At 39.6% G+C, this 961,876-nt stretch overlaps 6 protein-coding genes across 12 annotated transcripts; 3 read left to right on the top strand and 3 right to left on the bottom strand.

Annotated features, from left to right (window-relative positions):
• Nucleotides 1-32,460: 32,460 nt before the first annotated feature.
• Nucleotides 32,461-60,174, bottom strand: PANK3 (pantothenate kinase 3). Of its 2 annotated transcripts, XM_062587371.1 has the most exons (7): nt 60,100-60,174; nt 48,267-48,619; nt 46,046-46,299; nt 45,255-45,431; nt 43,722-43,845; nt 40,292-40,417; nt 32,461-38,958 (listed from the first exon to the last, which is right to left on the bottom strand). In XM_062587371.1, exons 1-7 carry the CDS (start codon nt 60,125-60,127, stop codon nt 38,908-38,910), a joined length of 1,113 nt encoding a protein of 370 aa, XP_062443355.1. In that variant the 5' UTR covers nt 60,128-60,174; the 3' UTR covers nt 32,461-38,907. The 2 variants fall into 2 exon arrangements, with proteins under 2 accessions (XP_062443355.1, XP_062443356.1); XM_062587372.1 differs by lacking the exon at nt 40,292-40,417.
• A 5,294-nt stretch (nt 60,175-65,468) lies between these two features.
• On the bottom strand, nt 65,469-528,824 carry SLIT3 (slit guidance ligand 3). 3 transcript variants are annotated; one of them, XM_062587759.1, is made up of 36 exons: nt 528,612-528,824; nt 503,457-503,528; nt 499,744-499,815; nt 473,474-473,545; nt 287,352-287,423; nt 267,788-267,859; nt 249,927-249,998; nt 245,077-245,240; nt 232,435-232,576; nt 221,017-221,088; nt 216,554-216,625; nt 206,263-206,334; nt 194,876-195,019; nt 192,035-192,198; nt 179,990-180,140; nt 178,770-178,844; nt 171,600-171,743; nt 168,258-168,401; nt 162,798-162,961; nt 160,384-160,516; nt 152,094-152,162; nt 150,842-150,913; nt 150,582-150,653; nt 147,347-147,418; nt 142,703-142,866; nt 139,479-139,603; nt 124,670-124,767; nt 118,077-118,216; nt 104,581-104,674; nt 99,433-99,570; nt 94,044-94,284; nt 91,564-91,694; nt 74,692-74,846; nt 72,341-72,626; nt 69,915-70,123; nt 65,469-68,794 (listed from the first exon to the last, which is right to left on the bottom strand). In XM_062587759.1, the coding sequence occupies exons 1-36, from the start codon at nt 528,794-528,796 to the stop codon at nt 68,556-68,558; spliced, it is 4,563 nt and encodes a 1,520-aa protein (XP_062443743.1). In that variant the 5' UTR covers nt 528,797-528,824; the 3' UTR covers nt 65,469-68,555. The 3 variants fall into 3 exon arrangements, with proteins under 3 accessions (XP_062443743.1, XP_062443746.1, XP_062443745.1); XM_062587762.1 differs by lacking the exon at nt 528,612-528,824 and adding an exon at nt 528,258-528,362; XM_062587761.1 differs by lacking the exon at nt 267,788-267,859.
• An 88,076-nt stretch (nt 528,825-616,900) lies between these two features.
• On the top strand, nt 616,901-642,590 carry SPDL1 (spindle apparatus coiled-coil protein 1). 3 transcript variants are annotated; one of them, XM_062587240.1, is made up of 13 exons: nt 616,901-616,956; nt 618,633-618,793; nt 621,084-621,267; nt 622,672-622,848; nt 623,429-623,623; nt 623,924-624,073; nt 624,713-624,811; nt 625,718-625,828; nt 628,145-628,285; nt 631,078-631,187; nt 632,169-632,356; nt 633,321-633,666; nt 641,908-642,590. In XM_062587240.1, the coding sequence occupies exons 3-13, from the start codon at nt 621,109-621,111 to the stop codon at nt 642,056-642,058; spliced, it is 1,827 nt and encodes a 608-aa protein (XP_062443224.1). In that variant the 5' UTR covers nt 616,901-616,956; nt 618,633-618,793; nt 621,084-621,108; the 3' UTR covers nt 642,059-642,590. The 3 variants fall into 3 exon arrangements, with proteins under 3 accessions (XP_062443224.1, XP_062443222.1, XP_062443223.1); XM_062587239.1 differs by lacking the exon at nt 641,908-642,590 and adding an exon at nt 617,405-617,526 and having other exon boundaries at nt 616,913-616,956; nt 633,321-633,871; XM_062587238.1 differs by lacking the exon at nt 641,908-642,590 and having other exon boundaries at nt 633,321-633,871.
• A 4,883-nt stretch (nt 642,591-647,473) lies between these two features.
• On the top strand, nt 647,474-843,768 carry DOCK2 (dedicator of cytokinesis 2). Its single transcript, XM_062586956.1, has 52 exons — nt 647,474-647,513; nt 656,215-656,298; nt 659,058-659,098; nt 661,550-661,605; nt 661,770-661,866; nt 663,793-663,941; nt 666,043-666,178; nt 668,557-668,711; nt 670,426-670,507; nt 670,998-671,133; nt 673,070-673,145; nt 674,973-675,049; nt 675,414-675,539; nt 676,395-676,519; nt 678,759-678,857; nt 680,271-680,343; nt 680,414-680,517; nt 682,805-682,988; nt 683,094-683,191; nt 686,645-686,734; nt 686,975-687,075; nt 689,614-689,748; nt 694,313-694,421; nt 699,126-699,196; nt 699,559-699,665; nt 713,555-713,703; nt 723,539-723,634; nt 770,729-770,827; nt 772,495-772,589; nt 787,780-787,858; nt 796,097-796,197; nt 796,292-796,350; nt 799,235-799,383; nt 807,030-807,115; nt 811,187-811,343; nt 812,023-812,063; nt 812,622-812,712; nt 812,851-812,970; nt 814,774-814,863; nt 816,229-816,333; nt 818,869-819,010; nt 822,613-822,694; nt 824,710-824,794; nt 826,310-826,396; nt 829,774-829,950; nt 831,320-831,403; nt 833,019-833,156; nt 835,725-835,852; nt 836,601-836,781; nt 840,375-840,495; nt 841,555-841,697; nt 843,048-843,768. Exons 1-52 carry the CDS (start codon nt 647,474-647,476, stop codon nt 843,117-843,119), a joined length of 5,508 nt encoding a protein of 1,835 aa, XP_062442940.1. The 3' UTR covers nt 843,120-843,768.
• Nucleotides 730,753-743,639, bottom strand: INSYN2B (inhibitory synaptic factor family member 2B). The gene is made up of 3 exons (XM_062587567.1): nt 742,254-743,639; nt 739,150-739,224; nt 730,753-730,939 (listed from the first exon to the last, which is right to left on the bottom strand). Exons 1-3 carry the CDS (start codon nt 743,624-743,626, stop codon nt 730,753-730,755), a joined length of 1,635 nt encoding a protein of 544 aa, XP_062443551.1. The 5' UTR covers nt 743,627-743,639.
• An 11,729-nt stretch (nt 843,769-855,497) lies between the features above and the next one.
• On the top strand, nt 855,498-857,654 carry FOXI1 (forkhead box I1). Of its 2 annotated transcripts, none has more exons than XM_062587527.1 (2): nt 855,498-856,068; nt 857,380-857,654. In XM_062587527.1, exons 1-2 carry the CDS (start codon nt 855,498-855,500, stop codon nt 857,652-857,654), a joined length of 846 nt encoding a protein of 281 aa, XP_062443511.1. The 2 variants fall into 2 exon arrangements, with proteins under 2 accessions (XP_062443511.1, XP_062443510.1); XM_062587526.1 differs by having other exon boundaries at nt 855,498-856,071; nt 857,101-857,654.
• Nucleotides 857,655-961,876: the final 104,222 nt, after the last annotated feature.

Raw genomic sequence — 961,876 nt, 5'->3', positions numbered from 1 at the left:
CCTCTCCACGGTCTTTAATAAAAATCTCAAATGCACTGCAGAGAAATGGAAAACCATTTGCCTTCATAATTGCCTTCTACTAGTCTTTTCTGCAGCACAAAGAGAAGACAAGAAGGACCAAAATATTGGCGTCACATGGAAAATACAGTTTGAGGAATACCACCCCTGTTCCACTCAGCCATATAAAGACGTGTCCCATGCTCCAGAGGAAGCCTTTACCCTAGCACCTCCCATTTGTCAACTAGTCAAGGAAACATTTCCTCCAGCAAGGTGATATAACCCTCCCATATAAAAGTCACTGGAGTTTCTAATTTCCTCAAGAATAACATTGAGTGCAGTGAGAGCTCAAAGTCTTATGTGGACTTAGGTAACACCATACAGAGAAGCAAAGAAATGCCCTTATATATGTCCAGAAAACTGTCATTCTCCGATTATTTCCTGTATGGAGAAGTGCTCTATATGGAAAATGACCTTTCCTCAGGAAAGCAGCAGCTTCTTTTTTAGGTTCCTGCTTGTGTTTCAGTATGGTGTCCTCCCTGAGACAGTTCACGTTTACTGCACGACCTTACCTTGAGCACCAGCTTGTATCTGGCATAACGCTCCGAGCATTACAGCTAACATAGAGCCAGATAAGCTGTTTTTGCCAGAGAGCAGGTAGAAATGGAGCACAGGCATTTTCTTCGGGTTTGGGGTGTTATTTCCCCTGCTGTTGGTGAGAGTCCTGGCAGGTATGTTATGGAAGAAACCTGCCTAACATTAGGGATCCTTGTTGGCTAGAAATGTCCACCTCGTCCTAAAACACTGAGGTATCTGAGCGCTGCAGCATGCTCTGAGTCGCGATCTTCTTGTCCATCTGTTTCAGGGTTTAAAAAGTGACGATTGCACGCTGTGCTCCCCAGCATATGCTGCTTTCAAAGTCAGTCCCTCTGCTTTTCCTGGAGGTTTTGGAGCAGGGGCAGAGCGCACTGCTTGCCAAAGCCCCGCAGAGCAGCACGGTGACGGCAGACCTGCCTCTCAGAAACCCCTGCTGTGCTTTTCCTTTTCAGAAGATATTTCAGGCTGAGTTTGTCATGTATTGAGCTGCAGTCCATGGAAACACAGCTTAGCTCCTTTCCCAGGGGAAACCGCAGGAATTTTATTTTAGCACTACATGTCACAGGCCGCCTCCTCTTCCCCCACCAACCCCCATGTTTTATCAAGCAGACTTAAAGGCTGGTTAAAATATTGTAGTTCTGTAAAGAAAAGGTATGTAGCTCTGCCCCTTAACTTAACCTAGTCACGGAGACCAGTTATCTGATATCTGCCCTATTGAATGCAATGAACACAGTGCATGTAGAGAAGAGAGAAAAATTACTCTTCTGAGTAGTTTAGAGTTAGCAATGAAAATTTCCCATTATTGCTCAGGAAAGGTCGAGTACAGTAACCATCCAGATCTGAAGAAGAGCAAACAAAATCAAGCCTCTTTATTACAAGAGTTGGGCCGAATCCCACCACTGTAGACTCCTCCCCTCTAACATACCAGGATTTTCCCACAACTGCAGGGCTTTTCAAGTTCTATCTTTACCACAAATTTCTACACTCTTGCACAATTAACATTGACATAACTACTACTGATGAGTAAAGTGTGTCAGGACAACGGGAACAGAATAGCCTATAGCTCCAGAGGTCTGTCTTAAGAGTTGGGAGTCTTCTGAACAGCCCTGATTTTCCGGCGAGTTGGACTCGGAGAGGCCGGCAGCTCCAGCGTTGTACGTGGGATATCTGTGCTCTATCCCAGAAGGCCGCCTGACCCCAGCTGCCTTCCCAGACCCCATGAACTCTCTGGCCCTCAGAGAAACAACACTAGGATATTTATAGCCTGTTTACAAAGGCAGAGCAGCACATTTCTGGGCATCTCATACTGAGCTCAGCTAGAAGGAATTGCTGTGCTCCAAGGGCTGTTGGACAACAGTATGGGCAGCACTGTGGTGGTGGGTTGTCTAGGTAGATGCTGGCACTGGAGAAGGAAATCGGATCAAAAAGATCAGCAGGAAAATTTGATCATTTTTCCTCTTCTTTAACAAACTTCTCAGCTGCCTTTCAATGCCAAGAGGTTCAGTCTCCTGAGTAACTTGTTGGTGTTCCTCATCTTCCGTCACCTGCACAGTTTCAGACCGCAAACCTCTTTCTCCTTAAGGCCCAGCTAGTAATTGCTCTCTGTTCTTCACAGTGTTTGAGACAAGGTGGAGAAGCAGTTGCATTGAAGCTCTTGCATTTGGTGCAGACTGATAAATATTACCCATGACCCTGTGCCTCATGTTTAGGAAAAATATGTCCAGGCTATTTTCTCACAGTCTAGCCATGTTGTATGCAACTGTGTGCTCTGGAAAGTTGCTTGGGTCAAAATATGTAAACACAAGCTGTTTCATCTCAAAGCAGGGAGCTGCACATAGCTGTGTGCTCAGACACAAGGACAGCATGCTCACCAGAGGCCAGGCTATGCTCGGTTGATACGTACTGTCAGGAAAATAAAGCCCCAGAGGGAGACTTGAAGCAATAAAATCTGTGGTCACGGCTATAAGACTAGGAAGGTGGGAAATTCTCAACCCACATGGAGCCAAACGAGCCCAGATTCCACAGAAAATAGATGCAGCTGGCCTGATCCCAATCTTCTGGCAGGAAGAGGTGGGCAGTTCAGAAACACAAGGTGCTGTACCAAGCCCAGCATGATCAGGGTGGGCTTGGCCAACACAAGGCGACATCTCTCTCCACTCACTCAGCGAGCCAGGGCAGGACACTTGCTCCGTGCTGCTGATGGAGCGCCACAGAGCATAGCGTCAGCAAAGTCACCGTCGAAGACATCGAAGGGCTCCCTGCTGAGTGAGGAAGCTTGGGGGTGGATGAGCAGGTACAGCTTTCTCACTGGGGTGTTGTGACTGCCTCCCACACCTGCACGACTGTTTGCAGCCCGTAGTGCCCGTTGTACGGCACGAGGGCTAGTGCGTATTGCAGTGTACCTAGGGTGCAAGACCGAGGGGCCACATCCCTGTCGATCTCGCAGGACCTCTGCTCTCACTGCCAGAAAAGCTCCAAACTTGTCTTACATGACCAGAACCAGTCCTCAGGGCTGGAGGGTTTCTGGGGAACGGGGGGTAGTATCTGTAAGTCTTTACTCCAGAAAAATCCCTGCTGGATGTTCTGCCTGAGCAAACATCGAGTAAAATTTGAGAAAATAGGACTTAAAATCCATCTCAAACATTACGGCTGTAGCAGTCCAGCTTAGAACAAGACTCCTTTTAGCTCCAGAAACCTCGGTTAAGCATAGCTGAGCCTAAAACATTTCAATAAAAGCAAGAACGTTTGTTCGTAAGAGACGGATGCTTCCTGCTGGCCATTCCCCACCGTCAGAGCTCCTTCCTATCTAGAGTCTGTTCAGCTCTAGGAAGGACTCTCTCGCTGTGCCTGTAGCTGCCGTAGGTCAGCTGTACTACAGGAGAATTGGAAGGCCTTAGAAACGCGTCCATGTGGCCCAGGTGGACCTCACAAACTCCCCAGGATACAGGCACTGCTGATGTGCCGCTGCAGGAAAACAAAACCCATCACCTTATAAATGAGGCTGAGCCCCACCACGGACTGAGACCAACATCACCTTCTGGGCCACTGAGTCGCCCTGGCACACGAGTGCTACAGTGGGCAGAGATAAGAGCTAAGGTTTTTTGCTTCATTTTCTTAGGATCACTCACAGCTCCACTATTTTCTGATTACAAGGGGAAAGGCTGTTTCCTGCTGGGAGTTCATTCCACTACGGCAACACTACAAAACAGTTGTCAAGGCAACCACTGCTCTGGAAAAAGCCCCCTAGAAAGGAGGAGCCGACTGCCAAAGGGTGCACTTGGCTGTGGAGGGGGTGCCCAGCACCATGCATAGGTATCTCCCCCTGCATGCCCATTACAAAAAGGAGGGAAGTGGTCCAGGATATGGGCTGCACCTCCTGTGAATCCAGGAGGAGCCAGGCGGAACAGTTCTTGCATTCAGCACCAGCTGTGATTTATAGGAAAAAAAGGAGCAGCAAGCCTCAAACACACCGCTGGCTCTCTACTTTGGAGCCCTTCATGCCCCACAGTGGTTCAGCTGGCCCAAAGTGATTTATTTCAGAGGTTCTGGCTTGTCTCCCCTTCTTGGCACTGTTTATATTATGTCCCAAAATAGAAACAAATGTTTGAAACTATCTGTAGGAATTTCTTCCTTTTTCAATCCAGAATTCAAGGTGAAATGGAGGGACACCAGGGAAAAACACTATTCTAAATGAAATGGCACTCAGTCAGTTGAATACATGCAATTTTTCATATCCTGCTGGGCTTCCAGGTGTTGCCTGAGATCTGCCACTTGTCTGTATTTGCTGTAACTCATCCGTTCTCAAACTGGTGCCAGGGACTGCAGGGCTGAGCCCCGTTTCTTCCCATCTCACCAGAAGGTACAACAACACAAGGAAAGGGTCCGCGCTGCCTGTAGTGCGCTGCCGCACAGCTCGTAGTCCAAGGCCAGGTCTGATACAGCGCTCAGAGCCGTTCCCACAGGACAGAAGATTTTTAAACTATTGGGTAAAAAGCACCTTCTGGGGAACAGGTGAGCAGGGTGTGTGGTTTAGGTGAGAAGAGGCGGAGGAAGTAGGTCTTAATTTTCCTGTTCTCCTCTCCTCTGTCTCAAAAACACAACAGCATTGAAGGGTTCCCTAAGTTGTTTATTGGAAAGACTTATCACAATATTGTTTTTACAGAGAACAGATTGCATAATTGCATAATATTAGGCATAAATTGCATAGTATTAGGCAGAAGAATAAGTATCTTTTGCTCTACTGAGTATGGCTGCTTTCTTTGTGTGAACGTTGGTTTTCAAAATCATTGCGTAGAGGAGCTAATGATATCTCAGGCATGATTGACTCTGTCGTAGCTTATAATGTCTTTCTCGTTGTACAGGAAACAATAACATTACACTATGAACAATTAATTTGACAAAGTAACCAGTTTATCATGCCTAATTTTCCCTCATCTTTCTCTAAAGTAACAGTCTATCAAACACACTACATCATTAAAAAATATTTTTTTTCCTCTGACAAATAACAGACTACATTTAATGTCTACAGAGGCTGCAGTTTAAACTGTGTCACTGGTAACCGCACGCATGTCAATACAGCCTTTGGGATGAAAGCATGGACTTCTGGGGCACATGAGGTGATAGATAGGAGACGGGAACAACTTTGGCCAAATCAACTGCCAGACCTGTCTTTAGGAAAGGTTCAGCAGAATCAAACGACCTTCAAGAAGACCAAGAAGACCAAGAAGAGACCAAGAAGAGAGGTGCAGATTTCAAAAATCCCCTTGTCTTGAGTTTGGAGGAAAGGATGCTCTCTGAGAGTTTGTAAGACAGAGGTAGCTTGGATTTTTAAGTATTACCTATACTGTGTCACCCTGGAAAGCGAGAGGCTGAACTGAATCAGAATAGAATTATGTATTTTTTCATAGGAAACTATTGAAATTGCTTCTATTTTTTGAACTGTTATTTTGAAATACAAAAATATTTTTATATACCATTTCTCTCAATCGGTTTGTGTGCATGTGTATATATATTCTCCAATTAAAACTGAGACTACTTTTTCTACATTTTCTGAGAAATGAGAAACCCCATGTTGCAACAGACTATAATCCTGAAACAACAAATACCTAAACTCTGATCTCAGAAGACTCCCTGATCATACTGAACCTTATTCATACTTTTTGATCAAATATATATCAGAAATAGTTGTAATTTATGTTTTGGTTATTGTTTTTCCAGGAGAAAGAGACCAACTGTTTGGAAAAAAAAAGCTTTTGTTTCTCAGTAATAGTCATGCTTTCTGGATACTCTCTCATTCATGTTGTATATACAAAGACTGAACCACTGAAATAAATGATAAAACTCTCACCACTTACTATAAATGGTAGGCTGGAGTGAAGTGCTCCAGATTTGCAAGTAATAACCATAGGTTTTGGGCCACTGTACAATCTATCTCTAACTCCTGTACTCCAAGGCAAGAGAGTCATAATCAGTCCAAACAAATTAAGGCTATGATTTTCAAGGCAGTCAAAGGGTCTTGGAAACTCAAACTCATTGACTTACACAGGAAAGAAACTCAGAACTTCCTACAGCTCCGCTCAAAAGTCCCAAATTCATGGTAGCCTCTTTACTCTATCCTGCAGTATGAGGGTCTCGGGCCTCACTGACATCATTAATAGACTTCCAAATTAAAACTTAAATTCAGCTTAAAAACTTAAGCTCAAAGTATAACCTGCCTCTAGTTTAAATGCACATTTTGAGACAAGCCATGCACATGACCCAAGCACAGCTATGTGTGACCATCCTGGAGATTTCGGGGCATGCTGCTTACACAGCTCATGGTCACAGGGTCCATCAACTGCCCCAGACATAGCAGGTGACAGCCAGGGCTGGGGTACCTCTGGGGAGCCTGGTCTGGAGCAAATGGAGGCTGGGCTGGAGACAGGCCGCTTTTGACAACAGTGGATAGACCTAAGAGCAACCCTCAGCTTCTTAAAAAAAACATTATGAAGTTATTTTAAGTAAGGAGAACATCTATTACAGCCATGATCAGTACAGTTCTTATTTATTTTATGCTGATGATGTTATAATTAACTACAAGACTTGTCTAGTGTCCCCTACCAGCTGAAAGAAAAATGGTCATCTTGCATGAGAATCACTGCAGCTGTTGTGCTTGAGCTAGCTATGTGCTGAAGAGGGGGTCCAACATGTTCGTTATGGAAATAGCTCGTGCTCTCCAGCCTCTCTGAAGAGACAAAAACAAAGCAAGTGTGCCATTTTGGGGATGCCTTCAGCTCCCCCATGGGGATGGACATCACGAGTCAGAGAGGAAGAACAAAAAGTCAAGTCCAGCATTTGCCTCCTTGCTAAAGGGTAAAGGCCGCAGAATAACCCCCAAATCCTGCCATTTCCCAGGCTCTCATCAGGACCAGTGTACAGAGCTGCTGCCCAGAGATGCTCCACATGGGAAAAAGATGGAGCAGAGCCCACAGTGAGAGCAGGTCTATACTGTCCTGAGGACGAGTCCCAAGCTTGAAAGACCCAGGGGCCCGTAGGCTAAGAGCTGGTGCATGGACAGAGATTTCTTGGAGCAACTCAAGTCTGTTTCACCACTCCCTGGCAAAGGGGCAGGAGCTGGAAGATTACCGAGGACAATGGTCCAGCATGCTCTGCATGGCCACAGAATGAACTAGTTTTTTAAAAATAAAATAAAATAAAATAAAATAAAATAAAATAAAATAAAATAAAATAACCAAAAAAACAATAAAACACAGAAACCTGTTTAAAGGCACATTTGGAAAAACTGGCTGCCAACGTGCCTATTTTTCAGCCTGTTCTCAAACTTTGGCTGACTTGTTGCAGATAAAAACAAAACCTTTATTAAACCCCAATCTAACATGCTTAAAAATCTATTAACTCCGGGGGTGCACTGCAAATATATTAAAAATGCACATTTGCTCTTGTTAATACACAGCCTAAGGGCTTTGATTATCAAGCTTCTTAAATAGCTAGCTAGCTTAGGTACTCTGTTTCACGTCCGATAAAGGCTTCCTGAAAAATGATGCAGGCATGATCCAAGTTACTCCTTAAACCTGTTACACTCTGTGGTTGGTGTTGCCACCTTTCACACGCTTTGCTACCCTTTCTTGCAGAGAAGCGCGCGCCGGGAGCAGGCTGCCCGGGTGGAGGCACCCTCCTGGCACAAACTCCTCTCCGCAGCACCGCAAAAGGCAGCGGCAGCAGCCGCCCGCCAGCCCAAGTCCTTCCCGGTGCCGGGGTGCGCCCAGCCTTCACAGGCACCACTTTGGTAGGACCGACTGGCTTGCGTGTTCTCTTCAAAGCATGAAGGAGAAGCCTAGAGAGAGAGTTCCTCGGATTTATCTTAGCCAGTAGTAAAACAAAAGCAAACTTTCAGGAAACTGGCTTTGCAGCAGTCACCCTGAAAGGCTTTCCAGTTTTGCTTTGATTTGTAGATACCAATTACGCTTCCTTCAGGGAACACCACAGACATGCTGATGTTAAAGAGCAAAACTGGAAAGCTGAAGGATCAGTACTCTGAATACAGGGTCAGGTCCTTGGATCAGAGTCATCGTCTTGGAAAACCTGATATTATTAATTTTTTTTTTTTTTTTTTGAAAGGGAAAACATCATGAAGCTCAATATCAACGATCTGGTGTTGTTATTTTAACTTTTCCTTTTTTAAAAGACAAGGCAACGTGAAGGTCAAAATTTGGCTTCAGCTAGGGAAGCAAACTGTTTCTAAGGGTTTCTGTGTAGGGTGTGCGTTTGCCAAGGTCAAGAAGTTCCCAGTTCAAGCCAAATAAAACATTACATATTTTTTTATCCAACAAACACAAGTGGCTATTTCCATATGATTTCACAAGCCAGTACCTCAGAAAGCTGCCTGCAAAGCACAGACGGCAGGTGAGCATCAGCGGGAGCCTGACCACGCGTGGTCCTCAGCAGTGCTCCGCTCTGGCCCGCCTGCCACCGCCTTCCAGCTGCCAACCAGAGCTGATCTTGCACATCAGGCAAACTAGTCGCCCTCTGCAGGATGCCCAGCCAAAAGCTAATTGGCCTTGGCAGGCATTCAATGGTATAAAATCCACGAAGTTTGGAGTTGAAAAGTTCAGCTCTTGATCTAACCCTTAACGGCACGTGACAGCCTCGGATTTGGTGCAAACAGAACTTGTGCAGATGGAATAACTGTAAAGCCCAGATCTAAATCTGGTGGCTGACCTTTCCCATGCGATGGGGTTGGTTTGACCCACACTTTGGTTTAGGCCCATGTCTGTAAACAGATACACTAGTATTTTTAATGGAATATCAGGAGAACAAGCTGGATCGGGATTTTACTCTAAAAAGATACCAGATTTGATGGCAAAGCTCTGAAAGAGTGCTTTATCGTGCCACGCAGCTGCCACCCCTGCCTTCCCCACTCTGTCTATCAGCCCGTGTAGGCACCAGCCGCTGATTTTGCAGTGTGAATTACTGCTCTGCCTTTTCGAGCTCTTTGTGCAGCATTATCCGACAGCCCGTTTCTAAAGGGAGGCTAAGGTAGTCCTTCCTCTACTCCCTCAGGCTCCTTTCAGGGCTTGTCCTTGCAACTGCTCGTGGTCCTAACCTCAGTAACGACTCGCGTGCCTGGAGGACAGGCTGCTGGGTGTCACGCAGCTCCTGCTCCCGCAGCGAGCGCGCGTGTCCCCTACCGGGACTGCGTCGCTGGCGAGCGGAGTCGCGGCACGGATCCCTTCCACGCAGCTCTGGTGTTTGGCGGGTGGTGCTTGCGACACAACACACCAGATTCGCTCTCAGGTACAGACTGACGCCGTCGCATTTTAAAATGTTTGCAAAACCTCAGCCAAAGGTCAAGTGCAAATATTGAAAGCTAGAAACCAAGTTCCAGATAATTCTGAAAATTCACGGCTTCAGTTCCCTACCCGCGGGGTCGTAAGCAGAGCGGCGGGCTGCGCGGCGGCGCTCGGAGCAGGCGCGTGGCTTTCGCAAGCATGCTGCACCTTTCAGAGCCCAGCTTCTGGGCATTAACTCCGTGTTTAGCAGCTTCCTCGGTCCTCGGGTCTTGCTCAGCTTGCTCGTGTGTGGCGTCTGTGCCGTAGGCTGCGGGCCTGCCATTTCCTTCACCTGCACACAGCTGTTTATACGACACAGTTTCTCTCTCTCTTTTTTCTTTTTTTTTTTTTTTTAAAAAGCTGTTTACAGCAGAGGAGCCTTGTTGAGAAATGGAATAGGATGTTTCTCCTATTTTATGGGATTAGCCAGAACAACAGTGCTTTGCCGAGGCCATTCAAACTGAAAAGGTCTCCATGACTTCAAGGGGGGTTGGATCCATCCCTAAAACTCTGGCTAATCAGCTGCCTAAAGACCTTCCTCAAAGAAATCCTGCTCCAGAGGCACTTTTGCCCTATGTTATCCAGCCTCTAATGTACTTATTGCCCCTGTAAAGAGCAGCTGGATAACGCTAGGGACTTGTAGGCTCATTTTATTTACACAAATACCAGCACGAAAAAGGAGTTGCAAGGCACAGAAAAAAAGGTCTTTCAGAAACCACGACCCACCTCCACTCTCCAGTTTCTTGCCTCTGCTGTTGCCTTAAATACAAACTCCAGAGATGACGTTGATGCTGCTTAGCCAGATTTTCCAGATCAGAGGTTGGTAAGCAATGATGGGGACACACTAGAAAAAAACTCTTCCACATCATCTTGCATGCTTGAAATTACTGTCCACATAAATATCTGCTTTTAAGATCAAGTTGGAAGAAGCAGAAGTATATTCAATCATTAAATTTGGGTCTGCTCTCTGTCTGGGACATCAAAATGAACTAACTTATCATGGAAGCAACTTTATTAAAAAAAAAAAAAAAGAGAGAGAGAGAGAGAAAGAAAGAGAGAGCAAATACCAGGCACCTAATTCTCTGTTAATGAAACCGCTTGGTAGAAGCCCAGTCTCAAAAAGGGAACAAATTAACGGGGAAGTGATCAGAGCAGAAGTTGGCTATGAATCATTACTGCTGTTATGTGCTTGATTTAAACATCCACCGCTTCTATTTCTGGCAGCAGGTTTGGGTCTGAAATCTTACAGAACTAAGTTTTGATGGTATTTGTTGAAGCATTTAACACACAGCAAAATTTACTTGGTTCCTCTAGCACACACATGACCAAACATAGCACAGCAGTTTAAACTCTAATCTGTGAACCCACAGAAATCCCATTGCCAAGATCCTTACCAGCACACAGCTGCGTTCAGAGGTGGCCCCAGCTCACCAGGGGAGTCTCTAAAGCCAAGTCCTTATGTTGTCAACTGATGCTGCAAGTCTCAGCTCATGCTGCAAGCCTGCACCTGATTAAGATGACTTTAATTAATGTCCCTCAGATACCGTCCAGGTACTGACATACACACTACTGACACTGGATCCTGCAAGGTGCTGAGAATTTCCGAGTGGGATTTCAATCCAGGTGTTTTTCTTGCCTCCCTTGTTTGGGGGCTGACCCTGCAGATTTGCACCACCTCCGCCTCGCTCCAGGAGAAATCTTGAGCTAAGCAGTGTCTTGCACCTTGCCAAAAATGTTAGTTTGCACAAAGAATCCTAAAGCCAAGGTACAAGCACAAGCTGAATATAATGAGTGCTCATTCCCAGTGCTCTCTGGCACACTGTTCACTAATAAGACTTGCTAGTTTCCTTGTGTCCTATGAAGAACTACGCTGGACCAATTGACGGTAATGCTTTGGGTTTTGCTCTCAAAAGAAAATGCAGATCTGGTTCAGAAAAATGGGAGAACATACAGGTTAAAAGAGGCAAACTAGGGGAATGGGGGAGAGAGAGAACATGAATGGGGGCCACCTATGAGCAAGTGACTCAAAGAACAGCAAAATTGCTTAGAATAGGAACATCTTCCTATTTGAAAAGAAATATGAAGACATTTAGGTTTAAAACTGATGCAAGCAGCCACCTGAAGAGTTACGGCAGATAGAAATAGCCCAATTTACATTTATGCAAGTCAACGTGTAGCGGGTTGCTCAAGAAAAGGGCCCCTTTGTGGCGAGGTGAAGACCCGTGCGGAGCGAGAGGCATGGTGGTGGCGGCCGGGCGACTCCGCGAGGCCCTGGGCATCGCAGGGGAGCAAAGCTGGGCTCGTCCCAGTCAGAGCTCCTCAGAGGGGGCACCACTGACACTAATTTCTGCCTCACAAAGAAAGGCAAGTCATGCGGAGCAACACAAGTGCATCCTGTGTCCTCAGAGATGACCCTAGGCTACAGCATTAGGCCAAATAAAAATAACAATATGATCAAGAAAAAGCAGCTAAGTGGTTCCCCATTCTTCGAAGCTTCCCATTTTCACATCTCTGTCTTGGGACTTATAAATGGGTTGAAACATCTCCGGAAACATTGGGCCAGTTCGAGAGTTTAGCAGACATGCTTCATCAGCAGATATCTTTAGAAAACTGGCTTTTTAAAAAAACTTTCCAGAACCTTAAAGTAATAGATTTGAACAAAAAAGCCAGTGACTGATCTTTAAGAGTCCCTGCTGCAAAAATTGTATAAACACGTCCACAGTGTTAAAGCCCAAAATGCAGCTATTTTTATGTACCATTTAACATTTCCCTTACGAAGAGCTGGAGCGTTTGTGCATCTGGATTTCATCTGCACCCAAATTAGATGGTGGGCATGTAAATTTTTGACTTGTGCTGGCTCTATCTGGTAAGAATGTGTTCTCATACTGCTGGCCTGTGCTATCTGTCGGAAATACTTACAGGGGTCTATGAATGTGATGTTAAGAAAAAAAAAAGTAATTAATGACTTAACAGCTAAGTTTAAACGTGAGCAATCCTTTTTCCAAAGAGACAGCTTTATTAGCTGGCACAGGGGAGTATTTATTCATAGTTAAATATGAAAAATACAGTTTGGAGATAAGACAGAGCTTATCGTGTAGCCAGAGGCCTCCTGTGGCATCCAGCCGAGGCGGGCCGAGCTGCACTGTGCCCAGCACCATGAGCCACCACGGCTGCTCCACAGCTTCAGGATTGCTTCTGCTGCCCAGGAGCTCTGGGAGCCCCCGGTCCAGGACCGGGAGCCACAGGGACCTAAAAGGTGCATGGGCCACAGCGCCAGGTGCTGCTGCTCCCCACCCATGAGCCCAGCAGGGTTTTGGCAACAAGAAGAGTGGAAGAAGAAGTGGGCTAGCCTCGACCCTGCTGAGGGGGAAGTACAAATCAAACTTCTGCTTTCTCATTCTAAAAAACAGAACAATACATATAAAAATGCTTCTTGCCTTACTGTTGGTTCTACTGCCCCATATTGCTCCCTGGTCTTTTGGAGTTGGTACCATCAGCTGCACCACCTCCGTTCATGATGGAGGTGCTTGAATGACTAGCAAAGCCTCCACATGTGGCAGAGAAACAAAGATGCTCTGCATCAGTCTAACAGCAACTCAGCTTTTTAATTTTATTCTTCTTATTATTATTATTGCAGCCTATTCCATACCAGCATGTGGAAAGACTGAGCGAGACTCTTCAGGGGCAGCAGATCCTGTTGGTGACTGCATGCACCACTGCAAAGGGCTGCAGCCTCATCCCAGTACACAGACGGAACTGTAATCCAGCATAATAAGCTATTTCGTGTAAAATGGAAAGTTCAAACATTCAGGTTCTTCCAGTCATAGATCACCAGTGCTAGCTGTTGCATCATGGCATCTCCCAGCTGTACGGGCTTTCCCCTGCACCTCAGCTGGGAAGAGTTGTTGTGACGAGGTTATGGGGGGGAGCAAAGAGGGAAGCAGCTGGGGCAAATCTCCCAAGGCCAGCTGAAACCTCCCCCGTGAGGTTTCTCCATCCCTCTTTCCACACAGCCTGCTGTGAACATGGAGCAAGTGATGTGTTGCAGTGACCTGGATATCCACCTCCATCAGGTTCATGGGGGGACACCCAGAAATCACCGCCCCATTTCCCAGCCTGGCCAGCATGTTGTCTGCTCTTGGGAGACACTGGTTATTCCTGACTTGCACGCAAGCCCGTTGGCTCCTCTCCCATGGGTGCTGTTAGGTGTCTGCAGAGAGGCCAGTGGTAAGCGAAGGTGCCCGTGTGGGTTCTGCTTGGCTGGTTGGGGCCTGCAGCCACTTCTCTCCTGTCACCACCCTCAGTCTAACGGCTGAGGTTGCTGTCAGTTCCCAAAACAGACTGCACCAGGGGAAAGGTTTCACCAGCAGAGGGAAGGTATAACCAGCTCAGACATCTCGGGTTAACGTTTACATCCTTGGAGCAGAGAGCAAACGCTGCTGTCTAGCCCGTGTTGTTAGTCAGGATGGCGAGGTGGGGACAGCAGCCTGTGTCCCCCTGCAGCCAGCCGAAGTCCTCAATAGCCTACCGATAGCAACGTGCAGGTCACTTCTGCCCCCCTCAAGAAGAGGGGTGTTCCACCAAGATCTTAGGATTAGCCATGGAAGGCAGAAAAACCCGCAGTGCTTTGTTAACGACCTGAGACACACGGAGCGTTTCAGTTCTGCTTTCTGAGCGAATCGCCCACCGCGTCGGAGGACTGCCTTTGCGGGGAAGCTAAAGGCGAACCCGCGTTTAGCTTAATCAGTCCGAAACTGCTGCAGGAAAACGTCAGTCACAAACAGTAAGTTTATTACACTGAAATTAATAAATGTCATGTAGGCACGCGTCTCCTCCCACGTGCCGCTGGAAGAAGTGTTTAGCGCTCGCTTGGTAGGAGAGTAACCTCTGCTCTCGCGCAGCCTGCTACAAGGCAGGACCCCGAGCTGCCAGACCGGCGCCGAGCGAGCAGCCGTCGTCCGTCCTGCCGTGGCAAGGCGGCGCGTGCCCGGCTTCGGCCCACGCGGCCTTGGTGCTGGGGGCAGGAGAGCCCGTTCTTGTGAGCTGCGCGGTGACGGGGCCTGGAGCCACGACCGCGCGCGGCTGCAGCACCCTGCTTCGGGCAAAGGAGCCATTTGCACGGGGCCACATGCCGGCGTTTGCTCCACCCGCGCACCCCCGGGGAGCCCAAAGGCAAGGGCTCAGGTAGCAGCACGAGGGCCACACACACGACTTTGCTGTTGTTTCACAAAGATAAAAAACATCTTGGTGACAGCAGTGTTTTGCCAACCCATTTTTCAGAGGAAACTAAAAGCTTGATGGAATGGATTAGCGAGCAAGAACTTCATTCAAATAGCCGGCAGCTACACAGGAGCAAATCCAGATATTGGTTCAACAGAAAGAAAAGTAAATAATTCAAATAACATCTTTAGAAAAAGACATATCCGATCATTGGACTTTCTGACTTTGAGACTCTGATTTGGTAAGCTCAAAGCTGCTTACTAATGCATAGCTTTCTTAATATAACCTACGAGTAAAAGGAAGCAACAGCCCATCACTCAAAAGTAGCTATTTCATCCAAAGTGAGGAAATACTGGATGAACATCAGCAGATTCCAACCAAAATCTTAAAGAAAGGATCCAGGGATTAGTCACCCTTATTCAGCCACCGAGTAGAAGACCCCACGTACTTTGTTTCTTATGAAAAACAGCTATCCTGTGTAGGCATTCATTTGACTGTAGAGAAGTTAATTGAGTGCTGGTCATCCATTGACCCATGGACTTAGAGCCCTAATTTAAATGCAAACTTCACAGCAGGGGACAAGACATGCTCATCTTCATCAAGCACAATGCAAGTGAACTTGCTACCAGGTGACTAATTGAGAAGCTTCAGACTGGTTTAACTGGTCTAAAGAGATACCTACTATGCACAAACTGAGCAGTTCTGCCGCTCGTGTGCTGACCAGACTCTTAAGTCAAACGCAAGACTAAAGACTCTATATAAACTATAGAAAAAAAAGAAAAAAAACAAGAAAAATCACTCCTGACAAAATTGTACTTCCAGAAATGCCTACCTCAATTTCTCTTCCATTTTTTAGAGAGGCACAGATTAGAGGAGCTCCACGGAGAAACTGTCATAGCATCAGCCTACATTTAATTTGCAGGATTCAACACAGGTTCCCAGAGAAAGAAAGGTGAAAGTAGCAGCATTTCCCTGCCCTAATTATTTGGTCCATTTCTCTGTACGAAGGCTAGTGAATACTTGGCAGAGTACAATACTAAGACTACCCTTTTTAATCTAGCAGATCTCCTATGAATTCAGTACGTCAGGAAAAGAAAATAAATGCACTAGAAATCCCCACAGCAAGCGGGGATGGATGAACCAATTTTATGACATGCTACTGCAAAAAGAAAGTGTCAGTCTAAAGCCCTTGTCAAATACCATCTTTGTAACGTCTCCAAAGATGTGATTTGACATCAGCTGCAGCTGTGTCAATAGGGTCGTGTTGCTTTAGGCGTTATGCCTTTTTTCTTTCTGTCTAATCTCTAGCTTTTGAGATGCAAAACCACTTCTTTCATTTTGCAATGCTCCAAGTCCAGAACTCAACATAACAAGGAGGAGGGCCCTCAGCTTAATTGGCACCAGTCTGATTTCCTTGTTCTTTATTGTGGTAGCCTTCGTTCTCTTAGATAACACTTAGACTTTGTCAAGCAGATAAAAAGGCATTTTTTGACTGCTAAGCATGCCGTTAGCGACCTAGGAGCTGGGGATGATCAGGCTTTGGTATAGACTACACTGGACACGATTCAGGTGACCCTCAGAAAGAGAGGAAAATGAGCATTCAAGTATTTTGCTGATGTTAATCAATGCTGCATAGAAAATGCATGCTTATTCTACCTGTATGTTCAAATAAGCTTGAGTTCCAGCCAGACTTCAGTTTTCTGAATTTCTCAATTGAATTTCTCAACCTGTATAACAGTGAACAGTTCTGAGCAAAAACTCCTAATCCGCGAGTAAAAACACAGTCTAGGGGCTTTATTTAATTGCATAACCAACAGCAGGTACGGCTCTGACAGCTACTTTTTCTTAAGTGGCTTATTGCAGGCTGTTTCTTGGAACAGGGGTATTCAATAGCTCTCCCCAGCACTTCTGACTTCCCTATACAGGCGCTAGTGCCATTTTTATGAAAAGTTAATCCTAAAGAAATACTCAATCCTGCTCTTTGCATAGTTATTAAATAGTTATTTGGATTCATACCTGTGTCCAGGAGTCAGCTTTCTGGCGGGGGTTTGCTGGTGCATGTTACTGTCCAACTGCTATGTCTCATTATGGAGGGAGCACAAAACCATGAGGCTCTGCATTCGACAGCTGGAAGCGCAGCTGAGCCTGAAATGTCTTTTCCCAGGTTGCCTTCTACAAGGTGGAGCTGTTTGGAGCTACTACACTTCAGGTGCTCCTTCGAGCATGACAGTGTTCAGAGGCCCTTAAATCTAGATGCTTTAGTATAGCAGAGGGAAGGACACTGCAAATCAAGCCACCACATGGATAACAATCCTATGCAATATTTCAGCTTCTAGGCTATAGATGTTCTATCCTGTTTGGACAAGGGGAATTTTTCCATACAGAAATACCATCACATTTAGTTTACCTGAGCATCTGTACACTTTTTTTTTTTTTTTTTTTTTTAGGGTCGAGAGAGACCAAATTTCTTCATTTGTCCATTTAGGGTTTACCTTACTGTGGTAGTCCAGCTTCAGTGTTTCAAAACAGACACTAAGAGACTCTCCCAGACAAGACACACTCGCTGCCGCTGCTCAGGGGCTCTCATGGCAGACACACAAGCCATTTTCCTACAGGCTGAAGTCTCTGTACCTATGACCTTTGCTTCCCTCCCTCTCCTGTAAACCTTTGGGTTTATAACTGCTAGACTTTGCTTTGTGTTGTTGGCAGAGTTTTAAGACAGGAATGAGCTTTACACACTTGCTGCAAAATCAAGTTCCTGGTCAGTTCTACCACAGCCCCCAGCAGCGCTGAGGCTCTTGCCCTGTTGGCATGCTCCCGCAGCTTGGTGCACGTGCAGATGTCCTCAGCACCTGCTCACACTCAGAGGAAGCACGTAGGCTTCTCCATGCACACCTGCTTCTCCATGCTCCTCATTTGGCCGGGATGGGCTGTTCTCCCTTGGCTGCACGAGCAGGCACCTTGCACAGCAGTTGACCCCTTGGACACCGCTGGTCACAGTGACCCTTCGCAGTCATCAAGACTCATCTTCCCTCTCTACCAAAATCAGAGAGATCTCTCAAAAACAGGAGAAGCAGGGGACAGAGCACAATATGCTCCATTTCTTCTTAGTACCCTCTCAAAGGTGCAGGACTACTCATCTTTCTCTTCATTCCGCCACTTCTGTGTAAAAGCAGCTAGAAGTTAAACACTTGTGTCCAGGGAAGAAAATCATGAATTTTTACAATGTCTCATTGCTTAAGGCTTTTGGAAACAAGGGGTCAAGTTTGACTGGAACATGCTAAATCTAAGTCTAATAAAAAATAAGCTGGGTGCTGGCCTTGATGAAAAGGCACTTTTTTTTTTTTTTCTTCTTTTGATGGTAGCTGTCATACAGGGTCAGTTATTTAAGATCTTTCTTTACCCTAATTGTTCTGTTGAACATATAAAAATTTTAAACCAGGAGAACAGCCTTCCAGTAAGACTGAGAGTCTGTGCCAGCAAAGGGATTTTCATGCTGTTTTAAGTGTTTAAAAGTTATTTCAACCCTTAAATGATCAAAAAAAAAAAAAAAAGAAAAGAAAAGAAAAACAGTAGTGAGAGTGCACAGAACTCAATATTTTGCTATTCAGCTATCCTAGTGGGAACATGATAGTGCAAATATTTAAATGTAAGCAGCAGATGGAGGCATTTCTTTCAGCTGTTACCATGAGGTATTAGCTGGATGTTACCTAGAACGACTGTATTTGTGTAAACACAAGACTGAACAGACACTGCCCTGGAAGGAAAGGTGTTAGCGACGGACAGGGCGTCTTTGCGGCGAAGGAATACAGGTCAGCTTTAACAGCAGCAGCGAGACCGAAGGTGACAACTGGTGACCTAAAAGGACTGACAGCATGGTTTTCTGGAAACAAATTAGAGGCTTTGGGAAGATTTTATTGAGCTTAAATCATTAAAGAAAATTTGTTCTAGCAGATTCCCTTGAAGCACTTTTGCAGCCAACCGCTGCGTGTGATGCTAACGCTCTACAGAAGAGAGTGAGCCTTGGCCCAGACGCTACCGATTAACTCTCGGTTGTCAAAGCACAGCGTAGGACGAGGCACCCAAACGGAAACGTGCGCGTTACTACGGCCCGTTAGGCTGCAGGTGCTGTTCTTTGGTGTTGCCATCTTTGGGCGGGAACTCGGCCCGTCTTCGGGTAGGGCTGAGCGCAGCCCTGCCCTGGCTTGGCACCGAGCGTTTGAGAGCGTCTCCTTCGCCGCCACCCCGGCGAGGGCTGGGCTGCCGAAGCCCAAGGGGCTCGGGGCCACGGCTGACGGCGGCCCGCGCGCCGCGGCGGGACGCGACTCCCCACCGCGCCCGGCGCGCTGCCGGCGCGGCGCTCTGCGGTGCCGGAGGCCGCAGCCGGTGGCGAAGGCTCTCTTAGCTGGGGTGGGGAGTTTTCACGCTCGTATGATGGATATAGGGCGCACAGCATGAAAAAAAAATCGAGATGTGCTGAGCCTTCCCCTCCCAGCGGCAGCCTCTGCCTCCACATCGACCAAATCTGCTCAGACTCATTGAAAACAGGTGAACGTTTTAAAGAGGGTGGCGCAAAGCTGAGTATTTTGGTTCTGATAACCTACAAAAACTATTAACAGCAGCATTTTTGTGGAAAATACCTGGTCTTGAGGAAGCATTCCCTCTTCCCACCACTACTGAAATGTTTTGGCAGCGGAATAAGAGCGAGCTCGGCTGTACCAGTCACATCCCGCAAGCACCCCTTGGCCCCGGTAATGTCGGTAGCCACAGCCACACGAGAACGGACCCCACCTCCCGAAAGGGCAGCACGAAACACGGTCCAGAGACGTTTACTTACCCCAAATACGAGGAACAAAATTCAGAATTTTTAGTAAAGTTTGAGTTTCGCGGATTTGTGTGCAGTTAACCTTAGTGAACACATAGCAAATACAAAACCAAGTTTGACCACATCAAAAAAAAAGGGGGGGGGGAGGGGGAAAAAGAAACAACAAGAAAATGCCTGGATAGGCACCCTGCCCCAATAGGGCAGGGCGTTTCTGGTCTGAGGAGCAAAGCTTCCTGTTCTCCTAAACTCAGTTGCCAGGAGGTTTCTGATTTAATTACAGGGAGAAAAAAAAACGTTTAACTCAGAAGTCACAGAGATATTTAGGATAGCTTATTGGTAGCACCTGTACATAATCCAGGATACAGCCTGCTGAGAGGGTTTCAGCTGTTTCTGCTGTAGCAGCTGTTTAGACAAGCTGGGTTAAACCTACGTGATCCATGTTAGCATTACTGAAGTCACATTTTCAAAGACTGCATGTAAAGAACAAACTGCACCTAAGTACAGACCAGCTTCCCAGCTGAAGAAGACAAGCCAAAAAACCTAAATACAGTGATTAAAAAAAAAAGACATTGCTGAAGGCCAGGCAGCCCTCTGGGACCAGAGAGCTTGTGACAGCGGCCTGTGGTTCCCACATTTGGACAGATTTCTCTTCTATTGCACAAGGTGTGATGGATGTTTTCATGATGACAAAAGTTAACACTGGGAAAATTTCCCCAAATATTTCACAGGTAAACAGAACCAAGTCAAGCCCAGCTGGAGCTGGATGATTCTAACAACAGCTGCATTCCTTGCTACATTTCTCACCATTTACACTCGCTGTGGACAGGAGAACCACTTTTTTGCATTATGGCAATAATTTTAAAACCAGAAAAAAATTACTGTGGAGGTTTTTTGCTTGTTCGCTGTTTCTCTCAAGAGTAGAAGGCAATGAGAACAGAGTCACAGTGTCTCAGAGGAGAAACCACCAACCAGGACAGCGTCCGCCCCTCCCACCCCATCCTCCTTTGCAGAGGCGGGTTGATGGGGTGTGATCCTTAAGTTAATCAGTCCTACTGAAATCAAGGTGAGGGTGCTGACGGGTATAAGCCCCCGGAACAGCCAGCCAGATGCAGAAAGCAGAGATGCATTGCTCATTGCTTCCCTGCTTCCCTGCTGCAGCTTGGGTTTGTATTTGAGGATGCCTTTATGGCAGGGGGCTGGGTTTTAGAGAGTCTGTCTCACACCCAGCGTCATCAATATCCTTTTTTTCCCCAGCTGAAGATAAGCCTTCTTGTTGCTTTATCATTCTTGGTCAAGTCTTCATTTTGGAGGCACGTTGGAGGAGCAGGGGGTGTCAGGCATGGCGACTGCTTGTTCTAACAAGTGTCTATACAGATGAGACAGGACAAGGGTTTCCAGGAACTTCTCAGGTCCAGGCTCATTCTCAGTAAAACTCAGCAGGGATGAGAGCCAGAGACCTCCAGGCAGCACTGCTGGAAAGCCCTGATGAAACACATTTTGGATATGGGAATGTTTGATAGGATCAGTTGGAAGAAAACTTAGTTGCATGGGACAGAGACCTCAGCGACAGCAGGGACTGACTGGGAACAGACTGGGAAAGAGGGCTGCTGAGCAGCAGCACAAGGGCCTCCATGAAAGGAGAGCTCAGCTCCTCCGGAGTGATTGCTGACAAGTTCTCATAGCCCCACCACGGAGAAAAATAAAACCTCTGGACTTATAAAGAGTTCTGGGTTATTTCCGGCGGCATTTCCTCTCTATGCTTTTACCAAACAGACCTGAGGAAACACTTCTGACTCAGGCATTCAAACAGTGAGAAGTAATGCCAGAAAGATATTCAATGTGCAAGTCCAGCAGGGTTTTGCTTTCTCTCTCAGTCCTTGATGCACCTGCACCACCACAAGCCCTTCCTGCAGGGTGGATGCTCCGAGGGTTTTTACTGCCAGCGGTCTTGACCCTTTTCTCTTTAGCGGTAGTGAAATGAGCCCACCACGGTGCTCAGGGCACGGTTTCAGGTAGCTCCTGCCTGGGCTGGGGGGGAAGACAAGAGCAGTCTCCAAATGCTGCTGTGGGAAAATGCAGGAACTCCTCAGCTTTGCTATTCTGGGTTCCCAGCTTAGCTCGAGTTTGCTGTAGTATTTAGATTAAAATTAAAACAAACAAACAAAAAAAAAAACGTTCTCTGAAGCATCTCAATACGCTGTGTGCACAGATCTTGAAACGACACCTCAATCAGTGAAGCGAACATCGCAAACACGCTGTCCTCTCGCAGGAAGCTGCGGAGCAGAAAGTAGAAGACAGGCCTGCAAGTCGCCTGGAGTCACAGCAGAAAGCAGACACGTGTGCCACTTGTAAGGGGAATACCGGCACGCTCGCCTGAGTCGTAGCGGGGAGCTGTGATCGCCAGCGGTGCGCGTCTGGGCGCGCAGCAGCGCGCGGGCGCTGGAACTGCCCTGCAGCGCAGCAGGGGACGATGCTGCAACACAGACTTCTCTGGAGCCGCGTGTCCCGCAGGAGGAGGCCTGCTTCCATAAAATCAGTTTTCAGCTTCTGCATGCACTGCCTCACTCAAGTGAAGGTGACCTGATTAAACAGCGGAAAGAAAGAAAGGAGAAAAAAAAACAAAAAAGAAAGAAACTTTTTTTTTTTTTTTTAATAGGGCTTGGAAAATAGCACTTAAAAATGGAGATGTTTTCCAGCAATTTACCCAAAGATTCTCAATAGCCAAGCAGCTGGGAAAGCTGAGATTCCAAAGCTGAAGTGCAAATTTCTTTCTTTATTTCTTTTTTTTTTTTAACAAGATGATCTGTTTCCCATGACTCTAAAAGAATGAGGCCATTACTGTGCCAAAAAATAGCTCTAGTTTTCATAGTGCTGGAGTGACATATTTATAAGATCACACCAGGCTAAAAAAATTACAGCTCCAGAGCACCAGCAGGTCTCTAAAGACAGCAAATGAAGAGCCAAGAAGTTAGAGCATGGAGAAAGATAGTCCCTTCAAGTGCAACACTGTTGTTACATGCGTGGGAGTAGGACAAGGTAGCGCAGCAGTCCGGTATTTCTTCAGAATAATGAAATATGAACAAAACCACGAATGATGCTATAAACCTGAATCATGTTTCAAATAAACATTTCAAATGACAGGTGTTATTTCAGTGTGTCCAGTTTGATACCTACTGAAAGAGCTATGAAGTCTCTTCTAAAGGGCTGATTTTTTTTCGCTCTAGGAACACTTTTAATTGGAATGAGCTGCAGTGAGAGGGGCGGAAGACTTTCCAGATGTGTTTTGATTTTAGCACATTGCTGACATCTTCTGATTTGGAAAAGTCTGTTCTGAATCCTGTGATCTAGTAACTAAAGCTAGCACAGACCAGCGATGTGGGACTCAGACATTGCCAGGAGTGACTGTAAGTTCTTTATGTCATCAAATCCCATCCTAACAAAACAAATTTTCTGATATTAAATTACACGTCCTAAACATGCCTGTGAACTTTGAAACACCATTTCACCATTAGCATCATATCTATTTGCAAAAGGTCATCACTGCTGTCATGTTTCACCTTTTCAGAAATAAAGATTTCATCTTTTGTCAAGAAAAGCCCCATCAGTTTACATTTGGTCTTGCAGCATTCACCAACATGAAACATAATATAAGCTGGTTCTTACTTACAAGTCCCATAGCAACTCTACACGCTATGTAGGATGCTAAATAAAAATTAAAACATGCTTGTCCAAGTTACGTCTGGTTTCAGATCACAGAGGCAAGAGCAGATTCATTAACGAGCACTTGCTGTTGCCAGCTTTCATTGATCCCTGTGTGGTGGTGCAAGGAGTTGCACAACACCAGCTCAGCGGTGCAGGCACACCTGAGCCCACCCTGTGGTGACCCCCCCAGCGCAGGAAGGTGCACGCAAAAGAAACCCCAAACCGGAGCCTGCACCGAAGTGCAAGCAGGCTCCCAGAGAGATGTCTAGGCTGAATAAACTATAGCTTAACAAAGCTTAGCAAATATGTTTGAACGTAACCTCAGAATTAAGGTCTCCCAAAGGAGGCCACCTGGACTCAACGCTAAGTTTTAGTGGTTGCACTTCATCTATCCTAACGTTAAAAGAGTCACACAAGCCAATGTAACTGATAACCAGGTACAGAGATCAAAGCAGCTTTAGATTTCCTTGCTGCGGAAAAGCAAAATCAAGTTCTCTGCAAACATACTTGAAGGACATGCACATTTTCAGGGAGAAGCTCTGAGGTTAGCATTATAGCTGTTATCTCTATTGCAAGTATATTGCTTCACATTAAAAAAAAAAATCTTGTTCATCAATAAACTCAAACATAAGGATTCTTTCTGACATGCAGTAATTTTCAGAGAGAATTGTTAAATACAGATGCCAAGAAGACTGTGACATAAAAACTGTGTGTGATCCAGGTGCATCTTCGTATGCAAACGGGACCCAGCACCGACCAACCTGGATTCAGAATTTCAGCTCCAGAATCATGTGTTTTTAACCCCATATACCAGTATAAGCACAAGTCTCCACCTATGAGCATGGTGAACAAAAACACTGTAAAACAGCCTGTGGAACTTACTTAAACCAGGCCAAGTTCGCTAGCACGCACTGGGCACGTGATCGGGCATTCCCACTTCTAGTGCTGGGCCTGCAAGGGACCGGTGCTCGCCTTTCTTTAAAACTAGCAGACTAGCACCAGCAGTTTTGCATAAAGCGTTGTCCAGGTTTCGTGACACAGGCAGTCACTATTTTACTAGGCTTACATTTCTAGGATCCAGTTCTAAACCAGCTTTACTGCTGGGACTGCAGTAACAACTTCTGCAGATTTTCTATGAGAAGCTAATATATCAGGAAACAGGCACTGCTCTAAAAGAAAAAAGGATGATGCAGATTTTGTAATGGTTAACTCATTTTCTACAATATCTAAGCTACTCAAGTAGGCTGACTTTCTCTGAAGCATCTATGGAACTGTTATAAGTAGGATATGTTTACTGGACTGGCTGAAATACACAGTTTTATGTGAAAGTTTGCTTTCAAAAATGTCGTTTGGTAAAAATTTAAATTCCTCTGCTTATTAGCATATAAATTGGAGATGATAGTCTGTAAGGAAATTCAGACTTGAAATAAGGTGGAACATTTTAATGATGAGGGAAATTTAGGTCTCACACAAATTTTTGAGGGCTGTAATAGAACATTGGATTTTGAATATTGAGATTAGATTTCTTCTGAAAAATCATTACAGGCAGCTAAATTAGAACTTCATTTAGGGAAATCTCATCGCTGCTCTTATGCAGAGGTTCACGTTATATTTCCACAGCAGCTTCTGCTAGCTACACAACTAAGTACTCCTCAAAAGCTCACCATGGCTTGAGCACAGCGCTTGTACTAGACAAAAGCATTAATGCATCAAGATCATTAAATGCCCATGACATCTTTATCACGCTATAAAAATCTTTTGCATCAGGATTCGCTCACATACAGATTAACAGTTTTGTATCTCTTGGCAACAGGCGTTAATCCACCATGGACAAGAAGGACTACAGGCAAACAGGGGCTTCTCTTTTTCTTAATTAACCAATGGTCTCTCACTTGTAGTCTTTCCATTGCTTCACAGTAACAAATACAACATATGTCCTACCTCTTTCTCATGTACCAGATTCATCGTTTGCTAGAAATAGATGAACAAACAGTGGATATTCACTACTTCCCTGTACCTTATTTAACCTAAAGCATCCCACGGGGAATGGGATGATCATCCCAGTGCTGCTCCTTTGGCAAAACCTTCCAAGAGACTGGTCGTTTTCTTCTTCTTGGGCCCCTCCGCTTCCTGCAGGTCTCTGCGGTTGGTTTGGCCGCAGCGATCCGAAGCTGGCAGCACGAGGGGCTACTTGAAATGCCAGTCACACGAATTTTCCCTGCCTCCGCATCGCGCAGGTGCAAAAGCTCTGTTCCGACTAACTCGAGCAAGAGCGTAGGTGGTGCGTGCTATTCCACTTTGTTAAAGAACTTTTATACAAACCAGCCTGTGCTGGGTCCTAGCTCTGACTTCTATAATATAAACGTTAAACATATACACACAGATATAGGATATACACTTTAAATTACACATAAAATCAGCTCTGATTACCAGGGTAAATCCAGAATCACTACTCTGTTGGTACCAGAACAATTCTGAAATTGCATTTACGTATATGAGATCCAGCTCTGATTTTATATAACATCCACTTATATAAAACTAGTAAATCATGGAGTCAGAATTAAAATCTGTCTCTAACAATGGAAGTTCAAAAGAAATGTCTTAGAGAAGATCCAGAAAGTTAGTGTCAAACTTTTTTTTCTTCCTTATCGAAACTGCTGCCAGTTCTGGAGAACTGCAAACCTGCATTTCCACTAGGGACTAAAAACATGGGGAAAAATTCAGTGGAAGAGATTTCATTTCCAGGTTACTTTAGAGTTAAGTTAAAGGAAAATACGATACAAGAAATGGTGAATATTGTGTGCGGCCAATAAGGGACGAGCACCTTACTCAGGTGCAGCAAGGGGAAACTGTTGTACCAAAATCAGACATTATTTTTGCTTCAAGACTAATTTTTGTATTGTTAGTTGATAGAGAAGAAATGGAAACATGGTCAAAGTGCAAGCACAGCTAGTGAACTCTGTCACCAAACAGCCTGAAATTAATGCTGCAGTCTTTTCCCAACAGGAACATGATGTGGAGGGTTTTGTAACCATATCTGCGTGCTAAGAGAGCTTTGCACATGCTGCAATGTTTGCCTAAAATTCCTCATCTGGCAGCAGAACCGTTTGAATTGGCAAATCTCCTGGCTGCTTGTGCCAGTTCCCAGTATGCAGGAGGAGAGCAGCCCAAAGTGGAGAACCTGGAAGTGTCATATACCTTTTACGAGGTCTCCAGATGTACTGTCCTCGCCATACCAATGAGCACTAGCATTCGTAAAGGATACTTATAATCAGTATAAAACACATTCCTGCCCAGAACTTATTTTTAAAACTGATCATAGCAGAATTTGAGTTCTGTTTGGTTTGAAGGCATTTGTAGCCTGTTGTTTCCCAAGTCATCAGCTTTCACATGATATCAGAATCCATTAAACCCTAATCCTCAAAGGACTTAAGAACTGCCTGACTTAAGCGTTTTCCTGTCTCTCGGGGGTCTCAGTCTGAGCTGACAAACAAATATCCTTATGATGCCAGGGAGCACTGGGTGTTAACTTGCACATAGTATGGATTAATTTAGAAAAGCTGAAATAGCTCCAGCCTCAAGCTGTCAGCTTTACGCCTCATGCAAATGAAAGCTAAAGAGGCTGGATGGCTTTTGAACTAATCCCAACTACAGGCAAAAGGGCTCACTGTTGAAATCCCTCCTTTCGCAGGACATCACGATCTGATGTTCAGCCTTGGCACAGCGCAGGCTCTCTGGCCAAAAGGCTCTGCCTTCAAGGCACTCGCACCAAGGCTTTTGTGAGGATGACTTTTGGAAGGGCAGCCCGACAGCACAGAACAGACCGATGTCCAGAGGATGGTGAATGGTCGCTCTCCTAAAACCCGTCACTCTTAAGAACAGATACTCCAAACTGAAAGATCAATTGCAATTTAAAAATAAATAAATGGCAAAACAGAAATTACCAAATTATCATACGCTGAACAGTTACAATTCCCCTGGTACCAACATACAGACTATCGAGTCTCACTGACCATGTGGGGGTTTTTTTTGTTTTTGATTTTTTCCCCACCCCCTCCTTTCCAGTAAGACAGGGCGTGCTTCCTTCTGGGGATATTTTTGCACACCACTAGCTCAGCAGTACGCCTTCCAGAACAGCTAAATCCTTCACCAAAGTTTCCACTTAACCTGAGACAGAACAGTAACAGTAACCTATTCAGTGGAAATCCCATGAGCACATCCCATGAGAAGGGGAGTGCTGCCCACAACAGTCGTGTCAGAAGTCCTAAAGCTCCCTCAAAACAGCAGTTCAGCATTCCCTATACCCTGCACGCAACTGCTCCAGTTGTGACCCAAAAAGGCTTTCTTATTGAGTCAACATCATCAGTTATGGCTTTTCCTCCCAGCAGTAAATTACTGATGTAGAGTAATACTTTCTACATGATTCCTGGGAAATCTTTTCGCCTAATACCAAATAACATTAACAATTTGTCCGCAGATGGTAAAATGGTAGAAGGCTTGCGGTATGAAAAGGTGTGCAAAGGAATTTTCGGAGATACTGCTAAGTCACATATCCAAACCACACATCTGGGATGCGGAAGACTGACGGCCTTTACACATCTAATATAGCCACGTCAGAAAAGTGAGAGAAGCACTGTTATTACTCACAGATGGCAAGCGGCTCTCCAAGCTAAGAAACAGCCATAAAACTGTAGATATTGGAGAGGATTTAGACCAGATTCTCCCAATGTGGAGTGTTCCTTAAGTGAAATGTAACTCCATGAACATAAAATGCAGAACTGAACTCAGCAAAGTCTCTCAGATGACACCACTCTCTCTCTTACGTCTCTAATGCCACTAATTTTGGGGATTAACCGCTTGCATGTGCGGTCTGAGGCTCCTTTCCTCCTGTTTCCTTGCTAACGGCACCTGCCCCCTGACTGCCTCCAGCCTCGCATTCCTCTGCTGCCCCCAGTCTGATAACCAGCTCCCAGGCCAAGCTCAGGGCTTCTGCCTGGACACCGCTCACCCCCACATACCAGTCTCCTTCAGCAGAGCCACACCAGTTTATTTGACAGAGCCTAGTGACAAAAGGCTGAAGGCCTCAGTACCTTCTCTGTCTCCATTTTCACAGGTCAGGTCTCCCATCAGGCCTTCCAGGTCCTTCAGCGTACGAGGAGAATCCATGGGAGGGAGGCGTTACACGCTGTGCAGGAAACAGTTAGCACTGAAGCCAGCTGGATGCGGACTGGAGCTGACAGATAAACTGGTGGGATCAGGCTGGCTTTATTCGGCCGGTGCCGTTACAAGGTCACGGTGAGCACACCAGTTGCTGATGACTTTAGAAAGGCCCGTTTGCTGATGACTTTAGAAAGGACCTTTGAAAAGGCAGAGCCCAGGAGCTACAGGCTGGGCAGCCCTACCAGAGTCCCTCGGAAGGCTGTGGAGCAAGTCTTCCTGGAAGGTGAACATGGCTTTACCAAGGGCAAATTGTGCCTGACCAAGCTGCTGGTCTTCTTTAGTGACTGGCTCTGTAGATAAAGGGATATCACTGGATGTTGTTGATCTTGAATACAGCAAGGCCTTTGACACACTCTCTCATGGTTTTGTTATAGCAAAATTGATGAGATATGGACCAGGTAACTGCACAACAGGGCAGATGGAAAATTGGCTGAAACACCAGTCTCAGAGGGTTGTGAGTAGCAGTACAAAAGCCAATCGGTTTCTCATTTCTCATGGAGCTCTTTGTGGGTCAGCACTGGGGCCAGTATAGTTTAATACCTTTATGAACAATCTGGATGACAGTGAGTTTGCAGGTGATACCAAACTGGGGGAAGATGTTGACACGCTGGAGAGCATGGCTGCTACTCAGAGGTACCTCAATAAGCTGGATACCTCACAAAATTCAAACGGAAATGCGAAATCCTGTCTGCATCTTGGATGGAATAAACTCATGCAACAGCTCAGGCTGGCTGCCAGCTGCTACAAAGCAGCCTCACAGAAAAGAACCTGGGGGTCCTGGTAGACAAGATTAACACAGGTCAACAGCGTGTACCTGTGGCACAGGCGGCTGACAGCGTACTGGACTGCATGTGCAGGAGCACGCCTGAAAGGCTGAGGGAGGTGATTCACCCCCTGTGCTCAGCACTTGTGCATGTTGTCCGGCTTTGAGCTTCCCAGCACAGGAAAAACAGAGCAGGGCAACCGAGACGGTCAGGGTGCTGGAACACGCGACAAAGGAGAAGCTGAGAGACCTCGACTCGTTCAGCTTCCGGAAGAGAGGGCTGAAGGAGGATCCACGTGCTGTCTGCCTCATGGGAGGGTACGCAGAGAACGGAGTCAGGCCCAAGAGAGAACAGACACGCGGGACAGGAGAGGAAATTCCAGTCAGGTATCAGGCAAGGTTCCACTTTAGCAACTGAACGAATGTCTCACTGCGTGCACACAGAATAACGTACAGTTAAAAACAATAGGACTGCAAATAAAGGGAACGTTTTTGTAAAATCACCACCCCTGTCAGCCCTACTTCAACCGGAACAGACTGTTGCCCTGCTTGCACAGCTGAACTCTGAGGTCACGGAGAAGACAGCAAGTAGCAAAGCCACACATCCCACTTGCACAGCCCCAGCTTTATCAAAGTATCTAGGTACTGCACTGCAAAGTCTAAAGTATTTAGATAGCTCAAGTCCTTTGATAATCCTGTTAAGCACTTATTTCTGTCCCCAGGTACCTATGCACCTTAGCTTTTCCTTTTCCTCTCTCTTTCTCACTTCTAGGGCATGCAGGGCTTGGGTGAAACAGTGCCAAAAATTATTCAAAATTTAATGTGCAAATGTGGCTTCCCTTAAGTGCTTCTTTCACCTTTTTATCATTTACCTTTCAGCACTTGCAGAGCCTAGAATTTGGCTATGAATCTTCACTCTGTCTTAATACTTTTTTCCTCAGAAAATGGAATTTATTTTAGCAGCTACTTTTTTAAAAAAGCTTGTCACTGTGGATCATCTTTCATTTGGGCCTCATCATGCAAGAACTGGCTAGAGCACTTCAGTCACAGCTCAGTGTGTAAGCTGCTTTAGGGGAGAAAAATAATTATGTAAATCTTTTAACTCTTAAACAGAGACAACAGTGCAAAACGCTCATCAGCTACCCCTGCTTGTCAGCTGCAATAAACCACTGCCAAAAGAGAGCTTCCCTCTCACTCAACACGGCTCAGCCACAACCTAGAGGGCTGACAGCGTAAAAACGTTCATCTGCTACGAAGGCGTCTATCCCAACACACGTTAAGACCTTGCTCAGCTGCCCATCAATCCCACGCAATGTTTCGGAGAACTTAAACACTCTTGGTGCACATACTCCTTTTCTGGGTGCCATAGCTTTATTTCCTTAACAGCTTCAGCAGAAAACCATCTTCAGGCAACTGAACAGCTTCCTTGTGCCTTTTGGCAAGGAAATTTTAACCATAGCAACGTGTGACTTCTTCTGTAACTGCTCATAACTTTGATGTAACATGTATACTTGTGTCATTTCACTTCCTGTGTCCAGCTTCAAGGGCCCGAAGTGGGAGTCTGGGCCAGCCACAGAGCTACTGCAGCCTCCTGAAGGCAATTTGTCCTGAGGCCCTGTAAAACTACAAAAGGAGCTAAGATTTCTGAACTATCCCACCTACCTACTCACAGATAGCATAATCTCCCCTGCAACCTAGTCCATAGACACCATGCAACACTTCTTGTTCTATAGTCTTAAATCTTTATATTTATTTCTTTATATCTGGTGTATATAAACATCGTTGTACAGGCAGAACAGATGGAATATGTTCCTATTTTATGAAGGAACCAAGGTACCTCATTAGTTACTATTTTCACACAAACAATTTAAAAGTAGAATGATAGAATGGCAGAAAACAATCTGGCATGCCATCCAAGTCTCACATTTTGCTTCTTGGGACACCTTTATTTCCTTTCTGCACCACGGTGTTCAATACATGAAATCTCTGGATAAGAATAAGGGCAGCAGCTGCAGCACACAGGCCTCCCCAGTCATCGCTTATCCTAAGCCTGCCTCACATCTTTTTAAGTATACTTTTTGCAAAAACAGACATGCTTTCTGTACAGAATTCAACAGAAACAGTGATCTGCCTGCTCCCTCTGCTGGCTTCGTCATGGAAACTGGAGAACGCGGTGACTCATTCCTGTACCTCCCACTTGTGCACACAAGATGACCACTACAATCTTCTCATCCTGTAGCCTGAAATGGCAGTATAGGAACGTACTCGCTGAGCACTGGCTGACGGGCAGAACTGCCTTTAGAACAGTGGGTTTTCATTCTGGGACAAAGGCATTTTTAATGCATTTTTAATTTAACTTCTGAAGACAAGTTACAAGGATTCTTGTATTACCAGTCTGTATTACCGACTCCAAGAGAAATTCAAGGACAATTCACTGAGCTGTCTCACGGTAAAATATGAGGATGTCACTTATTTCACTCAAACATAGTGGAAGAAATTATTCTTGTTGTATCCATGGATAAGCTAGAACTAAATACTACTCACACAGCTTACCTAGGAACGCCTGTGTCCTGAGCTTACACACAGGCTGAATCACAAAGGGATTAAAGACCCCAAGTAAAAGACTCTTAAGAGTACACAAAGAAACAGGTATTTCTGCATTAAAAAAGTTCTCCTTTGCCAGAACTGGTGAAATGAAACAGAATGAAATTTTCAGGGTTTCATTTTTGGCAACTTGAAAGAAAAACTTGTAGCTTGAATGATATCAGTGTTTGTCAAATGAATACTAAAGCACAGTCAGAGACATAGCAAGCTAGTCATGAGATGCATTAACAACATGCTGTTGCAGCACAGGCTCTTCAGTCTGGAAGACTTCTTGCCTATTACACATCCAGCCAGAACAATTCCAAAAGAAAATAAATTGCAGTTTATGAATACATAATGTATTTCACTGAACAGGCAAATGTCATTCTGAGTAAGCTACGTGCATGAATCAGTATACATTCCCAAGTTAATTTGGAAGGCAAGAGTTTACATGGCAACCACCCACTACCACGTTTGTGGTACGTTTTCAGCTTTAGAGCTAAAAGTTATTCATGACATACACGTTATTGAAAACAGGAGCTGAATCTAAGAAAAGTAAAGTATATGATTTGATTAAATTAAAGAGAGGAAGAGCAAAAAAACAAGTCATGTTTCCTTATTGTCAAATATTATGCAATAACATCTAGCATGAATTATCATAGTAATTTATAATGCTAATGGAAAAATAAAAATCAGAAAAAAACAATAACTCACAAACACTGACAAACAATGAACAATCTCAAATCGTTTATTAGGAAAAGACAAAGTACTGTTTCAACATTCATACAGAACAAACAGTAACAAAAATAGGAAAATAAATTGTAAAAAGTAGGCCCATCACAGAGGAGTTGGCTTATGACAGAGTAAATGAAATCCAAATTTCATTCATGCAAACAAGCAGTAAAGAATTATCTACAGTTTTAATGGGATGAATTACAGTGTTGGCCACATTTTGGCTACAGTGTAATTACTTAGCAAAATATGAAAGGGACCCAATCTGTACATTCAATAACGAGAATCTATAAAAGGAAAAATAATTTAAACAATTTACAAGAGCTGTATTACAGATGGCATAAAGTATCATTTACAAGAGCTCTATTAACAGGTGACACAAAGGTATCAATCAGTAACTCATGAATAAAAAAATTTTAGCACATATTTTTACATCACATCTTCAGTGTCAGAACAGTAAACAAGAAAAAGTGGAGACATAACATGAGTGCAATGTACCAGAATAAGGCAACTTAACCTAATGGCTCTTAGGAGAACCTCCATCCTACATGGGCTTGCAGTTCATAAATTTGCCTGTCCATTTTGCTAAGTAACTAAAACAAACACTCTGAAGACACGAACTGATCATTAGAAGGCCTGCATATGACAAGACAATAGATGAAAATTTAAAATACTTGCTTGTTAAAATGCCAAAAATTTATGAGGACAGTGAAAAGGGGCAGATTATCAAAAACCCTCTATTTCCTCTAACATCCATACACTAATTTTTATGTTCTAGATGTTGTAATGTGTCTCAAAATACTAATTAAACTACAGTCTTATGAAATTATTTTTTGTAATGCACCAATCTGAACCTCCTCCTGAAGGTTGTATTTACAGTGTTCTTAAACTGATGTTAGAAGAACTGTGAAATGCTAGCATCTGCTATCTATCAGAGTAGCAACTCTTATACCATATTCCAGTTTATTTTAGAGGCAAGACTAATCAATGTCACTTAAAATGATTTTAAATAGGGAGTTTTTTTGCATTTTTCAACTCCTCCCCCACAAATGCTTACAGTAATGGCTTAATTTCTTGAAGGTTTAGCAAAAAGCATATGCTGATCTTGTTCCATTTAGTACTATCTGCTTAAACGGCTACAATGACAAAACAAGCCTAGGGGTAACACCGAACTCTGGCTATGGAGAGTGATCCATATCATAACGCACAACTGGAATGTTACGGGCCTTACAGAAAGCAGCACGAAAGCCAAACCTGTCAGCAACTTGCCACATTAACAACCACAGTCCCTACAGTCTAAGAAAAAGGGAAACTTGAAATAAGGCCAAAACTTTTTGCAAGCGATAAAATGTAAGTCTGTCAAAAAGACCAGGCCATAAATATTTTATTTACAATTTCTATTTAGAATCTTTATTTTCAACAAACGATTTAGCACCAGCAGGAATATGCTAAGTAGCACTACCATGTTCTCCAGTGAGAAGGCCTTGAGGCCAAATCTTGCCCATAAATTTAAAATAATCCCCACTTAAGAGAACTGTCTGCTTGAGTTACTGTAGTGAGCAAGATTTGGCATTCAGTCATCCTAACCTAGACTGTTCATATTCCATTAGCATATTAATAATTATGAATACACAACAGCATCTTTTGAGATGCTTCCAGAAAGCATGGTTTTAAAAGTATTTAATACACTTCACATGTGTGAAAAAGGAAACAAAAAACAGGCTTGTTTGCAGATTGTTGTTTTATACTTGAGGAACTGTACTATCTTATCGCAGATGACAGAATACTGGCAATGTTCTTTGGAATATATTAGTAAAACTCAAAGAATGTAAGCGAGGAATTATTCCTCTATACTGTGTGATACGGTGTATTTCGTCTCTCACATCTGTTGCATACCAAACAATCTTGGTTATGTCTGAGAAATTAAAATAATTCATTTTCTCTAAAATGATCTTTGTGCCTTAAACAGAAATAGGAAAAGTAAAACCAAACGTTAGCTGTATGCATCAAGCATGTTTTGTAGCTCTCCACTGTGATCTACAGGTCTTGGTCAAATACTTTTAATCTGACCCGCAACAATTTTGTTCTCTTAACCTAAGCAAATTCTTCTATCCTATATTATCCAAAAAGGGATTTGGAAATCCCTGCTATGGGGGGGGGGGGGCGGAGGAAGGAAGGGAAAAAGCTCACTTCATTACACGTGTACAAACAGAACTGCATTAATCTTGAACTCCATTCTGAATTTAACTAACCTGTTTCCTCAGGATTATAGTGATCCAGTTTCCATAGTATGAATAATGAAGGTGATGTTTAAAAATTAGTTTGAATGTAAATTTAGGCATTAATACAAGTTACGGTCTGAATTCATAAGACATGCCTAGTCTTATATAGGAGTATAGATTTGCTCTAAAGAAAAAAAATAATTAGTTACTAATGTTAAAATCCCACTGTTATTCTGAAGCATTTAACAATGAAAAGTTATTGCGACTTATCTGGAAGTAGATACTTCCTGATGACCTACATTGGACAGAGACAAAAGAGCTAGCAGTACAGTCCTTAAAGGCAATAAAATCACCTTGCGTGTATATTACACATGACATATATGCAAATAAAAATCTCACAGTACTACTGAAGGAATATTTAATGCATTATTAGAAGCTAGAATTGAGTTTGTTTTTCATATACAGGTTGAGAGTAAACAGGACCTATTATTCTCTGCATGATCTCTTATGCATGTCATAACTCTCAAATTACAAAAGGAGGTAACCTGTGTGGTGTTGGTAGAATCACATAGGTGTATGCATGCAAAATACGCTATGGAAAGAAGGCAAAGTTCTTCAAAAGATAGGCCGGAGATTCGAACCACCTTTGAAGGACTGGACCAAACTTTTAGCAAGACAAAAATAAATGGTATCAGTGTTGCTTCTCTCTGAACTGTTAAATTTAATAAGGTTTTATTAAAAAGAATGGAAATAGGTTTATACTTTAGCTTCTGCCAGCTTCAGTAAAAAAGACTGAAGATGTATGTTCATTCCAGCTTGCTAAATATTCCAACTGTATTGTAGAAAAAGTTTCCTTCCTGTTCAAAATGCAGTTAGCTTAGGTAGAACTAGAAGGGTAGAAGTGGTTAAGTTTAATAACCATACTGACTTGGGACAGTTTGATATAAAAATTAATTTCTTTGTCCAGAAAGAACTTGTATTTTTTCTGACTAAAAACTATTATGATTTTTAGGGAGATACTAATATAATAAAATTGTGCGTAATGCTTAAAAAGGTCAAGCTAGAGGGATGAGAGGAAGAAATGCAAATACAAGACCTATGGGGATGAGAAGCCAGAAACCAGATGCTGTTCTCCTGGAACCTCTTAATACACTGGCTTGAGGAGATCATTTCCATGACCAAAAAAATTGCCATTTCTCTGATAAGTAATATGAGCCAGGAAACCTCATGGATCAAGTCCAAGTACCAGCAAAACTAGCAAGATATGAAAAATTAAAAGGCACTCACATGGCTGATTGGGCTGAAAGTGATTACACATTCAAAATGAGCTTTACATTTTACTCTAGAAGTATCACACAACTTTTCTTTAAGGAAGTTGTCCCACTTGAGAAGACATCAGTAGCCCTGAGAAAACCCCAATTTCCTCTACTACAGTACACGACACTAAATCAGTCCACTTTGAAGTCACTTCAACCAGTTAGCTTTGAGAAAAGGAAATGGCAAATGTGAAAGTAAAAACAGCAAAAAAAAAAAAAAAAAAAAAAATCAGGAAAAAGTTTACTTCAGTGATTCAGCATAAAAAACACAAGCTTTTTCAATCTACTTAGAAGAGAATTTAGATTAAAGACTTCAAGGCTCTTCTTACAAATATTTGTGATACTTAGCATTTCTACTCACGGCACAGACATGCTTTGGAGACTCTAGTAACAAGTTTCAAGCTAAGAGAAAATAATGAGAAAAAACCAAAGATGTGGCTTGCATACAGCACCGTTGGGCTTTTCAGCAGGGCTTGAGAACTTCTCTAGTGGCTCTTGTAATAAATAACAGTTGTGCTGATAAAAACTACAGAAAGGAAGCCAACTCTTACTAAGCTTGGGGAAGAAGAGAGGTAGGGCATACTTCCTCATTCTCACAGTAGTTTCAATACAGTACGACTATTCAAGAATTACTTCAGAAATTCATTCCATAACTCTGTACAGTTTATCTTAAAAATGTCCTATCTTAGGTCACATCAATTTCAAAGGGTTTAAATTAACCATGGTCATTAGATAACCATCTCCTACATGTGCTTCTGGTTAAATGCACTAGTTATTTCCAGCTACTGCTTCAAGAACAGCTCTATGTTTCAGTAACACAAAATATGAGAAGTGAAGTAGCAATAAACACAGACTAAAGTAACTGTTTCTGATCAAGTTATGTGTCTTGAAGTATTTTGCTTTGCGAAAAAATATAGTCAGTACACAATTTTCAAGAGATTGTCAAAACATTCAGAAGATTATGTTTTCATAAAGTTCTGTAACCAAATAAAGCTTGCCTTCTATAGTTTACCATAACTTGAAAGAAACAATAATGGCTTTTACAAAGACACTCTATAGAAGCCATATTCACCTATTTTCTGAAGTTCTAATTAGCATTAGATCAGCTGAACTGTAGGTGTAATTTTTTTTTATTATTTTATATCTAGACTAAAACACTATCAAAGTAAGAAGAACAGAAATGTAATGCGAGTACTAGAAAAATGCAACAGTAGACCAAACTGTATCTGAGATTGGCACTGGGCTTAATCAAGTGGCTGAAGGACCATAGAAGGTTTTTTCTTTTCTATATTGTATTAATATGAAGCTTTGAACTTAAGAAAAGACAGACAGCTGAAAATAGCACACAGAACTTTCTTACACACTAGGCAGATAGGTGGTGTGGCTGTAAATACAAGGTAGCCATGCTGTGGAATACTCCAGCAATCAGTTTTAAAAACATGTTAAAACCCAACACAAATGTGATCTTGTCTGGTTTCTTGTTTGGTTGCTCTTCATGCACTTATAGGAAACAATTAACATTAAAATTATATCATAAAATAGGTTATTTCTTTAGTCTGCAAAGAATTATATAGCTAATGACTGCATAATGCTCTCACTAGTTTAACATCTCATGTCTTGGCTTCAAGACTAGACTTATTACAATAATCACAATTACAAATTTTAAAAATATACAGAAAAAACACCAAAAAACAGTTCCAGAGTATGGATTTTATCCCAAGGCCACAGTTTGATGAACAGTTCCATAATGCAAGGGCACTAAATATTGGTCCTTTTGGTGCTGCAATACAAACTCTGATGCTGTCCTCAACCTTCATAAATAAGCTTCCAAATCCAAACACAAGCTAAAGGTCTTTCATTTTTAATGTCTTATTAGATACTGATCAACTCATGAAATTAAAGAGAAATCATATTTTCAAACTTACAAGATTGAGGAGAATTTTTCAAATCTCCACAGAAATAACAAGTCAAATTATCAGAATTACAAGGTCTTAGTCTATTTTACAAGGATACCTTCAACTCTCACAGGCTTGGCAGTGCCTTTACAAGGAACGACGTCAGAATTTTACTCATAAAAGAGACCAAAAACTAGAAGACAGCCAAGAAATTTTGAAAGCCTTACCCTCTCAAAGACCTTCTTACTCTTTGAATCCTCACCCTAATCCAAAGATAGGGGGGGATCTTCTGAAAATACAAGGTACATCTCCAAATAAGCAAAGAAGGCAAGCACGTATCTTCACAAAACCATCAAAACATCAACTACTTGCTCCTTTGCTTTTGCTAATCTTTTTTTTATTCTTCCCCAATGGAAAACAAAGCATTAATATTTTTTTCCATCAAAACAGAATGATTATTAAAACATCAAATGCTGTTAACATCTTGCTATTCTTACTGTGGAAAGCAATTGAGTACAGTTTCTCCATCTTGTTGTTAGTACTTCACTGTTTTTGAAGTTGCTTATTCTGTAAGTACACAAGGGAAATTCTGCTTTTAATAGAGTCTAACTAATGAAAATAATGTGTCATTTATCAATTATATTCAAAACATACGTGCTTGAAGCCTTAGGAGTAAACTCGCAGTATTAGTGCTGGACACTTAAAAGACTGGCATTCTTTCTTCTGGAAGCTTCCTTTCAGAGGATGTATTGCATATTAGAAGTTCAATACTGGCTATGTGTACCAAAGAACATAAATGATATCCCTAATATTTTGCTTTTCAATGCCCAACAGAGTAAAATCCCCTTCCTTACAATGGCAAAATTCAGTAGCTTATCACTTCTTAAATTTAAAAATAGTTATAGCAAATTTGCTGTTTTCATCTCCCCTCCCCAGATTTAGTTTCCATTGCCACAAACAAGTGCCATCCAGGTGGAAAATAGTTCAGTGTAGTGACATCTGGTATCTCAACTGAAATTTGGCAACCCAAGAAGAGCACCAACAGCTCCAAAGTATCCCTGTTCAAAACAAATAAATAAATATTTCAGCTTCAACTAGGATATTAAATTAAATTTAACACACATTTCAATAACAACAAAGTATATATAAAGAACAAAATTTTAAAGTGTCATCTTTCATATTTTTAAAGTTTTATAAAATAAATATTTTATCCTTATTAGCTAGCTTAATTGAAATTCCCCCTCAAGCCTAACCATACACTGCAGAATTTCCAAGGCACATATCAGTGACTCCTAAGCACCTAATTCCGCCCCCTTCCATCCCCCGAGGAAGCTGCATGTTTTGATTGTCAAAGGATATTCAACAACCATAGCAAATCCATCCATTCCTGAGATGCAAGTCTAAACAAACTGCACCTTAAGTTTAAATCTCTGCAGGCTTCAGTGCCACTTTTTGAACTGCCCACTTAGGCCACACACCAAGATCCATGTTCCCCTGTTGGATTACCTTTCTCTGTGGGGAAGCAAGATTTTCTCCCACTCCACAACTAAGCAATATAGAATTGTTCACAACAGTCTTTGGGATACTATGCTTGACCAAAAGCAAGACTTTAAAATGTACTCAAGAAATATTTGAAAGGGTAGAACTAACAAGGAACCATTCTGCTATTACTAGCACCACTGTCAGGATGGGCAATAAAGAAAAAAAGCTGTCAGAATTGACTGAAGGGAAGGAGAACTAATACTGTAATATCTGTAGACCAAAGGTTTGAGGACATCAAAGATTTCCAACTCCTTGCCAAGAAGCTACAAGTCTCCCAGCTTTCGGGCCAGTCATTGATACTGACTGTATTTTAATGAGAACATGTCATCTCTCAGCATTACACACTGCTTGCACAAGCTGCCAAAAAGCAGGTTAGTTACTGAGTATAAAATTACTTTATAAAAAGTGTAAGATCTATCCATGAAAGTATGAAAGCAGTCCTGGTCAAAAGCAATGTTGATTTTCAGGACATTGCTCAAGCTCAACTGAGAACAATGTAAATATTTCAAAGGCTTAAAATCCCACTATAATCTTTTGAAATACAATGCTTACTATTGTTTGTACCTGCAGGTAAGGAAAGACAGGTTAAACTTAGTAAAAAACTTAACATTTCTTGATAGCTTTGCAACAAATCTATAGCATGAACAGACACTCCAAATTGACTAAAATTCTTTCCTGTCAGAGAGGACTGTGGCCAGAGAACTGATACAGCATGTGAAAACTTATCTTACTTTCAAAGCTCACTGAATTCTCAGTATCTCCAGATACCATGCTTCAGAAAGCTATTCAGTATGTGCATTTTTAATTAATGGCAAAACAACACATACACATAAATGAACCATAGCATACCTCATGTTCTAGGAACAAGGCCTTCAGTTGGCCTTTTGACCAATAATCCAGTGCATATGCAAGTAGCTTCATTGACAAAGTATTCACACGTAAAAAATTGCCAACAAAGACAACTCTGTTTATTTTCTAAAAAGAACAAAAACATAGCAAGAGAATTAAGTCTTTAAATTTTTCACAGTCATGTTAAATAGTAAGTTATGTAAAAACACACTGTGGAGTAAAGAAAAAAAAGAAAGAAAACCCAAGTAGAACATGGTTCCAAGATTTAAACATAGCATACCTATGAAGAAAGAACAGTCCAACTCCCCCCAAATTACAGTTTTTATTATATAGGAAAGTAGCATTTGTATTTCAAATTAGCTGACTAAGCATCTGAAGTAACTAAGCTAACGCTTAGCTAAAAGTAAAATTAAAGTAACAGTTACTTATATTTGGTAGAGAATACTCAATGCCTTCATAGCCCTGTACAATGCTGCTTGATCCATATGCAACAAGGCAGCACTGTAAAGAAGCCGAAGACAGTAAGATATAACAGATGTCCATTTCATCTTCGCACCTCAAAATAGCTCAGTATAAAACCAGACTAAGACTTAAATACATAAGAATGAGCTGTGAATTTTATTAAATTTAATTTTTTTTCTTTTATTTTCCCCATTCACAGAAATAAAACTGGCATTAAGTGGAAGCAACATTAAACATTGATATGAAATGAAGAATCAAATAAAATTTATCTGTGCTAGTGCTTCATGTAGCACTTAACTAAGCACTTACGAATGATAAATGAATAGACGTATCCAAGCTGTTACTAAGACTTGTATGACAACTTGACCTGTAATCAAAGGACTTTGAATGCATTTGTTTTTCACTATCTTGATTAGTTCATAGTTAGGACAAAATATACAAACTGTTAAGGTACCAAGTCAGCTCAGTACTGAAAAGTGGAAAAAAAAATCCTTCCTGTCTTTACATCAGTCCAAGATACTAGTTTGCATATCCATAGTAATTATATCTTACAATTTGTAGCTCTGTGATATAGCTGGAAGAATCAAGACTCAATGCATCAAGAAAAACTTTGACTACACTTGATTTGTATGTTTCTACGATTTTAGATTTATACTAATTCACTAATTCACTCCAGTCCTTATATACAAATTGTACACATTTGCCTTTGCAATAATGACAACATTCCTGCAACATACTTGACTCTTATATTGCTGGTATGTACTTTTAGCTTCACCCTCATTTTAAAACTTTTCCCTTTCAAGCTTTGCCATAAAGCAAAAAACCCCGGCTCACTACCCACCAAAGTAACCTTCTACTCCAAGACAGACATAGGAAAGATGAAGAAATTGAAGGGGTGCTTGCCATGACATTAAAAATAGAATAATAGATGAAAATTATTAGTCCAGTTCCTAGGCAGGAGAGAGAGGGGGGGGGAGAGAGAGAGAGAGAGAGAGAGAGAGAGAGAGAGAGGGAGGGAGGGAGGGAGGGAGGGAGGGAGGGAGGGGTTAGAGCAACTAACAAGGCTGTTGAGATTTATGAGTATCACTGCCATAGACTTGACACAGAGCTCTTACTATAGTAGCCTTTAGCTTAGAAAGCTGTAACTAAACCTCACTTCGAAATCGAAAGTTTTTTGATGATTAGTGAGGAAATCCCTACTGCTCAGACACCGCAAATACACTCTGCACGAATTTAACTGTAAGTATACTGAATTTACACTATTATTCCACAAGTTCTTCACTATTATACTAATTTTACTGAAACGGAGTGCATATTGGTCCGGTTTAGCAGAGCTTCGAGAACTAGAAGATAGCAGGAAATTCTATCAACTGGTAAGAACATAGGCAAATCAAGCCGTTTTTCATTTTTGTTAACTCTTCAAATTTGAAAATTGAACTAGAAGCAAGGCTTTAGCCATAGAATACGTTCAGCCAGAAGAGACTTGCTGGAGGACATCAAGTCTTATCCACTGCTCAAAGCGGATCTAACTTCAGGTTGCTCAGGGCCATGCTCAAGCACGTTTTGAAAACCTCCAAGGACACGGCCTCCACAATCTGTCTGAGCCCATGTTTCAGTGCTGAACTACTCTCACTGTAAGCACTTTTCCTCCTTACACCTACTCAGATTTCCCTTTGCTGCAGGTTATGCTCATTGCCTCTTGTTCTCCAGCTGCACATGACTGGCTATTAAGAGCCTGGGTTCACCTTCCCTATAAACATCACTAGACAGCTGAAGAAAACCACTACAGCCTCTTGTCTGGGCTTATACCAGATCCCTCACTGTCTGCTTGATATGTCATGGGCTCCAGGCCACTTTCTTGGTAGCCCTCTGCTAGACTTGTTCCACTTCGTTAACTCTTCTCTCTTGGGCAGTGAGAGAGAAAAATCAGGGGGCACACAAAGCATCCTCTTCCCTGACCTGCTGGCTAACTCTTGCTAATAGTTCTCAGAATGAGGTCAGCTTTCACTGCTACAAGTATGCATGGCTAACTCATGTTCAGCTCAACTTGTCTGCCAGCATCCTCCCTTTTTCTGCAAAACTACTCTCTAGCCACTCTGTACCCACCTTGATACCTGTGCTTTGATGATGTTATCTTGGATGATCATCTAGCTATTCTGGGCACCTTTTCCCTTCAGGGAAGCCTGCCACAGGATCCCGTTTCCTAAATCCTTGAAAAACAGAATACCGTTCTACTCAAGTCCACCTAGACTCTTCACTCTGCTATTTGCCTTCACATTCCTCAGCATCTTGAATTCTACCATCTCAAGGCTGCCACTAACATTCCTGACCAGTTTTTCCTCACTCATGAGTAATGAGTCCAGCACAGCACTTCCCCTAGTCAGCCTGCCAAGCACTTGAGTCAAAAAAATTGTCCCCAACACACTGCAGAAGTCTGGATTGCTTATGTTGTACCACGTTACCCTTCCAGTGTAGTTTGGAGTGGCCCCTCATGAGGGCCAAGGCTAGCAACAGTGATGCTTCTTTCAGAAGGATTTTGCCTTTGTTCAAGCCCTTTGTCCAGGGCTTAAAGAAGCCAAAGCTCCACTTGTGATACCAGCCATGCAGTCAGGTGTTGATTCATGGGATGCATTTACTCCTCTCCCAGCCTTCTCCCTAGATGTCAAGACTCAGGAGAACATTATTTGGGTGCCCATCCCCTTTAATTTAGCTCTCAGAGTCTTGCAGTTACCTCTGATTCTTTAAGATGTAAAAACTTTTATTTGCTACTAAACTTCAGTTCTTAAGTCAAAGCACTCAAAGTATTCAGAACTAATTCCTAGTTCTATTAATACTACATGAATTTCTTTGTTTCATTTGAGAAGGTACTAAAAGGCACTATCAAATGATACATCACTTCAGCAGTCCTTTAATCTAAAGCCACATAACAGACCTATGGATTGTTTGATTCCTCTTCAGAAGTGTTTACCTCGTTTACTGCACACATCCGGGCAATAGACCCAATGTTATTGGTGATGGTGACCAGAATAGCTCTTGCCAGGTCTTCTTTACTCACAGATTCTCTCTTCTCTTTGTAGATCATATTCCCAAAACTAGAACAGGAAAAACTTTCATTAAGTACAAAGTGATCTGGGTGCATCTGAAGTAATTTCAGACTGTAATTTTTATGCTATAGCAGAACTTAAGTCTCCTGTTTATGCTTAAGCAACTCCCTTTTCAAGTCCCTATTAAGTATTGTAATTTGACAGCTGACGCTATAATGCATGTATTTATTCCTTTACAGGAAAATAGCAATCTTGTTACAATGATGAGCATCTACAACAAAAAGTAGCTTTATTTTTAGGCAGGATTATGCCGTAAGCCTAGACACTGCAAATGAAGTCCACAGTGAACTGCTTCCTACAAATAAAAAAATTCAAGTCCAGACTCTATAGCTATGCATGATATTTTACCACTAAGGACTACATGCCATACCTAAGTCAGTTCAAAGAGCCAGAATCCTAAATATTTTAAAACTCAAATAGACATAAAAGTTTAAGGGTCTTAAAAAGTAAATGAGAACAAAAGTAACTATCCAAAGAATGAGTTAAGATGAATTAACTAAAAGTATAAAATTGTACATATTAGAACCTCTCTGCACATACTGTTTCTGAAGAAGATTGAACTCAGCTGGCAGAAAAGGGAGAATTAAGTTACTGTGAATTAAAATCTCTTTACTACTAGATAAGACCAAAGGTTTAATGAACGCTGTTAAATACATATTAGTTTCACTCAAAGTTTATTCTTCTTGCATTTCTTAAAGGTATAAAACCATAACATCACCAGAAATCTTCCCGAAGCAAAATAAAAACAGCAGCTATTACAAAAATCCTCTGTAACAGTAATCAAACATATTAATTCCTATGGTGGAAACTGCTTATGTTCAAGAGTCTTCACAAACGAATAGCTAAAACGTTACGCTAGATGCCTGTACTGACCTCCATGTACCAAAAAAAGCAAAGTCATTCCAGAAACGAAGAGATGCTACTAAAAGATGAACTAAAATGCCTTCTTCCTCTTCCATGCCACTCCCAGCCCAACCATGGCCCTACTGAAATATTCTAAGAAGTCAACAAGTAATTGCCATTATTTTTTCATCTGTGCTCTGCCCTTGTCACTCCTGTGATCAGCTAATGTTCTCTTTGAGTCACGTAAAAGAAAACTCCTCAGCTGTACATGACTTATGACAAGAAATTTTTTTTAACATCTAGTTCACAGTCACATACTACTATGTGGCTTTCAATCTTCAGGAAACCTAAGTATATACATTTTTATGGCAAAAACATCACTTGACTACAACAGAAGTTTATGAAAAGGAGTTTTTCTATATTAACATTCCAAGTCTTGTTTTTGACACTTTAGCATCTTAATTGTACTGAGGAGAAAAAAGAAGAAAAAAAAAAAAAAGAGAGAACGAGCGAGACCGCATGCACACGAGAAGAATAAAAGGTCTCTTGAATACCTGGATGCTACTGCCCATCCTGGCAAGCCAAATCTTTCATAGTCTCCTCCATAAATATCTCGAACCAGCTTGTCAGCATGTGTGCTGTCTCCTTTGGATGCCATTTCCAGAGCTTCTTCAAAACTTTCACAGCCTGTCAACAAACTGCATAAACCAAGAAAGGTCCCTCCACCTAGACTAATAAGAAAGAAAAAAAAACGTACTTTTAAGTAGTATTTCCTCAGGTCAGAAATTCTCATGGTACAACCAAAACAAATATATCACTCCAGCTTAGCTACCAAATTGTCTGGTTTCTTGCTCATTAAACATGTGTTAACCTGATTTTTATATAAGTGATTTACAAGAAGTAACTGCATAGTAAGAGAAAGCAAACAGACAATAAGCTACCAAAATATCAGCTGGAAGAAGCAATCAGAGACTAAAATGCTCTAAAATACACATATCTTATGTTTTAAAGAAAATAATCTAGGATTAGAGACATATGTGGCCATATTTATTTATACAAGGTATAAGAAACATAGGTACACTGGACACATTATTAAAACTTAAGATAAATTGCATAAAACACTCATTATGAAACACTTGTAGCACACATCAACTGACAAAGACAATACTGACTAAACCTCCTTGATAACAGCTATGGAGATAGGCTTCAATAAATGCATTGGTAAACTAAAGATAAAATAGTCTTCCACACGGCAAGAAGGGAAGGGATAGGTCCAGAGGGGATTCAGGATGAGGAAACACTTTGAAAACTGTAACACCACCAACTCATGTTATTAAATTATTACCTTGTTCCAGTTACTCTTTTATAGTTGTCTTTGGAATGGACTGACAAAATACTGACTCCTGAACCAATGTTAACTACCAGCAGTGGATACGGGTCATCCAGGTTAAAAGGCATCTTTTGGCATCTCTCAGGTTCTGAGGCATTTTCAAAGTAATAGCACTCTGCCTGGCCATTAAAGCTGACAGAGTCTATATACAATAAGCCTTTGACAAGGCAGTCAAGCTCATCCAGTTTATGCAGCTGGAGGTTTCCAATCTGTGTTAAAAAAAAAAAAGCACATCCTAGTATTACCTGAACATGCTACAAATTAATTGGTATACAAGTATTGTCTAACTTTAAGCAGCTATCTCAGATGACTAATTCATAAACTTCAATCTGACTATAAAGCCAACAAAGCATTCGAAGGCAAATTCTAAGTGTCTAAATTAGCAAACTTCTCTGACTATTGATCTGGATCTTGGGTTCCTATAAAGCAATAGAGAAGCAGTATGCATATCTGTTTTAGAAAGCTCCAGCAAATATAACTTTTGAGATAATCAGACATGAATTAGCACAATTTTTCAATCAAAAGTGATCAGCAAATACTTTAAGGACTCCATCTAATGTTATGATGGTCATACCGACACATCTGCACACCATTCCAAGGCTTTTGTCTAGGGGGTGGGGGATGGACTCTCCCTTCCCTCTTAAAAATCAGTCATTTCTAAGATGTCAGCAAATGAAAAAAAATAAATAGCATCCTACTAGCTTTTACTGTAACCATATTAGCACTCCAAGATCATAAGAATACCCCAGATTATAAACTTTATGGCCTTATTTTAGGCTGGTTACAGCTCCTCCTCAGATCTGCACCCAACTTTTAGGCTCACAAAGCAGTAAGACAATTTGACAGTTTCTATGGATTCCAAGAGGGTCGCAACTTCACCCTACACTTAATACAATTTAACTCTGGGCTTTCACAAAAAGAGTAATCATACTCTATTATCACTCTTGCCCCTTATCTGCAGTGGTGTATTCCAACAGTTACAAGGAGAATCCAATTAACCAACTCATCTAAGAAAACAGTAAACTCCACAAGTTTACTCCCACATGACTCTGAATCACATCGGATCACTTTCAGAAAGCAGCCTGCTGTTAGATCATGAAGCTGCACAATCAGACGGGGTTGCACACTACTGAACCTGACATCAGTACCAGCCCACAATATTCCCTGTCCCCTCCTCTTTCTCCAGCCCATTGCAGTTCTTCATGCCATGGTGCAAGAGTTCACAAAGCTTCACCGTTAAATAGATCATGGAACTTGAGAGTCACAGAATCAAAGAATAGTTGGATCTGGAGATCATCTGGTCCAACCCACCCCCCAACCCCCAAAAATATTTTTGTCAGATTTTAGAAACTTAAGTAGCTCTGCTGTACAAATTGTGACCCTACTCCTCAACAGTTGTGCTGGCCCAACACAGGAATGGCAGGAGAATGGAAATACAGGCAGATCTTGAAACAATACATTTTGTACTATAGAAAGTCTTCCTGCTTCTAGAACCTCAAGGATATGCGCATACTAGATACTGTGACATATTCCCAACTAGTAATAACATTACAGTAGTAACTTCAGACAGAAGCTCCATCTGAACAAATGATCAGTTTTAATCATCAAGGGAAAAGTCAAAGCACTTCAGAAAAATCTAAAAACCTCTTTGTTGTTGAAAAGACTGGCTTACAGATATTCACTTTGTCACAGAACTATAAACAATGTACTAGGCTAAATTCATCAGGTAATCAGGTCCACACTTTCATATGAATTACCCTTCATAAAAGCAAGGCTGAAGAAAGCTATCTAAGACTGCATAGGAAAGAAAATCCAGAGAGAGTTTAGAACCACAACAGTTTAAAGGTATTTCCTATCAGAGAAAAACTCAGATAAGAAAATGGTTATCTTCGATAAGTGTACTGCGTTTTACTGCATTAATGGAACTTCCTTTAAGCCTCTTAGCTATCAGCATCAGACCAACATACCAGCAGTCCCCTCCTAGCCCTTTTCTTTGTCTATTATGATGACAGTAGGAAGTATATTTCTAGATTTCTATACTTAATAGACTGAAAAACAAGTGAATAGTTAATAATCTCCAAGCACTCCACAGTTCCTCAAAATACTGCTTATTTTAACCCATCAGTAGCAATGCTTTTTACAACAGCTTCAGTATGAGGAAAGATAGGCTACCTACTGTGCGAAAGTCTTCTTCAAACTTATAAGCACCACCTCCGGTGGCGCAAAGCACCGTATGTAGTGTTGAAAAGTTTTTATTTCTTCCCATTTGGATAAAAGTGGGCAAATCGTGAGTTGGGAATCGAATAAAGTGCAAGTTTCCTCTTCGACCAAAAATCGTTAAGTCTTTCAGTTCAAGGTGGACATCTCGAATGCCAGTCGATCCATAGGCTACATTAGAAGTCAAATATTTGCGGATACTCTTCAAGCTTTCAACTTCCTCCTGCTCTTCCTCCGCAGTGATATCAATAGGTTCAAAATACGCAAGTTTCACCAAAGTTCCCCCAATGTCCATGCCAAACCAAGGAAAAGCTGTGGAGATACAATCATTGATCCATTAGCTTTGTAAAAAAGCCAAAGCAATACATGAAATTTAAGACTAAACCAACATTACACCTTTCAACAAGGAAGGTATTAACAAAAATCTGTTCAGAAAGCTAGCCAAAAAAAGTTTGAAACAAGACAAGAACAAAAATTTAGTACTCACTTCCATTAAATGATCTCAAATATCTATCTGGTGAAAGATAAAATGGAACAATGAGCAGCTCTTCTTTTTACATACATAATGTTGTCACATGAGCTCAGAACACCCAGCTCAGCACTCCCAGAACAGTACTTTATATTTAGCATAAATTCATAAAAGAAATTAAAACTTTTTTTAAAGGACAAAGTTTTAAAACAATCTTCATTCCTGAAATAAAACTTCAGGTATATTTTAGCACAAAACCTGCAACGAACACTTGTGAGAAAACAGATTTATTTGTTATAGCTGACAAGTGACAGGAGAGGCATTCACCCTCCAAGTTATTTGCTCCTGCCCATTAAACATTTATTTTGAGAAGGAAACACTAATTTCTTTGAAAGCTTTTTAAAAATTGACACTAGTAAGATGATCAATTTCTGAAAGTAGAGTTGCTCATATAGCCCACTGAAATTAAAAAGGCTAATGACAAGTATTAAGTAGTATATGTAAGACTATTAATAATACCTAGGTCCTACTTTCTTTTTTTCTTTTCTTGGATAAGAAGAGAGAAGTTCTGTACTATAAAAACTGGTAACACTAAAGTATTTTGACTTTTCTTTTTTGCACTTTTCTGGCATGATTGCAAAAAGATTTTCCTCAACAGGAATTCTATCATTTATATCACCTTAATCTGTCATTTGAATATGCCTGTATCAATATATCTTCATAACTGTGTGGTGAAACAGATTTTCAATAACTCTACAGCAAACAAAGTGTCTTTATCTTAACAGTGAGTTTCCCCTCACGTGACATATCCCAGAAACACTGTTCCAAAGACATAGTTTGTAAGTTTAAAAATAATCTTGAACATCCAGCTAGGAATATCATATTTTCTTCTCCTAATTGACACAATCATTTGCTGTTTTTTAAAAAATATTCTGTAAAGTTCTTATATTTCTTCATATGCAATTAATATAGAAGCATGACGCTCACAAACAGAAACAAAAAGAATGTTAACATGCTCATCAAGAACAAGATGTAATTTAAGTCATGTTGGATTTACATTACCAGTGGGGATTTATCCTTGGAAAGAAAGGCCTACCAAAATATTTTAACATATTTAGTCAAGGCTGGCTGCAAGCCATATCTTTTATAACATGAGTGCAAAAGTTAAAAGAAGGAAAACTTAAAAATTGCCTCAACTTTCAGGAATGGATACTAGAGAATAATGCCAGAAATTAACAGAGCTAAATCAAGCCTGTAATTTCATGAATAAAAAAATATTTTTATATATGTAATCAACAAAAAATAGAAGATGTGATAAATGCAGACTTCAGGAGTTCCTTATTTGATCCTTTAACAAATGAATTTTAATTCTGTTTTTAAGTTTCAGTACTACCCAAAGAGATTTTAGTACTAACCCGTTTCTGCAGCACTAAAATGTCAGAAGAGATAACAAGGACAGCTGTTGGCATAGTGTGAAACGAAGAACACAAGTGCTACTAAAATTTAGACAAATAATATACCAGATTAAAAAAAATAAAAATTGACTTATTTAGTAAAATATAAATGACTTAATTGAGGCCCTCCTTCAACCATGGACCATTCAGATCAGTTACAAAAGCTGGGATCTAAGCATGTAACTAAGCATAAAATCAAAAACATAGTCCTTCAACAACTGGATACCTGTCTTGCTTGCATTGCAACTCTGGACATAATAAAATTTGTCATATGATTCGATCACAACTAACTGATGATTTATTAAGCAACTTCACTAAGTTTCAGCCTCTTGTTGTATATAATGTCACAAGATCAAAAAATGAAGACAGGAAGTTCATTCATTCATCAGACCAGAAAGAGTCTGCAGCAGTCGATCCAATCCATTCAGTATATAACTAAGACTTAGTAAGTTGAATATTACCTAAAATACTCCAGGATCTTTCCGTGTCAATAGGCCTCCTAAACAACTAGGACATAGTCTTCCACAATATCAAAAAAAGAGAGGAAAGTATATGCTACAAGTACAGGGAATTATTGGTCCAACTCATATACGCTTAGGAGAAGATCAACAGTGCAGGTTTAGCTCAGTTGGTTAGAGCGTGGTGCTGCTAACACCAAGGTCGTGGGTTCAATCCTCGTATGGGGCTATGTGGAGGGCTGGACTAGATGATCTCAGAGGTTCCTTCCAACCTTACCATTCTAAGATCTATGATCCCATCAGAAATGATCCAAAGGCTTTTGCAAATATAACATTAGTCCGAGTTCTAAAAATCTTAATGTTTATGAATCTTACTATAAAACAAATCAGAGAGAACAGTTATCTATCAGGAGGTTTATCCCATAATTATAATTACCTCATTTTTCAGCATAAAATCTGTTCCCATGCCATTCAAAAGATCAGAGTTTTGGGGTTAACTAGGTGGTCTTAACAACAACTTAAAAAACTTAAGACTGAAGAAATGGATCAGTTTTCATCTCTGCTACAAAACCCAAGAACTTTCATATTATTTTATTTAAGCTTTCTCAATATTTGCCTTGTTCAAGTTCTGTTTGCCAGGAAGGGGAGGCAGTTCTAACAAGCAACCAAGGCCATGGGCCATTAATTTAGTATTCATAGCAGCAACCTAGATGTAGACATCACTGCTCACATCCTTGCATACGTAAGCCATAGTTATTTGATTTATATGCAGATCTATCCAAGAAAATTAAAATGATTTTGCTTTCCAACCACAGAAGGTGCTATACATGTGTGTATACACATGTATACATATATATACATACGTATATGCACACACACACATATATGAGTATCAAATGAGCTGAACTCCATCTGCAATTTTGGGACTGCACTGTGAGAATGTATGATTATTCACACTTAAGCTACCTTTTTTCAAATATTAGAAATCCACTGATCCTATAGAAAGTTAAAATAATTAACTGAGTATGTACAGACACAATAAGGAGCCTCATGACCCCTTTATTTACTGCTGTAGCCTTCAAATCAATAAAGTTTGCTTTGGATAAAGTATAGTTGAGGATCTTTCCTATATGGATATGGGAGATGGAGAAAAAGAAACCCAGGTAAATACACCAGTTTCTCTTCCAAATGCTGAAAAATGTGGTTCATTTGCAGGGTTAAAATCAGGCCACAGAGAGACTGAGTATGAAGTAGTCAGAAGATTACAGAGATCACACTCAAGTTTCCTACAACACTTCCTCTCCACAATAGAGTCAAGCTAATTGCGGCAATGGGTAAGATGACACATCCCACAGAAGTGATCTATCTTTACACCACGTATCTGACCACTCTACCTAAGATGCTATTGTTTCTACTTGGAACACGTTCAAAGCATAGCATTTTTCATTCTTACATATGGATATCTGCAGCACGATTGCTGGCATAGCGTCATCAAATCCATGAAAAACTCTGTTCTAAGATAGTCCTGTCTTTGAAAGCTGCCTTTGAACCAAAATAGCACAGCACACATCTTGGGCTGAGGATACATAAATGTTTTTATGAAAAGTATGTTCATATTCCTATCTGTAGGTCATGCTTTCTTCTTCGAGCAACAGATCTAGGAGCAGAATGACAACAATATAATCTTACGAAACAAACAGCAACAAGAACAAAATAGGTATTAGGTTGTGCTAGTTAAAGAAACGTGTCTGCCTCAAGCCTATAACTGCAGATAGCAAGTTTTGAGGACTCCAGTAACTGTATCCATCACTCTGCAGCTTCTACTCTCAATGCACCTACAGTAAAACTGGGCTTGATCACAGAAAGAGCTTTCTCAGTTCCTCCTCTTCAGAATTGTTCTACTTCCTAGGATGATCGTACAAAAAGTGACGTAGAGCTCACAAGTTTCCCTCGTGGAGTATTAAACCATTATTCACTGAATAAACCCATTTCCTTGTCTTTTCAAAGTTCTTTGTGGAGGTCAATTGCTTTTTGAATACTGAACAGGAAAGCTGAAGTTGAGCTTTTTACTCAACAAGCTTAATTGCCTTGGATAAATTCCATAAACTGCTTAGAAACATGTTTTCTACCTCTAGGAAGTCAAATCAAGCACAATTTAAGATATACACATATTTTTACCATCTGAGAAGAGACAAATATCCAAAGCAGAACACAAACTTGAAAAGGCAAAAAATATACAGTTTAATATGCTAGTTCACATCAAATTAAACCATTTCTAACAGGACACCAAAAAGAGTATCACAATACACAGCCTTCTCAATCCCAAATCCAGACATTATTTCATTCTCAGCTTTGCCATGAACCACTGTGGGGCCTAAACAGCAGCAGCAACCAAGAACCTTTGCTATACACCAACTGATTGTTCTGTATATGTCGTAAAGTCGGCTTTGAGAAGCAAACTGCTCATAATAAAGAAATTAAGAGTATTTCCTAGAACCACTTCATGTAATTTAGAAAAGCATTTCCCATGGAGGAAGAGTGCTACCACAATATGCTGCGTTCAAGTAATAATGTAACAGTTCTACTGAATAAGAAAACGCAGGTTGATGGGGTTTTTACTATTATTATTCAGAGCTATGCAGATGATCCTCATTCTATTATGTCTGCACTTCAAGTTTTTGATGCATATGTTTTTTGGCAGCAATTCTAAGATTACTTATGTTTTATCATATAAGGTCTTTATATGCCAACAGAAAATAAATACAACAAAAGTCTTTCTCAGCCCAATATAAGCATGAAGCCTGATACATTTTCCTCTTCTATGCATTCTGCTTCATCAGAACAGAGGGTCTTCTAAGTTCTCTTCTCAAATCATGTAGTAGTATTTTGATTTCTTATGTCCATTTTGGATCCAAAACTGTATTTTCAGAACTGTAGGAAGCATACACTCACACACTTAACTATTTCCCCTTTATTCGATCAAGAATAGATTTTGCCAGTTTAACACTATTTGTGTTTAGCCGATTAGATTTTTAAAGACAAAAATTCCTGTCCCTGGTAAGTTCCCTCCTGTGCATACAACAACACAGATTTGCAGCATAGCTACCTCTAAAATGCTTTCTTCTCCTTACTGTAATATAAAATAAGAGTCTATGCCAGCCCTATATTAAATTAACAAGAACTAGTCTTTGAAGAAGAGGAACTAATTCCTGACTTATTGGGATGGAGTTGTCTACTATGAGAAACTTTTACAGCTCTCTGTTACTGATAGTAGAAAACAGACTACCAGATTTTTTGCCAGTTTTGTAAGCTGGCTTCTATCTTCCACACAAACGAAAACCTTTGGCTTACTTCTTGCAGCTCAAACAATGCCTAAGAGCAATGTTGAATTGTTTTATTTTAAAATCAACAGTAAGAGATAGTGCCAATGACACAAACTTTTATACTTCTTCTTCTTTTTTTTTTTTTTTTTTTAATGTTCCTACTGGCCCAGAAATAAGAATGGCAAAATCTGATGAAAGACAGGACCACCACTGTATCTTTTGTAAGTAACTCTAATGCCTTATGCAGAGTGATGTTCCAACTTTTTTTTTCCCAGCCAGAAGGACTTAAGACTGTTGGACCACTTCAAAAACAACTGTGAATTTCAGGACATATGCCAAACATTAAGTATACAGCAGTCCACAATTCCATACTGGCGGAAAATACAAGAAAGAAAAATTTTCATGTAATTGCATGAAAACTTATTTTTGCCAGCACTGCAACAGTTCTTTGTAAAAGCAAGCTGTATGATCAGTTCTTACAGAAGAAGTTTATCTTGTAATCTTGCTCAGCATAGCCTTTGATAACAGAACTTTGATCCTGTTCTTAGTCATTAACTGTCAAGAAAATCCAGTTCACTATGCAGAACTTGTTTTATTGTATTATTTAACAGTTTGAGTTAAAAAATAGAAACTTAAACTAAATTTATTTTTCCATTTCTCTAAACACGTTTTCGTCTACATACTTGTACACATTCTTAGGCTTTTGGTATTTGCCTAAAATATATTCTGCATATAACAGAGTAAGATTAATGGGAAACTGTAACACCTAAATCAGCTTGCAGTATAAAGAGACTGGTATGTCTAAAGGGACAAGTTAGGAGAAAGCATACCCAAGATCTTTGGCCTGCTAAATCAAGACATTTCAACATTTCGACTAGAAAGCAAGCTTCCTGTGTTGTACTAATGTTACACAGATGTGTATACACCAGCACCTAGAGAACAAAATTGTATTTCAACTGTTCTCAGCCCTTTAGATATCCGAGAATTTCTCTGCTTAAGTAGTTTTGTAACAAGTTTTTGGTTTAAATATCCCAAGTCCCTCACATACTAAATTTGAGCTGGGTAGGATTAATACTCCTCACAGAAGATTTAACCTTTCTCCAATGGAATGCTGGAAACTCAGTATGACATTTCAGATTTAAGTTGAAGTCTTTTTACAAAAAATATTAAGCTGTGGTAGTAGACCATATCGAATATGCTATTACCAAGCCACCAAAGATATGTACAACATATAAGGTAAAAATGCAAATCTTATTCTAGGATCACATATCAAGAGTACTGTATACAATACAAAGGTAATTATTCCACTCTGCTTGGCTATGGCAAGGTTTCAACTAAATTACCATTTCCTATTTTGGAAAACACATAAAAAAAAAAACCCAACCAAACAAAAAGCCCCACAAAGTCTCCAGGAAAGAAAACAGAGATTTAACATGACCAAGAAGACATATCAAAACATCTCATTTTGCTCTCCGAGAAACAGAGGTTTCTCAAACTGTTGTCATATTTCTTTTCCTTCTCTTCACCTTCACTCTGGAATACATTTGGAAACACTCCCTGCACCTAAGTCCATAATGGTCTGGTACTCCATACCCAACACCCCTGCCTAGTCTGGCAGGGCTTGCCTGGTTCAAGAAGCAACCCCTCTTCCCCCCCCCCCCCCCCCCAAAAAAAAAGACCTGTCAGCTGCCCCCTTTCACTTGGAGACTGTATTTGTCTCCAGTTACCAGAAACTCCACAGCAGCATAACTGAAGCTGCTAGACTAGAAAGTAAATGACTAGGTAGTAGGGAACGGGTAACAGGAGTAAAACTTTTCAACTGATCAAATCTGACACATTCCCTAGTGGGAAGGTAAATAGCAACTAACTTGGCTGCTAAAAAGAGTGGTAAGTTTTTCTTACTATTTAACCTAACATAATCACTGCTGTTAATTGAGGTGATTTCATTAGGAAGTTTAGGGAATCCCTGTAAGCAAAAGTTTAAGGAGGGACTGGACAAACACCTGGGGTAAGGTATGCAAGACAAAACTCTTTTTTTTTCCCCTCACATACATACATACATAAATGACCTTCCCAAAACATGAATGCAGTACTACACCTTGTAGTCTTATTACTACTACTTGTAGTCTATCACTCATGGTAACCTAGTCATCAAGAAATATATTTCCTCTATGTAATTAATTGAAAATTTAAATCTCAGTACTCAGTAATGACAACACTTCTTGGTACAGGAAATGATATCTGCATTAAAATTATCTAACATGCACTGTTACATTCTTCTACAAAGATTTTCCCATTCCTCTCATGTACCCTACTGGAAAACTACTCTGTCAAATTCTGTAAACTCACGATACTTTCCTGTTAAACCATCTCTAGCATGCTATAGAAAAGCCACTTTATTTGTAGGATTGCAGGTGGTCATCTGCAATTACTGCAACTGTTACTCATTAGGTTTATCACATCTACAAATGGATACCATGTAAAGCTGATACAAGATGAAATACTGCTACCACTATCTTCTCGTTCATTGTTTAACTGTTAATTTTGTTGACATTTCAGTAGCAATCTCTTCAGATAGAAGTGTTTTTAATATAGTGAGATATGCCATATAGATGCATAATCTTAGACTTACACAAATACAGTATAAACTGCGCCTGGCAGTATTATTATTAGAAATAAATTTTTAAATTACAGCAAAATGAGAGTCTGTAACATCAGATTAAGGTTAATATCAGCTTTCAAAGATTAATAAAAAACAACATGTCACATGCCTAGGCAGTAAGTTTTGAAAACAAAAAAACAATTTAAAGAGATTCTCCAGCAACTTAAATGGATTTTTTTCTCAACTCTATTACATAAATCCTCCAAGGAATCACTGTATTCATGATGACTATATTTGTCAGTAGAACCAGATTAGACAAGATTTTTGTCCTCCTTTTCTATCAATACAGCATTTTGCAAATTTCTACTATGTACTTTAACATATTATTAAGTCTGGTTTCCCTTTAAGTGAGAGGTAGGCATTTGTTCTCAAATTATATTTTTATAAATACTTTTCAAACAAGCTGTAAATAAGTAACATACATGATCTTTAGTACATACAAACATCAGAAGTCTTGTCATTTCCTTCAGTTTATTACATTTTAGAGCCAAGGTCACTTGAGGAGCAGTGTTCTGGCCCTTCCCTTCTCTCTCAGGTACCTTACACTCCCCTCCAAGTATGAAGGATCCAAATGATTCCCTCCTGTCTTCCCTTAAGATATAACTCATGGAATAGCAGCTCTGCAAGATGCTTTGCCCTCATATTTATCACCTTCACCCCAAATAACCTTTGGAAGTTCTTACTACAAGAGCCAGCCATTTTTCCTCGTATGGATTTCCCCAGAAGAGCTATTGTACAAGGGTTGGTTGGAAGGGACCTCTGGAATTCTAGTCCGTCCTCTCACTCAAACTAGCAGGGCTATTACCAACCCTAGATGATGTCAGCTATGGCTTTGTCTAGCCAAGTCATTAAAATCTCCATAGTTTTTCAAGAAACCTTCAAGGATGATGATTGTATAGCCTCTCCAGTTTCCAATGTTATACTAACTTCTTAGTAAACGTTTTTTCCAATGTGCAATCTGAATCTCTGTTATCCTCTTTCAAAAATGCTTATCGCCTCCCATCATGTGCGAAGGAAATTTAAATGTCTCTTTACTAGACTCTTTCAAGAGTTTCAAAACCAGAAGCTATGTTCCATGAATTCACCTACACTTCTCACAAACTGTTTTTATTACTGTGAAAGTAGGAACAGCACTAGCCACTGAATATTTTAAAGAGAGAATCACACAAACATGCCTAGGGATTTATCCACATCAGAAATTCTAAATTTAGTAGGTGCCTCCATTTTACCATCACCTCATTTATTACGACCATGATGCCTACTCATTGCAATCATGCCTTCTTTCACGAGGCTAAACATTGCTTTAGCCTATCTATACTTCTATTTATAATTCTCTCAATGCTACTCTGTAGGCACTTATCAACAAATAATGAATGGTTAAGCAATGGTTAACCATCTCTCCTCTGCCCCATCAAATCTGGCTCCAGCAGGGATATTAAATACTCATATCCTCTAAGAAATGCACACTGAGTCAACAATAGTCAAAAAAAAGTCCAGAATTGTCTTATACTGTCCAGTTATGAATTATTTGGCTAAAAGTAGTTTTCTGAGCGCAGCTCAACTTTCAGGTAGTGCCAAATCCAGAGCAGTATTTGGGCACCAAATCCCATGTACATTAATGCAATTTCCAATCTTAAGTGCTTTTGTCAATCTGCTCTTTTTCAAATTTCCCTGCTTTAGTCAGTTTGACTAAATACTTTGCTTCTGATTAGAAGCAAAGGCTGGCAAAATGAGTTCACAGTTCACTTAGAAACTAAGTCCTGTTATATTTTAAAAATCATCAGATTAAACAGCCTGTAGAATATGTAACGCTAAAATGACAATAACAAAAACACGGAGTTTGAAAATGTACATTTTCAAAACTTCTAACCAATGAAGGGAGAGAATACAGTGGCAATCTCCTTATTATGCATCATGCAAAACTAGCATAAAAGTTCACATTCAAGAATTGGATGTCTGCAATAACAAATTTTGTACATTTAAATAGTTAAACCTCATTTTTAAATAACAATGACAGGCATCGACAACAAGTTTTAAGTCTACAGCTACAGAAAAGAAGTCACCAAGGCCCAGCAAGGACATTCTGAAATGAACAATATTCTCTTAGCAGCAGCCATACTCTCACTATTTTAAACTAACAAACCACTGTAAAGTTTTATGGCCAATTATTGCTTCAGAGTCATGATATCATTCCTTAAATATTATAGCAGTATAAAAAAAGTTGTCTGAGTTGTACTTTTCATAAACACAATTACAGTCAGCTCAGAAATTTCCACACACTGGCATTAATAACAGGTGACAGCTAACTGCATGCTACAGGATGGATATTTAGGGTTTCCCTTGACACACCACAAAGAACATTAAATATTTTCACAGTCTAACTCAATTCCATATTTATAGGTATTTCCAGAGCCACGCTAATACTTCCTGTATTACACACATGCCTAGTGATCTGTTCTTGTTGGGCTGTTCAAGCAATATACTTGGAATACATACTTCAATATTTTTTCAGTTATATACTTTTTGTTAGATAGGAAGGAGAATAACATTAAGTCTAGGTCTTCAGGACTAGCCATTTTCTTCCCTTTTAGGAACTCAACCTGAAAACAGTCTTTAACTGATGAAAAAGGAAAGAAAACAAAACAGTTTAAGTCAACAGCATAATGTTCCTTTCAGCTAAGGTATACCTTCCGTGCAACTTTGCACAGGTCTATCTAACCTGCGTATTCCTGTGACTTGCACATCTATGCATCCGTTACACAGGGAAGAGTCCTGTGCTACTTCATCAAAACCAGATTCCTTCTTCCCACAAAACAGAAGCGCACTAATAGTCTTAGACATTTTGTTTGCATTCACCTGAGCCTGAACCCTATTTTTGCCCTCCAAAACAAATTCAATACTGACTGTAAAGATAGTAGTTACTATTAGAAATAGTAAGAGATATTACTACAGTTGGTGTTATTAAAGGAAGGCATCAGTTATATTTAAGGATAACTGTACCCAAAGATTTTAAGGCTGTATTATTCTCTCTAAAAACCAGAAATTTATAAGCCCTTAATAAAAACCTAATCTATAGCAACTGCAGGTACACACACAGCAGTGAAATGCCCACCTCAAAACTAAGAGAGTATGTTCTCAAAACCCTGCTTGGGATGCTTTCTATTCAAAAGGAAGTAGTCTTTCTACTGCAAACACTTGACTGAAGATCTGTAGGTTCACCTGAACTCTAAAACCTTACTTAAAAGTGATAAGAGAGCAGTGGAGAAATTCACAGCACGCAGGCAGCTTCCAAGCTCATAAATCACAACCACCTGAAAAACAAGCTCCAGCTTCCCGAAACCCCCTCCCCAGCATGTTCACCACAGCGGCTTCCTCCTCGCCAGGGCAAGGGAGGCCAAACGCGGGCGCAGGAGCGCTCAGGCTTACATGGCTTCTTGGCATCCTTGATCTTCATGGTCGCCGCGCTGCGCCGCTGGCTGTGGAGGGCGGCGGCGAGGCGCCGGCCGCGGGGTGGGCGCCCGGCGCTCGCCTGATGGGGCGGGCGCGGCGGCGGCTCAGCGCGGCCGCCCCTCTCCTGACCGGCGCCGGCGGCGAGTGGGCGCCCGGCTCGTCAGAGCGGACGGGCTACGCCAGGGAGGCGGGCAGCGCGGGCGGCTCCTCGCCGAGCGCGGACATCGGGAAGGAGAAGGGCGGGGGGCGGGGAGGAAAGCAGGGCGCGACGGCGGCAACCGTCACTGGCGGCCGGGCGCGGCGGGGCCCGGCCGGGGCAGGGCCTCTAGGCGGGGCAGGGCATCAGTTCCGGGGCCGCCGCGGGGAAGCCCGGCCCGTCGCCGCGGCCCCGCCGCACGAGGCCCCCCGCCGAGGCGGACGCTGCGGCGGCGGCGGCGGCGGCGGCGCAGCGCCCCTGCGCACAAGATGGCGGCGGGCACCGGGAGCCGCCGCCGCGCCACACAATAGGGCAGAGGCAGCGCAGCGGCTCCCAGCCCGGCGCGCCCGCTCCGCTCCGCCACTGCCGCAGCGCTGCCCTCCGCCCCGTCACGGGGCCGCGCAAGGCTCACCGGGAGCCGCAGTCCGCCGGGCCCCGGCCGCCGTGCTCTGCCTACATCTCCCAGCGGCCTTCGCGGCGCCGCGAGGAGCGCCGGGAACCGCGCTCCCTCCCCATCCCGCCTCCCCCGCGGCCGCCCCCCGCTCCCGGCGTGCAACGCGGGCGCGGGCTCCCTCCTTCCCCCACCGCCCGGCCCGGAGCGGCCCCAGTCACCCCACAGGCCGGCGGCCAATCAGGAGGCGCGGCGCCCCGCGCGCGGCCGCGGGGGCGAGGCGGGGCGGCCGCGGCGCCGTTGGTGCCGAGCGAGGCGGTGTCTGAGGCGCCCAGCGCGGCGGCCGCTGGCGCGGCGGGCCCGGCCTGCGTCGGGGCTGAGGCCGGGAGTTGGGTCAAGAGTAACTCCTGGCCTTCGGGGAGGCTTTCCTCATTTATGGCAAGAATAATTTATTGCAGACATTTAATGCCGTGTGCCAGGAGGCTCCCGAGAACCTCTCCCTGCCCTGGGAAGCGTGGTGGGGCACAGTGGGGCGCTCGCCTCCTGCTTGCAGCAGGAACCCGCGACCGAGTGGGCACCCGTTTTTTTTTTTTTTAAAAAAAAAAAAAAAAAAAACTTTGAGACAAAATGCCGATTACTTTGATCTAGAGTGGATCTAAAAGCACGGCCCAAAAGGAGGTTTTTGACAACGACAGTTTTTTCCCTCTTGAAATTTGAAATCTCCTGATGTGTTTGGAGTCTGAATTTTGCAAAAGCCTTTGCTGAAGTCAACCTTTACAGACTGAGAAAAGCTCCCAATCTCCTACTTCCTGGGCTGGTTGCTTTACTCATTAAACTACTGTACAGAAATAGCAGCCATCACCTCTACCGTCCCCTTCCCAAACAGAGCAACACCTCCCTCCCCAAACCAAGTAACTTTGCTTAGTCTTGGGTAAAAGCACCTCCTTGCAGGAAGGGACTTGTGTGTCGGTTCCACAAGACGACAGTGTCCGCTTACAGCCCTAGGACGGGCAAAGGTTGCAGACCCAGGCCTGCTGGCGGTTTCTGCGTAGGTAGCGCTGGTTCCTGCGTGGGTGGCTCTTGCTCTGCCTTGTGCACGCAGGGGAGCTCGGGTGCCTCGCTACGGGGTCTGCAGTCTGGTTTGGACCCCTGCTGCTTCTGTGGGTCTCATTCTGAAACCTGGCAGGAAAGGATTTTTAAATATTTTTATTGCAGAACTGTATAGAAAAGAAAATTCTCATGTGGATGGCGTTTCCCATTCTTCATGTTTCGTTTCTGAAATGTCTGTATTTGGAAAACTTACCCTGAAGTCTTAACGTTTACGTCTTGCCCTTTAAAAGAAATAAAGAGTTTATTAGCAAAGCTCTGCAATTTGTTCTCTCTTCCTGTATGTCACGCGTAATTGTGGGAATTCCCACAAGTTTTTCTTAAAGAGAGGAAATTTTCGGGTGTTTTTTTGCGGGTTTTCACTAATGTAAATTGCTAAAAACGTGAAAGGACATTGACATTTTAAACATAGGCATTTACATATTAGGAAATACAAGCATTTAGCTGCTACCTGGAAATTAAATTGTGCCCTTTCATAAATATACACTGTAACTGTTAGATACAGTCTTTAATTTCCTGCTTGTCGGCAGAATATGCAGTGTGGAATGTTTTGTGTAAAATGATCTATCATCAGAATATAAAAACAAAAAAAGAAAAAAGCTTGACTCCTACCTATCTCCTGTCCATCTCGCATGAGATGTTTAGTTCAACCAGAAGTTTTAACATTAAGTCCTGTGACAGGCTGAGAACATTTATTAATTTGCAGATCAAGTAGATTACAGGTTATAAGCACATTTAGATGGAAGTTATTTGTACTTCAACCACCAGGCTGCTTTGGTTATCCCATCAGTAGAAATACATGCGTATGAAGGTGAATTTATGATCAGCCAGAAATACAGGAACCACAGTTCAAAACAAGGCTGTGACCCTAAGCTGTTCGCTCTGAATAGACACCTGTTTCAGAAATCTGATCTCAGAGCTTGATTATAAGGTGTAGTTTCAAGTACTGATGTAGGAATAATAATGAAATCATGACTTTCCTATCGTAGTTCATCCTGACTATATTCAGCTCATACACTCTGCTGCCCCATAACCTTCCTGCCTCGGGCAATGGGATATGTTCATATTTAGTAGTCTCTGGTTCAGAAGTTTTAAACTATTATTTGTTCTGACAGACTTCGCACTGAGTCTTTTTAAATGCTTTTAGTGCTTTTCTTTTTTTTAATGTAGTCTGTGTGTAATATAGGTGTAGTGGAGTGAGCCAGTCTGATGATAGCCAGTTCCATGTGGTTATTGTTATAACTATACTAAAATAGTTGTATTTTAGTTATTTTATATATACATACATATATATATATATATATATATATATATATATATATATATATATATATAAAAGTGTTCATGTGGGATGAAACCACCTGAGAGGATTCTATATGAAAGCTATACCTGAAGGCAAGAATGTGTTTTTTTACAAGCATTGTTTACACAGATGTTTTGGGGATAGACCAAAATTGCCATTTGCTACATTAGAATCTCATTTGGTTGTCAGTATGACTAGCTTGATTCATCTGGATCTGAGTGCCTTAGAACTGTATTTTGGTATTTGTCTCAACAAAGTTAAATAAATAAACAAAAATTCAACAAGTCAATGAGTGCTTCACCTGAAAGAAAGGCGAGCAGTTTAAGACACAAAGATATGCTGGGGTATAATCCAGAAGGTGTAAGCTTATACTAATTCTTTGTTGTTCATACTCTTATCACATATGAAAGTGAAAATAGGACAAGTATTCACTGTGCTGCAAAGTCCCAGTGTAGATTATCTTGTGGTATTTTGTCCCTGTAGCCTGGCTCTGCATGCAAAGTATCTGAGGCGGGGCTGAGTAATTTGCCTGTCATCATTAACACATCTCAGTGTTAATGTTAATGTTAACTGAGACCCTGGTCTCAGTTGCTTGGCACTTCACAGAATTTCAGTTGCTTGAGCAAAAGTTTCGTGTTTATTGTTTGCCTTGTGATAGCTCTTCAGCCTTTTCTTTTTAAGATTCATATCAAACTGTTTCCAAGTTTGAGGGGGGGAAAAAGGTTCTGCTTTGGAGCACCAGACATTTTTCCAGAGTAGTGAAATGTGTACCTAAGTTCTGCTTCTTCTGTCTTGCAGAATTTAATCCACTCTGCTAGCACAGGACAGACTGGAGCTGGGTCTCAGCACTGGAGACAAGGTGGAGGGGAAGGATGGAGGTGCCAGGATCGGTTCAGAAGCAGGCGCCAGACACAGCCTCTCCTCTGCTGGTGAAGCACAGCAGGAGGCGAGAGGTGGAGTGGCTTGGTAAAAGGCTGCTGGTAAGAGATGGGGTAGCTAGGTGCCGGTTTGGGCCCATTTCTGGTCCCCTCTGTCCGCAAGGCACATCTTGGCGCAGCTCGCGCCCGGAGCGATACGGGTGACTGACCCTGCCTGAGGTCTGACTGAGCTATCAGCTAAAGCGATTCCTCAGGGATGCCCCAGGCCCAGCAACGCTGAGCCAGCTCCAGCCTGTTGGCCCACTAAAGAGTGTGGGTCTAGTCAGCTGTGGTGAGAGTCAGAGCTAACTCCTGACGGGGGTCCCTGAGACCCAGAGTCATCAGCCGCAAAGCAAACCCGCATCGAAACAGCCTGTCCGCTCCCCACCAATTAGGGACGTCAAATGGGAAGGGAGATGATAGAATATCTCTCTGCGTTATTTGCAAAGCCGCAATGCGTAAGATGTGTTATCTGGCAGCTCTGCAAGCTGAAGCGTAAGCAAGTGCTTTTTAACCTGAGTCGAGACTGCTTGCCTCTTCACTGAGGAACCTGCATGTCGCAAAGCCGTGAGCACCACCGAACAACTGCCATGCAAACTGGTGACTTCTGCCAGTACCTGGGAAGGTTTGAAGGGTTCCTGCTAGCCTTTTCACTGGGCTCAGCTGGGTTTGCTTTAGGTGGAAATATGGTCATTTGCTACAATTATATAATTAACCTTTATAGCTCAGGCTAAATGATGCTCAATATGCTTCAGTATTTTTATGGCCTGAATGCTGTTACCAATTTTGCACATAATGGTGAAGGAAACCCTAGCAGCTGTAGTTTGAAGCATAATTGGCAATATGTATGAGTGTTAAGTAGGGGCTTGGGCAAAGGAAGACTAAAGACTGGTAGCAGCTTAGTTTTATTCTGTGCTGAGGCTGGAACGTAATGAACCGATGTGTCCTGTTACCCCCGTGTCACAGAGGAGCAGCTGTAGATCTGACCTCTACCTATGTCAGGACAGCATGAGATCCCTGTGAGCCACCCACCGTAGGCTAGAAGACACCCATTTTCCCACTTAGTATCCTTTCCAGATCCTGAATTCTCAATATTCCTTCATTAGTCTACCTCTTAGTTAACGAGTGTATTATTTTTGCTGCAGGCCTTTTTCAAACAGTTACAAAGACAGCATTTAATTGAAAAGAATGGCCAGGCTTAAAAACTATGTGTGTGGCTTAATTCATGTGTGCTTATAAGGCTGTTAAAAAATTAAGTTGGGATGCCATCAAAAACTGTTATCACTGTTAATACTGTTTTTTGTCCATGAGGAACATGTGTTTCACCTCTAATTTCTTGCACACACTGTTGTAAAACTCACATACTCTGAACGGCCAGAATCACCACTGCATATACACGGAGAGAGAAATAATCTGCATCACAACACAGGGTATCTTACAATCTTCCATAACCCAACAATTTATTTAAACTTACATCACAACAAGAATCTATTAATAAAATACATCAGTTCACACCAGTCTGCATTGCCATTTGTTGGAGGGTTAGCATCTTTCTTCACTTTATATTAAAACTTTATAAAGGTAAAAACTACTGCATTGTACTGACAGTATTTGAAATCTATTGTTATATTAGGCAGGTTACAGAGGAACTTTCAGAGCTAATTAACACTTCAGCTGACCTCACATTTTTTGGCACTTCTGAATGCTTTTTTCTCAACATAAAATAACTCTGTAGCAAGTCATAGAATCATTGACATAAAGCATCACTATCCAATGGCAAGTGCTGCCTAAAAGCATACAAAAATTACATCATTTGGTTACAAAATAGATACTCTCCTTTCTTTGTCCCAACGCTTGGCATTGAAATGCCCTGACAGAAAAGGGCCAGGAACAGGGCCAGCCTTGCGGAGCCGTTGCTGGTCACTTTGGTGCAAGGCTTTGGTTAAACAAATCCCAGAGCGATGTGTTAACAAGATGTTGATGGCTTTCTTGCCTTGCCAGTCAAGGTCATTCCCTTTAAAGCACCCTCAGGCAGGTGTGAGGCCAAGAGCGAATGTTAACATCATCCTCACATGTGCTGCTGCTCAAGGGACAAACCAAACACAACTTTGGTTAGTGTTGGAGGAGGGCAGTGCTTCTGCAGGCCCGGCTACAAATCGTGCAGCGGGCCACAGAGAGGGCTTGTGAGCCACTGCTCAGTCTGGACGTTGACTGCCTGGCATATCAGCAGCCACTTCTTTGGAAATTAAAGTGTATTAAGCAGGAATATAACACTAATGGTAATGTTGGGCCAGGCACATCTTTACACAAGTGTCTGCAGTTATTTGCACATATTTTTAAAATCTGTAGGTTGTGGGTTTGGGTGTAGATTATAAGCTCCAGCTGCTTTAAGCATCTTATGTTATATCCAGAATAAAAAGACAAACATAGTACTTTACAGCCAGGGTTATCCCCTTCACCCACCCCCCACCCCCCCGGCTCTTTTTAGCACATCAACCAGTGATTGTTTTATGTTTCACTGATTGCAGGTTCCAAATACCAGTATTTATTTTGAAAGATTACTAGTGTATTCATTATGTCTCTTCTGCTCAATTTGCTCTGGTAGTAACAAAAACATATGAATTAACTGCTGTGGTTAAGCAAAGATTTAAATAGCGGAAGAATGCTAAGCATTTTAGAGCCTTTTGGTTGCATGATGTCTACGTGGTCACTGTCCTTTTTTAGCAGGAAATTAAGATTTGTACTTTTCATGGCAGGATTTCATTCTGTGCTTCTCCTTTCCAAAGCCTCCGTCAAACACAAGCACTGATTACTTGATTCAGCTTTCCTACTCATCCTTGCTAAAGCCTGTGATGCAAAACTTCAGCGCTGGTGAGAGCAGTGACCACTTCCAAAAGGGGTTTATGGTTTCTGGAACTAAACTCTGACTTTAACTCTTACAGAAGGAGACATTGACGAAAAGACCACAATATTTGCTATACTAGTAAAAGAAACTACACTGATAATTACAGTGCTTTGAATAGTTATTGATAGGGACATTTGAAATTTATAGTAAGAGAAACTTCATCGTATCTGTGGTACTCTTTGCACATAATTGCTGACTCTGAAAGGTGGCACTGCCAAAAACCCTCCAAAAATCCAACTCACTCCCAAAGAGCCAGTTTTTGTCTCACGTTCACAGTGAGAATTTATCTCCCCACTGATTTCTGCTTCGTATTCAGCATTTGCTCTGTACACACTGCTGAAGTTAACAGGAGTACTTTGGGAGAAACAAGTGCAGGATGTGCAATAGGATGGAAAAACTTTGGCTGCATCTGTCAATCCGCACCAGATGTGAGAACAGAACTGGACATAGCTGGACAAGTAGAGGCTGAAGAACATCACATAGATATAGTGCAACTTCCGCTCATTTAAAAGGCTGTGGAAAAGCAGCCAACTGCTTGGTACCAGAGTCTTGATGAACAGGCTGTAGTGATAATGAGAGTAAAAGTTGTTCTGCTGCAGGTAAATCTGGCACCTGTATTATTTTCATGCTCTCTATGGCCTTTGCAAGTTAAAGTGTCACGGCGTCAAGGCGACAAGCAGTGCATTCCTTATATTTCACATACAAAAAAGGGCTCATGGCTGGGAGCAAGAAGGCACAAAGCTGGGAAATAACATAGGTGAGGAGCTAACACAAAATTAGTATGGCATTTATTAGGCATTACCTAGCACTGTTTCACATTTTGCCCCCAAATTTCCCAAAACAACATATATTCCCCACTTCCTTTCCCTTTGTCCCCTTCTTCTGGATAAAGCTGCCTGTGCTCTATAGATACAGTTGCTGAAGAATATATTGTGAACACAGATAAATACAAACATACACAGCAAAAATGTATTATAGTATTACAATATTCAAATAATGTAGTTAGCCTTAAGCTATGGCAGTGCCTACGTGCTATGGGGAACTGGTTCAAGAGTATCAAGCTGAGCCACTGTACAGGAACAAAACAGCATCAGCAGCGTTAGGCAGGGCTAGGGACCGAGAGGGAGGCTTTTTCAGGGTGCCGGAATAAGTGAGATGGCTGTCAGTTACTGGGATCCACCTTCTTAGGAGACCCACCCAGAAACTCGGAGGTTTCTTCAGCCTGTATCAATTCTGCGGCAGGTCCTTGGAACACCTTTACACTTGTCCATTGTGCATACACATAAAGTCACCCCCACATTTCTCCTGTTAGGCTATGTTTTCTTTATATATTTTTTTTTAATTTTAGCTTTTTGGTCTTTTTTCTTACAACCATTAAAAAAAGTTTCATGGTAAAAATAACTCACTATATGATACATATACCCAAAGTGGTGCGATACTTTATATAATAAAAGATGAAAATAGTCACTTTCCATAATAAAAATAAGTTCTATTTTTTGTTTATTTTACAATATACTTAATAATTCTTTTCTTCTTCTTCACTCTGAAAGTAAATAGGTCCCGTTTTGATAGCGCTTCTGAGCTGATTAAAGTGGCAAGGACTGGAGAATGGCTTATAAGCACTTTGAGCAGCCGCACTCCACATGTCTCTCCAGCTCTTCCATGAAGGTGGAGCCATCAGCACACTGGAAGATGTATTTCCGCCTTTTGCTGCGGAGAGGGACACAGCAGTGCCCGTGGCTGCAGCTGCCGCGGCACTCCATGCGGGGCACCTTGGAGGCGCTGACGCATGACGTGTAGCCCTGCTGCTTACGGATGACTTCTCGAATGATCTCGCCTTGGCAGAGATTCTCTGGTAAGGCAACAGAGAGGTAAAGGACAGATGTGATAATGATTCTGCCAGATATTCTCCCAAAATCAGAAAGCAGCCTTGTGCAGGTAATGGTATTCAAGGCAAACAGATGCCATACACAGGATCTTAAGCCTTTACTGCTTTGCACCTGCCATCAAAACAGAGCTTGTGTTACACAAATGTGTAATATCCGGCCCATGGCAGAGGCCAAGCAGGCCTGCTGGCTTTGATCAGCAGTTCTGGAAGCGCTTTAATGAATGTTGAGTGTTGAATCCTGCAACACTCCTGCAAAATATGAATTAGTTTTACAGTGTCGCCTTCTCAGGAACAAAGGTCAGTCTGCTGTGCATGACATGAGCAATCTGGGATACCTGGAAATGCCTATGCTGTTGTGTAGTCAGCTTTACTGCAGCCAAGTATGTTTCAGAGGGGCTGTATATGTATATAATTTGGAAAGTCTGTGGTTCATTCATAGGAAAGGCACGACCTAAATAAAAGTAATACAAGGCAACTCCTTTCTTCTGTACAAGAACAAATAAAGGCAAAAGGGACAAAGTCAGAACTCGCTAAATTTCCAGCAAGGCTCCTCAGGCCAGGGCAGAGGAGGTGGGCCCCATTTGTGCGTGGACTTGCCCCTGTGGGAGAGCTCAGCATGCTCTAGGATGCCCCAGGAAACCTGCCCAGCTGCTTCAGAGGGAGCAAGCAGGGAATCCTTGCTGCCACGTCAGATGAGCAGAGCCTCCTTCCTTCCAGCTCCTCTTCCTCTCATCTGTAAAAACTGGTAGTATAGAGGTAAAACCCCCCTTTCCAGCACTGCCGATTACCTCTCCTTTAAACATCCCATTAAAATCCTGGGAGCAGCAAATCCTCAGGATTGAGGAGGCAGAATAAAACCCTTTGCTACAAACATCCCCCTTTCTGTTTGTTTGGACTGCAGCTAACTAGCTCTTGCGTGGCTTTCTTTTCCTCCCTGTGTTGCTCTGCAGAGGTTGAATTAGCCTTACCTTCCTACTATTTGCCATTTCCCCCCAAACAAGAGTTAAATGGGAAACAGGTGAAAACAAAGACGTAAACCAGAGATGCAGCAGACCAGCATCCTGGGCCCTGGGGCCAAGCGTACCTCTGTCACAATGTTCTCCACTATAGTTAGGATCACATTCGCAGTAGGGTTCCCCGCGCTCGGAAAGTCTACACTGTCCGTGGTTGCATTTCAAAATCCTGCAGGGGTTTGAGGAATTGTTCTTCTTGTCACAGTACATGCCTGTGTAGCCCTCCAAGCACTTACAGGTGTAAGCAACATTGGCTGCCACACACTTACCATGCAGACACCTGGAGAAAGAGAAGCATTTAGAACTGAGCTTTTGGAACCAGCCTGTGTTAGAAGTGAACCTTCCTTTTCCCAGTGATGTTTGGTTTTGGCATTTCTACCTATTTAATTCCAGGACAATAATCCAAGAAACAGCTGTTCAGTGTCAAACACACTGAAAAAGCTGTAAGATTGCAGTGAACACTGGATAATGCTCAGAGAATACATTCAGAATTTGCATCACAAATGGCCTCTTGGGAAAGCTCAGGACTCCTCCACGAGCATGGACCAGTGCTTGGCGTCCACACAAGGTAGCTCAGGTTTACAGCATCAACATGTAGACCTAAGTGCCAACAATGGAGCTGCATGCCAAGGCCTCCTTAGCAAAATTACTCTACAAATAATATCAGGTGATGAGAAAAGTGTGATAAATTAAGGTCCTTGTGGAAAAGCTATGCACAGAATTATTCACACTCGGCTCTAGTTGGAAGGTTTCCTGGTTCATGTGGTTTGCACTGAGCTTTGGTATTTCTGATGAGTATCAGAGGAGAGCTGTTGATCCCTAGCAGGCTCTGTGACACCATCCCCAGCCTTGCAATGGGCTGAGAAGAGGAAAGAGGACAACACTGTCCAGCCAGGGGAAAACTGCTTAAGCTCGGTAAACTTCTGCCATATCAGCCTCCCCCCCCGACCTAAACCTGTATCTATCTTTCTTTTTTATTTTATTCCTGGAACTTTAAAACCGTTTCCTGCTTATGTTGAACTCTTGTCCATTTCATTTCTAATTTATACAACTAAAAAGCATAAATAAAAGCAATAGGAGTCATGTCAAGACATGCAAAATACTATAATTAAGGGATTCACAGTCTTAACAGCAATATTTTCTGTCCCACTAATGAAAGCTGTGCTTGGATAATAACTCTTGTTATTAAATAAACTGCCTGTTCTCTACATTTGCCCTTCTTCATTCAGATTAATCTGTGAGTGTTGGAGCAGATGCCTTTCTGCATGGTACCGCACTCCCTTGGACACAAAGGGCTTACCTGTAAGGCAAGAGCTCCAAAAGGCTAAGTGATTTAATGGAAGCTACTTCCCTTACAATGGGGGCTCATTCATGCCTTAGATTATGGGGAAACAATCTCTCATCACTTAAACATCTGGAACTCCCTCATTTTTATCATTGCCCAGGCATGACAGCTGGATGTTGAGGTTGGAAATGCAAGGAAACATTTGGGTCTTTGAGACTTTATTTGATCTTCATCCCTTTGGTCTGTAATGTGTAAGGTGCTTATCAATATCTTCCAGAGTTCAGTACCTTGCAGAATTAGACCCAGAAGCAAGTTTAAAATGGTGCCTCTGCCAGCTTAAACTTCTGCTCTAACTAAGCAGTCACAACAGTGATTACTCACGAGGTCAACTCTAGTTGTCACCAGCATGTGCTTGGGAAAAGCCCCTTCCACAGATACCACAACCAAAGTAGCTTCTAAACTAACTGTGCTTCCACCTGCTTATGAAACGACACTGGACTACGCAGACTGCTGCTCTGTGTTGGACTGTTACCTCGTCTACCTGCCATAAGTAAGCTCTTCATCCAATGTTTCTGATAGAGATGTGGTTATTCAGTCTTTCAACTGTGAATGACTGAACTGTGAACAGTTTTCACTCATCTTCTCTTTGCATGCAACTCCATGCTGTCCCTTAGACTTATATTCTAAAGGGGTATTATGGAGTGTAATATTTAAGTTAGCTAGTTGGGAAATTTTTAAAAACTGTTCACACTGGAGTAAATGATGGTCTTTGGGGCATTAGTGTGAATATTGTGCCCAGTACTGCTTTAATGGGGACCTTTTTTAGCTATGAACACATCACTAAAATGGCTTACTCTCATAGCTAGCACTGTTCTAGGTAAGTGCAGGCACTCACTGCCTCATGGATAATGCATTCCCTTTAACAGGAGTTTGTTCATTTTAGCATCAAAGCAGGTGAAAGTATGACCTGTAGTATTAATACCTTAACTCCTCCAGGACAAAGAGCTCATTTGGAGAGGGAGATCTATCAAGCAGCATCAGAACAAGAAGTGGAAATTGAGTTACCAAAGATCCTGACTCACAAGTGTCTATAGTTTTATGTGGGAACAGAGCACCTCCAAAAATTGTCAGATGTCATTTTAGAAGACAAAAAGTGAAATACGCAGTAGCTGTAAAGCTTCTCCCCTCCCATCACCACTCATTTGAGCTTACTTGTGGTTAAGACATGGGTCTCCAATCTCCTGGTCACACAGAGGGCCTGTCCAGCCTGGGTGACATTCACAAATCACACTTGTTTTCTCTAGGGACCGGCAAATGCCATGCTTGCAGATGTTACAGGATTTGCAACCAGGAAAGACTCCTAGTGACTGCTGTGGTAAATCCTTGAAGTCCTGCAGCTCATTATTGATGCGGACATCATGAATACAACCATGAAAACCATTTGGTGTCTTATCTGCACCCTGACGCAGTGAAGATAGTCCGGTAGATGTTGGGATCCCTTGAGATAGAAACAGAAAGGGAAGGCTTACTCACAGGTACAGTGATAGCATGTAAGTTATAATTGCTAATATTTCTTTGCCACAGCCCTCATCTTGTTAAGAATTAATTTTCATAGGACCTTTGTAAGGTAGGTCAGTGTTATTGTCCTCATTCTGGAAATGGAAAGGTAGAAAAATAAAATCACTCCCCAAGCTTATATAAGAAGTATACGACAGAAAAAGAAAACAAAATCAGAAACAAAACGAAAAACAAAACAAAAAAGCCCAGGTTTCCTGCCTAACAGCCATGTGTTCTTGTCCTTAGGTAAGACCCCTTCTGTCTATAGCTTAATAGTAATTATCCTTCTGAAAGGTTTAAGAGCATCTTTACTTGCCAGCAAGTAGCTACCACCTCTGGTATACAGCAAGATCCCAGCTAGCATTACTCAATCACTCAGTTAAAGCAGGGAATGGCAAGACTAATCACATCAAAACTAGTGCCGGGGGATCTCGAGGCAGTGACCAGCACCTCTGCAGGCAGGCTGAGTGCCTGGGGCTTGCATGCTCTGTCTGGCTCAAGCGCTTTGGAAGACTCCACAAGCTCAGATGGCCAACAGATTCATTTGGGAGCCGTGTTACCTGCTGGAGCAGTATAGCTGCATTAGCACAATCAAGTGCTTCCGTTTTCAGCTGTGTAAGGCCTCTGAATTCTGCTTTCCATTAGCGACTCCATTTTTAAAGACAGTCTTAAAACCAAAATTTGCTTGACTATGCTTTAGGAGGAGGGTTTTAGACCAAGTGATGTAGATGGAGAGATGGACAAGATTGTGGACACAGGAAGCCTCAAGTGAGTCTTAGACAAGGTGAATAAAGATTAGTGAAGCTTAGGAAATATTGCTCTGGGGATAATTAATTACACTGCTCTGGGTAATTAATTACATTAATTAAGCAGTCTGAAGGGGAAGGGCAGCTGGCATCTGAGGGAATGCTAGATGTAGAGATGTGGCACATGCACCAGGTTTAGAAATAATTAAACAAAACTGTAGTGGGCAATAAAAGGTTTCCATTGAGCCCACAGCTATTGGTTTCCAATACAGTTCTTCATCTCAGCTCCCAGATTTGTCCTGTGAAGGCATTTCTGTAGGTGTCTTTTCAGAATTAGTATTGATCCACAATGCTCATCTATTAACAAAACGTTTCCCACTGGATTACTTCCCAAGTTCCATGTATATAAATTGCCATGTGTTGGTATCTTTTATTCTGAACTAGAGGAAGAAGTTGTCATACCCTCAACGCCAAATTATTTTCGATACATAATGCTTTTTAATAATCTGGGACATTCCTAAGAGGAGCCAATTATAAAAGTTCAACTCTGTCTAAAGAAAGATTAGCCAGTTTTCTGGTTTACAAGGGCAATAAGGGTTCTTTTGGTAAAGAGTTATTAGAAGGAATTTTTTTACAAAAAGCTTGGCCAGCACCAAGTGATGTTGATAAGAGTTTGTTCAATTGGCTTCAATAGTCTGGGGCCAGAAAAAGCCCAAGGACTTTCCAAGACTATTATAGATCTGCTGACTTTTGTATTTAGAATAGTCTGGGTAGAAAAACAAGAACTCTATGTCACAGAAAGGAGAGATTTCAACACTCAGTACAGAACGGAACTGGAGGATCAGAGCATTCTGGGAAAAACAAATCCATCACGCAGACCACAGACTTCAGCCTTTCTCTCTCATATCCAGGCACCTAATCAGGGGAATACTTGTTATTCTGGGCATCTGCTCCCCACCCCACTTGCCCACTTCTTTCCTAGAAATTCAGTCCTGACTTTGCAGTGTGGAGGAGATGCTAGGGGAATAGGAAGTACAAAGCAGAACAGTGGGGCAAGTTCTCTGCTCAGGGAAGCCACCTCTGGTGGAGAGGAAAGGCCAACCACTTCATCGGCAACATCTTGAACTGACACAGAAAGCTTCTGTCAAAGGCCTTTTCATTTCCCCCTCTACTCAGAATCCTTTCCACAGGATGGAAGATGATTTGCTTTTGCAAGGACTAGTTAAAATCTCAATCAAAGTCAAGAGCAACTGGCCGTACCTCCAATGTAGAGGGGTGTGTTGAGGCTGACAGAAGATTGTTTCTGGAGTTTTCCTAGACTTTTGGGAGTCCCCTTGTCCACCACCAGGTTCAGAGTTTGATTCAGCATCACCAGCTCCACACTATGAAACTGCCCATCATTCACTGTTTCCACACTAAAAATAAAAGGTAAGAAAGAGAGAGTTAGAAGATGACATTAACCACGATCTGCCTGCTTCTGTGACATCCTACCTCCTACTATTATACTTTGTGTGAGGAACACCTCATATTCCTGTATGAATACTGTTTTCTCAATGTTTCTCCTAGAGAGAGTCTCCAAAGTACAAATTCAAACATTGCTGACTCCTATGCAGGCATTACCTATATATACACAACATCTGAGAGGAGAGCAAATCAGTGCATTTGAGAGGGTTGTGTCCTTTATGAATTTGATTAGAAACTTGTGCTTTCTCACATGTTCAAGTTGCTTTGTAAAATACCAGTAAGCCATCCCAACTGTTCCATGCAGTCAGCATAGTAACTACTCTGCTTGTGCTTTCCAGACAGAAAAGTGTGAGTGTAGTTTACATGATATGTTGGCTTTGGTGGCAAAATTACTTCAAGAAAGATCTCCCGTTCTCTGTCCTCAGCTGCAGCTTGCTCTTCTTCTGTCACACTGGTGCCCATGTTGCAAGCCAGATCAGTGCCAGGATTTCTTTTTGGATATTTAGTTTAACCATTTCACAGAGGCAGGTCAGAACTGCAGTGTGGGGCAAGAGCAAGCAGGGGCTTCTGAAACCAGCTCTTCCTTAGAGTCAGTATCTTGTGACTACATGCTAAGGCTGCAGATGGGCAGACTGGCTGAGCTATGTAAAGCCAAAAGAAGAATTCAGGACTCGTTGACTTGAAAATGACGGGGATACTTTGTTCGATACAATACAGTCCCACCTGAATGCAAGGATAACCAACAAATTGCTACTCTTCTTTGAGAAACGTTTAGGGGTAGACTGTGCCTTGAAAATAAGACAAAAATCATTTTTATGAGCCCACTAATCATCTCAGCAGACAATATATTAAAGGCACCGTGTATTTACTGGTCAGGTGTTTTGAGTGGTGATTTTCAAATGCATTAGGGCTGCAGTCACTCAAGTAGCTCAGCAGCTGTTTGCCAGTCTGCACATGTATGTGTACAGTCTGCACTTTCAGTTCAATCACCCAGAAGTTAGGAGGTACAGTTTCAATTCACGGAGGTACAAATTCAGTTTGTACCAATCCATCATATTTTATTTTCAGGGCAGCTTCAGCTCTCAAGCCTTTATGCCACATGTTGAAATGCTCTAAACAACATGATAGTTTCATAGTACCTAAAGCAGAAAGAGACCAAAGAGAGGGACAAGGGATATACACAGGATTACCTGCTCTTGAGTAAATAAACTTTCAAATTAAACTTGTAGTTATGGAAGTGATGGGACTTTTCCATTGCTGCAAATGTAATAAAACATTACAGCCTCTGTTCCATACACATGCCAACACTAATGCATAATGAGCCTCTAAGCAGTTGTGGTTACAGCAGAAATTAAACTGTGGGCTATGTAAACTGCCCACATGAACGGTGTTGCCAACACACTGTAAGTTTGGCTTGCATGCACCCTTTTCCAAATTCTTCCCAGCAGGCTTGCGAGCTGTGTGGTGGTTCTGTTACGTAAGGACACAGACAAAACCCACCAATTTGGGGATTCAGACATTGTGAAACATTGCTTAGCTGAAAATCTGGATTGGGCATTGCTACAGAAGTGGTAAATAACAGTGAGATACAGTAAAATGTAGTGTTAGTTTTATGAATGAGTTTTTGCTCATTCACGTGGTTCATATGCTCAGCATCATTTCTCTGTAAGTTAGGAGATCACAGGTCAGACTCAACTCGGGTATTCTGGAAATCTGCAACGTAGATGTCTACGTCTGAGTTACTTGCCCAGATTTTCTTTACTGCCAGTGCATGCTTTAGAAGTGGCTCATCTCTAAAGACGAAACTCCTTATAGATGTATCTGCCTCTCAGTGTAGATGACATGCCACCCTCCCTTAACGTCCAGTCTTGCCTCACTGATATATAAGGGAGTTGTGCCATTGAAATAGGTCCTCAACTTTAGAAACAAGTTAAACAAGGAGGGAAGAACTGGAATTTAGTTGTTCCCAGCATAACTTTATACAGTTTATTTACAGTGGACTTGACATAACCAGTTAAACATGAGCAATATCAGACAACAAATCATCGCTACAGCGACTTTTGAGGACCAGTATAGTTAAGAATAGAGCACTGCTGTTTTGGTATATGGCAATCTGAAGAACTGGGCTAATGTCCCACTGCAGTGCTGCTATCCCCACAGGTTTTTGGGATGAATCACAAACACATATGCCGCTAAAAGCTTACAAAGTTCTTAACAGATTTGAAGATGACAGCAGTATGTGAGCACCTTTACTGAGTGGGTTTACATAAAAATAAGGTAAATCAGTCCTGCCAAAGAACAATTTCCCAGAAGTTTTGTGGACTGAACTGCTTGCCCTTTACCTGCCAGGACATCATTTTTTTGCTGCCCATTCTTAGGATGGCGAGAGAGTCCTGAGAAGGCTGGTCTCAAAAGCCCAGAGCTGATGGTCCTGCTTGAAGTGTTAGACAAAAAAAAAAAAAAAAAAAAAAAAAAAAAAAAAAAAAAAAAGGCTGGACACTGTACAAAAACTCCAGAACCAGTTGATCCAGCAGACAGTGAGGCTCAAAATACAGTTGTACCAGTGCCACTGAAAGGGCAGTGAATTACAGAACAAGGGCAGGAATAAGTGGCTAAGAACTTACGCTCGTCTTACTCCCAAAGACGGTCTAGTGTGTACCCCTCAGAAAAGCAAACCTATCATTGTTGTACTTCAATTTTCTGTAGGAGGGCCCAAACCTCTGTCAGAAATTTTAAGATTCACAACTCTAGGTTGCAAACAGCTGGTCCAAACTTTCTGTTTCAGTATTCTTGAATTTTGCTAAGTATCTGCCACATTATGGGAAACAGCTGTGTTACAGCAATGGGCAGACTGGATGATGATTATGTACTCCCTGCCTATCTAACTGTAGTGTTATAATGCTTAATTCATATGTATCAAGTACTCAGATTTTCAGCTGAAAGGTGCTAGATAAATGGAAATGCCTATTTGTTTTTGTTAGTCCATGCAGAAGTGCCAGTGAAAGGAAGAACAGCCAAAACCCATCGGCTCTGACAGCTGTGCATTGAGGAGCTGGGAGGAGTAGCTGTAAGACCAGGAACCCTTACCACTGGTGGGATCAATATCTGAAGCCAACGCACAAAACTACATCCTTATCTGAAGGAGGCCAAGCTATGACCATTTCTCAGAGGACAACATTATCACATTTGGCAGTGCTAGCTCTTCCTTGTGCCAGGATTTCACAGGCATTAATCACCTACTCCCCCACAGCATGTGCTTTCCCCAGATTATGTAGAAAAGCCTTGACTAATAGGCAAACAAAAGTCTGTGTGTCCTGGCAATGCAACCAGCCACCCCACACAGTGCTCACAATTTCTGGCATACCCAGAGCTAGTGTTCGTTGGAAAAGGACTGAGGTGTTCTGATCTATAGGTACCGTCCGGTGAATATTATTCAGTTCTGACTCGTACACTTTTTAACTCATAAGAGAAGTAAAATATTGTATACCTATAGATTGAGAAACAGAAGGTAGCCTCAGCCATCATCCAACACTGCAGTTCTGTAAAGCAGATAAATGCAAAACAGGCAAAGCACTCATTTTTGAGAAGACACTAACATATGATGGAAGAGCTGAATGTGGATGGCCAGCATGGCAGAAAATCCCTAGCCAGTAAATACTTGTATTAAAGCATTTATTGTTGTTGCTGACAGAAGTCTTTAAGAAGTCTCTGGATTTTGAAAGAGACTGAGACAACACTGGGGGAGAAGCCAGCAGTGAGGGAAACGCTACACAAACTCTCTTCGGAGCCTCTTATGTAGCCTGGCCCTTAGGAGACTGAGCAATCGTCTGAGACAGTTGGAGACAGTGGCTTGGCCAGAGATGAAGGAAAGAAAGCCACAGACGCTGAACAGTGCATCACCACGCAGCTCGGAGCACAAACTTGCTGTGCTCGGCTTTTTTTCAAGGGGCCTCTTCCTGACCCAGCTCTGTGCAAGGGTTTTATTAAAATCTTAATTGAATTCTTATTGGGGATCAGGTGGTCTTACACAGCTCATCCTCCTGCCACAGCCTGCGGTATGTAAATACCTGCCTCGGGGTCAGGGATTTATTGTGTTTCATCAGCAATCTCATTCAACAGCGCTACCCTGCGCAGTGCCGGGGGCATGGGTGCGGGAGCTTTTAAGCCTGCTGTATTGACACTGGCAATGATGTGGCAAACATGAGCTGTAGGATTAAGACAGGAACAGCAAGGTGTAAACATTTTATGGCTCTCCAAAGCCCCGAGGCCCAGAATCTAAAACTGCCGCTGCAGTAGCTGACCAAATCGGTGTCTGGCCACGAGAGGGAGATGGAGTATCGCAGAAAGGGCCACAGCGCTTTGGAAAATCAGTAAGGCTTTCACATTCCTCCCATTTGCTCCTCAAACCTGGGCTTTTTACAGCTTCATTCACAAATGAATACTGCAGTCTGTTACTCACTCAAGAGAGAGGCAGAAGAACGTTTACAAGCTGATGCTGCAGGTTTATTTTGGCTTGCTGCTTAGAATTTATTTACAAAAGCAGATCTTGTAACGTCACACACCTGACAGCTGACTTGATTTTACACAACTCCTTCCTTTCTGCAAAGGTTTTCATGCTTTATGATTAAATCAAAATAATATGTTTGAGCAAGGCAAGGGAGCGGGGAAAGGAACTGAAGAAAGAAGCCAAATGGCTGCTGGATTTGCACCAACTTCTTTTTTCAGGGGCACTGACAAAAACAAGTCCTGGTTTTTGAGATTTTCCGAACTATCAAAGAGTTCTGAATTCTAAGCCAGCTTACAATTGCACTATTGCAGGCCACTATCACTGGATATTATACACTTTCCGATATATTCTTGTTAAATAAAGGAAGGAACACGTTTAAGTGTAAACGTTTGAAGTGCAAGCAAGGATTTCCAGGAATTTAATTTAATAATGCAGTTTGCTTGTTCACTATTCTCACAGTTTCTATAGGACCTTCACCTAAGGCTTGTTACAAACTGGACACGAGTAACCATTTCAACTACCATGGAGAGTAGCACTTCTGGATACCCTGAGCAACAGAAAGTAACGGACAGCCAAATCCCGCCGTTCCGCAGGAGGATCGGATGTACCGGGGCGCAGGGAGAAGATCACATCTGAGCAAGCCCCTCCAGGTCCCAAGGCAGGAGAGCTCCTGCTCTGCACTGCAGGATGGAGCGGCTCCGGGAGGCTCTCATTTAGGGAACACGCCGCTCCATGACCAGCAGCATCACTGACCTCTCTTTCCTCCATTGCCCTCATCTTCTCATAGCCCTGGTTATATATCTTGCACAACTCATTATTTTCCTTTCATCAAGGTTATCCTAGCCTTTCATTACTATACTATACTATACAGCTATGAGCTGGCTGTAGCATCTGATCAAATCTGGCAAAAATACTCAGAAAAATATTAAAACAAGATCAGTTTGTTACTCTTGCCAAAAATACCCCTGAAGCAGGAGCAGTACAGTCAGGAATGAGTTTCATTTTACTGTAATCTTCAGGCAATGCAGCATCCCTTCACATTGCACCGAAGCCTACATACAGAAATAACACAAAGAAAATAGTAGCAGCTATTAATCATCATCACTGAACCTCACATGAGAAATTACTGGAAGATATCGCCTTCAACTGCTCAATGATCCAGACAGCTTAACTTGTAAGGTCATTGAAATTATAACTTTAGCAGTTACAGGCTCAGGCTGTAGGTTATGATATCTCCTCCAGATCTGGATAGTCTATTATTTTCATGGAGGATTCCCTGATTTCCTCTTTTTCTCTTAGGCACCTAATCACCTACTTTAATTCTCTATGCACTGGAGACTTTTACTGCACAGAATTCTAGGTATGTCTTCAGGTCTAGATAAACGTGTTACAGGTTCCTGTGCCTAGTGCCTAGTGAGCAGAGGAAGCCAAGCACTCCTGAAAATGGATTCAGATGGTCTAAATACTGTGAGAATCACTGAGAAAAAGCCCACAGGAGAAAAGAGTTGCAAGGACCTGGGTAAAATCTCAGCCATGTGGACATTGCTCTTAGTTTCTGCAGTTTATTCCTGCAAACAATCCAGAGACAAAACAACCCACCTGAGCAACACAGGTTGGGGAGAGCACAACCTCTGAACCACGTGAGAACACCCATGGGCCCAGTGCCTTACGTGCCCTCCATGCTGCTGCAGGAAGCTAGGAGCGGCTCTCGCCAGGAGCAGAGCCCAGCGGAGAAGGGTCTGTGAAAGAGCCATTAAAATGTCCTACTGCAGGGAGGTGGCCTCATCCAACAGAGCAATTCCAGAGAGATGGGCAGAAGGACTCCTCGTATGGGGCCCTCCACACACTCATGCAACGGGCACTGTCTCTGCCAAGGGCTCAGACTCCACAGCACAAAGGGATGAAGGGAAGGGATGCATTTAAACATTAAAAACACAGCAAATACATGAAAGAAATGATTGCCTTGCTCGTTTTGGTCTACTTTCTATGTGCGAATAGATATTTTCTTTCCCTTCCACTTCAGCCCCAAACACACACTGCTGTTATCATCTGCCTCCCCTTGCTCTAATACCCACCAGAGATTTAGAGTTGAGCCACTGCAGATATGCCACTGAACAGAAATGTTTTAAAGGATTAAATCATTCAATTTGAACTTGTAAAACTGGGACTTCGGGGTGGTGGGTTTTCGCTGATGTGTAACGTACCTTTAGTGGAGACAGCAGGGAACAGCAGGGCAGAGATGTCAAAAACAAAAATAGCTTTAAATATCACAGCACACCATGTCACTGAGGAAATATATAACCATCAATTATGCAAACGAGGACATCAATTCATTAACTATGATCTCCAGATTTTCCTGACCTCTGTCTTAATGGGGACATGCCTCATTTGAAGCGCAGAACAAAGCAAACACAAAGAGGGGAAGCAACTGAGGAGTGAAGGCCACGGAGTACACTGAAGTTAAGCAGTGTTTGAAAACAGAGTGGAAGGGAATAACCAGAAATCCTGTCCAAAAGCTAATCAGCTTATGACACGTGAGAAGGGCAAGCATGGGAGAAGAGGTACTCAAATCAAGAAACGCACTGTTACAGCTGTGGGGAAACGCATTAAGGCGCTAGTGATTTAGGAGTGGTGAAAGTCATTCTGCGCTGGGCTGACTTCAGGTATCAGTGGTGCTGATGGTTTTTCATCTCTGCAAGCTACAGTTGCCTCCCATCCTTAGTTACAGTCATAATCAGTCCCCAGTCTAAAATAGACTGAAACTTCTCCATGGCAACAAAGGTAAAATCATAGTTGGAGTTGTGTTTGTGCTGTTTCTACAATAACCCATCACTTCAAGCACTATCATCTTCAGAAACCAAATAAAAAACATATGTTGAGAAAAAGCACAAAAATGTTAACGAAACACAAAACTAAGGAAGCAAGAGGTGAAAAAGATATATTAAACACTCAAGTTCACTTTCAGCTCACAACTTACTCCCTTCTGTTATGCTCAGTCCTGTTTTACATGACTCCAGCACTGCGTGCTCTCAGCCTGGGAGACCTGATTTAAGATTTTGGTTCTTTCAATACCTCCATTTTCAATTGCTTGATTTTATTCCTTTTCTTGTACTTACAACTCAGTAGACCACCCATCTTTCTCTTCTTGGTGTTTACAACCCCTAAACACTGGCAGCTGATTACCGTATCTCCCTTAATGATCGTTTGGCCAGGCTATGCATATCTAATTTCCACTCATAATTCAATTCCTGCAGCACCCCTGCCAACAGTGAAAACTATTGTATTACAGACCTTCTAAGGGAAAAACAAGGACCTTTTTCATACCACCGCAACATGCAATTCACACAGTCCTGACCCCTTTTCCCCAGATTATTCATAAAAGGGTCAGATACGCGGTGAGGGTAGACAGTCCCTGTTTGCAGTAAATTCTCATAGCTTCACTGGCATGGGCAGAAGGTCTGACACCCCCCTCCAACCACACAAAGTCTGTAGCAGCCTCTTGTACTATCAAGATGTCTCTTCAGAGCTGCATACTTCGTTCTGCTAACTGAAAATTTGTTAAGAGCAAGTGCAATGACAATAAACATAGCTTGAATGAGCTTTTCAAGGCAGGGGCTCTCCTGAAAGGCAGATCACGACGCTGCCCGAGAACAAGCTGGTACATCCCAGCAGTCAGCGTGTTTCAGCACAACAAGCAATTGCCTCTGTATATCTTTATTGTAACATGCATCATATAAAATATATAAAAAAAATAAATACAGAATGCAAAAATGATCACATATAGATTCTGCAATGCCATTAGGACTCATTAAATCAGTTATCCTGAAAAAGTTAAGACTGCAAACATCAGTCTGCAGAGAAGGGCAAACCCTGACGTAGCAGCAGCCAGTCCCAGCACTGAAATGCCACATCCAAGGAGGAGAGGCTTCCCTGCGCGTAGCCACTGCTGCGGGGCACCCACCAGGACGCGCTGCAGGACAGCCCGACCTGCTCCGCCACGGCTCAGGACAAAACACGGTGCTTGGGTTTACAGCTCGGTGCTAGGATTAAACACTATTGAGAACAACTACGCCATTCCGCTGACACCAATTGTCAGCTTGTTTCTGAGGAGGAAGGTTATCAGGTGTCTGCGCAGGGCCATTTTACTGGAGGGAATACTCCACACAATCTATCTTCTTCTCCTCTTGTGAAAATACCAACATATCAGCCATTTAGTCGCAGTGACCAGGGCCATTACAGAACATAATTAAAAGTGCTTCCAAACTGAATGACAGACAGAGAATAAAGTTTTGCAGTTGAAATTGGAGGCTAAACCCTAAGAAAGAAAACTGTGTCTATATAGAAACCTAATACATGGTCAACAGATTAAATTGTTTCCACCTCACCTGTGACAACATACCTACAGTTGCATGACTTTATATAAAAACAAGTAAAGTTTAGATAAAAATAAACAAAATCTGTTACTATGTGGAAACCACCAAGAGAGCAGTTATCTCACCCACCTTTTCCAGAGGCCTTGAGGCGTCCTGGCAGATGCAGAACAGTGGGCCTCATTTTTATATTGGGAAGGAGCACTGAAATAATTGTGCACAGAATCAGCTGCACCTCTGTGATAATCCTGGACGCCAATTCTGCATGCGCTTGTTCTAATAGAAACTGTTATCTATTGAATCCAGAACTTGGGGTTTTGCATAAATGCTATATACATCTATTGCACATGGTACACATCTATATTTTGTGTTAGTCATCATGTTTACAAGAAATTTATAGGCTGAAGAAATAAACATGTTACATTAGCTTGCTACTTCTTTTTTTTTTTTTTTTTTTTTTTTTTGGTAAGAGAAAAACCTCATGATTCAAGACAGAAGCCAGACTTTAGTGGATAGGAAGTTTATAAAGTTAGTTCGGCTATGATTAGGTTTATTCTATCACCATCTATTACGGGGATTCTTCAGCTCTCCTCTGAAGCAATCAGTATTGGCCAGCTTCGGCAATGCACTACTGGACTGGTGACCTACGGTATACTAAGAAAATACCCTTAAAAATACTTATGCAGACTTCTCTCCTGGTTACCCACTGCACACAGAGCTCAGCACATGGCCATGTTTCCAACATGCAGAAACAAAACCAGCTCCTCGGAAGCTGGACTAACACCAGGCATCATTTACAAAGCCCTGGAGCTGCCAGGACCACTGCCACAGTCCCACTGATGCTCTCACTACAGGAGAGCGCGAGGTGGAGTTACGGAGAGACCAATGACTAAATCAAGTTATCTGCTGGAGCAGAAGAAATGGTTCTCATTTCACAACTACTTTTGGTTTGGCTAGGCAGTGTTAAGGCTCAAACTGAACTGGCTAAAACTCAACCCAGTTGCCTACTTTTACAAACAGGAAATGCTTTCTTTATAATGGGGAGGGCCTGCATTTTCAGCAGCAATTTTCTTTTGATGATAGTGCTATAATACTGCTTCTAGTTACAGTCAAATATCACTGTAGAGAACAACTTTTGGCTTCTGCATTCAATTCTACAAAAGCTCAGGACTACTAACCCTGAAAACTAACAAGAACCTCCAAGATGCAGGGCTCGTCCTAGAACACAGCATGCTTTCAAGAGCAAAATCTTCCCTTGTTATGCTCTCAAAAATACTTTAAAATGGCTATCCCTCTCCTACAGCTAAAAAAAAAGTACCACAGCTGTGAAGGATTTGCTTTCCCTCTTAGGCCTGCGCCCCACAAGCGCCCATTAGGGTCACGAGGGCAAGGCACTGCGTGGGACAGTACGCTGTACGTGTAGGCTCGAGCTAGAGACTGAGCTCAGACTGTTTCAACATGTTGATTCCTTTACTTTTTTTCCCTTCCACTTTTTGCTTATTTATGAACTATTGCTATCTTCTCACCTCGCATTTCATCTTTGGATTAATACTGTTATCTTGCTGATTTCCTTACATTTTTACTATTATTCTGCTCACAGCTATATTCAGATGTTTTTTAAAAAACCATGAGAAAGGTGTCAGCAATGGCAGAGATGGTCACATTCCTAACTGAAACGATACAAATAACATCCCTTTTCTGACGTCAAGTGGTTGCAACATGAGTTAATTCAAATAATTAGTTAAAAAGGCATGAAAGCCTATGTGGAAGAGGAGCATCTACTGTGTTTATTGCCTTCATGAACTGTGGCTTATTTTCTCCAAAGTTCCTTCTTGAGGGCTGAGGGGAAGCCACAAATAAGCTTGCCTTATCCACATTTCTTTTGGCGAACTAGCAGCCCATGTACCCTGGCAGCATTTGCAGTACGAGTGTTTGGTCTGCAGCCTGGCACCTGTTGACAGGAGACTTCTGGGTGTAACTTTGAGATGATATCCAGAAGGTTTGGGCCCTACTAAACATGGCCTGAACCTCAGAGAACTTCGTATCTATTTCTATCACTATCACAGGTCAAGTGGTGTTGGGTCAGCTACTCCTCAGTTCCCATACCTGCTAAATAGACATGCTAACCCTGACTGGCATTGTGAAAAGCTTGAATATTTCTGATAAAACATCCAACACATAGGTATAAGGTCAACAGTTGTATAACAAATGAGGTTAGAAATAAGGCTGTGGGTCAGGAGCACAGCAATTCTGGATCCATCCTGAAGAGATTTAAAAATAAAATTTTATTCAGCTTAGAAATATTTTGCCTGCTAGGGCCTCAGGCAGCCTGAAGGACAAAACTTTACCCTTCTCCAAGGTGCAGCTCATCAGAAGAATGTTTCTGAATTTTATGAAAGCAAATATTTGATTCTTAACATAATGATAGAAATTAAATGATGTTCTAAGATTTTTAGTCTAACATTTTCACTGTTCTACTACACGAAAAAGAAATCCAGGGAAAACTAGGGAAATACTATGTTTGTAGTTCGATAGGAACTCAAACACTTGTCTTTTTTGTGTCATTCAAATACACCAGAGCCCTTTATGAAAGCAAGAAATAATTCATCTGTGCTTTGCATTGGCTCATGCAAGATGTATAAGTACATTCAAATTTTACAACATTTACTGTGCAGGTCAGAGATTAATGCCAGTTGCTTTCATTATATTTGATGCAAATTCCCTAAGGAGTACCTGAAAAAATAAGGGAGTGTGATAGAGAGAAAAAAATGAATTGCAAATATGCAGAATTGTTAAGGGCTCACTGATGCCTCATAGAAATCTCTGAAAAACAGTCTATTTAGAGAGCATCCAGGAGTATCAAACACAAATCCCACTAGGGACAGCACCAGCTGCAGGCTATGGAGGTATCATGAAGGAAAGGACTAGTCACACAGTGACTCTGCAGAGACACTTCTGGCAAATACTGGGTTTGATGAGCCCTGATACTGTTTCTAAGAATAACTAATGCTTTCCCTCCTCTGGCACATTCCTCCATAAAATGCAGTATATTAATGATGCAAGCTCCTAGGCTCCTTCACAGGTAAGCATTTGCAACTACGGGGAGGCGATTACAAAAATATCCCATCTCCCTGATCTTCAGTAGAGGCAGAAGTTTTCCCATCGCCAAAGTAACTCTTACACCTCAGCACTAGATGGGCAGAGGAGAAGTCTTAGAAATCTGAATGGATGGGCCAAACTCCTTGAATATTATTCAGTTCAGCTCTTCAGAGTTGCCTACTCAGGCATCTGCTGTGAGACAACTGCGCAATGGTGGCCACGGTGGCTAGAACCACCGCTGCCCCACCACCCAGAGGAGAAGGGAGGACTACATCGCCTCCTGGAGACCTCTAGCACCTTCCTCAAACACCTTCAGTCTGCACAGAGACACACATTTAATATGTCATCCCACAGTCATCAAATACAATGCAGAAACAGTAAGAATTTAAACTCCCTTGACTTGAGGCCTGGTGCTTTGACCACAAGGCCATCCATCTAGTCTCTGTAAAAACTAGCCAGATAATTAGAATTGCATGATACAATCTGTAAGAAATATTTTTAATGATGGAGCATTTTTGAAAACAGATTATAGAAGAATACTTTCATAGAAACTCCAATACAGTTTTGGCATAGCCTCTACAGAAAGACAAATGCAATGAGTTCTTGTATTTTCCTAACTGCATCCTTTTTCAGCGCTGTCTGGAAGCATGCATGAAAACATGATTTTACACCAGTAACAGCTGCATCGTGCTCTTTATGAGATATGACAGTTTGTATGCAACATGGTAATCTGAGTACTCAGGAGGGAATTACATCATTAGTCTGAACGTCAGATTTCTCTCTTCCATTTCTGTTAATGAAGGATTGATTTAACATTCAAATCAGTATCACTGTACAGTAGCATAAAACCTATCCTAAGAAAGAAATTACAAGTAAGGGCTTATCTCTTGTTCAAGAACAAGATGTAGAAAGAGATACTGGAAAATAAGAAGCTCTGCCTATAGAAGACAGTTAAAGAGGTATCAGTTTCAATGACTGACAGCTCAAACTATGAAGTTGAAATACTTTTTTGATAATTCAGCGTTTTAACAATTGGAGCATTCTGGCAAATAAAAGCAGTGCTTTCATCATCAGGTGGTGTCTCAAATTAAGGTAAGATATCTATCTGATTTACTTTATTCCAACAACTCATTGTCAGCTCAGTGTTAAGTACCATCATGGTATGGAAGAGTAACTCTCACCAGTGCAGAAATCAAGAGGTCAACGAAGCACTCAGAAACAGAATTCTGTTCTCTTTTATCTACAGAGTAGCTAAACAGAATAAAAGAAACATCATATAGGAATGCTACTTTACAAAATAGGTCTTCTGTAAGATGTGTGCTATGCAGTTCAGAAAGCCTTTATTGCACACCTTACAAGTGAAGAGTTCTCGTGATAGATCAGTAAGGTTTCTGTTAAAAGGAGGATTTCAATCTACCATTATTCATGCATTAACTTGTATTTCCCACTTATTTGCTGAAAAATCACAATACATTTTACGCAACTGCTTCCATTGGATGTTTGCTAACTTTTATCTGACTAGAACAACTCCAACTTCAACTTTAACCTCTCTATCCAAGACATACTACAGGAATGGATACATGTCAAGCAAATCTGAACCTATAGCAAGTTAATTTGGGGGTTTTCCAGACTACCACTTTGTACTGTAGCTCTACTTAAACAAATCTGCACAAAGAAGCAAATGAGATACAGGAACAAGCCTGCTCCCACAGCCAGTGACAATAAGTGCACACAGAGTAGATAAAATAAACTGTTCTTTCCTGGCTATTATGCCATATCTCTGTCCTCAGATAATCTCCTAGAATAATTTTTCAAAGCGAGGCCATCTGCAGAATAGATTACAGCAGGTAAAGTTCAGAGTATACACACAATTTGTCTTGCACATATATTAACCCTGGCAATAAACCTACGGGATGGGGAAGAATTCTGCAATGTGACCCACTGCACATTTCATCCTCCCAGCACCCTCAACTGACAGCTACTGACAACTGCCTGCAAATGTGCTTTATCTGATGCTACCTTCCAAACCTGCCTGATGACAGGCATCATCCCTAAACATATTATGTGTATTAGCCAAGTAGTTTGCTAATATTATTGTTCTTCAGTATGATTAATGAATCTCATCACAGAGATGCTTGTTGACGTCCCACATCCCATCATGGGGGTCTCAGAAATGGCCAGTAAAACATCGCAGTTACAGTGTACAAATCAGGTCAATGATAGATTCCCTGCTACAGTTCTCAGTAGGCAATATTTTAAGGCCTCCTCCTCTTTTGGCAGACACTTCTGAAGAAAAGCAAAAGCCAAAGCACTGCTCATCCCTTCCAAGGAGCAGACCTTTTTGGAGGGCCGCAGCTCCGGATATTGCCAGCGATAATGACTCTAACAGTCTTTCAGTAAAGCTACTCAAAGTCAAACAGTCCACTTTTGCTGAGGATGAGAGCTAAATGAAGCATCTAAATGAGGGAATAAAGAGTAGATGATACAAAAGCCAAATAGTTTTACCAACAGTGAGACTGAGCTTTGAATGTTGTACGTTCTCCTGGTAACCTTATTTCTAAGGCAAAATTCAAAATTGTAGAAGCTGCAGGAAAGAGTCCCTAAAACGTTTAAGGTTTGGATAAAATGCTTCACATTGACCCAGCTGTTCATTTCAACAAAATGTTGAGTTAGGAGGCAATACAAGCACAGATAAAAGCATGGAAGCCAGCACTAGGTGTAACACAACTTTCAGTTCCCTGAAGAAAACCCCTCAAACATTTGTAAGGTATTAGGAAAACTCACATCAGAAATTTTGGCCAGTGCCTGAACAATAGAAATGATTGACCATTGTTCAAGCTACTAAAGGCAATGGGGGATTTTCCATCACTTGGGTATTTTCCTGTCAAAACTGGGCGCTTAGCTGGAAGTCAGGCATTAGCCAAACACAGCTTGTGCCTTAGCTAAACGTCAAACAGGATATACAGGGAGGTCAAACTGGATCCACTCACGCCTTCTAGCCTTAAATCCTATGATTGTAAGGAGAGAAGCAGATTTCCTCCCCCTTTCTCAGCCTTTAAGGAAAACAAGTCTTTTAATCTGTTTAGAGGCCCTTGCTGACATTCTTTAGCTGCAGTTTTTCTCAATCAACCTAATCTTTTCCCATCAAGCTCCATACTAATCCCATTTTGCTCCACTCCTTAAACTAATAAAAGATTAGAGTGACATTTCAGAAAGGGCATCGTATTAAGCAGCTTCTTTCCCATCTCAACAGATGACACAGTACAAAATGTAGTGAACAGGCCATTAATCTTATGGTAATGAGGTGTCAGTCTGCCTGGAGACCTCCTCCTTGATCAATATGAAGGGCGCAGTAATAATGAGGACACTGACGCTCACCAGATCTGGCACCTTTGCCAGAAGGCAGCAGATGCACAGCGCATTGCGATGGCGGAAACGGCTCCTGTCACCACGTCGCTCTGCCCCGGTGATGAGAGCGAGCATCCACCCAGATCTGCCACCTTGTGTGCTGCCCACCCATGATGAGCCTTTCCCTGGGTTGTAATTAGGGGCATAAAACCATTTAACACCTTCAGCTTTGCTCTAACATGAAATCAGTTAGGATTACTGGCCACACACAGAGAAACGTTTCACACCTAGGCTACTGGGGAGAAGCACTAACAAACCATTTTCCTCATTCCTACAGTGGACAAGCCATTGCTCCTCCTGGCGATATCCCTGCATTGGTATATCCTCTTCGCTTTTATGCAGTAAGAATAAAAAACAATGTTCTCATTTGCTTACAAATATCACCGTTCCCTTAAAAGAAACCACAAACTAGAAACCAGAAACTACCAAGTTTCTAGAGAACTGAAATTTTACTGTGTCCTGAGAACATCTTCCAAAAAAAGTACAAAGTGCATCCTGGTTGTGATATTTAGAGCCATCCTTACCCTTGCTCTAATAGGACGCTCTCCCTGAAAGAGAAGGAGGCCTGGGAAAGGTAACTTTTCTGCACATGCAATGCCATGGAGCTGCACTGAACGCCCAAAACCTCAGGTGGACACAAGGAACCAGCTGGAGCATTAGGGCTTGAAAATTATCAGAAAGCAGCTGATCTGGGGAGAGGGGCTGGAGAATGGAACAGAGACCCGAGCAGCACGTTCTTCCAGTCTAAGGAAACTCTTTTGGGTTTCGCCTTTACTTTTTTTTTTTTCTTGTGACTAATAGATAGAAACTATGTTGGCTGGCATAGCAAAAAGTCAAGCTGCCGAGGGTCAGACTGCTCTATAGTTCACCTCTGTAACTTGGGCTTTGCAATGGCTTGTGTTATTACTTCTGATACAAATGAGAGCTCTACAAACCCTCCCCCCTGCAGAGGAATTTATCCCTTCTCCCACTTTCACACAGGCTATTCCTGCACTTGCACAGTCACTGCTGTGCCCTGGTTCAGTAAGTTAATGCTAAATATCACCATAAGAGAAACTGTTTTCTTGGGACTATTTCAAGGACAACATTTGCCAAAACCTAAATTTTTAACCATACAGCTCCTAGTTAAGACTTTATTCTGATTTTCTTATCTAATTGCATAGATAAAAGAGATGCAGTAAGTAAAACAAAAGGTTCCTCTCACACACGTTTCTGAAAATTCCTACCTCTCCTACATCTTTTGGGGGGAGAATCAACTATGTCTTGATATAGCTTAGGCCTTACCTGTATACTGTGGTAGGTGGAGAATTGAGCGTGTCGTAGATGAGCCTCACGTGTCCTTGGTACAGCTCCAAAGCCAGAGGGTCGTTGTCCCCTTTGTACAGCAAGATGCCATTATCCTTGTCTGTTGCTACCTATGAAGCAGTAATAGCCAGGTAAGGTTGCTTAAGAATGATTAAAATAGATACAATAAGCACACAAGAAAATAATATAGAAACCATATATGCAATTTAAATATGATTTAATAAACCACATATATGATTAACAAAGACAAGAAGAAACATAAGCTCCAAAAACCTCTCGGTGACCTAGAGCGGGCCCGTGCACCAACAGTTCGACCTCCGCGGTGGGAGAGCTCCCTCACTTCAAAGGGGAGCCTGGTCCCTGATTTCTGTCACTTGGCTGTGGCTCTATTTTTGTCACATAAGAGTCATTTCTCAGTTATTACCCTGGTTGGAACTGGAGTTTTGGAAGATCTGCTGTGGCAGCAAGAGGAGTTTATCAGAGATACAAGCAAACACGTTTCCAAAGGCACTGATCTGTTCACAGACTTTCTACGAACACAAAGAGGGAAAGAAGGACTTGTCCCACATCTGGTATGAGCTATTCACTCAACTCGAGGTATTAGCAAGTCATGCTGAGGTCAAACGGGAAACGTAGAGAGTCACGACAGAATCCAGCAGCCTTCGCCCTATGGCTTTAAGGCACATCAAGAGAAGAAAATCCTGAAGACTGAACCAAAATTCGAACACTACTTTCCCTGTCTGCACCTCTTCACTATCTCTACAGCACAGAAAAAAAAAAAAAAAAAAAAAAAAAAAAGACTTAATGGGGATTTTGGATCGAATCTGCCTTCATTATTTTCACAGTGTATGTTTCTTGAGGCTGTTTAGTTACTTGCTTAGAATGGCAGTTAAATGCCAAAACTAAACAGTAGATTTCTTTTTGCATTGACATGTTACTTAAATACTATCCTTTTGCCCTTAAAAGATTGGTTTTATTTTCTTTAACACTTTTAATATGGTTTCTTCTTCTACCTGGCTTTAATAATCAGTATTGCATTCTAATTTTAATTCCTTGACAATTGCTTACTGGGTGCAAAAATAATATTCAGCCTGGGAAACAAGGAGAGAGAACATCATCTGCATGTACTTGCTGTAATAACCAGTTTTATTCTTCAGGCTATGGCTGATGTAATGCATGTTTTGTAGACTTTCCTTAAGAAAGCAATGTCCAGATTTTCAGCTTGGAGGTTGAGATATGGTGTAGCAGAACCTTTCAGAATGCACATATTTTACAATGCTTCAGAATCCTTTATATGATATTAAATAAAAGAGAATTTGGAAGGATTTGAAAGTGTCCAATATATATGAATGGGCTTCATTTTTTATAAAAATCTTATATTCGAGTTGTTAAAGAAAAGATAAATGCTAAGTATGCAGTTTGCTCATCAGAAAATTTTTGCAGGAACTACCCAAATAAGCTTTAAAAAAATCTACTCCTTTATGGAAATTTGGTCCATCTTTCCATGTCTTGATATTGGTATTTTAATTACAATTAAACTAAAGAATTAAGTCCAGAATATGATTTTCAACTGTGGAATACAGTCTCTTTGAATAGAGAACATAAATATAATAAAACAAATATACAGAGATGATATTTCTTCTCACAACTTTTGAAATGTTATACTCCCTTTGCAGGGTGAGTCTAGCATGGAAATAATCCAGATTAACAATCAACAGCCTCAGACATAGATGCATTACGTCTCATGTGTGTTCCACACATTTCTTTATTAGAAAAAAATATAAAGCTAAAGATTATTCCTTCATTTACTTTGAGTTACTTCAATTTAATGTCTATTAAATTGCAAACACAAGTAACTTCCAAGTCACTAAAACATGATACTGGACTGAGTATCCAAAATACCTTTGATCCAAAAAACAACAACATCGCAATAGAATAATGGCAACTACGGTATCTAATTTCCATTGCCTTTTGAACCTTAGACCCCAAACCAAACTTAAGTGTAACAACAGGCCTGTAACAAAAGCCCAAGACTCTTCATTTTGAGAACATGCACAGTAAACAAGTAAGCAAAATAATGTCTGGAAAGGCCATTTAGAGCAGCTTCTTTTAAGTCTCCTAAATGTTAAGTACTAATTTCTGCAGCATGAAAGACCACACTATGCTGTAAATCAGCAAGAGGACAGGGAAGTTTGCTGATATCATCTGCAGTTACATTGCCAGGCTTGCGAATAGAAGGGTGGTGAGGTTATGGGGGTTGGGTGCATGTCTAAAAGGGTGAGGTGAGATCTTTACTGCTCCTTAACATTACAATGATTCCAGAGCAGCAAGCTGGCGCACAGGCTGGCTCTAACTGTGTCTGCATCTTGGCCAACAACTCCTGCTCCTTCAGAAGAAAAAAATTAACAGCATTACCTAGAAGAACCTTGGGCTAGCTACCGACGTTCTGCATGGTGTACCTGGAGGGAGATGTTCGCCTGAGGGCGAATTTTGGCCGATGGCAGCTCCACATAGGAATCCTTCCCAACAAAGTTGACCGTGATGAGCTTCTCGCACTTCTGCCCGGCGAAGCCAGCCAGGCAGCGGCAGACGGGCTCGTGGTGCACCACGATGCACTGCGCCCCGTTCTGGCACTCGTAGTTGTCGCACGGACTCGTCTGCAGCAGGACCATCGGTGGAGGGTTTTCACAGAAAAGCCCACTTTAGAAGGCCAAGGAAAGAAAATGCAGCTTCAGTTATCACCATCTTTTTCAGGAAGCAAACACTTACAGGTGCTGATGTTACAATCCCACAGTTGTATAGTGACTCTGAGACAGAAATATCACGTGCCAGATACGTAAACGCTGCACAGCATCCTGCTGTACAGAAATCCCCACGCTAGGTCTGAACGAGCCAATTCAAATACTGAAAGTAGTGCGCACTACACCTTGCACTGGTTATTTAGCTCTGCAAGGTACGTCGGTCTGGCTAAAATGGTGTTTGAGCGTGCAAAGCTGCTTCGATCCGACACTGCAGTGTTCAGCCATCCCAGCGGAAGCCGGGAGCCGCTGGAGCCAGAGGTGGCTGCAAACCGAATGCCAGGTCTGAGTACTCGGGACGGCAAATCGTGCTCCGATCCGGAGCGCGCTGTGCGGTTCGCTCCCAGCTGCCCGAGGGGCCGAGCAAAGCCCACGTGCCGAGCTTGCAAACCCAGGAGCCGGGGCGCAGCTCCGAGCAGCAGCCACGGCTCAGCGCCCAGGTTACGCGCCTGAGCCCGGGGCGCCTGCCCGCCGCAGCACCGCGGGCAGCCGGGAGCAGCAGCGGACGGGGAGAAGGCGCACGGAGCTGCAGTCCTCTTCCACAGCGACGCCATGTGTCAGGCTAAACTGCAGAAAACAAATGGAAAATCTCTGCCCAGGAATCAGCGGGCTGCAAAGGTGTCAGAGCCAGCTCACGACGCAGAGGGCTGCCCGGGCCTGCGGCGTACCCCACGCTGCCGACTGCAGCAGCTCTCCGAACCGAGCAGCTCCTTTTTTATTGAGAAGAGCAAAAACTCTTTGCGTGAAGGTCTCTGAGAGGGTGGGAGGGGGCAGACGGGGAAGCGGTGGCGAGCTGGAGAGCCGCGCAGCGCTCGCTAGCGTGGGCCCCAGGGCTTTGGGGAGAGGGCTGCGGCCCATCAACTCGTGCGATGAGCGGCCCGATAGCAGCGTTGGAACCTCAAAAGCCCACGAGGAATTTCCTGCCAGGCCGGGCACGCTGCGCTGAGTAACAACCCTCTTACAAAAACACAGCAAAAATCTCCCGAAACTTCATTCCTTTCCTGTCAATCAGGTGAGACTTGGAAGCGCACAGAATTTATAGGCAATCCTGCTAGATACGACGAGAATAGGAACCAAAGCCCATTTCCAGGCATAAATAGCACCAATATTAGACATGCAAGAACAGCAAGCAAAACAGCTACCACACATCCGAGAACAACCTGCTAGCCACCGGGAGCAGACCCCCCTCCTCCGCGGAGGGAGGAAACGCAGACGCCTGCTCTCCATTTCATAGTTGTGCGTGTTATTCTGCACAGCGCAACAGCGTCATGTGAAGCTCAAGGCGGGTGGGTGGCACGAGAGTCCGTACGTCTGCCCACTGCTGCTCGCTGCTGCCGTGCGAGTCTGGCGTCTACCTCCGTGGAAATCCCTCTGCAGCACGCCAAAGCAGGAGAAACCCACAACAAAATGCGGAGGGGCTGAACCCTGGACGCACAGAAACCTCCCCTCTCGGGGCATCTCAGGAGAAACTGCCTTCCGACGCTCTCCTTGTGGCGTCACCCCCAACCGGCTTTCCGCAGCGGTCGCGCCGGGCAGGGACGGGCAGCAACAGCGTCCAACATCAGCGACCGCTCTACCAGAAGCCGGACGCACGCAAAGCAGTTCGTGCCAGCGTAAGGCAGTTCCCGCGGCAGCTCAGGCCCCTCGCGACGATGAGCCTTGGCCAACGGCTGGCACGGAGCGGCCACAGCCGCCGAGACGCGGTGGGGGTCTCCCCAAGGCCGCGAGCCAGGCGCGAAGGTGGACTTCCAGCTCGGGCAGTTCCCCGCCCGAGGACCGCGTCCGCTCCGTGCGCGGTCTCCGTCTCAGCGCAGCGCTTCGTGGGCGGCTGGCAAGCACGTGCCGGCTGAGCCAGCAGTGGGACCAACCTGGGGTCAGCCCGCGAACGCCTGTCACCACCGGCCGCCCGTCAGGCGTCATTTGTCTTCCAGACATAACGAGCAGAAAGGAGCACTGCTAACCCAGCCCACTAGTTCTGTCTTATCTGAGGCCAACCATTCGGTTTTGTCTGTGAGGGGCGGCTCGAAAGCAGAAGAAAAGTCTGTGTGCATAATTCTAGTGTCATGGAAGTTAAAAATAATAATAAAAAAACCATGCATCCTGCAGCAGCTTCTACTAACAGAAAGCAAATGTTGTATGAATCTGGTCTGTCTGTGTGCAGTGGTGCTCTCCGTGCACCTCCTCTGCAAGCAGCCTCTCCTCACCGTGAAACCCCTGCAGCTGCGGCTCCCCAAGGTGCTGCTGTTAGCTGCTGGCATCCAGAAGTTACATTAGCAACAAGTGTCTGTCAAGGCCTTAAAAACAACCTCAAACACTAATACCTTTTCCTTCCTCAGCAGTGGAAGGTGCAGCATAGCCTGCCCTGAAGAGCTTGGCCAAGTCCACAGGACTGGATTCTGCATGGTATAATCTCATTTATTAAATAATCACTGTTGAGTTTCTTGCAAACTATCCCAAATTATTTCAAACTATCCCAGTAGGGAACTCTAAAACATAATGGAGGAATAATGCTCTATATCATGCTCAGCAATTTTAACATGTGCTTCCCCAGAAGAGAAACATTTATCAGGACAACACTGCTGTGAGGCAGATTGCAAAAAGGAAGGTTTGATAAGGTAGGTTTCATCTGTTGGGGTTCACAAATTCTAGAAAATGTGTTCACCTACAGGAGGTAAACAGATTTTATTTTGGGCAGAAAACACACAGAAAGCCTTTCAAGAAGAAAGTGTATTATGGGACTGCAGAAAGGCACTGAGTGATCAGCTGCATGGAGCACAACTACAAACAAGCCCTTAATAGCAAATGCCAGAAAAGAGAATAGGTGTGGGCTACCACTTTTTTGGGCCTGCAATCCCCATTGCATTTGCATGCGGGGCCCTTCATTGCTAAGATCAGAGACAGCCACTTGTCCAATCGTGCTTCATGTGCGTGAGGACATTAAGTTTTAACTTCTTTATTACTGTGTGATTCCAACCAGCCTTGTTATACCACACAGTGATAACCACAGAACTGTTAGATAACTGTGCTTTTATTACAGAAGCATAAACTCCAGATAACTGGGAGGTCACTCTGCAAACTCACTGTTGGTCAAAGATTCTTGATATTTAGCCAAAAAGCAGTATTGATCTTCATCTGAGGTATCTTTGTTAGATCATGCTTTGTGCTCTCTCCTCATCAACACTTGCATCCTTCAAATAGTTGCAAAGTTACCCCCTTGCCTCACGGCACAGTGCCTGGGGCAGCCTTCATGAATAAGTGAGTGCACAGGCCTTCACTCCACAAGCCTGAACTCTCTCAGTCACCACATTCACAACTGCAATCTTAGGAGGGGAAAAATCAGAAACCCTTTCAGAGCAGTAGGCCTTTAAACTACAAAAGGCTGAAGTTACGAGAAGAATAAGTAGGAGTAAAAATAAATAAATTTGTTCGAAGATTTTTAATCTTGAAATCGAACAAGACCAGATACTGTTCTGCATGGAGAGCTCAAAAGTCTTCCGCTTGCTCTCAGCCTTGGCACACAGAGCCTGTTAATGCCCACTGTCATTTGTCTTTCCTGCAAGATGCCTGCTCCCTTGAATCTCAACTAGGATGTGCAGGCAGGTGGCATGGACTATGAGATTATATTGCTCACCCAAATCTTCCTTGAGCTATTAAGTGTTGTCTAAGCTAGTAGTAGAATTTTGGAGCTTTGTGGAGAAAGTTTCCTCTTTTTGGAGGACTTTGAGTGGAATGAAAACCCATTGTCTGAGAAGGACAGCAAGCCAGGCTGCTCCAGGTCCTCACTGTGAAACCCCTGGGTGGAGAATAGCCAGCCTGGAGCATGGCGCTAACTGCCCCAAGAGCCGCTCAGGATCCCTGGAGATCCAGCTCAACCGAATCACAGTTCAAAAAATCTCTGCCCAACACTGGGATCCTGACTTCCTGCATAAACCTCACATTTTTCACTGCCCACTGCTGACATGCCTTAAAGCATGGGCCACTGCAGCAGAGGCCTTGCAGTCACTACCAGCAGACAACAGGCTCGAGTTACCCACGACTCTCGATACGGCTTTGCAGCCCAGCTCCCAGCTCTTTACTGATTAGATGACACTGAACATTTAGAGCTCCTCTGCCGGATAGCCACTAGCTATCCCTTCCATGCACCGATTTTGGAGATCCCTAAGGCTATCAAAAGGGTTGAAGCAGAGAATGAAACACGATGAGAGGGGCATGGATTTGAAATTCAGAGGATATGTGATATCCTGTAAATAACAAGTCTGATTCTGTGAAACCACAGGCTGACATCCTGTTGTATATCAATGCCTATTCAGGGAAGCCCCTCTGCTTTGCAATAAAAATGTGTGCTGGGAGAAAAAAAAGAGTAAGGATGAAAGCAAGAAGAATGAAAACAGTTGCAGATACAAGGCAGAGAAAAGGATTTATAAGTGTTCACGCAATTTCTGCACTGTCAAGGCTGATCTTTTCAGGTACTCCTCTTTGTCTCGTGTGTGTATTTCAAACACAAAAAAGGCTGGCTGGAAGGAAGCCAGCGTCCAGCCTCAGGCACTGATTAGTGAATCCATTCGGAGAAGCACACTTATCTTTGACAGACAGTGAGATTTCCAGGAGTCAGATATATTGGCAGCTGTCAGAAGCAGAGGGTGGATATTCACAGCCCAAATCGTACCGAGCCCGTCCTCCGTACTGGCACCAAACGCTCGCAGTGCTGTTCTCCTGCAGCCGTGTCGCGGGTACGTGTACGCAGTTTTATCTTCCTTCGTTCGCTCTCAGCGCGCAGAGCTCCCGCTAATTTATGTGTGTGCTCTACCTCGAGTGTCAGCAGGGGAGGCTGGGGCAGGCAAAGCAGCCCGGCACCGCGCAGAGGACAAGCTCTGAAGAACCACCAGCCCTGGGTTTTCTCTTGACCCCTTAAGCCCGACTTCGGCCCCAGGGTTCGGAGCACGGCCCCACCGCCGCCGCAGCCCTGGCGGCTCAGGGCCGCGGCGGAGGCCGACAGCTCTGAGGATGAGGGAGATGGAAGAAGGCGCCCGGGGCCGCGCCACGCGCCTACCTGAAGCCCTGAGGACAGATGCAGGTGTAGCCGCCGACCGCGTCCGCGCAGACGGCGCCGTGCCGACACTGATGGCCCCCGCAGTCGTCGTCGTCGACCTCGCAGTGCTTGCCGCTGTAGCCCGGCGAGCACTCGCACCTGAAACGCAAGCAGATCGCTGTCGCCGGGCGCTGCCGCGTGCGCGAAGCAAGGCGCCCGGGCGGCCGAGCGCCCCGGCGGGCGCAGCACGCAAAGCTGCTCGCGGTTACCCCGGCGCTGCCACGCGCCTCCCTCGCCATGGGAAACGCACCAGTCCCTCCCGCCCGGCTCCTGCTACCTGCTCAGACCTGAGCCGAGCAAAGCAACCCCACACCGAGAGCCTCTCCCAGCCAGCCGTGGAGAAGGGCGCCGGGTGATGACACAGGGGACGGGCACGGTTTCCCCCCGCGATGCTGAAGATGACATCTCCCCTAACCTTGCAGCAGCACCGCAGACTCAGAAGGCAATACGCTTTTTAGGGGCAGTTGCTCCAATGGCTCAAACCACGCAAGAATGCAAAAAAAGACTCTGCCTGCGCCTCCGCACCGCTGAGCGTTTGCGGCTCACCTGGGCAGCTGCAGAGTAAGCTGCCACCTCCCGAATGGAAATAACGTGCAAACAAACCACTACACTCTGGATGTCTAAAGAAAAAGATCATCAGTTTTGTGTTCACCACCTGTTTGTCATTCCCTTGCAAGGCATGGTAAACACTGCGGCAGTCACTGAGTGCTGTCTCCAAACTTGATCCATGGGAAGACCGAGGCGAGGCACGCACCTGCCACTCTGGGAGACCGCTATGCTGAGCAGAAATGCACTGGGACACCCCCAAGCCTCCAAACAGTGGCTTTTTAAAAAATACAGTTCTTATGCCTGTTGTATGACTGTTGCACCAGCATTTCTAAAATAAGCCTTGCAAAGTTTACAACCTGACCACAGAAAATATGTCCCAAAGCGTCTGGCTAGGACCAGACTTTTTAGGATTGCTGAACAGCCTCTTTCTGAGTCTATCGTTTAGACAAATGTTTAGTCATGAGCACATTTTAGTCCATAAAACACATTTCACTCCTCCCAGCTGGATTTTACTGCACATCTGGAAAACAAAAAGTGCATCACTTAAACCAAAACAAGGGGAGAGATATGAGTATTTCTCTACTCTATAAGACAACGGTCTGTGCCCGTGCTCAAGCCCCTTGCGTCGAACCAGCACGCGTGTGCTGAGAGCTGGGAGAGGAGAGACATCACCCGCTGAGCTGAGAGGTGGCATCGGGGGAGAAACCCCCTGCTCCACAGCTATACCACTGCTCCTCCTCCTCCTCTCCCTCCTCCTCTTCCTCCCCAGCCAGGCTCTGGTGGGCTGAGGCACCACGAGGCTACTCACGGAAAACCTCTTCGGAGGAGAGAAGTGGAGGGAGAAAAGAATGACCCCTCAGCCTGCACTTCACAGCACGGCTTGTAATGACCAGCTCAAAAAGCAGGAAATACAGCAAAATCTATTAACTTGCAAGGCGTAGGAGGGATGAAGCTATGTAGATGCATAACCTGCCCATGAAGAGGCATCACGACCCTCCGCAGCCACAGGGCGCTTGATGTTCAGCTCTGCAAGTCTGAAATGGCACTTCTGCATCACGGTGGCTCAGGGAATATTGTGATTAACGTAACAGAGATGACAAAACAGAGCAAAAAGGAAAAAGTATGCCTTCCCCAAACCGTAAGGAGTGGGCAACACTCCTTTTTTTTTCCGGCAAGATTTCAGTCACACCTGCGAGCAAATAATGTCAATCAAAAGACTCTGCGGGGGGAATTGGCAGCATTTAATCCTGTTGCTTTTTATTGATCCCCGCAGTCCTAATATAAAGTGAGGTAATAATGAACGATGTGCAGCTCCTTGTTCAGTGCTGCCATGCATCACTTTTATGATGTGTATTGGCTATCTCAGTAATGACAGAACCACCACTTTTCTCTGCAGGGCTGCAATAAATCAGCGTTTTAAGCTGTCAGGTAATAATTCCAAAGCTTTAGAATAATAAAGTATATTTATACCATGCTCCAACATCACTGCAGTGAATGGAAAAACATGCTTCTTTCCTGAAGTTATTTTTTTAGAAGTCATTTCATTGTGTTAAATGATTTTCTTTTTCTTTTTTTTGGTCTGGCACACAGAAAGCTACCCTTCTTCTACAGTAACAGTAAAGCAGTAAAGATCTGGAAGTTTTAAGTGAGGAAAGCCACCTGCAATTTTAGCTTAGAAAGCAAACAGCTCTGCACAGCCAAACACGCATCAAAACAGTTCAGTTTGCTTCCAAGCTTGGCTTTCCCTTTGCAATCACAGAATTCCTTTTAGGCCGGTCATTTCTGAGTTTATAGTGTCACGTCTTGGCTGACGTTACCAAAAATGCCTGCCTGGAGCATCACAGGTGAGAAATGCAGCCACGTGACTGCCGTGCCAGCCTGCTTCCAGTGTCTTGCCCCCATGGAAGACACGCTGATTCCATCCATGGTCCACACACTGCCTGCAAGTGACTGCAGATCAGCAAAGTGTAATACAGTAAAAAAGTAGGCAAATATGCTTTCATATTTAAATTTTGGTAAAACAGTAAGTGAAAAGACTAGCCAGGGTGTCTTGTGTCTCCACAACTCATTGAATGCCAGTGCATTTGGGACACTGGTTTCTGCTATAGCCTGGTAGTGATGCCAACCTTCCCACTAGAGAGCCTAAAAACATGTCCTTTGGTATTCAAAATGTTGGCCTATACATAGGCAGTTGCATCTGCATGCACTCAATATCTATTTTATTAAAGCTGCAATTCATGGCTTCTATTATAGGGTCAAAACAGAATTTCCCTTCCCGTATCGATATATAATTTGGCTTGCCTTTTTTTTTTAATTTATTTTATTTTTATTTATTTCTTCATAATCTTTTTTCCTCCCTCTGCAGATCAGGAAACTGTCTGCAGCTGGAGGCAGGACAGAGACCGATGGGTGTCCCTGCTGCTGTTACACTCTCCACTGGTGTGTCCCACTCAGGCGCACAGAGAACAAACCTGGCAAAGGGATGGTCAGCCAAAGCCCAGGAACAAGCTCCTACACCAAGTCATTCCTGACATTAACATCCTCCAGCTCAGTAAGTGGAGCAGAGGACTGACACATGAGCCTGACTCATCCTGCATGCAGCATTACACTGCACCATGCTAAATACAGGGCACATCACAGGTCAGGGGATCAAACTACTCAAGGGACAGACAACAGCACAGGACCAGATCTTCTCATTTTTGAACAAGACCCAAGAGCCACCATGCAGCACCACAAAAGCTGCTGAGCCCATTTCTGAATTATTTGGTGCAACCAAGGTATGCAAGGAAAAGCAATACTGGAACAAATCTACTTTCAAGGTGAGGAAGGCTCTTTCACTCCACCAGTCTGGTCTGCTAGAAAGCAAAATCGTAGAGAACAAGTACAGAAATTCTGAATTTTTGTGTGGCATTCTGTGAATAATGGGATTAACTCTAACAGTGGTAGAAAATACTTAAGAGTTTAGGCTCCCTGCAAAACTATGAAGAGCACCGTTCAATACCACCTTCCTGTGAGTGAGCAAACAAGTAAGCTTGCCCTTATCTACTCAGAGCACTTAGGTGCCAGGTCTGAAAACGTTTCCAGCAAAGGTGCCATTCAGCACGATGGCAGTTTCCATCCCTTCATTTATATAGCGACACTGGGCAATCTGATTTACAAGTCTTTTCCTTATAACGTGCTGTAACCACTGGATTAGCTGAATGATGGATCTTCACTAAGAAGGAAGGCTGGAAAGAACACCAGGGACCCACCTTCTTTTCCACTCCCTGTGCATCACTCAGGAACTATGCTAATGATTTAACAGCTTCGTCTTCCTCGAGAGCTGGAAACATGTTTGTCTGGCAGTTTTTCACCCAAAAGCAAAGCATGAGTTGTACAGACTGTCTAGCAGAGATTCAGCTGCCCTCTAGTAGCCAGCATCACTAAAACCTTGTCTTGCTTCTGTTTTAGCTGCCATGAACTATATTGTGTGTTAGTTCACACTGTTCTGACATGCTGGTTGCTCCACAGGACACAGCCTGACCCAAACTGCAAGTTTCCAGAAAGACCAAAGAGCACGCCTGTCCCTCAGGGGCTACGTGCTGGGTGTGCAGTGAGGCTGTCACTCGCCAACATCCCAGCCTTCCTCCTGGGGGGGAACCCGTGAGCCACTGGAGAGCATGGCGGCTGCAAGGTCACCCAAATTGCTGAACGGCTTTGAAATGCCATCTTCATCCAGGCGATGAACAGTGCTGTGAGGCACTTCTGAAAACGCTCCCCACCCAAGGACCTCCAGAGGTTTTAGTATCATTTCAGACAGGAATGTTTACTTGGCTGCTGGGAAGCGATGTCATTGCCACTATGCAAATACAAACACAGAAGACAAATCACAGTAGCCTAGTGAGGCTCGCTTCTCTATACACACTGCAAAAAGAAGGCTCCTGAGTCGGAGCAGTTGGGTTTAGCTGTTTCCCTTGCTGCCTGGGTGAGGGACCATGGGGAGATGAGCCTTGCCATGGCTAAGGACAGCCCTTGTGAATGCTTTCCGTGAAGGCAAGCCATTTGGGAAGACAACAGCTGAACTGGGAATACAACAGAAAACTCCTGACCTCTAGCCTTAGGTTCTGCCCACAAAAGTTTTTTTCTCCTTCTTAGTAATTAGACTAGGGACTGGATTTTAAACAGTGAGCCAGCATTGGAGGAAAATTAAGTTACATCTGTTGTATCTCCTCACACTTGAAATGATGGATGCCCAAAGGAACATGCAAGGAAATTTCTGATGAAGGATAAGGTATTTTGTAGCCACTAGTCCAGAAGTGCTCCTTTTGTTATGCTCTATTTCAGAATAATTGCTCTGCTCTGAGGTACATCCATTACTTCCAAGTAAACCGCAGAAAGCTGGCAAAGTACGTATGGTTGCATTAATATGTAACATGGTCTGAAGTACAGTCATGCTTTATTTTCATTAATTTTGATGGGTTTTAGTCATTACTCTGAACATACTGCCAGTTCAACCCTATCCAAGCCAACGGACGAATCTGTCCGGTACGTGAAGACATATACACACACACACACGCTTACCTAAATCCTTTGTCAAGGGGGAGACATTTGGACTCATGTTGGCAGGGATTTAGCTCAGGAATGCAATGGTTGATCACCTCATCACACAGTTCACCTGAGGCAAAAGGAAAGGAAAAGGCTGTAAGACAACATTGACTTGAATTCTATCAGTCAACAATACCTATTTTTAATGAGGATTCAGCCACCTGAGCTATAACCACTTTACTGTTTATATCACGTGAATGTGAAAAGCTGGATTAAAAAGCACTTATATAAATACTCCACTTGGAAACAGACTATGAATTGAATAGATAGATTCTGACTAAAGAGCTCCTATATCAAAGCAAGGAAGTAACACAAAAGTGAAGCTACTCACTGGACCTTAACATTTTCACACCCAAACATACTTTAATCACAGCCAATACTCTGCCATAGAAGCCGACTAGACATCATTCTGGAAAAAAGCAACAACCCACAAACCCTCCCTTGAAACCTCTGCAACTCTCAATAACAGGAACTAGCTTTAGGACTGCATGTAATTACAAAACATTCACTATTTTTAAGAAAAGTACTAGCTCTATTGTGCTCACTGGAGATGATGTCTTTTCAGAAAAGAAGAAAACAGTGTAAGCTCAGCTCAGACATTTCTAGGTATTGTGTGTAACATGCTACGCACTTCCCAGGATTTAAGTTCTAATAATTCATAGCTCTAAAATGTTCAAAACCAGATACTTTATTTAAAGACCACTCTTCTCTGAGTCCTAAATTATTAGGTCACACTTCAGTACCCCAGGATTTGAGATCCAGCCAAAGACTTTCCAGAAATCTTTGCCTTCCCAAGAAAACAACAGAAAAACACCCCAAACCTCCCAAAGCCACGCAGGAAAAACAAAGGTCAAGTATTCTCAACATGGAAACACTCAAAAGCTACAGTCCCAAAGTCCCCTTTGCAGCAGTATCAGCAGAGCATATCTACAACGTTTCAAGATTATGCACATTGTGTGTGCCTGTATGCCGGATACACACAACCACATGAACAGCAAACCATCACCTACAATAGTGATACAGAAGAAACAGTGTGGGAGGCACTGGTGGGTCCACCGCTTTCCATCAGTATTTTCATGAAGCTGCAGCTCCACCTGACTAGGGACAATCTCCATGTCCAAAAAGAATGATATATTTAACTTCAGTGGCTACAGAGAAATACTTGAAAACACAACCCAGGTGAACCACAAAGATCAAAATGCAGAAAGCAAATGCAGATCAAAACCACCTTTGATCAGGCTTGTGATTTGGCAGGGATGATGGAGAAGGCAGTCATGACGTTGACTCTGGTGCTGACAGGTATGGGCCACGCTGTAAACACCCCGGCTCCCTCCTTCTGGTCATTTCTCTCACAGCTCCTGCCTCACTACAAGGTACAACCTACATAGCTCTTCATTTGACTTTTCACATTAGATTGGTAATTAGATTATTATTAGACTATTTTGCAAGAATTACTCCAAAAGTTTTTGTTTCAAATATGGAACATCTAATACACCTGTTTTTGACAGTCAAGCATTAATGGTCAAACATAACTGAGAAAGGGGGTTAATACAAGACCTGGAAGCATGCTAGAAGGTACTACTAGCGTAAACTCCATATTCATGTACCAAACCATCATTACTTTTAACGGGTTGACTGTGGGAATACTGGTGGGGCCTGGCATGATGACCTATCACAGACAGAGCTTTGTGTTTGTAATAACTGCTGTAAGAGAAATATTTCCATCAGGAGCTAGGTAATCTCCTGAAACCACTGTTGTTAAAAACCACCCAGTATTTTTATATCCTTGGAGAAATCTTGGACAAATGTAATGAATGCATCCAGCTCAGGGAGGGGGACACATCAACAAAACAGACGGCTGCACCTCCACGGGAACCACGGAAACAGATCATCCATTGGCCTTGGGGTTGGCTCTTGCACTTTGTTGTTCCTCAAAAGCAAGTGGAGACATTCAAGCCATATCAACACGAACACAGCTGAAGACAGCCACGAACACATTTCTGAGGTGACAGAAGTGGAAAATAGTCTGCTTACTCTCCAACCATAGACCACCAACCTGCCCAACACTAAAAAGAAAAGCAGCTAACTCTCACCCCCCAGGCAGACGTTATCACCAGCAGGTCAGAACTTATCCCAACCCCCGGTCAGCTGTCCGTTTGTGTCCTTCATACTCCTTATTCTTCTTACCAGTACAAAATAACATATGAATCATATGTGAAAATAAATATGAGAAAAAATGTAACCGGCTGGTGACATTAAAAGAACATGATGATCTGAAGTTTGAAGTATTTTCAGAAGACATCATTTAATAAATAAGTACAGCGTGCATAGATGCCTTCAACTGTTATTTTGCTAAAAAGGTCCAACCTAGCCTTTTCAGCCTTCTTTTTATCTTTTTATTTTGAAAAAAAAGGAAACAGGCTTTAAGAAAAAATAAGAACAGTTTCATAAACTCTCAGAGGAAATCATAATTCTTCTTAAAGTATTCTTCTCAGCAGTCTTGACAAGTGCTTAAAGATCCAGTGAAAATCTCCCAAAATGTATACACTTGTCAAATATTATGACTCACTGTGTCATACTGAAGGCTCCACTATCAAAATTTAGGAGAATTCCAGGCTTGGTACCAAACATAGCATCCAAAAATTTATCATTTTTCATGTGAAGCTTGGAATGTTCAAGGATCCTTCCTGTTATTTTTCTTCATCTATCACTCATTACAGAGCTCACTTGGGAATGTCTTGCAACTTGAGCAGCCTCATCTCAGGGAAGAAAATTCTTCTTGATAAATTATTTCAGGCTCCACCAGCATTCACTGGATGTTGCAGAAAGCATGCCAGGAAAATAAAACACTTTCTGAAAAGCAAGACCCAAGGCACTAGCTACACAAAGACTTTTTATATTTTATTCAGTCAGAAAATATTTGGGCCAAAAAATCTGCCCTCGGACCTGAGGGTGCTATATTCATTGGCCACTTTAATGCGAGTATCAGAGGAAAAATCTGATCCTCTCTCCTTTTCAGAGTGACACAAGGCTGCTTCTCTGTGTAGCAATTAAGGGTCTCTTCCAAGTTTCTCACTGGATAGCTATGTGAATCTGAAAATGAACTCTACTTAATCTCAGGCCAACTTCTGGCAGCATTAATGCTCTTTGTGGAAGGTATTTGATGATGCCAAAACAACAGAAAGCTTCAATGTAATGCTCTCCCAAGGCTAGAAACCTTTCTTCTCTCTCTTATACATTCCTAAATCAGCGCTCCAATTTGCATACACAAGGGTCTCTAAAGTGCTTACATATAAGACAGGAAAACAAAATCCATTCTTCTAATCAATTAAGCAAAATTTTTATCCCAAATCATGGTTTTGCTTCACTGAGGCACACCCACACTCTTTCACGAGAGCCTAGAAGAGCAGATTGCATCTGCAACGCACCCCATGAGGAAGACGTTAGGGCTACGTTAGACATACAAGAGGAAAATCGTTCATATCATCAGATTCCACTTTTTAGGTTAGCTGGAGGTATTAACTGAAGATAAGTTTGTGGTTTGCCGAGCTGAGGCTCGGTAAGAAGAGGGTATCTTTTCAAGGATGGGCACAACCTCAGCTGTGTGGGCACCGCATTTCAGACTCCTTAGGACCAGCAGTAACCTGCTGGTAACTAGTGTCTGCTGAAGAAAAGCAAGCATTAAACAGATGAAGCAAGCAACCTACTCTGCTGCCACAAAAATGTGACTTTCAGAGTAGAAGCAATTTGTACTGATAGGAGACTAACAGGTGGACCGCTCATTGCTGCAGTCTTGTGCATTAAAAAAAGGAAACAGAAAAAAACTAAGAAGGGGGACCTCCGCTGTCGAAACAAGAGGAAAGGTATCTTGCCCATATCCCTTCCCTTCTTTACCAGCAACACTCATTGCTTTCCAAAAAGCCACAACACAGCATTTATTATCTCATGTAACATCTCCCTGATCTTATTTCTTCAGTAAAATCCTGAATTTCATGGGGCTTTTCACACTGACTTTCTGCAGGGCTCGCTGCTTATGAGGAGCTGCCAAGAAACATGCTTATGCTTTTCTGTAGTCTTCCGCACGGCTCAGAACGAAGCCAAAACAACAACAGAGCAATGAAGACGACTTTCGCCCAGAGATTAATAATCATATTTTTTTTCATTCTGCATTGTATTTATTTCATGCCACATCGGACTTTCAAAACTAGGATCCAAGTTACACTATTTCTCCTTAATCAGTTAAAGAAGAGCTTGGACGTGGTGATAGGATTTCACTTATTTATCTGTAAGTAAAACTGCTGTTCTGAATAGACAAATATTCTCACCCTCACGTGAGAGGAGCTTTTGTAGGGCCTGGAAGACTACGAGCAAAAATGCTGTCAAGAATTTCACAACACTACTTGAGGAAAAGATGGAGAGAGCCTGGCCTTTATCCACGGAGCAAACTTTTACAAGCTGCATGGGGAGAAGATAGATACTTTGAGTGGTTAAATAGTATGTTGCAATTTTCTTAACTTTGCCAGGTGAGTCGGAATGGAACTTGTCCCTTTACTGCTAATAAAAAAATATTGCGCTGTTATTCTTGTAAGAGCTTACTCAGTTGATATCTAGTTTCTTGCATCCAAAAAATATTTTTTTGCACTTTGCTTTCCCCTTCTCTTCTCAGTTATTAAAAAAAGTCAGTGCCAATTGGAAATATCAGGAACACACAGAACCTAAAAATGGCTGGGTGGACCAGACATAGGCTGGCCCTCCAATATACTAGAAGAGGTGTTGCCAAGAAAGTACTTTAGTTAGGAATTTTGTTGATGTTCAATGAAAAAGATTTGAGACTCATCTCCGAAAATAAACCCAGGATTTTGTACTTCCAAGTTTGAAATGAAGAAAAAAGTCTTTGTCAGAATCCTTCAGTAGCAAATGCACTCAGCTGCCACGTTAGATACCCAACCCCCCTGCTAAACCCAGAAGAGTTTTCTGAAAACTACCTGGAAGGCAGAATTCTAGTTGTGGATTATTAATAAAGTTTGCTCTCGCTTGACAAACAGGATCCACAAGACGTAGCAGGCAGAGAATAAGAATTATTTTGTGCTGTTTATTCTTTGTTAATGCTTTAAGAACTCATATCTGAATTTTCCCTTACCCGCTTTTGGTCTATGTTTAAAACAGGAGCTTGAAGTTAAACTGCACGTTGAGATTCCCAAGTGACTTGTTTTTCAGAACTAGGGAGCAATTACCTACCTTTAATCTTAAGGTTAAAGAAAGAGATAACTGATTAAATAGCAAGATCTGGATAGAGAAAAGTTCACATTAGTTAACTTGTCACTTCAGTTTTGTTTAGTTTCACTTGCTTTCTGTTTTACAGTTCATCACCCCCTTAGCTTTCCTGTTCGTGGTTGGCCAGTCTGACCAAGCTCTCCTTAGGTTAGGCATAGCTCATGTTTGTGAGCTGAATAAAGATCAATTTATTGAAGTTTTTATGGCTGCCACCCAACAACAATGAAAGAAGAAGCCACAGGCCTGGGTCTTGCAAAATGTTGCTACTGAAATATATATAGAAACACATTTGTGTATGTGTATATAAAGCAATAAATAAAATCCAGTATGCCCCTTATTTTCCCACACCAGGAAGCAGAGAAAGTCACCTCTAAAGCAATACTTCTAAAGCAATACCATTTGACATACAAGTCAATATTTCGCCCACCACAGGCCTTAAAACTCTCTAAGCACAAAATACCCCCTCATTCTATAGGCAAAAAATAACTAAAATGGACAATTCCTAACACTCTTGGAGGGCAGTAACCTGCAATCTAGTGTTAGCCCTCAGAATCACTATGTCTGGAATAGATTCTAATTTTGCTGGTTCCTACATTTTGGAACTGCACTACTTCATATGGATGCTTTCCATGCCTGTGATTTGTGTGGAGTCTACTAAGGATCAATTCAGCTAAATACACATGGGCATCTAGTGACATCTGACATACTATAGGGTTTGTGGAATGTCCTTTCAGGGCTGGCAGATATGACACAGAACACTGTGTAGACCCATGCCCATCTGAAATGGCAACTGGAGACCATGTAGTATGCTCCAGGGCATCTCAAATGGCATTAGACACATAGGTTTAGGCTACTGACTTGGATCTTTTGGGTCCAGGTTTTGCAACAGCTGTGCATGCTGTACCAGTTTGATGTGCTGATGTCAAAACGTTTGAGACAGGCTGCCTTGTGAAGGTGACTTCCACTGGAGTCCTACAACCAGTCAGAGGGTGATCAAATGTTTGGCCTTACGGTTCTAGGAAACCAAGTGTAACAGGAACTTTGCATCCTTGCCACCATGATTTTCAGCAAAAACTCAAAATGCTTGACCAAGCTTTGCTCTGACTAATAGGCTTAAGTTTCCAAGACATTCAAGTCACACTTTTTTGTTTGAAGCATCTAACCTACATTCTGGCAGGCTTAACAAAAAGATAACAAACTAGAGATGCTCTTTCAAAATACATATTTTTAAATATAGAGGTATTTGAAGACTACTCCGTGTGCAGAAAGACATACTTATTTCTTACTGACAATTCTAACAGGGCCATCACAGAGGTACTTGAGTGCTAAATATAAATATGCTAACTATCCACAGGTGCTCGTCTCAGGATTGGTAACTACACAGTATGCACTACCTGCAAGTAAGCAACTGTTATATAATTAATGGACTTGTGGTCAACTTCTAATGCTCTGATTGTCTCTTAACAGATCGGATTTCATCAGCCATGAGTCCTGTTTGTAGACGGTATTTTCATCTGTCCTTTAAGACAGTGGCAGCTGAGCACATGGGAGTACAGAATGATACTTGGAATCACATTTTCTTAGAGATATATTGTGGTCTTGATGAACAAGGAGAAACATCTGATTCCTAAAAAATGACACATCTTACAAATGGGAATTTGACCAGAAGAAATCCTGGGCTGTCTGACAGTGCAGAGCTCCAGCAAGACACACCAGTTGTGCCGTGGTCTGCTGAATCACCCAGTCGGGCTGTAGCACTGCCGTGCAATTTGCTTCAAGCCTATGAAGAGCCCAACCTGATAGCAACAACATGTGGTTCTCCCTTAATAAAATAGGATGGGATAGGGGCTTAGGCTCTTGAACTAAGCTAAGTACTTCCAGCTCTTCCAACTCTTCTCATCTATTGGCTACACAAGTGGGAAACATAGGTACCTCTTTATTTTTGCACAGAAATCAAACAAACTTCGTATTTGCCAAGCAATTAAACTGAGAAACTTCCATGTAAGGCAGAACTTCTTTAGATAGAAGGAGGAATATACATCAAACTCTGACCACAATTTGCTCTGTATCAAGGAAATTATGGCTAAAGTTCCAAAATTTTGAAAGGGTCTGACAGTTAAGTACTTGTTTAATGCCTTCCATATTTATTAGATAGTCCAAATCCTTGGGAGACCACAAGGCTGAACCACAATATCTAAAAACTTCCTGCTTGTACGTTCAATATGTAGTTAAAAACACACAAGGCGGGGGGGGGGGGGGGGGGGAGGGAAGGCGGCAATCTACAGGCCAATAATTCACTTAAGCTTAATCCAGCTGTCACTGGTGCCCTTCCCAGGAGCTGTTTTGAATCCGCCTCCCAATGGTTAGCTATGGGGAACAGGCTTGGGTGCTCCAAAAATGAGTGTCAACCACAAGGCACCACACAGCTTCTTTCTTCCACAGTCGTTTTGCTTGACTAAGTGTCTGGCTTTGGCCATGCAATGATACCACAACCCGATATGTCAGAAAAAGGGCCCATAATCACTAACAGTGAAGAGCTTTTGGTCTAAAAGTAGTAAAACCACAAAAATTTCAGATACCATCTACCACAGGACACCGCAAGGTCCCCTAAGGTAAAATACATCTTAGCGTTGTCTTTCAAACACATAAAACCAGGAATAGTTTCTAGCTTTGTTTCTGAGAGTTTTTTTTCTGACACAAACCACTTGCAGCTTTTTCCCAGAGAAAGAGACTATTTTAAAACACTCGCTTTTTTTTCTCCCCCTCCATGGGATGTCAAGCGTTTTAGAAAAGATCTATTTTCAGTATTACAGGCCACTTCATTTTTTTGTTAAGTTTCAGAACAAAGAGGTGGGGCTATTTGTGGGGGCTTGTTAGAATCCTTAGCAAAAACTGAATCCTTTCCTGTTTTTTCCTGTGTGTAAAAGCTACATATATCTGCTTCTGGCTAAAATCAAAGAGAAAGAAGGAAGGAAAAGTCACAGCAAATAAACAAACAAGACTAAACTAGACAGTAAGGCATAAAACCACTCCAAGTTTATAATACATATTTGGTACAGACCAATTCTGGTCCTTTACGTATGCTTGGATGCCTCTTCCAGTAAGAGTGCAGTGAATAGGGAAGCTGAGGAGAGGATCTCTTCAGAGGTACAAAATTCTGCCTTTGAGCCTAGAATTATTAGCAAATTAGTGATGGCCCTCGGGATGGTCTAAGCCAATTGAAAAATGAATGGAAAGGAGAAATGCTATGGATTTGGTTCCAGATTTCTAAAACACAAAGCTAGGGGGCAGTGGAATACTCACATGAACAGCGAGAGACGAGCTGTGTTCAAGCCCCACTACCAGAAGCAGACACATTCCAAAAAGGAAGTTAAGACATCAGGAAAAGGATGAAAATGGACAAAAATCAGAAAAATGGATCCCTTAGAGAAAGAACAAACACAGGTATTGGGACTGATCTGATTCACAGCTTCCTTTTTCCGTGTTCCTAGCTATGCTCTGTTTTCAGGAGTAAGGACAACAAAACTGCGAGGAGGAGCTGCAATCCACCAAGGGACCCAGCAGGGGGTAAGCTAGTCCAAGGACTGATGTAGCTCCAGAGCTGGCTGAACTTTGGGGAGATGATTATCCTGGAAGAAATACAGTTTTTTTAATCTAGCTCCAGGATTAAACTACGCAATCAGGGAGAGGAAAAATGAGACATCAGCCGACAAGTAGAGGACTCGGGGACTCTGCTACACAGCATAAGGATTGTTTCAATTATTTAAATACAGGCAAGCAATGTTGAAAATGTTGACTTTAGGAACGGTGAGGAAACCTGGTGGTACATTAAGGGCTCGGCTAAGGAGAATCAAGTCTCCTGTTTCTGCCACTGAATCTTTTTTATGGCAATCAGCTAATTGCTTGCCCTCCCTCTATCTCAGTTTTGTTCTCTTTAACTAATGTTTACCTACTTTATAGAATCCATATGTATTTGCACATTGTTTTAAAATTACTAGATGGAAAAGAACTAGGAAGGAGGTTTCTGTGCAAGTGTTTTTTTTTTTTGTTTTGTTTTTTTTTTCAATGAAAGTGAATGGAGCTGGAGTGTGGGAAATTCCTTCCCTCAGCAGTCACTTACCAAACTGGCCATTTTTCATCTGCAACCTACTTGAGTGGGGAAAAAAACCTGTCAAAGAATCTGTCAAAGGAAAACACAGCAAAAAGTTATTAATTGAAGAAAGATTTCTGGCCTTCGTTATTCCCACCAATGAATGCAAAATTTATGCATCGTCTTTTGGGATATTTTTTTCCTAAAAAGGGTATAGTAAGTAAAACTAGACAGACAGAAGATAAAGCAGGAAAATACTAAGGTACAGAAAAAATAAACCCTGGATACTGCAACTCTGCCAGTAGTCAGCATTTACAAGACATGTATTTTTAATCTGTGTTTGATTTAGGAACATTAGATTTACTATCATGACTTAACCGTGAGTCAACCAAATTAGAGGGATCCCAAATATTTCTCATATAACACCACATACACATGCTCATCCGTTCTTCCTCCTCCCTGTATTTAGACTATCATAGATGGCAAAATACATTTATTTGGCAAGAAATATATTATTTAGCAAAATACATTTATTTCATACATGCAGTATTTACTGTAATAATAGTATAGCTTTACCAAGTACTATGGCATCAAAGATCAGAGGTGTGATGTAGCATATCTACTATGGAGAGCTACCTGGCTCCCTCTGCCACCAAGAAAGGAAAGAGCCTGCGATAGCTGAGCTGGGCATCTATTAAGAGCCTGAAAGCCGCTGAAAACACCAGATTATCAAAGCAGAAAAGACTTGTGGGTACCTAGTCTGATCTCCAGTGTAACCCAGACCATTCTCGAATTAACTTGTGTTTTAACTATAGCATCTACTGAGAAATCCAATTGTATCTAGGACTCACAACTCCTGGCTATTTACCCTGATAAAAATGTATGGTCTGGATCTGTTCAGCCTCAAAGTCCACTCATGGAAACTTTCTATGAAATTTCTATTCTCCATATAAGTGTTTAAAGTGTGAAAAACTCTCCCTCTCTACCAACTTTTTCTTAAGCCAAACAAGTTTTTCTTGAGATCTTCAAAGCCTGCTCTCAATCTCCCCAATAATTTTTGCACTTCATCTGTAATTCTCTTTCTCATCTCTCAACATGTTCCTTGAATTCTGAACAACAGACTTAAATATAACATTTGGTCACAACACAAAGCCAGATTTACGTGCCTTTTCCTCTCACACTGGATATCCCCCGACGGATATCACTGCCTCCTTTTGGCAAAGTATCACATCGAGAGCTCACTGCCTCCTAAACTTTTTCCCAGAACAACTACTTTCCTGGCAAGTACCCTCCATCAGCCACTCTTCGTTCATATAAATATAGATAAAATCCTTAGGCTTGGCCATTCTGAAACAATTTGCTGCCTCTACAGTTAGCACACTCAGCACTTATGAGGCAGGCAAGGAGCTCAAAGCATCGTCCTGAGCAGGACATAAGAGTTGCTGATTCTTCCAGTCACCTGCTTTCTCTTCAAAGGGTCAGCATTCGCTCTTCTTAGCACACACTACCACAGCGTTCAAGTCATCTACGCCTACTTCTTTTTAAAGATATTGCATAGTAGCTTCAGGTATTGCTTCAGGACAAAATGTTTTACTTAGAATAAACACAGAGATCCCGCGGATGTCACAGGAGATTTCTGGCCTACCTTCTCTGGTCATGCTTACAAATTCTCTTATAGTGCTTCTTCATGACTTTCCCATGTGCTACCATGGCATTACCTTAGCTGCTGCTCAAGCAATCTCAGATGATGTCCAATTTCTTGGGTTTGGATTCAACTCTTAGAGAACCCTCAAAACTGTAGCTCAGAGTATATTTGACTGGTGGGTCACTCTTGTTTGGCTGATGGCTTCAGTTCTTCCAGCCATTTTATGCTGTTCCCTGAGTTTCTGCTCTGAGAGGCCCAGGTGTAACACCTACTGCTCTCTATGGGGTGTTTCAGCCTAGTCATCGCACCACAGAGAACTCTTCCAAGTAGCCGACGGGGCTGGATGAACTACTGCCATCCAAAATAGAGATGAAGTAGGTTAAGGCAATTCTTTTATCACATTTCACTAAACTCTTCCTATTTTTAAGCAACATGAACTACTGTAACTCTTCACTTTTCTAAGTTAAGCCACCCCCATTTTTGCAGACTATCTTCACATATGATCCATATTATATTTCTCCAGAAGTAGTTCCTGCTCTTCTTCAAAAATTCAATCTATTTCAACTGCAGTCAAAGGTGGTGCCTGTACTCTAATGTATGGTATATACAATTGTGTGCATCCTACATGTGAGATCAGAATATGGTACACAGCATTCAAACACCCAAGTACTTGAAAAACTCTTGCTAATAAGCAGAGGAGCAGTACTGATAATATTCTGGTAAAAAAAATTAAACTGGAAAATAACAAAGGATTTCAAAACCAATTCAAAAGTGTCATGTGAGATCTTTGGCCTCTATCCAGATTATCATTTGAAAAGAAAACCCAGTCCAGCTCTTTCCTACCTTTTTTTCTCTGCAAAAGCCAAAACACCTGCAATAAGCCTGTGAAAAGGAATGAGCATTTGCATACATACTGGACTCAGTTGCTTAACTAGGTATCTCTTTTTTTGGCTACATGAATATATTTCTTCTTGTAATTGTAAAGGCTCTGCCTCCTTTCATAGAAATTGTTTGAAACCACCCAAGAATAGCTCACATAAACAGTGTGCAAGTAAGCACAATGGACTCAACATGCTATAAGCAAAACTCTTTAGTCTGTAAGCTGAAGTTTTCACTTTTTGGCAGAAAGATCACTTTAGAACTCTAATAAATGTACATTCAAGTCATAAGGCTTTTCTCAGCTAAAGATTTACATGGCCCTCCTTCGTATCGGCCACAAAAGTATTTTAAGAGTTCGGAAATTCTAGAAGCTTTCCCCCTGCCTTACTCAGCCACTCAAACTTGATCCTCATTAAATCCCTTGACATGTAATATATTCCAGTGTACAAGAAGCCCTTCATTACTTCTCCATGCTTAGAAGGTAATAAACCCATTTCAAAGCGTAGAAGTAGGCACTATTGCAGGTGTTTCCTTACCACTCCATGTCGTGCCAGGAAGGTCATGCTCACAGTCTGCAAGAGCAAACCACACATGCCAGTAGTGACTTGAGAAGCATCATTTTTAGGTTTCCATTAGGAAGGTTTCTCCTCTTGCAGAAGCTTGGGGAAGGAATTTAACAGGAGTGCAGGATAGGTGCCGGAGATGGTCATTTCACATCTAACTCGGTTACCAACTTGTGTCATTGTGAGCTTAGCAAGGGACTGCACACCTACAGAGCCATGCACGTGCTCTTAAGATTACAACTGAGTCTAGAGCGTTTTACTCACCTTGGCTTCTCTGCCTACAAAATGGAGATAACTAATTTGAACAGCACACTGTTAGGATCAGTTCATTCAAAAAGAGCAGAGCACTGGGATCTCAGGTGGAAGCCATGCCTCCAAAGTTATTATTCTATCATAACTTAAATAGGAACCACTTTTATTTTCCATGATTCAGAACTGATATATACTAGATTCAGCTCTTTACTGGGAATATTTCTGTGATACATTTAGAGAAAGATCAGTACAGAAGTAAGAAGTTGTCTAATGAACACCTTGAACTTTAATATCTCTCTAACGTATTTTAAAATGAAGTATCAGGACTTTTGACACAGATAGTGAGTACTTCTGATTCAGGAAACCATGACTGTACAAAATATGCCACGACAAGGACAGATTTTCCCTTCTACCCCATAATGAAAGAATCGCTGCTCCCCAGAGCTCCTTTCTGTTGCAGATTATCTGTTCTAAAGGGCACTACTGAATCTACACGTTGCTGTAGAGGAAACTTTTCCATGATGCGCCCACTTTTCTTGGCTCAGAAAAATGGCCATGTTTGTGAACATATTGGTGTTGCAGTATCAGCAGAACTAGCATCTTTCCAATAACTCATTAATGTGACATCCATGTTGCTTTAATTGTGGCTAGATTCTTGGTTACTTACAAGCACATGGACAGAGTAAACCTACCTTTGGCCCCTTCCCTTCAGGTGCTGGAGAAACTCTCTTGGGATTGCTTTTATTCTCGGGATGTGGCCCTTTCTTACCTGTGTAATTAGGAGGGCAGAGACAGACATAGTTGTTGATCCCGTCCACGCATGTAGAGTTATTCTCACAGTCATTATCTTCGCAGTCATCTGGGTTTATTTCACATCTCTCCCCCTCATACCCAAGGAGACAAGAACAGCTTTGGAGAAAGAGAAAACAAACAAAAAAAATTAGCACAGTTCTGAAAGGGCTGGGAGGTTTTAGGTGCAGAACTGCAATTAAAACATACACCAGTGAGTTGCTGGAGCCAAATTAACTGCTGCAGTGAAGCACAGGGCAGTTTAGCTCCGTGTGTTTGGTGAAGGATGCAGTCTGACAGTTCCTTAAATCATGTAATTATTTATGTGAGATACACAACATCAGCATGAGAAAGCCTCCACCGTGTCCTCCATTGCTTTCTTTGCAATGGGAGAACCCTCGCCCTGAACTGAAGTAAGCATCTCTAGGGCAGAAGAGTAAACATTCATCACAATACTCAAATCCTTGGCTTCTCTGCTAATGATTTTTTGAGGATGTGGATACTTGCCTGTTGAGGACTACACAATCCTGGGGCGACTTGGCAATGTTTAGATGGCTCTCTTTCTTTAAAGAAAGAACAACAGCTTGAATTGAGTTTGCAGACATGAACATTTTCTTCTCATTACCACTTTGTCACTTGTCCAAACAAGAAATGTTTGGGAATGATTGCTTTTATGACTGTAGTAAGACTTCAGTACTTTCACAGTTCCTCCAACATCTATGTGTAGAAGAGCTGATGATGTCTAGATAACTAAAACTAAACAAACAAACAATGGCAGAGCTATTGATGGTTCTGTAAGGACGTGGACATTATTGAGGAATATTTATGCTAAATACTTTATCACACAAACTGTGATGTATGCTCCCTTCCGGGAGTGTAGGAAACTAAGGGGTTGAAGAATTGCTTTAATTTTTTCAGTCTCAGTTTCCTCTTTAGATCCAGAAGTTACGGTTGCTAAGAGAACCTTTATATTTCAAACTAACCAAAAGTGATGAAGAGGTGATGGCCACAGTTTCTAAAAAGAGAGTCTAAAAACATGTGTTAAGTGCTCCAGTCATTTCAGTGGCTTCTGCAAAGCCAGCAATGATATTGGAAGTGTCAGTATTGCTGTTCACTAGTCGCAGAAAGCATGTGTATGGACGGGAAAGCTTGTTTGGAGTCCCAGTCCAAAATACACATTCACTCATCTGTTCATTTCCTTTCTCATGCTAGTTCTGGTGGCAGAAAAGGAACTGAACAAATGTAAAACTGCTGATTGATGAGGATGAAAACCAGAAAGCAACAGAGCCATCGACTAATTGCCAGCCACTGCTTCCTGCAACCAGAATAGTTTCCAATGCAGAGACAGCTGGAGAGTACTTTATTCAGTTGAGATGGACAGAGTGGATGCGGGATGGTTATCACGTAGATGTCATAGCAGTAAGGCAGAGAATGCCCAGGAGAAACAGGAAATCTGCAGAATCTGTGAAAAACCCACAGCTCTTTTGAATTCATTGCTCTCAGCATGCTATTTGCTTCTCTTCCCCCTGTGCTCCATAAACAAGCAGTGCACAGGCCTCTGAAGCAAGGCGTTGTATACAGCTCTGCATCCACCTCCAGTACACCCCTAGACTGCTCCCGAGGAATGAACAAATTCTTTGTGACATGGGCAACCTCAGAAACTAAGGGAATAACAGAGAAGAAGGATAAGGGGTAGGGAGTGTGTCTGAGCCCAACACAACAAGACTTTCTAGAGAGAACCAGGGCAGGCACATGAGGTCACATGCCAACCGGGACTTACTTTCAATTCTGCAGTGACCATTCACAGGTCATGAGTTAGAAACTCTTCACCATGAACAACTGAAAACAAACTGTCCAGATCAGGCCAATTGAGGACACAATAAATCAGCAAGAAATACTTTCTTTGCCTGTCTCTATCTCATTATTGCCAATAAAATATGTCCTCCTGCTGACCCTGCAATGATCCAGCAGATCACAAGAGGCAGATAAGAAAGAAGAGCTGGCACAGCATCTTTTGTGGCAACAAAAGCATAGGGGAGGGGGCAAAGGCATCTAATTAAATAAAGTGGCACATTCATCATGTCACCCGTTTCAATTACAAAACCCCATTTTCAAGGGTTTATAACTCAGTCATAAAAATATGCTCCAGGCTGCAACTTGGCATCCAAGGTCTCAGTTTGGGAGTGCAAATTTTTCTCTCCATTTAAAGAAAAGCAACAAGAGTGGCTTTGTGCTGGTTATTTTTGTGTGTATCTAACATGACTTTCTTGCCACAAAAGGACTGGGAAAGCTTGTGTGCATGCAATTAAAAACAACTTTATTAAATACTATCACTGGAACAGTTCAAGTCAGTAGAGTTACCAACAGTAACAGTACATATGGGATTGTCAGCATTGCTCAGTATTAGGACACATTTCTTACCAAAAGAAATGTCAGCATAATTAATGACATTTGGCTACTGGTCCCTATGTATTATAAGGAGTCTTTACATTATTACTCACGTATCATTATTTAGTTTGATTTGCTTTCAAATGTGCCAAATATGAGGGCTGAAATTAAATGACAAAACACACAATTCAGGACCTGGACTGAACCACATGTTGACAGAATCACAGTTTGGGACTGTTTGTATGCATTTTCCCAGAAAAAGTTTAGAAGAAAAATGAAGTTTGCAGAAGGTCACCAAACTCGGGTTCCAGCTGACCAAGAGAGAAAATTAGTTCCAGAGACAACGATGAAAAGTCTGTGCTGACTAAATAGAGAGGCAGTGTGGGGCAGGGTTTCATGGGGACCTTGGAGACAATGGATCCATGGAGGAAAGAGGCATTTTCTAAGCTACTGTGATCTAAAGCATATATACATCAAATTCCCTATTCCTCCAGTTTAGGGATTTTGTGCAAGCATTGTGTTTTCCTAAAACTAAAGCACTAAATAAAATCCTCAACCATCATCATCTTTGTGAAGGGTCAGTGAAATACAGAACTTAATGACAGCATTCCTGGAGCAACCTTTGGGAGCTGATAAGTACCAACAACTTTTTATATTTACTGTACCAAAACTGTTTTTAGTTTAGCATTTGTGAACTGAAACAGGCATACATACATTGTTTTATGTTTTAAAAAAATCAACTTTTCATTGAACAGACATGATAAACTCTTTCAAGAATATTATGCTTTTTTGTTGAAGGAACTGTCTGCACCTCTATGCCAACTGAGTGGGCTGCAAGCGTAGCGCTTCTCCTTGAGCTAGGCAGAATTAACACTAGAGAGTTAATCCGTTGCAGGTTTTGACATTTACGAATCTGTGGGAAGCCCTGAACAAAGGGCTCTGGACAACGCAGCTCTTTTTGTACGGAGACCAGTGAAAATACAGCAGAGCTCTGGTTTCCCAGCAGTGTGCGCTAGCAAAGACCCGCGGGTTTGTGGGGACTAACTCTGAAGCAGGGCCGACGGCTCTGCCTCCGTGCCAGAGTCTCGCCCAAGGCAGGCGGAAAGGCCAGCACACGTCTGAGTGACCATCTGGTTTCATCAACCTCAATAACCTCGGCCTTTTTTCGGCAACCTTTTGTCATGGCAGACAGATTAGATTAGAACGAGCGATTTAAAGCGGAGGAAGAACGCGTTCCTCATCCGCTGAGTCACGCGGTGCCACGTAACCGCCGTTCGATGCGGGAGAAGTCCCTGCTTAAAACAGGAGTCCGTTAAAGTGACTCAGATTAAACGAAGCGCGAGGCCGCAACGGGCAGAGCAGGCTGGAAGGACTCGAAGTGCCCCCGCCCCCCGGCTGCCCCTCAGGCCCTGCTGCTACCGCGAACCCCAGGAGCGCCGCTACCGCAGCTCCAAGCCCGCCGTGGGCCCGGGACAGCGGGGCGCCCGCCGTGCGCTCTCCGTCACGACTGCGGATTTCCTGTCTCTGCCGGGTGGACATCACCGCCTTCGCATTATTTAAAAGGTAATTTTGTTTTCGAAGGCTACAGAAACTTGAGAGTTAAACTGTTTGGCATTTCACAGGGATAAAGCTCTGGCTTAAGTTTTCTTTTTACAAGAGTAAAGATTTGACAAGTTTGGCAGCAGAGTTTGTGTATGAATATATTTCCCTAGGGAAGAGAATATACAGAAGATATAATTTCTTTTACAGGCCACACAACAGAAAAAAATCCAAGGAGGGCTCTCATGAAAATGTTTTTGACATTCACTTCCTCATAGCATATAATCTAAGGCAACATCTTCCCATCTTGATGCACACAATTTATATGAACGCAACTCTGACTGCTGCCATCCACTGGAGAAAAGATTACCATTAAAACAAAAACAATCTCAGGATGTCTCTTGATCTTCCTTCACACCTATTTCATCCCCACTCCACTTTTCTGTACACGTGAAGATACGCTAAAGCCACTTGCTCTTGTAGATGTGTTCTCCAGAGCTGCCAAGGCCACGCTGGGGAGCAAGAAGACTAGAGCAGTGCATAGGATGAACACCCAATTTTACGAAAGCAACATTTTGATGAGGTATGATTGCCTGCATCTTTTATTAGACCAACTGAAACTATGTAAATAACCATAAAAGCAGAAATTTCCCCTAAAAAGCCTCAAAATGTCATTAAACAACAAAACCACAACTGAAGTGTTGTGAAGCACTTCAAAAACTATGTTCATTCTGAACTGAAGCAAAAACCCTGAAAATATAAACATCTTCAGAAGAAAAATGCAGAAGTAGCTTTCACTTCAAGTAATTTAAAACATTTTTTTATACCACGGTACAAAATAAAACCCTGAAAAAACCCTTGATCCAAAATATAAACTGAAGATTGTCTTTCCACGTTTAAGGGTATTAAAAAATGTATTACTAGCTTTTTTTTTTTTTTTTTTTTTTTTTTTTTTTTTTTTTTTTACTATCACTAGATTTTGTAAGTAAGTACTGAGGACAGAAAATAGATATTCTAATGGCATGTTCAACCAGTGCTTCTGCAGCGAGCTCTAAGAGAAAGTCTATGTAATTCAACACAAATATAGAATAAAGCAGATAATATACTTTATATCATAGTTCTACTCTGGCCCAAGCCGGCCAAAACAATTTGAACATGAGAGTGACCAAAGAGAACCCAACCTGAAGACCACTTCAGGCCATTATTTTCGAGGACCAGAAACTGAACCTGAACAATTTCTCTGAATGTTCTGTTGGACCTGTCAGGATCTGAGTTAAGAGGAGGAATTTTTGGTCACTGGTGCAGAGTAGTGGTGTTGCTAAAATCGAGTAGGGTCCTGTCAAACACCAGGAGCACCAGAACTTGCTGTGGCCAGCAGAGTCTTCTTGTCTCCCACTGCAATGCACCAGCATGACTGATGCATCCGCATCTTGGAGACTGACTGGGGCAGCTAAGAGAAGCCATGACACTTTTCTGGGAATATAAAAGGTGACCAAGCTTTGGCAGGGGAGCAGGTTGAGGAACTCACCTACTGCTGCAGCCAAAGCCCTATCAATCACCCAAGCACCCTGGCCCGTTCTAATTTGAAGAAATTCTATTTTCTGCCACAACTGGGATATGGGTTTGCCGACCTGGTTAGCAAACAGTTAACTTCAGCTGGAACAGACTTAGTCACAGCTGAAACCAAACTGGAACCAAACTGAAAAAAATGTATTGGTTTGCCTCCCTGCTTACACCATTTATAAACCTTGCAATTCTGTGTCGCACTCCAGCTGTCACTGATATGAAGCTATATATAGGAGGAGACAAAGAATGCAGCATGAGTAATGCATAAATGCTTTTAAAAGTGAGGATTTCATATACACAGTTGAAACAACAGCACAAAGTAATTTTGCACATATTTTGTGCAAGAAATAGCATAAATACTCAGGATCAAATACATGCAAATTTCAGTAACTATTCTCAAAAAAAAAAAAAAAAAAAAAAAACCCAACAACAACAACAACAAAAAAACTGTAATATCATTATGTGGCCAAAGCCTCAATCTTGTATTTTCTTACCTGAAAAGCAGTGCTTTCAGTGACACAAATTTCCCTAGGTACCTCATGAAAATTTCTGGACTTTTCTTGGAGTTTCCCTCTCTATGTTGCATCTTATTGATACGGGAAAAGTGAAGGCCATAATGTCTAGCTGCAAAGGTTATTCTCTTTCAGGCATTATGCCCAATATGTGGCAGTCTCTCCATGTTTTTTAATGGTTTCTTTAAAGTCTGTTTGTCTACAAGATTCTTCAGTATGAAAACATTTTGCATCTGGTTGTCAAGCAACAGATGCTCATTTTACAAATACAAAAAAGGAGTATATGTGATTTTGAGATGCCCCAAGGAAAATTAGCATAGAGATAACACAAAGCAGATCAGGGAGACAGCTCAAAATAGCTCTGAGAGTACATCCCATTATGAGAAAATAAGGATGCCTGTTTCAGAGGAAACAACATGTTACCAAAGAAACCAGATTAATTTTTTTGTCTGGCAAATAGAATTGTCACATGCAGCAGCTTTTATAAAGCAGCCATTAGGTTTCATTAATGCAAAGTACAAACGCTCTTATTTTATCATTATGTTTTAAATAAACTTTGTGTTATTACCTGAATCCATCTTTATTTGCCTCGGTGAGGTGGCAGGTCCCTCCATTTTGACATGGATTTTGAATGCAAGAATTAATGGGCACGCTGCAGTCTCGACCCTATTTGGGAAAAATCAAAAGAAACAAGATTAGTAAGATTCCTGTCACCTGAATCAACGTCTTTTCCTTGCCCAGCCCTGCGCGTGGCACCATTTACAGGACAGTTGTGGTCTTCAGACCCATTATATCACCCCACATTCTTCACCGACCAACAGATAATGTTCACTGCAGAATAAATACATGTGGAAGTCTGACAATACTCAAGAGACTCGTGCAATTGCAGGAAGTTCAAGAGATCTCTTTACTCTTCCTACCAAAGGTCCTGTTAGTGTGGTCCTCTGCCAGATCATCTACTGCAAAGCTGATACATGACTGCAATTAAAGATGAGAATATCTCAGAAGATACGCTAGTTCAGTCAGGGGCATTGGCTTTAATTTAAAAATAACTATTCATATAATACTTCAGAAAAATAACAGATACATCTGTACAGATACATATATATCTGTAATAATCTCTAAATAAAGAGGGCAGATGCCAGCCCACAACACCATTTCATAACAGCTGTAACTTTTATATGCTAGTACTGAACACCACTAAGGTAAAACACAGAGTTCCTAGACCCCAAAGATCCTGGAACAGTCCTAGTTCCCCTGCCACTTCCAGAGAGATTTCCTTGCTTACGGTGCTCATCAGGAGATAATCCTTTCTCCACCAGATTTGCCCTGGCTCCCAGCCTTTTCAGACATTAAATACCTGGTGTGACGCACTGGAGTGTGGGACATTCAAATACACATTTCTATATTCTTTTCTTTTTTTTTATGGTTACCATGTTTGTACTTCATAGTCCACATGAGAGCATTACCTGTTGGTTGGTAGCTTTGGGACTTCACTGTTCTCCCTTAAGATATAATATTACACAGGAATTAAGAATTGAATTCCAGAATCTTAACACTGTACTTGGAAGACATCTTACAACCACCACCTTGTCTCAAGGTAAATATAGCGCAGTTGGAAAAGGTTCAGAGAAGGACAATCAAAATTTTAACAGAGAAGGAACAATGACTTTAGAAGAGGATACTACAAACGCTATGATCCTGTAGTTTGGAGAAAGAAGCCTGATGGTGGGGGGATATGACTGAGGTTTACAAATCCTGAGGGTGTCAAATGCAGCATAGGCACTTACCAAATCCCCCAGTATTAGAACTGGGGAAACTCACTGACGTTATTAAGGGATTGGCTTAACGTGGTCGCGTCCATTGTAAGGGAACAGATTTCTCATGACAGCTGCACCATGATAGGTGTGAGCAGTTTGGCTATGGCTGCATATCTGCTTGGGAAGTCTTGCTGACCTGTCTCAGGCATGAACAGACAGGCTAGTCACGTCTTTCTAATTCTTGTGCATCGCTCCCTATCTCTCTGTTACTTCCTGCATTGATCAGAAAAAAAATCATGCTCAGCTCTCACTAGAAGGGCTCCTCATAACTGGACACATTTCCCACTGCATGCCCAGCCCGAAGGTGGCAAGCCACCAGGACAGGGACTGCGTTTCAGGGATTGTGCCATTGCTGTGATAGCTCAAACTCCATTCATGCTTTGAGAACTATATAAATAATCACCTTAATTTGTCTCAAGAGTGCTCACCATGAAATTGGCACAGCCTCATTAAGCCTAATTAAGGCACTCAGAAAAACCCAGCTTGTAACTGTGAGCTGTTCTAGAGAGTTCATTTAAATGGTCTGTCCATCCATGGTGCTAGGCCCTCCCCTGCAGATGCCAGGGGGTTCAGTCCCCCAAAACTAGTGCAATCTTCTCCAGTACTCTGTCAGGTAGCTCCCACTGTCATCGTACTGGGAGAGCAGAGACACAGTAACTACATGCTGGTCCAATGTACCAGAGGAGCTCAGTTACAGAAATCGGAGACAAATCCCTATCTCTTGAGGCCAGCATCAACCACACCACTACACCTGAAGTCTCCAGGGAGAGCAGAAGCTTTGTGCTTTAATACTCGGGCAAGTAGGAGAAAATGGGGACATGCTTTTCCATGGCTGGATGAGAAGAGGAGGAATGGTTCCAGCCAACAACAGGAAGAGCTGCCACCCTTGCAGCTCGCCGCGATCTCCCTCCCCGCCACACCGCGCAGGCAGCAAGCTACGGCTCTGCCCGAGACCTGGCACAGACAGTGTCTGCTTTGTCCCTACTGCATTTGCCAAACAGCCTGTCCTTCTCCATTTGAAATCCTGAGCCCCCAAGTGTTTCAGGGAAGAACCGGGAAGTGCAGAGGGAAGCTCACGCGGTTTTTATTTTGGCACCATGCGGTCCGCAGCCCTTCCCGGATGCGAGCCATGCAGCATTAGCACCGAGCTGCCGCCACTCCTCCGCGACATTGCCTGTGTTTTGTCCATCTGTGTTGCAAATTCTGTGTGCTTTCCATGTTACCCTAGCAGAGCTGGAAGATGCCAATTTTTTATATTTCTTAGATCGCAAATCCTGCATCCCTGAAAAATTGACTATTGTATAGATAATTCACTAACTTCTGTTTCATATGAACTCTACAACCTTGTATCATTCAAACATTAAACCCTTTGTAGCTAAGCATGGCAAGACAGAAAGCAGAAACCGGAGCATCTGTTCTTTCTGAAGGTTCGTATCACAGTGGAACAGCATGTAAAATAGTTCCATCACCTCTACTGTAATTATTCAGATTATCTTGAATGTTCTTGTAAAATTTTAATAAAGATAAATGATAAAATGAGAGCAGGGCATTTTCAGTCCTGCACATTGGCACACGAAATTCCTCACGACAGCCTCCGTTCTCATTTCTTTCCTGCATACGCCTGAATTATTAGCTTCTCAAGGCCTCAGGCACCATGGAAACGTGCTGCTGAACCAGACTGTTAATTATAACACTAAGTTGCTATGTGGCTTTAGGAAAATTAGAGTCTCTCTAACTCCGTTTACTCATTGTAATAAATGGAGAAACATGACCTAACCTTTCCCTGAGGATTCGTAGAATCATAGAATCAGTAAGGCTGGAAGGGACCTCTGGAGATCGTCTAGTCCAACCTCCCTGCTCAAGCAGGGTCACCTAGAGCATGTTAGACAGAGTTGCGTCCAGGTGGGCCTTGAATATCTCCAGAGAAGGAGACTCCACAACCTCTCTGGGTAACCTGGTCCAGTGCTCCATCACTCTCACACTGAAGAAATTCCTCCTCATGTTCAGACGGAACTTCCTGTGCTTCAATTTCTGCCTATTGCCTGTTGTCTTGTCACATGGGATTACCTTCTCCGTCTTGATTTTATCAGTAGCGCACCAACATCCCATAGAGCAAGTGCTGTTTCGGTATCACCAAAGACTATGAAAACCAAAGAGTGCTGAAGAAAAGGAAGCTTCTGAAAATACTTGGTACTAATAAATCCACAGCAAGTATTTATTTATTTCTGTATAGGACTATTACTACATAGAAGAGCCTAAAACATTCTAGAAGCACCTTTCAAAAGAATAATGTAATTCTCTACTCTCCACATCCATTCAGGCTGTTCTTACTGTGAAAATGGAATTACTTTAACCATCAAGCATCAGTAAAACTAATTTCTGGGAGTTGGGAAAAACTCTTTGAATTACATTCCCCAGAAGTAACTATTCTTAGAGAGGAGAGTATTGTATATTTGCTTCAAGACTGAAGAGCCTTTTAATGAAGTTAGAATCAGGAAAAGAGGGGTAGACTCTGTTTCAAGGACAGGCAAGAAGACATGACTGTCTCAGCACTTCACAGAAAGAGGATGAAGGTCCCTCTGTGTGTAATATATTATTTTTAGAGGTCCTTAAAGCTGTAATAAATTCTTGTCTAGTCTGATAGGAAAGCATCAGATCCAAAACACTTATATAATTTCTCTCATTTTCTGCAGGAGAGGAAAGGATTAGGTGTTGAGACATAAAATTTCTGCAATGAATCAGAACACATATATGTGCAGCCTCCAGCTGCCTTTTTACCTCAGCTGGTTCAGATTTTAGCTGAGCTGCTCAAATTTGCTATTTCAGTGAATGAGAATAAAGTCGAGGCCACCATGCTTAGAAAGTGTCAGTTCTTCGTTTCAGGCTCAACACTAATTAACCGTACTGTGCATTACTGTATATGCAGGCTGCTACTCACTCTTGCAGCGCCAAATTTTGGTCTCCGCATGTATCCAGTACTGGAAAATATTACATCATGATTAATAAAAAGTCCAAGAACAAGTAGCAAAAACTAATATGGACTTCAGGAGGAAGAGTAAAGAATAATACGATTACGACACACCCATGCACATCAATACTACTAAGACCACTGAAATGATTTTTAATTAAATTTCATAAAGGACAGTTTTATTTGTGGACACTGAAAGCTTCATCCAGTATCTCATGGTGGAGGTTAACCTCCATCCATCTGCATGTGATCCTTCACCTCTCACTGCAAGCAGCAGCAGAGATTACAACCTGCGGCACGTAACTCTGCCTCCGGCGGCGAACAGAAAGCTCGCACTATGGAAAGCCATCATCGCTCACTGCAGCAGCAACACGATCTAGCTAGTGACAAAGATTCTTGCAGGCCGGCAGCAGCCTACTGGGCTTCAATGGTGTGTGAACAGGGAGACCTCTTCCCAGCTAATTAGAGCCTGATTCAACAACCATATGCAGGCTGGAAAGTGAACGATAGAAAAAAAAATACCAAAGTTTATTCAAGTTGTTAACAATACACAATATGTTCATAAATTTTATTTAGATGGTATATGTATAGAACAGATGGTGGCTATGTATTTAGTGAAAATACTAGACCAAGACAAATATAGTTGATAGAGACTTTAAATAAAGATCTAGGAATTTTTCATAAACAATTTAACTATCATGTTCTAAACACAGCTGAAGCTTTTTGGGAAATCACTGGGTAAAACTACTAGCTACAAAGATATCATATTGCAAAGCTAGTCCTTCATGTTCCTAGCAGTCAAAGTAATATATCCATGCCCAACTCTCGGTCTCACAAACATCAATACGCTTGTCCTATGGGTGTCTTGGACAGCACATAATAAAAACAATCATTACTGCACAGGAAAAGGCAAAGCAAACCTTCTACTCCACGAAAAGCTTGAGAGAAAATTCACAAACAGATAAACTGAAACGTACAGTGTGTTCTACAAGTGTGCTCATTCAGGAATGCTATTCAAATTTAAAGTATCTGACAGCTTTAATAATTTAGCCCTCTCACGCTGTGAAAATAGCAAAACAGACCCTCATAGTTGATACCTATGTATAGCTTTGCTCTGTTTCCGCAGAGCCTGGGAGGACATCAGTTTTACCAAACACAGTCTTCTGAGCTCTTCCACTATAAGCCGATTGCTTGAGATGCATTCAGACCCGCAAAGGTCTCATATCAGAGAGAGGCAGGCAAAATTTGGTGTGTAAACAAAACAGTTCCTGGTGCTCCAGGAAAAAGAATGAGATGGGAGGAGAGGAGAGGAGAGGAGAGGAGAGGAGAGGAGAGGAGAGGAGAGGAGAGGAGAGGAGAGGAGAGGAGAGGAGAGGAGAGGAGAGGAGAGGAGAGGAGAGGAGAGGAGAGGAGAGGAGAGGAGAGGAGAGGAGAAAACACATCCAGAAAGAACAGAAGACATGGACACCCAGCACTGACGAGAGAATTCAGTTTAAGCTCTTGGATGGATTTTTGACTTGAGTTTTGCTTCTGTGATGCACTGTGAGAACTATGATCAAGTGCTTTCCTCAAATTACGGCATTCAGCTAACAGGGGATTCATGGCATTCAGCCTAATAAGGGATAAACCGATCGCTACAGTCTTTTATCTAGCAGCAGCTTTAACAGTGTCTTCTTCCTTCATTTGAAGCTTTATCCCCTTGTCACAAATGCTCAGAACTGGATAGTAAATTCAAACATTCCCAGGGCAGGAAGGGATAGAGATGTCTCATACAAACAAAATTTGGCCACATAAATCTCAATTTCACAAGAAAACTAAGCTAGGAAATAAGAATGAAGTATTCAGCAGTTTCCCAATAATAAATACATTTACAAGCCATAAATATAAAGGAGAAACAAGAAGAATTTTGCATAGTTTATCACGGCAACATGATGGCATAAATTCAGCCACAGAGCCAGTACACACAATTACAAGTTTGGTAGGAAAAATTCTCTCATTAAGGTCTATTCACAATTTTGTACTTCAGAGCCTTTCATTATAAAGAAAAAAAAAGATTTGCTATATTGAGATTGTTGAAAGGTGAAGTTTTGAGTATCCTGAAAATCTTAAAGCAAGTTATAAAAGCTAGCATGCCATCTTGTTATCCTAATTACAACACAAAGGACTTTGATGGACAACTTCGAAAGCGATCACTGCAAACATAGCCACTCAGCTGCACGACGGAAAGAGATCAAGTAACTGGAGGTGTTGCAAACGCGAGTGCAGAATTAAACTAACTTTAAAATATAGAAATAATCCAAATTATTCTGCCGCAAAGTATAAGAAATACAGCATAGAGTCTACTCCCATTTTACCAGCAAAACTCTTTAAGGCAGATCTCTTTATCAATTTTACTGATATTAAGACATACACAGATAGCTCACATGCTGACATGTATATATAGTAGTCTGAATACACTTTGTAGAATTGAACTCACTTGGACCTCTCCAGAGACCCAGGTAATACTATTTCCTTGTTTATGCTGTTCTTGGCCATGAAGGTAATGGCTAAGCCTTAATCTGGAAAAGATGCAGATGACGCTCATTGGCAAGGTCGACTACAAGAGCTGGCAGGCTACATGTAAGATCCATCTGCTTAGGCATATATACAAATTATTTGGCAAGGCATGGATAATATCCCAGTAATTTTGGATCAGATAGCTTTTAGATTGCCAGGTGGAAGTAGACAGATTTCGATCATCTGTTGTTTGCAAAAGGCTGCGACTCCTCCTAAAAGCAGACCGTGCTACAAGCATCCGTGCCTTGGCTGCCTTTTGGTTAGGGTACATACAGGGGTTATGAATTAACTGCTTCTCTTTAGTCATCTGTCCCAATGGGGTATTAAAAATGCACTCCCTCAGGATTGCTGTTTATGAACCAATTAGTTTAGCACAAAAAACTTCATTCTAGTCCATTTCTAAGTTTTGAAAAATGCTTTAAAATGATATTGAATTTATCTGGACAATTCTGTGTTCTTCTTTTAATTCAGTATTTTTGCTTCTATAGCGATATTTACATTGACACAACAATGCAATAAAAGATCTGCCCACTACGGCTCACAAGCACTGGGAGCAATACTACTTGCTAAACAACACAGGAAGTAGCTTATGAAAAGAAGATACATTGATGCTGCTTTTGTTGCTGGCACCTTTTGTCTGATTTAACTCTCTCCGAAAACTTTCAAGCCATTAGCGTCTGGAATAAAAATACAGATAATCGTTATCTATATCCTACCATCTTCAACACTGTACAGTTATCTTCCATGCCAGTCTAGCTTCATCTGGCACCTGATTAAACAATAATTGGGCATGGCAGCACCACTTCTTAGTGACTTCCTTGTCCTTGTTAATAAATCACAATTGTCAATTTATTGTAAATTAGGTGAACTCTGCTCTCTTAAGCCTCATTTTATTTAAATCAGAAAGATTTATGTTCCTCCAGGGTATAATACACCTTCCATTACCTCAGTAGGTAGTAATCAAGAATATGTCTGTCAAAGTCAAAGTGCAAGGATTCATCATATTATTTTTTTAAAACTTTGGTTCTACTCCTATCAGTATGAAATTTAATTCTCAGTGGGCTTCCGAAGTTTATTTTGCAATTATAGTAATTAGTATGTAAATCCTTATTGTCCTTCTAAAACTCTCCTTACAGAAGCACTTTAGGCTTCAATAGTCTTTTGGGCTTTTAATCAGGGACAAAAGATATGTCATCTATCTATCACGGAGTTGTTTCACATAGCATAACTAAAAAGAAATCCAGAGGTGCAAAACCGGATGAGGTGGCTGCTCAAGAGCTTCCAAAGTTGCTGGATCAACTGGTAGATGCAACCCACTCTGCAAATGTGCCAGAAGATGGGACAAGAAAATTAATGAGCTGTGGACACCGAACTAGTTGATTTTGCCCAGGGCTGCCTCCGTACATAAAATCTAGCTAACAAACACTTTATGTAAAAAAAGACATTAAATATTTTATATTCAGTCTAAAATCCAGTCAATATTTGTGAATGAGAACAACGTCTCCAGTACCCTTAAAACACTACAGGGCCTATTTCTTTTTAAAAACATGCTTCCATGACATAGAAAACCTTTCCTTCTCTCTCTACCAAAAGCCAGCAGCTCTTTTCTAACATGAACATGGCAGAGAGTATATATAAATATACTATTTATAGTAAATAGGAAATGCAAGAAAATATGGTTGTTCTGTTTTAAACTTATTACTCAAGTCAACCTATGCCTAACACTCAACCAACTGAACGCAGAGCCTGCCTGAGAGAGAAAGGACACAGCACACGCAGGAAGCCAGGGACACCTAACACAAGGAAGGGCTTCTGCGATTAGAAAACACCTCCAAAGTCTCCAAAGTCTCTATCACATTTCTGAAAGAAACAGAGCTGGAGCTGCTGGAGAGGCTCAGTCTGAGCCTGGCACGGACAGACAGCGACCGAGCGCCCAACGGACACACGTGCTTGCAGAGCACGTGCCCTTACCTCTGCCCAGCAGTCAACTCATTCCCAAGCTGGTCTGGCAATATATAATTTCTATTAGCAGGAGAGAGTTTAGCCCCATACTATAAGGAAAGCTTCCTTCTCAGCTTAGCCTGCTTACAGCAGTTTCACCAGTTTCATCATCCTCGAAAGACAGGGGAAGGACCAGCCGCGACACAAATCTCTGTTCACGTTCTCACACGACAAAAGAAACCCAAAGCCACATCCTCACGGCCGGTCAATGCCAAGGAAGCCTCAAGGCTCGCAGATGACAGACAATCACAAGGGAATCTAAAAATAAGGATTTTCAGCTGTGACCACTGCTACTGATTCAATTTTGCAGAACTGGTGGGACGAGGAGAGCTGGTTGAAGAGAATTTGATTAAACAGAGATATAGCAACTGGCAATCACCTGAAAGACAGGCAAACCACAGAGGAAAAAATGTTATTAGTGTAACAGAACCAAGCAAACATACGGAAAATCAGATGGAAAGCCAATAAAAACTTTCCCTTACCCTTTACTCTGGGAAGAGAAAGATCAGGAGCCCTCTCTCTTAAGGCATTTAGAACTAGACCAGATAAAGGGTGGTAAAAACACTTGGGGGAAATAAGGCACACGGGCCACCCCGAGCCCCTGGGCCACATGCCCTCCCATGGCCTACTATCCACCTTAACCTCGCTGCTCAGCTCCGTCTCCCGACGCAGCACTGAACCATCAGAGCAAATATCTCAAGCTGCTCCACATCTGTTTTCTTGCTGCCCTAACACAAATGGAAATACTTCTTTAGATTTGGCTTTCTTGCTAAGAGCCCTCATCAGGGCATGCCACAAGACATCACTGTGCTTTTTACGGGACTTGGGGTGGGTGTCCGCATGCCTCGCCACCTTCAGCCAGCAACCGGCGTGGGACCCCTCCTTAAGCCTTTTGTTTTTATGCTCTTCTGAATGTAGATTTCCATTTCCTTTAAACCTACTGTAACAGAAAGGTCAAAAAGAAACACACAGAGGGCTGGCTGACGCACAGTAGGTTTTAGGGAATATGCATGCCCAGGAAAATGCTATGCTATCTGCGGCTTTTTCTGCCTTAGGTGCATTTATGCAAATTATAAACACCTAATGCTAATACTGGTCTTTGCCGTACAAATCTACATGTAGCTGCAGGTCTTATTTTACATGGCCACCCATTATCTTTCACCCCTAAGGGCTTTCTTCATTATTTAAATGAGAGTGGAAAATGCTTCTTTCAGCATTCATTAATAAATATTTTAAGCATGGTCAAAACAAACAAAAAATAAACCAGCCAAAACCACATAAACATATGTCCTATAAGAGAAATTATCACAATGTGCATTTAAGGCAGAATCACCACACACGAGCAGTATTTTGCTATGCTGATTTCTTCATCCTGAAACTTGGCATTAAACTTGCATTCCACTGTCTGTCCTCCCTACCCTGCCGCTGGAAAAAGAAAGAGGCCCAAACAGAGCAACACGCGAAGACAGAGACTTTTGAACCCTCACCTCACACGGAGGAGGGCAGCCTGGATTTAAAAGCTTCTGCCAGTTTCTCCTCCTGCTGGAACTCCAGCGTGGGGATTTATTTGTGCACTGCATGATATATAAGGGGACTATGTGCATATGTTACTAGATCCAAAGAAACAAAAGCAAGGAGTTTTATTTCCAAGCAGTATTAGCTGAAAAAACCAGAGCCTTCGTACTCTCACACAGCTGGCATGTGTCAGGAGCCAAACCCGACTCCCAGCTACACTTGTACAACCCCACCCAAACCAGTACATCTAAGTGAGAAGCTGGCCCGTTGGAAAAATATGCACTATCCAGGCTTTGAGCTGCAAGAGCTGTCCAACATACATGTGGATAAGCAAACACCATGAAATTTTTCTTTTAAAATCAGTTCTTTGTTGATTATTCCTAAGACAACCATCGTTCTAGGACTCAGAGATGATTTGCACAATGCAACAGAGGTACACGTACATCGCAGAGCGCAAACGCAGCAAACTTGGCTTGGCCCATGCCGCAAGCAAACGCGAGGCCATGTGAGCCCTCAGGAGTGACTGATACAGCCAGCGCAGCACTCAGTCCGTGCTAACGGTGCAGGGCCTGTCCTAACACAACCTGCTCACCATCCCTGTGCTGAGCCGTCACAGCCTCTGCTTGGGTTGCATCTATCCATGCAAGTGCTGGCACATAAACATCGGATATAAATGAATCCCATATATCCCAGAGATGTTTTTCCTTTGTGACTCTAAATTTCTAACCCTCACCTCAGCAACGAAGTTCTGGGGAGGAAGGGGATGAGGAAGAGCAAATTCCCAGCAAAAGTTCGGAGCCAGCTTCCTCACTGAATCTTGCTGCAGCTTCGCTGTTATGCCTTCCACCGCAACAGTCGGGCTGCAGAGGATACCGTCTCTCCAGTGCCCCAGAGCTTTCCCAGGATTTCTCCAATTGTATCTGACATTCTGGATGAAAATTCCAGTGCATTTGCTTGAACTCGCGAGATATTGCAGTGCTGCTATAACAGGACACCGGCCGAACTCAGCAGCAAAGTGAACAGAGCTGGGTAACTTTTACAGAGCAGCTCTACCACAGACACATACCAGCATCTGTTGCCTAAAATGTGGGCTATGTGCTACAACAAATTTACCTATCCTCACTTTCCATTTCAGACAGCTTTGGGTACTAGCAGAGCCCAGAGATGACAAACATTTCCAAATCCCAGCAGCTCAGGCTCCCATTTTCCAGGCAATCAAGAAGGCTGTGGCAATGGCTGGGCAGCTATTGCATTTCATATTCCAGCTTGGCAAAGCTCCTTCATATTTCATACTTGCTAAAACACAGATGTATTTTAAACTCTCTTCCCCTAGTTCTACAGATAGCTCAGTTTGGAAGAAGGAAATTACTCTTCTTCATTTGCTGCTCCCTCAGTTAAAATATATGTATATACATATATAAAAGACAAAAAAAAAAATGACCAAAATTCCAAAAAGACATTTTCAGATAAATTTCAGAATATAGCAAAGGCAAAACATATTGTTGATTGTAAGTTTGATTATTCTGTTGAAATCTTACAGTATCAGTGAGACTATGTGAAAGCCACACACACTGCAGGAACTGGTTTGGTCCCATCCTCTGTTCAACAAACAGCCGCCACTCGCACGCGCATGCTCTCCAGGTCGCTAGCATCCCTGAAAGCTCCATTTCTACACTGGCAATCACACTTTACAATTTAAACCACACACATTATTTAAATAATCTTTCAGAAAGTACTGTGGAGAAAAGAAAAAAATGCAGATGGATAATTCCACCTGTGTCTGTGTTTAATATGAAAACACAGGAACGTTAGGAGATGTTTCGTGCTAAGGCCCATTGTACCCTGAGGCTTTGGGGGCACAGCCAGTGGGTCCAGAGGTGACAATCTCACACCAGCTCCTGCCCGCCTGGTGAGGCATCGACGGAGAGCCCCAGAAGCACCGTTTCCACCACGCCACACCTCTAGCAACTTCAGGAAACATTCCCCCACCAGCCTGAGGAAAGGAGTGCAGCAGCACAGAAGCTCTCCGCACTCAGCCTCCCCGCTTCGGAAGCAAGCAGCCCCTATTTCTGTCTTCATTAAATATGACTTGCAGTCCACTGGCCCTTCAGCTCAGACAGTCCATGAGTTACCTCACTTTAAAGCTCACTCAGACCAGCATTATAAATTGCCAAGCCCCCATAATCTATGCATTTGATATGAAAAAGCATTTTGGGGACCATGAAAAATATAAGAGTCTTAGTACAGATTGGGCCATCTTCAACAGCACAGGGAGCAAGACGACTCTCAGCTTTTGCAAGCGTGGCATCTAGAGTAACTGGGAGAAATTTCTGATGCCATCAGGCACCAGTTTGGCGAATGGTCACACAAGCAGCTTTGTGCTAGTTGATACACTGTTTTTCTCTGAAGGCCAGCAGGAGCATTGAAACCCCACATAACTGACACCTCCTTTCAGGGAACATTGTATAGCCTTCAGCTCATCTGAATGAGGTCAGGTTTGAAAAAAGGGTGGTTTTTTTCACTTTATAGATACACTCCTCCACACAGGATTTTTTTTCAAAATCTACATCAAACAAGGAAAAACAAATGCTGAGAGGGCAGATTTAGGGCAATTTATCAAGGTCTGGGAAATAGCTTCCAGATGGATAGAGTTGTTTGGTGCTGGCTGGTGAGAAGGAAGCAAGGTATTGTTATTGAATTAGCATCAATCTCTGGTGGAGAACGGCTTAGTCGAGATAGAGGGCTCCTTTCATATGGTTTGCATTTGGACCTGTCAAATTTCATTTTTACTCAGAAACCTGCGGTCAAGACACAGGGTTCTTTTCTGCTTATTAAATTTCCCCCAATTCTCCCTGTACTGTTATCCAGTCAGTATTTTTAAACTCCTTGCTTTGCTTTAAGTGCCCTGCCTGGGTCTGTTTGCTCTTTGCTGTGGCTGGATGACAGCTTGGTGCTTACAAGCACACAAGCGGTTTTGGATCAGACCGAGTTCACACACCGAATGTCACCCGAGAACTCGTGCAACAGAGGAGAAAAGCTAGATGCTCTGCGAGATGTTTAAACTGAGTCACTTCAAGGGTTTACTGAAGACCTTTCTAAGTAAAACTGATGCACACCAAGGTCTAATTCACACTAGAAATTGTAATATAGCTAAAGAATTAGTCTCAATTATTTTTAATAAATCCTCCCTTTGTAAATTTAGCTTATACTAGTACAAATGCATCTATACTAGTGCATTTGCTAATGTAGAAATGCTGCAAAAAGAAAAAAAGATAATGGGAGACATACGCAAGACCACTCCGAATACCCTGGATATCTGCTCCATGATGCGTGCCTTCCAGAGTAAGACATACACAAGTAGCTATATATTTTCCTTCTAGTATTGAAAGCTTTTACTTTTGAAGTTATCCTAACAGTTACCTGGTCCCAGCTGAAGAATTCAGCCTGGTTTACATTATGCATCAAATTAAAATGCCCTCTCTTTGCTCCGCTAACCTGAGAAGACAAACAGCCAGAGTTTCCCTCCTCAAAAAGACAAATCAATTGATACAAAATAGTCAGTCTCAGTTAAATGAATTTTTGACAACATGGTCTTTCAAGGTCCTAGCAAAGTTGCAGGCTGATACGCCCAATGCGTAGAAGTTTTTTCAAAAATGGGAGACAATCACCAAAGGTTTTTCCAATCTTGAAAGACAATTACTATTACTCTTGAATAACAGGCATGGGGGCACTGGGGTGAAACAGAAAAAATAAGCTTTACATCATTCATCTTCTAGTGTTTCAGGGATCCACCACAATTATTCCGTCACCACCTGGGACATACTCCAGGCAAACAGAGAAGGGAAACAGTGTTATCATCAGCTCCAACTAATTGCGTGTTCACAGCACTTGACACATACAGAATTTCAGATGACTCTACAGACATTAGTGCTCAGATGTCAGAAGCAGCTGAATTTGTAGTACCATCTCTGATAATTGTCATCTTTCTGCTAATCAGTCTGTGCAAATGGATGTAAGCTAGCAGGCATCAGAACATGCTGCTGCCCTGGATTAAACTGGTCTTAAATTCTAGCCTGAACTGCCTTCCTTTTGGCCTGGCAGTCTATGAACCTGTTACTTCCATGCTCATAAAAGAAAAGAAATGAAAAGGAAGATAAAATCAACTTGCCGTTTCATAAGGATGTTCTACATCTTAGAATCACAGAATGGCTAAGGCTTGGAAGCACCTCTGGAGATCACCTAGTCCAACCCTACATTCAAAGTATGGTCAGCTACAGAAGGTGGCTCAGGATGCATCTGTATAGTCATGGCTCAGAGAGAAAGAAATACCTTTCCTGTTACACAGGATAAAAATTTGTAGCTGACTGCAGTTGAAAGGTCACACACAATCTGCTTGAGTAAGAGAGCTGTTGAGCTCAGTTGCCTGTAAAATTGACTCCTCGTGGTACAACAGTTAAGAAAACAGAAGGCAGGGGTAATATATTATTGCTTTACATGTAGTTCAGTCATAGTTTTACCTTGAAGCCAAAAGGACAAGTGCACTGATAGAACTCCACCGGATCATTGGTACACGTCCCGTTGTTCTTACACGGGTTGGAGAGGCAAGGGTTGCACTTGGACACAACGCTAATATCCACCGGCTCTGGAAAGTCAAAACAGTGTATTAACATAGAACCAAATTACAACATTAATACTTGCTGGTACTTCCACACATGTATTTTCTAGTGCAGTACTCCCCCTATGCTGGCACAAACACACATGTTGCTGGTGGAACTTTATGCAACAGCACTGGATTCCGAGGGATTAGAGAGATTTTAAGTACTTAAATCAAGTGCTGGCCAACACTCAATGATGCTTATATTCTCATCTGAACATACAAACATCAGCTCTGAAAAAACATCCTGGAAATCTCCAGAGAATGGGCTTATATATATGGTTTTCAGCAATCTTTCCTTCTGCCAGTGCAGGAAATTCTGCAATAGCAACCCTTAGGGAACAATATTATGACATTTCTATGGCTGGTAACAAGAATGAAAGTGCAGATGCAACAGCAGAAATGAAAAACATGCGTGAGTTAGCTAGAGGTTTATGGAAATGCATAGGTGCAAAGTGTTCTACCATCCTTAATCTGAACTGATTTTAAAACTTATTTCCCTCCTGTTCTGCCCAGAAGAAAGATAATCAACATTCACATACTTGGGAAAAATGCAACATAGCTAAATAGGCAAACATGCTAGCTTATGCTGGTATACATGCACACCCATATTTAAATCATTTAGTAAACCACATTTTCGAACACAGCTCTTCTAACAATGTAGTGATGTTTGCAGGCCAGACCAAAACAATACCAAGTGTATCTGGGGTACCAAATCAATCAATATTTTATTGCCAGGATGTTACAGAAAGCTAAGTCAGACAGCTATAGTTAAAATTAAGAAAATGTTGACTCTAAAGTGGAAAAGTTTCAAATATTAATGACCTAATGGCTTTTACAAGCCACAAATAAAACCAAACAGTTTACAAGGGGTTAAATTGTATCAGGTAGCAAAGCCTTTATAATAATTGTTTCAATTTTAAGAAAATACATTTTAAAATATCTTAAAACTGGTCCTGTGCTGATCAGAAGTGGGCACAGACCTTCCAACATAGAATGCTACATGTTAAGGGGAGGGGAGGGATGCCAAGATCTCTTCCTGTCAAGGTTTTGCTTTTGGCAGTCCTGTATGAGACATAAACCTTCATTATTAACTTAGAACATGCATACAGTACCTATTAGGCGGTAACGCTATCACAGAAATGGATACCAAGGAGTTTCTGTTGAAAAGAGCCTACAGTCTAAAGGCCACATCCTGACCCCATACTGATGGCAATGGCATTAACAGAGCCACCACACAGTTCACTGCAGCACGAAAACCAGGAAATATCAAGGAAAAATATACAAAGAGTAAAAAATCCCCCCAAAAAATAAGAGACTATTGTCTTCCTCTTCTATCTTTGTGTTTTATGTCTAACTAAATGTCATGCATGTTTTAACATGTAGTTAGGACAGTGAGAGGAAATAACAGATGAATTTCTGGCACCAACGAGGGGTGGAGAGCTACACACCGGAGCTACTTTTCTCTTGATCCTCCCAGGGTATACATAGTGACATTCTGCTGCTTGAGGAACTCAAGAGACACAGACACCAGTACAGCTCTTCTGCTGGATTTAGAGGTCACTAAGCCAGAATGTGTTCTATTATTTATTTATTTTATACTACACAGACGTACATTTTCCATTTATTCCTATGGCATAGATCACAGCTAATCAATGTGGGAGCTAATAAGCGCAGTGTTAGCTTCTAGCGCTTAAGTAGTTTATTGCTTTACCCTTGGTGATTTGATTTATAAATCCATATAGCAAAATGCCCTCAGCCCAGCACATTCCTCTCCACTACTGCATAACTAGAAGGGCAATTTAATAAAAAGCAGAGCTGAGTTTGCATGACTTGCACATTGCATACTTCTATTTTCTTGGCTCTGCTGAGACATAACCTTCTGCTCAGTCATAGGCCAAAAACACAATTATAGCAAAAAGAAGTCTTCCCTCCCCCCTCCTTAATGTACTAGTTACCGGAGGTCACGGAGGACATCTGTGGGCTCTCTCTAGACAAGCCGGCCGGGTGCTGCTTACACAGGGCCCGCAGCACGTGGCACAGGGGCACTGTTGACCCTTCTGATAGTTTTGAGACTGGTATTTCAAAATAATTAAATTACAATATACTTGAAGGCTAGAAAGCTCAGCTTGAGCTTGGGAACTTATGTTTTACACGCCCCTCACCATCATCTTCTGTTACTTCAGCAGTTTAACCCCAGCCTCTAGGAAATCACCCTGTCAAGCAGCACCGCGAGCGTGCACGGCACTCCGAGAGAACTGAGCACAGGCTTTGTGCCCTCATTTCCATTGCTAAGAACAACTACGGACCTTTCTTTTGATCTACACCCGATCTTCGCATGTTTGCCAGTAACCTAAGCAAATCTTCAACAACTCTCCCTTTACAATGGCAATATGCAGGTATACGCTAATCCACATTCCATAACATGCTACTTACTTTATCCCCAAGCAAGTAAAAACCTTATCACTTGTCTAGCTGCTCTCTAACACAGCATGTTTCTGCCTATTACTATCTCATACCACTAACAGCTTCATCACAAGCCTCTCCTGAATGGATACTAGATTCTGATATAAAACATTTTCCATAACATACAGGTTGTGCTACAGAGCTGACGAGGACATACAGTTTGTGGATCTTCAAATGAAAATACTTTCCGCAAATGTCTGCTTTATGCTAGAATTCTCCATTTCTCAGTTTTCAAGTGTATATGAATAACAACTGCAGTGCTCCACATTTTTAAAGTAACCATTATGTAACCAAAGTTTTTTGGTGTAGGTAGAGGGCCAAAACCAATTTATTTGATCAAATAAACTGTGACATCCTACATGCTAGCTTGCCATTAAGCAGTATGGAGCTACCAACAGCAACACGGACTCTTCCGAGGTTTGCCGTTTTCCACTACAGCGGTGCAGTAAACTCCACTTTGCGGAGAAAAACTTGCAAACGTGACTTGACTGCAACCCGTTGGCTCAGGAAATGAAAGCCAAACCCAGCTCCTCCCCAATTCCCTCGGAAACCAAGCAGCTGGCCACGGTATGGCGTACGAGGGCGGCCCTCCGAGCCGAGCGGCTCCGCGCCGGCGCCTACCTTTGCACTGGAAGTGGTGGGTCGGCGTGGTGAGCAGCAGCCTGTCGGCCATGGGGTCCGGCCCGCTGCAGCGCGCGATCCCCGGCTCCTTGTAGCCCGCCTTCACCCACTCGGAGAGCCAGCGCAGGCTGCAGTCGCAGTGCAAAGGGTTGGTGCCCAGGGCCCTGAGGGTGGAAAACATTCAACAGCGGTTATTTCGCCTTGCGAGCAAAGGTCCCTAACCCCACTGGGGCATGCTTTATTCTGCACTTTTACAAGAACGCCTTATTCCAAAACATGGCAGAGAAACCAACTGAATGGTCAAGAAGTGACTTGGAAAGATCTCCTCCAGCATCCCCCTTCTTTTCCTTTCTTCCCATCGTTACTTGGGGACACTGGAGAAATATCTAACAACAAATCTCGTTTTCAAACAATTATGCTCAAGCAAGATCAAGAGCCTATCATGCTTTCGTCAAATTTATTGGGTTGGTTCTTTAACTATCCGGCCTTTGCAAGCATATTGCAATAGCGAACGTTGTCAGGTTGGATCTGGTGACTCATGTTAAGGTCCCCTCGCGGATGAACCATGTGCACAGAGGAGACCTCTGCTTTCAAAACAGAAACCTGGTGTCCGCTAAGTCTGTTTATGGGCTTTGAAAACACATTTGCCGGTTAACCCATCCCTTGAGTGAGGCCATATGGTTGCAATAGATGCATTTAAGTAGTATAATTATAATTCACATAACTTTGCCATTATTCACAGAGCTCTATCCAAAAAGAAAACACTCGCCTATCTGCCTTAAATTTAGGTGCTGTCTTGATGCATTTAGACTCCTTTTCCTGACAGGGAAAGTGTCTTTTGAGGTAATTAGTCACTTATGAACAAAGTCCACACTTGAGAAAAGGCAGTTTACAAACGATTTTTGAAAGTATGAAGAAGTGCACATGGGAAGTCTACATTTATTTTTCTGAAAGTAACTGTAACGCTTCAGTTGTGCAACACTTGAATTGAAAATTAACTAAATGGTTAAAAGATAAGCACAAGGAAGAGAGGTTACAGAAAAGCAGTAAAGCAAACTGGGTTTTAGACTTCGTTATTACTGCATTCGTTAAAAACTATTTTTAGGATGGAATTTTAAACTCAAGCTTCTTTCAAATAAAAATATCAGACAGGATATTAAGATAGAAACCTCACTAAATTTGTTGATACATTTCTACTGGAGTGACTAATGAAACCACTGTGCCCTCAACAGATTCATAATGAGAGTTCATAGGTTCAAACCCCATCCCAGGCTCATTCATCAAAATTAAATGTGTACTGCAGCACAATATTAAAAAATATCCATCCATTCCTTCTGTAAATCCATTGTTTACAATAGAAAAAAACCCTATTGGGTCAACCTTCTGACTGTGTAACTGTGATCAACCAGCTCCCTTGTCCAAGGGCAACCAAAATGCAACAACAAAAGTTGGACCCAGAAATTACCTTTAACACAGAGCAATTGCAATATAAAAAATGGGAGGGGGAGGACAAGGGAACACTAGCTACCCCTCTTAGTTACTCTTCATGAAGTACACTGGAAATAAAGCTGCTCTATAGATGCCGGAAATGATTGGCAATAACGTTGTACAACTGCAGAAATCACCACACGCATCTTTTGCGTCTTTCCGTGTTTAGGAACTATAGAGAATTCTTGTATTTTCACTCACGTGTTCTGTCACACACTCTGTCCATTATAGCAAAATATTTCCTGGAGGTAAAAAAAGATCTTGTGTTGTAATGAAATACCAGCACCAGCATTTTCAAAATGCAGTGCAGATACTTCCCTTCAGCCTTTGGACACTTTTTCTTTTCTTTTTTTTTTTTTTTTTTTAAGCAACTTAGAACAAGGTTAATTACTCTAGGTAATTACTCAAGGTTAACAACTCTACTCATGATAACACGGAGATAAAAGAGCTTATTTTTATAGGTAATCAAACATAATTTTGAGTACAGAAGAGACAATATTATTGTCGTTGCACCGAACTAAACAACTTGGTAAAGACACAGTCCAAACAGATGATTATGTGATTTAAGTAAATAAAGTAGTAAACAGTTGGCAGAAAGGGTATATCACTTGCAAACCTTCCTCTGTCTTCAGTGAGATATATCTATAAAACAGGTTGTTATAATAGCTATATTAAGACAATATGCTGTTTACAATGTACAGGAAATTTGGGTAATATTTTCTGCTGGGCTTTAAACAGTTTTGGAAAAAATGATCAAAGTATCTAGATCTCAAGTTCTGTTCTTCCAGTAACAAACCATTTTACAGCTATTACAAAGGCTTTGACTAAGAACAATAGCTTTGTCTACACTGAAAATATTTCTTGGCAATTCTAATGATTCATTTGACCCTGTGTAACTTGAACTGATGCAGAAAGCACAGGCTGCTCACCCTGCTCAGCACCTGGCTGTTCAGCATTCCCCAGCCGCAGTACCTGTCCTGCCCTTTGCAGGTTCCCCGGTACGCATCTGATCAGTCTCAAATTTTTATATCATTTTCAAAATTAATTCCAAGCCCATGCTTTCTCCCAGAAAATCTATATCTCAGGAAGAGCTCAAAAAGAATTTATCTTCAATTATGTATGACTTCTTTTCAATAGCCACAGCTTTTTCTGGCATGTAAAGAGCTTAGAAACTAGCAAGATCATTGCAGTTGCTTAAAGTTTCATATGATCGCCTTGCCTCCTCTTTAAAGAAGCTGGAGAGCACAGTTGCGCAGTAAAATTCAATTGTTCAGCTGTGTAAATTACACCCCAGACAGGTCTTATTTATTTTATGGATCCTATTTATTACTGTTCATTTGAGCTTTGTGTATTTTACATTTCTGGCAGCACATACATCTAAACAGATAGACTGCAGCGATTGCGTTGGGCCAAAGGGGTTTTTATCACTCCCTAAGGTGAACAGTTTACCCAGGAAAATCATGTCTGCACTTCATTTAAAGTAAACCCCGAGGAAAATCCAAACAAATGGGGCATGATATGTTTATCTCTGGAGCTCTAAAAATACCCTCAGAAGCCAGTTTCCCAATATGGAAGTGTCACTGCACTTCTCCGTGCAGACCCAGGGCTTCAACTCAGTCAGGCTGTCACTCCAAACCAACACGCAAAATGAATGAACTATCCTGGGAGCGCTACGAGGAAATAAATCTTGTGCAAAGCATTTCGTGGACTTAGATATCATGGTGCAAGCTTGAAACTGCGAGATGGCTATGTCTCAGTTAAAAATTCGAACAGGCAGAGGTTGAAATTTCCTCAGTTGTTCATATGATTTCTGTTTAGATGACTTTCCTAAGACGTTCCTATGTTTCACATGATCGCTATGCTCATATCAGTCCAAGATCTCTTCGTGTTTCATTGTTGAGGGAAAACTGAGGCAGAGACATTACACAGACATCACACACCAAGGACACTTACTAAAACCTAACTGATCCTGAATGCTAAAAATATTCCATGAAATTTGTTGAATTTTAATATGTTCTAACCAGAAATGAGTTTGAGCTCAAAGAAAATGCTATAACCAAGAGCTAGACTTGACACTTGAAAGTCAAGATGACAGTATAAAGTGTTCTAGTTTGATATATTATATGGGCACATTTAAGGTTGCAAAGAAAAAAACGGAGATATAGAACCTATGTTAAATGTGCACATGCACACATCTCTGTGTGTGTGTGTCCCGACATGTGTGCACACGCCTACATGAACTCTCGTGCAGCAGGGCACCATCAGAGCACAAAATACTTTCTGCATCTGTCAGTCGCTAGTGCCTCGTGAAACCAGCCACTTCACAAACTGGCCGAGACATACCCAACCCTCTGATTATCTGGGGACAGAAATTAAGAAACAGAACACGCAAAATTACTTTTCTTCTACATCTATTGTCCAACGATATGCAGTATCGCACATCATCTCAATGCACAAACTTTCCTTTTCCTGGATTATGGCACTGACTGCTACAGTTCTAGTTTGCATTGCAACAGCTGTTATTTGTCTTTACTTGTCTTTCATCTGCTAAACTGCATTTACAAATACCCTGTACCTCCATCAACGGAACAGTCATTTTGTGAAATTCCTGTAACTTTTAATTTTTGTAAATTACAGAATGAAGTATTAATGCTGTGAAATGACCAACTTCCATAGATTAAATATATACATATATACATATATATATATATATATGTCTGAGGTAGTGATTCAAGTTCACATACCGACCACATTTCAGTATGCAAAACATACGACACTTATTAAGCACAGAATTCCCATTTGCTGAGTATTTGCTCTTTGTGGGAGGTTTCCTGCCTCCCTTGTGGACCGTAACATGCCTGGCATTTCACGTAGACAAGGCTGAAAGAAAGCCTTGAACACAAAGCACACAGACGAGGAAACTGTCACATTTGCTCGTTTGATTTCCTTAAGAAAACATTTTGGTAACTCATAACAACAGGTTCTAGTATTTATTTTACTTCCTTTGAGTAGATGCTGTCTGGATAAGAGGAGCACAATATAGAAAAAGAGTGGGACAAACGGGGTCACTGCACAATTCTACATTCGTAGTAACTGGCGCTGCTTCAGAAATCTAGAGCTGGCCACGAGAGAGGCGACGCGGGAACGAGTACTTACAGGTGGGAGAGGGAGACCAGGTCAGCGAAGGAGCCTTCGGGCAGAGTGGCGATGGCGTTCCCGTGCAGCGTCCTGGAGCGGGGACAAGCAGCACGTTACAACACGAGGACTGACAGCCGGACGGACAGACGGCACTGCCCGCGCCTCCGCGCTCCGCTACTTCCGCTCGCCGATGTTTACGATGACGGTAAGATCCAGACTGTCGGCGACCAGTGTTTGAATTAGCCAGGTGCCACACTACTCGGGCTGCTCGGAGGGCGCCGATGGCGAGCAGCCCCTCCCGCGCGGACCGCTGTGCTTTTACGGAGCCCCCGGCTAGGAAGCACCCGGCTGCGACAGCGGCCAAGGGGATGCTCTGGCAGGAAACAGCGCGCCCTGTGCAGACAGCAACGCGGCCACGGGTCTGGCTGAGCAACCCAGGGCCGGCGTTCGGCAGGGGCAAACACCGTCAACACCCGCAGCGAGCCCCGAAGGACGCCGGCGCCCGCAGAGCCGGGGCAGGCCGGGAGCTCGCTGCGCCAACGCCAACGCCAACAACGCGCCGCCGCTCGCAACAGCAGCGCCTGTCACGGATTTACTGGGAAACGGCGAGCAGGCATTCAGTGATGCAAAAAAAGATCAGTTAGGGCATTTCGGTGCAACGGCCAACATTAAAAGAATATCGCAAAAACCGGTTTCAAAGTTGCGTCAGAAGCGTATCGCAGGAATTTCATCATCTCAGGCAGTACCGTGTTTGGGTGAGCTTTGAACTACCACTGTGTCTCGTATTAATGTGAGCTCCTTAACTGAGGTATATATGGATATATCCATTAATTTTCAGGAAAACTAAATATTTAATATTAGTAGAATAGTTTGTAGTTCGTTTTATCAGGTTTTTGTGAACATAACATGGAAAGTTGTCTAGTGATCTGAAATAACGTTTCTATTTCTGGAGTTTCTTTCCTAATTAAATCAGATCCAAATGTCAGAAGTTACAACATTTTCACATAATAAAAATAATCTTTAAAATAATCAATTCAGGCCAGCCAGGGAGTTATAACATTTATAATTGCCTTGTGTCTATTTCAGTTTTTCCAAACTCTAGCTACATTTAGCTTCTCGAAAGACCAGTTTTGAACAAGAAAATCACCGCTTTTCACTGCAATAGTTTTGGTAGAAAAAGCTACTGATATCAACTTTTGCTCATTAAAAAAGATTCTGAAGACATTTTGTTAAAACAGCTCCTCAGCACACTTTAGCTGCACTTATGGATAAGCTGCGCTAAGATTAAAGGCCTAATTGTGTAAACACTGAAGCATATACAGGCTCACGCTTAAACATGTTGACTCTGCCCTCTCCTCAGTTGGGCTTGTGCTGAAAGTGAGTTAAAATATGCAAGTCTGAGACACAGAGGGCAGATTCAGAGAGCCACACGATTACAACTTCCGTTTGTGTTATTCTGATTTTCAAATACCTATCTACTTTATTTACTACTGATGGACAAAAAGTGAAGAGAATGGAAGGAATCTGGGAGACGCAGAAGCAGGTACGAGAAGAATTGGTTACCTTCCAAGGCAAGCACAGCCAAAGGTAATGAGATCTCTATGTTCATTTTATTAAAATAAATTGAAAATGTGGAAATTGTTTTGCTGATGTTTCTCCTTTAAATTCTCCTGAGAATATGGATAATAAAATAACTGACAATAACAGATTGCACACTGTCACTCGGAAGCCCATTTTCCCCCCGGAGAATTGATTTTTAATAATAACGTGGATGACATGTGGTGAAAGTTGTAGCTGATACCAGAATTTTGCAGGCCATAACAAATGCAATCAATCTGGGGGCTTCCAAATGTGCGGAGCAGAGATGGAGATCCCCACCCAGGCTCCATTTCACTTGCGTGGCTCTGCACAAGACAGGGAGGGCTTCTCCCTTGAAGGAGAAAGTTCTTTTCAAATCAGATTAGTTGATCATTTAAGAAAGCCCAAAAGTAACAGTTGGTACTTAAAATACTGCCCTTCACTTCTGTCCATACATGGCCTGCAAGAGCAGAAGCGAAAAGACAAATTGTAACTATTGGCAAGAGTGAGATAGGGTATCTCAACACTGCAGTCTAAGGTAGAGATTCCCAAACCAGCTTTAATGAAGCCAGCATGCGTATCAGAAGCAGGCCAGAAGAAAGCTCCATATGGAATAATTTATTTGGCCAAGAAACACAGTAATTCATCTGTGGCTGAATTTCAGGACTTATGTAACAGCTCAGATGTGACCATCCTAGTGGGCAAGAAACTCGCGTCCCAGGCCAAACTTAAATCAACGTACCCAAATCATATATCTTTCTTGGTTTTAACAACAAAAAATGAGGCTTCTAAAACTGTCCTATAAATTAGGAGGCTGAAACCTAGATACCTATTTTACCGCTGAAACCACAGTGAAGAGCTTGGCTGAATGCATCTTATTGCTCTAAGGTGTTACATAGAAGATGACTTTCAGAAGGGATTGTGAGCAAACTGTCCAACCCAGGAAGCTGCAGAAAGCAGCTATGCAGGAAAAAAAGCCTGGAGAAAAGGATCTCCACAGATGGAAATCACAGATGGTCATCTGCAAGCATGCTCATATCTCTGTCACCAAAAGGTGAAATTTCCCTCACTACTTGAAGATCCTGGAGACATTTTAGCATCTCGGATCAGTGGTGCAAAGCCACTGGTGTGACTAACTCGTTGTGCTAGCGTTCGGACTTCTAACTTGCTTCCCTTCAGACTGCATTCTTCTTTCACGTAAAAACTTGGCTGTAGCAATCTAAGTAAACTGAAAATATTCTGAAAATGCACAAGTTTACAGTGAAGACACTCTTGATGAAGCATACAAGGGAAAGATAGATTCTAAAACACAATTTGTCTTTATGGATAAATATGCTTCCCCATGGTATGCCCAAACACTGTTCAAGCAGAAGAGACAAACACTATACACAGTCTCTTGGCAGCCTGTTTTCATGATCATTCTTGTCCTTGGACTACCAGAGGAAAGTCATTCATCCTGCAAGCATATAATTGCTTTTTCCCAAACTTCAGCATTCACCTGTTCTAGCTGTTACCAGACACATTGCAACTAAGTACAAGTACATTGAAGCTAATTGTGTGAAAGTATTTATGGCTACTGAATCAAGTGAAAGCCATCTGCTCATTAAAATCCTCCCTGCCACCAAGAGCATTCGAACGAGCCGTGACACAGCGCCAGGGCGGAGGTGGTACTCACAGCACGCGGAGGGACCGGAGCCCGTCGAAGGCGCGGACCGGAATGCACCGCAGCCTGTTGTAACTCAGGATCCTGGCACAACGAGAGACCAGCGTTAAAATGCTACCTCTCCTTTGAGTTGCTCACTGCTGATTCGACTGAGCAGCAGCATGGAAAGCCATCAGCTCTCATCAGCAACGAGGTACAGAAGCATTGTTTAACACCTGAGACTGAGAACAGGAAAGCAGCTAAGGCTGTTGTCAGAACTTGGGACTACTCACAGTGTCGACAGCTGAGTCATGTTGCTGAAGGTGTAATTGGCCAGCACGCTTATGCTGTTGTTGCTCAAATCACTGAAAAAAGACACACGGAAAACGTCGCTTATACGAATGACTTCAGAAATAAATCATTTTTAAACAGTAAATCACACCTGTGCAGCAAACTGCTTGAAGCAATCAAAAAGTCAAATATTGTCAACTTACGTAATTTTTTCTAACCAACTTTGAACAAACACTAAAAGCAAATGACATCAGAGTATATTCTCAGAAAAAGCCTAGGAGTTCTCAGTAAAGTATATTGGTAGTATACAGCACCCAAAAATCAGTGAATATCAGCAAAACTTCCAGAGGAGGAGGATAAATTAATAGATGACACAATCATGGGTAAATATTCACTAGCTGCTCTGCAATTTATTACAAACAAACAATTTCCCTGTACTCTTCACATTCACAGCTACTGGAACAAAGCTGCGCAAAAAGAATGGTCTCCTTGGTATAAATTAACTGAATGAAAAATGGGAAAAGCATTTGCTTTGGCTCAACCAGAAACAAAGATAATTCATCTTTTAATTCCAAAGAGTAACTTAGGCTCAAGCAGAACACTTTATTTCATTGTTGTGTCTCCATGCAGAATAAAATCAGAGATGTGTCCAAATAAAACAGTGTTTTAAAACAGAGGATCCAGTATGTTTCTGGTCTGAGGTTCTTCTGCCCACCTGACTTGAGCATCTACAGCCGACTCAAACAGCAGCTGAATATTTATCATAAATAGTTCAGACAGTAAATTTCACCACGATGTATTTTTGAGAGTAATTTACTGAACGGAGCCTAGCTGCTTCTCTATCCATATATCTGCTCATAAAAGAAACAGCTATGCAAATTTTCATCACCTTAATATTATAAATAATGTTTCAACTAGGAGAAATAAATGCTGTCTCCTCTGCTAACGACCTTTACAGCTATGCAGCGATAAATCCAGGGAGGGAGGCGGTGGCAGCCGGCGTGCCGCGCTGGTGCCCTTGCCGAGGCCGGGAGCTCCCGCAGGGAAGCGGCTCCACGGCTCCGGATCCCTCCGCGGAGGGCTCTCCACGGGCGGCAGCGGGGAGCCGGCCTCCTGCTGCCGCTGAAGTCACGTGCGGAACATACTCTCCTCCCGCCCCAGGATGGGGCACGCTCTAACGCTTTGCGGTCCACCTGCGGCGCAGGGCAGGAGGAGTCATCTCATTACCCTGACACTAAACCATGTGTTTCTTACATTAGAGTCAGGTGTCTGAACGCCGACAGCCCCTTTGGTACAGCAGTCAGATGGTTTCCTTCCAGGTATCTGCAAAATGTCACATTTGAAAATTAGCCAAACATGTTAACAAGAGCTTCTGTCAGCTCACGATGCACCATGAATGAAGAAAAGACAAACTGAAGTCACTCACTAAGGAAATTGTCTTTGATACATTGCTTTGAAACTGCTACAGTCTCCCCTTTATAAATGAATTATCCTGCACGCAAAGCATGACAGCAGCTTACTGATGTTTTTGTTCAAGACTTGGAAGCGAATAAAGGCTCCCTAGCCTACAGCAAATATAAACCACCACTCGATTCTTCCAAGACAACAACCGAGGAAGCAATGGGAAAGAAATGTTACGGTTTTTGCCCTTGGCTAAGGTTAGGTGTAAGTGAAGTTTCTACAAGGACTCCAAGTGCTGACCCCACCAGCAAATCAGCTGCCACGCACCGGGCAAGCCCTTGGTGGGGCCAGCCCTGCGACAGGCTGGGGCTTCGTCTAGCAAAAAGTCCCAAACATCAACATGAGCATCGGCTGTGTTGATCCCATGTCCGTTACAGCAGTTCCCAGTTTCGTTTGCTCTAAACCTTCCTGCTGCGTGACTGTGAAAGGTAGATCCTCCGCAGAAGCAACGGATCCTACTGAGAGCCCCAGCATCACATTCGCTGAGCGTCTTCGACCCACTCAGACACTTGCACAGGATGGCTGATCACTTTTAGGATTATTGTATGTCCTCCTTTTTCTGGAATACAGCACCTGCATTTTGCAGGTCTGTTCTGCTAAAGACACACAAACATTCAGGGACTAAGGAAAAAGCCCTGAATAGATGTAAAACTTCCGAAAGCTTGCCCAGAAGATGACACAGGCACACAAGACTCAAAGGCTGACACGTGGGAGCATCAGAGCACTGGTCCTTTCCTGTTTATTTGAAAATAACACAGAGAGAGCTGGAGTTACTCGCCTTGACCTTGGTTTGGGGGGGGGATCTGCCATAGCGATGTGGCTCCGAAGGATGCAGAGCGCCGTGGCGTCAGGCCGTTTGCCTGCGCGAGCCTGCAGACGCCTGCCGGAGGCTGTTTCTAACAGGGACCAAACCCAACCTGCTTGGACACTGCCGCGTGGCGGGAGGGGATGCCCGCTCCCGAGGAGGGCAGAGAGGAGGAAAGGGTATCTCCCTTCCTTGCAAGACGCTTTGGGGCAGGTTTTTTTTTCCCTATGGTAGATGTGGATCCCCGCCAGGGAAGAGCCCCCACACAGCAGCACCCATCACGGGCTGCCTCTGCTCCTGCAAACACAACCCAATAACCATGTTAGCAATTGTATCCCTTCTCTTTGGCAAAGGATCTCCTTATCCTGACTGACTACAGCAAACAGCAGTGATAATCACTTATTACTGTGCTGTATGTTCCCTCTCCACATAGTCTGCTATAACACAGAGATTTTTGTGTAAGCTAAACCCCAGAAAGTTTCCCCACAAACTGTATTTTTATTTTTACTTTATTTAAAAATAAAACCTATAAATGCTGCCAGGATTACTGACATAATAAGTTGTTAAATGCCACCTTTGATTTCCCCTCTTCTGTTTCAGCGTAAGGACCTCGCATCCTTTTGTGCTGCTTCAGCTCTTTTCTACCAAACTACTCCAAGAAGAATTTCCCGTAAGGTATTAGGCACCGGCATTTTAACAACAATAAAATGGAAAATCTTCCTCCTGAAAAGAGTAGCAAGGAAAGCTGCCTCTCCTCCCACCCCAGCCTCCTGGTTATCCAGCCTGCACGCGAGCAGGACCCTGCAAAGGCAGAGTTACACTAGAGCAGACGGTGGAGCCGACCCTGCTCCGCCTGGGAGTACGTTTGACAAGGGGGACTACAAGCCCTTTTGAATTTTTATCCAAAGGCAAAATCTTTCCTCGGTGAAAACCTGTTGAACAGATTAATCTCTCCACACACAGAAATCACCCATCAAGTGATGGTGTTATATAGTAGACAGTCAACCCTTGCAAGGGAGTGGTGGCCTCTCTGCTGACATAGGTTACCACAAGCTGGAGCATGGATTTACACCTCATTTACACCTGCATTTACACCTCAATATGGATATTCAAATTCAATAGCTATAAAATAACTCATTCCTTTGTGACTAAATTTGGTATAAATTATTTTGAAAATTGAGTGACTTGGTATAGCGCAAATTCACACTCTGAATTTTTCGGTGGAAGATCCCCAGAATAAAACCACATATATTACTATCTGAACACAGCAACTCGTGTCTCATTTCCACGGCAATGGTTTGTGATGGATGCAGCAAATTCCTGGGAGTCTGCTCCATCCTTTCATCCCAGAGAGCCTGCAAAACCCAAACGCACACACGTGGGCAGGGTAACGTTCCAGTGCTTGCTCCAAATGTAAGGAAATGAAAAGCAGGTCATGTACTACACATCTGGAAGCTAGCCGTGATTTTCAGTTCGGAAAGGAGCCTCAACTCCTGCAACGTGTGGAAATCTGCAGAAATGTATTTTCAGGATATTTTCTTGTTGATCCTAATAGGAAACAGACTGCAATTTAAACAAACTGCTGTCAGCTAGCCAAGGGCTTTTTTCCCTTTTTTGCTCCCGGGTGCAATCAGAAGTCGCAAGTGTACGTTTTACTCCGCTGCTTTTACTCCACTGCTTCACTGTTCAGCCCAACGCGGCCGTGCAGGCCCCTGCAGCGAAACGCCGACAGAAGACCTGCTCCTACAGCGCTGGCAATTATTCTGTAAACAATTTGATGGTTATAGCAATGTGTTTGCAGAAAGTAGCAATATTATACCAGCACTATATTTTGTGAACAAAACAAAATTTTATGCTGAAAAATTGCTGATTATATTCTTTTCATGGATGTATAACAACAATTCACCACCATTTAAGCTTCTACCACATTACACAAAGAATGGTAATTTTTCCTAAAAAAAGCCGTTAATTTGAAAGTGTATTTAAGTGCAATTAATACGAAATAACCAGAGCTTTCTGTATGCAACAGTATGCCACGAGGCAGCAGGCTCTGGCTGCAGGACGGCGAGCGGGATGCGGCACGGACGCTGCGGCAGCAGCTCCACAGCGGCGCAGGTCCAAGAAGGGCTGCGGGGGCTGCAAAGGGGCTGCAAGCTGGCCCCAGCAAATAGCAGAATATACCCCTGGAGGGAAGGGCTGAGTTCGGGTGCAAAACACCATGTGTGTGTATGCATGTGTGTGTGTGTATACACACACACACACACACACACACACATATAAATATACACATACACAATACAGTGATCTAACTACGGCAAAAGCTTTGGGAAAAAACTCCAAGAATAATGTGGAGGAAAGATTTTATTTTTAATTTTCCCCCAACGCTTAGCAAAGAAAGATGATGTACAAGGCATCTGGTATGCAAAAAACTGTGGTATGAATGAGAAAATACATTTCTAATTTTAACATCCCAGTTTAAGCTATTAATACACAGACAGTCAGAGTCAAGAGTGGGTGTCAGTCGTCTTAATATAGACAGGCTGCCTAGTACCCAGAACAACCTCCTTTGCTTCCCCAAGTCTCTAGACTCTGTAGTTGAGCATATCAGATTGGAAATTGTTCTTTACCCCATGAGTGCTTCCGGGAATCCTGAGTGTCAGTCAAGCACTTCCAACCATCAAGTAATTACAAGAGTCAAAATAAAATTAAAAACAAAAACAAAGCAGAAACATGTGCCCGCGTTCTCATAAAATGCCCCCAGCCACCGAAGAGGAAAGCTTGCTCCTAAGCCCACGTATGCGAGACAGTAACTGAAAAGGTATAAAGCCCATCCTTCAATTTCTTTAAATATTTTGTATAGATTGTTCAAGAAAAAAAAAAAAGGAGATGATACTTGCCAATCTTATGTAGTTCTAAAATCAAGTTATAATCAAAACATTTTAACACAGATACCCAGTACCCTGGAAGTCGGAGGAGAGTTTAGTTTCCTAATAATAAAGGTGGTCTAGAAGAGAGTTGGATTGTGAAAATACCAGCAAGACAGGAATTTTAAGAGCTCTAGTTAGAGTTTCTTGAGGAGATACAAAATTTGAGTATGGATTATGTCCAAATCTGCATCTTGAACTTTCTAAAGTTTTGGCAAATTTGGGCTCAAGGACCTTGCTGTGCCTGCATCTCAGCCCACGATCTGCAGCAGCAGCACGCAGACACCTGGCTGTGTCGGGCAGAGGAGCCGAGGCCCCGAAGTTAAGTTCACCTTTACTCTCTGCCAGCGCTGAAGTCAGCTTTCCAATAAGCTCCCAAACTTCATCAGCCGCTCAAAGCTCTGTTTGATACCATCGACCTATTCCCCTCTTCCAAACCGTCAGATTTGAAGCACAGATTCGACTCCTCTGTTTTAGCTGTAACTCAAATATCCTCCTTACGGGCGACCCACTCTCCCCAGTGGAAGAGTTTCCCTGTTACAGCGAATCAAGCGGGCTCTAAAGCCTTTTACAGCCCAAGCTTTTAGCTAACCGTTTCTCTCCTTTATTACCAAAGGAAAACTGCCTGCAGCCTGCGTTCAGGGAGTGCGAAGCAGTGCCGACTCCCAGACAGGCAAAGGCATTTGCTTCCTGAAGCAGATGATTTTCACCAGGTATCTCACTTCAGCGTTGTCCCTTTGATCAACAGTTGCACTAGATTGTTAAGATAGTCTACACGAACCGTAGCTCCCTGCTCACAGCATACGTCACTGCAACCTTCGCGAGGGCCAGGTTCGAGGCACTACTTTTGCCACAAGGCACTAGAGCCTTGGACGATGCAGTAAATCACCCCAAGTCGATGCGGCAGTGAATGCTCTGGAAGGCAGAAAGGATCACCATAATGATCCTGGCAACCGGAGAAGGCAGGGACAGGCAGCAGCCCCGGGCGGGGAAAGGAGAGCTGAGGGGCAGCTGGGGCCTCTGCTGATCGGCAGGTCGGCCGCTTGCGAAACGCCTCTACCAGCAGGCTGCAGAAGAGTGCGCAGGCTAAACGAACAAACCGGAGCAAAAAACACCCCAGGAGAGAGGACAACGCAACGGGCACAGGGGACATCCACAAGTGGAGACCACCAGTGGGAGAGAGAAGGTTTGGGAGGAGAGAAAGAGAAACGACAAAAGTAAATGAAAATATTAATGTATAGTAATATGAACGGAGAGCAAAATAATCACTAAAAATGATGTATGGACACACGTTTTTCTAATAACCCCATCACTGCTATCATATAGCTCAGTGCCATGACATTTGGAGTCTAGAGACGACATGATTAGTATATACTTATTCTAAAATACACCATGCTAGTTATGTTACAACTTATACACACAGTCAACGTAACTGCCTCCAACTTTTTCCCCTGTGCAAATCATTATTTGCTGTAGGTCCATAAAAACAGCTGGATGCTGTCAGATAAGACTTGATTAGAGATAGACCACAGTTTTCCAAAAAAAAAGAAAAGCTAGCACTGAAGCAGCATGTTAAAGGAAAAAGAGCATGGGAATCATAGTCAGATTTAAAAAAAAGAAGAGAAGGAAAGCCTAGGACACTAAGCAGGAGCGAGGCTAAGCTGCAAGCTAGCTCGCTGCATGAGTATTTTACTCCTAAACATCTGGACTAGAAAACTGATTATGTTCAAAGAACTGAGGCTTCTCATCAGAGCAAGCAAGCAGTGGGAAAAAGAAGGCTTGCCCCTGGCAACATGGTTTTGTGAAAGAATCACTGGGAAACAGAAACTTGTTACGTTATTATCTCTCTAAGAAGCCTCTAAAAAGTCTCTAAAAGATGACTAATATCATCTTTCCAACACTACTCTCCACGGAAGCCTTCCCTAACAGGTAATTCCAGCCTCCCAAAGCTTGTGCAAACCAGACACACTGTGCTGCCCATCATTCCCAGCTCTAAACGTGAAGGAGATCACGGGTTTCCAGCATTTGCCTACGAAACACATGCAGAACAGAAACTCAGGGTGCAAGTTGGAAGGCATGAGCCTATGTCTCCAGTCCACCCTGCAATGAAACATTGCTGGTGACCCTTTTGCAGGACTCGGGTACAGTGAAGTTCTCCTCAGTGGAGGGTAGCATTTTCCCTACGTGCCTGTGAAAGGTATGTTCAGTTTAGCACACTGTTACTTAATATCTGTTGCAATGAAAGAATTCCCATTTTAAGGCTATTTCAAGATCTCTGAAAGAATTTAAAATAACTTCTGAGAAGGTTATATTCAGCCTTAACAGACTGGTCTCTCTAGATAGATGGCAGTGCTTTTTCTTAAAATATGTTGTGTTTTTGTATGTGTTTTTTATACTGCAGCTAAAGTGCCTTGTAAATGAGCACTTCAATAATGGTAATTTATAAATGCCAGACTGCAGCATCCACAAAAATCCCACAAACCGCTGCCCTGCATGGCCATTTTGGCCTCGCGCTAGAGGCAGCGGTGGCGACGAGGACAGGAGGATCTTTATACCCACGTCCCCTTTTCACCCCTTGGTGAAATCTGTCTTCTGATGCAACTGGGGACGGAGATGATAGAGTCTTCTAGATTACGGGCAACATCTTCAACACAATCTGGCGGCAGAGGGAAAGTAAGAAAGACTGATTTTCTCCTCTTCATTTCAGTCTTGTCACAGTTTTCAGAAATACATGAAATTTTTTGCTCTGGTACCTGAAGCTCATCTTCTGGTACAGACACAAATATGGAGCTCAGTTTATGTTGGTGGAAAGACAGAAGAGTGAGGTCAGGACTGAATTTGGAGACAGCTGGGACAGATTCAAGGTTGTATTTGCAGAACATGAGAAATTCGGAGTCAGCCAGGCCACAGCTGAGTGTGTTCAGCTGACACATTTCTGGATTTGAAGCAGGAAGCCCAACGAGAAGCTGGCGCAGCCAAATGGCTCCTACTGAAGACAACAGTCACGTAAATTCCTGTGAACTCACTCAGACTGCTCACTTCCAGTCTGCTGCCTCATTTGCCAAGAAAAAGCTTAAGAAATATAGCAGTTTTCAAGAATGTGAGATTAATTTCACTCCTCTTGTGAAAATTATGTCATCAGAGTATCAGATAGTATCAGTACACTGAATACGCAAAATTTAAATACAAAGACTCCTTAGCGTAGCAGTGGAAATTGAAGTAACATCTGTGATATCTTACTGTTGGCAAATCGTATTCAAAAACAGTAATGGAACCTGAACAGGAACAGGGCAGAAACAGCCTTGCAGAGTCTTCATCATTCATGGTAATATAAAGGTAACATGGGCTGGAACTTGGCTTTCAGTTCAAACAACTATTAACTATGCCCTGATTAACAGTGGTCCCAAGGATGTACTCATTTATGCAAAATATCCATGCTACTTTGAGTTCCCACACATGCATTCAGTCCACTCCTCATTAAACAGCAAAGCCTTGCATTTGACTGCAGCCTTGGTAATAGTGCAAAGCTCCTTCCACTGCAAAACATCTCATTCATCAGGTACCTCACTGCTAATTAGAGTAACACAGGAGCACATTTTCATTCATTAGGCAATTCACTGAACATACCAACTCAACCAATACAAAAACGTCCATCAGGTCGTAACAACTTTCAGTAACAACTCACCTGGGATAGATTTGAATAAGGGCCTAAAGGGAAAAGCTCTGTATTTCTACTGTAAACTGTTTAAGCCAAGCTGTTCCCCCACTGCATTTTCTTTCCATGGAAAGAACCGAAACCCAGCATAAATCCGTCGCAAGTGGCAGTGGAAAAGAAGACTAGAAAGATGGTTCTCAACTCAAACAAGTTTACTTTACAATTTAATCTAATTATCCACTATTTTCGTCATTTCATGAGGTTTGGAGAAAAGAATCCACTGTTTGTTTCTACCTCTGGCTTGTCTTCTTCTTTTTTTTTTTTTTTTTTTTTTTTTTTGGGTCTCCTCAGAGAATAATTAACTCATGTATGTGTGAGGCAGGAATGTATTTCCACCACCCTTTCAAACTGCCTGTTGTCTGTTGTGAAGTCAGGCTCGCCAAAGGATCCTTCGCTTTGTTCCCCATGCAGAGAATTAACGGGTGCAAGGGCTCTCTTGCTGTTGCAGAGCAATGCATTCAGTCCCGGGAGGAACAACGATGAAGACCACAGCAGTTAAGACACAGAGAAAGTGCCAAAGCACCAGCTGCTGGAATTTGGCCTGAAACCAAAGGCAAAACCCCCAGGGCCCTACAAAGCCACCCCGCCACGTCACTTCATGAACTTTGCAGGAAAGGAGCTACATGAAACGTCACTTACAGCTCGGTCACGTCCTTGGGAATTCCTTTGGGCAAGACGCGCAGCCCTTTGTTGCTGCAGCGCACCACCGAGTCCAGGCAGGTACACTGCGGGGGACAGGGCGGCGAGAGCGCGCAGCTGCTCTCCTCGTTACCTGCGGAGGAGAGCACCCGCCGTTAGAGAGGGAAATCAGCTCTACAGCCCAGGGGGAGGCACTGCAGAGACAACCGCCCGCGAGGACCAAGCGGGACATCCTTGAGTCTGCAACAAGCGGCACAGTATTTTAAATTAGCTCCCAATACTCAGCATCTGCCTGATGGTGCAGGTTCTTCAGGCAACAAGCAGCAGGTTGGACTGGCAATACAAAATCTGGATACCAATATTTTCAAAGAAATAATTTTATCCAAGTGGCATCTACTTCTGTGTAATTTTACAAATTGCAGTAAATGAGTTAGGTAAATCCCAAATCCATCCCCACTCCCTGAATGCACTAGCTGAAATGGAGAACTTTACCAGAACGTTATCCTTCCACCGATCTACACAGACGACATTCATCATCTACTCTGCATTACAGAGATTTCTTAAAATACAGCTTTCTGCTGTTAATTTTGTATTTTTTAATGTCAGCCTGGCACTTCATTTAACATTGCAATTGAAAAACCTCACTGTTTTTGACAAGGATAACCAGGCAAACAACAAACTGAGCTGCATACTTCGAACTGCTGCTGATCCATCTGTGCACACACAAAAATATCGGCAGTCTCCAAAAACGGATTCGCAGTTCCATAAACAGCAGATTAAATCTCGTAATTGAAGAACAATAGGGCTTGTGTAGAAGAAACCAAGTCTTTAAAGTTGAGAACGTTAAAACATGGATTTTCCCTCAAAACAACAGGCTTTACAAAACATATGGCAGATTCAGCATCACGGTGCATACGAAAGGAAAGAGTCAGTGGTGGCTCGCGGAGGTGATGGCGGAAGGAAGTCCGCCAACACCTGCAGGTCCAGGCAGCCCCTGTGCCGAGGCACAGCGCTGCCTCCTGGAGCACGCCACCACCCGTCCTCTAAGGGCCTTCACTGAAAAAAAATGATGCAAGGACTAATTGAGACAGATCTGCTGCTTCCTCCTCTCTGCTGGATATACCCAAGAGCATTGAGATTACAGAGCAAGACTGGAACTCCTGGTCCAGGATAACAACATTACCCATAAATGCCTGGCTAGGGAACCATTCGTATTCAGAGTGACGGAGAAGCACAGCCAGGCTACAGAAGAAAAGGGAAGATTTTTTCGTTCTTTTCCCCAGCTGAACTTTACTGCTAGAAACAAAACATAAAGCCCTTCACAAACGCGCTGAAGAAGCAGGTTTCTCTAGCATATTTGATTTCCCCCTGTATTCTATTTTACATGCTGCCACCAGCTACCTTTCATTCATTACAGCTGTCTGAGTGACTGTACAACACAGAAAGCTGCTAAGTGGGCAATGGTATTTTTTTGAGCATGAATGTTTTTTTTCCAAACTAAAAGCCAGTCTTTCTTTAATGACTAAACACAGGTCCCGAGAGCCCTGAGCCCAAGCCCCCAGGCCTGCTGCCGGGCTGCTGGACTAGGACAGGAATTCCCTTCTGCGCTACGTAGGAAATTCCCTCTGCTCTTACGGTCTCTTCAGAGGGATGACAACATACAGCTCCAGTATATTGGGGCTTATTGGTCAACCACAGCCTACTAGTCAAAGCAGCAGTGGAGTTTTTCTCCTTTCGATGATCTCTAAATTCTGCTTGATCAGAAGAGAGAAGCAAGGGTTTTGCCTGGAGAATGCAAAGTCTATCAAATGTTGCACCACTCACTTCTCAGTGTTTTCCATCATCCTTCCTACTGGAGGAAATTTCTACAGATTTTTTGTTTGTTTGTTTTATTGTTGCTATTGTTTTTACCTATACGGACAATACGAAGGACTGCGCATCACAGAATCACTTCACGTAGTATCTACTTTTTTTATTTCCCTATATTTATATATCCTGCTATTGCTGAAATTGAGCAATCCTCAAAATCTAAAAAACTTTTCAAACCAGCATCACTTCCACTGGCTTCAAAGATTTTTAAGCAGTTCTACGAATAAGTAAGTGGGAGGAAGGGCCAGGGTTATACCAGGATTATACAAAGCAGAGCTTTTATCTACCAGCATATATGGCCAGGGACAGACTGGCAAGGCTTAAGGAAAAAATATTCTTATACTTAGGTGCAGATGGCAGAAACAGAAGCTGGAAATCAAGAATAAAAATGAACTTCAGATAGAGAACAATGATCCTTAGCTCTGGATAGTTGTCTTCCTCACTGCTAAGCTGAAAAATTCACTATGCAGCAGTTAATAGGCAGGGAGGCCCTCACAGAGATGTCAACATTATCATAAATACCAAATCTAATTGGATTTTCTTACCATCACAGGTGAAGTCCTGGGCATCCACATCTTGGATTGGAATATCCTTTAAGAAAAAAGGTTTCAAGCAGCGTGGATTTCCACTGACAATTCTCTTCTTCCTCAGCCACTTTCCCAGCCAAGCCAAGTGGCAGTTGCAGTTAAAGGAGTTAGCCAGCAAATTACTGAAATGGAACAAGATATAATTGCATTGGACGTGAACATACAGAATACTTAAATAACTATGGAAAGATACAGGTTCCAAGCCCAACCTCCTTCCTGCCATCTGTTTCGGCGAGATCCTGCTCTGTTCTACAGATTAGGCATTTTCTGCACAGATATTATACTGCAATTGGGGTTATAATTATATATATATATATATATATATATATATATTAATATTTATATATACACACAAACACACGCACACATATACACACATACATACATATAAACCAAAGTACTTACTGCTCAAATTCCTTACTTAGACGTAGTTATATCAGCACCAGGGCTGTGTTTATGGTGTATTTTGACATAAGCTATAGCTCATACTGAAGACTAAGCTCACCTCACACATTACACGCACATAGCCGTGACGTTACACCCACATAGCCGTGACCTTAGGTGTGATTCCTTAGGGAATGCCATGGATAAAGTTTAGCCCTGCTATGCAGAAATAGTAAGGACAGCACACTGTATATACACATATATATAGTTTTGAAGTATGAGGCAGCACTTGAGCAGTATGTAGGCTTGAGCCACTTCTCATCCAGCTTTCTATGGTCAGTATATCCACAGCGAAAAACATATGACCTACTGGCCTGTGAATTTTGTGAAGCCTTGCTACAGTTCCCAAAATACCTTGCAAATGCAGCTGCAGCCTAGCCGAGGCACTGCAGTGTGCTGGACCCAAAGTAGCCACTCGATAGCCTCCCTGCGAGACAGGGATTCATACTGTAGCTTAGGCTAGTAGTTTTTAGGAAAGGAAAGCCCATTCCACCCTGTCATCAGCCACTGAAAACACAGAGGTTACAGCAATTTCTCAGTGGAGCACTTGTATCATAGATAAAGTCAGTTCCGGAAAAATATTACTCATTTGTATTTCTTAATAGCTTGTGATCCTTGGTAGGAAAGGAGTATGAGGTGACATTTCTTTTAAGGAATCATCCTTCTAAGCTAACTAGAATAAGAGCCGAGAGTCTTCGGAATAAAAATGTTAACAGAGTCCTGTACTGCTAGACCTATACATAATTTGTGTTTAAGATTTTTTTTATGACTGAACTTCGGATGAAGGAAAGAGGCTGATATTCCTGGTGAAAAGGAGATTGACTATCTTACATATAAAGCCAGGGAGAATCAATCGCCTCAGTCCTGGGTTGCCTCCTGGAAGAAAAATGAGCTGTCAGAGCCCTATGTATGGAAAATGAGGTCTCCAAACTAACGTTTATGGAATTCTCACATCATATGTGAATACTTCTGAGGGTTATCTTCCCTCTGGGAGAGAAAAAAAGATGATAATGAAATTCCTCTACAGGGCAGCATATTTTAAAGATGAAAAAGTTTAAGTCCTAAAAAGCAGGTTCTGCCCACACACACTTCCAAGTGCAGATGTAGTAGCTGAAGGCCTTGGAAGACTTCAGCTGCAAGATGCTTTTACAAACCTAAACTCGTAGTCAAAAATCACGTTAGACTTTCTGCCAAGCAGTTCCTTCAGAACGCAACAGCACTGAAGATAAAAACATCTGGTGCAGCTGAGATGTGGCAGTGAGAAAACAAAGCCAAATCAATTCCTAAATTACATAGGTTCTAGGCCAGTATCGCAGAGCCACAGTGTGATTTACAGCTGTTCGACACATTGCAAAAAGTACACTTCAATCACCGCAACAGCCTGTCCGTAAAAGTAGCCTGTGCGCCTGCTTCGGGTGCATGATTACATGGGGGTCTAGCACAAACGACTGAACGCTACGGAGAGGGGCAACGGGAGGGGAGAAAACTCGGCATGATGTTTAATAATAGAAATAACCCAACCTAGCCATGAGGCCCAGGATTCAATAGCGAGGCTAATTCGGTGTGGAAAGGTCAGAAAATGGATGGGTTAGAGAGGGGCTTGCACAGAACGTGCAGACAAGCACTGAAAGCATCACTCCAAGTCCGGTTATATTCCTTCCGAATTGCTTTCCATTCCCTCTAATCCATACCGGGACCACATGCAGGATGCCTTGTATGTTTTCCATACTGACATACTTTGGCATAGGCGAAGGGTTTAAATGAAGTGCTTAAATCTCCAAAGCTAAGTGAACCAACGCTTCAAAGGCCATTTGTTCCACTGACGGAAGAGAGTGAGATCATATTCGCAGAACAACTTCCACGACACAAATCCACAGAACAAAATAAGCCACAACCGGACGCAAACAGCAGGTCTATCAGGCTTCTGAACAACCCACAGCTCCGAAAGCAACATTTTGTGCATCAAGAGCATCTTCTTAGGACGTATTGAAAACCTTCAAAAACATGCAGGCTTTCAAACTGCAAAATGTTCCCGTCAAAATAGTAAATATATCGCTACATACAGAGGTTGCTTTGACTCAGTGTGCTACTGAACGTCAGCTGAGCAGCAGGAACTATTCACAAACCCTCATTTACTTCGTGGCAAACGCAGGTTAACACACAACCTAAAATTTACTAAATGCTTGGAGTAGAACTTGGATTATGCCTCTCTTGGGAATAAACAAAAAGTAAATTTCTACACACAAAATGAATACACAGAGAAACAAATCCATTGTTTTGAAATAAAAATAACTCCGGGAAAAGGGGACCAATTTATTTTCTCACACATTGCACACATCCCCTTGTCACTTTAGCACCACCTAAATGGCAAATTTTGGTGCAGCTTTTGGAGAAAAAACATAAAAACAAGGATCTCTAATGAGTCATATTCGGCAAGAGCTTCCTTAATTCACACATCAAGCAATTGAAAGTTTGGAGAGGCCAATGAGTTGCAAAAGCTTTATCTTTTTTTTGAATGTAGTTATTCAAATAGAGTTCTTAAATCACAAAGAATAACGCTGGGCAGTCAAAATGCTATAAAAATTAATAATTAGTAATCAGATTTCTTACACCTAAAATAATGGTTCAACCACTCACACAGAAACAGGGCAATCAAGCTTTTAGCACAGACATCTTATTAACATTAACTTCATAAGTATGTCATCACGGATATAGGCATATTTTTAAAATCAAAGGTGAACAGAAGTCTTGAGGAAAGAAAAACGCGTATCCAGTTACAAGTATCTCTGTTAAAATTTGCAAAGAAGCCACAGAATATTAAATATTTAAATGAATTCTGGTGACCTGTTAGAAAAACATACTGAAAAGCATCTGGATATTGTTGAAATTAGGCAGGAAATATATCCTACAATTTAAGTTAAGTTTATACAAGAATTGTTGCATGTTTAATTCATAGAAAACCAGCTCTGCTTGCAAACATGCCCACCTGACTGCGTAAGGACTGAAATTGCTGAACAACGTGTACACAGAAGTGCAAGTACACTTGAAACTAGTACGCCAAGTATCTGATTTTACTAATAACAAATAATAAAAAATAGCTATTTTTTGCAATACTTCACAAAACAGATGTTCTTCCCCTACTGAATACCATTATAGTCTTGGCACTACTTTCAGAGCTGTCCATGTTTTGATAATACCAATGAGGCTGACTTTCCAAGAGCAGTAACAAAGGGAGCAATATTTTCTAAAGTTCTGTAAATATGCCAAGGTACAAATGGAAAGAAATGCTAAACTTTGTATGAATATGTGGCTGATATTAATAGATGCAAAAACGAGTCATTATAAAAAGCCGACAAACTCTCAAAGCGTGGGCTGAGCAGGAGGAGTGGCCACACTACACACCTTCAGTAGTGTTGTGATTTGATATAACCACCTACAATGGAGCTCTGTGAGGAAATCAACATTTCTGCATTTCGCATTTGTATCTGAAGTAACATTTCGACCTTGAATCGAGGTCTAAAAATCTCAACAGCACTCTTTCTCCTGACTTTATTGGCTGCTGGATCAAGCAGTGAAAAAGTGTCAAAGAACAACCTTTGTCGTCAAGGTGCAGCCAGGAACCTGCCACGACCGACACGACCGCACTGGTCGGTGCCAGAGCAACGCAGCCTCGTTACCAGCCCCTCTGACTGCTGCCGTTAGAACCTGCAATTTCCTTTATCTGCACTGAATGATATACAAAGAAGAAAACTGGTTGTCTTCTAAGAAAACACGAAATCAACATTTCAGTGTAAACAGGGTACGGAATTTATAGACTAATTTGGAGAGTCACAGCTACGGAGGGACCCACGGGAGGAAACACAGCGTCCAGGCTGCAAGCAGCAGGCAGGCCTGCAGGCACGGCGTGCGACAAGGTGAGGACCAGCTTTCGGCCGGTACTACTTGATTTGGCCTGTGCTTGAAAATGGTCAGTCTAAATAATGAGAATTTGCTTGTTACTGAAAAGTTATTCACAAAAAACTGAAAGTGTGAGCAACGAACTGGCTGAGGCAGCAGTTCCATCTTCCCCAAAGCCTTTAAAAATGGATACAGCAAGTAAAACACAACGGAATCTACTTTCAAAACCAGAAATACGATAGCACCAGAAGTTTGTTTTGGTTGGACAATTAGGATGTGTTTTCAGGGCAGTGTGAATGGAATTAAGCAGACAGCTTCCATTAACAGCTCCATCAGGCTTCCCTTTCACAGCTGGAAACAAAGACCGGACTTTCACTTCATATTTATCAGTCTATACTTCATTAAAATGGACGCACTATGAAAAGAATTTTTAAAATATTCAAAAATCAGGAGAAATACTTCAGAGATGTGCTGAGATACAGAAGACAATTAACAGAAAAGCTTAGGTGGGGATCTTCAAATTCATGTTCAGTATGACCGGACTGCCTTGTCCTCTTCTTTTTTCTTTTTTTTTTTAAAAGCTAATAAACTAGGTTTTAGATATAGTAAACTGGGTAGTAAACTTTATAGATTTTTTCTGATATTTAAATAATTTAACTGAAATCCAAGAAAATTTTCTTCCAGAACTAGGCTCTAACTGAAACTAAGGCAGCTTCAGAGGACTGAAGTGTATGATCAGCTCTGTACTTGTGAACCTGCAGAGGTTGTTTTATGTAAACTAACGCGCATGGCGCTGGGCTAAGACTGGGTAAACAGCAGTTGCCTTGCCTGAGACCAGCAACATCCAAGCTTTTTCAGCTATTTTGTTCAAATATTTTTCTGTATCACACCTTGAACCCTTCAAACCCACATTCTGAGTAGGATTTTTCATTTCTTTCTCTAGATGAGCTAAACTTAGGTTTTCAACATATGAATAATTAAACATCATGATTTTGAACCTCAATCACTGTTTTCTTAAAAGCAGAGCATGGAATAAAGGTATCATGACACACTTGAACTGTAAGAAAGATAACTTACATCGTAGACAAAGAGACTAGTGTGCTGAAGGCTCCAGGGGTGATGGTGCTGATGTGGTTGTCATACAGGGAAAGCAGCCTCACTGAGCTCAGGCCCGCAAAGGTGTCGTTGTTTATACAGCTGATAGAGTTGCTCCTCAGCATCCTGCAAAGATCAAAATAGGCAAATAAAAACTTTTTTTTGGGGGGAGTATAATTTCAAGAGAGGAGGTGCTGACTGCTGCTTGTAGCGTCAATAGATGCTAGGCAAGCATGGGATTTGTACTTATTGCTGAGACAACACAGCTAAGGAAGGCAAGACTCACGTAAACGTTGAACAAATTCATGAAATCATTAATTTAGAATGCATCTGTTCCACACAACATCAGATGCTGATGGAAAATCCACATCTAAAATTAGTACATAAGCAAAATTATGAATAGTGACAAACCTGTAGTAGAAACCCAAGTGCTTTAACTTACTAAATATCTGAGAGCAACCCATGCTGTATTTCAGAGACCATTTGATAGGGACTGCCAGAAATGTGTGACCATTACAGTACTAACTGCATTACTTCTTTTCCTACCATGTATGTTTTTTTGTAATCCACACTGCAATAGTATGGAAGAAAACTGGTAGAAGTCAAGGAATAGCTTAGGAAAGATTTCCAGACCAAAAGCAAGCTCTGAAATCTCATTAAACTCATTAATTGCCAAGAGAGAAAGCAGTAACCATCCTCTGAAATGCTCTTTGCTCAGTGCTTGTACCAGATGGATCAGTGCTGTGTTTTGGAAGATACATCTCTCTAAGTTGTTATGGTAACAATGCCCTCCACGATAAAGCCTAATTAATCTGAAAGGCTATAGTATCGTGTTCCTCTTCATAGCAAAAAAGGCTCAAGAGTCATTTGTTACCCTTCACGCCAATCAGCACCTGGGTCTGTGAACACCACTACACAGTTGTGATATACTTGGGTGAAATATTATTCAGTAATTAAAGCCTATCACCAGAAATGCATAACATATCTACAACTCTTGCTGCCGTTGCCATGAATTGATCCTCTAAAGAGAGGAGGGTTAATCCCTTGGTATCAAATTCACACAGTGAAAAATGAATTCAGACTCCCTTAGAAGTCCGGATTTAAATCTCATGTTGGTGTCAGCCAGCTGGGCATTTAGATACTACACCAATACACCCTTAAAAAAGACCAAAGGCAGATTAGATGCAGCTGGGAGGAAATTCACTTTGTCATCTCAGAAACTTGTTGTTAAAGACCTGGACATAATGCCTTCCTTTACATTAATGTTCTCTAAAAAGAGTTATCACAGCCACTACTGTCTCAAGCATTTTGGAGCGGTGGAACAAGGTCAGAAAAGAATCGCAGGGCACAGACACAAACCTTATACACACAGTACAAAGCTGGTGGAAAACCAGGTCTAGACCACAGGCTCTAAAGAGAACAAGCGAGGTAAATAAGCGAGGTTAAGGACCTTACCGGCTTAGGTCACTTTTGGAAACTCAGAGACAGAGGCAGTAGGAAGCATTTTCTCAATTCCATACGTGAAGCATTAGCCAGTCGTTCTGCAGGATGGGAAGACTGGATGCCAACTCATCTTCCCCAGTGATTTATTACATTTCAGGAAACATTCAGTCTTTTAAAAATTGGACCGTGATACTGTCAATGTGGCCTCTTCGTAAAAGGCCGGAATTTTTATGCTCAAAGTTGATTAATGGATAGAAATGCATTTCCCTCAAGCCAAAAACCTGTGGATTTATACCACAGTACACCATGCACTGCGTGCCCTTCCTGAAGGGAAACTTATACTTATGAATCCTCATTTCATGCTGCGTATATTTAGACTGCTTTATCAGCTAGGGGGAAATGTAGGTCAGGTCAGCAGGATAGCTTGAATGTTAAGTATCTTTTTATTAAAAAATGCTGAATTTTGTTTAGGAGCACTGCCACAGGCTGCTTTATGGCATGAAAATTAATTTAGTATCTATGGACAGTATTTTAAATTCCTTTAGTATAATGCATACATTAAATCAAAGAACAGATGGCTGTAACTACAGAAAAATAATATTAAAGGGACAGCAAAAGAAAAGTTCCCCATTTGTCATTACAGGCCAAAGTCCTCCAGATGAAGGTTGGATTTCATTTTATACCTAAGTAAGGAGTGAAGGAAATGTGCTATGATACTTTGCAACATAAGAAGCATTTGCTGATAATGAATAAATTGCAGATTTTAAATTGTCTTTGGCATCCTAGAGCCTATTTACAGACAGCAGCCACATAATCAAGTTCTTTCTTTCTACAGCGGGGAGACTGTGTAAGAGCAGACATTGCCAGGTACAGATCATGCAGATCATCAGGCATAAGTCTTTGCATTACCCAAAGTCCCGTCCCTGCTTGCTCTTCAGGATCGGGGAGAGGGCTGGATTAGATGTCACCCTGAAATACTGCCTGGTATTGTTTTTCTTCCATGCTTCCACAATACTTTGTCCCAATATACTTTTTAAAAAGAAAACAAAATTTTAAAAGGAAAACCAATAGTTCTTATTGGTTTATGTACGAGTGTTAGTTTTCAAAAGCAAATTATAAAGTTGGGCTAACTGCAAATGAAATACCAAAAATTTCTTAGGCTTGTGTTCAACGTCTCCTACACGCACCCTCCAACCTCAGTCACAGTAGTACGGCATCCGAGCATAATTTTATGGTATTCTTTATGGTCAAGAAAGAGCGTGCTGTGGCTAGTCCAAAACCAGGGACTGGTTAACCGGCTGCTACATCGGTTCAGCCTGAATGGCCTTCTGCCACCAGGGGCTGCAACTGCTTGGTTACGCCTGCCTTAAAGTGGCTTAGCTATACCTGCCTTTTGGTGACAGCAATAACCTGAGTCTTTCTTTTCCCCTATCTGCCAATTTCATATCACTTGCAGGATCTTAAAAATCTTGTAGGGTCCTACCTTCCTCCAAGGTCTGGTTTAAGCAGGCCAATAATTTGCAGAGGGGAAAGGGAGTGTAGGGTTGGACTGCTAGACAGGCATGTGTCTTCCTACATGCCCTTTCTTCTATAGAAAATAATAAAATAATAAATATATTAAATGATTAAAGCTATCCAAATTTGGCACCTGCCAGGCCTACCATCAAGTTGCTCCTGCAACTATTGGAAACACGTTTATTCACAGAAATAGCAGATAAATCTCAAATCTGCCCAGCACTATAAAGATATGAAAGACTTCATGACAGTGACACAAGATCCTGTCTTAGGGCCTAAAACCAGAGATTTTAGCAGGCACTGCTGACCCTGAGCACTCCAGCTCAAGTTGGAGAAGAACAGAGAAAAGCAAGTCATTGCACTTACAATGTCTTCAGCCCTGTGAGACCTTTAAACATCCGTCCATGCACTGATTCCAGTTGATTCTCTGTCAAAATCAGTTCCTGCACTCCCGAAGCCCCATCAAATGTGCCTTCTCGGATCTCCTTGATCTTATTGTTGCTCAGATTTCTGGAAGGAGAAACCAGTTATAATAAGAGAGAGATTATTGTTTTACTCCAGGCATACATCACTGCAGTTGAAGGAGACAGTAAGGAAGGTATCTGTCTTTAAAGAATCATCTAGGGAGATGAGCATTCAGCACAGGCTCAAACGTAAAGCTACTGAACTTCCAAACGGTTCCCCTTCATGCCTCACAAACACACTTACATCACATATATCTGGAATATTCAAACTAGTGGAATTGCAACCTCTTATACCTGACCTCACTCCAGCTCACAAGGGCCTCAGGGCTACCAGAAGTGGAGTTTTATAACAACTGATCCATAGCAGGAAGCTCGGGACCCTGCTGGCAACTGGGTGCTCATTTGGCCAGAACAAGTTGATTAATGGTCACTACCACTGAAATATGGACCAGACACTGATATATGGAATATGTTTATTTAGTGTACCAGCACCTTTACTGTTTTAACACTCAGCACTGGAATAATATACAAAACTGTGTGGCATAGATCTGATACAAATTATATAATATGTGCACTCAGAAACTCCCAGACACTTAAATTGAAGTCCATCACTCAAAATGAAATGAGTATCACTTAATTCTCAACCACATCTATAGCAACACACAGCTTTATTGACTAAATACTTATCCTGCATACCCAATCTCAAGATGTTTGCTTATAGATCAGCATTGCAGAACTTTAATCTAGAAAGTCAAATGAAGTTCTGAGGAAATGCAAAATGAATCTTCTTCTGAATATTTCATATTTGTGAAAAATCCAGTGAACAGAAAACTTGAAATGACAAATGTATAAAAATAAATGACTTTTAATTATTTAAAACATATACAGAAGGCCTAAAGCTGTTTAAAACCTTGGATCTTAGTCCTTCAAGCATCTACAATGATGCCCTGTATAGGTTATAATGAATAATTCTATTTGCTTAGGCTTATGACAGGAAACATCATTTTTGTTTTACTGTCTACACTAAAAAAGAGAAAACAGAAGATATTCTCCTGCTCCAAAGAGAACACCAGATTCCAACACTATTACTCATACTGAATGACACCTTCTTCCAGAAATGATCCCACTCCACACGCAGGATGAGTAATAGTTTCAAAATCCAATTGCAGGTGCTATAAACCAAATGACAAAGTATCAGATTAGCGCCTGGGCTACTCTGCTCAGAAGAGCAGGCAATCTTGTTGGGATACAAGTTGACAGAAGATTTGGCAACAGGACAGCTTGGCCTGCCTGATATAATTACTGGAGGTCTTGCTCTTTGCACAAGTCATCACTTAATAAAAAAAAAAATGAATCTTGGAGGTATGTTTCATGTGGGAAACTTGAGCAAGCTGGTTTGTGTCTGCTGAGAACTGTCAGATACTGGCCATACGGCATGTGACCCATCACCTCTTGTGCATTCTGTGATCAGAAGGAATAGGAGCATGCCAGCAATCAGACAAAAATGAAATAAAAGCCTATATAAATACTTACATACAGGTTTTACTTTCCAGAAGTTTTGTGCATTGTGCTAACACTCACACATACAGCTTATGTTCAGTGTCAAAGCAAGCCCAGCAAAGATATTCTGACACATGCATTTAATTTTGAGGCTCAACTATTGTCTACTGGAAATGTTTATAATTTAGCATCTCTTTTGAATCTTGGCATAAGTAATTACTTCCAATGATTCCTTTCTTGGTAAAGATCATCCCATGATGCATCTTTGCACAAAAATAAATGAATAAATAAGCAAGCATTTGTAGTAGGAAGGGAAAATGAGCTACTACAATACACAAAGACTTTGATCTTTGATTCACAGCTTGTAACCTGACCTGTCCTTGCAGTTAAGAACTTCTGTTAGTTAGCTAGTTTTTGCTATCTAAAGGACATTTAGTCACATATATTAAGAAATGGGTGCAATCTTAATGCACGATCAGATACTCAAGATGGAAAAAGTGAACAGTGGGGAGGAAGGTTGGCCATAAATTGCAAAGGAATTGGCTCCTCCTACATAGTCCAACCAGTCTGAATTTCCACTGTGGCCCAAGAACTTCCGTAGACAGGCAACTTCATTCATTTCACTCTGAAATGCCTGATCATTTCAACAATGTAACATTATCCAGAAACTTGCTAGTAGTTTCACAATAACCCAATTGTATATATATACTTTTCCCATGAAAAAGATCTGAAAATCTGGAATTAAATGCTATGGTGAAAACAAAATTGTAAGACAGAGGAAAGACAAACTTTACGATAATAAATAGTTGAAGGAGATACTGCTCTGCAATCCCAGTAGGCTCATCATAAAAAGTAGACATTCTGCCAACCTGTATTTCTTTATTTGTCTTCCTGAATTAAAGTGTTTCTTATCAAAATACAACAAAAAAATGGTAGATGACAGCAGTTATTCACTCCAAAAATCTATCCTCCCTAAGGTTTGATCTGCTAGAAGAGTAGACATAAGAAATTACATACTTTTCAGTCTAGATTTACTAGCACAAATAGTCAACTGCTGATAAAAACCTTGAAAAATAAATCCAGTGAAACTTCTGCCTGCTCTGCAACTCAGAAAGTCCTAGCCCATTTTTCCCAACACTAAAGTAATCTTTCATATGTGACCATGGCACTCAACAAAGAAAATAATATTTTCCTATTAGAAGAAACTTCCCTTAGACCTTACAGCAAACTCCCATTATATAAAAGCCCCCTATGCCCTAGCAATGCAAAGCTCCCATTGGGAATTGTACTGGAGATAAAGGAAGATACTGGAAAAGAAAACGAGTCTTGAGTATGTCTTAGGATACCAACGTCCTCCAGCAGGACCCAAATGGGAACCTACAGTCAACCTGGTCACTGAAGAAGGCTTTTGTTTCCTTAAGGACTCCCTGATTTACCCTAGTGATAAAGATTAATCCTATTTCCAGACTAATATTTTGGGCAAGAGGTCAAAAGAAATCATCTGGAAAGCCCTGGGTTTACTTTTTGTGGGGCTCTCAGTAGGAAATGAGCAGATCTAGGAAGCTATCAAGGTGACATTGTTCGCACAGTTCACTTTTCAGTCAGATTTATTTACTTTACAGCTAAAATTTACAATAATATTATTTCTGTTGATTTTATAACTTCAATACAGCTATGAAAGACCAAGTTAGATTCTATTCAGACTTAATAAAAGCATTCATCCTGTGTTAACTGCTAGGTCAATTTTGACATTTTCTCTTGCTATTCGTTGCTGTGCTACGGACACCCCTTCCACACTAGCACAACCACCAAAGCACAGCCCAGCACTGAAGACTTGGGGCCAGTTTGCACTTCATAGTTTTTGCATTTTGATGGCATCTTACGAGTGGGGTTTTCCCCAGAATATGTCAGCCTGTTGGTGGTTTGTTTGGATTTATGATTATATTTTTAGAAAGAAAAATACAACGCGATTGCAACCTTCTGGAGGAAAAATGTTTGCTGAGAAAGTTTCACAGCTTCTCCCAACAGTCTGGCTGCCTTGGAAGGTACAGCCCTTCCCAAAACTTTACCGAGAAATCCCGTTTTTCCCCCGCCATAAAATAAAGTCTGTTACTGTATAACAAGTGACAGATGACTACAACTTCAATTGCTACGGCAAAATTTATGCACAAGAGGAAGCATAGCATGTAATAGCTGTTTCCAAGGACAGCAATTACTTATACTTCCCCAAGAAACTTGAGATTCTGTTTTTTAAATGACTTCTGGTCATTCTGCAAACTTTATCATGATTCAGTTTCATTTTGCATGTACAGTGTGTTAAACCCTAGGCTGACACATCATACAATAAGATTCAACCTAGGAGGTATATTTACAGATGAATTAAACTACAAAACATGATCGTGTATTACAGGTTGGGATTGGCAGCACTAGCTATTACCAGGACACTTCCATTATAAGACAGCACACTTCCCATTACAAGACTTTATTTTGTGTTCATTTTATAACCCTGGCAAGGTTTAGCAGAATGAACTGTCAGATGTCCTTTTCAGGTTTTCAGGTAGACTTTCTTTTTTCTTAAAATAAAAGAAGTCCACCTATTTCAGGAAATAAAGCTACTCAAAATAGTATTTCCCTCATATCTCAAAAGTCTAGTCACCTTTCCTTGAAAAGTCCCAAGCACTCCAATATATTACGATTTCAAAAATTGGATTTGTGACATTCATGCTGGTGTTTTACTCCAAGGATATATCTTCCTTGTGAAAATCTGTAAAGATTTGGCTCAATTATAATTCTTTAATAAATAACATAATAGAGATTTAAGATTCCTGCCGCAATTTGAGCAGATTGCAATACATATTTTACAGAAAATTTGCATTTTAGCAGCAAATTCTCCAAAGACTTTTTTCCCCTTAAAGATTCTTCTAGTTCAAGACAATGCAGGACAGAGAGACTAACTATGCAAAGGTTAGGACTGGGCACACTTCTCTACCCAAATATTCACCCTAAAACTCCACGGCTGTATGCAGAAGTAACCTGCTTGGCTGGGTGGAGTGGGGACCCTGGACAGACCTGCAGGGACTATCAAAAACAGTTCCAGGCAGTGAGCTGGGGAGACCGAGGCCGGGGCCAGGCAGGGAACGTGGTGCGGCCAGAGTGCGCAGGTGAGAACGGTTCCCCGTGGTTGCCAAAGGCAGAGGACGGCGGAACTAGACACCAGCCTCAGGCAGGCGCCCAGCACGTGCAGAAGAGAGGTGGTACTGAATTGGGGGACCAGGAATCTAGCCTGGGATTGGGACAAGAGAAGACTGAAGACTATTTGAACACATACGCACTGGAGAACCGTATGTCACGTCAATGCCATGACACTGAGCACTTCTCTTTGGAATTATACTAAAAAAACTGAGAAACTGCACTGTGCAACCATATACATCCAGACACGGGCAACTGCCCGAGCTCTAGCGACAGAAGAACAAACATTGGCATAAATCTGGAACACGAGCAAAATGTGGATCCTCCTCAGGTCCAGTATCATGGACCACCTCAGAGTATGCTGGGTAAGTTATGAACCAAAGCTACATTTAAGCATAGTATCAGCTGAAGAGGCACCAAGATGAAACGCAGGGCTAATGACGGCCTCAAATTATTATGGAGCTTTTCTAGCTGCAGTGGAAGGGAGGGACTTTTAAAGTACTTTCTTTGTATACTTTCTTGATGCATTTGCCAGTGAGTCTTAAATTGAGGTGAAGGACGATGAGCAGGCAAATTAAAATATCCATCCTTTCAACTTAGGCTGACCATAAAAAGGCAATTAACTCTGCTACCTCAACACTGTTCATTTCAGAGAAACCTGAATTGCAGAGATTAAGAAAAAAATGCCTTGTACAGTATCTCCTGTGAAAGGCGATTTTTGCCAATGGCCTGCCAGCGCAACACTCTGAGCTCTTTCCTTCAGCCTAGGAACATGTTTTTACATCTGTTATTTTCCTTTAACACTTGAACCAATAAGGAATATGATAAGACTATGTCAATATTGCCCATCAAACAACAGGAGAAATGTGTGTCCCATATACACTTGGAAAAATGGGAGTTTGATCAGTGTTTTTCCTCCTTAATTCGAAACAGCAGCAGTAAGTAGCACGGCTTAATGAAGAGGACCTCTATATCCCCCCGCCACCCGCACAGAGCTGCTGCGGCAGCACTGTGAGCAGCTGCAGCCCCATCCACTGGTATTTCCCTACACCAAAGCTAAATCTCTATCTTGCATGATGGCCTATTAACTCTTAAAAACCCTGTCATAGCTGCTTCCTGCTGCATTTATGCATACCGTAGAGGCTTGTCAAGGTGCCCCACACCTGAGATGATGGAAATGAGGACAGTGCCACAACCAGCCTGCAGCAAGGCTCAGATCAAACAAAAGAAAGGATTTCAGCTATTACATCTTACTATTTTTCAAAACCCAAATCCCTACGGTCTGATGACAAAAAATGTTTTCCCATTTGTGTATACTTCTACATACCATGCCTTTTTCATTGCCATCTACATTAGGCACCCAGGTATTCTGGACTACAGGGTGCTACAACATCAATAACTCATTTTAAGTGCACTGTAATGACAACTTACAGACCATTCATAAAATTCTAGCCTGAGTATAGGATTAATTCCTGGGTATGATGGCCCGTGCTTCCCCAAACACACCTCCCACTCCCAACCTGCAGCAGAGCAGCTGAAATTCCTGTAGAAATAAAACTGACATAAGAATCACACTGTAGCCATCTCTCGAGCCCCTGAGATCTTACACAGTTTCAAATGGTCAGGAAGGACCAGATGGCCAACATCATGTGTGTCTTGAACGCAGGACAGAAATCCTAAATTACCTTGAATCTAGCAGAGCCAATAAAATGTTACTAAAAGTAAACAGTAGGTAGGACATTATATGTCATGTGACATTGTGTCATGGGGTTAACAGTTTAAAAATCCATTTAGAAAACTGATCAAGAGGTGTCTAACCTTTCATCCTCTTTTCAAAACAAAACTTGTATTAAATATACACAGAAACGTTGATCTCTAAATTGGTTGCCTGATTCTCTGCTCTAAAACAGTAACAACCTAAAGAAGCTACCATCATCTGTTTCTTGTAATTAATATCACTCTCCCTTTGAAATATTTGGCATAATCATCCTATTTGGAGTTCTGTTTCAGCTGTAATGGTGGCCTCGATGGTTGCACAAGGTAACCCATTTGTAAGACAAAAACAGAATACTAAACTTGGTGGCCATCTTTAATAATAAGCATTAATCTGAATGGATGCCTGGACTGAATTCCCTTCAGTGTCCATGACTCAAAGACTTTAGGAAATACAGTCTAAAGAATACTGGCGATACTCCTGTGTCACTGGTTTAACTGAGGCTGTCTAACAGGAACTCATTCAGTTCCCTTAAATTCACACTAAAAAAGTGAGTTCTGCTACTGTAGTACTAAATGATTAAAGCTTCGTCCCTTCCTCCTCCCACACAGGAAGGGCAGCAGGTACTCTATTAAATATACAGCTAACAAGCAAGTGACTTAAACTTACATTTTTCTGAGGTTTGGCAATTTCTTGAAGAGTCCGATAGCTTCCAAAACAGAAATATCATTGTCATTCAAACGCCTGGTAGGAAGAAATAAAAAAATGTTTAGTGCTTGACAGATCCCTCTAGGTATCTGCCTGTGCCATACAAGAGTGCCACACAGAGAATTATGACCTTTGTTAAACAAGATACTGTCATCTCTCCCAGACTCGTAGTCAAAAGAGTCAAACTTTGAAGGAAAAGGAATATATAAGACTATGTAAGGACAGTGCTGCCTTCTTGCAATGCGCAGGACACGGGCTGAAAAACCCACACAAATCCAGAGGACATGCACTAGCTGCAGGTCTGCTCCTGTAAACAGGGGGGGATCTGATTTCAGGACCTTTCCCCTCTAAGGCTATCGTTCTTCAAAAATGCTGCCAAGATCACTACCTTGGCAGGTTTGGGACGCAAAATAATGTCTCTGATTACATACAGCTCATTTTTTCTATGTAGATACTTTATTGTATTTCTGAAAGTCTCTCTTTCTTCTATCTACACTTCAACATTTTTGTGGGAGTTTAAAGAGAGTCTCTTACTACTACAAAGAGAACAGTAACAGAAAAAGAAAACTGTGAATATCTTCACATAGTAATCTCTCAGAATCTTAAATTACTAAGTATTAAACTTGTTTTCCTATACTCTACTTAAAAGCATATTATGTTCGTAATTCCTAAGAATCTCTAATAGTAGATAAATTTCTTAAGATCAATTGTAGCTTAACAACATATTAATCACAGTGCGAGTCACTTCACCCAAGTAACAGGCACAGCGGGCATGGAATAAGTTCCTCCTTATGAATTTTGTCAAAAGAGTTAATCCATTTCTCAAACAAAAATGACCAGATACGGAGATAACGGACTCAAAGGTAGAAGGAAGAGGCACCACAAAAAGAACTCCAGCTTGGGCCACGTGACAGTCAACATTTCAAGATGACATACACAGGCAGCTGAGGCACAGGGCCATGGCTCCTTTCTTATCCCCATATGACAGTTAAGGAAACAAAAGGGAAGCTGTAGCACCTCTCTGAATTAAAGTCAACTTCCCCTGCTCTTTCTAAGGATTAGAGTGGTAACCGCTTTGAAATGGTTTGTGTCTGTAGCCTTTAAAAACTAGGAAAAATACATAAGAGGTCTTAGAAAATCAAGAGGCCCTAATGACCACATCTTGGAGAGCCAGCACTTACAGATCAGTAGTATACTCGGGAAGGTGACTGGGTAATCGGGTTAGTTTTTGGTTAGAGCAGTCTACGATTGTTCCCTCACAGCGACACTTCTCAGGACAGACAAGGTCCATGAAGCACTTCCCAGTGAATTTGCTTCTGTAATCTTCTGACCCTGCAATAAAAGGAAAATATATTCCATCAAACAGCTCCTGATAACTGCAGCGATCAGAGATTTTGAGAATCTACTCTTGGCACTCTCTCCTGTCATCTTCCCAGCTCCTGCACACAATTTTAATACTTGCCAAAGCTCTTTTTCAAATGACTTCCAAGACTAACCTCTGTTTTTTCACTCTTCTCTTGGGAGACTAATTCCTTGTCTAAGAAGCCTACCTGTTAAAAGCACCTTTTTTTTAAGCATGTATTATTAGCTGTTGGGGTCTGCTTCAAGGAGATCTACCAAAGTCACTTTTTCCCATTTGCCACTTACTCCAGCGACAAGGAAAAGAGGTCTCATGAAAGCAGGAACTATCTTGGAGCATCCAAATGACAAAGAAGTATTAAAGAAGGCATTTCAAAAACATTTTTTTAAGACTTCAGCTCTTAGAGGTATTTTTGAAAGCAATCTTGTATGAGAGAACCTTGCCAGTTTTCCAACAGTTAGATATCTTTATTAACTACGTTAAACAAACAACAGAGGAAAGTAGTAGCAGTTTAAATCATTTTCATTTTAATTAAGGAATGGGTAGACCATACTTAGTGAGAAGCACTCCCTAATGTACCATTACACTGTGATTGCCAGACCTTTTTGACTAGGTTCTTGACCCATTCTAATGAAATGCATTTCCAATTAGGCTCAGAGAACTAATCTGTCCTTTTCAGGCTTGTTTTTTTTCTCTTTTAATAATAGGAGGTTGGAAACTCGATCTCTGTGCTTCAAGGAACCAGGAGTATTAATAAATGTGTATGTAATGAAAGTGTTGCCAAGGCAGGCCCAGCCATGCAATACTTGCCTGCTCACTTTGTATTTCATAATGGGATCACCAGAATCATCTCTGGAAATGCATGTAATGCCCGGTGAGCAGAACTACCAATGGGTGTTTTTTAACTTTTCCAGAGGCTTGAAAATCAATTGCAATCGTGAAAGGTATTTATCAAAGTCAAAAATACTTAGCTGAAAGTACTAACTCAAACAGGCCAGGCTTCCCCAGGAATGATCTGAACAAGTTCAGTTTTAAAAGAACCTGAAAACATCAATATAAAATTAAACCTGAGCTGGATTTTGTTTTGAGAGAGTTGACGACATTCTTAGCCTGCTTTCTCTTTCCAGACTGATAAATGCACTGCTGCTTGTTTTATGACCACATACTAGTTTCTGTAAGAAAAAAGGAACCACCTAAAACCATTATTATTTTAATTTATGTTACATATTACCTCCACAAGGTGATGCAGTGAGAGCAAGCAATTCTGCAAGTAATCTAGCATTTTGATTCCACAGATACAGTCGGGTTTAGTTTTGTAATCCCAAACTAGACTATGGGAAATGGATTACACACTGCTTTGTATGTTACTGCTTCTGTGGTGCTCAACACTTGGCACGTTATAATGCTTCTTGTAAATTAAACATCTAAAGTGAGATCTAGCTATCGTTTTTCAGCTTGATGGCAGTGGACACAGACTGCAGGAATACTTGAAACTCAAATCAAAAGCTTTTGCACTTCAAGACATTTTCAATAATTTGAAATCACTTAAAAAGTTAGGATCACTGGGCATTTTAAAATATTTTAAAAATACACACTAAGCGTTTCCCCATACCCTCAACATTTAATCTGCATCTTCTTAAAAGAGTCATCTGATTCTTAGTCCAAAAAACTCTAGCCTTGGCAGTCAGGCTAAAATGTCAAGAGCTGAACGTATTATGGTCTGATTACAAGAACATACAGCTATTCTTTCTCAGGTCTATGAAAAAACAGTTTTGGTTGATTATGATTCCTGGAAATAGTGCCAAAGTATATGATGAACACCTGTCAGGACCAGAATTTATTAAAATTGCTATAATTATACTATACTTTGTAAAACTCATTAAAATTTCTCAGTGATCAGAAAGGGATGTGAAAATCCAGAAATTAACCCTTAAACAAGCACTTCTACTTCTCATTGTCAAAATATTCCTTGAAACAATATTCACAAATGTAATGAAGTTACATAGCATAACATTTTATTAGGTATAATTTTTAGTCTCCTTCTAGATACTTCATCTTGCTATGGAAAAAGGACAGGAAAATAGGTGGAATGATCTGTGAAGGAGAAAAGGGGGTAATAAAGTTAGAGGGTGAAAATTTGCCTTTGGTGTTCTGTCAAGCTTTTTGGCAAAGCAAATACAGAATATTTACCCCAGATGACTGAGTAGCCTGACTCTCGGAGTGCAGACCGCGTTTCTGCCCCCACAACATCGCCACGGGGAGCCAACTTCGCTGGGCCCCTATCGCTGTGCTTCTGGCAGGGAAACCCTGCCACTCAGCAAGGATGGAGGGAGCAAGCAATGCCATCCTGCTGCTCTTCCTTTCTTTCTCTATCTATTTTCCTTTCTTTTTTAGGAAAGAATCTAAATAAAAGTTACCTAGGTAAGCACATAGTCAGAAGTAATAAATTGCATGCATATGCTCATCAAGTACTCAGCCATCCATCAGACTGTGAGATGGCAAGAATCATCTGCCAAAGACTAGATAAAATTTACTATCTGACCTGAGCCTTGAGATCGCTTGGACAGGTGGCTGCTCTATTAAGTTATCAGGTGGCTGCTCTATTAAGTTATTCTCATCTGGGATACTAATGTGAAATCCAGCCATCTGCTTGCAGAACTAGTTAAGTGTGTGTATCTCTTTCTCCACACCAGGCTTTATCAGCATCCTACGGTGGGGCTCTGAGTGAAGACGATGGGATTCAGGAAGCACTACTAAACATCACTTGCATGTATTGCTTCTTGGGCTCTGGAAAATCAGCTGCAGAATGCTATGGAGAAGAGATGCAGAAGAGGCACACAAGAAACACTTGACTTCATTTTACTACTCCAGACGAATCACTTGGCCATTTCATTACACTGGAAAGCATGTGAACCCAACAACTGAGAACTCTGGGAAGCTTGGCTGAATGTAAAACATGACCCACTGGTTTCTAATAATTCTCCAAATTAAAAAGAATTAAGCTTTCTGTAAAATGAGTAGCCCAGGCAACAGTTAAGGCCTGTGTTTAACTGACAGCAACAGGTTTATCCCAATTACTAGTTATAGCGATAACATTTTCACTTCACAGCTTATGCAACAACACTATCAGGTACCAGGGCATTCTAATACCTCAACAGTACAAAGCAAAACCACGTGCCATATCACAGAACAGCATATTGAGATAAAGAAATATCACATTTCCATACATCGAAAGAATCTAGATGCCTTTCTAATACCAATATAGAGAAATTAAGCAGCTGAGATAAATATTTTTTCTCTATTTTTCTTTTTAAGCACTGTTTAGAAAACCTAGTTTCAGTTTTTAACATTTAGTAATTCCCAAAGGACTCAAAAGGAGTGCTAGAGGGCCCTTGCTACTGGAAAAAAAACTCAGGCTAGCTTGAACACTGACTTGATGCACTCCTCCTAGAAATCTTGGATCCAGCAGTCTCAGTTTTGGCACCCAAAATAAGATCACAAAGAAAACACTTGGTCACAAGCCCAATTGGCCAAAAAAAGAAAAAAAAAAAAGGAATTCAGACATTTTTAGGCAAAGAACGGGTACATTCTTTGCCACAATTTCACATCATTAGCATTGATTCTTTGATTCTAATCAGTAGCTAGAAGGAAAAGTTAGCAATTGCAGATGTCCTTCTGATGGCTCCACAATAGATAGGTAACAATGCTGCATGGACAGACAGTAATTCCCTGTAAGAAAACTTCTGTGTGAGGCTCTCAAAATGCTTTATAAATTAGGCATAATTACCTCTACTTCAGACGGGGGGAAAGAGAGGCAATGTCAAATCCAGAAAGCACAAGGGTGGGCACATTGACTCAGTTTTGTGTTGGGTAACTCCTGGATGATCTTGTTTTCATATAGGGCCATGTTACCCATGTTGGTTCAAGAGGTATGAGCCAATGCTAAGTAGACCTTCCTGAAGCTCTTTTGCAGTATATGTCTTTGCAGTTAAACGGCAGCATGTTAAGACTGCTTTACTCACTTCCCAGGTCAAGTTCAGTAGCAAGCACATCCTTACACCAAACAGCATTTGAAGGGTACCCTGAGCAGAAGGGCTCATACAACGGCTCAAAACAGAGAGATTCAGCTCTTTTTTCTAATGTAGTTACACAAAAATGATTTGTCAGCTCTGTAGGTATGGCTGGAATTTACTTTGAAGCAGAATTGAAATGATCAACAGGTTGTCTAACTTGTTGAATCTAACAGCAATTAAACAGAGTAATTATTTGGAAGTGGTTATTCCGCATGCAAGCCCCTTGGAAAGTCTCTTCCAAACACCACTAGTCACTGGGCTTCCCCTGGTGTCCCACAGGCGCCCGGGGGCCTGGTTAAGCAGCACACATCGCCTTTTCCACTCGTCCTGCAAGAAAAGGGGAATCGCTCACCTTTCGATGCGTGTGAGAACAGCAGCAGTATCCCAGCATGCCATGCGGCAGGAGTATGCAGCCTTCCATGGTGCTTGACAGAACCATGTTCCATTTGAATTGTTCTACCACATGGTTAGATCAAGCACAAAGGAAAACCCCACGAACAGCCAGAGTCAGAGTTAGGCAGCGCTAGAGAGAGAAGAGCGTTGAGAGGAAGCAGCATGGAGAAGCACAAGCTGAAGGTTTCACCGAGAGCTGCTCTCCACTCCACCCATGCAAAGAGGTGCTGGACACAGGAGGCCATCCTGTGCACTGGGGCCGCGGGAACACTCTGCAGCACAACTGGGGTTAGTGTACAGGAACAGAGCCCGGGTGACTGCCAAGACAGAGCTACTGTGGTAGAAAACACTACCAAAGGCCTGCTAAAAGCTCCCTCCACGAAGCATGTGCAACTTCCACTACACATGAAATGCTTGATCAGTGCTGCTCTTGACTAGCTGCTTACTCTCTCCTGGTGTCTCCTTTCAGTATAAATGCCGTTTTGGTTTTCCCCATTCTTTAAAAAGCTGGTCTTACAAATACCACAGCTCATACTATTAACAGTGCAGTTTGAGCCAATAGCCAAACTTTGGCCATAAATGCTCCCCTAAAAGTCCCATCAGCCTATCATGCTGGTGGCACTCACACTGATGATCTATAATTACCATTGCTTTTGTTTTTCTTTTTTCTTACTGCACTTTAAAACACTGTAGAAAACACATGCTACTAAAGACATACTTAAGGCAAACAGAAGTATTTTGTCATTGCTCTTTCTCGGTGTAATAGCTGTTGAGTTTTGCACATCATTTGCTGATGGAAGCATTCTCCCTCTCCTATATCCTAGATTACTTCACATAGCTTTACTCCTTGTAACTCATCCCTGCATCTTTGGCATACAAAGTAGGGCATTTAGTTTTCGCTTGACAGCTCCCACTGAAATAAAACTCCCATTGACTTTAATATCTGCACAGCTAGGCCAGAGGAGAGCACTTTTGAAAGTCACATTTCCAACGTACTTGCAGGCGAAGGGAAAGAGGGACAAAGTTGATTGTCCTACAAACTAATTGGAACATTTTGCTGGACTTCAGTGAAGGTCAGTGCTTGTGCCTGAAAAAAATGCCACTTTCCTTAGTAAGGGGTTTGCACTGCCAAAAGAAAAAAGTCAGCATCAGGCAGACTATTCTTTATCTACAGAGAGAACAAGGGGAGCACTTGAATGGAGATGACAGAAAACAGAGTAAGAGGCTCTACTTTACCTTCTTGTTATGAATCAGTATAATTTTGCAGAAAATCAACATGCAAATTACTCAGGAATGCCAGTAACCAAGTAGAGAGTTAAGTTAGTTACCTCATACTGTGGGTTTGCATGCTTACAGCACAAAAATTAAGACAATTTGAGTTACTTTCAATCTTTACATTCTCTAAGGAAGGAACTACAGCAGTATTTTAGGGGAGCTTAACATAATAAACCTTTTCCCCAAAAAGCTGCCAAACTAGTCAGAGTCCTCACTGATGCAAAAATTGGATTATTAATTTTCTTGCATGACTCATGTAAAATGCCAAAAATTATATTAATTTTCTTTCACGACTGATTCAAAGTATGCAAGAACCTGGAATTCATACCTCACTTACTTAGAAATTACAAATATAACTAGTATTCCTACCAATAATTTAATAACGTATCAGTTCTGGCTTTGGAATAAATTCCTCCGTGGTACTCTGTTAAGCAATGAGATAGTTCATATCTTCCAAAGGCTTTTATTACATATAGTGATTTTCAGTATTAAGTAGAATCTCCATAATAAACTCAGTAATTTCAGTGTCAACGAACTCTTTCAGTCTTACTAGGAACAAGTTTGGTCACAGCCCTGCAAACATCTTCCTGAGAAATCTCTAGAGATTATTTTGAACAAGTCTCTTTTCCTCTGCTGCACTAATTAAACACTGCTCTCAGTAACTGCCTAAGCTAATCAACAATGAACAAGAGGTACCAGTGCATAAAGAAAAGTCTGCCAAAACCCTAATTTATACTCCATGAATACATGAGAGGTGAGATACTGCAAAGGCACATTTTGGCTCTTCTGCTTATTGCAGACTATTGCAAAAAATGTGAAGGCATATAGCTTTTCTTTTTCTTCTTCTTTATTTTTGGCAGAGGAGGAAAACAAGGGAAGCATAATATTCTGTTCTAGGCACAGTAAATTACACTTCAAAAAAAAAATTCCTAAGTCTTTTGTTGTATATAAGGACCATTCTACATAAATGTTTGCAAAAACATGTTGAAAAAGGAATACGAATATCCCCAGGTATTTGCCAGTTCTGATTAAAAAAAATGTAGATACATTCTATAACCACACAAAATTGTATGATTTGGTGCTGATATTGATTCAGCTCTGGTAATCAGAGATCTGTTTGGTTATCTGTCCTTGAATCTGCAGTTTGCTAAAAATTTTTATATGGGTCCCAATTTCTAACTGTACCATCAGACTGTAACACATTAGGAGACTGTTTCAGTCTCAAATGAAAATTTATTGTCCAGTTGCAGACTTGAACGTTCTTGCACTGGCTGTAGCTGTCCAGCTTTCTTCATGTCAATGTCTCACCCATTATTTTCTTTTCCTACTCAAGTGACCTCTACACCCACAGCAAAGTGCTAAATTTGCTTCTCTGGTGAATGTTCCTCAGTTTAAGCTCAACACATGCAATAGCAATGTGATTTCACCCCTTTCCCTCCCAACTTAAACCCACCAGAAGGGACCACTTCAGAGAGAGAAGAGAACTAACTTCATCCCGTCTTGTTTTTTGAGGTGTCTGAGTTAAAATTATTTCTAACACTCAGCTTTCTTCCATAGCTAACAAAGGCACCTCCAGAGGACAACTGAGATCTCGAATGAGGAATCTATACTGCTCTCTACATGGCCCTTTAGGGGCTCGGGGACACCTACATTAGCTAGACGCCACAGTGATATGGATGCATCTGTGACTCAACATTCACGCTCCCTCCATTCATTGCCTCTTTACCATAACTGTGAATAAGGAATGGCTGGTAACAAAGCTCTTCAACTGCTTAGTTTTTTGAGGACTATCTCAGCTTACAGAGAAGATGAAGAACAGTCTGAAAATAAACTTTAGTTTTCTTGTCCTCTTGCTATTATTTGAGGTGCTTTGAGTTGTATAGCACTCTCGGGCACTGAAGCAGCTAATTACAGTCAGATCAAATATATGCCCCAATGCAAGAGAAAGCAATAAGACAGCTTTACTTTTTAGGGCTTCAGTAGGAACTTATTTCTTATTTCTAAGAGCTAGAAGAGAAAAGCTTCGATGATGCGATACTCGTAGATATACATATGCTTTGATCACTGTCAGAAAGATCTGTGGAGGTATGGCAGGTAGATCGTTCATCGCTTTCAAATACACAATATACTGAAAAATGCAAGCATATTACAGTGGGGAAAAGAAGACTCCTGAATATAAGGACAGCCCTCTGCAAAAGCTCATAAAGTGTTGCACAGCAATCAAGGATCCTGTCAACTCTCGAAGCGACAATACGCTACCACGGAGACAACACAATCTGCTCCTGGAGTCCTCTCCCTTCCTCCTAAAGCCCAGTGCTGCTTTAGAAAACAAAACGGCTGTGTAGTGGACTTAATCAAATGCTGCTGGGCAGAAGACTTTTATTGTTCTTTTTTCCTCTATTCCTAATAACAGGAGCCTCCAGGGATGTAAGACTGGCAAGTCCTGTTGGATCCCTGGTCATAGCAGGCAGATGCAGCCAAAAAGAAAATCATCATAAGGATTTTACTGCTGCTACGGAAAATGACAGTATTTCCATTCTGTAAACAGAAGATAGAGTTAGTCCCATTCCCCTTGTTTTTCTTTCAAGAAAAGTCTTTTCTAGTCTCAGATTCGACATTTGGAGGGAGGGTTGAGCAAGGGGGTAGTTTATTATTATTTTGGTTCATCACACTAAATGGAAGGTAAAAACCCACAAGAAATCAGCATCCATTGTAATTTGATGCTTAAACATAGTAAACAGTACATCCAAAAGCTCTGTCTGTCTCACAGCCTCAGGCAAAAACACATCCCTTTCCCCTGCTGTTCCTTCATTTCATGGTATGATGCTTCCAATTCTCCTTTTAAAAAGAATTACGTATATTATTTACCAGTTGCATAGAATCTCCACCCTATGATGACTCATAACCTTTGCAGATGTTGCTTCATCACTATCAGTAAAAGCTCAAGTCATTGGGTTCAGAGAGGAAACAGAATCCGAGAAAAGTGCCTTGATGAATTTGAAAAAGAAGGAATGTTCTTCCAGCTAAGGACTATCCAAAAGGATGACAGGGAGCTAGGGTTAAAAACTAAAGGAAACAATATGAAAAAGAAAAAAGTTTTCTATATATTTTTTACAATACTGCATAATTTTGTCCTTCCAGTTTCATTTAATTCAGTGAATACTGCTCTTTTAGCCCACCTGCATGTCTGAATGTGTATTCCTGACGATGCATTCCTGATGTCCCTCTACCATTTCAAATAGCCTGATGAAACTTCAAACATCTCTACTTTCCTTCCCCATTCCTGTTTACAGCTCCTCTCGCTTGCACTTGTACTAAAAGTGCTTCCCCATGTCTCTTAATTTACTGAATGATCACACTTTTTCTCATGCCATGTCCTTCCTGCAAGTCTCCTTTGTGATGTTTTACAGAATCCAAATGAATATGGAAAACATATACATCGTTTCAGAAGAACTTAGGAGGATTTTATGACTTCCAAACTGGTCCTCTCCCTGATGTTGGAGTGTCAGGTTCACCTAAGTGGAACAACTCCTGGTTGTGATCTTGCCACTGGCTGCATACCTCTCCTTCCACACATCTCAGATTCTCTTTGTATCCTCATCACTTCTCAGAAGGCCAAAGACAAGTTCAACATAAAAAGCCTCATATTCATTCTTTAATGAACCCCCCCATCATGCTCATAGAGGGTTTTTTTTCCCCACAGAACAAACTTTATGACCTTTAAAATGTACTAAATGTATTAAGCAACTACATGAAAGTATCAGGACCCTGAAATACAAACCCTCTGAGCAAAGATGCATACATTTACAAAAGGATTTTCAATAAAAATCATTTTGTCACACACTGTACAAAAGAATTAGATGAGGAGAATCTCACAATTAGCAAAGACACTGCCAAGTTGCTGAGCACTGTCACCGCCACGTGATCGTGCAGGGTCATCCCTGGGTAATGCAAAGCACCGCTCAGGAGTCCCACTCTGAATGACGAAGACTCGTACCTCATGGACTTCTCTGCACACAGATCTACTGTGTTAAATCCTGGGATGAAACATATTCCTCAAAATGAAAACATGGAAAATTCCTGCTAAATTTGCCAAGTTTGAAACAGCCAGGATTCAAAGGGACAACCTGAGCAGAACAGGTGACCAATGAACCAATGACTTGATGTCTGGTCTCTGCATTGATTCACACACCAAGATCCTTCCAAGCCATTCAAAGTTGCCCATTTCATGTGAGTAGACAATGAGTCGAGTTTGGTGTGTCTCATCACCATCTGGAAATTTTACAAGCAAGGACAACTTCTCTACTGAGCTTTTGAATAGAGTTCGTTTTCATCCAGCTGAAATCTTTGTTCTGAGGCTGCACAATCCCTGCCCTCTTCCTTCATAAGTCAGGTTTATACCTTTTCCATGTGGTTTTGATATACTCCTAGAACTGGATAGCAAGGAAGAAACGGCCTAAACCCTTAAGGAAAGGGCCTCCAAGATAAGAACTCACACAAAATATTATTCTCCAAATCACCAGGTACAGTGTTTTGCATTGCAGCCCTTTTAGCTATGACCTTTCATAAATGATATCAGATGGTGTTTGCCTTATCCAAGAGCCAATAGCCTATTCAAGACATACATACACATACGTAACACATTAATTTCTCTAACGTATTAATAAAAGCAGAAGAAATAGCAATGGCAAATAGACACATTTATAACAATCTGTTTCTGCAGTGCACTTTCTTTTCTAAGCTATATTTATGCATTTTCATTTCAAGTTTTTTTAAATATGAATATTACTGACTAATTATCTTGTTACTATAATGGACACAAATCAAAAACCTAGATAAAAGTATATCATAATTTCAATTTTGTTTAGAAATTCTGTGGCCTGAGTAACAAATGATTGAAGACTTTAACAAGCATGCCCAAGACCTGACTGCAAATGAAGTTATCTTTATTTTATTTTCCTCATAAAGAGAAGGTTTAGCTCAGCACACTGTCTGCAGAGACACACAAAGCACAATGGCTTGTTTTGGGCTGCTGCCGTTCAGTTCCGCGCTGCATCCCCATCTAGTGTCATCAGCCTTTTACCACCAGGAACACAACTAATCATGGTATTTTTTTTTCAGAAGGAAAGGACAAAAATCACAGCAATTTTTACAGAAACACTGCAAGACACTCCATCAATAACAGTCATTTTTCTTCTCAATACACACTAATAGATTTTCTCACTGAAACCTGCTTGTCTTTACAGCATATCTGAAATGCAGTAATCTGAAATGCAACCAATAGAAAAAACACATGAAGAAGCAGTCTGCTCAGTTGTGCTGTAAAAGGCAATAAATGACCTTTTATTGATAGCTAGACCATAAATAAAGGGTTAGGGTTGAGAAAGAGGTGTTTAGGCTGCTTTGCTCATTACTAGGTAATGTTTCCATCTAGCTAAGAACACAAAATCTTCTGACCAAACTAGAATATAAGTGTTGATTCAAAACTTGCTAAAGACGAAAATCTCACCAACATCAACAGCAGTTTTACTTGAATTAATACACAATAGTTATGGAGAGCAAAAATCTACCAAAGTACAGGAACTCCCTTCATCCTCCCAGCGCCAGCTTGACCTGGGTGCTAGGTCAGAAGTGCCCGTGCTAGCTCTTTAGAAGTCCAGCCCAGACTGTTCTCAGCCTTTTAGGTGTGAGAACTTGCTGGAGCTCAGCTCTCATTCAGGTCACGGAGAGTTGTGGAGAATACAAATTGCATGAAGATCCATTTGACTTCCACCCCTCCAAAATATGACATTTGCTGCATGGATTCATACACATCCACTCTTTTCCTTAGACATTTTAAAAGCTAGCAATTCTTTCAAAATTAAATATCATAACCTTTTCTCTTCTCTTTGTTTTTATTTCTTTAAGAGAGACACAGAAGAAAGACAGCTATAGACTGCCTCTTTTTTTAATCCATCAGGTAATTGGTTTTCTGGGGAACTAACTCAATTTTCCAAATTTAATTTTAAAAGATGCTCCATAATATCCATTAAAGCAAACACTGTCCTGCAGATTCGATTAGCAGGCTCCCTGGACCTGCTTATTTCTGAATTGAAAGTGCAGTACAGCCTGGATAAATGAATTACCTGAGCAGCGGAACTTCTTGCTCTTGATCTGGCTGATGCGTTTGTTGGCAAGGCGACGCGGACTGCTGCATCGAGCGCCGCTGGTTTCTATCGGATTATCCTGCAGGTAATCAGCCAGCCACTTCAAATGGCAGTCGCACACAAATGGATTCTGAGCTAAATGTCTGCGAGAAGGATGGGATGTTTAATCAGAAGTGACCTGTGACACTGTACTCCATCACTGTTTTTCACAAACGTAAACCTGAAGAGTCGAGTAATTGAATAAGCGTCCAAAAACCCAGGCCTGGCGGAAACCACGCGGAGCTGCGCATGAATGGGAGAATTCTGCCAGCTATCACATTTCGTAGCTCATTAAGCCTGCCGCAAGTCCTTTCACAGAGGAAACAAAAATTAATATAGCAAAGCCTGCTTTAAAGGACACACATCTCCCATCTACAAAGTCCAGTGTTTTCTTCTGAGAGCTTGGCATGATGCACTGGGAGAGAAATGCACCTGACCTGAGAGATCGTTTCGTATTCTGGTTTAAAAGACATTTCATTGGCAAGCTCAGTTTCCAAGGGACCAGACTGTGGATAAGTAAAGGGCCTTGGAACAGTGGGCAAAGTCAGAAATGATACAGAGGTCTTCCCTCAAGAGTGAAATTTATGCTTGCATATACACATCATGCCTAACAGAATTCCCCATATAGGTATTTCCTCCTGGATCAGAAATTTTTCTTTTTCAGAATAAATTGCTCATGCAAAGTAGAGCTTGAATCTATCCACTCCCCAGCATTTGCAGGACATATGCCCACAAATTGGAAAAACACATTGTAGCAAAGTTTTTAACTGGATATTTAGATTTTATCAATAAAGTCCTCTAGAACATTTCAGAGTAAAATAGCATTTTCCTGCTGTTGTTACAATTCTTTCTGTTTGACAAAGTTGAGCACTGCAGCAAGTCTCTTTCAGAATCAGATTTTGATCTCAGCTAAGAGAACTTGCATCAATCCCTTTAGCTTCAGGGCCCTCCATGGGCCCTCCATTAGCTAGGAAAACTGGAAAAAGACAGATGCTTAAATTTGATTTTAGACAGAGATGTAAAGGTATACCCTCCAAAGAGCTCTTTTCTCTAATTATTCATGTATTTTTCTCACCTGCATAAAACTTCTCTTCTATTTGCAGTTATATTTAAGAACTGTCACTTAACAGAATATATATAAAATATAACAGGGCCAAGGCTGTCAAGGACTGGGAAGCAGAAGCATGCATAGCAGAAAGTGCCTGAACAAGCTAAAGATTACTATTGGAGCAGAGTAAAGCCATTGCTGGAGTGAAAGGTCCACAGAACAAACAAAACACACAGAATATGACACAGGAGAGGGATTGGTTCTGTTGCTCTAGGAAAAGGCAGAAAAATGGCAATCACTTTGAGTATCAGAGAGACGGGAGAAACGGGAGAATGAATCAAAACATTTCAAGAAAAAGTGTCTTAGTGGGAAGCAACAAGTCTGAAGTCCTTTCTAAGTAATGGACACCACTGCTGCCAATAAAACCCCATGGAAACCAAGAAGAAATTTGTATACCTTAAAGGGTGTCACCTGTTGCTTAACTTGGTGAATCTTGAGGACCTCTGTAAATGAACTTTTTTTATATCCCTTGCTTGTGTGTGTGCGAATATGTATGGAAGTATGTACTGTGTATCTATGCACATGCGTATATTGCTAGAAGAAGCTAAAGACTGCTGTTGCAGGAAAGCATAGGTATGTGACGGGGGAGAATACCTGCATGTACACTTACAAAACAGACATGTTTACACATTAGAGAAATGATTATTCCAATGTCTTAACTCTTTGCAGCAAGATATCCAGATTTCTATGGCAAATTAAGGTTGTGCTTGTGGCATCCTCAGGAGGTAGCAGGTAGCATGCTGCTAGACATCATCCCTACTAACTCATTTTTCAGATATTAAAACATTTAAAAAATCATTCAGGCAGTGCATTTCCACTATTAAAACATAAGTGTGCGTGCGTGTGTGTGTATACATACATATATATATATATGTATTATTTGCTTACTACATAAACAAATGCAAGGAGGTTTATATATAAATGCATTTACAGAAACATATATAAATACATGCACAAAATACCAGATGAAGGCATTGTTTCTTGTTTTTGTTCCTATCAGGCTGCCAACTACAGTTTTGAAGCATTACTATTATCTTATTTTCTTTCTTCTCACAGCTTTAGGATGAAACCTTACTCTGTGAAGTATCAAGTCATTTCTGTACTTTTGCTTCCAATTTTCTTTCTGATTCCTCTTCTCCTACTCCTAATGCTTCCAATTCAAAGATTCTCAGAAAATGTTTAGTGGATTTTCTTAATGAATCAAATCATACAATGCATCATTTCCCCTAAGTGGAATGGCAGCTGAAATGTAGTTTCAGAAGTCATGAACTGTACAGTCGGACTCAGCCCCAGAGAGCAGGAATACTGACTCACCAGCTCATTAAAAACCATTAGGCAATGTTTTAAACAGAGTTTGCTGTTCATATATTGCACAGAGCCAAATTCACATATTATCTTCCTAATGAACAACATGAATGAATTATTAGGGGATTTTAATACACTTATGACATCTATATTTCTAAAAGGCAGAATGTAGCAATATGTGACTGTGCTGAATTTATGCAATATTTCTCTTTTCCTTGCTCCTTTTCTTTCTGTCAGAAAAGGAGGGGCTACTGCCTTGAGGTCCCTTCTAAATTGCCTTAATATCAGACACAAAGCCTTTGCAAAGACAGGAAACATCTTTGGGGAAAAAGGGAGAGCTGTCATTTGTGATATGCCTGAATACTCACAGAGTCTGGATCGATCGGAGAGGTGCAAAGAGGCCCTTGCTGATGGTCTGCAGTTTGTTGTCATAAAGAGATAGCAGTTTGAGATTATGCAGACCTTGGAACGTGTTTACCCTCAGGCAGTTGATCTTATTGGCATTGAGAAGCCTGAAAACACAGGAAAGGTTTATAATTCATTAATCTTGCAATAATCAAATATAGACAGACTGAACTTTGGGGTTAAATCAACAAAATATTAGCCCAGTCAACCAAAGCCACCCCACATTTGAAAGCATTCATTTGCCTGCTACATTAAAAAAATGAAAATACCATAGTCAACACTAGTGCTTTCAAAGCCAGGGGAATAGGCAGACATATAACAGTTCTAGCTAGCTTGAAATACATCAAAGGATTTTTTTTTTTTAATGCACAACCTCCTAGATTTCTTCAAAATTCCACACACATTTTCAGAGAAGTCTTCAGATAATATGTTCTTCCCTTGGAAGTTGAATATATGCAAGAATGGTAAATACTCCCCGCCTCGCTGCTCCATACATACACACATACACACTCCATAATGAGATGAACCTTCTTTCAACTTTCTCTACCAGCAGTTGTCTTAAGTCTAAATGACATTTCTGAAGTTTCAGATTTTGTGCTAAGCATGCAGAGTTAATTCTACAAGGGAAGGAGAGAAAATGTGATTCTCTTGAGAGAACAGGAGAGAGGAACATAGGATCAGGACCAAAACCTACCGAAAGGCAAGGTTGCAAGCAGTGGATCAGGCCACCCAGAAAGGTTGTGCAGTCTCCAGACTTGGAGGTTTTCAAGATCAGACTGGATAAAATCCTGAGCAACCTGGTCAGACCTCACTGCTGGCCCTGCTTTGAGCAAAAGCTCTCCAGTTGCCTTAGCTAGCGACCACCTGATGACCCTTCCAATCTCACTTATCCTGCAATTCAATGAACCTACTTCATCCCAATTACACCAGAATCCTGTGCAGCACAAGACAGAAGAGCAGCACAAAGGCATTTTAGCATCCTTTTTTCATTCTGCACATCTACACAATGACCAGTCAATACAATTTAATTAGTCAGTCATAAAATCTTGGACAGTACTAATAGAAGATCTCTTATGTCATCCAGCCAGGGTCCTATCGACTGTGCCAAGTATATATAGTCCCAATAGCAACCCGGATCTCTCTCTGAGACCATCAGACAGGAGCATACATAAATTTTCATTGTCATTCACATATGTGTTATTTACCACTTGGAAGGAAAATAGGTAGGAAATGACTACAGTGAGAGAAAGGGTTTTATATTGCTACAGAGTGGCTTGTCAGGTCCTCTGCAGGGTGCCACACTAATAATAAATCAGAAGGCAAATGTTTTTATAGTTGGAAAAGGGATCTTCACTCCCCAGCAAGCCAATATAAGATCTTAAACAGGCCCTAATAGCATAGGGAGCTTCCATTTTCCACAACTCGCGCACGTAATCCTACAGACAACAGGGAAACCTATCAAGTAAGAAACGTGTGCTTGTTAGCTGCAGATGTTGCTGTTCTTTTGCTCCAGAAAGAGCCCTTGAGGTAGTGCTTCCCTGCATACCGTCCCATCACTCCTCTCCTGGAATCCTTTGGATCATTGTACACTCTGTTACAGCTCTGGGTCCCACCTTCATTTTGGCAGAGTCCTATTACTGCACTAAAGGCTACAGTAATTGAGATACATAAGAGATGGATGCATTGCTGGGTAGAGTCCTTTTCTCAAGGACATCGAGAATGTAACTCTTTGGAAAGAAAGAGTGTCACAGCAGAACTCACCTCTCCACCAGAAAAGTCACTGTTAATTCACTTGTATTTTTTGATATGTCATGGAAAAAGCAGTTTGATGCTTTTATAAGAGAAGGTCCATAAAAGATAATGATGAATAAATGAAGTTTTGTATTTTTTTTTTCATTTTATGAAATCATAAACAGCACTAGTATGACCTCTCTATAATTTATATTTTTGTAACTGGTAATTATGTGGCACCTAATTCATACTTTTGCTGACTCTACTAGAAGTTACTGGGTAATTTTCACATTAGGATCTATGAACATTTCCTCCAATGCATTAGACAGCTGAGATTTTGCTCCAACAGCAATGTCATCTTTCAGTACTTGCTTCTATAGCTGTTCATATGTCCAAGCCAAAGCAATATCCATTCTCTCTCAGTGCTCATGCATTATGCATTTCTCTTTCAAGCTTGGGCCTTATCTATAAAGCATAGGCTAACCAGGCATTAGAAGGCAGCATCAACTACTGAGTTTTGCGCAATATCCCTGAACATGCACTTAATGTTGCAAATCCTTCAGTTTCTACTCCCTGTCCTCGTGTATTAGCCCCACATTGTTTTAAGTAATGCTTTCTAACTTGGATGGGTTGTTCCACGATGGAGATTTGGTAACTGGCTAAGTTATACAGCAAGTAAACTGAAATGAAAGAAGTGCTGTGATCTATTTTGCTAGACAGTAGCAATAAATAAATACATAAATAATAATTATTTATGTTGCAAGCAGCACTCGTAACAAAGCATAAAGCCAAAACGGAAATACTCTGGGTAATAAGAAAATCTACAACCGAACAACTGTCGCCTTCACGCATGTGGACAACAGGCATGTGTGCGATGCTTAAAAACCGTACACATAGCAAAGCCGTGCTGTGCAGATGCTGCTCAGCCCAGGGCAGACAGCGGGCCTGACGTCCAGCCACCACTGACTGCAGTGAGTAAGTGCTCAGCCCAAAGCTCACCTAGGACTGCAGGGAACACTCAGGATTTGAAGTCCTTCTCTGATCTGTTTCTACAAAACATGAATACACCCAACACTAGGAACTAGAATTTGTAGTGGGGCAAGTTTTCCTGGCATAAATTTTCTATGACTATTTCTACTCCATTTCCATTCATGGTGATATCATCAGAGACACTTTCATAAGAGTTAAAATACAAAACCAAGGAGAGCGACCCTATGTACAGTCCTAGATACACAGGCACCCTCTCTGCTGAAGCATGAGACAAAGTAATTTGTAATAGGCAAGTGCTTGTGCACACTGTTTAGAAGTGGGAGGAGTATGCAGGTCATCTATACAATATATGCACAATACCTAAATCTAAAGAGGACAGATAGTAAGCGAGCTCAAAAGATATGGCCAGACTGGACGGACCATGAGATATTTTAATATTCTATTTCCGATCAGAATTAATGAGACAGAAAAAAAAAATAAAATGAAAAGCTGTGAGAAACCAGGATAAACCACCCTCTGAGAAGTTTTCTTCCTACTCACTGAAAGCTAGAGGATGACCTTTGGCCAGAAGCATTAACATTTATATCCCCTTTAAACCTCCTGGTTATTGTAGAATATCCACTCTGGATATTGCATCTGATGCAAATTCCAGTTCTTTGTTAAATTCTTCTCAACTGTCACAGTCCTGCTAATGGCAGATAATTATTAATTAGGCATATAAGGCTGGCCTTGCATACAGTTAAAAGTGATGAGATAAAAATTGATCTAAATTAACACAAAGGCAGATGAAAGAAACAGATCTATTGTAGCAATCTGAAATGCTGATCTTGCTTAAACATGCTGTAAAACAGACTAAAGGTTCATTCTCATTAGACTCATGCTAAAAGAAGGGACAACATTAAAATTCCAGTCTTATTTTAGTAAGACTTACATGGTGATTCTTTTGCACCAACTTATGGTGAAAGTTATTTCCACTAATTTTTCTTTTTTGTTATCAGCTTGATTGAGTAAGATTTACGTAGGGCTTCCAGATGTGGCACGGCATTTAAAGGCAGATAAAAATTCAAGCAGAAATAAAACCGCATGCTACCCAGAGGGATGATGGATTATTAACTCAAGTCTCCTTTTTCATCCCTCTGGATATGTTAAAACCATGAAGGAATCTCTTGCGAGGCAAAGACCACCACAGAGTACAGGAGAGCGGTTAAAGACATTGTGGTTTACACGCCGTTGTGAGCAACGTGCAGAGCGGAGCCGTATTACAATTCCATGATCCCATTTCCTGAAAGAGCGAATTTGTCCACACACATTGAAATAATAATGTACTTCAGCTAAGCCTTTTGAAAGAACGTGTGCTGAATTGGCACAGTAATTGTATCAGATGCTCCTAAGCGCCATCTGCATAATTAAGATGGTCCCATAATTGAATTATATGCCCAAGCACAGTTTCAAGTGATTAACATTTAAATAATATTTTGAACTCCAAAAAGAAAATGATTGAAAAAATTGTTTTTTTAAGAGCAAATGGGGATGTTGAAATGGCTTTTGCCCTTAGCAGTGTTTGTATTTTCAGCTCAGTGAAGTCAAGCAATCAAACCATCAGCAAATAGCTACATAACTCAGGGACTGAAATAGCAGCCTAGCAACCCTAGCGCACTCCAGAGACTGCAGGTTGATTTCTGTTGCTATACGATGGACCAGAAATCATCGCAGGTACATTAGCAAGCCAAAGGGATGCGTCAGGGAGGAAAGCTGCACAGAGCCACTGGAAAACTGCTCTGTCCTTTCCACCAGCTTTGCCTTATGACAACAATGATAACACAAGAATTAAAATGTCCAACAGCCCCTGAACTGACTGGTATATCCCATGGGCCAGACTCTCCTGGGAAAACGAAAACTGGCTAGAAAAAGGCAGAACTAAAATACACAGGAGAATTGCAAGGAAGAAGGAACTACAGTTATTTGCATGGGTAAGAGCAAAACTTAAACTGAACCTATATTACTTCTACTGGATATCAGTAGCCAAAGTCTTTGACTACATTCAAAGGTCCTAGTGGGAGAAACCACTCCTTAGGACTTAGAATTCTGACAAGTCAACAAATTGCATGGGTTTTCCAGCACTTTCTCATGACATTTGTGAGGAATTCAGAGTTGTGTTTTGCTTTAGCATGCTGATTACCAGGAGAAGAGCTGAAAGGCATCACGGCAAGTGCCACCTCCTGTGAAGAGCTGCTCAGCAGTGGCGAGGAGCCCCGTCTAGTGGCAGAGCAGTGTGTGCTCCTGCCTCCTTCCTGGCAAAGCAACTACATTAGGGCCCAGGAACATCTCAGAATGGTCTGGAGGGATGGGGGGGGGGGGGCGATGTGGCTGCTGCTCACTGCGTCAGGATGTTTAGGCATTTCCTAAAATTCACATTTTCTAATGACTGACCACCGAAGAGTGTGTCAGCACTCCAGTTGGTAACACCCAGTGCGAACTTACCACCATGCTCCCTTGAACCAGCTTCAAGTGTTTCTCCGTGTTCAAGAAATTGGGTGATGATGATGGCAATGACTAATTTATTCACACTAAATTAAAACAGAAAACTCATGAGCTGAATAATGAGTCAAAAAGGAAGCACCAAGCACAGTCTGACAGTCCTAGTTTGGAGAGATTTTAAAGGCCTCATTTCATTCCTCATCCAAAAAATCGCAACTCCCATTGAACAATATCCACAGAACGCTCCTGAGATACTTGTGTTGCTACCTGGTGAGCTGTAAGCACGTGTTGTCACAGCATCTGGATTCCTCTTATTCAAATGTCAACATTGTCCAACTTACAACTGCAGAAAAGGTCACAGTTTGTTTCAGATAACCACGTAATAATTTACATGCACAAGGGAACAAATGCTTTTTCCTCAACTTCAGAGCCCGTTTCTCGTGCAATAACGACCAGGACAGTCGCTGCCAGGTGAGTCCAGCTTAGTGCACTGGCGTCAGAAGAGCTAATGAATTACACACTGACGTACAAACTAGTGGTTGTTTTGGGAAGTGGCATGCAGATGGATTACAGGAGTGACACAGAAAAGGCAGACACTGTTGCAGTCTTTCATTAGAGCTTGACTGTAATCGTATTTCTGCGTCTGGCTGATGCTGCTCCCTCACTTTAACAGCAGTTATTGAGTTTAGTAATATCACAACAGCAGCAGAAATGCAGAAATCTGAAGGAAAAAAAAGCTCGAGGCAAACAGCTTGAAAATAGTTCTAAAGCTATTAAGCAGAACTGTCCTGGAGTAGAGGAACCAGGGTCGCATTGGATCTCTGCTGCAGCCAGTAGCATTTTAAGCGATCATGGGAAAAGCTCCTGTACATCATTTTGCTAGGAATTCAGAAACACAAAATCACATAGGTCGGAAGGGACCTCCTGGAAGTCATCTAGTCTGAACCCTGCTCAAAGCAGGACCATTTAGAGATATTTAATGCAGATATTTGCTTTATCTTATAGGCTCACAGGATAATTCAGGATGGAAGGGACTTCAAGAGGTCCCTAGTCCTGCTGGACTGCCCAAAACAAGGTGAGCTCTGAGGTTGGACTAGTTTGCTCAGGGCTTTATTGAGTCTGGCCTTGAAACCTCCAAAGACAGAGACAGCACAACCTCTCTGGGCAACTTGTTCCACTGCTTGACCGTTGTCACTGTGAAAATGTTTCTCCTTATATCTGGTTGAAATCTCTCTTATTTTATGCCCGTTGTCTCTTATCCATGACAAAAATGAAAAATTTTATGGAACATTACATTACATATCACCTAAAGATGACTATGTAGAAAGACTACTGTATTGTAAAGGGCTTGGAAATGGAAAACTGACTTTTTTGTATTCTGGTATTTATACAACATTTTGTACAACTATTTAATGCTAGTATATATATAATAGCATTATGTATATAATATAAAAATACTGGAATTGATGTACATTCTTTAAAGTCATTTTGTATGTCTTCCTTTCTTAAATATTTTGCATGGCTTTGCGCTTCACTGGATTTGCTTTGAGCTTTTAACAAGCACTAGAAGTACACAATGAATATTTGGCAGATACTATTTTAAGCTCTTAAGTAGTGGAATTTGGTTTAGAATTACAAATCAGCACAAACACTTCAGGCTTGACAAACCTGCCATGGAATTATTTTCTAAGTAATCTCTCTGGAAGAGATATGGAAGACCAACTATCTCACTATGAACCAAAGTAGAGCTGGCAGGTAAGAAGAATCATCCAAACCAAAACTGCACTGGTTGAGTCTTGGGAAGTCTGATAATAGCACTGGTTTGTGAAAGCACACACACAAAACTTGCCTCTTCACCCAGTTCTGTTTTAAATAGACGTCAGTCGGAGTAGAAAATATTAGATCTCATTCCAATTCTAACCAAGGTTAGATAATTTAAACTGGAAGTTTAATTCTTCATCACTTTTGAAGTTTTCTGTCAAGTACCTGGGCACTGTTATGATTACTGGTCTTTTTCCCACCTCAATGCACATGCTGAGTTTTCTCTAATGATCAAAGCTTTATACACATAAGGAAAAGGAGAAAGCTGTAAGCTTGTGGCTTAAGTTTATGAGGAAGAGGAATACAACACACCTCTGCTTTCAAATTATATGCACTCCATGAGTGTACTTACTTCTAGCAACATCAAAACACAGTCCACTCTATGGATTCTTTCTCGTCCTCAAAGCTTGCCCAGCTAACCATGGTGATCTCAACCATAAGATTTAAGATCAACAAGCCCAGGCACTTGCATGATTAGTAACTATGCAAAAATAAATTTCCTCAAGGAAAAAGATTTATTGAAAATTGATACTTGTCAGACATTTGAAAAATGAGGCTATATCCTCCTATATTATTTTGCTGTATAATCTGTTAAAATATTAGAGATTTTATGATATCTTTGGGTTCCAGGAAACAGAGCATTACGAAGCATACAATGTTTAACTGTAATAAAAAGGCTCTCAGAATGTTTGTTTTAATATGGTTGCACAGAGGAAAGTGCATTACTTAGACATGGAAAATATTGGTGAACAAATGTGGTGCCCATTATCTGCAGTTCACTGGCTTGAGCTCCTTGAATGTCTGTTTCACTGCAAGCTGGCTCTGCACACTGGCTTCCTGGGGAGCAAGCCACCAACCATCAGGTTTATCTGTCAAAGGGTGGCCAAAAAGAGCTGAGCTAAGTTAAAATCTGCCCCCCGCACAGCGTCAGCACAGAGCTTGCTACGCTCAGGGGGGCCAGGAGACTCGAAAGACAGATGAGTAAGACATTCGTATTTGTTCCAGCTTCTAGTCAAAGTTTAGTTTAAGGCCTCCAGGATATGCATTCAAACTGACTGCTGTTAATATTCACAGGAGAACATCCACCATAAAACGAAGGACTTTCCATTCTTCCAATATTCAGATGCAAGTAAGACAAACCAGGAGAATTAAGCAACTGCTGTTCCACAGCTTGGAGGGACTACTGTAGCAATGAAGTGAAAGTCATAGCTTTCTGGAAAAAAGATCAGACTCTAGTTATCCCTTTCTGGAAACAGAATTGCTCCCTAAAATCTAAATCAACTTAAAATCTCAGAAGACATTTGATCCAGCCTGCTGAAAAGAAGAATGTGTGACTGCTGCATGCTCGGGAGATGGCACAGCTACTGCAGCTTCCTAGCGTCCTCTCTCCTGAAAACTTCACACTGGATGAGGAAGATGATGCGGTCCAAGAAAAGATTCTGTTCCCCAGAACAGATATGCAGGTGGACTTGGGCAATAACTTTTGCTGCTGTGCTAGTTACAATTGCAGATTTAGGAAGAAGTAAGATTTGTTAAACGAGCTAATTAACAGAAATCCAATTATGTGGTTATTTGCAGGGAACTACATGTATTATTTGGGGAACGTTAGCTATTCAAGAAAGCTAATTAAAACAAAGACTTCAGAAACTACATTTTAAATTCACCCCAGTTGGGTTAAAATAATAAAAAGAAAATCATGTCTGGTTATTTTCCTATCTCATTTATTTTTGACCTCTCCACCTTAGAGTTATCTGACAGTAACGTGGGATTCTGATGCTGGCCAGGTGCCCTAAAACCTGTTCTGTTTCATCATCTCCCAAACACCAGAGACAAATGGGACAGTTTAAGATGCTGTCATGCCTGAGCTGAATATTACTTTATTTTACCCAGCTATAGTGTTTCTGATGTTAATGGTACTGCCTGCAGACGTAAAGCACTTGCACAGAACAATTCCGCCTGAGTAAAGGTGGATTAATCCAGGCCTATATTATGACAGGATATTTAAACAAAAGGATGACTTCTGAGAAACTGTGGTGAGTCTTATCTAAAGCAGTAAATAACAATATTATCTGCTCTGCAATTTCCTAGTAATGTATTTCTTTCTAAATAAAATCTCAACACTTTTATAAGGACCCACAATCACTCCTTTTCTTTCCTGACAGTGTCTACTGCTTTACCATCATACCAATACATTTTCAAAAATGCTTCAGCTCAAGCTTAGAAAATTATACTGGCTACCAGGATACTTTAATCAGAGCCATCTTATCAGTGTGTCTCCAGACTAATAAGAAGAAATCAAATCTAGAGCCCACTGAACACTAAATTAGATCTAATCACAGGGCACTTTTCCAACTGTTCAACAGCAGGTCTAAAACCAATGGATGCCATTTGTGTTTTAGCTATCCATTAAAATACTACAAGCAATCCCATAATAGCTGCTTCAGATCTATGATCTGAAAAGTGTGCAGACATTTGTTTGTGTTTAAAGCATGATCACTCCACATTATCCTTGCCAAAAGCTACTTTGTATTCCAAATACTTTCAAAAAGTCACTGATGCCTCCAGAGGACCATTCATTATTTTTTCTACTGGGAAAGATCCCACCTGCAAAGTTTCCTGAGTTAGCCAGAGCGACTGCGTATCACTTCAAACTTGTAATTGTAAAATATTTTAGAAAAAAACTCAGATTTTTTTCATACAGTTTCTTTCTCAGAAGTCAAAGTAATGAGCTGAGTTTTTGCTGTTTGCTTGCAGCTTCTTCACTGAACTGAACACAGCACGAGAGATCGCCAGTGACTAACGTACCACCTGTACCAACGCGTACCAAGTCCCAGCTTCTACAAGCTTTCATGCTGATTATTCTCATGCATGGTAAACCAACCCCCCCCTAAATATACTGCCTTCTCTTAGTGCACAGGCTGGGCTATGAAGCCACTGCAGCAGTAGCAAACTTGTCGGGTATAGGACAGGAGAGAGGAAAGGAGTTGCCAGGAAAAGTGCGTGCAAAAGGCCAGAGCAAAATAATTGGCTGTCTGCAGGAGGGGATGAACAGCTTGCCACCGTCTCAGCTCAAGGCTTGTCACAGCCAAGCCATATGTGCTCTTGCTTGTCTTTCTCTAGGGAAGGGCAGCCCATGTTTGCAATTAAGATCTTATGGCTAAATTGCACATCTGAAGAGTCCACTGGCTCAACATGTAGAGCAACATCAACTATTTTATAATAATTTTAGTTCTTTGGCTCTGATCACAGACCTGTAATCTAAATCTATGTTTAATTTGTATAGTGTATAAGGCTAGCAAGCTGCAGCAAACACAGCAAACACAGCAACACACACTGAATGGTAATCATGAACTTCTGGATTTTCAATTCTGGTTGTGTCACGACAGTCAGAAAGACTTAAAATAGTATGTCTAAAACCTACATTTTCATTATATATTTTATATCATTTATTGCTTTGGGGTTTTGTGTGTGTGTGTTTGTGCGCGCGTGCAATATAAGCCAATACAAATTAATTTCATACATTGCCCTCTCTTTCCAAGTGTATAATCTGCGATGATAAACAGAACATTAAGAATACAGGTTAAACTCAATTCACTTCTGCTCCCTCTACTGACTGGCTAAAATAGTAGCTGATTTTCTTCTCATAAAAGGAGTTACTGCTCTCCGGTTTGATTATGGAAACAAAGAGTAAACGAAATTTGGCATTTCATATTTGGCTTAGGACATTTTTTATGCTACATTAATAAATACCGAAGAATATCTGAGCATATAGCTTATCCTAATCTCAACTGTGTGTTAAGTCACACACGGCATAAAATACTTGAATACACAAATATATTCTGAAATCATTTCTATTCCAACTAAGCCACATTTGGCACAATAAAAATAAGGAAACAAGTATGGCTGCTAACAGTAAGACCTTTAATACTGCCATTTTGCTTCAATATGCAGTACTTGCAACACAGTAGCCCTGAAGGACCTAGACATCCAACCACACATGCTAAATCTGTAAAAACAATCAAATAGTATCCCCACCCTTACATCAGCCAAATGTGACCAAATTTCCTTTCTTGGACTTCACTGAGTCTCCCATTTCCTCCTTAAACTTCACTCCTCTGTGTCTATTATCTGTTACAAGCACTGAGCTATAAAACTATTGGCACCTTCTATTTTTCAGCCCTTGCCTCCCTGTTGCCTGACATAAAAAACAACAGATTAGCTTGTCCCGCAGAGTTTTCAGTGGAAGGATGATTATATTAAAACCAGAAGCTGAAAAATCTGTAAATCTATCTAGTCTGCAAAATAAAGAAGAGGAAGGGATCATACTCACAGCAGCTGCAGAGACACAAGATCATCAAAAAGGCCCTGGGGAATCTCTGTGATCTTGTTTCCATAGAGCACTCTGAAAGATATGGGAAGACAAAATAAATCTTAAGTAACAGACCAGTTTAGTGTCCTCCCACCTCTCTGCATTATCATCTTTATTGATCTTGTGCACCATGCCCAGGCTCTGTGGGCATTTCATTTAACTACTGATCTCATTTTCTTTTCAGAGAGCACATGGTATTAAATGAGTCGTTATGATTCAGGCTTCGTCTGGTGTTGGAAAGCATTTTTAATGTAGAAACTGGACATCATCCAAAAGCTGTATCTAAAATATTTTTCATTCTGTCGAGGATTTTTCCCCCCTCTTCGGAATGTTTTAACCATTAAAAGGCACATTGCCTGATGCAAGAACCTAGAATTCTGCCCAGTGATACTGAATTTAAAAGCTAGGTAGCACAAGCTCATTGTAGATAAAATTTCATATAACTGAACCTCTTAGGACATAGTAATTGGCATGAAATGTGACACAGGTATCACTGCATAAAATATTACAGCTTCACCAGCTGCTATTAGAGCTTGAACTAGCTAATATAAACCTTGGACTGGAAATAGCCGTATATTTTAGAAACTCAGAAATAATTTAGGTGTAGTTTAGTTATAAAAGTAATTAAAGATTTAATAACATAGATAAGAGTCACTTTATAAGCTTCCACTCACTCAGGCACAAATATGTACAGGTATCTGTGATTTGCTTCTAATATTTAAGGAAGCGCAAATATAGTATCATCAGAAAGAGAACTAAAAGGAAAAACAGATAAAACTGCTGTGATAGTAAGATGTGTTAGCTAGGGACGAGAACCGGATCGTACGAGACAGGAACACCGCAGTTCCAGGCACGGCCGAGGCATTTACTCACGCCATTTCCGTCCGCTGTTAAAACCTGTCAAAAGCAGCAAGCCACCTTGGAGCTCGCACGCGTCCTGTAAGAGGGAAGGAGATTTGGCTCCCCGGAACATTCTGCTCTAAGTATTTTAGTGGACTTCAAATTGGGAAAAACAGTATTTATGTGATTTCTGCGTTCTGCACAGTATGTGGTGGACGGTTACAGACCAGCATGCCAAAGCGGTGCTGCTCCTGTTAACGAACCAGCTCGCTCGCCAACTGTCTGAAGTGGAGTAACACGCTAGCAATGAATAAAAAGGCCATGTGAGGTTTGGAGGCTGGCTGAAATCCTAACACACCCTGTCTTTCAACATTTCAAATATTCTGTTGAGTTGAACATATTGAAAAACAAACACTTAGCATAGCGGAGCATTTACAGCGTCCTCCGGCCTCCCCAGAGCACGGCCGCTTTGGTTTGCTCTTCGGCAGTCGTAGGGGTACACCGGCTCTGTGCCGGTTCCCACATCAGCTAGTTTTGGAGCCTAAATAAACCGACTCTAAATAAAACAACACCACTAAGATATGAACATCTAAACTTGAAACTTTATCTTCCATGTTTTTTATAGTACAGCAGAAACTGAACTGCTACCCAATAAATTAACAATCATTTAGCATTACATTTTCTCTGGAGAAACGTAGCATAATTTCTATTTTAGTATCTGTTGCTGAGTCAGGAGGTTGGCTTTTAATGTGTTGTTATGATTAGTGTTTTTTGTGAGCAATGAATGCCAGTACCACTAAATTTTTCTAAAGTTTCCTTATTTCAGCTGCAGAAGATGCACATCAGTGCATGTACTTTACTCAGAGCCAGTCCACCAAGTGAATTTCATTCAATATACATAAATTTTTATACTTTAACCAAACCTATACAGAAATGATGGCTGGATTTTGAAAGGTCTAGAGGTTACATTTAGATAACAGGTTCAAAACCAGGGATAATTCTTAAGACACTGGAATTTCACTGAGCTTTAGAATAGTATTCAAATGGCCAACTCACAGACTTCTTTCAGTAGGCAAAGCAGTTGATGTACAAGCCTGTATTAGGCAGCAAGAGCAAAGTATTTGCAAATAAAATATTCATAAAACAGTAAAATATGAAGTTAATGCCTACAGGATCCAGCGTATTTCCTTTTCAGGTTCCACCTTTTCCGAACAGTGTTTCTTTAGCAAGCGCACCGTCTGCGTAAGAAGGCCACAGGATAAGCTTCGTGAGGACAGTCAGCACCTGCCTTGGCTTTGTGAAGTACCAGGATAGTCAATGCTGATCAGTACTTCAGCATTTCAGAAAGCTTTCAGAAGCAAAGCCTTGCAAAGCTTGAGGAAAGAATTAAAAAATTTCCCCACTCCAGACCAGGAGTTAATCCAAGCTGTAATTACTCATTTAAAAGGAAATCTTTGCAAAATCTCAACCTTCGCACTTAATACAGTTGTTAGCTATGGCACTACCAAGTGCAAATATCAGACCAGGACTGTGGTTAGAGTAATACATCACTTATTTATTTAAGAGTAGGAACACCATAATGCAGCGACCCACTGAATTTGAAACCTTGGATGTTTTTATACATCCTATCATTTTAAACAAAATAAAACAAAAACAAAACATTTTAAACAAAATAAAATAGCTTCTAACACAAAACAAAGCTTCAATTTTTAGAAGCTATGAGACGAAAATAAGCATTTACAAACCTAATTGGGCTTACTTATGTGCATGTGGCACATTAACATCCAAACAAATTAACAGCTAAACAAAAGTCAGTATGAGAGCTCAGGCACTTGTCTCTAATTCATATTCATGTTTAGCACCAGACAGAGCCAAATTAGCTAACGCCACTGTCTGCCTGCCGTGCCAGCGCTGAAGTCAGACGGCCCCGCAAAAGCAGCAAGAGGTGGTGGGAGACGCATATGGCATTGCCGCTTCTGCCTTCAGAGCCTTATTTCCATTCACTTTCATAGAAAGCCCAGGAACTTTCACTCTCCTCCCAGCTACTTATACATCTATTTAAGCCAGAAAAATGTACTCATCCCCTCAAACCTGAAGAGCGGCCGGGTTCTTGATCTGAGATGCTTTGGTTCCGAGTTTACGCAGGGCAGTGCTCCGGGAGCCGGCTGCAGAAAGCCGCGGCGGGCGGCCGCCCCGGGGCATCGCGGCCGCCCTGGGGCATCGCGGCCGCCCCGGGGCATCGCGGCCACCCTGGGGCATCGCGGCCGCCCCGTCGCCCTGCCCCTCGCACGCGTGCACTGCCCCAGCGGCCGGGGCAAGCTAACGGAAAGCCCAAATGAAAAAATCCCCTCGTAACGCGGTGTAACAGGTACCTCAGCCAACGAATTCAAGAACCAACAAATTTTACCGACACAGATAAATTATAGGAGATTTTTCTGTGGTATTAAGAATTGTAAAAACGAACATTCACGTGCTTCCCTCACATACACTAACTACGTTTCGCAGGACACGCAGATGTCGGAGCTCCTGTGCCAGCTTGGCACAAGCACACAACCCTCCTTCTATCCCCTAACACCTGAAATTAAAATTCCAAAGCGTTTTCAATAAAAAATGCCCTAACAGGTCAGCACGTCTCCCTTTTCTAACTGCTTCTTCCCCTCTCTCCTTACCACATATCATGGGAGCCTCTTTTACAAAGGTGGAAACCAGTGTGGATGGAGAAACCAGTCCGGACGACGTGCGAACACACCTGGCCTTCAAGCCTTGCCAGCGCATAAATAACATCCCCGCCTTTCCCACAAAGCAGGTTTCTAATACCAGAATGACTCGCACGAAGGATCGTTCGCTGTATCTTTAAGTCAGGCAAACCTCTTAAATCTTTTGCAGATGGTTTTCTAGCACCAGCAAGTTTTCGGTACGGCACGTGTGCAGCCGAGCCATCCGAGGGCTGCGCTCGGCAGCGCGGGGAGCCGCCGGCACCGGGCAGCTTTCCGTGGGGCTCCAAAGCACCAGCCGGAGCCCTCCAAAGCGCCGCTCGCGGGCTGCCATCGACCTTCCGAACACGGGGCAGGACAACGCTCGGAAAGCAGCCATATTCAGCTGTTTTAACAGAAAATACTCTAAAAATACAATAATTTTCTTCCAGCTCAACCAGCTGCTTTCAGGTAAGAGAACTGGACAAGGGATAACTTGCAAACCTTTCCTTTGCCCCTCACTATAGTAAAATGTGCACTTCTGCATACAAGGTCGGTTACGAAGCCTGAGTTCCCACGTGGAAGCGGGAAGCCCAATCCGGCGTAGTTTTCCCCAAGGACACAAGCACCTTTCCCTTCCCCTAGCTGCCTGCTTGGACAGAGCTTGAGGGAGTTTACGGTCTTTGAGGGCTCCCCCCACGGCAAGTCTAGCTGCGCTGGCCAAGAAGTTCAAATGCTACCCCGAGGGACAGCGAAAGTGGAGTGGGATTTACCAGGCAGTCGTGACAGCAGATGCACATTTCTTCAGCAAGCTAAACTGCAACACTGACTGCATTTAAAACAAGCAAAAACCAAACATGTCCTTTTTTACAGCTATTATTGTATCTGCAGTAAGAAATCAAATAAACATAAGAAGTCAGAAGGAGGCATTATGCTAAGTCAGCCTGATCCTGACCTCTTACTTTTATATTCCAAAATAAAATGCATCCATTCCAAGACACAATGAAATATGAAATTTGCACTTCAACAATTAATTACAAGTCACAATTAAACTTCAGGCTATGCAGGTACACCAGATTAATTCAACTGCTGTTTTGAGTACTTAAAAATAATGATTAATCAGTGGAAATAGTTACTAATAAAAATGTGACTGCACAGATTCATCTAAAAGCTTGGGAACTACCAGACAATGAAAATGTTGGAAGCTTTCCTGCACGTGTAACAACAACAATTTTGTTACCTTCTACAGGAAAGTATTTAAGTATGTAGCAATCTTCTAGCAGTAGGGTCTTGGCACACTAAAGTCCTACTGAACCATAATAGTTTCTAAACATTATCAACCTCTTTTTTAAATTTAAGGAATCTGCAAAGTCTGTACAAACACATGGCCTTTCATGTGCACTGAGGTTTACCACACCTTCTTCTACGTGTCTGAAACAGTAACTGCAGCATTCTCTTCATTTTGCAGCTCTTCTCCATGCAAAAGTAGCTGCAACTTACTTGCTCTGTTAAGCTGGACCCCAGATCATAAAGATTTTTCTCTGGAAGTTGCCTCAGAACTCTTTTGGGTATGAAAGCCCAACACTGAAACCTTCACGCCGGACCATATGTTTTCCAGCTAACCTTTCCTTTATTTTGGCTTGGCTGAAGCATTCTTACTTAAGTGTCAAATTCTGACTTTATGCAATGGCTTTTTCAGTTCTCAAAGTGCTTTTAACTTTCCTTTGGACTGTGAAAACAATTCTTGTTAGGAAGAATTATTTTTCCCAAGCTGAATACAATGGCACAGGCTCAATAAGAACTTAAGTTTTCAAAAGAGGAGGAACGGATTGAGGTAAAAACAGCAATAAATTTCTAATAATCTGAAAGAAACTTAGACATGTAATTTTTTTTCCCCTACACTATTTCATATTTCTTCCTAGCAAGTTAGGCTAAATAAATCACAGTAAAACTATCCAAAGCAATTTGTTACTTTAAAGTAAGTTTGGCAGTTATTGCAGCAGACAGTGTTTTATTGCACATTTCAAATCACCAGGAATGACACCACATACATCATCAACCAGGAGACGATGGGCTAAACGGCAATGCCGTGTCAAAGCCTAAGCCGTCCGCTGTCTCTGCGCCCAAGCTGATCGGAGCTTTTAAATCGTTCACAAGCTTAACTCGGTATAGGAAGGAAAGTGAAGGAATTCTCCCTCTGCAGTGTTTGAAATACACTCCTTCACAGTTTAATACACTAAAGGCATCGACTATTTTGTTGTATCTCATAAAACGTCCCCAGGCAGGCTGGATAAGACCTTCTGAACGTACACATGTGAGACGCTTACTGACCCCAAGAAAAACTGTGATCTTTGACAGTGTTAACAATAACCAAACACTAATCTTACACAATCCCCTCTTTAATGCTCAGGATCGACTTTCACTTGATTAAACAAAAAATTAATTTTCTTCAAAAAGTGCGCAGAGCAGTCTTGAAACACGAAACTGTTCGTAACTCGGCGCCCGCGTCCTGCATTGCGTGTTATCCAGCGCTCCGACGCAAGGCAAAGTACAGTCCTCACCATTCACTTGCAATACAATATTACAATATACTCTGCTAACAGAGCAGGGACCAAGCAGTTCTCAACCTTTTGCTTAAAGTTCACACTAGTTGCAATCAACTAGTTCCACCCTTCTTCTTGCCACAAGTATACTGTTTACTCTCATGTTTGTACAAAAAGGAACATTAGCCAGCAAGACCTCCAACATGAACGCTGTAGCTATGTCACCGCAGTTCACTTTCATCAGTGCTGCCCACTGTTTTTTAGACTCAAAGCTTTCTAAGTATTTGCTCCTCATCTTGGATATTTCAGACGGTCCAAGGAACTGCAGTATCACTAAAGGTCAAAGCCTCACGGTGAACTGCCTTACACCACCTCTCTGAGAGAGAGAAACATGTCCCCCTCTTATATAGGGGGGCTTTGGCACAGAGGAGCAGTTATTTGTCCAATAGCTATCACAAAACATATGCAACATGACTTTTTGCTCCCAAGTCTCATACTAGGATCTTTAGAACTAAGCCGCCCTATTTCTCGTGTCGTATTTCCTGCAGCTCCCCATGGTGTAGCCCCACATGGCAAGTTCTCCACAGCTCTGTCCTCCCACAGCCAGATTGCAGCAGAGGTTGGATCCTCTCATATGGTCAGTTTTGTCCAGAAACAGCTTTGAAGCTGGGGTCATACCAAAAATATGCTATAGATCTAAGTCCCAGCACCAAAATACTGAAAGGGAACTTCAGGCACCATAACAGAACTAAATCTGCAGAACATACAGAGCCACGGCTCATCAGGGACTCGGGCGCAGCCCTCACACAGCACGACAGAGGTGAGAAGGGAAAGCTAGAGAAAAGCTACGATAAAGAACTAATGTTCTTAAAGAAGATAACCCCTTCTCCTTAACTGTTGTCACATAAAGAAAAAAAAAAGAAAAAGAAAAGTAGTGACTCAGAACTGCTTGTCAAATGCTTTTCACCATATTGAGCTTTGTTTTACACTTTTTTCTTTTAGGAAGAAAAAAAGAGTAGAAATTCCTTAATCCACACAGTCTCTATACACATACAGAACAAAACACCACTGAGAAATGGGCATGGAGAAAATGTTTTTTTCCCTATACGTGTGGGGAACGGGGAGATCCTGGGTCCCAGCAAGAACTTGCCTTTCTTTTGCTAAGTACACAGAAAACCCAAGGCAGAAACGGGTTATTTAAAGCGTTAAGAATTTGTGACCTGTTTCATTCCCCTAGGTAAGAGATTTCTTGAAAAAATGTATGGATTTAAAATAAAAACTTATGACCTGTTAGCACATGGATCACTTAACACTTTTAAAAGATTTAAATTTTACACATTTTGTGGGATCTGTTGCTGTAATAAACATTCCTGTGTTTTGAAAACTATGCTATACCGTATTTCCCTCCATCTCTATGTACGTACAATAGACAGAGTACTCTGACAAGCAGTTCTGCCTGGAAACACTAACCTAAGATAACTTCAGAAGAAAGTAGAGTAGTAACCTACTATATATAGGCCTCCATTAGCTAGCTAGACTCACAATATTGGCAGTCTTCCAGATAAGCACTTTCACCCTCTCGGACCCACAGGGAGCACTGCAATTGCATGCAAGCATGGGAGTAAAAGGAGGAGCAAAAAATGGGAATACCGCAGGAAAAAGAAAAGAAGGAATTTAAGCAGGGCTGCATTTTTAATGGGAACAAAGTTGCTTACTTTCTTTTGTGCATTACTATTTCCCCCTCCTTTATCCTTTAAAATGTATGCCACCAACCACACCGACTCATGCATAATCAGACAAGAACTTACTCTGACCTGGGCTGAGGCACTGTGTGTGAAGCAGTGCTCCTTCAGGGCATGCAGCTCACTAAAGGTACAGGGCCCCAGGCACCATAAAAAGTGGGCCACTTAAAAAAGAAAACGCTAGTAAGCAAACTGGCTTGCTCCAATTCCTCCTCCTTTTTCTCCCCCCTTTGGCGATTTCACTGGGAGTGTGGGCACTTCAAAGGAGTCGCCTTCCCTCGCACTTCACCGTCTCCCTGCAGCTGGCAGCAGAAGCTGGACCCACCACTTCTGAAAGGGCTTAGACAGACCCGAGGGAGGTATCCTCAGACAGTGCCAAACAGCCTTGCTCCGTAAAGATATGTAGGGCTAGAAACTAAAATGGAGACAAAAAGGACTGGCAGGAAGGAACCCGCCTGAGATGTAGGTGAACACAAGGCTGTGAAGGATCAGGGAAGCAGCTCTTGCCTATCAGCTGGAGCGAAAAACCTCGTAAGACCTACCTACAGTGAACAGTAAGAGCAAAATCTTTCAAAAGGAATTAAAAGCCCATGGCGAGCACAACGGACAGCTGAACATACAGGAGGGGCTGACGTTTTCCAGGCTGGTGCTGATGCTGTGCTAGAAACCAGCCAGCCAAAGGGAGGAGGAACAGGTTGCACGCTGCAACAGCTTCGTCCGGCTGCGGCAGGAAGGAGACTGAGGCAGACACTAACGCTGAACAAGAAAAGGCTGTTCAGAGGCCGTTCACTTTCTTCACTCCTTCCTTTGCTGCATCTCACCTCTCTGCTCTCTCTTCCCCCTCGCAACCTTCCAGCATTTCCTCAGCACTATTTTACCCAGTTGAAATTAATCATACTTAAACCAGTTGGGCCTCATTTACTTAGAACACGGTTTCGGATGACTGAACAGAGAATGCTGTCATTTCACTTGCTTCTGAGTGCAAGTCAAAGCGCTATACAGTTTCTGTGCAGTTCATATTCTCATTTCCTCCCCATCCACCCCGATGGGTTCTGCCCCGCTCCTGAGGCTGCCTGGAGCGGGGGGTATCTGTACTAGCTGTAGCTAAGCCTGAATAACTTTGAACTGGGAGGTGAACCCCAGAAGAAGTGCTCTCCAGCTTGCTCCTAACCAGGAGGTTTGCCATGGCCAGAAAGCTGCAGCATTGCAGCATCAGCTGCAGCTTTGTAATACGCCAAAACTGTAGTGTTCAGTAAATATCATGCTCTTATTGAATCGTTTCCAGGCAGTGCTGAAGGATTTGACCATTTCCACAGGAGCCTGAGTAACACCGCTCTAGCTATTCCACAAAGGCTAGCAACACTTAGTATGTATTTCTGGCGTTCTCCCAGCTGGATTCCGGGCACAACGAAAGGCCCATCCTCTGCATGCTCCCTCAGAGGTCTACTGCAGTGCAAAAGTTCAGCACTGAACAGCCTTCTAATATTAGCACTAGTCAACAAGTTAGCATTATCACAGAATAAAATGATGGCAGTTTTTAAAAATAAATTGCACTTATATCAAACTGTCTTAAATAAGTACTAATACAAGTAAATGTTTTAAAACTCTATTTAAAATTAATGCAGATAAAAACCTTTCCAGTTGCGCTTAATCTCTTTCCAACAGTCTTGTTTCCAGTTCATTTTCCATATGCAGCTTCTGACCTTGTATTGCTTTCTTTTATGCATTACAAGCTTCCCTGTTTTAATAGTGCTGTGAGTGCCTAAGCTGAAATATAGCAGCATTTAAATTCAGCTTGCTGCTACAAACAGTTTCTGTGTTCTATAAGGAAAAAGTAATGGTTGTCAAGAGATCCTACTTTCCTCTTAGCTTACTTGTATAAAGTAATATTTTAATCCATTTACCAGCTTAATAAAGTAGTAATTACAGCTAAGAAATATAAACCTTCTCATTAGAGTTCTTCCCTAAGAAGTTTGCAAAAAAAAAAAAAAAAGAAAAAAAAAAGTGCAAGCTCCATTCTGCACAGTACAGGAAAAAAATTTGGTACGGATGTATCTATCCCCAGCTCCACTCTGATTAACTCCACTAACCAGTGCCTGAGCAATGAGACGGTTTTGTTTCTGCATCCTATGCCCCCTGAGCTGGGGGCATGGATTAGCCTGCAGATGAACACATACAACAGAATGCAGAGGCTTTGAAGAAGTGAACAAGTAACCAACCCTCAGGGTGTTCATCTATAAAAGAACTTAGGAGAGTTGTGTAAATAGCTCCTCTTTCTAGCCTTCATGACCAATTTTTCATGTACAAAAGATTAGATACTTCACACAAGCTGGTATTAACACACAGAAACATAAGGTCTCCCAGACTTCATATCACTATTTTTCTTACGTGCAAGTTCTCCCCAAATACCCATTCAGTTCTATATTCTACTTACAAGGAAATGAGAGATTTCAAGCCTTTGAATGCATCAGGTGCAATGTCAGATATTTGATTCTTGCTGATGTCTCTGTAAAGAGAATTAGGAGGAATTAAAAGAACATTCATAAATAGGAATTTCATGAAAATGAGTATTTTATCTTGAAGCAAGTATTTATATTACTGTAGGGTTTGGAAGAAGATACTTTGTTATACAAAAGCAGAACTAAAAGATCCTACTACCTAGAAATTTCAAACTACCTAGTGACACAGACAAACAGGCAAATTCCAGGAATAATCAAAAGGCTTTAGTCAGTGTGATAGGCAGCAGCCTTAACACACCAAAAACACACTGCTGATAAGGTCTTTTGTTTTATGACCACTGAAACAATGAGGCTTATGAAGAGCTTTGAAGAACAACAGTGAGGTAGTCCACTGAATTCAAACTGCCGATAAAGCCATCATCAGAACTATTAATAATGAAGGTGGCTTTGTGACTGTGATGGGGGCTTAAAGCATGAGGCAGCTTGGTGCTGCCTATGACATAGCACCAAGGTCATCTAATCATTTAAAGGCAGGCATGGAAAGCTAATATTACAGAACAGCATTGGAGTTCACGCTTTGATAATAAATTAAATGATAGATAAGGTGAGGAGGGTCTGAGGTAGCCCAAAAGCCCTGGTAGGACATGCATTAGGGAAGACGGAGGGATTCAAAGAGAGGTGGCATGGCACAGGCGCCAAAGGAATGGCTTTTGAGGCAGCAGGACTGTGTTTGTCCAAGTTAGAGAAGAAACTTTATGGTAAATGAGATGTAGTATGATCAAGGATTTTACCTTTCTAAGCAGTAGAAACATATAGTATAGTTAAACAAAATTCTCAATAAAACCCTACAAAACTCTTTAAGGATTAGTCTGAACTTATATGAGATCTAGCAACACAGAGTGGGGTTTTATTTGGTTCTCTTATAAGGCTCATGAAACAACTGCTCTGGGACCTACTTATGTTTTCTATTAGTGTCCTCCTTACAAGGACATCATTCAGTGAAAATCTGTGGTTCTTCAACTCATAGCAGCTGCATTAGTGACAGTGAAAATACAAGTATTTATTTTTATATCTTTAGTGAAACCTGTTTAGAATGTCTGTTAGTATTTGCTGCTTTTTGTCTAGAAATTCATATATTAGCAGAACTCCAACACGAAGATTTTGCTACCGATTTACAGAATTTCAATTTTAGGTTTCTGCTATTTTTCTTGGACAAATCACAGAAGGAGTCTTAATCATAGAATCAGTAAGGTTGGAAGGGACCTCTGGAGATCACTGAGTCCAACCTCCCAGAGATTTCCTGGTGCTGGTTCCAGGGGGGCTTGAACCCAGGACCTTCGGCATGTAAAGCAGATGTGATAACCACTAATTACACCATCCCTCTCTCCCCCAATTACTGAGGAATATTTTAAAACCTATTATAGTGTCATGAAATCATGAGTTTGCTGAACAGGGACAAGCATTTGAAAATGGACATTTACTTTGGAACACAAATATTTCAGGACTATTTTATGGATTTGTCACATTTGAACATTTGCACCTTCTCTCTCTCCACGTCAGGATGTTAATGTTAATGAGTGTATAGCTAATGGTGCCTGAACTTGCATAAATGTCATGCTGGGTGATGACACTCACCTTCTCCATGCAGATGCACTACAATCAGCATTATAAGGTAATTAAGACACATTATTTCCTTTCCATTAGAGCCCAAGCTCCACTGCTGTTGGGTAAGGAGGCTCTCCATCTCCTAATGACTTAACTGAGGCAAAAAGATTCAATTATGCCCTGTACTTTCATTCCCTTCCTGTGGTCTGCTGCACTCCGGTTAGATCATCCTATTCTGTGAACGATTTGCATTGAGACAAATAGACACATGTTCCTCCAACCTGCATGACTAAGTGGACTTAGGTCACATCAGGCTCCCTTCCACGGTACAGGGCCCCGCTAGAATCACTCAGTGGAATTACAGCTCTTTAGCTGGAAACGTAATAAACTTATCAGGATTCCACCCAGGCAGGGAAACCATGAGTCACCTCACGCTCCTGTCTGCTGGCAGCCCTGACAGCATGCTAGAGATCTTCCTCTTTTCGAAAGGCTGCTTAACACACCTTGGAGGGTGGCTGTGCTCAGTTACTGGTTAGGGACATAAATTGTTTTTGACTTTGCAGCAGGGAAGAAAGGATACCCTCTGAGTCACTGGATGACATACGACTATATGGCAAAGAGACTGGCTGGAATATCTTTACTGTAAAAGGTTTTGAAACAAAACATTTATTTTTAGATACAATGAAATGCAAAACTATTAATAACATTGGATGGATATTCTCCATGTTGACTAGCATTATTAGAAACAGATTACTCGATTATCTCTAACATTCAAAAAAGGACTGTTCCCATTTGACAAGAGTACTCAGTGAAAATCCATGTTACATATGGTCTTTTAGAGGCTGCCTAACAAAAGTAGCAGCACCACAGAGCTACCTGGAAGACTCTGAAATCTCAGTGTGTTTTCTGTGAAGAAAAAGTGAAAGTAAAATTAATCTGACAGCATCAAACACCATTACAAGCACCAGAGCTAGAGAGGTACAAGCACATCTTCCAAGTGGCTCTGTGTACCTGGCTCTTAGTCCTGTGCCACAAGCCATTTTTTTAAAAGCATCAGGAAAACAGATAAAATGTGAGGGAATGCCATACATTTTGCAACTGCTGGCCTAGGAGTTACAGAACTACGGCACAAGCACAACCGGTGATACGTAAATGAATTCCACATGGCCTGTCTGAGCAGGGTTACTTCATGCAGTGAGGACAACAGCTTCTAAGCCTTAGCTGACCAACCATCCGCCACCATCTTTCCATTTTGAAGGAGACGGGATGCATCTCAAACCTTTTCTAGAGCCTTTGGGTCTAGCAGACCTACAAGTTGTTGCTGTCAGAGTCCTCCAAAAATGCGGGGAACCATTGTCTCAGATTGTACAATCCAATCGCACATCTGAATTCTAGAGGTATCAGATCTTCCTTCTGAGACAGATACATTTAGCTTGCAGTGAACTTTTAATACGAATCATTTCGCTTAAGTTCTACACTGGGTTGAGCAGCTAGTCAAGTTAAAGATCTTTTTTTGGTCCAGTCCCATAAAACTAGAGTTCACCTATCATGAAGACTGAAAGGACAGTAAAACACTGCCAAAATCTAAAATTACTTATACCTCAGAAAGAACTAAAGTAGTGACTTTAATAATGAAAGAGTCAGAAGTTAGGTCACTGAAAAGGGATCCACCATTATTCACTGAAATTACTGTCTTGCTATCTAATACAGTACTTCTTTAAAAATACATACAGCTATATTGAAAGTGAGACAGAAGAATAGAGACTCACGAGATTGATGATTTGGCCTGTTAAATATTAAGATCCATATTTACAGCTCTCCAGCTCTAGGAACTGGATGACTTTGGACTGGCAAACGCTGTAATTTTACTCCTAAAGCCAATGGTACAGCTCAGCTCATTTCAGTTTTCAAAAGCATTAGCTATCTGATGACCCAGGATCTTCTGTGAAATAAGCTGACCATTTCTTAATTCCAGTACTGTTCACGTCAGAAAACAACTGTAAAGACACCTTTATTAGCAGTCTTAGCAATGAGCTACAAAGACTCAACTACTTTTCTCATTTCTGCAACTTACTTGCCCATCTACATTTTGACAGGATGGTGAAGCAGGAGTAACTCATTTTACCATTATCTGTATGACAGCACTACAGTCACAACATCTCTCATACGTCACTTAAAAATAAAAAATAGAAAGGAGGGAGACTAGAGGCTCTTCCTCTGGTCTGGTTCTTCCTCATCCAGGTTAACCTGGGTTATCTGCATTGGAGCATAGGTAATTTTTTTTTTTTAATCCAGAGAAGCAACACAAGAATTAGTAAGAAAAGAATTGTCTGTTTACCTACTGGTTATTAAAACATGGAGGAAACGAGTTCCAGCAGCTTGCTTGGTTTTCTTGTAAACAATAAAACCACTTCAATACCAGGACATTGAATGCGCTGGGAAAATCCAAACAACTCTGCAAGAACAAGTACTCCTGCTATAACTGGTGTTAGCCCAATTGAAGTGGTGCAAACAGAACCCAGAACGAATAAGAGAAAAAAAAATGAACTTAAAATCTTTTCTGGGGACCTGGATTCGAAGTAGAGTAACAACAACTAACTAGTCTACATTGTCTGTAACAGAAAGTGAATCTGAGCATTATTAAGGATTTCACGCACTGCTAAACATCCTGGACCAAATTCCACTGTGGCTTACAGTTTGAAGCGATTATTTGTGTAATCCCCACTGGTTCCAACACAGAAATTGCCAATACGTTTTTAAAACAAAGATACTGAACTTGAAGTTAAAAGATTCAAGACTGCTCTTGCATGTTCGTCTTGTTATTAAAACTTACATTCTCTTAAGTTTCTTGTACTGGGTAAAAGCTCCAGGAGGAATGATTTTGATGAGGTTTTGTTCCAAACGTCTAAAAACAAACAAAGCAAAACATGTTAACTACACAACCGTAAGACAGGAATAACATTAAACATTATAACAAATTTTTAACAAACATAAAATTCTTTTACAGAGTTTATATGTGAAACAGATTTTTCTTTTGAAAGCTACTGAACTGAGAAAATACTCCTTTTAGAAATTAAATTCATCTCATTGACTTCATCAGTCTGCATGGAAAAAAAGCCACGAATTAGAGAATTTGTATCGTTAAAGCTCAATGAATGAATATAAACATCCTTAAGTATAATGTATGACTACTTCATCAAAGTTAAGGCAGAAAATATAGATGCTTTCCCTGAGTGGCTGTTGAAGGTAGCTATCTACACTGAAGGCTATGCTTTGTTATGGCAGCTTAATAAGCTGATTAATAATACTCCCAGAGTGACTCAGGCGCAATATTCTGTGGGCTGAAGTTGCCTCTTTCCATGCACAACTTGCATTAACAATGTTTTTGTGAAGCAAAGTGGAATCCATTGCAATATGAGTTCAGATTTTTAATGTCCTTTGGAGGAAAACGATCTACATCAAAATGGAGGGTCAAGGACTGTATCTTCTGATTTTAATCAACAAAATATGATCCAGACTAAATCAAAATGCTTTTGTTTTCATTGCTGAGATGTGTTTTGAAAGAATTGTCTTTTATAAAAGAGCATAAGTGCATGAATCAGTAACATAAAATATAAACAGCTTGAAGATACAGAATACAGTAACCATTAAAATCCATTCATATTCCTTCATGTAAGTATTTTCAAGTCTTTGTCACCAAGTTTCTAAATCTCTGCTAAGAGGATTATCTTCTCCTCAAATGAACCCTAAATATTCATCTCTATTAGAGGTACAAAAGTGGAACCCATTCAACAAATTCACATGACCACAGTACTCCACAGTAACAGTTTAACTGAAAGTGAAATTTGATTTTATCTAGCTTTTACTTATTATTCACTGCTTGTGTATTTTTTTCCAAAATTTTCATAAAAAGAAGCAGTTCTAATTGCAAAGTTCTCTGGTTAGGAATAGTGTAGAGATGAAATATAAAAACCTCAGAATATAGGAACAATGGAATGAATCACTCGAGTCATTCAGAGCTACTGTGACAGGGCAGAGGGGAGAAAAAAAAATTAAATCATGAATGGAGTTAAAATGAGAGGTTGTGAGGAGTCAATCATGCTTTTTAAATGACTTAGGAAGAATGGAGGGAAAATACATAAGGTCCATCAGGCCTCTAATGCACAGTATACACTCCTGCTGATCTATGCCTTCAGTAGGCAAAGGAAAAATCCCCTTGAAAATAAGATACCTTGCCAAAGCACTTACACTCCAAGACGCTATTTAAGTCACGTATATTCTGATACTTGCACAGTCAGTGTGCACAGTCTCTTTTTTTTATTCCTCTAGCAGTCTATTTTAAAGCTTGTGATCAGAGTTAATTCTCTTCCTCGCTTTGTGACTCGAATTAGCAGCTGAAATTTCTCTTCCAGTTGGTCTAACCACAATGTGCTTCGTTTCTGGCAAGCCCCCAGTGAAGTGCAGATCGCTGTAAGCTTCAGCGCGCCGGTATTGTTGCGTGGTGTCACGAGAATTTGTAATACACATGCTCTTCCCAGAAGGGCTTTTTGTGAGCTTGCCCAGCCGGCGCCTCGCTCCGCCCAAGCTTTTCTGCGTGGACACCTCCACGGGCAAAGGGCTCGCCTTACGGACACGAACCGGGGCGTCACGTGCGGCGCCCAGCAATCCCTACAGGGCAGCTCAGATAGAGTCGCAGGGTGAAAACTTGGTCCCATTTCATAATTGCCTAAAATTGCATGGAAACGTCAGTCTCGCGGCATCTGCAAACATGCCGCAGCAGCAAGGGGCAGCGACCTGCACCAAGCTGCTCTCGCAGCGCCGGCGCTCAGGTACCTTCCACCGCCGGCGAGAAATGCAGCCGACCTCGGACTGCTAAGGAACGTGCAGCACTAAATAAACAGGTTCCTAGAAAGTACAAATCTGACTACAGTTCTGTTACTCCTAAATGCATGTTATGGTTTGGCATGGGTACGCTGAAAATCACAATGCAGCTACACAATTAAGGCAGTAAACACAAATTACTGACATGTTATTTTTTGCTGTCACCCAGTCTGATCTTGTAAGTGACAGGGTAAAGCTGGTACAGGATTGGAAACCTGTAGGAAACACTGGGTTTTGCCAGAAGAAGCGTTGACATTTTCGAAGTGATGAAGGCTTCATTATAAACCAGGGTTATCTGCGATATAATGCGAAATGCTGCTGCTTTCAAAAAAGGGAAAAAATAAGTTTCTTCCTAGTCTTGCCCTTCTTTTTTTCTGCAGGAAGTGGAAGGTTAATCTAAATTTCACAGCTACACCACATTTCAGAGAGAATTATATTTATCTAGCTCATGCACAATACGACCTCTGGAAAACCGCATTTTTCATGTTCTACCCTGCGTGCCGGGAAGTGCTGTCATACACTACAAAGCAACCGCAAAGGAGCGTCGGTGAGTTGATTTGCTGTGCATCACAGGAATATACAGAAACTTGATTTTACAACGCATTTGAGAACTTTGTACAAAAGACAGTCCCAAAAGAGTAAATTCCCACTGAACTACTGTCTTCCACATCTTAGATTTCTTATAACTCAATAAAATTCTCCTCGCTGTTCCTCTGGTATTTCCTAAGATCTGTTCGAAAGACTCAACAAGTGAAATTCAGACGACGGATAAAACGAGCGGCCCGAGCCGCCGCGTCGCCGCTGCGGCCGGTCCCCCGGCCGCGTTCGAGCACCCTCCCGGCTCCGCGAGGGCACCTCGGCCCAGCGGCTTCACCGCCGCCACGGGACACGAGCCACTTCCCGTCTGCCCCGTAAAGCACGGCCGGAGAGTGGGAAGCCGGAGGGCCTGACGGGTGCGGATGCGTCTCCTCGCTCGGAGAAAAAGGGAGCGGGAGCGAAGCACCAGCGCCGCGGACTCCCGCAGAGAGCCCCGCAGGCTCCGCGAGCGGCGCGGCCGCGGCGCTCCCGCCGGAGCCGGAGCCGGAGCCGGAGCCGTGCCGGCGCCGTCCGCGGCGCGGGCAGCCCCCGCGGCAGGGCGGGCGCGGGCACTGCCCGGCCCTCGCCCCGGCACGACCGGCCGCCGCTGCCCAGCCGCACAGAAGCGCCGCGCTCGAAACGCCAGCGCCGTCGCCTCGCAGAGCCCTCGGGGCCCCGGCCCGCCACGGAAGGGCCTTTCTGTGCCTCTCCTCGCCCCGCAGCTCTCCGACGGCTAGAAAACGAAGCGTCTTGGCGTGGAGGAGATGAAGCACTTTAAAGAGCTCATTGCTCGCTGCTGCTGCTTCAACGAGCCGCTGGTTAAAGCTTCCAACCCCTGCCCCGGCTGAAGACTCCACCATCGCTATAAAAACTCTTAATGCAGGTGGTTCGCCAAGGCTTTTATACTGCTACCTTTCACCACAGTGTCTGAACGCCTTCCGAGCAAAATTAACAGTACGTATTACCGACCTCTCTCGTCGAGTCTGCCTCTCCACCTCCGGAGAGCTGGGAGCCAGTAAGCCGTCTGCCGCGACTAACACGAGGTGGAAACGGGAATTTCCCGTCGTATTCCCAAGCTTGGTGCTCAGGAGCCTGGCAGGAGGGTCTGCTCCGTACGGAGGTCCGCACGGGGGACGCGACGGCTGCCTCCTGGGCGCTACCGCAGCGGGTTGATCCTGCCCGGCCTCCGGCTCCTCCAAACGCCCGCCCGGCCGGGGCACTTCCCGAAGGGCCTGGCGGTGCCACCACCTGCTCGGCGGGCAGAGGAGTTCTTCAAGCGGGCTTACGCTATTTTGGTGAAGTTGTAACGCAGAAGTCTGTTTTTAGACTTCAAGTGTAAACTGAAACAGTAAAGTGATGAAAAGGGAAGAAGCCATCATTAAACCGATCATCTAATTCCTTGTCAACAGTCCCACACGTCCTGGAACACCTATTTTCAGCACACCTATACAAACGCCTGCTAGGAAGAGGCAGAAGACAAGAAGTAAGTGGCAACACTGGAGAGCTCTCTGGCAGCTGAAGTGCTGTCACCCGCGATATTTTGTCAACAGCGCAGATTGTGCCGTTGAACAGGAACATCCCTCAAATCCTTCGTCCTTCACCTAGTATTTCTTTAACAAAAACGGAGGAAGCACGTGCAAATCGAAAGACCATTAGTTTTCTCATGTAGTAACAAACCCAATCAGTGTATTTTATTTCAAAGTCATGATTTTGTGCTCCATATTTTATTTTCTCTGATTTCTTCTACACTATCATAATCAACTTGAGATGTAGATGCTCACTGTATGACATAATGTCCTAATTTTGCTTAGCAAAACAGAAGGTTTTGAGTGACATTTGTACTAAATAAAAAAGATGCATGGCTTTTTGCTGATCTGAATCTTCCAGTCTGTGATGGGTAATACTCGCTTAACCAATGTGATTACCTGGCATCACTCTGTTATTGCCCTCGCTGGCCATAAAATTCGTTTTTATTAATAGGGCTAAATTTATGTTCCTGGTGGGCTGAAATTATGTCTCTGGAAAATAAAACAAAGCAAAATAAGAAAACTTGAAACTCTGTAAGACTACTAACCCCTGCACAGCTTGCCTGAGTAAAATTCATCTGCACATCATTTTTAGAAATGTGAAACTATAAAGAGGAAAGCAGAAGAAACTGATACAGCCAATAGAATGAAAAGAGTTATCCGATCAGTATCAGATAAATCTAAATTTATCAAACCCAAAACACCTTCTTATGCTTAGTGATGACATTAATTACATTTAATTTTACAAACAGAAGTAAACACATAAGAAATAAACCCTGCCTAATCTAACAGCAGTAGTTCCCTGCATTAATTACTTGTTTGTAAAACTGAGAAATAGAATTTCCTATTTTTCTTAACCTATCTCAGTACACAAAACATCTTTATTACTGACATTTCCAATTGATTTATATTTTCTCTACTGACTTTGAATTTAGAATATTTCCTCTATTATTTTTGTGTTTTGCTCTCACTGAATAGAAAGTCTTACACATAATTTTGGCCTGACAATAGAAACTGCTTTTGGATGTTGAGTGTAAGGAGCCAATGCTACAGCTTGCCTTGTGAGATCCAGAAAACAGTAGTCAAATTTGACATGTGAAACTGTCCAGAGCCAGTTTACAGCAAAGAATGAAAATCAGATTATATGATTCAACTACAGGAGCCAAACTGATTCCCTAGCCAGAGAACTTGCCACCAGAGGCAATTGTGGAACATTTATTAGAGTGTTCAAAAATACTGTGTTGGCTTAAGCTGCAGTATTTACTGGAAGCCTGGGAAAATTATTATAATTTTTTTTAAGGAAGAAGAACAATATAAAAAGCAGAATTGTCTTTCCTCTATCCCCAAAGTTTAGAGGCTTTACATGCTTATATTCTTGAACAAAAGAAAAAACATACACTTGCCTTTCTAAGCTGAGACCTTCAAAGTCAAATACTAATACACAGGAAATAGTTACAGTGCAGTTAATTTATAATTTATACAATAATTTTTTATTAGAATAAATAAATAGAGCATGGGTGCTCAATCTTTTTATAATAGCTTTTCTGGCTTTATTTTAATAGGGGGAAAATTGATTTTGCATATGCCAGTTACGTACTTTTAAAGGAGAGCTCTAGGAATATTTAGCATTTTTGTAACACCTTCCTCACAATCACAAAAGCTTCATCAAGATTCCTAACTTAAGTCACAGCACTCCTACATATGCATTCATACACATACCAAAGACCAGGGAGGGTGACTTCTTCCCCGAAGAATCAGTGAAGCAAGAAAAGTAAAAAAAATCTTCCATCTCTCTGATGGCTGGCTCCATCTGCCATCCACCAGCCCTGCCCAACTCTGCTCATGACAGCAATTCTCTAAAATTAAATTTGTCAAAAACTCATTAAAGGTAGTATAAGTAGAAAATTACATGTCAAAGTGGCTCTCTAACAGAAAAGTGAGCTTGTTTTCATTTTAAGAGAACTACGAGAAAACCAACAGTCAAGTGCACTAGATTTTTCCTTTATGCCCAGTGAATGTTAGTGTTTTTCCTAAGAGTAAAAATTATGCACCAAAATCAAACATCTTCCAGACTTACAAAAATATTAGTCATCAATTAAGCTATCAATACAGAAGATGATAAATTAAACCAAGACAGAGCAGGCATCTCCAAACCGACCTCACACCAAGCCTAGGTCCTGAAAGACGGGCTGCCATCCTGTTTTACTCTTTTCTCCGCTCAGTGGCCAGACTGGACCGTGGTTATTTTCTGACCAGGCACGGGTGCCAAAGCAAGACTTCTCCCTGAGGGGCTGGCAGCCTCCACTTCAGAATACGTTCTAATTTCTGCCACTAATAAGCCAGAGCCCTGCGTACACAGGCTCCCTCTCCACCCAGCCCTGGGCCACTCCGAGGAACGAGCCATGCCAGGCAAGGAACGAGTCCAGCCTTACAGCACCAACAAGAGGCTACGCTGCAACCAAGGAGCACGCCATAGCTAATCCCTGTAAAAGCACTGAAGGAAGACTGCAACCGCAACAATCATTTTGGCATTTTCTAATTTTTCAACTGTTTGAATTTGAAGCCTTAAATATTTTAATAATCCTTAAATATTTTAATATCATCCTTTCCTTATTAATCTAGCAGGTCAAAAAGCAAAAGCTGAAATAACCAATTCCACCATGGAGGATCACACAAGGAAACTCATGTGTAACAGAAGTGCACCACCCAAACCAGCCTTTAGGCCAAAATGGAAGAAATAACTGACATTAAAATAGATACCCTCTACGCAGACTGACAGTAGTGGGCAGGGACAAGAATACACAACCTGTTACTGGGTTTCAGAAGTCCACAGTGATGGGAGAGGATGGCACTGGAGGACAGGCAGGATTTCTGGTGGGAAGAGACCCCCTGTGCTCACCCTCGCTGCTGCTGGCCACCAGACATCATCTCCTCATCCGTCCGCCGTGCGCCAGGGCCCTTCGCACACCATGTCCTGGCTCCAGAAACCCCTGCTGGTCATAGCTCCAGGTGCTGCTCCCTACCACAGGCTCCCTCCACTGCCACTAGCCTTTCCGATTCCCCGAGTCCCCAGGCTTTCTCCTCATGTGTTTCACTGTTTCCTCAGTGATTTCAGCCTTCTCATCCCACTGATTTCCTGACTTCTCTGAGGCCAGGCCAGTCCTAATAGGTCCTTCTTCTGCACTACCTGCAGCTTTCTCCAGGGCAGTGGTGGCTGCCACTGCTGCAGCCACCCAGGAGCCCTCCTCCTCCCGGGATGCTCTTCTCCACTCTTGTGCTCTTGCTCAGGCTGGGTGTACATGATAGGTTTCAGGAAACAGGCAGAAGTAGAAATCCTTGCTCTGTCATAAGGAAATTCTCAAAAAAAGAAAAAAGAAAGAAAGAAAAAAAGAAAAGCTATCCAGAATTAATATCCTGATGCTCAGAGCTCTGTCCACCTAGCCCACAACAGCCCAAACCCCCATAGTTTCCTCATATGCCAATTATGCAGACAAAACTTTTCCACACTTATTCTCATGTGATTCTCTATAACATACACTAGTCATTTTTCCTCTGAAAATACTACAGAAGAACCACTTTGTAAGCAGAGATTAAGCAGTCCATATTCCTCCACTTCAACATTTTGCAAGCCATTTTTCCTCAGTCGATATGGCTGCTGATGTCAGCTCCTCACTGAGCTAGCAGCTCTATAAAAAAATGAATTACATCTTACACATTCTAGCTACCTGTTTTATGAAAAAGGAAGGCTGGAATACACTTTCTAGCATTCTTGAATTCCTTTATTTAATAATAAGCCTTCTTGCAATGAGGGCCTTCAGGATAATGCATTTTGGGGAGAGAAATAATAGAGTATCATAACAGACTTTCAAGTCCCATATGGCAGAGGTCAGCAGCAAATGAAAATTAGCATCATGCGATGGTTGTTTCATGTCCTGTGACAAGCGAGTTGCCTGTTTTGTGACAGATTTTTATCAACAAAAACAAATTTAGGACTTGTTGGCAGCTTCACTAGAGAAGGTTCTGCCTGTCCGTATTAGGATGCAGGAAGGCAGAGTATTGTTAAGTAATACTGAAACATATGCTGAAATGTAGGTTGCCTTCGATAACCATGTTAGAGTAAGAGCTGCATGTTTCATTTTCGCCGGCAGACTGTGAGGCAGGGTTCCTACCTGATACAGTTTGGCTTACAGAGAAATACTGAGTTAAGAGGAAACGCAAGAATTAAAACATCACAACTGACTGCAACTAATAACCAAGCAAAGAAATTTGGAAAAGCCTCAGGGGGAAACACAGAGCTGAGGAAAGTGCAGTATTTTCATACTAATATGTAAATATTATGAACGGACTAGTGTCCACAGGGAGAAATATGTTGTACATGCAGTGAGTATTTACAATGCCAGACAAAAATGAATGCATGGAGAATGCACCATCTCGAATAATAACCAGAGGATGTTTCCGTGGCGCAGTCCATCTAATAGCGACCCAGCGCCGTCGTTCGCCAGTACCCAACACACCTCCAAGGAAACCGAGCGCAGCTCTCTAGAGGAAGGTGAGGATCAGGCCGTGCGATTACAGAGCCCAGGAAGAGGTGTTCAGGCAGCCCCGCTCCCGGCCACTTCTTACAGAAAGGCCCCAACTAAACGCCGAGCACAGGGGATGGATCCCAAGGGAAAAGCAGCGGCAGGAGAGGCAGCTTGCAGCACACACAGGGAATTTATCTGGTCCCATATCTACCACGCTACAGGCAAGGGACTATTATAATACTGCCTGTCGTGGCAAACCAAAAGATGCTCATATTCCCCGTATACCTGGGACCAGGCCTGCATGTGGATTTTATACTGAATAAGCCCAGAGCAGCCTCAAACAACCTGAATTTCTGAGGGCAGGTATGACGGAGTCCTGCATAAAACTGAATCACTCTCTTGGTCAAAGGAAATGATGTAGGGATTTTTCCAGGAAAACACTGTGGCAGCATCTTCCATGTTTCCAGATACATTTCTTTTCTGTGAGAATATTCTTTCCTCAAACTAGATGTGGGAATATGTAATACTCTGCCCCTGGCTTCAGGTTACTTGCTTACTTTTTTTTTTCATACTTTTACAAAATGAAAACATTGCTTTACCAATAGGAAAAACTATGTGAGCAATGTCACTGGCTAAGACTGACTCTGATAGGACTACTTAAGTTTCTTAATATGTATTCCATAAAAATGAAACCTTTACAGGATTTATTCCAACAGAAAGTGAGCAATAAATGTTTTTATGAGGGTCAGCTCATATTACACTCTGAACATACTAGTCACACTATTCTTTCTGCAGAGCTATTCCCATCTGAAATTCCTGGGAATTGCAAAGGATATGTGTAGGCTTAGAGTAATTTAAAAGGTTTATCTATGGTCAAAGAGTGAAACAGGTACTGCCAAAAATGCAAGAAGTCTGATGCTGAACCACGTGCAAAGAGCTTTATGTTGTGTTCTATGAAGCTAGGAGGTTTATTACCTCCAGATTAAGAAAGTTTCCCAACATGTTATGTATACCTTGAGTGGCAACCTCACTACCTAATTTAAAGGCTTTCCAAGACTTCCTTCACTCTCTGCTCTCCTAAAGATCTCTTCTAATTTGCTTTTACTGCAAGTTACAGAGGTTAGGTTAAGGCAACCAAGAAAGAGAGTCCTTGATACCGGATACTGTTGTTGCCACACAGAAGACAAGTATTTTAACTTGCTTTCTCACACTGCCACTGGACACGCCACCCTTGGCACTCCTGCAGATCCTGCTCTCCCTGCGATTTCCAGAGTCCTGGCATGGAGCCACAAAGATCTCCTGACTCCTGCTAGCATTTTCAACACTACTGAACAAAATTTTACAATTCCTCTCCTAGCTTAGCCCTAGTTCATGCGCGATTCCGAACCAAGCTCATCGTCTTGTCTCTTATTATTGCACCATTCCGGTCACTTCTAAAAGAGATATTTGTATCCTAATTGACAGAATTGAGAGTAGGACTAAATGTTTAATGTTCTTACTATGCCAGTTACAATTTATACTTTCAGGATAATTTACAACCACTTTCAGCAGTAGGAAAGCAAATACTACATGCACATTTTGCATATAACAGAATATACTGGAAATCAGCACAACCACTATACCCTGAACTGTTTCCCAAAGGCAGGCAAGTAAATGAGCATTCAGAACAGCCTATGTACAAGCTTGTATTTCCTGCAAATATTTTTACATGCTCTAGATACCTTCCCAACAATGCTGATTTTAAGATGCTTATGCTTTGCATTTACTCAGCTTTTTTTTCCTTTTTTTAATACATCTTTTTATCTAGGTGCAAAATCAAGCACAATAAACTACCTCTGTTACGATGAGATAGAAATCAAAACAATTCTGAGGCGAATGTTAAATTATAAGTGACTGAGAGCAGTTCACCAGCAAACAATACGGCACGGCATCTTCATCGGCCATAACCCTCACATATTCCTGGCAGTCAAATATTAAATCACAGTGGGCCAGGCTACACATGAGCAATTCATCTACATTTTATCCTAGCGAATTTTGTGATGTAGAAGTACTTCTACAGCATCGAGAAGGTGCATGAGTGCAGCAGCTACATGAATAGTTGAATCCATAATATTAAGATTGTAAAAGCTGGTAGGAAGTGGGTGACCTCTGCATCACAAACACCTGAACAGGAAAAGAATTGCTCTAAATTCCCTATGGACTAACCAAAAGCAATTTGGTTTCATGTAACGCTATTTCATAACCATGGTAGTATTAAGGCATAAAAAATAGATGAGTACAATTGCTAAAGCTACAAAAGACAAGCAAGTCTGTAAAACCAGCATCTGATCTCACAACACAAAAAAAAAAGTCAGTAAAATGTTTAAGAATTGGGAATAATGGAATGTAGGAGGCAGAAAACAGAAATAAAATCAGCAGAGACAGTCTGCTTTGATGTCAGACTTCACTGCACAGGCATCCTGCCTAGCCAACATGAAATGCCCCCATCTCTTGGAAAATTCACCAACTAAACATGAAACAATTCTGTTTTATAAAACACATACAGAAAAAGGTGCTGTGTATTTTCTTTTCCTAGGTTTAAGACCCTAATCCCAGATTTGTTAGATGAAAATACAATCTGAACTTAATATGCCAAAAACTTCACCTTGTTTGGAGGTAAGGCAATGTTGCACCACAACTTAATTTACATTAAAGGACTAAAATGGAATGACATGGCAAAGAACATTGCATTACACTGGCACTTACATTTCCCAAATGTCCTCCGGTAGGTTAGCTGGAATTTCAGTTAAGCCCCGTCCTCGACAGTCCACCACGTTGTTGCTGCAGGTGCAGGCAGATGGGCAAGTGATGGAACTGGCACTGCACGATGGAGCTTCAGACTGGGATCCTGAGACATAACAAGAACATTACATGTCAGTCTTGAAAAATGATTGCCTGGGATTTTACCAATAAAATACATCAGCCCCTGAGTTTTCCAGATCCTTTTACTATATTAAGTAATAATTTATTTGGATTCAGTGAATATAATGTGCTATAAATCAATTGCAGAGAAAATGTATGGCAGATTACGATGTTCTTATTCTTCCACGTTATCCACTCTATCATAATTTCTTTTCCTCACGGACACTTCTTTACTCCGTTCCCCTGTAATCGACCATATCAGTTTATTTAAATCTAGATTTAGAAAATAAACCTAAAGATCAAGGAATATTTCCACAGGTTGCCTTTGCCAATGAATTTCATTATACTGACATCCGTTGAGTATTTTTACGTACTGAGAGAAGACAGGTAGCAGCAAAGACTTATGTTTTTGATAAGAGATAATCTGTTATGGTATAAAGACTGGAAATAAAAAGCTAGTTTTTTTACAATATTAGACAATTCAGATAATGGAATCACAAAAAGAAATTTATAGAAAATATGGGTTCAAATTTTCAAGTCATTTATCAATTTAATAATCCCACTGAAAGACAGGAAGCTACTTAGAGGGCAAGCATGAGGACATTGCTCTAGATACATTCTAATCAGCCCATTAGATTCAAGTTCAATTTACTGACATTAAGTTTTTCAAAGCTGCAGCACTTATTTCAATTTTACTCAAATGGTTACAAGTCTTTTGTATAAGAGTTCGTATAAGTACCTATAACACAAATAACTTCAAGCATCTTTTTGAATTATGACCAGACACAGAGGGCTGAACGTTTGTACCACAAAGAAGAGAGAAAATACTAATAAAAGCAGAAAAAAATATGTTTCTTTTTAAGGTTATAGCAGATTAACAATCAGAAAACATATTCCAGTCCTTTGACTGAAAAAATTAAAACACTTTACTTGTTAAAACACCGTATATTTTGCCACATCAAACCTCAGAACTCCAATTGAGGCATCTAGAAATGAGGTTTTGAGAAGTTTTAACACAGTATGCATAGGTAAGGTGTGCAGGCGTTTAATACAGTACAACTACTTGTATCTAAAGATGCAAGCTTAACGAGTTAAAAACGTACACGTACAACAGGCTGGACAAGCAGTTCTCTTGGTCTGTCTTCTGGCTAGGGAAGAGCAGGGCAGACACACCATCACTGTGAGTTACAGAATCCCTTCAAAACGAACGGAGCTCTGCCAGCTCTGCCCTTCCCTGAGTCCAAGGTTTCTGTAAGATTTTAACTGCCTTAAGTGTCCAAAAACATTTTATATTGCCCTCAAATGTGCACAGGCCTCTCTGATCTGTCCCTAAGAACAAGAGGTTTGCTCCCACATTATGATCACATAGGATTTTACGCTTTTCATCTGTCCACACTGGCTGTGATATCCAAAACTGTACCAAAAATGAGCAATGGAAAAATCAGTGAGGGTGCCTCTTAGAGACAGAAAGAAATGCCTGGGCTGGGCAGGAGCACCTCAGAGCAGTGCTTGCTCTCCAGGAGGCACCAAGGATGCCTGCAGCAAGGTCAGATCTTCCGTATGGGCTTTATCATACAAGTCTGATGTGCCTTCTGAAGAGACTCGAGTAATATATTACCTTTTCATTAGGGCACAACACGAAAAAAAACTGTCATGCATTGCCAGTTGTGTTTTAAGAGTCTGTAGCTGCTGGTACTGCATCTAAATCAACACCTGTAGAAGATTCGGGAGAGCTCAGCCCAGCTCACGTTTTGTGAGATGCAGAATTGCAGAGTGCCCAAGGTATTTGAAACAGGTTCTATCATGCACTCTGAAAAGCTGGAGAAAGGGCAGCTACACCAACCTTGCTTGCGCAGAAAGCAAGCAGCAGCAGTAATGAGGCACTAATTAATACCCCACTACGGCTAGGCATCATGAAACATCCTAGCACGTTTTCAAGTGGAGAGACTGAAAGCTTTGTCAGGGCATTACTCATGCTGGCCAGTGAGCCCTTCAGGTCCTTGCTGAACAAGGACCCAATAGACAGTTGTCTGAAGCCAACAGGAGTCCTTTCATTTACCTTGAATTTGGACCAAAAGCCATTTATCTGTGCATTTCAACTAGGAAACAGGAACTTCCTCATGAACAGAATACTGATAAGCATTAAGGCTGAATAGTGACTGAAGGCTGGACAGTGACTAAAAAAATCACTAGTTAGTTAAGCACGGAGGTTTATGGAGATGATATAGAGAAAGCAACCATTACATCTTTATTTTTAATACAGATGCAACTGAAATGGGATGAAAAATATCAAAGTTATGTAATGATATGGAATCTAAGCTAACAATGAAGGAAAAAAAGTGTAAAAGCAAAGCGGACTGTGCGGACTGTGTTTTCTCTGTATATAATTAACATTAATATTTCTCATTTCAACTAAATTATCCTGGAAATAGAAGTATTTCTGTAAACATAATTTCTCATTATAAGCCTGAATTCTCTGAGTGGCCCAAAATACCTGGTACTTCTGTCACTGTAGAACGATATACCATGCTAGGAGTAAGAACACTTTTGATTCCATACTGAATGTAGCCCTTTACATTTGGTTAAATTCTTTCTTTTTGATGAGCCAGAGCAAATCTGGACTGTGTATCTCTGGAAACTTCAGTGATACAAAACGACTTTGTGCATAAATGATTGATCATGGTTATCAAATGGTTTTGTTTATGTTTTTTTTTTGCAAAAGACAAAATACTATTTACACATAAACACTCCACAGCCATTTAGTCCATATTTCATCAGTTTTTCCATGAATAATCATCTGCTGAGCTAAAGATTTCTTTAATCATGCTATAAAAACAGAATTTGAAAATTGATTTGCATTAAACTGCAATTAAAGGAGGATGTATGCTGAGTTCCATAGCAGACCTCTAGAATTAAAACATCAAAAAACCCCTGAGGAGTGTTAAATCAGATGTTTGTATAGCTGTGGAGAGATGCTAAAGAAAGGACTTGTCAAGAAAACAAGTCCAAGTAGACTATGAGATTTGAAGCCCTGGAAATTGTGGATATGATTTTCATATGTATACAAAGGGTAAGAATAAAGAGAGATCCAAGGTCCCAAGGCAATACAGCCTCAAATTAAAGATACGTCACATCTAAAAATTAATTTTCCTTATGCTGGTAATACTTATTGAAAAGAAAAGACCCAAGAAAAGTATAAATATTTCAGGTTTCCTTTTTGAGGCCTTTACAAGTGTAGTAAGGTCCTTATTGTATGAATGCTAAAAAAAAAAAAACGACAATGAGAAGCCAGCTACATGCATAGATTTTCTCTTCTGAAGTTCTCCTTACTATCTGTCATCTTGTCAATTCAGATATTTTTCTGTTAAACAGCAGCACTAGTTCACCACGTTAATTACATTTTTGTCTAATAGATAAAAATGATCAATTCACTTATATATTTTATTATTAAAACAACACTAAAATGTGGAGTCTAGGATAGAAATCAAAATTAGCAAAAAATATTACAGTTTTTGTGCCTCTGATGTAATGGAATGATAGTCTCAATGTTTACGGTATTTTAATATCTGGCCTGCCATTAGCCTGTACCACTTAATTTAACAGTCTCAGACTGATTAGGGAGAGAAAGGAGAGACTTAGGACCCAGCAGTGTACAGCAAAATTAAGTACTCTTTTCAAATAATCATCTCATTGGCCTCTAGCCTTTCAAGAGCAGCAAACAGACTGAAATTACGATTAGGATAGAATGGTTATGGAGTTTAAATGTCACAGGCATTTAAAATAAATTTTTGCAATGACTGAATAAACCAAATAATCTCATTTACAGTGGCACCCAATTACGGCACACTAAGTAGTGTGCTTTATTACCTCCTCATCTATCTGACTGCCCTTACCGCAACTCTTTTCTACCAGCAAAATGTTAGTTATTTGTCAAAAATATTGATCGATTTTAATATAAATCTGACAGGATGTATTTACTGGTTAAAAATTTGTGGCAACTTTAAATCATTTTAAGTATAGCAGACAAGAAATTATTGATCAATAAACAAAACAGTACAAGTATTGCAGTTCTGTGGATATGTTATGACCTTCTGTGGTTTAATAAAATGACCCATCAGAACTTTTCACAAAGCAGGGACAGTCAGTCATTGGCATCTGAAATCAATTACTATTACATGAGCTATAATACAGCTTTTACTAGATTCCCAGCAATACAACCTCAAGAAGATACCCAAACCAGATGTATTGCTCCTGACTGTTTGCATCCCAGTATTAAAATCCACTTGTATGCTTATAGGGCTGTGGAGAGATATGGGCAAACCAATCACAACTAACTATCTGCAATTCAACATTCCTTGTTGATGGCAAACACGCCACTAAGGCAGAAAAATTTGTACAAACGTGTTTGTTCTACAGCAAAGTACAGCAAATGGTTTATGTAAATATTTCCATTTCTGGTCATTCAACAGTTTTTCACTGAGCACAGCATTATGCATTTATGATTAGTGATTTGGACGCCTGATTGATGATGATAATACTTACCATCAAGCTCACGGTATGCAAAAACGTGCTTGTCATGAATATTCATTATTTGATTCAAGTTCACTGTTTTGCTGAACGTTCTCAAACAGTGAATCTATTTGTTAAAAATTCATGGCATGTGAGCACAACTGTGCTGTAGGCACAGGTGATGCAAATTGGTTTACAAACAAATATTTAGGAATAAATAGGAAATAACCAACTGCAGCAAAAGGAAAGGTCTGGCATAATGAAAAAAGCCTATATTATTCAATAAAATTATACTTTGCGTATTTCAACACGTACCAGTAAAGCAACACCTAATGAAAATCAGACACTACTTCGCATCGCCTTAGTCCAAAAGCAATAATATTTGTAACTATTTCTTAGTAACAATAGCCCCAAAATTGCATGGAATTTTTCTAAATGAAATGGAAGTTGGTAAAACAAAGAAACACACTAACTGGTAGCAGTTGAAGTCTAGCAGGCAGATTTGTTCTATTGAAGAAGTAATAAAAACTGCAACAGTCTAGGAGACAACTTCAATCTGTGCTAACCTACGTCAAAGTTGTTTCTCTCTGGGAATCTTACTCTCTTTAAGTCTCCATAGGAGTCATTGAAAAGCTGGAGTGCTGGCATGTCCCCAACACGCTGAGAAGCGCACTGAGCCCCTCTGCCAACGTCTTCCTCCGGCCTGGAGGATGCAGGCATTTCTCCTGAGCACCCAGGACTTCACAGGACTTCACTTCCTCACTTTTGCACCCTAGGAAGGCTGTTAGCAGATATTTGCCTCTCTGGTTTTGTGCATTATTTGCATTTTCAAAACAGACCAAAGACAAAAGAAACACTGTTACTAGAAAGTCTTACAAGACATAGTGCTTCTGGAGTCCAAATGGCATCTGTTGCACACTAATCTTATTAAAACCAGTTCCACAATTTGTATCAGGCACTCTGGAAGCTCCATATGAAGTGACAATTAAAAATAGGTCCAGAATGATACAGTGACCTTATAAATATATTCAGGTATAAAAATGAGGAGAAATACAAATTATTTAAGGGAAAGGACAATACCTGTACAAGATCAAATGATATATAATAGTCATGACCAAATGTAGCCTATCAAGGGAGCATAGCTCTGGAATGGCCTTCTGAACAGGCTATCTGGATTAAAGAACCCGAACTGCTCATGATAAAGTTTGATAAAGTTATGGAAAGCATAGGAATAGTTTAAAACTATATTTTGAGACCTGTTTTGCTGATGTCTGAACAGGCAGCTGAAACTTGGCTTGATCCTGCTTGACTGCACATTTTGCTTTACTTCTGGGCTCCCACTGTGTCCTACAGCAGCTGAAATAGAAGTTCTTTTCCTGGACTTAACGCAAAAGTTGGTCTATTAAGGAAGTGGACAAAGATGGGGTTCACTTTCACACTGAAGTATGAAGTATAACACACTGAAGTTCCAGCCTTCTGCGAGAGCGCTTTGGTAATTTCAAGCTATTTATTGTATATGGAACTTACAGAATAACAGTCTTACGGACCTTCTGGCCTAAACGCTTATGTTTGCCTGCAATTGCAAGCAATGAACTGAGTGAGCAAGGCGATCCCTTCAAGTTCAAAGTAAATTTATAACATCACCAAATTTCATTATTAATAAAACAGAAATTCACATGTTTCTGACACTGACTGTACATAACTTTGCATTTGCCACCTATACATTTATGGAATTTTGCACTTCACATGCTCTGAGTTCTTTTTATTTAAGTATCCAGACATGCTGCCAACCGGATACATATCTCAAACACAAAATGGAGATAAAAATGAAGAAGTCTATGGATTTGATTCAGTGGTTTGGCCACATACTCAGATCCAAGCCCGACCCTTCATATTTAATGAATGTAGCAATACTCCTCTTCCCGAGCCGTGGCTCAGAAAAGGCTACGGTACGAACCTGTGGCAGCACACAGTGCCGTGAGGCATTTCCCTTGTATACCAGAACATTGTGATTGTACTAGCAATAAAACAAACCACTGTGTTTGCCCGCTAGCATAGAAGCTAATCGTAGGATTATTCTTACAGCAACAGTTCAAAAACCAAACGGCTGAATAACTATACCCCGATCTGCCATCATTACACAAGGACTAAAGAACAACACAGGGAAAGCGAATCCTGCTCCACTTCAGAGAAGGACAATTCCAGAACCAATGTAATTAGACTGAACAGGTACGGCATGATTTTCTAAGAGAAAAACTACGTTTACTGTAATTTAAAGCAAATTTTCAGCTTTGGTCTTCAAAGAAATATTAGATACCTGAATAAATTTGTATGCATCCCTCAGACAGTCCCCAAAATAAAAAAGCCTCTGTAAGCCACATCTTACACGTGAGGCAACCCAAGTGTATTCTAGGGTTGTGAAACAACACAGATGCAGATGCCACAGGAAATTTAAACTGCTAATGAGAAATCTAAGCTTCCACGCGTGTAAACAGACACCTCCTTCCATTTAAGCAAACGGAAATAGAAAACTCACTCCGGCAAGGAGCAGCGAGGATCTCTGCGAGCCTCGTACAGGGTTTCTTTGCAGGAGCAGCTGACAGATGCCTAGTACGGGAATGCTTCCTTAGATGGATCTCGGTTTTAGTTTGGGGAAGCCAATTAGAGCATGGGGCAAAAGTCCCGTCCGGGTTCCACAAAAGCCTTCTCAGAACACACTCCGAAGACGATCTTTCCGAAGGGCTTTGAGGCGGCAGCCGAGACTCCTCACGCGGCGGAGGCAGCCTCCCGGGAGCCCCGGCGTCCGGCGCCGGGCGCCTCCGGCCCTGCTCCACGGGGCAGAGCTGCCGCTGCCTCCCGGCCGCGCCGCTGCACGAGGCGCCCGAGCAGGCGCCCTCCCCGCGCGCGTCTCCGCGGGCGCCTCCCGCGCGGCCCCGCCAGCGCGACGAGCTTGAGGAGCGTTATTTTATCAGTTCCTCGCTGCCGGTTTTCTCCCCCACAACACGCTCTGAAGTTACTAAGAGAAAAACGGAGCGACACAAGCCACCGAGTCGTGTGGTCTGGGGCAGGCGGCAGCAGCAGCTATGTTTTAACACTCTTTGGCCTGCCTTAAACAAATAAATCTGCTTCCTTATTAGGGCTTCCAGTCCTCATTAAGCAGCAAGAAGCTAACGGTTCTTCCTCTTCATTACACCTCAGCGGCAGCTCCGCCACACGAAACTGTAGATCTTAAATTGACAGTTGGATCAATCCAGTATTTTCTTAAAATCAGTATCAGCTAATATACCATCAATCACTAGACCCTTGGTTCTGATAATGATTTCTCTTGAGCATCAGTTTCAGGCTGATGTAACTCATAACGACCAAAACCAATTTCCTCCAGAATTATGCAGCTTAATTTTCTTCAGGTTCTTGTAGCATCCTCTGAATGGGAACTAAGGATCAAGAAGCAGAAAAAAAGTCTAGTTTCTAATGAAAAAGAGAACGATTAATGTAACTAAGTTTCTTCTCTGCAACTCTTGTTTCATTATTAAACTGTCTTAGAAAGCCATTAAAAACTCTCTACTTTAAATCTACATGTAGCTAAGTTTCTTACTGTAACACATATAGAATAAGTCAGCTCCAAATTAATTTCAAGGTTTTAAAATCTGATGGGAATTTGTGGCTTCCTATGTGAGAGAAGCAAGCATTGATTAACTGTTGCTCTGTTCTAAGAAATCTCATCTAATTTCAGCCTAGTCAACACCCAGCCCCGTCGCGCTGCCCGAGAACTGGCAGCAGCAGCACGCAGGAGAAGTGGTTTCCTTCCCATCGCCACCGAAACCCGCCAAAGCTCTGCCCCTGCTCCGCTCCCGCACGGTCTCTTTCGCAAGTGACCGCTGAGAAACGACGACCTGGTCTGCGGATGGGTAAGGGCAGAAACCCCCGCCCCGTCGGCGAACGCGGCCGGCGAGGCTCCGCCACCCGGCCCAACCGCTCGGCGTGCGCAGCAACCTCCGCTGCAGCAGGAACGAGCGCTCAGAAGGGGAACCCAAGACCCACAGTCAAATTTAGCTAAGAGAAGAAAGAGCACGACCACCGAGAGCGGAGAGGGAGGGAAAGAGGGAAGAGGTGGAGAGGCGGACAGAAAGAGAAAACCCAGTTCGGCAGTGAAGCACTGGAAGGTGGCACGGAAGCTGCTTTTGATCCAGGCAAAGACTGGAGGGCTCCAGCAGCTACCGAGAGTCAGCCAGCCCCCGCGGACACTTCTTGGCAAGCTCAAGGAACACGAAGATAAACAGTTCCCAGGTACCACAGCGAAGGCAGTATTTCGTCTGACATTACGTCTTTGCTTTGTGTACCGTTCCTCCTGCTGCTGCACCGTGGCAGTGAATCGCAAGGTTAGGCTGGAGAGGGAAGGCAGAAATTTATGATCCTATTTGGAGCTTATCAATTGGGGCACGCACCCTATGGCTGTCACACACTACTGCTGCTCCAGCACACTGCCCTGAGCGAGCAGTGTAGCACAAAACCCTTCCCCAGTTCAGCTGCGCAGAGCAAGGAGCGTGCCTGGAAGCTTCCTGGGGAACAGATGGCTTCAAGGCAGAGCTCCAGGAGGCTGCTCCATCAGGGGCAACGCTGGGGGGGCGACCCTCCTGCCAGGAAGGGACAGCTTGCCTCAAAAGCCAGCCAGAAGGTTTGAGGTGGAGACGGCACAGCCAGCAGGACCTCAGCATGCCTCAGTGGCAAGGGGCCACCCACCTCCAACCCCACTAATGCTGCAGTCCCCACTAATGACCTTTTCCTGCCCTCTCAGCAGCGCAGATCCAACCAGACATATTTGCAAACCTTTCTCCAGGCAACTGCACACTACTTAATCCTCTATGTTTATCTACAGTCCTGAGCCAGACGCTCAAAGGCCTGGACAAATAAAATCTAGAATAGCTTTTCCACTGCTTACAACTTGCCTACTAATGCCATTTGAATTAGCACTTCTACAATTTACGTGCACACGTTGAACACGTTCTGAAAGACGGAACTCTCAACTTACCTAGGTATATCAGCACATAATTCTGATTTCAGCAACAGGGTCTTGAGGGCTTTTGCACCTAATGCTTATAAATCATTACTCTACAGGACCAGTAGTGCGGTGCCCCAGATGGAATTAAGAAACTTGGGCTCCAGTTACAGTATGTATCTGTCAGTGTTTTACCTTAACTTTTCCAATTTATGTTATTCCTCAGTACATAGGGTCTAAAATTTACTTTATAAGTAACATTAGTCATAAAACTTTAAAAAATGAATTTTTGCACCAAGCTCAAAACAACCAGAAAGCATTTTTTTAAAGTATCTTTTCCTTCTTTCCCCAAATTAACTTCTACATTTCATTCTCCTCTTCCTGGTTGAAGCTTGCAACAACAGCACAATCTTTCAACAGGAATGCTCTGATGAAGTTCCTTTTACCATGCAGAAAAAGCTGAGAGGTTTTTTTCCTGTGATGATATTCCCACTTCCATAAAAACAGAAGTACTTGAAACTCTGAGCCTGTGCTGAAACAGAGTATGTTGTATTTCAGCACTCCATAACCATGATGCGAAGGCGGCTTTCACTGCCGGCTTGAGGCTAGTTACTGTGGTTCATTTAATCTTAAACAGTGTAAAATTCTTTTGCAGAGGGACAAGTTCAGTTCACTGCTCACCTCCTGTCCTAGTCTGACTTCATAGTCAAACACGACCAAATTACACTGTAAAATCAGGAATAAAAACTGCAGTAAGGAGCTGGGAAGGTTTACATCCTCTATTAAGTACCTATCCATGTAGGCTTTTGTAAAACTACCAGGTACGAAGTGGGGTTCTCTGTTACATCTTCCTCTAAAAGGAGCTCTTCAAATGCATTTCTTTTTCAGAATATTTCTTTAATTTTCCAAATATGAGATAAGGGATACAGTTGACAGACTGTCTTACTGGAAGGATTTTTTCTTTTAATTATTTTATTTTTTAACAAAAAGTAGGCCAACCTTGATAGTTCTCTTACAGGAGAGAGAGAGAGAGAGAGAGAGAGAGAAAACAAGACTGTTAAATCTCTAAACTTCTCTTTTGGTTCAGATTTTAATGCAATTTTTTAGATATTCTGGCTATCCTCAAATCTCCCCAACTGCATGGAAATTGCAGGCACTCAGCACTCTTGAAAATCATGCCACAGAAATCACTGCTGTAGAGTCCCTGTTTTCCACATGCCTACTGCACTTCACGCACACCTCCAGGACTGAGAATGAAGTTAACATCCATGGTATAGTTCAGCTTGGGATCAAATCCTCATACTTAAAGTACAACCATTTCTCTACTGTTTGTGGTCACACTATTTATGAACTGAAACGACAGAAAAAAGACATTCCTGAACACACTTCTAGCAATAGCAATCCCAGAATACTTCCGACAGCCAACCCAGGTACCAAGAGGAGACAGCCCTATGGAGTGCACACAGCGAAGGCAGCAGATAAGTGAACAAAAGCAAGCACACAGGAGATTAACAAATTCTTGAGAGTCCTATTACTTAATTCTTGTTTTTACTTCTTTCATGTGTTTACAAAAATACTTTAAAAAGTAGCTAGATCAAGTCAGTTATTTTGGAAGGTGCTTTATTGTAATGTCAGGCATAGTGCATTACAACAAAACTTCCCCATAAACTACATTTCCTCTTCTTTGATTCAAACTCTAAGATGACTCCAGGGGCTTATTCAGGCTTATTATGTGATATGCTAAGGGGCTCTTATTTATTCATTTATTTTCATTTGGCTATTCTGCTGGGAATTTATCTGAAAGGCTTACTGTACAAACCAGAAGGGACCTACCCTCTGCAGACTCTGACGGGGTACTGGCACTATTACGGCTGCTGGCTGAACACCTGGTACACCTGTGTGCTCAGGTCCTGTGTGATCCAGCTCAGCATTCCCAGCTAGCATCTTCTGCGAGAGAAGTGACTGTGACCACACCTCTTTCTTCGCTCTTTCATACTATTTCTTTGTACTAGGCTCATGTTTTTAAGCTCAAAGTCCTTGGCTAGCCTACGTGTGGACACCATCTGTAGCTGTAGATAATGCACAAAGGATGGCGGCAACGCTTTTGGGTATCTGTCCAGCTGCCTTTTTTATAGCAGGGTGCCCAACTCCTTCCACACACAGAGCTATGAAACAAAGAACACAGTATCCAAAGACCAGCAGGTTATCAAGATTAGGACTCAAGTCCACTTCATAGCAAGCTCGCTTCCTTTTTACTTTTTTCCTCTTTTCCCCAAAACTTGTGTCTGATACCTTCCCTTCTTTTTACCACACACTGCCATGCTTCTGCTCTCCAAAGTCTCTTTCTTTCAGTCAAATTCAGAGATCTCTTCTTTCAAATTTACTTTTTTTTTCTTTTTTTAAAATGCATTTCTATCAGAAAAGAGCCCAGTGCAGTTCAGAAGACTTAACAAATAGGCCCAATATACAGACACAGGGTTTGAGGGTTGGGCTGATACCATCAGCCGCATTTATCAACAAGTAAACTTAGAGAGAGCTGAAATGCCGTGGCTCATTAAGAATCCTGATTCAATCCTACGAATAAAATCTGTATTTCTGGGTCCGTAATCCAATCTTTTATCAACAGATTCAGATTAGCATTTACTTTTTCCTTTCATTTGTATTTCAGTAGCTGTGGAGCTCTTCCCTTCAGAAACAGCAAATTGTCCCCACTTCACTGATTTCTTATGTTGATACCCTTGCCAATACTACAGTAGAAAAAAATCATTTAAGAACAGAACCACTAACCAAAACACAGGAATTCATATAAAGCTGGAAAAAAATAATAATTTGATATACTATCACACAATTTAGCAATGATGCAACCAAAACAGCACTGCAACAGAATACAACTAATGTAATAATCTTCCATTCACTGTTTTTATATGCATTTCAACATTAAAGTGTCAGGCGATAGGCAAATGAAGAATTGGTACCATTACCGGAGCAGACAAAGTCCTTTTTCTGAACCTCGGCCACGAGGAAACCCCGGAGGCTTACAGGCGCCAGGCAGAAGGTGAACTGGCCGATGGTGCGCCTCTGCCGCAGCCAGTCGGAGAGCCAGGCCAAGTGGCAGTCGCAGTGCAGGAAATTGGAGTGAAGCCGCCTGCAACACATACAACCGCCCTGAAGTTACACGTGATGCTTTGACACAAGACACAGACCAGAGCGCACACACACGGGTCTGCCTGCCGCTTCTCTCCAGCGCAAGTAGGATCGCTGCAGGTTACCGGTTCCAGCTGAGTCACGTCGGGACTGTCTGCACTACCACATCATATACAAACAAATACACATATGCATATTAGGATCACATTTTAGAATGTCTTTGAAGGACAAAATTAAATGATAATGAGACTACAAACATAAAGAAATACAATTAGTTTTAAGTAATAATATTCTGTAGTCCTGATCATCTGCCTAGCGGTCCATCATGAGTTGACAATCCTGCGGAAAAGAACAAGCAGAATTGAAGATGCCTCAAACTATCATTTTGCTTATGAGTTTTATCAGAAATAAATGCATGAACGTGACAGCTTTAATTGAATTTGAAGAATGACTGATATAAAAAAGAGCCAGGCTGATAAGAAGCTAACGTAAGTCTTCCTTCTTCTCTTTCCTTTTTAAGTTAAAAAAAAAATACAGAGGCTATTGATACATTGCATATTCTTGCATTGCCTCTACCAATTCACCAATGCCCTTTTTACTATGACAATTCAAAGCAAGTGTTCAGGTTCTAAACAGGAATTTTTAATTCCTGATGGAAGAGAGGACCCCAGCAGCACCATGCTGCAGAGCCATGCAAGGACTGTGTCCAGCAAGGGAAAATAAGAAAAATCTGCTTTACGGGGAGGGTGACTTAGCTCTGGAGCAGGTAGCCCAGAGCAGTTGTGGTGGCTCCATCCTCAGAGATACTCAGAAGCTCTCTGGACACAATCCTGGGCAACATGCTTTAGGTGACCTCGCTTGAGCAGGGGGGTTGGACTAGAAGATCTCCAGAGGTCCCTACCAACCTCATCTACTCTGTGAAGGATCCAGCCCCACAGCTTTCCTCTCTGGCTCGGCTCCTGTCTGCTGGTGGAGACCTCCACAAGCATTAGCATGTACAAATAAATAAATAAAGTCTTGCAAAAATGATGATGCATTTGGGAGTGAATCTAGTATTTCTAATAGCTACTAGGTCAAAACAAAAGCCCAGGATATGAATTATTTCATTTCTTACAAGGAGTCATAGGTTTGTATGCTATAGCAAAGCTGAAATGATAAAACGGATCGAAAATTGTCAGAAATGGTTGGACAAAGCATTATTCACTAATGTTACAGGCATTACGTTAAAAAAGCCCACAACTGGTGTGCACAGGATTTAGCCTTGTCCATCCAGCAAAGGACTGAATCACCCGTCTGTCTGCGAGGCCTCCAGACGGTGCAGGGGTCGGCAGCGGTGCCAGCGTGACAGGCACAGAAAAGGGCTGTGAATCAGGAGCCCGGAGACCCAACGCCTTGGCCTTCTGGGTATGCCACAATATGTAACTGCTCTGGATGGGCTAGAAGAACTTGTTTTTGGAGATTATGTTGCTTATTAATGGACAATGCAGTAAGCTAGATTTCTGTGAAATGTTTTGTTATTATTCACCATTCACCTTTCTAGAACATTTTGATAAACATTTAGTGTTGACTGAAAGAACGGATCAGTATGTTTTCAAAGAAGGGAGAACAAGTATCATCTAGCCAGAAACAGCCGAGTACAAGCAGGCTGTGTTACCTTATAAAGGAACCACTGAGTTTAAATCCTCAAAGTATTTTCCCTCCCTATCACAGCAGGCAACCAGCTGTGAACATGAAAAGCACTGAAGTGATTCTGCGCATTTTCAGTTTACCTTTAAAAAAGATAATGCAATCGTCTATCTCAGCAGTCATTTGCAAGTACAGAGACAACAGGCGACCTATCACTAAGCAAAAAGTATAGGGGCCAGGCTTTAATATAAATAAAGCTGTTTCAGGCCAAGGAAAGCAGATCAATAAAAGCTAATTCCTGTCACTTCCAATCAAGTCTAAAAGATCAATAAACTTAACAACAGAAATGAGACAGTTAAATAAAAAACCACTAGCGTGGAAGAGTTGTTTTTTTTTAAAGAATTCCTACAGTTTTTAACTCTTATGGGCATTCTTTTTCTTTTTTTTTCCTGAGGAGTCAGGTTGAAATCAAATATGTTCTTTATTTTTCTTTCTCTGTTCTTCTTAAACGAGAGGTTGTTTTGAGAGCCACAGAGGAAAAGCTATTTATCCGCAGAACTCTCACCGAGCAGCCAGCTGCAGCGTAAGCAGCCCCAAGCGCCCAGGCGCTGCGTGCAGGAGCTCAGCGGTGTCCCGAGGGGACACACACCGAAAAAACCACTCCCCACGCGGCACAGGACCTCGACGAGAGGGCTTGTCCCTGCTTCGGGAACGTTCCCTCTAGGCATCCTTGAGAACAGCCTCTAAAAATGAAGCGAGTAGCTTTTGGAGAAGGTGGACAAACAGCATCATTTTTAAAGAATACTATATAGCCACCAAATCGTAATGAATTTTGGCCCTGATCCACTTGTCCTGCATTTGAATCGTGAAGCAAGAGATTATATACTACATTTCAGTCAACTAGTATGCCTCACACAGCTTTCCCCTCTCATGCAAAGTTTATGATTAATGGTGGAGAAATAGGTTATCAAGTCAAATACAGCTTGGGAAACTAGAGAAGGTATTAGAATATTTCTACAAAAAATATCTTTATACAAAGATTTTACATAGGTGAATAAAAGCAAATCAGTGTTGCATTTGTTCAGATATACATTAGCTGCTAGGACATTACTACCTGTTTCAAAAAAACCTTGGCTAAACCCAAGCAAGATTATCCTAAAATCTGAAGAGAAGATGTTCCAAAAGTATTGAATAAGTTCCTACATAGGTAACATTGCTTTATCAATAACTAATAATTTTAATTAATAAAGTATCAATTGTGAGAAGTGGTGGGATGACTTGGGGATAGAGGAAGAATTTTAAATAAGAAGGAACAGCAGAAAAAAATAAGAAATACAACTTGTTTCCTCTTGTTTCCTGTGTTTACCTTATATTAATCACTATTTTGATGATTTTCATGTCTCTGATTAAACAGATGGTGGGAAACACAGTAAACTAAACCACTTGACTATATTTGCACCTGCCTATCTAAGTTTTTTTAATCTCGGTACTGAACTGCTTCAAAGGATACTGCATGTTATTTGGCAGTCTTTGGAGACTAAAACATCCCACTTGATATTGAAAAAGCTACCGTTAGAGGACATAAGGTGAATGGATACAAATGTCAGTTTTTAAAGGTGCCCTTTTAGCCACAGACCCTAAATTAAATTTCCAGCAAATCCTTTTAGAGTGGGTCAGCATTCATGTTCTATAAAATGTGGCTCTCAGAATTCAATATAAGAGCTTCCCTTTATAAATCCTATTTATGACTTCCTTCCTTCTTCTTCTTCTTCTTCTTCTTTTTTTTTTTTTTTTTTTTTTTTTTTTTTTTCCTTTTCTTAATTACAGCAGAGGGGGATTAGTCAGTGTAAGTCCCCAGGGAGCTCTCGACGAAGCCATCTCCGAAATGAAACCAAAAGGAAACCGGGGAAGCGGCAGCAGGCCCGAGCCGTGGTCCCGGCAAGCCCGATGCGAAGAGGCAGGGACGCTCTCGGGCCGCCGCGGCAGAGGGAGGCGAGGCAAAGCCGCGGCAACCTTAACCCTACCCCGACGGTCTTCATCCGTCCCCTTCTCACAGCTAAACGGGCACTTTCCATTTAATTACTTACACTAACATCTGTTAACATCATCCTTTAACGAAGAAAGTAAGTGTAAATCAGAGGTTACCTTACACGGATCGACACGAGCGAGAGCCATTTTTCTTCAGTTCCGTTAACCTCCCTACCATGACTCACAAACACATACGTAGCGTCCCTGACACATTTTATTTCTGAGTAGCCTGAAAAAGTTTTAGCCTGATTACAATTGCCCTTTCTTTGCTTTTAGGAGTAAACACATCTTGGTTTGTTTTGCATTCTGGAGTAAAATCAAAGACACTTTCTTTAAACACAATTTTTCCTGAAGCTATATATTCCCAAAGGCATTTAAAGGAACAATTTATTTAAAGAAAATGTTTTGAGTGGCCTATGGTTAAATTCCACAAATGTATACAGTCTGATTTCAATGTCTTTGTCTTTTGCTCTACTAAAGCTGATCAGAACTTTTCCAATGGAATAATATCCAGCTGTGGAAAAACGGATTTGACAAAAGAGAAGTTTTTATGGAAAATATGTCAGAATCAGTGACGTTTTGTTTTGGAAAGTAGGTGAAAAGAAACTCTTTCTTTTTCCTTCAAAACCTTTTCCTTCGAAACAGTTTCTTGTTTCAGAAAGTGTTTTGAATTTCAAAAGAATACATGAGATTTAAATAGAGGGTATTAAAAACTTAAATAATCTGCTCTATCCAAGCCATTTTTACAACTTTGATGGTATTCTAGTTTGGAACAAATTTGGACATTACAGAATTTCCCATAGGAAAAAAGTTCCAGTTTCAGTTCTTTGTAAAAACAAAATCTTGATAAAACTGGACCTTGCCTACAAGCTGGGTAACCGGACGAAGGGCCCTCAGGGCTGCGCTGGTTTAGTCATCTTCTTCCTTGGAACGGTTTGAATTGGCAAGAGACTGAATTACAACTGTCACAAAAAGGCAGCTATTCAGAGAGCTAGCTTACACCGCCGTTACTGTTTTCGAAGATAAGACTTACAGAGTCCTGATCTTCGGCATGTGATTGAAGCTGGTAACAGGAATGCGGGTGATGTTGTTGTTGTTGAGCGTACTGCGAGGGAAGAGAAGAGAACAACACACTGATCAATTATTTACATTTCTTCATCAAAACTATTTACAGAAACAAACTGCTTCAGCTCTTGGTAATAAATCTGCTCGGCGGCAAACAATAAGGCACACTGACAAATATCTCCAGAACAATTTGTGACATGTCAAGAAAGATATTTTTAGGGCAAAATAACCAGTAACAGCATACAAATGGAGGAAGACTGCTATTTCCCACGTGCTCTTCTGAGTAGCAAGAAGTACGGGGGATGAGTTTTTACCTGCTAAGGGAATTGATTCAGGCTAATCTACCACTTTGTTTGAAAAAACGCTGCAACTTGACCGGAGGAACATCCAACTCATCCACCACAGCCTGAAAGCCTTGGACATGGATTGCTCCCTCATTCCCTTCGGAAACGCGCGGGCGCCTGGGTGGGTCCTGCTGGCTCCGTTTCCTGATGAGAAAACGTACGGGCAGCAGAGCGGCCCGAACCCAAACGCTTCACGCCGCGGGGCAGCGCGGCTCACCAGGACGGCGGGGAAACGCCGCGCACGCGTACGTAACTGATGGCTGAATAGGTCACACAGGGCACTACTGGATTCAACAGAAGCCAAAGGACTCCAAAGGAGACTTTCTATTGATTTCCAAAGGACGGGGATTGGATTCAGGCAGAATGGAGAGTGACAGTGAGCTATGGTAACTGCGGGCACAGGACGTATCCTTCTCTCGCAGTGCAATTCTTCATCTGGATGCTGAAAGCTTAGCATTTGCTGTCTGATTCGGCAATTCAAATATATTTTTAGATTTTGGAAAATATTTCTGTTTAATAGACAAGGCATTATTCCAGTCACACCCAGTATTGCACCTCATAAAATAGCAGAGAGAAGGGCCAAGCTTTGCCCCCAATAAACAAAGGTTTCCCATGATTCGCCAACAAATTATACAGCCTCCGCTGCCAAGAATCCCTAGCTGGTGCTGAATTAATAAATTCCTTATACACAAATTTCAGGGATAATGCTAGCAGATAGTTACTGTGCAAATGACTTCTTAATATATTATTTCATTGATATTTAAATGTTAACCATAAGGAAGGCAAGAAGGCAATAAAGCATCTATGATAACAGCAATTATTTCAGGACAAAGAAAGCCAAAGGCTGCTGCAAAGGGCGCTAATTGCCAGTGAACCCTCTGCATTACAGCCAGGTTGTAGCTGAAGGAACTGAACCCGGTTGTGCTGACTCTGCCCAGGGCGCAGCTCGGGCGCAGCGAGAGCCTTTGGCATTTGCACGGGGACGGTGCAAGCAGACAGAGCAGGGCGCTACGGCACTCGCAAAGCTTTCTGTCATGCACAGGACGCCTTCCCAGCAAGGAGTTTTATGAGCATGAGTCCTGACAGGGATAAATGCACATTACGCTAGTGTATTTAACATGCGATGGGAAAAAATAAAACTCTGCTCCAGCTGCCTGTTAGCTGCATCAAGGTGCCATTCTCATTTCTATCCAGCTAAGACTTAAGTGCACAGAAAAAGATGCACAAGTATCCAGACGCTACAAGAAACAGAAGACTTCCAGAATCTCCAGACACCTCCAAAATCACATGGGGAAACTTGCATCCTGCCAGGTTCTCCCCAGTCTTGCACCTCCCATTTCTTCCAGAGCCCAGTGCACCCACATACCTTGAAAATGTGCTGTCCTCTCACTTAGAAGCCCTCTCCCTGGAAACTATTCACGTCTGAGATGTTGAATCAGCAAACTGTGCTTATAGACAATATTATTTATGCCAGCAAACCTCCCACCTTGGGACGTGATCTTTGTCAGATCTTGCAAGCTAAGCAGAAGCACACTGCAGCCGTGCTAAGGATCCTCCACGGACCACTTGGAAGACGCATAACGTGGGATTGGCAAGCGTACAGGTGGCACATCCGCCACTGGTATGGTCTCTTCGATTTACAACCCCAGAGGAACTGCTTGATGACCCCACTTCTCTGCCAGTAGCCCACACTGGTTAGAGGCACACACGGAGCTGCTTCCTTCCAGGCAAAGAATAAAATTGATTTATTAATGACTAACCTTTTTTTTTTTTTTTTTTTTTTTTTTTTTTTTTTTTTTTTTTTGAGAAGAAGGAATGTTAGCTCTACAATCCTTTCTAACATGCTCTGGGTGACCCTGCTTGAGCAGGTAGGTTGGACTAGATGATCTTCAAAGGTCCCTTCCAGCCTTACCCATTCTGTGATTCTGTAATTTGAAAAGTTACCTGCCTCTTTCCTCAAACTTCCTGTGCAAGGTCACATGCAGGTGCGTTTATACTCTCTTCTGACATGCTCCAAATTCTTGTATACCACTGTAGTTCACTGACAGAGACTTGCTAATTCTACATTAAATGTGCTTACATTAAAATCACCAGCTTGCAGAAATGCCAGGCATGTTTTGTACAATATTTGTGCCACATTTTATACTCCTTTCTCCATCCTCTTGAACAGGAATAGATGTATTCAGGGCTAGATGAGAATCAAACAAAATTTCTACTCCTAAAGCTAAAAGAAAGCACAGAAATTTTATGGAAGATACTTTGAAAAAAAAAAGAGAAAGGAATTAAATTTTGAACCTTATTATTAATACAAGTATTGTATTTGAAAAAAAAACTGTGAAATCTAAGCATATCTTCATATTCTTTGGACAAACTCAGAAAAAAGAAATCCCAGGCTGTCAGATCAATAGTCAAACCCTGCCAAATCCTTAATTTACAGAGTACACAGAGATTTTGTTTCTCTTACTTGAAATTAAACTAAGGACATAACTAAGAGCATATAATGGATGCCAGAATAACTGGTGGCTTGTTCAACTGGAATAATAATACTGTCACTACAATACACCTACCCCCTTTTTGTACAACATAAAACAGTAATAGTCAATGTTTTCCAGTCATGTTTCAAGTGGGAAAATATATAGAAGGGTCTGTTTTACTACCACACGAATAACATTGCTTGATGACAGTAATTAAATAATATCCGACATATCCCAGGTTAAAAAAGTTATGGGATCCTATGTTAACATGGGTAAAAGCCAAAAAATGCTATACAAATAGCTGTATCTCTAAATGCAAGACATATTCATAATGTCCTATGCTACTAGCTGTATTTATATATGTGTATATATATATATACGTATTTTTTATATATATATGTATATACGTATATATCAATATAGATCAATATCATATCCACAGTGATATGCTCGTTAACTTATAATCTGAATTGATAAAAATGAAAAGGAAAATGGAAAATATGCCCTGCTAGGCCAGACCTGAAGACACTCTTTGGTTTCTGAACACAGCAGAGGCTGCTCATCTTTCACATTCCACTCCTGCAGCTGATTAGCACAAACAGCTAATCAAATTGAGAAATTATATGGTAGATTAGATTTCTGATTAACACTTTTCCCCAAGCCTTAATAAGCACCTACCATAGTAACCAGAGGTCTGCAGCGGTGGCCATTCAGCTTTCTGATGCACACCAGGCTGCTTTTGTGTCCCATTTGACCGACAACAGGACGTTGCAGCATTTGCAAAATTTTCAGCTTCAAAGAGGAGGAAGAAATTCTGAAATTTCCCACACAAATATAAATATATATAGGAACATGTTTAAAACCAAGATATATGCTGCCAAGTAGTAATAGGTAAATGGAGACCTAAAAAGGAGCCAGTTCATTTAGTGTATTTTTTCTTTTTGAATATCTTCTGCCTTTAGGCACTAGAGATTTCTTATAGGCTCTGTAAAATAGGAGATTTGCTAGCATAAACCTTGCAAACCTTCGCTGGGCATTGCCTACTTCCACGTGTCCTTGGGCTGCACTCACCAGTAAAGGGGCACACGTATTGTTTTTTCCCAGCTTTAAACTCTCTCGCCACATTGCAGAAAGAAGAAGGTGCTGAATTACCTCTCCATACGATAAACCTGCTGGAGAGCAAGACTTTGAGATGTGGGATTTGGTCCTGGAGCCGAAACGCAGCCCGGCGAGGCTGGTGGGGAGCCGCTGCAGCGCGGGTAGCGCTAACAAGTCCAGCATTTCCTTCTGTCTCCTTCAATTACCCCTCGGCTTCATCACAGGGCGCTTGCCGGCTGCATATGTCATCTGTGTGTTGTGTGTCCACAACACCATGTAATTGGGCCTAATGCAAGATGATTATCTATGTGCATGCAATGGAGAGCTACGCACGGGGTATCTGCGGGCTTGTAGCACTCCCAGGAGTGAATTACAGTCAGACTCCCCGATTACCGCTTCTCCCATAACTGCCGAGGTTGCCAGGCTTGCTATCCCCAGTGCAACTATGCATGCAGTAAATGAGACTGGGATGTTTATTAAGACTTGGCCAAGGCAGCTCCAAGCATAATCAAAGCTCTGATGTAAACAGTTTCCCTGATAACGCTATTTGTGAACTGATGCCGGAAGGACGGAGCAGCTCAGCCCAGGTCCCTGGTGGGGCCGGGAGGGGAACGCAACCGTCCAGCCCTGGCAGGGTAAGGAAGATGACTTCTCCGAGATGCCAAAGCCTGGGGGGGGATTTGGATAAATAAAAATGTGTGAAAGGATCTTTCCACAGCGTACTTGGGGCCTGACACCGTCAAACTCACGCAAGGTAAGTTAGACATCTCCATCAGTATTTATGCACATAAACAAGAGAATCTCAGGGTCTGCCTGAAATACTGGAGACAAATGTGTCTTCAGGTGACTGCATCAGCAGCAAAATATAGCGCTAATTGTGACCAAGCCTTAGATCTACATGTTAGCCCTTCCGTATTACTTGCTCTTAGACCTGACTGTCTCTACCTACAGAAAAGGCTGTTGCAAAGGGAAGGGAAAAAGTCTGTTCCCCGTACTCACACAGGTTAAGCCAGGCAGTGATTTCCTTAAATTTCAATTTTAGTTAGTTATAGGGTGAATGTTTCTTACAAAAAGAACAGGAAAATACAGCAAACAGCTGTATATGGAGAGAGGCAGCCATCAGTAAAAGACGCCTTCAACATCAGACCAAAGAAATTCCCGGCAGGAAGGACAGAACTAGATGGTCCAGCTGCGGTAGGACAACTTCGGACCGCTTCCAGCCCTTAGGCACAGCTGGGTGATGCTGGCGGCTGGGGCAGTTTAGCAACTCCAAAACCAGAATCTAAATCTATTTTTAGTAGTTAAACCAAGACTTGGCACTTGAGTTTTATCCACTGCCGTAATTAATGTTCGTAATTAGCTTGAAGACTGTGGGGTGAAAGGAGCCATATTTTCATTACTTGCAGAGTGCTATTTTTCACATAGGTCAAAAAGAATTTGCATTACATGAAATATTTATGACTTCTTGAGGCCTTTGATGGAAAAGTAAAATGGCTTTGGCACTCGATCCCCCAGCACTGAGCAGCAGCCCTCACCCTCCACCTTCGAGGCACCCCAGAATAGCTCTTGCTAGGCAAGGTCCCAAACGCCACGGGATCTCGTCCGATCTTTGGTCGGTTCAGAGTGCCTCTTGTGCTCAGTCCCTTCATCTCCCCCCAGACTGCTTAAATTAAAGCCCACAACCGCCGCGTGGGCATATAATGAAAGCAACTGATGCTGCACTGATTAATCCATCACTCTCAGCTGTTAGGAAACATAATGATCTCACATGGGGCCTTATTCGCTGTCGTGCAGCCGCTGCGCTCTGAGCTGACACCGCAAATTAGCAGCAAAAGCAATAGCAGCTGCGCTTGTGTCTCAATATTTGCACCCAACTCAAAAGTGAGTTGGCACTACACAAGTGCTATTTTTAACTACAATGTTAGTCCAGACAAATCATGTTCTAAATAGTCGCCAGGTATCATGGAAAATCAACAGAAATAAATAAAAATAACCAGTTGCCAATTTGTGATTTCTATTCTACTATTAGACTTTTGCTGATGTGCTCATGCATGTGCTCATACATGTTCGCACTGCAGCAACACAAGAGCCTCAAGCTTCATTACCTTGGGAAGCGGACTTTAGAAATATAGCTGGTCAAAAGGATGCAGAGATAAGAAAATGTTCTTTTTAGAAACGTATGAAAACATAAAATAACTAAGGTTATTATGGAATTATGGACAAAACTGGCAGCAATGTTTCCTAATACAATTGCCTGATCCTTCCCCTTCTATGGCTAATTTTCATTTGCATGTAACTTTCAGATTTTAACTGCTTAAGCTTATTATATAAAAGGCCAGATGTCTGTGGCATCTTGATTTTCTTTTTTCATGGAAGAAGTGAGATTACTTTTAAAAACACGATGCTTTGGAGAAATTGTTGTTATGACAACAAATTCTGGTAATCTCCCTTTAAAAAAAGAAGATTAAAAAATACCTGTTGCATCTCTTCCCTCTGTCACGGCTTGGACTTTTGCCACGCTCTAAGTGTTGGTCTGCACTTGCCTATGGTGACAGCCTTGGGGGACATGGTCCTGTAGTGGCAGCATGAAGTCACCCTGCGCCTGGCCTTGCCCGGGCTGGGTGCAGGGACCAGCGTGGCCGGGAGCTGGGCCAGGAGCCCAGAGGGGAGGACAGGGCTGGAGCCGACCAACCGGCCAGGCAAACAGTGAGGACACTGGGATGAGGAACAGGGGCTACAAAAAAACCATACAGGACCGTACAACCAAAGATTGCACGTGGGACACACCTGAGAGCAAAATCAAGGTTTCTGGAAACCAGCGTCCAGCAGCTGATGGTGAAGCCTTTCTGGGGTTATCCGAACCTCGGCATTTATGTGCTGCATGTGCACAGTTATCGCTCTGCCTGAATTCACTTCCTGATGCCAACACATGAAGAAGTAAAATAAACTAAAACAAGATAAAGTGAGGTAAAGGAGAATGAGATAAGACAAGGTAGTGTAAGATAAGATAAAAGTTATATGGAAAAGAATATACAGTTAATTTAGGTGGTGGATTTTAGGTGCAAAGTCAAAAAATGGCATTCACATGGTCTTACATGAAATGTCTTCCCACTAGCCTTTAAGGAGGTCTCCACATTCTGTATAAAGAAAGACATTTTCCCACACTAGCCTATCATCTCCATTAGTTGCACCTAATACATGTACCAGTTGCCTCTCTCCTTTTTTTCCAATGCCCGTGCCCAGTGAGGACTGAAAAAGCTTTTTTTCTTTCTTCTTTTTTTTTTTTTAACAGAAAGTTCACACAGTTGTTCAATCTCTCACATAACATGCTAATTCTAGGCAAAAACTAGATTCAAAATTCAGTCCAGCCTGAATAAAAAATTTATTTTAAAAGGCATCACTGCAAGGACAAAAGAACACAGACTGAACTTACTTTGCTGCTATTTTATTTTTAAATTAAAGATTCTCCAAAGAACTATTTTTCTAAACTCAAAAATGGCAAAAGAAATACTGTCTTTACTTATCTTTGAATCAGGAAATTTTCTCAAATCTTTGCTCAAAAGCAACACATTCTTCAGTACAGCATATTGGGAAAGACAGCACTGCAGCTCTATGTACAGCCATGATGTCCTTTAGGATTTGGACTCAGAGAAGGAAAAGCACTTCTGCAAATACTGAGCACATTTTACAACGTCAGCGTGGTTTTGATGCTTCTCTTACAGGAGCCAGTTTCCAGATTTGACATTATTTGCCTAGGACAACTGGGAACAAGTCCAGCTACGTATCACCCAAACCACTGAATTCAGTGCAAATCCTGTGGCTGTCTTCAGCCAGCAGTGAAGCTAGTCCCTGCAATCTACTTGCTTAGGCGCAGATTTTTTCAGAACAGAACTGAATTCAATTTCAATTTTTTTTCCCTCTGCTTGAGCTGGGGAGTTGGACTACATGATCTCCAGAGATCCCTTCCAACCTCAACCATTCTGTGTGATTCAACTCAATTTGAATATCTAAAATTTGTTCAATCCTTTCAAAATTTCTCCTCTGATGAATTAATGTAATTAAAATAATAAAAGAAATATATGGCTTTACTTAATATAACATAATTGTTAGACAGCTACGCTATCTTTTTAGGTTATGCAGAGGTCACTTTTGCTGAACACCGAGCGCGCTGCCTTAACCTCCGCAAGCTTGTCAGGTGCTGCAGTTTACAGAGTCCATGCTGCTCCTGCCAGCGTTAATGGAAACTGGACTGCGTTCTCGACAGATAAAGAGGTCTGAAATCCTACCAGAATGCATCTATCAAAAAGATGAAAAAGCATCAACAGTACAGAGCCGTTTCATACAAACCTTAAGTCCGATGCATCAGCGCTTCAGCAAAATCGAGCGGATTCTCAGGTTCCCGCCTGAACGGTTCTTTCCGTTCAGTCCTGCCCGATGCAAGGACAGGCTGACAAACCCAACGCGGTTCAAACTCACGCAGTCCGCTCGATATTTGAAAGGAGCAAGCAACTTTTGCCATTTCTACAGCAAAAGGCTGAAGGCATTGAATGATGGATATTTCCATCAGCAAGGTCTGGGGACAAAATCAGCCGAACGCTAGACTTTTTTCAGGATTCCACCAAGAAAGATTCTAAAGAAATTGATTAAATTTGGATCAGAAAGCAAAAATATTATTCCTCAAAACTGTGTTTTAATTTATCCCATCCTGAGGACGTTGCAATTTTAGTGCCATAACCTAATGGAAAAAGCATCTGTTCTGACAGACTTCCCTGCCATAATGAACATATCCTTTTCACACCTTTTTGGTAAAACATACCCAGTAGCAGAAAAGTCACTGCAAGTGGCAGACAGAGCCCAGTTGTCTTTTCAGACTTAAAGAAAGTGATAATAAACGGACTTTGCACCCCCTGAAAAGGGTTATGCTCCAACGTTAAACCTCACCGGGACTCGCGCGTGCCAGGCTGCTGCCGCAGTGCGGCACCGCTGGCGCGCTGCGGACCCCGGCGCGCTCCACGCCGCCCGCTAGGACCGAAGCGGGGACGAGTCGCCACATCCCACGTACGCAGCAGCAAAAACACAACAAGGAATGCAGAAAGGGGCCGTGCGGAAGCCCTTCTCGCAGGCGGCGTGTGCTGCGCACCCAGAGGGGTACCCAGGCCAGCAGGCGCACCTCTCCCTGGGCGCTCGCAGCAACCTGCCCGCAGCGTTCGGGCGTCAGCACAAAAGGATGCTCGGCATCCACGAAGAGCGCGTTGCCAGAACGCTTTTATTTCTGTTGCCCCCTGACCGTTGACCTACCGAGTCCTGCAGGAAAATAACCCACCTCCCTCCCACCGCCAGAGCAGCCCCCCAGGCTCCACCGCCCCACTGCTCCCGAGAGCATCGGCGTTGCCACCGCCGAGGGTGGCCAGAGGACACCCCAGAGAGCTCCCAGCAGGGTGGCGATGGACGTGGTGCAGCAAGGAACCGCAAAGGATATCCTCAACTTCTGACAGCCGTCAGAGGGAGGGGAAGGAGCAAACCTTTGAAAGCGGGAATGCCCCCCGCGCTCCCCACGGGCAAGAGAGGCAGAGAGGCGCCCAGGCGCAGAATCGCTTCACGTTCTCACAGTACGTGATGTCCTCGCAGTCAACCACACATGCTAGAAATGCAAAGTTAATACACAGGCTAATATAAATCCACATGAATGAAACAGGAGGTATGTGATACACACATTCTGTGAATTTAGGCCGGCACGTTTGAACAGTCGCTCAGGAAAAGTTATCGTTATCCACGAAATAGATGTTGCTGAAAGAGCAAAGCCAACACCTAGTTCCTGGACATGGGCAATTACATGTTTCTGGGTGAAGCTGGAAAGGGATCTGTTTTCCATCAGCAAATCAACATTGCGTTTTTCTTTTACTAATACATTAGACAACACTTGTGTGCATCACACAAGGAAAAAGGTTATTCAATATGTTTAAAATCACCTATCTTTTCAATTTTTAAATTTCTCCCAAATGCCACCTGCCCATGAGAAGCAGCAATACCTGTTTATACGCATGCATGAATATGCGATACACCAAGAAACCATAACAGTTTGAATATCAGGTACTCACAGCATTTCACTTGCGTTCAGTCCACAGAGGGAAAAAGCGCAAAATAAAACAAACACAGAAAAGAATTCGGCGCGACCGTGATCTGGGCAGGACTCTTCTACAGCGCAAGCAGCAGCTGAGCAAGAGGAGCCCGGCGCTCCCCACCCGTCCCTCTGTAACACCGGCGCTCGGGCAGGCGGCACGCAGCTGCCATCGCGGACGGTCCGTCCTGCTCAGCCCCGGCCCTGCGAGGCGGCAGCGGCTGTCTCGCAGCCCGAGTGGACCCAACCCTTTTAAGACACCGCTGAAATTGCGCGAGGAGCCAGTAAGAAGCGCGGGGGCGCGCAGAGCGGACGAGCCCCCCTCGCCAGAGCCCGCCCAGCCCGCGGCCCGCGCGAGCCGTCGCAGAGGTGCTGCATTGCGGCACTTCATCGATTGCCGTCAGCAAGCCCAGCGCCGAAGCCCCCGAACACCACCCGCCTTCCCGGCCTCCCTGCGTCGCCACCGAGGAAGCACTTCTGGTGGCCACCACAGTGCGAGAGTCTCGTGGCCTGGGAGGCACCAGCCGCTCTGCCCCACCGCAAAGACCTGGGTCAGCAGGCGCCACGTCCCTTCAGCAGAGCCACACCGCAAGCGCCTGCCACAACGTCCTCCTCCGTTGTACCCTCGAGTACATCCCACTCTCAACCACGGTCTGGCAATTGCAAACCGCAGCCATCTCACACCAGTTAGCGCTCTAAGCCGAGAGGGGTGCGTGCCGTCCTTAACAATTAACGGCACTGGTATTCTTTATTTCCTTCAGTTTGGCCATCTCATCTGATGCTCTTTCAACTGACCAGACCGTTTTCCTGAGATATCCCTAAACTACTCAAGAACCACATTGTATACCACCAGAAAAGTTTCTGGCTAACCTTATATTGTTTTAAAATCCATTGATTCTAGGGATCCGCAGATGCCTCGGGCATGGACACCCATCATCCGTATTACTGAACCAATGCATACACACTATTCCCTCCAAAACAGAACTTGGAAAACGAACTTCAGGCAGGATCCATCTAGTTAATACGAAATTGCTTCATTTATGACAACAGAATGGCCATAGAAGTCGTGATTATTGGATTTCAGATTACTTTAAAATTGTCTTACTCTTCCATCCCTAACATAGCTCTTTAATATTTTCATTTCCTTAAACACAGAACTGGATATGCTAAGTGAAGCCTAATTTAAATTAAACATATATTTTTCTAAAGTTTTTAAAAATTATTCTTCCTGTATTTAACCATAACATACAGGCATAATTAAATCTTATCTATTATTTTCATCACACGTATGTTAGGTATCATACGCACTTATATATACTGATATGATATGCATACTGCTAAGAGCAGCAGAAATTAGAACCACACTATATGATTTTAGACCAGGAAAAGCTTCCACATATGCAATCTTCCAGGTGCAAACGAAATCATCCATTTGATTTGCAAGCACGGTATCTACACACTATCATTCTTATTTCCAATTTACTGCAGGTACGGTAATATTGTCCAAGCTAAACATTCTGGAAAAAACTAACACCAAATAATTTATAGCACCCTGTTCCCAACACAGGGGCAGTTTAAGAATAATTTTAGACCAGTGGTAGACCAACAATTCTGGTACACAGAGTTGCTGTCCTGCTGAAATTTCTATTCTCAGAGGGTCCTCTCTGCTATGAAGACCAAGCCCAGCTCTGTCTACGTTGCTCTACCAGCAGAGCGGACGCACCGCAGAGCAAGCACGAGTTCCCACGCTTGTCACCACCCTGGCACTCCGAACGGTCCTGGGGCGCACTGAGGACGCCCTGCTGTATTCGACGCCAATATTGCAGAGACCTGAGCCGCGCAGGCATGCAGCCTCCTCCCCGGCCACAGAGGCCTTCTAAACGCTGGTGGGATAACACCCTGCAGCCACAGCGTGGTCAACCAGCTGCTTGGGTGAGTCGCACAAATGCTGAATTGCAGATTTCGGCATAAAACGGCTAATCGTACGCCTTGAACTTGTTGCCTCTGCTCACACTCTGCCATCACCTCAGCCTCGCCCACAAGGAGCGTCGTTCCCATCACAGCTCAGCCCCCGGCTAAGGTGTGCGGCTGCATTTCCGCATTAAACCTACAGCAGGGTGTCCGCAGGATTAGGTTGCTCACATTCATTTGACTTTCAACAGTCATGCGCTTGCTCTACATCTTTTATATCACCGATGAAGGAACTATATTAGTCAAAGGGGAGGGAGGGCAAGTCACAAGATGAACAGAGCACGAAAATGAAACAATTAAAGCCGTGGGAGAGGTTTGCCAAAATCCCTACGTCTCCTAGAGTTTTGACATTGGAGTCTCTCAGAGCAGCGACTGCAGCGCCAATAAAGGGCTTATGCTATGCAAGCCATAAAATTGGGCTTCCTTAAAAAGCACGTTGGTTAGTGATTCATAAAACTAATAACTCTCATCTGGCGCTGCTCTTATCTTGGTAAGGTCTGCAGTCTGGAGGGCTCCAGGCTACTCTTAAAGGGAATAACCTACAACCCTGGTGGGAGTAGGAAAGGAGAATGAGCACAGCACTCAAAAGCTACCTATGCTCCAGGGAGGAAAAAAAAATCCATCTTTTCTAAATATATAATATAATTAGGCATCCACACTGAGGATGGACAGAAGCGTTCATCAACTTGCTGGGACATGCCTGGAATACTGCAGGATTAGCAAAATTGCTGATCAATGAACATATGCAAATATGCTCTCACCATAAAAAAGAGTTACATTACATCTCTAACAGGCATCAGTGATTTTCACAGGGGCCCTCTCTTGCCCACTCCTATTTCATCTCAGCTGGGCTTTGATATAAAGCCTGTCACTGTGGTGCCATCTGGATAGTGTTCCTCTCGCTACGCTGTACTTCCAGCCTCACATTTTGTAATACGCTGTAGAACAGAGGTTATCTGAGATTTCATTTCCATATCTTGAGCAATGATGCTAGATCTCCCACTGACATGTATCAGCAAATAAAAACACTCCCTTTCAAGCAACCATGTATGCACCCCCTTTTTCCTCCATCTACTCTTCAGGCTAACTATGCATCTAATTTCATCAAGGTCTATGGGGTGCAGTAGCTTTCTAAAAGTTCTCTAGAAAAAGGCATTTTTATAGTTCATCTCATTTCCAATTGATTTATAAAATGGAAAAATTTTCCTGTAATAGCAGCCAGGTTCTTCACGAGCATCTCTCTTTTACCTTCAGACACACGAGGGAAGCGGAGCAGAGCTCTGCTTGGGCATGGGCAGGGCACAAACTGCTGGGCCTTCCTGTAACGCCTGCAGGTGCTCCGGACAGGTAATGCCCTGGAGACAGGTGGAAATTATCGGTTGTCCACTGATACCTCTGTACTCCAGGAGCACCAGGTCTTGGCTGCGAAGCCTTTATTCTTATAATAATTCTTATCTTTATTCTCCCTCTGGCATATGTTGACTTCCTGTGACACAAGCTCCGTGGACACTCTTAGAAAAGCCGAACTCGTTGTCCTGTGTTTCGGGAATTCAATTATTCCTACCCTGCCACTAGTTATTCGCTTTCGTTTTGTTTTTATAACATGCATTATGCACATGCAGACTGATAAAATAATTAAGGATTTTTAATTCATTTAATTCATTTATACTTATTTGAGCTACCATACACCCTTAGGTTGACAAAAACCCAACACCAATCATTCCAGTGTTGCTGTGTGTATGTATGAATAAGTAAAACAGCTATGTATAGCATTTTTAATAAAAATCTAATTTTCACTATTGTATTTAGGTATCTTGGTGTTGGTTAGGAATGCAACCTACAGAGTTCAAATTTAATCCTGATTGCCTCAACCAATCATAATTTCCAGCAAAACAGAGAAGAAAACCACATTTCTGTGGCATTTTCAAGCTTTCATTAAGCAATGACATCTCATATATTTAGAATTATGTCACGACTTTAGCTCCCTGCCTCTCCAGGTTGGGAAAGCAAATAAAAGTCTTTCCATCTAGTTAAGATATGCCCAGAATAGCATTTTGCAAATAAGTAAAACTGACTCTATAACTGAGTATTCAGCATACAGAAGACAACCAGAGGAAAAACTAAATCCTGGCTGCAACACAAAATACCAATTCATGTCCATAACATCTCTTAGTAGTTTGTTAAGACAGAAAATATTGTGTATTAGAAGTATATTCACTCATGATGTCTCAATCCGAAATTGCGCAGCTTACTAAACTTTCATGAGACAATCATTAAAGGAGAAATGTATGGGCATGAAAAATGAAAGCATTAACATGTTCTTACTCCACTTATAAAACACTTACTGCCAATGGATGCTTTTACACAACGTACCCCATGTACATAAGAACCACGAGACGCAAACTGGAACAGGCCCAGCAGGTTGCACCGTGTTCTTCACCACGCAACACAGGCTGGATGCAAGTTGCAAAAAAAATAATGCAATGCACTTGTAGCTGTGTGCTTCGGGGGGCCTGCCAGGGAGGCAGTGCAAAGAGCGAGGCAGAAATGTTTGGACAGAAAAGGATATATTCATCCTTGGTATAACTATTTTAATTTCTAATACTCCCCTTATTATTTTTCATTTTAAGATTTCAGGGATGAAAGTATGGTGTGTTTTCATTTACGTTTACATTTTACAACCTAAAAAAAAGGGGGGGTTGCTATTATCTTGTTTGGGTTATTTTAACTTCAAATATTTAGGGTTCGTTTGGAATTGAAGTTATGGTCTAAACTTGATGTGGATATTTGGGTCATCGAGCCTGTTCTTCCTCAGCATTAACTGTGAGCGCAGTGTCACGATTTTCCGCCCTAAAGGGGCCGGAGCTGCAGGGCAGACTCCCACGCGCAGGTTGTTGCTACAGGCTCCTAACGATACAGTCAGCCTTCATCCACTCATTTCAAAGAGCAGGTGAACTAGCAAAGAGGATTTTCAGGCTTTGTCCATGATTTGAAAGCTTTGACGTCTGGGACAGGAGATACTGTATGAATGCAAGCCGAGACCTCCGTTAATTAGCCTGATTACCAACAAACTCAAACCTCAGCCATTCACCACTAGCTCTGCACATTAAGAATTCATTTGTTGTTTTCTTTTTTTAGACACTAACAACAGTCTTTTTAGGGTAAGTTCTTGCTATGATGAACATCTTCTGAGCGGTAAGCTTTCTTGCAGAAAATCTGCAATGAACAACAAGTGTTCAATCTCCCAGTCTCGTAGCTAACATTACAAACTGGGAGGGAAAACAGCTTTTACAACATAACACGATGAAAATGCTGCGGAAAAGCTGCCGGCAATGGCTCTTAATACTTCCTATGCTGTCCCCATGGCACCACTGCCATGTCACCGTGCTGTTTTCAAGCTGTTGCATTGAGATAAAATAATAATAAGTAAATTAAAAGGGGTTGCTGCTAAATTGAGTTCTGTGTCTTACTGAGAAACGGATCCCAGAAATACTATTACCGTCCAGCACTTCCCGATGGCAACAGCAGGACCATCAACTCAGGATTAACAGTTCATCCAGTTTAACTGGGCACGTTGAGTCGCTTTGGAATTAATTCCTTTTGCTCAAGTATCCTATGGGATGGATGGCGAAATTCTGAGCTCCAAAGAGTTTTAGCTCCTCCGCACCATCACTCTGGACATTGGACTATCAAGCCATGTGCTAATACATTTCTAATCCGTGAAGGATCTGAATGTCTTACCATCACACCCCACAAGGAACACTGGACAATTACTCTGAAGAATTTTTGTTTTGTTTTTTAATAATCTTAACTTTCTTACAGCTACACTAATAAATATTTCTCAATAATACTGCTATTACTACACAGGGCCACAGGATATAAGTAAAAATTAAGTGAAACAGAGCAGAAAACATGTTCCTTCCAAAAATGACACTTCAGCCAGTGTCATTTTTCATCAATTTTCCTCGAGTTTTCTGCACCTTTCTATTCTGACAGGTCATGATTTATTTAGTAACTTTTGTCAAAGTGCTGGGCACCTGCACTACGGTCGCCATCAGTCAGACCACAGGATCAGGGACACGTTTTGGGACAACTGAAGCACTGAAATTCATAAACGGAGACGTGATCTGAAGACTGCATCTGCATCGGGGGCCAAAGTCAGTCACAGGGTCTGATCCAAGCTTCAGCTGGAGTTAGCGACTCATTGCACTGCCCCCAAGGATAATCCTGGTAGCACCAAACCATGCTAAAATATGTTCAGAGTAGTGTAATTTATTACGAATTTCACTCTTGTTTTCATTTCTGGCTCTGCACTGTTTGTTGGTGTAGGAACTTATTTAGAACACTGAAAAAAAAATGAAAGTAGTAAACTAGAACTATGTGCTTGACAACCAGAAACAAATAATACGGACCATGGAGAGCTCTTTATTTCCAGGGTAATTGCGTAACTTCCTTGGGTTCCCACACCTACCTAAGCACCAAGCTTCTTACGCTAATGGTTTCTGAGGGATACAAGTTGAATGAAAAATGCAGTACAGAAACAAAAAGTGCTTTAAAAAATTTCTGGCATTTTGTCTCTGCCCCAAGTAATCTACAGAATTTAGGATGTAAAGACGTAAGCCTGGGGAGAAGAGATGCAGATATTAGATGCTTAAGAAAGGTCACAAGATTTCAGTCAGTCAGATAAAAAATACACCTTTTGGTACCCTTGCAAACTGTTCAATTAGATAACTTGGATAAGAGCTTTTGCCAGAATGATTAGCTACTTGCTACATGTTACATTACAAGTTAAAATATATCTGTATAAAATATACATAGCAAGCTGTGCTCTGAAATATTATCTGAATGTCCTTTGGTTTCACTTGTTAATACTCTTTGATGGTTCAAAACGCTTTTAGTTTTTAACGGTTATGACTGTCGTACAACCAAAGATACTATATCCTCTGGGACATTAAGCAAATTTATTTTGCTTGAGAAACACAAATGCTCAAACTTTCTTTGGAGAAAAGCTCAAGGAAAATTTCATACTAAGTTGGAAGTATACAGCTCGAATTTTCTGACTGCAAGAAAAATACCTTTAGAAATAAACTGTATCAATCTATTTTCTCATCTGTTAGAATTAAGACTGATTTCTTTTCTCTAGCAGTTATGTCTGTGCTGCAAATTAAAAATGCATAAAAGAACTGATCATGATGTATTTTATACAGGCAGAAGAAATCCTCCTCTTCCACCTACCCACAACTGCTATGGAATTAAGCAACGATAAGCAGAGGAGGCAGATGAACCAATTCAACATTCCCTGGGTGCTAGGGAGCTGAAACGCATCCCCAGCAACTTTCCCAGAGCCTGCAGAATTCACTGCGAGACCCGGCGGGTCCCACGGTTTTCCGGCCTGCCCTAGCCAAAGTTACAGCACAGTCCGGCGTCAGCGGAGGACGGATTCACCCCCTGCAGGCACGGGAAAACAGGCGAGAAGAGAGGGACCAGGCCAGCTTTAGAGGGGCCGGGACCTCCTTGCTTCCCTCCTTTCCGCTCCACGCTGCTCAGCCTGGCAGACGAGCGAAACCTCGCAGCGGCAGCGCGTCGTTTCTCCGCGAAACGCGAAGAGCGGCTCCGGGCGCCGCTCCCGGGACGCCCCGGGCAGCGCGGCCGGGGCAGCGCGCAGCGGGGCCCCCGCCAGCGCCCCGCCAGCCGCGCGGGGCCGCGTCTCGGGGGCCTCCCGGCGCGGCGGTGCCCGGGCGCGGGGCGCCCGCCGCGGGCAGCCGGCCGCGGGAACCGGCGCGCGGCCGCTCCGCGCCCCCCCGCCGCCGCCCGCAGCACTCACAGGATCTCCAGGTCGCGCAGGGCTCGGAAGGCGCCGTCCTCCACGCAGCTGATCTGGTTGTTGTCCAGCTGCCTGCGGGGAGCAAGGGGAGAGGATGAGGGCTGCCCGCCGCCGGCCCCGGCCCCGGCCCCGGCCCCGGCCTCGGCCCCGGCGCGGCTCAGCCGCCGCCGCCCGCCGCCGGAGCCGCGCACTGAAGCCCGTCAGGTCTCAGTAAATATTAATTGCGCTTTTTTTTTTTTTTTTTTTTTTTTTAAGGCAGAAGGGAGTAATTTCATTACACTGGGCCATCCAATCCATTATGAGCTTTTACCGTCATGTCACCGAAACAATTTCATTAAGCTAAAGGCCTGTAAATCACCGGGGGTCACTGGGCTGCCCTTGGCGACCTCCCAGAAAGCCTTTTCTTTTTCTCCCCTTCTTTCTTTACCCCCCCCCCCCTTTTTTTACTGGAAGTTGGAGTCCTCTGCCCTGGAGGCATTAAATCTCCGGGCTTTATCCGCCCAAGAGCCGCGGGAGCGCGCAGGGAATGCACCAATTCCGAATTAGACTCGACTAATCTAATTTTATAGTCTTTTTATTATTCTAAGCACCACACGCCCATCCGCGGCGGCTCCGCGGCGTCGGTGGCCCCATCTGCACCGCCTCCCCCCCGCGGCCCCTTCGCTGCCCAGCCCGCCGGGCGGCCGCTCCTCTCCCTCCCGCTTCGGAAAAAATCCAGCCACTGCGTTTTCCAACATGCGTAAAAATCTGAACTTTACGCATAAAGAAAGAAATCTACCTACCTGCCCATGTACAAACAGCAAAAAAAAAAAAAAACAAAAAAACAAAAAAACAAAAAAAAAACAGAGTTGCATTCTCCTAAGTCATCGTACCCTGCTTTGGAGGGAACATTTGCACTGTGTGCGCAAAATATCTCAAAGATGCAAAGAGTTCGTTAGGAGATCCTGGCTGCTGGTTTGGGGCGTTTTCTTGTAACCCACCATTTAAAATAATACACACATAGATGGCAAATACATGACACCTGTGTAACAGGGAGTTTTGCCAACTTTTCTCCATTTTTAGCATCTTCATATTTGTCACCACAACTTTCTCACGGCACAGTAATCAAGTATAGAGTAAGTACTGTACTATAATTACTGAATAAAAACAAAACCTCTTTTGGTTAAAGAGCACGTGTAGGCATGATGTTCATGTGACCCCACACAGATACAGTTTAATGTACTAATGCTGTATTAAACTCAGCATCTTGAACATGTATATATTTGAAGATGATAGGATACTTATTCCCGGTAGTGCTGTCCAGTCTCTGTGGACATCAGGCTTTTTTTGGATTTCAAGTGCATGAGAAATCACAGAGACTGTCAGATCTACTAAAAACCTTAGCAAGCATAAAGCCAGCTGAGTTTTCTCACAGCTCTCATAACGCCGGAGAACATGCTGAATTTGGCAAAACTTCCAGCAATGTCTCTTGAACTGACAGGTATCGGATGTAAAATCACCCCAAAGGGATTTTTCTGTAGTCTGAAGGTTCACATATACTTTCTATACAAGTGCACATAAATACATACATATCCCGTACGTTCTCTGTGCCCCTTCCACCACCCCACCAAGATGTTAAGATCTCCGTATTTTTGGCTGCTGGGAGGCTGAAGTGGCTGCTGAGTGGCTTTTTTCTGTGCTCACTATTTAATTGTCTGGGTTTTTAAAAACGTGTTGCTCAAATGAAAAGGATCATGGATTTCAGGAGGAATAAACCTAAAACGGAGTTAAATATAACACTGGTTGCATGACTAAGTACTTTACACTTCAGTTGGCTTTATTAAGTATAAAGCTGGCACATACTAGCATGATGAAGAAAAAACAGGAGCAACTTGAAAACCATTTCTTTCTTTTCTCCTAAGTGAAGTACTATAAGCGGCCTATTTTTGAGATACTTTGTAATATTGATTTTTCTGCCAAACACACTAAAATAAGTAAATAAGCCAACAGCGCTAATCACTAAGCCTTCTGTAGTAAGCCATGAGCGCTTATTCACGAAAGCATGTGGTATGCTGCTTTTCAAAAAAATACTACTATTACTCTAATAAACTGATTTTTGTTGAGGAAGTGTAATGACTAAATCTTAATCGTATTGTTATAGCTGCAGGTATGCTAAAGCTAACGACCACATTTAGTCCACACGATTAACCCGCAGGACCACAGTAAGGAAAGCCACCGTGCACGCAAAAGACAGGCACTTAGCAGGCTGTGGTCACTAAATTGGGGGAAAAAATCACTGTGGATGTCCGAGTATATTCAGTATACCCAGATTCTGTGCATCCCATAAACTACATTTGTACAGTCTTTGGGAGGCATCCACACATTTAAAGCTTCGTGGTAGGAGTCAGAGCTGACAGCTCCTGACACTCACCACCCCCAAACGCTCAGGTCCACGTTTAACTCTAAGCACAAGAACTCTTCCTCAAAAACCAGTGGAGTTATTAGCTGTCTTAAAACAAAGCACATCTGTCCAACTGTGTTTAAGACCTTTCACTTCCCCATTTGCTTCTCAAACTGCAAAAAACAGAAATGCTGTCTATTTGCATTTGTATTGCACCCTCGTGGGCGATTGCGCAGAGACTGGATCCTGGCGAGTTCGAAGTCTAAAGGACTGCTCTCCTTCCAAGGCAACGTGTCATTTTAAACTTTGCAGAAATCCTGAGTTTGGGCTTTACAGAAAGTCAAAGGCAGGTGTCTTTTATACACACAAAGAGAAAATAAAAAGCCCATGACACGGGCTAGCAACCAGTCAACATACTGCAAACAGATACGCTACCCGTGCAGCATAGCCCTGCCCAGCAGCGGAGAGCAGCACCTTACGGGAGTAAAACTAATTACATGCAGTGAAAGGGAAAATAGAGAATTCTACTTTAAAAATAAACTATAAAATCAATATCCAGGAACAGCTGGCACATGTATTTCCTCGAGGCACCCTCTCCATTACTTGTTTCCAACTCCTAAAGCTGAACTGGGTGAGTCATGATGTATTTTACAGAAGCTACAAACCAAGAGGCGAGCGAGCAAACACCAAACTTCACCCTGAACTCCCAGGTTTCTGCTAGACGAGCTACGTATCTAACACCGGCGAAAGTGTGCGTTCCAGTTTAGAAAGTTAAAGGCGAGACACGAAGCGCTGGACTTTGGCTCCGTGACGCTGTCGGAGGTGCCGCTCGCTCGGGTCCAGGCCCGGGAAAGCCAGCGGCACGCGGGTGGCTGCGCCAGCTCCTCCGACACCCCGCGGCTCCGGGTGCCCCCGCTTCTGCGGCAGGCAATTAGCACCCAGACAACGCTCGCGCACGCAGCGAGCTCCGAGCACGCAGCAAAGAGCACGAGCTAGGGAGGAAAAAAACCAGCAGGTATTTGGGATTGAGGTGAGGCGTGAAACCAACAGCTGCCTGTGAAACAGTCCTAGGACATATAAAATTATTTGGGGAAGAAGGCATCCTTCCTACGGTAGCGATAATGCCATATATTATTATAATCTTGCATCACTATTCACTAGGTAATCTCAGTTTTATTAAAAAGCGGTACAAGTAGTTATGTGACCAAATTATATGCAACTCATTGTCATTATCTCTCTTTAAAATTGACATTTTAAAGCAAAAGATTGAGATGTATCACCATTCTACAAAATAAGAAATAATTCTGCATCCTAAAAGCTTTATACCACAAGATACTCCATGGTTATTTAACCAAGACGCCGCATTAACTGTTTAGCACGCAATTCCCCTGACAGTGTGTCGCACTGCCTTATGCGTTTGGATTTATTTTATTTTACACTTGAGAGTTACATTTTAAACACCATTTGGAAGGAATAGGATTTTACCATGTTGCTATTCTTTTTCTATTTAAAATAATCATTTAAATACAGAGGTTTGGAATTGTTGCTTATAACAACAAAGAAATTTATTTAGCTTCTGAATGCATTCATGACACAAAAATCTCCAGCAAAAAAGTTAATGTAATTTTTCTCATGATACTAGGTTTAAGATTAAAAAAAAAAAACTTGTCCTAAAATATTAAATAATTCAATTCATTCAGGGTAAAAGCTTCTCAAAATGAAATTACGTAATTTTTTCCCTGCCATTAAATGATAGGTAATGTTTAAGAATCTACATGTACACTACCAGCAATCTTTCTTCACATAGCACCATCTTCTCTGATGCCACAAATAATAGCTTTCAGTATTTTTTCTTCAGTGCGCCATGCTCAAATACACGAAGAAGAGCACCTTCAGTATCTAACGTCTCACAATAATGAGCTAAATGATCAGTGTTTTGCACTTTATTTGCTTTACTGAGGGATTTATTTTTCATTTACAAACGTTACTGAGATTACTGCAGAGACTAAGTGTTAACCTGATTTTTAATTATACTGTAACGGTAGTATAATTGCCTTTTCATATATTTTGTCCAGAATCTAGTTAAATATTTAAATACTAACCTGTATTAACCTGTACATAATGAGCACTTTTCAGTTGTCTTTATTTGTTATTGCTTAGATGTCTAGAGCAAAGAGAAGAAGTTTGAGGAAAATACTTGCACATTTAAGAAACTTCCAGTGTATTAAAAATACAAATACAATCATGCTAGAGCCATGTCATTTTCTAGTTAACGAAAGAATACCTTGCACATTTAACTAAAACCATCCATATTTAAGGTTTTGTCTGACCAAAATACTTCAAATAAAGAATTTTTCGACAGCCATTTTACGGGAAGGTAAATCCACTGCAACTTGCTCTTTATGCATCTGTCGCTAGACAAAAATAGATTTTGTTAATCAAGTCTCCAGAAGAGCCTCAGTTTGGGCAACCTTTTCCCCAAATTCCAATAAAAACCGCTGGCTATAGGCTATTGCTTTCCTGTAAAGTTTATTCCCTGTATACCAGGGCTTTTCAATATTCCACAGGAATCAGACAGACACTCGTGAAAGACGCATTTATTGTCCAACTTCAAAGCCAACTTTACGTTCCTTTTAGGATGGTAGTAATTCAAGGAAACTAACCCAAAACATCTATGTAAAATTTCTCACATATGAAACTAAAGGCCCTATTCTTAAATTAAAGTGGTAAGAAAGCACCATAAATGGTAACAGATGACACTTAAAGCTAAACTAAATTTAATGAAATTGAAATAATACAAAATTGTTTCAATGTAGTTCTTAATACATGTTTCATTTTTACTTTTTACTGGTGACTGAAGCATTATTAAAAACCATTCTTTAGGAACTCCCTTGCACGAGAAAATACATGGAATCGATACATTAATCTCAACACTAAACTAGTTCTCAAGAGGAGCACACCGATGGCGTAAAACACAGACGCCTGAGCCGCTGCGGTCGATCTGAAATCTCCCTCTGCGCTTTTTACTAGGGTTCCAAAATGCCTTTTTTTTAAATAAAATAAAATAAAATAGAAACGAAACGCGCGGTTTTGCCAGAAGCTAGCGCGGGCGCGTTTCGCGCAGAGGCCGCTCGGGCCCCGCGGCCCCCGGGCCAGGCCGCCCGCCGCTCCGAGGGGTCGGCCCCGGCCCCAGCGCCCGCCTTCCTACGGCCTTGGCGCGCGGCCCGAGCCGCCGCCGCGGAAGCGCGACGCCGCCTCGGGCCGGCCGGTGGCGGCGGCGGCGGCGGTGGCGGCGGCGGCGCGAGCCCCCTGCCCCGCTGCGGGCTCGCCAGCACCTCGTCCCTCCTGGACTCTCCGCGGCGGCGCTGAGGCAGGGAGCCGCGCGCCGAGCACCCCGGCGCCGGTCTCCATAGCAATGGGGCGGCTTTTGCCGTTTCCCTGGTTACTCCTGACCGAACCATCTGCTGCTCTGCGCCGCCGGCCCCAGAGGGGACACGGGGAAGAGCTGAGGAGGACGAGTCGGCTGTGAGAGACTAGGACAGTTATCCACTATGCTGGGGTCTACGTTTTCAGAAGGTTTGCGCCTACTTTCGTATTTACTGCTGTATTTACTATTATTTTATTGGATGAGCGTTGAGCACCACATGCAAAGAAAAGTTCGGATCCCCAGCAAGGTCAATAGGAAGAACAGTGCCAGCCGCTCACCTTATTAATAGGAAACCAAATCCAGATTAGGGGAGATACATTATAGAAGGGTGGAAAACCTGAAACTAAGTAGCACTCGTAGAGAATGAAAATGTGGAGAAATTAAATTAGTAAAATTTTTAACGGGAGAGCCTGGGGACAGGCGAGGTGCAGGCGGCTGGAACCACCTCGTCATTGCGGATGGAGGAGGAGGAAGAGGAGGAGGAAGAGGAGGAGGAAGAGGAAGAGGAGGACGAGGACCGTCCCGCAGCTGCTGCCTCCTGCCCGACCTGCAGCAAGGCCTCGGAGTCGCCTCTGGGCACACGCGTGCGGCCAGCGCTGCCGACGCGAACCCGCAGCCCTTGGCTCGCGCCGCCTGCTCCGCGCCGCCCGCTCCGCCGAGCCGTGGTTCAGCAGGCCGGAGGACTGCGAGAAATCGAAGCGAACGGAAGCAAGAGCGGGAGGGATCCGGCCCCGCCGCGGTGCAGGAGAGGAGCCGGAGAGGCCACCGGCCACCCGCAGAGCTCGGGCCGCTGCCAGGAGCCGCCCGCGGGCCCGGCCCGTTCCCGCCGGCGCGCGGCGAGAGGCTGCCTGCGCGCAGCCTGCCGGCACGGGGCCGGAGCCCCGCGGGCGCTGCCGGGGAAAACCAAAGCCCTTCTGCAGGGCTGCTTCGCAGCAAGCACGTCGATCCTGGCTCTCATCGATTGCGTATTTTTGTTATCAACAACTTACCCAACGCAGTCTTGAGCGCAACACTAGGGCTCTCCTGCCTTTAGGAGGCTTAGGCTTCTCCCAGCAAACACGAAAATCGCACGCTGAGCCGGCTACGGCCGAGCCTGCAAACGCAGCAGACCGCAACGACAAGAGAAGGTGAACATGCGCCAGGGCCAGACACCCAGAAGGCAGTTAGGAGGATGACAGGGCAAACAGGAATCTCGACATTTCATCTCTAGACATCTGTCCCCTTTAATATCACATATTACATTACATTAATTCTATTGCCTGCAGTCAAACAATTACTTGAGATGTTTTCTAATTTCTAAAACAAAAACAAAGAGTTAAAAAATACCAAAATAGGTAAATGCTGTGAATAAAGTCCCAGCAGTGTGTCAGCCTTGGTTACACACTGTTAAAACCCGGACTCCTGAGGGATGCTGGCGGTGGGAGAATCTGCTTCTGGCTTTTTTGGATTTGGTTTCTGGCTTTGATTTTTTTACCCCCCTTTTCTGCCTCAGTAGAAGTGTTCTCGCTTACACCGATCCAGCAATAACTCTACCTTAGAGATGCTACAGTTAAATTATTCTGAAATTTTCTATTGTAGGCCACTGAACAATCAGACAATGAAAGATACGGGTTTTCAATTACAGTAAGTCAAAGAGCTACTTGGCTTAGCTACAGCTTTCTCTTCCTCATTGCCTACCTGTCTGGGCATTACCTAAGTCAAAGATTTTGTTTTTAACATGTAAATGCTCTAAAATGCCTGAGGTCCCCATGCCGGACTCCTCACTCTGACTACACATGACCCTACTTTTCCAGAGCAAGTGTATGCAACTTTTCAAGCTTACTGAAAAAAAGGACTAGACTCAAGTTATAATCTATAACTGTACTCCTAAGGCTGCTGTCTGCCCACTGATATAAAAAACTTAAGCAATATATACTATAAAAAGCATCTGAGAACTGCTTTCCAGGGGTTGCCTCATTGCACATGCAGTGTCCTGATCCTCTGGCTGTTTTAAAAGATCTGTCATTTCTTGGCATTGCATCTCATTTTGCACGTTGCAACCACGGCTGACTTGCACTCAGTGCTAGACAAGTCTGTGGGCAGGTTCAGGTGAGATGGCGCTAAGGGCAGGAGAGAGATGTTCGCATTCACCCTGAAGCATCCAGGTACCTCACGACATTTTTATCAAACTTCTTGCACAGCTCAAGGCAATGAACTTAAGTCCCACATCCAAATTCCCACTGAGATTACTTCTTATGCTTACAGCTCTGTCTCTGTTCTTCATTGCCCTAAATTTGCTTGTTCTCTTAGGCAATTTCAAAGAATTAACATACATGCGCTCCAGATCTTTGTATTACCTATTTAGGCTACAAAAATTGCTGATAAAACGGTGAGTTCTTGCTATGTACATCTACATATTTATTTATATTTGTACTGTGCTCACAGAAACAGTACTGTGTGCTTCCCTGGGCACTCTGTATGCTATACGTGCGCAGGGAAACAACTCTCCCGGTATTCCAGGAAGACTAGTAAAGGATGCAAATAAAAAAACATGCTACTTTGTTATTGTTATAAAGTAGGGTACAGTCTGTAAAAAAACCCTTTCGACCGGAGGCTGCTCCTGGCCATCCAAGTTGACTGTAGTTAGCTCTAACTGTTGAACTTTCACCAGAAAACCACCTCCAGTCCACAGATTCACTGAAGATGCGAGTGTTACCTTCTCCTGTCTTTGATATGGCGAGTTGGGGGGAGTCAACCTCAGCGCTGGGCGCGTTCACAGCCTCACGCCAACAGCCCTGAGCAGGCCGACCCAACCGCGGTCCCTCAGCATTAGCCTTGCCCACAGAAACAAAGCCGCTCGCTGAAACGAAGCGTTTGTCGGGAGGCTCCCTACGAGCCGAAGACCCATCCGTCTTCCCCCAGCAATTATCCAGCTTCAAGTTAATCACCCATGACACATTTTAAAAAGAAGGTGTCACACAAATGATGCCTCTGTGAGTTGTGTCCTCTCCTGCCATCCACTCCTCTCTATACTAAATCTATATAGTCTATACTAAATTGCAAACTCCTGCTAAATCCACCTACGCTGTTAATAAAATGCCTTTATCAGTGCACAGCAAATCAAAGCCCAAAACACTTCAAGGTACCTAGAGAACACAAGGGACTAGGAAAAAACGACTGGTTTCTAAATGGAAAAGAGTTTAACATAAAAGTGAATTAAAAGAAAACCTAGAAAAGATGGTGGAGAGGGCATGAAAGAACACAAATAAATGATCTGATATATCAAACGGAAACCAAAAATAATGCTGCTGTTAGTCGTCTTGCGATTTAGTTAGGATAACAATTTTGAAAAACTTTGAAAAGTGCTATGGAGATGCACAGTAAACTGTACCATAGCTGAAAAAGCAATTTCGTTTGATTGTTTTCAAGACAGCCAAATTCATGTCATCTGTGAAATGTTTATTATCAGGACAAGGACAGCAATCCATCCTGTAGATTTATGTTTACATGCACTTTGGAACAAATGTTCCTATTTGAACATCCATATGAACTGTAAGCATCCAATATGCCTGGATCCCTACATTCAGTTTTTGTTGGTAGATCTTTAACTGTCTGAGCAATAATCTTTTACCAAATCAATGTGGCATTACTACATATCCCGAAGGAACAGGGGAGAAACATATGTGACAGCTCTTCCACGTATTCACGAGGGAAGGCTTTTTTCCACCTACATGAAACTGGAGGACTACTTCACTTAATTCACAGCAGCAAATGGTTTTCATCTATTTTTGGCATTTATATGATCACAGTAGTATTCAAGTCCCTCACTCTTTAATAGATTTATACACCTGCCCCGTAGATGTACAGCTGTCACTAACATATTGAGGTTTTATAAAATTTCAGGAACTGAATGTACCCCTTCCAGCTCCACTTTCCTAAGTTATATCTAAATTAAAATATGCTTCCCTAGCCTCAGGAGACAAAGTACTAACCCAAAGCATAGACCACAAGGGAATGTGTATCAAAACTGCTGAAGATCACTGTGTGCAACGGATAACTAGTGATAACGTTACTCGTGGCACACAGTACCTTTATAAAGGCAGAAGCCAAACTGTAATAGTTAAGGTTTTACCGAATTGCAGTATTTCTACTTAAAAGTGAAGGTATCATCAAACAGCCCTACCGGGACCCACATCCTCACGTAAGCCTCGCCCTCGTGTAGAATTTCAAAGCAGGCTAAGAGGTGCGGAAGCATCTCTTTCAGCTTTCCTTCTGGATCACCCACCAGTAGCTTAGTGAGATTAACTGCTGGACAGGGAATATGTTGACTCTGGATCGGAAACTTCGCAGTTTAGAAAGCCCAGTGTCAAGGGACATCGTAACCTCCAAGACAACAGGCGCTGCCAAAACAGGTCTGTTACTGGTCTGCTCCAAAAGGCTTTGTTCCAGCTTGCAGAAGGCTCTAGTAAAATAACTTTAAAATCTATGTTTATCTAAAAATGCAGGAGTTTTACTTAGCAGAAATTTGGAGGAATTGTTCCACTCACGACTGGTAAAAACAGTCATGAAATAACTGTATCCCTAATTAGAAAAGAAAAATTTAGGTTTATTATTTGTAATATGGCTAACATGTTTAACGAATTTTTCATCTTACTACAACATTAACAGAAAATATTGCAGATGCTAGCTTATTTATAAAGTTTCTTATTTGTTCTTCAGTATTTTTCTGTGCAAGCTGCTTTTCATTTCTTAAGAAAAATAATTCATTTTAAAAATAATAACTTCATCCTTCAAGTCATCTTAAACATTGTAATTTCTTAAATATTAACAGCTACATATCTAAACTGATCATTTGCATTCACTTTCTAGCCATTCGATAATTATTCTACAAGCCTTACAAAACTGGAGCCAATAGGAAAATAAAGAAAAAAGCTTAGAACATTAGCTTAATTAGTAAGACTTTGACACTTTCTTGCTTGTTGGTATTTTTTTTTAAATCCTTCCTGTCATCAATCCATAAATCTATTCATAGCAGAGACAGGCGCTTCCCTTGCCAGGACTGTCATAACAGAAAGGAGATCTTGTGCAAGAAAACTGCCATTCTTGGATAAACTTAGGTAGCAACATCGGATCAAAATAGCATACCAGGTACCTCAATCAACCCTTTTAACAAAATCTCAGGTGTCCAATTTGTAATGAAATGTCAAAGCACCTTAATAAATAAAATGGGCAGAGAAAAGCCTTGCCTCAAAGTTTTCTTTCCTGCATTCAAAGCGACAAATCTTTTGTATGTACGTGAAGAAGACACCTGCACAGCCTTGCCAGGACAGGAGACTTCTCCCATCCTTCTCCGTCACGCTACCGAGACTGCCTGCTCATCTGACTCGGTGACCAGAGCTTGCTGCTTAACCCCTCCATGCCCGAGCGGTCACCCTGCCTTCTGCTTTCCAGCCACTGCACAAGCGCGAGAGCCGCATCTCGGAAAGGCGACGTGTGCCCAAGGCAGAGCTTAAAGAAGAGAAGAGAGCAGAATAGAATAAGGAAAAAAAACAAACCCAAAGAACTAAATCCCAAAACACGCCTTATCTGCTGAGCTTAAGTATATAAATTACATAGAAAATAAAGGAGGTGCAAGGGTAAATTCATGTATGCAGCTACCAAGGGGTCATGAAAGAAAGTGGATGAGAGAAGAATTCAACGTCGTTGCTAAAGCTAACTTTCATACAGAAAGATCCATTTCCCACTGCACAGAGTGACGAGAAGTTTTAAGTTGTTTTAGAAAGAGGAAGGTTTTGCTGCTCTGAGAAGCAGTCTGGTTATGGGGAGTCGTATGTCCGACACCTGAAGCATGGCAAGAACTGCTTATAGAAATCTCAATGCAAACCACTTGCATTAAGAAATCTTGTGTGCTATGTCACAGTTTTATATAAGCCTATTATTTTATCAGTTTAAATGAGTTAAATTGTGATTTTCTCTTTTTCTTTCTTTTTTGAAAAAAAAAAAAGAATCCAGTATTATCATATCATGACTGCTTTATGGCTAGCTTTGACTGACAGGATATTGAGGCAGAATTATATAGTGAAATACTCTTGATCATTCTTGAAAGCTTCATGTCCTTTCAAAAGGACAACAAATCCTACTTTCTCTAGTAAAAGAGAAATGGAAAAAAATTCTAGAGTGAAAAAATAGCACATTGTACAGAGTGCCTATGCATTATTGTTACAGTGTTACTGCACTGTTGTTCAATGATTTGGGGAAAAAAACTTCAAAAAGAGCCTTAAAATAATTAGAGAAGACGGAAACAGAGGTTACTTCCACATGAAGACAGAATTCTCTCATTTGTTTCTTTGACATTTATGGGTCTACCAAAGGGTAAGCAAATGCAAAATTAGATCCCGCAGGCTTTTGGTTTAAAAGAAAAAAAATGGAGAAGAAAATGATATTCTGTAACTGAAAGGAGCTGTACAAAGGAGACCATCATCTACCAGCCCTTTCTCATGCTAGCTAGCTTGCATTCTCCCTGTGTCAGCTGGTCGAAGGGAGAAGGATTTCTATCCTTGTCTCCCTCAAAGCTATTTTACCAAACCTAGCATCAGATTTACACCCTGACACTCTACTGTACCCTGCCTCTGTTCATCGCATAACTGATATCTGAGTGCCAGAACAGCCTTGGTGCTTCCCTTAGAGCTAGGTGCGTATTTGGAGGGAAACATTAAAGGTGCAAGCACAAGCATTACTCTTCAAAACAAAACGAAACAAGACTCTCCACGCAATCCTTTTAATACCCACGCGTGATTTTCATGACCCAAGTTTCTACTGAGTATATTTTCAAATAATGCAGCAAACCAGCTGTTTAAAAGGACTGGATAAGTTTCCTTGCTGCATAAACCCAGCTCTGCCCTGTGTTTTTTCTATGGGGAAAAAAACCATTCAGGATGTAGTTTTAACTTTGTCCAACTGGAAGCGGAGAAGGTCGACTCTGCCCTGCCGGTGGACGGTATTTACGGCCCCCGTGCGTCCGTGGGTCGGCACTAAAATGGCATTGCTGGGGCCGCCGCGGCTCGCGCGTGCGCACCGCGACCCCTCCACAGCTCCACGCAAAAGGTTTCCATTAAACGTAATGGGGCAAATGACAAAATCAATAAGCCAGGAATGGCGGGGCTATCATAAAAATGAGGTGAACGCAGAGTTCACCAGGGTTATGAAGCTATTTAGAAATATAATTAAAAGCAGTACTTTTTTTTCTTTTCTTTTTTCATTTTTTTTGAATGAAAGCTCCTTTGATAATCACGTACAGCACAAAGACAGGATAAATTATCCAAAGATAAACTGTAGGCAAAGGTTAGCCTAAAAAAAAAAATGCATAAAATAAAGAAAATTTGATTTTCATTCTATTTCCACTGATGTCACACTCCGTTTTAATCCAGTTTTATATCAAGAGGCCAGTAAGGACACCACAGAGGCTGCTTTTCGGGAGCAGGCTTCCACCCTAACGCCTCTCGCCAGGTCGGAAAGGGGGAAGGCCAGGGCTCGCCTCGCCGCGCCTCGCGGTAGGGGAAGGGCGCGCGCAGCGCGCGCGGAGCGGAGCGCCGCACCGCCAGCAGCAGCGGCGGCGCAGCGGCCCCTGCGACTCGCTGCTTCTTTCCCGTCACCAGCACTTCTGCCCATATCTTTAGGATTTTGCCATACGAACAAGGCAAACGCCGCCTTCAAATGATGTTTGATACGTATACATTTTGCGAGAAGAAAAAAAAAGGATATTCGTGCTTGCCTTAAGCTTGCACAAAACATTAAAATATTCATGGTTTGACCAAAAATGTGATACTCAAAACTGTATATATGGCAGCGGATACACTAAATAAGAAATCTGGTAAATCAAAATTTGGGATACCCTCACCGTGGAGCTATTCAACTCCGATTTTTATCAAAATATTGAATGTTTTGAAAATATTAAACACCACAAACACATATATCCTACACTAGTAAACACTTAGCTTACGTACTTCTATGCCCTGGCTGAGCACACTTGGAGATATTTCACCTCTTATTTGCCTGATATTTTACTCAGGGGAAGGGACCCAAGACTGGAAATTTGTTTTCCAGGGACAACAGCTTGGCTGCTGGGAGAGATCCCTGTGCTCGCCGCCCTGCGCCGGGAGGCGACCACCACTCTCCGTAATGCACATTTTTCGTTAAAATAAAAAATTCAGCGGCGCGTTTTCAACACAAAAGCAGTGCAAGGTCCACCAGAACGTCATTCCTCAGAAGATGAACCGAAACCTCCTTGCGACGCGCGAACGCGTTCACAAAATCAACGTCGGCGGCAGCGGCGGCAGCGGCGGCGGCCGTCGCCGACCGCAGGAGCGCGCGGCGGGAACACGCTGAGCGCCGGCGCGACCTCGGGGACAAGCAGGAGGAAAACTATTGGCAACTCTTTCAGGCTTAAGAAAAGCAACCTCTTCAGTGCCTGACGCAGCCAAGGGGCTAGTCTCTATTCTGAAAATAGGAAACCCCAGCTGACATCAAAGCAACCTGCAATCTCTCCCGTAATACAAATTTATGCTTTCCAAAATTCTCATATATTGATATTTAAAATATGCTGTGCCTTCGATGCACATCTTCAAATACAGACATTTATTGTTCAGCCTACTGAAAGACAGATAAGCAGATACACAAGCCAACACGCAAAAATCAACTCTCTTCCAGCTATTTCATTGTTTTCATTTGAGTCCAACCATGGACTATAGCAGACTCGTTCCAGATTTTGCACCAAACAAGTGGAAAATCAGGTCAGCTTATTCTCTCTCTCCTTTTGTTTTACTTTATTGAGAACTGCAATAGCAACTCTGAAAACTACATAGAAACATCATGAAATTAAGGCCAAGAATTTCAAAGTGATCAAGGTAGTAATTTCCCTTGAGAATCCAGACTAAAGTAGTTACATTTTCCAGTGCAACATTTCACTGGGATATTCTGCATATTTATGTGCAGCAAATAACTCTCAATCACTTGCTTGCTTCCTATTGGCAAAATGGCTACACATAAATCAATCATTTCCTTGGGTTTATTCATTATTTTAATTAATTGGACAAGTATGCTTTATTATTTTTATTCTGTCACTGATTGGCACGTATTACAAAATACAATCTGCAGTGTTGGGCTGTGAGAGTAGAAGAAAATGACATTGTAGGAACACTTGCAAAATACCTTTCCAAGTGAAGAGCAAATTCAGCTCTTTCCAAAACTCGAATGTGCAATCTGGATGTTTAATTTTTGTAAAAATCACAGGGATCAATGCTAATAGTAGACCCAGAGAGAAGAAGTAGGAGCACTCTCCAAGAAGAACTGTATAACAAATAAGAAACTGAAACCACTAGTCATCAAAATATTTTATAGTACTTGTAAAGCTCTCATTTTTGACATTGTATAGGCAACGTAACTACTAGGAAAACAAATGTGTGCAGACTGATGGAAGTGGTAAACGTTAGATATGTGCTGACATATTTCTGCCTTTTTCTTTTTCTTTTTAATTCTAAATGCTTAATCTCTTCCCCCAAAGGAACCTTTAGGGCTGTGAGGCAGGAGATTACCCACAATTTCCCAAGTGGCCTCTGGAAGCAAGTAAAACAGCTTGCAGGTCCGGTAATACGAAGTATTATCTTCTATGCAGCTGTGAAATGTTTAGACGCAAGCACAACGAGCCCGTATTCTCATGCCAGATGAACTGTTAACTTGGGTTTTTCCGTATCCCAAGGCTACAGAATTCTGTTGTCCGGGAAGGGCACAGAAGGGAGAAACGCCAAAAGCCCGGCAAGCGCAGGCGTGTGCTAGTGAATCGAGAACGGGAAAACGGCAGCAATTCTTCACCAAAAAAAAACTTACTTGGGGCCAGACTCCTGCAAGAAACATTTCCTGTTCTCCGGGTAGTACGTACTGGTGACTGATCGCAGGTCTTGGACGCTCTGCAAGAGCAGGGAGCAGCGACCGTGCACCTGTGCCACCTTCACCTTCCGGGGGTCTGTTTGCTCTAAACGCCGATGCACCTGCGCTACTCGTAACTGATAGGTCCTTATTAATCTTATTAATCTTTCTGAAAGCAATGTAATTATTTCTATATTTTAATTATAAACCTGCTAATCTATTCTTTCTGTAGGCAGAATCTTCCTTTGCATTTTACGGCCAAGCGACAGAAAACACTATGTATGAAAATAATCCCTATAAATAGATTTCCCGCACTTGGGGGTTTTAAAACCGCAGTTCTCCAGCCTCTGCTCTGGCTTTGTCTCACACAAAGATTTTGGCCTCCCTCACAATTTAAAGCTCTTATTTAGCACAATCCTTACATATCCCATTTTCCTGGGCCCACTGCTCTGCTAAGAAGATGAGAAAAGGTGACAAGTTTTTACCATTTAAAAAGAAAGGCCGGGTGGACAAAGAAAACTCCATAAAACACTACTTTCCGTAACACTTCCCTTTTTCTGTCAAATCCTCTTAAACTTTTATTTTTTCCCACGGCTACAGCGATGCTGGTACCAAGCCAGCTTTGTAGCTGTGGTGCTAGCAGGACGCAGCTGAGGACCCCCTCGCACTCCTCCGCGCAGACCGCCGGCCCCCTTGCCCGTACAGTCAGAAACCCTTCTCTGCTGTGCAGCGCGCCCACAGCTGCTGCCCGCCCAGCCGCAGGCGGCCGGCCCGCGCTGCCTGCTGCTACTGCCGCGCCGGGCGCCGGGGTTCGTGCGAGCAGCCCCCGCTCCACCGCGTACGATGCGCAACGCCGTCGCAACGCCGCGTGTTTCGCTGTCCGCAGCCGAACGTGCCCCGGCTCAGGCCACCGCTTTACTTTTCCGCGTTTTTCCCCGAGGGACACCTTCCAAGCTGCCGTGAGAGACGGCGTTAGTCTGGAGGCTTCAATGCAGGCTAGCAATCGCTGCGTCCCTATTATAATATCTACTGAGGTACTGTTTTTTCCATGACATTTGGACACTTTATTTAGAAGCCAAAAGGATTTAAGGCCATGTTAAATGTCAAGCCATAAAGCAGAGACAATTCAATGCCAGCCTTCTCCTATATGAATTTTCAAGACAAACTTGAAAGAAGTGGTCAGCAGGAGAATATATAACTTGGTTTCTTTCGTCTCTAAGATCACTTAAAAATTGATGTAAAAGGTAGAACAATACTGGGAGAATACAATAAATCTGAAAAGCGATAGCCATAAAAACAGCCAACCTTGCTGCTATCACATTAGCGCAGAGATGTCGAAGCGTCACCGGGAGATCGGCAGTGTTCAGACAGCCGAGTGGCACCCAAAGACTCCTTCACTCCAGTGAGGTGCTCCAACTCTCGTGCTCCTTGGCCTGGCCAATTCCGTGACACAGAAGAGGGCATTTTGGCTGCTAAACCGAGCCTACGAATGGGAGTTGGCATGCTTAAGCTTCCTGCTTAAGGCTTGAAATACAAACTTTGCTCAACTCGCATCACACCCTTACAGTTATCGCTGCAGAGATTTTAACAATTTCCCAGCAGCAAGTTGGCTCAGGATTTACTCCCGCTTTTCTCAGCAACTCCCAGGCCACAAGCCTGGGTCTGGAAATAGCAGTCACTCTCACTAACGAATACCACTGGATGCACAATTCAAACCCTGCTTATCAAGAGCAACTGACTACAGATCACAGTGAGAAGTCTACTTCTCCAGCTTTCTGAGCTGTCTTCTGCTACCTATCCAAACAACCAAAGTGATGGCTCCCATCAGCACTTCTGTTCACTGGCCTACCAAGCCCTCTGTTCCTGCTGAGCAGGAGGTTGGACGAGATGACCTCTGGAGCCCACTTCCAATCTGAATTGCTTTCTGATCCAGTGATAACACCAGTATTCATGAAAAATGGCTATTCTGGAAAAGTAACACCACCTAGTATCCCTTCAGATTATACAGTGTAAGTAAAGTTCACGTTAGCATGACAACAGTGCCACACTTTTCTCTAAATCTACAAACTCCTTCTCACAGCACCTCCATGTTTTCCAAGTGTCTTTCCTCTTTTTCTCCTGCATCTTCAAAACTAGACCTATTCACGTGGGTCGTCCGATATACCTCTACTTAAGAGGAACATTAAAGTCAAAGCTTAAATGAGTTTGTCTTCCTGGAGCTATGCTTTCTCAGGTTGACCTTCAGAAATAAGCTTTCACACCAAAAAGCTAAAGCTACTGTTAAATATACAAGGACAGAGCAAACCATTGAAGAAGCACAAGCTTAGTGACCTGGAGGACTCCAGAAACAGCCGTGTAGGTTACGGCATGTGTGAAAGGCTTCAGGTTCTCCCCACCCCAAAGTTTCACAAGGAAGCTTGCACTGGACTCGGAGAGGGTAGAGAGAGTGCTTGGAGTGACAAAAGCAAAAAGCAGCTCACTGGCGCCTCTGTTACCAGTTTGGGGGAGGGAAAGCCCTGCTTTCCTCTTCTCTAGTGTCGTCTCCCTTGATGTGACGTTCCCTGCAATATAGCATTAGGAGAAAAAGCACAAGGATTGTGCTTTGCCTTTGGATGCAAATACGGTCGCTCTCTGCCTCACTTTGACTGCCCTTAACAGTTTCCATGCTGCCTACAGAACTATAGGCCTATACACTTAAGCGGTTTTCCATCAGGCAACCAAATGAAATGGAGCACAGTTATGCAAGATCGCTCATCAAAAATGGTTGGTCTGAGATCCCCTTTCACTGATTTTTCTACTAAAGAAACTACAAAAGTCCACACTGTTAACCCAGTGCTTATGCTATTTAACACAGTAGGGTCTCAGGTGATAGCTGGGCTAGCCATGGCATAACACAGTGCTAATACTAATAGCTTTAAAGCGGCTCACCGTATGCTTACTCACACAGTATGTGCCTCTGTGAGTGAACACTCACAGTTTAAAAACAAATAAAAAGACCTATCTTGCTTCCCGTTCTGAGGGGGGCTGAGAGGTTTCTCAGGGAATTCAGACTCTCACCCAGCTTGCTGGATGTCGCTTCCTTTCTCTACACACTTTGTGTTGACCCTACTGATGCCAATGGGGTGTGTGCTTGTGGGCATGTGCTTTCAAATGCACTTCTGGTACACAACACATGAGCAGCTTCTAACCGCTCTGGGAACACAGAACATAAAGTCTGTGTTCACACGTATTGTAAACTGTCTTAGAAAAAGGCAGTGGCCAGGCTAAGAGAGACTAGCTTCATTAGCACAAACAGCAAAACCCCGCTTCTTTCTCTTCAATGGCTTTTTTAGATTACTTAAATGTTCAAGACAGACTGTCAAAGCAGGCACAGTTAGTTTCTCATGCTTGCTAGGATCAAATATCTTTTCATCTTCTGAAATTTATGCCCAACTAGTATGTCTGTGTGCCATGTTTTGACACGCTTACTTCCCACCCACATTGGTAAGACAGAAAATTTCAGCTAAGCAAAATCATTCAATTTCAGATAACTCCACCAGATCTCCTCTTAGGCATGTATTGCTTCAAGACATAGACTATGACGTGACTGGCTTTTGCAGGGTAAGGTTGCAGGGAGAAGTAAATTCTCTACATACACGTCTGTCTTTGCTTAAGAATTCCTAAGTGTGTTGGACCAAGTGGATCAAAGTAGCGTGTGAGGTCCTTGCCAATAACCTGCCTCACTCAGCAGAGTCCACAGCTGCCCTTGGTGTTGCACAGAGGTGGACACGTGGTGGCCAGATAACTAACTAGTAACAGCCAGGTGTAAGCTAGGGAGAAGCTTCTTCACAAAGAATGTTAACAAAGTTTTTACTTACAAGTTCTTCACATCGATGATTCCTCGAAAGGCCTTCCTAGGGATTCCTTTTATCTGGTTTTCACTTAGGTCTCTGAATAAGGGAAGAGAAAGAAGACAAGTATTACTAACAAGAACACATTTCTCAAATCTCCAGGAGATAATGGAATGTGACATGCTTGGCCAAGTAGATGTTTCTCAGTGTATTGCCCCCCACAATGATCTCACTATCCTTTACCACCTCAAGAAGAACGTGGCATGAGCTGAAAGGGCTCTCCATCCAAAACCACCAGAATTGGCAATGCAAATGCCAGAACTTCCACAAAATGGAGGCTAGAACCACTTAAATGCAGTCACAACACTAGCACATTGCGTGATTCCCTGTCAGTGTACCCACGGCTAAACCCTATGCCATGAAACCGCAACCCAGTTCTCTATGGGTAAAGTTTTCTCACCAATCTCTAGTTAATTTACCACCTGTAAAAACATAAATTGTAAAAACATTGTGCTACCTATGTTCAGATTATAGCTGCTTGTTTGAAATAAACATTCAGGAAAAACATGACAATCATTCCCTTAATTATTTTGCAAACTTAGGACAATGAATATTTTTATTTGCTGCATTAGAAAAGTACTGCATTGTGCATCAGCGATAACTACAGCATTTCTAACCCTGGTTAGAAAAAAAGAGAAAAGGCAATTCAAGATGTCTTTGTACTTTAAGTGCTACCAAACGTTTCCAGCTAACTCATTTCATCTGAGTTACAAGTGCATGTATAGCAATGAGCACTCTAGGTTACAGTTCTGTTACACAACCCTACCTTCGGTCGCTTTTTACTTTGTTGTACTGTAACAAAATTTTCCAGTTTTGCAACCACTATGAGCTAAAACAGGGCGGCGGTGGGAGGAGAAAGGGAATAAAATAGAAAAAAAAATCAGAAAGTTGGGCTATTTTGCTGCTAAGGAAAAGCAGCACCCTCAGTGCTGTCTCAGTGGGGGTGCCCGGGCAGCAAGGAAAAGAGCGAGCAATTTCAGTCCAGTCCAGGGTGCAAAGCAGGGGGATGAGATGAGCGCAGGAAGATAAAAGAAAAGTCAAAGACAGGGAGAGAAAAATGGGAGAAACAAGCAAGGAAGGGAGCTGCAGGGCTGGACGAGCAAAGGGGCAAAGGCAGGCGAGAGCGAGGGCTGGAGCGAGGGCTGGGACGTTACCGAGCGCAGCCATTTGCGCGACCAGGGCGCTTTGCTAGCCGAGCCCGGCACTTTGCCTGGTTTTCAGGAGGAAAGCCTGGCTTTCTAATGCTGATTAAGACTAAAAGGCACTCATCTGTACTGTAAGTACGTTCTGTGTTGCAAAGAGCCTCCTTTCTATTCGCCACCAAATTGGCTTTATGGAAAGAGGGGCCAGGAATCACAGCCTGCCACAAAAGCCCACATTGACATTTCAGGTCAAGCCGTGTCACACGGGGCTTTCTGCTGTTTTCCATCAGGCAGAGAGAAAAAAAAGGGGACTATGTCCTTGTCATGAGCCTAATTCAATTTATACCAGTCATGCAGTCTACACCAAATTCTCAAAGTAGCCACAATTGTTCATTCAGACCATCACAAACAAAAATGTGCTGCTGGGTACAAGTCTCTTTTTCAAGCTAGATTAAAATTCTTTGCAACCTTCACAATTTGTTTAACGCTGATCCGCTCCGTGACCCTTCCTTCACCTCCCCTTTCTTTTGCCAGCAACAAAATATTAGTCCTTTAAAGACAGACCTTCTACCAGACAAATGATCAGGCAGCCTGAGCAGAGAAGAGCAGAAAGGAAAGCGCTTTGCAGACCCACAAGAAGGAAATCTGATGCTGGAGACCGATTTCAGGACGAGGAGGAGAAACTCTGGCATGACAGCAAGGCATAGCAGAGCTATAGCCAATGATAAAAGTGCAACAAAATGGCTTAAGAAAGCAAAAAATCAGCAAGATCTGAAAGCCCAAGATACACTGGTGTGAACCAAAAGGGCTTGAATAAAGTCAAATTGTAAGCTCTGATAAAATACACACCAAGCCCTCAAGTCATATTTGTCCAACGGTTTATCATGCAGTGCTTCAAACCACCTTTAAAAATAAATTCAAGTTTCACACATTTTTTCTGATACTGGTTATGGACTAAAAGGGCTAATTTACATCACTGCTTTCTGCTTGTCTTTACACTTGGATCGCTGTCAGGCAAAAAGAGGAGATTGTAGGAAATCCACCCGTTTTCTACAACACTCTGCTTGTAAACTGAATGAACGTTGCTGCCCAGGTGGGCACTCTGCCCTCGCTAACGCCACTGCCTCCATATCTCTGGGAGCACGTACTGATTTCATAAGTATCTCTGGCAATCTGCAGAACCGACGGCCGGCATGGGGCGAGCGATGCCGCGGGGAGGACGGCGCAAACCTCCGTACTTTGTTTTCGTAATTGCCTTTTCTCATGGGTAAGCAGTTAGTAACAGCGTTCACCTCTCCTTCACTGCGAAGTGCCAAACTCTTGGCAAGGTAACTTCTCATTAGAAAGCAAACTGCAGCCAGGCTCATCCCATGCTCACCTAAAATCCCTCCGAGGGAGCAGAAGTCTGCAACTAGCTGTTTGTCCACATGGCTCATCTTAAAGTTTCAGCTTTTCATTACCCACTTCTGTTTGTTTCACAGCAGATGTAATGGGAAGCTCTCGTAAAGAGCATGTAAAATAAATGTTATTTATAAATAGTAACTGCAGAAAAGCAGATAAACTAATGCAACGCCAAAAAAACCCAAAGCAAAACAAAACAAAACCCCCCCAAAAAAACAGACAAACAAAAAAGAATTGTAGCATTCAAGAAAAATAAACAGTGAATTGGAAGAAAAATAAATTACGATTCCTAATACATTTCCTACCCCTTACACAACGGTTTCAAGTCACGTATTTCTAAGACCGAAACAGCAGAGGAGTCTGGCTCCCTGATGCACGATAGATCCTGAGGAAGAAATACGTGAAAAACTCCAGCTTTGCAGAAGCACAGACTTCCAAAAATCCTTGCCGTGGTAGATGATGGTTAACAGCCCACAGAAAGCATTCAAGCTAGGGCCAAACTAAACGATGTGTTTTTACGTGATCAGGAGCATCCTGTTTAATGGTGTGTGCACAGAGGCCCCTCTTGCAGCAAAGGCAGCAAGCCCCGCATCTTGGGCTAGTTATGTGGGTAACTGGGGTAAAAAGAAAGAAAGAAAGAAAGGAGTAGAAAGCTATTTAGATAATGTGGGCCACTGTCCTCAGAGATGTTTTCTGAGCATGCGCAGTCCTCCAAAGAGTGAGATGCTGATGATCAGGTTGTTTGGAAGAGGCAACCTGCCCTTGAAAATCACAGAGAGCCCTCCTTGGACACAGACGCTCTGCTGCAGCAACAACAGAAACACCCTAGCTTACATCAGGGTAACTCTAGACATGTGGAACTAACTGAACCTTTACAGTTTTAATCCTTCTTCCCGGTATTTTTAATAAAACCAGACACATTTTGTCCAGTTCAACCTGCTGCAGAGCTTTCAAGAAGCACAAGCGGCAGGGAGATGCTGGGACCCAAACACTGGCTCAAGGAACTGCGATATCTTCTCTAAGCATGTCCCTGCCCCTCCATGCAGGTGTCCTGGCTGGCCAAATGTGCTCGAAAAGGCCACCAAGGGCAAAACAGCTGCAAAGACACCAAAGAGCCTTGGCTTCTGGTTTGCATAAATCAGAGACACAGGAGCTGGGTAAATGCGGCAGCTGGGCTCTCATGCCCTCGCTGCACAGGAGCCCGCACGCCACTCGAACCCAGACTCAAACAAGACCTGGCATGAGTCAATATTTTTTTTAGTTTTTAGTTTTAATTTAACTAAAATGCTTTGGACACAGATTAACTTCCTCTGCAAGCATAACATTGTTCTGCTCATCTTCAAATGTGAATTGCTGAGCCTTACTGATAAAAGGATTGGAAAGCAGAAAGAAAAAAATCTGCTGACGTTTCCTAAGTGGCTCTATGGTCTTTGCTACAATGCCAGGGTTTAGCTTCCTGCCTTGACATTGGTTATTGCATCCTAAGTGAAACCTCAACCATCTAACACAGCAATAAAATACATTAAGACCTTTTTTTTTTTAATTTGCCAGTGACAGAATATAAATCAGTTAATTGGAACACAGACCCTATGAACATTCATAAAATAAGAGCCTGCACTTTAGCTATAATGGCTACAGCTATATATCGAAACCAATAAAATAGTTACTTTAATATAAGTTGCAGTTAACACTGAAAATAAGAAAGACTATATGAAAATATAGTCTAGGTTGTCTACCTTTTCAAAAACAGAAACAGAACAAAATGAATCTGAGCATATTTACCAAGAATTTTCCAGCAAAGAATTGCCCAGAAATACGCGTGATTGAGAAATATTTGTTGTGGTTGAATGCTACTCTTTATTTCTTCTTAAGTGAACTAAAAGATCATCATTCGGTGCTATCCAGTAAAGAACCCGGACTTGCCTTTAACGTCAAAAAGGTTTAATGAAAAGACTTAGAGAAGTACTCATGAAGAGCCTAACACACATCCTTCCTGATACGTTATTGCAAGCTGATCCCATAATAAAGCAGTTAACTCAGAGAAGTAACCATTAACACGTGGAGCAAAAGTTCTGCTAAAATGAAGGCCCGGTCTGGATTAACTACCGTGATCCCTTCAAGTGTTTTTTCGCTCATCCTCAATTCAATTGCTTCTTTGGGATAAGAGAGGAGAATTCACATACAGCTTTCTCATATTGTTCGATGTGAAAACATAAGCCAACCACAGTCGGATTCAAGTGCCTATGGCTTGAGAGAGCAAATTAACTCGTTCTTTCCCTTTTCCACAATCTCCTCCTGACACAGTAATATTGGAAACTTTATGTCTTTTAGTTTTATTTTGTAAAGCAAACGATGGAAAGCTATGAACGCGGACTTTCTGAAAGTGTGTCGGCTCCCCACCAATGCTTCGTGCTCTCTGGCTACAGTACAGAGAGCAAAACGAGAACTAGTTAATATTGCTAGCACTGCAAAGACAGGCTGAATTACTTTAGAAAAGGTCAAACGCTTAACAGAACCTGGTTGCTGCAATTTGTCTCATTAGAGGTAGTTTTAATTTGTACAATATGTTATATATAAACTTTATCTTACATAGTTTTACTGAATTAAATAGCACAATTAAGGAGTTAAAAGAGTAATAAATGGAAAAATATAGGGAGTATAATCCAAACAGAATAGGTATCTTTCCAAAAATCCCATCATAAAAGATAAGGAAGTCAGTGGAGTAGGGAATGATACGAGGAAGCTCTTGCAACCAGCATCATGGTAAATGCTTGAAATGCAAGAAACAGTTACGAATTAGTTGTGTGGCAAAAGTCTCTAGAGGTGTACGTGCCTGTAAACACAGGTTCAAGGATGCAGATGTTGAAATCAGACCAAAACCAGTTTTGTAAATATTCAACCACATTTTTTAAAATGAGTTTTTATCACATTAGGCTGGTTTATCATTTACAGCAAAGACCAATACTAGACTTTTTCCTGCTCTGCTAAAATTTTGTGACAGCTTTTTAACAATTAAAAATAATATTTAGCACATCCAACAGCTAAACATTATGGTCACCTATGGAGCCATTGCCCTGCTACTCACACAGCTTTTCAGGAGCTTTGCAGTATTAGGGCTCTTCCTGCTCTATAGATGGACTAACAAATAACCGAGTTAGCTGTTCAGAGTAATTCAAGAACTTTCAACCTTGTAAATACACGAGATGTATTCGGATATTTATCACCTTCCAGCCAGGAAAAGCATTGACCAAATCAACATGCCGTAACTGTAATAAGAACAAGCTGCAGCGAGCCCGACGCTCACATCAGCACCTCGATGCTCAGGAGAAGCCTCCCGCGGCCCGCAGAGCAGCGAGGTTCCTATTACCAGAGGTTCAGTGCAAAAGATGGTATTTGCCTGTCATAAAGCAGCAGTTAAAACTCTCTGTCTACGTGGAAAAAAACATACAAGTCTTGTTGCTGATGGGCTACGAGGCAAGGACTTAACTGACAGCATTGCACAGCACTACTCTGCAGAAATTTAGTGCTTTTTTGAAAGGAAAAAAAAACCTTCCTGCTACTACTGGGATGAAAGATATTGCCAGCAGCTCGGATCTGCAGAACGAGAGCAGGTTGTACGGGCGTTTGGTCCTCTGAGCAACACAAGGCGATTGCTATTTTTCCTAAACGTAACACAGCTAGATACCGATTCAAACTATGGGAAGAAACCCTTTTTTTCGATTCGTTTTGTTTGAGAGAGGGAATTTTGCCCTAAAATTCCAGTTCAGCGAGTCCGCAGTGCTTTCATGCAGCCAGGCACCGCTGTGCTGCTGAGCTTTGGGAAGATCAAACACCTTCGTTTCTTGGTGGATGCCATTTTACTGGGAGGTGATAGATGGCAGCTCTGCACTTGAACACGCACTCAAGCTGAACCCAGAGCTTGGTGAGAGAAGTCAAGGAAGAGGAAGACAATCTCGGCAGCAGAGAATTACTTTAGCATCATCTTCCTCCTACTCCAAGACCAAATTAGAAACCATCTGCTTATAAAAACCCGTCACTAGCTCCAATCTGCCTGGATTTTGACAGGTTCACGACTCCTGCCCTGATGCGATTAAGGGAATCACTCAGTGCACTGCAAAATCGTTCTGTACTTTACAAGAATACAGATTACACATTTGTGTTCACTTTCCATTAGGTTTTTAAAGTTTTTTATTCACTTCTCACATAGAAAGTGCTTGGTTTCACTAAACTAGACACAACACTGCGCCATTTGGCTGTTAATGTACTAAACACAAAAACAGAAAAGAAATTAAACCCATCAAAATATCTCCTACAAGGTTAGTAAATATTTTTATATTACTTTAAATGAGTTGTAAAAGTAATCTATGTGCCAGCACTCCATTATGGGCAACATTTGTCTTTATGACTTTTACAATTCTTTTTCCCTCCTCTCAACACTTCCAAAATACCGAGCAAAAGCTGATCAGACAGTATGTAGAGACTTATTTTAAAACCATCCATCGTGACATAGCTCAGAGTTTTATTTTAGAAAGCAGCATCTGTTTAGGCTTTTGGAACATACACACCAAGCTAATATTTTACCCCAGTGGTTTTGCATTCAACGTCGGATATGACCAGGCGCAGGAATGGGCAAGTCAGTCATTGACAGTGGACCCAGAGGAGCACTTTAAGAGGAGCAGCACTCCTCTAGAAATACAATAAAGCTTCTGACTAATAAATGGCAATAACACTTTTTTCTAGTTATATTTAATGCAGATCTTCAGCGCTTTACAAAGACGTAACCGTACAGTTAACCCTTCCTTTTGATAGAGAAAAAAGGAGACCCAGAGATACTACAGGACTAGACCAAGGTAACTAAGCAAAGAGTAGGAAGAGACAGAAATAAGACTTACAAGTCATATACATCAGGTATTTCAGCGTAAGTAACTTACATCTGAAGTTTTATAGTATGTCGCAAGATCGGCCCACCAGCAGAGAACCAGCACACTCAATTTTGAGAGTGTATTTAAGAGAGTCATTTTGATAGATAAATCTCTTTTTCTAGGGAATTTTCCAGCACTATATACATTTGCAACTGGATCACTGACAAACCAAAATGAGCCCAATGTGATGTTGTTGTTATACAATACCAAATCCCACAAATGCACTTCTGTTCTGCTGTCCTATGTCCAAGTGATACAACACAGAGCCATGAAAACTATTTAGAAGGAACAACATATACCTCAAGGACTTAGGAGCAAACTATTGATGTCAGTGGAAAGAAATGCAGTTAAAACAGTGTGAATTCAAAAGTTCTCTCATTGCTTTTTAATGTCAAATCATTTTGAAAATAGAAATTCAGAAACATGAAGGCTTCTCTTTTTTAGATAATTCAAAAAACTCTTCACAGGCTTGAGTTATTGTCTGTTTTATGCTGTCGTCTCTTGAGCTGTATTGGAAAGAAATCCTATGTATTTGCAAATTTTATGTGAAAATAAGCATGCAATGTTACCTTCTTCTGATTCAGACCAAAAATTTAAACCCTATTTAAGTACAATATGATCGCTTAACAGACAAGTATTTTTAGATTTCTTTGTTTTGTCTTTTTTAAAATTTGGTGAGCTTTTAGTTTGGGGTGATAAAATGTGAAACAGATGAACTGAATAACTGAATGACCTTTGGAGCCAGGCTAGCTCTTTAATGACCTTTTTGAGCTAATTCCGCCTTTGTTAATGATAAATATTTTTATAGTGAAGATATTTTTGAAATTTCCTGATGTCTTCTGAAAAATACCTCCTCGATCAGTTATATTCTGATGCATGTAAGTGTCACATAGTAGAATAAAAATCACGGTCACGATATTATTTACTGAATTGAAGATATGCTCCTGTACTTTAGCTACAAAAGACTATTTTCACACGAGTAGGGAGCAATCGCATGTGTAAAGATCTGGGCTCTATATTTTCATGATCTCCTCCACAAAAAGGCCAATTACTTTATTTCTTTGCACAATCACCATACGCATTTCAGTGGCGATATAAAAGTAACAGAAATTACACTGAACCCATGGATTGCAAAAATAAATTACAGTGAAATTCCATTCATTCCAGTGAGGTAGATAGGAACTGCAGATTGTTTGAATGTACTGTTGTAAGAAAACCAACCTTCTGGTTGTAGCTAAGCCCTGGTTATCATAAAGCTATTATTCTGTGGTAGAAAGGATACCCCTATAAAAGGGTACCACAGTCCAATGCTTTACTCTAGCTGTAATAGACTTCCCAAAAATAAATAGTAATACTAGACTAGTAATATCTGTTGCAGAGACACTCAGCCAGCTTTGCTCCGTTAACAGCTACTGAAGTCCTAGACAAAACAGTTTTACGCATCTTGCCACTTTTTTCTTTCATAATATTTTAGCTTCTATTTTTCCTCCCTGACTCCTCCTTTATAACTTTCCCACTATGAATCATTCAGTTCCCCCAAGCCTCTGTGAAATACTGCAGATGTAAGAAGATACACTTCAGGTTGGTTTGGGGGTCTTAATTCATTTTTCCATGTGGCTATGATATTTAGATTTATTAGACCAAGATGCTATACCACAAAGCAGTTAAATCCACTGGGGACATTCATGTAAGATGCAACTGTTTAAGTAAAACTAGTTTCTCCTTTCTATGGTAGAATACATGAACCCACAAGCTATTCAGTTATTTCTGAGCAGATCTGCTCTGACCATTATAGCTGAGTGAAACCTACCTTTTAGCACTATTTTAGCCACACACACAAGAAAAGCTTCACTGAAACACACATAACCAGATGACTCCTCTTTCTGAAGGGCTCCCTAGGTAGGCAAATCATCTTTAGTAATTCCACTCTACGCACAGCAAGTTTAAAAAACACTAAATACAAATACACTAGTAAAATCAACACACCAGCCAACATAAGAGATCTACACCCAAATCACCTTTCAGCTAACATACGCATTTAAGGTGATAAATTCCTCCAAAAGAGAAGCTGGAATATAAACTTATTTGTAATCACATCAGCCTATTGAGTGGTTTTATTACTCTAATTCGTTGGTAAATCTCCTATCAAGGAGCTAAAACTAAATTTTAAGTGTAAGCTAAAATCAAGACAATTTGCAAGAATTAACAGCGGTCTGAACGTATCTGGGCTACACAACGCAGACGTTACAAGCCAACTAAGTCACGCGAATCCAAGCAGATATTCCGTTCGGAAAGCTTCAAGATCATACTTCGCGAACGGCCTCATTTCTTATCCCCAAACACCTAGAATACTCATAAGGAGATGAATGAGTAGGCACATGCAAATTATTTTATTAAATTATTTCAAGTTTTCCGCCCTGAGAAGACGAGGAAACAAGGGCACTGCTGCGATTCATCAGCAAATGTCTCCTGCAGCGAGCTGCAAGAGGATTTATCTGCACAGAGCCACTTCCAAAAATGAACTCGGCTTTCCTCTGAGTCACTGTCAGGCAGGTTACTGAATTGCAGATTGACGGTGTCAGCTCAGAAAATTAAATTAAATTTTAAAAAGCACCAAAAAAAGGCAGCTGATAGCTGGGGGGAGGAGGGAAGGCCCCGGCGCGACGCCGCGGAGCGTCTGCCCGGTCCTTCGCCGCCGCCGGCGCGCTCGCGAGGCGGAGAACGTCCAGCTCCGAAGCGACGTGAGCTCCTCGCCGCTGGGGAGGTCGAAGGCTTGCCTTGCGGTCCCCCCGGACCCGAAGCCTCCTCAGCTGGCTACGCAGCTGTGACAGGTCTACGCGAGCAAGCTTTGGGAGAAGCGAGTAGCTGCGAGGCGTCGCGCACGCGCAGCAGCGAGCGCAGAGCGGCTCGCCGGAGCGCCTCGGCCAGCCGAAGCGGTTTGCTGTGCTTTCAAAACGCAGCGCGGTCCGCGGAGGAGAGGGCCCCGGGCAGGCACCCGGCGGACGAGCCACCGCAGCGGAGCGCCGCGCGCGCCACGCCGCGTACGCGCCACGCTCAAAGCCGGTCCCCAAAACCAGCAGCGCCAGCACAACGGGGCTCGCGGCACTGCTTCTGGCAGCGACACGACTAGGCCTCTGACCAAAAGAACGGTCACCCAGCAGCTTTGTTCTTCGTAAAATCAGTGCGCTACCAAAGTGACCAAAAATTCACAGATTAACACCTCAGAAGCAAACTCTTTTCACAAGAAACGTTGAAGCTAACCGCCACGGCTGGGGGAGACGGGGGGCCCGCGACCTCGCGGCGCGCGTGCGCCTGCGCTGCGCTGTCACGCGCACTTAAAGCCTTTACCTTTTCTCCTTAACTCTTGTATTTGACGCTATAAAATTGAAAACCTCTTCATACGGCACAAACACTTCAATTTTATCAGAAGGCAAACTCTGTTCTTGCCGTTGCGCTCCGGAGCTCGGAAAGTTCACCTTCCGACGACGTCTGTCGCTCGCATCGCTGCTTCCAGAAAACCGACAACCAAGAGGCGGAAATTAAAGTCACTCAAGAGATACAATTTCTGCGCCCCGGTTGGACAGCAGACTTCCCGTGCGGGCCCAGACGGCCGCGCAGGGCGGACCCCGCCTCCTCCCCAGCCCCGACGCCCCCAGTCGCCGTGCTCCGCGGGCTCGGTGTCGGGAAGGGCGACCCGAAATACTGGGCAGCTCTGTGTAACCCAGAGAGCAGCTTAGTCGAACGAAACCGATCCCACCCGGTTAAATCTGCGTGATCAGGATGCAGGTTACACGTAACTACAAAACCGCCCCTTGCCCGGCCGCTCTGAATCACGACACAGCACAGCGACACGGGAGAGGACAGGGCAAACCGCGGGGAGCGGCGGGGCGGGACGCATTGCCCGCAGCTCACCCAACGCAGCAACACACCGGCAGGGTAACGTTACGGCCACAAAATACGTTGAGTTTGCACCTGTAACGTGGGTGCTGTGACCGGCGGGGTTAGGTAAGCGCCAGGTTTCTTTGCGCGTGCCGGTCCTGCGTTAACCCGGCGGCAGCAGCAGATCCAGAGGGTTTCGGCGGGTGCTGGCGTTGGCCAGGGACGCACCAAGAGCAGGGAGCCGGCCCCCCGAGGCGCTGCCTGCCTGCCGGGGAGACCCTCAGCGCCGCCAGGACGGCGGGGTTCTTCCTCTCCGGAGCAAGGCAGCGACCTCAGGACGGACTAGGACGGGACAGGACGTTTCTCGTGGGGGTTTGGTTCTGCAGCGGTCAGAAGAGACTAACCCGGGTAGAAGGAGCTGCCGGGGGCTCCGCCGCCGCCTGGCCAGCTCCGGGGCCCCTCGCAGGCTTCGCGGGCCGTTGCAGCCTCTCAATTTTGGGGGGGGTGTCCTCCAAACCACACTGGGGGCTCGTGACCCTCCGCTGGCACCGAGGAGCCTTTCCTGGGCAAGTTCCCTGCTGCCGTCGCTGCCCCAACCCCAAAGAAAGGATTTTCCATGTGTTTATAGCAATGAACTCGGCAGCCACAGATGCAGGGAAAAAAAAAACAGCCCAAGGCTTTTTTTGTTGATGTTATTTTATTTTTTATTTAGTCTAACTCCGGGGAAGCAACCCTCCCGCCGGTGCCCCGCGGCTTTCTGCGACGCACGCACCACAAGCATCTTTGGTAGGACAACATCAGGTTTCCAAGCACATAGTTAATGTTCAAATGGCAGAGTATATTGATTCGCTGCCCATCCCCTAGTATCTTAAGTTTACCCAGAAGACTATTTTATTTAATTAACTTGGTGCTTTATTAATATAAATATTCCACTATTGATCACAAGAGAAGCTGATGCATGTTCGAGTCAGGCATACATCAGATCCATTTAATGGAGCTCCACTTAGAAGAGTAGTTGGCTCTAAATCAAGGTAAATGGTAGCAAGTGCTCCTCTGGGATGACAGGGCTTAGCTGGATCTATAACGTTTTTACAGAGCTAGTTTTTTTAAAAGCAGCAAGCGTATGGAAATTAGCTATGAAAATGGTCTCTCCTTGCACGTATCAATTAAGCATGTCAATACCTTAATTAAATTGCTCAACTTAATGAGATTTATGCCAATGAATATGTTTTATAGTTATAATAGCTTTTTTGGCTACCGTTCAAGATGTCAAATAAATTGTGAAAAGAGGATTAAAAAAGTAGTAATTGACATTCTGAACTGAAGCCAGTATTTTTTCCTCTCATTTTTTCCCTTCATTCATGTGGTTTTGGAGAACATATAAATAAAGTAATGAACCCTGTAATAGCTGTGCTTTTAAAAATGTCTTTCTCTTCCAGTTCTAATCCTTCTTACCAAATTCTCTGTCTACGCAGTACACCATTTGAATTAAGCAGTGCTTCAGCCTAAATGACTGCAGGCCTCTTCCCCCTTTGAGGATCACTATTACTCCTCTCTTCCAAGTACAAAGCAAGTGCGACTTTTCTACCCAGAAGTGCAATTACTGCGAAGAGCTCGGTATCAGAATCTGGTAGCATATTGCCGTGGGGGGACATATCCTGCCTCACCGGCAGCGGGGACGTACTCTCCTCCCGGACCTCCCTCCTGCTTGTACCCGTCATCTCCGATTCTGACCAGACATAACTTCCAACATCTATGCCATACCTGAGAAATGAGGCAGAAGATTCAGAAAATACTTTTGGAGAGAAAGCTTTTTCAGTTGATGCTTTACAGTGCTCTAACCTGCAACTGAAAGCATCAATAATACATATAGATATGTATTTTAAGAAAACGAACCCACTGCTATAAAAAAAAATACATCCACAAAAGAAAATGCCCCACAGTTTGCCTCCGCAGGTCTCGCTGGCCTCCCTAGCTTCCTGGGGAAAGGCAGATCTAAGTAATGCTGAATAGAAATAACTGCTGGATGGGAAACTCTAAAATCACAATGTGCAATTTAGCAGGCTGCCACTTAGGCAGGCCACGGGAGACAAAAGGCTCATGTGCAGCACTGCAAGAATATACTACAGAGCCTTAGAACAAAGACACAACCAAACCAAACCAATCCTTCAGACAACCGTAATCCAGGGTTAAAGAAAAGTTTCTTGTATAATTCCTGGGTCTGTCCGACATACGCTTTTGCAACCTCGACAAAGTCATTGCGCATCTCTACGCCTCAGCTCCCTAGCAGACGACACGGGACACGCACGCCTTTATAGGAGAGGCTTCCCCCACTCAGCTCGGTAAAAGCGCGTGTACACTCTCAAGTGAAATGTGCTACCAAAATGCCTTGCCTGTAATTGCTGGCGCCCCGCCGCAGGACTGCAGCTGCCCTGACAACACGAAGGGCCATCTGCTTCGCTAAAAACAGACCGAGGAAAAAGATTTGGTCGTGCAAGTCACACGTGAACTAAACTCTTCATTCCATCATTGCCCAGTAAAGTAAAAAATCTATCCCAAGGGAACTACATGTAAGAAAAAATAAGTAAAACAATACTGTCTTGTACACCTTCATCTTTCTTTTGAGGCTGAACAATTCACTGAGTTTTATTAGAAAAATAATGTTCAGCTCAAATCTTTCCACAATTTACATTTCAGATTTCTATATATTACTCTCTAGCTGAGAAATTTTGTCTACAACTACTTCAAGAAGGTATTTATTTTAAAATCATTCTTTCATCTGTGCTGCAGTTTGTAAAAATCTGTACTAAACTACAATCAAAAGCCACGTGCGACCTGGTAACGTTCATTCAGAACTAAGAAATGTAGCGGCAAGGCATTTTCTGTGTTAACCAATAATTCACTTAAGGGCGTCTTCCCCCGGCTTCTCCACTCTACTGTTAACAATAGTATTTTAACTGATGCACTTTGAACAACCGTAAGGGCGTGCATTACAAGTGCCTTGACTTTATTTTTTATCCTGACGCAATGTTTCTCTGTAATGCCAATCTAATTTTTCTCCTTTGTCAAACCATTAAATCAATTTCTTGAGCCGAATTTCATGGCAGCGTCTGCCGTGACAGCAAAGGATAAACTCCGTGATATAAATCAGTTTGTTATGGTAAAAAACTTTAAAAATTGATGGCTGAGATGTCAGAAAAGAGGAGAAGAAACAATTGTATAAACCTCATCTTTCTTCTCTCTACTACTCTTGCAAATATTAAAGATTTAAACTGGTTTTCAGTTGATTAATACAAGCAGAATTTGCCATCTTAATAGGAATGTTTTTAGCACACTAGGAAGTATTTTTATTTGAATAAAATGAAAAATAAACTTGTTTGATTAGGGTATCCACTCTTTTCTTTATACAGTTGAATACAATCAGCTGTTTTCTGCTGAAATTATATTATTCCAGTTAGATCACTCAATTACATTCAGAACATCACAGCCAGTCACTGAAGCTTTTTTATCCCTTTACTGATAGAGCCTACAGGTAAGGCTAAAGAAACACCATGTATTAGTTCCTAATATCTTTCTAAATTTACGTCTAATAAATTATTTTTCTGTAAAAAAAATAATCCATTACAGCTGGTTGGTGGCCTAAATAAGATGTTATAATGCAAAGAATTCAGAGCTTTTTCATTTGCTTTATCTGCTGTGGCCTCTCTATAAGCAGCGTCTTTTCATTCCAGCGTGTGTGTGAATGGGTCCATATCTGCAATCATTTTACAGCTAAATGGAAACCAGTATATTACAGACCAGTGCATTTGAATTGTGCCACATTCTTGTTTAGGTTTTAGGTGAATCTGTTTACTCTGCAAATGAAGAGCAGCCATGTCATATTCAACTTGCCTCTGCAAATTAAAAATATGACAGATGAGCAAAACGTCATTAGATTTATCAAAACCAGCAATAGTTTACGAGCTATCTGTTGCTGGAGACTATGGGCTAGGGAATGAAAAAAAATGACAAGACTTTCACATACTGTTGGTGCAGAACATTATTCATGTTTTATAAAGAAGAAACGGTTCATTCTTTTATGTAATGATTGACTTTAAGCCATAATATGCCATGTAAAGTACTGCTTCCAACACTCAGACCACGGCAGATATATGCATTTCTCAATATTCAAAAGTCTATTCCTTCTTAGTCCGCATTAAGAGTATTAAATGCGTTTGTTATCCCATGGTATACTTTGGAACTGTCTCTCCCTCTTGTATTTTTATTCGTGCCTCTATTTCATTCACATTTCATTTTGGAACTGCAGATAAAAGGGTAAAATTTTCAACTTAACTAAAGACAAGAGTTTTACTATCAACTTCATTTCAGGCTAAACTTGATTTCACTTGAAAAAGTCTGATGGATGTGACATCCCAATATGTATCTGCGAGAAGACAACACTATCTATATGATTATTGAGAGGAACCTTAATTCTTAGCTTTCCTAGGGAATGTCTAAACCCAGGAAAAAAAGAAACAGAATATAGCAAATTGGATAGATTATGTGTAACTTTTAAACAGGCATTTATTTCCCACATCTTCCATCTACTAAAAATATAAAGTAGCACTGGTTTCAGCTTTAACAATGCTATGCAGCAAAGCTGAAAAACCCTGATAATTACTAATATGTTCCATAGCTGCAGAATCACCGGGGAGGGAGAATACAACACTTGATTGGTTTTGAAAGAGTGAATTTAATTTTTCTTCACAGTATTTGCTCAAAACATACCCTACATGTCACAAAATGTATTGTTTCTTCTTGGGAAAGGATGCACAAAGAGGTACATGTTTTCAAAGTGAAGCGAAACATCTAATCAAAAGACTCTATGCAGAACCAAACCATCAGTCATCCTTAATAGGAAAGCCATATTAGACTATTTAAATGTTTGACTGATTCTACCTACTCATTTGAGAGAAAGACTGTTTTTTCCTCAGTGCTAATGAGAGCCAAGGTTTGAGTAGCTCACTCCAAATCACAGAAACTACAGAATCAAAGCTAGAACGCTCTAACGAGCGGATTTTCTCATTACTACGGCAGTTGCTTAGGACTTTTTCCCGTTTCTTTTTTTAATAAAAAGAGAGATTGTCATTTTTTTTAGACAATTCAAATAGCAGATATGACTGCCACATGAAACTCAACTGCTTAAATGTCATAATATTTTATACAAGCATCTCAAAGGCAGTATTCTCTGCAAATGACAAACTGCAGGAAACCTGCATTTGCCATAGCACTAAAATACACTAGTGGAGTTTTTTTCTCCTCAAAATCAGTTCTGCACACACACCCCAAACCCACTTAAAAAACAGCAGGAAAATTGAAGCAAAAACCAACTCTCATGCCACTCAACAAATTTCACTGCTGTAAACTCAAAATTAAGGAACGTTTCAAGTTTATAGACATAAATGTAAATTTGCTTTAAAAACTAAACATCCAACACATTCCAAAGAAAATAACTGTTCTTCAAATAACACAAAACCACTGCTTTAATCAGTTATTACTTTAAGTTTCAGAAGATGAAGAGGTATATTTCAATTAAATGCCAAATTATTATTAAAAACATATTTGCCAAGGGAGAATAATTAGAGAATATGTATCCTGTAAACTTATTTATATTTAAAATAATAAAGATGTTTCTTCAAAGCTAAGTGCCCTATTACACAGAAAACATAAGGTTTTGATAACATACATATTGTTAACATATCATAGTCCATTAAGCTTTCACTTAACTAGAGTTCTGTAGGCTAAAAGAGAAAACACATTTACTACAAATATTGTCAAAAACTGAAAAAAATGCTTTATGTGTATCAGCAATACTAAACTCATTACTTTTAATAGAATCAGCTAATACGAAATAAGCCAAGGATGCATACAGTCAATGTGTATCAGATAAAGGACAGACCTAGTGCTTATTAAAGCAAGAAAGATGACGACGCTCACACAACGTGCTCACTCCACCTTCCTGGTGGGTCTGGTCACAGCGAAGGATACATCAAAGAGTTTCTCACTATATGAAACAGGAGCACTTCTCATCTATCTGTTCCACAGTGAACCACAATATTTAAACAAAAGTCCACTGCACATCTGAAACTTGGAGAGCACTATCACAGCTCAATCAGAAATAAAACATTATAAAATTCAGCCGTACGGTAAGAACGGAGACAGGCATCATTACCCTTCCCGGTCTCTCCTCAGGGAATTCAAGGTGCACAGGATCTGTGCTCACCTCTCCCACATGCTCAGTCGGTCAGACAGGACTACAACTCAGCTTACATTACAGCAGTATGCACCAAAGCCCCTTTAAAATTCAACATGTCATTTTTTTGATATGCGGCAAAAAATGTTACAAAATACTAGACAGATGCATTTAGTGGTTATCTGGGTCCTTCCTTCATGAATTCCTGGTTACGAGAAGAAAACGTTCCGTTAGATAACTTCAGCAGGCCTCCTAAACTAAAAAAGTTTCAACTCCCTACAAAGGAGGAAGGCTAAATAGGAAATCAAATCACGAAACCTCATTTGTAGCAGGCTGACCTGCCGCATCCCATTTCCGCAGGGAAGGAGACGGCGGCATTCGGACTCCTCCTTCTCCTTTGTCCCATTCAGCAGAGTCCACGTGTTCCCTAGTCTTCTTTTTGCTGCTGATGTATTTGTAGAAACTCTTCTTACTGCCCACTGGCTCCCTCATCAGATTCAAACTCCAGGTGGGCCCTGGCTCTCCTAACACCATTCCTTCCCACTCAGACACTATGTGTTGCTCATGCGTCACCTTTCCCTGCTTCTACCTCTCTATGCCTCCTTTTTGAGTTTGAGTTTTGTGAGGAGCAACTTGTCCATCCGTGCAGGCCTCCTGCCACCTGTGCTCGACTTCCTATTCATTGGCATAGACCAGTCTTGAGCCTGGAAGAGGTGATCTTTGAAGCAACACATTGTGCTTCTGGCTACAGTAAATATCTCCCCGAGTCAGTAAGAACATGTTCAATTAACTGGAATTTAAAACATCTTCCTGTAAGGCTTCTCTAAAAATATTTTATTTCTAATAACTCAGAAATATTTCTTGGTCATGACAGGAGTCACTAAACTCCTTATGTGATTAAGGCAAGCAGGGTTTAGCTTCTCATCTATAGAGAATTTAGAAATTTTGGCTTCATGTTTGCTAAGGAGAAGAAAAGGGATGACGAGGGAAGCGGAGAAATAAGCAGAGCAATTACACACAGCAAACCAAAAACACTTCCAAAGCGGTCCCACTTTTGTTAGATCCCTACGCCCTGTCACCTTACCGGCACCAAGCAGCCGTGGCAGTGCCCTGGCGCAGCCCAGTACGGCCCGGCGCAGGGGAGGGGGTCCCTATCTGCTTGTATCCATCATTTTCCGCACACCGGGCACAAAGCATCACATACTGCCCTTCATTAGTGCTAATGGAAACCCAAGGTCAATGACCAGGCATAAACGTCCTATCTAAATGAAATGTATTGAAGACACCCTGTTCATCGTCTTTTATATAGGTTTCTGGTGAGACCAAGAGTGTCAAAAACCCAGCTGACCTTTCGAGACAAAAACATCATCAGCTGCATGGATTTAGATTTTAATCTGTTTCAGTTAAGTGTACCCACTGAGATTACATACCTCCTGTGGGCAAACATAGCTTGCGACATAGTTTTATCAATATTCATTTTCTCACATGTGCATGCTCACAGTGCTTCTCCCGCGTGGCGGTCTCCTATCACGCATACACGTATGGAGGCTCTGGCCGGACTGCTGATGCTGTAACAGTGAGGTAACACTCTCCACCGCATTTTATTATTAATAAACGTATCTCTGCAGGTGTAATTTGCATGTTGCTCCTTTCTCACGTGGAACAGCTGTAAAGCATTAAAAATAATCCCACAATCCTCATCAGGTAGGATGAATAAAATGTTTGAATTCAGAAACACAGAGGAGAGAAGACGACAGAAGCTGACGAAGTGAAAACCAGACATTTTTTTCCCTAACTCTTCTCAGAAAACCGCCAGGCTGGAGAGCCTCGGCACCCCAGCCGGGAACAACACAGCAAAGCCTCTGCTCTCAGCAGCGTGGGGACTCACTCCACCGAGGTCCTAGCAGGCACGGGCTTTGAGGACATTCGAAATGAACTGCCGTCCTAAATACTTCCTAACTACTTGTTCTCCGAGAGAGGAACTGACTTTCTGGGAAGAACTAAACAAAACTACGGGCTGAAAGGACAGAACTATACATTGGTTTTCTCCACTTCTCTGAAAGAAATTTTTAGTGATACGAAAAGCAAATTTGGTGCCTAATAGCAAGTGATACTGAATAGCTAGCGGAAGCAAGTAATCTGGATGATCTTCTGTGCAAAAGGAAGCGGCTTTTAATGACAATTTCGCTTTAAAGTCTGGAGAAGGGAAGAGGAGGAATGGGAAAGCCCTAGACAACGGATCCTCTCATAGGGCACCTGAAGCCACTACCACGGATGGCCAATTCCAGAACAAATAACGAAGGGATAGGAAGACAGGATCAGAAAAAAGGCAGGACAATAAAAGGAAAACCAGGGAGGTCCTAGGATTAAACTTGGGAGCGGAACATCACCTTCTATTTTCTGCCTTTCTGCTTGGATGGTCAACCCATCTGTAGGCCATTCATATGCTGATAGATTATTTGATATATTTACTGTGCACCCATTTCAGAGAGAGCATCAGCTCACACATTTAGTTTTTCAGTGCTCTGACTATGGGATGCTCCTGGCCTAATTCTTTTTATCCATTTAAAGGCCAAACAGCCACCTGCAAGTGAAGATTACACACAATGCAGGGTGTGACAATTCCATGAAATAATGATACTAGCTGATAATGCAAGAAAGCAAGCTGTAAATGGACCCTGAATTAAAATTAAATAATAATTTTATTTTACTATATATTAAATTAAAAAAATAATAATTTTAAATAATCTAGTGTTATTTCTGAACGCTCATGTATCAGATTCCTGCCCTTCTGAAGAGAGCTGTAACCAGACGAAATAACCTTTTCCTACACGTTACCTTTACTGCTTGTACTTACTTACTGTAGGGTCAGTTCCTTTGGAAAGAATCATTATGGTCCAATTCCAGAATTTAGAGAAATCGGGAATTAAAGGCTCTAGCATTTCTGTGTTACTGGACTTTTGGCCATTAGGGTTAAATTACATCTAAAGCCAGTCACTCCTGCATGAACGTATTATATTCTGCTACATTATATTCACAAAGTCTGACCAGTCTGGACGACACTGAGAACATCAGCTATAGCATAAGGGTTTATAACTTCCCTTCAACGTTAGTTAGGGCACAGCGATTTACAGCTTCCCAAAACTGAAGAATGAAACTGCTTTATTGATATTGCAGATCAGAATTATTCTTTTTTTTTTTTGTTTTTAATGAAAGAGAGAAACTTCTTTTGACAATATGATGTGTGTAATGTAATGGAAGATGTAAAAATATTATTTTTAAAAAGTTGTTAAATATTTCAAATGTTTAGATGGGAACAGATTAACAATGGAACACAGAAATAGATCTTTTCAGCTGGCTAAATGATTTTTAGAGGGCAAGTAATACGGTCATGCTGTATACGTACCAGTCTGTTTAGACCATAAGGGTTAATTTTATAGGGATTTGTTCAAGCATATTGTTTTCTTCAAATGAGCTACATTAGCCAGATGCCAAGCTGATACAATAAACAGCCATGCCAAATCTAATGAATTAAGAAAAAGAGAACCACATGTAGAAATTTTCACATGAAATCAGGTAATGACAGGAAAGAAAAATTAACGTATATTAAAATACATAAAATAGTCCAACATTTAAGTTGTAGAGTGATTCTAAACATGAAGACATCTGATATATTGCTGCCTTTATCATAACTATGTATATTAGTTTAATAAGTCAAAAAAAGTTGTTTTTTTTTTTTTTCCTGGAGAAGCACTGAGACTTTACATAAATCCATAAAAACCCACCAGTAAATACTCCAGACAATGGATTCATTTTCCAGTGAGGAATCAGAATGTAAGACAAGATAAATTAAAATTTTATCATACCATTTCTTAGAACAAAATTTTCTATTTGTCTACCTTGCCATGTGGTTAACACTTTCACTAAACAGGCCTATAGAGGTTTCTTGATCACAGTGAAGAAAAAAAGCAGGGAGAGGGATGCCTGGCTTCATTACAGATGCTAATGCAGTTTAATGATTAATTTTTTTTTTTAACATGGTAAAAGTGAGGTAGGAATCCAACCGTGTTGCTAAAAGAAGCTAAATGAAGTGCAAAACGATGGAAGTGTTGTCATGTGCGTTATTAACTGGTGCAAGAGAAGCTTGTATCAAGGAAAGTATTAATGGTTCAGAAAAACTCCCTACTCTTTCATTTTGTGCTATCTGAAATTATTTGCATTTTTTAATCACTTCTCTTAGCAGATCAGTTAAAAGCAGATACGCACTTGAAGTACTTGAAATACTCTGCATATTGCAGGGGGCAAATTCAAAGCACGGGGGGCGGGGGCGGAGGCGCGCTCCCCTTCGCCCGCGGCGCGGTGGCCAGCCTGCCGGCGCGCGTGGCTCCAGCGCGGCTTCCCGAGGCTGCAGCCCTGCCGCCAGCGTCGCAGCACCGAGGGGGCCGCCGCCGCCGTGCCCACCGCGCCGGGCGCAGCCCCCAGCGCAGCGCCGCCTCCTGCTCCCCAAGCTGCCCCCAAGTCACCAAAACGAGCCCTCCGCGGTACGTTACTCCGGTATTAGGCGGTGACGGGATAACTAAAATGCAGGTCAGGATCGGATCTGCTCAGCGACACAAGCTCCCGCGTCCTCCCTCTCTACCCGTAACGCACGCGTGTGCGCGAGCAGGCGTGCACACAGGCAAACATACTGTTAACCGCTAACTTATTCGTAGAGTAGGCATACAAATTGCATATATTTCAAACCCTGTAATAAAACACAGACTGTGCTTGATAGATTAATTTCAGAAGCTCTGAAATACATCTACGTCACATTCAAAATAAACCTGGAACAGCTACATTTCATGAAGGAGCAACCATTATTTCTAGAAATTAGCAGTCTGTTACCAACTTTGTGGGTCTAAATCTAAAGATACTATGAAAGCTCAAATCATTACTATCATCAGGAAAAATTAAGAATAATCATACCACATTATTATAAGATTTCGGAGCAGAAATTACTAGGTAAGCTCAGTAAAAGATCAGCTCCGTTACCCTGGAGCCCTCGTGTTCCAGTTTCCACGCTGCATGTTCCAAACGTGTTTTTCTGGATTTCTTTGGGATTGTATAATAACCAGGAGCCAGACCAATACCGCGTTGAAAGGGTGTCTGGAGCTGCGGTGGAACACAACGCGTAGGAGCTCAGCTCCGGTGCCCGAGGCCCCAGAGCTTCCAAAACGTCGATGCGTTTACAGCTGGCAGACTTCGAAACCAGCTGAACTGCACTCAGCAGAGCGAGGCTCCTCGTCCACCGAGCGGCCCAACAGACGTCACGGGTAACAAGCCAAAGGCACGTTACCGCGCGCAAACGTCCGCGTCCACCTTCACCACCGCCTCGCACGGCAGCGCCGCCCGGCTCCTGCCTTCCAACCAGTTCCAAGCGAGAGGGCAGGAGGCCGGAGGGGAGAAGGTCCGCGGGGAGGGCCCGACGGCGCCCGCGCCGCCGTTACCGCGCAGGGACGCGGCAGAGAGGCCGGGCGAGGGGAACCCGCCGCCGGCCGAGCCCCGGCCCGGCCCCGCGCTGGCGGCAGAGGGACGGGGCAAAACCTCCCCCCGCGACTCCTGCAAAACGCCCCGGGCTACGGCTCCACTCGGTTCACAGGCGGCGGGGGCGGCGGCGGGGAGGCAGCACCTGCCGCCGCCGGGGCGGCCGCGCACGCCCCTCGCCCCGCCAAAGCCCGGGGCAGCAGCGGGGCGGCGGGGCGGACGGCAGGACCCGCAGCCTCCTTGCGGCGACCGCAAAGTATTTCGCTGTCTGCCTCCTAGGCATTACCAGAAAGATTTTATATATATATATATATTTGATTTAGATTTATTTATTTATTTTTATAATCTCCTTTTGCACACTCTGCCCCGCCGGTGTCCGTCAAACCAAGCCAAGTTAGCAACGACCACTATTTATGCGAGTTGAGTTAACACCACTGGATCAGGCAATCAACCAAGTCCAGGCGCTGGACTGCGGAGGGCAGTCCCCGCCATCCTCCCGCGTGAAGCTGTGCCACTGAGCGGAAAGAAGAATTAATGGGTCCGAGAAGAGCAAACCGGGAGGAGGCAGCACTCGCGCGCGGCAGCTGAAGGGGCTGCCCGGAGGGAGGAGAACCCGGGCTGCCAGCGCCCGCTCCGAAGCTACGTCCGCGCTTCGCGCGGCCACAGCCGTGCACGAGCGAGCTCTCGGAGCGGGGAGCGGAGCCCGGCGGCTCCCCGTGCCCTGCGCTCGGCCCTCCTCTCCCACCACCACCACCACGACTCCAGGCAGCCGACTCTCAAGATGGATTTCTTCTAATTCGCGCCTGTGTGAACTCAGAGTAAACCACTTAATTAGATTAACTGATCTAATAAGCGGGGAGCGCCACAAAGATCTTAGAGTCCCAGCATCCCTCCTCCAGGGAGATCCCTCCGACAGGTACCCAAAGGGACGTTTTACCATAAGGACAAACAACCTCCCCAGAAGATGTGCCCAAATCCCTGCAGTAATGACCCCTCCAGAGGTCCTAAAATCCTTCAGCATTGATATTCAGGGTGAAAGAATAAAAACCCCAGCCAGGTACATGTATCCAAACAGCAGATTTATTTGACTGTACGTGAAGTATGCACTCCATTCCTTCAAATTAAAACAAAAAACATTTCCTTCCTCTCCTTTGCCTGCTCCCCCCAGCTTAAAGAACAGCATAGGGCATCCTGCTATTTCCTTAAGGAGCACACCAGATTTCCTGCCTTAAACACACTCTGTAATTAACAACCAGCAAATATTGAGTACCCAGGATATATAAGCCTATTAGAGCACTGGCAGTGCTAAAGACTCATGCTGTTTCACTGTGAGCTCCACTTGAAGAGGTGATTTATGGAGGACGTTTTTTCATTAAGTAATAGCAAATAGTTTCCATCCTCACAGTACCTAGCAATCTTCTGGGAAAAAAACAGTGATATCGAGTCCTTTTCTGGAGGAGAACATTTCAAGGACTCTGGTTAGAGCATAAAATGACAATCACTTACTCAAGGTCAAAAAAAAATAAGGGCAAAAAGAACCAGAAGTTAAGCATAAGGTACCTGACTGCATAAAAATGGTCTGTTAGAGAAATAATAGTTTGCTTTCAAAACTCACCAGGGTTGTAAATATACCCTTGTAGAGATAAAAAGAGGGCCAGATTGTCACCAGGTGTCTCAAATTACCACTGCTATTGCTGCTGCTTCTACATTCATTACTACCTCTAAACAGCTACACTCTTATTGCCCCTATTTTCCCTAATTGCACTACTCGCTCCTACCTTGAGCCGTACAAAAAGCTCCACTATAAAGCGCAAAGCACTGAACTGTGTTTGTGCCAGCTACCACCACAATAATATCGGGGCTTAATCATTTCAATTACCAACTTCCTTCTCCCCTAGGAGTAACCCTCCAGAAGAACACAATATAATTACATTGGCATTCCCATTACTGCATCTGCTGGCTCTGCAATTCTCCGGTGCTATTTACCAGTCTCTGCCTGCTAATAGGGAATTCTCCAGTGTGCGGCCCTGCAACAATCCAAATATCCTGACTGTAATACCTCGCCTTCCCAAGCAACTCATTCAAGGAATTCAAACATTGTAATAGCATTAAAATAAACTTTATTACATTCATGGGAGTTAGTCTTCACATTTCATGGATGCAGAAGCTGAATTACCAGTGACAGCAAACTAAACTGCTGCTAGAGCTAGAAGAATTATATTGGAGTCTTGGCTAGCAAAAATCCAATACTGATTTCCTCGAATTATTTCTCCCATCCCACTCTTAATAAAGTATTTGCCTACATTTGGAGATGTCACTTCAGGAGGCCACATTAAGTATGCCCAGCTACTAAATCACCTGCATTTTCTGAGGTGCCAAGAACAGATTTTGCTCTGACCTATTCCCACAAAACAGAAATACTGTATTCTGAGTTCACCTAATACCCCTTGGCAATGGTATACAGTTTCTTATAAATAGTACAGTCATATGACAAAGGACAGCAGTAGGCTAGGAAACGTTAAAGCTACGTAGTCCCAATGTAATGCAAGGAGCGTGCTGCAAAGCAGCTGATTTCAGACACTGCCACCCCTCGCCCGCCTCGCGGACGGCCAGCGCCCGGGGGTCACTGCAATCCCGTGTGGCAGGACGCGCTTCCGAAAACCGACCCGTGAAAATGCTTCCAGGCCCCTTCAGTGAGGATCACCATTTTCTTAGGCTTTTCTCTCTTAAAAGCACAAACTCAGCACTGCGTGCTCCACAGGGAGAGAGGATCGTTTCAGTAGTCTCCTCTCACTCATGTTTCCAGCTACGCCAACTTTAAAGGAACCGTATTTGCAAAAATCCATTATTTCTCACCTGCCTCCCTGCTCCACCTCGGACGGGAGCCAGCGGCCGTGCCAGCTCCCGCCTCCCCTCACCGACAGCCCGGGCCCTCCAGCGTCTCTCCCGCTGCGCCCTGGCCTGCCACGCGCACAAGCCCCTTCCCGCGAGCAGCAGCACCAAGCCGCAATCACGCTGCAGCAGTTTTAATAACAGCATTAATGTATGCGTGCAGTTTATATAAACAAGTTTCAAAAATTACATTTTACATCCCAGTTCTCCGTAACTCTTCAGTTCTTCGCTCAAAGTTTCATTTAACCCCAGTGCACTCTTCTGTCATCGCCTCTCCAGTCGTGACGCGTTCAAGAAATTAAATTTGTCACAACTGTAAACTTTTCAGTGCGTGGTAAGCGGCAATTTTAGCTAACAAGCGAAGAACAAACACTTCACCTGCCCGAATTTCTGCGTGCCTTAACATTACAAAAGGCTCCCGATTGAGGCATTTGACAGTTTGCTAGACAGAAGAAGGCTGTATTTCTAAAAAGATATAAACTGTCCTTTAAAACAAACAGCTTGTAGAAACTGTCTTTTCAAGTTCAATGTGTTCAGTACAAAATTAATATGCTGTCCTTCACAGAAATTTCTGTTATCTAAAGCAGTCTGTGCTGCCCAGAAAACGACATGAAAACCAGCAAAACAGTAATTACTAACACTTATTTCATAGGAATCTATGTGGTGCACTTAATATTCCTTAAACGGAACAGCCAGCAAGACTAGCAGCGTCTGCATTCCTTGCCTGACTCGGAAGGGAATTTTGTTAATCTTAATTACTTTTAATTGATGATCTTAAACTCCAAAGTGTGAACTGTAACGAAAGTTCGGGTGTTTCGCAAGAGCTGCATTGCACTGCTGTCCTTTGGGCTCCTATAGAGGAGGAGATATTTGGAGAATTCACCTCTGACCAACGGATTCAAAAGCCCAAGTCGCCTGGCCTTATCCTACCAGAGGGGTCTTCAGTACTCATTTTACTTAGATAAACGGAGAAATTCCTGTCTACAAATACATTGCTCTTCAATATGAAGACTTCATTTATACTGTTCCTGGAGTATAAATACTATTGGTATTATTTACTATAAATAATAAATTTTTAGCATCGTCGCAAAAGGTAGGTAGAAGAGGTAAAAGTGATAAAATATCATTTTCCCGCTGCCATATAAAACCTTCGGTGCTCAGTGCCTTCCACTTGGCTTGATTCTGCCTAATGTTAAAGATGAAAAGACCAAAAGCATCCATCACCATGGACCTGGTTCAGCACCCATGTGATTTTCAATGGTTCTGAGCGACACAAGGGCCTGCAGGGGGAAAGCTGGATTTGTTACCAGTGATGCTGATTCAGCGAGGAGGAAGTTCTTCCTCTTTGTATTACTCCCAGGAGAAAGAAAACTAGAAGTTAGATTGGGGTGTATCTTCAGGGAGTGCTACTGGATGGGAAAACACTAAACTCTAGGCTCTCTCCCTCCCTCTATCTGAATACTTGCAGAGGACGGAGTGGTCCCTCCAATTTCCTTGGGAGAAGCAGAGGGTTTGGAAACCTCCCGAGCCAAAGGGAAGAGCTGCCGTGACGCTCCCGCTTCCCGCGCTCATGTCCAGCCACCAGCTCAGCGGTACAAAGCATCTCTAATATGAACACTGATGCAAAAATGAAGCCAAAATCACAAGCGGGCCTGAATAAAGCTGGTGACTAAAAAGCACCATAGTGGTATACTGGCAGATCCCACCCAAGGAAGCCACGTATCACTGATCAGGTATCGACTTGGTGAGTTGAACGTCACTCAGCTGACAAAGATGTTTCTCCATAGACCTGTAGCTCTACAACACACACACAAAAGAAAACTCCAAAACCTTCTTTCCTACACTGGTATCATAATGAAACACACCATATTGTATAACTGGCATTGATTTAACAGAAAATTGAGAATTTCATATCAAACTACAAAAGAATATGGGTGTATTATATAGCAATGACATGAATAAATATTCCATTCTGTTGCAAAAATATCCATCATATCGTCTATTTAGTCTTTACTTAGTACATACATTACCTGTACAAGCAAGCTGCACAGCGCTACCAAAACAAGGACTCTGGTCAAGCCGAAGACACAGCAAGGTTAGTACCTCCCAGAATCTCAGGTGTTTTTAGCTAGCTAGAAACAAAGAGTCCCTGAGGTAAATAAACTTCAGTACAGTTTGGAACAGGGTAAGATTTGTCAATGCGGGAGTCATGATTTGGAGTGAGACTGGACTAGCTACTTCTCTTCCACGCAAAAGAAAAGATAGACATGATGTTAAATGCCAGGAGGCAGTAAATAAAATCTTAAATTCTACAGGGGCATCAGGCAACAACCCCACGGACCATGACCACCAGTCTCTTTCTTTCAGTATTCATTTTGAATGTTGTTGACCTGGGAAAGATTAGCATGAGTAAGGAATCCAGACATTGCATTAAACGGAAGTTTTCCATGTGGCATTGACTGCCCTAGATGACTAATGCAAACACTTCATGCATGTGCTATAAGAAACAAGGAGACTGGTCACAAGAAAAGGCTGAAGACATGATGCATTCACCATATAAGCCCAACAAGTTTACAAAAATCACAAAAAAAGGTTTTATTATTGTAACAGAGCTAATCTGTTACAGGCCAAAATTCTGAACCCCATGCACCGCATTTCCTGCATGCTTACCAGGAGATCCAAAATTAATAGTGACTGTGTTAGGCACGATCGCAGTGGATTGGTAAACTCAGAAACATTTGAATTGACCCTGAACAAGAGACAGCAAAACAAAATGTATTATTGCACGTGGACCAAAGTGTATGCTCCTGGATGGAAAAAGCATATTATTACAGTAGGAAAAAAAAAACAAATAGCTAAAAATAATTTGTTTTATCCTATTAAAAACTGTATCTTCCTCATAAGCTACCAATAGTCTAGCCATTTATTAGTTGATCCTGCCTATTTGTCATACATAATGGCTTTTTTTCCTTCATTTCCTCTTTACCTTCCTCTTAAAGAAAGGACATAAATAATAATAGTTTGATTATATCATTCTCCAAAAATTATCTACAGCTTAAGAATTTAAACCATAATACTAAATTTGTCCTTGGTGAGGGAACATAGTTTTAAGTTCAGCACTACATTGAATAAAAGTTGTTGATCTAAATTAAAAAAGGAAGATACAAATGACTGAAAGAAAATTAAATACTAATTTGTCCTGACAACATTGTACTGAATGCATTGAAAACTAAAGTTGCATACTAACACACACACAAAAAAGTTCTGTTTCCATGGCGCTAGACTCAAGTTTATATGACTACTTTTGAACCCTGCTTTGCAATGTTTTGCAAATATGAAAACCATATTATTGCTTTGTGGAAATAATTAGCACTGTACATGGAACAAACGTAAGGTGCATGTAGGCTTACATTCTGCAGTGCACCTCTTCTGGCTTGAAAGACACTGAAAGTAATTATGAGGAAAGCAAACTAATTGCTTTATAACAAGTTGTTGTAAACTTCCTCGCCAACATAACATCGAATAAAAACAAAAAATGGAAAAGGAAACAAGAATGTAAGCTACTGTCCTTTTAAAACAGGACACAAAAGGAGACAAGCCACTTGTAGAATGTCATTTCAATGTAGATATTGATGTGAACTTTGAGAAAAACCCAAGGAATTATTAACAGCTTCATCTGCACAGATTTTTCTTACTCCCTACTAAAAGAGAAAACTTCTTCATATGTAAAAGCGTTTATGCAGGTCTTAAATAACACGGCTTGGACACAGCGTCTTTGGGGAAAACAGTGCAAATCAATCACGTTGCAAGACTATACTGACCGAGTCCTAATACTTTAGCAGTGTGGAAAGCGCTGTGAGCACCCTGCCTGATGCAGTTTGCTGCTGCTCGGAATTGAAAATTACACGCAAAGGGAAAAAGGTCAGATCTAAGAATTTAGTGGTATTAGTCACGCTGCAGATGAAATCACTGACACTCAATCAGACTGTTCACTAGCCTACAGAGCTTTAATCTCATACTTTAATTATTAATATAATCTGAAGGAAGTGAATACAGCCCTTTATGTTCTCCTTTGCAATCATACATCTATCGCATATTTTGTATGTTATGCATCTATAGCGTAAATCCAGAGTAGCAATAGTAATCACACTTCAAGAAACACAAACGTATCATCAGCTTATGCCAAAAATCAATGTTCTAGCAGCAGGGCAGTGGAATAGATCATCATAATTTTTAATAAAAACAAAAACTATTCAGTTTTGGGAATAAAACTGCTCATCGTAAACACGTAAAAGTTGAGGATAGGTGCAAAGGTACCTGAAGTTACTGAACCTCCAAAACACTGTTTTCCTTTGTGCCACTCAAATTTACACATGCCTGTGCTGCCCCTTTTCCATCGCAGTGAAAAATTACGCATCGGTTTTTCTCCCTTGAAATAAAAGCCTTGCAGAACCGAATTACATCGCCTGAAAACAGAGATTTAATAGAACCATCAAAAGGACCACAGCTGCACCATCGGATACCGCCCTAATTAATATTACATAATACATGCAGCACATGTGATCAATTTAGGGGTCCCATGCGGTTCTTAAGTGAATGAATGCAATTTGTAAGCTCTGATCTGTCACTTCCACTTACAGCAGAAGTGTCTACATTGCATAGTACATGCTAATGCAGGCTGTAAGGCCGCATCGCAGCTCACATTACTCATATAATGACCAGCTTCCACTGACATAATTAGTAAATGGGGAAGACAGCGCCCATAAAGCCACGGGCTGATGGCAGAGAAAAGGCAGCGAGAAAGAAGGGATAAAACGTTACAGGAGGTCAAGTGGAACCTGCTTCGGAAACCCACCGTTCTTGGCCGTTAGCTGGCACTGTGATGAGGAATTTGTCAAAATCTGCTTTGCTTCAGGGCTGTTTTGCATGAAGTGGAAAAACGTAACAAGCTGTATACTTTAAAAGAAAAATCAGGGGCAGAAAGTGGCAGAGCCTCAGCTGAAAGCCTGCCGCGTGTCCTATTCCTAAGCCTATTCTATTATATTTATAGGTTATAAAGAAATCATTTTGGTCCTTCAGCAGTTCACCTGTTAACAAAAAGAAACGCATACGTAGTCAGTGGCAATTTGCTCTGGTTAGGAAATGAGCTTGCCTAACTAAAACACGCGCAAGAGCTGCAGTTCTCACAGTGAACTTTGCAAACACCAAAATTGCAGCCACTGCACTGTAGCCCCAGCTAGAAGAACCGTACGGACGTGCGTACGAAAGCCTGCAACCTGCCTCCGCGGCAGAACTGGAAAACCAGCACGTAACAGAGCTGAGGACTTCCTAACGGGATAATCTTCCCATTTAAAAAAACCCAGGTACAACAAGACTGGCTTCATTCTGGCAAGCTTTGTACTTGAGCAACAAAAAAAGCGCTGCAGCGTTTTAAAACATGTTAAGATCCTCCCTCCTCAATTTTATGGAAAGAAAGAGGAGTTGAAAATATCTAAATTTTGCACGCCCCCAAGGAAATCTCTAAGTCAATATATTCTGTCCCCCATCAGGCTCCACATTTGACTAACAGGTTTGTTTTTTCGAAAAAGAAAGCCCGTGGGAGCACAAGTCTAAGGCCAAGGTTGCTGCCTGGCAGCTCTGGCTCCAATACGTCCACAAAAGTCTTGGGCGCAGCAATTTACCTTTCTTTCACAAAGCATAACACTTCCTTTATAAGATAGTACTTAACTAACACAATTTAAAATCATCCAGTATTTCCCACACAATGGTAAATTTTATTCACAACTAAATCTGATTTAAGCTTTTAGAGAAAATAAGCTCAAACGTGAAAAAAGATCCTATAATTACATCCACTAAAACAGCTCCAGATAACTATTACACAGGCATTCACTGAGAAATAGGCCTGCTTAAAATGAAAAAAAGAAGCAAAATAATTTTTTTTTAAAAAAAAAAGGAAGAAAAGCACTTTGGGAAGGACAAGGGAAAGAAGAGAGGGGGAGATTAGTGCTCTTCTATGTCCTCACTTAACTTCATGGTGAAGTTTCCGCTAACCTCAATGAGAGTAGGACTTGGCAGGAAAAGGAAGCAGAATAAATAGCTTTTAAACACGTTGAGGATTCAATAGACTGTTTTCCTTTCCCAGCTTTGTCCAGCCTGTTTCCTCTTGCTTTTTTCCCGTTTCGGCTGCAGTTGCCTTGGCTGCAACGGAGAAAGCGACTGCTCCCGCGGAAGGGGCGCTGAGGCTGCCGCGGCGCCCGCGGGAGCCCAGCGCTCGGCGGAGAAACGCGCTGGGCGACACTGGAGGGAAAACAAGGAAAAAAAACACCCACAAGCGAAAAACCCTGTGTCACCGAACTAGGCAAATCTAGCGGGGCAGAACGAAAGAAGTACGTATCAGCGGTATTTTTTCAGAGGAAAGGCACAGACAGCATCACGGCGACCAGCACGCGCAGAGCGAGTCCGAAGGCTGCAGGCACCGAGGGGTCTGCCGGAGACGGCCCGCGACTCGCAGCCGCGCGGGAGCACGGCGCAAAGGATGCCGAGGGAAGACCAGCAGCCGAGCGCCTCTCCCCCTGCCCCGCGTCACCCGTTAAAGAAGGGCTGTGGCGCGCGGCCCGGGCGTCCGCAGCAGCGCCGCGGTTCCACGCGCTGCCGCTGCTCCCCGCGCGGAGGTCCTCGAGGGCGGCGGGGCCCCGGCGGGGCCGCGCTCGCCCACGCTCGCCCGCGCCGCAGGATTCATCTTTTTACGACGGACTTAATCCCTTTAGCGGCTGGGAACGGACGGACGTCGGAGTAACCGGCGGAGCCGGTCCTCGCTCGCGGCCCGACAGTGACACCTGCGGAGAGGCCCGCGCAGATCAGCCGTGACCAGCCCTCCCCTGCCGCCCGGGCTTCTAGCTGCTCCGTGAAATCCCTCGAACGCTACACAGCTCAGGAAAGCACCTCGCTCCGATGCCGAGGTCCGGCTGCCCCGCGTGTCCTGCGCCGACCCGTGCGGTCACCTTGGCGCGCCAGGAGGTCATATGGCAATGTTAAAAGCTACATCAATTTATATTCTTATTTATATTCATATTTATGTATTACATTAATATGTATATTACATTTATATTCTTGGGTGTATGCACGTTTTGGACGCTGCTTATTCCCGGTGTAAGGTCCTGTAACAAGTGTATGGGGCTTAGAAGGGAATACAAAGTCAGAGAGGAATTGTAAGATCACTTTGGACTAAAATAAGAAGATTGTACAAAAAAGAATGAGATTTAAAAAGTAGGTTTCTGGATTTAAAACTCCCTTTGCAAACTTTTAAAGCGTATGTTAACTACAGGGTGAAAATTCAAGCTTCCGCTCCCAAAGCCTCAGACGCATTTGGAGTGAGAGAACAGGCGTTTCCATCTACTCACCAGAGCTGCTTCACTCAGTCCCTGTGAAGAGATCTAACCCTCTGCAAATGAACTCTAGCTCTTGTACAACTCTTTCGGCATTCCCAAGGGATCACTGAGTACCTGTGAGCCCATATGTTGTCATCTCAAACATTTACCTTGAGTTGCTACAGATCTCATCAACAAAAGCCATAGAATCATAGAATCGGTAAGGTTGGAAGGGACCCTCTGGAGATCATCTAGCCCAACCTCCCTGCTCAGCAGGGTCACCTAGAGCATGTTAGACAGGGTTGCATCCAGGTGGGCCTTGAAGATCTCCAGAGAAGGAGACTCCACAACCTCTCTGGACAACCTGGTCCAGTGCTCCGTCACTCTCACAGGGAAGAAATTCCCCCTCACGGTCAGGCAGAACTTCCTGTGCTTCAATTTCTGCCCATTGCCTCTTGTGCTGTCACATGGGACAACTGAAAAGAGTTTGTCCCCGTCCCCTTGGCACCCTCCCTTCAGGTACTTGTACACATTGATCAGACTCCCCCTCAGTCTTCTCTTCCCCAGGCTGAAGAGGCCCAGCTCTCGCAGCCGTTCCTCATGGGGCACGTGCTCCAGCCCTCTGATCATCTTTGTAGCCCTGCGTTGGGCTCTCTCCTGTAGCTCCATGTCTCTCTCATCTTGGGGAGCCCAGAACTGGACACAGTGATAATGAATTGCTCAGTAGTAAGCTGGTCTGATAGCAGTAGTTTACTTCTAATTTAATTTGCTGTCAATAGTTCATAGCTATGTTTTTTTTTTTTCTGGGTTTTGCATGAAGTTAAAGGTTTTCTCTTTTTTAAAATGAACACCAAAAGGTGCTCAGGAGCATTGCTCCCTCATCTCAGAAACTGCTCTAGAGAGGCAGTTTTGTACCAGTGCTTGAAAAGTGGCTCATCACAATCCTGTAACAACTTCTTTTCTCCAACTCCTTCTTCCTCTCCCCGTGTGACTGCTCAGCTCTTCCCTCTCTGCAGACATACACTGCTCTACAACTTCAGACCACCAACTCCTTCTAGATCGACTCATGAGGTCCATACGCCTGACCGTATTTCTGGTGGTGCATTAAGCAGAGCGGCCAGCGTAGGAGTGCAGCGCCCAGCCGAGAACCACGGCCACCGCTGCCTCTGGCACGCAAAGCTCGGGAAAAGGTAAGTCACGGCATGAAGGCAGATCACGGCATGGGGCTGAGACGTAAGCGAGAGAAACGCGAGGAGGGTGGCACCGCACGATCGACCCTTAAATGCAGCAGGAAGGATCCGGCAGGTTGGGATTCCCACTGCCGTAGCAGGAACGTGCAAAAGCCTCTGTCCCTTCTGCCTTCCGCACAGCAGTAATCTACAGGAAGGAGCTTAGTACTTCCACCTTAAAGACAACAAATGAGTAAGCAAACCTCAATACCAAAATGCCCACAGCCCTCCGCATAATCTTCCACTTGCTCTAAGACTGCCTCTTACATACTTTAGGTTAGGACGTAGACATCGGTACAGGTGGCTGGAAAGTTTCCCAGTCAGAACTGGGGAGTTCATTAGGCACAAAGTAGTAACAGTAAGGAATCTCAACTCACTAACAAGAAAATTAACCATTTAACTGTGGATTACTTAATGTTTCTTGCAATCAGTGCATAGGAGTAAAAATAAAGAAATCTACTTAGACTAATGTATTAAGATATCTGTAGAAGTCACATATTTTACATTTCATCTCACCTGAGGAGACTACCGCTCAGAAACGGAGACTGAACGATTACTCACAACAACAACAACAAATCAAACTGCTACAGGCAAAAGCAAGACCTAACATACACCCACACCCCGCTAGGCATACATGATTTTGCTGCTCTCTTTGCATCTCTTCTCGACAGCAACAGTTCTCAAGTACAGCAAGAATGAAATCCTGCTGCAGCCGTGCTAACAGCCTACAGCCATCTCACCCAACATGGACAAAACCAAAGCTGAATCTTTCTTGATAGAAACAATCGTAATATTTTGCCTTTACATAGGCTATTCCATACTTCAATAGAAATAAAAGATACAGTCAATGAATCAGAACAAGAGAAGGTAGAAAGTATTTATTGCTCACTAAGAAGAACACATGTGAATGAAATGCTGAAGCTGACTGGAATAACATCTACCAGATAACAATCTTAGGAGCTTCCTTACTAAATAAGGAAAACACTGAACAACACTGTGCACAACACAAATAATCAGGATTGTAAATTCCAGGCACTATTGCAATGCCTTGGCTGTCTGTAAGTTCACAGTGTTGTTGTAGTACAGTAAAGCTACACTATAGCTTTACAACTTACTATAGTTGTTTTACCATAGTACTATATATAGTTTTATAGTTTTACAATGTAGATTGAGGAAACTCATTTTCTCTGGTTGCAGCTTATTACAAAATAGTATTTCCCTTTAATCATAAACATAAGAGCCTATAAACTGAGAGAAGCATGGAGCAAACTCAGTGAATCAACCTCGTAAACCATAAATGGGAGTCAGTCCTCTTCTGCACAGTGACATGCAAAATTTACAGCTCTTACTACAGCCAGCTGACTTATTAGTAATTCACACTTAGGATGTATTAGGACTACACTAATTCAATAGGCTGATGTGTTATAATTATCAGGGAGTCCTGAAAAGCTGTTGGTCAGAAACTAATTACCCCTGACAATTTTTCTAATTAATAATAAATAATCTAAACATCACTGCAATCTTAAAGCTAGGGAAAGGCATGGGATCAATAGAAAACAAAGCCAAATAATCAGTTATTGAATCACTCAATTCATAGCTAGTGAAGAACTGAACTTTCTGTAGGCATGGATCACTCCACACACGCAGGAATGCACTAATTCAATGGCCTTTTTAAAAAACTACGTAATACACTAATTAAATGCTTGCAACGTACAGCTGCAGGTAAAAAGAAAAAAATATATATAAGGACTGTCAGTTCCTTCACTTGATGACAGAGTAAGGCCTGCCCTTAAATTCTCGTTCGGTTGTTAACATTTTCAGCGTACTGTCAGGACAGAGCGCTGCCTGTTTTGACGAGAGGACCAGCAATTGGAAACGTGGGCCAGGTAGACCTTGGGAGCGCCAAACGCACAGCAGCAAGGTTCGCTAGCAGGACTGTGACCTCTCGGGTGGCCTTCGCGCACGTTGCCTGCACCGGCGGGCGCCGCCGATCCAGAAATCGCTACAGCGCGGAGAGGGAAGACCTCGCGTGCACTCGTAGGAGGGCGCAGGATGACAGGTCTCGTTTTAAGCTTTAGGTTTTCTTTAATTGAATGGGATGACTTTTCAAATGCTTCCATACACTTAGAAATTTAATTGGTTGTGAAACATGCTGAAGAGTTCAAAAGTGCTCTTTGTTATAAATAAAATCATGTATTGTGAAAGCTGTTGGCAGTATTATATTTTATTCTTATACAGAATGTTGGAAATGGTCTCCAGCAAATTTTAGGGAAGATGGATCACTCTTCTAAAAGGATGAAATGGACAGGGAGAAAAATAAATATAAGTAGAGGCCAAGGCCTGATATAGCTTAAGTTAAAAAGGGAGACCTCATTTTTCTTCCCATTCTGAGCATTACAGCTGTAACAGCTTTATTACTACAGCTTTATATATGTTTACATTTTTTACTGATTGTTGGCATTACAGCCACATCTGGTATCATTTTTCTTAACTTGCCTTATTACCATTTGTAGCATGTTTCCCCCCACTCCCTGAGCCTCCTAAGCATCAATCTTGCCTTGCCCATGCTGCCCTGGCTTGCCCTCCTGCCTTCTTCTCCAAGTGTCTTGCTTTCTAGACCTTCTTTTAAGAGGTAATGACAACCCGAGGAAACCTTTTTCACTCCTCCTTTTTATATACATATATATATATATATAAATATAAAAGGAGGAATACAAATACAAAGGCTGATTTGACAGTCCAGCCTTTTTGGCTATGCTAGATCCACTCTCATAATCTTAATTCCAACTCCCACCCTGATGAGCCAGGCCAAGCAACATATGCAGTTCTATTGTGCTGGTAGTACCAGGCCCAGATAAGCGTTTTGCTGGCAGTGTTTTCCTTAACTGATCCTACAGTCAACATCTCAGATTCTGCCTAAAATAAATCTGAGGTTGCAATGTACAAATTCATCACCTGGGAGCGATCTCCTCCACCTTCATTGCAGCGCTGGGTTATGGGGAAGCTGCCTCCTCCTTCCAAAGAACAGCTCACAGCTCACAGCCCCCCACCCCCCAAAAAAAAAAAAAAAAAAACTCCTTCTCTTCTTCTGTTCTTCTGGTTGCAAGTAATTAACAGTCCACGATATTTGCACATTTTCACACTAATTGAGAACATACAAAGTACATTTTTATCTTCATGAAAGTTTAAAAACCTGATCCTGCTATTAAAGAAAAACAAGTCTTCCAGATGTTATTAAGGGCCTGAGGAGTCACATTGGTCATTATAACAGAAAATAGCTTCCCTACTAGCTAAAGAACAGTTAAAAGTGTCTCAGTTAATAAGAAGATATTCAGACATCAGAAATTATTTGTTTCACACCAGCACTTATATAGAAAAATGAATCAAAATGAAAATTATATAACTGGAATTAATCAATAGCAGTTTTTTATTATGCCAAAGGAATTGTTAAACATAAACCATGGGGAATGCAACTAATCTAAATCTGGAAAACTTTTACATCCTACTGTCCTAGGCATCTAATATTTATTGATCCTTTTAAGGAAAAATATGTCCATTTAGAGACATTACATAGAAGAAAACTGCTATGCCATCTAGCAAAACTAAAGAAATTGGGACATTTGCTTCTAAGATGGTTGTTGCATGGTCTAAATAGAGTTGTCACTGTAGGTTGTTCTTGAGACTGATGAAGGTTGGATTTGGCGGTACTACGAGCTGAAATTTTATCATCACCTTTCACTAGATTAGCATCACTAATCTCTTTACAGAACTCTTATCACAATGTTACAAAAATCACATCACAACAGAGGTTTGCAGCCTCAGTTAAGGGGAGGGTCCCCACTGTACTATACACTACAACTATCAAGCAAAAAGACTGTGATTCTGTTAAGATAGGGTAAAAGTTATTGAGTCCATAGAATTTTTCAAGAACTTGAGTTCAGTGCCAGCTTCCCATATGAGCTGCACATGACAGAAAATTTACCGAGTGAAGAGGGCCATGAATTAAGGGAAAAAAAATTAACACTAGAAAGTTTAATAATTTTGTTAATAATTTTGTTCAGATCTATTACAGTGTTTAAAGGTCAAACCATATATTTCTAAGGGCACTGAAGAATGTATATGCAATTCCTTCCCTTAAAAAGCTTTGCTACAAATGAGTATGTTTGAAGAAGTCTTAAAAGATGGAGCATCAAGATGTCTCCGTCTGGGGAAGCTACAGTATTGATCCACGTTACTGTCAATGTCTGTATTTTGTCTGCATTTTCCCCAAAGGGCGGGAATTCCAATGCAGAAAATTAGGAATGGAGCACTCTATCGCGCACAGACCTCCCGGCGCGTGGTCCCGCCGGGCGCGCGCCGCAGGAGGTTCCCGCTCTGGCATTCCGGTTACTCCTGCCACTTAGAGGCACTCATGGTCCTCGAAAAGATAAGAGCCAGAAGAGGCAGGTGTTTTTATTTAATTTTGACATTCAGGCTTTAACAAGATAGAATTCTGAGAATGACACTGTCTCTGGTGGTATGTATGGTTCTGTAAAGCTATACACGTACTGTCAAAACATCACAGATTTCAGAGAATCCTTTTTTTCTTCTTTTTATGTAACATAACTATGTTTATTTGGTGAAAATTAATTCAGCTACAAGCACTTTTTTTTCCCCCTAGGCAAACTATTATGGCTATCAACATAGCTTCAAAAACTATTATCGACTCTTTGTAGCCTATGAAGAAATATCCTTTTTGGTACAATATATTTAAAAAAAAAAACATGTAAAAGGCATAGCTGCCATTTCTCTTTCCATCATCAAAGTAAAAAGAAAATAAAGAAGAATAAATATGTTTTAAGAAAATGACAACTACTGACCTATAAAAAAGAAGTTTTGAAATGACACAGGCCTTTCAGCTTTCCTTTCCGAACCGGCAACTCTTTGTAGACTCCTACGAGCCCCGCAGCTCCCGGGGGTGGGCTTGCGCCTGCCCCCTCCCACCCTAGCCGCCCTGCAACGGGTGCAAGCTCAGGCCACCAGCTCGGCGCGACGCTGGAGTCGCTTCCGCCGCACCCGTGCTCCTTTTCGACGCAGGCGTTTCACGAGGAAATTAAACGTACAACAATTTATAAAATGAATTCTGTTCTTAAGCAGGAGTAATACATATATATTTGGATATAGAGAAATAGTATATACACACCATACATATATGATTTAATTCATGTATTATGGTGTCCTTGCTAAAATCATTAAAAACGAAACAAAGCAAACATGATTATCTATTTCACCTAACCTCCTAGAATTTCCAATGCGGATAATGTGGTTCTATGCAGGACGAAAAAAACTTATTTTTAATTGAGATTTTTGTTAATTGCCTTTTTAGCCCAGTCTCCTGAACCATCTTTCATTCAAATATTAAAAGCACAACCCTGTTTTGTTTGAAACATCAAAAAATTTCCCCTTTAACTGACGCGGCTTCCCGCTCAAAATCAAGAAACAAAGCGAGTGAACCGCCTCAAGCAGCTGAGGAAATGGGAAGAGGCATCTTATTCTCCTGGTGTTTTTCTTTCTGAACGCAGTGCCTTTGGAGACCACCGCGCAACGCCGGAGGCGTACGGGCAGAGCGACGGCGAGCGCATCGGCGAGCGCGGCGGAAGGACGAGGGACGAGGAGGAGGAGGAGGAGGAGAGCTGGGACAGTCCGGGGGGCCTCGCGTCCCCAGCAGCCCCACCAGAGGGGACGCTGTGATGGGGGAACCACGCTTCTACAGCGGAACGCAACCTCGGAAAAACACGCACGGTTCTGACCTCTTAAGAACTTTTCCCCTGATTTTTCGGTATTAGACACATGGTGCTATTTTTATTTTAAACTTTTAATGAAAATAAGCAGTAGGAGTCCCCAGAAACTGCAAAGACATTTTCTGAAAAGCATCCAGTTATCCTGAGGTCCAGGAAGCCACAGCGTCTTAGATCGACTGTGCCAACCTTATAAAAGGCAACAGGTGTTGTAAATAAAATATTTTTTTTTAAAAAAAACAACCCTTGGCCGCAGTTCCACGTGCCTTGATTATCTATTCTTATTTTCTGAATTAGTGGCTGGCGTTGGGCAGATAAAGGGCAGAGACGGGACACGACAAAGCTGGCTGGCGGCAAGGACGGCTGCTACGCGCGTGCTAAGGGAAGCGCTCGCTTCCGAACCGCGCGGGCCGGAGCAGGAGCGCGAGGCGGGATTCGCGGTGCCGCCAGCGGGAGGCTGCGGACGTCCCACGGCAAAAGGAGGCCGCGCTGCTAAGCGCGGGGCCACCAACCGAGATACTGGACACGTTCCCGGGGACGTAACGGTTCTTCTCTTGGAGAAGGAAGTATTTCCTATTACGGATTAAATGTTTACACACCCCAGCACGCGCGCATCCCGCAAGGCAGCACGAACACCGCGCTGGCGCTCGGCGCAGGCGCGCTCCCCGCCGCCGGGCCGCCGAGCTTCGGCCGAGGCGAGCCACGGGCCAGGACAGTCCCCAGTCTGTCGCGTGAAGCTGCAGTCAGCTCTGGTCGTTCCAGCGACAAAAATCAAAGAAAGCCGGCACCTAAAAGCAAGGAGATAAGAGAGGAGCAGGAACACGGACAGCTCCAGTGCCTCCCGCAGGAGGAACAGGGCAAAGACCTAGGCTAAGAGTAAAAACCAGGTTGCCAGAGGACTAGCCCAGGGTGCTGTCACCAGCAACACATCAAAACCTTATCAATTAGAGAAATAAACTCTTTCCACGCTGCTATTCAACCCTAAACACACAAACACAAAACCCTGGAAGTATCATTTGCAATTTAATTGCCATTTGCTAGACCATTCTCGTATCACGCTATGATTTCCAAAGCAAAGCTCCCTTTGCTACTAAAAACTCGTAAACAAAACGAGCATCAAACCACACAGGTGACATCTCACAAGTCGCTTTAAATTACGAACCGCGTCGCCCGGCGCGGGCTGGCCGCAGGCCGCCCCGCGCCCCGAGCGCGCCGGCACCGCTTCCCCGCCGCGGGCCGCAGGCGGAAACCGGTGCCCCAACAGATTACCACCGCACAGGGGACCTCACGGAAAGCGGCAGGACGTTTTCCGATCGCAGGGACGCTCTCTGGACAGGTATCGAACCGGTACTTCATACACGGGGCGAGGGCTGCAGACGGAGTCGCCCTGCCACAGCGGCAGCCCCTTCCCACGGCGCTGGGGAGCATCACGGGAGTCTCAACACGGGGCGAGTGGGAAAGCAAACGTGATGTCTGCTCTAGCCAGCGCTAGAAAACAGACCTATATGTGCATATAATGCATATATATATATATATGATGCATATAATATATATTATGCATATAAAACAAACACTCACAAATATATACATACACATAAGCTTTTAGACAGGCGCATATCAAGTAACGGCCTTAAAGCAGAAATTATCTGTTTTTTTCAAGAACACCTTTGAAAACATCTATTCTATTATTAAGGAATAAGTGAGAAAAAATATATGCATCTTTTCCTGAGGCACGTCAGCAGCTCTCCTCTCCTTTCCTTTCCCCTTCCTCTTTTTCTCTCCGTTGATTTATACATACTTAGCCGTAAGAAATAAATTTCTGTGGGACAGGTGCTCCCCCTCATACCTGGAAACATGTTCACAGAATACTTTTACTTTTGGCTGGGCCACACTGGTGGATGCAGCAGTTCTGTTATCGCGAACATTGTAACAGGGGATTTAACGCAACGAGGAGATCCCTTCCTAGCAAATCAAAACGATGTGTAAATAATAAATAGTGGAGCCTTCATCTCCTAGAGACATACTGATTTATGAACTGTTTTCTTGCATAACTTTCATTTAGGAAACACTTGGCATGTGATTTTAAACAACCTGAATATTTTCAAGCACCCTGCTGAACCCTTGGTTGGTTGCATTTGACAAAATAATCATACCCAGTTAAAAACTCAGGCCTTGCCATCTCCGGCGTTCACTAAAGCGTACTCTAGTCATCAAAATCTTTAGTATTGAGATAAAAACACCACCTCATAAGAACAGAGAAAATTCCTGTTCTTCAAATCCGTAAGATATCTTCATTTTGAGATACCTTCATTTTTTCTGGGTAAAGAAAGATCAGAACATTCTTTAATGACCAAATAAATAACAAAGATAAATAGTCTGGATGAAATTTCTCCTTTTGATAGATAGTTTCAGAGCAAAAAAAATGGAAGTCCAACTTCTGAAGACAATTTGGATGCAAACACAAAATCGCAAGGGTAATTAACTCTGCTGCAGGAGGCACACCTTAGTGCTCCAGCCAGAAGAGCAGCTAATGACCCTGGAGCCTCTTTCTTCACCGACTGATAGCAGTTCCTAATGGAGATGCAGAGGCATCAAATCTGCTTGATTTTGCTTAAAAATGTTTTTTTGATAGATGGTAGAGCCTTGATTAACCATTAATCAATAAAGTATTTGAGGAGCCCCCTCTTTATATGCTATTTTATCAAAATTGCCAAGTCATATTCCCATATTAATGACACCCTAGGAGTATTCCAGGATGCTCACTCCTATAGCATTAGCACTCCCTTTTTGTTTTTTAGAAATTAAAAAGAAAAAAAAAACAAGAAACCCTAGGCAAGGGAGATTTCTGACTTGATTAGTGATTTTTAACTTTTCTAGTGAAGGATAAAAAAAAAAATTAAACCACAGTAATTTATCGGGGTGATAGATTTTTCCTTTTCCCACGTGCGATTCTTAAGCCATAGGACCACGGGCTAGGATTTTAAACTCCCAAGGATAAGTTCCTTTAAAACTGGGAATACAGTTGACTGTTGTAGTTACTGAACAAATTTGCAAGGTGAAATAAAAATAAGGCTTCTACTTCTTCACAAATTCTTATCACACTCACTAATCATAAAATGCAAATCGTAACAAAACTAGTAAAGGGACACACTAGACAAGGCAGTAGTGAAAAGATAGAAATGCTATCTCCAAGGTCTTTTGCTCCTACCAATTTCAGTGTGATTGGGGTTCTTTGGAAAATTTTCACCCTGAAATCTTAAATATGATGACATATATTTATTTGGCTGATCTAGCACAATTAAGATTTAGATGGGGAAAATCTTAATTTCCCATTAAGACTGGGAATGGCATGATATGCCAGATGACATGAAATAGGGAAATACAATCAAAGATAAAAATAATTTAGATAACCCTATGTTGACTGAAGACCCAAAGACAGTATAGTGCAATTTCTGAATGTACGTTAACCAAATAAAGGCAGACAAATCTGATGGCTGACACAAGCCCATGTCAAGGGTGGCCTAATCCTCGTAATACAAGCATTTTAAGCACCAAAATATATCTGGATATATAGTGGTCTACATCAAACTAACACAAACAGGACCAAATACATGTCTTGATTAAAAGCTGTTTGCACATGGGCAAGGCTTCATGATCCTAAGCTTCTGATCCACAAAACAAGAGGAAGGTTGAAGGCAGGACTTAGACCAGCTAGCCGCCATTACTCCAGCATCCCTCAGAGGATCTTCCTGGCAGCTCTGGGAAAGTTTATAAACCTGAGGATCTACGAAAAGCAACTGGACTTTACTGTCAGCATTTCTGATCTAAAATGTTTCTGCCAATTCTAATTCCAAGATGTTTCTTTCCACGATGTTGAACACAATGGAATTCAAAAAAATGCTTAATTTCCTTCATTCATTATCTAAATTTCACTTTGGGTTTACTTAGCGTGAGCAAGTCATGTAATTTATAGTCAGCATAACAACTTCCCTTGGAAAATTAAAAATTTTATTTCAGGACACATTCACATCTTGACATTTACATTATCTATTCATAGTACGTTTGATAAAAACATCTTTCTACTTCATTAGGTTTAATATGAAAGCATTTCTGTAAGGATTCAATTTCTGCATTTCTATGAAAGTTTAGATTTTATATTAAATTCAGTACTTGAAGTACTGTAACTACTTCTTAACCCATAGTTTCCATTCTGTAATTTCTAATATTAAATTAATATTTGTTTAAAAAAAGGTCTGAAATGTGTAAGAATTTGCAAGTCTATAGTTGAAGACAGCGGTCTAAACGAAGGGTAGAATTGCAGTATAGTAGTTGGTAAATTACTTAACTAACACAAAATTTAATCTCCTGTCTAGCCTAGTGCTCTCATGACAGCCATCAGTGGATGTGATATAAGGAAAATTAAGTCATTTTAACTATATGCTTTTTAGCACTAACTTATAAATTAAATCAAAAGTGGAAAAAAAAAGATATTTTTATTTCCCCTTTAAATATGCTGGCTTGAATTGAGACTTGCACTTTCCAAAGTGACATGAACAATTTTTGAAATACTGTGATGCAGTTATGTATCTGCATGCTTTAGTTTTAGCTGCTAGATTTTTCAAAACTGTCTCCACATCTAGGTTATAGAACCTAGAATATAAAAAAGTTTATGTATTATGCCTCTGCAAACAATTAGCTGAATTTGCCACTGTATTACATTAAAAACAATTTGATGAAAACCGTTTGCATGGAGTTATGAGACTGAATCAGAGATTGATTATGACCACACTAGCAAAAGTTAAACAGGATATAAATGCTGTTAACATGGTTCAATATAATAGTAACTGGTTATTTGCTGATGGCAACCAAATAAATTGCTTAGAAATCAGAACGTTGTTAGGAAAAGCAGTATATTCACAGAATGTTTTGCAGATAGTTTTTCTGTAGGAGAAGAATAAAAAAACGGCTTGATACAAAGGGCAAGTTTACAATGCAGAAATAAAAATCAAACAGTGGTGCAACTATTGTAAATGGTTAGTCCTAAGAATAGGTCAAGTTGATGAAATTAAGTTTGGAGAAAACAAAGCATATAAATTACTTGCTTTTAACACAGCAGCCATAGACCTAGGCTATCTTTTTAGGAATAGACCTAAAAAGATGCAGAATCAAGGAGATGCAAAAGTTCTTGCAATCATCAGTCCAAGTTCAGTGAAGAAGGATCATCAGAACACGTAAACGCAACTAAACATTGCTGCTCAAGTCACAGCTTGGTTTGGACTGAACCACCAGGTAGGCACCCATGGGAGAGCACCCTTGTCCCTTCAGGAGAACATCTCCCTAGGGACGGGTGAAAATAGCTGTACAGACTGGACTAGAGAACATCTGCAGGAATGTTTAACCTCAGCCACCCAAACGTAACGGGAGAGAAAAGAGCCGCAATCACCAAAGCGCTTTGACTGGGATTTCCCAAGGGGGCGTGGGTATCGACTCCCTCGGATTTCAGCTGCTTTCAGAAATTATCACGGAGGTTTAGCAGGCGAAAAAATTCACGCACAGAAGCCGCAGACAGCAGGAACATCCGAGCAGCCTGGGATGCACTGAGTCAGATAAGCTTTAGTCAGGCGAAACGCCCACCTCTGACCGTGGCCCACAGCAGGTATTTAGGGACGAGTGTAAGGACAGGGCAAGCACGCAGCGATCCTCACCCAGCCAATACACGTTTGCCGCTAGGAAACGAGTACGTGAAATTAATTGCCCATAAACTTCAACACTTAGCCTAATCAGGATTTAACAACAACAACAACTACAAAAGAATTTGAGGAAACAATATAGATTTTTTTGGAAAGCATTCTGAAGAGAAAGGGCTCGCAAAGGCACCCGGATCCCTCGCTCAGCTCTTTTCTTAGTGGGTTGCCCCAATCCTAAAACAAGCAGAGAAAGATCAGTACATATGAAGCACACCTAAAATTTTTCTTTAAAATATACTGAAATACATTAAGAATTGTGGTTATTTTTCATTTTACGGTGGACTTTGAGTTTATTCCCTACATCATATTCAGTTTGCTCGGAACTCAGCTGTGTCAGTGAAACAGCACCTCTATGCCAAACAAAACCGGCTAGAACCGTAGCATCAAAACATTTATGGCAATACGCAACAGCTGAAGCTCTGCCCAAAGGTGCATCTTTTGCCTTGGATAATTAATTCTGTTTACCACCCAGCCATAATGAATTACCATATATTCCACCCAGTGTGGAACGTTTCCCTTTCCCTTTTTGCACTGGTACAAAGCATAAATTTATTTCCAAAGGGATCCAGATGCAAACCTTCAACATTTCTGTAGGCAAAATAAACTACGACGTATGTGCTCCTTGGCGAATGTAACATGCAAAAGGTGCCTGGAGATATGCTATCCTGATTATGAGATATTATTGTGAGATTTTATTATCCTTCTAAACAATAAAGCAAGAAAAGAAACCAACATAAAAGCAAGCAATTCTGCGCCAGATGTACGAGTTTAATGCTATCCATCCCTGACTGGCAATTGGAACATGTGCTGCAAATATGAAACTTTTTTAAGTCTCCCCAGGTGAGCAGTTGATCTTCTCTCGCAATTTCTGCTTTTTTTCAAACAGTGCACAGCACAGTCGAGCAGCTGAATGATCTTAAGAACTTAGGAAAAAAAGAGGAGGGGGAGGATTCCTCAAGTAAACAGTGCATTCAGAAGGGAAATTTTCACTGCACTATCAGCTCAGAAAGCTAGAAGAGTATTTCCTGGAAAAGTTAAGATGTGCACTGCAGCTTCCCTTTAATAGATTCTCTTGTAGAAAGCCTACCTTGAAGGAAGACGACTATCTATAAAAACATTATTTGTAGTCCCAGCTTATTATTTTCTTTGAAGCAGACACAACAGAGACAGTTAATGTATATGCGAACACGTAAATCAGCTTTCACGTGTGATGAGTACATTATACAGAGGTTTGTCCTCCTCAGCTGACATCTGTAAAGGTTTAAGTGCTAAAAGGAGCATTTAGCTCACTTCACAGAGCTCTGAAGCGTACTGCTACTAAGGTCTACGTTTTCCAACTGTTTCTTATTTACAGTACAGCTATTAAGTATATATTATAAAAGAGAGCATGTATTTTAAGTTGTATTAAGCCAGCATCTTCTAGCCTAATCAAACAAGTGAAGCAACAGCTTCTTTAGCATTTTTACATGAACCTACACTGTCACTGCCAAGAGAAGATGCAAAGGGGCCTCCACCACTTGACAAGGCTTATACACAAAATACATTTGCTTGATTTTCTGACAATTTGCTGGTTGACAGCTTGCTAAATGAGGAAGAGCAACAGTACAACAACAGTTGACAGATGCTGCTTCCACTAACTTTCAAATTCCTTAGTCTTTCCAAAAATACATGCAGAAACAGGTTTTCTTTCCTGTTTTCTTTAGATTCCAGATAGCAATGCTCTGATACCACTGGCCTGTCAGCTCATATGGTGTCTTTATATATTATTCAAACACACGCAAAACCCCAAATGAGAGGGAAAAAAAAAACATTTGGCAAAACTACTTGTATTTCACTTACAAAAAGCACTACTCGGAGGGATACCTGTGGCAAATTACCAGCATTCAAATTATAGATGCCCTGATATTCAGAGAGAACACGGTTTTTACAAAGATCATTTTTGCTGGCACGTGAATTAGGACATTTGTTAACAAAAAAGTAAAAATACACTGGAAATAAACCCCAGCTAAACTACTATTGTTATTCTCCACTGGAAAGCACAACATGAATAATTTTCCTCCGCTAATAGATAGTGGCAAAGAAAAAAGAAAATCTGCAATTTCCGTCACTGACTTCAGATTGTTTAAAGTGCTCACGGGAGAGCAAATAAAATTATTCCAGGAAAAACCCAGAAGGTCAACAGATAGCGTGTATGTATCTGCTCCCCTCGCGGCCAGGGTTACGCTGCCAAAGACCCTGCCGTCCGCAGCTTGCTGGGACAGCAGGGAAGCAGCATCTACTTCCCACTACTGGACACAAAAGTTACTTTAAAACTCCTGCTTAGCCTGAGGATTTTAAATTTTGTGAAGTTTTAACCTTCTGAACATTTTCTGGGAGAAAAAAAAAAGAGGCAGGAGGGGTAACGAAGCTGACTTGGAATCAAAGGTGGCTGATTTAGGACACAAAACAAATTCTCCTGTTTACCGTAAGTGACAGCTGGATGAATTACACAAATTTTGTGTGTCTCTCCATTTCCTTCTACCCATCATGCTGTTTTTAATCCATCTCTTTTCTAAAGCTGAAGATAAGTAGAAAAAGACACACAGTATAGCTTAAATTATTAATATTCTGTTCGGCTCTTGCTAGCACCAGTTTCACTCCACTGACCTGTATAACTCAATGATTTAACCAGTACATTATCTACAACCTTATGTACTATTAACAAAGTTTGGTCTCTTAAAACATTTCCATGACAACATATCCAAATAATCCACTCATATTTGTCTGGCATATAAAATGATTTCTTCCTTCTTCATATCATCCCCAGAACAAGCGCGTTAAATATTGATTGCTCTCTTGCTCTAGCAGTAGCCAGGTTAGCAACTGATACCCCAACCTTGCTCTCCCTGAAATGAGCTGCAAATCTCTCAAAACCAGTATTCCCTCCTTCCTAAGTATAATTAATCAAAGTTTTCTGCCACATTGAAAAATACTGGTAAAAATGTAAAATCAAGTCTCTCAGGGTATAAAATGCTCTCAACTTTCATCAGGTCTGAAAGCAAGATGCATTGAATACAAAGACTAAATAAAAGATTATGTGCGAGTCACAACAAATATATATATATAAAAAAAAGAAAGAAAAAAAAGGCCTGAACCACTGCCAGGAAAAACTGCAAACGCTTTGCTCTCTCTCACCTCACTCAAATGTCTTGTACCTCCAGGGAAGGGAATCCCAGCCAACAGTAATGCTACGTTTTCTGCAAAGTCATCATGGAATTTAATGCGTAGGGCTGAAATGGATTATAGAAAATAAGAGAACAGCATTTGTAAAGCTACAAAAAGCTTGAGAAGTTATGTTGGGTGATGCATTCTGGAACAAACATTCATGCTAACTTTTCTGGTTTAAAAAAAAATAGCATTGATAGCTGCAGCTTAACTCTCTGCTCTTCATTTTCTGTATTAAAAAGCTCCAACATTTTGTTCCACCAAAATAATCATTTATGTCAATTCAGAGTTTGTATGAATTTATTTTAGGAAAAGTAAGCAGGAACTGAGGCCATTTTGCCATATCATGAGAGAGAAGGAAAACCTGTGCCACTGCAGCACTGGCATCTTCCAATAAAACCTCCAAGCGTTGCAATGTTTTTCTATCAAATCATTTGTTTTCATCAGTCATTTTTCTGCCTCTTTCAGGGATCCATGTCAATAGATCTAAATTTGTTTGCACTTCTTAAAATGCAAACAAATGTGAAAAGCAAGCCAGAGGTTGGTATAATTTTTAGAAAAGTGTTCATTAATTTCCTAATATATTTTCTGATGCAGCAGCACTAACTAACCCCTCACTTGCCTTCCAAGGAGTCATGATCTCCTGTTGGTCCTTTCTGGCCTTTGCCCTCCCTTTCAAAAAATCTGTTGTCTTTGTCCTTAGTTTTAAAATTTTGTGTCATAACTGAATACTCTTATTCCCCCTGAAGCACAAAGCAGGTCAGCTGAGTTTTCAAACGCTGTAAGTGCATAGTGAGGAGTCCCACAGCCTTTGGAAAGAAGATATTAGAGCAGATTATTCACCTGAAATGCTCTTTTTAACAATACGCCAGTAAGTTTGAAATGATTTCCCTTTTCCATCCAAAAGCCTTAAAGGAAAAGCATGTAGAAAGCGTAAAAACTGATGAACTTGAATTCCCTGCTGAGGGTTGGAAGATGCAAAGCAATTCTTAAAAGCAGCAAGGAAACCACGAGTTCGCGCTACCCCGAGGCAGGCGGAAAGGCCGCGTCGACAGGGCATGGTGCCCTCTGCCGATCGGCGAGCATCTCGGGCTGCCCGCGCCGGTGACCGGCATCACCCCGGCCGGTTCGAACATCCAGGGGACGCAGCGACGGCTTCTAAAACGAAGGGCGTCGACGCCGCCGGCGCGCGCCCTGCTGCCTTCCCGGTGAGAAAGGCACGGCGTGGCTCCACCGCCAAAAACGGGCACCTGTCCCTGGCGAGGACGTTCCAGTAAGCACGGTTCAACTTGTACGTTGTTTGCCTTGAGACGTTTTCTAATGCATTCTTCACACAAACATTCACTGCCAGAATTTTATTCTAAGAATATCTGGATAAAGCGAACGCCTTTTCTTTTCCTGATCATCCAACTTAAGGCTTCTGCAGCACCTGCGCTGCATTTAGGGCAGGTATCGCACAGGCGTCTTCTGCCAGATCCGCCTGGCTAGACCGCCTCAGGCATTAAAAACAGGATTCCAAGATGTTTTTGCTCTTCTAGCTAGAACACTTAAAATATGCATGATTTTGTAACTCCTTCTGTATCATAATAAGTACGCACTTCTGCTATTAGAAGCCCCACTCTGATGAATCCCTAAGCTTTTCCTGCCTCTGAAGAACTTGACAGTAGAGGGAATTTCACTGGGAATGCCTTGGCTTGCTATGCAAAGGAAAAAACAATAATTTATTATATAAAGTAAATAAATGTGCGAGACTCACGTAAAATTACGCGTATATAAAACGCTCCTGAAATGCGGCGGCTCGCTGCGCTGGGCGCGGGCAGCGCCGCCCGGGCGCGCGCGGGCCGACAGGCCCCTCCGCTCCCCTTCAAACCTCCCAGGAGGCTCCCAGCCTTGTTTCCAAATCCCTCAGGCCGGGGGCCAGCGGGAGGATGGAGCCCGGACGCCCGAGCCGCACGGCTGGTGCCGCCTTCGGCTTCTCGGGCGACGTCTTCCACGCACGCGCCTACCAAACCCACCCCAAAACAGCCCACTCACGTGACGGTACCTCGTAACGCTCTGCCGGACACGCTGGTTTCACTGTACGTACTATACGTTGAAAATATAGGTGTATCTAGTTTTGCCAAGGAACACGCAGTTATTGCCCGTTTGTAACCTGCCAGCGTCGCTGCGGCTCCTCGCGAAAGGCGCCCAGCCTTCGTGGCGACGGCCAGCCGGCCCCGGGGCCTCACCCTGCCCCCAAGCCCGCCCTGCAAAAACCTCCGAGGCAGAGGAAAGCAAAGCGTTAATTCCTCCGCTGAAAGAGATACGTGTTGATGAATGTTTTTAATGTCCAGGAAGAAAATACTTTTCTGATTTATGGACGAAAAACAACGCTTCTGCGCATAACGTATGCGCACGGACACACACGCAGAGCAACCGCCAGTAACATCTACAGAGTCTCCGTCTTGGCCTGTACGTAGGCCTGGCAAGATTTATACTACTCCTTTATATGAAAGCATAGAACACTATGCATTTCAAAACGTTCTACATTTGAAAACAAGCTGTAACTCTTTTATTATAACTGCTTACCAACGAGATATGTGCAGCGGCTCAAAGCTCGCGTTGGGTTCAGACCTAGCTAGAGCAATCCACTTACCAGGTCACCACAACACAATTTACCTCTCTGGTTCACCTGCGTTTTGCATGCAGGATGCCAGCTCCTCCAACAGCGTGGGAAGGCATAACGTCAGCAAGCCTACTTTCACACCGACGCGCTGAGAAGATGCTGCACCCAGGTCAGGCTGGACAACGTCTACGCTCACTGTGTGAGCCAGTGCCCGTACCCTTCCCTCGCGTACATCACACACACCGGAGGGAGCTGGATCCAACATACTATCACGCAGAGGTCTTGTATTTTCACCACCCAGTTTGTTAAAGAAAGGTTCTGGGACAAATGAAAGGTAAAATCTTTGGGAAAACAAATTCAAGCCTGTAAAATATTAACCAGCGTTTTCCTAACTCTTCCATCAACCACAGCTCTTAATAAATCTACTGTGACCATAAAAAGCTGTACAGAGAAGGGCGAACTCCAGAGATGGACACGTTGCAACCCTCCCCACACAGCAGCATGGGTATCACATCCACAACATTTGCTGAGAAGTACTACTTTTGGTCAGAATTTATATTTTATAGACTTGAAGGTGAACCATGCTGGGAAACTTGATACAGTTTTTCAACCATATCAGCATGATGAGCTGGGTGGCATAACCAGCAGAATGTAGCCGCTCCTGTAGCTAGGAAGCTGTGAAACAAATGCATTTTTTCCCATCTTAAGGTAATTTAAAGTATCTTCGTCATACTAGTACTTAAAATGCACAGCTGAAGACGGAAAAATTTCTCAGTTGGTGAGCTCTCACAGAGGACATACGTTCACTGGTCACTGCATCTTCCTTGTCAAAACAATCTAACATCTACAAAGACTAATTAGTTGCATGCTCCTTGCGTTTATTTCCCTTTTCTTCTAATTCCAATTTCCTTGCGCCGAGACAATGTTTACTGACTGGCAGCCTAACGCAGTTGGCCATAACCTCAACATTTTCCTTCCCTCATTTAAATTATTATTTATAGTCTGCACTACATTTCCCATACTGGTATAGACTTGGAATAATGTTTTAACAAAAGTAATTTAACTCAAGTCCATGCAGATGTCCCACATATCATCTTTTTGAAGAAAAATTTGATAAAGGAATCTAAGATTAACTTGGATGGCTAAGAGTATTACTACCCCCATCCCGTAAGAAAGCTCTTTAACTTGAGAAATTCAAGACAGAAAATCCGATGATCAGAAAAAACTTGTTGCACAAAACACATCTTGCTCAAAACATAGTGGTCCATGTTGATCTATTGACTAAAACCACAAAACATATATTCTATAACTTAAATAAAAAATTACACTATAAATATTAAGCTCTGATTTCACTACGTTTTCCAGTGTTCAAGATGTGACAGGCGCTACTCTATTTTAATAATCTGAATTTTAAACAGGTCTGTTACAAATACACGTGAACCAACCCACAGCAAATTAAGCAAGTATTTAATACAGGTTCAGATTGTGCTGCAGCAAATGAAAGTCCCTCAAAAGGGGACTTTTTCTCCAGCTTTTCTCCAAAACCTGATGAACGATTGCCTTCCTTTTTCAAACTCTGCTGAATTTCTAGAGAAAAGACTACCACTATTTTTTTTCCTGATTTCGAGAAAGTGAACATTCAGCAGCAGCACATTCAAATCTGTTAATTTGACATGACTGAAAAAAAAAATTTCCATAATTTTGGCACCCAGGTGATTTCTATACCAGGGACCCTGGAGCCTGACAGAGTCTTATAAAAGGGACTCGGGGAAAGCGCTTCCCTTTCGGTAGCTTTGCCTCTCGCAGGACCTAATGCAAAGGTGATCAGAAGCTCTCAGGCCATCTAATCTATAGATATTATTTTACCGTGTGTGGATCATAACTACCCTTAGAAAAATCCTTTCCAAACGGCACAAGTTAAATGAGTAACAAACTTCCCCAGACTTTCAGATTTATTTAAAACTCTAGACTTGGAGATCAAAATGTTAAAACCTCTTCAGCTGTAACACACCCAGAATACAACAAATATAAACTCTGGAAGGAGATGTTTGTAAAGATATTCAAAATAGTTTACCATTCCAGGACTTTCAGTTTAGCCTGTGACCTCTTTGAATCCTGGCCAGCCTGAAGAATGATGTATTGCTATTTAAACAGTTTCACTAACTTAAAAATTTAGAGGACAATAGTCCAAAAAACATCCCTTGTAGAGAAAATACTTGCAGCCAAGTGACGTCTAGCATCCAGAAGACATCTTTTTACCCTTCTTTTTCAACTTCCTAGGAAGGGAAAAACCATAACACACAAACCACTTTGGTCTCCCCTCCTGCTGTAGAATCACTCAAAGAAACCCTCTTAATGCTAAAATTATGTCCTAGGAAAATACACTGCAAGCTAAATTTCTTCAGCCCTCCGCAGTTCTTGTAGGGTGCGTGCTGAGGCACTCGCTTCTGTGTTTCCTTTCAAACCAAACGCACGCTTCGGAGTGCCACCTGACGTAATCATACTAGACCAAGAAGGGGAGCAGATAAAATCTGCCCGCGTGTTTCTAATTTTTCAGACAATTTTGCTTAATGTGTTTTTTGCCTTAAAAGGATGTTAAAAAAAAAAAAAAAAGAGAGTAAGGAGCAAAATAAAATTTTTCTATCAGAAAGAGATCTTAATTTTGTCTGGATAGCAAGAATTTATAGTGCTGGTGAAAGGCACTGGAGACAGCCCTGGAGGCTGAAGTCATTTATTTATTTATTCGCAGAACAAGCGCGAGCCGTACGAGCACAGAGCCCAGTAAGAGGCGGCCGGGCCCGGACCGGGGGAGGCTGCTCTGAGCGCTGGCACGGGGCGTCTCAGGTGCCACTTCCAGTCCACCTGCGACTTGGGCGTGTGCAGGAAAAACAAGCCTACCATCTCACAACAGGTCGAATAACTCTTCAGAAATGTGATTTGAAGCTTTGCCTGCCTTGAATGACCCGTCGTACCTCCGTGAGGTCACTAGTGGGGCTCTAGGTCTTTATTACTTGGCAAACAAATGATAACTTGGGAACCTTCAAATAAGAGGGGAAGAAAAAAAAAGAATATGAATTCACACACAGCGCAATCCCAGCAATAATAGCTACATTCATGAGGATAGCAGTTAATACTTAGATTTATGGAGTGTGATGTACTAATGCATATAATGAAGCAGACAATTTAATGACTCAGAGTGCTAAAAAGGAGGGAAAAATAAATCCACGGCAGTCACAAGATGGACTTTCAAGATTAATGGGGATAAGCCAAACATTCCAGATGGTCTAATCCAGTGTTCCTGTCTCTCCGCTACAGAAAATCACCTTTCCCAATGAAAAATACCATCTTCCTTTCAACCTGTGCTTCTGTTCCCATCACTACGTAGGAACAGTCTATTTTCATCTGTCTTCTTTTTTTCTTCTGCTTATACAACAGAAATGAAGGGGGCAAACATACTTTGCACATAAAACACATTAATAAACATCTCTCTGAAGACAAGGCACTGCATGGTAGAGGCATCATGATATGTAATTTATCAGGCTTAAACAAAACAGTATATTTTTATAATTGCTGTTTAAATTATAAGAAAATACTATATTGGAATTAGTTCTAAAACTGCCATTGTCACCATTTGTCTTCCGCTGTAAGGAATAGCAGTACCCCAGCTAAGTACATGCTTCAACTGCAGAACAAAATTTACTGTTCTCATTACCAGACCTGTTGCAACTAATGGAAAACAAGAGTTACTGGGTTTTGTTCTGAAGAGGAAAGCAGCTCAAAATCAAGGCAACAGTAAGATGTAAAAGGAATGTTTTGAAACTGGATGAATCTATGACCTACTGTTACTATGGAAATGAGTGATTATAACAAAATATTCACATTTTAATCCAGTCCCTAGGGGACTGGCATCCCAAAGTTAATTCTACTTTCAAATCTAAGATTTTGCTCACCTACTAATTTACTCAGCCAGCATCAACCACAAAAAAGTCACCTAGCCACGCTTGTTCATGCACACCCTGCGTGGCCAGGATCAAGCAGCACTCCGGCTGCACTCCGGCTATCTGAAAACCCTTCAGTAGCTTTGCTGGCCATCTGGACTCCAATGTATAAGTCTGCCAAATTTTAAGCTGCATGTTTTCAAAGAAAAAGGTCTCGCTTCTATGTTAATATTTCAGTTTTCCCTTATAGGACTTATGCACTGCATTAGTTATGCTAAAGCTCCTTTAACAGTATAAACTGTGCAGGAAAAAATCTTGTGCAATCACACTACAAGTTACTCAAGCTGCCTCACCCACCATTATCGCCAAAGGCAACCCAAGTATCCAGAGCATGAACTCAGCAGAGGACACAGCAATCTGGAAGATTAAAGAGAAATTAACCACTGAACCTGCTCCTAGCTTCAAGCGATCCAGCTTACATCTGAGCTGCAAGGAGATGTGAAAATAATTTCTTAATCTCTATCAAGACCATGCTTTCATTTTTGAGAGACATCTAAGACTTTGATTACATAGCTCCTTACAAGTGCTGCATTACTGCCTGTCATTCCTTCTCCGAAACTCCCTGTGACAAATCTGAAATCCAGCCCCCGTCGTGTTTGGTCCTTCCTCCCCAAAGACAACATAAAAACTCTGGCACTAAAAAGAGGTTATTTGAAAAGTAGTGATGTGACGTGCCACTCCATTCCCTAAGCGCAACAAGTTTTAACATCGAGGTTCAGGCACACGGAGTGCTTTACAATCACAGCACGTTTGGGGGCTTCCAAGAGCCGCGGTGAGCTTCTCCCAACGATCCGCGGAGCAGCGCGTGCCCTGGGAAAGGCCGCGCTTCTGGGCAGCCGTGAGAGCCAGTGCCGCGTGGGAAGCAGCTGTTTAGAGGCAGGAGGACAACTTTGGGGTTTGTAGACCTAATTATGCATGTGGTTACCACATTTGAAAACGCACTCAGCTTCCCACATAGCAGTGACTCCCTGCTACGTAAAGGCCAAAGCCAGCTTTAGGTCTCCAGCCTCCGCTCACTTGCCCCAGCCTGATGGAGCCTGTGACTTTGCGGAGCCCACGAATGCGCAAGCAACAGGCGCTGCTCTGGTTTCCACCTCTCCATTTCAACAGAGATGCTAAGACATAAACACCGGAGCTCTGAAATGAGGTCTACAGCAAATACTTAGCAAGTACCTTTTTGTCCCTAATTAAATAAAAACTCAATTACATTTTCAAAAATGCAAAGTCCTGAACTGTATTTTTAGAATAGCCGTAACAGCCAGTTTAATAACAGTTGGTTTCCAAACAAGATAAAGAAATCTGCCTTTATTAAATTATACGGAAGGGGGTCAGAGATTAAAAATCCTCTGTCTCTCATTATTAGACCTGAGATGACAGATTCATTCCAGAGCACAGAAGGAAATATATTATCCCAAAACAGGATATGAAGTCCAGTCCCAGCAGATTAGTCTTTGTTAAGTAAATTTATTGTCTAATCTTTTAACGCTCTCCCCAAATTGCTGCCCGAGATGCTCTTCCTATCGGTATTAAATCCCCTTACCTTCCCTCCACCACCCTACCCCCAAAAGCCCCCAGCAACACTGCCCTCTGCTCTGAATCCCACGAGGACTTGGACGGTGCATGAACCAAATAGAAAAACATGAAGCGACGGGAGTAGAAGGGAGAGGACTACAACTGCAATCAGCCGGCTAATAAAAGCATGATGTGCTCTGAACTGTTAGGCAGAATAGAAAAAAAAGGACAAATGTTCTGTTTTCTTTAAACGGCAGCAGAAAACCTGGTATTGAGCTGCTCTTCTGCGCATTTGTCCCTAGTAACTACTCTGTAATTTAGATACAGAAATTGAAGAAAACCTCCAAAAAGCTGTATTAGTACAACAGTAATTTCTGGGAAGAATTAAATGTACTATGCAAAACTAGATGGTACATCAAAAAAGTGCAATTCTATCCCCTTTCTGTTTACCAAAGCAGAAGCGCTCTTCCATACAATGATACATTTCTAATACACTGTTTAGTCTAACTGTAGACTCCATGAAATTATTTGCAAAGACGGGGATTCTCAAAACATGCCATTAGAAAAAGGCAGTCCTTCCCTCATTCTCCCTCTCCCATTTCTTTATTGTTGTTTCTGTATCAAATAAAGAACATTTGGCCAAAGCAACGAGTAATAAAAAGAACTAAGGGTGGTGCAGCAAAAAAATATTGCTATATGGACTCCAAGATGGTTCTATAGCCAAACAGGAAAAATATTCCACAAAGACTACAAAATATGCAATAGCACTTAGAATCCCTGACAGATCTAATTTGCCTGTATGCTTGCTTGTGTTTTCTTCCTTTCTCATTAAGTTATGAAAATACTCCTATCAGGTACTTAACCTCAGCATGTCCTTCCCGTGTTTCCCTTTCACAGAGCTCTGATGCACCATCCCCACGTGCTGAACAACTGCAAAGAGCCTGGTTTCACCCACAGTGTGCTTCTATTCGGTATTAAGTTGAGGGTAATATCATTGAAAAGAGACAAAATTTTGGTCGTGTTAGATGGATATCTGTTGTAGTCACTCCATTTTTGTAACAAGATGTTTAAATAGCCATCTCCACTTAAAACAGTTGATTTTCCCAACATCTGCTACAGAAACCACTCTTGGCTACATCTTACAGTGCTGATGTTGTACAGCCCTGAACCGCACGACTGTTTCTTTGCAAACTCTCCTCTTATTTACATTGGGGCTTTTCTGTTCCCTTTTCACTGGAGGTGGAGAAGGCATGGGAATAACATGGAGCACATTTGGTGAGTCTTTGCACTAGCAATGGTTGAGAAAATCATTCACCTCAATAAACGTATGCCTTGCTTTGACTATTTTTTCCTCAAGTTGAATAATCCTAAAATTGTTACTCCCCCAACTTACCTCCTAGCCCTTAAGCTAACTACTTTCACCTGGTGCAATAACACTACTTTCTACTACTGAAATTCATTTCTGAAAAAATCATTGTGGAATCAGGTCAGTTAAAAAGAAAATTCATTAAAGGAATCCTGCTACATTTTCTGTATGGCTTTGGTTCCCTTTTTTGTTTTTGCTTTAATCTGTAAGTCCTTTTGAATGCTTGCAGCAGTCCTTAAAAGATGGAATATTATCTCAATGGCAGACATAGAAAGTGTTACTCATACATTCATTTTCAATGAACTCTTAAGATCATTCTCCAGAAAAAACCTATGAAAACCAGTAACATTCAGTTCTGTATTTCTCTCATTGCATGTGAATGAAAGTAAGAATTTACACATACGCACACACGCACATATACGTATATAAATAGCAAAGCCAAAAGGCCTACAGCCAGAAGCCTGCATAACCCATTATACATACATTCAACTTTCCTTCCTTTGGAAATTCACTCTTCAAATAGTTATGCATGTGTAAGTAACCAAAAATACATTTGTTTCTTTTTATGGATATAAGACACCCAGCAAGCCGTTTACCTCTGTTTTGTGTACTCAAGCATCACTTTGAAAACAGACTTTAAGTCATCTGGCGAAAGAATATATGGGCCTACAAAGTAAATTGATCTACCAGACACGTGTAAACGGCTCCCAGTGCAATAGACACAAGACACTTACATGTGCACAGAAATATTTATGGGCACATACGAAGAAACGTGCGCACACCAAGCTGGCTGCACTCCTGCCGAGGTGATCAGTGGGGTAACGTTGTCAGGACCCTCTCAGCACACTCCCACGTTTCCTCCTGCAAGCCTCGTGCTCGGGGCAGCAAACCACAGCTGCTCACGTCCAGAGGCATCCTTGGCTCTTCCGAGCCCTGGAAGAACCGCACGCGGCTGACGTTACCGTGCGTGAGGGTGCGCTAATGCAAACCAGCATCAAGTTACCCAGTACGCGGCTGGGAGTTTTGGGGGAAGCATTTAAGGCTATTCCTGTTCCAAAATATCCATCAATGCCACGGAGTTCTCGCTGATCTAGAAAAAGGTGGAAATGCTTCTTTTTGTCAGTTAGAAGAGAAATAGTTTAAGAATCATCTACAAAATTAAATACTTTTGCAGGTGTATGAGAAGCAAGACACTATATAATGCAGGAGTTCACGTTGAAAAAAATGAACAACTTTTTAAAAAGTTTTAAATAAGACGTTTCGTAATAAACCTCAATAAACCTCCTACGTTTGTGCTGCAGCATGGCAGCAGCCCTTTCCCCAGCTCTGCCCCACGAACGCAAGTCCACACGGTCCAGCTTCAGGCCCCTTTAAAGACCAGCTATTTTCAGCCCAGAATGGAACAGGTTTTAAACCTGTATTGAAAAAGATGGAGAAGAAGGGGAAGGAGAAAAAAAATCTTCAGTGCCAAACACCAGACAGGCTACGCAATATGAGAAGTTCTTCCCTCCTCTAACGTGAGGTGCCGCTCACGGCTCGTCCGGAAAGCGTCGCTCGAGCCAGAGGGCGAAGGGCCGGACAAGCAGGAGCAGCCACCAGCGCTCGCCCCGGCCCGGCCCGGCCCGGCCCGCCGCCCTCTCGGGCGGGAGCGCTGCAACGCGTTCTCCTTTGCAGTAGGAACGAGCAACGACAGTCAGTTTTCCCCGCCAGGTTTATGACTAGCTGGCTAAACCACACGTTTAAGGTGAGAATTTTCATACTGCAAGGGGCAGGGAAAGGGAGAACAAATGCTAACGCTAAGTAATTCGAAATGCAAATTCACGATACAAGATAAAAACCCTAGAAACTGAATGACAGTAATACTGCTTTTTAGTATCTTTGATTTACTCGAGTCTCTTAACTAACACCTTTTAAGATGCACATGCTGAAGCGGAAAAGATAATTTTACTTGTGGGACAAAACAAGCCAGTAAGATTTTGATGTGTCTTTCCCCACGTACCCTCCACTCCCCCCCCCAAAAAGGCCACTTGGCTCTCTCTACTATCTGATTTTGGACATTCTTGAGTGTGGTCACATTTTAGCGTTACGCAGTGGTTTGTTGACCAAGAATCTCGGCCTCCATTTCCAGACACAGTATCACATTCAGAAATCTTAGACCAGGATGTTCACGAAGTCTCATCTCCTGTATAACACAGACTGTATAGATTCGTTCACTATTGATGTATATGAACCATTACTATTACAGTTTATCTAGACTCTTTAAAAAGGTTATGTATTCTTTATTAGACATTAAAGAACATCACTCACACACGCCAAATAAGCGATGCATGATCATTGGTATTTTTAATGCTACGTTAAGCTGCACCTGAAAATGAGCACTGCACCACGGTTCAGAGGTAGCCGGAAATAAACTACAGCTAAAGAAAGGAAAGGTTTAGTCTGCACCGCTCAAAAGGACTCACTGCTTGGGACTGGCTGCTCTCAAAGTTTATATTGACACCCACCGTGCTATGCTATCGTTTAACCTAGCCGCCTGAAACATAGCCAAGATCTCGATGGTTTGTGGGCGTTAATAAAACTCAGATTTTCAGTGGAACTGCCCAACCTGACAGCAAAAACCCCAACTTGACAAACCATTACTGCTACCCCAATGACATTTCACTTTTTAATCGCTCCTTCTGCCCTTTTCAGCATACAAAACTTTTACTATTTCTCCTGGATTGTTACTTGATCTACCAGGTTGCAACATACCGAGCAACAGCAATACTTCAAAAGCGAGTGCGAACAGTGAAGATTTTAAGCCGACTCATTAATGTGCAGGAATCTGACCAGAATCTGACAAATTCACACATCTGTTTTCCATTTAGTCCCACTAGAAATGACAAGTGTAATAACAAGAAAAACATTTAATCAGAATTTTAATGCATGGATTTATTTGTTTATTTGTACATGATCTATAGATACTCATCTGAATTTCAAGTGACTGATGTTCTAAATTACATATAACGTACTTCTCTGAAAAAAAAATCACAGTATAGAGTATAAAGTTTGCATGTTATACTCGAGTGTTCAGACATGCCATTCAAATGTAATCTCAGCAGAAGAGTTCCTTCTAATTGTGTAACTGAGCATTTGATATACTCTTTCAGACAGTCACAATAGATATTACTCAGGTATTTGACTGCTTTCTTTAAACAAAATTTCACAAAACAGATGTAGCCAACTTCTAGAAAATCCATTCAAAAAAAGGAACAGTTATGATCCTACTATGTTTAGATTAAAAAATTAGAGCTCTAGTTCATAAGAAAGCCAAGCTTACTGAGAAGGCACTGTGATTTGTGTGAATTAGTGGGTAATAAACCCAGATTCATTGTCCATTCCTGTTTGTCTGACAGTGAAAAATGTGTCATCTCAGAAGAATTAAAATAGGTGATGGAAATCTGCAAGGAAATCTCTTCATACAATAAAAACAAAGTGACTAAAGTGGATGACTCAACTGCATGAATTTCTACTAAGAATATTCACTAGGGCAGAAATAGAAACACTAAATCACAAGAGATATCTGGGAAAATTATTTGGGATGGGTAATAAGGTGATGTCAGAACAATGTCTAGGTCTTCAAAGCATTATCTTGTGTATAATGCAGCAATGCTGTGTCCAATAACAGTAGAAATAGGGTATCTATCTGCTCCGGGCCTTCAGCCAAGGTCACAAAAAACACAGGATAATTCAGGTTGGAGGAAACCCCTGGAGGATCCTCATCCTAGCTCTTGCCCAAAAGAGGGTCAGCTCTACGGACAGACCTGGCTGCTCAGAGCTTTCTCCAGTCTGGTCCTGAAAACCTCCAGCTTTATGGGCAAACTGTTCAATGCTTAACTGTCCCCCTGGAGGAGGAGAAATTCCTTATATCCAGATATCAAGATACAGGGCTGCAAGATACTAAGGAACAGAAGATGACTCTACTTTTGTAGCAAAATTCAGAATTTGATTTTAAAGTCAAGAGTTCATGTCTTACTGTACCTATGCTATATTACAGACAGTTATCATTATCTATCTTTTGTAGATTACATGAAGGAAGAAAAGTCACTCTTACAAGTCTTCGGGTACCAGATCTGGGTGGAAGCAACTTGGGATAGAGAACAGCTGGTGTAGGAAGTGGAATTGCATTAGCACTAATTTGGGTCCATTTGACCTCTTCATGTGGCATATGGAGAGCTGCTACAGCAAGTGCAAAAACCCAATCGCTTACAGCTGTCCATCAACAAGAAACTTGAACATGAGAAAATAAACAAGAAACATCCACCATGTACCTGGGAGACTTGAATGGCATCAGGAAGAGCAGACTTCCCTGACGTATGCACCACGTTCTTGCAGTGATTCAGGCAAGGAAACTCAAGTCTGCACCAGCACCAAGGGGAAGGAAGGGGAAGGAACCCTCTGGGAAATTCAGGAGCAGGCTATTATTGCCATAATATTACAAATATCAAACAGCATTCCAGTTTCCTTTCCAACTCTTTCCAGATACTAAAACCTCTGAGACTTATGAAAGCAGCCTTTTTTCTTAGTATCTACCAAAGACTGGAAACTGTCACCCTTAAAGAATAAATCAGTAAAATACTGAAAATACAGTAAACTATTAGGATGTCTTGTGCTGTATGATCAGCCATAACCATAAAATCACAATCCTCATAGCTGTTGCATTTTTCTGTATCTACTGCAATGTAAAATAACAAAACTGTGAATGTTACCATTAATCTGGTACGAATATACTTGCTAACCCTAAAAAACCTATTGGAGTGATAACTTGAGGACACGTTTAATATGCTCCTCCATCTGTTTTATTGCTCTTCCAAGAAAAGTCAACTGATTGTACCATCGTTCACCTTTGACTGAGTATTTTGCATCAGAAGATGCAGGTTTAGCTCAGTTGGTTTGAGCATGGTGCTGCTAATGCCAAGGTTGTGGGTTCAATCCCCATATATGCTATGCTGATGGGTGGACTAGATGATCTCCAGAGGTCCCTTCCAACCTTACCAATTCTATTCTAAGATGGGAGAGCTGTCATCTTCACCCCCACTCCACGGGAGCATAAATCCTAATGACTGAATTGACTTAAAACACAGAAGCAGCAAGTTCCTATGCTCAGTCTTTTCAAGTCAGTACCAGCATTTATCTGCTCACATGTTGTCCTGCCCCGTGTTTTTGGCAACAGCAGCACCCTCGTTCTTCTAGCACCCTGCTCCCTAAGGACAACACTTCAGTTCTCCCCAGCACCACAATTTGTCATGCTCTGAAGGAGCTATTTTATGTCTCAAGCCTAAAAATGAGTAATGTTCATTAACAATGGAAATTTCTGGTCAGCGACTGCTGAAATACACATCTTCAGCGAAACTTCCATCACAGACGCACGAAGGAATTACGTTGCCTAACTGATCAAGATTTATTAACTGTATTGAACCAAAAAAACATTATTTTTTTTTGCTCTCCATGCAGAGAGGCATCAGGGTCTCATTTCCTTCAATATTTATTTAGTGAGGTTATTGCCATCACTGAAAGCTAAAATGATACATTCCTGTTGGTTTTACCTCCTTGCTCTAGCACGTGGAGGTCTATGACACAACATGGGCAATACACCAACTGATCAGCAAGGACTACAAATGGTGGAGGCCACCTGTTAATTAGTAACATTTATCACTTGACAGCTCTGGATCTCTCTCTATTGGAGCCCCTCTGGAACGAGCAAGCTTGCTCCTGAAATACGAAATGTTTTGCACAGCAAACACAGATGGTGCCTTTTCTACCAGAATTCAAATCTGATGAAGATTATTTGATTCTGCTTATTGTCTTTCAAACACGTGTGCTAGCTAACTCACCGTTAGGACCTGAAGACAACCAACTCCGACACTCACACAGCTGCTGTATGAAATGTTTACATTTGAAAGAATGCTTTAAACACAGAAATTTACTCTAAAATTCTTGAAACAGCAGTAGTGAGGCGTTTACATTGCAAGCACAAAGCTGCGCAGCAGAATATGACACTTGCTGCTGATCTGTAAAACTACCAAGTGACGGCTTGCAAGTCCAACCGAAAAGTGAACTATTGGTAATTACATCATAAGCAGACATACTGCATAAGCGTGGCTTGGTCTTTTTATTATGTCAATAACGTCAACATACTTCCCAACTTTTCAGTTGAGCCAGTAGCACGAAACAACACTGAATTTACCAAACAGCTGGGAGATCCCAAAGGAAAATGATAATTCAGAGCCATAAGCCAACCTCAGAGATTCATTTTTTTTCGTTAAATAAAACACATCTAAGGTCCTTCTCACGATATTCCACTACGAACAAACAACTTTTCCTAATTGCATTACATTTAAAACTGAATCTTGACCCTCTAAAGCCTATAATACAATATTCTATAATAATTATAGTATTCCATCTCAGTTCTTCAAAAGGGAAGAAAATAGCATCCAAGTTTGGACCATGCTCATGCATAGCACCTGATAGAAAACATGCTCAGCTCTGCATATGGTTCCAACCGAAACCTCTGGCTTTTGCATGCCAGATTTATTCCCTGATACATGCTGGCATATGGCAGCACAAACAGCCAAACCAGTGCAATACAGAGCAAGATGTTTCACAAGCAGAGAAATGCCACTGAATGTGAAACTGTAATGTCTAAATGACTTTCATGGTTCATAAGATCCATTTATTTATTTACTTATTTATTTATTTTATTTTTTACCTTCAGACCCAAATCTTGTTTTCCCTTTAGAGGGAAAAAAAAGTATTTAAACATATATATTTTTGAAGGATACAGTTCCAGCAAACAGCAACTTTACTGACCCAGTCTTCTCAAATCCAAAGCATTAATGTTACACCTTCAACATGTATGTAGTGAAATAGATATAAAAATGCGAGAAAATAATAAAAACTGCTTGTGAAAACAACCTCACTTCTATTGGAAAATCTCTAGTAAGTCTTCTGATCTATTCATACAGAGAAGGGACAGAAATCTTCAACAGTGGCAGAGAAACATGCCTTTAAAGCTTATTCTGCATGTTTCGGATTTTGCAGGGATTCTTCAACTCAGGGAACTAAAGTGGGATCCAACTGTTAGTTAATTCAGTAGCCTGACAGTGACTTAGAACATAAACTTTAAAGCAGAAAATCTAGCAGTGATTTTCAGTAGCCAAATGTGCTACAACTAGCACCCAGTTTAACTGCCACTGACCTGCAATGAAGCATTAGGATATCACAGCAGTTTTACTGAATATGGCTTCCCAATACAAGCATATAATTTCCCTCTTTTTGAGAAAGATTAAGATTTCTCATGAACACAGCATATTCATCTCACTAAACACTGATTTTAATCCTTTGCAAAGCAAGACCCTCCCGTTTGTAAAGGTGTAATTTAGTTATTTAGCTCCCAAGAAAACAAGCTTTACAAACATCTTGCAGTGCTTCACAATTCAAATGCTGCAAACAGTCACATCAACAGAGGACAACCAGTACAAATTAAAGCTTCCCCAGCACGGTCTCTTGAAAGCCTAACAAACCCAGTTAGCTGCCAATTATACTCTTCTGGCCTGTACTTCCCATTGCGCAGTTTCTCTGTTCACGTCAGCAGAGCAGGCTAGAGGTATACACTTTGCCCACAAACACGAGAGAGGGTAGTCAACGCCTTGCGTTGACGTTACTGGACAATTACCATTTCACTCCTCGCCGAGGTCCCTACGTTAGGGCCTTCATCTCCTTGCCCTGATTAACCGCTAACGCCGCGCAGCCGAGACGCCCGATTTGGCTGTGCTGCTGCGAAGCTGCCCTCCAGCAACGCTCGCCGCTGCTCCTCGCCTTGGCCCCGCGCACGCCATTGCAAGCCTCCTACCCAAGATCTGCCCTTCTACTGCGTTTGCACAGCCTTCCTCTTCCCAAGCCAAAGTTAAATGAAATCAAAGGCAACATCTACAGGATAAGCCACAGTTGCAGCCTTAAATGAGTAGAAGACACCACGGCTTTCATGTCAGATGTGTTTTTATAACACAGACCAAGCCTATTCTTGTCATTCCAGTTTCATCACACACCAGCTTTCCAGCAGTCACCCAACCCTTTCCCACACTACAGTTTTAAAGGCTCATAAACATTATCTTTATTTTATTGAGAGGTTCAGAAACTTTAAAACAGATGTGAAGTCCCTACTGCCAAGAGCCTCCACGCAGTGTGATTCAATAGGATGTGGGTGCCGCGCTGTTTTTGAGGCAAGTCACTCCGAACCGCTGAGATCAGCCCTTCCAACAACCACTTTGCTTTAAGAAAACAAAAGCAGAATAGAAGCACGGAAGAACTCTACTGTCTGCCTATGAGTGATCGGATGACCTGATTATAGACACTTCTCAAAAAACACTTCCAAGGACAGCATCTGTGGACGCTAGTGTGATGAAGAAACATCGATGGGGTTTTACTTTTCCTTCTTAAACAAGCAGTATAAGGCAAAAGGCACCATGTATCTCCAAGTGGAAAGAGACAACAGAAGTCACGTTATGCGCTGTGTGTAGCTACAGGTAGGTCCCTCTTTTTGTCACACCACTAGCAGTCTCACTGGGGCTTCCATTACTACCAAGTACCTCACAATCATGAGCCCAACTAGAGCAAATGAGCCTCCCTTGGGCTGCGGGCCTTTCTGTGCCTTCTCCTGCCCCCTTCCCCGCTCTTGCTGCAAGCTCTTTGCCTTTGCTGCCCCATCTCCAGAAATGCTGAGGGCTGTCCAGGGCTAAGGCAACACTTTTCCCACAATGCAAAGTTAATTCACGTGGCATCAGAATTTCTTTCTCCAACCCTGTGCCTTAGGTTAGCAGGGGGAGCAGAAGGTCTTTCGGGGGGTGTCCCGAAGGGGGCTACAGTGCTGCATGCACAGGGAAGGTTCTGGGTATGAAGATGCTCCAGAACACCTCACTTGGGAGCGCAGTTGCAGGGAGGGCAAGAGAAGGATGGGAATTATTGAGTGACTTGTGGTATAAAGCGTCCTACTGAAGAGACCTTGATTTGTTTGGACTACTTCCCCAACAGTTATTTGTAAGGCTCTCAAATACTGGGCCAAGACCCTACACCAAATAGGTACAATTCAAGAACTTAAAGGGTGATTACAGCCCTGTTCTTGCTGGCTACTTAAAGGTATTAAACTCACAGCTGATCTTTTTTAACCACTTATTTCTAGCCAATGCCACATTCCATGGGTTTCTCTTGCTACTACCATCTGCAGTTGCACTGAAGCAGTTGTGACCACAACAAAATAAAAGCAAGGGAAATGAAATTATTTTGTCATTTCCACTATTTGTCTAACAGATAACACAGATGCTATAAACAACGAGGCATTGAGACATCAAATCTTGTAAAGTATTTCATACATTCATCTCCTAAATACTTTGAAGGGCACTCAGCACTGGCAGTCAAATCCTATGTGGTTTGAAAACAGATCTACAGCTTGCCAATATTATTTGACATAGCTACAGATAAAGTGCGGTAGTTCACAGGAGCAGTTTCCAGGGTGTTTAGGTTGGCACTGATATGCCAGTACAGGCCTTCCTGTTTGCCAGGAGAGAGCAGGCATTTCCGCAGCCTCTTCCTTTGAAGCAGCTCTGCGGGAAACACCATGACCTGTGCAACCATACGGACATCTGAACATCCTGTGCCAACAATGAGGACACAATAAAAAATGGTCCTCGATGATGAACAGAAATTCAGTTGCAAAATAAGATTTGCATTTGTCAGTGCACTCCTGTGACCTAAGGAGAAAATATTGCCTAAAATCACACTGTAAACAATACAATCTGCATAGCAACAGGCATATAGTATATGCTAGGGAAGAGCCTACAGAGCTTCAGCGAGGCTTTGGAAGGGGTGTCTCGAGCTTCGCTGCCCCCAGCTCCAGGCACAGACAGGTGCCACCGCAGCCCAGCTACGGGCTCAGGTGCTGCGCTGTCAGGGAAGGGTTCACATGAGTTACGGAAAAGGTGGATGTGCAAACAGAGGTAGTGTATGTTAACTGATGAAAGTTACTTACCAATGTAGTGCCAACACTCATTTCTGTACAGCGATCAGGTATTAAGCGACCAGAACTTAAAAGGAAAACAGTTTTTAATTATGCCAGGTGAGAGGAACTGCTGGGCTTCTACTTCCCCATGCGTGTGCCCACCAGGACTATACAGAGACAGACCTCCCTTCTCCTTCCTACAGAGGGCCGTTCAGAAACCAGAACTCAGGATACGGTATGCGGTGGTTACTGCTCGAAAGCTCTATCAGTGGTAGATATGGCACTACTGCCCTCTCCTGGAAGCACTTCAGCTCTGTGTCACTTCCATGACCAGCCTTGAACAAGTTTTTCTACTCAAATTGAAGATCTGAATTTTCCAAGCAAAAGCGTATGAATGGGAAATCAGGCAATGAAATGACAAATAATAGTACGATAACCACACAGTTAGGTGTAAGTTATTAGAATTGGTAATTTGTATTTCAGAAACAAAGTAAGGTATGGTACTAGGAGGTCAATACAAATTTTATCCAAAAGTGTAACAGACCCTTGAACCATTCAATCTAACTTGAAACACTTCAACCAGAACATTTAAATACATACTAAATCATTAAAGCAGATGATCTGCCCTATGGAACACCCTCCAAGTACCAGATGACACTAAAAAGTAACATTCATTTCTTATTTAAAACCAAAGTAAGCACTACTACAGAATACCAATATAACAAACTGTGCACAAGTTGGGATGTGCCTGGGGTAAAAGTTCCTAGTTTTCCCGAAAACATGCATTTTGCTCTTTGGACTAATGCCATCTCTCTCTCTTTTTTTTTTTTTTTTTTTTTTTTTTTTTTTTTTTTTTTGTGGGCTCTGCCCCTCTCAGGGCCACGCACTATTCAGCTGAATAACTGTGAGGTTCTCACTTGCAGGCAAGTATGAAGGAGCTTAATGAATCACAACATTTTGTTCATATTTTGCGTGGAGGAAGCATTTTCCACATTTTCTCCCTCTTAGTGAAGTTCACAGAAATTCCACCCAAGCCCTGTATAACTGCTTTATTGAGACCAAGAGTTCACTGTCAGATCCCAGCGTTTCCCTTACCAACTAAAAAAAGAGAAAGGGGGCAGGGTAAATAAACGCTTGTATGGAGAGAATTAACTAATGAGCTTGCTGAGGCTTACTTATATTCCTCCGGGACCTATGAGGACGAGGGCTCTGAACGGTGCATGCGTATATGTACAATCGTAGCTCACATTCTGTGGAATGCTCTTTCAACTATAAAAAAATTCTTTTCAAATTCCTTCTCAGCGCTATAGGATCCACGGGAACTCAAATTCCCAGTGCTGCTCAATGTCAAGTAAAGAGAAAGATACGTGGGAGAAAACAGAAAAATTTGTGTTACTGAAAATTTGACTTCAGACGGCCTGATAGCAGAGTAAATTACACAGAGCTTGCCAATTATTCTTATCATTTCAAGTAAAGATTAGAAAAACAGAAATCAATGCAGCATTGCTAACCATTGGGGCTTTGATTCATATGTTGCGCTTTCTGGAGGTGTGAGGGGTGGGGAGAAGAGCATTCCTGGTCCCTCGAAGGTGCACTTTGCAAAAAGGATGGGCATCAGTAAGGACGGCATGAAGCAGAATTATAGTTTGGCTTCTAAACTGAGAACTGTGCTCATGTAGGGAATTCTACACAACGAGACAGAAACAATTCAAAGATAAGATACAAGCTTCCTTCTTTTGACTCTTGCGAGTTAAAAGAAACAGCTAGATCTAGCACAAAGTCACTGAAGAACCATGCCTACTGCTCAAATGGACAGTAGGGATGGAGACACGGGTTCAGTTTCATATCCAGGTATACAATGTGTCACGGAGAAATTCCACTTGCTTACTTTTACTTATTTCAAACTTTTTAATTAAAAAGTTCAGCATTATGAGATTCCAAAGAGAGGGAATCAGCTTGAAGGCATGTTCATTTGTAATATAAAAGGGCCTTTCATTAATCCCTAATTAAATATTTCTCCATGCTTAAATCAGCTAAACATTCAAAGAAAGAATGAAAGCACAGTTTCCAAGGAATTGTTATATGCAGTTCAGAAAAACTAGTATCTAATCTACCTTTCCTTCTTTTTTCTCTCTTTATTACTCTGACCTTTCCCTCTGTATTACTCACTATGCAGTGATGAACAAACTGCTGTCATTTTGAGAGATATTAAAATAACACAAGAAAATACTGACAATTTTAGAAAAATCCCTTCTCTCCAAATTTATTAACATTCTTTCAGAAAAAAGGTGGGAAAAAAAAATCTTAAGCTAAAGAAGAGGACAGGGCTGCTATAGATGTACATGGAAAAGATAAATACAAAGCTCTAGATGGGTAAAGAAACTAACAGAGACGGAGTAAAGAAGCCAACAGAGCTAGAGGAGCTTCCAGGAAATCTTTGTTACTAGAAATTTTCTTTCAAGTCTAACTTTTCTGGAGGTGTTTCTAATAAAAGCATGGTGAGGGAAGATTATATTCAGTAGAGCAGAAGATTAAAATGCCAACTCTCTTTCGCATTCTTCATCTTGCTTTGACGTTGGTAGATCAAACAAACTACATTATAACATGCTTTTCCAGGCTTGCTGTTTGTTAGGTAACTCTGCAGTGTTGTTAAACAAATGCATTTTACATTTAAAGAACTATTAATACATTAGTGAGATTAACGAAAAAATTCTGCAACAAAGTTCACACATATAAAACAGAGTTTCATATATAAAATAACTGAGATGTATAGCCATCTTCAGCATGAGTCCGTCTCTCAGCTTCCTTTCTTTGCTGTGTTTTCTTTTCCTTTTACAAAACCTAGATCTTGCAGCTAAGATTCATGATATGGATTCTGTCAATGAGCGAAGCAACCTATCAATTTGAACTTCTAAGTAGGAGAAAAGAAGGAAAGGCAGAAGCAAGGACAGTGTATTTCTGTGCGTGCAGAAGTAACAACCCTTTTCTCCTGTGAGCACGTCCCTCCCGGCTGATCGCCTTCGGCGGGTCAGAAAGCCAGCCTTCAAGCAGCTCTAGCACTTAGAAGGCACATCCCCTGCGGATTAAGAAAACCAAGATCTTGATACAGCCTTGTGTCTTGGTTAATTTTGAAGTCACTGTCTTCGGCCTACCTATGCATTTTCAGGCTGTTTTATATTCGAGTGCCTCTCTCTTTGGCAGATACAGTCAGAACCAACCATGATCCTCCACTGATGAGAATATGGTGGTGTAAACCTGGTTTCCACAGAAAACTGCATCAAGTAAAAGTAGGCCAGAATCCCTACACTTCATTACATTGTAATATTTTAATGAATATGCAGAGGAAACATCAACTTAATTAAATAACATGCCAATTAAAACAATACCCTATGCAGTACAAAAATGCTTTGCTTGCTGGTTGTTGGGTGTGAGCTCTGCCCGGCGCACGTGGCCCACGGTCACCTACAGAGACCCAGCACAGACAGCAGATAGCTCTTCACTACGCTTTCCCTCTTTTAGGGAAGTTCTTGCATTCCACACGTTTAGCAACGCCACCAATACTAACACAGGCAGACCCTGTACGTAACCGGCGGGTGAACTCCGTAATCATCATGACTTGTCAAACGCTGCCTAGTGAGGAAAGCTACAGCTGGACTGCTAAGCAGCCAAGGAAGAAAGTTCTTTCTCTACCAAATCTTAGTTCAACTGAAAAATACACACTTGAGAAATTATCGTTCTCCGTCATACGTCTTCCTCATTTGTCCCACAATCACTTTTCTGTTATTTTCCTTGCAGAAGTCTAACGTGCTTTACACAGTGCCTCATGCACAGTCTGCCATCTCATCACCCAGAGCTCCAAACACGAGACCAAAATGGAAGCAAATTAAACTTCCTCAAACCCTCCTGTTCTCCAAGGCATCACAGAAGATCACTATTAAAGGAAACACAAGCAGTTGCAGTGTTGAGTAATGCTGATTGACAAGCAGCGACAGCACTTTTCAAATTTTGGCTTACACAGACATGTGGCATAGCAGAACGAGATAGGAGAAACAGAGCAGCAATCACTATTGAGAAATGATTTCTCAAGCAATTCATCTTAAGTACTATCTTCTGTGTTAGAGAAAGGAGATGGCAGATTATAACATCACATTCCTAAAGTAACCCTTTACGAATATGTACGAATATGTCCTATAATTCAACACTTTAGTGCAAATAAACATGCACCATCTCTTACTTAAACTTCAATCTTGCAAAAGCTCCTTAAAGTATGAGCAATGTTAAAGTGAATCAAGACTTATATGTGGCTTTTTCTGGATATTTCTTAAACGTATCTAACATTGCTGTGTCAGTGGTAGGAACAACAAGCACAGAAGCCTGTAAGTAGAAATAGAAGCCTGTAAGTAGATACAGGAAGAAATCAGAAATGTTGCAAAGCATGAAAACACAACAGTAATGGAAGACTTTCATTACCTCCATGGAAACTAGATAAATGTCATGTCAGGAGGCACTGCAAAGCATACATCTAAAGGATATGATTAGCAACAGCTTCACTGAGCAACTAGTCAGGAAAACCACAAGCAGAAAAGTGACACTTCACTTAACCCTGAACAGTGTGTGGTACCTGGTTCAAATGTTAGCATCAAAGAGCTGCTCTGCAAAACTGACCACAACATATTTGAATCCTATATCCATGTTGGAACAGCAAGAATGTAGCTTAGTGGATTTTTGATTTAACTTCAAACCCAGAAACTGCAGGAATATGGAAAGCTTCTTAAAAAGGAGCTGAAAGCAGCAGTCAAAAGACTAAAGACCCTTGTGGACAGCATGGAAACTATTTAAAGACATTGCATTGAAAGTTCAGAGAAAATACCACTTACCAAAAAGAACTTTAGAAGAACCAAAGAACCAAAGTCATCACACCTAACATCTAGAAAGCATGGACATAAGACATTTTTTTTTTTAAAAAAAGCATCTTCAAAAAGCTTTGGAAAGTCCAGACAACATAGGAAGTATCATGAACTCTGGTAAGTTAAGTGTGAAAACACAGTTAGGTAGGCTCAAAAAAGAAAAAAAAAAAAAAGTGAAAAAAAAGTCTAAGCAATAACTTGCAAAAAGACCTTAAAACTAGAAATAAACTTATTTGTCCAAAACAAGAACCTTGCCACAAAGCCTAAGTGACCACAGGATGGTCAAGAACACAAATAACATGCAGAGATTAACTCAGAACAAAAAACAGAAAAGAAAAAAAACCTTTCTTTGTATCCATGTTCCTGGTGTGGGGATGTTGTCATTCCAGACATCTCCAAGTTTGGTAAATGCCTCAGGTCTTTCTAACATTGAAGTATCATTAGATTACAAAAGAAATCAGCCAAGTGAGCAGTAATACATTGTTAGGATGAGAGGTTATTTACCCTAAAGCTCTAAGGGATTTCTAGGATTAAACAGTCAAACTTTCAACAGTGATGAGCAACCTCTTGTTTAAAACTGTCTTGCCATGAAGATGCCTATATGCAGCAGATTGGTAGAATCTACAACAAAGAGCAGAATTATGGTCCTTGACATACTGCTGAAGAGTCACCTGGCCTTTGTAAAGGGAAGTCATGCACCGCAAACCAACTGGAATTCTTTGAAGAAATCAGTGCGTGGGACAAGGAAGATCTGGCCAATACAGGCTCCTAGGACTTCCCAAGGGCACTCAACAATATCCCTCCCAAAGTTTTTTTTAAAAAGCTAAGCTGCCATAATCCTCAATAGATAAATAATTAGATAAAAGGAGACAAGCACATAGAAAGGCAACTGAGAGGAGCCTTGCAAAGATTTGTGCTGGGGTCCATACTTTTGAACATATTCATAAATGGCATGGAAAGAGTAAATGGTGAGGTGACAAAATTTTGTTTACAATACTCAGCAATGTCTGGGCCAGCTGTGAAGACTGCACAGAAAGTGATCAAAATAGTGAGTGTACTGCTAACAAAATAACAAATGTAACTCACGGCAATTAAAGACAAAGTTACATATTGGGAAAACCAGACCTCGAATTCATATATTCAGCAATGCGCTCTGAGCTGATCGTTGCTGCTCAAGACCCAGACCCACGAAAACTTCAGCTCAACAGCACTTAAAAAGCAAAACCAACAGAAAGTTGGATATTATCAGAAGAGTAGAACAAAATACAAACAAGTCATTACATTATATTGTGGTTTAAATCTAAAATGTGCTCTCCTTCTTCAATGCAACCTGCAGTACTGATGCACTCACATCTGAAAGAACTGTAGAACAACTGGAGAAGAACCAACAGGCAGAACTAGAAAAGGTTCAGAGGAGGGTAACAGGTAAGAAGTATCTTCCATATCAGAAAAGAAGTAACTGAGGGGAGGGATAAAATAAAGATCTATATATTCATGAGAGATGTGGAGTTGTTCCAGAAACAGGTGCATCAAATGAACCGAGGAGGCAGTAAGTGCAGAAACAAACAGGAGGAGGCAGTTCTTTAAACATATGGCTAAGCTGTGACACCTTCTTGCTGAAAGATGTATGGATACCTAAAGTTAACATGAATTCAAAATGAAACTGGGCAAATTAAAGGAAGAAACTGGAATTATTATTAAAATATGGAACTAATAGAACTATTTTTTAATATAAAGACACCTGTTGTCTCGGGATGTTTGGGATGTAAAGAGCTGGAGACTGCCAGCGCACAGTAGAGACTATAACCGCTATATTCTTGCCCTCCACTTATGCTCATCTCCAGACACCTATCATGACCATAGTCAGGAACACAGGTTTTCAGGTAACACTCATTAAGTTAGAGTAGCTGCTGCTGTTCTACATAATTGACCAGGCAGCCTCCAAAAAGGATAAAGTGTCTTAAAGCATCTGAGGCCTTGTCTATGGGCTCTAAAACACATTTGCCACTGGAGGCCTATTTAGTGATGAAGTACTGTTATAGGCAGTATTGTATATTAGGCAGTAGTGACTGCACCTATATTTGTTACTCCATCAAAGTCAGGTGGAACCATCACTTCAACACTCCTGTGATCCTGTCGCGTTACAAAGAAAGTAATAGCAAAAGACGCGTGGAGAAAGCCAATCTTTATCCCAAGCCAAGTAATTCAGTGGAAACTTAAAATTTATAGTTAGACATGGCACCCTATCCCCTCCTTAGCTCCGAAGAAAACCTAACTAAAAGCTGAAAGGTGATTCACGTAAAAAACTGACCGGAAATAAAGTCTCACTTGCTCATGTTACTAGGCATTAACCACATCATATCGTCACTGGTATTATAGGTTTGGAATTGATACACAACACCAATGATAAAGAACTCAGCACAGATAGTATCTTCAGTTACAGGAGACACTTGGCCCATGCAAGCCCTCTGAACCTCTCCAGTGAGCAGGAGGAAAGGGTATACTGAAAGAAATGCAAAGAGAAGATAGCCTTCACATCAAGGAGCAGAGCAATATTTCAATGCTATCTTCAACTCCAGTGAACAGAAAATGGTAGGACTGGCAAAGAATCTTGTCCTTGCTTGGTAGCCAAGTCCCATTATTTTTTAATGCCATCTGTGTCCTTCAGCTACTTCCAAAATCCCATCGAGAGAGACAGAGATGCAGTTGAAAGAGTTTGGAGAAGAAGAAACCAAAAACTGTGGTGACAGCAGGTTGTGCCAAGTAAAGCAGACTTTAAGCTCAAGTGAAAGAGATTCATCTTGGCTGTACTTGAGATACTTAAAACAATTGGCACTTTGGGTGAGAATTAACAGAAAAGTATCTGTTGAATTTTACATTTGACATTGAGGGGGGAAAAATCTCAAAACTGTAAATATGAGCTAAAAGCTTGTTCAACACATTTGGCCATACTAAAAAGAGAGAAGGAGAGAGAAAACTTTCTTATATAAAGAAGTTGACCTCAGTCTGCCCAATCCAGCTGGCTATATTTTGACTGACACTACACTTTGATTGACATCTTCCTGAGGGCTTTATAACCCAGCATTGCAAAATTATTCTACTTCAAATTTATGTTATGAATACTTAGGTTTCACTGCCCCAAATTAATGGAAAAGTGAAATGAAAATACAGCAAGATTTTACCACTGTCAATGAGTTTTGGAAGTATTTCTTTTCCCATATAAACTAGCTGGTGTGTTCCTACTGCCTTAACACAATGGAAGCAATAGCATTTCTTTACTCACATCCTTGTACCTAGTGCAAATTCAGGTGCAAATCAATCTGCAACTCCTCTCAGAAAGCAACAGGAGGAAAAATGACTAGTGAGGTACGCAGGAAAATAGAGAACTATCGAAAGAATCGGGCCATACGATACATGAGAAGGGTGTCTCCATTTTCTTCGCTCCTTTCTTTTGCAATTTGGTTTCCTAAATTGTCTCAGACACAGTAAAGGACATGCTAGAAACCTTACCGACCTGTTCGGCAATGGAGATGGAAAAATAACAACATACATATATTTTTCCACAGAAATTATTAAATGCCCAAACCATAATCCAATGTTTTCTACAGATCACCTTGAAATCATTTCATCCTTCCATAGCAAAGGTGTAAATTTGCTTCGGCTTACAAAGACTTAAGAAATATTGAGCAAGAACCTTGGTTTCATTTACCTTTGGGGGATTTGTAATGTCACTGTGTCGCTAATTTAAATGCTAACATATAGCGACTAGAAAAAAGGCAAGCAACTAAACAGCTAACTACTATTTTTTCCTGATCTCATGTTTTGCTGCTGAGAAAGCAGCTCAGCCTGGCGCTAGGCCTGTGGCCTGTGAACGCTCTGTCAAATCAATCAAAGGGACTATAAAGATACTGGAGTCGAGCAGCACCACCAGGGGACTTCCGAAGGCCTCTTGCCAGATACAACAAGAGTAAATATGAAAAGTTTAATGTTGTAGGAATGAACTAGTGTCAAGCTTGCAACCAGCAAATACACAGTACCTCGGCAGCCTCGCACGGACGAGGGAGCCCGCACTCCCCCTGGAAAGCTACTTTACTGCAGTTACCACATCTTGCTCTCTCGGAGAGACTTGTTGCTCATAAAAAGCCTTAGCAGCCTGTAGCTACGCCTTGCTTTAACAGAACTGCGGTAAATTATCAACCTATTACAGGACTTGCTTATTTTTGCACCGCTGGTGAAATTCCACTCCTCACCGGCTTCTCCTTCACCCGTGCCCGGAACCGGAGGTAGGATGGAGAAACGGGACGCTGGACCGGGTGCCTCCCAAAGGTCCCCTCCAACCTGAAGGATACAGCGATCTGTTTGGTTTTCCTATGGGTAGCTAGATTTTGTCACCTTATTCCAGCTAAGAAATGAATTATCTGCCAGTTGTCCTTCAGCACCTGGCTTGACCTTCATTTTAAGGTTTTATTTCTTTTTGGTCCCATACCAGTCCAGATTAATCACAGTTACTATTGTAAATTATTGCCATAGAACATGAACTAACAAGACAAGTATCAAAGGAACAAGGGTGAGTAAGCTTCACGTGAAATTTTCTTCATTTTTAACCTTTTGCCCCAAATGAAGTTCCAAGTATGAGCTTTGGCAACTACAAAAAAGAAAAGTATTATGAACAACCAACAAAATTAAAGCTTTGAAGTAAACCATTGTTTGGAGAAAGATGCCGCTGATCGGTACTGATTCCTAACTGATGCAGTAGGAAAAGAGCAGAAAGGCAGACCGGACCCAAGGCAGCAAGACGCCAACGTAAAGCAGAATGACAACCACACAATACGGCATTACTGCACTTTTGCCCCACTGTCAGATAATCCTCCCTCCTTGTTCACGGCCCTTTCTTAGCATCTACAGCCTGCACTTCTTTTTGGTTAAACTGAATGACAGTCTCATCCAAATACTCAAATCCCAGATAAAGACCTTTGGGTAAGCAGAACCTACAGAATGATTTTCTTCACTGTACATCAAGGAACTGGAAAGATTTTCTTAACAGTTACGCCATTTACTATTTAACATGCATTGGTCCACGACCTATTCTAAGTACCTCTGTTTCAGCTTTCAATTAAAAAACAGTGATGAACAGATAATAATACAGGGAAAATAGTTCCTAGGCTAGGGCAAAGGATATGTCGTAACTGAATTCAGACTGAAAGGACAGGGCAGAAATGACAGCTCAGTAACAAATGATATATGCATTTTTACAGTGATTAAATACATTTTTAATGGATACTTTAATCTTGCTGTTTGGAAGTCTCCTAGAAGGCAACTCAAGAGAACTGGGGGGGGGGGGGGAGAAAGGGGAGCAGAGATGGGATTCAATGAGTGTTAACCGAGAATTAACTACCAAACCTCAGGCCACCGGCTTGGACAGTGCTTCCTACACCCTACAACTGAAGTTATGGTTCACAAGCAAAGATGGACTGCCACGAAGGCTCTTGTCCAGTACATCTCAGCTCTAATTATGCTTTTAATAATATTTCACTGAGCCAAAAGCCTGTAGAAAAATATATTTTACTTAGTAACTAAATATATTTTACTTAGTAACTGACATGGCTGGAGAAATAAATAAATAAGTGGTCCAAAACTTTCATCCTTTTAAATACTACTTCAAAGTCTCTGAAGCTCAAAACTTATTTGGTATCCAACCATATCATTTTCATTGCATTATTAGACTACCACAATTATAAGTACAGTTTAACACTTAATTAGAATAATATTAATCATAACATTTCATACACTGAAAAAAAATCTTTTCATTACTTTTCTAGTGGGAATACAAAACATTGTATGTAACTATGGAAAGAAAAGATATAATATATCACACAGTTAGTGATATAGAAATCCAAACATTAATACAGGAGCTACAGGGCTCTATCTCTTTCCTTACATCCTTTAAGTGTTCTCTTCTCAGGAAGAGTACTAATTATAACACATATAATACCATACAAGTACAGAAGTGAGATTAAAAAGGACATATACGGACTAGCATCAAATTTTGGTCTAAAGTATGTTGAATTATCTACCATAAACTCCGTAACCATCAATTGGGTTTACCACATATGTCAAACATATGTTTAAGCCAAACCAAATCCTATCATAACTACAAAAAAACATGGGAGCAAAGCAGTCCAATTTCACGTAGTACTGTTAATTCAAAAGATTTACAATGCTTTATAAAGGAGCATCTATACTTTATAACAAATCAATTAAAAGTAAAGTAATTCTCCCATCCCAGCTTTCAAGTGGTGGATCCTTCACAGGACAGCATAGGACCCTGCCAAAAGCTACGCCAAAGCTTGAAATAATTAGTTTGTTACTGTCATTAGAAAAAAGGCTCCATGTAGCCTTCTTTGCCGGAGTTTAGGGACTTCGAAAATCAACGTGTTTCTCAATCAGAGCCTGACGGCCGAAGGCCTGTGGCACACTGGTGCTTGCAGGTGCTCTGCGCTGCTACGAGCACGTACACGTCACGACAACGCGCTGCCACATATAAGGAGTAGCAGCTGTCAATGCAGAACATGCAGAAGCAATATTAGAGGGTTTTATACTGACATTTTGATATCATCATGCTCAGTTACACACTGTAGGATCACGAGGTCACATAGTGTCCAGTTTTGTCTGTGCTTTTATCATCTGCCAAATTCTGGTTTTGCTACACAAAAATGAACTGAACCGGTGCTGTGTTATTTCAGTAATAACACCCCAAAATTATGGCAAAAATGATTGACAAGCTGCTTTTATTAAGTTTTTATGGTAAAAGTTTGAAAGTTAGGTTGCAAGTCATTCAACATGCTGCAAAAGCTGCTAATTTTTCCTCTTTTAGGAAGCATTAGAATATTTGGTTTCCACACCATTCCCACTGCAAACCAACTATTTCATTTCACAGTGCCAGATCCAACATTCCTTGCAGCCTTTGAGGATTAACTCACTTTTACTCCTTATCCTGCACAGGAAAAATAAAACCAAAATGAGTACAGCAAGCCAAGCAATCAACATCTTTTGATAAGGCTTTAAAAATGAAAGACAGAAGAAATAAAGTGCAAAAGAAATTTCAATAACCTATTAAAATTAAGCTTAAAAGTTCTGATAATTCTGTGTTCTTGCTTGGCAAGCATCTCTCCTAGACACTCTTCCTATCCCTTCTTTGAACTGATGTGAAGCCCTGCTCTAGGGATCTCCTCTGCAAAGTCCCATAAATGCTTTCTCCAGTATTGTTTATCAAAGATAATAACAATCTCCTAAAATAGTTTAGTAATGCCAAACTCAGCTCTGAAAAATTGTTAGATCCCTCAGAAGAAATCTTAGTATTGATTTAAAAAGTATAATATTTTATTCCCCAGATTATCTGGTGCCAGCCTTGGCACGGATACGCATTCCAGATTGAGCTTCTCGCATCCATTAGAGCTATAAAATTTAGGTTTTTCTTCTAAATGAAGGCCTGATTTGACAAATGATTGGATTCTAAACTTGTTCCAAGTGCGCACAAACACACGAGGCTAATATGCAAGTCTTCATTTCTACAGGTTTATCAGCAGCGATTAACAGAGCGCGAGGTCCTTGGGTTGTGCCGGGGTTTACTGGAGCCGCGAGCGGCGGCTGGCGCCCCGCGGCAGGGGCAGCGGGCGGGCAGGCGGGCGCCCGGCCCGGCCCGGCCCGACGCGCGCGCGGGTGCCCGCGGGCCACCTCCACCCGCGCGCCGAGGCCGGGTCCTCAGCTAGGAGAATTAAATAGAAGTACATCTTCCTCACAATAATTTTATCACCAATGAAATTACGAGCTGAAGCAAGAAAAACAAAACCCAAACCTTGGTCCCGCTCAGTTTGCAGACGACCACCGAGCGGGCTAAGACAACAGCGTGCAGACCAGCAGGGCCCGCGCAGGCCCCGGCGGGGCGCGCCGCAGCCGGCCGCGCAGCGGCTGCGAGCTTCGCCCGGGGGACGGGCGGTCGGCCCAGCCGCCCGCTGCCGACGCGGGCAACCGCCCGGCCAAACCTGCAATCCCACGCTCCTGGGGCCGAGACTCGCCTGGGGGCCAGCGCCGTGTCCTAACGCTGGAATCATTTACAGGTTTGCTGACAGCCCTGCGAGTACAGCCGAGCTGCACGGGGTGAACAGCAGAAGGCTCCAGGTAGGTAGAAAAAATTATTCAGAAAACACAGTAGAAGGCAAAATGCACGAGGTGATATTTAGATGCTTAAAAACTCAATTTGTATTAAAAAGAGAGCAATCAGCAGGTGAACCCTCTCTGAGGGTCTGCTTTGGACAATTCAGCTGCCTTAAGAGAGCTGAAGCCGCCGAGGCGACAGGAGCGCGGCCGAATCCCCACCGGCTCACAGCGAATCTCAGCACTAACCTCTACAGGCAGATCCGGACCCCGGGGCTGCAGAGCCAAAAGGCGCCGCCGGCCCAGCTGTGCCGCGGGGCACCAGGGCAGCCCCGGGGACCAGAAGCTGCCCGTCCCCGCCCGGGGAAGAGCCTGCCGGTCTTACCGGGGCCGAGCTAGACGCAGCCCTTCCCGGGGCGCCTCGCGGCGTGTATCCGCACTGCAGCCCGGCGGCGGTGATTTACGTCCCACAGCTTCTGAAGAGGAAGTCCCAAAACGACAGCATCTTTCCTCTCAAAAGAAATGCTTTCAGATGACTCAAAAATCGTTCAAAAACGCACTGCTAGTTGTGTAACTTGCCCTCACTGGTTCCGTACTCCGTATATTCACCGAAGGCACCCAAAATCACCCGGCTGTGGCACCAAAGCCTAAGGCCCAGCAGGTATTTGGAAAAACACTCCCCTGGAGGCACAGGTGCTAACGGTCCAAACACAGGGCTCTGCTCTGAACATTTAATAAATATTAAACTAAAAAAAATAAAATAAAAGCTTCAGTCACTGTAATTCTATATGCTGATTTGGCAAACAAGAATAAATACATCTTTTTAGATTTGAATATCGATATTGAATGGGTCAGAAAACAAACTGTAATTTAAATGATAAGTTCATGAATGGAACTATAGATCCTGTAATGATTTTCCATCAAATAAAGCAGTGATTCTTTTAGGTACGAATGTACACAGATTTCTATCATAATTTCCATTTCCACTCAGCATTCCCTTCTCTCAATCTCTCCAGTATATTTTTAGATACTGAAAAATTCTATATCGATTTTTAATCCAAAGAATACATATGTCAAAAGCTGGAGTGAGATCAGTACAGTTCTCCTCCCACAACTGAAGGGAAAAACAAATATTCATCACTTATAAAGAGAACACTCTTTTATTATTCAATATTTATTACCGGCACTCTTCAAACTTGTGAGTTGAATTACAGTGAAAGGCATTTTTACTACTGACTGGATTCTGAAATATTTTTATTGACCTACTCAATACTTGCCATTAGATATTATTGTTGACTGCAACATGGCCTCCAAGTTGTATTTTCATTTTTGTCATATTTCATTTTTACAATAATATCTTATTGCTGAAGGCTTTTTTTTTTTTTTTTTTTTTTGCTATGCATGCTGTGCATTAGTAACCTGTCTCCTCCCTAAACACTTTACCAGCACTGTCATGTGCACCTCACCCCCTTACCAACTGTCTATCCTAGCATGACTCCAGCCAGAAGAATCCCAGGAGGCCTCTAGTGCAGCCTCCTCCCTCCAGTCCTCCCAGGCTGGGGATTGCCCACAGTCTCTGCACTAACTGTTTCAGGTTTATCCTCGCCGTGATGTTTTCTTTCTTTATAGTCAGTTCAAATCTCCCCTGTTCTAACTCATTGCATCTCCTGCTCCTGCCATGCCCCTTGGTGAAGACCCTGGCTGTAGCCTCTCACTGACCTCCTTTTTGGTACCAGCAGGCTGCTATTCTTGTCCCTCAACCCAAAAGCTCTCTCTCCCCCTACGCTAAACAAGTCCAGCTCCTTCAACTTCTCCTCACAGAAGTGCTCCAGGCCACTGACTAGCCTGGTGGCTCTCCACTGAACTAGCTCCAATTTTATCAACACCTTGGAAGCCCATTTGGCTTCCCGTAGAACTACTCCAGCAGTTCTCCTAACAGTGCCCTGAAGAGGCCGCAGCCTGCTCTCCTGAAGCCCAGGGTCTGTACTCTGCTACGTGCCTTCCTCGCACCCCTCGTGTACTCAATGCCATTGTTTCGTGGTCACTAAAGCCAAGGATGCTACTGGTTATCACGCCCTGACCAGTTCTTCCCTGTCTAGGAGCAGCAGATCCAGGAAAGTCTCACCCCTTGTTGGCACATCCAGTATCTCTGTTAAGTGAAGAAGCTATGCCTGACACCCTCCAAAAACCTCCTGCCTTGTTTGCCTCCCACTGGGTTGCCTTTCCAGCAGATGTCAGGGAGATCTCTTAAGTCTCTCACAAGAACTAGGGTCTGTGGTGTGTAGACTTTCTCAAGTTGCTCGGAGAAGACTTTGTCCCCTCCCTCACCCTGAATGGGTGGTCTGTAATAAACTTCCACTACAATGTCACCCTCACTGGCTTCTCTGACCCAGACCAGCAAGTTCTCAAGGAGCCTGTCCCCCTTTCTGTAGAGGAGCTCTGTCCATGCGAGTGGTTCCTTCACACAAAGGACAACCTCCTCTCCTCTTCTTCCCTGCCTGTCTTTGTTGCAGAGCCTGCATCCAACCACCACTGAACATACATATGACTACATGAACTGTCCCACCACATCATAGTCATTCCAATGATGTTCTGGTTCTGCCCCCACAGGCAGATTTCCTTTTGAAGTAAAAACCAGAACCAATCTTAAACCTCATGTAGGCCAGAAGTAACTGAACTATTGCTAAATTTCAATATGTTGTTGCTAATACAGACTGCACATGTGAGCTCGAAAGGGGTACGTTTATCAATTATTTGGGAAATTGATATCAGGGGATGCCATACAAAGCTCAATTTTCTACTATAATAAGGCCATATTGTGCAAATTTGCTGAGCAAACCAAAATACAAATAACCTCAAGTCATAAGGTAACTAGAATACTGCTTATGGTTTTTGAAGCAGCATAACCTATTGGACTTGGTTTTTGTTCATCATCTTTTTTTTGTACTATGGTCACCCCTTAAGAGACAACAAGCTCACTTGGCTGACCAGTCCCACAGCTAAGCTGAATGGCTGACTGTGATTTATGAAGGAGCAAGCTGTGCACAGCGAGACTCTCCCCTTGTGAATTTACTCCTAAGTCATGGAAAAATATAATGATAAGGAATACATATTAATAGAAAACTAAACTGATGGCTCAATTATTGCTTTTACTATGGCATGCTACCATAGTACATCATATTATTAACATTTCAGCAAGAGAATCAAAGACATATGGCAAGTTGTATTTATACATTCTAAATATGCAATTAAGAATCTTGCTACAGCTGTTTTAGCGATCATTGCAGATATTTGCTTTATGCACACCAAGGGATCACACAGAGAAATCCTGTAGGAAGCAGAAGACATCTTCCCTCTCTTTAAAGAAAATGGTTATTTGCGTTAAGGCCATTTCATGTGGTCTATGCAGGAGATGGCTATTGTAAAAACAACCCAAAAGCTTCACGTCTCATTCCAGCTAGCTGCCCACCTGAGAATAGACGGAAATGAATATTGCTGTAGACATCTCTAGTCTTCAGTACTTCAGCTTCCAGTCAAAAAAATCATGAAAATACAGGAGGACACAACCTTTTATTTTTAAAGGTTGCTTGGAGCTGGCTAGGGCATCAAATGGACGGATTGAACTGAACTAGCTAAGGAAAAAGGAGAATCATAACTACGTTATTTATGAAACACAGCTGTTGACCTCATCTATTTGACAGGAAAACAACTACTTCTTGCACAAATTACAATAAAGTTGGACACAGCAAAGAAATTATACTTGAGCTAGAAGGTATCACATAAACATAACCTACAGTATAAAGGACACAAAGATCAAACCAATCTGACATTAGCAAAGGTCATCGGGCAATCAGGTAGCATTAGAATGAAAAAAGCTGCAGCTAGAAGAGGCCAAGGTAGCAACAGGTAACTTCTAAGAATAAAGTTATTACTAAACAAATGCTCAAGTTTCATTAGGAGTCTCATTAAAACCTACAACAGCTACATAAAGAGGAAGGTGAGAACAGTTCAAAATAGTTTTCTGCAGTTTACTTTTAAAGGAAAAATATCTAGAGACTGAACTGGCCCAAGCAATGTTTCTTGATTTAATTTTGCTTTAAAAATGGATTAACTTGGTATGAGAGGTCAGGAGCAATATAATCCTTACAGATGTATTTTCTCAAAGCTTTGCAAATCATAGGTCTATGCATTCATGTGCATATAGTCCTCAAACCTGCAAACTGATGTAGCTCATATAAATTTTATCTTATGTAAGTTGCTAGATTGCACAAAAACATTAAGGTAATTCTGTTTATAGGAAGGCCGAAGATATGACCATGAAATGAACACTCATCAATTGACTCTAAATTTTTAGCATCTTAAATATGCACATCTAAATGGAGAGGAAAAATTAAAAACAAACAAACAAAAATGGATGGTAAACCAGAATATCTATTTTTACATATAGATATTCACTAGCAGGTATCAATATAAATTTTGCAGAAAAAGTATTATCAGCAAGATATAATTAAGCCAAACAATGGATTACATGAGACTGATAGAATAGACTGCTTCAATGGAGAAACACAGCTCAACTATAATAAAAAATAAACAAAGCTAAAAGAAATAAAGAAATAAGTACATCAGTAAGCAGCATACGAATTCCATGCCTCGAGAGGAGTATTACCCATGGATCACCTATTGGAAACAAGGTGGGTGGACAAGAAAAGCAACACTGCAAAAACTATCCTAACATAACGCAGACAAATTCTGTGACAAGATGTGGTTCATAAGACAATTTTCAGATTTCATAAATTAAAAATAAATTTTTTTCAAGTGGCGTAAGGACTGTTTAAAGACACTACGCAAAATCCTCAGAGAAAAGAAATATCACCCGTCAACTAAGAACAGCATTAACAAAAAAAAAAAAAAGAGAGAGAGAGAGAATTAAGTAGCAGATTAAAAGGAGCTAGAAAAACATGTCCTGCTAAAAGTAAAAAAAATAAAAATAGAATAGCAAATAAGAGAATAAGGTCTGGCAAAATAAAAATAAAAACATTGGAAGGCAGGTAAAGATTTTGAGGAACAACTTGCTAGAGACACAAAAACTACTAATATATCTATTTTTGTAGACTTCAAAAGCAAGAAAATTGCTGATGAGATTTAAGGGCAAAAAAATGATAAAGATGCAACAGAAGTGAGATTTCAGACCACGGCAGAAGAGTTAAGTTAGAACAGCTACGCTGGAGCTCAGGGAAGTTCCCGCTCCGGAGCCCTTCCTTCCGCCGGGGGAGAGTCGGGGGGAAGGGCAGGGGCAGACGAAAAGCAGACAAAAAAGGCACCGCGAGCAGGTGTCATTCAGGGGAAAACATCTGAGGAAAGGCGGGATTTTTTTCTTTTTTTCCCCCTCCCCTTTTTTTAAACTACCTCTGGTTATTGTTTGTGAGCTGACAGCCGGGGAGCAAACCCGAGGCTGCGGTCCAGGAGAGCCGCGGAAGGTGGCAAGCGCGCAGGGCAGGCGCCAAGGGGTCCAGCGGAGCAGCGCTCTCCGGGGAAGCGGACGCTGCGCGTCTGACTCGCGCCCCGCGCGTATCAGCAGAACCCGCGTTAGCGACCAGGACTGCGGGGCTCCGGCACAGGCGCGACAGGAGCGAGAGCGGCCAGCAGAGCTTCTGCGGGCTGCCTCCGACCGACCGAGCGACCTGAAGGAGCCAAGAGGCGCCGGGCCCGGGGCGACCTTGGTGCGAGGGCACCGTTTAATTTCCAAAGAGCTTTTTGCAAGCTCCCTCAAAGACACTCACAAAGATTAAGCAGCCGCGGGAGAGAAGGAAAAGGAAAACCTGCGCGCAGACCAACGGCATTAAAAAAGCCGGGAGCAGGCGGCCAGGAATCGGAGGGGAAGGGGACTGGCGGCGGGGCGGCGCTCGAAGGGGCTCCCGCCCGGGCCCGCGCTCCTCGGCGGGCTCGCTCCACGCGTCGGGAAGGAGGACGCGGTGACCCCGAAGCGCGCAGACCGTGCAGATCGTCTCCAGGCTAAGGGTAACAGGAAATCTCACCTTACGAAGTGACTAATGATAAAATGCAAGACGTATTTATCTTGGTTGAGAAACGCAAAGTAACCCACAACCAAAAAAGGAGAGAACGACCAGAAAGCTCAGAAACAGGGAATGTTCTCTGCACCTGGGCAGCCGAAACCGAGTGGGGATTTTAGTTTGGAAAAAGCTAAAGAATGGCATATGTAATATAAAGAATATATGGAATTGTATAAAATATTAATGTCAAGCAGAAAACAAGGAAACTGCTTTTTATTGCTTCTCACATTTCACAAATCACACTACGTCAAATGAAATTACCAGGAAGTGCATTTAAAACCAGAAAAATGTACTTTTTCATACAGCATATAAAACCAGGAACTTCTTGCCACAAGACTTTGTGGGAGTAAAAGCAAAACAGAACAAACAAACAAAAAAAAAACCCCAAAACATGTTCTCAAAATCAGAAAGTAAAATATTCATGGGAAAAAAATACACCAACAGTAATGAAAAAAATAAAAAAAAATAAACAAACCCAACTTGCAAGTGTTCTCTGCAAGTGCAGTATCTCCTCCATATCGCATCTGTGGAAGCCAGGACAGGTACCAGGTAAACGTATATCCACTTGCCTCGTCCTACTCCAACGCAGAGCTTCAGGCTTGCTGGACATAGTGATCTCTGGTCCGACCACTTGGACAATTCTTTATTCGTTGCTTTGTTGCATATTTTGAAATATAATTACTGTTAATACTTCAAAGTCAGTGGCTTGACTAAGAGTTTATAAGTTTAGGAAAGTGCAGAAATTTTTCATGCTTTGAAACACTTATGCACAAGATTCCCTAACACTTTAACACCACATTACTGTTGACTAAGTTAACATCTTTTCTGCCTATATTTTTAATTCAATGCAAGGTAAGGACAATTATTTAATATTTCGCTTACTTGCAAAACACCTACAGGTTGGATTTACAAGCAAAATAAATGCATATCCAAGGGAATCTCACATTTTGTTTTTTCATGATGGGATGAGTTATTCTTGATATGCCAGAATTGAGTAAGATTTTGATTCCAGGTTGAACTGTTTATCAAAGGAGACTCCCTTTGAAGGTCATATGGGACAGATGTAACATTTTAGCAGCACACATAAATCTCACAATGTGGGAAGAAACGAGAATAACTGATTTTCCATCAGATTTTATTATGGTACCTTTCTGATCTCTTGGATCTGAGGTGCAAAGCTATCCATCATCACTGCAACTTAAAAATGGTGAATTATGCACCAAGACTCCAAGCAGCTAACGCTAAAAAGAGAGACCAAGATGATATTCAGACTGCAAAATACTTGCTATACTACAAGCAAAAAAGAAGCCAGACTAAACACGTACAAGATGACAGGTGGGGAAATTTTAAGGAAACAACGGAACAACGTAGGTTAGCGTGACAGGAAACAGTTTTTGCACGCTGACAGATGGCCACTGACACATTTTCATCAGGAAGTGCAAAAAAAAATAATTCTAAAGGACAAATGTGGGGACGAAAGATGAAGGGGCTCTGCAGATGTTTAGAGGGAACTCCTCGGAAAGAGGGCAGGAAGGAAAAAACCCATGATGCTTAAAATATTCAAAAATGAAGGAGAGGAAGATTTGTATCCCAAGCTAATTGGATGAGGGATTGCCCCCTCAATTTTGAGCAGGAGTTCTGAAATCAAAGACAAATAGCTCCTGCATCGTGCTTTTCCTGCAATTCCCTCTTCCTGTCATAGCAAGCAAAAATTGTCATACACGAAGCAACAGACTTTGGCAAATGACCTTTGCAGCAGCATCCTGCATTGCCATGAGGCAACAAGACTACATTCGGCAACCCTAGAAAAATGAATGTTGCCGTAATAAAGACAAAAGAATATCAGTCCAAGTAGGCATTGAGCTATATGAAACTAAAAGAAAGGCTGAATCCTAAAAATAATACAGAGAAATGAGCAGACTTAAGAGACTGCAGGCATCGCACGCAAGTTTTGCTTGATCTTTTCCTTTGGCTTGGAAATAACATAGACAGTCTAAAAATCCTGAACACGTCCTATTTGCACTCCATGCTCTTTAAAGAAGTGGGTCAGTGGCCTCCAAAACAACATTTTTTCTGATTTTTAGATAGTCAGCTTTTTAATATATACTTGAAACATATTCCCACATACAGAATCAAAGCTTAAACAGAGCTCTCCACACTTTCCACAGCATGCAAAACCTGTGGATAGAGGTCTCTCTGGTTTCATAATTAAAACTGAAAGATGAACCCTTCTTTGTGGAGTCTCAACTCCCAGTTTCAGTTTCAAACCATTTACCTTGATGTTTATTAAAATCTCAACATGTCCAAGGTATTGAATTACTTAACACTTCAGCAGCTGCTTGACCTCCCTCATTTAATGACCTCTCTAGGTGAATACCCAAATTGAATTAAATGTTTACTAAATATGTGACTTAGGGCAAAAATCTATGCCAGTTTGGAGCCTCATGCTCAGAAGATAGTTTCTGGTGAGCAGCAAGAAAGTGGAGTTTCATTATACTGACAGGCAGTTCTGATGTAAGAAATAAACAGTGCGCCAAATTCAAGGCAGAGTAAAGTTTAATGATAAGCAGGAGTGAAAATAAGAAGTTTAACAGCTCCTCTTAGAATGTACTTACTTACGATATTCCTATGCATTGTTATTTTGAATTTGTATTAGTGATTTTAAATACAGAATTCTGCACAATTTCAACACTTCCAGGAAGTATCATCTTCACTTAGCCTGCTCTTATTAAAAAGCCCCTGTCTAGTGCTAGCTAGCTTTTTTACATAGTTATTCATCCAATTAATTCTTGAGATCTCTGCTACAGTCTTTCTGCTCTTCTGCTAACCTTTAAAATGAAGAAATACCAATTCCCCGAGCTCTTACTCCTTGAGTTCTCCAGGCAATTTGCTTCATTTCATCTAAATTTATGCTTTTAAGTAGAAAACTTCAGAGATAAAGTCAGCTCTACTTCCTTTCCATGGGCCAAATCAACGCATGGTGCTGAAAGCAATCTTGAAAAGTTACTTTCTGTGACAGTGTTCTTATACCAGGTTTGCTACTTAGCAAAACTGAAACCAACAGAGCTTCCTTGTGTTTTGATTCATTTTGCTTTTTGGTAACATCACCTTACTGCCTTTAGGAATGGCCTACATCTGCAGCTATCCTTTGCAGTTTGGCATTATCCATCGGGATATGAAGTCTGCTGCACAGCTACATGTTTCTGGCAAAGCTTATCTCACAAGGCAAGGGAGTTCTCTGTCCAGGCCCATCTGTACCTAGAACTATACCAAGAGGTGCAGGGTTTTTTTGTTTGGGGTTTGTTTTGGGTTTTTTTTTTTTTTTTTTTTTTTTTTTGCATTCTTTTTCTATTATTTTATCCACATTGTCATTTCTTATTTCCTTATTCTCTACTTTATCAATACTCTCACTCACATCTTCTTTCTGGATTGACAGTTGTTTCAACCACAAACGCCTTACAATAACCCTCATCCATTCCTGAATGACCATTACAACAAACCATTAACTGCAACTATAATAACCAAAGATGAAGCTAGTACTACAGATGTGGACCAAAGTCCCAAGGCACAGGCACCTGCAATAGTAGCTAACTATAAGCTAGACGCTAAAATGGAATAGAGTCTTTATTTCTTCGCAGGCCAACAGCTCTTCTCACAGAAGATTGTAGTGGTAATACATAATCCTTCTTCATGTTATGCCCTGGGACCAAATCAAATAGTGATTCTCTCCTTTGGTTTGTGAACATTTCATACTCCTGAGTCACTAGTTAGTGTCCTTCGTTCCTTCTCCAAGCTCCTTGCTTGCACTCATCAGTAGATTTTTTTTTATAAGTTTAAAATACAAGTCATGGCAAAAACATGGAATAAAAAATACTACTGGGGCACAATATAAGCCGAAGTACATGCACGAACTAAATTAAGTTCTACTGAAAACAGATCACAGACATTAGTTAACATCTCCCAACCAATTACTACGTATCCATTTGGTACACAGTTTCCCAAAATTCAGAAAGAAATTTCCTAACTCCGTCCCAAGACCTGCTGCATCCTTCTCTGGTGTTCATACTGCAGCACCTTCTCCACTGATTGAATTTAAATTAACAAAGCAGTGGCATTTACCTGACATTTACCTTTCCCAGGAAGTCATATGCTGCATGAATTCTTAAACAGGAGTCAGAATATAATAAATCAGGATAACAAAAAGTCCAGTACATGTGGGCAAGAGGAAGCTTGAAATTATTACACAGAAGTGCAGAAGCTAAAATGTTCACACTAGAAGAGGAAGAATGAAAGCAGTAAACAAAACAGGACTCAATTCACATAACTTGGGGCCATTTTTGGACCATCAACTATATCAGAACCTTTCTCAGCCAGACCTCTGCTCAAGCCTTGCTCTAGTAAAAAAGACAAAAGAGATATATAGAGAAATATGTATTTACCAAACTTCTAGCTATACTGTTCACTGAGGATTTCTGTCTTTCCCTCCTGAGCCAGTTTCAGGAGTTGGCTGGACAGCCAAGAGCAAAACCCAACCTACTTCCAGAGTTCCTCAACCTGCGGAGACCCTGCTCTGCAAGCCAGAGCATGGGTCCTGGGTTTGCAGTCTTGGCCTCTCCTGTGACCTCTCCACATGCATAAATCCTTATCCTTAATCCTTGTCCTTTCTCCTGCTCTCGCCCCTTCTGCGCATCTGGACATCAAAATATTTAAATCTGCAGCAGAGGTGCTCAAGAAGTCATGCAAGAACCAAGCAGTGTTTAAAGTAAAATTGAGCAAGCATTGGCATTTATTTAAATAAAAACTTCTTCTCCTGAACTGTAATGGTAAGTGTGTCAAAATATGCAAGAAATAATAAAATGTACTGAATTTCTGATGCTTTCTGTACAGAAAGCAGGAATTTAATGCCCAGGCTGATTCATCAACCGAGAGACCGATTCCTCACGCATCACACCAGTGATTCACCTGTACGTGCATCACCGCGACAGCAGCCCTGCCCTCCGCAGGCCACGGCCGCAGTGAGGTGGCACGCTGCCGGAGACGCCGCGGGCACCCGGCGGTCCCAGTCCCGCACAGAGGCACCCGGCGGCACACGCCGCGCCGCGCAGCTACTCCCACTGCAAAACACTTTCAACCTCCCGACGTGCGGCGGCAACTAACGAAGCACGGGCTACGTTATCCTGCAACGCTTAAAGCAGAGCAACAGACAGGCAAGGCTTTCAACTTGCTAAATCCTCTGTTTTTTTCATCATCAATTTTGCTCTGGGACATAGACTGTTATAAATTGCCATTGCCAATGGTCGTTTTTCAAGCTGTAACTTTGAAATCTAGGAGGGAAGGGGCAGGCAGAGATCTCACATACTCAGCCGAAGCATACATCCCAGATAATCCCATAAAACATCACAGAACTGCAGGAAAAGTCTTTGAGCAGTTTTCCAGAGGAAGTACATTTAAGAACAACAGGGCCAAGAATGAAGTGGGAGCCAAAGGAAAGCCAAACACCACGGTTTAAAGATTTCCTTCAAAGCTGAGCAGCAGCAGAACAGTCAAGGGCAAACTGTAGACCAACGCGAGACGGGCAGCCTTGCAGCACGCCGGCAAAAGGCAGCACAAGCAGCTCCAAGAAAGCCTGGGATTGCCCAAGCGACACTCTGCATTTGTTTAACGTCAGAAACTGCTTCTTCTTCATCAAAAGTGCATGCAAGCATTTCTCTGCTAAGAGACAGGGGGCAAGACTTTCGTCTTTCTGGGTGGGTGGAAAGTCCCTATGGTGCAGCAAACGCTCTTTCGGTGCAAAAGGCACATAGCAAGAGCTATGCCGCTCCATCCAGGCGGACCAGAAGCGCATCTGATGAACAGCTTTCCTCTTACCGTGGCTGCATGCAGATGCCTTGGAGAGCAACAAAAGCAGAGCAAAGGGAGGTACAAGGTCTACAGTTTGAGGAGCCCTATGGAGAATTACCCTGCACAAACTCCTACAAAGACTGCCAAGATCAGAGAGCCACAAAGTCAACAACGTTACTTTGACTCAATAGAATGTGACATGGCACCAAAGTGTTAGTAATCATGAAATAATTACAGAGTAAATTACTCTAACAAATTGCCAGGTAAATATGCAAAGCTATCAATGCAAGAAATCTGCACTCTCACTGTAAACCAAATGTTAGAAATTACCAGGGTTTAATTATATTTATCCTGTAAATTTAATAAATTTCTATTCAAGCAAAAACCTACCTCTGCAAACATGTCAGTTGGCTGGAATTCATTAACGCTGCCAAGCAGCATAATCATAACAAATGCTACACCTTATTCAAACCTAAGCAAAAAATTCTTTGAGGTCGACAGCACCATCTTCAACTTCAGGACACCCAGGAAGAGTTAAAAAATCATACGCCTCTATGCTAGACCACCCACATCATACAGCCCCTGTGTTGGGAAGTACTTGTATTGAACCCTGTAAATACTAACATGAAGAATGAGGCGAATCCATCCTTAGGAATTCATTTTGATAGCAACAGACCAGGAGTGACTTTCCCAGGTTTGCACCAAGGTCTGGGTACTCTTGGAGCCCATCCCCAGCGACACACGGTGGCCCTCCAGCATGAGGCCAGGGGACAGGGCTGCAAGCACCCGGCCGGCGCATGCCCAAGTGCACAGGAGCAGAGGAATAACTCACTCAAGAACATGATGTTTTTCATTTCCGTAGCAGCCCTCAAGTTTTCAGCTCGTACAATACCGCAGGAGTTCAACGGTATTTCATATGTATGTCTGGACACATCATTATTCCTACTCCAGATTATAAAATCGTTTTCCAATCAACATGGTAAGAACACAACTGCACTTCATAGGCAAACACATCATAGGAAAACTTATATTCCAAAACTCAGTGAAAACAGGATGGTGAAAATGCAGCTCCCCAATATTTCAGCTGTTGCCTAAGTTCAAACGCATAGCATACGTTAAACATGGAAGTGAGGGGCAGCTGTAAATTCCTAGAGGCATATCTAGGCACATCAAAGCCAAACTGTTTGCTATTTACTCATTTTAGTTCCTGTGCTCCAAAGCGTTGGCTTCATTACACACCTTGAAGTTTTGCACTCTTTAACTGCACAAATCCTCCAGGACCGATTCATCAAGAGGAGAAACTGCTCGACTTGACTGTATGCGCTGAGATTTACTGCAGACATACTGCGATCTTATTACGAGTCACACAGTATTTGATGGCTTAAAACTTTGATTTCAGAAGTCATGTATTCGCATGAAACTGTTGGCTTTCGTTTTAAGAGAGATTCTAGAGTTTTTGGCATAGCAAAGCTGAACATGGAATCAAACGTATCACAAAAAAATAAAAAGAATGAGAAGAAATAAAAATGTGTTTTACTTCCAGTGTTTGAAGTGCCAATTTTATGTCATTTCAAGGAAAAGGGAATTTCTTATTTTAAAAAGAGCGTTCAGACACGAAGTGCTAGGAAATTCTGCAGCTGTTTTTCCTATCATTCTCTGTCTTGAGATTCGGAATTCAGTTCCCAGCTTATTTTGCCTCTGCAGAGCTTTGAAATCCAGCAGTGCCGCAGTCGTGAGCTCTCCCTTCCGAAGCCTTCCTTCTCTTGCAGCCCTACCGAGTACAAAAGCAGCTGCTACGCTGGCCGGCGATGAAGCTGTAAACACCAAACACCAAGCTGTATGTGCTTCATAAAGGTTCCTAAAGTCCTATTTGTGGCTGTCACTGCCCCGAGCGGGGAAAATATTGTAACACAGTGTTGGGAAAAGGAAACTTTCTAAATAAATGGAACATCCAAAAAACTGTTCAGTTTAGTGAAACGCTTAATGAAGAAAGTATTCCAGTCCAAGAGAAACCTAACAGTAGCTTTGAGTATCAGCAGCTCTGTACTAAGACAAGACTTTTCTGTAGGGATTGTGCCTGCAATTAAGTTACATTCAGGATAGCGCCTCTGACCTCCTTGGAGCCTCGGCTCCTCCTTTAGCACAGCACAACCCACGAACAAGAAAACCCTCCATCGCTGTCAACAGCGAACTTAATTTAAGAACACCTTCTGAAAGGAGGCGTATTTCTGAGGGAGATGATGCCTCATGACTTCCACTAGTTAAAAACACGTTTTAAAGTCCAGAAGGGTTTTATGGGGGAAAGACTTTAAAAAATTAGTTTATGACCTTAAATGGAAATTATGCAATGAAAAATAACCCTTTCACGATAACAAATCCTAACTAATGCTAATGCTGAAAACACCCGTCGTTCTAAAATCCTAGGCACACCGGGAGAGCCGTGCGGCACAAGCGCTGCCCGCGCTGCATCGGCGAAAAGGGAGGCCAGGCCGCGGGAGCGCCGAGCTCCAGGCGCTCGCGCTGGCGTTTTCCGCTAGCCAGGTGAAGCCCCATTTATAAATTCAGCTGGCTACAGGGAAAGGTCCCTGCCGCAAGCCGGCAGTGGCGGCCGTCCCCGACACGGGCAGGCTCCCGGCGGCGGGCGAGGGGACGCGCTCCGGGCTGGGGCACGGCGCCGTGCGAAACGAACCGAGCTTCGGTGCTACGCCGCCGCCACCGCCGCTCCCGCGGGAACAAACCGCTGCTGCCGCGGCGGCTCCCGCGCAGAACGGCCCTTCGCCGAGGCCGCGCAGGGGCCCGCGGCGCCGAGCCGCCCCGGGGAGGCCGGCGAAGGCCCCGGCGGCCCGGAGCCGAACCGGCACGCTCTGGCACAGCTCAGCAGACATCCCAGAACTTGTTAAAACAGCCTCCGATAGCAGAACAGCTGGGTTTTCTGCAGTCTTCTGGCTCTTATTAATCAAATAAAGTTATGCCTTCCATTCTAATAAATGTCCCAGTACCATTATTCGGTTCTTATGTAAGGACATGCATATATATATACATAAACACCCACAGATAGTTATATATATTATTATATATACACGTAAATATATTCTTATACAATTGTAATAGGAGCAGGCGGCAGAAAGGCATCAAAAACACCCCCACGGGAAACCACAGTCTACACCATAGAGTCTCTCATAGCTCATTTAAAAAGTTAGGAATTATAAGCGTCTCTCAGAAATCTCCATAATCCGTAAAATTACAAGGAACCCTGAAATTCCCCAAGTGCCCCAGGCAATATGCAAAAAAAAAATACTCCGCAATACTTCAGTACATAAATATGATTTCACAGCAAGACATCTTTTTTAAAGTGTTTCATATATATTTATTCCTGGGTCTCTGCATACCACAATACTAAGGAGTGGTCAGAAAAGAAATACATAAAAGCGCAGCATTAAAGTATCTGTCTTTTTGTTATATTTTTATCAGTATTTGTAAGGAGTTTTTATATGCTGCACGTTTTCATCAGCACAAAACCAGCACTGCTAGTCACTTGGATTGTCACTATTACACATTTAATTTTTTTTGACAGGAAGCCACTGAACTGGCCAAACACATTTAAAATAAGCAAAGAAATCCCAATCCAACAACCAGGTGTTTTCTCGGCTCCTCTCGACTGCCGTAAATACAAGCCACTTGCAGCTGGTTTTGTGCCGACCGTACGCCGGGCCGTCCCTCCTCGGCACTCCGGCAGGCTCCGAGAAACCTTTCAGCTGCTTCTTTATAAGCTCCTGTTAACACCAAACTTCTGCCGCCCGCAGGCTGGCCGCCCTGTTTCGCTGCCCTCTTCTCTTTTTTCGGGGCACGAGCTCTACCAAACGTGTTGCCCGCACCAACCTCCTCCGCCAAGCCAGGAGCCGCTCCAAGACCCCCGCCTCCGGTCCCTCTGATTTTTACAAACCCCAACGCATTGAATGAAACAAGTCAGCTCGCTGTATTCTACAATGGCATCAATGTATTACAGTTCACTCCAAGTACACTAACCCAAAGGGACGGACCCAAAACACCTCAGGACCGTGGAAGAGATTTTGCACCCACTTAATCCTCAACATATTTTGCAGCATCTGATTTTAGAAAAGAAAAAAGATATACCCCTTCTTTTCCTTGCTTAGGAATATTGTTTTTCAAATCTATTCCCTCTTTCTCATGCTTCTATGAAAATCACTTCACGTCTAGTTTCTTCTTGGGATTATTAAATATAGAACAATTCTAAATTTATGAGACCCATGATAATAAAATGATTCTGCAGAGAGGCCAAGTTAGTACTCTGTGTAAAGTTCCTCCACAGAGACTAACAGTATTGTGCCCATGGCTCTCTGGAGAAGAAGATAATAAAAGGTTCTGAAATCATCTAAAATCACGTAAGAGGGTGCTTTGCTAGAGCAAAGAGAGCAGACATGAAGATTAAGCAAATACAGCTCCTTTTTAAGTATGTTTATGAAATAACAACACCAGCTTCCACCCAAAATTCCAGGCTTGGGACACAAGTAGGGATAAAATAAAGTTGTTTCAAGCTGGCCTCGGGCTATGCTCCTCTCCTGCTCAGTACCGCCGAGGGCCCCCCAAACGCACTACCGTCATGAGGGGCTCTTCCAGCAGGACCGGGCGCTTTCCCTTCCGCTCCTCCGCCATGCGAGCACCAAGCGCCGGGCGTTGCAGATCGCCTCTCTGCTACACCTTCAGAAATTACACACTGAAGCAGGCGGAGAAACAGCAGCGCTCTGATGTTCAGCACCACAGCGTGTTTGGGTCTAAAACAGAAGAAATGTGCACCTCGGTCGCCCTTTTATGTAGCATTTTTTGGCCATGCAGTGCTGACAGTTCTGATCTAAACAGCAGCTTAAGAAATCCTCCAAATCCCCCAAACATAAGGACTGACTGAAGACATTTCCTTTGGGGGTGCTAAGCAGGAATTTGGTGTCACCTCCCAGCCCAAAACACAGCTGCCTCCTCCCAGAGCCTGATGCTGTAAATGCCAGCCTGGACTCCAAACTATTTCCAAACTATGTATCCCAGGGCTCTCAGAGACCTTGTCTAGATCACCCTTAACAAATTTCTAGGGATAACAGAGATCAAAGTGCTTTATAACATCTGCTTATCTTCTCTTTGTGCTCTGACAATTTAAAGATGACAGTCTCTCTCAAAACTTCTTTAGTGTGCAGTTCAACACAATAAATATAGTCTATAAAAATAAAATACCCTACAAAAATAAAAAATATTGGCTGAAGAAGCTGTGAAAGCATAAAACAAAAAATCAGATTTTCTTTCTTTCTTTCTTTCTTTTTTTTTTTTTTTTTAAAGCCAACCCTTGGCTGAAGATCCAAGGGAAGCAATGGGTTTTAAACTTGCAATGGAAAACAAATCTCTTTTTATTATGGAAAGTGCAACTTGAGAGTTGACTAAAGAGTGTGAAATCAAATGTCAGTCAAGCAAGAGAGAATGCAGCAGAATGACTTCATTCCTTCTCATTTCATAAAGAAAATGTAAATATAGAGCATTTAATTTCTCAATAGGGCAATGTTCTTTTTATTGAAATGTTAAGCAGGGATTAACGATACAATAAATTATAACTCAATCCTCAGATATGTTTGGTTTTCTTAAAGCATCATGGGATATTTTGGCATGAGTGGGTTTTTTGGTTACCTCCTCAAAATCAGGTTCTTTTAATTATACACAGCTTTTGTCATTCAAAATAAATTCAGATTATTACTGTCTTTCTAATGCTACTTGAAGCACAGTTGAACAATACCCAGGAAGAGCTAAAATCGCAGCTTTGCATTGCTAAGCGGCATGTTCTCACAGGAGAGCCGGGCCGCGGCTGCCAGGGGCCACACATCTGAAGTCCTAACATTAAGATAGGCATCTTAGTCATATGAGTCTTTACAGGCTTACTTGCCTTTCTCCGAGAAAATATTCTCATGGAAGCAAAGCTGCACCCTGTGCACCAAATGCAGTTTGAGCTTTTTCCCCCCAGAAGCGGTGCACGCGAGCAGGACGCGATGCCTGCGCTGAGCGCTTACTGCACGAGCTGCTCCAGACGAGCGACGTGCCAAACTATCCGAGTGGCCACAGCTCGGAGTAAACACAGCAACAAACTAATGGAAAATAATTGCAGGAGGAGTTTGCTGTAACCACAGCACATCAAACAGACCTACTGCTGGCTGCAAACAGAGCACTGCCCGAGTAGCTTCATTTTTTCTGTTGAAACACTCACATAAAACAGACTTAGCAATATCTCAGGAGCACATTCAGGCCTGCCAGCGGCTGGAGCGGGAGCCTGAGCAGGACACTCCATTAAGTTCTTACGAGAATAGCAGAAGGCCTGCTGCAAGACGGGGAGCAAAGCCACAGGCTCGGGCTCCCGACCCCGTGAGTCAGCGCGTTATCACAGAATGGGGGGCTCTGCTTAAACCCAAGGCACGTTTCAGTCTTTGAGCTGCAGCAGGTACGCGTGCCACAGACGGATGCTCGGTGGGCAGCTTGACCTGGGTGCCCACCAGTGGATGAAGGCGTTCCTGAACCCTAGAGGACACAGCTGACCATGGTCTTACCTTTGCCAACATCGTGCCAAGGGATAGGAAACATGGTTTTGCAAACTAAACTACTTTTGGCCCCAGGACTGAACATCGACCCTCCCAGGTCTCCGTCAAAGATGGTGATACAGGGGAGAGTGAGTGAGTGAGGGCATGAGCATGCAGGTGTGCTTCAATTTTACAGCCTCCTCAATAACCCTTTAACCTGACACCTGCAAAAACACTGCCCGTTGGGAAGTTCTCGAACTCTGAAAGGAGAACCAGAAGTCATAGTCTAACTTCATCGTTTCAGTGAGAGACATAGGTTAGAGATAGGCCGGCAATCCAGAGCATGTTAAAGCCAAGCATTTTTTTCCCTCAAACAAGCCATCATTCATGTCCTTGCTGGGCATACGGCAGATGCACCTCTGCTCCTTCAGTCAGAGAAGCAAGAGAAGGTCAGAATCCTTTAATGTCACCTATTCAACAACTGCCAGCTCAAAAAGCTCCCAAAAGCTCGAGGGTGCAGAGTAAGGTGCTCTTCCTCAGCAGGCGCAGGCGGGCACACCGACCTCCCCACTGCTGTCCACACTGCAACCACCAGTTTTAGAGAGGCCGAGAAACCCCAGCAGGGCATTGCTAACCCGAGTGGTGACCGCACGGGCACAGGGAGGTCAGAGGGGATCTCTGACAAGCTGCATGCCACGGCGTACGACAGGCTGCGTGCAAAGAGGGACAGTCCCACTACACATCTGAGCATGGACAACTCCTGAGGCTGCATCATTGGCAGATGGTTTTCTCTGGAGATGGATCTTAAACAGGACACAAATCCAGTGTCAGCTCTCACATTTGGTGTGATAATCACCATCGTTCCTATATAAGAAAAAATTAAACCCAGAGGAAGCGTATTCTCAGAGACAAATCAGTCACAATTTTGAAGGTCTGTCTGGCTTAATGACATGTCTGGTCTCTCCTCACAGGCACTCGCTTTCACTAGAAAGTCTTCTTTTTTTCTCATAATGCAGAAATGGAAAATTAAGAATACTCAGAAACCTATATAACACCACAAAGAGAAGGGTTACTACAATAAAATACAAATCATAACACCCAGCAGTGGGAATGACTACAATGTTTTATATTATAAAACATTGTTTATATTAATAAAGCACATGCTTTACTTTCAGTCAAAGGTCATTCAAAATTCTGACTGCAGTTTTAGTTTGATCTTTTTCTAGAACATTTTGTGTGTTTTTTGTTTTTTTTTTTTTTTTGGTAAGACAGTAAGTGTGAAAATACTCCACAAACTGCTCTTACATCATTCTGAACATACAACTTGGTGATCACAGGTAGTCACGTGGTTCTCATAATTAACTTTATTATTCTACTCCAGAGAGTGAGAGATAGAAGATGTCAAAAGGACACTGGAGTAGTTAATCTGAGCAAACCTTAGGTAAGGAACCAGAAAAGGTATTCATTTCAAAATTCTAAATGAGTGTACAAAAGGGAAGGTCAAAGCAAACATGAAGTAGATCACGATAGTTCCTGGATCACATTGCTCTCAGGCACAGAGAGCAAAGAGAAGCTGTAGTGGGGTCAGACCAAGTCCCATCTGCTCCAGTGACCTGTGTCCTTTAATGGCAGGTAACACTTGCCTAGGAAACACCGTAAGAAGCAGGGAAAATACGGAACATTCTTTTCTCTCTGCTTTTCCAGAGGTCTCCTACTAAAAGATATATCTAAACTACTCTGATTAATACCCCCCTAAAGAGAACATACAAAGCTAGCAATTCTAAAGACCTAGAAATCACTAAATTAAATTGCCCAAAGATATGCAAATAAATACCCAAAGACGAAGATCAACTCAGATGGCCAGGTTTCAGGTGCTGAAAATCCAAAGTAATCCTTTGAACTATAAGCAATGCCATAATATGCTGTTCTAAAGACAGTATTAAAGATAATCTTCTGCTTTACTAACCATGGTTATGAGATATCAGAGCTTATAGGCAAAGCTGATGATACAGATAAGGGAAAATGCCCATTATTTTGAATAAGATAGCCCTATATTTGGTTACTTTTCTTTTTGCAAAATAAGCTAAAAGCTTCAGCAAAAGTGATTCTACAATTTCCAAGAAGGTTTTCATGAAGAAATGTTTTGCAAATATAAAACTTTCCTCCACAATTCTTGTGATGCGAACCAGTTGCACTTGCGCAGGCAAAAGGCCTGGGCATCTCCAGGAGCAGCAGAATCACACACAGCCCACCTACTCCACCAGTCTTGCTGATGGTACATATTCAGTTGCATGCCCCCCACCCCACGCAAGTCCATCTAATGCTTCAGAGCTTAAAATTTGGAAGCCAGAGCTTAAATTTTAACTGGATTCCTGCCTTACAGTCATCTTTTCTCTTTGTCTTGAAACTTAGAAAATGCCAAAAATACCTGAATCTGCAAAAGATCTCAGTACATGTGTGCTCACGTATCCATTTGGGGTTCGCTACCAGAATGCTGTGATGGTTTTGTCTTGGGCAGCTTTTGGTCAAAGTCTACTAAAATACTTAGGACTTCTCCTGTGACAGCTACCGAGGCTCCGTCTTTCTGCTCTCCTCCCCAGCGTCCGGGGCAGCTGCGGCAGTATCGGCCAGACCGATATCCCAGTATCGGCTGGACAGGTAACATTTGCAAGCAGGGAGCAATCCTCAGTTGCTCTTGCTCCACTGACTGCCATGCAGCTGTGACAGATTACCTCTCGCTGTAGTTTGCAACCGTACTAAATTCAACATAAAGAAAAAAATGCCATGTATCAGAGATTTTCTGAATCTTTTGGGGAAATATTCAAACGTGTCTTTATGTAGGTGGCAGAGTTTCCTAACTAGTCCACTCATTTGAATATATTTTCACAAAACTAACCTTAACCAGAAATTATGTAAAGCTCAGCTCTTCTGAATACACGTAACCAAAAAAAAATAAAAAATAAAATAAAAAATAAAAAAGTGTCAAGTAACTCAACAACGATCTCTTAGGAATAGCAAAATCTATACATAATTTAATACCTCTAGAGCTTGGATGCATATTAGCAGCCTCTTTTAGCTGTAACTGTAGCATAAGGTCTATAACGCTGTAGTCAGAAAGTATTTACAGTCCAGTATTTATATACTCCGAATTTTATCCGTCATCTGAAATAACATTCAGGGAACACTTGCTTTTATACCACGTATATTCCAATGCATATTTAACAATCAATTCAAAATGCATGCAAGCTGCTACAGTATTCCTTGTTTTGCAGTTAAATGTAGAGAGATGAGTAAAACCTAACACTTTCAGAAGTGAATACTGACTTGAGTTGGACTATTTACACAGGACATCACTGAACAAATCTTGGATATGATTTACAGAGATACCCCTTACACATAGCACCCATCAAAAATGAGCAAAACATAAGCCTGCTTAGGTCCACGCTGTTTATATTAATTTCCAGTTTGCATCACAAAAATAGTTGATGTGTAATCACGGCCTGTCAGCTTGGTTTAACAAAATGAACATTTCTTTTAGTTTGTATATACCTCCAACATCTCTGTATATTGGTTTAATAAAACAGTAGTTAATCTAAATAAGAATGTAAGCCTTCTATCCCAAAATAACATATCCAGGTTTCAGGAACACTTAATTTTAGAACATATGTGGATGATGAAGATGTAAATATTTACAAGTTTCAAAATAAATTATACTGAAAAATAATAATAATTTGCCACAAAGCTGTTGGATCTTTCTGGCATGGCCACAGTCTGTGTTTTTGTAGGTGTACACTTTCTGCCCATACAAAACCTCCTTTCCCTTGACACTGTCATTTCCCCGCATGCTTTTGGAGACAGGAGACAAATGTTTAGTATAAAGCATGATTGTGATTAAGCTGGCAATGCATTCTTCATCTGTACTCCAGCTGGCAGGACATCTCAATCCTTCCTCTGTCTCTCCTATGGGAATGTCTCTTACTAAGGTACTGAGCTTTGCATTAAGATGTTGGATTAAAAGAATCTCTAAAGACCTTTCAAAACTTCTGATTCCGATGAATTATCCCTTGCTGAAGGTAGAGAAAGCTCTTTAATCAAAAAAGTGTTATGGCTCTGTCTGATCTCTGGAATTTTCATTTACAGAAATGTGCTCTAAAAAGGAAGAGTTTTTCCCTCTTTGTTATGTTTTGACATTGAATTCAGAGGTGGAAGAAATGGTTCTCTGAACATCATGAAACAGCAGAACGTGTTTTTATTAACATGAAAACAAGCAGCCCTCTTTTAACCAACTTCTGCTAAAATCCTCTGACACAGGCACTACACAGGCGCTACATCCATGTCCCCTCATGCAGTACTCGGTACTAACACAACAAAGCACAAAACAGTTCCTTTTCATACCAGTATTTGCCCTATCACACCACAAGCAGGACAAACAACACACCTTTACAAACAAGCTGTAGAACTCCTCTCCCTCATGCAGTCATAACAGGATGGCAGTAAGAAATAAACAGTATTTCAATTGCGAGAAGCAGAGAGAAACAAGGCCAAATTAAAGCTCTCAGCCAGAAATGAGCTCATCCCAAATCCCAGAACTACAATCTACATAGTCTGTCACACAAAATGATTATAAACTACATTAAAACATCAGTTTTCGAAAGCTATACTGTATTTAACCTGTATCCCACAACCAAAATATCAACCACCTACATAACCATCCATGCTGACAGCAAAGGATGCTCAAGTGCAAAGCGTCCCTATCTGCATGTGTCAAGGAAAAATTGAAGTCATTTCTGAAGAATCTCCCAAACATCCACAGATTCACAGCTTTTATCAAATGATTTACTTCTAGCAGTTGTGCTTGTCACACGCTCTTCTCAGCCAGCTCAGTGTCACATTCATCATTCACAGTCACAGAATAGCTGAGGTCGGAAGGGACCTATGGAAATAGTGTGCAGCAGGTTCCTCAGGACCACGTCCAGTTGACTTTTGAACATCTCCAGGGATGGAGACTCTATAAACTCTCTAAGCAACTTGCTCTACCATTTGATCACTCTCATGGGGAAAAAAGGTCTTTCTTACGTTTAAGTAGAATTTCCTGTATTTCAGTTTGTGCCCATCGTCTCCTACCCTTCCTGCAAAGCTGCCTTCCAGCCGGTCAGCCCCTCGTCTGTATTGGTGCATGGAGCATTCCTCTGCAGGTGCAAGACTCGGCACTGCCCTTTTTAGAAGTTCATATTCATGAACGTGTTGGCCATTTCTCCAGCCTGTCCAGTTTTCTCTGAATGGCAGCACAACCATCTGGCATATCAATCACTCCTCCAGTTTTGTATCTCCAGATTTTTCATCTTCTGCATTTGGAGGCTAAAGTATATATTTATCATACATCACAAAACCACTCAGCTTAAGTGTAATCATTAGAATACGATTCTGATAAGTCTGGGCTTTTATGATTTACATTTTCCAGTTGCCTGCAGAAAGAATATCCATTATAAACACAGAAGAACTACATCTAGCAACACCCAGTTATTCAACTAACAGACTTCTGCTTAGGGGAAAGAGAGGTTAGTGGTAAAATAGATAATATATTTATTTTATGACTAGCTGCAGAAGTTGCTCCTTTGCGAAACAAAGGTTGTCAGACACATTCCTTTTCCCAAATTAAGCTCTACAAACTATCCACTCCTAAAAAACAAACCAACGCCCCCCCACAACGACAAGCACTACTCAAAATTTCGTCCATCCTGTCCTCAATTTTCCCTCCCTTATGCTCTTCTTCTATCCCTAGTATCTGTTAAAGTTGACAAATACTCCCTTCCCTGATCCTTCCTATCTTCACAAACTCCTTCTGTCTCTAGTCTCCAAGCATTTCTCTTACATTTGCAGCAGTGCATTGCTGTATGCACTTCTTTTTAAGCAATCAGTTTTGATATGGGTGATCTGCAAAAATCGTCACCTTTTCACATTGTCTGCTGAAGTGTGTTACGATGCCCAAGCTGGAGGTTTTCACTTTACACAAGCACGCGTCCAAAATGGCAGTAAAGCAGTATTACAGCCCAGCGTATTTTCAGTAACAGCCCAAATTCCACAGCATAGCAGAGAATCCTTATTTAATAAACCACAGAAAACTTTCTTTTTCAGAGAATTCTTAACAGATACAGGCAAATCATCAAATCACAAATCTCTAGTTCTCCAGTATAATATGCAGCGGATGTAAACTACTACGCTAGAATGCAGTCAGCTTTTCAAAATACTATTGCCACAATGTTTAATCCATTTTTTCCCCCATGGTGTCTAGCATGGTTGCATAAAATCCTCCTGTAAAACTGAATCTAACACTCCTTCCTGTTAATCACAAAAAAAGGAAAATGTGGTAAGACTGCATTATGTTAAAGCAGAATGTACCGCCTATATAAGAACCTTTGGAGAACTTCCAGTCTTATTGAAGATTTCTCTTGGGGGAAAAAACAAAACAAAACAAAACAAAAAAGTCAGAAAAGGCCTAAATTACCTTTCTGATTATGGAAAGGCTTTAAACAATTCACCTCACACACTAACAAAAACAAAAATCTCAGAAGCTAACTGAGGTTTCACAGGAGCCTGAAGCACTGCATTCCTGAAAAATTAATTTAATTGTCAAAGTTGAGATGAAGAACTGTTCTACATAACAAAAAAAATCTCATTTGCATTATTAAAACCACTGCCTAAGAGATGAATTTGTTTCAAAGGCTTGACTCCTTGCCTTAAAAGTTATCAAAGACACATGTGCTAAAAAGGAATCTTTCTATCAAGCACAGTGCCCATCTGCTATAATAATTGCAACTGTTTTACAGTTGCAACGCTTATCATAGTTTTAAGCATTTTTGCTTTTATTTTTCATCTAAAAGTTGACATAAGACTGCTGTAAAAAGCCTGATGCAGAAAACAGCAGCATGCGCAATACCAACAGACGATTTGCCTGACTGCGGAATAATGTTCCCCCTTCAAAGGTTTCCTATTGCTCTAAACTTCTGACAACCACCATTAGATTCTGCACAGTCCCCACTGACCCTTGCTCTGCAAGCCCAAAACTACAACCTCAAACACACAAAATAAACTGTGCATAGCAACATCTTTAACCCAACTACACTTTACAGTGCTTTCAGAGAGGTTCCAGAAGACTAACACTGAACATGAAGGCAAGTCAGAAAGCGCAGAATCACTTCTCACCTTGCTGACAATTCCTCATCCAGGTGGAAGGAGCTTATGCTAAATACGCCATAAATTCAACATGATGCTGAGAATAAATGAGAATAACTAAGGAGTAATCCTGATTCCTAAGCTTCTTTGTGGAATGCATATAACAAACCAAGGGACGAGAAGGCATGGCAGTCTTGTTTATTGAATGGGCCTTAAATGCTGGATATAGCCCTAACCAGGCACACTATCTAGACAACAGCAACCTCAGACACAGCTGAATTTAAACAATGAGACCCATTTGGAGCAAGAAACATAGGAACCACAAAAGGAAAAAATGGTATTTGATCATTTATTTTAATGACAAAAGTATTATTAAGATGAACTGGGACATTTTCTATTTGGATTCCACTTTATGTTATCTATATCACTAAGAAACACTACTTAGTTTTATAAGACTATGCTGCCTCACAATATTTACAGGATTTTCTGCTCCCCTTTTAAAGAAAGTCATCTCTCAACACGATCTATGTCTCTCCACAATTTTCTCTTTTCAAAAAAAAGTAACACATTTAGCTACTAAGACAAGCAGTAATAGACTACCTAGGTCTTTTAATATCCCACCTTTCAAATTTGCCTCTACTTAAAAGGTGCAATTCTTGGTTTAATATTTGTGAAATACTCTGATATAAGCCTTTATGATGAGGTTTCCGATCTATAAATAACACAAGACGCAAGGCTTCCTGTTTCGCTAAGTACACTCCCAATAACTACAGGAAACCAGATGAAATTTGAACCCATTCATCAAACCACAGAAAATACCCCTTCTTTCAGGGAGATTATCCTTGCAATACCTAAGTCAGTACACAGAACGGCATTTTCCACTGTTATTTCAATTATTATACCTACTAACAAGTCAAAAGCAAGCTGATAAAAAAAATCAACCAGTCCACAAAAAAATTTTAAAGTCTTCTTCTCCTTCAGTATAGGAAACACTGGAATCTCTGAGACAGAATAGCAAGTATTTGCCACAGCAATTCCTGCTGTTGGAGCTGCTTGAACAGGGAGCAACTATAAAGCTGAAGTTTCCAGTATAATATAACGTGTTAGCACCAAACAATAATCCCTCTTAAAAATAGAACAGACATACTCAAAACAGCAACTGTGGTTTGATAAATTTAGGTATACCGATTTGGAGACGTATGCACAAACCTGTTTATTTTACTATGTCAGTGTTCTTGCAGTTAACTGGCAAGTGAAATGCTAGGTATGTAATGTAATGACAAGAGGCAAAGCTTTCACAGAATATGGCTTTAATTGCAATATTGGCCCTTGAATAATGCAGAAATCAAGTTGGAAGTGACAACTTTGTTAATGTTCTTCATCTACTTACTCAGAAAGAAGTTTTCTCGTAATTTTGTACTAAACAGTACATTCTCTGAATTTTCCCAGCCTGTTTCTTCCAATACTCTATGAATGGGAAAGCAAAGTATTTTTAGCTCCAGTAAAGCCTGTCTTTATTTTAAAGTCTGTTATCAACATTTACCAGCCATAACCATTGTGGTCATACTCCAAAAAGTAACAAGCAAAGGAAAAATTAAAGGCTAACTCTCCAGCCTCATTTTGGTACTACTCTGGAATATATTGCTGGGATAAGCTACTACAGACAGCACACTTTAATCTACTACACTGTGAAATAGCAGGGCGCAGCCAAAGGACAAAACAAGCAGCCAGTTCATAAATGGTTTCCAATTAAACATACAGCATGGCTGCATCCTTCAAGATTCACACCTTCACCCCCTGCTGCCCAAGGGAAGTGCCAGGGATGCTTCCCGCGGGAGCGGGTGCCAATATCCCGGCACTCGGGGGGCATGCAGGCCCCTTCACCTCCCAGCACGGCATTTCACTCTTGAAGGCTGATGGAACAACCGTTACGGGGCAGGTATAAATCTGATTTCAAGATAAACGAGGTCTTTCTCAATTTCATTTGAGTTTTTAAATTGGGAATAACAAAACTTAAAATTTATGAGAGCCAGTATTTAATCCAAGTAAACAATTCACCTTGGAATTACCATGTCTTCAAACATAAGTGCTCCTGCACTACCCTCTGCTTTGCAGCCAGAAGTTTTCACATGGAAGTTAGTGATAAATGGCTTTGTAAGTAATAAATCTTTTGCAATCTGTAACAACAGAACAGAAGAACTAGCTAGCAAGACTCAGTTCAGGGATAAATTATGTAATGTGGTCCTCAGAATACCTGCACAATAGTTTATTGTACACATGCTACACGTACTAAGTCTGCACAAGAAGCAGAAACAAGCCCACGTAAACCTGGTATTACTGTGGCTGCTGTGGGTGCCGTGATGCGACGGGAAGACAAATATGCAGCAGGCAGAGCAAACTAAAATGCATAAACCCCCCCCCGACAAAACTAAGCTGTTGCTACGTTCGTTTCTCACACAGTGCCACTTGGCCCAAGATTTATGAAAGTGATTAAGGTAAGAGGGAATCACTTGAAACCAGCATTTCCACTGACGGATCAGAACCTGCACTAGTGACCCTCATTCCTACACGCCGAGCTATGCGGTTAGAAAAACAAACGGGGCAGATTTGTAGTGTATACAAAGAGCCGAGTTTCTTAAGTGTTTAACCGGGCAAATATTAAAAGCCAGGGATTTTTACCTCCAGAGGGGAGTATCAGCCTTCTCCGGGGGCTCAGCAGTGTTTTCTCTTCATTTGCTGCTTATCACAAGCACAGACTCTCCGTACAGACTGGGTGAATCGCAGTCGTTACACTCTAACGTAACGTAGTCTTGCAGCTTACGTCCCAAAAGCTACAAATTGCTAAACTGGCATGCGAAACCACGACAGTCACCAATTTCGCTGTTATTGAAGCTTTCCCATTCCTTCTCTACTGCTATCTTAGCAGCCTAAGTCAACCTGGAGAGACGTTTTGGCTCACATTTGCCAATTTTCATCACCAAAGCTAGAGTCAAACGTAGTAAGCTACAAAATTATAGCAGTTGTTTCAAATAGTCTAAATCCATGCAACTTTATGGCTACAAGTCTGCAGCAGTTTTGTGTTCAGTATGGGCTGTTCAGCCATTTCAAAACAACTGAAGCTCAGGAACGCAAACATTTTGCCCATCATACAAAACACGACTTAGCAACATCTTGCTTCAGCAACCTTTTACGTTTCTACTACTTCAAATATGATGTTCCAAGAAATGCACGTTGTGCATCAAAAGCACGAGTACAAAAATGGATGTCACAGTCAACGACAAAACCTCCCACTACTTCACCTCAGTTATTTTTTTGGCTGAAAATTAGATTTGCTGAAACTTGACCGAGTCTGATGACCTCTTCCAGCAACCAACAAGGCAGGCAGACGGAAAGGACGGCTCGCTTCGACCTCGCAGAAGCACACCAGCTTCGCCTGGCCAGGACTGTTTTTACAAAGCCGCTGTAGTTTCCAAGGCGTCCGGCTTGGCCGTGCCGCGCAGACCGGGCGCGGCGGCTCCCTAAACGCTGGGCCGCGCAGGCCGAGCGCAGAGGCGGCGGCGAATGTGCGACGGGGCCCTGCGGCCGACGGCTTCACCCCCGGCGGGACAGCGCGGCAGCGCAGGGTGCTGGCCCCGCCGCCCTCCAAAAAGCTCTCTGTCGAGAGCTTACCGGGGCACGCGGAAACCCTTCATGGGGCGGCACGCCGGCGGCCCCACGGCCCCCTTCAGCACGCGAGTAAAGGTAACCGGGCCGACAGGCAGCAGCGGCAGACCGGCGGCGCTGGGCCGGGCCGGGCCGGGCCGGGCCGGGCCGGGCCGCGTCCACGCGCGACTCGGCCGAGACACGCTGAAGAGGCCATTTCAGCCCAACAGCAACGCAAATAAGGCACCTAAAGAGAAAGCATTTGTGTCACTTCGGGAACACAAAACATCCCTAAGTTTGAGCTTCCTAAGACAGCAGATTCGCCCCCCCCTTAAACAACACAACACAATATGAAAGGGAGTAAATTAACCTTGGGCCAAAGGCTCAGGCGTCCTTCCTCCACCTCTTAGGCAGTAAAATGAAAGCCAGATGTTTGAGTGCAATGTCTTCGTACTCCGATCTACAGCGCGTATCTCCGTAACAGCACCGCACTGTTTCATTTACTGTCGCAAAGGAGTCAAAACACGTTTAGCAGATTTATACAAAACCTGTAGCCACCTACAAGCTACCACCTTCTCCACTCGAGTTACCCTGAGTTAAACGCCTGGATGAAGATCCCTGTTTTTCCTCCTCAGACCGACCCCGGGGCCCCGTGGACAGGGCTTCCCGCCGGCGGCACGCCGTCCCCGGCCGAGGCCCGGCTCCGGAGCAACTCGGGCCACGGCGGTGCGCTGCGCGGCCCCGGCACGGCCCCCGCGCCCTCGGCCCCGTGCGCAGCTGAACGCTTTGCAAGCTCTCGGGATCTTCACAAGAAGCGTTGTACTTCATGCATGTCTAAAAAAAACCCCAATAAATCTGTCCACACAGCAGTAATATCTAAGCGTAAACCAGACGGAGCAGCGCTATGTCTTTGGGCATCCACCTTAGTTTTATTCACGTTCCCACATCAGCTGCCCGCGCAACAGGCGCGATGTTCCCTTTCCAAGGGGAGCCAAGAGACCGGCCCGGACAGGCCGCTGCAGTAACGCTGAGCGGGTGGCATCACCTCACTGCGATCCTCAGCCCCCGGCAAACAAAGCAGAGCGCTGCACGCTGCTCACCGTTACTCCTGACTATCCGAAAAGCTGGTATGCTTTTTCCCTTGCGAAATGAAGTACAGTGCGGTTGGCTTCAGCATGTAATCAGCTTTCAGACAAATCCATATGGGAGCATCTCAATATCGAAGCTACTTATTCCATCCTTTTAGCTTAATAGCTCTGTTTTTGTCACCTAATAGAAGCGATCTGGTAAGTCAGAGTAGCTGCACTGACACCGTTAGCACTCTGTTGGACAAAAAGAACAGGAAACTTCTCCTTTCCCCTGTAGAAAGTTCATTTATTTTCCTATATTTGGCTCAACTATGTTGAAGCCGAACGGTTCCGCGCGCCCAGCGCCGCCCGTGCGTTATGCCGGCTGCAGGCGATGCAGCGCCAGGCAGAGCGCGGAAAGGCGCCCTGGCCAGCTGCCTCGCAGCCCCCTTCCTGGGAATCGAGAAAGGGCACGTTACCTGCAGGGTGCTGGGGCACATCTCCGAAGATTTCTTAGACCAGCAGGAGTTTGAGCAACGTACTAACAGATAAAAAGGATATTAAAAAAAATGTTTTTTCCAAAAAATTTTCTATTTGTACTTCCAAACACCACCAATTTAACTAGAAATACAGAAGAAAGTTGGGAAATAGTCTTGATAGGCTAGCAGTACAGATGAGCTGAATACACTACGCCAACTTCAATAATAAATGCAGAAATAAATTATGTTATAATTTGAACTTCAGCTAGTGTATGAAACAACAGACTACTCATAACAAATCAAGACTAAGGCAATGTTCTGGCATTTAAATCTTCAGCATGGAATAATTCAATAAAAGAATATATGGATGAAAGAATGAAACATAATACTTATATAAGCATAGAAGACTTTTTTGTATTAATACACTTTAATAACCGAAAAGGCCATTGCAGTTCATTTCTAGAAAAGTCATTTGCGCTTAATGGGTATTTTCAGCTTCTAAAAAGTAGAAAGATTTTCTGTTCCACCATCATAAATGGTTTTAATCAAAACTCATATCTCAGTTTAACAGCAAATACATTTTTATGTCAGCTGTATTGTACCTAGCTTATTGTAACTAAAACTTAGAACTATGTCTGCTAAAAGAAGTTGGTTTCCATTAACTGGAAAAGATTAATATTAAAGTGTATCATTATTACAGTAAGTGCAGATATAAATGTTTTATGCACATTCAAAACAAGCTAGTCCCAAAGTACAGTTTAACTAGAACCAAATACCTCTTGGCGTGGTACCGAGACGGCCCAGCTCAGCACTAGGATCTGACCACCTGGGGAGATGTGAAGGGACTTCAGCAGTACCACCCTTCCTTCGGACTGGAAGGGGGGAAATTAGCTGTCATTACTGCCTGCAAACATTCAAATTACCTTGGGAACAGTTAAATGCCTCTAACTGATGGATGAGGCTTGTTTCTCCCAAGGCAAGGGGTACTGGCACGTCTGGCCTGTAATTGCACTGATGTTTCCTTCTGGGGGAACTGAGCTGAACCAACACAAGGAATCACACAAAAGCAGGTTGACTAAGAAATTCTCACTTTCAAAAAGAAGCTTGAAAAGCACTGAATTACATGAGCCATATTTCCTACTATAAATGAATCCACACAATATGAGCAGTCACTGATACGAAGTACATTAAACATTTAATTAACACTGGCAAAGTTACTCTAAGCCATTTCATATATGCAGAGGGCTGTAGACATGAACATGGGCAGAATCCATTCACACAAGCTTATCTAAGCCTACTATTTGCTGGAAGGACATTAAGAGGGCTTAGTCCTAGCATCAGGGGAGCAAAATGCCAAACACATCACTCAAAGCAATTGCTGCCGAACACCATAATCAGGTATCGCTTCCTCCGGGGTTCCACCTAACAGATAGCTGCATCGAATTCAAGCTGAGCAACTTGAAAAATCAAAAAGTTACCCTTTCATTAATACAATGCAAAAAAGATTGAGGTCTAAATTGGAAATAAGCAACAGCCTTCTGACTGAAGCAGTTTGCGCGAGGGCTTGCTCAAGAGCTCTGGTTTTGTTCTTGATTTATTTCCTTGAGATGCAAACTGTATTTACATTAAATATACACAGTACTCCGTGTAGCAATGCCCTGTTCCCTGATCAGTGTCCAAAAATTATCTTAATAGAAATAATACAAGTAAACTCTAATATGATTTTCATAGTTCTTACCTACTCAAGAAGAGTTGCAAACTGTAGATCTGGGGTTCAAGTGCACACAATTATGTTCTCACAGATTACATTGTAGCAGTGTTACAAAGAGCAAATGCCCCCAAACTTCTGTTTTTGAAACTTCTTCTGTCTCAGCGTTAAGAAAAGATTTTAGAAACATATAGAGTAAATCACTCAACAGCTAAGTAAGGTCAGGATGTCGGGGCTTGTCCCTTCCTTAAAATAGAAGAAACAAGGATGAAATTTTTTATGGTGGGGAGGAGATTATGCCAATTCTCTCAAATATTTCTGCCTTATCCTATATTAGCTGAGGTTAAACAGAAAGGAGAGCACTACCTGGCAGCGCAGAGCACATCACACGGGGCCCCACGCCAGCATCCGTGCCGCTTCCCGCAGCGCCTGCGCTCCTGCCCCTGCTGCAAGCCTGGGGGCCTCTGCAACGGAGAGCGCCCTGAAAAGGAAGAGTCGGGAGAGAAATTCCCCAGCGAGGCAGGCAAGCACAGCACAGCACCAGGTGCTTGAGCCTCCCTAGCACAATAAATCCACAGATCTAAGACCTCAGCGTTTGGTCTTCCAATCCTAAACTCAATGAACAAAGCTCAGTAAAGAGGAGGAAAAAACCAACCAGATCTGCCTGCAGGAGTAGCATCAGGGCGCAGCGGACTGCCTTTCTGCACTGCCAGCCCGGCGAGACTGCCGGGCTTCGGCTGCCCCTGCAACGGCACCGGCACGACAGCAACGCAGCGGAGCGGCGGTCTTGCACCAAGCTCAGCGGTTCGCGTGCCGGCACTGTGAGCCGGCGGGAGGATTCCCCAGGGAGACAGGAAAAGGCCAACTGCTGGCAACGCCAACGGGCAGGCAGAGGAGGAAGTTCATGGGGCAAATCCGATTTCTGCATACTTTTGCTCTGACAAATCCTGGCCTAGGCTCTGTTTTTTCTCCTGCGGATTAATAAATCAGACAAATGCATGCCCTGCGCACAATGAGATCTAGTTTTGTTATCTCTAAATATTCCCCGAGTCCACTCAACCTGAAATAACATACATTAGGGTTGCACTCCCTTTCACATGCACATTTGCTCTGTCAAAGACGGATTGATGGCAAAAACTGTAACCTCGAGCACCCTGGGACTACTGCTGAAACATGTTTAATTCCAGTGCCGGGATTAGGAGCCCCAAGAGCCAAGACATGAGCATCTTGCAGAGGCTGCTTGGCCAAAACCACAATAATTACACTTTGGGCCTAAACAAGGAACTAAAAGAGAAGAACGAGGATGCTATCAGATTACTGATATACTCATCATCTAGGCAGAGCCAGATGCCTTCCCTACTCACATGGAAAGGCCTGAAAGGAGGTTAAGAAAACAAAAGCTTTCAGTGTGGCTTCAAATCAATCACAGAATTCTTGCATGCACATCACATTACTTTATTAGCAAGAGCACAACCACAGCGTTAACTATTCATGTCTCTACCTGGTTATTCACAGCAAAGAACTATCAGCTTTTGCTCACTGCCAACATTCATTTTTCTGCTCCACTCCTGCTAGCCTAATGGTGACGAGTCCAAAAGCAAGCCGGAGAAGGTGCGTTAGACACGGCCAACAACCCGCACACCGCCAGGACAAAGGCGAGTGTCCAAACTAGAGATACTGGTCATTAAAACACGCCAAAAAAACCCTATTTTATTTCTCTGAATCAGATTATGGCTCTTAAAGTGTTGACATGTGTCCAAAGAGAGTGAAATGCATACATTCTGCTCTGAGCACTAACAAATTTGAGCCCATTAAATACAGATAATGTCCAAATTGACAAAAGTCTCAAATACCTACGAATACCAGAATGGCAGCCACTGAACAGGTGAGTACAAAATGTAAATGACATTAAACAACAGTCACAGTTAAGAGCCTATTGACAGTGAATCTTGCTAAGCCCCATGCTCTGAAGCTTTAGAATTACTTTTACAAATGAAAAATGTTGAATCAAAGTTATTTTTAATCAGTCTACAATTTATTTATATTCAAGCATTTCACATATTTATTATTCCCTAAAAGGTAAAACTCTGCTTATGTTCGGAATATAACTGCTTAAGAATAACAATCACTTTATTCTGGAAATACACCTAGTATCAGCTGCAAAGATTAGGAGACGATGGAAGTTGGAATACCTGAGCCCTAGCACCACTTGAAGTTCCTTAAATACTCTTCTTGCTCCTACAAATAGTTTACTTGGAAAAAAAATCTTTTTCCTTGCGCTTTTTGATGCCTTGATTGACAGCTTTAAGAGGATGCTTAATTTCTGCTCTATTTGATGCCCAATGCTAGTAATTACACGTTGCCTTGGACTTCTCATTTCACAGTATAATCCACTTGCAGCCAAACTGGATCTATATGGCTTGCAAAAACTAGTGAGAGTATTCTACAGAAAGTTGTATGTGCATTATGCCTTGCATTGTAAATCTGAATCCCTGTCAGTGTTTAAACTTGTGAAATGCAGAGGGAATTTAACTAATGATTCAGTTATGGGAGCAGGTGGTTGTTCAACTTGCTGAACGTTCATCCTGCTGTTAACAGCTTGCACATTTATACTATGGTGCAAGAAACAGAAAAGCATGAGAAGGAATATAAGGTGTTAACAACTGCTACAAAATATTTTTAAGGGTACATTTCCTCCATTTCCCATCAACATAAATTCTGACAACAAAAAACAATATTAATCCATGCATTCATTCATCTTTAGCATCTGCTTTTAATTCACACATTAATGTGAGTCTAAATCTTGTTATTAAATATTTTCTTATTAGTGATTGAATTAATACATCTACTCCTTTATGCAGTGCCAATTCATTAGTTTCCTGGAGCTCATTAAGTTTATTCACATATTTCAAAAGGAGACCATTTTCTGCTTCGACAAACAGACAATGTCGAGCGCTCTCGTTCTCAGAAACGTCCCTGCACATCTGCAGCTCCTTAAGCAGAGCCACTTGGCACGAGGAGGGCAGCCCGCAGTTCTCTTCTAGCACCTCAAACCAAGTTTATTCCATACCTATGCACCAAACTGGCAGCACTCAAGAACACGCTTTAACTGGAGACTGTGTGACTGGGAAAAGCCCATGATGCCCAACTGTCCATATTCTGTCATCATTGCTTCCACCTCTCATTGAAACCAGCTCACGGGTACAGACACAAAGTCCCCATAGTTGTAAAGTCTTTGCTAACATCAGGTAGGATATGAATTTTAATAAAATTGTATAAATTTTCCCTTTTCAGAATGAGGAGGAGGACATGATCACTTTGGAAGCAACTTGCAGCACTTCAACATCCTGTCCTTTCTGCCCTGCCGGCAATTACAGCCTGCTAGCACAACCAACCGTGTGAGCTCTCCACAACCCGTTCCACTGCAAAGTCAACGGGGTTTCTTCAGGTCCTGCACCTTGGCTGACTTTGTGCTGAAGCACAGCGGGCACTTGCAAATAGCCCTGCTTCTGCCAGGCCTGTCATGGAAAACTGAGATTACCGTGTCTTCAATCACAGTGGCTAGATTTGCAGAAAAAGTTTCCCTGCTATGCTGCATGTCAGAAGAGCAAGAATCACTGTTGGCACACGGTCCTGTTTTTCTTTTCATCACAAGATTTGCTATCAGACATCTCTCAGAGAAAGCAATAGGGTGTACACAGCACACCACTTCCAGAACCCGCATGGAGTATTTATAATGTGCTTATTCATTTGTTTCCTTGCAAAGCTTTAATTTATAACAGCTGCAAGAAAGACAACTTGTCACCTAACATTCATAAATATATATATAATGGATATTCTATATTATCCATATATCCATATCCTATATTCACGTAGAATTCTATATTATATTCTATACTATAGAATATGGAATAGCCACTTACTTCGTTCTTTAAGAATATTCTTAACTAGCTAAATGTAAGTTGAACTAACTTAATTATTGCAGTTGTCAAACAGCGAGCGTAAGTCACGATCAATACTCTTTCAGCAACTCTGAAACCACAGAACTACACGAAGGGCAGTTTGAATGAACAACAGCTTCTGCAGCTGCATGAAGAAGGTGAAACAGCTGACAAAACTGTATCACCTCTGTACCCTCAAATCTTCGGTTTTGACAGCGTCACAGCTGAATACATACATTAGTGATTTTTCATTTGTATCAGCCTCACTGATGGAGAATCAGAGACAATTTCCAAACTAAAGGAAACCACATGCATGTTTTACCACTTCCTGCCTTTCGGAAAAGCCTAAGCCTACCTATGACTCCAAATTTATGAACCAACTTCACGATTTCCTTTGGAAGATGACAGGAATCCACTAACGATGTTAATGACTACAAAGTTTTAAAAAATGAGACAATTACCTCTTTCAGTCTCTAAGCAGGTAATCAGTTGTGACCAACTTTTCTCAATTTGCTAACAATCAGCAAGTTTAAACTAAACATTTAAAAGCATAAGGACTTCATTTAAAAGTTAAAGTAGAATCAGTATAAAACTTAAATGACACCATCTGTTCTTAGCAGACCACATTCTTCAAGTCTTCTAAGCAGAACAAGGCCACATAGCTCCTCCAGAAACAGAAAATTGCATGCTAAAATTAAGAACAACTCTTGAAATTCAACTCCAGAAACACTCTGGGTCACCTTCTTAATTATCATCCACCAATTAAAAGGCAATGTATTCATTCATTTAGTGCCTCTTTCATATACCACCGAATGTCATAGCAAAAATCCCACTGGGATTATAGTCTGAGAAAAAGAACTATAAATAATGATGTGTGGTAAAAGAAATCATGGTTTAATTTCAACTTGTTCTGTAAAAATCAGAAAGTATGTACACGTATTTAAATATATGAAAACCTAGAGAAAGTTTTCATAAGATTCTTGAGTTTCTTCAATAAGCTACACTGAAAGGAAAAACTTTAAAACAAAGTATTAGCCCAAAGTAATCACTATTAATAAGCTAAACACTATTTATTCCAGTTTCACAATCATCTCCATTTTCAAAATAATATTGAACAGTTTTCAAGATAACATAATCCTCCACGTTGATGCCACAAGGGGGTAAAGTAGTTAATACACCTTTTCCCAATCAGAAACATGCTACAACCTTAACCACAAAAGATGGATCCACTAAAAATGAAAATCAGGTAGCTTTGTACTACAGCCAGAATCCACAAACGCACAGATATACCCCGTAAAGTTAGGGTCTGGTGCAGTTGGTGTTTTGAAAAATAATCCCGTATAAACCACAGCAAAAAAACTGCAGCATATGTCCTACATGAAGTAGTCCTGAACTCCCCTGCTGCTCTTCTCTACGGTGAAAACTCACATGCACACACCATGCTACTTCTACTCAGTAAGGAGTTGCACTAAAAAGAACAACAACTCTATCCTTGTTCCTTGTCACGCTCTTCAGGCTTGAACCCCTCTGCTGTCCAGCGCACCTTCTGTGGAATGCTTGAATTCCTTTTCCCTCAAGTATCTCTTCTTAGTCATCAGTTTTGCTGGGATATGATTCAGAAATAAAAAAAATCCTTTGCTGAAGTTTGTCGCTGGGATCGACTACTGGAGACCGTGGAGCTACCTAGCCCTTGCCTGAAATCATCACACTCAACGGCTGAACGCAAGGGAAAATCTGGAGCTAAAGAGAGCAAGCAACGTATTTCTCAAGAATACAAATACCTCTCTTGTTCTATGTGTTAGTCGCTTTCTAAACGTTCAGAAAGCAAAGCAAATTACATTCGAGAAGGTTGGCTGGAAAGGGCTGAAGTTTGCAATGGGCACCTAAAACCTTCCGTGCGGTTTGGGCTGACAGAGGCAGCAGTTGCAATCTAGTCCCAGCAGCTCAAGACACCAGTCACTTAACATACCTTTGCTTTCGCTCTGTCATCTGTAAAATTTGCACAGAAATGAAAGCGGCTTTCAGTGCAGTGTTAGGATACACATGGCATCCCAATTATGGCAACTGTGATTTCTGCACACATTAAAAAAGATCTGAAGACACATTTGCAATCTACAAGTGGTTTGCTGTAGATTTATGAACCTGCCTTATGCTACTCTAAGGCAGAATTGCATACACATGTATAAAGCTATTCAGAGGTACAAAGTTTTAAAATAAAACAATAGTATGGAAAGTTGTGCTATAAATGAGTATTTAATATTACAGTTTTAATACTAACTCATCCAAACGACAGTTTGCAATTATTTGTTTTTTTTGCAAGTAAGGCTTTCTGAGTTTTCACCTTACACAAATGCTGGAAAAGTTCACATACTTTTGTATGGAGAGTGTTAGACTTGGCAGAGGCTTTTTTATATCACTGTCAAAGAACCACATAGTTAAAAAATATGTCAACACCAGCACTCAATACCCTCTTGATCATACCATCTTTAGGCACATCAGAGAAGCTTGAACAGGGAGAGGTTTATTAACATCAAGTAATCAGTGCTAAATTTCCACCCAGTTAGAACCTGAAACTACAGAAAACTCAAGGAAAATTATCCTCAAAAAATCAGCAGACTACACAACTCTACCACCAACATATTCAAGAACTGGCCAACTTGAACCTTCAGGTGGTGCATCTGCACGTGCACACAGAACAGAAGCAGCAGGAGCGAAGTCCGAGTAACAGCTCTTCCCGGATCAGAATTACATCCTTTTTCCACTTCAGCAGCTTACCTGTGAAGAATTAGTTCCCTCCACGTTATCAACAAGAACCTTTTTGCAACCTCTAACTTCTCTCTCTTGTCGGACAGCACACTATTTCTTGCTCGCTTACCATGTTTCTCTCCCAAGTATGATAATGTGTTAGTTATCGAACCACTGGTAACAGCTATGTCAAGAAAAAACGTTGAGAGCTCCACTTCTGAAACCTGCTTTTTTCAAATACTGTTGATTTATCTTTATTTGTAGGAAAACAAAGTCATTTTATCTCTACGCTACGAGCTAGAGGAGACGAGAAACTAACATTTAATTTTACAAAGTTTCTCTTTCCCCCCAATCCCACCACATCCGAACACATCAAATGCTCCAGCCAAGGATTATGTTCTCCTTCCAAAGCGGACAAGAGCGAACTCCAGACTCCTTACATCCGTTTCAGTGGTGGCACACGTAGCAGAAGTTATGCTCTTTACAGGTGACATTGATTCTCACTTAGGCTTTACAGAGAGGAAGACAGTTAAGTTACTGTCACTTCATATGTAAAAGGTTATAAAGGAGAGACGAGAGAGAGGCCTTGTCTGGAAACTGTTAATATGAGAATTAAGATGTGCTGAAATACCAGAATGCAATTATTTAGCTATGATCATGATTAGCTGCTTTTAAATCACGGAAATGAGCTAATCGAGCAGTGCTCATGCAGGGGAAGTCAATGGGAATCCATTATAAAGCTAATTAGAAGACAGTCGTTAGGAAGCCTCCGGGGGGCTTTCTCGCTCTATTCAAAGTAGTGAACTGGGCACGTGGAAAAGCAAGGCTGGGAAGCGCTGCTCCCCGAGCCGGTAAAACCGCCCTAAAGCTTGCTTTGAGGGACCTTTCCGTTTCAACGAGAGACGGGAACAGGTTTTGTTCCACCGCTGGGCAGCTGCAAGGGCAGCAGCCCGGCAGGCCTCTCCTCTCCCGCCGCTCAGCGCTGCTCCTCCTGCGGCGCCCGCAGCAGCCAGAAAGGAAACGCCGAGAAAGGACGCGGCGTACAGCTGTTCACAATTCCAAAAAACTAATTTTGCTTTAGGATACAATGAATTATTTCAGTAATGACTCGTAATTGACCTGATAGATCAAGATTTATGGAAGATTCAACGAGCGAAAGCAGAAGCAAATAATCTGAGCAAAGCTGCCGTGCTGTTTCGGGTGGACCTCTACTTCCCTCAGCTTTTAACGGATCGTCCGCTTTTCAGCTCGCGTGCGATTCGCAGCTCCTCTGCTCGCCATACAAGTCTTGAATCCTACAAATGCTAGGAACAGAAACGGTACTGTTGACTGAAGAATTTATTACCCAATGCAGTCAGCAGTGTGCTGGAAACAGAAGAGATTTAGTTTCTTTCTAAAACATTCCCAACATCATCTTATTTTTTGTGAGGAAATATTCATCATTTTCTAAAACGTTCCCTCCCTTCAGTGGTAACTTGGCCAAGGAATAAAAGCATAAACCTGTGCTATAAAACCACACACATACTGCAAGGATTTACTTATCCTAACTATAGTCTCAGCTAGAACGGGAAGTATAGTGTAGCATCAGAAATGCAAGAAAAACCCAAACACTTAAGCTTTTTCTTACTTTTTAATAAACACAGACTCAAATAACTACTGCATCTTTGGTGCAGCAAAACCATCAGCATTTCACTTCAGGATCCACACAGCAGGACACAGGCAATTCTGTGCTATTTGTGCGCGCCAAGCCCCGCTCCCGGCCATCTGTATTGCACCCGGGAAACCGGCAGCTTTGCAGGACCTTGCAGGGTTTCACGCTCCCTATTTGTTGCCAGCGGCCACAATTTTTATTACGCCAACAGCAGAAGTTCCAATTAAAATTTGTGCAGACAAAGGAGATGTTCTGCAATGAGGTATTCAAGTGAAAAATATCAAATAACAACAAAACAGTATCGGTAACAGAAAGATGTTTTAGTTTCTTCAAAAAAAAAAGAAAAGAAAAGAAACAAAAAGAAACAAGTAATCTCTGCATTTTCCTCCCCCTGTAGATTTTCAGACCCGTGACTGCTAATACCTAAGACCTCTGGCACTGTTACCAGCAGGTGGGGTAAGGCTGTTGCCAGGCACTTCCCATGATAAAACCTCACTTTTAGAAGGTTACAGCTTCGTTAAAATTCAAGTGTTTGGTTCAGAGTCTCAAATTCAGGCTTGGAAAATTCAGGCCAAAATGGTTTAGGCACGTCTCAGGACTGACAGACACAGCACATGCAGTTACGGCGACGGTGGTAATGTGCAACCTCGTACAAAATACAGATCATCCCAAAACACCAAATGAGTTATCTTTCCTCTTATCAGGCAAGAACATAGAGTCCCCATTTAAAGGGACGGCTCTTCAGCCAGGTATACTCATATACTTTAAAGAATAAACCAAATGAGTTTAACTGGAGCGTATTTGGAGGCAGGGAAACGGGCGAATGCATTCCCACTACGGAAAGACCAAGTTCACAGCAGTGAACATAGAAACATTAGAAAACTTTCATCACTTATGTTAAAGTAAATGTTCAAAAGCCTTTCACACATAACTAGAGACACTTACAATACATGGTATATTTTCCAGTGGTCTTTGCTGTAGTCCCCTTCCACAGAGACCTTCACGGAAAGCTTACAAGGGATCTAACATCACTAAATCCCCCACCAGATGAGCTATATACAGCAGCTTTCAATCCACGCACAACTCAACCAGCACTCATGAAAAATACTTTCATATGTTATAGATAATAAGGACATAAAATGATGAGCAATGTCGGATAATTTTTCTAAATAAATAACGTAGTAATTTTGTACTTTACTTTTCTACCCCAAAGGCATTAACATTCATTAACATTAACACTTCATTGCTGCTCAGTGAAAAGCAGCAGTTCATTTTAAAGACAAAATCTCTGAATATTTCTGAATGAATAGCTGAGTGCTCTGAACAAATAACAAAGTGCAACGTCTTCATAGAAAAGCAGGTATCAGTATATACAGTGGGTAGCAATACTAACTCGCTCCTCGAAAGATAACATCTTAGATTAAACACACCTGGCAAGGTTTTGTTTCAGGAAAGAACACACACAACTGCAAAAGGCTTTTCCACAGAAGACTCTGCCAGCAGTGGTGCCGGTGCTATGTTCAGACCCAGGTTTCCCATCAGTCCCACTCCTAGATGGTCTCTTACTTTCTCCTGAACCACATGGCAGAGAAATTGATTTGAAAGATGGAATTTTTGGACAAACGCTTGTTCTTTGCAGGGTCTTGTAACAGAATCTGTCAGTAAAATTTTCATTAATTTCATTAATATTTTACTGTAATTAATACTCACAAACACTTCTACCTCCCTCAGACTTCCCAAAGATTTACAGCTTAAAAATATATTGACTTTCAAGTCAAATCTTGTTAAACAGTTTTCCCATCATGAAAATCATGCAGCTCAGCAAGACTCTAGAAGTAAACTCTCTACACATTAAAGGGGAGATGCACTTTGTACTGCTCCTGCCCCCTTAAATCAATATTCTGAATATATAGATCTACTGGAATCTTGGTTTGTTTGGCACCTCTAGCACATAGAATAGCTTTAGCAACTGAAAACTAAACTATCAGAAGAAAGACGATGCTTAAGATCACTTAAACACACGTAACGGCAGGATTAGATATCAAAATTTCTGTCAGCTGAGATGCATTTCCCTCTCTCCTTCCAGCATAGTTTCACTGCAAGTAGGACTACATTGGTTCAAAAGATTGATAATGCCATGGCAATGCTTATAACTCTTCTTATATAATTAAAAGCCCAGAGCTCAAATGCAATTATTCCTAGAATTTCTTAGCACTCGTATGCACCAAAAGGGAATGTGACAGGACATCACTCGCTTTGGCTTCCAGCTCTACTGAAAAATTCATTAGAGGATAGGGAAATGCAAAACTACTGTGTCTTTAATTAATGATACTACAAAATAAGTCATATATCTGAAGTCAAGTTTCCTGAGGATAATGAAATATTATGTCTTTAAATTACTGGAAAATATGAATATTTGCGGAAAGTCCTTTTGCAATTAGAAAACCCCCAAAGACTGTAGCATCAAAAGTTAAACTTCTAAAATATTGATATCACCTCTGACTTTAAATCCATGTGATCGATAGTCACTTACAACAGCCTCTCCCTGATTCAGCAGACTCTCTTACGCAAAGTTTCTCAACCCGCACCTCACTCCTGCAGACTGCCTGGATGCTTTCAGTAGACCATCTCCTTCGCAGTCCGGCGTTTCACCGTCATTCAGACTGGCATTCTCTGTAGTCAAAAATACTCCACAACAAGCTTTGCAAATGGGCAGGAACTTACCCATGCAGGACTTATTTTCCCTAATGCAAAGTCATTCCAGAGCCTCCGAGCTGTTTCAGAGATCTAATCACTGAAACAACTGACTGCACTTTCATTTCAGAAGAGTGCTATTTAGAAAAAATGTTCTATCTGTCCATCAAGCGGGTGCTCCAAATGATTTTTTTCAAGAACACTTTCAAAAGTAATTATATATGCCTTTCTAGCATAATTTGGAAATATTCCTTATACTCAACCTCATAAAAATCTTTTCATGTTACTAAACCTGAATAGCTGCTCTGTTCTGAAACCACAGAGCTACAGTTCACTACAAAGCACCTCTGCGCCTGAACACTACAAACTCAGCAATATTCCGACCTTTGTATTTTGTCGAGTTGAATAACCAGTACATTTATTTTGGACCTATCCATATGACATAGGGTGTCAAAAAGGACAATGCTTTGGTCTGCTTAATCAAAAACGGAGCAGTTACCACTTCACTGTGATGATCATCTTTCCAGTTTCAACCTCATGAAGAACATGGGTGGACAGTTCTTAAGTACTACATTACTACCTCCAACATATGGTAATGAAAAATCATTTCTTGCCATCCTCTAATATTTAAGTGCATGCCAGAGGATATTATTTATTTGCAGCATGGCACTTCTCCAAGGGTAGAACTGGGCCTGGCCAGCAGAAACCATGACTTTCTCTGTGCCCTGTCTTGGCTGCCATATTCTGGTTCAGAAAGGGGAAAACCTGGACTGCAGCTATGGATTAAAAGAATGCCAAGAGGACTAGCTAAATCTTTATCAACAATCCTGCCTAAAGCATCGAGTAGGCCCGAAGTCCTCCTGAAGAAAATGACACCCAGATCGTCCCATAAGGAGAGGAAATAATATTTTTGAGTCCAAAATTTTCATGTGCATGTTTTATCCAGCAGATTCAAGTTCTAATTTAAAGAGACACCTGCATAACATAAGTATGAAAACCGAGCTCAGATTTATAGACATACAGTATTACTCTGCTCTCCTGGTTGGAAATTTTGACATACTTTGAGCATTGCCCAGACTGGATGGACTTTGTCCATCTCTAACCACACTGCAACGTTAAAAAAGATAAGGCAGAGCCTTGCTCGTGTGATGAGGGAGGGAGAAGACCGACAGCAGGAAAATGCCTTGGTCACAAAATTAAATGGAGCTCTGGAAACAAGCTTCCAGGGCTTCTTCCTGGTTACAGCAGTGAATCATAGTGTGACACTTCATAGTGTTTGCAACACTTCAGGCCAGCCATTCAGATCTTCTGAGCAGCTGCTGCTTCCCTGATCATCAAACACAGATGGGCTCAGAGTACATCCAAAATCCAGGACCCCAACTTCTTCATTTCTATAAAATAGAAGATACACGTTCATCTAAAATATTTTTTGCCTTTAATTCAATCTTGGAAACACCACGGCAATAAAGGATATTTTATCACCACATCTACAGGCAGTTGTGATTGCCTGGAGATTTCTACAAGGGAATTTCTTTTTCTTTCTTCTTTTTTTTTTTTAAAGAAAAAAAAACTTCCCTACCAAACACATTCCTAAGTTACCAAAAATAATTATGCATCAAAAAAAAAAAAAAAAAAAAAAGAAAAAAAGAAAAGGAAAAAAAGTTTTTTTTATGCATTTAGCAATAAGCACGGGTGATACTGCTATACTTTGGTTCAGGAGGAAGCCTATGTCATGGTGAAATATGATGGTGAATGTGTACACCTAAATAATCGAGTCAGATTTCACAGCATCCCTGCTAATCTATAACTGTTCACACGAGAAAGTCTTCATGTCTGCACACCAGCACAGTGACTGCTTTCAGGGTCTTGCACAGCATTGCGGTTGCCAGGGTTTTGGTGCTGCAGCATCACAGCCCCGTGCAGGATACTTGTGCAAGGCACTGGAAAACCACGCCGAGTTTTACAGGCTGCGGGAGCTAGTTACGCCTCGGCTGCACATTGTAAAGTCTTTTACTGTTATGGAAATTCCTAATGCTGTGTGGCCTCGAGAACTAACACGATCCTCTTTCAAAGGCTTTTCCTCACAATTTCCAACCCTGGATTTCTCCCTCCCCATCTTTCCCGGTTTACCTCCGTAGAGCTGCAATGAAGCCCAGACTTGAGAGTGACGTGGGGGGCGAGAGAGGAGGAGGTCTTCCCAAATAATGCATCCCACACTTTGCGTGGGTAATGGCACTCTGGTTGGGGTTTAACTCCCTTTCCCCTCATTTAAAATACCAATTCTTAGCTAAGTTCTTGCAGAAAACTTGCAACATTACACTGCCAATTCCCCCGACTCCCATTTCTTCTGAGCACCAAAGGGAAAAACCCTGGACTGACTGGTTTGAGTCACAAGCTTTAATGTTTTGTGAATTCCTTCAGCTATGTAATACAAACCTAATATTTTATAAATAGCTCAGGAAGGGTTTCTCAGGCAGAAAAAAAGTGTGTGAAATTTAGCTTGCTTTCTTCCCTCCCACCACCATTTTATTCTTGTTCTCTGCATTAAAAAGGCCATCTGTCATCAAAAAAATCTGTTGGTTAGTTAATATCTTCACACACCCTGCTTGTGCACCAGGGGTGATTTGAAAGAACAAAAGAACAAATACCAAGAATTGTCGAGACACATTAGATGTATCCTGAGAAAGAGGGACTAGCTTTTATGTCTTACAAATCCTGGGTCTGTTTTCAAGCTATTAAACAGCTGAAATTTTAAAAGCTGAGAAGATGTTTCATTATGTCACTATTTTCTGACTCACACATCTTTTTCCTTCTCCGATAACCTTCTTATGCCTCATTGCAGCTGAAGGGTGGTATAATATTTTTTCTGAGGATTTAATAATAACCTCTTAAAATTTCTTCCTGCGTAGCATAAATAAAAGCTATTTTAGATGCTGGGTGATTCATTTTTTTGGCATTCTGGTCCTCAGTAAGTAACAGTATCTGTACCACCCATTCATACATGAAAGAAAAAAGCTGTATTACACTGACAAGATGTCTGAAAAACTACAGAAGAATTTGCATACTAAGTAAACAAAAGTCTACTCCCTAAAGAGCTCCAAACCTCCTTCTGAGTGCCTACCACCATCTCAAAGGAATAAAATCATACTTTACCAACTCCAAAAAATTTTTTGCACCCAAGACCCCACTGCTCTGGCCCCTCATGACATTCCTTTGGATTTGGCAACAAGTATTACTCAAAAAGAAACAAAAATAAACAAGGAAAAAATAGTATTACAGCATGAGATGCAAGCAGGGATGCAGAGACCCAGCAGAGCCTCATTCCAACCAGGGAGAAGACGTCGGCACCCACATAAAGCTCCAGTGGAGCAGGCCAACACTTGCAGCATCAGGATCGCCGTGGGAAGACTAGAATCGAGACTTCACCAGGCAGTGCCACGTGCAGTAAATTAAATTAAAAGCATGTGTTCTTTCAAGATTTGACAAACTTTGGAATTATAAGCATGTATCAACGTTTTCAGAAACACGACATTGTGAAAATGCCCCGTTAATACTACCCTCATTTTCCTTATTTCTTCCTCTTGCTCTAAATATACATCCAATTGCTCTTAGTACATGCCAAATGTACCAATACTATTTTAACAGTGTAACGTTTACTTCCCAGGTATCATTCAAACACAATAAATTTTTCATTTTAAAGGAGTAAAAACCATATATTACTTCCCGAGTTCATCTAGTACAATGAATAGTGGCACCACCATTATCGTATTACGTGAGGTTCCTCAGCTTTGAAAATATTAAAGTCTGCTGGTTTTTTTCCTAATGATGTATCTTTTAAATAGCATGGCTACCAGCTCTGCAGCATTCATAATTTGACCCCTATACTGAGGCACAGTAAGGATGCTTTTCTCTTCAGCTTAATTCCTGCTTGCCAATTTTCTTCCTCCTCCTGTCAGAAAGAGCGCTTACAGAGATTAAAAACCGCAAGGCATTTAGAGACGATATTTTGCCTCTAAGTTAAAACCGAAGGGAAACACCAGTGCAAGGAGGGAAGGGAAGGCAGGCGCTCAGGTGGCCCGTGGATTCCGCCCGTCAGCCGAGTCGTGGCGGCAGATGGCAAGCAAAGAGGCGTTTCCAGCTGCACCAAGACGTTAAAGAAGCGGCTGAAGGCAGAGCACGTCAAGCAAGCACTACCCAAATCACGTTTTGAGCATAAGACGTTTAATGCGATACGATCCGGAGCCTGCTAGTCTTGTCACTCTGATCTGCGTGGCCTTGCCTCCCTGCTGACTTCCAAGAGCGGAAATTAGAAGGGATAACGCCAAGGGCTTTGCACCAACCACCCACTTGCTTGCTCATCTTCTGGAAGTAAAAAACCCCGTGCTCGGCGCTGCCGGGGGTAAGCGCAGGCCCAGGCTTTCTACCCAAACCACATGCAGACAGTGAGGGGACAGCCAGGTGTTGGCCCAAACAAGAATATAAATCTCTAGTTCTTAATTTTATCTGCTGCTCTTGAGTCCTCCCCAGGGACAGAGTTTCTCTCTGATTCATGAAAAAATTACTAGGAGGTAGAAGAGAAAGGAGACAAGCCAACAGAGTTGTGTTAAAACAGATTATTCTTACCTACAAGTAGTAAATCTGAGCCAAAAAAAAACAATACTTATTTTTAACAGAATTTTACCGCGTACTCTCAAATTTTGTTACAAAGACAGCAGGAAGCACGAGCTAACCTGCAAAGATACTTGGTTTTATGGTATATTCCGAAGGGAGGTAAAAGCTCTCCTGAAAGGCTGGCTGTTACTCGGGGAACGGGCTTCGCGAGCCCGAGCAACGCCGAGCTCCGGGAGGACTTCCAGCCTGCCGGCAGCGCGCGGCTCAGCCGGCCGCCCCCCGCGCCGGCGCTTCCCAGCGAAGCCCACGCGTAAGCGCAGCCCTCCCACCTTCAGACAAAACCGGGAGGAAAAAATCAGAACAAAAATGCCGGCATCCGGCCTTATTTTTGACCCCGATGCTGCCGTTTCAGAGAGCTCGACGCCGGTGGCGCCAGGCGGACGCGCTCCTGAACGCCGAGCTCTCCCCGCGTCTCGGCAGGAGACGCTATGAGCCCTGAATGCTTTTATTTGACTAGTTAAAAAAATCGCACAGATTTATTTTGCAGTAGGCAAAATACTCCAATACCATAAACCTATTCTGGTGAACAAAAATACACAGAGCTTTTGTGAAAAAAAAATAAGTACAATCCAAAAAATTATGATTTCAAAGTTAGTGGAGAGCTTTTGTAAAATTTGGCGCTACAGATCTGAAATAAATGTTCCTGAACCCACAGAGAAACTAATCTAACAAGTAGGAGCAGAAATTTTAATTTACTAAGGCAACACTAGACTAGATGTCCTGTGTGCAAACGGAGCAGAGTGAGAAAAGAAACCATCTCCAGCATTTACTTCCCTACAAATTCCTCAGGGAAAAGCACGGCTGCCTTGATGCTATCACTTCATCATAACACAAAAATGGGAAAGGGCAAGTCCCATATCTTATCAGCTGCTACTTTCACACTAGATCTGCAGATAATTTGCAGAGCAGTAAAAAAAAATTTTAGATCAGGATCCTGTGTGCTTTTTCACGCTAAGTTTGCAAAAGGGACTTCAAGGGTATTAAGTTTCGCTGCAGCGAGGTTCCCTTCTCCTACACGCGTTACCTGCCTCCTGCCAAGACCAGTAACCAACGGCCAAAAGCATTCTCTGACCCAGCTATTTAACGAAAGGCATTTTCATTTAGTATTGAACGTGATTACTGAAAATGAAGTGCTTGACAGAAATCTGATTTTTGAGGCCCCCTTGCAGTCTAAGACCCAAATCATCAATTTGGGGAGCTGGTCAACCTAGCTCCTTGGACAAACAGGGATCAAAGCTTGAGAGCAGGGACAGCAACTCCGTTGGCAGAGCGGGAGCCACCCCACGGGCAGCACCCTGCTCACAGCATGGCACTAAGCACCCTCTAGCCAAACCAGCCACTGGCGCTTACACGTGGGTCTCCTGGCAGAGAGGGTCATGAGACACCTCAACTGCGATTGCTCAGCAGCCCCTGGGCTGGCCTTGGAGACCAACACTGGGCAGGTCCAACTAACCCAACGCCCAGCACATAAATCAGATGTGGGTAGCTTAAACCCTGCTAACTACCTGTTAAGCTGCACTGATAATGCACAAATGGAAAGAGAGCGACTACTGCATTCATATTTTACCAGATTTGACAACTTCTGATTGCTCAGCAGGGAAAAACTCAAAGTTTGGGTAGCTATTTGAAAGTTTGCACTGTTGTCAGCGCGATGTAACACAGTCCACAGTTTCTAGATTGCACCTTGGGACTCATCCCCTAGCACGCTGTGTCGGGCTTGCACCACGTGTGCATGTGCCCAAACTGATCTTCTGCGGCATCTCAGCGTATGGCTTAGCACATCAGCAAACTCAGCATCTTTAGAGCTAGAAACTTGTTGCAACAGATTGCCCGTCCTAGGTAATTCGTCTTTTATCTATAAACATGACTGCTGACCACTGGCCATCTCAAGGCTGGGCTCTGCTGGGCAGCCCCATACCCCCACCACCACCACCAGCTCTCAGTTTTACTTTCCAGCTTCATTATGTTCAAACAGAAAACACCACGCACACAGGTTCAAAACGGAAATCATATCCATGCCACTGCATGACATGCGTGGTACAGCAGAGCCTTTTATCTTTCAGCACTGAAAAAAAACCTTGAAGAGTCTTTATTACTTTTCCTACTCCTTTACTCCTACTGAATAAAATTATCAACCTATTGACACAACAGGAAAAAGTCACGGTTATAAAAGGGAATAACATCTATGGAAATTGCTACCTGCACAGTGCAAACACATGTCAAATAGCCTTAAAATCCAGAGGCTTCATTTTTTGCAGATACCTTGTTATTTTGTACCAAAAGTAGCAATTGCTTTTCTTTTTCTTTTTAATTTGCTTACGTTTCAACATCAAAATACAGGCTCCTGATAACGGGAGGTTCCTAATCCTTCCTTAGGCATCCTGCTGAGAGCAGAGACCCTCACGAGCCACGTGTTCCCAAAGATGGGCTCTTTGGTTCCCAGTTTGTTCCTGAATGAAAAAAAATGTTGCCAATAAAAGCTGATTTTCATGAAAAACTTCTCCTAATTTTGAATGGAATCCACAGCTGCATAAAATAAAAATACAGAACTAAATTAGAAAGATGAATGAAATCTCTAGAAACGTTCTGCATCTTTCCCTATCCCACCTTTCAAAAACGGAGAGGGAAGATTGCTGCCATGTACTTAACGGCTCAGTACCCCTTTTTGAACCCACTTTTCCAATGAAGGAAAAACACCCTCAAGCCCATCCCATTTCTAACAATACTTTCTCCTAAACCAGTGGGGCATTTTGGACAGGAGACAGTGGCTGTTGTGGTCTTCACTGAGAAACGTGGCAGACTTGCCACGGTGAGCCGTGTCCACGGCCTTCGGCACGGGACACCACCAAGGCTCCGGGACTCCGCTCCGCAGCCCAGGGGCTCGGCTGAACTGCGACTTGACAGACCTGCTTAGCTGCTCACACACCCTGGTGCTCCAAGATCCTCTTCCAAAAATAGGACTAGCCTTACTATATAACACTATTATGCTTAATTCACCTACTATACATGCTGCTTATAACGCTCATCATTTACTCTGACGCCTTGAACATCCAATTTGTTGAATCACAGTTCTATACAAGAGACATTTGTGCTTCAGCACTAAAGACATTATGAAAGGAAAAAAATACATCATGGATAAGAGCTTTTTCTAAGTATTTTAGCTTCCTAAAGGAAATTAACAGTTAAATAGATAATTCAATATACTAATATGCTTATTAATTTTAAAATATTTCTCAGACTACTGAACTCATTTATTTTTGAATCCTTTGCAGAATACTTTAAATGGCTACATGCTTTTTCTTCTTTTTTTTTTTATTTTTTTACGTGGAGGCAATTGTGCTTTCATTAAACTTATTAATATAATAATATAATAATATTAATATAATAATATAATAATAAGTTTAACATAAACTTATTAACTTAAATTTATTGAATCAAGCTCATGCTGGATTAAGTATGTCTCGCTCTCAGATTTCATCTCTACTAATCAATACAAATATCTGTAACTTTACAATTATACCTAGCTCATTAAAAAGGGGCAGACTCTATACTTCAGTGCTAGTATTTCATAACAAAGTTGCTAAGAAGTCTGGTCTCCATTCACACTTACGCTTCCTAAATACCCTGACAGTTAAGCAAGCTAAACGCTTTCTGCAATGATAAAACAGCCGCAGCAGGTGTTTTATAAATATAAGAAAACTGGCCTTTGAACTAGTTTTTGCAGAATTTGAGAATTCTGAACAAGCATGGCTAGCAGGTCGAGGGATGTGCTCCTGCCCCTGCTCTGCCCTGGCAGCCCTGGAGGGCTGGGTCCAGCGCTGGGCACCTTCAAACAAGACGGACGTGGACACCCTGGAGCGAGTCCAGCAAAGGGCTGCAAAGATGGTTAAGGGACTGGAGCATCTCTCATATGAGGCCGAGAGAGCAGGGGTTGCTCAGCCTCCAGCAGAGAAGGCTCTGAGGGTGTCATCCAGGCTTATCAGGATCTAACGTTGGAGCAGGGGAGAGGGGTAAAGATGACCGAGTCGAACCTTTCTCCGTGCCCAGTGACAGGACAAGTGGTCATGGACACAACATGAAATACAAGAAAGTCCACTTTAGCATAAGAAAAAAAAAATCTTCCTCCTCCTCAGAGGGTGGTCAAACATTGGAGCAGGTTGTCCTGAGAGGCTGTGGAGTCCCCATCCTTGGAGATGCTGAAAACCTGACTGGACGTGGTCGTGGACAACCTGCTGCAGCTGACCCTGCTTTGAGTAAGAAGGAGAGTTGCACTAGACAATCTCTAGAGGTGCCTTCCTATCTCCTCCATTCTGTGAACTGCTGGATTTCCTCACATTCTGATTTTCTTCCCATTCTCTCATACAACAATATATTTTCCCCCAAAATACTTTGGGAGATGGGAAGAAATACATTTCTTTTGCCTAATTTTACACTCAATTGAGTATACAGGCTTTGAAAACTAGATTTTAACTTCCACTGTATGTTCATTCTTCAAAGAGCAAATGAAGAGAAAATTAAGAAAAAAAACAGAAAGAAGATGGAAAAAATGGAAAGTAGAAAAAACAACCACTCTGAAAAAAAAGAAAAAAAGAAATCTCCACCTTTAGCTGCTATGAAACACATCTCAGAAACCTATACTAGCAAATGGCTAGAAGAGATGTGATATTCCACTCTGTTCCTCTGTTCCTCCAGTGAAAACTCTCTGGACTACCATGGGCAATCTGTCCCTTAGAAGATGCTCTCCCTTTTTTGTGAACTTGAACCACGCTACACAGATTCATATAATGCGGAAACAGCATGCCACAAAACATACTCCAATAAAATTTCCAGTAGTTCATTTACAGAATATTTTGCCTTCTCTGCTTTCACTTCATATGTTAAGAGCAACATAGGGCTTTAACACAGCAATGTTCAGTCCTCACTGGTCCTATCACTGGGCTGGTAAAAATAATAATAATAATAATAAACAAAATAAAAATAAATTAAAAAAAAGACAGGAAAACAGAAAACCCAAATCCCTGTCCTCTAGTTCCTAATTCCCTCCATATAGGACGGGGAATCAAGCTCAGATTCTAGGTTCTGACCTTCAAAAGCGGGATGATTCAAATCCTGTACATCTTAAAAATCTATATTAAATCCAAAGTGAAAGACACAACATCTTGGCTTGAAAGGTCAACACCTTGGCTACTCCAAAACACCGAACCACTCTCACACCTTCAGAAAAAGAATATGGTCATCCATCAAAAAAAAAATCAGGATGAATGATGAACTGCATTCAGTGTGGAATACCATGAACTCTAATACCACCACATTATTTATTTATTGAGGAAAATTCTTGAGTTTGCTCTTTAAAAACATTCCTCCTGGGCTTCTGCTTTAAATTGCTTGAAGACAGATTGGCAAACCAACAAAACTCCACTATTAAAGTTTTATCTTTTTTTCCCCAATAAAAACGTAAAGATAAGCTGTGGGAAAGTTTCTAGAGAAGGAATGACACTTCAGATCAAACTCTAAGTTATTTCAGTAAAAGCTTTACATTGTTCAAGAATTAAAAAACATTCGCTGATTTAAATTAATTTCAGGAGTTTGGCCCATCAACTTGACTCTAAAAACTAAGAACCATGAAACTGTTCCTTCAATCCTCCAAAAGGATTTGGGTTCAAATGTGAAGATTTTTATTACAAAAAAGAAACCGAGTATAGCAAACTCCACAACTGAACACTCGGCCCGGTGATAAATTTCCTCTTTATTACTTTGGGAGGTAAAACCAAAGGCGTGCTGAACGCTAACGGGGCAACCTGAGCTCTACGGGTAAGTGAAACGAAACCGCCTACGTGGAAAACGAGCACATTCCCCAGCAGGCTGAGGGGAGGAATTTCGAGTACCTTGGTACAGGCAGCTCTTAAGAGATGCTGCAGTGAGAGCACGGACCGCGGCCGCTACGAGCTCCTTCACTGCTGCAGGCGCCCTGGTGTACAGCTTCCAACCCGCTGCGCTACGACTGCTGTGTAAGCCCAGGCTGCCAGCCTCGTCGGTGTTTATTTTCAAAGAACAGCCAGTAGCAGTTGCTTGGCAGGAAAGTTTAAAGAACTTAAAGCTCCCATCTTCCAAGAAGCTCTTTTGCCTGCAATAGCTTCCTTAGAGCTCTTATGCAGGCTCAGCATCTCCGCAAGCCGCAATGCCTTCGAGCGTATTTCTCATTAAGAACATCCAAATGCAACTGCACGGCTTGGGGTGTCGCACAGAACGTTTCGAGCTTGCTGGCACATTGTTTCTCCACGAGCAATGCCACCATCGCCCAAACCCAACGTGCAGATCTTGCGTATTCTCACAGTCTCAGCTAAGCACGTTTTACATCTCTCTAAATCAAAGAGGAAACTTCTCTCTTCCCTTTCCCAAAATATTGGAACAAAACTGTCAGCTATATCAAATATACCTCTTACTCCAACTAAAGTATGGCAAATAAAGTTTAGCAGGTAGCCCTCACAGGTTAATTTATAAAGCTCTACACAAAAAGAAAATGAGTTTTCTGTCAATATCCTGCTGCCCAGGACGGAGTACTTCATGAAAATGATAATTTCACTAGGAAAACTGAAGGTATAGGGACAATGAATTGCTTGAAATTATTATGGAACTAGAAACAGCTACTAATAGGAAGCAAACTACTTGTTCATTCCACAGTTTTCTGTATTTTCAATATAATCATCATTTCTGAACTAACAGAATCTAGAAATAAGGAAATTGGTAAGCTGCACAATCATTCACATTCTCACTTCACATATTTTTCCCCCCTATCAATTATATTCACATCTCTCCTCTTTTTGCCATGCTGTGTTTTTAAAAATTATTTTTAAAGGAACATATAGAAGCCTTTCTTTCTTTTTTTTTTTTTTTTTTTTTTTTTTTTTTTTTTTACTTTTAGCTGTAAAAGTAGCATAAACATCACTGGGTTCAATGGAAGAACAGTCCTTTGTTGCACTGGTAGCAAGAAAGATGTCAGGAATCCTTCACTGGCAGATATTTTCCCATTTCCTATTCTGTACATTTGCTCACTAAGAAGAAATTTTTGGGAGGAAATCCGAGTCCCACCACATCCGGGGATGCATATGTATCTGATGTTGTTTAGAAGAATACAGTATTCATCATCTGCCAGAGCTAAGATCTCATGTTGTATTTTAGGGAAACACCAAATGGCACTTTAAAAAATGGCTGGAACATACAGCAAACGTTTATTCCTCCAAATTATACCCCTGATATGCCAGAAATAGTCTTTGCCTCTAACTGCCCTTGCTTGGTGCCTGAACAGCAAAGGGAACAGACGACCCATGCTTGCAGCCTTTCTTCCACGTGCGGTCGCTGATCACGGGCAGCTTGGTTCCTTGCCTAACCACCTGGAAAGGAGACTCAAAGCAAATGAGCATCTCCTGGAAGGACAGAGGTGCAGAGCTCTGATTAAGCCACCGGCATGACGACTGGCAACCACTGCTCCTGGCACTCCTCAAAAGAGCAATAGGGCAACTTTCCAGTCAAATCCTCCCAATTAGGCAGTTTGGAGAATGTTACCTACCCTAAGATACCAGGAATAAAGTGAGTGGAGAGGTTATTGCACTAAATTAGGGGCATCTTAAGGCTCCAAGAAGTTTGAGGACGCGCACAGCTTGGTGTCCCTGCAGAAGGAGGACGCGCTGCTCGTGCGGCGGAACAACGCTGCTGCCCAGGAAAGGGGCTGGGGCACCTCCAGCAGCACCTCGGGGCGCACGGCAAACGCCCTCAGCGTTCGCTCGCGGACAGGGGTGTCGGATACCGAGAGCACCATTTACGAAATTTGTTTCTTTTCTAAAAGCAGCTGCAGAACTTACCCTCTCTCATTTTTTGCAAATCGAGATCTACTATTCCTGCATTTTCCAGGCTACTATAGCCAAGATAAGTAATATCCAACAATATAGCCAAGGTTGTAGCATAAACCTTTCAAGATGTTTTCCAAGATTCATTATAGGTGTTTCATACCAGCACTACACTAAACCTTGAGCACCTTTCGCAATAACGAGGGTGCTTATTTTCTGTTTCTCAGTCAAGTCCAAGGAAATAGTAAAGTAACCAGAGCACGCAGGTAGAATTACTATTCATAGATCATAGCACCAAGTAAAACCCTTTGTGTTTTTATGTTACAACACACTGAAATAACTTCTTAAAATAAACACCTATCTCCTTCCTTAAAATAAATAAATAAATAAATAAAAACTTTACAAAAGTCTGGGTTGCAGCGTGATTACACAAACCGAAGCATCATTTTACTGAAAGCAGAAGAACGAAATACTCAGAGAATGCTTAGTTGTAAGAAAACTAGCAAACAGTTTTCGTTTTTTGACCAGACACTCTCCGAGCTGCTCACACGGGCGAGCAGCGCCCCGGGCGAGCAGGGGGGCTGCGCTCCCTGGGGATCTGCTCTCACGGCGTCCCACCAGAGCAACCTATACGACGCGCTGACGGTACCTGCCGGCCTACGCTCACCAATACACCGGCAAGGGCCACCTACTGGGTTCATTTCTACATAGTGTATATGATGTACACACACACACACACACACAGATATATTTCTACATGCTATTTTACATCTTGTAACCAGACCTTCTAAAAATAACAAGAGTAGCCCAGGAATACCCAATGACTGAGTCCACAAGATACGTGGCCAAGTCTTGAAAAGAGAAAATATCTCCAAGGGCCAGGGAAAATAGTGAAAGAAGAAGAAGCTGGAGCAAGTGCAAATAGCTGAGCCAGAATTTCTTTTCTTCCTGGAGTAGAAGAAAATCCTACTCACCAAGAGGATTCTTTTCTTAAGTTATCTTTTCTTAAAAAAAATACATTTTCATTATTCCAATACATCACAGATTTTCAGAGTGATACACTCAGAGTACTAACCTGCAGCATTTTGTTGCCTTCAGGTAAAAAAGATTTTATGCAAGTCAAACACCTACATTACTTACTAAAAAGCACCAGGCCATTGTGTTTGCTTTTTGGCAGGACATCTACGTTCAGCGGAGAATTTGGAACTAGCCAGTCACTCCTGGCTTTGAGGTTTGGGGTTTTTTTTGTTTTTTTTTTTTTTTAACCCATGCTCCTAAAATTACATGAAGAGCCAACTTCCACGACCTGCACAAGCCCGAAGGGCAACTTAAGAGGATTCAGTACATTTTAAACGTGGTCTCCATGTATTCACAAAGTTGCCCTTCTAATTCCCAGATTAGTAAAAACAGTTATCTTACATTTTTATAGCCGATATTATATAGATACATTTGATTAGATAACTGGAAGAAAAGCTGTTAAAACCAAAGCATATCATTTTTTGAGGTAGCACTGCAAATTGACTAAACAGCATAACAGATGTCCCCCCGCGGCAGTCGGTTGTTGTATTCACCATGTCCCGAAGTGCTTATTCGTAGCAACAACCTGAGCTGGCAGAACTCAACATTCGGAAACCAACTGATTTGATCCGCTTCAAATTGCCACCTCTTGATCGCTCATTTGCAAAGCAAGCCCCTTTTTTGCAAGGCTGTACCATAAACATACCTTCAGAGTACCGACTTGGCCAAGGAATGGCACATTTAGACCCGTGACACTTTCTGGTAACTCCGGTGCTTATATTTAAGCTCACGTGCTCATAGTATTAAAGAAATACGTCCCTTGTGAAAGAACCTCTGAAAATTTGCATCTTCCCTAAAGGTGGGAGCTTTGTGATCACAACAGAGGAATTAATACCTGACCTAACACTTTGCACCAAGCGTTTGCCGGAGAGATGAGGCTCGTTACCCCTTCACAGGGGAGGGAGGGAGACGACAGAAAGAAAAAAAATCACAGAATTTTAGAGGAAACACCTCTACTCAGCTCCCGCTAGTTGAAGGGGCGAGGTTAAATCACATATTTTCTTAGAACATTATTATGGTTAAGACTTTTTGGAATGCAGCTATTCATTAGCCTGAATTTGAGATTTCTCAGATTCTCTTTGGCTTGCTTTTAACACACCTGTGTAATTATGATTTAAATGGCAGAGCCGAATTTTGGAGAACTTAAGTGCCCGATCTGCATGCCACCGGGATGTGCCTGGTGTTCAGCACCAGAGAGGAAAGATAGAACTCAGCTTCAGACACTAATCTGTTTCACAGAAACCACCTCGCCTATACCACACACGGCTGTCAGCTCACCAAAGCATGATGTAGGGAAAGATGCAGTGGCCCGTCTCCTTCCCAAACACAGAAATCCTCCAGGGCAGAGCTAAAACAGAAATATTTACTGAGATGTTCATGCCTGAACTTCAGCAAAAAGGGAGAATTTTACTCTATAAAATTAGCCTATGGCACCTCACAAATCTTTCTATTTCTGCTGCTAACATTTATTCTTTTCCAGAAAAATCATTCATTCAACTGAACTTCTCATCATATGCATCTGTTTTCGTATTTGCATTGCACATATTAATTCTCATGGAATCGACCTAAAAGACTTATGAAGCAATTCAGCAAGAATGTACATCAGAAGGGCAGTTTATATGCCAATGTCCAAACTGGGAAGACATAAATTGCATTTAGAAAGTGAAAAGACTCTGAAATATTTTCTTCAGGGATCAGCCCTGCAGCAGGGCAAGTCAAGAGCCCTAATTCACAGCTGGATGCAGACACTAAAATACCACAGCATAACAGACAAATTAAATAATAGTCTTGAAACAAACCGAACATTTACTTTGTAGCTTCTTCAATATTAGATTTATATTTGGCATCTATAAAGTATTTTGAAACTCTGTACACTTTCAAGGGTAAAGGCTAGAGCAGGTATTTGGAACTCTATCCGACACACTGCAGAGTTGAACTCTGGGTGACATTTCACATTTTCATAAAACTTGGTCATTATGAAATAAAACATGCTTATTTTAAAAAAGGTAATACGCAGTAAAGAATTCATACACGTGTGTGAAATATATACAGACTGCGGTTGGTGAAAGCCAGGAGATGCTCTAGCGAACCTTCTCCAAGAGCACTGCTCGTTTCCTTACCTTGGCAGTAACACTGGCCAAACATGATTTTGGCATTCAGGACCAAATCTGACAGCCATTAAATTGCAAAACAAATCAATTAACAGAAATCATACTGGATTTGATTTATCTGAGATACACTTTTACAAACATTCGATTCCAGTTCACATGTCAGTTTATCCAGTGTAAAAACAAATTTCATACCATTTACATACAATTTCTTCTTACAAACAGATCTGTCTTAAACATTTAAGTTGAAAAGATGCCTTCAACAAGCAGGGGGGTTGGAGTCCTGTTCTGTGCTGAATTCTGATCGGTAAAGTTTTCTACTAACTCTAACCAGTGGCATATCCTATTTTCCTATTGACTTACAGCTTCTGATTAGGCTGGTTGTGGAGCATGCTGCAAAACAGCGTTACAGCTGACGTTTGTTTTATTTTGGGCTAGGCTGGTACTCATTTTCACATACAGAGATCCTTTTAAATAGAACGTAAAATGAAGGCTGTCAGAAGTATAATTTTGTATGCTATCAGCTTCTATTACATGCTTTGATTACAGAAATGAAGGCCCTAGACCACAATCTTGCCTGCTCAACTCAGACTGCCTATTTTGTTGCTTTTTTAATGGTTATTATTCCAACCACTGAAATTAAAACAAGACTGCCTCGGAGTTCAGTGTAGTATTTTTGGAAACTTCTTTTCTTCAGACACAAATCACACAAAACACATTGGCCTTTTTTGATGACTAACCTTTGCAAAATACAATAGTACAACCTGCATATTGTTTTATTGCCCTTTTTGCATATATGCTGTAATGAGAGATTCCCCTCGGATTTAGACGTTTTAGTGAAATTGTATTAATCATCATAGCTTTAGATGAGCAAAAGCTTTTCATGAAACAGAAAAAAACTTTGAGAATTTTATGACTACGAGAAGTTATATGAAAATGCCATTAACGTAGCAAGCTACGTCATCAGCCATCAAGTAACACAACGTATATGCCAAAGTAGAATAAATTAATATCTGTACACAAATGACTTGTGCTCACCCATCTCACCATGTTTAATTGGCTTTAACATACAGATTGATCAATGAAGCCTACCCAGTTACCTACCAGTCCAAATTACTTTTCCTAATATTAATCATAAAACTGGATAGGAAGTGCATACACATAAAACAGCACAAAACCCCCCAAAAGCCCACTCTGCAAGTATAACCCTCATGGGGCTGGCAGGCCCCAGAATGCAGGATAACTGCATTCTTTCCATACCACTCCACTGCTTGCACAAATCAGGCCTGAAATCAGTTCCTGAAACTCATTTAATAGACCTGCTTTCCCCCAAGTACAGAGAACAGACTAAAATTCTAAGAAATCAGCACATGTGAAAAACAACAAATACTTTTAATTAATCAATCACTGCCAAAAAGAGTTTAAGGTAGTTCCTGCTTTTAAAATCATTTTTTCAACTTGTGTAGCTGTTACTTAAACTATGACTACTTCACATGCAGAATACTGAAGCAGTCTCTTTTTAAAAGTCGTTTGCTGTTAAAAGTTTCACGGTGGTTTAGCAGGAGAAGCAAATGTGCACCAAAATAAAACAAAACTCTCAAAGACAGCAATTTCAACTCTGGACCCTTGCATTTTACCCAAATCCATGTGAATATGCTATTGTCAACCGCAGGGGAAAAGCATAGTGGCTAACCGTGTTATACAGGTGAAAATACATTGTAAAGTTTTGTAGCAGAAGGAAATTCCAATTAGCAGAGAATTTCCAAATTTGAAACAAATCTTTGTTTAAATATAAGTAAAGCCTGTGTACGTTGACATGTTAAAGGAATATCTTAAAATATTGATACATATAAATGAAAGAACCCTTCAAGAGCAACCCCATTTCAAAGCAAGCCACCTCCAAACACCATCTAGCTGATAACAATATCAAAACATTGGCATGTGGTGATACTGCAATGTCCATCAATATTGCTTACTGATGGAAAAAAACGCTGGGTGAAATTTAATCTCATTTCATCAGGCATTTCATGAAATATCTCATCTCTGATGAGAGGTCTACTACAATAATAGTCCATCCACTCATAGTAATAATTTTCAAATCCAATTAAAGTCTGAGCTCAAAAATGTTTGACAATTGTCCAAACGCCTTCTTTTCTAAAGAAAACTGAAGCAACTCTTACGTGACAATGATTTAGATGTTTATGAGCACAGTCTTATGCTACGACTCCCCCTTTTCCAAAAATGTCTATGCATACCTGCATAAGGGAGAGCGCACTATGGTACACATACATACACGCACACTGGTGGAGCAGACGCATAAACCAACTCCTTACTCATTTGCTTTCAAAGTCCATACGCGAGCAAAGCACTGGCCAGCTGGGCCTCTCCTGGTAAGTTTGTCTTTAATACTGGCAACTTCTTACATGGTATAAATCCAACGCAGGAGATGATGAAATATGTTCGCCCAAGAAACCACAGTTAAGAAGCCTACTACTCTTTCATCATTAAATTGCCATAGATCACGTTTCTTTCTCTGTAAGCATCCATGCGTTACTCTCTTCAGTCTGAAGAGTTCACTGATGAAGTGCTTGCTTCATGTTGATCTACAAATAGTAATGATCCTTCAGTTAAGGCTATCTAACACCACTTCTGCCTTCATGCACCTGAAAGTCTAAACTTGCATTATCTTTCAATTTAAAACATTTAGACTAAACCTTTACAGACATGAATTATCAGATATTTCCTTGAATGTTAATTTAGACAAATAATATTACAGATTTTGGAGTCAGCATTTCTTAGAAGATCCCTGTGCTATCATTCCTTGAAACATTTTTTTTCTTCAATTGGCAAGAACTGCTGACAGTAGTTATTCTAGGAAACTGCTATTCTTACATATTTATTTTTTGCTGCCCATGAAAGTATACCTAAAGTCGGTCCAATTTACAGCCCTTGCAAAATCTTCACTTGCTTTTAGCCTGACTTCCTTGGAGAAGCAGGCTTGCAAGAGTATTTGTACAGTTCCTGGCTCTGGAACCCCCCTCCAAAATTTATTCAACTTTCTGGTCATTTTCAACCACATTTATGAGATGTCTCAAAGATATCTTAAGTTCCTGAAAGTTGCATTTTAATAGACTAGTTGTGACCAGTGAAGGTTCACACCTCTGCAAGCCTCAGGTAACTCACGGGAAGTGGCACCTTCTGACTGCCCAAGCAGAAGAGTTTCAGGAGCAGCTCCAGGCTGCTGAGATTAAAGCTTTTCAAGAACAAGTGATCAGAAGCATCAGCCAGGGCTTTCAGGTGGTTTTGCCCATATAATTCCTTCCAGTTGGCTCCAAAAAGAAAGCCAAAAGACTTTTGAATTGGACAGCAAGATGTTATTACAGGATGAATTACATTATCTCACTTTCTCACAGAGAAAAGTCAATACAATTAGCAAAGAGAATGGAAATGAAAACACCTCTATCAATGTGGCTCTCACTGTTTCCTTGCTTATTGATCATGGGTTTGGCCCAATGACTTTCAGGATAGGCACAGTCTCCTCTGGTTCCTAGGAGCTTTTCTTTCCACTGCTGTAGGTGCCTGCCTGACTACTCCCAACCAGCTCAGTAGTCTCCCTCACCTGGGCTGCGACACACAGACCTTCTCCTGCTGCTGCCAGGAGCTGCCCCACGCTGAGCTGCTCTCATCAAACCTCCCATGCCACGGAAGGGGTTCCCCTAACCAAGTCACCCTGTTCTTAAAGGAATGAAAGAAACCCAGGACAGAAAGGAAAAAAAAAAAAGAAAAAAAAAGCAGGAAAGAGATAGTGACCACCACATGAAGCACTTCCTGCTGAAACTAATCTTGGTCTTCTATTCCTCCTTGTTCTTCTACTCCAGCCCTTGGAGCACAGTGTAATGCCGTGTACTTGTATCAGCACGGCTGCTTGTGCCACTGTGCTGTAAACCAGACTAACTGTAGACGTCCCCCCACCACGACCCCCAAGAGGCCATTAAATTCAGTTTCCCACCCCAGTTCATTCGAAACTCCTGCAAAAAGCTGCACTGGCAGAGCAGAGGTGGTGGCCCACGCTCACGAACACTTAGGAGGCCCTGTTGTAAAGCACCTTTCGTGACGTGATGAAACCATGGCCTAAGCACACAGTTCAGCACGTGCTGCTGCTTTTTCCTGCCCTCACACCACAGCTCCCCGCTGCCTCCCCTGTGCCAGTACAACGATTCGTGGGACTCGGCTCCAAATCCTGTAATTGCAATGCTCAGGAAAATCAGCATTCCAGCACCAAAAAAAAGATTATCAATAATCTGTATCACTTTAGTGAGGCTCACAAACACTAGGTAACACCGAGAGACACAACCTCGCAGAGAAGAAGGTTGACAGCTCGTGCAGACAGCGTGCGCTCTCAGCCCAGCCCCAGAAGCAACTGCACCCTTCGGCACAAGCCAAGCGGCCGCCAAACCCGTCCACGGGGAACCGGCACTCTCGGCCCTGCTGCTCGCTGAACGGTTTGCTTACCTCGAGAAGCTCATCTGTGCCCACCCCTTGTAGGACGAGCGCTGTGTTTCCCGCCTGCATGGCGCACAGTCGGGCTCCTCGGGGACGTCCCGCACCAACAAACCAGAGCAACGTTGGAAAGGTAGTTTCATGTTACAGGATGTAAAACTTCTTGGAAGAATACATTTTATTATATAACTGTGTGAACTACACAGCCACGTACAGAGAAGTAGGTCTGGAGAGAGGTATTTCCTTGAAATGCAGAAACCTTTGACCTCGTTTTGGTACACAGATTGTGCAGCCACAGAAGACAAGCGAGGAGGAACGACATGCGCCGCCACCTCTGTAGCAAATCACACAACGCACACAGCTACGAGCACACGCCTAGAACCAGAAGACACCTCCCCACGCCTCACATCCGAACTTTTCTGATGTCAAGCCCCTCCTCCCCCCCAAAAAAAACGCCACCACCAACCCAAAACCTACAAACAGCCAAAATCAGAGTTCAAATTTTTCATGTAAGGGCACGTAAAAAGCCCAAATCAAGAACTGAATATAGATCCGAGGCTAACTTTCTGTTTTTAATTATAAAGCTTTTTATCCTTACAGATTTATCAGTAAACACTTATTTTCTCTAAAATGTCCGTATAGCTAGCACGACAAAGATTTAAATTCATTTTTGAGCTTAAGTCTCCACGTCAATGCCACATATATCCTGAAGAGGAACTTAACCATCAGGTGCCTTGAGCTCTGGCTTTCTGAAAATCCTCAGCCATGTCTCCCCTAGCCAGACCCAGCCGTACTGAAGAAATCAGCCCTCCCGCTGCCTCATCGTTAATGACATTTGAAAAGGTGCCTATCACCACAGTGTCTACAAGTATCTTAAACAGATCACTAGCACATCCGAAGGAAGGTGTAATGTCTTTGCCAAAGCAGATGGTGCAATACGTCTGGCCAGTTGGCTAAAAGCCCAGGTTTTCATACCTTAAAATCAATTGAAAACTTGAGCAAAATGAGTCCAGTAGCTTTCTGAATGTGTCCAGATTTGCACTTCAGCATACTTTCTGCATGAGCAACCTTTCTTTGCAGTCTGGAACAGCGCTTAACAAGATGAATGGAGAAAGCATGTTGCCATGTAATGAAAGTAACATCAGAACCTAGTATACAATTCAGTGATTGGTCCTTAACACATCCACCCCCATCCGAAAGAATAAAGCATACAACCTCAAAAGATATCATGTACCCAAGAAATTCCACAGTTAAATCCACAGCAGAAGACACTTACCAACGGCATTTCGCTGACGCATGCTAGTTGTCCTCCTGCAACCTGAATTTTTGGATTTGCTTTTTTTTTCCACCACATTCATACTCAGAAGCTTCCAAAGAGCATCCAGAGTAAGCAGAGATCACATGAGAAAGCCCCCACAACCTTAAACACTGTAACAGACTTTAGTATTCATCATCGAAGGCGTAAGCCAACAGCAGTGCTCCTTAGGCTAAATCAATGTACTAATATATCCAGTGAGAAGAGCCTCTCAAAAGCAAAGTACTCAAGATCGAAATTAGATAATTTTTCATTATTTTTAACAACCATTCAAGTGCCTTGAACAAATCCTTCCTTCAGTAAGGCTTCACAGCAAGGCAGCTATCTACAGTTAATTATTTCAGTACATGCATCTACTTTTCAAGGAAAAATAGAGTTTTGATGTGTATCCGCGTAAACAGATTACATCAAAGACGCCTTCTCTGTACCATTGATTTCTCAGACCAAATAATCAGCCAAGGATTCAATATTAACTCTTCTATTTGACCAAAAATAGAAACAGGAAGATTATCTTCTCATATATCAAAAGATTGCTACAAAACATTGCATTGACAGAGATGTTCCTGTAGCACCCAGAGACAGCGATTCAATATACAACAGCCCTACAGGGAAGCATAATGCAATTAAATGTTCAACATGATAATTATTGTCAACACTTGCTCATCTGCCTTTGCACAATAGCTATAATCAAATTTCATGCTCCAAGGCTCCAGTTGGTCATCCGGGAGAGAGGGGATATCTTTTCCCCCCTCTTGAAGCCTAATTAGATCCAACTTTCTTTTTCTAAACTATTAGAGATGAGCCACCATCCGTGATAGGATCTCAGGTGAGGAAGTCCAGTGCTCTGAGAGCACACGTGTGATGCATGAGAGTGGCTCTTCCTCAGATGATCAGAGTGCAGGTTATTCGCATAAAGGGAGGGGGCTTCGGTTCTAAAGAAATCTTTTTCTGTCTGTAAAATAAAGGAGCCTATTTTCATTCTATTTTTGTAACTACAGACAACTACGTTAAGAGCCATATAAGCATTTTTCATGCAACTCTCTATAAGGCCATACAAACTGTGACACACTGGAGTCTGGCTGCGGCACACAATTTGCTTTCCTGATTGATAAAACATTTGGCTGAAGCAGGTTAGGGTTTAGTTAAGTGTTATCTGGGTGAACTGTAATGGCATAGCAGATGTGCTACCCTCAGGGTCTGAGGCACCATGAAACTGCAAAACATTTGGACACCAAATGGTGTCTCTTGAGGGCTGATCATGCTCATACAGGAAAGATGAGATTTATTCTGTTCCATTTCATACCTCATACTTAGCATCACTGAAGCTCAGGATCTCGCTGAAACATATAGTTTCTTCTTTTTGTGCTGCTGGTTTCACAAAAATGTTCTCAAAAACAAATACTTAAGTCTATTCCCATATTTTGATGTTGTTCCCTTCAGTTGTCAAATACTTTGAGCACTTGCAGGCTCAAATCCTGAAGCTTTTAAATAGAATAATCTCAGTCATCCACAGTAAAAGCTTGAGCGCAAAAGTATCACTGTTTGTTTTTGTAACTAACATTGCTTTCTAACATTACTTTAACTCACATTTTCTCATTCAATGCCCTATTCTTAAGCTAGTGAAACCTAAGAAACCATAAAAATGTTTAAGAACAAAAATATACATTCTATTCAATAAAAATACTCTGGAAACTGGATATTTGAGAGATAGCAAATTGAATTAGTTGATAGTCTCAGCTGCCTAAAGAAAAAGTTGTAGACCTTTTGAAATGGTGGCACAAGGGCAGAAGAGGGTTCAACAGTTTGTTTATTCTCTGAACTAACTTGAGCTATATTCACATAATTTATGTCATTTACAAACCCATGTAGTCAAACAGAAAAATAAAGACTATTTAGATCACAAAAAAATAAAACATGGATTGATGACAGCCAATACACTGAAAATAGCTAAAGTAATTTCAAAAAGAAAAACATCGGAAGGAGGTATTTCTTCAGCAAAACCTCTAAAGTTTATGCAACTTCATCTTTCTCTGTTCATGTATGTTTTGCAATTTCTCCACCATTTAACTTTAAATCCTGGACAGCGTGTTTCCTAAGAAACAGCTACAGCCAATGAAGATGTGAGACTATGCCTCAGCTTTCAAGAAACCTGTAGAAGGTGAGCATAACATGAGGAAGTTATAAGCAAGGCACAAAATAGGACAAGCACTTTGCATCTGTCCCATTGTTTGAATCACTCAGTTTTATACAGATTTAGCTGATGCGTTATCCTTGCCTCCTTTAGCTTCTGAATTTTTTTCCTAACCTCCAGCAGCTACCAGTGTCCTTAAGTATTTCCCTAGGCATCCTTTGCATATTCTGATCTTCTGTCGCATCTTCTCTGTGGAGTCCAGTATCAAGAACCTTGCTCCTTGACTCCCTGCCTCTGCCCTCCTCTCACCTGCCACTCTGAAATCTGAGAGCACAATTCGATATTTATGTCTAGTATTACATAATATCATGCACTTCTAAATTTAAGCACCAAGTCAGGTTCTGTTGCTAGAACTACAGACTATTGAAGTTATAATAGTACATAGAGATGCTTCCTTGAAATCCTTTGACTGAAGATCACCAAAAACCTGTGCTTTTTTCTTTAGTCAAGCAAACTATGCCAGGAATTCTAACTACTGTTGGAAACACGCTAAGACTTCTATCAGCTGGAACAAATCTGAAGAACCTGGTTTTGTTTTTGAATTAAGGAAGAAATCACTGCCAAAGCAGCCTCTACAGTAATTTTGTAAACTTTACCAACTCCACTATTTAACTCTACTTCAATAGTAACTTCAAAGCAGTGATAATATGTGTGCAAAAGGAATATTCTCCACCACAGTAAGCACAGAAATCCTCTGCACTATGGAAAAAACTGTTCTGCTATAACTTTAGCATCTCTTTTGAATATTATAGCATTTTTGTGAGAAGTCTTTGGCATCTTTCACTCACTCTGTGATATTAATTGAAGCTTTTAAGTTAAGAAGGTTATCATCCTCCCCAGTCAAGCTTCACCTCACATTTCAGAATTGTCTAGTTACGCTCTCCTTCAAAAGGAACAAAGCTCATGTCCTCATATCTACAGTACAGCTTATTCTCCATAGTCCCATCTCAAGACAAGGCCTTGAATTGACACCCTGTCTAGGTACCAGTTTGCACGAGTCCTGCCCGTTCTGCACCCCCTTCACCAACTGCCGGCAACAAGTCCATGGAACAAAAGTGCTACTGAACAGCCTTTCGTGCTGTGCAACTTGAATTGAAGAGCTCTAAATTCAGAGCACCTAAATTCACTCTAATCCATCCCTAGCACAAAAAAAGCCTCCTATTTGGAAGCGCCAAAAGCAGCAAAAACTCTTAATAAAAAGTAGACCCCACAACGTGAAAAGGGCAGCACAGAGGCTGAATTTGACTGCAGTTATAGCACAGCATTGACTTGAATTTGGTTTTGTTGTTGATTAATCTCTTGTTTTAATAAACAGCAGAAACCCTTTCTTCCCTCAAGTAAAAAACAGTTCGTTAAACTTGTGCTACTTCCCTGCCGGTCAGATTTCTCTCACTATCTACCTTTAATCAAAAAAGATTGTTCCTGTTTGGACATACAACAAGCATACTGAAAAAAATCACATACTGGAAGAAAATAGTCTGAAGACAATAAATAGCACATGATCTAGCAGCACGATCGCAAAAGACACTAAGCCACAACTTGTGTTGATTAGTTATTAAAAAAGGGATTAAGCAGCTACTACATAGCACTCAGATCTAGTTGTCCCGTTATATGTACACTTAGCTGCTTTGGCTTATTCTAAATAAAATATGTATTTTAAAGGCACATGCCATGCAGTATTTGCAATCAGGTATGATCACAATTAGTTTGCAGTGGCCACTCCTTATGCAATGAGGACATCTCAAGTTATACTGTCCCAAAGCTAGTGCTCAGAGCAAATTAATACACCATATGTAAAATACAGGCAGCTCAAATTCATACCTGCCTGCAAGATACCACCTAAATTGGCCCTGATGTTTTCCTTGGTCTTAGCACAGCCTTGCCCTCCAGCCTTTCAGTAGCCACAGGCAACTGGCCCCTGTAACACTGAAAAAAAATGGGGCTGTGAAGTGAAGTCTTAGACCTCCAAGCCCTTGCTCACCTCCAAATTCCTCAATAGCTAAAGTACACCTTGCCACAACTTTAACCCACCTCTTCAGGAATACGCACTACCAACTTCAGCTCTTCCCACAATTTAACAAGATAGTCCGCAGAACTAGTTACTCCGCTACTGTCCCAGCGCTCTCCAACTGCCCTTGTATCACCACCACATCACGCTGTCAGCTAATTCGCTTTGTTCATGTTTCCCTTCAGCAAACTGGTTCTCTTGCTCCAGCTGCCTTTCTCAACGCGTCCAATACGTAACAGATTACTCAGGTATCACTGGCTTTTGACAACCCACTCACTTACACATATGCCAGTATCTCAAAGACCTCTTGATGCTTTGCATTGCAAGTTTTGCATTGCACAATAAATTAGAGTCAAGTGAACTTCAATCAACAAAGTCTAAGATGACTTAACAGTCTTTTACACCTCTGTCAAGACATCAGGAAGCACAGGAAAGAGCAGCTCAATGAAAAGGTCACTGTGCATCACATTAGATGTTGTAATCAATGCTTGTTACAGATTAATCATCATGCCTGTAATTACTTGGCTCTGTTTTTGCTGTTACACTGTATTTCAGGTTCTTCTCTAATTTGCTATGGCATAATGATAGCAGGCTTTCTGCATTAATGCTTTCCAGGTTTCTCACTTTGGAGAGAACAATATTCCTTCCAAATGTGAAGGACTTCAAGTTTACAAACAGAAAAGGCTCAGAAAAAACACCCAACTACTTTATACACTCCAAAGAGTAGTACTTTGACATAATACAGTAGAGTCTTTTAAAACTACGTTTGGCAAAAGTATTCAGTAACACAGTATAAAGGGGTTTTATTTCTTCTTTCTTTTTTCTTTTAAACTAGCAATAAAATCAGTTAGATCATAGACTGTATCATTTTCTTCAAAGTCCAGTTAGACAAAAAGCTGTTCGTTCTACAGCAGCATTACAAAGTCTTCTGTTTTTTTCACCTCAAAACAACCACAGTTAAAATGATTTTGAACAGAAGAGCTCATCTGTCAGCAGCCTCTCTCTGCAAATTAAATCTGACTAAAATGCTTCAGTTTATATCCAAATGGTAGGTACTGTTCTCACTGCTTTGCAACAAACCGCAGCTCCCTGCAGCAACAGCTATAGTGTTGTGCACGCCTCTGCTTTGGGGGCATAATCTCATAACTAATGATGTGCTGATATCCACGTTGACTGATCTGATAAAGCTCACGACGTTGTGACAATTTTTATTGCTTCTTCGTTTATGAACTAACAGGCTGGTTGATCAGACAACTAACAGCAGCAGCACATAGTCCTCAGCGTGTTTCTCACGCTGAAATGACCACCACTTGGGAAAAAGCCCGTTCCATCTCCCCAGAGCCTCAAACAGCAGAACAGCAACACCCTACAACAGGGCTGTTTTCTTGGGAACATCATTTTAGGAATATCAAGCTTCTTTTGGCACTGGTGCAAACCAGTCAGAATAGAGAAGAAAAAGACCTTTAAGGTTTGTAAATAGAGTTACATGCCCAGTGCAAGTCAGACACTTGTTTTGCTTCTCCGATTTGCATGACACTTGAAGTTCAGGCTTCATAGGTTAGCTTGCATATGGTCATTAAGGAAGGGAGAGTCACACTGAAGAAAACAAGTTGCACATACCATGCCAGACCAGAGGAAACCGCAGCAAACCGTTGGAAACACCATTCCACCATTAGAAACACTAATGCATATGCCAACACCAATACACATGCTGTTAATACTTTCAACTTGACCAGCACAAAGCCAGAGAACATCAGAAACTTCTTAAGGATCAACAGCTAGTAAAAAGCACTAAATTTATCCTTAAACTAGCTGTTCCATGATGCAACAACAAATAAGCTTTTCCATATGATTATACATAGGAGAAGCTTAATAATTGCAAGATAGTCTGTTACAGCTCCAAAAAGCACATAAAGTCCCCCAGAACCAGAAAGGCAAGGTGATGCTCGTCTCGCACAACGGCTCTAGGTAGAAGCACAGGACCGCCTCACGGGCCACGCAGATCTCTAGACACACTTTACAGTCTTATTACTTCTAAAACCATTCGTGTCAAGTTTTGTATGGCAAAGGAAAAAAGAAATATAAAGAATATGCGTTTTCATTTTCTAAGGTTTTTCAGCCTAAAGATTATCCCAGCTTAAAATTTTATACAACACACTATTTGTAGGAACGTCTAAAATTGTTTCTAAGGGTCTGGTTACATTTTGACACACTGCTGTTTACTATTCTTTGTATCCTGTGAGACTTCTGGGATTTCAGAACACTAAATTTTCAGAACATGGCAGTGAACATTAATTCCCACCCAATTCCACAGCTGCCTGGAAGTGCCCTTCAGGAGAGCCGGTCTCAGTTCACCGTCTCGCACAAAACCTCAGGAGGGTGGCGTGAACCAGCCACACAGAGCAGCCGGCTGGGAAAACGAGAAAATTTCTCAGGTTTGCCTTCTATTTTAATTTTTACAAAAGAAAAAATCACAATTAAAACAACGTTCCGCACGCGCACATCACAGAGCTGCGTTCCGGCCTAACTTTTACCGCAGGGCTGTCCGTGAGCGACGCTGCCTTCGCCGCGTCCCGCGGGGCGGGCCGGCTCCCTGGGCGCTCGTCCAGGCCACGCGACGCTCGTGCGGCGCAGCCGTGCGCGCCAAAGCCGAGGGGAGCTGGCGGCTGCGGCAGCCCGGCCCCAGCTAGCCGCTTCCCTCCACCGCACCGGCGAGGCGAGGCGAGGCAGATCCGCACTTCAAACAAAGGTTTCAGCCGATATATCTACCACTTAATCTAATACTTCGTACAAATCTTCAAACATCAAAACACTCAGAGCAGAAAATTAATTAGTATTCATTTGGGGGGAAGAGAAAGTTTGTGTTTTTGTTTAATCATCTGCCCATGGCTTCAGACAGAGCGTACTAGCTGCTACAGAACAGTAGTGCTGGCAAGAGGATGGTTTCCATGGAGAACAAAAAAGGTCAAATCATAATTTATTGAAAAGAATTCAAGTCTGCGTCATTCAAGACTGACATAAACAGTTTTAAAAATAATAATAAAAAACTAGCATCTCTGCCAATTGTTTGCATTGCTTATCTTCTGTAACTTGAAAGCAAGTCTCTGGTAAAAGCTGTCGTGAACATACATTTTTACGGCAAATGACAAGTTGAAAAAATAACTAAAGGAAACAGAGATACCTGTCATGCAATCGTGGGATGAGGAATGCACCGCAGAGTTTAATTTCTGTAATTAAATGTCAGATTACAAAAAGCAAGAATATAATTAGTAGAGCATAATTTACTGCCATTCAGATGGAACTGGAGCCTTGTGTACTCACCAAACAATTTGTACTAAAACAACACAAGCTGTTCAAACAAATTGACATTTTTAATTCCTACTTGTAACGGACCTTTATTATCAGTTTCTGGGATATAACATTTATTAAAGATACAAAATCTTTCAAAATACTTTGGCAAGGATCAGTCTAGAACACGCCCAAGCAGTTTACCGTAAAATAATCAAGTCAAGCTAAGTCTACATCGTGTTTCCGTTTATTAGGAGCTAATAGATTACTTCAAACAAAGTGTCACTGCATGGAGAAAAAAAACAGTAAATAAAATTCTGAAATTAATATATACCTTACTTAACTGGGCTACCCTAGACACTTCTAGATTGAAAAGAAATTTATGCATTGCTCTGTATGGGGGCTGAAGATGAAGTAGTAGTCATCAGATATAATTTAGAAAATAAAGGAAGTCTGCTGGACTTGACACTATGCTAAATAAACCTCTTCTTGTAGTATTAAAATAGCCTCTCCTCCAAGCCACTCTTTGAAACTCAAGGACCAAACTTTCATAAGATGAAAGTCCAAAGTACTGCAGACCAATATCTGTATGTATAATTATTAGGAAGTACTTCTATAAGCATCCTTACGCTCACAGGTGGTGCAGTAAGCACCAATGCTCCTGAAGTCAATCAATATCCAAAATCCTTACTCAAGAAAAATCCTCAAGTCTTTGCAAGGAAGAACTTGTAAAAAATAAAAATAATAATTAAAAAGATCGATTTAGTTTTTCCTGGGCTCTAACTTGGTTCTTAAAGCATTTCTGCATCAGAGTACATTCCAAAATTTACATTGATCCCAGCTTTAAAAACTCCTACTTTTTTTCATCACAATCAAAGCAAGTAATCCTACATTTTGTGCATTTATCTCTAATTATATTCACAATGTGAATCGCGTTACTGCCTAGCCTTAATCTCATTTAAGGAAAGATTAACCTTTTGACTTTTCACCATCGAATCAACTCTTGAGAATTACAATGTGAAAACGTACACGTGATGCTCGGGGCATCCTGTGTCGCTACAGCAACAGTCCAATTACTTGCACATCACCTGTATCATACTGCATAGACTATTACAAGGGAAATTTTTTATATTGCATGATTTTCTAATTAGAAAATATCAAAGGATCTGTCAGAACAGCATATAAGGTAGAAATGCTTTATAATTACTGCTCATTAAGGAATTACTTGAACTTTACAGTAACAAGAGATGCATAAATAGTCTTGAAGCTGAGTAACTGAAAGTAGGAACTGACTAAAATATTAATTTAGAACACATCTATAGAAAATGAGCAGTGCTGACAGCAGACGTGCCTAATGGGAGTCAATAAGAGCACTGTTCCCTCCTGGAATGATATTCCCAGAGGTGTCATTTGAAATCTGGCTTCCTTGCCCATTAACACTTTGGTGCCGTTTCAAAATTCACATATTCTGAGCGACCCGCAGGAGCTCGTGAACGTCTCTCTTCAAGACAGAGGGTTGGGGGCTTCTTTGTTCTTGTTTTTCAATTTTTGATAGTTTGAAACTGTTTACAGGAACATTTTAACAAAAGGGAAGGAATTCTTCCAAAAATGAGGTAACAGCGCATATGCACATGTCATCGCCTTGAATTTAAAGGAAACCCATAATTACAGAAGAGCAGTATGCCGGAGAGCCCAGTGGTCTGGATCTGAAACCGCGTACGACGAGTGCCCCAGCTCGCGCGGGTGACTCGGTGTTACCCCAAGGGGTCGGCAGACCCCGCGCACGCGCGGAGGCGAAGGGCCGGTCACAGCGGCACCTCCGAAGGGCGCATCTCCGTGCGCACGGGCTGCAGCGCCCATCTGCTCTGCTCTGCAAAGACACTTGGTTAAACACCCGCTTGGGCAGAGCTGCACCCAGTACGGCCGAAGAGTTACGACGCATGTCCACATGCTTAAAAGGAGCTTTGTGGTGACCAGAGAAAAGCGCCTAAACACGCACACGCAAGGTACCCAGTTGTGTTTGAGACGCTTTCTCTGCCAAATACTTTCTTAAGCTAATATTGATATTTTAACCACAGCTCCAATTCTCTGACTGAAGTAAATATGCCTTTCTGCTAGATTGCTTTTCCTGGACACTTGCCACTGCAGACATTATCCGCGGTTAACGGCAGAAACGGGACTAGCCCTTGTCAAGGCACTGCTTAAGAACACACATTATGGGTGTTCGTCAGGGGTTTTTTGTTTTTCTTAAAAGATAGAGCACGGCAAATATTAACTTACTGAAATGCATACAGCAAATATTCATTCAAAAAATTAACTTCTTTGAAAATTAAACTTCTTCTAATGCAATGATTTTTTTTTTTTTTTGAGTATTATTCTTAAATGCCCTTGAATTCAGAGTTGGTTTCACTTGTACGGCGCTCCCCAGGAGCTGACACAGTCCGATGAGCGCTGGGTACGGCCGGGCACGGCGAGGGAAAGGCCCGCTGCTTCCCGAGCTGCCCCGCGGGCTGGAACGGCACACGCCGCTCGTGCTCAGAGGCTGGAGACCCCGCGCGGCCCCGCAGACCGGCCGGCCTCAGCGTTCCCCGTTAGACCCGACTGCACACAACGCTGGAAGACCCCACGGCGCGTCGTTGCTGAAGCCATGGCTCTTCATGTGTCCCCCGACCCGGGGGCGTCAGCCCTACCTGCTGCACACAAGCTGGGCTGCTGCCGGCATCATCGTGTCCCCAGCAGCTGAGGCTTTCAGAAAACCTGTAAATACCATCAAGCCTCATCTGAGGTGACACCTCAACCATAACTCAGCTCAACCCTCAAAGGGATCGTGGCTACGAGCACGGCACTGCGGGGCCGACACAATCCACAGCTCTTGGTGGGACCCTAAAGGACCGTTTCTCTCCAGTAGCTGCTACTTGGCATTTCATTATCACGAGAACACCTAAGGGCTGCTAACATCTTCTTCTTGGGGAAGATGGCACAACCCCCCCGCCTCATTTTTAGGCATCACTAGTATTTACAAGTAAAGGAGTCTGCAGTTTTCTCGTTTTTTTTTTCCTTTTTTTTAAGGCATAATTCTTAACATGTGTTCCAATGTCTCTTCCGCTGCGTTTTTTGGGGGGCAGCATCCCGTCGGGAGCAATGGCTAGGCATGCTTCGCAGCTACGCGGAGACTGCACTGGGCCGGCCCCACGGCTGCCAGCCCCAGAGGCGAGCCCCATCCTAGAGCCCCGTCCTCGCACGCACCTACTTTCTCCGTATTCATCTTGCCTGTCTGGACAGTACCTTTCCATTAGGGTCTGCAAGAGCGGGCGAGACGGCTGACCCAGCACAACCAGCGAGGTCGCAGAGCTGCCAGCGGGCTGAAAGAGCAGGAAGGTGCGTTCGCAACCGCCTGGTACCCTCAGGACCTGGTGGAGCTCTTCCTTGGTTTCACCATCTCCGTACACAGAGAAGCCACGCGTAGCTTTGTACAACCGCTCGTAGAGTTCAGCTAAAACACGAAGGCAACCGCCAGCCGGGAAAACGCACGCGCAGGAGTTGCGCGACGGCGGAAGGCTTGTTTGCGAAAGGAAGTCCCAGCTGTCGGAGAGCCAGAACTTCCACCAAGCCAAAAAGCGGCACTGGGCCATCGGCTGCCCGAGGAAAGCGCTTCTGCTGCGCGTCCAAACTTCCTAAACCTGAGGCTGTACTTCTACACCTCATTACCTGAAAAGATCGGTTGAGACCAAGAGACCTTCCGACTGACATCCTGCTAAGACTACGAGATTCGATGCATTTGCAAAGAAAAGGAACTAGAACCAAGTTGTTCTATTCACAAAAAAGCAAATCTAAATAAAGATCTTCTAAAGCATCTTAAAAAAAAAAAAAAGAAAAAAAAGAAAAAAACAGTTTCACAGATAGTAGAGCCATTTGTTAATAATATAAGAAAAACCATAATGAAAATTAGTCCTCATTGGAATGAACAATTTAATTACAAACAAGAGTTGAATTTGGATACAGCTAACAACCTGATTTTCAGTCTTACCCATTTCCCTTAAATGCATGGGTTGGCCTCCCATTCACAGCCACACTCTCATTACCTGATTTTCCAGAGTATTTTCAGTTACAACCTAAACGCATGTTCCTCTTTGAATTAGTGGCAGTTCTCAAATTTCACTAATAACTTCTAAGACAAGAGGATTTTCATTATGGCTGAACTGACAGTCATTAAGTCTTTTAAAATATCTTATGATTTCATTTGTGAAATTCTCTAACAAAACTGTATTTATAGGAAAAAGAAAGTTTTACATAAGTATTGATAAATCTTTTAAAATTGAAAGATTAGTCATCTGCTATTCACAACACACATTTGTCTTTACGATTCAGATCTGTCAGATACTACAGATAGTATTTGAAATATTTGCAACAAATTCAGAAAGATTCAGACACGATAAATTTAAAAAATACACCAATTTCCTGATAATAGTAAATAAAGTTTGCTGAAGTAATGGCACACTATATTGCACCAGTGGTTTATCCTCAGACAAGGACACTTCATACATCAGTGGTGCAGGTGTCCAATAACGAACATAAGTTCAACATACTCAACTAAATTAAAGTGGCTGGTTTTCATTTCAACTTGTGTGAGGTTATAGATAGAAGCCCCAATCTTCTTAATGGGACTTGTCTCCACAGCTACACCAACCGCTAAACCTCCGGCCAGAGTTAATGTGATGACAAATTGAAAAGTGAATTTCCTTTAACCAAAAAATAAGAAATAAGGAAAGAATAAATGCAGAATGAGGAAGGGAAAAAAAACATGAGTTAGTCGCGAGTTACATAATAGAGTACGCTGTCCCAAACACAAGTGATACTGCAAAGTTCACCAATAAAACTCTGCTTACCTAAATTTTATCCTTATAACACAAGTTTTGAGGCCCAAAACACTACAGCAGTTCAATATACCTCGCACACTTGTAACTATTAAAAGTTACAATTAGAAACTATTAGAAAACAAGCGGACAAACCACTGTTTCCACTCTATGCAATCCTTTCCACCATCTCCATGTATAAAGCCTGGGTCTTTTGGGGATCTCTTCTCAACCTTGACTGTCAGAAATCACGTCCAGCATCTCTTCCAGCTGACGCGGAGGACAACACAGCATATTAAGCCAGGTTGCGCTGCTGCACTTCTAATCGAGCAAGGACCTATGCAAGTTCCCTACTTCTTTGATACACCCTTAACTATGTCAAGCAAGGAGCAGCAACCATCTTCTATAGCAAGAAAGAGATCTAACTATTTAAATAACAGCACCTCCTGCTGAAAACTGAAATAGCTGCTTATCCGTACAGGTAAAGCATGTCTAAAACAGTACCTTATATTCAGCGTACTAGGTTTTATCCTAAAAACTCTTCTACTCTTCTCAACTGCTTTCCTGTTCACCTGTAAGATTGTTTAGAACTAAGATCTATTATATCTGCTGTTCATCTAGTCTGTTATTGCTTCTGTTCAAAGCAGGATTTCTCATGTCTGTATTGTGTTAGCACAAAATTGCAGCGTATTTCTGATTGCAAGTTTACATAGAGGTGCCCTCTGAAACAGGACCGAAGCCTGCAGTCACTACCTGCAATGAGGCAGTCAAAAGTAACACAACTTTCACGCACTTCACCTGCTCAGACACCTTTTTATTTATTTATTTTTAAAAGCAACTCAGGTAAAATTAAAACAAATGCGCTGCTCAACTTCCCCAGTGTTCACACTGCCGTCTCCACTCCTGGGTGCAGAGGGAAGGAACAAACACGTCCTGCCCTTAGGCAGAGTCTGGAGCAGGCAAACTCAAACTGCGTGAGCATCACACTTGCCTTCCAAATAAACAAACCTACTCTTTTTATTAGCGGAAGATTTTTATGAACTCAGATGGTGGTGGAAGTAGCAGCTTTTATACGAGCAAAGGAACAATAGAGAACTAAATGCTTTTAAGAACTTGCCTAGGTAAAATACACTGTTATTCTGCTCTCCAAAATATCTGCAAGTTAAGCCTTTACACACAGAATAACTATCTTTGATCAGACACTTTTGTCCTAAGGTTGTAAGAGTCATTGATTTGCTCTCAGATGCTAAATGAATTGTCCTGTAATGAGGCAGTTTTGTAATTAGAATTATGGATCTATAGAAAAAAAGGAAGGCTATTTTAACACTTGCAGGGAAGTAGTTTTTAAACAGGTTTTGTATTTAATAAAGTATCTTTTTCTTAAATATCATGACCAGATATTCTTCTTTCCAGAATGAAAAATACACAGGAGTCATCTTTCTTTTGAATTCTACAGATACTTACAACGGACAAATGCAACAGATGACTTTCTGCCTAAATAAGTACGCAAAAAATTGTTTTTGTTATTTGGCTAACTAACCAGATTTTTAAAAGCCCAGAAGAAAAACATATATTCGTTTCCAAAAGCAAGTATTCAGAATGTTTACATTACACAGCTCCACGTCTCGCCTCACCTCTCAGGAGCCGTCATTAACCATTCCCCACTTCAGCCACCCCTGGATGCCACTCTTTTATGCTCATCTCTGCACTTCCTTGCTGGCTTGGAGCGGTGCTCATTTTTCCACACAGCTCTATGCATTTGTTCAACATTTAACAGGACAAGATAGTTCAGCCTCATTATTCAGCCAATATAGGCAGATGAAAGCTTTTCACTCCCTTTAGGCACCTGCAGAAGTATTATTTAATTGTACATAACTTTATTCTTCTATTGGGACACTTACTTCTTGTTAGAATTTAAGGGCAAATTAATTTGCTTGCTATTTAAAAAGGGCATACAGTGTAAAAGTCAGGGAAGCAGGTCTCTAGTATTTCACACAGGCAAGCCAAAGGGAAGATGGAGAGCTGGGCATTAAGGTCTCTCTCTCTCTCTAACACGAAGAAAAGAAAAACAACAACCACCTCCAGCTGTACACTGTTTTTATTTAAGGACTGGTTGAAGCCTTTCCATCACAAGTTCACTAATAACTTGAACCTACACCAAGCTAAAGCTGCTGCCCAGTCCTCTTCCTGACATGATTAAGCCCATGTCTGAGAGATTTAATCGCATCTCCATTTTACATTTATTTACTCTCCCTCTCCAAAAGTGAATTTCTGAGCAAGCAAATGGCTAATTTCATAGTGATTACCAATGTGTGTTTCCATCGGACAAAGCCACATTAAAAAAAAAAATGGAACAAAAAAGTTCAGACAAATCAAGTAACAGATTGTGCTTCTCTAATTCTACAAGCATGTCATAAATCTGGTTTGAGCATAATCAAATGGTTATACCGCACACACTATTGGTTATACTACCACGTATACCAAATGATTATAGCGATATACCATTACACCCAATAGTTCATAAAATAGATAAGTGAAAATCATTCTATTTACCCAAAATTATATGAAGGAAAATATTATCTGGCTATATATGATTTAAAAATTAGGCAGAAGTTGTTTCGTTACAACACAATCAAAATCAGCGTTGCTCCTTAGGCACACTCCTGCAATCCAGCAGCGAGACACTGCAACAGCTGTGCCTTGGACTTACTATTCCCATCATCCAGCCAACCTACACTTTATTGCAGAGTCCAAACTAAACCCTAGGTAAAAAACAAACATTACAGCGGAGTCAAAGCAAGTCACACAACACTTCTGGCGCAAAGACACTTATATTCATCCTCCCCCCCAGTAAAAGTAAACATACTTCTTTTTTCTGAAAGAAAAAAAAAGAAACTTTATAGCTCCTGTATGAACTGCAAGGACAAGCTCCTTGATAGAATAACATACCTATTTATACATTTCAGCATTTCAAGTGGGTTTCAGAGCAGTTGTTAAAGCCATGGTAATCCTCAGCTGTTAATAACCAATATTCTCACACTCAGTGTCTCTTTTTTTTTTGGGGGGGGGGGGGTTAAAAAAAATCACGCTACAATTAACTTTCTAAAGAAAAAGTTAATGCTTCAGTCTTGATCTAGTAAAGCAAACGGACATCCATTTGATTATGGTTTTACAGAGATCAAACTTCTACAGCTGTTTTCACAAAGAGGTCAAGGTGTTTACGACACCAGAAATGCTTTACATCTACCCAGTCTCCACTGAAAGTCTCCACCTTGCTTCATACCTGGGCTCCAGGGCTTGAGGGGGTAGCGAGCACCATGTAAGACCAACATCCTGGCCTGAAACATTGCCACCACAGGCACAAAGCTTAACTAAGACTGAAGCCCTGGGCAGAAACTTCTCCTCATCATCAGTGCCCATCTTTCCCAAGGTGAAAGACAGCCCCAAGAGCCAAGGGAACAGTCCACCCCTCAGGCTCCATGCCATTCACGACCCAAACTCCTGATGTCTTTTCTTCTCCTGCAGTTAGCTTACCTCTAGTTTTACATCCACTGACAGAAAACTTCCTCTGCTGCAAAGTTCTGGTTTACCAAATATTCCCCACAGAGACGGTCAACCATCACACAGCTTATTCTCATTGCACGAACGTGCCAAACGTGGCAACCAGAGCCGTGAGCACAGAACGGTTACTGAGACCGAGCCAGTGGCTCACAACCTTGGTTTGCTAGCAAGAACGCAACAGGAAAGAAAAACAACCTAAAGTAACGAGGAATCGACAAACCGACACATTTTATTCAAATGTAGTCAAATGATCTCAAAAGCTTGAAATGAGAATTTTGACTCAGCTTCTGTCAACAAAACTGTCCGAGACTGCTTGAGATCTGGCACTGCAGGTCACTGCGAACTAGCATCCGTGCTAGCCCTGGATCCCTGCTCACCGCCTGGAGGCGTTTAAAACCCTGCAGTCAGCATGGTGTGGATGCACACGTAGATACCCAAAACAGAAAGCAAGGGTGAGCTGTATGGCACTTCTATATAAAAAACACATGGAAAATGTGCTTGCATAATAATAAAGTTTTTATTTCTAAGCCAGACATGCTGTTTTGTTGTTGTTGTTATCATTAAACCTTGGTTCTTTTGTACGTAGACATATTCCTATTGCAAGAAATGTACTTTGTAAAGACAAAGATGAGTTTGGACTCCTGCCCAAATGCTAATGCGATGAGATCTTTAAAACACAAAAGAGTTAAAGCTAATCAACATAAGAGTCAGTAGGCTACATCAATAAAATCAATCCTAGAATTAATAGAGAGGCTACTCAATTTCCCAACACTTAGGCAGCAATCTTATTAAAAATGTATTTCAAACCTTTCCTATAAAAACAGGATCACTTGATGGAATTAAATATTATTCTACTCACTTCTTTGCAAATTTTCAGTATGGTTACTAAATCTTCTGCTTGTCTAAACAACAGACTAAAATCTTAGGTACATTTCACCACTAGGCCTAGGCTCTGCTTTGCATCAAATGAAAATTCAGATTTGCTCTTTCAGAGGAAATTTCTACCAGGATCAGGAGAGCGTGTTTCACTGCCTGTAGCCCAGCTGCCACTTGCAAAATATTCATGCTGTAAATTTAATGTGCTCGTTACTGTAAAAGTAGCAGACCATTTTCTCCAAATTCAACAATCACACTTCCCATTCCTGGAAGTTTTTCGTCACAAAAGAGAAAATTTACCTAAAATTACATGGGACCACTCAGTGCCAGCTGAGAGCTCAATTCTCATCTTGATTTTGTCTATCAGCAAAGTCATCAACAGAACATTTATGAAGAGCTTAGAGAGAATCTTCATTTGTTTTGTGACTCAGAACTTCATAGGAACATCACTTTAGCTAAGTGCTATTTAGTCTCTAAATTGCAATAGCTCACATTTTGTGTGGAATAAGTGCACTAAAAACCAGTACGTCTACCTTCAGATTACGATTAAAAAAAAAAAAAAAAGTGCAGACAAACACACTTGGACACAAAAGCCACTCAGTTATCAGCTCTCCCTCCATCCCGGCTCTCCCTCCATGCTGGCCCTCCCTCGGATAGCAGCCCTGACTTGCCAACCATAACTACCCAGTTGTAAGTAACAGCAGAGAAAACAGGAAACCAAAGAATTGTTCCATAAAGAACAAGGTGCCAAATAAAAAACAGCAACAAATCCATCGTGGAAAAATCAAGGGAAGGGCAGAAAACAAGTAAATTTATGAAAAAAATACAACTAGTGCATCCTTTTTGCAGAAATGCACCCTGTCCCCTTGTTAAGGGGCTGACTTGCCCTGCATATTAGAAGCACATCCAGGTGCAAAGTCCAAATTCTCTCATCTTCACTTGAATCTCTTTCTCTATGCTCAATTCAGCTTTCTTGTTCCACTAACCTTGCTTAATCACTCTACTTTTTGGTTGCTTTCTTTCCATTTTTTTAATATTGCAATCCTTTGCGGGGGGGGGGTGTTTCTTTCTTTTCATCATATACTGTTTACATGCCTAAGAGTAATTCCTTGAAACCACACACGTAAAATAGCTCCCATGATTTGCAACAACTGCCACTGAGAAGTCCTTCTCTTTATTGGGTTCAAGGTGGATGTAGATCACAAACCTCACCAATAAACTGTACATGTTTCCTGAAGAGCTGATTAGAAATTCTGCGTATTTGACTGAATATGCCATAAAACTGCAGGGTTTCCACGCCATGTCTCTCACGGACCTTGACCTCGAGCCTGCTGAGAAGACAGATCAGAAGTCCCACATCCTGCAACTGCAATTACAGCATGGTAGCTATGGTGCAGCAAGACTCTATTAAAACTAAGAGAAATCTGCTTCTATTTATTGAAGTGGTCTCAATCTGAGCCCAGCATGCAGTTTTATTAAAGGTACAATTTATAGCCTACCTACCCCTGTGAACTATAGTTTCTCATTCCCATTCTCTCTTTTTAAACTCTTCATTGGTTTCAAGTCATGTATTTTCACATCGAATAGTTCCTCCAGCACACCTCTCCCTCCAGCAACTGAACTTCAGTAACCTCATTTCTTTGAGGACATTAGTCTGAAAATCTAGCTTCACTTCAGGAAGCTAACCAATCATAAAAACATTTTGCTATTCAAAAAACACGATCTGAACTCCTACACCAGAGATCTCGCCCAACAAGATTTAATACAGTTCTTCACAGACACATTTCTGGAATATTATCTTCTGTATTTTCAGTATGTTAACCACAAGACGACAGACCACACAGATCACGAAGCTCAATTCCAGAATTTTAAACTGTGCTGTCTTTTGACAGAACAAGTTATCATCCGTGTGGATTAGCTTTATGATTTGTTTTGCACTGTTACCAAAACATGTCTGCATACACCCTCTCGTTCCTCCTTAACGCCTTAAAGGATCCCAAGAATCCATCTGTCTTCAAAACATGCACCCAAGTATTTTACATATGGAGATCTTCAAAGACAGAGGATTTCTTACCACGTTCTTTCCGCAGCTTTCAGCGGTCAGTTGTAGACACCCTTTTCTCATCCAAGTTGATGACAGTATACGTGCCAGTTTTACCAGGTACAGAAGTGCACCGACGGGCTGTCTCGCACCACTTGCTCGGTTATAAAGGACCTAACTTTTTCCTGAGACATCAAAATATTTCTCTCGCAGTAGCATGTGAAAACAATGTAATTAAAAATCTACTTCAAAAGCATTCTGCATGCTAAGCATTACGGCATTCATACAGTTAAACTACAGATCTCTTTTACACATCTGGGTATTTTAAAAGCTTTGATCTTGTTTTAAGACGACAGAAATCCTGGAGCTATTAATGTATGTTACCGGGTGGCCCTGTTACTTCCCGGTCTTTTGAAGGCTGTCCTACAACTCCTACCTGTTCTTCCCCACACTTCACCACCAAAAGCTCGCCAGAAGCACCAGTGTATTTTGTCACTGATTATTCTGGAACATATTCATCACCACAGCACAGGACTGCCTCAGTAATCTTGCTCTGACTCCATACTCTGACGTTATAATTTCTTGTGATGTCCTCTTCATCCACCTACTAACATGTGAAGATTTTTCTGAAATACCTTTCAAATCCTGCTGCATATCCCTCTACACAAATAGAGTCCATACGAGAGGAAACCGAGGGCACCAGAGAACAGACTTGCATATTATGCTCATCAAGTTCATTCATTCTTTAAGAACGAGACATGCCCAAAATCCAAATAAGAGAGAGTTCCTCCCAAACTGCAGACTCAGATGTCACCACAGCTCAACAGCTTTATTTCTCTGCAGATTCTGGCTACTGGGAAATATTATTAGGTTAAAAAAGCCTCATGTAGGAATCTCCACCACTAACAAAATTGCCTTGGCATTCTTCATTTCTACAAAGCCTATATACTGCTATTGCCACTAACCTTGCAGAAACGTTAAATGAAACCAACACAGACTTGGTCTGAATACTTCTTACACGTTAGATATGCTTTCACAGCTCTGAGTGTTTTAGGCAATGCAACGGCATCAGTACTATCACTGCATACACTTCTGAAGTATGCTCTCAGGGAAACTACCTCTCGCCTGTGTAAGCTCTCAACTGCTCAGCAAGTAGTGCCTTATTTTAAACTAGGGCTGTGGCAAACACAGTTCTGATGTTCCAGGGCACATACCAAACTCAGGGCAGAGCTGGGCCGTGAGGCACCTCGGATACTGCTGCTTCCCGTGGCCCCAGCACAGGCGGCTGGCTCCAGACAGGAGCAAATCCCAAGATCTAGACATCGTTCTGGATACAGGTCTAATACTGTAAACTAGTAGACATTCATATTCTTGAAACATTAAGCACCAAACACTCTGGGACTGCTAAAGGAATAAACTGGATAGATATTAATCCATACGATCAGTTTAATACAGCAAAAGGGTAATTATAGAAATGTAAATCACAGAGACTCACTTTGAAGGACAAGTTTCCTGTAACATTCATATGAGTAAAGAACATGGAATGGTAGAACTGAAACATTATTAACTGAAATATGAAAGTTGAAATGTGCAAGGAAATGAAAAATGAAAAAGATCAACTGGAAATACCATTAGTAGAGTAAAGGGAAGGAGCAAGAAATAAAAAGTCCAACCATCAGCAAATAAATCATAGATTACCTAAGGCCTAATCCCCAGGCGCTCTGGAAACAGTTTGATGAGCATGGCTTTCAGCTGCCCTTGTGTCTTGGCTTTGCCAGTAAAAGCACCCATGCACTTCTTCGGGAAACAAGACTGGACTACTTAAGATGTAACCTAGGTGAAAGGACACTTTTCAACCTAATCAATTCCTCCATGTGGTTACCGGGGGGGAGGAGGCAGCAGATCCACCACCAGATCTTCGTGCTGGGATGCTCAGTGCGCAGCAGCCAGACCCGAGTTGCCACGTAACATGGCAGGCTCTAGCAGAAGGGGCAGCATGAACATGGGCATTTAGACAATAAATTCCGATGACTAAGAACAGCAGCAAGCCTGAACTGCTGGCATTGCCTTTGGGGCTGCCTATCAGGCATATCAGTGTTTTGCAGGGATGTGATCTGGAAAGGGCCTGCCCAACTCCATGGGCTCTCAGGTGAAACAAGGTAGTCTAATTCCCACAGCCTGTTCCCCAAGTAACTGAGAAATACTAGAGAAATGGGAGGAGGTGTAAATGAATGGTTTTGACTGCAGCAAGAACCTGGTCTCAGCCAACTTTTTTAGAACCCAGTGGCACGTTCTGAGTCTGCTCAGACCTCTGCAGATGAGCAGCTCCAAGATGCCCCAGATCACGGTTTGGAAAGCAACCACATATGTGCAAAACAAACTGCCTCTGTTTACTTAAGTGATGTGAATGAATATGGAGGTCTGATTTGGAAATCTGCAGTGTCCTAGAACAGGCAAACTTCTACATGAACACACTCCCAAATCGCATCCATAGCACGTCTGCTAACGTAGCCATGTATTTACAGCAGCTAGCTTCACACAAGCAAAATGCAATGCACTTTAGCGTATTGATGGCAGAGTCTTCTGGGGTTTTTTGCCTTTACCCTAGAGCTTTTAGCAGCATCCTTTCAGAATATATTTTTGCTACTTGTCAGAAAAACATTCCTAAAGTACTTTTCCCTATTCTCTCAATAAGCCAAATAGTTGGCTTATTCACTTTAGGATTCAGCAAAAACAATGTAAAACAATTTTGCGGTCGCTTCTACAGAAAATCTCCCCTTCCCAAAGGTGAATTTATAAGACTGGAATTAGTGCTGATTCATGAGAGAAATTTTCTGATCACAAGAAAGATAAGCAGAGAAGGGATTAACAGATTTTCTCAGTGTTTTAAGTATTTTCCCAGTTCCTCCTTCTCCCTGTGCATTGCTTGGGACGCGCATGCAGCATTACAACAATGGCATGCTTGACACCAAAAAAAGCAACCTTGCATCTTTCTGCTTATGTCTCTTTCCTTTTTTGTTAAAAAGCAGACAAAGTATGGCAACGATTTGATAGCCCAGCAGTGCTTTGCCCTCCTGAACCCTGGCAATGACCCAGAGGATTTGCACTCTACTGCTAATCAGAAGTCTGGCTGTGGCCATTTCCCATGACATAGCTGGAATTCTCCCAAACTTGCCCTTCTCAACTCCACTAGCCAAGCCATACGGAAACGATTTGCTACATCCTTACGCCGTCAATCACAGCACCCATCCCCTAGAGTCTTTGCTGTAACAGCACAGCCTCCTATGACCCACAACGGCAGGGCTACAAAACCTTTCTACACTTACGATTGACCCAAAATCAGAAGCAAAAACTCCCTCAGGCAAGCAGTTTCTTCTGTGGACCTGCTTTTCCAATAGCAATATCATAGCAGAACTAGCAGGTGCTCTTTCCCAATGCATTCATTTGAAAAGGAAACAAAACATTTCCATTTGGAAACCTAAATATAAAAAATACACCCTCTGTACACGCATTTGAGGGGTATTTTTAAATTTCTGTCTTATTAATAAATCACAGGCCTGTTTCTATTCAAGATGCTGGCTGCAGCTGCAGGTTTCCCTAATTTATCACTCCTTCTTCTCAATGATGCATAGAAATACCACCAACTTACTGTATTCTTTTCTGTTAAGATCAGGAAGCATGGAAAAGAGACAAACCAATTTCTGCTCCATTCACCTCATTCTTGTATCATAAGCAGCATTAGCAGTGTTAGTACAGTATTAGTAGCTTTGAAGAAAGTTAGAATAAAAATTAAGGCTGTTTGGATCACTTCAAGTTTCACCATTTTAAGTTCACAGTGTTTAAGTAAGAAATTCTGACTTTTCAAGGCAAGGCACAGTTAATCCTGCCTGTATACCAAGAGAGTACACTTAAGCACTTGAATAATGTAAAATTAAGATTTACAGATGAAAACTCATCAGTACTTCGAAAACAAGAATGAGCCTAACTCAATCTTTTTAAAATGTACTTATTTTTCAAAAATTTGAGAAATCAAGCAGCATTTGATTTTCTTTGTGCTGCAGCAGAAGCAGCAGCAGCAGAAGCTGTTCTCAAGCATATGAAAGCTTTCACTCTAAGACTACAAGTATCCCAATAGTTAGGTACTTATAAAAGAAAGTAATTCATTCCAAGTCAAATCATAACAGTACTGTAATGTTCCAGTGACCTCTACAATAGTGTGTGTACTAGTAATATGTTTTGGCTGTTGTGCTGCACACAGTTTTCATTAGGTGTTGCATTTTCTTGCAAAACAGTCTAAATGCTCATATTAAGAAAAGCTTCTTAAGAGCAACTGTGCATGTCCACAGCAAGTAACCTGAGTGAGGGAAACAAGTAGCTACTAAGAGAGATGGGAAGGCATAGGCATACATGAAACCATCAGAGGAGGCTATCCAAAAAATCCCCACGTCTTACCATCAGTATTATCCAACATGAACCTGTACATAGTTATTTAATTAAAAATATCCCATCCAATTCTTCAGAATATTAGCCATTTACCAAATGCTTTTACTTCAATAATTAAAAATCTGAATCATGACATTGCCTTGCTCACACCTGGTCCCAAAACTCAGCCCCTCTCTGTACCTGATAGTTTGTATTTGCCAGAAAGTGTTGACTAAAAATCTCTCTGAGCAACTGAGCTGGCAGTGCCAGTTTCTGAAGATGCAGATTTTCCACGCGAGATCGTGGCTTTGCCAAGCCGTGACGAAACACAGCTGGAGATGCCGAACAGAACCATCGGTAGATTTACAGTAGATGCACTGTGCAGGCTCCAAAACCAAATTCAGGCAGTGATATGTAATTTAATATGCATCTAAAATTGCACCTCTACACAATGGTAGCATTTAAGTCCCTGTTGCTCTCTTGAGTCTTCGCAAGTAACTGTACTTAGAATGTGGACTCCAGGCTGTGCAAAACAACACAGTGGAAGACGCTATTCTCCTTGGTATATTTAGACCTTCAGTTTATTAACAACTGTGAAATAACTGAAGCAGCTAAAACTAAAAATTAAGACATACTTACAACAAACTTCATAAGCATGTTTCTAGGTTGGGGCTACTCTGTGCTAAAAATACGTGCTTGTAGAGACAGTTTTGGGGGGGAGTTAACGAAAATAGCAACATTAAAATATTATTCAATATCATTAACACTTTTTTTTTCATGTGCACGTGGGACAAATTATTAAATTTTAACTTCCATTGTTGAATGATTCCACCACCTGCTTTAAAGACTTTTTTTAAGCAGTTTCTTACTAAAAGTTTCAAAAGGACTATGTATGTCCTCCTAAACCCGTACCAATGGTACCGTTTGTTGCTATTTTTGCTTTCGGGTAGTTCAGAAATAGCCCATGCTTTTGTATGGTTAACGGCATGACCCACAAACGTGCTGCTGTACTAAATCGGCAGGCGTTACCCCGAGCAGCGATAACGCAGAACTGCACTACCGGAGGGCTCCTATCCAGACATCCCAAAGGCCCCTGGGCCACCTCCCTCCGGCCGTGATTTAGTTTGAAGACGCCGGCACTGCACCACTGGAATAAAACCGCTGTCCAAAGCCCCTCCGGTGCCTGCCTCTGCCAGACCCCGACGGCAGCGACGGCCCGCGAGGCACACGGCGCTTCACCTCCTTCGCCTCTTGTCCTCCTCCAACGTTCTCACTTACGTCCAGGCACTACAAGTGGAATAAGAACTACCAATTATCTTCCGCCTGCAAAAACCTGGCAACCTGGAACCCCAAATCCTCAAAGCAGGCTCTACGCCTCTGTGTCACTAAGTGGTAACAGTGCACAACTATAGACAAGCCCAAAGTACATTTCTCATCCTTCAATTCAAATACTGAACTGTGCAGGGCATAATTCAAAGGAAGGGAAAACATTTTTACCTCTAAGGCAGTTTCTGGCTTTTCCTTTATACATTATAAAACCTATGACCCTATGAGACATACTGACCTGCTAATACAAACAAACTGTCACAGTCATTAACATGTTAAGTGACATATGAATGTAGTATTTTAATAAGCATCATAGCTATACACTAAAACTTAGTCCCATATACATGGGATCACAGTTACTTGATAAAATATAGACACGCAAAATTATTGCAAAGCCATTCAAAGTACCCAAGTTACAAATAATTTAAGATAATAATAATTTGCAATAATTTAAAATAAATTTAACATTAACTGGAATTTCTGAAATAATCGAAACTTTACTTACAGTAGTCATTCCTACACTGATATGCTAAAACAGTCTCTCTAAGAACCAACTATACTTTTAATAGGAACATTAAATTATTACATTCTGTTATAAGAAGAAAGTAAAACTTTTGTAAACAGAACTAAATCAATTCAAGCTTTTTTTCTTTTCCTAGCCAGGACAATTCACATACACACCCTGAAGAGAGCAGAGAAGCTTCCGAGTAACCCAACTGTCAACTAACTTAACAGTTGGCCACTTTTCTTCTTCTTCTTCTTCTTTTTTTTTTTTTTTTTTTACCATTTTTTTATTTACCTTCTTTTTATTATCATTATTGTTATTATGATGTGATGCCCAGCTCTAATCCACGAGCATTTAGAGAAGGGGGGAACCTTTAAATAACATTGAATGGTTTTGCTCAGCTCTATTTTTAAAAGATTAAAGATTATCTCCAGTATTTTATTTTTTCTTCTAAAAAACTCTTAAAATTCAAGTATTTATCCCATCACATAACTAGCAATTAATTCACATCTAAGTAGTAGTGTCACTCTCACAGGGAAGAAATTCCCCCTCACGTTCAGGCAGAACTTCCTGTGCTTCAAATTCTGCCCATTGCCTCTTGTGCTGTCACATGGGACAACTGAAAAGAGTTTGGCCCCGTCCCCTTGACACCCTCCCTTCAGGTACTGGTACACATTGATAAGATCCCCCCTCAGTCTGCTCTTCCCCAGGCTGAAGAGGCCCAGCTCTCGCAGCCGTTCCTCGTAGGGCAGATGCTCCAGCCCTCTGATCATCTTCGTAGCCCTACACTGGACTCTCTGCAGTAGCTCCATGTCTCTCTTGCACTGGGAAGCCCAGAACTGGACGCAGTACTCGAGATGAGGCCTCCCCAGGGCTGAGTAGAGGGGCAGGATCACCTCCCTCGACCTGCTGGCAACACTCTTCGTAATGCACCCCAGGAAACCATTGGCCTTCTTGGCCACAAGGGCACATTGCTGGCTCATGGTCAACTTGTCATCCACCGGCACTCCCAGGTCCTTCTCTGCAGAGCTGCTCCCCAGAAGGTCAGCCCCCAGCGTGGACTGGTGCCTAGGGTTATTTTTCCCTAGGTGCAGGACCCTGCACTTGCCCTTGTTGAACCTCAGGAGGTTCCTCTCCGCCCAGCTCTCCAGCCTGTCCAGGTCTCTCTGGATTGCAGCACAGCCCTCAGGTGTGTCAGCCACTCCTCCCAGCTTGGTACCATCAGCAAACTTGCTGAGGAGGCACTCTCTCCCTTCATGCACACATCTTATATAATAACCGCAACAGCCTACCATGCGAGTCATCCTGTTCTTACAATGACTTTTTAAGCAGAGAAGTGGGTTGCAGACTCAAGAAAGGGATATAGCAAACAGCTTTCTTCCACAATTTGAACAAGTCTCACAGATAAAATGTAAGAAGATTGAACACCAAGACACATCAGCTTCTGAAAAGGATACCCAAGCTAGCATTGCAAGCAGATCTGAGCAGCACAATTTAGAGCAGGAGATAGCTAAATATGCCTTCCTTTAGCAGCAGCTCCTCAGTCCTAGCTCCTGCTAAGCTCCAAATTTTTGTGGGAGTTGCAAACCCTCATCTCACACTCGCACAAGATGAGCACAATCTTGCACCTCCTAGACACAGTATCTTCCAGCACCCACAGAAATCCTCTCTACTACATTTAATCTTTAGTTTAGGTAACTTTTTTTTAAAAAAAAAAAGAAGAAGAAAAGAAAAAGTATCCCATCTTTAGGAACTGCCAGTCCTTGAACTAGCAAAAAGCCTAAAAACTGTAGCATCAAATACTTCAAATAATATACCTAACCACAGAATGATTTGGGTTGCAGAGGACCTCTGGAGGTCACCTGGTTCAACTACTCACTTAAAGCAGGGGCAGCTCCAAAGTTATATAATGTTGCTAAGTTTCATTTCATAAAACATGTTTCACTCTTCTCTAAATGACAGCAAGCAAATCAGAAAAGTATCCTTCCACAGGAGAAAAGGACAAAAGAGCCTGAAAACACAATACTAAACACGAAACCCTAAAAACAAAACACATGAAGGTAAACAGCTTCCCTACCCCCAGCAACTGCCAAATCAGACAAGCCTTTACTTTACCTACCCCTACAACTAATCCTCATGCAGTCTGTACAGATGAAGCCAGCTGTGTGCTGTAGAAGCTGCTCTGGAAAGTAAATCAAGTGTCTAGTTGTTGTGTAACTCAAAAAGTGCAATTTAAAGTTATACAGAAATGCTGTCACTGGCTACTCAAGTCGGCCGATATTTTCCACGGAGACAGCGATACCTCTAGCATCCCCAGCATTCCTCTAGCATCTTAACACTCCCTGGTAATGGAAAGCGCTTCTTTCGCTATGAATGTCTGAAATTTCCATAGAGAAATGAAATGTGCTTCCACATAGTTTTACAATGTTTTATCCTTTAAGGTCATCATACTTAGGGAAGACATTCAGGGCTGAAAGCCTCAAGGAAAGCTTACTTTGACAGTCTTCCAAGGTGACATTCAAACACTGGAGCACACAAGAAAAAAAAATACCACAGAAAAATTTCTCCCAATTGAACTTCTTTCCCATTTTCAAGACAGTCATGCCTGAGGTCCTCACTTTTCCATATACCTTGGCACGCCTATTGTACTTTAAAGGATGAAAAAACCTTTTCTCCTTTTCCTTATTTTCAAGGAACAGACTCTCCAAAGTGAATGAGAGCTATCAAACAGATTTGTAGCAAGTCTCATCTTTTAAAAGTATTAAATTTATACTTTGTGTAAACTTGTATTTTTTTTATATACACACTTTTTTTAAAGTTCAGCCACAACAAAGGTTTTAAAAAATCCATCCTGTAATATATTTTGCCATGTCTGACATCAGACATGTTGCTTGTTGTACGCTATTGCCATCCATAGACCAAACTATCTAGTGAACTGGAAAAACAAATATTGTTATTGACATAACAATTAAATTAAATAATGTTATGTACTTCTGAAATACATAATTACTGGTACACAGAAACTACTCTTCCAAATACTTTATGAACGTTGCCTTGAAAATCAAAATTGCACAGTCTTGCTGAGCAATAGCAGTCTAATTCTATTCTCCTTGCAGAAGGATGGGTACAAATGGAAATGCAGTGCCATGCACATACACATCCCACTAGTATAGCTATTTAAAAATAGAGAACCACAGAGATTCACTAGATAATTCATTTAGAGGAGTGATTGTCTCAGTAAACGGATGTGGCTAAATTCCTATGTTTTATAGTAGCTAATCTCATCACACTGCAAAACCTGGGACTGGTATTTCAAGTGTAGTTTTTGGCAATAACATAAATACTGTATACAGCATAAGAAATAATCAGGCCTCTAGAGTAAAGAAAGGGATGTTTAAGTGAAGTACCTGTTGGCCAATAAGTAACCAGACCAAGAAGGATGAAGATTAGACATGAAAACAGCTGCCACTTCTGCAGAAAGACCTCAAGTGATAACAAGAACTTCACATAATGTTTAGTCAGCTCTGCTCCCAGTGAGGGAATGAAAGGTATGGGATTAACCAAGCAATTACTGTGGAAAAATTGGAATTGGAAGGTAGAATACAAGTGACAAGCAAAGACGTCATTCTGATACTCCAAAGATATGACTACTATGTCCATACACACCAGCTGGAGAAAAATCCTTTTAAGGGCTAGAGACTGATCACTCACCCCCCAAGGGCACTCGGCAACCTCCTCCACTTCCAGCGGTAAAGAAAATGTTGCAGCAGGACTGGCGGTGATGACAATCAAAACGGATACAGCAAAGACCTCTCCTCACATGGTTCAGTCGTAAAACACAAGATTCTTTTCTCAACAAAATAAACTAATTTGTACACAAACAGAAATTTGTTTTTATATTCAATCTTTTATTGTGAACATTTTCCCCCTCACCATTCAACAAGCATCATCACTCTATCTTGCATAAGCCACTCGAAACATTCAACTTAATACCCATGTGTACAGGGTTCCTCAGCTGTTTCCTGAGGACAGACCTCCATGAACCTCCCCTCCCCATCAGGAAATTTAGTAAAGCAAGTCAAAAAGTAGGTATGTCAATCCCAACACACACTGTTTAGTTTCTGAACAGTATTTGCATTTTTAATGTAGGAAAAAAACCCTCAAACTTCATCAGTGGAGATTATTGCATATTTGAATAATCTCACTAAATACAAAAGCATTATGTAATAACAGAACTATTAAAAATCAGCTCTTGGACTTTTATAACACAGTGTCATAATCCTTTATTTTCTGTATGTTACACTGAGTTAAGAAATTAAAGCAGCTCAAAGGCACAATTCATATGACATCCTTCTCTCAGTCATAAGACCAAGAAGATAATAAACCTCCTGCCTGTCTATTTTTGGAGAATCATAATGTTTAATGACTTGCACAAGTTACTTTAATGTTGTTTCATAAATAGTTGCTACTCTGACAGTTGTACAATGCAGACTGCCCTTGGAACATGAAGGTGGGTCAGGCTCAGACCTCCTGGTTCAGCTCCATACTGACCTTTCTGGAAGGTGCTACGTACGTACGTGTACACACACACACACACACACACACACACACCCCTTTACAGTCCCCTCGCTTCTCCCACTGAAGGGCATACAAATCCTACTGAAATCCTGGATCATTAATGGTTGTATTTCAAAAGCAAAACTATAGTGCATTTAGAAGCAATAGCAGTACTCACTTTCGGTGACCTTTAAGTGCCTCAAATATTTTAAATAGGTATGCCATATTACCCCAGTGAAACACTGAAAATTTTCATGAAGTTATGCTTCCTATCGTACTCATTACAGCTTTCAGGAATGAGATTACACGATCATTAAAACGAGGAAGTGTTTGCTCTTGCATCATTTTACCTGCAACAACCTTTACACATTGGGCACTCAGAATAGACACCCCTCTCTGCAGACAGAGCTGAGTGTTGCTACTGTGAAACGGCAAATAGTACAACTGGGTGCCGGAAAACTGTCAATGGGAAATGGTCTTTCATTTTTCAAATCATTGATCAAAATCCAGGCATTACGTGCAGCGCTTCTAATTTAACTCTCTTTGGTAACGCTATAACAATGATCATTGCATCTATTTTTAGTATGCATTTACAGAGTGAAAGCAAGTCTCATCTTTTGCAAGATACTTCCAAAGTATTTTAAATGACTTGTGCACAAAAATGAATTTAAACTATTTTTTTAACCCTAGAATAACTGCATTTTGAAATGCAGTGTAAATATTTGCTTTATCATTATTTAATTTTTTCCTGTTACACAGATGAGATGACTGTGCTTCAGGTGACCACTATAATCCATCCTACAACTAGCTCTATACTCACTTAGTTTAAAGAAATGGCCTCAAAGTGTGAAAATAATGCTAAATTCTTATTTTAACCTCCTATGTTATATTTACTCTGCACTTTCTCCTAGTTGCAGCAATGAAAATTTGCAAATGAATTTGCAACCACTCACCCTACCCGTGGCCAGAAACCCCTAGCAGTTCTTGATCATTTACTAACCTGGTTGTTTGGCAAAAGGTTTTCAGTAGCTTTCAAAATACAGTCAGTGAGGAAAGTGCAAAAATAGTTTATGAATTAACCAAATAAACACAAGTTTTAAACAAGTAAAAGCAATATCCACGTATAAATAAACTATAAGCAAGTATACCATGTGCAGCATACCTGCTGACACCTGCAGACCAGCTCAGTGGCCAGTAAGACACATTAATAGGGAAAAAAAAAAAAAAAAAAAAAAAAAAGCAGTAAATTTGACTTTCCGGTAAACTTAGGGCCATGCAGAGCCATCACACTAATGTGGTTATTTGCCACCTGGAAAAGGAATGGCCTACACACCATTAGGTCAGAATATCTACAAAAATATTATACTTGAAGATACAACTTAACTCTTCTCTGCCTGCACTAAACTCTACGCAGCTATACAATCCTCTGCAAGGGTTGACCAAAAGCTGTCCATGACTCGAGCAGATGTACCCACTTGGCAAGGGCCAGGAGAAACACTGCGTCCCAGCCCCGCACTCCCAGGAAGGCAGCTGGAGCAATCCCAGTGCAACAACTCTGCAGGGAGCCACAGCTCTGGAGATGGTACTCACAGATGCAAAAAAAAAAAATCCAAGCCCTGAAGACTAATATAAGAAAATGGTAAGCCAATATGCCCACCCACAACTATTGTATTTTGAGAACTCTGTAATAGCTTTTAGTCATGTGAAAGCCATCATAGCAAGAAGCTGACTCACTGTGTTTTTCTCCCAAATTTTAACTTGTCACTAAAGACAGAAGTAGCAAAACATTGGAAAGGATGCATTTCAGATTTGGCAGAGGGTACACGACCATCCTCAGAAACCACATCCCCCTCCACCTAGGTGATGACTAACCATTGAGTCCTGAGCAAACTATCCTTGCTGTAGCTCAGATAAAAGCAAAAAAAAAAAAAAATCTGGTCCACCAACAGTCTGGTCCACCAACAGCTCTTTAAAAGAATTTATCAGTGTGAATCCTATCAATCATTTCCAAGTGAAATTTACTGCAAGACAGGGCACTTAACACAGCTTATAAAAGAACCCTGAAGTTGCAGTTACTCATTGTCTGAGCAGAACACAAAATTCATAAATACCACATTTCACAATTCACACAGGCTGCTCCCCGAGATCAATTCAATGCAGTTCTGGCCTCTACAAAGCCTCAGAAGTGACAGAATTTGCTTGTTGCCGTGATCATATTTTGCTCTTTACAACTTGACATAGGACTCACATTCTGAAAGCAATGCACTAATCTAGCAGTTGAATAGTTAACATTGTAAGAGAAAGAGAGAAACAAGCAGTGGTAAGAGTTTAATTACCAGTACATCCAGACTGCTTTTGCAATATTTCAGAAACTGCTAAAGCAAATCTACTTCCATGGTTACCTGGTTGTTTTCACCCAGGATGTGGAAACTGGCCCTTATGGATCTCTTTCTCAGAAGAGATCTACCCATCCATGAAGATCATGCATTCCACACAAAAATGTGCACACAAGCACCCAAGTAATCTGCCTTAAACACATACATTCAACACTCATATTTTGTGACTTTCCATACTTCACACAAGAGCACATCTACAAAGCCAACAGTTTTTTTTCATCTGAGATTTCACAAAGACAAAGTTCACTTCCTTCCATCCCCTTCAGGAAGAGATGCTTCTCTTTATTCAGTTTTACAATCTGCTTCCCTCAAGGCATTTAACCCCACTTTGCTATGCATTTCTAGAGATAAATCATCAGTTACTCAATGCTAGAGGTTGTTGACATCTGGAACCGCATGCTCTCACCATGGTTGCTCATTCTCTGTAGACAGAAGATCCTCCATCAGAGGTATGGAAGGAAGAGTCATAGCCTTACAAAAGCAATAGGTCTGCAACCATTTTTTAAACAAGGGTTCTCCAGAAACAAGGAATATATAAATATCAATAGTGTGTGGAAGCTTATGGAAGATGACTCTGGATTAATATGGTTGTCAATTTACTTAACATAATTCTGATTTACGTTGCTATCCATAGGCAGTTAAGCAGGGGCTTCACTCCTCCTACCCAATTTATTGGTTTGCTTTACCACACAACAGCAAATTCAGGGTGCTGTAATATATTAATGGATCACAGGAACAGTAGAAGTCCCTAAGCTCAAATAATCTACATTAAAGATGAACTATCTTTCCAAAAATAGATTCAGCAGATTTTAGGTTAGTCTCGTTAATCTTGTGATTTTAATTAATTGACAATTCAAACACCTAATCTTGGGACATTAATCTTTGCAATTGATGTCCAAGTGGATGAGATGACAAAATATTGGATTTTATCAACATTAATTTATTGATATAAAAATAAAGGCTTAATATTACTTATTTTAAAAGGAAATGTCAAACTATCAACAGCCCTATTGATGCAAATTCCTCAGCTGGACTTCAGAAGTTCACAAGGCTGTTCTTGGTTTTAGGAAAATAAACCAAACACTTCCCAATTTAAGAATGTGTTGAGCACACAAAATGATAATATAATTTTATTTAACATGATATCTCCCAGATGCACGACTTGAAAATAGAGTACGTTGCTGAAACTGCTTTAAAAAAACAACCCTATATTTAGGGAAACAGACACCCAGCAACATGCCTAAGGCTACCAAATAAGTTAGTAGCGAATTAATCTTACAAATTGGGAGTTTCCTGATTTCTTGGACTGAATTCCAACCAAAAGAGTATGTTTCATTCCTAAAAATGAAGGAAGAGGTATTATTCTTTTTAACAAATAACGAAGGTGAAAAGCAATCATGTAAAGCTTACTTCCAAGGCAGAATAGTTGTTTAACTTCACGTGCATGTGTGGCATTGCTTCTGGAAATGTTAAACTCTTTGCTACAAACTGCCTTAAACAGCAATACAATAGGATGGCCTAATCAGTAGACAAGTTGGCAATAGGTGTTAATTTAAATAAGGTAGCTCTAAAATGCACAATTTGCTGAAGAGCACCTTTTCTTCCCCAAGCACCCCTATTTTGCCAAGGCACAGTTCCCCAAGACATCTACAGAGTATAATTTTAAATATCTATTTTCAAGCTGAGGAAAAAGCAGTATAAAGGATGAAGCCTCAAATATTTCCTTTTTGACTTGTCCTCATTTTTTTCTACTTCCATAAAAAAGCCTTATTCATATTTTTAAAAAGGGAAGTAGATTTCTGTACTCATTTGGACAGCAAAAAAATTCTTAGACTCTGGAAGTATAACTGGTGTGCATATTTTTAAGAATTGTAAAATACATTATTTACAAACAGAACCAATATACATATGCGTATATATGTGTGTGTATGTGCGTATATTTATACATACACACACGCATGTGTATACACACTAACACACACTCCTAATGGCTTCAGCTTGCTAAACGCTATCAGTGTCATCCAGCTATCAGCAGCAGAAGCTTCTGACCTAATGCGCATCTTTCTCAAGCCAAAAGTGCACCCCAGAGAGCAGCAAACACTCACTGTTATTATTTACTGTCTTCTAAAAAGACCTGCTGTGATCTATACACAGTAAAACAACAATTATTGGATGTGGACAAAACCACAGCAACACACTGTTACAGCCTACATTATTTTGCCATGGCAACGCCATAACTCAAGCTATCACAGCGGCACTGCCACGGTCCTGCTTTAGCGTGGAATGATGACGGAGCTCGCCGACAGCGCTCCGATCTTGCTTTCTAGAAAGGGGACAGACAGGAAAATAAAGAGGACACTAAGAAAATTTATGAATTAATCCCTGCTCTGAGAAACAGCTTCTGATGACATTCACTAGATAAACGCCTCAGAGCTGAGCCGAGCCAGAAGTTAGGAATTTCACACTTAGAGCTTGCAAAGCACCAAGCTAGAAAGGAGACCGTAAGGATGACAGTTGTAGCAACTCTTTCAGAGGCCAACCTTTGGCAAACCATACACATGGGAAACATCCTCCTAGCTACAATAAAAAAAAACTGAGGGAGATAAGCACCCAAAGATGACAAGACATTGGTGAGAGCTAATCCATACTGCCCTTGCCACACCGGGAGACGCCGACTTTCCTGGGCCAACTTCTCATTCCAGGCGCGCTGTGCAGTACAACGGCACAGATCTGCACAGCCAACCTCAAAGTTGCATACAGCTTTATATGTATGTTCAAGAATATGATCCTCATAAGTAAGGTAGTGCCTAAACCTCTGCTAAGAATTAATGACACTGCTTACACAACATTCAAGACTGCACATCAAACACTAAAATCATCAGAACAAGAAAATCAGGAAAAGAGATGGTAAATATGAACATATAAAAACAAAATTAAAAGCCAGTAAGAAAAATAATCAGAGAGGTTGCATAGACTTTGTGACTAATAAGTTCATCGGAAACATTCCTTTTAAGTGTGCATGTCCATACAATAATACACATTTCTTGCTAAGACTTTCAAAGTGTATGAATTACAGAATAGACTACTATTTCTAGGCTTTTTAATGTAGTTTTAACACTGAGCTTCAGGATAAAACTGAGCAATCAAGGTATCAAAACCAGCCACAGCAATAAAACTTCTCTGAGAAACCTTTTTCCAGAAAATTCTTCAGAAACATCTGCGTGTGCGTGTGTGTTTTCTCATTTTTAATCTGCATTAAAAAAAAAAAAAAAAAGAAAAGCAAGTAACAGTCAAAAAAGAGACTCAATTTCTGCTAGTGTTCCTCAAGGTATCAAATTCACATTTGCTTATTTGGGTCTTTCACACTGCCGAACATAGCATATTAGATATTAATGTGCCATTTATTGAACACTGAACTAGCAAACTGAGATGACACATCTCACCTCTGTGGTTATAAACAGGAGATAAGATTCATATTAGTGTTATAAATAAATTATAAACAAAATTGCAGGTCCACACATTACTTCAGGAAGAAAACATTGAAAAGCAACTGAAATATAATCCAGAAAAACGCCAAAATTTAGATTTCACTACAAATAAGAGTGAGTCAGCGTAACTTAACCAAGTTCTACATATCCTCTTCATCCACCTACAAGCAGAATGTCTGTATGGAGGCAAAAGCCAGGTAATTCCTGAACCCAAGTAACCTAAAGCAACAGCATAATACAGCAGGCTGAGCACCAGATTCCCATATCCTTTTAGCAGTTTGTTAAATTTCCAATTTTTTTCCTCATTTAATTCTTTCCCCTGCCTGCCCCCCTCCAATCTTCAAGCATTGAAGTGATACATTTTGTTTTGCAATTTGTTCTGGAGAAGTACCACCTAATTAAAGTTTGGCAATTATTGTAATTATTGATAGGCACCGACTTCACCCTGGAAAACATCTATTTACAGATAGAGCGATATACATCTATAAGAGACCATATGACTTGCCATCAATTAGGGAATTAGCACCACGTGCAGCAAGCACCCACCTGCCTCTCCAGGCACCCGCGGGGCTCCGCTGCCCGGGAGGCTGCACGCAAGGCGCAGCGGGACAGCGGCGCCTCTCGGTCCCCGTCCCTCACAAACTTCGCTGCACCACAAACAACCCACGATGCGTTGGCAGCACGGGATCCCCCATATACACGGACGTTAACAGTAACCGCGCCCAACAGACGCCCCAGAACTACAGCCACTTGGTAACGGCGGTTCATTCGCGCTGCAAGTCTCAAGTTTAGGGCGCTTCGATAGATTTTCTTTTTTTAGTCCAAACTAGGAAGCTTCATTTCATCTTGACTACTTGGCTACAGAAAATAAGACAACTAAGCAAATATATTCTTACAAAACAAATATATTCTTACAGGCTGGGTTTTGTTTTAAGATCCCTAAGTATCTCGTGGCCTCGTACGTGCCTGGCCGTTGGTGAGCAGGCAGACACGCCGTGTCCACCAACACGGCTGCGCGCGCTAAGGAAACTCGTGACACCAGCACCCAGGAGCAAAAAGTTACACTCATACACTACCCAAGTTTCAGAACTTATTTTGAATATTGAATATTACAAAGCAGTTACCTTGGGCTCAAAACATGCTTTTATAGCTTTAGACAGCCTACATGTTTTGGGTTGTTGCACTTTTTCTATGCATTTAATCTTTTTTATTAAGATTTGTATTACTTTTCTCTCTATCCCTATTTATTAGTAAACAGTATCTGAAGCTATCCAACAACTACCTGCCTTGTTTCCATTTCAAGATTTATTAAATGTTTTCTCCTAGATTCATTCTCTGAACATTTAAAGTAACCTCACTTCAAGATATTTGATACTTATCTCACAAAAAAAAATTAAAATTCTTAAAATCTAGGAAATCAAGACAACAGAGCAATAGCAAACATTTCCACTAGAGAATTCAGTCAAGAGCGCAGTCACGAGCCAGCATAACCTTAAAATTTTTATCTTAACTAAAGCAAACAAAATCCATGAATCCCAAAGCCATTCTTCCTAAAAGAAAAAGCTCAAAATCTTATGAAAAACTCATTTTGTGGGACGTTTCACATTCCACCGAAGGCTGATTCCCCTCTATACTTCTGCTCCTAATATCAACCAGATGTGACGAAGAAGTCCAGGCAGAACTGTGAAAGACGAGGATATTCTGTAGCTCTGCGGTCTGAGGAGAGGGGTTGCGGAAAAAAGCAAAGGTACTTGAAGTTAACTGACAATTTTAGAAAGCTTCTGAGATTACAACTACCTCAGCACTCATCAAGACAGATGAAGATGTTATCAACATAAACAACGTTCCTTAGAAACCACAAGTAACCAGAAATTTCATTTCAGTTCAGTGCTAATCACATACAATGCTACTACTTACAGAAGAAATTAGAGCATATTAAATAGGAAGTCATATTTGTAGATACATGTAAGCATGTTCTTTTCTTTTCTGTTTTTTTTCCCTAATCTTAAAAGTACCACCATTTCCTTAGGAAACCCATATGAGCAGCTTTCTACAAAATAAATACGAACAGCATCCTCTGAAGACCAGATAATGCTAATGGGAAGCAAGAATCACCTCACATTCTATAATCAAGTGAAATTTCAAGATACAGAAAAGATATACACTTGAATCACTCCGTCCTAGAAAGCCCATGGAGAAAATATTTTCCAGTGCATTTAAAAGCTATGACAAAGCCACATTAGTCAAAAACAAATCTGGCAAAAATTTTCAAGTAGATTTTGAGACCAAGACACCAGTATTTTCCAATCTGAATCTCAATGTGGTTGATAAAAGTTCACTTATTTGCACAGTAAGTCTTTCAAGAGAAAGTTCTAAGAAAACCAGAGTTCATTAAACAAATCCTCCAAAGCTGTATCAGTGCCTCTCATCACACCACCCTGTTCAATTTGTTTTCTCTTAAAACCTTGACAAAGAGTCTATTTTTCAAATAGTCAACTGATTCCAAAATTAATCTTCACCGTTGCAATGTGTATTGTATTTCCACAGGAAGAAAAATTTACTGCACTGCCTGAATGCTGTTTCATTGCATAAAGAGGTATTAAAACAATTATAAGAACCCCATATGAGTGTAGCAACTTTTCAGCCATCCTGTAGTAACTTGACAATTTTGCTAGCCAAATCATAAATCTTACTAACCAGTCTTCCATAAATCAACTCAAGCATTCAAAATAAAATTTTACCATATACACATCTCAAAAAAGATGGACTAGATCATGAGTTAAGCCTTGGCAGGTTCCAGAAAGCTATTTCCAACAGCTTTTAACCGCTACTTTAAAATAAGCACGTGATTCTGTTCTCGATTGCATCTGTGTAGCCACCTGCTCATCCTTCTTCTTTTTTTATTATTATTTTTTAAATCACAGGGTCATTGTACAACATAAAAAACAAACAACGCTCCCCAAATCCTCCCCCAAAATGTGCTCCTGAGCTAAGATTAGTCTTTTCTTGCTGTTCATACCAGTCCTACTACCATCTAAACATCATCTAACACAGTCTTAATATTTCAAGATGCAAAATGCTTTCTTCTCCCATATTTTTTCATCTTCCTGGCTGAGGCGGCATCAACCATAACTTTACTGGCCTGCATGGCAGTGACTTGGTTTACTTAAAAAAGCATGTTTTTAAAACTCAAAGAAAAAATTACTATAACAAACTGTAATACATCAACATGCTGATTTTTTAAAACCATGTGTATACAGTCTCTCTTTCTGGACATCTGGACTTTGTACAGTTGATGTAAGTTACCACTTCTTTATTATTTCTATAACTCTTCATAGAGAGCTGCAAATATTTCACTTTGAAGTCAACAACACATAACAAACATAAAAATTGTGATTTCTTTTCCATCTGATATTTATTTGCTAATGAATTACTACTATAAATGCAAAGACAACACAACATCACTATGAATGCTTACCATCTAGCAGTTCTAGTACCTCCAAAATCAAACATCTCACCCCAGTCGGGACAAACACGCAGAATCTGCATAATGCAATAAGGAACATACAACACAAATGCAAGTCAAATTTTACTTACAATCTTGTTAACTTCTGCGTGTTCTGAAAAAGCAGCTCCGGAAGAACTTGCAATTTATTCCTGTTCAGACGCCTAAACATGAACAGTTAGGAAAAAAAAAATTAGATTATCTTCCAAATTAAGAAGCTTATTCTATTATGCATAACCACATGCAGCTCCTATTAATACATAGTACTAAAATTAATACTACAAACTGAACACAAAACACACTGTGTGCCAAGGTCTGCATGCCACATGCAGACCACCTGCCTATAGGCTTGAGATAGGGAGTCAAGGGACAATCACGTGAAAGTTTTAATGTTTCAGTATGGATAAGTATTCAAGTTTTTTTCTTTATTTTGCTCTGGAGGCCTACTAACAGCAACTCATATGGCCACCACGTTGAGTTTTCATTGCTATGAGGAATAGTTACCAGAAAGTATCTGGATTTTATCTTTCGTTCTGCATATGTAGGCGCAATAAGATAAGGTGATTTCCAGACTACCTATTATGTCTGCAGCACACCCAAGTGAAATTAAAAAAAAAAAACAAAAAAACCCACACTTCTGAAACATCACCTTTGGAGCTGATGAGTACTGTTGTAGAAAACACAAAAAATACACATAACCAACAACACAGTGCTTTGAACTAGAAGTTTTTCTTTAGAGTATTTCCAGGAACATTTTAGAGAGAAGCTCAATGTTTATATGTTAGTCCATTTGACTTGCCTTGAAAATTTCACACTTACAGACAGCTTATCATTTGCAAGAAGGCCACTGGCTTACAAGTGATACCAGTCTGCCACCTGCAAAATGCATAAACTTTCTCTCTTTGGTAAAATGTGTAAGATTTCCTTGCAAAATTCAAAAGCAGTTTTATGTATAAGAAACAGTCTTTCTCCTACAATCCTCTTTCTGACACCACCAGCAGCTGCTTGCTTCCACAGCCCAGAGGAATGGTATTTGCATGTTGAAGCTGACCCAGACTAAAGCAGCACAGCTCCACTGTTCTAATTATGCTCATATATAAGAATATATTTTTGCCTTCCTCCTTCCCCATCTGCCTTAGATGCTTATTAACTCTGGTTACCAATCTATTTTTGCTAGAATTCTGGTCTCAAAAGCCACCTGGATTTTAGAAACTTATCAACGCTTAGCACCCAGTAACCGGTCTCCAGTTTTCTCACATGTTGAGTAATTCCACTGTGAGAATTCTGAATCCAGCTGGAATTGCAAGGCCTTCCTCAGAGATCAAACTAAACCAAAGTTTTAACGCTATCTTAGTTCCTTTATTTTTCCAAGATACCAGATTCTCAGTCGCCCTTTTAAATTGTCCTCTTCCTGAGCATTTTAGGATTTCATCCTGACATTACCTGAACATTGATTTTCCTTCAAACATCAGATGAAGTCCACACAGGCACGTTCCCTAGCAGCTCATGATGTGATTCACTGTTTCCTAGCAATAAGCCTTTTGTATTGGTCAGAATTTACTATGTTATTTATAGAGAAATATAATACATTATATAACATACTAAACCATAAAAACACAGTATTGTTTCAAATGACGTTTTACTCTTCTCACACCGCGGCGCTCAGTAAGCTGAACCGACCCACAGAGATAACTGCTTAACCAAATCCTTCCCTTGCCTCAACTCAGGAACAGCTTGATTTTCAAACCACCTACGAGAACACACTAGTGCTCGCGTACACACGCGCTGCACGTGCTCCTCTCCTCGCGGCACGCCAAGCGCACAGCAAACGCAGCGTGCAGCTAGCGAGGCAAGGCCGGGCGAGCAGCTGACGACGGAGGAGTCCGAGCTAACAGGTCTTTAAAAAAATAAAATAAATAAAGAAAAAAGGGCTTGTGCTGCTTCAGGCTTTGCAACCTCTCCAAACATCATTTTCATCACTTTAAGACTTGTTCCTAAATCGCATTTCACGCGCGGTTTGGTCCGCAGCGCAACCACGGGAGCGACAGGGCATTTTCTCTCGAACGCCACCGACTGTATTCAAGTAGCTCATACTAAAATACTTGCATAAAAAGACTAGATTTCCCCTATATAAATGCAGATACACACTCAATAAGGGATACATTTTACGTACAGATATTTATTAAGTGCCAAAACACCATCAAGAGCCAACCCTACAAAAAATTCCAATTACACTGCTAAAAATACTTGGAGAGAAACATCACTAAGAAGTTTCTTGATACAGAAGGACCGAAGTAAAAAGCAGGATGCTTTAAAATCCCGTACAGAAGGCGTAAAAGCCTCGAAAAGCGTTTAATGAGAACGGCTGTTTATCAGCACCGCTGCCTTCAGCTTGACGGAGAAGAAGCGCCCGCGAGGACGTGCGAGGCGGAGAGCTCCGCGCCGCACCGCGCCGCGGGTGTCCCCTGCTCCCCGGCGCGGGCAGCCGAGCCAGCCGAGCCGAGCCGCAGCGCTCACGAGGAAGCCGAGCACGAAAACCGCGGGAGGCGGGCGCCAGCGGGGAGGGTCTGTCGTCTCCGTTCGGGATCCTCGCGGCCGGAAATCCAGCGTTCGCCTCCGAAGCCGCTTCCTTCAGCGAAGGGCGCAAAGCGCCGCAGCTGGAGAAAGGATGAGAACCGTCCGATAAGAACTGGAAACTGCTCCGCTCTTCATTTCAGTCTTCTCACAGCTTTTCCAAGGTCTGAGCTTATTTTACTGAAAACCGCGCTACGCTATCTTCAGTAACGCTGAACATTTCCCTGCCGTGCTACTGCCTAACGCTCCATCGTGTCAGCTAATTAGTTCTTGCCGAACCGTGCACCGGCCTAGACATAACGGCACTCCTCACCCTAACAGGGGACTTCAGCACAAACAACAGAGCAAGCACCAGCCCAGGTACCATGAAAGTGTAACATCAAATTTATAAAGAATGTCTAATTCAATTACAACTCTTCTACTCAGAACAGCATTTCTAATTTGATAATATACTTAGGAAAATGTGAAGTCATTTACCACTACAGTAGAAAAAAAGGGGGGTGGGGGGAAGTGGTCTGCTAAATTGAAAGTGAGCCAAATTCCTGTTAAAAAAAAAAAATGTTGAAACTGTTCTTGTGACCTCACTGTATAAATAAATACAGATATTTCTGTTTCTAAACTTGTGGTTTATTTAAAATAGAACGAACATGAAGATATGGTATCTGGAATTTGATTTAAAGGCCAAGCCATTTTTGCAACTACAATTAATTCTAGCTACACAATGAGAGAATGCTTCATCGGGTCTGTGAATCTGAACAGCGAACTAAAATTTCCAAAAGTATCATTTACATTTTCCCAGCAGCGCTGTTAGTGAACTTGCGAGGGTCACACGAGCTCCTCCGCAGTAAGCAAGCCACCTGCGATTCCCAGCACGCTACTGGAAATCTTTGCTCCGTCCTCTTCCGCAGAGCTAGAAACGCCTCTGCCACGCGAGCAGCACCTGCGCGAGCCCCGGCCCGCGACGCTGCGGCAGGCCCGGGGGGAGGAACCGGGGGTGCAGGGCCACGCGGGATCCGGTCCGGTTCGCTCCACCTGGGCCTGCTTGATGAAAACGCAGCTGTTCGGCCTCCGAAGTACTTGGAACTGGACATTTTATAGCTAATGAGACCTGCAAAATATTCCTGGAATCGGGAGCGCTGGGAGAATGATGGATAGTCACCGAATGCCACGGAACAGCTTAGCTCCAGCGCTGGATCAGAAGCAACTCCGTGAATGCGCACAGTGTGGAGCCCAGACTAATAAAATCTCCTGGAAACTGGAGAACAGCGCAGGGGCTCTGCAGGAGTCACATCAGCTCTGGCAACACCTGCATCGAGTCAAACCGAGTGAGTCTGAGGAGCCACACGCTGACTGTACAGCCAGCAATCGCCGTGCACTGCGCCTCCCTCCATCATCCAGGCTACTTTAACCATCATTATGCACGGGAAATATAGCTTTACACACTCCGTTTTATTCGTTTGCTCCTCAGGCCCCCAAAAGCGACCCATTAAAGCCGATCTCCAACTCGGCACAATAGTTCTCGACAGATGAGGAACGGGCCTCCAGGAACCAGCCCACACATCTCCTCCGCAGCACCCACACAGGGCGACAGCCTCGCAGCAGGCTCCAGCGTCCGCTCACCTGCGCTCCCGCCGGAAAGCCCTTGGGCGCTGAGAATGGTCAGGGCAGGGAGCCTCTATTCCTGCATGCAGGAATTCACCACGGAATTGCACTACTATTTCTTCTACAATGATTATAAGGCATCAGCATAATTTTTGTAATTAGGACTGGTTAGTAAATGGTGAAATTCAGTTCTGGGTACAAGCTAATAAAAGCATATAAATATTCAATCCTTCTAATCATGTCATACAGGAATACAGAGTTAAAGCTTCAGACATTTGTTTATGCAGTACTGGATTTTGCAGGAGCAGCTACTTATATAAAACACATTACATTTTATATATGTATGCATAATATCTTTCTACAACACAGTAGTTTTCAATTATAACTTTGTATGATGAAACTTCCTCCTCTTCCTAGATCTGCCCATGAGCTTTTAATAAAAGAAGAATGACTCCTTTCTTCAAGGCTGCAGAGAGCAGGACATATCAGCATTACTCTGTAAGATATATCTACCTCAGGTTACCTGAGGACTATTACCCAGATGACTGCATGAAATTATTTTCAAGGAAGACACAAAACAGGACAGGCATGAAACAAAATGATTAGATTGGCAGGGGGTACCTCCAAGGACATTATTAAATCTACCTTTAAAAGAAGAAATTGGTGAGCTATGCACTCAGGAAGACTTACCTGCTGTAACAGTCTGGTTAACATGACTATTTTCTCGAAATAGAATAGTAAACTACTTAAAATACAGTCCATAAAAGGTCATAAGGAGCTTGGAGAGAAAACTTGTAAAAAAAAAAAAAAAGACAAAGAAAGTAGGAAAAAGAAAAAGAAAACAGGAAACAATACTGCCATTTCTTCCCCAAAGAGAACCAGAGTTTTTCACTGCATTGTCAGGAACTGCTGCAGCTGAGCTCACTCAAGATTTCTAAAGGTGTTGGGCTCAGGCATGCACCAACAACTACATTTAACCCTTTCTCGCGATTAATGTGTACCTTTTGTCAGTGGAACATAATGGCAGCTACTATTTCAAGAACTGTACTTGATAAGACTATCTGAATTTGTTACTCAGCTAGTTATTAGATCCTCCAAAGGCTATTTTGCAAGTATCAAATATAGCTGACTTACATGGATGAATGGACAGAGGAAAAAAAGCATAGGAAGAATTGAGAAGAGCTCAGGTGCAAATGCCTGTGGGCCATCACCCACTACACAGCTAACTGAAAGCACCTGAGACATTTAAAGCCAAACAATGAGAACAAAAAAACCAGCATTTTCATTCCTTTTCCCCATCTTTCCTCCCAAAACAGACTTAATTTCAGACAGCTTATGAAATTATTGAAATAAAGCTTCTTATGCTTTGAAGACTGCTGAAGTTTATTACCAAAGGAAAGTCTGTTTAACATATAAAAGTAAGCATGAAATTGCATGGTGCTCATAAGCAGGGAAAAAAAATAATAAAAATAAAAACAAGCGTTTTGTCTTGCCTGCACAGTAACTCAGGTCTGTTGGAACATTAATTTCATTGATCCCGTGTAAAATTTTTAATTGTCACATCAAGGTATGGTGCTAAGACTAAGTTTAAAGCTACCACAGATGGTTGCCTTGTAGGGAAGTAATAAGGGAACCCACAAGTAAGAAACTATTAAACAAGTACACAGGATCTGTTCTTGAATGATACTACCAAACAGTTTCTGTTGAAACATAACAATCAGATATACCACCCATGTTGGGACAATAAAAATACAGCTGTATGGGATTTCTTGGTTTTGTCTGGAAAAGAGGACCTGCATGAAAAGCAAAAAGCTCTTTAAAAAGAAACTATAAAGAGTATTTGAAACACTGACTATTTGCAGGCAGCATGGAATCTATTTCAAGACACCACAGTATCCTTGTATGGATAAATAGTTGGTTAAAAGAAACAGAATAAGGAAGTCTCCACTAAAACCAGAACAAGATCTCCAAGAGGGTTCAAGCTATTCAGCTTTACTCATTGATGACCTGAAAAGGACTGGCAGAGGGGGGCATAGAGTGACAAGCTGTTGATGATACTAAGTGACAGCTGATGCTCACAAACTACAGAAGGAGCTAATGGTATTGAATGCTTGAATGGCAAAATCACATACACAACTCATCGCAAATACACAACATCCAAGGAAACTGATTTTTAAGTTCATGCACACACCAGCAGTCTCCTAGCTGGTCATCACTTTTCAAGAAGCAGATCCATGAGAGCATCCACTCAAACCCATGCCTTCAATACTGTGCAAAGCTTTTGACTTTGTACCTCCAAAAGAATCCTGTAAGGTTCTGAGAAAGGCGATGATCACCATTACAGAGCAGCTTCCATATTAGAAAGACTCAACAATCTGAGACAGAAAACAAGGAAAATTACTGAGGAAAACCTATGATAAAGATCTGTATAATTGTGAAGGAAGGGAAAATGGTAAGAAACAGTTGTTCTCATTTCTCCTAACAGAAGAAAGAATTGGAAATATCAAATGCTGTTGGTGGTTGTTTCAAAAACAAAAGAAGTTAATGTTCACAAAGTATGCAATTAAATTATGAAACTTCTGATTGTAAATCATCAGTTGCTAGAAGTTTATATGGGTATAGAAGTGACCAGACAAATTAGTAATAGAAAAATTCATTGAGTCATATTAATGACAAAGACTCAATTTATGATTCAAGTGATCTCTGTGCCGTAAGTCACTTGAGGTTTGGAGTGTTTTCCATAGAAATATCACTCACATGTTTGCTCTTTCTTAGAGAGTTCCAACTGGAAATACAATAACAGCTTGCTTTAGACTTCGGGTTTGAGATACTGTGGACATGATACGTTAGTTTTTCCTATATTCCCCTCTCCCCTCTTTTTTTGTTCTGTTTCATCAAAAGGGGATTTAAATTCAGTACTAGAAATTCTATTCGTACTACCACAACGAAGACCACAAACTTTTAATAGGCACTTTTAAGTCTCTGAATTCAAAGCACCTTCTGCAAAGTCTCTCTGGACAGTGAAGTTTGTTTCACAAGTTCAGCTTGTTCCCAATGAGACTTAAAAAATATCTGAAATCAAGCAGCAAAGTAAAAGAATCCCAGCTACTACTATGAACAAGAGATAACTTCTTGTGTACTTGTATGTGTGTACATATGCATATGTCTGCATATCCACATATCCATGTGTGTATCTATGAACATTACTTGCTTTTTGTTTCAATTTATTTCACCCAAAATGCTTCTGTCTGAACTGTGACATCCTCACATGCCTCCAGTAACTTCCTTTGCTCCACCTAGGCATAATGGATGTGAATTCTGTTCTCATACAACGCAAATATACAAGTGACTGTACTACACAGCTTTATCAATGTTACAAACTGGTTTTTTTTTCCTGCTTTATGACACAGGTAGCCTAAAGCAAATTATCTTGTTTAATTTGTGACTTTTCAAAGTCACTAGAAATACACATGCAACATCATCCTTCCGTGTATTATCAGCTTCTTGGAGAGATAACATATTGCATCTTCAAACACACTATTTCAAAGAGCACTCTCCCCTCCCCAAAATATTTTGCTAATATACCTACTAGTGCCCGTTAATTGCTTTCCTCCCTAAGCCTACTGCCCATCTGAGGGCTCCCATGTCCTGAGGGCAAGGGAATGGAGAGAAACAATGGCAATGTCAATCACAGACTATCAAGGGCCCTTAAAAAAACAATGGAAAAGTTATTAACTGCGAAATTCCTACCTTCCTGGCTCCAACACGGCTAATAATATTTCTTCCTCTGTCTGAAGCTGGGATAGCAGGGAAACTTAACTATTAAGATTCCCTGAACGATTAAAAACAGAGTAGGAAACAGCAGCTGAAACTTAGTAAGAGAAAATGCTTTAAGGTTATTCTGCCAGCCTACAGGTAGAATTCGGACTGATGAAGTTAACCAGGACCAACCTATGAAATAAACACATAAGTAAAAATAATATGCAGGATTCTACTTCTCCTGTAGTATCCTTTTGTTTTATTCCTTTTCTCAGCTTCTTGTTGACTTCTGAATGAACAAAGAACTTCAATTTTGATGGAACAATTTTGAAGTAGTTTTTAACCTAGAGGTCATATTTCCCTGGAGGGTAAACTTTCTTCGGGGTACCAGTTTCCACTAGATTTTTCATGGCTATGCATTTGGAGACATGTGGGTCACATCCAGATCTGTTGCTGTTGTGTCATAGTTCGGTCCTCAAAAAAAGTAAATGGGAGCTAAATCTGATCTAAATCAAAGGCATGCGGTAGGGATGGAAAGGAACAAGACATATTTGGAAGTGCAGTAGGCCATAACAGTCATTTTACATACATTACTCACATGCTTTCTTTCTAACAATACAACATGCCTTTCAGTATTCCATGACTATTCACTTGAACAAATATATTTTGTCAACAATTGCATACAAAGATACAACCTACAGTGATACACATACAGGAAATGCAACTCTTATGGACCTTAAAAAAGAAAAATACTTTCAAGTAGCAGTCTCCATCTGCACTGAAACTATCACCTTCACAGATGACATGTAAAGACACTGGAGAAGAATTTTCTTTCTTTAAAAAATGTGCAGGGAATGAATTATGAATTATGTCACTTGTACCTTCAGGACAGGTACATCCCAGGAACTATAGCCTGGTCAGACTCACCTTGATCCCTGGGAAGGCAATGGCACAAATCTTCTTGGAAACCATCTCCAAGCACATGACAGACAAGAATTAGTCAGCATATTACTTACCAAGGTGAAAATATGCCTGAGCAACCTGACAGAGTTTTACAAAGAGATGACAGGTTTTGTGGCAAAGGGATGTTGTTTTATCTTCACTTTAGTATGGCTTTGGAAACAGATAAACCAACAAACTATAAACCAACAAACTATGGGCTAGATAAGTGGGAAGTAAAGAGCACTGAAAACTGGCTGAACTGCCAGGCTGAAAGTATTGCAATCAGCAGCATAAGGTCCGTCTGGAGGCCAGTCACTACTGGTATACTCCAGGAGTCAATATCAGGTTTAACACTGTTTACCATCATATTTAATAACCTGGATGATAGGGCCTGAGTGCAGCCTGAAGAAGCCTGAGGAAGCTTGCAGATGATAAAGAACTGGGAGGAGTGGTTGCTACATCAGAATAGCTGTGTTGCCATTCAGAGGGACCTCAAGAGGCTGAAGAAATGGACCAGCAGGAATCTTATCTATAAATTCAACAAAAGGAAAGACAAAAGCAAAGTTCTCCACCTGAGAATAAATATTTCCATGCACCAAATACAGGCTAGGGGCTTACCAGCTGGAAAGCAGCTTTGAAGAACTAGAGCTGGGGGACCTGGTGAGCTGCATTGGTGGCCATGAGCCAGCAACGTGCCTTTATGGCAAGAAGGCCAAGAGCGTCCTGGGCTGAATTATGAAGACCATCACTAGCAGGTTGAGGCGATCTTTCCCCTCTATTCAACACTGATGAGACCACAACTGGATTTCCATTCAACAACTCCATTTCTGAGCTGAGTACAAGATAGACATGGACATCCTGGAGCACTTCCAGTGAAGGGCCATGAAAATGATTATGGGATTGAAGCAACCAATGAATGAGAGAAAGTTGGAATTGTTAAGCCTCAAGCGGAGAATGCTCAGAGACAGCTCATAACACATACATGTTTATACACATAAATATATATTTATACATATATTTATGTGTATAAATATACATTTATAGAAGAGGTGAAAAAAGAGCCAAAATCGTCTTGGTGCCCAGTGACAAGAAAAGAGGCAATTGGCATAAGTTGAAATACAAAAATTTTCACTTAAATGTGAGAGCTTTTTTCCCTGTGAGGATGGCTGAATACAGGAACAAGTTGCCCAGAGTGGTTTTGTGGAGCTTCTATCTTTGAACCAAAGTTCTAAGCAATCTACTGTAATCAACCCTTCTTTGAGCAGAAAAGTGGGCCTAGATTACCTCCAGAGATCCCATTTTATCATTGTAGTCTATAAATATCGGATTTAATGCTGTCACAAGCCTCCTTAATTTTCTGTGCTTATGCATCACCACTTCTTTATCTCTGAGGATATTTATATATGAACTGCAACACAGTACAAGTGGGTTTAATGGATTTTTTTTTTCTTTTTTAAACAGTGATGTCTCATTCAGTCACAAGGTGTACAAATATATGTGCTTATAGTAGTTCTGAATTAGCAATAACATCAAAAAACATTACCAAATACAACTTCATCTGGTATTTTGAGAAGGAGCACTTTCAGCTTCATGCTCTCATGTGCAGAACAGTTTTACTCTGAGTAAAATGCAAAAAAAATACCCAGAGCCTTTTTCTGCAAATGTACAGTGAGGAGGCAGCTATTAACTACATGAGAAATTTCCTCTTTGCTCTCTCCGTTGCCTCCAAGAGGCACTCACCTCCCTCCCCTGACGTACACAAGCAATCTAAAAGTCCAATGTAAAAAGAGAGGCAAGTGTTATTCAAACTTGGGAAACTGTGCCAGGTTCCAAGACAACTTCATTCCTCATTTAAGTGACTGACTTGGTGTGAAAATTTTAAACATCACATCACTAAAATATGCTCCATACAAATTGCAAATATTTAAGGCAGGCAAGAGCAGAAATCCTGACAATCACTGAATTTGCTTGGTTATGGTGGGAGGGAAAAAAAAAATGGAAAGGACCTGACTTCTGGCAGTTTGAAGATCTCACAACTGTCAGTTTAATTTCTGCCTGTTTGGATACAGGAATGACCCAGCTTTACCCCAGGAGCATGTGAGACGTCCACTGGCGTCTGCATGATGTGTCTGCTGTTCTACTGACTGTCCACAGCTTAACAACTAAGTCAAATAATTGCATATTTGCCATGAAATTTGTAGTGTTCTGTTCCTTTCCACATAAGTTGAACATCTTTCAAGCCTGATTCAGCATCAATATTTTATTGCTACCTATTGTACAAACCACTGTGCTCCAAGAGAAAATCAAAGTTAGAGCACTTTAAAATTTTTAAAGCAAGAACAATTTTAAAGAAGAAAACCTAGTACTCTAGCACTAACACCTGGAAATTATCCAAGTAACTTTGGGTTCACTCCTCAATTTGGTCATTTATTTTATTTCACACTAAAAACATCTGGGTCTCATTTTTGGCAATAAACAAGCTAGCTTTTTTTCCTTTGTTATTAAGAGCTCTATGACATTGTCCTTGGAGAACAGCCTCAGGGAACATGATGTAGTTTAAGCAGTTTCTAAGAGTAACTTTAAGAGAAAAGCGGTTACATCACAAGCTTGGGTGTAACCAAGAAGCAGTAAAAATGAAATAATGCATTAGAGGAGACTCAGACAGAAAGACAGGAGTTACTGAACCCTAAGGAATTACTAAGTTTTCTCTTTTAAACAGTACTGGCTTAGGAACAGTAAAGTAGGAGCACGGTCACAATTTCATTCAATATTTTCATCAGAAAATCCTATTATCAAGAAATCTGTTATGACCATTAAGGTAGCTTCTTCTTTTACTCTGCATCACATTCTCTTGCAAGGAAAAATAGTCAAAATACTACAGTCACAGAGAAAAAAAAAAAGTCAATTTTGTCCATTACATTCTGTCAGCAGCTCTTTATATTACTACAATAGGAAGTAAAACCAGATGATATATAATGGAATTTCAGAAAGGTTGCTAAAAGGAAGCCCTGTGTGACCATAATACAGGATTATGGTGCGGAATAAATGAACTTCTCTATTTACACGACATGTTTGTACAGAAGCTTTTGCAAAAACTGACAAAGATAGCACCACATGTCACTAAGAAATTATTTTTTTGAAGGAAAACAGTTTACATCAACTACTACTTAAGAGATCCCTCATTATATACATAGCAGACTGGGTGGTCTCAGTTCACACTTTCAAAGCTGTTAGAAGTTATAATCTTTATTAGTCAGTTTTCATTAGATTAAAAAAATATTATCTATGCTCCATCAGAAGCAGACCACATTTCTCTTTCTACAAAGCAGCAGAATATAAGCTGAAGGCTCTTTAATACTTTTTAGTTTTCAGTGTAAGCATTCCATAAGAATCCCTCCTAATTTTTCAGAATCTTTTAACACAGAAAATCTGTTATTAAGATGAATGATAAAGCTAGTCTCTAAACATTACGCTTACAGATTTCCTCTAGGTGGGAACAAACTAGTAACACAGGCAGAAAAATTCTGAGAACCAAGTTTAAACTTCAATATTTTCCCAAAGCCAACAAGAAAAATCAAAAAAGATCTAGTACCATTCATGTCATATGCATTAGTGACTTTGATCTGCATGATGATCCCTACATCATACAGAAAGGGATGAAAGTGTTAATACCAATCTGAACTGAAATTGGGAATGGAGAATCTTATGCATGAGAGAACACCAATAAAAAAAACAGTGTCAAAATCAAAGAAATCTTGTAAACTTAGAAGTAGCAGGCAAAATTTCATGAACAATCTCCTAACTTGGTAGCAAATATTTATAAAACCAGTTATAGTCATTCGGAATGGCAGTTTGCATCTGTCTTTCCTAATCATTAACATAAAACAGCTTAAGAGTTTCAATTAACAACTATTCAAACCTGCACTATCTAAAAAAAACACGATCAATAAACCCTCAAACTCAGAGGGACTCTCTCTGCAGAAGCCATCCGTTTCTCAATTTCTGCTCACTTTTAGTAGGTTGAACGGCCATGTTCTCATATTTCGAATCTAAAAAAAATCTAGGAATTCTCACAAAAACTTCAAATCTTCATGTCTTCCAATCTCAACTACATTTTTCATTCTATGTGCTAATCTTCTGATTATTCGTTCACAGCCTATAAGAAGTGGACTACATCCAATTATTTAAGGAACGTACTTTAATATCCCTAAGCGACCATCACTTCTAACACCTGAAAGATAACCATAAAGGTGATAAGAGTACGATAAGCATGGTCAAGCTTTTCCTACATCAGAGAGCAATCTCTCCCAGTCAGGGCTGAAACTCTATGAAGAAAGCAAATTGTAAACTTGAGTTTGCATTCTCCAAGCAATGTTGCTTCTGATGAGTCTTAAGTTTGTATTAATCAGACTAGCCATTTCGAAAAGTCAGAAATAGCTGCAAATAATTAGCAAGAAAGCTTGCTTATAGATTATTGCCACTTTTTCCAGAAAAAAAATAGAACACTGTTCCTATTTGATCTGTTTTAATAACTCAGTACCAGCCCAGCTCACCAGGCCTCTCCATATATAGTAAAGAATGCTGCTGTGGCGATGTGTTACTCCTTCTCCCTGAGGCTACACGCCAACAGAGCTATTGAAATAGGAAGACATGCAGCAGCCTGAAATCAAACTGGATGCTTAACAAACAATACATCTTCCAAAGACAACTGAATGAAGATGTGGAAATAATTAATTAAGCAGAAAAAACAGCACGCTGTACTTAAATTTGAGAATGAAAAGGAAGCTCTTACTACCAATGTATTAAAAAGCTATTGAAGTTACTTATCTCAATTTGTTCAATAGACATTTTCTTATGAGCAAGCCACAAGAGATAACCAGCAACAAGACTGTTGTCATAAAAGATGCTATCATCTAAAAGTTGAAAAAAAACAATGTTGGGCAATTCCTTCCAATTCACTTCCCTAGAAGGAAGCAGCAAATTATCAAACACAAGGGTCAGATTTTCTGAAGGCCACAGTACCTAGTAGTTCCCATTTATCTCAAATACTTCCCTAGTATGCTGTGTCACATCTATCCCCCTGCACCAAATGATCAATGACCTAAAAATAAAAAGTTAATAGGCAAACAGGTAATTTAAGTATCAGGTAAATGTAGGTAATAGGTAATTTAGATAACAGGTAAATAGGTAATATCCAGAACATTTATATGAACCCTAGTACCCTCACTTCTCTGTGTGAGCTTCATGCAACAGCACCTTGAGACAAAAAGAAAGATCTGGAGAACGAATAGGTCATCTCTAAGCAAAAGAGAACGTAATACTAACGCACAGACTAAATGCAAGCCCATGCAAATTATTTTGTTCTATTGCACAGAGCAGGCTGCAGTTTCAGGTGAGCTCCAGTTCAGTGGACATGAATGAAACTGAGATGTGCTGGGGAAAAAAAAAATAAGATCAAGACTACTGATCTTACCTCAGGAAAAACATCTTTACTGTGAAGGTGACTGAGCACTGGAAGAGGTTGCCCAAAGAGGCTGTAGAGTCTCCTTCCTTGGAGATATTCAAAAGCTGTCTGGACATGATCCTGAGCAACATCCTGTAGGTGACCCTGCTTCAGCATGGGGCTGGACTAGATGATCTCCAGAGGTCCCTTCCAACCTCAACTATTCTGTGATACTGTGACCATAAGAGATAGGCTTCAAGAACTGCATATTCTTATTTTCCCAATAAAAAACTAAAAGATGTTAAAGTACTTCGACTGCATCATTAATGTCTTATTCATAGAGAACAGGATTATTGGAGGATTTCTGTGCTCCACAGCATGAAATTCAAACAACAGCATTTATGGAATTTTTAAGATGGCAGTCAGTATAATCATTCTAACATCAGAAAGCTCAAAGAGGCAAAACACTTATCATAAAAGCTAAACAAAATTCATCCAAATTAATCCCGTCTAGTAATATAGGAGTTCTTAACCAACAGTAACGCAGACCTTAAAGTATTTCCTACAATTCTTGGGGAAACAACTACTGACTCCTTAAATGTTTTGCTTACGCAAATACTCCCATAAATCTTCATCAAGTATACAAAATGGCTAAAATCAAACAAACAAGCCACAGAAAGAATAATGTTCAAATCCTCTCGTGTTATGTTAAATGCTAATCAGCAATTCCAACTGAATTATGGTTACATTGCATTGGAAGTGTCGTTATTCCATTCACTTTCTAACCAGCACTTGTAGAAGCTTAAGACCTCTGTGGCTACAGAACCTCTTGTCTACTTAAACGAGATCCAAATTTGTTTTTCCATCAATTCTTTTAGGTCAGTGACCTACTATGAAAATGTTTTTGATGAAACCAGGCTGGTTTATTATGATATTGTTAAAACAAACCTCTTTGTTATGCAGCCCTGGTCAGATGTACTAATGCAAACCAAAACCAATTCACTGAAGCATGCATCCTGCTTTTTTGCTAGCTGCCCTTTGCCTCTCTTGCACTTTTCCTGTGTTTGGATTCCTCCTGTGCAGACCTGTTGACAGAGCTGCTAATGGTTTCCTTCAGAGAAGAGGTGCCAATTTTTTTTTTCATGTTTACAAAAGGAGGAAAATGTTCACTCTTGCATTAGCAATAATAATAGTAGAAAAAAAAAATCCACACACACTTAGCTGTCCAGTAGTGGCTGAGGAATATGTAGCTATATAATTATCTGCTTCAGACATACTAAACTATGAAATTTTAGACTAGCAGGGCCCCCTAAGAGTCCACTGAGCGCAGTTACAGGGTGCAATGCTTTCCCCAAATGTGTATACTTAACTAGAAAATAAAACCACTGAGGGGCAACTTTACACATCTTTGAAAAACCATTTATAAATGGTTATCTCATTGCAGTAAAACCCACTCTATTTACTGAATAGCCAAAGGGTAAGAAATTGAAAGCTACTGTGTCATTTCAATGTTTAATTCATCAACAGTCCCATAAAAAAATCAACACTCAAAACAAATACAATTCTTGCTCACTTGACCTACTGAAACACTTTCACAACGCATAGGGTGAGAGCAGGAGGATAATCTTTGAACTAGTTATCAGCAGGCTTAAGAGATTCTCTGCTGAATGAAAATACTCTAGCATAAACAAAATTTTCAGGGAAGGTTGACACACTTGTGTGTTAAGCAACAGGTAGTGCAGAAGTCCCTCACAAAATATCAGTCAATCAAGGCATACATTTGTTCCTTTTTACTTATTTTTTCCATTTTATTTCAAGATATTTTGCACAAGATTTAGCTCATACATGGTACTTAACAACAACACAAAGCATATGATGAAATTTCAACCCTTTAAGTATGTTTGTACCATTCATGTGACCTACAACTCCAAGATGTCATTTTTGATGTCCAAGGAAGTAAGCATTCCTAGACCTATGCTGATAGATCTGGAAATAGTTTACCAAGTTGACAGTAGACTTCTTTCCTAAATTAATCTGCCCTTACTTTTTTCAGTCCTGGACAATCAAGCACAGCAGTGACAAGGTTTTGTGGCGAATTGACCGTTTGTCTTATTTTTAATAACATAGTCGGGAAGAACAAAGTAATTTTTACTTCTCTCTCAAATGGCCAGGAGAAATATAAATGATCGGGAGCATAAAACCCGAGTGTGTCAAACAACCATTCATCTTTATATCAAGACAGCTGCATGAATTTCAATATTGAAAGATTACTTATTTCAATAAAAGCTAAAATAATTTATATCCATAGAATAATAAAAGAAACTTAAATAAAGCATTAAGATCCAATTGCCAGATGCCTCTTACCATTGAGATCAGAGTACATTACATGGTTAAAAAATATTGTGGTTGTTCAAGTACGCAATGCCAACAGAATGACAAAATATAGCTTAAAAAAATCCAAGCATACTTTTTCATGTTATAATCTTTCTTATTCTTCCATAATTTCTCAGTGATGTTTGTTTTTTCTGACATTTTATTGAGATTGCTTAAACTATTTAAATATTTCAAAATAGAAATGCAGCTAGCTTTATTAAGACACTGAGCAGGACACTGATTTTTGCAGAAGCAAAAACACAGCATAGGATCTCTTTCAGAATTACAAGGTTTGGCTTTTAAAAGTTGTTTCTTACTTTCTCAAGGTTTTTTTTCCACCACAGTCCATATTCTATATTTACATTTGAACCATCATATCTCAGAGGAAAAAAATGAGTCCATAAGCCTGTATTGACATGACTATAACTGATCTTGGGATACTGACAGATGATCATTACAAAGTACTTATGTAGTGTGCTCACTGGCTTGTACTATTATGTTATATAATATCAGGTTCTAATAGATTCTTAGGATTTTGGTAGCTTGCCCCAAAACATTTTACTTTTTGCCTTTCTGAAAAGCAGTTTGAATCCTTTAGTTTCAAAGATTTAGGGCTATAGCATCCCCATGCTATACCCTTTGAATAAATCAAGGAATTTTCATGAATTATGCACTTAACTATTGGCCAGATTTTTGCCTCAGTTGTTGCTACACATACCTTTTTTTTTTTCCTTCCTTTTTTTTTTTTTTTTTTTTTTGAATGTGTATTGTCCTGTCTTGCACTTGGGACCAGATAGTTTTTTCTTAAAAGTTGCAAGGAGTTGTGCTGGCATCTAGAAGGGTTGCTAGTAAGTTTTAATGGACAAGATCCACAGTAATCAACATCATGTGCAGCTGAACTTTGTAGCAATAATTAGCAGTAAAAGATTCTCAGGGAAAGGCTAAAATTAAAAGTTACATTAAATATTAAATGAACAAAACTCAAAAAGGAGAGCAGTGTTTAAATATACATGTATACGAAATACAATTTATCGTTACTGAATAGGACTAGCCCACTGTAGTCAAAATAATGTAACAGTTCTCTTGAACTGTTAAAACTTAAGCAACAGAATACATGGTATTATTCAATACACAAACTGGGTATCTGTATGAAACTCGCCATAATTGAGTATTTTCTTCAGTCTTTAATTGCTTCAAGAAGCTTGACTCTAAATGAAAATGTATGTACTGGAGATCTTATAACATTCTTTTCCAAAAAGGACAACTTTTTGGAGTAAGAGTTTCAATTTCCCTTGCCTCCATCATAATTTTATATTGACTTTATACTTGAAATCTGGGAACAGCAAAGAGAGAGAATTCAAACAAATAAATAAATAAATGATCTTTCCTGATCATATCTGGTTATGTCATTTACAGAAAATGACTAATGTTTCTCTAAATTACTGGCACTTGAATGTAAGAAAAATACACTGCAATGAAATCTTCTGGAGTAGCCAGTGTGCAATATTGACAGATAAGTGAAGAATGTGAGCCATATCTTGCGAACATTTATTTTGGGTGTTTAAGCCAAGAGTAGCACATAAAGCTAAATCAAAAGCAATACAAAATTAATGAGTTTCTCTTTTCTCCCAGGAGCTAATAAAGGTGTGCCATCTGCTTGAGCTGAGCTGTGACTCAGTAAGCTATAGCATGTTCATCTCCCCCCAGTGATTTACTGGTGTCCTAACCACACTTAAGCCACCAGTACCTACTGATAAGTTCTTGCTGGTTTTCTTTTGTCCTGTGTGATTCTGAGTGCAAGCAGAAGCAAGAACCACGGAGCTAAGTAACTCATCATTTGCACATTGTATAGCAGCTTTCATCATGTCTCGTAGACAAAATTCCTATCTATCATTTTATCCTCTGTTAGCATGTTTCTCAGGGAAGTGACTTATGCCTGAGTTTTTGTTAAATAATTCTTATAGGAAACAGGAATAATTGCTTCCTGGTGACCTGACAGCAATTTTTTCTGGTCAGATACCCAATGGGAGGTTCTTAGTGGGGTGGGGTGGCTAGAAGACTTAAATCCTTCTGCTGTAGACATGAAAAGCAGTGGGACCCTCTGAAAAGTCTTAGCCTCTCTCCATTAGGAGGACAGCTCATTCCTGACACCGCAGATATAGGCAGCTTCAGTAAGAAGCAGCATGAGATTTGGAAAAGATGATAAGCAGCTTAACTTCTTGCAAGAAATGAAAATAATAAAACACTCGGTATTGAAACAGCTTGCCTGAGTCGGACAAAGCCAGCTCAGGACACCTAGCTCAGGATCCCATTTCCAACTATGGCAAAATGCAGATGCATACAGAAGTACAAATACATGGCAAGCACATATGAGAATCCTCCTACCAGCTTCACCAGCTTCCACCCAGAAGGTAGACTTCTGAACTGGACAAGGACTTTAAATATTTAGTGTCCTCAATAGATAGCTCCCCATAAACATACCCAATCTTCCAATGACCACCAGAAAACTTACTTTTTTGCTACCTTCAGCATTTTAGGATGTTTTTCCCCTCGTGCATTATTTTATATTTATCTACTCTGAATTGCATCTGCTATTTCATTGTCCAGTCACTCAGTCTCATAAGGTCCTCCTACAGTTCCTCAGGGTAGTCACTTGGATAAAAACTGCACACGAACCTAACAGGCTTTTGGAATGCTGCATGAGGGCGAGTGTGATACTGGCTTGAGTCGCAGACACTCTGCTAACAGGCGCTCTAATTACAAGGGTTATTTACAGACAACTAACAGTGAACGAGTGCACTCATACCTGTACTGCTTTAAAAAAGAAAGCACAAGACTAAGGTCTTGCACCCAGTTTGGCCTGCCAAATTAGTCAAGCTAGTTCCAGAAAGTTCTGCCTAACTGGAAATAATACCTGGGGCTACGAGCACCGATGAAATGGATCCACCAGTAATGGGAAAGATTCCACGGAGACTTCTAGGATTATATGTAGAGAAGCGCCCATAAGCTCCAAGAGCAAGTCATAACCACCCCAGGTTTAAACCTAAGGTGGTATCCAGCCTGTGAGCACACAGAGACAACACTCCTTCCTCTTGAAGGGAAAGAAACACATTGGTAAAAATGGCTTTGATTTAGCTACACACACAGACAGCAGCTTAGCTCTGTGGTAAGATACCGGCCGGGTAGACAAGAACAAACTGCTATCTTTGATGTGAAAGGGTAGGAGACCACCACATGTAGACTAGCACCGCCCAGGTCCACAGGGTGCAATAAACATGGTGAAATAAAGGGAAAGAAGAGGAAATGAAGGAGACGAAAAAAACCTGTAGCAACCCAAGCCCAGAAAGGAAACCCAGGAAGGCAACTGTTGTGCAGATACCTACAGAACTGCACAATGCCACAGGAAGATGCAACACATCACTAACTTAACTGACTTAACACAGCTTCAACATAGGAACATATAAGGACTCTACTTTTTTCTTCAGAAGAACATCAGAAACCAAGAGCTTTTGCTTGCCCTCTGCCAAATAGGAGGAACCAGCATGCAAACCTCTCAGGATGTCACTTTGGGACAGCATTTCTCAGGGACAAAGAGAAAAGGCAGAGGCAGGGAGCATAATTTCCCATAATCTGCAGGAAGAGCAAGGGCCTGTCTCCCAGAGTGACAGCAACGCTGCGAATATTTAGGATTCCTCTAGCCTTCTCGTTCCGATTTGCAGGCAGGATCGAATTGTAGGACAGTGTTTTTGCATGACAGACTGATAAATGAACCTGCAAACTTAGAAAGTAGGTATTTGAGTACACTGCTGCCACTCTTACCAAGCTCAGAAAATTATGCAGATGGTGTACTTAAAATACAGTCCTCCAGCACTAAAGACAATGCTTCATGACTACTTAAAGTGGAAAACTTGCGCCTAAAACCAACATAATTCTTGAAGAAAGTAGTAAGGTGGTACCCATGCAAGTTAAACCAAGTAGTCACTCCACATAAACTAATAATTTTTCAGTACATTTTTCAGAGAGAGAGTCTGAAAGGAAAAACCTCGTGCCAAACCCTAAAACTGAGCAGTAAACAAGAACCGCGTGGACTCCAAAAAAGAAGGAAGGTCCCGCAACTCAGTAAAAAGAAAAAGAAATAACATGTCTATAGCAAACATGGAGACACAAGCATTACACAGTCAAGTGGGTGAGCACTCAAGGAGAGGGAGCCGGTGTGCTCCATACTCCACAACCATGCCAGAGTCACTGAGGAATGAGTCCAATTCTAGCCGAACATGTTGGACTAATCACAATGTAAACAGTCATACAGATACTCATTGGAAAGATTGTTCTTGAAAACATAAAGGAGATCACTTCTTCAGAAGATCATTACAGGATCCTCATTTCTCCACCTTTTTCCCTGTGTTTTTTTTTTTTTTTTTTTTTTTTTTTTTTTTTTTTTTGAAAAATCAACCATTACTTGAACTTGCGGTCATCAGCCAACACAAACAAGGAGCACACCCCTAGCTCACAGAGGAATGCACCACAAAACCTGCACTCTAGCTGTTTTTTGAATCTGGAGAACAGAAGAACACCTGAAGATGTTATAACCTGATTCCCCCCCACACACACACTCCCTAATGCAATGACCTGGTATCTTCAACTAGTCTCAGATGTCTCCAGCTTACCAGGCATCCCCTCCTTTGGGGGTAAGGCCAGGGCAAAGAGCTGTCTTGGCCCCAGGGTACAGGCAGAAGGGTACTGCCTCCCACTCCTAAGGCACTACATGCTCCTGGGGAGTATGGTAGCAGAGCTGCTACTGGTAACTACACCAACTTACGTGTGGTAGCTTGAGAAGGAACAGGGAAGCACGCAAATAACAACACTGATTAAATATTAGAGCAGAGCACAGCTTTAAATCCATGCTCGTGTTCCTTTGTTCTCCAGCATTTCCAGATCAAGCATTTTAGGATCACCGATTCCAAATTAGGCATATTACCCATAACGTTATAGAGAAATGGAAACAGAGCAATGAAGATCCTTTCTGAAAGGTCACATTGAGTCTTATTTACAAATCCATATGGCTTCATAAATGAAGTGTAGTATAGGCAGTTCCAGAAAAATATCTAAACTGCACACACTGCAAACCTTGTATAAACACCATAGATCTGCCTGTGCTGCCAAAGATTTGCAATAAGCTTTTGTTTACAACAGCAAAGAGCTGTCCAATGCTCTTTATTATTTTGCCCACTACTCTGAAGCACTTAGCAATCTTTCCACTTAGCCCGTTAATTATGGAAGATGCTTTTTGTATTACATGATTTATTTAAAGCTTATTCAATCTCAATTTATGAAATCCAGATTGTGAAGCATCTCAAATCAATTTACTCTTGTTTTTAGCACCTTTGGTCACTAATAGCAATTTTACAGTACCTTATGCCAAATAAATATACTTTAATGCCTTAAATTTTTGTAAGCTGGTTCATAAATGCTTGATTAACATACAGTAATATACAGTAGCATCTCTGCAGTTAAAGGTCAAATACAATTTCCACTTTGACCTCTGTCTTAGTACACAGAAAACCAAACACCACACACATGCATGCTAGAGTTAAAATTTGGCTTTTAGCTTCTTTTTCCTTAAGAGCTAATTATTTTTCCCAACTTTGAAAAGATTTGATTTGGCCATGCTTATACATTCCCCCCCCCCCCCCGCCTTAAAAAACAAAACACATTTTTAGTGTTTTCAGATGTTGAGTTCTTTTATGCTGGCTAAAGAGCCTAATTTGAGTAGAAAGAACCAGCCATCAGCCAAAGTCCAGTCTTTTGAAGATAATACAGCTACGTGACAATTTCTGGCAGTCAGCCGTGGAAAAGTCAAGATCACTTGGTGTCTTATATCCTGCCTCATTTTTCATATGTGTGTGTGGCATCTGGCTCCGGAAGAAATTTCAGTTCATCCTTTAGCCACATCAGTATGCCTCCTTCTTGTTCTTCTTTGCATATGAAATTTAATTACCATTTTATCTTAAAATCATATGTAGCGTTAACAGCAAAGCATACAGCTGAAATGCCAAAATTCAAAATACATTTTTCTGGGTCAGTGTAGGACTGTGTTTGTACGGGCATGTGCACACTACTTCAAACCACAGAAAACAAGAGGATCAAAGTCAGGACTTCTACTGTTAAATATCAGGAATAAACTGGAGTAGAGGGACCAGAAATAAAACAATTACATCATTTCTGAAATATTCCTTATACCACCAGGCACAGGTGTTGCTCTAAAACTATTACACTGCTATTGGCAAGGAGGGTACATTACCAAAATTTACAGCTGGCACTTGCAAGTTTTAGCCAAATATACACTATAGCTTCTTAAACGCGTACCACACACACGCGCGTGCCTGCCCTGCAAAGTCTTTCAGGGACATCAGTCATAGGCCCTGGGAAGCGGCCCTCCGGAGCCGAAGGAGACACGGGAGCGACGCCGGCACGGCGGTCGGCTCTCCAGCTTCAGCACGGCTTACATCTATTAGTGTTGTACGTTAACCGCTTGGCTTTTTATGGTCAGCTACCTCACAGCACACCTTTATGTTTTGGAGTAAAACTATAGAAACTTCTTGGAATAAATACACTGAAAATATTTCCCTTTTTTTCCACTGGGCTGATCACCACTGGATATTGCCTTTAAATATGACGGTGTAAGAGAGTTATTGATACGCAATAATTTGGGGTCTTCATGCTCAACAACTTCCGCAAAAGAACCCTCTGAATTTTGCTTAAATGTAATGGTTAAAAACCTGTTGATTTGGAAAGCTGAGTAAAACTATGCCAAAATAAGAAGTGGCTTCTACCTTCCACACCATTTCATTTCTAAACTTTCTATTGCCAATCCCTTTATCATACCTTGAATTAAGTGGTTCCTTCAACTGATATTTCCACATTCCACCAAGCTAATATACAATTTTGACAGTATCCTGCCCATATTTAAATAACGCCTTTAGAAGCTCCATGGTATTGTAAGCATTAGCCTCCCACCAAAACAAAACAAAGAGATAAACTTCAGAGGCTTTCAATGTCATAAAGTCCAAGTAACTAGAGAGCCATCAGTACTGTGTTTTTGGCACCAACAGTTAGCAACTATAAAGACATTTTATTTAAAATCTACTTAGACTGTTACAGAGGAGGATACTAAAGGCAATGCATTTCACACAAAAAAATCTGTTCGTTTACTTACTTAATAATAATAGCTTTGCTTAGATATCCAAAAATCTATATTAAGCTAAAAACACATTATGGTCCAAGCTCTTTGAAAAATTCCCACAGAGGAAAAAATATGTGTGTGTGTGTGTGTGCACACGCGTGCATGCGTGTGTGCACGTGTGTCTGTATGTGTAAGTAAAATTTCCACTGTTATTTTGAATGAAAGACTTTGATATAGGGTATTTTGCCAGTAATAAAAGCTACTTCTGTTTTTAAAAGTCTGACCCAGTGCAGCTGCTTCGTTAAAAAGAGTTAACGATTACTTTTGTATCCACTTCAGTGAATCAAAAGCTAACATTATTCCAAAGTTTGAGCAATATAAGCAAAATTTTTATTTGTTATTTGAAAGAAATTAAATGGAAAAAAGCCGGCTATTTTCTTTAATTCAGCCGTCATACTTTCTTCGTTAACATTTTGCAATGTTTGACAATACTTAATAAAATAGCTTCAATATTACCTAAAACATCGCAATTTAGCCTTTACAACTTATGCCAGACTTTCACGGTTCATTCTCCAAAGCCTACTGACTCATAGCAAAAAATTGGATTTATAGTTACGTCCTAAAAATGATTTAAGCTCAAATACCAAAAAGTTGCAAGTTTCCAGGCCTCCCTTTCATACTACATTCATTTAAGAAATATTTTAATGACAGGCAATCCTGAAAGAGAAGCAGAGATGCAGTACGTTTAACAGGCCAAGTTAAGAGTTCACACGGGGTGGGGGGCGGGGAAGACTTGCAAACATCCCATACACGAGCAGATACTATTAACAGTATCGTATTTCCTAACTTCTGGTTTCACGAGATACATTAGCTTTGTTCCCTAACAGAGCAGTCCCTACAGAAAAACAACACATTAAGAAAGCACTTTTAAGTATTTATCATTTCTGGTTAATAGCAGCTAGCCTTTCTGGAATTTTTTTTTCAAAACTCATTTCTTAGCTTAACTGACTCTCTTTACCTAAGATAGAGGTACGAAGGGGGAAAAAAGTCCCTGTGTGTAAGGAGCTTAAAACTCAGAACTGGTATTAGGCTACTATCCCTCAAAGATCAGCAAAAACATGAGCCAACAGCTTTCTAAGCATCACTCTACGCTCAATTTTTCAGAAATTAAGCCGGTTAGTTTTGGGGGGTTGTTTGTTTAATTGCCTAGAAGTGTGAAACAAACAGCTAAATCGCCATGGCAAAAGTCTTGACCTGAAAGGGCTTTCTAAAAATATATGCATCAGGTAGAGAGGGAAATAAATAAATAAATAAGAAAAGATTGTAATCAGAATTTTAAACTCAGCCTCCTCAATTGCTATAAAGGGAATTTTGTAACCCAGGACAAAAACCCTGAGAAAACTCATTAAAGAGACCAGTGGACTAGTTAAATGCAAATCAAATCTTGAAATCATCTGAAACAGTCTTGGTCCAAGGTGTGCTTGATACTCCAGATTTTTCTTGAACAGTTTTTAGTGGGAACTTAACTCTTGAAGCACCTTTGATATTAGAAAACATTAAATCTATCAATAAAAGCCTTGCAGATCACAGTGATAATTTGTTACAAAAAAAATTTTTTTTTTACATGCAACAAGTGCACATTCCAAACTAGCATGCAATTTCTTTCTAGTCATCTCCCTATAAGAAAGGATAACTCAAAGGTATTTTAGCATCACAGAAGTTGTTTTACACCCATCGTAATCAGAGAAAATTAACCAAGCTTCATGACAACAGCCCTTTTTCCCACTTCATGACTGCTAAACCAAAAGTGACAGCTGGATTTAGCACTACTTTCATGCTTTTGATACTGAAGTTCATTTGTCATACCGCTACAGGACCAGTAGTTTTGCAAAACTCAGGTTTTGTAGTAAGAGACTTCCTTAATAATCACCATTTTTAAAAAAATATTTCTAACAAAAGCAGGAGAAACCCGCAGATTTGTTTTCCGCACCAAGTCTAGTACCATACCCTGGAATTCACTGACGGCTGTGCCGTTACGCAAGTGTAAATCAAATGGAGCTAACTAGAAAATAAAATCCAAAGGCCACTTCAAGAATTCTGTGGTTCTCAAACACAGGATACAACAACTTTTATTAGTATTGATCTTTTTTTTTTTTTTTTTTAAACAACGCCTCTTCACCTATTCCACAGTCATAAAAGTCACCCAGATAACATCCTTCTGATAACGTCAGCCATACCAGAATCTTAAGAGCATGTTTTTATTTATTTGGTAAGGAGTTGTACATTTCATTTCAAGCATGAACTATCAATGTTAGTATATACTAAGTCAACTGTGCTTAAAAACAATTTAATTTATGGCAGGTACCCAGTTCTATCTTTTATTAAAGGAAGTGCTTTTTATATTTACAGAATATGATGAATAATCATTGAAACTAAGTCAGAAAAACTCTAGATATTTTTATAGGCACATAAATAGAGATACTTACAGCCGTTCAAGTTGCTTTAGATCCTGAAATGCTCCACGTTCTATCACACTAATCTGATTTTCTTCCAAGTGTCTGCAATTCCAGAAATACAAGTTAATTTTAACATAGCAGAATAAAATTTTCCCCACGTCTCTTCACATACATGCAATACAGTGCTTTTCATAGGAGCACCAGAAACAGTTATAATTAAGGATTTATAAAAGAAATGTGGACAGAGCAGCCCTGTTTCTCGTGGTCACCAACAGGAAACTGAGCTCTCTGCTAGAATTTCTTCCTCGATCCAAGCCGCCTGCCCGGCCGAGGCGACACGGCTGCTCCCGCAGTTCGTGGGCACGGCCGCTGCGCTCAGACGGGGCACAGGCTGGGGCACAGGCGGCTTGTTCCGCTGTCAGCGCTCCTATTCTGTGTACCGTAACTACGGAGGGACGACCGTCCGCACCGGGCAATAGCAGGAAACCAGTGCGCTACGTATTTTTTGTGCAGCTTTGTTTCCGGCCAAGGTTTCAGGCCTGCCTCGGAGTACACCTCTTCCCTACAATCCCAGGCTGTCCAGTCCCCCCAGAAACGCAGCCGTGCCAACTACGCGTGACAACCGCATCCAGGCCTGCCGTAGGACTGAACGTGAAAATCCCAAGGAAAAGCCCTCCGTTTCCACAGTGCCTGACCCTGCTTTTCCTCGCCCTCTGAGGCCGAGCAAGGATCAAGTTTCAGACAGGGGAGACTGCTCTGCTTACAGGGGGCAGGACACGACTCCTCGCTCCCGCAGCGGAAACCTCTATAAACGCGCAGTGGAAGCCAAGGCGCAGAGACACCGAGAGCTGCGCTGAAGCCAACCGTTCGCTCTCTCTGTGCTTCCTTCAAGTACATACCCACCCGCTGCTTGGACAGAAGCACTCAGATGACTGCGTGGGCTAAATCTCTAGGCCCTCTGAATATTTTATGTGGCTTCAGCTAATAGAAAGGAAGAACTTCACACAGTGAGTCTGGGCTCAACCAAGACAACAAGGGAAAAAGCACTTACTCTCCTCTACTCCTAACAGCCCTCCCAGCTGCCACCTTCCCGCACCCAACCCTCCGAGCCTTCTCAAGAGAGTCATTCAATTAACCCCGTGGAAGTTGTCAAGACAGACAACAACAGAGTACCCACAACTACCTCGCACTATATGGGGGCGGGGGATAGCAAGAGCAAGGAATAAAAAGACGAAGGGATAGGGATAAAAGGAAGAGATGCGCAAGGGAAGGGTTTGCATGCAAGCTCTCAGTTTGAAACTTGAGGCCTTCATATTCTTCTGCCAGTTCCTGGAGGGCTCGTTCAGCTCGTCTCCTCCTCCTGCTGTCGGAAACCAAGGCTAGGAGCTCGGGGACGTGCTCGCTGCACCTCCATCTCTCACACACACACATGGCAGGAGGAGGGAGAGAAGAACAAGGCGTTGGTGATGTAGAAGAGCCACAACGATGAAGAGACCATAAGAGAAAGCTAGGAAAAATGAAGAAAAACCCAAAGGACTTCTAGAGACGCAGAAGTTCAGCTGCACAGAGTAAAAGGAGAAAAAACACAAACATATACCACTTATGACTGGAACACGGAAAAGGGAAATACCGACAATGAAAAATAAATGGCAAACAGCAGGTCTTAAAGTCCAGATGGTAACACGTGGGAAGACTCCCAAGTCCAAAAGATCTGAAGCAATACTTTGGAAAGCCCCTCAGAGCCCCTTGTTTTGCAAGAAATGTATACAACCCTGCAGTCTTTGTACAAAGCAGCCACCATATTCTTGGACGTGGTCTGAGCTACACGACCCTTGGCTGCTGCTAGTGCATGCCTGCGGCCTTGTGTAGAGTCTGCAAACTCCTGGTGTTAAGTTTATAACTCCATGCAGATTCAACAGGTCTGCAGAGCTTATCATCCAGCTGTTGGATGATTTTGACATGCGGCCTCCCAGCACACATTTATCCCTCTCTTTAGTCTGCTTTTTCCCAGTCACGATCTCTCTGCTCCCATTCACAGGTTCCTGCAGAACCCATTCCCACAAGCTCACGCAGAAGGGGCCTTCAGGATAGCAGGACAAGCTCTTCTTGATTCAGGCAGCACTTGATTTAAGACATCCATCAACTGACCAATATAGAACTCAAGTGTCCTTCACAGAGTTTGAATGGCAGGACTTTCTCAGCAACTAGCTAACGCCTGAGATGGGCTCTTAAAACTTTGGGGTTAGATCTATTCTACAGCCAACCTTAAAGTGTCGTTTTTCTTTCTACAATGTGTTCTATACCAGAGCTCTTGACATTGCTCTCCTTAAAAATTAAGGGGAGCGCTACCAGCCATGAGATTAAATTCCTTGCATAGAAAAAAAAAATCATGCAAAAAGAGCAGGGATTATGGAAAGGCAAGTAACCATCAAGCATAACAGGTTAACCTCATACTCCAGAAGCTGTGCTGGATTTCCAAGCAAGATTGCAAAATTCAGCGTTTAGATAATTGTTTGGCCTTCCTTATCTGTATAGACAGAACATCATTCCACACCAACTGATCTGCAGCTTTAAGCACAGACCTGTATTTCAGTTACAGTTTGAATCTGAAGCAAAGTGTTTTCTCAATGTACCTGATCTTTAACCAGCAATAAAAAACAACCTGCCAATCTTTAAATTCCTCCAATGGTCAATGCTGCACACAGCTGAAAACTTGCATTTTATCAATGACTTGCCCAGTTTGAGCTTTTCCCCTCTGGCCTTCTTCCTTTCACATATCCACTTAAGAGAAATATCTATCGCTGCATTTTTGTTCTTCTCACCCTGAGAGCAGACTAAGTCAATTACTAACCGATTTCATCATCAGTAACCAAATAGCTTAGACAAAATTTTGCACCACAGAGTGGCAAAAGCCTAAGTCCTAGCAGCCACTAACTGCTCCCATCAAACTTGATCCCCTCTCTAGTGTGTACTTCAGTTGGAGATGGTGCATTCTGGACCTTGAAGCACTGAGCTTTGCTTTGCTGTTGAGCAATGCAAGATCAGTAATAAGAAGAAATGCTGTAGGAAAACATAGGCTGGTGCTTTTCTCACCAATCTTGCTGACCAAAAGAGTGCATGGAAATAGTTTGTTCTCTTTAATAATGCTTTTAAACATGAAATATTCTACTCATTTTAAACACTAATATTGCCTTGATGTCCTACAGGCAATAATATCTATTGATTTACACTGGAGCTATGCACATCCAAATAAAGATAATCCAAAATGAGGTTGTTAACACTTTTATGATCTAGTTGTCACATAGAAGAACATTAATTCTGTTCTGCTTAATAATCAGAATAATCATTTACGCAGTAGTCACACAAACATTTTAATACTACAGCGAAGTTCCTTATTCTTCATATATTAGAAGAAAAATCAATGTAAAATAGCTATTCTCTAACAGCTATATTCCAATTAAGTGATTCTAACGCAGACCAAAACTTAAAACACAGCATTTATTAAAAGCCAAGAAACAAACAGTTAAACACCTCTGAAATTACATGTTTTTAATACGGAACTAAAGTTCATTGATTCCTGTTGTAAACTGTGGTATTTCCTTGTTTAAAAAGATACTAGTAACTGGATAATACGCAAATCACTAGCATCTGATCTCTAGAATTACACATATTCATAGTAGTAGTAGCAGCCTAAAATAATATTTTAAAGAAAATCAAATTTTATACTTTTTTTTTATACTCACAAGACACGAAGGTTCTTCAGTCCTGCAAAGTCCGTCTTCGTGATTCTTGTGATATTATTTTTTTCTAGATCTCTGGAAAGAGAGAAAAAGAAAAAAACAACATAGAGCATTCAGGCAATAAAACTGACACCAAGATTCAGTTAGGAGACAGTAACTCCATCAGTGGAGCATTATCAACAGTTCAGATTGCACAAACCCATTTTTCAGTTAGAATTTCAAAAAGCAGTTCAGCAGTCCTGATGAATTTTGCCTCTTCCCATTGCCACACTGCTCTCACGCAAGAAGTTTCTTCTTTTTGTTTCCAGCCTCAGTGCTCATTCGATGCTCTTTTCTCTCTCAAGACCTCAATTTCCTAAAGGCTAAGTATTCTCAAGACCCAGGTGCTGTAATAGAGCTGAACTGCAGCCCTCTGCCCTAAAACGAAGATCAAGCTCTAGGGGTATTCTAACTCCAAGCGAGTCTAGCCAGCAGCTAGAAAACTACTTGCATTCATGAGGGGACCTCTAATCCGACCAAATGAGAGAAAAATTAACAAAATTCAATAGCAGCTTTAGCTTTTTTCAAGCATTCTAATTGTATAACTTCTTGATACGAATTTTTGGGAAATTGTGGTTTTCAGAAGATACTGTTACTTGCACTGACCCGTTTCCCATGTACACTCATTCTTTGCCAATTCAAACTTCTCACTCTACTTAAACTCCAAATTTTCCAAAATTTGTTATTCACTAACGTGTTTCTCTTGCATGGTTGTATACTAAGTATTACCTCCTGCACTGTCTCAGTCTGTGCTAATCCATAGATTTCAACTTAGTAAGTAACTAAGATCTTTTCCGTGACAGGGAAAAGCCACTGCAACCAGACCCTGGGCTGGCCAGTTTTCTGCAGCTTCTCCTTGGAGTGAGCACACCAGAAATATAGAAGAATTTAATACCTAATTTTATCTTAACAGAACAGACATAAGAACAAAATACTCTTTAGTTAGAGCCAAATTCTATTTAACTCAAAATTAAAGGGATGTATAAATTGCTATTGCATGCAGGACTGGTCCTCTCCTGAAGGACAGCACACTAGCATTTACTGCATCTAGAGATGCAAACTCAGAATAGCCCCCCCACCCCTTGTTTCCTAGTGTAAAGACTTTGTCATTTCAGAAGTCTCTTTTCCTTGCTCTTCAAAAGTGTACACCAGTATCTGCTGATGCTATAGGTCCTGTATTGCTGTCTCTCTTGCTCTGGACTTGCCCTTGATGGGCAGCACCAGGAGTTCTCCCAGATAAGCATGTTCCACTGTCCTTTCCTGGGGAACATATCTCCACCTCTTCCATCCAGTTTGCTCTATCCAACCCAGTGCTAACCAACAGGGACATGGCAAATAACCAGCCTTCGCCTCTGACCATCAGCTATGCCTATTTTAACATAATAAACAGTATGCAGCAAACTTGCACATAAGTAATAAAAACAGATAAACGCTCCATCAAATAACTGCAGATTTGTTCCAAGTCTCAGAGGGTTTCCTAGATGCAAGCAGGCTTTTATACAAAAATAAATCTTCTAATATCGGAGTCGAGTTTTTTTTTCCTCCTCCCCACGTCATACTTTACAGTCAATAAAAGCTGCTGAAACCTCCAAACATAAGTTTTGGGGTAACAGTTCTCATGCTAAAAAAAGCGTTCAGTTATTCCGCTGAAGATCACAAGATTGTAAACAACAGATTTTGATAAATCTTGTTGTCTGAAGACATTGGTGACAAAGATTGAATATGAAAAAACTAATCAGAAGACTAGAAGTTTATTCCATAAAAGAGAACATGAGATCACAAATTCACAGTACAAAGTAGAGGCTTTACCTATTAATTTCAGTTTTACTACAGTCCCAACATTAGCGTGCACTGAGGTGCATCTCTTCTGTATTAAGAAGGCTCAATTTGTCTCCTTTTCCAGTAAATTTCAACAAGACAAAACGCAAAACCCTTGACCCTGAAATAATTTTGGAAATACAGATGGGTGTTCTTAAGTACTCCTTCAAGCTGAGTAGTTCTCTAGGTACAAAAAAGGAAATCAAGGAAACAGTAGGACTAAGAAATTCCAGGCATACCTCAACTAGTATGCTTGTATTTCGACAAACACTGCACTGAAGCTATCCTAGACAGTCATTTAAGTTCGCCACAAGTCGTATTATAAACGGAATACTAAAGCCTTTGAAGCGTTGAGAACATTTTAATCACTTGCAATCATTCCTACACCATCCTATGGGGCAGGGGGAGGGAAGGAAGTGCTGGCTTACACAGTTTCCCATAATTTTCTATTGTATATGTATTTCCATACAAGGCATTCAGTATAACTGCTACTTAAACCAGCCTTTTCACTTCACTCCAGACCTTATCAGTAGAGTAGATCTACTACTTCTAGGAAGAAATATGTCAGTGTTCAAGCATAAATTACTCGAATTGTTTCCATTTTTGCTTTCAAAGCAAGATCATTTTTTCTACTGCTAAAAACTTACATTTCTCTAAAGTATTAAATGAAAAGTAATTGTCATGATAACAAACTTACTGTGGAGCAAATCATACTGTCAAAGAAAAGTCAGTTATGTGTTTTGAATTTGAAGCTTGTCAAAAGGTACATTGTCCTTATCCAGAGGAAAACTAGAACTGATTTCCTAGTATATCTATTAATTTCCCAAAGTGATTCTAAACATGAAAATAAAAAGTTTTCTAATATGAAAGCTATTCTCCATTTATCAACAAAATTAAATATTTAGCTGAGTGCAGATAATTGTACTGATCCATCCGGGAAAACAACTGTACATATCCCTAAACATACATTATTCTCTCACTTGGCCCCTATCTAAACCTCAGGTGCAGACCAATATGGGATTAGCTCCTTTTAATGCCATTTTAACATGCTGGTGCATTCATAGAAATCTCTTACTGAAACTGGGGTGCTAAACAATAAAAATCAACTCAGGACAAACCATGCCACTATACAACTGAGGGTAGTTTTGGCACCTAAACATAGAAGTCTGCAAAGATGATAATGAAGCTCACAGTTTATACTGAGAAAAACCTAAGCATAAATATCTACAATATTTGTACCAGGGACAAACCAGCTACAGTTTGAGATCTTCACCTTTTGCCACTGCAACTTAAATTTTTCATAGACAACAGGAAGAACAGATTAAAAATTAATGATTAAAAAAAATACCAAAACTCATTAAATTTAGGCTGATAATTCTAACTAGTCTACACTGTCCATAGTCAGAATATTTACTGAAATCTGCCATTGAAACTCACAGTCAGTAAGGACACAGATGCATGCATAAACTTTTTTTCCACCATTAATCTTTTTCAAACACTTGCTATAATCAATCCTAGTACAAATCTTTCTAACATAAGACATTAACAAGATTGAAGGTAATTAAGCAGTATGTGAGATACACTAGAATGCAGAACAAGTGTTTGTTTTATAACACTAAAATTCATTTCTGATGGTTATTTATAAATGTCAAAATAGTAAAAATCAAGTGACAAAACGGCTTCAAAACAAGTAGAATAAGCTCCTAAGAGTCAGTTTAAGGGTCTTACAGCAAGCTATACCTAAATGATGGAGGAAATAGATTCTCCTGCCAGGAAACTACGTTCCATATCCCAGATGGGGACTAAGGGTAATGGTAAAGAGACTGGAGTGGGAGGGATCCCTACATTTCAGCTATAAAAACAAGTAGAAGAAATTCAGTATCCTTACCTAACCTGGGTCAAATATACTTTAAAATGTCCATGAAAGAAAAGAAAAGAAAAAAAGAGACACACAACTACAGGGTGCAGGGAACTTTCATTGCACATTCTGGCTATTCTCATCCAGTTGCATTTATTCATCTCTTGATTGAATCTTGCTTTTTTTGAAGAAAACCTCTGACTCACTATCTTCATTTTTTCAGATTTTCCAGGTTCATTTCTCTCTGTGCTCTCAGTTCAGTTCTATCCTTGTGCAACTAGTCACTGCTGCACTAGGGTAACTTGACTGCAAAAAGCATTAGAAAAAATTAAGTCTGGGGGAAGCAACAATTAAATAGCTTTCATTTTACTTGCATGTTGTTTTCCATCTGCTTTGCATGCCATTCCTTCAGAAGTTTTGCTCTGTCAGTGTCTCAGAAAAGGTCTACCAAAACACAGCATTCACATGGTCAGAATTCTTCCAGCCAGCTCTGAGTCAGCCTGGGTTCCTGGAGCTGCATCGGCCCATGGGGGCCGAGCTTTTGGGCTATTTTTATGAGCCTTGACTCTCACCGCAGATTTACTCAGCTAAAGCAGGTGTATGTAGAACTGTATTCCTGTCATATATCCATGGCAAATCTTTTCTTTCCTCTCTTTTTCCCCCCACAAGTCTGTAAAGCAAGACCAGCCCCAACACAACAGCTCCAGAGAACCCTACAGCCCAGTGAGATATGCAGAGCCCTGTTTTGAGAAACACTTCCGTAACACTTCTCGACCAGTACACATCAAGACTGCTTTTCCTCTACTCCTTTAAGAATGATACAACCTATATTTGTACAGTTCTTAAATTCAACCATTCCAGGAAGTCTTTCTGAAGATTAGTAGCCAAGTCTAACGTTTCCTTTTCCATAAGTAAAATCTTTTGGGCAATGTTCTAAAAGAACTGATCTTCATGAAGCTCAGCTTTCCTTAAACTGTTTAGTATTTTATTGATAACTGCCTCCTCTGCTTTAAAAAACAACAATTCCCTTCTGAGCATTCACTTGTTGCAGCAAAGCCCTCCCTCAAGGTTTGTCTTCCAGCTGAGGAAAAACAGATTAAAATCTTGATGAACTATGTAACACTTCCTCCTCCTGTTCACAGTAGGTCTAACACTACTGCTAAAAAAGCTGATAGCTACAGGTTAACCCATTAGTCAATTAAATTCTGTGACTGTGAAGTTACTGAACTGTTGCAAACATTAGTGGTTTACAGCTGGTGTTTGTGGGCAACATAATATTTTATATTTCCTCCATAAAAAGCTTGCCAGCTGATTGTGGGCTCACTAGTGGGTTTCAAATACAAAAACCTAAACCTTCACATCTACTTTTAATTGGCTTTCATCATGTATTCATCACTGTTCGGGAACTGCTGGAAGAACAGACATGGCTTTGATAAGACATAATTTGGGTCAAAGATATGGAAAAAATTATACCACAATCCTAAAGGTGAATTTAATTTATATCCAATTTCAACAACTACCTATGTACATACACATCCATTCTAGGATTAAAACACACATTGTGCAGAATTCCTGCATTTTCCATAATACACGAGGCAACTGACCTTAGATCTTACTCTACACATCCATCTTAGCCCATGTGTACACAAGCCCAGTAACTACTTTCACCTCATTTCACCTTCAGATAACATTGTCCCAAAGAGCATCGAGAAAATCCCATTGAGGAAGGTAGGTCTCTTCTGCTCTGCCAGCAGTTCATTTGATAGCACTCACTCACTAAGAGGAGGAGAAATTGAAGCTGTGATCTACACCAGTTTCAGTCATGCTGTTGTCTCTCCTGCCATTTTCTTTCCCACTTTAGCATACAACACATTAAAGATAATTCAGGCATAGTGACAGCTTTAAGAAAACAGACACTGAAGCAATTATTTCAGTGGGAATGGAAACATGAATTAGATTGGAATGTTAACGAAAATGAGTTCAGATTGAACTGTTAAAGTGAGCTTTACTCATAAACATGTCCTGCTATGCTCTAATAACAATTTAATTCAATACACATTTTATAGATGCTGAAGACTAAGTCACACAGTGTACACACTTATTACAAACAGGGCTGTTTGGAGTAACTGGAGCAAATCCTGCTTCATAGAAAGAATTCCTCTGAATTGCTTCATCTTTCATTCTTCTGTAAAGATAATCTAGTGAATTTAAGCCAGATTAATGTTATAAAATGTCTCCAGCATTCTCTGGAGCATGTCATCATGCAGCTTCAAACAGCATTAGAAGAGCACAGATTTCCTCCATTACATTACTTAAACAAATTTCAATTGACAATTATTCTGCTGAGCCAAACTCTTCCAAAACATCTGGATACTGTTCATCTGAAGCTTCACCCTCATCCTTGGAATTTATGAAATTTATGACTTGAGAAATAAATCCATTTGACATAGTTCTATGATACCATGTGCTAAAATCACAGGACTCTATATATTCCATCTTCTAGGCTTATATACTTTGGCAAATAAATATACCCATCCTATAATTCCTTACTATACAAAATGAGAATAGAGTTTGACAATCCATCAACAACACAATAAATATCAGAAGTTTTAGAGAAGAACCAATGACCAAAGGTAATCACAAGCTGAATTCTTGTTTCAATCCTAAACTCAAATCAGTAATTCAATACTTGTATACAAATCCAAATCCTTATACAGAACTCCAAACCTTATACACACAAGGATGCAAAAATTCAAAATGATACTCAAACTGTAGCAACTTCCTATTACTCAGATGTCAGTTTGCTACCTGCCAACTTCCGCATACATTTTCATCTTCAAGGTAATCCAACACTTGTTACCTCATCGTAATTCTAGGTCTTGGACATACTTTGGTGAGACCTTGAACTAATGCCACAGCTCTCCCAAGACTCCAGTGTTTTAATCCAACTCCCCACTTTGCAGCTAGTTCTGGTTGCCTAGTTATGTCTTCCTGGCTACATACCAGAATAAAAAGAAAGAGATCCCTGGGTCAAAGTCAAAAGCCTTAGTACAAATGATTAGGTCTTAATTCTACTCGCTATGATGTCCTTTGTTAATATCTGTGAGGTTTGGGCACACTGCAAGGTCATGGACACACAAAACCCTCTTGACTTTGTGGTCTTACTCCAAGAAGAGCCTTTCCTTTAAGGCAGGCTTTTTAATGCACCTTCTTTTTTAAGTCGTAATTTTTTCTAACCTGGGAAACCATCAGTCTAGGCCCAACCTCACTAGCTTTCATTCAGGAAAAAAGTTGCTTAAAGTGAGTCCCTTTGCTGAATAAACTCAGTTATTTCATTTGGTTAAGGCTATTCATTGTCAACAGGTTTCCTACAGCAAAGCTCTCCTTCCTTTCAGGGAGCTCTAGGGGTCCCAGACTAGTTAATGCAGTATCTCCCTGATAAACACCACAAGTCCTACATGGGCATTATTTAGGAAAATATTAATCCACATTTTTAATCTAGCACAGCATTACATGAAATGAATAAATATGCAAAGTGAAAGTAATCCAGTATCTTAAGACAAGAGAGTTTAGATCAACAGTTGCAACCACATTCAATTTTTCAGATATTTTTCCATTTATATTAATAAGCAAAGAACTCAATAAAAGTATACTACATTTAGCAAGAATTAATTGCTATACACTTCAAAAAACAGCCACCTTACTCAAGTTACACACCACTGTTTCTAATCAACTGTTTCTCTTGTAGGTAAAGATCTCTAGTCATAGAACCTGAAGCCCAAAATCTAGTTTGTATCCCTGCTGGTTAAGTTTTCTATGTGGCTACCACACACCAGTTCAAATCCATACATGTTTGTGTCATGTTTGTGCCATGTTTGGGTTAAACAAAAATGAACATAAAATCTGCTACTCCAAAAAGAGTCTTGATTAAAGTAACACCCAATGTAATCTGCATAGAAGACTCATTCCTGTCCATTTCACTTTTTGAATTTTTTGGGCAGCATGAAGTTTGTATCTCCCACAGAACAATGCACTTAGGAATTAATAAAACCACGTCTTGACCCTTAGGAACCAAATAGGTCTGGAGACAATAGGAATCTAGAACTCTTGTTAAAATACGCTAGGATACAATTCAAGGAACATGTAAGTTTTCTTTTATTTTTCAGGAATTTTTTAAATTTTATTATAAATTTAACTGTGACATTTTCGAAAATATAGCAAGTATACCTCTCCGATGTTTTTCTTATGCATTTGGAACAGTTAGAAATATTTATTTTAAATGATAGATCAGCTTGGCAACAACCCACATTAAAAATGTAGGAGCCAAAGTTCAAGTGATAATGATTGAACTAGAATTCCTGAATCTAAAGAGTTACTGATATTTTGCATTAGCCCAATTCCTTCAAATAACTCAAGCAGCACACATTCTTGGGAAACAAGGCTTTTATTGTTTTGCCAGTACATTGCTAAAGGACTTTGTCAATCCAAACCACCTGCTAGAATGACAGCTGAGTCATCCCTTTAAACTTTTCCTGTTGGGTTTGTTTTCCCAACCCCCAGTCACCGTGCAAGGTAACCATGAACAGAATTATACAACACCTGAACTGCAGGAATCCTGTGTTTTCACGGGTAAGTTAACCATTCGCTTGGCTAGCTACTGCATTCTAGAAGTGTAACCACGAGGAGCACTTCATTTTTAAAAATCCTCCCTGCAGAGTTGGAGGAAACAGGTTCTTCAGTAAAGCTCATCTCTCCCCAGAAGTACTTTGGTGCTTTGTTTGGTAACATGCTAATGCTGTACCCTGTAAGAAGAAAAAAAATCTAACCCCTTACGCATGGATGTATCCAATTCTGTATGTAGGCTCTTGGCTTTCTTGTTCTTTACACACCCTGTATCTGTTTTATTTTAACAAATTTCCAGAATTCCTGCTATGGAGTTAATTTGACTTTAATAGGTATAGACTGCCACTAGCCTCTTAACCTTAAATGACTATAATTTCCTATAAAAGCACTTGGCACTTCTCTTGTGCCTCCAGTCCAAGAACTTCAAAGTCACCAAGATCAACTACTCAGTTATAACACTGCCCCAAAGCCCTCTGGCAGAACAATCTGCATATCTTCAGATTTAACATATTTTCATCTCAACTTAAGCAATGCAGGAAACTAAAGGCTTGGGACTGGATTTTATGAAACACAAATTCCATTAGTTTTAAAATCATTTGCTTAAGTATGAACATCCCTTGTTTAAAAAAAAAAAAAAGTAATTTCATTTTATTAAAAAGTAGGTGGTATATTCTGTTCCTGTAAGATTTAACTTACTTTTCTTCTTAAATCGAAATAGTCATATGATTAATTTTCAAAGGACCATGAAAAAGAGTACTCGTTTACCGACTTCCAGGAAGACCAATACTCTCTACGTATTTCACATGACAATTACTTGTAAAGATGTTCTACTTTTCCAAACCAGTCCATGGACAAGATGAAAGCAGTAAATACATTACTTTGACTTCAGCAAGGCCTTTGACACCTTCTCGCATAGGATCTTTATATCCAAAATGGGGATATAGGGATACATAGAAGATAAGCTGAGTAGAAAACTGACTAGACCACTGGGCTCTGAGGGTGGTGATCAGCAGCTGATTACCAGCCATGTCCCTCAGGGATAAGGACAAGGGCCAACATTTTTTCCCCCTCCATTAATGGCCTGGTACTCAGGACAGATTGTCCATGCAGCAGGTTCACAGACAGTATCAAGTCAGAGGCAGAGGTCAGTAAACTGCAAGGTAGGGCTGCAATCCAGCAGCACCATAATAGGCTGGAAAACTGGGCTGACACCTCAAGTTCAACAGAAATAAATGCAAAATCCTGTACCCAGGAGAAGAGCCCATGTAACAAATACAGACTGGGTGGTGACTGACTAGGGAGTAGCTCTGCAGAAAAAAAGATGTGGGGGTCCTGGACCACAAAACATTACTCAGCACCACACCCTTGCAGTAATGAGGACCAACAGTAGACCAAACTGTACCAGCAAGGGTGTAGCCAGCAGAAGGAAAGAATTAACCTCTTCTATTCAGGATTTCTGAAAGTTCATCTGTAATACCCCATCCAGTACCCAGCTCCCCTGTAAAAGAAAGGCATTGACTCACTGGAAGGAGCAGAGCAGAGGGCCAATAAAATGATTAGGAGGCTGTTGCATGTGACACAGCGGCTGAGAGAACAACATACACCGAACTCGAGAGGGTTAGGGGAAGAGCCTAGTCCAGTCTACACCTACCTAGTAGGTAGTAGAAAAAGGGGAATATATAAAAAAAATGGAGGTACGCTCTTCTTGAAGGCTCACCACAACAGAAGGCTCACCTAATCAATGTAGGTTTGAAACACAGGAAATTCCTACTAGAAATTGAGACTCTTTTGGTAAACAATAAAGGTGGTCAAATATTAGGATGAGGCCCACACAGCTGTGGAATCTCCACTGTTAAGAGGCAACCAAAATTCACCTGAACAAGGCCCTAAGCAACTTAATCTAATTGGACCTGCTTTGAACACAGAGTTGGACTAGAATGGACCTCCAGAGGCTCCTCCAGCTCGAGTTGCTCTATCATGGCATCCAGCAACAACAAATTAGTGTTCTGCATCCTAATTCTGACTTTACCCAATAGCAAACATCAAAATTACTTGATACCACTGTGTTAGAGCACTCCCTCAAGCTGACTCAGCTGTGTCTGCCACCACACACTCCATGGCTGCAGCAGCTCTGCTAGCAAAGCCTCCCCAGTTCAGATGCTGATAGTGCAAAATATATCCCACACACTCCTCCTCCATCCTATTAACCATGTGTCAGAAACATTACAGTTGCCATGAGCCAGGAATGAAGTGGCTCAAAGAAACAGTTATGCTACAAAAGGAAGAAAAAGTATCAATGCCTCCACAACCACCTTGTGGTACAAAGTCATATTAAGTTCTGTGAGGACAGGCCCCGATCCTCTCTTTCTTCAGCAATAAGATCAAGTGGAGGAATATTGCTAAAGAAAATCCCCTGCCAGAACCCACTAGCTCCTGGAAAGATTCACAAATACTCTGGGTAGCTTCAGTGACATGAGAAAAGTAATAGAGAGTGCATTAACACAGGGGATCTATAATTCTGATATTGTTTGTGATGATTTAGAGAGCCAATGTCTTCTTTGTGTCAGTGTTTACTGACAAGGTCTCCCAAGCCTTTATGCCTAAAGACAGGGTTCAAAGAGGAGAGGAGTGACCCATAGTGTCAGAGGATCAAGTCAGGCATCTCTTAAGAAAGCCTGCAAGCCTGTAGAAACAGATCAGATGCATCTGAAAGCACAGAGAGATCTGGCTGATGTCACTGCAAGGCTGCTCTTGAACAAGATAAATATTTAAGGCATTTACCTTCAAAAAGAACGATATGGTGAAGTACAGGCTGGTCAGCGTCAGCCTCACTTCAGTCCCTGGAAAAGTCACAAGTAAGTCCTGTTAGAAGCAATTTCTGGGCACAAAAAAAAAAAGATGACTAAAAGCAGTGAACATAGATCTAACCATAGGTAAATCATATTTGACCAATCAGACTTGCCTTCTATGCCAAAATCATTAGATCTATCAATGAAAGGATATTGTCTACCTTGACTGTATCTTGAATACTGTGTCCAGTTTTTGGCCCCTCAGTACAAGAAAGATGATAAACTTTAGCAAATCCAGTGGAGGATCATGAACACAGTCAGGGGTTTGATTTTGTGTGCTGTGAAAATAGACTGAGGCAGCTTGGCTTGTTTAGCCAGAAGAGCAAGCTTTGAGAAGAAGGAATAGCAGTCTTCCAATATCTCAAAAGAGGTTACTGAGAAAACAGAGCAAGGCTCTTTATCAAGGAACACAGCACGAGACGGAAAAACAGTGATCTTCAGTTGAAACCGGGGAGTTTCCCATTGTATAAAAAGCGTACTCTGAGGATAGTTAAGATCTAGAACGGGTTGCACAGAGATACCATGGCATCTCCATCCTTGGTGTTTTTCAAGGCCCAACTGGACAAAGCCCTGAGCAACTTCGTCTGAACTCTGAATCCTGCTTTGAGCCAAAGGCTGGACTAGGTAACCTCCCGAGTTCGCTGCTGATCTGATAATTTCACAATTCTACTTTTTCTACATATAAAAGGGTAAAACACGGGGGGGGGGGGGGGGGATTTTGGGGGAAGCAGAAAGGTTTATAACTGAAGCATAAAGAACACTATAGGAAAGGCTTTAAAACATAGTTGCTACAGAAATGTGATTTAATATGCAGAAGCCAGGATATGCATATTTTTTCAGAAAAAAGTATAGTACTGTGTCATTTCAGCTCAAGAATTCATTCCTCCAACAAGCTCCATAATCAGGGTTAACAGCTGCATATAAAAAAAAAAACTCTTCATTTTTAGCTTCTTATAATTTCTTTTCAGTTCCCAAATTCTTCTTTTAATTAACCACTCCTGCTTAAGTCCTACAACCTTTTCTCCTCTTCCATGTCCAAAACATGCCAGCTGGTTGTATGGACATGTAGGTAGCTACTGTATCAGTTCAGCAGTTTTCAAACAAAGACCAAACATTTATATAGGTAGAAATTAGACAACTTCAAACATTCGTTGGGCCATATTTTCACTCAACTATCAAACACAATCTTCATGGGGATATCATGTACCTGCACTTCACAGTCTCTTTTAATTTTAGACTTGAAAGGTAGTTCTCCCAGTAATGCAAATTATTCATTCATTATCTTAAATAGGCATACATTATTAGTCAATGTAAAACATGACCTTCTGCGATGCCTGAAATTCAGAAAATTGTTTTAAATAAAAGCATCATTTAGAGCTAAGGTCATTACTACAATTTATAGCAATCATTTATCCTTTCCCAAAACTAAAAAAATCTGCAATGAGCTTAATTCTAATTTAATATTAACTGAGGAGTGCATGAACTGAATGCAATAAACTGAGAAAGCAGAACTGATAAAAATTACTCTATTTCATGAGCATTCTCCCTGACTGCTAGCCATTCTTTTTTCAATCTGTATATAATCAAGCACTACGTGGTCACAGGAGAAAAGATTGCACGTAAACCTCAGCAATATTTGTATTGATTTATTCCAGTGCATTTAAGTTCATACTTCACCTAACTATGTGGTACTTAATATAACTCAGTGAAGAAAGCAGAATCTGTTTAGTTGTTGTTCATAGATGAATTGATGTTTAGAAATTACAGTATTTCACTTGCTTCAATTGTGACAACTGCTATGATACTTGATGACTTGAGAAGAAGGTTCCCAACAAATAAGTGATTTTAGTGAAGTCTGAAACCAAAACAAAGCCTTGATTTCATCTCCTTGTTCAGTTTTTCAAACATGCACAGATTAAAAACTTTCTGGAAGTTCTTCTGCTGGAAATGTATCAGAGAAGCATCCAGTTTCATCAACTCTATCTCCTCCAGAAAACATCATTTTGAGTGTACAGACCTACTGCAGCCAATAAACAGCAGATTAATCCAAGAAGTTCCACTAAAAGATGCAAGACAGTTTTAATATTTAAATGAAATTTTGAAGCAAGTTGCATATTCACTTCACCAAGTCTGCATCCAGAGATTACAACCACAAGCAACTCTCCTGACTTAGAGTTAAGTCCCACCTTCCCCATTTTGTCCTCTTCCTACTTCTGGTTTTCACCACTTGATTGGATGGAGTGAAGCTGAACCGATTTTAGTGTTTGCTAAATGAATTTTACATTCCACAAAACTCAAGTTTTTTCTAAAAATCAGGTGCCCACATATTACTTGGTCTACACACACATTTGACGTCCCAAGTTACTGAAACAAGTCATCCTTATAAAACCGTTTTGCACTAAGATTCTTATATACCTATAAACTATGGAAGGACATCCTTGGAAAACATCGCTTCTAAAAAAGTAGAGTTACTCAATTAGGAGTAACTCATTTTCACCCTTCTAAATTCTCATAAGCAAGTAACTTCTCACGCAAAAAAAAAAAAAAAGGAAAAAAAAAAAGAATTACAACATAAGAACTCTTGATTAGTCCTTATCTTTAGGTGCCTTTTCATGTTATTAAACTCACTACTCCAAAGGACTGTCAGCCTCCTTTCCAGATACTTTTGCATTCTTATCAGGAAACTTGCATCTTAGATGTGCGTTCCCCTCACTGAAAACAACACCGTCTTTGCCGAAGGGCCTGATTTCTCAACATACACTTCCATTTTTGGAAAACGAACGCATTTTCTTTGCTCAAGAACTTATTTGTTTTACCACCATATTCTTGTCTCTAGCTTACCTCCCCACTGTATTTATTCAGACATTTCAAAAATGCACAATCACTTCCCTGTATTACTTGCTTATAATGAGTTGTCTTATTGCTTCCTAGCTGAATTCTTGAAGTACCACTTCTGACTAGCTCTACCTCTTCACGAGGAGGAGATGGCTAGGCCCTTCTCATCATTCTGCTGCAACTTCAGAGTAGCTTGTAATTAAGGACATAAGTTCCCACCTCACTAAATGATGTTGTAACCACTACTCATGATGTAACCACTACCACCCTTTGCCTACTCTTCAGAGAAGAAAGGTAAGATGAGCAAAGCAGTTTCCTTCAGCTTTTTCAGAAATCAGCATTTCAAAAGTGTACTTAAAGCCTCCCCAACCAAAACAAAACTGCTGTATAGACAAAAAAAGTTCTGGAAAAATCCCTAAATTAAGGTCCCACTAAAATCAAGCCAAAGCATGCATCATGACTGACAGGAAGACATGCCAGCCATCTGAACTGCTTTCAGGATGCAATCTTTTCCTTACTAGAATTTTTGTAAAGTAATGTCATTTTGTAAAATGACTGTTTAATTAAACATTAGTGCTTCCATATCTGTCACTAAGAAAAGCTTATACAGATATATGCAATGATTTTTTTTTTTTAAATGGGCTTTATGTCATGTGACCGCACCCATTCCATCAGGTTTGCACTGCAGATAGTTACAGACTAAAGGATAGCAAGACGGGGCAATCAAATCTTTGGCAGAAATTGTGAGGAAATAGAAATCAGTAACATAAAGCTAAATTATCTTCATATATAAACCTCTGGGTAAAAGCTATGAGTTTCTTCAATCATCCATCCTTGACAAGACAGTATGTTCCAAGGCACATGATTACAAAATTCTAGGGAAATTTCTTCCATTTTAAGGTGACCTTTTGGGACACTACCAAAAAATCTGAAATTAGGAATTAGAGCTTTTTCCACTTTGGTGCAAGGTGTTTGTGGAAAGGCCTTTCAAAGTCAAGTTTTCATATTAGGCCATTATTATCCACTTGTCACATATGAAACTCCATGTACTGCAAACGTTCAACACCATTTCTGCCAGACAGACAACCGAGTACTTACTCAAGCTTAAAAGCTGCTAAAATATCCAAAGTAGTATTCTGCATTCACCAGTGCACATCCAGGGAAAGATTTCAGTGAAAACTTTAATATAGTAGGTCAGCTTGACTGAACTGACTTGGAACATTCAGTTTTACTATGATCTGAGAAAGCATAAGATTCATAGCTCTCTGTACCTATAATTACTAGTTTTATTTATTAGCGTCTTCATAACAGCATGTATCAGTTAATACCATGCATTCTACTGATACGTGCATTTTGTACAAATTAAATAATGTATTTCTTAATAATAGCAGGAAGAAAGGAAAAAGCCCAAGCAAAAGAACAGGGATGAAAAATAGTTCCCTAACTAGCTATTAGTATGCACAAGAATGCACCTATGCCTCTGCTTTCAGCATATTATTTACTTACTAGTTAAGAGCCTGTATTTTGAAACAGTTCATGAGGATGCTCATTCACAAGAAATAGCATATTCCACCACCACCCACAGTCAAGCAGCCAACCTTGGCAGAACCCAGCTCCTGGGAAAATAAATAAATAAATAATAGACTCTGGAGTTGAACATTGAAAGCTTCATTTTGCAGTACTGTGATTTTGGACATCAAAACCTCAAGCCCACTAACATAACAGTTTGCATTTACTACTGTTTCTGTCCTCATGTCTAGGAGCATCCTTACTGTAGCTCAAGATTTCTTCATGCTGAGGCTAAGCATTGTACCAATGGAGACACCTCAAAGGGCTTTGAGCAAAGACCAAAAGAACAGAAGAATACAGACAACAGATAATCATACTGGTCAGTACAGCAGGCACTGACCTCAACTCTACAGTAGCCTACTTTGCACCTCTTATTTTTATATAACATCTGAAAATTAGAGAAAATTTAAAATTTTGTAAAAACACTTAAAAAAAAAAAAAAAAAGTGCACAGTTCCTTGCAAACACAAGCACCAAAATTGAAGAACACAAATGTATTCTGAAATGGAGTTTCTCAACAGGCCCCGCTGGCTGGCCCTACTCCCATCTCCTGCCAAGCACATTCACAGGCTGTTAAAATGGGTTATTAACCTCCAAGGCAGTTTATCCCTCCTCTCCCACAGAGTTCTGGTTAAAATAGGAGATCTGATCTTCCTTCAACTATGGAGATAGAAATAGCTGTGAAGGTGTACAGAGAAGAAATTCTGAAAAGTTACAGACAACTGATCTGTCTTGCTTTTTTGTCTGTACATCTGACCACAGCACAGGTGACTACAGTATCTCCACAAAACATTACACAGAAGAGGGTTAAGGTCTCTCCAATTAAACCCCTAAAGAGGGCATCACAGCTAAAGGCCTTGTACCTCACACTGGTGTGAGCAAAGCCCCACGTAGCAGCCAGTGAGATATCAGCTATAAGAACACTGCTCCAAAAATCTGGCCCTCCTATGCTGAATAGGTTTTTGAGGGTTTTCCTCGGAAACCAGATATTGCTTCCATAAGGCTGCTATCCAGCATGCAGTTCTCTGCAAGTAGGTGGACGAGTCCTACCGGCCCCACTGCAGGAGACGCAAAGGCTTCTCAGTTGATATAAGTAGTTAAGGACTCCTTCCGTAACAGTATTGCAAGTTTTAAGGATAGGATTGGTAAAAAATATTCTGTGAACAAGACAAATTCTGAAATAAACTTACAAGTAAGTTTTTGAAGGGTTTTTGACGATTACCTTATTAAAATGTGCGTGTCATGGGAAAACAAACAACCAGCATTAAGACATGAGATTTTCTTCACCATTTTAGCTAAACTGATGGCTGTTGAACATTTTCCACTCACAAGTGACTAGAAAGGGAAGAATATAGCCATTGGTTAAAACGGCTCCCCACTATGAGGGGCAAAATTAAATTAAGGTCCAGGCGTGGGGGGTGGAAGGGAACACATCAACAAGTCCCAGGTAGAAAGGTAAAAGTCTGATGAACTGGAAATCCATCAATCATATGATTAAAAATACATACTGCAGCCACCAAACAGATAGTGTAAAACTAAAATACAAAACATTTATTCTGACAGAGGCAACCGAGAGATCAGATTCAGCTGGAGGGGGGGAACCAAGTATCTGGCAGAGAGGTAAGAATCAGCCTCTTAAGCTCTATCTCTTTCCAGTTTTCTAGAGATAACATAACCTTTAGAACTCGTCCAAAATTTACTCTGTGAGTATGAGATCACAGACTTGGTCCCTTAAGTAAATAAGCAGATCTGTTATTTATTTATTTAGTACCATTAGAAAGGAATTTGTTATTTACAAGGCCATTTCTCCATGGGGAAGAACAAGTTCTTTCCATTCCTGAGAGCCATTCAGTGTCTTAAATAAGGCACCTGACTGGACAACACTGAAAGGAGATCTGAAAATAGCAGAAGCTTAAAGGGTTTCTGGAGGAAAGGCTTTAAAAATTCTGAAAGCAGAACTGCTTGGGCCACATAGCAGCCACAGCATTACTTGGACCCAGCCCCTTCTCACCCCGAGAATTACTCAGAGAAAAAGGTCAAACTGGTACAGCCACGCAAAACCTGCTACTGAACCTAAACAGGGTTGGAATGACGATAGCAGCCCCAGGGCCAAAAACCGTGTAACAATATAATAATGCAGTTCAGTCATCAAGACTGACTAGAAACTCCTTATCACCCAAGAAGCAGAAAGGATCCAATGATGAGAGGCACACTGAGTCTCTCTTGGACTGCACAAAAGAGCATGGGGCACAGAATTTACCACGATACAAACGTTATCATGATAATATTTTCTACATAATGCTGCTCACGTATGCATCCTTCTAATAAGGATGTATGGGAACAATTACCTGAAGAAATCTTTGCCACTTACTGCTTCTAATCATCCTCTGTGCCATTGCCCTACGTGATCTGCTAGCACTAAAGAAGCATCCTTGGTTATACTCACACTTTTGCTCCAGCCATAAAAGACCAGCCACCGTTGAACAAGATTTCAATACTGAACTAGAGAAACTCTATCTGATCCAGTATCTGTCTGTAGTTACAGAGAACAAACAGGCAAAAGAAATGAGGGCTACTAGGTTACTTATGAAGAACACTCCACAATCTCTTCCAAAGGTTAACAACATTTCAGATAATTCTAGTTTTAGGATACACAGTGAAGCATATCTCAAAACTGAAGCCAAACTGTAGACCGGCACTTCATATAATTCACTTGGGTGTTCCAGGTTAACTTGAAAAGGAAGGATGATCCTTTTAATCACAGTTTGCTACAATGTAACATCTCATAAGGCTGGAGGCACTTTTGAAGATAAAAGAGGGTGCAGAAGGTACAGCTTGCATTGCTCATACTGAATTAGAAAGGTTATGTTTTGTAGCTTTGGATTTAGAGAGAAGGAGGCAAGTAAAAAAAACAGAGGAAACCAGGATTTATTGACGGTGGGAAAATTTTACTTTTTAATTAGACATATATTAGAAAGCACAAGTTATTTCATTGCCTTGAAACTGCTGGAATGCTCACTGCAGTCTTAAGCCAAATCAGTTTTCAGAAAAATTATCTATTACACCAATCTTGATAGGTAGAAGATGTAAGGAAAAAAAAAAACAAAAAAACAAACAAAAAAACAGCAACACAGTTGTGACTAAGAAAGGATCCTGTCCTGGTGCATTTCAGCTTAGAACCTGAAGCAAAACAGTTTTCCCTTTGATTCTGCTGAAGTAGGTATAAACCAACATATCTGCAATATTTAAGCGATGGCTTCTATTCTCTACCTTTGTTCAGGCACAATTAAGTCTACTAATCCAGAAAAATGGATCCCACCAGACCAAAAACTAGCAAAATACTATTCATTTTAAAAGATTAGCTGCACCAATGCAGCAACAGGCAGCCATAGGAAATCAGGCACTGTGGGTAGCAGGAACTGCATGAAGACTTCTACAGCAATTAAGCTTTAAGTCATTTGAGCTATTAGTTCCTGGGAAGGAATATACTCTGATTTAAGTCTCCTGAAAAGTCTCTCGAGTAGAAGAGTTTAATTCTTAATATTCTGTGGCAGAAACTTACACACTGAATATCCTTATCTGAACCAAGTTCTTTTCCCCATGTGGGGAAACCATTTTCTTTCTGCTCTGCAGAAGCTGAAAAATAGGTTAGTTACTGCTAACACACAGACAGCAACCGTTCATGTCCATGTGGGACTGGTTACTTTTATTTTAGATACTAAAAAAATACAAAATAGGCATGGCAGTGACATTCCAAAAGATTACCAATAGCGTGCACTATGAAGGTCAAATGACTTCATAGCAATCAACTCAGAAGTGAAGGGTAAAAGGCAAGGATTTTCATGCAGATAAATCCTAATATACTTCTATTCTTACAATTATTTATTTTGGGTATCATCATCCATCTGTACAGACCTGGAAAAAAAATATTCAGAAAAGCTAGGCCTACCTTGAACCACTTGTACTTCTCTGCAGGCACACACACAAATTCCAAGGGAGGGGAGACAGGGAAAAAAATGCAATATCTTTCACCAGTATTTTAGGCCTACCAAAAGGACAACAGTTGTTCTTTGGAAGAGCAACATTTCCTTCATCTACTGTTTTTGCATCAATCAATACTCAGCTGGAAAAGTAGGAGCACAAAAAGAAAAGTGTACAGTCTCACAGCAGCTCATTTAAAAAAAACTGCTGTAGTGATCTGGTCCCCTCGATCTCAGAATCTTATCCAAATACGAGCAAGCAGCTACAGACACCAAGGTGCTAGTTAGCAGAATTACAAAGGCTAATTTCATCCTCCTCCCTGTTGGCATCCCTTAGAAACAAGGTAACAATTTAATATTGCGAGACTGGGCCAATACAAGTGCACGTCCACGTTCAGTCAAGCACAGGTCGTCACTATTAAGCTAGCAAAGGGCCGCTTCCCAAGTGAAACCAAGCAACTCAAAGTTTTGCCAGGATCACGACCTTTAATAGAAAATTAGTCTAAGCCAAAGCTTACTCCTTGACCCATGATTTGGTGGGGGCTGGGGGGAGCCCATGCCGGCGTTTGGAGACTATCACTAGGCAAACAAAACAAGCAGTAATCTCTATTCCGAACAAGCGGTAATCTCCGTTGGGAAGTATTCCTGAAGAAGGGAACGTCAGTGTGACAAGCTGCGTAACTACATCTGCTTAACAAAGCGTTCTGCAGTAATACAGAAGCACTCAAAACAGGAGCTCAGACTGAATTTGGAGACAAAAGTTGAGGAAGTAGAAGACTTATTACAAGCCAGTGCAACTTCAGCAGCTATGTTCACCTAGGCCAAAAACACCATAATAATATATTTGTATAACAGAAACCCCAGACCACATGAAAACTCCAGAGTAAGCATATGACTAAGCTTTTAAATTGCACCTAAATGTGGACACACTCAATTTAGCTACTCAGGCAGAGCACAGAGCTGATTAGTCTTGCAAGCTTTATCAATTTAGAAAGGTAAAGAATCCCCCAAAGTAAAAATGAAACAATTTACACAGGAGAGCTATCAATTAAAGCAGATTCTGAACTATCAAGTATATACTCATCAAGAACTCAAACACACAGCTTAATCCACGAAACATTTGCTTACATACAGTGCTACTAACACTAGACATAAATGGGAGAAAAAACACAAAGGCTTATGTTTCCTATTTAAATGGAAAGCAGATATTGCCCAGAACGCCTCTGCCTAGCTTCCCAAATCGCTTTTTCCTCTTGGAACAGGAGGATACAAAAAAACGACAAGCAAGTGGCTTTAACCAGCTCACTGCACTTACATGTTATTGTCTCAGATAAGTGTTACTAAATGCCAAACATGTACTTTATATAGGTAGAAAGCATTTCTACTGAAGAAAATAACATAAATACAGAATGGCATATAAGAACTAGACCACTACGAAGCACACTCACAACAGGAATTCACTACACCAAAAGAAGCAATCCTAAGCAACTTTTCAGAAAGTTAAAAGATTCTGAACTTCTGTTAATATGTTTACATATCCTTAGTTTTTAAGAATTTGCCTCCCTTATTCATATGTAAGGCTAATAATTGTTACCTGCAAAGCCTGAAGTAAAAAAAGAAAAAACAAAGAAAGAAAAGAAGAAAAAAGAAAAAGAAAACATCATTGTGCCCACCACTAAAAGTTAACATTGTTAGTTTTCTCCACAGCACAAGGGGCTCATAAAACTTTTTTGTTTTGGTAGGATTTTAAGTTACTTAGCAATGTGGTATTGACCAACACAGACTAAAGACAAGCTATAAGGTCAGCTGCTCTATTACTCTGTTCACAGGCAAGTTCCTTCATGGAGTATCACAATTTGTACCATACATGTACTCATGACATATATCTAATTTAATGTCTCTCCCTTCCTGTTAGAAATACGGGATATTCTGGGGCATCTAGAAGAAAGGTAAAAGGAATTTCCAATTACCCTTTGGAAATGGCCCTCATTTGTTCCACCACTCATTTTCTCTATGTTGTGTCATTTCTTTCTGCATTAGTACTCAATATTCACATCTCTTTTTAGCTCTGCGTGAGACCTAGGTTAGCAAAAAAACTTCAATCTATACCATGCAATTAGAAGACTATCATAAAACGTAGTAACAAGCTAAAATGCAACACAGGCCTAACACTGCTATATTCTGAAAGTTACCATTAAAGAAAAGCAAAAAAAAAAAAAAAAAAAAAAGCAAAAAAAAGAAAAAAGGGGGGGGGAGGGGATCAGTTTGATGATAATACTGTTTCTGGGAACACTGCTTGATCTATAGACTCCTCTCAAAAAGATTTCTTTACAAAAAGTGTATCTTCAAAGCAACGAAAGAAAAAAGTGGGCTTCCCATTTATCATGGAGAAACAATAACCAAAGCTCTGGTGACATAAGTTTCTTGCAATACTAGGGGACTCTCAGTAGTTCTTTAATGGAACTTCTCAACAAGACTATCCACACACCCCTAACGGAGTTTCCTTGCTTTTTTTCAGGTTATGCATTCAATTTAGTTTTTGTTGGGTTTCATTTTAACATAAATAATATTTAGCTTGGCTCCTGTAGCCAAAACATTCTGTAGCATTTGTACAAAGAAAACTGTAAAAGCTTAGTGGCAAAATACTTTAGTTAGTGCTGTTAGATCTTTCATTAATTAAAGCAAAAAAAGTTTTCAATCTAGAATAGTGTACAGAATTTTTAGCTCAAAAGGATGCAAAAACCTTTTTATAGCATGAGTCTAAAAATTCACTTAGTGTGTGGCCAAAAAGAAATTTGTTTTAAAAGAAATTCAGCATATAAATGCTCTTCTGAGATTAAAAATTTTGTCATGACAAATGTAAACAATTTGTTCTTATTCATAAATTAGACAAACTAGTTAAAGACTACAGATCAACAGAGCATTATGTCATATATGACTACAGGTTGCCACGGACCACACTGAACAGAGTGAGATACTCTGGTATATGCAGTCACTAACTTGACATTTCGTCTATGAGCAGAATTTCAATTTAGTGGAATTAAGGTCTTTTTCTCTCTATTGCCTACATCAGAAAATCTAAGATAGTGCAGTTAGTTACTGCAAATCTAGAAATACAAGCTTTAAAACATGGTTATACTAAGGAGAATTTATCGGTGAAAGGTTTGTGAGAGACTAGAGGAATAAAAAGACAGTATTTAAAAGAACAGAATAATGTGTTAACAGGTGATATTCTATATGCTATTTCCATAAGGTTTCAGCCAACGCCAGGTTTCAATTAATTTTATTGTTTGGAATTGAATGCTCCAATAACACATGATTTCAAAGAAAAATCAACTAGATATTGCATGTATCAGTGGTTTGTGAGGTAAGAAGTTCAAACTGAGTACCATGAAATAGCTATTGTTCTTCAGAGCTGTTAGTCTCAAATTTAAAAGATCTGTAAACTACAATAAAAGTTACAAGGACCAAGCACACAACAACGATTATTTGCCTTTAACCTCTTGTTCTTTTTAACATTTCGCATTCTAAGGCCAAGAGATTCGCTCTTGCAGCTTAGCTTTTTACATAGGACAGGCAAAGTTAACATCTCAATGAAGTACGTTCTCATAAATTAATCCTAGTCGCAGGATAAATTCAGCCTCTCTAAAGCCTAAGCAAGAACAAGTTACCATATTGCTTTTTAAATTCTTTCACTATGGCCAGCTAACCTTGTAAATGTGCATCACTTTAACCTGCTGAAATTTAAAAGCTTAAATCTAACCCTCAAATCTTAAACGACATCTCACTGGTAAGACACACAAAAACATTTCATAGAATCAGTAAGGTTGGAAGGGACCCTCTGGAGATCATCTAGTCCAACCTCCCTGCTCAGCAGGGTCACCTAGAGCATGTTAGACAGGGTTGCATCCAGGTGGGCCTTGAAGATCTCCAGAGAAGGAGACTCCACAACCTCTCTGGGCAACCTGTGCCAGTGCTCCGTCACTCTCACGGGGAAGAAATTCCCCCTCACATTCAGGCGGAACTGCCTGTGCTTCAATTTCTGCCCATTGCCTCTTGTCCTGTCACATGGGACAACTGAGAAGAGTTTGTCCCCGTCCCCTTGACACGCTCCCTTCAGGTACTTATTTGTGTTACTCCAGAGCTATGTTTGCCATCAGTGGCTTGGCACGCTACCAGCTTGATTTTCCTAGTCTCCAAAGTGCAAGGTGACTACTCCTCAATTCCTGAAAGTACCCATCGGAGTCTCACGCACTGGGAGTTAAGCCTTATCCAACATTAACATCTAAAAACTATTGCTCACACAGGCGGGTCTAAAAGGAAGGCTGATACACAGATTTCACAGAACAGCAAAGACCGTGGTACAGTCCAGTAATGGGGTGGGGGCACCTCTACTTCTATAAGTTAAGAGCTCTCTGGGCTATAAAAATACATCTGTAAATGTTTCATAAATGCTCTACAATTTCATCCTGGGAGAGAACTTAGTGTTTGAAAGGTTAGTAACTATGAAAACTTCTTTTACTTACTAACCTCATCTAGCTTTTTTTAGTTAGAGAAAAATTGCTGGAGGGTTTGAAAACTCTCCAACTCTGTGAGCCAGAAGGAAGTAAAATAGAAAGGCCGTAAAGCCTACAGCGTTTGCAAACAAGTTTAAAACATTTTAGAGCTATCGCTAATCCGCACAAGAGGTAACAAACCGCCCTTCTCTCGGGCTGTCAGCAGACGGACGCGGAGCCGCGCTGAAGCCCGTCGCCAGTGCCTCCCGGCCGTCGCCGCGCAACTCGCCGTACGCTGCGCGTCCAGCAGCCTCTGAGACGCAGCTCTCTGCATCACGCGAGTGCCAGAACTGTACCAGAGATCTCAGCTTTGCTTTTAGCTTGTTCACTGCTTAACAAGGAGTCAAGTAAGAAAGCCTGTAAGAAGTTATGCTACAGAAGATTTATTCTGAACACACTCATTGCATTCGCACGTGCTGAGGTCTGGAGCCCCCCACTCTGCACTGTTGCGAGGAACCCTAAGGCAAACTAACGCTGAAATAACCAAGCTTCTTTATAACAGACAGGGTTACCTAGGCAGTTTAATACAGAAACTAGAGGCTGCTTTAAAACGACTTCTCATCCATTTGATCTAGTTTACAGCTGTAGTCGTTTTTTCCATGGTGATGGAGTCACCGTGCTGGAGAAGCAGGCAAGGAGAAACTGCTACCAGGTGAAAACATCCGAGTTCTCAATTACCTATTAAATCGGTGTTTGCACTGAGAGGAATCACGGCTGGGTACACTCCAGGTAGAGTTCTCAACTCCATCGCAAGCCATCACCGCAAAACCCAAACAAGATCCCGACTGACTGGTTATTAGAACAAAACGAAAAGAAAACGAAGCTCCAAAATCGGCTGTTCCTAAAGCGGGAGCAGCAGCAGAATAGCTGTAACTTCTGCAAAGCTCCTCCCCTTCCCTCCTGAAAACATTAATCCGCCTCTGATTACTCTAAGCGCTGTTGGTAGGCGCTCCGCGCCGCCGGGCAGGTGTGCAGACGCTCCCCCCCGGTGCTCCTCGGAGCGCTCGAGCCGCCCTGACGCCTGTTACTCACAGTCTCTCCGCGTTCCTGGGAATATCCCTCGGTACCGTCCTCAGCCCCAGGCCGTGGCAGTCCACGCTGGAAGCGACGCACGTGCACTTGTGGGGGCACCCCGCAGCAGGCGCCCAGCCCAGGCAGCTCCAGAAGCTCAGCACCGCCGCGAGGCAGAGCCGCGCGCCGCCGCCGCCGCGCCGCATGGCCCCGCGCGAGCCGCCGGCCCCAGGGACGAAGCGCCGCTAGGAGAGAGGGAGAAGCGAGCGGCGCTTAGCGGAGCCCGAGGGGCCCCCCCGCCGCCATGGGCGGGCGGGCGCACGGGGGTGGGGGCTGCCCCCCGGGCTCGGGCCGCCCTCTGCTACCTGCGAAGGGCACCGGGAGCCGCGGGGTCTAGCAGCGCTGGGGCCGGGGGCGGCCGCGGGGGGAAGCGGGGCGCGGGGCGGAGGCGAGCGCCCTCCCGACGTCCATCGCCAGCGGCGGCGCGCTCCCGCGCTGCCTCCGGCCGAGACCGGGGCCGGGGCCGGGACGGGAAGGCAAGCGGCGGGAGAGCGGGCTGCGGGAGAGGGGGCGGCCGCCGCCGCCGCCGCTGCTGCTGCTGCCGCCGCCGCCGCCGCCGCTGCTGCCGCCGCCGCCGCCGCGCTCGCCGCCGCCCGCTCCGCGCTCACTGCGCCTGGCGGCCGGGCGAGCGCCGGCCGCACCGCGCCGCGCCGCGCGCCACGCCCCGCCGGCCGCCGCCGCCGCCCCATTGGCCGCCGCGCCCTGACGTCACCGCCGCGCTGAACTTTCGGAGCCGCGGGAGGGACGAAGTTCGGGCCCCCCCCGCGCTCCGCTCCGCTCCGCTCCGCCGGGGCTGCGCCGCCCCCCGCCGCCCCCGTGCCCCCGGCGGCGGCGCGGCCACGGGCACCTGCCGCCGGCGCCGCGGAGAAGGCGGAGGGGCGCGCACCGCCCTCGGAGGAGGCGATGCTGCGGGGGGGGGGGAGGCGCGGAGCCTCTTCGACCTAAAGTGGGAAAAACAAACAAACAAACATAAAAAGCAGAAAGCACGCAGCACGCGCCCAGAAGCGGCCAGCGCGAGCACTGAAACCCCCTCGGGCCGGGCCGCGCCGCGCCGCGCCGCGGGGGCTGCGCGGGGCGCGAGCCCAGCCGCGGGGCAAGGGTTCCCCCTGGAGCCGGCCGGGAGAGCGCCGCCGCCGCCGCGCTGCGCGCCCGCAGGCGCCGGCGGCGGGGGAACCGGGCCCGCGCGGCTCCTCCCTCCGCGCCCGCGGGGGCAGCGCGGGGTGGGGGGCCGGGGCGAGGCGCCCCGCGGCAGGCCGCGCAGCGCGGCGGCTCCTCGGCTCCGCACCTGCGCGCACGGAGAAGTTGCGCTTTCGAGGAGGAGCAGGGGCAGCGCTACCAGCTCCGAGGACAAACCCTCCGCACCCGACATCAGCAACGCCTTGACAAGGCTAAGTCACACTGGGATTCATATCCTGAGATTAAGGGCAAAATCAGTTTTAACTTTTTGTGTGAGCATAAAAATTACATATTGTACACAAAATGGTTTAAGGACAAAAACGCTGTAAGATGTTCACCATAAGATCAGCACACAACATACCAGCATGCAAGAGTGCATTTTAAATCCTTGTTCATTTGTCATTTTTTGTTGGTCTATTTTGACTACTGACATCTGTAATTCTGAGGCCTGCCTGGCTACCTTGAGAGCTGCTTTCCCCCCTCGCTCCACCACTGGAATATCCACCCTCCCGGCCAGCAGAGCAAAAACCTGTCTACTGCCCTCCCTCGAAAGCAAGAGACTCTTACACCAGGGAGCATCTCCCTGTGAAGTTTGCCAAACAGCATATTCAAGACCACAAGTTTTTCCTCTTCCGGTCACTTCGTAAAAGAGCGCATCAAACAAAGTAGTTTTCTCATTTTAGTCAATCGTCAATTTTTCTTACATGAGAATTCTTATTTTCATATAGTATCCATTTTGATGAAGCCTTAAAATTGAACCACTTGGATGACTGAAAGCTCAGTTAAGTAGCCCTTATATAGCAGTATCCAATGCAAGAAAGCTTAGTGACAAATGAAATGGGTTTGAAAATACGCAGAGGGACTCAGCTGTCACACCTTCAAGTGGCTGCTTTATGCTGCTTCAGTAGAGAGCAGATTACAAAATACTATTTTCTAAGCCAGCTGAGCTTGGCACCCACCACAAAGTGGTACTTGAGAAGCTTTCTTCCACCTCTCCCAAATCTTCAGGAGCCAAAGGTTAGGCAAGAACCATGGGTGTGTATTTGTGTCTGGACCCCCTAAATGAAACCCTCCGTTCCTAGAGGAAAGGAAGATCCCATTAACCTCCAGCATGAACCGACCGAGTGACTGGCAAAGCCACAAAAAACCCTTCTCCCGCGTCAGAGCGCCGAAGCAGCAACTGTAAGCGTAGGAACTCTAACTGTACCTCTCTCCTCCGCCCTCTTGAGAGGGCAAAGCACAGCCCCTGGCACGTCACTGACACTCATCGCTATCTATTTCGAGGCAAGCCACCCTCAATCGAGTGTTAGCCTACAAGAGATCAGCTCTTGAACAAGGAACAGCTGGTTCAGGCCAGGCAAGGCAGAAATTACGCTGCTTGGGCAGACAAAGCGCCCTGAAAGCTCTGGAAGTCGCCTCTGCGCAGACTGAAGTATGCATCCACAGTTCATTCGAGGGGTGAAAATGCTTTTCTTGGAGCCTAACTTTCACTGGCAGCCAGGCAACAGAAAGCAGGATTTTCTCCCTGTTCCAGTTTACTTGCAAGCTTCTTTCCAGCTAGAAAGATGCATCCATCCCTCACCTCTGGACCAAGTTACAGAATTTATTGGGCACTAGGTATATACGACTATAGGTCATGAACACCCGTCTGCCTGATCCCCCCCCTTTTTTTTAATTACTAATGTTCAGCTCTGATGAAATTCAAATTCTATTTTAAGAAAAGCTGCAAAAACCTCCCTTATCATGCTAGCAACCACATTGGGCAATATATTCCATTCTTCATTGCTGTCCTTCACAGTGAGATCTTCCTGCAAAAGCCAAGCAAGCCAGATGAATTGGCAGAAAGACAGCTGAACCAAAAGTCAAGTTTATCCCCAAAATACACTTTATAGAAAAACCAACAGGCATGTCCTCTTACATTCGGTGAAAATAGCTCTTAAAGGAGAAGGTCATATATTCCCAAGACATGTCACAGCAAAGCAGACTCTGCTGTTTTCCCTTCACATCTACTATAGCTTCTCGCTCCTGGCAATTGCTAGGAGCTGGCAAAGCAAACTCTATTCATCTCTTAGTATGTAGTTAGCAGAAATCAGTACAACATGTGTTACATAAGGCTGCACAAAACCACACAAATATGGAATAACCTAAGTCTATAAAATCTTTCTTATTAGGCAGGTTTGTATTTATATTAAGTTAAACATGTTTGAGTGATTTTATGAAGCCATCTAAAGCTGGACAGTTTTTATCCATACTATATCCTGAAGCACTAGAAACTACCAAGATTTTCAAACGTGAAAAACTCCTCAAACAAGATTGATAAAGGCATGATGTCTACCCAGTGTGGATTTAAACCTTACCTGCAGCTTCTGCACTTACGTGTATACATATTACATGTGTGTGTATGCATGTATATATATATACACACACACACCCCCTCCTCTTAGAAAATGAAGTTCACCGCAATTAGAACACCATTGCATCAATATGAAAATGGACTATTTAACACAAATATTCTATTTAACACATTTTATAGATCTATTTGCTCTGAAAAAAAAGTAATCTTGCTGTTTTATCTAATATGGAAGATCATTTATTGAACAGAAGTTCAGAGTATATTTGCATGCTAGCAGTGCTGTCACCTAGGCATTTCTGTAGCTGCCATCTCTAACCTCGGTGACTGCACCACTACCTCCACCTTGCAGTTGTGCCCTTCATATCACTTACAGTCCAGAGGAACAGCACTGAACTCTGGGAGCAGCAGAAAGGCAAGACTGACAGAAAGAGCAAAGAGCGAATGACTTGTCTAGACAACTTTGAGCTTCCAGTGCCCTCTTCACAGAAGCATGGAAGCACCAGAAGTGTTTTAGAGTTAATTTCAAGACACATCACATGGTGTATTATGCATATTTCTTGTTAGGGACTTCCTGGCCAGATATGGGTGTGCACATGCTATGTAGCAAGTGTGACATGTCTGAGAAACATGTGACTCACTGCACTTGTGACATACATATGGCCTGCAGGTGCGTACTGAATCTGATGACTCTCAAATGTTCGTACTTCTTGTATGCACAACAGCCAGTTGTCTACAGGCCTGATGGGAACTGAAGCAGGGCCTGGTCAGCTGGCTGATGTCCTGAAATCTGGAAGTTTATGGGCAGCAAACAATAAACCCAAACATGTGGTACTCTCGTTCAAGCAGCAAAAGATCATCAACTGAACCTCACACTGCAGGACTCCCTGCACAACGGAGCAAAGTCTCCGCCACCACCAGCCCTACTGAGGAGGGCAGAGAGGATCACTTTAAAAGGAATCACGCCTTGAATCCTACCATTTTAAGTAACCATGCTCCCTGAACAACTCTAAGAAGAGTGCTTAAGCGCATCCACCACAGCTCTTAGTGCTTTGTCACCTGATCAAGCCGATGTGCGCATTATAAACGTGCTAAGTCCAAACTCCACTTAGTTTTAAAGTCACTGATGCAATCATTTGGGAAGCAATGACATATACCAAGTTATATAAAGTATCCCAGCACATTACCTAAAAAGGACATAAAGCTACCACTTGAGAACCTTGTCAATGGTAAGGAATTTGAGTTTGATTTTTACTAGAAGCTAGAAATAGAACATGCATTTAATATGGCAGATGTCAATATTGCCACACTTCAGCTCAGAGCACATAACATCTAGACACTTAGTTACGTTGCCCATAACCACTGCACGAACGAGATACCTATTTTAAAGGCAGGGATTTTAAAGGCCTTCAGCGCTTGCATCTTGAACACCCTGCTGTCACCAGCAGTCAAACCCTGAGTTGTGTCGCACCGCCCTCTTGTGGCTGCTGAGCTTCATGAGGGTCCCACACAGTTGATTCTCGGTTTACATTGCAAAGGTCCGACTCAGATCTTAGAAGAGTCTGTCTACTGCACATAGCTCATTTGAGGAGGTTAAATACTGTTTGAGCCTGTCAGATTTTAAAACGTATATCCAGAACATGTCAAATCTATGGTCAAAGTGAACCATATCTAGATAAACATGGCAAGTGCCTTACTTCTACAATCACGGTCTTCAAGTACGGTTTGTGTCACCGCATCTCAAACTTCCGATCCTCAATATTTGGCTAATTTAGCAGAGACACTGAAAATGGAACAAGCACTCAAGAATGAGCTGCTACCCTGGTAAGTCAGGCCAAGGTTTCTCAATACGGACTGTGGAACACTAGCAATCACATTTTCATGGTTTCCTTACAGAACACTTCTCTATGAAACAGAACTTCAAACTTACACCATTCTGTAGTATTTCCTATTTTGCCATTTATAATATTTGCTTATCATGTTAAAATACAGATTCTCATCTACTGTCAAAGATCCATTCTGTAACTTCCTGCTACCTAAATCTATGCTGTGCAGAAAAGAGCTTCTGGCCGTGGCCAGACTCGCTTCAGAGAGATTTTTTGCCTTCCATTTTATAGAATTAAGTATAGAATATACATAGTATATACTATACAGTATGTAGTACAGAAATACAATATTTTTGCTAGAATAAGTACTGATTACTGAGAAAACTTGGCAATATGCACCACAGGGAGGAAAAAAAAGATTCTATCATGAAATTACAGTTTTATAGGATTTATAACTTAGGCAAGGAAATGAGTAGATCTTGTCATTGAAATGCTGCTAATGAAGATATCAGGGGCTTAAATGTCCACTAAACTATGGGGTATGCCATTCATTAATTGCCACAGTTAACTTACAGTTGAATTAGTCCCAGATACATCACCACCAAGAAGAAAAACAGATTCAACGGATGCCAAAACAGACTGTTCTTCACTTTCAGGCCCAAGGGGCTGAATTACGCAAATTTCATGAGAACAAAGACTTTTAATTTCAATTTCAGAGCAAACATTGAACACCAGGTTCTTTCCTCTTTTTTATGATTTCATAATTTATTTATTAAGAAAATGCTTTGTTTTCCTTGAATGTGTTAGGCAGAGCAAGCTATGTTTTCAAATGTGCCTTTGTTTCTAAATACTACGCCTATTGAAATAAATCTTTGCCACTTTAAAAATAGTCAAACTACAGAATGAAGTTAAAGGTCAAATTCAAAGGCACAGGATACTTAGTATGAATCATTACATAGACTAAGAAGTTTAGCAACAGAAGTTAGCCTCATACTCCCCTCAAACAGAACAAAATCTTTAAGATTAGTGATCTTACACCTTTACACACACTTCTATTCCCACTCCGACATGTCAGAATAAGAAAGCTTATGTCATGCGTGAAAGCTTAGGTCATTTTATGTCACTTGGCACACTGATTCAACACGCAGCATGCAAAAAAGCAATAACTTGGAACAAAGACCTTAAACAGGTTTTCTCACACCAAGTGTGGGACACCTGTTAATAACAGTTACCCATAAGATTGTGAATTAAACTTAATAAATTACCCTTTTGCTCTCTTTGCTCATTTGGAGATGAGATTGCAATTGCCCTTGAAACTTGAGACTAGTTTGTTTTGTGAGTTTAATTCTAATAATGGATGGTACGGAATTTACCTGCTCTTCATTCTGGTTCCTGATATGCTGCTGCTCAGCTGGTTGAAGTCAAAACTGGAAAGTAGCAGAAAGCCAGGTGAGTAACATCCAGAAAGGATAATGTCCCTTACCATTGCTGAAAACATTTAAAATGTGTTAAATAATTTGAAATTATTACTTACAAAGAAGAAAAAGTGGTTTCACTAAAAGCTTTGCAAATCAAGTTCTGCTGTATTAGATTTGACACCTAAGAAACCACCAAGAAAGCCCTATCACATTTCCTTACCTACTGTGTGATACATTCCAACAAGTACATAGTGTTAACTGTTGAGTTACCTTATCTTCTATAGTCTCCAGTCTATACATGGTTTACAGCAGCTTTTCCTACTTCATACTTAATATTTAAAAACTTGGGAAAAAGAGAAAAATGCACAACAAGGCCTATCATTGTATGATTTAAGTATAAAAACATCTTATGAGTGTTTTATTCTTAACTAACAAGGTCTGTAATCATCAGCATGAACGTGGTCTGCACATATCAGGCACCAATCTGTTTTGCTCCTTCCAGGGAATACAGGCTTTTGTGAGAATGCATGCAACTAATTGGAAAATCTAAATCATTTAAGTACTTGCGGAATGTATGAAGGACTAGGAAGCTTTTATTTTTCCTTAATACTGCACCCCCCAAAAAATATCCATTTCATAACACAGTTGCTCTGAAAGCACCTGTTTATAAAAATGAGAGAAGAACATAGCTTTAAGCACCAAAACTTAAACAAGTATGATGTTTAAAGTATTTACGGAAACTGTAACATTACATTGAAAAACTTTGAGTGGGAATATGTTAATATGAAATAAAAAGATCCCCCTGTGAAACTATGATAGGAAAACACAAATGTCAGATTTTCCTGAACACAAAACTTTAGTCTGGGTCCATTTAAACATCTTATTCTCTTAATACCACCACCTTAAATATCAGTTTTTGAGCTGTTAAACAGTAACATCCTTCCCAACTTGATCTCTAAAAAAGAAGGAATTGGTACGCTCACGAACCTATTTCTCAAAAAAAAAAAAAAGATGAAATCTCTTTCTTAGTCAACTGTAGCAAGAACAATAATAACCACTCTTTAAAAGTCAGCATGTATGCATTAAAAAATTCCACTAAGGCAGGCACATTTCTCCTCCTCCTCGCAGCACAGTGTCCTTTCAGGCTTCAGGGTATTGCTCTTGAAACAAGACATGGCAAACCACAGCAACGAATACCAGAAGAGATTGGGGAGTCAAAACACAACCCGTGATCTTTGTTGGTGTAGGAAGCCATGTGTAGTATTTCTTTAGCTCTATACTGTTTTGTTGCAGCTAAAATTTATCATTAAGGAATTATGAGAGATTTTGTATTACAGGAGATACACCGTATTAGTGGAAATTTAGCTCAAAAAAAGGTATCAGTTGAAGGGATACAACCATGGCTTCATTTAACTTCAACTATCAAGTCTACGAACACCTCTAATACCTATTTCTGGTATAAGCATGCTTTCTCTTTTTTCTACTTCAACATACAGAAAACTAAGTCTTCATGTAAGCAATAATGCACAGTAGTTTAAGCAGTAGAAAAAGGGTTAAAATGATAACTCAAAAAGAGATCATTGAATGCATCAGCTGAATGTGGTTTAATTTAACTTCATTTGCACTGTATATAACAAACTTGCCACCTAAGACTGATAATAATGTCTTATATTTAAAAGCTACTTGCACATGGATCCTTAAGAAATTTTCCTGTTGAATAAAAGTTTTTACAGTTGAAAAGTCCTTTTGATTATTTCCACTGTCTCACCAAAAAGGGTATTTGAGAAGGAGAGAGAGAAGGTGCCTGGAAAGACAAAGGAATTCAAACACAGGCTTTTAGCTTAGCCACTGGAATATATTAAATACAGAGCTTTCAAAGACATAGGCTCACAATTAAATGCTTCTCTTATAGTACGGATTTGTTAGTGATTGCTTAAGACAAAGTTATCTTTTGGACAGAGACCATCTTAAAACCCAGAAGAAATATTTACAGTTTCAAGTTCTGAATAGCTCCTGAGCTTGGAAGCCAAACCAGAAGGATGCGGCATTATATACCTATTATTCTAAGTGAAGACATTTTATATTGGAAAAATATTAATCTCCTTACACTGTCTTTGGAGAGGAAGCTAATCTGAAAGCCTTACAGTGGTGGAGAAAAAGCATTCACAGTCGCTACTCATTAATCAAACCAGCAGTGCTGTTTCAACAGCACCATCTCAATGACTATATATGCTATCACCACCGAGCAAAACAATCCGTTACCTGAACTGTAAGTGGTTCATGTAGCTCAGCGTATCAGTACAGAGCTCTCTTGTGCTAAGGCATAAATAGCTTCCTAGACCTAGACTACTACTTTGGAAAATGCAATATGAATACAGTATCATTTAGCACATGCTGGCCTCCAAGGTCCACGTCTTCACCTACAGGCAATATTGTGGAATCTCCCTCTGCTGCTGAAAAGCTTTCAATAACACTTAAGAAGTTTAAAAACATGTTCAACTTAAAGCTTAGGCAGCTAAATCCCCATTATGTCAACACATTAACTTAAAATGTTCCCTTGAATTCAGGAAAGAAATATCTAGTGCTTACAGTAGGAACCAGAAACCCCAGATTTTTTCTCTGTTCCTTATGGGCTCTGACCTTGTCAAGTCAGCCTTTTGGCCTTCATTTACTAGTTCATAAAATTTTATAATACACACAAGGTTACAGAGTAGTCTGAGCTTTTACAAAGTATGCTTCAAGTATCATTTTCAGTTTAAGTCCATATTAAATATCAAGAACTACATTTATTTTGTAATTATGCAATATTTTTATTGACGTGAACTTTGTTGTCTTTGACATTACAAAATGTGTTCTTCCTTTTAGACATCTTAATGGACACTGTATTTGAAAGCATAGAACTACTAATGCCTGATGCTTGTGGAGAAAATATTATTGAACTTCCCCTATGTTTACATACTGGGTATACGTTAATTTGGACAGCTGCAGTATAGGCTAGTATTTTTAACAGTACTTTTTCAGTATCTACTCTGCATGCTGTAAAAAACAAAGAATGCCTAAGAACGAGAAATCTGGGAGTCTTCTACACAAAGCTTCTGGATTTTCACAACGAAATGAGAAACATCGGGGCAATGCGGTCATCAAGCAGACTCAAATGGCAAAGGATTTGTCTACTCTTCTCGTCCCCACAGAGCCCACTGCAGGGTCACAGAGGCTCTCCCCCCCCCCCCCCCCACTTCTTTCAAGTGAGCATTTTTAAAACAAGCTGCAAAACTTCACGATTGCTCACTCATTTACTATAAGGGACTTTGCAATGATTTTTTTTCCAAAGTTAAATTCGCTGTATTCAATTACTAAACCTATTAGAACGAAAGCAATCTTTATCCAATATGGTTTCTAAATGAAGAGCCAAGTAGTGTTAATTTAATAAATCACAGTTGTTACTTTGTCACCTGTTTGCGTTCTCAGACACCAAAAAACCAAGTTGCTTGGACTTCTGGAATTTAATAAGTCAACACATTTAATAAGCAAAAGGTAAAGACTTAAATGTTACCATTTCTTTAAAAATATTCATCTGCAGGACAAAACACTATTTGCCAGATTTTCCATTGGTAATAATTGTCTTTACTCAAGAGAAGCTATTAAAACAATCTAGAAATGCTATTTTAAGTGCAGCTATGCTTCCCTTGATCAACATGCAAACAAGTTGAAAGAAAAAGCAGAGTTAAAAAAATACAGATTCTTTTTCTGGTGGCACCTCCTACATTTCACCCTGGCATTGGGGAAAACCCACCATGGTAGGTGGGTCTCAGCTAGTCTCAGATCAGGCAAAACCATAGCAGCATGCAACTGCTGAAAACATGCTTTGAGTGTATTTTTGGGTCATAAGCACCCAGTTATGTTCTACAGAAGCAGTTTAGGATGAATAAGCCAGACTTTTCTCACCTCAAACAAATGTACCAAGTAGAAGAGTACTGAATATGATTGGGGCGGGGGGATTAGGACAGAAGCTTCTCACATAGCAAGGGGAGGAAGCCATCCTGGTTGAGGGTTAGCACATAGCTGATACTACAAGAAATGACAGAATCATCAGTTCACTGCCCGAGTGAACCCACACTCCAAGTCAAACTAATCCACTAATCCAGGAGTGTCATGATCAGTCCTCAAATCCTGCAGTACTCTGGGATGCAAACCAGGGTAGAAAACTTTCCAGTCTCAAACGCTATGATGCTACCCCTTGAAGCATCTTTCAGAGAACTGCAAAATATAGAGTGCATCTGTTGTGCATCTAGTAGTCATTATCTCAGACACCAATTTTAATTCAGGCACATATAACTTCATTCACTGTCACTGGGGAAAAAAAAACAGCTAAATCCTGAAAATATGTAACTTTCTGCATTTCAGAAAGTGACAGAAGAAGGAATTAGGTTAAGATGTGCTGAATCATTTTCTGATGCTTAAAAAAATAACTTTCAATAATTTATTTCACAAATAGAATACAAGTTACCCCAAAAAGTCACATGCAATTAAGCTTTTAATAATCATTACTAAAATCTGTCACTAAACACCTAAATAGCAAACTGATCTGCTGTGTTTTTAAAAACCCATTTCATATTCAAGATGATCTTTAGTCTTGAGGTTTTAGGCCTAAGAATAAGTGCCCACTATATACCATTCAAAGTCTAATATTGCTGTACAATGTAGGTTACTGCTTCATTAGGAACAGTTTAGTAAGTTGTGCCTCCTTTCTTGAAAAGGCTTTTTGCTGGACCTTGTGCCCTCTTTACTGGCTGTCATATATAATCAGGTGCCTTTAAGCACCAGGAAAAGTCAAACCTATGCCACAGAGGGATGTCTTCTCCGACATATCGCGTGGAAAATACACTTGTCCTTTGTCAGGAGAATATCCTCACAATTAAGGGCAAAAATAGGAAGTTATGTTAGTAAAGGTCATGCTTCGGTTTCCATGTATGTTTAAAAAAGATTGATAGAAAAATGCAAAAGAAACAAAAAGTAGGTAATACAGTCTAGTAGGTTAGAATTAGTATTTGCTGAGTACTTCAAATTTAATATATTTGCACACAACAGAAGGACACAAATGAAGAAATGACCCAAACAAAACAACTCCAAATTATATGGAGTCAGATCTGCTAATACTAATATAGAAAATAATGCAGTTTCTACAGACACAAGATACTTTCAAGGTCATTTAACCAACCCCATAATTTTACTATGGAACAAGTTTTCTCATGACTTTTATATAGTAAATATTACAGTCATTTTACATAACAGCTCTGTCATAGTGTTTATGCAGTTCATTTGGAATTTACTTTACATATCATTTCTTTCCTTTAATCCAATTAACTTAATGTCTATTTTATTGGTTCATTACACGGTTGTTTAGATCTTGGAAAACTAGGGAGGAAACCTGGACTGCGGGCAGGCTTCAAACTGAGGAATCATTTAAGCATTAAACTCTACTTATCCTAAAAAAAGAAAAGAAAAAACATACTCATCCATTCATCTTATGCTGGTCAATGAAGTATTGCATTTTAAGTTTCTATGATGACTGTAACTGCTGAATGTCTGGCAATACCTTTACTTCTGTATAATCACGGTCAAATGTCAGACAACATTCACAACTTCATTTGCATTGTTACTCTGGTTTTTACTGTTCTTCCTCCTTTGCTCTCGCCAGTGGGAGTGCGGGTGACACCCTGCAGGAGTCACTGCACATGCCTCCCACACTATTCTCCCCAAGTGATGTGTTTCAAGGAGCACAGCCTGCCACCAATCAGCAGTCGTACAAGCAAAAACCTCTCAAACAACTGGGATGCTATCCAGGATGAGGGTTGTTTGTGCCGGAACAGCCTTGCCTGTATTCTGCACCAGATGGTAAGTACAAAAGACCAGCTGGTCTCCTTTTTCTTGATATTTAACTATGTTAAGTAGGTTGAGCAGGAAACTAAAATCAAGAGCTCAACAAGTGGCTAAACAGGCATTAACCACCTGAAGATGCGGGGGAAACAATAGCAAACTAGCGGCTCGGTTCAGCAGAAACGTTGGAAGCTCGTGACCACGGAAAGGAAGGATTAAGTTATTCGGTTACCAGACTGTAGCATCAACAGAGGAGGAGGAAAGTGGTTGCTGCAAGAAGCCTGGATTCGTACTTTCTCATCAGCCTGGGCATACAATTACGTTTTCTCCATCATTTAATTGTGACGCAATTTCTTTCTTGCAACAAAATTACAAGTTATTCCAGAGCTTAGGACAAAAATTGTCATTTGCAAATATGCATGCTTGACCGCCCAGGCCATTGAGTGCAGTTTTACCTCATTTCACCTGGCTAGTATGATTTTTTTTTCCTAACAAGCTAATTAAAGTGGCATTTTAGAAGACACAACAGCCAAGCAACAGATTTAACCAGTTACCACAAAAAGGTTTTTGAAGCTTCAATTGAAAATCTAAACTCTTTGCATCTCAATTCCACGCAAACATGACAAACTTTCAAACAAAGTGCTGGGTCAAAAATAATCTTTTCAGCATATTAAAGCAGAATAAATATGTAAGGGTAAAGGCTAAATTGAGAACAGAAGCAATTCTTTCAAAATGATGTGGCCTGCTGGGATATTTATCTTGACTACAGTTATGGTTGACATTACTCAATATTTACGTGTTTGGTTTATTCTTTAGAACATAAATCATTACTGCCTGGTATAAAAGGCCAAGGATCCTGCCCCTTACTTTTCAATGTTACGTCATCCAAGCTTCCATTATTAAAACTGAACATTATCTGCACTTACTTTGAGCATGTTATTTTTTCCAGTTCTGATCTAACAACTTCATTCCTGAAATATGTGCAAGCTACATACTAATTTCAAAATTATGCTTTAGGCAAGACATTCGAATTCCTACATAACCTGGTTGGTATTGTGGCAATGGCTTTCCATTAGGTATGCTCTTAGTCACAAGCAAACCTGTGACCTGCAAAAATCACAAGCCTCACTGCAGGGCCTGGCATCCACCGTCATATTTTAACATCTTGGTGGCAACACGTCATGCCCTTGTAAAAACAGTTGGAGACTTGGGCTCTGTAGGCCTGCATATGTCCGAGCCAGCACTCAAGCAAGTGACACAGCAAGGCTTCTCTCACTATGTTTACCTGCATCCCAGCTGATGTCGTGAGATGCCTTCTGTGTTGCCATTTTTGAAGGGCATTCGTAGCATGCTAGTAAATCTCTGCATGGTCAAGGACCGACTACCTGGCCTCAGTATCTCATAGTATTGGGAGCAGCAGCTACACTACTTTCCTCCCGCCTTCTTCCCCTCCTCCTTTAAGTAAATGTAGCTATTTTAAACAGAACTATCACTCCTATTACCTGCTTTATCAGGTAACAAAGTAAAAAAAAAAAAAAAAAAACCAAAAAAAAACCAAAAAAACCACAACTCAGGTAATTAGGGGTTACTCACAGGTTTCCTTAGCTGACATTTTGTCGTGCCTAACCGAAAAAGCTGGTCTTTAACTTTGGGCTGCTGCAAATGCATTGTTTCATCCTGTATGTCTGCAATTCTGTTCGATTTCATGAAAAAGCAAAATTATCCAAGGGTGGACTCTTAAGTCTTTAGGTCAAGAAGCTTCATGCTGGAATGTTGTGCTGGTAGGTCCCCTTAATGTTATAATGTTAAAAGAAATTAAATAATAATAAAAAGGTTTCTGAAAAATCAGATGAAAGCACAGTGTGAAGACCATTCTGAAGAGATATATGATTAATATACTTTATTCTTTTCCTTTTCCCACTTTATGCTTTTCCTTAGAAGATATCAAATCTCCCAAAGGGAGAGAAGTACTGCTCTCCCAAAGTTACACATGGGAAAAATGGGCAGAAGTAAGGGAAACTTCACAGCAGTCCTCTCACATCCGTTCCAAACCCGTATATGCTATTGCTGTTGATTATTCGGTGCATATTCACAAAGCTATCCATTCTCACCAGGAATGGGCAGCATTGCTGCTCCAAAGCCATTTGTGCATACATGAAAACTATCTTTCCCTAAACTATTAAATATAACAGTTTGTATATTTTTTCCCCATCTGACCTGCAGACCAGACTTTAAATATCATAACATGTGACTCATTTGGTCATTTTCCCAACTGTAATCTAGATGGAGAAGTCACTGAAAATAATGACTCACAACAGAGCAACAGGCCACAAGGAATTTTCGACCTCTGTAAGGGCTGCAGCTCCAAAACAAATTTGCGCAGCTTTAACAGCTTCAGGACTGTCGTCTTGAGATGCTGACAACCTCCAAGAGATGAGAAGGACCAAATTCAAAACAATAATGAAAAGTTTGAACTTTCATCTCTGAAGGAAATTCCATTGCCTTTTTCTATGCTGCTGTAAAAAAAAAAAAAAAAAAAAAAAAAAAATTGTTAATCATTATCTAACTATATGGGTCCCCTCTCAACAGAAACAAAAATATGAAATAAACTAGATTTTTCAGTAACGTGAATGTTGATCAATAGATTCAGAAACGAATGCCGTGACAATGATATTTTACTAAGTTACATCAGGGCAAAAGTAGCAAAGACATAATACATTTTTTTAATTATATTTTTGTCCAGATCTTCAGAAATGGTTGCTTCATAGTTGACTTTGGCAGTATATGCAAACTCACTCATCTGTTAAATCTCATTTTTCCAAATTTAGCATTGTAATAGAGGAGCTGTTTGCCATTACAGAATCTTTCTGCTAGCAATGCAAAACAGAAGAAAAGTTCTTGAAAATGAAGCTGTAAGAACTGGAAAACTGTCAGACAGGTTTTACATAGTACAGATGCTTTTTTTTTTTTTGTGCTAGAGGAAGCAATACTTCATTTTTGTTTGTTTTCGTGGTAGAGTCCTGCTCTCTTTCATGTACATCCTTTTATATGTAGTAAGTTAAACAAACGTTTAAACCTCAAACACTGCTCCTAATGCACTGTTTTTCCATGTGTAAGATAACTGTAATAACAGAAAATACTGCAGGAAAGTGGCAAATGACAAAGACGTATTTCAGTAAGAATACTTTAATCAGAAACAAATGCAAAGCAGGATGAAAGCTCCACTAAGTTCTTCAGTTTTCACAAACAGGCACAAACACCAAGGTTTTGGAAGTCTTAAGGCACAACATAACCACCAAAATATTTCCCTAAGGAAAAATAGGATTATTGCTCACGCATTTGAATTGTAAACTTTTCCAAGGAAGAGCACAGCAACGAAGGAAAAGCAATCTTTTATGCAGATACTGAGAGGGGTCACAAGTCCTCACGAGAGGGCAACAGCAGAACACCTGCACGCAGGCACACAGTAACGTGATGGAAGCCTACAGGAAACACTGCGACAAGCATCAGATACAAAGCGAGGTCAAAAAATTTGTCAAAACCACATTCCCACAAACAGAAAGGCAAAGCAATGGCAGTGTGCCACAGCAAGACAGGTCTCTCCCACCCAGAAGGGCTTAAAATGTGAAGTGCTTTATTGTAAAGCCTCAGTACGTGCCTACAGTGTGCTTGTTTCCAGCTAACACCAGAAAACCCCCACCACCTCCTGCAGATCCACTTTGGTGCGTGAAATGAATACGCTGCAACCTTTTCTCCCAAGATAATAAATGAGCGCAAAGACCTGGCACATTCATCCACGCAGCGAGAACTAGGTAACCCATATAAGCAGTGCTCAAAGTGTACAAATTACTTTGTATGCAAAAGTTAGCTGCCAGATAACAAGAAACGGGAACAGAAGGGGGACTCCTAGAAGACTAAGTGGCAGTGAGATTGAGAGCATGATGTACAACATCCATACAGTGCACAGCGCTCTCCCTGAGGATCTTGCCCAAGACCTCCCTGCCCTGGGACAGGACTGTGGGAATTGTTCCAGGGTCTCACAGTCCCAGGCTGTTCCACCGCACGCGAGGCAACCTGATCCAAGCTGGCCTTGCTTTCGGCAGGGGATTGGGTGAGGCGATATCCAGGGATCCCCCTTCTGACCCATGCTACTCTACAATACCGTAACAGGCACTGCTGGCCTGGTCAGGTAGATCAATGAAAATAGAACAACATATGCAGAATGTACAAAAATAAAGAGAAATCCTCTCTGCAGGAAGCACGAGAGACATCGTGACTAAGCTCAGGAGGTACTACACAGATTCACCTTAGTTTTCTTTTTCCTATTGCGACCATCATCTTCCAAAGGAAGAACTGGATGAAAACCCACTTCATCCCTCAGATCTGGGCCACTGTGCAAAGATGACATTTCTATCAATGCTGGGAACATTGTTCAACCCTCTTAATATCTGTTTAGCCGTATCTAAACGAACTTCACAGAAAGTTCTTCAATCCTCTTCAACTTCTGAAATCACTTCTCCAAATGAATACATACTAGAATTCTTGGTTTTAACTTATGCCTAATGTTTCTGGTATCATTATAAAGAAAAGATCCATTCTTTTAGATGAATGTTGTTAAGCATTAAGAGCTCAACTGAAATTCAGCAAGCACCACTGCCAATATTAAAATTACTCAAAGAACATTTTCAGACAGTAACAGTTACGAAACTTAGTCTAAGAAATATTTAACAATGATCAACTATATTAACCTATATACTTTATTAAACATGCTCAGAGATACTTTTCTTGCACATATACTAAATACTCCAGATTTTTCATAAGCCATCTGGATGCCTAAGAGATTTTGGCAATTGGTCAGACCTGGAAAATACAAGCCCTTGAGATGTAATCTCTTACTACTTGCTATTTTTCTGCTCTTGAGGACCCATTCCAATTAAACTTCTTAAAAAGGACTAAGAACTCTTATGTCTACAGGATTGCCTTTATCCACTACAATAACATTTTAAAGATGCAAGAAATAGTTAAAAATACCACTGATGTGTCATTTTAATGAAGTTTCTTTATCTTAAATTTTGTACTGATTAACCGTTTGGCTGTCAAATTAAATGCACTGCCACAGATTGCTACTCAAAGAATGTGTAGCAAAAGCATTCCTTGGACAATATATTAAAAGTTTATTGCATCTGCACTACTTGCCTGATGAGTGTATTTTTGTATTTTTGAACTTTGAAGATTTTAAGCTCAGGCTAATGAATTCCTCCTCACCTGCATTATTCATTTTTACACACAAGAGGAACACATTTCAACCATAATCCATCTTAAAATACTTTCAAGAAACCAATTAAAACCAGTTGTGATGCCTACTGAATTGCAGACAAAGCTATCAGTCCATTTAACACATTAACCAAAAATAAGTCTACACATATATTTAAACTCTTCGTCAAGATTAATTTCTGAAGATTCCAGAAAGGGAGGTTTTTTTAAAAAAAATAATATTAATTGCACTATTTACTGCTATATTAGTTTTTGGAATATTTACTGTTGTATTTATTCCTTCCACAAACCATCTCAGATTCTTTGTAAAGAAGCATCACCTACAAGAGTAGAAATCAGCATCTTACCTATATCTCTTTCAACAAAGTTATTTTTGCCCAGTATGATGAGAAAGATGCAAGACCTGCCAATCAGTTAATAAATTTTCAAGTGATAAATATGCATTTGCTGCCCTGATGATGATAATTTCATCTGTTTCATTATGTTCATGTGCAATGATCCCCATGATGATACAAACACAAAATGGTTAGGGTTTTTTCTTCAAACTCAAAAACTCAAAATACACTGGAAAAAAATGCACTAAAAGCACATAGTGGTTGGTTTCTCAGGGCTTATGAGAAGCAATATTAAGACACTAGCAACAGTAAATATCAACCACACTTCTCCACAGCTATTTAGTGATCTATCAGAGGTTACCAACCGTGCTCACTGAACTTAAAGCACCGCAACACTTGGAAGTCCCTTTCAAGTACTGAGACTAACAGCTGTTTTTACCAAAACAGAGGTCCCTTCCAGACCAAGCTTGTACTTTTTAGCATTTTGATTTTTACAAAATCCAGGAATAAATGCAGCATTTGACATGTCAGCAACAGAGTATTTCTCTTCTCTGCCTACATTTGTTAATTCTTCAGTTTTACTGGCACCAGCCTCTTTGAGGCCCGGTTTACTATACATGACTCCCTATTCTCGAAGCTAGTCAACACCCTCTAAAGCACTGTTATAAAACTGCAGTTAACACGACACCTTAGGCACCTCAGAGTCCCAGTGCACACGCAGGTACATGCCTCTGAGGTTGGAATCACAATGCTTTGGTGGCTCCTCTGCATCTGCACAAATACTAACACAGCTCAGACTCAAACCACTTTGGGTTTCTATATCATGAATTCAGATCTGCAAATCCATTTTTGGAACAGGACATTTCTAGAAGTCAGCTAAAACAGCTCAGCATGCTGAGATATATAGAGAATCTTCCAGATTTAAGTAACCTGCCTGTGCCACTATATGCGTGCCGTCTATAGAGCTTTAACTTGGAGTCTAAAAAACATGACACATCCATGAGCACAAGCTGTTTGATGTCTCCTTACATCATTGCAACTTCTTTAAGAGTAACACATGCTACAGCACCCCAGGGCTCTTTTATACTGCCTTGCATACCTTCGTGTTCAGGACATAACTGGTAAAGTGAAAAAAAAAAAAAAAAAAAACTCTGACCAATTTTACTGTGTACATGTTGTTTAGACCAAAATTTCTGTTAACAAACAATTGTCCAACAGTCTAAAGCAAATGCCATTTCACTTCTTATCTGGGTAGTACACAAAAAAGGTTAGAGACTTATAAAACAGTGAAAGATGTCTCAAAACAGCACTGGGAATGATGTATTCAAGAAGCATATAGCATGAGTTCTCATTGGTCTTTTTTGACAAAAGCATTGAAAATAAAGTATCAGAATGTTTCAATAACATTGAAAGAAAAAGCACCATGCAAGGAAGGACCTTCAGAATGATATGGTACTTAGAGCCAAACAACAAAACACGAGGTACTGAAGGGCTCAGCCTCAGCTTAAATCTTGCCCAGAATAAATTCAACTGAGCATGTTAAAAGCCATGTCCTTTTTTAAGGACACCTCCATTAAAAACGAATCACTGTAATGACATTCCAAAAGAAAATGTTTGCACTGGCTGAACAGTACTACGCGGAAACTGCTCGCGCGGGGAAGAAATTGCTATGATACGGTATTTTCTTCAAAATGCTTATTTCAGAATAGATTAGATACGTGCTATAAATTCATATTCACACATCCTTCAGCCCAGCTCTGATGTCTTCACAGATTTATTTTCCTATCCTTACATGACAAACTGTGCCAGGAGAAGTAGTTGGCTATTCAGCAGATCTTCATTTAATTAAGTTAAACTTGGCAGAGTAGGCGTTGGAAGTTTCAGCGTAACAAAAGCACTTCATCTTGTGACTATTAGTAGTCCCTTTACTGTCAAATTAAGGCAAGTCTGCTCATTTAAGTCAAAGCAAGCTTTAAAAGCTCCTGTGATTCTCATTTATTCTACTGTTTTGTTATTCTGTTCTTTGACCTTCTTTCTTTCAGTAGCTCAATTTACGGCAAAGTTTCTGGATACATATTAAGAAGTATCTACAAAACTGTGATTAGCATTGTGCAAGCAGGGGAAGGAAGACTTGCAGCTGCAACAAGCTTGTGAGGAGAGGCTCCGTCAGTTCAACAACCTGTAAGCATGGGTACTTTACAGAAAAGCACTTCGTATTTCTCAAAACACTTTATGATGTCTTCTCACCTTCCTAGGAAGGGATCAATATTAACTAGTGCCACTAAGGCAGCCCATCTTAGGGGAAAAGTTTTAGTTTTGACTCTTAGATCAAAGTTATTACTCAGAGCTGGAAGTGTCCTGCTTTTGTCTCAGCTCTGCACCTATATAGGACACTTGTGGCTGATTTTAGTCATCAGAAGCAGGATTTGCTAAATCACTGTTATATTCCATGGTGTGGCCAACAGCCGGTGCCAAAGATAGGCATTGTCCTTACTGCACTTTTTTTTTTTTTTTTTTTTTGGGGGGGGGGAGGGGGAGGAGGGTGGTTCTTTTGAGTCATAAATGGCTGTTCAACATAATCAAAACAAAACTTGTAATTCTGATGAGATTTAAACAACACATGTGAAATCTAAAACAATTGTTACTGATAACTCAGACATATCAGAATGACAACACCAGCAAGCATTCCAGGAACATCCCCATAAAACAGACAGAAAATACACATTGACAGGAAGAACAGAGTACACACATTTACTACAGAGAGGACACATTTGTCAGAGAATATTCTGACTTTCCTTTTGAAGCCAGTCATTAAGCTGCTGCTGTATCAGGCTTCACCCCCTAAAAAACCTAATTCAAATCTAGTCATCATGGAGTATGTTAAATAGGAAGTGTGTTTGCATAGTCTTCAGTTTTGTTATTAAGAGCAGCTAAGAGGAGGAAACATTTCCTATCTCACATATGCCTTGGGCTTGAATCGTTTCCTAAGTCAAGACAATTTTGAAATTCTATGCAACAGGCATGTAGTATATGCATGCTAGCATGTAATAGTTACTGCATTAGAAAACAAATAGCTGATCACTTGTTAATGAGAGCGAGTTTTAGGTTAAAATTCTGCTGGGTGTTCATTAAAAACATTTGTCCTTCCAGCACTGAAAAGATAGACCCAGTATATATTAAATCCAGGGCCAAATTAATGCAATGTGAATACTTAACATATAGTTTCACTGGTGTCATACTCATAATACCATGCTTACTGTTTACAGAAGTGTACCTACAAGAAATCTGAGGTACACCTTTAAGAGCACTTCATTATATTTTCAGTATTTTAATATTTAAATTAATACTTTCAACTTTTTAATACACTGAAATTTCAGCTTCAAATTAAAACCAATTGGATTACTATAGATTGGAAAATGTTTGTAAAGTCAATACTATCATGTCACATTACACAACATGTATCAACATTAATAAATCTGTGATATTTTGAGATATGAATAGATTCTAATTAGTAACTAGGTAAAGTAACTTATTCTTTTCAAAGTATCTGGTAATACATTGAATAGTAGGAAAATGTCTAAATAAATCATGACTGATAGGGTGCTCCCATCAGTAAGGTTTATACAATAGACTGGGCAAGAGAAGTCATCCCGAAAGTTCGTAAAGGAAAGAGCCAGTTATTACTCTAAGTTTGGGAACACTCAGTCACCTCCTACTAGTAACTTCATCACTGAGCATCTGTTCCCTGGTCTGTGGGAAATGCCTCAGTGATGAGGTGCACCTCTAATGAGAATAAGCAGTGCAAGAAGTTTCAGAAACGCTGGGCCTGAACTTCCTTTGGCCTCACACTGGAAACGCTAGAACCAACGGTGGGGAAAGATAAGAGGTGGTGACCACAGTCTGAGAGATCAGGGAGAGGAAAAAAGCAGAAGCAGCAAGACTCACTTCTCCAAAGTGAGAAACCACTGGTGTCTCTGAAAAACTTTAGGTCGCATTACAAAAAAGTATTTGAAAAATGACAACAATCTTTTAAGAGGTTTAACGTACCATAGCTTTTTTATTGCTAAAAGTAGGCCAAAAAGCTTCCACAGGGCTTCGTGTCTGAAGAGCAATTCATCTTAGTTGGCCAGCACGCATTTAAGTCTATAATGGAGAAAGTAACCAAGACCATGTAATTACAACAGTAAAAGGTTTTGCTGCCCTGTCTATGATTAGTTGGAATCACTTCCATCTTTTATAAGGAAAGACATTCAGCTACATACCAAACCCATATAAATAAGGTATACTATCAGACAGCAATTTCACAAATATACCAGACACTGAATTAAGTGAACTTGATTTGAGTTATATTTTCAAAGTTGTACACTTCATTACATGGGCACAACACTATCTGTGCTCCTGCACGGCTGGTCAGATGCAGGTGCCTATGCTTACACAGTATGAATTCTTCAAAATAACAAGTATTTGCCCGTAAGTCATTTAAATTGTCAAGCTACGAAAATAAGAGGTGTTGATAGGTTCAACACTTTGTGAATATATTGTTTGTGACTGTACCTGATTCAGATGCCTGACCATCTAGAGGCCAATGAAGATGATGTTTCATTCCCCCCCCCCCTTCTGGAAATCTCTATTTAACACATGAACCCAGATCCCTACTGGGTGGAATCCAAGCTTGTTGCTACCAAAATACATACAGACAACCTGCTGCATGTAAAGTAGATCCTAATTCAAACTTGAACAACCCCTTCACAGGTATGTCTCCACTTGTCACTCGGATCAAAATGTTCTCTCTTCACACTGAACCTGTGAACCTGCCTAAGGGATGGACTCCTCTTGCTTCACATCATGCCGGATGGATCTACAGACAGAACTACCCACTGGGCGATCTCCTAAAACCATGACTAGCTCATAGGATGGGTCCCGAATTAGGAGCAACAGCCATACTGGTGCCGCACTTACTTTTTGAACAAACATTTCACACCTGTGAACAGCAGTCACATGAAGAAAGAATAGTTACCTGCTACATCCCCCTTTTTTCCTATTACCATTGAAATCTAACAATATCTGAGTTTGCTAAAAGGAAATGCAAATAAAAAAGTTAAATTCCCTATACCTCGAGCCTTACTGGTATGTAATAACCATTCCTCTTTGGCCCCACAAACACAGACTCCAGGGTGTACCTGTTAGATTACTCTGTTTTAGTTTGCCACTATATTGCCTTTAACAACTTTAACTTTGACAGCAATGGCTGCATCTCAGGCATCGGCTAAGGCACAGGCTTAGCTCATCAGCTGTGATACAGGCATTAACTGCATTCACAGTCTTAATTGCTTTTTATGTTGTATCAGCTTTGCTGTGCTTATCAGAGAGTACAAGTTCCCTTGTTTTTACAGTGGGATAAGAGACTGCACACAGACTGGCTTTTCCTTAAAAGAGATTAACTCATTTTAGTTTTAATTTTATTATTAGGAATGAATATACAAGGTCATAGCAATTCAGAACAGATTCCTTTCCTTAAATGCGGTATTTATAATTACTCCTAACTCATTTTCTATCCGCTCAGTGTTAATGAATTAATCCATTGGCAAAATATTTTGGTTAACAATGCAAAACAACAGAAAAGCAAATTTTCATGAGATGACTGAGCAGCTCTTGTACCCCTACTTTCACAGCATGTTATTGATAATTTTTCCTCTTTTAATATTTCAATATTTACATTTAATTCCATCATAAATAGACAATAAGTAAAATCTATAGCATTCTCTGCGGTAAGTGGAATCGGTGAGGTTCTTAGATCACTCCAATCATTGCTAACAAACACGGTGCCACTACTAACCAGCAAGATGCACTTTAAATCAAAAGCAATAGAACACCCCCCCCCCCCCCCCCGCACATACACACGCTCCACTTCTCTTTCAAACCCCCTTTCCCTTCCGAGGCACTCCTGAACAAGCCAGCTGGCATTCACAAACTCTCACTAGTTATTTCAAGGCAAACATTTGCTTCCTTTATGGGCTGCTGAAACAGAGTACATCAGAGACAGTGTGAGACCAAGACCAAAAGCAATTTCCTGCGGAAATCAAAAAAGTAACTTGATTAGAACAGTCCGGACCCAATTTGAGATATTAAGTGATCAGATAAAACAAGATGATCTAGAATTAAGTTTTATTTTTCTCTTAGTTACCATCCCAGCCTTCACTGAATAGGAAAGCAAGTTCTCCTATTTAATAATTGCTTGAGAATTAGACTACTATGATACAGCTAAATAACACCCAGCAATGATTCAGAAGTCAACATAGCACCCTATTCTAGCATTATGTTGTGAGCAATGAAGTTACTTCTCACTCTAATAGATATAAGGCTTAAAAAAAAAAAAAAAATAATGTTGACCATCTAATGTTGTTAATTATAGTAAAAGATAAGACACTACACATCTAATTCAGAACTTGATAAAAATATTTTATGAAGCACATTTCACTTGATGCAGTAGCATCAAGTGTTTTTTTATTTAAATAGCATTACATTTCCCACTCACAGCTTTTACAGGAAGACTGACACAATCTGTATTCTATAATAATACAGCTGCAATGGTGAACCTTGATCTTCCAACATCAAGCTCTGTTTTCCTACCTCTTGATTGACTGGTAATTCTTAATATAACTGAATAGTAATTTCTCGGCTTTCTTTTATAGCAAAAAAAATTATCACCATTTTTGGGAACCACCTACATATCTAAGTAAAGATTTTAGGATGAAAAAGTTGAAGTCATCATTAACGCTATTTATCTTAAGATGTTTTCAAGTAGTGTGGGAATCTGATCAAGAAATTGATATTTCTCCCTCAGTCGAGGAAGCTGGATGCTGTCCTTTTCCCTACTCCTTTTAGTGGTATTCAGCTGTTTCCTGGACAGTAATCTTCTGAGAAACCTGAAACTATTGACTCAGTTTCGCTGTCTTTCTGAATTTTTCTCAGAACTATTCAGGCACTCAGGATTTTAACAGGAGAATGAAACTCTTAAAAATGAGGATCCTTAACAATCTTCCCTCACTCAGCTCTGAGCTGTTAAACTTCTACTCCAAACCAGGTATAGGAAACTTATGTTCACTGGGGATGGGGGAAAAAAAGTTTAGTAGAAGAAAAAAAAAATAGTGTTTTGTTTGTTTTGTTTCCTTAGTAAAAGACATTAAGGAAGAATAGCTTTCTACTAGGTATACTCAGCAGAAGTACAGTGTCTTAGAACTGACCAATGGATATACTCCAGTGTATGCTCCCAGCTTTGGGAGACATTTTCAGTACCAAAAACACTGCGAGTATATGTCTCAGAGGAGCTGCCAAACAGATTATAATTTGATTTAATGTAGTCCCGGACAACCATTTCTAAAAGTCAAACCAAACAAAAAAGCATTCCCAAAATATTAAAACTTTAGCTATTCACACTCACTATTCCTTTGCTGGCTTTTTGACAGTATAAGGCTAACAGTTGCTCAGAAGCCTTGATCTTTTGCTAATTTGGTTGCCTTTTCCCCTGACACGTGCCAGCTTGCAGCAACAATACCCTTGGACTTCCAAAATCACTCTTATCCTTAATTTAGCTCTCTTCCCTTTTTAGTTTAAGGTTTCCTTTGGGATCCTTTTTGCTTATGTTCTTGCTCAATCTCAAAACTTCTTAGCCATCTTCCCTTTAGTTACTCTATTCTTTCATGCATTTCAAGTTTATAGCTGTATTCTTCCACCTCATCCTGTTTCTGTCCTCCCTGACAATTACTTGGTTTTGATATATTCAGTATCACTAGTTGCATTCCCACTGCATGCAACAACATTGCCATAGATTCACAGGTTCACTTTGAAATGTTATAACAACTGAAATAAAAGGATCTGAAAATATTCATTATTCCTTTTATATGTATTTCTATATTATCACTTTTACTAAAATAATTCCAATAAAAGAGAGTAATAGATTGTTGAGATACTTTTCCCTTTATTGGCTGTCTAGCAATTTCAGATTTAATTGATAAAAGTGAATAAAATAAAATTAACAAACTTTGGAGAGTTCTTTGTTTATTTGTTTTACTAAGCAGCTGAGGTTTGCCCAAAGAGCTGTCTCCTAAGATCTCAGCTCATAACAGCAAGGACTATATTAACTTGTTTTCTCTCTCTCTCTCTTTTTTATTTTTTTATTATTTATTTATTTATTTTTGTCGATCCAATAATCAGTTCTCTTTTACTCAGAAGAGAGTATGCTCATGCAAACCCTGGGGACTCAGACCTAACAAGATTGCCTTTTCGTTGACATTTGGAGACTAGGTTTTAGATACTAGAGAATTTTACAGTAGAAGAAAAAACTATGGAGAGAGTTTCAGGCACCAAATTGTACCTGAATTATTTATTTAGTCCACATCAACTGTCCCATCAACTCAGTTTGTCAGTATATGAATTCCTATTATTATATTTACCACTAGAAACCACCCATTTTTAGGCATTTTTTCTACATAGAATTATAGACAAACTTTACAAAAACAGACTTGCATTACCAATTGTGTCACTAACTGTTGAAACCACACACTGTTTTAAAGATCAGCCATTAATTCACTGTAAGGGCTGATATCATTTCAGATGCAAACCATAAGAGATGAGCAGGAAAAAAAAGCAGTTATTCTAAACTGTACATCTTGACCAACTCCAGAAGTGAGGTACTCTACCTTCTTTCCAAAGGCCCTTTAGTAAGGTCACAAGTGCAATATTCCATTCTCAGAACTTAACCACCAACAAAATAACATTAGTAAATGGATCTAATCCTAAAATAGCACCAAAAATGGATAAGAGAAATAGCAAACTATCCTCTATCTAATCAGCTGTGAAGGAACTGACAGAGTAAGTAAAAGCCTAGCTTATACTTGAGGGTCTCGGCTAACGAGCAACCAATACATCGATTTCTAAGCACTTCTGCCTGTGGCCTCAGGATATGAGCTAAAACAGGCTGACAACAACTTAAAAAAAAAATCAAATTAACTCACTAGCTTGGAGTAAAAATTCCTAAAGTCTTTTCTCATCATATGAGCAGCTATGCAAGCAAGCACGGATATTTTGGTAAAGGTACAACTTTTTATCAGTAAGAAGAGGGTTTTGGGAATCAAGCATGTTAAACTCAGAAGCATACATCTCCCCACTACCACCTTTTATCTTTCATGGATTGCAGATAACGCATTCCTGGGGAACGCATACTCCAAGTCCTTTAGGAAGAGCGAACAGACTGAGACCCTCGCAAACACAAAACTCCCTAGACTGTAGAAGAAATTAACTTCCTTTCAACTCTTTCTCCATTCTGAGTAAAACTTTTAGAGATAAACTATATGGAGACAGGAACACCTACTGAGTTTTAGCCTTGGCATCAGGCTGCAGACTACTAAAGCACAAAACATCCCTGAGATTAAGTTGGAGACTAATTACTATACATTCTTTTGATCCTTTCCCTTATTAAATCAGCAACACCTAGAACTTGCCTAGTTCCATCAAGCCTAATTAGCATTGTGATTTATTTTTATTTCTTAGAGCTCAGGATAGTTCCAATATTATTCAATGTTTTCATTTTTATTTCCAACCAGATATGATAAAATATACTGCTCCATAAGAAAGCAGACGGCAGCTCCCAAGATGGAGTATAAAAATGCTGGGCAGTAGGACTAAAATTCAAAATAGATGAGATTGTCTGAAAGAGATAGTGACTATTCAGAAATTATGGACAGTGAATTACTGTAATTACTTGAGTAGTTACTTGTCACTAGGAAACAGTATTTAAACATATCTAAACCTAATAGCTATACCAGTCTATATCTATACCCTAATCTAGGGCAGGAGCAACCTCATGTCCATGAAAGATAGTAGGATGTCATGGGACTGTATGTTGCCATATGTGACCAAGTCAGCGAACTTACACACTTATACAGCAGATTTTATACTCTCCGTCCTTCTATTAAGCAGCACAGTCCATTTATATTTTGCTTTTACAGAGAAATTACTTCCCAGTTCTTACTAGAGCATCTCCAGCACAACTGCTCTCTTAGAATCAGGCCACCATAGATCACAGATTTGGTAAGGTTGAAAAGAGCCTCTGGAGATCTTCTAGTCCAACCTCCAAAGTGGCAAGAAGTTGGGAAACCTTCTCGGGGAAAGGAACATTTGACTAAGTGACAACAGTGACAAACCGACAGTGCCTCCACAGTAAGGATTGCAACACGATCTGCTAAGACTCCTATAGGAAAACTACTTTGATGCTTGGTAAGCCAGTGTGCATAAGTGACTATAAAAGATGTACATTCCTGAACTATAACTGTACAAAACCACCTCTTTCGAGACTCTTTTCTACTGAGCCCCCATTAGATCTCCAGTCTTAATATTTATGTATCACCCAGCAATTCTCTAGTCACAATACGCAGCCAGGTTTATAAAGCTAACTCTAAAGAGTTACACTTTCACGCCAAACACCTACTGCCAGCTTATGACTAGTTGTTTTACTGGTAAAAAAAAGAAACAGAGGAATCTTAGCTGGATAACTCATTGTACAAGGCTGGCAAATAGCTGAAAAAGCCAGTAGGAAAAAGATCTTTCCTGAACTAGCTTGCAGAGAAGCTTTTGTTATTTATAATTGACTAAATTTGCTGTTATGAGGACTCTGGACATACTTTTTCACTGCCTTGAAGAATAGAGCTAAACAAATCATGGTAATGCAAAATAGGGAAAACTACAACTGCAAGGTCACGGGAAACATACATGAAAGAGGAACATCAGAAGCAAGCTAGTACTTTAAACATAAGAAATTAGGGAGTCCAATTTCATCTCTGTCATCCTTGTTAACTACTGGGAAAGTATCAGATGGACAGCCTAGCACATTTTAAGAAGAGTTTCTTGTGAAATACAAGTCACTAAATTTTTTTGACATTATTTTAATGCTAAAAACGTTAGAAAGTACTAACAATGAATGTAGTTTACTTGCAATTAATTTTCCAGAAATTTCAGGAATGGCACAACATCCTAACTTTTAGCTATCACATTTGTACTACTGAAATCTTCAAAGTAGAAAAAAAGTGCTGCATAAGGCAAATTCATTTAACTTAATCATCGACAGGTTTTCATTAGACTGTTACATCACTAAAGGCAATTTGAAAGTTAAAAATCACAATCATTATGAATTTACTAGGAATACATTATTTAAAAAAATATTTTAACATATTAATCCACCCATTCAAGCTACTGATTTGCTGTCTTGCTAATTTCTTTATATTTATCATTGTGGTAATAAATGTTCAATAACTAATTCTTCTGTCTGCCTCAGTATCTAGTATCTGAACTACCAAAGAAAACAAAACATGAAAAACTGGCCACCATTGGTAGCAGTCATGCACTGCTTATGAAGTCTTTTCGTATTTGCATTTTTAAATTAGAAAAAAAAAAAAGAACCCCCCCACCTTAAACTTTCAGAGATAAAAGATGGAAGCAGACCTCCCAAGAGGTACTGTGTACATTTATGCACAGCTGAACAAGTAGAATTGAAGCTGAATAGAAGTCCAAAACCACAGCTGCCCCATGTAGGTTTTACCTACAGAATCCATGTATTATACAAACTAGTTTTGAATTTTCCTGGCACACTTTCAAAGCAATTTTTCATCTATGACAGATAACAAAACGTTAGATATGTAGTTCACTCCTCCTGGAGTCTTACTGAACATGAAAATTATGGTAGATGAAGAAAACATCTGTTGTCCCTTAAGCAAAGCCTGTTTTTTCCATCAGAAATAGTTGGTTTTGGTTATTCTTTAGTAATGTTTTACCTTTCTGTTGTAACTTTCATTCCACAAAGTTCTAGTGTACCACTGACATCAATTATAACTGCAATAAACCCCTTTTTGAGATGGAAGGCAGAGAGAAACTAAAAATTAAAAAAATCCCCCACACTAAGTGGAAAGTGGAAGTTTGCCTCACCATTTGTTCAAAGTCTCAAGGCTCTGAATTTCACAGAACATTGCCACAAAGTTTTGTCAGTGCCCTGACACAATATTTCCTTCTTTGCACTTTTTGCCCAACAACATAACATGAGTACAATAAGAGAATGAGATCCTTCCATAAAGGATACAAATATTTTTGCTTTGCTTCCCCCCCCTTCAAATAAACACTTTTTATTCAGCACCATATCAACAGTGAAATTGCTAGCTACCTGTGCATGCTGCCGACCCAGTTCCAAACAAAGAAGCTCAGTAATCATTTGAAATTCAGTTTTCTTACACTTTATGATACATGCTACTATATTAATAACTAATTTGAGGTCATTTTAATTTGCTACACAGGTTTCATCTGCCAGATTGAGTTGCTACTCAATCTTTTGGGGAATAACACAACTGGTGTGCATGTGTGTGTGTGTATTCAGTTAAGCAGATTTTTCTTGCTTCCATCACTACCTTTAACTAGAAACACTATTTACAGATAACCTTATAAAAGTTTTCAGCTAACCATCAGCAAGATAAATTTGTTGTGAAAATAGGGTCCACACAGAAAAGTTAACCTGTCTTTACTGAAGTATTCTTTACAAGTTCTTCTTTGAGATAGAAATGATATACATGTCTGCAAACGAAAAATTTGAATTGATAATTGTGCTTCACTTAATTGCTGGAGGGTCAAGAAAGAAGGCAGTCAAATTAAGAGGAGACCATCATAACTTCGCTCATGATTCATGCAGAATTTTTGCCAGCAAGCATAAAGCTGTTACGCCATGTCAGGTCAAGACACAAAACCTCATTGTGCACAGGAACAAAGCTCTTACTTTAGTACATACCACAGCTATTCTGATATGGCAGAATGAAACAGTCAAAACCAGTCTGAGAAAAAATTGAAATTTGTTCCATAATCATGGGAAAAGGAAAGGTTAAAAAAAAAAAAAAAGTATGTATCAGACAAGACTAACAAGAATAAAAGTGTCAGTCTTTAATCATTTCAGTTTCTTAATTTATAAAGCTTAAATATTTAATAGGGATAGACATTTTTATTAAAATTGACTTTTAAAAGAGATTATCTTCCAAGCTTGAAATTATTAAAAAATAGATTTCAAACTAGTGTCCATTCCTCATGTGCCAGGTATTACCAAGACATGAAGAAGTCTGCTTGTGTGTCACCATAAAAATGTATATATACACCAGTTAAAATTGGGTGTCATTCCATGAAAAAGCTTTAGCTTACATACAGGTGGAAATTTTGAGCTTCCAATTCATGGGGCAACACTGGTAGCGACAGAGACGAAGATTAGTTAATAATACTTTTTTGGCTACAATAATATAAACAGACTAAATGATTTGTCATTTGTCACTTTCTACTTTAAAAAAAAAATGATCTAAAGTAACACCACTAATATCAATGTCCAGTGAAGTAAAAAACTGACCTTCCAGCACATTACCTATGTATACACAAATTCTTAAAAGCCCATAATTCTCACTGGTTGTTACCTGCTATTTTGTTCCATCCATTAAGTCACTGAATCTTCCATGCCATGGAAAAACAAAGCTGGATGTCATTCATATACAGCTATTTTAGCAAAATAAATTTGGCTTCTATATAGGCAACATGTCTACTCTTGCAGAAGACAGTTACACAATGCTGCAGCTGCGTTGTCAGACACTATACCTGTATAATTTTCTTGAATGCTGCTAAGCTTTTTTCTACACAGAAAATGCAACATTCACAAAGTTATTTGGGAACTGAACTCCCTCTGGATACCCAAGCATCTTCGCTGATCTGTTAAACTAGCCCCAGATCCTCCAACTTGTACTAGAAATTTAACTACAAATGGAGCAAAATATCTCAGTGTGCATTTAGTATTCCGCCAAGTTCTGCGCCAACTAAAAGCCATGTAACCACAGTTAATGCACCTGTGAGCCTAGCTAACATGCCCCAACTCTCAGCAGAATTGACTTGGACTGAGCTTTGGGCAAACCACAGCTACACGGCTTCATGACTTCCATTCAACACACCAGAGAAATCATATGTGCCTGTTCAAAAAGCAAGGAGATATTGCACACCCATTTTAGAGCAATTCCTGTGTTCTGGTTTGTCCTACATAGTAAACGGACAGAGGCACTTGTAATACGTGCTTCTTATCTTCTGAACTGTACTAAAGTTCCCATGCTTACAAGCAGATGTTGGGATTGACTCAAATATAAGGTTGCCTCTACCAGCTAGAAGTCATTAAATATAGATGTATTTAAGAGCACAAACTCACCCAGTTAATTTGCCAAGTAATCTCTTCATTTTGTTAACTATTCGGTAACCTCTGATTTAGGGACTGAGGTGCTCAAATCTACAGCAACCCCAGGGCAAAGCTGTTAGAAGTATATGGTTGGCTTTTAATACTGCAAATACAATCAACAAATATCCTTTTTGAAGTTTAGAAGGGTTTGTACTGAGCACAACTATACCACAGAAGACTCCAAGAGTGGAAAAGGTAAAAAGATATTTTTTCCCAGTTATGTGGGAAAACAATAGACTTTCTAGCAACCAACTGCCTATTTTTGGCTTTCTAATTGCCACAGCTGGTCTCTCCCTAGTCCACCAAAAAGGACTGGAAATGTTGCTCTATCAGAGGAGAAAACAGAGGCTGTGCAGTGAAAAGCATCTCAGATGATAATTAGGATGCAGCGTGGTCCCCACTACCACCCCCAGATAAAGACTTTTAAGTAACAACCTATTTTTGATACAACGTATGCAATTTCAGTTAAACTGTTGCCATTACTGGTAATATTTTCCAGACTTACAAAAGGTAACAAAGGTAGTTTGTTACAAAATTACAGGGAAAAGAAAGCCTGAGTGAACCTGCTGTGATCACTGAAACTTGGAAATACCCTGGATAGAAAGCTCAAGCACTTCAAGAAACACTTTAGCATGCCTGAGAAAGACAATATTTTTAGCATTTCACACTACACACTGCTGACAGACAAGGAAAAGCACTGTTTTCCTTCTAGAACACCAATTGTCATAGCATCACAGGACTCTCTTGGAAATGCATCTTCTCTCTAGGTAAAGCTTTGAAAAGCATTGAACATTTTCAAATAAAGTATTTAATTAGATAACATGGATGCCAGCATTTATTAAATGCACTATCGCTGGCTTTGCTTAGCATACACCAGGCCTTGCTAGATGTTCTTGCTAGGTAAAACATCCATTTAAGTTAATGGTAGCTTTGGGCAGCAACTAGCTTCTAACCGTAATAAAGCATGAGAAATTTGCACTCTAATCACCAAGCCACAACTCTCACTGATGGAGCAGCTGCTGCTGAACTGCTCAGGCTCACCCCACACCGGCCCTCTTCGCAGTCTCCAGCGTAAAGAACCTGCACGTCCAAGAGAACAGCAGCACTGAAGTAATGAGGGTCAATGAACGCAGTTGGTTTAGCTGTTCCTTTAATTTTGTCAGAGCTAAAAGATAACAGAAGGTATTCCTGTTGTGAACATAACACCACATAAGGGGCTAAAGCTTACTGCCACAAGAACCTTAAATGAAGTGCGCAGTTCTGTTGTGTATGGAAATAAAGAATTTTTTCTATTAAGATGGGATGAGCCTGTGTGTTCAACAAAGAATTTCCTACAGCCATCAGGCAGCATGACTTGGAGACTGACCGCTCTTTCTTCGCCCCTTTCCAGTAAATAGCCGTGGGAGGTACACCACGCTCACTGGCACCATAACAGTGGCTTATTCTAAGCCAGTAGCAGGCCACTAACGATCTACATGGAAAGAAAGCACTGCCAACTTAACTATACATCTGCTATGCTCTATTTTTGCCTCTAACTTCATGACATTTGCAAAAGCATTACATTTATTCCAGATATCTTCCCCATGCCCACGATGGCATTCAGACTTAGTTTTACTCTGTTAAACAGCCTAACAGCTCCAATATTTTAGAGTTAAAATGTATGAGCAGTTATTTCATAGGCTGAACAAGTGACTCCAACTTACTCAGTTAACTGAAGGATAAAAAAGTAGTAAAGGAAGATCTCCAAATATTTTCTTGAAAGTTCTGTTCATGCTATTTCTGGAAGAGTATCCCAACGCCAAACAGCTCTTAGCAATACACACTTAATTCAAAGGTACTTTCTGATTCTTACTACCATGAAATCTGGCTACAGGAAAGCAGATAGCACTGCTATTGCTTATGTCTAGATCCTGCTCTTAAGAGCCTCTTTCAACAGTGTTGCGCTTGGATCGTTTTTAGCACTAAATGGTTATCCCAAAATGAATAGTGGTACTTCAGGTTTGTGCTTCCTGGGGATTACTGAAGGCAGCGAAGTATGTAACATCATTAATCCTTACCCATTTATTCAAACCCTCCGCTCCTCAGTTCTCTGTTCCTTTCTTTGATAGGATAAGATTTTCTTAAGAGCTGGATATTCTCCCTCCTTGCCCTATAAAATGTACTTGGTTCAGTCACCTCATTGTGCAGTTACTCTGCTTGACATGATTTACTTTATGACACATCGGTTTTACCATTCATATAGGTACATTTTAAGGCAAACTGCTGAAAACAGTAGTGATCCTCCACACACTGTTTTGCCCCCTAAAAGCCTTAGCACATATAAGACCACTAACATATGGAAAATTCTGAAGACTCAAAACATTCATAGAACCTTTCATTTAGAAATCCAAGAATAACCAGGGTAAAACCCAGTGATATTTCTTCTCATGTGACCTCAGTGAAGCATATTTTCCTTTAAAAAGATATATTATCACATTAATATTGCATCAGCTACATGCTCTTAGTTGACTCCATTATTCCTCCACAATATTTCAGGGCCATGTTAACACCCACCTTTTCTAACAAGTGCGGCTGCTTATTTATCTCTATGGCTCTAATCCTATTGCACCTACAAGTTACAAATTAGAAAATTGAAATAAATCCATTTTGAATTTGTGAAGTCACCTAATCAGAGTTTTTTCCAGACTCATAAGCACTTTTACCAAAGGAAAGGCTGCATCAGCATTTATATATACACCAGTGCAGCTCAGCACCGGTTAAGAATTGCGCTCTTTCGGCATCTAAGTATCTGAGGCTTGTGCACAGAGATATGGAACAACAATGTCCTTAAATACATCCACAACCATCTACGCTTTAGGACAAGAATAACCTATTAAAATTTCAAATATCAATTTAGAAAAAAAAAAAAAACTCTGTGAATTTTATTGACTATAAACAAGATTTTTTAGTTAACTATGGCAAATGTAGAATTGCACAACAAGCAGTTGTACTAAGTTAGTTTTATGCTGAAATTCTTTTCAGCTTAGCTTATGTTGCTACATCTATGCTGATGCTCTGTAACAGGCCATTCCTTCCAGGTAAACGCAGCACTGGACTAGCTAGTCTGCATAACAGCAACATGAGAACAGGGGACTTGGCACAGGATAACACCAATATAACAGGATAACACCTGTGGCTAAGGGAATACATTGTCCCATCTCAAGCTCCATCAATCACTTCTTTGATCCAGCTTTTGTTTTTATCAGGGGCTTGCGGGAAACCTTCCCCCCCCCACACACACACAGCATCCCTCCCTTCCTTGCCCCTCTCCAGGGAATTGTTCACTGCTCAGATGTCAGCCTACCTCAACAGGCAAATACTTCAGTTGGGCAAGTAACCGGCAGCAGAACATAGCTGAAAGTTCCCCAGAAGTATGGGGTACTGCAGCTTCTAGTACTTTCAGAAGCGGGTCGTGGTTGTCTTTTATTCTCTGAATTTGACTGGAGCAGAAAGGAATCAACTTCCTCAGTCAAGCCTCTACTTCTATCTGACCTCAAGTCCCAAGCTGCAGATGATTAAAACCTCATGTTTGTGTCCAAAACCTCAAGAAACAAAGGTTCGAGAAGAACAAGAACACTATAGGAGGAGCTTGAGATCCAAAGATCCTTGTTGGCAAAACAATAAATCACACAATTAGCTGGTAATTTGCTTGGTGACACCACTCTCAGTAAGTGTCTCACAGAATAAACTGGTTCCCAGCTTTGTCATTGCTTCTCACATAAAATACAATCATATGAAACTCTGTAACTTCATATCACTAGTGTAAAAGTTATGAAAGCTGGCTTAAACCACAGGTGCCTGAAGCGCAGCAGTGATGGTTTTTGCTTCCCTGATCAAATTGATTTCTGAGTATAGAACACTTGTCTCCCACTTCGCTTTATCTGTGAAAAAGTCACAGGTTAGACTTTTTCACGGGTTAGACAACACTGAACAGGTCCAGAGAAAGAACACACACAAGGGTACCACAGAGGCACTGGAAGGAGGGTATACATCGCCAAAGCACATGCCTGACTGCAGGGAAGGCTCTTGCTGAACATACAGAATAAACAGACTAAAGAAAGAAAAGTGTTTCATAAGTAACACATAAGTCACGAGCTAGTTTCATTAGGCAAATAGCTTCAATAATATCTACATAAGAGATTCAGTTCTATCGCACAGTCCATTTTTAATCCTGTTTGCATTGTAGGTTCCAGGCGAGTCTTCCAGTTTCTAGACCCACATTAAATTTGAGGGTGAACAACACAGATCTTGAATGGTTGCTTCCTAATCCATATCTGAAGTCAAAGTTAATGCAAACTAGAACATAACTGAAAACTGAAAGAAATCTTCGCAAAGCTACCCACAGATATTTAAAACTCAGAGCTATCAACCGCAGCAGACAGATCTACTACTCATATTTCACCACCAGATGGCCTTATTTAAGTATAAACCGCACCACTACCTACAAACATGTATACAGCAGCAGATAACACCCACATTACCTGAAATTCCTTTTCTCCACACACAAGAAAATTTTGACACAGAGGCAAAGGAGCACCGCTCAACAGAGGCAGTGAAACAGCTGTCCATTCTCACTCGTGGAAGTAGCTGAAACTCCCAGGAACAGCTCCATGCAGAGCCTGAACAGAGGTTAGGCGTAGCGCCCAGCGCCAAAGCCCACCTGCTCTCAGCTCCGCTGGCGTCTGAACGGTGGGCAGGCTGCGTGTGCACCGTGTCAATTTGGCCGATGCAAACTGAGCGCACCTCAAACTTGGGCTGGATGAATTTGCATCCGGATTAATTACAACGCTCTGATCCACCAAAGCTAGAGTTTATGGCTATTTTTGACCTCCAAGTTAACTACAGGTAATTTCTTACTCTATCATTCTATGATGCATCTGAGTCAGTTTATGTGCCTCAGTACCTACTGGTACTATTATATCTTGAGGAGTAAATGAAAGACAAACTTTAATACACAGAACCACAGAGCTTTTACCTTGTTTTACAATAGTAGCAATATTGAATTTATGACTTACCAAATGAGGGTAAACAAGTACATTTAAGAGCTCCAACACATGCTAAACTTCGATAAAACTGAGGTTACTAAAAACAATAAAATTTGGAGATTTCTACCCAAGTAATTGAAGGGTGGGGGAGAAACCTAAGGATGCTTTTCATTGCAAGCAACACCCAGGCAAAGGTCTTCCTTGGAACAGGATCTCAGGCTACCCAAAGTAGTAAACATTCTGACAGCTTGTTTCTGGATGCACATTTAAGTTTCAGGTGACTACATTTGTTTCTGATTCAATCATACCAAGCATCTCAATCACTGATCTTGCTTTTTTTTTTTTTTTTTTTTTTTTTTTTTTTTTTTAAAGTATTTACCTTAATATTTGTCTGTTAAAGTTATGCATTTATCATGAAACTGTAAGGCATTTAATTGCTGTGATAGTTCCTAGACCTTTAAAACCAGACACTAGGTTACTCTGCAAAACCCAGTGCCATAATATGAGTATTGTAGAGGCAACACAGTTGCTCCCTCACAGGCTACTTGGGGAGCTAGTGTGTTAGTGTGAGAGAAAAGATGCTCCACAACAGATAACCTAGTTATCTTTGCATGCAGGTAAAGAAAAAAAAAATGCACACGGAAAACATGAACAACTTGCACTCCAAGCAAGTTTCTAAGTTCAGTCATAATTGAAATTATACAAATGAACACACCTTCAGAGAAGTCTAACTCCTGCAATAAAATCTGACATACCGATCTACCAGCAAAGATTCTTTTTTTAAAAAAACTAAAAGTTTACCCTTGAGAGTTAAAAATTGTTCACCTTAACCTCCTATGCTTAAATTCATCCTGGTTTGGATTAGATTTGAAGTTTTGTGTTTTTTTTTTTTTTTTAAGGCTTCAAATATTTTCATTTTGAGTATTTAAAAGAAGTTGGTTATTCTCAGAAAAATAAGCAAAAAAATTTCTTATGAGTAGTTTCAATGTCATGTTGCTTGACATGTAAGAAACTTAAGAACTGAGCTGTTCGGGGGCAATCCATTCACTATATTGACAGAAAGTTCAAGACAAAACACAGGCTAATCTTCTAAGAAGCAGAAACAAGGAGCTTAAACAAAACTGTCAAATCACATCGGGATCTTATAAAAATCTCTGAGTATGGCAATGTGGCAAAACTTTGCAGAAAATAACCTCTGCACTGTCAGCCCAATAGTGATCTCTTGCAGATGCTGTCCATCACAAAAGAAATCTGAAAATTGGTCTGTGGTCTTAGTATTACACAGAAACATTTAACTCTACCTTATTTATCTCTGAAGTAAGAAAAGCAACAAGGAGGAGCCAATGGTTGAGTTTAGTTTTTTGACAAGACTTGCAAGGAGAGGCAGGATAAGGATAGTATGAAAATCTAGGATAAGATTAAACATAGCAGGAATGTAACAATGCTGTAGCAAAGAACTACAAAGTTTAAGAAGCTTAGTGAGCAGAAATTACCAAAAAATATGATACATTTGATTTAAATTGCTTAACTATTTCATTAGTTTTCTTCATGTGCTCTAAGGCAGGGCAAACATGGTTTAAGTTTGGAAAAGAAAGGTAAAAGATATGGAAATACCTATACTGCATACTAAAATGTGTCAGCCCAGTTTCTACAAAGATGCAGTTCTCCCATAATTTAAAAGGGCCCACTGAAGATGTACAACTCCGTGAAAACTAGAATCTTCCCAACTTTCCTAAGTAACTTTGAGAGCCTTGACATTTCAATACCTGCATCTCCTTGGTCTTCAAGGCAGGTGCAAAAGAGAAAGCAGCACAGTTTCATGTAATGCAAACATGCTTCAAAAAACACTTCCTAGGAAACATTCAAAGAGAAAAGTTCAGCTTTCAATAAATACAGCCAAATCCCACATTATTTGTTCAATTCACAGCTGGTACCTGTGTTTGTTTCACAATCTGCACAAATTAATTCCTTAACTTTTGTTAGGGAGTCTACCTACCTCTTGCACAGTGTTTTTCTTTCTGATATTTTTGCTATTTTGTGTGTTTAAGTGGAAAATTATAAGAAAACAGACACAAAGATGAAGCCCAGCCAGCATCTAGAACACTGACCACTTTGCTGAGGGTCACGACAGAAGAGAACTGCAACTACAAGGGCCCAGTCAGTGCTCAGGGGTGGGCTCCAGGTTCGCTGCCAGGGCCACCAGCGCCAGTCTCCTTGGAAGGACACTTATCAGATTCATCTACTAACTGAGCAAGCCTGCAACACCCTGCAATGGTCTCTGCAAAGCCTGAGGTGGAGAGAGTTCCTAAATACTGCCTTGAGAAAGGACCGACGTGCTTGTGGTTTGGTCACTGTTTGATAAAAATCATTATCAGAAAAAAAATATTGGGGGTAACAAAGTTAATTTGCCCATAGAATGTATTACAAAAACATTATACATTTACCCTGGATTGTCTAGAACTCAGCTGTTGCTGAGATTCAGTTTCTCATTCTTCTTGCTATGAAAAGCAAAGGCCTAACTGTTCATAAATTTTCTCAATAGTTACAGAAGCAAAGAACTTCCTGCAATAGCATTTTTCAAGCCTCAGTCTTATTCAAGCCTCAGTCTTATTCACAATTACATTTAAAATACTTCCCGTTTAAAAAAAAAAAAAAAAAATCTTCACACATGATATGCATGTATTTGTTTGAAGACTTGCAACACCTAAACATAAAGTTCCAGTGTTAAGTAAATATTAATAAATATTTTTGGGGAAGTGTAAAACTACAACAAGGGCATATATTGCCCGTGGCCGCACTGTGGGGAGGAAAGGGGAAGGAACAACTCCCAGCGCACATGACAAGGCAGCAGCTTAGAAAGGAGCTAGACTCCACCATTCCCTGTCCCTCCTAAACAGGAAGTTTCAGTTACAGAAACACAAGGCAAGAAGTCAATAAAGGTCAAGTCTGTGTTAGTGTCAGAAGTTAACTGCATTATAATTATGTAGGCTAGTTCATTTTAAACTATGAAAAAAGTATCTTTGCATTGTAAAGCAAATATAGGCAATCCTTGGGACTGATACAAAGATAGCATATCTTCGGAAATGAAGACAACATTTAAGAGCCTATTTAATTCCAACTGCATCAGCTTTTGTGTACGTAAGACACGCAAAGCTTATTTTTTCTGACAGCAAATCAGTTAACGCCAGTTTCTCAACACAAACTGCTGTATTCAGCTACTCTGAAGAGTCTGAAGACAGATAAACAAATGCACAGTATTCAGAGCTTTGTGGCTGACTGGCTCCGTCCTCTAATCCAGGTCTCCATTTCTGGAGTTAACTTGGATTTATTTTACTGAGGGCATTCCAAGATTTACAAAATAAATTTTAGGCTTCAAGCTTTCTAGGAATAAGGCTTTAAAACTGAACTTTCCAGTGTTAGACTTTCTATAAATGAATTGTCTGTATAACTATGAATTGACCACATCAAGTGCAACGATCCACTAACTTTATGAAGCATATTGCCCCCGCCCTGCTCCCGACTTGGTATAAATGAGTTTTGGACTCCTTCACCAGTGGAAAAAAATCCCTGAAAAGAATCAGTAATAATCAAGGGGACATTAGAATTAGTAGGAATTGTCAGCTCCCATGCATTCTTCTGTCCATCTGATTTAACTCTACCAACCTTCTATATTCGAATTCCAGCAGTCAAAAGCCACTCTGGGCAGACACCACTTCCACCTTCTCAGAATTTAGTTACTTCTTGCCTTCCTGCTCCAGTTTCTAATGAAGATGTGTTCAGAATTATGGAAGTAATCCACAACAACTGGAAGTACTAAATTAACTTTTATCCTATTTCAGAAACTAATAGTTTCAACTCCATAATCCTACTCCTCTTCATATAAGGAAAAACACCTATATCAGACCGGAATGAATACTTGAAAACTGACGAGAGAATAAATAGGTTGCTATCATCAGCCCTTACTTTATAGATATATACCATAAGAACATCAGTTTAGTTGGCAAGGTTAATAGGTAGACATTCAAAAGAAAGAAAGAAAGAGTAAAAGTAAACAAAATGAAAGAACCCCAGGGAAAAAAGTAATGTAACAGCACATAAAGTTTCTGCAAAATAAACACAAAAAGCAGAGATTGGAAACACAGTCAATGGTTAATTTTTTCTGACTATAGTTACAGAAGTGTCCAACAAGAGTGCATTTTCTATACCACTAATGGGACTTTCCATAAATTGGATGGTACCTTTCTTAACAGGACTTCATTAAGCCTTTGAAACATATATACACACACAAACATATATTTTAAGTACTTGTCTCTAGATTGAGACATTCCACAATCATTTTTTCTAAAGCTAAATGGTTTTGCGTAAGTAATTTATTAGTTGATGTGTCACATTGATAAAACTACCAACAAGTAAACACTAGAGGAAATAAGTAATAACCTCTTTTTGTCTGTTTCATTTTAATTATTGTTCCTCTGTTGAGGATAACCAGGTCTTAACAAAAACTGATCTTTCAGTCAGTTCACATTCTGTAAAACCAAAAGGGATTTAGTTGACATCCACTGTTGCCTGAAAGTTCACATCTTCAAGACGGTATTGAAGAGCAAGTCAAGTATACCAGATGCCTTTATCAAGTATGTCATTAGTGAAAGTTGTAACCAATAAGTGTTGTTACCAGTAACAGTTTGCTGTGTACGTAGATATAAAAGTTACATTTCTACAAGTTCATTTGTTTATAATTATACCAAGAAATTACAATAGCTAATACCAGTACAATGGCTAGCTGCTTTATTAGAAGTTGGCATGTATTTCTTCTGTCTGTTTTAAGTTTACTTTTAGTAATAATACAGTAAGTCATTATTCATTCTATCGTATTTAACTCGAACAAATTTAACGGAGAAATGACTCTGCTCAGCATTTACCATCACCACAAAAATGTGCTCTTCTACTTAAATCCTCCTAAAATATTTGGTTTAAATACAGGATTATTAGGAATCTACTATTAGGATGCTATATTATTACCACTAGGTTTAGTCAAGAATAAATTTTCAGTTAGTTCATTTTTAAAGTGCCACTAATTCACTGAAACCAATGGTGGTTATTATTCTTGAGTTTTGTCTCCACTTAAGAGATGCTACAATGTTATTTCCTGAGGACACTCATACTCCTACAGAAACATCAGATGCAAGAAATCCCATTTCTCCAGTTTCAAACATTTCCTGATGTTTCCTCCACATTTACTAGTGTTGAACAGTTTCACTGCTACATAAAAATATTCTTTTCTGTATCATTTCTGACCTTCAAGCTCTAAATGACTATCCTAAGGAGAATTTCACCATTTTCTCCCCCCCCCCCCTTTTTTTTTATATAATTCACTAGAACTTGAGTACAAAGCAAGCACTCTACATATCTTACATAAGTATTCTTGAACTAGTACATAAGAGTACCTTGGGGTTTTGTGGGAGGGGAGGGTGATCCAGTTTTACAACACAAACTCCAATTAAGTTCTGAGGTCTACATTCTCTAATCTGTTTATTTTGTGTATGCTTTTAATCCAGTTTGGCTTTTCAGATGAAACAGTGTTTCTTCCCCAATATGCACGAGCATACAACACTCAGAAAACACATCTTTGATGATGTAATGCATTTCTCATCCTAATATTTCAAAAGCTACACTACCTCTTAAGGCATATCAAAGTCAGTAAAAACTACTGCTGCATCTATTACCTAAAAAAACTTGTTTCTTACCATGAAATGTGTTCAGCACTGATAATGCAACTGCATAGTAATCACAATCCTCTCCTTAGTAAACACAAAAATAATTTCTGCATTATCTTGTAGTTCACTTTTTTTTTTTTTTTTTTTTAAAGTTCATTATTCCTATCTACAGCTTGTATTTCAATATAATTGATATTTTAGGGAAAAAGTTTCTATCAGTGACAGGACTGGCATGTGAAACCAATCAAATTAATCTTGGTAATTTTATGACTAGAGGTACAACAAGTAGACTGAAAGACTCTTGCTCTACCAGTATCTAGTATAGCAATTGCAATGATTATTTAAGAACATAGTACTGTCCAAACTATAACTTACTTTTTCTCCAAAAGAAGGTAAACAGTGAAAGCTGTTTGTATTTTTATTTTCTTGTTGAGATGTAACAATGAAGCCAGTGACTGTTTCTAATACTTCTGCAAATAAGTTCTCTGCTTTAGTATTCTGGCAATGCTGTAATCAATGGTTCCAAAGAGCAGGTAACTTTTGCTATATCCAAAGCTAACCTAGCTGACAAATGTTGCATGATTTGGAGGGCCTCAGTCCTCAAAAGAAACAACTAACTACTACTTTAAAAATCCACATAATTTGTGCAGTTCTGACCCACCATCAGTGCTGGTATACTTCCTCTCTTGTACATTAATAATTGTAGAATAGCTATGAAATTCAAAGTACAATTCATAACAGGTAAATATTTTACCTACTATAAGACATATAGACCTCATGGTATGAAGCCCAGTGCATCTAGCTCATATTTTTATATTGGCGCAAACTATGTGGCAACAAAACAAGCAAAGGGCATTAAGAACAAGTGTTACTTTATTACCTCCATGAGGATAAATGGCTTTCACTGCTCTTTTCCCCCACACATTACATAGGTTAAGTAGGTTTTATCCCCCTATCACTGCAAAGCACATTTCAACACCAAGGCATGCACAGACTTGCTCTGTATCTGATGTATGTAGACGCTTCAGGGAGGTTAAAAGTCTTTTTAAAAATAAAAAGTAAAAAAAAGATTCACATGGCAAGATGAGTCAATTCTCAGTTAAAAAGCAACTATTGGAGCCAATATGAAGATCTCAGTTATCCAAGTACTGCTTTCCTGTGACATCATCTTGTCTACATTTTATTACATTTTATTGTGCTTGATCCCTGTGAGAAAACAAGCACTTAAGCCTTAAAAACATTTATTCTTGAGCACTTTAAATCAGCCTATCAGACCTAAGAAATAGCTGTTTCTTTCAGCAGTTGTAACTGGTATGCCTCATTTTAGTAAAGTAGTAGTAGTACAGTGGACCATTTTTGAACCACAGAGAAAGTATGACTGTCACACGCAATTTATTTTACTCCAGCTCAGACTATGTTAGAAAACTACCACACAGAAAACCATTGCCCCTGCAGGTATAGAAACATAACAAAGTATGAGGAACTTCTAATATAGCAGGTTTCAAAATAAAACCAAAAACAAGGAAACCTCTGTCCAACTCGCATACAAATTTGTGACTGAAATGATTCAAACACATTCTTCCATATCCGAACCATCGTACCTCCCACCTAAACCACTGATTCTTCAGAAACTGGTAATTCCTGGGAACTGCGTAAGTCTACATCTAGTAAGAAGCCACCACTCAGTTTGTTGGAGATTTCAGTTGTTATGGGAATATTCATTCAATCATGACAGGCAAATCTGCCAGTCAACTGCTGGCAGATTTTTAGGTCAACGGTAAGTAACCATGGTAAAAGCCCCACTGTAACCACAAGATACATTAGACCCAATAAAATGAAGATGGATGCTCTCATAAGTGCTATTTCTTTATCTCACTTTCCTCACTGGGTTCATCCTTAGACTATTATTCTACTAATAGCTTTGCATCATTACAGTAAGACTATGACCACTTTCTCTGAGAGCACAAGCCAGCTTGTTTCAGCTTGCAGCAAAACCAACTAAGCCTGCTCCTAGTCAATTAAAGTCAGTTACAGGAGTGGTAAATCAAATAAATGTTAGGTTTTCATTAGTTTTCAGAGATTTAATTTAATTAAATTACTGATTACCAAAACGAACAGGACTCCTAAGGCTAAGATTTTCTATGAGTCACTACACTTTCAACCCAAAAAGCCAAAAACTGTGGGGTCTACACATTGTTCCAACTAGAAAGATAATGGAGACTGTTACCTTTGATGCCATCCTTATTCTTTATAATTACAGCACATTATTGTATTTCCCTCAACACAACCGAAATCAAGAAGGGCAGTCCATGTTTATAGTTCCAAACCACTTCTAATAAGATCTTGAACCAGAAAACTTTTGCTTTTTTTGGCAGGGAAGAATGGTGATGGGGTGGGGACGGAAGGTTATATCCAGAATTGTTGCTCACAGGCATTCACAGGTTGTCGGATCCATCCTTGAGGCCCTTTTCTGCAGTGGTTCTTCCTGTTGATCTAGCACTCACGTATCTTCTATTTAGACAGCACCTCCCAGATTGCACTTCCTTGAGGGCTCCATTCTTGAAGCTTCATTCTCCTAATTGAAGCATTTGATTTAATTTTTCTTCAGGGAAAGAGACATACTGCAAAAGCTTTTTAGTGTTTTATATATGAATGGCATAAAACCCTGGAGTACTACAGTTCCCCTATTCCGCAGGAAATGGCAAAATTCAATTAAGAATTTGTAGATACTTGCATAGAACATTTTAAATGGATGAAGTTCCTGCTGTTGTAATTCCTAGCACATTGTACAGATCATACATAAAGCAAGATTACTTCACCAGTACAGCCCAGGTAAGAGCACCTAAGCAAGCAGTCTCTTTCAAAGAGAAGTAACCCAGAAAGTCCTGAATCTAAACTAACAAACAGCCCCTTTCATCTCCTAGATGCGTTCTTACCCTGGAAGCAGTACAGGTGACAACATCTTACACATTCTTCTTTTTTCACTTGCTTTCCCCAAAAACACTTTTAGTCACAAAGAAGAAACAATATCAATTCCTCAGGCTAGGCTGAGATGAGGAAATCCTTACTGGACAACTGAAAACAGCTAGTTTAAAGAAAAAACCCACTAACAACCACCACCACACTGACCAAACAACATTCACATACCACACCAATCCGCTAAAGAAGAGAAAAAAATGTCATAGATGATGGTCAATATATCACTCCCATACTGACCACAACTACCTGCCAAGGAGGCTAATATGCCGCAGCACACTTGTTGGAATATAGGTTAAAGAAATTTTCAAAGTATTGAGACCTATAAATTAACTGTTCACAGAGTTTTTAACTTGAGTGAACTAAAACAGTCACATTACTTTATCGCACAACCAGTACACAGAAATAAGCTAGGCTTCTTACACACTTTTTTGCTCTTTAGATTTGCAATTAATGCTTCCACTTCTAAAATTCAATATGTGGAATTATTCAACGTTCAAAACTTGAAATACACATTCTATAGGACACATAATAAGCTTCAGGATATTCATTTCATGAACTAAGTTCACACCACAGTATCTCACAGGCATCAAAAGACAGCACCACATCTTTCTGTAGAAAAAGCTGATCATAATAAAGGTGCTTTGCTTTCCTTGGAATATGCTTAGCAATGTTCTCTTCAATTGCTTTCATTGGCAATAACACAGAAGAGAGAGTTCCGTTCCTCACTGAATAAAGACTGAAAAGAAAAAAAAAAAAAAAAACCCAAAGAGTTCAAGTGCTGAGCATATCCAGCAGAACACTGCTGCTTCATTGCATGGTCAAGCCTACCGATAGTCAAGATTAACTAGGGAGTAGTACACTACCTCACAAAAGTCACAGGAGCTGCTGCCAATTTATTTCTAATTGCTTTATATCCACATCATAAAAGTCAGTATCATCACTAAATGATTCATTAAGTACAACAGTAATTTCAACACTCAGATATCCAGAAATGTTTTTCTTAACAGGTTTCTTTTCATTTACCTTCACTTCATAGCTTCAGAGATCACATTTAAGTTTTAACCCAAACCACAAAGGCATACAAGTTTTCCACAACAAATCTAATCCTCAGTCTTTTAATCCCCGCAGCTATGGCAAAACCACTAAACAAATCAAAATTCAAGCATTCACAATCAGTAGAGTCAACTGAAATAAGATGAACAGATTTATCTTTAAAAGAAAACCTGACCAGCTTCCAGCACAACTAATCAATCACCAAATGATCAGCATGACCTAACACTATACAGAATTTCACGTGAACATTTTGCAACCACTTCCACAGGCAGATTTACCAGCAGTAATTAGAAACAAAGTTCGGGTTCTTAGAAGGGCTCACCTCCTAACTTTGTACAGGAACAGAGAGAGCTCACAGAAATCAGTAGAACTGTATATACTACACTATAACTTAAACTATATGATTGATTTAATGACAGTATTTCATTTCTAGTTTTTCAAAGAAAGATAATTCAGTATACAAGGAATTAAAACATACTGATCCTATTGATTGTTTTCTGCTCCACAATTATTCATATAACCCATGTACATAAATTATGGATCTTTCGCGTGTTTTTTCCACATAGACGTTGAATTTGTTAGCACTTAAAAGACTAGAATTTATATTCAGATTTGCTTATGCCACTTGAAAAAATAAAGTTAATGAATAAAAATAAGCTTTCCAGCACTGCTGCACAGTGGTCTGTAAGCCACAAAACATAATATCTTAAACTTTTTTTTTGACCTAAGAGGTAAATAGTTGATATGGGTCTGCACTTATCAGCTGCCCTGATACATCATACAGTATAAACAGAGCTGGGTGATGGAAAGAAGAGAGGTTTTCTGCTATAACCTGTGCTACAACTCTCTGTAGCTTAAAGAGAATTCTCCTTACAAAAGAAAACTGTAAAACATAAAATAGACAAGTCCTTTCAGACCACAATTCAATCTGGCTCATAGCATTTGAATTCATTCAGACAGCAATCAGCTCCCTGCCAACTGCCTACTCCAAGACTGCCACAGGCGAACACATTGCGCCGGTGGTCTCCTTCCTGGAACCTATTTCTCGTGATATGACTGCTGCCACTACATATATAAAAAGAGACCTTGGGAAACCGTATATGTATCAAGTCACAAAGCTGGATTTGCAAGCACACTCCTGTGATGAGAACCAGCCAAAATGCAAAACTTGCAAGTACCCACAAAGCAAAAAGTGCTTTGAGGCTGCTCAGGACAGAAAGATTATCATTACTGGCCCGCATTAGGTCCCACAGGGATCTAATGCGAAATGGAGTCCCTGAAGCTGCCACTGTAATATGAAGAATTCTCATGAATATTAAGACCATTAAAAAAAAAAAAAAAAAGACTAGGAAGGGAAACAGTCACCTCATTATTTCAGTTTCATATCTTCTGTTTTATTTTAAGGCTTAACCTTTGTTTTACTCTGTAACTATACAGGCTATTCTTAAGTTACTATTAAGACCTTTCAAGTGTCTGAAGAATTTCACGTTTATTTAAGTTTGCAGTCTTAATGTTTGTTTTATAGCAACTATTTGTAAGCTTAAAATGTTGCAATAACCAAGATCTATTTTTATTTGTTTCCCCAGTGTTTTTCTCCCTTACTGTGTTTATTTCTGTGGTGACACATCAAGGGAGAGCCTTTTTCTGGCACACACTCTTGCCAAAACAAATGGTTATGCGAACAAGTTCCTTTCATCAGACATTCAACATATTAACAGCTCACTATATTGCATACAACTGCATATCAGGGTTATAAAAACTGACAGGGAGGGAGAATTAGACACACATGTTGAGGCAAGAAAGATTAAAGGAACACATTTCTCTGGATTGCAAAGTCCTCTTAGCAATACAGTTGAAACACTAAATTCTAAATTTTGGGTTGTCCTTAGACAAGTTCAACCCTTGATTAAATCATGTTTACAAATAAACTGGGATTCATCCTCCTTTCCTGGAAACAATCAAGAACTTTAAAGCTTTAGAGCACTTTTTGGGAGACCAGGGGAGAAACTGGATGGTTAAAAATTAAGCTTAGTAAAATAACAAAACTAAAGCAATTAGCTTTGTCTCTAGCTTGCCTATTAACTGGCAAGAAAGGAAATATGGTAGTCTCAGCTAACGTGCTTTCTGTATTTTAGATACCATTACTCTAAGCCAGATCTGTTCACAAAGTGCTCAGCCAGTTAAAAGTGGTGTATGTTAGCTTCTGTGATTACTTTCCAGATACAGATTTGGAGATGCTAACTGGAATGAAGTGCTTCACATTTGAAATTGAGACCTAATATAGTGTATTAAATGATCTGGATTGTCCATCTTAACTGGTATTTGGTAAAGACATTTTTGATAAGGAATAACTGTCAAATGGTTTACTGTAAATCCCAATCTCAAATAGCCTCTGCTTTGTTTAGAATCCTATTTGCTGTCAGCAAGCTCTGCATAGTAAAAGTGACAGGCTTTATATCAGTGGGATTTCTTCTGAAGATGTGTTTTTTAAGCAAGTAGTAACGTTAAGTCAAATAAGCTGACTCATTATGAAACCAGTGCTGTCATACAAGCTTACCATATACCCAGCAGGTAGGGACTGCTGCCATTAAACCTATTTGCCCTTGTGTTCTGTTACTCTAAAGGCAACATAAGGGAAAATTATCCACTATATTAGCATTTTCTCTCTCTTTTCCTTTCTCTTTTTCTAAATGCACCTCTGCTTAAGAGCTGAGTCTTGTCATTGATTCTGCTGATGAGGAATCACTTTCCGTAACCATGAAGCAGGGTACTGTTACGTCTTCAGTTCACTTGTAATAGTGGCCAAGTTATAACTATTTCTTTTATTCTTAATTAGTAATTACTTCCAAAATAATGTAATATTGCTCATCACTTCACAAACTAAGAACCTTTGGACAATAATTTTTCTCCATATTTGGTAGAAAAAACATCACTATTTCAAGCACTAGTTAATTCTTGTTCTTGATAAATTTGTAGAAAGAAAGAAAACGCACACTGATGTTTAACAAGCAGAAGACAAAGCAAAGAATTTTGAATATCCCAGGTACATAAGTTTCACTTACCTGTTTGGGCAACTTTTAGGGAAAATTGTCCGTAAGCCTATACTAAAATACAGTATCATTCTTGTATAGTGCTAGAAGCAAAACTTGGGTAACATAAAATTCAGTTACCGTCACGCTTAGCAGGGAAGAGTTAAAACTCCAGCAAGAGGCAAAGGAGACTCACAAATGGTATAGTCCATGCTCAGAACTATGTTCCTCATTTCTAATATTATTTTCCGTAAGTTCAAAAACTCCAAAGCTCTAAGACTTTGTACGTATTTCATACTGATTTCAGCTCAGAACTACTTATTCACAATATTTTAATAGAAGCATGATAAGTAAAACCTAGATGACTTCATGGCTCACTTTCTTTAAAAGATTTGAAAAAAAAAATCAGATCAGTAGCTTAATACTGCCATTTTCAGTCTGGCTTTGTAGGCAGTGTTTGCCAGTCAAAAGAAAACAGTAACTGTGATCTAATAATTCAAATAATTCATTAGATGACATCTCATACTCAAAAATCAAAAGGAGAGCAAACTCCATGTTTCTTTTACTATTTGAATAGAAGTCTTTACTCTTCATCTGGCAGAGAAACCCCTGAGAATGAATCAATAAATAAACGTCTTCTTTTACAAACAGGTGAAACTTCAGTGTTGAAGGAGATGAATAGCGTAGCTTTGAATGTCAAAAATCACATCTAAATTTAAACTAAAGTTTAGCAAAACATCAAGTTACAGAAACCAAATACGCCAACCTCTGTGTATCACCTTTCACATGAAAAATTTTTCATCTGAACACTAACACAATCCTACCGCTCTCTTCCCCAAAATTCAGCATTTATTATTCCCTGTGAACTACCATTAGTCAGTGTATACCATGTAGCCCTGAAGCAGTAAGGGGATTGTATGTGACAAGTTCACCTTGCAGCATTATTAGTTTGAGCATTACTGACACTACTCACAATATTTGTTCTCATTATATTGCACCACCAGCACAATCCTTTCAGAAAGAGGGATTTTGGAGAGAAGTCACTTCACATCATTTACATGACAGCATTAGCATTTCAGTTGTATATCAAATAAATGTAGCATGCCTTTCACTGTCCCCCCACCTTTCTTTAACCCTGAACTAATAACTACTAATTAACCAAGTTCAGCTGAGCTTCTTTATGCATTGGTTAGACTTCTATCAATGTATTTCATCATTATTTAAACAGCAGATCTAGCTTTTCACATCACTGATGAACAGCATAACTTTCCAAAGCTTTCTTGGCAACTTTGCAGTTTTAACCTTAACGACTTCCAAATGGTGTTCGCACAAGTATACGAAGATAAGAGGAAAATTTTAGTTATCAAAATGTGCAAGACATAAAGCAAAAAACTATAAACACTGCTCCCCACTACCCATGACTGAACAACTGAACCTTCTCCTTTAGATGTTTTATAAAGGTACAGGTTTCTCAAAGAATGACAATGATGCATGAGCCTACATTTAATAAAATACCTAAATAACTTAGTTTAGAAATATCACTTAATTCTAGAGCAAACTAACCCTACAACTATAACAAAGCAAATAAGTCATTTGGCTGATAGAGAAGACTCAGCATGAAGAGCCACTGCACTACCCTCCTCAGTGCCAAGGGTAAAGTGCAGACATGCCCCAGGAAGAAGAGTCTAGTCAAACTAAAACCAGCCAAGTTTTTGTCACAACTCAGTCAGCAGTATTTAAGCCTCTAAACTCCTTTTATATGCAATTCCAGTGAAGGAAAAGTTGGCAAAACTAGAGAAAAAACCTTTGAAGTGCCAGAACAAGCTTAGAAACTTCACTTGGTTGAGAAACTAATCAACACAGGGAAAGGAAGGACATGTAGAAAAAAAAAAAAAAAAAACATTACAGGCAGCTACAACTAGCCACAACACTCTGAGGTTAAATGGAACTTGGTCCTTTTTCTTTACCCAAAATCATTATCTTGAGATTGTAGATGACTACAAGACCACATAGCTATGCCTTGTAAACTCATCCATCCTGTTTATGGCCCCCAGCAGCCTTACAGGAAGATGGCTGAAGACTTGTTTGGTCAAAAACCTTCTCGTAATTTTAAGTCAAAACTTATCTGTAACTAGTTTCTATCCTTATGCTCTTGAGTTTATACATTTCTTACCTCATTCTCATCAAGTACTTCCAGACAGCAGCCTTTACCCTAACTGATTGGGCTTCAATTTATTCTACTGCAAACCCAATACTGAGCTTTCATGGCAATGGGTTACCTTGCCTGCATAACACATCTGGAGGAGTGCAAGGGGAAACAGGGCATGGAGCTCAATAAGAGATTTTGAATAGTTTGATTAACAAATGCCTTGCTTCCAATTCTAGCACTTTCATCTTTTTTAAAGCAAAAGGTTACCTCCCTTCCAAACAGTTTTCTCATTTGATATATAAATAAGGATAATGGGTGGGCTACAGAGACTTCTGCAGTATCACATCTGTACAAGAAAACAAACTTTAATATACTTTTCCCCCACCCCCAAAGCAACACTACCACACACAAACCCTGAGCATTGCAGATCTCTCATGAGTCCCACCATTAGGACAAAATTCTCTGATTTGCAAAAAACTTTAGAATAGTATAACCAGCAGCAGTCTCAGTGGTGTCACATATGGTATCACACCAACAATTCATACTGCATAGACAATATCCAGCAGAAATCAATGAATTTGTACATGAGGCTTATAGTTCATAAAAAACTTCATGGAAGAAATTATGAACTACAGTCATCTGCATAACTACCTTGCTATTCTAGCAACTTCAGTATACTGTCCCTTTTCCTCATTTCTGAATCATCTGCTATTTGTCATAACACATTCTTACAATACGTACAGATTACTGACTCTTAACAAGATGACAAAATTATAGCTGAAACTCTTAACATTAAGCCTCCATAATTTCAGTCTTTGTCAACCCCTTTCTTACAGGGTTCACTCATCCGCTACACAACTGAACTGCATGAAAGCGATATGCAGAAGCACACAGCCCTAACCTTTTCAAGACAGATGGATTAGAAACTAGCTAGATTTCAAACTTATATACAGATATACAATATCTAACAATAGATAAAAACAGTTATTGTTCATGCAGAAGGTTTAATATTTGCAAAAGGAAAGTAGATATTTGATGTATAGCCTGAACCAGGGTTAGAGGGATTAAGCTAACCTTAAATTTTGCTGAATAATTTGTCCTGAAAATTCTGATCACACTGATAACACTTTCCAGACTGAAGAAAGAGGACAGCTATACTGCACAGAAGTATTTCCACATCTAATCGCCTACTTGTAACTTGCCATTTGTAGTTCCTTTTTCCACACACGCACATCCCCTTCTGATAAATACAGAACGCAAAACTAAAAGCTTGCCTTAAATAAACATGACAAGATGCTTGAGCTTTTTTTGCTTAAAAGTAATTGCATTGAAATTGGGTATGTCCAGTTTGAAACAAAAGAAACTGGAAATTTGATAAATTTGTAGTACAGTTGTAGAATGAAGGAGCTCTTATGTTATCATTCAGCTACAATTTGTGCTGTCCTCTTGCATGACCTTACTACTTACGTTCTCAATTGCTGCCCACCCCACAGTCACCAGGCCGTCGTTCCAGGTTCTACACTGCTCCTTACAATCCATTTCCTACCATTGCCCTGCCCATATCAATAATTCTCCATAGGGAGAAGGCTTCACTTTCACAAAACAAAACCACCAGTACTGGCTAACTGACAGAAGCATCATTCCATAGACATACCGAGGGAAATGGCTTTGGCCCCTCACTGACAGTAAAGGGAAGCTGAATCAAGGAAAATTCAGGAGCTGGCAGACAACTGCATTTTCCTAAGACAGGTATGATCTTAAAATCCATAAACACTGGAAACATTTCTGTATTATATGTTTGGGACTTCAGTTTGGCTTGCTACGATTAAAGACTCCACCAAAAAAAGAAAGAGAAAGAAGAAAAAAGATTCTTATCTTGCCTGATTTTGATTAAGCTGGATAAAGCTTCAAAAGCACAAGTATTGCCATCTATTAGGACTTGCCTTAAAACAAAAGTTCAGATGCACATGAGACTTTTTCCAGACTGGCCTTTCCCTACTCTAAGAGAATTGTTCCAATCTCACAGGAGTTGATCACATTAAAACACAATCAGGAAGCAAGGATAATCTCTCTGAAAGCAAGAAAATGACAGCTTGCCAGAAATGCTAAAGATCTCCTTTCAACAACTATGGGTGGTCTAACATGTTGACTTTGGAAACTGGCAAATAAAACTTGTACCTAACAGCAGCAAAAACTCCCATTTGTTAACTAGTATGTCATTTCCACTGAATTTCACTGAAAAAAATCTTGAATGAAGAGAGAGAACACCCAGATGTGCAAATTAATATAGAAGAACCGAATGAACAGCAAGTATAGGGATACTTGCTGAGGCAGCTATAAAAGTTACCTAAGCAGTATGAATTCAACATTAGTTTTCCTTTTAAACACAGCTAGCCAGTTGGTATCCCACAGGAATATGCCAGATGAACAGTCATGTGCAAGTTAGTTACTTATAATGTTGCCTTCAAATTTTTCTACTCTAATCCCTTCTCCATGACTGCACATACCTGCAAATTAACCAACTGCAGAAACAGCTGACATGACCATTTTTATTCAGTTCAGGATGTGGTAAATGCCTTGATCAGGCATTTACCTTACACCTTAATTTTGCATTGCTAGCTTTTCAGTAACTGAGCAGCATACTACCAAGTTTTGCCTCCAGACCATCGAAGAAGTAATTTTTGTCAGCAACTAGTGTTACGACTTCATAGCTGGAAGATAAGCTTTCATTGTTTAATTTACTGGCAGGCTTTCATAAAATGGCAGGAGATGAGCCTTCAACAGAATTTTCCATTCAGGCAGAAATCCATATCTTTACCTGTTTTTGTTTTAAAATTTGTTTGTCTGTGACTCACCTTTCGGCTCATACAGCTTGGATAGCTTGAAGAAATGCATTAAGGGCTCAAATAATTTAAAGCCCTTGGAAGAAAAAACCACAGTCCTGTAAGATCTAGGCCAGACATATATCAGATTCAGCAGAAAAAAGAATACTGGAAACGTAGTGAAATGTCAAAAACAGGCAGTTAATCCCATTGGAAAAAAAGTCAGGACTGCTGTATCCTTAAAAGATGCGTAATGATTCTAGAATGAAAATTCATATAAATTGGTGCACTAGCTAATTGCTCCTTGGAGCAGTACTAGGGCCAGCCTGGGTAACGATCTTCTGACTCAGCTGTATTTCCTCCAGTCCAGGAAATTAAGCTAGTCCTGAACCAACACAGACACCACTACAGAAGACAGAGCCAATGGAACAACTTTGGGAGATTTAGAAAGAGCTCCATGCCAGCTGCTGTAAAGAATCAAGGATGTTTATGGAGACCTTAAAAATTATGTTTTAATCCAGCAATAAAGAACACAAAATCAGCACTTGAAAAGATTGTTCTAGCATCAACAAATTGCATTTTAGTTCAAGTTACTGCCAGAATGAAATCAGACTCCAACACCAGTAATTTTGTCAACATGAATGTACTTGCTGAGGCTTTTGCTAGCATAAAGATAAGAAATTTACACCCCTGCTATTCTTCTACTAGCAAAATGTTTTCTACTGCCATGATTAAGAAATGAATAGGAATTCTCATTCAGTGAGAATTACTTTGGTAGCTCCTAGAAAATTTATATCAGTACATATATTTGTAAGAACCTCAAGGGTCTTATTTTAACTTGGTGGCATGTTATCCATATTGCTCAGAGAGGATATGGCTGGCTTTAGGCCAGCCTTCCTTCCTAGAGATTAGCTAGGCATGAGGATAAGCAAGCTTTGATACTACTTCTACACTTCTTGGACTAGTAGACTGAGATGGTCAATAGCAAGAACATATCCATAATAATAATTCTTGAACTTCTGCCTTCCTTACCAAAAAGGAAACTAGATTTCTGGTCTATTTAAAATAGGGACAGCGATACACAATCAAGTTACCGCACCTAAGGTGAGCTCCAGTGATTATGAGTACATGTATATCAGTGTTTTAGTCTGGATCAGGAAACTGCGTTTGAAGTGAGTGTTGCAGCCATTCCCAATCACTGTACTTTGGTTCACGTCACAGACTCTCAGAACACATGAACCAGATTCCTTTCAAATAAAATTGAATCACGAGACGTATTCAAGGAGTGCACCTTGTGATTTGTTTCACTGTAAGGGCCTCCTCCAGCTTCTCCGTACTAATTATCTGCACACCTCACAACACGAGCATTTTGGGCTCCTCAGCCTCTGCTGGTGTTGAGCACTCTTACATGTTGTGCTTATTTTCACAAATGGAAGCCAGGAAAATCTCAAACTAAGAAAAGCAATTGAGTAGCTGTCAGACTGCATGTCGCTGACCAGCTCACAATCGGTGTATCAGTGCTCCCACCCAGTGTTTCTTAACTACGCTGTTTCAGTAAAAACATGCCATTTGAAACAGAAATTGGTATAGCTAAGAAAACAGTTATTTGACCCTTGAGAAAAGAAGGAAAAAGGTTTCCTGCAAGATTCCTTGGCAACTAGAACTTCAATTTTTTTAAATGCAATAAGAAAAACTCCTTTACAAACAGCAACTTCATTTTGTAACAGGTTTCTTAAATCTACATTTGATACTGAATCCCTACCTCTCACCCAAAACCACCCCCACCCAGTTAAACTGTTTTCATCGACACCAAAATACCACTTTTTTCCTGAGTCTTTCAGAAACTGTGTTAAATCCAGAATAAGTAACATTTAACCTACTACCCTAACAGTCATTTGGCCAGGAAACAGAAAACTCAGAAAGGTCAGAGTCAGCTAGAAAAGAAAAAAAAACTTGAACGTCTTACTCCCAAATGACTTTGGGCCCACAAGTAATTTCTTTTTACACACTTTTAAGGTGTACTTCTACAACTCTATTGTGCAATCCACTTAGTAAAAGACTTTCCATCCAAGATCTTGAATCATCTCTATCATGACTATCTATGTTGATAGTCATCTCTATCAACTGTTCAGCAGTCTCTTCAATGAAGAGTGACAATTTATTGAAAAGATTACACTGGCCAGTGCCATTAAGGTCATTTTCCCTACTCCGAAAAGGAAATAGGGCTACTGGTGCCTTCTTCAAGATCTATCACTTGTTATCACTTTGAAGAGTGTACTACAGTTAGCTTGCCAGAAGTCACAATAATCTTCAAACTTCTAATACATTTCCCAAAGCTCTTCCACCTACACTCCACACTGTACTTAAGCACAGTGGTAGTAATCATCACTAGCAGCAATGAATAAAAGAAATGCTAGGCATCTACATAACACATTAGGAGTTAGGATTTTATTAGTGTATATAAAAAAGAAAATTTGATGCAGTACTATGCTGAATGTTACGAGATACTCAAAGTGAGCATTCTTGGCGTTCATTGGACTCAAAGACTTGCACTGCTGAAGCCAGACTACCTCAGTATTAAAGCAGCTATAGAAAAAAGGCCAAATTGGATACTTAATACAAGAAGGGACAACTTTCTGGACATAGTCTATTCATGATAGAAGTTTAGACAATACTGTGCTTGACAGAAGTTTAGACACTATCAAGCTTGATAATCTAAACCTGCTGCCTTGCTTCCTCTGCCTGTTAGTACAAGAAACAGTCAGGCAGTGAATCAAGGGGCTGTATACGTTTTGAATGCCAGTATGAATAAACATCCTATCTGTAGGCAGAGATAAAAATAGTGCAAATAGACCCCCAGATTAGTAGTTACTTGGAAAAATATAAGAGTTTAAGTATGCTTTAAGACAGATGAAGTGTGGGGGGGGATTTTGTTATGTATCTGCGCTTCATTATTGCTGAGAGAACATTAATGGGCTTCACAAAGATAAAATCATATTTAAGTGGTATTTGTCACGAGCTTCAGATTTGCTAGCAAAAAGAAACAGCACTGGCATGAGAAACTTCACATGTAGCATATATGATGACAGGTCGTAATTAACTTAACAGTTACAATCCATTGACTTCTAGATTGGTGGAGAGAAAGCAAAATACGTACTTGAACATAGCATACACATTTACATATTAGTTAAGCATTCTGTTCAGAAGCATCCTTTGCAGTATGCCCAAATACACTTAAACTCAGCTGTGGAGAAAACAGCTCTCAGCTGTTAGAAGTCTAGAGACAATGTCTTCCAAACAAAAGAAGCAGGAATACATCAACCCGGAACACCACTTGGCAAAACAGACTACATTGAGACTGAAGCAGTTTATTCCACAGACAACTCTAAAAGGTGGAAATGTTAAACAACTTAGAAAACCTGAGACTGAACATGGCTTTCATTTGTTTTGATTTTTCACTAAATGATTAAGCCTTACTTTTACTCAGGGCTTAACCCTTAACAAATGTTACTGAAATTTGGCTTTGCTCGTGTTATATAGCCAAATTTCTCCAGGCAATGAAGTGCAAGCATTTAAGAAGTCAGCTTTTTAAATCTTTGAGTTATTTTCCATGCAGCTACACATCTGAATGAGCAGGCTTGTTTGAATGCAATCTGGATCCCTCAAGACTTCTAAGTTTGGGGCAAAGACTGTAGCTAGAAAGCAAAAGGCCACTCTTGACCCAGACCTGCACAATTAAGATAGTTCTGTTAAAAGCAGTTTTCTCCCACCCCCAAAATAAGTGAAACAAACACTTTTAAACATAAACATCTTAAGCTAATTCCTTGTTCTTTAAGATGCCCAGGATTATTATGGTAGCTCTGGTAAGTGGTGAATATACTTTTGCTTTTATTGAAGTCTTGCCATGCTCTAAAACATCTAGCCTCTGCTCACTAATGAACTCTTTGAAACTATCAGTTGCAAATTGAGATACAAGACTGTAAGAATAGCTAAGCATTCATACTATTCGACTTTACATGACAATGAGCTTCTTCCTAACACTGCATATTCAGTATTATCAATGAGATAACCAAAATCTTAGCCATGAGTATAAACCAAAAAAAGTAGCTGCAGCAGTACTACCCATAAAATCTATGTACCGCCAAGTAAAAGAAATTCTCAATCAGCAGATTAAAGAAAGTATAGGTTAATGCTCAGAGAAGCAACACACCCTACTGGCAGCTACCAAAATAATCCAACACTTGTTTTACAGGAGTGCCTCCATCCTATAAAATAGGAAGCTTGCAACAGAAGCAGTACCAAACCCATACCCTAATAAGGCCCTTTATAGGAAGTACAAGAAGTAAAATTCAAGTCACTAAAATAACAACACTATTACACTCAGATTCAAGACAGGGCTGAACACAGGAACTCCTACAGCAACTAGGACAGAAACTGAAGGGCCAGGCCCAAGCTTAAATAGGGTTCCTGAGCTTAAATAGGATGGGGGGAGTCCCAGGTGAGGCTGGTCAGAGTCATTAAGGCCTACTGCTGCTCTGGGGGCAGTTCTTGATGAACTAAGCATAACTATTTACTGAAATACAGAGCTTTGGTTAAAAGAATTAGGCTACAGAAGAGGGTAACTCTTCTACCCAAAATAGCCAAAGTTCTGTTCTGGAAGCACATGTGAAACTACAGTTTACTAATATCCTAATTATATTATTATTACACTAATATTATTCCAGGACAAACTTTCAGTCTGAATTTGACAACAAGAAGGTTCAGTTTCAAATTTCACAGGCTGCTAACAAACATCAGCTGAAGCTTCCACTCAGAACTCTGGGAAAATTAAAATACATGATTCTCAGTGAACTGATTTTCCCTGCTTGTAAATGATAAATTCATTGCTTTCCCAAACAGCACACTATCAAAAAGGAAAAGACCAGGGGAAAAAAAATCAAGCATTGTAAAGAAGTCCATTTGCCTTTGTTTGTAATTCTCAAATTTCTTTGTACAGAAATCTTCATGGACAGATGTTCAAGTCCCACCTTCTCTCAGCATGTGATCCGCAAGACTCAGGGCTGTATCACCCATTCTCTCAGGCAGCATGGCCTCATCATTTACCAACAGCTTCAGTTCTACAGGTATTTTTGTTCTTAATCAAAAATACATATAGCATTTAGAAATACAAAGCGTATCTTCCTCAAAAAGAGCTTCTTACATTTTGCTGCTTTTTTTTTCCATAGGCTAACAATCCCTCTACGCCAAAGCAGCAAACTGTTACTTGAAACTCAAGTGACCACTTACTACAGGCATATCTGGTCTTTACCTTTACAAGAATTCCTGCGCTTCCTCAGCTTCACGGCAGGACATAGGCTAATCCACAATGTTGTAGGCCTGCTCTGGGTCTCTTCCATTCTCACCCTTTCCTTTTACCATTTGTCCCCTGGATCTCCTTGGAAGATGACTCTTTTCTCTTTCAGGCCTTGGCCACCAGGCTCATGTTGACTAGTGTTTACCAGCTCCTGAAACAAAATGTAATTACTTTCTGTATATTTTCATTTTACTTCTGCTGCCTCCAGTGGACTTTTGTGAACTGTAGGAAGTCGCTCAACTGGACAATCAGTGTACACAAGTGTGGCTGGTGGAGTTATACAAACAAAACTGGAGTTAAATTCACAGCTAAATGTCTACTAGTATTATTTTGCCTTTTAAACTGGCCTATCTTTGGATTCCTCTACAAGAAATGCATTAAGAAATCCCTATATATACACAAATATTTAACACAAGTTTATGATTTCCTTTTACTTTGCTTGCTTAACTCATTACATCAGGGAACATGGCACACCATCAGCATCTACAATATGGATTCAATATAGACACAGCCAGTTTTGTAGCTTCAAGCAGCATCACCCCTAGAGAGCACACCACATACCTTGAAATCTAAAACCAGACATAGTTAACGAAGGCATAAAAATTTATAATAGGTTTCAAGCTTGACAATTTCTATAAACACATGCTGTAGCAATGATGTCACTACTACAGCTGTCCGAAACACAAATGTAAATGTATCCTTCAGAACTGACTAGAAAACAATGTAAAAAAGGTAACTTTTGTATTAAAAAAAAAAAAACTCACACACTTACAAGAATGTAAATTGCTTTTTCATCTAGGATCTAAATCTTCGGTTTCTAACTCCTTCACGTGCAGCTGCTTTGTTTAGGCAAATTCATGTGGTAGCTCATCAATTACTCCATCTTGATCTTTCAGAAAACTCTTTTGTTTCCCAAAACAGCATTGCTCCCGACAGACTTGTTTCAAGAGCATTCAGACGAATGCATGTTGCATAGATCTGGCCCACTATTCTGCTGCTTCTGAAGATAAGGTATCAGAAAATTTATAAAAATGTGTACCTGTTGCTGTAAGATCTCACTGCAGAATGCAGACCAGAAGAGTTATATCACAGCAATATCTTTCTACAGTGAAACAAAACACAGTATAGATAGCGACTAACATTTAAGTACTGACTTTGGAACTCCATAGTTTATGGTCCACAGGAGAGCCATTAAAGTAAAGGAAGAGGAATCATTAAATTTCTTTTTGAGACTATTCCCAGATCGAGAGGTTGGGAGGTTTTTAACAAAGTCTAAAAAAATTTTCTTTATTTATTGGTCAATACCACAAATGGAAAACTGCTTGATATATTCCTAATAAGGTTAATTTTACTAAAACTCTTCTTCTCCAAATTTATCGTAACTGTTATTACTTCAGTAAACAGCAGCAACTTGAAATGTTGCCTTTTTCATTGCAAGATACTCCTACACAAATAAATGAGATGGAAAAGAAATGGCTGATTTAAAGATTCTTTTCCTTTCTATTACAGAAAATACAAAAACAGTGTGAACTTCTACATGCTTCTCATTAAGCGTATAATACTTAATTGTACCCATTGGAGCCACTGTACCCATTTGGCAGTGGGTAAACTGGTTAGATGTGAGAAATGTATGTTTGCGCAATCATTTGCATTTACTGTTTAACAGTTCTGGTGGCCAATTTCATGAGCAAATGTAACCAAAATAGGTGAACTCCTTAACATTAAAATTTTAAAAAATATTTCTTTCAGGAAATAAATAAGTCAAAAATTTCTCAAATTTACTAAGCAATAACTATAGCAGAACTGTCTAAAAATTGTATTTGTTTTCCAGGATGTTTTTCATCTGGAAAAATAGCTTATATATATATATATATATATATTATTTCAGGAGAATAACACTTCTGGTTTATTTTTACTTCAAGTATATATAACTAAGGGGAACTGTTAATCCAAGAATCTTTTTAATTTTGAAAGTAGAGTAAGAGTTTGTGTTTAATAAACTCTTACACTGAAAATAACTGCAGAGCAGAAAGTTATCATTTCGTTGCTGTTTTCACACCATTCTCAAAATTTTGAAAATATAAATGAAACCATGGAAGTCTAATACTTCATTACAGTTTTGGTTTCCCTGTAGAAATTTCACAATAAACTTCTGAATTAAAAAAGAAAAAAAGTCTATAAAACTAACAGGAAAAAGCCCTGTTAACTAAGGTCTTCAGAGATGCTTACTGGGTTTCAGAGAGAAGCTTGGTCACTTCAGTCCTTTTGTTCAAAGAAGCATGAAAAAGCAGTGACAATGTACTGTTTTAATGGGATACTCACTCTGGATGTCAAAGGAGCAATTAAAAATCTTCTGCTGTCTAAATCAGAATAAAGACCAACTGTGACTGACCATTTCAAGAAAGTCACTAACACTAGGCTCGGTAGTTTTCTGGTCTAAGGAAATTCTTCCATTTTTACATTCTAGCTTATGTTCCCCTGTTTTTTTCCCCCATAACCTCTGGTATTTTGTCATATTAAATGGCAAGGGGTGTTACCACCACCTTTTTGCTGTAATAAAGGCATGCCACATCCATAGAGTCAATGCCGGTATAAGCATACAACACATTTAAATCCTGCTATGGTTTACACAAGACAGAGAGTAAATTGCTAAGTGCTGTTTAGACTGCAAAGGCTCCATCCCTATACACTAGCAGATACTCAGTCAGCTAGGAGGTCTTAGGGTTGGAGACCTAGGCATTTAGAAAATGTAGGTAGTTTGAGAGTTCTAGACACGAGGAAACCACTAGCTACTCTCATAAATCTTAGTTACAGTAGTCTCCTGCTCCACTGAGGAAAATTTGGGGAAACTTTCCACAGATTAGACCTTCTCTTGACCCTATTAGGCAGGTTTATCCAAAGACAGGATAATTTTCCTCCCAAAGTTGACACTTAAAACCCATCTATCTCTAGCATAACTCTTAGCATCTACACATTTATATTAAAAATGAATTTAAAATATCCCCTTAAAAATCAAGACTTCTTTGAAAAAGTAGTGGAATTGTTAAGTTGATCAGCAAATAGTGCAATTACATAGTCTTTAAAATTAATTCAGCTTCTTCAGGACTAAATTTTAGTTTGTTAGCTCCCATGATGCCAAAACTAAATTCTTTTCCACCCGAGGATATATCCCAAGACCTGCTGCAAAGTTATCCTCCACTGGCTAGGATCAAGACTCAATAACAAATGGTTAGCTGTGTAGCATCCCCAAAAAATACTCAATATATAAACTAGATAAAGTAACTTTAAAAACAGTTACAAGCCCAGCTTTTTCCTCTGTAGAAATGAGCTGAATTGACAATATATTTTCACTGAAACTAAACGAAGTGAATCTTGCATGTCATCTTTGAGAGGATGAAATTAAGGGGTCTCCAGCACAAATATGAGGTGGAGAGGCATAACTTCCCACTGATGCCTCTCTTACCTACTGGAATAAAGAATAAGGCAAAGTATTACTTTCATATTTCACTGGAACCAAGTTATAATTCATATTCTCTAGGAAAGATCCGTGAGTCAATGAAATTGCCTCATTTACAACGATTTGACAATAGCTATGAGGCAGATTACTAAAGACAACATTCGCCAGATGAAACAGTCCTCTAATTAGGCATTAAGAGTGCTTTTTTGTTCCTTTTTCAGAAAAGACTGCTGTGAGGCAAGACAATAGAAATGGCACCATCTGCTAATAATCCAATTATGGAATTTCAAAGCAACAGCTAAAAAAGCTAGCTGTTAGTGATTTATTTTTCTTAAACATATTTTTCAATTACACCACATGGAGGTCCACATTCTTTCTAATTACATTCCACTTGGAAACTACAAAAATTCATGAGATCAAGGAGAAGTCACATAGTGGGCTAATGCAAAACACGAGCTTTTCCCACTGATATTTTTGTCTCCAATTGTGACAAAATGCATCTATGGCTTTACCACTTTCTGCTCACAAATTCCCTTGTGATATCTGATAGTCAAACACGTCTCATACATCACTTTTAAAAGAACATTCTCAGGAAGGAGCCAGGATATGCCTTCTTTTCCCATCTAGTTTATGGTCAAAATTATTATCAGATGCACAAAGATGATGCCAACTTGCCTACTGTGACTAAATGGTCTGAGGTGCAGTATTTAGGAAATAATTGCTGCTTATCATTCAACGAACATTAGTAGAATAGAGAGGGCAACTTTGCTAAGGTTGTTTAGGCAGGTTAGGCATTTATCAATGACAAACAACTCACTGGCTCTTGGCCTCTTGTTGAAGATGGCCAAATCCAAGATAGCCAGAAAGTCACACATATGGCTGAAGATGTCTTCAGACAACACTGACAGCTCTGGGAAAACAGTCTTATCGTACTTACAGGAGAGCCACAAATGAAGTGACTTGCTCAAGGCCTCACAACAAGTATATGGCTGAAAAAAAGCACAAGATAAAATGCGTATCCTGATGTATTAAGGCAGGCTTCCTCTAATACCCTAATACCTTCCTTCAGTCTGTTATATGAATAGATAAGGCCATACCCACATGGAACATAAAACTGCAGGGTCTAAAAGTGCCTAAGGATTAGAAACAACCCATACTGATGAGATCTTTACTAAATCTATCTCTCTCTTAATTCTCATTCTACCTTCAAATAGTCTTTCATGTCTGTTCCACAACTCGCTGAAGGAACTGTCACAGACTTGTGCAGATGGCTATTAATTTCAGCAGCTGAAAATTTAATGTGAACATTTTTATTTAGTTTCCTGAAATCAAATGATCCATTTCTACCCTTCAGTAAATACACTATACTTCTTTGCTGAAGAGTCTAGGAAAAGGACCTACTTACAGAGATGAAAAAGGTTCATTCACAAAGCTTGATTTTTTCCATCAGTTAATTATTTTAACAACTGATTCTTTCAAGTATACATATGAGTATACAGACATATATTCATATATATCTATACGAATACAGATACGCATTCCTGGTAAACAATAATATTTTCATGATCACAAGCCTCATCTACATGTATAGAAGAGATAAGGGTAATGAAGCATAGAAAGCACATAGCAGAATAAAGAGTCATTACCAATGATCTGGGTAAACTAACTTGTGCACAGCCAATTCTTTCTGCTTGCCTTGCATTCTTCATCACATGCTGTTGTATTTTTTAAAATAATTTTTTACAGTAAATTTTTACAATAAATACATGCTATTGAGTAAAGAATACACCCTTATTTTTAACAACCAAAAAGCACTGTTACCCCAATAGACGGTGCAGTTTTCAGAGGCAAGTCCAATATTGCAGCAGGCTGAGAGTTTGCCATTTATTCAAGGTTTCAGGATTCATCCTATCATCAATTATTTTAAACAAGCACAATTCACACTGGAGTCAATTGCATCTTACCTGTTTGATTACATTCTCTGTCCTTTAGAATAAAATTTAAAAAATCAAACAAAAAAACCTAATAAGAATAAAATAAACATAGGATATCTTACATAGAAGACATACAGAAAACAACCACGTAATTGTTAGTTTACCTATAGTAAATTAAAATGAATTCTTTGAATGAATACTAGAGTTGAAGGCCTGCCGAGAAGTGCTTAGAGGATGGCTTTCCACTGAAGAGAATTTCTGAAAATGTCCATTTGGGTGAATGAAGAATACAAACAGAAACTTATCTGCCAGCAGGAAGTGGAGAGATCTGTCAGAAGGAATTACAGCTAATGACTATGATAATAACTTAGAACACTCTTAAAAAGGGCAATAAGCCACACAGCTGCCCCATCCCATGTGCAGGTCAGCTTACACTGCAGATGCTGGTAACCAGGATTCCTCACCAGCTGAAACTTTTCAGTTGGCAGAACTTAGTATGATGCTACATAAAGTGTGAAATAACTATGTGGCTTTCAGTTACACTGGTTCCAAAGGAACAAGTAGAATGCGATGCAGCATCCTGTTTTAATTAAGAAGAATGTCTTCCAAGTTGTAGAGGTTTTGATCCAAAGGTGATTTTATGGGGGGGGGGGAGAGATCTGCTAAAAGAAGTATTTGTATGGAAAAACTTCAATAGCTACATGTTCTCCTGCGGCCAAGAGCTGCCAAGCTGTAAATCACATGTCCACCACGAGTGGGATAGGCTCAATTCTTCAACTTTTCCTCTCACTTCTCTACCAGATAAATGAATATTCATTCATCTAGATAAACTATATAGCCTCAAAACAAAAGCTCAAAACTTTAACAATTGTCTCAGCAAATGAGCTTAATATGGCTTTATTAGGCCTTCTGAAGATGCAAGCTGCTACTTAACTGATGTCCTACAATTACCCAACATACTTTGATGGCAGCATTATGTAGTCCTGGAAACAATAAGAATAAAAGGAAGGCAGAAATTTCAGTGGGGACACCTCTGTCTTGTACCAACCAGGGCAAGAGCAGAATCTAGCCCAGTGGAACCAGAGCACGGATGTTACAAAATCTTTTTAAACCAGTATAACAACTAAAGAAAGAAAATAGAAAACTAATCAGTAGAGCTTTCTCTCTAACCAGTTATATCAAGTTTGAAGATATTTAGTATATCTCTTTTTAAAATAATTATTACAACTAATATGAGGAGTGCTAGAAGCCTCATTCACCTCTGCATCGTATTACAAAATTAAAGATATTAGTGAAGAAAGACAAGCTAAGCTTTTCATACTTGTTTTCACTGCATTTGAAAGAACTGTAGCACATGCAGACGCAACAGCTTTGAACCTCTTTTGTTCTTTTTTTAATAAAAAAAGGAATAGGTGATAACTTGACTCTCCTTAATGAGCATTACATTGTTTCAGGTATCGGGTTAACTGTTCATTTCCTGGGCCTAAAGTTTTTTCTAAATTTTAAGAGTTGAGTTTTATGCATTTTCATGCTAAATTGAAGTGCAAAGTGCCTGCTGAGGCTGGCACCATCAGAAGGTCAAAACAGTTACCCTACCGGTATTGAGCTGGTGCTCAGGCTGTAAAAGAAGCTATTTACAGTGAAAAGAAAGCACTTGATAAATACTTCATTTAACTTGCCAAACCATTTAAGTGCAATGAGTTCACAGAAATGACCTGTTTTCCCGGAGCATTATAAACATAGTGCCAATAGTGCACTGTACAGCGGCTGTTGAGGAAAGGTCGAAGGCTGCACATGGGTCAGTGCTGCACAAGAACCACCCATCCCAAATCAACAAGGGCAACAGAAAAACACGACAGCAATGGCTGCCCCCACTCCAAGAACAAACTCATTTGTTTTGTTCTGTAGAGGAAGTCTTCAGGCTTCAGGCTTTTTCAGACTTATTAAGCCAAAATGGAATCTTCTGGGGTTTCCAGCACTACCCACTATGCAAAAACCATGAACAACACTACTTTCTTTTCCACTCACCTCTAGCACTCTTGCACTGAGGTGGAGCACAGTTTTTCTGATAACTCAAAAACAAGGAAAATTTGTAAATTAACCATGGAGGCTTTGTTTGTGTTTTTTAACTTAAGGTGCTTCATTCATGCCTAGTAATAAGTGACAGCTGTATCACATCAAATAAAAGCCTATCAAACCACATATCCTGTCTCTTCACAGTGGCAAACAGTGCTTAGGATGTTTAAAATGAGAGCACTCATGCAGTTAAACTAGTGCAGATTTTTCTAAACTAGCTTTAAACTGATTCATTTAAGGGCAGAGCAACACAAAGCTCAGGGCACGCTAATCTGCTGTGCAACCATAGGCAAGCTAAGGTGTAAACGTCTCCTGAATTCCACCAGCTCCTTCCCTGATGATTTTCCTTTGTTGTATAACAAACCACAAAATATTTTGGAATTACATCCAAATATTCCTGTGTTGCTAAGTAACAAACACATTTATTAGGTCAAAATTGCAGGCAACCTATTTACTTAATGAGCAAACTGATCCTATTTCCTGTTTATTTCCTATTCATATGCCTTGGACCTGAGGTTAACATACAACTTTTTGCTCCTACCACTTGTTGAAGAATATCAAGGCTTGCCTAGAGAGCATCAAAGGTACCGAGACAGTATAAAGGCTTCAAGTGAAATGACTTGCCTGGTTCTTTCTTATACTTCTTGATGCCTCCATGAACTTGTTCTGAGTAGAAAATACCACTAAAAGCATGAGAAAACAAAAAAGGTGAGGGAGGTCTCAGAGGACTTCTGCATGTACCTGTCACTGTATGATACCTGCCAGTCCCTCTATCCTTAGGATGGATTACTTTGATTCTTTTCCAGGAACATAGGCTCCAGGAGCATAGGCAACATCTCCAATTGATCCTAAGGTTGATTTGCTGAGGTTACTAACTCCAGACAGCTTGTCTACATGCCACGGCAAGCTTTCATTTATAATCTTCTCACTTGATAGCCAACACTATCCGCCAGAGCAAACTTGTAGCAGTCTCCACTTCTAATACTACCTTTCAATGTATGAAATGGCTAATGAGGAAAAATATGAGCTGGGAAAGGCAGAGGTCTGTGATGAAATTTACTGTACAAGCAAGAACTAGTTTACAGAGTGGGCAGATACACAAGATCAAGCTTGCATTACTTACGATGGCAGAAATTCTCTGCAAACTCAATGCCCTTCTTCTTGAATCTATCCTTATATCATTGAGAAAGTCCAATTCTGTATCAGCCTAAGAAAACTACTTCTTCTGTTTTTAGTTTCCCTAACCTGATCACAAAGGTTAAAGTAGAACATGAACCTGGAATAAACACACTTGATCACTGCATTTGGAGGTACTTAGACTTCAGAACTGAACAGCTATTCAAGGAATGCAGCTCAAACGTAATGAGCTACAGATGAACTCTGCATGAATGAAAAAGTTGTGATACCCAAGCAAAATCTCCTTACAAAATGCAAACCCTTAAAGTAGGCTAAACTAATCACTATTAGATATACACTGAGATACTGAATATTAGAAGCAATTTTTCATTTTAAGTAGTATAGCCTGAGCATCTTTTTGCAGTAGACTGTTACTGTCAGTGTTATGCCATCTGTACTCAGTATTTCATTGTTTCTGTACTGAGTTAAGACCATCAAAGAAGACTTCAAATACATACTGGAGTTTAAAAATTGCCTTGCCTGATGTGATATATCACTAGTTACCTATATACCTGGCTTTTCATTAAAAGAAAAAAAATTATCACAAATCCCTTTCAAGTAGTTTATCTTTAACATCACACCTACCTACGCTATAGTAAATAAACCACCTATCACCTTAATGCAGCATTGGGACTTTTCGTCACGATCTTTTAAAGTTTTGATAGATTCTTTCATGCAGAAGTAAGAATTTGGCAGTCAACTGCCCTAACTTCAACAGTTAAATGGCATGATCCTGATATATAAAATACCAAAGGTAAATCTGACTTAATCTATTGGCAATTAGCATTGAAAGAATGTCAGAGGTAACTGATAGTGAGCTGTTATATATATAAAAGTAGAAGTGTGCTACATAAGTCTTCAGCAATATATTCTAAAGAATCATACTGTAAATCACACCAGTTATATTCAGTACCATCCTTTTTCTCTAGTGGCTGTCAGATAACTCTATAATATCACAACAGCCAAGACAAAAGACAGTGTTTTAACCCCTCTCCCTCTGAGATCTGTTGCATTTGAAAGACTTATGCGAAACATTATCCAAGTTAGCCTTGCCTTGTTTGCTTGTGATTTTTACTCACATTTTTTCAAGTCAAAGTTGGCCTTCATTTTCATAGTTTTAACCAGATTATGAATTCATTTTCCATAGACTGTAATACCAAAAAAAAGTCCACCCTAAATCTTAGGACTTGATCAAGTTATGAATTTGACATGAACTACTCCAGTAAGTTTTGATAATAATGTCATAATTCAGCAGTCAAAATCTGTGTGTTGTTCCATACTTATAAACCAAATCAATTTTACACTTGACCTTAGAAATGAAACTGTATCATGATATCAAAGTATTATAATCATATACAAAAAAAAAGAAAAAAATTTATCCAAATTATCAACTAATAGAAGAAGATTTCTGTGGTAGTTAGCAGTGAGCAAAGTAATTGAGAGACAGTGACAAATTTATTTTATGTAAACTTGTGCCAGTTTTCTGCCTAAAAATGAAACACATTTGATTCTGTTCTCCCAAAGGAAAAGTAGGGGTAAAGTGACTTTATTACTACAAAGGTGTATAAAGATACAGCATCAGCTCTCTCAGATAAAATAATACCTGTGGTAAACGTGGTGGATGAGTCTTCCTACTCCTCCCACCACATTTAAAGTTTGCCAAAGGAAAAGCCTTAATTGGGGCTTGTATTCTCGAACTAGGAAATGACTGCCAAAACAGTTCCTGCTAGATTTTTTTTTTTTTAACTTCAAAAACACTTAATGTAAATGATCCAAGATCAGGGAATCTGTTAAATTTAAGATAGGGCTTAAGTAATATTCAAGAGTTAAATAATTTGCTTTTTTCTTCTACTTGGTAGTGCATTGTGCTTGTGTGTTATGGCAGGGAAGAAGAGCACATAGCACATCCAATACCAACTTCAACAAGGTTATACAGTAAAAGTATATCTCCTATGGACCACCACCCTGTTCCCTCAGTACATAAAATAACACTTGATCAGCAGACCAATTGCTTAAATCTATACAAGGTAAGTATTTCCAGAGGCATAAACATTCCCAGAATTCTAGCCTACTCTACACATAGTAATTTTTTTTCCAAAAGGCTCCTAATCCACTTAACTTAAGCTAAAAAACATAAGTTACACCATAAATAAAGTATAATGCCCATAGGTGTTCCTTTAGTGCACCCTCACCTTTGCTGCTGAGAGGTTTATGAATTTAAATTCAAGCTTAAAGCTACTTTTCTTTAATTGTCGAGCTGATCAACAGCATTAGAAAAACTTGGAACCCTAAGAGTACTCTAATTGGACAATAAGTATATGATAGCTATGATTTTTGTTTCTGAACATTAAATTCAGAAAGATCAAATTAGACCGGTCCATCTTGCAGAATTATGGCTAGAGATCAAGCTGAGTAAGAAATTAATGACAAGTGGGAAAGGAGCAGGGAGAAGTAGTTCCAAGTCTAATGCAAAGGCAGCTGACACCATAGATAAAGCCCCCAGACTGAACCCTCCTGTTAGATGTGTAAGTTTGAAGATCTTTAAAAAAGTTTCTGTTCCTCCAGGCCTGAAATTTCTTGCAGTCACTGAGTGTCAATATGATGCAAACAGCAAAACAGGGAGCCAGGGCACAGATTAGAATATGAAATGCATGGGGATTTAGAAAAAAGAACTTTTGCACTCAAATACCTATTATAAAATCTCCTAATCAAAACTAGAAAATAGCTAATGTCACATAACTATGTAACAGAGATAACACTCGTAGGTAACACTTTCTTGCCAGTGAACTGCTTAAATAAATGAATGTAGTCCAGCACTAGGACTGTACGCTTCTCAATGGTTGTGTTAATATGTTATGTTAACATCTGAAAAGTGTGCAAAAAAATCAGGCTCAGTAGAGTGCATTAGGTAACATTTATAGTGTCAGCCCAAACTATATTACTTGCACAATTTTCCCCCAGAAGTGAAAAACGTAATGGGATTCAAGTACTTTTTTTTACAGATTCTTTTAAGCACATTAACTGTTCATGGCAAGACTTCAAAACAGAGTAGTCCTTAATTATAAATGCTCTCCATGAAGTCAAAGTATCAATTTATTATCAGGTGTAAAACAAAGTTTAGCACTTACAATTCCTCAAGTGCAATTGTTGGCAACAACTCTTGCCAACTGATCAAAAAATCTAATAGCTCGATGTTGTACAATGATGTTGCAAGTATGTTTTTCTAAATGCAGTTTTGGAATTATACACTATTACAATAGAACCACAATCTCATTTAGAAGTAACCACTAATTTCTTATATAATAAAAGCTTTTGGGATCTATCTTTCTACAGATTCTAGATTAAAAACAGTTTCACTATAACTTTTAGATACTTCTGAACTTTTATTTGACTTCAGATGAAATATTTTACAGCAGAGCAAACCTCTAAAGAATAATTAGAACCTAAATTCACAAGTGATGATTACTAAAGACCCAACTTGAGGTCCCTAAAGATTAATCAAAGATGTTTTACATCTTTGATTTTGATAACCTTCCCTTTAAATTAATTCTATAAGTAAAAGAATAAAACAGTAATACTCGACATCATCAAACAGACCTCGGGGCAATGGAAGCGCCTATGAAAGTGTCTTACTTCGCTTGGACGTAAGCTTTGTTATGTATGGCAATGAAAAAGAGTAATAATTATTTTATACAAGATATATCCTCCTCCCATTTTTTAGCAATCTCTTGCTTTTCCAAAGATAGATTAGATCAAATGAGCTGTAAAGATCATACTTTGGAACAAGTCAGTGGCAGATAAATTAATGTCTGGTTATCCACCTACATTGTGAATAGTATATACATAAATACCTGCTTAAAGTCTGAGTAACAAGTTTCCGCTTGATTTAAGGTTATAAGACAGAGAGAATTTTGAGGATCAAGAGATCTATGGATAGAGCATAAGCAAAGGTCAAATATTAGTAACATGCAAAGACTTAGTGGCATGGGTGAACCAACTATCAATACAGGTTTACATTTTGCTGAGACTGAAGGGGCCAATAATATGTTGAATGCAACAGTATCAAATACGATCAGATAAAGGAAATATTGATTAATTCAGCCAGTAATATACCAAAAGGGCCTTTATTCAAACAAATTTTGGGGAACAGAATGAGAAAGAGAAGTTTCTATAAAATTAAGACAAAGTTAAAAACATCCTGGTTGATCCACTACTGTGTTGTTTTCCTGCAAGAATTACTAGACTGGGCTGATGAGAGCAGCTAACATTACAGTATTTTATAGCATGCAAACTGTTAGCTTAGCATAGCATACCAAAGTAATTTTGCTTCTTATCCAGGTGGATGGCAACTCAAAGTCCTGTATAAACATGAAGAAGCTGATAAATTCCATTCCAAAGTAGTCAAAACATAAAATTTGACACCCTGGAAGAAACAGCACTCACAGAAAAACAAGATGCAGCCAGCCCAATAGTATGGTGCAAGTATGAGTAATTTAGTGAAGGTAATAAATAAAAGTGCCTTTATGGCAGTTAAACAGTCATGTACTTGAACAGTCACACTACGGCTGACTGTACTTCCAAAAAAATTTAAAGCCAAAATCTATTAGCTACCATGAGATGAGGTACAGGCCCTGACACAATATAATACTATGCTTTAAAAGAGAAGACTGCAGATCCTGTTATCCTAGATGTTGGAGGAGAGCTCGTGTACTGTTCTTCAGCTTCTGTTTTGACAGCATTTGTGGCAATAATTTCCACCTCTGCAGAATCTACCTCCATCAAAATAATAATATATATAATAATAAACTACTAGATAGAGCAAGCTCAATATTTTAATCATTCTGTGTCCAATGGGTTTGACATTAGTAAGCACACTTCACTGAATGTCTAATAATTCCCTATATCCAGAATGGAAGGGGAAAAAAAAATCACACTGGATAACGTGTTACATTGATCAGCTAAAACAAAGTTATAAGATAGACCCATAGCATCAATCTACATTACACTAAAACTAACTTAAATATACCCTATTTGATTGACTGAGCCCTAGAAGATCTGCAAGGGAAATTAGTTTTAATGTAAGTAGCTTACCTAGAGAAGTATCTGCTAATGAATAAGTAGTAAGATGGTTTCAAATATTCTACAAGGACATTACTGCAATTCCTATTTGTTACTCTGCAGATTCATATCTTTACGAGTAAGAGTGAAGGGCTTATCTTTCCAGAATCCTGAAACCTGCAGTTCTACACAGCTTAACAAAATTAACACACAGTGTCTGGTCTATGGACAGATTTACTCAGCTTTGCCTTTAAAACAGCCCTGCACATCTGTTTATTCTTCCAGAATGAGCATGGCTATTGGAATGGCAAAAACTTGATGGTAAATGAATGATAAGACCTAGTTTAATTTCATATAAAAGCTTTAACTTCAAAGCATGAAGTGATTTTTTTGCTATGCCACACTGAAAAAATAATTAAATATCACAATTCACAAAAAAACCCCAGCATAGTGGTCAGGCAAATTATTATTCCACACATCCTGGATTTACAGATAATAAAGATTCCATCTGGAAGAGCTTTGACCTTCCATTGCTGGAGCCTGAATTCATTCAAAATGCGATTAGAAGATAAAAATCAAAGGAAAAATTTCCACTAAATTTATATGGTACATAAACATTAAATGCAAAATGCTAATACCTGCACTGTATTTTTCTAATTTCCCTTACGTCATTTAATTAAGTCTAAATGATATAGCAGTGAAGATACACTTTAAAAAGTCATGAATCAGAAAGACTTATGGAAATCAGCTTTTTAATCAGAAAGGAGTCATTACAGTAACACAGAACATGACATTGCATTATGACTATCCCTTTAGGCTGGATTAGTTTTAATGTCAGATCAATTCTCTGAGGACTTACACAAATGTTTTTATTAGTATTGTTGAAGAAGTGAGCAGCCAGGGACTGAATAAAGGCAATGACCAAATTCTTCAGCTGTAGCACAGATCTATGCTGACTTAAAAGTTCACAGAACCACAGCATTAGTATCTATACTTCCCTCACCTTAGCTATTGAACTTGCTCACCATAAGCACAGCTGGCAGACAAGTAAGAAGACCAAGTTTCTTTAAGTTCCATGAAAATAAGCAGTCAGCTGGAAGAGAATATACCTGCTATGGCTGGGGAAAATTGGCAATGCTAGCTCAAGAGCCATGTAAGAGTATGTCCCAAACACAGAAAAGACAAAAGTTTATGAACCACCATCGAACAAATACACAGAAAATCAAACTTCATGAATTTCAGGGCTCATGCAAGTAAGAGGGCTTTTAGAAGCATCAAAAAAAAAAATAAAATAAAATAAAGCCTAATGGACAGGTGAAACATCTTGCCTGCAGGTCTGAAAGTACAAACGCAATCTTCGAACTACCTTTGTCAAATGTTCCTTCCAAATTTAATGCAAGGACCTAAATTCAAAATGCAGGTTAAAAGCTAGTTAGGCTGATGAAGCTGAGTGTTTAAAGAAAATGTAACATTAAAGGAGCTACAGAACAGGGGAAGTATAATTAAAAGTGATGTGGGACCCATTAAAAAGTTAAATGGTATTAAATGAATTCAAGAAGAAATTATATCAGATCTGCTAACCCAGGTTACTGTTTTTTCATAGCTGAGGCACAGGAGAGAAAAAACAGTATCTCATACATGAGGTCCAAAGTCCACTGAACCTCACTGTAATTTGGGGAAAGTAAGTCTGCTTCAGAGTCAAGTGCAGGTAATTAATAGGCTCCACAGTAAAATAATGGCACATTTAATGCCTCCTTCATGATTACATCTGTTTATATAGCATTTAAAGAGTAATAAGATTTCAGGTGGCAATTCTTCTGAGTGACTTAAAAAGCTATATCTTTTAAATCAGCAGAAAAAGAAACAAGACAACCTCATTTGCATCAATGGACTTTCTATGCAGAGTTTTCTTACAGAAACCACCCTTTGAAGTTATTTATGTAACTCAGAGTATAACAAAAGTACATAAGACAGAATATAACACTAACTTCCCTTAAATAGTACCCACCAAGTAACAGAATAAAATGAAATTAACTCCAAAGACAAAACACATTATTTAAATATTCCCCAACATACAATGAACACTAAGATATTAATAAAACTTTAAATAAACAGTATGAATACCAGCCCTATCACAAACCGAATATACGTAATAACATATTCATAATACAACACATAAGTTTTCAGCAGACATTGAAAACACAGTAGTACTCACAATCTTACTTTAGATTGCCCACATAAGAAATGGTGAGAGGTATGCTACCAGCTCAGGAGCCTGGCTTGCTATAGTTATTTGTCTCACTATTTCTTATATAGACTCTAGTTTCCTAAGCAGGTACCCCCTACATTAGGTACTTCATGTCAGACACTGAAAAGTTCTTCAGTATTTCATCAGCTGAAATATTTTGTCTCTAACTATTGTTAACCATATTGCGTCTTCCACAATCCCTTTGCATGTAAAGCCATGCCTTAATACTCACTTACTTTAATACTCATTTTACTGCAGTACCAAAACAAAATGGAGCTTTGCACTCATAGAAAGACAGTGACATCCAGTGGTACATTACTTACTCAGTGATTTGTTTTAAAAAAGAGTTTTTCAGAAATATTTAGTAAGTCCTATCAGATATCTAAACACAATCATTTAACCAAAACCAGATTCTAGCTGCTCAGCCAAATCAGCACATACTTAGTGTAAAACAGGTCCTGACACATTACAAAGACGTTCTGCATACCATAGGAAAAACAGGCTTATTGTGATCTGAGTATTGCTAGTCTTCGATATGATCAATGTGAAAAGAATCTTTTAACACACTTAATTTGACATCAAATTCCTAAGTGGAGAGAGTTAGCTATGTTTTCATAGCTGTCATTGAGAAGAAATGGTTATTTAAGGAACGTGCATAAAAATATCTGCTAATTTAAGTTGTGTATGTGTATATACAAATGTATGAATTGTTTACCCAGTTCTCTAGTGGCTAAAGAAAAAGACCAAATAACCAAAAGCTTTTCACTCTTCTACTTAATTATACTCAAATATGCAAATTCTGCTCTATTTTAACCATCTGAAAAAGGCTATAATACTTCCCTTTATTACAGGTCTGTAAATGTGTTTGCAAGGTTTGCTGAGAGTATTAAGTTTAACAAGCAGCTTCACAATATAGAAATATATATTTTATGGGGAATTGATAACTTACTAAGAAGGAAATAAAACAAAAGCAATAAAAAGAAATAATGCTGAAATCAATCTATTTGATAGTACCGTTTACTAGGCTACATATAAAGTACACAATCATGGTAATGAATAGAGAAGGGAACTCAGGTGAGTCACTGCAAATTTTAAATTAGATCAGCTGTTTTCTATTGCATCCATTTATGTTTTAGCTTCTCATTCACCTTATTCTTCATTAGTGAGAAACTTTCAAGTAGAGCTACTGTTTTCCTCCACACTGAACTAATCAGCAGGACATAGCATCCTTGAACGTTTGCCTTAAATAAGGATGTAACTTAAGACATACTATAATGATCCAGACTCAGCCCATCCAAAGCAGACACTCTTAAACAATGTAACCATTTTCCTGCTTTCTCATTTCTGAAATATTTGAAGTAACTCAGCAAGTTCCCTAGAAGCAAGTGGAAGGAGCATCTATGAAGTGTTTTACTGCTGAGAAAGTAGCTATCATTTCTACCTTTTACTGGAGGAAACATTTACATGTCGTTGTTGCTGAGATTTCAAGACAATTTGTCTAAATTCACATCAGTATTTTCTAGTAAACGTGGTGAGAGTAAAGACTTTGACAAAAACCATACGTAACCTGATTATTTAGCATGACTTTACAATTGCTAGAGAAATATATTGTTTTTCTGAAGAGGCACATTTGAACCTTAAAAAAAATCAAGATGAATCCACTTAAGTCCAAACAGGATATCTGGACTAAATTTGGCTAAAGTAAGATTTCATAAAGGTTGATACACAGCTTATACAACGTGACGTAGTAAGTCTATGGTCAAAAAGCTCTGCGCACCACATGTGCTAATCTTCCAGGCTACTCAGCAACATAATTTGTCCAGGGAAAAAGATATATTATATTATTAAAGATCCTATAATCATAAACATAAAGGAACAAATGTGGTCACAGTCTATACCCACTGAGCATTTTGTAAAATCCTGCACTCAAAAGTTACAAGCTCAACAGCGTTGTATTTTAAGATAAAGCATGAATACATAACACAGAAGTCAAACCTACTGTGTGGAACCTTATCAATCCAAAAATGGATTACTTAGAACAAAAATTAGGTTCTGATTTTGACCTAAGTGGATCTGTCATTAAAGCTGCCATTTAGTATAATTATATAGCAAATAAAAGCTGAGACTAAAAGGGTCAGAATTTTATACCAGCCTAGGGAAATATATTCAAGTGATTAGACCCTTCTCTTGAATCTTTCCAAAATGTTTGGTTTTGGTAAATATTACTCAATCCATTGCTTTTATTTCTCCACTTCTTTTCAGAAGAAAATAGAACATTTTACAAAGAAGAAACTAACTCCCTTGGAAATTAAAACATATATATATACACAAACCTTTTCCAGACGTTTTAGAAAACATCTTATAGCTGCTTTTTGGCAAGGTTTAAATAGGTTGAGTCATTTTCAGCCTGTAATTCCAGGAATTAAGCTATTCAGTAGCTGTGGTTGATGATACACTTGTAACCTGTTAGGCAAGCAGGTGACTGAAAAGAGAAATGAATGGTTAGTGCACAAAGTACCCCCCAAAAAACCCAAACCAAAACCTTTTAACTTGTAATTCTGAGTATGAGCAGGCAGATATCAGATATTGATAACTTCATCAACCTTTAAAACATCACTACTTATCTGATTCATGTGGACCTATTTCAGATTATACCACTCTACACCAGGCACAGAATTACTCACTCCGCAACAATATCATTTAAGTTTGCTTAAGAATGGGAAAGAAACCATTAATTTTATCACAGTAACTGTATAACTGTTTGACTTTTCGAAAAGCCGTTTGTGGTGGGGGAGCAGCATTAGAGGTATCACAGGTATTTGCTGAAGTCAAAAACAGGTTAAAAGCAGTCTCAAAACTAGAAAGTTTAGTATCAAAACAAAATTAAACAAGTGCAACTCATTATTCTTTCCCATTACAGCCTAGGATGAGTATGCTCACCTAAACCTCACTTCAAAAGATCCAGTGATGCTTATAGTGCTGATGCAAACTCAGTATTCTACAGTTTAAACTGTAGAATAGTTTAAACTTTTTATTCCTGTTATTCATTTTTTTTGCCACATGGCAGGGCTTTATAAGCCCTAATTACAGCAAATCAACATTTTCAAAACTACTTGGGAGATCATAAATTGAAAAAGTATAGCATAACAAGGAATCCAATGTGACTATATCATTCAAAACTTTTAAAGTGATGATGTAAGAATAACTAAGATGAGAAAAAGAACTTATCAAGCAACAGATATAACATGAAATCTGTGATTTAAAATGTTTCATTTTGTTTCAAAAAAACCCACTACATATTGGTAGTAGCAAAGGTTATAAGCCATAGGAAAACAGTTTCCTTCGCCTTTCTGATGTATTTGTACAGTCCTCTTAGCTCTTAGGGAAAATAAGGATAATTTACAGTAGACCTGAAATGGGTTCAGATGAAAGCTACTTGGTTTTGATATTGAAATAGCTCTTTGTACTCCATTTCATTAAAAAAGAACAGTAACTGTGTTAAAATAACTGTGCAAAATGTAGACAATCTTTACAAGATTGAACTATATCAAATTCAAAATAACTGTCCTGTCCTACTGCTGTACTGAAAAAAATATAATCATGTAATTTAATTTGAATTTTATATCTTTTATATGAACATCATATATCTTTTAATCTTATTTTATCAAAATGAAGCTAAATTATTTCATGAAAAAAAACACAGGCTTAGTAGGATCGAATATCTGTTATCAGCTTCTCATAATACTTGATCTTGGATTATCACAAAAACGACTTCTGGAGTGGCAATAAGCGAGTTCTGTCCTACTTGTACATGGACTGCAAGCTGTACAGGGAAAGAGCAAATAAACAAGGTGGTGGTGATTTATGACAGCTGGCTGTCAAGCCAGAAGTGTATGTGTTTCTCATGACACTATTTCTTATGAATTTTAAAGGAATAAGAATCTAGTTTACAAAAGCAATGTGACTGGCCAAATGCTGGGGCATATTAACTAATAAGACAGCAGGAATGTTAAAAGGGAGATGATGGCATTAGGAAAGTACTCACATTAGTAAATGGGTACGTCTGGAAAAACATGAGTTACAGGAAGTAACTTAGACAGGGCTTCAGAAAACAGTCAACTATCCTTCGGGTTAGAGGACAGTTAAGTAATTGGCAGTATTAATGATGATGCCTGTATATTTCTACATCAAAAAAGCGTCTTTGGATATTCACTTGGTTCTGTTACCAAACTGCTTTTCTGTCAGACAGTAATAATATTTAAACACTGAACTAACTAAACATCAGTGTAATGGATCAAATCAAAACTGATGTCAACTCATTAATTCATTGTCTCAAGCATAATGCCTGGAAAAAAAACACCTGACAATCAAGATCAGCATTAAATTGTAGGTTATTAATAACAGGTGTCTGAACTGACATTAGATTTAAAGTCGAAGTGACTTGTCTAGCTACCACTTGAAGAAAGTTAACATTTGCGTCACTATATACTCCAGCTTCTGTTAAATGATGTTGTGACAAACAGTTTGGTAATCTTGTTACCAGATTGACTGATCTCTTAAGCTGCCATGTCTAAACAAAAAAGCCCCAAAGTTGAGATCTCACACTTATATTGGTATCTTGGTTGTCTTTAGTAATCACGTAATTCAAAATTTTGCGTTTGTGAATTTATTCATGGCTATTGGGAAGACTTTGAAGACGTATCAAATTTGACCTGATACTTCAATAAAGGAAGAAAGCCAGGAGAAAGGAAAGGGCATAGTCTAGAAGATGCTATCCTGGCTATAACATAAATTTCCACTACAGAGCTTGGCTCTGAATTTACCCACTGAACTTTGTATGTTTTTACATTTGACCACTGCCTATTAAACAACTATATATTTCTTTGTGAGGCTCCTGGCCTATCCAAGCAAGAAGAAGAAAATGTAATAAATAGAAATGAAAGTAATAATGGTAAAGGTCAACTTTTCCAGTGGAGTGCCTGAAAATTTGCATTTGAAAGAGACTCATCTCTTCTTGATAGATTTGCCAAGTAATCATTTCAAGTTCTGTAGGACAGTGTGGCATAAATGTTGTATGGTACAGTGTAGACCTAGTATGTTGTTAGAGCAAGAATGAAAGTAGGTACTCTTTCTACTACTGCTTTTAGGCATTTTTCATTTAATATTATTAACAGATGGTACAACTAGTTGCTTAAGAGCAGAATTGCCTGGTGCTAGTAGAAGGCACAAAACTTGCATCCTTCTGGTTAGAGTATTTTTTTACAGAATATTGTTCTTCACTTTTAAGATACTGTTAGAATAGGTGAGCAACTTGTGCTAAATTGATAATAGCTTCTTCTTTTGTCCATATCTACAGCGGTACTACAAGTGGAAAAAATTTCTGCAATGCCAAATGCATGTTATCTAAATGATATAGAATAGCTTTAAATAAGCAAATAAGTTACCGTGAAACAGCACATAAACCATGTAACTAGTAGTCGGAAATAGCAGGCCAGTCCACTGTTAAATCCAAGTGCCTACTTCTATATATTCTGGCCTTCTGTCTTGTTTCAGTTACTCAAGCCATAAATGAAATAGTCAAATGACCTGGCTGAACTGTTACCTCCTTCCTTCCCCATGCTTCTGAAACCCCAAGTAGGAACTGGTTGGAAGGTGGCTAGTAAACTATGTTCTTATTGATTGAAATGTATAAAAATAATAGAATTTAAGCAGAAAAGACTGTACCCAGTAGCAAAGTGGTATGAGAAAAATAGAAATGGAAATGTAAATACATAGAATGAGGCACATATGCAAATTTTATTTGAAACAGAATTAGCAGGAAAGGGGAAACTACTAAGGGAATAACAGATGCAATATTCTAAAAAGACTCAAACCATCGGTAACTACTAACAAAATGCACAAAAAGAAACTGAGTACCTTTTCCCCCCCATTTTGTTAAATTGATTCAGTGTCTTACACAGGAAGCAGACTGCAAATCTGATCCCCCTTTGCCTTTTATTACTTAATCTCCCAGCTAATCCTACTACAGGTTCTAATCCTACTGTTCTTCAAGTGTATTCTTTTTCAGAAGTGCTTTTTGCAACGCATGCTTTTATGATTAAACAAACCTAGATTTTTCTCTTCTATCACCAACTTAGCATTCACTTCAACATTCTTAATGATTTTGCTTTCCCTCTTTTTCACCAGGAGGGAGCTTGTTTATACTCTTTCTTCTGATCTGCAGAATTGTATCTACTCGAGCATTTAAACCTGCTATTGTATACCACAGTTCTACGTGGACTGGGTCTCTAGGCCCCATCTGTATTGACAGGGTTAACTTAGCACACGTGACTAGCCCCTATGTTCCTTTTTCTGTCACATTGGCTACCTTAGATTTCTGTAAAAAGAGCATAATGTGAGTAAATACAGCCAAACTTGAGAATTTTGAAAGAGGCAAGAAGTGAATAACAATCAGGATTACGATAAAAGATGGAAACAATTATGTCCTCAGTTTCAGAGTCTAGATATTACTCCATACTGAACCATTGCCTTTTCCTACCTAATGGCTGGCTCTTAAACTGTATCAAGTCCAATTAAAAGATATGTAGAGGGCTACCCTTAAGGAAGTAAATTCTTCTGGGGAAATCACAAAACTGATTAGAGGCCTATTTCACGTGTTACTGTATTGTCAGAACTGCGAACGCCATATACACCCAGTGACAGTGTTCCAGCAATTGAGTAATCCAGCACGGTGGTAATCCTGCATCACAACCGTGCATACACTTCTGCAGATAAGTTATGTCAAACATGAGCACACTATATTAGCCTTATTCCTCAATTAAAAGAAATGGACATTTTGAACTGGAAAAGTGGTAGTAAGTACATATCAAGAGATATATTTATTCCTTGAACACTTTATTGCTCTGCAGCACTACTGTAATTACCTACTGTTAATACTGCATTGTCACTGTATGTAAACATATGGAATAAATCATCTCCACAGAAAAAAAAATATTAATAATGTGGTGCTAGAACAAATTCTTACACAGAAGTCCTGGCAAAGTATTTAGTACTCACAATTCATTGGAAGACCTGCTGTACTGCACTGGGATTACAGCCTAAATGGTACCTGGATGCTTATCCTACTAATTAATACAAATGCTGATTGCATGATTGCATTACTAAAACTCTATGCCACACTTTCTGGTCCATTTCAGTCAGTGAATAGTAGATGACAAAAACTTAAATTTTAAGCTTTAATTTTCAAGCTCAAATCTTGGCGATTCAAATCTTAATTTCCTTAAGGCATAAAACTTCTTGCAATTTCTCTATTTAATCAGAGATTTTAGCCACAAATTCTGGAGTTTTTAGATAATTAAGCAGCAGTAGAAGCAACAGAAAATGCTGTGTTAAAAATGGATACCAAAAACTTACTATTTAATACTGCAGACACAAGTAATCTTTGAACTCAGAGTGCATAGATGAGTATGCTACTGCTCAAGTTTTTCTTCTTTATTAGTGACATAGCATTACGTAGAGCTAATAAGCTGTGGAAACTGCACGTATTTCTATAAACTGTACGGCAAATAGTTCTGTTAGGTATCTGCCTGCTACAGTCATTTTCTACGACACAGCTTAATTTAATTTCCTTCACTTCTTAGTTTGCTACTCTAGTTTAGGAGTAGGCAAAGGTTTTGGATCCCATATTTATGACTTACAGAGTAAGGAAAGGATGGACTATGGAGGGTACTTGGCAAACATGCAGCTTGTCAGCAGTTAGAGTGAAGGGAATACGTCATACAACAAGCAGTAAAACTACGCCAGTTTAGGGGCAGTTGATTAATCCAAATCCCTAGCTGGCAGAAGAGTTTCATAGTGGTTTCCACAGAGGCTAAACAGCATTAGATTAATAAGAAAAACTCAACACATCTCTTTGTTTAGCACGGATGACTGAAATAGTGGGATCATGTGATTCGGATGAGGTCAGTCACTAATAGTTTAGGGAGGATTAAAACAGTATGCTACTTGCTCTCAATCTGTTGCTGTAATTACTGAGCTACTTGAGTTCTTTGCAAGATAGGTATTAGTGCTCTTAGAATTCACAGTAATAAACTAAAACATTTAGACTTGTTCAATCTATTTTTTGGAAGCAGAAAGCACCTCATCTCAAAAAACAAAATAGTTCAATAACATGCCAATTTAAAAATGTGAAAGAAATTAAGTCTGGGCTTCTATGAATTTGCAATAGCAAATAATAGTAACATGGCTTTAAAATGTGCAAATCTAAGTGTTGTTATATATTCAAGGGCAAGAACATGATAAAACTTAATGCCTTAGCAAGTTTTCATTATTTTAAACCCTAGATTTGCTGTGCCAAAATGACTTAAGCAGCTAATAATCAGCTGGTTCTCAATAGGCTGCTGCTAAATCACTTGCTTGCTTCCTACAACATTACAGTCAGTAAAACATTTATCAGTACAATGTCAAAATTCACTGACCAATTACCAGGTAAAGATTAAGAAAGATTTTTTAAAACATAATTTGCCTATATATACCTAAAGGCAAACAATCCTCCTCTCCAAAATGAACCCATCTACTTTCTCTAATTACTCCATTACTTGCAAGAAATGTTTGCCTTCTAGCATAGATAAGAATTAAGACATGCATTTACATTTTATACAAGGTCAGCACTGCACATATTTAATTACATTTAGCTACCTAAAATATCAATAAACTAAGCATACAAACTACATGCTTAGGAAAAGTTATGAATTAGAGTAACGAACGGACTTTCAGAATCTCCATAAGAAAACAAAAGTGTTACTAAGGTCATATGCAGAAGAAAAGATTCTAAGAGCCAACATATACTTAAACAGGCAAGCTATAGTGATGAAATACAATCTAACCTGAAAAGAAATACAAAAACTGAGAGTTTTTTCCTAGCTGAGAATGAGACAAAAGTATTTGATTTCATAAAGCCAAAATATGCTACAAGTGCCAGAGTTAATGACCATGTCATCGTATGTTCTTCTGAAATTAAACTTAAAGTTAAATCTAGCTTCCTCCAAATTGAGTATAGCAAAAAGAACTCTATTATATAGGCAAACTGTAAATATCGGTTTTATGTAAGTACTAAATGTTTAATTTGTCATATCACTAAATTATTTTGCAGAATTCTGACAAGACGGTTACTCCACTCAGCAAATCTATATTACAAATAACTTACTAGCAACTGAGGCATGTGCTTATATATTCACAATTTAGTAGAAGTAAACTGTAAAACAGTATCCTAGTTACTGCCAATTCAGTAAGGAAAGGGGAACAAGTTCTGAAAATAATGGCATGGTTTAAATAATGAATCAGTTAATTTGTAACTAAGCAGCTAAGTCTGTTCTAAAGGCATAAATGAAAATTCTAACAAAAAGAATGTATAATGAAGTTTGCCTATGTATTTTGTGCTTTAAATGTCAGCTGCTATCCATAACTGTGGTTTATTTTTTTCCTAAAATAAATGAAGTGGAAAAAATGCAGCTGCCATTTTAACATTTCTGGGATTTAGTATGCCACAGCGGATAACTGACCTGGTACAGTAATCATGCTAATACTTAGCTTTTACAAGGCACTTTATACGTTCCAAGCTGTACTCACACTATCTCTAAGGAGAATTATATGGATTTGTTAATTAAGTCACTGTTATCCTTGATTTAAAACAAGAAGGAGGTGAGTTGTGGTATATGGAGTGGTTAGTCACACAGTGAATGCAGCAGAATCAGGATTAGAGCAGAGGAGTCTCGTTTCCTGCCCCTATTTTAATTAACTTACCATTCTTGCCTGTCTAGACCATTCTCTGTTCATTTTAAATGATATTTCTGTCGAGAAAAGCTAGAGCAACACATTTTGAAAAACTTGTAGAATTAAATTTTATTTTTGCTGCCGTTTTCTGTAGAACTTTATATCATGTTCTTATTTTCCAAGTGCCTTTTATCTTAAGACTTAGGCATCTATTTTTGTCCTGGTTGCTCCAAATAAGATTGTTACCTATGCATCCACTTAAAACCTGTTCCTTGAATTCAAGCTTTCAACACTTGAGGCATGTTTCTTAATAGTCAGAATTTGCTTTAAAGTATTTTTTTTTTTTGACATTAGGGGAAACACAGAAAATTAACTATGTAAATGTTACTTTTATCCAGTTTCTAGTGATGAGGTGTACATAATATATCTGACAACTTCTTTAAGTCAAATTTGAAAGCCATAGCCAATCACATGTAAAAGTGTAACACTGCAATTGCCGGGAGGTGTTCAGCAATAACCTGAACATGAATGCCCCAGGTAACCTCCCAAAATATCTTAAAAGGTATACACCAAAGCCCACCTCAGAGATAAAAAGAATAAAATGTTCAAAACATATTTTTGATACAGTGTCTCTTGTTATGGATGTTAAATGAGATATGAGAACAAATCATTCACACTTGCTGATGTGGTTAGCTAAAATGTAAAAATGTAAGAATCTTGCAGAATAGATCAAAAATCTAATTAGTGCCTCAAAGGTAAAAATTACTTAACTTTCCTTTTGAGGCATAGAAAATATTACACACACAATGATGCTTTATTATCAGTACTGCCTCACCAACAGCCACCAGAACTGTGTGATGAAACTCTTCCACTGATGAGATTTCCTTCTTTTTGTGGATATTATTCGTATCTTCACCAGCTTAAGAAATCTACGAATTCTGGACGATCCAACAGTACGGAACCCTTCTAACCCATTCGATCTACGATTGTCACTTATGAGGACAGAAACCGAGTTTGCGGGGCTGCCATAAAAAGTGCACCAAATAGTTTGGCAATAGCCCCACGAAATATATAGCAACTGTCAAGCATAGTCAAAAATAAGGGGCTAGTAAAGCCAAAAGGAGGGCACATAGCGTTGCTGCATGCGTACCAGCGCACGCAGCTCTAACAGAAATTCTGAGTAACCGCCAACGGTCCCCGCGGCGGGGGAGTGCGTGGCAGAGACCCTGCACGATCAGGTGAACCAAACGAAGATGAGTAGAAACCAGAGCACCCCGGGGCGACACAGCAAGTCGCAGGCAATTAGCCGGCGGCTACGCCACACACGGCGCAGCTCAGCGCGCAGCCCACGGAAATCTGGAGGGCCGGCTGCGGGCACGGCGGTGTCTACTGCCGGAAAGGTTGGCTGGACGTGACGGGCGGGCTCAGCAGTCCCCGAGGGACGGGGCTTCCGTAACGCGGAAAACGGGCAGGGGATAACGCGGCACTTATGGCACTGCGCGGTCTGGGCAAGGGCTCCACCGCAACGTGCGAGAAGCAGACCACGCTGAACGCGGCGGGGTTCCCGGGTGCCGCCAAGCGCTTTCCTGGCTTCGAGGCGGACCACTTACTCTGCGCTCTTTCCCTGAGCGAGCTGGGGGCCCTTGCGGCTCCATCGCGCCGCCCCTCCCGCCCCGTCCCCTCACAGCGCACCGCCGCAGCCGCGCGCGCCCGCGCGCCTCCCCGCCTCGCGGCTGCCCCGCGCGCATGCGCCGCTCTGCGCGGCGGGCACCAGCGCCGCGCGCGCGCGCGCGCGCTTCGGGACGGGTGGGAGGGGACAGGCGGGGGGCGCCCGGTCTCGCGAGGTTTGCGCGGCGCCGCGGAGGCCGTTTTGAACGGCGGCAGCGGGGGCGCTGGCGGCGGCGCGGCCGTTGGGCTGAGGTAGCGTCGCGCGGCGGCTGCCAGCGCGGGTTCTCCCGCGCGCGGGGGCTCCTGCTGGCTCCTTGCTCGCAGGCGGGGGCTGCCGCGGCCGCTTTCCTGGCTGTGGAGCGGCGGCGCTCCGCGGGGCTCTTGGGTGCGGAGCCCCTCGCCCGTCCGTGCTCTCAGGCCCGTGTCTGGGGGGCCGGGCCGGGCCGGGCCGGGCCGCAGTGGGTGGGGGCCCCGTGGTGTCAGCCCGCTCCTTCCCCTCCCCTCCCCTCGCCGCGGCCGCCCTGCCGGTCTCGCCGCTTGTCCGTTTGCCGGGCGGAGCGCTGGCAGGGCCAGAGGTCTGTCGCGGCTGAAAGCTCGCATTGGAGTCGGATTTTTCTTTAGTTATCTGCCCGATCATACGTTCTGTGGCAGCTGAGTAGCCCTCAGGTTGTCGTCGTGGTTGAGTGTGTCTGTTTAACAGGTGAAGTGGTCTTGTTTGAGTAACTGAAATGAGTGGGAAGGGGAGTGCCTGCTCCGAGGGAGAGAAATTGCGTTACTGTTTATGGGAGCGGTCAGAAAACTTCTGCAAGTACCTCTGAAGAGGTTGGTGAAGTGATTAGTTGTCCTTAGTATAAAGGGGGGGGGAACAGTTTAGTCTTGGAGAGGAGCAGGAGGCTTGCATGCCGGGAGAGTGCTCTTCATCTCTTTCCCTGTTATTTTTGTCGAGAAGTACTTAAATGATTGAGTAAAAAAGGTCCAGAGCCTTCAATGCAGAATCTGTCATAAAAGGCTTCAGAATATCTAACTGAAAGTGAGTAACTAGCAATTCTTAACAGATACGAGGAGACTGGTTTTTGTTGTGCCCACCTGCTTCCTCAGGGTTGGAAACAGTTCCTTATGCTGGCAAATGTAAATGGACTAGAGGGAGCATGCAATACCATGTTTAAAAGTAGTCTTGATCTTTGCTGTAAGTACTGAAATGTAACTGTTCCCCAGAGACTGAAAACCTAGAACTCTGTGTAAGCAGCAGAGTATGAAAACTGATTAATTCTGTTTTGAATCTTGGGTTTGTTAGCTAATTCATTTATTTTAAAACAATTCTTGAATAATTTTGTGTGTGTAGTAGGAAACTACACGCAGTGACTTCCCTTTGTAACATTATGGGCTTGTGAACCTTTGTTCACCTTCTCGGCGCTCTCTGATTAATCTTCTCCAGAACAGATGATAAAGTTGAGGTTCTCTCTGCTCCTACAGTGTCAGAAAAGCCATATTCATTTGTTTTCCTGATATTTGGCATAGTGTGTATACATTCTTTTATAGTAGGACACCTATTTCTTTTTCCTCCATATTTTTGGTGTAAAATAAAAACTGAAACCTAAAATCTTTTAGGTAGTATTCAGTATATGGTTTGTTAGGATACAGAGATTTTGTATGCAAAATTAGAAGGGAGTGTAAAAGAGACTGAAGGAACAGGAGACAAAGATAAAATTCCCCAAAAAACTTTAAAAATGAAATACATGCTATAAGGAGATGACCCTGGGCGTAGCCCGTTTCTCTATTCTACAGGTCAACTGCAGAGCATCTGTTCCTTGGCAACATTGCCTAATCTGGCTATTTCTCAACTATCTGACAGCTGCCTCAAGTGAGATTTGAATAAGATTTGCATTTCTATGAGGTTTTAACTACTGATCTGCATTTTTCATGGGCAGCCACAGGCATCAAGCTGTTTCAGAAAAGGACTGTTATGAAGAGCTTTGCTGTAACTGCAGTTTATACTCATGAAACTAGACAACTGTTGCTCTTTTAAAAAAAAAAAGAAAAGATGGACTAAGAGAATAAACTCAAGAAAGACCTAAATGGACTTCTGAAGGTGAGTTTAAAAATGTCATTCAAAGTTAATTTTGTAAGCTAGGAGCAATCAAATTACTGTATCTGAAATCTTAGTGTGTTATTGTTGTTTGATCAGAAAATAAACGTACTGTTTTTTAATTCTGCTTTTGAAATGAATAAGGATTAATCAGTTTCTTTTGTCTGATTCATACCAAATTCATACCACAAGCTCTCGCCTACTTATGTTTGTAACATTACAAATCTTATTATCAAGTGTTTCATTACTAAATTCTATACAGTGTTTAGTGTAGGTGTCCTTGTGCTAGTAATATTGTTGACACTTCTAGATATTATAGGTATGCCAAATACCTGTCTTTCAATAATTTGGGGTTTATTAAGAGTAAGAGTGTGCAAAGCTAGTGTTTCAAACGTAGCAGTGAATGGATATGAAAAATTGAAGTTTCAGAGCCTGGCCAGATCAAGTGCATGATGTGTGTTCAATGACAACAAGAAAACTACTTAAAAATAGGAAAAATAGAATTTGATAATTTCTGTCTTTTCACTGTGCAAGAAAGTAGCACAGTTTTGGCATTATGGATTTTTGTATGACAAAATGATAAATTTCTGTTTAAACAGAAGGTTGTGAAACTCTAGTAGACGTACCTGTGATGTGTACAAGTCAGCAAACAAAATGTGAAGGCATTACGTTTTCAGTGTGGTGATAACTCCTTAATATCTTTTTTTTTTAACAAGCTGAAATTTTGTGCAGATTAAGACAAGCATCCTTATAACATTCACAAGGATAATACATACCAATAAGAAATGGTAGCAATTAAATTGCATATACAAGAACAGAAAACACTGAGTAAGATCATCAGTAAAGAATGACTTTAAATTTGAGGAGCAAGTGAAACAGAAATTATGAACCTCGGCTTTGAAAAAATCGATAGCAAAGTTTTTTCTTTTTTTTTTTTTTTCTTTTTTTCCCCAGCCGTATACTGTTGTCACTGTGTAACTGCTAGGAGAAAATTCTTGGTTTATGTAGTGCAGAGTGTGAATCACTTGGCGATTTCTATCTTAATAGGATTTTTCTTCAATTTGCAGGCTTACTAGGTACTAGGTTTGGGAGCTGGCTGTCATATGAAACCATGAAGTTCGACCCCTTTTAGTTAGTGGGGGATTTTTTTGTTTGTTTTTTGGAGGGTGGGGAGGGGGAGGAGGGAGTTATTTTGACCTCTTCCTGCAAAAGCAACCTTTATTTATGTCTTATGATATGAAGATAGATGTGGATGAATCTCCTGAAACATGCATGTACTGCTATACCATCTCTTTGCCACATGGCAAGCATGTAACCTGGGTAAAAGTTGATAGCAGGGGTGAAAGACACAATTAAGCATTATGCTTACCCTAGAAAAGCAGAGGAGGATGAGATGGCCCATGTTAAAACTATCTTTTTTAACACAAAATTTGTGGATTATTTAGATAAAGACTATTTAGATAATCTTTTTCTATAGAATATTTCATATGCACATCGCATTTATTTTTGCTTCATATAAGATACCTTATGATCCAATTATTCTAAATAGCTTTAGCTAGGGGTTCCTTCAGTTACCTCTAAAACTCATTGGTAGTATTGTTCAATGGAAAGTAGTGAAGGTTTCGTTTTGCTGTTGGCTTAACTTCTCAGCCTGGGACCGTATTTTGTCCCATCAGTGGCATTTGAACTCGGTTTAAGACAATTCTTCTACCTAGTCCAGCCTCTGTGTTTTTTGTTTGATTGTTTAATTTTTTTCCCACCAGGTTGCCCTTAATAAAGGGAGGTGAGGTAGAAACTTTTAAACCGTCACACCATTGGTGATACCAATGTATTGGAATAGATTACCTTGTTGTTTGTAGCTGGGGTGGGAGTAATGGCATAAAATGTTCAAAACGTGTTTTAAATTTGTTATGAGCTTATGACATGTTACGGTTTTCTGTAAGCTGTTTGACTTTGGCGTTGTAGGATGTAGCTGCCTTTGTACTCAGCAGCTATTCCTTGAGCAACCATCTGAGGTTATATTTCTTCTAGGAATATCTTGCTGAGCTATTTCACTACATGCTATCACTTAAGATATAGTGAGGAATAAGATATTAACCAGATTTACAGAGAGAGCACATGGCTCACAGTTCACAAGACCATTTGTTAATGAGCTATTTATTTTTCATCTCTCAGTGATACAGAAATATACTTATGTCCTGATTAAGAGAGAGAACCCAAATTTTCTTTCAGATCAACTATAGTAACTCATTACAGTGTATTTATGGTTTTGTTAATTGCTTTGTGTTTGTAGTCTGGAAGTAATAAAAGCAAGAGAAATGGAGACAGAGACCATTTTAAGTCTTCGACAGCAACTCAAGGAAGCAGAGAATGAACGAAGGAAGGCAGCACAGTATGGCTTGCATTTACTGGAATCTCAAAGTGAAGTCCAAAATCAGTTGGATCAAACACGTCGTGAACTGACTGACAAAACTGAGGTGCTGTTTCATACTTTTGGAATAAGAAAAAAGTCAAGAATTTTGATTTTAATTTAACTATTTTCAGAAAAGCACAAATGTTTTAGTGCCTTTTAGACTCTAGATAAATTTTAATAAAGCTTTCTTTCATTCAGGTATTTGTAGGGAGGACTTCTTAATCTCTGCTCTGAGATACTGGGCACAGCTATAGCTAGATGAGACAGGATTTTATAGCCAACTTTATACCAAGTAAGACTGGTATATGGGTGTTGCGTTCACTTTCGTGTAGAACTAATTGCATCTAATGTGAAATGGATATTAATTGCTGAAGTAAATTTGTTTTAGAGCGTAGACTTTTTTTCTTTTTTATGCATGTGTACCAGTTGATATATCTTCTGCCTATATACTTTGTTTTACTTAAAGCTGGAACAATAACATTACAACTAAAGTTTTAAAATTGTTTTCTTCCATAGTAGATTTGGTTTCACGTTTTCTGAATACCAAGGAATTCTAGATTAATTAGTACATTTCTTTACAGGTTAGAAAAGAGCAGTGTAAATTAGTCTTTAAATTTTTTTTTTTTAGTAATTTTGCAAGACACTTTCAGTCTTGGATCTCTTCTACTTTTTATAAACATTCAATATTGATTTTTAGTCTGCCCATGCTTCAGATCTACCATTTGTTTTAATCTGGTCTGCTTCTGGTTGTGGATTGCCATCCCTTCCCTGGTCATAGAGCTAATATTTGTTTGGTTTCTGTCACCACCTGGAGAAGAGTTGTATCACTCTGCTGTTTTGAATGAACGCTAATAACTTACTTGTGTCAGTTTGCCATTAGTGGGCTTAGTGTGAGAGAGTTAGCTGTAAAGCACAAGTGGAATGGAAGCACAGCTGAATGAAGGAGTAAAATGAAGCTGCCCTTCATTGTTAACAAAGATATCTGAGTTAGATATAAGCTATTTTTAGAAAGCAATTTTCAATTTGAGAATTTAATGGGATTTATCACAAAATGGTAGACATTTATAATGTCTTTACCAGAGTCAATCTGCTCAATAGTAGGAAAAGATTTGGTACACTGTAACAATTTTTGTGACAATTCTGTTCTACTAGTGGTAGAAATATTACACACAAGCTCTCACTGAAGTTTTTTGTTACAATTGCATAAAAGATGCACTTTGAGTGGGAAGAAATACACAGTTTGTATGAAAGACTGTTGTATAATTAAATAAGCCCTAAAAATTTAAAGCAGACTATTTTATGTTGAAACAGATGTATAAAATCCCAATTCCCTAACTGGAACTGAAGCACTTCAGCAGTGAAGCTGAAGGCCTCAAGCAGCTAGTGTCTCAGTTCTGAGACTGTATCTAGTAAATTGTTCTTCAAGCATTTGTGAATGCTACATTTAGACTTTATGTTACTTTTTCAGAAATTTGAGCAAGAGAAATACTCTCTTCAGAGAGAAATTGAACTCAAGAATAGAATGTTGGAAAGCTTGAGTTTTGAATGTGATGCTCTCAAGCAACAGCAAAACATGCAACTGGATAAACAGAAAGAGCAGCTTGCCAGGCTTCATGGACAAGAAATCAGTGACCTTAAAAACAAGGTTTGGAACTTAACATATTGCTAAAATGTTGCTAATAGTATTTTAAATAATAGGTATTGAATTCATGATTACACACTTATTACTGAAACAAATACAACCAATAGTTATGTTGTGTAGCCCTTATTTTTGCCATATAAATTGAGTAGTTTGATTCAGAATTAAGCTCATAATTTTTTTTAAAAAAAACTACTTGTTATGGAAGAAAATTGAAATTTTAATATTACCTTTTATTAAAGCTGGAGCTAGGGAGAAAATGTTTAATGCAAGTATTGTTGATAATTAACAAAGTGAGTGTATTTGTTATACATTTGTTGTTAGCAACATGCATAATTTACGCCTCTGACAACATCTTTTTTTTATCTAAATTATGGGCCTGTGGATAAGAGCTTGTTTGTTCTTTTCTTTTACCAAACATCTACATAGTTACGTTGCGAATTACGTCAATTTTCAAAGATTATTATTAAAAGATTACAGTTGTGTTTTTAAAGATACTTCTGGTTCACATTCTGATCACAGAAGTATTGTGCTTTTTAAGAACTTTATTATAAATGGTATCACTGGGTTGTCAATTGTCTTTAAGCTGGAGAACCTGAAAGCAGAACTAGATGAAACTCGACTGACAGAGAAACAACTGAGACATAAAGTGGATCATCAGAAGGAAATAATTGCTGCCAAATCAGAGGAGTTGCATATGATGTCTGAACGTGTACATGAGACCATGTCTTCAGAAATGCTCAATCTTCAGATGGAACTCACTGAACTAGAAAGTGTAAAGGTGTGTGACTAGTACTTGGTTATTAGGAATGTAGGCTACTTGAAGATCAAGTCAATTCGCATATTTCATTTTTAGGTGCTGTGTATGTATTGCTACTTAATCTTGGCTTAACAGTAAGGAAATAGCCACAGAATGAACAATAACTGAAACAACCAGACCTGAGTGCAGCTTCTTTTTCAAAATACTATTCTGAATTAAAAAAATTACTATGAACAGACCTGTTTGGCTCATTTGGACCTGCTTTTCTTAAAATTGTGTTTTGTAAGCTTATTATTTTGTACTTGATTTTTTTGTGATTAGGCCAATGTTGAAGAGAAGCTGAATGAATTGCAGTACAGTAAAGAACAATTGGAACTTGTAAATAGCAACTTGCGTAATCAGCTGGAGCGTCTACAGGGAGAAAAAGAAGAGAGGGAAAAAGAAGTTGTTTCTTACTGTAATGCATTAGAGGTATTCTGCTAATCTTATATTATAGTATTGGATAATGCCTGAATTCAATGAGTGGTTAGTGCTAGCTTCTCAATGAAATGAGAAAAGGAGTTTGGGGAAGGGAGGGAGAAAAGATAGAAGTGGGCTGGCGGCTGTTTTGGCTTAACAGCATCTTGTTAGATTGGTGTTGCCTGTTGCAAAATACTCTCTATGTTGTCGTTATCTTTTGGAAGGCTGCACGTGGATGTCTTTCATAGCAGTATTCAGCTTCTTAACAGGAGCTTCTCGCAGGTCACTGTGATATAACTCATTTTAAGTTCCTACTGAATGCCTTCTCAAAGTTTGTTCTCAGGAGTGAAGAATCTGAGATCCACTACCACAGCAAGGCTATTTATCTCAATACTACTAGGTGAATTGATAAATACCCTAGTTTTCCTTTGAAGGACATAATTTTGCTTTTGTCCTGAATAGCAAGCAAAATACTAAACCGTGTAGTGAGAAATTTGTCTCTGACTAGAACTATAGGCACAGTTAAATACTGCGGTACAAGATAAAATCTGTGATGAAAATATTGGAAATGAAAAAGAGGTAAAATTTATCTGACTTACGAATCAGATACACTGCATCTAAAAATTGACTAATATTTTTGGTTAAATCCAGAAAGCTCGTGAGGCTAATCAAGAGCTTCAGGTTCAGCTGGATCATGCCCTACAGCAGTCTTTGGACCCTACAAGTAAAGGCAACTCTCTCTTTGCTGAGGTACAATTATACCACATATACCTGAGATTGTGCAGAGGAGAGAAGAAGAAATAGTTGATCATAAATCTTACTTATTATGTTGCATTGAAAATATTAGAGCATCTATGTCTGATCTGTCAGGCTTGAGTCTCCATTCCTCAAGTGTTACTTTGGTATTGAACAGTGTCTGGGAACTGACCAATTTTGGGGAGTGGGGGTTGGGATTAAACCTGCTCTAAAGTTGGGGAGGTGGCAACCTTAATGGAATCACTTATTTACTTGGGCTTCAGAGTGGAAGACAAAGGGGCTGTGAAGGTTCGTGGCAGTTCTCTCTGCAGCTATTAGCACTAAAAAAATTTGTTCAGCTGGTGACCCTTCTTTAATGCCTAAGTTAGCACATTAAATAGTTAGAAATGATAATAACTGCCAATTTAAAGAATTTACTGAAAATGGCTGGATGTTTGAGCATTAGGGAGGTCTTTTGAATTAGTACTGGATTAACAGTTAAGCTGGTATTGAGTGGATAGAAAGTTGTCTTCTGACCGCACCCAGGGAATCTGTTGAATTGATTTGTAGTTCATACTTTTTCCAAATAATTTGTACTGAAGTCCATGGACAAAACTGTGCTACAGTACTAGTGAAGCAGTTAATGTTACTTTCTTTTTTTTTTTTTTTTCTGTGAGCAAAAGAACAACAAGAAAAACCTCCATTGCACTTTATTGATTTGACTTAAGCTGCAATAGCAATGTCTACTGACTTCGATCTCAGAAATAATGACAATGGCAGATATTTTCAAATACTCAGTAGAGAAGTGTTATTTTTCAAAGCCAACATTGATCGTTGGATAACAGTCTTGTGGTAAAATTCGGCATCCGAGTGACAAGTGCTATAATTTTCATAGTAGTAATTGTTAACAATGTTCTGTAGGTGGAGGACCGTAGGGCAGAAATGGAACGACAGCTGATCAGTGTGAAAATAAAATATCAGTCACTACAAAAACAGCACGCATTCACTAGAGAACAATTGCAAAGAATGAAGGTATGACTATTATTGTAATACATCAGGGTTTTCTTGGGGTCTGATAAGGAATGCTTTAGAACACAGGCTACAGAGTTTGATTCCTTTTGCCTTGATGCTCTGCTGCATGAAATATGATGCAGCAGTCTGTATGGGTTGGCAGGGGGGAAAAAGGAGAAAAAGCAAGTGAGATAGCATTGTGCTGTTTGAATTTAATAGCGTTTTTCTATTGCATGTAGCACTACCTCTCTTGTGCTAGAACTCTGAATTATACTGAAAGTACTAAGCTGACATTGTTAGTAGTAGTTGTTAGCTCAAAAAGGGTTCCTGTCAGTCAAACTGCAGCATTTCATTTGTCTTGACAATTGCTTTTTTCTTTCCCTCTCTAATCTTAGTACTGTATAAATAACTTACCTGTGTATTAACTGAGGTTATCAGTAGTGAATGTTGCCTTCAGGAAAAGGGAAAGGTTCCCTCTCTCCCCTCATCATGCTGTTTGGTTTGCCTCACCCACCACTGGATTGCTTCCTTGTCTGTCCTGTTTGTCCATATCTGTCCTGCTTTTCAAAGTACTTAGTGTAAGAGTAAAAGTCAGTGTCTTAAACTATCCAGTTGAGGCAGTCCTTCAGGATAGCAGCTCATTGGTTAATGAAAATTGTTAACTAGTAAAATCTAACATCAATGATCGAGAAACCTAGCTAGTGAAGCTCTTTTACAAGCTATTGTGAAGGTTATGCTGCAAAACTTCTGTTTCATGTTGGTCTTGTGATTGCCCAAAACAAGGGTGGATCCTCTTGTTTTAAGGCAGTATTTGGTCACACAGTTTGTCTGACAAGTGCTTAACTCTGACAATAATGAGTACCGCTAGAGATACAGACCTGTATTACCGAAGTTCCTGTCCTAAATCTTTATTAGGATTCTCTTTGCTGTGCTTTTTATTGTGATCCTATGCATTAAAACTCAACGTGTAGTTAACTGGTCTCCGCTCATTCAGCGACTGAGTCAAATGGTGTTGTAAAAGCATTTGGTTGCCCAAATGTCTGAATGTGGCATTTACTAATAACTTCTGAACAGAAAGTAAATGGTACTTCTGCAGAAGTTTTATGGTTTCCAGAGTACTTCATGCAGGCCATTTTATCCCTTCGAGTTTCTTTGTGTGTGTGTGTTTTTTTTTTTTTTTTTTTTTTTTTTTTTTTTTTTCCTCCCTTTATGGGGATGATCTACAGTTTGTGATTTTGCCACTTAGAAAGTGGGCTCTTCTATTAAGTGAAAGCTGCGGGAAAAGGTTAGATGTCTTCATGCTTGGAATATGAAAGGATAGTGTTAGTCAGTTGGTAGTGAATTAAACATTCACCTGCCCCCTACATTATGTAGAGGTTAGTAAAGGAAATGATGCATCAAAAACATGAATATTTTTATTTGACATGAGAGAGTCTATAGAAATCTCTTACTCTCTAGAAATAAGTGCTTTTTTAGCTTTCTCTGATAATCTGTAACCTACAGTGTTTCAGTTAATCTTTTCCCTGTGACTGTCCTACAGTGTTACCTTATCAATACTGATTAGATTGGTAAAAATGGTACAGTATCACTAACAGCCTGTTAAATGTTGCCGTGAGTATATTTTATGTTGTTTCTCCAACTGCTTAAATATCTAATGTGTCAGTTGTAACCGAATGTATTAAAACTCGTATGTTATAATATTGTTAGGTTAACAATACCAGGAAGATCTACCTAAAATTCTTTGGTAAATTTTTTCTTTTGTAATGACAGAGGATGTTTCTTTGAAATGATGCCTTCTGTTGAAGGCATAGAACTAGCTGAAATTCTTTGAATACTACAGAATGCAAATTTAAAATGCTATCTATACCTCAGAATCAGGGCCTCAAAAATGGTTGGTAAACTAGAGGATTTTTCTTATATGATAAGAAGTTCTTGATAGTATCAGGCATACTAGCCCGGATAAACAAGCCTGGATTGTAGTTTGATTCCAGTTAGCTTGGTGCTCAAGGTTTGAACGTCAAGTGTTTTGTGTGCATCTTTGACAGAATATTAAAGGTTACTTAGTCACTAAAGAGAAATATGTGGCACTTTCAGGTGTATTCCTTAAGTTAGTTTTTTGGCTGTCTTAAAGATTATTAGTATCATCTGTTATGATAATTGAGAGGACTGGGTTTAATTTTGAGTATTGAATTAAGCATCCTGTGCTCTTTTGCATTTGGGATCAGAAAAGTAATGACTAGTAGGTGAAGTTTGAGGTTTGTAGTTCCCAAACGCTTCTGGGTAAGTGGTTCCAACACTTAATGTTTGTTTTGAGAATCTTGTTTTTCTTTTATCCAGTTGCAGATGGCTACATTGCTGCAAATGAAAGGTTCTCAGGCAGAGTTTGAGCAACTGGAACGCTTACAGTCAATGTTAGAACAAAAGAATGGTGAGATTGAAGATCTTCTTATGAAAGTAAGGCAACTTGAAAAATTTAAGGTATGTGGTCTGTAATGAAGTGGAGAAGTCCTATAATGAATAGCTAAATGATGAGAAGGTGCCTTATGAAATATCTAAATGCCATGTTCAGGCATGAAGTGCTTAAAAGATACTCATGGCTTTATTTGACTATCAGTGTTGTACTTTATATCTGAACAACACATTTCTGAAGCTCAGAGAAGCAAAAAAAAAAATTCCTTTTTCCTGGTTTGGAATAAGTTATCTGTGTTCCTATGTCACACCTTTGTATTTTTAATACTTATATCTAGTGTTCAACTGTTTGAGCCAAGACATCTGACCTTAGTTTGGAAGACATGAAAAATGTATTTAGCCATTTTTTGTAGTAGTTTCTTTGCTGTGTATATTTAGTCTTTATAAGTAGCCAAGACTTCTAATATAGCTGAGACTAGAAATCATTTATTTCCTTTCTGTGAAGACATTTTGACTCTGTAGCTGAAGTACTATCTTTTTGCCAGATGGAATTGCTTTATCATTTTTGTAAGACACTTTTCCGAGCCCTCTTCAGCCCTCTTTTGCAACTTGGCATCTTGTCAATAATTTAGAAGGCGAGAAATACAGTAGTGCATCCAAGTGCTCTATTTGTAATCTTTTTTGATGGTCATATGTGTGTGGATGTAAGGCTTGCTTAGTCTGACATACTCACTGACTGGTTTTGGGCCTTCTTATCACAGCTTTAGATTGTGAACTCGGGTTTATTAGCTTATGTATTAGGATTATGCTCTACAGGGTAGTGTACTCTATTGTGCTTTTAACCAAAGTGGCATAAAGCTAGGCTTGACCCCTTTTTAATAAGCAGTCAAGACAGCTTGATTGCTTGGTGCTTCACCAGTTTTGTCATCTGTAAGCTTGACTGGCATTTATTTTGTCTTAAGGCTATGAACAGTGGCAGGACATGGAATGATGGCTTCAAATAGCTATCAGAAGTACCTCAAGTACATCAAATAGATTCCAGAGCCTTATGTCATTCACTGAATACATGGGACAGCTGTAAATCTGAGTAGTGTTGGTTCTGAAAATATACTAATTTGACTGCAATGTCACATACAGAATTGATGTATTTCATAAGTTGAATACATCTATGGCATTTTTACTGTGGATCAAGTTTACCAAATTGATCACACTTCTAGATGACGATATCAGCAATAAAAGGCTACTCACTGTCATTGGTTGTGTTCTTGACAGAAGCAGAAGTTGTATCGTGTTTGCTTTTACCTTATGACTTATGAAGTCCAACTTAAAGCAGTTAGTTCTATTTACTTTTTCAGGCAGTTTTTTAGCAGTAGCACTCTTAAATGTGTTAATGTGTTTTTCTATGCTTTATGGAATATTTCTAAATTTATTCTAGGACTTTTGGAAACTTCAAACACTGACAAACAGTAATTTTTATGCACAGGTCATAATGAGTGGCTGTGTTCACATGAACATTTGAACCTAGATGGAGCAGTAGTTACTACTTTTTTCTCTTGAAAAATCTTTGCATATAGTGTAAGATTATCTATCTAAATCTATGCCCAGCAACAAACTTTAACTCTATTGCCAAGTTTTTTTTTTCAGTTGTGTGTATGTGTACCTTTGCTAACTCAACCTGTAGGGAAACTGGTCAGCAATTTGAGGTAGGCAAAGAAAGGGAGAAAAATCTATGCATCAGAAAATGTGCAGGCCTTTCTCTTTGACTAATTAAGACATAACCACTTGAAAGATCTACTCTCTTTTAACTGAATTGATGCTGCAGACCAGAAGGTCTGTAGTCTTTTTTTTCTTGTTACCTAGGTTTTGGCCCCTGTGCATTTTTCACGCAGCATCAACTAGCATTTTCTCTAACTGCTTTTTATTTTCTTTTGTTTGCCACAATAGCATGTGAGTATAACTGGTCTAAACTAAAGAAACACTTCAGCTTGTTGTTGAGCACTTAACGTAGAAAACCTCTAAAAATCAGCTTGTGTAACTGAAACCTAAGTATACTACTCTAACTGCGCCCTCCTCCTCCCCCCCCCCCATATGACTTGCCTAAGTACTGGGGAGGACAATGCTTGATTCAGACATACTTGCTGTTGTACAGACAAGTGTCTGAGCCCTAGTCCAGATCAAAATTATCTTAATTTTATCTTATCGAAATTGTCGTGTGAAATTGCTCTGGGTTTTGGAAGAAAACTCTTAAAATCTGCAGTTATCTATCATTCAGTAAATCAAAATTCACCAGATAATGTGTGCTGCTACAGAATTTTCTAGGATCCAAATATTAATCTCCCATAGTTTTCTGTAGGTTAGCATTTGTCTCTGGTACAGGAGTCTGTCTTGTGAGCTAATGGGAAGGGAAGAGAATAACACTTCAGAGAAATTTTTAAACTGGTAGTGATGCTTCCTGTCAAGTTTGCAGCTGTAGTGGTCATCATCTTCATGTCTTTGAATATATCTTGTTGAGATTACTTACCTTTTGAGATTTCAGCTCCTGAAGTCCAGAAATGAAGGCTGAAGGAAATACCCCGTAATTATGTTAAGTTTTCTGTGTTTGGAAGTAGAAAAAGGTATTCTTTTATATTTCTACTTAAAAACCTTCTGGAGTTGATAACTTTTTTTTTCACCATAGTGAATGAGAGAACTGTCAATTTCAGTGCTCTTGACAGTAACCAACTAGTATTTCCTGTGTATTTAATGCTTTTGCAAAGAAGGCTTCTCTGTAGAAATGGATGAAAATTTCACTTAAGGACTAAGCTACTGTCTTTCAGAAATTTCACTAATTGTTGACAACTTGATACTCTTTCTTCTGCCAGATCTTATATGAGAATACAGAAGAATCCAGAGCTAGTACTAGTTCAAGAGGAGGGGAATCTGAAGATGGTTACTATGCAGACTTGCTTCAAATGAAACTTGACAACTCAAAGTAAGTGCTTAGGGGTCTGAGGCATACATTTTGGTTGTAGTCTGAGTAGTTTCTAGCTTTTTTTTTTTTTTTAATTCTCACTCTCGTATTTATCTATATGTAGTCCATTGGCTGTATATATGACTGTGCACATTGTCTAGTGCTGCTGAACTATCCTCCGTAACAGGAGCTTTGATGTATTCTAATTGTCATTATATTCTATTGTTGCAACAGATAATTACAAAATTAATTTGTTCGTTCTTTTTAGAAATAAGCTGTTAATGCAGTGTTAGATATGAATAAGATAGTTGATAGTTATTTAGAAAAGATGGTATCTTTGTTTTGCTTTAACATATAAAGTATCTTCATGAATTTTCTTAAAACTTACAGGCTGTAAAAATTTCTCTTTTCTGAAAATAGCCTAAAATCTAAATAATAACACCTGAAACTTTTCACTGGCTAATACAAGTGAGCTTTTTTTCTTGGTAGTGAATTCCATATCTATTTATTAGAAATTTTGTAGCAGTTAGTGGCCTTGGGATTGTTTTTAAACCCTCAGATGAGACTATCTCCTCTTAGGAAGAGATACTGATCTACTGTAGGGGATTCCTGTTTCATTGTTGTTATCATTTGTGATAGTTACTTAGGTACTACCTTTGCTTAAAGCTTGTTCTGTCATGAATAGAAGTTTATATAATTTATGCACAGGCTAAACCTAATAGACTATTTGTAAACTAGGGGAAGTTCTCAGACTAGTGAAATATGTATGTGTGCATTTCTGTGTAGAGCTTTGTTTTTAGCTTAATTTATTGCTTGCTGTTGACTTTAAGTGGCAACTTTCACAATACTAGAAGACTGCTTCCAGATAACGTTACTCTGCTAATATATAAATACATGACTTTCATGTCAAGCAGTTGAATGTTTAGTTGACTTAGTACTTGCTGCCTAAAAAAAACCTGTCTGTTTAGTAAATACATAATTTGCTCCTCTGCTCCTCTCCAGTAAAGAAACTGAAACCTTGAGAAATGAACTATCCTTGCAGAGAATGAAAGCTTTGTATGAGAGCCAAAGGGTCCTAGAAGTTGAAAGGAAACTCTTCACAAATGAGAGGCATTTGCAAGCTTGTCAGAGTGAGAATATGAACTTGCGAGTTATGCTGGATGAACTAAAAATGAAGTATGAACCTGAAGGTAAACATTTCTTCTCTTTATGGAAGAAAGAATGTATTTGATCTTCTCAACATCTCATAGTGATGTCATTCACCTTATGGAGACACTTTCCAGATATAAACTAATACTAAAATGGTTGCCTTCTGTATAATAACCTGGTGTAAAAACTGATGAACTGAAATAAGTAATAAAACCTTACATTGGTCGAGGATCTTACTTCAGTATGTATGCTAACAGTTATTTTAGACTGAAGAGTAAAAAATTAGTGTTCTGAGGCTTTAAAACATAGCTAGTTATGCATAGTAGAACACGCGTAGGAAGAAATCCTCAGAAGATCCTTTCTGTAATAGTAGTGGTATCTGTGTCAATGGGAAGTATTGACTTTCTGAATATAAGCTGCTGGTGTGAGGTTTGTCATAAATACGAAACAAATTAAGCTGAACCAATCAGTTTTTCCTTAATGTAGGTGAAGTTTTGGCAACAGTGGCCCACCTGAAAAACAACTAGTACATGTGTATCTATACACACAAGGGAGTTGTAATCTGTGGAGGAAGATGAATAGGGAAATGAGTGCATTGGTTTTGGTACTTGTCCAAAACCAAAGGTTTTATTGAAGACTTCTTTTAAAATCTTAATGGCTGGAAGCTTACCTCAACAGCCTCCAAAATGGAAATAAAATAACTGAGATCATATACATGTTGATCAGAATGTGTACTTGAAAGTCTTGGTAAAAATTAAGGTAAAAGTGATGGGGAGGAACTTTTTTTTTTTGTGTGGTAATTTGTGTTGGTGGTAACAGACTGAAAACTGAAGAATGCATTCTTTAAGGGATATGTATTGGTTATAAAGAATTATTGCAGGGCTTTTGGCACTGTGAAGTGTGTTTTTTATCAGTTTTAATAGCTCATATGAACATGTTGGTGGACAGTAGGTGAACTCTAGTTGTGTTTCTGTACAAACAGTATATTCCATTATTCCTTCTTAGAGTTGCTTAAAGTTACTAAGGCTAAAAAGAGGAGGGAGAAGATTCCAGTGGACTCTACCTGTGAATACTTGGACAGCAAAAATACTTCTGCAAAAGAAACTGCTCTCACTCAATTGCCAACTAAAGAAGAAATCAAGATGACTTCCAAGAATTCAGAGCAAAGTGATGCCTCTCCAAAAAAGCATGCTCTTGAAGCACCACCAATAGATTTAGCTCTTCAAGCAATGCACAAAGTAGTGGAAGGTGAAAAAGAAAAAAAGAGAGTTAAAATCAGAGATGAGTGTCATGACACCTGTATTTCACATGACAGAAATGGAAATAGTTCTTTGACTTCAGCTGTGCCCAGGTCAGTGTCAGCTTCTGTGTATGCTCAAGGCAATCAGCAAAGACCTGCATCTCTCTTCTTTTGCTGCATGAACTATGCTATCCAATTCTTTATCTATTTCCTAAGTGTTGCATGCAGTGTAATTCCTCAGCTCCAGCTGCCTACATTCAGCCTCTCAAAACTTTTTAGAAAGATGAAAATGATGGCTAATGAAAAGGACTCTTAACACTGTAATAGCATCTTCAAAATAATAATGTTCCCATTGCTTTACAATGTTTGAGGTATTCAGGTAGCATGGTAGTTCACTCAGTTTATTCTTACTTTAAGAGGACTGTTTTCTTGGTTCATTCAAAGCTGCCATACAACTGGGTCGCATATCTGAGTAATGTGAATAGGTATCATGCTTCAGTTTCATACCTAGTTCCAGCCCCTGCCAGCTTTCAGATTTTACCTCAAACCTGAAAATAATTTTAAATCTAAATAGTTGCTGATATAAATTGGGTTAACAAAACTTGCATTTTATACAATAATGTTTAATTATGCTATTAATTCACCTGTATTGATGGAGAATTGACTTTTATAATGCATGCATCGCAGTTTTTAATCATGACTCTTAAACCAAGATCAAGCTTTTTCCCTGAACTAAGTTATTTTTTGATAGATAGTAACTTAGCACAGCAATTAGCTCCAACTTTTCTGCCTTGGTAGAAGGAATGCTGCTTTTTTTCCCTGCTGATGCTTTTGTCTCCTGTTCATGTTCCTAATCTAAGTCATCCAAACTTTATTGGATATTTGGAAAAAAAAAATTGGGCTACTGTTAGGTGGTTTGAGCTTAGTCTGCTAATGTCCGCTACTAAAAACAAGCGCATTTTCTCTTCCTTCCCCATCCTTCCTTCAAGCATCTTTACAGTTTAGGTTGTGATTTTATATACATCTGGTATCTCAGCACATAAGTGATTTTAAACCATCCTTCAGGGAGATAAGAATAGATATGTTGACAAATGTACGATGAAGTTTTTCTTCAACTTGTTCAGTTTCATGAAACCTGAATTTGCATCTTTATTTGATTCTTCTGGAATAGACGTAACATCGTGCTGATACGAGGGTGGGGAGGAGAAACTGGAAGAGTTTAGGAAGCCAGAGTGCCTTAAACAATCCTGGTCCAGAAAGCTATGTTCTTGTCTGCTGCACAATTAAGTTTCCATTCTTCTCCTTCAATGAGTATTTTGGCTGTTGCTTACAGAGAGGGCTGTTCATGGTGTTTGCAGTATCAGTAGCTTAATACTCAACAGATTTCATGTAGCATCCAATGAGGCTTCTGCAGATTGCCAAAATAAGTAAATTTACAAATTTAACATCTAAAGAAACTGTTATGTTTTTAGAAAAATTCTATTCTAGACATGACTGGTAATGAGATGAACTGAAGAAGCCTTATTAATGTTATCAGTGACTAGTGATAGTATCATTTACTGACACTCCTAAAAGCAGCAGTGTAACGAGTTAAAATTTAAATGCTTTGAGTAGAGAAAACGACATATCAAGATATGTCTCATTCCAGAGGGCGTGTTTGTTCCAGAACAGGCTATGACTTGGATTGAAACATAGAAAAAAGAAAGCTTAAAGAACCTTTAATGTGGTACGATAGCATACTCTTTCCCGGCTGGTAACTACAGTATTGTTACTTGAACAATAATTCAGGTTTTGTCAATAATAAATACCTTTCAGATGAGTTTATTGAATCTGGAATGGCAGCTAACATCAAAGATGGCAAAATATCTATACACATGGAAATCTGTACACTGTGCCTAAAAATTAAGGGCGTTCAGAAGTAATTGGATTAATGCTTCATTTTGGATCAATTGTTTAAGGTTTTGTTGGATGCAATTAACAGTGCAACGGAACAGCACCATCTTCTGAAGTGGTCTGGAAAGAATGTTGGAAATAGCAGTTTAAATAGCTATATCCAAATATGCAGAGAGCGTTACTCAGGAGGAAAGAGCAGGGAGGTCAAAAATGGGTGGTGAAAGTTGATAGGAGAGGCTGGATAGCATAGTGATAATGTTGAGTTCTGATAATCTGTGCGCATGAAGAGACAAATAGCATGCAATTGGGGTGTGAAAAATATAATTTAGTTTGTATTTTCTCTGGAAAGGAAGGTACAATGTTTGCCAAGAAGGAATTGTTTGAAGCTGTTTACATGAACTGAAGAGGCAAACTACCAGAGGAGGTAATGACAAAGTTACTTTATGGAGCTGATATTTGGAGGCAGAGAATCAGATACAATAAGAAGAAGATGAAATAATAGCTCAGGGTGGAGTCCTAATTTGCCACGTGTTTTTCTTCGGGGCATTTGAAATGGTGGTAAGAACCTATAAAAGGCAAATCTAGATAGGTTCTGTTCATATTTGATTGCATAAATGAACAACTAAATCCCCAGTTAGTGATCTTAAGTTAATGATAAGGACTTACTTTAACCCTAACCTGTTCTGATGTCTTATGAGATAGGAAGTCATGATGGAATTTGAATATTTGAGAAGTTGAGTTCTTAAAAACTGCAAGAACGTATCGACTGTTTTCTCTAGGATATGGTAAAACCTATGTATGAATTATAGCTAAATGCAAAGGCACAAAGTACGGGCAAGTTGAGCAGGATTGTGGACTTAAATGGAAGGTTATGGAGAGAAGAAATCAACCGGCATTTGCGTGGTTGGTTGATAATTGTGGAAGTGATTTATTTTGCGTCCAACTATGGTGTGATGCTGCAGCTGAAGAGGCTAATGTGGTCACTGGAGGTTATTTTTGGCACTTGAGTGGTTTGTTGTGCAATAATTTGTCTAGTTCTGCTATTGCTAGTCCACAAAAGGTGGCAGTGAACAGAAGAGCTGTAGTAACTGTGAATAAATTAGAAATTTCATTTCTACCAAATGGTATTGAAAAGCTTTGTCTTCCTAGATTAGGAGGTGATCAGCATATACCAATATGGGTGAAAGATTTCATTGCTTGATGAAGAGTCTTGCTTAATATAATTTAACAAAGGAAAGCTAAATAACTTCTGACTAAAAAGTAGTGTATGTGGATGTATGTGCAATGAGTATGTGTATATTTACAAATGCTTAATTTAAAAGGAGCTTGGAATACACTATCAGGTTATGGTAGAACTGTAATCATTGAAAACACTGTTTAGACTAAATATATTTTACCTGCGACTGCTGTTATAATAAAGGCAATAAAAAGTTTATAGGCAGTGATATGTTCTGTTAGGCCAGCTGATCTATAAAAAGGTGCTTCTGCATTGAAATTCTGTTCTTAATTTCTGAAACTGAAATAGCAAGTTCAGCTCTTACTGACGAGCTTAGTTTGCATGTATATTTGAAGCTGTTTGCTTCAATTTGATCTAAAAAAGCAATTGTATGCCCAAAGTTTCTGCTCTATTAAATCAGATAATGAAGTCAATAGCATAAACATTATCTATCTTTTCTGGACTTCTTTCAGATGGTTCTTTAACAGAATGCCTATGGCCATTTGACTGAGCATAGCATCTAGATAACAATGTTTGTTTTTGGCATGGCATCATTTTTCAGGAAGTAAAGCCCCATCTGATGAGACTAATCAATCTTCCTAAATGGGTGTAAAGAATCTCTGTTACACTGCCTTTATCAAGACTACAAAGTTGCAGCTTGGTAGAATCAGATCATCATTCTACAAACATTTCTTTCTTTGGAAGTGTTCATTTAAATAGTTCTGCTCTTGTTTCTGGCCCATCAATTTCCCTCTGCAAATGCTTTATGGGATGTGCCGGTGCTGTAGGGGATACTGTGTGAACTGGCTTTGTCTGGAGACTTACAAGAGTTTCAAAATTACTTGCGGCTTTTCTTTTTCTTTCTTTTTTTTTTTTTTTTTAACCTGGGTTAGTGCCTTGTCTCTGTGGAACCATGCAACAAAGCAGAGTTGTACTGGCAACAGTAATGAGGTACAGTTAGGGGACAAGAGGTGAAAACGAGCAGCAAAAAGAGGTAATAGTTTCTGAGGGGAAACAGTACTGTGTCGAAAGAGGAGGTGTTAATGAGATGGCATCTTTTTTTTTTTTTTTTTTTTTGTAATGGTCAAGAGTAGATTCACTTTGAAGTTAAGATTACCTCTTCAGGGATAGCTGTCCTTCATGCAGTCATTTGAGCTAACTTGTGCACCTTAAAAATTGCAGCGAAGCTCGAGTTTATATGTGTATCCACCCATATTCACTTGGCCTATGTATGACTTTAACTGCAAATGCAACAACTCTGAAATCATGAGCAAGAGAAAGTTTCCTATGGTCTAAATTCTCACAAAGCTGAAGATTCCTTATGGAGAAGAGGGTTGTTGAATTCTAAAGTAAGCACAAGAACTTGTATGTTTTTGTGCAGACTGTATGATAGAATTGAAAAATGCAGAAGTGTTTTCATGCAATTTTGCAAGGATTGCAAGTTAAATTCCTAAATAAAAAATTCAAATCATGCTGAGTAGTCAGCAAGGCAGTCCATGTAAGAGCTGTAGGGCAGCATGAGCTGAATAATCTTTTTTTTTTTTTAATAATAATAATATTGCTTGCTTAGGTACAAATGGCAGTTTGGCATTTTATAGGTAAACTGGGATTACAATAGTAATTTTCACCTGATTTATACTGTGACATATGTTTCAAAGAACTTGATTTAACTTTTTCAGACAAAGCTTATTTATCAGTTGATCTCATGCCTTACATCTTGGAGGTGTGTCATAGGTGTTTGGGAAAGGGAATACAGTTTTCTCTGGTAATTTTATAGGTTATGTAACTTAGAATAATGAATGTATTTAGAGTAGACTGCTTTTCATTTGATTTTTCAGCATAGCAAATAGAAGTATATAATCAAAGGTGGGATATTCTAAATGTCTGTATATTTAACATAGGAATAACCTATACAAAATGATTATATTAAAAATTAAATGGAATAGTGCTACTAGGATTAATTTTTTGCATTTTAAGCTTGGAAAAAAACAATTACTCTTGAAAGCCGCTTAAGTTGCGTGGTTTTGTTGTGTTGGGGAAGCTTTCTTCCTCCTGCTAGTGAAGAGCAGACCTCCTAAACTCTTGACTATAATGTAAACTTTTAAAGTTGCTCTTTTAAACATAACTTGTCATCTGTCTGAAGTATTTTACTAAGAAGTATATCCATTTTAGAGTTAAACTGAGGCACACAGTCGAAGCAACCCCTATTTGCAGGGTGACTGCAGCAGTAGTAGATATTGGGGCTCTTAAACAAGTTTGAAATTTGTACTAACAAAGGAAGGGAGTGAGAGGTGTCCTGTAGTAGGTAGAGCGTGGTGGTATATTGAAAAGGAGGTACAGATTTTCATGACTTCTAAGGTGCTTAGTAGTATTGCCTCCAACTAGCAATGTAGTTTGACCATCCCCTCCACCCCCCCCCCCCCCAAAAAAAAAAATAAATAAATAAACTCACTTGCCAGCATCGTCAGTCTAGGCAGTCATTGAGTCAGACACTTAACCACACTGTTGCATCATGGTGAACCAAATGGAGGAAGTGATCTTTTGAGATTTTCCAAACAATAAACAATATTTCTTGGGTCAGAACTCTTTTCTGAAAGAAACAGCAGGAGTACTCAGCTGGTTTGAGGCTATAGCTGTTCCCTACTGTAACAGACTTGCACAGGAGAGCTCAAAAATATGATAATGTAAAATGTTACTACTGGCTGATTGTTGGAAGGAAAAAAAAAAATTTGTGGCTAACTGAAGTCTGAGACTTAATTTCAAAAGAAAATGTTTAGCTGTTCTCTGAGCTTGCTGAATTGCTGGAATTTGTTCTTTTTAGTGTTACATGTAGCAGCATGCAGATGTTATCTATTACATACTAAAACATACATTTTTTCCAAAAATTGGATTTGGCATGGTACTGGTTCAACAATTGGAACCATGGTAACGGTTCAACCCCTTCTAGGCTGTAGAACGACCAGTGCTGAAGCATTTTGCAGACCAACTACAAGATGCTAAGCATGAAAAGTCTGGAGATTGGCATGAGTTGCTGGCATTCATTTACTTGAATTGTAGGCATTATCTTTTCTCTGCTACTGTAAAGCTCAGAGGCTGTTCGAATCTTCAGGCATTTCTAAGTATCCCAGCATATATTACCTTAAACTAAGGTTTTTGTAAGTGGAAGCAAATTATGCTGATCTATTGTTGATCCAGATAATAGATACAAAGAACTTTTTTCTTTTTTTTTTTTTTTTTTCTTAGGAGGGTAGGGAGCGGGACCTTACCAATAGGAAATGGCTCGTTCATTTCATTTTCACAAGTCAATATTTATCCTTTAACAACTTTTAGATATTTATTAACATGGTTCTATTCTGAGGAAATTACATTACTGTATGTTGACTTCTGTACACATTTTTGCCGTGTATCAGTAGCTTAAATGAAATTTTTCTTTTCTGTTGAAATAATGAAGTGTAGTATCTGTGCACTTTCATTTTATGAAAATGTGGTGTTTCTGACATGAATTTGTTTTCTAGAGGTAGCACATTCTGCATTAACATAATTATTTATTACTATAAAATAGCAGTATTTTGTATAACCCCAGTTATGCTGGTTTAGAACTTGTTTCAAGTTAGTTAATTTCATTTGGCTTTTTGATTTGTGTTTTGAGGTTTTGCTTTTTCTGTTTAACTGCACAGGGACTTCTTGTTGGAAATTCTGGCCACTAGCCTAACTTTTTTTTTTTTTTGAGGGGGTTGGGGTAGTATTCAGTTCTGTAAGGTAAAAGAATGGCAGGATGAAGAGGATGAAGAAGGAGACTCTGTACTTAGAAGCTGCTGCACACCTAAAATGGGGTGACAGCTGACCAGAGGACAAGAGAGAATGGTTAGTCCTCAGAACGAGAGGGGTTTAGGAACAGAAAAGATTCTTGAGTAGAAGGGATCTTAATGGGATGAATGACTTCTTATAGTGAGTGGTGGAGCAAACATTGCTCACCTGGGGGAAATGCACAGTTCTTCAATATACTGACTTAGTGCTTGCAGGAAAATGTTTGTACAAAAAGATACGAAGCATACTTAAAAATGGTTAAGAAGGCTTTATTTGATATATTTGTGTGTAGAGATAGATGTAGGAGGGAAATTCAAAAAAAAAAAAAAAAAAAAAAAAAAAAAAAAAAAAAAGAAGGAAAATGAAAAATCTGTAGCTAGGTTTCCTAAAACTCTTCAGTTGTGGTTCCTTTCAGAGTACCCATTGTACTCATCTGCCATACGTTTGTAATATTACAGAAGATTCTAACAACTGCAGCAGCTGTTCCTGTCTGGAAAAGCGCTATTGAAAGCAGCTGTAGATGGCTCTAGGTTAGTCTGTAATACACAGATGTTCTTGAGACCACTAGAAGCCTGCACAGTTATTAGGGAATTCCTTTAAAAGATAAGTGGCAGTGAACCAGTATAGAATTTGCATTGCTATGTAAAGAGATGTTTAATAACTTCATTTGCCATAATCTGTTTTGCTGTGCGAATAATCATATGTAATAGCAATCTGGTTGTGACTGATTTGGTTGGGTAAATACCACTAGCTAGCAACTTGTTTTAGTGAGTCATTTGTAAGCTCTTTAAGTAATTCTTAAATAATGTATACATCCAGCTGAGCTCAGAGGTCTAAATCTTTAAGTTGCCTCTTTAAAAGCAATGCAGTAGTTAACACTGTATTGCTCTTTAGGCACATAGTGGAGTTAACACCTGTCACTGGAAAAATGATGCAACTTACAGCTTGAAGTGAGAAGTAACTTACTATGTTTTCAGATGTTCATGAATCAAGATAAGGGTGGTAGCAGCACAGAATCTGTCTGGGAATTAGTATGTTGCTTTCTTTGGTCCCTATTTTTTTCCTGTTGTTAATACGAAGTGTTCAACTCTCTCTTTCGTATTATGTTGCTGGGACTTGTTTTCACTTGGTTGGAGTTGTGCTTTCATCTCTTTCACATCTTGTGTGAAAGAGATGGCAGGGTAATCGTAACCTGTTACCACTGCAGCAGATAAGACTTTAAAAAACACACATACACATGCTATCAAAGTGATGAAATGTGGGGGGGTGGTATAAAAAATGCTTTATTTTTGTCTCATTCTGAAACTACTTCTCTATCTTCATGTATGGCTGAACTTTTTGTTTTCTAGTTGGCTTGTTGATTTTGCCTAAAGCTTTGTTTTAACTCTGTTTTATATAAGCTAAATATGTATTTAGAATGGTTGCTTTGCCTATAGGTTAACAGCTGAATCCAGACTTGAAACTGCCGAAAATGAAGAGAAGAAGGAAAATGTAATCATGACTGAGAAGAAAACAAAAAAGAAAAAATACACCACATTATATGTGTCTTCTAAGCCAGCTCCTGAAACACAATGTGCTCAGCAATAAAACTTGCATTTCTGGAGGGAACTTAATTTGGAGTTTTGCTTCGGTAGGAATTACTGAGTAAACTTAAATTGCACAAATATGTACAGGTTCCTAATTTAGATGTCTGTCTGCCTTCTTTTATGAAGGGTATGACTACACTTTTGATGTTTTAACTTCTGACAGGTCACCTATTAAATTCCCTGGCAATGTGACCTGAAGGTATTGCCTTGTCTTCGGTTTTGGATAAAACTGAATGTTTGTTCAGTGTTGTTTCTGTGACGCGTACTACTATTCTCAATGATAAGAACTCGCTATGTAATTTCTATTATATAATAAAATGGGAGTCAACTCTGAGCGAGAGTTCACTGAACAATGCTGATGCAAGACTCAGTTGAGGCATGTGTAATTGCTCCTGAATTTCTTCCAATTCCTAAATTCAAGTTTCTTAACTTTTTCTTCTAATGTGTAATTATTTAACTCTGAGATTGACTTGATTGTGAAGGTGTATGTGAACTTTTTTAGGCATTTTGTGAGATAGTACTTTTTTGAAACTAAGTCCTTGTATATATTCTAGTAATTAAAATAAAGCTTTTTTCTTTTTTCTTTCTAAAATGTTAGTATTGCATTTGATACAAAGCATCGTTTTTCTGGAGGTGTCAGTTTGAGTGGCGGGTTTCGTATAAGTACCCTCAATAAAAGCCAAGTGGTTGTTTGTAACACATGTCTCATTCTTAGGAGGTTTTTGTAATTTTCTGTTGATGTTTACTTAGAATAATTTTGAAGAATATTTAAGCTAATTCTACTGACTTCCAGTGTTTGTGTGAACATTGTCATTTCATTTGTTTGTTTCATACTATATGTAGTTTAGCTCCCTCTAGTGTATGGCTTAGCCCTTTTCAAAACAAAAGATAACAGCAGTTAAGATAACAGAAACTCTTCATGATTATTTTTTTTTCTAATCCATTATGGGAAAGATCTTGAATCTTACTCACAACCCAGAGTTGTTCAGATTCAGCTAGTTAGGACCAGGATATAATGGGGAATAGTAAAATTAAACATGTTGTATAAAGAAATTCTTACAGTATTCAAGCTTTGGATCAATCATTGTTTCATTTGGCAGTTTGTACTGTTGCAGTGATGGTGATGGAAATTTCCTCCCTTCTAATAAGAACCCTTCTAGGTTATGTAAAAATGTATATTGCGAGTATAATGTCTTGGGTTAGGTCATTTTGGTCAAAATATGATTTTTTTAACAAATTAAGAGAAGTTATCTCCTGTTCTATAGCTACCTGTACGTTTTATAGGCAACTTCTAGACAAATTGCTAAACAAAAGTGCCTTTACGGATTCGGTTGAAGGTACTTGTCTAAATGGATGGATTTGGATATGTTTGTTTAAACTTGGCAGCATTCTTCAGCAGAGGTAATGCCTAGTTTTGTTAACTATGATTCCTATTGGTAGCTTTAGGTTCTGTCAGTCACAAGTTGTTTTCTCTTGGACATGAAGATTATACTCACCAAATAATTAGTTATGATACTCTTAGGAAAAAGAGAAGTGACTAAAGGTGTGGTAAAGTCAACATAATGGGCAGATGTGGACAGAACTAACTTGGCATGATTAGTATATTTTACATGGTTGAAATTATTCATAGGCTTGGTGGCTGTTACTGATGAACAAAATCATACAATTAATGCATCATACAATTAGATTCTATGCTCTGAAGCAGACTTGGGCAACCACAGAGATATAATACCTACCTAAATCCTTCAGTCTCTTTATTAAAGTCTAAACTTAATTCTTGCTAAGTTCTTGTAGTTGTGTCCCATGCTATTACAGGAAACTAATGTATAGCCTTGAATCAGTTCTACACAACAGTCACTGTGTCCTTACATATACCACATGGAAGAAACCATACTTTTCATGGAACAAAATGTTAGCGAAACTCTCGTTTCTGCAACTGGTAAAACAGTTGATTTCACTTTCTGTCACTGTACACTGAAATGCAAATAGCATGGAATAACTAAGCTACATAACTTGTAGTTGGAGGAAAACTTAGTTGATACTGAATGCACATGCCTTTAAATGGGCATATTGGACTGTTATGTAGATTGATAACTAAGACAGTTAACTACCTTGAGTTATTTTGCCTATGAGACTTCTAAATGAGATTTTTTTAATGAAAATAGCTATTATACCATTGGTTAATGCTATGAATATGATAATCACATTTTAACAAATGAAGAAAACTGCTTAAGGTTACCTAGTTAACCCCCCAAACTATCACTTTTTGACATGTAATGCTTTATTTTGAGCATGCAATCTTATCAGAGATAATGCATGCTTACTGCTTACAGATCTTTTGCAGAAATACAACTAGCAAGTGGAGGAAGGTGTCTGGAATTGCGGCTTTTGTTGCAGTGCCGTATTTAAGGTATTGTCCTTTATAAAATGTATGAAAACACTCTTCTGCATTTTCTTTTTCACTTCTATGATGTTGCAGTGGTTGCTTTAATGCAACTGCTCAGAAATCTTGGAACATAAAAGATCTTACAGTGGTCAAATGCAACTTGTTTATCTCTTTTTTTTTTTTCTCTGTATAACAGGAAAAAAGTATAGCTAAAATAGATAAGTTGTATAGAATTAGCATTTTCTAAAATCCTGTGTTACAGAATTGTTAGCGATACTAAGGGAAGTAAGAGTTCTCCCCCTTTCTTCCCCTGCCTGTGTCTCAGCCCCTCCCCAAGTATGTTCTACCTATGTGTTCCCTAGGTAGAATTTCTCTACTACTTTTCCACTTGTCTGCAGAAGACCATCTTCTGCCTGGAAAAAGAAGACTTAAGGAGAAGACAAAACATGAGGTACATCAGGGTAAAGGAGGATTATCTGGCCACCAGCTTCTTAACTGATGATTAAATATAGCGTAATAATTACAGGAAAGAAAAATATTCAGAACAAGCGTTTTCCCTGATAACGGGCTTGCTTATCTTCCACTCTAATTCTTTAGATCCTTGCTGAGGTGTGTCCTTGGCTGTAGTAACATAGGATTGTAGGGCTGCCTTGCCTGCTTAGTTCCTTGGATGCGTTTTCCTCTTTCTTAAATCACTGATGAAGCAGGGGTTTGATCTTGTTTCTGTCACTCAATCCATTTGTTAAAAATTCGAGCTAGGACTTTCTTGGCGAAGATCAGATGAGGAGACCTTTAGCCAACTTCCTTTCCTAATGAGAAAATGGCAGTAGGTGTCAGTAGATAATGAGACTGGAGGTAGATCTATCCTAAAAACATAGGAGCAAGAAACATAGCAGATGGGTGTAATGGTGAGGGTTGGGTGTGGATCCAGATGGGAAGCAGCAAGGACATCGGAGGCTTGAGTCAGAATGCTCGGGGTCGGGGCGTTTTGGGTGAATTGGGATGGTAAGAGGGAGCAGGAGCTTTGAGCAGCTGGAGGCAGGGTGGCCTGCTCTGCAATGAGATTTGGATGTCTTGTAGACTTGCAGGATCAGATTTCCAAGGCAGAAGAGACTCAGCAGATTACAAGAGTATTTCTAATTGGATCCCAGTCTGGAGGTGAAATTTCTTATCACTTTTCAAAAAATATAGTAGTCTTCTATCAATTTCACTATCTTAAATGAGTTCCACTTCAACAGGAAGCTGCCTGGTATGCAAATGATGAGTCCTGAAAAAATTAGACCTACCTACTTTATCAGCCTTGCTTTTAAATGAAAGGAACAATTTTCCTCAAGGCCCTTGTTTTATAGGGCAGCATACTAAGAAAGAGCAATGTAGAAGAAATTAAATGCAAGTCATGATCTTCTGGTCAAATGGGGTGTGTTGGAAGGGGTAAATTGCTGCAGCAGGGATTAAGGCAAGTAAAGAACTGGTTAGGAAGCTGTCCATCAAAATACGTGGTAAGCTAAAACCGTGTTTGGGAGATGAATAGTATAAATTAGCTATTCAGTGGAAAAGAAGGATTTAGGATTCCATAGATGAAGCTAGTCATAGATGGCAATAATCTGAGATGCACAGAATCTAGCACACTTAAAATTCATATTTTATCCTTATTAAATGCCATTTTATGAGGGGGAAAAATAACCCAGGAAACTCCTAGATAAATCTTTTTACTAAGTTAGTATGCATATGTGCTAGAGGTTGTGGTAATTCAAGCAAATCTGTACTAAAGTTTAAGCTGTGTTTCCTCCAGACGTAGGTATTAGAATACCATCTGCAACAAGGTAAAGTTAAGACTAGCAGTCTGTGCTTCTCATGACTGTTGAATAAAACTACCAAGTGACATGTCATGTGTTATGAAATATCCAGACTGCTGTAGCACAGCACTCTTAGACAGTCCTGATAAACCATCGCTGTTAATTTGCAGTGTAACACCCAGATTGTTGTTAATTGGATTGTTATATGGATTAGTTTTATGGAGGGGAGGGTGGGGAAGGATGAAACAAAGCAACAGTACACCTTCTGAAGTGTGTTCTGTTTTTTAATTCCTAACTGCAAGTACAGACATGAGTGAAGCTGACTTAACTTGCCTTCGATTTAGTCTGCTGTCCTTAATCCAAACCAGGAATGCTTCGGCTAGATCTTTGCACACCCAAAATTTCAGTACGTAAGTTAGTTCACGTGGTAGCCTGTGTGAAAGTGAAGGTTGTAAACACGTAATAAATCCATTTCTGAAGTTTTGTCTTGAGAATGGTTCTTCCGGAAAGTGCTTCTTTCTTTAGAGAATAAAGGGAAAATCTCGTAATTATTCCTCCAAGCTTAAAATGAGAGAAATAGTGTTTCAAACCACACCCATTCCTTTTTGTGGCTTTGTCTGCATTTCATTTGTCATACAAGGGGAAGTATGTTATGAAAAACAAATCTCCATTCCAGGACAGGTTAAAATAAAGGAGTTCTTCAGATGATAGCGTCTTGTAAAGCAGAATGTTAAAGTTTGCTTTTTTGTGTAGTGCAAGAAATGAAGGCCCCCCTCTACATCTCAAAAAAGAACTAAGCAGACAGTGTTGAGAGCTTTGGTCTACCGGAGGCAGGCTTTGTGTGCAGGAGCCTTCCAGCTCAGATCCAAGTTAGGGGTAGTGCAGTAGGGGGGAGGTGTTGGCTCCCTCTTGCCTGTTGATACTTTACTGCCTACACTGTGTAACTGAAACACCCAGGCTGGGTTTCCCCTCCCCCGCAGAAGACATGACACAGTACCTAAGTAGCTTGAGTTGAGAAAAGAGGAAGGAAGCTCAGAGCTCTCGGCAGCAAATCTCACAGAACCTTAGCAGCTGCCTCAGCCATCTCAGTTTCCTCCTAGTCATTGCTGATGGTAGCTGGGAAACAGATCTTGCTTCCAGCTCCTTTGTTTGTTGACCATCTTGGAGTTTACATCCTACAAATCTTGCCTTCCTGGTGACGGGCATCCTTTGGAGCCTCACAAACTCACGTGTGATGGCGAGATGGCACAAGACAGACAAGAAGACTGGCGTGGGTATGTAGCTTAGTAAACTGCCGTTCGAGTTTTGCCCTCCGAACTTCTGAACAGGATGTGGGCAGGTGTTTTCTCTGGTGTGAGTTAACACCCTCCACTTTACCATCTCAGACTTAATTGAAACAAGTCATTTATATAAAAGTTCTAATGTTTTTCAAAGAAAACTGTAAGAAACCAGTGAGTGTCAGTTTGGGACGCTCCCAAATCTTGAACTCTTAATGGACTATTGGATTTCTATTCTCACACTAATGCAGCATTTCTCACCTCACTGTTTCAGTATATAGATTGGATAATTAAGTAGCATATTGTATGAGGAGCAGCAGCTAGAAGTTATGGTGAACAGATGTTGTTGGGGAAGGGGAACCCTACAGTTGCTTTTGGGAGATGATGAGCACTGCCACTTGAGCTGGCATTACAGCAAAACCTGTGTAGGAGTTAATTTAAGACCCTTGTACTCTTTGGAAGGAGTATCTTCTACCAATGTATTTTTTCTTTTTAAAAAATAAATGTTAATTTCCATAATGGACTGAATTGTAGTATGGGGGGGGGGGAGGAAAGAACCTATCATCTCCAACTCCTAATTTCCTTAAAACTTAAACTGTCCTGCTGAGCTGCAGCTTCTTAGGTCAGTGGTTGGTGTTGGGTAGATCTTCTGTTTTGCTTGTTTGCTTTTTACCTACTGGTGCATAGTTATTAACCTGAGGACCCCAAATTCTTCTAAAAGATGCTTTTTATTTGAAAAAGTGGTCATCGTATTTTGTGATATATTAATTAAAAACAACACCACCTCCCCCACACCTGTCTTCAAGAGGTAAAATGAATCATTAGGGAATCAATAAAAGGAGAAAAATGTCTTCCTGTTCAGCTTCCACGTGCAGAAGTGGTAGAATTGTGAAATGGTAGTATCCTGTTCTGGTGGCAGTTTATATTACAAAATGAAGGATCTAAAGAAATTTCTTTTGTTTCAATTTTACAAGTAGGAAGCAGAAACAAGTTACTTCATTTAATTTTGCATTGTTTTTCTGAAAGCTACTGATTTGGCAGAATGCAACAGGATTTGTGTTGGATGCTGTCCCTGTATCCACATGGCAGTTACGGATGATAGCTCCCATGTGGATGGAAGTACCAATCAGTTACAGGACTAATACGAAACAAGCTTCACCTTTGCAGGCTTTTTTTTATAGGGAACACTGGGGGTCAGGGCATATTTTATGTAACTACAAAAAAGTTATACTATTCTTGCACTGCAGTTTTTAATATTATGGGTGACCATTACATAATCTAATTTGATGTTAATTGTCACATAAGCTAATGAATTTCACACGTATCCCTACAATGGGTCTGTGGTTTTAACAAACGTGGCCCCTGAAAAGACATCTGCTTTTGATCACTCTCAGCCATTTGCTCAACAGTCAGGCTGCCATGCTTTGTTAACAGTGAAGTTTTGACATTTTTTTTTAACTTATAGCCAATGTAATCACGGAGTACTTGAAAGGTCATAAAATCTGTGAGTCTTTAGTCTTTGAAAGCTGCAGCAAGCTACACATAATAAAAGCAACCTTGTAAAATATAGTACTTGCTAAACTAATGATAATTTAATCCAATGAATTTTATTTTCATGAAGATTAACAAAGGTACATCTTGGCTGAACAATTCACTGCACTGTTTTATTGAAAATGTGCTATTTGGAGTATGTGATCTTCTGCAAAGCAGTAGGGTGGCTTTTCAGAATTTGTATACCTCTGATCTAAGTATATATATTTTATAGTAAGCCTTTAACCAGAAATATTTATCATGAACAGTTCTATTTTAATGCATCAGATTATAGAAAGTAACACTTAACGGAGTATTTCAGTTAATATTGTTAACTTTAAACTGCCATAGAGGTACTACAAACTCAAGAAGTTTTAAAACTTTGGAAGGACTAGATTTTATTTTATGTGACAGGGAAGCAGTGAACTCGCTTTCTCAATCCTGTATTGTCAGCCCCAACAACTATAGCTCTCATTTTAGAGTGAATGTGTACTACGTGTACCTCATAGGGTGATATATGTACAATCACTTCTGTACAGGTATCATTGTCTAAAATGCAGCCTGCTCTGAATACTGCTTCTCCTCCTCCTACCCATCTGCCTGATAAGACTGTTGTTTCCTGGAATATAATAATTTAGACTTAACAGCAGAGCCTGGAATTCTTGAAGATGCTCGGTTAGCATAGGAAGTCTGTGCTTCTTACAACTGCTCATATGCTAACGACATATTTGTTACTTGTGTTAGATCCCTCACTCCGTGCTCCGGAGTGTGTTGCATGATGTGGATGAGGAGTCTCAGGACTTTGGAAACTTAAAGGTGCCACCATAGTTAAAGGTGGCTTGTGGTCTAGGGGTCAGAGCTGATGAAAGGGTAATTTGCCGTCATATAAGCATTTAGGATACTAATGATAGTTGTCTCATGAACACTGAAGATGATGGCAAAGTAAAATTTTGTAAAGTTCTTTCTTTATATTAGCAAGTTATCTCAAATTCATTTCCTGCTGCAAATTAAGGACAAAGTTGGTTAGCATTTCAATTACTGTTGAGATTGGTTTGAAGAAACCAACAGTTGCAATTTAAAATAAAGTTGCAAATAAAATCAGCAGTGAGCATGAATAATGAAAATTAAGTGCACAAACTAGGAAATGGTGCAATTGATTATCTGCATCTTTAAGAAATTCTGCTAGTGTTTGAAAACAGGTAACAGATTTATCATAGTCTAATGAATTTCCTTTAAATAAGGAAAGGGAGTGATATGTCCAGTTTGTGATGCGGTGGATGGACTTCTGCTTTACACTATGATAACTATCAAAATTACTACTTTTTCATATATCTTTGTGCATAAAAAGGTTAACCTGGTAAGGCAGGAAGGAATTTGCTCAATAATAAAGAACATACAGGTGTACAGGACTAACCATCTTTGGTGTGCAGGACTAGCAACAGGTCAAGGGAGATTTGACCTACTGTTTATAGGTATATGTCATCAAGTTCTATAGCCCTGGGGCCTAAAATTTATTTACTGAGCTATGATTTGTGGCTGGCAAATAACAGATCTCAAGGAACCTATCATAATTAATTTCAAAGCAGGAAAATAACAGTAGCTGTTTAGGATTAAAGTCACATGTCCACCTGCTGCAGTTACCTTTGCCATTGCACTGCTTGACTAATTGTTTCAGATTTCTCCGCTGTGTGTATTTATTTGCCCTTTTAAGACTGGTGGGCATGACTGTGCTTTCCAATAGGGAATCCAAACCAGAAGGACATGATTTTAAGTTCTAGGGTAGATCACTGGGAAGAACTGTGAGTGCAGGCCCAGTACCTGCTGTTCTAGGGTACAAGTACGTATGTTATCTTGCTGTAACAGAGAAGCTGTGTGAGCTGTAATCAGGTATGGTAATAGCAATGCCACTGTTCTCAGCATTTCTCTGCTCACCACACGTAAATTCACTTCCTGGGTTAGAGAGGTTTTTCAGTTAAATGTTGCATTAAAAGATTTTTTTTTTTTTTGGTACTTGTATGTAAAAATCAATAATCATATCAATGTCAGAAGACTTCTGTTAAAAAGTGAAATACAGAAAATGAAAAGAGTAGTCAGATGGACTTCTCAAAAATAAGAAAATACAAGTTATATGAGTACTATTTTTTTTTAAAGGTCTCTTTTTCAGTAGTGTGTGCTCTGCTGCTGCTGTAAAGCTGTTTTAAGTTCATACATAACTGCAAATCCAGGAAAGCTCAGCAAGCTGAAAGAAAAACTGTACCTTATATACAGGATTTTCTTCTTTGCCAAGCTAACAATTGGCTCGCAGTCCGTTTCAGTTCGCATTATTTATCTTTGGAGTTTAGTGTATTTTCTCTTTCATTACATAAATTGAGACTAACTGGAGAATCTTTGAGCCAGAATAGATAAAAAGAACAGTTGGTGGGGAGTCGCACTGAGGTTTTAGTTACAGGCTTTTTTGGAAAGGTGTTCAGAGCTCTTTCTAGAAATGAAATAAGCCTATATTTTTAGAATTTGGAGGAAAAATAGTATAATTTTTTAGCATTTGCTATAGCAAACTCATGGATAAAATATGGAGTAATGAAACCTACAAATTAAGCGTTTTCTTAATTTAAGGCTTATGTTTTAATCATAACTTGTCTCCCAGGAATATCCAGAGAAAACGGGCAAACTGAGTCCGCAGACACCCAAAGTATGTTAAAGTGGATGAGCCTTTGGAGTAACACAGATCAGAAGCTCTGTGACCACACACAGCTATTTCTTGTTCCACTTATTTTCAAAAACCTTGTTTTCAAGTCTTTGCGTAACTGTCATATTGAACATTGAAGCCTTTTGACAGCATGTCAGACACCTTCCAGTGCAGCTCCCACTGATGAGCGGAGTTTCAGCTTGACAGTGACTCTGGGTCAGGCTGAGTACGTTTGGAAGACCATGCGATCCCAGCTGAGATTCCTGGTGATAGTAGAATATAGGACATGTCCCCACTTCTGTCATTTACCTGACTAAATGGCATACTCCAGATACCCGATTTTCAGCCTTGCATATTACTGTTCTTACACACGAAGCTTGCTCTTAGTCCTGAAGCTTTCCTGGCCAGCACAGACATATATGACTTGTATGACCAATACAAGACAGAAACACCGTGGTAGACTGTTTAGGATGATATTTTCCTAGTAATGCACAGGATAAGTGTTTGATACCTGCTCAGACCTTGAGGAAACTGTGTTAAATTTGTGAACAAGTTTAAGAGTTCGCAATTTACTGTGCATGCATGCTAACCTGGAGTGCTAGTTATATTCCTTTACTGCTGAATCCAAAAGCGGCTTGTCTGAATTTGAAGCATCAGGCGAGGGTGGGGGAGGAGGCGCTGACTCTTAAAACCGTAGAAAAGCATTGTGCTCAGCATGAACTCAGAGGGCTGTGACTAGCTTGTCTGCTTTCATCTGCTGAGCAGGTTTGCAAATAATTTTACATCTGTATAAAACACATTGAGATCTAAGGCAGGCACCTGTCAGTTCAGGGTAGGCTGCCTGTTCCATTAACTGTGTCCCCTGAACCCCACCACACTGTCTCAGTGTTTGGGAAACAAGAGCTTTTAAGTGAAACATAGTTCATGGCACAATGGAAAATGAAGCAAGAAGAAGACAAATCTATGAAGGGAATCCCTTTATCCATGACCTTTCAGAATAAAGAAGAAAAACACAGTAACATATCCTGTTCTTCAGAGAGATCACTGCCAAAAATGACCATACTACTTTTTTCTATGTAAACATAAAGAGTCAGAAACTGTATTTCTTTAACTTGGCATGTTAAAAGTTACAGCTGTTTATATTCCATGCTGGCTTTGTAATATTTAGGAAGGAAAAAAAAGTAGCATGTCAGCTAAACCTCCATTTGGCCACAAGCACATGAAGAAATCTGTATTCAGTTCAGCTTGCTATCTGAGAACTGAAAAGTTTTTCTTTACTGAGTCTGATTGGCAAGTTCATAAGTCAAACTAGCCTCTAACCCATCTTGAACCTTGCACATGGAATGCATCTGTGAAACCCTAGTTCGAGCTCAAGCTACGTTATGTTCATTATAGCAGACTGATTCTGTGGGAGTTAAGAGAGATTCTTAACTTGGAATACTGGAGCACAGATTTTGTAGCTTCTCCCCACCCCCAGAAGTCAAGAAATCCCATTAGGGATTGCACAGTATTTTCACATAAGGTTTGTCAAGTGTCTGTATTGGGTAATCTTGCACTGATTTTCATGAGAAGGAAATAGTAGATGGGTACTTGATGACTCAGGGAAGAAGGTACTATTTTTATTCTTCACAAAAGTAGAGTTGCAATAAAAAGCTTGGTTTAAAATCAAGAGCAACTCTTCACTTTACCTTGTGTGTTGGATTGTCAAGATAAATGTCCTTTACCTATTTTCATGATTACTCTACTTTAGAAAACATGTGTGGTGATTTAATGAAAGATGCTTCATAGCCATATACACTCAATACCATATGCATGCTTTGTACATATTTAGTAAGGCGCATATATGTGCAATAACCTATCTGACAGGAATATAGGAATATAGGTATATAGGAATTAAAAGGGAATATAGGAATTCAGTTCAGTCTTCATACTGACTTTTTGTTGCTGGGATGGACTTTGTTCAGTGTCCTGAAGCTCTGGGGCCGAATGCGGGGGAAGGAGGTGCTGGAACGTCTTTGAGTCGTTTTCTTTACAGTACGCGGGGCTTTTGGCTGAATGAGAAAGGATTCTCGGGCATTTTGCATTCAGGTGGCACTTACGTCTTTCCTAGGAAGAATTCAAAGCCCAGGGGTGCCATTCAGTTTGAAATGTTTCACGTGAGCTACCTGACCTAGTATTTCTTAAGTTTGCTTTGGCAAGCAATATTGTGGTTGTGTTGGTTTTCAGTCAATCATCTCCTCAGGCAGATAAACAGCTGGATTTTAAGGGTTTTCTGGTATTGCGCTGGGGGGAACATGGGGGTTCTCCCTTTGTCTCCCTGCCTCCTTCCTTCTCCTTTCCCCAACTGTAAAATTCAAGACTGTGGTTTTGGAGGGCTCCAGAAAGCTGATATTTCTTTTTTATTCTTTGCTAGGCTGAGGAAACTTTTGGCAACTGTATTGTTAATTAACAAACTTTATCATCCATCCATCTAAATTCTAAGATGGAATCCGTTTCATCTGTAAGTTTCCACTTACTCATTTAGAAAAGTTTTAGCTGAAAAAACCACTTCCTTTGTCAGTTATTGGGCTTTTCAATGTAACAATTAGTGTTAAGAAGTTATTGCTAAAAGGTGAAACCAATATACAATGTGAATATATGACTCAGTAATTTGCATCTGTGTTTTGACGCAAATGCAACAGTAAGTAGTTGTGTATATTTTCAAATACAAAGTACACTCCAGTCAACACTAATCTTAACCTGTATGGATATTTCAGGAAAATAATAAAAGCCCACCTCTACACACACCCCCCACCACTGACTGAATCAAGTGGCAAATTGTTTTAAATGTTGTGTTATCTTACTTACAAAGATTATTTGCTATTTTCATGTACTGAAATTAGTTTCAAGACTTAATGAACTCAGTCAGGTATGATTACATATCTACCACTGAAATTCAGTTTCTTGTTGAGCTAAGTCAGTTCTCTAACCATCATTGAGAAAGTGTCTTCAAGATTCTCTTGAATATGTGGCTTAATCTGGAAAGCAGAGCATCACTCTCAGGTTTTTCTTCTTATGTCTAAACACTCAAGCCCTACTCTATCCAACCAAGAGCAAGGACTGAGGGAACCGCTTCATGTGGGGTTTGTGTGAACCAAAACATGAAGGAATAATAAGTCTTATTTTTGGTCAAATAACACTAATTTTTAAATATGAAATTCCCTTTTAATTTCTGTTCCAGAAATGTAATGAAATCATGGCTAAAGAAAGAAATAACCCCGTTTATGGAACATTGAAGAAAGTGAAGAGGATGAACTGATTTATGTTTACTCCTATTTTAGGCTCTTTCTTGAAAGGCAATTTCACTGGATTTTAGACCTCATCTAAAGTAAAATGGTTAAGTAAAAGGTGTCATTAGTATATTTTTTGACATAGCGGAAAACAAAATCCTGCCTCAGAAGCCTGGTGGGGGGGAGAAAAATGTAAGAAATGCAGGAGTGTGTTTTCTAGGTCAGTCTTCCCCTACTGCAAAATATTGCAAGTTTGAGTTCTCTGTATGTGTATATATATGTGTGGATGGACTGGAAGAGTCACGAGAAAAGGAAGAAAACCCTGCCAGCTAATCTCTTTACTGCACAGCAGAGGTCTTGGTTGTTAGTTAGGGTATAGTTCTACCTTGTGCATTTATAACCATGATTTCAGGCTTGCATATTTTAAATAGTTTCCCTTGGTGGTGTTAGCTTCAATAAGCACTTTTATGCTGTAACATTATTATAAAAGACTACAGCTTGAAGAAAAGAATATACAGAATCAAATGCTTACCTTAGCAGCCTACATCCTGCAGCTCTGGAATGCAACAACTAAAGAACTAATATAGCTATTTTTTTTTTAAAAAAAAAACACATATAGATAAGCTCCTGATTAGAAGAATTTTCACATCTGCTGCTTCTGGGCCCTTTTCACAGTGATTAAATACACAAAATGAGGAAACTTTTACCGTTCCTGTATGAAACGTGATTCCATGTTAAGATGAAACATCCTAACCCAGGAAAGAATTCAGTAAATTCAATTTTCATGTGTTTCTCTACCCTTTCTCCCCGGAGCCTGTATACAAATTTCTGTAAACTCTGCACTTTAAGACTTAGACCAGTAGAATAACAAGTATCCAGTACGATCCACATACATATATTGAAGACCTACACCTAAATAGGTGCTCTAAAACCTGTGCAAAACAGTTGCTATAAATGACTTGTTCTCAAGCTGTTTTTTTTCCCGGTACCAGCAATTTTTGACACCTTAGCATTTTTGCAAGGAAATTTTGATGATTTTAAGGATTTTAATGATAACAGAAAAAGTCTGTTGATAGAATTACAATTTCATTTGCTTATTTATTCTAGACTGTTTATCCTAATACCTGAATCTTAATAAGCATATGTGTTTTTCAATAAAATTGTAGTGTATGGCAGTATTGAAAACTAGTATTTTTGTTCTTTAATTTTTCAGCTATATACAATTTCAAAGGTACAGGAATACCACAGCTACCTCTCCAGATCGGTGATGTGGTCCATATCTTAGAGTCCTGTGAAGGTAAGTCAGTTGCCTTCAGGCTATAATTTTCTCTGGTTATGTAATTTATCCCTGTTACTTCATATCAGTTGCCCATTTTACATAAGTAGTTGTCTAATGGTACTATTTGTATTGGCGGTAATCTATTTTGAGGAAGAACTTACTCATTTTTGGAGAGCCAAAATCAGAAGTGTTATAGGGCATGTGGTTTCCCTGGAAGCAATCCTCAAATGAGGAAGTCATCAAGGTGAAGAGTTTGTGAAGTTCACACCAGTTTGTATTTTGCATGATGGAAGATCTAATGGAATACACGTGTGCCTCTAAATCCTCTAAATTAAATACTTGTTAGGAAACATCCAGTACCCTGTCCACCTGATAATACAGGATGCAATGTTACTATTCTTCAAGTGGTCTGTAAAGGAGCATGATAGACACTTAGGAAAACCATCCAACTTGTAACTTTTTTTACAACCTCCAGTGATGCTCTTTTTAGGTAAGAGATTAAAAAGAATTTCTGAATTTTCAAGCTTTGCAAAAGGGTTTAAAGATCATCTCCTTCATCCTACTCCCACTCTCTGTCAGTTTGTCTTAGTAACTACACATGTTAAAGGGAAAGGGCTGCTGCTGCAGCTGTAGAGACAGCTCAGTACTGCAAGACACCTTAATGTGTTGTGGTCATAAAATTGCAAAGAATCTGGAAAGCTGTCTGAACATTATGTATTCTAGCACACAGAGCTGTAGGTTGTTCTGATTAGAAACAATAAGAAAAGAGCATCTTGGTCATATTTTAGAATGCAGAAGCAATGTTCTTCTATTCGTAAAGGAAATCTAATAGCTTTAAACATAACTGAAAAATGGATACTGATCAGTAACCTACTAGTGAACAGATGCATCTTAAAGCCGTGAGTGAGGAAATGCCTCCCCTCTTAAAACAGGGAGGTCTGGATAATTCTTTAAGCCTTCTAAACACTTAGCTAAGGGGAAAATATGAACTGGCAAAACAAAATTTCTCATCTATATTGTCTCTTTCTAATGTCTGTAGAAATGAGAGGAATTTCTGGTTTCTGGCTCATGTTTTATGTGTGTAGTGAAGTCGTGAGCGTAGCCTGATAAGTTGAGTGGTAATATTATGAGTCCTTTTCTTTTTTTTTTTCTTTCTTTTCTTTTTTTTTTTTTTTTTTTTTTTTTTTTTTTTTAATTCTAGAAATCTGTTCTCAATCCTCTGCCTTTAACATACTCTGTCACAACTTGTTTTAGCAAATATAGTTGTTGGGGAAGTGGAATCTTACATGTTATGCAAATGAGGAAGTTCCTCTTGTATCTAAAACTCTAAACAGAAATATGCTGCTGGTTGCAGTTGACGACTAAACAAGAATAACATAATTTTGTGTGCACATTTTATAGATCATTTTTGCTCACTTTGTGTGTACAAACTATGCTCATAGAACATATGTATAGTCATTAAAAGTGAGATGAAACTGAATAGATTTTCCATTTTGTTGTAAATTGGACCTCAGGTGCAAATAATTCAGTTTTAGAAGTGACCTAGAACTTTACTTGTTGAAGATGCTGGCAAAAATTCTTAGTGCTGAGAAATCTGACAAAATCTCTTTCCTGAGATTATGCTTAAAATCAGGGATATCTCTGAGACTTTTAATAATGCCTTTCCCACAGCATTGTTTGATTTCAGTGCGTTGGTTGACTGGCTAAAATAACTTTCCATTAGAGGTATGAGAGAGAAAATGGTAAGGAAGAAGTAGTATCTGTTCATGAAAATATATTCAGGAAGTGTGAGTTTTTATTCATAAAACCCCTTCTTTGGGACTAAAATACAAGTCAATACAGAGCTGAATACTGCTACTCTGCAGGTAATGTTTCATGATGATGGAATGTGAGAGCAGTGGACACTGCTGCTTTGCTTGAGTAAGGTTCCACTCTTCATTTTATGCTCTTCAGAGAGGTTTGCTGTGGCTTAGCAGAGCTATAGACGGTACAAAGCCTGATTCAGGGTTTTTAATTACTGCTACTGAAATATTGAACTTTGTTTTGGGGGGTTTGGATTTTCTTTTTCTTCTTTTTCCCCTCCCCAAAAGTGGTTCCCAGCTGATGACTGGAGCAAAAGCCCCATAGCAGCCCTTCTTCCTTTTTTAAGAGTCTAACTTTATCTTTATACTTGGCAGCTGCTTATTTGAGTTGGCTTCAGAAGCTGTAGTTCCTCATGACAGAAATAAGGCTTTCTTACATCAAGGAAGCTGGATATGTGAGAGCCATGTATTGCACTGAGTTAGTAATACACCTAGAACACAATCAGAAGACCTTAATGGGCTTTCTGTCACCATGAATAATCTTGGATTTTTAATGCATTTTTAATATCTCTATATATATTTATACATTTTTATTTTAAAATATTTTTATATATGTTTGTGTTTTTATATGTTTAATTTTTAATTTAATTTTATAATTTTTATATTTTAATATATATTTATATATATGTATGTAATATAAAAATTCTTATCTTAGCATATCTTTTTTTTGATGGAATTGTAAACTTTTCTTCACAACCCTTGAAAGCAGATTATACGATGACCCTTGTCCATTTATAAGCCATGTTAAGCATGCTTCCTGCCACTTGCTTTACTTTCACTTGCATATTTTTCAAGTAACTAAAGCATCCTATGACAGATGATTCTTAGGTAAAACACAAAACATGACTTTTTTTGTATGTTGGTTGAAGTATATGCTCTGTTATACTGAATGTGCTTTTTCTTCCTTACTTTTAGATTGGTACAAAGGTTATCTAGCAAGGAATAAGGGATCAGAGGTAAGATGATGGTATTAATTCCTATGAGACTCTATGTTTAAGGAATCAACAGTCAGATTGTCTCACAGAAGTGAGGCTTTTTTTTTTCAGTACGTCTTATCAGATGGTCCTATACTGATTACTAAAATCAGCCAAATCCATCCTCTTTTCTTTCAAGATCAATAGGACAATCAGCATTTGTTCTGAATGATGCTAGTTAATATTAGAAGTCAGGATTGGGACAAACAAATCAAAGAAAAAAAATATTACTCTGCCTTGCGATTAATAGGTTGATGAAGATGGCACCTGAAATAATTTAGTTAGGTTAACTTACTGCAAAATGTATACACTTCTGCATTTTTTTCCCTAAGGGTTCCTAGGGCTATATCCAATATATACACCTTTTGTGAGGCACAAGCCTGTAAATATATCTTTAAGCTACAAATATAGTAATAAAAAGAGTCAATATGGTTGTATCTAAAGATGGAAAACCACAAATGATAGTTTAACCTGGGTAGGATGATTCCAGAATTAAGTAATGAGAGAATTTCTTAATAGTTTTATATGTACCCTTCTGGAAGAAAAACACATATTGGAACTAGTTATTATTTTTTGAAGCTGTAATGCCAAGGGCATTTGAAGCTAGAGACTCATGACTATATTACAGTGAAAACATTTGGAGGAAGTTGCTTCTCTGTAGCCTGGAAAAAGGACCTAATCTTCACAGATTCCTAAAAAGGAATATCTGGGCAGCAGCAGTTCTTTGCAGATAATATAACATCAGAGAAAAAATCAGAACAGTCTTAAGCCGCTTATTCTTCCTGTTTTCTTATTTTGTATTCAACAGCTTGCAGGTATTAACAATAACTTCATGATCTTAGAGCAACTAATTTGTGTTATGTGACTGTTGATGATAGTAAAATATTTTAGCTTCCTTTATTGAAAAATTTGATCGTTGACTTACCACTTAAATGCTCAATGATAGTGTATCCTAGAAGACAGAGATGAGAAATTGTTTGTGGTGGTAACTCTGCATAATCTTCTTATCCAGTCTTCTATCTGTTGTTTCTTCTGTTTTATGAGCTCTAATAACACTGAATAGCACCTTATTTGCTTACTTACATTTCTAGATTGCCACAGATGAGGTGGAAGCAGGCCTAGCAATGATGTAGTTTACCATACCTTCTTGATGTACTATAGCATTTCACAGGAAGCTATGCAAAGAAGTTACTGTGTAGTTACTATGACCATGCTTCCTCTAAGACTCACTCCTAAAGAAAGGATGTTTGAAAGAAAATGGCTATAAACTGTAATCTAACTGAAAAAGGCATTGTAAAGTTCCAGATGTGGATATCAGTTGTTTAATGGAGATGAATCCAAGCAAATCTGAGCTCCATTGCCAAGCCTAGATTTTCTAGCTAACATAAGGGTTGTCATGGATGAATTGACAATAAAACTTTCCTTTAGAATAAATTAAAATGCTTCAGTTCTTGTAGTGCTTGGACACTTCACAACAAATAATTTTGTCTAGTCACCTTTTTTTCTGCACAGGTCAATTTGAAGTAAACTCTGAAAATGGGATGAAATATGATGCTTCTTAGGCTACACCTTGCTGGGCATCTTACCGCTTAGCCTTGAGTAGCACAAAATAGGTAGCTCAACTGTAATGGTAATCTGCCAAAAGGTGCTAAAGAGTTTATGGTTATACAGTGTCTCCCTTCTTTGTTTTGCATATGAAAGATTTTTCTTTTCTCCTTAAAGCAATTTTGAATCTTATGCACAGTGTTCTTGACTCATATGCTTCAAAACAAACTATGGGTCTGATGAGTGTATCATCATCATGTCAGTGGGATGCTAATCTGTGCTGTGCCACTCCTCCTGACTCATTTCCTGTCAATACTGCTTTCACTTGTCAAGCTTATTCTATATCAGTTTTTCTCCTTTGGCTTGATAATCAATTTAATCTCTAAATTAGTATACCCCCCCCCTTTTTTTTTTCCTGGAATGAGAAATGTATCGGGTATAGTACTCAGTATCTATGTCTTCCTCTTGGAGAAAGAGAAGCCAATACACAGAAAAAATGTTTCTTCACTATATTTACATTGTATGTACTATTTTCCAGGAGAGAGAACTTGGCCCGGGCGGGGGGAGGGGAGGGGAGGGGAGGGGAGGGAGGTTCCCTTGGAAGAAAGTGTAATCCAATGCATTCTGTGTTTCTAGAAGAGGATATAAAAAATTTGTTACTATTTTTGTATCAAACTAAAATACATTTATCTGGACATAACACCGTTAGAAAACCAAACCTGGAGAGGTTAATTTGAGGATTACAGGATATGTTCATGGTAACAGTTTTAGTAAAAATAACTGATTAAAAGTAGGTTTTTGGAAAGCTCTCATTTATGTAACATAACTGTTTTGGAGATTTATAAGTAAATGGATTCTCTTTTGTTTCTTTTTTTCTTTTCCCAACAGGGAATATTTCCTAAATCTTTTATCCACATCAAGGAAGTTACTGCTGAAAAGAAAAGGTATTGAATTTAACTGTTTTAAGAAGTTTTAATAAGCTAAGGATCTTGTCTGTTAAAGAATGAATTTTAAGGCATTTATATGCCTTAAACATAGTAACTACAATATAAAGCCATGAAACTGAAATGTTCTTTTATACTGTGTTAAACTTTCTTGTCTTTCCTAGACATACAGAAAATACAGTACCTGCTGAAATTCCTTTAGTACAAGAAGTTACCACTACACTCTGGGAATGGGGCAGCATCTGGAAACAGCTCTATGTGGTATGAAGCTTTGTATGTCACATATGGCCTGTTCATTAGTGCTACTTATGTATTTTGAGGCCTAATTCAAATTACTGTCTTTCTGTAGATGCAAGGCAGGAATTGGTAGGATTTAAAAAATTTTTTCTTATCACCACTTAGATCAATGCAATTTTCTTCTATGACTTAAGTTGAAAGGATTTCAGTTATTGCTAAGAAGCAGTGTAACTTCATGCCTCTAGATTCAATGTTTAGTATCCCGTGCCTAATAAATTTTTCATAGTTGTTCTCTATAGAGTTTACTTGATTTTTATAGAGATAATTTTCAAGATGGAAATATAAACATAAGATGTTTGCACAGGTTTCAAAGTATGTTTGGGACGCTAGAACAAAGTTGTTCAAGGATCAGTCTCTCTTTCACTAGCAGTATCTTCATTTTATATTCCTTAAAAAGAAACAAAAATCAATAGATTTCTCTCCATCTGAAAAAAATCTGTTTATTCCTACCAACTCTTTGTCATGCAAAACCAATACATAAAACGTGCACCGAATTTGGAGGAATTAGTCAATATGGCTTCCATACTGAGCATTTGCTCTCCTTGTAAATAAGGTATATGCAATGATGGTGCTTTTTTGCATGCAGTTGTAATGGCCTCCTGGCAATGTCTTGTTACAAAAAGATATTGTATGGTTTAGGAGAAAAAACAAAAAACCAAAAATAGAACTGTGGGAAGTGATTCATGAATATTTAAAAGACCTCCTTTTTTATAGGGGCATGAAATACTTCTGTAGGCCTCAATTATACTTTATAGAGAGACAAAACCTTTCTTATTATATCCTACCTGTGCTGCTGACCAGTGGATTTTGAGTTCTCTGTAGTCCCCATAAGTACAGATGGACCCAGGTGGGCAGCAGGACCTAGAATATTGTCAGCGAGCTGTAGGGGAAAAAAAGCAGGACTAGAAGACACTCAGAGATATAACTCAAAATTTAAGCAAAGAAGGATAGTATGTGTGCATATCATAGTTTTTTTCATGTTGTAAGCTAGTATTAATCTGTAGTGGTTCTAGTAACTTGTTTAACTTAAGTCTAACCACTAGAAATGCATCAAATATTGATTGGAAAACATCAAAATGATGCTGGATTCTCCAGTACTCTTAATAGTCTATTCTAGTAGATAACCTGTTCCAATGAATTGCACTGTCATTTGATTCTGTCTTGCTGCAGATTCCCAGCCAATGGATTTTGCTTTTTCTCTACTGGGAAGTCTTGAATACTGTGTACTTTTCCTCACTGATGTATTTATATTCTGAAATTGGTCACTTCTCAGTCTTCCTCTTGCTAAAGTCAACAGGTGGAACATTTTATTTCAATGGATGACTCTGGAATTGCTCTAGTGCCTTCCGTGCATCCACCTGCTTTTCCCAGTAGCCTCTCAAATGTATTAACACACTGCAGTCAAATATTCTATTTCTAGCATGCTCTCATCAGTGCCTTATACAGAGGTAAATTGCTCCTGTAATAGTTTCTCATGATGAGACTTCATTTAATGATTTTTCTTTCAACAAAAAGCACAATTTCAAAAAAATCACAATTAGATAAATCAAACCTAATGAAATTACCTAGCCATGCATGAATTGATTGAATTTTATGTAATTTGTTTCCTATAATGTGGAGGATTTTGTCCTTAAAACTTGTATAATGAGAGGAGGAAGGGAGCCAGACTCAGTAATCTTAAATTGCATGTGAGGATTCTTGGAGAAATGAGCAGAAGTAAAGAAACAAAACAGGATTTGAAGTAGTGGGGAACTCTGCTTAATTCTTGACTCTGGGAGCTGAACATTTAGCAGCAAATATGACACATCCTTTAATTGTCAAGGCCAATGTTTCACTTCAGCTTTTTAAAAAGCTTGAAATCTTTTATCTTGAACCTATTATTTATCTTAGGCAAATAAGAAAGAGCGGTTCCAGCAGGTACAGTCTATGATGTACGACTTAATGGAATGGAGGTCACAGCTTCTCTCTGGGACTCTGCCAAAAGATGAGCTCAAAGAACTCAAACAGAAAGTCACTTCCAAAATTGACTATGGTAACAAGTAAGTGGCTACATTACTTCTAGAAAACTTTATTTTTAAAGCACCTAGCAAGAACAGATAAATTCTTTCTGCTTTTAGTTTTGTTCCCATGAATGTGGGATGTAGATGGATTTAAATCCTTCCTGTCAAAATTGTTCCTGTTATTCCTGTGATAACAAAAGTTCCCATGTTGAAGTTTCTTATCCCAAGTAATTTTTTGAAAATATTTTACTTGTTAATTACAGAATATAAACTTGTCAAATATTCTAGGTCAGGTGTCTGTCCTTTATATACACATAAAGTCAGTGTACTTGAGGCTACAGCCTTTCACCTATCCTTCAAAATCACAGTCTACCTTCTAGTAGTATCATGCTACTCCATGACCAGTGGTGTTCAGAGACTACTGGTGGATGAACAGCAGAAGTCTGAAGTGTACAAAGCTTATCTTGAAGGCAAAATCCTCACATTTACTAGGGAATTTCCAGACAGAACTCTGGTTCTGGTAATGGAAGTGAAACTACTGTAGATAGGATAGTTGCTTGACAAATACTTGTCTGTCTTTTGCTGATGAAATGTCATTGCAGCAGAAGGCATTTTTAGCAAAAATGGGGTTGGGTGGGGTTATGAATGGTACTCCACTATCTGATGGGGGGGAGGGAGGAGAGAGAGAGAGTGAGAGCGCGCGCGTGAGAGCGAGAGCGAGCGCAAACTTGATACACCAGTTTTCATGACACTGGTATTACGAGGCAGTCTGCCAATAAATTGTCTTGAGCTATTGCAAATGACTATGGTTGTTGTGAGTTGAAGGCCTGTGTGGCTGCAAGTCTCGAGCTGCCTGTGGCTAGACATAAACAATGACTGTGACACGTCAGGAAGCCCTCCTTGTTCACTGTGATTTGGACCCACAGATTTCTGAGTTCTATTCTTTCAGAATACACTCTGGGAATACACATACCATGATAGACTATATAGAGCTGAATGGCAATTCCAAGGCAGATTTTTTATTTAGAAATGGTCCAGCCAAAGAAGCTCTTAGTCTGATCAAGACAGCAGCTAGGGGAACTCTTTGAGAGAAAACTGTAGTTTCTTTGCCCTTAATTCCCCTTTTTACTCTTCTCTTCCTTCCAAGTTATGAGGACAACAGACTCCCCTCTTTGGAGGAGCAGGGATGGAAGGGATGTTTAAAATGGCTTGGGACTGTATAGGGGAAGAATGTGAGCTAGACAGTGCTTGTAAGAGGCTGAGAGTTTGAGGACAGGGGTTAACTATTGTAATATATATGATAGCACCCTCTAGACTTGTTGAGGAGGAATAAAAAGAAATGAGAATAGATGTTAGGTGGGTCATTGTGAGAGAACTGAGGCTGAATACTGTCAGAGAAGGTGGTAGATTTTTTAATGGTGTGCTGTGATGAAGAGGATTGCAGTGTGATGTAGACTGATTCAAAACAACAGTAGCAGCGTTGTAAAGGCAGACTGAACATTGAGAAACGGTAAAAGGTACAGTCCAGCATAGAGTAGACAAGTCTCAGGAGGATGGAGGAATGCAGTCCTGGATAGGCAAGAAAAGAGATCCTTTGGCTGAAGTGATACCACAGCCCTGTGGGCAAGAATACATAGGCCTTAGAGTGGTAAGACTCAAGAGTTTTGAACATGGCGCAAAAGGCAAGATCTGAAGGAAGAGAAAAAGGTATGGCATCTATGAGAAGGAGAGAACAAAGCACAGTTGTTAGAGCCAAATCACAGCACCAAGAGTAAGACAGCAACATAAAAACAGAAGGCATGTAGAACAATGTATGCACCTTACAAAGGTTTACGCATTAAAAAGCAAAACAGATGATGACTCACTGAAATGAAATATGAATTTGAACACAGAATGTAGGTGTCTGAATGTTTCAGTGACAGAGTTATAAACTCCAAAATAGAAAAATGCTGGACAAGAGCTTGAAGAAATGGTAGCTTTTTTAATTAAAATTTCTTTAATGAAATAACATTGCTTGTGTTTGAACTGATGTTATTGCTTTAAAACCTGAAGCACTGCGTTCATTGCATCTGTGAATATGCTCCACTTGAATTTTATAGAGGAAAATAACCCTGCCATATTGATCTTTTTATTTTCATAGGATACTTGAGCTAGACCTAATAGTTAGGGATGAAGATGGGAATATCTTGGATCCAGATAAAACCAGTGTCGTCAGCCTATTTCATGCACATGAAGAAGCAACTAATAAAATCACTGAGCGGATTAAGGAGGAAATGGTAGGAATGATGAGCCGAACTTAACACTTTGAAACCAAAACAAACAAACAGAAAAGTCGAAGCTTGAAGGGTGGAACCTTCTACGATAGAAGTTGGTAGAAACCTTTGCCTCTGACTTAAGTTAGTTTCACTTTCCTGTGTTACAAATATGGATGTAGATTTTCATCGGATAACACCTAACTTGTGTAACTAATGGTTTTGTGAAAATGTATTTGAACGATTTGTCTTGAACAAATTGTGTCTCATGCTGAGTTAGTTCCATTTTTACGCATGCTAGTTCAAGGAGGAAAAATGGAGGGTGTGCATGACTGGCACTAGATTCAGGGTGTGGGCAAGGCTAAAGCCTGTCTCTAAAGCTGGTTCTAAATCCATTCTTGGATTTCCAAATGGAAGTAGGTCTTAAGCAGTACACTGTTTAATAGGCTGATTCACAGAGTGGTTATATACTTTGAGTTCAGGCTATAAGCCATGACTAACTAAAGCTCTTTTTCAAATGATCCTTTGACAACATCGGCTGGTTTACTGGATGTTGCTGCTTGTTAGCCTGACAGAATAGAAGAATTTAAGTTTGCTGAAGTAGGAAGCTGGTAAATTTAGAATAACCCTGTAGACACCAACAGTAATTATGCCTAAGCAAAGCTGATGAGTACAAAAGTTTCATAATTTAAAATGCAAAGCAGGTGACTATACTTCCTTGACCTTTTCAATATTAAATTTGTTCAGGGGTATGATGACTTGAGTTCTTTTGTTCATTCATGAGAAAGTAAACAGTACTAAAGGAAATAAAAGATTTCACAAAAAAGTTGTGCCACCATGACGCTTTAATAATGCCCATCAGAAATCTCTGGAAAACACTCGTTGAGTTTTCTCAGAATAAGTGTCACTGAACAACTTTTGCTTCTCAGATGAAATTAGCTGACAATGGAAGTATGGAAAGTTTAAACATGGCATATTCTGCAGTAGAATGTGTTGACTTCTTTTTTTAAAGAAAGAGCAAAGCAATGAATAAAAGGACCTTTAGGCCTGAAACCTGTAAGTGATTCTAGGTAGTTAAAATGAAATGTGGGTAGAATTTAGGTGCCTATTTCTGAGACAGTGATCCTGGTCAGCTCTCTTCCAGATCTCAGCATATGCCCCTTTTATATTATAGGTCCTCTCTTCAGGAAGCTGTACTTTGTCTTGCTCATGTTCCTTGAAACGCCCCAGTCTTGAGACTTGCCCCAGACTGAGCACTGAGTATTGCCTGAAACATGCTCAGTCAAACTCGATTAGGACGCATACAGTAGGCCTTCTGCTCCATACTACTATGCTCAAAAATAATCTCTTGCACACTTGTAGGATTGCTGCTGTAGTGACAGCTTGATAGTTTCTCTTCTGCTATTTAAAAGAAACAAGTGGCAATAGCATTTCACCCTTTATGTAATTGCTTGGTGACTGAAGAACTAGCCTGGGATATGGACGTCAAGTTACAATTTCTTCTCTTAAATGCCTTTAAATTTTCATGCTGTAGCAAAAATATCCTGAGAACTTTTATGCATAGTCCTTTATAGAAATTTTAATGAAGGATTTCAGGATGGTTCCATTGGAAGCATCCTGCTTTCCTTGAGAGGTAAGGAGATAAGGTTTTGAATGCGTTCGTACACAGGAGGAGAACTTAATCTGGCTCTTATCTTCCTGAGTGAAAGGAAATAGAAGATTTTTAAAGGAAGTCTTCTGCAGGTGAGGGGAGGAGGGAAGGGAAACAGCCTAAATATTGTGTTCTTTTGGAAATATTTGTTAAATAAAAAGAAATAAGTGATCCCTCTTTCTTTTCTAAAAAGAGATGCAGAGATACCTAGTTAGAAAGGAAAATAAGCTTGAATTCCAGACAAGAAGTTCTTGCTGCTAATCCTGAACAAGTCCCGTAAATCCTGCAAAAACTGCATTTAAGGCATTAGTTCTAGCCAATTAAGCTAAACACGTACTAGTTCCTAGTGAACTAAATGTGTCTATATGTTTAGTGGACTAAACACATACTAGTTTCTAGTGAAAGGCTCTGGGTTGCAGTGTGGAGGAAGGTGGGACCTCCCTCTGCACCTTCTAACTATTTCTTACTTCTCGATAGAAAAGGATGTTGAAACACTGGTGAGATATGGAGCAAGGGAGAGGGGTGCTCAAAACTTATTTCCTAGTCATCTTTGCATTATTCAGTAATCTCCCCCTGGAGAATATACGGGACAACTTCCCAGAAATAAGTTTTTATTTGGTTCAAATTCTGTTGTCTGACTCTAACTGCACAGAATACACAATTAAGGTTAACTGCTATATATAGGAAAACTTGAAATTGTTTCTAGTGCCCTATCATGGATGTAGCTAATAATTCTCTTTCTTCTGAGTAGTCAAAGGATCAACCAGATTATGCATCGTATTCCCGAATGTCTTCATCTCCCACCCACAGTCTGTACGTCTTCGTGCGGAATTTTGTTTGTCGAATTGGGGAGGATGCAGAACTCTTTATGGCACTATATGATCCACAGAAACTAACAATTATAAGGTAAGTTTACTTTTTTATTCCCCCAAACTAGAGTGAGGGGAACTGGCTGAAATGGAGCATGGTAAGTTGCCAACATACTAGTAACACAGAGAACACATAAACAAAAGGAAGAAAACCAAAGAGAAAAAAAATGGCATGGAAAGATACAGGCTTTGACTGTGTAAGGATTGTAGGGCATGTGATCCCAAATCTTTTGACAGATCATTCCTGGACTGTGAATATTTCCAGTTTTAGAGAATGCCAAGACTACTTCAAAGTTTAGAGATTATTACACTATTGTGGAGGGATTTTTATTTTAAATAAAGAAAATTTCTTTGCCATTCTCTCTGGAGCTTCTACAGGTCTCACGAGAAAGAAACATCATGCAATAGATGTAGCAACTGAGACATAACATACTGAACTTTGACAGTCAACCCAGCCACAGGCACTCAGTCAGACTAGGTAGAATCCGAAGCAACTGTTAAAACAGGTTCAAAAAGAGGTGAAGGAAGAGGAAAAAATGAAATCCCATTGTTTGGTGGTTGTTTTTGCTGGTAATCTGAAGACATCCTTGAGGTCGTCTCCATAAATAGACAAGATTCTTCTATCGTGAGGACATCTGCTGGATTGCTGAAGCAGAAATTTTTACAAGGAACAATAGGGAATTCGAATATTTTACCCTTAGCTAAACCTTAGCTAAAACTAGTCTAACTGCAATAAATGCTCTACTTTTTTACCTAGGATCATTACAGAAGATACTGTATCTGTAGAAAAGCACATAAACATGCATATGTATATCTGTAGCTATTTATATAAAAGCATACAGGAGAGCCAGAATACAAAAATGTAAGTTCAGAATGCAACAAAAATAAGTGCTTTACAGCTTCTAGATGATACATCAAGGAGTCTTGATGAGGAACACAGATTTAACTTCATGTTTTTCATCACTTACAGGGTCAGTTTTTTAAGTAGGCAAATAAAAAGAACTTTTGCCCTGGGAAGTTTAACAAAGCTAATAAAATTTGTAAATTTTTAACTGACGCCATTCAGTCAGAAGTCTTGCATTCAGAACAAGATAGTAAATATATGTAAAGTTTAAACTGCAATTGCAATTACTTTAATTTCTCAGAGCATGGCTCTTGAGCATGGTATGAGGAGAAAATAATACTAGATTGTGACTATCTAATGTCATTTCCAGGCCTGTATATGCAGTCTTGATTTGTTTTGCCAAACATTCTGTACAGATGCAATGAAAACAGCCTTTATTATTGAAATGTGGCAAAACCAGATGCTTAACAGAAAAAAGCCAAATACTGATCAGTATAAGGAACCAAGGACAACCAAGAATGTCACTGGATTCACTACACAAGCTTCTTGATGGGGAATGTTGGGTCTGGAATAAAACGCTCAGGCAGTGGGAAGAGAGGGATAAGATGGGGGAGGGACTAGTGAATTCAAAGATAGAGTAAAAAGTTTTTGACTGTTCTGATTGAACAGATTACACGGATGTTAATGCTTCCTCCAGAAAAGATACCTTTGTGTATGTTCGGTTTAAGTTATCTTTTGTAACTTACTGATTACTTGTGCTGTATAGCTTTTTTCTTTTAATTTGACTTTACTTTCAAACAGTCAGGACAAAATATTGTCTGTTACTCAACTTATGTACTGTGTTTTTATGTACTCTAAAAAAGGGATTTTTAAAACACATGGTAATAAGTTATTTGTCTTCAAATAGTGAGAATTACTTGGTGAGATGGGGCAGCAGAGGCTTTCCAAAGGAAATCGACATGCTCAACAATCTGAAAGTAGTGTTCACAGTGAGTACATGCTTCTAGCTCTTCTCACTTTTTATTTGCAAATCAGATTCTCTCTTCTCTGTGGTTGCCATCAGAATGCATAAAATTTGAGTAAGATGAGGAAGGAAGCAGAAGCCATGTTAGAAATGGCAAGATCAGTACTTCATGGCAGTGATAACGAATGCTTGAATATCTTTCCTCAAATCATTTTCTCGGGTACTTCTCTAATGCCTGCCTCATCAATTCCCTGACGATTTGATCCCTGATACCTGCTGCAGCTCTTGATTGGTACCTTTCTCTATTTATTTTTCCCCTTATACTTTCTTCTAATGTTTAACTGTCAGGTTTCCTTACACTATGTTAAAACACTGTGTTCATTCTTACTTGGGGCTTAGTTTCTTTTTCTGTTACTTACTGAAGCTCAATTATTATTAGAGGTTCTGTTTAAGTTTTACAACTTAAAATTCTTCCACAAACAACACTTTAGCTTTCTGTTTTGTTTATATCTTAGGATCTTGGAAATAAAGACCTTAGCAGAGACAAAGTTTATTTAGTCTGTCAAATAGTCCGAGTTGGAAGGATGGATCTCAAAGATAGCAACTCCAAAAAATACACACAAGGACTGAGACGGCCTTTTGGAGTAGCAGGTAACCGGTGCCTCTTATGCTATACTTGAAACAGAAGTTCAGTGGTGCTTGCCAGTCTTGGATAGTAGAATGTCTGCCAAGACATGCCAGAATATGAAACAGCTGTATCAACAATCTTTTATATCTGATTTTTTGGAGTTCACAAAGACTGTATCTAGGCTAATGTTTTAGTTCAGCTCAGAAATTGATTTTTGAAATGAATTTCCCAATAATGCACACTTGTCACTACACAGTGCAAACCAAAGCATGGTACCAGAGTGTAATAACAGGACTTGTACATGTCTGCTGGCAACGTGGAGGGAGCACTAAATGTTCTGCTCCATAAATCTGCCTCTACTGGGCTACACTACTTGCTAATGTAATAAGCAAAGTACACGGGTTGTGGTTGTCGCATAGAATGTTACTCCACTGAAAGAATAGTAGGACGCACAGGCTCACGTGTGCAGTGGAGTCTCACGATAGAAATATGATGTCGTGTGCATATTGGGTCACATGTGTTTACAGTTTTGTTCATGTTTATGACAAATATATTCAAGAACAATGCTGCTTTAGGGACTCAGTTGAGAAAGGAACACTTGTGTGCCATTGTTCAAGTTCCAAACTACAATTTACTACTTTTGGTGCTCTTTAGTATAATTTTGAGAACGAAGAGCAAAGTTACCAAGTGATGGTGGTGGATGGTGGTGCTTTTTTTCCTTTTTCCTTTTTTTTTTTTTTTTTTTTTTAATTGGAGGAGTTATGAGCCATACTGCTAATTCAACTGAAAACTATTTTGAGTAGGAGAAATAGAAGAACTATGTTGAGGTAGGAAAAAAATGTGATAGAATCTGAAGAACATTTTTCTTCAAATTTCACCAAATTAAGGACAGGAATATAAGAAGGGCTGTGCAGCATCAATTCTTTTCACGTTAATAGAAATTCTCAAAAGATTTGTGTGTCTGTTTTTCATGTAGAATTGATCTTTGCTCCAAATATAGCTGTGGCTTCTATGTAACTTATATTGGTAACATTCAGCTAAAATGCTTGCATTCTGAGATGCACGCTTGCATAGTCTGAGATCTAAATTGCAGCAATAAAATCAAGAAATATAGTATTAGCAGCTCTTTCTAAGGTAAGAAAAGCAGCAGAAAATTACTACAGTACTTTCTCCCTCTCATAATCATTTTAAACAGGCTATATTACTGTTAGGATTGTTTGAGCTGAATTAGAAATGCTGTAAAATAGAATCAGGATGCTTGGTCATTTTCAAATGAACTTTGAGAAGAATTTTGGTTACAGCTGAAAACCTTTGGAAAAAGGTTACAGAACAGTGATTTTCTCATATAAGTTAAAAATGGACATTAACAATGTGAATGTTTAAAGCAAGCCACTGAGGTATTTTAACATGAGCTGCCAGAACAGTGTTTTCTAATAGCAAAAGAACCCAAGTGTCTTGTAAAGAAGCAACACTTACTGAATTGCTCCAAAGTTTATATTTTATCTTTAATTAAGAAATCATTATGCCTCAGTTTTCATCACTGTTGTTGTTCTAATGAGCTGTATGTTCTCTAATTGTGAGATTTTTGTTTTTAATTCAAAGCTGGGAGTGGGAGAGGGGGGAGCGCAGCTTATAGAGGGAAGAAAAGGGATTCCCACCTACTCGAGTTTTCAAAATTTGGGTGTGTGTTTATCTCCCCCCTTGTCTCCCCAACCATCTGTTAGCAACCGGCATTCCAGCCTGAACATAGTGTATTTTTATGATCAAGATACCATAGAGGAAATGCTTTGCACTTACAAAATACTGATATTAGAGCACACAGTACTACTCTAACAAACTCTTGAAAATGTCTGTGTACCTGGAAGCACAAGAATATATAATATTCTGCAAAATACATGAATAAGGAGATTTTTTTCAATGTCATTATATGTTTTGATGATTTTTCTTTTACCTTTCTAGTTATGGATATTACAGATATCATAAAAGGAAAAGCTGAAAGTGATGAAGAAAAGCAGCATTTCATTCCCTTTCACCCGTAAGATGATCATAAATATCTTATACTTAAACAAAGATATTTCTATACAAAGAAAGACCTTTGTGGGTGAAATGATCTGTGAAATGTTTTATGGGGGAAAAAAGCCTCTTTGTTTTAATATTTTTGAAGTGATTTGTAAACAATTAGCACTACTACAACGTAAAGTGCATTTAAGACTTGACAGTTCCCACAGAATGTCAGATAAAGGTATATTCCTATGAACATCTTTCTTCAGCCATTTGGTACCATGTCCTTTAACAAAAACCAAGCAAATTATGAAACATCTATACATTCTAAACAATGAGATTCCCAAGTATGGGTAACTAGTAGTTTATATGTTTGATTTTGTTACGAATTTGAGAAAAATCTGAGTAAAATTGTATTTGAGTTAAAATGTAGTTGAATTGCCACACATCCCATCTTCAAGAGCAATGCTAGACCAGCTGTCTCAAAATGAGACACCTATAAATCAAATGGGTAGGTATCAATACCTGCTGGAAATATGTTTCAAATGGCATTCTACATAACACTGCTTTTCTATTCTATGGAGAAAAAAATATGAGAGTAAATCATTTTATCAAACTTGGGGTCAGCCTTGCTTGTTTACTGTTTGATCTGACTTGTTTGCTACATGAGAATTTGTTCCTAAGTGGAATAGTAGTTGAAAAGAATCCAAAGCTAATTCATTTGGCTGTTAATTAGGAAACTGGACTGGGCAGATGAATATATGTTATATGAATGTATGTTGCTGAATATATTCAGGTTCTGCATTCCTATAGAGTTTGGTAATGCGGTCAGTCTCATAGAGTGGTCCTCCTGTGTTGTTGCTTTTTTCTTCCCTTCAGTCTGCACGTAAGCTTAACATGAACAGCCTCTCACTTCAGCATTGCGTCCTTGTTTCTGCAACTTGTATGGCAACAGATTATTAAGTTACAGAACATATCCTAGCTGCTTAGGTAGTCACAGGGTATGTCTAGGTCAGTATTTTAATCCAAGTCAGGTGTGTGTCGTCTTAAGTAATCTGATCATCCTGAGCTACAGCGCTTTGGTGCAACACAGAGCAGTCTTACAAAACATGAACTAGATTTCTTTTGAATCCAATCCAATGATTGCAGCTGAGGCACTCTAGCAGCTAAAGGGTGACCAGAGCATCTCTGAAGTAAAACTCTCCAGATGCTTGTAGTGTGGATAGCGGCTCCCCAGCAGCAATGGTTTCACACCACAGAGCTGCTCCTATGACACCAAGCTTCCTGCTGATGCAAACGGTATCTTGTTGAATTTGATATTCCAGGTAGTGGAAAAAAAACTTTTTTTTTTTTTTTTTTTGGCTAGATTTTGATGAGAACAGAAAGGATGTCTCTGGAGTTCTTATTTTTCATGTTTTTTTTCCACAAGTCCTGATCCCCACCTGTCCTAGCTTTGTGGAGCCTAACTCACTGATTGTGATAAAAATGATTTTTGCTTTGTAACTGAAAGTATATGGATCTACCTAATTTTCTGCTGAATAAATATGACTACCTAAAACTGTTAGCCATGTTGAAGCAGCTAAATTCAGCCATTGTAGAATTATAAAGGCTATATCTGAAGGCGTATTTTCAGTCGCATTTAATATGCGTAATAATCTCTGAAATAGAAGGAACTCTGGCAATGTTGTCTAATTACAAATGAAAACTATATTTTAAGGGTGATTTTTTTTAAGTGCCTGCTGATGGAATGTATTATAAAATCAAGTATTGCAAAAAGAACTAAAGCTGAGTTATGTGTGTTCTGAATGGTGTTTGATATGTTTAGTGCTTAATTTCTAGCAGATACTGTTTTCTTCTGCAGGGTAGTGGCAGAGAGTGACTTTTTACACAGCCTCCTAAGCAAAGTCACAGCATCAAAAGGAGACAGTGGTGGACAAGGTGAAGTAGACTATTTCTGTAGAGTAAAGTAACAAGCTATTTTAGTGGAACTTAATTTCATATTGTTTACGTTTTAGAGTACACCTTTTATATTTTAGCCATTGCATCACCATGGAAATAGGTTAACTGTACCGCTAAAAGTGATAACTCATTAGACTATGGCAGAGTGTTTACTACTACTACTATTTACTATGATAGTCACTATTTTAATAAGTAGCTAAAGTTTTGGATTATATAGCAATTTTTTCCAGTTAAGGGGAGTGAATTCTTATCACAGTTTTGGTGGAGGGGAAAAGAGATGATATTCATGTGAAGAGACGTTCTTTTCCTTAACATAAATGTGTTTTTTTCCCCCTCTTACTAGGTCTCTGGGTAACTGTCAAAATGCTTGTTGGGGATGTGATTCAAACCAGGAAGGACTATCCACACCTTGTAGACAGAACCACAGTTGTTGCTAGAAAGCTGGGATTTCCTGAAATAATCATGCCAGGTGGATGTGATTTTTTTTTTCCTGTATAATAAAACTAGATTTTTGCATTTCTCTGGGTTAATGAGCATCATCTACAAGCTTAATTAGTTATTTCTGCAATGGGTAACTTAGAGGTTGTTTAGAACTCTTTATGATAAGTAATGTTCCAATATTAGAACTCTTTATGATAAGTAATGTTCCAATATTAGAGATATACCTAGGAGAGTGAAATTCTTGTGAAGTATTATACAATACTTAAACAGAAGAAAAATCAGAACGGTGAGGGATAATCCAAGTTCTCTGCCCTAGCTTTACTGCCTGCTATGTACATTATAGCAGTTTCTTCCCTGAATCTTAAATTAACCTTATTTTTATTGTAAATTAATACTTTCCTTTACTAATAATAATAAACGTAAGTTCACAATCTTTTTGGATTTATGCTAAAATATTTGCCAAATTAAGTCACTTATGGTTTGCAGTCTTCCTTTAAAAGTATCAGAATTTGAAATGAAGGTGTTTATTCTTCAATGCCATTTCAATTTCCTCAGAAGTGAAAATTTAAGATATGAAGTTTCCTCTGACAAAAGAACTGTTTATCTGTGTAAACTCAAAAAAGGCATCTTGCCACCTCACCAGCAGGTGTCAGTGCAGGACGAGATTTAGCTGAAGTCACTTTCAGAAAACCCCTTTTGTTGCTTTCATTTCACATGTAGTATCTTTGCTTAGAATAGCAGAGATGAAAATTTAGATTCAGATGGAAAATATGACCATTTAATATGTTTTGTGGCAGAAAAACAGGTGCTTTTGTGAAGTTCAACTGACCCTATTCTCTCACACTGTTTTCACTGATTTTTAACTTTTTCATTTCTCTTGTAGGAGACATAAGAAATGACATTTATATTACGTTGCTGTCTGGAGATTTTGATAAATACAACAAAACAACTCAGAGAAATGTTGAAGTGATAATGTGTGTTTGTGATGAAGAAGGAAAAATAATGCCAGTAAGTTCTTTGTTTTGGTGTTTCCTAAATGATGGACATGTAAATCTAAAATATATTTTAAAAGTAAGCCTTAAACTTGTCATACATTTTCATACAATACCACTAGACAATAACTTGCAGTCTTCACTTATGTTCTCTTTTTACTGATGTATTGTACGATGTTTAAAGTGACATATCTGTTAAGGTCCTATAAATGTCTTCCATAGAAAACATAAACCGCATGGAATGGAGAAATAACACTGAATGACCTATTTTAGCTTTGACTAATGAACAAACAGATGAAAGGTTGCTTCTGACAATTGCTACAGTTTTACTCCAAGTTTTTTCTTGTGGGAATTCCTAGAGGAATGCTAACAATGCATTTAAATGTTAGAAGTACCATCTCCTTTATGTAACTTACTGCTGACTTGGGCTAGGAAGACAGATACTGTCCTTTGAATGAAAGAAGTTCATGGTAAATTACTAAGTTAATGGCAATAGCAGAATGTGGATGCTGCACATATGCAACACAAATATTTAGAGTGTTTTTGTGCTTGTCTTTTTCTGTTTTGTGGAGCTTTTGTCTCTTCCTTAAGGCTTTTTAACACCTGACCAGTGCTCAAGGGGATTTTTAGTCTTTCTTTTTTGAGCTTTTTTTTGAAGCTGTACTGTGATCATGAGGGTGAAATCATAATGACACTTCTTGTGATAAAATAAACATGGAGAAACTCATTATGGCTCATGACTTCCTGGAATGGCTGTTATGTTTGAAATTGCAGTTAAATGCTTGACCTAAAATGTAACTTCAAAGTTTGAATCAAGAAAATGCTAAATGCACATAGTGTCCAGCGTCCACGCAACAAAATGTAACCCCGATGGTGAAAACAGCTAACCACATGACTTGCATGTAAAGGAGAGACCTCTTTTGTGAAACAGATTTCATTACAAACTGTAGTACATTGTTGTCACAGATAATGTGGGCAAATACATTTCAATGAAATTAGCCTATCATAATGCATTAGCATTTCACTTCTTTTAAACTTTTCATTCCAATATTACATATGTCCAGTTCTGCAAATGCGTGCCTTCTCCAAATATTAGGAAAAACAGATTTGTCCCTTTGACTGAAACATGTTCGTGTGTGCTTTCCATAGTAGTGTACCTTTCCACATGTTTAAGCAGTGCTTTTAATAACAAACGCTTTAAATGTTGAACACTGATAACAAAAATGGTTTTCCTCATTAGCTCACTGAAAATCAATGAATATTAATATGTTCAAACTCACAAATTTAGACCAAGTTCAGCGCTTCCAATTATTGCATTATCTATGAACCCAGTAAGTTTGTGAAACTTGTTTCTTAACAGAGAAATTTTTTGGCTCTAAGTAAATGTCACAGATCCCATTTAAACTTACTTGTGAGTGGTGCATAAGCCCCCCAAAGCATCCTTAGGGCAGAAGGACGTACCTTGCCACGGCTAGGTGTTTCAGGAGCGCAGAGCTCCTGAAACGCTGAATCCTCCTGCGGTGCCCCGTGCTTGGTGCCACGGCCTACGCCCTACATCTAGAAAAAGAGGGGGCGAGGCACACCAGAAGTGTACCCCCTGCGTTTTAATTTGGAAATCACCTTCCTCGTACGTGGCCGAATGTGTTGGATTGGGCTGAAACGGAGTATTGTAAAAGCAACTAAGAACACCCCAGCAGAATCAGCTCCTTTGCACACTTCTCCTCCCCGCTACAATCCATAGCCTAAATTAGGTGCCTTAGTTGCTTTGAAAACGGAAATCCAGCTCCTGCCTTCCATCACTAGTTGCTCCCAGACCGCCTAAACACCAGTAAAACACCAGTCAGAGCGAGCGGCCCTGAGGGCGGCCCTTCCCCGGCTGCTTCCCGCCCTTCCCCGGCTGCTTCCCGCCCTTCCCCGGCTGCTTCGCACGCAGCGCGCGCGCCCGAGGCGGCAGCTGGGGCCCTGCGCGTGCGTGAGGCGAGGCGGCAGGTGGTGCCGCGCGCATGCGCGTGGGCGGGGCCGCGGCGGCAGGTGGTGCCGCGCGCGGGGCGAGGCGGCAGGTGGTGCCGCGCGCGTGGGCGGGGCCGCGGCGGCAGGTGGTGCCGCGCGCCACGTGAGGCCGGAGCGGCCTAATAGCAGCGGCGGGAGGCGGCGCGTGGCGCTGCGCTGCGCTGAGGTGAGGTCGCTGCCTCGCTGGCGGTAAGCACGGTTTATTTTATTTCATTATTTTATTTTATTTCTTTTTTCCTTGGAAGAACGCTGTTTGTTTGGGAGCGGGGGACAAGCCTGTGAGCGAATATAGATCGGTTCTCTACTACCAGGTCAAGCAGCCACGTTGGATGGAAACGTTAAAGGTATGGCACAGGTAGTTCTCACTTGCCTTTCTGGTGGGGGGGGGGGGAAAGGAAAAAAAAAAAAAAAAAAAAAAAAAGCTTTGTCCCTGAATACAGCTAGACTAGAAGCGTGGCACCTTAGTCATACATCAGTTATTAGGGGTATGTGATTACTGAAGCTGAAAATGTGGCCTAGAAAACGATGTTAAGATTTTGTGTAGCAAAACAAATGAGGTCATTTTAGATAACCTTGTGGTCTGGCATGTCTCATCAAAAAGAAGCCTTGCATTTGTTGTACTGTTGTACAGTAGTGGTGATACAAGCTTCAATTGTGTGAAAAATCTAAAAAATACATTTTTAGAAATAGTTATCTAGGATTTCTTTAGAGAGGCACAAATACTTGCATAATCTATCTTTAATGTCAGTTTGGAAAATGCCTAGAAGCTACCAAAAGATGTTCTTACAAAGCATGTCCTATGTTTGCTAGAAGGGATGATTGTTTGAAGAACATGACAGAAGACATTGCTGCTAGGAGCAATATGCCTGCAATTACACTATGTTGTATTGCTGAGATTGAGCAGGAGAGGACAACGAAGGATCATTTGCAGCAGAAGCTTGTGTGTTGTTTTAAAAATGCTGGCCAGCCCTGTGTATTGCGTAACATATCTGATCCTTTTTAAATTTTGACTGTAATTTAGGCTTTTATCCTGAATCATTTATAGTAGTTCCTTTTGAAGAATGAAGATAACGCACAAAGGAGTGTTGCACATTAAGAACTGTGTGGAGAAGTCATGTAAATGAATACAAAGGAGTGCGTTCATTCACAGATGCGTGATGTTTTAGAACTTGATAACGTAAAAATCAGATTTTTTTTAAATACAATTAGAGACTTCTGTTTTTTTGCATATGTGTTATAAGCAAGTATGCTACTTTAAGAAGAAGCATCCGTGACTCCTTGGGATTCTATTGAAGGCTTTGAAACTGGATTAATTTGGTCCTGAAAAAAGTCTTAGTTTATATTGCTAAAATTTTCTAACCAATCTTATAACCACTTTTTTAAAAAAAGAAAAGGTAGAGTTATCTGTGTGAAATATGGAAGGTTTGTAATACTGAGGTATTACATAATGTGGTTAACACGGTAAGAAGTAAGCCCTCAGTATGTTTGTCTTCTAATGTGCAAGCACATCTACTTTAACTTACTGGGTTTAGTGCTTCATTCCTTTGATGGTGCTAGAATTTGAGCAAAGCTTAACAGATAATTCTGTATCTTCCATCTCTTCTGTTTCTGTGATTAGGCTTGATACTTTACGTGGCCTAGGGAAGGCATTGTGGGGCCAGCAGAAATGACAAACATTTATTTGAAAAAAGAAGCATAAAATAGAATGGGTCACTTTTCTTTACATAACTCTTCATTGTTTTCTGATTTTACAAAAGGTAGCAGTCCCAATTGAAGACATGCAAAGGATACATCTGCGCTTCATGTTCAGACACAGGTCATCTCAAGAGTGTAAGTAGGAGACTTTCACTTCAGTGAACTTTGATTGACAGTCAACTGAAAGTATTATTTTGCTTTGCAGCTAAAGATAAAGGAGAAAAGAATTTTGCAATGGCCTATATAAGACTAATGAAAGAAGATGGAACAACTCTTCAAGATGGTGTCCATGATTTGTTAGTCTTGAAGGTATTAATTGGATCAACTGATCAACCTTACTTTTTTCCCCTCCCATGAGAGACCTTTTTTAATGTTGTGATGTTTAACTGTGTTGTCAAAGACAAATACTAAACTTTCATCTGAAAAAAAAAAAGGTTTGATGTAGTTTCCTTCGTGATTTACTAAATGTCCCTCCAAGTTTTAATCAGAGATAGATGTATCAAAGAACAATGCGAAACAATTGTTCTTTCTCCTATATTTTATGTAGTTAAAATGCTTTTGACCTTTCTTGGTATTAAGGAAGTCACCGCAAAACTCTGTGTGTGGATGTAGATCATCATTCAGCTGACAGGGAAGAAAAGTGAATAATCAAGGAATGTGATCTTAATAATTTATTGTATGATACTCCTTTTACTGTGTTAGTTATATACAAAAGAAAAAACCTCAAAAGTTTCATGAATCTGATTTTCAACAGGAGGAATATTGTTCTAGACCAGCCTTGGACAGAAATAACTTTTTTCCTTTGTGAATCAAAGCAAGGAGCAGATGTTCTGAAGGTTGTTACTTTTTTTTTTTCTTGCAGATTACTGACTAGTAAGAACTTCGAAATCACTGCCAACATGATAGAATAATTGCTTATTTCAGCTATTTTTTAGTGTAAACTGATTTGTTACATTAATAGCAAGTGGGATGCGTAAAAGTGAATTAAGCTGTTTAGATAGTTAAACAAAGATAAATGGCAGTGTATGGTTATTTATCTGTTCTTCAGTGATACTAAAGCTGATAAATGTTTATACCAGAAGAACACATAATGATCATGTTGTATGACAGATTAATGTTTGTTAGAAAAATCTATCAAATACACTCCTTAATTCTGTAATTCTTGATTAAGTGAGAGCACATATGAAAGAAATGCTAAACTAAGTTGACCAACTTTATCTTTTTGAGAAATGGACAGATTTTCTGACATAAGTTTGCCTATATTAGAATTTAATACAGCAATTGCAAGCTGTAAATGTTCCTAAACAGTTGTGCATCTGGCCCCTCAAATTAAGTCAATTAAATATGGCAAGGTTTTAAATGTATGTATTATTTTCACTGCCTTCTGGCACTGACTTTTTTTCTTGAGAGAGACTTTTGGATCAAATTTCAGGTCTTTTCCCCATGTCTGATTAACTTGTGATAGAAGAGCGAAGTCAAGATTCTCTTCTAATTCCAGAAATTCTAAATGATGAAAGTTAGTAACACTGTCCGTTTTGCTGCATTTTGGCTTTTGTTTGTCTAGATCTCTTTATAGTCAATTTTTATAGTCAATTTTTAGACCTTTCTTGTTTGATAGGAAACAGAAATTGGACCTTTATATTCACAGAAGCACATACAATCATTGGAAAACCATTCTAGAGGATCTTTTTTGTATAACCTTGCTCAGCTGTGGTTACAGACTTAAGAGTATGACGTTATGCTTGACTGAATCAGATCCGTCATGTTGTGGTAGCTTTAAGTAACAGAGCTCATCAACTCATTAGGAACATTTTATAGACAAAAAACAGTATTTAACTTCATTTACAGTTTTTAGTACCAAAACTAGTCTAAAAACTCTTGTTGTCTCCAGCATCAGTCAGAAGTTCATACATACCAATACTCTACTGCGAGTTGTGGCATGCAACTTGATGAAATCAGGGAAAAGAAAAATGTATTTGGCTTTAGTGCTGTTCATGCTGTTGAAAAGCATAAATTCCATGATCTCTTTGTCTATTACCAGTAAAGCCACTTCTTTGCTACAGTGTATTTTTTTAGTTAAAAGTGTAATCTTCCTATGTCCTGGAATTTTTACTGAAGGTCTAGGTATCAAGTTAAAATGGTCATACTGAAACGGAGCTGCTATTCTTTCCCTATTGGTCTCTTTTTATTCTTAAGTTGTGTGCAGGCATTTTAACTGTGTCATGAATATTGTGTTCGCAGTCTTTGAGGTGATGCTCATTACTCTCGTGTATTCGTTAGCTACGGACGTTTTAATGAGAAGTCTGTTCCTACCTTTATTCTGCCACCCATCCTAATTCCTTACAGCACTTCAAAACACATTCCTTTGTATTTTCCATATTTTGTTTTTCCTGCATGCCCATTGCACCTTGTCTTGCTGACAAGCATTTATTCTTGGTTTAGCTATACTAGCTGTACTGGGACTTTTGTATTTCTTATTGTTAAATGCATGCATTTAAGTCCATAGAAACTACTTTTGTACTTTTTTGCAGTGCTTCTTTTATAATACTTTTATATCCAGTGTTGTAAAAAATATAATAAGTGACATGTTTTTCAGGGTGACAGTAAAAAAATGGAGGATGCCAGTGCTTATTTGACATTACCTTCTACACGTCAACACATAGAAAGTAAAGGAGCAACTACAAGCAGGAACTCAAGCATTGTAGGGGGGCTCTCAGTAAGCTCACGAGATGCGTTTTATATTTCAACTCTTGTTTGTTCTACAAAGTTAACTCAAAATGGTATGTATTTTTTTTAAGCAGGTTGAAGTTTAAGAAGACAACTTTTGCATAAATGATAAGTCATGTATTTAATATTTTAATATCTATCTATCTGTTTTGTATTAGTGGGCTTACTAGGCCTCCTGAAGTGGCGTATGAAGCCAGAGCTGCTACAGGAGAACCTGGAAAAATTGAAGATTGTGGATGGAGAAGAAGTTGTGAAGGTAGATCATCTTTTGCTTTTGGGATTTTGCAGAGTGGGCAACAATGCAAAACTGTTCTTTTACAATGCCTTTATCAGCTTTTTGCTTTTCATTTGACATCCAGTAGTGTTTTATTCACCATGTTTTTGTGTGTGTGTGTGGTATATGTAATTACATATATGCAGACAAACATAAAATGCTGGTAAAAACAGACAAGTATGTGAGGTAGGTACTGATCATGAAGTTAATGCAGCAAGAACAGCACTGTTGCTCTAAAACTTTTTCCTTTTTTTGGCTAAGACTGCCTGTCAAGTATAGGTTTTGTGTTCTGTTTATTTCTTCAGAATTAGTTGTTTTGTTCATGTGTTGTCAGGTAGACTGAACTTCCTATGGGAGTGCTTTGCTGCATTGTGCTGTGAAGTATTCCAAATAAATAATTTAGAAGATGCTTTTCTACATAAGACTTTGTGCTCCTGTTTAAGGTAGATTCTCTATTTTGATGCAAGAAGAAAAGGAAGCAATTTTCAAAATGGTTAAAGTTATAAGCTGACAGGTTTGAAGGAATGTTTTGTTGTTGAGTCTGAAATGAGGATACAATAAATAAAAGGTACCTGCTTTTAGATTTAATCAAACTTAATAAAAGTATGTCCTTGAATATCTATTTTCAGTTACCAATAAATTTTAGTTACATCTTAGGTCTTTGGTTCACTTGATACTGTAGTTAAGTACTGTAGTGTATTAGACATGTGCCATCTGTCAAGACTTGATCTGTTTTTATTTTTTTGTAAGGGGAGTTTTTCCTAAAAGGTTGGAGATGGAGAATGTGGTGTTCCTTATATTAAGGCGTCTAATGTGCAATGTTGTAGTCTTTTGACCAAAGTAATAGTATGTATTGGCCAATTGCAATGGTTTTTGCTTATCTTTTAAATTATCTGATTACTTCCCTTTTTTTCTCAGAGACTCATCTGATTTCTATTTTTATTTGTAATCAGTGACCTGTTTTAGTGCTTACAAAGGAGAAGTAGATGCAAGGCCATGTAGAGGGCTAGATGATATGCTTCATTTGAAAAGTAGCATGGTTTTTACAGACAAGATTTGATGAGAAAGGCATCCTTTACACTTCTTTGGCCACTATACCAGTACAAGATATGGCAGTTCAGCACATGTAAAATTGCATAGGCGCTGATCTGTGGTAGTGCACGGTGAACTGAGAATGTAACAGTGCTTCAGCATGGTCCGTGACATCCGTTCCTCTAGTGAACAGGCTGCTGTATCTTAAGTTTGATGTATCGTATTTGTGATTCCTCATATGCTGTTTTTTTATTTTGGTGTCAGTAGAATGTCATATTTTTCTATCTCAAAATGAAGAGGAAGCAAGTGTTCACATCACTGATAAATCCAATAAATCACCATTACTCAGAAAATCCTTTCATAATTTGTTTTTTAAATCACTTAGTAAGTTTGACTTAAGATGGTGATGCCAGGTTTTCTTTTTCAGAAGCCTTTAGCACTGTTAGTGTTACCTTATTGCGGTATATTATCCAGCAGTTGTGGATGGGTAATACTTTTAGATCTTAGTGATGTGATGCATCCATTCATCATTTGTCTTCATAAGACTTCTTAGAACATTATCTTGTGATACTGAGCAGCTCTTTCAGAATGGCATGTTTTTGGTTTCTTTCTGTCAGGTTGTTTGTGTTCTAACAAACTCAATCTATCAAACATTAAGCTATTCTTGTAGCGTGCTACCTAATACATTTCTGAGCATTTAAACAATATGCCTAAGCTGTCCTATAGGAGTTTGTGGCTGCTGTTCTTTGTTGGAGGGTGAGCATACTAGAATCCTAATGAAAGGAAGAAAAAAGTAGAAAATGGACAGGAGCAGAACTCCCTGTAATTTGAGAACAAATTTTACTTCAGTAACCAGAGCCCCGTTGAGAGCAATATTAGAAACTGTAGGAATAAAAAGCAGATTGAGGTAGTAGTATTTATATAAGCTTTGAAGATACATAGATCTGAGTAAACCAGTATGTTTCCAAAGGTTGTATTTCTGCTGAAGAATAGTAACAGTATGAGTGAAGCCCACTTCACAGCAGTTCTGGTTCTTTCTACAAATGATAGAATATATTTGAAAAATATGTGTAAATATTGTTTAGATCAGCTTCAGTTTCTCTCTGCACTCATATTCTAGATTGTTAGTAACCTTCCTCACCAATCCCAGCACCCCAAAAAAGCCTTTTATCTGACTTGATAATCACAGTTTGCAAAAGACATGATCCAAGCTCTTTATTACAGAGGGAGTAAGAAAGCAAGCATCTGGACAGCATTCTCCATATCATTAGCCTTTTGCAGAGTTTTCTACTGGTTTCTCCCAAACATCTCTGATACTAGCTACTGTCAGATAGACTGCTGAAGTTAGCTAGATGTCTGGTCAAATCTACCCTTTATCACTGGTAATACATTTTTTGGAATTCTTGCTACTTTCTTTTTTTAATGTTACCAGAAACTTTGTGCAGTTAATGCAGAACTCAATCCCAAGAGTATTAGTTGGAGACATTGTTGGTTTGACCAGATGCTCAGCTATGTATTATAGGTAAAATGTAATTCTGAGCTTGTCATGCACAGACAAACTTATTGAAAAAAAAAAAAAAAGACTATGAGGGCAGTAATAGTAAAATATTGTCCACAGTGTTGGTTAAGGGCATGTTTGCTTCACTATTTGCTTTTTCTGATAAAACATAAACAATTCTCCCCTCATTCTTTATACTTCATAATATTAAATAAATGTAGATTTGCAAAAGGAAGTTTAAAAATGTATGGTGTATCTGGTGGAATACTATGTTAAATTAATGTGTATAGTAGGTATAAAAATTATTAATATTCTGGAAAGTGGCAGACTCCAGCCTTCACTTTGAGTCTGTTATATTTGTGTTACTCTTTCAATATAAGCACTAGATGCTTTTCTTGAGAAAGAAGAGAAAGGAGAACCGACAAGAAGGAGTTTTGAACCAAATAAAGATTTGATTGCTAAGTCAGTGGGAACATGTCGTTTGATTCAAAGTGGGCTTTGCATCGGACTGTAGAAATATGATGTGTGCTTTTAATTATCACCTGAGGGTAAAAACAGCAACTACTAATGTGTATCATTAAGGAATGAGGAATTGTGTTTTAGATACAGTTATCTGTAATATATAATATTTTTAGTTTAATTCTGTAAGGTTTAAGCTAAGCATGTATTACTGATTGCTTATGTGTTTGAGGATTTAGATTCTTAAATTAAAGAAACTAGAACCTAAATCCTCTGAAGAGCATTCTGAATTTAGGTGAGGATTTAGATTATTTAAATTAAAGAAACTAGAACCTAAATCTGCTGAAGTCCATTCTGAACTTTAAGTGATATTTTTGTAAATGCTTCTAAAATTCCAAGCTGAATTGATTGCTAATTTGTCATTTCATGTTGTTGATGTTGTGTAGTTTCTCCAAGACACACTGGATGCTCTGTTTAACATCATGATGGAACATTCCCATAGCAGTGAATATGACATCCTTGTCTTTGATGCACTGGTAAGAATTATCACTGAAAAGTTGACAATGTATAAGTAAACAAATGCAGATGAGCCATCAGATTTTTTTATATCAAAGAATTAATAATACAGTCTTTACAGAATAGATGGGATATTAGTATTTGGCTGACAAGTATTTTTTTAAAAACACGTAAAATAAATACTGGAATATCATAAATTTGTGAGGAGATAAGTGTTTCTTACCTCATGATAAATGCTAATCTTGTCTGTCTTTGTTTAGATATATATAATAGGACTCATTGCAGACCGCAAGTTTCAACATTTCAATGCTGTTTTGGAAGCATATATCCAACAGCATTTTAGTGCAACTTTAGCGTACAAGTAAGTTTTTTTTTTTTGTTTGTTTGTTTGTTTTTTTAACTTACCATTTTATTAAAAGAGAAAGTAAATCCTGGTTTGGGTTTTCTGATGGAACTGATGATGGCTGTTGTTTTGGTGCTGTTTGTTTTAAGGTGAACAGACCTACCTGTGAGAAACAGAGATGATTATAAGTAGAATTAATTGGCAAAATCAGTAATTGATTTGGTGTTAACTGATCATCTTTGACAATCATTTTTTATTTTCTGGATTTCACTGTGTCTGAGCACTTAACCTCTATCATGTCAAATTTGTCAGAAGATACTTTGGTGTAAAGCTCTTTATTTTACATTCTTAATCTTAAATGCTCAAAGTAGAAACTTATGAATAGGCTTTTACATATTCTTTTCCAGCAAAAAAAATGACTCACTGGAAAAATCTCTTTGGAACTGTCATATCTTTTCTTATGCCACTAGAAAGGTTTCACTATTCAGTACTGTGAACAGCAATCTTCCATTTTGTTATATGGTCATGCCAGTTGAGAAGCAGAATTTGGGGAAGGATTTGCTTTTTGGGGTTTCCAGATGTGCCCAAAGGAAAAGGCATGGGTACATAAAGAGAAGAAAAGCTGCATTCAGTATTCATAGATAGGTTTATTTCATCTCCCGATCAGTTTTAATCAAGTGGCAGGTTGAAACAAAACTTATAATTTGGGATTTGAAAAGCAAATGGAAAACCTTAATTGGAAGTAAAGAGTAGGTGAGGTTATTTTGTCGCGTCTTATGCTGAATATACAGTAATTCTTATTCAACAAGAAACATCTCCCTGAACTTGTATTGGAAAATAAGTTTGCTAGAGTGGAAAAGAGCACACAATCAGTCCTGTCTCACATTCCATGAAGGTCAAAGTCAGCATATTGGGTTCAGAAAGTTTAAGCTCACACTAGATATTTTTCAGTCCATCTTCAGTCTGCATGGTAACAGCATGTGTAATTTATGGTATTGTGAAAGGACAGAAGGTTGGGTAGAGATCCCCTCCAGACAGCCTAACTTGTTTAAAATACCTGACTGGCAGTTTCAAATTGTTTAATCAAAACATCAGAGGCAAAATGATATTTTTAATGGTTACGTTCCCAGAGTCTTGATTTTTCTTGGCATCATTGGTTCCATGTGCATCAGGGAATATGCGCTGGGTTTCAAGAACTGCTTTCTTTTATGAAATAACCATGCACGGTCAATCCCTCACAAGTTAGGAAGGGATACTGTGCCTCAGACATGTTATGATCACTTTTACGTTTTAAATGAAAGGGTAATGTCTTCTTTTGAAACACTTCACAGTCTGTAGACTTGTGGAAAAGATGAATCAAGTGCAGAACACTGCTTTTAGCTTCGTGATATTCTGTCAAGTGTGGGGGCTGAAGTTTCACAAAGCTGTAAAGTGGAAGAGGAGCTTCTTTGAGCTTCATTCATTTATGTTTCTCAAACATAGATGTGATAGTTTTTATAGGACTACTTGATATTAGGTATTATCAGCAGAAGACTGGACATCCTCAGTTCAGATTTTCTTCACTGATCCTTTGTGCCCAGTAGGTGCCCAGTCAAACAACAAAAAAACTTGTAGAGTTCATACCACAGGAGATTTGAAAGGACAGTAAAAAGCTTAGAATGTGAGGCATGAGAATTTATAGCATATGGAAATATTCTGCAGATTTAGCAGTACATTGACTTAGGTCATTGCATAGTAGAGGGGAAGCAGACTTTTTCTGATGCTGGCAATGATGCATTGCTAATTATCCTTGCTCTCAATGTAATGTGAAGTAAGGTGCTAGTTTTGATTTTTAAACTAGGGCATAGTAAATTCCCTTTCAGGTAATGATGTAAAAAAAAAAAAAAAAAATCAGCTCTTGGTGGCTATTTCAAGGTAAAGATGACATTGTTAATATCTATTCCATTATTTAAGATGGAAACTGTAACTATACAAATGGACAGACCTGTAAGCCCAGTTTGGAGCTTATTTTAGTCAAAAATAATTTGTTTTCCCTTTTTCAGAAGAGCTCTGGCGTTTTATTATGGTGAGCAGGTTAGGTATTAGTTTAGCAAAAATTGTAAGCAGATACTGTAGTCTACCAGAAGGTTATACCACTTGCATTCAGTTAAATTAGAGCATGTAGTAGTGTTTAATGACTGAATTGCTGCTTCATGTACTTGAGGTGGTAGGCAAACATAACATTTTGTATTATCTTGTGCATGTATGTTATAAATTTTTATAAGAGCGATGTTGACGTTTTCGTGAAGCCTCTGAATAAGCAACTGAAAGAGATGCCAGGGTTGTGTGCATTGCACTGGTTTTTTGAGATATTAGCTTGCTTTCTTGCTTGTACAATTAATTTTTTTTATTTGTGTTAAAATGATAGAATTTGTGTAACAGACAAAAAGAAATGCAGTATGTTTGTCTCGTATGCTTGACTATGCATAAATATTCATTTTGTATAGCCAAAATGGTTAGAGAAATGAAACTAAAGATGCTTGATTTTTTTTTTTTTTTTTTTTTTTTACACTTCAGGAAACTAATGTCTGTTCTGAAGACTTACTTGGATACCTCTAGCCGAGGGGAGCAATGTGAACCAATTCTACGAACTCTGAAAGCTCTGGAATATGTTTTCAAGTTCATTGTTAGGTCAAGGATGTTATTTTCACAGTAAGTACTCATTTGTCTAGCAGTGCAATGTCATGAACAGCAATAGACACATAGAATAGAAAAACTGATTCTAGAACAGAACACTACTTCATTTTTAAAAATATAACATAAAAACTTATATCTGATGATGCATCTGGCCTAAATACAGACATCACTGAGAATTTTTTTTTTGGAGGCAATCAACAAAAATCTGCTTTCTGATTCAGAGTGTAAGTTAGAAAAATCTATATAGTAATAATGACTAATTTCAAAAGGGGATCGTTGCTTGCATCAGCTGGTTTGGCCCAAGATAGATGAATGGCTTGAAGCTGGATGCTTGTCCTTGATCGTTGTTTTCAAGAGTTCAGGCTGCGCATGGCGCACTACAATTTTAAATAATTGTTGTCCAATTGAATTTAGAGCTTCAGACCTCCTGAAGGGAAGACTAAAAGGACTAGTTATGTATAACTCAGTCAAGCATGTGGGGCATATGTTTAAAAATGGTATTCAGGTATAGGAAAAAGAAATAGGAGGAGAATGAAGGAGTTGAAATCTGAAGGGAGAAAAACTACATCAAAGAAACTGTGACACCACTTTCTTGTCCTAACGCTAGTGGACCCTTACTACATCCCACAAATCACATCCATTTATTCTTCCTCTCTCCTTTTTTTGCTGTGTCTCTATTTAACTCAGTTGCTTTTCTCCATAATACTTGTATTTCATTTGTACCTTTGCTACCCAGAATTTGAATATGCACTGGCAAACTTGTATGAATACACCAAGCAGTTGGCTGTTACATCTGTGTTTAATAGCCAATAGAACAGAAATGTTTTTGTTTTATGTGCCTTTTGGGTCTAGTAGGGCTTGTTTCTGCTATTCTGCTGCCTTTTTTTTTTTTTTTTTTTTTTTTTTTTTTTTTTTTACACAAAACCAGGAGGAACCTTTACAGTTTTGTAAAACTAAGTATAGTATTTGATAAAATATGAAATTTTGGTTGGAATAGGGATAGACTCAGAAGCTACTGTCTACTGATAGATAGTCCCTTAACAGACCTGTTCTTGTTTCTAAGAACTTAAAATTTATAGATGGGTGCAGACCAACAAGATGAGAAGCTGTAGAAGCAAGGAGATGATATTTATAAGAACAGAATACATCTGGTAGGTCAAATACACCTGCAGCTTTGCCCTTAAAAATATTTGATAGGTGCCATGGCAAAAGAGGATATTAGAAGAGTTTGAGTGGAGAGAGTACTTTGTAGATAGGTTGTGGAAAACTTCCTGTAAGGATGAAGGACAGAATACAAGATTGGTTGCTTGGAAAACTTTGTATCCTTAGTACTATCTTCAGCAGAAAGCAGGTACACTGTATAGCCTGTGATAAATCAAGTTGTTGCAGTATGTTGTATATTAAAGTAACTAGCTGTAGCAGTGTTTTCTAAGTGTTGTGTGTGTATTGGACATAGACAGAAATTGTTCTCATAAAATTGTAGCTTCTGACAAAAATAAGCAAAGATTGAACATTACTGTCCAGTATTCTATGCCCATCTGCTGTTTCAGTATATATTTTAACAGTTAATTTCCTATTGTCACATTGGTCCAAAACCTCTAAAAATACGGACGAGTGTGTTTTCCTCTCAGTAGAAAAGTTAGGATTTAGGATTCAAATATTTATCTTTCAAGGGTTAGGATTAGCCTTTTTAGGGAGAAATGTTATGAGCTGATGTTAGAGCTGGAAAGATCTCAAGATTGTTCTCTTGTTAATTTGGTGTGCTCCTTGAAGTAAGGTGCCTTGTTGATGGGTAAGTGGTACTACAAAGTGAAAATTACGTAGGAAAGAGATGAACAATGACTTGTAATTTCAGACATAACATAGACGTTTTTCATCTCTGTTAGGCAGACATGTTGAAGATAACAAGTTCTGCTTTCTTTTGCATTCATACAATCCTATCAAAGCTGTAGACTTGTCATGAAAGCAGAAACTTTCTTACTCCAGTCAGCTGAAAGAAGATTCTATCTTGCAGCTATTTGTTCGACGACTGCATTTTGTAGAAAGGTTATGTATGTCAGCCAAAAGTCTGCATAATCCAAACTCTGAAGACCTTAAGATTTTGCTTACTTTCTTTCATTGGCCCAAGGTTGTTTTTGGCTGTGAAATTCATGTACAGTGTTATAATCAGGCTATTCCTGAAGCAAACAATTAATTTTCTGTTTAGATCTACCTTCAGAACAAGTTATTTTAATTGAAATTTAACACAGAAAACTGCATCTAAATGAAAGTTAGATGATGAAGCAAGGAATAGAATTAACATTCTACATAGCTTAAATCAGACTTAATGTTTGTTTAAAGGGTATGTTTAATACATGTAGTATGGTTCCTCTGTCAGATTTAGTCAGAAAAGCTCCAAATTTCCACTTACATAAAAATAATTTGTAAGAGACTTTATTTATATTTGCAACAATGATGATAGTTAATAAAAGCTATATCTGTGCGTTACCTGAGAAGCTTTAATAAACACTTGTTCTGATACAAAGTTGTGTTGTTACAGTTTACCTCTGCCTCATTACTACTGAAAAATAGTGGTAGTGAATGGCCCGCATATCTTAGACTCCAGTATATGAAAAAAAACTCATTTAACCAAAAAACAACCTTCTAAAACAGTGCCTGATAAATCAGATAACCTTTCTATATACACAGTTATTTTAGAACTTTTCATTGTTTTATATTTTGTCTTTCGTATCTGAGTTTTTTCTATTATTTGTTTTTTAAAGCTAAAATGCTTTAATAAGGGTTTTCACTGTTTGCTTAGCACCTTTGATTTGCCTTACTGTAGACTAAAGTTCTTCATTTGTCTTTAGCTCCCTTAAGGACTTAAGGTTCAAGTTGAAAAGCACATGACACTGAAGTACATCACTTATTTTTTTTTCCTATTCTGATAGAAAAGGCAGTGAATGTGAGGTGCAGAATTTAGTTCAGTGTGCTACATGTGTTTCAGACTTCTGTTGCGTTTTTTCTTAACTTTATTTTTCTTTATTTGAATTTGACATCTGTTTCAGATAATTAACACGATAGTAATTTTTTTTACTATTTATATATGAAGTGGATAGCATTAACAGCTGGTGCTACAATCTTAAGCTTTAAGACATAATTAAAAATACAGTGAACTAATGAATTTACATTTTTATATATATAAAAATTATTATAAATTTTATATATATTTGGAAAGTGTGTGTATTTTTTGGGAAAGTGTATAAGAACATGAATGAATCAATTGAATGAATCAATTGAGAAAAAGTGCATAGGCTGAAAAGGTGAATTTTGAGCTGAAAGCTACCTAATCTTTTCATGATTCTTTTAAAGGCCTCAAGCAGAGACTCTTCTTTCAAAAAGAGAACTGATAGGTGATGAATAAAATAAAATAAAAATTACGAACTATTTTACGTGTTTGCAGTGGACACTTAAGTGTACTGATGCTTTTAGCAGATTATTGATATTTGCTCAGGAGTATTGCCAGAAGAAACTGAGTTTACATAGCATTAGCTGTGATTAAAAAAGAAAAGAAAAAAACAAAAAAGCTCCAGAGAAATTCCCTGTTTCTATATAGTTAGTTTACATCTACGTTTATGGCTGTTCTGGAAAGTTAAAAATTAATATTCATGTAATACTTGCACTCAATAAGTGTAGGATGGAGCCATGTTTGAGATGACTCCAGCTTTTACCTTCTGCTGCCCTGTGGGACAGAAATGCAAGAAATACCTGAGACTTCTCCAGAACTTACAGATGACTTTCAAACTAGTAGTCTTTACTATGTAAGTGTACACAGGCGAAGGTTTATCTCAGAGAACTTCACTTACAGGTAAATGGCTTCCATTTTGTAGTGCTATGCATGTATGTGTGTATGTAGCAAGACTTTAAAGGTTCTTGTTTGTACTTGGATTTGGAAATCTGTTATGCAGTCCAATGTTAAAATCTTCATGAAGTCTGTATGCTTCAAATGTTACTTGATTCTCAAGAGGTGAGTGGTAATGGTGAGCTTACTCACTGGGAAGGGGTTGTGAAAAAGACAATGTTGAGGCTCAGTCGTCCTGCGCATAGTAACAATTTTTTTATAGGGCAGCTGTAGTAAGACCCTACTTCTGCACACCTAAAGTGTGTTAGAAAATTTTGAGGTGGTGCTGAGGAATGCAAAACAGAAGAGTACCTAAGAAAACAAGTTGGTTTGGTAGACAGTGTCATCAAGCTATATGTGCGTAAAAATTCACTGGAAGAAGTGTCACAAAATGTCTACTTTACATGCAAGTCACTTGGAAAGTGAAATGCCATTTTAAAAAAAAATTCTGAAACTTCAAATCTGGAAAGTTTTATTATTTAGAGGCTTTTTTAAGAAAAAAAAAGGAAGACCTTTTTTTGTCTCGTCAAGTTGAACACTCTACTCAGAATTGAGTAACGTGTTCCATGGGTGAGGCATCTATGTACATAATATTGGCTGAACTTTTAAGATACATTCTAAAAGGGTATTGCATTTGGTATGCTCAGAACTATGATACTTCCTCATTCTGAAAGTGTAACGCAGTGCATCTCTCAACAGGTTATATGAAGGCAAAGAGCAAACAGAATTTGAGGAATCTATGAGGAGACTCTTTGAATCTATCAATAATCTGATGAAAAGTCAGCATAAAACAGCCATTTTGTTGCAGGTTGGTGTGCTTGAAATCAACACTGTTTTTTTTTCTTTCTTTCTTTATTTTTTTCTTTTGATTTTGAGGGGGAAAACACTCTGAGATAACTTATCCTTTGCTACCTTTTTTACATTTCTTCTTTATTAGAAGACCAAGCAAGTAGGTGAATGTAGCTAACATATGGATGCTAGAATTTTTTAAGGAATCTAAGGAACTGAGGGCTCTAGTGGGATTTGAATACTTAAATCTTGAGTTTCTTCCACTAATGCTAAACAGGAATTCTACCATTTTTGTTTGAAAAATGAGCTTTATAGTGTCAGACTTTTGGAGGCATGTTACGTAAGTGAAAAGGCTAACTAGGATCAAAGTTTTCCATTTATGCCAGTGTTAGCTATTCTCATATTTTGAAATCTGGTACAATTCTAAGAAAAACAGAAAAGGAGGAGCTGTTAAGACCATGAATAGCAGATACGTTATTCTGTTGCCAAATAGAAGGTTACCAATGCTGAATGTGCACTTAAAGTAGACGGTTTTACTTGACAGCCGTAATATTTATTTATTGTGAATTCATTGTATGATTGGGAATATTCTGCTGTTATGTTGTGATTCTGTTTGGCTTTAAGATCAGTGGAAATAGGAACCATGCTCTTCGATACTTTGCAAGGAGTGATGCACATAACTGCAAAGGAACAGAAACTATGAAGTGCTACTTTAATGGCAAAATACTATGACTGCAGTAATACTCTCAATGCATCTGAAAATAATTCGGTGGTTATTTGACAGTTCTGTAGAGAGCTTGCTGGAAATAGTTTGTATATTTCAAAAACATTGCATCAGAAGCAGTTATGGTAGCAGACTTCATAACAGACTTTGCTATGAAGTAATGCTGAAAGAGAGTTTGTATAATAATGCTTGTTCTTGTGTTACTTGCATGGTATTAGTATATTAATTATCTACCAAATAATTTTTAGAGGCTTTTATGCTCTACAAGAGAGACGTGTCATGTCATTAGCTACACGCATCTCGGAATGGTCAGATGGGATTATCCATTTGTGTTTCCTCTAATGATTAGGCTAGTTTCATCAGCTTCTTTTGAGTGACAAGAGGTGTCACAGAAACAATTTTGTGTGCTTAACCATCCTAAGGTATGTTAAATTGGTTTGAAAGCTGCAACACTGATTCTGAACCAACTGACTTGCGAGTTTCAAATTAGCCATGTTGTAACACTAATGGGGATATGACTGTGTATACTAATAGGTATGTGGATTGTGTTTCTTACGATTTCCATATTTTGTGCTAGTTCTTAATATTACACGTTTTGAAAAGAATACTCTAAGATTTTTAGTAAAACTACTGCAGATTACTAGAATCTTGAAAGTACTACTGAACATCTTAGAGGGATTAAAAAACAGTAGAAGTCTGTGTTAATAGTAAGGAGCATGATGAAATAGTGATGCTTTGGTGGGACTGTTTTTTATTTCAGATGCTCTGCTCATGCATTTGCCATGCGTGCTCATTTTTTGTGTCTAAACTAATCTTTGCATAATAATTAAAAAAAGCTTCCTTTTATGGGAAACAAAGATACAGAACCTCAGGAAGAACAAATTCTGATAGTTTATTAGATATTGTCTGGCTGCGATTCAGTGACTGGTTGACTGCACACAGTTTATCTTCTAAACAGTTTCTATTGTGTATTTGTACATCAGTTGAGCTTTGTTCACTGAGAATGGCTTAAACTTAGATATAACTTTTGGTTTGGTCTCGTTTGAGTGTCACTTACCCCTTTTCAGTCTGGATGTGGATGATGGTAGTACAAGAAATGACAGCTGATTTTAAAAGATAGCAGGTGTGTGTATATATATATATGTATAATATTTATTTGTCTGTTCATTGTATTGTATAGAAGTCTAGAACAGTGGGGCTTTGCATGAGATGGAGCAACAAGTTGATGTCGCAATCCTATAGAATATCTGCATTATTTTCCAGTTCTTGTTTTATGATCTGGTTACAGCTCTTGATAGAATTTCTACTGTTGGGAGAATCAGTCTCATGAGTTGCAGATTCCTAGCAGTTCTCAAGATTTATTGCATACGTTTGTGTGGACTTGCATCTTTTGTCCGTGTCCCAGTTGTAAACCTCCTATTCTTTTTTAATTCATGTCAGTGTCATGATTCAGGAATGCTTTTGGGACTGTCCTTCCAAAACTCTTCTTGAACTTCTCAAGAAGAGAAGTATTTAGCTTAATGCTTAATATGAGAATTGTATTGAGTCTTATTGAAATGACAAGAGAATTTTTTGGGGCATATGTTGGTTAGTGAGACGTATCTTTAGCCCAGTCATTTTAAAATTGACTTTAGCATTTTCTTGATAATAACCATGAAACTAGTTTCCACCGGTGATTTCTGAAACCTCATGTGGAAGATGGAAGCTGCTTTTATAGTGTTGTTTTTAAAACACATCACCTTGAAACCTGAAATATTTTCTTTTAAAAGCAACTCTAGACCCATGTCTAGGCTTAAGTATTCAAGAACTTACCTAGAGCTTTCTGTAATAACTTTTTGAATTAGTGGCTTACTGTAGACTTAACTAAACCATTTATTTTATCTTGTTGCAATTTAAATTACCTTATACTGAATTTAAGATAGTTAAATGATAAAGAATTGTGTTCTGTTGTGTTCCCTGTTTACAGTGGCTTGACACTTACTATGATCTCTAGCAATATTTCAAAAGTAAAAAGCACATTTGCTTGCAGTTAATCAATTCAGTCTGTTCAGTTCAAGTATCTACAGACTTCAGGATTCAGTGAAAAAATGCTCCTATTTTGACTTTTTTAAAAAATTTGATTTGGTTTTATGATTTGCCAGTGTAAAGCTGAATGTATGATCTATTCTGTGTTATAGTTCATACAAACAAATGATACAAAAGCAAGGCAAGCAATAAACTACTGTTTTGGATTAAAAGAAAATATATAATTTCAGCATTCATGTGCTGAATCGATCCTAATACCTAGAAGAAAAGATAGTAAGCTTCTATAAACCTGTATTACTGAGGTTTGTTCTAGTTCCTTTCAGGTTGCCAGTGTAAATTACAGGCGGTACAAGCCTAATAGTAGAATTATGTGAGCAATGGAAGACTTCATGTTACCATATCATAGATCTCGGCAACATGTTAATAGATACTTCACATTCTCAAATTGCATAATGAAATAAAACTCTATTACCTTTGTAATTCTCATAATCTGGACCAAGAAGAGACTAGTGAGACTATAACTTCATTTTCTTTTTCTCTTTGCTGAAGGTGAATTTATAGCAGAATGAAAAAGTAATTGCTGTAATTGTTGGAAAGCTTTTTCTTCAGTTGGTAGTTAGTCTCTGCTGCCATCATGAACTATAGCTTTTGCCAAAGATTTTTGCACAATAACATAAAATTAATACTATGGTGAGATTTTGAGATAAGCACAAATGTATATGGCAAGAAGGCATTCTGATTTTCACTTGAAATAAGGATGGAAAAGATATCTGATCTGTTCTAGAGAAGTAATTATCCGCAGAGGAGGTTCTTCTTGATAGTGAATAGTTGCACTGCATCCAGATGCAGGTTTGAATTTCTCTACTGTGCATGACGTATTGAAACAGGAAGGTGGGAATGAAGAAATAAGACTGATGTCCTGCTCCAGATCTTTATTGAAGTGGCCAGGTTCTCCTTTTTGATCAATCATGTAGAACTTCAACAAAAATATTTTTAAATCCATGAGGTGTATTTTTAACTTGAATTCGTTACTGCTTTTGGCCAAAAAGTATGGCATATCCTTTTGGCTGTGTGAAGTATTTGAGAAATACACCCTGATTAGTGGAAAAATTTAACTACAGGCCATTTTGTTGACATAAAAACCCTTGTGGGAGGTTCATAATATCCAAAGATAAGTTAAGAAAAATGCACCCAGTGGATGTTTAACATGTTTAACATTTTTGCTTTTTACTGTAAGCTTTTTCAATATATTTATTTTCAAAAGCTATTATAGAGGCTACACACTTTGAATCTATGAAGGAACTTTATGGACCCTGACTTGTGCAAGTTAATGTCTTCTGGGATATTTACCTTAAATGTTGATGATGATTTTGAGCTTGAAGATTACCTCTTGAGTATTCTTGTCTGTGTGAGAATAGCAATGTTTGTCTTTTTTCTTAGTTTTGTCATCTTTCAGTATTCTTTTAGATTGTCAAAATACAGTTAAGAAGTGGATGGGATAAGAATTATCTTCAAGCAGTTCAACTGCAAAATATTGGCTACGGAGATGACATTGCGTGCTGTCCTCCAGAAAGTGTCTTTATGATAGAGATACATGACACTTATCACTTCTGCTTACCTCATGGCACATTTCTGGGACAGAATTGATGCAAAGGATATCCAAGAGTTCCTGCTTCAACTGATGCTTTACACTTTTGCATGATAAAGACATTTTTACTCTGAGCCAATTTTGGAAGCCCTTCTTTGAACCACTTCATATTTAGGGGTGTTTAGGTTCCTCTGCATACCCTCAGCATAGGAGCCCTTCTGTGACAAGTATTCTGTGACAAAATTTATGTTAAAGTGTAAACTTTGAACCTGAAGGAAAAAGCCCAAATTAGTTTGGTTTGTGCATGTTTCAGTGGTGTTCTCTATGTTATATGCTGCATACAGAGAGAAACCTACAATGTTAACGCACTCTGTTTAACAATTTAGGTTGCTGCTCTGAAGTACATACCATCAGTTCTTCATGATGTTGAAACTGTCTTTGATGCCAAGTTACTGAGGTAAGCTGCTTTTGTTTAGTAGATGTATCAGACAGTGTCTCCAATGCTATTCGGATTCTCAGGCAGAATAAATTATTATTGATCAGTTCAAGTCAATAGAGCTATGATGGTTTATACAAATCCAGACAAGGATCCTTTATCCAAAAAAGGATACAAATCCTTTTTTTTTTATAATTTATTTCTCTTCAAAGATATCTTTCAAACTTGCTATTGATTTTTTGTCAATGTGACATAGGACACAAATTTAAATCTTAGAAATAAAAAATATTTAGAAGTATATATTCTTTTTCTCTTGCTATCTTTCTTATTAACATATGATGAATTAATCTTTATATTTGTGACTTTTTTTCCTGTATGTGCAGCCAGCTACTATATGAGTTTTACACTTGCATTCCACCAGTGAAACTACAGAAGCAGAAAGTGCAGTCCATGAAGGAAATAGTACGCAGCAACCTTTTTAAAAAACAAGGTAAATGTAAAATGTCTTTAGAATTTAATTTAAATAGATATGAAAATGTTGACTGACTTTAGTGTAATTAGTGTTTTGAAATTGAGTAGATCAAAGGTTGAGAGAGTGTGAATTTTGGAAGTCCTACCCCTGAAGAAGATTGACCACATCCTGGAAAATGACTAGAGTGCAAAAGCGTGGTTGCAAGAATAGCTGGGTCTCAGAGAAGCAGTTTTATGTGTACTTCCTATGATAGAGTATTTCAATAGATGGATCTATATGTATCCTTTCAATCCATTTGTAAGCTGTATAGTAAAATAGGAGCATAAAATGAGACCTTGTGAAGGCAGCTTATGTTATGCTTCATTATGAGGTCTATGCTTGGGCAGAGGAGAAAATTCTGATAGTGCAGCTGTAGTGTAGTACAGCTCCAGTGCAGCCTCCGTGCCCTTTAAGGGAAGCAGAATTTTTCACAACTTCTACTGCAGCTTGGCAGAATCAACCCACTGAGGAACAAGCTCTGAGGAACAGATGAAACTAGTTAATTTTCCAATAGATATAATTTAGTATTCACAATTTTTTGGATGGTTTGCTGTATTTAGAAGTACAATCTGATATATCATTGTGTTAGCAGTTACAGTTCCTGCTGCTGCTAAGGTCGGAAGTGCCTGTCTTAAGTTTTATCTCTGCTTCTTGTGGCAAAAGGCATTTAGACTAGAAGAAAAAAATATTCTCTTATAAATTTGAAAGACTTATGGATTAAAATAACACTCTCCTGAACACTTGAACTGACTAGAATTCAATCAGTTACCTTGACTGGAATTAACACTAAAAAAAAAAAATTACCTAATGCAAGCTCTAATCACCAGCTTTTTGTACAGCAGTAATGATTTTCTGTGCAGACTGTAACTATATAAGATGCCAGTCCAAACTGCCAGGCAGTGAAAGCTGCAGTTCGTCTCCAGTAAACCTGCATTATCTGTAAGAACAATCAGAGATTTAAAGCACCTGTGTAAATCTAGTTCTAACAGTACTGCAGTTATAACTTTTTCTATTCCGTCTTTTGTGTACTGTTATGCTTTTTCTATAGGGTGAAATTAGTTTCCAGTCAAATACTTCCTTTGCTGGAAGTTAAACTTAACTTTGAAGAGTCTGAGACAGAATGATTAAAAGTTGGAGAGTCAGTCAACACTGCTGTGATATAACAATAGTTTTATGTATATATGTATATATATATTTTTTTCCTTTAAGAGCTTGTCTTACGGAAGTGCATTTCTGTTGATTTGTGCATCAGGTTGTATAATAAGGAACAAAGCCCTGATAAAGATTCGGAAGCAAAATTGAGGTTATTGTATGCTTTGCAGTTATATAAACTTACATGTTAGTCATATTGATATAAGTGACATTTAATTCCTTTCTTTTATATCTGTCTATGCTCTAGAAGAGAAAAGAGTTATTTTCTGAGGGATGGGGCTCTGTGCAGTGTTGTATGTGAGTGGAAGAACAAGTTGCTTGATAGTATAAGGTAGCAGTTTTAATAAAAGGAAGAGTGCACCAGCCAACATAATAGTTGTGTGGCATTTTTCTTTACTGAGAGAAGAGAATATGCTTAGTGTTGCTCCAGCATGTCTCTGACCCTTCACTTGCTGTTGACAGCACTGAAACCTTACTTTGTCGCATAGTTTATGCAGCTAGTAAGGGTGTGGTCCTACTGCTGGTATCAGTTGCAGAGTTTTTCTTCCCTGTTTCATGGAAATTTGCATGGAAATTAGCGTACTGAATTTGGTGGTTGTTGTTATTATCACTTCTGAAATACATTGTATCAAAATTCTAGTAATTTTGAGTTTACAAGCTAACTTCAAAGTGCTGGGCTTGGGGGAGCCCTGCTAGGTTGGTAGAAGGATACAGGAGTGTCTCAGGCAGCACGCAGGCTGGAACTTCTATGCTTCTACTCTAACACACTAGGCAGCCAACAGCATTGCTGTTTCCAAATCACAAACATGGTAGTGTCTAGGTGTCTTGGGTACGGCATTTATTCTTTTTTCTTTGGGGGGTGATGATTGTAACTTCCCACTGTGTCCTAATGCTGCTAATGGCAGAAAGTCAGTCTTCAAATAAATGCAAGGTGTTCTTATATCTGTGTGATATTTTAGTTATTTTCATTTTCTTTTTGCTTTCGTATTACTTGGAGTTAGCCAGCAAATTGTAATTAACGTAGGAAAAGTCTATAACATGTTTATTTGCAGGCACAGGAAAATGTGAAAGCACTGATACACAATTATGTATTTCTGATTTTATAGTAGTATTAAAAAGTTTTTGTACTGTGCTGTTGTAATGCTGTGCAGAATAAACAAGAAACAAGAACTTTGCCTTGTATGTTGCTGTGATTTATGAAAAGAAAGAAAACCTCAAAAGCTACCTTTTAGTACAGTAAATGCAATTGATTCTCAAATTATTTCTATAGAAAATGAACTGTGTTTATAGGGTATTGACACAAATTCCTGATTCGTTACTTCAAGCAACGAGATGGCAAGTTCTTTATGAGAATGAAAGCATATGTAGTGTAGCACAAAACAGGATGCAGCATAATTAAGGTAAGACTGTCAGCAGTATCATTAACTAAAGTTGACATTCATCTAGAGAAGGTAATAGGTTTCTATCATAAATATGAAATACATTCAACTACATTGCCAATTACAGTAGAGTCTCTTAATTTGTGTGTTTCAGATTATCCACTTTTTCTTCCAGGCTCTAGTGTTTAGTCTCTTTCTTTTCTAGTTCATTAAAGTTCCAGTTAGGTTCATTTATTTCCATTCCCAATGGTATTATCTGTACTCCTTATAATTTAATTAGGTTTCGTATGTTGGTATTTCTTTTCGTTCACCGATTGATGTTCACAGCGTTTTCTAAGGAAGTGGCATTGGGGGAATGCAACTGAAAATGTGTTTAAAAAAAAACCCAAACCACTATTGTTTTTTAATAAATTACATGTGAACCTGAAGTTGGAATCTGATAAGCTCTGAGGTGAAACTGCGTTTTCTGGTACTTAGTTCCAGGTATCTACAGTATCACTGTAGGTACTTTAGAACAGAGTGCTTTTATCAACTAGATATGCAATTAGTGCTGCAGTAACCGATCCTCAAAAGCACCACAGTGTTATGGCAGTTCAACAAGCTTTTAGATTTCACTGACAATTTTTTGGTGAGGCATTAATATCTTGTTCCCGCTCTATATTCCTACAAAGAAAGACGTAGTGATTCAGATGTTTCAGTGGTTCAATGCATCTGTCCCAGGGAAGATTGATGCTTTCAATTGCTTGTGGACTTTACAGTGAAAATCTAGGAACATTCTTGCATGATGTGTGAGCACATGGACAGATATTTATCCAGATTGTTTTCAAATGTTCTTTTTTGATCAGAAAATGGAATATTTAATTCCATTTCTGGTACTTTCCTTCTAGACCCCTTCAAACAATTCCTGTTTTACAGGAACCTTGATTTTTAAGTTGTCCATGGAATATTCACTGGCATAATTATGTTGAAGTTTATAAATCAGTTGGCTTTGGGAGGACTGTTTTGGGGTATGAAATGAAATGCTTGAAAAGGAAAGCATTTAATAAATGCTTCAAAGCAGTTATATAAAGTGTGTATTCACATTGTCATGTTTGACCTAGTACTCTCTAGAAGTCCAGTCCTGATTAGGAGTTTGATTGTGCTGCAGCAGAACACTGTGAGACAAGCTCCTCCAAAGAATACAAACTAAGTAGGTCACACAGATGGTCACTAGCCGGGGTGAGAATAGAACTTCAGTCTCTTGGCTCTAAATCCAGGGCCTCTGCTCGCTGTAGCTGTAGACATAGTTACTACATGCTCAGCATATGCAAACCACTTGCTGATTTCTGCAAGAACATATGCAAAAGGCATATGTTAACACCAGGGGTTAAATTGCAAGTCAAGACAAAAAGAATTTCTGCATTTTTTTAAATCAATAGAATATTCTAATTCTTTTATTTTGCTGCTTGAAATCCCCTAAAATTTTTTGTGTTGACCCCTCTGAATTTTTCTTTCTTTTTTACTCTAAAAAAAACCCCCAAAATCAAAAAAAACCTGCCACAATGGGTCAAGACTAATAAAAAGATACCAGTGGCACATACTCCTCCATAAAACAGGAGAAACTTCTTATATTGATGATCTAGGAGAGCAAAGATGTGAGTCAGATCTGAGATTCATCTCTTAATAAACAATACACTTGTGTTTGCTTAATTTTTGAGATTCAGCTGAGGAAAATTGTCAATTGACTGGTCCCACGCTATCAGTGTTGTACGTGGTGTTAATTATTGCATCTTTTAAATCCAATTATGATCTTAAAATAATATTAAATTTAAGCAGTCACAGTAGCTTGAAATAAAATAGGTAAATTATGAAATTTGTAGTAAATACCACATTGCTCTGCCTGTAGTTTTAATTGGCAGCCAGAACCATAAATTATGCCTGTATTCAGTGCCTAAATCCACATTTTTCAAGGATTTTTCAAGAATCTAAATGGTTAAAGTATAATGTGCTTCAGTAGCTACTAGTGAGCGTTAGGTTTAATACAGATGAGTAGATCTGACAATTGTATGAAAGATAAGTTACATCACTGCTAATGAAAAAAATGTAAATTAATGGAGATTAATGTGATAAATAGTGCAGCAGTTAAGTCGCATGTAGTACTAATGGCAGAGGCATTAGTTTCTGCATCACTATGTGTAGATCAAAAGCCCTGTGTAACAAATACCCATTGGCACGTTTGTCAGGATCGGATAGGTGTATGTTAGAATTGGACCTAGGCAGTTTGTTTCTTTGTGTAGGATGAAGGAGTATTACACTTATTACAACAGAATGTACAATAAATAAGAAGTTTATTTCAATAACAAATTCTTTCTTTCCAGTATATATGTATTCCTCTAGTATGAGTGAAAATATTTTTGAACTGTGAAGTTCAAGCAGGGGAAAGTACAACCTGTAAAGCTTGTCCCTCTCATTTTTCAGAAATGGAAGTATTTGCTTGCACTTCTAACAACAAAGTAATGGCACCACATTAGCGTGCTTGGCAAGTATGAGGAGAAGGTGTTACCTTGTCTCACGTGGCTTGAATTTGAATGCAACCAGGTTTTGCAACACTAGCTTTTCATACAGGAGAGCCTTAGCAATGTAGGATTGTCTGATGACATAATGAATTATCCTTTTATGTCTTTTAAATCTTTCTTTATGAAGATTTGAATTTATTACATATGGGGCATGATATATCAGGAAATGCAGGTTTGTCTTACAGAAACTGTGTAATACCTAGGTTGCATAAGGAGTGCGTATGCTTTGGTCTCTTTTCTTTTTAAGCACTCAGACTGTAAGTACATGTTGTGCTTTCAGAGAAGTACAAGTCAGGGTCAACTAATGGAGGTAATCAGAGTAAAAGTGTCAGAATGATTAGAGTCATGTCTGTGTTTTCTTCTGTGTAACCCAGTTAACAATTTGGAAGTATATTGTGTTTGCCTTCAAAACTTTCAAGATAGTTGGGTTGAAAAAATGGTAAAATTCTAGTGATTTCTAATTAAGCCTCTTGCCATTTAGTTGTTATTATTTTAACTAGTTTTAACTGTTATTAATATCTTAGGTTGCACTGGTAGTGATACGAGCTCCTCCAGCCTAACTCTTTTTCATTTTCTGCCATTGTTTTCTTGCTTTAAGGTTCAGCATAACTTCCCAAAATTTTAAAATGTTTGAATGTAGGGGTTTGTTAATGCCTTTGACTCCCCCTTTTTTAACTTCTGGGAAGCTGAAAATGGCCACTGTTCATAAAAATTGTCTCTAGATTGAAATACAAGTTCAGTCTTTTCTGTGGATTCATTCTTGAATTGTATTAACTTCAAAAAGAAAAAAAATCATCTAAGGAACATTAAGTTTTTTTTTTTTTTTATTCCTTCCTTTACAATATGCATGAGTGTTTTTAGGACTACATTAACTTTGAAGCATTCCTTCTCAAATCCTTTAGTTACTTTATGTGAATTTTATTCTTGCAAGATTTTGATATGAATAGGGATGATATATGCATGTGTTAAGGTATCTGCATACATTTGTAGTGGTACATGTGAATGAAAGCTGTTAGTTTCTCCTGTTTTACGGAGGAGTATGTGCCACTGGTGTCTTTTCATTAGTCTTGACCCATTGTGGCAGTTTTTTGTTACAGTAAAAAAGGAAAAAAAAATAACCAACCAAAAAACCCCCAAACAAACAACTTTTCTGTTTCCTCTATGGGGAATATTTGTATCAAATTAGCGTGAAATTAAGATGCTAATGAAATTTTTTAATGGTGAACTTAGAATAAGTTCATATCCAGAAATTCATCTGTTAACAGCTACTTTAAGTGGAAAACAAAACAAATGTCATAGAAGTTCATGTAAAACTACTGCTTAATTTAGAAAAATCTTGTGTGTGTGTTTGTATGTATATATAAAAAGAAACAGAGGAAACCGGTTAGCTGGAAACCATCAATACACTATTTCCTGTATCCAGATGCAAGGCAGAACAGACGTGCTGACTGCATTTGTTGCAGGCTGAGAGACTATCAAGTTCGCAAACCATACGGCATCTGAAGAGCGGTGGTGTGCTGTGACTGTTAACACTGTACCTGGTCTGCGTGTAACCTCGCTTGCTGACGTTTGCTTTGAGCGGTCAGCCTCGGTGTTGCATGCCATCTCTGCGGGGTTCGCTGTTGCGGTTCTCCTTCTCGTGTCACAACTAGATTCCAGGAGAGAGAAATCTGTGGCTTCCAGTGCTGCTGGAGAGCCTGTTGGTCACCTATGGAACTTCCCCTTCCTGTGGCTTTTACTTTTACTTTTTACTGAAATTTGAATGTAGATGTACCAACTGAAATGCATACGATTTTTCTGCACCACTGTTGCATGCAGAGCAAAATTATACAGTGAATAACAAGGAGGAAGACATTTAATAGAAAGACGCCTGTAGTTGTGAGCAGGTCTCCTCCTTTGTGAAGGCACACGGAGCTTTAATGGTGCGCTGACTGTCGTGAGAAGTCTCTCCTTGTTGAAAGAATGTTGTTTGCTGATTTTATTTTTAAAGCTTTGCTCCAAATCTGTATTGAGATGACTCCAATGTCCTTATTAAATTGGCATGCCAGTTTTTAAGTGGGCACGAGGCCATCCTGACAGATGGATATGACTACAGGCATACCAGGGGATCAAGAGTAGTGCTCCCTTAGGGAGACAAAAGTGATGTTAAATCTTTATTGCCATTTTGGCTGCACATATGAGGCACTTGAGAATGAAGCCTGCCTTGTGGTGTTCTCTTTTTTTCTTCCCCTCTCCCCCCTCTCTTTTCTGAAGGAGACCCAAATGTCTTTTCTAATGATTCTGTTGCATTAATGATATATAAGTATTTGAGTTTCACTTACCTGATATAGAAGTCATCATTGGGTATCTTCTGGAAATCTCATTCACCTGGAGGTAGATAAGGAGAGTAGAGAAATTAGGAAATTATATGCAACTGTGCTTAATCTTTTACCAGAATGTATCTGCCTGGCTGTGTTCAGGAAGATACTGCCAGGAAACTTCCTTGAGAGGCATGATGGAATTTGCAGCTGATAAATTCATAAGGAAATACGTATTTCTTTTGATATGTGTTAATGAAATAAATTTGAATTGTTCAAGGTATGGTGCTGACGTTTTATGTGCCCCAATACAGTTTGGGACAGGACATGGTTTTTTGTTGTGTGCCTTCCAGGTTCTAGGAAAGGCAAGTAGTGGAGCAGTTGCTTTATCATGGATTTTAACATCAAGGAAGAATGTATCTCTGTGCTGGAAATTCTTATTACGTTGCTTATCAAGCAAAGAAGTAAGTGGTGCTTAAGCTTGAAGCGCTTTCCTTCCTTCCCCCTCACCTGTGTCAGGCTTGCTTTCTTTAGGGAGGGGGCTTTTTCTTAATGAATCCATGTCAGCAGATACCACAACAGAAATTTCTCCTTTGGCTCCTTTCTCCATTGCTGTAACTTTTTCTGTAATTTTCCTAGTTACTACTCCCTTTTTCTAGCCAGTAAGTTGTTGATGCGCAAATACGCACTTTACTCATTTCATGTATTTAAAATGTATTTTCTTCTGTGGTGGTGCTTTAATGATATAAGCAATAGTTAGTACTTGAATAAAATTTTCTTTGTCCTGAGATAAAAAAAGGATGTCATGTGTTATATAACTTTCTAGTGAAATAGTTTTTAATGTAAATATCTCTTTTCTTAAAATAAGAAGGCATGATGACAGTTTGTGTTTTGTGTTTGTAGTTATCCACCTGTAGCCTCAGGCTAAGATTAGGGCTCATTCTGTGCAAATACTAGTCTTTTTCAATTTTTCTGATGCATTTGTTTCTCAAAACATTGTGGAATTGCATCTTCATGTGGGATATCTTTAACTGGTGGGTACTTTAAGGAACCTAACTCTTTCTCTTACTGCAAGACCACTGATTTTGTTTCTGAATAATGCTCTGGAAGTATATTATCTGAGTTCTTCGCTACACAGAAAATGAAGGAAGGCTTCTCTATTGCCTTAAATACCAAGCTTTTTATCTAGTAGCCAGTCATAAATTGCAGCTGTATAGTGTAATCTAAACCCAAATAACTAATACAATAAATAAGGTTTACTTAAAAAAAAAAAAAAAAAAAAAAAAACAACAACAAAAAAAACCTTTCCTCATTATTTACAATTGCAGGGCTTAAAAAAAAAGGAGGGGGTGGGCAGAGTAATGAAGCTAAGGCTATTTAAACAATATTTGAATTTCTGTATAGTTTGGCACTTCAGCATTGTTCACATCTGAAAATTCACTGTAAATAATTGATTAGCTGCATTTGTGAAGTCCTTTTAATAGAATCTACACATATTGAATGTAGACTCTTTTATAATAGGAAGCATAACTGTGAGTCATGAAGCTTGTACAGAAATTAGCTTTTGAAACTGGAGGAAGTCAATTGTACGTTCTGCCTCAGCTGTCCTCTAAGCAAAATAGGAAAGTTTTGTATACGCAAGAAGTTCTGCTTTCTTCATGTTCATGAAATTTGGAATGAGTTCATGTAGAAGAAGAAAAACTATATTAAAAATTTATTTCTTCTACCTTGTGTGTGTGAGAGAGAGAGAGAGATTTAGTCAGCAGTGGGCATTTTACACTCTGGTAGGGAGAATTTTAAATGGCCTCTGGAACTCTGACAGGAAGGAGTTCTAAATTGCTTCAAACAATAACTTCTCTTTAAAGTCTTTCAGTTATAGATCATGATCCTCTATACTGTCCAAGTATTGGTCAAGTGGGTAAAGACTTTATGTATGTAGATGTCACTGGCATGAGAAATGGGATGTGATGTAATTGTTATTAATATACACAGTATAATACCTACCTTGAAGTCCTGACTTTTTCCTGTGTAAGTACAAATTTAAAATGTACTTGAGCTAAAATATAGTATTTCCCTGGGGTAATATCTTTGCTCAGTTTGGTCTCTTACTTTACTTTATTACAGAGCTTTATTTCTGAAAGAAATATAGATTTGTATTAGATTTATTATCCAGTTGCTTCCTTTAAAAGCTACCCAAAGAGAATTTTTTATTTCTGCTAGGTGTCTCATATCTTGGTTTAAACGTTACTGGTTTAAAAATGGAGCTGTATATTGGGGGTTTGGGGGCAATAAATAAATGTTTTTCCTGATAGATGTGAAACTGCAATGTGCGTATAATAGTCCACATTATGAAAGGTGGCTGAGGTCCCACATAAGTTGGTATGACTTTGAACTTTGCTGTTATCAGGGGGCCTGTTAAAATGATTATGTAGACATTGCAGTGACTTTTTTTAAAGTGGAAATGTTGTTTTAATAGATAATGTGATACGTGTTTTAAGAAAGGCAGTTTAGCTGTAAGAAAACAGCTGCCGGTTAAATTTCTTACATAGTGTCATTTAGAATGTCTTATGTCTACAAAAGTGATTGCAGATTAGTTAAAGGTTGGATGTTTGTGTCTAAATGTACCAATTTTTCATGTTATGTTAATTTTAGTGGTTACTGTCCCTGGGGCAGAATGTTAGATTAATAGTTATGAATCTTCCTGTAAAGTAGAGTTTATATACAGCAGATTTAAAGCAGAGAATATTTGTGATCCAAAATACTGCAATGTGTTGATTTACATCTAACTGCACATGGCAGTGATATGTATGCAATGTGCAAATCTATTCTATTATCAGTCATTTGGGTTTGCATGTTGGCTCCACAATACTATGAGAAAGATGAATTCTTTTTTTAGCTTATATATTACTCCTTGTTATAATGAATTATTCCTTCAGCTTATCTAGCATGCAATTAGAGAACCTCCTAAAGGAAGGCAAGGATGAGGTAGAATCAAAAAAAGAGAAACAGAAGTCTTCCTGCCCCTCCCTACTTGCTGCATCGGTATTTTAATACAGGATAAACATACATGAGGCAATGTTTCCTGCCCGTCTTCAGGTGTTGTGTAAGTGCTATGAGGTTGGATCAACAAGAAATATGTTTCAACCATGTGTCTTTAGAGTTACAATTTTAGTTTGGGGCATTGATGTCATCAGTTCTGGTATAGCAAGCCTTGATATTTGAGTCCGATGTGGATGAAAAAATGACAGACCCCCCCCCAAAATACCAAAATTTTAGCTGTGTCTATTTGCATTTGTAGATTGTATATAGAGAGGTATTATCATTCATAATATTCTGAAGGTTTCTATTTCCCTCAGACTCAAGATCCAGCTGTCCCTGTAAATTTCTTGCTGTCTGCTGGCACTTGGTTGTTGCCAGCAACCAGCTGCCTTATCTTCTGTTTCTCAGGATCAGCAATTGCACATTTATACTGCACCCAGCTACCACTAGGCTGTCATTAGTTAAGAGTCTTAACAGTACAGGATCATAGGATAATTCTATTTGTAATAGACTTGAAGTCTGTAGTCCAGCTTCCCACTCAAAGCAGAATTAACTTTCAAACTACGCTAGGATACTCATGGCTCTGCCCAGTCTTGTCTTAAAAACCCCGAAGGATGCAAACTGTGCAGCCTTTCTGGGCAACCTGTTCCACTGCTTCACTCTTATGAGGAATAAGTTTTTTCCTTGCATTCAGTCTGAACTTGTCTTTTTTTCAGATAAGAGTCCATGTTTGCCCACTGGTGAATGCCTGTGTTTTATATATATCAACACACACACACGCACACACACACACACATATATATGTACTTTCTTTGGTCTGGTTCAGTGTAAAATATTAGACGCATGTCATCTTTCATTAACAAACCGAAAATCCACTGCTGTCCACTTAAATTTATTTTGCAACTTTGTTATTGGGTTCTTAGCATTCATCTCACAGAGATGACCTAGAGCTTCTGTCACTGTATGGAGAAGAGTCTGGTACATAAAGCTCTTGACCCAACTCCTGACTTGTAAGAGAAGTGGACATTTATGCTATTGGGTTTTGCAGATGTTTATACTAAAAGGCTTATGCTTTTTTCCACAACCACCATGAAATGGAACTTGCTTAATGACAATAATTATGTCCAAAGGAAAAATATATTCTAAATACATTTGGAATGGTCTAAACCTTCCAAAATGAATTCTTAGCTGGTCATACTTTGAACTATTCCCCCTGAGAATATCCTAGACTGCTGAAGGAGAGTTTCCATAGCTTGCAGTGAAAACAGAGTAAAAGCTTGTTTTCTAGCTTTTCAAAGATGAACAATTATGTTAAGTAATCTGTAGATATGTAGATATATAGAGATAAATATAGTAATCTATATCACAGTTTGTACTTGTTGACTGAATGAAAAAAACGTTTCTTTATCCAAAAAAAAATTTGGTAAGAGACTTCAGCAAGGCTTAAAGGTATTACATGTAATTGTTAACCTTGCTAATGATGCTGTGTTGTTTCAGTTATTGCTGAGAAGCTAATGGCACTGCAATTGTACCATTTATCATCAGCTGCTTTAGAGGTGGTTCATATGAGCTTATCAAGAGTCAAATGTTTAATTTTCAAAACGCATCTCAGTTTCACGAAACTGTGGGGTGTTTGATATCTGTAGCTGATGACTATGAATCTATCAGTATTGACAATTCTTTGGAGAAGAGCTTTTCTCTCTCTGCATCGACAGAGAAAATCCACTCTAAAGCACTTTAGAAATGCTAGTATGCTGTGCTTGGATGCTACAGTAGGTGCTTCAATATGTCCGTGGGGTTACTGCATGACAGACGTCTTGTCTGTGGCTAGCGTTAAGTGCAGGAAGAGAGTCTGTAATTTAGTCACTGCATAAGATTACTCTCGTACCTTGCAAGCAGGGTTATAGAAAATGAGATCAGTATTAACATTATAGCATTACAAAGAGTAGAGGCACCTTTTGAGGCAAGAAATGATTCTGCGCCCTAGATGTGATTACAAGCTCGTGGTTTGGAGTTAATTGAAAATGAATAAAAAACTATTTGAAATACTGCACTTTTAACATATTCCTGGAAATAATTGACATCTGTGCTCATAGTCTGCTGCTTCATCTGCAAAATTCAGAAATTTTTAATAGTTTTTCATTCTTTCTCCTCCTGTCCATAAATATTATTTTGGTGATTCTGAGCCTGTGGCTTCATTTTTAGTAAAATTGGGTGCATTTTTGATGTGGCTTGCACTCTGCTTGTATATTGGTGAGTTAGGATATTATGTGTGTGTGTCCAGGTATTCTAGTGTAACTTCTTTAAAAAAAAAAAAAAAAAAAAAGTCAAATTCTTATTTTTGTTTGCTGAAATTGAGAATTCTAGGGTTTTATTCTGTTATTGGTTTGGAAACTATGATATGTCTTATTAATAGAAAATAGTTTCCAGGTGGTAATACAAATATTTTTCCAAAAAGTTAATAAAACAGAGTGAAAGGAATTTTAAGCAGTAAGAAGTCACTCGAGTGAAATTTGTAAGAGCTTCAGCTCTGTGTCTGTTATTAGCATGTTTCTATAGTTGTGTATGCTTCTGCAAATTTCTTTATTCAGAGGTGGGACCTTGATGCTCTGAGTTTTTTCCAGGTTATTTTTATAAATATAACAAGTCTTTGTTGCAGCCTTGCTTAATGTTGTTCACGTTGTTGCACTGTAGTCAGTTTAGTTAGGTTGCCCTGTACCAATAAGTTGCTACTTAAATTACTCAATGGCATGTATCATTTAAAAAAATGAATAAATAATATCTGCTTTATCTTTTATTCCTACTTAATCAGAAGCTTTATTGAAGTTATTTCCAATTTGTGTGTTTTGTCCTCACGACATTTTGGTAAGCGCTTCTGTCGCAACATGTCGATATGTGTGAGACTGAAATAGAACTTGCTGTTTGTGTCAGTTTCCCTAAATTTAAATGACAGATGTATGCATAGCTCTTGCTCTTTAAAAAATGAGCTTGAAAAACCTTTCATTTGTGTCCTTTCTTTGTCTGTATTCTTTTAAATGTTTTTAGTAGGGAAATTTCAAAATGGTATGCATAGAATGCTTTTGTTCTTATTTGCAAAGAGTAACTAACCAAGTACTGTGTTTTTCTTGCATTGAAATCCTGTCCCTCTTTAAGCTCAGTGTATTTCCAGGTATTTCATGTGTCAAGTCCCTAAACATTTGGGACAAATTAAACAGCCTTCAGAATTTAGCTGAAGCATTTTACTTTGGGAGTTGTTTTTTATATATGACAAATACTATTGACATACAAAAATACCACACAGGTTTAAGAGAATCCCTGATACGTGCCTGAGAAATCGAGAGTTTCACAGTGAAAGAGACTATAGTTGTTCCTGCATATTGCGTTTCACTGTTTGGAGGAGATGTGTTTGCAAATACATTTGATTTATCTTTGTTTTTTTCTTTCAGAATGCAGGGACATTCTGCTTCCTGTGATTACTAAAGAGCTGAAAGAATTACTGGAACAAAGAGATGATCAGCAGCTCCAAGTCCAGGAGAAGAAGTACTGTGTTGAATTACTCAATAGCATCCTGGAGGTTCTGAGCTATCAAGACCCTGTGAGTATTGATGATCTTGTAAATGGACCAAGTCTGTAGTAAGCCTGAGCTGATTAAGTTGTAAATTATTGATACTGATGAATCTCATTTAAATTTTTAATACAAGTCAGTGGCAAGTTGAACTTTCCTCCTATTTTTCATAAGCTTAAATCTAACAGCAGTTAGATATTAAAGGTAAAATGCTGAAATCTGTGATACTTCTATTTCTCAGTTTAATATTCCTTAAACAGTCAGTTGCTGTAAATGACTGTAGCAGTATTAAAGGCAGTGAGGCTGCATTGATTTATTCTAGTAGAAGTTCTGACACTCCTAGTTTTGACTGTTAAAGATCAACAGAATAACTACTATTTTTCTAAGCTTTTGTAATTATTCTCAATTTAATGTTGTTTCCTTTTATAGAAACCTTCCTAGTTCCTGAAGAAATATTTTTCAATGTGCGAATATTGTAAATTATGCTTTTTGCTTTCAGCAATGTGTGAGTAAAGCAGATTACTCTTTCATTTACTATACCTTGTTTTGAGATTGTTTGTTGAGCTCTCATAATTTGGAGTACTGTAGAAATTGCAGTTTGGGTGACATTTTTCATTTGAGAGAATATTGAAGTGACTTTTTAGTGCTTTGCTTTTTAATGGCTAGAAGATTATTCAGTGAAGTTTCAGTATCATTTGAGGATTTTTTTTTTTTCTGAAAAGACCTCAGAGTTAATTACAGTAGGAAAACTGTAATCCCTCCCAGATATAATTGCTTCTTTATCTTGAACTGTCTTTTCTGATACATGTCTCCAAACTACACAGGCTTTGGATGAAGGAAAGTTCTCATTTGCATCTCTTTTTTTTTTTCAATATGGAACATGGGCTCATTTTCTAGAGCTGGAGTCATCACCAAGTACTGTTTGGTTTCATGTTTGAGAGGTTGAAACTGAAAAGACACACAGGGCAAATCCTTTTCATGTGTTTTATTAGCGATTTTCCTTATCGTTTTAGACCTTTAGTACTTCAGAAGGGGCGAATATGCGATGATAGTCAGGAGTTACTGGAAAGTTTGAATTTCAAATGGAATTGATAAGAGGAATGGTGAAAGTATGATAGTTTGGGCAAAGAGTGAATTTAAGCCTATGGGGTTTTGAAGTAAAGCAGTTACGGTACTGTGTACTTTCAAAGGTGACAATACAGCTGAAAAGCAGGATAGATGAATACTTCCTGCATATGTATCACATTAAGTTTATTTTCAATCACTTCACTACAAACAGTAACTGTTAGTTTGATGTGATGTACAAGTATTGTTAGCTCCTACTAAGAGGTAGTTGGGAACACGGGTTTGTAGCTCATGTTCGTGTAAGTGAGCAATAATTGCTCTCTGTATGGTAGTATGAAAAAGTCAAGCTGTTTTTACTTGGTGTGTGTGTATGTAGCCCCATGCGATGTGAAGACAACTTTATTCCGTTTAACTTGTCTGATTTCCAAGTGCGGGAACTGGGATGTCCAGATTGCAGAAACTGTGTGATGTTTTTCAAAGAAGAAACTGTCTTCTTATTCTAAAAATGAGGAATAAATAAAATGGAAAGTCAAAAAAGGGACAAATGTCTATTTCTAAAGGAAAACAACCCTTTTAAACATGCATCCTGGTCATATTTTGAGTGTGACTGTTGGCACCAAACGTGTTATTAAGTAGAAGCCTTGGTAAGAAATACATTTCTGTTCATTTTTGGAAGTGCTTGTGAATTTCCAGCTTGGAAAACTATTTAACGGTATAGCTAGACTTTTATTCCTTAAAATTAGTAAAATTCATTAAGCTTGAGCGATGGGAGATAACCTCTATCAGAACTGATACATTTTCTGTGGGATGCAGAGAGTATTTGTTTAAGCAAATGAAGAGTTTTGATTGATGTTTGTTATTGCTGGTTTTAGATGGTTCTGTAAACGAGTTAATCTGTATATGCCTCAAGGATAGAAAAAATAAATTATTAGACATTTTAGGTTTCTGCTGGAAACATTTTGATTTGAAACTGTTTGGTTATTGTGATGTTGCTAAGAGCTTTTAAAAAAGGCAGTTGCTTTTCTTTTTTCTCTCCCCCGCCTCCCTCCATAACAAGAAATCAATTCTTCCTTAGTATGTGGCAAATGCTTAGCTGTATTTAAAACAATGCACTTTAATTATTAGGGAGAATGATGTCTTTAATAATAGCTATATTTTTTTTCTCTTTAAATCCATCAATAATATGATGCGTATGTCTAAACACAATTGGAGATCAGAAGTTTTATGGGTACTGTTCACAGGTTTGGACTTCAGTCTTTTTTTAAATTTTTAAGATTTTAAAGTCTAATTAAAATGATATAATTTATTTGTACAAAAAGACGTTGAATAAGAAAAATATTGATGAATCAGTCCATTAACCCTCACTGGAAGAGGTAGTTACCAGAGAGTTTCAACTACAGAAGAACATAACTTTCCTGGTACAATAAATCTTTACTAAAGCTAAACAAAATCAAAGTAAAGGAGTCTAACTTTACCTAAAAGCCTCATTTGGATAACTGAACGGATTTTCTTTTTCTCTTCATGTTTTGAATCTATTCAACTTTAAAGTCTTCAACTTTAATAAAACTAACTATATTTGAAAATGAACATTATCATTTTGGGCTCTCTTCTCACTTGGGTTCTTGAGAAGTAGCCAGACAAGCTTTTTTCAGTGTGACAAACAACAGCTTTTTAAGCAACATATTACCAATTGTGTGTTGATAGAACTTAAACGTAAATTTAAAACAAGTACAGTGGCATTTCTTCAATAACATCTTTTAAGGAAAGTAATCTGTCTAACTGGAAATACTCCGTGAGATATTTGGGTGGCAGTTATCTACTGTATTTAAAATAAATACTAATAAGTTTTTAATATAAGGAGAAAAGACCCATCGAGTAGATTTAAATCCAATAGCAATCAATGTGTGACAGCCCCCTCTGGAGGCATGGTGTTCCTGATTATAGGAAACATTGTAGAATAATTGGGACATGTGTCCGTTAGCGAAAACACATTCCATGTTATGTCTTGTGGCAGTATAATTGCTGATAAGAGACTGTATGAGTGTTAGAATGTGTTTAGGTAAGTGTCATTAAATGCAGTGTTTTTAGTAATTTTAGAAGAGAAAATGTGCAACTCTCACTAGCAGTTTTTCCTCCTTTGTCAAGGAGGTCATGAGCTCATTTTTTTTTTCCTTTAACTGTGCTAGATTTCAGTCCTGCTTTAGTAGAGAAGATCTGCTTTTGAGATGAGTTATCTGAAGGAGGAGGGAAAGACCAAAGGTAGGGAGCATCTTCAATACAGCAGTGTCTGTGATAACAGACAGTAATTTATCTTTTTTTACCAAGGCATTGCAAAAGACTTTGTCCTTGAGTGCGTCATGGATGTTTGCTGTCTAGCTAGTGTGGAACAGTCTTGTTCCAAGGATATGCAGTTTTGTCTTCAATTGTGGAAAGACTTCCTAACTCGCGTGCTACCTGTATCTTTTAACATCTTTCTAGGAAAATGGATGATTTGACTCACTGGAGGAGAAAAGCTAAGGTTTTAGTGGTAGACTCACTTTACAATATTAATCATAAGTTTAACTCTTTGTTGAGAGCACCAACTTCTTGTCCGTATTTCTTCCATTTTTCCATCTTAATAGAGAAATACTGTTTTGGAGCACTATTTAAAATTATTTGTATAAAATGAGTTTTATCTCTGTGTTGGGTTTATTATGTGAAAGTCATCAAAACCAGCAGCAGCCGCCGCTTTTGCTTTCTTGTTATCAGAGACACCATAAGTATTATTATTATTATTATTATTATTTTTTAATACTCAGGAAATTGAAATGCCTGAAACACCATATTTTATTAACTACTGGCAAATGCTTTGTATAACTAGTAGCTGAGAGAATAAGAACACCTTTCTCTCTGAAATTCCTGATAACAATTTTAATTCTCCAATTACTTTTAAAGGTAGCCTGCCTTGTTGGAAAGCTGCCTACCTGTTGGCGCTCTGTAGTCCGTTCTGAACATTTTTGTAGGATCTACCCACAAAAGCCCCTATTTGAGGGGAATTTTATTGTAGAATTCTATCTAGAAGAATATAATCCTTAGGAATACACTAACACTTAAATGTTGAACATTCTTTTTGCGCTATATATCCTATCTGGGGATGTAAAGGGAATTTGGCTGGATTCAGGGGATAGCATTAGGTGGAACTTTTAAAAATGAACTTTTACATCCCAGGATTCTCTGAAGCTGATAAAAGGTGCCAACTCAGTTCTTTAACTTATATTCATGTGAAAAATCATTATCCTTTTCATTCTACAGTTGGGACATTTGCAGGTGACTCTGTTGCCTGGTCATGATCGTGCATCATGGAAAAGGAAAAGTGTTTCTCATTAGTAGTCTCACTTAAGTATGGTTTAGCATTCCTTCTGCCAAGGCTCTCAGTTTTTTTCTTCAAAGTAAAACTAAATGTAGTTAAAAATTACATCCCGTTCTTACCCATGTTACTTCTCCTTAAACTGGCCATAATAATTTTTAAAAGTGCCTGTCTGTGTCAAATCTGACCATTAATTTTTCTGTCAAACAGGCAGTTGACGGCAGCTTATTCCAAAGTCTCCAGAAAAAGAAAATCCGTGTTTTGTGTCCATCATAAGAACTTTGATGGTGTATCTAAAGTAGGAATTTGTGTGCTGTAGTTATGTAACTTTGGAAGCCATTCTGTTACTTCAGGTTTGTCACTGCCAAAATACACGAGCTCTCTGTCATACTGGAAACTGCATAGTTGTCTCTGAGATAGAATAATTCTATTTTTGTCACAACCTTGCAAAAGCTTAAATACAACATGACAGCTAAATCCAATTCTGGTTGTTAGTACCCTGCACTGATAATTTTAATGAGAATGAAGTTTTGTTCTCTTATGTGCACAAATCTGGTGGTGGGGAGGGGATTGTTTTTCTTTTTTTTTTCTGTAGGAAGTTTTGGTTCTGTCTACATTAATAAGGAATTTATTGCAACTGGAGTAGGTCAGTGTATTTGCTTTGCTGTGAGGCTCTTGGTGACTCTTCTATGTCTTGGAGTTTACTTTGATTAAGATATGATTGATCCTCTGTGTCAAACCTCTGTTATGTAAATGGCTCACAGCTTTCTGAAAGCAAAAAATATTAGAAGCATGCCGTGGGATCTTGAAGTGACGTGACCCGAACATTGGTTCAGGACCTAATGTCTTTATCTGAAGCACTGTAGAGGAGTTTCTAGTAAATCCTTATCCAGAAGCAATCTTGTTTGTGTGCAGTGAAACCACTGAGAACAGAAGCTGTATGTAGTAAATGAAAGTAACCAAGGGCATTTGCCTGAAAATTGTTCTGAACCAAATTGCTCCTGAAGGCATAGGCATATAACTGTAATTTCAAGGGACTAGATTTATGCTTAAGATAAAGCTGTATCTAATTGCTGTATTTCGTCGTTGTAGTTATGAGGAGTAAGTTACACAAATCAAGTTTTTCAATTTGATATTTGTTATTGCCAACAATGTAAATAAGAAATGAAAAATTTGAGGATGAGCTATCAAACTTTTTTCATAGTCCAGGTTGCCTCCTTTTCCTCCTACTACTGCATGAACTAGTAGCTTGATAAAATTACGTGTTTTATGACAAGTAGCTTGATGTAGGTCCTCTGATGTCCTAGTATGTATTCTTTCAACAATAGATGAACACTGTTGTTTGAAATAAAATTCTAAATATTAACTTTTACCCTGATGAACAATGGTAAAAAATGATCTACACTTGAAAACAAAACCTCAGAATTCTATAATAAATTCTATAAAAAAATGCTCTGGGATAAGTGGTGGCTAAGTGCTTTTGGACAGAAGAGCACAATTAAAAATATTGCTGTACAGTAAAAGTTTAAGAAGAATATACAGGAAAGATTTAAAACAAAACAAAAAAGCCGTGTGCACCTCTGTGCAAGTAAAGCAATGTGTGTCAAGAGCAGGCTCTGAAGATGTATTAAAATTTTGTCTACAGAGTAGATTATCAAAAGCTAATTATCACCAGAAAGCTATGTTTGACAATATAATAATGCTGGTAATTATTCAAACCATTCAAGTTAAAAGAATAAATAGGATGCTTTTGCAGAAACTCAAAATCGTGTGGAAAATAGCAGGCAGATGGGATTAACTGCAAGGCTAATAATTCTATGTCTGTATGTGCAATATTATTGCCTCTGCTTGTCACTAAGTGTAAGCTGTGTTCATTAAGTAGAGAATGTCTCTACTTCACTCAAATATTGATAACACTAAAAAGGAGCAGGGTATTTGTCAGCAGTTTTCACTGGTGTTTCCAATGGAAGAGTAGGATTTGAAGATATGTTGCATTTTAGGTTGTGGAGCCAGAGGATTCGCCTCCCCATGTTGGTTCATCTCTTTGGACATCCTTTGTCATCTCTTCCTCACTGTGCCATGTCTATCCAGCTGTTCCCTTGTCCAGGCTTCTTCCTAACTGGCATTTCCCTGTGTATTTTTTGCCCATTATGCTCTGCCACTTGTTCTCAGTTTCAAGCAGGGTGCAGTAAGTGCAGTATAGTGTTGTGAAAGAGCAGTAAAGAATCTGTGATCCAGTCAAATATGTCTGTAATGCGTATTATAGCCTGGGGATGAGTAATAGGGATGGTAAGAATAGCTTGTGTGTCCTGTGAGTCCAGTAAAATAATTTTACTAAGGATACTTCAAATACTGTTATGCTTTCTAGTCATATAAACCAGTTCAAAAAGTGAAGAAAGGTAAAAGCGTGTAAGTATAGTTTGGTGCCAGAGACTGCCACTGTTCAATAATCTGGCTCCTAGGCTGTTTTTTCCTTTTTCTGCTGTGAGATCAGCTAAATTGGTAAGTTTGTTGGGAGGACTCAGATATACTGCTTCTCTGGAAGTTAGCAAGAGCTGAGTGTCTCTGTGTTGTAGGTACTTGCCTTGAGATGATACTGGCTCCTAGCACCCTGCTGCTGCTGCCAGCTCTTCAAAAGCTGCTAGCATATGCTGATTCCTTGTACAGTGTATATAATAGTTGTATGTAGGAAATCAGTGTAATACAGTTCAATGTGAGATTTTACAGAAGGAGAATGTGGCTTTATTTTACAAAATCTCTTTAAAAAATGTTTATTTTATCCATGCTAGCATCTGGATACTCCCAAGCCCAAGAAGTGTATCTTTAGGGGATCTGAGATCTCTTATGGGAACCCCAGAGGACAAAGGATTCTGGTTGTCAAGTTTTCACCATGCCTCCTTGGTTCTTTTTGACTGGTAATGATGAAGTGACTTTTAGATGAACCTTTTATATTATTTAGGAATGGGTGGTGTTTGTCTGACCCATTCTTTTATCTTTTAAGTCTTTGCCTGGTTAACTTAAATAGTTTGTATCTTCCTGCTGTCTAGTCATTTGAATGAAATCATGCATTCTGTACTCTGCTGAGAGATATCATTTCTTCTGGTGTGCTCACCCACACGTGTGCATTTCCATTTGCACCAATCTTAACATCTATTACAAATCTCTTCAGAAAAAAATTTGAGGTGAGAGATTAAGATTCTGAAATTGGCTATCTTGAAAGCAGTAAGTTTTGTACAACTAGGACAGTGACAGTTCAGTCAATGCACAGTATAAATGTTATTGCTCTGCTATCAGTTAATATTAGATGACTAGTATTTCTGATTTAAAAAAAATAGTAAAATTAAGATTAGGTTTTTGTTTTTCTAACCTGTTACTGCAGATGATGATGTTGGGTTGACTGGAATGAAGAAATGATTTTTTTTTGCAGGCTTTCAAACTTGTTTGAGGATGATGGAGTGGTATTGTGTGCTTTTTAAAATTAGCCTTTTAAGCAGACTTTGATAAAGCTACAGGCAAATTTATTAGATGTTTGCTGTGATTTGAGATGCATTTCAGAAATATCGTCTTGAGTGCTATGAATAATCCTTGTTTTGAAAATTTACTATGAATACTGTAATAGATAAACTGTGCAGAAAACTTGAGTGAAAAGTGTTTGATTGCTACTTTGTGTAAGTATGAAGAATTTGGTTTATGATGATTATCAAGACAAAAAATGACTTATTGTACAAAAGTACAATTTTATCTCAAGTTTTTCAAGTGATTTAAGAAAGAAAAGCCAGTAGAGACAAGAAATTTATTGTGATAATCATTCAAGTTGATTTGGAGAAGAGATGTACTGTAGGGTTTTATTTTAAATTCCATATAGGTATTTGTAGTGCATTTGAAATGCAAAGAGCTAACCCGCTGGATGGTTTTGTATTGTTTGATTGGTATGAGCTTGAAAGCTCACAGTGCATGTATGAGGAATGGAAGGAGATGAAGAGTGGCTTTGCAGAAGTACTCAACATTTGTCTTTTATGCAGCAACTGTCAAGTGTGGTCTTTATAATCTGAGGGTGTACCAGAGGAGCTTAAAATTCAAACATGTTTGTATATGTCAAATATGAATACATTGATCATTTGAAGACTCTAGTAAAGTTTTAGAAGACTGTGACAGGGAAGAAAACCGTGGAGTATTGCAAAATAGAAGGACACAGACTGTATATGGTAACTATAAATAAACTGGTAGATAGGATGGATGTGACATTTGCTAAGGTATGCTGGCCTGATCAAGGTTAATCAAGACAGGAGAAAGAGAAGGGAGGCAGTTTTGGACATCTTGGAAAGGAGGAGTGAGAAATAGCTTCTTGTGTAGTTCCACCTGAATGTGAGGGGTAATGTCTCCTTCTCTGGAGATCTTCAAGGCCCGCCTGGATGCAACCCTGTCTAACATGCTCTAGGTGACCCTGCTTGAGCAGGGGGAGTTGGACTAGATGATCTCCAGAGGTCCCTTCCAACCTTACCAATTCTGTGGTTGGTTGGTGTTGGAGCTCAGCCACCTGACATACTATTAGGACATCCTTGTGGCTTCTGTGCCTATAGTGTTCATTCAATTTCATGTGATGTTAAGGGGATAGCTTATTTGGTGTATACTAAATTTCTTTTTTGACTTTTCTATTAGTTTGTTTTTTTTTCAAGACCTTTAACTGAGAGCCAAGCCTTTTACTTTGCTGGAATATGTTGCTTGCTATTTTTCTGAGTTTGTCTAGCAATTGGAGTAAATCTAGTGAAATTGGTAAGCATAAGATCATTATTGCTGTACCTAGTATAAAGGAAAGTGTTTTGTGCATGCAACATGCCAAGTATGTCCATCATTTGATGTGGTTTGGTCAATATTTGCCACTGAACTGCAAAGTTCAGTCAAAACTTCCTGTTGACAGATGATGGGTCTCTGGTTCAGTGTCTGCTGGCCAGATAGACCAGTACTACTTTGATAGTGGGTCCAAAGAGCTGGCAATCTTCAGTGCTGTGTCCTCACAGAGCTCTTTTAAAGATTACATACTTTGTCTGCAAGTTAAGAATGTTTCTGAGCTCCAGACTGTCTGGAGAAAGATCTGGAAGTCTATGATACAATTCTGCTTGATTATCTATTGCCAGGGTGCTGACATTAAGTTTAGCCTATTCAGTTAATTGTAAAACACATGAGCCCCTTGAGTAAGAAGTAGGAAGTGGCTCTTTGAAACAAAAAACAATTATGGAATAGATAGAGCTAAATCTGGATTGTACCACTTGAAATGAGTTTTCCACTGAAATTGCAGGAACTAACAAGCGGTGTGAGCAAACAGGATTAGTATCATTCTTTCAGGAGAGTGGTGGTATTAAATAACTGGAACTGTTCACATGGAAGTAATTGGTTTCTTCCTTATTTTAGAGGAGATACAGATTTAATATGAAAACTGCTTTTTCTGATTTGCAGGCTTCAACTTACCAACACATTCAAGAAATAATGATACAGTTATTACGCACAGTGAACAGAACTGTTATTACGATGAGAAGAGATGACCCCTTAATTGTGAGTAATATTTTCGATTCTTTGAAAGTCATTTCATAGTTACCTCTAAAAATGAAAATAGTGTTTATTGAGTGTTGGTGGTCTTAACTAAGCTACCTGTTTAGCTTTAAAATGAAAAGTCTAAAGCTGTATTCTCTTTTCATTCATCTATGCCCCCATACTGTCTTTCAAAGAGTAATTGAGCACTGCTAGTGAGATTTGTGCTTTAAAAAGAGCTATGTGAATTTAATTACTCTTTGCAATAAATAAATAAAAATTAAAAAGGGCACAATAACACATTGAAAATAGTGTTTCTGCTAATCTCAATTTGATTGCTGGGTAAAATTTTGACACTATTCTGAGTAGCTTATCTAAATAATTAAATTTTTAGTCACTTTTCTTCTTCTTTTTTTTTTTTTTTTCCAAATGCTTTACTTTTCACAGAGTTAGAGTTGCTGTGGAACAGCTGCTATTCCCTATTTTTTTTTTTTTTTCTGTAGAAGGAAAATGAACACTTATCAGTTACACAGGGAAAATGTCTTGAGGTGTTTTTGCTCGGATTACTTGCCTGGGGCTCCTGCTGAGGGTCCATCATTTGAGAGTTATATTCAAGGACAGAGTCTGCAACTTTCTCAGATTTAAATACATATCTGACATTATTCTGCAAAATCATGAGCAGCGTTTACTTGGTTGCTTCAGGCGTGAGGGGTCCATGATTTATCTTCCAAAATGTAATTTGGTTCTATGTTCATTTCTTTTGGAAAACCAAGATAATGGTTTTTGAACTTGGTCAGTCTTGTGTGTGTGTGTCATATCAGTGTTTTAGCATCTTTATAATTAAGTTCTTCAGAAGGGATATTTGTCAACAGCTACTTGGTGAAAGCTTTTTGAAACTCCCTGATGGTGGATTTACAAGATTCAGAAATCACATCATTACATAATTATAGAAATTCAAGTCTTGTTCTTTTGTATCTGTGCAGCCCTTTAATGTGTATGTATGGTCATAACAGGAAGAGGTTTTGAATGAAGATCCAAAGAAGCTTTCAGTTCTCTACAGTTATTTAAAATGTTTTTGTACTTGGAGAGAAAGCATCGAATAATTTTTATGCATGATGTAATCAATCCACAAATGAATTATTTCTGGGTACCATAAATAATAAATGAAGAGGCAAAATGAAGCTGTAGTAATTATTCAAAAAAGGATCCTTATCAGGAAACAAGGGCTGGTTACAGTCAATTTAAATGGCTTGGGAAATCAAATTTTTTCTCATCTATTGTAATGTTCTGTCATTCTTGATTAAAAAGATCAAATCCAGTGTTAATTTGGGAATCTGGATGTCTGAATGCTATTAATACAGAAGTATTAATGCATACATTATAGAGCACCTGTGTATATTGGATGTGTCAGATGTATCAAAGCAGAAACTCATTAGAATTTACTGGAACTGACACAAGATCTGTCAACGGAATGGTCCTTTAACATGAAGAAATTATACGTAATGAAGAAAATGGTCTTTTCAGAAAGAATTTTCAAAATAAGCTAGTTTTATGCTCAAAATTTTTAGTTCAGTCAGTGTGGAGGTTTGCTTTAGAAACTCTTGAAAGGGCCAAACTTCTTGATGGCTTGATTTAAAAAAAAAAAAAAAAAAAAAAAAAAAAAAAAAAAAAAAAAAATCAGAAAATGTGGCTCTCCATATAATGTGTAGAGCAGCTAAGGTTACTAAAAGTATAGAAATTTGGAAATGTGCAAGGACAGGCAGAATGTATGAAGTAGCTGCAGTCAAACAACTGAATTTAGGATTGACTTATGGCTGACTTCATTTTCTATTTCCCTTTTGGGAAAAGGGGAAGTTGTTCTTCAGTCTCTTTAGTCTGTTTCTATGTTTTTGAATATTGAATGTATTTTCATTATTTTCTGCTGTATAATTTTGCATAAGTTCAAAATAGAATACCTCTTATGTGAAAAGCAGTGCCAGTATTATTATTTTAATACTAAAATCAGAATGATAGCAATTTACATGACCTATAATTCTTTTAAAGTTTAAATCACGTGTACCTGATTGAGCAGTACCTTTTATCTGTTTGAGATTTTTTGCTTGTTGGCAGGGAGGAGCAGGTAAATTTTCTTATTTAGGTGTTCTTTTCATAATCTTCCAGGTTTTCAGTAGAGAATTAGTTTAAAGGCATTTTAGGCGTATAGCTTCCTTTTATTTTTTCTTACAGTAGTGTCAACTGAACTCTGCCTTGTGCTCAGCAGGGTGTCAGTGTGCTGTGAAGTTTGTTTGTGTAATCACTAGAAAGGGTCAGGCTAAGATGGGATGACCTCTGTATGGGAAGAGGTGGTAGTGATGAAAACATGATTTGACACTCCAGCTTCTGTGGAGAAAACTTACTTAAATGCCACAGAAGGCTTCATTGTGATGTTTTGGCAGCTGAAGTCTTTAATGATGCTCTGAAATCCCAGTTCAGGAATTACAGAAGTAAAGTATTGTACTTGTTTTCCATATTAGCTTGTTTATAAGAACAAAAATATAAAAACACCATATGTGTTTTAAAGCTCCTCTTTGGTAGACCTAAACTTGGTTGTGTTTGTATTAGCAGTTTAGTATGGTAAAAAGGGTTGTAGTTATGTATGCTACATACAACAATTTTAAGGCAATATTTGTATAGAATAAAGATTTTTGCAAAGAAAACTAGGTAGAGTTTCATTTGCTGTTGGTTTTCATCCATAGACAGGTAAGGCAGGCAAAGGTTCTGGACATAGGCAATTACTGGCATTTTAAAGGAATTCCTAGTATCCTAAAGAATAGGAAGATGTAAAAAGCCTATGCTCTGTTAACTGAAGTGGCCAAGGTATACTTTATCTTCAAAATACTTTAGTATGCATCATTGATTTATAATGAGAATTAAAAATGTATAGAATTCTGATGTCATATTCTTGCAGAAACAATACCTTTTGGGAAGATAATGACCAAAGCAACCATTCTGCAGAGCTGATGTTGTTGCTAAATATTATATTCAAATGTTCATATGAAGTTTCTAAAGCTTTACAATATTTTCGTTCAATATTTCAGTCCAGATTGATTCCAGTCTTTCAGTCTTTGGTAATATTATTGAGTCCTGAAATCTAGGAAAATATCTCATTTTATTGCAAAAGGTAACATCGCATTTAAAGAACCTAGAAATTTACAAAACATACATTTGATTAATACATTTCCGTAGGAAGTTGTTTTGTATTAGGCTAGCATAATTATTAGGTATTACAGCTTTTTCAGAGAGCTATAATATATGAAAATACGAAAACCCCTGCATCAACTAACGTTGCATGATAGAGAGAAATCAGTATTTTATTCATACGTTCTGAATTTTTAAAGACAGTTAGATTGAGTCTTTCCATAGAACAGCAATTCAAATGTAATATTTGAATATGCCCTGTGCTGTACAGTATTTTCCAAATAGCATATTGTAGTTCTCATTTAAATACTTGTTTTTAGGGAAGCCTATTATATTGTATATGCAAGTGCTATTAAGCAAATGTGTTTCTTTAGAGTATGATTGTGTGCACTAATAACATTTAACTCTGGGAGCGGTTGTGGGGCATTACAGCATCTTTTTCTACAGGAGAGATTTTTTTTTTTTTTAAACAGTGCTATTATTTTCTAATAATAAATCTATTTCTCTTGGATTACTAATCCTGGTATCATACACCTGCATTGTACTTATCTCATACTATTATTTTTTCTACTTTCTATTTGAATTATTATTAGTTGTTATTAATAATTAAAAAAAAAAAACACAAAAAGCAACCCTCACATCACACTTTCACATTGCTTAGACTCTCCAATTATGCCATGTTACCAAGGTATATATTTTTCTGTATTTATGTTAACAGGAATACCTGACATACTTTTACTTGAAAGTTAAACTATTGCATTTTTAAGTGCTTATTGTAGTCAGAGAAGTGTGGAATTTCTGCTTCTGTTCCAGATAAGCCTTTTGTTTGGATGTTAAACATGTGTTTCAGAAGTTGGCCGGCTTTTGCCGCTACTAGGACAGTGTTCAGATGCCTACTGCTGACTCATTCACCCAGCCAGTTTCTTACATTATCTTCATATAAAGGAGATGAGCGTCTGGCTTTTTTTGAAAGTTCACTTTATTTGACTGAAATCCTGGAGTACCCTACGAGCAACCTGCTGAAAGACATTGCTTGAGGGAAGCTCTGATTTTGTATTTTCTTTCAACAAAACCGTATGTCTTAAAGGAGGTGAATTTGAAAACATGAGACAGCCTGAGGGTAGGCTGAAAGAAATGTGAATGTTCCAGTATTGGGAGCAGAGAGCCAGGTGGCCCTGGGTAACTTAAGTATTCACTATTGCATGTGTATATGTTGAAAACAGAATTTTATATCCACCTATGGGTAATTCCTATCTTTGTGGCTGAGAGAGAATTGGAAAACAAAAGATAAGTTTTGACAGGGAAAGTAAGAATTAAAAAGTATTTACCCTTTTAAATTCCATCAAGGTCAGACATTAAAATCTAAAACCAGTAACCATTTAAGTCACCATGTGTTTTCCAGTAGTACTGATGTTTTTTCCGATCAAAAGAAAGACTAAGAGCCTTACAGAACTGTTCTTGGCTGGACTGCCTCAAAGTAAACAAGGTATTCCTGTTCTTATGCTGGGGTCAGTTTTAATGACCCCAGAAATTTATTGATAATATGTGACAAACTAAAATACTGAAATTCATTTAAATTGAATAATCTGGGTCCCTTAAAAGTATTTTGAAGATATATTCAGTATGTTTTAAAAATGAAAAAGGCAGGTTAAAATCAAACTTTTATTGCATATTATTAAAAAAGGAAAAAAAAAAAAAAAGATTCCTTTCATAGAATAACGAATTGGTGAAAATCACTTCGGTACAGAAAAATCAGTACAGTTCAGTATTGACTTTGCTAGTATGACTCCTGTCAATATTGCTTATTATTCTACCTTTACTGCAGAGGATACTCATCTTTTTAAAAGTTACTTCAGTAGAAGAATAACACATACTAATAGATCCTTGAGTGTATCAATTACAGATACTAATACAGAGTACGTAGGAATGTTACAGGCCTGCCAACATAAGCAGCACATTTTTTTGAATGTGATACAATGACATGATCTGGTGTAATGGTTTGATTATTGTCTCTAATATGTCCAAAAGTTATTGTGGAAGAGCTTTTGGCTCGCTGAAGATTTTACTACTTTTGCTTTTTTCCTCTAAAAAGCCCCTAGAATAGTGAACGTTTTGTGCCCGTGATTTCCATAGTGAATGTTAGTGTTTTTTAAAACTCAATCCTTTAGAATATTGATAAATTAAGCCATGTTATCTAGCATAATCACTTCCAAATGAAGACCAGTTTTCTTGCCCTGTTAGTCCTCCTTGATACCTGTGCAAAGTGATGTCTTCAATGTATTTCAAAGTATATAATTAACTCTGCAAGCTGGAGGAATGCAGAAGTGTACAAAAAGTGCACAATTTTTAATTTTATGTTGCACAGTTAATTCAATATGACTTTAAAATGAGGATCTCAGGGTAAATCTGTTGAATACATTGGCACTACTTGAACTCATTAATCCAAGTCACTTTTATGAATATGTTCCCTGAAACCTAAAGTAGCTTTTTGGCCTTTGCATTGTGTGTTTTAAACTTGCTTTGCAAAATATCCTTCCACACACACAAATAGTGATTGTTTTGTCATGAATTAAGTAACTTCTAGCTTTAGTTAGGTTACGTTGGAATACCTAGTAATAGGTGGTTCCTCAACTATTTTTTGAAGATTAAAAAAAAAAAAAAAAAAACACTGTGCTGACACCTGATTAACTTTTTCTAGTGTATATAATTTGTTTTGATATAATACAGGTAAGCTCATTAAAAACTAATTTTAGAACTAATTTTGTGTCATGTGGACCTGTATGGGGCTGTTTCTTTAATTAAGGCTAAAAAAGTGTGCTTTTGGATATTCTAATATACATTTTAAATGTATAGAGGTTCAGGATGGACAAATTACGGAAGTGGTTTAACAGGACAGGAGCCAGCATGTTGAGGGAAGTGGTTCTGGCTTAGGGAAGAGATTTTACTGAATATCTAGTGGGAAGATAGAGAGGAGACAGAGCCTCCTCTTGAAGGTATATTGGGATTGGACAAGATGCAGTGGACAAATGTTAGAACACTGGAAGTTGCATTAGATGTTAGGAAAAACTTTACTGTAAAAGTGGTTGAATTCTGGAACAGATTTCCCAAAGGGGTTGGAGTGTCTTTGGGTATACTCAAACCTCAACTGGACAAGGCCCTGAGCAGTCTTACCTAATTGGACCTGCTTTGGGAAGGGGGTTGGGCTTGACTTTTTTAAATATTCTCTTATTTTATGATGGTGAGACTCTTTCTACAGAAGTCTATTAAATGAATCAAACTTCTAAATGATTGCTTTGTAAATTTAACCAATGAAAGGAAGGAGTAACATCTAATCTGAAATTCTTTATTCCTCTTTTTTTGGTTAAATATTAGTTGAAAGAAACAAAAATACTTCACTGGGGGTGTGAAATATTTGTAGTTGTCTCCTTCCGGCATTTCTTTTCTGTTTATTTTTTTTTTTTTTTTTTTTTTTTACCAACACGTATCACCCTAAAGTTGTACGTATCACCCTAAAGTTGTACTTGCTTATGTAATTTGTCTAGTGATCAATGCATATTCTTTTATTTTTTCAGTCCGTGTTGCTTGTAAGTAGGAAATGAAGAGTGAATGACGTTCTTAGCTTTGTCTACAATTGCTTTTTAAAGTAGAGATTTAATTGCTATTTTTCGAAGGCTGAAAAAAAGTTGTCTTTACAAAGCATGTGAAAGTGTCCCTGAAGAAAAATGAGAAAAAGTTACAGTTTTGTTGAAAATAGTCTCTTGTGTATTTATTCAGTGAGATGATTTGTTAAGTAAATTCAATGTATCTGATATTTTCAGATACTCTGTTAAACTTCTTTCGGCTTTCTGCTTGTGATTTCACTATAGCACAGTTTGTAGATGTGTGTTCATAGATCTCTTCATATGTATTCTAATGTCTTTTGAAATGTAAAAACTGTATGTTTCTGTATACGATCCATAAGGCAATCAAATCCACCAGAAGCATTTCTTTTTCATCTTTTTTGTTTTCCTTCTTGATTCCTTTTTCTCGGGAATTGGAGGATCAGGTGGTAACTTTTGAGGAGAAGCTGTAGCTGAACTTTGTTCCACGTGATCCAGCCTTTTCAAAATCTGATGAAATCTTCCTTCTTGTTGTCTGAAGTCATATTCTACACTATGGAAAAAATGAAGAGATTAAGCTAATAAATGAGAAATTCCTTCTTTAGAAACATGTGGAAAAGATGCTTGCTTTGTTAGAACATTATTCAATATCAAAGACTGATTAAAATGCAAGACAGTGTAGCTTGCTGCCTTGAAAAGTTCATCTATTAACCATCTCTGAAGGAATCCTCTTCATTTATGTGAGGTAAGAACTGCAGCGTTGGGCCCAAACGCAATGGGACAAGATTAAGGGGAAAAACAATGCACACGATCTGTAATGTTAGATAATGTTTTCCTTCATTTGCATAGCAGTTCATACGTACTTACCTTTCACTATTTTTTCCTTTTTTACATTAAACTATTAAAAATCATGCTTGTGTATGTGCTGCCTGCCAATATATGTGACAGTTTCTCAGAAGAGTTTAAAATGTAATGAAGAAGAAATGGCCTATACAGTTTGTTTTCATTATGCTCTGTAGTTTATATTTAGCCCACCTATTGCATAAGATGTGGAAGTGGCTATTGCATTTTTTTTTTTTGACTTTGAATTGTTACCTCCTGTAACAATTCCTAATGGTTCCTTTTTTAATGGACAATATGCTCTTGCTGTTATGAGTGGGCATCATTTTGTTTCAGATTACTCTGTTCCAATGTGCTGCTTTACAGTTGAAGATGATGTGTTGAGGATGATGTTAAGTATAACCTCTGTGAACTTGACCATAAGTATCTTAACCATAAAATAAAATTCTTCGTAGTTTGTGCTTTTTGTTAAGATAAGCATTTCTCTGCAATGACAATTTCTTCTTGCCCCCATTCCTTGTTAATTACTAGCTGATGCAGTGTCTTGAAAATACAAGCCAAGCTTGGAACCAAACAAACAGGTACAACATTTGTACTAAAAATATACAGATAGTTCAGACTTCTTACCAATATGTTGGTGGTTGAATTTGTTTTCCTTCGTCTTCTCCACATGCTTGCTGGCCACTCTCAGCCATTACTCCTGTTCCTTAAACCTGCTTTGAGCCTGTTATTGAGGACCCATGTAGGTAAAGGGATTTAACAAATGGTTGTCTTTTTTCACTCTGTCGATTTAAGGGTTCTGAACCCTTAAATTTTTGTTACAGTTATTTTTAAATATCTCTATTATGTGATGTTTTGAATTATCTATGAAAAGAATGCTTACTCTGAGAAGGTATCAGAAATGAGCTTTTACCTTCACCCAAGATACTGATGACCAGAAATCTAGTGAGAATTAGAAGTAGCTGTCTAAGTAGTCAAGGATGAGATGAAGAGTGATTAAATCTGTTTCACGTGCTATGGAAAAAAACGAATGAAAAATGGGTTATGCTTGGACATTTAAGTCATGTAGAAGGTTGAATGGTTAATGTCATGCTCATCTTTGTAAAATTTAAGCTGGCAGGGGATTTAGATATCCTGGGAAATAGCTACGGCAACTTGCAGTCTGGGGAGTGTTACTTTCTATGTAAATAAAAGTGGCAGTTACTTTTTTTGGTGTAATAACTTGTCATATTAATGCAAGGCAGTGTTCTAGCCAATTGCATTGAAAAAGAAATCTTAATTTTTTACCATCAGGAATGATTTTCATACTAATGAAGTTCAGCATTCTATACTGCTGTACAGAATAGGAAGAAATTTTGAAATGCCTCAAGTTCCATATTTGTGACACTGAAAATCAGCTGGTAATTAACAACTTCATAAAAATGCTGCTCTTTAAGGTTATGTCTGTACTGAGTGACCAGTATTAATCTTTATTCCAACCACCTTTTCTGGGTGGGATAATGGGAGTTGTCAGCTGAATTTGCAGGAGGATGGGAGAGGGGAAAGGAGACTTTCTTTTTTTTTCTTCTTCCCTAAAACTCTTTGGAAGAAAATAAAGCATCATCATTAGGTATGTTTGCGTAAGAGATGTTGCAGTCAGGTCCTGTTCCTGGTTTGGGCTATGAGAAAGAAATCTGTAAAACTAGTATGTTTCTGTTAACACTATATTAATTACGTTCTGTGTGTGTATTTATAGATACATAAAAATGCGTGAACGTTGTGTTGAATAATATGTTGAAATTAACTAGAAGCTTATTTCCCTTTATAACTAATGTGATTGAGGTTTTTAACTGAAGTAAAGTGACTCAGCTGGCAAAAAGAAAGATACAGAATTCTAATGCAGAGAAGAGTTGGAGAGAGAGCTATAGTCAGGGAGTAACATATAATAAATATATAATAATTATATAAGAAATTAAAGGGGAAGAAGGAGGCAAGTGATGTAGAAAGGCAAATTTGATCTGTCTCTTCTATTTTATCTGTATAGTGTTAAAAGTGCCACTTGATACTCTTCAGAAGTCATAAATCAGGAGCGCTGGAGAAGGGCATGTTCTGTTTCTAACGTACCTACTGCAAGGATAATATATGTCCATGTTCCACATTTCTAATTTAATGTTGGAGAGATCTTCTCCAGAGGCAGGAGATCGGTTCAGTCTCCGTTTAATACTTGTCCTTTGTATTCTGAGATAACTGTTTGCTTGTGGTTGCTACTTCCATTTATTGTAATACAAACTGTCTGATAGGATCTAGATTGAAAGTCCCAAGTCATTTCACATAAACTGCTTGAATAGTTGTTAATAAAGCTAAACGTACAGCTGTTATATATCTGATCTGAATTTTGTGTGACTATGAGAATGAAAGGCTCTCTACTGCTTTACCAGTCAGTTTAATCAACACCTGGATTGACACGAGGTTAGCAAATTGATTGGTTCAAGGACTACTTAAAAAGTACATAATAAAAGATGATTCACTGACAGTAGTACAACACACTGCTGCATTTGGATCCCTGATGACTTAGGTTCTTTAAGAGCAAGGGAAAGGAGAACAAGATGCAACACTTGACTCTATAATTAATGACAACAGTAAAGCCACGTTAGTAGAAAAAATACGTGTATCTTTTAGAAAAACTGATGAGCACAATTACTTTTTTCAGAACATTGTCTAATGAGCCTGTAATGAACTTCAAATATTAGTTGCTCTGAGTGCTTTATTGTAACTGTCTCTCGTGCTTACATGTATATAAGAATGAATATTAATGTTTTTTCTTGCTGTCTTCTACTTCGTCTGATAAGATTAGAAACTGTTCACAGCAGGAATTGCGTTCTATTGTATGCACTCTGCTCATCATTGTGGTGCCTCCAGGCACCATTGTAATTAAAAACAAGCAAGAAAATCAAAAGGCTCACCAATCTTTTGCCTTTTTGTCTGTTCATTACTTCAGACACTTATAACTGTTGCTCAGAATTTATTTCCTGGATTGGAACTGCATAAGCTAAAGGGTAGGCTAAGCTGCGGAATTTACTCCTCTGAAGAGAAAAGGCATCCTATGATAAAAAGTAGTTTGTATAAAAAATCTAGAGAGTGGTCTCTTTTGCTGTAGAGTCCAATAAAAATGCTCAACTTTTATGGACTTAGGGATCTCAGAGGTTGTTTTTTGTGAGGGGTGACAACGTGCCCAAATAAGGAAATCTATACTGTCCTGAATCTTTGTCTTTGTACAGACTTGCTCTTTGTTTTTGGATAAGTAATGTAACCTCTGGAGTTTCTGCTGGGCTGTAGAGAAGACTAATGAGTTCATCTGATAGACACGTTACAGTGTTTAATTAGTTACGTGTAAAATACTTTGAGAAGAATAAATACAATATTCATTAGCAGGAGTTAAGGATATCAGTACTCAATTGAGTTCTGTGTGGAAAAATAAGTTGCAGTGTTGTGTCCAACCCTGGCTTTGCCTAATAAGCATGTCAAACTCTTTAAGTTTGGCTCATCTAGAAAATATGGTCTGAAGAACACTTTTAGGACTATATTTTATTGCTAATATCCATAAAAAAATTAGAAGGAAAAACGTTTAAAGCTTGCAAAGCTTAAGATCTGCCATATTCTTTGAAGTATAGAAAATCCTTTCAAGATGAAAGTCATTTGTCCTTTCTTTTTGTATATTAATCTAAAGAGTCATTCTATACTGCCAGCAATGCCATGCCACAAGCATATTTATAGTCTAGGTCATAAATAAAGGGCTGGTTTTATGTAGAGAACCTGTTCCATATCAAAAACTTCTGGAACATACTAGTGTCTTTGAAATTACAAAACCTGCCTGAGAATGTTTCAAATCAAGTTCTGCCGTTATGCACTGTAGTTGCTAACTTCTCCACTTGATCTTTGCAGTTTCTCATTGGCAAGTTCATCATTTTCTACAAAGTACTTCAGTTCCCAAAGGAAGAGAATGCAAAGAAATATAAAGTTTCATTTGGCCATAAATGTGACAACTTGGAAAAGGAATGCCTTCGTGGTGTGTTTATTTTTTAAAATTACATTCTAGTAATTTTGCTTTTTAATGTATGTTAGTTGTGTATATTTATTATGAACAGTAGTGCAGACTTTTTGCATCTGTACGTTGTTTTTGTGCGTTGTCTTGAGCTATGAGACTGTTTGGAGCATGGCAAAGATATTAATAGATAGAATTGTATTTTTTCTTAAACTTGAAAAGGTTGCAGTGCATCAGAAATGCAGTATGTATAGATGTAAATGTTTTTTATTGTGAGGGAGGAAGAAGCCAGGAAAATAAGTTGGTGATTTCAATAAGCCAGTGCTCTCATTAGTTCTTCAGCTGTAAAGTCCTTTAAAGTTCCCTTCCCAAAACCAGGAGTGCAAAAAGGGTTAAAATAGCAGCAATATTGTAATTTTCCAATAACTTTGGTTTGAAACATATTCCTGACTCTTTAAATGAGACTTAAGGTATCGTATGTAAATTTTGACTATGCGCTCGTCTTATTTTCATGTCATTCTCTTAAGCCTGCAGTGTATGGCCTTACCAGAAAGGAGGTAAAATGGTGAATTGTGAGCTACAGCTCTGTTTATGCTGCATTTGTGCAATATATTTCTTAATATTCTGAAGTTAGAATTTAAGTTATATACTGGAGAAACTTGAAGTTCGTTGGCGTTTCTTAGTTTGCATGGTGGTGCTATTAGTTACAGTTAAAATGGAAGTCAGCTGGGTATGCAGGGAGTTTGGCAAATCAGCCACCTATTCCAAATGTCCTTCTTAGTCTCCGTTTTTCTTTAGCTTTCCTGGTAGTTTGGCTTAAATAGGACTCTTTATGTAGCTTCCATTTTACAGATAGGAATGCAAAACTGTAGTCATCTTAATGTCATGCAGCTCTCAGAAGCTGGCCAGACATTTGAACTGGGAGTCGCAGTGTATTAGACATGAGACCATGTTGCAGCTCTGTATGTGTAAAACTGATTCTCCTTTTGCAGGCTTGGTTGCAGGTGTAAGAATAGGAGGAGAAAGCTAATAGGAAGATTAGCACAAAAATTCAAGAAATTCAAAAATTCTGTAACCATTTCTGCCTCTGAGAAATAAAGCATCCTCACTCCCAAAGTATTCCTCAATCTTGATTTTGGAAACGTAAGAGAACATTTTGACTGGTTAAGTAATACCATATTTGTCCTTCAATTTCTCCTGTTTTCAAAATCTCTAAGCTGTTAGAATTTGCAAAACTAGGCAAGATCATTTTTCAAGATACCTTTTGAATCAAACCTTTCTTTCTTTCTTTTTTTTTTTTTTTATTTTTCTCCAGATGCATCACTCACTAAGCGTGGTTAATATCTGTTGTGCCGTATGTGAGGATGAAGACATATATTTTAGAGATGCATAAGATAAAGTATCTGAAAATATCTTGCTCTGAATCAGCCTGTTATAGGAAATAAGATTGATCTGTTTACTGAAGAACGCTTTCAGTTATCTTTTTCACTTAGTATTTAATTTTGGGTGTGAATGCAGTGAGCTTTGAGCCAGAGGGCAATTCGGCTGCTGAAGTTTGGTCTTGCCTTGTTTGTCCCTGAGGATACCAAGATATGATAAGGAAATTATAACATTCTTAATTGAATTAGGATTGAAGTGAAGCAGTTAATTATTTAGGTTATTTCTTTATTAGCATATGAAATCATGAGGATTATAATTTAATTAATTAGTAGGATGACTAAAAGAAGGGCAAGGGAGAGGAAGCCTGCAGGGTCAGTAAAAGAAACATGCAAAAGAGTCTGCAAGCTGAAAAATTTCACTTTGTGGCTTTCTGTTTTGCTTTCTTCAGTGTCGAAGAAAATAACGAAAAAGAAAACAAAATAAAAACACAAACTTACAGGCTAATGTCAGAAAGAATTTTTGAAGAAGAAAACAAAGCCAGAGATGAGGGTTTTTTAAATATTTACCTATTCACATGCAAGTTGTAGCTGATAACAGATAATGTCTAATGATTTGTTTTCAGAAGAAGGACAGTCTTCACTGAAGACGAAATAAGCTTTGTGTTCTGCTTCATGTTCTATTATTAGAAGAACCTGCTGGAGCGATGGGTATGCTAGCAGTATCATTTTGCTTATCTGCCTTGGCTTAGCTGTTCCCCAAAGCTCACTGTAGTATTTTTTTTTTCTTTTTTAGGGCACATGATTCTTGCATGCAAAAGAATTTATTTTTTCACATTTTATAGCCACTTGCTAATACATGAATATGTAACTATGCTGTCAGAGACTTTTGACACTAAGAAATCTCCTGCTATTTCAATATGAAGTTCACCATAACTGCCGTGTGATTGACTGCTTTAGGAAGCTCGAGGTGGTTCTCTTTTGTTTCCCTTTGGCTTATTAGACCTATTTATAATGGTATCATAGAATTGTAACTGTAATTTGGGATGTAAAAGGAACAATCAGCTCAGTTGCTTTTACATAATGTGATTTTAGTGTTTCGTGACTTATAAAAATAATTTTTCTTATTCAAAGTAGTGTACTTTTGAATAATCATGAGAACAATATGAATAAAATTTAGCTTTATTTAAGCTTTTAAGAGAGGATAAACAATCACACCTAAGTGTATCCCTGAAAATGCTGTCAATTTTATCTTGGATGTGAATGGAACATTTAGGGATGGCCTGGTTTTGTGAATCATAGGAAGACTAAAAATGGACAATATCGTTTTCAATTTTATGGAGAATAGTTATGTTTGGTTCTAAGTAAGTACAAATGACAGTGATGTACTTACTGTAGGAAAAAAAAAATCTTCAATTCTTACTGTGGGAAAGTGGGGAAAAAACAGTGAACATCCAAAATAAAAAACCTGCTTTTGGGGAAGGTGGGGCGCTACAAAATTTTACGTTACTGGGTGGTTAGTCGTTGAACAAAAAATAAATTTGGCAGTTAGACAAAGAACAAGCATATTCACAGTAGTATGGTGTGGAGCATAAACAGGAGCCACAGGCAGTGTAGAAGGGATATGAGGAAAGAAATGGGATTACTGCGGGCCTAGGGATTTTAATAGTGTATCAAGGAGTGCAGCATGAAATACTGTCTCGAAAGAAACAATAGTAGGTTAGGCTTCTGTTCTGGGAAACTAGCCTCCAAATACCTATGTGAAGAGCATGGCGTAACTTATGGGCTCTAACTGAAGATGCATTTCCTGCCTCGTGGTTGAGGCAGCAGTGACTGGATAAGGGGGTTCAGAATTGGTGCAGGCTCTGGCAGCCGCCTGCGGAGCGGGCGGGCTAGCCGTGCTGCGTGACGGAGGCTGTGTGGCCAGCGTCTGGGCAGTGCTTGGGAAGCTGCAGAACGTCTCCGGCTGCCTGTATAGATGCAATGTCTGGAACATGCGCAGCTTAAACAACTCGTTATGACAGAGTTAAACTCTTACGAACCAACTAACAAAAACTGCAGTTTCCCTCTCAAAATGATAACAAACATTTGCAGAAGTGAGAAGCGTGGGATTTTTTAGCAGTTCTGCTTAGGAACATGAACTGTAGCTATAGGTTACTGGCATTTGGAGAATTGATTCTTTATTTTTCCAAGATTGGAATTTATTGTAGAGATATCAGATTAAAAGATATAATATACAAAGGGAATTTAATCATCATAAGCCACTTAGACTTGCAATGCGTGCCAGTAAGAATAACACACAAGTTTCTTCTTGGAATTTGCATAAGTGCAGCACCCCTTTCAGATAACACCAGCATTAACTGCTCTGTGTGTTTTAGTAAAAAGAGCATAACTCAGATTTTTCTTTTGGTCATTTTAAAAAAAACTTGATTTATAGTAACAGAACTTTAAATAGTTTTAAGCAAAACAGTGTACATTTCTGAGGGGTATACAGACAATACCAAGTAGTGTGAGGGAGTGAAGTACCTGTAAATGATGCATGCAGTGTTCTGACAGGTGCTGCAGTTGTTGAGATCTTGACCAGTGTGGTAGAAGTTGCGCCTGCAATAAACAACAGTTCATGTAATTTGTGTTTTCATAGGTGCTTTGACATATTTCTTTTTTGTATGTGTGCATGTGTGCGCACCACCTTGCTGAAAATTCAAATGCTAATTTTTATTATTAGAAGATAGCTTTAAAACAATTAAAATCCAAGTTGGTTTGTATTTTGTCTTGGTTTTTGTACCTCTTGCTTTTGAAGATGCTATTTTTTTGTGTTTTACACGAGCACTTGTTGCAAAAGCACTTAGTTACAATACTGTTGATAAGCACACCTGGAAATATTTGAATAGCCAATGCTTTCTGTGAATCAAGGTGGTCTTACTCTTATATTTTCCATTCTTTCACCTTTTTTTATTTACTTCATTATAAACAAGCCAGATTTTTACTGCTAATAATTTAGAAAGTTAGACTCCTTAATTAAAAAAAAAACCAAAGCTACTTTGAGTTTTTATACCTCTGAAGGCACCATCACAGCAATTTTGATATAGATGTAAAGTAGAAAAACTGATTTACCTCTACTGGCTATGAAATTTGCCCTAATGAATAATCTAGTAAGACAGGACATGAGGTGTCATTTCTGAAAATACCATAGCTTGGGATTCACAATACTCTAAGACTGTTTTAAAAATGAGAGTTAAATCATTTTTATGATGCGAAGATCTGAATTAGAAACACTGAGGTCAGTAGCTCTTTATATTTGAAGTAAGCATTATGTTTATATTAAGCCAGTTTTACAGGAATTAGAAGAATTCAGTTGGGACCAAAATAGTTTTCTGATTGTTTTTGGAATAAGAGAGGTCTTTCTTCATATTGTTATGCTACCTTCAGAATCACTTATAATGTTCAGTTTTACTGTTGCAGTTTGTAGATGATTCTAGCAAACTGGATTGAAGCTTGTAATTGGAGTCTTAGTGTGAAACCCTGTCCTTGATATAATTTACGGAACGAAATTTTCTTCTGGTGTTTTAGAAATATTTTTGCAGTTCTACTGTGGATATGTGTGGATGGATTTCTCTTGACAGGCCATTGTAAAGTTAGCGCTAGAAAATTGTATGGCTTTTGGGATAGAGAAGAATGAATTAGAGGAACTGTCATAAAGGATAGTTGGAGCTCAATTATATGGAAAAATGTTACATGGGAGAAGAACTTAGACTGGCACACTGGAAATAAACAGAAATATCCTTCTGCTGACAAGTGGATATGTGTTACTGGATAATGTTTCCAGATTAAAAAGGTAAACTGTACAGAGTAAATATACATTAAATTGATCAGTATAACTTCATTTTTAAGTATGTGAAAATTTGTATTTGGAGTGTGGATTGGAGAAAGGGGATAATTCCAGTCCCCAGATAAAATGCTTTGTGAATGAAAGAATCCTTCGTAAGAAAATCAGAATAGATAGATTATTCTTCAGAAATTATAGGAGAATAGCGGAGTTTAAAATGGCAGCTTATTCAATTTTATCTGAACACGTTTTTGCATGGCTGTGCAAACTTTTTCAGTCCTCATGGGGATGTGTGCAAAGACTTGGGGCTTGAGTCACATGAGCAAGTCAGTATTGTGTTCCCTGCTTTTCTTTAGTGCCAGTGACCCTGCCCAGCGCAACCTTCTCTTTGTGATGCTTGTAGAGCAACTGGAAGTGTGGAAGCTTGTATCAGATTGGGTCGGGTTTATCCATTAAGTATAATTGGGAAATACTGTTGACAAACGTTATTTGATATTAAAATGAAGGATGCAGTTTTACTCACATGCTAACTGCACATAGATGATTAATTCTGGATGCCTAGGTTAGTTGTGCTAAGTATGGAAGTACATGTGTGATAATAGACTTCCCCTTGTTTTATCTTTAAAAAAAATGGAATCCTTGGTTCTCATAATTGTTTGAGAAGATTTGTTTGCCATTTTTTTCAAAGGTAAGTTATTTGAGAGAAGCATTATCGTAAAACAGAACATGGATATTTAACATAGGCACATATATTGTAAGTTGGAACCACTGCTAGTGGTTTGGAAAGCATTATTAGGATATTAAAATATGTATTTTGAACATAGAAGTGTACTAAATTCTGTTTTAACTTCCTTTGTCATACAAAGATGTGAGTTCTTTGGTGTTTAGACTAGCTGCATTTATAGTATTATTTATACGGCATAAATAAGTTAAATCTTGCAGCCCTAGGCTAGAGGTCACTATGAGAACATACTAAGAATAAATTTGGATTATGTACTCTTACACCAGCACAGTAGATGGTCATTCTAAAATCTCTGGCTGATACTCTTTAAATTCTTGTTAACAGTCATCACATACTCTATGTTCATGCTTTAATGCCTTTTAAGCCCCAAACTCCAGCCTCAGGGAAGTCTTAATAGCACATGGAACCTCTTGAAGTTGACTCACCATTGTGCCTTTTCCTTAAAGCATTTCCCTTAAGCAGCTGTGTTGTTTGTGGTGTCATGAAATGCAACCAGCAATGTGGTGCCCAAAAAAGTCTGCAGATGCATTACTTCGGCCACTTGCTTGCGAAGGCATAAATTATTTATTCAATAGAAGCGTGTTTTTGCTAATGCAAACCATTTCTGCAGTAAGACTACTTTGTCATTGAGTGCATATCTGAACTTGGTAGTAAGAGATGGTTAGCCTGCCATTGATTTCTATTATATTTCATTAGTATATTAGATTGTTGGGTTTTGTTGTTGCCAATGCGTAGAGATTTTAGCTGGATGCAGGCTGCCAGCTCTCATGTGTTGGTAACATTGTATTTGATACCATAAATCTAAATAAAAATGAGCTGTTAAACAGCTTCTCATGCTAGATTTAGTAAATGTGGTGTTAAAGCCAAACTATAAAGAGACTTCTCTACAAAGGCCCAAATATCAGAAACAGTGGATGAGATACAGCTCTTCAAACTCACCTTTAAATATTTCAAGGAAAGATTTTTCTTTCAATAGCAAAGGTTAAAAGAATGCTAGTATCTATTTCAGAGTTCTGATAAATTACCCAGTAAAATAGTTTCTAATATTAAAATGCACCATACCCTTCACTGAGGGCTCTGGCTCTTTCCAGGTCTTGAATTACATTCAAAAGGACTTTAATCTTCTCCTGGTTTGAGTGCAAGGATTCCTCTACAGACTGCAGCCTGCCTTGTAGGGCACATAGTTCTCCATGTGCCAAATGAATTTGATTCATTTCTATAATCTCTTTGTTGGTTTGTCGGTTTATTTCATTCCTTGGCAGGTAAGACTCTATGTGAAATCCTATACAGTTGTTACAGTCTGAAATATCTGGCTGGGTGTTTTTCTCGATCTCAGTGTGACGTGAAGGAATGGATTTTGATGCTTTACTGCTGGTCAATGACATTGTTGCATGATCATCATTTGTTAGTGTCACGCAGTTGGAATCTGTTTCATGCTCCCTGGTCTGCTGATAGTCTCTGAGGAAACAAGGAGATAAATGGTGATTTGGTGGAGGTGACAAAGGAGTAGTTTCCTTACTACTTGCGTCTTTGTTGGCTACAGGTAACTTAGCTACAGGTAACTCCCAGTCCGCATCACAGGAGTCAGAATGTGGTTTGCATTCAGTGCAGTAACTGGAATTTCTTAAGCAAGGATGCGACTTTTCAGGATTAGAAGACGGTGTGTTATTTTCACTGGATTGTTTTATGACAGTAGAGGAATGCAGTGAATTACTTAAATCCGTGGTCATGTCTAGTGCATCCACGGAAGCATTACTGTCCTGTGGAAAACTCAGATGTATGTATTCAGGCACCTGTACTGAAACAGTTGTCTTTTCTGGTACTGAGAAATTGTCAGAATCTGACTGGGTAGGTCCGTTGCATTGTGATTTTATTGTTGGTTTTTGATGTAACTGACTGTCCACCTCGCTTCTGCTAAATCTGTCTTCTAAATTATTAGTTATCCTTACGTAGGAGATGTCTGAAGGGATTATGTCTTGTTCAGAAATATTGCCATTTACTTGGATGGAATATACAGGTTCAGTTGTCATTTCTGTTAATGATTTGCTTACTGTCAGCTTTTTCTTTTTAAAAACTGGGAGGTGTTTCCTGAGGCTTGGAGACGTTTGTATGGCAATATTCTGAAGGCCTTTTTGAGCCCTTGGGAAGGATGGAGATTGATTTGGCAAAAGAATTGGGTGACTATTGATTTTTGTATTTGCAGCCAGGAATGCTGCACCTTGGGCAGGAGGAGTATCCATTTCTGTGACACCCATCGTACCATCGTCCTTGAATCTCACTTGCTGAGATTTGCTTCTGCGGTGATGTGACTGCCTCATGAAATCAGCTGAATCCAGGCTGTTCCTTTTCAGTAGTGCTGGGCGCATTTTCATGTTTTGCTGGGCCATTGAGTCACAGCTTAAAGTCTGCAAGTAATGAGTTTCTTTGCGACCCATTTCATTAGGTCATTTGAACAGCATCTTGCGATTATTCCTTAGGTATAAAGGAATACCTTAACTACTAATAAAAATGCAAAGCCTTTCATTCTTGTTTTTCTTGCATATAATTCTAGCTGATATGCTCGCTTTAGGAATACTCTTTCAATTTTTGTTTTTGATAAAATGATACTTTTTAGTGCATATTATTATTGATTAAACCAAGCATACTAAGGTAAAGAAATGAAATAACTGATTTAAGGAAAGTTTTCTTGTAGCTAGGGAATGCAGAAGTGTTTTTTTTTATGGTCTGAAGCTAACATGATTTCTGTATTACAAAATTGTCACAGATGGATAAGCTTACTGATGACTGATTTACAGATAAGTTTAAATCTATGGCTTTCCTAATAGCTGCTATTTGACAGCGCTCCATTAGTGTTACAGGCTTTTTATCATAGACTAATCACATACTACTTATTTGCATATTGTGTAAACAACAGGCATGATAATTTTGGGGGGCACTTTTATTTCTGGTGCATAGTTTTACTGATGGTACATATCCATTAATACTAAAATGAAATGCTTGCATTAGAGATGCTTTCTCTTCTTCAGCCATCTTTTTATCTTAGCAGCCACTTCTGATAAGGGAAAAATACAACATCCAGCAGGATTCAGTGAAAAATTTTTGATGTGTAGTTGTTGCATTAGTTTATGCACGTATAAAGCCAACAGTGTCTGAGGACTGTTTCATTCTGGCAAGTTCTGCAAGTACTTTGGTGTCAGAAGAGCCGTCCAAACCAAGTAACCAGAAAATGCAGAACAGCAAATAGTGTTTCCTGAAAGTGAAAAGACAACAGTTGTAAATTAATAAATTGCCGAATACTGTTGTTTTCTTCTGCTGTCTTTATCAACTTAATCTCCAATGTTTTTACTTCTTCAGCAGTTAGACACTTCTATATAAACTGAAAAATATCTTATAATTATGAACTATTTAAAGTTTTCCTCATATGAAGTATCTTAAAACAACCAAATATATATTATAAATATTCAGAGAGGTAGGTTTCTTTGTGATCTGTGCTTCAAAGTCATGCTATATGCAGGCTTGAACTTGAGCTCTTAAACATAGGCCTGAAGTCTTAAATCTTGTTTTAGATTTGAAAATGGCTACTTAGTCTATTTGTAGTTGGTTGAAATGCACGAAGACTGAAAAATATAAGTGAGTGTTTTATTTTGGGGCAAGTTAAGGTTCAGACATGACTCAGTTTAGGTTTTGTTTTGCTCTGGTTTTTTGCGTTTCCTCAGATGTTTCCCGTTGTATGTGCTCAAATTTGAGAACATATCTTTTAACAAGGGAGAATAAATTGTCTTGATATTTTAAAATAAGAGTAATACATACATGGAACATTTTGTGAGCTCATGAAAAGTCTTTCCTATGCAATATAAAATATTTGTTCAAGACTGAAGTTGACTGCATGAGTATATGAAGCGTTACTCATATCAGTTTATCGCAGCTGCCATTTTAATTATGAGGATTGGTTTGCCACAAAAATGTTACTTTCATAGATTAAGGTGTAATGAGAACTTTTCAAGTTCTCTTTATGTATTTCATAAAAATAATATTAATGAAATTTAAGATGCTAGTTGTCACTCTCTGTGCAGGTTACAGATGCATTCCACGTGCTGAGTACCATGGTGAATCTTCCATAAATTTGTGCTTGTGTGGAACGTGGATGATTTACTTTAAACTTATCAGCTGTGCTGGAAAGGGGTGTTTAGTGGTATGTTCTGCTTACTAAAGGGCTGCACAGTATTCTTGCCTCTTTCCTGGAACATCAACCCATGTGTTAAATGTAGCTGGCTGACTGTTGACCAGTGACATGACACAGGCACGAGAGTCATGTAAAATGTGGTGTTAGCGAATGTGCGAGGTAGTAAAGCCGCAGTAAAAGTAAAAAGGCTAGTGGGAGTGAAGATTGTACATTGACCTTCGCCCATGTGAGTAGACAGCTTCACAGGTGACTAGTAATCATATATGCTGAGAGCAATATTGTTGTTTCAGTATCTTCATATTAAAGTTACTTTGGTAGAATATTTTGGCATCTTTGCTGATACAGATTTAGACTCAAAATGGCTTTGGGGGATAGAATATGTATGAGTGTGTGAGCTATATATCATTTTGTTCATATTATGCACTTTTGACTTGATATGCCTTTGATACATCTTTTGGCAAGGACTCTTCACAGTCTGGATTTTCATGGTGTTACGGGTAGTTTTGTTGTTTTCCACACAAATAATCTGTATAATAGACTTTCATTTAAATGTGAGTTTTCTACCCAAATCATTCCAGAGCAGACTGGCCCAAAATTCAGGATGTCCAGCAAATGGTGCTGGACTGGTAGCAGATCTTGAGTCTTAAAACTTCGGAAGTTACTCATGAGATGTACTTGAAGGAAAATATCATTCCTGTACATTGTGGTAAAACATGCTAAATCTGCAACCAGCTACAATAATAGAATAGAATAGGGGCAGGAAGAGAAAGTAATGCAAAATATGGGAAGTATGGTTTGCTTTTTTGATTACAGTGATTCTTAAGACTGGGACTAAATTCTCGCCATAGCATTAATTCAGGTTAGTGTTCCAATAGTGACTTCATTAGCTTTATGCTTTTTTAGAAAAAACAGTGCTGCTCTTATCTGAGTATACCTTTTATTTAAGCATTGAACAGGCTCCACAATACTTAATTTACAAGAGCTGATGAGAGGGGTCTAGTGGGAATGATGTTGTCATGGGATTTAGCAGACTTACGTAGCTTCATGTTACATTCAGACAATGTATTATAATTTATGCAATGTAGTAATGTGGTATTATTCTATCATCAAATTTCAGGAGAAAATGAAAATGTTGGGTGATTTCCAATAATTTGGGGAACAGTTCTTTCTGCAGAGAGCCATTTTACTTAACATGACAGGAAACAAAGATGTATGTTAATATCAAATTTTACTTTTGTGATACGCTAGTATCAGGTGGATCAAGTCATTGTACTGCTTTTTTCTCTGTAAAGAAGTATACATAATGAACAAGTCAAATAGTTTCTGCAGACAGAAATAAAGCTTCAGTGCCAAGCTCTGAATTCTCTTATCGTACACTAATTACTGGAAGCTTTTTACAGTTTTGTTTGAGAATTTATCCAAATATTGCTATGGCATTCCCTACTTCCCATCACAGCTGCCATGCTCCAGGCATATGGACTACTTTAAAGTTACATTTGCCTAATTAAATTCCAGTAGGAACTTTACAAACCTAATAGTTTGTTTTCTATAGAGGCAAAAAGCCTTTAAGGTTTTTAGAAGAGGTTGCTGCTCTGGCTCCAGGAGGCACTTGTGCTAGATGCTTGCGTTCTTAATCTGCAAATTACTAGTTTACTCTAATCCTGTGTGATTTTGCTGTCTTTGCATATATTGATCTGGAATTGATACGATTTTCTATAATGACAGTTTTAATGCTATAATTTCAATTAAATGAAATTGGGATAAATTATAGACAGGTGTTCTCAAAATGTGTTCAGAACCCTGATTAGTGAATTGTAATGAGTTTTACAAAGGTGCCTGTGTCTAGATTTACAAATTAATGTAACATTGCCAGTTACAATATTTAAGACATCATCCCAAGATAACGATACCACCCTGTTTTCTTTCCTGACACAAAAACTTACAGGCTTTGTTTTGCACGGTATTTCATGTTGAAGGATGAAAAATTCTAATCATCTATTTCATAGAAATGTCTTTATTGTGTTAATTAAAATTATTTCAAACTGTATGTCAGGTTGAAGTTTGTTACAGTAATAGCTCAGGTAGGGTAAATTTTCTGGGGTTTAATTTCTGCCAGGGTTCCATGACCTTGCTCAGGTTATCCCATCTCTTCCTCCTCCTCCCTTCCTTCCTTCCCTGGGCAGCTGTTCATTAATCCTCAGGAAATGCCTTGTGCATCAGTTGTTTTGCATAATTAACACAGTGGATCTGTTCCAATCTCTTCATTCACTGGCTGTTGAAGCAAATGGCCTGATAGTTAATGGTTTATTATTAAACACTGCCATTAATATGGAGCCTATTTCATGCTTTCTCTTTTCAATGATTTGAGAATGTAATCCTGATCTGTTTTCCTTCCCCCCCCCCCTTTTTTTTTTTTTTTTTTTGGAATACTCTAATATCTCTATTATATATACTCTATAATATATACTCTAGTATCTAATAGATACTCTATTTTCTCTAATTTTTCAGTGCAACCTAAATTCTAAAACATGCATGTTGGCAAAAATGAGAACCTAACGTAGATTGCTACATATTTTTTCTTTTGAGATTTAATGCTTTTGCAGCTTGGCTGAAAAATTTACAGTAAAAGTAATTTTTAAAATCTGAAAGTATCAAGTGCTTTAATAATATAGTGGTTATGTAACACTGTCAAAATTCTTAATGTGAAAATAACAAGACCAAAAAAAAATCATTGTCTTATTCTTTCTTTGTCCAGTGTTCTCTTGAAGGTAACTGTTAAAGTGACTATCTCAGTAAGTCATTGTAGGGTGGGTTTTAAGGAACAGCTTAAACTTATTATAATGTAAGAAACCCCAGTGGAGTTCACACTCCTGTTCTCTGCAGTGATTTAAGTTCTGTAAGGCCAGTAAGGAATTTATTACAGTTTGATGGGCTGCAATATGAATATTAATAGTTTCACCTTTAACTTTAGGTAGCCTTTGTGTTTTAGCAGGCTATTTTATCGTAGCCTGAAGTTATTAGGGGATTTTCAGAGTCTAGAATAGAAGAATCAGTAGATTTTCCGTTATATAGGAGTCTATGTTTTCTGCAAATCACACGCTTAAAAAAACCCTGAACTGTCTTCATGTTAGCAGTGCGCCTCCTAGCACTGCATACATTCCAGGAGTGAAGAAATGTAGGTCAGTTTGTTTGGTGTGTGACTCTTCCTGACTGGTCTGTTGTTCTCTGTTAGAAAGGAAAATGGCACAGACTTACAGAGATGCAGAGTACTTTCTCAAAGCACTTAACACCATGTATATGACTTCTGTGGGATTTAAGTGCCTAAGTACTTTAAGTGTTATATAGAAAATATTTAGTTGTGCCTATATGTGTAGGTGTCAGACCATTCTTGTGTGTACACAGCTGAAGTTATGTATTGCACGTGGCTTAGGGCAGGGTCTTGTGGGCTGAGTTACATGCATTAATGGCTAGTTTCCAGCCACACCTATTTTTGATTAAGAAATGAGATATTTCCATGCATGTGTTCCATTAGAGCTCAGATGAGAACAGACTTGAAATATCCATAATCTGCAGTTCTACAGTTTGTGTAAAACGTGCCAACTTGAATACTAAAAAGTTTTCGAAGAGAATAAAGTTATGAAGGTGATCTATAAAATACTTTGCATGATGGACTAGTTGCTATTCAAGTTATCCTGTTGTATTTAGAACACCAGTCACGCTGTGCAGCTGCAACCGTGTGATGCTGTTTCTTAGAGTTAAAATTGCAGGACTTTTACTGGGGGGGGAGGGCGAGGAATATGCAGGGTGAAAGAGTTTTGTGAGTTTTGAACGATAAATTGCATTACGCAGCAGGTTTGGTCAGAATTTGGTATGAAGGGATCCAAATAATTCAAGACTGCTGTTATGGAAGGACAGCTGTTGCTATGATGAGCGTCTTTTTTTTTTTTTTTTTTTTTTTTTTTTTTTTTTTTTTTTTTTTTTTTTTTTAATTTTTGCTAGTTGGAGCTGTTGCAGCTGATGGTTGTGATCCTTGCCCTGTGTAAAATATTGCTGTAAGAACAGATTAGTGCAGGAGTCCTTCCACTAATTCTCTTTTGGTTTGTGTTTTATTTGGCTATTTGATCTCTGCTGCCAGATATACTCACAACTGCTGACCCATATTGCGACACAATCTTAGTCCTCCCCTTCCATCCCTGTACATTGGTTTCAACTCTGACTCCTGGGCAAAGAGGGAGCTGTGATGAATTCCCAGTGCTCTGGATGATTGAGGGAGCAACCAGGCAGTGCAAATGCAATCACTAATTCGAATTAACTCAGAGAGACTAGTGAAAAAAAGGTCAGTTTTTTAGAGATGTCTCTGTAGTATCAGTACAAATGGGGAAAGTTTCTTCAAGCTTTTAAACAACTTGATGCAAGTGTGAAAAGGAGTGTCCAGCAAAGAGAGAATTTTCTGACCTCTTCTGTTGCTCTGAGTGCTTTTCTTTCTTTCTTTCTTTCTTTCTTTCTCTCTTTCTCTCTCTTTTTTTTTTTTTTTTTTTTAAATACCATGCATAAAACCCTGGTACCTCAGCCTCATCAGAAAAATGGTCCCACTCTCCACACCATGCAAAATCCAGCCAAGCACAGCTTGGTTTTTCTTTATGTAGACTCATAATAATATAATAGTTTAAGCATAGCTCTAAGTTACATGTTTCTGTAGTGTCTCATTTGCAATATATTAGTTTATCTAATCTTTAAAAGGTAGGTGTATTTATTCAGTTATACCTCCAGGCTTGATTCCAAAATGGCAGTATTCTGAGATGACAAGGTTTTAATATTCAAGAGATTGTGTCTTCATGACAGCTTAGTCTGTTAGATGCTGTCAAATGTATTGTTGTTCCCTACCTTTTGAGCTTACAGTATAAGCAGTACTTGCTGAAAAGTTACTTTTGCATGTATTGAACGAAGATAGTCATTAGCTATATACGTTAGCGTTAACATGAAATACTCCAGTCTAATTTTTTCCTATCACCATTTTTCTTCAACTTGCAAGTATCCAAAACTTGTCCAAAATTTCAGAGACTCAAATGAAGACGTTGTCTTTCCCTTTATGAATGTTAACATTCAAAGGCAGCAAATGATGTTTATAGGTGTTTGCTGCCATTAGAAAACACAGGACAAGGGCCATGTGGTGAGTGACTTCATGTACAAATCTTGATAGTTTTGCTGAAACAAAAATGTTTTCTTTTTGGAAAAGAGTCTTTAAGGCTGAAGGGAAGATGTTTTAGTAAAGAGATTTTAGATGATGTTCCTTGCATAAGGGCATAGACGAAGATGTAAATGAAGTTGTGGGATGAGGAAGGTTCTGCATAGTTGAGACTATTGAAAAGGACACTTGTGAAAAAAATATTTTGATATGTGAACCATGGATGAAAGATGCTAAACCTACGAATTAAGAACAATACTCCCAAAAGTGCCAAATTCAACTTACTACGATACCCATGAAAAACGTGATAGAGATGTAATCTCTTGTGTAAAGAGAGAGATGAATTCAGCAACTGAGGGAGACCTTTTAAATGGCCACTACAAGTAGAGGGCCAATCATCAATCACAGCAAGGAATCTTACTGCTTTGCACCATATGATTGTATGAAAGCAAATGTGTTAATTACAACAGGGGATGCAGTAATCTGAATAGCATTGTTTGCCAAACGGGTGGTACCTGGAGTTTTCTCCAGTGCCTGGGTTGTATTGCCTGGTATGCTTTCGTTATGAAATCTTGTTGGCGAGTACACAGAATATGCTATTCTACCTGTGGAAGAGTGCATCAAATGGTCTGTGATGCAGTACTTCTGGTAATGCTGTGAATGACCCGTGGTCAGGGATCTAAGAAACAGGAGACGTGAACTTCTTTTTTCCTGAATGGACAGGAGAAGGTAACGTAGTTCAATAATATGCAATAGAGCGTAGGCTTTTCACTTCAAAAAGGGAAGATTTTAGTAATGGAAGAGATGATGGGGCTTTCTCTCCAAGTAATATTGCAGCAGGATTGGAAAATTACTTAAGGTTGGCAGGTCTAAGTAGAGAAGATGCTGCAACAAGGAAAATAGATTTAGAACAAGTATTAAGAATGAAGATTGTGTGGTTTGGTTATACTTTGCCTGAGATGATGAGCAGGCCATTTTGCCTGAAGATGCACTGAAATATAAAATCACAATGATCTTATTTTATCTTTGCAGATAGTTTTCAGAACCTATGCTATTTGAAATACCTTTATTCTACCATAATAAAATAAAACTTCATTGACAAGTTGATACATTTCATTGGCTGTTTCAGAGCAGAAGGCTTCATGGAGTAGAAAAAAGGTTTTTTCTTAAGACTCCTTTTGGATCATATATTAAGAGCTGTTAATATAGGATTTACTGTCAGGAGATAAAAAAATGATTCTGATAATAAGTGAATAAATTCCATGTTTTCCTTGTGTAACATACAACTAGGTTTTGCAATGTTAGTTTAAGATAAGTGTACTTACGAGATGGAAGTTATCCAATGTGACAGGTTGGTGTGTTGGAAAGCGTACAGATAGCAGGTTCATAGCATAAGATGTCGTTGTTCTGTCTCACCCAGATCTGGTGTTTTACTATTTTAAATGATGTTTGTTGAAAAAAACCTTAGGAAGTATTTCAAAATGTTTTTTATATATGTGTGCATATGTGCTAGACCTTAAATTATTGTAAATTTACACTCATGCTTTATAAAATGTTAACATGTATGTGTATTGTGAGATCAATACCTATGCGTATATGTGCGAGCATATGAGAGAAATCATGGTGCTGTGGAAGCCTTAGTCATTGCCTTGATTGATTGCAGACATACTGTTAATGAGACTTACATATTTTCTTATCAAACTTTCTCCTCAATTACATACAGAGTTAAAACAGATAGTTACACCATACTTACAACACCTAGGGCTAGTTCTAACAATGAGACTTAATATTCTTCCTGATTATTGTAACATAATAGACTATTTTTGTGGTGACAAGTTGCCTTCTATTCCCCTCTACCCTTCCTCTTTGTGTCTCTGCTGAGAAGACTACTAATGAAGTATTTATCAGGTACTGATACTGGTACTATATCCCTTCATTTATTTTCTGCCAGTCCCTTCCCATCCATCATATTTCCATCCCATTTCCTGCTGCTTTTTGGTTTAGTCCAGTAGAATATCAGCTCTAATTCAATATGCCAACACCCTGCAATATGATATGTTTCATTACCTGAATTTTGGGGCTTGGTAAGTGAAACCTTGGTTCAGGTGAAGAAAAAGAGATCGGAAGTGTTTTAACTGTAATTCCCTTAGATTTTAGGAACATTCATCTGCCTTGGTAATAGCCATACTGAATTTCTCCCTGTACTCTATTTGTCACTCCTGTTTATTTCTTCAGTGTGTGCCAGTGTATAAGGTGCTTTACTGTTACTTCTGCTTATATCACAAAGCTTCTGGATATAATGGGAGACAGTGAGAAGGAAACATGCCTGATTCTTGCTGAAATATGTTTTCCCATTGCTCCTAGGTTTCCTACTGAAATATTGAAACTTGTGTGGAAAGATTGTGCCACTTCTCATCATGGTGACAGGACTGGAATTTAAAATGTACATCTTGAGGGATTTTTTGCCCTTCCTTTAGGCCAGAGCATGACATAAAATATGCACGTGGCAGTATATGTTGTCCCCATGAGGTATATTTTGTGTACGGTTCTGAATATACCCAGCTGAATCTTTTTCCAACTCTTGACTCTGAAAAATATTTTCAGTGTGAGGGAGTTGAATTACAGCGGTTTAGAGACTGGATTACATGAAAATGGCTGACAGTCACCTCTGGAGAGACTGAAATTATGCTTACTGGCTTTGGCAGGATATATGCAGAGAATGACGTTTCCCTTAAGCTCCTTGTTTTTGATGGGGAAAGGCTTCTGCAGGCGGACAAGGAATCTAAGCTAAGGTAAATGAGCTCAGACTCCTCTGAGGAAACGGGTATCAGTTGTGATCACGGCTGCTTTTCAATATCAGAGAAATGTTTTTCAAGTTGTATCATTCTGTAGTCTAGTCTGCTAAGGCAATCTGAGTTGGCATGGCTTGTCTTTGATTTGCTGCAAAACGTAGCAGAGGGGTAATTGTCAGTAAGGCTGGTAGCTGGGGTTGTTGTATAGGTTGTTTCATGCTATCCCCAGGCTACCAGAATTATCTGCTCCTTAGAGGGACTAAAGAGAAGAGTGGAGCAACAGAGAAGCCACTGCTTATTATCTGTTCCTGCTATAAGTCACCCTACCTTAAGATACACCAGCCTGATGCTGCTGAAGAGTTCAGTGAAATGTATTTTGGGTGATTGCAGACAAATCCATGAAAAGTACATGACAGCAAAATTTTATGGTCCTCTGTTTGTTTCTCAGCAATTCTTTTCCTTTAGCTTTACATTTGCAAATGTGTGTGGGGGGTTTTTTCTGTTTTTTTGGTTTTTTGATTTTTTTTGGTTAATATGGTGCAGATTCTAAAGTGTTTCATATTGTCCTTAGTGCAGGTTTTATAGAAGCTAGAAATTTAGACTTACGCAATTTAAGAACACAACCCTTAGTATCTTGACCAGTAATTTAGCACCCCAAAAGCTTGATGATGTTAATAAATAACGGGGAAGTGCTGTGACAGGTAGTTTGGCTTTGCTTGCTTCCAGTCCATGCTGTACTCCTCTCCCAATACTTGAGAAAGGGTCACAAGTTTAGTTTCTTTCAGAGCATTTTGAAGACCTTTTTTTCTCAGTCATGTTTGCAGTCTGGTACACTGATTTACTTGTAGTTCTCTGTGATTTTATTTTGTCACTTCATAGCTTTTTTCTCTCCTCTATATTTTAATGCTTTATGGTTCAGTATTGTTTGTGAGGTGTCTAGATTATTATGCTGGGCAAATACCTTTAAAAATAAATTGTGGCATCATCATACCTGGCTACTTTTTCTAAAGCTAGAGAGAACTTGCTTTTTAAAAGCATTGTTATCTGCTAGGAGAGGTTTTGAAAAAACATTTCTGTAAGTTATTGGCAGCATAAAAAAATACCATAGCCTTACAAGTTCTTTCTCTAAGCTTTCCACTACTTCCAAAATCAGGAGAGTTAGACATTGAATATGTTTCTCTGCAGCTTGTTCTTTGGCCAGAGGTATTGGTCCCACACATATAGCGTTATTGCGTATAGTGTATCTGAGACTAAAAATTGTTCCTCGTGGAAGTAGAAAGGCAAATCAGAGTCAAGTCTGGTCCCACCAGAGTAAGACAAACAAGTGGTTAGTTTTCCATACTTTGTTCAAATATTATTCTTTTTCCTTTTTTTGATGATTATTGCTCACTCAGGACAGGCTATGAGAATTTGATATTGCTTCATTACTAACAGCTTAAAGTGTTCAAAAATGACTACTTTGCCTCTTGATGTTTATGAAGAAAATAGTCATCCAAAGCTTGTTTAGTTTTGAGTACAGTAATTCCAAAAGGTCTAAATTACATCAGGCCTGAACACCAACTGGCTCCCAAATGCCCTTGATGACTTACGTGCTGAGATTGACGTATGTTAAAAACCTGAAGGATGAATTTACAGTTTTTCTATCTACAGTGTACCTCTGTGAATTAATTGCTTGATATATTAATATATTCAGCTGCTAATCCTGATAGTGGTTGCTGTTTCTTAATAACATGATGTTTCTGAGAAGAAAAAGACTGCTGTTTCAAGAGGCTATTATCAGATGTCAGCGCCTTCTGAGGGTAAGGGCCAGGGCTTAGTAATTTAGGATCTTAAGGCACAGTACATACTATGGATATAAAAACTGAGTGTGAAGCAAATTTTGTGCAACAGCATAATTTTAGGAGGATCAAGTGCAGTAATACCATGAAGTGTCTTAAGTAAGTAACAAGATAATAAAATCAATATGATATTTAAGATGAAGTCAGTATAATGTCAGAGGAAAATGAGATGATATTTTATAAGTGTGCCTAGTCTACCCTGGAATGCTTCCAAAACAGAGAGCTGCAGTAATCTGGTAAAAATCACAAAAACATAAATAAGTATTTCCCCCTTGAGGAAGGCAATGCTTAACCTAGTGTTTCTGAGGTGAGAGAAGACAACAGATGACAGATCATCCTTTACTGATCTGATGCGGTCATTAAAGGATCATCCTGGAGTTACTTGTGAAAATGGGAATAAGCATCCTCAAAAATTGCTTGGCAATAAGTATCCTCAACAACTCCTGTAATTGGAAATCAGATTTCCACAAACGAAGGCAGTAAACTTCAAAGGATACAGGAAGATAATATACATGTAGTAGGCTCTGCAAATTAACAGAAATTCTGTCTCGTATGTTTTTAGTCCTTCAGAATCCTTTGTAAAGTGATGTGCAAGTTGTTTAATGGTATAAGCATGTATTATCTTAAAACAACTTTGCCTGTGTTTTTCCTCACACACACACACACTCAGGAATATAGAATAAGCCATATGATAGGTATTTTACATGATTGTTACACCTCTAGTGAGGTTGAGAAGAGGACTGCAGTCAAGGCAGTGAAGTGGCATACATAATATGGCCTGCCCTGTGTAGGGGTCTCCAGGGTGAAGAACAACTTTCTCCTAGTCTGTATGCGTTTCCCTCAAATGTCCTCCCCATGGCTGGTTACTGTCCTGTCAGTAACTTCCTAGAAGCTGCTTCCTTTCTTCATTAGGTAATACCAACAGTATGTTGCATTAGTGACTCTGAAGCGGGGTTTTATTTTCTCAAAATTGTATTGTTTTGTCTTCTAAATTATGATTTTTTAATTAAAGGGCTCCTTGGGAAAAGATTCAGATGTAACTTAGGTAAGCAGCAACCCAGTTCTGTGAAAATTAGGAATATATTCCTGAGGTATTGACAAGGCAGATAACATATGTTGTGTGGAGCGCTTTTTGTAGTGCTTCAGACATAAGTCAGCATGCAGGTTTCTTTAGATATTTTTCAGATAAAGTGCAAAGGTAATTAAATGGGCATTTTATTCTCCTTTTGTTTGTTCTTTAAGTGTAACTAAATTTAAAGAAAACTGTTATATATATAAAAAAAAAAATCTGTGATAGAACTTATAGATATTATTGTGGCTTGTCTGTCAACGTTGCTATTTTATTCTCCCAGCTTTAAGCTCAGAAAAGCACTTAAGGCAGGAATGGCCAACTGGCAACCTAGAGGCATATGTATATGCTTGTATACCAGGAATGAAATAGTTCAGTGAGAATTGTGTGTTCATGCATACTCTGATGTTCTTGCGTAATTATATATCCTGATGGAGATGTTTTTGTCTCTAGAATTATTCATTTCATGGCTAGCTTCCAGAAGAGTGTAGGGTTCAGCTAGATTTATGTGGTTCAATAATTCCTCTCAGCTGTTGTTAAATTAGGAAGACTTTTCATACGTTTTGCACGTGTCCATTGTACTAAATAGACTTGTACATTAGGTTGTTTCCTCATGTACTGTGAGTGTTTATTTTGATTGACAGGCTAATTTAGCCTGTCCTGAAAAGCTGACGAGCCCCAAGGAGGTTGGAAAAAGAACTGCGAGAGCCTGCAACAGAGAACTGCATTTGAACAAGTTTTCTTTTGCAGCTGCTAACGTTGGCTAGTCTGAGCTATTCTGCCAGCCCACTATCTGTCTGCTCTACATTTTTTTCTTCCATTTTCTATCAGTCACTCATCCTTGCAACCACAAAGATTCCTTGTTACCTAGTGCAGTGAAATTCTAAGTAATACTGCACTGAATTGAATGAGAGTTCTCCTGTTTCTTCCAAAATCTTTGTGACTTTTGTATTAATTTTCTACTTTCATACAGTGTTACTCAGTTCTTCCAGTGCATCTGGCACTTGGGCTGTACAGCCTGCTAAGTCCAAAGTAATGCCCTGGCACCCTCTAAATGGAGCACTTGCATTTAGATTTTTATGATAATCTGGAATGAGTAAGGAGAATCTACTAATGCTCTTTTATTTCAAATTTGCTCCTCCTCCTAATGGCTTATTTAGATGTCAATATGTGTACATCTAAATTGTTTTTCCTCTTCAGTTGTAAATACCTTTTTCTTGTAGTTTTATAGCATATGATTCATAATTAACAGCCAGGAATTTTCTTTAAAAAATATAAAAAGTAGTGAGAAATAAGCCATCACTTATAAGTAAAACCTCTCTAATCTAGAATAATTGTGCAGGCCCAAATAGCTGTGTGTGTTGATGGTAATTCCTTATTTTCTGGCTGTTGGTACTTTTAAAGCTTCTAACTGCCAAAGATTATAATTTACCTTTACAATTCCCTGTAGTCAGATGTTTAAATTGCCTCCTGTTTTGCAGAAGTTGGGTTTTTTCCAGCAATTCAAAATATTGAGGGAATGTGTCTACCGATACTCCATTCCACCAAAGTCAACAGGGCACACTAATTCCAATCATTTAATACTTTCCATCTTTTTTCTTCTACAAATGTTATTGAAGAAAGACATAAGATGATAGAAAATGATGATTTTTTTCCATTATTTTTCTTTGCAAACAAAGTAACTCATGAAATAGTCTGACATATTTCATTCCTCATTTCCATTCTTCTTAAAGCTTTGCTTTAAGTGTTAAAAACATGAAAATTGGGACAGGAAATGCTCAAAGTCATGCAAAAATTATTTCTGTGATTCAGATGAACTGTTGGCAATTCAATGTGCCAAGTCATCATCTTGCTATGAAACGAAAGAACATAGAAATTATTGAGCTGTATGGGTCTGTCATTTATCTGTCTTGCAATGGCATTTACAGGTGTTTCAGAGGGAGTTTCATGAGTTTCCAGAAGAAAATGCTTACGGGTTTTTAAGAGGAATAAGTTCTTTAAGGATGAGATTTTATATCCTTACCAAACTCCCTTTTTCTTCAAACAAATGAAGTACTTATCCATGAATTTTCAGTAGTTTTCTTAAATTCTTTGTCATTTACGTTTGCCAGAACATACAGTCCAGTGTTTCTCTGTTTAATTAAAAAATCTCATGCATGTTACTCAACTTCTCTGAGTATGATTGACTTCTGCAAAATATATATAAGTACAACACTGCAGCCAGTCTTCTAGGTAAACAATTTATATTTTGGCATTTTTTTTTCCTCTTTCTTCCTTGTCCTTCTGAACGATGAAAAGGTTGATACTAAGAAAGTGAAGTTATATGGGTGAATTGATCGATTGTCCATGGTGACTTGAATTGATTAATCATGTTTTCAGTTTAACTTCTGTGTGTATAACTTATAAAAAGCAAACAGTCCATCTAGTGTACATATTAGTTATAGCTTCTTCTAGAAGTTACTGATTTCTGAATGGAGAACCTGGTTTGAGTTTGAGACCCATGTCATAGGATGGGTTGCACCAAATGAGTGGACTGTTCTACCTTTCATGGTTCCTAAGGGAAATTTAGCTACGTTTCTCTCTCCTTCCAAAATTTATCTCAGTATCTCCCTGGGAAGTGGAGTATATTTGCTCCTGATTCAGATATTCATACATATTTGTGTTATGCTATATGTTGTGTTATAACATATATGTGTTGTGTTATGTTGTGGTGAAGTTTTTTTCTTTCTCTTCTTCTTCTTCTTCTTCTTTTTTCTTTTTTTTTTTTACCTGAACATCTTTAAAGCGTATAGATTTACAGCAAGACTTGATTTGAGACCCTGAACATCAGTATCATTTGTAGATTCTTTGTACTCTTAAATAGCTTATTTTCTATTTCTGCCTACTTCTTTATTACCATTGACAGTGTCCATCATGACCCTTGGTTATTGTTATATAAGAGTAGAAATAGCCTGAAACAAAGTGAATTTTATTCATTGTATATCAATAACAGAATTAATCAGAATTACCAAAGTGGAAAACAATGACTTAGTTATTTGAGGCAATTGATTGATCATGTTAAAAATCTCCTAATATTCTGATTTTTGTTAAAGTACTGCATTAATTGTGTGATGGAAACTAATTTGATTTCAAGTAGGTTGCTATAGTCATTCTGCTGAAAAGAAGTTATTCTAGGATCTTCATCATTAGAGTACGTATAAGTACATACTGCGTTATGGTAAAGAACTAGTCTTAGAGTTTTAACTTTTGTTCTTATTCCTCAGCACATATAGCTAACTTCCATTAATTTGAATTGAAATAACTTTTATCTTGATTTCTAGACCAATTCTTTATGCATTCCATATGACAACACAAAAAATTGTTTCAAATTTGCTTTCAGCCCTTGCTCTGTATTCTAAATAATGCTTATGGTAAGGTTATCTCATGATACACTGGGGTAGTAGGCAATGAACTCGCACAATTTTGAGAAGTGGAAAAACGAAATGTGTTGTGCCAATTGTATAAAACATACTGAAATAGAATATAAAAAATTTCAATCATTAATATTTTTAGTAATTTTCCTGCATAAAATACTAATTTTTCCTAGTGTACTCTGATTGGTTTTATTTTTAAAAAATGAGCTTGCTTCCTAAAAATAATTCAGGAAGAAAAAACTCAAATGTTCTTCAGTTGAAAGCTGGGGCTGCCTTGCTACAGCCATGTATCATTTATAGATGACTACTTGAGAAGTTAAGCAGAAGTGTTGGTATGGGCATACAGTTAAGTGGTGTAAGCTATTGTTAATCTGTGCAAGACAAGACAAAGCTGCTACTGTTGTAGGGTTGTAAGTCAACACTAAGGAGAAAAGAAAATACTATCTTTGCAACAAAAAATGTTTAACCAAATCAAAACAGTTATTTTTCAATATTTTTATATAGTTATTCTTCCTGTTTAAAAGGAGGTATTCAATGATCATAAAGAACACTAAAAGCTAGTTAAGACCAATAGTTTTCTCTAACTTTTTTTTAGCATCACTGAGTATGAACTATATGTTTGCTTCTCATGTTGGTAGTGATCTTGCTCTGCATGTATAGCAGGATAAGGTGGCGTAACTGTCTGATATTTCATGTGACAAATCCAGGAGTTCTTTTCTCTGACTTTTTTTTTGAGCTGATGTTGTATTTGGCAGTCGCAGTCAAAGATCAGAGCATTGTAACAAAAAAAGAGATTAAATAATTGTCAGTTTTAACTTAAATGACTACAGTAGGTACCACTTTAAGAATATAAATGGCCCTGAAGTAGTGAATGCTCTCCTGTAGTTTTTTGTCTATCTGTAAGAAACTCTATGGAAAAGATATAGCATTTTGTACTGTCTTCGTTTTTTTAATAAAAATATTCTACATTATTGAATTATGTTTTGGCAGTATCTCTGCAGTGTCTATAATTTCTAGTAAGTTTTTTAAGCTGTAAAATAGCAACAGTGTCCCCTTAAAATAAAAAATGAGCAAACAATTTTTCTTCTTGATACAGCATGAATTTCTTGAAAACTGATAATGTTCCAAATGCGAAATTTGATTCCAGTTCCCTTTTGAAGTATGAGATTCACCGCTAGCTTTCCAAACTCATTTCCTATTATTTTCAATTTGCAATCGTAATTCTGAGAGGGCCTGCTGCTCTACTTTGCTTGAATGGAAGCCACACAGCAGATCAGAAGATACAGGCATTGGGAAGCTCAAGGGTTTATGCTAACTTAAACACGAAAAGATTATTTATAAAGCGTTCTGCAATGGTGTCCTCAAGAGGTTGGTTCTCTTAAAAGGCATTGCAAATTCTTTTGAATATATGATAATATAGTATCTATCAAGTGCATGTTCTGTCCTTCGCAATTCTGTAGAGTTGATTGTATAGCAAATGCATTAGGAAATGAAAATTACAAAAATTGCTTGCTTCATAAACAATTCCCTTTATTTTTCAGAAGAATGGTATAATAAGCATTCTGTATAGCACGAACTGATAATTTTTTTAGGAATAGTTTCAGTAGTATAGTTCAAAAGCTGCAATTAAATCTAATAGCATCAATATATAAATATAATTAGTAAATATAATTAGTTGCAGTGTATGATGCCGTGATTTTAATAATCTTCTGTCTGTTATGCTAGATATATGCTGATGCTCCCACACATTGTTATTAATTGCTGTAATAAGAAAAATACAAGAGCCTTATCAGACTATTTTGGGAGATACATGCACAGAATGTGGCATAACAAATGATATTTTTCTTTTATGCCATTTCTGGCTACTCTGGCTCGTTAATCAAGACTGCTTAGGTATAAATGTGTTTCTGATCTTGTTTTCTGCTAGGAATACAATTTCTTTAATTCTACCAACAAGTATCACCTAACAAGTATCTACAGCATCATTTTACTGTTGGCTTGGTTTGTGAGATGTCACTGCCCTACTTTGTCAGTAAGGCAGTCTGCTCAGGTAAAATCTCGGCTCAGGGATTAGGAGATATCAAATCCTTCCACAAATAGCCCTGAATATTTTGACACCAAAGCATCACAGAAAAAGGAGCGCTGCTTTGGTGTGTAAGCGTCCTTTGAAGAAGTTCATGTGGCTGGATTATATAGCACCATGGAATATTTTTTGATATGTGTACATTTGCTAAAATGCTAGAAAAAGTTTGAAAATCAGTTTGTCTTTGGGAACGTTGTGTAATACAGTACTTCTATACCTGAACTTTATATTGCAAGCATATTTCTTATTCTGCCAAAGTCCATACACAGCATGATCAGTATGCTCTAATCCCCCCTTCCCTCCCTCCTCCAAAAAAGGGTTATGAGCATGTACACAAATCATTGGTGCAGAAAATGTTACTTTGATAATTTTCTTTGCATCTTCTCAGTTTTGAGATTCTTTGTTTCTGTGATGTTATAGCTTTGAAGCTAAAACTGATGTATCTTAAGACGAGTTACACCTTAAAAAAAGAGACACGCTTGAGAATGATGCTTTTTTGACAATAGCTTGCGAAGTAGGTAGTAGTAGGTCATTCTGCAGTTTTAAAAAGTTTTATCCTTTTGTGATTATAAATATGTACCTGTTCTTTCCTTTCATTGACTATGCCTATAATTTCTATTACAAAGTAGTGACAAGGTTGAATATAAAAAGCTCTCTCTTATAAAAATTCTGTTTCTTATTATGAGCTTTCTTTTTTAGCCAGTTATTCTGCTAGCCAGACCCCAAGATTACTTCAACCTTTAAAATGGCCCCAATTATTCTAGAAAAAGTAAAACCCAATATAAACTCCTAATGGATATATTTTAAGTATATTTTATATTTCAAATACAGACTAAACCTGTGGTTGCCACTTTAGTCCTTAGATTTGACTGTAAAATCAACACATGGTTTCTTTGTACTTTGTCCTTGCTCTCACCTATGCCAGAGCGTAGCAACTCAGCAGAGCTATGTGGAAAAGTTTTATATAGCACCTGTCCCCAATCTGGTTGGCTTTAAAACCACTGTATGAGTTGTGTACCCAGCTTTAAGTGATAAATGTTTGTGCGGTGAGGTGTACTAACCCGGGTTTGTAAGTCAGCACCTCTCCCTTCCTTGGTAAGTCTCCAGAGTTGTAAACTGTACAGTTACAAGGCAGTTTCATGGTAGTTACACCTGCATTTCCATTTTTGCAACCATCGTGTTGCCTTAACAGCCTCCCCTTCCCCTCTTCCCCCCCCCCCCCCCCCAAAAAAAAAAATAAAACCTATCTGAAAGAGCAAGCTGTGAACAGGACATACTGTATTATCTTCTTTCATTTCTGCCTATTTTTATCGCTGTTTTTTAAAATAAAAGTAAAGAAATAACCAGAGTACTATGGTAATGGTTGTAATGTAGGAGGAGACTGTAAATGACAGTATGACAGTCAGAACTAGCAATTTAAGTGCTTTGCCATGAGTGGAGGTTTGACATATTAAGAAAAAATTACCAAGCTCCTTACGTAAAACAGTTTGAGGTTATTTGGTCATTGCAGCTACTGCCAAAAAAAAAAAAAAAAAAAAAAGCGACAAAGTTTTTAAATTTAATTTCTCAGCAATTTGATCTTATGTTTTATTTAGCTATGCCTAAGTGAGTGACATCAAAGTACTAGATATGAAAATGGTAGACTCTGAACTAGCAGAAGGGTTGTCGAACCAGGTCTTTTGTTCCTGCAGCCTTGCACAGATGAATCCAAAATTATCATGCAATGACAGAGGCTGGTAAGGCATGGCTGATTTTAATTCCAGTGTAAGATGTGGCTGCATATTGGTATTTGCTAATGTATGTATTTGATTGTATCTACTTTGGAAAAATCAACTTTTATTTCTCAGCAAGAGTATATAATGATAAACAGTCTTTAGAGACTTTGCCTTGAAAGTCTTCAGGTTTTGGTGGGATTTTTGTGGCTTTGTGACGAAAACCTTTTGTGTTTTGAAAGCTCAAGTGTAACTGTACTATTGCTTAAATAAAAATAATGTTAAAAAAGCTTATACAATCTATAATAAAGTAAGTATATTAGTGGATTCCTTGGAGATCACTGTTAGTTAATCCAATAAATATGGAATTGTTAGATTTGTCAGTGTAATGAATGTGAGATACTGGAAAAATTTTCGGGGGGGCTAATTATCTTCCTAAGATTAATTATAAAGTAAGCTTCTGAAACTACATGATTTCCATCAGTTTTAACTTGAAATTTTATGATAAAGCTCTATTTTGACAATTTAGGAGTATATTATATTAGTCTCATCTGTGCTCATGCAGCCTGGTTTTTAATTTAATTTTTCTGTTCTTCTGTAAGAGCAGCTTAGAAAGAACAAAATCAATTAAAGGGTGACAGAGTTCTGCTTTTGCAGGAGGTGCTTCTGTTTAGTTTTAAAGAAGTGAAGCTGCTATTTGTCTTCATAATATGTATAAATTTAAAGTTGCAACTTAAGCAGAAATAAAGGAAGTTACCTCGCTTTGTGTAATGAACGTTTCCCCCCTCTTCTATCTATGCAGGAGTAAACTGCTTAGTTGAATTTGTCTCTCCTAGGTCCAGTTTTGATCTCCCTTGCAGCTGCTGTGTTTTGCTTTGGAGTCCTATGGAGTTTCTCTCCTCCTGGTTTTGTCCGCTGTTAAGTATTGTATCTCTCAGGGCAGCGGACTAGCTCCAGCTCACCCCTGCCACTGCGTCGCTTCCTTCAAGTTCCCGCATCAGTTTTCAAACCTATTAGCAGCAAGAGACTGGCCAAGCTTTACTACAGTAAATAACTTAGTTCTGAATGAAATAAATTAGAGATAATGTTTTTAATCTTACCTTTGAATGCTTGTGTGTTTTGTGTGTGTTCATTGTTTCTATGGAATATTAACCTGTACCATCTTTAACTTGGGAATGTGTACGGTGGGCACAGTTGGAAAGGCAAGCCAGATCCTGTCAGCTTCACCGACCCTTTGATGTTTCGTGACATCAGGGAAGTCATCAAGGAATAAGAAACTAAAGAAATAAGCAGCCTGACTGCTCAAGAAAATCAGAGATTCTCAGTAGGTATCTTGTGTACTGGGCCAGGATTTTTTTTTCTGGACTGTGAGACCAGTCTGAAAGCTGAGCTAGAAGTAATTGTAGTGGAGTGATGAGTGGATTACAGAGGAGAAGGGAAGACGTGCAGCGTGAAGCTGTGTAGATCCCTGAAGGTGGGGATGGAAGATTCCATCTGATACAGAAGTGCTGAGGCTGGGAAGGAGGATGATAGTGGTGACTGGGGAGGTGGGTCGGCTTGAGGGGGAGTGTGTGCACGCGTCTTGTTTGTTTGTTTTGACAACTCGGTGCTCTGGACAAACTAAGGTTTCAGTTTGCAAGTAATGATTGGTCATTACAAATAGTTGCTTTCTTACCCCATGCTAAGTCATGTTATATATGATTTGTTCGTTTGCACACCTTGCAAACGATCCCAGTGATCCCAGTGTTAATATTCTGGGAAATGCTGTGAATTACACAGCTGTTTGAACACAGACTTAGGTCCAAGTTATAAATGAATTGCAGTTGAGCCTTTTACCTAGCCAGAGACTGCAGAAATTGTGCAATGTATTTATGGTCTGCAACTAACTTTTGCAGCAGTGGCAGCAGCAAAGTAGAGAATGAAAATCTTCTCTGTGGGGTGTTGCAGGGAAATCAGCACAAGGTAAAAGATCAGATGGCAAAGGCTATGTTATAAAAACCTCTTGGCGGTTGTATGTCATATCGTACACTTTTGTCTTAGTGCTTTTAACGGGAGAAATGACCTGTAAATCTGGCTGAGAACACCTGAAATGAAGTAATTTTTAAATTGCCTTGATTGTCTAGATTGTAACATACCTTTAAATTTTATAGAGCAGCTGCTGTTACTATTTCACTCAGATACAAAGTTGTCCTATATTTTTCCATCCATTTATGTACTATTTATGTAGTTTTATATCCTTCTGGTGAAAAGTCGGAAATCAGTCAGAAGTCAAAAGCTGTCAGTAAGATGTTCCAGTAGGATGCCTACATTTGTCTTCAGTGATCTCTGGGATTGATGACAGTTCCAATGAACTCTAATATAAGTTGAAAATTAAAAACTTAAACCTACTAGAAGAGTGAATGAATCTAGCTTATTATAAAATCATTAGTAGTAAGATGCACACATTGGTAAACTACCAGTCTGCATGAGTACTCTATGCATCCAGTGAATACCCTGGAGGGTTGCAGAGCATTTTATTGTAATGTTTGTAATTTCTGTCTTTTTACCACTAAACACAGTACAGTTTAGGAGAGCACATGCATTAACGGAGACTTCTATTTCTAGAGAAGAAGCAGAACTACTACATAGGCAGTTCATCTCTTCAAATTCTGCTTTTTTCTTTTCCACGTGCTTGTTTTCAGTGTTTGCGCCATATGATAAAGATGTTTGTGCTGCCCTCTGCATCTGCCAGAGTTCTTAAGGTTTAGTGTGGTTTCCCGAGGAGCTGTGATTTTTACCATTTATGTCAATAAACTTTGAACCATTGTGGTCATTCATGGCATCAGTGAGCATCTTCCATACTTTGCATTTATGGTAAATATCATGTTAATCTTAAGCTTGTGATGCTGAGCAGGTGAAATGATTCAATAATTCTGTGAAGAGCATATAGTGGGTTATCTCTGGAATTATATGTATGTGCTGCAACATAAATAATGCTGATTCCTAACACTAGATTGAAACAGTTGTGTGCTGGGGTTTTCTTTTTAGTTATAGTAATGCATTTATTTGTCATTTTTTTTCTCCAGGAAGACTTTTGAACTCTTTTTTTGAACAAAAAAGAACTATTTGGCCTGTTGAAATTACTTGTCATCCTTTTTTTGTATGCACCATTTTTTTTTTTTTTACTATTTCCATCACTAACATACATTGAGTTTTAAAACTTCTGGGTTAACCTGAAAAGGGAATTCAGAATTAGATTAGATGTTTGTAGTATGATTGCTTAATAAACTACAAAAACCTCAGATGTTTTAGATGAGATCCTTTGACCAATACAGGAAGCTGCATTAATTAATTGTAGGTTATCATTAGTGAAAACAAGGGCTGAGGATAGTGAAGATGGTGGTGTGTGTCAGGGAGGCCTCTTAATTTGCTGTAATTGTGAGCATAAGTATAAATGAAGTGTTAAAAAGGGGAAAGTTACTGTCAAAAAGGAGGTATAAATGTAACTACCATGCGTTTGTTCTTCAAAAGCCTTTGAATTATTCATGTTTGGATTTTCTTTGATTGCTTTGGATGATGGACCTAGGGTTGTTATATATGTAGACTGTGGCCTTCCGTTGGTAAAGATCTCTATTAAGGAGGATAAATGTTACTTAACTGGCTATGTGAAATTAATATCCTCCTTTATTCCAGAAATACACCTGTGAGAAAACTATCCACAGTACAGTCATTCAAATATTCTCGCTAAATTAGTATCAAAGTGCAGCTTCCTTCTACATTATTGCTGTTACTCTTTCTTTTTCCAGTGCATTTTTGTTATTTGTTCTTGTGGTGTTGGTACATTATTGGAAGTTACTACGGCAACCTGTCACCATCTGCTATTATAAAGTATACTGGGATTTAGTTGCTAGGTGCTGAAGTTTGTCATCTTACTCATATGACTCTAATATTTTTAAGATGTTTCTTCTACTGTATGAGCTGCATGCACAGCTAGTGTGTGTTTTAGCTACTGCGGGGCAGATAATTTTCTGCGAGCTTTTTCCACCTTGGCCTCAGAGTGCCCCATTTCTTCTCCCGAATGCACCAGTGATCCCTCTGGATGTATTTACAGGACCAAAAATAGTCTTGTGTTTTAGCTCATAGTTGCAGTGTTAATACTAAAGCTAGCCAGTGTTATAGTTCACTGACACTTGATATTAATCATGTTGTTTTTAGTGGACAGGGAGTTTGGTTCCTCAGAGAAGAGATTTCCTCCTGTCTCATTATTCTATTGACTCTGTATTTCTGCTAGTGATTAAGGCGCAGTGTTTACACCATCTATTTCTGTATTTCTTCACCTATTTTGTGAAAGGCTGTCAGCCAACTGGTTAATTCTAAAATTAGAATTCAGCACTGTTTCTATTCATGAAGTCTTTTAAATTCAAATGTAACTGAATGTTTATAAGTTTAAAAATATGTACATGTTACTGTTTCTTTTCAAAATAGTCCAGTATTTTCCAAACAGAGATTCTTTTGCTAATGTTTCTATTAGTATTCCCTTATTAGTCAATTGTTTACTTGGCTAACTTTTTTTTTATACATATTTGACCTACTTTCAATCAAGCATCTCTGCTGTGATACATTAGATAAGTCCTAACAAACCTAAGCACAGCTGAAATGACTTCTCAGGGTTTTAGCTGAAGAATCTTCTCTGCTGCAACCTTTTAATATTCAATCCTTACATGCTGTGCTTGATTTTTTAAACCAAAAAAAAAAAAAGTTCAGAATCATAAGCAGTAAACTACTGTGTGTGCAGGCAGTGCTTGATTCTGAATTTCTTCTGTCCATCTAGTGCAGTCCAAGCGTAAGAGACGGTCCTTGTGCAGAACTTGCTTTATTTTCAAGCAGTTCATGTTCTTTGCGCATTCTAGCAGGAGGTACTTAAGCAGCATAAGGGAGTTCAAATGCATGCCCAGGGCTTTGCAGATTTGCTCGCAGGTCTCTAGTGCTTACGCTGAAGTTCCAGCAGTGAGATGGTGGTGCTGAGAGTGCCCGGGGGCTTGGGTGACGGGTGCGAGGCTGCGTCTGAGACGTGAATGTTCAGTGCTGGTGTCTGGGCATGGGGAGGGGAGGGGCAGGCTTTTAACTTAAAAAGGAGCTAGCCGCTAATTTCTAATAGCTGTGATTGCTGACAAGAAAATGATTAAAGATCAAGCAGTTTTGGTGTATTTTCCTGCTTTATAGTTGCATGGAAATGATGGAGGAAGTTTTTGTAGCAAACCAGCTTTACTTGGCACTGTCTTTTTTTATTATTATTATTTATTTATCAGTCCCATTGATGTGACTGTGACAGGTTTGGTGTGAAGCATTGACTAACAAAGTGTGATCTCTATTTATGGGTCTGTCTTCAGTATTAAAGCCTACCAGGTGTCAATTTTTAAATCACCATACAAGTTACTAAGAATAGGCATTCATGCTGTATCATAATAAGAGATATAGCTGGACACATTTTAGAAGTTGGTTTCAACAAATTAACATTCTTAAAGTCTTCAAGACCTTTAAGCAATACAATACATTTATTCAAGGCATGTAAAGAAATCCTGCTTATTTTAAGAAATGATTATTTAAAATGAGTGTAAGGAGACATTCTGTAGCTTCTGTTTAACTGCTAAAACAGAAAACTGTTTTTTCATGTGCACTGTTCTCTAACTTCTGTCAGCAATTTTTTTTTAATTAAAATCAAGACATCGGAGCAAAAAACCACCACAGTTTCACTGTTGAATCCTTTACTGTTCATTATTACTAACAACTACGGATTAAACATCACAGAAGAGACTTGTCTGAGCCATACCTGTGAAAGTAAACTAGTATAGCAGGAAAATCAGCATTTCTTTATAGAAGAGCATCGGTACCCGAGAGCACACGCTGTCTTACCTGAAAGCTTTGGGTTTACCTGCAGAAAATCTATCTTCTTAGTCTTGTGAAGTAGGCAAGCCTCTCCCTAGCACTAATGTTACTCCAAAAGAAGAAATAAGTAGTCCTTTATATTGTAATTTTCACTGTTTATGTGCAAGAAGTGCACTGGATCTGCTCACGTAGGAATAAATAAAAAAAAAAAAGAAAAGAAAAGAAAAAAAAAAAAAAAGCAGTACAAACTGAACAGCAGCTCGCATGTGAAAGTAAAAGACCTCTAGCGGCCATAACTTGAAGTTCGAGAAAGCTCGCTTTCTCTAAGTGGTAGACAAAATGGTTGGGTAAAACAAACCGCAGTTGTTATTCAGTAACGTGTGACCTTGTTGCTTTTGTGATGTGAAGGAGATATGAAGTGAAGTGGAATATCCGATCTCTGAAGCCCAGAACAAGATGCAAATTAACTTCTAGCCCAAGGAACTGGGGAGTCGCTTGGATCAATGCTAAACCAATAAAATAATAAGTTCCAAATAAATCTACAAACGTATTTTGTGTGCTAGTGTCCTTCATGTTCTCATACTTTAAGATGATCAAAGCATTTTAAGCAAATTTACTTTAAAAGGTTAATTAAAATATAAAACAAATATCAAAAAGCATCAATAGGAGGATTCTTTACTGTATTCTTAACGGAAAATTCCAACTGTTGAGCTCACTATTATTGTCTGAGTGATAAGAAATCTTTGTCACACTCGGTGAATTACAGTGAGAACCTACTTTGCTTGCAACATTTCTGCTTTAGGAATTAAGAAAAATAAAATATTTCTTTTGAGAAAGTTGGAGAGAAGTTTTGAGAAATGAAAGGAATAGTATTATTCTGTAGAAATTTACAGAGGTCTGTAATAGGTACTCAGAAACCTGGCAAATGTATATCCTTTCTTGTAGTATTTCTTCTTGTACAGTACTGTAGACTCTATTTTTAGGATAAGTTGAAAATTTTGATAGTAATATTTAACTTTTGTGGATTCCTGATGGAGAAGTCCTAAGCAACATAACACTCTTATTAAGAATCTTAAACTAATACAGAGTTTTGTTAAAATTATGTTCTCACACACTGTGTGTTTGCATGTGGTGTTTCATAAAGGATTCCTCTTTCTCACGAGAGCCTATCCCTTCCTGGGGTAGCTTTTATATTGTCCTTTCTGAGTTTTTCCTACCTTTCTTTTGTCTGGGCTGTCAAAAATGTATTTTGCTAATGCAATAATTCCTTTTTTAAAACATAAAATGATTTATTAGATGCTTATAATAGTTCAGCGTTAGAAATAATACAGTCCAATGTCTGAAATAATCTAGATGTGCATTATCTTTCTGTTGATGTCTTTCTGATTTTCTTTTAGAGTAATTTTGTGGCGTGCATGACAGCGATCTTAAACCAGATGAACAACCAACATTACTCAGTTTATATTGAAACTTTTCAGACAAGTTCAGAGCTAGTGGTGAGTACAGAAATAATCATGGAGTTGATAAATACATAATTCTATTTCTAAGCTTTTAATTAGCTCTGAAAAATCAGCAGTATTGTTTTGGATTGTCTTGTCTGATTCTTCTTAGCGTGAAGTCTGTTTCTGTATGTTTTCCGTCTCTGGGTCATTGTATCGTCCCACGCTTCTGGTGGTGTGCTTGGATAGTACTGTGGTCAGAAATCTGTGAAGATAAATGTCACTTTTGTTAATCACAGTACTGAAGTGAGTAATTCAATAATCAAGAATAATTAATGGATCTTTGTATTACATTGCTCTGAAAAAATTCAAGTAATCAACCCTTCGTTCCTCGTTTTTCATGCTGTCCACTTTTCATTTTTGATACTGCATCGGGTTAATGTTGTGTGCTGAATGCAGTGAATCCCTTATTCTCACAATGCATCTTTTTATGCCAGGTTTTCCTACAATAAATTAATAATACCTAAGGAATATCCAATTTATACCAGTGGTCACTCTCTTCTAGAGTGTTTTAGTAGGCTTTTGTCTGTCACTTTATTTACACTCCCAGCACAACTCTGAATTAAATTTGGGTATTGGCAAAGGCTGTAATTACACTGTCTCCACAGAGGTAATATTTTCAGTTGGCAGATACTAGCCCCTTTTACATTCTTTACTATAGTCAGAGTTGTCTCATAACTGAAAAGCTAACAAATCAGATCTTGGATAGCTTTTGCAATTTTTCAAATGCCGGAGGTTACTTGGTATTTTAATATAATTTCAGCTTGCAAGCAGTTAAGATATTTGGTCCTAGGTTATATCTAACAGTTTGAATGAAAGCTGTCAAATTGCAGTAATCCTTAATGTAAAAAGGATTTTTTTTTAAAAAAAGAAAGACATCAATATATTTAATGGTTTTACCTTTTTTAAAGGCATTGATTTGTTGTCTTCTTTTTTCTGTAAGCATATCTCAATGAAGATGATATTTATTTTCCAGTAAAACTGTTGAGACTTACTGTTCATTTAGTTTCCTTTAAGTAATTTGACAAGAAAGAAAGAGTAGAAACTTCTACAGGGAGCTACCTGGGAGATTTCAGTAATAGCTGGCGACATTTCAGTTTGCTAGCTTCAGAGTTCTGATAGCCTTGTTCAGAAATTTAAGGGCAAAACTGAATATTTGTGATAGATACGAAATAGACCTGGAGCGATTCCGTCTGTTGTCTCTGAGTCTGTTATACAGCGATGGTTACATACTTCAAGCAAAACAGTTTGTCTTTTTCTGAAAGTCTTCAGTTTTTAATTTAGTCCATTCAGCTGAAATTTAGTATTTAAACAAAAAATATACTTTTCTAATCTCTTCATTCCCTATGTATTGAGATACTCTTCTGCTAAATAATAACTCATCAGTTTTACTCCAAATTACTCTTTTCTTTCCATTCATTTATTACTTCACCTTTTGCTAACAGATGAATGTAGTGACTTTATTTTTCATTTTGAACCTATGACTTCAGTCACAGTCTTAGGGTTGCTGATATCAGTGAGAATTCTTACACTGATTTCACAGGGAACAGAATGATGTTCTGCCTCTTAGTTCCCTAATCATAGTAGGAGGTTCCCTCATCATAGCAGAAGCACTTGAAGTCTTTGTTTTACACGTCTCAAATTATTGCATTTTCTTATTTTAGGACTTCTTGATGGAAACATTCATAATGTTCAAAGATCTCATCGGAAAGAATGTTTACCCTTCGGACTGGATGGCAATGAGCATGGTGCAGAACAGGTGAGATGGGACTGCTGGATGAATGTTCTTGTTTTATCTGCTAGTGAAAAATAAACTTGTTATTTCTTGTCTTAACATTAAGTAGAGTTTTGCCATTTCATCTAAGATGAGTATATCATGCCAGTGAATGGCAGGAAGACTTACATCATCTGAAATGATTTACTGACAGTACGCTAAATAAGTAACTGCCTCTGCTGTAGGCCATTTTTAATAGAAAGGAAAAAACGTATTTAACGTAGTGAAGTGGACGTGCGTAGTTAGTCTCCATGTTGACAGTCAACAGAGGCAGTTAGACTCTGTTTAAATCTTAGGTTAGAATGTCCTCAGTAATACATTAGCATATGTGGTTAATTGTCTTGATGGGGGGGGGATTAAGATCCCTGAGTACCAGCCAGTGTTCCGCCTTCTAATCAAATGAACTGTACTCTATAATTGTGGAAAGCTTGTTGTGATGGAACAGTTATCAAACACAATTTTTCTCTCAGAACACTGAGATGCTTGGTCATATTGCTGAAAGGTTTGATGAGAAAGAACAAGCCTTTGAGCATAACTCAGTATTTTTAAGAGGAAGTTGGATCCAATGTGCTTATGGTAGCTCATGTCATTGAGGAAATGTATTGTCGTGATATTATGTGTCATTTGGAGTTTCAAGCTGGTTGATTACTTCTGACTCAGGTATATTGTGTCAGTACCTGAATCGGAAGTAATCAGCCATCACAGGAGCGCTATGGTCGTGGTATTAGGGTTGCATGTAGCATCAGTGAAATACGATATATAGATTCTGCTGCCACATAAGCTCTTTTAAGCTTATCATTTCCTTTTCACGTGATACCAAATTGGAAAGGAGTGAGAAGTGATCTTTGTGTACCTGCACCGCTGATAATGGGTTTAGAGAGCTGGCTTGAGCCAGCAGATCGCAGATAGTCCGTCAGAGTCCCTTGGAGATACTGCTTGCTTGAACAGGAAGGAGGAGTTCTTCCCTTGAGACATCAGCTTTGTTGTTTATAAGGAGCATTATTTGGCAACAAATGATGTTTTTGGCAACAAGGAAAGGCTAATATATAGGGTGTTGGATGGGCCACGTGAGAACATGTTTCCTGATAATTGTTTCTAGCCAATCAAAGCTACTGACTTTTTTCTTTTTGTATCCCTAGTTCATAGCTGAGGAAGTTAGGGGAGAGTTAGAGTGAGAATGCAAAGTAAAATACATATCTGCTCTAAACAGTGTTAGCTACTTATTTTTGACTAGCTGTGGAACTGTGTGTAAGGGAGAGCTCCCTCAAAGCATGAAGGTTTTGTAGAGGTTTCACCAGAGTCTGCATAAGCAGGAGAAACTGAAAGACTGCAGCTGTGAGCTGACCACCTTACCTTGTGTTTCTTTGTATTTGCTGGATTTCATCTGCTTCACACTACTTGTTGGAAATCCCGGCTCTAAATCTTACTGAAAAGAATCGAGGTGATGGTGGTGGGGAATTTCTATTTGCTGACATGTTTCTTTATAGAGCATTACCTTCTGGGTTGTGTTTTTCTTGGTTCTAGGGATTATTGTTTTTTACTAGGGTACTATTTTTTTCTGACATTTTGGCTTGTTTGTACTGTTGTGAGTCTGTGCACTCTGTGTGCAGCACTCTGCACTGTGTACAGGCTTCTGTATGTGCTTGTGTGTGTGTGTTTTTTTTTTTTTTTTTCCAGAGTGTACTGAAATGCCTTGTATTTCTCTAATCTACATGCTAGATTGATTATGGAGTGAAATTGCTTCTTGTATTTTTTCAGGAAGATTTCTATTGGGAAGGTGGACTGTGATTAATTTTGTAGAAATGGCAGTAATGCTGCATTTTGTAGAGGTCTCGGAGACACTATCCTAAAGAATTTAAAGTCCTGAAAGACTATACATGGCCAATAATACGAAATACGCCACAATTATCTGTTTTTAGTTTTCCAGTCATATAATATTGAAAAGGAGTGAACAGAGACTACTTAATAAAGTTGACATTCCCCAGGGAGTGGTTGGACATGAGAAAAATACTGCTTTAAGACAAATTATAGGATTATAATGTCAAATTATAATGTCAAACCTGCCTTTCACATGTTCATGAGGATGGATAGCTCATCCCTCCTGTGAGGTGAGGAGAATGTGTGCTAGTTGGTATCTTCATTTAGAAGAACTTTCCAGGTAATATTGTATAAATGGTAGTTTCATCACACTTCCTTCCCTGTCTGAGCCAGGTTTTGGCCTCCGTGCACGTTCTTATTGTACCTCTACTTGCAATTATTTTTTATATACTTGTGATTATTCTGCAAAAGGATCAGCCTTAGTTACTGATATTAGAAATTCTCTTCTGGTACTGTATGTTTGTTGAAAATGCATCCTAATGACTCTGAATTCTGTGGACTAATTGGTGCAGGCAGGCTTTGCTGCTATAAACCTTATCCTCCATTGGAGAAATCAAAATATTTAAAGAAAAAAGTCAGCATTTTAAAAAGATGTGAAGTCATTTAACAGTGCTGCTATAAACAGGTTAGTTACTTAAAGTGACTTGACCTTGTTTATACTCCTGATTATGTTGCTGTTCCCAAGACTGAATAAGGAAAATGAGTTGTTGTCTTTACTTTTGTGCCTTGATATTAGGTTGTAGTATCAAGAGCTGCGAGGGGGATGTTGTGTTGTAAGTCATTATAAAAACCGTTTCTTTGGAGGAGATGGGGGAGGAGAGGTTTAAGAAACAAATTGAAGGCTAAATTAGTTTTTTGGATTCATCTTATTAACATACTTTTCTCCAAACTGGAGAAGTACCAAAGCAAAATTGAAGGTTGATAGGACAAGATTTCTTAAAATGATAATGAGAAAAAAAAAGAAAAAAAACTGAGCTGTGCTGAACAGTTTTTTATTCATTTCAGCTGCTCTGAGTGGCAGGCTGCACATCAACCTTTTTAAGCCCCCAAGGCGACATTTTACCTACAGAGTGTCCCTTTTCTGAAAAAGATAAGTAACAGGCTGTAGGGCATGGCTCTTCTATAATCCAGCCAGTGGCAGAAAGTAGTTGCCACTTCTCCCCTGCAGGCATTCAGCCAAGCCTGAGAGCCTCCCCCAGGTCAGCCCACCTGTTTTGTACCTAGCGGGCAAAGTGGGCTTTGCCGTAGGTTATATGGCAGTAGAAACGTAGCATCAGAGTGCAAATAAAGGCAGAGGAGAAGGCTAGTTCAGGTTTGGTCCTGTTGGTAGGTAAAAGGTATTCCTAATTACTCTTGTGTGTAAATAGACAGCCAATGCAAGTATGATATTGGGATTATTTTATTTTATTTTTTAGACATCTAGTTTAGATAAAGGGAGAGAGATAAGAGAATGACTTGTTTGATGGTCATGGAGAATTTTAATGAATAGGCATTTTTTTGTGGGAGCGTCAAATATTGGAGAAGTGAGAAGACTCCACCCAAAGGAAAGGAGAATGGATGTGTTCAAGCCTGGGTTAAATAGGGTGCAAGGGGAGTCAAAAGAATGGGAGCAGAAACTTAATTGACGCAACTACCTTAGTCAAGCTTTGTCTCTATCAAAGTGGATTGCTTTAACTTAGATTCATTTAAATTGCAATTTCTTATCAGGCAGACCTGAACTTTGGATGTTTTAATTTTGCCTTGAATTTGCAATTTTATTCTGTTTTTTTTCTCCTAAAAAACAGGTGCTCGTTGACCTGTAACTGCATTAACGTGCCAGATTTAACTGCTTTCAGTGCTGTTTTGACTGATTATAATTATGGTGGCTGTAGTCTCTGGGTTTTTTCTTTTCTTCTTTTATTTTTATTTGATCCAATTTAGGAGGAAAACGGTCAATATCAATCCCTCTGGCCTAGGACCTGTTTCTTCTGTATTTGCTTAATATTGTGCTGTAAACCTTTCATCTACAGCTGTGTATTTCATAAGCACTAACAAAATAAAAAAAAAGCGCTCCTGTCTCTCAAACATATTCTTTTTCCTAAAGCCATTCAGAATCTGAAGGAGGCAGAGACTGTACGTACTATTTTCCCTGGAGTGGGAGAGGTCTATTTGCAACTAAGAACCTAAAAAGGGAACAGATTACTGATTTTTTTGTCCCCTTTTAACATCAGGGTGGGAAGAATATTCTTTCTCGTGGCATGTTAGATGATGCAGAACACTTGGGGAAATAGTAGAATCCTCATTGAAGTCATTTAGGATATAATATCCGAATATTTCGTGATCCTCCGTGGTAGATTTAATTATCTCCTGTTCTAATAAAGGTTGCTTACTGCACACTTCTTACTAGGTGTTACTGCTTGTGTATGCACTTTATTCCACTTGTGGTCCTCATAGACTGTTGGCTGTTAGCTTATTAAAAGCAGTAATTCCTAGGTACATGGCATTTGTGGGGAAATGCTTTGCTTTAGTACCATATAATCTGCTTATCTCTCAGCTATTCTGAATTTTAATTTAGAGACACGTAATTCCTCCTGGGAAACTCCTGTACTTCACTGTCAGCACAAACTGCAGAGGGAGTGATGTTCACTGAGTGAAAGAAGTGGTTTGTGGGGTTGCAACCAAAAGAAAGGATTTCAGGTTTCAATCAACAGTTGCCTTGCTCTTTTACAGTCTGACTTGACAGACTTAGCACTGCAGGTAATTGGTGAAACACCTGGACGTGTCCTGTTTTTCTTTTGTTTTATGCACTAAAAATAGCTGCTTATTTGCTGATGATCTGCTTTGTAACACCCTTAAGACGTGGTTTTCGTGTTGCTCAGATGTTGCAGCAGTATTAGTAATTCAGCCAAATCTCATTAGGACTTCAAATCAGTGCCACCGCTGTCCACCAAAATGCAGTTTGTCAGCCTGCCAGGAACTCTTGGTTCTGCTGGTATCACCAGGTCCTGGCCAACCAGCAAAATGAGGCATGAGGAGTTTGTTTGACACTGAATACAAGGAAGTATCTTAAGAAAGGGAGGGTAGGGATTTCAAACCCGGTTTTTCACATACCGTGTGTGAATGGCTGTGTTAAACTTCTGAAGAGCAAGTGTGCCATACTATACACATGCATGTTTTTGAACAGCTTTGATAGAGAAAGTCATCTTTTCCAGGTAAAAAGCTGGTTATAGTATTGTGAATCACAACAAAATACTGCATTATAAGTAGATGGCATTTATAAAGTTGCAGGCCAGAACTTCAAGTAACAAGCACATTTTGTAACTGAATTATATACACTGAACTATGTTACAATGAATATGCACTTTATTATATATTAAATATTATATACACTGAACTACATACACAGGACCAAATTATATACACTGAATTATAAATTTGGAGCCTGTTAGACTGTTTTTTAAGATCTTTGGCAATAGACCTGAACAGTGGGGTAGTTGCAATTTAAACACATTACTCAAGGATAGCGTTTATAATAGTTTGAAAAGGAAGAGTTATTGAACGCTGTTGGCAGTAAGTAGGGAAATGTGCCTTTTACAATTGAGAGTTTAATTTAAGTATTAGTGGGAGAGGTACTACAAACTTTTATTATTACTACCAACTTAGCATATTTCATTTACATAATAATAATTCAAGTATTCGAACATCTCAGTCTTCCATTTATCTGTTGGTAGAACTGAAAGATTATCTTTTTGTATTTTAAGAGTATTTGGTTCTATTTTCTACAAAAAAAGAGCTTGGCACATTATTTGTTTGACTTGCAGAGAACACAAAGGCACATTTTATTTCTTTCTAAAAGAGAACATATCTATAACTTGGGTTGGTTTTATTCTTGTTTTTTAATAATGTATTAAGATTTGAGATTCATTTACATAACTGAAGTTGGATGAGGAAGGTGATGCAGAAGATTTTACACTGAGGGAGTAAGAAAAAATTTAGGAGGCCAGTCTACCATATACAATTAATTTTTTCTTTCCCTTGATCTCATTTTCCTCCAGAAACTTCTGACTGGGCTAAACAGAGTTGACAAAATTCAATTGTTTTTAAGTTTTTAAATTTTTAAGGAGTCAGAAGGTTTTTACACGTAGGCTGATGGCATATTGCAGAACTTTGTGAATTTAATATCTCAAAAAGTACTTTAAGCAACAAATATAAATGTTTAATTAGGGTATTCCTGTAGGCATACGTGCAGAAAAAGGTAAATATTTCAACTTTTTTAACATTTAACATGAATTCAGGCACTTTACCCTATTCAGTCATCGCTTTAATCATATATACTAATAAGATACATACTTACATGATTTTTTTTTTGCCATGAAACTAAAAATGTTCTTGGTGGAATGCCATTTTCTCTGTTAATGTAAAAGCCCTTTCAGAGGCAAAGTATTTTTTGTAATTACTGTTCTTGGTGGGATATTCGGTACACTATCTCAAGATGCTTGGGTTTGTATCTTTTTATTAAATCTAGGTAGTATCGTTTCTCTTGTCTTCCCAGTTTGCACAAAAGTCAGCACTTGGAATAGGGCAAATGGGCCGAGGTTTGTCCTAGGAGAATGCGGTAAGGCAGATAGAGAATAGAGGTCATTGTTTCAATGTGGTTTGTAAATTTTGTGTGAGAGAGAGTTGTGTGTCCAGGTGTGGCTAATACAACTGACTGAGTCATTGAATACTCTGCTGTCAGTCATAGCCATAGCACAGAGCATCTCTTCCATCTGTTGACGTTTAAGACATAGTGTGATGTAGCTCTGCTTTTCAGTCACCTGCGTCTTTCTAGCAGCAAAGGCTGCAGTATGCTCACTCCACGCTAGATCTCCGTTTCTCCATTTTGCTCATTGTTACCCATTTTATGGGAATATCTGCTTAGCAAGAATATAAAGGCAGGGCTTTTGTGTGTCATGGTCATGGTGCATGCTAGATGCCTGTTAAGTTTAAACTGCAGTCATTTTTTCTTTATCTGAAATGCAGAGAGAAAACACGCCGTGAAATAACCTTTTCCTGTTTCCACTACTAAGTATCCCATCTTTCTTGATGTTCACTGCTAAGGTGCACCTGCTTCTAGGCTATAAGCTCTCCAGGACTGGCGGTCAAGTCTTCAATGGAGAAAACAAACCAACTCTGAATAAAAAACTTGTTAGTTTGGTATGTTCAGAAATCCAGCAAAGATAAACTCTCATTCTTCCTGATACACTTTGACTTGCATCTAAAAAGCTTCCAAGAGGAAGAATGGGATCTTCGGAACGGCCTGTTACCATAAAATCTTTCTAATATGTTCTCAGCTATTTTAATTTCAGTAGAGCATTTAGAGGTTAAGACAATGAATAGTGTTTTCCAGCATTTAAAATACATTCAGATGAGTAGAAAATTATGAGGAGTTTATCTGTTTATAAAATATGTTCTAAATGTGTCATTGCAAAAGAGACTAAAACATAAGTTCAATATCCATAATTTTCATGAAGTGTAGTAAATGCTATTGAGCAATCGTTTAATGCTACCCTTTCTGATATAATTAAGTTTGACCAACACTTCGTAACTCAGAAACTTAACAGCATGGTTGTACACAGTTATCTTTATATTTTTAAAACGCAGCATTTAAAAAAAATTTTTTTTAAGGCATTGACTGAAACTTTGGTATTCTTACAGTTTGGACTATAAGGCAGTAAGCTCCGGTGAGCAGCAGTCAGACAAGGGAATGATATATATCTGTCTGTATCTGTATTCTTAGATTCAGAAGAAGCTGTGCTTCTCAAAGTAAACAAATTATGATTCTAGAAAGAAAGATATTTACTCTCTAAGTATTCTCAGTAAGAATGTATGAAAATTCGGAAGTGCATGTACTGTTATAATGCAGATGTAGAGATTTCACATACAGAAAGTTTATGTAACAGAAGATATGTTATTTAAAGGACACTTTCTGAGTAAGAATAGACAATATTTCTTCTTCACAAGTAATATATTATTACTTAATATGCTGAGTTTTTTATTTGTGTATGGCATCCAGATATAACTATGTTAAGTAATTATATTCATTTGTACTAACTGAGTTCTGGCTTTGTTCTATACCCAGGCTTTATCTAGTACCAAAGACACCATAGGATTTTTTTTTTTTTAACTGAGAATATTTTAACTCTGCATACAGTTAGCTGGAATGCACAAAAGGAGGAGTAGACCAAAGTGAGAGAATGCTCATAGTATAAAGGAAATTACTGAAAATACCTTTCAAGTTAAATTACCATATTGGGATCCATTATGACAGCTTTTTGTACACTTATGTGCTAAAGAGATGAAATTTCTTAAAAGCATACCAGAGATATTTTTTTTTAATGAATTTGGCATAAGGGTACCTAATGTGAAGTTTTGAAAACACATATTTTGAATCCTAAGTAGAGACAAGTAATCTTTAAAATGTACTGTAAGTAGATGCTGAAGGAAAAGCTACGTACAAACAGACTGTTAAGAGATCTTAAATGAAAATTGCCGTGGTTTGTCTTCTATTGTATTGTATCAAAGGAATTGCTTATTCTTGCAAGCGTTATTACTCTCTAGGCAATCGTTGTTGTACTACTGTCAAATTACCTTTCGCACATTATAGCGCGTATTATTTTTGTATGCTTGAAATAGCCATTCAAGCTGAATTTTCAGCTAGTAAGCACTTTACTAATAAAGAAAAGGAATTGTACATAACAAACAATTTATAATTGAGACAAACAACAGAAGCTAGATAACAGTTAGTTTGAAGCAGTTATTTTCTGACCTGGATGTTCAGATAGGCTCTTCTGTGGTATATTGAAAGGATGAGAATTTAGGAAGATGACACTTGCTTTATCACCAGAATTTAGTCTGAATCATACAAAATAATTATGCTTCAGTCTATTGAGATATTGAATTGAGACAAAGGGAGAACTGTGATTAAATTATACTACTTTCTTTGCATTGCTGGACATATTCTTCCAGGTATCAGTGAAGTGGATTACTTCATAATGTTGCCATCAGTATGCTCTTAGTAACTAGGTTTCTCATCACCAGAAGGCCTTTAAATGGCTTTTCTATCCTGCGTTTCCTTTCATTTCTAAATCAATGATAGCTTGTCACATTGTTAGGAGATAATTTCTGCTGTTACTTTATAGAGATTTTTGTTCTTATCCTTTCAACTGTTTTATCGGGCTTTCTCCTAGTGCTTTGTGTTTTGCACACTGAAATAGTAAATGGGTGTTTTAGTATCTCCTGTCACCACTGATAGCTTGGCTGGTCTCTCTTCTGTGTATTTTGTAACTTCTAGGTTCAGTTCGTAGTTGTTGATAGCCATTTCTGTCATTGACAATGATCAGTATTGGGGTCAAGTCAGACCCACCTTGCTCAGTCTCCACTAAATTTCACATGTTGTCTTGTAGCTTTCTACAGGAAAACACTGTAAGGATGTAGAGACATGATGCAGACTGACCGGGGAATCAATTGACCTTAGTAGCTGCTTTTCTTTTGTTTTTGTTTCATATTAAAAATATCTATCAGGTGCTTTCTGCAAACCACTCTGTGAGGATGCCTCTAACAAGTCAGCATAAAATATGTAAGAATATTATTTCAGCTCTGTTCTTTAATCCCGTTTTCATATAATTAGCAAACTAGCACAACCATGACTGTTAAAGCCCAAAAGATATTTTCAGAATAATATTCAACCTATCTCTTAGGCTTTTAGACTAAAAACCCACTTCATGCTCCTCATCTGCACAAGTAGAGCCTTCACTGATGAAAGTGCGGATTGAGTAACCTTCTGGATTAATAAATAAATAAATAAATAAGCACCCTGAAATTAGTCCAACTCCTCCTGTCTTTAATTTGTGGACCAAATCCTCAAGGAGAAAAGTAATCAGAGGTTAGTGGAAGAAGTTCTGAGTTTTCAACCTCTCCACTTTAATATAAAGTCTGAAAACTTTATATTAAAACAACATATATTACAAGCTCTTTATTGTGGTAAGAGCTTTCAGAATGACACAGGAAATGTTCTTCTAAAACTTGTCTCTTCTTTCTTTGTCTGATTTATTCAGTAGAAGTCTATGCCTGATTAATTCTTTGTAGCTGTCATGATATCACTGTCATCACAATTTTAGAAGTCACAGCAAACACAAGTCTGACTTGCTGCTCAAAAATACTGAAGTGAACTTGGCATTTACCTCAGCATCTGGATTACTCGTCTCAAAATGAGAGCAGTGAGCTCCTCAGTTCTACAGTGTTGTGAATTTGAGAAGACTGAAAAGCATGTCACTACAGTTGGACCACTGCTTTAAGACTTCACGTATGAGAGGCAGAGGAAAACTCCTTTCATGTTCTTATAAAGGTTTATAATTCTGTACCTTATTTGGAGAATTTCCCCAAAATTAGTTTTGTAGACCCAGATTTTTTTTTTGTTTTGTCTGAGAAGGAGACTTGGAAAGCTGTACGTACAGAGCTAAGTGAAGAAGGTTTAAATTGTGAGCAGTAGGGGAGAGCTAGTCAGCATTCAGCCTTTTGCAAAATCAAGCCCTTTTGTTTATTATGGCTCTTCATGTATTTAAGCACATACATGGACATTAGGCTTCAATTTCTAATCATCTTCACCTTACTGTATACTATGTATGAAACCAGATCCAGAAAAAGAGCAACTCTTGCAAAGCCACTTAAGAACAAGTGATACTTTAAACTGATAGCTGGCACTGGACAGCCATTCCATATAGCTAATGCCCTAATGCTGAGTTTCCTGTTCTTTACTTGCATGCATAAAATCTACTGAAATTCTTCTTTTTTTAAAACTGTAATCATTCCTCTGTTTGATGCTACAAGCAGTCGATGCACTAATTCTAACTTTTTTGCTAAAAATAACTTGAAGTTCCAGATCTATATTTTAGATTTTTTATCTATTTGCACTTCAAAAGCAAGGAAAACATGCAGACCTATTTTGAGATTAGAGTCGTCATCTGCTAGTAATAGATTTGGAATCTTATTTTACTTAAAAATATGATGTTTACAAATAGAATTCTTTTTTCTCTTATAGCTCCTCTATTTTATTTTGTGATAGAAGGAATCAATTTGAAATCAGATGTTTATCTTAGGATGACATAGATTTTCAGCTTTGTTAGACTTGGATCGTTTGTCTATGTGTTACTTAGATCATTTGTCTGTGAATTAAGGTTCTGTTCTAGCCCTATTCAGGACATACATCTAAGATGGTGACTGTCATTCCTGTAAGATTGTATTTATTGGATTTTAATATAAAGATCTTCTAACTGTGTAGATCAAACTTTGTAAATAAATAAGTAAATAATAATTTTAAAAAAAGTCAATATAATAAAGGAGAGCAGAACTAATTGGAAAAATAGAAAGGTAAAAGAGCAGCAGCAGCTGAAGCATGGCTGTTCTGTTGGTTTTATAAAGTCCAAAGACTTTAGCTTTGATGAAGGTCATGCATAAATCTCCACGCTGAAGGGACTGGTGTGAACTGTCGATTAGAATCAGCAGTTCCAGGAACACTTGTGAAATATTGTCAACATTATTGTGGATAAATGAATTACCACAATTTTAGATTAAAATTATTGAAACTGATGAGAAACTAATTCTGAGTAACTCAAGTAACTGTAGAGAAGTTAGCTTAATTGAACACCTGAAAGAACGTAGGTATAGTGATTAAAATCAGTTGAAAATCTTGCAAGAGGAGAAGGTTAACAATAAAAAACAATTAGTGATGTTATCTTTGTGAGAAATCAAGCTGGCCTTTGATCAGTCTAACCATGCAGAACAGAACTGAGCAAACTCTGCCCAAGTTCTGAGGAAAGCTCAAGCGATCTGTTAGAGACAGGGGAAACCCAGGTGTGCTATCCCTTCGCCATCTCAGTCTTCTCTGTAATAGTGCTGGTAACGAGTGGTTATTTCTCTGATGAAATGACCTTAACTCTCTCCTCTCGAATCAACGTTCAGTTTGCTGATAGGAAAATGCCTTCAATAGTAAATACCTTTATCCGTGGTTCTGTTGTCACCAGGAATCTCAAAACATTTCATAAGTACCTGTTTAGCTTTCCGCCGGGGGCTAGTTAGTTAATACTCTCTTGTTCTGCAGAAGGGTACTGAGGCATACGGGAGCGAAGTGCGTTGCTGTAGGTAGGACGGCATGGCATTGACATTGGCAGGAGCCAGGAATAGAATTCAAACCTCTTGTCTGAATGACTTCCAATGACAGAAATAGATGCACCCTTTAGGCAAAATAAAAATGCATGAAAATGCTGCATGTTTCCTGCAAATGTGTCATTCTAGCGTGTCAGATAAAAATATCTGTGAGAATTAAAGGGGTATTCATAGAAATAACCCATGTTGGAGTGTATTGTGTAGGACCTTGTAAATATATTTAATATTATCCATAATTTTATCTGGAAGTTAAGTACCTCACTAAATTATTTCTAATGTGTCTTTTGGGCTTTTCACCTGTAGATAATGTCAAACCACAAGCTCTTCACTGAAGTTTTAAAATATGACACAATACTATGCCATTACTATGAAATAGATTTGCACTTTTCACGTTAAGGTTGTTTCTACTGTATTTTACACTTTATTTCTGTGGTTAAAGACAAAAAGGGTAGCTAAAAGTTTTTCTTTTTCAAATGTGAGACAGATTACCGTCACCATACCAGATTCTGCCCAAACAGAAAATTCAGGTGACAAGTTTCATCGTAGGTGCTGGAGCAGAGCTTAAAACCCCCCAACCGATGGGAAGCAGAAAAGGTCTCAAAAACTGAGCAATGTACTGCTCCCTCAGTGAAGAAAAGGCTTTTAGAGAGAAGGGAAATGTTTTTTGACATTTTTGAGCAGCTGGAGCTGAAGAACATGATTTTGTGGGTTGGCAAGAAATATGCTTTGTAATTCAGTGGAGAAGCCACAGGAATATAGTTCCGCAGCAAAGAGTCCAAGTGACGGAAAGATCTTCACTCAAAACTCCTTCTCAGAAGAGTAATGGGGGACACAGGCGGACAGAATTATGTGTAGGTGCCCGTCCTTCTGCTAGTTGTATGGTTTTTTTGTGCTGTCTAAAGCGGACAATTCCTTTTTTGCAAAAATCTTTATTTGCCTCTGTCAAGTGTCAATTATTTTTGCAGAGATAAATGTGCCTATGAGAGTGAAGCTTTAGGGAACAGTATATTTGCTTTTGCTGTGGAGAGTCTGGAGCAGCTTACTGAAGAATCTTGTTCTTATGATAATTTTGTTGGAGAGTAAGAGGCCAGAAAGAGTACAATAGCCTGTTCGTACCAATGTAAACTAAAATCACAGGGCAGTTTTGTAAGTACATAGAGGTTGGTTGGGAGAGTGAAACTGAATCGACTGAAAATCTGTGTTGAGCAAAATTTGATGTCTTGAACTGGGGTGATTTGACAACACTCAAAACTTCACAGATCAGCTCCTTAATTCTAAGTCTCTTAAGACTATCTAAGGTGATGTTTTTGCTCATGGGAAACCATAGTTATAGTAAAGGATTTTTATTCCAGCCATCCAAATTGTAGTCCTGGTGAAGCAATGCACTTACTATACTTTTCTGTATTATTGCTTAATGGTTAAACAAGATTTCTTGTCATGAGCTTGTCAAAGCTGACCTTTTGCTTTAGCTTCCTCATTAAGAATCTGAATTTAGCTCTTCCACTTTTTTTTCAATAATGAGACCTAGATCCATTTCACCCAGTAGTCTGTTTCTAATAATAACTCAGATGCCTAGGAAGCAATATGAGAACAGAACCAGGGATGCAGTAACTCCGGCTGACTGTTTTTCACCAGCCTACAGTGACTTGATGACATGAAATAGTTCTCCTTTTGATCTTTGTCTTTGATTTGCCTAATCACTTTCAAGCCCATATAAACTTCAAGCATTCAGAGCATCCTGTAGAAATCAGTTGGACAGCTGAGCAAGACTAGTATAAAAGCTATGATTTTGTTCAGTGTTCTTCGATTCTTGTCCTGTGAGAAAAACACTAGGTCTCTGTCATCTTCACGGTACTTCTGATTTTATAGATTCTGCCACGGAGCTCCTCATTCACACTATTTTTCCGGTCTGGAGAAACTTAGTTTCACGTGCAATGCGTTAAATGTATTTGACCTTTTTTGTTACCTTTGCTTGCTTATTTTTTTCTGTTTTTTCTGTTTGTATTTGGTTTATCCTTCTGAGTTGGAAGACCAGAACAGCACATTATATCCAACACAAGGATGGAACATTGCTTTAACAGTAACATACGGGTGTTCTGCGTTCTTAGTCTTTCCCTCATAATTATAATAATTGAATTCTTGATTTTTTTCTCAAGTGCTACTAAACGTGAAGCTGGTGCTTTTGTGGACCTGCTCTTGTAAATGTTAGATTTTTTTTCTGACTGGTGCTTGAAAGTGAAAGTTTGCACATTTGTGAGTGTTTTCCCTCATCATATTCACTACTTTCAGGTTGTATATATGTGCCTACATGGTGTCTGCAACACAGATGCTTTAACTTAACTCAAACTTTATCTGTAAGGTAGCAGGAAATGTTAACTTCTTTTCCAAATTGTAGATTGATTGAAACTAAATTACTGAAATAGACTTTGTAAATGGTAAGAGATACAAAGAATGGATTTTTGTTTTAGAAATGTAAGGTGCTGGAAAGTTAGATGAAGAAATCTGCTTTCTAAATGTGATGGTCTTCTACTTTGATAAATATAAACAGATGCTACTTTTCAAGCTAGAAGTGTCACGCTTTCAGTCTTTCTCTTGGAAAAAATAACTGTGCATTAACTCAACTTCAAATGTGTTTTTATAATCAACCTGAAGAGGAAGATGGCACAGGTATGATGTTATTTGAGAAAACTGAAAAGTTGCGCACAGTATCTTTTAAATGGGAAAATCTACTAACAGCTCCTACCTAATAACATACAGGAGCTCTTCTGGATATCAAACTCATGAAAAGGAGCAATAACATTTTTATAAACAATCCCCATTTGTCATATAGAAGTTAAAATTGTATTTGAAAAATTTATTTTCTGTGTTTTGTCTGAATATTGTCTGAATTTTTCCATGAAAAATCAAGAAATTTTTTGACAATCATATACTTAATATTTTTGTGATGGATAATGTATTATATATAAGATGCTACTGCACAGAATATATTTATGAATGTATAAACTTCTTATAGTGTGTGCAGTATTTGAATGAGTTTCCATTAGTACTGTATATAGTTGGAATAGAGTCCCAAGGATTACAAACATCAAATTGTATTATTACTTTTCTTTTTTAGGGTGTTCTTGAGAGCTATCAACAAATTTGCAGAGACAATGAACCATAAATTTCTGGAGAATATGAATTTTGAAGTCCAAGTAAGTGTTCAGGCTTTTCTGCTGAGCAGAGTTAGCATATGACTATTGATCTGAGTGTTGCAAGGTCAGGTCATCTTTGATACGAAGTAAAACACTCAATTTGTAGACTTATATTTCTGTTTTTTCAGAAATCATTTAATACTGGAATTTTGTTAGTTTACTTATTATCATTCTTTATAGCTTTACTTTTTGGTCATGTGTTTTATGATATGTTCGGCTTCAGATAAAAATAAGGAGGTGTGCAGTGTTCACATTAAACAGTTATTAAAAATGTAAGTACAATTTTACAGTCACAGTATGTCACCACATGCTACCTGGTTACGGTTTGTGCTGTAGATAGAAAGCACACTAACAGTGTATAATGTGAAGAATGACTCTATTTCATTCTTTATGTTAATTGTATTTGAAAATAAATCCCTTAAATTTAAAAATATTCTGAGTATTTATATAAAGCAAGGGCAGCCTATGCAGTGTCCCTGTCCTAAGTGCATTTTGGTCAGGTCCCACTACCACCACAGCAGGAGGCTGAGCACACAGGCAAGAAAGGAGCCACAGAACACACCAGTCGGTTTCGGGACCGTAATCGGCAGGTCACACGTTGATTAGGGTGAATAAAAGACGTGCTTCCGAAAACCCCCATTGAAGTGATCCTGTACCATGGAGTGCAAATTAACCTCAACTGTTTGTGTTGGGCTTTTTCTCAGAAGACAGAGAACATGTTAAACATGTTTTCTCTGTTGCAGAACCTGACAGATGCTTTAATCTGCTTTTTGAGATGTTTTGTAAATAACGTCCAGCTGTTTCCCTTGGTATGAGTAAGTAATAGGGTTTGTGCATCTGCATTTATCTTTTGGAAGATGCAATGTGTCCGTGTTACATAAGTGACTCCTACAGATTAAAAAACTTAAGTAAACCATTGCATATAGAGTTTATGTGATGCAAATGGGTTCTTACTCAAAAACGTCTCAGACAAAAGACCCTTTATTCAAGGGCCAGTGATTTAGTATGCAGCAGCCTTCAGGCAAAGTAGTCTCTTATTAGGACTATATCTGCTGGTGATTCGCTGCTTCAAAGAAGGAGGAATGAGTACAGTCCAAATCATATTTATTACTGAGCATGTGCCGTAAGGGTGATGTCTTATTTATGTATAAGAAACGGGGAGCTAAAACAGATGCAACTATTTTAATATCCCTGATAAAAGGTAGTTTTAACTACATAAATAGTTCATGTTATGATGGAGAAAATAGAGATGTGTATCTTTTAAGTCTCTAAAGAATAGTAACCATTTGTGGAAAGGCTATTACTTGATACAAAACCAAACTGTCTTGCTTGACTTTACACAAGGGTCAAATAAGGAGATCCGAAGAGTCTTTCCAACACCTGTCTGGAACACCTAGGGGAAAAAAAATTGAAGACTAAATCAATATTTATAATAAACCCCAGAGGTTTATCTGAACTAAGAGCCCTGAGCTCTATAATTATATATGCATAGTGGATTGGGTCTGCTGTCTATCTGATTTTGCATGCTTTCACAGACAGTAAAAGTAATTGATACTTACGATATTTCTGAAAACCCTCAAAGGCCATCTGTAGAATGCAGTATTCATAAGTGAAGTTTCCTGCTAATCCTCATTTCCTCATTGATTTATGTGATAAAGCACAAGAATTTACATTACATCTTAGAATATTTATGCATGAAGTCCTCTGTATTTAAATTTGTAGTGTCTTAGGGCAAGAGAGCACACCAAAAGTTTAAGAGCCATTAACATATAGTTACTGTATCTGTTAGATACAGTAGTTGTATGTCTGTGATGTCTTAGTGTGTGATCAATCCAAAGTTATTCCAGCCTACAAGAGCTTGAGTTTTTGAAGGGCAGGGTATTATGGTAAAGCACTTCATTTGATACTTTTCTTTTAGTTTCATGATCGCTGTCCACGATTTAGTAGCATTACTTAAATACCCACTCTTCTTTCTCTGGCATCATAAGGTTATGTGACCTGCAGTTACAATATAAAATCTGAAGTGGCTAGAAATCCCGTTTGTAGGATAAAAATATTACAGAGTTTTCAAACTGTACACAGTAGTTGTTCAGACTGTGCCTGTTTTCCAGAGTGAGGCACGTGGTAGGCTAGGAAGCAGTCTCATATGGAACCGCACAGTGGTGAATTGTCCAGTTGGCTATCTCAGGTTGTACTTACGTTTAGAATATTTTGTGTGTGTGGATAAGGGATCATAATTGCAGACAGAAGTCTTTAAGAGCAGAAGAATGTGTGGAAAGGACAGGGACACTGCTTGACTTATATTACGGCTGATAGCAATTTTGCAATCTTTTGGCACTGGGGGGTAATGCAGATTATGAGTGTGCATTGGCAGTGGTCAGTCAGGAAATGTCAGAGTGGTGTTTGGATTGAGACTCATTTTAACTGATCCTTAATGAGATAATTAAAAAGAAAAACTAAGATAATATGTAGTCATATCTTTGTAGTTTTGCAAACAGTTTACATGCTGGATGTATTGAAAATACTTCAGAGGCTTCAGAAAATAGGGCAGAATTTGAGATTACTTGCAGCAGATGTTCTTCAGTGGTGTAATACAACACACACTAGAACAATAAAGGAACAATAACTAAGAAAGCATATGTAGCAGAATATTTACTACTGTGTATGCAGTAAAAATTATTAGATACAGAGCACATACCCTTACAGGGGGATGGGAGTGAATTTTCATGAAGTAATTGACAAAAAAAAGACCATGAAGCAACTGTGACTGAGATCTGACAGTATTAATGGTATCTTAAGCTTGTGAATATATACAGTGGAAATGGGGGAAGAAATTATATGATTACACATCAATGTTTATGCATATATATATTTTATAATACATCAATGTGCATTACTCAGTACTGCAATTGAAGTGGAATATTAAGTTTTAATATACAGAAATCTGGATTTTCAATAGCATTCACAGGAGTAGATAAAGATCTTCAATATTTAACAATTTATATCCACTTCATGTCTTGAAATACATTATTGGCTAGGATTTAGGCAAGTCATCAAGATGGTTGTGTGTTGAAACAGATAATCTAGAAAGGCTGTGAAATTCTCTCACTTGATAATTCTAAAGAGTTGATTCAACAGACATCTGTCAGAAGTGATTTAGCTGATCTTGCCTTAGGGACATGCAGCTGGATTATGTGATTTTTCAGGTTTCCTTCCAGGTGCATATTCTGTGCTTACAATGATAAAAAGTTAGTTTAAGATTAAATCACACCATTGAAGGCTTACAACTATGGGAAGTGTACTAGTTGAAGAAATTCTATTCAGAAATAGCATATTAACACAGTGTAAGGAGATACATTGAAGTTACATAAGGAAAATACCTAAAATGATATAGAAAGGCAGGTCTAAGGTTAGTTTTTTTTTCTTGTCTTGTTACACGTGCTCTCGCTATTATACTGTTTTGATATGCAGTCATGACAGCACTGTTTTAAACACTTGAATAAGTATTTTTAAATCTTTAAAATACATAGCCAGATTTTGTAGACATCCATCAAAGATGGAGAAAAAAGCATGATATTGAAGAAACAGGGTATTCTTTTTTTTCCGAGACAGAATTGCAAATCATTTGAGATCAGACATTAAAAAACAGCTAGTAGATTTTTAGCAGATACCTATTTCCCTTGCAAAGAAGGGAAATAGTCTGGAAAGCAAACTGGGTCTTACAGGATGAAAGATCTGCTGAAGTCTTTTTATGTGACTGTGAGCAAGCTGTTTGGCTGTGCAGACCTATCTTTTCTTTTGCCTATCTATTAAACATGCTGCCACCAAGAAGAATGCCACGTAGATCAGGCATGCTTTCATCAGGGATTGCTTGTAATTTAGGCTGAATGATAAATTAAATTAGGTTTAGCCTCTTATTTTCCCCTTAGTTGATTATTTTAAAATGAACATTTGCATGTGTTAGAGGATTGTGTGGTCAATGTAAACACTCATTTTAGTCTGTGTATTAACTATTAGATAATATACTATGTGCTAATATTGTTCAGTTCAAAGCCACTGACTGTGAATTTATTTGAAATTGAACTACAAAGAAAATAGGTTTGTTATATAAAATTAATAAAGATATATAAATCCAGATTGAAAATTACATAATGCTATCCTGAATACAAAGTTTTCTGTTTTTTCTCAAAACATATATTTTGCCTGTACAGTTACGTGTGTATGTTTTATCTTCCGTAGCGTGTAATTATATAGCATGTTTTGTTTGAAGAGCCCAAGGAGCAACAGTAGCTGCTGCTGAGAGGCAGGCCGTAGTGGCAGTTGAAATATTGCTGATGCACATCATTATTTCTATTTCCATCCATTCTATAGCTGTATTGCCCATTGCTTTCAGTAATTGGACTCTCTCTTCAGTCGAGTGTTTATGTAATCTGAAATTCTGCTTCTTTCTTTTATAAATACATTTTAGAAAGCAATTTTTTATCATGTTGTTCCATCTCCAAGCTGAATATTGAGGGGCAAATAAATTTAACACAGTTGCATTGTAAATAAATTTCTTCTCTGGCAGTATATATTCCCAGATTTTTGGATTGCATCTCTCCTTCACGTCCTTTCGTTGGGCCATGTGCATTAACAACGCTCCTTTAATAATGTTTCTGATTGGAGATGGCAGCTTCACGGGTATTAGGGACAGGGAAAATGGAGCTAATAGAATCCATCTCCTTGTGGTACTCTCAGGCATATCTATGATATATCTTGGCAGAAGCATTTGAGAAGATTTGATGATTGAATTTCAGTATTTGTGGTCGATCTAGAAGCATATTTTATAGCTATTCATTTAAAAGACAAGTGGTATTCACTTGTTTTAACTAGTGTATACTCAAAAGATTAGCTAAAGAGAGTCAAAACAGATACTTGTTGTAAATTATTTCATTTTAATTGGTGGAAAATATATTTCAGTATGTGAAAGAGATAACATGACTGGGATAAAATTATCATATTCTAAAAATGTGTCCTATGTCCTGGAATTCGGCAGAACATTTCTTGTAAACATCAATCACAGCTTTGAAAAGGTTAGTTCTAGCTAACCTACCTCAATAGGTATGACAACTGGGTGTATTTTGCAATTATATATACCTGGAGAATTTTAAGTACCATTTTTCTACAAAATCAAAGTCGTGAAGCCAGTGTCTGTTTGAAATATGCTATGTCCCCTGATCTCAAGGGGCTGAGCTTGCCTTTTTCATAATATTCCTCAATGAAGTTTGCCAAAATACTATCTAATCTTTTAGATATTGTGAAATATTAGAGTATAGTTAGTGTCATAATTTGTGTCAGAAACTCAAGAATGTCAGTCTAAATGTCCTTTTTACTTAGCTAAGTCGTTTGCTCCCTCCATTTGAGCACGTCTATTTGTCATTGTTTTTAATGCTTCTTAAAAGTCTTCCAAGGAAAGTCTCTCCCAAGTGTTTTTTACTCGTAATCAAAAGAGTCGAACAAAAACATCCATAGAGAAAACAATGGGTAAAAGGTAGGCATTAGGAGTGGTGTAAAAGAGCCACTGGTTCGGCAGGTTTGTACAAAGAGGGAGCAGCATAATGCTTTACTGGAGTCTTTACATTTGGTAGCTATACTGATAATATCATCCAGATCTCCTGTTCCTTGTGAGATGATAAGTTTCTGAATGTATATTATTTGTAAACTTTCCAGTATGTTAGCTGCTGCGTTTTCTAGTGGGAAGGCCCCTTGTGTGTGCTGAAACAGAGTCAGAAATTCTCCTCCCTTATGGTTCTTTAGCTGTCATATACGTGGGGGTGTTGTCAGATGTGAAGGAGCTTAAAAGACTTGGGGGGGGGGGGGGAACCTCACATGCAAATTTTGCGGTTGAATTCAATTCATTAACATTCTGAGTACGTGTGGTTAATTAACATCATGCTCAGGCAGTACAGTCGCCTTGTTTTGAAGTGTTAACACAGACTAAGGCAGTGTGTGCTGTTACACGGCGGTAGGAGGAGTTTGCTGTGAACAGCTGATAACTGACTGCAGGGAGCAGTCGCTTCTCGGCTGTAGCCTCATCTCCCAGGGCTCTGTCCCCAGCCTACAGCTCGGCGCTCGAGCGCCTGCCAGCAAGAAGCAACGGGCGAGTACCCAGTCTCTGCGCGTGCGCTCGGACGCTCTCCTGGAGCTCTGCTACCTCCCTTCAGCCCTGCCACGTAGCTTCATGTGCTAGGTAGCTTCATGTTGCAAATGCAAAATGTACGGGAGTGCTAGTGAGGACTTCAGAGAAAACAAAACTGACCTCGTAAGCCTATGATTTGCATGTCTTACCTATTTCCACCTGTGCGCGCCTCTCAACTCTTGAGAGACTGCTGTGCCTCACAGGGACCTCACAGGTCCCTGACTTGAATGTAGTATCTGAATGTGGAGAATCCTGTTTCTTCAGCCATCATAGACTGCTCTGTGGGAAGAATGACACGCGTTGTATAAATAAGGACGTTGAGAGGGAAGTCCTTAGGCTGCGTCTCTGACAAAGGTAGCATTGTGCTAGGAATTGCATGACTAAATAGGCCATTAACTGTAGTTATAAGGCTTCATTTTCCCCCCTCTAAACAAGAACGATTTGAAAATTTTCCATTTTACTGATGTAACTGACCTAAGCAAAGTATATTTCCCATGTGTTGACAAGTACAGCTCCTCAAGTCAAAAACTCTAAATTGATCACATTCCTCTCATCAAAAGTTACTAAAGATTAAAAACAGGACCTTTGGAGCACGAGTAACATGCTGCTAGGAAAAAAAGCTGTAGCCTTAGTAGCACAAGTATTCAAATGTAGTTTCTAGTAAGGTTGTGAATGGCTTGGATGAATACAGATGGTCTTTGAATGGTGTAAAATGTAGTGGATTAATAAGTCTCCAGTGCAATGTTGCTTGAGTCTGTGGATCTGCACCAGGGATGACTATGCTGTCTGGACTGCCAACACTTAAAGACAGAAAAAGGTCTCTTAAGGGCTTCTGAATAAGCCAAGCTTTAGTAAAGCCTTGGTCTTCTGGCAGAAGGAATAAATTAAATGCTGGAGCACTTTGACATTAAAGAGGATGTTTGAGAATGTCATTTAGTATAGGAAATGTCTACATTCTTTGTGCGTATTTTTGGGGGTGTTGGTGTCTGTTCTTCATGGTTATTTCTGTACAGGAGAGTTTTTCAGATTCTAATGGGCAGGGGTCACTTATGTTGGAGTAGTGACATGCAAGTTCAAGTGACATGAAAGGTTGCATTTTTAGAGCATTTTGTGCAGATTGCCCAACCTAGGCCTGTATTTCACCATACAGAATTAACAGCTATGTAACAATGTTACTGGTTTTGTTTTCATACTTTAAATTACTGCCAAATGCATTTACTGTTGCCTTTCTATGGTCTTGATGATACCATGATGCATATTTTTTAGGTACAGATAAGTTTTTAAATTAAATATTTAAAACTCTTGCTGACTATTTAAAAGTTCTTGAAAACAGTATTTTCTTCAGCTGTTCTTGAATAATCATCTATTGACCAAATGTAAAAATTTGTTTTTCCATGAATTTTAGTGCAGTTCTTGTTTTCTTTCCAATCTTTAGCATGTGGGAGAGGGATTTAGTTTTGATTATCTGGAGAACAAGTAATCTGTTTCCAGAAACAAAGGACTGTGCACTGTAAATGTAAGGGTGACTCTCTCAGTTCATGTACATGACTCAGTACTAGTTATTCAAGGCCCTGTTGGGTCCTTGCTTAATGTAGAGCGCTCTTACTGAAATAAATAAGGGTTTCACCCACATCTGGTGTTAAATTGGAAGCAAAGGTAGATGGTGGATGCCTTTTGAAGAAGTTCTGAAGTATAGTGTAATTGCATTGGATGCCTTTAGCACCACACTTGAGATTCACGGAAATGTACTGTATTTCACTAGTCTTGCTATGGTTCGTGGTTTAATATTGTTAGCTAATGAATCTCATATGAATCCTTTTTACCAATATTTATTCAGATGCTGTGTTATTAAGAGCAAATGCATACTAGTGGTTATTAAAATTCATCTCTTTTGCTTTTCTTCTAATTGTGTAATACTAATGATATATATCTTTGCATAATGTAAGACTCTCATATTGCTTGCATCGTTTGGTTTCATAAATTATTCACCACTATGCATGGTTTAATATTACTCCTGCTTTGCTCAAAATCATTATAACTTCCTTGTATTCAATTTACAGCTGTGGAACAACTATTTTCACTTGGCTGTGGCTTTTATTACCCAAGATTCACTACAACTAGAAAATTTTTCCCATGCAAAATACAACAAAATCCAGAACAAGTAAGCAAAAACATGTGCTTTAGCTTATATCTTATAAATTTGTGCTAAAATGGTGATATTGAGAAAGATACCTTTCTTTTTCCTTTCTTTCTAGATATGGAGATATGAGGCGTTTAATTGGCTTTGCTATCCGTGACATGTGGTACAAACTTGGTGAGTACATATATGAACTTTATTGCAACCAAATCCATAGCGTGTATCATATTTCTCTGCAAAAGATCTGACATGACTTGCTTTTTAAAATGTTTGACCTTAAAATATATTTTTACTCTTCCTATTAAGCTCCCAACTGACATGAAACATTGTATGACTTCTGCCTATTTTTTGTTTCGAAGAGAACTCACAAGGTTCTCTTGGATTTCAGACAAAGATGGCTGAACTCAGAAGATTTCAGAAACATAATCTTACTGAAATTGAGAACCAGATAAATCTTCCATAAGGAGGTTTCTGTGTTGTCTGTTTCCACAGTTCTAGAAATTAATAGACTCAAAGTTCGGATTCTCTTTGGATTTAAATTCCAAAGTGGCCGTTAATGTTTTTACAGTTTGCCTGCAGCCTTGTTTCTCAACTCCTCCTTTGAAAGTTTGGAACAAATGCAGCAATAATGGATCGTCCTATGAAAAAATATAGGTGGTGTTTTTGAAATACCAAGTAAAGATAATTGTGATGAGACGGATGATTATACTTTGAAATACAAGCGGAAAGTCAAACTTCTGACAGATAATCTTGAAAAGACTAGATTGCATCAGAATGTTAACAGAGAAAAGACATAAGCTTTTACAGCCGTTTTATCTGTTTCTCGGGTCTCTTGACCACAAGCCGATTCTGGCCTGGATCCTACATGCCGATTCCGTGGAGTGCTAAGCACAGGCAGATAACCTTTCCTTTCCCTGAACTGGCCCTTGTGCCAACCCAGCTCAAAGGCAGTCATTTCTCCCAGAGAAGCTCGAGTAATCGCTGGGTGTCAGAAGTTAATCTTGTAAGAGTGGTGTGAAATGTTCTCAGTGTATGCAGTAGAAAAGCCTTTTTACAGTAACAGGAATGTTTTTAGCTAGCAGTTAGAATTTTAGCCAGCGTATACACACAGTACCCACAATTTTAAGATACTAAATTAAACTGATTTTTTTTTTGTCAATTCAGTGTTCATGTAAATAGTGAACAAAAGCTGGTTGAGCGAATGTGATATTTTGTTTAATAAACATAAAAAGGAGTTGCATTTTAACGTGTGTTTCACCAGCAGAGGATCGTACTTAGAATTCCATTGGGTATTATGAAAAGTGAAAGAATGACCTGGAATTTTAAGGTGTTCTGACAGTTTTGTCTAGCATATCATTGAAGACCAAAGCACTGTTCCTTCCCTATCACAAATGTTATTACTTTATTCAATCATTTGGTCTACATACCCACTGGAAAAACTAGGGCCTGCAGATTGAAAGACACTTCAAACTAAATGTGCCATAATTCTCATTTAATAATAATTGCCCTTTCCTTATATTTTCTCTAGTTTTCAAGCTCTTCCTATATCTTTAACAAAAAGGAATCTGCATTCTGGAAAGCAATACTCTCAGCTCTACACCACTTTGGAGGGATATGTATTTAAAGTAAGATTCATACAGGCAAATGCGTGTCAGAGGATCTCACACTGTGGCCTCTGCTTACAGTGCCTTTCAGTTCATAAACTGGCTGGTTCCCTGAGGCAGATTATCTTCCGTTGTCCATTGCAGAAGTTTTGATATTGATCTTGATCCCTGAAATGGAAATAACAGGTGCTGATAGCAGGATAGATTTTCAAAAGAGCCTTTTTTACACCAAGTCGTGTGCTAAGAATTTTTTTGGTTTAAGGCAAGTGTAAGCTTAGCCTCTTGGTCAAGCAATAGATATTGCTGTTGTTTAGCTGGAGATTTGTTTTTCTTTTTACTGCTCTTACCTAAGACTTGCTTAGGAGAGTGAGGATTTTTAGAGGTGAATGGATAGTTATATTATACCTTAATTTCTATAGTTTTCTGAAATTACACAGACCTGTTTTGTAGGTATTAGAAGTGGTTCAGTCATGATAAGATTCTTTTCAATCTATTGATGTTAGTGATTTCACTAGGATTAGTACAGATTTAAATCAACTGAATCAGAAGGAAAAATAATGTTGCATAAAACTATTGAAAGAGTAGTTCAGTTATGTTTGGAGTTACATCAGTATGGAACTGATATGAAAGGCAAATCAGAACCATATTACTTTTTAGGTATGGGACAAGTCTAATCGTATTTGTTTAGGGGACTATTTCTCTGTAGAAGGTTCGTGCAGTTTTGACTTTTCTGAGGTAGGTCGTTGGATTTGATAGACTAATGATCTAACTCCTATGAGGGGTGTGGGTGTGTGGTATATTTTTCCCCATCAAGCAAGCAAAGTTTGAAGAATGTATTAGACCTAGCTGAGGTTTTTTCTTTATTTCTATACTACATTTATTATAACAATTCTTCATGTTCATCTTAGACCATGGCTGCAGATTTGGAGTTTCTTTGACAGCTGGTGTAACTGCTGTGCTGCAAGATAATTTTGGGTCATTTTAGAAGTTGAGATGTGCAGATAGTATTCCTGTTATTGGTTGCAATGTTGATGTTATTCAGGAATTTAAAGCAGGTAATTTTTTACTCCTTTATAGTTTAGAGAGGGGAACATATCATGTAGTTCTCTCCTACTGATAGAAATTGGTGAGTTCTTAGTTTTTTTTAATTACTTTCTATTCCTAAGTATTTACAGGGAAATATCAGAAACTGAAAGATTTCCTAAAAGTGTCAGTTCAGTCAGCTGGCATACATGCTTGTTTCTGGTACTGAACTCTAGCATCTTGGAATGAGGCAGTATCCATTAATGTGCTTTCTGCTTTTGAGCAGAAATGGAGAGAAGTGACTAACTGTAAGACTGTTATTAACATAGATGGTTACAGCACTGTTTCAGATGGCTGCATATTGGAAGTCATTTCCTAACAATTTTTATTGATTTATTATTTATTTAAAAACCTGATTTGCCATTCTTTTTTAGGACAGAATAAAATATGCTTTATACCGGGCATGGTTGGGCCCATCTTGGAAATGACTCTTATTCCAGAGGTTGAACTACGAAAAGCCACAATCCCGATCTTCTTTGACATGATGTTATGTGAATATCAAAGAACAGGAGAATTCAAAAAGGTAATAACAAGAAAAGTTGTGTAGAAACTGTTTAATAATAGCATTTTCAAAATACACATACACACACAAAATTCATACTCTGTATGAAAACTCATTAAAATGTCATGTAATGAGTTTATTTTTGGTATATATATAATGTAGTGTGGGTTTTTCTGCTTACAGAAACTAAAGTACAAAATATTAAGAAAAGAAGAACTCCTGTTCAAGTGAGTGTAGGCTCTCCAAGGTGATTTAGTTGGATTTAACTAAAATGTTCTTCACAATGGCAGCAGTAAAGCACTGGAATAGGGACCCAGAGGGGCTGCAGAATCTTCATTCGTGGATATGCTCCAAATTTGACTGGACAAGGTTCTGAAGAGTCAGATAGGACATTGAAGTCAGTCCAGTTAGCTAAGGCTTGGGATTAAATGTCCTACAGACATCCCTTCTGATCTAAGTTTTTGTATGATTCCCCTTTGCAATACAGATCTTGAGACACTATGACTTCAGTTTTTTATTGTAGAAAATCTGACAGAAGTTGCAGTTTGAAACTAATTGCATATTATTAGACTTGTTAGAAAACCTTAGCTTTTTGACAATCCTAAAATATTTTTTTTATGGAAATTTTGATGAGGAAAAATATTTTTTAAATTATATATTTTGATATTATTATATTTTGATACTTGATTTGTGTTCTAGTTGTTATATTTATTCCCCCTTTCATTTGAAAAGGTAAAAAGCATAATGAGGGAGGACTTTTTTTGTTTTTTACAACTTACTAAGTAGAAAGAATTTGAAAAATAAAATCTGTGAATTTGTGATACTGGAACTTTAGTTGGGAAAATGAATGTTTAAAAAAGGTATATTGCAAAACAGATTTTGTTGGTGTAGCTGTTGATAAAGCCTTTTTTATTACTGGGAATCTTTTCTCTCTCAAAAAAGAAAAACTTAGTAATTGTGTAGTAAGTCTGTGAATGGCAAATGTGTGTGGTTCGTGGGATAGGACCCTTGGCTATACAGTCTAGATGTCCTGGCACTGCCTGCTTTGCGTCCTTGGGCATTCAGCAGCTGTCTTTTCCATTTAACTTTTCTGTTCTCTGCAGGCTCTTTGGGGTATGTCCTTACCTTGTTCTGTGTTTGTACAGTGCCTTACACCGGTAGATTTTAACTTAGAGATGTAGGCACTGCGTTTCGTTTACCCAAATAATTAATTCCGAATAGTCTGTGTAGCAGTAAATGACAAACGACAGAGTCATAATTTTAGAGATTCTTAGGAAAGTAAATGTAAATATGTCACTTTTAAACCCAGCTATGTTTAATGCTTTAAGTCATGTGGGGCATTTTTGGGTCAGCTAAGTGTGGAGCAAACCAGCAGATGGAATTTCCATTTTGGTCTGTATTTTACCACAAAGCTCTTGGTTTAAGGCCAAGATTAAAAACCACTTTGCTTCTGTGCATCTGTTCCCTCCATGTCCTAATAGTCCTATATTTGCTTTCTTAAAAATGTTTTCCTGCACTTGGCTTATGCTTCATCTCTTGGGAGAGAAGCACAGATCTGTACAGATCAAAAAACTCTGGAAGCTCATCCAACTGACTGATTAACAAGGGCACCAGCTTAGCAGCCTAGGAGATGCAAAACACTTAGGTGACCCTTAAATCACTACTTATGCTTATATAAATAAGCTTCAGGTGATATTTTTTAACTACTGAAGAATGTGAATGTGGATTTTATTACAGCTTATGAATAACAGTTAATGATTTTTATCAGTTTACACTAATTTAGTAATTTAGCGGGCATATGTCAATGGATTCTAATTGTTCTACTTCAGAACTTAAAATCACTTACTGATCGACAATTATATTTTCTCTCTCTGTTCTTATGAATATGGTAATTAAGATAGATTTCACGAAATTGTTTTTGTAACAATTACCAGTTTGGCAATTCTGGTAATTTAAAAAAATACATTTTTAAAGGAAAGGTGCATTGAGTTGTATTACTTAAAATTTTTACTATTTTGTTTAGAAAAGAGAATATGAATCAAGAATATTTGATATGCAGATGCGAACTTTGGCTTTTACGAGTGGACAGTTTTGAAAGAAGTAGGCATTTTATATTAGGATGTTTTATTAAAGCTTTAGTATAAAATGTTGAGAATGATAAAGTTTCATTTCAAGACTCCCTTAGGCACTCAGGAGTCTAGATCTCATTGACATTCAATTAAAACGTCACTGTATTGATTTTTTTTTTTTTTTTTTTTTTTTGACTTCTAATAAGAGCAAGGAGGGGGGAAGAGACACCTCTGAGTCTCATGCAGAGTCTGTACTGGCAGTGAACCAGAGCCCTTGTCTGGTACCTGGCACACGAGTTAATAAGCTTCTCCCCAAAGGTGGATGTCATCGGTGCAACGGGGTGCTGCGCTGCGGCGTCCGCGTGGCAGCGCTCTGCTCTGTGTTGGGCTGGTGCTAGCTCAGGAGTCTGTGTCTTGCTCCATTATATGCGGTATAAGTGCTTTTACTCACCTGATTCCTTTTGAAAAGTATGCTCTAAGTGAAGTAAGTATATAAAAGTTATTTAATTTTTTTTAAACGGGAAAATTATTTACCTCTATCTGGGAAATAATAACTGATCTCACAGAAACCCAAATTTCCCCTGTAGTTGTCCTAAGAGTGACATGTTATTTACATACCTACTTCATGTAATGGAATATGTACATAGGTCTACGATGTATGCATTTTCTTTGCGATTCTTTATTTTACTTTGTTCATGTAACTTCCATTTGATTTAAGGAGGAAAACTGTATTATCTACTAATTTTAACTATCAAGACTCTATCTGTTGTTAGATCAGAGAGCTAGAAAGCTCAAAAAGGCGATTTATTCTACTTCCATTAGGTATGTGAGGATAGATTTAACTTATTGCTGCACATATATCCCCTTCTCCTTCAGATAGAAAGGGAAGCAAGTTGCCTGTCAGACACATGATGTAAAAGTCCAATTCTTCCAATATTGATAAGCCATCTTTTCTTGAAAGATCAGACTTTATTTTTTTTTTTTATCAAGACTTCCCACTGTAGGGCATATCCTCAAGCGAAGTAGTAGTATTTGCTGTAACTGATAATGTGATATGAAAAGTTTTTAAAAAAACCTAAAACCTTTAAAAAGCAAAGCCAACAGATGAGCTCTTTGCAGAGTAAAAGAAAATATCATTGAAATAAACATAGATCCAAGTCATGTTTTAACTTTGGCTTAGGAAAGATTAATTCATCTTTATTCGTATTTCTGTCCAAATAAAACTTTCTCGTCGTATTTGGAATATTCACTTTGGTATCTCTCATCAGTTCCATCTGTTCTGAAGCCATCTGTGGAAATATTCTGCAATTGCTTTCCTTCCTGACCGCTGTTGAAATGAGCAAGTAGTACCTGACCGATGGTGTGTCCTTGGGCTTACACAGTTGTTGATGGGCCAAAAGGGTAGATGTTTGCTCCTGGTGGTGCTGCTGGAGTCGTGTATCTTTCTGAGCTAAGAGCTGTGAAAGGGCACAAACGGAGTGAACGCAAGTGTCCTCAGCAGGCTCCTTGCTCTGAACACCCCGTCATACTCTCATAGTTCATGTTCTTGGAGTTTTATTATGTTGAAGGATTTAAGAAGCACGTGAAATCACCTCATTAGCAAAACCAGTTTATTTCAGTTTATCTAGCTTGGTGCTGCAGACAAATATAGGAAAAATAGAGTTGAAAAGTGGTTGATGAGGAAGTGTTTTCAAGGATTTGGAGACTTTTGTGGTCTTTTAATTAGATAAGCAGGCAATTTTAAAGTAAGTACAGTTAGACATGCTCTGTTGAAGTTAGTGGAGGAATATTTCTTACTGGGGCTGAATTTTAGCACAGAGACTTTAAAACTTTCTCCTGTATTCCTGTCAGCTCTTTTATTTATTTGGTTCAAGCAACTATCTTTTTTTGCAGCTTGTTGAGATTTTGCAGGAAAGATGCTTAGAAAGATTTTTGCTCAGATCCAGCCTCTGTGAAATTATTGCCTCTTAGAGAGGTAATCAATTCCCTACCTGCTGAATAAGTACTGGGGAAGGATTTAAGAGGTGCATGATTTTTAACTGATGCTTGACTTGCACTGCTTTCACACGTTTCTGTCTACAGAAGGAGTGAATTGAATGTTTGTGTGTAATATTGCCTTATTCTGAAACCACTGTGTACCTATCTTAGATGCAGTAAATACAGACAAATTCTGAGCCCTTTAAACTTCTTTTCAGCCCGGACCACAGCGAGAGAGCACACTTTTCTTTTTTTTCTTTTTTTTTTTTCCTTTGCAGTTTCTCAGTACTGCTGCCATGTTTCAGTGGAGGCTCTTTATTCTCTAGTATTGGTACAGTATGTACCGTTCCGTTGGCAGTCTGTAATTTGGCTTCTAATTACAGAGCAAGGGCTCGTACTGGAGCAGCAGAATTGCCAAGTAACAGCGCAAAGAATTGTTCTGGATCACGGTGCGTTTGTGAAGTACTTCTAACAACACCAAAAAATGTTTGTGGGCTCTTCAGAAGAAATAAGGTTCCCTCTTCTTTGGCACCTTTTTAGAGAAGCAACAGCAAACTTCTTCAGTCTTCTTCCCCAGAGCAGTTTGCTGCATCAAGGTGGCCCAGCAGACCTGGGGTTGGGCTGTTGCTTTGATGGATGCTGACTGAGGGATCGTGCTCCGGCACAAAGCGCGCTCCTGCCTCGGTGCCGGAGTGCGCGCGCTGCTGCCCGAGAGGGAGAGCTGAGGAATTGTACCGTGAATAGATTCCCCCATGCTGGAAGCGAGCATGTAATATCTTTAAGTTAAAACTCTGAATTTGAGTAGAACATGGATGATGATCTGTTTTGCCCCCAGGGACACATCTAAGGCTTCAAGCAAGCTCACTGTTTCTTTCGAATGTCTTCTGATCCGCACTCTTCCGCATGCTTCTCTCACTCTTGTCATGCCTGTGTTGCACCCTCAGAAGAAATTGCCCATCTGAACATGAGCGCTTCCTCCCAGGCGTGAACACGCTTTCTTTTTCAGTGCGGCCCTGGTTGACTCATAGGGCAACAGAACAGGCGCAATGTAAACAAGCAGTTTCCCTTTCTGCTCTCTCACCATGCATTATTTATCAGAATATGAAACATACAGTGCTTAGACAAAAAATTAGAAACAAATCAATGTATGTTTGTTGCATCTGAATAATTTATTCTTATGCTATTCAAAGACACCAGTAGAAGTGAGGGGAGGTGTTGAGACTGCATAAAGAGGACAAGCACAGCTGTGTTGGAAAAGACTTAAAACGTGTTGGCATTATAAGTTTCTAATTATCTGATGGTGTCATTTTTTTTTTTTTTTTTTTTTTTTTTTACAAATTGGTATTGTGGCTGATGGTATCTGAATGTGAAACACATAGCTGGGCAAGAAAAGAGAATTAACGTGTAGCCTCAGTAAAATTTTGAGGTTCGCGTAAGCTGCTTCCCCTCAGTGGCTGTACCCAAGCAGAAGGGAAGCAGTAGTGAAAGGTGAGCGCAGGCTTTCAGCAGTACTGAAAGTCTGGACTTTGAATCAAAGTCCTGTTAAGTTAGTTGCTGTGCAATAGAGGATAAAAGACTGCATTTAATTGAAAAACTAGTAAGAAACGTAAACTAAAGCATGCTAATGGCAATGCTAGGAAACTCCTGTAGACATTTTCTAAAATATTAAAATGCTTTATAAGATTTAAATCTGAGAAGCCAAAAAGTTATCTCAAAGAATGAAGAATCAAAGGCAAAGACAAGAGCCATAGAAACAGCGAAGGAGCTCAGTGAAGGCTGAGCGCAGAACAGCGTTGAACTGGCTGAGGGCACTGGAGAGGGGAAGGAGCGTTGCCTTTTTAGCTGGGTCCAGTTAGAGAGTGGTTAATGTGACTCTGCCTTTAAGGGGTTTTCCTTTGGGTGCTGTACTTCTGTTTGTGCTGTTTCCAACTTGCAGGTGCAAAAAGATACCTGTTTCTTCACAGCATAATATTTGAAGCTTAGGAAAAATTATGCTAATAGGTTGACTGCCTAGTAGTGTTTTTTTAACATCTTAAAAGCTGTATCATTTCAATATTAAGATTTCTTTCTGCTAAGCTTATTGAACTCAATAGTTTTCTACAATGCAATATTTTTGTATTCTGCTAATTTTAATTAGTTTTCTGTTTTCCAAAAATAAAATTTTTAGCAAGGTTATTTTAAAATCAGCTCTTTGGTACACTTCATTTTTTTTTTCTAAATTGTTTTAGATCATGTCTGGCGAACAATAATAGGCATTACCCAGTAATTTCATCCAAAATACCTTTGTCTACACCGGGTAGTACTAATGGGAGTATATCTTTCTTAAAATCCTTTCCCAGTGAATTTCCAGCTGACTTAAGATATTTTATGTATATTTTTACTTTTTGACTAGTATTTTTCATTTTCTATTATAAAAAGCACTCGTGTTTTTGTTGTTACTGAGAAATATCAACTTTCAGTGACATTTTTTGAACATACAAATCTTCAAGTTTTAAGCCTCTTGGAGAAGAAGGAAGAAAACATATGCATTTGTTATAATTTCCCCTTTTTTCATTTCCTGAACTTGAATGAAGTCTGCATAATGAATGGTAAAGGTCTTGCAAACTAATTACAAATTCTCATTTAAACCTGGTAAGTTGACTTAACTTTTCAATATGACAAACGCTTTTTTTTTTTTTTTTTTTTTTTTTTTTTTTTTTTTTTTAAACCCCTGTAACAAACTTGGAAAATACCTGTCTGGTCTTTTATGAATGTTTGGAGATGTTGTTCCCTCAACTAACTATGTAAAGCTACCTGGTGAATGTATACATAAGATTTTGGTACAGACTGTGACAGGAGAGGCAAATAATACAGATCACAGCTTCAGATACTTGGCTTTCAGAAAGTTGTCACAGAAATGGCTGAGCCCCGTGGTCAGGTTGAAGTTAGAAGGGCGACTGCCCAGGCTGGGGTGGCGAGCACCTCGGAAGCTGAAGTTTGGGGTAAAGTAAAACCTAGTAACCTAGAGCCTCTGGCGTTTTAAGAGTTGGCTGATCAGGGGCCGCTGCCAGGCTGGCAGCGTTTTTTCTTGTTTGCTTGTTTTTGCAAACAAGCTGCATAGATTCCTTTTTAGTTCAGAAAGCAGAAAAGGTGCTCTCTTGCCTTACAAGTAGCGGAATAAGGCTGCTGACTTCCAAATAGAAATATCGTAATTTTGAAAAATTATGTCATAACTTCTGGATAGCTTGTTTTCTATTTTTGACAGTATGTCACTGCTTCCTAGTTAATGTATAGATAGATGTAATAAACAGTAATTAACTAAGGCATTGCATACTGTAGGATATTTCATATTTCATCTGGGTGGAAGTGATTTTATTTCAAGCTGGAATCCAGCATTTCAAAGCAGAGGTGTTCTATGAAAATCCATAGTATGGACACTGTAACCTTGTGTCCTCAGGTTGTTTTACCAGTTTTTACTAAGGAACAATCATCTAAATTTAGTCAGTCTGGAGTGTATTCACTGGAATATATTCAAGCCTTGGGGATAGGTGATGTAGCTGTGCAAAGATATTTTTTGATGTCATTTTCAACTTTATTTATCCTCTAGATATTTGCTCAATGTTTTGATTTTTTTTTTATTAGTTTGAAAATGAAATCATTTTGAAGTTGGACCATGAAGTGGAAGGAGGACGTGGAGATGAACACTATATGCAGTTGTTTGAGTCAATGTAAGTAATTCATTAGATTAAATATCTTTGTGATATGTTTTTATCTCATTCTTGGTCCAGAGATTATTCTCTAAACTTGCCTAAGGTGACTATCCTGGGATGGTCCTTATTCTCTTGGGATGAGAATTGTGTAAGGTACTGCAATTTAGTAAAAATATTTCTAAGACTTTTTATAGCCTGAAATGGATAAAACAGACTTCAGAAAGTATTGATACTTTTTCAAATACTCTTTTTTAGAAAAAGGATTGGTATGCAATATAAAAATATTCTTTGAATCTGTTACACTGGCAAGGACAGATTAAGTTTTAAGAATTTCTCATTTGCTTCCTAGCACGTAATGACTAGTTTAGAGCTCTAAGTTTTCATAATTAAACTATTTTTTTAGTTTTGAATGTTTATTCTTTGGCTGCCCACCTTAAGATATCTTAGAGGTGATGCAGAAATGTTCAGATTGACTCTTCTTATGATAAAGAACAGGCCTGGAAGTAGATGGTTCTCTTACTGCACTGCCTAACCTGTCGTTACAATTCATCGTTTCTAATATTGGAGATTCAGCAAACACAGTAGGTATTATTAACTTTCTTGCTGCTAGTAAGTTTTTTTTTTTGCAAGCATCTATACTAAATCTTCCTTCTCTTAGTTTAAGCCAATTATTTTTTGTTGTATCCACAGAAGACATAAAGAACCATGTATTCCTTTTCTCTTTGCAGCAGCTTTTAACAAATTTGAAGATTATGATCAAGTTTTCTTCAGTCTTCTCTATGGATAAACCACCCCAATATTTTTTTTTTCTTTTCTTTTTTTTTTTTAATCATACATCATGTTTTCTAGACACTGATCATTCCTGCTTGGTCTACATCTATCTTGAAAAAAGTTGCCTTAAAGCTTGAGCGAGTATTCAAACTGAAACCTTATCAATGTTAAGAGAAACGTCAGGATTCCTTCACATCTTGTGTATGAGATCTGTGTTCAAAGCTTATTTCCTTTTTCTGAGCTGTGTAACAGTACTTGTGCTCAGTATATTCTTGCATTCAAGGATTTTGCTAGAGAACTGGTACCTATCCAGTTAAACTCCATGATTAGTCTTCTCAAATACGCTACATTTGTAAGGTACCTTTCTTTTTCTTAGACTTACGTTCCCCACCTTCACCACTTCGATACTTTCCTGTACTTTGGGAGACTTCAAGATACTTCAGGGCCTCTATGTTTCCAAAAATGTGGTAATGTGATTTCATATTGTGTGCTGGTTTTCTGTTCATTATGCAACATTACTTAAAGATGCAGGTGAAGGGACAGTTGAAGCAAAGGCTGGTGACTGATCAGTCTGACCTTGTTCTCTCCTTTTTTCTTTCTACTTTCACACTTTCCAAATGCAAAATCAAATTCAGAGATTTCTGTCTTCTAGCTGCAAATTCCTATCCCAGCTGGATAGAGACCAACTTAACCTGGATTCCAGCTTTGTTCCTTTGCTGTTATTCTCATCAATTTATTTCCAGTAGCTGTCTGCATCCCTGAAGAGTTCCACTTGTCACCTGAATGCAGATATTTAGTGGTAGTCAGTGCCTGTATTGTGTTCTGGTGCTCACCTTTGTGACCAGCGCTTACCCAAATAGGTTGATTGCTGGGAACTTGGTCACACCCACTACCCTGAACCGGGTCCGCCAGGTTGAAGCATTGCCTTGCAGGTGTCTATAGTGCGGTATGTCAGCAGGCACCACGGCAGGGGTATGGCCCGTGATACTGAATACTGTCCCAGACAGTACCAAAGAAGAGCTGGATTAATATGGAGCAGGAGAGCTTCAGAACAGACAAGGCCATCCCGTTTGAGGAAACAGAGGAGAATTTGGCTGTGTGAATACAAGCTGTGCCATACAACTTGTCCTCAGGCTCAGACAATGAATCCTGGCCTGTTTTAGTTGCTGGCCTAGACACAGCAGAAAAGAGCGTCAGGGAGCTTTTGAGTTCTCCGTCATTGCAGCGGTCACAGAATCACAGAATGGGTAAGGTTGGAAGGGGCCTCTGGAGATCATCTAGTCCAACCTCCCTGCTCAAGCAGGGTCACCTAGAGCATGTTAGACAGGTCCATGTTATGTGTGTGTGTTCTCAAACTTTATTGAAAATATTTTAAAATTTTTTCTCAAGCTTTTTTAAAAACTTCTGAGCAGCTTGTTTCCAGTAACTGGAAATAAGCCCTCTTCTTGCCCTCGCTTGGAAAAATCTGCTGAAGTTCTACTGCTTTTTTTCTTTTTTTTCTTTTTAATTGATGTAATTATATACAGCTAAACAAGATAGCTTTTTAGATCTTCTCTCATGAGCTACATTTCTTTCTCCTGTTCATCTTTTAGTCTTCCTCTAAACCTATTGCATTTTGTCTTCCTTCTGTGACTGGAATTGCGTGCTATATTTTCAAAGAGTTCTTAAGAATAGCTTGCTTTTCATGTCGGTGGTTTTCTACCTGTATTGAGGGAAAAAGTGATGCAGCGGTGACTCATCTTCATTTCATGATGAAGCATTGTTCATAGATCTGTCTTGTATGCTCTCATTCTCTCACAAATTCACATCTGTAAAATAACCTGTTTTTTCCTGAGTCATATTTCAGTCCCCTATGTGACTGAGACTTTTTCTAACTCTTTTCCACAAGTCTCACTGAACATTCCCCAGACTTTTCTGTCTTCAGTTTTTATCTGTTAATCTCTGTCCATCACACCTTATACAATATAAATATTCATTTGGACACATGTGTACACCCTTCCTCTGTCTTGGGAAAAAAGTATATTTTGGACCTGTACAAACAAAGGATTAAACATTAGGTGCTGGTTTTACTTTGCTTGAATGAGAAGTTCAAGGCTGGTACTTGGCTGAGGCCCCATTCCAGGCCAAATTTTGTAGTATTTCTTTGCAGTAGAAGTTAACATGAATATGTATTTTCTGAAGAAAATTAAGTGATTCTGAGAAGTGGAAAAAACTATTACAATTAATTAAAAATATAATATTTTATAATGAAAGTTTTTTTTAAAAGTGCACTTCCTTTTAAGGATTAAATATAAATTATTAAATATATTTGCATATAAATTGAGAACTGTTAATGAAACACTATGTGGTGAGAATTAGGAATAATGTATCATTGAAACCGCCCTGCTTATACATGCAGTGTAGTTTCAATGAGGATTGTGCAATTGCTACCTTGTTCTTTGTATTCTCCTGTGACACACACAATGATTTTCATATGTTATTAATAGAATATGCTCAATATGCATATAATTTGTACGTGTATATTAAAGTAAAAATAGAATGGGATTTGTCAGAGAGAAGCCCAAAGCAAGATGAGAATCCTAAGGGGAAAAAAACTTTTAAGCAAAGAAAGAAAATAATCCTTAATGAGAGGCTGGTAATCATTTCGTATGTTTACACAGCTCAACTTGGAGAACAGAGTTATTGAGAGTAATGTGAAGCTTCTGTTCCTTAAGCACTTCGTAGAAATAGCATGTGCTAATGTTTTGCTAATGTAAACTGAAGAATGCTGATGATATATAAAACTCACTTGCCCACCTTTTTATCAAAAGAGCACTGACTACATTTTCTGATTCCACAGAATGTCACTTGGTTCTGCTTATTTCTTAAAGGCAAATTTTAGTTTAATCTTGGTTTGAACTTTCTACTGAAATGTAACTTTGCAAAGAGAAGGAAGTAATTGTTGCATTTTATGTTGCATGGTAACAGAGGAAAGGAAGGTCTAATATTTATTGCAGTAGCATGACGCTCAAGAGACTTGGGTTCATATTCATGTTGTACCATAGACTCAGTTTGACTTTGTTTTAAAAATATACATATATTCCCTTGAATTTGCAGTCATTTTCAGACAAGAAGAGTAAATATTTCATTTTTTGTCTAGATTTATTTCCAATCAGTCGTTCAGATGTCTAAATTACCAACCCACAAAGGCAATTTGCAGTGCATTGTTAGTTGTTATAGCATTGTAATACAGTCTTCGCCTGCAGATCCAGAATTTCAGCTGATGGGACACTGATTTCTGACAGCGCTGTAAAATCATTTTGTCGTCTGTGTTTGCAGTCTTACAGAGTGTGCATGTCAGTATCCTGACATTTTTAAGTTGGTTGAAAGTTTTGTCAACCTAGTTAAAGGCCTCTTGGAGAAGCTGCTGGATTACCGGGCTGTGATGAGTGACGAAAGCAAGGACAATCGCATGAGCTGCACTGTGAACTTACTGGTACGTCCTCTTTTGTAATCCCTCTGTGGGAGCAGGGAAGGCCTTCGGAATCCATTTATGAAAGATGAAAGCAAATCTTTCTGCAGGAGTGATTTACAATGCTCAATAGTGATTTGAGGGTGATTTAAGCCTTTTTTTTCTTTTCTCTCCCTGCATTACATGGTATGCCTAGTAGGGAAATACCCACAGACTGTTAACATTTCACTCTGACAAGTGTCCCCCCCTTAAAGTTATTGCACAATAGTGTTAGATATATCAACTTTAGTTAATGCCAACCTCTTTTGTAGCCAGCAGGTATAGCCAGAGCATGTAGTATCTTGTGTTAATGCCCTTGGGTAACTATATTTTTCTCTTCTCCAAAAGAAAAACTGTGACAAATGATTTCTTTAATGAATTAAGGTATTTAACACTTGCCAATAACTAATTGCTTTTTCAGTTAACATTTTAATAATACCAGGTCTAAACTTAAGATAGTATGTAAATAATGTCTATCTTACAATGATATTCGTATTTTCAGCTTTAAATTTGTAATTGAAAAATGTTTTCAAATACAGAATTATGCTTTGTTTGATGCTGAATACAACTAAAAGAAAAGCAGAACATTAGCATAAATATTTTTATCTTGTAACTATTTTAATAACAGAGGTTAGAAAATAACAAATAATTTTTCTATCTCTAGAATTTCTACAAAGACATTAACCGTGAAGGGATGTATATCAGGTATGGCGCTTGCTCTGTTGGGTCTGTTTTGGAAAGGGCAATAATACTTATCCTGTTCTTACCATCCTACTTCAATTTCTGTTACTCTGTGGTAGTTTACCATAACAGTGGCTATGCTGTGTTTTTAATCCATTGTTTGCTAGACTTGAGGTTTGTGTTATCCACTGTGTTTGCAAGTATTTACGTGCAGTTGAAAATGCTACAGTGAAAGGCAGCTATTTTTAGGAATAACACACCGGCATCATAGGTCTGGCTTAATCCTTGAGTTGGAGTTGTCCTTCCTCTTCCAAGTGGACTTAACAGTGTTTGGTAGAAGGAGCTTAGCTCCTCTTCCTCTATTTGTACAAGATGTTCCAGTATACAAAGAGAATACGGAAAAGTCTAAATAAATGAACAGTACTTTAACCTCACTCATGCAGTATCTCTGAAGACTCTTTGGGTAGCAACTGCGTGATGTCTTTGAAGTTTCCATTAGAGAGTTTATCTTGAACATTTCTGACACTTCACAATTCAAATCCTGTGTATACCTAAACTAATTCTTGTTTTCTCCCCTATTAGATATTTGTATAAATTACGAGATCTTCATTTAGATTGTGAGAATTATACAGAAGCTGCTTATACGCTTCTGCTTCATACATGGCTCCTCAAGGTTAGATATTCCTAAACTGAATAGATAAGTAAGCTTTTGCAATTTTTAAATTTATGAATAAGAGTATCACAGATTTTTGGGGAGTAGAGGTGTTTTGAACTCAAAAAGACTTACTTTTTAATGTTTATTTATCCTCAGTGGTCAGATGAACAGTGTGCACCCCAAGTCATGTCAACGGAGTTCCAGTGTTCGCAGACTCATCGACACTTAAAAGAGAGTTTGTATGAGAAGATTATAGAATACTTTGACAAAGGAAAGGTAGGGTTGTAGGGTCCTTCCCCTGCTTCCCCGCCAGTCTTTTCTTATTGTGTTACTTTATATAGCAACATTTAATGAGTATTCTCTGGAGAAAACATTTGCTTGATTATTGTGTAGGAAATCCTCTTTGAAATATGGGTCAAGTGAAAATTGTGTCCTAAAGGCTTATTCACAGAGTACAGCTGTTCTATGTAAACATGTTCTTTCAATAAGCACATTTACAAAGGAAGAGGCTAATGCTTATTCTGGTCACATGCATCTCTGTCAGTTCAGGTTGTAATAAAATAATAACAAATGCTGAACGTGCTTTCCTTTGTTAGTAAAGGAATATCGACTATACAGATTGCTTTCTAAATAATTCGGTTATTGTCTTCCCCAAAACAGAGAGTTGAAAACAGATCTATGCATTTGTTTCGGAAAGGTCAGAGAGTTGCATCTCAACCTTAAAATATAGTAGTTTGCTGATGCATATCTGGTTTTATGTCAATGTTTTTTTGGAATGTATTATTAAAGCTGCCTGTCAGTACAGTGACAGTAGAGCTGAGCTTTCTAGAACTAAAATGAAGTACTAGAAAGCAGGTAAATGATTTTCAGTGCTGGAGAATGATTATGTCCCAGTAATAGGCCTTTAATTCCTTATGTTTTATTCGGTTATAACTGAAGGTATCAAGAAGGAAGGCCATTCATTACTGCTTCTTACAAAATAAAGGCTTAAAACCCCCGCTGAAGCCCCCATAACTCAGAAGGTAGGAAGTTCATAGTACTTCAGCACAAACCTGTTACTGTGCAGCAAAAAGTCGTGCTATTTCAAATAGCACAGGTATTTTGTTGGCATCAGAAAAAAATACAAAGTAGCAGCCCTCACCCACGTTATGAGAATAATCAAATCATGATGATTTCCATTCTGTCTAACATTCAGGTTCTGCTCAGATACAGCAGAGGAGGTTTGCAGGCATCTGAGTGCTGCTGCCTAGTTCAGAACTACCTGGCCTAGGGGTATATAGCACTGGGTAAAAACAGTCACAGTGCGTATGACCAGCAGTGACCTTACATCAGTAGAAAATTAGTCTCAGAAAACTGTTTTTGTCTTCCTTTATTCCGAATGGGGGAGAAGACTGGCAGAATCTGAGAAATTTCTTTAGTAGAGGGAGTTTTTTCTTGTTTTAAGACCCCTTTTGTGCTGCATACAATAAGTGCTTCAGCTGATGAGAAAAACTGTCCTAGTCCCTCCAAGGCAGTTCTGTAATTCTTTGCAATGATTTTCAGAGGTAGCTATTATGTTATGGAGAAAGAAATAAGCTGCTACTTTGGGCAAGTGGTAATTTAAATATAAGCTTTGCAATTTTGTAGCTGACTAGGAGGGTTCTCCTATGCAAGACTAGGTATGAGTATGTATGCTTTGGAATTATTTGTAAAATGGAATATGTTTGTTTTCAAGACAGATAGGTGTCAGTCTCCTGATGCTTTGCTTGGAGTATGTGCCTAGATGTTGTGCACCTCAGTGATTTGCTATTATTATTTATGAAAGATTAGGTGATATTTTTTTAGTAACCTTATTGTAAGTATTAAAAGAAGGTTTACTTATTCCTTCTTGTAATGAAACATAAAACACTTTTATTCTGTACATTAATCCGCTTTCCAGAATTTTATGATTGCCTTGGGTCCTCCGTTTTAAATGTACACTTAATAAATGACTGCAATTTAAAGATAGCATAGTCAATAAAACTGTAGTTAAATAGTGATGCCTTAAAGACTTATTTGTTGGCACTGGATTTACTTTCTGAATATGCGATTAAATTGCAGATGTGGGAAGAAGCCATATCTTTATGTAAAGAACTTGCAGAGCAATATGAAAAGGAAGTTTTTGACTATGAACTTTTAAGCCAAAACCTGGTAAGAATATATGCTGATCTTCAAAAGTATTTCAATCACAGAAATGAATAGTTCTGAGCTGTCAAAAGGCTGATGAAAGGAAAGGCTTTGAGGCTGCTTATGAGCTTGTTGTCTACAATATTTTTTAATTTCATTTTGTGGAAGAATAAACTTTAACCTTTGCTATAGTATCACAAGATTCCATTGGTAAAACAGAAATTAATAAAGAACTGATTTATTAAAAGATGCATGAACATTTGATTACTGCAGTATCTTGGAACTTTTATAGATGAGATAAACCTGTTCTTACTTTGTGTAATTTAAAGGTGAAAAATAAAAGAGATGGAACAGGCTTTTGAGGCCTTTGTGCTGCTTTATGTGCTGCTTAGAAAAAGCATCTGGCTACATTTTTCCCTGAAATTTTTCTTTAAATTTTAGAAACTCAAATCTTGACAAGCCTGAAAAGTTCTGCCCCAGTCAGGGACTGGGGAAGTAATACATCACAAGGAATTAGAACTAGATCCAAAGGCTAGAGGGACAAAATATTTTTAAGTAAGATTGTATGCAAATTCAATTATTTGTTTTCCTTAAAAACTGAAGTAATGTAAAAAAGAAAAAACACTCCTCTTCTTCCTCCCCCCCTCTTTTTTCTACACTTGCATAATCTTTACTGAATTGGTAGGGCTCATGCAACAGATATCCCTGAATATGCACCAGGAAAAGGTGGGAATGAAAACTTGATGTTCTTGAGCAGGTTAATGAATAAAGAAAACTTTGTCCCTCCCAGTCAGCTTTGGATTTATCAAAAGTTTAAAGGAAAAGACAGTATATTTACCAATTCTCTTTTAAGTTTTGGTGTTGAGCAACTTGTAAGTACAGTGTAAGAAACAAATTAAAAACAATAAAGCTAAATGTCACTTAATTTTTTATGGAAGACATTGTTCTAAGACTTCTATGTGGTTGATCTCTTTAGTATGATACCAACATAAAATCTTGAGCTTTATCTGTTACACTGGAGTAGCAGATACAAATTCCTGTAAAGTATGACTTCAATGCTTGCAGATTTTATTTTTTCTTTTCATACTGGTAAATTAAGAGTAAGCCTGATTCTGAGGTCAAGTAATTGAAATGGAAGCCACAGGCATTTTTTAATGTATTGTATTTGCATATAAATGTAAACAATATTTAACATATCACAGCAGAATGTTGTGTGCATTTAATTGACTACTGCAGTAGTTTACCAACGGAAAATTGAAAGCTGTTGTTACCAATTGATAGTATACAGTCTGATACCCTTAGCACAATATATACTACTGCAGAGGTAAAAATAAATGAAAAATAAATGAGGAAAAAAATGAAAGTGATCATGGTTGGTTTTGCTTTCAGATTCAACAAGCGAAGTTCTATGAAAACATCATGAAAATTCTAAGGCCCAAACCAGACTATTTTGCTGTTGGGTATTATGGCCAAGGATTCCCTACATTTCTAAGGGTAACTCTGTTTAAATTCTTCTTTTAATCTATTTTTATATGCCTCTAAAAATACTAGTGTCCAGTACTAATGCAAATGAGCCTCTAGGGAAAATTATACTCTATTTACTTCTGACTTGGTGTAGGATTGTAGTCACAATTTGAATTGCTACTTGAAGAATATGCATGACACATTTTTCAGGTGGGTTTAAGTTGATTCTTTTACTTGATGTTGGCTTGGTAAATTAGGAGTCATGTCAGGCATTAAAGGTGATGTATGAGAACAACATGCACTAATATGCAGTGTTGGTTTGGACAGCTGCTATGTTACTTATTTCTCAAATGTATCTCCAAGAAGAGTATTAATAACTGGTAGAATGCTGCTAATTAAATGGAGTTCAAATTAAATCTGCAAATCTGCTTCACTTACGAGCCTGAAATTTTTGGTGGACTTTGTCACGACAGATAAGAGCTTCCAGTTCTGTTGCCTCTCAGCTACAGCTGAAATACATTAAGAAGCAGTGTGTTTGGGTTTGCTTAGGCCAGTGCACTCTGTAGACCAACACTGTATCTTTAGCTATGGGAAATAGTAGATAATTACGGGAGGAACGAATACAATGTTGAGCTGGTGCATAGTGGTATTTGTATGTAGGTATGTATTTCCTGCCTTCCATGACAAAGGCTTCCTAGGTTTGAGGTGATGCCTTTGTGTTTTCTAGCCCTTGATGGACTGTTCTGCAGTGCGATTGTCCAGTTATTTTCTGAACCGATGCCTTTTGGGGCATACTGTGGCCATTACATCTCTGCTGGAGATTCGCTGCCTTTTTGTTGACACCTAGTAATTTCTCTACACTAGTTCTTATGTTATGAGGCAGATGAAGCTGTTGTGCCATACTCACCTTCCCCATGCCATATATGAAAATACTGTTCTCTGTTACACTTTTGGCTGAAGAGTTCTAGTTCATTCAAGCACTACCAAAACCATTTTTGACCACTCCAGCTCGCATACTGTACGTTTAAAGTTCTAATAGAATCATAAAATGGTAAGGTTGGAAGGGACCTCTGGAGATCATCTAGTCCAACCCTCATCTTCTAGTTCTTGAGATGGTAGGACAAGAATTGTGTATTTTTGAAATGCGGATGCACTCTGAAATTGGTCAGTGTGATTCTGATTGTTTTTCTGTTTTCCTAACAATTTCAGAAGTTGGTTTTTTGGTTTTTTGGTTTTGTTTTTCACCTCTAATATGCACTGAGTTGACTTTTTCTTTCCAACTATCTCTTATTAGTCCAAGTTTTTCTTGAACAGTAGCAGCTGGTTGATATCTTAGGAGAGTTACAGTAAGTTTAAATTGTTTCCACAAACAAACATCTATGCTCTGTTATTTGCTATCTCTGTGAATTTTTTGCCTTTCTCCTTTTCTACTACCAGGTATGAAATCAAGAACCTAAAAGGCTTGGATTTTTTTGAGAAGCTTGCCAAACTTAGGAACTAGAGTATAATTAGATTTTGCTTGAGATTGGGAAAGAAGAAAAAAAAAAACAACAAAAACCACCAACAACAACTTTAACAGGATTTGTCTTGACCACCCAATTTTTCAGTATAACTCTGTCAGCAAAGCATTGGTGTAGTGTACTTGTCCAGAGACAAGTTGTAAGTAAATACAGTCCTTACATACCAATTGCTACTGTGGTAGGAGAGCGAAGTATCAGACTGTTTTCTGATTCGCACGATGCATTTATCAAACAAACCAATCAACCAACCAACTCCCCAAATACTGACTGTGAGAAGCTTGTTGCTGCTCCTACATCTGTTACTGCAACAGATGTCTTCAGAGTGTAAGACTAACCTGAATATTTGACCTTTTCTTCTGGGGGAGAGAGTTTTCTTACATACCACGATGAATATAGTAGATTTCCCCATATTGAAAAGCAGCAAAAGACCTTTATTTTCCAATCTTAAAGGCTAAAGTTACCTGACAATGTTAGAAAAAATAGTGAAAAGATGCGTTAATAGTACACCAGAGGAAGCCTGCATATTTTCCTTCTGATATTATTAAAGTATCCTGTGAAATGAAGCAATCTGAACCTCAAAATGAACAGAATTGGGGATAGACTATTGTAAATGAGGGCATTTCATAACATCAGGGGAAAGGTGTAGGCAGAGGAAACCTACGTATTAGTATTTCAAAGCTGTGAAACTTGGACCCAGAGGTGTTTTAAGGTAAATCTTTTTTCCTTCGGCAACAAGAAAAGGAACTGAAGGCATTTACCTTCCTGGCCTCTCTGACTTTATTCTGTTCTAAAGGAGCATCCTCAGCGGTGCTGGTTTTGCCTTCATGCTGTCTTACAGTATTAAGTATCATCTGTGGAGAGTCAGTGATGTATTCCAGCACATGGTGAATGGTTTCTTGTTTATAAACCATTAGCATTTGTATTAGAGTAACACTCATTCCAAAATTCAGAGAACCCATTGTGCGTTTGTACTGATAAATATTCCCCTGTAAGTTCTGCCCCAGCAGCATTCAGCCCCCAAAAATCTGGTATTTATTCCTTGCAGAACAAAGTATTCATCTATCGAGGGAAGGAATATGAGAGGAGAGAGGATTTCCAGGCGCAGCTGATGAGTCAGTTTCCCAATGTAGAGGAGATGAACACCACCTCAGCACCTGGAGAAGATGTGAAAAACTCTCCTGGTCAATGTATCCTTAAACATGGGAGACTACAGACTGAAGGCCAGCAGGGTGGAGGTGGGAGGGTTTTTCTAGTAAGGCAGTCTGACAATAACTGTATTATGTTAGCAATGTGAATGAAATTCTTAATTAGCATGTTGTATTGTGAACCGCGAATACTTGCTAAATTGTGTTTCAATGAACTTGACACTTCAGATTTCTAAATGTTATTAATACCCTTAAGTCTCATAAAAATGAAAGCTGAGAACCAGCTTGGCCTTAGATCTGTTAGTTTCTGTAGAAGAGTCTATAAGAGAAAAAGAGATCTTAATATGCAGATGTGACTTGAGGTGACACAGGAGGTGGTTCTGCTGGTTTGGAAGGATATCTGGAGGCAAAGGGCTGTTGTACAGGAGTACAGTATATGACACTAAAAACTGAATCAGTAGTTAGGGGAGTTCATAGAAAAGTATCTTTTCAACATATAGAAAATCCTATGTATGAATCCTGTTTTCTTTAACAGAACTGGATGATCCATGTCTTGTGTACTACGCAAAAAATAAATTGTTTATAGTTTGCAACTGCCTATGTCACAGAACAGACTGTGTTTCCAGAATGACCTAGACCCCTTGTTTTCCCACACTCCTCTTTTCCGGCCTGGGTTGAATCCCAGCAGAAGTGAAAAGTGAGGGTTTTTCTTTACCAAAATAATTTAGCCACTAAAGTGACTATGTTCTTCTATTCAAAGTACTTCAGCAAGTGGTAGTGACTGCCTGCAAAATAGTTCAGAATTTCACAAATCTGGAAGACCAACAAAGGAAAGGCTAACTTTCCTAACTAGGTAGAGATAAATATAAAATTAAGCTCTATTTGAACTCAGAACGGGTACAAAATATGCCAACTGTGAAAGCACAGTTTGTCTGTACTAGCAGTAGTAGTTTATGTATATGAGGAAAAAGAAAGGTAATTTTGATCGTTGTATTGACATTTATTTAATGAAATATGGCCTATGGCCACCTTCTGCTAGATGAAGAACTGAAATATATGTATCAATACATATTTCTACTAAGTGCAGAACAGATGCACGTTAGTCATTAATTCTCTTTGTGCTTCAGTTCCCCTAGCTGTGGGATAAGGGTGCTTCAGAGGTAAACTGCAAGGATATTTCGTGGATATTTAATGAGTACTTAGGTTGTGTTGAAAGGATCCCTGTGAATGCAGGTAGTTTTAAAATATAATTAATGCATTGCTTCGATTGATATGCCTAGAATTTTCAAATGCCGTTGAAATGATTTGTATTCTTTTATAGCATACTGTTTATATCATTCTGATATTTTTTGAATTCCTTTTTCCCATGATCTTTCTGAACGAAAGGGAAAACATTGTATATTAGAACAGTATATTTGAATACTACAGTTTTCTATACTGTGTCTTGCAGTCCAAGCTGCATACTGCCATGGATGTAAACTCTCACAGCTTTTATGCATGTGTTGTCTCTTTTAAAAAAGTATTTTGTAACAGCTTCTCAAGGCATTATCTTTTTTCTTTTCTTTTTTTTTTTCTGTTCCTTGATATGCAGAGAAAGAAAAGCAATTAAAAGAGAAACTTTTATCAGTCTTGATTTACTTTTTACCCTGATGTCTCTTAAAGGCTTTAGAAAAAGATGTATGTCAGTATATAGACATGATAGTTTTTGAAAGCTGTGCAGCCTGTTCCTACCTTTTGAATTTCATTTTAAGAAACCATTGTAATAGATGTTTTAGTTGTATATTACAACTGTCCGCAAAAACTGCAAACAAAAAAGCATGGGACAGCTTGCTGTAATTATTGTAAGTAAATCCTTTACATATTTGGCTTACATCAGCTCTGAGTAAATATGTACCCTGTCACTGGGCTGTTTCATGTCAAATGATCTTGAAGCCTGCTTTCCCTTCTAATACTTTTTTATGTATTAATATTTTCATGTATTAAAAGCAGTTGGTGGTACAGCAGTAGTGCTTCAGAAGAAAATATCTTCAGATGTCTCTCTTCACCCCAAATGCACCAATACTATTTGCTTTAAAACTTGAACTACCTTTCTGGTGTGTTTTTTTACAACTAAGATTTCAAGTATGTTTTTTCACTTAAGTGTCACAGGAACTTTTTTTAAAAAAAAAAAAATCTATTATTGACAAACAAAACTAATGAGCGGTCATCTAAGTTCTTTTTCATTGAAGTTATGTATGAGATTACAATTTCTTAAGATGACAGATACCAGTAATACCTGAAAGTTTAGTTGTGTGGATCAATCCTTTCCTAAAAGGAATGAAAGCTTATTCAAGTGGCAGTTCAGCTTGCAATTTGATTCACATGATCTGCATGTCTTTTATGGTTTGTTCCTAGCTATGTTTGCTCCTGTTTTTTATACAGTTCTAAGCTGACTGGCTGTCTTGGTCTTCATTCCAGTTCATATGTAGTTTACTTTTCTTGTCTTCAGGTTCCAAAAAGAGTGATGAACGTTTGAATTAGCTATTTTTAAAGCAGCAGGTTGTTTCTTACCTTGCATTCCTACCTTTCATGCTTTCATATTAAATTCAAATCTTCCGTGAGCATTGTTCTGGTTGGCACTGTTACTCAGACATCACCTGTCTTTCCTGGCAGGAAACGTATGCCATACATCAGAAAATTTTTCCTAGGAAAATCCATCTCGAAACCATCACTCCTCATATTTTAGCATGCACTTAATTATTCTTGTGTAGGGTTACCATTACTATAATGCCTGATGCATGTCACATTTTTCTTCATGTTCTTCATTACTGGGTGAACAGGTATGGGGTCACCAAAGTATCAGACATTCCTTTAATTATCATGGTAATACTGTAATATTTCATATGCTCTCTTGAGTCTATCCTGGTAGAATCTACTAGAGTAACAACAGAAATACTGTTTCCGTTCTGCACTACTGGGACTGAAGCAGAATGTTCCTGTCTCGAAAAAAATAGCCCATTAGTTTGATAGCCAGGCATTCATGAGTTTGTCTTGAGTCTGAACTATTTTTTTTTTGTTGATCATATGCTTCAGTCCTTTGTTAAACTATAACTGTATTTTGCCCAAGTCCAGTTGCAGCTAACAGGAGATATACTACTTTTGCACTTAAGAAACAGCAGTAGAATCTAACTTGAGGGCGTGAGATTGAAATACACTGAAATATGTAGGCATATGATTTATTTACAAATACAGTATTAAATGTAATGCTTGCGTAGAAAAAGAAAATCTCAGGTAGAAGGGCTGCTCAATTACAAATTGCAAAGATGAAATGCTAAACATTATGACACTATGCATGCCTCAAAGCTGAACAGTCAAAGCATTAACATCAGTTGTTGTTGATGCTCTTTGTTGATGTTCTTTTTGAAGTTGGCTTTACTTTAAAATGTAATGAATTATTCAGTATGTTAAATTAAGCTGCAGATATTTAAGCTCAACAAGTCATAAAAACATTCAGGTAATTGGTACTGCGTTTGCTAGCTTTTAAAATTAGTGTTAGCGTGGTTACTACTGGCAAATTTTTCTCAGGAAATGCCTTCCTGCTGTCCCCAAACTACAGTAGTTCACACTAGTGGTTGTATGTCCTTAACTTTCTGTCATGATTTCAGATATCCAGTGTTTTACAGTGCAGCCTGTCCTGGAGGAGCAACCTAGATTCAAAAATAAAGCTGTACCTGATCAAATTTTAAAGTAAGTGAATTTCTGTAATACTAATAATTCTGTAATATAATGAAAGTCGATCTATAATCCTAAAATCAGAACCGTTATATTGCCAACTCAGCCGTTGTCCATTGAAGCTTATATTGTCTTTGTTTGCTGACTTTTGCATTCCTTGGGCATTGCATAAGAGAACATCTATCACTTAAACAACAGCATGTGATTACAAGGGGAAGGGGAAAAATTCCATGCTTCAGGACTAAACTCTTGAGGTTTCAATGTGGCTTCCAAGACAACCGATAGAGAGGATTTAGGAGTGATTGGCAGTATGCAACTGAGTTGAAAGCTCTTGTTTGTTAGGATCTTGTTATGACTCACTTTGCCAAGTGCTGCGCATTCGGCAGTCTGAATGGTTTCTATTGATACTGCAGTTAGCACTAAGACTAGTTAATTTCCTAACTGTTCCACAGTTGGATTCAGAACAGATTTCACCTTTGGCTGCAGCCTTCTCAGTAGAATCTTTACCGAAATTGCAACTGGTTCACAGTGGAAAGAATCCCCCCCCCCACACACACACGCTCCCAAGTAAATAAAGCAGGTACAAGCTCAAGTCTTGTAGTATAAGATAAAAAATGAACTGTGGTCCCAATTTCAACTAGATTTAATTTTAAAATCAGTAACTGAGAAGATAGCTTATGAATCTGGTTCTGTTTGACTAGATTATAGTGTAGTGCCAGCCACATTTTGAACTTTTAATGGACTTAAGTGCTTGACACGGAGGGCAATTTTTTGCCATATGGGAGATCTTGTAATTATGTTTCAGCTACAGAATTCAACTAGACTCCTAATTTCAGCCTGTCTTACAGGAAAAATATATTTTTATGGGAGTGCTTTATTGGTTCTATAATTGTTATTACATTATTTGGTGGTGAGGTAGTCTACCAAAAAGTTTCAGTCCTTTCAGATGGAATTGTCCAAGTGATTTGACTTGATATGGCAGATTTTCTTTCTTTTCTTTTCTTTTTTAATGAAGATTAAACTTAGTAGCTTGGATCAAGAATTACAATTTCCTACGTACTAGCAAACCAGAAGTCTGCTTAACTCAACTGTTTAGGGTCTTGTCATTTATTTGTTTCCTTAGGCTTCCAGAATATGACCTGCTCTTAGTGTAAGATATTTCTGAAGTATTTTCTTGCTCTGTGTTGAATTAGCTTTTACTTGACATAGTTTTAAATTGAATTATTCTTTAAAACAAAAACTTCAACCTAAAAAGAACTATACTTTCTCTGGGCAATAAAACCCTTAAAGAGAGCTAGAGCTATGCGATGTCTGTTCTTTCAAATTAGCCAGTGTTAAAAACTGAGTGTTGAGGAGTTGAGTGGAAATGTGTGTTCACAGTAATTGAGAATGACTCATTAGCTAAGTAGACCATAACATGAATTTGCAAGGGATCCTTTTATATTGACATCCTCCTCTATATGAGTTTATATGCATTTATTTACACATAAAAATAAATCGCTATTTATGGCTTTAAACATTTAGTTTATTGTATAGCTATTGTTCTGTATTGTAAGCAGAATTACTAGAAGTGATTAAACTGATTTGGCACAGACAGTGGATGAAAAATGACATATATTTAGGTCTAAATGAATATACCTTCTCTGTTATTTTTAACAAAATATAGTCCTTTTATGTGCCATTATAAAGCAAGCAAGCAGCATGAGTGTCACAGCAATAGCACAGGAAAGCAAAAATACTTACTAGAGATTCTGCTGCAGTTTCTAACATTTATCTGGAAATTTTGTACCTGGAAGTTTTACCTTGTCACAAGATAGAGCATATCTTCCTGTAAAATATTGTGTTGACTCTGATTTATAGGTTAAAAAACAGTAAAGTGTTTTTTTTTTTGTTTTTTTTTTTTTTTTCTGGAGCAGTAAATTTTCTTTTAATTAAAAATACTACCTTGAGCTTAAATATTCCACTATGATAATGGGATCCGGAAGTTTCTGAATTCTGTGTTCTATTGTAATTTTTCTTAATTCTTTCAGTTTTTATAAGTCCAACAATGTGCAGCGGTTCCACTATTCAAGGCCAGTCAGAAAAGGATCTGTTGACCCTGAAAATGAATTTGCTGTAAGTAAATGAATGACAAAGCAATATGCTTGGGTAGCAATTTAAGTTATTAAAGTTGCTGTGGTTGAATTCTGATCTAGATCGCTTCTTGATCAGTCTCAGATTATGCATTACAGAAGCTGCAATTTTAGGATCTAGTTCAAAAAATGAAATAAACACAAAATTTCTCTTTTGACATTATCCTATATACTTATTCAATGATATATCCCTGTTTCAATTTTAGGTAAAAGTTATGTAATAATGATGTTGAAAACAATTGTATTAAGCAGTGAAATTTCCCTGTACAAATTTTCGTTATTATCAAGATGTCATGTAAATAAATAGCAAATGGTTTGCCACTTGTAGCTTATACCACTTCCAGTTCAAGCTGCCAGGTTGGCAGTAAGAGGTGTGTGGGTTGTCTGCTTTCGTTATTCTAGTATGTCAGGATTTTACAGAACTAATGTGTATGCCATTTTCACTCCATTGCATAATGGTGTAATGGTAACAAATTATTATTTAAATATTCTAGGAAATCTGCATTATGATTATTTTCTAATTTAATCAGATTATTTTTCAGTGTCATGCATGGAAATGTATTGAGTTTCTATAGTGTAGTTATATACAAAAACCTATGCCTTTTAATCTTTATGGCTAAAACTGTCCTCCTGGCAATACTGCAGGGGAGAAAGCTATTTAATTCAAATTCAACGATTTCAGTTGTGTGTGTTGTGACCAGCATTTTCAATAGTTGTCTTAAATCAAATGCTTTGGATACAAACTCTACCATGACATTCCAGCTTTGCAGTTACTAAGTTACACATTGGCTGCCTTTGCAAACTGGCAAGTTTTTAAATCATTTATACGTTTACCTTAAAACTGTGTTACAAAAATTAAATGGTTAATGTCTTTATTGCCCGAGAGATTAAATTATATTTGCTCTAATTTCAGACTAGAATCAGGATAATTAGAGTGGGCCTTCTTTTGATTCATCTTTGCATTTATCACTACTGGAAGTTTAGATTAGCTGATACTGGAAAGAGAAAGAGCAATAGGCTGAATGAACTAGTTGAATTTTAAATTTTACCAATAGCTAGCCCTGTTCAGGAGAGGAAAAAGTGAAAAAAAAAATGCTCACATCTTTCAGTAGTGCTATTACTGCTTGGTAATTGCAGAAATACACTTTAAAAGTAGAAGGAGAAAGTATAACCTTGGTAGAGAATGTGAGTGGGTTATTTAGTCACAGTCAGTCAACTTGTAATGGCAAAGTTAGGAATAGATACTAAAAGATTCAAGAGTAATTTCCATTTTCTTCCGCTTTGTGTAAGCTTAGTGCCTAAAGATGGCCTAGTTTGAAATCAGGAAAATGATTTGTGCAAATTGCTGTGCTGGCTTCATTTTACAATGTCTTTTTATGCAAAAATAAATTTGCATACATTTCCCATCTAAATTGTTTTAACTCTGACATCTTAGAAGGCACTAAAGATTAAAATTTAAAACCTTACATCTTTTCCTCCCTAATTTCTTTTTTAATAGTCTATGTGGATTGAAAGAACATCATTTGTTACAGCATACAAACTTCCAGGAATTTTACGATGGTTTGAAGTTGTCTCCATGTCACAGGTGTGTATTAACATGCTAAGTACCTGTAAGACACACATTGTATGAATCCTCAAATATAAATAGATTGCAAATTTATTATGCAAGACAAGCTATTGTTATTTCCTTATTTTTATACTTACGGCTTTGTGGGGGATTTGTTTTACTGCTGGAACAATTGAATATTGATCAATATATCTTAACCTCTGAATTGGAGCTTTAGGACCAAGTCCTGTAAGAACTGAAAAAAATCTGTGTGTTTGAAGTTTAGGGAGTTAAAAGTTTTTCATATACATGAATTATATACAAGACTTATACAAGACTTTCTTGTCTGTTTATAAATCTTAGAACTTATTAGAAGAGATCAGGTGTTTGATCTGTTTTCTTTTTTATTGTTTTTATTGTCATAAAAATTGACTTGCACTGAAAGCAGTAAGAAATACATCTTTTTACTGTATCTTTTCAGAAATGTGATATTTCTGTGGGATGATAAAACACACCATTTGACAAATGTTATGCCATATTTTAAATTACTAGAATCTGACACACAGGTATGATTTTAGCCTGACCCTACTGTGATTTTAAACCTAGTTTGAAAGATGCTAACCAAAGGCTTAATAAAAAAAACAGGGCTTCCTAAAACAATGAGCATCTTTGGCAATCTCTGGATTTCTGAAGTATTGTATTTTCAATATGTTATCTGCCAAAGAGGTAATAGGAATTCTTAATACAAAATTCGTATTTTTGCAGTTGCATAGATTGTGACCTATTTTACTTTCTACCATTTGTCAATAGAGTGAAAGTATTAATAAAAAGGTGATTTTTCTTTTTTATTTTTTTGACATCTGTTTTTAATGACCGTCTTTGACATAATTATGCTTTCTTTTTTTTTAATGACCATCTTTGACATAATTATGCTTTCATTTATCTTAAGGTAGTTCCTATAATGCTGGCTTGATAAAAACCTGATAAGAGGTTTCCCTTAAGATAAAATGAAAATGATACTTCTCAGGAATAGTTCTCCCTTGCCAGTGTCTTATGAAAGCTTGCAGAGAGTGTTTTTGTAAATACTAAAGTGTGTCTATGCCAAAAAAGACTTGCAACTTAATTTGAGATTTATTTTATCTTCTCTGTTCTTCCATTTGCTCTTTGAAATGGATGAAAGAAACCTCAAAGAGCTATCTGAATAGTCAGTTGCTTCCTTTACTAGTATATCTTTTTAATTTTTATTTTAAGAACAAGGAGTGGAGCAGAAGAGTCTTTTTCCAGTTACTGTATGGTGCAGGGACACATTCTTCAACAAAGCCCTAAAATGTCTAATTGAACATTACTCACTATTTGCTATGTGATAACAGGTTTCTTTTGCACATGCATTAAAATAAAAAGCTATCTACCTCCTTATCTTTACACCACAGTAATGCAACAGTTTCAGGAGGAGAACATCGTGAGCATGATCTCTTACTCCTTCCCTGTCTGCCCTGCTCCCCTTCCCCAGTCCCCAGCAGTGATTTAGCAAGGATATTTTGCTATCTCCTAGTGCTTCTTCTTCACCTTTCTTTTGCTGCTTTCTGTAATCTGAGCGCTGTCACAGGGCCCATCTTTTTTCCACACAAATAGCCCAGCTCTGTTACCAAGCCTGAGAGAAAATAGACAACAGAACATGTTGCTGGCAATAAGTAAGATTCAGAAAAGCTCAGTTCTTCTCATCATCTTTCCTATTTTTGACCGAACTCAAATCACTTTTGTATGAATGGAGACAAGATCTTGCTCTAAAAGACCTGATGATTACAGTAGCTGTACATAGACATATGTATTATACTTTAATCTAGAAAGGGAGTATTAATGAGAGAAAATAATCAACAAATGTAAGAGGCAGCATCTCTGATACAGTGAGGTGGCTTATGACTATATTAGATGTTCCGTTCTTCACAGCTGCAAGCTAGCATGTCAAAATTTCCTCTGCTAGACTAGAAGTTATTAAAGATTTTTTTTTTTTAAGGTAAAGGACAGCTGCATGAAAGAAGCTTTTGTCCACTTCTTTGCTGTTTATCTCTTGTTACTTTTGTTCCTCACCTGAAGTCATAATCTTCTATTTATAACATGTGAGGGACTTACCTCACCATCAGTGGCAGTTTCATACAATTATACAGGTAGATTATTAGATCAGGGATGAAATATTTAACAGCTGTACATATATTTAAAATTTCTAATTGTGTTAATATGTAGATGTCCAGCGGTAAAAGATTTGAATAAAAATTCAGAGGATCTATATATGAAGACATGTTTTTTAATTTTTGCTGCTGTTACTGATTTGTTTTCTCTTCCTTGAAGTTTTGCGGGGAAGGTTCAGTTGCTCTTTTCCTGTCTTTACACAGCCACATGCACCCCCCGGAACAACATTTGCTTTTACTTAAGTGCATTCAGAAGTCAAAAAAGAAAATAAGTACAGGTGGAATGTGAATCCTTTCTCTACATTTAGACATCCAGCCTTTTTGAGTATAGACACGAGGGCTATATCTGCCCTACAGATTATGGCAGTTAACACAACTGTTACTTCCTGCCTCCTATTTGAAGCTTATCAGTCTGTCAGTGAGGTAGTTAGTAATGGTTTCTGAGAGTGTATTACCACTAAATATTTTCAGCTTAAATCACCTTCTGTTAATCATCTGAAATATTCCAGCTTAGCAAAAGCCTGAAGTAATTGCAATTTTCCAAAAGCAATTTTGGCATCTAGTCTGACACACAAAACCAACTTAAATTCTCAGATTTTGAAATTTCAGCAAAGATGAGAATCAATGCAGAAGGATTTCTGGAAAAACATGCTCAGTGAATTGACTCCTTCCAAAATGGAAAAAAACCCACACGCCTTAAATTGTTCACACTGAAGTTCACTGATGAGTTAGCTCTCCTTCCTTGGAACAAAGAAGTTTGTTGTTTGTTTTGTTTTGTTTTGTTTTAGTGCCTGACTCTTAGCACTATTCTTCGATTTCTGAAGCTGAAAGCATGTAGGAGTCATCATTCTACAACCTTAGCTAGACCATCTTTACTGTGTACTTGTACAGCTCCTAGCATAGGATATTGAAATAAAGAGAATCAGTGCTACGTTTTCCCTTTATGTATTGAAATACACTAATATTTACAACTTGAGAAATGGCATAAACAAGAGCAGATAATTATATTCATCTGTCATACAGATGTTAGAGCAGATAGCTGGTGGGTAATCCATAGATTGTTTCCTTGTATGATAGATTCCTGGAATAAACAGCTAAGAGCCAGTTTATAGAAACTACAGAGCAAATGAAGTCTTCAGTTCCATATGCTTACCTGGATAAGTAAATGTTTGGGAGATTTTTAAATAAAGTATATTTATTACACATTTTTAATATTTTGTTTGTTCATAGACTACAATTAGTCCTCTAGAGAATGCTATTGAGACTATGTCCATGACAAATGAAAAAATTTTGATGATGATTAACCAGTACCAGAGTGATGAAAACCTTCCTATTAACCCACTTTCTATGCTTCTCAATGGAATTGTTGATCCAGCTGTTATGGGTGGCTTTGCTAAATATGAGAAGGTAAGAGCTTTAAAGTCAATGTGGAAGATCATATTCCGTTGTATTATTTCATAATCCTCTTGTTAATGCTGCTGCTTTGTCCAAAGTGGCAGTGTAGGGTAGGCTGGGGATATGAAAGTCACAGCTCCACCAGTTAAGGGACCCTCCTATCCTGGTCACATCTGACACACAGTCTTTGACAGCACAAAGTAGCATAGATGCAAAACAGACATTGAGAATGTCCCTGAAGTTCAGGATTAATTGCTGTCATGAAGGTTTTCATATACATAGGGGATGAGGTATACCTTTTGTAATGAAATAGGCTCTTAGGCATCAAAGGGTTTGGTCTGAAGTAAATTAAATTAAGTTTTCCCTGTAGCAGGTCTGGAGGATTTAGATGTAGGCTATCTATTATATTGTTGCTAGATTTTCTCAGCAACTGCAGCCTATCTGCATAGCAGTTTTTGTTGTTAAAAATGGGAATATAATTATAAATTGTTCTACCAATACATTGGAAATGGAATGGCTTGAGGAACTGAACTATAGAAAGTTTGTCTCCAAGGCTGCCTTGTTTAAAACACTGGAGGATGGGGGGGGGGGGTGGGACAGAGGAGTGGGAATATTAAAACTCTTTTTAAATCTTAATTATTAAAGATTACAGTGAAACTGAACATTACCCCACAGCTGTAGAGTTCTATTATTACTGCCTGCCATTTCCCAATGAGAAGTATGTGCCATGCTCAGTAGGTTCAGCATGCCGGAGGTGCTGCAGGTATGCTGATCAGCTGGCATGTATGTATGCAGTAAGCATGACATACTCTGGAGGAGTATGGCTTATGTCATGTTTATCATAGAGTATTATTTGTTTAGACATTTGACAGTCATGGGCAAATGACTACATTTGTATTACGTGCATGGAGGGGAAAAAAAAATCTTGGGGTGGAAAAAGGAAGCGTATCTGCAATATCTGGCTCTGCTTATCTATGGAAGAGTTCGTTTTCCTTCTTCTAAGGCATGCTTGCTAATGTCAGTTTAGGATATTTAAATAACATGAGAATTAATATAAATCATCGTACTCCAAATATGTGTTTGCCTTACTATCTTCAGTGCAAATTTTAAAAATATAAACAAAAATTTGCATTCACAGTAAGGATCTCAAGCTCAGAAGTATGGGACAAACACTGAATATCTTTTAACAAAAAAAAAGAGCACCTCAGTTCTCAGTTGATAAAGTAATGAACTGTCACTTACAGACCTGGTAGAGGGGCATGCAAATGCCTCTTCCTTGAATGACCAGTGTTAAGTGATCACCAACTGGAGTCACTGCAGAAAGCAGTGGTTTCTTTCCATGCTGGGATGAAGGACTGATTTACTTTTATGCCTCTGTCAGGCTTTCTTTACAGATCAATATATCAGAGATCATCCAGAGGATCAAGAAAAGCTGAACAGACTCAAGGATCTAATTGCTTGGCAGGTAACACCTTATAGACAGTAGTTCTCTGAGGCTTCCTCAGCTTCTCCTTTCTTTTTTTTCTTTCTAGCAGGAGAACATAATGTCATTTAGATGATTGTGCCATTTTTACTGCTACCCTATCCACTTCCTGGGCAGGGGAGAGGGAAGAGGAAGAGAGAGAAAGAGAAGGTTCCTGATGAAAACTATCTGGCTAGTGCTATGTTAATACTGTAAGAAAAAGTTACTTTCAGAAGGGTAGCTAAAAAGATAGAAGATAGCATAATCTCATAAATCACCATCTTCAAAGATTGAAGAATAATAAAATGTCTTCATATTTGCAAGAGGAGCACAAAGTTTCTCTGCGTGACCATGTATGCGTTATTATTTAAACAGCATGTAGAAGATGCTATCCATCATCTTTGAAGATAAGATTTGTTTTAACTGAATATTGTTCAGCTAATATAATACCAAAGATGATAATACAAAAGCAAGGATATGAAAGGATTTGTAGGGAAGAGAGGTCAGAAAAGTATTATTATATTTGCTTCATTATAAGATTTTTTTTTTTTTTAATTTGTTAAGCAAGGCATTCCTTCTGACAAAAGGATTTTTTAGGAGTTTTGAGTAGAGGGAATTATTTGAACTGACACAGATGACCCTTTCCTTAACCCCCTTTTTATCAGGTGTTCTCCTTTGAGGGAGTAGGTGTCTACACTTTTTTTTCCAGTTATTTAAAAACATGGTTGTCTGCCTTCTTCCAAATCTACTAGATTAGAGATCTTGTCTCTTTTGATTATTTATCACTAGCCCCAGCCTGGAGGATGAGCTGGAAAAAAGGAAAGCACGGGGGTGAAATACAGCCAAGTGAGCCTGGTTAGTGCAAACTGTCTCTCTTCATTACTTGAGTTGTTTATTTTTGTACTGAAGCACTATTTTGCTGATTTTTTCTTAGAGATATGGGAAATACAGAGGTAGACAGCCAAGTAAAAAGAGGGGAGAAAGGAAGAGATCACATTCAGTAACCAGGCAGTAGTATGTTAAATAGCTGCAGCAACTGTCAAAGTGATCATGTCCTTAAGCCCCTAGTAGACTGATTTAATCCTTCCACAGTCAGTGAATTCTGCGTTTCAAAGCAAAATTAAAAGTTTGAAACCACTAGCTTGGAATCCACTTGGATATTTTTTCATTCCTACCTTTCCAGTAAGATATGGCAGACAGCTTCGTTAGCAGGTGGGCTAGTACAGAACTGTGTTTTAGCGGGTAATTTTTTGCAAAATCTCACATGATGTTTTAATTTCGTAAGGGATTAACATTACAATAGATAAATGTCAAAACAATTTCTACAGGGTACCCATGCATCTCCAAAAATTTACTGATCAAGCCCACTTTTAAGAGCACTCCCCAGTTGGTAGTAAGATGCTTCTCTGCTACTGAAAGCTCCTGTGAAGTAATGAGACCAGCTGACAAATCTGTGACAAATCTATTACAGACACAGTAATGGTGTTTTGCAGTTGACTTGGCAGATACTCCCAGTATGGAGTATCTAACTCCATGGAGTCAGAGGGGTTGTATATTCTCACTTGTTCTTTTCAATTTCTTTCTTTTTCTTTTTTTTTTTTTCTTTGTCCACTTCAAGATACCTTTCCTCGGGGCTGGAATTAAAATTCATGAAAGAAGAGTTTCTGATAATCTTCGTCCTTTCCATGACCGTATGGAGGAATGTTTCAAGCACTTAAAAGTTAAAGTGGAAAAACAATATGGAGCTAGAGAATTGGTATCATTCTCCTTTTACCTCCTTTCCCTCTCCTGCACTTTACTGTTTCTTCTAAACAAAAGCACAACTTCTGTTATTTGAGTTTTATTGTGATCTGAAGGTAGTGAGATCTGAGTTTTACCATCAGAGAGTTGATTACTTCTCTGACTTACCAAAAATTCCGGAAAGTTTCAAGAACTTTACCATCTCGATAAAAGTGCAATTCATTTCCATGGTAGAAGGAAGTAGAAACAAATTATTATGTTTCTCCTCTTTTTCTTAGTAGTTTAGAGCATTGATTGGCAATTGATGTCCACACCTCCCTGTGCTAGCCGCTTCCAGCTGTACTCTTCTAATAAAACCTATCATTATATAATACTATATGTATTAGTTGAAATTAAACTGAGATGTACAGGAATTGAAGGATAGCTTCTAAGCACAAAGTCTTCCAGACAGCTGGTAGGAGCTAGTAGGAAGGATGTTGTTGGTTGCTTTTTGGAGTTATACAGCAGATGCTTTGGAAATTATTTTATGCTGCTGCTTTCATTGTTGATGATTTTATAAGAGGGTTTGTTTATTCTGTTAGAAGAAAAAAATTAGCAAATTTTTAATTTAGACTTTGGATATAGGTGATATAAGTGTGTACTGTGGTACACACCTATATAATGCCCATTCTGGTTATTTATCTAGGTACTTTTTTTTTTTAATTTTAAGTCCCATGTCACCATCCTTGCAATAAGAAAGAGGCTGTAATCTACTATTTACTGTCTTGCCTAATGCTGAATCCTTCTGCACTCATACAGATCAATTCTTAGAATAGAACAACCTATTTAAAATTTTGCAAGTGGAGAGAATGCCCTTTCTTCATGAATTCCTCTTCCCTATTTAAATCTCTACTTCCAGAATACACTATTTTCAACAGTCTGTAAAATCAGAGTTTTTCTGTCTGATTTAATCTCTGAGATTTTATGATGCTGTGTTCAACCATAAGAGATGTAGTATCTTTCATACTCATTCTGAATGTTGCAAAATTTATGTTACATAGCAGTGGACAGAGTTCTTGCAAAATGCAATTTTATTCAAAGGCATGTGTTGGCACAGAAAGAATCCTTAGCTCAAGAAGTTTCTCATAAATTAATAAAATTGGTGAATAGCAGTATTTTGTGTGTGTACAGGAGAGCCAGGTTTTTAAAAAGTGGCACTACTTCCAATTTACTGTATCTAATATTCTTTCTTTTGGCTGTCATGAGTTCTTTTTATTTAAAAAAGAAAAAAACGTGCAGTCTTTCTGTCTTATCAGAACATCCTAGACATTCATAGAGGCAGAAATTCTCATTGCATGTAGACTCTGCAAGATACTTGCAAATAACTTCTGAAACTTTGACTACTTCCAATTCATCTGCTGGAGATCAAAGTCTTAGTGCAAATGACATCATCAGAAACCATGAGTTTAGGAACTTGGCATACAAAGTGATGCCTAAATTTTTTATGTTTTCTGGATCATCAGCAGAAAATGTAACTATGTTTTAATATAAAATGTTTCCAAAAACATCTGTTCATATGTTTACAGGAGAGGAACTGAAGTAGGCTGAAAAAGCAATTGATGGTATAAATGCACTGGGAAATTCTCAAAAATTTGCCTCATTTCGTGGCTCAATGATGAGCTAACTTGGGGGAGGCATGCTCATCCCAGGATGAGTATGAGGAGCAGAGGAAGAGGAGAACACCTCTATCTGCACAGTATAATGATACATGACAGAATTTAGCACTCAGGAAGAGAACCAGTGCAGAATTGGCGCAGAAACGTGATCCTTGTTCCTGCTTTAATAGCAAGAGGAACAGGAAAGCATCTAGAAGTCTCCCCAAGTCAGACTGGTTCAGTTAATTTATTACCAGATTGTGAAGCATTAACATCAAGCTGAATATTTGCATTATGTTAGCCAGCCTTACCTGTTAAAGGAGATTTGGAGTGAAAACTCCCTTTTTCTCCTTCCACTGCAGAAGTAGAGAGAGAGATGGTGTAGCACATATGGCCATGTGCAATGGTATATGGTGACCTAAATAGTCGTGCTCTTCTTAGAGTCCTGTTCTTACTGGCTGACTGTTAGGTAAAGATGCATTTCATCCAGCCATCTACAAATATATAAAGAAAAAAGCTACTGTTAATGTATAGACATGGCAGAAGGTTATGAGCTGAAGAAGAGAGACTAATTACTGTTGTGGAGCAAGGACTAACTAAAGCTATTTGCCCAAGCCACATACTTTAATGGCCTGCCCCATGTCTGTTCAAAACAGGATTGGCATGCACTGTTTCTTCTTATTTCTTTTGCAGAGGGGAAAAAAAGAAAATCGTTAATTGTAGTTTATTTAGTCATAAATCTGTTCACTGTATCATTTGGCTTGTGAGGTCTTAGAGAAAGATTGTACCCAGACAGAAGAAACAAAATCACAGTAATTAATAGTGAAGAGTAGCTTCTTTCATGCCATATGTTAAAACATCTGTGCTATCTCAAAGCCTACTGAGAAGAAATGAAATAAGTTTCACACAAACTTAGTTCATGGAATATGCTTCTCTCTTCCATCTTGTAGCCAGATTTTGAAGACAAGAGAGTAGGACGGCCAAGATCAATGCTAAGATCCTATCGTCAACTGTCAGTTATTTCACTGGCTTCCATGAATTCAGACTGCAGTACTCCAAACAAAATTGCTTCAGAAAGGTCAGTTATGAATATAAAACAACTATGACTATAATACATTTTTTTTCACTGTCCTGTTTTATGGGAAGAAACTTTTTTAAATTTTTTTTTAATATTCAAGGATCAAGACAGCGAGCAGTTTCTTCAGACTATGCCAGAATTTTCTTTAATTGAAGCTAGCATCTCCTCCAGGCTTAAAACTACAATGTTTTATGCTAAATAGGCAAAATATACTCAAGAAATCTCACTGAGAAAAGAAAACAGAGGCACTCAGTTTTCAGGAAGCAAATATTTTATTATTTAAATAATATTTAAATAAGTAGAACATTTTAGTTTTTGCAAATTAGTTTGAGTGATTGTAGCTTTAAAATTAATTAGCATCTTTTTGCTTGTTTTGCTTTCAGCCCCACCACCATTCCCCATAAAATTCCTGTGTGAGCTCTGACACTTATTCCTTTAGATGTCCTTCAGCACATGCACAAATCTTAAAAAAAAAAAAAAATTAGATTTGCACTTCAGATTAATATTGTGCATTCTTTGTAACATTTTAGGATATTATAATACCTCCTGAAGGCATCTTTTTAGTATCTGGAGTTACCAGCTGAAGGACATCACATACTGTTTGCAAGTTCAGTTTACAAGACTGCATAAAAAACCCTATGGAAACGATGACTGGCATTTATGTTTCTCAGGGAAATTACATCAGAATACCAGTGACTTTTAAAATATCATTTAGCAATTTTTATCATTTTTTTTGTTGTTCTTGCAGCTTTGAACTGGAAGTAGTGCTATCAAAGCCAGTAAAATCAGAATCAGAGGAGAATGCTCTGCAAATTAACCCTCACCCTGAGGTAAAAATGAGAAGGTCCAAGAAAAGAACAAAAAGAAGCAGCGTGGTGTTTGCTGACGAGAAAACGGCACCTGATATTTCAGTCTCCGACATGAAAAGTGTATGTTACTGACTCAGAGCGATGTTTCTTGATTTCTATGACATAAGTATGTTACTCTTACTTAGAAAAAGGAAAACCTATCATATAGAAAGAAATCTAGTATAGTGGAAAACTTGTTGCTCTATCCTAAATGTAAATATGCAGGATACAGAGGCCATCTGCCTTGCCATGAATGGAAATCTACAAGATACTGAGGAGAAAACAAATCAGTGGAAAAAAAAATCAGAACTGAAGTCCTAAAGTTGTATAATTCTGAAGGTTGGTTGGCTAAAAATGGAGTACTACATTGGGAGGGTTCAACTAGCTTTCCTGTCGAGAAGTAATTAACTTGCTGCACTGACATTTCATAGCATCTCCTTACATTTGGGGCTGTTTCAAAAGTGAAGAGCTCTCTTCATTCCCTGGTGTCTTATGGGACATGCAGCTGGAAATCAGAAGATTGAAAACACCAGTCTGTAAATGGTGCCAGACTGGTGTTCTGAAGCACTGGCATTCTTATTCCACAGATAATCTGAGTGCCTTTATCGTACTAATAGATCATCAAATTGACTTACGTAACTTACACAGTCAATTTTTTATAGTATAATCCTTAGAAGACAATTTTTTAGTATAAAAAGAGAAATCATTTTAAAAAATCTGAAACGCCGCCTCATGATAGATAAACCCTATCTAAATTTAAATGTCAAGCAATAACATATTACTGAATTAGATGGGAAGAATTTAAGTCATCTGATTAAATAAGTTTGGAGGAATCGTCAAAGGCAAAGTAAATTTGACGGAAAGCAAAGATTCTTTTGACCAGAAGCCTAGCTCATATTTCCTCTAACTGATCTAAGTCATCCTAGACATGGTTTTATACCTTTACATGTATACTTGAAACTGGCAAAATCACATGGCTGAAATAGTATTTCTTATTTGCTGGAATGTAAGTTCAAAGGTTGCTAATGCCATCAAGGGAAGGTGTGTAGCAGGAACATTCAAATGGGTGTGTGGACTTCTACTTCCTTAAGTTTGGAGAAACACCCGATTCGCTGCTGAATGTGAATAGTCATTCATGTGAGTCTAAGTCCTTCCTCTGGAACCCTAACAAATGCAAGTTACTAGACCTTCCTGATGAATGACCCTTGAAAGGCCAGAAGACTTATGCCTGCATGTTTGGGAGATATTGAAGTTAGTATCTGAAGAGAGAGAAACACTACTGTTTGCAAAACCAGTTTGATTACCAGAAGCTTTTCCATTCAGGATTTAGCTTGTGGTTAGTGCAGGACCCAGTATTGGCAAGGTACGGTTTCCTGATGCCAGTTGCTTGCCCTGAGCCTCAGTAAAATGTTTTGATCCCTCTACAATGCACCTCTATTTAGCAGGCCCAGGGAAGCATACAAAGCTAGGACTTTGGACAAAATCATATTAGACTACCTAAGCGCAAAACTATGACAATAAATAACGTCTTTCACAGGACTACAATAAGAGAGAGTTGCTTCTAGCTTCCAAGCTCAAATTTGCTGCTACTGTCTCCTATTGAGTTTGCACAATATGAAGGTTTCATAGAAGAAACAATGCAAGAGTAGTTTACAATACCATCCGGTGATAAAATAACATATATATTTGGGGGTTTGTGTGTGGGTAGCATCACTTGCATTTGGATCAGACACAGGTAGTGTTTGCATTGTTGTGTTCTTGTTAAAGGCAGTGCTGCTCAGTACACTAAATTTCAGCACGTATAAGCGAGGAAAATAAAATTACTTTATCTGTTATCTTAATAGATGAGGCTAGAAATAAGGGGTGATTTAAATTTTTACATCTTACCCTTCATTGAAATGTTACTTGTAAAGTACAGCCCTCAGAAGGCTGCAGTTTATTCTCCTGTTGTCAGATATTTATAAAGACTTGGATCTGTGACTACAAACCTTTAAGTAGTGGGTTTTTCTCCTTCAACAGGGGGATAATGTAATTAGTGTGTCTCAAGTATGAAAAACTGAATCATTTGTAAAATGTCTCTCATGGATCACACTGTAGGTGCAAGTTCCCTGTGAGTTTAATGCATGCTCCTTGTTTTTAATAGCTCTTTGCCTTCAGCTGCAGGCATGACCTCAGCCCAGGCTAGTTCTTCCTGCTCATAAAACCAGGGAGTGCAAACTCCTTAACAGATCATTGATGATGCAAGTTGCCCAGTTTGTATTTCTTCACAATGGCTGTCGGAGTTTCAGAAGATGACTAGGTTTTCCAAAGTCTGAGCCTGTTTGCACTGCACCTTAGCTAGAAATTCAGCAAACTGGCTGAATGGTTGCTGCTTGGGTATCAAGGACAAAATCTGATTTTTACAATGCAGGAAATTTTGAGTAGGGCATGAAAAGCCTCTGAAATAATCTGTTCACCTTTCTGAATGTTTTCTGGAAGGCACACTTCAGCAGGAAGAATTGCATGCATTGACTAGATTCACAACTTCTGTATTAGCTCATTGGTATACGCTGTTCAGACTGTAGGCATTAGTTTCAAAGGACAAGCCAGCTATCTCTTTACAGATATTAAATGTCTGTAATACAACATTTGCATTTGTAATTACACGTACTCTTATGTGATACAACCTGTCTAGGGTAGCTTGCTCATTGTATGCATGAGATCTTAAACTTTTTGTTACCACAAAGCAGAGTGACACTTTCCTAAAGAAAGCAGGCTGCACTAAAAACATAAAGCTGTGACAAAGAATAAAATATTTGTCTTTGCTGAACACTGTGCTCTGGACTTAGCTCCCTAGTCAGAGCAGGTGCTGGAAGCAGTGTTGGAGATTAAATGTCTTGTGCCTGATAGGCTGAGGAAAGCTGTTTCTCAGTAACCGGTTTTCACAAATGAAGGAGCAGTTACTTACTTGGCAGTAGCTAAGGGGGCTTCAGGACAATAAGCTAAATCTTGCCATCTGAACGCTGAACTGTGGGGAAAGTTACGGAGGATGATGATTGACTCACACTTCATGTCCTCATATTAGATGCATGTAAAGCATAGGCATTCTCTGAGAAGCTCTTACTTACAAAATGAAGCAAAACCTTTGCCTTTTCATTACATTAGATACAGATACACCTACTGTGGGAATTTTGGTGCACATTGAGTCACAGATCTATTTTGCTTCAGAAAAGTAATGATAAGTCTTAGTGGCCAAGCTGGCAATGTTAATGAAAAAGGGAGAAAGGTTTTCAAAACTTTATTTTCATTTCCAAGCCACAGTAAGAATTAGTTGATAGTGTTTCACCAAGCATGGTGGTAGTGCAATCCTACAGTTCCAGGTTAGTCTTTCCTCTAGCAGGCTTTTTTAGAGCAACAGTTTTTCTGCATGGAATAAGAAATACTTACCTAACTATAAATCATCTCTAAAGGTTAACATTGTTTTAGCTAGTATATAATATTATGTGTGGTCCCAATTCTAATACAGTAGTTACTTTTTTTTAATTAACTAACAAAAAATCACATAAAGCACTCAGCCTATGCATGATCATTTATTTATTAATTTCCTTTTGTCTTTCAAAAGATATTATTTTGCTTAGATATTTTTAATTGTATCTCAGTTCATCATTAATGGCATTAATTTTTTTATTAAATAGTTGTCAAGGAAATACGAGTTCATGAGTGACACCAACCTGTCAGAGCATGTAGCAGTGCCTCAGAAAACATCTGTCCTCAAGCAAATGAGCTCTGTTAGTCGTTCCATGCCAACTATTCCAGGTAAGATGATGAGTGTTCTGCACTGCTTGGCTACTTGGAAAACATAGCACTGAAGGTTTTGTTCTAAGCAGAAGCAGATAGCTGTCCCTGTGCCTCTGAGACAGAAGTTACATTTTCAGCATGGTAGTGTGAATGTAAGGCTGGACTGCTGTTACTGCTTGATAACATTGTGCTGCCTAGTACTAACATATCAGTTCTAAAAGGTTTTGCTCCTCCAGGAGCTGTGTGTTTTGCTCCCTTGTTAGGGTATAAGCATGCCCGTTGCCTTGACAGAGCCAGGGTTCATTCATCTTCCTTGCTCTGTAGGGCCTCATTTGCAGAAGCAAGGCTTCCTGCAGCCTTTGCTCACAAATCCATGTCAGAAGGTTTGAAACAGGAAGAAATGGTTGTTCTGTGCCTTGTTTTGGCAGCTGAATGTCCCAAAAGGTTGCGCAGTAGAAGGGTTTTCAACTTTTGGTATTGACATTAGAGAGGAATCCCTTAAGTCTTTCCTCATGGTAACAGGAAGGGGAAACAATATAACCGCCCACTAGAGAGACTGACAGTTGTGTGGCAGAAAAGGAAGAATATAACCGAGGGTGAACTTCATTTCTAGGCCAGGATATACAGACAAAGTGTAATCTATTTCATTATCCTTTACCCCCTCCCTTTTCTATAGCACATCCTACATCTTAGCTTGCACTTCCTCTATCCCTGTCCCTATGTATCCAAATGCCTGTAACAGGCATGAACACAACAAAACACTCAGAATACACTTTCTGCCCAGACCATCGTGGCCAACTTCTTTCTCATCTATGTAACTATTTGTCTGTGTTGTTTTTCATTTGGACAGACTGGTTCATATTTTTCACTATTCAGTTCCAATGCAATTAAGTTCAATGCTAATGTAGGGAAATTTTTCGTTATTTTTGTATTTTGAGGATATGATTAGGTTACAAACTCTTATTTTTCTCTGGTAATTGCATTAGTTGATTATTTTGATTTCTGCTTTCCCATATGCTTCCTTTGACTACCCTTTTTCAGTTTTGGTTTGTGCAACCGATATGTTTCTCCTCTAAGGATTAACTCTGTCAGTGAGTCCTGCGGCACCGGATGAAACAATTGCATCACATAGGCTCAGTCAGCCAGTATTTCCTTCCACCTCAGATGGTGACAAGAAAAACTTCAAAAAAAAGAAAGTGAACCAGCTACTTAAAACAATGGTAAGTTCTGTATGTTTATCTGTGTGGGAAAAAGAAGGTATCACCTCCTTAAGAACTCTAAAATAAAATTACATCGTTTTAAAATGGCACAAGCCCCCTAAGTCAAACTTTTTTTTTTCTTTTTTTCATCCTTCCTCTCATCAGGAGTGGAAGCTCTATACGGATATATATTTGTCTCTTGCTGTGCTTTCTGCATTAAGGAGGTACATCTTAGTATGTTCAGTGTAGGAAGGCTCAGATGTGTAGTTTTGTATCCATGCCACAAGAGGTCTCATTTGACCAACTGATTTTCTCTAATTTGATTTACATAGCACTTATTAGCAAGAGAGGAAAGCAATTATGTGTTGTTTGATTTAATTATTTGGGTTGTTAGTACTAGTATCACAATAAGATGAGCATAGAAAATATATATCAAAGCATGCACGATGCAAGTCAATTTTTGGTGTCAGACGTACTCATTTCAAATTAGAAATTGGCTTATGGTGGAGTCAGTAATGCTGCTTAGAACAGTTTGTCCTCCTTTAATATAGTAAACTTTTCAGTGATTTCTGTGGAATTTTTAAATATTGAATTTAACATAGTGTTTACAAGCAAGAAAGAAGATATATATATATATATAAAAATTACTTGGTATCAGGAAGTGGGAGAGTTACATTTAATTTAGATAGTGATAGCTACTGAGATGCATAGTACATAAGTGTTTTGTGACATCTGTAATGTTTTGCGTGTTAACCTTAACTGGTTACTGCAAAAGTTGAATTTTTCATATTCTCTTTTTTTTTTGAGGGGGGGGATTGGTTTCATTTTCATTCATTGGTTTCTGCAGTCTTTCAAAAAAAAAAAAAACTTGGCTACCTTCACAGGTACAACAACATTTAGGTAATTCTGCATTTGGATGTCTTCATACTCATATTTTTCTTGCAGGAACAAGAATAAGCTACTAATTTGAAGTCTGTAGGGTTTTACTTGTACTGAATTTATCACATACTCGTTCTTTTAAGACCCAGGAGTAACAGCTTTTCAGCATGATTTCATCACATTTAAACCTAACTTAGCATATGAAGTAAGAAGGGCAAAGTGTCCTATTTTACAAATCTGAAAAAGGACTGAATAAAGCTTAAAACCCTTTTCTATAGTGATTCCACAGTGTCAGTAGAATCATGTGAATAGATTTAAATACAGGTCCATAGTTTCGCAGGATAGAGAAATTTGCTTCAATTATCCAGGATTTGGTCCATACATTTTTCTCTAGTCACAGATTAAGGACACAAGCTAGTAATTAATATAAATATTACTAAATCCAATGCAATAGTAATTTTAACAGATGGCACTCTGTTCCTCTTTTTGCAGCGCATTTCCAAAGTTCTGGAAGATGGAAAGCACTCTGTGGAGCACCATTTCAAATCTTCTACAGATCTATGAATTAATTTACCTACAAGACCACTTTGCAACCAAAAATAATGATATATACATATAAATATATATCCTTTTTAGATGGCTGTCTACTGTAGAGAAAAGCACTGATACTGTAGGTGGCTAGTAGAGAATACAAACAACTATTCATGGGCTCTGATAACAGCTACTTGTGATATAGATACAGGAATACAAACTAATAGCATTTGGAGAAAATACTACAGGATGTGCCAACCAGGATATGGAACAAAAGTTTATTGAGCTTCTTTATTACATGAGTCAAAGGACATTGTTCTCTGGTGATAAAACTCATTCTGGCAAAGATACATGTTAAAGGGCCATCTGCAGCGCTTACCGTATAATGTAATTCTTATCTTCTTTTCAGGCAGCACAGAAGCTACCATTTTGTGTAGCTTGTATAGATACACCCAAGCTAGCTTTAAACTACTGCTGGCAGTGTAGTCAAGGCAACAGCTGGCTCAGCACAAAATAGACCAAGAGAATTTACTATGGCTCTAGTTGGTTTTATAGTGCTCATGTCGGACTGCTGCCCCTACCACACTTGTGTGTATCATCAAATCTTTCTTATCGTGATGTCTGTGACACTGACACTGTATTTCTGAGTTCTTTTCAGAACAGCAACTGCTATATTGAAACCATGTGCAGAAGTTTATTTACACATGTACAAGTTGTTATCACATCCAGAAACATGAGATAAAGCTGCATTTTCTGCTTTTCATAAATAAAATGTTAAAAAGTTTCTCTTATTTGCCTTGAACTTTTCTCATTGGAATCTCTAGGTGTCATAATATGTATTAATAGTATTTTACTGACAACATATGTAATTCTACAAGTCCAAGTATAGTGCTTTCCAAATATAATTGATTTTCTGCCTCTCTGACACTCATGAGGTAGAGTTGGAATATAATGCCATATCAGCATGAAACTAGATAGCGATGCAGGTCAGCAATTCTCATTTTCTAATAACCTGTCAGTTCTTTCTAAAGTAAAAGATGTTGCCCAAAATCAAGGGTTTCTCAATGTGAATAATTCATTTTCTTCTCTCATCCCTCTATCTTTCAGATATCTACATAGTTTTACATTCATTAAATAAAATGCAACCATGTATAAAGTTGCAGATGGAAGGCTGGCTTTGTTACCATTTTTATGAATGTGAGGAAGAGAGAGTAGTTAAAATTACTCCTTGATAAGTGTTAGAACTAATGGAAAGGCAACTTTAGTTTGATCCAAACCTAACTATTTCTCTAAATACTTTTACATTCATCAGGAGTAATTTATTTAATGAATTTAGCCTCTATTTGCAAGTGGCAAGTTTGAAGCTGTTTTCTGTAGAAACAATTAGCAGTTGTTTCCATGAAAATTCTGAAATACTTGTTTTAGGAGCTAATACTGCACCAAAAAATCCTTTTCACTAGAACAACCATAGACCTCAAAACCAAAAGGCTTTAGTTTTAACTAATGCAGGTCTGTTGGCATGGATATTAACAGATTTTTTTTGGCTTCATTTTTCAAAGCAACTTAATACTGTTTCTGAGGCAGCACAGAGGAAGAACAAGACTTTTCCAATTTGTTGCCCCCCCCCCCCCCCCAAAAAAAAAAAAAAGTTTAATAGAGTAGATATAGTGGAAGAAAGTAAATGGTTGAGGGATGCGTGTTTTATATCTTGCTATTGTGGGAGAAACGGGAGAGGGAGTCCAAGTTGTCCTTCAATATTATTTGCAGATACATTGAATAAATACTTCTGTGACAAAATAAAAGGTATTTTAAAAGAAAGGGTTTGGTTTTACTAGGAAAATGTAAGGAAAGGATGATTTAGCTACCATTTATTCTGTGAAAAGGTACCTGTTAAAAGTTGCTTTTTGCCTATTGTATCTTGTAGCTGTGCTTTCATCTGAGAGTGGAATATAAGTGTTTCAGATCAAGCTGTTAAAAAAAAAATTATAATTACTGTATTTCAAAAGAAAAGAAGGGAAATAAGAGTCCAGAAACAAATACTAGGAAGGCAGGAGTGCAATATCCAGAGGAAGTCTGGTGTCAAGTTGAGTGTTTAACTAGTGATGCAAGGTTTGGGCTTACGTTTTGCTTTCTTGAGTTTAGTGTAGTTTTTGATGAAGGGTATAGATTACACTAAGCTGACCAAATATAAGCAAAATCTTACTGGTTGTCTAGTATCACAGATTTGTGCTGCTCTTGCTTGTTTTAAGGCTGAAAAATTGTAATTCAGCTCTGAATAAAAAATAATAACTAAGAAAAAATAACTTAAGCACAAGGTGTACATGAAATTGGAATTGTAAGAATGTGTGTTTGTGAATGGCTAAAGCTGCTGTCCAAGTTTCCGCAAGCTGCAGATGCTGACATTAGTCTAAGCAAGCAACATCTCATGAACAACAGGGGATGCTCTGGATAATAAAGCACAAGTCATCTGGCAATGTCTATTTGAAAATGTAAATCAGATAGCACCGATCGTTGCCATTTCTGTAACAAACTAAACGGGCTTTTAGTTCATGTATGCAGAGGAGGATCTACATGGACGGCACAGAACCTAATCCTTTGATATTCTTTGAAGTGAAGCACATGGGGTTTAGAAATTCACTGTAACATACGGTCAGGCTTAGGTTGCTGTCCCAGGGAATTAATGAAGCAGACGTAGCTTTACCTGTAATCTAAACAGCCTCTTCTCTTCCCACCACCTCTGACCATGCGAGGTCAAAAAAGCACTTCTGGAGATAATGATGCTCTCTTGTGCTTTCTGTATCAGAGCTATTTCACTTCTCTCAGACATGTCAAATAGTCTGACCAGTAAACAGTCCAACCTTCTAGATTGCATGGCACTGATGTAATGATTAGATAGTGGGAATCTGTAGTAAGAAATCTGTGTATAGCATGGAGTAGCTAAGTTGCCATGTGCCAGCAGGGTTTTACATGCAGGTCTGTAGAAAGCTGCAACAACATAAGATACGTTCAAGCTGCATGTATGTTCAGTTGGCCAAATGCCTGAATTTGAGACAGAAGCACCCAAACTATCTCTATCATGGAGTGCAACACCATGTTAATGAATAATGCACTAGCTGCAGAAGAGCTGCTGTGTCAATGCAGCATGAGGTCTGGTCCTGCATGGCAAAAAGCCATTTTAGCCTTCTGCTACATCAAGTTACTCTGGAATGCTCTTTAGCTAACCAATCTGGCACTAGCTTGGATAGTCCACCTGCCCTTGTTTGCTCTATGTAATGACACTGTCCATGTCCTCATTATGAACTCATCAGTTAATTATTTATATTTTGGGAGAATTTGATGTTGTTAAAATGTCAATAAAAATCAGCTGAGGTGACCTGTAGGGAAGTGCGCAGAATATCAGTCAATAAGAGGAAAGTTTCTGAAATAGAGAATGAAATGGGAAAAAGTGTTTTATGAAAGGTTTTACAGACCCCAGAACACATTGTGTTGTTGACTTAAGAATTAATGTAATATACATGTATATTTAGTGTAGTACCTAGTGACAGGAAACTTTTCATCTGTAACACATGCAATCTGTAATCTGTTTTTTATTAGACAGGGGACATTTTGGATGAGTAAGGGGTGCCATATCGGTTATTGAATTTGCAGTTCAGAAACACATTAAGCATCACTGGATCTGTGTTTTCCATTCTTCTCGTTAATACTGTTTGGCCTGGCTTTTGACTTTTTCTCCAGTTCTCCTCTGATTCATTTAATCAATTCCCTAATCTTTTATTCTTAAAGACGGATCTGATCCTTTATTTTCCTTTCTTTAAAGACTCATTAAGATAGGATTATCATTCTGTGACCTGGGACACCATGCTTTTGCATAGGGAAAAGAGAGGATTGGATTTTGTCATGATTTTAAAAGTACAAAATTTTCAAGTATAACTATTTTCTCCTTTTCTAGCCTGTTTATACTTATTACAAGGTGACAGCAACAGCAGTATAACTGAGTAGATTTCCCGGGATGTAGCTGTAATGCATCATATGAACTGTAACCTACATAGAGTAGAAGGCACTGATAGTTGGAAATGTGTGCAGCTTCATCATGTTTAAGCTTATCACCAAGGAATTCAAATCTATCCTAACCTGTGAAGAACAGAAGTCATTGAAGTCGACAAGGTGGAATATTCTGTTTTCCATATGGAATTTGAAATGCAGAGGCAGTTTGCTCCCACAGTTACTGATACAAGGAGATTTTTCAGGAATAATACTGGAAAATTCTCCTTAATTGGAGAGCATCAACTAGTCAGAGTGCTGATCGGGAATTTTTAGTACCAATTGCTGTATTCTATCTTAGCTTTTAAGCATCAGCTATTTCACTGTAAAAATTGACTTAAGAGCTGTTTAACTTAAGTTGGCAAAAAACAATAAGCCTGTGCCTAGCTCCCATTCTAGCCTTCAGAAGAACAGGGAATGGATAGACAAGTTAATACTTCCGTGTTGTGTTACTAAAATTACTGAAATTTCAGCAACAAGGAAAATTCAGGGTTTGAGTTGTTCTCTTTATACCAGCTGTCAAGTAGCAAATGCTGCAAACGTATTGCCGCTTGCTTCTTTGCTACCAGCAGTGACAGAGTAGACTCTGAGTTGAAGGTAAACGTGAGGAATCTTGCCAGAAAACGCTTGGAATGATGACAGGAAACTGCTGGTAAAGTGGAGAAGACCTGGAATATTTGACTTTATCTGTTTGAATAGGAAATCTCTTAGCAATTCAACAACTGTAAATCACACAGTAGAATCCGATACCCAAAATGATGATGAGATTTTACATTGATTGCACTAATGAGCATAAATTCCTGCTTTGGACGAGAATAAATACATATTTGCCTGTACTTACAACTATGCAGATTCTGACTCAAAGCTGCTCACTCATGTCAGTCTTGCAGCAACTGCATCATGTCTGGCTGCTGCTACCAGGGTTTTTTTTATTTCAGTGCAAGTCAGAGCAATGGAAGTACCTTTGAAATAATGACTGATATAATTTAAATCACTGAAAAGCTAGTTAGGCTCTCACATGAGGTCTTTTTCACCCTGATCATGAGGTGAGAGCTCTTTTAAATGAGAAAAGCTGTTGAACATGTTTTTAAAATAGGGAGAAGGCAGGTTTGTTTATTAGTAATCTGGCTTCTGTTTAAGTCAGCTGAGATTTGTATTTAAAGCCGTTTAATCACATAAATCTCTAAGCTAGCTTGCTTTTCTATTTAAGAATTTGGGGTTAGCTGTCATGAAAATACCCCAAGTCTGTTTCTTTTGTTCCAGCTTCAGTGTAATCTTAATTAACAGTTGAAATGTTTATCCTAGAAAGTGTTTCCATATATACTGACTTCAATAGGAATCATCTATTAATATCACTGATTGTAAAATCAAGCCACTAGATAATGAGTGAAAGAAAATACAGATGAGAATGTAGAGAAGGCCTAAGGCATTCCATTTAAAACAGCAATAGCAAAGGTCTAGTCTCTTGACTATAGGGAAAGAAATTATATACTTCTTTATCTTATCCAAAACTCAGTTATCTCCATCCTGAATGCCTTCAAGTAACCACTAGCATTCAGCTGCACATTTTTCCCCTTCCACAATTGAGTTCATACTTCCTCTCGAGTATTCAAGGTCTTTTGGAGAGAAAATATTGAGCAATACTACTGGGGCTGCCCACAGTTCTAAGGACTTCAGCATTGGCAATATTTATTGCTCTGGGGTGCCTAGAGTGGTTATTCTTTATTGACTCAGTCTGTACTTCTGTATTCTGATTTGCTGTCATGATACAGCAGGTGCTAAAGATTAACACTGTAAAGGAATAATTGTTCTGCAAACAAACCTGAGCTAAGCCATGCATTTCATAAATCCAACTATGATTTAAAGTGAGTGGGACAGTTTGTTCTGATTAGTTTTTGGATAGAATTACCCCATTTCAATGTGTTGCCTTCCAGGACAGAAGAAAGCTCCACTGTGCCAGGAGTGACATTTCATACAGCTGACCCCAGAATTAGACGGCCACTGTGAGCGTATTTCTGTGTTAACAAAAGCAGTTTCTGTGTTACATGAGTTTTAGTATCCCCACATGCACCGATATGTACATTGGTATTCAACTGCATTTACTAACAGGTTTTTGTGAGAGGTATGAACAGTCTGTCTATCTTATTCACAAATAACTCTTTGTAGGCCTGCCTATTAACTTGAGTGAATCAGTTCAGCTGATGGTAGGTAGCTGTTGGTGGTGTTACAGTGGGTTTAAATGATGATTATAATGGAAAAGGCACAGGTAAGGGAATGAAGATTTTTTTTTAAAAAAATCTTTTAAGGTATCTGTACCCTGAGCTGGCAGACCTGCAGCCAAAGAGGAAAATGTTTACATTAAGATGTAGTAGAAGTCTTGTACTGTTCCTATATTAAAGCTAAAACCCACCAGGTTTTACAGAGATTTTAAGATAAGATTTTCCCCAGCATGTTTGTTCATGTATGTTTATACAAGAGAAAGTAACCCTGGATAGAGATGATAAGCAGCTTTTTCAGGCAGGGAGGTTGCATTTTATCATACAATAAAGCATGATGCAATTATATGTCCTGATTCTGCAAATGTTTTGGAATGTGAAGTTTTTCTACATGTGAATTCAGTTGCTTTGATGCACTCAGCAATGCTTCAGTAGCGCTTTGGCACGCTTAGTAGTAGTAATGCACACTCCAGGTGGAGCTAAAGCTCGAATTTGTGGCATCTTTCTTATCAACTGCATTTAGGCTACTTTCACAAGGCAAATAAATAGTTCTATTAGAGATCACTATTAGCAAAGGAAGCTGAAAGAAACCTAGAAGATTTTGGAAGTTTCTAAACATACAAGAATTTCTGTACGGAATTTCAAAAGCACATGAAGGAGACTAATATGAAAATATAAGGAAGGCTTACATATACTATTCGTTAGTTTTACAGATCCCAAATCTAGATCAGTATAATGTTGCTCTGCTGGCAGTGATAACGGAGTAGAAGACGTATACTGACAATGTAGCGCTAAGGCAGATCCCAACTGGTTCAATGCACTTTCAAAAGTTGTCACTTGGGGGAGATAAGTGGTTATAATACTATGTCTGTATAACACAACAAAAACTAAAGATATGTCTACACAGATATTAGGAAAACTAAAATGGAACAACTGGAAGTGCAAGGATAAATAATACTTTAAGCCATCCCATTCAGAAGTTAGATGATTTTTGTTTCCTGCAGGTAAATCCTGGTTAAATTAACCTTAAATTTATCTATGACTGAGTGTGTTCACAGAGTAGTTTACTGCACTTATACTTGTACCAATTCACTTATCAGTTTTAGTTGCTAATTAATTTTCCCCAATTGTTTGCATCGCGCAAATACCAAAGGGTGTAGAGCATTGTGAACAAAACTTTAAAAAATGGAATTTATATTTTTTGAAAAATCCTTGGTTGTAAAATGTCTTTTCAGTAATATCTTTGTTTAAATTGTGCAGGAGGAGGCACTGATCTGTACAAGCAAATACCTTGATGCTGAAATCTGGCAACAGAAATATTAGCATGTTACCGCCTTTTTCTTTGCGTAAATTGTTATGCATTCATCGAAACAAATGTCAGCAGTTTAAAGTTACTTTGAAGGGTTTTGGAAAGATGTACAGACTAATTTCCTTGGTAAACACAGTCAATGTTCATGCAACACCTCATTTAATTTTGGTACTGTTTATCTCTGTTATAAACAAATGTGGAGTAGCAGGCATACAAGAGTACGCAGATAATCGGAAACAGGCAAGCATTTCAGCTGTTTAGAAGCTGGTAGCAGCAGTGAGTATTGATTGGAGGGAGTGTTTATATTTGCACTGCCTTCCTCTAATTGAGACAACTCAGATTATACCAATCAGAGGAGTTCCTTGCAGAACCTCTCCATGTCTGATTCAGAGTTAAGGCATCCCTCCTCATGGAGAGTGAGCATGGCTCTGTTTCTTTGCAGCAGATCCCAAGTGAGCCACAGGCAGCCACATGGAGGCTCCAGATTTCCTGCTGCCTCCTGCCTGTCATCAGTCAGGAGACTCATAATCCATTCTACCATATTTTATGTTGGAAAGATGGTGGCAAGGGCTTTGTTGAAGCTATGACTATTCTTACCATAGTTCTTACAATCAAAAAGCAGCTACTACCACTCAAGGTTTTACAATCTTCTAAAACTCCAGTTATAAAGGGCTTTAAAATGCACAGTAGATTTGGTCTGAAAGATCTAAAAAGTCTAAGGGCATTCTAGCATTGCAATATTAATGGCCCTGGTCCAAAGGACATTGCTTTTCCCATTAATTTAATGTTCAACCTGCATTTCTGGAAATAAATCTCTTAGTTCCCTTGTTTTGCAATAGTGTATTTTACATTTCCCAAGCTTTTATAATGACCTTGAGATGGCCTTGCTTTGTCTGCTATGCTTTGTTTCTTCTAGTCAGATTTATTTTGTGCTTACACTGGGCAGAATATTATTGGAATAAGGGAAGCAGACCTTTATAAGTATTTTCGTAGACTGCTGAGAACACAGAGAATTTGTCTTTATGTGAAAATATCTTATGGAGTGATACTGAACTGGTTTTGAATGCATTGTGTGAATTGTTAGAAACAAGCTGGGTTGCTTGCTATACTGAGTTGTGGATGAGCCCTTCCTCTTTTAACACCAATTTTTCCTTCTTGTTTGTGATCATATAAATAGCCTATATGATTTTTTCTTTAACAAAATATTAAACTGTGATCATATACCAGGACTGGGATTATCCACAATGTTGCTAGTACAGCCTAAGGCTCCATATTCATTAAAAATAGATCTGTGCACTATAGATTATCTGGCAATACATATCACAGTCTGGATCCAATGTGAGCAATCAATTTAGTTTCTAGCTAATTATCTAAAGTACATAGTACAAAGTGCATTATATGGGCTATATGACAAGGCTTGCAAAGGTGAAGTTATTATTTCAATATTTTGAACCTCTTGGAGCAGTCAGAGTGGGTTTGCACTACTTTGTGCTTTACAGCATGCAGCTGTAGTGTTTTTGATCTAAGTTCTTGTCACACTGTGAAACAGAATTATGACCTGAAGGCGCTTCTGATAATAGAAGGTGCCATGCTTTATTTTGCTTTATCATTTTGCAAGATCCATTTTGTAAACTAGAATTGGGAGTATCTCAGCTTACATATTTCAAAACCCTACAGAGAGTTTCCCGTATTACTCTCCACCTCGTTGACTCCATGCTTTTTGCTTTCTGCTGTGTGTCCCTGGCTTCCACACACGCTTCTCCCAAGTGGCTGCGCTTGAGAAATGTTGAATGTATAGGGTCATGAGCAAAAGTGCTAAGAAATCCCAGTTTCTTAATGAAATTAGATGGAACTTTTCATAACCCAAGATTTTAGAAACTGATGTAAATTGCATCTGGGCAACCAAAGTGAAGAAGCGTTACTGTTGGCTGGAGGTGTGCACAGGAACTGACTTGAAGACCTATGGAGAAGGAAACATGATGCATCCCACCTACAAAGACCTCACCAAGCCCAATACATTGTGTTACTTGGAACACATGTTCGCTGAGCTATGACTTCAATATCAAGCTCCATGTTTTTAGACTTTTCAGTCCTAAACTAGATTAGTCTCCATTGCTTTGACAATAAACCTGTTCCCAGCCTTTTTCTATGGAAGCCTCACTATTTTTCTTTCTCCTTTCCCCTTTTCTGGGATTGGTACTTTCTTCTTCCACCCCTGCCCAAAACAGCCACCTCAATGCTGAGACATTAATTCTGGCTGGACTTAACTGCACTTCAGATCAGGTCTGCTCAGAGCAATCACAGCTTGAGCAAAGTTCATTCTTTCTTTGCTGAGTTATGTCTGCATAAGCAGCATCTGTACCTGAACTGCTATGCTAGAAAAGGTACTGCATGGATTCTCAGGCAGTAAGGTATGCCCACAGTACTGACAAAGTACCATTTTTACTGGTACTGTTTATACTCCTATCCAAGTAGACCAGGCACTATCAATTGGAAGAAAAATGCTGCTGATTGGATTGTGTCTGTGTTAGAAACAGTGCCAGCACACGCATGCCAGGGGAGGGATCAGACCTTTGCACTCTTTCAGAAAGATCTAGGCAGAAGCCTACAGTTGATTTAGTATTTCATTGCTCTAAGAGCAGTATTTGCCCCTCTTCACCCCAGTGATCTTTTTGCTAGTTGTGTGTGATACATTGCTAAAATGTCAGATCGCGTTCTCGAGCAGTGGCAGACTGCAGTTAGGGGCTGACCTTGCTGAAATGTACTGCACCAAAACTTCATAAAGCTTACAACCTCCTTCAGTCTCTGTTTGCAGAAGTGACATATTTTTTCTTCCTTTCTAAAGCCTAGCATATTTTTAAAGCATGTATTTACCCAGCAACCATTTTAGTGTATTTTAACTGTAAATAAGCATGCAGAGCGCTTCAGGGAGTAAGTATTTAGATGCTACTCATTGAAGTCCCTGTTGCAGTGAGCTGAATTTTAACTTCTTGGAACAAACAAACCTTGAGCAAGTTTTAATAAATTAGCAAGTTTTTTCCTAGATTGTGTATTCAGCAGTAATGTAATTTGTTCAGAAGATCAAAAATTTGTCATGTTTTCTTTTCACGCAATATTCTGGGTGTTGGTTCATTTTAAAAATGCCTCAGTTTTTACTCATTTGAGTATTTCCTAAACATTTTTTCCCATTGATTCTTCTGTGACTACTGTTTATTAGCAATATTTGTAACATTAATATTTGTAGAACTACAAGTGCACCTTGAAAATATATCAATGATATATTTTCTTTCTTGTACTGCAAATGAGTTTATGTGAAGTGAGAACATGTATTTATTAAATAACAGCTTCAGAGAGACATGTCTGAGCTGGCAAATTAGCTAGCTTTGTCATTCAGTATGCTGTATTTCAGTTATAATGCTAGTTACATTTTTTGATATCTGTCAAAGCAACAACAATTATGTTGGTGAATCACTCCAGTACTTGGGGAGGAGCTAAACCTTGGTGGTGATGCTGCAGCACAGAAGATTCAGTGATTTGATGAATGTGAGACAAAGCAAAAAAATTTGGGACAGCCAGGGAATTCAAATCTACAGGTCAAAATCTAAGCTATAGCGAAATCATGGGAGTAGTGCCAACTTAAAGACCTTCTTATCACACTAGGACTTAAGTATTTTAATTGCATAGATTACTAAAGCTGAGTCTAGTTTCAAATGTATGTATGTACCTTACATGTTAAAAAAAAAAAAAAAAAAAAAAAGGAAAAGTAAATGTCACTGCTTTTGTCTGAACAGAACTGTAACTATGTGTTTAATTACTATAGAGTCTCCGATGCGGCTGAATGATCTAAGAGCCATCCCCATTCTGACACATGCATTGGTGAGGATGCAGCTTTGTTTTTTTCTCCTTTGTAAGTACAGAGTGCCATTCAAGGCAATGGTATCTATTTTTTCAAGTCATGAAAGGGCTAGAAGTTTTTGCTTGTTGCGTCTTATTATGGAATCAACTTTTGTTTATATAGCTACAAATGAAGTTCTTGGAATTCAGCTGAACAACAGCTATGCTTAAAAGTGTCTCTTCTCTGCTTGAAAATTCTGCTAAGAGGTTTTATGACCTCTTTGCACCAATCCTGCAGCAAATAATGATTTCCCATCTTAGTTTACCTATTTACAGCTCTAATGAAAGGTTTGATAATTAAACTTGAAATTTTTTTCTCACAAGATTAATCCTCACTTTAGCAAGTAATTCCATTTAAATCAGTATGATTACTCACGTGAGTAACTGGTTGCAGAATCTGGCTGCAGTACTACGATTGCCTAGGGGGAAGTACAAGCAAGTCTGCAATTAAAATTACAGAAGGAAAAGGAGATCTGACCTTTGAAAGAAAAGTTATATGTATGCCTACTGTTTCATTGAAGAATGACAATAGCTTTTGCATTTTTAGGTGTTACTACTAGCAGTGCATAACTCCTTTTCTTTAAAAAGAAAGGTAGAAAAGATAGAAAGAGGAGGATCTCTGATTAGGGTTTTTAACTTCAAGGCACTTTAGGGTTTCTTTACGTGCATTACATTAGTGGAAAATTCCTTCATTCATTTAAAAAGATGAACAGTTGTAACTTTCACGTTTGGTTGATGTGACATCTACGACTTGCTGGGGCTGCCAGCATTCCAAAAAGGATATCGTCCTCATCTGCAGCCACTCAGGGCTTTGGGGTGGAGCCTGCAGCACAAGCGGAAACATCTACAGGTGCATAAGTACGTGGGGAAGGGCACAGGTGATGCACCTGTCTCAGGAAAGGAGCACTAGCACAGGTGTGTTGTAACTCAGTCAGCTGCCTGCTTTAGAGCATGAGCTCCTTTGATCCACAAACGCACTCTCCACCACGCTGCAGCCCACAATTTCCAAACATTGGTCAAGAACCTCCAGAGATGAATATCTACTATGAGAACTTTTTCCATCCACAGAATATCCCAAGCCCACAACGACCTACTACTTTTGAGACGACGGACTACAATGCCACTCCCAATCCTTACCTCTGGCTAAATGGACCTTCCATTACCCCACCACCCTATCTCCCAGGATCAAATGCCAGTCCCTTCATTCCTCAGTCTTACGGGATGCAAAGGCAACTTTTGCCTAACATGCATGGCTTGGGAGGAACTGACCTTGGCTGGCTTCCTCTCCCATCTCAGGAAGAGCTGATGAAGTTGGTTAGACCACCTTACTCCTACTCAGCACTAATTGCCATGGCTATCCATGGAGCGCCTGAAAAGAGGCTGACTCTCAGTCAAATCTACCAATATGTGGCTGACAACTTCCCGTTCTATAACAAAAGCAAAGCTGGCTGGCAGAATTCCATACGGCACAACTTGTCTCTCAATGATTGTTTCAAGAAGGTGCCCCGAGACGAAGATGATCCAGGTACACCTTTCCTCCTTCTTTCAAACTTGATTAATTTTAAAATGCCTAATACACTGTAAAGAGACAAAATAGGCCAGATTCAGGGCATATCTGTAGTAGCTCCTCAATTCTCATAATGCTGTACTGGAAGGCACCCATGCATAGTTGAGATGTGAATCAAAGCTGCTAATAAATCTCTGCAGCAAAGGGGATTCTTTACTGCTCTAGGTCTTCCTGAGAACTGATCAATGTGCTGAGCAATGCAGCAAGCACATGATCAGCCTAACTGAGCAAGATCTTTTCAAAACCCACTTGGTGTAATGCATACGACTTATGTCTAACTTAACTTCTTCCCATTAATTCCCTGTTAAGACAAACTCAGATATGTCTGTGAAATTCAGCAGCTTTAGGAATTCAACAATACTTATGAACAGTATGCTTTTGTTTCATTTGTTTCAAATAACCTTTTACTTGGAATCACAGATCTGTTTCCAACTGCTTGGTTAGTTTGCTGTCAGATTGCTCCTTGTTTTCTATCAATAGCTCTTGAGAAGCATTGAGAACATTTGAAAACAGTTCAATTACTTTGCCACAGAAGGCCAAAAATCTGTTTTTGTCTCATTAGTAGCCTCTCCTACCCCACTGAATGAGGAGGAGCAGCCTGGAATATGGTTTGATCACTCTGTGCTGTAAATTCAGACAACCAGCTACATGGTGAAAACTTACTCAAAAACAACAACAACAACAACAAAAAAAAAAAAAACAAAAAAAAAAAAAAAAAAAAAACCACAAGCAACCCCCCCCCACACACACACCAAATTCCCTCTGGCCCCACTTGAAGTGTTGGCTGTGTGCTGTGTTGGAGCTACAAGATTCAGCCCAACACTTCATACACTTCTCTGAATTCAACAGACTTTGTGCAATTAAAAAATACGTAACCTTGTTATCCTTTGAAGAAAGGAAATAAACATTGATAAGTCTTAGAAAACTGCTTTTTGCTGTCTATGTGCATATCTTTAAATTAAAAATGTGTTTTGTGCCCTTTGACAGGAAAAGGGAATTACTGGACTCTGGACCCAAACTGTGAGAAGATGTTTGACAATGGAAACTTTCGCAGGAAGAGGAAAAGGAAATCTGACATTGGGACCAGTGCTACCTCTCTAGCAACTGAGAAATCTGAGGATAGTGCCCTGACTGGCAGCCCCAAAGCTATAGAGCGTCAGGATATCTTGGAAAACTCATCACCTGGGACTGACAATTCACCTGAGAAACGATCTCCATCTCCATCTTCCAATAGCCCCTGCCTCAGTAACTTCCTTTCCAGTATGACTGCATATGTTAATGGCTCTAACTCAGTGAGCCGATCAGTGCCTTTGGGACTCAACACTGAACCCATTGACAAAATGGGACAGAATATGGTAGGCTTTAATTCTTATTCCCCAATCTCTAATATCCCAAGCCATGGTGTGGGAGAGTGGTCCAATTCCATGCCTTCCAGCCATCTTGGCTATAGCAACTCAGTGCTCAATCAGTTTAATACCCATTTTTACAGCAGTATCAGTACAAATAACACCTTGTATCCTAGGGAGGGGACAGAGGTTTAAATAGAAAAATAATTGTTAAGGCAGCAAAATATGGGTATTTATAAGAGGTAATGTTCTGTGGGCAGATGATTAGTGTTAGTCTGCTGTCTCTCAGACCTGCCTTGCATTCTACCTTCTGACAGCCCCACACTTGTTACCCATTTTAACTTACACAAATCTCAAGCACTCCACATTTAGTACCTTCACATAAAATTTTGGGGTTCATAACAACAGTAGTGAAGAGTTCTGCTAGAAGATAGTGTTATGTACTGCTCCCGACTATGCTCTTCTGTGGACATCCTTGAAGAGTTAGTGTTTGCCTTTAGGCCTGAAACTTTCTGGCATGGTACTGATATCACTATGATGCTTTTAAAATGCTAATATAAATATGATTATATCTCTAAATATCCCTTCTTGCTGACATAGGCTGTCTACACTAGACATGTTTGACAAGTTATTATTTAGACAAATCTATTCAAGACACTGAAATTTGCAATACTCCACCAATACCTATAATAAAAGATACTGTGTAGTGAGTAACAATCAACACTTGAAGGGCAAGTGTCGTCCTTGGTTTTCTCTAATACTACTGCGTATGTTGGCTAAATTCTGATCTCCTTTCAGCCCCAAGGGGTATATGGTTGTGAAGCCTGCTGGCAACATTATGGGCATAACATTCATTTTGAAACTGAAGGGAAATGAAACAAAACATAATGGAACTGTCTTCTGCTGGTGCAATCCTATCTTACTGTTTTCAACTCTAAATACAGGGTCAAATTCTGTTTGCTTTACATAGGCAAATCAATTCACATAGGGAAAACATGTTCTGCCCTGAAAAAAAAAATACACACACACACAAATTTAATACATGTGTTCTCTGAGAAGAAAACAATTGTTCTAGCTTATATTTTTAGATAAATCATTTTATGGAATAATGAATTTGAATATTGAACAGAGGGAAAAAAGAGAAGGTAGGCAATTTAACTGTCTCTGAGTTTCAATTCCAAAGGGTGCATTTTTCAAAGCATCAATTGCAGATACTGGAGAAAGTCACTATACTGTATTATATTTTTTAAAGAATACGCACTTGTCTTGCCCTTGTTTAAATTCTAGGTATAATGCTCATTTTTCCTACATTATGCCGTAGTCACAAACAAAATTCCAAAATATATAACTTTTTTTTCAAACCAAGACTTGAATTAAGTTCTGTATTCATGTAAGATATGGATAGTAAACTGGATAGTCTGTAGCATACATAGACAGCAAATTTAACTGTTCACAGCTGTGCACTGACCAGACTTTTAAAATGATGGAAAACATATTAATGTATTGTAACAGATGCCACTTTGTCTTGATTTTTTTTAACTTCATATGGATACAGTTTTGTTATGGGCTGCCCCGAAAAGATTTTTAATAAAGCATTTGTATAGAAGAGTATGTGTATGTAGTATACTTTTCATGCCTTTAAAAGTCTTAATAGTTTAACTTGTGCAGTTTACATGAGAAAAAGTAATACATTTTTCATATAATGTCAGAGAGTGAAACAGCTTATGTCTAGGCAACAAAATTTGCATGCCTGAGGAACATAATTGATATAATTGGCTGCTATTATGCAAAATACTGCCACTGAGTAGAAGTTGTCGCTATAGATTCCCTGCTGGAGCTAAGCATTGCCAATCATGTAAAATTCCAGAAACCACTCTATTTTTTCACATGCTCATTGGCCAAAAGATGACTGCAATCTTTTCTATGTTCTCATTTGTTATTTTTATGTTTGGAGTTTTTCTCTATGGAACCAGCCTTGACTATTTATAGTTTTGTATCCACTATAGTAAGCTTTGACTTAAAAGTTGAAACCTAAGTAGTTGCTCAATAAAAAAATCAAATGACCTTCTGTTGGTGTCCTTCTGCCACAAGTATACGTTCCTCTGAAGTCAGGCACATGGTAAGGCCTGAGCTGTCACCCTTGCCCTCAATACTTTACAACCTTTCTAAGAATTCCAGCCCAGTAGGTGGGCCATAACATGCCCTGCAATTCAGCAGCTGGCAGCACTTCCTACAAGGAGAATTTCTCATGTAACAAGTGAGAAATACAGTGAGTTAGTACTTGGATTCAGCAGAGATACAAGAAATTACACAGCAATACAGTTCCTGTGAAACATATGGTTCACCAAAACGAAGGGAAATCAATTTGTTTAGTATTGGCATGGAAAAAGTGTTGCATTGTGGACCTACAGAGCAAATGAGGGGGAAAAAATATTCAAATTATACCAAAGATTGATGTTGCTGAATAACAGCAGGCAGTAGAAAGCAACAATTTGTCACTCACCATTTTGTTTGACTCAATATAAGGAAATCGGTAAGTATATGAAAAGACAAGAGATAGTGCCTTACTGCTTCCCATGCTGCTGTCAACAAAATACCATGCTTGGCCTATGGGTAATGAGTGCGTGCTACCAACGTGCTCATTCTTCACAGGCTGAAGTGTATTCTCCAATGGGTTCTCAGACTGCCGCGTGGGTTAATAAGCTTTTCTGTGATTCTCCCACTGGCTTGATACATCAGCTCAAGTGATGAACCTGCTATTCAAGGAGAAGTGGAAAGGTGTTTGTATGGGAAATTTGAACCATTGCTCCTCAAGACAGATGTACTTTGTAACACATGCACAAATGCACACATACATACATATATATATATCTAAAAGGAGCATTTGTCTCAAGATATATTTTTGTATTTTCCAGAAAGAATGGGCTTCAATAACTAGCCATTTCGATATGTTCCTGGAGCTACTGTGCATCAGTCTAGCATGGATATGTAACTACATGGGAATATAACTACGGTGTTTATACACGGAGCTGCACTCCTCTACTGAAGGTAATGTTACTACTCACGTATTTTTCCAATATGGCAAATACATGGTTTTCAGAGAGAAAGTCATCAAGGCATCTGTTTTTGCGTATTTGTTTTGGTTTATTTCTTTAAATCTACGTTATTAAAGATATACTTAAACTACTAGTTCCAGCTACAATGTAATTAAAGAACTGCTCTTTACAAACCTATAGGCTACTTTACAAACATATTTACTGATTGGTGCTGCTTGAAAATAATAAATAGTAATAATATAATATTGAGATTGAGGTATACCAAAGAGCAGTTGCTGAAACCCTGGGGCAGCTTCACCCCCACAGACATCATTAGAAAAATCTGCCCAGGGTTCTTATCCCTTAGTGTCCTCATTCTGCAAGTGAGGAATCTGCAACTCTTTAGCTCTGGTGCCAGTTCTCAGCAGTCCATTAATTTTAGGTGTGAGATGAAAACCATGTTAGAGATTTGGGGCTTTATAGCACTGCTCTTGGCAGCCAGAGATCTTGCATGTCATGGCCTCAGAGCTGTTTACTTAGTCGTGGGATCAGCTGCAGACCCTGGAGCCCTGCAGAACAAGGTGCTTCCATAGCTGAGAGCATGGAGCTTTCGGGCTCCTTTGCTCACAGCAGTCCAGATGGAACCCTGGCTGCCACTTACTTAGGAAATTTTGCTGAACCTTTAGTGCTGCAAACAGAATGTTTGAGGATCAACAAATCTATTTACCAAAAAAGCAGCCCATTGGATGAAGCCACAATGAGGCAAGACAAATGTGAGTCTCACTCATTCGCCAAATTCAAACTAGTTCATCGATGAGATGTCAGGCTGCTTAGGAGAAGAGGCTCTAAGGAGAGAGAAGTAACATTAGATGCTAAGTTTGCACTAACAATGAGGATATAATGGAGAACTGTTAGCAGTCACATCAGCCAATTCTCTTGTTGCAGTAAATATCCAGGAAAAGTGATCAACCTGAGTGCCAGTTTACACTGTGGTTCTCATTTGTTTTAAGGGCTAAACCTCTGTTGGAGCTTTTAACTGGATTAGGCAAAATAGCCAAAGATCATTCTATGCTGGTATTTACTTTATAAATGATAATGGTTTGCATAGATTATGAATGCAGTGTTTAATATTGACTTTGAGGCTGCTAACACACACACTGTTCTGGCTGCATGTGAACTCTCAGCCACCCATCACCCCCTCTTGTAGGTAAGTTACTGCCTTTCCTTTTACCTACAATTCTGTCTGCACAAATGCTCAAGTAATCTATTCTTTGCTTTGGTTCAGTGAAAATGAACCAGGCTGGAGAAAATATGCTACTAAAAATTGTTCCTGTTAACCTACACAGTTTGTGCTGAATCAGATTTGGGGTGGTTATGGTGAGGGAAGCTAGTGCACAGATGCATTGTACGTTGTCACTGATTGCAGGGCTGGGGGACAGAACCTTTGTCCGTTTGTCAGTGGTAAGTGACAGGAAGTTCACACTATTGTCTGAAACCATTTTGTAATAGGGCTATTGATTATGGCTGGTTAAAGGGGACCTAATCAGCACTGGAAGATGATGTAAATGCCAGAGAGAAAGAGAAAAACTTTGGTATAGCTATTGAAATCCATAGTTGCTTTCTATAAGCAATACGAGACTTTTAAATCTGTTCAGCATCCTAGTGCATGTGCTGAATCCATTGCCCTTGCAATGCTTGGTATATAGTTAGCAAGATAAATGTCTGGTTAATGTTTACCCAGTTACCAAGCGTAGTATGGCCTTCTTAATTTACTGATTATGTATTAAAAATATTAGAAAAAGAAACTGCAGGGCCCTGTGCAAAATATGAGAATAATATTTTGCAATATCTTGGATTTCATTCATACTTGTCATACAGGGCTAGCATTCAAGACTGATATTTTTACAAATTAGAAGAAAAGTAAAGCTAGCCCAACTTAAGAATACCTCAGGTCCCCACCAAGTAAAGTTTGCATTTAACTTTAGGACTCTGGAGTATCTGGCCTTCCAGTATTGCTAGAGTGGATAAGAGCTTGAGTGCAACTCCTTGTTGAAGATGATACTGAGCAGTTTGGTGAAGCTATCTGTAAAGGAAACAAATTCCAGTTTAGCCAGTATTTACCTCTCTAAAAAAAATAACAACGAGGACTTTGCCAGATATATTCTGAATTACAGTGCATTAGCCTTGCTCTCATAATGAGATACATTATACAATTCCTCACTGTTTTGTAGTTTAGTCAATAGTCTCTTTGTGGCTTCATGGGACAAACGTTCCCAGATTAGGAAAATAATGAACTTCTTCCCAGGATCATTGCCAATTAGTGACACTCCCAGTATATGGCTCTTTACAGGTCTCCTTACATCTTTTTTCCAATGGAACTTGGAAGCAGGTGATCCAGACCTATGTGATTTTTTTTTGTCTAACTCTCCAGGCCTCAGGATCTATTAAGTACAAGGAAGAACATGCTTCCCTGCTCTAAAGTTCTAACAACTACAAGAATTTGTGTTGCTGTAATCCTGGAGGTACTGCTAAGTGCATCCAACTGGTACTTGTCACATGCTAGAAGCCTGCAGGGCTCCAGGCACCTGCACAGAAAGACATTAAAGCTTTTCTTGTCTGTGTTGTGGATCCAGTTATAAGGTGGTAGGGACCTTCATCTACCCCACAGACCCCTTCCTGAGTAAACTTGTATTATATACTGCCTGCTGATAGTCTCTGTAAATTAATTTTCAGAATAGTTCTCCAAAATCAATTTTTTCGTTTTCTGAAATGACTGAGCTGCAATCCCAACTGTGCATTACCTTACCTCTTGTTTATTTCATTTTTTTACATCATAAAGCATTCCTCATCTAATCTCTTTGCAGCAACTCTAATTTTAGTCCTGTGCAGATTGCCACCATATGGTGTCCATTGCTCTTTATGAAACAAGGCAGCGCTGTGAGTTAAACCAACTCTGTAAGTAGCTAATCCTAATTTCTAACAAATCTGCATGCTACTCATTTCCTGTTTAAGTTAGTTGGTAAGTAATGGTTAATTGTTTCTCTGAAAAAGACTCCAGAAAAAATCTCTCATGGAGTAGTCTTGCAAAGTACCAAGCACCCCAATTTCATTCTATTTAAAATGAAGCTAGTAAGCTGCATTAGCTCAGCTGGTTAGAGTGTGGTGCTGCTAATGCCAAGGTTGCGGGTTCAATCCCCATATGGGCCATGCTGAGGGTTGGACTAGATGATCTCCAGAGGTCCCTTCCAACCTTACCATTCTATGATTCTATGATACCAAGCTTAGCTGATTGCCAGCTTGAGTCAGTCAGTAGACTGATGTGCTTTGCCCGGCAGAGCACACTCGTACGCGGGCATCTGAACCTCAGTCAATACCCTTTGGTTTCAGAAGGCCTGTGCAGTACACTATTGCTGAGTTGGGGTCTAAGGCAGTGATTAATTGCTGGATTGTTTTTCTTGATATTTCTTTTACAAGATCATTTTTACATTCCACTCCAAAATTCTTTCCCCCTTACTGACATTTTTCTCTGCTCAGAGATAAAAACACTGTCTTTAGTCAAAAAATGACCTTTAAATGAGCAGCCCGTTCCTGTTGCCTGCTAAGTCCTTACCAAAATCTCCTATTAGAAATGGTACATCGAAAGCAATAATTCATTTGTACTGACAGAAACTTAACGCATGGAGAGCTGAAGAATCTTTACAGGTCTCTAAAGCACTTGTGGAGTGTGCATGCATCCAGCACAGCATACTCAAAACCCTGTATTACAGTAATAAGAGCTGATTTTCAACATTTTCTGCTCCTCCTCCTTTTTCTGCCCTTCCTCCAGTAATTTTACACCCACTGACTTTTGGGTTTACAATTCAATGTCTCCAATTGATGACAGGCATTTGATATTCTCTTATCATGCTCATAAATCAGGTAGGCCATTTAACTGCTTTGATTTAAATTAGCAGCACAAAAATCAAGCCAGATTTGATCTGGCCTTTTTTTTTAACATAACAAAACACAATTTTAATCAATTGTCATCACTGGCATGCTAATCAGGATAGATAAATAGTATAAGCCTGAGTCAATTTTTAAGTTCAACATATGAGTAAACACAAACATGGCAGGAAACATAAATATTTCTAGGGAGCTGCAAAATTACATCAGAATCTTTCTTGTTCGTACAGCAACTCTTATATTTTCCCAAAATGCCTTGTATCTGCCTTCCTTCTAACCCTCTACATGTTCTTATTCTCTATTAATTTTTAGTCCCAGGTTGAACATAGGGGGGATGACAGTTGCTAACCTGCTCCCCTTAATTCAAAACAACAAAGCAGTTGCTAGCATGTAGGCTACTAAGCAGTGCATAGGAAAATAGTACTTTTTACTCTATTCCATAAATATAACCTTACAGCTAGAACAGGTGTCCCCATGTCATTTTCAAGCCCATGGAATCACATCTCTTTGGCAGATGTGGAAAAGAAGGTATTATAGGTATTATTATTAGTCTCTGAGTTAAAAAGAGACTCACACTGACGTGTGAGGAGGTAGTGATGTAATCCTAAACTGCTGGAATACTGTATAATCAAGCTCCTAATCATTTTGATCTCATTTAAAAATCTATGATCCATATAGTGGAGTTACCTACACTGTCCTTGTGATATCTGGCCTTACATAATTGCATTTTAGTTCCCCAGGGATGTCTGCAAATTTAAGTTGATGGGCTATTCTTATTAACATCATGTCCCTAAAATGCAACAGCATTGCTTTCATGTGTTAAAATGGCTAGTTATACCAGATGCAACTGCAGCTCAGTGGCAGATGAGGAAATGAATGTGAATGATTTAGGTATTATTATGGGCATTTAGGATTGCTACGGGAGACCAAACCAGAATAGACCTATAGTTACTTAGGCAGCACATGCACACAACAGCCAGGGCCAAAAGCCACAGAAGAAGGTACAGGAGACATCCTGTGCAGAATCATCTACATCAGCTTGTACAGCAAGAACCAGAAGGTGAGGGAATTCTACCTGCATGCATTTTGCTCATATGAAAATTATACAGTGTAAAAGCTGGGTGCACTTTAAATGCAAATGGTTATCAAAAAGAAGAGTGGAGTCTGACTATTCTGCATTCTGCTGCAGTTTCGGAATGCTGGAAGTAGTCCTTCACTCCTGCTAAAAGTTTCAGAGGCAACTTGAAGGGAACCACTTAATCCTAGGATGACAGATGCTTTCTGCATCTGATGTCTTTTTTAATATTCTTTCACTTATGCAATATACAACTCATGACTAAGACTGTTAGCAATATTCTTCAAATGTTAGGCATGCTTTGGTTTCCTAACTGCCCCAGAGTCTTACTACTGCTCTCGTTCAATCCTTTCCAGACAGAAATCTCTCCAGCTGTCTCTCCATTACTAGTTGTCCACAATAATTAGTTCCTCTGGCAGCCTCCAGAAGATAAATAAGGTAAGCAGGCACGACGCAGGTGTTATAATCGAGCTTTGCATGTGTAGTTTCAAGAGGTAAACAGAGCTAACACTGGGATGTTGATAGTTTCCACGTGGAACTGCTAGAAGCTCTGATGTAACTGCATGCCATGTCAGGAGAGTTTTTCACCATGTTTGATATTGTGTCAAGGTAAGTTATGATACCAGCATGTCCAGCTGGACTCTTAATACACTTTTACTCCTGTGATACCACTAGCTGCAGAAGCAATCTGCTTAGTGCTATAATGCCAAAAGTTTCATGGCAACGTTGCATGGATAGTAACTAATTAAACACTGCCCAGTAAAGAACTGATGTATACTTTCAGGCAGCACATTGAAAGAAACGGAAAATATTTGTGTCATCAGAGAAAGCTTTTTATACATTCTGCATATGGGTTCATCTAGGACTCAATTTTCCTTCTTGTCAAGATGTACAACAAAACTACGGAGGTTATCTTGACTGCAGAACAATAGGTGAAACAAAACTGCTGAATTTATTTCTCTTTGTTGCCTCTAGAGAGGTGTGGATTTGTTGTGGTATGGTATCCATAGCACAGACCTGTGGGATAATACTGTGCCTTACAGCTCAGTAGCTAATTTTTATGTTGTTGTTTGAACAATGTGTTCTGACATGAACAGCTTATTGTTTGTTAGTTCATACCAAGAGCTTTGTGTATGCAAACTTACATGCAAATCAAGCTTAATTTATTATGTTTCCCTCCAATGAGAGTGGAGGGAGAAAGAAAACCATTTAGCTTCAGCTATACGTTTTCCTACGAATAGGGCAGCTATTAAATGATTTATGGGAAGAATGCTAAGAATGCAGTAATTTCAAAGAAAGTAGAGCATTATCTTTTTATCTCTTATCTGCACATCACTGTATCACTACAAGTGGGCAGATCTCAGATTAAACATTTTCAAATTTGTATTCTTTACTCTTACACTCTTAAAAAAAATTTAAAAACATCCAGCACAGTTCTTGTATGGAGGGATGAAGGAGAAAGAATGTGGGATTTGATGTTCACTCACTCTTTCTCCCCTGCCTGTTGCTTTGTAGGCTGCTGCAGGGAACAGTGTGACTTCAGCTGCAAATGAGGGTGCTCTGAGAGCCTTTCCAACCCTTGGCCTGCGGCAACTAGCAATAACCCTACTTAGCTTAGGTCTAAGGAATTCTCTCAAACCTGATCTTTAATATTAGCACTGGAAACAAGTCTTCTTGGCCAAATTGGGGGTGACTTTATGATGCTCAAACTTCTTTAACATCAGCTCTTGTATGATGATTTCCCTTTTGCAGTGAAATAGGTAACATTTCCACAAAAGTGGGTTAATTCTTTTTTCAGATGGTGCCATATTGTTTATTAGAACAATCCTATCTCAGCTATAAAATTCTACAGAATGTCTTAAAAAACAATACTCGTAAGCTGCCCTTACCACAGATCTCACTTTGTGTTAAACTGTGTAGACCTACCTTAACTGCCAATAAAAATCAGCATTATTTTTCATTCAACTTTATTGGGTTCATTCCTATTCAGTTCTGTCAGGCTGACAATACACTTACTTACAAAAATCCATGCTAAAAGAGAAACATGCCTCCCTACATGGACTTGTAAAAGATGTTGATGAAACAGCAGTCATATGCAGATGTAAATATTGAAAACTACCAACTCCTGGAATGCTACATGATCCCTTACTACTTTCCATCAATTACTTAACCTTTCTCCCTCCCTGTAACAGGAAAACTTTAAAACAAAATTTATCTGACAGTTTCCTTGTTGTCTGCAGAAAATTTACTAGGTCTGCTACAGGTTTCCTCTTGTGTGTTCTAAAATTTGGGATTTTTAATAGGATTAGCACACTTATTTAATTGTTTCTCTGAATCTCACTTTACACTGCAAGCTATCTCCATTCATAGTTCCCTGGTAGGGCACACACTGAGCCATAGCCTCTCAAAGATGTGTGTACTGAAGCTATTTTAACATATGCCTCATCTCACATACGACTGCATTAATAAACAGATTCTTCCCCTTCTCTTATTTGATCTAAGCATTAAGTTTTATTAAGCATAGATTTGTTCTAATAAGAAATGCTAAACTTAGGAAATTTTAGCAGTTTTCCTGGACCTCAAAACTATTTCCTGTTCTGCTTCCAAGTGACACATATGGGCTAACTCTGACTAATTAAAGAGCAAGATACTCCTCAAATCTGGCTATATCTAATCCTGTCTCTATGCACCTTGAGTAGATATATGATAAGATAAGCATGCAGACCATGCATTGTTTTCCTAGTATACTGCGTGTATTCTTCTGTATTTTTATATCACTCTGATAGAAAATGGATGCAGATAAACCTCATGACAATCTGTAATCTCCTACAAGCTAGGAGAGGAAAACATAGGTCACCTGCAGGTTTCCTTGCACTATGTAGTTTCTATTTATCATGTACAATGTTACTGAAGCAAATATTGTAACTGTACGCATTTTTGGATGCTAGCATTTATGCAAATAAATATGCAAAGTGGCATGGCCTTTTAGCTCCTGACAGTTTAATAAGGCAGCCCTTAAATATTGAAAGCCCTCAGACTACTATCAATCAGGACTTTTTTTTTCCTCTATCAAAGTGTATTTAACATTCCTAACCCTGCACAGAAAGGGAAAAAATAAGGTCAAAGCTGTGGAAAAACTTGTTGATGATAACAATATGAAAATGAAGCAGTCAAGCAGGCTGTGGATAACATAGGCTATGTCTGCTTAAACAGAAATACAGTGATATAAACATGAAAACTCTGGAACAAGTGAGAAAGTGAAGCCACTAGTTGCGGTCAGATTAATCCTTTAATACTGCTGTTATTTCTGGTTGCCATGTGGGACAGGTGAAGACTAGAGTGGCCTGTTATGCCAAATAGTAACTGCTCAGGTGGAAATAATACCAACAAATACGAGGTCTGTCTGACCTCTGGGATCTGAATTCAGAGCACCAATGAGCAAGAAAAAAATCTGTAAGTAAGTTGTGAATTTTCCAAATTTGTTTTACATGGGACACTGTTTCAGACATGAGTGACAGCACAAGTATCAAAAGTGATATGCATGTTAATGGTATAGTGGCTTTTATGTGACTTTTAGAGTTCCTCAGTATGAGGAGATCATTATTCTTATCTGTGTGATGAATGGTAAACATGTGCATTGTATTACAACATTGTACAATTTATTTATTCAGATTATTCATTTGCTAATTAGTTTGCACTTGCAGATTATACTTGGAATGGACATTTTTCACCTAAAATTTATAGAAAGGTTTAATATCAGATTTCAGTGGATAGTTACACTTGCCAAATACACTGTTCTGTGTACTATGTGCACAGATTTTTGCACATACATACAGACTGGATTTGAACCATATCAGTTAAAGCAGTTAAGCAAGTGCTTATCTTTAAGCACTCCTGAAAATTATTCAGATGTTTAAAAAGCAAATGTATCTATTTCAGCACTTTGTTGCCTCAAGCTGTTTATACAGGCTGTTGAGCTTAGGTAGTTACTATTCTAATGATGGCACTTACACCCTTATGACAAAATAACATTACTTAGGAAGCCTGCTTGTATGTGATGTTTTGATTCTCTGACTGATAATTTAGTTCTCTATTGGCGAGAAAAAACCTAGATGGCAATAATGACAGTACAGTGTAGAGTGCTATCTGGAGAATACCATGTGCAGTCATAATATAGAGACTTCAGTGATGTCAGCAATTTTAAGCCACACTACACTGCCTTCAGGTTGTGCTAGCTGACCTTGGTGTACAGATCCTTGTTAAAAAAAAAAAAAAAAAAAAAAAAAAAAAAAGAAACAGAATAAAAAGCAGGAGTGGCATGTATTTTTAACCTGGTTCCATTCAGTGCTTGGCACACCACCACAATGAGCTGGATGGTTTAATGGCAGGAGCATACTATGTGGAGTGAGCCACACTTAACAGCCAGAGGCTGGGAAATGAGTCACTTAACTCCTTAAAACAACACTGCCACTGACACTTCCGTCATAAAGTTTTGTCCGTGGTCTCATATAAATCCAGACCCTTTATGATCTAGAATTACAAAGCTATGCTCCGCTACCCTTCCAGAAGTGTTGGAAAGACTTAGCACAACCACAGTGCACATGACGGTGGGTGCACAGCGCATGTTTAGCGGTGGCCTTTGTCTCTCTGTGCTGTACACTGCTTCGCATTCCTGTGTGTAGGATCACGTGAAACTCTTGTCACCTGTGGCCTCTCCACATGCCTTTATGAAGTAAGCATTGAAGCAGGCTACGGTAGTACATGGCCGCAGTGCAAGGCACCCTTCCCAACCCCTCAGTGGCTTTGGAAAGCCAGCATATGAACTAAAGCTCCAAAAGTTGTTGCTACAGCATAGCTGGCAGGAAGTGGGATGACAACACACCAGGTTTCAGTAGATCTTGTTTATGCAAAACTGTAGCACACTGACATGCGCTATTGTGGCCTAGCATTTCTGCAGAGTCCTGTAGACTGAGAACTTCAAATAGTTCAGTAGCTGGTACTTGTTTTAGACTAAATCTATCTGGAGTATGTCTGCTCCTGCTGCAGTAATGATGTGGATTCCAGTTCAAACGTCACTCAGATATGTCTTCAGTTGGAGATCCACTGTAGTAACTACAGAATCTAATTGAAGCCACTCTCTTCAGTCACTCACATGGTTCGTTTGCATTTAATCAACCATGTAATTTACTTCCACAGTTTAAAGGAGAAAGTAATTGTTCTTTAATTTACTCCCTAAAAATAAAACACACCTGAAAACCAAACAGGCACCATATTTTTGGACTATTTTTTTCCAAATTTCCTCTCACTTAAGGTATAGGAGTCATGTGCCTGACATTGTAGAAGGTGACCTAATGAAAAATCCACTGGGAACAAGTTCCAGCTTTTATAATCCTTTTTATTTTGAAACACTAAAACAAGCTACTATTCAACCATCATTATTTCCATCTGGCCTGTTTAAAATGAGCTCATAAACATTTCCTACCTGGAGTCACTCTTTTTTTTTTTGGCTTCATGATTTCCCTTCCAGCTAGAAGATGGAATCCCTTTTGGAATCCACCGTCATTCTGCACATTTTTGTTAGGAGAGGGTAGGCAGGAGGTGTCCTGAAACCATTACAGCCATTCAACATGCTCACGGACTGCCTAAGCATAAGCCTATGTGAGCTTTCCTGGTTCATGCAGGAAGTTAGTTGGTAGGCAGAACAAATGTTTCCATTAAATCTCTCATTAGATATTTAGAACACCAAGTTGCCCATCCTGACCACAACGGAAGAAAGCTTTACTACCCTCTTCCCCAAATTTAAAAGCACATGGAGTCAATCTGAAACAAGTGAACACAGGACAGCAACTGAGGTGAAGACTGAATCAGCTTTCCCATCATTGTAACAAAAGTAATTTAATAAAGCCCACCAGTCACATCTTTTGCCAGGATATACAAGCTTTTCATGAATATCTTACAAAATTGTTTTTTTTTGTCCTTCTCTAGAGCTACCTGCCGAGGCTTGTACTTGAAAGGGGCACAATGAGGAAGATAGGCCCAACGACTTATGCTTTGCAGCACAGCTCAACTTAGGTAAATGAATCTACAGAAGTCCATTTGCCTGGTAAAACTATGAGAACAACTAATCTCTCACAGAAATTACGTAAGTACTTGGATCAGTTTTACAAACTTTGTGCTTCATTTTGTCTGCTTTATACTTAAACACTGCTAATCAGTAACAGAAGACACTTTTGTATGTATTAAATGTAGTTTGATATTTTCACATGCATGACCAATGTATGTTTTTTCTTCCAAAAGAAGCAAAATGCTATATAAAAAAGGCTTCTCTTGTAAAATATGGATTGCCTGCAAATTATGCATTTATTTCCATTTTGCTGATTTGAAAATTGAGGTTTGCAATAAATGGACATATCTGAGGTAAGACAGTAAGCTGGCACTGCTTGCATGGATAAAGTTGTTTGAAATTTAATTTCAGAATTATCAGAGTCTTCTTAAAGCATGGAAGTCTTTCAAAAGGCCCAGATTGCCCTTCTCCTGTGTGCTCAGTAGACTAGCTCAGGAAATTACAGGGAAAAAATGATCAAATTTTTTCTCTTGTTTTCTCTTTAAAAACAGTCAAGGTCATCAACAGCAGATGATGACCTTGAGTGAAGTTTTTCCAGAACAGTCATCAGTCTGAGTTGTAGGAATCATTGTATTTCATATTATTATTCAACTAGATCTAATAAGGCTTAAAGAACAATAATATTTTGTTCTAAATTTCTCTGAATTAGAAACAGAATAGGTCTGGGTCATACTCACTTTCTGCTAGCAGTACAAAACAGTGGGCTATATGGATACTTCAGAGTTCATGCAGCATCACTGGGACTAGTAGATTGTCACAAGCTTGATCTGCTAAAACTAAAATGCTGTTTCTGCTTCAGTCATGATTTGACTCATCCTTTATGTTGAGCAGAGATGAGACTAAAAGAAATCTACAGCTGAGATGTCTGTATTTGACATGTAATGCAAGGAATCATTCTGATCAGTAAGTGTTCCTTCCTGGGAAGGGCAAAGGTGTGTTAAGATTTGACACACACTTCTCTGAAAGAGATATCATGGAAAACAATCCACTAGTGCTATGGCATATGCTAAACACTGAGCATGTGATCATTTATACAATTGCATTCTTCTGAGAAACTCAAACTCATACAAACAATTAATTCATTTATGCCTTTTAAGGCTATTATGAACCCTATATGTAAACATTTTGCAGACTAATGCACTCAAAGTAAGATAAATTCTCAACGACTTTTCCAGTCAGCAAAGCTGATGCTTTTAAGTAAGATATCAAATTTTCCATTTCTGCTTCTGATTGTGGGATCACATTATCCTAGAAGGCTTTCCCTTCCCTGAGACCTGTTTATTTCCCCCTTTAAGAGACTTCTAAATCTCTTTCCATTTAGTCTGTACTGAAGCATTGTTAATGTGACAGCTGACAGTCACAGACAAGACAAGGACATAGCATACTAACAGTTTACTGGGTTATTATGTGCTTAATTAAAAGCTGTAACAACATTACACAATTCCCTAAACTGCCATCAGAGGTAATACTAGAAGCATCATCTTCCTGCTTTGCCCTGGACATCTTATCGTATCTATGTGATTATATTTTACAGCTGGTAATTATCTCCTTGAAGGAAGAATAATCCCTCTTTACGTTCCTTGCAGAAAGCAGTCCTCACATATTTCCAGTACACACACCTACTTAAACTGAATGATGATGGCTCTTTGAAGAATTACAAGATTATACCTTTAGTTATAAAACATATATATAGATATATATTTTAACTTCACTGTAGAGACTTTTAAAGTCAGCAAGAGCTGTCTTCTCTTTAACCTGTCATTATTTAGTTAAAAATCACTTTTATAATGGACCAGAATTCAAGCAGCACTGAGCGTTCTGCAGTTACTTCTGATTAGTGGTGGTAAACAGGTGCACCCTATGCCTGTCATGGTGTTCAAAATATCCCACTCTTCCCTTTCTAGAAGTGCAGAACTTTGCAAGAAATATAGTCCTTAAATCAACATGTTTCACACAATGTTTGGAAGATTAAAACAGAAAAGGAAAGGAGTAGCTGAGCCCTGTTAGGACATTCCTTAGGTGTTGATGACGTGAATTTATAAAGATGTGTTCCATTAACCGAGTTGGTGATAGGAACATTAACTGCATTTGCATCTTTCCAGCGTTTATGGTACTTTTGGTGGTAATTCTGTTACAGTGCATCTTTTAACATTTCTGTAATAGACGCTTTCTTAATGACAAGTGAAGACACTGTGCATTCTAATAAAATAACCTTTTATACAATAAACATAAGCAGCAAATGAAACCTAAGAAACTAAGCACAGGAAGATGTGATCGTGCATGTTAATGATCCTAGAATGTTGAAAATTACAGTGAAGCATGCAAAAATAAACATTACGCTTTTAGTTATGCAATATTTCCATCACGAAAATCTCCTTATAAATCTGTAAAGTTGTTTTCTTAAAGAATTTACTTTGTTGATTATTTTTATTAGCTTAATATCGATTGAACAACCTAAAACCATTACGAAAAGTTATTATTTGTTGTGTTCACATTTACTCTTCATTTCCTGTCTTGAAATGGATTCTTCCGAAGGCATATTTGAACTGAAATTATTGTAGGTCTTAAAGCTTCTGACCTTCTGTTCATAACGGTACATAAACAATCACTTTGCTCTATCTCATCTCTGTATGTGGCATTAATGAAAAAGTAACATGTATGCAAAATTGTCAGTGTCTAGAAATATAAATGCAAGAGAGAACACCCGCAACTTTAATACTGCTGTTCAAAAAGTTAGCTTTTGGAGCTGAACTGGGAACAAAATTTGAAAGCCACCCAGGAAAGGCAGAAAACTCAACAGCGTTGACTGATTAAGCTTCTTGTTCAATTTTAGGTTGAAATTAAATGCAAATATTATCATTAGCTTGACTTTCCCATTTGCCTGCATATGTTCTTTCTCTCCTATAAGAAGCCTATAAAGATATTCAACTTCAAGTCTTCACTTGTACTTTTGGAGCAACTAAATCAATGTATTTTAAAACACACATGCTTTTCTATGAGAAAATGTTTTTTTCTCCAAGACTTTCAGGTATCCTTTGATAGCTTCTAATATACAATTTATTTTATTTTATGAGAATTTAAGAAATTATATACATGATAGAATATACTAATGCTATGAATAATAATAAGACACAATTACTTATTTTGGATATTCTGTTTCAAGGCTGATGTGACAGTACTGAAATTACCTTGTAAAATCCTGTTTCATACACCAGGGAAGTCCAGAGAAATACTGCTCCAGAGGATTATTACAAGGCAGCTTGAGACAATGAGAGGGAGACTTCTCTGTGGGAGAGTACCCAGGCAGCAATAGCAGCTCACTATGGCAATGAATTCTGAATCTGCAGAAGGAAACACAGCATGGAAACATAATAATGCAAACCTGTAATAATATAAGAAGTTAAAGTTATCTATAATTAATAGCCATTTAGATAGAGACATTTTCAGGAAAAAGACACAACCCAATCATGTACAGAACAGAGAGAAATAGAAATAATTTTTCTTATAATACTGTCTTATAAATAGCCAGGAAAATGTCATGTTCATTATACAGTATGTAAAGAAGTAGATTATTTTAATCCTTTATGTTTGCATCTTTCTGAAAAATGACCTATAAATTTTTAAAAATGTCTTTGCAATTACATTAGGAAAAACACTAATAATATGAATACTATTGAAAAGCAAAGTGAAGGGTTTGATCCTGATTCCACGCATGTGCAAGTCACAGGTGACTGCAATACCTATCTAAAACTGGAAAATGCAAGATCAGAATCAGGCCCAAAATATAATTCTGGGGGGAAAAAAATCCATATATCTGTGTTTATAATATTTAGCAATAAAATCTACAGCCCTGTTATCTGCTAGCTATGCAAAAACAAACACTTGTATGGTGGAGTGTGCCGCCTGTTTATATGTAAACAAATGGCCTAATCCTGCCTTAGGGCACTATAATGTTATAGTACACAAAGCTCCTGTGAGATAGCTTTGGTTTTAGAGAAACCAGCCAGCACAGGAGAAAGTTAATTTGTCTAAACCACCTGGAGGCAATGGAAGGTGAAGTTCCAGTCAAAGCTGAAGTTCACTTACCTAAACACACTTGGCATAGATCAAAGCTAAGTAAATAAACAAAGCAGAAATCCGAGCTTGCCTAAATCACCCATGTAAGAATTCTGTTTGAGTAGAGCTGCATGATGGCTGTGTGGCCTGCTGTCGATGCAGAACATGTGCTCCATATGCCTGCCTCTAGGGTCCTCTTACTGCAGTGACTCCTTTGCACCACTTTGCAGTTTGGAGGAAGGTACGCCTCTTCAGGTTTACCACTCTAATCTAGAAGATACCTTCTCTCTTGAACCTCACAGAGACTACAGAGAGGTGAGATTTGGAGACAGTGTAGATTTTCTCTGCTTTTCAGAAAAATTTATACTACTTATAGCATTCTCAAACTGCATTTTTAAAGATCACAGGTACTGCATCAAGTTTCTTCTTCCAGTCTCAGGCAGTGAGTTGAATAATGAAATTTAAACCACACGTTTACTGGTAGTCAGGCTGTTTTTGTTGGTGTGCTCATCTGGTAGAAAGGAAACTGAATTAAATGAATGTTTCAATTCTTAAAGTCAGTCTTGGAAAACTTGGAAAACTGACAAATTCTCAGCAGTTTGTCTTCACTGGAAAAAAAAAGCTGTCTTTCTACTATGAATTTTCAGATTCATGATTGTCAGAGGTCAGCTTTGCTATACAGCAAGCTGTAAGGAAACAAGGGGATAGGAGAAGTTTTAGGAAAGCAATGGAGAACTATGAACCTGCATCCTTTCTGCAAAGTGGACTGGTATCCTGCACAGATGGAAGTAGCTTAGAGCTTATCCTACGTGCAGGAGAGGCAGCCAGTAAGCCTCATAAAGCTTATATGAGAAGTTTCTGTAGCCAGCATCTGACAAAAAGCTCCATCTTTTTTTGTGAAAGTTAGCCCTTTGATGCAAGTTATCAGACAGACTAAGGTAATGGTAGGCCTTGATGAAAATGAAAGGTCTGTGCATGAAGCATCTCAGGCCTGTCTTCACTGCTATAAAAAAGAAGCCACCTGAATCACTATGTATCCAAAATATGTGACGCTTACGCAGCAAGGTATATTAGTTTGTTATAAGGCAAGACTTGCTTGTTATAAGCAAGGTTAAGCCTAGGAAGACTGACAGTGATTTTACTCTGTGGTAAAACTTATGTGCTGGCTTGTCATCTCTTTAACTTAGGATGGTTAACATGTATTAGATACAGCAGTAAAAAGGACACAGCATCTTTAGCTATGAAAGCTTTTTTTCCCAATACTACTAGAAGGCACCTCTACTTGAAACTAAAAAAGGAGAAAACAGGACACTAACTGAGTTTACTGACATTTATATTCATGTTTGCTGGGCTCTGACAAAGGCAGCACCTTTACTTAAAGTTAGGGCACAACATCAGCTGCAAAGCATAAAAGTAAGCCTTAAGTGAAAAGACAAGTGCTGTTTTTTTATTGGGGTTTTATTTGAAGGATTGATTTTTTTGCTGTTGTTCTGCACAGCCATTTTTGTGCATATGTATTTTTGTGCATTTTAGTGCATTTACTGTGTATATGTAGTGCTGACTACTTCAAGACAAATCAACACTGACCCAATATATGTTCCAGTTTCCAAAGTACCGATGACCATCCTCTGATTTGTTTTTAGCCCAGCCAATCTTTCAAACTCATTTTCCTCCACCATCATTTACAACATGCATAACTTAAAAGCTCTGGAAGTCAACATGGACTTACTGCAAGGTGGAAATTACAAAATTATCAACAATTAAACTGGAAACAGTTGTTTTTTTCTAATGTGAATGTGTAATTATTAGGTTTAGGTAGGGTAGAAACAGGTCTGCCTGTTTGAGTTCTATCTAGGCATGATGAAGGAAAACATACATTTGAAATAATCAGTATTTCAGGAAAAGTACAGTCTGACCTTAAACTGTTTAAAACCTAAACAACAGATGTTGAGGCTGCTGCAGATTAGGCATAACAAGGAAAAAAGACTTCCTCTTGATCCTTCATGCTGTTATGCTTTAAATCCAAGTGTTTTGCTATTTTAAATCTCATTTCTCCCAATTCCCCAGCCTTCAAAAATAGGTTAAATTCCAAGTTTAAACTTCTGCTATTACTATTATTAGTCAGTAAGTCCAAAACATAGTTTTCTCCTGAACAATGGACATTCCCCCCTTTCCATTCTGAAGATTTAGAAGTAAACTGCTGCACTTTCACATTGAGGCCAACCACATTCTCAGAAGACAACTCAGCATCACAAAACTGGAACTGTAAGCTAGAACTAAGTCCTCCTGGACTCCTGCCATTTCTGTCTTTACTACATATGGCTTTGAGGGACACACATGTCCAGGCAGTTGTTAAAAAGGGATGCCACCTTTAATCTTGTCCTAGCCAGATTACTACAAAATAAGCTTTTGTTCATTCTGCCATGTTTGGGAACAATTAATAACTCGCCTTCCAACAGCCCATGAGTGCTCGAAGACTGACTTTGCCTCAGTAATGAGTTTAGAACATTGCCAGAGTGGCAGAGTAAGCACAATAAAGTATTAGAGATAGGGGAACCTCTCATACCTTTCCTGGGAAAGCTGCACAACTGCACACCTCTCTGAAATGCCTGTACACTAACACATGAAGCATGGGGAATAAACAGGAGGAACTACAGGTCAGTGTGCAGTTGCAAGGCTATGATCTCACGGGGATCAGAGACTTGGTGAGATGGCTCACACAGCTGGACTGCTGCAATGGATGGAAAGGCTCTTTAGGAAGGACAGGCCAGGATGGTGAGGAAGGCAAGTCATCTTTATGTGACAGTGCAGCTAGAATGCATAGGGCTCTGTCTAGGGATGATGAGCAAGTGAAGAATTTATGAGTCAGGCTTAGAGTGCAGACCAACACGGGCAACATTGTTGTGGGGGTATGCTACAGACCAGCTGATCAGGAAGAAGTAGTAGACAAGGCCTTTTCAGACAACAAAAGCCTCACATACACCAACATGTGCTCTTGGAAAGGCAATATGGCACAAGCCACAAGGACACAAGCAATCAAGGAGACTTCTGGAGTGCACTGATGATAACCTCCTTAAACAGGTGAGTAAGAAGCCAGTGGGGGAGGTGCTCTGACATGATGCAAACAAGGAAGAACTGGTTGGGAATGTCAAGGTCAGGGGCAGCCTTGGCTGCAGTGACTATGAGATGGTGGAGCTCAGGATCCTGAAAGAATGGAACAAGATGAATAGCAGGATTACAACCCTTGACTTCAGGAGACCAGACTTTTGCCTATTCAGGGATCTCCTTGGAAGAATCCCATGTGACCCAGTCCTGGAGAGACAAGGGGTCCAGGAGAGCTGGTTGATTTTCAAGGATCACCTCCTCCAAGCTCAAGAATGGTCCATCCCAATGAACAGGAAGTCAAGCAAAGGTGGCAGGAGGCCCACATAGAGGAACAAGGAGCTCCTGACAAAACTCAAATGTAAAAAGAAGCATAAAGGAGGTGGAAGCAGGGACAGGTGACCCAGAAAGAATATAAAGACACTGTCCAAGAATGCAAGGATGTGGTTAAGAAAGCCAAAAGCCATCTGGAGTTGAACCTCATGAGGGTCATGAAAGATGACAAAAGGCTTCTACAAGTATATCAGCAGTAAAGGAAAATGTTGGCCTGCTCCTGAATGGAGCAGGAGACATGGTGATCAAGGACACAGAATAGGCCATGATAATCCATGCCTTTGTCACCTTAGCCTTCACTGGTAATACCTGCCTTCAGCAATTCCACAGCCCTGTGACCAATGCAAAAATCTGGAACAAGGAAGACACCCTCCTTGGCAAAGGAGGATCAGGTTAGGGAACATTTAAATGAACTGGACATACAAAATTCCTTGGGCCCTCATGGGATGTACCCTCAAATGCCTAAAGGAATTGGCCAGTGACATTGTGAGGCCACTCTTGATAACCTTTGCAAGGTCATGGTGATCAGGAGAGGTTCCTGTGGACTGGAATAAAGCAAATGTTACTTCTATCTTCAAAAAAGTACGAAAAAGGACTTAGGGAGCTACAGGCCAATCAGCCTCATCTTGTTCCCTGGGAAAGGAATGAAGAACATAATCCTGGAAACTACTTCCAAACATATGAAAGAAAAGGAAGCAATGCAGAGCAATATCAGCATGGATTTATGAATGGAAAATCATGCTTGAGCAATGTGAGAGCCTTCTATAATGAGATGACTGGCTTGGTGGGTGAGCAGAGAACAGCAGATGCTGGTTATTTTGATTTTAGCAAGGTTTTCAACACTGTCTCCCATAACATCCTCATAGACAAATGGATGAAGCATGGGCTGGATACATGGACAGTGAGGTGGACTGAAAATTGGCCAAACTACCCCACTCAAAGGGTTGTGATCAGCAGCATGAAGTTTGCAGATGATTAAAAAAAAAAAAAAAAAAAAACATCCTGAGAGGACTGGTGAGTTTGCTATTCAGAGGGACCTCAACAGGCTAGAAAAATAGGCCAACAGGAATCTCGTGAAGTTCAACAAAGGAAAGTGCAAAGTCCTGCACTGGCAAAGTAATAATCCATTCTCAACACATGCTGGGGACTGAGTGGAAAGCAGCTTTGCAGTAAAGGACCTGGGGATCTTGCTGGACAAGTTTAACAGCTAGCACCATGCCCTTGTGGCAAAAACCAACATCATCCTGCGCTACATTAAGAAGACTGTCACTAGCAGGTCAAGGGAGGTGATTATTCCCCTCTGTTCAGCATCAGTGAGATATCTGGAGTGTTGTGTCCAGTTCCGGATGCCCTACTACAAGAAATGAGCACGACTGGAGCAAGTCCAGCATAAGGCCAAAAAGATAATAAGGGCTTGGAAAATCTCACATGTAGGATTGGCTGGAGAGACCTAAGATTGTTTAACCTGGAGAAGAGACAGCTCTTCTCCAGGTAATCGCATCAGTGCGTATAAATACCTGATTGGGGTGAGGGAGGAATAGGACTCTTCTCAGTGGTGCTCAGTAACAGGACAATAGGAGATCGTCACAAATTGAAATACAAGGAATTCAATTTAAACATAAGAAAACATTCTTTTTTACTGTGAGGAGGATCAAACACTGGAACGGTTGCCCAGAGTGGTTGCAGAGTCTCCATCCTTGGAGATACTCCAAACCTCCCTGAACCCCATCTGGAGCAACCTGCTGTTGTTAATCTTGCTTTGAGCAGGGGAGTTGGATTTGACAATCTCCTTTCAACCTCAACCATTCTGTGATTCTGTGAAATTATTCTCATAGTATGCATAGTCTTATAGTAGACATATTATGAAGTTACAACCTTATTATAAGATAATAAATTGTGTTGCTAAAATAGCTGGGAAACACTACTGATATTTTTGAAGAAAAATAGATCCTGAAAATTCCAGACAGTCCTAACTAGTTTGTATTTGCATAGACATTGGAACTCCAAAAGTACAGATGTTTTCTAGATCTAATCTGCTTTTTGTGTAGAAGACTGTAACTGTTTTCATCAGTCCCGCAGGTTTCCCTCCCATGCACTGAATTCACTTGGAGCTCAAAATATATGCAAATTTATGGAAGACCTAAGCAGAGTTGCTTATACAAACACATAAATAGTATTTCTTGTATTTCTAGATACCCCTGCGAGTTCTGCTCATTTAAGAACTGAAGTAGTTAAACCAGTAAAACATCTTTAAGGATATGTTAATTTGTGCTGAGCATGTGATGTAATGAGAGGCAATTCCTTTATTAATGCTTATTTGTTATTATTAATCTCTCATTCATAGATACTGTACAGTAAATTATTATCAGTAACTATTACAAATAGCAAAGTTTAAAGCTTTGGTTGGCTTAAAGCTAAGATTGCTCTCTACTTAGTGTTTACTGTACAGCAGCAAAATGTTTTGTTTCATGGTTTTTTGAACAGTATCTGTAAAGCTCAGTTAAGGGACAGACAGTAAGTACTGTACTAAAGTGTTCTCACAATTTACATCTTTGCATAAAATCACTACACGCACATAAGGGAAAAACTGAAATTTTGCTTTTGATACCAACCAGCTCTGGTCTAGGAATTCATTCAAGCTACTCAACCTCCACTTTCAGAGGGTCTCCACAGCACCACTTGGTCTAGCAGCTCAGCCTTCCTTCATTTTAATTCTAGGAGTAGCTCACACCAAGCTTTTCCCTACTCAGAAAAAAGGATCTCCTCTAATAGGATCTTTTGTTCAAAGCCTACCAATCTGATCTTTGGTTATGTTATGTTATCAACAGCTTAGCATTTTTTTTTCAATCGAAAATAGGAAGATCACCTTGTTCAAGTTATTCTTGTGATACAGCAACATCTGAAAAGTCCACTTCTGTTAATCAAGGAAAGGCAATGCCTGCATACTAGGTCAAATCATCACAAATATCCGTGAAGCATAGTGAATCATAGAGCATTGCAAACTGTCAGGGCAAATTGCTTTGAATTCCTAATGACTAATGCAGCCTGGTATTTGAGACATGGACATTCTCAAAAGTAGTTCTTTTTTAGATCCACAATGTGTACACATCCTTAACAAGATCACGTAACATAGCCAAACTCCTTTGTTAAATATGTGTACAAACATGTCAGTGGAGCACTCTGCCTAAAGAAGGAAAATGACAGTATTTTGCAGAAATGAAACAACCCTTGATTTAAAAAGGCAAGCAGTAAGTAGTTACAGAAGTATGTTTTGTTTAGTATTAAAAAACAACGATACAGTAAATTGGTTTACATCATTGAGTTACGTATTTAGCATGTGGAAGTCCTAAGAGTATGTCTCAAGTGCCCCTACTGGATTAAGACTGTAACTAGAGCTTGAGGAATAGGACTTTCCTTCTCTTGCTTTCTCTGGACATTGAGAAGTCATTTCATGTCCATTTGTTGAATCTATCTTGACGATAAAGATTCTCATACAGGATGTGTGAAATCCATTAGAAAGCAGTATTAATTGATGCCAAAGGGTTCGTAGCAGCGTGCGTGGTATTGAAAGTCACTCTCATATATATTTCGATCACATACCCCTTCACTATTTTCACTAGCTTCATCAGCCTGTTTCTTCACATTGGGAGTCAAATTCCATCAGCTGACATTTGCACTGTTCTAGCCATGGGCTAGAGAATGACTACAGTAAACTGCTTAGTATTCTATTTTAATATCACAGTTTAGCAACTATTTTCACACAATAGCCATATTATAAGTTACAGAAAACTGGCATGATGCTGTTGTTGCTCCTTAGTTTGAACAGAGATCCCGTTCCTGGTGTCAGGATTTAATGAATTAACAGTATCTTCTGTACTATTTCATGTACTTATTAAGAAAGGCAGTCCCATTTTTTTTAGAACACACACACAAAGCATTTTTGTCCTTAAAATGACAGCTTTCTTTTCAGACAGGCCTCTGCTTCAAAAACAAACTGCTCGCAGCCTTATTGCCTCACAGATTTTCATATTCACTCCTCTAACACCATTATTGTTGCAGAATTGATCATTTGCTCCATCTAGTTGGGCAAAAGATTGTCTTGCTATCCTTAATTGTTCTATTTAGCCCAATCAGAAGGTGACTAACCTCTCTCAGCTATCACTGCCCTTATCTTGAACTCAAGCTTGGTGGCAGCCACTGATACTCAGAATAAAGTATTGATCATAAAGTAAGTGCTGTGACTTTTATACATGGAAGCAGATAGCTGTACAAGTTTAAGGTATTGGAGCCCCTCAGTTGCCTTCCCCTTCCCTCCCTCTTTTGAAGGACAAAGGCTCTGACCTGGGTAGTAACTGCAAGCAGAACAGCAAAGAGCTTAGTGGGGCCTTGAACTGCCACAGCAAGACTGTAGAGCTCATCTGACAGCACCTGAAGACTATAAAACCCAACACAGGGCAAGAATAGAAAAGGCATTAGTTTCAGAGTAGAGATTTCTTCTTCCCTTGCTGTACTGATTTCACATATTTGTGAAACGTGCTGCAGTAGATACCATTTTTATGTATATCATCTGACAGTGTTACTCTGAGCCAAAGACTTTGCTACAAAAATACTTATTTCTCTGTGACAGATCTAGTGAAAATAGCATACAGATTACTCAAAGTCTATAGGAAAAGGGAGGATAAGTCAGATCCCCTTAGCTACTTATATCATTGTGAAAACTTCCTGCAGCTGCTTGGACTTCATAGTGAGGAAGTAGTTACACTGTAGGAAAAAAAAAAAAAAACAAAAATCCTTCTCTGTTTTTTACACTGAAGACTACCTCAAGTTTCTGTGGGGTCACATCAGGCCATGGTATAGACTTTCTGTGGCTCAAGAGAGAGCTCTAGTGCTGATTCAGAAAGTCAGATGAACTAAGCTACCTCCATAACAGCAGAAAACCTTCAGAACTAAAGCAAGCATGATCATACTAAAGATCCACAGGCCGATACAGCCCCCTTTGGATGGATCTCTTTCTATCTCCCCTGTGTTCACTTTAAAAAGGCTTAGCAATTATTCTTCTTTGAGTCATAGTTGGTATTATGGGTTTATAGCACTTTATCTCAAGACAGAACTAGAAGCAAGTGCAATGATCTTAATTGCTCCATGGGCCTGTGGAGACTTATTCTTGCCTGTAGTGGGAGAATCATTAGCATTTGATTGAGGCTTGTTAGAGGGGAGTAAAAAAAAAGACCTGTAATAGTGGAAGTCCCTAGTGCTGGGATGGACATTTCGGATGAATTCTGTGGTGTCCTCTGAAGAATCAGGAATTTCAGATTCCCAGTTCTAACATTACTCTGCTTCTCCTTCCCAAAAATTTAACTCAGGAGACAATTTTCTCTAAGCAAAAAAACAAAAAACCAAAACAAACAACAAACAAACAAAAAAACCAAAACCCCTAGCCTTTAAAAATGCTAACATGAGTACATGACTTGGGAAAATCAGCTTTGTTTTTGGCTTGCTGCAGCTTATCAGCACCTGTTTCAAAATTACTGTTTCTAGAGGTTGGTTTTAAGCCTAAGACTGAATAAATTTAATATACAGAAGTGATAAGAAGTGTACTGGGAGCAGATATTCTGTCCTAAGTTAAAGAAAATTCAGTAGTTCCTCTTCTTTAAGGACATGCAAATTGCCACTCATTACATTTACTGCTGCTTTGACACAAGTTTATCCCTAGTCTGTCACTGAACAATTGGCCATAAGTCTTGCTATAGTTTTCTTGCTCTTTCACATTAAGTTTGGGGTAGGGAACAGCTGCTGTTTATGCACCTACTTTCAAATATGAGTTTTTCTCAGGGAAAGCTTTAACTACTTTTTTAATGTTGTAGTTTAGAGTGTCTGTATTTCCTGGGTCTGTGAGTTACTTTGCTTACTGTTGACTACAACTTATGTACAAGATGAGGAAAGAATAATAATACTGTAACTGCAAGAGGATCTACTGCAGAGGAACTAGTCTGTAAGTGACTGAAAAATAAGCTAACTGTAGAAGGGTTAAACTGTTTTTAACACACAAAACAGTTTAATCCTGTATGTTACAGGGGGAGGTTTTCCTGTTGCATTGATGCTTTGACTTTGTGTTTGCCAGGAACTGAATTGTAATGCACTGTATCACTGAAGAAACAGGTTCACATATAAAACTGATTATTAAAAACCATGTCTGTCAGCTGTTTAACACATTGTAGACACTCAGCTGTTTAAGGTACAGTGGACATAATGTATTTTAGGAATCCAAAAAGCCTCACACCTTCTCTAACACTTCATGCACAGTATTTAAAAACTGGAAGGAAGACACTGACTTGTGGCAAACTGAACTCGCATACCCCCATGAGTCACAGAGTCTCTTGTTCAGTATTTGGTTTATTCTAGAAAAGTAGGCAAGCATCCTCCCTTCAAATGAAATAAAGGAGTAAAAAATAAATGCATGGCAACTATTTAAGTCCCTGTATTATTGCTGAAACAGTTTGTTAAACTGTGCGTTTATTCATTATTCCTGCCAGTACATAAACACTTAACTTGATCAGTATGTTATCAGAGAGAGAAAGGAGGTGATTTTCAACCTAATAAAAAATTCTGGGGCCAAATGAAACATCTTGAACATCAATTTGTGGAGATTCTTCTGAGAAAGACAATTAATCCCCACAAGGAAGATTTCTGCATATTTAGAAATCAAAACTCATCTAAATTGATTCACACAGGAACTCCTAGATTGGCAAAAGGTGCTCTTGTGGAGTTCTTCTTACACAGAAGCAACCCAGAACAGCAGTTGCTCTGACACACTTCTTTTCTAGACAGAGAAATATACCCACCAAAGCTGGGTGGCTCTTTGGCAAAAAGATTTAAATTTTTCACAATTACACAAGCTTTGTCCTTTCTTGAGCTTTTAAGGTAGAAATTACTGATACCCACTTTACTTGACATAGTAATTCAAAGAAGTATCAAAACAAAACAGCTTTTAAGTGTTTCAACTCAAAGCATAGCATTCCGCCCTAAAGGAAATTCAGACTAATGTCCTTTACCTTTCTCTAGTTGCCAGCAAACCAAGAACTATTTATTAATATAGCTCTACTATCTACTCCCAAGAAACTGCAGTTCAGCCCCCCTACACACATTTGAGAGTACTGCACTAATCTAACTGCTGCTAAAAGGGTCACTCCTGTTTTCCATCCCTAACTGTGTATTTGCTGATGCCATGCTGAGTTTTACAAGGAAGTATATGCATCCTGGAGTGGGGAGCAAGGGAGACCATCACTTCTGGCAGCAACTGGCCATTATCTCAGCTTAATTGTGTTGTCAAATTAAACCATGACAGTATTAGATACAGCACCCTCTTAATTAAATTCTGAGAGCAGATGTCTGGCAGGAGGAACTTTAGGCAAAGAATCTTCTATTTTTCATACTCTGCAGCTTTTTTTTTAAAAAACATACAAACAAAAAAAAACCTTCCTGTATGTGTCAAGGATTCCCTAAACCACAGGCTGCATGTTTTTCAAGAGCCCAGAGCTCAGTGTAGAATGGCTTTATTAGGTCGTCGAATCAGTGACAAGATCAAAGCCTCAGCAAATGGTAAGTTGTAAGAGAATGCCTGAATAAACAGAAGTGCACAGCACTGGCAACGCACAGAGCCACACAGGTAACTAACTACTGAAGAACAGATCCATAGTAATAATATAGTCATATAAGGGACTAATATGATAGGCCCAACAAATGGTATCCTGATCTAGAACACCAGAACTGTGAACTGATAGTAAGCAAATCATAACATTAGTAAAAACTGGGGTGCAGAAATGGAAAAAAATTGGTCAAACTGAAAAAAAAACCAAGTTAAATTGTATTAATGTGAATCAATAGATTAATAGAAAAAGATGCAATTCAGTCAAGGCTACAGCAGAAAATGGTTGCATCCCTGCAAAGGCTGGAAAGAGCACCCAGAACTTCTTATTTTTGAAGAGACAGGGAAAGGAGAAACATTTCAGAAGTCAGCCAGCTGAACTGAATTCCAAGGAAAATCCTTTGACCACACAAGCAAACCTGTATCTTTCTAGTGCCAAGAAACTAACAAGTGATAGTAACCGCCAACCTGCATTTGTCATAAAAAGTGTCATACCCAAACTTTTGAAAGGGCAGCATGTACCACTTACAGAGCTAGCATGTAACTGTTATATAGTTGGACTGCAGCAACGTGTTGAGGACTACAGATACTATGGAAGACAGACTTCACACTTCAGCAGACCAAAAGTAGCAAGACCACAAACAGTAATGGAGAGGTATGATCTCACCTGAGATGCGACAGCTTTTGGCACTGTTCTGCAGAGAACAGTGAGAAGAGATCCCAGATCCTCAAAATATGACCTATGGGGAAAAATAAAAGGTAGCTGCAAGGAGGAAGGAATCACCTGTGGGCAGGAAATCTAAGCAACAGAAAGCCTGCAGGAAAGGAGATCTAGGTGAAAAAAATAACAGTATTATAACAAAGACAGAAAAGGCATAGAATAGATTTCTAAGAGATTGTGGTATCTCTGTAAGAAAAGTTAGACAAAGAGCTGTTAACAATGATACGGGTATAGTCAATCCTGCCCTAAGGTCTGGTTATTTTCTGTGGTTTGAAGGCACTTCCAAGGTTAAGACTGTTCCCTGTCCCTTCCAAGCACTGTCCCTGTGCCAAAAGGAGGCATGTAAATTCTGAGGGAATTTGTACATACAGCTCCCACCACACAGCAGTCCCAGCCTCGCACCTGTGTCCTCACCAGAGCAGCCGCCAGCTTCAGCGTGCTCCTCCGGTCAGCTCCGGGGTGTCCCCTCCCCCCAGCAAGCCCCGCAGCTCGCACGCCTCCCGCCCAACGGCCGCCCGCGCGCCCCTCCCCTCGATAACGGCCGTCGCGCGCGCGCCCTCTCTCACGCCCAACGGCCGCCGCCGCGCGCGCCCCCTCCCTCGCTAACGGCCGCCGCGCGCGCGCCCTCTCCCCTCGCTAACGGCCGCCGCGCGCGCGCCCTCTCCCCTGCCCAACGGCCGCCGCGCGCGCGCCCTCTCCCCTGCCCAACGGCCGCCGCGCGCCCTACCCAAGCTCGCCCGCCAACGGTCCAGTCCTCTGGCTCTCCCCTGTGCCGCCCGCTCACCAGCTCCTCTCAGCCTGCCAACGTGCTGCTCCCGCACACCTTGCTACCCCAGGGCCCTCCCGGGGCCAAATGCCCGCTGGTGCCATTTTGGGGGGCAGAAATAGAGCCGGCTATAATTCTCGAAGCCCAGCAGCACATCCTCAGGTACAGCGCCAACCCTGGTTTCTACCAGAGTCTTACATGAGCCTAGTAAGGCCTCTGAAATTCCACCTCTAAAAATACACCTTTCTCACAGAATGTGTCAAATAATAGCATAGTTATTTAACATAGCAGTTCCTGGAAGGGAAAAAGAACTAGTTGGAGAGGAAAAAAGAGGAAAGTATCTGTGCTGCTGGCTGGGTGATGAATGGCACAACACTGGGCAGATTGTTTTGAACACCCCCAAGCAGCATCATCCTTCTGCAGCTGCACCTTCATTGCAGTTATCTCCTTGCAGGTGGAGGGAAGTTTCCTGCAGGCACCATCCACCCCGCCTTTCACCAAACCTCTCTGCTGGGAACTGATTGCTCCTGTCCTTCTAAGGATGATGAGAGACTGGAGAGGTGAGAGTCTTGAATTACAGTGAGCCTAGTTGTTACTGCACCTACAACATTCATTTTAAGCTAGAGACTGGTATTGCTTTAGCTTTAAGTTGTTTGTACAAAGTTATGAAAGAAACATCTGATATAGTCCCTGTTCACTTTTATAGAGCAAGGGTGAGCAAAATCTGGGCTTTATTCTTCAGGGCTTTTAAGTGGAATTGAGTGGTGCTTTGCAGGTGCAGCTACTGCTGTTGAACTCTTTCTAAACAACAGTGACTGTATCTCTGCTTTGCAAAGCTCTCAGTTTGAATTTAGATTGAAAATCTTATGGCTTTAGCTCTGTTGCAGAGACAGCAACAAAAGCTGAGGAACCAGAAATAATTGAACCTTCGTTACATAGGAATTTCATTGCTCTTGGTTTGCACAAACCTGACATTTTGAATTCTTGGGGTTGGAAATCTGACTGCCTTTAAGGAGTTTGAAACACTCTAGGTATTAGTAAGATATAGTTGCTGCCCTGACAGAAAGAATGGTTATTCTCATTTTCCTACGATGTCACCTACAACATTGTGGAGGCTGGGGCTTGTCCAAAAACTGCACATGCAGTAGTGGTGAGGATAAGATTGGAAGAAAATGTCATATATTTAATAATTTGGGGGAAAGAGGGTATTAAATCATGGTTTTGTCTCTTGTGCCATTTGGTTGTTTCAACATTAATTGCTATTATGCAAATAATAAAAGTTGTTATATCTCAGCTATATGGTTATATCTTGCTTTGCTTAATAGAAAGGCATAGTTTAGTACAATATACTGGACTTTTCTCATTTTGATACAAGAAACTGTTAGACATGTTTGGAAATACCACATTACCATAGTGTAAAAAGATTTGTCAGATGATAGGAGAGATAATGTCAGTGCCTGCATAAGGACAGTGCTGCAAATCATTTTTCGCTGTGACAATGAGTCGTAAGTAACAGTGTGTTACTTACTGTATCTCCAACCAAAATGAGGTGTGTATGAATACGGTTCATGAATGAAGTATTTCAGTGTACTTACTTGTTACCAAGGCCAGCCTTTGAGACTCTGGAAGCAAGACTGTCTGGATAAGAAAAAAGGCTTTTAATTGTATTAAGCTTTTGCAAAACTTTGTATTGTCAATTTTGTCCCAAACCTGGAAATCTGTTCTATTTTATTTCAGATTATTTCAGATTTAAATGAGAACATTCAAATAGTTTCAAAATGAGATGCAGTTCCTGAACTCCAGGCTTAGTTAATTCACAAAATCTTTTCTCTCTCTAAAGTTTTAAAGGTAAACAAGCTTGGAGAGGCCTTAAAAAACAGAGCTTCTGTGGCAATCCACAGAACTGAAGAATTCAAATGTGGTTGCATGTATTTATTTTTTCATTAACAGTCCTCTTTCTATGAAAGTAGGTATGAAGTTTGTGCCTTACTCCAAAAAGCAGTGACACATGTATCAAAGTCATACCACAGGATACATTTGTTTCATGTAAATAGAGATCAATGGACTTTGATAGTTTATCTGATTTGGGTGGAAATATGAGGGAAACTGACGTGTGTGAATATTAGAAGTGACATGAAAATGTTTTTGGTATATCAAATTGTACCTATCTCCTCCCTCAGCCTCCTTGAGTTTAGAGACCAGGAAAAGATGTGTAGCTGCCATAATTACGACTGCAAGCAGAACAGGCCGTGCGTGAAGGTTCATAGCTGCTGTGATATGAGTTTTTTCAGTTATAGGCCTGGCAATGGCTGATCAGGGTAGCAAGCTCCCTTGCTTTTAGGGGTAAAGGCAAGAGTCATTAAGTAATATTTCAAAGAGCTGTTACAGAAATAATAAGATATACTATCCAAAAGCACAGAATATTTTGGCAGAACTTGGTCTAAGCAATGCACATGATCTTGAGGGATTTCCTTGTTATCTGCCTGTTTAATTGCCTCTGTTTGTAGTTCAAGAGGCAGTGAAGTGAGAAAGGAGCTTCTGAGCAGGTTGTGCTGTCTGGTTCCTGTTTATTCAGGGAGATGGGATTTTATGACACATATAGAAAGTTTTTATTCCTAAAGTTAGGAATGTGGCAAATCTTAGATGCTTGAAGCAAAGGGAAAGAAATCTAGAACTACTTACCACTGTGGGTGCAGTACCCACATTTCACTTCTCAGGGAGAATGCTGCGACTAGCAGCTATGACTAGCCACAAGACTTCTAAAGCTTCCTTCTAATCCTGGAGCTCTGATCACTCTTTCAGTTCAGTCTCACTATGTGACAACTTAGAAAACAAATGTAAGTTGCAGTTTCTATCTGTCTGACTATTTTTTATAGCAAATATGTAAATTTCAAGAAGTCCAGTGGGGGTGACTCTTGCTGTTCCTTTTTCTTTTTTTAACCATTAGTTCTTCTTTCCTTGCCTCAAGTGAAGATAAGTTTAGGCAATTTCTTCCCCCCTTTACTGCTCCCCCCCCCCCCCACATAAACATTTTCTGTCCTCCAAGATGAACATAGTGGTAAAACCATACTCTGAAAGCAGCCCAGCAAGCAGAAAACAAACACTTCTTAAGACCAAGAAGTAAAAGCTGTGGTTTATAAATTATGAAAGAATGATAAAGGAGCCTGCAGTCTCATACTTTTAATAGAGTATTTTTTGGACAAAGAAGAATGCAAAGACAAATGAAAGTCTGAAACATCAGCTGGATATAGGAGAGATTCAATGCTGTGGCTTTAAAAGAAGTTTCTGTGTGTAAAACTTGAGATTTTTCTAGGAAATCCTTTCAGAAGAAGTATTTATTTTTAATTAGCAGGGTGATATCTTGGTAATGGCATTCTTGGAATTCTTTAGTGGTTGTGAAATGCCGAGGCCTTATTAAAGAGGAACATAGAGCAAAAGTAACCTACAGGAGATGAATACGCTTTTCCAATTTCCTAAATTGAATGTTCCGAGCATTCATGTTCATGGTTTTCAACTTTAAAATATATTGTTAATTGAAAGAACACAATGAATGTTTATGGAAATGCAGCAGTGCATTCAGGGGTGTAGCCCATCTTCTCCATTTGTAGATACGCTGCAGCCAGCATTACTGTGAGCATTGTTACATCTGTGCAACTCCCCAAACAAACTCTCCAGCTGACCTGAGAGAGCTATTACTGGATTAACATGGTTACAGCTGTTTCATGCTTTTGTGAGTTTGCCAAATAAATAACTAGAAGAACTTCTAATCCAGCCTTAAAATTGCTGAGCAAGGAGAGGAAACACTGATTCACCTCACGTTTTCAAATAATTTGGTTACCTGGCACTATTTGTATGCAGATATGGCCCCAGCTTCCTTTCAGAGAAGGGAAGCTGTTCTGTGTGAAGCAGAGACTTGATAATACAGAATGTAAATACCTTACATGGTCTTTATTCATGAAATACGTGTATGATCAGCTACACTGGTTTAGACCGATGGCCCATCTAGCTCAATATCCTGCCTCTAATGATGGCCATAAATGGCCTAGGGAAGTGTAGAAAGTTGACTATCTCTTTACAGATCCTAAAGGAAAGCAGATTTAATATGCAAATTACTGAAAACCCTCTGATAGCCCTCCATAAAGCTGAAGCAACCACGTGCTTAGCTGACTGCCAATTCTTGGTGTTGCAAATATTGATACTATTTCAAAACCACTGTCTTCTGGAACTAACAGATTAATTTGGTTAAATGAATAAGAAAGCATTTCATGTAACCTCAACAGTAACACATTTAGTATTTGCATATGGTTTGAATGAAGGTTGTCAGACATGCAAACTAGTAGTTGAGAAATGTTTCTCATCCGATAGAGATCTTGAAATATAAAAGGTAATAAATATAAACTATATCTTTGCTGACACCCAAACTGCATTTACACATTTGTCTGCTTAGCTTTTTTCCATCAGGCTTTCGTAATCCTGTCAGAAAGCCTTTTTAGACAGTTCATACATAACTTCTATTATCACATTACCTTAGTCCTCAGAAATAGCAACAAACATGTATCACTCATGAGATCTAGACCTTATGTTATGTATACACTCAAAATACACACTGTAAACTGAATAAATAGAGCTATAACAAATGTTAAGGGGTCACAGATGGCACTGCAGTCTTAAAAGGGGTTATGTCTACTTTTTATTTTAATAGATAAACAGAATATATGAAGGCTTCTAATTTCAAGAGAGTTATAAGGAATTTAGTCTCACTGAATTCCAGTAAGAGATAACAGCTCTTAAATAAGTCTTAAATACTTAAAAATATCCATTCCACACAGTTACATTTTTCCTCCCATGCTATTTGTCACATTCGTACCGAAAGTCTCTTTCTATAAAGAATTTGTTATTTTTAATGTGACAGGAGTTGGAATCCTGTCCTAGAAAAAAAACTTCTAAAAAATAATTTTAACACTTGAAAAGCATATGACTTTTTATTAGAGAAAGTAGTATTTTCATAGCATTTACAGACAAACAGAAAAGAAAACCAGAGCCTAGTTGAACCCCTGTGCCTAAAAACTTGCTCATTCTCTCCTGCTGCATAGGTAGGTCTAATAGGCAATCTGCAGTCTTACTGCCAACCTCACCCTCACTATTTCCTGAAATGTTTGTAGTTAAAAAAGCGCTGGTGTCACAAACTTATCAAAACTTAATGATAAAGTTAAGCTGTGGGTTAGTTAGCATCTATATATATGAGTTAGCATCCATTAACTGGAGGTGCAAAACCAATTATTTCAACAGAAAGACTATTCCTGTTTTATTCTTTTAGCCAAATAAATCCTTTCCTTTTATTGATCTAAATTAGGCCAATCTTGTGCTGTAGCCAGACTCTTGTATTATGAGCTGGATAAGGATGTAACTTAGTGTTTAGTAACTTGCCTAGTTTGGATTTTAGAAACATCAAAGTATTTAAAACCCACAGTAATACGTGAAAACTATGCATCCTTACAGATCTCAAGAGTAAACAGAATACCTTTAATATCCAATTTTTGGTCTTTAACTGAAAATATAAAAAATATATAACATTCTGAAGTAGTCTGAATTCTTCTGGACAAAATTTGAAACATGCGTTTCTATATGCCTTCTTCAGAATAAAGAAATTCAGAGTTCTGAATGGAATAAGTTAATGCATTCACTGATAGTTTAAAAACATGCCCATCTAAAAGCTTAATACTTTGATCCCAGACTCCATTCTAATGAGACTTTGGCATGCCTTGGCACACATTCTCAGAGTACCCTTTAAGAGAAGGGACTCTCTTATATCACTTTTTGGTATAACTGCCACTACTATAAGAATAAAAGAAGAACACTATTTTTTTTCTACAAAATGTTAGGACTAAATTTACAACTGTTGGAGAGTGACAGTTCTTGTAAAGCATTAGCTCAGCAAAGCAAAGGAGCAAATATTTGAATGGCATAAGCCATTTTCAACTTAGCATAAAATACCCTCCCACTTTTACCTGAATAAAGCACTTTTTAGAGCCTAAAGCAAACCCAGAACATTCATACTTTTAAGTTAGTCTCACAAGTGTACTGGGAAAGCTTCCTTTTGCTGGCACAGTGACTTTTTGCTAACCTCTTCCCAGCCTCCTTTGTTTATCTGGGGGATTTCATTTTGTTTTGTACAGATCTGCTTCCTTAAAGTCTCTAATTAGTCCAGTAATCCTACGACCCTGCCCTTTCCATTTCTCAGGGAATTAATGCCTTTCAAAGGCTGTTAACCCCCTTTGCAGAGTCTTATATGTCATCTCTGGCTTCATGTATCATAGTTGTGCTATCTGTTTTCAGGAACCTATGCTTTAGAAATACTGTGCTTTCATCAGAAAAATTCCACGTAAACAGTAACTTTTGGTACAATTTGAGAGAGCAATGATAATATCCAGGAAATGATGAACAAATGCGTATTGGTATAGTGTCTTTCATATACAGAAAAGTATGTATTCTCCAATAAAAATAATGCAATCTCAGAAGGTATTCTGTATGGAGGAAGGATTTCATTTCACTCCACAGGATCCCTTGTTCCAAAATGCTGCTTTTTGAACACATGGCCATGACTAAAAATTTGAGTTAATTGTTGATTATGTGCTAATTTCTCCAATTCAGGGTTGATTGAGGTTGTGAGGTATATTTTTAGACTAAGTAAAAACAATAGAAGAAACTCCTCTGGTGTTTGGCTCACTAAATAGAGTTCTAGGATGGATATGCAGCCCCATTCTGAAATTGTTTTAATTAACGGGTTTTGCTGAGAACTTTCCAATATCATGCCTGTAAACATTTTATAAGTATCTGTGAAGAATGACCCTTGGCTTAATAGGGTTAACTCTTTTCTTTATAACCTTGCCAATTACCTTTAACACAATTCAACATCAGAGATCCTACAGAGGTCATCTTTTTATGAGAAAGGCATAAAAAAGTCTGCTAAGCTGGATGACAACAGCACCCACATCAACAACTGAGATGAGTGTGGTGAAGCAGCCAGAGAGAAAGCATACCCTGAATAAATCTTGATATAAAACATAGTCTTGATCTGCCTTTGATTTTTAGAGTTCTTCATATTTTATTGGGTTCCATCTAATGCAGCAGAAGCCAAACTGAATCCAAGTTTACGTAACAGCTGGGTATTGTTCTTAGCATCCTCATCCTCCATGAGTCAAGTCTGCTCTGGACGCTTGTCTTATCTTCTCATCTAATTTTCTTGTAAATTCTGAGAGCAAGGGTTACTGATCAAGAAGATTAAAGAGCTATTAAATGTTGAGAAAGTAACTTTCATCCTAACATGCAATGACTTGCTCTTGTCCACCTGGCCAGTAGCACTTAAACTACTTTTCTGTTCATGAAGATTCAAAACCATAATTAAGCTGCTGAAAATGCTCTTCACATGTAATTTTTGCTTTTGGACTGTTACCTTAATAGTGCTTTTGGGATTCAACATAATACATTGTTTGAAGATCTTAAACCTTTTTTCCTTGACTGCTGATAGAGTCTAATGGTGTCAGTTTTGCACTGACACAGAAAGCTTGATGATTACATCCTAAATCCGTGGAAATCAGTAGAATTTTTTGTAAGGGCGTCATTGGTTGCAGGCTGGTCATTGTAACTCATTTAACATCTCCCTCAGACTTTGTAGCAGAGGTCAATACTTAATCTCAGCTGCTCATTCAGTCCAAAGGGATTTTTCCTCCAATCACTTTCACAGCACTTGTCTGTGAAAACAAGACCTAGAAATTTATGGTGAAGCTATTTGTTCAAACTACTTACAGTGAGTGTTCAGTATTCCAGTCATGAAGCTGGCTTTTTATATATTTTTGCAAGCAATGCCTGGATAATCTAAAATTCAGTGAGGCCTGGTTTTCTAGCAGTTCATTCTGTATTGTTTTTTTGTTTGTTTTTTCTTTTGAAGGACAACAAACTGTAGAATTGCTTTATTAGGGAGCAGTTGTGCTCCTCATGGATAAGCAACCTTATTAATATGAGTTTGAGAATTACAGAATCACAGAATGGTTGAGGTTGGAAAGAATCTCTGGAGAACATCTAGTCCAACCTGCTCAAGCAGGATCCCCTAAAGCACATTGCATACGATTGCATGCAGGCAAGTTTTGAATACCTCTAGAGAAGGAAACTCCACCACCTCTCTGGGCAACCTGTTCCAGTGCTGTCATCCTCACAGTAAACAACAAGTTGTCCTCAGGTTCAGACAGAACTGTTTGTATTTCAGTTTGTGCCCATTGCCTCTTGTCCTATCGCTTGGCACCACCGAAAAGTCTGGCACCATCCTCTTGACACCCTCCCTTAAGATATTTGTATACATTGATAAGATCCCCCCCTCAGTCTTTGCTTCTCCAGGCTAAAGAGGCCCAGCTCTTGCAGCTGTTTCTTGTAAGAGAGATGCTGCAGTCCCCTAATTGTTCCAGTAGGTCAAGGGAGGTGATCCTGCCGCTCTACTCAGCCCTGGTGAGGCCACATCTGGAGTACTGTGTCTAATTCTGGGCTCTCCAAGAGAAGCATGGCACTACTGGAGAGAGTCCAGTGCAGGGTTACAAAGACAGTCTTCCTAATGCACCCCAGGATGCCATTGGCCTTCCTGGCCACAAGGGCACATTGCTGGCTCATAGTCAACTTGTCATCCACCAGCACTCCCAGGTCCTTCTCTGCAGAGCTGCTCTCCAGAAGGTCAACTCCGAACCTGTACTGGTACATGGGGTTATTCCTCCCTAGGTGCAAGACTTGCCTTTGTTGAACTTCATGAGGTTCCTCTCCAACCAGCTCTCCAGCCTGTCCAGGTCTCTCTGAATGGCAGCACAGCCCTCAGCTGTATCAGCCCCTCCTCCCAGCTTGGTATCATCCGCAAACTTGCTGAGGAGGCACTTTGTCCCTTCATACAAGTCACTGATGAAAAAGTTGAACACAATACTGGACCCAGTACTGCCTCTGGGGGACACTGCTAGCTACTGGCCTCTAACTAGACCCTGTGCTGCTGATGACAACCCTCTGAGCTGTACCATTCAGCCAGTTCTCAATCCACCTCACTGTCTACTCATCTAACCCACACTTCCTGAGCTTATCTAGGAGGATGTCATGGAAAACAGTGTCAAAAGCCTTGCTAAAGTCAAGGTACGCAATGTCCACTGCTCTCCCCTCATCTACCCAGCCAGTCATTCCATCACAGAAGGCTATCAGTTTGGTTAAGCAGGATTTCCCCTTGGTGAATCCACGCTTGCTACTCCTGATCACCTTCTTTTCCTCCATATGTCTAGAGATGACATCCAGAAGGAGCTATTCCATCACCCTTCCAGGGATGGCGGTGAGGCTGACCAGCCTGTAGTTGCCTGGGTCCTCCTTCTTGCCCTTCTTGAAGACTGGAGTGACACTGGCTTTCTTCCAGTCCTCAGGCACCTCTCCTGTTCTCCATGACCTTTCAAAGATGATGGAGAGTGGTCTAGCAATAACATCTGCCAGCTCCCCCAGTTCTTGTGGGTGCATTCCATTAGGGCCCATGGATTTTTGGATGTCAAGTTTGCCTAAATGATCTCTGATCTGATCCTCCTTGACCAAGGGAAATCTTCTTTTCTCCAGACTTTCTGTTGTCTCCAGGGTCTGGGATTCCTGAAGGTTGGCTTTAGCAGTAAAGACTGAAACAAAGAAGGCATTCAGTAACTTTTCCTTCTTTGTGTCCTTCATCACCAGGGCACCTACCCCATTCAGCAGCAGGCCCACATTTTCTCTAGCCTTCCTTTTGTTATCAAAGCATTTGAAGAAGCATTTCTTGTCCCTGACATCCCTTGCCAGATTTAATTCCAAATGGGCCTTAGCCTTCCTTGTTGCATCCCTGCAACTATGACAAGGTTCCTGTATTCCTCCCAAGTGGCCTGTCCCTTCTTCTACATTCTGTGTACTTTTTTCTGTTTGAGTTTTGCCAGGAGTTCCTTGTTCATCCATGCAGGTCTCCTGCCCCCTTTGCTTGACTTCTTACTCAAGGCTGCACCAAATCTTGACCTTGGAAGAAGTGAAGAAGCTTGAATATTAACTAGCTCTCTTGGACCCCTTTCTTCTAGGGCTCTTACCCATGGGATTCCTCCAAGTAGGTCTCTGGAGTCCAGGGTTGTGATCCTACTTATTGCCCTGCTTCCTCCTCGCAGGATCCTGAATTCAGCCATCTCACAGTCACTGCAGCCAAGGCTGACCCCAACCTTCACATCTCCAACCAGTCATTCTTTGTTAGTTCAGAGTCCAGCAGCACACCTCTTCTCATTGGTTCCTCTGCCACCAATGTCAAAAAGTTATCATCAATGCTCTGCAGGAACCTTCTGGACTGCTGGTGCATAGCTGTGTTGTTCTTCTTGCAGATATCAGGGTAGTTGAAGTTCCCCATGAGGACCAGGGCCTGTGATGGTAAGGCTGCTTCCAGCTGTCTGATCAGGTGACCTGTAGTAAACACCCACAACAGTGTCCCCCATGTTAGCCTGCCCTTTCATCCTTACCCATAAGGTCTCAACTCGCTCTTCATCCACCCCTAGGCAGAACTTGATACATTCCAGTTGCACTGTCTCATAAAGAGCAACTCCACCACCTCGCCTTCCTGGCCTGTCTTTCCTAAAAAGCACATAGCCATCCATGACAACATTCCAGTCGTGCGAGCTATCCCACCATATCTCTGTAATTGCAGCGAGATCATGGCCCTTCGACTGCACACAGATCTGCAGTTCTTTCTGTTTATTTCCCATGCTGCGTGCATCGGTGTACAGGCATTTCAGAGAGGTAGTCATGCATGCAGGTTTCCCGGTGTGTGTGTGTGGGGGGGGTTACAAGAAGATACTCCATAGTCATGTCCCATATCACTTCTGCAGTTGCATGCACCCACTGGAGGCATCTGGACTTAAGCTGTGTTTTGTTGACTACCTTATCTCTATAACTCTCCCCTTCCTCCATCTTTCCTAGTTTAAAGTCCTCCTTATCAGGCTGACCAACATATTGGCAAAGACATTCTTGCCCCACTTAGTGAGGTAGATTCCCATCTCTCCCCATCAATCTTCAAACAGGGTCCTGTGGTTGTAGAAACCAAAACCGCTGAAAACACCAGCAGTGCAGCCAGCTGTTAACTTGGAAAAGCCTTCTACTCCTCCTGCCATTCTTCCCCCTCACTGGCAGGATTGAGGAGAAAATGACCTGGGCTCTTAGACCCTTGACAACCATCTCCAGAGCTCTGAAATCCTGTTTGATGTTTTCCAATTTGCCCTTGGTATCATTAGTGCCCACATGGAAGAGCAGCAGAGGGTAATAGTCTGATGCATGTGCAAGCCTTGGCAGTCTTTCCATGGCATCTTTTATTCCAGCCTCTGGCAGGCAGCAAACCTCTCTAGACAAGAGGTCAGGATGGCAGACAGGTGCCTCTGTCCTCTGCAGCAGGAAGTCACCCACAGCAATCACTCTCCACTTCTTCCAGATGTTCTCCTAAGGCACAGGCTCTGTTGGCCCAGCTGCTTCGCTTGAAGCCATGCCCAGCTCCTCCTCAGCCTGGTGGGCAACCTGTTCCTCAATTGCAAGTCTTCAGGAGGAGTAAGAGCCTTTCCCTTCCTATGAGAAGTGACCAGTTTCCAGCCTTCTTCTGCAGTTATGATGTACTCTTTCGCTCAGCACAGAGCCCTCAAGCAACTTTACTGCTGTGGGGGATTGGGCCTCGTGGAGTAGTATGGTGTCTGAGGATGCCCTGTCTATCTCCTGCTCTTTTTTGCACAGAATCACAGAATCGGTAAGGTTGGAAGGAACCTCTGGAGATCATCTAGTCGAACCCCCTGCTCAAGCAGGGTCACCTAAAGCATGTTAGACAGGGTTGCATCTAGGCGGGCTTTGAATATCTCCAGAGAAGGAGATTCCACAACCTCTCCACAACCAATTGCAGATGTTTGCAGATGTTATGCAGCCTACTGACTTCCTCCTGTAACCCCTTTACCTGACGACACAACTGGCAAGAAAATACACCCTCTGCAGGATTGCTGACTGTCAGCCCAGGCCTCACAGAGAGGCCTCAAGCACTCCCTGCAGCCTGAGACCTGTAGAGCTGCATCTGCTGTCAGAGAGTCTGTCTAGGTTAAAGCCTCTGAGAGCTGATACAGCAAATCCAACAGCTACTGGGAATTGTGCTCTGCCATGTGTCATGACCATATCTGTGGAAGCATACAATCCTATGATTAGAAATGAAGGTACCTTCTTGCACCCTGCTGCACAAACTGCTGCTCACTGTACTCTGGGAGCTGTGCTTTCAGCCCGGCTCTTATATAGGCCTCTCCTCAGCACTGACTCACAGGATGCTTGGCGTAATCAAGGGCCACCTGGATCAAAGGCCCTATCTCCCTCTGACCAGGGGCAACCAAGAGAGCCTGTTAGCAGCAGCTACAGTTAGCTAGAGCTTCTCCTAGAAGGTAAAGCCTCCTGTAGTTATCCTTGCCTAGCTCCCCTTTCCTGTTAGCGATAATCACCCTCTAGTTTCTTGGAGGTCACCAGAAAGCTGCCATAACTTCCAACAAGGTCCATAAAAGTTCTAAGCAGAGCGTGGACTGTGCTGTGCAAACTGTTGTGTCTGTTTGCTGCCTCTATTAGCCGTGCTCAGCTGTATTGTCCAAGTCACTGTTTAAAACCCTTAGGGCCATTGCTTTTTATTACTATTTTATATTAATTTTCATAACTTTTTATGATATCTCAAGGGCTTGATCCTCCAGCCTTTGCTCGGTGGAGCAATCTCACCTAAGAGAATGATGTCCCTGACTTCACTGGGATCTCCAAATCAAGTAAGACAGGTCCTATGATTCACAGTAATATGTTGGGGAAAAATTGCCTTTTGCAAGATGTATGATTTTCTACAACTGCTTTATAAAAGAAGAAGATATAAACAATACCTATATTAATATATTTATTTTGGTTTTGTGTATCATATTGATGTCATGTAAGAATGCACAGAATGCAAGGCACATATTATGTAGTCTCTGCACCAATACTAACATCACTATATTTATGTTACTACATATCATGTTAAAATAAAGTAGTTGACTGCTGACTCCAGGCAAATCAATGACTGTTGCGGAGAAGGGGACTTATGGGAATTATGAGTTTGGTTTCTTGTTTAGAGGTGATGTTGATTGTTTTGTAACTACCCGAGTGACAGTGCTATTTGAGTTACGCAGCTTTTCAGCCATGACATCTGAAATGCAGTGCCACTGATGCAAACACACACAACTGATATAAGCAGTAAACACAGTCTTGTATAGAGTATTTATGATAGTATTAAAAATTATGAATACAGTGTATTGTGCAGAGAGAAAACCATCTGTACTTTTTCCTTGTACCAGTAGTAAGGCTGTATTAGGTCTTTGTCAGTGAGACCAAAGACAACTTCTTCAGAAAATAGGCTACTGGATTTTTCAGTTTTCACTGTCTAAAGTCTTTGGCATCCAGAAGCGACAATGTGTGTTAGCAGTCTCAGCTTTGAGTAGGGTTTGCTGCTGATTACATCACCCCTTTGGCAAATTCCAGAAGGCAGAGTATGGCTCTGGAGCAGGTGAAGAGGATGATCTCTAATTAATAAAGTTCTTGCTAAACTTACTGTATGAGAGAAAGAGCTGTAGGGAAAGCAAGCTTTCCTTAATCAGTAATTAAGAGCTCCGTAATTCAGCCAAAATTTTCAGATTTGCTAATCTTCCAGAGTGCAGCAGTAAGAAACTCCAGGAGATCAGGACACATTTGGGAAACCAGAAAGGGTCCAGGGGCTTGGGCATCAGCAGAAAAAATCAGAAAACTTGAATTCAGTTCCCTGACTTAGTAAGTGGAGTTTTTTTTTGTTTTGTTTTGTTTTTCCTGCAAGTCACTTCATGTCTCTGTTTTCTCACATCAATCTTTTTAGAGCTAAGCATGCTTTTCACTGTCTGTTTGCACAGCATCTGTCATAACAGGAGCCTGGTATTTCTCATGGGTAACAAGTTCTGCCACAATATATACAACATAAATGAATAAACACAGAATCAGGCTCAGCCTTTGGGCACCAAAGTGTGAAGTTGGATTGTTTGGACTCCTGTGTGCACATTCTTCAGAATTAGGTTTCAGGATGAATGAATCTATTCATCTCTTGCAGCTTTTTAGACCTTATTTACCTATGGAACTTTCCAGTTGTGCAGGATGTTGTGCAGTATGATGACTTTTTTTTTTTTTTTTTTTTTTTTTTTTTTTAATGCATGTACATGCAGCGTATGTCTTTTGGTGTATGTTAAATATTGCTATGATTAAGTTGAAATGAGGAACAGGCATGCGGCACCATGTTGTTATTTGCTGTGAAGTGATTTAACAAATGTTTGAACAGCTGTTGCCGAGTGGACCCTGTTGATATAAGTGGTGTAATCATAAGAGTTGGTGTTTTGGTTGTTTAAGTAGAAAAGATAAATAATTCCCTGTATGCGTAAAAGATTTTATATAAATGTATAAAGAGTTATTGTAATTTATGACGAAGTCTGACAAATCCAGCTTTGCTTCTGCAGTTATTTTTATTAAAGATGTATATTTTTTGATACTACAGAAAAGATCACAGGGTTTTGGCTAACCCAGCAGTCAAAGCAGAAAAAGTGCCTTGGAGAACAGTCAGGACGGTTGTTGATCTTAATTTAATCCTTCGTTTGGGATTACTTACCTAACTGCTTTTGTAGCATCATCTGCTGTGGAAAGGTTATGCTGTTTTATACTAATGTTAGCTTGCCAATGTGTTCTTAGTAGTTACATTGTAAGGGAAAGAAATAATATCATATGTATAGTAGTGAATGGTATGAAGTGAATGTCTAGCATTCTTGGTGTACCTCTGACTCACCAAACAGCAAAAGAAAAGGAAGGTAAAGAATTTTAAATCTTTTACTCCTAAAAATGGAAACTAGATGTCAGATACCAAACACCACACTTGAACTTCCTGCTTGTGGTTGACTTTTGATAAGAACAGATTTGCAGGGACAGATAAAACAGTAGGCAGCCACTGTGACAGCAGGCAGGCAGTAGCAGCAGGGCCTGGATTTTTTAGCTAACACCAAAATGCACCAATAAGGTCCTGAATTTTAGAACTGTGATGAAGGTTTTTGAAAGCCTGAATGCTAATTTTAGTGCCTGAGTTGATCTTCTGAGTGTCTTCCTGCCAGGACTCGTGTTTGCCAGCGAAGACTCAAAAGGTTGTAGTGGTGGCAAGCATGGTAATTTGCTTGAAAGAAGTACCCATTTGCAGTCAGCAAACCTGAAAGTCTGGGAGGTGATAGGGAGACTGGTAATATAGTATGTTCTTTTGCACTACTATTCTCAGCAGGAAAGGCGACTGTATAAAAGTCTTACAGAATGAACTGCTTTCTTCTGGGCCTCATGGGAGGAAGAGTTGAGGTATGAGGTGTGCTAGTGCTTTTCTAGATCATAAAGGAATTTAACATCTGCAGTGAAACATTTGTTTTTGTTTGCAGTGCACTGCACTGCAATGTCTTGGTCCCTGACCAGTTCTTCAGGCTTTTTATGAAGAAGAAAACACTTAGTAGAACATAAAAAGGACATTTGTACATTAAGGAAAATGACATAGTGAGGTATGCTTACTGTCAGACAGATCTTAAAAGAAAGCAATCCTTTCCAGCAGAATAAAAAGTTACTAAGATGCCTTTATGGTAAAGAATTCTGTGTAACTATAAAATATATAATAAAGTTTATATTGCTACTACAATAACTGAGACATAATATTTAGATAAAATAGTACCACATTTATGAGTGGCACTGTGATATGACCTATTGACCAAAAGGAAGAGTTTAATTGGATTTTATTTCTTCTTGAAAGGTAAAAGCTGTCAGCTTGTTTACTGACAGGTGCCAGTGTATTTCATGTAGTTGGCTGCTCAAAGATGAGGCAGTGGCTGTGGGTGTAGAGGCTTTGTACTGTGGTTGAACGAGTGATATGGTGTGAGTCTTCACAGTTATTCTGCCTTTGGAACACTGTATACATTGTATTTATTGTGCTTACTTGGGGAAAACATGCCTAGAAAGAGATGTAGTCAAGGAATCCCTGTACAATGGGTAAAGCATAATGACAACGTCATGAAGGCAAGCCCGTGAGATGGATGTCAAGGTGGACTTGAATATAGTGAGTGAGGAAGCTTGTGCTGCAACTCTCTTATTGGTATCCCGCTTAGCTAGCCTAGAAGTTTGTATATGTGTTCTTTTGTCCCTCTTTTCTGCAGCACAGGTAAATTCCAAGTTGGAAACAGAGTGACATTTGTTCTGATGGCTTTGACCATTGGCATTTTTAATCTGTGTTAAAGATTCCTGTAATTTTCTTTTAATGTTCATAGAACAACCTCTTCTACTTCACCTTTTGTCTTGATGACTATGTTTAAGACAATAATTTGTTTTAATTAACACTTGGTCTCTCTAATGAGCCACTGAAACTGGTCACCTAGACAACCTGTGCGGAAATCACTAATATTAAGGTGAGTGATGATGCACATGTCTTGATGAACTTTAATGGTAGTTGTTTCAATAATTCTTTCACTGACAGATAAAAGCTGGCCTGCAGACAATGGCTGTCTCTTCAGGAAGAGATGAGAAGTAAAAGACTGAAAAAAAGCAGTTGTCTTAATCATGCTAATTTAGACCTTAATTAATACGAGACTTGCACTTTATGTATTTAATATTTCAATTAACTTCAGGTATTAAGTAAAATCTGAGACATCACATAGGTACTGATTCAATCCAATGTTTCATGTAGGAAATGGTAGAAAGCTTTCTAGGGAAAAAAGGGCATTGTGAAGAAACCAAATACTGGGGGAAATTGGTTTTACATCTACCTCTTTCACAAATTTACAGTTTCTTAAGGGAAAGAAGGATCACATTTGAAGATAAAGCACCCAAGCCCATCTATTTAGAGCAACTGAGCACTTGACTTGTAAGTCCAATGGGGACTGTGTATCTTCTGCTGATTCCATCTTCCAAGTCAGCTGTCTTAGCTTTTATCCTATAAAGTGTGCTTGTGAGTCTGAGGTTTATTGTGCTGTATCTCCCTGGGAGGATTAGGGCAAGCTCAAGGCTATTTCCTTTAAAATCAAACAAGTGAACAGGCCTTTCCTTACATGAAATGTCAAGCCTTTATGGATTCAAAAAGAAGAAAGTCATAATCCTGTGTGACTCTATACCTAGATGTGCCTAAATACTGTGGAAATTATTGGTGTTTCTGCTCCATAAATTGTAATGATGTTTGCTCAGCTAGTTTTTATGCTTTTTAAAGCTTTATTTTCAAACCAAGAAAAGAACTTCCACATGCTTATGTTACTTCACTGAACAAAATATAATGAATGTTTAACTGTGATCTATAAGCTCATGGGACACGATACCTGAATGATTAAACATAACAGATTTCATCCAGCAGTCTTGCTTTATCCTCAATGAAAATGCAGCCTTATTCTGAATTATAGAATAGGTTTACATATAGTTAATGATGCCCTAGAGAAGTGTAGCCATCATCTCCTGAAAACAAAAGCGGTTATTTATGTATGTAATGACATAGAGTAGAGAACTACATTATGACTTGAGTCCTGCTATTCACCAAAAATCTCATTTATTGTTCATGGGCAAACACCCACTTTGTTTTGTTTTTTGTTTTTTTACCTCGGCAAAACCACTGTCTCCCAAGCATCAACCTCATGTAAGGTACTTTCTGCATATGACATTAAAAGATGATAGTTAGTATATTATTGCTCAAATCACTGTAGGTAGATCTTGATTCAGCTGTTAGTACAGCAGTCAGGATCTGTGAAGAATTTTGTGCCTAAAGAAGAGTAGAATCCAATCATCACCAGTGTCCCGGCTTAGAGATTTCTAGCTTACATTTCATTTCGGATGCTTTGACGACCAGTAGGTTGTATCTGAGCCTGCATATGGAAATGAGTTTCTTGCTATAGGAATGCCAAAAAAAAAAAAAGCAAAAGAAAGTTGACCTGCATTTGTCACTCACTTCTACACTAAGGACCAGGCAGTGTTTATGATTCATGCTGTACAGGAATGTGTACTGAGACTGTCTCTGCTGCTTTCAAAAGCGTTGTAAGCTGGAGATAACAAGACTAAGTGAAAGGGCAACACATACTGACTTGAAGGAGAAGAGCACGTGATAGGTGTCAAATAGTATGAAATAAAAAGGAACGTGAGTTTTAAAACAGTTTGCTTGTCCAGCCTTGCCAGATGTAACAAGCAATTTAGTCAGGATTTTTAAAATGCAGGGAAAATCTAAGAGCTGAGCTGTTTTAACAATAGTGGTCCAGAAGTTCTCTCTCTCTCTCTCTTTTTTTTTTTTTTTTTTTTTTTTTTTTAGCAAAATAGAAGAAGAAATGATAACAGAATAGTATGCTGTTATTCTCAAAGTGCTTACAATAACCTTCTTCAAAAAGGACAATTAAGACACTGAATTTATGGCTGAATTAAACAGGTACTTTATTCTAGAGATCTTGGTATTTGATGGTACATTAGCCAGAAACATCAGATAAGGAAAGAAATGAGGAAATGTGTGAATCTCAGCATTTGTTACCTTCAGATTTGAAAGACTGTATAACTTTTATGAGGCTTAATAATAACCAGCAAAAAATAAGAATTGGAAAGTGCTGGAAAAGAACTGTTTCATACATCTTTTAATCTCTCTCTGCCTATTTAGATGGTCCTCTGTACCACTACAGTTGAATATCTCCGATCATTAATTGATTTTTTTTCATCTCAACACTCCTGCGAATTAAGGGAATACTATCTCCATTTTGCAAATGATGAACTAATAAAATAAAGTCACAAAATAAAGAGTTGAACCAACAGTCAGTCCAGGTACTCTCAGTCTGTGTTCTATTAAGAGGACATGCCTTGCAGGACATATTCTGTACTTGCATTGTTTTTGGCTCGTAAATTTCCATTTATGCTTGATCATCTCTTCAGTAGAAAGGCTTGAGGTCTGTACTGCCTGTGCAGTGCCTTTCCCTTCTGTGGAAATACCTTTCATATTGCCTATATTTGGAGACAAAATTATTTGGATCAAGCTGTTCCCTAGCAAAAACAAGATATATTATGTGCTGCAATTTGTGCACTTACTGTAGCTAGCTTTGAACTAGCTAGTTCCTACACTCTTGGCAAGGCAGTCAAAGCACAGTGGAGTACCAAACAGCTGGAGACTGCTGCAGAATACACCACTAGTAGTACCTGTGTTAACTTGGATTCATCTAGATGAGTTGCAGGATTTGTGGGTGCATGTATGCACCTTTTTAGTGAGGGAGCTGAAACTGCCAATAACAAGGCTTGGATGCCTTATCAGCTGTGCAGGAAAGCAGTAGGGAAGATCTGTGCAGTGACTGAGCAGCTGCACAGCTGTGGTGGTAGCAGAGGATGTCACTAGTTTAATTCTCTACCCTTATACACGCCTCAGCCACCATACAAAGAGCAATACTGCTTTACATCACTGCACCAACTGCTGCCTGATTCCTTGGCACATTTTTCCCTCAGCAAATACTGCAGTTCCTTTCAGAGGGCTTCTCCAGCACAGCCAACTGCTGTCTATCTTGGTCTCTAATCTGTGCTAGAAGGCAGGCCCGCTTTCCAGGCAATGTTTACTGAAAATACAGGAGTGTGCCTGGCTCCTTTAGCCATGCCTCCTCCTTCCCTCCCACTCCCTGGCAGACAGCATGGCCATAGAGGTCAGGCTGCAGGACTGACTCTCCTTCTGCCTTTGAGACAGCAGCAGCCTGTAAGTCTATTAACCCTGACAGGTTCATGGTTGCTCCCTCTGAGGTTCAGTGAGTTCATTGTGCTTACAGATATTCGAAGTGGTTGGTAGTAAAGCAGCCAGTAACATGATTGAAATCCTCGGTGAAGATAAAGCTGATGCACTGAAAAAAAAAAGATTTGGAGTAGAAAAGCACAGTGTAAGATCAAGGCTTTGGCTGTGGTCACTAATTTGAAAATGAAATTTCTTATAAAAAGAAAAAGGAGTAGGAAGGAGATAATGCAAAGGATCAGATGCAAATAGCAAGGGGTAATCATGAGGTTGCTGTCACTGACACATGGCACTGGAGAGCTGAAAGGGAGAAATCCAGTCTTACCGTAGTGCTCTGCATTAGGAAATAACCAAACCTTTATTAAAAAATTACATTTGAAGTGTTAACTTTCTTGTATTTGCTGCTGCAGATTAATCATGGCTAAAGCCCATGTATTCTCACAATTATATCCCTGCGTTTTTGTAGGAATGCACTAGGGTTTGGTGAGTAGAAACCATCTGGATGCTGCCCTCATCAATATTTTTGTCACTAATTCCTGATAGCTGGGATTGTGACAAGATAATTTGGGACTTTACTTGACTAAAATATTTCTAGACTTCTTTGCAGGTTGTTTGCAACTAATCCACTCTCTCCTACCTTTCTTAACTTGACAGGTAACCTGTCTTATTCTAGGGGCAGGGAGAGCTATATTCTTTACTTTTTCCTTACCACAGGATCAGGCCATCTGTGCCTGTGCAAAATAATTGACCTGTACACATGCAACTCATCTGACATATGCCAAATCTCATGCCCCACATCCCAGTATCACCCGTCATCACAATATGTCACACTGTCTGTACTTGGTCACTTTTACTGGGACTTGAAGGCTTGAAGGGAGTAGAAATGAAGCAAGCAGTGAAATGTAGGGTGGACATTAGTGCTCTACAAGAGAGATTTGGGGGGGCCTATCCTACTCTTGTTTAAGCTGCTGGGCATCTTTGAATGTCAGTGAGAGCAAGACAAGAATCCAAACTCACATCTTGTGCTCTATCTTGTGTTCTACATATATTTTTCCTGTCTAGAAATTTCAGTCATCTCCATTGTGATTACAGATCATGACAACTGCTTGACCTTTGGGTCAAATAAGACAAATATACCTTCCATTCTTTCTAATCATATACTTATTGAGTAGTCAACACAACTTTAGAGTTCACAAACTCTTTTTTGATTCCTTGAATGTCTGGTGCAGAGGTTAGGAGCCATGATCTCCAATAGACTCTTTATTCTAATTTCAGAGATTTTTGGCAACTCTTTTCTTTGTGTTTGAGATTTCTTTAGAAAGATGAAATGCTATTATTCCACCTAAAGAACAAAATGTCTAGATTTTATTTCACTCCTATTACTAAAATGATTAGATCTTGAACAGGATGTTGAGCGCAAATTCATTTAACATTATTGTCAGATTTGATAACCCCTGCTCCTCCTCCTGGTCTTTCCTGTATGTTCCTTCTCTGGTTTACAGCATAATGGATTGATATAGAGTCAGACCCACACCTTACTTTAGTCTGAAAAAGCCTGCAGTATGATCAACAAGGCAAGCTAAAAAGCTGGCCCACATCTCTGAAAATCAACTGGCTGATTAAATAGTCCAGTTATGAATTTGGTATTAGTACCTGATGATTTGGCTCAGTTAGAAATTTGACCTTGCTATCCATAGAAGATTGGAAATGAAAATATATATATTATAGGTTATATTGTTTATATCCAATTCAATACTTCTGAAATAAAATTTAGAAAGCCATTTGTGATTTGGCTTTCTACTGCATTCAAATTCAGGGTTATATTATTTGTGTCTCAAAAAAAAAAAAGAAAAAGAAAAAAGAAAAAAACACACCCAAAGCAAAATACTTGGATTTAGTATGCTTTTCCAAGAAATTCATTTTATCTTAGAAAAGTCTCTGTTCGAAACAAAATACTTTGTCAATATTTGCTCTTTAGAGGTCACAGCATGTTCTGAAACTTTTCTGAAACACTAAGGTCTGTGGAGCACTGTAGAGTCCCTCTAAGTTGTGTTTACCCCCAGTACCTCCACTTCTGATTGATTGTTCACTGCAGACCTACTGAAGGTGCAATAGCAAGGTATGCCCAGAGCTGAGAGCCTGAAATTTTCAGGCCATGCTTTGCTCTGTGACCCTTGGGAATCCTGCTAAGCCCTACCTCTGTCCCCCTGCATTTAGTATCAACTTCTCCTAAATAATAGGGCAGGAGCTGTATTTTTTTTTCTTTGCTGAAGTCAGTTTTGCTATTAAAAAGATGAATATTACTCATCTGAGTGGGGTACCTGAACCAAAGTCATGTGATGTAATCACACTGCATATACCACATTTTGCAGTGCAGGAAGGTGAGAAACAATTAAAGAGTTCCATTTCAGTTTCTTTGTCTGGTAAGTGCATCAGATTGAGGATATTCAGATCCTTCTTGTATGCGTATTATATTCTGTAGTTTATATTTTCCGCTCAGGTGTGTGGATGTCCCAAGGAGAGAATGCAGTTATTTTCGAGGGATAAAAAATATGGATGAATAGGATTTACGCTTTGGCTGTCCAAAAAGGTACTTAAAAAAAAAAATCAAATGGTGAAAAATGTCAACAATAGACTACTTGCTCTTGGAATTCAGAGGTAAAAGATAAAGGATAAGGCTTTGGCAACCAGAAACCTATTTCGGCAGCTTCTTAAGTGTGTCACAGACAACTCTGCAAAGACATTTCATAATAAAACTGATAAAGATCATGTAGTATTGAGCTGATCTGCAAATAGTCAAACACAGACTAAACCTATTGTGCGTGGCACTGGGCATGTATATTCATCTGGATTTGAGAGCAAGTGGCAGGACAACATTTCAAGAATTTTTTAGTGAAGTAAGAGGAGTTTACTGCTCATTGACTTTTTTCAACCATTCTTTTATTTTGGCTATGTTTTACATTTTAAGTGTTTGGAAATTAGTGAGATCTTTGCAAAAATGTTTCTCTGATTCACCAATACGACTAACATTTCCAGCTTTTAGGAAGAATTGAGACTTTATAAATGTAGGAGAATGAAAGACCATGGATCACACAAGTCAGAAAAATGGCAATAAACTTAAAATATTGCACGACTTCCTTTTTCACTGTGTCTTGTTCAGCAATTCCTATCATATTACTCGCTTCTGATTAACTGTTCAGTGACTATTTGAAGCTCAGCAAACAAGTATTTTCTTTAATTCTAGAAACAATCATCAGTAACAGTAACATGTGACCGTTGAGGATGGTGAAGGGAAATACTTTCTCCATTCAGACAGTACCAGGCGTCACAGTTAATCCTCCTTAATGCTTTTAAATTACTGGCCATTTCATCAGCTTTGAAACATAGTGGCTTTTCATATTTGTGTTGATGGTACCATGGATCTAAAACTATTTCATAAATTGTGTGGTTGTGGATTTTCCTAAGAGTGCTTCCTCCTTGGTAGGGCAGAATAGATTTCCACAGGAGGTAAAAGTCAGAGCATAAGAAAACAGGATAAAACAGAGCAATAAATCACAGAATCAATAAGGTTGGAAGGGACCTCTGGAGATCATCTAGTCCAACCCCCCTGCTCAAGCAGGATCACCTAGAGCATGTTAGACAGGGTTGCATCCAGGCAGGCGTTGAAGATCTCCAGAGAAGGAGAGTCCACAACCTCTCTGGGCAACCTGGTCCAGTGCTCCGTCACTCTCACAGGGAAGAAATTCCCCCTCACGTTCAGGCGGAACTTCTGGGGTTCAGTTTTTGCCCCTTGCCTCTTGTGCTGTTGCATGGGACAACTGAAAAGAGTTTGTCCCCGTACCCTTGACGCCCTCCCTTCAGGTACTTACAGACATTGCTAAGATCCCCCCTCAGCCTTCTCTTTTGCAGGCCCAGCTCTCACAGCAGTTCCTCACAGGGCAGATGCTCCACTCCTGTGGTCATCTTCGTAGCCCTACACTGGACTCTCTCCAGTAAATCCATGTCTCTCTTGTACTGGGGAGCCCAGAACTGGACACAGTTCATCAAATGAACAATTTGATTAGAAACTGTAATTTTTAATGTTTGAAAGTAGTGCATTTTACAATTTTCTTCCTGGCAGCTCTACACAGCATCCTACCAACTACATCATTTAGTCTGTGACTGACCATGAAACTTGTGCCATTAACCAAGAACTGGGCTATTTTCACTTGAATATTTGTGGTGTATCATAAAATCCCCTGGATAAGTGGTATGCTGTTTGTTGAGCAGAATTGAGTACATCTAGCAATGTCAAATTAAGCTTTGTTCAGAAGAGGTGCTGCTTCTTGCATATGATGACACTGTGACTTATGGAAAGAGGAACCCTGTTATGAAAGGACCATCCTGGAGATCGCCTCTGTTGTGAACTCAGAAGCAAGGATTGCTTCTGGTAATTGCAGTGTGATTCATTCACAGCTTAAGGGAGGGAAATCTTTCCACTGCTCTTCCATCATCCTGCATCTCTGTTTCTATGCCTTCAGCACTGATATCAAATTCAACTGCTAGGTCTTCTTTCAGAAAAGATTAGCAGAATGAGTAATAGCTAAATGCCCTTGTTGAAGTCAGACCTGAGATATTAAATATGTTTGTTGGAATATTTCTGGAAGAAAACAGATTTACAATAAATGCAGCACTGAAAGCAGAAGTATAGTTCTCTAATGTATATTCTGCACAGGTCAGCAGATAAAGCTGATATATTATGGAAGGCCAGCAGCAGAGGTGGTCTATTTCAGAGACATTTTATTTGTTCTTCTCTAGGAACATAAACCAAGGTGATTTCATGTTGAATAGAGAGTAAAATATTTCTGCTCTCATTTCCATACTCTCAATAATCATTAAGTACAGTAGAAGGATAGTAAGGGAATTTGCTCTTTGACCCAGTATTCACCAATAACAGAAACTACTAAGAGTAGGAGTGTAGTCTTTATGCTCAGTGTGCAAGAGAAAGACTTGTATGCTTTTTTTTTTTGTGGATAGGTTTTGTAATGTAAGATTTTTATTTATGTGGCCTGAATAGAAGCTTAGAACCAGGAACTAACAAAATAGTAAGACTGACTACAGTTAACCTGAGAGAAATGGAAATGTGATTAGCTTCTAAGTCCCAGTATTGAGCTTCCTGTGAGCGGCATGTCATCTTGCACTATACATGCATTTCAAGGGATCCCTTCTCCTCCTCCTGTAAGAGCAGCATTTAGTTAAGATGAACACCCTTTCTTGTTCAGAAGGTAACTGTAAATATAGATGCTCATACATGTTCAGCACGTTCTCACTCCTCTTGATAGTCTCATGCTATCAAGTCTGCAAAGCACAGATTTGCAGTACAATGCTCAGGTTTCTCCCTTGCTTTAGGCTTCAGTTGGAAATAATCGTGTTAACTTGATCCTTGATCCATCTTTGTGTAGGAAAAGGAGGAAGGGAAAGGAAGAAAGGATGCAGTGCACTGCTGCTGTAGTGGAGCATGCTCCCTAATGAGTCCTAATCTCAAAGGACAAAACCTCAGAGCATCAAGCTACTTTAAGCTAACAAGAGACATGCCTGGCTTGTATATGCATATGACTATGTCAAGATTTTAACACATAGGCGTGCCTCCTATGCATAAGCTTATCAGATGACCTATCCTTCGTTGGGTGGATGTGTCCCATTCTGGAAAATAACAAACTACTGTTTCTGCTTTCCCTCAGAAGAGGGTTCTCCTTTTCCTTGCTATTCCAAGGGATAAAATAGACCATTTGCTTGAACAGTGCAATAGGAGTGCTATGCAGCATCTGCAGAGACAGGCAAGATGAGAGCAGGGATCCCATTAGATTTTTTTAGCACAGTGCTCTACAGCTTCCAAACTAAAGCAATTGTGCCAACCTCACTCAAAGGTTTATAAATACAGTACTATATCTAAGAAGCTGAAGACTTGCAGTTATACCTCAGTTCTCCCAAACTAGCTAAGAATTGTTGAAATCAGACTTGCTGTCTGATTGTGGCTTCAAACTGCAGGATTTTTTCTGTCTGTTTTGGTTGTCATTCTTTTTCTTCACAACCTTTGACAAGTCATGATTATATATTTTATCATGTATCATCTTTCATCATGAAAGGGCTCCTGGTAGTAGGAATCCCACCCAGCTAATCCCCAGAACATGTAATAATTTCCTTCTATATTAAAGGGGTGAGATTAGGAGGCAGACAGTAGTTAAACCAGTTGATGATGCTCGGTCTTCCCCCAAAAATCTTCGTATACATGGTTTAAGGACTTAATATTTACTTTCATTCATGTTTTTCAGTCTGAAACTTTTTTTCTTTCTGTAACACCTAGTACATTGGCATCACATTCCATCAGTGCAATTCCCAGATTCTACAGCATAGAAATTAACAACAACAGCAGAAGTAATAATTGCTATATTTCCAGGAGTGGAGTGCCTAGGGAGCCATCCCTGGACGATGGTTTATTACTCAGTCTGAGAGAAATGTACCCTGTGGTGAATTCCAATTATAGCTATTGGTAGTACCCCAAATGAAATCTGGGTATGCATATGTGAAAACTTTATCTTGAAAACTAGCATTTTTTTGGAACACAGTAGTTCTGTAATGCTGTAGAAATGGATGCGGCAAAACAGGCTAATAGGAAGGACAGCATACTGCACAGTGTGTGCATGGTGGTACCTAAATGCTGAGTCATGTTTATGACATGCCTTTTTCCTTTAAGAATTTTATAGTAAGACAAGTCACATGTCCCTTAGAAAAGCCTTATTTGATCTTTAATAAGAGAACTTTTAACAATCTACTACAATAAAACTAGCCTGCAGAGACAAAATATATTCAATGAAGAATCTACAGTACCACTTCAATGAAATTCCACATTTCAGCTGCTTTTCATTACCTACCTTGTAACTGTGTCTCCTTTAACAGGATATTCTGTTAATGTTACTGACACAGGTTCATTAGGAAAACCTGTGTCCAACATTAACAGGAGATTAATTTCTTTTGAAATTAAGAAAAAAAAAAGTGAGAAATTTCAAGGAGAGTTTTAAAGACTGAATTGCCATCAAGCCCTGGGAAGATGACGGTATCTGCTTTATTTGATGGGAAATTAGAAATGTAGGGTTTTTTCTGAGACATATCACAATGCATTTGACTTCCTGAGTTTGAAGGAAGTCCATACTGCAAGAGAAAACGCAGGGAATGACTGGAAGAGAATCAGTGACTTAGCTAATCACTCTGACCCACATGCCTCTTTCATATTAGAGCAAAACAATGTAAGAGCTTGAACTGTAATAAATTGCTGCTTAATACAGCCAGAAGTAAACTTTACCTTTTCAGCTAATTCTTTTCAGGTTCCCTAGCTGTAAAGCACTTATTTAAGAAAGTTTAGCAGCTCTGCTGTTCTCTGAGGCATGAAAAATCTTGATTGGGGTCTCTATACTGGAAGCAATGAAGCTTAAACTTTGATATACTGGGACACGGGTGGGGGGACAAACTAGATTTCTACTCCACAAAGTGTCCTGCTGACCAATGCACAGAGGGTTGTTTGTTTTGGGCTCTGAAAGGCAGCTTGCCAGACCTCCTGCCTATATGATAAGCATCATGTTATCTGTGTCTATCTACAAGGTTAAGAGCTACAAGCAAAAAGCTGTGGCCACAGAAGAAAAGGCAGGATAGTTTAAGTGACTTTGAGGCTGGGCTTCTGGCATTCCTGCTTTTGATAAAGAAGAATGTGTCTGTTTTGGACAAAAGATCTCCTTTAACCTTTTTAGACTTAAGGTAGACTTAATATTTATATTAGCACTGTGAGGCTGTTTCCACAGTCAGTCAGAATATTTCTTACGAGGCTCTGAATCTTAACTTTTATCTAAACAAGAAGGCAGGTTTTTTTGGCTTCAGTGCCTTTGTTGCCTAGACAAGTTTCTATATTCAACTACCCAGTATAACTCCATAGTGTTAATGTGGCTGGGCAAGAAGAAGTGAATGGGAATGATATAAGCAGGGTTATACTTGTTTTTACTAGGTTAGTACTAAACACTACTGGCAGTGTATGTCTGGTCTGCCTGACTTTATGCTCTTCTCCATGCAGTTCATGAGCTCTACTCCAAATCCACTTGCTCATTTCATATGTTCCTTCTTCCATGCTGGATGTTCAGAGTTGGGAAACTTTGTCCTCTGTACTGTGTAGACCTTCCCATACTGTGAGGGAGGGTGTTTCTGCAGCTGTCATGGGTATTAGTGATTCAGAACACTTTTATAAGAAGTTGCAAGGGTGTAGTTCAGACATGTTAAGTTTCTGAAGCAGATTGTCTTCAGCAGCTCTCTTGAGATTTGTTTCCTGGGACTCTTCTATTGACTTTGTGAAGGAGCATGAGGCTGAGGAGTATCTGATGGAGACTCTTAGAATTATTCTGTCCATCTGATTTTTTTTCTCTTAGATGTTTCTACAAAGAAGTTATAACGAGGCCCCATTGTATCATTGTACCTACCTTAATTTAATGCATTTGTGTCTAGAATGAAAAATACAACATTACCACTTTTCTGAATAGATTAACCTTTCTTTCATCCTGAGGTCTAAAAAATTATCAGTTGTGTCAGCTGCCAGAGTTTCTTATCCCTAATATTAAGCATTACTTCCAGAGTTTCTTATCCCTAATATTAAGCATTACTTCTGTAGGCAGATAGGACTGCAAAGGCATTGCAGGGTATAGGCAAAGGAAGCAATGGCATCGACATCCTGTATGCTGAATACATTTGTTATTTGCATACAGACTGTTAGGATGAGCAGAATTTATTCCTGGGTTTGTTTTATTTATTTACTTTAGTTAGTATACACCCCCTTCCAGTTTTGTGTCCCTTCTGATTCCATTGACTGTTGTGAAAACTTTTCTCATCTCTGGTTATATAATTTTAAGACTTTAAAAAATTGAAGTATTCAGAGTAACCTAGAAGAGATTACAGTGCAGGGTAAGCGTAGAACCCCTTTCTATAACTTCCAGTCATCAGCTGCTATTGCAAAATATCTTAGTAAGGAAAGAAGGAATAGCAGGTGAAACAAGGCCACCTGAGCAAAACTCTGATTAGAAGATAACAGTTATAGAATCAGGAATCGTATACAAACATTTTTTATGATTAATGACAGATTGGTTAATAAGTAACTGGCAAAGAACAGTTCACACCTCTGCACAGTGGTTATTTAGATGTAATTGGCTTTACTGAAATCGTAAGTTTATTGTCTTTTATTTGTATAACCTTGTCTGATTTACTAAAAATCACTTGGGTGTTTTTACAAGTTTGTTTCTTATTTTATTAAAGCAGAGAGACTGACTCATTCTTTTTAATCCATTTGTACACAGACACAGTCTCTGATGTGCATGCCAGCATTCATATTTAGGGAGAAGTTCAGAAAGACTGAGGCTACTTCATGTTTCTGTGAGCATAAATTCAGCAGCAAGTTCAGGCCTTTAGTGTCATGCTATGCTTAACAAACTTTCCTGGTGTATGTTCTACTTACAAATTAGCTGACATTTCAATGTATTACATCAGGGTTATGTTATAAAAGCTTGGAGGCACTGTTTTTAATGCCGTTCAATGGTTTGCTGGGTATTGCTGCTGATGCTTAGTAATGACGAAGCATAGCGTTATCAAAGTACAGATGTCTTGCTCTGGACAGTCAGCCTGCTGTGCAAATGTGCATTTTGGACCAACCATATATTCTATAATGTTCTTTGTCAGTTTTTATGGATAAGATCCTTGGGAAAAAGCAAATGCTTGAAATAGTTATTTAGGTTGACATTCATCCCTGAAATTTCTTCACTCTTATTTTATTGTTTTGTTACTGACATCAAATTTCATTCAGTAATTTGGTATTTTGACATGTACAAATACATTAGATCATCTCACTTGTAACAGCCATCAATATTTGGAGATCATGGAACCTAGCAGTTCTGCTGTGGCAACTCATAAAGCATATAGTCACTTCTTCACATATTTACGAATCAACCTACCCTCTATTTTGACTCCAAACGAATTTCTCCAAGGATGGAGTTATCCAACTGTATCTGCATCAAAGTTAAAAAGGAAAGAAAAAAGAAAATAAAACTACTGTGGAAAGATGAAGTATTTCAGTTAGCAAATAGTTTTTAAGCACACTTGCAATAATTAAAGACACAATGCTTAAAGACACAATGCAGAACAGGTTTAAAACAATTAGCTTTAATTTCTTTCCTGAACTATGAGTTTAAATTTTGCTTCAAAGTTTAGCTGAAGACTTGTATGTTTAAAAGAAATTATTGTCATCTTCAGTATTTTACACCTCATGAACTGTGCTTTGGGAATTTTCATCCTCTTTCTCTGTGGCATGAGCTGTAAGACATTGGAATTATTATATAGAACATAAAGTCAATTCTGTCTGACCAAATTCTGCAACCAGAGAACTGTTGAATCAGCCTTACATAAAATCCTTTCTTCTAATCTCTTTCATTAAGATTATAGTGGAATATCAGCTTCAGAGCCATTTTTCTGTTCTCTGCAAGAGAATCACAGAGATTGTATCAGAATCACAGTTCTTTAGTGAGGTCTGCCTAAGCTGTCCACCACTCAGGATGACTGCAGCTTACTCAGCAAATTGTATCTGCATTTGCAGATAGTTCCCAAGGCGATGGTTACACTGGCAAATACCACAGTTCTTTTTCAAAGCTGTGAGTGTCACTGAACTTGGCATTCTGAATGGACAATTTTAATTCTAAGCTAAGAAAATTTTTAAGGTTTTTGCCAGGGAATGCTATCAATGTTAGCGTCTTCAAGAATTTAAAGCTGTTTTCTGAAACAACAAAGAATTGTTTTAGCTAGGTGAACATTGCATTTTTGTAAGACAACCTTTGTAAAATTTTCATTAGCTTCAATAGTCTTTAGATCAGCCCCGTGAACTTTTTCACTGCATGAAGGGGATTTTTCAATTACTTAACTATATGATTAAGTTTTCATATTTTGAAACCTATAGAGTTTATGGTGGTAAATTCATTATAAATGTCTGTAATAGCTTGCTTCATTATCAGACTAGCTAGATGAAACTTTTTAAGTTAAAAACTGTCACTTTGAAAACAAGCTCATTGCATTATTGTGAGCATTACTTGCCCTTCCAAAATGAAGGGGATATGCCTTCTATAGGGCAGCTATAGTGGTGATATTTGCACTATTAAAGTTAGGGGCTCTTGGTAATTTATGTTTTTATGCATTGATAAGGAATAATTACTTTAGATGACCTGAACTTTTCCACAAAATGATATAAATTGAGATTTAGGAATATTGGAACAGAAAGCTAAAATTCTAAGCTCTTCAGAGGGTTTATAAATACTTTAATTTCGCTTTCTCTTCCCTGACCTCCCTTCCTCCTTCCTCTTTTCCAAAAATGTTAGAGGACTGAACATATTTACAAGAAACCTGAACAATCTGTTGTAAAATATTAGGTTTGTTTTTTATTTTGTGATTTTACTGTCATTATATTTTATAAACAAATATTGGTACATGGGTTTTGGTTTAATTCAGGAGAGAAACCAAGCTTAAATCATCTCATAATTACACTCATTTCTTGCTGTGCCATTTGTTTAATGACAGGCATTTACACCGCGAACTACTGCCACACTATTGCTGCTCTATCAACAAGTAGTAATATTAAATATGTTTGATAACAGACAAGTAGGATCGGAAATGCAAGACACTTATAAAGTGTTATGTGTTATGCAGTAATTGATATACTCTGGATAGAATTACCTTTATTTTTTTGACAGGCTGAAAAGTTTCTGAAGAACTTTGTGTTACCTTTTATAGCCACTGATGCATGAGTGTGTTTTTCTAGTTGGGGGTGTGCCTAGAAAATGTAAAGGGAAACCCAAAAGTTAAAGTGTAATTTTTCACTAAAAATCCATAGCTGTAAAAAGCAGTATCTCCTTATCTGACACTTCTGTTTTCTCTGTGTCAACAATTCATATCTATTTAGGTAAGAAAAACAAGTTCTTGAAAACAGGATACTCAAAGGAGCACTGTATGGAGGTGGGCTGGACTTAGTGTTTGCCTATTTATCACATAGTTTTCAGCTGCATTCTGAATTTCATAATTCTTGTAGTTATCTGGAAAACAAAAATAAAAATTTTAAACTCAGATATCCAGTGGAGCTGTAGCAGTAGTGGAGCACTCTTTGTGAGAATCAGCAAAATACTGAAGGCAGGACTTTGAATACTGAAAAATAGGATATAACTATAGAGATAAATAAATGTCATGATTTTGTATTCCTTGCTTAAAGGACTTAGACAGTGATTGATTTCCAGTAGTCAAAATTCTCTAAGATATGACAAATTGTGCAGCCAAACTCTTTAAAAGTGCAAAATAATCAAATATTTTTAAGTCTTACTACCTGAGGTACACTACTATTAGCTGGTAGCAGCGACAATAGACTTAACTGCTTTAGAAAACTAAATAGGCGATACAGTAGACAATGATACAGTCACATTAGGGTTTTGAAATTTTTTTGTTAGGCTAAAATCTAATTTACTGGCCCTTTTCCTCAAGCTTATTTAAACTGTTTAAGTTGGGCACGTTTCTTATCTGTTTTCAAAGGAGTGCACTTCCAAAACGGTGACTGTAGGCAGCTTTTTGGTGCTGTGATCATAGATATTACTTAAAAATACAGTTCAGTATCTTGTAAGTACTTGAGTTATATAATTCAATTTGCTTGTAGTGTATTATGTCATTCTTTGCCTCTATGACCAGAAGAGTGTATTTATGTCATTTAAGAAAGGTAAGACTAATAGGCAAAGAATTACCTTTAAAATATTTTAATCTCAGAGAGGACAGTGAAATCTCAAGAATATTAGCTTTCTCAGAAGGTAAATCTTTTCATCAGTAACAAATTGGACAAAGGACAGCAGAATTTGTGTCATTCCATATGAAAGAATTTCTTAATTTGCTTTCAGTGGGAAATACAGCAAAATTAGTTTGAAATTTGTTAAGGTATTGCTTTCTAATTGCTCATATCTGCTGTCCTATGTTATAATTCATAAGAACTAAAAAGAAAGAATCAGTATTATAGCATCTGCTGTATGTTGGTTACAATCATACAGATCTTAAATCATTCATGTAAGGAAAAAAGTAATAATAACAGCATTCCAGCAGGTGCAGTTGTCACTGTCTTTAATAAATATTGCTCCCAGTAAATATATATCCTTAAGGTGAATGTGCAGGACAGACAAATGCTAAAAGATAACTTGAAGAATAATGGACATAAAGACTGCACATGCATTCATGTTAACACCAGTCCGAACTGGACTAGCCTAGGTCTTACTTGAAATCACCTGTTTCAGGCTGGAGAATCAAGTGTCTGCTGGAGAGATTTGAACTTAGCTACCAAGCAGGCACAATTAGTAAGACCCGTGTTTTCCAATTATCAGGAAATCTGTTGCCAAGATGTCTAAAGTGAGGAATTGAAATACATGCTCCCTGTAAGTGCCATGAGAACTGAAGACGACCTGTTAGCACTGTTTCTTTAGATGATATCCCACCATTGTTTGTCAGCCAAACTCTTCTATGCTACTGTACTCACCTATGGGCAAAGAGAAATGAAATTTGTATAAAACTAGATATAGCTTAGAAAACTGTTCCCAAATAGACCAGAGTAAAATTAATTAACCTGGTCCATTGATAATTTGCATGGAATTCATTATAGAAACTAATGAAGACATGTGCATTGAAATGATTTCTCCTAGAGCTGATTTATTAAAAGAAATCGGAAGCTAGGCTAGAGGAGGAAAATTAATACTTAATTCAGTACAGTGAAGTATTCTATATTACAGTGATTTCCATGGTAATTTACTCTTTGTAGTCAAGTGTGTGTAGACCTCCCCCATGGATTGCTTGTCATCTCCTTAATTATACTCCACTCTTATAATATTTTCCCATAATTCTGCAGCACAGATGACCTGGTCATCAGCCAAGTACATGCTTCTGTGTAACCTGGAGTATACAATTTATAATAGAGACGCAAGGAGGATTAAATTTATCTCCACTGAGTTTAATGGAGCTACCTCAAGGATGTGGGTTTTTTTGTTTGTTTGTTTGTTTGTTTTTTCTCCCATTGTTGGAGATAGAGAAACCATATATGTTTAGCAGGTTATTTGGTAAGTAAAATATTTTTTAGATAGCTTATGCTTTACAGCTCCTTTGGTCTTGGATTGGTGCCTTCACAGCTGCATGAACTGCTCTTTCTCTAATTTGTTCTCCTTCAAAGCTTCCTCAGAAATACGATCAAAGCTTTAGGTTTGGGGATGTGGCAATATGAAAGTCAAGATTATCATCTGCAGTAGTGCAGCTTCACTGAAGAGAATAACATCATGTTTGCCAACAGTTTAAGACCTGCTACTGCACCTGAAAAGTGCCATCCTTCCTTCTGGAGAGGTCCCCATGGGTAGTGTCCAGTAACTCTGCTATATGGCACAAACTAGCACAAGTACAATGAATCTAAACATCGGGAGCTCGAAGGTTCTCTATTGAGCTTTTTATTTCAGAACAGAGCTTGCAGGGAAGCTTGCTCTCAAGAGAGAAAGTCCACCAGAGAGTCATTAATAACATAACCCATAAACATAACATAAACATAAGGGAGGAGAAAAAGGGGCCTTCTAAAGGGCGAATTAGGTCTTTAGTAGGTTCTGCATTATAACAAAATGAGCAAATGAAAGTACTGCTGGCCACATTTACAAGAAGAGTATATATGGGACATGCAGCAGGAATTACCTAATGCCTTATAGTCATTCAGCACATACTGTTTACCTGGATGCTATAATACAACTATAAATGATGACAATGATCAGCACTGTTAAGCTGCTGTTATTACACTTCTGTGAGAACTAGCAACTGGATCAAGACTGCACTCTCGTTTCTCAAAAGCATCCAAGCAACTGTCATGTGTGTTTGGCACTTATTACCACAAGTAGAATTTTGAATCAGAAACAAAATGGTTAGTTCTACATCTTGCTTGAATTTGCACTAGGCATCCAGTATTACAGTATAAATATACCGTTCCAAACAAAAAACAGTGCTTTAGGGAATCCTACATCATCTACAGGGTTAACAGGAAAGCAGCAGGTCCTATTTAAGTCTGGTACAGGAGTTGCCAGAGCAGCAGAAATGTTGTTTTCTTTCAATGATTAATGTGCTCAATAAAACTATAGCATCTGCTGCCAGTTTTCATTAACAAATAAATGAAAAACAAACCCGCGTGGTAGGCAGTGTGTCTGGGGATAGCTTAAACAGGACTGAGCTGCTTTAGATTTCAGCTATTTTCTTTAGGAGGACAGTATGGAGCACTTTCTTGTTTATAGGTTAAACACAAGGGATTGAAGTGATCTGTGTAGCACACAAGAGTGGTTGCCAACCCAAAACATTGTGCAGAATACAAAAATTCCATGGCTTGCTCCCTTGGGAGTTGTAGCTTACAATCTTCCTGCTTATTGGTTTCAGTGTAAATAACAGTTAAATCATCAGAAAAGACAAGCTGCCAGTAAAACTTCGAACAAGCTATTAGTTTATTTTCCCTCCTTCATAACGCAAGTTCGACAAACTCAAAGCTCGGTCCATGTATTGTTTCACAGGACATCTGTTTCACACCACATTGGTACCAGTAATGCCCAAATGTAAGGCTGAAAATGTCTTTCACAAAATGTCTGCTTTTTTAGCTTCCTCACAGCAAAGCAGACTCTTTGAAATACCATAGATCACTTCAGTTTTAGCCTTGTTTTCTATGGAAACAGGGTTTATTTGATTGTAATGTTTTTCTCCCCCCCCTTTTTGTCCTTCCTTATAACTTTTGAACCATATTGGCCAGCTGCACCTTGTTTGACAGAGGAAGAAAGGAAGGAGGGTTCATGTACAACAATGTCTCTACCTAAGGAAAGGTTGCAGTGTCTACATGTAGACATTAGAGAATGCATATATGAGAGAACCAGTGTGAGTATGCCATTCCAAGGGAAGTTTTGGTCAAAAATTGCATCTTTCTGGATATTAAAATCATTCCATGAACTGGTCATCTCTCTCAGCTCTGGTACTGCTAGAGCTGCTTTCTTCTTAGAAGTTTGAGAACAATCATCCAAGGAAGTATCAGGCTGGAGCTGACTTGGTATTTGTGGCAAAAGCTCCACTGAGTCATTCTCAGGATATTTACCAGCAGCATTTCCAAACTGTTTTGGGCTCTTTATTATAGAAATTATATTCTTTTACAAAATACAGAAATTTTCTGGTATATATGGCTATCCTTCAGACACATGAAAGCCTAACAATCTCCAGAGCCATCTGCTTGTGTATTTGCAAAATAAAGCTTACTAGTTCATAGTGGAAATACATCACAGAATGGCAAAAACATTGCGGTGCTAAATAAAAGAAAAACAAAAAAGCTACCAGACCATTATGAGCTGAGGGACATAATACAGTAGACCCTGGCAGGATATATGAGGAACATGGATGGCTTTGGGAAACTGAAGTATTTGTTGTAATACCTGATGAGTACACTGAGCTTAATGACAGAACAGAAAAAACAGCTGCGCCTTTGACTGTACCTATGAGCTATGCATAAACCAAGGAAACCTTCCTTATAAATGTTAGATAGGAGACCAATGAATTTATCTGTACTGCTGTTCCCATAAAATCAGCCTCTCCCAATTGCTTTCTCTGCAAAGATCAAAATTGTATCTCCAGATAGAAGAGAATAAGCTGATTTTGAATAAATACAAAGGCTAAACTAATCTACATCAAAAAAAGTGTACATACCAAATCTATGAGGATAGATTTACAGTTCTCCTGCACATAACTTTGGTGCTTATTACAAACTGAGTACTCAGGTAACTGATATGGTCACACCATATGAGACTTGGTGAGATTCACACCATGAGAGAATTTTGTATTGCTGAGAACAGAACCTAGTGCTCAGTCATGATGTGCTGTAACTGTCAACAACACGCAGATGTGATTATTTGCTAATGAACAGGGCAGATGTGATTATTTACTAATGAACAGGCATCCCTCTGTACTTTAATTGCATCACACATTTGGATCTGATATTCTTGCCATGGCGATTGTGTTCCCTGTCTAGCATGAGTCACTGGACTCTGCAGGTATGTACAGAGTGTGCTACGCAGAATGATGCATTGAGCAGGTGTGGCAAAGGACAGAGCAGTTCAGCTAAAAGGAAATTGGAATATATTTTCAAAGAGAATGTACAAATACCTTAGTGTTTGATTTCCAGGGTGGTGATTAATTGCAAACTGTAAGATAAGAACATGCAGGACAATGAGAGCAATAGCCTTTTGTTATATCATGTCGTAGATTCACCTCTGGTTTAAGCTGGCTTTTGGTGGTGTGAACCAGAATGCAGGCATTCTGGCAGTGTTAGGACTGAAGTGAAAGTCTGAATTCCTCCCCTCTAATGAATTCTTGCTGCTGACAAGCTGAACATGGAAGACACTGGGCACATTAGCCTGAGCTGGCTGGGATTTTCTGGCACTCTGCAAGGCTATCACATATGCTAGTCCTGTCAGTTATGATGGTGGAAATTAAAAAAATAGCCTGCTCCCATCAAAGTGTAGATCATACCAGGATAAAGTTGATCCTACTCGTTTACTTGTATATGCTTGTGGCCGAGAGCAAATCTTGGCTTTCTTGTGCATTCTGAACTTGGGGCCTACAGAGAGATTGCATTTAAATTCAGAACTCAAATGCTGGCAATGTGATCTGCAGGCTCAGGAGTATAACGTCCAAGTTTGTCCAGCTTAACCTGAGCTAGCTTAAAGAGAAAACAAGATTTAGAGCTTTTACATCTTTCCCTGTATTTATAAAATCACTATACAGTTTGATACAACTTGCAGTCCTAGCTAGAAGCAGTAAAAGTTCCTGTGTTCCAGATCATAAATTGGGGTGAGATGGCAGTGCTGTGTGATGAGGCTTGCACAATACCCACACAGCTTATACCTGACTCAAAGCATTGCTATTAATTCCTCACTTTCACAAGCACAAAATTCGCATCCCATTTCTTTTCTACTCTTTGTTCTGAAAAGAACATTTCCTATTATATGCTGCAACCAGAAATATCTCCCTGAACAGTATAAAATTCTTGGAGATGTTAATGCCATTAAGCAAGATCATCTCTGAAATGAGGCTTATGCATTCCCCCATTACCCAGTGCCTCACACCACTGGAAAATTGTAGGTTCCTGGCCTGAACGTTCCTGCTGTTATCTAACTCTCGCTGTACTTTATGTCAATTATTAACATCAGCTTCGATAGAAATCTTAACACATGCTAACAAATAGAACTCCTACATCATTTCTGTTACTCTATTATTTTGCTCTGTGATCTTTGTTTTGTAGCCTACCTTTCCACATCTCACTTTCCAAAATACTCACACAGCTAGAGTGTTTTGGGCTGATACATTGTTTTCAGCCTTTTGAAGACAGGGTGCAAAAGTTGTTAACTATCTCTTTCATCCTCCAGCCAAAGGTGATGTTCATCCTGTGTGATACTTCTGCGTAGGAGTTACTTGTACCCCAAAATACCACAAAAATTTTGATAATAGTAGACATCAGGCAATGGCTTACATGAGGTCTAAGATCAGAGCACATTTAGATGCACTGTGGAAGCTGCTGAAGAGCTACCTTAGGTGTGAAAAGCTTTTCTTGGTTGGGTTGATCACTTACTTACTTAGTGTTTTTCCAATGAATTTCAGACCCAGTGACACTCGTTTGCATTTTCTCAATATAGTAAACAGTGAAGTGTAAATCCTGCTAACTGCTAACAAAGCAGTTATGATGTAAAGCTTGGGGCAGGGGGGAGAGATGGACATTCCAGGCACTTAAAGTGAAGCGTGAATACAAGGGGCTGATTTTGTTTGCTCTGCTTCCAGTGCAGGTTTGAGACAGTACATGCTGACCAGAAAGTACTTAGGACTCTCCACCTGTGAATGTTGAATGCGTATCCAGTCCCCAGGGAACACTAATCTGGATACAGCATTTGTGTTGGAGATGGAGAAAAATATGTCTTTCTGCTATTTCTATTTAGAGGATGCGGTTTTAAGCTTTGCCATCTGGTAAGTGTCCAGATGGATATCAATCTTCTTTTGCTTTCTCCATGATCAGGTATTGGAGAAGAGATTCAGGGAGCCATAACCTGCCTCTTGATAACCTTCCCATCCCTGCCATCTTTGTCCAACAGGAAATGGATATACCCTTTTCTGACCCAAGAGGAGCTTGGGGAGTGATGAAGTGCAAAAGTGAGCCTATGGTATGCAAGCTTTTTGACAGGAAAATGATGGCAGTATCCAGTAAAGGGTAATTCCATTTTCATGCTTTTTTTCCCACTATAATATAATTGCATGTATGCAAATAGCATCATATCTGTCTCTTACTTTGTGTAATTAGCTAATGCTAGGTAACTGGGCAGGTGAAATATAGAGATTAGCCAGAAAAAAAAGATAGCAGAAACTTCTGTCACAGCTGAAGCTTTCCCAGCATCATGTAGCCATACCAGAAGAGCTGAATATCTAGCATTCCAGATGTGATCTTTAATTTATTTTAGAGGAACACAGCTTTTTACTTTGCCTCTTTTCCTTTCTCACCTAAAGAAAAGCTGTCAGGGCAAATCCTTAAAGGTGAGTGCACTCAGCTTTCTCTGCAAAAAAAAAAAAAAAATATATCTCTGAATTGGAATTCTGATAGGAGACAGTCTGCTAAATGTCACCAAGGCTATGGGTTACATCCTTTACAGTCCATACATTACAAAAGGACTAGTAGAGTTAAACGTTAATGGAATGAACCAGTGATCCAGGCATTTAAAATGCCTACATTTAAATTCATGGGTATCATATAATTGCAGAGCCCACCTGGGTTAGCAAACAATGTAGGTCAGTTACAAAAATCTAGCTCTTTTGTAAGGTGATTCTATCTGAAAACCTTCTTGTGTTTACTTGATTTGATATCAAACTACCCAAGCTACCAGGGGAGTAACCTTGTAACAGTGGGAGCATCTTGTCAGGACTGTTATTTTTAAATGCAGAATTCTTAGAACAAAGTCCCCCAATAAATCTAAGGAAAACAGGACAAATTGCTATTTAGAAAGGGAAGAAGTAGTGGTATGTTCTGATAGGCAAAATGAGCTTGCATTCCAGCTGAAGAGATTTTAACAAACATCAAAAGAATAACTTGCCATTGCATTATTTTTATCTTCATTGAACCTATCTATCTGCTGTACTCCATAGCATGCATGAGATAAATGTTTCTGCTACCACTTTCCTGAATGCTTTTTAAAATTCGGTGGTTGTGGAGCTCTCTGCATTTCAGTATGGCTGGAATTGGTATTAAGCTTCACTGAGTTCCTGGTCCAGGGACTGAAAGAGACCATCTCTAGGATGCTATACCACACTAGATACCTTTGACAGTGTGGTGTTTCACAGTGTGTCATTTAATGTTCACATGAGATAGGCTAAAGGAAAATTGACTGGTAAATCTGAGCATAGGGCCAATGCCCTCCCCTGGAATACTGCTCATCTCCACCCAAGTCACAAACACAAAGTTGTCTGTATCTTAACAGGATTTCAGTTGACAGGGCACTACGTACACCTCATGCAGAGATGCATATATCATCACCACAGCAATGCCGTAGTGGCCTTGAGGAAGGATTTAGCACTCATCCATAAGAAAGTCCTGCAAACATATATTCCGCTCTGTTTTGATTCTCTCTGAATGTGCCCTATCAGTAGTGCCTCATCTCAGCCATAAATAATTTGCTGTAGGATCAAAATACATGGTGCCAAGCACAAATAATTTTGGAAGAATTGATATGATCCAGACCGATATCAAATGTGAGATGCTGATTACATGAGAAATATTATTTATCCATTTGGACACTTTTCTTGTGATAGGAGTGGTTCTTTCTGTTTTAGGTCAAATGTTTTCTTGGACACAAAAGCAGAACTAACAAAATATATGACCTGGAAGCAAATCAGGAGGATATACTGTTTGTTTATTATAATTTCTATTAAATATTATTCATTTGTATAATTCTGGTACTTATACTGTCACTTAATAGTTTAGCAAAATGGCACTTAAGGGATAAATAAAGGTATTCTAAATATATATATATATATATATATATACATGCACACACATGCACCAGTGTAGGAAATTGAAGGCACCTGCATAGAATATACATTGTTTAGTTAGCCCAAAAATCAATATCTGACTCCTTCAGGAACTCAGAGTTATTTCTTTTTTCATTACTATGATTGTAGGCATCACTATTTTGTATGCATAAGGATATTTAAAATTAATGACAACCTCATCTGTCTTGCATGTGTTTTAGAAGACTTCCATGAATGCAAGCGTAATGAGGGTTTTCAGCTGGCTTCTGTGACATTGTACAGTTTCAAGCAATTATTCAGCCAAATAATATACAAATATGCATATGACTTATGGGCAGAGCAGATGATGAAGCTAAATGAAAAGAGCAAATAAAAATTCTGATCAAACAGAGCAGGTTCTAGAACTGCAGAATCCTTCATATTGTCTTATTCTTCCTTAGCAAAGTAAACTTAGCATGTCATCTACTGTTTTGCCTCTAAGCTAGTTGAACAAAAGACAGATGGTAGAGCCCAAATCCATAAAGTTTCTTTTTTGTTTGAAGGGAAACATTTTCCCTCAGTTCAAACAGCTCAGAAAAAAAGCAAATTTTCCGTTCACTTCCAACTTCACTTTCCTTTAGGAAAGCATTTGCCAGACCTTACTTCTCTATATCTAGGCAGAAAACTGGCTAATATAATGCAGTAGATAAAAGCTAGATTTTTGCAGGGCCCAGCAACTTTTTATATTCTTAACAGACCAGAATTAGCTGGTATGATCATCTTTTTCACACAACTGAGTGTGAAAAAGGTCCTTTGGTTTGAAAATAACATCAGTATTAGAACTTAGTCTTTATTTTGCAATGTACTAAAATTGTAGATGAAGAAGTTGAGAACAGTGGCCATAAAAGTGCTGTTAGAAAAATTTCTCCTCTATAAAAAGACTTTATGATGCGATTTATCATACTGGTTTCAAGAACAGTTCCAGAAGCAACTCTCCTGAATCTGAGAGAGGTTTTATTTTAGGAAGTGGTAACATTAAATTATAAAAGAAAATGAACTATATGTGAACTACTATGAGTTATATAGTGATATACCAGTAGTATATAATGAAAGTGTGAAAATACAATAACAGTAATTTGGAAATTAAAATCCATTAACGAATGTTGAAAGAATCTTCTGTAATTCTGATCTAAACATGTTCTGAAAGTCAAATTCTATGAAAAAATCAAATTGTAGAAAATTTCTGGGTTTTTTACAGTTTGATATAAAAATTAAAGTGGTCATTTAATAAGAAAAATATTAGATGGAATGGAAATATAGCCCTTTAGTGAGGCCTAACAGGGAAATTGGTGTGACAAGGCAATTGCCTGACGACACAAAAATGAAGAAAACATTGTAGCAGCTTCCATGAAAGTACAGTGTTTTTACTATGTAGAATCCACAGCAGAATCAGAGACAATGTGAAATAAAATGCTTAAAGTAAACTATACAACTGATGCCAGAGCTACAAAATGATACAGAAATCTAACATACATATTGTGCCTTAATGTTATCTTTTTCAACTCAGTATTCTCTTCCTGTCGTAAAGGCTATTCTACATAAAAGCACAAATGAAAAAAGAGATCCAGCAGTCAGAAAAAATAGAAAACAGCAAAGATAGCTACAGTGAGAACCAGCTTTTCTCCAAACATCAGCCTTGTCGGAATTTGATTCAGATTGCTCAGGGCAGGCAATTCTTGGTAAGCAGATTCCAGAGCTTCTGCCAGCTAGCTATTTAAAAAGCATCTCTGTCAACATTATGGCTAGATTTTTTTGCAGCCCAACCAAAACTAATATTTTCTGATATATTTAAGCTATTTTTCTTGTCTCCTGTACCGTATCAGATGTGAATCAGTGCTTCTGTGAATCAGTGTCTGTCAAAAGCAGACTTTAAATTGCTATATTTAGAGCAGGATCTGAACACGTGTTTAGTTTTGTTTTGCTTTGTTTACTTTGTTTTTAACATGTTTTCTACTCACAATGTAATACGGCAAAATACAGTGTCCCCCTGACAGCAAATAACATGTTGCCAATATATTTTGTTCAAGTAAATTTATTTAATCAAAGCTCTTAGCCGACATTGGAGACAACACTGTGAGAGTAGTAGAAGACTACCTAAGTGAGCTGAAAAAGATGACATTAAGGCATGTCTGTTAGATTTCTGTACCATTTTATTGCTGTGGCATCAGCTGTATAGTTGTATGGGTGGATATTACCATCGGTTTAGAAATGGGATACTTAAGACAGTCTTTGATTGTCTTGAACATCACTGCACAGTGATGGCAGAATCGGAGGTTGTACCTTAGTCCCTTCCAGCTAACTGCCTAGAGTATTCCTCATGCATTTCCTCAGAATAAATGCTAACATTGCCATCCCTAAGCCTTCAGCTCTATAAAAGGCACATGTTGTGCTATGATGCATCTCCAATAGATGTGAAGAAGCATTTGATTCCAGTGATCTGGGGATACTTTATCTGGAACGCAGTTATTATCTATCAGCTGTGTTCAAGACAGGAGATTCAAATGGGAACAGGTAGAGAGAGACATCACGATGGTCAACAAATTGGAGTGTTTGTCTTAGGATAAAAGATGGACACTTATTTAATTAGGCGAAACAGAAACAGTTGGGATTTGAGTGCTGTCTACAAATATATAAGGGACAAATAAATGCTGAGGCTAACAGATAACGTGGGCACAAGAGCCAAAAGATATAAATTGACTATGAATAAATTTGAAGTGGAAATTAATAAAATGTTCCTAGCCATTAGAGCAAAGAAATTCTGGAATAGTCTTCCAAGAGAAATAGAGGGAAAAATAAACTATTTTTAATATGGAGCATATTACTTCTATGAAAGGATGATATGATGCAGTGGCCATAAAAGGCAACTGCATTACTCATGAGATCACCTTATGAGTCTATGTAGCTATAATCCTAAATTTCTATGTATCATTTGAAAGCATGGACAGAATTATTACCACTTGCAGGCAAGAATTTCATTATCACAGAACCAGGCTATTCCTTGTCCTAGAAACAGTATTATCAAAATGTCAGACAGTTTGCTCTTAGTAGGTACTGGTTACCAAAGCAAGCACTGACAGGGAAGGCTATGCCGATGTAATTGCTACAGCATATAGGACATGTATCTGCAAACTGCATACCTGCATTGTCTGCTACTGCAAATGAAGTGGGGCTACGTGGACAGCAACGAAACAGGTGAGCTAATAATACTCCCTTTTTGTGCCTTTTTTAAATTAATGTTTACAGCAACCTTAATGCTATGCTGTCATTACAAACTGCTGTTATGATTTGGCATTATTACTTTTTTATGTAAGATTACTTGAAATACCATGCTGCCCTCTTGAGGTTGCATAAAACGTGGTTTGAGTTTGGGATTTTTTTAAATCAGTTATGAGAAAGAAAAAGACTTTTTAATGGAAATCTATTTCTTAAGGAAATAGATTAGGCATTAGGGTTTCAATCTATCTATGTTTTGGATGCCCCAAAGGAACTAGACATGCAAATACTTACAAAAACCTAGCTCTAAATTCCTCAGCCTTAAGTCCTCAAGTCCTCAAGTCCTAAAGGATCCTGTGCAAAAGTGTCATCAGCTGGCAGCAGAGCTTGGTAGGGTTGTTTTGTGGTATTTTGATCTGAACACAAAAATAATCTGCAGAGATGAGAGGAGACATGTTTCTAATGCTTTGGGTTGGCCAACAGCCCTGTAAGAGTTTGGTCATGCTACTATCATACTGGTAAGGCATACAGTGACATATGTGTCCTCTGCTGCAGAGATCTTGCTGCGTGATAATTTCTTCCAACTGTGCTGTCTCATTTGAAATGTTTTTTTAAGAGAAGTAAATGTGTTTAGATTGGCCAAATGACGATAAAAGTGGTTAGAACAAGTGTTGTAAAGCATATACAAAATAAAAGCACAGAGGAGAGAGACTGTGACAGAAATTGCTTTTGATACTGCTAGGAATACTGAGGTAATATAAAAAGGGGAAAGTTAACACAGACACCCTGTGTAATACTCTCTTTTAAATGAGTTCCGTAACATGAAACCAGGTGGACAGCAGTGGGAATGCTATGTGGTGAAGTAGGTAGTTTAACTGCTCATTTTCCATTTGTTGCTCTGGGAATCAGTTTATTGGGCAGTGTGTTCATCAGAGACAAGTAGAATGGAACATAACAAGAAGGAGCCACAGTGGTGTGTTGCTATACCACTATAAGGCTTGGATTTAACAAGATATGAGGAGACTTTTTAGCCATCTTTTTTCTCTCTTTCTGCTCCAGAATGTCTCTGCCATTCAGGGGATTCCTAGAGAAGGTGAATGATAGCAGCTAGAGGCAGATGTAAAATATGCTGGGAGTGATTTCTAGTGGCAGAAAGCTTGGCAGAACTCCTACTGCCATGACTGGAGCAAAAGTTTCCTTTTGTCCATCTAGTTTTAGAATACTTGCTGCCTGTCTCTAGAGATTCACTTCAAACCTCAGCTGTGTTAATATGAGTGGAGTCAATGCCCGTGCGATGTTGGGTGATGCCTGTTCAATAAAAAAATTACCTAAAAGTCTTGTTAGCTGACTATGAAACAGACTTGCTTTTTCAGAGCTTGATTACTGGAAAAAGGAAGAATAAATAAAAAGGAGAGGATGCTAAGCGTATATTAGTCCCTTTGCTTTTCTTGATGCCACTGTGACAAGGGAGAAGAAGATAGAACATGTGACAGGGATAAAAGGCCCTTCCTCACCCTGTAGCTAGTCACACTTGCATTGCATAAATTATAACGTGACAGTCTACTTTTCTCAATCACATCTGGGCTACGTCTGCCTCCTTGTAAACCACAAAATTTCTTACAGTAGGATTTGACTTTCTGACCTATTCCTGCAGGACTTGGCATAAGGCTGGGGCTGTATTTGTAATGGTCAGCTCAACACATCTTGCTACTCCCTATTAAAAATATGCTTATCATGACACCTCTAAATACTGAACTTATCTCCTACTGTTTGGTAAGTAAAAGGCAAAAAGCAAATCATCATACAGGAACCAAGAAACAAACCCTCAAAGAATCCTGGTGGTGGGCATCCAAACCTGAGAGCACATGACAGCACTGAGATGCTGTCACTTTCTGCTGAAGGGAGTCAATGTTTTGGAACCATTGCCTAGTATGATAGTCAGAAAGCAGCTGTGTACCCTAGCTAAGGCACAACATAGAGCATACTACTAAAGCTTTTCTGCTGTGTGGCATTTGATGCTGATTAGCATAATAGAATGGATGTGCAGGATATAACTGGCTCTTTTGATATCCTGATGGGGATGACCTGCTGGAAAAGTGAATCACAGTTTCCTTTTACTAGCATGGCTTTTGTTTCCTGTGGCTCCTATAGGCCAGCCATAACTAATCTGATGTTTTAATATAGTAAGCAATAAAGCACTCCAGGCTGTTTTCCTTATGGGCCCATTTATGTGCATGTTTGTCAGTTGAAGAGTTTTAACCTGAAACCTCACGTTGCACCCTAGACATATGCGAACAAGATTGTGAAGAGTCATAAAGCTTAGTGTCATACAGCTTTCATCCAGTTGCAGAGGCAAATAACTATAGGAGACAATTCAAATACAAGGCGATGAGTGGTGCTGAATCACCCCTGCAATGTCTACCTGCCCAGGTACACACCTATGGCCTGGAGCAATTATGTTTGAACCCACAAAGGGGGGCTACAGTCAATGATGGCGTGTGGAAGAAGCCCCAGGTGTTGGATGAGGGTGTAGGGGAACTGCCTCAAGTACTAAAGTACCTCAGTGTAGTCCTGCAGTTTCAGGTACATGGTTTGTTTACCTCTAAGATTTAAGTAGGGAACTCTAACAGATCCTGTCTGATCCCACAGCACTGCAGCCAGTCATGTCATGCTCAAGCTCCATCTTAAAACCAGCAAGGTTTTCACCCCTGCTATGTGTATTAGAGTGTTCCATCCTTCATTTGAATTTTGGATACCTTCTACTTTTCAGCATGGTAAAGGTGTTATTATGCTCATTTATTCTTAAGCCAGCTTCCTCCTTGACCTTGCATAGCTTTCTTTCCATCCTATTTACCACCCTATTTGTATCTAAAGGTATATTTCTGTCCCTTTCAACTTTTGCTAGCTAGATAAAGAAGCAAAGGCCTTCTAGCTTATCCAACAGTGTTCCTTCTCCATTCATTGTCTCTGTCTTGGCCACGGATGACTGGAACTGATTTTTCTTATCTGAAATTAAATTTAGTAAGCAGTACATAACATCACAGAAATTAGACTCCCTGACACACTATTAGAGTCTCTTTCAAGCCAGGAGACTTCTTCAATGTGTATCAAATGAAAAAAAAAGCTCAAAAGGGACCATGAACCACCAAGGTTTATCCAAACTTAGTGGCCTTTGGGGCTGGTGATTTATCAGAAAAGAAACTTGTATTTTTAATAGAATAATACCTATCAGTTAAAACAAAAATCTTCTGCAGAAAACTGCCGCATCTAATAAGAATAGGTTTTTGGAAAGGGAGAGAAGACAGGAAGGAGAGAGAATATGAGCTTGATGGTGAGGGTCCGTCCCTGACTGGCAATGTTTGAAGCAAAGATACAAAGCCCCTTGGCTCTACCTCTTCAGGAGCTCTGTTTTCCCCCCACCCTTCTGTTTCTTTCTAAACTAAAATAGAAACAAATGTCAGAAATATTAACATTTCCATGAAGGGCAGTTCTTTTTCTTATAGCCACATTTTCTCCTTGGTCCAAGCTGCCAGAAAACAGAATAGACCTTTGATGGAGTCTCTTTGCTACTTTAGGACTCAACTATGCCCAAAACACATCCAGAGTAACTGATACCACTCCTTTTATGCCAGTATGGTATCTACAAGAAAGTAGCCATAGGAACACAAACTGCACAAGCGTATAAGATCTGAGGTAAATGCTCAGAAGCAGATCTTGCCAGCTACAATACTTTGCTTTTTGTAATGCAGATACATGTATAATTTACAAAAGAATAGGTTATGACACATCCACAGTTCTGAGACAAATTCTAAGAATACTTTTGCTAACATGGCCAGAATGCGTATTCTTTCTATGAGCAAGATTTCTAGAAGAACTCTCAGAACTAGGGACATGATGAGAACTGGTAGGAAACAGGTATTTTAAAAACTATCCATCCTATATTCTGTATCAATAGAAGCCAAGTTCCCTGGAAATGTGGTTCTTTGAGATAATACATATGCAGCTAGATTATTATGTAGTCTTTTAGGCAAAGGGTACTCTTGGTGATATTTTGCCTATAATCTAATTATAGAGCAGTGATTTTCAGCTTTTCTGTAGACTGCAGGATGTTCCAAGAGCAAACTTGCTTAGACATTGCACCTGCAAAAACTATTGTAGAGCTGTTGTTGAGATTCACTCACTTTACATACCTGCCTCGGACTCCAGAAGTTTATGGATAGCACTGTCCTAGAGGTTCTGGTCTGTCTTTCATTATTGTCGAATTAACGTTAAACAAGGATATTGCTTGTGCATGCTTAGTCTTAATTTCTGCTGTTGGCTTGATGAAAGACATCTGACTTATGGAAGCTAAACACATGAACTTATTTAACCTATGTGACATATGTAGACACTTGTAGGCATATACATATAGACACATATGTGAAGTGTCTATATATGTGTGCCATATTTCATCCATTTTATTCTGCCAAATTCTATTTGTGTCTTATTTCCCTGAACTTATGTGTTACAGCTTTAGGTATTATCAGGAAAGCTCAAGCTTTTGTAAGCAGTAGAAATATGCATCAGTAAACAAAAGCAGCAGCTGTTAATTCAGCCTCTGTAAACTGTACTGGTTTATATATCAGTTTTCTTTTAAAACTGAAATTATAAATAACATGTAGCTTAATGACAAAGACTGGTTTATTTTGCCTGAAGCCCTCTGACCTTGAACTCCCAACACTGTTTGATACCAAGCTAAACAAGATTGGTTTGGGTCAGGCCTCAGCTGTGAAGGAACAGGAAATGACCTTGATGATTCTGTAAGAATACTTACTGGTGGTTCAGAGAGGACACATGATCATTTGGTAAGGACGCTCTGTTTCCTGAGTTACTACTGAACAAGATGGGAGGCAAAGATGCTGGCTAAAGTGCAGTTTCATCAAAAACTTATATATTCTCTCTTCCTCTGAATTATAGATGAGCTCTCTTTCTGTCATTGCATTTTTTATATCCAAACTTGAGAAATTTATCAGAATAAGAAATAAATGGAATGTAAAGCATTGTTGCAGTATTGACTTATTATAAGTTGTTTCTTTCTCAGAATTGGAGGAATGTAAACAAGAAATTTGATTTGGAGAGATGGTAATACATATTTTGAAGAAATCTTATAGGGAAATCCTGTAAGAGCAAAATTTTAGTTTTCAGTACAACAGGTTCCTGTAACAGTGTGGGGTACATCTGAAAATGTGACTTGGGCAGATTTAAGTGTGATTGTCTGGGCTTGTAACATGATTTGGAGGTCTCATTGATGGCATAGTTCTCCATAGACACTGTAAACTTGAAAGGAGTCTACTACATTACTAGAATTTCTTTGCAACTGTTTTTATGGCTTTAAGATAGCGTATTTTTCTGTAATTGCTACAGGAATCATTAGAATATTGTAATTATTAGTAATGTTATACTATTTGTCATCCCAGGTTCTGTTTCTTGGTAGTGGGACATTTTGTTCTACTTGGTTTTATTCTGCTAGTGTACATTGTTTGCTTCTGAAGTGGTACAACTCTATCCTTTTCAGATATCCAGATTAAGAGTTCAGTTCTGTCAATTTAAACATAGAGCTGGAACTCTACTTTTGAGATGGCTAAGACAAAAATTATAAGAGATCATGGATATAGCAGTAGAAGGCATTGTATATTCTCCTTTAATCTGTCCTGGGCATCTTCTGACTGAAGTAATGAAAGAACCTGAGGACCTTAACTCAATGCATTAAGCACAAGCTAAAGCTAAGGAGAACCCAAAACAATCTACACAATCCAAAAAGTTTTTGTCTTGGAAAGAAGATTCTGTCTATGGAGATAATTAGAGAAGTGGCTGAGTAGGTCTTACATGGAGAATTTACCATATGGCTTATTATTCATTCTTACCGCACTGAGGTACGAGAGGAGTGGTTGTAAATTTCCATATAATATTCTGGACATATATAATCCATTATATATAATGCCAAGAAAATCCATAATATATAATATTGAGAAATTTGAGGTGTAGCTTTACTCGGAAAATTAGGGCAAGTGGTACTTACTTATTAATCACATCTTCATGTTATACATATTCAGTTATAGCTTCATACTTTAGAAGAGGAAAAAGAATTAAAGAAACATTTACTCCTAACATTAGTCCCATTGACCCAACTCAGCTGCAAGTTAGGGAGCTCAATTCTTTTTCCATTCCATCAGCTGTATTTCTTACAAGGTTCTAGGTAGTGACGGGTAAGCAGAGAACCTCTCATTGGCACAGAGATGATGTAGGTGTCATGGTTAGAAAGAACGCCTTTCGACTGAAATTTGCAAGGCAAGAGTCTGGGGTGGGGGGGAAATGTGCATGACATTTAAGCATATTACAGACATTCTTTAAGATAGAAAATACACCAAGTGTAAAAAGAAGTATTAATAAACTTGACCCCCTTTCAGAATCTTGAAGAAATCTGCTATATTGGCTGCCTTTTTTTTCCTCTTTCCTTCTAATTGTCTATACAAATTTTCTTCTGTGATTATGAGTCAGCCTCTGCTCAGATCTCCAGGAAGTCCTGTGGTGGTCCTTAACTAAACAAGTATAGATGGCTATCTGAACCCAATTTTAAGTAAGCATTTGGCATTTGCAGTCATATAGATAATATGATCACCCATGCCATTTGTCATATTAGTATTTGAATAACATTATACTGTTTAAATTAAGTCAGATTGTCAGTTAAAAGCTTTTTGCAGTATGAAGTTATTCAAGCTTCATTATAGGTAAGAATTAAAGTTTTAAATTTAGGAAAATGTTGTTACAGCATGAGGGATTTCTCTTTAAGCGTGTTTCAAATATGAGATCATGATGAAACATCATCTGTATGTGACCTTCTGAAGGCCATGGTAAGAAAAAGACTTCTGGGTTGTTTTGGTAACAAGCATATCACCTACAATGGCAAAACAGGACAGACTGAACTTGTAAACATTACATCAGATCTGTTGCTAGAGATAACATGTTTACTAAACTTCTCAAAATGAGCCGATACCACAAGTCATCTCCTTGTGAGCAGCAGCAGGGCTATTTCCTGCTAAGACTGGGTAGTGGAGTGGTATATTATTGCTCGCCCAAAATATTGATCTCATGAAGTGCAGGTATCTTTATTTTGTGTAAATAAGAACAGGCATTCTCTCCTTGAAGGACAGAAAGGTTGCTAGTGGATGCAAATAATGGAAAATACCTGTATGCTAAAGACATTTGAAATTAATCTATTTTCAAGGAAATTTTATCAGTAGGTTGATAGTTGCAAAATTTATATCTTTTAGTACTTTCAGACAACATAATATGTTTATTCTGAATTCAGCAAAATTGGACTTTGATATTTAAATAGTTCCTGCTATCATGCTATAGCATATATATTCCTAAGTTTTGGAAACTTAAAACTCAGTGGACTTAGTACTTTATTAAAAAGGATAGAAGCTTGTTTGGGTTTTATAGTTCATTGTCTTGTTAGAGATCATGAAGTTTTAGAAAGTGGTCTAGAGAAAAGAGTGCAAAAAGTCCACTGGGAAGGGATTTAAAAAGAAGTGGAAAAATAAGCATATAAAATTAAGTCACAGTACTTGCCTGCATTTCCAGGAGGAAGTATCATGAATTGGTAAATATATTTTTTGTGAAAATTCATAAGTATTACAAAGTTTCTTAGAGCTAATTTTAAGGCTGATTTTAAGTGAACTGTAAAGCCAGAAGGTACTGCTATGTGCCTGTCAGGACTAATGATGGGTCTGCGGGAACTAATGCAATTCAACAAATAAAACAAGCACGTCGCAAAAGCTGTTCCAGTTGCTTAGCAGAAAAGCATAGGTATTTGTTATAAAGAGAAATGTCCCCTATTCTATGCTATTGACAAAGACAGAAGCACACAACTTTAGCCCTCTTATTATTTGCTTTAGTTAGCTTATAGTAGATGTGCATGACAACCTTTTACACAAAAACAACCGAGTTTCTTAAGCACAGATTCACTGATGGGGTCCCTGATGACAAGCTGTATTGCTGTAGAGCCTCAGTTTTACAACACTTCTGCATATATTGGCAGAGAGAAACTCACAGAAGAACAGCACTGGCTTGAGGATAATTATTAGAAGGCAATTAATACGTATCACACCTCAAAGATCTTTCCATTTTATAGTTTATACTGCATCCCACTGAGATACCTAAGCTAGCTTTGGATAAACTTACTTGGGCCCTGGAAACTACTGAGGGAGTAGGGACTAATTTACCTTGCTGAGAAGCAAGATAAAATTAGCTTACCATGTTTTCTGTACTCTGTGGCTAGATTATATCCACTACATCAGCTAACTTCTTTAGAACTACCTCAAAGACCTCTGCATTAACACAAGTTGCACTTTAAGTGCCTGTGACTCAGTTTGATCTTCCCTTCCATTTTAGAATTCAAAGCAATAGTGCAATAGCCTTGCAGCAAATCCACAGGTTGCTAGGGTAAATAGGCATTGGTATTGTTTGAGGCACAAAGAAATTAAATATTTGTGCGTTGTTGTATAAAAAATCATTACTGGACCTGCAAAAAAGGACATTCTTCTTTTTTTTAAGCTTCCTCCAGAGGACTCTGTCCATGAATGAGTAAAAATGATCACAGAGGCAGTTACTTGTGTTTCTTCCAGAGGCACCAGTGTTCAGTTTCCACATTGTGCCCGTGGTGAACATATTCTATTAGATTCTTGCTTACAAATGGTAACTTTTGAATTTGGTAGTTCTTCTAAATATCTATTTTCTTTTTCTATGGAGGAACTTTGTGTTCGTAAGAGATATCATGTTTGCACTCCAAAGCCTATCATATCATACTGCATTTTTATGCTGCCAAATTTGCATTTAATCTGGCTTTGAATTATACTCAACCTGATTTGTCCAATACATGTGATGAGGCTGGATATAAACAAAACTGCACATAATAAAAATATGAGAGAAAGAATGCTAAATTGCAAAGCCAGCGCTGGAAGAAAGACTAGCAGTTTTGGGTGACTTCATTTCAGAAATCCAGCATATATGAAAGGCCTCATTTCAAGAAAACATCATTGAATTTTCCCACAGTGATAAAAAGATCTGTTATCATTGCTTACTAATCAGGCTAAGTCTGAAAATGATCACTCTTTAAATTTACAGCACTGGTATCAGTCCCCTTGCCTAACTGAAAGAAAAATTAAAATCTTAAATTCTCAGAAATTTTGTGGGGTATTTTTTTTGTATTTCCTGCACTAAGATAACAAACTGTCCTAGAACTTACGTTCAGTATTTTCAGGAAATGCTCCCCACATTAACACATCTCTAATAAATTCTAGAAACTGCTTTCTCTACTGCTTAGAAATATGAGAGATTTTTGCTCATTTGATAAATAAACTTCATAGAGTAGGAAGAGGAAGAATAAATCTTTAAAAATTATCTAGAAATTGGTTCTGTCATTTGGTGAAAAGTGTGATTGAAGAAAAAGAAATGAATGAACTTAGAAAGTAAGCAAAAGGATGTCTTTTTAAGAACAAATTAAATAACTTGAGGGTACTAATCATGCAGGAGCAGATATGAATCTATGTTTCTGTAAATAATCATTAACTTATCATTTCTGGATACGTGGCTCAAGACTGAAGTAAATTACCAGCTACCTGTCTTATGCATCAAAAACATGTAAAAGTAAGTAAAACAACTTCACTACACGCATGTCTACATGCATTAGAAAACATTTATTAGATAGACTAAAAAATGTTCATTACCTTTCCTATCAGAAGAGTCAGCTAAAAGTAAATGTTTACTGATTTTTTCTGATTCTATACCCTCCCCCCGCCAATGCCACTACTGTCATCTTGCATGCCACTGTGGGCTTGCTAAATCACAGAATTACAAGTAGTGGCAAAATTATTTTTTTGCCCCTCCCTTCCCATTGTTCCCATGATTATAGAGTAGATTTAAAGATATAAAGTAGATTTAATTTTACTGAGACATCTTAAGATTTCTTTGCATTAGGAATTCACTGTTGGAAATAATTTGTATTAAATAATTCAACCCAAAGATGACTTAAAAATAACCTTCCTGACTTGTACTCCAAATACATAGCCCAATTCCGTTGAAATAACTTTTCCATAGATTCTGCCAATAATCCATAAGCGAAACGACATATGATCACCTGGGTCATTGCATGATGCTATCCCAAGAAACAGAGCTTTCTCAAAGTGAGCTTAGTGAAACTCTGCTCTGGGATTTATAGAATGCAATAAAAATTGACAAAAAACATAAATGCAAATATATTTTAAAATATAATATTAGCATTGTCAACATGAAAGACTTTATTTACTAGCCAGAAAAGAAAATATTCAGAATAGTGTCATTTGTTTCGGGGAATGCACAAAAAAGTTTCAACAACTAACACACAGTGTTTCTTTGCAAAATAGCCCTTTGCATGATACTGAAACTGAAATGGTTTTTGCCCACTGGTATCTACATTCTTGTAAAGGAAGGTCATAAGCCTCTATTATTACTACTCCTTTTGGATTACCTGTCTTTGTCTTTACCTAAGTCAAACAATAAATAAAGGCAGTCTGTTAATATAGACTAGAGGTTAAACTGTTCTTGATTGTCACATTTTATGGAGATATTCAGTAGAGACTGTTACTGACCTTTTCAGAATTTCTTTGCCTACAAAATAAGAGTCACTTATTCGTCACACACAATGCACGTGGCAAGGAGAAAGAAATCAGACTCTTCCCTAACGAGGTACAGGCTTATATAGAAGAACAGGGTTACAATGAGAAGTACTGATTAGGAACAGTTACTGAATGAAGGGGCATCACAAATGCATGTCGTGTTATGGCTCTAAGCATATTAGATGAGCAAATCGCTGAGAAATAACAGTTCCTCCTGCAATGAGGAAATCATTGAGAAATAACAGAGTTCCTCCTGCTATTTTTGCAGTCCTCTTTTAAACATAGTCTTCTGGTGGGATAGCTGATTTGGATGGAGTTGAGCATAAGGAAAGCAAATAGCACATTTCCATTTTTTTAAATTTATGCAGTAATTAGAGCTATATAAATAAGAAAAAAAATTAACATTCCAAATAGCTGAATACAAATTGTTAACAGCTGGCCAATCTAACGTACCTTAATCACATTAACAGCATGCCCTTACACTAGTTTGTGACAGTATTTCTGCAACCTACTCTAAATCAGAACCCACTTCCAAAGTAGTGGGTTCTGACTGCATACAGAGTGGAGGCTTCTTGTTAGAATGAACAGAAAGTTCTGATTTGAACATCCTGAATTTTGAAGAGGTTAGAAATCCAAACTAAGCCTCCTGTGATGCTAAAAATGGTGAGGAGAGGGGAAAAAAGGAAAACTTCATAAAACTTCATAAAATTCTCTTTTATATGGAAAAGCAACTGTTTTCAGCTTCCTTGCTCAGTCTGTCTTTCAGGCCCAGCCTTGACCAAATTCTGACCATTTTTAAAAGCTGCTTCCCTCTGTAGTTCTTCCAGATTGCCTGATTCTCACTTCATCTGTGACCACACTGCAGTATTACAAATAGAAGTAAATAAACCATGATGCCTCTTTGAAGAAGAAAAGATATCCATCCAAGACATGGCCTTCTCTCCTAGCCTACTTTACTTATCCAAGAGTGTGAAGGAAATGCTCAGAGGAAGCAGCAAGGAAGTCTCACAGGCAGCTGAGTAAGTACTGGTAGTATGGCCCTACATAAAAGCAAAAGGAAGTAGGGACGGGAGTGCTCTATAGCAAAGTATTAGGTAGACTGGGAGTGGTGAACAAACTGTCTAACATTGCTTCCATATTATGTCTTTGCAAAAGAGTAAATGACTCCATTCTGCACTTGTCTTCCAGAACAAAACAATCTGCAGGGCCCTGGCTGGCTGCTCAGACCGAGGTAACAGAACCATCATTTCCATTATTGCACCTTCCCTGTTCCAAAAGCAAAAATGGTTAGAAAAACTAAAATACCTGAAGTACTTCAATTAGCAAGTTCAGGATTCATTTCCCTATTGCTGTATGGGTAAGTAGCTCTTATGTCTGCTGACTTCAGCTACTGGAGAAGCACTCTGATTAGTTTATTGGCCGCCCACTGGTTTAGATTTTTTCTCATTTTTAGGCTTCCCAAAGCAGGATCTGCTGAATGCTTCCTCATTTTATTTCTGCTCAACATAAAAAGGATTTATTATTGCATATCACACTTATACTTTGAATTGAATTCTATCTCCAAACAGCCTCCAATGCTCCCCAAATTTCTTTACAGTAGATTCTTTCATTTTCCTCCATTCCTCTCTGAAGTATCCAAGTTTTTCTGAATTATCTCCATCTTCAATTTTCAATATTATATATTATGCTAGTCAAACTGCAACAGCTATATCTGCCAGGATGGTGATGGAATAATAAAAGAAGAAGAAATCCTTTAATGAAAATAATTAGCCTTATCTAAAATGGAAAAGGGGCAACTTTATTTTTCTGAGGTATACGTGCTTCTATGTTTCATGTTAAATGGAAAAATTGTACAGTAAAATTTTCTTTTTAGTGTAAAATGGGAGGCAGAAGACATTTAGTGAAACAGTGCCCCTTGCTGGGAGTGTTATGCCACTGCCCCTTCCTGGTTTTGAAAGCTCACATGGAGAAATTTCAATTCAGTTTCCCTGTTTAATGAGCTAATTCCTGGAGGGAATGTTAAGCACATTATTGGTACCCAGAAGAAGCAGGGTCTTGCTCATATTATTGAATTATTTTTACTACAGACTATAGAAAGAGGCAGATAAAATTGTGCATGAAAGGAAATAATGTTTTCATTGCTATTTTGATGTTGCCTGTTCACAAGTGTATGTGTTAGATTTGTCAAAGTCCAGTTTGTAAAACTGTACAACTGATCCTCAGATGGCAGTATGGGATTCTGCGGTGACTATGCCTCAGGAATCCAAACTGCCTGACTCACCAGCTCCCAGATGAAAGGACTATCTTCTGCCTATCAGCTTGAGATTCAAGAGTCAGAATGAGTTCTTGCCAGCTTGCACATCACAAACAATAAAGGCACTACAGCCCAAATGATTTCATAAAATAATTAATCCTATTGGTGATGCACAAGCTGAGATAGAATCCAGCGTATATGCAGGAAACAATAGGAGAAATCTACTTTAATCAGCAGGGAGAGCTGACATAATTCTAGATGTAAGCAAGGAACAATTTGTTGGATGCTCTCTAAATAGCTCCTTTTTCACATGGTAGCCATACTTTAAAGGAGTTTTCACTTTGGATTAGGTTTTGGTTGTGTCAATGTAAATAGGCTTTAAAAGCATAATTAATTTACCCCTCATGCTCTCACAAAGGATAATGCCTACTTCTCATTTCTTCTGATTTTTTTCCTTGAAGATGCAGATGGAGTAACTACTATTACAAGCATACTTTTAAAAATACAGAATTCTGGAATAAATGGATAGCCTTTCTTACATCAGTAAATAATCCCTGAAAACAGTTTAAATCCATAAACCAAATTAAATCATTTTCTTCCCTGTGTGAAGGTCGTAAGTTCTGTTTCTGGCCCAAAATCTCACTGCTTGCATAGCTATCCGTGTTGTAATATTAGAGTAAATAGCTTCAACTGCAGTGAAACTAATGTCTGCACATTTCAATCCAAACTGATTGAATTTACTGCTCATATCATTAAGACTTAAACAAATAAATAGGAACAGTAGAATTGCTAATTGTTAATAAATCATATGTTCTGGCACAGGTATTCCTGAGTTAATGTGTATAATATTTTATACATAGTGACATGAAAACTCTGTATTTTTATTTCCAACCCTGACAAATAATTTGAAATATGACCTTAAGACTCACTTGTTCTGCAGTCAATATTATATTAATATCATGGTTAAATAAGAATTTCTGTCCTCAGATAAACTTTATTATTCTGTTATTTCTAACACTGTTTCATATTTCTTTGGCCACAAATATAGTGTTGAATTTTGCTGGAAAGTTAGAGCTATTGTACTTACTTGGATTGATTCCTTCTCAAAATAGTTAAATGATTTGTTACTAGTCATATTAACTGTAACTAGCCATATTGTTCACATGATGACCTATTGTTACTGTCCAAAATTTCTAGCACTCTGAAAACTTTATAGAGTTTTATTTGAAGTGACTGTATGTCACTTCTCCCACTACTATTTCCTGTAGTCACCACGTTTCTTATGGCAGCCTTGCTAGGCTGATAAGTTCTGCAGAGAGAGAGGGAGGTAATGCATCACTGACTTACGCTGTCACCAACAGTCATGCTTCCTCTTAGACAGATATTGGTAGGTGAAAGTTTAAATTTCTCCTGCATCAGCTGTAATTTATCATTTGCTCATTTTCAGGTTGCAGCCTAATAAAATCAAATTTAGGGAGTTTTTAAAGCAAGAGGTGCATTTAAGTATTCCAGGAGCTCTGGAGCTGAGCTACACAGAATTTTAACGATCCTTCACTGCTACCAGTTCTGCTTCTCAGCAGCAAGGAAGGTGGGATTTACTGCGATGGAAATGGCTGGTAAATCATTCAACACTTTCCAAAAGCGGACAACATCTTTCAGACTGGGACAGTAAACTGTGTTTAGACACTCCATATCTGAAGCATTAAAAAGATCTAACAGATCTACACTTTATAGCAGCAGCAGGTGCCAACAAATCCTTATAGATGTGATCAAAATGTCAATGAACAACAGTGTGAAAGTTGCATCTTGCAGCTGTTTCAAAAAGTGACCAGAGCCATGTATCATTATACACAGCCTGCCTACTAGTAACTAGAGGTGGGAGGAAGGTAACACAGGATTCCTCAAAAGTGTATTTCTGGAAAGCTTTGCAGATGTGAAATGGAGTACATAACAGAACACAATCTTCAGTGGAGTGCCTGGGAAACCTAAAGTGAGGCTTGATGCAAAACTGCTAAAATGTATAAAAAGAAATGACAGATCTGTCAGGGTGCTGGAAAATCTAATTAGTGGCACAGTAACCTCTGCAGTTCTGTAATAACCTGCAGATTAGATGCAAATAGGAACAAGGAGTCTGACCAGCAGTGAACAACTTATTTTTATAACTGTACAGCCATTTTATATGTGTCTCCAGTGCAAGGGTGTAAGTTTACAAGAGAATATCTAAGTATGAAAATTACAGGAGGGACATTCTGAACAAAATATTGAGGTAAGATTTCTCAGAAAATTTACTCAGGTACAGAAGTTTTGAATTTCATAGATTGCTCTCTTTATTTAGAATTAGCTCTGGAAAGCCACAAAACATGAAATATTATGCAAAAATCAGCCAGTAATGTCAGAACATTCTTACTATTTTTGTTTTACTTAATTTCAATATATCTCACCTAGCTGTAGGAGGAAATGAATAGAGATTTTCCAATTGCAGAGGTGCCAAAAGAGGTATTAAACTATATTGGAAGCATAAAGAAATAAACCTGCTTTGTTTTCATTCCTTCTATAGACTGAGCAGCGTAATAATACAAGTGGACAAGAAAACTGGTGTAACATCATCTCTGAAGTAATGCTGTGTGCGAATGATCTATGAACTCTCAAAAGTTCGAACTCCTTCAAATTAACTTCCTCAAGTGTTTGAGGAAGAAAGGAACAAAAATAATTTATTGACAAATTAGCTTCTAAAGCTCCATTTTTGACTAGTGATTTTTATTTTTTGGTGCATATAGAGCCTAATTAAATTTGTAAGTTTTTTGTTTCTAGATGATCTATTTTTTGCTGCAAGGATTTTTCTGCATATTCACTGAGAGCCAAACAGAAAAGCCTATAGCTTTGGACATGTATTTCAATCTTTGCAGACATATCAGAGTGTAAGGATTTGCAAATGGGAATGTGCATCTTTAGTGGCACACGCACTGTTTTTCAGTGTGCTCTCTGCAAGGCTGAATGCCTATTCCTATGCAAGCATGTAGTTGGAAGACACTGTTGCCACCACTGATGGTCATAATTAAGTAAACTCAGTTTTGGAAGAAAGTCATTTGGATGTAGTTTACATACGGCAAACAGTGTGTCTTTTATTTAAATATACCATGCGTTTAGAAGGTATATCTGAGGGTCCAGGTAACCCATTTATCTCTGCTGAGCAGTAATTAGAAGCATATAAAGCTTCTGCCTTGTCTGGAATAGGACTATTTGATTACAAGCATTCAGATAATGTGCAATGCTGCAAAGGATGTAGACATTCTGAATTTTATCTGTGATGATGATAGGAAGTACAGTATGTAGATATTAATTAACTCTGGATTTGGTGAAACACACACAAAAAAGCTTTTTGTAACCGAGTCACAACACAACCAATATAGATTCAGAAAGTGAAGAGGCAGCTGGTATGCCTAACCTGCTAGGCTTCTCCGTAACTTGCACTGGAAGACTTGTACTAGCGTCTGTTCTTTACACTACTGAAATAATAAACAGCTCCAGTACCGTGGGTGGGAAGGGATGAGGTGAAAGTTCTCTAAACATGCCTGGATTCATAGGGCAAGTATGTCGTATTCTCTTGTAACTCTTGACAGCCAGATTCCTTTGCAGCTTACACATTTGTTGTCCATTTTAGTGTTTTGGAAATTTCACTCGCATCTTGTTCTGCCTTGTTACCTGCATTTGTTGGGCTTTTTTTCACCCTCTATCTTCACTTTGTATAGGGTTTTTTGTTCAAATGTTTTGCAAATGTTAGCACTGACCTCCTCTGTTTAGAGCTAAAGGCAGTTCCTGCATCACCTTTGAGAACTGGAAGCGCTGTGATGCCATCGAAGTTTGCATTTGTAGAATTCATCAATCCAGTAACCAAGTTATATGGATCTTTTTTGTAATTTATCTAGCTTCCAAAATTCTTAAGAAATGAGCATAATAATAAAGGATTGTGAGACATTTCTGTAGTTAAATGTCAGAGCTAATATATTAGAACGCACAGAAATGGATATTGCATGTAACTATAGACATTGTACTGCATTTAAATGTGCCTGATTTGTCATTAAGTAGTGTGGTTCCAAAGAAATCCAGTAATGTCATAAGAGATTTCATCCATTTAGATTTTACAAGAGGAACTCTAAACTGGTTCCCAGAAAGGTCTTCCAAATTCCCATTTGTATCTTTTTTCATTGGGTGTTTAGTGCTTATACAGTTTGATGATGCATTTAAATTATTTTGATGGAGGAAAAAATGAAAGCAATGTTATTTACATAAAATTAATCTGAAAAGGACAAATCCTGAAGAGAGGCATAATTTCAACATTTTTTTTACTGAATTTATTAGCTGTAATCAAAATGTGATGAAAGAATAGGGAGAAAGAAGGGTCATTTGCTATATCTGCATTAGTTTTTGGAAGCATGATCAATAATATTGCTAATAGGTATTGTAAATGTTCCCTTTACATTTTAGCTTAGGTAGGAACCTTAAGGGAAGCCTTAACTTCAACATGTAGAAGCATTTGTTAAACACTGTGTGTCTATTGGTGCTCATCAGTGGAGTCTGGAGTACTAGGAAGATGATATTATCATCACTTAATTGGTCTGTGAGCCAGCCAGATTTCTGAGATGTTAATGAGTCCATTTATCCTTCTTTGCTGGGAGTTCAAGCTTGATTAGTCTTACATTTTAAAGGTCTCCTTTGTGTCTTAATTCAACTGGTTTTCATATTAAAATCCTTGTAAAACTAAACAGTATGGCATACTTCATTGTTCATGATACATCCAGCAGAGAAAACTAAGTTTTTCATCTTTGCTCCCGTTTAAACCTGCCAAGTCTTGTACATTATGTGTGAGATTTACTTGGCCCCCATCTCATGCTTTCTTACTGTGGCACCTGCAGCTCGGTGACATACATTATGAAACGACACAATATCTCTCTTGCTCTGTGATCTCAGGTGCCAAATACAGGAGAGAGATAAAAGCCAAGGCTGTTTTTCGTTTCTGTGTCCCCTCCTTTGTTAAAAGCTCTGACATGCAGATACAACGTACCCAGTAGGATGTTGATTCAGCTCATAGAGCTTCACATACTGGGTTAGAACAATGTTGAGAGTTGTTCCTACTACTTCTGTACAGGTATATTATATTTCCTTCTCCACTAGACACATATCCAGTTTTTCTTTCTTTCTCTCTCTCTCTCTCTCTGAAAATATGCTCTAACATAAATATCAACTGTTTTATTTCTGTTAATAAGTTCTATTTTATGCTCTGTTTTGCATATATATTTTCAAACTAACATTCACATTTTTCTTATGTCTGTCACAATTATAACACAATGTGACCATTGTCATACCATGAAGAATCCAAGATAGGACATGCAAAAGTACGAAGGATGAGGTCTTAGCTTTTAGTAATTGCTAATGTAGCTGTTTATTTCGCATCAATATTTGAAAGACTGCATTAAACTCCAGTTGAAGAACCTGATTTCAAACATCTTGTCTATTGATAAGAGAATCTCGACAAAAATGCTAGTATTTAAATTAGATTATTTGTTTAAGAAGATAATGTACTTTCCTCCATGTCTTTATACATGGCATGAGCCAGGGAGCTCATCCTAGTAGCCACATGGTGAACATAAACAAGGATCAAACAAATGAATTCAGATCTTTATAAAGTTTGATAACATTGCTATCTCTCCCTCAGGATAAAGTTCTATGCAGACACAGAAATTGGGACAGAATATGTACAATATGATGTTTTCCACAAGATAAAGACAAAGTCCAGAGTCAAGGATGAGCAAATTAAAGGCTGCTCTAGTCAGTCATCTTCACGAATGCTTATAATTTCTGAACTAGATGCTACCTTTTGAGTTCAGTATTAAGAACAACCTGGGCCTGGGGGATAGACTTTTTGCAGTGTAAACACAGATAAAACACAGCAAAGCATATTTACTTGTGAGATGAGACCTGGAAAGTTACTCATGAAAAGCTAATTTCAGTAATATGAGGTTCACCTCCCTCAGCTGCCATTGTAGTCATCACAGAGGAGAAGGCTTTCTGTCAGGTTATTTGAGGAAGACTGAATTAGCTACTCGGGATGACAATTTGGGGCGTACTTGCTCTGATGGTACAGAGAAAACCTAGAGTAACTTTTGTGAGTATCTTCCTCTGCTGCATGCCTTCCTCCTAGGGGTTACAGTATCACTGAGTAAGAAGCTAATGCAATGGCCTGTGAAGGCAGTGGCATTAACTGATCTTACATCTATCACATACATGTCATTTTCACATTTGGAATAAGTCATTGGCCTTTTCAGCCAAACATGTTGTTGTTCAATTTACCTTTGCTTAATGCATTTTAGTTGTGGGGAGAAGGGCCTCCAGTGGTTTCTCTTTTGTGGCTCTGTTGTTTTACCATTCTAATTTTCAGAGATTGTAATGCTGAGAGTCAATTCTGTGAGATTTGCAACACGCTTATATTAATTCAGCATGACTGTAATTGCAGAAGTTAAGTCTGTAGTGTTTTGAGTTTCTTTTTTTTTTTTTTAATTGCGGACACCTGAATTATGAAAAGCCCTCGTTACGGGGAAATGCCTCAATGGAACAGCTAAGTAAGGAATTGCTTCAGGATCTTTTGTTGTACTTCCTACTGACCATTTCAGAAGTTAATAGAAGAGAAGTCTTCTGATGAAGCAGAAAAAGCAATCAAACCTATAATTCCATAATAATAATAGCATTTCCTGTACAGGCTATTCTACTTTTGTTCTTTTTAATTCTCATTTCTATACTTCTAATAGGCAATTTCATATACTAATGGATGCAGGTTTGCAGATGAAAAATAATATTAAGAATTACAATAGAAACAGTTAATAGAAGCTGCAATATCTACCTTGTGTCTTTAACCATTACAGTTTATAGTATTAAATGAATTTTACTGAATGAAGCAGCATTTGCAGTGTACCAAATGATAACCCTGATTTACTGATATTGGTATATCCCTTACTTCTCCCTGTAGTATTTCAATCTAATATTGTTATGAAAATCCAGGAAGATAAGAGAACACTGTGGTAGGATATCTTTAGTAATGGAGTAGTTACACTTTGCAATTCACCCTCCGGAAGCCAGGGGAATTAAAGGGGCTCAGCATTTTCCAAAAGAGAATCTGGGGTCATTGATTTATAGGATCTAGAGAAAAATTCACACATTGTTACTGAATGGCATTTTGATATGTGAAAGGATTGTAGAGAGTATGATATAAGTGAGTATGAGAACTAGAAGCAGTTCAGAGTTATAGCTCTATAGCTCTAGACAGATGCATACTAATGAGTAAAAGTTCATGGTAGCTGTAATGTCCTATATCATTTCAGTGATCTTATTATGGATGGGAGAAATATATAACAACATTGTTCAGAAATGACGTTTGTGAATCTCCCGAAGGTCCATTAAGTATAATATTTATGATTAATTGACCAAAATATGCCACTAAATCTAATTAGTGTTTACATTCATCTCTTCAAAGGTTCACCAAATAATCACATTATTTTCCTAAAAAAACGAACAGCACAAGTGATCTCGATGAAAGAACTGCAGAACATAGACTTTATTTAAAAACTCTACATCAAAATTATTCCTACTATCAAGTAGTTTCTAAAGAACATCCCGTTTGTGTTTGCAACATACATGCATTTGTCTTCAATCACTGAATATCCTTAGTATCCCGTATACTTAAATACTAAGCTTAAAAAACAGTTACGTAACTTTAAAAACCTGTGTAGCTTAAAACCTTACCAGGTAAAAGAACTGTCCAAACAGCAAATGGGGACCTTCTAGGGTACCCACACAAAGCATAAGCTTATGATGTTTTATTGTTTAAGAGTATTTCTCTCAAAAAGAAGCAAAAGATAGCTCACGGGAAACAATGTTTCTAATTTAAACTGTCCATGCAAGCATACAAAAGACAAGGAAACTACATTTCTGATTTTTAAACCTGATTGTGTGGTGAGCTTAAAAACCACAGTACTGACCAGGAAAATATTTACTGGTCAAGCAATAGAAGGAAACAGAGCTTTCTAAGGTGTTTTCCATCTTCTACTCAGTGGCCACAGCGTATCTTATTGGTGCTTTGCCCAATGGCATGAAGGCAATAAAGCAGATGATCAGGTAGGCTTCTTTATGTGTTACCTTGAATTATCTGTTGTTGTTTGGGGGTTTCCTTAAAAAAAAATTTACTGTCTAATCTAGAAGGTAATGGTATGTGCCTCCAAGTCTGATAATGATCTGCATACAGTAATCAACAATCTTACGTATACAGACAAGCAAATACTAAATTAAATGCAGGGTTCTTTATGATCTCAAGAAATTCTTTTTAAAGAAATGTGGTCATTTAATATAATTGGTTTCTTAGAGCAGCATAGACTTAATTATATTACTGCAGTAAAATGGTTTTCATTTTGTAAGTGGGACACTTCAGAGTTTTTAATGTCATCTTAATCAAATATTATTAAAATAGTCTCAGCAAAGTGTATTATGAATTATAAAATTTGTTGATTTTTTTCTTGCTGAAAATTCTTCAACAAACCAATATACTCTGTCACAATAGTATATTTTAACTTAGGTTTTACTTCTCCTGGTTCCTTACAATGTCTTAAAGCAAGTCAGTTCCCTTTTCACTCTTTTCTACCTGTCACTCTTTGCCTTTACTTAATTAAATTGTATACTTTTCAAGACAAAGTCTGTCTTTTCCTTTACTGGTTTGCACTATGATCTGTTTAGGCTACTTTTGCTCCAACATTTGCCAGTTTTCATCTATGCAAATCCCACATGTACTCTAAGCTTATGAGAAGTCATATCATTTAATTAGAAATAACTGTAATATGCTCAGGTTGTGTGATTTCTTTGATACATTGGTTTGGTTTCTATTTGACTCTCCTCACAATCTGGATTAACATTTTTTTTATATGCAGGCGATGTTCCTCTTTTATTAAGGATTTTTGTGTGAAAGTTTAATAACGTGCTTTGAACCCTCAAAATCTCCTATTAGATCCAATAGGATTTTTGGAGGTCAGAACTAAGGCTTTCAAAGTTCTAATTAAGAGCAAATAGCTATGCTTTCAGGACATATTTCCCCACATCTCATCTCCAATGCATTGTAGTGTTTGTAAAAATGAATTTCTTAAAAGATAGACACTATTAATGTTTGTTAAGTCTACTCATTAAAATATTGATCATCTTTGAAGTGAATAGATTTCTACTATTCTCCATTAGAACAATCTTTTAAAAATACCCCTATAACCGTGAGATACAACATGAGATCTTATTCTCTCTTGCTTTTTTACTTAATTGATGATTGTTCAGGAAAACCAATTCTTAGTTTTGAAATCCTCTTATTATGTGTTCGTGTATGTAATTGTTTTATTTTTACAATATTCAAAGTAATTTTACTGCGAAGGTGAGGAAGCAGTTCTATAAAGTGATCTGCACTACTTTAGCTGCCTGCAGTGCTTTCTGATTCACATCATAAACCTAAATTCATGACCTGAAGTAGATTTCTAGTTGTCCTGATCTTTCTTTTCCCTCTTAGAGAATGGTTAGTAGTAATTCTGTTGTTATGGGAGATTCACCAATGTGACACAGCTGCCTCCCCTTCCATAACTTAATGTATTTGCAGAAAGAGTCTAGGGAAACAGTTATTTCATGGGTAAAAGTCTCAGAACCAGCCAGATCTGCCCACGATTAAAGATCTTTACAATCAGTTTCAGCTGCATGTATCTTTGCCCATAAGCCTGCAGGTTTATTTAAAGCAAACCCTAAACTGTGGCTCATAAACCAATAGACTGATATTAAACTGTTAGCAGCATTTTTGCAAACACTGCTCACATGGACATTTAATTTAATAATTTAGTAATTTTAAATTTTCATTTTGAAATATTCTCTTTTAAAGAAATTCAGGAAATGTTTCAGTTAAGTTCCAAGTGAATTTGATGGCAGAAATTAAATATTTCTCACTCTTTTTTTTTCTTCTTAAAAGAATATGCCTTGTACTATCAGGTTCCTACAGTATTGGTCATCTTGCTGGTTAGTGTTTCAAATTATTTAAGATTATTTTTAGAAATGGACTCTACTTGGCTAATCTAATTTAACCAGGCAACTCAGTATTTTTTTCATGTTTTGAACCTATGTTTTTCTTTCTATAGTGAGTACAGTAGAATTCAAGTATGATGTGACAAGTTATTTGAGTTATATGATATGAAAAAAGAAAACTGTACCAAATTTAGAAAGTAAACTTAAATAAACTCTTTGAACGCAGGTCAATCTGGAACTGTCTCCCTCATGTCTCCAAAAATCCCCCATTACTCAAAAATTCAGATCTCTTGTGGTCAACTATATATATTTCCCCTTCCCTATTACTATTAGGGTCCTACTGTTTTTCCTGGCAGTCTTTACAATAAAGCAGGTACTTATTTATTCATATAGCCTTTTCTGTTAGCGCCATTCCTTGTAGTCATTCGTGCGTTCTCCTTCACAGGCTATTGAAGAAAATATTTTCTGCTTATACTAATATGAATGTTTTCAGGAACATGTTAGGCTAAACTGTTGTAGTTTTTTGTACATGTATATGTATATACACTTTATATATATATTTGTATATATGCTATATATAGTAGATGTGTAAAAATATCTTGTATATTTTCTTTGCATAACCCACACTGCAGTACCTGCAAGCAAAATCACCAGCTTCTGCAAACCACACAGGATGTTCTCCTTAGACGCATATGGAAAGAGCACAGCTAACTTCTTGCACTGAGGTCTGTGTGAGACCTTCTAAACTGAAAGTCTGTAATACACGAATTAGTGCATGTATAAAGTGTTTCCTGCTTCATGTTTCTCATCTTCAGGGAGCCTTCTCCATCTAAGCAGCATGTAGCATGTTTCTCTTTGAGTAACAGTTAAATTGATCCTTAACAGAAACTGCTATACTGAATTGCATTTAAACTTTACCTGCAGTCACAAAACAGTGCATTTAAAACACTTTATTTTAAAGAACATGTTTTGTGAGAGCAAACCCTTGGAAGAGAGAGAATGAAAGAGCAAATCACGGCAGACAGATGACTTCTCTGACAAGGCCTTCTACTCTAGGTCCAAGTAACTACACTCTCTCTGAGGTACTAGTAACCTTCACCCAGCGGTGCCACGCAGGAAGGCTGAACAACGAGGAACGCTGAGCAACAGCAGAAGTGGTTGCAGGAAATGAAATAGCAGTGCTGGCAGCCATTCCTTTATTCTGTCCCTGGCTTTAACTGCTACAGAGCATAACATGGATGGCCCTCTGCAGACTGAGGAAAGAAGGAGCAGGTCCCCACCCCAGTCCAGTTCTCAGCAGGTGTTTGTGGATCTCTACTGAAGTCAGACGTACGCATCTAAGGGCGGCGATCATCTGCTGTAGGTAAAACTGATTAATTAATATGGCAAAGTGCTCTTCTGGTTTTGTTGAAGTTGGGTTCCATATTTGATCGTGAATCATTGTAAGTTATGCTTAGCACCTCTGAATTCGTGTAGATGACAAAAAATAACTGTTTATAGTTACTGCCACAGGCAGCAGCACTCGTTGCTCCACAAGCAAGGCCATGAAGGATGAGAGGCAATCATCACTGACCACTCTCTCATCGCCACCTTGGTCCTTCCTTCCCCGTTTCTTTTTTCAGCTCTTGCACTCCATGTGGCTACTCTTCACTGCTCGCACCTAAAATCACAACACCTCTGGGGCTCTTAAGAAAGAAAAAACAGAGGAACCAGAGTTTCACGTGTCAGGGCAGGGATGCCTCATGGGGCTTTCCTTGCTGAGCAAGGCAGAAAAAGGTGAAGCACTGGTGGCTGTGGGAGCGCAGAGGCATGCGTGGCGCATGCCTGCACGGGGAGGGCAGCCACTGCCTGCCCCGGCCAGGGGAGCCCTTGGCAGCCCCCCCACGGGCTGGTTCCTCACAGGGCCGCGTCAGGGCCCAGCCCATCCGGCCGCACCGGCGGGAAGCCGCGGCACCGCCAGGCGCTGCAGACCGCGGGCTCCTCTCCTTCGTTGACCGGCACCGTGCCACCGCGTGCCCAGAGCCGCGGCCTGTGGGGCCGCTGGGCCGGCCGGGCTGAGGCTCGCCTCACGGCCGCAGCGGGAGCACAAGGATCACTCGAGGGGTTGGCGCGCAGCGGGTTAGACCAACCTCAGAGGCGCTGGCCGGCGCATGGAGCCCTGCGCGGGCCCGCGAGGCGCCGCGCGCTCGCACCCCTTCTGAGCACCGCAGCGTCAGGGTGCAGCACTCGTTTCTTGTCTTTCCTTTGCAATATTGAAACAACTTTCTGGTAATGTAAGCTTTAACTTGTTTGAGGGTTTTCTAATGTATAAGGAGAAAAGAGAGGAGAGAGCAGGGAAATAAAATAGGAGCCGGGGATCTGCTGTTCAGTCTCAGCTCTGCCACTGACTGGCAGGGTTTCGTCGCTTGACATCTTTTGTGTGTGCTGTAGGTTCTCCTTCCAAAAATTGATGATGGTAACCAGTTATGCAGTGCCTTTTTGGATTTCTGTTAAAACTTTCAATCAAAGACAATCAGTATTCTAGAATTTTGAGGAATTCTTTGTAGCTATTATAACCCAACCATTCACTATTACTGGCCCCACATTTAACTCCCGAAAATTTTTGAAACACTACACTGTCCCTCAAAGAAAGGAAAAGAAATAAATTGTATTCAAAATTTAAACAAAAAATAAAGCTTCTTCAGAAAAGAAATAGAGCTATTCTAATGCCTCAAACCCCACTTTCAGATAACACTAATGAAAATACAATGTAATCAACGTTTTTAGTCAAATGCTATTATATACGTGAAGCTAATTTATTCCACTGTGGTAATGAGTTTTTTTTTTTTTTTTTTTTTTTTTTTGTGTCCTTTTAGGGTCTTTGGCCATGGCTGATGACCTTAATGACAAGCCAGTATCTGAAGGAAAGAGAGACTTGGACAAAGAATCTATGTTAAATGCATGTTCAATTTTATTGCTATACTCCGTAACGCATGCAGGTGTTCTACATAGTGAACTTTATTTATGAATAGTTTGCAAAATTACCCAGAGTTTTTCTAGATCCTTTTTTAGAAAGTTCTGGATGATAAATAGAGAGCTGATAACTATACTAGTAAAAGGAGTATATATGCAATTTTATTAATATTTTCTTAAAATAAAATTCTTTAAAAAGTGGAGCTGTTTGAAGAACATAGTGTAAATGAAAAAATGCGAATGCTGCTTCATTTCGAATGGTTTCTGATCTTAATTTTCAGCAGATGAAAGCAGTTTTTTTCTTTAATTAAAGTGTTAAGGGGAGGGAATAACTTCTTCAGTAGTGACAGGAATTTGTTTTACGTGTGTTAACTTTACAATAGCTCCATCTTGTGGTTGACTAACTGTGACCTGCAGATTAACTCACTATATGTTCTCTAAGAAAAAAGTGGTCAAAAAAAAAATCTGGTGAAGAGAGGGAATTTTAGATTTAATTCATTTTATTGCAGTTATTAGTAAATAAAAGAGAGGGAGAGGAATTCATGTGGGATAGAAAGTAAGAATGAAACCTGAGTGTTTAGTATTTGCCATATGTAAGTGAATAATTCAAAAAATGGAGGGAGTTTTAGCTAAAATATTATTACTGAGTTTTAAGAATCACATGTACAGTCCCTGTTATATTTTGGTTGTATTTCATACAGATGTTTGATGCTACTGATCAACAGTTTAACCTTGAAGCTGCGATTAAAAATGTTGATAAAATGTCCAATGAGCTGAAGAAACTAAATGGTAATTGAGATCACCACCCAGTTAAACAAGAAGATGTTAAGGCATTGTTTAAAAGAATGTGCAGCTGTGAATGGTTCATGTTCATGTTTTCTTTGTCATAGAGCTTTTTTAATGTAATGAAACAATAAATTTGCTCTTTTGTTTTGAAAAATTAATTTTGTTTTGAAACAATATTTACATAAATATGGAATCATATTAGCTAAATATGGAAAAATCTGTTAGATAATCAAAGTAATTCCTTTATAGGGACATAATAATTTCCTAACAGAAATATTAATAATACCCTAATGCCAAACTTTATTTAACTGCTTTGGAGTAAAGCCAAGCCAAAAATATTGGGACTGTTGAGGGAAGAACACTTGAAAGTGCTGCATTAAATTGCCTTTCACTTAGTATCTACCATTCAATAAATGCCATGACAATACACTGCTCTTTGTCTTACAGTGGAAAGCCAGCTACTGCTCTGTGACCTTATACTGAATTTCAACCATCCCATGAAGGCCAAAGATTTAGCAGAAGCTGATGAAAAACACCTGGGAGTTTGAAGAATTAGGTAATACTATTGATTTTCATGCATTACCTTCTATTAGGAGTCCTTCAATTTGAACTGTAAAATGATAGTATTGTTTTCCTCATTTGAATATTGTTATTTTAAAATGGAAATGTAAAACAGAAAAATGTTATAATTACCTTATTGATTTTAAGATACTTTTTAACTCAAATTTTCTAAATTAAACCTATTAGGCTAAGAGTGACATCATTAACTGAAAAGGACAGGAAATGGGGCGTGATTTTTTTCACATGTAGTTGTCTCCTTTCAAGGACCTATTGGAACATTAACAGAAGATTTTAAACTATTTTAAGTCATTGCTATCTCTTATCTCAATTCTGTTAGGGGAGATGAGAAAAGAAAGGATCAGCAAAAGAGAAACTGCAGCTTGTCATCTGATCTGCCTTCCTTTTCTAAAAATGTTACTGTGGAAGGGAACTAAATAGCAGGTAACTTCTGGATAAACCAAAAGTACTCTCATTCTAGTTTCTGTAGTGACCTTCTAATTCACCTAGCTAAAAAAGAAAGCAAGAGTTAACTGATTTAAACACTCTATCCTGAAATCTTAAAGGCCCCAAATTTGGGTAGCCAACATTTTCATATATGTTATTACAGTTAATAATCAACCATACTGTACTTGTGGAAATGCATGAATGTTGAGATACGGTTTTATTCAAACAAAATATATGTTTCTGAATAATCAAATACAGATTTACTCTGCTGAAAAAAGAAGATACACAATGTTATAATTTGTTATGCTAGTTTGTATGTTGTTGCTCTTTCACTAACAAGACAATTTAAAACAAGTAAGACACAATTCCATAGAAGACATTTCTAGGTTGTCAGAATTTTCAGGGTGATATTATAGAATAATATTACAAACCTCCAGCTCATATAATTAGCAGTAATATAGGGTGTTTGTTCTTAATTTTAGCATTTTTGGGTAAGGGTATCTCCTGAGTCCTCCTTCTCAAAATTAGTAGCAAATTTAAATATGTATATATATAGTGCTAGAAATCAGTCTTGTCAAGTGAAGTTTTTTTTCAACTTTATTTTTCATCTTTTAGGGTTGGCTCAGAGCTACATGAAAATGAAATTCTTTAGCTCTAAAACCAGCTTCTAGCAAAATATATTGGAAATGAACATAACATTTACAAAATAAATATATTTAAAGTTGTAGAACTGTTTATGAAATTTGATTATCTGAAAAACTATCTATATAAGTTACACTGAAGATATTATCCTGCCTTCAATTGTGGTTCAGCTGTTTCAAGTGATACACACACAAAATAAGGAAAAGTGTGGCAAAGTCCAAGGTATGTCTCAAACTAAGGTATTTCTTAGAAAAGAAAAATCAGTAGAAAACCCAGGCAAAGAATTGGATAAGTACCACTTACAGAGGAATGGGAAAAAAACTCTTGATGTAATGACTCCTCAGTAGTCTTTGGTACAGGTTACATTTTGGAACTGAGAATGTTATTGTTTTTCTTGAAAAAATACTGTAAGAACAGAAAGCAATTTTGTAAGAGGAACTCAGCTTACCCTGATTGTATCTGCCTGCTTTCTAAGAGACTTGGGTGTGGTCTGATGGTTAAGAATCACATGATGATGAAGATCTAGTCTGCTGTGAAACAGTAGTTATTTACTTTAGAGATGAAGAGACAGCTAAAGGAAAGCTTGTGGTAAGGAAGAAGAGGTTTTTTCTGAATGAGGATGAAGGATCCTAGGAGATACATACTTCCATTTTGAAGGATAGCATATGCTATCAGTGACTCACAAAGAGTATGATAGAGATATTATCTCTATATGGTATGTTTTTCCAAAAAAAGGTGACCAGAGACTGTTTAATAGATGAATAACACAGACACAGATCTTGAAAGCCAGCTTAACATCCAGAGTTTTTGCTTTACTGAAAGTTAGGTGGTTTTAGGGCCAGATCAGGGTCCTAGTCTTTTAGGACTAGACTTGAATTGTCCATGGCTGGATTTATTGAGAAGTGGACTGTGAAAAATAATGCTCTT

This window comes from Rhea pennata, chromosome 14 (assembly GCF_028389875.1).
Source record: "Rhea pennata isolate bPtePen1 chromosome 14, bPtePen1.pri, whole genome shotgun sequence".
In the NCBI taxonomy this organism is placed as follows: Eukaryota; Metazoa; Chordata; class Aves; order Rheiformes; family Rheidae; genus Rhea; species Rhea pennata.
The sequence above is the reverse complement of the archived record's forward strand: the minus strand, read 5'-3'. Positions and strand labels throughout refer to the sequence as shown.

What these genes read in the sequence shown, in the direction of transcription:
- SLIT3 (XM_062587759.1), bottom strand. Translation starts at nt 528,796, where the DNA reads ATGCGGCGCGGCGGCGGCGGCGCGCGGCTCTGCCTCGCGGCGGTGCTG. An exon ending in CTGGTCTCCCTCTCCCACCT is followed by an intron (nt 142,867 to 147,346) that starts GTAAGTACTCGT and finishes TTCCACCCTCAG; the next exon opens with GGCCCTGGGCACCAACCCTT. An exon ending in CCCCTTGACAAAGGATTTAG is followed by an intron (nt 99,571 to 104,580) that starts GTAAGCGTGTGT and finishes CTTGCGTTTCAG; the next exon opens with GTGCGAGTGCTCGCCGGGCT.
- INSYN2B (XM_062587567.1), bottom strand. Translation starts at nt 743,626, where the DNA reads ATGGGTCGCAAAGAAACTCATTACTTGCAGACTTTAAGCTGTGACTCA. An exon ending in GCCAGAGCCCTCAGTGAAGG is followed by an intron (nt 739,225 to 742,253) that starts GTATGGTGCATT and finishes TGTTTATTGCAG; the next exon opens with GCGCAACTTCTACCACACTG. An exon ending in ACTGCATGCATCATTTACAG is followed by an intron (nt 730,940 to 739,149) that starts GTACTTCACTCC and finishes TTTTTTCCATAG; the next exon opens with TGTAGAATATGACTTCAGAC.
- FOXI1 (XM_062587526.1), top strand. Translation starts at nt 855,498, where the DNA reads ATGAGCTCCTTTGATCCACAAACGCACTCTCCACCACGCTGCAGCCCA. An exon ending in CCGAGACGAAGATGATCCAG is followed by an intron (nt 856,072 to 857,100) that starts GTACACCTTTCC and finishes GCCCTTTGACAG; the next exon opens with GAAAAGGGAATTACTGGACT.
- DOCK2 (XM_062586956.1), top strand. Translation starts at nt 647,474, where the DNA reads ATGGCGAGATGGCACAAGACAGACAAGAAGACTGGCGTGG. An exon ending in TTTGATGCCAAGTTACTGAG is followed by an intron (nt 699,197 to 699,558) that starts GTAAGCTGCTTT and finishes CTGTATGTGCAG; the next exon opens with CCAGCTACTATATGAGTTTT. An exon ending in TTCATACATGGCTCCTCAAG is followed by an intron (nt 812,713 to 812,850) that starts GTTAGATATTCC and finishes ATTTATCCTCAG; the next exon opens with TGGTCAGATGAACAGTGTGC.
- PANK3 (XM_062587371.1), bottom strand. Translation starts at nt 60,127, where the DNA reads ATGAAGATCAAGGATGCCAAGAAGCCAT. An exon ending in GGATGGGCAGTAGCATCCAG is followed by an intron (nt 43,846 to 45,254) that starts GTATTCAAGAGA and finishes TTCCTGTTCTAG; the next exon opens with TTTTGGGAATATGATCTACA. An exon ending in CCTTGTTCCTAGAACATGAG is followed by an intron (nt 38,959 to 40,291) that starts GTATGCTATGGT and finishes TGTTTTGAACAG; the next exon opens with GGATACTTTGGAGCTGTTGG.
- SPDL1 (XM_062587238.1), top strand. Translation starts at nt 621,109, where the DNA reads ATGGAGACAGAGACCATTTTAAGTCTTCGACAGCAACTCAAGGAAGCA. An exon ending in GGCAACTTGAAAAATTTAAG is followed by an intron (nt 628,286 to 631,077) that starts GTATGTGGTCTG and finishes TTCTTCTGCCAG; the next exon opens with ATCTTATATGAGAATACAGA. An exon ending in AATGAAGTATGAACCTGAAG is followed by an intron (nt 632,357 to 633,320) that starts GTAAACATTTCT and finishes ATTCCTTCTTAG; the next exon opens with AGTTGCTTAAAGTTACTAAG.